This window comes from Bufo bufo, chromosome 9 (genome assembly GCF_905171765.1).
Source record: "Bufo bufo chromosome 9, aBufBuf1.1, whole genome shotgun sequence".
Classification (NCBI taxonomy): domain Eukaryota; kingdom Metazoa; phylum Chordata; class Amphibia; order Anura; family Bufonidae; genus Bufo; species Bufo bufo.
In genome coordinates this window covers 128,472,134-129,625,566 of record NC_053397.1, presented here as the reverse complement: position 1 = coordinate 129,625,566, position 1,153,433 = coordinate 128,472,134, and the positions used below count along the sequence as shown (strand labels likewise).

General features: G+C 45.1%; 1 protein-coding gene and 1 long non-coding RNA gene across 4 annotated transcripts; both read right to left on the bottom strand.

Annotated features, from left to right (window-relative positions):
- Positions 1–243,205: 243,205 nt before the first annotated feature.
- Positions 243,206–1,112,278, bottom strand: LOC120978679 (L-selectin-like). Of its 3 annotated transcripts, XM_040406944.1 has the most exons (8): positions 1,112,132–1,112,278; positions 897,870–897,948; positions 666,876–667,259; positions 641,056–641,163; positions 601,166–601,329; positions 511,578–511,763; positions 387,328–387,513; positions 243,206–243,334 (listed from the first exon to the last, which is right to left on the bottom strand). In XM_040406944.1, the coding sequence occupies exons 1-6, from the start codon at positions 1,112,132–1,112,134 to the stop codon at positions 511,644–511,646; spliced, it is 858 nt and encodes a 285-aa protein (XP_040262878.1). In that variant the 5' UTR covers positions 1,112,135–1,112,278; the 3' UTR covers positions 243,206–243,334; positions 387,328–387,513; positions 511,578–511,643. The 3 variants fall into 3 exon arrangements, with proteins under 3 accessions (XP_040262878.1, XP_040262879.1, XP_040262880.1); XM_040406945.1 differs by lacking the exon at positions 511,578–511,763; XM_040406946.1 differs by lacking the exons at positions 243,206–243,334; positions 387,328–387,513 and adding an exon at positions 505,765–505,795.
- On the bottom strand, positions 477,825–490,802 carry LOC120978680. The gene is made up of 3 exons (XR_005774164.1): positions 490,789–490,802; positions 486,601–486,606; positions 477,825–477,957 (listed from the first exon to the last, which is right to left on the bottom strand). It is a non-coding gene; the product is annotated as an uncharacterized LOC120978680 (long non-coding RNA).
- Positions 1,112,279–1,153,433: the final 41,155 nt, after the last annotated feature.

Sequence of the window (1,153,433 nt, the reverse complement as noted above, 5' to 3'; positions counted from 1 at the left end):
ATATCTGCACATTAGTTATCTGACAGCACCTTTTAGTTTCACTTTGTCTGTGTGTTGCTGGTATTTCCACACCCCCTGTTCAGGTGTGGATCATGTGACCTTCACCTCCCCCTATTTAGTCTGACTTTACCCATCACTCCTTGCTCTAGATAGCTTCATTTGGTTTTTGGAAGAGCTGGTGTAACGGTCGCGTACACACACACACAGGGGGGAGGGAAGTGACCACTGCTCTCCACCCTTACCCCTGGCCCTGCCTACTTGCCTCGCGAGTCCTAATGACAGGGGACAACTGGACGGCAATCTCTAACTTGGAATAAGTGCAGGGATGACAGACAGATAAACAACAGGACGTGAACGGACCGAGTCAATACCAGGAAAGCTACAAAGTACAAATGGAGCAAGCAGAGAATTGTCAGGAGAAGCCGGGGTCATAAATATCAGGAGAGACGTGAAGTACCAAAGGAGTCAGCAGAGGATCGTCAGGAGGAGGCCGGGGTCAGAAAACCAGGAGAGCAGCAAAGTACACAAGGAGCAGGCAGAGGATCGTCAGGAATTCAGCAGGAGGTAAGTACGCCAGGAAAGACCAAATCACAGGTGGAACCTAAATTAACAGGCAACCTGTGGCCAGCAGGCTGCCTGTATTTATAGTGGGGAGTGAGGGTCATGTGACGTGGCCAGCGTCACATGACCGACAGACCAACTAGTCGAGCACCGAGTGATCAGCTCGGCGCTCAAGGCAGACTTAGGAGCAGGGAGCCACCCAGCTAGTTAAGCCGCCCTGGGAACAAGGTAAAACACAGATCCTCGTTCCCGAAGCTAAGCAGCAGGTCTGCGGCTAATGGGGGACCGAGTGTGCCTTCGGAAACCCGTTACAGTACCCCCCCTTTTACGAGGGGCCACCGGACCCAAGACTTCAGGCGATGGCCTTTCAGGGTGTTCTAAATGAAATTTTCGAACAAGTCTAGGAGCATGAACCTCCCTGGCAGGTACCCAAGATCTCTGTTCAGGTCCATACCTGTCACGGCGGACGTGCACAGTATAACAGATAACACACCAACCAGGCTCTGGACGAGAGACAGGGGAAGGGTCACCTCCTAGTTTTTCCCTGACCTCTTTCCCTGCACTGCTCAGCTCACAGACAGACCTTGAAGGTAGGTTTGCTGTGTCCTCCATCCTGTACTGACAGAACCCTGAACTCCCTGAGATGGTGAAGTTGGGAGAAAGGAGCAGCCTGCTCGCACAGAACCTGGATGGGATAGATGACATAAACAACCAAACAAGAAATTACACTTATCTTCTGAGAGCACGCTGTAAAAGGGCTGTGTACTAGCTTGTACACACTGTGATACCTTTTGGCGCAAAAACCACAATAGCGAAAGTTGTCTTTTTAGGAATATTTATTTGTTCAGGTGACAACGCGTTTCGGAGTACAAATACTCCTTTGTCAAGTCTAAAAGAAACAGTAGTATGTGAGGCGATGGAATCAGAAAATAATACATAAGGATAAAACATAGCGAAAAACAATATATATATAGGTATGTAAGAGAGAACGGATGGACTAATATAATATTGTAATATTATAATGATTAAAACAAAGGATAAAAAATATTAATAATAAATATTAATAAAAGAATGTGACTATGGGTGCAGCTGTCAGGGGGTTCATGATTGATTGTATTATGAACTGCCAGCAAGCTGCCACATCTCCCCCAGAGCGCACAAACACTTAGAACTTCCACCGCAGCAGTCCGTGAATAGCCCCGCCCCCGCCTCTTCACATCCTCCAATCCAATGCCGGCAAACTGCCACACCTCCTCCCTCTGTTCGGCTCTTAAAGCGCGCGCTTGCACACACATGGCAAGCCGCGCTACACAAAGACAGGACCCGGCACCAGGTAACACTCTTACCTACATACCCACACCATGTATCCCATTATATCTGATTAGTCAAATAGTTAAACAAATAGTTATAATTAGTTAAATTAACCACCCATACCAATTGAACTTTTTAACTGAGATGGATAATAATGTCTTTTCCCCTTATTCTAACTCTAGCAATTGGACCAAGCCCTGCCAATCGTGTATGCCCGGCCCTTAACCACCTCAGCCCCCATGGCTTAAACACCCTGAAAGACCAGGCCACTTTTTACACTTCTGACCTACACTATTTTCACCGTTTATTGCTCGGTCATGCAACTTACCACCCAAATTAATTTTACCTCCTTTTCTTCTCACTAATAGAGCTTTCATTTGGTGGTATTTCATTGCTGCTGACATTTTTACTTTTTTTGTTATTAATCGAAATTTAACGATTTTTTTGCAAAAAAATGAAATTTTTCACTTTCAGTTGTAAAATTTTGCAAAAAAAACGAGATCCATATATAAATTTTGCTCTAAATTTATTGTTCTACATGTCTTTGATAAAAAAAAAAATGTTTGGGTAAAAAAAAAAATGGTTTGGGTAAAAGTTATAGCGTTTACAAACTATGGTACAAAAATGTGAATTTCCGCTTTTTGCAGCAGCTCTGACTTTCTGAGCACCTGTCATGTTTCCTGAGGTTCTACAATGCCCAGACAGTACAAACACCCTAAGGTATTCGCTGATGGGCATAGTGAGTTCATCGAACTTTTTATTTTTTGTCACAAGTTAGCGGAAAATGATGATTTTTTTTTCTTACAAAGTCTCATATTCCACTAAGGCTACTTTCACACTAGCGTTCGGGGCTCCGCTTGTGAGCTCCGTTTGAAGGCTCTCACAAGCGGCCCCGAACGGATCCGTCCATCCCTAATGCATTCTGAGTGGATGCGGATCCGCTCAGAATGCATCAGTCTGGCACCGTTTGTCCTCCGCTCAGCAGGCGGACACCTGAACGCAGCTTGCAGCGTTCGGGTGTCCGCCTGGCCGTGCGGAGGCAAACAGATCCGTCCAGACTTACAATGTAAGGCTACTTTCACACTAGCGTTCGGGTGTCCGCTCGTGCGCTCCGTTTGAAGGGGCTCACGAGCGGCCCCGAACGCATCCGTCTGGCCCCAATGCATTCTCAGTGGAGGCGGATCCACTGAGAATGCATCCGCCTGCCAGTGCTCAGCCTCCGCTCCGCTCAGTGAGCGGACACCTGAACTCTGCTTGCAGCGTTCGGGTGTCCGCCTGGCCGTGCGGAGGCGAGCGGATCCGTCCAGACTTACAATGTAAGTCAATGGGGACGGATCCGCTAGAAGATGACACCATATGGCTCAATCTTCAAGCGGATCCGTTCCCCATTGACTTACAATGTAAAGTCTGAACGGATCCGCTCAGGCTACTTTCATACTTAGAAAATTTTCTAAGATTTAATGCAGACGGATCCGTTCTGAACGGATGCGAACGTCTGCATTATCGGAGCGGATCCGTCTGATGAAACATCAGACGATCCGCTCCGAACGCTAGTGTGAAAGTAGCCTAAGTCAATGGGGACGGATCCGTTTGAAGTTGACACAGTATGGCTCAATTTTCAAACGGATCCGTCCCCCATTGACTTTCAATGTAAAGTCAAAACGGATCCGTTTGCATTATCATGAACAAAAAAAAAAAAATAATAATAATTTTTTTTTTTTTTTTGTTCATGATAATCCAAACGGATCCGTTTTGACTTTACATTGAAAGTCAATGGGGGACAGATCCGTTTGAAAATTGAGCCATATTGTGTCAACTTCAAACGGATCCGTCCCCATTGACTTACATTGTAAGTCTGGACGGATCCGTTTGCCTCCGCACGGCCAGGCGGACACCCGAACGCTGCAAGCTGCGTTCAGGGGTCCGCCTGCTGAGCGGAGCGGAGGAAAAACGGTGCCAGACTGATGCATTCTGAGCGGATCCGCCTCCACTCAGAATGCATTAGGGCTGGACGGATCCGTTCGGGGCCGCTTGTGAGAGCCTTCAAACGGAACTCACAAGCGGAGCCCCGAACGCTAGTGTGAAAGTAGCCTAACTTGTGACAAAAAATAAAAAATTCTAGGAACTCGCCATGCCCCTCACGGAATACCTTGGGGTGTCTTCTTTCCAAAATGGGGTCACTTGTGGGGTAGTTATACTGCCCTGGCATTCTAGGGGCCCAAATGTGTGGTAAGGAGTTTGAAATCAAATTCTGTAAAAAATGGCCAGTGAAATCCGAAAGGTGCTCTTTGGAATGTGGGCCCCTTTGCCCACCTTGGCTGCAAAAAAGTGTCACACATCTGGTATCTCCGTATTCAGAAGAAGTTGGGGAATGTGTTTTGGGGTGTCATTTTACATATACCCATGCTGGGTGAGATAAATATCATGGTCAAATGCCAACTTTGTATAAAAAAATGGGAAAAGTTGCCTTTTGCCAAGATATTTCTCTCACCCAGCATGGGTATATGTAAAATGACACCCCAAAACACATTCCCCAACTTCTCCTGAATACGGAGATACCAGATGTGTGACACTTTTTTGCAGCCTAGGTGGGCAAAGGGGCCCATATTTCAAAGAGCACCTTTCGGATTTCACTGGTCATTTTTTACAGAATTTGATTTCAAACTCCTTACCACACATTTGGGCCCCTAGAATGCCAGGGCAGTATAACTACCCCACAAGTGACCCCATTTTGGAAAGAAGACACCCCAAGGTATTCTGTGAGGGGCATGGCGAGTTCCTAGAATTTTTTATTTTTTGTCACAAGTTAGTGGAAAATGATGATTTTTTTTAATTATTTTTTTTCTTATAAAGTCTCATATTCCACTAACTTGTGACAAAAAATAAAAAATTCTAGGAACTCGCCATGCCCCTCACGGAATACCTTGGGGTGTCTTCTTTCCAAAATGGGGTCACTTGTGGGGTAGTTATACTGCCCTGGCATTCTAGGGGTCCAAATGTGTGGTAAGGAGTTTGAAATCAAATTCTGTAAAAAATGACCAGTGAAATCCGAAAGGTTCTCTTTGGAATATGGGCCCCTTTGCCCACGTAAGCTGCAAAAAAGTGTCACACATGTGGTATCTCCGTATTCAGGAGAAGTTGGGGAATGTGTTTTGGGGTGTCATTTTACATATACCCATGCTGGGTGAGATAAATATCTTGGTCAAATGCCAACTTTGTATAAAAAAATGGGAAAAGTTGTCTTTTGCCAAGATATTTCTCTCACCCAGCATGGGTATATGTAAAATGACACCCCAAAACACATTCCCCAACTTCTCCTGAATACGGAGATACCAGATGTGTGACACTTTTTTGCAGCCTAGGTGGGCAAAGGGGCCCATATTCCAAAGAGCACCTTTTGGATTTCACTGGTCATTTTTTACAGAATTTGATTTCAAACTCCTTACCACACATTTTGGCCCCTAGAATGCCAGGGCAGTATAACTACCCCACAAGTGACCCCATTTTGGAAAGAAGACACCCCAAGGTATTCCGTGAGGGGCATGGCGAGTTCGTAGAATTTTTTATTTTTTGTCACAAGTTAGTGGAATATGAGACTTTGTAAGAAAAAAAAAAAAAAATCATCATTTTCCACTAACTTGTGACAAAAAATAAAAAAATCTAGGAACTCGCCATGCCCCTCACGGAATACCTTGGGGTGTCTTCTTTCCAAAATGGGGTCACTTGTGGGGTAGTTATACTGCCCTGGCATTCTAGGGGCCCAAATGTGTGGTAAGTAGGTAAATGACCTGTGAAATCCGAAAGGTGCTCTTTGGAATGTGGGCCCCTTTGCCCACCTAGGCTGCAAAAAAGTGTCACACATGTGGTATCTCCGTATTCAGGAGAAGTTGAGGAATGTGTTTTGGGGTGTCATTTTACATATACCCATGCTGGGTGAGAGAAATATCTTGGCAAAAGACAACTTTTCCCATTTTTTTATACAAAGTTGGCATTTGACCAAGATATTTATCTCACCCAGCATGGGTATATGTAAAATGACACCCCAAAACACATTCCCCAACTTATCCTGAATACGGAGATACCACATGTGTGACACTTTTTTGCAGCCTAGGTGGGCAAAGGGGCCCAAATTCCTTTTAGGAGGGCATTTTTAGACATTTGGATACCAGACTTCTTCTCACGCTTTGGGGCCCCTAAAATGCCAGGGCAGTATAAATACCCCACATGTGACCCCATTTTGGAAAGAATGGGGTCACATCCAATGAGGGGCATGGCGAGTTCATAGAAACAAAAATTTTTTGGCACAAGTTAGCGGAAATTGATTTTTTGGATTTTTTTCTCACAAAGTCTCCCTTTCCGCTAACTTGGGACAAAAATTTCAATCTTTCATGGACTCAATAAGCCCCTCAGCAAATACCTTGGGGTGTCTTCTTTCCAAAATGGGGTCATTTGTGGGGTGTTTGTACTGCCCTGGCATTTGAGGGTCTCCGCAATCATTACATGTATGCCCAGCATTAGGAGTTTCTGCTATTCTCCTTATATTGAGCATACGGGTAATGAGATTTTTTTTTTCCGTTCAGTCTCTGGGCTGAAAGAAAAAAAATGAACGGCACAGATTTCTTCATTCGCATCGATCAATGTGGATGAAAAAATCTCTGCCAAAAAAAGAAAAAGGAGGGGAAAGGCGTCTGCCAGGACATAGGAGCTCCGCCCAAAATCCATACCCACTTAGCTCGTATGCCCTGGCAAACCAGATTTCTCCATTCACATCAATCGATGTGGATGAATAAATCATTGCCGGGATTTTTTTTTTTTTATATATACAAAGTGTTTGCCAAAGTATATGAACACCGCCACCTCCTCAGCTCATATGCCTCGGCAAACGTATCTTTTACTGCAGAGGAGAAATCTCGTCTTGCAGCGCCGCATACACCGACTTGCGTGTAATCTGACAGCAGCGCAATGCTTCTGTCAGAATGCACATCAGTGCTGCAGCTAGTCGATCGGTTGGTCCACCTGGAAGGTAAAAAAAACAAAACAAAAAAGAAAAAACCAGGCCGCAACGCAATAACTTTATTAACTTTAGAACAGAACATATTAACTTTTTTTAACTTTTTTAACTTTTTTACTTACCGGTAATTTTTTTTTTGTTTAGTTTTTTTACCTTTATAGAACAAACCTCTCCTTCCCCATGGGACAATGTGCAAAGCGCAAATCGCCCAAAGATTTGGCGAAGTACGTTATGCACTTTATCCCAGGTGAAAGGAGAGGTTTGCAGAAGCTGTGAGTAAAAGGGCCCTAATAGCCCTGTGTGCCTGTCCTGTGAGATGCAATCCCTATGCTAGGTGTACCTGTGTGTGGTACTTCCGGAAACACTCACCAAAGCATAGGGCAGGGTGGTCAGGACAGTCAGGACAGAAATAGCGGGTGTCACGCCTTATTCCACTCCTGCTACAGACACAACATTTTTTTCGGGGTGGCGGTTGGGTTGAGGTACCAGCAACGACACTGGGGAAATGTCGCTCGTGTAGACGGCTAACTACACTGGTGGATGGGGCCACGGAACCTCCTGGATACAGGAGGTTCTCGATGATCTCTTCCTGGAATTTGAGGAAGGATCCTGTTCTCCCAGCCTTACTGTAGAGAACAAAACTATTATATGCAGCCAATTGAATTAAATATACAGACACCTTCTTATACCAGCGTCTGGTGCGTCGGGAAACTAAATAGGGAGCCAACATCTGGTCATTGAAGTCCACCCCTCCCATGAGCGCATTATAGTCGTGGACTGAGAGGGGCTTTTCAATGACACGGGTTGCCCTTTCAATTTGGATTGTCGTGTCTGCGTGAATGGAGGAGAGCATGTAAACGTCACGCTTGTCTCTCCATTTCACCGCGAGCAGTTCTTCATTACACAAGGCAGCCCTCTTCTCCCTTGCAAGACGGGTGGTAATGAGCCGTTGGGGGAAGCCCACGCGACTAGTTCACGCGGTGCCACAGGCGCAAATCCGTTCTAGAAACAAATGCCTAAAGAGGGCCACACTTGTGTAAAAATTGTCCACATAAAGATGGTACCCCTTGCCGAATAAGGGTGACACCAAGTCCCAGACTGTCTTCCCACTGCTCCCCAGGTAGTCAGGGCAACCGACCCGCTCCAGGGTCTGATCTTTTCCCTCATAGATCCGAAATTTGTGGGTATAGCCTGTGGCCCTTTCACAGAGCTTATACAATTTGACCCCATACCGGGCACGCTTGCTTGGGATGTATTGTTTGAAGCCAAGGCGCCCGGTAAAATGTATTAGGGACTCGTCTACGCAGATGTTTTGCTCGGGGGTATACAAATCTGCAAATTTCTGGTTGAAATGGTCTATGAGGGGCCGAATTTTGTGGAGCCGGTCAAAAGCTGGGTGGCCTCTGGGACGGGAGGTGGTGTTGTCGCTAAAATGCAGAAAACGCAGGATGGTCTCAAATCGTGTCCTGGACATAGCAGCAGAGAACATGGGCATGTGATGAATTGGGTTCGTGGACCAATATGACCGCAATTCATGCTTTTTACTTAGACCCATGTTGAGGAGAAGGCCCAGAAAAATTTTAAGTTCGGAAACTTGGACTGGTTTCCACCGGAAAGACTGGGCATAAGAGCTTCCCGGGTTGGCGGATATAAATTGTGTGGCATACCAATTTGTTTCTGCCACGACTAAGTCCAAGAGCTCCGCAGTCAAGAACAGCTCAAAAAATCCCAGGGCCGAACCGATATGAGCCGTCTCAACCCGAACTCCAGACTGGGCGGTGAAAGGGGGAACTAATGGTGCGGCTGAAGTTGGTGACTGCCAATCAGGGTTTGCCAGCACCTCAGGGATTCTAGGGGCTCTACGGGCCTGTCTGCGCGGTGGCTGCGACGGGGTAACTACTGCACGTGCCACCGTACCAGCTTCAACTGCCCTTCTGGTGCTCGCCACGTCACCATGTTGTACGGCAGTGCTGGTACTAGGTCCAGGAAGGGCTGCGCTGCTGGTGTATGCCTCACCACGTGATCCGGCAGCGACAGCCCCACTCTGCTGCTCTTGAAACGGATCCTGCATAACCTGTGGTCTAGCGACACGGGGCCGGGTACGCCTGGTTCTATCAGGGACCTCCACCTCCTCGTCCGAACTTTGGGTCAGAGAGCCACTGCTTTCCACAGGTTCATATTCTGACCCGCTAGATTCGTCAGATGAGGGTTCCCATTCCTCATCCGACTGGGTCAGAATCCTGTAGGCCTCTTCAGAAGAATACCCCCTGTTTGCCATTTGGACTACTAAATTTAGGGGTATTCCCTGAGACTACCCAAGAAAAAAAGCAAACCTGTCTTACAAAGGGGAGGCTAGCGAAGTACCAGAGGCCGCTGCGGTTGATAAAAAATATCAAAACAGATTTTTTTATCGCCGCGGTGCGTGTAAAGTGAATGTGCAGTGATCAAAAAACAAAAAAATTTTTGTCACTGCGGTGGGGCGGGTGTGGGTGAATGCACGTGTGGGCGACCGATCAGGCCTGATCGGGCAAACACTGCGTTTTGGGTGGAGGGCGAACTAAAGTGACACTAATACTATTATAGATCTGACCGTGATCAGTTTTGATCACTTACAGATACTATAAAAGTACAAATGCTGATTAGCGATACGCTAATCAGCGAATAAAAGTGACTGCGGTGCGGTGGGCTGGGCGCTAACTGACGCTAACTACCTAACCAAGGGGCCTAAACTATCCTAAAACCTAACAGCCAATACTAGTGAAAAAAAAAAGTGACAGTTTACACTGATCACTTTTTGTCTTTCACTAAGTGATTGACAGGGGGCGATCAAGGGGTTAATTTGGATGATGGGGGTGATGGAGGGTGATCTGGGGCTAAGGTGTAGTGTTGGTGGGTACTCACAGTGAAGTCTGCTCCTCTGCTGGATCCAACTGACGAAAAGGACCAGCAGAGGAGCAGAGAAGCCATGTAACAGATCATATTTACTAATATGATCTGTTATCTGGCTTCTGATTTGATTTTTTGAAAATCGCCAGCCTGACAGCCAATGATCGTGGCTGGCAGGCTGGTGACGAAATACTTCTTTAACTTTTGCCGGCCCGCGATGCGCATGCGCGGGCCGGCAATGCACGAAATCTCGCGTCTCGCGAGAGGACGCACCGGCGCACCGTTGGTCCACCCAGAACAACAGGACCGCCGCAAAGACGCAATCCTGCGTACGGCGGTCCTGAGGAGGTTAAGGTAACTGCCTCCACCTTCTCTCCCCCCATGTGCCTTCCCCCCCCCACCACCCACATATACCATCACATCCTTTTTAGTAACATAGTAACATAGTAACATAGTACATAAGGCCGAAAAAAGACATTTGTCCATCCAGTTCGGCCTGTCATCCTACAAGTTGATCCAGAGGAAGGCAAAAAAAAACCCTGTGAGGTAGAAGCCAATTTTCCTCACTTTAGGGGAATAAAAAATTCCTTCCCGACTCCAATCAGGCAATCAGAATAACTCCCTGGATCAACGACCCCTCTCTAGTAGCTATAGCCTGTAATATTATTACACTCCAGAAATACATCCAGGCCCCTCTTGAATTCCTTTATTGTACTCACCATCACCACCTCCTCAGGCAGAGAGTTCCATAGTCTCACTGCTCTTACCGTAAAGAACCCTTTTCTATGTTTGTGTACAAACCTTCTTTCCTCCAAACGCAGAGGATGTCCCCTCGTCACAGTCACAGTCCTGGGGATAAATAGATGATGGGATAGATCTCTGTACTGCCCCCTGATATATTTATACATAGTAATTAGATCTCCCCTCAGTCGTCTTTTTTCTAACGTGAATAACCCTAATTTTGATAATCTTTCAGGGTACTGTAGTTGCCCCATTCCAGTTATTACTTTAGTTGCCCTCCTCTGGACCCTCTCCAGCTCTGCTATGTCTGCCTTGTTTACAGGAGCCCAGAACTGTACACAGTACTCCATGTGTGGTCTGACCAGTGATTTGTAAAGTAGTAGGAATATGTTCTCATCACGGGCATCTATGCCCCTTTTGATGCAACCCATTATCTTATTGGCCTTGGCAGCCGCTGCCTGACACTGTTTTTTGCAGCTTAGTTTGCTGTTTATTAAAATTCCTAGATCCTTTTCCATGTCAGTGTTACCGAGTGTTTTACCATTTAGTATGTACGGGTGACTTGCATTATTCCTTCCCATGTGCATAACTTTACATTTCTCAGTGTTAAACCTCATCTGCCACTTATCTGCCCAAGCCTCCAATCTATCCAGATCCCTCTGTAGTAGTATACTGTCCTCTTCAGTGTTAATTACTTTACACAGTTTAGTGTCATCTGCGAAAATTGATATTTTACTATGCAAGCCTTCTACAAGATCATTAATAAATATATTGAAGAGAATAGGGCCCAATACTGACCCCTGAGGTACTCCACTAGTGACAGTGACCCAATCTGAGTATGTACCGTTAATAACCACCCTCTGTTTTCTATCATTGAGCCAGTTGCTTACCCACTTACTATTTGACTATTGTAAATGTGCATTTATGTATTTGTGTATCTATATGTATGAAATTGCTTCCCATTCCACATGCGGATGTTTGTGTGTGTGCGTATACATATGACCCATCACCACCCAAGGGACCACTGACGGCACACCAGGCCTATTGTCATCCTTCAAATAATAGTACATCTGTGGTTAGCCCAAACGCCACTGGAGAAATAATACAATCAATCATGAACCCCCTGACAGCTGCACCCATAGTCACATTCTTTTATTAATATTTATTATTAATATTTTTTATCCTTTGTTTTAATCATTATAATATTACAATATTATATTAGTCCATCCGTTCTCTCTGTACCTAGGCCACCACGTCAACCACGGCCTCCTCTTGCATTTAAAAAAAAATCTTTACCGTATATTTTAATCCCACATCTATCTGATCTATTATTATTATGATATGCTAATATTGTCTATTACATACCTATATATATATTGTTTTTCACTATGTTTTATCCTTATGTATTATTTTCTGATTCCATCGCCTCACATACTACTGTTTCTTTTAGACTTGACAAAGGAGTATTTGTACTCCGAAACGCGTTGTCACCTGAACAAATAAATATTCCTAAAAAGACAACTTTCGCTATTGTGGTTTTTGCGCCAAAAGGTATCACAGTGTGTACAAGCTAGTACACAGCCCTTTTACAGCAGTCTATATCACTCCTCTGGAGTACTGGCGACTCCAAGGATTGAGAAAGATACCGGCAGCATACCTCATCTGGATCAAATTTTTACTCACCCCCCACCCTCCCCCCGCCGCCTTGACACAAGCACAAACACCAGAAGGTGAGTGTAATTACTGATACAGTACTCTATCCAACACTATCTACCAGAAACTACTACCCTATGAGCGCCTTGTTTCCCGTTTATCTCGCCAAATTAGCTTCTGAGAGCAGGAACTGAGAGCCAACCTTCCCTCCAAACTTCCCAGACCAAAATGAACAGTATAATCCGCTCAGAGCACTTAGCTGAAGACCATTTAAACTAATGACTCCACCCAGTGCACCTGATGCGAGGCGGATCCAGCACGGCATCAAAACAAAAACTAAACTCGTTCTGCAATCCTGGCTGACCTCCGCACATCGTCAGAGTGGGGCATGACAGTACCCCCCCTTCTACGGGTGACCTCCGGACACCCTAGACCAACCTTATCCGGATAAGACCTATGAAAGGGCCTCAGAAGTCGGCTGGCGTTGACATCTGACGCCGGAACCCACATCCTCTCCTCAGGACCGTATCCCCTCCAGTGCACCAGGTACTGGATGGAACCCCGCAGAACTCTCGAGTGGAGAATCCTGGAGATCTCGAACTCCAAGTTTCCCTCGACTAGAACAGGAGGAGGAGGCAATGGCGATGGTACCACCGGTTTAACATATTTTTTTAGTAAAAACTTGTGGAAGACATCATGGATCCTCCAAGTCTGCGGCAGATCCAGTCGAAACCGCAGAAATTTTATACGGACCAACAAATCTTGGACCCAGTTTCCAAGATGGCACTCTCAACTTGATATTCCTAGTGGACAACCACACCAGATCACCCACACACAGGTCCGGACCAGTCACACGTCTCCTGTCAGCCATTCGTTTATACCTCTCACCCATCCTCTCCAAATTCCCTTGAATCCTCCGCCAGATAGAGGATAAAGGCAGAAGAGAATCTCTCCTCCTCTGGCATCCCGGAGGAACCAGACCCAGAAAAAGTACCAAACTGTCGATGGAAACCGTATGCGCCAAAAAATGTCGACTTACCCGTGTACTCCTGCCTACGGTTATTCAATGCAAATTCTGCTAAGGACAAGAATGAGTACCAGTCCTCCTGATTCTCAGCCACAAAGCACCTCAAGTAGGTCTCCAAATTTTGATTGGTACGCTCCGTCTGACCATTTGACTGTGGATGAAAAGCCGACGAGAAAGAAAGTTGAATGCCAAGTCGAGAGCAGAACGCCCTCCAAAACCTGGAGACAAACTGCGTGCCCCTATCAGAGACCACATCCAAAGGAATACCGTGCAATTTCACAATATTATCCACAAAAATCTGTGCAAGAGTCTTAGCGTTAGGCAGACTTGTTAGTGGTATAAAGTGAGCCATTTTACTGAAACGATCGACTACCACCAAAATCACTGTTCTCCCGGAGGAACTCGGAAGGTCCGTAATAATGTCCATGGACAAATGCGTCCAAGGACGAGATGGAATAGACAATGTAAGAAGTGAACCAGGTGGTCGAGTATGAGCAACCTTAGACCGAGCTCAGGTTTCACAAGCTGTCACGTAATTCTCAATACTCTTACGCAACCCTGGCTACCAGAACCTCCGGGACACCAGATCACAGGTGGACTTACCACCAGGATGTCCAGCGAGAACAGTATTGTGATGTTCCTTGAACACCTTGTATCGTAGGCCCTCAGGAACAAACAACCTCCCTGGGGGACACGAACCAGGAGCCCCCTCCTGAGCTCCCAAAACCTCCATCTCCAATTCAGGGTACAGAGCGGAGACCACCACTCCATCCGCCAAAATCGGCGCTGGATCTTCTGAATCACCTCCCCCAGGAAAGCTGCGAGACAAGGCATCTGCCTTGACGTTCTTGACCCCTGGGCGAAAGGTAACCACGAAATTGAATCTGGTAAAAAACAATGACCATCTGGCCTGTCTAGGGTTCAGACGCTTGGCAGATTGCAGGTAAGCCAAATTCTTATGGTCTGTATACACAGTAACGGGGTGAGAAGCCCCCTCTAACCAGTGACGCCATTCTTCAAAGGCCAACTTGATCGCCAACAACTCCCTATCTCCAACATCATAATTCCTCTCGGCGACCGAGAGCTTCCTGGAGAAGAAGGCACACGGGACCCACTTGCCAGGAGAAGGACCCTGCGAAAGCACCGCCCCAACTCCCACCTCTGATGCATCAACCTCAACCACGAATGGCTGAGATACATCCGGCTGCACCAAAATGGGAACAGACGCAAAACGCTCCTTAATCGCCGAAAAGGCCTGCAATGCCTCACCCGACCAGACAGAGACATCAGCGCCCTTCTTGGTCATATCAGTAAGAGGTTTGACTAGCGTGGAATAATTCAAAATAAATTTTCTATAATAATTCGTAAACCCCAAAAATCGCATCAAAGCTTTCTGATTCTCCGGTCGGTCCCACTCCAGAACCGCCCAGACCTTTTCGGGGTCCATACGAAAACCAGAATCAGAAAGCATGTATCCCAAGAATGGGAGCTCTTGCACCGCAAACAAACATTTCTCCAATTTGGCGTATAACTTATTCTCCCGAAGGATCGTCAAAACCTGTCTCACATGATCCTGATGAGTCTTCAGATCAGGAGAATAAATTAAAATGTCATCTAGGTAGACTACTACGAACCTCCCCACCAAATGATGAAAAATATCATTGACGAATCGCTGAAATACCGCTGGCGCATTCGTCAACCCAAAAGGCATTACCAGGTTCTCAATATGACCCTCGTGCGTATTGAAGGCCGTTTTCCACTCATCCCCCTCCTTGATCCTGATCAGATTGTATGCTCCTCTCAAATCCAACTTGGAGAACACCTTGGCTCCAACAATCTGATCAAAAAGATCAGAGATCAAAGGCAGGGGATATGGATCCCGGACTGTAATACGGTTCAGCTCCCGGAAATCCAAACACGGTCTCAGTGATCCATCTTTCTTCTTCACGAAGAACAAACCTACAGCCACTGGAGACTTAGATGGTCTAATATGACCCTTTGCCAAACTCTTGGCGACATACTTTCGCATGACCTCTCTCTCGGGTTGAGAGAGGCTGTAGAGCCGAGACTTAGGCAACTTAGCCCCCGGAATGAGATTCACAGGACAATCATAGTCACGATGAGGGGGCAATTCCTGAGCCCCACTCTCCGAAAAAACGTCCGAAAAATCGGAGAGATACTGAGGCAAGGCCGTAACGGACACTTCAGAAATAGATGTGACAAGTAGGGATGAGCGAACCCGAACTGTATAGTTCGGGTTTGTACCGAATTTTGGGGTGTCCGTGACACGGACCCGAACATTTTCGTTAAAGTCCGGGTTCGAGTTCGGTGTTCGGCGCTTTCTTGGCGCTTTTTGAAAGGCTGCAAAGCAGCCAATCATCAAGCATCATACTACTTGCCCCAAGAGGCCATCACAGCCATGCCTACTATTGGCATGGCTGTGATTGGCCAGTGCAGCATGTGACCCAGCCTCTATATAAGCTTGGGTCACGTATCGCTGCACGTCACTCTGCTGATATAAGTATAGGGAGAGGTTGCAGCTGCGATGTTAGGGCGAGATTAGGCAGTGATTAACTCCTCCAAAAGACTTCATTCAGTGATCGATCTCCAGCTGTTGATCATTGAACTGCTGCTATTCAATTGCTCAGTGTTTTTAGGCTGCCCAGAGCGTTTTTCAGTCACTTTTTTCTGGGGTGATCGGCGGCCATTTTGTGGCTTGTGGTGCGCCAGCACAAGCTGCCACCAAGTACATTTAACTATCAATAGTGTGGTTATTTTTTGCTATATCCTACATCAGGGTCAAGCTTTCATCAAGTGCATTTAACCATCAATAGTGTGGATATTTTTTGGCCATATACTACATCAGGGGCAAGCTAAGACTGTCACCCAAGTGCATTTAACCATCAAAAGTGTGGTTATTTTTTGCTATATCCTACATTAGGGTCAAGCTTTCATCAAGTGCATTTAACCATCAATAGTGTGGTTATTTTTTGGCCATATACTACATCAGGGGCAAGTTGAGCCTGTCGCCCAGCGCCTAAAAAATAGGCCTCACATTTATATTCATCCAAATCTGTCATTACTGTTTTAGCTGGTCAAGTTATATAGTGTCCGTCAAAGCACAGTTTTTGTTCTGGGATGAAATACAATTCCCAATTTTGCAATTCTCAAAATTAGTGGTTTCTGCTGTATCAGGCCTACTTTAAATCTATCTCTAAAAGGGTATATTAGATTCAAGGTGCTGATAGGGTAATTCTTAAGAACTTCACACACACACGCTACAGTGCAGATCCAAGTCTAATTCTGTGATTAAATGTATACCTGTCACCCAGCGCCTAGAAAATAGGCCTCACATTTATATTCATCCAAATCTGTCATTACTGCTTTAGCTGGTCAAGTTATTTAGTGTCCGTCAAAGCACAGTTTTTGTTCTGGTTTGAAATACAATTCCCAATTTTGCAATTCTCAAAATTAGTGGTTTCTGCTGTATCAGGCCTACTTTAAATCTATCCCTAAAAGGGTATATTAGATTCAAGGTGCTGATAGGGTAATTCTCAAGAACTTCACACACACGCTACAGTGCAGATCCAAGTCTAATTCTGTGATTAAACGTATACCTGTCACCCAGCGCCTAAAAAATAGGCCTCACATTTATATTCATCAAAATCTGTCATTACTGCTTTAGCTGGTCAAGTTATTTAGTGTCCGTCAAAGCACAGTTTTTGTTCTGGGTTAAAATACAATTCCCAATTTTGCAATTCTCAAAATTAGTGGTTTCTGCTGTATCAGGCCTACTTTAAATCTATCTCTAAAGGGGTATATTAGATTCAATGTGCTGATAGGGTAATTCTCAAGAACTTCACACACACGCTACAGTGCAGATCCAAGTCTAATTCTGTGATTAAACGTATACCTGTCACCCAGCGCCTAAAAAATAGGCCTCACATTTATATTCATCCAAATCTGTCATTACTGTTTTAGCTGGTCAAGTTATTTAGTGTCCGTCAAAGCACCGTTTTTGTTCTGGGTTGAAATACAATTCCCAATTTTGCAATTCTCAAAATTAGTGGTTTCTGCTGTATCAGGCCTACTTTAAATCTATCCCTAAAAGGGTAGATTAGATTCAAGGTGCTGATAGGGTCATTCTCAAGAACTTCACACACACGCTACAGTGCAGATCCAAGTCTAATTCTGTGATTAAACGTATACCTGTCACCCAGCGCCTAAATAATAGGCCTCAAATTTATATTCAGCTAAATCTGTCATTACTGGTGTGCCTGTATTAGTGTAATACGGTACCTAAATAGATAGCCAGATAGTGTTAGGTGTCTGTAAAAAAAGGCCTGAATTTGAATTCAATACATTGGCCCGAATAAGATTTTTCTTATTGTGGTGAATGGTAACAATGAGGAAAACATCTAGTAAGGGACACGGACATGGTCTTGGTGGTGTTATTGGACCCTCTGGTGCTGGGAGAGGACGTGGCCGTTCTGCCACAGCCACACGTCCTAGTAAAACAACTACCTCAGGTCCCAGTAGCCAGCAGAATTTACAGCGATATTTTGTGGGGCCCAATGCCGTTCTAAGGATGTTAAAGGCCTGAGCAGGTACAGGCATTAGTCAATTGGGTGGCCGACAGTGGATCCAGCACGTTCACATTATCTCCCACCCAGTCTTCTGCGGAAAGCGCACATATGGCACATGAAAACCAAGCCCATCCGTCTGTCACATCACCCCCATGCATATCAGGGAATCTGTATGAGCCTCAAGTTATGCAGCAGTCTCTTATGCTGTTTGAAGACTCTGCTGCCAGGGTTTCCCAAGGGCATCCACCTAGCCCTTCCCCAGGGGTGGAAGAGATAGAATGCACTAACGCACAACCACTTATGTTTCCTGATGATGAGGACATGGGAATACCACCTCAGCACGTCTCTGATGATGACGAAACACAGGTTCCAACTGCTGCGTCTTTCTGCAGTGTGCAGACTGAACAGGAGGTCAGGGGTCAAGACTGGGTGGAAGATGATGCAGGGGACGATGAGGTCCTAGACCCCACATGGAATGAAGGTCGTGCCACTGACTTTCACAGTTCGGAGGAAGAGGCAGTGGTGAGACCGAGCCAACAGCGTAGCAAAAGAGGGAGCAGTGGGCAAAAGCAGAACATCCGCCGCCAAGAGACTCCGCCTGCTACTGACTGCCGCCATCTGGGACCGAGCACCCCAAAGGCAGCTTCAAGGAGTTCCCTGGCATGGCACTTCTTCAAACAATGTGCTGACGACAAGACCCGAGTGGTTTGCACGCTGTGCCATCAGAGCCTGAAGCGAGGCATTAACGTTCTGAACCTTAGCACAACCTGCATGACCAGGCACCTGCATGCAAAGCATGAATTGCAGTGGAGTAAACACCTTAAAAACAAGGAAGTCACTCAGGCTCCCCCTGCTACCTCTTCTGCTGCTGCCGCCTCGGCCTCTTCTGCTGCTGCCGCCTCGGCCTCTTCCTCTGCCTCTGGAGGAACGTTGGCACCTGCCGCCCAGCAAACATGGGATGTACCACCAACACCACCACCTGCGTCACCAAGCATCTCAATCATGTCACACGGCAGCGTTCAGCTCTCCATCTCACAAACATTTGAGAGAAAGCGTAAATTCCCACCTAGCCACCCTCGATCCCTGGCCCTGAATGCCAGCATTTCTAAACTACTGGCCTATGAGACAGCTTCAAACAGCTCATGTCGCTTGCTGTCCCACAGTATGTTGTTCCCAGCCGGCACTACTTCTCCAAGAGAGCCGTGCCTTCCCTGCACAACCAAGTATCCGATAAAATCAAGTGTGCACTGCGCAACGCCATCTGTGGCAAGGTCCACCTAACCACAGATACGTGGACCAGTAAGCACGGCCAGGGATGCTATATCTCCCTAACTGCACACTGGGTAAATGTAGTGGCGGCTGGGCCCCAGGCGGAGAGCTGTCTGTCGCACGTCCTTCCGCCACCAAGGACCGCAGGGCAACATTCTTTGCCTCCTGTCTCCTCCTCCTCCTACTCAGCTTCCTCCTCCTCTTCTTCCACCTGCTCATCCGGTCAGCCACACACCTTCACCACCAACTTCAGCACAGCCCGGGGTAAACGTCAGCAGGCCGTTCTGAAACTCATATGTTTGGGGGACAGGCCCCACACCGCACAGGAGTTGTGGGGGGGTATAGAACAACAGACCGACGAGTGGTTGCTGCCGGTGAGCCTCAAGCCCGGCCTGGTGGTGTGCGATAATGGGCGAAATCTCGTTGCAGCTCTGGGACTAGCCGGTTTGACGCACATCCATTGCCTGGCGCATTTGCTGAATTTGGTGGTGCAGAAGTTCATTCACAACTACCCCGACATGTCAGAGCTGCTGCATAAAGTGCGGGCCGTCTGTTCGCGCTTCCGGCGTTCACATCCTGCCGCTGCTCGCCTGTCTGCGCTACAGCGTAACTTCGGCCTTCCCGCTCACCGCCTCATATGCGACGTGCCCACCAGGTGGAACTCCAACTTGCACATGCTGGACAGACTGTGCGAGCAGAAGCAGGCCATAGTGGAGTTTCAGCTGCAGCACGCACGGGTCAGTCGCACTGTGGAACAGCACGACTTCACCACCAATGACTGGGCCTCCATGCGAGACCTGTGTACCCTGTTGCGCTGTTTCGAGTACTCCACCAACATGGCCAGTGGCGATGATGCCGTTATCAGCGTTACAATACCACTTCTATGTCTCCTTGAGAAAACACTTAGGGCGATGATGGAGGAGGAGGTGGCCCAGGAGGAGGAGGAGGAGGAAGAGGGGTCATTTTTAGCACTTTCAGGCCAGTCTATTCAAAGTGACTCAGATGGAGGTTTTTTGCAACAGCAGAGGCCAGGTACAAATGTGGCCAGACTACTGGAGGACGAGGAGGACGAGGATGAGGAGGAGGAGGATGAGGATGAAGCATGTTCACAGCGGGCTGGCACCCAACGCAGCTCGGGCCCATCACTGGTGCATGGCTGGGGGGAAACGCAGGACGATGACGATACGCCTCCCACAGAGGACAGCTTGTCCTTACCTCTGGGCAGCCTGGCACACATGAGCGACTACATGCTGCAGTGCCTGCGCAACGACAGCAGAGTTGCCCACATTTTAACGTGTGCGGACTACTGGGTTGCCACCCTGCTGGATCCACGGTACAAAGACAAAGTGCCCACCTTACTTCATGCACTGGAGCGTGATAGTTAGATGCGCGAGTACAAGCGCACGTTGGTAGACGCGCTACTGAGAGCATTCCCAAATGTCACAGGGGAACAAGTGGAAGCCCAAGGCGAAGGCAGAGGAGGAGCAAGAGGTCGCCAACGCAGCTGTGTCACGGCCAGCTCCTCTGAGGGCAGGGTTAGCATGGCAGAGATGTGGAAAAGTTTTGTCACCACGCCAGAGCTAACTGCACCACCACCTGATACGGAACGTGTTAGCAGGAGGCAACATTTCACTATCATGGTGGAACAGTACCTGTGCACACCCCTCCACGTACTGACTGATGGTTCGGCCCCATTCAACTTTTGGGTCTCCAAATTGTCCACGTGGCCAGAGCTAGCCTTTTATGCCTTGGAGGTGCTGGCCTGCCTGGCGGCCAGCGTTTTGTCTGAACGTGTATTCAGCACGGCAGGCGGCGTCATTACAGACAAACGCAGCCGCCTGTCTACAGCCAATGTGGACAAGCTGACGTTCATAAAAATGAACCAGGCATGGATCCCACAGGACCTGTCCATCCCTTGTGCAGATTAGACATTAACTACCTCCCCTTAACAATATATTATTGTACTCCAGGGCACTTTCCCATTTAATCCTATTTTTATTTTCATTTTACCATTATATTGCGGGGCAACCCAAAGTTGAATGAACCTCTCCTCTGTCTGGGTGTCGGGGCCTAAAAATATCTGACAGTGGCCTGTTCCAGTGGTGGGTGACATGAAGCCTGATTCTCTGCTATGACATGAAGACTGATTCTCTGCTGACATGAAGCCTGAATCTCTGTTATGGGACCTCTCTCCTCTGCCTGGGTGCCTGGGCCTAAATATGTGACAATGGACTGTTCCAGTGGTGGGTGACGTGAAGCCTGATTCTCTGCTATGACATAAAGACTGATTCTTTGCTGACATGAAGCCTGAATCTCTGTTATGGGACCTCTCTCCTCTGTCTGGGTGCCGGGGCCTAAAAATATCTGACAGTGGCCTGTTCCAGTGGTGGGTGACATGAAGCCTGATTCTCTGCTATGACATGAAGACTGATTCTCTGCTGACATGAAGCCTGAATATCTGTTATGGGACATCTCTTCTCTGCCTGGGTCTAAATATGTGACAATGGACTGTTCCAGTGGTGGGTGACGTGAAGCCTGATTCTCTGCTATGACATGAAGACTGATTCTCTGCTGACATGAAGCCTGAATCTCTGTTATGGGACCTCTCTCCTCTGTTTGGGTGCCGGGGCCTAAAAATGTTTGACAGTGGCCTGTTCCAGTGGTGGGTGACATGAAGCCTGATTCTCTGCTATGACATGAAGACTGATTCTCTGCTGACATGAAGCCTGAATCTCTGTTATGGGACCTCTCTCCTCTGTCTGGGTGCCGGGGCCTAAAAATATCTGACAGTGGCCTGTTCCAGTGGTGGGTGACATGAAGCCTGATTCTCTGCTATGACATGAAGACTGATTCTCTGCTGACATGAAGCCTGAATCTCTGTTATGGGACCTCTCTCCTCTGCCTGGGTGCCTGGGCCTAAATATGTGACAATGGACTGTTCCAGTGGTGGGTGACGTGGAGCCTGATTCTCTGCTATGACATGAAGACTGATTCTCTGCTGACATGAAGCCTGAATCTCTGTTATGGGACCTCTCTCCTCTGTCTGGGTGCCGAGGCCTAAAAATATCTGACAGTGGCCTGTTCCAGTGGTGAGTGACATGAAGCCTGATTCTCTGCTATGACATGAAGACTGATTCTCTGCTGACATGAAGCCTGAATCTCTGTTATGGGACCTCTCTCCTCTGTCTGGGTGCCGGGGCCTAAAAATATCTGACAGTGGCCTGTTCCAGTGGTGCGTGACATGAAGCCTGATTCTCTGCTATGACATGAAGACTGATTCTCTGCTGACATGAAGCCTGAATCTCTGTTATGGGACCTCTCTCCTCTGTCTGGGTGCCGGGGCCTAAAAATATCTGACAGTGGCCTGTTCCAGTGATGGGTGATATGAAGCCTGATTCTATGCTATGACATGAAGACTGATTCTCTGCTGACATGAAGCCTGAATCTCTGTTATGGGACCTCTCTCCTCTGTCTGGGTGCCGGGGCCTAAATATATGACAATGGACTGTTCCAGTTTTGGGTGACGTGAAGCCTAATTCTCTGCTATGACATGAAGACTGATTCTCTGCTGACATGAAGCCTGATTCTCTGCTATGGGACCTCTCTCCAATTGATATTGGTTAATTTTTATTTATTTTATTTTTATTCATTTCCCTATCCACATTTGTTTGCAGGGGATTTAACTACATTTTGCTGCCTTTTGCAGCCCTTTAGCCCTGTCCTGGGCTGTTTTACAGCCTTTTTAGTGCCGAAAAGTTCGGGTCCCCATTGACTTCAATGGGGTTCGGGTTCGGGACGAAGTTCGGGTCGGGTTCGGATCCCGAACCCGAAAATTTCCAGGAAGTTCGGCCGAACTTCTCGAACCCGAACATCCAGGTGTCTGCTCAACTCTAGTGACAAGAAAATTATCCGAACAAAACTTGCTCCAACCAATGATTTGTCTCGCTTGCCAGTCTATAATTGGGTTATGTCTAGACAACCTTGGCAACCCCAAAACTATTGGAGCTGGCAAATCCTTCATGACGAAACAGCAAATAATCTCAGCATGTGAATCACCCACCCTTAAATGAATACAATGAACAACGTGAGTAAGGCTCCCTTGGGAAAGAGGGGAAGAATCAATAGCAAAAACACGAATCTCGTTGTCTAATGTGCAAATACTTAGTCCCAAACCCTCAAGAAACAGAAAGTCAATTAAATTTACCACATCAACAAACACATTTCTAGACTCTATCGCCACCATAGCTGAAAGGAGAAAACGGGAACTGCAGGGAACTTGCATACCAGTCTGCTCCACCACACCATTCATACTACCAAGTGTGAGGGTATTTTTTTTTTTCTTCTTTTTCTTTTTTCTTTATCACTTCCCCCTGTGGTTCAAAATACGGACAAGAAAAAACAAAATGACCCCTCTTCCCACAATAGAAACATAAATTGTGCACTTCTCGAAAGTCTCTACTATCCGAATGGAAAGATATCTGACCTAACTGCATGGGTTCCTCCCCTACCCCAGAGTAACAAGCAATATTACCCTGGGCAGCTGGTGAAACAAAACCACACGTGGGAGGAATCCCCTGCACAGAGGGACCCTTACACCTCTCTCTGATACGTCTATCCAAACGTATCGCCAAAGACATTGCGTTTTCCAAAATATCTGGGTATTCATGAAAAGCCAGAGCATCTTTCAACCTTTCAGATAACCCCTGACAAAACTGGCTACGTAACGCGGGGTCGTTCCACCCCGACTCAGTAGCCCACCTCCTAAACTCTGTGCAGTAAACATCAGCAGTATGCAGGACCGTCTTTAATATTGATTGGACCCTGGGCAAGAATTTACTTGGGCCCCCTTGATCCCGACCCCCCCCCCCCCCCCCCGCACTTTGCTGTACTTGCCATACAGCAGCACTTACCTGTCACGTCCAGGGCCTCCAGGTGACGTCTCCTCTCTGTCATCATCCTCTCTGTAGATCTTCTCTCTCATCATCTTCTCCACTCGGTCTGGACAACTTCTCTCAGCCGCCTCGTCTCTGCAGAGTGTGACACACAGACATCTTAGCTTCTTCACATTCTATCATTATCCCCCAACTGGAGTCCTCACAGTGTTATCCTGCTGCTTGCTGTCCCCCCCCCCACAGGGGTGTAGCTATAGGGGGTGCAGAGGTAGCAGTCGCTACCGGGCCCAGGAGCATGAAGGGGCCCAAAGACACTTGTGCCGCATAATAAAACACACAAAGCACTGAGGGAAGGGGGGCCCAAGCTGAACTCTTGCACCGGAGCCCATGAGCCTTTAGTTACGCCCGTGCCCCTCCCCCCAATACCCCCAAATACTATCCTGAAGAACCATTACTGCCCCCCATAGTAATAGTGCTCCTCATAGTCCCACCAATAGTAATTCCCTTCTAGAATGCCCTCATTAGTAACACTGCCCCAACCGTGATAATGCTCCTCAACAATGCCCCCATTATTAGAAGAGCCCTCCCATATTAATAATACCCTCACAGAGTCCCCAGTAGAAATAAGGCCCCCTATTGTTCCCCCAGTGGTAATAAAGCTCCCTACAGAACCCTCAGTAGTAATAAGGCCCCCATAGTGCGCTTAGTAGAAAAAAGGCAGATCTCTAAGACCCTCCTATAGAGCCCCCAGTAGTAATAAGACCACCTATAATGTCACCTGGATCTGCAGTGCCCCCTGCAGTTATAATCCTCCCTCCACCATACAGTCCCATGTAAATAACATCACCTCCTCCCCAGCCGCCTCCAACGCACAATCCCATGTAAACATCACCCCCTAAGGCTACTTTCATACTTGCGTTCGTGCGGATCTGTCCTGTACTTGTACAGGACGGATCCGCACCGATAATACAAATGAATGCATCCGTTCAGGACCGATTCGTTTGTATTAGATTAGAATTTCTAAGTCCCAATACGGATCCGTCCTGACTTACATTGAAAGTCAATGGGGGACGGATCCGTTTACAATTGCACCATTTTGTGTCAATGCAAAGGGATCCGTCCCCATTTACTTACATTGTAAGTCAGGACGGATCCGTTTGGCTCCGCAAGGCCATGCGGACACAAAAAAGCTGCTTGCAGCATTTTGGGGTCCGCCTCCAAAACGGAACGGGGGGGCGTACGGAGCCGAACTAATGCATTCAGAATGCATTGGGGTTAAACTGATGCATTTGGGGCTGCTTGTGAGAGCCTTGAAACTGATCTCACAAGCGGATCCCCAAACCCAAGTGTGAACGTAGCCTAAACATTAAGTCCAAAGTACATAAACATCATTCCCCCCCACCATCCACTTTCAACATACAGTCCCATGTAAATAACATCACTCCCTCCCCCAGCCACCTCAAGCACATAGTTCCATGTCAATAGCATCCCTCCCTTCAGCCCTAACATACATCCTAGTTAAATAACTACAACTCCCAGCACTCTCTGCCTCTCTCTTCACTTACCTCTCCTCATATACAGACATCAGCATTAGGCTCCTTCTCCTCTTCACTCCGGTCCAATCCTGCACTGGTCACATGATGGTGACATCATCCAGGTCATCCTATCACAGCCTGTTTTGCTGATCACATGACCTGTGATGTCACCACAGGTCCTTCACCTCTTCCTAGTGTGTATTAGATTCAATTGTATTGCCGTTCTGTGTACGGCAATACAGTTGTATCTAGCAGACAGGACATTCGGGGCCTGGGACAAAACATCAGGGGCCCAGGCCCTGAATGTTTTAACCTAGCAACGCAGTCACTAGTGAATAGGAGTCGGGAAATGGAGCTCCCTTGGGCCCCCAGGAGCAACTGGGCCCGGGGCAGCTGCCCCTTTTGCCCTGCTGCAAAGACGGCCCTGGCAGTATGTTTACCTTGTAGTAAGTTACGTAATTTTGACTCTGCCATCGAAACTCGATCTGGGTCATCGTAAATCAATCCCAGGGCTTTAAAAAATTCCTCCACCGACTGGAGAGCCAGAGAACCGGGCGGCAGGGAAAAAGCCCAGGATTGCGCGTCCCCTTTCAGCAAAGACATGATGATACCCACCCTCTGATCCTCATTACCTGATAAAAATGGGCACAATCGAAAGTACAAATTACATGACTCTTTGAAACAGAAAAAATCATCAGTTCCCCCTGCAAATTTCTCAGGAAGAGCGACTTTAGGCTCCCCAACAATTTGAACTGTACCTGAACCCAACACCCTCTGACACTGTGTGACCGTACTACGCAGATCCGCAACCTCCAGGGACAAACCCTGCATGCGGTCAACCAGTGCATCAATTGACGCCATCACATAAACGCTGAGCAATGGCAGTCACAGTATGGCGGATTATAATGTCACGGCGGACGTGCACAGTATAACAGATAACACACCAACCAGGCTCTGGACGAGAGACAGGGGAAGGGTCACCTCCTAGTTTTTCCCTGACCTCTTTCCCTGCACTGCTCAGCCCCCAGACAGACCTTGAAGGTAGGTTTGCTGTGTCCTCCAGCCTGTACTGACAGAACCCTGAACTCCCTGAGATGGTGAAGTGGGGAGAAAGGAGCAGCCTGCTCGCACAGAACCTGGATGGGATAGATGACATAAACAACCAAACAAGAAATTAAACTTATCTTCTGAGAGCAGGAACTGACAGCCAACCTTCCCTCCAAACTTCCCAGACCAAAATGAACAGTATAATCCGCTCAGAGCACTTAGCCGGAGACCATTTAAACTAATAACTCCACCCAGTGCACCTGATGCGAGGCGGATCCAGCACGGCATCAAAACAAAAACTAAAATTGTGCTGCAATCCTGGCTGACCTCCGCACATCGTCAGAGTGGGGCATGACAATACCCCTTCCAGTGAATCAGGTACTGCAAGGAATTATGCACCTTCCTGACATCCACTATTTTAGACACCACATACTCGACAGCATCATTAACAAGAACCGGCGGAGGCGAGGCTTTCGATGGTACTACCGGTTCAAAATATTTTTTAAGTAGAGATTTATGGAACACATTATGAATGTGGAATGACTCGGGCAGCTCCAACCTAAATTATACCGGGTTAATTACTTCCGTGATCTTATATGGTCCAATAAAACGAGGAGCAAACTTTTCAGAATCTACCTTAAGAGAGAGATTCTTGGAGGACAACCATACCTTATCCCCAACCTGTAAATTCACCCCCCTTGAACGTCTCCTATCGGCCTTGAGTTTCTGAGAACTTTGAGCCTTTTCTAAGTTCGATTGAACCCGGGCCCAAACTGTGCACAGTTCAGAGGAGAACCTATCAGCCTCAGGGTTAGAGGAGGAGACGGATGACCCAGAATGAAAACGGGGATGGAAACCATGGTTACAAAAGAAAGGTGAAACCCCAGCAGACGAAATTGACACAGTTATTCAAAGCAAATTCAGCCAATGGAAGAAATTTCACCCATAATTGCTGGTCATCAGCAACATACAACCTCAAGAATTGTTCCACAGACTGATTAAGGGAACTCTCAGGGTGGTAGGCAGAGGAAAAAGACAATGAAATTTTTCATTTTTGACAGAAGGCCCTCCAGAATTTGGACACAAACTGCACACCCCTGTCAGAAACAATATTTTCCGGGATACCATGCAATCGAACAATTTCTTTTACAAAAATAGACGCCAGGGTTTTGGCCTTCGGGAGTTTAGACAGGGGAATGAAATGGACCATCTTGCTAAACCTATCGACCACTACCCAAACTACAGTTTTACCCTCCGCCGGCGGTAGGTCAGTTATAAAGTCCATCGAGATATGGGACCAGGGTCTACTGGGAATGGGCAGGGGTCGTAGGTTATCAGCAGGGTGAGTCCTAGGTGTCTTGGACCTGGCACAAACCTCACAGGCTGACACGTAGGAGTTGACATCCCTAGTTAGAGTGGGCCACCAATAAGATCTAGAAACCAGATCCTTAGTGCCCTCAACACCCGGATGTCCACAAAAGGCAGAATCGTGACACTCACCCAACAGATGGAGACGAAATTGTACGGGGATTCAACCTCTTAGCAGACGAGAGAAACATAAGGTTTTTATGGTCAGTGACAACAGTTACACAATGCCTTGCTCCCTCCAGAAAATGCCTCCACTCCTCAAAAGCCCATTTAATGGCCAGCAGCTCCCTATTCCCTATGTCGTAGTTTCTCTCCGTGGGAGAGAATTTCCTGGAGAAGAAGGCACATGGTCTCAGGTTAGTGAGGCTAGCAGGACCTTGTGAAAGGACTGCTCCTGCGCCGTCCTCGGACGCATCCACCTCCACAATAAAAGGTTTCTCCTGATCAGGCTGGATCAGAATGGGAGCGCTACTGAATGCCTTTTTTAATTTTTCAAATGAAGAAATGGCCTCAGTAGACCAATTCTCCAAATCCGCCCCTTTCTTAGTAAGGTCGGTCAACGGTTTAGCAATTACGGAAAAATTCATAATAAATTTACGATAGTAATTGGTGAAACCTAAGAACCGTTGTAAGGCCTTTAAGGATGAAGGTCTTACCCATTCCTTAATTGCTAGTACCTTACCAGGATCCATCTTGAAGGCGTGAGGAGTCAGAACATGCCCTAGAAACAGAATCTCCTGTACACCAAAGACACATTTCTCTTGCTTAGCGGATAGCTGATTCTCCCTCAACACCTCTAATACTTGTTTAACATGAGACACATGGGATTCGAAGTCAGCAGAGAATATCAAAATGTCGTCAAGATAGACAATAACAAATTTACCTAAGAACTCCCTAAGAATGTCATTCATGAAGTTTTGGAACACAGCTGGGGCATTGCTGAGTCCAAAAGGCATCACCTGATATTCAAAGTGTCCTACCGGGGTATTGAACGCCGTCTTCCTTTCGTCTCCCTCCTTGATTCGTATTAGATTGTATGCCCCTTTCAGGTCAATTTTGGAAAACCAGGTTGCCCCCAGAACCTGGTTAAATAAATCCGGAATCAATGGGAGGGAGTATCTATTCTGGACAGTGATTTTATTTAATCTCCGGTAATCGATACATGGCCTAAGAGCACCATCTTTTTTCTTAACGAAGAAAAACCCCGCCCCCATAGGAGAGACAGAAGGTCTAATATGCCCTTTACCAAGGCTCTCCTTAATATAATCTTCCATGGCCTTGTGTTCGGGCATAGAAAGATTATAAATTCATCCCTTAGGAAACTTGGCCCCCTCTACTAGCTCTATGGTACAATCATAAGGTCTATGGGGGGGTAGAACCTCCGGGGTTGGTGATGAGAATACATCAGAATATTCTCTAACAACAGAGGGTAAAGTATCAGACTTTACTGAGACCCCAGCCTGTACCACGGACAAGTACGAGTCACACTTATGCCCCATCTCACCAACTCCCCATTGGACCAATCTATAGTGGGGTTATGTAGTCGGAGCCAAGGCAACCCTAGTACCACCTCAGCCGGTAGGTTCTCCAGGACTAAAAGCGAACATCTCTCTGAGTGGCACACACCCACGGTTAGAGAAATCTCCGAGGTACATAAGCTCACCGTACCACCAATAAGAGGAGTAGCATCAATAGCCATGACATGAATAGGAGTTGGTAAGGCAAACATAGGAATACCCAATCTTACAGTATACTCAGAGTCAATAAAGCTAGCCGCTGAGCCAGAATCAATAAAGGCCTTACCCGGCCATTTATCTACTCCCAGAGAAATCGTAATGGGTACCGAAAGCTTACATTTAGAAAATTCAGTGTGTACCTGGTCTTTAGGTTGCCTTGCCTTAGGAGACTTGACAGAGAGGACCTTCTTAGGACACTGGTTGATCCAATGGTCAGGATCTCCACAGTAAAAGAATTCTCCACGTCTGCGGCGAAGATTCCCTCGGGTCATTCCAACCTGCATGGGTTCCTCGGTGGAGACCTCAGCATTGTCTCTGGGATAGGAGCTCTGGCTGGACCACCATCTGGGAAGAGAACTGTTGTTCCTGTCGTCTCTCTCTAACCCGTCGGTCAAGTCGGACAACAAGGGTCATCATCTCCTCTAAGGTCTCTGGAAGTTGATAACTGACCAGAAGATCCTTTAATTTATCAGACAGACCTGACCTGAACTGACTCTTCAGGGCTGGTTCATTCCATCCTGAGGGGACACACCACCTTCTGAATTGGGTGCAATAATCCTCCGCTGGTAGATTGCCCTGAACCAGTGCCTTTAGAGCCGTCTCGGCTACTAGAGCCCTGTCTGGATCATCATAGAGGGTACCCAGGGCCTGAAAGAACCCCTCCACAGAAGATAAACAACTGGCGCCAGCAGGTAAAGAGAACGCCCAGTCCTGGGGATCACCCTGTAATAGGGAAATGATAATGCCCACGCGTTGACTCTCGGGGCCAGAGGACAAGGGGCGCAAACGGAAGTACAGTTTGCAATTCTCCTTAAAAGAGAGAAACTTCTTCCGGTCCCCAGAAAAGGGTTCTGGGAGCTTAATCTGCGGCTCAAAATGCGGACTGGAGGCCTGAGGAGTGGAAGAACCTTGCCCTAACTCAAAAGAACTGAGTTTTTCCCCTAACTTCTGCACCATCTGCGTCAGATTAGAGACATGGTCAGTCAGGGTCACCAGAGGATTCGTTATACAGTGGTTATTGGGCCTGTTAATCTGTAACGGTCGCGTACACACACACACAGGGGGGAGGGAAGTGACCACTGCGCTCCACCCTTACCCCTGGCCCTGCCTACTTGCCTCGCGAGTCCTAATGACAGGGGACAACTGGACGGCAATCCCTAACTTGGAATAAGTGCAGGGATGACAGACAGACAAACAACAGGACGTGAACGGACCGAGTCAATATCAGGAAAGCTACAAAGTACAAATGGAGCAAGCAGAGAATTGTCAGGAGAAGCCGGGGTCATAAATACCAGGAGAGACGTGAAGTACCAAAGGAGTCAGCAGAGGATCGTCAGGAGGAGGCCGGGGTCAGAAAACCAGGAGAGCAGCAAAGTACACAAGGAGCAGGCAGAGGATCGTCAGGAATTCAGCAGGAGGTAAGTACGCCAGGAAAGACCAAATCACAGGTGGAACCTAAATTAACAGGCAACCTGTGGCCAGCAGGCTGCCTGTATTTATAGTCGGGAGTGAGGGTCATGTGACGTGGCCAGCGTCACATGACCGACAGACCAACCAGTCGAGCACCGAGTGATCAGCTTGGCGCTCAAGGCAGACTTAGGAGCAGGGAGCCACCCAGCTAGTTAAGCCACCCTGGGAACGAGGTAAAACACAGATCCTCGTTCCCGAAGCTAAGCAGCAGGTCTGCGGCTAATGGGGGACCGAGTGTACCTTCGGAACCCCGTTACAGCTGGAGTGTGGTTCATGGTGAAGTCCTGTTCGTCCATCATCCATCAGCCTTAGAAGTTAAGTGTTCCGCTTGTTGTGTTTTGTATTCCCCCCCCACCTTTGCTGTTTACTAGGCCTCAGCGAGACGCTGGTTCCTTCACCAGGGAAGGAGCGGGTTGTCTCTGCCCAGTCATTACTATTAGGGCAACTGAGGGCCACCAGGGTTTTCTAGGTTCCTGTGTATGGGTATTTCTACCATCGAGAGGTGCCCATACGGATAGGAGTTAGGGCCAGGAGCAGGGTTTTATAGGTGGTGACCCTTTTCCTTCCCTAGCGGTGAGGCCTAGTGTCTTTTCCCTTCCTTCTTGTTGCCCTTTGGTGTTCTCCCCTACAACATCCGTGACAGAAAGGTAATTGTCTTCGGTTATTGCTAGAGATGAGCGAATTTCTCGAAAATTTGATCCGGACGTTTTGCAGAATTTCCCGAAAAAATTTGTTTCGATCCGAATATATTCCCGACGAATCGCGATAAAAAACTGCTATTTCTGGGCTGCATAAAGTCTTTATATGGGTGTAGAACATTGTGCCTTGCAGTAACACGCAAAGAGTGTGCTGGAGTAGTGAAATAATACTGTCAGTCAGTAAGACATGCAAATGACAGGAGTCGCTATTAGAATCACTGCACACTTCACTTATTTGGGCATTCACGAGGTCAAAACTGACCAAATAACTCAAGTATTAACTCAGACTTACAGGTCCATATTAGCGTCAAGAAGAAGCACACTTCTTTTACACCCTCGTCAGCTGATTCCACATGGATGTTTACAGAACCTGTTCTATTAAACGCTTATACAAGTAGAGCCCCCCGACAGAGAGGGTGTCAGCAGTAAGTTTGTGTTGAAGTCACTGATTATTTTGCCCTTCCTCTGATCCATCAGAACAATAACCCACAAAAAACTGATCCTGCCTAGGGAGCATACGCCTTAACTCGGTCAGCATTTGCTCAATAATCCATCAGTATTGCTAATGCACAAAATAATAATTAAATATTGTAAAATTTGGTGTCTCCATGATAAATCTGCAGCGTGGGGGCCCCGTGTCGGCTTCTACACACTTTAAAAATAATCCTTCAGCGGGGCGTATAGATGCAGGATGACCGGGATGCTCCATGACCTAACAAGGAGCAGCTGTCGGGAGCAGCGGTTCATTTTTGAGACGTCTGTGTAGTGCAGGGGGAATCTGAAGACCCTCTCCATCTCCGTGCACCACAGGATGCCCTCCTTTTGATTTCCATGATGACTGGGAACCCGTGATGTTTTCACCAGACGAAGAGACTGGGGCCTGGTTGATTGGCTTGAATATTAAGTAACTTTGCGACTCTTCCGGGTTCCAAGCTATCTTTAAGCTTTGTCTTCTCATTGTATGTACAGTCGTGGCCAAAAGTTTTGAGAATTACATAAATATTGGAAATTGGAAAAGTTCCTGCTTAAGTTTTTATAATAGCAATTTGCATATACTCCAGAATGTTATGAAGAGTGATCAGATGAATTGCATAGTCCTTCTTTGCCATGAGAATTAACTTAATCCCAAAAAAACCTTTCCACTGCATTTCATTGGTGTCATTAAAGGACCTGCTGAGATCATTTCAGTAATCGTCTTGTTAACTCAGGTGAGAATGTTGACGAGCACAAGGCTGGAGATCATTATGTCAGGCTGATTGGGTTAAAATGGCAGACTTGACATGTTAAAATGAGGGTGATGCTTGAAATCATTGTTTACTATGGTGACCTGCAAAGAAACGCGCGCAGCCATCATTGCGTTGCATAGAAATTGCTTCACAGGCAAGGATATTGTGGCTACTAAGATTGCACCTCAATCAACAATTTATAGGATCATCAAAAACTTCAAGGAAAGAGGTACAATTCTTGTTAAGAAGGCTTCAGGGCGTCCAAGAAAGTCTAGCAAACGCCAGGATCGTCTCCTAAAGAGGATTCAGCTGCGGGATCGGAGTGCCACCAGTGCAGAGCTTGCTCAGGAATGGCAGCAGGCAGGTGTGAGCGCCTCTGCACGCACAGTGAGGCGAAGACTTTTGGAAGATGGCCTAGTGTCAAGAAGGGCAGCAAAGAAGCCACTTTACTCCAAAAAAAACATCAGGGACAGATTGATCTTCTGCAGAAAGTTTGGTGAATGGACTGCTGAGGACTGGGGCAAAGTTATATTCTACGATGAAGCCTCTTTCCGATTGTTTGGGGCATCTGGAAAAAGGCTTGTCCTGAGAAGAAAAGGTGAGCGCTACCATCAGTCCTGCGTCATGCCAACAGTAAAGCATCCTGAGACCATTCATGTGTGGGGTTGCTTCTCATCCAAGGGAGTGGGCTCACTCACAATCTTGCCCAAAAACACAGCCATGAATAAAGAATAGTACCAAAACACCCTCCAACAGCAACTTCTTCCAACAATCCAACAATGCATTTTCCAGCACGATGGAGCACCGTGCCATAAGGCAAAAGTGATAACTAAGTGGCACGGGGACCAAAACGTTGACATTTTGGGTCCATGGCCTGGAAACTCCCCAGATCTTAATCCCATTGAGAACTTGTGGTCAATCCTCAAGAGGCGGGTGGATAAACAAAAACCCACTAATTCTGACAAACTCCAAGAAGTTATTATGAAAGAATGGGTTGCTATCAGTCAGGAATTGCCCCAGAAGTTGATTGAGAGCATGCTCAGTCGAATTGCAGAGGTCCTGAAAAAGAAGGGCCAACACTGCAAATACTGACTCTTTGCATAAATGTCATGTAATTGTCGATAAAAGCCTTTGAAACGTATGAAGTGCGTGTAATTATATTTCACTACATCACAGAAACAAACTGAAACAAAGATCTAAAAGCAGTTTAGCAGCAAACTTTGTGAAAACTAATATTTGCGTCATTCTCAAAACTTTTGGCCACGACTGTAGCTACTGGAGGCCTGTTCATGCCAGGCAGGTTCCCCCAGAAGTATCTTGGTCGATGAGCAGCCCATACCAACACTTGCATGAATCATGACATAATTAGTCTCCTGGTGGAGAGGAGTTGTTTTCTTGTCATGCTTTCTCCATCGCAACACCACGTCGTTGAAAAAACAGAAGACTGGCCGATTCTCTCCTGTAGTAGGCAAAATTTAAATGTTATTAGTAAATTTATTAAATATTTTATTATTAAATTAATTAAACATAATATTCCCTCCTTTTAATTTCCATTGTGACTGGGAACCCGTGATGTTTCCACCGGTCGATGGAACCGGGGCCTAGTTGGTGGTTTGAATCTTCACTAACTTTGCGACTCTTCCGGGCTCCAAGCTATCTTGAAGCTATCTTCTCATTGTCTGTAGCTACTGGAGGCCTGTTCATGCCAGGCAAGTTCCCCCCAAGAAGTATCTTGGTCGATGAGCAGCCAATACCGCACTTGCAGCAATCTTGATAGGATTAATCTCCAGGTGTAGAGGAATTGTTTCCTTTGCATGCTTTCTCCATTGGAACACCACATTGTTGAATAAACAGAACACTGGCTGATTCTCTCCTGTTGTAGACAAAATTTAAATGTTATTTCTAAATGTATTAAATATTTAATTATTACATTAATTAAATATAATAAAGATGCCCTTCTTTTCAGTTCCATGATGACTGGGAACCCGTGATGTTTTCACCGGACGATGAGACCGGGGCCTGGTTGGTGGTTTGAATCTTGACTAACTTTGCGACTCTTCCGGGCCCCAAGCTATCTTGAACCTTTGTCTTCTCATTGTCTGGAGGCCGGTTCATGCCAGGCATGTTGCCCCTAGAAGTATCTTGGTCGATGAGCAGCCAATACTGCACTTGCAGCAATCTTGACAGGATTCGTATCCAGGTGGAGAGGAATTGTTTTCGTTGCATGCTATCTCCATCGCAACACCACTTTGTTGAATAAACTGAAGACTGGCCGATTCTCTCCTGTCTTAGGCAACATGTAATGTTTATTAGTAAATTCATTAAATATATAATATTAAATTGAACCAAAACTTGATTAAAATCATAAGAAAGTATACTTAAATTCACCAAAACTGCCCAAATAACTCAAGTATGAACTCAGCCTTACAGGTCCAAGAAGAAGCGCACTCCTTTTACACCATCGTCAGCTGATTCCACATAGATGTCTACAGAACCTGTTTTATTAAACGCTTATAGAGCCCCCAACAGAGTGGATAGGGTGTCAGCAGTAAGTTTGTGTGGACGTCACTGATTAATTTGCCCTTCCTCTGATCCGTCAGAACAATAACCCAAAAAAAACTGATCCTGTCTGGGGATCATATGCCTTCACTTGGTCAGCATTTGCTCAGTAATCCATGAGTATTGGTAATGCCCAAAAAAAACAGGAGTGGATCTAAAACAGAGATGACACATGAAGGTAATATTTGCATGTCTTCTGTGTTTTGTACCCAATCCTGCTTTTGGCTACCAAATCATTAGCCAATTCTGATGCGACCATACAGGCATTACAGATGCTACACAGACAGGATCCGTTGTGCGTCTCATTTTTCCTTCCTTCTGACCGATCAGAAGAAAGATCAAATAAATGGTGCTTTCAAGAATGCCAAACAAGGACAATAGCGACCCCATCATAGAGTGGGGAGGGTTGTAACAGCATGAGAAGTTCACAGAGTGGCCCTATGACATAGTGGTGAGGTAGAAGCAGCACCAAGTGGCACAATGACAGGGTCTGGAGGTGGCGGCAGCATCAGAAGGCCACAGGGTGGCACAATGACAAAGTGTTGAGTTGACAGCAGCAGTATGATTAGGCCACAGAGTGGCACAGTGACATAGTGTGGAGATGGCTGCATCAGGAGGCCACACAGTGGCAAGTTGACATAGTGTGGAGATGGCAGCAACAGCAGCAGCATGATACCACAGAGTGGCATGGTGACATAGTGTAGACATTAGTGTTGATCGAGCACTGTAGTGCTCGAGTGCTTGGGGGCTCGGGCCAAACACATTGTAATATTTGGGTGCTCGACCGAGTACCCGAGTATAATGGAAGTAATTGGGAGAGCCCGAACATTAAACCAGGTACCCCCTGCTCCGTAGAGGGGAGGGTACCTGGTTCATAAGAAAAAATCAGAAATTGTTGGTAACACCACCAAAATGGTTCTGTAACAGCATGGGGAGGATGTATGGATGCATCTTGCACCCTTTATAAATTATGATTGATGGCCTGCTGGTGACCCTTAAAAACATTAGGAGCAAGGGCCTGCTGATCTGACCATCAAAAACATTATGGGCCGTGGCCTGCTGCCGCTTTAGTGACTCTAGTTAACCTGGGGCCGATGGCACATCCCCGTGACGGCGACGATCCATTCGGATGTCTGGCCTATCAACTTTCGATGTAATTGTCAGCTCAAAACCGTTGTAAACTACGGGTAACGGGGAATCAGTGTTTGATTCCGGAGAGAGAGCCTGAGAAACGGCTACCACATCCAAGGAAGGCAAGCGGGTGGCGCGTAAATCACACTCTCCCGACTCGTGGAGGTAGTGACGATAAACAATACAGGACTCTTAAGATGCCCTGTTATTGGAATGAGTAATAAAAAATGACAGGGAATGTCACTGCAGTATTTTGGATGAGGAAAAGTTATACAGGAGAGGCCCTGCTACCGCTTTGTTGACTCTAGATAACTTCTGCCTAATTGCACGTCCCCGTGAAGTCCACGATCCATTTGGATATCTTCCCAATCAACTTTCAATGTTCTTTTATGTGACTAACATGGCGACCACCGGTAACGGGGAATCATTGTTCGATTTTGGAGAGGGAGCCTGATAAACAGCTACGGCTACTACTTCAAAGCAAGGCAGCATGAGTTGCAGGCCTGCAGGTGAGCTGACCCTGTAAAAGATTTAAGTTGCGGGCCTGTAGGTGAGCTGACCCTGTAAAAGATTATAGGTGCGGGCCTGTAGGTGAACTGACCCTGTAAAACATTTTATGCGAGTGCCTGCGGGTGAGCTGACCCTGTAAAACATTATATGCGAGGGCCTGCATGTGAGCTGACCCTGTAAAAGATTTGAGTTGCGGGCCTGTATGTGAGCTGACCCAGTAAAAGATTTGAGTTGCATGCCTGCAGGTGAGCTGATCCAGTAAAAGATTTTAGGTGCGGGCCTGCAGGTGAGCTGAGGTGGAACCAACAAACCCAACTTGATTTTGATGGCTGCATTAATCTGCAGGCATCATACAGCTCTACAGATTTGTTTCCACCTGCATCTTTCTCAACAATATTATTAACCTACAAAAGGCCACCCGTCGGCTAAACAGTAAAAAAAACCACTTGTATAACAACCAAGGTAAACCAAAAACTAACAAATGGGGGATGGTATAAAAATATAATTTTATTGATAAAAATTCAAAGGATGGAGCTACTACAGAATTACAAGAATGCGGAGAAGCACAGGGTCACAGACAACACAATACACCAAGATGTCAATGAATAATGACATCTATTACAGGTACCAGAGTAAAGTGCAAATGTGCATAAAAATAAACCAATGTGCAGTTGCTGTACGATTCCTTCCAACAATTGATGCAGAGTGCCCTGTTAGTAGCAGGGGAAAGACAAAGCGAATCCACACATAGCATAGAGGCCAGAGAGTAACAAATGAATTCCTCTCATAAAGAGCAGTATATAAACAATAATCGACATAAGTATGTAAAGAGGCTCGCTATGGATACGTGCAGAATCACCAGCAGGGTTAGAACAGGAAGAAATCAATGCAGACCGTACCTGAAGACATGGTGGTGAGTGGGTGTGAGGACCCTGAGCGCACAACCTCGACGCGCGTTTCGCCCTACGGCTTTCTCAACAATGTGTGGCCTCAGTCTTTTATCCAGACTCTGTCATTGTGCCACTATGTGGCCTCCTCATGATGCCATCTCCACACCATGTCACCTTGCCACTCATTTTATCACCATGCTGCTGCTGATGCTGTTTAGAAGGCCTTAAACTGATCACCAGGCCTACAATTTAATTAAGGTTTTGGAATCGATAAACCCAACTTGCTTTTGTGGGCTGCATCAGTGGTATAGCTAGAAATGATTGGGCCCCACAGCAAATTTTTAAATGGGGCTCCATCCCACAGTAATTTTTTAGCGACCCCTTCCTTTCATGCTGCCCCCATTCCTGTGGCTAGTAAAGATCGCTCTCTTAGACCAGGGTCGGCAGCTGTTCCATCCGTTTTATACACTGTCTATACTGTCACTGTATATAATTTAATTGTGTAATACTGTTGAGGGGGCCCTGACCAAATCCTTTAGTCCTCTTCCTCCTGGATGGGCCCCTTCTGGGTCAGGGCCCCAAAGCTGCAGCTTCCCCTGCTTACCCTATAGCTACTCCCCTGGTCAGAATTAATCTGCAGGTGAACGTCATACAGCTCTACAGATTTGTTTCCATCTACATCTTTCTAAACAATCTGTGGCCTTACTCTTTTATCCAGACTTAGTCACTGCGCCTCTATGTGGCCTCCTCATGCTGCCATCTCCACAGTATGTCTCCTTGCCACCTTTTTATTATCACCATGCTACTGCTGATGCTGCTTTAAAGGCCTTAAACTGATCACCAGGCCCACAATTTAATTAAGGTTTTGGAATTGATAAACCCAACTTGCTTTTTTCGGCTGCATCAGTGGCGTAGCTAGAAATGACTGGGCCCCACAGCAAATTTTTGAGTGGGGCTCCATCCCACAGTGATTTTTTAGCGACCCCTGCTTTAAAGGCCTTAGAGTGATCACCAGGCCCACAATCTAATGAAGGTTTTAAGCACAAAACCAAAGTTAAAAATTGATTTTATAGGAAAAATTGATTGAAAACATTCTTTCCTGTATATTTACTTGTATATAAAGTGCAAGTGCTGCCAAAAATTACAAGAAGAGGCACTCCGATACAACCTGTATATCACATAAAGGAGGGCCTCATTCACATTGAGTTGCGGGCCTGCAGGTGAGCTAACCCTGTAAAAGATTTGAGTTGCGGACCTGCAGGTTAGCTGACCCTGTAAAAGATTTGAGTTGTGGGCCTGCAGGTGAGCTGACCCTGTAAAAGATTTTAGGTTTAGGCCTGTAGGTGAGCTGACGCTGTAAAAGATTTGAGTTGCAGGCCTGCAGGTGAGCTGACCCTGTAAAAGATTTTAGGTTTGGGCCTGTAAAAAATTTGATGTGAGGGCCTGCTGGTGAGCGGACCCTGTAAACAATTAGATGTGAGGGCATGCTGGTGAGCGGACCCTGTAAAAAATTATGTGAGGGCCTGCTGGTGAGCGAACCCTGTAAAAAATTAGATGTGAGGGTCTGCCTTATATTCGAAGGCCATATATGCGAGGGCATTATATGTGACGAATAAGAAATGCATGTTGATATGACGGAAGAGGAGGAGGAGGATGAGAAAAGGAAGATTCAACTATATACCCTTGTTTGTGGTGGAAGGGGTGTATGGGAATACAGTCTATTATCTACAATAAAAACAACACATGTAAAGTGCCTTTATGTTCATCAGCATTCCTCTGGTGGAGTCGAGAAATCATGGTCAATCCAGGCCTTGTTCATTTTTATATGAGTCAACCTGTAAGCCTTTTCAGTTGACAGACGGATACGCTTATCTGTTATGATGCCACCAGCAGCACTAAATACACTCTCAGACAAAACGCTAGCGGCAGGGCAGGCTAGCACCTCCAAAGTGTAGAGCGCATGTTCGTGCCACGTGTCCAGCTTGGACACCCAGTAGTTGTAAGGCACTGAGGGATCATTGAGCACGCTGACACGGTCTGCTGTGTACTCCTTCACCATCTTCCAAAAGAAAATTCTCCTTGTGGCACAAGGCCGCACATCAGGGTGAGGGTGCTGGCGGGGAGTCAAGAAACTGTCCAGGCTTTGAAAAGTGTTGCCCTGCCTCTGTTGGAACTGCTGTGTTTTCCCCTTGTCTCCCCTCCTCGGTTGGCCAAGGAAGTACAGACTCTGCCGCCAGCCTTGTCAGATGGAAAATTTAGGAGCAATTTTCCAACAAGTATCTTCTGGTATTGCACTATTTTGCTTGTCCTCTCCACCAGAAGAATGAGAGATGAGAAGTTCTCTTTGTAGCGGGGGTCGAGAAGGGTGAACAACCAGTAATCCTCGTTGTTTAAAATGCATATAACGTGCGGGTCGCGGGAAAGGCAGCCTAACATGAAGTCAGCCATGTGTGCCAGAGTACTAACAGGCGAGACTTCGCTGTCGTCATCAGGAGGATCACTCCCAATCTCCTCATCCTCTTCTGCCCACCCACACAGAACAGATGGAATTAAACTTCTTTGGGTACTACCCTCTGTAGCTAAGGCAACCGTCGCTTGCTCCTTCCTCTTCCACATGCACAGCGTCGTCCTTAATTGTGAGCAGCGAGCCTTTGAGAAGACACAGGAGTGGGATGTGACGCTGATAATAGCGTTATTGCCGCTCACCATCTGTGTTGATTCCTCAAAGTTGAGTAAAACCTCAGAGGTCAGACCTCCATGCCCCCTCTTCGCTTGTGAATAGAGGAAGCTGACTGGAAAGGCGACGACCATGTTGCAGCTGGTATTCCACAATTGCCCTCTGCTGCTCACAAAGCCTGGCCAACATGTGGAACGTGGAATTCCAGCGCGTGCTCACGTCACACAACAGCCGGTGAGCTGGCAATTTCAAGTGCTGCTGCAGCCTTGACAGACCAGCTGAAGCTGTCGTGACTTGTGGCAATGTGCACACACACGGCACACGTTCCCCAGTAGCTCAGGCAAATTAAGGTATGTTTTAAGAAACCACTGAACCACAAGGTTGAATAAGTGGGCAAGGCATGGGATGTGTCTAAGGTTGCTCAGCTCTAAAGCCGCCACCAAGTTATGGCCATTATCAGTTACAAATATGCCTGGTTCTAGGTTGAGTGGCGGGAGCCACAGCTCAGTCTGGTCTCTTATCCCCTGCCACAGCTCTGCGGCGTTGTGCTGTTTGTCACCTGGGCAGATTAGCTTCAGCACGTTGCCGCTTCCCCACTGCAGTGCTACACTGCTTCCAGCTACTGTCACGGCGGACAGGATATAAGATACACAGATAATAAAACAAACAAGTTTCTAGGCGAGAAGCTGGGGATAAGGTCACCTCCTAGCAAATCCCTAACAGCTCTCCCTATTCTGCTAAGCCCACATTCAGACCCTGAAGGTGGAAATAATGTGTCCTCGTGCCTGGGCTGAAAATACCCTAGAATCCCTGAGATGGTGAAAGGGGAAAAGGGGCAGCCTGCTCCCTCAGAACCTGGAGGGGACAGATGACACTCAAACAGCCTAGACAGCAAACCAAAGAAATCAGAAACCAACTTATCTTATCTGAGCAGGAACAGCCAATTCCTCCTTGCTTGCTTCCACAGCCTGACAGAAGCTATAACCCGCACGGTACACTGGGATTGAGAGTAATTTAAACCCATGACCCCACCCAGTGCACCTGAAGGGAGGCGGATCTAGCACGACTCCAAAACAAAACAAATGACTAGACACGTGCTGCTAATCTGGCAGACCTCCGCACATAGTCTGAGCAGGGCCTGACAGCTACCGACTGATGACTGACTGGTGCTGCATGCAGATAATTCGGAGGTGGAAGTGGAGGAGGCAGAGGAGAAGTGGGGGTTGGAGCCACTAACATAGGTGGTGGCAGAAACCCTGATGGAATTGGGGCCCGCAATCCTTGGCGTCGGTAGCACCTGTGCCATCCCAGGGTACGAGTTGCTCCCGACCTCCACAACATTCACCCAGTGTGCCATCAGGGAACTGTAGCATCCCTGGCCGAAAGCACTTGTCCATGTGTCCGTGGTTAAGTGGACCTTCCCAGTAATTGCGTTGGTCAGGGCACGTGTGATGTTAAGGGACACATTTTGGTGTAAGGCTGGCATGACACACCTTGAAAAATAGTGGCGACTGGGGACTGCGTAACGAGGGACGACCACCGACATCAGGCTGCGGAAGGCCTCAATGTACACAAGCCTAAATGGCAACAGTTCCAGGGCCAGTAATTTGGAAAGCTGCACATTTAGTGCTATGGCCTGTGTGTTGGTGGCTGGGTATTTGCGCTTGTGTTGAAATGCCTGGGGTAATGACATTTGGACGCTGCGCTGGAACAGGGAAGTGGATGTGGTCTCTGATGGTGCTTGCAAAGGTCCAGGTGCAGGGCGGGAGGCATCCGGTCCTGCGTCTTGGACAGGGGATTGACCAGCACATAACACAGCGGAAGAGGAGGCAGTGGTGTGACCCGCAGACACAGATTGTGGACCCAGGCGTTCGGCCCACCTATTAGGGTGCTTTGATGCCATGTGGCAGATCATGCTGGTGGTGGTGAGGTTGCTAGTGTTCACACCCCGGCTCATTTTGGTGTGGCACAGGTTGCAAACTACTATTCTTTTGTCGCCCGCACTTTCTTCAAAAAAGCGCCATACTGCCGAACACCTACCCCTTGGCAAGGGAGATTTACATAAGGGGGTGCTCCATGGAACAGTTACGGGCCTGTTAGGTGGTGCCCGCTTTCTACCTTTTGACACCCCACTACTTCTTCCAGCCTGTTGCAGTGCTGCAGATCCCTCCCCCTCTGTACTGCTCTCCTCGCTCGGCTTGTTGCCACCTTCCCAGGTTGGGTCAGTGACCTCGTCGTCCAGCACCTCCTCTTCCACTTCCTCACTCTGATCATCCTCCTGATTTGTTGACCTAACCGCAACCTCAGTGATTGACAACTGTGTGTCATCCTCTTCCTCAACCTCTTGAGACAGTAATTGCGGTTGAGTCATTGGCAACTGTGTCCCATAATCATCCACCTCATTAAACACTAATTGTTGTTCCCCAGTGTCATGTTCTTGTGACTCTGGATGCTCAAGAGGTTGGGAATCGGGGCACAAGACCTCAGGTCCCTCTTCAAGCGTGCTTGGCGAGAGGGCCAAAATCAATTAATGGCGATGCAAAGAGGTCCTCGGAATTTCGAGTGTGGGATCACTTGTTTGGCCAGACTGTAAATGGTGGGAGGAAGGAGGATCAGGGTGAGGATTGTGTGGATCAGACTCCTGGCTACTGAGACTGGACTTTGTGGAAGACAGGGTGGTGCTTAACCGACTCGAAGCATTATCTGCTGCAATCCTACCGACCACCTGGTCGCACTGGTCTTACTACGAGAGTGGTGTCCTGCACCACCTGCAAACTGGGACATGAAGCTAGGTATCGTGGATGAGTGTGTTTCTTGTGCTCTGGCAGCAGGAACAGTTTCACCGCGCCCAGGGCCACGACTCTACATGCACCATCAGCAGCACGGCCACTTCCCCGTCCCTTACTGCTCACCTTGCGCATATTAAATGGTATATATGCGTGAAAGTATGTCACACATACAGTAACGCACGTTTTGTAAGTGTATGTGCGCACATGTTAAACAGGAGGTATAGTGGAAGTAATGTCACTGTCACCACCAGCTATTAAAAAATTACACTGAATGAATTTCACTGATATTTAGGATGCACAAACGTTATACAGGAGGTATAGCGCAAGTAATTTTGCTGTCACCACCAGCTAATAAAAAATTACACTGAATGAATGTCACTGATATTTTTGATGCACAAACGTTATACATGAGGTATCGCGCAAGTAATGTCGCTGTCACCAGCGGCTAATAAAAAATTACACTGAATGAATGTCATTGATATTTAGAATGGGCAAACGTTATACAGGAGATGTCGCGCAGGTAATTTAACTTTCCGCAGTGGACACAGTCTACAGAAAAAGTACACTGGATGTCACAGATATCTTTAGGCTGCGCAGACATTACACAGGAGATGTAGTGCAGATAATGTCACTGTCACCAGTGACAAAAAAAATTACACTGAAAGTCACTGATATTTCGGATGCGCTAACGTTATACTGGAGATGTAGCACAGGTAATGTCGCTGCCACCAGCAGCAACATAATTAGACTGAATGTCACTGATATTTCGGATACCCAAACGTTATACAGGAGATGTAGCGCAGGTAATGTAACTGTCTGCAGCAGACACTTTCTATGAAAAAAGTACACTGGATGTCACAGATATTTTTTGGCTGTGCACACTTTAGACAGGAGATGTAGCGTAGATAATGTTGCTGTATACAGCGGCCAAACAATTGCAAGCTATTAAGCACATGTTGCGCTAAAAATATATATTGCTGCCACACACAATAGTCCTTAGAAGGACTTTTGGGCCTATAACAAGTATAAAAACTAAAGTATTCCTATTTCACTCCCTACACTATCTCTCCCTTCCTCTGTACAGCTCTCCCTGACTAAGACTGAGCCGAACACGTGTCATCGGGTGCCAGTAGCCAACTTCCCCGCACGTTTATTGGCAAACGTGCAGGGAGGAGACTAGAGCATCATGCTCGAGCACATGCGGTATTCTGCCAAACACCATGATGTGCAGAGCATCGCAATGTACGAGTAAAATTAGTGTTCGGCCGATCATGCTCGCCCAACACTACTGCCCAGTAGTCCAGCGGATCTTCTATGACGGCTGGCAGGGTGCTGTCAAAGTATGCCACCACCTGCTGGTTCAGGTCCTGCACCAGGTCTACCTGCCGCTGCTGGTGAGTAGTTTCTTCACTATGCGGGTATAGAAAGCTGCTCATCAGCTACTCTAGACTCAGGCTGCTGGTTCTGCTGTCACTTGCGACGAAGTCGAAGATCCAGTCAACCAATCAAGAACCGCTGGGTTGCTGGTCAAGATATGACTGCTAGCTGACATGTGGACCTGAGGCCTCGGGAAGAAACCCCTGCTGCCACGCCCCATTACTCTGCTGCAACCTGTGCCTGCGCCAGAATCATTTACGCCTCTGACGCTCCCCCTGTGCAGGGCCTGGCACTTCTCTGTCTGACATAGCTTTTTATTTATTTAGTTCAGCTAAAAGTAATTAAAACACCCCTAAAAGTGGCAAATATATTTTTCTTTATTTACTGAAATAGGCAACTAAAGGATTTGAAATTGGCAAAATTTCATCGTAAATAACAGCAAAAGTGAACTGCGTATATATTTCTCGTATTGGACTAAAATAGGCCACTAAACGATTTCTAAGTAAATAACTGAAAAAGTGAACTGCAAATATTTTTCTCTTTTTCTCTAGAAATATGACAATAAACGCTTTTAGCGCAAATAACACCAAATGTGAACTGCATCTATTTTTCTCGTATAGTAGTGAAATATGACCAGAAACGCTTTCAGCGCAAATAACACCAAATGTGAACTGCATCTATTTTTCTTGTATTGTAGTGAAATACGACAAGAAACGTTTTTAGCGCAAATAACAGCAAATATGAGCCAAGTCTATTTTTCTCTTTTTCTCTAGAAATTTGGCAATAAACGCTTTTAGTGCAAATAACACCAAATGTGAACTGCATTTATTTTTCTCGTATTGGAGTGAAATGACAAGAAATGCTTTTAGCACAAATAACACCAAATATGAACTAAGTCTTTTTTTTCTCTTTTTCTCTAGAAATATAGCAATAAACGCTTTTAGCGCAAATAACACCAAATGTGAACTGCATTTATTTTTCTCGTATTGGCGTGAAATATGACAAGAAACGCCTTTAGCGCAAATAGCACCAAATACGAACTAAGTCTATTTTTCTCTAGAAATATGGCAAGAAACACTTTTAGCACAAATAACACCAAATGTGAACTGCGTCTATTTTTCTCGTATTGTAGTGAAATACGATAAGAAACACTTTTAGCGCAAATAACAGCAAATATGAACTTTTTCTTTATGAATATGGCAATAAACGCTTTTAGCGTAAATAACAACAAAAATGACCTGCGTAAATATTTCTCATATTGTATTAAAATAGGCCTCTAAATGATATCAGCGCAGTTAATAGCAAAAGTGACCTGCGTATATATTTATCTTTTTCCACTGATAAAAGTCACTAAAGGCTTTTCAACATAGCACTTGCACCCCAATAACTAATTGCTGGAATGACAGAGCTGCATTATGAGACTATCTGGATCCCCAAGTAATGTTTCCCTGCACTTGTAAATCACTTTTTTTTCACAATGAGGATTTTTCTATGACTTTCCCAAGCATCTGGACACATCTCGCCCTGCCTGTGAAATGATTCCTCTCACTATTCTTTCCCTGCACTAGTAAATCCCTTCTTTCCTTTTTTTTTTTTTTTTTAACAAGAAGTTTTTCTTTCACTCTCTCTAGCGCCTGCATACACGTCTGTCCCTGAACAAAGTACGATAATGAATGGCAGACTCTAACATGGCCGGGCTGGCTGCTGATTGGCTGCATGCATGGCATTATGGATCATCCCGCCTTCCCAGAGTTCCTTGCCCCATGTCCTCCTACGTGTAGCCACCATTGTAGCTATGTTAGGAAAAATTGTGATTCGTTAACACGAAGCGCGAGGAAATTCGCATTCGTTCAGAATCAAATTTTCCCTGAAATTCGGAACAAATTTGACTTCATCAGCTTCTATTCACTCATCTCTAGTTATTGCCAAAAACCTGTTTCCTTTATGAAATGTACAGGTTTCAGTTTCCCAGTCTATATCTGGGTAGTTGACGTCCCCCATAATAACAACCTCATTATGATTTGCCGCCTCGTCTATTTCGTTCTGTAGTAGATTTTCTGTGGACTCTGGTATATTAGATGGTTTATAATAAACTCTTATTAGTATTTTGTTATTGTCTTTGCCTCCATGTGTTTCTACCCACAGTGACTCCACGTGGTCATGTCTCTCACTTATATCTTCCCGGAGTGTGGGCTTTAGACAGGACTTTATATAAAGGCAGACCCCTCCCTCTCTCCGGTTTTGGCGATCCTTTCCAAACAGACTGTAACCCTGTACGTTAACTGCCCAGAAATAGTTATCATCCAGCCATGTCTCAGTTATTCCCACTATGTCATAGTCCTCCTCACACATCACTAATTCCAGTTCACCAGTTTTATTAGTCAGGCTTTCGGCATTAGTGTACATACAATTAAGAGGTTTTTGAATATTTTTTACCCTACACATTTCCTTATGTACTGTTCTAGTCCCTCCTTCAATTCCTCCCCCAGTTCTATTACCTTGCCCCAGTTCTTTTTCTGCACTATCTTTCCCTCCTATAATGTAATTTCCCTCCCCCAGTCCCTAGTTTAAACACTCCTCCAGCTTTCTAGCCATCTTCTTCCCCAAAATAGTTGCCCCTTCCCCATTGAGGTGCAGCCCATCCCTATGATAGAGCCTGTAGCCAACAGAGAGGCCGGCCCAGTTCTCCAGAAACCCAAACCCCTCCTTTCTACACCAGTTCTTGAGCCACTTATTTACCTCCCTAATTTACCGCTGCCTTTCTTGAGTGGCTCGTGGTACAAGTAGTATTTTGGAAAACACTACCTTTGAGGTCCTTGCCCTAAGCTTGTCCTAAATCCCTAAAATAATTTTTAAGGACGCTCCACCTACCTCTAACTTTGTCATTGGTTCCGATATGGACCATGACCGCTGGATCTTCTCCAGCCCCTTCCAGTAATCTGCCAACCTGATCCGCTATGTGTCGAACTCGAGCGCCAGGGAGACAACACACCATTTGACGATCCCGGTCTTTGTGACAGATCGCTCTATCTGCACCCCTAATAATTGAGTCTCCCACTACCAGCACCTCTCTGGACTGCCCTGCTCTCCTGGTCCCCTGCTTACTGGGGTTGCAATTCTCCTGACTGGTAGAGGAAGTGTCCAGCTGCAGTAGTGCTCTCCATGAACTGACATCCCCCTCATCTGCCAATCTTGAAAACTTGTTGTGGTGTGTCATATCAGGGCTAGCCTCCCTGGCACTCTTCCCTCTACCCTGCTTTCTAACTGTTGTCCAGCTACCTACCTCACTTTCTTGAGCCTCCATGCTACTACCCTCCCCCACATCTACCCCATAGAGTGCTTGCTCAGTGAGCAGCAAACTCTTTTACAAATTGTCAACGCTTCTCAGTGTTGAAACTCGCTCGGTTAGACGATGTGTGATTCCAAATGGGCTATTTGCTCACATTTTGAACAAAGATATGCTCTCTCAAATGGCTGTTCCAGGACTGCATATATTAGACAAGATGTGCACTAGACTGTGCTGTCAATAATGGAACACATACTAAATGGGGATTATGTAAGAAAAGGGAAAAAATACAATACAGTGCAGTCATAAGAAACTGATTTAGTGTAGTTCCCTCCTAAAGTCCCTGAATCTTAAGTCACTTAATCTAGTCACACACTTAATACAAACACACACTAGAAAACAAACACGTGAATGCTCACAAACTCGTAATGTTTCTTTCTCTGGATTTTAAAGGACTGAGCTGCCCTCAAGACTGGCTATTTAACTTCTCCTAATTAGATAGCCTCACCCAAATTACTCAACTGTGCAACACCCTGGAGAAGGAAGAAAATAAAAATAAAGTCATCACAGTATACTCTTAGCTGCTATGCAATAAACCTGGCAGCAAAAGCAGGTCACAGTGTATAAACTTTACTACACTGCTCTGACATGTATAGACTTGGCATAGAGTACAATAAAGTCAGGCACAGCCACTGAGCAATGCACACAAATAATTTAGCTCTCACAGATACTCCCTCGGTCCCTCAATTACTGTTTAAGGCCTCATGCATACAACCGTGGTGTGTTTTGCAGTCCGCGAATCCACAAAACATGGATGGCGTCCGTGCGCGTTCCGCAATTTTTGCAATGGCATGGACATCCTTTAATATAAATGCCTATTCTTGTCCGCAAAGTGCGGACAAGAATAGGACATGTTATATTTTTTTAGTGGGGCCACGTAACGGAGTGACGGATCAAATCAAATAAAATTTTTCCTGAAATTCTGATCGAATTCCACTCCGTCAACTTCGATTCGCTCATCTCTATTAATAATGTACATGCACAAGTCTGAGTCCAAAGATGTTCAGCCTCTGGTGAAGATTCCTAAAACTCCATTGGTGGTAGAGACTCCAGGGTACATATGTACCTTTCCTATAATCCAGCCCTTCATAAAGCAAACATGTGTTAAGGCCGATTAATTGGCCTGTATTTGTGGGAGGGGCGCCCTGCCCTATATCTGGCACGCACCTTTCTCCAGAGGGGACGGACGGCAGCAGTGTTCCTGTTACAGCCGGCGGCGTCAGCATCTCCTAGGCGACTGAGCGTCACTTCCGGTCGGCGCTTCCTCCTGCAGTCCGGCGTCCTGTTCCTCCTCGTGCGGCGCGTGAGTAGCTGCTGCCTCAGCGCAGTGTCGGCTCCTTAGTCCGGTCGGTGGGGTCGGTCCCTCTAAGGTATGAGAGGGACATCCCCACACCGGAACGGCAGTCTGGCAGCACGCCCCGCTCCCACGTGACTTGCACGCAGGTAGCAGGAGTCAGCGGGACTCCGTTCGTATTTCTGCTGGGGCTACTCGCATTAGGCTCTATCTTTCTGCTTTGGGGGAGGCTTGTAAGGGAGTAAGGATGGGGGGAGGGGGGGAATGTCAATGAGAAGGCTAGTTTGAGGGCGGAGTTTCAATCTGCCTGATTAATCACAGCCTAGCTGTTTTAACTTTTCTGTCAAGACAAATTTTGTATAATCACCATGACTGTTATATGGGGGGCAAAGTCTGGCACGGGCCGCCGTGCTGTCAGTTAGGTAGGGGGTTAATGCCATACAGCGTGATGGTGATGAGTTGTTGGGGGTAGTATCCCCAGTAACAGACGCCCCTAGACGTAGGCCAGCAGGGGCACGCCAGACCCTTCACATTGTATGGCATTTTATTTCATTGTTCTGTTTCAGATGGGCAGGTTTCTCATTTGCCTGTCTTCATACACTTGTCGCAATTTGCTTGCTACATAGATAGCTGTGTTTTTATTTTTGGCATATGCACGTCAGCCGTTCAGCCAACTCCGTGAGAACCCCGGCAATCTGCCAATCGTGTCTCGTCACCCAGCTTCGGGCCACCTGAACGCAGGCGCAAGCGTTGTTAAAAAAAAAAATAAAAAAATACTTATTCTGCTTAATTCATGCGGATAGGTCTATTTCCACGGTTGGTTCCTTGTGTTCTTCTCATATCAGCATCGTGTCCTGTTTCCGGTAAGGTCCTCCTTCTTTGTCTCCAATTTATTTTCCACTGTCACACGTCTCCTCTTTCTCCGTACCTCAGCTGTCAGGTGGTCACCAGGGTCAGTTACCTTTGCATGATGGTTTCTGCAGTGGCGGTGGTGGTGTCAAGGCACAAGTGGTAGTCAAATTGTTGCTAAACAGTGGTAGTGACGGTCCGTCTTTTTGCTTGCTTTACAGTCACAGAGAGCATGTCAGCTAGGTTGCCGGAAGACAAGTTGGTTAGGGTCCGCGCAGTCATTCACAGTTTCGTCACTGGTAGGGTCACCACCAAGGTGGAACTGCAGTCGTTGTTAGGCATGTAAATTTTGCGATGCGCGTCATTCCTCAGGGTAGGTTTTCGTAGCCAGATTGTTACCACTCCCACTGTCATAGCTATCATCCAGCCATGTCTCAGTTACTCCCACAGTCATAGCTATCATCCTGCCATGTCTCAGTTATTCCCACTGTCATAGCTATCATCCAGCCATGTCTCAGTTATTCCCACTGTCATAGCTATCCTCCAGCCGTGTCTCAGTTATTCCCACTGTCATAGCTATCATCCAGCCATGTCTCAGTTATTCCCACTGTCATAGCTATCATCCAGCCATGTCTCAGTTATTCCCACTGTCATAGCTATCATCCAGCCGTGTCTGTTATTCCCACTGCCATAGCTGTCATCCAGCCATGTCTCAGTTATCCCCACTGTCATATCTATCATCCAGCCATGTCTCAGTTATTCCCACTGTCATAGCTATCATCCAGCCATGTCTCAGTTATTCCCACTGTCATAGCTATCCTCCAGCCGTGTCTCAGTTATTCCCACTGTCATAGCTATCATCCAGCCATGTCTCAGTTATTCCCACTGTCATAGCTATCATCCAGCCATGTCTCAGTTATTCCCACTGTCATAGCTATCATCCAGCCGTGTCTCAGTTATTCCCACTGTCATAGCTATCATCCAGCCATGTTTCAGTTATTCCCCCTGTCATAGCTATCATCCAGCCATGTCTCAGTTATTCCCTGTCAGGATAGTCCAGTGTTCCTGGACAGTCAAGCGCAAGCGGATTTGAGCATGTGGGACCACTTCTTGAGTCATGGGAATGGCGTGTCCATGTTTGTCCCGGCGGTCTCCCACAACTCCCCCGTCATATTCTCCAACAGCGGGGTCAGCACTGGTTTCACTGCTATTTTTGGCCCCCATTGGCTGAATGGGGCGTGGCCGGAGGAGTTTTGCGAGGCCACGGGAATTTCCAGTCAACGGAGGCTAGGGACCTGTATCCCGTGGTGGCAGCAGCGCATGTTTAGGGTAACCATTGGACAGGCCGTACTGTGGTCTAAATGACCAAGACCTCCCAGTCAGGTCCCCCTACCCAGGTCAAATTCTTCCCCCACGTCTGACAAATGGGGTCCGGTCCACGTCCTGCAGGGATTGTCAGGGGCACTGGCCGGTCGCGGCACTAACACCCCACTGTTACCCTTCGGGACAGCAGCGTTGTCCACCTCCCAGTTCATAGCGCATGCGCGTATACTGGCGGTCAATCTAGGTTTTGACCCCCTCACGGTGTCAGGGCATTCGTTCAGGATTGGGGCAGCCTCGGCCGCTTCCGGAATCAGGTGCCAGCACACATTATCCGTAAGTTGGGCCGGTGGCGCTCGTCTTGTTACAGCCGTTATGTTCCGAACCCCGTTAGCGAGATTTCTTGTGCCTTTCAGAATTTGGTGTTTTAATACGTCAATGAACACGCTTTGTATTTTCATGCTGGGTTTTTGGCCTCTTTCAGGTGTACTCTCGACGGAAGCGGTTATGGCACAACTCAAGCCGCTAGTTCTGTTGGGGCATACATTAGGGGGTAGGTTCTTTCACACATAGCCCCGACCACAAATACAAGTATTCATATTCATCTTAACATAGGTGATTTTTTTATTTGTGTAATTCTTTAATGACAAGACCACATATAATATTGTATTTATTCATTTTCATGTACTGTATATAAATACAATTGTTTTGTAGCAATTTTACATGACATTTTTTGCACTTTATTCTAGACAGCATACAGTGCTTGCTTCACATACTATATTCCAGGCAAATTCCATCTCTCTTTACTTCAGTCATATTGCATGCAAAATATCACTTTAGTACCCTAATAAGGAGCATTCCTGTAAAAAAAAAAAAAAGTATAAGATATACGAGTGGAAGTCTTTATTAATGTGCAAATAAGGGGATATACATATGAAAGTTAAATTAAACTATTGCACAGCTTCTACAATTTATAAGTGTACAATAAGCATATTTTCAACATCACTAGCAGTGTATATTTTGGCCTCCAATGTTGCGCAAATTCAGCATTTTTTCCCCCAAAAAATTATTGTAAAGTTTCCTCACCAAACCTGTCACTTTTCACTGTTTAAATACTGTAGGCTTTAAAATAAAATAAAAATGACAGAGTGGCAGTGGGCAAGGTAATGGAAAATAAAAGGTCCATGCCATGTCATGTGCAAGTGAGAATGTGGGTGGCTGTAGTAGTTCAAGCAGCAGCACAGTCAGCACTAGCCATTAGGCCAGTAGTAATAGCAGGCCACATTTCTTCCCCCTCTTCCACTAAGCAACAGATTATAATTGCGGAAGAAGAGGATGACATGGTGGACTGGGTGTCTCATTCATAATCTCAGTCACTCAACCCTGAGTCTGATGCAGAGCCTTTGAGCCAGGGTTCAGTGCATTCAAAGCTCCTGCCTTGTCTGTCCAGTTCCATACTGTGCTGCTACTGCTATTGCTACTACTGCCACTCCTACCTACCCTACACAGCAACACATCACCTCTCTGTCGGTTTCCATAGATTACTGCTACTGCCACTACAGCAGCAGCAGCCAATTCAGTTAGATGAACATGATGGAGTAGTTTTATAAGTACCACGCTAAACTAGCCCAGGTTTTAGTGTACTGTCAGAGAGGACATTCAGTGTGCTTCAATGTGCTTTTGCTGACAGTGGCTATTAGCACAGCTACTTTGCGCCTGTCCATCATATCCTACCTACTGCCACTAGTACTCTTACAGAGCTGCACATCTCCTGTCAGTCATTCTCCATACTGTACTGTTGCTGCATCTGCTACTTCCACTACTCATGGACATCAATGGAATTTATATATTTTTTTTTTAAAGAGCATAACAAATCCAATGGTGCAGTGTGTTTTTGAATAGGAAGTTTGTGAACACTGTCAGCCATGCATTTACCATTTCCATATACACTCACCTAAAGAATTATTAGGAACACCTGTTCTATTTCTCATTAATGCAATTATCTAGTCAAGCAATCACATGGCAGTTGCTTCAATGCATTTAGTGGGGTGGTCCTGGTCAAGACAATCTCCTGAACTCAAAACTGAATGTCAGAATGTGAAAGAAAGGTGATTTAAGTAATTTTGAGCGTGGCATGGTTGTTGGTGCCAGACGGGCCGGTCTGAGTATTTCACAATCTGCTCAGTTACTGGGATTTTTACGCACAACCATTTCTAGGGTTTACAAAGAATGGTGTGAAAAGGGAAAAACATCCAGTTTGTATGCGGCAGTCCTGTGGGCAAAAATGCCTTGTGGATGCTAGAGGTCAGAGGAGAATGGGCCGACTGATTCAAGCTGATAGAAGAGCAACGTTGACTGAAATAACCACTCGTTACAACCGAGGTATGCAGCAAAGCATTTGTGAAGCCACAACACGCACAACCTTGAGGCGGATGGGCTACAACAGCAGAAGACCCCACCGGGTACCACTCATCTCCACTACAAATAGGAAAAAGAGGCTACAATTTGCACGAGCTCACCAAAATTGGACTGTTGAAGACTGGAAAAATGTTGCCTGGTCTGATGAGTCTCGATTTCTGTTGAGACATTGAAATGGTAGAGTCCGAATTTGGCGTAAACAGAATGAGAACATGTATCCATCCTCTGATGGCTACTTCCAGCAGGATAATGCACCATGTCACAAAGCTCGAATCATTTCAAATTGGTTTCTTGAACATGACAATGAGTTCACTGTACTAAAATGGCCCCCACAGTCACCAGATCTCAACCCAATAGAGCATCTTTGGGATGTGGTGGAATGGGAGCTTTGTGCCCTGGATGTGCATCCCTCAAATCTCCATCAACTCCAAGATGCTATCCTATCAATATGGGCCAACATTTCTAAAGAATGCTATCAGCACCTTGTGGAATCAATGCCACGTAGAATTAAGGCAGTTCTGAAGGCAAAAGGGGGTCCAACACCGTATTCGTATGGTGTTCCTAATAATTCTTTAGGTGAGTGTATACCACTTCAAGATTTCTAATGCTGTCTTGGTATTAAAAAGCTTAAACACAGTTGCATACTGTCCTAGGAGAACCCAGAATATCATACACAACTTTTAAGGTCAATCTGAGGATCAAATTTATTTGTGACTGTCACGGTGGGGAGTGGGGGAAACTCCCCACCGTGCAATGAGGAGCAGACGAGATAGCAACTAGGCCTGGGAGACAGGATAAGGGAGCAGGTCACCTCCTAAAGCCGCCCAAATCCTGCCCCTGACTCCTAACCATATGAGCAGACCCAGAAGGTAGGTGGGCTCATACACAGTAACCTCTAACCCTGAAGATCTCTGCAATGAGGTTAGGAGTAGGAGTCTCCACAGACCTAGCTACAAGGCACTTATCTGCCGCGGCCACAATGACAATCGGACCCCCATTCCTAGACTACGCTCTTCGTCTGATCCCTGCATGCTTGCATGATTAAGGAATCCCAACACGTTTTCGGATTATCACCACAGCGGGACGGCAGTGGGAGTTGCACTCCGGCCGACCGGGATTGTCTGACTTTGTTCCTGTGCCGTCTGCCCTTACCCATCCTCCATTTCCTGTCTTTGTTGCTCCTGATAACAACCCTGCCTGTCTAACCACGCCTGCACTGTCGGTACCTTTGCAGGTACCTCCTGGTTCGCCTGGACCAGCTGCTACTGACTCTGGGACTGCCCTGGAGTGGTACCTGGCAACTACCCTAACAGCAAAGTCTATCCTCACCATCAGAGGCTCTAGCAAAAAACAGGAAGCTGCTTAGTCATGCCCCTCCAGGGTACAGCCAGTCCATAGTACAGTGGGTTCACAGTGGTCATCCCAAGACCACTGTTCATGATCTCTTACAGGAATTTAAGCGCCAGAGTGATTCCGGAACAGACTGCCGCCGGAGTGCAACTCCCACTGCCAACCCGCTGTGGTGATAATCTGAAAACGTGTTGGGATTCCTTAATCAGTGTCTGATCCACTTCGAGTTACATGGGCAGAGGTTCCCTACGAAGTGGTCCAAGGTTGCCTTCATCATATCCCTGCTGTCTAATGAGGCCCTCGTCTGGGCAGAACCTATTTGGAAATGTGGAGGTCCAGAGACGACTATCTGCAGTCTTTACTGACTACCTTCCTCTGAGAAACTTTCCCGTTCTGGTGACTTTCTCTCACAAGGGAGTTACGCTAGCCAGTAACTTCATTCAACAAGCGCTGGTTAATAAGTATCGGCTTCCCACCATCCGGCTGGAGAGGCCTTTGTCAGTGGTTTCAGTAAATGGACTACCGCTTCCTGAACCAGTACTCACTGTTACCGTGCCCCTCAAACTACAAATTGGGGTTCTGCACTCAGAGCTGATCTCTTTCTATGTCCTGCCAGTCTCTGTGATTCCCATTATTCTTGCGCTACCCTGGCTATGTTGTCATTCACCAATTGTGGACTGGCACTCCGGTAAGATTCTGCGATGGGAATCATCTTGTCACTCCACCTGCTTAGTGGAGGTCCGACTGGCCTCCCCGAATACGGTACTAGTAGACCTGCCTGGACTACTGCAGCAATATTGTAACGGTCACGTCCACACACACACAGGGGGAAGGGTAGTGACCACTGCGCTCCACCCTTACCCCTGGTCCTGCCTACTTGCCTCACGAGTCCTGATGACAGGGGACAACTGGACGGCAGTCCCTAACTTAGGATATGTGCAGGGAAGACAGACAAGACAAAATATGGAACATGAACGGACCGGGTCAGAACCAAGAGAGCTACGCAGTACAACGGATTAAGCAAAGAATGGTCAGGAGAAGCCGGGGTCAAATACCAGGAGAGTGGCGAAGTACAAGAGGAGTCCTAAGATAGTAGTCAGGTGGGAGCCAAGGTCACAATACCAGGATGGATGCACAGTACAGGAGGAGCAGGCAGAGGATCGTCAGGGAACAGGATCAGGTAAGTATTCAGTAGTCCAACAGATAGCCAGGAACCTAGAAATTAACAGGCAACCTGTGACCAGCAGGCTGCCTGTATTTATAGTGGGGAGTTAGGGTCATGTGACGTGGCCAGCGTCACATGACCGACAGACCAACCAGTAGAGCACCGAGTGATTAGCTCGGCGTTCAAGGCAGACTAGGAGCAGGGAGCCACCCAGCCAGCAAAGCCGCCCTGGGAATGAGGTCAAGCACAGATCCTCATTCCCAAAGCTAAGCAACAGGTCTGCGGGAAATGAGGGACCAAGTGCACCTTCGGAACCCCGTGACAGTACCCCCCCCTTTTACGAGGGGCCACCGGACCCAAGACTTCAGGCGATGGCTTTTCAGGGTGTTCTAAATGAAATTTACGAACAAGTCTAGGAGCATGAACCTCCCTAGCAGGTACCTAAGATCTCTCTTCAGGTCCATACCCCTTCCAGTGAATCAGGTACTGCAAGGCATTACGCACCTTCCTGACATCCACTATTTTAGACACCACATACTCGACAGCATCATTAACAAGAACCGGCGGAGGCGAGGCTTTTGATGGTACTACCGGTTCAAAATATTTTTTAAGCAGAGATTTATGGAACACATTATGAATGTGGAATGACTCGGGCAGCTCCAACCTAAAAGATACCGGGTTAATCACTTCCGTGATCTTATATGGTCCAATAAAACGAGGAGCAAATTTTTTAGAAGTTACCTTGAGAGATAGATTCTTGGAGGACAACCATACTTTATCCCCAACCTGAAAGTTCACCCCCCTTGAACGTCTCCTATCGGCCTTGAGTTTTTGAGAACTTTGAGCCTTTTCTAGGTTCGATTGAACCCGGGCCCAAACTGTGCACAGTTCAGAGGAGAGTTTATCTGCTTCAGGGTTAGAGGAGGAGACGGACGACCTAGAATGAAAACGGGGATGAAAACCATGGTTACAAAAGAAAGGGGAGACCCCAGCAGAAGAATTGACATGGTTATTCAAAGCAAATTCAGCCAATGGAAGGATTTTGACCCATAATTGCTGATCATCAGCAACATACAACCTCAAGAATTGTTCCACAGACTGATTAAGGCGTTCAGTCTGCCCATTACTCTCAGGATGGTAGGCAGAAGAAAAAGACAATGAAATTTTACATCTCCGTGGGAGAGAATTTCCTAGAGAAGAAGGCACACGGTCTCAGGTTAGTCAGGCTAGCAGGACCCTGTGAAAGAACTGCTCCTGCGCCGTCCTCGGATGCATCTACCTCCACAATAAAGGGTCTCTCCTGATCAGGCTGGATCTGAATGGGAGCGCTACTGAATGCCTTTTTTAATGTTTCAAATGAAGAAATGGCATTGGTAGACCAATTCTCCAAATCCGCCCCTTTCTTAGTAAGGTCGGTCAATGGCTTAGCAATTACAGAAAAATTCATGATAAATTTACGATAGTAATTAGCGAAACCCAAAAACCGTTGTAAAGCCTTTAAGGATGAAGGCCTTACCCATTCCTTAATTGCTAAAACCTTACCAGGATCCATCTTAAAGGCGTGAGGAGTCAAAACATGCCCTAGAAACAGTATCTCCTGTACACCAAAGACACATTTCTCTTGCTTAGCGGAGAGCTGGTTCTCCCTCAACACCTCTAATACTTGTTTGACATGAGACACATGAGATTCGAAATCAGGAGAGAATATCATAATGTCGTCAAGATAGACAATAATAAATTTACCTAAGAACTCTCTAAGAATATCGTTCATTAAGTTTTGGAACACAGCTGGGGCATTGCTGAGTCCAAAAGGCATCACCTGATATTCAAAGTGTCCTATCGGAGTATTGAACGCTGTCTTCCATTCGTCTCCCTCCTTGATTCAGATTAGATTGTATGCCCCTTTCAGGTCAATCTTGGAAAATCAGGTTGCCCCCAGAACCTGTTTAAATAAATCCGGAATCAATGGGAGAGAGTATCTATTTTGGACAGTGATCTTATTTAATCTCCAGTAATCAATACAATGCCTAAGACCACCATCCTTCTTTTTAACAAATAAAAACCCTGCTCCCATAGGAGAGACTGAAGGTCTAATATGCCCATTAGCAAGGCTCTCCTTAATATAATCTTCCATAGCCTTGCGTTCGGGCCCTGAAAGATTATAAATTCGCCTTTTAGGAAATTCGGCACCCTCTATTAGCTCTATGGCACAATCATAAGGTCTATGGGGGGGTAGAACCTCTGGAATAGGGGATGAGAATACATCAGAATATTCTTTAATAACATCTCTCAGAGTGGCACACACCCACGGTCAGAGAAATTTCAGAGGTACATGACCTTACCGTACCACCAATCAGGGGAGTAGCATCAATAGCCATGCCATGGATAAGTGTAGGTAAAGCAAACATTGGAATACCCAATTTACTAGCAAATTCTAAGTCAATAAAGCTGGCCGCTGACCCGGAATCAATAAAGGCCTTACCCGGCCACTTATTAACCCCCAGAGAAATTGTTATGGGTACCAAAAGCTTATATTTAGAAAAATCAGGGTGTACCTGGTCTTTAGGTTGTCTTGCCTTAGGAGACTTGTCAGAGAGGACCCTCTTAGGACACTTGTTTATCCAATGGCCAGGATCTCCACAGTAGAAGCACGAAGATTACCCCGGGTCATGCCAACCTGCATGGGATCCTCGGTGGAGACCTCAGTGTTGTCCCTGGAAAAGGCCTCTGGCTGGACCACCATCTGAGAACAGAACTGTCGTTCTTGTCATCTCTCTCTAACTCTTCGGTCAAGTCGGACAACTAGGGTCATCATCACCTCTAAGGTCTCTGGAACTTGATAACCGACTAATAAATCTTTTAAATTATCAGACAGACCAGACCTAAACTGACTCTTCAGGGCTGGTTCATTCCATCCAGAGGGGACACACCACCGTCTGAATTGGGTGCAATACTCCTCCGCAGGGAGATGGCCCTGAACCAGTGCCCTAAGAGCCGTCACGGCTACCAGGGCCCTGTCTGGTTCGTCATAGAGGGTACCCAGGGCCTGAAAAAAACCCTCCACGGAAGTCAGACAACTGGCCCCAGGAGGTAACGAGAATGCCCAGTCCTGGGGATCACCCTGTAGTACAGAAATGATAATCCCCACGCGTTGGCTCTCGGGACCGGAGGACACGGGGCGCAAACGGAAGTAGAGTTTGCAACTCTCCTTAAAGGAGAGAAACCTCTTCCGGTCTCCAGAAAAGGGTTCTGGGAGCTTGATCTGGGGTTCAAAATGTGGACTGGAGGGCAGAGGAGTGGAAGAACCTTGCCCTAACTCAAAAGAACGGAGTTTCTCTCCTAGCTCCTGCGCCATCTGTGTCAAGTTAGAGACATGGTCAGTCAGGGTAATAAGAGGATTCATGATACAGTGGTTGTTGGGCCTGTTAATCTGTAACGGTCACGTCCACACACACACAGGGGGAAGGGTAGTGACCACTGCGCTCCACCCTCACCCCTGGCCCTGCCTACTTGCCTCACGAGTCCTGATGACAGGGGACAACTGGACGGCATTCCCTAACTTAGGATATGTGCAGGGAAGACAGACAAGACAAAATACGGAACATTAACGAACCGGGTCAGAACCAAGAAAGCTACGCAGTACAACGGATTAAGCAAAGAATGGTCAGGAGAAGCCGGGGTCAAATACCAGGAGAGTGGCGAAGTACAAGAGGAGTCCTAAGAGAGTAGTCAGGTGGGAGCCGAGGTCACAATACCAGGATGGATGCGCAGTACAGGAGGAGCAGAGGATCGTCAGGGAACAGGATCAGGTAAGTATTCAGTAGTCCAACAGATAGCTAGGAACCTAGAAATTAACAGGCAACCTGTGACCAGCAGGCTGCCTGCATTTATAGTGGGGAGTGAGGGTCATGTGACGTGGCCAGTGTCACATGACCGACAGACCAACCAGTAGAGCACCGAGTGATCAGCTCGGCGCTCAAGGCAGACTAGGAGCAGGGAGCCACCCAGCCAGCAAAGCCGCCCTGGGAATGAGGTCAAACACAGATCCTCATTCCCAAAGCTAAGCAACAGGTCTGCGGGAAATGGGGGACCAAGTGCACCTTCGGAACCCCGTGACAAATATGCCAACTACGTGGACATCTTTAGTCAAAAGGATGCTGAGACTCTGCCTCCTCATCATCCATATGACTGTCCGATCGATCTTCTGCCCGGTGCTACCCCTCCTTGTGGTTGAATCTACCCACTCTCACTCCCAGAGACTCAGGCAATGACCGACTACATCAAGGAGAATCTTGAGAGGGGATTTATTTGTAGGTCCACTTCACCAACTGGGCCGTTTTTTTCTTCGTGCAGAAGAAAGATTGGTCCTTGCAGCCCTGTATCGATTATTGAGGTCTTAATAAGATCACAGTGAAAAAACGATATCCTCTTCCGTTAATCTCCAAACTTTTTGACAGGATCTGGGTGGCTAGAGTCTTCACCAAACTTGACCTGTGCTGTGCATATAATCTGGTCCGCATTGGAAAAGGTGATGAATGGAAGACCGCTTTCAACACTAGTGATGGACACTACGAGTACCTAGTCATGCCCTTTGGTCTATGTAATGCTCCGGCGGTATTCCAAAAGCTAGTTAATAATGTCTTTCGGGACCTGCTCTATACCTGCGTAATTGTGCATCTGGATGATATACTGGTCTTCTCTCCAAACTTGACCACTTATCGAAGGCATGTACGACTCGTCTTACAGCGCCTGAGGGAGAATAGACTCTATGCCAAACTCGAGAAATGCACCTTCGAGAAAATGACAGTACCATTTATCGGATACATCATCTCGGATGCTGGATTACAGATGGATCCTGAAAAACTGAATGCGGTAAAGAACTGGCCTCGTCCACAGGGGCTGCGCGCTATACAGCGCTTCGCCAATTTTTGTCAGCAGTTTATTCCAAACTTTTGCTCCCTAACGTCTCGAAAAGGGACGAATGCCAAAGACTGGCTTCATGAGGCAGAGGCCGCTTTCGTCCAATTAAAGAGCTCCTTTACATCTGAACATATTCTGCGACATTCCGATGTCTCCCACCAATTCTTTTTAGAAGTGGACGCCTCTTCCATAGAAGCCGGTGCTGTCTTACTGCAAAAGAATTCTAAGGGCAAGATATTCACTTGTGGATTTTCCTCCAAACCCTTCTCTCCCGCCGAGAGGAACTACTGTATTGGGGACAGAGAGTTCCTGGATATAAAACCCGCCTTGGAGGAGTGGCGTTATCTATTGGAAGGAGCCCAGAATCCGGTAATAATTTTCACCGACGACAAGAATCTCACGTACCTGCAGACAGCTCAGCCTCTGAACCCTCACAAAGTCAAGTGGGCACTTTTCTTCTCCCATTTTAACTCTGAGTTACACTTCTACCCGGTTGAGAAAAACATCAAGGCAGATGCTCTGTCCCGATCTTTAGATTTTTCTGACCAGCAGGAGGAGCCTCAATACATGATAGATCCTGCTCGCTTCATCATGGTGGCTCCTGTCCTGGTAAGATACATTCCTCCCGGGAGAACATTTATACCCTCTGCCAAAAGAAAAAGCATCCTGTCATGGGGACACAACTCCAAACTGGCCGGTCATCCCAGAATCTGCAAAACCACTGAACTAGGGTCTCGCCACTACTGGTGGCCCACATTATTCAAAGACGTACATGACTATGTTTCGGCCTTCACTGTCTGTGCTCAAAATAAAGTTTCCAGGAGCAAACCTCCAAGCCTGTTGCTACCTCTACTTGTTCCTGATGGAACAACACATTGCAATGGACTTTATTACTAATCTGCCTTCTTCAGCTGAATGTAATGTGATTTGGGTGGTTGTGGATCGCTTCTCCAAGATGGCGCACTTTGTTCCATTGACTGGATTACCCTCGGCTGCGGAACTTGCCAAACTGTTCATAAAACATATACAGATGTAGCAGGGGTAACACACACACTCTAAACTCAAATTTCTTAACTCATCGCATTATCTTGAAACAAAAGCCTTTGAAAAGCAATTGCTTAACGCATTTAGTTTAGACAACTTGTCTCACAAAGCATGTGTGTTAACCCTGCTACATCCGTATTTCATTTACATGGCTTGCCTGGACATTTTGTTTCCAATCAAGGAGTTCAGTTTACATCCAAGCTCTGGATAGCCCTCGTGGAAATAGATCTGGACCTCTCTTCCCGTTATCACCCCCAAACCAACGGGCAAGTAGAGCGGGTTAATCAGATATTGGAGAAATACCTTCGACATTTTGTTTCAACGCAGCACGACAACTGAGTATCACTACTACCTTGGGCAGAGTTCTCCTACAACAACCATACTAGTGAGTCTACTGGATCCTTGCCATTCTTTGTTTTCTATGGTCAACAGCCTTGTACTCCTCTTCCTGTTCCTGCCTCTTCCGGGGTTCGTGTTGCAGACTCTCCCTTCAGAGATTTCTTGAAGATTTGGAGTGACACCAAGGCCTGCATCGACAAGGCCGTGAACCGCATGAAGATCAATGCGGACAAGAGAAGAAGGAAACCACCTCAGTTCTCCTTTGGAGAAAAGGTATGGCTTTCCTCCAAAAACATCTGCTTAAGAGTCCCCAGTTTTAAGTTTGCTCCGAGATACCTTGGACCCTTTGAGGTCTTGAAGAAGATCAATGAGGTGACATACAAGTTACGCCTGCCTCTCTCGCTACGCATTCCCAAAGCCTTTCAAGTGTCGTTGCTTAAACCAGTGGTCCTTAACCGCTTCTCAAAGGCTCCTTCTAGACCTATTCCAGTGGCTGAGAATGCTGACAAGGTCTTTGAAATCAAGGAAATCCTGGACGTCAAGAAGCGGGGCAGGAGGACCTATTATCTTGTGGACTGGAAGGGATTTGGTCTAGAGGAGAGGACCTGGGAGCCGTAGGTGAACATTCAGGCACCGGATCTCATCAAGCATTTTCTGTCTCGCCGTGGACTCAAGAAGAGGGGGCGTAAGGTGGGGGGTACTGTAACAGCGTCCTCGGTGTGACGCTGTCCCCCTGCTCGCCTGTGATTATTATCTGCTCTTCCCTGTCTCTGCTGCTGCTCTGGAGATTCTACTCCGCAGCTTCCAGTCTACCTGAACGCTGCTTGTGCTCGGCTGCTGAACGCATCACTCTTTGGGCAGGGCTGTGTTGTGTCAGGTGATTTCATTGACCTACCCTGGCTCTCCTGGAGGTATTTAAGTGGCTTAGCCCTCTACTCAAGCGCCTCAGAGTCAAGGTCCTATTCTGTGCAATTGAGCATGCTACCACTTGTGTTCCTGACTACTCTCTTTGTCTGATCCCTGCCTGCTTGCATCGCTCCTCCTGTTGCCGAACTGGATTGTCTGACTTCATTCCTGTGCCACCTGCCCTTACCCATTGCTTGTCTCTACTACGTCTCTGCCTCATCCTCCAGTTCCTGTCTTTGTTGCTCCTGGTAACGACCCTGCCTGTCTAACCACGCCTGTACTGTCGGTACCTTTGTAGGTACCTCTTGGTTCGCCTGGACCAGCTGCTACTGACTCTGGGACTGCCCTGGAGTGGTACCTGGCAATTAACCTTAACGGCAAAGTCTATCCTCACCATCAGAGGCTCTAGCAAAAAACAGGTAGCTGCTTAGTCACACCCCTCCAGGGTACAGCCAGTCAGTAGCACAGTAGGTTCACATCCGCTGCCCGTGACAGATACAAGGGAAGGTAAAGACATAGGGGACATAGGGGAGACATCATGGTGACATTGATGTTCCACAAGGTGGCCCTCAAGCACAGGGCAGATAGTAGAGGCTCCAGCACACATCAAGGCTGGAGGAACACTGCCCAACCAACAGGCCACAGGCAATATAAACCTCGTTGCCACACCCAGGACACACCTAAATCCCCACCAGCTAGATAATTAACCCCTCCGGCACCAGACAGGGAAGGCCCCAGGAGAAAGGAGGAGGCACCTACATGCTGCAGCCACAAAACATTGCCGCTAACAACAGCATGCACGTCAACCGTGTCATGGCGCACACCAAAGGCCGTAAAAGTGACCTTCTGCACGATTTATTAGAAATTTGCTTATATCTAGTGGGACAGATTATGAACAACCTTGTATGTAATTGCCAGTATTTTGAAGTGGATTATTTGGGCAATGGGGAGCTCATATAGGGATTGGCAGAGGAGAAAAGCAGAGGAGAAATGATGGGGAAGGTGGATTAACGAGACAGTAGAATTACCTAGTAATACAGTGATATAGTTTGTAAGGCTGAAAAAAAGACATATGTCCTTCCAGTGGTGTTTGGGATTTGTAGAAAGAAGATGTCTGGTCTGCAGTGTGTAGAAAGGAAGTGCTTGTGTCTGTAGAAAGAAGAGGTCTGGGGTCTGTGGAATGGGTAAGGCTGGTCTGGGATCTGTAGAAAGGAGGGGTCTGTATAAAGGAGGCGTTTCTGGTCCGGGAAAAGGAAGAACCGAACCTGGGGTCTGTTGTAAGGGGGTGTTGAAGGAAGTGTTATATTTAAATATATATGTATATATCCCCTGACATATATACATATATATATTGGCCCTTTTCTATGGGCCCGTCCAGGTGGGACATGTGTGTATACATGGAGATGTATGTATGCCCCCTTGGCAGCATGCATCTCTATGTATATGGTATATTATATGGGTGGGATTATTGGTTATATCTATGTATGTATATATATATATATATATATATATATATATATATATATATATGTGCCCCAAACATCCATGAATATATATATATATATATATATATATATATATATATGTGTATGTATGCCTCCCACCAGAAGATTTGTATATATATGTGTATGGATGTGCCCCAAGCATCTATAGACATATAGTATACAGATAAAGATGCCCCCTGTTCAGGTGTCCCCCCCCCCCCTCCTCCTGCATCCCTGCAGAAGATGAGAAGGTCACCAGATGGCTGGACAATTATGTCCAGCCTCTGGTGTCCTCAAAATGCATAGGATCAATAGAGATCCGATGCCTTTTGGGATTAACTATCTCCAGCTGCTGGGGATAGTTAACATAACAGAGAGAGGGAAACAAACGTCCCTCCCTCTGTTATCTGCATACCTCCGGCGCGATAATTATCGCGCCGCAGGGTATGCAGATGCGCTACAGGCGGAGGATCAAAAGGAACCCTCCGCCTGGAAGCGCGCTCTGGGATGTGCGGGCCGGCGCGGTGACGTCATATCACCGCGGCATCCCACGTGTTCTGGCTGGTGGCGCGCATGCGCGCCACAGGATGGGCTGCCTCGGGAGCGAGCGCCGCCAAACTTAAATAGTCCGGCGGCTCTACGCTGAGGCACTTTTGGAACCAGCCCCCAGCCGGAGAGGATCATCCCCTAGGAAAACGAGCACCCCCTGGACAACGAGCATACCGGCTGAGTATCACTATTTCCCCTATACCACCAACGCTCCTGCATTAACCCTCCCTATACCACCAATGAATTAACCCTTATCTATTCCCCCTATACCACCAACGATTCCCCTGCATTAACCCTTACTCCCCCCTATACCACCAACGAATCCCTGATTCCCCTGCATTAAACCTTATTCCCCCCTATCCTTATTCCCCTGCATTAACCATTACTCCCCCTATACCACCAACGTACCCTAATTCCCCTGCATTCCCCCAACATTGAATATCCCTCATTCCCCTATATCCCCTGCTACCCTGGTTTTACCCCTGCTACTCAACCCTTATACCTCCCCTGGTATATATCATCCCATATTCTACCCCTGGTACCCCTTGATACCCCTTCACGGCTGCCCTGCATACCCCAGCAGCAGCAGTGTCTGTATTAACCCCTTGTTATTCCCCGTAGGGATAGTATATTGACAGGATTGGGTGGGCTGCTGTTAACGTGTATCTAAGTGTTAGGTATAGTTAGATTGTGGGGGTGAGTATTATAGTGGGATTGTGTCTAGCGTAGTTAATACCGTATTAGAGTGTTGTTATAGTATATTGTTGTGTACTGCTGTAAATATATCTATTCCATTGATATAGATATATATAATTATAAGCAGATATCAGACTATAACGTATAGTGTTTTAATAAATACCTTTTATTAAATCACCGTGTATGGTCTCTTATTGTAATAGGCACCGCAGCAATAGACGTAGGCAATTCAGAGTAGAGTAAGGTAATCAGTAGTGATTGTTTAATTGGTATAAATAGGCAGAGGCATCACTAGACGACTCACGCCTATTTATGAATATTAATTATTGAGATTTGCATAAATTTCAATAATTAATATCCCCTTTAACATTGGCGAGCCAGGCCCACTGCTAGGAATTTGTATCTGTGTTTGGTTTTGGTGAGAAAAATCACTTACGCTGTGAACTAGTCAGGTGGGAGGGACGCGGTCAGTGGATTCTGAGCGTCCATAGCCTGATAGTTCGGATAGGTAAAGCTGTTTTCTCAATCAGAACTAGACACAGAGCAATCTCTACAGCAGAGAATCTAAAATCTTTTCTGATTTTTGTGTATTAATATTTTCTGATTCCCTTACACGCCCACTGAAGACTGGAGAGAAGTCATCACCTACACCACTGAAGAGAGAACCATCATCATTGAAGACGAACAGAAGTCGTCTGGCTGGTCGGGAGAAGGCGTTCCGAATATTGAAGGACCTCCTCCACGCAGCAACACAGTACAACGAACAATGGCACCAAGGAAGATGGCCTCTCGTCAAAAAGTGAGTATGAACTTCTCCACACTGCAACACCTCAGCAAACATAGCACATACAACCCCATCATCCCCACCACTTACAAATCCACTGAGCTGCTATGGTCCACTTTATTGAACCAGGCATACGCTCATGATAAACTCTGCATTAATAATAGTGTGTTCATAAAAAAACAAAAAACGGGTCCAAATGTTAGCCAAATTGGTTCACACCTTTGAGGATATCATTTGGAAGCCAGAACATCTTGAAACACTTAACAGCACAACAAAGGCAGAGGAAGTTTCCAGCACGGCAAACTTTCACTGCAATTGTTGTGTTGAGAACATTAAACAGTTACACACATTACAAACACAATTACAAGAGAAGTCACAGTGTACGGTAGAGAGGGGCAGAGAGATTTGCGTCTAGACTCTCGGACAAGGACAAGTTTCTGACATGGACAAGGAACTGCTCAGACTGTACACTGAGATAAATCAGTTTAGGAACAATGCGATATCTACGGATAGCATGATTGTTCAACTTCGAGAGGACCTGGCTGCGAAAACGCAAACCATTGCAGATTTACAGCAGGTCATCTCGAATCTGTCACGGCCTGGTGCTCACAGCATGTTGCCCACGAAACAGGTTTGTGTTTTGGGAACGGCACAGGAGGAGACAGCGGCGACGGCGCCAAGGTCTCCCACGGATCAAACATACTACGCAGTAGACACTAGGGGACAGATGGAACGGACGCTACATTTCACCCAAACACCCAGGGAGAACAGGTATAGCAACCGATTCCAGGAACAGGACAACAATTGGCGAGAGGAAAGTTGTTGGCCATTTACCACTTCCAATCCGCCAACGTGTCTGGAAAGACAGGAATACTTTTATCCTAACCATTCCAGTATGAAAAGGAAAAACTTCCTGTTACGGATTTGCAAGGAGATCCCAAAATACGTCCCAGTGTAGATCCGTTTACTTCACGTGATATCTTCGAGGGTCACTGTAACAAGTATTCAGTGGCTCCCGAATATCGCATGGAGTTATTCAAGTTATGGTTACCTACACACCTAAACCAAAGGTATGAGGTAACGGGGAGGACGCAACCCATGAATGGACAGTTTTATGACAAGGAGGAACGTCTCTCCATACTCATGAGACTGGCAAGGGGCCATTGGTACGTCACTCCAGATATCCTGTCCAAGTTTAAACCCACTATACATGACGAACCTCTGTCAATGTGTAGTCGGTTTGAAGCAATGTACAGAAGGGTTACAAAGGATCACGGTATCGGAATTCCACAGGGTATGGTACATATGTTTGTGGAAAAATTCCCATACTTTGACACTGCAATCCGGTTGAGTGCAGCTAGGGAGCCATCCATAGGATGCTGCTATGATTATTAAACAGTGCAGACAGGATACACTGCTCAATAAGAAATCCGTCAAAGTGACGGAGCGTGCGCCTGTACACGATACATCTCAAGATGAACGGGTACAGCACACAAAGGTTAATTCAGCTGTTCCCCCCACGGCCCCGCCATTGGAAAGGACAGGAGGCATTCGGTGCTTCCTGTGTTTACAATACGGGCACATAAAGAGGAATTGTCCACAATGGCCACGTAATAACCGGACAAATCCTGAGAGAACGGGCAATAATAACGGTTTCAAAATGAAACCTAATTATACCAAATCAGTGGGGAAATATGTTGAGAAAAATCTGGGACATTCACAGGTCCAGACACCAAAACGTGCGGCTGTTGTGAATGTTCCAGCGCGTTGGGTAAGGGGTGTGGAATCCCTGGAATACACACCAAGGGTCCATAGCAAGAACCCACGAGTGGCAGTATGTACCTCACAGGTACCTACTGGGAGTCTGGTGGAAATTGATTGAAGATCAGGGGTCCCTAAAGATCTGGCTCCAGTATGTCCCATCATACTGGATTCTTCAGGAAAACCCCACATAAAAGCCAAAATCAAAAATCAGGACGCTGAAATCATGCTTGATACTGGTGCGGAAATTTCCATTACCAATGTCAAACATGATTTACATCCCAACAGCCCTCAGTGTGTGGTGATCGGATTTGATCACCAACAAGGGGGGGTGAAGGCCCACAGAATAGAAGAGGTAATCGCCCAGATTACCAGTTACATGACCCTTAGGATCCCCATGTGGTATTACCCCGGTTCTGACATTATTGGAATCGACGTAATGACACAAAATGGGTGGATCCTAGATCTTGCAAACAGTATTGTATGGAAGGGTCCCAGACAATCCAAGGTGTTTGTCATCCAACGCCAGTTTCTGGGACCACCATTGCCAACAGTAGATAACTCTACTGAAGTACTCGAACACAAATGGCCTGAGATCTCGCATAATCCAGACCTTGAGCCTATTGTGTATGAGTACCCCGATCTGTGGGCCCAGGGAAAAAACGATTGTGGCAGACTGATTGGAGTTCAGGTGGACATACAAGGTCCTGACCCTCCACCTCAACGCCAATACCGCTTTCTGCCAGAAGCCACCCATTCAATTTTGGACACTGTCCAGGAATTGAAAACTAGGGGGGTGGTCATAGAGGGCAATTCTAAATGCAACAATGTCCTCTGGCCAGTAAAGAAAAAGGACACCAATGCATGGAGGCTCACCATAGACCTCCGGGTCCTTAACAAATACACCCCAATGTCCGCTCCAGTGGTGGCACAGACTCCCGACATCATGGCCAGAATAAACGGCAAAAAGTGCATATTCTCGACCATAGATGTTGCCAATGGGTTCTTTTCAATTGAACTCACTGAAAACTGTAGGTACAAATTTGCCTTTACAGTGGGGGACAAACAGTACATGTTCGTTGTACTTCCCCAGGGGTTCCAAAGTAGTCCCACGTATTTTCACCAGGCATTGGCGGCCGTTCTGAGTGTATTTTCACGGCCGGGATGTCTTCTGCAATATGTGGACGACTTGCTCTTACACACAGAAACCATAGAAGAACAATTGGTTCTTTTAAAAGAGCTATTGGGACTCCTGGTCAAGTCAGGACTCAAGCTGAGTCCCCACAAGGCAAATTTGGCCAGAACAGAGGTGACTTTCCTTGGAGTCCAAATTTCTTTTGGAGCCAAAGGAATCGTGGCAGCCAGAGTGGAAGCCATGGTAAAGTTACCTAGGCCGGGCACTCTACAGGATTTGAGAAAATTCCTGGGAGTTGCTAATTTCATGAGGGAGTTCATAGAGGATTTTGCTGCCAAAGCGAAACCCCTCTATGAACTCCTCGGAGGAGAAGACCCCTCAATCAAAGGTTGGTCTGATGCCCAGGAAGAGGCCTTTTCTACTTTGAAAAGGGACCTCTCCTCTGCCCCTGTACTGGCCACTCCCCATCCTGAAGGGGAAATAGCCATACAGGCACATACAGGGACGGAGTCTATCTCAGCGGTCCTCCTACAGCAGATAGGGTATGACACTAGACCGCTGGGATACTTCTCCAGGTTACTTTCGCCCGTTGAACGAGGGTTCGATGAGTGTGCCAAACAACTGGCAGCCATACACTATGCCGTCAAAACCACCGAGCATATTGTAGGCTTCAGGCCCCTCACTTTGCAGACTCCACACTCTCCATTGGCCCTTCTGCTCCGTGATACACTCCCTGGAGTCTCCCAACAGAGATTCGGGAGGTGGATTATGGATCTCAGTAGCCGGAGTCTGCAGGTGAACCACAAAGCCAAGTATGCTCTGTACCAGTTACTGAACCTAACTGGAACCGAACATGACTTTGGCCAACCAGCGCATATTAACGCACCACAAATTTTCAGGACCGATAGACATCCAGAAGACAGAGTCATCTTTGTTGATGGCTCTTGATTTTACATGGGAGGGACCTATGTCACAGGTTTTGCTGTGCTGGATGAGACCACAGGTACCCAGAGTCTTGTCAAGTTACCAGGTCACATGTCAGCACAGCGTGCAGAACTAGAGGCGGTCAAGGAAGCCTTGCTTCTTCAACCCCCAGGGAAACGAACTATATATAGCGACAGTTCGTATGTAGTTCGTTCTCTCGAACTGCACCTGAACACATGGAAAAGACGAGGATTTGTGGACAGCCAAAACAAACCTCTGGCTCATTTGTCGGTCCTGAAAGAACTTTGGGAATGGGGCATGGCACACACGGCGGAAGCAGCCATCATAAAAATCCTTGCGCATCAGAAAGGGGACGAGCCTTTGACGCTAGGTAACAACAAGGCGGATGAATTGGCCAAACTAGCGGCAGTGTCTGGGATCCTTCAGGAAACAGGCACTGAACCGTTACCAGCCTACCAGATGCCTACCAGATTGCAGTTCGTACCAACCTGAAAAAAGGCCTGGTGTCATTTGAGGAGGAACAAGCCAAAGATACTCTTCTAATGACACACCTCACATCATCCCTGGTCAATACAGCAAGGGATCCTGTGTTACACATACCGGTACACAGCAACTTTCTTTTCCCGTGGTTCCTCAGCATCTGCAAGCAGAGCTAACCAGATTGAACCACCAACTGTTAAACTCTTGTCTCTCCTGAGAGACAAATTATACTGGCCGGGAATGTCCAACACAGTAGAGGAAGTTACACAACAGTGCCTGGTATGTGCTCAGGTCAACCCAAGGGCATCAGCTCTGAAGCCGGTGTTGCAGCGAGTTCCTCCTGCAGATGGTCCGTCGTCCGCACTACAAATTGATTTTATAGGACCTTTACCAACAGGAAGTCGTAATTATCGTTACGCACTGGTGGTAGTCTTCTCTAAGTGGGTAGAAGCCATCCCCACGGTTAACGATTCGGCTACAACCACTGCCCGTGTTCTCTGGGAACAGGTTCAGTCACGATGGGGTATCCCCAGATTGATAGAGTCAGACAGAGGGACCGATTTCACGATAAAGGTAATGAAAGAGCTTTGTGGTCTTTTAGACATAAAGCAAAGGTTTCATGTGCCTTACCACCCTCAGTCTGCGGGCATCATGGAGCGGATGAACCGGATCATTAAGACACGACTTTCTAAAGCACTACTGGAGAAAGGTTCCTCATGGGTAACCTCTCTGCCAGCCGTGCTAATGGGAATCCGAGCTACCGAGGCTACCAGTACCGGTATCACCCCGTTTGAACTAATGACCGGATGCAAAATGCCCCTATGCCTGCCCAATGAACCCCTAGTGTCAGAACCGGTGAAGAACGCCATCGCCAGAGACCTGTTTCTCCAGCAGGTTCAACTAAACCTGAAGGAGTTATTGCCTCATACAGCAATACGGCTGTATAGACCGTATCTACAGGGGGAAACACCGATGCCCTCTGTAGGAGAGCTGGTGATGGTAAAAATCTTCTGTCGCGCCGGCCCCTGGGATGCAAACTGGGAAGGACCCTATCAGGTCCTTGAAGTAATGGGTGACACAATGCTGAAGGTGCAAAGGCCGATGACGACCAAGAAAAAGTCACGTAGGCGGCAGGGAGATTTATGGAGCCATATCGACCAGGCCAAAGCCACCCGAGCCTCCCCAACTCAATAACGCGAACTCTCGTAGAGTTGGGTGACGGGGGGGGTTTGGTGGGTCGAGGGTGGATCCATGAAACTGATTACATTCACATTGAATTGACAGATCACGGGAGGGAGACTCACCAAGGTTACGACTAACCAGAAAAGATATAGAAATCCTCTGAACATGGCACATCTCCAGCTTGTGACACTGGTGGTAAGCATGATGATGGCAGGCTCAACCTCTTCGGGGGAGGGCCTGGGAGTTAATAATGATATGGCCAACATATCTATTGGTAAACCCGGCCTTTTAATGGTGGAATGTTTGGAGGGCAAAATCTTGGAACCATACGAGAACTTTTCCTTTACACCAGGACAGTGGTATCTGTATGGTTTCCAGAGGGAGAGTTTTGCCCAAGGTGTAATTCAACATTATACCCCTTTGTAAAATGTGTCTGCCATACAACATGATTCACATGCCCTCTGCCTCAAGGAATTCAGACATTTTTGGGACTCTGACCCTACTCGTATGAGATCTTTAAGATGGGTGTCTAGGGACCCTCACTTGCATCCTTACAAGCAAGTGAAAGCCAACACTCTTACGGTGTTGTGTACCAAGGACGGGGTTCTGAGTCCTGAGGATGTCACGGGGGCAGAGTATAGTGGCTGGTATATCCTTAAAGCTACCTTCATAAGAAGGGATAGCGAAGAAGGGCTTAAGGTAAGGACATATTTTGACAGACCCATTCCGGTAAAGGGTACCCTAAAAGCTTATTGTATGTTAAGGGATTCCCAGATGATTATCACTAGGGAATCCAGTTATGTTCAGGGACATGTGTCCACAGATTACATACGAACCAGTATAGTGATGTTAAAGTTAAACTGCAGTAACTCTGGCCAGGCCCTATGGAATGACCAGAGTGGTCCGGTAAAACTGGAAGGCTTTTACCGAGCCACCGTTTTAAAAGTACGGACAGATGCCAAGGATCCTAGGTATACCCAGTTAAAGGGATCTCCATCCATACGGTCTTTTATAATGACCATCATGAGAGACAATTGTGTGCAGGAGGTGACCGGATACTATTTCGTCACCTATGCCCACTGGGAGCAAGATACCCAGATGCTAACATTGGACACTAACCCCTGGAGTTGGGATTTAGTGTGCAATGGAGTGGATACCCCTACTGTGGATGTATGGATGGACGGTATCCCTATGACTGAGGAATACCGGGTAGGTATGTGTCTTCCGATTGGAAAGACCCCAGTGGCAGGGATATTAACTTTGACATCAATATAGATGGTTTGTTTAGATTGCCTCTTTGCGAGGCAGTAGATGAAGGGTGCTGGACATTTACACAATGGGTCTATCTATCTAAATCCAAACCCATAGGAAAACTAGTGTTACAGGCTGGAGAAAGTGACCAATGGTATCCGTTCAGAGGTAGAGGGCAAGTTTGTGTAACGGTGGTGAGGATTCCCTATGAAGCGACAGGTCTCCAACCTGTAAAAATGCATTCAGACTCTTGCAACGTCCCTATCCATCAATTGGCAGATCCTATAGCTCCTCAACTGTCATCCCCATGGAAGATCATCACGGGGACAAAATTCGTCCAATTTACTTGGAGAATTTCCGTAGATAACTTCAGAGTTGATCAGTGGGATCACAGGTGTGGGGAGTTGGTGAGGAACCAAATTGACATGATAAGAGGTTGGATAGAGGCGGGGCAAGAGGTAATAAAAGGATGATCTCGTACATAGGAATCACAGGGGAAGAAGAGATCTGATAGCCATGGAACTAGGCGGAGGTGCGTTGGGAGTGGGCGCCCTGAACACTATGGATATGGAAGTCCTGAGAGGTAAACTTGGGGATGTTGCGCGACACGCCGGGGAAAGATTCGAGACCCAGCTTGATGTAAACCACGTCTTAGAGGGTTTGCAGCATTCGCACATAGATGCCACTACCTCTCTATCTTCTGCTCTACGAGAGAAGTTCAGAAGGTTAGTTGTGGGTCTCTTGGAGGAACAGGATAAAGCTCAGCTGGCTCTGGCGTGTACGCAAGTCCAAAGTGAACTCTCGGACAACCTTAAACATATTGTATCATCATTGTACAGCGGCCACTTCCCATTCAACCTCCGCCAACGGGTAAGTCCTATTATATCTCCTTTTGCAGCTAATCACACCAACTGGTGGGTAGTCCAGTGGCACGGATGTAGGAATCTCACTTGCACTGCTTCATCATTGGCTCCTGTATCTGGCCATCTTAGACAGGGTTACAGTGCAGTTAACCTAGGGATTGTCATAAATAACCGGACGGTACTTCATCCACAGCTCCCCTCGGGCGTTCTAACCTATGAGGGAGGCCATCCTTATCTGTTAGACACAGAGGGATGTTGGAAGAAAGAGGATGCTATCCTCTGTCAAGGTAGTCAGGTTCGGGTGCTTAGACACCAGTGTTGGAGCACCGAGGGGTCCTGTGAGATGAAGGCCAGCCCAATACCCTCCTCCCCTAAATACTTGGGGCAGGGGTATTGGTGTTGGTACCAAAAACAAAATATGTCTTATGCAATTTATGGGACTAATTGCACCGAGAGAGGAGAACTCCTCCCTGGAGCGTATTGCACCCTTAGTCCCGTCCTAGGTTTAGAGCTACAAGGAAGGACACCAATCACCCCGGAGAAGAGACTCGACATCCTCCCTGACGTTCCCGTGAGACTCCAGAAGATTCCTCTTGGCTTTGGGATAGAACTCAAACATCTCCTGCTAGACTTCAGCCAAGAAGACAAAATACTTTAGAATCTTCGAGAAACAGAGAAACAGGCCACCATCCAACTGTTGCACGACAAGAACAAAATAACGGCAATCACTACCGCCTTAGATGAGGACTCCAGGGTTTCCTGGTGGGAAAGTCTGTTTGGCTACAGTCCGAAAGCAACATCCTTCTTCAACCTATTGATACACCCGGTGATAGTTCTTCTGGTTTTGGTAATCGTCATGTACACTGGACTGTGTCTAATCTACAGAAGGTATAACACCAAAGGAGAGGGAGACTAGCACAAATAGCAATGAATATAAACTTTATTATGATCTCAATAAAGAGCCAGAGAATCCAATAAAAAACAATGAAAGACAATACAATGGTGAATAGAGAACACACAGGATAAAAACGGAACACCACTAGGCAATGTGTACACCAATGCTGACAAGGTCACAGAGATGCTACGTAGTAAGTGGATAACCCAAAATGGGCATATAATATATACCTCCATATGTCATAAGGATGGAATGACAGCAGTAGCTCAGTTCTTGGCAATGTCAGATGTTGAGGGTGAGTATGCCTCTTTTATTTTACAGATCTTAGACTTTGCCCTTAGTCATAATTTGTCATGTTTAGGGGATCCTTCTACCTACAACTCCAGGGAACGGCCATGGGGGCGGCCTGCGCGCCGTCCTATGCTAACCTTTTCCTGGGGCTGTGGGAGAGGGGTCTCTTTCTCACTGACCCTGTCCCCTCCATTGATAGGGTGCACATTTGGAATCGCTATATTGACGATGTGCTCATGATTTGGCAGGGTACGACTGTGGAGTTGGATTATTTTATGACAAACTTGAACAAGAATGATCTCAACATCCACCTTACATATAAGTCTGGCCAAAGTGATATGGATTTTTTGGACGTACTTCTACAAGTGGACCAGGACGGTTATATTCATACTGATCTCCATCGGAAACCCACCTCTGTTAACAGTCTTCTACATGCCAGGTCTTCCCATCCAAGTAAACTGATTGAAGGTATCCATACGGGTCAATATTTGCGACTCAGGCGAATATGCTCTAATGACGATCTCTTTGAAAAGCGAGTGCAGGAATTGAGCAAGAGATTTAGGGAAAGGGGCTACACTGAATCCTCACTGAAGAGGGGTTATTTCAGAGCTAAGCGATCTGGAAGGGATGATCTCCTACAACAACGGCCGAAGGCGATAAAGAATTCCCAGAGGAGTATGGTACGTTTTATTACCACTTTTAATTCGGGTCATAATGCTGTGTTGAAATCATTGAAGAAACATTGGAATATTTTGTACATGGACCCGATTTTGAAACAACATCTACACTCCAGACCTTCCCTTACCTTCCGATGAGATAATAACATCCGGGATGCTCTGGTCCACAGTCATTATCAGGGGACCATTCCTCCCAGATTGTTTTGCTCCAAGGGCCCCAAATGGGGCTGTCATCCATGCGGGAATTGTGTTGCGTGTGCCAACATCTTAACCACGACTTCTTTTACAGATTCCACAAGCCATAAGACCTACCAAATTACCCATACAATCACCTGTAATACCATTGGGGTAGTCTATGCTGCGAGTTGTCCGTGCGGTCTTCAATATGTGGGTCTCACATCACGCGAATTGAAGCGCTGGACCAGAGAACATGTGTTGGGGATACAGTCTGCTGCGAATGAGGAGGATGATACCTGTCTCAAGACGATTCCACATCATTTCAAGGCCCACCATGCTTGTAATGGTTCCCTTTTGAAGGTAAGAGGTATAGATAGGGTCTTCGTAGGAAGTAGGGGTGGCAATTGGAAACGTAAGTTGGCCCAACGCAAGGCCAAATGGATTTTCCAACTCAAAAACGGTCACTCCCTATGGTTTGAACGAGGGTCTTAGTTTCGCTCCCTTTCTATAATTGTTTTATTAACCGCCTCACGTCCGCCCATAGGATATAAACGTCCTATGGGTGGACGTCTATTTCTGACAGCACGTTTTAAAACGTCCTGTCAGAAATAGCAGCTGCACGCTAATCGTGCAGCTGCTGATCGGGTTGCCCGCTGTCAGTGACAGCAGGGCAACCCAGAGATAAGGCAGGGACAGTGCCCAGGTGTCCCTGCCTTCACGATCGCTGCAGACACAGCGCTCACCGAGCGCTGTGTCTGCAGAGCAGGAAGCGCTGTGCGCTTCCTGTTCCGGCCCGGCGGTCATGTGACCGCCGGGACCGGAGAGTGCAGGGGCTGTGTGAGGTCTCTCAGAGACCTCGATCAGCCCTGCTGTGAGGCTGTACAGCGCAGGATTGCTGCTGTACAGCCTCTATAGGGGTGCATTTCCACTGTAACTGGGGCTACTATGTCAGCCCCAGTTACAGGAGAAATCAACAGTGAAAAAAAAAAAAAAAAGTGAAGTAAATGTCCCCCAGAGGTCTTGTATGACCTTATGGGGGACGAAAAGTGTAAAATAAAATAAAAATAAAATAAAGTGTTGAAAAAATAAAATAAAAAAAAGGTTCACATGTAAAAAAAAAAAAAATCCCAAGTAAGGAATAAAAAAAAAAAAAAAAATAGAAAAAATAAAATAAAATAGACATATTTAGTATTGCCGCGTCCGTAAAAACCAGCTCTATAAAAATATCACATGACCTAACCCCTCGGGTGAACACCGTAAAAAATAAATAAAAAAAAAACTGTGTCAAAACAAGCAATTTTTGTCACCTTGCATCACAAAAGGTGCAACACCAAGTGATCAAAAACGCGTATGTCCGACAAAATGGTACCAATAAAACCGTCACCTCATCCCGCAAAAAATGAGCCCCTACATAAGAAAATCTCTCAAAAAATAAAAAAACTATAGCTCTTAGAACATGGAGACACTAAAACATCATTTTTTTGGTTTCAAAAATGCTATTATTGTGTTAAAGTGAAACAAATAAAAAAAAGTATACATATTAGGTATTGCCGCGTCCGTAAAAACCAGCTCTATAAAAATATCACATGACCTAACCCCTCGGGTGAACACCGTAAAAAAAAAATAAAAAAAACTGTGTCAAAACAAGCAATTTTTGTCACCTTGCATCACAAAAGGTGCAACACCAAGTGATCAAAAACGCGTATGTCCCACAAAATAGTACCAATAAAACAGTCACCTCATCCCGCAAAAAATGAGCCCCTACATAAGAAAATCTCTCAAAAAATAAAAAAAACTATAGCTCTCAGAACATGGACACATTAAAACATAATTTTTTGGTTTCAAAAATGCTATTATTGTGTAAAACTTTAATAAATGAGAAAAAGTATACATATTAGGTATCACCACGTCCGTAACAATCTGCTCTATAAAAATGTCACTTGACTGAACCCCTCAGGTGAACGCTGTAAAAATAAATAAATAGAAACTGTGCTAAAACAACCAATTTTTTGGTCACTTTGCCCAATAAAGTGTTATAATGAATGATCAAAAAATCATATGTACCCAAAAATAGTACTAATAAAACTGGCACCTTATCCCCTAGTTTCCAAAATGGGGTCACTTCTTGGGAGTTTCTACTGTAAGGGTGCATCAGGGGGCTTCAAATGGGACATGGCATCTAAAAACCATGTGGAGTTCCTTTCCTTCTGCGCCCTGCCGTGTGCCCATACAGCAGTTTACGACCACATGTGGGGTGTTTCTGTAAACCGCAGAATCTGGGTAATAAATATTGAGTTTTGTTTGGCTGTTAACCATCGATGTGTTAAAGAAAAAAATTGATTAAAATGGAAAATCTGCCAAAAAAGTGAAATTTAAAAATTTGATCTCCATTTTCCTTTAATTCTTGTGGAACGCCTAAAGGGTTAACAAAGTTTGTAAAATCGGTTTTGAATACCTTGAGGGGTGTAGTTTCTACAATGGGGTCATTTATGGGGGTATCCAGTATGTAGGCCCCACAAAGTGACTTCAGACCTGAACTGGTCCTTATAAAGTGGGTTTTGGCAATTTTCTTACAAATTTGAAGAATTGCTTCTAAACTTCTAAGCCTTCTAACGTCCTAAAAAAATAAAATGACATTTCCAAAATGATGCCAACATAAAGTAGACATATGGGAAATGTTAAATAATAACTATTTTATGAGGTATCACTTTCTGTTTTGAAAGCAGAGAAATTGAAATTTAGAAAATTGCGAATTTTTCAAATTTTTGGGTAAATTTGGGATTTTTTCATAAATAAAGGTGAAATATTTTGACTCAAATTTATGACTATCATGAAGTACAATGTGTCACGAGAAAACAATCTCTGAATGACTTGGATAAATAAAGGTGTTCCAAAGTTATTACCACATAAAGTGAGATATGTCAGTTTTGCAAAATTTGGCCTGGTCAGGAAGGGGGCAAAGGGCCCAGATGGGAAGTGGTTAATACCCAAAGACTGTCCGTGGAGGAGGGATTTTTGATTCTCATTTATTTTTGGCATTCCTTTGTGAATTCATATATGTGTGTGTTCATATACATGTGTGCGTGTATGTCCGGCCGGTATACATTCACACATGGTTGCTTTTAGGTCTTATCAATTTGGAGGTATGACCGCTCGGCAGGTTGTTTACCTGTATGTATTTATATACAGTACAGACCAACAGTTTGGACACACCTTCTCATTCAAAGAGTTTTCTATATTTTTATGTGTATGAAAATTGTAGATTCACACTGAAGGCATCAAAACTATGAATTAACACATTTGGAATTATTTACATAACAAACAAGTGTGAAACAACTGAAAATATGTCATATTCTAGGTTCTTCAAAGTAGCCACCTTTTGCTTTGATTACTTGGCATTCTCTTGATGAGCTTCAAGAGGTAGTCCCCTGAAATGGTTTTCACTTCACAGGTGTGCCCTGTCAAGTTTAATAAGTGGGATTTCTTGCCTTATAAATGGGGTTGGGACCATCAGTTGCATTGAGGAGAAGTCAGGTGCATACACAGCTGATAGTCCTACTGAATAGACTGTTAGAATTTGTATTATGGCAAGAAAAAAGCAGCTAAGTAAGGAAAAATGAGTGGCCATCATTAGTTTAAGAAATGAAGGTCAGTCAGTCAGCCGAAAAATTGGGAAAACTTTGAAAGTAAGGGCTATTTGACCATGAAGGAGAGTGATGGGGTGCTGCGCCGGATGACCTGGCCTCCACAGTCACCGGACCTGAAACCAATCGAGATGGTTTGGGGTGAGCTGGACCGCAGAGTGAAGGCAAAAGGGCCAACAAGTGCTAAGCATCTCTGGGAACTCCTTCAAGACTGTTGGAAGACCATTTCAGGGGACTACCTCTTGAAGCTCATCAAGAGAATGCCAAGAGTGTGCAAAGCAGTAATCAAAGCAAAAGGTGGCTACTTTGAAGAACCTAGAATATGACATATTTTCAGTTGTTTCACAATTGTTTGTTATGTATATAATTCCACATGTGTTAATTCATAGTTTTGATGCCTTCATAGTCATGAAAATAAAGAAAACTCTTTGAATGAGAAGGTGTGTCCAAACTTTTGGTCTGTACTGTATTTGTTCTATATCTGTGAATTTTAATTATGTCTTTTTGTTAGTTATCTAGTTGTGGCTGCTCTTTATGTGATCGATTCCTGACCTGACAAAATCTCTTTTTGGAGAAGATTTTACGAAAGAATTTGTATACCGGGGCCTTTGATTGTATTTTTTTTATTAATTCCCTACATCTATATATTTATATAACTTTATCTGCACTGTTATCCTAATCTTATTATGTACTTGTATGTACCTGATTATTATTTTTATTTATTGGTTGTATTTTTGCACCATTTTATTACACGTCGATCTGCAAATTTTCCATGCATATGGATTCTTCACAGTTATTCTTTACACTATTTCACTGCTTTTCACTTTTAACATATGCACCTTTTGCACTTTCCTTGTGCGTGTGTGTGCGCACACATGTGCTTGCAGTATGTTGCACCATCACACACACATCATCCTTCTCTCTTGATCACATGCACTCCTGTCCCATCAGTGTTCAGGTTTATATTATACATGCATTTAAACTTTGGTTTTATGTTCAATCCCTCACGTTTTATATATATACATATATTGTAATGTAATCTTTATATTGATTTAATATATTGTTGCTGTTGCGCTTCACTAGTTTTACTTATGGTACTGTGTTCTTCGGCGTTCGGATATATGCGTTCCACTGGTCATGTGATCGGCTTTTGCATTCCATGCCCGTTGTAGGCATTTCCGGTATGGCCGATTTTATTATTCTGTATTATCATGTACACTTCGTTTATATTTTTCTTATGATGTTGGGAGTCCCAGTGCAATCATTTCTGTTACTTTATATCTACTATATACATATGCCCTAGTGTTTGTATGTCTCCGTCTTGCTCTCTCCCGATCCGGAAGTGACACATTGCGTCTCACGACGCGGTGCGTGCCTCCTGGTTACTGGAAGTGACGCGGTGCGTTCCACGGAGGAGCGCAAGCACCTCTCTTCCGTGTGTGGCCACGCATGTGCTATGTCTTTTCCCAGCTGCTTATAGTTTTAATCAGTTATCCATCTATAAAAGGAACCCTACTAGCATCACCTACATATACACCCCTTGAGGAAGCTTACGCGAAACGTGCATCGGGGCTCTCTGGTATTCATGCCATTGTTTTTTCAGTAACCGTTCATTGTATTATCCATGTAATATGTACTTTGCACTTTATATTGATGTACTGTATTCGGTTTTAGTATTGTGCTGACGGCTCTGACTGGGTCCATATATTATATGCCCATTTTGGGTTATCCACTTACTACGTAGCATCTCTGTGACCTTGTCAGCATTGGTGTACACATTGCCTAGTGGTGTTCCGTTTTTATCCTGTGTGTTCTCTATTGTCTTTCATTGTTTTTTATTGGATTCTCTGTCTCTTTTTTGAGATGATAATAAAGTTTATATTCATTGCTATTTGTGCTAGTCTCTCTCTCCTTTGGTGTTATACTTGGCGTGTAGGCTTAGCACGTGTACTCACGTTTGTGAGTCATTTACTATTGGTGTCTATCTAATCTACAGGAGGATCAAGAGACTTGCGGACCAACTAAACCAAAACCAGACAGAACTTCACGAAGTTAATCGTAGGAGGCTCAGGACTTAGCTCCAACAAAGTCCTGAAGCCAGAGATTGTATGGACATACTGTTTCCTATGAGGGTTCAGGATGAAAATCCAAAAGCCATCCTGTGACCTCATAGTATTGTATGTATGTCTATATTATATTGTACTAGATTTTCATATGAAGGTTCGGGATGTACTCCTAGGCCAACCTGTGACCTCATAATATTGTGTATAGATATATATTGATTATTTGCATATGAGTTCCTTGTGTACCCATGGACACTCTAGGTCAGGGGTAGGCAACCTCCGGCACTCCAGCTGTTGTGAAACTACAACTCCCAGCATGCATTCTTGCTCTGCTCTTCTCAGCACTCCCATAGAAGTGAATGGAGCATGCTGGGAATAGTAGTTTCACAACAGCTGGAGTAACGAAGGTTGCTGATCCCTGCTCTAGGTGCAAGTGTGTGACAGCCATACTACAATATGGCTGGACGCACACTTGCATCCTATAGTCATTTCTCATTGACACGGGAGTCTGTTTCCTACCGGCGTCTTTGGAGGTGTAGAGAGATAGGCCAGGTTGCATGAGTCTCTATGGGTACACACTAAATTAAATTGGGCTGTATTGGGAGGGATGTGACCTGTTTGTGTGAGTGGGGAAGAGTAGATTCCCTAGGGACAGGCCCCTCCTTTACTAAGGTATTTGCAACTTTAACATCGACAATGGTGACGTTTGTAAGGGTTGGACTGAATGGTGGTAGTGCGGGGTTCTTTCCCGCAGTTAGAATTTAGGTACTATGACATCACCTCTTACCAGAAATTCTGACCTGCCTTGTAAAAACCTACGTATTTGTCCATGGGAGAACCTCTCCAACAATCAAGATGAAAGTCGTACTTGTGTTAAAAGGGCAGCCTACGGCTGTCCGTACCCCAGAAGGAGGTGCTACATGGATTGAGGGTAAAGTCATTCTGGAATCATTGGGAGTGACTGACACCAAAAGACTGGCACTGACATTGGGGGTGACTGACGCCAGAAGAGCAACACTGGCAAAGAGAAAGAAAGAAGGACAGTACATGGTCGCTGAGAGGAATGATCTAAAGACGGCGAGGGTGAAGCCATTCCGGAGTCAGGAATAGACTACATTGGGAGTGGCTGATACCTGAAGATCATAATGTAAGATGCCAAGAAAGTTATCCAAGGAGAAGAAGACAGTGTCTTCGGTGGATGGAGATGTTTGGTGAAGGGCAGGTCGGAGGTGTTAGTCCCGATGGGTGATGTCTAGGTACCTAAGAGCCATATTACTTCAGTCCTTCCTGAACTGTCACCAAGAGTGCGATTGAGGAGGCAAATACACTGCTCCAAAAAATAAAGGGAACACAAAAATAACACATCCTAGATCTGAATTAATTTAATATTTTTCTGAAATACTTTGTTCTTTACATAATTTAATGTGCTGACAACAAAATCACACAAAAAAAAAAAAAATGGAAATCAAATTTTATAACCCATGGAGGTCTGGATTTGGAGTCACACTCAAAATTAAAGTGGAAAAACACACTACAGGCTGATCCAACTTTGATGTAATGTCCTTAAAACAAGTCAAAATGAGGCTCAGTAGTGTGTGTGGCCGCCACGTGCCTGTATGACCTCCCTACAACGCCTGTGCATGCTCCTGATGAGGTGGCGGATGGTCTCCTGAGGGATCTCCTCCCAGACCTGGACTAAAGCATCTGCTAACTCCTGGACAGTCTGTGGTGCAACGTGACATTGGTGGATAGAGCGAGACATGATGTCCCAGATGTGCTCAATTGGATTCAGGTCTGGGGAACGGGCGGGCCAGTCCATAGCATCAATGCCTTCATCTTGCAGGAACTGCTGACACACTCCAGCCACATGAGGTCTAGCATTGTCTTGCATTAGGAGGAACCCAGGGCCAACCGCACCAGCATATGGTCTCACAAGGGGTCTGAGGATCTCATCTCGGTACCTAATGGCAGTCAGGCTACCTCTGGCGAGCACATGGAGGGCTGTGCGGCCCTCCAAAGAAATGCCACCCCACACCATTACTGACCCAATGCCAAACCGGTCATGCTGGAGGAAGTTGCAGGCAGCAGAACGTTCTCCACGGGATCTCCAGACTCTGTCACATCTGTCACATGTGCTCAGTGTGAACCTGCTTTCATCTGTGAAGAGCACAGGGCGCCAGTGGCGAATTTGCCAATCTTGGTGTTCTCTGGCAAATGCCAAACGTCCTGCACGGTGATGGGCTGTAAGCACAACCCCCACCTGTGGACGTCGGGCCCTCATATCACCCTCATGGAGTCTGTTTCTGACCGTTTGAGCAGACACATGCACATTTGTGGCCTGCTGGAGGTCATTTTGCAGGGCTCTGGCAGTGCTCCTCCTGTTCCTCCTTGCACAAAGGCGGAGGTAGCGGTCCTGCTGCTGGGTTGTTGCCCTCCTACGGCCTCCTCCACGTCTCCTGATGTACTGGCCTGTCTCCTGGTAGCGCCTCCATGCTCTGGACACTACGCTGACAGACACAGCAAACCTTCTTGCCACAGCTCGCATTGATGTGCCATCCTGGATAAGCTGCACTACCTGAGCCACTTGTGTGGGTTGTAGACTCCGTCTTATGCTACCACTAGAGTGAAAGCACCGCCAGCATTCAAAAATGACCAAAACATCAGCCAGGAAGCATAGGAACTGAGAAGTGATCTGTGGTTACCACCTGCAGAACCACTTCTTTATTGGGGGTGTCTTGCTAATTGCCTATAATTTCCACCTGTTGTCTATCCCATTTGCACAACAGCATGTGAAATTGATTGTCACTCAGTGTTGCTTCCTAAGTGGACAGTTTGATTTCACAGAAGTGTGATTGACTTGGAGTTACATTGTGTTGTTTAAGTGTTCCCTTTATTTTTTTGAGCAGTGTACATCCCAACCCTTCCCCCAAAACGTTGTTTTTTTTGTCGTGTTCCCGACAACAGGGGGATTGTTGAGGAAAGTGTTATATTTAAATATATATGTATATATGCCCTGACATATATACATATACAGTCAGGTCCATAAATATTACGACATAGACACAATTCTAAATTTACATCCAAATCAGGTAAACGGTGCATATGTGCCTCCCACTTGTTAAGGAACCAAAAGTAATGGGACACTTGGCTTCTCAGCTGTTCCATGGCCAGGTGTGTGTTATTCCCTCATTATCGCAAATACAATGAGCAGATAAAAGGTCCAAAGTTAATTTCAAGTGTGCTATTTGAATTTGGAATCTGTTGCTGTGAACTCTCAAGATGAGATCCAAAGAGCTGTCACTATCAGTGAAACAAGCCATGATTAGGCTGAAAAAACAAAACAAACCCATCAGAGAGATAGCAAAAACATTAGGCCTGGCCAAAACAACTGTTTGGAACATTCTTAAAAAGAAGGAACGCACCGATGAGCTCAGCAACACCAAAAGACCCGGAAGACCACGGAAAACAACTGTGGTGGATGACCGAAGAATTCTTTCCCTGGTGAAGAAAACACCCTTCACAACAGTTGGCCAGATCAAGAACACTCTCCAGGAGGTAGGTGTATGTGTGTCAAAATCAACAATCAAGAGAAGACTTCACCAGAGTGAATACAGAGGGTTCACCACAAGATGCAAACCATTGGTGAGCCTCAAAAACAGGAAGGCCAGATTAGAGTTTGCCAAATGACATCTAAAAAAGCCTCCACAGTTCTGGAACCACATTTTATGGACAGATGAGACCAAGATTAACTTGTACCAGAGTGATGGGAAGAGAATAATATGGAGAAGGAAAAGAACTGCTCATGATCCTAAGCATACCACCGCATCAGTGAAGCATGGTGGTGATAGTGTCATGGCGTGGGCATGTATGGCTGCCAATGGAACTGGTTCTCTTTTATTTATTGATGATGTGACTGCTGACAAAAGCAGCAGGATGAATTCTGAAGTGTTTTGGGCTATATTATCTACTCATATTCATCCAAAAGCTTTAGAACTCATTGGACGGCGCTTCACAGTGCAGATGGACAATGACCCAAAGCATACTGCAAAAGCAACCAAAGAGTTTTTTAAGAGAAAGAAGTGGAATGTTATGCAATGGCCAAGTCAATCACCTGACTTGAATCTGATTGGGCAAGCATTTCACTTGCTGAAGACAAAACTGAAGGGAAAATGCCCCAAGAACAAGCAGGAACTCAAGATAGTTGCAGTAGAGGCCTGGCAGAGCATCACCAGGGATAAAATCTAGCGTCTGGAGATGTCTATGCGTTCCACACTTCAGGCTGTAATTGACTGCAAAGGATTTGCAACCAAGTATTAAAAAGTGAAAGTTTGATTTGTGATGATTATGCTGTCCCATTACTTTTGGTTCCTTAACAAGTGGGAGGCACATATGCAAACTGTTGTAATTCCTACACCGTTCACCTGATTTGGATGTAAATACCCTCAAATTAAAGCTGACAGTCTGCAGTTAATGCACATATTGTGCTGGTGTATAGAGCCAAAAATGTTAGAATTGTGTCGATGTCCCAATATTTATGGACCTGACTGTATATATTGGTCCTTTTCTATGGGCCCGTCCAGGTGGGACATGTGTGTATACATGGAGATGTATGTATGCCCCCTTGGCAGCATGCATCTCTATGTATATGGTATATTATATGGGTGGGCTTATTGGTTATCTATATATATATATATATATATATATATATATATTTATATATATATATTTATATATACACACACACACACTCACCTAAAGAATTATTAGGAACACCATACTAATACGGTGTTGGACCCCCTTTTGCCTTCAGAACTGCCTTAATTCTACGTGGCATTGATTCAACAAGGTGCTGATAGCATTCTTTAGAAATGTTGGCCCATATTGATAGGATAGCATCTTGCAGTTGATGGAGATTTGAGGGATGCACATCCAGGGCACGAAGCTCCCGTTCCACCACATCCCAAAGATGCTCTATTGGGTTGAGATCTGGTGACTGTGGGGGCCATTTTAGTACAGGGAACTCATTGTCATGTTCAAGAAACCAATTTGAAATGATTCGAGCTTTGTGAAATGGTGCATTATCCTGCTGGAAGTAGCCATAAGAGGATGGATACATGTTCTCATTCTGTTTACGCCAAATTCGGACTCTACCATTTAAATGTCTCAACAGAAATTGAGACTCATCAGACCAGGCAACATTTTTCCAGTTTTCAACAGTCCAATTTTGGTGAGCTCGTGCAAATTGTAGCCTCTTTTTCCTATTTGTAGTGGAGATGAGTGGTACCCGGTGGGGTCTTCTGCTGTTGTAGCCCATCCGCCTCAAGGTTGTGCGTGTTGTGGCTTCACAAATGCTTTGCTGCATACCTCAGTTGTAACGAGTGTATATTTCAGTCAACGTTGCTCTTCTATCAGCTTGAATCAGTCGGCCCATTCTCCTCTGGTCTCTAGCATCCACAAGGCATTTTTGCCCACAGGACTGCCGCATGCTGGATGTTTTTCCCTTTTCACACCATTCTTTGTAAACCCTAGAAATGGTTGTGCGTGAAAATCCCAGTAACTGAGCAGATTGTGAAATACTCAGACCGGCCCGTCTGGCACCAACAACCATGCCACGCTCAAAATTGCTTAAATCACCTTTCTTTCCCATTCTGACATTCAGTTTGGAGTTCAGGAGATTGTCTTGACCAGGACCACACCCCTAAATGCATTGAAGCAACTGCCATGTGATTGGTTGACTAGATAATTGCATTAATGAGAAGTAGAACAGGTGTTCCTAATAATTCTTTGTGTGTGTGTATATATATATATATATATATATATATATATATATATATATATATATATATGGATCTGCCCCAAACATCCATGAATATATATATGTATGCCTCCCACCAGAAGATTTGTATATATGTGTATGGATGTGCCCCAAGCATCTATACACATATAGTATACAGATAAAGATGCCCCCTGTTCTGGTGCCCCCCCCCCCCTCCTCCTGAGAAGGTCACCAGATGGCTGGACAATTATGTCCAGCTTCTGGTGACCTCAAAAGGCTGCTGGGGATAGTTAACATAACAGAGAGAGGGAAACAAACGTCCCTCCCTCTGTTATCTGCATACCTCCGGCGCGATAATTATCGTGCTGCAGGGTATGCAGATGCGCTACTGGCAGAGGATCAAAGGAACCCTCCGCCTGGAAGCGCGCTCTGGGATGCGCGGGCCGGCGCGGTGACGTCATATCACCACGCCGGCCCACGTGTTCTGGCCGGCAGCGCGCATGCGCCACAGGACGGGCTGCCTCGGGAGCGAGTGCCGCTGAACTTAAATAGTCTGGCGGCGCTACGCTGAGGCACTTTTGGAACCAGCCCCAAGCCGGAGAGGATCATCCCCTAGGAAAATGAGCACCCCCTGGACAACGAGCATACCGGCTGAGTATCACTATTTCCCCCTATACCACCAACGCTCCTGCATTAACCCTCCCTATACCACCAACGAATTAACCCTTTTCTATTCCCCCTATACCACCAACGATTCCCCTGCATTAACCCTTACTCCCCCTATACCACCAATGAATCCCTGATTCCCCTGCATTAACCCTTACTCCCCCCTACCCTTACTCCCCCTATACCACCAACGTACCATAATTCCACTGCATTCCCCCAACATTGAATATCCCTCATTCCCCTATATCCCCTGCTACCCTGGTTTTACCCCTGTTACTCAACCCTTATACCTCCCCTGGTATATATCATCCCATCTTATACCCCTGGTACCCCTTGATACCCCTTCACGGCTGCCCTGCATACCCCAGCAGCAGCAGTGTCTGTATTAACCCCTTGTTATTCCCCATAGGGATAGTATATTGACAGGATTGGGTGGGCTGCTGTTAACGCGTATGTAAGTGTTAGGTATAGTTAGAATGTGGGGGTGAGTATTATAGTGGGATTGTGTCTAGCGTAGTTAATACCGTATTAGTGTGTTGTTATAGTATATTGTTGTGTACTGCTGTAAATATATATATCTATTCCATTGATAAAGATATATATATATAATTATAAGCAGATATCAGACTATAACGTATAGTGTTTTAATAAATACCTTTTATTAAATCACAGTGTGTGGTCTCTTATTGTAATAGGCGTAGCAGCAATAGACGTAAGCAGTTCAGAGTAGAGTAAGGTAATCAGTAGTGATTGTTTAATTGGTATAAATAGGCGGAGACATCACTAGACGACTCACGCCTATTTATGAATATTAATTATTGAGATTTGCATAAATTTCTATAATTAATATCCCCTTTAACAGGGGGTCTTGTCAAGGTTCTGAATTAAGAAGAAGCCTGGTTTGGTTTGGAGTCTTTATTTAAAGGTATCCTCCCATGAAAAATTAGAAAAAATGAAAATTAGACATCCTATAGTACATGACAATAGTTTTCTAACAAAGCTAGAACCAGCCTTGTACGTCACATGGATCCAGAGATCTCTTAATTCATTGCTCCAATTACTCTGCTCTTTCCTTCCCATTCCATTACTTGCAATTTTCTCCTTTTTATTTATATTTTTAATTTTACTTCACTTTATTTCATGTACTTACTTCTTACTACTCATCCTCCAACATTTTCATACTAAAACATTTCCACATACTCCTCCCATATGCTCTCATTTCATTTATTTTTACCTTTCTCATTTATCTATTATTTCTCACCATCCCACTTTATTATTTCATCCATTTATACTATACATTAATTTCCCTATATACAAACTCCTCTCTGCATACACCCCTCTCCACACACATCCTCATCATTGCCATTACTGTCACGATTTCCAAGATACACTAATACCGCTCTCAGATTTTCCTTAAAACAGAGTGCATGCGCTCCCTTCTCCAAGATGGCCACCGCTAATTTCCTAAACACAGTGCGCGTGCGCACACAGAACACAAGATGCAAGCGCACTAGGAAACGCACCGCCGCTTACCTCACACACACAGAGCGCATGCGCTCCCTTCTCCAAGATGGCCGGCCATAATCACATACACAGTGCGCATGCGCACACGGAACAAAGAGCGCAAGCGTGCAAGGAATCGCACCGCCGCTTACCTCACATACACAGTGCGCGTGAACACACAAAATACAACACGCGTGCGTACAAGCAACTGCAGGCCACCTTCTCAAATATGGCAACCTCAGCCTTACCACCTCTAGACGCATGCACCGCGCCTAATATCCACAGGAAATTACACATTCCGTTGATATTTGTACATGTGAATACCGTAGCTACACATAACAGCTCAACATCTTCACAAGGACGCCATCACTCTCCTTCTGGTAAGCCTTATACTTTTTCTGCATGATCCTTCTCAGCCACAGACCCGGCACCTGCCCCATGGCTTCTTCTCCACATACTGAGTTTAACCCTCTCCACCTCGTCTCTTGAGAAAAGTATTATCTTTGTAAACTTAACCCCATACTTGAAATGGCAAACATACTTACTAACCCTTTGAAATGTCTTTTTATTAAGTTTTCCTCATATTGGTTATATTCACCCACACAAAGTGCAATACAAATGTTGATACAATTATGACAAACATGGGTCTATTTCACAGCAATCACAAGTTGTTTGTAGACACAGTACTTAAGTTTTTTCCTTTTACATTACAGCGTTAACTTAATAAAGGTCGAGAAAGACCGAAATGTAGCACTTTAACCACCTCAGCTCCCCTAGCTTAAACACTCTTAATGACCAGACCACTTTTTAAAATTCTGCACTACACTACTTTCACCGTTTATTGCTTGGTCATGCAACTTACCACCCAAATTAATTTTACCTTCTTTTCTTCTCACTAATAGAGCTTTCATTTGGTGGTATTTCATTGCTGCTGACATTTTTACTTTTTTTGTTATTAATCTAAAGTGAACAAAATTTTTGCAAAAAAAAATGAAATTTTTCACTTTCAGTTGTAATTTTTTTTTTTTTAAATGACATCTATATATAAATTTTTCTCTAAATTTATTGTTCTACATGTCTGCTAAAAAAAAATGTTTGGGTAAAAAAAAATTCTAGGAACTCGTGTCACACATGTGGAATTGCCGTACTCAGAAGAAGTAGGGCGATGTGTTTTGGGGTGTCTCTTACATATACCCATGCTGGGTGAGAGAAATATCTCGGCAAAAGACAACTTTTCCCATTTATTTATACAAAGTTGGCATTTGACCAAGATATTTATCTCACCCAGCATGGGTATATGTAAAATTACACCCCAAAACACATTGCCCAACTTCTCCTGAGTACGGCGATACCACTTGTGTGACACTTTTTTGCAGCCTAGATGCGCAAAGGGGCCCAAATTCCTTTTAGGAGGGCATTTTTAGACATTTGGATTCCAGATTTCTTCTCACGCTTTAGGGCCCCTAAAATGCCAGGGCAGTATAAATACCCCACATGTGACCCCATTTTGGAAAGAAGACACCCCAAGGTATTCAATGAGGGGCATGGCGAGTTCATAGAAAAAAAAATAATTTGGCACAAGTTAGCGGAAATTGATTTTATTTTTTCTCACAAAGTCTCCCTTTCCGCTAACTTGGGACAAAAATTTCAATCTTTCATGGACTCAATATGCCCCTCAGCGAATACATTGGGGTGTCTTCTTTCCGAAATGGGGTCACATGTGGGGTATTTATACTGCCCTGGCATTTTAGGGGCCCTAAAAAGCATGAGAAGAAGTCTGGAATATAAATGTCTAAAAAAATGTACGCATTTGGATTCCGTGAGGGGTATGGTGAGTTCATGTGAGATTTTATTTTTTGTCACAAGTTAGTGGAATATGAGACTTTGTGAGAAAAAATAAAAAATCTATTTCCGCTAACTTGTGCCAAAAAAATGTCTGAATGGAGCCTTACAGGGGGGTGATCAATGACAGGGGGGGTGATCAGGGAGTCTATATGGGGTGATCACCCCCCTGTCATTGATCACCCCCCTGTAAGGCTCCATTCAGACGTCCGTATGTGTTTTGCGGATCCGATCCATGGATCCGTGGATCCGCAAAACACATACGGACCTCTTAATGGAGCCTTACAGAGGGGTGATCAATGACAGGGGGGTGATCAATGACAGGGGGGTGATCAGGGAGTCTATATGGGGTGATCACCCCCCTGTCATTAATCACCCCCCTGTAAGGCTCCATTCAGACGTCCGTATGTGTTTTGCGGATCCGATCCATGTATCCGTGGATTCGTAAAACACATACGGACGTCTGAATGGAGCCTTACAGGGGGGTGATCAATGACAGGGGGGTGATCAATGACAGGGGGATGATCAAGGAGTCTATATCGGGTGATCAGGGGTTAATAAGGGGTTAATTAGTGATGGGGGGTGTAGTGTAGTGTGGTGCTTGGTGCTACTTATTACAGAGCTGCCTGTTTCCTCTGGTGGTCGATCCAAGCAAAAGGGACCACCAGAGGACCAGGTAGCAGGTATATTAGACGCTATTATCAAAACAGCGTCTAATATACCTGTTAGGGGTTAAAAAAATCTCATCTACAGCCTGCCAGCGAACGATCGCCGCTGGCAGGCTGTAGATCCACTCGCTTACCTGCAGTTCCTGTGAATGCGCGCGCCTGTGAGCGCGCGTTCACAGGAAATCTCGCGTCTCGCGAAATGACGCGTATAGGAGGAATGAATCGACCGCCGCCAAGACGCATCACTGCGTTAGGCGGTCGGGAAGCAGTTAAGTATTTTGCCCAAAATGGATATGGCAGCAGTATATAACGCTTGAATTTCACACTTACAGATGCAGCAAGGGCTGTAAAATTGTGTATTTTGCCCAAAAAGGGTGTTTTTTAAAACCCAGAAAATTAAAGCTGTACTACTAGCTTAAATTGCACACTGACTAATGCGGCAGAGGCCCCAGATGGAGGGTATTGCCAAAAATAGGTGTTTTTTTAAACACTGAAAATTGCTACAAGTGCTACAATAGCACTGGGATATCCTGAAAAAAGATGGATATCTGAGAGGCATAGTGGATGATAAACCGTTAGTCACGTATAGACGTAGTCACACAATAAAAGATAGGATTGTGAGATGCAGATTTTTGGGAGAAAAAAAGACTAAATTGGTTGCAGGAGAGGTTGCCGGCCGGTAACTATAAATGTGGCAGTTGTTCGCTATGTGAACATAATTGCCAAAAAAAGATAGTCAAAATAGGTCCCATCACAAAAAGGATCACTAGTTTCATAAACTGCAAAAGTATTTATGTAGTATATGTTTTGATGTGTGATTGTGGCCACTTCTATGTGAGAAAGACCATCATATGTTTATGAGGATCAGGCAACACTTTAACTCTATAAAGACGGGAAAAGGTTGCACCAGACTAATTGACCATGTGAGAAAGGTACATGGAGGTAATGTGAAAGCACTGCAGTTTGCTGGGATAGAGACTGTCCCATACCCAGTTCAGGGAGGAGACAGACACCACACCCTTTTGAAAAAAGAAGCAAAGTGGATCATTTGTACAGGAGCAAAAGATAAGCTTGGTCTGAATGACCGCAATGATTTAAATGCGTTTTTGTAATATTGTATCTCTTTGTTGTAACATGCTGATTAATGATCTCTTGTGTGCATGGCGCCTGGTTGTTGTGGATTTCCATGACAACCTGATGCCGGGGTATAAGAGGTCAGCACGTATGGGCGTGCATCTGTAGTGGCCTGAGGAAGCGCGATCAATCGTGCGCGAAACGGCCGTCGCCACTGGTATGTGAATCTGGCTAACTGCTACCTTGCCGCATGAAGCACTTGTCTGCTTGAAATAAAGAAACAAATGAACCATTGGTGAGTGCTGCCTATTTTTTCTTCATCTCAGTTTGCAAGATTTAATGACTTTATCTTTTGGATTGTGCACCACCTTGCTAGTTTTTGTTTGGAGGTATCGAGAGGCTTGTGCAGGCACGCACCAGTGTGAACAAGCATCAGCAGTGCCACCTGTGATTCTTTTGCTGTTGATTGCTGTCAAATTGAGTATTTTGCCCAAAAAGGGTGTTTTTTAAAACCCAGAAAATTATAGCTGTATTTCTAGATTAAATTGCACACTGACTAATGCGGCAGAGGCCCCAGATGGAGGTTATTGCCAAAAATTAGTATTTTTTAAATCCCAGAAAATTATTGAAGTATTTCAAGCTTGTTTTAACAATCACAGATGCAGCAAAGGCTGCAATATTAAAGGGATTCTGTCACCAGGTTTTACCCCTGTCAGCTAAACATATGCTGATGTTCAGGGCGTCTTCACGATTCCTAATGTGGGCTTATAAATGTAATCTGTGGGCTTATTTAGCTAAAAAACAGCTATTACTAACCTGTCAGTCAAACAAATAAGATGACATTTATAAGCCCACATTATGAATCGTGAAGACACCCTGAACATCAGCATATGTTTAGCTGACAGGGGTAAAACCTGGTGACAGAATCCTTTTAAGTATTTTGCCCAAAATGGGTGTTTTTTTAATAACAGAATATGACAGCATTATATAACCCTTGGATTTCACACATACAGATGCAGCAAGGGCTGTAAAATTGAGTATTTTGCCCAAAAAGGGTGTTTTTTAAAACCCAGAAAATTATAGCTGTATTTCTAGCTTAAATTGCACAATGACTAATGCTACAAAGGCACCAGATGTAGGATATTGCCAAAAATGTGTGTTTTTTTAAACCCAGATTATTATTGCAGTATTTCAAGCTTGGATTTCAATGTCACAAAAGCACAGGTGCAGTGCTGGTGCAGTGAGCTAGCATAAAATGGCCGCCGACGCCCACCTAACTAACAGACGGATAAAAGTTATTTTTCTCTGTCACTGGGCTCAGGGCAGGGTACAAAGATTGTGCAATGCACACACAACAAAAATCTATGTAGATTGCTGAGTTCAATTGCAGTTCTGAATAAAAGTTTCTTTCCTATTCTCTCCCTATCCCTACACTAAGCACAGCAGAGTGACGTGCATCGCTAAGTGACTCAAGCTTATATAGAGGCTGGGTCACATGCTGCACTGGCCAATCACAGCTATGCCATTAGTAGGCATGGTTGTGATGGCTTCTAAGGGCACAGAGTTAAACGCTTGTTGATTGGCTGCTCTGCAACACCGAACCCGAACTTTTACTGAAATGTTCAGGTTCCAAAAATCCTAAAGTTCGGTACAAACCCTAATCAAGAAATGTATGGGGTTATGGCTGATAACTGGAGGACAGTCCAGCAAACAAGCCGACTCCAGCTTATTCCGTAATGAGCCGGGTTGCTGATAAATGGATTCAAAAGTGTCTGAAGAAATGCGAGTAAAGACATTGGAATAAATTGGCAATTTCCTCCAACGTGACCGTGTCCTTTGATTTGTGAATATCATTCCATAAAGTCTTGAAGTCCTCTGCGTGGATGGCATAAGAAATGTCCATGCGAGGTTCGACGGGCACAGAGAAAACAAGCTCTGTAGCCGACACTGATCCAGACACGTCATACCCGGTCCACATCGCCATGTAAGATCCTGAGAACTGATCACCAGATTAACTAAACAACAAAGTTTCTTTGGAACCACGTCCCTACGATAGCAGTGAGCGCCTTGGAGCCGTTATATAGGAAGACCTTGAGGCAAGTAAATGTCTTTGGTAACACCTCCAAGAGATCGTCCTCTTTGTAGGTCCTGCAGAACCAACCTGTCCACACAATCTGGTCCTCTGTGCTTGCCTTGGTGAATGGAGGCTTTGATGAAATCTGTATGAGCACAGCCAGTGGATTCCTTTCCTTTCCTTTGAGTCTGGGTAAACAGGAAAATTTGGCTTTTAGGTTCAGCTCTGAGCCCACTTTGATGCCAAGACCCTTCTGCTTCTCTGCAGCTATGTGGGCAGACAAGTGCTTGGAATACTCTTTCAGTCTGGTGTATGAGATATTATACATCGGTGTCACAGAGTCCATTGTTTTTGAAGGAGCAAAGCAGCCTGTGTGTCATGCCCCACTCTGACGATGTGCGGAGGTCGGCCAGGATTGCAGCACGAGTTTAGTGTTTGTTTTGGAGTCGTGCTGGATCCGCCCCTCATCAGGTGCACTGGGTGGAGTCATTAGTTTAAATATCTCCTCTGCCCAGTGCCCTGAGCGGATTATATTCATTATTGTGATCTTGGAAGCTAGGAAGGAAGGTTGGCTGTCTGCTCCAGCTCAGGAAGATAAGTGTTGTTTCTAGTTGGTTGTTTTGTGTCATCTTTCCCATCCAGGTTCTGTGCGAGCAGGCTGCTCCTATTTCCCACTTCACCATCTCAGGGAATTCAGGGTTTTGTCAGCCCAGGCACGGGGACATCTCAGATCTACCTTCAAGATCTGTAGATGGGCTGAGCAGTGCAGAGAAAGAGGTCAGGAATTAGTTAGGAGGTGACCCTTCCCTGTCTTTCGCCCAGAGCCTGGTTGGTTCGTTGTCTGTCATACTGAGTGCACGCCCACCGTGACATTATAATCCGCCATACTGTGACTGCCATCACTCAGCGCTTTTGTGATGGCGTCAATTGATGCACTGGTTGACCGCATGCAGGGTTTATCCCTAGAGGTTGCGGATCTGCGTGGTACGGTCACACAGTGTCAGAGGTTTCTGGCATCAGGTACAGGTCAAATTGGTGGGGAGCCTAAAGTCGCTCTTCCCGACAGATTTACAGGGAGTACGGATGATTTTTTCCGCTTTAAAAAGAGTCATGCAAATTGTACTTTCGACTGCGTCCATTTTCGTCAGGTAATGAGGATCAGAGGGTTGGTATCATCATGTCTCTGCTTAAAGGGGACGCTCAATCCTGGGTTTTTTCTCTGCCGCCCGGTTCTCTGGCTCTCCGGTCAGTGGAGGAATTTTTCCAAGCCCTGGGATTCATTTACGATGACCCAGATCGGGTCTCGATGGCAGAATCGAAATTGCGTAACTTACTGCAGGGTGAACATACTGCAGAGGGTTACTGTACAGAGTTTAGGAGGTGGGCTACTGAGTCGGGGTGGAACGACCCCGCGTTACGTAGTCAGTTTTGTCAGGGGTTATCTGAAAGGTTGAAGGATGCCCTGGCTTTTCATGAGTATCCGGATACTTTAGAGAATGCAATGTCTTTAGCTATACGGTTGGATAGACGTATCCGAGAAAGGGGTAAGGGTCCCTCCGTGCAGGGGATTCCTCCTGCGTGTGGTTTTGTTTCTTCTTCTGCCCAGGGTGATATTGATTATAACTCTGGAGTAGAGGAGGAACCCATGCAATTGGGTCAGATTTCTTGCCATTCTGATAGTAGAGACTTTAGGAAATTGCACAAACTGTTACTTTTGTGGAAAGAGGGGTCATTTTATTTTTTCTTGTCCTCATGTTAAATCACAGGTGGAAGAGAAAAGGAAAAAAGAAAAAAAAAACTCCCTCACACTTGGTAGTATGAATGGTGTGGTGGAGCAGACAGGTATACTAGCTCCCTGCAGTTCCCGTTTTCTCCTTTCAGCTATGGTGGCGCTAGAGTCAAAAAATGTGTTTGTTGATGTATTCCTTGATTGTGGTGCTGGGGTACACCTAATTGACTTTCTTTTTCTTCAAGGCCTGGGACTAAGTACTTGCACGTTAGAGAACGAGATTCGTGTTTTTGCAATTGATTCTTCCCCTCTTTATCAAAGGAGTCTCACTCACATTGTTCATGGTATTCATTTAAGGGTGGGTGATTCACATGCTGAAATTATTTCTTGTTTTGTCATGAAGGATTTGCCAGCTCCTATAGTTTTGGGGTTGCCATGGTTGATTAGACATAACCCAATTATAGACTGGCAAGCGAAACAAATCATTGGTTGGAGCGAGATTTCTGAAGTGTCCATTACGGCTTTACCTCCGTATCTCTCGGATTTTGCGGATGTTTTTTCGGAGGGTGGGTCTCAGGAATTGCCCCCTTATCGGGACTATGATTGTCCAGTTAATCTCATTCCTGGCGCCAAGTTGCCAAAGTCTCGGCTTTACAACCTCTCTCAACCCGAAAGAGAGGTCATGCGAAAGTATGTCGCCGAGAGTTTGGCAAAGGGTCATATTAGACCATCTCAGTCTCCAGTGGCAGTAGGTTTGTTCTTTGTGAAGAAAAAAGATGGATCACTGAGACCGTGTTTGGATTTCCGGGAGTTGAACCGTATTACAGTCCGGGATCCATATCCCCTGCCCTTGATCTCTGATCTTTTTGATCAGATTGTTGGAGCCAAGGTGTTCTCCAAGTTGGATTTGAGAGGAGCCTACAATCTGATCAGGATCAAAGTGGGGGATGAGTGGAAAACGGCCTTCAATACGCACGAGGGTCATTTTGAAAACCTGGTGATGCCTTTTGGGTTGACGAACGCGCCAGCAGTATTTCAGCGATTCGTCAATGACATTTTTCATCACTTGGTGGGGAGGTTCGTAGTAGTTTACCTGGATGACATTTTAATTTATTCTCCTGATCTGAAGACCCATCAGGATCATGTGAGACAGGTTTTGATGATCCTTCGGGAGAATAAGTTGTATGCCAAATTGGAGAAATGTTTGTTTGCGGTGCAAGAGCTTCCGTTCTTGGGATACATGCTTTCTGATTCCGGGTTTCGTATGGACCCCGAAAAGGTCCGGGCGGTTCTGGAGTGGGACCGACCAGAGAATCAGAAAGCTTTGATGCGGTTCTTGGGGTTTACAAATTATTATAGGAAATTTATTTTGAATTATTCTACCCTAGTAAAACCTCTTACTGATATGACCAAGAAGGGCGCCGATGTCTCTGTCTGGTCGGATAAGGCGTTTCAGGCCTTTTCGGCTGTTAAGGAGCGTTTTGCGTCCGCTCCCATTCTGGTGCAGCCAAGAAGCTCTCGGTTGCCGAGAGGAATTATGATGTTGGAGATAGAGAGTTGTTGGCTATCAAGTTGGCCTTTGAGGAATGGCGCCACTGGTTGGAGGGGGCGTCTCACCCCGTTACGGTGTATACTGACCATAAGAATTTGGCTTACCTGCAATCTGCCAAGCGTCTGAACCCTAGGCAGGCCAGATGGTCACTTATTTTTACCAGGTTCAATTTCGTGGTTACCTTTCGCCCAGGGGTCAAGAACGTCAAGGCTGATGCCTTGTCTCGCAGCTTCCCTGGGGGAGGTGATTCAGAAGATCCAGCGCCAATTTTGGCGGATGGAGTGGTGGTCTCCGCTCTGTACCCTGAATTGGAGATGGAGGTGTTGGGAGCTCAGGTGGGGGCTCCTGGTTCGTGTCCCCCAGGGAGGTTGTTTGTTCCTGAGGGCCTACGATACAAGGTGTTTAAGGAACATCACGATACTGTTCTCGCTGGACATCCTGGTGGTAAGTCCACCTGTGATCTGGTGTCCCGGAGGTTCTGGTGGCCAGGTTTGCGTAAGAGTATTGAGAATTACGTGGCAGCTTGTGAAACCTGCGCTCGGTCTAAGGTTGCTCATACTCGACCGCCTGGTTCACTTCTTCCATTGTCTATTCCATCTCGTCCTTGGACACATTTGTCCATGGACTTTATTACGGACCTACCGAGTTCCTCCGGGAGAACAGTGATTTTGGTGGTAGTCGATCGTTTCAGTAAAATGGCTCACTTTATACCACTAACAAGTCTGCCTAACGCTAAGACTCTTGCGCAGATTTTTGTGGATAATATTGTTAAATTGCACGGTATTCCTTCGGATATTGTCTCTGATAGGGGCACGCAGTTTGTCTCCAGGTTTTGGAGGGCGTTCTGCTCTCGACTTGGCATTCAACTTTCTTTCTCGTCGGCTTTTCATCCACAGTCGAATGGTCAGACGGAGCGTACCAATCAAAACCTGGAGACCTACTTGAGGTGCTTTGTGGCTGAGAATCAGGAGGACTGGTCCTCGTTCTTGCCCTTAGAAGAATTTGCATTGAATAACCGTAGGCAGGAGTCCACGGGTAAGTTGCCATTTTTTGGCGCATACGGTTTCCATCCTCAGTTTGGTACCTTTTCTGGGTCTGGTTCCTCCGGGATGCCAGAGGAGGAGAGATTCTCTTCTGCCTTATCCTCTATCTGGCGGGGGATTCAAGGGAATTTGGAGAGGATGGGTGAGAGGTATAAACGAATGGCTGACAGGAGACGTATGACTGGTCCGGACCTGTGTGTGGGTGATTTGGTGTGGTTGTCCACTAGGAATATCAAGTTGAGAATGCCATCTTGGAAACTGGGTCCAAGATTTGTTGGTCCATATAAGATTTCTGCTGTGATCAATCCTGTGGCATTTCGACTTGATCTGCCGCAGACTTGGAGGATCCACGATGTCTTCCGAACAAAAAAATATGTTAAACCGGTGGTACCATCGCCATTGCCTCCTCCTCCTGTTCTGGTCGAGGGAAACTTGGAGTTCGAGATCTCCAGGATTCTCAACTCGAGAGTTCTGCGGGGTTCCCTCCAGTACCTGGTTCACTGGAGGGGATACGGTCCTGAGGAGAGGATGTGGGTTCCGGCGTCAGATGTCAACGCCAGCCGTCTGGTGAGGGCCTTTCATAGGTTCCATCCGGATAAGGTTGGTCCAGGGTGTCCGGAGGTCACCCGTAGAGGGGGGGGTACTGTCATGCCCCACTCTGACGATGTGCGGAGGTCGGCCAGGATTGCAGCACGAGTTTAGTGTTTGTTTTGGAGTCGTGCTGGATCCGCCCCTCATCAGGTGCACTGGGTGGAGTCATTAGTTTAAATAGCTCCTCTGCCCAGTGCCCTGAGCGGATTATATTCATTATTGTGATCTTGGAAGCTAGGAAGGAAGGTTGGCTGTCTGCTCCAGCTCAGGAAGATAAGTGTTGTTTCTAGTTGGTTGTTTTGTGTCATCTTTCCCATCCAGGTTCTGTGCGAGCAGGCTGCTCCTATTTCCCACTTCACCATCTCAGGGAATTCAGGGTTTTGTCAGCCCAGGCACGGGGACATCTCAGATCTACCTTCAAGATCTGTAGATGGGCTGAGCAGTGCAGAGAAAGAGGTCAGGGATTAGCGAGGAGGTGACCCTTCCCTGTCTCTCGCCCAGAGCCTGGTTGGTTCGTTGTCTGTCATACTGAGTGCACGCCCACCGTGACACTGTGCCAGACCAAGAGTTTCCTACAAGGGAGTGCACTATGGGATTTTTCTTTTAGACAAGCTTCGCAATGCAGACCATCATCTTGCAGAGGTCAAGCTTTCGGGAGGATACCACGAGCTGTGAAAATGACTGCTCCTTCATGCCGATTACCTACTTCTGGCGGTAAACACGCCATTGGCTGGTGTTTGCATATCTTAGAGATAAATGATGTTCCCGTTCACTGACAGGGCTGGACTGGCCTACTGGGATACCGGGAAAATTCCCGTTAGGCCGGTAGCCCTGACTGCCGCTGCGGCCGCCACCACTGACTGTAAACAGAGATATTGACAGACAAACATATCAAACTCTGCTGCCATCTTTCTAGGCGCCACGTCTCCAGTCCCCTGACCAGCCAGATTTACCATCATCTCTTCCAGGACATAAAGCAGTGGAAAGACATTGTTTATCCCATAGTCCTGGCGACTGACAAATAACGTGGCCTCCTCAAAGGGCCTGAGCAAACGGCAGGTGTCACGCATGAGCTGCCACTGGCTGACAACGAAGTTACACAGGGGACTACTCCAGTCCATTTGGATCATCAGAAAATCGTTTATGGCCTTTCTCTGTTCGTACAGTCGGTCCAACATATGGAGGGTGGAATTCCAATGGTTGGAAACATCGTATATCAGCCTATGTTGGGGGATGCCGTTCTGCCGCTGCAGCTCAAGGAGGGTGTGCTTTGCGGTGCATGCAAAGTTTCTTGGCCATTTTTAGGATGTCTTGCAGATGGGTGAAAGACTTCAGGAACTGCTTGACAACCAGATTGAACACGTGTGCCATGCAGGGCGCATGGCTCAGCCATCCTTGAAACAGTGCCGGCACCATGTTTTTCCCGTTGTCGGTCACCATGGTTCCGATTTTGAGTTGTCGCAGAGAAAGCCAGGATTCGATTTCTTGCTGAAGGACACGGAGCAGTTCCTCCCCTGTTTGACTCCATTCGCTCAGGCAACCCAGGTGTAGAACAGCGTGAAAGTGATGAGAGGGGTAGCACATGGCTTCCATACACTACATGCCTACAACATAATTCTTGGATCTCTACATGAGAATATTGTATTTGGTGTAAATCGCAAGAGGGGCATATTTGGAGACATTGACTTCACAAAATTTAAAATTTCACCACTACGTAATTCGACTCATACCGCAAAAGGAGGTGTGCATTCACCCATACATTTTCATAAAAGGAGCCAGTGTCACAGAAAGTATTTCACCACTAAGTCCATACCGCAAAAGGAAGTGTACATTCACCCATAAATTTTACACAAAAAAGCCAGTGTCACAGAAAGAATTTCACCACTAAATACTTCAGTCCATACCGCAAAAGGAGGTGTACATTCACCCATACATTTTCCGAAAAAGAGCCAGATTCACAGAAAGAATTTCACCACTAAGGAAAGGATTCCTCCCGATCCTTTCCCTACACCTTGAATAATCTTTCCCTGCACTTGTAAATCTTTTTTTTTTTTTTAGCACAATGACGATTTTTCTATCACTGTCCCTAGCACTTGCAGACATGTCTTTCCCTGCACTAAGTACGCTGGTAAATGGCAGAATCTAAGATGGCTGCCGTATTTATAGGGCTGTGACATCACAGGACTGGCTGGCTGCTGATTGGCTGCACGCATGTCATTATGGGTGATCCCACCTTCCCAGATTTGCTTTCTGCATGTCCTCACATGTGCAGTAGCCATTTTAGGAAAAATGCAATTCGTTATTATGAAGCGCAAGGAATTTCACATTCAGTGCAAATCGAATTTTTCCTGAAATTGTTAACGAATTCCAGTGGTGATTGGGGAAACACCAGCAGCTGATCACCGCCGTAAGTAGGAGAACATCGGCGGTCAGCAACTGCTGTTACAATTTTATGGTAAAATATTTGCACAGCCTAAAATCCTTCACAGCATATAGCATAGAAAGAGTTAAAAAAGATTGCCACAATAGGGAGGCGTTCTGGATTTTTAATCTGAATGCCCGAAGTCCATATGGTCTGAATTTAAAGAGGGAAATTATGATACCTCTTGCTCTTTACACTTGCTCTTTAAGTGCATATTGTACTGTACCCCAAAATGTTAATAAAAAAATAAAAATAAAGATTTAAAAGAGGGAAACTACATATTATTATTAAGGATACAATGACAATAGCAGATGACTATTGCACACTAGCACACCTGTATTACAAAATCCAATGTCATATATTACAAAAAATATATAAATATCACCCTGTTATTAGACTGGTATATTGGCACACTATAATGCACAGAAACCTGCAGGAATCCAGATGGTTATTGAAACCAAGCACTACAGTTTGGTTCTACACAACAGGGAGAAGGAATCAACATTGACTGCCTGCTCCCAATTTTTTTAAGTGCTAGGCATCTAGGAACACTAGGTGCCCACCCCAAAACTTCATTACAAATAGAAAACAATCAAGCTTAACATCATTAATTTCAAGTGACAGGAAGTGAATGTCATTCTTTAAACAGCAAAGTATTGGTTGTTGCAAAGCTGAAAAGGTGGTAGTGATAAACCGCACCACAGTGTTGTCTGAAAGAAGTTATTGCATGATAGCAAGTCTTGGCCTACCACAGACCAGACCCCCTAGTCATATATTGCCCCCCCTCAGATCCCATAAACTAATATATAAATACATGACCACAGACTAGACCCACCTTAATACATAAAAGAGAGCAGATCCCCCTTAATATAGACTTCAGAGCAGATGGTTTCCCACCATTAAATATGATATTCATCATACAAAATCATAAAAATGAACAGTGTTTGCCATTTACATACTGCATACATTGTGATCCTCTGTGCAGTGCAGAGCGGCTGATTTTGCTAACATCAAAGATTAACATCTGCATCAACAAGGATGCAAGGAAGGAAAATATGACATTGGAAGTTCTTTCATATGCTAGAAAAACTGCAAATATCCCTACTAGAAAGATATTAACAACATTTAAAGACTTTTAGTACTGGAATAGTTCATGGGATGACCCCTTAAAGGCTTTGTCCCACAAAAAATATTCTACAGTTTTCAAACTAGCACTTGAATATGATTTCTTTTGTAATTGCATGTAATTAAAAATGTAGTATAGCCACTTAGTTACTCCATAAACTGTATCTGTATAGTGCCACCTGCTGTAAAAAAAAATCTTATTTCTCTTTCCTGCTCACTGAGATGACCACATTCAACTGCCTCCTGAGTTGTGAAAGGGAGAGCATGGACACGACCCCAGAGCTGTACATTCTTCTTGTGCTGCCAGTTTGATATAAATATAGCAGAGCAATTGGAGCAATGAATGGAGAGATCTCTGGATCCATGTGACGTACAAGGCTGGTTCTAGTTTGTTAGAAAACTATTGTCATGTACTATAGGTTGTCTAATTTTCATTTTTTCACTTTTTTCATGGGATGACCCCTTTAAATAAAGACTCCAGCCTCTCAGTGGCGATCCTTGTCATTGAGCTATCAAGCAGTGATTGATAGAATCAACAAGATTTACCAATCTGAAAGGCTGTCGGCTATTCGCTCAGATACATTTGCTTTGTTTGAAAGAGTCTGGGAGCCCTGGTCGTCCTCTTCCCACTCTATTGATCTTTCCCTCTATCGTGGGCTCTGATGATCATCCTGGATGTATTGTGCACCGAGGGGTGGTTGTGAGGTTATAAGCCCTCTTTTTCCTGGTCGCCTCCTGACACCAGACCTATGTACCCTGTAGCGGTATGTCTATTACCCCTGATTTCCTGATGCTTTCATTTTTTTATTTAAGTCTTATTTTATGTATGTCTTTCTGTTCCTTATTTTACTTATTTGGAATGTCCAAATAATTGGACTCCATGTCCTTTGTTTTAAGTGCATTATTCTGTACACCTTATTGTTGTAAAAACTAAATAAATACCATTGAAACTTAAATAAAAAGACTCCAAACCAGACCAAGCTTCTTCTTAACCGCCTCCGGACCGCCTAACGCAGGATCACGTTCCGGAGGCGGCTCACTCAGGCACAGTCTCGCATCTACGCGTCATCTCGCGAGACGTGAGATTTCCTGTGAACGCGCGCACACAGGCGCGCGCGTTCACAGGAACTGCAGGTAAGCGAGTGGATCTACAGTCTGCCAGCGGCGATCGTTCACTGGCAGGCTGTAGATGCGATTTTTTTTAACCCCTAAAAGGTATATTAGATGCTGTTTTGATAACAGCGTCTAATATACCTGCTACCTGGTCCTCTGGTGGTCCCTTTTGCTTGGATCGACCACCAGAGGACACAGGCAGCTCTGTAATAAGTAGCACCAACCACCACTACACTACACCCCCCCTGTCACTTATTAACCCCTTATTAACCCCTGATCACCCCATATAGACTCCCTGATCACCCCCTGTCATTGATCACCCCCTGTCATTGATCACCCCCCTGTGAGGCTCCATTCAGATGTCCGTATGTGTTTTGCGGATCCGATCCATGGATCCTTGGATCCGCAAAACACATACGGACCTCTGAATGGAGCCTTACAGGGGGTTGATCAATGACAGGGGGGTGATAAGGGAATCTATATGGGGTGATCACCCCCCTGTCATTGATCACCCCCCTGTAAGGCTCCATTCAGATGTCCGTATGTGTTTTGCGGATCCGCGGATCCGCAAAACACGGACACCGCGGATCCGCAAAACACATACGGACGTCTGAATGGAGCCTTACAGGTCGGTAATCAATGACAGGGTGGTGATCACCCCATATAGACTCCCTGATCACCCCCCTGTCAGTGATCACCCCCCTGTAAGGCTCCATTCAGACATTTTTTCAAGCCCAAGTTAGCGGAAATATATATATATTTTTTTTTTCTTACAAAGTCTCATATTCCACTAACTTGTGACAAAAAATAAAAACTTCCATGAACTCACTATGCCGATCACGAAATACCTTGGGGTGTCTTCTTTCCAAAATGGGGTCACTTGTGGGGAGTTATACTGCCCTGGCATTTTAGGGGCCTGAATGCGTGAGAAGTAGTTTGAAATCAAAATGTATAAAAAATGCCCTGTGAAATCCTAAAGGTGCTCTTTGGAATGTGGGCCCCTTTGCCCACCTAGGCTGTAAAAAAGTGTCACACATGTGGTATCGCCGTACTCAGGAGAAGTTGGGCAATGTGTTTTGGGGTGATTTGGATGAATATAAATTTGAGGCCTATTTTTTAGGCGCTGAGTGACAGGTATACGTTTACACACAGAATTAGACTTGGAATTGCACTGTAGCGTGTGTGTGAAGTTATTGAGAATAACCCTATCTGCACCTTGAATTTTATATACCCTTTTAGGGATAGATTTAAAGTAGGCCTGATACAGCAGAAACCACTAATTTAGAGAATTGCAAAATTGGGAATTGTATTTCAACCCAGAACAAAAATATATCCTTTGCCAGACAGCAGACAGTATTACAATTGGCTGGCCACAGCTGAAACACCAGATTTAGGGTACTGCTATTTTGGCAATTGTATTTCACCCCTCAATAAAATAGCAAGCACAGCCAAGCCCCATATGTAGGATATAGCCAAAAAATAACCACACTATTGATGGTTAAATGCACTTTGTGTGACAGCTTGCCCCATATGTAGGATATAGCCAAAAAACAACCACACTATTAATGGTTAAATGCACTTTGTGACAGGCTCAGCTTGCCCCTGATGTAGTATATGGGCAAAAAATAACCACACTATTGATGGTTAAATGTACTTGGTGGCAGCTTGTGCTGGCGCACCACAAGACACAAAATGGCCGCCGATCAACCCAGAAAAAAGTGAATGAAAAACGCTCTGGGCAGCCTAAAAAGAGTGAGCAATTTAATAGCAACAGTTCAATGATCCACAGCTGTAGATCGATCACTGAATGAAGTCTTTTGGAGGAGTTAATCACTGCCTAATCTCGCCCTAACGTCGCAGCTGCAACCTCTCCCTACACTTGTAACAGCAGAGTGACGTGCAGCGCTACGTGACCCAAGCTTATATAGAGGCTGGGTCACATGCTGCACTGGCCAATCACAGCCATGCCAATAGTAGGCATGGCTGTGATGGCCTCTTGGGGCAAGTAGTATGACGCTTGTTGATTGGCTGCTTTGCAGCCTTTCAAAAAGCGCCAAGAAAGCGCCGAACACCGAACCTGAACCCAGACTTTTACGAAAATGTTCGGGTTCGGGTCCGTGTCACGGACACCCCAAAATTCGATACGAACCCGAACTATACAGTTCGGGTTCACTCATCCCTAGTCTTGAGCTTCTTCCTGAAGGCTAGATGGTTTTCTTCTGAGCGGATCTCCGCAGGTAGAGTGTTCCATAGCCGGGGTCCTTGGACTTTGGTTACTGTTGTTCGATTCTGCTATTAAAAAAAACCCACACCCATTTAGGGCAAAAATCTCAATTTTGCAGCCTTTGCTGCATATGTAATTGTGAGATACACACTTTAGATACTGTTGTTCTATTCTGCTATCAATAAAACACCCATTTTGGGCAAAAATCTTAATTTGCGGCCTTGCCTGCATCTGTACGTGTGAGATACACCCTTTAGATACTGTTGTTCTATTCTGCTATTAAAAAAAAAAAACATTTAGGGAAAAAAATCTTAATTTTGCAGCTTTTGCTGCATCTGTCATTGTGAGATACAAGCGTTAGATACTGTTGTTCTATTCTGTTACAAAAAAAACCACTCATTTTCAAGATCCTAAATTTGAGAAATACGAGGAGAGCGTCAAATAAGGGACGCGGCCCCCTGTCGTGGTGCTGCTAATGGAGCTCCTGTGGTCGATCTATGCCAGCTACGCACACAAGTGAAACACCTTCCTCAGGTTCGAGCAGGCGACAGAACGTTAAGTGGTATTTTGTCAGGCCTAATACGGCTCTACGAATAGTGAGGCCAGAAAAAGTACAGGCGATAGTAGATTGGGTTGCTGACAGTGCCTCCATTTCCTTTACATTGTCTCCCACCCAGTCTCCTGCTGAAAGATCAAAGTTGGCACCTGTAGCCGATGTCCATCAGTCTTTTACCTCACCCCCTTACAAATCAGCCAAGCAGTCTGAGCCCCAAGTCATGCAGCAGTCTCTTCTGCTTTTTGATGACACTGTTAGCAGGGTTTCCCAGGGACATCCACCTAGCCCTGCCTCAATAGTGGAAGAGATTGAGTGCACCGATGCCCAACCACTTATGTTTCAAGATGAGTACATGGGAGAACCATTGCAGCACATCTCGAATGATGACGAAACACAGGTGCCAACTGCTGTGGCTTTCTAAAGTGTGCAGACCAACAAGGAGGGCAGGGGTGAAGACTGGGTGGAAGATGATGTGGAGGATGATGAGGACATCGACCCCACATGGAATCAAGGTCATGCGAGTGACCTGTGTAGTTTGGTGGAAGAGGCGGTGGTCGCACAGAGCCACCAGCACAGTAGAAGAGGGAGCAGGGTGCAAAAGCGGAGTGGCGATCCCCTAGACAGTACGCCTGCTACTGCCTACCGCAGCAAGGGACCAAGCACACCAAAACCATCTCCAAGGAGTTCCCTGGCGTGGTAGTTCTTCAGACAATGTGCTGACGACAAGACACGAGTGGTTTGCACGCTGTGCAATCAGAGCCTGAAGCGAGGCATAAACGTTCACAACCTGCATGACAAGGCATCTAAGTGCAAAGCACGAGCTGCAGTGGAGTAGACACCTCAAAAAACAAGAAAGGTCTCTGGTTCCTCCTGCTTCCTCTTCTGCTGCAGTCTCAGCCTCTTCATCCAACTCTGGAGTGACAGTGCCACCTGCCACCTCGCAATCAGAGGATCTGCCAGCAACACCACCATCTGGGTCACCAAACATCTCCATAATGTCCCACGGAAGCGTTCAGCTCTCCATCTCTCAAACACTGGAGCGGAAGAGGAAGTATCCCCCTACACACCCGCGATCCATGGCCCTGAATGCCAGAATTTCAAAATGACTGTCCTTTGATATGCTGTCATTCCGTCTGTTGGAGACCGAGAGTTTTACAAGCCTTATGGCGGTGGCTGTCCAACAGTACGTCGTGTCCAGCTGCCACTACTTTTGCAGGCATGCCACCCCTTCCCTGCACAACCAAGTGGGGGACAAAATCAGGTGTGCACTGCACAACGCCATCTGTGGCAAGATGCATCTCACTACGGATACATGGACCAGTAAGCACGGTCAGGGAAATTATATCTCCATAACAGCACACTGGGTAAATGCAGTGGCTGCTGGGCCTGAGACGGATTGCATTTGGCGCATGTCCTTCCACCACCGAGGATTGCAGGGCGCTTCAGTTTGCCTCCTGTCGCTTCCTCCTCCTCCTCCTCCTCCTCCGCCTCCTCATCCTCTACCGGCTCCTCATCCAGTCAGCGTAACACCTTCACCACCAACTTCAGCACAACCAGGGGTAAACTACAGCAGGCAGTTTTAAAACTTCCCTGTTTGGGGGACAATCCCCACACTGCAGGAGCTGTGGACGGGCATATAACAACAGAACGATGAGTAATTGGTGCCAGTGAGCCCCAAGCCCGGCCTGGTGGTGTGTGATAATGGGCGAAATCTCGTAGCAGCTCTGGGACTAGCCGGTTTGACGCACATCCCTTGCCTGGCGCATGTGCTGAATTTCGTGGTCCAGAGCTTCCTTCAAAATTACCCCAGTATGTCAGAGCTGCTGCAGAAAGTGCGGGCCGTCTGTGCATGCTTTCGGCATTCTCACCCTGCTGCTGCTCGCCTGTCAGCGCTGCAGCGTAACTTCGGCCTTCTCACTCACCACCTCATATGCGACGTGCCCACAAGGTGGAAATCCACCTTGCACATGCTGGTCAGACTGTGCAAGCAGCAGCAGGCGATAGTGGAGTTTCAGCTGCAGCACACATGGGTGAGTCACTCTGCAGAACAGCACCACTTCATCACCAATGAATGGGCCTCCATGCAAGATCTGTGTTTCTTTTTGCGTTTTGATTACTTCACCAACATGGCCAGTGCCGATAACGCCGTTCTCAGCGTTACTATCCCATTTCTAGGCCTCCTTGAAAAAATGCTGCTGGCGATGATGGAAGAGGATGTGGCACAGGAGGAGGAGGAGGAGGAGGGATCATTTCATAGGGTTTCCGGCCAGTCATTCACAAGTGGCTCCGAGGGTGGGTTCCTGCACCCACAAACGCCAGGTACACAATTGTCCAGCCAGAGCACAGTTCTGGAAGATGACGAGGTGGAGGATGAGGAGGACCCATGTTCACAGCAGGGTGGCACCTAGACCAGCTCATGGCCATCACTTGTGTGTGGCTGGGGGATACAGAGGACACAGATGATACACCTCCCACAGAGGACAGCTTTTGCCTCTGGGCAGCCTGGCACACATGAGCGATTACATGCTGCAGTGTCTTCGCAACGACCGCCGAGTTGCCCACATTCTAACTTGTGCTGATTACTGGGTGGCTGCGCTTCTGGATCCCTGTTACAAGGACAACGTACCATCCTTAATTCCCTCACTGGAGCGTGATCATAAGATGCGCGAGTACAAGCATACGCTGGTAGACGCGCTGCTGGTGGCATTCCCACCTGACAGCGGGGGCACAGTGGAAGCACAAGGCGAGGCAGAGGAGGAGGAGGAAGAGGTCGCCAACGCAGCTGGGGCACCACCAGCACCTCAGAAGGCAGGGTTAGCATGGCCGAAATGTGGAAAAGCTTTGTCAGCACGCCACAACAACCAGCACCATCACCTGATATGGAACGTCTTAGCAGGGGGCAGCATTTCAGCAACATGGTGGAGCAGTATGTGTGCACACGCCTACATATACTGAATGACGGGTCTGCCCCCTTCAACTTCTGGGTCTCCAAATTGGGCACATGGCCTGAGCTTGCCCTTTACACCTTGGAGGTGTTGGCCTGCCCTGCAGCCAGTGTATTATCTGAATGTGTGTTTAGCACGCAGGGGGCGTTATCACAGACAAGCGCAGCCGCCTCTCCATAGCCAATGTAGACAACCTCACGTTCATTAAAATGAACCAGGCATGGATCCCACAGGACTTGTCCGTACCTTGTGCAGAATAGACATGTATACCGGCCTTAACCAGCCATTGTTATACTACAGCGCAATTGCTCATTCTTGTATTTTGGATATTTCACATTCTTTTGGAAAGTACCCTAATTTAAAAAAATAAAATACCTCGTTCCTCCTTCACCGCCGGGTCCGCCGCTTCCACCTACATTGCTACATCCACAGCCTCCTCAAACTCCTACTCCATATGGACCTCCACCTCATAAATCAAGTTTGTTTTTTTGAGGCTACTTTCACACTGGCGTTTCTGGGTCCGCTTGTGAGATCCGTTTCAGGGCTCACACACGCGGCCCAAAATGGACAAGTTTAGCCCCAATGCATTCTGAATGGATAAGGATCCGTTCAAAATACATCAGTTTGCCTCCTTTCAGCCTCCATTCCACTCTGGAGGCGGACACCAAAACGCTGCTTGCGATGCGGAGCCAAACGAATCCGTCCTGACTTGTACAATGTAAGTCAATGGGGACGGATCCTTTTTCACTGACACAATATGGTGCAATTGAAAACGGATCCGCCTCCCATTGACTTTCAGTGTAAGTCAAAACAGATCAGTTTGCATTATTATGAACAAAAAATATAAATATTTTTTAGTTTTTTTTGTTCATGGTAATGCAAATGGATCCATTCTGAATGGATACAATCGTTTGCATTATAGGTGCGGATCCGTCTGTGCAGATATTAGATGGATCCGCACCTAACGCAGGTGTGAAAGTAGCCTTATTTGTACGTATTTTATTTTATTTTATGTCATTTAACTAATTTGTCTGTTACATTTTCGGGTGAAATTCACCAATTTTTGGGTGTGATATACCACTGCTCTACCTAGTAGACAGGTAAAAAAAAAACTTCACTAATTAGAAATGAATGGAGGGCGGCTGTGCATGCGCAGTGCACCCTCCTCAACTTTCTCAGCTCCGTTCTCCTTGTAGTAGCAGGTCCCAGAGGTGGGACCCGCACCTATCAGACAATGGGGCATATCCTAGCGATATGCCCCCATTGTCTAAGATGGGATAACCCCTTTAACATTTGTCTATATGTGTAAACAGGGGCAGGGATCTGTTCCTGTTAAGGCATCATTTTTGGATGCTTGGTCCCAACAAGCCACTGGTTCCAACAAGCCAGCATGTGTGTTTAACCCCTTCAGGACACAGCCAATTTTCACCTTATGGACAAAGTCAAATTTAGCAAATCTGATATGTGTCAATTTATATGCTATAACTTATCCAAGTGTTTTTGAGATAGTTTTCTCGTTACACATTGTACATTATGTTTGCAGTAAATTTGGGTTGATGTGTTTTAACTTTATTATAAAAATTCAAAACATACCAATTATTTTTATTGCAATTTTCTAAATTTTAATTTGTATGCTTTTAGAACGGTAATACTTAAGAAAATAGTTATTAGCATTCACCAAATGTCTATATTATGTTGGCATCATATTGTAAATGTCATTTGATTGCTTTGGGACGTTTAAAGGCTTAGAATGTTAGAAGCAATTTTTCTCATTTTTAAGAGAATTTCCAAAACTAACCTTTTTAAGGACCAATTCAGGCTTGAAGTAACGGAGGGGCTTATACAATAGAAACCACACATAATTGATCTTATTTTAGAAACTACACCGCTCAAATTAGTCAAAACATATTTTAAACATTTTGTTAACCCTTTAAGTGTTCCACAAGAATGATAGGTAAATGGAGGTGGAATTTAAAAATTACATTTTTTGCAGATTTTCCACTTTAATCCATGATTTCCTGTAAAAGCACAAGGGATAACAGCAAAACAAACCTCAACAATCATTATCCAGATTCTGCAGTTTACAGAACCACCCATATATGGCCATTAACTGCTATATTGGCACACTGCAGGGCTCAGAAGTTAAGGAAAGACATATGGTTTTTTGAGGGCAGATTTGCTGGAATGGTTTTGGGTACCATGTCACATTTGAAGAGTCACTGAGGTAATCCTACAGTGTGAACCCCCAAAAGTTACCACATTTTGAAAACTATGACTTTCACACAATTGCCTGACATCTTTATTTTCACAAAGGGTAACAGGAAAAAAAATCACCCCACAATACCCCATATGTGGTCGTAAACTGCTGTATAGGTACTCTGCAGGGCTCAGAAGGTAAAAAAGCCATAAGGATTTCGTAGGGCAGATTTTGCTAGAATGATTTTTAGGTACCATGTCACATTTGATGAGACCCTAGAGGCACCCTTACAGCAGAAACTGAACACCTTAAGAAATGTATTGAGGTTAAATAAAAAAAAAAGAAACCCCTAAGAAGTGAACACTTTTTATAAACAAACACCCCTCAAATAATTTATCAATAGGTGTATTGAACACTTTGGCAACACAGGTGTTTTGCAAAAATTAATTTACAGCAGATGAGTCAAAGTGAGAATTACAATTTTTACACAGATATGGTATTTCAGTGCCCAATAAATTGTACCCAGTGTAGGGCAGTGTGAAAAAACATTTCTCTTACCATTATGTTGTGCTTCCTGGTTTTATAAGCACCATATCTGTGGCCCTAATCTTTTACCTGGACATACAACAGGGCTCTAGAGTAAAAGAGCCCCATATGCATGTGAGGTTCAATGTGTTGATTTACGCATAGTAACAAAGTGTGTGAAACAGTGCTGGAAGGGAAGGGGTGTATATTTCACCCAGGGTCCTCAGCTGGGTGAAATAAGAGAATCCAGAAAGCTATGCTATAGTTTGCCGAGACAGGTTATTTAAACCTTTGGGCTGGATTTCTTTGGACTGGTAGGTAGGTTTGTAGTGGGACCTACCAGTCCACACCCCTATTCCAGTATGGCTTTTCTCCCTAACCTAAAGAGATCCCAGGTGTAGCTACTGGGATCATTACTGGGGAACAAATAGCTGCCTCTGAGCTTCATGGGTCAGAGTTTGCTGGCTATCTGACTGTCAGGCTGTGCCAAGCTGAATCCTCCTGACAAGCTAAAAGCTTAAGTGAGTGAGACATTCTTCTGTATTAGTTAGAGCCCACATGGGCACGTGTTTATTTTCTTGTTTGTTGTTATGCTTTATGTGCGGAACAAAGCGCAATTTGGACTTTTAACCCCCAGAGTCCCCGAATCCCTTACAGAATCTTGGGCTGGGGTGAAATAATAAATAGAACCCTCAAGAACTAACCCCATTTTGGAAATTCCATCCATCAAGTAATTAAGGGATAACATTTTTACACCAAATGTATTTTGCAGACATTAACGTACAGTGGTCTTTGCAATGTGAAAATTGCTCGTCTTCCACAAATATGGCATTTCATTGACCAAAATGTTGGGACCAGCTGGTGTTATCTGAGATTTACACTAGCTGAATTAATAGGTGGGTTATACTCAGTAGAGAAAAGCTATAAATGTAGGCCGGATAAAGAAAGATTAAAAAGTATTATATTACTTTTTGGATTTTGTTATTTCCCACCAGGAGGGAAAAATGAAAAATGACATGTTATCTTTATTCTGCTGGTATGATTACACAGATATCAATTTTATATAGATTTTTTTATGTTTTACCAAAGCATTTTGGGGAAAAGAAATAACATTTTTCTGTTGCCATTTTTTGAAAGACATATTTTTTTTTATATTTTTCTGGCAATAGTCTTGTGTGAAAGCTCTTTTTTGCGGGATGATATGTATTGTAAAGGTATTTTTAAGTGACTGATTGGTTCTCCCCTTTAATTCTGTTTAATACTCTGTGTAATAGTTTATGTTTCCCTTGTAATTAAGTGGGTTAGAGATGGTACCCACCCCCCATTGTGCTGATAAGACCACATTCCTGAGTGATCTCAGAGACATGCGTGCTGCACACTGGAGAAGGGGCTAACAGGTTTATACTCTGCTACCCACCTTCTCTCAGCAGACTCCACCAGGTCCTCTATCTAGTTAGGATGTGAGTATGATTGCCGTATTTCTCTTGTACACCCTGGGGTGTCGGTCATGTGTTATAACGGAGTAGACAGTCATGGGTTATAGCATGATCAACAGTGTCTCCACCCCATTTAGGCTAGTGATGTTTATTTTATTTTTATTATTCTGTATATGATTTCTTTGTATTATTGTATATTTAATCACTTAGTAAATATATTTATTCACATAGCTTGTATACGCTTATTCATTCTCAAATCTTTCAAATTCACTTTACGTTACAAATGGGGCAGCAGTGGGATTTGAGCAAATGAATATGCTTACAGTTGATAGGGTGTTACATAGAGATTGGGTAGCTTGGACCTGCCACTCCGAATGGGAATGCGGGCATTCGCAGGAATTAATAATCTGCAGGTGTATTAGGCTACTTTCACACTTGCGTTCGGGGTTCCGCTTGCGAGTTCCGTTTGAAGGCTCTCACAAGCGGCCCCGAACGGATCCGTACAGCCCCAATGCATTCTGAGTGGATAAAAATACGCTCAGAATTAATCAGTATGGCTCCATTTCGCCTCCATTCCGCTCAGAAGGCGGACACCCGAACGCAGCTTGCAGCGTTCGGGTGTCCGCCTGGCCGTGCGGAGCCAAACAGATCCGTCCAGACTTACAATGTAAGTCAATGGGTGCAATTTCAAACGGATCCGTCCCCCATTGACTTTCAATGCAAAGTCAGGACGGATCCGTCTGACTAACTTTTAGACTTTTTCTGAAATATAATGCAGACGGATCTGTTCTGAACGGATACCATTGTTTGCATTATAGGAGCAGATCCGTCTATGCAGACACCAGACAGATCTGCTCTGAATGCAAGTGTGAAAGTAGCCTTATTAGGGTTGCATGTGTGGTATGAGCTGTGAGTGGAGCTGTAGTAGGCTTGATCGAATCTAGCAAAGTTCTTTTGAAAGTTGTAGAACTGAGCAGATTCTAGTGAAAATCTGTAAGACTCTGAAGTTAGAGCTTGCATACTGTGGATATCAGAGCTCCTGTGATGTTGAGGGGGGTTCTAATGAGTTAGCCGTGTCAGGATGTTATTTTATGGCACTAGCAAGAGAGAAAAGCGCCAAAATGTCTACAATTAGAAAGGCAGTTGTGTTAAATGTTCAGAAATGAACTGTTTATGTTTTGTTTTGTTTACTCTAATTCTATGTGTGTGTCCAAGTAAGAAAGACATGTGGCCATTAGAGATGGTCAGTTAATTAATAAGTATTGTACCTAGTATGTGCCAATAGATGTCTTGGCTAGCACTAAGAATATGAAGGTGTTAGAAATATATCTCTGTTGAAATAGTTCTGCTTTCCAGAGTATGAGAAGATATGTTGGTCAGAAAGATAAAGTGTTATCTGGTATATGTGAAAAGTTGAAAAAGCTTTTAAGAAGGTTTAAGAAGGTTGATCCTTGAACAATGCCCTACATTGGAACAAAGGTTGGTGTGTCTGGGCTGTTAAGGGATATAGACAAACAGATAGTGGTATTGAATAGTCCCATCCCTCTTTTAGTCTGTCTAGCTCTGTGAAGAGGCAGGAAATTGGGTCTGACGCCTGTGGTGGGTTGATTCCATCCCCTAGCCTTAACAGAAAAGATTTAAGAATATATAGTTTGCTAGGCAAACATTTCTTAAATAAGAGATGTTGAACTCTGCACAATGAAAAGTGACTATGAAAAAGGGAGGGGAGGGGGTATGAGGAGACAAAGAGTTAAGTAAGGCTACTTTCACACTGGCGTTTTGGCTTTCCATTTGTGAGATCCGTTCAGGGCTCTCACAAGCGGTCCAAAACGGATCAGTTTTGCCCTAATGCATTCTGAATGGAAAAGGATCCGCTCACAATGCCTCAGTTTGCCTCCATTCCCCTTTGCAGGCGGACACCAAAACGCTGCTTGCAGCGTTTTGGTGTCCGTCTGACAAAACTGAGCCAAACGGATCCGTTCTGACACACAATGTAAGTCAATGGCGACGGATCCATTTTCTATGACACAATCTGGCACAATAGAAAACGGATCTGTCCTCCATTGACTTTTAATGGTGTTCAAGACGGATCCGTCTTGCCTATGTTACAGATAATACAAATGGATCCGTTCTGAATGGATGCAGACGGTTGTATTATCTGAACGGATCCGCACCAAACGCGAGTGTGAAAGTAGCCTAAGTGATGTGATATGTTTAATACCTTTTACAAGACACAGAAAGGTCAAGATTATTTAATAATTTTCTTTCTTCTTTCCCAAGCATAAAATTGTATTGTGGGAATCCAGACTTAAAGGAAAGCTATTATATATGTGCACCACCAACTGAGTTGCCACCAATATAAAATGAATCAGTTTTAACTAAAATTGTTTTATAATAAAACTTGTATGCTGTCTTGTTATAAGATTTTGACTGAATACAGTTGAAGACCAGAAGGCGTTGGAAAGAATGGCAGAACAGCAACAGAGATTATCAGCAATTCTGGGAGTGGTGTGTGTATCTGTATCCAGGAAATCTGTGTGACTATATAGTTTCAGAAATATCCAATAAACAAAACTGTGTAGCTGGTATGGAAGTCATAAATCATTAAGTGGAATGTGAATGAATGCGGCTTTAAGTTGTAGTTGAGTTGAATATGTGTGAAGTTGTAAAGACTGATGGATGCTTAGCAGAACTGTGTGTGCAATCTGTATTTCACATATAAGGATATGGTTATGAGCCGTTTGTGAATATGAATACATGATGCTGCAGCAATAAATTAATAAATGAAAATGTGAATGTATATGGAGTATGGTATTTGTTTTTTTTTATAATTTATAATGCGCATTGGGGATTTTTATTTTTCTTGGAAGATTTTTGGTTTTTATTGGTGCCAACATTTTTTATTAAGCACTACATTTTTTGATTGAAATCAATGAAACGTTTCTCATGGGGCCTTCATGTGTTCATGTCTGTATTGTCAAATCTGTTTGTTTCAATTTTTGTGATTAAGTGTTTGTGATATAAGGTAAATGTTGTGCTAACACCAGAGATCTGTCCTCATGAACAGCTGAGAATTGACTTACTGAAAGAGGGAGGATCACACCTTCCGACCGGAAGGGGTGGACTTAGAAGACCTAGAGGAGAGGGAGGAGGACAGGGTGGATGTCACAGACACAAAGCCTGCCCTTGTGCCCATTCTCTAGTTAGAAGACTTCCCCCATGAAAGATGAGAAATCCGGTTTTTCTTCAAGAAAAAAAAACAGTATATTAATTTCCACATTAAGAAAAGATGGGTACTTTTGCAAAATGCCACAGGGTATTAAATGCAGAGTGACACCAAAGAGCATTGGATATCTTAAGAAGGGTCATGAATAAAAATGATCCAATAAGATCCATTTGATGCAGGGGTGGAGAGGAAACCACCCCATCACCGGCTTTCCCTGACCTGGACTGAGTTTACTTTTTGGACTGAGTTTTTGAATTTACATTTTCTAGATTGAGTATAACTGTTCATGTACATGTTTCCTAAGTGCAGTTTGTATCAGCTGTTAAACAGAGCTGGGACTGGCAACCTCAGGAAAGTCCAGGGGCTGTCCAAGTCAATGAAATCAGGTGTGGTAAGACAGTTTTCGGTGACCTGACTGTCACCCAACAAGAAAAGGCTTCAACCACTGGTCTGCCTGCTGAACAAGACCTTGCTACTCATACTATGGCTGTCCAGGGGCAGACCTCAATGGTAATTGTCTGCCCAAGACTTCCTGACCAAACAGCGGGGCTAATGCAACAATCTGCAGACCAGTGAGGGGAGGAGGTCCTTGTGTCAAAGTTCCTACCACAGACAAGGTAAAGGACTGTCTATAACCCACTGATAAGAGGCTCTAAGATCTGCACTTTCGTTACACCTGCGAAACCCCTTTCACATAAATAAGGAGGGGTCATAGACTGAACTTTGTAATAACAACACAAAAACGGGCCATGCAGGTGTAAAGAACATCAATAAATGGACAATTGACTTTATAAAGATTAAGACTTTTGTTTGTTAAATTGGTTAAAAGGTTTACCTTATTGTTTAATGTGTTGAAGTATGAAGACAAAGATCTTTATTATTTTCAAAAATAATATATATGTTTGTTTTGAAATATTATTAATATTAATGTTAATATACAGATAATTAGATCAGATTTAGGGTTTTATAAAAGTTTAGACCATTGGAAAAAGTTTAAATACAGTGTTGGACCAAGAAAAGTTCAAGGACCCCAGTGAGACACTTCTTGTTAGTCCAACACATAGTTTTTTTATTTAAGTTTTTTTTAGAGATCCAATGGCCCCGAAGTAGTTTTCTGTCAAATGATTAGGCTATATATGTAGAATAGGTTCTGATATTTGGTGTTGAAAATGAATTAAAGTGGAAGAACCAGGGGTGGAGTGTATTGTAAGGGTATTTTTAAGTGATTAATTAGTTCTCCCCTTTAATTCTGTTTAATACTCTGTGTAATAGTTTATAAGTTTCCCTTGTTATTAAGTGGGTTAGAGATAGCACCCATCAATAAACACAGTGATGTAGACCAATGCGGTATGACGTAGCGGAGTAGCTGCGTGGGCGTACCGCACGTCCGTATGGGTACCGCCCCCTCACCCACCTGCTGTGGCTCGGCGCCTCGGCGTTCTCTGACCCGCCGTGCTTTTCCCAGCGCGGGCTATTGGCATTGACCTGGACCGGAGCTGGGAGCTACTGAAGCTGTGTACCATCATCCCGACATCGGCTGTGTGCGGTGTGAGAGACCGAGCCACGAGGAAAGACCCAGGTGTGCACCTCCTAAGCTGCCGGACGGCAGCCTTGCTATGACCCTGATAAGGATTCGTTATGGACTAGGGTGGACTGAGGTGGCCCCTGGGCCGTGGGGAAAACGCCTGATGCTTGTCCAACACCTGCCCGTAATTGGGTGAACATAAAAGACCGTTTTTAAGCTGTCCGCTGAAAGCCGGCATCATAGATTACAAGTGGACCGTTGGCGGATGGTGATATAACGGAAACGCACACTGCGTCGATATACCTGGCCGGCTGGCTGAATACTGGTGAGATCGTTCCTGTGTCAAATTATCCATTGTCTCCCCTCCCCATTAACCGACATTTTATATACTAACCCTGTGTGTAAGGAGGGTGGCTGCCCGCCTGATCCGGATTTGACCGCTGGACGAGATACCCGCCGGGGGAACGACTCTGATGTACCTTGTTAAAAGGGCAAAGGGCAATGTAGGACAGTCCTGCACCATTTTCCACGAAGTAGACGGCCGGTGAACGAGGGTGGGAATCCCTGATACAGCCCTGACACAGGGGAGTGAGCTTGTTGGGTGTTTGGTCTCTAAGTGACCCCAGGTTACCCCCCTACTCTTACTCTTTGATGACCTAACCTCTGAACGGCTGAAGCTTATATATATCCCCTAACGGTGATGTACATTGATTATGTGGCTGTAGGAGCTTGGTGCTACAGGGGACTACAGGGGCCTACGGCTTGTCATTCCCCCCTATAAAAAGTGAACTGGGGCTCCCTTAAGCAGTAGCGTAAAGACTGTCTGGACCGGCTGGACTGCCCCTGTGACAATTCACACTGGGGAATATATCTTACTACTTCGGAACCTTAGGGGAGGACATTATTTATTGACTCCAATTCGGGGTCCAAATTGCTAAAGAATTAAATCTGGGATTTAAATTGCTATAAACAGCGGTATACGTGGTGAGCGGTGAAGGGATCCGTGACCCACTTTCTATCATCAATTCCATCTGTACCATTGATGTGAACAAGTGCCCAGTCTCTGTCTGCTCTTTTCTCTGCATGTTGCTGTTGGGAAGGACTGACATTTATTGACTTCATGATATGTGCATAATTGCTGTGGCTTTTTTATATGTATGAGTCTTAAATAGATTGATATAGATATACCCCTCCTAGAAGGTTTTGGGAAAATTAATGCTGGGTATGCATACAATTCCATTTTGATATTGAGTATATATAATGCTAGAAAACCTGTTGTTGACCCGGTGCTAGGATATTTGTGAAGGGGGCGGTACGGTGAGAGCGTTCGCCTCTGGGATACCCTGCCCTGCTATCTCTCCCCCATTTGCTCTATATGGTGCAATCACGTTTGATAGATTTAAAATATGCCTCCTAAATATAACAGGAGATCTGGGGGTATGGGATCTCCCAAGGCGGGGGATGGTAATAGTCTGCAGGCGAGAATGGATAAATATTTGAAATCGCCACCACCCAAACAGAGGGGGGGGGGAAATTACCTGAGCCGTTGGCAGTGCAGGTAGACCCACTGGTACAGACAGAACAGTGTACGAGATTTGAAACGATTGAGAATAAGTTGGCGGACATATTGTCGGTTGTGCAGATCACCAACCAATCAGTGTTGGATATCTCCACTACCGTACAGACATTGCAGACTGAGCTTATCCTCATTAGAGATGATATGAACAAAATTAGGGCCGGTATCTCACTTGTAGAAACCGGGTTATCGAAGGTCCAAATAGAACAGCGACAAATGACTAAACAAATGGATGAATTAGATAAAGAAAATAAACGGATTAATGCGAGACTAATAGATATGGAGGATAGAGCACGCCGTAACAACCTTAGAATAGTGGGTCTTCCAGAAGGTGTAGAGGGGGGGAACCCCGCGGCATTTATGCAAAAATGGCTGATTGAAATGCTGGGAACCTGTGGGGATGCTCCCGCACTTTGTGTGGAGAGAGCACACAGAATCCCCGCAAAAAAACCTCCGCCGGGCGGTCCCCCTCGATCTCTTCTAATTAGGATATTATCCTCTAGTGACAGAGACTGGGTGCTCCGACGCAAGAGGGAACTAGCAGAAATTGCGTTTAATGGTCATTTGATACAGATATACCCCGATTTCTCCAAGGGCACCCAAAATAAACGTAGAGAGTATTTTGATATTAAGAAAAGACTACGGGACGGAAATATTAAATACTCTATGCTATACCCCGCTAAGTTAAGAGTGGTTTATAGAGATACGGTAATGTTTTTTTTCTCACCCAGAGAAACCTTAGAATGGTTAGATACTGTCAGGGATTAGACATCGGACTCCTGCTGATGTGGCAGGAGACTGATCTAATGTAGGAGGTGGGGGGATTGTGGGGGCGGCCCATGGATGGATGGGCGAAATGCAAGAGGTTGACAACGATGCTTCGCATCAGTGAACCAGTAAGGGGGACACGATGGGGTGGTGGAGAAGGGGGGGGCGGTGGAGAAGGGGGGGGGGTTGGTTGGGGGTGGGTCCTGGCCTGGTTGCGGCTGCTTTTGGGGGGCGATGGACGTCTCTTCTATAGCTCACACTATGACTAATAACAGAGTAATGATATGGAATGTGCATGGACTGGGTGATAGAACGAAACGGGTTGTGGTTTTTGATTTGATTATTCGGCACCTTCCCGCAATAGTGGCCCTACTTGAAACGCATGCTACACCTGACATCCCAGAGTATCTAAGAAAGAGATGGGCAGGGCATCAGTTCCACTCCGCCTTCTCGTCGTATTCCCGAGGGATCAGTGTGTATGTACATCAAAGCATTGATTTTACCCTATTGGACCAGTCAATTGATAGAGACGGGAGATTTATCTTCCTTTATGCCCGATGGAACGGTAGAAAGTGTGTCCTGGCTTTCTTGTACATCCCACCACCATTCGCAATGACAATCCTAAAACAGCTGACGCTTTTTATACATAATAAAGAGCGGTCTTCGGTATTAATATGTGGTGACTTTAACTGCGTGATGGACCCGGCGCTGGATAGAATATCAGCTGCGGGGAAAAGTGCGCAGGGAAAGCACGCCCTACTTCGAGGGTTTTGTGAGGAGATGGGACTAATAGATGTCTGGCGATGACTCTATGGCAATAAACAGGTGTTCTCTTGCTTTAGTAAGGCTTATAGTGCCATGTCTAGGATTGATATTGCCTTGGCCAATGATGAGATGCTTGATTCTATCTTAAAAATGACATATGAGATCCATGGCATCTCTGATCACTCACCGATATTACTGGTGATGAAGACCGGGCAACAAGCCGCTACTATTAGACCGTTCAGACTGAACGAGCACTGGCTAACCATAATAAATGATTCTGTAGGGATTGATAAAGAACTTATACAATTTTGGCAAGAGAACATTGGTACAACACACGTTCACTACGTTTGGGATGCCATGAAGGCGTTCACTCGTGGGCTATACTTTTCCCGAATAAAACGGAAAAAAAATGAATTCTTTGAAGAGCAAAAAAAGCTGGAAGTAAACATTGCATATCTGGAGGGTTGTATTCGAATACAGAATGACGTGAGCACACGTATTAAGTTAAAATCCGCTAAAGATCATTATATAACCTTTATGAGGAAAAAAGCTCAGAATCAACTATTCTTTATGGGTTATAAAGACTTTTGTGAGGGTGGTACCCCGGGCAAGTTATTGGTCTCTATTATAGCGAATCAAAAGCCCCCCCAAAAAATTAAACATATACTGGCGGGTGATGGGCGCAGATTGGAAAGAGGAATGGAGATGGAGGGAGAGTTTTTGAAATATTTTGGCAACTTATATCGCTCTGGTCTAGATGACACAGAGACCAAGATAGACGACTTCCTAGAACAGGTTAAGATTCCGGTGCTGTCCGACTCGGACTCGACCCACTTGAGTGCCCCCATCTCCTTGGATGAACTACAGGCGGCTCTGCACGAGACTCGGGGTTCCTCGGCGCCCGGATCGGACGGACTACCGTTTGGCATATATAAGATCCATGCGGGGGTGCTCCTGCCCGGGCTGCTGCAGGTACTGAATGAATCTAGCAAATGTGGCAAGCTGCCCCCGTCTCTGACAGAGGCAATGGTCACGTTGATCCTTAAGAAAGGGAAAAATGGCAACAATGTTGAAGATTATCGCCCTATATCGCTGCTTAATGCAGATTATAAAATCATTGCAAAAGTTCTCTCCAATAGGTTAAAAAAAGTAATAACGGACCTAGTCCATACAGACCAGACAGGGTTTATCCCCGGGCGACAGATCCAGACCAATTTACGCCGGACCATCCTTAATGTTCAGATTGGCGGGGGGGAGGACCGCTCCATCCTGTCTTTGGACGCCGCTAAGGCGTTCGATCGGGTGGAGTGGCCCTTCCTCTGGCGCGTCATGTACAAGATGAATTTGGGCCAGGAATTTATTGGATGGGTCAAACTGCTATATAGCGAAGCAACGGCCAGAATTAAGGTTAATGGGGTGCTCACCCATGCCGTTTCACTAAAACGGGGGACACGGCAGGGATGTCCCCTCTCTCCACTCCTCTTTTCAATCTTCATGGAACCCTTCGCCTGCAGGATACGGGCTGAACCTTGTATAGTGGGATTTGGGGGGAGAGGGACGGACGATAAGATCTGTCTATATGCAGACGACGTACTGCTTTATTTGAATGACGGATGGAGAAGCGTCCCAGAGGTTATGCGGATAACAGAAGAATTTGGTAGAATTGCCGGATACGAGATAAACTGGGCAAAGTCTGTACTCTTCCCCCTGAATCGGCCACCTCCCTTGAACGATCTTAGGGTCAGAATTATTGCTCCAACAGACCATTTAGACTATCTAGGGATAAAAATTAGTAACACCATCAGGGATTATAATAAATTAAATATCACCCCTTTAGTTGGGAAAATAAGGGAAAAAATAAGGGTTTGGCAGAAACTTCCGCTTTCACAGATTAATAGGATTGCGTTGATTAAAATGGTCCTGTTGCCTTGGATATTGTACATGGTTAGCTCTTGCCCTGCCTGGATTGAGGACAGTGTTTTTAATCTGATTGACAGATTGATAAATGACCTGATATGGGGCAGAAAAAGGGTCCGTATTAAGCTACAATATTTGCGAATGGCGGCAAGTAATGGCGGCCTAGGCCTACCCCACTTTCAAATCTACTACTTGTGCTCACAACTGCAGTGGTATGCTAATACTGGGGATGGAGTATTACTAGCCCATATTTTAGGGCAACGTCAACAGCATACACACAACATATTCAGTATACTGGAATCCGGGCTCCTGGAGCGTGCGGATACTCTCTGCCCCATCGGGGCCGCGCTACAAAAGTCATGGAATAAAATCAAGGCACTTATCCAGGCCCCTCAAGTTCTGGACTTCTCCCCGTTATGGGATAACCCGGCGCTAACCGAATTCTTGACACTTAACGAAAATGATTATTGGACTCGAAGAGGTATCACGTTATTTTCACATATATACACGAAAGGGAAAATTAAATTAATAGGGGAACTGTTTCAACAGGCACCAATAACTGCATTAGAACACTATAGATATTTTCAAGTACAACCCGCATTAACATGCACGCTTAAAAAAACACCCTTGATAACAGGCACCCAGAGGTTTTTATTATTTTGCTATAATACAGTAGGATAATCACAAAATGGGTAGCTTTATTAATACTTAACATTTATTTATTTTAAAAGTTAAAATAATAGGCCCTTGATGTATAGAAAAAATCTAGACTGAGTGCAATTGGGATATTGCATACAACTCTCTGTTGGCATGCCAACGCAGAGAGAAAAAAATGGACCAAAAAAGGAGGAAGGGACAGATATATTGATAGGTTGAGAAGAGAGGATGCGTAGTAAGAGGGACACACTGCTGAGTCTCAGCCCTAGATGTCCCTTATCCTAACTCCTCAACACACTAAAGATCTATCCCAACCCTAGTTGGCCCTACCTAGACCTGGACTGCCCAGCTTTGTCCGAAAGATAGAATGTGGTCCCTATTTCTAGAGAATAGCATACCGGATCAGATAAAGGAGGGCAGTATATAAAGGACTGACAAACAAAAATTATATATATATGTATATATGAGAAAACCTATATACATTGCGATGAATGAGCTATATACACCCTGTACAGAATTATTAGGCAAATTAGTATTTTGACCACATCATCCTCTTTATGCATGTTGTCTTACTCCAAGCTGTATAGGCTCGAAAGCCTACTACCAATTAAGCATATTAGGTGATGTTCATCTCTGTAATGAGAAGGGGTGTGGTCTAATGACATCAACACCCTATATCAGGTGTGCATAATTATTAGGCAACTTCCTTTCCTTTGGCAAAATGGGTCAAAAGAAGGACTTGACAGGCTCAGAAAAGTCAAAAATAGTGAGATATCTTGCAGAGGGATGCAGCACTCTTAAAATTGCAAAGCTTCTGAAGCGTGATCATCGAACAATCAAGCGTTTCATTCAAAATAGTCAACAGGGTCGCAAGAAGCGTGTGGAAAAACCAAGGCGCAAAATAACTGCCCATGAACTGAGAAAAGTCAAGCGTGCAGCTGCCAAGATGCCACTTGCCACCAGTTTGGCCATATTTCAGAGCTGCAACATCACTGGAGTGCCCAAAAGCACAAGGTGTGCAATACTCAGAGACATGGCCAAGGTAAGAAAGGCTGAAAGACGACCACCACTGAACAAGACACACAAGCTGAAACGTCAAGACTGGGCCAAGAAATATCTCAAGACTGATTTTTCTAAGGTTTTATGGACTGATGAAATGAGAGTGAGTCTTGATGGGCCAGATGGATGGGCCCATGGCTGGATTGGTAAAGGGCAGAGAGCTCCAGTCCGACTCAGACGCCAGCAAGGTGGAGGTGGAGTACTGGTTTGGGCTGGTATTATCAAAGATGAGCTTGTGGGACCTTTTCGGGTTGAGGATGGAGTCGAGCTCAACTCCCAGTCCTACTGCCAGTTTCTGGAAGACACCTTCTTCAAGCAGTGGTACAGGAAGAAGTCTGCATCCTTCAAGAAAAACATGATTTTCATGCAGGACAATGCTCCATCACACGCGTCCAAGTACTCCACAGCGTGGCTGGCAAGAAAGGGTATAAAAGAAGAAAATCTAATGACATGGCCTCCTTGTTCACCTGATCTGAACCCCATTGAGAACCTGTGGTCCATCATCAAATGTGAGATTTACAAGGAGGGAAAACAGTACACCTCTCTGAACAGTGTCTGGGAGGCTGTGGTTGCTGCTGCACGCAATGTTGATGGTGAACAGATCAAAACACTGACAGAATCCATGGATGGCAGGCTTTTGAGTGTCCTTGCAAAGAAAGGTGGCTATATTGGTCACTTATTTGTTTTTGTTTTGTTTTTGAATGTCAGAAATGTATATTTGTGAATGTTGAGATGTTATATTGGTTTCACTGGTAAAAATAAATAATTGAAATGGGTATATATTTGTTTTTTGTTAAGTTGCCTAATAATTATGCACAGTAATAGTCACCTGCACACACAGATATCCCCCTAAAATAACTAAAACTAAAAACAAACTAAAGACTACTTCCAAAAATATTCAGCTTTGATATTAATGAGTTTTTTGGGTTCATTGAGAACATGGTTGTTGTTCAATAATAAAATGAATCCTCAAAAATACAACTTGCCTAATAATTCTGCACTCCCTGTAGGTACAGTGCTCAGGGATCAATGGTAGGTCCTAGGTTGATAAAGAGCGTCCCATAAATACATATATGACACAACCTATAAAATTTGTGATAAATAAACTCAATAGGTACAGTGCTCAGGGATCAATGGTAGGTCCCAAGTTGATAAAGAACGTCCCGACGCGTTTCCTTGAAGGTTAACAAATCTTCAGGGGACCACAACCTTTAAATGTATTGGTCACAAAAATTGACTAAATTGTATGTGTCACAAGTTCTGTCAAATATTTAAATTTCTGCAAGAGGTAGCTCTCAAGTATCCAGAGCAATAGCCACCCTAATGATAAACAGAAATATTGTCATTTGACCAGAAAGGACTCAAAGGACCCCCCCATGACCACCTGAATTAAGGGTCATAGACACAATGGTTACCAAGTAACTGGGTCTAGAGTCATTTCGGTCAAAAGACATTCAAACTAACACGTGACCACCTGTTTGAGGGTCACTAGTTTGATTCATCAATCAGCAAAAATAATAAAGTGACTATCTGTTCAAAAGTCAATCATAAGACATGGTATAACAGATAGACCACCAGTTTAAATAAAATCCAGGTCTAAGACAATACAAATGACCTGAGTTGCACTCAGAGAAACTAAAGAGGCTGTCTCTCAAGCATTGAATCAGCTTTGCTGGTGTATTATCGCCCACCAGATGATGTTAAAAGACAGTTCAATGCTATGTGCCAGAAAGCGCTTGTACAGCGATAAGGTTTGAGCACATGCAGTCAGCAAGGTACTTATCTGTACAGTTGTGATACACCAACTGTTCACAGGGGGGTGCGGGTGTCACGCCTCGGCATTCCGCGTATGGCAGCTGCAACGAGGGTGAGTTCGCGGCTCGTTTAAAAAGCCGTCCAGTTCCGCCCATTCTCCGCCCATTGACGTCATCTCGTCAGCTGATCGGGTCACGTGACAACAGCACGTGATAGTTTCCCGATCAGGTGACCCGGCCGGGAAGGGAGGCGCTCGGCGAGTCATGCTGTCATAGCAACCGCAAACAGAACAGCCTTTATCACGGAGCAAAGACCTAGGCAGATCAGCTGTCAGTCCAGCGGCCGCAAAGGCCATAGCGCCGCCCCAAACCGCACAGGATTGACGTTACAACAGAGCGGATCTGTTTCAATGTGTCAGCGGAGTAGGTAGGCAAGACATCTCCACATGACACATTAAACAATAAATATATATCAGAGATCAATGATTCCTTGATCTCCGAATAGTATGTTTATTTAGAGTTCATATAGTTGGATTTCATAATGACTGTTGTGATTTAAACTAGAAAATATACTTCCACCACAGAAAGCAGCAGCAAATGCAAAAAACAAGAGGAAGAAAAGAGACAAGAAACAGGTAAGGATTGAAAAATGTACAGATTTTAAGAGTACACATAGATGAGTGGATCAATGGGCTTAAGGATCTATGTAACTGTTGAATGACAACTGTTCATTCAATCCCAAAGGAGCCACAGTTTGCAATTGGAAGATCCACCACGTCTCTCTCTGTAAAATCCTCCTGTCCCAATCGCCCCCTCGTCTTGGTTTTTGAACAATTTCAATTCCCATGAATTTTAGGCCAGATATATCGCCTCCATGCACAGTATTGATATGTGTGGCTAGGGGTGTGTCCCTGTCATTCCTGACATCACCCAGATGTTCCCCAACCCGACGGCGTAATTCACGGGTGGTCTTGCCCACATACTCAAGGCCACATATACAGTTAGCTTTATATATAACGCCCCTTGAGCGGCAGTTAACAAATTGTCTAATCTGGTGCGTCTTGCCAGTGACACTGCCACTGCCTTACCTGTTTCTTGTCTCTTTTCTTCCTCTTGTTTTTTGCATTTGCTGCTGCTTTCTGTGGTGGAAGTATATTTTCTAGTTTAAATCACAACAGTCATTATGAAATCCAACTATATGAGCTCTAAATAAACATACTATTCGGAGATCAAGGAATCATTGATCTCTGATATATATTTATTGTTTAATGTGTCATGTGGAGATGTCTTGCCTACCTACTCCGCTGACACATTGAAACAGATCCGCTCTGTTGTAACGTCAATCCTGTGCGGTTTGGGGCGGCGCTATGGCCTTTGCGGCCGCTGGACTGACAGCTGATCTGCCTAGGTCTTTGCTCCGTGATAAAGGCTGTTCTGTTTGCGGTTGCTATAACAGCATGACTCGCCGAGCGCCTCCCTTCCCGGCCGGGTCACCTGATCGGGAAACTATCACGTGCTGTTGTCACGTGACCCGATCAGCTGACGAGATGACGTCAATGGGCGGAGAATGGGCGGAACTGGACGGCTTTTTAAACGAGCCGCGAACTCACCCTCGTTGCAGCTGCCATACGCGGAATGCCGAGGCGTGACACCCGCACCCCCCTGTGAACAGTTGGTGTATCACAACTGTACAGATAAGTACCTTGCTGACTGCATGTGCTCAAACCTTATCGCTGTACAAGCGCTTTCTGGCACATAGCATTGAACTGTCTTTTCATCATCTGGTGGGCGATAATACACCAGCAAAGCTGATTCAATGCTTGAGAGACAGCCTCTTTAGTTTCTCTGAGTGCAACTCAGGTCATTTGTATTGTCTTAGACCTGGATTTTATTTAAACTGGTGGTCTATCTGTTATACCATGTCTTATGATTGACTTTTGAACAGATAGTCACTTTATTATTTTTGCTGATTGATGAATCAAACTAGTGACCCTCAAACAGGTGGTCACGTGTTAGTTTGAATGTCTTTTGACCGAAATGACTCTAGACCCAGTTACTTGGTAACCATTGTGTCTATGACCCTTAATTCAGGTGGTCATGGGGGGGGTCCTTTGAGTCCTTTCTGGTCAAATGACAATATTTCTGTTTATCATTAGGGTGGCTATTGCTCTGGATACTTGAGAGCTACCTCTTGCAGAAATTTAAATATTTGACAGAACTTGTGACACATACAATTTAGTCAATTTTTGTGACCAATACATTTAAAGGTTGTGGTCCCCTGAAGATTTGTTAACCTTCAAGGAAACGCGTCGGGACGTTCTTTATCAACTTGGGACCTACCATTGATCCCTGAGCACTGTACCTATTGAGTTTATTTATCACAAATTTTATAGGTTGTGTCATATATGTATTTATGGGACGCTCTTTATCAACCTAGGACCTACCATTGATCCCTGAGCACTGTACCTATATAGCTCATTCATCGCAATGTATATAGGTTTTCTCATATATACATATATATATAATTTTTGTTTGTCAGTCCTTTATATACTGCCCTCCTTTATCTGATCCGGTATGCTATTCTCTAGAAATAGGGACCACATTCTATCTTTCGGACAAAGCTGGGCAGTCCAGGTCTAGGTAGGGCCAACTAGGGTTGGGATAGATCTTTAGTGTGTTGAGGAGTTAGGATAAGGGACATCTAGGGCTGAGACTCAGCAGTGTGTCCCTCTTACTACGCATCCTCTCTTCTCAACCTATCAATATATCTGTCCCTTCCTCCTTTTTTGGTCCATTTTTTTCTCTCTGCGTTGGCATGCCAACAGAGAGTTGTATGCAATATCCCAATTGCACTCAGTCTAGATTTTTTCTATACATCAAGGGCCTATTATTTTAACTTTTAAAATAAATAAATGTTAAGTATTAATAAAGCTACCCATTTTGTGATTATTCTTTTGGACTTTAGGGTTTAGCCTACTTAAATAGCATCGGTCTGACCAAAACCCTTATCTTGGTTGTGTCAATTGATTTCATTTTTCTTAGAGTATGGCTGGGTTTCTCTCCACTGGTGTTGATAAACAACTATTACTCTCTGAGGCTAGTGAGGTCTTCTCGGAGAAAACACTAGTACAGAGTAAATACGCACCTTCATTTAAAGCAGCATTTAAAGATCTTACTAAAATCTACAAAGAGCAAATTACTTCATGGTGGGAGATCCAGTCAATTGAAAACTACCTGAAGAATAAAATTGTCCCTAGAGGATTGAGGATCACTCTGACACCGGCTAATAGATGTAGAACTGCCTCGTTGATTAGTAAATGGGAAGAGGAAGCCACAAAAAGCTCGCTGCGGTTTATGCAGCTATTACTAGACGAGGAGAAGAGCAATCTTGTAATCTTAGAAAATAAACTGAGAGAACAGATTGAGCTCACACAAAAATTTAAAACTGAGACAGAGTTTAACAATAAGGAATTACAACTTAAAAACATCTTGGAAAAATTCCAATTCCATCTAAAAGAACGAAAACATCGTCAGTTTAATCGTGATCTCCAAGATTTTAGGGAAAATAGAGTTTACTCCACTGTAGATCGCAATACCTCGCAACATAAAAGACCAGAGACGGATGTTACATCCAGTGAAACTGATGCCTCTGATAACGAGAGAGAGGCAGGCCACTACAACAGAGGTAGAGGTAGAGGTCAACAGAGGATAGGACGTCGCAGAGGAGATAGGAAGAATTCAAGAGGCAGTCAGACTGGTGCTGGGCTTGATTTTTTAGAGACACCCTATCCACTCCGCAATCGGGGTCCTCAGAAATTACCACTACAGACAACAAGGCCCCAGGGAAATATAGCCAAATAGTCAACTTATCTAGCCAGTCTCTACAGGATTCGGAGATGTGCATTCTAAGTAAGGGCCTGTCCTTTGTCCCTGCATCAAGTTTCGACCTTTTCAGCTGGGTGAGAGACATCCATCTCTTTGCGAGGAAACTCAGGTGGCGCAAACATTTTGCGCTGGTTGAGAAACGTGAAAGCAAGGAGATGGGTGTCTCACCAGATATTTTGAAGGATGTCCGTCTGTTATTTAGCCTTAGTGAGAGTGTACCTCAGGAAGGTAAGGGTCCATTTACCACTCTGAAGAACAAAAGTGTTAAAACTCCACCTTCAGGGGATCCGACTTGCATCGATGTATTTGTTAATCAAGTATGTCGAGACTTGTCAAACCTGGTACCATCTTTACACGACTTTAATTGCAGCAAAGCTGAATACAAATCTCTACAAAATCTTGAACTAAAGAAAAATCTCACCATCAAACCTTCTGATAAAGGGGGGAACATTGTCCTGATGGATACTGCAGACTATAGGGCAATGTGCCAGTCTTTACTCAGTGATGGAGACACTTATGAGAAACTCAATAGTGACCCTACTGGCACTTTTCAGCAAGAACTGATTTGCATTCTACGGGAAGCCAAAATGGAAGATCTGATCTCAGGGGAGGAATTTGATTTCCTTTATAAAAAACATCCAACCCTAGCCACCTTTTACAGTTTACCAAAAATTCACAAGGGGGGCACCCCTGTTAAAGGTCGCCCCATCGTGTCGGGTGTAAACAGCTTGACACAGAATGTGGGGATCTATATAGATCACATTTTGGCACCTTTTGTCAAGACCTTGCCCTCTTACCTGAGGGACACGAGCGATCTATTGGGTCGCTTAGAGGGAGTTTCCATGGAGGAGGGCACATCTTTGGCCTCGATTAAGGTGGAGGCCCTATACTCCTCAATACCCCATACCCTAGGATTGAGGGCTGTGGAAACATTCTTGAGTACAAGGGGACGTCAGTTCCATTTACATAACTCATTTGTCTTACGTCTATTGAATTTTGTCTTGACAAGAAATTTCTTTTTGTTCGACGGGGTTCTGTACCACCAGCTCAGGGGCACTGCGATGGGGAGTTCTTGTGCCCCATCGTATGCAAATTTGTTCCTGGGCTGGTGGGAACGGACCCTGGTATTCAACGATACACCTAATAATTTCATCCCATGTGTTTTAACATGGGCCAGATTTATAGACGATATTTTTGTCGTCTGAAAGGGGAATGAGAGTGAGTTCATTGCATTCATAAAAGAATTGAACATTAATTCCATCAATATGAGATTCACCTTTGAATTCAAAACCGACACCTTGCCCTTCCTGGATATAGAGATATCAAGGGACAAGGATAATATGTTACAAACTAAAACATTTAGGAAACCTACCTCCACGAATGCGCTGTTACATTGGACGAGTCATCATCCACAACCCCTCAAAAGAGGGATACCGGTGGGACAGTACCTGCGTATTAGGAGGAACTGTTCCACCTGGCATGATTTTAAGAAACAGGCTCAAGATCTACGGTGCAGGTTTCGTGAGAGGGGGTATCCAGATGCTGTTTTGAGATCAGCTTATAGGAGGGCTTGTAATAGCAAGAGGGATGAACTATTATACCCTAAACCAAAAATAACAACCAGTGGACCGATACGTCTGATAGGCACATTTGATGGTGCATCGGATGAAGTAAAACAGATACTCAGGAACCACTGGGAGGTCCTCCTACTAGACCCTGATATCAGAAATGCCATCTCCGAGACAGTACAGGTCACATATCGCAGGGGTTTGAGCCTCAAGGACCGATTGGTCCACAGCCACTTCAGCGAAAACCAGGAGGGCAGAGAAACTTGGCTCCGACGACCTGTTGGTAGTTTTCGCTGCAGTGGCTGTATAGCGTGCCCTCACATTACACAGGGACGCACATTTTGTGGCAGTGTCACTGGCAAGACGCACCAGATTAGACAATTTGTTAACTGCCGCTCAAGGGGCGTTATATATAAAGCTAACTGTATATGTGGCCTTGAGTATGTGGGCAAGACCACCCGTGAATTACGCCGTCGGGTTGGGGAACATCTGGGTGATGTCAGGAATGACAGGGACACACCCCTAGCCACACATATCAATACTGTGCATGGAGGCGATATATCTGGCCTAAAATTCATGGGAATTGAAATTGTTCAAAAACCAAGACGAGGGGGCGATTGGGACAGGAGGATTTTACAGAGAGAGACGTGGTGGATCTTCCAATTGCAAACTGTGGCTCCTTTGGGATTGAATGAACAGTTGTCATTCAACAGTTACATAGATCCTTAAGCCCATTGATCCACTCATCTATGTGTACTCTTAAAATCTGTACATTTTTCAATCCTTACCTGTTTCTTGTCTCTTTTCTTCCTCTTGTTTTTTGCATTTGCTGCTGCTTTCTGTGGTGGAAGTATATTTTCTAGTTTAAATCACAACAGTCATTATGAAATCCAACTATATGAGCTCTAAATAAACATACTATTCGGAGATCAAGGAATCATTGATCTCTGATATATATTTATTGTTTAATGTGTCATGTGGAGATGTCTTGCCTACCTACTCCGCTGACACATTGAAACAGATCCGCTCTGTTGTAACGTCAATCCTGTGCGGTTTGGGGCGGCGCTATGGCCTTTGCGGCCGCTGGACTGACAGCTGATCTGCCTAGGTCTTTGCTCCGTGATAAAGGCTGTTCTGTTTGCGGTTGCTATGACAGCATGACTCGCCGAGCGCCTCCCTTCCCGGCCGGGTCACCTGATCGGGAAACTATCACGTGCTGTTGTCACGTGACCCGATCAGCTGACGAGATGACGTCAATGGGCGGAGAATGGGCGGAACTGGACGGCTTTTTAAACGAGCCGCGAACTCACCCTCGTTGCAGCTGCCATACGCGGAATGCCGAGGCGTGACACCCGCACCCCCCTGTGAACAGTTGGTGTATCACAACTGTACAGATAAGTACCTTGCTGACTGCATGTGCTCAAACCTTATCGCTGTACAAGCGCTTTCTGGCACATAGCATTGAACTGTCTTTTAACATCATCTGGTGGGCGATAATACACCAGCAAAGCTGATTCAATGCTTGAGAGACAGCCTCTTTAGTTTCTCTGAGTGCAACTCAGGTCATTTGTATTGTCTTAGACCTGGATTTTATTTAAACTGGTGGTCTATCTGTTATACCATGTCTTATGATTGACTTTTGAACAGATAGTCACTTTATTATTTTTGCTGATTGATGAATCAAACTAGTGACCCTCAAACAGGTGGTCACGTGTTAGTTTGAATGTCTTTTGACCGAAATGACTCTAGACCCAGTTACTTGGTAACCATTGTGTCTATGACCCTTAATTCAGGTGGTCATGGGGGGGGTCCTTTGAGTCCTTTCTGGTCAAATGACAATATTTCTGTTTATCATTAGGGTGGCTATTGCTCTGGATACTTGAGAGCTACCTCTTGCAGAAATTTAAATATTTGACAGAACTTGTGACACATACAATTTAGTCAATTTTTGTGACCAATACATTTAAAGGTTGTGGTCCCCTGAAGATTTGTTAACCTTCAAGGAAACGCGTCGGGACGTTCTTTATCAACTTGGGACCTACCATTGATCCCTGAGCACTGTACCTATTGAGTTTATTTATCACAAATTTTATAGGTTGTGTCATATATGTATTTATGGGACGCTCTTTATCAACCTAGGACCTACCATTGATCCCTGAGCACTGTACCTATATAGCTCATTCATCGCAATGTATATAGGTTTTCTCATATATACATATATATATAATTTTTGTTTGTCAGTCCTTTATATACTGCCCTCCTTTATCTGATCCGGTATGCTATTCTCTAGAAATAGGGACCACATTCTATCTTTCGGACAAAGCTGGGCAGTCCAGGTCTAGGTAGGGCCAACTAGGGTTGGGATAGATCTTTAGTGTGTTGAGGAGTTAGGATAAGGGACATCTAGGGCTGAGACTCAGCAGTGTGTCCCTCTTACTACGCATCCTCTCTTCTCAACCTATCAATATATCTGTCCCTTCCTCCTTTTTTGGTCCATTTTTTTCTCTCTGCGTTGGCATGCCAACAGAGAGTTGTATGCAATATCCCAATTGCACTCAGTCTAGATTTTTTCTATACATCAAGGGCCTATTATTTTAACTTTTAAAATAAATAAATGTTAAGTATTAATAAAGCTACCCATTTTGTGATTATTCTTTAGGACTTTAGGGTTTAGCCTACTTAAATAGCATCGGTCTGACCAAAACCCTTATCTTGGTTGTGTCAATTGATATAATACAGTAGGGAATAAAGTCAAGATTTCACTAATATATATAGGAGATTTATTGAGGAATTAAGCACGGTCACTAAATTTTAAAGTGTAGATAAATGGAAGGTGGATATAGGGGAATGTAACCCTTCACAATGGCGGGAAATATACCAAAACATCAAGAAGTCTTCCCCTTCACGACAACACCGGTTGACACAATTCAAAATCATACACCGTTTATATGTTACCCCGAGTCTTTTATCCAAAATGTATAGTAATAAGGGACAAGATTTCAGCTGCTTGAAATGTTCCCTTGTAGACGCAGGGTTTGTACACATGCTGTGGGATTGCCCAGCTATTAAGATCTTTTGGGGCAGTATATTCCAGGCGGCACAAAGTGGGAATAATCCCCCCTTAACTATCCGAGTAGCTGTGCTTGGACTTCTCCCCCCCGAGTACAAAAAAAGAACTACCAAAAATGAACAGGTCTACTGGTTGAAGGGATTCTTATTGGCCAAGGTAATAATCCTGAGACAATGGGTGAAAGAGAGATCGCCAACAATAGATGAATGGCAAAGCTTAATGGCAAGAATAACAGACTTTGAGGGTATGAAACGGCGCGGGGTGAGCTATGCCACAGAAATCGGCGTGTAGAGACGGGAAATGGCGAGAAGAAATACCCTGACTGGAACTGATGACCACCCATTCTCTGTGATTACCGCCCAATATAAACAAATAAACTCTTAAGTACCTTTAAGTAATAAATACCACTACAACAGTTCACATTAATTCGTTAGCCATGTTTTTAATCCAATTTTATATTTTTTGTTCTTTTAAACATATGTATTTGACCTGTATTTGTACTGGCCTGCATTAAAATAGATATCCATTGACCGTGTAATATACCTCTGGCCACATAATCACTTGATCTTTTCTGTCCGGTGAATGCCTAATGTTTGGGGCCTGTAGTCCAGTGGCTTACAGTAACATTTTTATCCATTGACCGCATAATGTACCTCGAGCCACATAATCAGAATTTCTTTTATGTCAGATGAATGCCTAATTTTTAAGGCATGTACACCGGTGGCCTAAAATAAAACATTTCTAGGCTTCAACAGGGCACATTTCAGAGAATTTCCCTTTAAGATGCATAAAAATGTCCCCTGATTAAGATACATATTTTTTGTTGGAATTTTTGTCATTGATCCCCCTCTAATATGTCACTGTCCATGTTGTGGGACTATTTGTACAATTCTACTAAGTATTTGGTGGCTGCAAATATGAGCTAAAGGTTTTTTGGGTTCACCTGCCATTAAAGTGAATGGGGCCCGCCGCGAACTTGCGGTGCGCGAACATTTGATCGCGTTCGCACGATCGCGTTCGTGAACCGTGCCGGCTGATGTGCATCGCTAATCTCAGACATGTGTGATGCACACCGGAGGAGGGGCTAACAGGTTTATACTCTGCTACCCACGTTCTCTCAGCAGACTCCACCAGGCCCTCCATCTAGGTAGGATGTGAGTATAATTGCCGTATTTCTCTTGTACACCCTGTGTTGTCGGTCATGTGTTATAACTGGGTAGACAGCCATGGGTTATAGCATGATCGACAAAGTCTCCACCCCATTTAGGCTAGTGATGTTTATTTACTTTTTATTATTCTGTATGTGATTTCTTTGTGTTATCGTATATTTAATCACTTAACAAATATTTATTCATGTACAGATATTATGATTTTTGGGAGGAGAGGTTATAAAAAAATTGTGTTTCTGGCATAGTTTTTTTTTTTTCTTTGCAATCTTCACAGGGTAGATCATGTGATATTTTTTACAGAGCAGGTCGTTATGGATGCAGCAATACCAAATATGTTTATATTTTTATTTCTGTTGAGTTTTATACAATAAAAGGATTTTTTGTGAAGAGAACATGTATTATTGTCAATATTTTTGAGAGTCACATTTGTTTATATTTTTCTGGCGATGGTCTTTTGTAAGGGCTCATTTTTTGCAGGTTGAGTTGACATTTTAATTGGTACCATTTTAGGGTACTTTTAAATTGCTCGATATTTTTTTTTTTTTACAGTGTTTACCTGATGAGGTAGATCATGTAATATTATTATAGAGCTGTTTATTACAGATGTGACAATAACTAATATTTCATTTAATTTTTTTCAATTGTAAAAGGCTTTATGAGGGAAAAGGAGCACTTTTTTGGTGGAAACGTTTATTTTTATTAAACACTATTTTTTTTTTACTTTTAATTTTGTTCCACTAGGGGAATTCAACTCGTGAGGGTCTGAGACCTTCTACAATGAATTACAATACATAGTGCATTGTGACTGCCAATATTACACTTGCCTAGGAGACCCAGTTACCTATGAGACCTGGCCTAGGGGGTCAGAGAGGGATCTCCCTATTTTTGTAAATTCCTTACATGTGGCATCAACATTTATTGTAGTACCTAAGGGTATTGGAGTTTTCACCTATGCCGGCAGTTACAGAAGGCTGTCAGTATCAGCTGCTGTGCCTGCCTGGTTAGAACGCAGTACATGTACAGTACTGGTTATCAAGTCACTTGCAGCAGTACAATAGCTAGTCGTCTATAGGCTATACAATTTTTGGATAGTTTCTAATATGAAAAAGCATAACATGTGACAGCACTGAGTGATTTTAAACTCGCTGTTTGTTAATATTGTCAACCATGCGTTTGCTCATAGTTATATTGTAACGGTCGCGTACACACACACACACAGGGGGGAGGGAAGTGACCACTGCGCTCCACCCTTACCCCTGCCTACTTGCCTCGCGAGTCCTAATGACAGGGGACAACTGGACGGCAATCCCTAACTTGGAATAAGTGCAGGGATGACAGACAGACAAACAACAGGACGTGAACGGACCGAGTCAATACCAGGAAAGCTGCAAAGTACAAATGGAGCAAGCAGAGAGTAGTCAGGAGAAGCCGTGGTCATAAATACCAGGAGAGCAGAGAAGTACAAAAGGAGTCCTAAGAGAGTAGTCAGGTAGGAGCCGAGGTCACAATACCAGGACAGATGCGCAGTACAGGAGGAGCAGGCAAAAGGATGGTCAGGGAACAGGATCAGGTAAGTATTCAGCAGTCCAACAAATAGCCAGGAACCTAGAAATTAACAGGCAACCTGTAGCCAGCAGGCTGCCTGTATTTATAGTAGGGAGTGAGGGTCATGTGACGTGGTCAGCGTCACATGACCGACAGACCAACCAGTCGAGCACCGAGTGATCAGCTCGGCGCTCAAGGCAGACTAGGAGCAGGGAGCCACCCAGCTAGTAAAGCCGCCCTGGGAATGAGGTCAAACACAGAACCTCATTCTAAAAGCTAAGCAACAGTTCTGCGGGCAATGGGGGACAGAGTGCACCTTCGGAACCCCGTGACATATATACTGTATGTCAGTGTCACTCTGACATTTTCTATGGCTAGCATTGCATTAAAGAGCTTAAACGGGGGAGTGGAAAAAAAGGAAAAATGTGTGTAAAAAATGAGACAATCATAAGATACAAAGGATATCTGAGTTGTTCGGACACAAATGAAATTTTTTTCAAAAATTCTATGTTTTACAGGTTGGTCTTGATGGACGTTTAATTTTTTCCAATCTAAACAACTATGTAACTATGTATTCGGACACAAAACAAATTTCAAGGAGTTTGCACATCTCTAATTCAATTACTATGTTTTTGCCAAAAGGTGGTGGGGGGGGATTTTAGCGCATCTTATAGGGCGAATACTAATGAGATTATGGAAGTGCTCGTTAGTACATTAGGACTGTGGGGGGGGGGGTGAATATTAGAGATGTCGCAAACATAAAATTTTCCATTCGCGAACGGCGAACACGAATTTCCGCAAATGTTCGCGAACGGGCGAACCGCCATAGACTTCAATAGGCAGACAAATTTTAAAACCCACAGGGACTCTTTCTGGCCACAATAGTGATGGAAAAGTTGTTTCAAGGGGACTAACACCTGGACTGTGGCATGCCAGAGGGGGATCCATGGAAAAACTCCCATGGAAAATTACGCAGTTGACGCAGAGTCTGGTTTTAATCCATAAAGGGCATAAATCACCTAACATTCCTAAATTGTTTGGAATAACATGCTTTAAAACATCAGGTATGATGTTGTATCGATCAGGTAGTGTAAGAGTTACGCCCGCTTCACAGTGACAGACCAAACTCCCCGTTTAACGCACCGCAACATTTGCACAACCGCAAACTCCCCATTTGCACAAGGTTGGATACCAAGCTAGCCATGTCCAGTTCCTTGTCCTCACTGACGTCATTGAAGGTCTCTTCCTCCACCCAGCCACGTACAACACCAAAGGTCCCCGAAAGGTGACAACAAGCCCCCTGGGACGCCTGCTGTGGTTGGTCTTCCACCTCCTCAAAGCCACCTTGCCGCAGGTCCAGCAATCGACGACAAGGCTGCTTCTGGTGGTGATGGTGACCACAACTCTTCCTCTTCATGCTCATCTACGGCCTGATCCAGCACTCTTCGCAGGGCACGCTCCAGAAAAAACGCATATGGGATGAGGTCGATTATGTTGCCTTGGGTTTGACTGACCAGGTTTGTCACCTCCGCAAAAGGACGCATGAGCCTACAGCCATTGTGCATGAGCGTTCAGTAACGCGGCCAATAAATACCCAGCTCCGCAGAGGCTGTCCTCTTTTTTTTTTTATTAAGAAAATCTGTTCTTACCAGTTTAATCTCTGTTTTGTCCCCCATCAGGGGCCGGTGTATGGAATAGATTTTAGGAACCGGGAGATGGAAAAAGATGGTTGGTCGGTCCTCTTACTTCAAATTTGGGGCACTGCTCATGCCCCGTGCAATGTACTGTGCCACCCTATATGAGTGGTGTGTTAAGTAGTACTATTCCTATCAGTTTAATCCCTGTTACATGCCCTATCAGGGGCCGGTGTATGGAATAGATTTTAGGAACCTGGAGATGGAAAAAGATGCTTGGTCGGTCCTCTTACTTCCAATTTGGGGCACTGCGCGTGCGCAAGTCAATGTACTGTGCTACCCTATATGAGTGGTATGTTAAGTAGTACTATTCCTATCAGTTTAATCCCTGTTACGTCCCCTATCAGGGGCCGGTGTATGGAATAGATTTTAGGAACCGGGAGATGGAAAAAGATGCTTGGTCGGTCCTCTTACTTCCAATTTGGGAAGTGACCCAGAAAACAATGATTCTGCAGTGTGGGCCCATTGTTGGCCTAGTAGGCTTTAATGATCACCTTAGATGATCACAAAGAAAATTAATGTTTTTTCTATGCAAAATTATCCAGCTGATCGCTTTTGGTCTGTTCAGAATGAATCAACGACCTTATCATCTGGGGTGTGCCAACATTGCCATTGCCAACACACTCATAGAGGTGATCGCTTCATTGTGATACGCAAGCCCCTTCATCACAACAAGGTAACGATCACGAAGGGGAATTGACACATGTATGTGCATTTTTTTTGTTTTGTTTTTTTAAGCCACAGTGCAGCCCCAGAGGCCAGAAAAATTAGGCATGTACACATGCCTAAAAAATTAGGTACTGTTGCAGCCGCTGCTGTAGCAGCGTGCGGAAAAATTTATGTTTTCCAGTCAGAAAGTACACTAAAACATTGCGGCTTGAACCCTAGTTGGTGGCGGAGACGTCACGCAAGTCATCCGGCATGCAGAGATTAAATACAGCAGCGTGTGGACCATTTTTAGCCCAAGGCATCTCATCAGGCCTTTTTTAGTCAAATGCATCCCCCACTGTCAGTCCCTTCGGGATCCATGCCTCATTCATCTTAATAAAGGTGAGGTAATCTAGACTTTGACCTAGGCGACTTCTCTTCTTAGTGACAATACCTCCTGCTGCACTGAAGGTCCTTTCTGACAGGACACTTGAAGCGGGGCAGGCCAGAAGTTCTATCGTAAATTGGGAGAGCTCAGGCCACAGGTCAAGCCTGCACACCCAGTAGTCAAGGGGTTCATCGCTCCTCAGAGTGTCGATATCTGCAGTTAAGGCGAGGTAGTCTGCTATCTGTCGGTCAAGTCGTATTCTGAGGGTGGACCCCGAAGGGCTGTGGCGATGCGTAGGACTTAAAAAGCTCTGCATGTTCTCCATCAACAACACGTCTGTAAAGCGTCCTGTCCTTGCCGGCGTGGTCGTGGTAGGAGGAGGATTACTTTCACCTCTTCCCCTGTTAGATTCCAGTTGTGCTGTGACATCACCCTTATAGACTGTGTAAAGCATACTTTTTAACTTGTTTTGGAACTGCTGCATCCTTTCCGACTTCCGGTAATTCGGTAACATTTCAGCCACTTTCTGCTTTCTGCTTCTGCAGTATAGGTCGTTCTCCTTTAGCCTTTTTATACGAGGGTCCCTCAACAGGCATGACAGCATGAAAGACTCCATTTGAACAAGGATGGATGCCGAGCTACTCATGTCCCGTTCCTCGTCCTCACTGATCTCATTGAAGGTCTGTTCTTCCCCCCCAGCCACGTACAACACCACGGGTGCCAGATAGGTGACAACGAGCACCCTGGGATGCCTGCTGTGGTTGGTCTTCCTCCTCCTCAAAGCCACATTCCTCCTCTGACTCCTCTTCCTCAGACTCCTCTTCCAGCGTTGCCGCAGGTCCAGCAAGCGATGCTGATAAGGCTGTTTCTGGTGGTGATGGTGACCACAACTCTTCCTCTTCCTCTTCACGCTCATCTACGGCCTGATCCAGCACTCTTCGCAGGGCACGCTCCAGGAAGAAAACAAATGGGATGATGTCGCTGATGGTGCCTTCGGTGCGACTGACTATGTTTGTCACCTCCTCAAAAGGACGCATGAGCCTACAGGCATTGCGCATGAGCGTCCAGTAACGTGGCAAAAAAATACCCAGCTTCGCAGAGGCTGTCCTAGCACCCCGGTCATACAAATACTCGTTGACGGCTTTTTCTTATTGGAGCAGGCGGTCGAACATTAGGAGGGTTGAATTCCAACGTGTCGGGCTGGCGCAGATCAAGCGCCTCACTGGCATGTTATTTTGCGCGCTGAATATCGGAAAAGTGCGCCATGGCCGTGTAGGAACGCCTGAAATGGCCACAACCTTCCTGGCCTGCTTGAGAACGTCCTGTAAGCCTGGGTACTTATGCACAAAGCGTTGTACGATCATATTTAACACATGTGCCATGCACGGCACATGTGTCAACTTGCCCAAATTCAATGCCGCCAACAAATTGCTTCCGTTGTCACACACCACTTTGCCGATCTCCAGTTGGTGCGGAGTCAGCCACTGATCCACCTGTGCGTTCAGGGCGGACAGGAGTGCTGGTGCGGTGTGACTCTCTGCTTTCAGGCAAGTCAACCCCAAGAAGGCGTGACACTGTCGTATCCGGGATGTGGAATAGCCCCAGGGTAGCTAAGGGGGTGCAGTTGATGTGGAGCAAGACACAGCAGCAGAAGAGGACTCAGCCGAGGAGGTTAGCAAAGAGGATGGCGTAGTAGAAGTAGAGAAGGTGGCAGCAGGTCTGCCTGCAAGTCGTGGCAGTGTCACCAACTCCTCTGCAGAGCCACGCATTCCATGCTTGGCAGCTGTCAGCAGGTTTACCCAATGCGCAGTGTACGTGATAAACCTGCGCTGACCGTGCTTTGCAGACCAGGTATCAGTGGTCAGATGGACCCTTGCCCCAACACTGTGTGCCAGACATGCCATGACTTCCTTTTCCACAATAGAGTACAGGTGGGGATTGCCTTTTGTGAAAAAAAAATTTGGCCGGGTACCTTCCACTGCGGTGTCCCAATAGCTACAAATTTTTTGAAGGCCTCAGACTCCACCAGCTTGTATGGGAAAAGCTGGCGGGCTAAAAGTTCCGACAAGCCAGCTGTCAGACGCCGGGCAAGGAGGTGGCTCTGTGACATTGGCTTCTTACGCTCAAACATTTCCTTGACAGACACCTGACTGTGGGCAGATGAGCAGGAACTGCTGAAGGTGAGAGGCGGAGTGGCGGGTGGTTGAGAGGGAGCAAGGAGGACCGCAGTGGTTGACATGGCTGAAGATGCTGGACCAGGAGGAGAATGGTGGCTTTGAGTTTGTGTGCTGCTTGTACTCATCATGTGTTGATCCCATAGGCGTTTGTGATGTGAGATCATGTGCCTTCGCAAAGCAGTTGTACCTAGGTGGGTGTTGGACTTCCCACGACTTAGTTTCTTTTGGCACAGGTTGCAAATGGCATCGCTGTTATCAGAGGCAGACACACACATAAAATGCCACACTGCTGAGCTTTGCAATGACAGCATTCTGGTGGTGGCAACAGCATGCGTTGATTGGCGTGCTGTCTGGCTGACCCCGGGTGCCGATACATGCTGTCTGACTGTGCCACTCGCTCCTTGCGACGACCTCCCCCTGCTTCCAACTCGTCTCCTCCTCCTCTCTGTCCTGATTGGGTGTCCTGTGTTAGCCAGTCAACTATGTCCTCAGAACTTTTCGAGTTCAGGGTACATGGCCTCTGAACACTGGGCATTATTCTAGGGCCAAAGGAAATCACAGCACCACGACCACGACGGCCCCTGCGGGATGGCCTGCCTCTGCCTGTCATTTTTTTTTGATTAGTGGTACTATGCGTGCAAGGTACTGTGCCACCCGATATGAGTGGTGGGCAGTGGGCACAGTACAGTCTGTGGGCCTGACACACACTGACAGGCAACTGCAATTATATTACAGAGAAAAAATATATATTACTTTTTTATCTGCAAGGTACTGTGCCACCAGATATGAGTGGTGGGCACTGGCAGTTCGCACAGTACACTCTGTGGGCCTGACACACACTGGCAGGCAACTGCAATATATATATATATATATGTAAAATAAAAAGCAGACTGATGTACTAGTCCTAAAAAGGGCTTTTTGGGGTGCTGTCAGGACGCTGTCCTTACAGCAGATGAGTCTTTGAGGACTGGAGTGGACACAGAACACTGGCCTAGCTAACGATTTCCCTATTAATTCAGCAACAGCAGCACTCTCCCTGCTCTCACTAACACTGTTGCTTCAGAATGAATCTAAGATGGATGATGTCCTTGATTTTTGATAGGAGGTGGGAGGGTCTGGGAGGGAGGGTATGCTGATTGGCTGGAATGTGTCTGCTGACTGTGAGGTACAGGGTCAAAGTTTGCTCAATGATGACGTATAGGGGGCGGACCGAACATCGCATATGTTCGCCCACGGGGCGAACACGAACAAGCGATGTTCGCCGGTGAATAGTTCAGGACATCTCTAGTGATTATGCGCTCCCTATGCAGGCTCTGTACTCATAACTAGCTGGTCTTCTTCTACCGGCGCCACACACTGTGCTGTGACCTGCAAAGTGTGAGGACATAGTCGTGCTCTGTGACCTCATGCTGTGTGACGTCGGGTCACACCACATTACGGCAGGAAGAGCGCTGGATCCTAGGTGCATCGGCGGCATCCGGAACTGGACAGATGAGTTAATTTATTTTTTTGTCTGTTATAAGGTCCGATTAACATTGGGGGTCTGATATGAGGTCTAATTATTATTGGGGGTGGTCTCATCTGAGGTCTTATTAACATTGGGGGTCTGAGGTTTAATTAACATTGGGGGTTAGATATGAAGTCTGATTGGAGGTCTCAGCTGGGGTCTAATTAACATTTGGGGTCTGATTTGAGGTGTGATTAACATTGGGGGTCTGATCTAAGGGGTCTAAGCTTGGGGTCTAAGCTTAAGTCTAATTAACATTGGGGTCTAAACTGAAGTCTGATTAACATTTTCGGTCTGATTGAGGGTCTGATCTGATGCCTGATTAATATTGGCAGTCTGATATGAGGTCTCATGAAAAATATTTTTTTCTTATTTTCCTCCTCTGAAACCTTGGTGCTTTTTATGGGCGTCTTATAAGATAAAAATGCCTCTTATAGGGTAAAAACCAAGGCAATTATTAATTAATTGTTTAGTTTCAGTCATAAAATATAACAAATTAATTCATCTTACCTTGTTTTCTTTTTATCTAAAAAAGAATACATTGTAAAATTGTGTTAATTAGATTTTCTAATGATCCTAACTTTATATTGATTATAATGATTTCTAACTTTATATGAATATTTGAATAATATGTTGGAAAATGTGAACTATTGATGGAGACTGGAAAGAAAAATTAGGTAGCAAATAGTGATGAGCGGCAGGGGTCATATTCGAATTTGCGATATTTTGCGAATACTTTGTAGAATATTCGCAAATTTGAATATTCGTTATATTCTAATTTTTTTTTACTCTAAAAATCGGCAATGTAGGTAAAAAAGGAATATATAGCACTATATTCGATATAGTGCTATATATTAGTTTTTTAGAATATTCGTCATTTTTTTGACAAGCAACTTAAGCAGGGAGGAATCATAACTTCAGATGGAAAAAAAGATGATGAATATTCTAAAAAACGAATATATAGCACTATATTGAATATAGTGCTATATATTCTTTTGACCCACGCCTGTATTTTTCCCGTAACATTCGCATATTACGCGATCATTACATTGCCGATTTTTAGAGTAACAAAAAATGACGAATATTCGCAAAACTAATATATAGCACTATATTCAAAAATGACGTTTCGGTCCGCTTACTGGGACCATTCTCAAGCTTGAGAATGGTCCCAGTAAGCAGACTGAAACGTCGCATAGGTGAATAAAGGATTCCACTTTTTCTTCACCAACGGATGTGCCGCGGTGTCATTTATTTATTCTACGTTATACACCTTGGTAAAGTGTTTTCATCGCTGGCACCCAAATACTGGCTACTAGGAGTGCTGCCCTGAACTTCCGCAACTAATTTTATATAATATATATATATATATATATATATATATATATATATATAAAAATAAATATATAGTAAAAACACAGAAAAACAGCAGCACAGTCACTGGTGAATGTAGGTGCAAAACCTTTGGTATCCTAGACTAAAGATCCAGTAGAAGTCCAGATAGCATTCCAAATGAGGCAGTACTCTAAATGCAAGTGAAAAAGGTGGACCTGCTTTATGTCAGATAGCAGGGTTGCTGTTTGACTCCTGGGTCCTTCCGACAACTAGGGCTGTGCCTATTTGTCAGAGTAGGTCCCACTCTAAGAGGCAACCTTGACATGGTGAGTGGGCTTATGCCTTTTGATCAAAATGTACACTAATGCCTCTTGTACAGCATGCAGTATAGGGGGTTGTACAGTTAATATTGCACTGAGAAGCGAGTTTAATTAGATCTAAGCATAGCATTGTGGATGTGCGATCCAGTTCTGTCTCTCTCCCCTTGATATAAGACCTGCTTTATTCGCTTATGTAATGTTTCAGCCAAGCACAATTGACAAAGGTCTCTGGGCTGGCTTGAAATGTTGCATGGGTGAATAAAGCAGGTCCACCCCTCTTTTCACTCATTTAGAGTGTTGCCTGTTTTTTTGGACTACTATACTATACACTTTTTGGAGTACTGTACACTTAAAGTTGGCTGGGTGCAATCCCCCTCAGGATCAGTGATTAAGATCCACGGATAATACACAAATGGAAAAAAGAGGCAGCACTCCAAAAATTAAGTGAAAATGTGGATGTCTTTATTCACCCATGCATCAGCAACGTTTCAGCTCTGCTCAATGGAGCCTTGATCAAGCAATGTACAGGTATATATACACATATGTGTTAAATAATCAAAGAGTGCATAATTACATTCTTATAAAGATCTATGTGATGATCAAAAGTCTTTTTCATGATTTCAGAGACCAATAAATAAGTATAATTCCAAGTGACATGATTTGATCATATATAAAGTTAATTTCTCAATATACATAGTGTAAAAAACATATTTACATTGATTAGTGATAGAATGAGTATGGACCTGTGTAGACAAATAAAAAAACAATTTATAAAATCCATAGCATGTACAGGGTTTACCTAGCCTGGGGCTCCACGTGGACCAGTATTGGTGTCCCCCTGTTTCCACAGCGCATAAGCTACTGAGATGTGTAATCACACTCTCGCGAGGAGCGCACTCACTGAGGAGAAACTACTCCAAGATGGACAATCACTGCTCAGTTGCCAAAGCACCTGTGTGTGCCAGTAGTGTCAGCGCACACGTCAGGCATATAAAGTAAGTCACTGGTGTCTCCATGGAGACCAACAACAAAAACATTGCGCACTAGCTAAATGTAGTAGCCGCATTCTCAACTATTCTGTTGAATATATAATCAGTAAGAAGGTGGCCATAAGTACAAGTGCGGCCCTGGGGAGTTAGGAGACCCATGAGAAATCGGGTGATCCCACGACCCAAAACGGAGAAAAAAGCTTGGGGCACAATTCCATGTCCCCAGTCTATTCCTCATGATGTGAAGCCTTTTGGATAATGAATATGGGCAGCTGTAATCCAAATGACTTACCTCAAAACAGATTCTTTATTATTTTTGTTGGTGTCTGTTCACATTATGTTACTGAAAACCAATAGTTTTTTCCATGTATTCTTGTGCTTTCTTGCATATTCTCTATAGGCACAGTCCACTGTTCCATGCCAGATTTTCCAAAGTGTTGTTCTCCATCCATGGCTTGTGCAGTACGCAGACCTGCAGGGTATTGCGATGGTGAGGTCACGGTTAATAGGCAAACGAGGGTTGCTCTTGGTTACTCACAGTTTATAGGAGACCCTGGGCAGGCGTACAGCAGTGATGGAGAGGCTGGCACAGAAGTCCTCTGGGGCACTCTCAGTGTATAGGGACCAGGCCGGTGGTAGGCGAGGTGCCCTGGGTGTTGCAGGTTTAATGTGCCAGTGGCAAGATCCCTTTAAGTTTGTGACGCCAGTGCCGGTAACGGTGGCACACCGATTTATAATAGGAATAATTGAGGAACACGATGTTGTGGTGAACCAGAACTTCCTTTTACTGGAAACAATTAACTATTTACAGTCTTTTGGTAAAGTTCCATATGTCACAGTAGCAGTCACAAGCAGGCTTATACAATTGGCAGGCACAATGTTCTTGCAAGATATTCAGAGGGTTAACACACTTACAGATCAGGCCGTACTTTTCCTCAGAAATCCTGTCTGTCTTTATCCCAAGGTCCTTATGCCCTATTGTTGGCTTTATCCTTGGTTAGGGAAACTTCCTCAGGTATATATCCTTGCTTTCAATATGAATCCTTCTGCCTTTCAGCTCTCTTGTCTAGCTGGAATATTGGCTCTGCTCTGCTCTGTTATGGGAACTGGTTTCTCAGGAGGCAAACCCTTCTCCTGGTGGGGCAACTTCTGAGCTTGCTTTACTCAGGAACCTCAGGCAGGCTAGACTGCACTCACTAGCTTCCTGGACTACACTGCCCTCTTTTTCCTGTCTGGATCTGGCTATTTATATTAGGGGTTCCCTAGCTCCCTCTATTGTCTTTGAGGTGGAACTACACCCTAACATGGCCTGATACAGGAAATACACAGGAAAAAAATCACATAAAACATCATATAAAATACAATGACCATATTGACCCCTGTGTAGTGCCCACAATTACCTAGTGGGACACTACACTTGCTTTTCTGCATTTAAACTCATTTTACCTTTTATGTATTATGCCATGACTAAGGGGTCCTCTGCCCGAAACCAGTTGGCGCTATGTTTTTAACTTCTTGTTTATGTCCTGAGATGAAATAAAAAAAATGTTATGCTTATCCTGCGAGTGCTGAGCAGACTACACTTCAGACAACGTGTTTATCCTGGGACCCAGCCATGTGTTCATGCACGGCACCACATATGGAGGTGAGCTGATTCTATCCCACGTTCTTTATTGCTTATATTGTGTTTCTGAATTGTGCTCCCACTGTTTATAAGAAATACTATTTCATATTATTCCATAGTTATATCTCTCGGACTGACTGTTTAGCAAGGTCTTAGTTTTGGTTGCGACCATGGAGAATTTAAGTTGTACACCTGCAGCAGAAATTTTTGATGAACAAAATAATCTAAATCTATGAACAAAAATTCTGAGCTAAATAAAACCATCAATGAATGGGATAAAGTAATGCTCTGAGAGCTTAGAACCTGGTGGGATCATAAATCGTCACTAATGTATATTTGGGTTTCCAATAGTGGTGTATAATGAGGAATTCATGGTAAAATGGAATGCTATTCTATCCAAATGCTCCATGAAACTTATGGACTTAAAAGTAACCTATGAAAGTTTACATCTGATTAAACTACATAACAAAATCACCACGGTCACCACGCAACTAAAACAGGAAATACAACACAAGGAGTTTATAAAACGTGAGAATAAAATTAAGGCCTCATGCACACGACCGTGCAGTTTTCTGCGGTCCGCAAACCGCGGATCCGCAAAAAAAACGGAAGCCGCCAATGTGCCTTCCCCAATTTGCATAATGGAATGGGCGGCCGTCAATAGCGCAGACAAGAATAGGACATGTCATATTGTTAGGACATGTTATATTTTTTTAGCAGGGCCGCGGATGCGGACAGCACACGGAGTGCTGTCCGGATCTTTTGCGGCCCCATTGAAGTGAATGGGTCCGCATCCGAGCCGCCAAAACGGCGGCTCGGATGCAGACCCAAACAACAGTTGTGTGCATGAGGCCTAAGGAAAATATTATTTGGAACAGACAATTACAGACATGAATAAATCCAAGTTTACAAGAGATTGCAAGGATTACCAAACCAGTACTGTTTATGAGTGGAAAAGACGCAATGATAATGTGAACCCACCCAAATCCATTCTCAAAGACAAAAGGTAAAAAAAAATCACAGAAGAAAAAAACCGAATGCCAGCTTTAGTTCTATAGAGCCAGACACATCTGAAGGTCACAAACACAGAAAAGAAGTTCCAGCATCCAGGGTTGTATATGTTGTTATCTTTATTTGTCTTTGGTTAAAATACAGCTATACAGCCATCAACACCCTCCACCGCCCGGTTAACATGTTTCGAACTTAGCAGTTCTTACTCATAACCTCATGTGCTGTCCGGCTACTGGGGTGAAATAGTCACCATCCCGCATTGGGAGGGGAAGGGGAGGGAGAGGGGAGGGGGACTGCACACCATAGACCACTTGTCATGTTCAAATTCACCAAGCTTCATCCACATTTAAATGCTGAATACTAAAATACATTTCACCAAAGCATGCATGCAACCGAATCCATCAAAATATCACAGAGAGAGGAATGTATAACTGCTGACAGATAAGAAACAGTGCCTCCCCTGGTTAAGCATACCAGATCCAAAAACTGCATGGTGTGAACAGACACCCTACACCATTATACAAAAATAGTTAAAACCTGTTTAAAATTAATAATTATGAGTTATAGGTTAATGGTAGCTAGTCCAGGTGGTCAAAATAGCTTTGCTTCGGGATTAGGTTAGGGTTGAGCGAACCCAAACTGTAGGATTTTTGGACCCCGGACCAGAACTTGAACATTTCAGTAAAAGTCCAGGTTCAGGTTCAGTGTTCGGCGATTTATTGGCGCTTTTTGAAAGGCTACAGAGCAGCCAATCAACAAGCGTTTAACTCTGTGCCCTTAGAAGCCATCACAGCCATGCCTACTAATGGCATGGCTGTGATTGGCCAGTGCAGCATGTGACCCAGCCTCTATATAAGTTAGAGTCACGTAGCGCTGCACGTCACTCTGCTGATACTAGTGTAGGGATAGGATGCTGCTGCTGTGAGGGAGAGAATAGGAAAAATAACTTTTTTCCATCTGTTAGTTTAGGTGGGCGGCGGCGGCCATTTTATGCAAGCTCGGTGCACCAGCACTGCATATGTGCTTTTGTGACATTGAAATCCAAGCTTGAAATACTGCAATAATAATCTGGGTTTAAAAAAAACACAAATTTTTGGCAATATCCTACATCTGGTGCCTTTGCAGCATTAGGCCTCATGCACACAACCGTTGTGTGCATCCGTGGCCGTTGTGCCGTTTTCCGTTTTTTTCCGCGGACCCATTGACTTTCAATGGGTCCGTGGAAAAAAAAATCGGAAAATGCACCGTTTTGCAGCCGAGACCGTGATCCGTGTATCCTGTCCGTCAAAAAAATATGACCTGTCCTATTTTTTTGACGGACAACGGTTCACGGACCCATTCAAGTCAATGGGTCCGTGAAAGAACACGGATGCACACAAGATTGGCATCCGTGTCCGTGATCCGTGGCCGTAGGTTACTTTAATACAGACGGATCCGAAGATCCGTCTGCATAAAAGCTTTTTCAGAGCTGAGTTTTCACTTCGTGAAAACTCAGAACCGACAGTATATTCTAACACAGAGGCGTTCCCATGGTGATGGGGACGCTTCAGGTTAGAATATACTACGAACTGTGTACATGACTGCCCCCTGCTGCCTGGCAGGTGCTGCCAGGCAGCAGGGGGCAGCCCCCCTCTGTAGTTAACACATTGGTGGCCAGTGCGGCCGCCCCCCCCCTCCCTCCCCCTCCTAATTAAAATCTCCCCCTATCATTGGTGGCAGCGGAGAGTACCGATCGGAGTCCCAGTTTAATCGCTGGGGCTCCGATCGGTAACCATGGCAACCAGGACGCTACTGCTGTCCCGGTTGCCATGGTTACTTAGCAATTTGTAGAAGCATTATACTTACCTGCGAGCTGCGATGTCTGTGTCCGGCCGGGAGCTCCTCCTACTGGTAAGTGACAGGTCATTAAGCAATGCGCCGCACAGACCTGTCACTTACCAGTAGGAGGAGCTCCCGGCCGGACGCAGACATCGCAGCTCGCAGGTAAGTATAATGCTTCTACAAATTGCTAAGTAACCATGGCAACCGGGACTGCAGTAGCGTCCTGGTTGCCATGGTTACCGATCGGAGTCCCAGCGATTAAACTGGGACTCCGATCGGTACTCTCCGCTGCCACCAATGATAGGGGGGGGAGATTTTAATTAGGAGGGGGAGGGAGGGGAGAGGGCCCACTGGCCACCAACGAGTTAACTACAGGGGAGGGAGGGGGGCTGGTCGCACTGGCCACCAACGAGTTAACTACAGGGGAGGGAGGGGGGCTGGCCGCACTGGCCACCAACGAGTTAACTACAGGGGAGGGAGGGGGGCCCACTGGCCACCAATGAGTTAACTACAGGGGAGGGAGGGGGGCCCACTGGCCACCAATGAGTTAACTACAGGGGAGGGGGGGGCGGCCGCACTGGCCACCAATGTGTTAACTACAGGGGAGGGGCTGCCCCCTGCTGCCTGGCAGCACCTGCCAGGCAGCAGGGGGCAGTCATGTACACAGTTCTTTTAGTATATTCTAACCTGAAGCGTCCCCATCACCATGGGAACGCCTCTGTGTTAGAATATACTGTCGGATTTGAGTTTCACGATGTAACTCAAATCCGACGGTATATTTTAACATAGAGGCGTTCCCATGGTGATGGGGACGCTTCAAGTTAAAATATACCATCGGATTGGAGAAAACTCCGATCCTATGGTATATTAACTCCTGACTTTACATTGAAAGTCAATGGGGGACGGATCCGTTTGAAATTGCACCATATTGTGTCAACGTCAAACGGATCCGTCCCCATTGACTTGCATTGTAATTCAGGACGGATCCGTTTGGCTCCGCACGGCCAGGCGGACACCAAAACGACTTTTTTTGCATGTCCGTGGATCCTCCAAAAATCAAGGAAGACCCACGGACGAAAAAACGGTCACGGATCACGGAAAAACGGGACCCGTTTTTGCGGACCACAAAAAAATACGGTCGTGTGCATGAGGCCTTAGTCAGTGTGCAATTTAAAGAGAACCTGTCACCAGGATTTTGTGCATAGAGCTGGGGACATGGGCTGCTAGATGGCCACTAGCTCATCTGCAATACCCAGTCCCTACAGCTCTCTGCGCTTTTATTGTGTTAAAAAACTGTTTTGATCCATATGCAAATGACCTGATATGAGTCCTGTATCCGGAGATGAATCAAGCGGAAAGGAGCCCAGCACCGCCCCGCTTCCTCCGAATCTCCTCCTTGCTGGCTGACGTCACAGAGCTGGAGCGCCAAAATCTCGCAATGCGCGATATAGCGCATGCGCAGTGTCGGCATCATGTTCATTCCCTGTACTGGCATCAGCACAGGGAACGAACTACGCATGCGCTAGCTCGCGCATCGCGAGATTTCGGCGCTCCAGCTAGGTGACGTCAGCCAGCAAGGAGGAGATTCGGAGGACGCGGGGCGGTGCTGGGCTCCTTTCTGCTTGACTCATCTCCGGATACAGGACTCATATCAGGTCATTTGCATATGGATCAAAACTGTTTTTTAACACAATAAAAGTGCAGAGAGCTGTGGGGACTGGGTATTGCAGATGAGCTAGTGGCCATCTAGCAGCCCATGTCCCCAGCTCTATGCACAAAATCCACGTGACAGGTTCCCTTTAAGCTAGAAATACAGCTTTAATTTTCTGGGTTTTAAAAAACACCCTTTTTGGGCAAAATACTAAATTTTACAGCCCTTGCTGCATCTGTACATATGAAATTCAAGCATTATATACTACTGTCATATTCTGTTATAAACAAAAACACCCTTTTTGGGCAAAGTACTTAATATTGCAGCCTTTGCTGCATCTGTTATTATTAAAACAAGCTTTAAATTCTTCAATAATTTTCTGAGTTTTAAAAAACACCCATTTTTTGCAATACCCTCCATCTGGGGCCTCTGCCGCATTAGTCAGTGTGCAATTTAAGTTAGAAATACAGCTTAAATTTTCAGTTTTTTTGAAAACACCCTTTTTAGGCAAAATACACAATTTTACAGCCCTTGCTGCATCTGTACGTGTGAAATTCAAGCGTTATATACTGCTGTCATATTCTGTTATTCAAAAAACACCAATTTTGGGCAAAATACTTAATTTGCGGCTTTGTCTGCAGCTGTCAGTGTGAAATTCAAGCGTTGTATACTGCTGTCATATTCTGTGTAATATGGGGGGGAAGATCACTCCAATAAAACAGGTGCATGAGCCAGCCCAGGGTTAAAGAAAACAGATGTTTATTTTCCAAAATGAAAATAGGTACAGCTTCCAGCAGCCAAGGTCCAAACAAACCCAACTTAAAGTCCGCTTAGTTCAGTACAACATAATCAATAGAACAGTCCGTTCAAAATAAAGGTATTTTTACCCTGGGTTCTTTTTAGTCTGTGGTAGAGTCCAGTCGGCTTTCCTGCCAAACTTTCCACATGTCCTCGGTTTCCAGCTCTGTTCACAGCCAGCCACAGCAGTGTGTCCACCACACCACCCACACCACACACTCCACACCACCACCTCACTCACTTCCTTTTCCTCTTATCAGGAGAGTGAGTTAACCCTGTGGGTACAGGATCCTAGGTAGTGCTTTCTTAAAGGCACCACAACCCAAATAATGGTAATACATATCTGTCACTGAGGACCCAACCTTGGCGTCATCTACATATCCCCCCCCCTCTGCCCCGACGCGGGGGCGACGGAGGCACTTGTAGATAACATGCAATGCACCCGGGAGAGAGCATCATCATTCTGATGTTGACTCCCTGATGTCACGAGGGTGCCAAGAGCCACGTCTGACTCCGTTATACCCGGGGTCAGGAAGTCGTAGCGGGTGGCTGCGCGCTCTATGTATAAAGATAGTGCTGTTCTTTAATGGTAGCTTTCTGGGTTTGCCTTGCAACCCTTTTTGGCTCACTCAGGGATCCGTAGCTTCTTCTCCTCAGCTGTTTCTTGTCCAACACTCCCAAACTCCTTATATTCCCCTCTCCCACTTCTCTGGTTGCCAGATATAGAGCTTTCTGCCTGGACTTCTATACTGACCCACTGAAGCTGAGTAGCTGTGATCCCTGGTTGTTGTTCCAGAGCGTTACCCTCCGGATCCCTGTTGGGCTTTTGTTGTCTGCAGTTGTCACCCACCTGGGATTATATGTATTGTCTATCCTCTCCTTGGTGTTTTCCTTTAGTGTCAGTGGTGCGGACTAGTGATCCCACCGCCCTGTTCACTACGTAGGGCTCATCTTAGGGAAAGCCAGAGTTTAGGCACGTGATCGGCGTACGGGTGAGGAACCCGTCTAGGGACGTCAGGGCAGTCAGGTGCCAGCCTCAAGGTGAGTCAGGGGTCACCACCTTTCCCTCTCCCTTGGACAGGGCCTTCCCATTTCCCTCCCTTTGCGTGACGCCGGTCATGACACCTGATCTATGTTTGACCACAAAGTTGAAATCCTGGAGAGAGAGGAACCATCTCGTGACCCTGGCATTGGTCTGTTTGTGCTGTCTCATCCAGGTCAATGGGGCATGGTCGGACACCAGGTGGAATTTCCTACCCAGCAGGAAATATCGCAGAGAGTCTAGAGCCCACTTCATGGCCAGACACTCTCGCTCTACCACAGCATAGTTCCTCTCTGCCGCTGTCAGCTTCCTGCTGAGAAAGACCACAGGGTGTTCCTCCCCATTGACCATCTGAGACAGGACGGCACCTAGACCTGCACTTGAAGCGTCCGTCTGGACCACAAATTCTTTTGAGAAGTCTGGTGCGATAAGCACCGGAGACTCACATAAGGCCCTCTTAAGTTTCTGAAAAGCCTCCTCAGCCTCCCTACTCCATTTGATCATGACGGATTTCTTTCCTTTTGTTAAGTCCGTCATAGGGGCCGCAATAGTGGCAAAGTTAGGGACAAATCTCCTGTAGTAGCCCACTATCCCCAAGAACGCCCGAACCTGCTTCTTGGTAAGAGGCCGAGGCCAGTTCTGTATGGCTTCTACCTTGCTCATCTGTGGCTTTACTAGCCCTCTGCCTACAGTGTATCCCAGGTACTTTGCTTCCTCCATCCCAATGGCGGACTTTTCCGGGTTCACTGTAAACCCTGCCCCTTTCAAAGAGCCTAGGACTGCCTGGACCCGAGGGAGATGGGATTCCCAATCGGTACTGAAAATGACAATGTCATCCAGGTATACTGATGCGTACCGTCCATGGGGATGCAATATCTTGTCCATTGCTCTTTGAAACGTGGCAGGGGCAGAGTGTAAGCCGAAGGGTATCCTTTTGTATTGCCAGTGGCCCTCCGGAGTAGAGAATGCCGTCTTTTCTCTGGCTTCCCGGGTGAGAGGAATTTGCCAGTACCCTTTTGTGAGATCCAGCATAGTGATATATCGGGCAGGCCCTAATCTCTCAATTAATTCGTCTACCCGGGGCATCGGGTAGGCATCAAACTTTGAAACCTCATTTAGTTTTCTAAAGTCATTGCAGAATCGCAGTGTGCCGTTGGGGCTTCGGTACCAACATAATCAGACTTGACCATTCACTCAGCGATTCTTCAATGACATCCAGCTCAAGCATTCTTTTTACTTCTTCAGATACCGCTTCCTCTGGTCCAGAATCCGGGATGGCTCCCCTCCTGGGTGCGGTAACTGGTCGTACTGCTCACGATGTGGCTTTCTGCTGAGTTGCAGTGGCTTGCAGCAGGGCTTTCATAATCTCCTCCATGTCTTTTCCTGCAACTTGCAGAGATTTCACCCAAGACATGCAAAACAGATAACTGTCTATTTAAACGTCACTTTTTATGATTTAAACAACTTTTGGGGCTTTCATGCCTTGCCCGCATCCTCCACCAATTGTAATATGGGGGGAAGATCACTCCAATAAACCAGGTACATGAGCCAGCCCAGAAAACAGATGTTTATTTTCCAAAACGAAAATAGGTACAGCTTCCAGCAGCCAAGGTCCAAACAAACCCAACTTAAAGTCCGCTTAGTTCAGTACAACATAATCAATAGAACAGTCCGATCAAAATAAAGGTATTTTTACCCTGGGTTCTTTTTAGTCCGTGGTAGATTTCAATCGGCTTTCCTGCCAAACTTTCCACATGTCCTCAGTTTCCAGCTCTGTTCACAGCCAGCCAATGCAGTGTGTCCACCACACCACACACTCCACACCACCCCCTCACTCACTTCCTTTTCCTCTTATCAGGAGAGTGAGTTAACCCTGTGGGTACCGGATCCTAGGTAGTGCTTTCTTAAAGGCACCACAACCCAAATAATGGTGATACATATCTGTCACTGAGGACCCAACCTTGGCGTCCTCTACATCTGTTATTAAAAAAACACCCTTTTTGGGCAAAGTACTTAACCCCTTCAGGACCGGGCTCATTTTCACCTTAAGGACCAGGCCATTTTTTGGAAATCTGACCAGTGTCACTTTAAGTGCTAATAACTTTAAAACGCTTTGACTTATCCAGGCCATTCTGAGATTGTTTTGTCGTCACATATTGTACTTCATGACACTGGTAAAAGTGTTTTTTTGCACAAAAAATACCTAATTTACAAAAAATTTGAAAAAATTTGCAAATTTCAAAGTTTCAGTTTCTCTACTTCTGTAATACATAGTAATACCCCAAAAAATTGTGATGACTTTACATTCCCCATATGTCTACTTCATGCTTGAATTGTTTTGGGAATGATATTTTATTTTTTGGGGATGTTATAAGGCTTAGAAGTTTAGAAGCAAATCTTGAAATTTTTCCGAAATTTACAAAAACTCTATTTTTAGGGACCAGTTCAGGTCTGAAGTCACTTTACGAGGCTTACATAATAGAAACCACCCAAAAATGACCCCATCTAAGAAACTACACCCCTCAAGGTATTCAAAACTGATTTTGCATACATTGTTAACCCTTTAGGTGTTGCACAAGAGTTATTGGCAAATGGGGAGGAAATTTGAGAATTTCATTTTCTTGTCTAATTTTTCATTTTAACCCATTTTTTCCACTAACAAAGCAAGGGTTAACAGCCAAACAAGACTATATCTTTATTGCCCTGACTCTGCCGTTTACAGAAACACCCAATATGTGGCCCTAAACTACTGTACGGCCACACAGCGCTGCGTAGAGTGAAAGGTGCGCCGTTTGGTTTTTGGAAGGCTGATTTTTATGGACTGGTTTATTTACACCATGTCCCATTTGAAGCCCCCTGATGCACCCCTAGAGTAGAAACTCCCTAAAAGTGACCCCATCTAAGAAACTGCACCCCTCAAGGTATTCAAAACTGATTTTACATACGTCATTAACCCTTTAGGTGTTGCACAAGAGTTATTGGCAAATGGAGATGAAATTTGAGAATTTCATTTTTTTGCCTAATTTTCAATTTTAACCCATTTTTTCTACTAACAAAGCAAGGGTTAACAGCCAAACAAGACTGTATCTTTATTGCCCTGACTCTGATGTTCACAGAAACACCCCATATGTGGCCGTAAACTACTGTATGGCCACACAGCGGGGCGTAGAGTGAAAGGTGCGCCGTTTGGTTTCTGGAGGGCTAATTTTGCTGGACTGTTTTTTTTACACCATGTCCCATTTGAAGCCCCCCTGATGCACCCCTAGAGTAGAAACGCCATAAAAGTGACCCCATCTAAGAAACTACACCCCTCAAGGTATTCAAAACTGATTTTACAAACTTTGTTAACCCTTTAGGTGTTGCACAAGATTTAATGGAAAATAGAGACACAATTTCAAAATTTCACATTTTTGGCAGATTTTCCATTTTAATATTTTTTTTCCAGTTACAAAGCAAGGGTTAACAGCCAAACAAAACTCATTATTTATGGCCCTGATTCTGTAGTTTACAGAAGCACCCCATATGTGGTCGTAAACCGCTGTACGGGCACACGGCAGGGCGCAGAAGGAAAGGAATGCCATACGGTTTTTGGAAGGCAGGTTTTGCTGGACTGTTTTTTTTGACACCATGTCCCATTTGAAGCCCCCCTGATGCACCCCTAGAGTAGAAACTCCATAAAAGTGACGCCATCTAAGAAACTACACTCCTCAAGGTATTCAAAACTGATTTTACAAACGTTGTTAACCCTTTAGGTGTTCCACAAGAATTAATGGAAAATAGAGTTTTAATTTCAAAATGTCACTTTTTCGGCAGATTTTCCATTTTAATATTTTTTTTCCAGTAACAAAGCAAGGGTTAACAGCCAAACAAAACTATTTATTTATGGCCCTGATTTTGTAGTTTACAGAAACACCCCATATGTGGTCGTAAACTGCTGTATGGCCACACGGCAGGGCGCAGAAGGAAAGGAACACCATATGGTTTCTGGAAGGCAGATTTTGCTGGATTGTTTTTAGACACCATGTCCCATTTAAAGCCCCCTGATGCACCCCTAGGTTAGAAACTCCAAAAAAGTGGCCCCATTTTGGAAACTAAGGGATAAGGTGGCAGTTTTGTTGGTACTATTTTAGGGTACATATGATTTTTGGTTGCTCTATATTACACTTTTTTGTGAGGCAAAGTAACAAAAAATAGAAATTCAGAAATTTCATCTCCATTTGCCATTAACTCTTGTGGAACACTTAAAGGGTTAACAAAGTTTGTAAAATCAGTTTTGAATACCTTGAGGGGTGTAGTTTCCAAAATGGGGTCATTTTTTGGAGTTTATACTCTAGGGGTGCATCGGGGGGGCTTCAAATGGGACATGGTGTCAAAAAACCAGTCCAGCAAAAACTGCCTTCCAAAAACCATATGGCGCTCCTTTCCTTCTGCGCCCTGTCGTGTGGCCATACAGCAGTTTACGACCACATATGGGGCATTTCTATAAACTAAAGAATCAGGGCAATAAATATTGAGTTTTGTTTGGCTGTTAACCCTTGCTTTGTTATGGGAAAAAATCAATAAAAATGGAAAATTTGCCAAAAAATAGCTGTTTTGGCACTGTTTTTATTTTTTATTATTTACAACGTTCATCTGACAGGTTAGATCATGTGCTATTTTTATAGAGCAGGTTCTTACGGACGTGACGATACCTAATATGTAGTATACTTTTTTATTTATTTAGGTTTTACACAATAATATCTTTTTTGACACAAAAAAAAACATGTTTTAGTGTCTCCATAGTCTGAGAGCCATAGTTTTTTCAGTTTTTTGGCGATTGTCTCAGGTTGGGTATCATTTTTGCGGGATGAGATGACGGTTAGATTGGTACTATTTTGGGGTGCACATGACTTTTTGATCGCTTGCTATTACACTTTTTGTGATGTAAGGTAACAAAAAAATAGCTTTTTTGACACCGTTTTTATTTAATTTTTTTTACAGTGTTCACCTGAGGGGTTAGGTCATGTGGTATTTTTATAGATCAGGTTCTTACGGACATGGCAATACCTAATATGTCTACCTTTTTATAATTTATCAGGGTTTTACACAATAATATTTTTGAAACAAAAAAAAAATCATGTTTTAGTATCTCCATAGTCTGAGACCCATAGTTTTTTTATTTTTTGGGCCATTGTCTCATGTAAGGGCTCATTTTTTGCGGGATGAGGTGACGGTTCGATTGGTACTTTTTTGGCGTACATGCAACTTTTTTGATCACTTTTATTACCTTTTTTGGGAAGTAAGGTGGGCAAAATTTAAATTTCCTCATAGTTTTTATTTTTTTATTTTTATGGCGTTCACCGTGCGGGGAAAGTAACATGACCGTTTTATAGATCAGGTCGTTACGGACGCGGCGATACCTAATATGTGTAGTGTATTTTATTTTTATTTTTTTTATTCAGTGATAAATGTGTTTTTTTGAAACTTTACTTTTTTCACTTTTTTTTACTTTTTTTTTGACCCAGACCCACTTGGTTCTTGAAGATCCAGTGGGTCTGATGTCTGTATAATACAGTACAGAACAATATATATTGCACTGTACTGTATTTTACACTTGTCTGAACAGATCTATGCCTTTTAGCATAGATCTGTTCAGCACCATGGACAGCAGGACGCCTGAGAGGCGTCCTGTTGCCATGGGAACCTTCCCCGTTTGCTCAGTACTGGTCAGAACTGCGCAGACGGGGAAGGGTAAGTACAGGGCTGAGGGGGGCTCTCTGGGGGCTCTCTCCCTCTCCCATCGGGGGGCTGCAAAGGCACAGCAGCCCCCCGATGGGAGAGGGAGGGAGCTCCCTGCGCTGTTAACCTTTTCCATACAGCGGTCCGTACGGACCGCTGTATGGAAAGGGTTAAACGGCTGACATCGCATCGCAGATGTCAGCCGTTTATACCAGGGTGCCAGCAATGTGCTGGCACCCTGGTATCCCCACTAGACACCAACGATCATTGAAGGGGAGGCGGGCGGGGGATCGCGATCCCGCCTGCCGCACCGCCCGCCTCCCGCACCTTACCGCACCTCCTGCGACACCCCCCCTGCACCACCCGCCCACATAACATCATTCAGGGGTGCAGGGGGGGTGAAACATCTTTATTTTGGGCATACTAAAGTTTCTGATCCCCGCGGTCAGGGACCGCGGGGATCAGAAACCGCAGAAAGCGCTACAAACCGCAGGTCTGAATTGACCTGCGGTTTGCAGCGATCACCGACATGGGGGGGTCACAGGACCCCCCTCGGCATTGACCTAAGGTGCCCAGCTGTGTGTGACAGCCGGGATCTCAGCGCTGTCACCATGTCTGCAGACATGGTGACAGTTTATGCCATGACGTGTATACTCATCATGGCGCGCTAAGTAGCAGTGCGCCATGACGAGTATACTCGTCATAGGTGGGGAATATTTTCACACTTTCTCCTTCTCTGATCGCTTCCCTGACAGGAATTGGGGCGATCAGAAAAGGAGAAGCACATAGTCCCTCCCTAACCCCCCCTTACCTGCCCCGATGCGCTGTGATTGGTCCCTCTGCAGTAATGGACCAATCACAGCGATCGCGGGCGGGTCAGAGCTCCAATACAGCTCCTGCCGGCTTCTCTGGTTGCCTAGCAACCCCAGCACGCCGGCTTCACTGAAGCTTCAGCGCTTCGCTCCCTGCGCTGACAGTGAAACCCGATCACGTACATGCACGTGGGGATGCGGTGAGGCACCACATTCCCCCACGTACATGTATGTGATGTTGCGTGAAGGGGTTAATATTGCAGCCTTTGCTGTATCTGTTATTGTTAAAACAAGCTTTAAATACTTCAATAATTTTCTGGGTTTTAAAAGACACCAATTTTTAGCAACACCCTCCATCTGGGGCCTCTGCCGCATTAGTCAGTGTAAAGTTTAAGCTAGAAATACAGCTATAATTTTCTGGGTTTTAACCCCTTAAGGACTCAGCCCTATTTCACCCTAAGGACTTGGCCATTTTTTGCAAATCTGACCAGTGTCACTTTAAGTGCTGATAACTTTAAAACACTTTGACTTATCGAGGCCATTCTGAGATTGTTTTTTCGTCACATATTGTACTTCATGACACTGGTAAAATGAAGTCAAAAAAATAATTTTTTTGCATAAAAAAAATACCAAATTTACCAAAAATCTGGAAAAATTTGCAAATTTCAAAGTTTCAGTTTCTCTACTTCTGTAATACATAGTAATACCCCCAAAAATTAAGATGACTTTACATTCCCCATATGTCTACTTCATGTTTGAATTATTTTGGGAATGATATTTTTTTTTGGGGAATGTTACAAGGCTTAGAAGTTTAGAAGCAAATTTTTTGGGACCACTACAGGTCTAAAGTCACTTTGCGAGGCTTACATAATAGAAACCGCCCAAAAATGACCCCATTCTATAAACTAAACCCCTCAAGGTATTCAAAACTAATTTTACAAACTTCGTTAACCCTTTAGGTGTTGCACAAGAGTTATTGGCAAATGGGGATGAAATTTGTGAATTTAATTTTTTTGCCTAATTTTCCATTTTAACCCATTTTTTACACTAACAAAGCAAGGGTTAACAGCCAAACAAGACTGTATCTTTATTGCCCTGACTCTGCCGTTTACAGAAACACCCCATATGTGGCCGTAAACTACTGTACGGGCACACAGTAGGGCGTAGAGGGAAAGGTGCGCCGTATGGTTTTTGGAAGCCAGATTTTGCTGGACTGGTTTTTTTACACCATGTCCCATTTGAAGCCCCCCTTATGCACCCCTAGAATAGAAACTCCATAAAAGTGACCCCATTTTAGAAACTACGGGATAGGGTGGCAGTTTTGTTGGTACTAGTTTAGGGTACATATGATTTTTGGTTGCTCTATATTACACTTTTTGTGCGGCAAGGTTTGGCACGTTTTTTTTTTGTTATTTACAACATTCATCTGACAGGTTAGATCATGTGGTAATTTTATAGAGCAGGTTGTCACGGACGCGACTATACCTAATATGTATACAATTTTTTTTATTTATGTAAGTTTTACACAATGATTTCATTTTTAAAACAAAAAAAATGTTTTAGTGTCTCCATAGTCTAAGAGCCATAGTTTTTTTCAGTTTTTGGGCGATTATCTTAAGTAGGGTCTCAATTTTTGCGGGATGAGATTTTGGGGTGCATATGACTTTTTGATCGCTTGCTATTACACTTTTTGGGACGTAAGATGACAAAAAATGTCTTTTTTTACACCGTTTTTATTTTTTTACGGTGGTCATCTGAGGGGTTAGGTCATATGATATTTTTATAGAGTCGGTCGATACGGACGTGGCGATACCTAATATGTATACTTTTTTTATTTTATTTAAGTTTTACTCAATGATTTCATTTTTTTAACAAAAAAAATCATGTTTTAGTGTTTTCATAGTAGCCATAGTTTTTTCAGTTTTTGGGCGATTATCTTGGGTAGGGTATGATTTTTGCGGGATGAGATGACGGTTTGATTGGTACTATTTTGGCGTACATGCGACTTTTTTGATCACTTTTATTACCTTTTTTGAGAAGTAAGGTGGGCAAAATTTCAATTTCCTCATAGTTTTTATTTTTTTATTTTTATGGCATTCAACATGCGTGGAAAGTAACAAGACCATTTTATAGATAAGGTCGTTACGGACGCGGCGATACCAAACATGTGTAGGGAATTTTATTTTTTTCATTTTTAATCAGTGATAAATGTGTTTTTTTATTTTTACTTTTATTTCACTTTTTTTTTACTTTTTTTTGACCCAGACCCACTTGGTTCTTGAAGATCCAGTGGGTCTGATGTCTGCATAGTACAGTACAATATATAGTGTACTGTACTGTATTTTACTCACACTTTGTCTGAACAAATCTATGCCTTTAGCACAGATCTGTTCAGCACCATGGACAGCAGAATGCCTGAGAAGGCGTCCTGTTGCCATGGGAACCTTCCCCGTCTGCTCAGTTGTGGCCGCAACTTCGCAGACGGGGAAGGGTAAGGAGGGGGGCTGTCTGGGGGCTGTCTGGGGGCTCTCTCCTTCTCCATCGGGGGGCTTCAAAGGCACAGCAGCCCCCCGATGGGAGAGGGAGCTCCCTCTTACTGTTAACTTTTTCCATACAGCGGTCCGTACGGACTGCGGTATGGAAAGGGTTAAACGGCTGACATCGCATACCAGTACGGCATGTGGCCCTAAGGGGTTAAAAAAAACACCTTTTGGGCAAAAAACTACATTTTACAGCCCTTGCTGCATCTGTACGTGTGAAATTCAAGCGTTATATACTGCTGTCATATTCTGTTAGTTATTACAAAAAACACCCTTTTTGGCAAAGTACTTAATATTGAAGTCTTTGCTACATCTGTTATTGTTAAAACAAGCTTGAAATACTTAATTAATTTTCTGGATTTAAAAATACCCTCCATCTGGTCCCTCTGCCGCATTAGTGAGTGTGCAATTTAAGCTAGAAATACAGCTATAATTTTCTGGGTTTTAAAAAACACCCATTTAGGAAAAAATACTTAATTTGCGGACTTTTCTGCATCTGACAGTGTGAGATAAACGCTTTAGATACTATTGTGCTATTCTGGTATTAAAAAAACACCAAATTTGGGCAAAATAATAAATTTGCGGCCTTGTCTGCATCTGTACGTGTGAAATTCAAGCGTTGCATACTGCTGTCATATTCTGCTATTAAAGAAACACACATTTAGGGAAAAAAACTACATTTTGAAGCCTTTGCTGCATATGCATTGTGAGATATACCCTTTAAAAACTGTTGTTCTATTCTGCTATTAAAAAAACACCTAATTAGGGCAAAAACTTAAATTTGCAGCATCTGTCATTGTGAGATACACCCTTTACATACTGCTGTGCTATTCTGGTATTAAATAAACACCCATTTTGGACAAAAATCATAATTTGCGGCCTTCTCTGCATCTGTAAGTGTGAGATACACGCTTTAGATACTGTTGTTCTATTCTGCTATTAAAAGAAACCCCCATTTAGGGCAAAAATCTAAATTTTGCAGCCTTTGCTGCATCTGTCATTGTAAAATACACCCTTCACATACTGCTGTGCTATTCTGGTATTAAAAAAAAAAAATATTTGGGGAAAAAATCTAAATTTTTCAGCCTTTGCTGCCTCTGTCATTGTGAGATACACAATGGCGTTAAATATTGTTTTTCTATTCTGTTATTAAAAAATCACCCATTTTGGGCAAGATAAAAAAAAAATTAAATATGAGGAGAGCGTCAAATAAGGGACGTGGCCCCAGTCGTGATGCTGCTGGTGGAGCTCCTGTTGCAGGGAGAGGATGTGGTCGATCTATGCCAGTTACACAGACAAGTGAAACACCTTCCTCAGGTGCGAGTAGGAGACAGAACGTTCAGCGGTATTTGGTCGGGCCTAATGCGGCTCTACGAATGGTGAGGCCAGAACAAGTACAGGCGATAGTAGATTGGGTTGCTGACAGTGCCTCTAGTTCCTTCACATTGTCTCTCACCCAGTCTGCTGCTGAAAGATCAGAGTTGGCACCTGCAGCCGATGTCCATCAGTCTTTCACCTCACCCCCTTGCAAATTAGCCAAGCAGTCTGAGCCCCAAGTCATGCAGCAGTCTCTATTGCTTTTTGATGACTCTGTTAGCATGGTTCTCCAGCGCCATCCACGTAGCCCTGACCCCAGAAGTGGAAGAGATTGAGTGCACCGATGCCCAACCACTTATGTTTCAAGATGAGTACATGGGAGGGCAATCGCAGCACGTCTCGAATGATGACGAAACACAGGTGCCTATTGCTGTGGCTTTCGAAAGTGTGCAGACCGACAAGGAGGGCAGTGGTGAAGACTGGGTGGAAGATGATGGAGGACGATGAGGTCCTCGACCCCACATGGAATCAAGGTCATGCGAGTGACCTGTGTAGTTCGGAGGACGAGGCGGTGGTCGCACAGAGGGAGCAGGGTGCAAAAGCGGAGCGGTCGTCCCCTAGACAGTACGCCTGCTACTTCCCACCGCAGCAAGGGAGCGAGCACACCAAAGTCAGCTCCAAGGAGTTCCCTGGCGTGGCAGTTCTTCAGACAATGTGCTGACGACAAGACACAAGTGGTTTGCACGCTGTGCAATCAGAGCCTTAAGCGATGCATAAATGTTCTCAACCTGAGCACAACCTGCATGACCAGGCATCTAAGTAAAAAGCACGAGCTGCAGTGGAGTAGACACTTCAAAAACCAAGAAAGGTCTCTGGCTCCTCCTGCTTCCTCTTCTGCTGCAGTCTCGGCCTCTTCATCCACCTCTTTAGTGATAGTGCCACCTGCCACCCTGCAAACAGAGGATCTGCCAGCAACACCACCATCTGGGTCACCAAGCATCTCCACAATGTCCCACGGAAGCGTTCATCTATCCATCTCCCAAACACTGGAGCGGAAGAGGAAGTACCCCCCTACCCACCCGCTGGCCCTGAATGCCAGCATTTCAAAATTACTGTCCTTTAAAATGCTGTCATTCCGTCTGGTGGAGACAGAGAGTTTTAAAAGCCTTATGGCGGTGGCTGTCCCACAGTACGTCGTGCCCAGCCGCCTCTTCTTTTCCAGGCGTGCCATGCCTTCCCTGCACAACTAAGTGTGGGACAAAATCAGGTGTGCACTGCGCAACATAATCTGTGGCAAGGTGAACCTCACTACGGATATGTGGACCAGTAAGCACAGTCAGGGACGTTATATCTCCATAACAGCACACCGGGTAAATGCAGTGGCGGCTGGGCCTGAGGCGGATAGCAGTTTGGCGATGTCCTTCCACCACCGAGGATTGCAGGGCACTTCAGTTTGCCTCCTGTTGCTTCCTCCTCCTACTCCGCTTTCTCATCCTCTACCGGTCAGCGTAAGGCCTCATGCACACGACCGTTGTGTGCATCCGTGTCCGTTGTTCCATTTTCTGTGATTTTCTGCGGACCCATTGACTTTCAATGGGTCAGTTGAAAACTCGGAAAATGCACCGTTGTTCATCCGCATCCGTGATCCGTGTTTCCTGTCCATCAAAAAAATATGACCTGTCCTATTTTTTGGACGGACAACGGTTCGCGGACCCATTCAAGTCAATGGGTCCGTGAAAAAACACGGATGCACACAAGATTGTCATCCGCGTCCGTGAACCGTGTCCGTAGGCTACTTTCACACAGACGGATCGCAGCTTTTTCGGAGCTGAGTTTTCACTTTGTGAAAACTCAGATCCGACAGTATATTCTAACACAGAGGTGTTCCCATAGTGATGGGGACGCTTCAAGTTAGAATATACTAAGAACTGTGTATATGACTGCCCCCTGCTGCCTGGCAGCACCTGATGGGTCCCTATACATATATTAAAGCCCCAGTTCTGCCCCATACATATATTACGGTCCCAGTTGTGCCCCCATACATATATAATGGCCCCAGTTGTGCCCCCATAGATATATTATGGCCCCAGTTGGTGGCAGCGGAGAGTTCCGATCGGAGTCCCAGTTTAATCGCTGGGGCTCCGATCGGTAACCATGGCAACCAGGATGCTACTGCAGTCCTGGCTGTAACAGGTGACAGGTCAGTGCTATAAGCAATGTGCAGCACAGACCTGTCACTTACCAGTAGGAGGATCGGTCACAGACAGCACAGGTAAGTATAATGCTTCTAAAATTGCTAAGTAACCATGACATAGTATATGGGGTCATAGTATATGTATGAGGGCACAACTAGGGCCATAATATAAAGATGGGGGCACAACTGGGGCCATAGTATATGGGGGGGTTTAATTAGGGGGGGGGAGGGGAGGCCGCACTTGCCACCAATGAATGTAATACAGGGGAGGGAGGGGGGCCGCACTGGCCACCAATGAATTTAAAACTGGGGAGGGAGGGAGGGGGGTCTTCCCCCTCCTGCCTGGCAGCACCTGATCTCTTACAGGGGGCTATGATATGCACAATTAACCACTCAGGTGCGGCATTTGAGGGGTTAATTGTGCAGATCACAGCCCCCTGTAAGAGATTGGGTACTGCCAGGCAGCAGGGGGCAGTCATGTACACAGTTCTTAGTATATTCTAACTTGAAGCATCCCCATCACTATGGGAACGCCTCTGTTAGAATATACTGTCGGATCTGAGTTTTCATGATATAATTCAAATCCGATGGTATATTTTAACATAGAGGCGTTCCCATGGTGATGGGGACGCTTCAAGTTAAAATATACCATCGGATTGGAGAAAACTCTGATCCAATGTTATAATAGGGACTCCTGACTTTACATTGAAAGTCAATGGGGGACGGATCCGTTTGCAATTGCACCATATTGTGTCAACGTCAAACGTATCCGTTCCCATTGACTTGCATTGTAAGTCAGGACGGATCCGTTTAGCTCTGCACGGCCAGGCGGACACCAAAATAACTTTTTCCTTCATGTCCGTGGATCCTCCAAAAATCAAGGAAGACCCACGGAAGAAAAAACGGACACGGATCACGAAGCTACGAAACCCGTTTTTGCGGACAGCAAAAAAAAACGGTCGTGTGCATGAGGCCTAACACCTTCACCACCAACTTCAGCACAGCCAGGGGTAAACAACAGCAGGCAGTTTTAAAACTTCTCTGTTTGGGGGACAAACCCCACACCGCGCAGGAGCTGTGGACAGGCCTTGAACAACAGACCGATGAGTGGTTGGTGCCAGTGAGCCTCAAGCCCGGCCTGGTGGTGTGTGATAATGGGCGAAATCTCATAGCAGCTCTGGGACTAGCCGATGTGAAGCACATCCCTAGCCTGGCACATGTGCTGAATTTGGTGGTGCAGTGATTCCTTAAAAATTACATCGATATGTCAGAGCTGCTGCATAAAGTGCGGGCCGTCTGTGCGCGCTTTCGGCGTTCTCACCCAGCTGCTGCTTGACTGTCAACGCTGCAGCGTAACTTCGGCCTTCCCGCTCACCGCCTCATATGCGACGTGCCCACAAGGTGCAACTCCACCTTGCACATGCTGGCCAGACTGTGCAAGCAGCAGCAGGAGATAGTGGAGTTTCAGCTGTAGCACGCATGGGTGAGTCGCTCTGTGGAACAGCACCGCTTCACCACCAATGACTGGGCCTCCATGCGAGACCTGTAATCCTTGTTGCGCTGTTTCGAGTACTCAACGAACATGGCCAGTGCCGATAACGCCGTTATCAGCATTACTATCCCACTTCTATGCCTCCTTGAAAAAACGCTGCTGGCGATGATGGAAGAGGATGTGTCACAGAAGGAGGAGGAGGAAGAGGGATCAATTCATAGGGTTTCAGGCCAGTCATTCACAAGTGGCTTTGAGGGTCGGTTCCTGCACCCACAAACCCAAGGTACACAATTGTCCAGCCAGGGCACAGTTCTGGAGGATGAGGAGGTGGAGGATGAGGAGGAGGAGGATGAGGAGGAGGAACAGTGTTCACAGCAGGGTAGCACCCAGACCAGCAAATGGCCATCACTGGTGCGTGGCTGGGAGGATACAGAGGACACAGATGATACACCTCCCACAGAGGACAGCTTTTCTTGCCTCTGGGCAGCCTGGCACACTTGAGCGATTACATGCTGCAGTGTCTCCACAACGACCGTCGAGTTGCCGACATTCTAACTTGTGCTGATTACTGGGTGGCCACGCTGCTGGATCCCCGTTACAAGGACAACGTACCGTCCTTAATTCTGTCACTGGAGCGTGATTGTAAGATGAGCGAGTATAAGCGCACACTGGTAGATGCGCTGCTGGTGGCATTCCCACCTGACAGCGTGGGCACAGTGGAAGCACAAGGCAAAGGCAGAGGAGGAGGAAGAGCTCACCAATGCAGCTGGGTCACCGCCAGCACCTCAGAAGGCAGGTTTAGCATGGCCGAAATGTGGAAAAGCTTTGTTAGCACTCCACAACAACTAGCACCACCAGCTTATATGGAACCTCTTAGCAGGAGGCAGTATTTCAGCAACATGGTGGAGCAGTATGTGTGCACACGCCTACACGTACTGAATGATGGGTCTGTCCCCTTCAACTTCTGGGTCTCCTAATTGGGCACATGGCCTGAGCCAGTGGCGTAACTAGAACTGACTGGGCCCCACACCAAATTATTGAATGGGCACCCCCCTAATGGGCAACTTCTTCACAACCCCCCTCCCTCCCTCTATGCAAGCCCCAGTCCTGCAGCTAGTCAAAATCACTCACTCAGACCAGGCCCTGCTGCGACTTCGTTCGTTTCCCACACATATACTGCATATCATGTCACTGTATATAATACTATTGTGGGGGCCCTTTTACAATTTAGTCCTCATCTCAGATGGGCCCCTTTTGAGTTCAGGCCCCGCAGTAGCTGCGTCCCCTGCTTCCACTATAGGTACGCTCCTGTCTTTCACAATATTACAGCTATACACACTATACAATGCCAATAAAAGGTCTGTTACCATAATTACAAGAAAAATGCAAAAAAAAGTACTCAAAACAAATATAATTAGGGAGAGTTTACATTTTCGTTTCATTTTCCTTTCTTGTGATGTGTCAGAAGAACGGAAAGAAAAATAAAATGGATGTATCTTGTAAAAAAAAAAAAAAGGATCCTGTAAACAAATGGATCCTGCTGCATCCATTATGCACATTTGGCATCCGTTTGAGCCATTTCTGAGATCTGTTCTATCAGACGAAAAAAAGTACTGCGTACAGGAGTTTTCTTTCTGTCTAAAAAACGGATCTCAGGTAGAAATGGCTCAAACGGATGCCAAATGTGCATAACGGATGCAACAGGATCCATTTGTTTACAGGATCCTTTTTTTCTGTTCTTCTGATGGATCAGAAGAACCAAAAATGAAATGGAGATGTGAACTCTTGCTTACTTGATTTAACAGATCCGCTTCCGTTAATGGACGCTTCCTAGCTTGTGCCGAGGACCACAAGCACCGCACTGGACACCACAACCACCGCAGACTCCACAACCGCCGTAGCTTAACTGGAGCTGCGCCGTCTTCCTTCCACCCTGAATGAACCTCCAGCATTCAGGACCGTGTGGGAAAGATCTCTCCTCCAGGGAATATGCAGAGCATAGCAATCCCCAGCGTGATACAGCAATTCCCTCCAATAACGAGACAAGGCTGCGTTTTGAAGGGTTAGAAAAACATGAACTGAACTGAACTCTTTATTGAGGGCTACCCGCCCGTATTTATGCAGGTCCCCACAATGCATCATGGTTTCCTCCTCTCTGCCCTGGAGACACCCGAAGAGCAATTCAATTATCTCTCAGGACAAAGGGGAATCACGAATACACATGTGGGAACAATAGGAGAGGAATCACCACCCAAATACACAAAATCCTCCCTTCTGTCTGGGATATAATTATGGATTAACATAACTATCACAGACAGTAAAAATACAGTTTTTAAACATACACTGTAACTTTAAAACCATACATTCCATCTCCATAAAAATTACATATTTAAACCCAGCATACATCAAACATAAACACTTCCAAAAATCACACAAATCCCTCCAGCGGATCAAAAGTTTAGTGGAAGTCCTTTATGACCGACCGCAAGCACAATTTCCTGCCCAAAACAGTTCCATAGATTTGGGCTGTGCGGTCAGTCAATTTCATGCAGAAAAACGTCTAAGTCCCATCTTTGAACGGGACTTAGTCTCTGGAGCTGAAAGTTCAGTATGGAAGAAGGTAATATGTCCCGGGCCATAGTCGTAGGGCAGGAGGCTAGCCATAAGATTTCTACAATGCCCAGTGGCAAATGGCAGTTTGTCACACTTGAATACACAGAATAAAATAGAATAACCAATTTCAAGCAAGTACAGGAATAGCATCCACTGGGCAGAGTATTTCCCCTATGCATCCTCAGTATGGGGCTGAATGTATAAATATACACAGACATTCATTATATAGTCTTAGGCCTGTTTCTCATTTCACATATGCATTTTATGCATTGAAATTTCCACCAAATGCCTCCACTGGTGAGATAACTAGGTTCTGTTACATATACACTCACCTAAAGAATTATTAGGAACACCATACTAATACGGTGTTGGACCCCCTTTTGCCTTCAGAACTGCCTTAATTCTACGTGGCATTGATTCAACAAGGTGCTGATAGCATTTTTTAGAAATGTTGGCCCATATTGATAGGATAGCATCTTGCAGTTGATGGAGATTTGAGGGATGCACATCCAGGGCACGAAGCTCCCGTTCCACCACATCCCAAAGATGCTCTATTGGGTTGAGATCTGGTGACTGTGGGGGCCATTTTAGTACAGTGAACTCATTGTCATGTTCAAGAAACCAATTTGAAATGATTCGAGCTTTGTGACATGGTGCATTATCCTGCTGGAAGTAGCCATCAGAGGATGGATACATGTTCTCATTCTGTTTACGCCAAATTCGGACTCTACCATTTGAATGTCTCAACAGAAATCGAGACTCATTAGACCAGGCAACATTTTTCCAGTCTTCAACAGTCCAATTTTGGTGAGCTCGTGCAAATTGTAGCCTCTTTTTCCTATTTGTAGTGGAGATGAGTGGTACCTCAAGGTTGTGCGTGTTGTGGCTTCACAAATGCTTTGCTGCATACCTCGGTTGTAACGAGTGGTTATTTCAGTCAACGTTGCTCTTCTATCAGCTTGAATCGGTCGGCCCATTCTCCTCTGACCTCTAGCATCCACAAGGCATTTTTGCCCACAGGACTGCCGCATACTGGATGTTTTTCCCTTTTCACACCATTCTTTGTAAACTCTAGAAATGGTTGTGCGTGAAAACCCCAGTAACTGAGCAGATTGTGAAATACTCAGACCGGCCCGTCTGGCACCAACAACCATGCCACGCTCAAAATTGCTTAAATCACCTTTCTTTCCCATTCTGACATTCAGTTTGGAGTTCAGGAGATTGTCTTGACCAGGACCACACCCCTAAATGCATTGAAGCAACTGCCATGTGATTGGTTGACTAGATAATTGCATTAATGAGAAATAGAACAGGTGTTCCTAATAATTCTTTAGGTGAGTGTGTATATATATATATATATATATATATATATATATATATACACTGCTCAAAAAAATTAAGGGAACACTTAAACAACACAATGTAACTCCAAGTCAATCACACTTCTGTGAAATCAAACTGTCCACTTAGGAAGCAACACTGAGTGACAATCAATTTCACATGCTGTTGTGCAAATGGGATAGACAACAGGTGGAAATTATAGGCAATTAGCAAGACACCCCCAATAAAGGAGTGGTTCTGCAGGTGGTGACCACAGACCACTTCTCAGTTCCTATGCTTCCTGGCTGATGTTTTGGTCAATTTTGAATGCTGGCGGTGCTTTCACTCTAGTGGTAGCATGAGACGGAGTCTACAACCCACACAAGTGGCTCAGGTAGTGCAGCTTATCCAGGATGGCACATCAATGCGAGCTGTGGCAAGAAGGTTTGCTGTGTCTGTCAGCGTAGTGTCCAGAGCATGGAGGCGCTACCAGGAGACAGGCCAGTACATCAGGAGACGTGGAGGAGGCCGTAGGAGGGCAACAACCCAGCAGCAGGACCGCTACCTCCAGGAGGAGCACTGCCAGAGCCCTGCAAAATGACCTCCAGCAGGCCACAAATGTGCATGTGTCTGCTCAAACGGTCAGAAACAGACTCCATGAGGGTGATATGAGGGCCCGACGTCCACAGGTGGGGGTTGTGCTTACATCCCAACACCGTGCAGGACGTTTGGCATTTGCCAGAGGACACCAAGATTGGCAAATTCGCCACTGGTGCCCTGTGCTCTTCACAGATGAAAGCAGGTTCACACTGAGCACATGTGACAGACGTGACAGAGTCTGGAGACGCCGTGGAGAACGTTCTGCTGCCTGCAACATCCTCCAGCATGACCGGTTTGACATTGGGTCAGTAATGGTGTGGGATGGCATTTCTTTGGAGGGCCGCACAGCCCTCCATGTGCTCGCCAGAGGTAGCCTGACTGCCATTAGGTACCGAGATGAGATCCTCAGACCCCTTGTGAGACCATATGCTGGTGCGGTTGGCCCTGGGTTCCTCCTAATGCAAGACAATGCTAGACCTCATGTGGCTGAAGTGTGTCAGCAGTTCCTGCAAGACGAAGGCATTGATGCTATGGACTGGCCCGCCCGTTCCCCAGACCTGAATCCAATTGAGCACATCTGGGACATCATGTCTCGCTCTATCCACCAACGTCACATTGCACCACAGACTGTCCAGGAGTTGGCAGACGCTTTAGTCCAGGTCTGGGAGGAGATCCCTCAGGAGACCGTCCGCCACCTCATCAGGAGCATGCACAGATGTTGTAGGGAGGTCATACAGGCACGTGGAGGCCACACACACTACTGAGCCTCATTTTGACTTGTTTTAAGGACATTACATCAAAGTTGGATCAGCCTGTAGTGTGTTTTTCCACTTTAATTTTGAGTGTGACTCCAAATCCAGACCTCCATGGGTAGAAAAATTTGATTTCCATTTTTTAATTTGTGTGTGATTTTGTTGTCAGCACATTCAACTATGTAAAGAACAAAGTATTTCAGAAGAATATTTAATTAATTCAGATCTAGGATGTGTTATTTTTGTGTTCCCTTTATTTTTTTGAGCAATGTATATATATACAGTATAATAGATAGATAGGAGATAGATAGGAGATAGATGATAGATTATCACACACACACCTTTCACATACAGTTGCAAGAAAAAGTATGTGAACCCTTTGGAATGATATGGATTTCTGCACAATTTGGTCATAAAATGTGATCTGATCTTTATCTAAGTCACAGCAATAGACAATCACAGTCTGCTTAAACTAATAACACACAAATAATTAAATGTTACCATGTTTTTATTGAACACACCATGTAAACATTCACAGTGCAGGTGTAAAAAGTATGTGAACCCCTAGACTAATGACCTCTCCAAGAGCTAATTGGAGTGAGGTGTCAGCCAACTGGAGTCCAATCAATGAGATGAGATTGGAGGTGTTGGTTACAGCTGCCCTGCCCTATAAAAAACACACAACAGTTATGGGTTTGCTTTTCACAAGAAGCATTGCCTGATGTGAATGATGCCTCGCACAAAAGAGCTCTCAGAAGACCTACGATTAAGAATTGTTGACTTGCATAAAGCTAGAAAGGGTTATAAAAGTATCTCCAAAAGCCTTGCTGTTCATCAGTCCACGGTAAGAAAAAATTGTCTATAAATGGAGAAAGTTCCGCACTGCTGCTATTCTCCCGAGGAGTGGCCATCCTGTAAAGATGACTGCAAGAGCACAGTGCAGACTGCTCAATAAGGTGTAGAAGAATCCTAGAGTGTCAGCTAAAAATTTACAAAAGTCTATGGCATATGCTGACATCCCTGTTAGCAAATCTACGATATGTAAAACACTAAACAAGAATGGAATTCATGGGAGGATACCACAGAGGAAGTCACTGCTGTCCAAAAAAAACATTGCTGCATGTTTACAGTTTGCACAAGAGCACCTGGATGTTCCACAGCAGTACTGGCAAAATATTCTGTGGACAGATGAAACCAAAGTTGAGTTGTTTGGAAGAAACACACAACACTATGTGTGGAGAAAAAGAGGCACAGCACACCAACATCAAAACCTCATCCCAACTGTGAAGTATGGTGGTGGGGGCATCATGGTTTGGGGCTGTTTTGCTGCATCAGGGCCTGGACGGATTGCTATCATCGAAGGAAAAATAAATTCCCAAGTTTATCAAGACATTTTGCAGGAGAACTTAAGGCCATCTTTCCACCAGCTGAAGCTCAACAGAAGATGGGTGTTGCAATAGGACAACGACCCAAAGCATAGAAGTAAATCAACAATAGAATGGCTTAAACAGAAGAAAATACGCCTTCTGGAGTGGCCCAGTCAGAGTCCTGACCTCAACCCGATTGAGATGCTGTGGCATGACCTCAAGAAAGCGATTCACAGAAGACATCCCAAGAATATTGCTGAACTGAAACAGTTAGAGGAATGGTCAAGAATTACTCCTGACTGTTGTGCACGTCTGATCTGCAACTACAGGAAACGTTTGGTTAAAGTTATTGCTGCCAAAGGAGGTTCAACCAGTTATTAAATCCAAGGGTTCACATACTTTTTCCACCTGCACTGTGAATGTTTACATAGTGTGTTCAATAAAAACATGGTAACATTTAATTATTTGTGTGTTATTAGTTTAAGCAGACTGTGATTGTCTATTGTTGTGACTTAGATGAAGATCAGATCACATTTTATGACCAATTTGTGCAGAAATCCATATCATTCCAAAGGGTTCACATACTTTTTCTTGCAACTGTACATACACTTGCCTTTTATGCAGGCTAGATGGATTTGTCAGGCTGTAGAGGATCCAGAAGAGTTTCTAACCACTAAATCACTAATTTGTCTGTTACATTTTTGGGAGAAATTCACCAATTATTTGGGTGTGATATACCACTGATCTACCTAGTAGACAGGTAATAAGAAAATTACTAATTTGTCTGTTACATTTTCAGGTGAAATTCACCAATTTTTGGGTGTGATATACCACTGCTATACCTAGTAGACAGGTAAAAAAAAATCTGTAATTTGTCTGTTACATTTTCGGCTGAAATTCACCAATGTTTGAGTGTGATATTCCACTGCTGTACCTAGTAGACAGGTAAAAAAAAATCACTAATTTGTCTGTTACATTTTCGGGTTAAATTCACCAATTTTTGGGAGTGATATACCACTGCTATACCTAGTAGACAGGTAAAAAAAAATCACTAATTTGTCTGTTACATTTTTGGTTGAAATTCACAAATTTTTGGCTATGATATTATCCTGCTGTAGACAGCTTAATAAATTTCACAAATTTTTCTGTTACATTCTTGGGTGACATTTTACAATTTTTGCCGTGAATAAACCCCTGCTCTGCATAGGTGACAGGGACCAAATTTTTTTTTTATAATCTGTTCCATTGGTGGGTGACATTAACCCATTTCTGGCGATGAAAAACCCCTGCTCTGCATAGGTGACAGGGACTTACATTTCTAAAATTCATCTTTAATTGGCCCTTTCATTCGATACTTCTGCTTTAATATCTTGTCCCACATTTCCGTTCTATCCCATTGCAGCCATTGACCTCCCTTGGTTGAGGTCTCCCTTTCTCACGCTCCCTCTCCAGCGTGGAACCCTGATTCGCCGATAACCATGATCAACATGGTAGGCTCAGAAAAGAACATCGAAAGTTGATAGAGAAGATATCCAAATGGATCGTGGACATCACAGTGACGTGCGATCAGGCAGAAGTAATATAGAGTCCACAATAAATCAGCAGCAGGTCCTCTCCTGTTTAACGTTTCCAAATCCTTAATACCCCAGTGACATTCCCTATAATTTTTTTATCAATGATTCCAATAACAGGGCATCTTAAGAGTCCTGTATTATTTATCGTCACTATCTCTCCGAGTCGGGAGTGGGTAATTGCCACGCGCCCCCTCCTTTTCTTCAATTCTTCTGCTTTAATAATTTGTCCCACATTTCCACTCGATCACAATTAAATTTCATCCATTGATCTCCCTTGGATGTGGTCTCTCTTTCTCACACTCCCTCTCCATCGTGGAACCCTGATTCACCGCTAACCGTGATCAACATGGTAGGCGCAGAAAAGAACATCGAAAGTTGATAGAGCAGATATCAAATTGGATCATGAACATCACGGGGACGTACGACATGGTGGGGCAGTATGTGTGCACTCGCCTACACGAACAGACTGACAGGAGTCAGCCCCTGCAACTTCTGGGTCTCCAAATTGGGCACATGGCATGAGCTTGCCCTTTACGCCTTGGAGGTGCTGGCCTGCCTGGCTGCCAGTGTATTGTCTGTGTATTGTCTGGATGTTTTTCCCTTTTCACACCATTCTTTGTAAACTCTAGAAATGGTTGTGCGTGAAAACCCCAGTAACTGAGCAGATTGTGAAATACTCAGACCGGCCCGTCTGGCACCAACAACCATGCCACGCTCAAAATTGCTTAAATCACCTTTCTTTCCCATTCTGACATTCAGTTTGGAGTTCAGGAGATTGTCTTGACCAGGACCACACCCCTAAATGCATTGAAGCAACTGCCATGTGATTGGTTGACTAGATAATTGCATTAATGAGAAATAGAACAGGTGTTCCTAATAATTCTTTAGGTGAGTGTGTATATATATATATATATATATATATATATAATATAATAATCACAGGTCGGCACTGCTGTATATGGTCAAGGTGTCGCGGTTCCATTCTCTCGTATGAGAGACTGGTGAGTGGGTTCGGCTTCTTCCGGCTCTGGAAGCGACGTCTCTACTGGATATCGGGCGCCTTTTTTAGGCCGACGACCACGCAAGCCAAGACAAGGCGAGCCGGGCGCCATCATAGGCGAGGCAGACGCTCCACGGATCACGAGGTCCCAGGTAAGGACAAAAACTTAGTATTCAATCTGTCCTCTAAAAATCTGAGTGTGGCCGACATGAACTTATTACAAAAGGGTTTATCATTTAGCCCCACTGGAAGCCTTGATACTTTCAACCTTGATACTGACTTACAACGGTTTTACCGTAATATACGTTTAAAGGCCCATTTTTCTTCAGAACACATGGTCCCTCAATCCGTTCATTCTGAGACTGGTACTGGTTCCCTAACAGCTAAAATGTTTAATCTGAAGATCAGGAGCACATTTTCACCTCCGCGTCTACACCATCCTATTGAAACTTTTATAAATCTAGTGCAACGTGATGTTGAGACATTGTTGCAACAATGCAAGACTGGCAATATGCATTTACAATCCAATTTACCTTTGGAGGAAAAACGTGCACTTGATCAATTGTTGGAGGATAAGTCTCTGGTATTCAAACCAGCGGATAAAGGGGGTGCTCTGGTGGTCCTTGATAAAGCATATTATGTTTCAGAAATTTTGTCGCAACTAAATGATACAGATACATATCAGATTTTACAGAATGATCCTGTATTTCGCATCAAAGAAATGATACAAATTGTTGTGAATGCTGCCATAGAGGAGGGGGTCATTGATGCCACATTGGGCGGATTTTTGGTTAACCAACATCCAATTACTCCCGTTTTTTATACGTTACCAAAAGTACATAAGTCCATTGTTAAACCGCCTGGCCGTCCCATTGTGGCATCTACTGACTCAATCCTCTCACCTTTGGCAATTTTTCTAGAAAAAAACTTTACGCCATTTACTAAATTGTCTCCATCATACTTGCGTGATACTGAGCATTTTTTGCAGGAAATTAAAACTCTGCATTCAGAAAAAGATGATTTACTTGTTACCTTTGATGTATGTAATTTATACACATCAATATCACATGAGAAAGGTCTGAAAGCAATTGATACATTGTTACAACCAAGTCATTACAACAATGCAGAATGTGAATTTTTCTTGACATTATTGAGGATTGTTCTAGAACAAAATTACTTTTTATTTCAGGATTCTTTTTATCAGCAGCGGCGTGGGACCGCGATGGGATCGAACGTCGCACCGCCGTACGCAAATTGTTATATGGCACAATTCGAGACGGATTTCGTCTATACTAATGATTTCTATAGAAAACACTGCAAATTTTGGCGTCGTTTTATCGATGACATTATTTGCGTATGGCGCGGCGACGTTCGATCCCTTCAACAATTTACTCTTCACCTCAATTCTGTCTGGCCTGAGTTGAAATTCACTCTGCATTTTGATGTACAAAAAATTTCTTTCCTAGACACGTGGGTAATTAAGGGAGACACAGGTGGGTTATACACGGATCTATTTACAAAAAATACAGATCGAAATAGCTTACTCATGTATACTAGCAACCACCCAGCAGCCACAAAAAAATCCCTCCCCTTTTCCCAATTTCAAAGGGTTAAGCGCATAGTGGGCACAGCTGAATTATGTAAGGAAAGATTAGACGAAATGAGCCAGAAATTTAAGGAGAGAGGTTATCCCGATCACTTATTAAAAGAACAAAGGAACCGAGTTGAGATAAAACAACAGGATAAGCCCCTCAAAGAACCACGGATTCCACTTGTAATTCAGTATCATCCATGGTCTCAGAGATTGAGAGGGATAATAAATAAACATTGGAATGTAGTGTCAAAGTCATACCCACAAGTAGTGGAGTTTAAACTACCACCTATGATGTGCTTCAAAAGAGCCACAAATATACGTGATAAGATAGTACGGGCTGACATTGGAAGTAGTAAAACTGCATCTATACAGAGAGTACTGGCTACTCCTAAAATGGGAACTTTTCCCTGCTTAAATTGCGTACACTGCTCTAGTGTGATTAAGGGTACACACTTTACACATCCACAATCTGGCGAACGCATACCTATAAAAATTTTTTTACCTGTGACAGTCGTTTTGTTATATATATTTTAAAGTGCCCCTGTGGTCTATTGTACGTGGGAGAGACTTCCACTAGGATGAAAGACAGACTTAGTAACCACAAGTCCACCATCCGCAAGCAAAATTTATTATTTCCTGTACCATTCCACTTCCATGCACATAGACACACAGTGGCACAGTTGCGTTACCAGATTATAGACAGTGTACCCCTTCCACGTCGGGGTGGAGATAGGAACAAGTTATTGCTGCAGAGGGAGGCTTATTGGATACATCGATTACGAACGATTGAGCCCCACGGACTCAACCGGGAGTATAATGTACAAAGCTTCCTCTGATAGATCACCTTGGTATAATAATATTTTTCTCAGGATAATAATTTTTCTATAATGTTATATTTTTGAGTATTGCAATAGTGCAATTAAAAACAAATAAAAAACTTTAAAACAAAAAATAAAAAGAAAAAAGAAAAAAGAAAATAATGAAAATAATAATTTTTTGACAAAAATATCCTTTGTAAGAAAATAAATGGATTTTTTTCTATATATTATTTACAGCGAAAATAATGAAGGAAGAAAGTAGTAAGGAACAAACTAAAGTGAATTTAAAGGAACTCATATGTTTTTGTTTTAACACTGATTGGTGGGTGTGGTTTTCTGTGTGATGTCATTTCTCTGTATTTGGGCGCTCTATTTAAACATGAAATGTTCTTTGTATGAGGATAAGTCTGAGGAAGGTGCGGCAGCACCGAAACGCACGCGTCACTTATTGCCTGTACATGTGACTGAATAAATACAAAGAAAGAATTATCAACAGCGAGTGCCGGTCTTTTTCATTGATTATATATATATATATATATATATATATATATATATATATACACTGCTCAAAAAAATTAAGGGAACACTTAAACAACACAATGTAACTCCAAGTCAATCACACTTCTGTGAAATCAAACTGTCCACTTAGGAAGCAACACTGAGTGACAATCAATTTCACATGCTGTTGTGCAAATGGGATAGACAACAGGTGGAAATTATAGGCAATTAGCAAGACACCCCCAATAAAGGAGTGGTTCTGCAGGTGGTGACCACAGACCACTTCTCAGTTCCTATGCTTCCTGGCTGATGTTTTGGTCAATTTTGAATGCTGGCGGTGCTTTCACTCTAGTGGTAGCATGAGACGGAGTCTACAACCCACACAAGTGGCTCAGGTAGTGCAGCTTATCCAGGATGGCACATCAATGCAAGCTGTGGCAAGAAGGTTTGCTGTGTCTGTCAGCGTAGTGTCCAGAGCATGGAGGCGCTACCAGGAGACAGGCCAGTACATCAGGAGACGTGGAGGAGGCCGTAGGAGGGCAACAACCCAGCAGCAGGACCGCTACCTCCGCCTTTGTGCAAGGAGGAACAGGAGGAGCACTGCCAGAGCCCTGCAAAATGACCTCCAGCAGGCCACAAATGTGCATGTGTCTGCTCAAACGGTCAGAAACAGACTCCATGAGGGTGATATGAGGGCCCGACGTCCACAGGTGGGGGTTGTGCTTACATCCCAACACCGTGCAGGACGTTTGGCATTTGCCAGAGAACACCAAGATTGGCAAATTCGCCACTGGTGCCCTGTGCTCTTCACAGATGAAAGCAGGTTCACACTGAGCACATGTGACAGACGTGACAGAGTCTGGAGACGCCGTGGAGAACGTTCTGCTGCCTGCAACATCCTCCAGCATGACCGGTTTGACATTGGGTCAGTAATGGTGTGGGATGGCATTTCTTTGGAGGGCCGCACAGCCCTCCATGTGCTCGCCAGAGGTAGCCTGACTGCCATTAGGTACCGAGATGAGATCCTCAGACCCCTTGTGAGACCATATGCTGGTGCGGTTGGCCCTGGGTTCCTCCTAATGCAAGACAATGCTAGACCTCATGTGGCTGAAGTGTGTCAGCAGTTCCTGCAAGACGAAGGCATTGATGCTATGGACTGGCCCGCCCGTTCCCCAGACCTGAATCCAATTGAGCACATCTGGGACATCATGTCTCGCTCTATCCACCAACGTCACATTGCACCACAGACTGTCCAGGAGTTGGCAGACGCTTTAGTCCAGGTCTGGGAGGAGATCCCTCAGGAGACCGTCCGCCACCTCATCAGGAGCATGCACAGATGTTGTAGGGAGGTCATACAGGCACGTGGAGGCCACACACACTACTGAGCCTCATTTTGACTTGTTTTAAGGACATTACATCAAAGTTGGATCAGCCTGTAGTGTGTTTTTCCACTTTAATTTTGAGTGTGACTCCAAATCCAGACCTCCATGGGTAGAAAAATTTGATTTCCATTTTTTAATTTGTGTGTGATTTTGTTGTCAGCACATTCAACTATGTAAAGAACAAAGTATTTCAGAAGAATATTTAATTAATTCAGATCTAGGATGTGTTATTTTTGTGTTCCCTTTATTTTTTTGAGCAATGTATATATATACAGTATAATAGATAGATAGGAGATAGATAGGAGATAGATGATAGATTATCACACACACACCTTTCACATACAGTTGCAAGAAAAAGTATGTGAACCCTTTGGAATGATATGAATTTCTGCACAATTTGGTCATAAAATGTGATCTGATCTTTATCTAAGTCACAGCAATAGACAATCACAGTCTGCTTAAACTAATAACACACAAATAATTAAATGTTACCATGTTTTTATTGAACACACCATGTAAACATTCACAGTGCAGGTGTAAAAAGTATGTGAACCCCTAGACTAATGACATCTCCAAGAGCTAATTGGAGTGAGGTGTCAGCCAACTGGAGTCCAATCAATGAGATGAGATTGGAGGTGTTGGTTACAGCTGCCCTGCCCTATAAAAAACACACAACAGTTATGGGTTTGCTTTTCACAAGAAGCATTGCCTGATGTGAATGATGCCTCGCACAAAAGAGCTCTCAGAAGACCTACGATTAAGAATTGTTGACTTGCATAAAGCTAGAAAGGGTTATAAAAGTATCTCCAAAAGCCTTGCTGTTCATCAGTCCACGGTAAGAAAAAATTGTCTATAAATGGAGAAAGTTCCGCACTGCTGCTATTCTCCCGAGGAGTGGCCATCCTGTAAAGATGACTGCAAGAGCACAGTGCAGACTGCTCAATAAGGTGTAGAAGAATCCTAGAGTGTCAGCTAAAAATTTACAAAAGTCTATGGCATATGCTGACATCCCTGTTAGCAAATCTACGATATGTAAAACACTAAACAAGAATGGAATTCATGGGAGGATACCACAGAGGAAGTCACTGCTGTCCAAAAAAAACATTGCTGCATGTTTACAGTTTGCACAAGAGCACCTGGATGTTCCACAGCAGTACTGGCAAAATATTCTGTGGACAGATGAAACCAAAGTTGAGTTGTTTGGAAGAAACACACAACACTATGTGTGGAGAAAAAGAGGCACAGCACACCAACATCAAAACCTCATCCCAACTGTGAAGTATGGTGGTGGGGGCATCATGGTTTGGGGCTGTTTTGCTGCATCAGGGCCTGGACGGATTGCTATCATCGAAGGAAAAATAAATTCCCAAGTTTATCAAGACATTTTGCAGGAGAACTTAAGGCCATCTTTCCACCAGCTGAAGCTCAACAGAAGATGGGTGTTGCAATAGGACAACGACCCAAAGCATAGAAGTAAATCAACAATAGAATGGCTTAAACAGAAGAAAATACGCCTTCTGGAGTGGCCCAGTCAGAGTCCTGACCTCAACCCGATTGAGATGCTGTGGCATGACCTCAAGAAAGCGATTCACCGAAGACATCCCAAGAATATTGCTGAACTGAAACAGTTAGAGGAATGGTCAAGAATTACTCCTGACTGTTGTGCACGTCTGATCTGCAACTACAGGAAACGTTTGGTTAAAGTTATTGCTGCCAAAGGAGGTTCAACCAGTTATTAAATCCAAGGGTTCACATACTTTTTCCACCTGCACTGTGAATGTTTACATAGTGTGTTCAATAAAAACATGGTAACATTTAATTATTTGTGTGTTATTAGTTTAAGCAGACTGTGATTGTCTATTGTTGTGACTTAGATGAAGATCAGATCACATTTTATGACCAATTTGTGCAGAAATCCATATCATTCCAAAGGGTTCACATACTTTTTCTTGCAACTGTACATACACTTGCCTTTTATGCAGGCTAGATGGATTTGTCAGGCTGTAGAGGATCCAGAAGAGTTTCTAACCACTAAATCACTAATTTGTCTGTTACATTTTTGGGAGAAATTCACCAATTATTTGGGTGTGATATACCACTGATCTACCTAGTAGACAGGTAATAAGAAAATTACTAATTTGTCTGTTACATTTTCAGGTGAAATTCACCAATTTTTGGGTGTGATATACCACTGCTATACCTAGTAGACAGGTAAAAAAAATCTGTAATTTGTCTGTTACATTTTCGGCTGAAATTCACCAATGTTTGAGTGTGATATTCCACTGCTGTACCTAGTAGACAGGTAAAAAAAAATCACTAATTTGTCTGTTACATTTTCGGGTTAAATTCACCAATTTTTGGGAGTGATATACCACTGCTATACCTAGTAGACAGGTAAAAAAAAAATCACTAATTTGTCTGTTACATTTTTGGTTGAAATTCACAAATTTTTGGCTATGATATTATCCTGCTGTAGACAGCTTAATAAATTTCACAAATTTTTCTGTTACATTCTTGGGTGACATTTTACAATTTTTGCCGTGAATAAACCCCTGCTCTGCATAGGTGACAGGGACCAAATTTTTTTTTTATAATCTGTTCCATTGGTGGGTGACATTAACCCATTTCTGGCGATGAAAAACCCCTGCTCTGCATAGGTGACAGGGACTTACATTTCTAAAATTCATCTTTAATTGGCCCTTTCATTCGATACTTCTGCTTTAATATCTTGTCCCACATTTCCGTTCTATCCCATTGCAGCCATTGACCTCCCTTGGTTGAGGTCTCCCTTTCTCACGCTCCCTCTCCAGCGTGGAACCCTGATTCGCCGATAACCATGATCAACATGGTAGGCTCAGAAAAGAACATCGAAAGTTGATAGAGAAGATATCCAAATGGATCGTGGACATCACAGTGACGTGCGATCAGGCAGAAGTAATATAGAGTCCACAATAAATCAGCAGCAGGTCCTCTCCTGTTTAACGTTTCCAAATCCTTAATACCCCAGTGACATTCCCTATAATTTTTTTATCAATGATTCCAATAACAGGGCATCTTAAGAGTCCTGTATTATTTATCGTCACTATCTCTCCGAGTCGGGAGTGGGTAATTGCCACGCGCCCCCTCCTTTTCTTCAATTCTTCTGCTTTAATAATTTGTCCCACATTTCCACTCGATCACAATTAAATTTCATCCATTGATCTCCCTTGGATGTGGTCTCTCTTTCTCACACTCCCTCTCCATCGTGGAACCCTGATTCACCGCTAACCGTGATCAACATGGTAGGCGCAGAAAAGAACATCGAAAGTTGATAGAGCAGATATCAAATTAGATCATGAACATCACGGGGACGTACGACATGGTGGGGCAGTATGTGTGCACTCGCCTACACGAACAGACTGACAGGAGTCAGCCCCTGCAACTTCTGGGTCTCCAAATTGGGCACATGGCATGAGCTTGCCCTTTACGCCTTGGAGGTGCTGGCCTGCCTGGCTGCCAGTGTATTGTCTGAACGTGTGTTTAGCGTGACTGGAGGGGGTTATCACAGGTTATATTTCCCAATGTTTTGGGGTGTACCCTAATTTAAAAAAATTAAAATAAATTTAAAACCAAAAAGCAGTGTAGGCTACCTCCTCCTCCTCCACCGCTGCTTCCACCTACACCGCCACATCCACCACCTCCTCAACCTCCTCAACCTCCTACTCCATATGGTAGGCGCAGAAAATAATATCGAATGTTGATAGAGAAGATATCCAATTCGATCGTGGATGTCACGGGGACATGCGTTCAGGCAGAAGTTATAATTCACATCCACCGCCTCCTCAACCTCCTACTCCATATGGACCTCGTCCTCCAAGATCAAGATTATTTTTACGTATTTTATGTTATTTTAAGTCATTTCCATATCCATTTGTTTGCAGAGCACTTGCCATGATCTTAACCACATTTTGCTGGCATTTTCAGCCCTCTAGTCCTTTCCATGACATTTTTACAGCCATTTTAGTGCTCAAAAGTACGGGTCCTCATTGTCTTCAATGAGATTCGGGTTCGGGGTCAAGTTCGGGTCCCGAACTCGAACTTTTTTGTGAAGTTCGGCCGAACCCGTCGAACTCCAACATCCAGGTGTCCACTCAACTCTATTCGAGATCCTTCAATGGAGTATATTGATTACATTTGGAGGTCAAGTCATTCCTTCTAAACCACAATTATTTTTGCTTTGATTCTAAGTTTTATGTGCAAACTAGAGGCTTGTCTATGGGGTCGAAATTTTTTTCCTTCCCTTGATAACTTAACAATGGCATACTGGGAGGAGCAGAGAATAACCAATATTCGGGGGATATTGTCTGGTATGGCAGATATATCGATGATTGCTGCTCATTTGGAGCGGTGATGTATCTGCCATACCGGACTCTGTGAACTACGCCAATAATAATCCATACGGCTTGAAATTCACCCACCATATGCATATGAAAACAGTGTGTTTTCTAGATTTGAGGGTGACTGGAATAATAGATCAGTATATATGTACCGAGACTTACCGCAAAGAAGTCTCTGGGAATACTACAGTATTTTGAAAGCAACCAGTCACCACCCTATCCACACAATAAAAGCCATACCGGTGGGTGAGTTTATCCAGGCATGCAGGAATTCCAGTAATGTGGACGCATTTCATAATGAATGTTGGATAATATGGGATCGCCTGAAGTATAGGCATATATATATGCCAATTGGATGTTTTCCAGGGCCCGCAATAATGCACAAAGGAAGGATAGAAGGGATTAACTATTTAAATTGAAAGGGAAAGTACCAGTCACAATGGAAATAGGAAATATGGAGTAACCCACACTTGTACTTACTTATAGTAGACAGTTCCACCAAATAGAACGGGTGGTACGTAAATGTCTCCTGATTCCATATGAGGACAGTATTTTAAATGATATACTCAGGAATGGATGCAGGATTGTATCTAGGAGACCGAGCACGCTAGAAATTAAAAGTTATATTAACTGTAATACGGAGGGAGTGGTTTATGTAATCAAATGCATCACTTAGATTAGAGTTGAACGGACACCTGGATGTTCGGGTTCGATGGGTTCGGCCGAACTTCACAAAAAAGTTCAAGTTCGGGACCCGAACTTGACACCGAACCCGAACCCCATTGATGTCAATGGGGACCTGAACTTTTGAGCACTAAAATGCCTCTAAAAAAGTCATGGAAAGGGCTAGAGGGCTGCAAATGGCAGCAAAATGTTGTTAAGAGCATGACAAGTGCTCTGCAAACAAATGGATATGGAAATGACTTAAAATAACATAAAATACATAAAAATAATCTTGATCTTGGAGGACGAGGTCCATATGGAGTAGGAGGTTGAGGAGGCGGTGGATGTGAATTATAACTTCTGCCTGAACGCACGTCCCCGTGACGTCCACAATCCAATTTGATATCTGCTCTATCAACTTTCGATGTTCTTTGATGCGCCTACCATGGTGATCACGGGTGGCGGGGAATCAGGGTTCCAGGCCGGAGAGGGAGCGTGAGAAAAAGAGACCAAATTTAAGGGAGATAAATTTATAAAAAATGTTTGGGATTGAGCAGAAATGTTGGCCAAAAGAGTATAGCGGAAATGTGGGACAAAGTATTGAAGCTTAAATGCGGTACAACTTGTTTAAGTTTAAGCATTGAATCAAAGGAGGTGGTGCTGATCAATTAAAGAAGCATTTCAGAAATTTGAATCCCTGTCACCTATGCAGAGCAGGGGATTATTCACGTCTAAAATTGTATAATGTCAACCCAAGAATGTAACAGAAAAATTAGAGAAATTAATTAACCTGTCTACTTGGTAGAGCAGGAATCTATGACAGAAAACAATTGTTTATTGTCACCCAGAAATGTAAAATAAAAATTATTGAAATTTATTAAGCTGTCAACTAGGTAGAGGAGGGGTATATTACACCCAAAAATTGGTGAATTTGACCATAAAATTTAACAGACAAATGTTTTTTTTTTTTTATTACCGGTCTAATAGGTATAGCAGTGGTACATCACACCAAAAAATTTGTGAATTTCACCCGAAAATGTAACTGCCAATTTATTTTCATTTTTTAACCGGCCTACTAGGTATAGCAGTGGTACCGTACATCACATCCAAAAATTGGTAAATTTTACCATAAAATGTAACAGACAAATTGTTTTTATTGTTTAACCTGTCTACTAGGTATAGCAGTGGTACTTCACACCCAAAAATTGTTGAATTTCAACTGAAAATGTAACTGACAAATTTTTTTATTTTGTTAACCGCCTAGGTATAGCAGTGGTACTATACACCCAAAAATTGGTTAATTTCACCCGATAATGTAACTGACAATTTTTTTTTTTGTTAACCGGCCTACTAGGTATAGCAGTGGTACTATACACCCAGAAATTGGTGAATTTCACCCAAAAATGTTAATGACAATTTTTTTTTTTAACCGGCCTACTTGGTATAGCAGTGGTACTATACACCCAAAAATTGGTGAATTTCACCAGAAAATGTAAATGACAAATAAGTGAAATGATATAAAAAAAAAAACATGTACAAAAAAAAATTAAAAAAAATTATGAGGTGGAGTTCCATATGGAGTAGGAGTTTGAGGAGGCGGTGGACGTAGCGGAGTAGGTGGAAGCGGCGGTGGGGGAGGACGAGATAGCCAACACAGGTTTTTGGTTTTAATAAAATTTTTTAAAATTAAGGTACACTCCAAAAGAGTGTGAAATATCCAAAATACAAACATGAGCAATTGCGCTGCAGTATAACAATGGCTGGTTAGTGCCGGTATACATGTCTATTCTGCACAAGGTATGGACAGATCCTGAGGGATCCATGCCTGGTTCATTTTAATGAACGTGAGCTTGTCCACATTGGGTATGGACAGGCGGCTGCGCTTGTCTGTGATGACGCCCCCTGCCGTGCTAAACACACGTTCAGATAACACACTGGCTGCAGGGCAGGCCAGCACCTCCAAGGCGTAAAGGGCAAGCTCAGGCCAGGTGACCAATTTGGAGACCCAGAAGATGAAGGGGGCAGACCCATCATTCAGTACGTGTAGGCGTGTGCAAACATACTGCTCCACCATGTTGGTGAAATGCTGCATCCTACTAAGATGTTCCATATCAGCTGATGGTGCTGGTTGTTGTGGCGTGCTGACAAAGCTTTGCCACATTTAGGCCATACTAACCCTGCCTTCTGAGGTGGTGGCGGTGCCCCAGCTGCATTGGCGACCTCTTCCTTGTCCTCTGCCTTCGCCTTGTGCTTCCACTGTGCCCCCGCTGTCAGGTTAGAATGCTACCAGCAGCGCGTCTACCAGCATGCGCTTGTACTCGCGCATCTTACGATCACGCTCCAGTGATGGAATTAAGGACGGTACGTTGTCCTTCTAATGGGGATCCAGCAGCGTGGCCACTCAGTAATCAGCACATGTTAGAATGTGGGCAACTCGGCGGTCGTTGCGGAGACACTGAAGCATGTAATCGCTCATGTGTGCCAGGCTGCCCAGAGGAAACAAAAAGCTGTCCTCTGTGGGAGGTGTATTGTCTGTGTCCTCTGTATCCCCCCATCCACGTACCAGTGATGGCCATGAGCTGGTCTGGGTGCCACCCTGCTGTGAATATGGTTCCTCCTCCTACATCTCTTCCTCCTCATCCTCCACCTCCTCATCCTCCAGAACTGTGCCCTGGCTGGACAATTGTGTACCTTGGGTTTGTGGGTGCAGGAACCCACCCTCGGAACCACTTGGGAATGACTGTCCGGAAACCCTACGAAGTGATCCCTCTTCCTCCTCCTGTGCCACATCCAGGGCCGTCTTTAATATTGATTGGACCCTGGGCAAGAATTTACTTGGGCCCCCTGGATCCCCCCCCCCCCGCACTTTGCTGTACTTGCTATACAGCAGCACTTACCTGTCACGTCTAGGGCCTCCAGGTGACGTCTCCTCTCTGTCATCATCTTCTCTGTAGATCTTCTCTCTCATCATCTTCTCCACTCGGTCTGGACAACTTCTCTCAGCCGCCTCGTCTCTGCAGAGTGTGACACACAGACATCTTAGCTTCCTCACATTCTATCATTATCCCCCAACTGGAGTCCCCACAGTGTTATCCTGCTGCTTGCTGTGCCCCCTCCCCCAGGGGTGTAGCTATAGGGGGTGCAGAGGTAGCAGTCGCATGACTGCTACTGCTACCGGGCCCAGGAGCATGAAGGGGCCCAAAGACACACAAAGCACTGAGAGAAGGGGGGCCCAAGCTGAACTCTTGCACCGGTGCCCATGAGCCTTTAGTTACGCCCCTGCCCCCCCCTCCAATACCCCCAAATACTATCCTGAAGAAACATTACTGCTCCACATAGTAATAGTGCTCCTCATAGTCCCACCAATAGTAATTCCCTTCTAGAATGCCCTCATTAGTAACACTGCCCCAACCATGATAATGCTCCTCAACAATGCCCCCATTATTAGAAGAGCCCTCCCATATTAATAATACCCTGACAGAGTCCCCAGTAGAAATAAGGCCCCCCATTGTTCCCCCAGTGGTAATAAAGCTCCCTACAGACCCCTCAGTAGTAATAAGGCCCCCATAGTGCGCTTAGTAGAAATAAGGCGGATCTATAAGACCCTTCTATAGAGCCCCCAGTAGTAATAAGACCGCTTATAATGTCCCCTGGATCTGCAGTGCCCCCTGTAGTTATAATCCACCCTCCACCATACAGTCCCATGTAAATAACATCACCTCCTCCCCAGCCACCTCCAACGCACAATCCCATGTAAACATCACCCCCTAAAGCTACTTTCACACTTGCTTTCGTGCGGATCTGTCCTGTACTTGTACAGGACGGATCCGCACCGATAATACAAACAAATGCATCCGTTCAGGACTGATTCGTTTGTATTAGATTTGAATTTCTAAGTCCCAATACGGATCCGTCCTGACTTACATTGAAAGTCAATGGGGGACGGATCCGTTTACAATTGCACCATTTTGTGTCAATGCAAAGGGATCCGTTCCCATTTACTTACATTGTAAGTCAGGACGGATCCGTTTGGCTTCGCAAGGCAATGCGGACACAAAAACGCTGCTTGCAGCATTTTGGGGTCTGCCTCCAAAACGGAACTGGGGGCTGTACGGAGCCGAACTAATGCATTCTGAATGGATCCGCATCCATTCAGAATGCATTGGGGTTAAACTGATGCATTTGGGGCTGCTTGTGAGAGCCTTGAAACGGATCTCACAAGCGGATCCCCAAACCCAAGTGTGAACGTAGCCTAAACATTAAGTCCCATGTACATAAACATCATTCCCCCCCACCATCCACTTTCAACATACAGTCCCATGTAAATAACATCACTCCCTCCCCCAGCCACCTCAAGCACACAGTTCCATGTCAATAACATCCCTCCCTTCAGCCCTAACATACATCCTAGTTAAATAACTACAACTCCCAGCATTGCTCTACCTCTCCCTTCACTTACCTCTCCAGTCCTCATATACAGACATCAGCATTAGGCTCCTTCTCCTCTTCACTCCGGTCCAATCCTGCGCTGGTCATGTGATGGGGACATCATCCAGGTCATCCTATCACAGCCTGTTTTGCTGATCACATGACCTGTGATGTCACCACAGGTCCTTCACCTCTTCCCAGTGTATTAGATTCAATTGTATTGCCGTTCTGTGTATGGCAATACAGTTGTATCTAGCTGGCAGGCAGGACATTCGGGGCCTGGGACAAAGCATCCGGGGTCCAGGCCCCGAATGTTTTAACCTAGCGACGCAGTCACTAGTGAATGGGAGTCGGGAAGCAAAGCTTCCTTGGGCCCCGAGGAGCAACTGGGCCAGGGGCAGCTGCCCCTTTTGCCCTGCGGCAAAGACGGCCCTGGCCACATCCTCTTCCATCATTGCCAGGAGCGTTTTTTCAAGGAGGCATAGAGTGGCATAGTAACGCTGAGAACGGCGTTATCGGCACTGGCCATGTTGGTGGAGTACTCAAAACAGCGCAACAAGGAACACAGGTCTCACATGGAGGCCAGTCATTGGTGGTGAAGTGGTGCTGTTACGTACAGCGACTCACCCATGCATGCTGCAGCTGAAACTCTACTATCGCCTGCTGCTGCTCGCACAATCTGGCCAGCATGTGCAAGGTGGAGTTCCACCTTGTGGGCACGTCGCATATAAGGCGGTGAGCGGGAAGGCCGAAGTTACGCTGCAGCGCTGACAGGCGAGCAGCAGCAGGGTGATAACACCAAAAGCGCGCACAGACGGCACGCACTTTATGCAGCAGCTCTGACATATCGGGGTAATTTTTAAAGAATCTGCACCACCAAATTCAGCACATGCACCAGGCAAGGGATGTGCGTCAAACCGGCTAGTCCCAGAGCTGCTACGAGATTTTGCCCATTATTGCACACCAACAGGCCGGGCTTGAGGCTGACTGGCACAAACCACTCATCGGTCTGTTGTTCAAGGCCCGTCCACAGCTCCTGCGCGGTGTGGGGTTTGTCCCTGAAACAGATAAGTTTTAAAACTGCATGCTGTCGTTTACCCCTGGCTGTGCTGAAGTTGGTGATGTAGGTGTTACACTGACCGGATGAGGAGCTGGTAGAGGATGAAGAAGCAGAGTAGGAGGAGGAAGCAACAGGAGGCAAACTGAAGCGCCCTGCAATCCTCGGTGGTGGAAGGACATGCGCCAAACTGCTATCCGCCTCAGGCCCAGCCGCCACTGCATTTACCCAGTGTGCTGTTATGGAGATATAATGTCCCTGACCGTGCTTACTGGCCCACGTATCCGTAGTCAGGTGCACCTTACCACAGATGGCGTTGCGCAGTGCACACCTGATTTTGTCCCCTACTTGGTTGTGCAGGGAACGGATGTCTTGCCTGGAAAAGTAGTGGCGGCTGGGCACAACGTACTGTTGGACAGCCACCGCCATAAGGCCTTTAAAACGATCCGTCTCGACCAGACGGAATAACAGCATTTCAAAGGACAGTGATTTAGAAATGCTGGCATTCAGAGCTAGGGATCGCAGGTGGGTAGGGGGGTACTTCCTCTTCCTCTTCAGAGTTTGGGAGATGGAGAGAGCTGAACGCTTCCGTGGGACATTGTGGAGATGCTTGGTGACCTAGGTGTTGGTGTTGCTGGCAGATTCTCTGTTTGCGGGGTGGCAGGTGGCACTATCACTCCAGAGGTGGATGAAGAGGCCAAGACTGCAGCAGAATAGGAAGTAGGAGGAGCCAGAGACCTTTCTTGGGTTTTGAGGTGTCTACTCCACTGCAGCTCGGACTTTGCACTTAAATGCCTAGTCATGCAGGTTGTGCTCAGGTTGAGAACGTTTATGCCTCGCTTCAGGCTCTGATTGCACAGCGTGCAAACCACTCGTGTCTTGTCGTCAGCACATTGTCTGAAGAACTGCCACGCCAGGGAACTCCTTGGAGCTGGCTTTGGTGTGCTCGGTCCCTTGCTGCGGTAGGCAGTAGCAGGCGTACTGTCTAGGGAACGGCCGCTCCGCTTTCGCACCCTGCTCCCTCTTCTGCTGTGCTGGTGGCTTTATGCGACCACTGCCTCTTCCTCTGTACTACACAGGTCACTCCCATGACCTTGATTCCATGTGGTGTCGAGGACCTCATCGTCCTCCAAATCATCTTCCACCCAGTCTTCACCCCTGCCCTCCTTGTCGGTCTGCACACTTTCGAAAGCCACAGCAATAGGCACCTGTGTTTCGTCATCATTCGAGACGTGCTGCGATTGCCCTCCCATGTACTCATCTTGAAACATAAGTGGTTGGGCATCGGTGCACTCAATCTCTTCCACTTCTGGGGTCAGGGCTACGTGGATGGCGCTGGAGAACCATGCTAACAGAGTCATCAAAAAGCAATAGAGACTGCTGCATGACTTGGGGCTCAGACTGCTTGGCTAATTTGCAAGGGGGTGAGGTGAAAGACTGATGGACATCGGCTGCAGGTGCCAACTCTGATCTTTCAGCAGCAGACTGGGTGAGAGACAATGTGAAGGAACTGGAGGCACTGTCAGCAACCCAATCTACTATCGCCTGTACTTGTTCTGGCCTCACTATTCATAGTACCTCATTAGGCCCGCTTAAATAACGCTGAAGGTTCTGTCGCCTACTCACACTTGTGCGTTTAGCTGGCACAGATTGACTACGTTCTCTCCTGCAACAGGAGCTCCACCAGCAGCACAACGACCGGGGCCACGTCCCTTATTTGACGCTCTCCTCATTTTCAGCAAATTTAAGTCGTGCCCAAAATGGGTGTTTTTTAAATAACAGAATATAACAGCAGTATCTTACGCTTATATTTCACACTGACAGATGCAGCAAAGGCCGCAATTTTAGTATTTTGCCCAAAATGGTCTTTTTTTTAATAACAGTATATTATTGCAGTAGCTAATGCTTGTATTTGACACTAACAGATGCAGCAAAGGCCGCAAATTTAGAATTTTTTTTTCCAAAATGGGTGTTTTTTTAATAACAGAATATTATTGCAGTATTTCAAGCTTGTATTTCACACTGACAAATGCAGTAAAGGCCCCAGATGTAGGGTATTGCCAAAATTGGTGTTTTTTTATACCCAGAATATTATGGCAGTATTTCAAGCTTGTATTTAACTGTCACAAAAGCACATATGCTTTGCTGGTGCGCTGAAATTGCCGCCGACGCCCACCCAACTAACAGGCTGGGCTCAGGGCAGGGTAAAAATATTGTGCAGTGCACCCACAAAACAAAATTGCTGTAGATCGCTGAGTTAAACAAGCACTTCTACAGGGAGTGCAGAATTATTAGGCAAATGAGTATTTTGACCACATCATCCTCTTTATGCATGTTGTCTTACTCCAAGCTGTATAGGCTCCAAAGCCTACTACCAATTAAGCATATTAGGTGATGTGCATCTCTGTAATGAGAAGGGGTGTGGTCTAATGACATCAACACCCTATATTAGGTGTGCATAATTATTAGGCAACTTCCTTTCCTTTGGCAAAATGGGTCAAAAGAAGGACTTGACAGGCTCAGAAAAGTCAAAAATAGTGAGATATCTTGCAGAGGGATGCAGCACTCTTAAAATTGTAAAGCTTCTGAAGCATGATCATCGAACAATCAAGCGTTTCATTCAAAATAGTCAACAGGGTCGCAAGAAGCGTGTGGAAAAACCAAGGCGCAAAATAACTGCCCATGAACTGAGAAAAGTCAAGCGTGCAGCTGCCAAGATGCCACTTGCCACCAGTTTGGCCATATTTCAGAGCTGCAAAATCACTGGAGTGCCCAAAAGCACAAGGTGTGCAATACTCAGAGACATGGCCAAGGTAAGAAAGGCTGAAAGACGACCACCACTGAACAAGACACACAAGCTGAAACGTCAAGACTGGGCCAAGAAATATCTCAAGACTGATTTTTCTAAGGTTTTATGGACTGATGAAATGAGAGTGAGTCTTGATGGGCCAGATGGATGGGCCTGTGGCTGGATTGGTAAAGGGCAGAGAGCTCCAGTCCGACTCAGACGCCAGCAAGGTGGAGGTGGAGTACTGGTTTGGGCTGGTATCATCAAAGATGAGCTTGTGGGGCCTTTTTGGGTTGAGGATGGAGTCAAGCTCAACTCCCAGTCCTACTGCCAGTTTCTGGAAGACACCTTCTTCAAGCAGTGGTACAGGAAGAAGTCTGCATCCTTCAAGAAAAACATGATTTTCATGCAGGACAATGCTCCATCACACGCGTCCAAGTACTCCACAGCGTGGCTGGCAAGAAAGGTTATAAAAGAAGAAAATCTAATGACATGGCCTCCTTGTTCACCTGATCTGAACCCCATTCAGAACCACCTGTGGTCCATCATCAAATGTGAGATTTACAAGGAGGGAAAACAGTACACCTCTCTGAACAGTGTCTGGGAGGCTGTGGTTGCTGCTGCACGCAATGTTGATGGTGAACAGATCAAAACACTGACAGAATCCATGGATGGCAGGCTTTTGAGTGTCCTTGCAAAGAAAGGTGGCTATATTGGTCACTGATTTGTTTTTGTTTTGTTTTTGAATGTCAGAAATGTATATTTGTGAATGTTGAGATGTTATATTGGTTTCACTGGTAAAAATAAATAATTGAAATGGGTATATATTTGTTTTTTGTTAAGTTGCCTAATAATTATGCAGAGTAATAGTCACCTGCACGCACAGATATCCCCCTAAAATAGCTAAAACTAAAAACAAACTAAAAACTACTTCCAAAAATATTCAGCTTTGATATTAATGAGTTTTTTGGGTTCATTGAGAACATGGTTGTTGTTCAATAATAAAATTAATCCTCAAAAATACAACTTGCCTAATAATTCTGCACTCCCTGTAATAAAAGATTCTTTCCTATTCTCTCCCTCACAGCAGCAGCATCCTATCCCTACACTAATCAGAGCAGAGTGACGTGCAGCGCTACGTGACTCCAGGTTATATAGAGGCTGGGTCACATGCTGCACTGGCCAATCACAGTAATGCCATTAGTAGGCATGGCTGTGATGGCTTCTAAGGGCACACGAGCTAAACGCTTGTTGATTTGCTGTCTGCAGGCTTTCAAAAAGCACCATTAACTCACTGAACACCGAACCCGAACTTTTACTAAAAAGTTCGGGTTTGGGTCCGGGGTCCAAAAATCCTAAAGTTCAGTACGAACCCAAACTTTACAGTTTGGTTCGCTCAACCCTACTTGTGATGTTATATATGTTGGCAGTATGAGCAGGAAATTTAAAGCTAGACTTTGTGAGCATTTGAATTATATTACCAACAGGTGTTTCTAATGTGGCTAATCATTAAATTAATAAGCACAATAGGAGGACGGATAGTTTCCGTACCTATGCTTTTGAAAAAGTGTCCATGCCACCTAGAGGTGGCGATTACAAGCATAAAATCCTCCTGTGTGAAGCATATTGGATCCTGAAACTAAACACCTATGGGACTTAATTTAAAAAAGGAACTTATGTATTTATATCAACATTAAGTCAATAAGTCAATTTATTTAATAATAGTGACATGAATGGAGGCAGGTGCAGTATTTTCTTAATATTTTTTCCCAAAAATTTTTTAAAGGGAAGAGAAGGAGAAAAAAAGAAGAAAGGAGAAAGAAAAGGGATAGAAAATGGGAAGGAAGGGGGTAAATGGACGAAAAAGGAAAGAAAGAAGGAAAAAAAGAAAAAAGAAGAAGAAAGAGTAAGAAAAAAAGGAAAAAAAAATAGAAAACAAAAATGTCAATTTTTTTTCAAATAAAATTCTAAACTTTTTTTTTTATTTACTAATTCATCATGTATAAGTCAAGGATCATGAAGCAAAGCTATTTTGACCACTTGGACTAGTTACCATTAACTTATAACTCATTATTATTCATTTTAAACAGGTTTTAGGCCCCTTTCACACGGGCGAGTATTCTGCGCGGGTGCAATGCGTGATGTGAACGCATTGCACCCGCACTGAATCCTGACTCATTCATTTCTATGGGGCTGTGCACACAAGCGGTGATTTTCATGCATCACTTGTGCGTTGCGTGAAAATCGCAGCATGCTCTATATTGTGCATTTTCCACGCAACGCAGGCCCTATAGAAGTGAATGGGGCTGCGTGAAAATCGCAAGCATCCACAAGCAAGTGTGGATGCGGTATGATTTTCACGCACGGTTGCTAGGAGACGATCGGGATGGAGACCCGATCATTATTATTTTCCCTTATAACATGGTTATAAGGGAAAATAATAGCATTCTGAATACAGAATGCATAGTACAATAGCGCTGGAGGGGTTAAAAAAAATAAAAAATAATTTAACTCACTTTAATCCACTTGATCACGCAGCCCGGCTTCTCTTCTGTCTTCTTCTTTGCTGTGTGCAGGAAAAAGACCTGTGGTGACGTCACTCCGGTCATCACATGATCCATCACCATGGTAAAAGATCATGTGACGGACCATGTGATGACCGGAGTGACGTCACCACAGGTCCTTTTCCTGCACACAGCAAAGAAGAAGACAGAAGAGAAGCCGGGCTGCGTGATCAAGTGGATTAAGGTGATTTTAATTATTTTTATTTTTTTAACCCCTCCAGCGCTATTGTACTATGCATTCTGTATTCAGAATGCTATTATTTTCCCTTATAACCATGTTATAAGGGAAAATAATACAATCTACAGAACACCGATCCCAAGCCCGAACTTCTGTGAAGAAGTTCGGGTTTGGGTACCAAACATGCAGATTTTTCTCACGCGCGTGCAAAGCGCATTACAATGTTTTACACTCCCGCGTAAAATTCGTGCATGTTCCTGCAACGCACCCGCACCTTTTCCCGCAACGCCCGTGTGAAAGAAGCCTTAACTATTTTTGTATAATGGTGTAGGCTGTCTGTTCACACCATGTGGTTTTTGGATCCAGTATGCTTGACCAGGGGAGGCGCTGTTCCTTATGTGTCAGCAAGTATACATTCCTCTCTCTGTGATATTTTGATGGATTCGGCTGCATGCATGCTTTGGTGAAATGCATTTTAGTATTCAACATTTAAATGTGGATGAAGCTTGGTGAAAATTCACCAAGCTTCATCCACATTTAAATGTTGAATACTAAAATGCATTTCACCAAAGCATGCATGCAGCCGAATCCATCAAAATGGATGACAAGTGTTCTATACGGTGTGCAGTTCGGCCTGAGGGGTGTTGTCTCCGCCCTCCAATTTTTTCCCCCACCCCTCTTGATGTCTGTATAGCTGTATTTTAACCGAAGACAAATAAAGATAACGGCAACATATACAACTCTGGATGCTGGAACTTCTTTTCTGTGTTTGACTTGTCCGGTCTGCCCAGTGGGATCGTATGGTGAGCTGGAATGTAATCTGTTTATTGACATCTGAAGGTTACTCTGACACTACAGACACAGACACAAGCAGTCACAGTACTTATAAAGAAAGACCAGCAAAAATTGCCAGCACTGTGCAAAAAATTATGCCGAGTTGGAAGGAAACACCAATGAAAGAAAACCAAGATATCCAAAGAGGAGGCCCAAATAATGTATTTACCTGAATGGAAATCAAATGTAATTAATCTTTCATCTACAGTTCTCACTCAGGATCAACTAACTATTTTATCCAAAGGTCTAAATTTTGTGCCAGATGTGCACTTTGTTAATATCCAGTAAGGTTGAATATGAATCAAAATCATGCAGCTGATGAGTCAAGAAACACTTTTTCATGATGATTAGACCATCTGTAAGAAGGAAAATAATGAAGAAAAAAAAAATATATGAAAACCATTCTAATACAACTAATGTTTTTAGGGGACTACGTTTGCAAGAGTACCCGACTATACAAAACCTGAATAAATTGAGTGAAGACTCCACACCCAAAATAGCCCGTGATCAGGTAGAACCTATAAAAACAACTAATCTGATTTCTATCCGATCCAAACTAGAACAAAAAGCATGGACAAATTTCAAACAATTATGAAATACGAACTTAAGACATTACAAACAAACATCAAAAATTATAAAAATGCGTTTAAGAATATGTCTTTTTCCCAAAGCAAAGCTCTAAAAACTACAATCTAATAAAATAAATCACCATCCGCAACTCTGATAAAGGAGGAGTTAAACAGTGAAGATTATGAACAAGCTATTACCAACATTCTACAGGACAAGGAAACCTGTTGCCAACTTAATAGAGATCCAACAAAGGATATTTGTGAAGCACACATACGAATCCTAGAGGAAGAATTGTCCTATTTACAATAAGGAAACTGAATCTCTATATGCCAACCCATGTATTCCAACAATGTATGGTCTTCCTAAAATTCATAAAAATAACCCTGTACTTTCATACCACCCTATTGCATCCTGTTCAGGGTCGTTATTAGAGAAGCTCGGTCAATGGCTGAACAGTCATCTTCAGTCTTTGGCTGCACGGGTTCCCTGCTTTTTGAAAGACAGTAAAGACGTTTTGGATTCCATCAATGAAATTATTTGGGACTCTTCTTTTTGTTCATGGGTTACCTGTGACATCCAGGCTTTGTATCCCTCTATTACCAACTAAGCTGCTCTCTCTGTGTTATTATCCCATCTCCATAAATATAGTGATTATCGTGAGACTTAGAAAGAATATATATTTGAAGTCACTCATTTTCGGCTTACTAATTCATTTTCTTTTAATGATATGTTTTTTCTTCAGACAAAAGGCTGCCCTATGGGTTCCAGATTTTCACTTATGTTAGCCATTTTTTTTTTGTTCTTTCACAATCCGCATCACGTGAACAGACGGAGAGTGCCCTGATAAATTCACCTACAGGTATGCTGCAGATAGTGAGAAAAAAATGAAAAGAGATCGCCTATCCGGGAGAGATGTACCTTGATACCTCTCCCAGAGTACTGCACAAATTGGGACAATCAAATTAAATGGGGGGGCAGTAACGTATATAAAACATAACTTTTAATCAATCTAAATTAGAAAACGGCCCCTAACAAAAGACAAACAGACAAAAACACACACCAAGGGACCTAGCACTCGGCTCAAGGCACTAATCAGAAGCCAAATGCAGGGCCAGAGCAAGAATTGCACAGAGGTTTCGATGGTGGGACAAAGTGACCATAATCACAACAACAAACATAGTTATCCACCATTAGGTGGATATGAAATAAAAACTGGTAAACATTCGTATATCTTACCGGTCCAGTATCGTCGGGTATCGTCACGGAAATAAGAAAGGGATGCCAGTTCAGTAAAGATAGTTCCAAGGTCTAGAAATCCCAAAGCACATCTGTCACGCAGGACAGGATACAAGATACACAGAAAACAACCAAACCAGTGTCTAGGCAAGAAGCTGGGGATAAAGGTCACCACCTGACAAATCCTTACCAGCTCTCCCTAGACTTCTATGCCCACGTTCAGACCCTGAAAGTGGGAATGAACGTGTCCCCGTGCCTGGGCTGAAGATACCCTAAAATCCCAAAGATGGTGAAAGGGGGAAAGAGGCAGCCTGCTCCCTCAGGACCTGGAGGGGGCAGGTGTCTCTCTAACAGCCCAGACAGACAAAAACAAGAAACAAAAAAATCCACTTATCTTGTTAGTGAGCAGGAACAGCAAATCCTTCCTTCCTTCCTCTCAGCAAGACAGAAGCTATAACTTGCACAGGACACTGGGAGTGGGCGTAATTTAAACTCACACCAACAACCACACCCAGTGCACCTGAAGGGAGGCAGATATAGCTCAACTCCAAAACAAAACAAAAAGGCTACACACGTGCTGCTAACCTGGGAGACCTCCGCACATAGCCTGAGCAGGGCATGACAACATCTTGATGTGAAGCCGGAAAAAGTGATTTGGTACTGTTCCCAATGTGCCCTACTTGAACTGGTATTCCCTGATGACCTTGAAATACGGAGTCATCGCCCGGAAAGGGGCAGCCCCGTCTGGAATCTTACCCTGATCTAAAGGCCCAAGAACGCCATGAGCCCCTTAACATAAGGTGGGCTTCAAGGAACCCAGATCGGATGCTCCAAGGTACGCCTTAAATCTCCAAAGATTCACACGGTAAAGAAACTATGTCCCTAAGCACATTACGGATAGTACCCGTTCCCTTTTTCCAGCTTCACATCCAGATGTGCTTTGTGATTTCTAGACCTTGGAACTATCTTTACTGAACTGGCACCCCATCCATATTTCTGTGACGATATTCGACTGGACTAGTAAGATATACAAATTTTTACCAGTCTTAATTTCATATCCACCTAATGGTGGATACCTATAGTTGTCGTTGTGATTATGGTCACTTTGTTCAAGCAGCGGAACCTCTGTGCAATTCTGGCTCGGGCCCTGCATTTGGCTTCTGATTAGTGCCTTGAGCAGAGTGCTAGGTCCCTTTGGTGTGTGTTTTTGTCTGTTTGTCTTTTGTAAGGGGCCGTTTTCTAATTTAGATTGAATAAAAGTTATGTTTTATATACGTTACTGCCCCCCCCCATTTAATTTGATTGTCTCAATTTGTGCAGTACTCTGGGAGAGGTACCAAGGTACATCTCTCCCGGATAGGCAATCTCTTTTCATTTTTTTCTCACTATCCGCAGCATACCTGTAGGTGAATTTATCAGGGCACGCTCTGTCTGCTCACGTGATGCGGATTGTGAAAGAAAGTGCATCACCATTAGTGATTGTCTCAAAGAAAGGGGTTAGCGCATATGGATAAGAAAACGTGCCATGAATATCACCCAAACCAAAGAGATAACTTTTTAAAAAAGCAAAAATAAAAATAAACACTTCAGACAACATTTTTTCAATTGGTATTTATTAAAAAAAATTAGCCATTCTGTGACAAAGGGTCAACTGTTTGTTTAGCTGTGTGCATTCTACTGTCACGACCGCTATCCCAGCAGCAGTCGTGTCGCACCAGACGGAGGGGAAGGGGGACCCTTATCTACAGATGGGAATAGTATGGCCACCCCTGACTAACCCTAAGCTGGCACCTGTCTGCCCTGATACCCTAGACGGGGTGTGAACCCGTGCGGCGAGCAGGATGCCTAAACCCTCAGTCACCCTAACTAGCCTAGAGTGGGGAAAGGCCGATGGGAGCACTAGTCACCATCACTCATGTCTAGGAGAACAGCAGGGGAAGACAGCAACAAACAAACTATAGCAGAGATAGACTTATCCAGTCACGAGCAGAAAAGGCGATCCCAATCACGACAGTCCACGCCGGACAAGAGCTCCACAGCAACACCATCAAACGATCTCCTTCAAAGGTCAGAATAGAACTGGAAGTAAGGACTACATCTGGCAATGACTGCAAGTGAAACTGAAACTAATATAGTAGCTGGGAGTGGCAGACAGGACTCACCTGAGAAGGATGCCTACAAACTCCCAGTCAGGACAAAAAGGTTCACAAGGCAAAACCCGTATGACATACCCTGAACCATAGAGCAAACTCACAAGCTATCGCGAGTAGCAAGTCGCTGCGACCTTCTCCTCCCAGACCTGTCTGGATCAGTCACAGTCGTGACAGTACCCCCCTTTCTACGAGGGGCCCCCGGACCCTCAAGACCAGGCCTCTCCGGATGGGAGCTATGAAAAGCCCAAATGAGTCTGTCCGCTTTTATCTCTGAAGCTGGAACCCACATTCTCTCTTCGGAACCATAACCTCTCCAGTGCACCAGGTACTGAAGAGAGCGGCGAACATATCGTGAATCAACAATCTTTTCTACCTGAAACTCAAGACTGCCATCAACAACCACCGGTGGAGGCGGTAGTGGCAATGGTTCAGGAGGTTCTACATATCTCTTAAGCAGAGATCTGTGGAAGACATTATGGATCCTTAGAGTCTGAGGTAGCTCCAGACGAAAAGCCACCGGGTTAATGATCTTAATTACCCTATAAGGACCAATAAATCTCGGACCTAATTTCCACGAGGGAACCTTCAACTTAATAATTTTGGTAGACAACCACACCAAGTCATTCACCCCAAGGTCCGGACCTTCAGAGCGCCTCCTATCAGCCACACGTTTGTATCTACCACCCATTCTCTTCAAACTTTCTTGCACACTCTGCCACACTGAAGAAAGTGAAGACGCAAATCGTTCCTCCTTGGGAATCCCAGACGGCCCCCCCCTCACTAAACGTACAAAACTGAGGATGGAAACCATACGCACCAAAAAATGGTGACTTATCGGTGGATTCTTGACGACGATTATTAATGGCAAACTCGGCTAACGGTAAATAAGATGACCATTCCTCCTGATTTTCGGAAACAAAGCATCTCAAATATGTCTCTAGGTTTTGATTGGTACGTTCAGTCTGACCGTTGGACTGTGGATGGAAAGATGAAGAAAACGACAGATGAACCCCTAAACGAGAACAAAAAGCTTTCCAAAATTTAGAAACAAATTGGGTACCACGATCCGAAACAATATCGGAAGGGACCCCGTGAAGCTTCACGATGTGGTCAATAAAAACCTGAGCCAGTGTGTTAGCATTAGGCAATGCGGCAAGAGCAATAAAGTGCACCATTTTACTGAATCTGTCAACAACTACAAGAATAACAGTTTTCCCCGCTGATACTGGTAGATCCGTAATGAAATCCATTGATAGGTGCGTCCAAGGCCTGTTGGGGATGGCTAGAGGTAAAAGACGCCCTGCCGGACGAGTATGATCTACCTTAGAACGAGCACAGGTAGCACATGCAGACACAAAATTCAACACCTCCTGGCGCCACTTAGGCCACCAGAACCGACGAGACACTAATTCAGAGGTTGCCCTACTACCTGGGTGTCCTGCCAGTGTGGAGTTATGGTGTTCTTTTAGTATCTCCAGGTGTAAATTTTCTGGCACAAACAGTTTACCCGAGGGGCAGGAGGCCGGGGCGTCCCCCTGAGCTTCCAACACCCTCCCCTCTAAACCTGAGTGTAATGCAGAGACCACCACCCCCTTTTGTAAAATGGGCTCTGGTACCTCAACATCACCCCCTCCAGGAAAACTTTGAGACAATGCATCCGCCTTAGTATTTTTTGCCCCCGGGCGATAGGTTATTACAAAATTAAACCTAGTAAAAAATAACGACCACCGAGCCTGTCTAGGGGTGAGATGTTTAGCAGACTCCAGATATAATAAGTTTTTGTGATCAGTAATCACCGTGACGGGATGAAGCGCCCCCTCCAAAAAATAACGCCACTCCTCAAAAGCCAACTTAATAGCCAAAAGTTCCCTGTTGCCAATATCATAGTTCCTTGCTGCAGTAGACAATTTCTTCGAAAAGAAAGCACACGGACGCCATTCACCAGGGGACGGGCCCTGAGATAGTACCGCTCCCACCCCCACCTCTGATGCGTCAACCTCTACAATAAAAGGAAGCGAGACATCTGGCTGTACGAGAATAGGGGCTGAGGTGAATCTCTCCTTCAGAGATGCAAAGGCAGTTTTGGCTGCATGTGACCATTTGGAAAAATCGGATCCCTTTCGGGTCATATCCGTCAGTGGTTTGACCACCAAGGAATAGTTCTTTATAAACTTTCTATAAAAATTGGCAAACCCCAGGAAGCGTTGCAATGCCTTCAGGTTCTCAGGCAGATCCCAGTCTATAATCGCCCGGACTTTCTCTGGATCCATGCGGAAACCTGAATCTGACAACACATACCCCAGAAATGGCAGTTCTTTTACGGCGAACACACATTTTTCTAACTTAGCAAACAATTTGTTGGCCCTTAATATCTGCAGCACTTGTCTCACATGGATCTTATGTGTATCCAGATCCGGGGAATAGACCAGGATGTCATCAAGATATATCACAACAAATCTCCCGATAAGGTGACTAAAAATATCGTTGACAAAATGTTGGAATACCGCAGGCGCATTAGTAAGACCAAATGGCATGACCAGATTTTCATAATGCCCTTCCGGAGTATTAAAAGCCGCCATCCACTCATCCCCCTCTTTGATGCGAACCAGGTTATAGGCTCCTCTGAGATCCATTTTGGAGAACCATTTAGCACCAGCAACCTGATTAAAGAGGTCGGGAATGAGAGGAAGAGGATAGGGATCTCGGATAGTTATCCGGTTTAATTCCCGGAAATCCAGGCAAGGACGTAGGCCCCCCATCTTTCTTTTTAACGAAAAAGAACCCTGCAGCCACAGGTGAAGAAGAGGGTCTGATGTGTCCCTTAGCCAAACTCTCCGAAATATAATCTTTCATAGCCTTCCTCTCCGGGCCGGAAAGATTGTATAATCGGGTTTTAGGTAGTTTTGCCCCAGGAAATAGATTAATCGGGCAATCATATGGACGATGAGGTGGTAACCCCTGACAACCCTTCTCAGAGAACACATCCATAAAATCTGACAGAAAGGCAGGTAAAGATGTTACAGAGAGTGTAGAGCACCTACTACTCAAGCAGTTGTCCTTACAATGTTCACTCCACTCCACAATCTCCCCGGCCTGCCAATCCACCACTGGATTGTGAGTCACCAGCCAGGGAAGCCCCAATACCATAGGAGCCGGAAGACCGTCCAGGACATAACAAGAGATATGCTCTTTATGGAGGTCCCCTACCTGCAGATGGATATTATGGATGATCTGAGTTAACTCTTTCTGAGTAAGAGGGGAGGAGTCGATGGCAAAAACAGGAATAGTTCTGCGTATCGGTTCCGGAGTAAAACCCAGAGCCTGAGCAAACCGTGAATCCACCAAGTTGACCCCCGCCCCACTGTCCAAAAAGACGGAACAGATCTCAGTCTTATTGCCCGCCTCAACGGTAGCGGACAACAAAAACTGAGACATGCGTATGGAGGAAACGAATATGCCCAGACTGTTATCCTCCGCACAATCTGGGGACTCTAGTTTTCCGGCGGCTCCTTTGTTTGTGGTCTCTTGGGTTCTGAGGGACAAACCTTTACAAAATGACCCCTCCCCCCACAACGAAAACAAACCTCTGACCTACGGCGGAACTTAGGAGGATTCACCCGTCTAGTGGCGCCCCCTATTTGCATTGGTTCGACTGGATCATAACAAACCGATCCCTGCCCTATAGAGGCCTCCGTAAATTTTAATAGTCTCTCCCTGAGTCGTCTGTCGATTCTTATGGACAGAGACATAGCAGCCTCCAGAGACCCAGGGATATATTAATAATACCCTCAAAGAGCCCCCAGTAGAAATAAGGCCCCTATTGTTCCCCCAGTGGTAATAAAGCTCCCTACAGACCCCTCAGTAGTAATAAGGCCCCCATAGTACGCTTAGTAGAAATAAGGCGGATCTATAAGACCCTCCTATAGAGCCCCCAGAAGAAATAAGACAGCCTATAATGTCCCCTGGATCTCTGCAGTGCCCCCTGCAGTTATAATCCTCCCTCCACCATACAGTCCCATGTAAATAACATCACCTCCTCCCCAGCCGCCTCCAACGAACAATCTCATGTAAACATCACCCCCTAAGGCTACTTTCACACTTGCGTTCGTGCAGATCTGCTCCGATAATACAAACGAATGCATCCGTTCAGGACCGATTCGTTTGTATTAGATTTGAATTTCTAAGTCCCAATACGGATCCGTCCTAATTTACATTGAAAGTCAATGGGGGATGGATCCGTTTACAATTGCACCATTTTGTGTCAATGCAAAGGGATCCGTCCCCATTTACTTACATTGTAAGTCAGGACGGATCCGTTTGCAGCATTTTGGGGTCCGCCTCCAAAACGGAACGGGGGGCCGTACGGAGGCGAACGAATGTATTCTGAATGGATCCGCATCCATTCAGAATGCATTGGGGTTAAACTGATGCATTTGGGGCTGCTTAGGAGAGCCTTGAAACGAATCTCACAAGCGGATCCCCAAACGCAAGTGTGAACGTAGCCTAAACATTGAGTCCCATGTACATAAACATCATTCCCCCCCACCATCCACTTTCAACATACAGTCCCATGTAAATAACATCACTCCCTCCCCCAGCCACCTCAAGCACACAGTTCCATGTCAATAACATCCCTTCCTTCAGCCCTAACATACATCCTAGTTAAATAACTACAACTCCCAGCATTGCTCTGCCTCTCCCTTAAATTACCTCTCCTCATGTACAGACATCACCATTAGGCTCCTTCTCCTCTGCTCTCCGGCCCAATCCTGCACTGGTCACATGATGGTGACATCATCCAGGTCATCCTATCACAGCCTGTTTTGCTGATCACATGACCTGTGATGTAACCACAGGTCCTTCTCTTCCTAGTTTATTAGATTCAATTGTATTGCCGTTCTGTGTACGGCAATACAGTTGTATCTAGCAGGCAGGCAGGACATTCGGGGCATGGGACAAAACATCCGGGGCCCCGGCCCCGAATGTTTTAACCTAGCGACGCCCCTGGCACTAGTCAATGGGAGTCGGAAAACGGAGCTCCCTTCGGCCCCCAGGAGCAACTGGGCCCGGGGCAGCTGCCCCTTTTGCCCTGCGGAAAAGATGGCCCTGTCTGCAGCCTTTCAAAAAGCGCCAATAAATCACCGAATACCAAACCCGAACTTTTACTGAAATGTTTGGGTCCGGGGTCCAAAAATCCTAAAGTTTGGTACGAACCCGAACTTTACAGTTCGGGTTCGCTCAACCCTAATAAGGAGTCCATCAGATTAGCTAGTTAACAGAACAGAGAGAAAATTCAGATCCCTCTATTAGAGCATCTTAGCCCTGTACAGTCGTGGCCAAAGGTTTTGAGAATTACATAAATATTGGAAATTGGAAAAGTTGCTGCTTAAGTCTTTATAATAGCAATTTGCATATACTCCAGAATGTTATGAAGAGTGATCAGATGAATTGCATAGTCCTTCTTTGCCATGAAAATTAACTTAATCCCCAAAAAATCTTTCCACTGAATTTCATTGATTTCATTAAAGGACCTGCTGAGATCATTTCAGTAATCGTCTTGTTAACTCAGGTGAGAATGTTGACGAGCACAAGGCTGGAGATCATTATGTCAGGCTGATTGGGTTAAAATGGCAGACTTGACATGTTAAAAGGAGGGTGATGCTTGAAATCATTGTTCTTCCATTGTTAACCATGGGGACCTGCAAAGAAACGCGTGCAGCCATCATTGCGTTGCATAAAAATGGCTTCACAGGCAAGGATATTGTGGCTACTAAGATTGCACCTAAGTCAACAATTTATAGGATCATCAAGAACTTCAAGGAAAGAGGTTCAATTCTTGTTAAGAAGGCTTCATGGCGTTCCAGAAAGTCCAGCAAGCGCCAGGATCGTCTCCTAAAGAGGATTCAGCTGCGGGATCGGAGTGACACCAGTGCAGAGCTTGCTCAGGAATGGCAGCAGGCAGGTGTGAGCGCATCTGCACGCACAGTGAGGCGAAGACTTTTGGAAGATGGCCTGGTGTCAAGAAGGGCAGCAAAGAAGCCACTTCTCTCAAAAAAAACCCATCAGGGACAGATTGATCTTCTGCAGAAAGTATGGTGAATGGACTGCTGAGGACTGGGGCAAAGTCATATTCTCCGATGAAGCCTCTTTCCGATTGTTTGGGGCATCTGGAAAAAGACTTGTCCGGAGAAGAAAAGGTGAGCACTACCATCAGTCCTGTGTCATGCCAACAGTAAAGCATCCTGAGACCATTCATGTGTGGGGTTGCTTCTCATCCAAGGGAGTGGGCTAACTCACAATTTTGCCCAAAAACACAGCCATGAATAAAGAATGGTACCAAAATACCCTCCAAAAGCAACTTCTTCTGACAATCCAACAACAGTTTGGTGAAGAACAATGCATTTTCCAGCATGATGGAAAAAGTGATAACTAAGTGGCTCGGGGACCAAAACGTTGACATTTTGGGTCCATGGCCTGGAAACTCCCCAGATCTTAATCCCATTGAGAACTTTTGGTCAATCCTCAAGAGGCGGTGGACAAACAAAAACCCACTAATTCTGACAAACTCCAAGAAGTGATCATGAAAGAATGGGTTGCTATCAGTCAGGAATTGGCCCAGAAGTTGATTGAGAGCATGCCCAGTCGAATTGCAGAGGTCCTAAAAAGAAGGGCCAACACTGCAAATACTGACTCTTTGCATAAATGTCATGTAATTGTCGATAAAAGCCTTTGAAATGTATGAAGTGTGTGTAATTATATTTCACTACATCACAGAAACAACTGAAACAAAGATCTAAAAGCAGTGAAAAACTTTGTGAAAACTAATATTTGTGTCATTCTCAAAACTTTTGGCCACGACTGTACAGAAAAAAAATATTATCTTTATTTAAAAACTATCTTACTTCACTTTAGGGCAGACTGTCACGCTCTATCCCTGCTGGGGCCTGGGCTGGGTCGTGACACAGTGCTGTGCTGCTGCCTGCTGCTGCCCGCGCTGCTCCTGGTCTCCAGAGGGCACACATGTGACCTGACTGCGTACAGCGCGTCATGTCAAAGTGCGCGCTGTACGTAGCCAGTCAGGCAAGCGACTGAGCAGAGACCAGAGCAGCGGAGTAGCCGAGTCAGGAGGCAGAGCAGGGAGGGAGCACGTAAGTCAGTGCCAAGTGCTCACTACTTCCTCCGTCCTCTAGCGCAACCGGCAGCCCGGCAGGCGCGGCAGCAGCAGCGACGTGGTCAGTGGACTGCCTGCCGCCCAGAGGCTGGGGAGCTGGCCTGCGTCCTGAGGCTGGAGCCTCCCCAGCCTCTGTGTCGGCCCGGCCCTGGTTACAGCTGCCCGGCCCTATAAAAAACACACACCAGTTCTGGGTTTGCTTTTCACAAGAAGCATTGCCTGATGTGAATGATGCCTCGTACAAAAGAGCTCTCAGAAGACCTACGATTAAGAATTGTTGACTTGCATAAAGCTGTAAAGGGTGCTGCTACTCTCCCTAGGAGTGGCCGTCCTGTAAAGATGACTGCAAGAGCACAGCGCAGACTACTCAATGAGGTGAAGAAGAATCCTGGAGTGTCGGCTAAAGACTTACAAAAGTCTCTGGCATATGCTAACATCCCTGTTAGTGAATCTACGATACGTAACACACTAAACAAGAATGGATTTCATGGGAGGATACCACAGAGGAAGCCACTGCTGTCCAAAAAAAACATTGCTGCATGTTTACAGTTTGCACAAGAGCCCCTGGATTTTCCACAGCTGTACTGGCAAAATATTCTGTGGACAGATGAAACCAAAGTTGAGTTGTTTGGGAGAAACGCACAACACTATGTGTGGAGAAAATGAGGCACAGAACACCAACATCAAAACCTCATCCCATCTGCCACCCCTCCAGCGCTATTGTACTATGCATTCTGTATTCAGAATGCTATTATTTTCCCTTATAATATGGTTATAATTAGGGATGAGCGAACCCGAACTGTATAGTTCGGGTTCATACCGAATTTTTGGGTGTCCGTGACACGGACCCGAACCCGAACATTTTCGTAAAAGTCTGGGTTCGGGTTCGGTGTTCGGCGCTTTCTTGGCGCTTTTTGAAAGGCTGCAAAGCAGCCAATCAACAAGCGTCATACTACTTGGCCCAAGAGGCCATCAAAGCCATGCCTACTATTGGCATGGCTGTGATTGGCCAGTGCACCATGTGACCCAGCCTCTATTTAAGCTGGAGTCACGTAGCTCCGCACGTCACTCTGCTATGATCAGTATCGGGAGAGGTTGCAGCTGCGACGTTAGGGCGAGATTAGGCAGATTAACTCCTCCAAAAGACTTTATTCTGTGATCGATCTGCAGCTGTGGATCATTGAAGTGATATTATTGACTTGCTCACTTTTTTGAGGCTGCCCAGAGCGTTTTTAGATCACTTTTTTTCTGGGGTGATCGGCGGCCATTTTGTGACTTGTGGTGCGCCAGCACGAGCTATCACCAAGTGTATTTAACCATCGATAGTGTGGTTATTTTGTGCTATATCCTACATCAGCTGCAGGCTGAGCCTGTGTCACCGAAGTGCATTTAACCATCAACAGTCTGGATATTTTTTGGCCATATACTACATCAGCTGCAGGCTGAGCCTGTTTCACCCAAGTGCATTTAACCATCAACAGTCTGATTATTTTTTGGCCATATACTACATCAGCTGCAGGCTGAGCCTGTGTCACCGAAGTGCATTTAACCATCAACAGTCTGGTTATTTTTTGGCCATATATTACATCAGGGGCAAGTTGAGCCTGTCACCCAGCGCCTAAAAAATAGACCTGACATTTCTATTCAACCAAATCTGCACAGTTTTAGCTGGTCAAGTTATTTGTAGTGACCGTCAAAGCAGACTTTTTGTTCTGGGTTGAAAAAGCATTCCCAAATTTGCCATTCTGAAAATAACTAGTTTGTGGTATTTCAGGCCTACTTGAAATCTATCCCAAAAAGAAAATCTTACATTGAAGTTATTGATAGTATCATTCAGAAAAACCTAAGACACACGCTAGCGTGCTGATAGAAGTGTCATTCTGTGATTAAACCTATAACTGTCGCACAGCGCAAAAAAAAACAGGTCTCACATCTCTATTCAACCAAATCTGCACAGTTTTAGCTGGTCAAGTTATTTGTAGTGACCGTCAAAGCAGACTTTTTGTTCTGGGTTGAAAAAGCATTCCCAAATTTGCCATTCTGAAAATAACTAGTTTGTGCTATATGAGGCCTACTTGAAATCTATCCCAAAAAGAAAATCTTACATTGAAGTTATTGATAGTATCAGTCAGAAAAACCTAAGACACACGCTAGCGTGCTGATAGAAGTGTCATTCTGTGATTAAACCTATAACTGTCACACAGCGCAAAAAAAAACAGGTCTCACATCTCTATTCAACCAAATATGCACAGTTTTAGCTGGTCAAGTTATTTGTAGTGACCGTCAAAGCAGAATTTTTGTTCTGGGTTGAAAAAGCATTCCCAAATTTGCCATTCTGAAAATTGTGGTGAAATGGGAACAATGAGGAAAACATCTAATAAGGGACGCGGACGCGGACGTGGACATGGTCGTGTTAGTGGACCCTCTGGTGCTGGGAGAGGACGTGGCCGTTCTGCCACAGCCACACGTCCTAGTGAACCAACTACCTCAGGTCCCAGTAGCCAGCAGAATTTACAGCGATATTTGGTGGGGCCCAATGCCGTTCTAAGGATGGTAAGGCCTGAGCAGGTACAGGCATTAGTCAATTGGGTGGCCGACAGTGGATCCAGCACGTTCACATTATCTCCCACCCAGTCTTCTGCAGAAAGCGCACAGATGGCGCATGAAAACCAAGCCCATCGGTCTGTCACATCACCCCCATGCATATCAGGGAAACTGTCTGAGCCTCAAGTTATGCAGCAGTCTCTTATGCTGTTTGAAGACTCTGCTGCCAGGGTTTCCCAAGGGCATCCACCTAGCCCTTCCCCAGGGGTGGAAGAGATAGAATGCACTAACGCACAACCACTTATTTTTCCTGATGATGAGGACATGGGAATACCACCTCAGCACGTCTCTGATGATGCCGAAACACAGGTGCCAACTGCTGCGTCTTTCTGCAGTGTGCAGACTGAACAGGAGGTCAGGGATCAAGACTGGGTGGAAGACGATGCAGGGGACGATGAGGTCCTAGACCCCACATGGAATGAAGGTCGTGCCACTGACTTTCACAGTTCGGAGGAAGAGGCAGTGGTGAGACCGAGCCAACAGCGTAGCAAAAGAGGGAGCAGTGGGAAAAATCAGAACACCCGCCGCCAAGAGACTCCGCCTGCTACTGACCGCCGCCATCTGGGACCGAGCACCCCAAAGGCAGCTTCAAGGAGTTCCCTGGCATGGCACTTCTTCAAACAATGTGCTGACGACAAGACCCGAGTGGTTTGCACGCTGTGCCATCAGAGCCTGAAGCGAGGCATTAACGTTCTGAACCTTAGCACAACCTGCATGACCAGGCACCTGCATGCAAAGCATGAACTGCAGTGGAGTAAACACCTTAAAAACAAGGAAGTCACTCAGGCTCCCCCTGCTACATCTTCTGCTGCTGCCGCCTCGGCCTCTTCTGCTGCTGCTGCCGCCGCCTCGGCCTCTTCCTCCGCCTCTGGAGGAACGTTGGCACCTGCCGCCCAGCAAACATGGGATGTACCACCAACACCACCACCTGCGTCACCAAGCATCTCAACCATGTCACACGGCAGCTTTCAGCTCTCCATCTCACAAACATTTGAGAGAAAGCGTAAATTCTCACCTAGCCACCCTCGATCCCTGGCCCTGAATGCCAGCATTTCTAAACTACTGGCCTATGAAATGCTGTCATTTAGGCTGGTGGACACACACAGCTTCAAACAGCTCATGTCACTTGCTGTCCCACAGTATGTTGTTCCCAGCCGCCACTACTTCTCTAAGAGAGCCGTGCCTTCCCTGCACAAACAAGTGTCCGATAAAATCAAGTGTGCACTGCGCAACGCCATCTGTGGCAAGGTCCACCTAACCACAGATACGTGGACCAGTAAGCACGGCCAGGGACGCTATATCTCCCTAACTGCACACTGGGTAAATGTAGTGGCGGCTGGGCCCCAGGCTGAGAGCTATTTGGCGCACGTCCTTCCGCCGCCAAGGATCGCAGGGCAACATTCTTTGCCTCCTGTCTCCTCCTCCTCCTACTCAGCTTCCTCCTCCTCTTCTTCCACCTGCTCATCCAGTCAGCCACACACCTTCACCACCAACTTCAGCACAGCACGGGTTAAACGTCAGCAGGCCATTCTGAAACTCATATGTTTGGGGGACAGGCCCCACACCGTACAGGAGTTGTGGCGGGGTATAGAACAACAGACCGACGAGTGGTTGCTGCCGGTGAGCCTCAAGCCCGGCCTGGTGGTGTGCGATAATGGGCGAAATCTCGTTGCAGCTCTGGGACTAGCCGGTTTGACGCACATCCCTTGCCTGGCGCATGTGCTGAATTTGGTGGTGCAGAAGTTCATTCGCAACTACCCCGACATGTCAGAGCTGCTGCATAAAGTGCGGGCCGTCTGTTCGCGCTTCCGGCGTTCACACCCTGCCGCTGCTCGCCTGTCTGCGCTACAGCGTAACTTCAGCCTTCCCGCTCACCGCCTCATATGCGACGTGCCCACCAGGTGGAACTCCACCTTGCATATGCTGGACAGACTGTGCGAGCAGCAGCAGGCCATAGTGGAGTTTCAGCTGCAGCACGCACGGGTCAGTCGCACTGCGGATCAGACCCACTTCACCACCAATGACTGGGCCTCCATGCGAGACCTGTGTGCCCTGTTGCGCTGTTTCGAGTACTCCACCAACATGGCCAGTGGCGATGACGCCGTTATCAGCGTTACAATACCACTTCTATGTCTCCTTGAGAAAACACTTAGGGCGATGATGGAAGAGGAGGTGGCCCAGGAGGAAGAGGAGGAAGAGGGGTCATTTTTAGCACTTTCAGGCCAGTCTCTTCAAAGTGACTCAGAGGGAGTTTTTTTGCAACACCAGAGGCCAGGTACAAATGTGGCCAGACAGGGCCCACTACTGGAGGACGAGGAGGACGAGGATGAGGAGGAGGTGGAGGAGGATGAGGATGAAGCATGTTCACAGCGGGGTGGCACCCAAAGCAGCTCGGGCCCATCACTGGTGCGTGGCTGGGGGGAAACACAGGACGATGACGATGCGCCTCCCACAGAGGACAGCTTGTCCTTACCTCTGGGCAGCCTGGCACACATGAGCGACTACATGCTGCAGTGCCTGCGCAACGACAGCAGAGTTGCCCACATTTTAACGTGTGCAGACTACTGTGTTGCCACCCTGCTGGATCCCCGGTACAAAGACAATGTGCCCACCTTACTTCCTACACTGGAGCGTGATAGGAAGATGCGCGAGTACAAGCGCACGTTGGTAGACGCGCTACTGAGAGCATTCCCAAATGTCACAGGGGAACCAGTGGAAGCCCAAGGCGAAGGCAGAGGAGGAGCAAGAGGTCGCCAACGCAGCTGTGTCACGGCCAGCTCCTCTGAGGGCAGGGTTAGCATGGCAGAGATGTGGAAAAGTTTTGTCACCACGCCACAGCTAACTGCACCACCTCCTGATACGGAACGTGTTAGCAGGAGGCAACATTTCACTAACATGGTGGAACAGTACCTGTGCACACCCCTCCACGTACTGACTGATGGTTCGGCCCCATTCAACTTCTGGGTCTCCAAATTGTCCACGTGGCCAGAGCTAGCCTTTTATGCCTTGGAGGTGCTGGCCTGCCCGGCGGCCAGCGTTTTGTCTGAACGTGTATTCAGCACGGCAGGGGGCGTCATTACAGACAAACGCAGCCGCCTGTCTACAGCCAATGTGGACAAGCTGACGTTCATAAAAATGAACCAGGCATGGATCCCACAGGACCTGTCCATCCCTTGTGCAGATTAGATATTAACTACCTCCCCTTAACAATATATTATTCTACTCCAGGGCACTTCCTCATTCAATACTATTTTTAATTTCATTTTACCATTATATTGTGGGGCAACCCAAAGTTGAATGAACCTCTCCTCTGTCTGGGTGCCGGGGCCTAAATGTGTGACAGTGGCTTGTTCCAGTGGTGGGTGACGTGAAGCCTGATTCTCTGCTATGACATGAATACAGATTCTGCGCTGACATAAGGCCAGATTCTCTGTTACGGGACCTCTCTCCTCTGCCTGGGTGCCTGGGCCTAAATGTGTGACAGTGGCCTGTTCCAGTGGTGGCTGACGTGAAGCCTGATTCTCTGCTATGACATGAAGACAGATTCTGCGCTGACATAAGGCCAGATTCTCTGTTACGGGACCGCTCTCCTCTGTCTGGGTGCCGGGGCCTAAATGTGTGACAGTGGCCTGTTCCAGTGGTGGGTGACGTGAAGCCTGATTCTCTGCTATGACATGAATACAGATTCTGCGCTGACATAAGGCCAGATTCTCTGTTACGGGACCTCTCTCCTCTGCCTGGGTGCCTGGGCCTAAATGTGTGACAGTGGCCTGTTCCAGTGGTGGGTGACGTGAAGCCTGATTCTCTGCTATGACATGAATACAGATTCTGCGCTGACATAAGGCCAGATTCTCTGTTATGGGACCTCTCTCCTCTGCCTGGGTGCCTGGGCCTAAATGTGTGACAGTGGCCTGTTCCAGTGGTGGGTGACGTGAAGCCTGATTCTCTGCTATGACATTAAAACAGATTTTGTGCTGACATAAGGCCAGATTCTCTGTTACGGGACCTCTCTCCTCTGCCTAGGTGCCTGTTCCTAAATGTGTGACAGTGGCCTGTTCCAGTGGTGGGTGACGTGATGCCTGATTCTCTGCTATGACATGAAGACAGATTCTGTGCTGACATAAGGCCAGATTCTCTGTTACGGGACCTCTCTCCTCTGTCTGGGTGCCGGGGCCTAAATGTGTGACAGTGGCCTGTTCCAGTGGTGGGTGACGTGAAGCTTGATTCTCTGCTATGACATGAAGACAGATTCTGCGCTGACATAAGGCCAGATTCTCTGTTACGGGACCTCTCTCCTCTGCCTGGGTGCCTGGGCCTAAATGTGTGACAGTGGCCTGTTCCAGTGGTGGGTGACGTGAAGCCTGATTCTCTGCTATGACATTAAGACAGATTCTGTGCTGACATAAGGCCAGATTCTCTGTTACGGGACCTCTCTCCTCTGCCTGGGTGCCTGGGCCTAAATGTGTGACAGTGGCCTGTTCCAGTGGTGGGTGACGTGAAGCCTGATTCTCTGCTATGACATGAATACAGATTCTGCGCTGACATAAGGCCAGATTCTCTGTTACGGGACCTCTCTCCTCTGCCTGGGTGCCGGGGCCTAAATGTGTGACAGTGGCCTGTTCCAGTGGTGGGTGACGTGAAGCTTGATTCTCTGCTATGACATGAAGACAGATTCTGCGCTGACATAAGGCCAGATTCTCTGTTACGGGACCTCTCTCCTCTGCCTGGGTGCCTGGGCCTAAATGTGTGACAGTGGCCTGTTCCAGTGGTGGGTGACGTGAAGCTTGATTCTCTGCTATGACATGAAGACAGATTCTGCGCTGACATAAGGCCAGATTCTCTGTTACGGGACCTCTATCCTCTGCCTGGGTGCCTGTTCCTAAATGTGTGACAGTGGCCTGTTCCAGTGGTGGCTGACGTGAAGCCTGATTCTCTGCTATGACATGAAGACAGATTCTGCGCTGACATAAGGCCAGATTCTCTGTTACGGGACCGCTCTCCTCTGTCTGGGTGCCGGGGCCTAAATGTGTGACAGTGGCCTGTTCCAGTGGTGGGTGACGTGAAGCCTGATTCTCTGCTATGACATGAATACAGATTCTGCGCTGACATAAGGCCAGATTCTCTGTTACGGGACCTCTCTCCTCTGCCTGGGTGCCTGGGCCTAAATGTGTGACAGTGGCCTGTTCCAGTGGTGGGTGACGTGAAGCCTGATTCTCTGCTATGACATGAATACAGATTCTGCGCTGACATAAGGCCAGATTCTCTGTTACGGGACCTCTCTCCTCTGCCTGGGTGCCTGGGCCTAAATGTGTGACAGTGGCCTGTTCCAGTGGTGGGTGACGTGAAGCCTGATTCTCTGCTATGACATTAAAACAGATTTTGTGCTGACATAAGGCCAGATTCTCTGTTACGGGACCTCTCTCCTCTGCCTGGGTGCCTGTTCCTAAATGTGGGACAGTGGCCTGTTCCAGTGGTGGGTGACGTGATGCCTGATTCTCTGCTATGACATGAAGACAGATTCTGTGCTGACATAAGGCCAGATTCTCTGTTACGGGACCTCTCTCCTCTGTCTGGGTGCCGGGGCCTAAATGTGTGACAGTGGCCTGTTCCAGTGGTGGGTGACGTGAAGCTTGATTCTCTGCTATGACATGAAGACAGATTCTGCGCTGACATAAGGCCAGATTCTCTGTTACGGGACCGCTCTCCTCTGTCTGGGTGCCGGGGCCTAAATGTGTGACAGTGGCCTGTTCCAGTGGTGGGTGACGTGAAGCCTGATTCTCTGCTATGACATGAATACAGATTCTGCGCTGACATAAGGCCAGATTCTCTGTTACGGGACCTCTCTCCTCTGCCTGGGTGCCTGGGCCTAAATGTGTGACAGTGGCCTGTTCCAATGGTGGCTGACGTGAAGCCTGATTCTCTGCTATGACATGAAGACAGATTCTGCGCTGACATAAGGCCAGATTCTCTGTTACGGGACCGCTCTCCTCTGTCTGGGTGCCGGGGCCTAAATGTGTGACAGTGGCCTGTTCCAGTGGTGGGTGACGTGAAGCCTGATTCTCTGCTATGACATGAATACAGATTCTGCGCTGACATAAGGCCAGATTCTCTGTTACGGGACCTCTCTCCTCTGCCTGGGTGCCTGGGCCTAAATGTGTGACAGTGGCCTGTTCCAGTGGTGGCTGACGTGAAGCCTGATTCTCTGCTATGACATGAAGACAGATTCTGCGCTGACATAAGGCCAGATTCTCTGTTACGGGACCGCTCTCCTCTGTCTGGGTGCCGGGGCCTAAATGTGTGACAGTGGCCTGTTCCAGTGGTGGGTGACGTGAAGCCTGATTCACTGCTATGACATGAAGACTGATTCTGCGCTGACATGAAGCCAGATTCTCTGCTATGGCATGAAGAGACTGATTCTCTGCTGACATGAAGCCAGATTCTTTGCTATGGCATGAAGAGACTGATTCTCTGCTGACGTGAAGCCAGATTCTCTGCTATGGGACCTCTGTCCAATTGATATTGGTTCATTTTTATTTTTTTAATTTTAATTTTAATTCATTTCCCTATCCACATTTGTTTGCAGGGGATTTACCTACATGTTGCTGCCTTTTGCAGCCCTCTAGCTCTTTCCTGGGCTGTTTTACAGCCTTTTTAGTGCCCAAAAGTTCGGGTCCCCATTGACTTCAATGGGGTTCGGGTTCGGGACGAAGTTCGGGTCGGGTTCGGATCCCGAACCCGAACATTTCCGGGAAGTTCGGCCGAACTTCTCGAACCCGAACATCCAGGTGTTCGCTCAACTCTAGTTATAATACAATTTACAGAACACCGATCCCAAGCCCGAACATTTGTGAAGAAGTTTGGGTTTGGGTACCAAACATGCCGATTTTTCTCACGCGCGTGCAAAACGCATTACAATGTTTTGCACTCGCGTGGAAAAATCGCGCATGTTCCCGCAACGCACCCGCACCTTTTTCCGCAACGCCCGTGTGAAAGAGTCCTTAGAGTCTCTCACGCATGGCTTCTCCGTTTTAGTGTTACACATATAACTCCGCCATTAGGCCCCTTTCACACGAGCGAGTTTTCTGCGCAGGTGCAATGCATGATGTGAACGCATAGCACCCACACTGAATCTTGACCCATTAATTTCAATGGGTCTGTGTACATGAGCGTTGTTTTTCACGCATCAGTTCTGCGTTGCGTGAAAATCGCAGCATGTTCTATATTCAGCGTTTTTCATGCAGCCCTGGCCCAATAGAAGTGAATGGGGCTGCGTGCGGGTGCAATGCGTTTTTCCCTGATGGCTGCTAAGAGATGTTGTTTGTAAACCTTCAGTTTTTTATCACGCGCGTGAAAAACGCATCAAAACGCATTGCACCCGCGCAGAAAAAAACTGAACAACTGAACGCAATCGCAGACAAAACTGACTGAACTTGCTTGCAAAATAGTGCGAGTTTCACTGAACACACCCTGAGCGCATCCGGACCTAATCCGTCACGCTAGTGTGAAAGGCCCCTTTCACACGGGCGTTGTGGGAAAATGTGCGGGTGCGTTACGGGAACACCCGCGATTTTTCCGCGCGAGTGCAAAACATTGTAATGCGTTTTTCACTCGCGTGAGAAAAATCGCGCATGTTTGGTACCCAAACCCGAACTTCTTCACAGAAGTTCGGGCTTGGGTTAGGTGTTCTGTAGATTGTATTATTTCTTCTTATAACATAGTTATAAGGGAAAATAATAGCATTCTGAATACAGAATGCATAGTAAAATAGCGCTGGAGGGGTTAAAAAAAAAATAATAATAATAATTTAACTCACCTTAGTCCACTTGATCGCGATGCCCGGCATCTACTTCTGTCTCCTTTACTGAACAGGACCTGTGGTGAGCATTCATTACAGGTCAAGGACCTGTGGTGACGTCACTCCGGTCATCACATGATCCATCACCATGGTAAAAGATCATGTGATGGATCATGTGATGACCGGAGTGACGTCACCACAGGTCCTTGACTTATAATGAATGCTCACCACAGGTCCTGTTCAGTAAAGGAGACAGAAGGAGATGCCGGGCATCGCGATCAAGTGGACTAAGGTGAGTCAAATAATTTTAGAAATAAATGGGTCGGTATTCAGTGCGGGTGCAATGTGTTCAACTCACTCATCGCATCCGCGCGGAATACTCGCCCGTGTGAAAGGGGTCTTAGAGTCTCCCACGCCTGGCTCCGCCATTAGAGTCTCTTACGCATGGCTCCGCCATTAGAGTCTCTCACGCATGGCTCCGCCATTTTAGTTTTATACATATGACTCCGCAGTTTTAGTTTTATACATATGACTGCGCCATTAGAGTCTCTCACGCATGGCTTCTCCGTTTTAGTTTTGCACACATGACTCCGCCATTTGAGGCCCTCTGCATGATCCCACAATAAGTAGATTCCATGTATTTTCTGCCTTCAGACCCACTCGCATGGCTCGGTCATCTGTGGCTCGCAATACAATTTTCTTGTGGTGGCTCGCACGCGTGGCTTGTGCCATTAGAGTCTCACTCACGTTATTGTTTTCTCTGACTTTTATTTTCTAGGTTGTTGGGTCTTCATTGTTTTCTTTATAAGCAGTCATCCCAAGCCTGCCTTGGCGGACATCATCTTTACCCAGGCATGCTTACTTCAATTACAAACTTGGGCTGAGGGTGTTGGTGTCCGGCCAAGTCCTGGGTATCGGTCCATCTTCCAGTAGGAGGTACAGTAATAAGGTGGACTTTACAGACACGACAAGTCCTATCATGACTACAGGCGCAGCATACATAGTTTATCACGACCTTAAGCTTATTTTCTGTCACAACTGCAGGTATTATGTGTACGTTCTGTCCTTATTACAGGCAACATTAGCTTGTTAATGGAAATAGCCATGTATTCCTGTGTATGGTTCCCCAGGCTTGGTGAGTTTACACATTTCGCTTAATCTTCTACTATAGTAAGACAGCATACGCCATGTTCTAACTTTTGGGTCCTTAATAAAAAAAAGAAAAAAAAAAAGTGTGACCTGGGGAATAAGTAGAGGTGAAGTATTTTGCCACCAGGAACAGTCGGTGCCCGATCAGGGCCCTTGGTGGATGGTTGGAGTTCATTTAGGCCCTTCCAACAGATTCACCATTGTTTGTTTCAGTCTGCAGCTCTCAGGATTCAGACCTTATGTTGTTAGTCAACATAGGAGTAAATAGTTTCTGGTTACCGGCCACTCTTTTAATCGCATCAGCATTAACCATCTCCAAGAACGATGAGCCGGTGCACATGACAAAGAGGTAAGGTAGATGGAAGTCACTGTGATATATGCGGTATATTCCGCACCTTCATCGTGAAAAGTCTTTTCCGTTCAAAATTGGGTGTCGTAACGGTATATATATATTTACTCTAAACTAAGGTCTGCTCTTTTTGGCTCCTTTAGGCTGCCCTACCACAGCAGTTATGGCATAACTCTACTGCTTGTTGTTGATAGGTTAGGTTCACCTTTCTGATAGCCGATCCGACCACAAACATAGTTAGCAACAAAACTTGGGACTTTTAAGGCAAACATTTTAACAAACCCTATGCCTTTGCAGCCAGACCCATCTCTTGACTCCCATTTGCTAGGAGTGTTGACATGGTATGTTTGCTGGCTGCATCTTCAGGACCTACCATGGCTCCTATGACCCAAAGTAACTGCATTATAGTGTTTTATTATACAGCCAATTCCTAATGTATTGTGGGTCTATTGTACTGTACTCACATATAGAGTTGAGCGGATACCTGGATGTTCGGGTTCGACGGGTTAGGCCGAACTTCAGAAAAAAGTTTGAGTTCGGGACCCGAACTTGACCCCGAACCCGAACCCCATTGAAGTCAATGGGGACCCGTACTTTTGAGCACTAAAATGGCTGTAAAAATGTCATGGAAAGGCCAGAGGGCTGCAAATGGCATCAAAATGTGGTTAAGAGCATGGCAAGTGCTCTGCAAGCAAATGTGGATAGGAAAATGACTTTAAATAACATAAAATATGTAAAAATAAAAAATAATAATCTTGATCTAGGAGGACGAGGTCCATATGGAGTAGGAGGTTGAGGAGGCGGTGGATGTGACTATGTAGGTGGAAGCAGCGGTGGAGGAGGAGGAGGAGGAGGTAGCCTACACTGCTTTTTGGTTTTAAATTTATTTTTATTTTTTTTAATTAGGATACACGCCAAAACATTGGGAAATATAACCTGTGATAACCCCCTCCAGTCGTGCTAAACACACGTTCAGACAATACACTGGCTGCAGGGCAGGTCAGCACCTCCAAGGGGTAAAGGGCAAGCTCAGGCCATGTGCCCAATTTGGAGACCCAGATGTTGCAGGGGCTGACCCCTGTCAGTCAGTTCGTGTAGGTGTGTGCACACTTACTGCCCCACCATGTCGCACGTCCCCGTGATGTTCACGATCCAATTAGATATCTGCTCTATCAACTTTCGATGTTCTTTTATGCGCCTACCATGGTGATCACGGTTGGCGGGGAATCAGGGTTCCACGCTGGAGAGGGAGCATGAGAAAGAGAGATCACATCCAAGGGAGGATTAATTTTTTCAAATTTAAAATTATAGAGCAGAATTATGGGACAAATTATTTAAGCGTAAAAGTGGGACAACTTTTTTAAGTTTAAGCAGTGAATGAAAGCATGTGGCGCGCATTAATTAATGAAGAATTTATAAAATTTTATTCCCTGTCAACTATGCAGAGCAGGGGTTTCTATCCGGCAAAATTTTAAAAATGTCACCTGACAATGTAATTGACGATTTTTTAAAAAAATTATGTTCCTGTCACCTATGTAGAGGTGCCCCAGTGACATCCACCATCCATTTGGATATCTTCTCTATCAACTTTCGATGTTCTTTTCTGAGCCTACCATGTTGATCACGGTTATCAGAGAATCAGGGTCCCACGCCGGAGAGGGAGCGTGAGAAAGAGACCAAATTTAAGGGAGATAAATTAATAAAAAAATTTGGGGATCGAGTGGAAATGTGGGAAAAGCTATTGAGGCGCAAATATGGGACAAATTACAGAAGCCCAAATGTGGGCCAAAAGAGTAAAGCGGAAATGTGGGACAAATTATTGAAGTGCAAATGTGGTACAACTTATTAAAGTTTAAGAATTGAATCAAAGGAGGTAGCGCATCAGATAAAGAAGCATTTCAGAAATTTTATTCCCTGTCACCTATGCAAAGCAGGGGTTTATTCAAATCTAAAATTGTATAATGTCAACCCAAGAATGTAACACAAAAATTGCAGAAATTTATTAACCTGTCTACTTGGTAGGCAGGGGTCTATGACAGAAAAAAATTGTTTATTGTCACCCTAAAATGTAAAATAAAAATTATTGAAATTTATTAAGTAGGTAGAGGAGGGGTATATTACACCCAAAAATTTGTGAATTTCACCCAAAAATATAACAGACACATTTTTTTTTTACCTGTCTACTAGGTATAGCAGTGGTACATCACACCCAAAAATTGGTGAATTTCACCCAAAAATGTAACTGATAAAGTAGTGAAATGACCTAAAATAAAATACATACAAATAAATAAAAAAAATAGATTTATGAGGTGGAGTTCCATATGGAGTAGGAGTTTGAGGAGGCGGTGGACATAGCGGTGTAAGTGGAAGCGGTGGTGGAGGAGGATGAGGTAGCGAACACAGGTTTTTGGTTTTAATTTTATTTAAAAAAAAATTGTGTACACTCCAAAAGAGTGTGAAATATCCAAAATACAAGAATGAGCAATTGCGCTGCAGTATAACAATGTTGGTGAAATGCTGCCTCCTGCTAAAACGTTCCATATCAGCTGGTGGTGCTGGTTGTTGTGGTGTTCTGACAAAGCTTTTCCACATTTCGGCCATGCTAACCTGCCTTCTGAGGTGCTGGCGGTCACCCAGCTGAGTTGGCGATCTCTTCCTCGTCCTCTGCCTTCGCCTTGTGCTTCAACTGTGCCCCCGCTGTCAGGTGGGAATGCCACCAGCAGCGCGTCTACCAGCGCGCACTTGTACTCACACATCTTACGATCACGCTCCAGTGACGTAATTAAGGACAGTACGTTGTCCTTGTAACGGGGATCCAGTAGCGTGGCCACTCAGTAATCAGCACAAGATAGAATGTGGGCAACTCGATGGTCGTTGCGGAGACACTGCAGCATGTAATCGCTCATGTGTGCCAGGCTGCCCAGAGGCAATGAAAAGCTGTCCTCTGTGGGAGGTGTATCGTCTGTATCCCCCCAGCCACGCACCAGTGATGGCCATGAGCTGGTCTGGGTGCCACCCTGCTGTGAACATGGTTCCTCCTCCTCCTCCTCCTCCTCCATCTCCTCCTCATCCTCCACCTAGTCATCCTCCAGAACTGTGCCCTGGCTGGACAATTGTATACCTGGCGTTTGTGGGTGCAGGAACCCACCCTGGGAGCCACTTTGGAATGACTGGCCGGAAACCCTACAAAATTATCCCTCTTCCTCCTCCTCCTCCTGTGCCACATCCTCTTCCATCATCGCCAGCAGCGTTTTTTCAAGGAGGGATGGAAGTGGGATAATAACACTGAGAACAACAGTTATCGGCACTGGCCATGTTGGTGGAGTAAACAGCGCAATAAGGAACACAGGTCTCGCATGGAGACCCTGTCATTGGTGGTGAAGTGGTGCTGTTCCGCCGAGTGACTCACCCGTGCGTGCTGCAGCTGAAACTCCACTATTGCCTGCTGCTGCTGCTCGAACAGTCTGGCCAGCATGTGCAAGGTGGAGTTCCACTTTGTGGGCACGTCGCATATGAGGTGGTGAGCGGGAAGGCCGAAGTTACGCTGCAGCACTGACAGGCCAGCAGCAGGGTGAGAACGCCGAAAGCACGCACAGACGGCCCCCACTTTATGCAGCAGCTCTGATATATCGGGATAATTTTTAAGGAATCTCTGCACCACCAAATTCAGCACATGCGCCTGGCAAGGGATGTGCATCAAACCGGCTAGTCCCGAGCTGCTATGAGATTTCGCCCATTATCGCACACTACCAGGACGGGCTTAAAGCTCACTGGCACCAACCACTCATCAGTCTGTTGTTCAAGGACGGTCCACAGATCCTGCGCGGTTTGGGGTTTGTCCCCTAAAAAGGTAAGTTATAAAACTGCCTGCTGTCCTTTACCCCTGGCTGTGCTGAAGGTGGTGGTGAAGGTGTTACACTGACCGGATGAGGAGCTGGTAGAGGATGAGGAAGCAGAGTAGAAGGAGGAAGCAACAGGAGGCAAACTGAAGCGCCCTGCAATCCTCGGTGGTGGAAGGACATGCGCCAAACTGCTATCCGCCTCAGGCCCAGCCACCACTGCATTTACTAAGTGTGCTGTTATGGAGATATAACTTCCCTGACCGTGCTTACTGGTCCACGTATCCGTAGTGAGGTGCACCTTGCCACAGATGGCGTTGTGCAGTGCACACCTGATTTTGTCCCCTACTTGGTTGTGCAAGGAATGGATGGCTCGCCTGGAAAAGTAGTGGCGGCTAGGCACGACGTACTGTGGGACAGCCACCGCCATAAGGCCTTTAAAACTATCCGTCTCCACCAGACGAAATGACAGCATTTCAAAGGCCAGTAATTTAGAAATGCTGCCATTCAGAGCTAGTGATCGCGGGGTGGTAGAGGGGTACTTCCTCTCCAGCGTTTGGGAGATGGAGAGCTGAACACTTCCGTGGGACAATGTGGTGTTGCTGGCAGATCCTCTGTTTGCGGGGTGGCAGGTGGCAATGTCACTCCAGAGGTGGATGAAGAGGCCGAGACTGCAGCAGAAGAGGAAGCAGGAGAAGCCAGAGACCTTTCTTGGTTTTTGAGGTGTCTACTACACTGCAGCTCGTGCTTTGCACTTAAATGCCTGGTCATGCAGGTTGTGCTCAGGTTGAGAACGTTTATGCCTCGCTTCCGGCTCTGATTGAACAGCGTGCAAACCACTCGTGTCATGTCGTCAGCACGTTGTTTAAAGAACTGCCACGCCAGGTAACTCCTTGGAGCTGGCTTTGGTCTGCTCAGTCCCTTGTTGCGGTGGGCAGTAGCAGGCGTACTGTCTAGAGGACGGCCGCTCCGCTTTTGCACCCTGTTCCCTCTTCTGCTGTGCTGGTGGCTCTGTGCGACCACCGCCTCTTCCTCCGAACTACATAGGTCACTCGCATGACCTTGATTCCATGTGGGGTCGAGGACCTCATCATCCTCCACATCATCTTCCACCCAGTCTTCACCCTGCTGCGATAGTCCTCCCATGTACTCATCTTGAATAAGTGGTTGGGGATCGGTGCACTCAATCTCTTCCACTTCTGGGGCAGGGCTAGGTGGATGGCCCTGAGAAACCCTGCTAAGTCATCAAAAAGCAGAAGAGACTGCTGCATGACTTGGGGCTCAGACTGCTTGGCTGATTTGCAAGGGGGTGAGGTGAAAGACTGATGGACATCGGCTGCAAGTGCCAACTGTGGTCTCTCAGCATAAGACTGGGTGGGAGACAATGTGAAGGAACTGGAGTCACTGTCAGCAACCCAATCTACTATCGCCTGTACTTGTTCAGGCCTCACCATTCGTAGAGCTGCATTAGGCCTGACCAAATACCACTGCAGGTTCTGTCACCTACTCGCACCTGAGGAAGGGGTTTCACTTGTGCGTGTAGCTGGCACAGATTGACCATGTCCTCTCCCTGCAACAGGAGCTCCGCCAGCAGCACCACGACCTTGGCCATTTCCCTTATTTGATGCTCTCCTCATATTTCTCGAATTTAGGATCTTGCCCTAAATGGGTGTTTTATTATTAGTAGAATAGAATGACAGTATGTACAGTGTGTATCTTACACGCCCTGAACTAGACTAGGCCTCAATTAAAGATTTTTGCACAAAATGGCGGTATTTCAAATACCTGAATAGAACCCCTGTATATAAAAGGGTGTATCTCACAATGACATCTGCAGCAAAGGCTGCCAAATAAACTTTTTTTGCCCAAATGGGTGTTTGTTTAATAACTGAATATGATAGCAGTATATAACCCATGATTTTCAAACGCCTTGATGCTGCAAGGGCTGTAAAATGGTGTATTTTGCCCAAAAATGGGTGTTTTATTAATAGAAGAATATAAGCCCTGTATATAAACAGTGTATTTAGCTGACTGCCTCAATGAATACTTCTGTTCAGTTTTTACAAAGGAAAATGAAGGAAAAGGACCTTAGTTAGGAAAGAAGACTAATGAATCTTTTGATGCATGTGTCTTTACAGAGGAAGAGGTTCTAAGTTAGCTGTCTAAAATTAATAGAAATAAGTCATAGGGGCCTGAAGGGATACACCCAAATCTATTAAAAGAGCTCAGCGGTGAACTAGCAAAACCATTAACAGATTTATTTAACCAATCACTGGCAACAGGAGTCGTCCCAGAAGATTGGAAATTGGCAAATGTTGTGCCCATTCACAAGAAAGGTAGTAGGGAGGAATCGGGCAACTATAGGCCAGTAAGCCTGACATCAATAGTTGGTAAATTAATGGAAACCATACTTAAGGAGAGGATTGTGGAACATCTAAAATCCCATGGATTGAAAGATGAAAAACAGCATGGGTTTACTTCAGGGAGATCATGTCAAACTAATCTTATTGATTTTTTTGATTGGGTGACTAAAATAATAGATGGCAGAGGTGCAGTAGACATCGCTTATCTAGACTTTAATAAGGCTTTTGATACTGTCCCACATAGAAGACTAATCAATAAATTGCAGTCTTTGGGCTTGGACTCCCATATTGTTGAATGGATTAGGCAGTGGCTGAGGGACAGACAACAGAGGGTTGTAGTCAATGGAGTATATTCAGACCATGATCTTGTTACCAGTAGGGTACCTCAGGGATCTGTTCTGGGACCCATATTGTTTAATATCTTTGCGAAATTGCAGAAGACCTCGATGGTAAGGTGTGTCTTTTGCTGATGACAAAGATTTGTAACAGGGTTGATGTTCCTGGAGGGATACACCAAATGGAGAAGGATTTAAGAAAACTAGAGGAATGGTCAAAAATCTGGCAACTAAAATTTAATGTTGAGTGTAAGATAATGCACCTCGGGCGCAAAAACCCAAGAGCAGAATATAAAATCTGTGATTGAGTCCTAACCTCAGTATCTGAGGAAAGGGATTTAGGAGTCGTTATTTCAGAAGACTTAAAGGTAGGCAGACAATGTCATAGAGCAGCAGGAAATGCTAGCATAATGCTTGGGTGTATAGGGAGAGGAATTACCAGTAGAAAGAGGGAGGTGCTCATGCTGCTCTACAGAGCACTAGTGAGACCTCAGTTGGAGTATTTTGCTCAGTACTGGAGACCATATCTCCAGAAGGATATTGATACTTTGGAGAGAGTTCAGAGAAGAGCTACTAAACTGGTACATGGATTGCAGGATAAAACTTACCAGTAAAGATTAAAAGGACCTTAACATGTATAGCTTGGAAGAAAGATGAGACAGAGGGGATATGATAGAAACTTTTAAATACATAAAGGGAAACAACAAGGTAAAAGAGGAGAGAATAATTAAAAGAAAAACTGCTACAAGAGGACATCGTTTTTAAATTAGAGGGGCAAAGGTTTAAAAGTAATATCAGGAAGTATTACTTTACTGAGAGAGTAGTGGATGCATGTAATAGCCTTCCTGCAGAAGTGGTAGCTGCAAATACAGGGAGTGCAGAATTATTAGGCAAGTTGTATTTTTGAGGATTAATTTTATTATTGAACAACAACCATGTTCTCAATGAACCCAAAAAACTCATTAATATCAAAGCTGAATATTTTTGGAAGTAGTTTTTAGTCTGTTTTTAGTTTTAGCTATTTTAGGGGGATATCTGTGTGTGCAGGTGACTATTACTCTGCATAATTATTAGGCAACTTAACAAAAAACAAATACCAGTGAAACCAATATAACATCTCAACATTCACAAATATACATTTCTGACATTCAAAAACAAAAACAAAAACAAATCAGTGACCAATATAGCCACCTTTCTTTGCAAGAACACTCAAAAGCCTGCCATCCATGGATTCTGTCAGTGTTTTGATCTGTTCACCATCAACATTGCGTGCAGCAGCAACCACAGCCTCCCAGACACTGTTCAGAGAGGTGTACTGTTTTCCCTCCTTGTAAATCTCACATTTGATGATGGACCACAGGTTCTCAATGGGGTTCAGATCAGGTGAACAAGGAGGCCATGTCATTAGATTTTCTTCTTTTATACCCTTTCTTGCCAGCCACGCTGTGGAGTACTTGGACGCGTGTGATGGAGCATTGTCCTGCATGAAAATTATGTTTTTCTTGAAGGATGCAGACTTCTTCCTGTACCACTGCTTGAAGAAGGTGTCTTCCAGAAACTGGCAGTAGGACTGGGAGTTGAGCTTGACTCCATCCTCAACCCGAAAAGGCCCCACAAGCTCATCTTTGATGATACCAGCCCAAACCAGTACTCCACCTCCACCTTGCTGGCGTCTGAGTCGGACTGGAGCTCTCTGCCCTTTACCAATCCAGCCACGGGCCAGTCTTGAGATATTTCTTGGCCCAGTCTTGACGTTTCAGCTTGTGTGTCTTGTTCAGTGGTGGTCGTCTTTCAGCCTTTCTTACCTTGGCCATGTCTCTGAGTATTGCACACCTTGTGCTTTTGGGCACTCCAGTGATGTTGCAGCTCTGAAATATGGCCAAACTGGTGGCAAGTGGCATCTTGGCAGCTGCATCTTGGTTTTTCCACACGCTTCTTGCGACCCTGTTGACTATTTTGAAATGAAACGCTTGATTGTTCGATGATCACGCTTCAGAAGCTTTGCAATTTTAAGAGTGCTGCATCCCTCTGCAAGATATCTCACTATTTTTGACTTTTCTGAGCCTGTCAAGTCCTTCTTTTGACCAATTTTGCCAAAGGAAAGGAAGTTGCCTAATAATTATGCACACCTAATATAGGGTGTTGATGTCATTAGACCACACCCCTTCTCATTACAGAGATGCACATCACCTAATATGCTTAATTGGTAGTAGGCTTTCGAGCCTATACAGCTTGGAGTAAGACAACATGCATAAAGAGGATGATGTGGTCAAAATACTCATTTGCCTAATAATTCTGCACGCAGTGTACAGTGAAGGAGTTTAAGCATGCATGGGATAGGCATAAGGCCATCCTTCATATAAGATAGGGCCAGGGGCTATTCATAGTATTCAGTATATTGGGCAGACTAGATGGGCCAAATGGTTCTTATCTGCCGACACATTCTATGTTTCTATCTGACACGTCCTGACCCACACTAGGCCTCAATTAAAGATTTGTGCACAAAATGGCGGTATTTCAAATATCTGAATATATCCCAAATATATAAAGGGTGTATCTCACAATGACATATGCAGCAAAGGCTGCCAAATTTATTTATTTTTGCCCAAACGGGTGTTAGTTTAATAACTGAATATGACAGCAGTATAGAACCCTGGAATTTCAAATGTCTTGATACTGCAAGGGCGCAACAATTGTGTATTTTGCCCAAAAAGGGTGTTTTATTAATAGAACAATATAACCCCTGTATATACAAGGTGTATCTCACACGCCCTGACCCACGCTAGCCCGCAATAAAAGATTTGTGCACAAAATGGCGGTATTTCAAATATCTGAATATAACCCAAATATATAAAGGGTGTATCTCACAATGACATATGCAGCAAAGCCTGGCAAATAAAAGTTTTTTGCCCTAAATTTTTTTTTTTAAATAACTGAATATGACAGCAGTATATAACCCAGGAATTTCAAACGTGCTTATGCTGCAAAGCCTGAAATATTGTGTATTTTGACCCAAAAAGGGTGTTTTATTAATGAAAGAATATAAGCCCTGTATATACAGGGTGTATCTCACACGGCCTGACCCACAGTAGGCCTGAATTAAAGATTGGTGCACCAAATGGCGGTATTTCAAATCTCAGAATCTAACCCAAATGTATTAAGGGTGTATCTCACAATGACATCTGCATCAAAGGCTGCCAACAAAAATTTTTTTGGCCAAAACGAGTGTTTAACAACTGAATTTGACAGCAGTATATAAGCCTGTAATTTCACACGTGCTGGCGTGAAAATAGTGTATTTTGGCCAAAAAGTGTGTTTTTAAAAACCCAGAAAATTATGGCTGTATTTCTAGCTTAAATTGCACACTGACTAATCCAGATGTTGTATATTGCCAAAAATGAGTTTTTTTTTTATTATAACAGAATATGAAAGCTGTATATAACGTTTGAATTTCACACGTCCAGATGCAGCTAGGGATGTAAAATAGTGTATTTTGCACAAAGTGTTTTAAAAAACCCAGAAAATGATGCCTGTATTTCTAGCTAAAATTGCACACTGACTAATCCTGCAAATGCACCAGATGTTGTATATTGCCAAAAAAGGGTGATTTTTTTTTACAAACAGAGGAGGCTGAGGAAAGTGAAGTAGCTAGCTGGGTAACAGTTAGAAAGTGGGGTAGAGGGAAGAGTGCCAGGGAGGCTAGCCCTAATCTGACACACCACAACAAGTTTGCACGTTTGGCAGATGAGGGGGATGTCAGTCCAGGGACGGCACTGCTGCAGCCGGATACTTCCTCTGCCAGTCAGGGGAATGTCAGCTCCAGTAAGCAGGGGACCAGGAGAGCAGGGCAGGCCAGACAGGTGCTTGTAGTGGGAGACTCCATTATTAGGGGAACAGATAGGGCAATCTGTCACAAAGACTGTGATCGCCGAACAGTGTGCTGTCTTCCTGGCGCTAGAGTTCGTCACATCGTGGATCGGGTTGACAGATTACTGGGAGGGGCTGGAGAAAATCCAGCGGTCATGGTCCATATCGGAACAAATGACAAAGTTAGAGGTAGGTGGAGACTGGAGAGTCCTTAAAAATGATTTCAGGGATTTAGATCAAAATCTTAGGGCAAGGACCTCAAAGGTAGTATTTTCCGAAATACTGCCTGTACCACGGGCCACACAAGAAAGGCAGTGGGAGATCAGGGAGATTAAGTGGCTCAAGAACTGGTGTAGGAAGGAGGGGTTTGGGTTCCTGGAGAACTGGGCCGACTTCTCTATCGGCTACAGGCTCTATCGTAGGGATGGGCTGCACCTCAATGGGGAAGGGGCAGCTGTGTTGGGGAGAAAGATGGCTAGAAGGTTGGAGGAGTGTTTAAACTAGGGACTGGGGGAGAGGGAAATAGTGCATATAGAGAACGGAGGCAAGGTAGTGGGACTGGGGGAGGAATGGAAGGAGGGACTAGAACAGTTCAGAAGGAAAGGTGTAGGGTACAAAATATACATAAACCTCTCAAATGTATGTATACTAATGCCAGAAGCCTGACTAATAAAACTGGGGAGCTGGAATTAGTAATGTGTGAGAACTATGATCTAGTGGGAATAACTGAGACATGTCTGGATGATGGCTATGACTGGGCAGTTAATGTACAAGGTTACAGTCTGTTTAGAAAGGATCGTCAAAACCGGAGGGGGGGGGGGGGGTTTGCCTTTATGTAAATTCTTGTCTAAAGCCCACACTCCGTGAAGATATAAGTGAGGGACATGAACATGTGGAGTCCCTGTGGGTAGAGATACATAGAGCTAAAAACAATAATAAATTACTAATAGGAGTTTACTCTAAACCACCTGATATACCAGAGTCCACAGAAATTCTACTACTAAACGAGATAGACAAGGCGGCAAATCATAATGAAGTAGTTATTATGGGGGACTTCAACTACCCAGATATAAACTGGGAAACTGAAACTTGTATATCTCATAAAGGAAACAGGTTCTTGGCAATAACCAAAGACAATTACCTCTCCCAACTGGTTCAGGACCCGACTAGAGGGACGGCCATACTGGACTTAGTATTAACCAATAGGCCTGACAGAACAATAGATGTGCAGTTTGGGGGACACCTGGGAAATATTGACCATAAAGTAATAACTTTCCAATTATCATTCAAAAGAGCGTTTCTACAGGGAGGAACAAAAATACCAAACTTCAAAAAAGCTAAATTTAGCCAAATAAGAGAGGCCATAGGCCTAACTAACTGGGACAAAGTCCTCAAAAATAAAAATACAACCACAAAATGGGATATCTTTAAAAGCATCCTAAAATCTCATTGTGAGAGGTACATACCGTATAGGAATAAAAGGTTAAAGGATAACTGTCACATTTAGACACTAATTTCAATTTTCATATATGTAGTTACTAATAACATGATATTCCAGAATCAGTTATTATTAGACTGACTTAACCCATATTTAATAAGATTCAGCCCTTAGCAACCAGTCTGCATAAAACTGCAATTTCACTATTCAGTCAAGATGGCCGCCACTGCCCTCACCCTGAGGCTAATCCCGCCTGCCCTCACTAGCCAGTATCAATAGCCCCCCAAAAGTGTCAGTAACCAGAGCCCTCCCCCCTAAAGGGTTAATCTCCTGCAGCACAAACGGGTCCTCTTACCACATGTTGCTTTCATTTATACACTGAGCAGATGGCAGATCTCCCTTCCCTGTTGTGCGCTGCTTCCACTCTGCATTCTCCAGCTCTGCTGAGTGAGGGAGCATCTGCCAAGCGCAGGGACAGGGAGAAGTGCACACAGCCCAGGCACTGTTATCTGCTGGGGAGGACCTGGCTGTCAGTAATGTGACCCTGCACGCTGCGTGCTCCGTCAACAGATAGACGGACCATGCCTAGCAACCCTATTTTAAGCACAGGTAAAAGTAGGCAGTGCAGGGAACAAAAATGTGGAATTAAGGGGTAATTGAATACACAGTGAAAAGTTGAAATAGGGCCACCAAGGTGATATTAATCGCCACAATTCAATACTCCAAAAAAATATACACGACAGTTATCCTTTTAAGGAACAAAAAGAAACCAATGTGGATAAATAGAACTGTAAAGAAAGCAATAAATGACAAAAAGAAAGCATGTAAATCGCTAAAACAGGAGGGTTGTACGGAAGCACTGAAACTATAAGGAGAAAAAAAACCATGTAAACAAATAAAAGCGGCCAAACTAGAGACCGAGAGATTAATTGCCAAAGAGAGTAAAACTAACACTAAAATGTTCTTCAATTATATAAATGTTAAAAAGTATAAATCTGAAGGTGTCGGCCCTTTAAAGAGTAATGAGGGGGGAGTCGCAGAGAGCAACGAGGAGAAAGCAAAGCTGTTAAATATTTTTTTTTCTCCAATGTATTCACTGAGGAAAATAAACTGTCAGATGACATGCAGAATGTAAAAATAAATTCCCCATTAAAAGTGACCTGTCTGACCCAGGAAGAAGTACATCAGCGACTTAAAAAGAATAAAATAGACAAATCGCCAGGACCGGATGGCATACACCCCCGTATCCTAAGGGAATTAAGTAATGTCATCCAGACCCTTATTTCTGATATTTGCGGACTATATACTGACAGGGAATGTCCCATAGGATTAGCGCATGGCAAATGTGGTGCCAATATTCAAAAAGGGTCAAAAAACAGAGCCTGGAAACTATAGGCTGGTAAGTTTCACATCTGTTGTGGGTAAACTGTTTGAAGGTTTTCTGAGATGCTATCTTAGAGCATCTCAATGGAAATAAGAAAATAACGCCATGTCAGCATGGCTTCATGAGGGATCGGTCATGCCAAACTAATTTAATCAGTTTCTATGAGGAGGTAAGTTCTAGACTTGACAGCGGCGAATCAATGGATGTCGTATATATGGACTACTCCAAAGCATTTGACACTGTACCACATAAAAGTTTAGTATATTAAATTAGAATGCTCGAACTGGGAGAAAATGTCTGTATGTGGGTAAGTAACTGGCTCAATGATAGAAAACAGAGGGTGGTTATTAACGGTACACACTCAGATTGGGTCACTGTCACTAGTGGGGTACCTCAGGGGTCAGTATTGGGCCCTATTCTCTCCAATATATTTATTAATGATCTTGTAGAAGGCTTGCATAGTAAAGTATCAATTTTCTCAGATGGCACTAAACTGTGTAAAGTAATTGGAGGAGGACAGTATACTACTACAGAGGAATCTGGATAGATTGAAGGCTTGGGCAGATAAGGTTTAACACTGACAAATGTAAAGTTATGCACATGGGAAGGAATAATGCAAGTCACCCGTACATACTAAATGGTAAAACACTCGGTAACACTGACATTGAAAAGGATCTAGGAATTTTAATAAACAGCAAACTAAGCTGCAAAAAACAGTGTCAGGCAGCTGCTGCCAAGGCCAATAAGATAATGGGTTGCATCAAAAGGGGCATAGATGCCCGTGATAAGAACATAGTCCTACCACTTTACAAATCGCTAGTCAGACCACACATGGAGTACTGTGTACAGTTCTGGGCTCCTGAAAACAAGGCAGACATAGCAGAGCGGGAGAGGGTCCAGAGGAGGTCAACTAAAGTAATAACTGGAATGGGGCAACTACAGTACCCTGAAAGATTATCAAAATTAGCGTTATTCACTTTAGAAAAAAGGCGACTGAGGGGAGATCTAATTACTATGTATAAATATATCGGGGTCAGTACAGAGATCTATTCCATCATCTATTTATCCCCAGGACTGTGACGAGGGGACATCCTCTAAAGAAAAGAAGGTTTGTACACAAACATAGAAGAGTATTCTTTACGGTAAGAGCAGGGAGATTATGGAACTCACTGCCTGAGGAGGTGGTGATGGTGAGTACAATAAAGGAATTCAAGAGGGGCCTGGATGTATTTCTGGAGCGTAATAATATTACAGGCTATAACTACTAGAGAGGGGTCGTTGATCCAGGGAGTTATTCTGATTGCCTGATTGGAGTCGGGAAGGAATTTTTTATTCCCCTAAAGTGGGGAAAATTGGCTTCTACCTCACAGGTTTTTTTTGCCTTCCTCTGGATCAACTTGCAGGATGACAGGCGAAACTCGATGGACAAATGTCTTTTTTCGGCCTTATGTACGATGTTACTATGTTACTACTAGATTATTAGTGCAGTTTTTCAAGCTTGGATTAGAATGTCACAAAAGTTCAGATGCAGTGCTGGTGCACTGCGCTTGCATAAAATGGCCGCCGCCGCCCACCTACCTAACAGACGGATAAGTATATATTTTTTTTGGTCAATGGGCTCAGGGCAGGGTAAAAAGATTGTGCCCTGCACCCACACAACTAATTGTATGTAGATCGCTGAGTTAGATTCTCTCCTTTTCTCTCCCTGAAATCACCAGTCCAGCAGCATCCTCTCCCTACACTTGTAACAGCAGAGTGACGTGCAGCGCTACGTGATTCAAGCTTATATAGAGCCTGGCCAATGACAGCCATGCCATTAGTAGGCATGGCTGTGATGGTTTCTAAGGTCACACAGTTAAACGCTTGTTGATTGCCTGCTCTGCAGCCTTTCAAAAAGCGCTAAGAAATCGCCGAACAACGAACCCAAACTTTTATTGAAATGTTCGTGTCCGGGGTCCAAAAATCCTAAAGTTCGGTACGAACCAGAACTTTACAGTTCTGGTTCGCTCAATCCTACTCACATGATGATAATTTGATTTGTGTAGAATTGATAAATTTATCTCTGCTTAGCACATCTAGACTCTGGGGTATTTGCTAATTTTTCTAGGCAAAACTGCTCCAACTTCAAGTTTGATGGATTGCATTGGTGTACATCAGTCTTAATACCTCGGATTCTCAGTTGGATTGAAGTTTGGGCTTTGACTAAGTCATTTCAAGATATTTTAGCTGTATGTTTAGGGTCATTGTCCTGCTGGGAGGTGAACTTCTGTCCCCGTCTCAATCTCTGGCAGACTGACACTGGTTTTCCTAAAGAATGGTCCTTTATTTTCTGCTATCTGTCTTTCCTTCAAATCGTGCAAAGTTTTTCTGTCCCAGCTGATGAAAGGCATTCCCACACCACAATGCTGCTACCACCATGCTTCACTGTGGTGAATGGTGTTCTTGGGTGATGGCAAGGGTTGGATTTGTGCCACACAACAAAAAAGTTCAACTTTGGTCTCATCTGACCAGAGAAACGTCTTCCATGTATTTGAGGAATCCTCCACATATGCTGTTTGTCAAACTCCAAACATGTTTTCTTCTGCCTAAGCAATAACTTTTTCTCTGTCCATTCTTCCACAGGTTCCCTTTTTGAATTTATGATTATTGCCTTCCTTGCCCGTACTGTGAGTTTTGATGGGCAGCCTTCTCTTGTCAGGTTTGAAGTTTCTGCCATATTCTATCCATTTTCTTATAAGGGATTTAATGAGGCTCCATGAGATGTTCAACATTCAGAATTTTTTCATAACCTAACCCTGATCTATATTTCTCCACAACTTAGTCAGTGACTGGTCTAAAGAGCTGCTTGGTTTTCATGTTGCTTGGTTGGTCTAGAATGATTTACTCAGATCTTGATCATGAAAAACCCCTCCAAGTTCACTGGATCAGGAACAGTGCATAGAGATTTTTGATGCATTTTAAACTGATTTTATGGTAAAAAATAAATAAAAATAAAAAGACCCTACCTAATTGGGGAGTCTAAAAAGTAAAAATAAAATAAAATAAAAAATGATGGGATTTGTTGTCTCATAGCCAGTGCTTAGACTTGTATATAGAAAGGCTGAGCACTCTCCCAATGGACCACACAAAGACTATCCAAAAATAATTTGTAAAATTATTATATTTATTACACCAATATATAGATCTAAAAAACAAATTAAATTACAATATAACAAAATGCACAATAAAAATGTAAAGTTAAAAATGTTCAGATTAAGAGCATAAATAATTAAATTGTGGTGGCATGCAAAAGAATACTATATGCAACTTGGATACAGGAGTATGTCCTGATTAGAAAAAAGAAGAAAAATCGATGGCAATTCGATATTTAAATATTCGACAATGTGAAGATATATTTTCATAAATATGAAAATAAATTTTCGAATAAATTTTTCGAATAAATGTCTTAGACTGAAATTCGATATTTGCTTTAGATTATTTGTTGTATTCAGTCAGTATTCCCTGTATGGCACAACGAGAAAAACACTCACTCTTGCAAAATGCCGTCTGACTATAGCGCACGGTGGCGTCCCACGTGGCTGATAGAGTCAGATTCGGCGGTACCTGTTAGTAGCAGTTCAGCAAGAGCAGTGTAATCGATGTAGCGCTCCGTATAGAGATTCTTTAATGAAGAAATTTTGATTGTAGCTCTATCAGTTCAAGGGTGTAAATGTTCGCTGTGTGCCAAGGAAGTTCATCAGGGAAAGAGGGTCGATTCAAGTTGTTAAAATCAGGACGTCCATCAGCTGATGTGCGGGTCTTTTGAAACCAGACGCGTTTCGGGGTCTTTTCCTAGCCCCTTCCTCAGTGGTAGCCCGCAGAGGGGAATAAACCCCTTTTTATACCCAAAATCCTCCATAATTGGGCAAAATAGAAAATCTGGAGTGGATCTAACAACTTGTTTCAGCCAGTTGCATATAAAACCCGGTGTGGAATTAAGGGTAAAAATGCATGTCAGATATATCTATAAATACCAATTTTCCAAAGATGACTCTTTTTAAAAGGCTTAGATAATATCTCATAAAGTTATGCATAAACATATAATACAATTTGTAGAACATCTATGTAATTTTCTGAAAAAACGCAGGTACGGTTTGTTCAACTTTTATGCATTTTTCCATGCGTTTTTTCAAAATCTGATCTCTATTGCTTATACATATATGGAAAATATCAATTTTCAAAGAAAATTTTTCTCTAAAAGTATTTAACAGTGTCTCATATAACTATATGTAGATGTGTGACACAGTCTATGAACCAGCAGTATAATTTTCTAAATAACGCAGGTGCGGTTTTTTCAACCAATGCGGTTTTCATGAGTTTTTATAGATTCTTGTCTATATTGATTCCCCATATGTATATATGTTCCATGCAATAATAACAGACATCTTAGGAGATTATAACGTATAGTATAAAGAATATATCATATAAAACATTAAATGTTATCATTAAAAACAATCTCAGAGTTTGATATGTTTGAAATAAAATAAAACCATTGAGTACCAGCTCATGCAATATTTAAAAAAATGTTTTCTATATAATTAAAAAACGCAATTGCGTTCATATTTGCGAAAATATATCTTCACATTGTCGAATATTTAAATATCGAATTGCCATCGATTTTTTTTCTTTTTTCTAATCAGGACACTCCTGTGTCCAAGTTGCATATAGTATTCTTTTGCATGCCACCGCAATTTAATTATTTATGCTCTTAATCTTTACATTTTTATTGTGCATTTTGTTATATTGTAATTTCATTTGTTTTTTAGATCTATATATTGGTGTAATAAATATAATAATTTTCCAAATTATTTTTGGATAGTCTTTGTGTGGTCCATTGGGAGAGTGCTCAGCATTTCTATATACATTATCAATTCTTTGACTGGGTGAGTCAATAGGCTTAGCAGCACCCATTCATAGTTCTAGGCGATAGAGAGCCACCATACTCTTTACATTATCCAGTGCTTAGACTTGACCACTCTATATGAACCCCTACATTTGTGTGAACCATGCTATGTACAGTATAACCCATCTCTATATTGAGCTTCAATACATTACCATGTTGTTTTTTTTATTATAAAGTAATAAACAATATAAATATGCAATTATTACCTTTCTTCAGCCGTCGGTTAGCTAGCCAAAAAAATATTGCTAGGAGTAATGCACTAGTAGCAGTGGCCAGGCCAATTATTAATACTGCTTTAGCATGGTCCTTCTGATGATACTGAAATCTCTGTTGTGCTAAAGAAATAAACACATTTATGAGAATTAATTACTGATTAATTGACTACAGATAAATAATATTACTGTACACAGGCTAAAAGGTTTGAAAAATGTATTATCCAAGAATGAGTGCAATAATATTAATAATAAAATGGCATACAATTAAGCTTTCATTATTATACAAGTTTTTATTAATCAGATTGCTCTTACCAAGCAGTTTTTGACTTATAAAAGTGAGTAGTGTGGTCTCAGACAAGGACGTTTAATTGTACCTTTACCTGTTGCATTTTTCCTACGGTTTATAAATGGACAATTAAGCAGATTTTAGTGCATTGATTGCAGCGCATAGAGTGGTCACAGCCATGGGATGTCCAACTGCACCTGTATTTTCTCCCAAAAATCTGTTGCAATTTCTCTAGCATATCCACAGGTGAAACTCGAAAAATTATAATATCGTGCAAAGTTAATTTATTTCAGTAATGCAACTTAAAAGGTTAAACTTATATAGGAGATAGACTCATTACTAGGGTTGAGCGAACCCAAACTGTAAAGTTCGGGTTCATAGCAAACTTTAGGATTTTTGGACCCCGAACATTTCAGTAAAAGTTCGGGTTTGGTATTCGGCGATTTATTGGCGCTTTTTGAAAGGCTGCTGAGCAGCCAATCAACAAGCGTTTAACTCTGTGCCCTTAGAAGCCATCACAGCCATGCCTACTAATGGACTGGATTCAATGAAGACCATTTTGGCACCACACAGATATAAACCAAAAGGGACCCAGCATGCATGTAGGACCTGCACTTCCTGGATTTCATGGTCGCTGCCATGGCACCCAACAGGTGAGCTTTAGTGTTAGGACCCGTCTTATAGAGATCGCCTTGAGGTGCGGCAGACGGGCTCAAATGATTTTGTACCAAATTTGCATCTCTAAGTTATTAGCATAGCATAGCATTTGCAATGTAATATACTTTTGTACTCTATTTGGTTTGCAGAGTGCTGTTGCACTGTGTTTTTCAGATATATATTTGCAGCCACAATCAATGTGCACCTGCGCATTGGGATGTGCTGACCCCTCCCCCCCCTTTGTGTTTGTATGCTTACTAATGGCATGGCTGTGATTGGCCAGTGCAACATGTGACCCAGCCTCTATATAAGCTGGAGTCACGTAGCGCTGCACATCAATCTGCTGTGCTTAGTGTAGGGATAGGATGCTGCTGCTATGAGGGAGAGAATAGAAAAGAAACTTTAATCAGAACTGCAATTGAACTCAGCGATCTATATAGATTTAGTTGTGTGGGTGCAGTGCACAATCTTTTTACCCTGCCCTGAGCACAGTGACAGAGAAAAATAACTTTTATCCGTCTGTTAGTTAGGTGGGCGGCGGCAACCATTGTATGCAAGCTCAGTGCACCAGTACTGCATCTGTGCTTTTGTGACATTGAAATCCAAGCTTGAAATACTGCAATAAAAATCTGGGTTTACAAAAACACCAATTTTTGGCAATATCCTACATCTGGTGCCTTTGCATCATTAGTCAGTGTGCAATTTAAGCTAGAAATACAGCTATAATTTTCTGGGTTTTAAAAAACACCCTTTTTGGGCAAAATACAAAATTTTACAGCCCTTGCTGCATCTGTACGTGTGAAATTCAAGCGTGATATACTGCTGTCATACTCTGTTATTAAAAAAAAACACCCCGTTACTGCATCTGTGATTGTAAAACAAGCTTGAAATACTTTTTCTGGCTTTTAAAAAACACTCATTTTTGGCAATAACCTCCATCTTGGCCCTCTGCCACATTAGTCACTGTGCAATTTAAGATAGAAAAACCGCTTTAATATTCTGGGTTTTAAAAAAAACACCCATTTTGGGCAAAATACTTAATTTCCGGCCTTGTCTGCATCTGTCAGTGTGAAATTCAAGCGTTATATACTGCTGTCATATTCTGTTATTTAAAAAAACACCCTTTTTGGCCAAAGTTCTTAATATTGCAGTCTTTGCTGCATCTGTTATTGTTAAAACAAGCTTAAAATACTTCAATAATTTTCTGGGTTTTAAAAAACACCCATTTAGGGCAAAATACCTAATTTGCGGCCTTGTCTGCATCTGTTGTTGTGAGATACACGCGTTAGATACTGTTGTTCTATTCTGTTATTAACCCCTTAAGGACTCGGCCCTATTTCACCTTAAGGACTTGGCCATTTTTTGCAAATCTGACCAGTGTCACTTTAAGTGCTGATAACTTTAAAACGCTTTGACTTATCCAGGCCATTCTGAGATAGTTTTTTCGTCACATATTGTACTTCATGACACTGGTAAAATGAAGTAAAAAAAAAATCATTTTTATTTATAAAAAAAATACCAAATTTACCAAAAAAGTTTAAAAAAAATTGCAAATTTCCAAGTTTAAATTTCTCTACTTCTATAATACATAGTAATACCTCCAAAAATAGTTATTACTTTACATTCCCCATATGTCTACTTCATGTTTGGATCATTTTGGGAATTATATTTTATTTTTTGGGGATGTTACAAGACTTAGAAGTTTAGAAGCAAATCTTGAAATTATTCAGAAATTTTCAAAAACCCAATTTTTAGGGACCAGTTCAGGTCTGAAGTCACTTTGCGAGGCTTACATAATAGAAACCACCCAAAAATGACCCCATTCTAAAAACTACACCCCTCAAGGTATTCAAAACTGATTTTACTAACTTTGTTAACCCTTTAGGTGTTCCACAAGAATTAATGGAAAATAGAGATACAATTTCAAAATTTCACTTTTTTGGCAGATTTTCCATTTTAATAATTTTTTTTCCAGTTACAAAGCAAGGGTTAACAGCCAAACCAAACTCAATACTTATGGCCCTGATTCTGTAGTTTACAGAAACACCCCATATGTGGTCGTAAACTACTGTACGGGCACACGGCAGGGCACAGAAGGAAAGGAATGCCATACGGTTTTTGGAAGGCAGATTTTGCTGGACTGTTTTTTTTTACACCATGTCCCATTTGAAGCCCCCCTGATGCACCCCTAGAGTAGAAACTCAAAAAAAAGTGTCCCCATTTTAGAAACTACAGTATTGTTGGTATTAGTTTAGGGAACATATGATTTTTGGTTGCTCTATATTACACTTTTTGTGAGGCAAGATAACAAGAAATAGCTAGCTGTTTTGGCACCGTTTTTATGTTTGTTATTTACAACATTCATCTGACAGGTTAGATCATGTGATATTTTTATAGACCAGGTTGTCTCGGATTCGGCGATACCTAATATGTATACTTTTTTATTATTTATGTAAGTTTTACACAATGATTTCTTTTTTGAAGCAAAAAAAAATCATGTTTTAGTGTTTCCATAGTCTGAGAGCCATAATTTTTTTCAGTTTTTGGGTGATTACCTTGGGTAGGGTATGATTTTTGCAGGATGAGATGACGGTTTTATTGGCACTATTTTGGGGTGTGTGTGACTTTTTGATTGCTTGCTATTACATTTTTTGTGATGTAGGGTGACAAAAAAATGGTTTTAGCAGTTTTTATATTTTATTTTTTACGGTGTTCATCTGAGGGGTTAGGTCATGTGATATTTTTATAGAGCCGGTCTATACGGACCAAGTTTTTTTTAACTTTATTTGGGGAAAATGAAGTTTTTGTTTATTTTTACTTGAAACTTTTACTTGAAACTTAAACTTATTTTTGGGGGGGAAAACAAAAATTTTTTTACTTTTTTTTTTCACTTTGGGACTTGAAATTTTGGGGGTCTAATCCTTTACAATGCATTCCAATACTTCTGTATGCATTGGCTGTATGAGTAATACTGTGTGTATTACTCATACAGCTTCCAGCCTGTGAGATCCAGGGGGCTGGATCTCACAGGCTCTTCACCGGAAGGCAGCGCCATCAGGTCCCCCCTACAGCCCCATGGGGACCCGATGGCGACACTGCCGCACAGGTAAAAGCCGCAAACCGCAGGGGTCCTTAAGGACTCGGGAACCATGCTGTACCGGTACGTCATGGGTCCCTAAGGGGTTAAAAGAACACCCATTTTTGGCAAGATCCTAAATTTGAGAAATATTAGGAGAGCATCAAATAAGGGAAGTGGTCCCGGTCGTGGTGCTGCTGGTGGAGGTCCTGTTACAGGGAGAGGTCGTGGTCAATCTGTGCCAGCTACACGCACAAGTGAAACACCTTTCTCAGGTGAGAGTAGGCGACAGTACCTTCAGCGGTATTTGGTCGGGCCTAATGCGGCTCTACGAATGGTGAGGCCAGAACAAGTACAGGCGATAGTAGATTGGGTTGCTGACAGTGCCTCCAGTTCGTTCACATTGTCTCCCACCCAGTCTCCTGCTGAAAGATCAGAGTTGGCACCTGCAGCCGATGTCCATCAGTCTTTCATCTCACACCCTTGGAAATCAGCCAAGCAGTCTGAGCACCAAGTCATGCAGCAGTCTCTTCTGCTTTTTGATGACTTTGTTAGCAGGGCTTCCCAGGACCATCCACCTAGCCCTGCCCCAGAAGTGGAAGAGATTAAGTGCACCGATGCCCAACCACTTATGTTTCAAGAGGAGTACATGGGAGGACCATCGCAGCACGTCTCGGATGATGACGAAACACAGGTGCCAACTGCTGGGGTTTTCGAAAGTATGCAGATCGACAAGGAGGACAGGGGTGAAGACTGGGTGGAAGATGATGTGGAGGATAAGGAGGTCCTCGACCCCACATGGAATCAAGGTCATGCGAGTGACCTGTGTAGTTCGGAAATAGAGGCGGTTGTTGCACAGAGCCACCAGCACAGCAGAAGAGGGAGCAGGGTGCAAAAGCGGAGCACCCGTCCCCTAGACAGTACGCCTGCTACTGCCCACTGCAGCAAGGGACCGAGCACACCAAAGCTAGCTCCAAGGAGTTCCCTGGTGTGGCAGTTCCTCAGACAATGTGCTGACGACAAGACACGAGTGGTTTGCACGCTGTGCAATCAGAGCATGAAGCGAGGCATAAACGTTCTCAACCTGAGCACAAACTGCATGACCAGGCATCTAAGTGCAAAGCACGAGCTGCAGTGGAGTAGACACCTCAAAAACCAAGAAAGGTCTCTTGCTTCTTCTGCTTCCTCTTCTGCTGCAGTCTCGGCCTCTTCATCCACCTCTGGAGTGACAGTGCCACCTGCCACCCTGCAAACCGAGGATCTGCGAGCAACAGCACCATCTGGTTCATCAAGCATCTTCACAAAGTCCCACGGAAGCATTCAGCTCTCAATCTCCCAAACACTGGAGCGGAAGAGGAAGTACCCCCCTACCCACCCGCAATCCCTGGCCCTGAATGCCAGCATTTTGAAATTACTGGCCTTTGAAATGCTGTCATTCCGTCTGGTGGAGACGGAGAGTTTTAAAAGCTTTATTACGTTGGCTGTCCCACAGTACGTCGTGCCAAGCCGCCACTACTTTTCCAGGCGTGCCATCCCTTCCCTGCACAACCAAGTGGGGGACAAAATCAGGTGTGCACTGCGCAATGCAATCTGTGGCAAGGTGCACCTCACTAAGGATGCGTGGACCAGTATGCATGGTCAGGGACATTATATCTCCATAACAGTACACTGGGTAAATGTAGTGGCGGATAGCAGTTTGGCACATGTCCTTACACCACCGAGGATTGCAGGGCGCTTTAGTTTGCCTCCGGTTGCTTCCTCCTCCTACTCCGCTTCTTTATCATCTACCGGCTCCTCATCCGGTCAGCGTAACACCTTCACCCACTTTCAGGTCCAGACCACTCATACAGTACGGTCACCTTTACCACCAACTTCAGCACAGCCAGGGGTAATCGACAGCAGGCAGTTTTAAAACTTATCTGTTTGGGGGACAAACCCCACACCGCGCAGGAGATGTGGACGGGCCTTGAACAACAGAGCAATGAGTGATTGGTGCCAGTGAGCCTCAAGCCCGGCCTGGTGGTGTGCGATAATGGGCGAAATCTTGTAGCAACTCTGGGACTAGCCGGTTTGATGCACATCCCTTGCCTTGGCGCATGTGCTGAATTTGGTGGTGCAGAGAATACTTAAAAATTACCCCGATATGTTAGAGCTGCTGCATAAAGTGCAGGCCGTCTGTTCGCGCTTTAGGCGTTCTCACCCTGCAACTGCTCGCCTGTCAGCGCAGCAGCGCAACTTTGGCCTTCCCGCTGACCACCTCATATGCGACGTGCCCACAAGGTGGAACTCCACCTTGCACACACTGGCCAGACTGTTTTGGGTGAAATTCACCAATTTTTGGGTGTGATATACCCCTGATCTACCTAGTAGACACACCCAAACTAATTTAACAAATTTGTCTGTTACATATTCAGGTTCAATATTCTAGGCTCAAAGTATCACACTCTAGTCAGCTAATTAATCCATACCCCCTGAGCAAAGGAAACCCCAATCATCCAAATTATAACAAATAAAGTCTTGAAATATCTTGCTTTGCATGTAATGAGTAGAGTTGAGTGTACACTAGAGTTGAGCGAACACCTGGATGTTCGGGTTCGAGAAGTTCGGCCGAACTTCCCGGAAATGTTCGGGTTCGGGATCCGAACCGAACTTCGTCCCGAACCCGAACCCCATTGAAGTTAATGGGGACCCGAACTTTTGGGCACTAAAAAGGCTTTAAAACAGACCAGGAAAGAGCTAGAGGGCTGCAAAAGGCAGCAACATGTAGGTAAATCCCCTGCAAACAAATGTGGATAGGGAAATGAATTAAAAAAATAAAAAAAATAAAAAAAATTAACCAATATCAATTGGACAGAGGTCCCATAGCAGAGAATCTGGCTTCAAGTCAGCAGAGAATCAGTCTCTTCATGCCATAGCAAAGAATTTGGCTTCATGTCAGCACAGAATCAGACTCTTCATGCCATAGCAGAGAATATGGCTTCATGTCAGCACAGAATCAGTCTTCATGTCATAGCAGAGAATCAGGCTTCACGTCACCCACCACTGGAACAGGCCACTGTCACACATTTAGGCCCCGGCACCCAGACAGAGGAGAGTGGTCCCGTAACAGAGAATCTGGCCTTATGTCAGCGCAGAATCTGTCTTCATGTCATAGCAGAGAATCAGGCTTCACGTCACCCACCACTGGAACAGGCCACTGTCACACATTTAGGCCCCGGCACCCAGACAGAGGAGAGCGGTCCCGTAACAGAGAATCTGGCCTTATGTCAGCGCAGAATCTGTCTTCATGTCATAGCAGAGAATCAGGCCTCACGTCACCCACCACTGGAACATTCCACTGTCACATATTTAGGCCCAGGCACCCAGGCAGAGGAGAGAGGTCGCGTAACAGAGAATCTGGCCTTATGTCAGCACAGAATCTGTCTTCATGTCATAGCAGAGAATCAGGCTTCACGTCACCCACCACTGGAACAGGCCACTGTCACACATTTAGGCCCCGGCACCCAGACAGAGAAGAGCGGTCCCGTAACAGAGAATCTGGCCTTATGTCAGCGCAGAATCTGTCTTCATGTCATAGCAGAGAATCAGGCTTCACGTCACCCACCACTGGAACAGGCCACTGTCACACATTTAGGCCCCGGCACCCAGACAGAGGAGAGCGGTCCCGTAACAGAGAATCTGGCCTTATGTCAGCACAGAATCTGTCTTCATGTCATAGCAGAGAATCAGGCTTCACGTCACCCACCACTGGAACAGGCCACTGTCACACATTTACGCCCCGGCACCCAGACAGAGGAGAGCGGTCCCATAACAGAGAATCTGGCCTTATGTCAGCGCAGAATCTGTCTTCATGTCATAGCAGAGAATCAGGCTTCACGTCACCCACCACTGGAACAGGCCACTGTCACATATTTAGGCCCAGGCACCCAGGCAGCGGAGAGAGGTCGCGTAACAGAGAATCTGGCTTCATGTCAGCACAGAATAAGTCTTCATGTCATAGCAGAGAATCAGGCTTCACGTCACCCACCACTGGAACAGGCCACTGTCACACATTTAGGCCCCGGCACCCAGACAGAGGAGAGGTTCATTCAACTTTGGGTTGCCCCGCAATATAATGGTAAAATGAAATTAAAAATAGTATTGAATGAGGAAGTGCCCAGGAGTAGAATAATATATTGTTAAGGGGAGGTAGTTAATATCTAATCTGCACAAGGGATCCTGTGGGATTTATGCCTGGTTCATTTTTAGTAACGTCAGCTTGTCCACATTGGCTGTAGACAGGCGGCTGCGTTTGTCTGTAATGACGCCCCCTGCCGTGCTGAATACACGTTCAGACAAAACGCTGGCCGCCGAGCAGGCCAGCACCTCCAAGGCATAAAAGGCTAGCTCTGGCCACGTGGACAATTTGGAGACCCAGAAGTTGAATGGGGCCGAACCATCAGTCAGTACGTGGAGGGGTGTGCACAGGTACTGTTCCACCATGTTAGTGAAATGTTGCCTCCTGCTAACACGTTCCGTATCAGGTGGTGGTGCAGTTAGCTGTGGCGTGGTGACAAAACTTTTCCACATCTCTGCCATGCTAACCCTGCCCTCAGAGGAGCTGGCCGTGACACAGCTGCGTTGGCGACATCTTGCTCCTCCTCTGGCTTCGCCTTGGGCTTCCACTGGTTCCCCTGTGACATTTGGGAATGCTCTCAGTAGCGCGTCCACCAACGTGCGCTTGTACTCGCGCATCTTCCTATCACGCTCCAGTGTAGGAAGTAAGGTGGGCACATTGTCTTTGTACCGGGGATCCAGCAGGGTGGCAACCCAGTAGTCTGCACACGTTAAAATGTGGGCAACTCTGCTGGCGTTGCGCAGGCACTGCAGCATGTAGTCGCTCATGTGTGCCAGGCTGCCCAGAGGTAAGGACAAGCTGTCCTCTGTGGGAGGAGTATCGTCATCGTCCTGTGTTTCCCCCCAGCCACGCACCAGTGATGGGCCCAAGCTGCTTTGTGTGCCACCCCGCTGTGAACATGCTTCATCCTCATCCTCCTCCTCCACCTCCTCCTCATCCTCGTCCTCCTCGTCCTCCAGTAGTGGGCCCTGTCTGGCCACATTTGTACCTGGCCTCTGGTGTTGCAAAAAACCTCCCTCTGAGTCACTTCGAAGAGAATGGCCTGAAAGTGCTAAAAATGACCCCTCTTCCTCCTCTTCCTCCTGGGCCACCTCCTCTTCCATCATTGCCCTAAGTGTTTTCTCAAGGAGACATAGAAGTGGTATTGTAACGCTGATAACGGCGTCATCGCAACGGGCCATGTTGGTGGAGTACTCGAAACAGCGCAACAGGGCACACAGGTCTCGCATGGAGGCCCAGTCATTGGTGGTGAAGTGTGTCTGATCCACAGTGCGACTGACCCGTGCGTGCTGCAGCTGAAACTCCACTATGGCCTGCTGCTGCTCGCACAGTCTGTTTAGCAAATGCAAGGTGGAGTTCCACCTGGTGGGTACGTCGCATATGAGGCGGTGAGCGGGAAGGCCGAAGTTACGATGTAGCGCAGACAGACGAGCAGTGGCAGGGTGTGAACGCCGGAAGCACGAACAGACGACCCGCACTTTATGCAGCAGCTCTGACATGTCGGGGTAGTTGCGAATGAACTTCTGCACCACCAAATTCAGCACATGCACCAGGCAAGGGATGTGCGTCAAACCGGCTAGTCCCAGAGCTGCAACGAGATTTTGCCCATTATCGCACACCACCAGGCCGGGCTTGAGGCTCACCGGCAGCAACCACTCGTCGGTCTGTTGTTCTATACCCCGCCACAACTCCTGTGCGGTGTGGGGCCTGTCCCCCAAACATATGAGTTTCAGAATGGCCTGCTGACGTTTTCCCCGGGCTGTGCTGAAGTTGGTGGTGAAGGTGTGTGGCTGACTGGATGAGCAGGTGGAAGAAGAGGAGGAGGAAGCTGAGTAGGAGGAGGAGGAGACAGGAGGCAAAGAATGTTGCCCTGCTATCCTTGGCGGCGGAAGGACGTGCGCCAAACAGCTCTCCGCCTGGGGCCCAGCCGCCACTACATTTACCCAGTGTGCAGTTAGGGAGATATAGCGTCCCTGGCCGTGCTTACTGGTCCACGTATCTGTGGTTAGGTGGACCTTGCCACAGATGGCGTTGCGCAGTGCACACTTGATTTTATCGGATACTTGGTTGTGCAGGGAAGGCACGGCTCTCTTGGAGAAGTAGTGCCGGCTGGGAACAACATACTGTGGGACAGCAAGCGACATGAGCTGTTTGAAGCTGTGTGTGTCCACCAGCCTAAATGACAGCATTTCATAGGCCAGTAGTTTAGAAATGCTGGCATTCAGGGCCAGGGATCGAGGGTGGCTAGGTGGGAATTTACGCTTTCTCTCAAATGTTTGTGAGATGGAGAGCTGAACGCTGTCGTGTGACATGGTTGAGATGCTTGGTGACGCAGGTGGTGGTGTTGGTGGTACATCCCATGTTTGCTGGGCGGCAGGTGCCAACGTTCCTCCAGAGGCAGAGGAAGAGGCCGAGGCGGCGGCAGCAGCAGCAGAAGAGGCCGAGGCGGCGGCAGCAGCAGAAGAGGCCGAGGCGGCAGCAACAGAAGAGGCAGCAGGGGGAGCCTGAGTGACTTCCTTGTTTTTAAGGTGTTTACTCCACTGCAGTTCATGCTTTGCATGCAGGTGCCTGGTCATGCAGGTTGTGCTAAGGTTCAGAACGTTAATGCCTTGCTTCAGGCTCTGATGGCACAGCGTGCAAACCACTCGGGTCTTGTCGTCAGCACATTGTTTGAAGAAGTACCATGCCAGGGAACTCCTTGAAGCTGCCTTTGGGGTGCTCGGTCCCAGATGGCGGCGGTCAGTAGCAGGCGGAGTCTCTTGGCGGCGGGTGTTCTGATTTTGCCCACTGCTCCCTCTTTTGCTACGCTGTTGGCTCGGTCTCACCACTGCCTCTTCCTCCGAACTGTGAAAGTCAGTGGCACGACCTTCATTCCATGTGGGGTCTAGGACCTCATCGTCCCCTGCATCGTCTTCCACCCAGTCTTGATCCCTGACCTCCTGTTCAGTCTGCACACTGCAGAAAGACGCAGCAGTTGGCACCTGTGTTTCGTCATCATCAGAGACGTGCTGAGGTGGTATTCCCATGTCCTCATCATCAGGAAACATAAGTGGTTGTGCGTTATTGCATTCTATCTCTTCCACCCCTGGTGAAGAAGAGCTAGGTGGATGCCCTTGGGAAACCCTGGCAGCAGAGTCTTCAAACAGCATAAGAGACTGCTGCATAACATGAGGCTCAGACAGTTTCCCTGATATGCATGGGGGTGATGTGACAGACTGATGGGCTTGGTTTTCATGCGCCATCTGTGCGCTTTCTGCAGAAGACTGGGTGGGAGATAATGTGAACGTGCTGGATGCACTGTCGCCCACCAAATTGACTAATGCCTGTACCTGCTCAGGCCTTACCATCCTTATAACGGCATTGGGCCCCACCAAATATCCCTGTAAATTCTGGCGGCTACTGGGACCGGAGGTAGTTGGTACACTAGGACGTGTGGCTGTGGCAGAACGGCCACGTCCTCTCCCAGCACCAGAGGGTCCACTAACACCACCACGACCATGTCCACGTCCGCGTCCCTTATTAGATGTTTTCCTCATTGTTTCCGTTCACCACAATTTTGAGAATAGCAAATTTGGGAATAGTTTTTCAACCCAGAAAAAAAAAAGTGCTTTTACGGTCACTACAAATAACTTGACCAGCTAAAACAGTACAGATTTGCTTGAATAGAAATGTGAGACCTGTTTTTTTTTGCACTGTGTGACAGGTTAAGTTTAATCTCAGAATCAGACTTCTATCTGCACGGTAGCGTGTGTCTTAGGTTTTTCTGAATGACACTATCAGTACCTTCAATGTAAGATATCCTTTTTGGGATAGATTTCAAGTAGGCCTCATATACCAGAAACTAGTTATTTTGAGAATGGCAAATTTGGGAATAGTTTTTCAACCCAGAACAAAAAGTGTGCTTTTACGGTCACTACAAATAACTTGACCAGCTAAAACAGTACAGATTTGGTTGAATAGAAATGTCAGGTCTATTTTTTAGGCACTGGGTGACAGGCTCAACTTGCCCCTGATGTAGTATATGGCCAAAAAATAACCAGACTGTTGATGGTTAAATGCACTTCGGTGACACAGGCTCAGCCTGCAGCTGATGTAGGATCTAGCACAAAATAACCACACTATTGATGGTTAAATACACTTGGTGATAGCTTGTGCTGGCGCACCACAAGTCACAAAATGGCCGCCGATCACCCCAGAAAAAAAGTGATCTAAAAACGCTCTGGGCAGCCTCAAAAAAGTGAGCAAGTTAATATTAGCACTTCAATGATCCACAGCTGCAGATCGATCACAGAATGAAGTCTTTTGGAGGAGTTAATCACTGCCTAATCTCGCCCTAACGTCGCAGCTGCAACCTCTCCCTATGCTTCAATCAGCAGAGTGACGTGCAGCGCAACGTGACCCAAGCTTATATAGAGGCTGGGTCACATGCTGCACTGGCCAATCACAGCCATGCCAATAGTAGGCAAGGCTGTGATGGCCTCTTGGGGCAAGTAGTATGACGCTTGTTGATTGGCTGCTTTGCAGCCTTTCAAAAAGCGCCAAGAAAGCGCCGAACACCGAACCCGAACACTGACTTTTACGAAAATGTTCGGGTCCGTGTCACGGACACCCCAAAATTCGGTACGAACTATACAGTTCGGGTTCGCTCATCCCTAGTGTACACCTGGATGTTCGAGTTCGGCTGAACTTCATAAAAAAGTTCGAGTTCGGGACCCCAACTTGACCCCGAACCCCATTGAAGTCAATGGGCACCCGAACTGTTGAGCACTAAAATGGCTGTAAAAAAGTAATGGAAAGGGCTATAGGGCAAATGGCAGCAAAATGTGGTTAAGAGCATGGCAAGTGCTCTGCAAACAAATGTGGATAGGGAAATGACTTAAAATAACATAAAATAAGTAAAAATAAAAAATAATATTCTTGATCTTGGAGGACGAGGTCCATATGGAGTAGGAGGTTGAGGAAGCAGTGGATGTCGCGTGTAGGTGGAAGCGACAGTGGAGGATGAAGAGGTAGCCTACACTGCTTTTTGGTTTTATTTTTTGTTTAAATTAGGGTACACCCCAAAACATTGGGAAATATAATCTGTTACAACCCCCTCCAGCCGTGCTAAATAAACATTCAGACAATACACTGGCTGCAGGGCAGGCCATCACCTCCAAGGCGTAAAGGGCAAGCTCAGGCCATGTGCCCAATTTGGAGACACAGAAGTTGAAGGGGGCAGACCCATCAGTCAGTACGTGTAGGCGTGTGCACACATACTGCCCCACCATGTCGCACGTCCCTGTGATGTTCATGATCCAATTGGATATCTTCTCTATCAACTTTCGATGTTAGTTTTTGTGCCTACCATGTTGATCATGGTTAGCGGCGAATCAGGGTTCAATGCTGGAGAGGGAGAGTGAGAAATGGATACTACATCCAAGGGAGGTCAATGGATGAAATTAAATTTGATCGAGTGGAAATGTGGGGCAAAGTATTAAAGCAGAAGCTTCTAAGTTAAGGAAGGGGCGCTGTAACGGTCACGTACACACACACACACACACACACACACAGGGGGGAGGATAGTGACCACTGCGCTCCACCCTCAACCCTTGCCCTGCCTACTTGCCTCACGAGTCCTGATGACTGGGGACAACTGGAAGGCAGTCCCTAACTTAGTATACGTGCGGGAAGGACAGACAAAAAAAATAACGGATAGTGAACGGACCGGGTCAAAACCAAGAGGACAACGCAGTACAGAGGGATAAGCAAATAAAGGTCAGGAGAAGCTGGGGTCATAAATACCAGGAGAGTCGAGAAGTACCAAAGGAGTCCGCAAAGAATAGTCAGGTGGAAGCAGAGGTCAATATACCAGGAAGGATGCGCAGTACAGGAGGAGCAGGCAAAGGATCGTCAGGGAACAGGATCAGGTAAGTACACAGTTATCCAACAACTGCCAGGAACCTAAATTAACAGGCAACCTGTGGCCAGCAGGCTGCCTGTATTTATAGTGGGGAGTGAGGGTCATGTGACGTGGCCAGCGTCACATGACCGACAGACCGACCAGTCGAGCACCGAGTGATCAGCTCGACGCTCAAGGCAGACCTAGGAGCAGGGAGCCTCCCAGCTAGCAAAGCCGCCCTGGGAACGAGGTCAAACACAGATCCTCGCTCCCGAGGCTAAGCAGCAGGTCTGCGGCTGATGGGAGACCGAGTGTGCCTTCGGCACCCTGTTACAGTACCCCCCCTTTTACGAGGGGCCACCGGACCCAAGACTTCAGGCGATGGCCTTTCAGGGTGTTCTAAATGAAATTTCAAACAAGTCTAGGAGCATGAACCTCCCTGGCAGGTACCCAAGATCTCTGTTCAGGTCCATACCCCTTCCAGTGAATCAGGTACTGCAAGGAAATATGGACCTTCCTGACATCCACTATTTTATACCCCACATACTCGACAGCATCATTAACAAGAACCGGCAGAGGCGAGGCTTTCGATGGTACTACCGGTTAAAAATATTTTTTAAGTAGAGATTTATGGAACACATTATGAATGTGGAATGATTCGGGCAGCTCCAACCTAAATGATACCGGGTTAATCACCTCCGTGATCTTATATGGTCCAATAAAATGAGAAGCAAACTTTTTAGAATCTACCTTAAGAGAGAGATTCTTGGAGGACAACCATACCTTATCCCCAACCTGAAAATTCACCCCCCTTGAACGTCTCCTATCGGCCTTGAGTTTCTGAGAACTTTGAGCCTTTTCTAAGTTCGATTGAACCCGGGCCCAAACTGTGCACAGTTCAGAGGAGAGACTATCCGCCTCAGGGTTAGAGAAGGAGACGGATGACCCAGAATGAAAACGGGGATAGAAACCATGGTTACAAAAGAAAGGTGAAATCCCAGCAGAAGAATTGACACGGTTATTCAAAGCAAATTCAGCCAATGGAAGAAATTTTACCCATAATTGCTGGTCATCAGCAACATACAACCTCAAGAATTGTTCCACTAACTGATTAAGGCGTTCAGTCTTCCCATTACTCTCAGGGTGGTAGGCAGAGGAAAAAGACAATGAAATTTGAAATTTTTGACAGAAGGCCCTCCAGAATTTGGACACAAACTGCACACCCCTGTCAGAAACAATATTTTCCGGGATACCATGCAATCGAACAATTTCTTTCACAAAAATAGACGCCAGGGTTTTGGCATTCGGGAGTTTAGACAGGGGAATGAAACATCTTGCTAAACCTATCGACCACTACCCAAACTACAGTCTTACCCTCTGCCGGCGGTAGGTCAGTTATAAAGTCCATCGAGATATGGGACCAGGGTCTACTGGGATTAGTAGGGGTCGTAGGTTACCAGCAGGGCGAGTCCTAGGTGTCTTGGACCTGGCACAAACCTCACAGGCTGACACGTAGGACTTGACATCCCTAGTTAGAGTGGGCCTCCAATAAGATCTAGAAACCAGATCCTTAGTGCCCTCAACACCCGGATGTCCACAAAAGGCAGAATTGTGACACTCACCCAACAGCTGGAGACGAAATTGTATGGGAACAAACAACTTATCTGTTGGGGTGGATACCGGTGCCAGATGTTGTTCAGACCTAATGCGAGCCGAGATATCCTGGGTTAGAGCTGCTATGAAGATTTTTGTTGGTAGGATGGATTCAGGTGGTACCTCAGTAGGTTGAAAAGCGTGGATGCCCTGAGATAATGCGTCCGCCTTCACATTTTTACTTCCCGGCCTGAACGTAATGGAAAAATCAAAACGAGTAAAAAACAGAGCCCATCTGGCTTGACGGGGATTCAACCTCTTAGCAGACGAGAGAAACATAAGGTTTTTATGGTCAGTGACAACAGTTACACAATGCCTTGCCTCCTCCAGAAAATGCCTCCACTCCTCAAATGCCCATTTAATGGCCAGCAACTCCCTATTCCCTATGTCGTAGTTTCTCTCCGTGGGAGAGAATTTCCTGGAGAAGAAGGCACATGGTCTCAGGTTAGTGAGGCTAAAAGGACCTTGTGAATAGGACTGCTCCTGCGCCGTCCTCGGACGCATCCACCTCCCTAATAAAAGGTCTCTCCTGATCAGGCTGGATCAGAATGGGAGCGCTACTGAATGCCTTTTTTAATTTTTCAAATGAAGAAATGGCCTCAGTAGACCAATTCTCCAAATCCGCTCCTTTCTTAGTAAGGTCGGTCAACGGTTTAGCAATTACGGAAAAATTCATAATAAATTTACGATAGTAATTGGCGAAACCTAAGAACCGTTGTAAGGCCTTTAAGGATGAAGATCTTACCCATTCCTTAATTGCTAGTACCTTACCAGGATCCATCTTGAAGGCGTGAGGAGTCAGAACATGCCCTAGAAACAGAATCTCCTGTACACCAAAGACACATTTCTCTTGCTTAGCGGATAGCTGATTCTCCCTCAACACCTCTAATACTTGTTTAACATGAGACACATGGGATTCGAAGTCAGGAGAGAATATTAAAATGTCGTCAAGATAGACAATAACAAATTTACCTAAGAACTCCCTAAGAATGTCATTCATGAAGTTTTGGAACACAGCTGGGGCATTGCTGAGTCCAAAAGGAATCACCTGATATTCAAAGTGTCCTACCGGAGTATTGAACGCCGTCTTCCATTCGTCTCCCTCCTTGATTCGGATTAGATTATATGCCCCTTTCAGGTCAATTTTGGAAAACCAGGTTGCCCCCAGAACCTGGTTAAATAAATACGGAATCAATGGGAGGGAGTATCTATTCTGGACAGTGATTTTATTTAATCTCCGGTAATCGATACATGGCCTAAAGACCACCATCTCTTTTCTTAACGAAGAAAAACCCCACCCCCATAGGAGAGACAGAAGGTCTAATATGCACTTTACCAAGGCTCTCCTTAATATAATCTTCCATGGCCTTGCATTCGGGCTTAGAAAGATTATAAATTCGCCCCTTAGGAAACTTGGCACCCTCTACTAGCTCTATAGTACAATTATAAGGTCTATGGGGGGGGGGGGGAAGAACCTCCGGGGTTGGTGATGAGAATACATCAGAATATTCCCTAACAACAGTGGGTAAAGTATCAGACTTTACTGAGACCCCAGCCTGTACCACGGACAAGCACGAGTCACACTTAGGCCCCAATCTCACCAACTCCCCCTTGGACCAATCTATAGTGGGGTTATGTAGTCGGAAGTAGAAATAGTAAATTATCCAGCTCACCCGATTTCATCCTGTGACTCTGTGCACGGAGCAGACCCAAGCCAGTCCAGACATCATGAAGTGTAAAAATAGAAGCTCCAGCACTCGTGGTAAAGTTTTGTAGGTCCCGGTCTTTATTGCACCAAAATTGTATAGACATATACAGTGACACCCCTCTTCACTCTCCCAGATTTACGCGTTTCGAACTATACAGTTCTTAGTCATAATCCAATGTGTCCATTTCACTGTGGGTTTATGTAGGCTGAGCTCCCATCAGCCCCAGGAAAAGGGGAGGAGGGGAGCGCAATCCCACAATCAGCCACATATCAGACACCTGTTCAAACATAGTAAAAGTATACACCCGTGTTGAATAAAGCATTTTAAAATCACTAAAATAAGTTCACATGGATCAATTGGAGAAAAATAATGCCATGACAGCAAACACTAAACCTGCCAGAAAAAAAATGAAATAAATTAAATGAAATAAATTGTGTGAAAATATAATCAACCATTTTTCTCTTAGGTGTGTTGCAACCAATTGCATCATGGGGGTGTAACTCCTAAAGCTAACGTATACAGGCATGATCATCCTGTTCTACCTGTTTCATTAACACATCATGATCATGCAAATTCATGGTGATAAATCGTATGGTAGGAACGTAGCTTGAGGAAATGCACCTGCAATTGCATCATGGAGGTGTAACTCCTGAAGCTAACGTATACAGGCATGATCATCCAGGTCTTCCTGTTTCATTGACACATCATTCTCATGCAAATTCATGATGATAAATCGCATGGTGGGAACGTAGCTTAAGGAAATCCAATTGCATCATGGGGGTGTAGCTCCTGAAGCTAACGTATACAGGCATGATCATCCAGCTCTTTCTGTTTCATTGACAGATCATTATCATGCAAATTCATGGTGATAAATCGTATGGTAGGAACGTAGCTTGAGGAAATGAACCCGCAATTGCATCATGGAGGTGTAACTTCTGAAGCTAACGTATACAGGTATGATCATCCAGGTCTTCCTGTTTCATTGGCACATCATTGTCATGCGAATTCATGATGATAAATCACATGGTGGGAACGTAGCTTGAGAAAATGCACTCGCACTTGCACATAGTTCTATCCAATTTTCAGCAATGTTAAAGTATAATATACTCAATCATACAGATCCACGAAACAAATAAGTCCAGGTATAAAAACAATATAAGGACAATACAGAAAAAAGAAGAAAGGTCATGGTTATTATTCCTATATATATAGAAAAATCAATAAACCATTTCAATATAAGAACATTAATTCTTTTTTCATGTTCAGACCCCGTGGATATCTGGTGTTCAATTTCCAGATCCAAAACGCCTCACGTGACAAAATTTTCTGTCTGATGTCACCCCCTCTTTTTGGAACTGACACCCTCTCAAAAGCAAATGTACAGAAACTGCTAACACTGCGGTTGTGTACATTGATAAAATCCCACAGCCACTGGAATATCGAATGTGGCAAATCATTTTATCAATGTACACAACCACAGTGTTAGCAGTTTCTGTACATTTGCTTTTGAGAGGGTGTCAGTTCCAAAAAGAGGGGGTGATTTCAGACAGAAAATTTTGTCACGTGAGGCGTTTTGGATCTGGAAATTGAACACCAGATATCCACGGGGTCTGAACATGAAAAAAGAATTAATGTTCTTATATTGAAATGGTTTATTGATTTTTCTATATGTATTAAGGCATTTGCCTGGATTTGTGGGAGGGGCTGAGGTCCGCCTCCAGCCTATTTAGGGCACCCCCCTTACCTGGCTCCTGCACCGTCTGAGGTCTGAGCTTTGAGAGAGGAAGTCGCTTGTGGAGTTTCTGAAGAGTTACCTGCGAGCCGCTGAATTTCTGAGAGTTTTCGTCGCCGTCTGTTTCTGGATTTGGAGCATTTCTGTTCTATTTTTCACTCGGTTCACTGTGGGTCGCGTTTGCCCGTTAAACTGTGAGTCATTCATACGGTACAGCCGGGGCCTCACGGTTGCCCCTGTACCGGTTCATTTCATTTCATCAAACGCTGCACCAATGTCACGGTTTCTCGTACAAGTCACCAGTATTCATTTCTGTCACGCCTTGTTCATGCACAATTTGTCCACTCCGTACCACTATTCCGGTCAACACCCCTGCAGCATGCGGGCATGGTTTCTGGGCTAATCCCCCATTTCTGTTCATTTCATTTCATAAACGCTGCACTAATGTCACGGTTTTCTCGCATAAGTCACCAGCATCTCATTTCTGTCATGTCTTGTTCAGGCAATCTACCCACACAGTACCAACACTCCGGTCAGCACCCCGGGCTCATCCCCCATTTCTTGTTCAGTCCATATCACCCCACAATCATCCACATTCATGCCCCCCCCTCCTCATGTTCATGTGCACGGCTGCAGGAGCACAGATGCGGTGCACACGGTACACCCTCCCTTCATGACCGCCTTCACTGGGCACACCGCTGCCACAGGCATCCCCTCACCACCGCCTCCGGCCTGTTCCGCCGCTCCTCCTGCCGCGCGTCCCGGTGCCTGGTCTGCCCACGCGCGGCCGGGGTACTGCGCATGCGCGGCGATACGTCGGCGCATGCGCGGTGTCCCGGCGGCCGTTCGCGGCGCATCTGATGCGGGGGGCCGCCGTCGGGCAGTCCGGCTCAGCTGGCCGGCGGAACTCCAGGGCGCGCGGGTCCCACAGCAGGCCCCCTCCTGTGCAGGCTGCAGCAAGGGGGGCATCCAGCACGCCCCAAACTAAGCACCCTCCAGATAAAAATCACCCCAGCAGCCCCACATTAAACGAGAAAAAAGAAAAAAAAAAAAAGGGGCCAAGGGAAGGGATGTCAATTGGTATTCTGCTGCAAGGGAAAAAAAAAAAAAAAAAAGTAAAAACAGAGAAGGGAGGTTACTGGTATTCCGCCTCATGTCATGAAAAAAAACAAAAAAAAACAACAACATTTGATTGCAAAACGCACGTTCCCACGTTGTGCATAGGCATACGGCCACGCCGCAGGTCTCTTTTTCACACCATGCGCAAGCTGTCATTTCACGGGCAATCATCATGATCCTCCGGGTCATGCTATATGTACAAAATGCATTTCACATTTCATCATACTATTTTATGTCTACCCTCCCCTTTTTCAGGCGGTCAACCTATAATATATTTTGCACTACCGTATATCCGGAGAATTTTTCTTGCTACCAGGTACGTTCACCTGCTCATTACAAAGGTTTTCCTTACATTTCGGATGGTCCCGTTAGGGTCAGCGTGCTGCTTTAGGGGCACCATCATCCCACTAGGTTACCCCCTTCTTGGCTTCGCCATCAGTTAGTGGTCCCGCGAGGCCGACACCCTGCCTCAAACGTTCAGAGGCAACCGCCCATCGCGCCACTCGTTAGTAAGCCGCCTCGCGTGTTGCATAGAGAGTGCCTCACCTGTCACTCCCTTCCCCTAGTCCTGTCTTACAGTCACCGAGAGGCCAACGCTCCTGCCACTACGACAAGTGGCCTCATTAACCCCTCGCGCCAACTCATAGGTAGAGCCTCTCAAGCCGCTTGGCAAATTAGCAGGGCCTCATCTGTCACCATGCAAGTACAGGGAGTGCAGAATTATTAGGCAAGTTGTATTTTTGAGGATTAATTTTATTATTGAACAACAACCATGTTCTCAATGAACCCAAAAAACTCATTAATATCAAAGCTGAATATTTTTGGAAGTAGTTTTTAGTTTGTTTTTAGTTTTAGCTATTTTAGGGGGATATCTGTGTGTGCAGGTGACTATTACTGTGCATAATTATTAGGCAACTTAACAAAAAACAAATATATACCCATTTCAATTATTTATTTTTACCAGTGAAACCAATAAAACATCTCAACATTCACAAATATACATTTCTGACATTCAAAAACAAAACAAAAACAAATCAGTGACCAATATAGCCACCTTTCTTTGCAAGGACACTCAAAAGCCTGCCATCAATGGATTCTGTCAGTGTTTTGATCTGTTCGCCATCAACATTGCGTGCAGCAGCAACCACAGCCTCCCAGACACTGTTCAGAGAGGTGTACTGTTTTCCCTCCTTGTAAATCTCACATTTGATGATGGACCACAGGTTCTGAATGTGGTTCAGATCAGGTGAACAAGGAGGCCATGTCATTAGATTTTCTTCTTTTATACCCTTTCTTGCCAGCCATGCTGTGGAGTACTTGGACGCGTGTGATGGAGCATTGTCCTGCATGAAAATCATGTTTTTCTTGAAGGATGCAGACTTCTTCCTGTACCACTGCTTGAAGAAGGTGTCTTCCAGAAACTGGCAGTAGGACTGGGAGTTGAGCTTGACTCCATCCTCAACCCGAAAAGGCCCCACAAGCTCATCTTTGATGATACCAGCCCAAATCAATACTCCACCTCCACCTTGCTGGCGTCTGAGTCGGACTGGAGCTCTCTGCCCTTTACCAATCCAGCCACGGGCCCATCCATCTGGCCCAAGACTCACCCTCATTTCATCAGTCCATAAAACCTTAGAAAAATCAGTCTTGAGATATTTCTTGGCCCAGTCTTGACGTTTCAGCTTGTGTGTCTTGTTCAGTGGTGGTCGTCTTTCAGCCTTTCTTACCTTGGCCATGTCTCTGAGTATTGCACACCTTGTGCTTTTGGGCACTCCAGTGATGTTGCAGCTCTGAAATATGGCCAAACTGGTGGCAAGTGGCATCTTGGCAGCTGCACGCTTGACTTTTCTCAGTTCATGGGCAGTTATTTTGCGCCTTGGTTTTTCCACACGCTTCTTGCGACCCTGTTGACTATTTTGAATGAAACGCTTGATTGTTCGATGATCACGCTTCAGAAGCTTTGCAATTTTAAGAGTGCTGCATCCCTCTGCAAGATATCTCACTATTTTTGACTTTTCTGAGCCTGTCAAGTCCTTCTTTTGACCCATTTTGCCAAAGGAAAGGAAGTTGCCTAATAATTATGCACACCTAATATAGGGTGTTGATGTCATTAGACCACACCCCTTCTCATTACAGAGATGCACATCACCTAATATGCTTAATTGGTAGTAGGCTTTCGAGCCTATACAGCTTGGAGTAAGACAACATGCATAAAGAGGATGATGTGGTCAAAATACTCATTTGCCTAATAATTCTGCACGCAGTGTATAATTTTTCGCCGTCCGGCCTAGCTAGCTTGCCAGCACCATCCTTTGTTTCCTCAAGCTAATCAACTGTTTTATTTTTAGTATGTCTCTGGATGGGTTAGAAAACTTCTCCCTGCCTGGCACCCCTGCTAGATCCGTCACTGCTACCCTGGGAGACGATCTAGCCAGGCCAGCATCCATCAGATCCTGGACAATTTCGCGTATTACGGCAGAGTTGAGGAAACGGCATGTTCCCTTCCCCGCCACGGCAAGGAAAGCGGAGCTGTTCCGGCTGCTGCGCGCATCAACCGATAATAGGGATGCAGGGGAAGGACCCAGCCAGTCCGGCACCGGGGACATCCATGCCATGCTGGCCTCTCTGATGACATCCATGTCGACAGTCAACGCCAGGTTGGAGAGGCTAGAATCGGTCACCACGACCCTTTCCTTGGCAGGTCCCCCACCGGCGGCATCACCGTCACCGGCTGGATTACCGGTGATCACGCCGTCCGTTAGCCTGGAGGACCAGGAAGTCAACCCGGCGCACATGATACCAGAGCACTTGAAAAGGGATATCCTGGAAGGTAAGGATGTAAATCTGGCCTCCCTTCTGATTGCCTCCCAGGATGTGGTCGAGAACACGACTTATGCCTATGACGGGGTTTCAGTTGTGGTCAAGTCCAGGAATGCCCGGCTCAATAGGAAATTGACCATTCCCGAATTCGTTTTGGCTTTCGGAATCTATAGAGAGGTCATCTGTGCGGTCTACCCCAACAGAAGGGAGGAATTTGACCTCTACATGCACAAACTGGTGGACCTGGGCAACAAATACGGAGGGTCAGCGTTCTATGACTATCACAGGTCTTTTTCGGCGAAAGTGGCGGGGGCTTTCTCCCAGTACGGAGTCTGCTCCAACTGGGCGAGGATCGACACGGTCATATTCTGTCGCCACTTCGCAGGCCTTAGGACCCCAGCCTGTGCGCACTGCTCCTCCACGGCCCACACCACCAATTTCTGCCCGAACACGTTGGACAGACAGGCCCTCTCACAAGCAGCCGGTCCCTCCGGGGTTCCGGAAAGGTTGGCCCGGGACAAGCTGGGTCGGCCGATCAAGTTTCTGGGCAAATTCCAGATTTGCAATAATTTCAATGAGGAGTCCTGTAATTACAGCGGGTGCAAGTTGTTACATATATGTACCAAATGTTTCCGGGCGCATGCCAAATCCATGTGCCCAAATAAAATGTTTGCAAAACCGTATCTAACAACCATCAACATGCCAGTTTTTACTGTGTTCATGTCACAACACCCATCCAGGCATCTCTCAGATTTCCTCGTTTCAGGGTTGACAGAAGGCTTCCACACGGGCATCCTGTACATGCCAACTGGCACCCTGGAGTTTCCCAATCTTTTATCCGCTCTACACAACCCCACCGCCATTGACGCCCTCATAGCCCAAGAAGTAACGGAGGGCTTTGTGTTAGGACCTTTCAAAACCCCCCCATTCACCACATGGCGCACCAACCCCATTGGCATCGTCACTGGGAAATCTTCCCAGAAACAGAGGCTCATCATCGACCTATCGGCGCCACACGGTTCAGCCAACCCCAGTCTCAACTCCCTCATTCCCTCGGAGGAATTCTCTCTGCAATACACCACCATAGATCACGCCATCACCGACATCATACAAGCAGGGGTGGGGGCGTGGCTCAGCAAAACCGACATCGCCAACGCCTTCAAATTACTACCGATTCACCCTACACTATGGCACCTTCACGGCATCAAGTGGTCCGGGGACTATTATTTTTTCTCCCGGTTGACTTTCGGTTCCAAGAGTAGCCCGGCCATCTTCGACATTTTTGCAGAAGCATTATGCTGGTTGCTTTTGAATGTAGCAAGGTGCCCGTTGGTATTACATTACCTTGATGATTTCCTACTGGTGGAGGAAAACACTTCCCCCTCCCCCCCCTCCAGCCTCAGAGCCACCATCGAGCTGTTCAAGGAACTGGGGGTACCCCTCTCCACCAAGAAGACGGAGGGGCCAGACACGATCATCACCTTCCTGGGTATCCAGTTGGATTCAGCCTCAATGCAAGCCAGTTTGGCATCCGGGAAGATCCAGGATATTCTCACCCACATAGACGACTACCTTCAACTCGGCACCTGCAACCGCAAAGAACTACAGTCCCTGCTGGGCTCCCTGAACTTTGCCATGCGCATCATACCCCAGGGTCGCTCATTCATATCACGGCTTCTGCACCTCTTCCCCTTGTTCCTACACGACTCGCACAGATTGTCCCTGGATGCCCACGCTGCGGCGGATCTGGGCATGTGGAGGAGATTTCTGTCCACCTGGAATGGCAGGAGCTTGTTTCTCCCTCAGCTGTCGGACTCTTCCCCCTCTATCTGGTCGGATGCGGCATCTACCACAGGCTTTGCGGCCATATTTGGGAACGATTGGCTGTGGGGCAGCTGGCCTCCTGCGGTCCGGGGTCTGGAAGGATTCTCCACTACCTCAGCGCTTTTTGAGATCTATCCCATCGTAGCGGCTGCCGTGGCGTGGGGTCATTTATGGGCGAACATGTCGGTCCGGTGCTACTCAGACAACCAAGCAACCTGCCAGATCATCAACAAAGGTCGTTCTAAATCCCTCACAATCATGAGGTTTATGCGAAGACTCACTTGGCAGGCCGCCTGCAATAATTTCTTCTTGCATTGTTTCCATGTCCCGGGGGTGTGCAATTCGGCAGCTGACAATTTGTCTCGCTTCAAATTTCAGGCATTTCATCAGGCTCTCTGTAGTGTCCCACTAGATAAAGGTGGGCACTGCACAAAAGGGGTTAATGTGTCTTTATTACCTTTAATGTTATGTGTATGCATTTCCCTGTGTTAGCTGGGTGTCAGGCCTGTCAGGGTGTAGTTTAGCCTCCCAGACGTTAGAGGGAGCTAGAGAGCCCTAGATATATATAGGAAGGCCCAGACAGGGGAGTGTTAGTTCATTCCAGGGTACTAGAGGAGTTACTTCGTCCACCTGAAGCTCCTGAGGCTAGGATTAGCTCAGTAGAGACACCCCAGTTGCAGGACAGAACCTCCTGGGAGAAACCCGCAGTCCTTCCTCATCCAAGCAAAGATAAGTAACACTGATGGGCAGATGCTTTAGAAAGAAAAGCAAGGATTTAATACGAGAGGAAGATATATATCTACCAAGGATTTAAGCCACCATTTAGGCATCTGGGCCTTGGGATTGAAACCAGACAGGAGTTCTAGAAAAGGACAGTGTACGCTATTTCTGAGGAAAGGTACAACCTGATTCTGAGTGCATTGTGGATTTACCCTCTGAGTATCTTGCATAATTAATACCTGCCATCGTGTGGAATAAAGCCTGCTTGTAATGCTGTGATCTAAAGGACTGTGTTACCATCTGTATGTACAAAGTTGGACTGTTCAGTAAAGCAACGTTTGGTTCACTATACCATCTGTGTACCTCAGTTATTCCAACTATAAATCGGTGTGCCACCGTTACAGGCACTGGCGTCACGAATCCAACAGGGACCTTGCCCCAGGCACTCAAAATACCTGTAACATCCAGGGCACCTCATCCACCATCAGGCCTGGTCCCTACATACCGAGTGTGCCCCAGAGGAACTGTGTCTACCTCTCCTTCACTGCCGCATGCCTGCCCAGGGTTCTCCAATACAGTGAGCAACCCTCGATTTCCCTTAACCGTGACCTCGCTTCGCTATACCCTGCAGGTCTGGCATGCTGCATAAATTGGGGTCACGAACAGGATTTACGGAACATTCCTGCGCCATTGCGGATATAAAACTGTGTGCTAAAAAAGTGCCTTAAAGTGACCAAGCCCTATTGTTTTATTCAAAATTGCTGGGCCAAAGAACTGAAAAGAATTAGCGGTGTGAAGATAGTGTTTTCTGGACTGTTTGCTGCTTATTTGAGCCACCGCTTGCTGTCAGTGAATAGACAGCCATTTTGCCACTTAAACCTGAGGTGGATTGCAAGTGCGCCCGGTGAACTGTTTGGCGCGAAAAAGAGGACTTTGGCGCGAAAAGAACCAGGCGGAGCCATCACCCAGCCGGCGAGGAGGAAGAACGCCGCCCTGTCTGGAGGAAAAGGTGCCGCCTACCTGAGTCCCGAAGCTACGAGAGGCCGCGCCCACCTGCTGACGCTGTACGCAGGACGTCCGACGCCCGTAGCCACGCATCTCGCGAGACTTGGAGCGAGCACCACCGGAGTGAGTACCGACTTAAAACTTTTGCTGGCTCCCCCGATCACCTTACCGGAATCTTCCCGACCCCTGCCAGGGTACCGGAGGGACTCCCGTTAGTAGCCAAAGACTTTTCTGAAAAAAAAAAAAATTATTACCATTGCCGCTCCGGTCCGCTCAGCTACATTTAAAGGGCCATACCCACCTAGCAACGCAATGTCTACACCTGAGGAAATCGGACAGGTGGCCCCAGTCGTGCCTTCTGGAGTATCCCCAGCCGACCCTAGGGCCCCTGCCGCCGCGTCACCGCCAAGCCTGATGCCGCTAACTATGCCGTACTATTTTGGGGCCCCCTGGTTCCCACGTTATTCAGGGGAAGCCCACAAGTTAAAGGACTTTAGGGAGCAGATACTGGCCTTGTTCCGGCTTTATCCCATAACTGCCGAACAGCAAATGGAGATCCTCCTAGCTCAGTTGGAAGGGGCGGCCCGCAGGGAAGTCATGTCGTGGCCCCACTCTGAGAAGAGTAGCCTGGAACAGATTTTTGATCGCTTGGGCACCACATTTGAGGCCAGAACGGTGTCAGAAGTTAAAATGTGTTTCTTCAGCAGAAAACAGCAGCCTGGAGAGTCGCTCCGCGATTTTGCCCTGTCCTTACAAGAGACACTGAGAGCTGTAGTCCAAGTGGATCCCAAAGAAGCTGAGGATCAGGACCGGACTCTTAGAGAGCAATTCATTGCGGGCATAAGTACTGAGCATTTAAAGGGCCAGCTACGGATGTTGTCAGCTCAACACCCCCATTGTACATTTTTGGATTTTAAGGAATTGGCCATCAGTATACTAGGCCAGAACCCTGCTCCAGGGCCAGCAGCCTTCCCTGAACCTCAGGCTTGTCAGCCAAAGACTGTTAATGTGGGGCCTGCAGAAGTCAGTCAGGCCACCCAGGCTCCAGTCACAGATGTAGTGGCAGCACTAATGGAGCAAGTGAACCATCTTACTCTCAGCTTAGAGAAGGTGTGTAAGAAGATAGCGGAGTGGGAGAGACCACTGTTACTAGAGGATGAAGGCCCTTTTCCTCCAAGGCTCCCACCTGCCTAAAGGGATGTATATCCAAAAGAACCTGATGGGCGACCGAGTTACCGGTCCAGAAGTAGAAAGCAGCCTGTCTGCCATCATTGTAAAAAATATGGACATACTGAATCAATGTGCTGGCAGTTAAACCGGGCAACCCCTGAGGCAGAGGACCGCCCCTCGGGAGGTAGAACAGTAGGTCCAAAGGATCCAAGCTGGATGCCTAAGTATGTAGGATCCCGTCCGAAAATTAATATATGTATCAACGGGATATTCTTTGAAGCCCTGTTGGACACTGGGTCACAGGTCACCACCATTCAACGGCCTGCCTTTGACAAATTCTGGGATCCAAGTCTCCTCACACAGCCACCAGAGTCCTGGCTTGATATCATTGCCAGCAACGGTAAGCCCGTGAAAGTGCATGGGTATTGGGAACCTACCCTGCAGGTGGGAGATGCCACCCTGCCACAGCAAGGCGTGATTGTGGTACAAGCAGGAGATAAAGGAGGACACCCTGTGATCTTAGGGAGTAACGTTCTAAAAAATTGTTACCCCGAAGTGCTTGAAGCATTGAATCAAACTATATCTTCAGCCTAACCTGCTTCCAGAAGGGTTATTCAAAAGACTATTAGTGTGCTGTGTGCTCAGCAAAGGTTCGCCAACAAGAAAGGAGAAATTTGCACTGTCCGGATCCGGGATTAGCGGCCGGTAATTCTGCCTCCAAATTCCCAGATCATCCTGTGGTGCCGTGCTGTGTTGGGGATCCAGGGCCAGGACTATCAAGCCCTAGTGGAACCTATTCCCTTTGAAAATCATCCCTTCATACGGACAGCCAAGAGCCTGGTGACCGTGTCTCTAGGTAAAGTGTCTGTCCGCTTAATTAACTTTGGTGATCATCCCGTTACTCTCCTTAAACACTGCCCCGTTGCTCAGCTTTTTCAAGTGTCTTTCCAGGATGTGATCCGTCTGCCTGCCACGGAGGCGTTCCAGACCACACAGAGCAGCAGCACCCCTACGACATCCTGGTGGGAAGAACTACATGTGGGGAACGAATCCACCCCAAAGGAGCAAATAGAGGGAGTCCTGAAGCTGGTGAAGGAGCACTACCAGGCTTTCATCAAGCACTCCACGGACTACGGAGAGGTCAGTGTAATCAAACACACCATACCCACCGGCTCTCATCCTCCTATTAAGGAGAGGCACAGACCCATACCGCCTACTACCTATCAGTCTGTGAAAGAGATGATAAAAGAGATGAAAGACTCTAATATAATCCGGGACAGCCGTAGGCCCTGGGCTGCGCCCCTAGTTCTTGTCCGAAAAAAAGATGGCAGCATAAGGTTCTGCGTGGATTACAGAAAAATTAATCAAATCACCCACAAAGATGCATATCCATTGCCTCGCATTGAAGAGTCCTTGACTGCCCTGGGGTCATCAGCCTATTTCTCCACCTTGGACTTAACCAGTGGGTACTGGCAAGTACCCATGGCCCCAGAAGATCGAGAAAAGACTGCTTTCACTACACCTATGGGCCTGTTTGAATTCAATTATATGCCGTTTGGACTGTGTAACGCTCCAGGAACGTTCCAGAGGCTGATGGAACGTTGTTTAGGCCATAGGAATTTTGAGACTGTACTCTTATATCTGGATGACGTCATTGTATACTCCAAGACGTATGAGGACCATTTAAAGCACCTGGGTGAGGTGTTTCAAATTCTTGCTAAATATGGCCTCAAAATCAAGCCATCCAAGTGCCACCTACTGAAACCAGCGGTCAAATACCTTGGGCACGTTGTCAGTGCCGAAGGAATACAGCCTGATCCTGATAAACTTGCTGCTGTCCGCAACTGGCCTACTCCGACGACCGTGAAAGAGGTGAGAAGCTTTCTCAGTTTTGCAGGGTACTACAGGCGTTTCATCCCGCATTTCGCACAAATTGCGGATCCCATTCAGGAACTTTTGAGGGGGCATCCAAAGAAGAGCCCGAAAACTCCTATTCCTGTTGAATGGAACCAAGAACGAGAAATTGCCTTTCAACTCCTAAAGAAGAAGTTGACTGAACCCTCTGTTCTGGGTTACCCAGATTATCAGAAGCCATTTCTCCTCTACACGGATGCCAGTAAAAGAGGCCTGGGGGCCGTGTTGGCTCAAGTGCAAGACAACAAAGAAAGGGTAATTGCCTACGCCAGCAGATCCCTGAAGGGAGCTGAAAAGAATGACCAGAATTACAGTTCTTTCAAGCTGGAGTTTCTTGCCTTAGTGTGGGCTGTGACTGAAAAGTTCAAAGACTATCTCGCTGCCACACCGTTTGTTGCCTTCACGGACAATAATCCCCTGGCGCATCTGAACACGGCCAAGTTAGGGGCACTGGAGCAAAGATGGGCCTCCCGCCTTGCCAACTATGACTTTACTGTGAAGTACCGGGCAGGCCGCTCCAATGATAATGCTGATGCCCTGTCGCGGCTTCCCACTACAGAGGCCCCAGATGAGCTAAAAGATGCCTGGGAAGAAGTGGAAATGCCCGCGTTCTACAATAAATTCGCCCAGCAGGATAATATCCGTACTGAAAATCTCCCTTCTGCTGATCCTCCCTCATCAGATGATCCTGAGTCCAGAGGCGATCAAGAAAGATGGATTAAGCTCCAGTCCGAAAATAGAGTCCTCGGTGAACTGCTCGACTTCCTTACCAGTGGGAAAATCCCTGAGAGAATCCGCAGGAAGAGTGCAGACCCAGAACTAGTGAGACTGTGGAGGCATCGCCACCAATTATTCCTTCAAAGAGGTCTGTTGCTCAGAAGGAGTCTGGATCCAGTGTCCTGTGATAGAGTTTACCAAATTCTCCTGCCACGTCGGGATGCCAGCCTGGTACTGGACATGTACCACAACCAGTCCGGACACTTCGGTGTGTAAAAGACTGAGGCTACCATACGGAGGAGATTCTATTGGATTGGGATGAGAGAGGATATCGAAAAATGGTGCCGAGAATGCACTGCCTGTGCTGTGGGGAGGACTGAACGCCATGACCAGAGGGCGCCTCTCCATCCTATTGTAAGTACAGCTCCTCTAGAACTTGTCGCGATTGATCATGTGAAGTTGGAGCCGAGTCGCTCTGGGTATACTTATGCCATGACTATAATTGATCACTTCACCAAGTTTGTCGTAGCAGTGCCTGTGAAAGACCTGACAGCCAAGACCACAGCGGAGGCGTTCTGGAAGCATTTCCTGTTGCCCTACGGCTGCCCAGAGAGGATCCTCACGGACCAAGGGTCTGCGTTTGAGTCACAGCTGTTCCAGGAGATGTGTCTGCTGCACAACTGCCAGAAAGTCTGGACCACCGCCTATCATCCGCAAGGTAACGGACTCTGCGAAAAAATGAATAAGACTCTCATTGAAATGTTGAGAGCAGTACCCCCTGAGACGAGGGGTGATTGGCCTACTCTGTTGCCGCAGCTCATGTACACTTACAACAACACCATCCATTGTTCCACCGGTTACACCCCATTCTATTTGATGTTTGGCCGACAAGGGAGATTGCCTGCGGATCACTCCCTGGGTGTACAAGTACCGGATGTAATCAACCCACTGCCCAGGACGGATTGGGTAGTGGAACATCAAAGGCGTCTCCTCAATGCTAAGGAGATTGTCCAGGAGTGGATGGAGATCGTTCGAGAAAGGCAGCAGAAGGACTATGACCAGACTGCCCATGCGGGACCCCTGGCTCTGGGAGACAAGGTATGGTTGAAAAACAACCACCGGACCAGCAAGTTGGACAGCAAATGGGAAAGGATTCCCTACCTTATTACTGCCATACCCAATGCTGCAGCCCACATTTACCAGGTCTCCAGAGAAGGAAAAGGTCCCCAAGTCGTTCACAGGAACCGCCTCAAGCCCTGTATAGAAGAAGAACCAGCGGCGGAGGAGATGGAGCCTGAGCATTCTGAGGAAGAATTGCCGGCTCCACCTATGGACCCTATGCAGGCTGTGGAGAACTTGATCCACGATAAAGAGCCACTCCACTGGGCCCTCACGCCTTGGTTGAATTTGCTGGTTCCTGCTCCTGTTCCTGTTGGTCTCCCGTCTCAGGAGACCTTACCTCAGAGAGCTCCTGAAGAAGTTCCAGAGACGGTGAGCTCCCTTGACCTTCCTGAGTCCAGGCAGGAAGAATCTCCGCCACTAAGGAGGTCTACCCGTTCTACCAGGGGACACCCACCTGTGAGGTTTGAGGACTACATCATGGGCCCAGGTAGCCCCTCACGGGAAACCCCTGTTTAACCCTGTTGCAAACCTGGGTACGGACTCATATTTGTTCCTTGAGCCTCCAAGAACTTTGAATTGTTTTATATTTTTCTACTGTTCTATTATGGACAATTTGCACTTATTGACTATCCTGGTATCACTGATACGCTGCACCAGGTCAGCGCCCCTGTTCCTTCACACTATCCTGAAAGAAGAGAACGACGCCCCTTTTCACCATTCCTTACAGTTACATTGTCTGTTAATTTCTATGCTGTTGCTGTGATAATTGCCATGTATGCCGGTTCTCATTTTGTCTTTCAGGCTGCAGTATCCAGCCGGGCAGGGCCCCTCCATGTTGCGCCGAGGACGGGCAACGTTATAGCGTGGTGGTATGTAGTGTCCAACTAGATAAAGGTGGGCACTGCACAAAAGGGGTTAATGTGTCTTTATTACCTTTAATGTTATGTGTATGCATTTCCCTGTGTTAGCTGGGTGTCAGGCCTGTCAGGGTGTAGTTTAGCCTCCCAGACGTTAGAGGGAGCTAGAGAGCCCTAGATATATATAGGAAGGCCCAGACAGGGGAGTGTTAGTTCATTCCAGGGGACTAGAGGAGTTACTTCGTCCACCTGAAGCTCCTGAGGCTAGGATTAGCTCAGTAGAGACACCCCAGTTGCAGGACAGAACCTCCTGGGAGAAACCCGCAGTCCTTCCTCATCCAAGCAAAGATAAGTAACACTGATGGGCAGATGCTTTAGAAAGAAAAGCAAGGATTTAATACGAGAGGAAGATATATATCTACCAAGGATTTAAGCCACCATTTAGGCATCTGGGCCTTGGGATTGAAACCAGACAGGAGTTCTAGAAAAGGACAGTGTACGCTATTTCTGAGGAAAGGTACAACCTGATTCTGAGTGCATTGTGGATTTACCCTCTGAGTATCTTGCATAATTAATACCTGCCATCGTGTGGAATAAAGCCTGCTTGTAAAGCTGTGATCTAAAGGACTGTGTTACCATCTGTATGTACAAAGTTGGACTGTTCAGTAAAGCAACGTTTGGTTCACTATACCATCTGTGTACCTCAGTTATTCCAACTATAAATCGGTGTGCCACCGTTACAGGCACTGGCGTCACGAATCCAACAGGGACCTTGCCCCAGGCACTCAAAATACCTGTAACATCCAGGGCACCTCATCCACCATCAGGCCTGGTCCCTACATACCGAGTGTGCCCCAGAGGAACTGTGTCTACCTCTCCTTCACTGCCGCATGCCTGCCCAGGGTTCTCCAATACAGTGAGCAACCCTCGATTGCCCTTAACCGTGACCTCGCTTCGCTATACCCTGCAGGTCTGGCGTGCTGCATCTCCCATCAGCATCACCCACGGCCTCCATCACTCCATCATTTCAGCAACTCATTCTGGACTAGAGGTCATCATGCGGCATAGCCAGTCTTTGTCCCGCTTAGCACTGTCAGACAATACACATAGAACATACAACAGAGCATTCACACTATTCAACAAGTTCCTGTTGGAACACAACATCACGCACCCTTTCGTCATGACGTCTCTTTTGGGCTTTGCTTCTTTCTGCCACCTCAAACTCAAAATGTCATACAACACCATCAAACTATATCTTACTGGCATTCAACATCATATGCTAATCATGCATCCCAACAACATCAGCTTCATGGCCTCACACCAGATCAAAACCATACTCAGAGGAATTCAGAAGACGGAACCCGCACGTCCAGCTCAGAGGCTACCCATCAACAGTCATATCTTCAAGGCATTATCCGACTTGCTGGACGCCACGCCTTTTGAAACAGATACCAACTCCGTCATCAAAACTGCAATTTACTTAGCCTTCTACGGGTTCCTGAGACCCGGGGAACTCACTACAACCTCCACGACCCAAACCTCACCTTGTCTTCTTGTCTCCCACTTGACGAAACACCTGGACCATTACATCCTGACCATACCTCACTCCAAGAATAGTCAGCATTCACCCGTCTACATTTCATATTACCCCACGCACAACAAATGGTGTCCAGTAAGGGTTCTGGACACCTACAGTCAGCTTCACAAGTTGCTACCCTCTCAACCACTACTTCAACTTCATGGGTCGGTACTCACCACCACCACCTTCATGACCCATGTCAGATCATTTCTCACCCAACTGGGCCTCAACGCAGCCAACTACTCGGGGCACTCCTTTCGCATCGGAGCTGCATCCACGGCCTCCAGTGCCAACATCCCTACTCATGTCATCAAGAAATTGGGGCGCTGGAAGTCATCCACTTACGCACGATATATTCCCAATCCAGCACAGGAGTTGAGGGTGGCTTTCCAAAACATGTTGGGTTGAGCTATTCATGTATTAATTGGTTACAATAAACTGGTTTATTCCCATTTTTGCCCTCTTCTTTCTCAGGCCTACCTCATCCTTTGTTTCGGCACACCACAACCGACTGCATTTCTTTCCCTGCATCCCAGGGCTCTTCACTGTACTACCGTAAGCGCCTAACACAAGTATTAAGGCATTTGCCTGGATTTGTGGGAGGGGCTGAGGTCCGCCTCCAGCCTTTTTAGGGCACCCCCCTTACCTGGCTCCTGCACCGTCTGAGGTCTGAGCTTTGTCCCTCCCACCACTCCACTCATTTACAACTCATTTCTTCTATGTCTTTTCCTTGGGTGGGCCCTCTTCTTTCTCAGGCCTACCTCATCCTCGGTTTCGGCACACCACAACCGACTGCATTTCTTTCCCTGCATCCCAGGGCTCTTCACTGTACTACCGTAAGCGCCTAACACAAATATAGGAATAATAACCATGACCTTTCTTCTTTTTTCTGTATTGTCCTTATATTGTTTTTATACCTGGACTTATTTGTTTCATGGATCTGCATGATTGAGTATATTATACTTTAACATTGCTGAAAATTGGATAGAACTATGTGCAAGTGCGAGTGCATTTTCTCAAGCTACGTTCCCACCATGCGATTTATCATCATGAATTCGCATGACAATGATGTGCCAATGAAACAGGAAGACCTGGATGATCATGCCTGTATACGTTAGCTTCAGAAGTTACACCTCCATGATACAATTGCGGGTGCATTTCCTCAAGCTACATTTCTACCATACGATTTATCACCATGAATTTGCATGATAATGATCTGTCAATGAAACAGAAAGAGCTGGATGATCATGCCTGTATACGTTAGCTTCAGGAGCTACACCCCCATGATGCAATTGCATTTCCTTAAGCTACGTTCCCACCATGCGATTTATCATCATGAATTTGCACAAGAATGATGTGTCAATGAAACAGGAAGACCTGGATGATCATGCCTGTATACGTTAGCTTCAGGAGTTACACCTCCATGATGCAATTGCGGGTGAATTTCCTCAAGCTACGTTCTCACCATGCGATTTATCATCATGAATTCGCATGATAATGATGTGTCAATGAAACAGGAAGACCTGGATGATCATGCCTGTGTACGTCAGCTTTAGGAGTTACACCCACATGATGCAATTGGTTGCAACATACCTAAGAGAAAAATGGTTGATTATATTTTCACACAATTTATTTCATTTTATTTATTAAATTTTTTCTGGCAGGTTTAGTGTTTGCTTTCATGGCATTAATTTTCTCCAATTGATCCATGTGAACTTATTTTAGTGATTTTAAAATGCTTTATTAAACACGGGTGTATACTTTCACTATGTTGGAACAGGTGTCTGATATGTGGCTGATTGTGGGATTGCGCTCCCCTCCTCCCCTTTTCCTGGGGCTGATGGGAGCTCAGTCTACATAAACCCACAGTGAAATGGACACATTGGATTATGACTAAGAACTGTATAGTTCGAAACGCGTAAATCTGGGAGAGTGAAGAGGGGTGTCACTGTATATGTCTATACAATTTTGGTGCAATAAAGACCGGGACCTACAAAACTTTACCACGAGTGCTGGAGCTTCTATTTTTACACTTCATTATGTAGTCGGAGCCAAGGCAACCCTAGTACCACCTCAGCCGGTAGGTTCTCCAGGACTAAAAGGGAACATCTCTCTGAGTGGCACACACCCACGGTTAGAGAAATCTCTGAGGTACATGAGCTCACCGTACCACCAATAAGAGGAGTAGCATCAATAGCCATGACATGGATAGGAGTTGGTAAAGCAAACATTGGAATATCCAATCTTACAGCGTACTCAGAGTCAATAAAGCTGGCCGCTGAGCCAGAATCAATAAAGGCCTTACCCGGCCATTTATCTACCCCCAAAGAAATCGTAATGGGTACCAAAAGCTTACATTTAGAAAAATCAGGGTGACCTGGTCTTTAGGTTGCCTTGCCTTAGGAGACTTGACAGAGAGGACCTTCTTAGGACACTGGTTGATCCAATGGTCAGGATCTCCACAGTAAAAGCATTCTCCACGTCTGCGGCGAAGATTCCCTCGGGTCATGCCAACCTGCATGGGTTCCTCGGTGGAGACCTCAGCATTGTCTCTGGGATAGGCCTCTGGCTGGACCACCATCTGGGAAGAGAACTATTGTTCCTGTCGTCTCTCTCTAACCTGTCGGTCAAGTCGGACAACAATTTTTTCTAAGGTCTCTGGAAGTTGATAACTGACCAGAAGATCCTTTAAATTATCAGACAGACCTGACCTGAACTGACTCTTCAGGGCTGGTTCGTTCCATCCTGAGGGGACACACCACCTTCTGAATTGGGTGCAATAATCCTCCGCAGGTAGATTGCCCTGAACCAGTGCCTTTAGAGCCGTCTCGGCTACTAGAGCCCTGTCTGGTTCATCATAGAGGGTTCCCAGGGCCTGAAAGAACCCCTCCACAGAAGTTAAACAACTGGCGCCAGCAGGTAAAGAGAACGCCCAGTCCTTTAGTCGGGAAATGAGAATGCACACACGTTGACTCTCGGGGCCAGAGGACACGGGGCGCAAACGGAAGTAAAGTCTGCAACTCTCCTTAAAAGAGAGAAACTTCTTCCAGTCTCCAGAAAAGGGTTCTGGGAGCTTAATCTGGGGCACAAAATGCGGACTGGAGGCCTGAGGAGTGGAAGAACCTTGCCCTAACTCAAAAGAACTGAGTTTTTCCCCTAGCTCCTGCACCATCTGCGTCAGATTAGAGACATGGTCAGTCAGGGTCACCAGAGGATTCATTATACAGTGGTTATTGGGCCTGTTAATCTGTAAAAGTCACGTACACACACACACAGGGGGGAGGATAGTGACCACTGCGCTCCACCCTCACCCCTGGCCCTGCCTACTTCCCTCACGAGTCCTGATGACAGGGGACAACTGGACGGTAGTCCCTAACTTAGTATACGTGCGGGAAGGACAGACAAGATAAAATAACGCATAGTGAACGGACCGGGTCAAAACCAAGAGGACAACGCAGTACAGAGGGATAAGCAAAGAAAGGTCAGGAGAAGCCGGGGTCATAAATACTAGGAGAGTCGAGAAGTACCAAAGGAGTCCGCAAAGAATAGTCAGGTGGAAGCCGAGGTCAATATACCAGGAAGGATGTGCAGTACAGGAGGAGCAGGCAAAGGATCGTCAGGGAACAGGATCAGGTAAGTACACAGTTATCCAACAACTGCCAGGAACCTAAATTAACAGGCAACCTGTGGCCAGCAGGCTGCCTGTATTTATAGTGGGGAGTGAGGGTCATGTGACGTGGCCAGCGTCACATGACCGACAGACCGACCAGTCGAGCACCGAGTGATCAGCTCGGCGCTCAAGGCAGACCTAGGAGCAGGGAGCCTCACAGCTAGCAAAGCCGCCCTGGGAACGAGGTCAAACACAGATCCTCGCTCCCGAAGCTAAGCAGCAGGTCTGCGGCTGATGGGAGACCGAGTACCCCGTTACAGGCGCGTGGCAATTACCCACTCCCGACTCTGAGGTAGTGACGATAAATAATAATACAGGACTTTTAAGATGCCCTGTTATTGGAATGATTATTGAAAAATTATAGGGAATGTCACTGGGGTATTTTAAATTTGGAAACGTTAGACAGGAGAGGCCCTGCTGCCGCTTTGACTCTAGATAACTTCTGCCTGATCGCAAGTCCCCGTGACGTCCACAATCAATTTGGATATCTTCTCTATCAACTTTCGAAGTTCTTTTCTGCGCCTACCATGTTGATCACGGTTATCGGCGAATCAGGGTTCCACGCCGGAGAGATACCACATCCAAGTGAGGACAATGGATGAATTCAATGTTAATCGAGCTAAAAATTGGGACAAATTATTGAAGAGGAAGCTTACAAGTAAAGGAGGTGGTGCGCGTCAATAAAAGAAGAATTTTTGAAATTTAATTCCCTGTCACCTATGCAGAGCAGGGGTTTGTATATGGCAAAATTGGTAAAATGCCACCGGACAATGTAACAGACGATTTTTTTAAATTTATGTCCCTGTCACCTATGCAGAGCAGGGGTTTAATCACGGCAAAAATGGTCAAATATCACCCAAGAATGTAACAGACAAATTAGCTAAATGTTTTTACCTGTCTACTAGGTATAGCAGAGGAATATCACAGCCAAAAATTTGTGAATTTCACCCAAATATGTAATAGACAAATTAGTAAAATTTTTGTACCTGTCTACTAGGTCGATCAGGGGTATATCACACCCAAAATTTGGCGAATTTCACCTGAAAATGTAACAGACAAATTAGTGAAATGACATAAAATAAAATATGTACGAATAAAAAAAATTATCTTAATTTATGAGGTGGAGGTCCATATGGAGTAGGAGTTTGAGGAGGCAGTGGACATAGCGGTGTAGCTGGAAGCGGCGGTGGAAGAGGACGAGGTAGCCAACACTAGCTGTTGGTTTTAATTTTAATTTTTTATTAGGGTGCACTCCAAAAGAGTGGGAAATATCCAAAATACAAAATGAGCAATTGTGCTGTAGTATAACAATAGCTGGCTAAGGCCGGTATACATGTCTATTCTGCACAAGGTACGGACAAGTCCTGTGGGATCCATGCCTGGTTCATTTTAATGAATGTGAGCTTGTCCACATTAGCTGTGGACAGGCGGCTACGCTTGTCTGTGATGACGGCCCCTACCGTGCTAAACACACGTTCAGATAATACACTGGCTACACAGGCCATGTGCGCAATTTGGAGACCCAGAAAGTTAAAGGGGCAGATGCATCATTCAGTACGTGTAGGAGTGTGAACACATACTGCTCCACCATGTTACTGAAATACTGCCTCCTGCTAAGCCGTTCCATAACAGCTGGTGGTGGTTGTTGTGGCATGCTGACAAAGCTTTTCCACATTTCGGCCATGCTAACCCTGCCTTCTGAGGTGCTGGTGGTGCCCCAGCTGCGTTGGAGACCTCTTCCTCCTCCTCTGCCTTCGACTTGTGCTTCCACTGTGCTCCCCGCTGTCAGGTGGAAATGCCACCAGCAGCGCGTCTACCAGCGTGCACTTGTACTTGCGCATCTTACGATCACGCTCCAGTGACGGAATTAAGGACGGTACGTTGTCCTTGTAACGGGGATCCATCAGCGTGGCCACCCAGTAATCAGCACAAGTTAGAATGTGGGCAACTCGGCGGTCATTGCGGAGACACTGCAGCATGTAATCGCTCATGTGTGCCAGGCTGCCCAGAGGCAACGAAAAGCTTTCCTCTGTGGGAGGTTTATCATCTGTGTCCTCTGTATCCCCCCAGCCACGCACCAGTGATGGCCATGAGCTGGTTTGGGTGCCACCCTGCTGTGAACATGGTTCCTCCTCCTCCATCTCCTCATCCTCCACCTCCTCATCCTCCAGAACTGTGCCCTGGCTGAAAAATTGTGTACCTGGCGTTTGTGGGTGCAGGCACCCACCCTCAGAGCCACTTGTGAATGACTGGACGGAAACCCTACAAAATGATCCCTCCTCCTCCTCCTATGTAACATCCTGTTAGATCATCGCCAGAAGCTTTTTTTCAAGGAGGCATAGAAGTGGGATAGTAACGCTGAGAACGGTGTTATCGGCACTGGCCATGTTGGTCGAGTACTCTAAACAGCGCAACAAGGAACACAGCCACAGCAGTTGGCACCTGTGTTTTGTCATCATCCGAGACGTCCTCCCATGTACTCATCTTGAAATATAAGTGGTTGGGCATTGGTGCACTCAATCTCTTCCACTTCTGGGGCAGGGCTATGTGGATGGCCCTGGGAAACCCTGCTAAGGCCTTATTCACACGTCCATTGTTTCTTTCCTGATCTGTTCCGTTTTTTGCGGAACAGATCTGGACCAGATCTGGACCCATTCATTTTCAATGGGTCCTGAAAAAAAACGGACAGCTCAATGTCTGATTTTTTTTCAGGACTCATTCAAAATGAATGGGTCCAGATCTGGTCCAGATCTGTTCCGCAAAAAACGGAACAGATCAGGAAAGAAACAACGGACGTGTGAATAAGGCCTAACAGAGTCATCAAAAAGCAGTAGAGACTGCTGCATGACTTGGGGCTCAGACTGCTTGGCTGATTTGCAATGGGGTGGGGTGAAAGACTGATGGACATCGGCTGCAGGTGCTAACTCTGATCTTTTAGCAGGAGACTGGGTGGGAGACAATGTGAACGAACTGGAGGCACTGTCAGCCACCCAATCTACTATCGCCTGTACTTGTTCTGGCCTCACCATTCGTAGAGCTGCATTCGGCCGGACCAAATAACGCTGAAGGTTCTGTCGCCTACTCGCACCTGAGGAAGGTGTTTCACTTGTGCATGTAGCTGCCACAGATCGACCACGTCCTCTCCCTGCAACAGGAGATCAACCACCAATAGCACCACGACCGGGGCCATATCCCTTATTAAACGCTCTTCTCATTCTCAGCAAATTTTGGATCTTGTCCAAAAAGTTTTATATTTTTTTCTAATAACAGAATAGAACAGCAGTATCTAACTCGTGTATCTCACACTGACAGATGTAGCAAAGGCTGCAAAATTAAGTATTTTGGCCAAATAGTTTTTTTTTTTTAAACCCAGAATATTATTGCAGTATTTCTAGCTTGTATGTCACACTAACAAATGCAGCATAGGCCCCAGATGTAGTGTATTGCCAAAAATTGGTGTTTTTTTTAAACCCTGAATATTAATGCAGTATTTCAAGCTTGTATCTCACACTAACAGATGCAGCAAAGGCTGCAAATTTAGTTTTTTTTACCAAAATGTTTTTTTTTTTGTTTTTAATAACAGAATATAACACCAGTTTCTAACGCATGTATCTCACACTGGCAGATGTAGCTAAGGCTGCAAATTTAGTTTTTTGCCCAAAATGGGTGTTTTTTTAAACCCAGATTATTGTTGCAGTATTTCAAGCTTGTATTTCACACTGACAAATGCTAAAAGGCCCCAGATGTAGGGTCTTGCAAAAAATGGGTGATTTTTAAAACCCAGAAAATTATTGAAGTATTTCAAGCTTGGATTTGAATGTGACAAATGCGTATTTTTCGCCCCATAAGACTCACACTCCCCCCCCCAAAAGTGGGGGGAAAATGCCCCTGCGTCTTATGGCGCGAATGCTGCCATTTTCCATCGCAGTCTGTGACGGTGTCATGCAAATGCGGCAGGGCCGGTGCGGTCACTGTACTCCGGCCCCACCGCTCACTCACTGCTTTATTGCCTAAACCTTTTATAATAATAGCTTTCATTGAAGTTCCGATCCCCAGCCCCATCTGTACTACTTACTAAATGTCCTGTAGCAGGCAGAGCAGGGCGGGCGGCCGGCCGTAACTCACTGACGTCACGTGCCTGCGCCGCCTACTTTATTCATAAAGTAGGTGGCGCAGGCACATGACGTCAGTGAGTCACGGCCGCCCACCCTGCTCTGCCTGCTTCAGGACATTTAGTAAGTAGTACAGATGGGGCTGGGGATCGGAACTTCAATGAAGGCTATTATAAAATGTTTTGGCAATAAAGGAGTGAGTGAGCGGTGGGGCCGGAGTATAGTGACCGCACCGGCCCTGCCGCATTTGCATGACACCGTCCCCTCCCACAGGTTTAGCATCGGTATATTAGGGCATCTGTGGATGCCACTATTATGGGGTGGGGAATATGTGGATGGCACTGTTATCGGGGGGAGATCTGTGGATGGCACTGTTATGGGGGGGGTGATCTGTGGATGGCACTGTTATGGGGTGGGGGATCTGTGGGTGACGCATATATAGCAGTGCCATCCACAGATCCACCCCCATAACAGTGCCATCCACAGATCCACCCCCCCATACCAGTGCCTTCCACAGATCCACCCCCCATAACAGTGCCATCCACAGATCACCCCCCCATAACAGTGCCATCCACAGATCACCCCCCCATAACAGTGCCATCCACAGATCACCCCCCCATAACAGTGCCATCCACAGATCACCCCCCATAACAGTGCCCCCTCAGATCCCCCCCATAACAGTGCCACCCACAGATCCCACCCATAACAGTGCCACCCACAGATCCCCCCATAACAGTGCCACCCACAGATCCCCCCCATAACAGTGCCACCCACAGATCCCCCCCATAACAGTGCCACCCACAGATCCCCCCTTCATCCTAAAAACCTAGGTGCGTCTTATGGGCCGGTGCGTCTTATAGGGCGAAAAATACGGTATGCTGTGCTGGTTCACTGAGCTTGCATAAAATTGCCGCCGCTGCCCACCTAACTAACAGATGGATAAAAGATGTTTTACTTTGTCACTGGGCTCAGGGCAGGGAAAAAAGATTGTGCACTGCACCCACAAAACTAAATCTATGTAGATCGCTGAGTTAACAAACACTTCTGATTATACATTCTTTCCTATTCTCTCCCTCACAGCAGCAGCATCCTATCCCTACACTATTAACAGCAGAGTGACGTGCAGCGCTTCGTGACTCCAGCTTATATAGAGGCATGTTCACATGCTGCACTGGCCAATCACAGCCATGCCATTAGTAGGCATGGCTGTGATGGCTTCTAAGGGCACAGAGTTAAACGCTTGTTGATTGGCTACTCTGCAGCCTTTCAAAAAGCGCCATTAACTTGCCAAACACCGGGGTCCAAAAATACTAAAGTTCGGTACGAACCCGAACTTTACAGTTTGGGTACGCTCAAACCTATCTGACACCATTCCTTTGAGCCAGGGGTTACAGCTAGAAATTAGCTAAGTTTAGAAAATTTTGATACAGCAGCTTTGGCGAAATTCGCTAAGAACTTTGATTGTTTCCAAATTAATTTGTCTCTAATTGCTATAAACAGGGCTTTTTTTCTCAGAGAAAAGGTGGTGGAACTCACCCCCCCTCCCCTGGCCACGCCCCTACCCACCCCTAGTACCGCCCCCTAAAACCGCCCCTTTAGAGAACAGGGATGCAAGTAAAATTGCCAGTGACGGTCGTGACAGCCAGGCTGCCAGTGCCCGCCGCCGCCCTAGTCCACACATGGGCAGCGCAGCCTGGCCTGGCCCCTTCCTTCCCTCCCAGTATAAAATGCCCCTATAAAGAGCCCCCATATAAAATACCCCTTCTTTTTAGCCTCTGTAGATGTCCCTATAGTGCCACCCAATAATGTGCCAGTAATAAGTGCCCCAATAGATGCCCCCCAATCATGTACCAGTAAAATGTGCCCCCATATCATGTGCCAGTAAGATGTGCCCCCATAGATGCCCCCCAATCATGTGCCAGTAATAAGAGCCCCCCACCATCATGTGCCAGTAGCCTGAGTGCCCCCCTATCATGTGCCAGTAGCCCCCGTATCATGTGCCAGTAGCCCCCTATCAAGTGCCAGTAGCCCCCCTATCAAGTGCCAGTAGCCCCCCTTATCCCTTATGTGCCAGTAGACCCCCCTTATGTGCCAGTAGCCCCCCTTATCCCTTATGTGCCAGTAGCCCCCCTTATGTGCCAGTAGCCAGTAGCCCCCCTTATGTGCCAGCAGCCTCCCTTATGTCTGTGCCAGCAGCCCCCCTTATGTCTGTGCCAGAAGCCCCCCTTATGTGCCAGCAGCCCTCCTTATGTGCAAGTAGCCAGTAGCCCCCCTTATGTGCCAGCAGCCCCCCTTATGTCTGTGCCAGAAGCCCCCCTTATGTGCCAGTAGCCCCCCTTATGTGCCAGTAGCCCCCTTATGTCTGTGCCAGCCCAGCAGCCCCCCTTATGTGCCAGGATTGTCATTTTTACATATAAAAAAAATAATAATAAACTTATACTTACCTCCTCCAGGATGCGATGCAGGCCTCTTCCGGCCTGTGTCCCTCGCTGGCTCAGGCGGCGCGATGACGTCATCGCGCCGCCTGCACCGGCCTCTGATAGGATGCCAGCCTAGTGCTGGCAGCCTATCAGAGGAACAGGGAGGGGACACACCTCTCCCTGCCCTGCCGCATTACAGACATTTGTATTGCCGTCCTGAGGACGGCGATACAGATGAGATGACTTTGGAGATGAGTGAGCGCTTCCACAATGGAAGTGCAGCGCTCATCTCCTGCTGTGCCCTGCCAGCGCCCCCCTTCTGACAGCGCCCCGGACGGCCCCAAGAAACGGCCCTGCAGTAACTAAAGGGGGGTGGGGCGAGTCAGCAGAAAATAGGTGCTGGAACGCCGTTCCGGGGCGTTCCGCCAGAAAAAAAGGCCTGGCTATAAATCTTGCTAAACTGCAGGGAAAGTGCAGGACGAGTGTAGGAGACTGCTGAACTACAGACTCTGCTACAATGTATCGCTGTGTATATAACTCTGCAGTGCAAATTAAAGTAGAGGCCCCATGATACAGTGGGGAGTGTGGCAGCGGCAGTAACAGTGACAATAGTGGCCCCATGACAGAGTGGGGAGGGTGGCAGCAGTAGCAGTGACAATAGTGGCCCCATGACAGAGTGGGGAGGGTGGCAGCAACAGTGACAATAGTGGCCCCATGACATACTGATTAGGTTGGCAACAGCAGCAGTGGCACAAACAATAGTGGCCCATGACAGAGTGGGAAAAGTGGCATTAGCAGTCTGTTTAGAAAGGATCATCAAAACCAGAGAGGGGGAGGGTTTTTCTGTTATGTTGATTGCTGTCAAAAGCCCACACTCCCTGAAGATGTAAATGAGGGAAATGTGGAGTCACTATGGGTGAAAATACATGGAGGCGAAAACAACAATAGAATACTGATGGCAGTTTATGAGCCACCTAATATATCACAAACTCTACTATTAAGGGAAATAGATGATGTGGCAAATCATAATGAGGGCGTTATTATGGGAGACTTCAGCTACTCAGATATAGACTGGGAAACTAAAAGCTGTAGATCTCATAAAGGAAACAGGTTCTTGGCAATAACCAAAGACAGTTACCTTTCCCAACTCACAAGCTGACACATAATACTAAACACATTTACGCAACCTCGGCCACCAGAAGCTACGAGAAATTTGATTTGCAGTGGATCTGATCCCAGGGTGTCCTGTGAGAACCGTACAGTGATGTTCCTCGAACACCTTGTGTCGAAATTCTGCAGGAACAAACAACTTCAAAGGAGGACAGGAATCTGGTGCCTCTCCCTAGGCCTCCAACAGTTCTGCCTCAAGGTCAGAATAAAGGGCAGATATTACCACCCCTACCGCCAATATCGGAGCAGGGCCTTCGGAATCACCCCCCCTCCAGGAAGGCTACGCGACAAAGCATCCGCCTTGACGTTCTTAACCACAGGGCTATAGGTGACAACCAAATTTTATCTGGTAAAAAACAACGACCATCTGTCTTGTCTTGGGTTCAAATGTTTAGCCGACTCCAGATAAGCCAGATTTTTGTGATCGGTAATTACAGTCATAGGATGAATCGCTCCTTCCAACCAATGACGCCATTCCTCAAAAGCCAGCTTAATGGCCAGCAACTCTCTATTACCCACGTCATAATTTTTCTCAGCAGCTGAGAGCTTCTTCGAGAAGAAAGCACATGGGCGCCATTTACTAGGTAAAGGACCCTGCAACAAGACTGCTCCTACCCCTACCTCTGATTCGTCAACTTCCACAATGAAAGGCTGTGACACATCAGGTTGCATCAGTATAGGAGCAGAAGCAAAACATTCCTTCACAGCTGAAAAGGGTTGTAATGCCTCATTAGACGAGACTGAGATATCCGAACCTTTCCTAGTCATGTCCGTTAAAGGATTAGCAATCGTTGAGTAGTTGAAAATACATTTACGATAGTAGTTGGTGAACCCCAAAAATCGCATAAACGCTTTCACATTATCGGGTCGATCCCAGTCCAACACAGTACGGACCTTTTCAGGATCCATATGAAAACCTGAAGATGAGAGTAGGTAGTCCAGGAACTGCACTTCCGGAACTGCAAATACACACTTCTCCATCTTAGCATACAGTTTATTCTCTCATAAGATCTGTAAAACTTGTCTCATGTGATCCTGATGCATCTCCATGTCAGGAGTATAAATCATAATATCATCCAGATAAATCACAACAAACCTGCCTACCAGATGATAAAAGATGTCATTGATGAAATGTTGAAAAACCGCAGGAGCATTGGTTAACCAAAAAGGCATGACCCTATTTTCAATGTGACCCTCAGGGGTATTAAAGGCCGTCTTCCATTCGTCCCCCTCCTTGATCCTTATAAGATTATATGCCCCCCTCAAATCCAATTTTGAGAACACCTTGGCACAGGCAATCTGATTGAAAAAATCCAGGATCAAAGAAAGGGGATAAGGATCACAGACAGTAATGTGATTAAGCTCACAAAAGTCTAAACATGGCCTAAGAGTTATGTCCTTTTTATTAACAAAGAAGAACCCTGCATCCACTGGGGATTTGGATGGACTAATATGACCGTTGGCCAAACTCTCAGTGATATATTCTCGCATGGTGGCTCTTTCGGGTTCGGAAAGATAATACAACCGAGACTTGAGCAACCTAGCTCAGGGAACAAGGTTGACGGGGCAATCATACTCCTGATGTGGAGCCAACTCCTGGTCTCCACATTTAGAGAATACATTAAAAAAAAATCTGAAATAAACAAAGGTACAACTTTAGTGGCTACCACAGAAAGCAAAGTGCTAAGACAGTTGTCAATGCAATAATCACGAATATGTCATGCTTGCCAGTCAATGGTAGGGTTATGTTTGCTTAACCATGGTAACCCTAGCACCAAGGTAGCAGGCAGAACCTCCAGTACAAAACACAACATGGATTCTAGATGAAAATCACCCACCTATAAACGGATGTCCTGCACCATTTGTGATAAACAATTCTGTGTGAGTGGAGCGGAATCAATAGCAAACACCGAAATTATTTCGTCTAATGCACTTGTTATTAATCCATGCTTACGGACAAACTGACCATCCACTAGGTTAACCCCTGCCCCACTGTCAATAAACACTTCAATTTCCTTCCGTTTTGGAATCTAGCACCACCTCGGCATACAAGAGAAATCGGCAAATGACAAAAGTAAATTCTCAGATTCCCCACCCACACCACCAAGAGTGAGATGAGGATTAAACATTTTTTCTTTTTTTTCTTTTTCACCTGGCCGCTGAACATAAGGACATACGTTTACAAAATGTCCCCTTTTTCCACAGAAAAAGCAGAGTTTCATCTTAAGCCTAAAGTTCTTATCACCAGATCCAGGGGTCGTTCCCCCCAGATGCATTGGTTCGTCACCAGATATAAACTCAAGAGTTTCTTCACCCAAAAAGTCAGAGGAGGCCGCCACCTTATATGATAGTACATCCTGAGAGTGAGGAACCTTAGATCTCTCCCTCAAGCATCTATCAATATGTACAGCAAGGGACATGGCCGCTTCCAATGACTCAGGATATTCGTGAAACACCGAGGCGTCCTTCAAGCTTTCGGATAACCCTTGACACAATTGACTAGGGAGAGCTGGATCATTCTACTCCGTATCCGTAGGCCATCTCCTAAATTCAGAGCAATAAGTCTCCGCAGAACGCTCTCCCTGCCGTAAGCCACGCAACTTAGTCTTGGCCAGGGAGATCTGATCTGGGTCATCGTAGATAAGACCTAGAGCTCTGAAAAATTCATCTACCGACCGGAGGGACTGTGATCCGGTTGGCAAAAAAAAAAAAAACAAGCGTCACCTTTAAGTAACAAAATGATTATAACTAGGGTTGACGGAACCCGAACTGTAAAGTTCGGGTTCGTACCAAACCTTTGGATTTTTGGACCACGGACCCGAACATTTCAGTAAAAGTTCGGGTTCGGTGTTCAGCGATTTATTGGCGCTTTTTTGAAAGGCTGCAGAGCAGCCAATCAACAAGCGTTTAACTCTGTGCCCTCTGTGCTCTACTAATGGCATGGCTGTGTTGGCCAGTGCAGCCTATATAAGCTGGAGTCACGTAGCGCTGCACATGTGCTTAGTGTAGGGATAGGATGCTGCTGCTGTGAGGGAGAGAATGGGAAAGAAACTTTAATCAGAACGGCAATTAAACTCAGCGATCTACATAGATTTTGTTGGGTGGGTGCAGTGCACAATCTTTTTACCCTGCCCTGAGCCCAGTGACAGAGAAAAATAACTTATCCATCTGTTAGTTAGGTGGGCGGTGGCGGACATTTTATGCAAGCTCAGTGCACCAGCACTGCATATGTGCTTTTGTGACATTGAAATCCAAGCTTGAAATACTGCAATAATAATCTGGGTTTCAAAAAACACCAATTTTTGGCAATATTATCCATCTTGGACCTCTGCTGCATTAGTCAGTGTGCAATTTAAGCTAGAAATACAGCTTTAATTTTCTGGGTTTTAAAAATCACCCTTTTTGGGAAAAATACTCAATTTTACAGCACTTGCTGCATCTGTATGTGTGAAATTCAAGCGTTATATACTGCTGTCTTATTCTGATATTCCAAAAACACCCATTTTGGGCAAAATACTTAATTTGCAGCCTTGTCTGCATCTGTCAGTGTGAAATTCAAGCTTTATATACTGCTGTCATATTCTGTTATTAAAAAAAACACCCTTTTTGTGCAAAGTACTTAATATTATAGCCTTTGCTGCATCTGTTATTGTTAAAACAAGCTTGAAATACTTCAATAATTTTTTGGCAATACCCTCCATCTTGGGCCTCTGCCTCCTTAGTCAGTGTGCAATTTAAGCTAGAAATATAACTATAATTTTCTGGGTTTTAAAAAACACCCATTTTGGGCAAAAATCTTAATTTGCAGCCTTGTCTGCATCTGTACGTGTGAGATACACGCTTTAGATACTGCTGTGCTATTCTGGTATTAAAAAAACACCCATTTAGGGCAAAAATCTTTATTTTGCAGCCTTTGCTGCACATGTCATTGTGAGATACACCCTTTAAATACTGTTCTATTTTGCTATTAAAAAAAACACCTATTTAGGGCAAGATCCTAAATTTACGAAATATGAGGAGAGCATCAAGTAAGGGACATGAAAAACAAAAAATGCCCAATTTTAGGGCCCTCAGGATAATTTCACAAGTACTTAATTCGGTCAGTGGACCGACAAAAATTCTTGTAGGGGTCCTAAACTAAATAACTTTATTGTAACATATCTAAAATCTAAAGACCTACAGGGATAGGTTAAAACTATCAGGAATGAGAGGGGGTGGAGGAGTGTTAGGTGCGGCATTTTAGGCAGGAATGAAGGTTGAATGTGACCCGTGTATGTGTGTGACCACCATTGTTTGTACAGGGGCAGATATCTTAGGCCTGTGATACACAATACAGAGATATAGTTTTTAGGGACAGGAATTAAGTTTTGTGTGTTGGTACTGAGCCACAGTACCTATACAACAGAACTGATTAGTACCCTTGGTCTGAATGCTAATTGATCAAATGTGAGTTGCACAAATTAAACAATTCCATTACCATTGGCAATTAATTGCTACGAGTTTCTGGGAGACTGTAAGATAACATTCAATGGTAGCAACCTAGATTGCACCTAATTGTTTGTTAATGAACTCTCAGTCTCGCACAGCAGTACCACACATGTAAACTACACCTGATCCTTAATGTAGTCTAGCTATCCTCAGTTCTGAGCCAGGCTCTGCGCCCATAAAATAACCAAATGGTCCATAAAGTGTGAGGTGGCACTAATTGCAAGTGAGGAACCGTCACCCCCCTCTCATTCCTGATAGTTTTAACCTAGCCCTGTAGGTCTTTAGATTTTAGATATGTTACAATAAAGTTATTTAGTTTAGGACCCCTACAGGGATTTTTGTCGGTCCACTGACCGAATTGAGTACTTGTGAAATAAGGGAAATGGCCCCAGTCGTGGTGCTGCTGGTGGAGCTCCTGTTGCAGGGAGAGGACGTGGTCGATCTGTGGCAGCTACACACACAAGTGAAACACCTTCCTCAGGTGCAAGTAGGCGACAGAACCTTCAGCGGTATTTGGTCGGGCCTAATGCGGCTCTACAAATGGTGAGGCCAGAACAAGTACAGGCGATAGTAGATTGGGTTGCTGAAAGTGCCTCCAGTTTCTTTACATTGTCTCCCACCCAGTTTCCTGCTGAAAGATCAGAGTTAGCAGCTGCAGCCGATGTCCATCAGTCTTTCACCTCACCCTCTTGCAAATCAGCCTGTCTGAGCCCCAAGTCATGCAGCAGTCTCTTCTACTTTTTGATGACTGGAACTGGAATTGTCTGTAACTTTCTGCTTTGTGTCATCCAGCTGAGCTGCAGAGCTCAGACTGGGATTTTGATCAAATCTCAGCATGAGACTTGATCCTTGCTCTCTTCCCTATGCAGGGAGAGCTAAAACGGGATCTAACAGTTTTTTTCCTCCCTTGCTGCAGGAAGTGGGAATATCCACCTCTTAAGCAGGGGGGCGGAACAGAACAGGATCGTTCCACTCTGAACGGCCAAAACATTTAAAAAAAACTATCCCTACCAATGAAGCTGCCATCTGCTAGTAGACCTGTAGAATTACAAGGAAAAAATTACCTTTAACATGGTGTTATGCACATTTGTGAATGACATAATCAAAATCACATCAAATGACAATATAATGGCTCCTGAAGGGCAGTCATAGAAAAAATGTATATAGCAGCACAACGAAAAAATGAAACCTTTCTTGTGGTGGTGCCAGCCGTGTAAGGAGCCAGTCCGAAGTTCCCCCTTGGATGCGTCATATATGGAAAACCGCAGCACTCACTTGTCTTCAATTATGCAGGATTTATTCACCAACAACAATGCTCTTGCAAGTGAGTGCTGCGGTTTTCCATATATGACGCATCCTGAAGGGCAGTAGCAGGGTAAAAGAGTTTAGTAACACAACTCTGGGGTGATACACATGACCAGGCATCTAAGTGCAAAGCACGAGCTCCAGTGGAGTAGGCACCTCAAAAACAAAGAAAGGTCTCTGGCTCCTCCTGCTTCCTCTTCTGCTGCAGTTTCGGCCTCTTCATCCACCTCTGGAGTGACAGTGGCACCTGCCACCCCGCAAACAGAGGATCTGCCAGCAACACCACCACCTGGGTCACCAAGCATCTCTACAATGTCCCACTGAAGCGTTCAGCTCTCCATCTCCCAAACACTGGAGTGGAAGAGGAAGTACTCCCCTACCCACCCGCGATCCCTGGCCCTGAATGCCAGCATTTCAAAATTACTGTCTGTTACAGTTACACTCGGGCTGATACTTTGTTGCAACAATGTATTTTGGTTATTTAAGACATGAAAGCCGGGTCATTTGGTACTTGCCCAATTTGAACAGTGATACCCCAGATTGCTATGCAATGGAGCCCATTCGGATAACGAAAGACTATGTAAAAGTAAAGACTTTGGCTCCATGGCGATTCTACTGTATTCGTGTAGTCTGATTGCCATTTACCTAATATGCACTCAGACCGGAGCTATATGGGGATGTTACATGTCTATGTTTACTGTAACGGTTGTGACATTGTATGTTTGAGTAGTGATTTCTGTCCTGTTGTCCCCACATGTATAGTGGCAATTTCCCTTTGTCCTGAGAGACAATGGAATTACTCCTCGGTTGTCTCCAGGGCAGAGAGGAGGAAACTAGGATGCATTGTGGGGATGTATTGTCTGTGTGTCCTGAATTGTTGTTTATCTGTCCTGTGTCACAGTCCTCCATCTGGTCCCCCTAGGGGAGTGTCCACCAGATGGGGACTTGCATAAATACGGGTGGGTAGTCCTCAGTAAAGAGAGATTCTGCTTCTTACCCTCAATTCGTGCTTTGACTCGTTTTGTAGATCATCACTAATCACTAGCCCTTGTAAGTGCTCTCGGGATTTCATCTACACTTACAGGAGCATGGATGACTGCTAAAGGGAACCTAACAGCGCTCTCTAGAATTCGGGGACAAGGACATCTAAGCGGTCCAACCCTCAGCCAGCCTGAGGCAACCGTAACAATTGGTGGCACAGCGGTGGGATGGTCCTTTATTTCACAGGAGAGTAGCTGAACAGATGGAAAGTACTTATGAGAAGCTGAAACGGACTACCTTAAAAGATTTGTTGAAGAGCCGTGGAGGAATTGCCAGCAACCGGCCCAGGAGAGAGCTAATTGCGGAGTTAACCGAGCTGGACCGGAATTGTACCATGGCAGAGGCATCATCACCCGAGGAGGATGAGGCCACCCGAATGGTAAAAGCCAGGATGCTGACGTACGGACCGAATTTCTCAGATGAGAGTATTGCCGCACTGTATACTGAAGCAGCCAAAGAGATACAGGATCGGAGGGACCATGAGTACCGTATGTATACGACACCGCCCCCTGTTGTACCCACAGTAATGACAACTGTCCCCTCTAGTCCTGGGAAGAAAAAGATCCCTTATGCTGCGTTTAAACAATTTCAAGAGACTGAGGGGGGATTGATTAATACCTGGCAGATTACGAAAGATTGTGTGCCCTACATCAAGTAACCACCGACGATTGGATTACATTGCTTACGGGTAAATTAACTGGTAGGGCTCCTGATGCCTTCCGGGATATGCCAGCTGAGGAAGTTACCCAATACATATTGATAAAAGAGGCATTGTTAAAAAGGTATGCTGTGACACCTGATGCGTATCGCCGGCAGTTCAGAGAAATGGCCAAGAAACGCAGCGATACACACACTGAATGGGCCAACCGATTGCACCGAGCTGCTAATCATTGGATTATGGGCAGTCAAGCAGTAACTGCTGAGGAAGTGTTACAATTATTTCTGCTAGAACATTTTTACAAAGGATTGGAGCCAAAATTATTGCTATGGTTGTTGGACAAGCAACCCACCACGCTCAAGACAGCTGCCCATCTCGCTGATGAATATGCAGATCGGATACTACACGAACTTCCAAGCTCCAGACCCACTCCACCCACAGAACCACGGGATACTTACAGACCACCTCCTCGAATTTCGGGCTCCAATTCCACCAGGCCCCACCAGGTACCAGAGACCAGTTAATACCAGTTATGACAGAGCCAGAGGAACCTGTCACAACTGCCACGAACCAGGACATTATGCCAGTCAGTGTCCACTCAACACAGAACGCCCCTACTGGAACCGACCAACGCTGCAAACCACTGCTGTTCCAGCTCGCCACCCTAGTGCCATGTGTGTGTCATCACCCTCCGCTCCAAACGAATACCTAGGGCAACTCCATGAGGCCAACCCTATCTACGCAGCATCAGATGACAACCGTCAACACCACAGACAGCAGGTACAATTAGAAGGGCGGTCAGTGGAAGGACTCCGTGATACTGGCGCCACCATCACGCTAGTTAAAGGCAGTCTTATACCAGCTCATAAAAGGTCTGGGCAAACTGTGGCTGTACGAGAGGCAGGAGGAGCAGTATGCCGGGTACCAACAGCCCGAGAACATTTGAATTGAGGTGCAGGGGAGGGTCAAGTGAATGTGGGCATCATGGACAATTTACCAGCGGAAGTGTTATTGGGCAATGACTTGGGGCCGATGACATCTGCCTATGCCCCCTCCTATGGTGCAACAGCCCATTCTGTAACCACCCGGTCGCAAGCCAGGACTGAGAGAGAACCTTCACCAGTGTAGGAGCCACAGGTAGGACAAACTTCTACCCTGACTTTCCCTCATTCCCCAGTCCAATGGGATACTCCTGAGACATTTGAAGCTGAGACTAAGACTGACCTGACGCTACAGAAATATAGGGAGAAAGCTGAACAAGGCATAGGGGGCTAGATAATGAAATGTTTGTTTGGGAACAGAATAAATTGTACAGATTAACAGAGAAAAAGAGAAACCCAAAACGCCAGTTGGTAATTCCGTTAAAATACTGCAAGGAGATATTAAGGGTAGGGCATGACATTCCGTTAGCAGGGCATCTAGGAATGACCCGTACATTACATGGGATCACCCACACCTTTTTCTGGCCGGGAGTACATAATGATGTGCTTACTCATTGTAGGACCTGTGATGTGTGTCAAAGGGTGGGAAAAAGGGGAGATCATCCAAAAGCTCACCTAGCCAATATGCCCATTATTGAAGAACCGTTTAGTAGGGTGGCCATAGATTTAATAGGACCTCTCGCCACCCCTAGCCCCTCGGGAAAGAAATACATCCTTACTGTAGTTAATTATGCCACCCGGTACCTAGAGGCAGTAGCGCTATCAAACATTCAGGCCGATACTGTAGCCAATGCCTTGGTACATATTTTTTCCCGTGTTGGGTTTCCCAGGAAAATCCTATCCGATAGAGGCACCCAGTTTACAGCAGGACTAACCCAACAGCTGTGGCATGCGTGTAACATAAAATCTTTACTCAGTTCTCCCTACCATCCCCAAACAAACGGTTTCTGCGAGCGATTCAATGGAACGCTCAAGCAAATGCTCAAGACCTTTACCAGTGAGTATAGGGATTGGGAGTGGTTCCTGCCACACCTCCTATTCGCATATCGAGAGGTGCCGCAGGAATCCATGGGTTTCTCCCCGTTTGAACTACTTTATGGGAGAAAAGTGCGAGGACCCTTGGACCTTATTAGGGAACACTGGGAGGGAGCCACTGAGAATGACTGGGTCCCTATGCCATATGTATTAGAGCTTAGGGACCGGATGGAACAACTAGCCAGATCTGTCCAAGCCAAGCTCCAGACCGCACAGAGACGCCAGAAAGTATGGTACGATAAGGGAGCCCGGCGCGGTATTTTTCAAATAGGACAGAAAGTGATGGTACTTAACCGCCTCCGGACCGCCTAACGCAGGATCGCGTTCTGGAGGCGGCAGCCCTGCGCAGAGTCACCCATATATGCGTCATCTCGCGAGACGCTAGATTTCCTGTGAACGCGCCACACAGGCGCGCGCGTTCACAGGATCGGAAGGTAAGCGAGTGGATTTCCAGCCTGCCAGCGGCGATCGTTCGCTGGCAGGCTGGAGATGCGATTTTTTTAACCCCTAACATGTATATTAGACGCTGTTTTGATAACAGCGTCTAATATACCTGCTACCTGGTCCTCTGGTGGTCCCTTTTGTTTGGATCGACCACCAGAAGACACAGGTAGCTCAGTAATAAGTAGCACCAAGCACCACACTACACTACACCCCCTGTCACTTATTAACCCCTTATTAACCCCTGATCACCCCATATAGACTCCCTGATCACCCCCCTGTCATTGATCACCCCCCTGTAAGGCTGCATTCAGATGTCCGTATGTTTTTTACGGATCCACGGATCCATGGATCGGATCCGCAAAACACATACGGACATCTGAATGGAGCCTTATAGGGGGGTGATCAATGACAGGGGGGTGATCACCCCATATAGACTCCCTGATCACCCCCCTGTCATTGATCACCCCCCTGTAAGGCTCCATTCAGACATTTTTTTGGCCCAAGTTAGCGGAAATTTATTTATTTTTTCTTACAAAGTCTCATATTCCACTAACTTGTGTCAAAAAATAAAATCTCACATGAACTCCCCATACCCCTCATGGAATCCAAATGCGTAAAATTTTTTAGACATTTATATTCCAGACTTCTTCTCACGCTTTAGGGCCCCTAGAATGCCAGGGCAGTATAAATACCCCACATGTGACCCCATTTCGGAAAGAAGACACCCCAAGGTATTCGCTGAGGGGCCTATTGAGTCCATGAAAGATTTAAATTTTTGTCCCAAGTTAACGGAAAGGGAGACTTTGTGAGAAAAAAAAATATATAAAAATCTATTTCCGCTAACTTGTGCCAAAAAAAAAATATTTCTATGAACTCGCCATGTCCCTCATTGAATACCTTGGGTGTCTTCTTTCCAAAATGGGGTCACATGTGGGGTATTTATACTGCCCTGGCATTTTAGGGGCCCTAAAGCGTGAGAAGAAGTCTGGGATCCAAATGTCTAAAAATGCCCTCATAAAAGGAATATGGGCCCCTTTGCGCATCTAGGCTGCAAAAAAGTGTCACACATCTGGTATCGCCATACTCAGGAGAAGTTGGGCAATGTGTTTTGGGGTGTCATTGTACATATACCCATGCTGGGTGAGATAAATATCTTGGTCAATTACCAACTTTGTATAAAAAAATGGGAAAAGTTGTCTTTTGCCAAGATATTTCTCTTTGCCAAGATACTTCTCCTGAATACGGCGATACCACATGTGTGACACTTTTTTGCAGCCTAGGTGGGCAAAGGGGCCCACATTCCAAAGAGCACCTTTCGGATTTCAAAGGTCATTTACCTACTTACCACACATTAGGGCCCCTAGAATGCCAGGGAAGTATAACTACCCCACAAGTGACCCCATTTTGGAAAGAAGACACCCCAAGGTATTCCGTGAGGGGTATGGCGAGTTCCTAGAATTTTTTATTTTTGTCACAAGTTAGCGGAAAATGCTGATTTTTTTATTTTATTTTTTCTTACAAAGTCTCATAATACACTAACTTGTGACAAAAAATAAAAACTTCCATGAACTCACTATGCCCATCACGAAATACCTTGGGGTGTCTTCTTTCCAAAATAGGTTTCACTTGTGGGGTAGTTATACTGCCCTGGCATTTTAGGGGCCGAATGCGTGAGAAGTGGTTTGAAATCAAAATCTGTAAAATATGGCCGGTGAAATCCGAAAGGTGCTCTTTGGAATGTGGGCCCCTTTGCCCACCTAGGCTGCAAAAAAGTGTCACACATCTGGTATCCCCGTACTCAGGAGAAGTTCGGCAATGTGTTTTGGGGTGTCTTTTTACATATACCCATGCTGGGTGAGAGAAATATCTTGGCAAAATACAACTTTTCCCATTTTATTATACAAAGTTGGCATTTGACCGAGATATTTATCCTACCCAGCATGGGTATATGTAAAATGACACCCCAAAACACATTGCCCAACTTCTCCTGAGTACGTCAATACCAGATGTGTGACACTTTTTTGCAGCCTAGGTGGGCAAAAGGGCCCACATTCCAAAGAGCACCTTTCGGATTTCACCGGCCATTTTTTACAGATTTTCTAACTACTTCTCACGCATTCGGGCCCCTAAAATGCCAGGGCAGTATAACTACCCCACAAGTGACCCCATTTTGGAAAGAAGACACCCCCAGGTATTTCGTAATGGGCATAGTGAGTTCATGGAAGTTTTTATTTTTTGTCACAAGTTAGTGGAATATGAGACTTTGTAAGAAAAAAAAAAAAAAATCTGCATTTTCCGCTAACTTGTGACAAAAAATAAAAAATTCTAGGAACTCGCCATGCCCCTCACGGAATACCTTGGGGTGTCTTCTTTCCAAAATGGGGTCACTTGTGGGGTAGTTATACTGCCCTGGCATTCTAGGGGCCCTAATGTGTGGTAAGTAGTTTGAAATCAAAATGTGTAAAAAAATGACCTGTGAAATCCTAAAGGTGCTCTTTGGAATGTGGGCCCCTTTGCCCACCTAGGCTGCAAAAAAGTGTCACACATGTGATATTGCCATACTCAGGAGAAGTTGGGCAAAGTGTTTTGGGGTGTCATTTTACATATACCCATGCTGGGTGAGATAAATATCTTGGTCAAATGCCAACTTTGTATAAAAAAATGGGAAAGGTTGTCTTTTGCCAAGATATTTCTCTCACCCAGCATGGGTATATGTAAAATGACACCCCAAAAAACATTGCTCAACTTCTCCTGAGTACGGAAATACCACATGTGTGACACTTTTCTGCAGCCTAGGTGGGCAAAGGGGCCCACATTCCAAAGAGCACCTTTCGGATTTCACCGGCCATTTTTTACAGATTTTGATTTCAAACTACTTTGCACGCATTTGGGCCCCTAAAATGCCAGGGCAGTATAACTACCCCACAAATGACCCCATTTCGGAAAGAATACACCCCAAGGTATTTCGTGATGGGCATAGTGAGTTCATGGAAGTTTTTATTTTTTGTCACAAGTTAGTGGAATATGAGACTTTGTAAGAAAAAAAAAAGAAAAAAAATCATCATTTTCCGCTAACTTGTGACAAAAAATAAAAAGTTCTATGAACTCACTATGCCCATCAGAGAATACCTTAGTGTGTCTACTTTCCGAAATTGGGTCATTTGTGGGGTTTTTCTACTGTCTGGGCATTGTAGAACCTCAGGAAACATGACAGGTGCTCAGAAAGTCAGAGCTGCTTCAAAAAGCGGAAATTCACATTTTTGTACCATAGTTTGTAAACGCTATAACTTTTACCCAAACCATTTTTTTTTTAAACAAACATTTTTTTTTTATCAAAGACATGTAGAACAATAAATTTAGAGAAAAATGTATATATGGATGTCGTTTTTTTTGCAAAATTTTACAACTGAAAGTGAAAAATGTCATTTTTTTGCAAAAAAATCGTTAAATTTTGATTAATAACAAAAAAAGTAAAAATGTCAGCAGCAATGAAATACCACCAAATGAAAGCTCTATTAGTGAGAAGAAAAGGAGGTAAAATTCATTTGGGTGGTAAGTTGCATGACCGAGCAATAAACGGTGAAAGTAGTGTAGGTCAGAAGTGTAAAAAGTGGCCTGGTCATTAAGGGTGTTTAAGCTAGGGGGGCTGAGGTGGTTAAACCAGTTAGGCAGGACAAGTTACAAGCCCCTGGGCTTCCCCAGTAGTGTTGGTACCGAAAAAGGACGGTACCACTAGATTTTGCATAGATTATAGAAAGCTAAACGACAAAACGGTTACTGATGCATACCCAATGCCCCGGGTAGATGAGTTGCTCGATCGCATAGCCAGAGGGAATTACTTAACTACCATTGACCTCTGTAAAGGTTATTACCAGATCCCTCTGGCCAAGGAGGCTGTCCCCAAGTCGGTCTTCGTCACCCCGTTTGGCTTGTACCAATTTAAGGTCATGCCATTCGGGATGAAGAATGCCCCAGCTACGTTCCAGCGCTTGGTGGACAGACTCCTTGGTGGCTTCCAGGATTTTGCTTGCGCATACCTGGATGACATAGCGATTTACAGTGAGTCCTGGGAGGAACACTTAGCTCAGGTAGGAACTGTTCTGGATCAGATCCGGGCCGCTGGCCTGACTCTGAAGCCAGAAAAATGCCATTTTGGGATGGCCGAAGTGCAGTACCTGGGACATAGTGTAATGTAATGACCGGCGTCACGCACAGGGAGGGAAAAGAGAAAGCCCTGCCCAAGGGAGAGGTTAAGGTGGTGACCCCTGACTCACCTTGCAGCTGGCACCTGACTGCCCTGACGTCCCTAGACGGGTTCCTCACCCGTGCGGCGATCACGTGCCTAGACCCTGGCTTTCCCTAAAATGAGCCCTACATAGTAAACGGGCCGGTGGGATCGCTAGTCCGCACTACTGACACTAAGAGGGAAACACCAGGGAGAGGACAGACAATACAGACAAACATATACACCCAGGTGGGCGACCACAGCAGACCACAAAGGTCCAACAGGGATCCGGAGGGTAGCGTTCTGGACCAACAACCAGAGAACGCAGCAACACAGCTCCAGAGAGTCAGAATAGATGTCCAGGCAGGAAGCTCTATATCTGGCAACCAGAGAAGTGTGAGAGGGGAATATAAGGAGGTTAGGGAGTGCTGAACAAGGAACATCTGAGGAGAAGGAGCTACGGATCCCTGAGTGAGCCAAAAGGGTTTGCAAAGCAAACCCAGAAAGCTACCATAAGGAAACAGCCCTATCTTACATAGAGCGCGCAGCCAACCGCTGCGACTTCCTGACCCCCGGTATAACGGAGTTAGGCGTGGTTCTTGACACCCTCGTGACACAGAGTGGGATGCGGTAAACAACGCCCTGAACCAGCGAAAATAGAAGCGGTCGCTAACTGGCCAATCCCACTTACTAAGACATAGTTACTGGCATTTCTGGGCACTGCAGGGTATTACAGACTGTTTGTACCTGATTATAGCACCATTGCAAAACCCCTGACCGATTTGATGAAAAAGAACCTCCCCAGTCAAGTCCTGTGGTCTCCCCACTGTGAAGAAGCCTTTCAAGCTCTGAAAAAGGCTCTTGTGAATGCTCCTTTTGGCTCATTTTGGCTGCCCCAGTCCCTAACAAACGCTTTATTGACCACACAGACTCTTCCATGTTCGGGCTGGGGGCAGTTCTAAGCCAAGTCGGAGAGGACGTGGGGGGAGCATCCTGTTGCCTACATCAGTAGAAAGCTCCTACCACAAGAGGTCAGTTATGCCGCGGTGGAAAAGGAGTGTTTGGCCCTGGTGTGGGCCCTAAAGAGACTAACCCCCTACTTATATGGTCAAGAATTTAAACTCATCACAGACCATAATCCTCTCGTCTGGCTAAACCGTGCCTCCAGGGACAATGGTTGGTTATTGCGCTGGAGCCTGTCATTACAACCTTTCAATTTTACCATTCAATACCGACCAGGAAAACAAAACGGTAATGCCGATGGTTTGTCCCGGCAGACTGATATCAGCCCAGAGTAAAAGTTGTTCTGGACAGCCTCAAGTTGCCCCGAAAAGGGGTCAAACTGTGTCTGCCAGAGTGTTCCACAAGGAGTTAGCTATGTTACAGTTACACTCGGGCTGATACTTTGTTGCAACAATGTATTTCGGTTATTTAAGACATGAAAGCCGAGTCATTTGGTACTTGCCCGATTTGAACAGTGATACCCCAGATTGCTATGCCATGGAGCCCATTCGGATAACGAAAGAAAGTAAAGACTTTGGCTCCATGGCGATTCTACTGTATTTGTGTAGTCTGAGTGCCATTTACCTACTAATATGCACTCAGACCAGAGCTATCTGGGCATGTGTTACATGTCTATGTTTACTGTAATGGTTGTGACATTGTATGTTTGAGTAGTGATTTCTGTCCTGTAGTCTCCACATGTATAGTGGCAATTTCCCTTTGTCCTGAGAGACAATGAAATTACTCCTCGGTTGTCTCCGGGGCAGAGAGGAACCAGGATGCATTGTGGGGATGTATTGTGTCTGTGTGTCCTGAATTGTTGTTTATCTGTCCTGTGTCACAGTCTACCATCTGGTCCCCCTAGGGGAGTGTCCACCAGATGGGGACCTGCAAAAATACGGGTGGGTAGCCCTCAGTAAAGAGAGATTCTGCTTCTTACCCTCAATTCGTGCTTTGACTCGTTTTGTAGAGCATCACTAATCACTAGCCCTTGTAAGTGCTCTCGGGATTTCATCTACACTTACAGGAGCATGGATGACTGCTAAAGGGAACCTAACAGCGCTCTCTAGAATTCGGGGACAAGGACATCTAAGCGGTCCAACTCTCAGCCAGCCTGAGGCAACCGTAACACTGTCCTTTGAAATGCTGTCATTCCGTCTGGTGGAGACGGAGAGTTTTAAAAGCCTTATGGCAGTAGCTGTCCCTCAGTACGTCGTGCCAAGCCGCCACTTCTTTTCCAGGCGTGCCATCCCTTCCCTGCACAACCAAGTGGGGGACAAAATCAGGTTTGCACTGCGCAATGCCATCTGTGGCATGGTCCACCTAACTACGGATACGTGGACCAGTAAGCAGTCAAGGACGTTATATCTCCATAACAGCACACTGGGTAAATGCAGTGGCGGCAGGGCCTGAGGCGGATAGCAGTTTAGCGCATGTCCTTCCACTACCGAGGATTGCAGGGCGCTTCAGTTTGCCTCTTGTTGCTTCCTCCTCCTCTACCCGCTCCTCATCCGGTCAGCGTAACACCTTCGCCACCAACTTCAGCACAGCCAGGGGTAAACGACAGCAGGCAGTTTTAAAATTTATCTGTTTGGGGGACAAACCCCACACCACGCAGGAGCTGTGGATGGGCCTTGAACAACAGAATGATGAGTGGTTGGTGCCAGTGAGCCTGAAGTCCGGCCTGGTGGTGTGCGATAATGGGCGAAATCTCATAGCAGCTCTGGGACTAGCCGGTTTGACGCACATCCCTTGCCTTGGTACATGTGCTGAATTTGGTGGTGCAGAGGTTTCTTAAAAATTACCCCGATATGTCAGAGCTGCTGCAGAAAGTGTGGGCCGTCTGTGAAAGCTTTCGGCGTTCTCACCCTGCTGCTGCTCGCCTGTTAGCGCTGCAGCGTAACTTTGGCCTTCCCGCTCGCCACCTCATATGCGACGTGCCCACAAGGTGGAACTCCACCTTGCACATGCTGGCCAGACTGTGCGAGCAGCAGCAGGTGATAGTGAAGTTTCAGCTGCAGCACGCACAGGTGAGTCGCTCGGCGGAAAAGCACCACTTCATCACCAATGACTGGGCCTCCATGCAAGACCTGTGTTCCTTGTTGCGATATTTTGAGTACTCCACCAACATGGCCAGTGCCGATAACGCCGTTCTCAGCGTTACTATCCCACTTCTATGCCTCCTTGAAAAAACGCTGCTGGCAATGATGGAAGAGGATGTGGCACAGGAGGAAGTGGAGGAAGAGGGATAATTTCATAGAGTTTCCGGCCAGTCATTCACAAGTGGCTCCGACGGTGGGTTCCTGCACCCACAAACGGCAGGTACACAATTGTCCAGCCAGGGCACAGTTCTGGAAGATGAGGAGGAGGAGATAGAGGAGGAGGAACCGTCTTCACAGCAGGGTGGCACACAAACCAGCTCATGGCCATCACTGGTGCATGGATGGGGGGATACAGAGGATACAGACGATACACCTCCCACAGAGGACAGCTTTTTGTTGCCTCTGTCAGCCTGGCATGAGCGATTACATGCTGCAGTGTCTCCAACGACCACCGAGTTGCCCACATTCTAACTTGTGCTTATTACTGGGTGGCCACGCTGCTGGATCCCCGTTACAAGGACAACGTACCTTCCTTAATTCTGTCACTGGAGCGTGATCGTAAGATGCGCAAGTACAAGCGCACGCTGATAGACTCGCTGCTGGTGGCATTCCCACCTGACAGCGGGGGCACAGTGGAAGCACAAAGCGAAGGCAGAGGAGGAGGAAGAGGTTGCCAACGGAGCTGGAGCAGTACCTCAGAAGGCAGGGTTAGCATGGCCGAAATGTGGAAAAGCTTTGTCAGCACGCCATACAACCAGCACCACCAGCTGATATGGAAGGTCTTAGCAGGAGGCAGTATTTCAGCAACATGGTGGAGCAGTATGTGTGCACATGCCTACACGTACTGAATGACGGGTCTGCCCCCTTCAACTTCTGGGTCTCCAAATTGGGCACATGGCCTGAGCTTGCCCTTTATACCTTGGAGGTGCTGGCGGGCCCTGCAGCCAGTGTATTGTCTGAACATGTGTTTAGCACGGCAGGGGGCGTTATCACAGACAAGCACAGCCGCCTGTCCACAGCCAATGTGGACAAGCTCACGTTCATTAAAATGAACCAGGCATGGATCCCACAGCACTTGTCTGTACCTTGTGCAGAATAGACATGTATACCAGCCTTAACCAGCCATTGTTATACTACAGCGCAATTGCTCATTGTTGTATTTTGGATATTTCACACTCTTTTGGAGTGTACCCTAATAAAAAATGTTAAAAAATATTAAAACCAAAAACCAGTGTTGGCTACCTCATACTCTTCCACCGCTGCTTCCACCTACACCGCTACGTCCACCGCCTCCTCAAACTCCTTCTCCACATGGACCTCCGCATCATAAATCAAGTTTTTTTTTTTTTATTTGTACGTATTTTTTTTTTTTTTTGTCATTTCACTAATTTGTATCATTTTCAGTTGAAATTCACCTTTTTTTGGGTGCTATATACCACTGCTGTACCTAGTAGACAGGTAAAAACATTTCACTAATTTGTCTGTTACATATATGGGTGAAATTTATCAATTTTTGGGTGCGATATATCCCGGCTGTACCTAGTAGAACACATCCATGTTCCGACTAATGAACTCCCTGGTCTCCTGAGCCTGTTTAGAGGAGAGGCTGTTAGCAATTTTTACTGTAGCAACCGCTTCCCTTGCCTGAGATATAGGAGCCAGAACCTCTCCCCCTAGAAAACCCGGCCGCGGGCTGTCTTCAGTACAGATCTCCCTATCTTTCCAAGGTTTAAGTAAATTAACATGGTAAAACTGCTCCAGCTTCTGCCTCCCTGGCTGGTGTACCTTGTAATTTACCTCTCCAACTTTCTCGAGTACCTCTTAGGGCCCCTGCCACCTAGCCAGGAACTTACTGTCCACTGTCGGTACCAGAACCAAAACCCGATCACCCGGATTAAAGTTCTGGACCCGAGCCTGATGACTATAGATCCGACTCTGCGTTCACTGAGCGGACTCCATATGCGCCCTGACAAGAGGCAAAACGGTCTCTATCTGCTGTTGCATCTTGATTACATACTCCAAGACACTTTTATTCAGAGTGGGTTGCTGCTCCCACGCCTCTTTGGCCACGTCCAACAGACCACGAGGATGTCTGCCATAAAGCAATTAGAAAGGCGAGAACCCAGTAGAGGCCTGGGCTACCTCTCGCACTGCGAACATGAGATAGGGCAGAAGTATATCCCATCCTTCCCATCTTTAGACACCACCCTTTTTAACATGGTTTTTAGAGTTTTGTTAAACCTTTCCACCAGACTGTCCGTTTGCTGATGGTACACAGACGTCCGTAACTGTCTGATATGCAGCAACTTACAGAGTTCCCTCATGATCTTGGACATAAAATGGGTCCCCTGGTCAGTCAGAGCCTCTTTAGGTAGCCCCACTCGGGAGAACAACTCCATTAGCTCCTTAGCTATAAGCTTCGCCGATGTATGTCGAAGTGGCACCGCCTCCGGGTACCGAGTGGCATAGTCCAGGACGGCCAAGATCTGTTGGTGTCCTCTAGCAGACTTCGGTACTGGGCCTACGAGGTCCATATCGATTCGCTTAAACGGCACCTCGATGGTCGGGAGAGGTACCAAGGGACTGTGGAAAAGGTGCTGGGGGCTAGTTGCCTGGCAGGTCGGGCAAGACTTACAGAATTCTTCCACCTCTTTAAACACACTGGGCCCGTAAAACAGTTGTAGTATCCGGTACTGTGTCTTCTGCATTCCCAGATGACCCCCGAGAACATGCTGGTGGGATAACTAACACGAGTTTGCGATAAGTCTGGGGCACCACCAACTGTTCAATGGATTTACCTCGCAGCTGGTTTACCCGGTGTAAAATACCCTGATGAATCACAAAACGGGGGAACACCGACTCTGCCCCTGGTTGTTGTGGTTCACCATCTACTATTAATACATTTTCCCAGGCTTGGGATAGGGTTGGGTCCCGGTGTTGGGCGGTACCAAAATGATCCTCGGAGACATTGAGGTCTGCCAGCTCAGGACCCGGCGGCAAGTCTTCCGTGTCTCCCACCATCACACTTAGTTGGGTTGTCTCCCCCTCTTCCACCGAAGTGGTCCCTACCGCTGGCCCTTCAGACTCAGGTTCCCAGTCTCCCCCCTGAGCCGGGCCACTCTTCTAGGGTTACCCCTGTCACATGGGTATCAGTCACTCTCGTAGTAGGTCACAGTGACGGGAAGCCCGGGAAGTCTCTCTCTATTATAAGTTCATAGTGTAGAATGGGACGACAGCCACCTCATGGGTCCACCTGCCAGCAGCCGTGGATAGACACACCATAGCAGTGGGGTAGTCTTATAATTCTCCATGAATACACATGACCCCAACTTTCTAGCCAGTATACTCAGTGGTCCGTGTGTCACGACCGCTATCCCAGCAGCAGTCGTGTCGCACCAGACGGAGGGGAAGGGGGACCCTTATCTACGGATGGGAATAGTATGGCCACCCCTGACTAACCCTAAGCTGGCACCTGTCTGCCCTGATACCCTACACGGGGTGTGAACCCGTGCGGCGAGCAGGATGCCTAAAACCCTCAGTCACCCTAACAAGCCTAGAGTGGGAAGGGCCGATGGGAGCACTAGTCACCATCACTCATGTCTAGGAGAACAGCAGGGGAAGACAGCAACAAACAAACTATATCAGAGATAGACTTATCCAGTCACGAGCAGAGAAGGCGATCCCAATCACGACAGTCCACGCCGGACAAGAGCTCCACAGCAACACCATCAAACGATCTCCTTAAAAGGTCAGAATAGAACTGGAAGTAAGGACTATATCTGGCAATGACTGCAAGTGAAACTGAAACTAATATAGTAGCTGGGAGTGGCAGACAGGACTCACCTGAGAAGGATGCCTACAAACTCCCAGTCAGGACAAAAAGGTTCACAAGGCAAAACCCAGATGACATACCCTGAACCACGGAGCAAACTCACAAGCTATCACGAGTAGCAAGTCGCTGCGACCTTCTCCTCCCAGACCTGTCTGGATCAGTCACAGTCGTGACAGTACCCCCCTTTCTACGAGGGGCCCCTGGACCCTCAAGACCAGGCCTCTCCGGATGGGAGCTATGAAAAGCCCGAATGAGTCTGTCCGCTTTTATCTCTGATGCTGGAACCCACATTCTCTCTTCGGAACCATAACCTTTCCAGTGCACCAGGTACTGAAGAGAGCGGCGAACATATCGTGAATCAACAATCTTTTCTACCTGAAACTCAAGACTGCCATCAACAACCACCGGTGGAGGCGGTAGTGGCAATGGTTCAGGAGGTTCTACATACAGTATCTCTTAAGCAGAGATCTGTGGAAGACATTATGGATCCTTAGAGTCTCTGAGGTAGCTCCAGACGAAAATCCACCGGGTTAATGATCTTAATTACCTTATAAGGACCAATAAATCTCGGACCTAATTTCCACGAGGGAACCTTCAACTTGATATTTCTGGTAGACAACCACACCAAGTCATTCACCCCAAGGTCCGGACCTTCAGAGCGCTTCCTATCAGCCGCACGTTTGTATCTACCACCAATTCTCTTCAAACTTTCTTGCACACTCTGCCACACTGAAGAAAGTGAAGACGCAAATCGTTCCTCCTCGGTAATCCCAGACGGCCCCCCCTCACTAAACGTACAAAACTGAGGATGGAAACCATACGCACCAAAAAATGGTGACTTATCGGTGGATTCCTGACGACGATTATTAATGGCAAACTCGGCTAACAGTAAATAAGATGACCATTCCTCCTGATTTTCGGAAACAAAGCATCTCAAATATGTCTCTAGGTTTTGATTGGTACGTTCAGTCTGACCGTTGGACTGTGGATGGAAATATGAAGAAAACGACAGATAAACCCCTAAACGAGAACAAAAAGCTTTCCAAAATTTAGAAACGAATTGGGTACCACGATCCGAAACAATATCGGAAGGGACCCCGTGAAGCTTCACGATGTGGTCAATAAAAACCTGAGCCAGTGTGTTAGCATTAGGCAATGCGGCGAGAGCAATAAAGTGCACCATTTTACTGAATCTGTCAACAACTACAAGAATAACAGTCTTCCCCGCTGATACTGGTAGATCCGTAATGAAATCCATTGACAGGTGCGTCCAAGGCCTGTTGGGGATGGCCAGAGGTAAAAGACGCCCTGCCGGACGAGTATGATCTACCTTAGAACGAGCACAGGTAGCACATGCAGACACAAAATTCAACACCTCCTGGCGCCATTTAGGCCACCTGAACCGACGAGACACTAACTCAGAGGTTGCCCTACTACTTGGGTGTCCTGCCAGTGTGGAGTTATGGTGTTCTTTTAGTATCTCCAGTCGTAAATTTTCTGGCACAAACAGTTTACCCGAGGGGCAGGAGGCCGGGGCGTCCCCCTGAGCTTCCAACACCCTCCCCTCCAAACCTGAGTGTAATGCAGAGACCACCACCCCCTTTTGCAAAATGGGCTCTGGCACCTCAACATCACCCCCTCCAGGAAAACTTTGAGACAATGCATCCGCCTTAGTATTTTTTGCCCCCGGGCGATAGGTTATTACAAAAATTAAACCTAGTAAAAAATAACGACCAGCGAGCCTGTCTAGGGGTGAGACGTTTAGCAGACTCCAGATATAATAAGTTTTTGTGATCAGTAATCACCGTGACGGGATGAAGCGCCCCCTTCAAAAAATGACGCCACTCCTCAAAAGCCAACTTAATAGCCAAAAGTTCCCTGTTGCCAATATCATAGTTCCTTTCTGCAGTAGACAATTTCTTCGAAAAGAAAGCACACGGACGCCATTCACCAGGGGACGGGCCCTGAGATAGTACCGCTCCCACCCCCACCTCTGATGCGTCAACCTCTACAATAAAAGGAAGCAAGATATCTGGCTGTACGAGAATAGGGGCCGAGGTGAATCTCTCCTTCAGAGATGCAAAGGCAGTTTTGGCTGCATGTGACCATTTGGAAAAATCGGATCCCTTTCGGGTCATGTCCGTCAGTGGTTTGACCACCAAGGAATAGTTTTTTATAAACTTTCTATAAAAATTGGCAAACCCCAGGAAGCGTTGCAATGCCTTCAGGTTCTCAGGCAGATCCCAGTCTATAATCGCCCGGACTTTCTCTGGATCCATAAGGAAACCTGAATCTGACAACACATACCCCAGAAATGGCAGTTCTTTTACGGCGAACACACATTTTTCTAACTTAGCAAACAATTTGTTGGCCCTTAATATCTGCAGCACTTGTCTCACATGGATCTTATGTGTATCCAGATCCGGGGAATAGACCAGGATGTCATCAAGATATATCACAACAAATCTCCCGATAAGGTGACTAAAAATATCGTTGACAAAATGATGGAATACCGCAGGCGCATTAGTAAGACCAAATGGCATGACCAGATTTTCATAATGCCCTTCCGGAGTATTAAAAGCCGTCTTCCACTCATCCCCCTCTTTGATGCGAACCAGGTTATAGGCTCCTCTGAGATCCATTTTGGAGAACCATTTAGCACCAGCAACCTGATTAAAGAGGTCGGGAATGAGAGGAAGAGGATAGGGATCTCGGATAGTTATCCGGTTTAATTCCCGGAAATCCAGGCAAGGACGTAGGCCCCCATCTTTCTTTTTAACGAAAAAGAACCCTGCAGCCACAGGTGAAGAAGAGGGTCTGATGTGTCCCTTAGCCAAACTCTCCGAAATATAATCTTTCATAGCCTTCCTCTCCGGGCCGGAAAGATTGTATAACCGGGTTTTAGGTAGCTTGGCCCCAGGTAGTAGATTAATCGGGCAATCATATGGACGATGAGGTGGTAACCCCTGACAACCCTTCTCAGAGAACACATCCATAAAATCTGACAGAAAGGCAGGTAAAGATGTTACAGAGAGTGTAGAGCACCTACTACTCAAGCAGTTGTCCTTACAATGTTCACTCCACTCCACACAATCTCCCCGGCCTGCCAATCCACCACTGGATTGTGAGTCACCAGCCAGGGAAGCCCTAATACCATAGGAGCCGGAAGACCGTCCAGGACATAACACGAGATATGCTCCTTATGGAGGTCCCCTACCTGCAGATGGATATTATGAATGATCTGAGTTAACTCTTTCTGAGTAAGAGGGGAGGAGTCGATGGCAAAAACAGGAATAGTTCTGCGTATCGGTTCTGGAGTAAAACCCAGAGCCTGAGCAAACCGTGAATCCACCAAGTTGACCCCTGCCCCACTGTCCAAAAAGACGGAACAGATCTCAGTCTTATTGCCCGCCTCAACGGTAGCGGACAACAAAAACTGAGACATGCGTATGGAGGAAACAAATACGCCCAGACTGTTCTCCTCCGCACAATCTGGGGACTCTAGTTTTCCGGCGGCTCCTTTGTTTGTGGTCTCTTGGGTTCTGAGGGACAAACCTTTACAAAATGACCCCTCCCCCCACAACGAAAACAAACCTCTGACCTACGGCGGAACTTAGGAGGATTCACCCGTCTAGTGGCGTCCCCTATTTGCATTGGTTCGACTGGATCATAACAAACCGATCCCTGCCCTATAGAGGCCTCTGTAAAATTGAATAGTCTCTCCCTGAGTCGTCTGTCGATTCTTATGGACAGAGACATAGCAGCCTCCAGAGACCCAGGGACCTCGTATACCGCCAGCGCGTCTTTTAATTTTTCAGACAACCCCTGGCAGAACTGACTCCTAAGGGCCGAGTCGTTCCATAACGTATCAGTAGCCCACCTACGGAATTCGGAACAATATAGTTCAGCAGACCGGTTCTCTTGCCGAAGTCTACGTAGCTTAGACTCAGCCAGTGAGACCCTGTCCGGGTCATCATATACGAGACCCAGGGCTTCAAAAAACTCCTCCACTGATCGTAAGGCCAGAGAGTCTGATGGTAGGGAGAAAGCCCAAGCCTGCGGATCTCCTTGCAGGAGAGAAATTACAATCCCCACCCGTTGTTCCTCACCGCTGGAGGATCTAGGGCGTAATCTGAAGAACAATTTGCAAGCTTCTCTGAAGGTTACAAATTGGTCTCTCCCTCCTGAGAACCTATCAGGTAAAGCCACTTTTGGCTCAGGAGTACCTTGGTTTCCCGTAGCAACGGTGGAACCCAAGGATGGCTGCTGCAGCACTGTTGCTTTTAATCCTGTCACTTCAAGGGATAATCCCTGTAATTGTTCCGCCAAAACCGTAACCGGATCCATAGTGGAACAGAAAAATACAAAGCAAAACAGCAAGCAAAAAAAAAAAAAGAAATGTCACTTTTTTTTTTTTTTTAAAAGGCCAGATATACTGTCACGACCGCTATCCCAGCAGCAGTCGTGTCGCACCAGACGGAGGGGAAGGGGGACCCTTATCTACGGATGGGAATAGTATGGCCACCACTGACTAACCCTAAGCTGGCACCTGTCTGCCCTGATACCCTAGACGGGGTGTGAACCCGTGCGGCGAGCAGGATGCCTAAAACCCTCAGTCACCCTAACAAGCCTAGAGTGGGGAAGGGCCGATGGGAGCACTAGTCACCATCACTCATGTCTAGGAGAACAGCAGGGGAAGACAGCAACAAACAAACTATATCAGAGAAAGACTTATCCAGTCACGAGCAGAGAAGGCGATTCCAATCACGACAGTCCACGCCGGACAAGAGCTCCACAGCAACACCATCAAACGATCTCCTTAAAAGGTCAGAATAGAACTGGAAGTAAGGACTATATCTGGCAATGACTGCAAGTGAAACTGAAACTAATATAGTAGCTGGGAGTGGCAGACAGGACTCACCTGAGAAGGATGCCTACAAACTCCCAGTCAGGACAAAAAGGTTCACAAGGCAAAACCCAGATGACATACCCGGAACCACGGAGCAAACTCACAAGCTTTCGCGAGTAGCAAGTCGCTGCGACCTTCTCCTCCCAGACCTGTCTGGATCAGTCACAGTCGTGACACCGTGCTAGGGGAGCCCTTACCAGGGTCACCAGACTCCCTGAGTCCAACAGAGCCTCCGCTGGAGTGTCTCCCACATCCACCTGGCACAGGTGATTCAGAGTCTCTGCACACAGCTTCCTAGCATATAACAACTGGCGGAAGCAATAGTTTGTGTCCATAGGTTCCACCTGATGTGGACAGACAGCTCGTACATGGCCAGGCTCCCGACACCACCAGCAAACTATCATAGCTGGGTCCACAGGGGGCACATCCCGGATGGGTTCAAATCGCCAGGTCTAGGGTGGAGAGTTACGGGTTTTGACTACCCCCTCCCAAAAGAACCCCCCTGTAGATTCTGGGTAGCCTCATAGCGGACGACCATCTCGAGAGTATTACCTGGGGAGACCTGGCCGATCCATTGCTGGAGAGGGAGTGGCAAAGCCCTCCAGAACATATCAGCACCCAGACGGTCCAGCATAGCAGTGGGGCACAGCACCTTAGGCTGTAGCCACTTTTGCAAGAGATTAAGCAAGTTGGGCTCAGCCGGCTTAAACCCCCACTGATGCACCCGCTGGGCCCGGACCAACATATTCACCCCCAGTCTTGCCAGAATCTCACCCTTGACTCTCTACTAGTCGGCCACTTCGTCGTCCAGCAAGTCGAAATACACCCGCTGGGAATTGGATGTCAGGAACGGAGCGACGACCTCAGCCCACTGATCTCGGGGTAGATTCTCCCTTGTGGCCACCTTCTCATACATCGCCAGATAAGTTTCTACGTCATCTGATGGTGTCATCTTGGGGATCGCCGCACGGACCGCTTTCCAGACATCATGGACACTCTGGTACGTTCTTGCCGTCTGTAAAGCCATCACGTGTTGTAACAGCAGCTGGTTTGTTTCTTGCTGGTGTTGATTAGCCTCTGTGAGAGCTTTCATTACAGCCTCAATTTGGTCACGTGACACAGGTTTTATTTTAGCTGGTTTAATCCAGGACATCCAGCCGTACCGAAAATAAATATTTTGGCGTTTACGCCAGCCTCACTGCATATGCCCGCTCCAAGCCACAAATTGTGAGGATTCGCTCTGGTAGGCAGGGTAAGCGAACACAGAACAGAGACAAAAGAAACAGTTTGTAAAACAAAACTTCAGTGTTTATTCACACATAAGAAAAAAGCAACATTGACAGTCTTGGTGTTCGTTCACACAAAGGAAAGTCCAAAGCACAAAAACAGTCACCTTGTTAGCAGGTTCTTTCAGCATCCACAACAAGCTTTAGGAGGCCTGTTTCCCTGCATGCGGCTCTCAGGCCTCTAGTACGGCACCATGCCTCAGATCCCAAGACAGAGACCTTGATTCTGAGCCCAGCTGCCTATTTAACCTCTTCAGGACACAGGGCGTACAGGTACGCCCTTATATCCTGGTTCTTAAGGACACAGGGCATACCTGCATGCCCTGTGTATTTCTGAACACCGCCGCGCAGCGGGCGGTGATCGGAAGCCGGTGCCTGCTCATAATCATTGAGCAAGCACTTCGGCTAAATGCCCGGGGGGGGTCCCGTGACCCCCCCATGTCGGCGATCACCGCAAACCGCAGGTCAATTCAGACCTGTGGTTTGCGGCTTTTCTAAGTTGCGGCGGCGGGCGGTCCCCATGCGCCTGTAGGGGGGACCCGATGGCATGGAAGGCAGCGCGATGTCTAAGGAAGGCATCGCGCTGCCTTCCGGTGACGAGCCTGTGAGATCCAGCCCCCTGGATCTCACAGGCCCCGGAAGCTGTATGAGTAATACACACAGTATTACTCATACAGCCAATGCATTCCAATACAGAAGTATTGGAATGCATTGTGAAGGATTAGACCCCCAAAAGTTCAAGTCCCAAAGTGGGAAAAAAAATTAAGTGAAAAAATTAAAGTTTTCCCCCCAAAAATTAAGTTTCAAGTAAAATAAACAAAAACGTCATTTTCCCCAAATAAAGTAAAAAAAAAAATGGTAAAAAATAGGGGGAAAAAAAAAGTATACGTATTATGTATCGCCGCGTCCGTATCGACCGTCTCTATAAACATATCACATGACCTAACCCCTCAGATGAACACCGTAAAAAATAAAAAATAAAAACTGTGCTAAATAAACCATTTTTTTGTCACCTCACATCACAAAAAGTACAACACAAGCGATCAAAAAGGCGTTTGCCCACCAAAATAGTACCAATCTAACCGTCACCTCATCCCGCAAAAAATGAGCCCCTATCTGAGACAATCGCCCAAAAAAAAAACTAACTATGGCTCAGAATATAGAAACACTAAAACATCATTTTTTTGTTTTAAAAAAGCTGTTATTGTGTAAAACTTACATAAATAAAAAAAAGTATACGTATTAGGTATCGCCGCGTCCGTATCGACGGGCTCTATAAAAATATCACATGACCTAACCCCCTCAGATGAATACCGTAAAAAATAAAAACTGTGCTAAATAAACCATTTTTTGTCACCTTACATCACAAAAAGTGTAATAGCAAGCGATCAAAAAGTCACACGCACCCCAAAATAGTGCCAATAAAACCGTCATCTCATCCCGCAAAAAATGAGACCATGAGTAAGATAATCGCCCAAAAACTGAAAAAACTATGGCTCTCAGACTATGGAAACACTAAAACATGATTTTTTTTGCTTCAAAAATGAAATCATTGTGTAAAACTTACATAAATAAATAAAAAGTATACATATTAGGTATCGCCGCATCCGTGACAACCTGGTCTATAAAAATACCACATGATCTAACCTATCAGATGAATGTTTTAAATAACAAAAAATAAAAACGGTGCCAAAACAGCTATTTCTTGTTATCTTGCCTCATAAAATGTGTAATATAGAGCAACCAAAAATCATATGTACCCTAAACTAGTACCAACAAAACGTCCACCCTATCCCGTAGTTTCTAAAATGGCATCACTTTTTTGGAGTTTCTACTCTAGGGGTGCATCAGGGGGGCTTCAAATGGGACATGGTGTAAAAATAAAACAGTCCAGCAAAATCTGCCTTCCAAAAACCGTATGGCATTCCTTTCCTTCTGCGCCCTACTGTGTGCCCGTACAGTAGTTTACGACCACATATGGGGTGTTTCTGTAAACTAAAGAATCAGGGCCATAAATATTGTGTTTTCTTTGGCTGTTAACCCTTGCTTTGTTAAAGTAAAAAAAAATATTAAAATGGAAAATCTGCCAAAAAAGTGAAATTTTTAAATTGTATCTCTATTTTCCATTAATTCTTGTGGAACACCTAAAGAGTTAATGATGTTTTTAAAATCAGTTTTGAATACCTTGAGGGGTGTAGTTTCTTAGATGGGGTCACTTTTATGGAGTTTCTACTCTAGGGTTGCATCAGGGGGGCTTCAAATGGGACATGGTGTCAAAAAACCAGTCCAGCAAAATCTGCCTTCCAAAAACAGTATGGCATTCCTTTCCTTCTGCGCCCTGCCGTGTGCCCGTACAGTGGTTTACGACCACATATGGGGTGTTTCTGTAAACTACAGAATCAGAGCCATAAATATTGAGTTTGGTTTGGCTGTTAACCCTTGCTTTGTAACTGAAAAAAAATTATTAAAATGGAAAATCTGCCAAAAAAGTGACATTTTTAAATTGTATCTCTATTTTCCATTAATTCTTGTGGAACACCTAAAGGGTTAACAAAGTTTGTAAAATCTGTTTTGTATACTTTGAGGGGTGTAGTTTCTAGAATGGGGTCATTTTTGGGTGGTTTATGTTATGTAAGCCTCACAAAGTGACTTCAGACCTGAACTGGTCCCTAAAAATTGGTTTTTTGAAAATTTCAGAAAAATTTCAAGATTTGCTTCTAAACTTCTAAGCCTTGTAAAATCCCCAAAAAATAAAATATAATTCCCAAAATGATCCAAACATGAAGTAGACATATGGGGAATGTAACGTAATAACTATTTTTGGAGGTATTACTATGTATTATGGAAGTAGAGAATTTGAAACTTGGAAATTTGCAATTTTTTACTTCATTTTTGCTAAATTTGGTATTTTTTTATAAATAAAAATGTTTTTTTTTTACTTCATTTTACCAGTGTCATGAAGTACAATATGTGACGAAAAATGGCCTGGATAAGTCAAAGCGTGGCCTGGATAAGAATGGCCTGGATAAGTCAAAGCGTTTTAAAGTTATCACCACTTAAAGTGACACTGGTCAGATATGCAAAAAATGGCCTGGTCCTTAAAGGGACACTGACAGGCCTTCTGAGCATAATTAGCTCTTTATATGCCCCCCTAGGTCTTATAATAAGTTCCCAATTCATATAAGTATTATCCCTGTGCGCATTATAAAACGTTAAAAATAATCTTTATAATCACCTCTCCTTTCTGCCCAAGGGGCGTTCTTTGTGGCGCATTTGTGCCCAGCCGCGTCCCAACTGCCGGGTCCTTAGACACGCCCATCTCATTAGTATTCACTTGGCGCAATGTGGTCCCGGCGAGCGAGTGTGGCGGGCGCATGCGCATGATCTCCGAATGTCGGGGACTGAGAAATACCGCCCAGCGAAGTGAATACTAATGAGATGGGCGTGTCTAAGTATCCGGCAGTTGGGACGCGGCTGGGCACAAATGCGCCGCAAAGAACGCCCCTTGGGCAGAAAGGAGAGGTGATTATAAAGATTATTTTTAACGTTTTATAATGCGCACAGGGATAATACTTCTATGAATTGGGAACTTATTATAAGACCTAGGGGGGCATATAAAGAGCTAACTATGCTCAGAAGGCCTGTCAGTGTCCCTTTAAGGTGAAATAAGGCTGTGTCCTTAAGGAGTTAAAGGACAACCAGGTGCTGCCAAAACCCGGACCTGCACTTAAAGGGTTTCTGTCACCCCATTAAACCGTTTTTTTTTTTTTTCTTTAATAATAATCCCTATAGTGCGATCTCATGATACATAATCAAATTAATAATTTTGGTTCAGTAGATTTTGCTAAAAAACGATTTTTAAAATATGCTAATTACCTTGCTACCAGCAAGTAGGGCGGCTACTTGCTGGTAGCAGCCGCATCCTCCGATGGTAATGACGCCCCCTCGGCATGCTGATTGACAGCGCCAGGGAAGGTAATCCTTCTCTGCTGGCGCTGTTAGAATATGAAATATCGCGCCTGCGCCGTACCTGGCTTCAATCGGCGCAGGCGCACTGAGAGGCGGCCGCTCTGCTCGACCGCTCCATCCTCAATGCGCCTGCGTCGATGACGTCATCGCATACACCCGGAAGAGAAGACGCCGGCGTCTTCTCTTCCGGGTGTATGCAATGACGTCATCGACGCAGGCGCATTGAGGATGGAGCGGTCGAGCAGAGCGGCCGCCTCTCAGTGCGCCTGCGCCGATTGAAGCCAGGTACGGCGCAGGCGCGATATTTCATATTCTAACAGCGCCAGCAGAGAAGGATTACCTTCCCTGGCCCTGTCAATCAGCATGCCGAGGGGGCGTCATTACCATCGGAGGATGCGGCTGCTACCAGCAAGTAGCCGCCCTACTTGCTGGTAGCAAGGTAATTAGCATATTTTAAAAATCGTTTTTTAGCAAAATCTACTGAACCAAAATTATTAATTTGATTATGTATCATGAGATCGCACTATAGGGATTATTATTAAAGAAAAAAAAAAAAACGGTTTAATGGGGTGACAGAAACCCTTTAAACTCCGGTCCGGTATTTGATCTCACCTAGCTGGAAATCAGCCCAGCTGCCAATGTTGGGAGGAAAATACCTGCCTTCCCAAACAAAACTCCTTATAGAAACTGATTAAATTAGTTTGGCATGACCGATCCCTGATGAAGCCATGCTGATATGGCGTTATTTGTTTATTTTCATTGAGGTACTCCAAGATAGCACTTCCATCAATGCAATATTTTAGTTTTTCCTTTTCAACAAATTAAAATAGATTTCAAACTTTGTGTTTTCACTTTGTCATTAGGGGTTATTGAATGCAGAATGATGTGGACAAACTTTAATTGTATTTATTTTTTTATTTTTTATTTTAGTACAAGGCCACACAATAACAAAATGTGAAAAAAGTGAAAGGGCCTGAAGTCTTTCCGAATAGACTGTAGATAGATAAACACATATAGATTTACTTACAGTATGTATCAAATTTAAGTTTTTGAAATCCACAATGAATGTTTAGCTATGATGTTTTTCTATGGAATGTATGGGAAATGTGACAGATTAATTCTACTTCTTAAGAAAACAGAAAGTGTAAATTATAATGTTACATTTGTATTGTAGGAAATGCCAAACAAATTTTGCTTAATAATGTCTTAGACAAAAGACTAGTGTCAGGAAACAGGATACAGATGTCTGCAAATTATATGTGGTTATCATTTAAGTATATCTCTGCATATGAGTGTATTTAGTTTATGTGGAAAGCCAAAAATAATTTTAGATTTGTGTTATTTCAACACTCATCTTCTGAAGAAATGCCTGATAATGCAAAATTCAAGGTAACTTTTATATCTCATACAGGATGGGGTATTTATTACATAAAACATGCCTACTTGTATGTTTCATTTCTTCTAGAACACAGAAAATATATAAAAAATTAGGCAATAATCTTTTGGTTTCTCTTATTTTTCTTCGCTACTCGTTTACACAAGTAGTTATATTAGTGGTAAACTCATAGAAAGATCTATATCTAGCAGATTGGATAATAAATGCAACATTAGCAGTGTTAATGTCATTTTCACATAAGACTCCAAAATCTGTAGATTGGGCCAGGTTTCAGGTGATACCTCTTTAGTGTAAATTATTCCAGAATTCTGATAGGAAGGATTCTATTCCTGGTGTAGCCTTATTCGCATATCATTGAAGCACGTTGTCCATGTTTTCCATGGACAACATATGGATGCATTGAATACAATAGGTGTATTCACATATCCTTTTCATTCCATGGCCTAAGGTTCTGTGAAATGAAAAGGAAGTGTAATACCCTAGACTTGGGAGTATTACTATTGTTCTTTAATTGATGCATTTTATATGTTTTATATGAAATTCTATGTAAAGTTATGTATGTCACCTGTATTATGCCATCTCATCAAGCTGGGAAGGTATTGGTTGGCAATGACTGGCTGTAACAGGAATTAAACACTGTGTTCCACCCTTCCTGGTAGAATGGACTTGTCTGACTTCCTGCCAGGAGGGGGAACTCTAGCGTAGTTCAGTAATCTATAGTCATAGCTAGGTGGAGAGGGCACCAGAGAGGTCCTCTTCAGATAGTGGGGTAGTGAGGAAGCAACTTGTAGACCACTCCTAAGAACCGTATTGTTTCCCTTGTCAGGAAGTGCAGGACCTATATTGTACCTCTCTTGCCATAAAATGAAGAGGCAGCTCATAGGGCACTCACTTTGAAGAAAGAACTCAATTGAATCCTTGGGATCCCAGACGGCACAGTGAACTACGACATCGCTTCTACAGACACTGCTGTGAGGTGAGAGATTACAGCTAAAGACACCCTCATCACCAAACAGCCACTAGGCCAGCGACATCTAAGTGCCTAACTGCAGCCATCCAATCTGCCACCGTACCTCCTCAGCTGATGCCAGAGAAGAATTGCACTAAAGCTTGCTGCTACTTTATGTATTTTCAAGTTCTATGTTGCACTTAGTAAAATGGACTTTGTTACGTTGAACTCTAGCCTCATTCTTCAGTGCAATGGACCCCAAGGAGAAATGGCCTGACATAGGACAGTGTGACACTACAGCACTACATCAAGGTCACTACCACTCCCATCCTCTACACTGGCTCCGATGGGGAACCACTCAGAATCATTTACTACACTGGTTCGTTTTCTGGACTAGACATGCCCTTTCAAGTCTATGGGTCTGTGAAATATATGGACAACACACGTGTACTATCTATATTTGGTCCGTTTTTTACAGACCGTTGCTACGAGAAACTGGAAAATAAGATGGACCAAAATGGGCTGCATTACATTTTTTTCACACTGAAAAAACAGATGACACACGGATATAAAAAAATCACACACATGGACCAAAAGTGGACAAAGCACAAACATATTTACATAGTTGTTAAGGTTGGAAAAATAAAAAAGTCCATCAAGTCTAACATGTCATCCTGCCATACTTATTCAGGGGAAGGCAAAAAAAAAAAACTTGAGTAAAAAAAAAATCCTTATGTTGAGGAAGGGTTGAGATTAGAGTTGAGCGAACACCTGGATGTTCGGGTTCGAGAAGTTCGGCCGAACTTCCCGGAAATGTTCGGGTTCGGGATCCGAACCCGACCCGAACTTCGTCCCGAACGCGAACCCGAACCCCATCGAAGTCAATGGGGACCCGAACTTTTTGGCACTAAAAAGGCTGTAAAACAGCCCAGGAAAGAGCTAGAGGGCTGCAAAAGGCAGCAACATGTAGGTAAATCCCCTGCAAACAAATGTGGATAGGGAAATGAAATTAAAATAAAAAAATAAAAATTAACCAATATCAATTGGACAGAGGTCCCATAGCAGAGAATCTGGCTTCACATCAGCAGAGAATCAGTCTCTTCATGCCATAGCAGAGAATCTGGCTTCATGTCATAGCAGAGAATCAGGCTTCACGTCACCCACCACTGGAACAGGCCACTGTCACATATTTAGGCCCCGGCACCCAGACAGAGGAGAGAGGTCCCGTAACAGAGAATCTGGCTTCATGTCAGCACAGAATCAGTCTTCATGTCATAGCAGAGAATCAGGCTTCACGTCACCCACCACTGGAACAGGCCACTGTCACATATTTAGGCCCCGGCACCCAGACAGAGGAGAGAGGTCCCGTAACAGAGAATCTGGCTTCATGTCAGCACAGAATCAGTCTTCATGTCATAGCAGAGAATCAGGCTTCACGTCACCCACCACTGGAACAGGCCACTGTCACATATTTAGGCCCAGGCACCCAGGCAGAGGAGAGAGGTCCCGTAACAGAGAATCTGGCTTCATGTCAGCAGAGAATCAGTCTTCATGTCATAGCAGAGAATCAGGCTTCACGTCACCCACCACTGGAACAGGCCACTGTCACATATTTAGGCCCCGACACCCAGACAGAGGAGAGAGGTCCCGTAACAGAGAATCTGGCTTCATGTCAGCACAGAATCAGTCTTCATGTCATAGCAGAGAATCAGGCTTCACGTCACCCACCACTGGAACAGGCCACTGTCACATATTTAGGCCCAGGCACCCAGACAGAGGAGAGGTTCATTCAACTTTGGGTTGCCCCGCAATATAATGGTAAAATGAAAATAAAAATAGGATTGAATGAGGAAGTGCCCTGGAGTACAATAATATATTGTTAAGGGGAGGTAGTTAATGTCTAATCTGCACAAGGGATGGACAGGTCCTGTGGGATCCATGCCTGGTTCATTTTTATAAACGTCAGCTTGTCCACATTGGCTGTAGACAGGCGGCTGCGTTTGTCTGTAATGACGCCCCTTGCCGTGCTGAATACACGTTCAGAAAAAACGCTGGCCGCCGGGCAGGCCAGCACCTCCAAGGCATAAAAGGCTAGCTCTGGCCACGTGGACAATTTGGAGACCCAGAAGTTGAATGGGGCCGAACCATCAGTCAGTACGTGGAGGGGTGTGCACACGTACTGTTCCACCATGTTAGTGAAATGTTGCCTCCTGCTAACACGTTCCGTATCAGGTGGTGGTGCAGTTAGCTGTGGCGTGGTGACAAAACTTTTCCACATCTCTGCCATGCTAACCCTACCCTCAGAGGAGCTGGCCGTGACACAGCTGCGTTGGCGACCTCTTGCTCCTCCTCTGCCTTCGCCTTGGGCTTCCACTGGTTCCCCTATGACATTTGGGAATGCTCTTAGTAGCGCGTCTACCAACGTGCGCTTGTAATCGCGCATCTTCCTATCACGCTCCAGTGTAGGAAGTAAGGTGGGCACATTGTCTTTGTACCGGGGATCCAGCAGGGTGGCAACCCAGTAGTCCGCACACGTTAAAATGTGGGCAACTCTGCTGTCGTTGCGCAGGCACTGCAGCATGTAGTCGCTCATGTGTGCCAGGCTGCCCAGAGGTAAGGACAAGCTGTCCTCTGTGGGAGGCGTATCGTCATCGTCCTGTGTTTCCCCCCAGCCACGCACCAGTGATGGGCCCGAGCTGCTTTGGGTGCCACCCCGCTGTGAACATGCTTCATCCTCATCCTCCTTCACCTCCTCCTCATCCTCGTCCTCCTCGTCCTCCTCGTCCTCCAGTAGTGGGCCCTGTCTGGCCACATTTGTACCTGGCCTCTGCTGTTGCAAAAAACCTCCCTCTGAGTCACTTCGAAGAGACTGGCCTGAAAGTGCTAAAAATGACCCCTCTGGCCACCTCCTCTTCCATCATCGCCCTAAGTGTTTTCTCAAGGAGACATAGAAGTGGTATTGTAACGCTGATAACGGCTTCATCGCCACTGGCCATGTTGGTGGAGTACTCGAAACAGCGCAACAGGGTACACAGGTCTCGCATGGAGGCCCAGTCATTGGTGGTGAAGTGGGGCTGATCCGCAGTACGACTGACCCGTGCGTGCTGCAGCTGAAACTCCACTATGGCCTGCTGCTGCTCGCACAGTCTGTCCAGCATGTGCAAGGTGGAGTTCCACCTTGTGGGCACGTCGCATATGAGGCGGTGAGCGGGCAGGCCGAAGTTACGCTGTAGCGCAGACAGGCGTGCAGCGGCAGGGTGTGAACGCCGGAAGCGCGAACAGACGGCCCGCACTTTATGCAGCAGCTCTGACATGTTGGGGTAGTTGTGAATGAACTTCTGCACCACCAAATTCAGCACATGCGCCAGGCAAGGGATGTGCGTCAAACCGGCTAGTCCCAGAGCTGCAACGAGATTTTGCCCATTATTGCACACCACCAGGCCAGGCTTGAGGCTCACCGGCAGCAACCACTCGTCGGTCTGTTGTTCTATACACCGCCACAACTCCTGTGCGGTGTGGGGCCTGTCCCCCAAACATATAAGTTTCAGAACGGCCTGCTGACGTTTACCCCGGGCTGTGCTGAAGTTGGTGGTGAAGGTGTGTGGCTGACTGGATGAGCAGGTGGAAGAAGAGGAGGAGGAAGCTGAGTAGGAGGAGGAGGAGACAGGAGGCAAAGAATGTTGCCCTGCGATCCTTGGCGGCGGAAGGACGTGCGCCAAACAGCTCTCCGCCTGGGGCCCAGCCGCCACTACATTTACCCAGTGTGCAGTTAGGGAGATATAGCGTCCCCGGCCATGCTTACTGGTCCACGTATCTATGGTTAGGTGGACCTTGCCACAGATGGCGTTGCGCAGTGCACACTTGATTTTATCGGATACTTGGTTGTGCAGGGAAGGCACGGCTCTCTTGGAGAAGTAGTGCCGGCTGGGAACAACATACTGTGGGACAGCAAGCGACATGAGCTGTTTTAAGCTGTGTGTGTCCACCAGCCTAAATGACAGCATTTCATAGGCCAATAGTTTAGAAATGCTGGCATTCAGGGCCAGGGATCGAGGGTGGCTAGGTGGGAATTTACGCTTTCTCTCAAATGTTTGTGAGATGGAGAGCTGAACGCTGCCGTGTGACATGGTTGAGATGCTTGGTGACGCAGGTGGTGGTGTTGGTGGTACATCCCATTTTTGCTGGGCGGCAAGTGCCAACGTCCCTCCAGAGGCGGAGGAAGAGGCCGAGGCGGCAGCAGCAGAAGAGGCCGAGGCGGCAGCAGCAGAAGAGGTAGCAGGGGGAGCCTGAGTGACTTCCTTGTTTTTAAGGTGTTTACTTCACTGCAGTTCATGCTTTGCATGCAGGTGCCTGGTCATGCAGGTTGTGCTAAGGTTTACAACGTTAATGCCTCGCTTCAGGCTCTGATGGCACAGCGTGCAAACCACTCGGGTCTTGTCGTCAGCACATTGTTTGAAGAAGTGCCATGCCAGGGAACTCCTTGAAGCTGCCTTTGGGGTGCTCGGTCCCAGATGGCGGCGGTCAGTAGCAGGCAGAGTCTCTTGGCGGCGGGTGTTCTGATTTTGCCCACTGCTCCCTCTTTTGCTACGCTGTTGGCTCGGTCTCACCACTGCCTCTTCCTCTGAACTGTGAAAGACAGTGGCACGACCTTCATTCCATGTGGGGTCTAGGACCTCATCGTCCCCTGCATCGTCTTCCACCCAGTCTTGATCCCTGACCTCCTGTTCAGTCTGCACACTGCAGAAAGATGCAGCAGTTGGCACCTGTGTTTCGTCATCATCAGAGACTTGCTGAGGTGGTATTCCCATGTCCTCATCATCAGGAAACATAAGTGGTTGTGCGTTAGTGCATTCTATCTCTTCCACCCCTGGGGAAGGGCTAGGTGGATGCCCTTGGGAAACCCTGCCAGCAGAGTCTTCAAACAGCATAAGAGACTGCTGCATAACTTGAGGCTCAGACAGTTTCCCTGATATGCATGGGGGTGATGTGACAGACTGATAGGCTTGGTTTTCATGCGCCATCTGTGCGCTTTCTGCAGAAGACTGGGTGGGAGATAATGTGAACGTGCTGGATGCACTGTTGGCCACCCAATTGACTAATGCCTGTACCTGCTCAGGCCTTACCATCCTTAGAACGGCATTGGGCCACACCAAATATGGCTGTAAATTCTGGCGGCTACTGGGACCTGAGGTAGTTGGTACACTAGGACGTGTGGCTGTGGCAGAACGGCCACGTCCTCTCCCAGCACCAGAGGGTCCACTAACACCACCACGACCATGTCCACGTCCGCGTCCCTTACTAGATGTTTTCCTCATTGTTACCGTTCACCACAATAAGAAAAATATTATTCGGGCCAATGTATTGAATTCCAATTCAGGCCTTTTTTTACAGACACCTAACACTATCTGGCTATCTATTTAGGTACTGTATTACACTAATACAGGCACACCAGATTTAGCTGAATATAAATGTGAGGCCTATTTTTTAGGCGCTGGGTGACCGGTATACGTTTAATCACAGAATTAGACTTGGATCTGCACTGTAGCGTGTGTTAAGTTTTTCAGAATGACCCTATCAGCACCTTGAATCTAATATACCCTTTTAGGGATAGATTAAAAGTATGCCTGATAAAGCAGAAACCTCTAATTTTGAGAATTGCAAATTTGGGAATTGTTTTTCAACCCAGAACAAAAACTGTGCTTTCACGGTCACAAACAATAACTTGACCAGCTAAAACAGTACAGATTTGGTTGAATATAAATGTGAGGCCTATTTTTTAGGCCCTGGGTGACAGGCTCAACTTGACCCTGATGTAGTATATGTCCAAAAAATAACCACACTATTGATGGTTAAATGCACTTGGGTGACACAAGCTCAGCTTGCCCCTGATGTAGTATATGGCCAAAAAATAACCACACTATTGATGGTTAAATGCACTTGATGAAAGCTTGACCCTGATGTAGGATATAGCAAAAAATAACCACACTATTGATGGTTAAATGCACTTGGGTGACACAAGCTCAGCTTGCCCCTGATGTAGTATATGGCCAAAAAATAACCACACTATTGATGGTTAAATGCACTTGATGAAAGCTTGACCCTGATGTAGGATATAGCAAAAAATAACCACACTATTGATGGTTAAATGTACTTGGTGGTAGCTTGTGCTGGCGCACCACAAGCCACAAAATGGCCGCCGATCACCCCAGAAAAAAGGGATATAAAAATGCTCTGGGCAGCCTAAAAAAAGTGAGCAATTGAATATCAGCACTTCAATGATCCACAGCTGTAGATCGATCACTGAATGAAGTCTTTTGGAGGAGTTAATCTGCCTAATCTCGCCCTAACGTCGCAGCTGCAACCTCTCCCTATGCTTGTATCAGCAGAGTGACGTGCAGCGCTACGTGACCCAAGCTTATATAGAGGCTGGGTCACATGCTGCACTGGCCAATCACAGCCATGCCAATAGTAGGCAAGGCTGTGATGGCCTCTTGGGGCAAGTAGTATGATGCTTACTGATTGGCTGCTTTGCAGCCTTTCAAAAATCGCCAAGAAAGCGCCGAACCCGAACTTTTACGAAAATGTTCGGGTCCGTGTCACGGACACCCCAAAATTTGGTACAAACCCGAACTATACAGTTCGGGTTCGCTCATCCTTACTCATATGTAGTTCGCTCTCTCACCCTGCATCTTGACATATGGAAGAGGAGAGGATTTGTGGACAGTCAAAACAAACCTCTGGCTCATGTGTCCTGAATTAGCTGTGGGAGTGGCACACATGACGGAAGCATCCATTATAAAAATCCTGGCGCATCAAAAAGGGGACGAACCTTTGACAATGGGTAACAAGGCAGATGAGCTGGCTAAACTAGCGGCAGTGTCTGGTACCCTCCGGGAACCAGGCATTGGGCCACTACCAACGCACTGGATTGCAGCGCGTACCCATCTGAGTGACGGCCCGTGTCATTTGAAGAGGAACAAACCAAAGATCCTCTTTTAATGACACATATCAAATCACCACAATATCCCTGGTCTGTACAACAAGGGATCCTGTGTTACAATACCGGTACTCAGCAACTTCCTCTTCCGGTGGTCCCGCAGCATCTGCAAGCAGAGCTGACGCGATTGAACCATCAACTATTTGGACACCTCTGCCAAAATAAACTCTTGCCTCTCCTCAGAGACAAATTATACTGGCCAGGAATGTCCAATTCAGTAGAGGAGGTTACTCATCAGTGCCTGGTGTGTGCTCAAGTCAACCCAAGGGCGTCAGCCTTGAAGCCGGTTGGTCCGTGGTCCGTGATACAAATTGATTTTATCGGACCATTGCCGACCAGAAGTCGTAACTGCCATTACGCACTGGTAATAGTGGATGTCTTCTCAAAATGGGTAGAAGCCATCCCCACGGTCAATGATATGGCTACCACCACTGCCCGTGTTCTCTGGGAACAGGTTCTGTCACGATGGGGTATCCCCAGAGTGATAGAATCAGACTGAGGGACCCATTTCACGGGTAAGGTAATGAAAGCGCTATGTGGTCTCTTAGACATAAAGCAAAGGTTTCATGTGCCTTATCACCCTCAGTCAGCGGGCATTGTGGAGCGGATGAACCGGACCATCAAAACCCGGCTTTCCAAGGCACTGCTGGAGAAGGGTTCTTCTTGGGTAACCTATCTTCCAGCTGTGCTTATGGATATTCGAGCCACCGAGGCCTCCAGTACCGGTATCTCCCCGTTTGAACGAATGACCGGACGTAAGATGCCCCTATGTCTACCTAACGAACCCCAAGTGTCAGAGCCCACGAAGAACGCCATCGACAGAGACATGTTTCTCCAACAGGTTCAACAGAACCTGAAGGAGTTACTGCCTCATGCAGCAATACGGTTGCACAAACCGTATCTACAGGGGGAAACACCAATGCCCGCTGTAGGAGAAATGGTGATGGTGAAAGTCTTCCGTCGGGCTGGCCCATGGGACGCAAACTGGTAAGGACCCTACAATGTCCTTGAAGTAATGGGAGACACCATGCTGAAGGTACAAAGGCCAATCACAAACAAAAAGAAATCCCGTAGACGGCAGGAACTCTTGTGGATTCATATCGACCAGGCCAAGGCCACTCGGGGCCTCCCCAACTAAATAACGCATACCGTTCCGAGTTGGGTGAAGGGGGGGAGAGGGCTTGGTGGGTCTATGGCGAATCCATTACACTTATCACACTCCATCTAATTACAGAACAGAAGAGGGAGATGCGCCATGGGACCACATGGCCAGGGAAGAGCTAGGCATCCTCAGAACGTGATACGTCTCCAGCTTGTGACACTGGTGGTAAGCATGTTGATGGCAGGATCGGCCTCTTCAGGGGAGGGCCTGGGGACTAACATTGATATGGCCAACATATCACTTAACGGACCCGGCCTTTTAATGGTGGAATGTTTGGGTGGCAAAATCCGGAAACCATACGAGAACTTCACCTTTACATCGGGTCAGTGGTATCTGTATGGTTTCCAGAGAGAGGGTTTTGCCAACGGTGTAATTCAGCATTATACCCCGGTGGAGAATGTGTCTGCCATACAACATGACTTACACGCCCTCTGTCTCAAGGAATTCAGACATTTTCAGGACTCGGACCCTACACCTATCAAATCCTTAAGATGGGTGTCTAGGGACCCACACTTGCACCCCTACCAGCAAGTGAGAGCCAACACTACTACGGTGTTGTGTACCAAGGAGGGAATGCTGAGTCCTGAAGATGTCACTGGGGCAGAGTACAGCGGTTGGTATATCCTGAAGGCTACCTTCCTGGAGAAGGATAGCCAGGACAGGTTAAGGGTTAGGACGTATTTTCATAGGCCCATTCCAGTAAAAGGCACCCTGAAGGCTTATTGCATGTTGAGGGATTCCCAGATGATTATAACCAGGGAATCCAGTTATGTTCAGGGACATATGTTTACTGATTACTTACGAACCAGTATAATAATGTTAAAGTTAAACTGCAGTGACTCTGGTCAGGCCATCTGGAACGATCAGAGTGGTCCGGTAAAACTGGAAGGTTTATATCGAGCCACAGTTTTAAAGGTACGGACTGATGCCAAGAACCCTAGGTATGTTCAGTTAAAGGGATCTTCATCCATACGGTCTTTCATGATCACGATCATGAGAGACAACTGTGTTCCTGAGGTGACAGGATACTATTTTGTCACCTATGCCCACTTGGAGCAAGAAACCCAGATGGTGATGTTGGACACTAATCCCTAGAGGTGGGATTTGGTGTGCAACGGGGTAGATACCCCTACGGTGGATGTATAGATGGATGGTACCCCTATGACTGAAGAATACCGGGGTAGGTATGTGTCTTCCGATTGGAAAGACCCCAGGGGCAGGGATATTAACTTTGACATCAATATAGATGGTTCGTTTAAGTGGCCTTTTTGCGAGGCAGTAGACGAAGGATGCTGGACCTTTACTCAGTGGTTCTATCTGTCCCAAACCAGACCTGTAGGGAAGCTAGTGTTACAGGCTGGAGAAAAGTGGTATCCGTTCAAAGGAAGGGGGCAGATCTTTGCAACAGTGGTGAGGGTCCCCTACGATACAGAAGATCTCCAACCGGTAAAACCGCATTCGGACTCTTGCCCCTATCCCTCAATTGGCAGATCCTGTAGCTCCTCAACTGTCATCCCCCTGGAAGATCATCACAGATGCCAAATTCATCCTGTTTACCTGGAGAATTTCCGTAGATGACTTCCGAGTTGACCATTGGGATCACAGGTGTGAGGAGTTTGTTAGGAACCAAATTGACATGGTAAGAGGTTGGATAGAGGCGGGGCAAGAGGTAAGAAAAGATGACTTCCGACATAGGAAGAACAGGGGGAGGAGAGATCTAGTGGCTATGGGACTTGGTGGAGGTGCTTTGCGAGTGGGCGCCCTGAACACTATGGATATCGAAATCCTGAGAAGTGAGCTTGGGGAGGTTGCGCGACACGCCGGGGAAGGATTCAAGACCCAGCTTGATGTAAACCACATCTTAGAGGGTTTACAGCATTCGCACATAGATGCCACTACCTCTCTATCTTCTGTACGTGAGAAGTTTAGGAGGTTAGTTGTGGGTCTCTTGGAGGAGCAGGATCGGGCTCAGCTTGCTCTGGAGTGTACGCAGGTCCAAAGCAAACTCTCGGACAACCTTAAAGAGGACCTTTCACCGATCCTGACATTGTGAACTAAGTATACAGACATGGAGAGCGGCGAGGATCTCACTGCACTTACTATTATCCTTGGGCGCCGCTCCGTTCTCCCGCTATGCCCTCCGGTATCTTCGGTCACTAAGTTATGGTAGGCGGAGACTAAGTTATGGTAGGCGGAGTCTTCCCTTGTTCTGCTGTAGCGCTGGCCAATCGCATCGCAGAGCTCACAGCCTGGGAGGTTATTTTCTCCCAGGCTGTGAGCTCTGCGATGCGATTGGCCAGCGCTACAGCAGAACAAGGGCAGACTCCGCCTACCATAACTTAGTCTCCGCCTACCATAACTTAGTGACCGAAGATACCGGAGGGCATAGCGGGAGAACGGAGCGGCGCCCAGGGATAATAGTAAGTGCAGTGAGATCCCCGGGCGCTGCTCTCCATGTCTGTATACTTATGTCACGGAACCATGAACCAGACGTACAACAAGAGATAAATGAAAATAAGAAGGCTTTATTGAAAATAAAGCTGTAAAGCAAAAGTCCAAACGGATGGTGAAACCGAGCAGAGTCTTTGCGAAGCCAGAGGTCAGGAACCAGAAGGGTAGTCAGACGAAGCCAGGATCAGGAACCAGCAGGGTAGTCAGACGAAGCCAGGATCAGGAACCAGCAGGGTAGTCAGACGAAGCCAGGATCAGGAACCAGCAGGGTAGTCAGACGAAGCCAGGATCAGGAACCAGAAGCAGCAGCAGTCTTAGAAGCATGTGAACACAAGAGGACCAAGCAAGGAACTGAAGCCACAGACCTCCTATATATATGAGCTAGGCATCCAGCTCCTCCCAGGGGAAGGAGGAGCCGCAGGGTGGAAGGCTACAAGAAACCCAGGACCCAAGATGGCCGCCAGCACATGTCAAACGAAGGAGAGCAGCAAGCAGGTAAGACCATGACAGTACCTCCCCCTCAAGGGCCCCTCCTCCGCGGAGCACAAAACGGTTTCTGAGGGAAGCGTGCGTGGAAGGCTCGGAGCAAGGCAGGAGCATGGACATCTGCGGAGGGAACCCAGGAACGCTCCTCTGGACCATAACCACGCCAATGGACCAAAAACTGCAACCGACCGCGGACCAGGCGTGAGTCCAGGATATTGCTCACCTCATATTCCTCACGATTGCCCACTTGGACCGGACGAGGCCGAGGAACCGAGGAAGTGAAACGATTACACACCAGTGGCTTCAACAGGGAGACATGAAACACGTTGGAGATCCGCATGCCAGGAGGAAGCGCAAGGGCATAGGCTACCGGGTTTACCCTGCGAAGCACTCGGAAGGGACCAACAAAGCGAGGCGCCAGCTTGGGAGTGGGCACTCGAAGGTTGAGGTTGCGGGTGGACAACCATACACGGTCTCCGACCTGGTAGGAAGGAGCAGGCGCTCGTCTGCGATCAGCCTGGAATCTCTGGCGCTGCGCAGAGACCTCAAGGGACTTCTGGATCTGTACCCAAGAAGCACGTAGGACGGAAAGGTGATCCTCCACAGCCGGAATATCCTGGCGAGAGAATACCTCCGGTAACACGGCAGGTTGGAACCCATAATTGGCCATGAAGGGAGACGTCCCAGAGGAAGAGTTCACCGCCGTGTTCCTGGCAAACTCAGCCCAAGGCAGGAGGTCAACCCAATTGTCTTGGTGATCGGAGACATAGCAACGAAGGAATTGCTCCAAGGCCTGATTGGATCGTTCTGCGGCCCCATTGGACTGAGGGTGGTAGGCCGAGGAGAAGGAGAGATGAATCCCCAACTGGGAGCAAAAGGCGCGCCAGAACCTGGACACAAACTGACTCCCCCGATCCGACACAATCTCCTTAGGCAAACCGTGCAACCGGAAGACCTCCCTGGCAAAAATCGTGGCCAACTCTTGTGCAGAGGGTAACTTCTTGAGAGGAACACAGTGGCACATTTTGGAAAACCGATCCACAATCATGAGAATGACCGTATGGCCTCGGGATGCAGGGAGGTCCACAATGAAATCCATCCCCAGGTGTGACCATGGGCGCTCCCCGGTGGCTATGGGTTGCAGAAGGCCCAACGGAAGGTGCCGAGGGGACTTACTCTGGGCACAAACGGAGCATGCCGCTACATATGCGGCGATGTCGGAACGTAGGGAAGGCCACCAGAACAGACGTGAAACAGCCCAGGACAGCTGATTCTTTCCAGGATGCCCCGCGGTCTTGGAGTTATGGTAGGTTCGCAACAACCGAGTGCGCAACTCCTCAGGCACAAAACATCTGCCGTTGGGTCTCCCAGAGGGAGCACCAGATTGAGCCGCCAAAATCTGCTCACCCAGGGGAGAGGTCAGGCTGGTGCGAATGGCGGCCAGGATCTGATTCGGAGGTATGACCGAAGTCGGAATCGACTCCTCCCTGGACAGCTCGGAGTACTGCCGTGATAAGGCATCCGCCCTGATGTTCTTGGAACCGGGTAGGTAGGAGACCACGTAATTAAAACGTGACAAGAACAGAGCCCATCTGGCCTGACGTGGTGTCAATCTCTTGGCCTCAGAAAGGTAGGTCAGATTCTTGTGGTCCGTCAGGATGAGAACCGGAACCACCGAACCCTCGAGCAAGTGCCTCCATTCTTTAAGGGCCTGCACGATGGCCAATAACTCCCTGTCACCAATCTGATAGTTGCACTCCGCGGAAGACAGTTTCCGGGAGTAAAACCCACAAGGAAGCAGAGGACCCTCTGGTGTTCTACGCTGAGACAGAAGGGCGCCTACTCCCGTCTCAGACGCGTCCACCTCGAGGACAAAGGGCAACCCAGGGTTGGGATGCGACAGAATCGGAGCCGACACAAAGGCGGACTTTAGGGCCTCAAAAGCTCGGATGGCCTCGAGCGGCCAGACCTGGGAATTACTGCCCTTCCTGGTCAGATCCGTGAGAGGCTTGGCCAGCATGGAAAAGTCCCTGATGAACTTCCGATAATAATTGGCGAAGCCCAAAAAGCGCTGCAGGGAACGAAGACCACTGGGCTGGGGCCACTGTAAGACAGCCGAAACCTTCTCAGGATCCATGGAGAACCCCTCAGCGGAAATGATGTAACCTAAGAAGGTTACCTGGGATCGGTGAAATTCGCATTTCTCAAGCTTACCGAACAGCTTGTTCTCTCGTAACCGTTGCAACACTCGTCTGACATCCAGAATGTGGGCCTCCATGGATTCAGAATATACCAAGATGTCATCCAAATAGACTACCACACACTGCTGCAACAGGTCACGGAAAACATCGTTGATGAATTCCTGAAAGACTGCGGGCGCATTGCACAACCCAAAGGGCATAACCAAGGATTCGTAATGACCGGTCCTGGTGTTAAACGCGGTCTTCCACTCATCGCCCGCCTTGATCCTTACCAGGTTATATGCCGCCCTCAGGTCGAGTTTGGTAAAGACCGTGGCCCCTTTAAGGCGATCGAACAGCTCGGAAATCAAAGGTATCGGGTAAGCGTTCTTGATCGTGATGCGATTGAGACCCCTGTAATCGATGCAAGGCCTCAACTCACCGCCCTTCTTTTTCACAAAGAAAAATCCAGCCCCTGCCGGGGACGAAGATTTGCGAATGTGTCCGCGTGAAAGCGCCTCCCTCACGTACTCCTCCATGGCCTCATTCTCCGCTACCGACAGTGGATAGACTTTGCCACGAGGAGGAACGGCACCAGATTGTAACTCTATGGCACAATCGTATGGGCGGTGCGGAGGTAGGGCAACCGCGCGCACCTTATCGAATACATCCCGGTACTCCTCGTATTCAGGAGGCAACAGAGAGTCCGAGGAAGTACACAGCAACTTGACAGACCCATGGATGCAACTAGCCCCACACTGCGGTGACCACGAGAGGATCTCGACCGATCTCCAATCGAAAGTCGGATTATGCTTCTGGAGCCAGGGGTACCCCAAGACCACCGAGTAGTGTGGAGACGAAATAACCTGGAGGCAGACCGACTCTCTGTGAACGGCACCAATGGCTATCCCCACTGGAAGGGTCTCATGAGTCACGTGTGGCGGCAGAAGGGGTCTGCCGTCTATCGCCTCAAGAGCCAGTGGGGAACCTCGAGCCTGCAGAGGAATGGAATTGGCGGCAGCGAACACACTATCAATGAACAAACCACCAGCACCAGAGTCCACCAACGCCTGGGTCGTCACCGAGCCCCCGACCCAGGAGAGGACAACAGTGATCAGTGGTTTGTCAACACGGGAAACCGGGGACGAGGAGACTCCACCCAAGATCTGCCCCCGACAGGATCTCAGGGTACGAGCGTTTCCCGGACGGTTCGGACATGCCAACCGAAAATGCCCACCGAGACCACAGTACATGCATCGGCCCTCGCGTCTCCGGAGTGCCCTCTCCCCCTCGGACAGGCGAGCAAACCCCAGCTGCATGGGTTCACCCCCAGACAAGTCATCCCCAGGAGGCGTGGGAGGAGAGGGAGGCACGGGTGGGACAGCAAACGTAGGCACCAATCTGTTAGAAGACCTCCGCAGGTTCTCCTTAAAGGAAGGTCTCTCCCTGAGTCTGGTGTCAATCAAAATCAGGAAAGAAATAAGAGACTCGAGCTCAACTGGTAGGTCCTTAGCTGCAACCTCATCCTTCAAGGCATCCGAGAGACCATGAGAGAAAGCAGCGACCAGAGCCTCATTATTCCAGCCCATCTCTGCTGCCAGGGTACGAAACTCAATGGCGTATTCAGCTACGGATCGTGAACCCTGTCTGATGGACATAAGGAGCTTCGCAGCAGAGGCAGCACGAGCCGGCACATCGAATACCTTCCGAAGAGAAGCAACAAAACCGGAAAACTCGGCAACCACCGGATTGTTGTTCTCCCATAAAGGGCTGGCCCAGGCCAAGGCCTTGTCCGAGAGCAGCGAGATCAAGAAGCCCACCTTTGATCTCTCAGTAGGAAAGGCATGTGGCAGCAACTCGAAATAAATGCCCACCTGGTTAAGGAAACCTCGGCACTGAGTTGGCTCTCCCCCAAAGCGCTGTGGAAGAGGGGCAGAACCGGTCATACCCCGAAACACCGCAGGCGCAACAACAGGTGTCGGGGTAGACTCTGGCGCAACAACCGGAGCGGCAGTAGGAGCGAGCCCAGGAGCGACAACCGACCCATCGGCAACGGGAGCGAAATGAGCCGTGCGTTCAAGCAGGGTTTGCAACGCCACAGCGAACCGACCCAACAGGTGATCCTGCTGATCAAGTCTGGCAACCAGCGTGGGTAGCGAGGATGGCCCTGTACCGTCAGAATTCATGGCTTGGTCCTAATGTCACGGAACCATGAACCAGACGTACAACAAGAGATAAATGAAAATAAGAAGGCTTTATTGAAAATAAAGCTGTAAAGCAAAAGTCCAAACGGATGGTGAAACCGAGCAGAGTCTTTGCGAAGCCAGAGGTCAGGAACCAGAAGGGTAGTCAGACGAAGCCAGGATCAGGAACCAGCAGGGTAGTCAGACGAAGCCAGGATCAGGAACCAGCAGGGTAGTCAGACGAAGCCAGGATCAGGAACCAGCAGGGTAGTCAGACGAAGCCAGGATCAGGAACCAGAAGCAGCAGCAGTCTTAGAAGCATGTGAACACAAGAGGACCAAGCAAGGAACTGAAGCCACAGACCTCCTATATATATGAGCTAGGCATCCAGCTCCTCCCAGGGGAAGGAGGAGCCGCAGGGTGGAAGGCTACAAGAAACCCAGGACCCAAGATGGCCGCCAGCACATGTCAAACGAAGGAGAGCAGCAAGCAGGTAAGACCATGACAACTTAGTTCACAATGTCAGGATCGGTGAAAGGTCCTCTTTAAACATATTGTCTCAGCGTTACACAGTGGCCACTTCCCATTCAACCTCAGTCAGCGAATAAGTCCACTGATCTCTCCTTTCGCCATCAATCATACCAACTGGTGGATGGTTCAGTGGCATGGATGTCGAAATTTAACCTGTACTGCTTCGTCCTTGGCACCTGTGTCCGGTCACCTCAGACAGGGATACCGTGCCATCAATCTAGGAACGGTGATGAACAACCGAATGGTACTTCATCCCCAGCTCCCCTTGAGCTTTTTAACCTATGAAGAAGGCCATCCTTCTTTGTTTGACACTGAGGGATGTTGGTTGAGAGAGGATGCCATCCTCTGTCAGGGTAGTTGGGATCGGGTGCTCAGCCACCAGTGTTGGATCACCGAGGGGACCGGTGAGATGAAGGCCAACCCAATACCCTCGTCCTCTTTAAAATACTTGGGACAGGGGTATTGGTGTTGGTACCAAGGGAGTAACTGATCGTGTAAAATTTATGGACTTAATTGTACCGAGCGAGGAGTACTCCTCCCCAGAGCATACTGTACCCTTAGTCCCATTCTAGGTCTGGACGTCGCAGAGCAGAAAGGAAGACTCGATATTCGCCCCGATGTTCCTGTGAGACTCCAGAAGATTCCTCTTGGCTTCGGCAAAAAACTTAAACAGCTCTTGTTGGACTTCAGCCAAGAGAAAGAAATCTTACAACATCTTCGGGAGACGGAGAAACAGGCCACCATCCGATTTACCCATGACCAGACGAAAATTACCGCGGTTGCCACAGCATTGGACAAGGACTCAAAGATCTCATGGTGGGAGAGTCTTTTTGGATACAGTCCTAAGGCAACCTCGTTTTTCAATTTGCTAAAACACCCAGTGATAGTGCTTCTGGTCGGACCCATGTACTTAGAACTGTGGTGGATGTACCGGAGGGTCAAGGGACTAGCGGACCAACTAAGCCAGAACCAGACAGCACTCCACGAACACAACCGCCGGAGGCTCAGGACCTGATTTCACCAAAGTCCTGAAGCCTAAAAAGATCCAAAGGACAGGGCAATTCGTGTGTGGGGGGGGATTCAGGATGGAAAATCTCCCATTTATCCTGAGACCCCAGGTAATGGATATTGTACTGGTTAATATGAGGTTTTGGGAGGTACACCCCATGCCTTCCTGAGGCCTCATAGTATTGTATATAAATGTCCTTGGGTTTAGGTGGGTTGGGGGCAGGGGAGGGGAACCGTACACATATGATGTATTTTGTGTGAATGGGGATAAGATTAAGGCACGATAGGGACAGGCCCCCTCTGTTTGCCATTTGCCACCTTGAACCCTGGAACGGTGAAGTTCATAAGGGGAGGTCTGGATGTGTAGTGTGGCGGAGGTGTTCCCGCAGTTAGAATTTAGGTACCATGACATCTCCACGCTTAAAAATCTGACCTGCCTTGTAAAGACCTATTCATCTGTCCATGGGAGAACCGCGCTCACCCTTCAATCAAGTCGGAACAAGGGATGTCGGAAGAAAATCTTGCTTAAAGAAAGTTGGCGCAGATGGAAAATTTAGACTGTGAGGGTGAACCCGCTCCAGGTTCTTTGGGGGTGGACGACACCTGAAGATCGGCATTAATACCGAGAGACTGTTGGGGTGTGGTCACTCCAAACTCATTGGGGGTGGCCGACACCGGAAGATGGTTCCCTGAAAGAAAGGCCTGTCCTGTGAGTGTCAAGCCACTCCGGTAGTCAGGAAAAGACAGTAGGAGGGGCTGATACCAAAATATGAAAGCAAAAGATGTCAAGATAGTTCCCGCGAGAAGAAGACCGTGTATCCTGTGGATGGAGGAGTGGGTTACGGTGAAGGGCAGGTCGGAGAAAGCTGGATGGGGGATGTCTAAGTACCTAAAGATCAGTGTGCACTACAGATCTTCCTGAACTTCCACCAAGGATGGGGTTGAGGGGGACAAATATGTCTCAACACTTTCCCCCAAAATATTGTCATGTTTCCGACAACAAGGGGATTGTTGAGGAAGGGTTGAGATGTATTCATGTATATATATATATATATATATATATATGCATGCAAACACGTGCATGCATGTGTATATATATATATGCGTGCATTAACAGCCACATTATAGGATGATGTGCGCAGATGTGCCCAGCATCTGCTCACATCTGCCCTTAATGGTCCACAGGGACTCATTGTGGCCCCTGTGGGAAATATGTGCCCCCTAATAGGTATATATATATCCCCCTATGTGTCCCCTCATAGATATATACCCCAAAATCATGGCTATATGGTGTATACATGTGTATGGATGTGCCCCAAGCATCCATATACATGTATATTAAATATGATGTCCCCTGTTTCACCTGAAGCCAGATGTATCAGTGCGAATGTGCCCCAAGCATTCACACTGATGCCATCTGGCTAATTGCATCAGAATGACCGGACAAAAGTCCGGTCATCCTGTATGCTCCAAAGAGCTCCGATTCAATAGAATCGGAGTCCTTTGTAGTAATTATCTCCAGCTCTGCTGGAGATATTCATGCATAATAGGAAGAGGGGAGAAACCTCCCCTCCTTCTGTTATGCGCATTCCAGCAGCGCGATTACTATTGCGCTGTCCGGAATGCAAAGTGCTGCAGGCGGGAGATCAAAGGCTTCTTCCGCCTGTTAGCAAGTGGAGCGGCCCTGCTCTGCACATGCAGGGACGCGCGGGCTGGCGCGGTGACGTCATATCACCGTCCCACATGTCTTTGCCCGTGGCGCGCGCATAACACAGCGCATGCGCAACATCGCGGGCGGCCCGGGAGTGCGGGCTGCTGGATATAAATATCCGGCAGCCCTGCACTCAGGGAATTGGAGCCTGCAGCCTGGACCAGAAGGACCCCCCTAGATACAAGCAACCCCCCCGGAAGCATAAGTATCATTAACCCCTAACTACCCTATACCACTAACGAATACCTACCCTATAGCCCCTACGGACCTCTACATATATACCCCTATTAACCCTCCCTATACCACCAACCCTCCCTATACCACCAACGATTTAACCCTATACATCTCACAACCCAATCCCACCAAAGTACCCTGATTTACCCCTATTTTGCCCCAACCCACCAACTACCTGTGGCCCCTACCTACCCTTTCCGGATATACCCCTATCCCTGCTGTCCTACCATTAACCCCTACAATCCCACTGCTATCCACTGCTACTGTGGTCCTTCATTACTCTGTAGGGATAGTTCCAGTCCAGGTTGGGTGGGTTGCTAGTGTGTGTGTGTGAGTGTGTAAGTGTATAGATAGTATGTGGGGTGGAATTTGGGATTGTGTAGTGTAGTTTAGTACTGTATATTTAGTGCTATATTTATGGTACTGTATTGTGTGTATTGAGTACTCTAGGTTGATAAATATCTTGCATTATTTGTATTATACCTACTGTGTAACGTGTGGTTATTAGCGGTAGCTAGTTCAGTTAGGCGCTTGCAGCTAGCTTAGTGATTAGCGTAAGGCAAAGTAAAAGTATTAGTCCTTATTTAAGGTATAAATAGGCGGAGTCATAAATATTGGTAATTAATATTCCCCCTTTACACCTTACCACTTCAGATGTGGCAATCTGAACAAATCCCTGGATCAATTCCTTTAAAGGTGGGGGTCAACCAAAGGTAAATGGTGTGTAGAACATGATTTCTATACATTTCAGTAAGCCTCAGGATAGGTCATCAGTATCTGATTGGTGGGGGTCTGACACCTGGGACTTCTGCCAATCAGCAGTTTGAGAAGGCACAGGAGCTCCTGTAAGCGTTGTGGCCTTCTCGGAGCTTACCAAGCACAGCGTCATACATTGAATAGTGGCTGTATTTGGTTGGTATCATGCTCGGCCCCTGTGTATTGTAAGACACGCATATGCTGGTTTTTAAAACTTAAAAGGGTTTTCCAGGATTTTATAACTCATGCCGTACATTGTATAGTGGCTTTGCTTGGTATCGCACACAGCTGCGCCTAGGCCACATGATTGTGTTATTGGTCATTCCCCAGGGCCTCTCACCTCATTTAAGAAGATAAAACCGCACCCCAACCCTATTACCCAAAGAACACTCACAGCCTGGGTTGGATTAAATCGGCCACAGCAGCAGTTTTATTAATAAAAATAAATAAATACATAACATGTATATAACAATGACCGTACCATACCCCCTGATGAGGGAGGTCATAGAAGCCCCAAATTCTTAATCACATATGTATAAATACCCCAAAACGGCAATTCCATCTTGCCTCCAGCCGCAAAATTACAGCTCGGAGACACCAACTGATGGCCGCCTCTCTGAACCAACCAAATGCCTCAACTATGAGAGTCCAGCCCCCATCCTGGAGGCCCTCCCATTTTCCATACCATCCAATACCACCAGCTTCTATGAGCAACAACGCACAGTTTGACTCAAGCCTTCGCGTTCCTGCAAACACCTAGTGCCCTCTCAATACCCCCCTGCAGGCCCAAGGACCACAAATCGATCCCCATTGCGTTCAAATGAACACCATTAGCCCTCCAAAAACCTCTGGTACCCGCCTCCAAATCAGTATGCCGAACCACCACAGCCCCATTCCTGGCCACAAACTTACCAACCGCTCTATTCACTTTTAACCGTGCCTTATTCACCCGCTCCACCAACCTTGCGTCCCGCCACGACTTCCGATACACCATGTCCCAAACTGTTATTAAACCCGGGAACAATGACCATAACCTCAAAAGGTCAAATTTTATGTCCTTGATCAACTCCCTACATGACCGTACCCCCAGATCATTGCCCCCGACATGCAGCACCAGGATATCAGGGGAACGATCCAGCCACGCATGCCGATGCACCTTCCCCATCACATTACCACACAGCATACCTCTACGCCCGATCCATCTTATGATCGCCGCCTCCCTACCAATCCCCAACTGTCGCCCATTCGGCCTCACGTCTGCCCGAAGAGCATCCAAAAAACGAACGAGTGCCCCAGGATTCATACTAACTGAAACATAAAGGAGAAATGAAAAAAGGGGACAAAACACGGCATTAATAAACAACAATGCTTCACAAACCCCCTAAACGCACGTAAGACTTAAAACGAACAGATTCCCATCTCCCAATCTTCTTGATCACCTCATCATCCAAACCCAGCCGTGCTGCTTCAGTCGCCGCCCCAATCCGGAAGGAATGACCCGTGAAACCTTTTGAGTCCATTCCCAACACTGCCAAACAGTTTTTGAAAACTGCCACAAATTGAAACCTTGACAAAAACGACCCGTCCTCCTGACGTAATAGAGGACCCACACCCGTCCAGCTAACACCCGACCTATAATCCCTCAAACAACTGACCGGGCATACCAAACAACCCTGCACCGCATACAATGACACAAAACAACCCCTGCCCTCCATATCAGTCTTAGATACCCCAAGTCGTACCACCACCCTATCCCCATACAAATACACATCCTCCCCCCCCCAAACCCCCAGGACTAACCACACTCCTGCTCACTAATTCACCTGAACGAAATGCCCCAAAAAAAGTCAACGAAAAAGCCAACCTAAATAAACGCACCTCACTTGCTGACCTACACACCGAATCAACACAAACCCCCATCCGCAACAACAAATCAAGAGACCGGCTTCCTACTGTCAGCCAATCGCCCGCCCCGCCTAAAACCCTTCAACACCTGCCTCACTAAAAACGTCTTTGTAACGTCCGGAAGGCCCCACAATTTAAAGCCAAAAACCAAACCAGCTAAACACCTATTAACCCTTGCCAACGAACAACCCTCTTCAACAATATGACCCAAAATCAATACTCAACGGAGTCTCCCCCCATCCATCCCCACTCCCAAACAAACACACCATTGCTCCCAACAACGCCACGCCTTACCATAATCCAACCACGTACTCGCACTCAACGACTGTCTAAACAAACCCGCTATGGTACCTCCAATAGATTCTAGAGCCAAACCGGACACTCCAACCCCTCTGTCTCTGCCTCTGGCGCCAGCTGATGAAACCGCTCCAACTGTAGACGAGAAAGAGAATCAGCCACTCCATTAGCAACTCCCGGCACATGAACCGCCAAAACCCAAGCATTCAAAGGCAAACACATTAACAACCTGACAACGGGAGGGGAAGATGCTGTCAGACTGTTGACCGCCTGCACAACACCCAAGTTGTCACAATGACAGCGCACCTTTTTGTTCCTGAATTTGTCACCCCAGAGTATAACAGCCAGCACTATGGGGAACAATTCAAGTAAAGCAACATTCTTTACCCAACCCTTCACAAACCACGACTCCGGCCACTTTCCTGCACACCACTGTCCTTCACAATAGACACCAAAACCCACCCCGCCCCCTGCATCCGAGAACAACTCAAAACTCTCGACCGTGTCCCCCATGACTAACGCCCTACCATTAAACTGCTCCAAAAACCCATCCCAAACCTCCAAATTCCTTCTCAACTCCTTACCCAGCCGAATAAAATGATGCCCTGAAACCACACCTCCCGTGGCAGCCGCCAGCCTCCTACAAAAAATCCGGCCCATCAGAATAATTCGACAAGTGAAATTCAACTTTCCCAACAAAGATTGCAACTCCCTCAAACGAATTCACCCTGTGAGGGGGCACATATCTGGGCTTATCTACTGCGAGAGGCACATAATCTAGCATAACTACTGTGAAGAGGCACATAGTTTGGCAGAACTACTGTGAGTGGGCACATAATCTGGCATAACTACTGTGAGGAGGCACATAATTTGGCATAACTACTGTGAGGGGGCACATCTGGGTAGATCTACTGTGAGGGGGCACATATGTGGGCATATCTACTGTGAGGGGCACATACAGTCAGGTCCATAAATATTGGGACATCGACTCAATCCTAACCTTTTTGGCTCTATATACCACCACAATGGATTTGAAATGAAAAGAACAAGATGTGCTTTAACTGCAGACTGTCAGCTTTAATTTGAGGGTATTTACATCTAAATCAGGTGAAACGTGCAGGAATTACAACAATTTGCATATGTGCCTCCCACTTGTTAAGGGGCCAAAAGTAATGGGACAATTGGCTTCTCAGCTGTTCCATGGCCAGGTGTGTGTTATTCCCTCATTATCCCAATTACAATGAGCAGATAAAAGGTCCAGAGTTTATTTCAAGTGTGCTATTTGCATTTAGAATCTGTTGCTGTCAACTCTCAAGATGAGAACCAAAGAGCTGTCACTATCAGTGAAGCAAGCCATCATTAGGCTGAAAAAACAAAACAACCCCATCAGAGACATAGCAAAAACATTAGACTTGGCCAAAACAACTGTTGAAACATTCTTAAAAAGAAGAAATGCGCCAGTGGGCTCACCAACACCAAAAGACCCGGAAGACCACGGAAAACAACTGTGGTGGATGACCGAAGAATTCTTTCCCTGGTGAAGAAAACACCCTTTACAACAGTTGGCCAGATCAAGAACAATCTCCAGGAGGTAGGTGAATTTGTGTCAAAGTCAACAATCAAGAGAAGACTTCACCAGAGTGAATACAGAGGGTTCACCACAAGATGTAAACCATTGGTGAGCCTCAAAAACAGGAAGGCCAGATTAGAGTTTGCCAAACGACATCTAAAAAAGCCTTCACAGTTCTGGAACAACATCCTATGGACAGATGAGACCAAGATCAACTTGTACCAGAGTGATGGGAAGCATAGAGTATGGAGAAGGAAAGGAACTGCTCATGATCCTAAGCATACCACCTCATCAGTGAAGCATGGTGGTGGTAGTGTCATGGTGTGGGCATGTATGGCTGCCAATGGAACTGGTTCTCTTGTATTTATTGATGATGTGACTGCTGACAAATGCAACAGGATGAATTCTGAAGTGTTTCGGGCAATATTATCTGCTCATATTCAGCCAAATGCTTCAGAACTCATTGGACGGCGCTTCACAGTGCAGATGGACAATGACCCAAAGCATAATGCAAAAGCAACCAAAGAGCTTGTTAAGAGAAAGAAGTGGAATGTTATGCTATGGCCAAGTCAATCACCTGACCTGAATCCGATTGAGCATGCATTTCACTTGCTGAAGACAAAACTGAAGGGAAAATGCCCCAAGAACAAGCAGGAACTGAAGACAGTTGCAGTAGAGGCCTGGCAGAGCATCACCAGGGATGAAACCCAGCGTCTGGTGATGTCTATGCGTTCCAGACTTCAGGCTGTAATTGACTGCAAAGGATTTGCAACCAAGTATTAAAAAGTGAAAGTTTGATTTATGATTAGTATTCTGTCCCATTACTTTTGGTCCCTTAACAAGTGTGAGGCACATATTCAAACTGTTGTAATTCCGACACCGTTCACCTGATTTGATGTAAATACCCTTAAATTATAATCTGACATAACTACTGTAAGGGGGCACATATCTAGGCATATCTACTGTGAGGGGCACATAATCTGCCATAACTTCTGTGAGGGGGCACATATCTGGCATATCTACTGTGAGGGAGGCACATATCTGGGCATAACTACTGTGAAGGGCACATAATCTGGCATAACTATTGTGAGGAGGCACAAATCTGGGCATATCTACTGTGAGGGGCACATAATCTGGTGACAGAGGCATAATGGGGGCTGAGAGGCGCATAATGGGGGCTGAGAGGCATAAGGGCTGATAATGGGGGCTGATGAGAGGCATGGGGCTCTCATCTGAGGTCTGATTGGGGGTAATTTACATTGGGGTCTGAGCTGAGGTCTTATTTACATTGGGGGTCTGATTGGGGCTGTCAGCTGAGGTCTGATTAACATTGGGGGTCTAATTGGTGGTCTGACCTGAGGTGTAATGAAAAATATTATTTTTCTTATAGTCCCCCCTCTAAAACCTAAGTCCCTCTTATAGGCCTCCTGAACTGAAGAGCGGTGCCCATTTCTAGCTCTGAGCCCAGCTGCCCCCTGCCCAGAGCACTGATCCTGATCCTGCTGGAGTCTTCAGAACTGTAAGTATTTACAGTAATTCACTGTAAGCTATATTATATACACTCACCTAAAGAATTATTAGGAACACCTGTTCTATTTCTCATTAATGCAATTATCTAGTCAACCAATCACATGGCAGTTGCTTCAATGCATTTAGGGGTGTGGTCCTGGTCAAGACAATCTCCTGAACTCCAAACTGAATGTCAGAATGGGAAAGAAAGGCGATTTAAGCAATTTTGAGCGTGGCATGGTTGTTGGTGCCAGACGGGCCGGTCTGAGTATTTCACAATCTGCTCAGTTACTGGGATTTTCACGCACAACCATTTCTAGAGTTTACAAAGAATGGTGTGAAAAGGGAAAAACATCCAGTATGCGGCAGTCCTGTGGGCAAAAATGCCTTGTGGATGCTAGAGGTCAGAGGAGAATGGGCCGACTGATTCAAGCTGATAGAAGAGCAACGTTGACTGAAATAACCACTCGTTACAACCGAGGTATGCAGCAAAACATTTGTGAAGCCACAACATGCACAACCTTGAGGCGGATGGGCTACAACAGCAGAAGACCCCACCGGGTACCACTCATCTCCACTACAAATAGGAAAAAGAGGCTACAATTTTCACGAGCTCACCAAAATTGGACTGTTGAAGACTGGGAAAATGTTGCCTGGTCTGATGAGTCTCGTTTTCTGTTGAGACATTCAAATGGTAGAGTCCGAATTTGGCGCAAACAGAATGAGAACATGTATCCATCCTCTGATGGCTACTTCCAGCAGGATAATGCACCATGTCACAAAGCTTGAATCATTTCAAATTGGTTTCTTGAACATGACAATGAGTTCACTGTACTAAAATTGTCCCCACAGTCACCAGATCTCAACCTAATAGAGTATCTTTGGGATGTGGTGGAACGGGAGCTTCGTGCCCTGGATGTGCATCCCTCAAATCTCCATCAACTGCAAGATGCTATCCTATCAATATGGGCCAACATTTCTAAAGAATGCTATCAGCACCTTGTTGAATCAATGCCACGTAGAATTAAGGCAGTTCTGAAGGCAAAAGGGGGTCCAACACCGTATTAGAATGGTGTTCCTAATAATTCTTTAGGTGAGTGTATATTACTTGTTTTGTGTGAGTAAGGGTGTTGGGTGGTTGGAGAAGGTGGGAGGGTGGTTAAGAGAAATTCTGTACCAAGTGTAGGTGATGTGGGCGGTGCAATATGTGGGTGGGTCTGTGTGTGGGTGTGACTTAAGGGTGGGGGGGACACAGGGGCCCAATAATTTCCTATTGCCCGGGAGCCCCATGAGTTGTCAGTCCGCCCCTGGTTGTGTGCATGAGGCCATACTGTGACATATTGTGCCACAATTAGGCCTCTTTCACACGAGCGAGTTTCCGCATGGGTGCAATGCGTGACGTGAACGCATAGCACCCGCACTGAATCCTGACCAATTCATTTCAATGGGTCTATGTACATGAGTAGTTTTTTTCACGCATCAGTTCTGCATTGTGTGAAAAACACAGCATGTTCCTGCCCTGGCCCCATAGTAGTAAATGGGCTTCAGTGATGCAAGTCCGGATGCAATGCGTTTTTCACTGATGGTTGCCAAGAGTAGTGTTGAGTGCGAATATTCGAATAACAATTTTTTTTTGTGAATATGACAACTTCGAGAATTCACGAATATTTTGAATATAGTGCTATATATTCGCTATATCGAATATTCATCATTTTTTAACATCTAAAAACATGATTCCTCACTGCTTCTGAGTCATTGGCCCACACGCAACTTAAGCAGGAAGAAATCATGTTTTCATATGGGAAAAATGTTTTACGAATATTCAAAAAAACTAATATATAGCAATATAGCAAATATATTTGTTATTTTGAATATTCACATATTTTTTCCCAATCTGTACAGTTGTTCGCATACTCCTCCCCGACAAGCGTCCCCGTTACCATGGGAACGCCTGTGGCTTAGAATATACTATCGGATCTGAGTTTTCCCTGCGATCGTGAAAACTCAGATCCGATGGTATATTCTTACCGCAGATGTTCCCATGGTGACGGAGACGCTTGTCGGGGAGGAGTATGCCAAAATAGAATAACAGTACACATTGAAAAAAAAAAAAAAAGAATATTCTAAATAACGAATATATTCGCTATATTGCTATAACTTCGTTTTTAAGAATATTCATCATATTCTAAAACAAGAATATATAGCAATATAGCGAATATTCGTAAAATACACATATAGACTGTAATTTAGGTAATATAGTGCTATAAACTTTTTTTTCATAGTCCTAGTTTATTTTCTCTTATAAACTTCAGATTTGAAGAAAAATTACAACTTTGAAAAAAAAAGGTTATAGCATTATATTAGCTAAATTGCAGTCTATATGTGTATGTTATGAATATTCGCTATATTGCTATAACTTCGTTTTTTAGAATATTCGTCATATTCTAAAACAAGAATATATAGCAATATAGCGAATATTTGTAAAATACAAATAACGAAGATAGCGAATATAGCGCTATATTCTCTATATTCGTTATTCTAGCAAGCCAATAGGAAAGTTGCCTATTGACAGCTCTAAGTTGGATTCACAATGCGGGAATATTACTTTGCCTATTTTTTGCAATAAATAGAATACTGAGTCATTATTCTATTTATTGCAAAAAATAGGCAAAGTAATATTCTCGCATTGCGAATTCAACCTAGAGCTGTCCATAGGCAACTTTCCTATTGGCTTGTTAGAATTAACGAATATAGTGCTATATTCGTTATCTTCGTTAATTCTAGATAGCCAACCAATAGGAAAGTTTCCTTATACAGTTAAACTCGCAATACGCAAAAAATTAAAATCGCATATTCGCGATAAATATAACAATGACGAATATTCGATTTCGATGATTATATGATGAATATTCAATCGAATATAAGCGAAATATTGCGAAATCGAATATGGCACTCCCTCTTATCACTAGCCAAGAGATGTTTTTTGCAAACCTTCAGTTTTTTTATCACGCGTGTGAAAAACGCATCAAACCGCATTGCACCCTCGCAGAAAAAACTGAACAATTTAACGCAATCGCAGACAAAACTGATTGAACTTGCTTGCAAAATGGTGCTAGTTTCCCTGAACGTACTGTCACGGATGATGTTGTAGAAAGCTGGAACTTATAAATAAACATCCGACTGGCTTGATCCCAAACTAAGGAGCATATGGGTGAGCCCTATAAAACCCCTAGAGCTCTCCCTGACTGCTATGCACATGCAAGGGTCTCTATGGTAGATGATTGCATGCCCACGTACCTAATACTATGTGACACCAGAAAACCCTATAATAGTGAGGGGACACTACCACCGGCTCCCTGCACTTAATACGGATGGAGTCAGGGTCACCTAGAATCAAGCCAGCAAGGAAACACAAATAAAGGAAAAAGACTTATCTGAGGAAACAGCAGCAGCAGCCTCCAGCAGTGAACACCTCATCCAATAAGTAGTATAAACCGCAAAGTGAGACAGTATGGGAGGGAATATAAAGGGAGACAATTAGTCTAAATAGGTGACACCTGGGAGAAGGAAAGAAGATGACAAAGTGAAACCAAAACAAAGAACGTCATGCAAGAGGTAGAGTAGAACTTCTGCCAGACCTTCTCACAGAACTGACGGTGACACGTACCCTGAGCCAAGCCGTATCGTTCATGTGAAAGAGGCCTTGTGCCTTAAAATTCTATCACAATCTAAGCCAACGAATAGTTAGTATAAAGTTAGAAAAATGCGACTAGCCATACACCAAATTTATCATCCACCATGAGTTGCTGTGGATAGATGTGGTACATGCCTAGACATGCATCTACAGAATTAAGCCTCATTTACATGACTGTACTTATGGTCCACATCAGATCAGCTTTTTTGTGGATTGCATAACAACTCATTTACTTCTATGGAGCCCACAAATGTCATTATTATAGAGTACGCCCTATTCTTGTCTGTTTTGCGGACAAGAATAAGCATTTTGATAATGGAGCACACGGAAAGTTCAGTATTCACACGACCAGTGATTTACGAACTGCATACCAGATATGGCTGTGTGAACGTAGCCTTAGGAAATCTTCTCTTTTTTGTTTAATGAATCCATGTAGCGACATTTCAGATAATTCTGGAAGATATTCTGTAGAAGCTGACTGTAATAATACACCTACATAACTACATAAACAAACAATAAAAAGTAACTGCTCAATAAATGTGAGTTTACTGGGTGACAGGCAGGTACAAACAAAGAAAGTACCCTGCCCTATCCCCAGTCTTTGAAGGGTAGGAAAAAGACAGTAGGTGGGGGTAAAACATGCTCATACATTTTTGGAATGAAGTCACTAGAGATGAGCGAATTTTTCATAGAGCCGATTCGGATGGTTCGCCGAATTTAAAGGGTTTCTGTCACCAGAATTAACCTTCTTAAACTGGCTGACATTAGCACATTGCTAATGGACGGTAGAATTGTGCACTAAGGGGGGCATCAATAAACATACCAATAGCAGAGTTAGATTCTGCTGACATTAGCACATCGCTAATCTCAGCAAGTTTAAGGGGGTTAATTCTGGTGTCAGAAATCCTTTTAAAAAAATGGATTTGATCCGAAATTATTTGTGACGAATCGCATTAAAAATCTGCTATTTCCTGCCTGCAGAGAGCATGCATATTGGTGTAGAACACAGTGCATTGCAGAAACATGCATAGGTAGTTCGCTGTGGTAGTGTATCAGTTACTTTGCGTCTGTATACAGGCAGTTGACAGGTGTCACTTCTAGAATTACTTCACATTTCACTTATTTAGTCAGTTACGGGGACTAAAACTGACCAAATAACTCAAGTGTGAACTTATCCTTACAGGTTAGGTATAAAGAGCCGTGTGCAATGCGCCGGACCGTTGGTAAAGTTACATGGACGCCAAATTATGCAGTGGGTCAGGATATGGGTATAATGGTCTATAGTTTGTTTGTGACGCCAATTGCAGCATGCGCAGGGTACTGTCACAGGGCCCTTTAAGGTGCTGTAACTCACGAACCAGGTTAGGAATGCCAGAGTGGTATAATGTCTCTGTATGGTAGTGGTAATGGTGTCAACAGTGTTTCCTACCTGGATATGGCTGGACTCCTGGATCCTGGCTCACTTGCAATAAAATGAGTGTGGTGCTAGTAGGAGTAATTGAGGGATTTGCAGCAGAAATTGAGATCCAGACCTTGGGTAAAGTTCAAACTTGTCTTTACTGGTTGTAGCTTTCATCCAAGCAAGGTACAGCATTAGTCTTTGGTCCCAGCAGGTATTGGCAATGTGTGGCAGGAATATATCTTCTGCTCTATCATGTACCTGGAGCTTGCAGGAAAGGACGTCTGCTTTGTTAGCTCTATTTTATGGCATGAATTTGGCTTCTGCACATTCTATCTTATGCTGTCTGGGGACTGACTAGCTGAGGAGGAAAATGGCTTCTCCTGGACTTTGACTCACAGCTATCTTCACAGGATATACTTCTTCCTGGAACTGGAGTGGTCTGCTTTAGGGATGAGCGAACCCGAACTGTATAGTTCGGGTTCGTACCGAATTTTGGGGTGTCCGTGACACGGACCCAAACCCGAACATTTTCGTAAAAGTCCGGGTTCGGTGTTCGGCGCTTTCTTGGCGCTTTTTGAAAGGCTGCCAATCAACAAGCGTCATACTACTTGCCCCAAGAGGCCATCACAGCAATGCCTACTATTGGCATGGCTGTGATTGGCCAGTGCAGCATGTGACCCAGCCTCTATATAAGCTTGGGTCACGTAGCGCTGCTACAAGTGTAGGGAGAGGTTGCAGCTGCGACGTTAGGGCGAGATTAGGCAGTGAATAACTCCTCCAAAACACTTAAGACAGTGATCGATCTACAGCTGTGGATCATTGAACTGCTGATATTCAATTGCTCACTGTTTTTAGGCTGCCCAGAGCGTTTTTCAGTCACTTTTTTCTGGGGTGATCGGCGGCCATTTTGTGGCTTGTGGTGCGCCAGCACAAGCTGCCACCAAGTCCATTTAACCATCAATAGTGTGGTTATTTTTAGGCTATATCCTACATCAAGGGCAAGCTGCCACCAAGTCCATTTAACCATCAATAGTGTGGTTATTTTTTGGCTATATCCTACATCAGGGGCAAGCTGCCACCAAGTCCATTTAACCATCAATAGTGTGGTTATTTAAATCTATCCATAAAAGGGTATATTAGATTCAAGGTGCTGATAGGGTCATTCTCAATAACTTCACACACACGCTACTGTGCATATCCAAGTCTAATTCTGTCCAAAAACGTATACCTGTCACCCAGCGCCTAAATAATAGGCCTCAAATTTATATTCAGCTAAATCTGTGGCTATTGCTGTAGCTGGTCAAGTTATTTTGTGTCCGTCAAAGCACAGTTTTTGTTCTGGGTTGAAATACAATTCCCAATCTAGCAATTTCCTAAATTAGTGGTTTCTGCTGTATCAGGCCTACTTTAAATCTATCCCTAAAAGGGTATATTAGATTCAAGGTGCTGATAGGGTCATTCTCAATAACTTCACACACACGCTACTGTGCATATCCAAGTCTGATTCTGTCCGTAAACGTAACAAATTTATATTCAGCTAAATCTGTCATTACTGCTGTGCCTGTATTAGTGTAATACGGTACCTAAATAGATAGCCAGATAGTGTTAGGTGTCTGTAAAAAAAGGCCTGAATTTGAATTCAATACATTGGGCCAAATAATATTTTTCTCATTGTGGTGAATGGTAACAATGAGGAAAACATCTAGTAAGGGACGCGGACGCATACATGGTCGTGGTGGTGTTAGTGGACCCTCTGGTGCTGGGAGAGGACGTGGCCGTTCTGCCACAGCCACACGTCCTAGTGTACCAACTACCTCAGGTCCCAGTAGCCGCCAGAATTTACAGGGATATTTGGTGGGGCCCAATGCCGTTCTAAGGATGGTAAGGCCTGAGCAGGTACAGGCATTAGTCAATTGGGTGGCCGACAGTGGATCCAGCACGTTCACATTATCTCCCACCCAGTCTTCTGCAGAAAGCGCACAGATGGCGCATGAAAACCAAGCCCATCAGTCTGAAGAGGCAGTGGTGAGACCGAGCCAACAGCGTAGTAAAAGACAAAGAGGGAGCAGTGGGAAAAAGCAGAACACCCGCCGCCAAGAGACTCCGCCTGCTACTGACCGCCGCCATCTGGGACCGAGCACCCCGAAGGCAGCTTCAAGGAGTTCCCTGGCATGGCACTTCTTCAAACAATGTGCTGACGACAAGACCAGAGTGGTTTGCACGCTGTGCCATCAGAGCCTGAAGAGAGGTATTAACGTTCTGAACCTTAGCACAACCTGCATGACCAGGCACCTGCATGCAAAGCATGAACTGCAGTGGAGTAAACACCTTAAAAACAAGGAAGTCACTCAGGCTCCCCCTGCTACCTCTTCTGCTGCTGCCGCATCGGCCTCTTCCTCCGCCTCTGGAGGAACGTTGGCACCTGCCGCCCAGCAAACATGGGATGTACCACCAACACCACCACCTGCGTCACCAAGCATCTCAACCATGTCACACGGCAGCGTTCAGCTCTCCATCTCACAAACATTTGAGAGAAAGCGTAAATTCCCACCTAGCCACCCTCGATCCCTGGCCCTGAATGCCAGCATTTCTAAACTACTGGCCTATGAAATGCTGACATTCAGGCTGGTGGACACAGACAGCTTCAAACAGCTCATGTCACTTGCTGTCCCACAGTATGTTGTTCACAGCCGGCACTACTTCTCCAAGAGAGCTGTGCCTTCCCTGCACAACCAAGTATCCGATAAAATCAAGTGTGCACTGCGCAACGCCATCTGTGGCAAGGTCCACCTAACCACAGATACGTGGACCAGTAAGCACGGCCAGGGACGCTATATCTCCCTAACTGCACACTGGGTAAATGTAGTGGCGGCTGGGCCCCAGGCGGAGAGCTGTTTGGCGCACGTCCTTCCACCGCCAAGGATCGCAGGGCAACATTCTTTGCCTCCTGTTGCCTCCTACTCAGCTTCCTCCTCCTCTTCTTCCACCTGCTCATCCAGTCAGCCACACACCTTCACCACCAACTTCAGCACAGCCTGGGGTAAACGTCAGCAGGCCATTCTGAAACTCATATGTTTGGGGGACAGGCCCCACACCGCACAGGATTTGTGGCGGGGTATAGAACAACAGACAGACGAGTGGTTGCTGCCGGTGAGCCTCAAGCCCGGCCTGGTGGTGTGCGATAATGGGCGAAATCTCGTTGCAGCTCTGGGACTAGCCGGTTTGACGCACATCCCTTGCCTGGCGCATGTGCTGAATTTGGTGGTGCAGAAGTTTATTCGCAACTACCCCGACATGTCAGAGCTGCTGCATAAAGTGCGGGCAGTCTGTTCGCACTTCCGGCGTTCACATCCTGCCGCTGCTCGCCTGTCTGCGCTACAGCGTAACTTCGGCCTTCTTGCACACCGCCTCATATGCGACGTGCCCACCAGGTGGAACTCCACCTTGCACATGCTGGACAGACTGTGCGAGCAGCAGCAGGCCATAGTGGAGTTTCAGCTGCAGCACGCACGGGTCAGTCGCACTGCGGAACAGCACCACTTCACCACCAATGAATGGGCCTCCATGCGAGACCTGTGTGCCCTGTTGCGCTGTTTCGAGTACTCCACCAACATGGCCAGTGGCGATGACGCCGTTATCAGCGTTACAATACCACTTCTATGTCTCCTTGAGAAAACACTTAGGGCGATGATGGAAGAGGAGGTGGCCCAGGAGGAGGAGGAGGAGGAGGAGGAGGAGGAAGAGGGGTCATTTTTAGCACTTTCAGGCCAGTCTCTTCGAAGTGACTCAGAGGGAGGTTTTTTGCAACATCAGAGGCCAGGTACAAATGTGGCCAGACAGGGCCCACTACTGGAGGACGAGGAGGAGGAGGTGGAGGAGGATGAGGATGAAGCATGTTCACAGCGGGGTGGCACCCAACGCAGCTCAGGCCCATCACTGGTGCGTGGCTGGGGGGAAACGCAGGACGATGACTATACGCCTCCCACAGAGGACAGCTTGTCCTTACCTCTGGGCAGCCTGGCACACATGAGCGACTACATGCTGCAGTGCCTGCGCAACGATAGCAGAGTTGCCCACATTTTAACGTGTGCGGACTACTGGGTTGCCACCCTGCTGGATCCCCGGTACAAAGACAATGTGCCCACCTTACTTCCGGCACTGGAGCGTGATAGGAAGATGCGCGAGTACAAGCGCACGTTGGTAGACGCGCTACTGAGAGCATTCCCAAATGTCACAGGGGAACAAGTGGAAGCCCAAGGCGAAGGCAGAGGAGGAGCAAGAGGTTGCCAACGCAGCTGTGTCACGGCCAGCTCCTCTGAGGGCAGGGATAGCATGGCAGAGATGTGGAAAAGTTTTGTCACCACGCCACAGCTAACTGCACCACCACCTGATACGGAACGTGTTAGCAGGAGGCAACATTTCACTAACATGGTGGAACAGTACGTGTGCACACCCCTCCACGTACTGACTGATGGTTCGGCCCCATTCAACTTCTGGGTCTCCAAATTGTCCATGTGGCCAGAGCTAGCCTTTTATGCCTTGGAGGTGCTGGCCTGCCCGGCGGCCAGCGTTTTGTCTGAACGTGTATTCAGCACGGCAGGGGGTGTCATTACAGACAAACGCAGCCGCCTGTCTACAGCCAATGTGGACAAGCTGACGTTCATAAAAATGAACAAGGCATGGATCCCACAGGACCTGTCCATCCCTTGTGCAGATTAGACATCAACTACCTCCCCTTAACCATATATTATTGTACTCCAGGGCACTTCCTCATTCAATCCTATTTTTATTTTCATTTTACCATTATATTGCGGGGCAACCCAAATGAACCTCTCCTCTGTCTGGGTGCCGGGGCCTAAAAATATCTGACAGTGGCCTGTTCCAGTGGTGGGTGACATGAAGCCTGATTCTCTGCTATGGGACCTCTCTCCTCTGCCTGGGTGCCTGGGCCTAAATATCTGACAATGGACTGTTCCAGTGGTGGGTGACGTGAAACATGATTCTCTGCTATGACATGAAGACTGATTCTCTGCTGACATGAAGCCAGATTCTGTTATGGGACCTCTCTCCTCTGTCTGGGTGCCGGGGCCTAAATATGTGACAGTGGCCTGTTCCAGTGGTGGGTGACGTGAAGCCTGATTCTCTGCTATGACATGAAGACTGATTCTGTGCTGACATGAAGCCAGATTCTCTGTTACGGGACCTCCCTCCTCTGTCTGGGTGCAGGGGCCTAAATATGTGACAGTGGCCTGTTCCAGTGGTGGGTGACGTGAAGCCTGATTCTCTGCTATGACATGAAGACTGATTCTCTGCTGAGTCGCTGACATGAAGCCTGAATCTCTGTTTTGGGACATCTCTCCTCTGTCTGGGTGCCGGGGCCTAAATTATATGACAATGGACTGTTCCAATGTTGGGTGACGTGAAGCATGATTCTCTGCTATGACATGAAGACTGATTCTCTGCTGACATGAAGCCAGATTCTCTGCTATGGGACCTCTCTCCTCTGCCTGGGTGCCTGGGCCTAAATATGTGACAATGGACTGTTCCAGTGGTGGGTGACGTGAAGACTGATTCTCTGCTGACATGAAGCCTGAATCTCTGTTATGGGACCGCTCTACTCTGTCTGGGTGTCGGGGCCTAAAAATATCTGACAGTGGCCTGTTCCAGTGGTGGGTGACATGAAGCCCGATTCTCTGCTATGACATGAAGACTGATTCTCTGCTGACATGAAGCCTGAATCTCTGTTATGGGACCGCTCTACTCTGTCTGGGTGTCGGGGCCTAAAAATATCTGACAGTGGCCTGTTCCAGTGGTGGGTGACATGAAGCCTGATTCTCTGCTATGACATGAAGACTGATTCTCTGCTGAGTCGCTGACATGAAGCCAGATTCTATGTTATGGGACCTCTCTCCTCTGTCTGGGTGCCGGGGCCTAAATTATATGACAATGGACTGTTCCAATGTTGGGTGACGTGAAGCATGATTCTCTGCTATGACATGAAGACTGATTCTCTGCTGACATGAAGCCTGATTCTCTGCTATGGGACCTCTCTCCTCTGCCTGGGCCTAAATATGTGACAATGGACTGTTCCAGTGGTGGGTGACGTGAAGCCTGATTCTCTGCTATGACATGAAGACTGATTCTCTGCTGACATGAAGCCAGATTCTCTGCTATGGGACCTCTCTCCTCTGCCCGGGTCTAAATATCTGACAATTGACTGTTCCAGTGGTGGGTGACGTGAAGCCTGATTCTCTGCTATGACATGAAGCCTGATTCTCTGCTATGACATGAAGACTGATTCTCTGCTGACATGAAGCCAGAGTCTATGTTATGGGACCTCTCTCCTCTGCCTGGGTACCGGGGCCTAAATATCTGACAATGGACTGTTCCAGTTTTGGGTGATGTGAAGCCTGATTCTCTGCTATGGGACCTCTCTCCAATTGATATCGGTTAATTTTTATTTATTTTATTTTAATTTTTATTTATTTCCCTATCCACATTTGTTTGCAGGGGATTTAACTACATTTTGCTGCCTTTTGCAGCCCTCTAGCCCTTTCCTGGGCTGTTTTACAGCCTTTTTAGTGCCGAAAAGTTCGGGTCCCCATTGACTTCAATGGGGTTCGGGTTCGGGACGAAGTTCGGGTCGGGTTCGGATCCCGAACCCGAACATTTCCGGGAAGTTCGGCCGAACTTCTCGAACCCGAACATCCAGGTGTTCGCTCAACTCTATTCATAATTAACTGCAGAATAAGGACGTCATGTCAGTTTTAGCTCAAAACCCCAAAACCCTTGGCGGAATTCTTTTATTTTTTAATTTAAACCCACAAAGAATTTCCCTTTTTCCAATAGCAGACATGGTTATTTTGGGTTATTATTAGAGTTGAGCGGACACCTGGATGTTCGGGTTTGACGTGTTCGGCCGAACTTCAGAAAAAAGTTCGAGTTTGGGACCCGAACCCCATTGAAGTGAATGGGGACCCGAACTTTTGAGCACTAAAATGGCTGTAAAAATGTCATGGAAAGGGCTAGAGGGCTGCAAATGGCATCAAAATATGGTTAAGAGCATGGCAAGTGACTTTAAATAATATAAAATAGGTAAAAATAAAAAATAATAATCTTGATCTAGGAGGACGAGGTCCATATGGAGTAGGAGGTTGAGGAGGCGGTGGATGTGGCGGTGTAGGTGGAAGTGGCGGTGGAGGAGGAGGTAGCCTACACTGCTTTTTGGTTTAAAATTGTATTTTTAAAATTAGGGTACACCCCAAAACATTGGGAAATATAACCTGTGATAACCCCCTCCAGTCATGCTAAACACACGTTCAGACAATACACTGGCTGCAGGGCAGCACCTCCAAGGGGTAAAGGGCAAGCTCAGGCTATGTGCCCAATTTGGAGACCCAGAAGTTGCAGGGGCTGACCTCGGTCAGTCAGTTCGTGTAGGCGTGTGCACACTTACTGCCCCATGTCGCACGTCCCCGTGTGTATAGCAGGTGTTTATTCACATCTAAAATTGTATAATGTCAACCCAAGAATGTAACTGAAAAATTATAGAAATTTATTAAGCTGTCAACTTGGTAGAGGAGTGGTATATTACACCCAAAAATTGGTGAATTTCACAAAAAAAGCAACTGACTATTTATTTATTTTTTAAACCTCTCTACTAGGTATAGCAGTGGTACATCACACCCAAAAATTGGTGAATTTCACCAGATAATATAACTGACAATTTTTATTTTTTTTAACCGGCCTACTAGGTATAGCAGTGGTACTATACACCCAAAAATTGGTGAATTTCACCCGAAAATGTAAATGACAAAGTAGCGAAATGATCTAAAATAAAATACGTACAAATAAAAAAAAATTTGATTTATGAGGTGGAGTTCCATATGGAGTAGGAGTTTGAGGAGGCGGTGGACGTTGCGGTGTAGGTGGAAATGGCGGTGGAGGATGCCGAGGTAGCCCACACAGGTTTTAGGTTTTAATTTTATTTTTTTAAAATTAGGGTACACTCTAAAAGAATGTGAAATATCTAAAATACAAGAATGAGCAATTGCGCTGCAGTATAACAATGGCTGGTTAGTGCCGGTATACATGTCTATTCTGCACAAGGTACGGACAAGTCCTGAGGGATCCATGTCTGCAGGGCCGTTTGAAGGAATTTGGGGGCCCCAAGCAAAATAGACATGGAGGCGGCCCCCCCCCCCTCCGCGCCCTCCCCACCTTACGCACGCAAAGCCTACAGGAACCACAGTATAGCCATACAGTTTAAGTTCACCCACACTTTATATAAATAAAAAAGGAGGTTTACAGTGCAAATACTGCTGTTGCATTTAATGTGCATGAAATTTGAACATTTTCAACAAATGTCCTACTTACTCTCCCCCTCCCTGTTTTTTTTTTTTTTACTCCCTACCCTACCTTAGATAAGTTCCTAAGTTAATTCAGTCCTCCGGCTCCTTCCCTGGACCCTGTAGCGTGGCCGAGCTCCTCGCTCTCTACCTCCAGTCCTGGCTGTCACTCAGTGAGGCCGGGAACCTCGTGGTACAGGTCAGGAGATTCAGTTTCCTGTTCCGGGCTGCGGCCGGACTAAAAGGAAGTGAGCACTCAGTGTACACTTCCTGTCAGTCCGGCCGGGAACAGGAAACTGAATCCCCTGTTCCTGTACCGCGCGGTACCCGGCCGGACTGAGTGACAGCCAGGAGGTAGAGGAGGAGAGCTCGGCCACGCTACAGAGCAGCAGTCAGCAGAGGAGGAACTCGGGAGGTAACCAGGAGTGCTGCAGCCAGCCGCCTGCGGCTCTCTATAGAGCGCTCAAGCGGCTGCAGCCTTAAAGGAAGCAAAACAAGCACCGGCTCTGCTTGGCCCCGGGCCAGCTCGGGGCCCCAAGCAATTGCTTGTTTTGCCTGTCTGTTATCGACGGGCCTGCATGCCTGGTTTATTTTAATGAACGTGAGCTTGTCCGCATTGGCTGTGGACAGGCGGCTGCACTTGTCTGTGATGACGCCCCCCGCCGTACTAAACACATGTTCAGATAATACACCGGCTGCAGGGCAGGCCAGCACCTCCAAGGCGTAAAGGGCAAGCTCAGGCCATGTGCCCAATTTGGAGACCCAGAAGTTGAAAGGGGCAGATCCGTCATTCAGTACGTGTAGGCGTGTGCACACATGCTTCTCCACCATGTTGGTGAAATGCTGCCTCCTGCTAAGACGTTTCATATCAGCTGGTGGTGCTGGTTGTTGTGGCGTGCTGACAAAGATTTTCCACATTTTGGCCATGCTAACCCTGCCTTCTGAGGTGCTGGCGGTGCCCCAGCTGCGTTGGCAACCTCTTCCTCATCCTCTGCCTTCGCCTTGTGCTTCCACTGTGCCCCTGCTGTAAGGTGGGAATTCCACCAGCAGCGCGTCTACCAGCGTGTAGAGATGGCCCGAATAGTTCGCCGGCGAATAGTTCCCGGCGAACACCACTTGTTCGCGTTCGCCGCGGCGGGCAAATTTATGCGATGTTCGGTCCGCCCCCTATACATCATCATTGAGTAAACTTTTACCCTGTACCTCACAGTCAGCAGACACATTCCAGCCAATCAGCAGCAGACCCTCCCTCCCAGACCCTCCCACCTCCTGGACAGCATCCATTTTAGATTCATTCAGAATCTGCATTCTCAGTGAGAGGAGGGACAGTGCTGCTGCTGCTGCTGATTCAATAGGGAAAGCGTTAGCTAGGGCAGTGTTCTGTGTCCACAGACTCATCTGTAAGGACAGCATCCTGACAGCACCCCAAAAAGCCCTTTTCAGGGCTGGTACATCAGTCTGCTTTTATATATATATATATATATATATATATATATATATATATATATATACACACACACACATACACATACACACTCACCTAAAGAATTATTAGGAACACCATACTAATACGGTGTTGGACCCCCTTTTGCCTTCAGAACTGCCTTAATTCTACGTGGCATTGATTCAACAAGGTGCTGATAGCATTCTTTAGAAATGTTGGCCTATATTGATAGGATAGCATCTTGCAGTTGATGGAGATTTGAGGGATGCACATCCAGGGCACGAAGCTCCCGTTCCACCACATCCCAAAGATGCTCTATTGGGTTGAGATCTGGTGACTGTGGGGGCCATTTTAGTACAGTGAACTCATTGTCATGTTCAAGAAACCAATTTGAAATGATTCGAGCTTTGTGACATGGTGCATTATCCTGCTGGAAGTAGCCATCAGAGGATGGATACATGTTCTCATTCTGTTTACGCCAAATTCGGACTCTACCATTTGAATGTCTCAACAGAAAACGAGACTCATCAGACCAGGCAACATTTTTCCAGTCTTCAACAGTCCAATTTTGGTGAGCTTGTGCAAATTGTAGCCTCTTTTTCCTATTTATAGTGGAGATGAGTGGTACCCGGTGGGGTCTTCTGCTGTTGTAGCCCATCCGCCTCAAGGTTGTGCGTGTTGTGGCTTCACAAAGGCTTTGCTGCATACCTCGGTTGTAACGAGTGGTTATTTCAGTCAACGTTGCCCTTCTATCAGCTTGAATCAGTCGGCCCATTCTCCTCTGACCTCTAGCATCCACAAGGCATTTTTTCCCACAGGACTGCCGCATACTGGATGTTTTTCCCTTTTCACACCATTCTTTGTAAACCCCAGAAATGGTTGTGCGCGAAAATCCCAGTAACTGAGCAGATTGTGAAATACTCGGACCGGCCCGTCTGGCACCAACAACCATACCACACTCAAAATTGCTTAAATCACCTTTCTTTCCCATTCTGACATTCAGTTTGGAGTTCAGGAGATTGTCTTGACCAAGACCACCCCCCTAAATGCATTGAAGCAACTGCCATGTGATTGGTTGACTAGATAATTGCATTAATGAGAAATAGAACAGGTGTTCCTAATAATTCTTTAGGTGAGATTATATATATATATATATATATATATATATATATATATATATATATATATACACACAGTTGCAAGAAAAAGTATGTGAACCCTTTGGAATTATATGGATTTTTGCACAAATTGGTCATAAAATATGATCTGATCTTCATCTAAGTCACAACAATAGACAATCACAGTCTGCTTAAACTAATAACAGACAAATAATTAATTGTTACCATGTTTTTATTGAACACACCATGTAAACATTCACAGTGCAGGTGGAAAAAGTATGTGAACCCTTGTATTTAATAACTGGTTGAACCTCCTTTGGCAGCAATAACTTCAACCAAACGTTTCCTGTAGTTGCAGATCAGACGTGCACAACGGTCAGGAGTAATTCTTGACCATTCCTCTTTACAGAACTGTTTCAGTTCAGCAATATTCTTGGGATGTCTGGTGTGAATTGCTTTCTTGAGGTCATGCCACAGCATCTCAATCGGGTTGAGGTCAGGACTCTGACTGGGCCACTCCAGAAGGCGTATTTTCTTCTGTTTAAGCCATTCTGTTGTTTATTTACTTCTATGCTTTGGGTCGTTGTCCTGTTGCAACACCCATCTTCTGTTGAGCTTCAGCTGGTGGACAGATGGCCTTAAGTTCTCCTGCAAAATGTCTTGATAGACTTGGGAATTCATTTTTCCTTCGATGATAGCAATCCGTCCAGGCCCTGACGCAGCAAAGCAGCCCCAAACCATGATGCCCCCACCACCATACTTCACAGTTGGGATGAGGTTTTGATGTTGGTGTGCTGTGCCTCTTTTTCTCCACACATAGTGTTGTGTGTTTCTTCCAAACAACTCAACTTTGGTTTCATCTGTCCACAGAATATTTTGCCAGTACTGCTGTGGAACATCCAGGTGCTCTTGTGCAAACTGTAAACATGCAGAAATGTTTTTTTTGGACAACAGTGGCTTCCTCTGTGGTATCTTCCCATGAAATCCATTCTGGTTTAGTGTTTTACGTATCGTAAATTCGCTAACAGTGATGTTAGCATATACCAGAGACTTTTGTAAGTCTTTAGCTGACACTCTAGGATTCTTCTTCACCTCATTGAGAAGTCTGCGCTGTGCTCTTGCAGTCATCTTTACAGGACGGCCACTCCTAGGGAGAGTAGCAGCAGTGCTGAACTTTTTTCCATTTATAGACAATTTGTCTTACCGTGGACTGATGAACAGCAAGGCTTTTAAAGATACTTTTATAAACCTTTCCAGCTTTATGCAAGTTAACCATTCTTAATCGTAGGTCTTCTGAGAGCTCTTTTGTGCGAGTTATCATTCACATCAGGCAATGCTTCTTGTGAAAAGCAAACCCAGAACTGGTGTGTGTTTTTTATAGGGCAGGGCAGCTGTAACAAACACCTCCAATCTCATCTCATTGATTAGACTACAGTTGACTGACACCTCACTCCAATTTGCTCTTGGAGATGTCATTAGTCTAGCAGTTCACATACTTTTTCCACCTGCACTGTGAATGTTTAGATGGTGTGTTCAATAAAAACATGGAAACATTTAATTATTTGTGTGTTATTAGTTTAAGCAGACTGTGATTGTCTATTGTTGTGACTTAGATGAAGATCAGATCCCATTTTATGACCAATTTGTGCATAAATCCATATCATTACAAAGGGTTCGCATACTTTTTCTTGCAACTGTATAACTGTATATTATATATATATATATATATATATATATATATATATATATCAGTTGCCTGCCCGTGTGTGAGAGGCTGCAGGCTCAGTCACAGACAGTACTGTGTGCACACCATTCATACAGGGTGTGACAGAAAATACCTCGCAGATAAAAAAAAATTCTATTTAATATTTTTCTGTGATATAATCACAGTTGCAAGCCAGTGTGTGTCAGGCCCACACAGACTGTATTGTGGCCACTGGCTAGTGGCTAGGCCTTCACTTATACCGTTACAGTGTGTCACTCACTCACAAATACCTTGCAGATAAAAAAAATAATTATATTTAATATTTTTGTGTGATATAATCACAGTTGCAAGCCAGTGTGTGTCAGGCCCACACAGACTGTACTGTGCCCACTGCCCACCACTTATATAGGGTGGCACAGTACCTTGCACGCATAGTAACACTTATCTAATAAAAAATGACAGGCAGAGGCAGGCCACACCGCAGGGGCCGTCGTGTTCGTGGTGCTGTGATTTCCACTGGCCCTGGAATAATGCCCAGTGTTCAGAGGCCACGTACCCTGAACCCAAAAAATTCAGAGAAAATAGTTGACTGGCTTACACAGGACACCCAATCTTCAACAGCTTCCGCTAAGAACCTTGACGCACCATCCTCCTCCAGCACAGCTTTGGTCACCTGCTCTCAAGTTACCACTCTCCCGCCTGCCACCACCACCACCACTACCACCACAGCCACCACAGCCGCTTCACTTGATCCCTCAGAGGAGGTTTTTACACATCAGTTGGATGAAATTAGTGATGCGCAACCATTATTGCCAGAGGATGGAGATAACAGGGATATGTCTCAGTCAGGCAGCATTACACACATGGACGTACAGTGTGATGATGATGTTGTACCCGCTGCTGCTTCCTTTGCCGAGTTGTCAGATACAAGTGAAGTGGTTGATAATGACGATGTGTCCGTGGATGTCACGTGGGTGCCTGCTCGAAGAGAAGAAGAAGAGTGGGAAAGTTCATAAGGGGAGACAGAGAGAAGGAGGAGGAGACGAGTTGGTAGCAGGGGGAGGTTGTCGCAAGGAGCTAGTGGCACAGTCAGACAGCATGTATCGGCACCCGGGGTCAGCCAGACTGCACGCCAATCAACACATGCTGTTGCCACCACCAGAATGGCGTCATTGCAAAGCTCAGCAGTGTGGCTTTTTTTGTGTGCGTCTGCCTCTGACAACAGCGATGCCATTTGCAACCTGTGCCAAAAGAAACTGAGTCGTGGGAAATCCAACACCCACCTAGGTACATCTGCTTTGCGAAGGCACATGATCGCACATCACAAACGCCTATGGAATCAACACATGATGACGAGTAGAAGCAGCACACAAGTTCAAAGCCACCATCCTCCTCCTGGTCCAGCATCTTCAGCCACGTCAACCACTGCTGTCCTCCCTGCCCCCTCTCAACCACCCGCCACTCCGCCTTTCACCTTCAGCAGTTCTATCTCATCTGCCCACAGTCAGGTGTCTGTAAAGGAAATGTTTGAGCGTAGGAAGCCAATGTCACAGAGTCACCCCCTTGCCCGGCGTCTGACAGCTGGCTTGACTGAACTCTTAGCCCGCCAGCTTTTACCATACCAGCTGGTGGAGTCTGAGGCCTTCAAAAAATTTGTCGCTATTGGGACACCACCCGGACAATTTTTTTTTTCAAAAAGGCAATCCCAAACCTCTACTCAGTGATTGAAAAGGAAGTCATGGCATCTCTGGCATACAGTGTTGGGGCAAGGGTCCATCTGACCACTGATACCTGGTCTGCAAAGCACGGTCAGGGCAGGTATATCACCTACACTGCGCATTGGGTCAACCTGCTGACGGCTGACAAGCATGGAATGCGTGGCTCTGCAGCGGAGTTGGTGACACCGCCACGACTTGCAGGCAGGCCTACTGCCACCTCCTCTACTCCTCCTACTCCATCCTCTTCCATAACCTCCTCGGCTGAGTCTTCTTCTGCTGCGGTGTCTGGCTGCACATCAACTGAATCCCCCCATCTCCCCAGGGGCTATTCCACATCCCGGATACGACAGTGTCACGCTGTCTTGGGGTTGACTTGCCTGAAAGCAGAGAGCCACACCGGACCAGCACTCCTGTCCGCCCTGAACGCACAGGTGGATCAGTGGCTGACCCCGCACCAACTGGAGATCGGCAAAGTGGTGTGTGACAATGGAAGCAATTTGTTGGCGGCATTGAATTTGGGCAAGTTGTCACATGTGCCGTGCATGGCACATGTGTTGAATCTCATCGTACAACGCTTTGTGTCTAAGTACCCAGGCTTACAGGACATCCTCAAGCAGGCCAGGAAGGTGTGTGGCCATTTCAGGCGTTCCTACACGGCCATGGCGCACCTTTCAGACATTCAGCGCTGAAACAACATGCCAGTGAGGCTCTTGATTTGCGACAGCCCGACACGTTGGAATTCAACACTCCTAATGTTCGACCGCCTGCTCCAACAAGAAAAAGACGCCAACGAGTATTTGTATGATCGGGGTGCTAGGACAGCCTCTGCGGAGCTGGTAATTTTTTTTGCCACGTTACTGGACGCTCATGCGCAATGCCTGTAGGCTCATGCGTCCTTTTGAGGAGGCGACAAACCTAGTCAGTCACACCGAAAGCACCATCAGTGACTTCATCCCATTTGTTTTCTTCCTGGAGCGTGCCCTGCGAAGAGTGCTGGATCAGGCTGTAGATGAGCGTGAAGAGGAAGAGGAACAGTTGTGGTCACCATCACCACCAGAAACAGCCTTGTCATCATCGCTTGCCGGCCCTGCGGCAATGCTGCAAGAGGACTATGAGGAAGAAGAGTCAGAGGAGGAATGTGGCTTTGAGGAGGAGGAAGACCAACCACAGCAGGCATCCCAGGGTGCTCGTTGTCACCTATCTGGGACCCGTGGTGTTGTACGTGGCTGGGGTGAAGAACAGACAGTCAATGACATCAGTGAGGACGAGGAACGGGAAATGAGTAGCTCAGCATCCAACCTTGTGCAAATGGGGTCTGTCATGCTGTCATGTCTGTTGAGGGACCCTCGTATAAAAAGGATAAAGGAGAACGACCTATACTGGGTGGCCACGCTACTAGACCCCCGGTATAAGCAGAAAGTGGTGGAAATGTTACCAACTTACCGAAAGTCAGAAAGGATGCAGCAGTTCAAAACAAAACAAAAAAATATGCTTTACACAGCTTATAAGTGGGATGTCACAGCACAACGGGAATCTAACAGGGGAAGAGGTGAAAGTAATCCTCCTCCTACCACGACCACGGCGGCAAGGACAGGACGCTTTACAGATGTGTTGTTGATGGAGGACATGCAGAGCTTTTTCAGTCCTACACATCGCCAAAGCCCTTCGGGATCCAGCCTTAGAGAATGACTCGACCGACAGGTAGCAGACTACCTCGCCTTAACTGCAGATATCGACACTCTGAGGAGCGATGAACCCCTTGACTACTGGGTGTGCAGGCTTGACCTGTGGCCTGAGCTATCCCGGTTTGCGATAGAACTTCTGGCCTGCCCCGCTTCAAGTGTCCTGTCAGAAAGGACCTTCAGTGCAGCAGGAGTCATTGTCACTGACAAAAGAAGTCGCCTCGGTCAAAAAAGTGTTGATTACCTCACCTTCATTAAGATGAATGAGGCATGGATCCCGATGTGACTGACAGTGGGGGATACGTTTGACTAACAAAAGGCCTGATGACATGCCTTGGCCTCAAAATGGTCCCCACGCTGCTGTATTTAATGTCTGCATACCGGATGACTTTCGTGAATTCTCCGCCACCAACTAGGGTTCAAGCCGCAATGTTTTAGTCACCTTTCTGCCTTGAAAACATCAATTTTTCCGGCCGCTGCTACAACAGCGGCTGCAACAATAACATTATTTTTCAGGCATGTGTACATGCCTAATTTTTCTGGCCTCTGGTGCTGCACTGTGGCTGCAAAAACAAAACAAAAAAAAAAAAAGGCACATACAAGTGTCAATTCCCCTTCGTGATTGTTACCCCTTGTTGTGGTGAAGGGGCTGGCGTATCACAATGAAGCAATCATCACCTCTATGAGTGTGTTGGCAATGTTGCCACACCCCAGATGATAAGGCCGTTGCTTCATTATGATCAGACCAAAAGCGATCTGCTGGATAAATTTTTTTCTTTTATTTTTTTAAGTTGTATGGGTGGCTTTTTAATACAAAAAATAAAAAAATCATAATAAAGTCTCCTAATAGTTTATTAGAAATAATGCAGACAATTTAAAAAATCCCCATCAATTCCAATACAAAGCAAGTACAAAGCTCAGAACTAAATTATTCCAGGATGTCGTAATGGTTCGTTAATTCGACAATGGTTAATCAATTCGACACACGTCCCCGGATAGGGGACGTAACAGGGATTAAACTGATAGGAATAGTACTAGTTAAGACACCACTTATATAGGGCGTCACAGCACATTGCTCCGTGCACGCGCAGTGCCCCAACTTGGGAGTAAGAGGACCGACCAAGCTGCTTTTTCCATCCCCCGGTTCCTAAAATCAATTCAGTTTGGTGTATCAGAGTTTGGTCTGTCACTGTGAAGGCAGTCGAAGGTACCCGGCCTAAATTTTGTTTCACAAAAGACAATCCCACCCTGATATGGGACGTAACAGGGATTAAACTGATGAGAATAGTACTACAGAAAATAGCACTCATATCGGGTGTGACAGTAAATTGCACGGCGCAGACACAGTGACCGTGGCGTGGATTCAAACAAAAGGGAGGGAGCCAGCATTTTTTTAACCATCTCCCCGTTCGAAAAATCAATTCAATTCACATTTCGGGGACCCTTGGTGTTGTACGTTGCTGGGTGGAGGAAGAAACCTTCAATGACATCGACGGGACATGGCTAGCTTGGTATCCAACCTTGTGCAAATGGGAAGTTTGCGGTTGGGCAAATGGACTGTTTGCGGTTGTTTGCGGTGCATTAAAAGGGGAGTTTGGTCTGTCAATGTCTGTGAAGCGGGCGTAACCCTTACACTACCTGATCGACACAACATCATACCTGATCGTATACACACACTGGATGTTTTAAACCACCTTGTTCAAAAAAAAAAAATTGGATTGTTAGGTAATTTATGCCCTTTATGGATTAAAATCCAACTCTGCGTCAACTATGTAAGTTTCCATGGGAGTTTTGCCATGGATCCCCCTCCGGCATGCCACAGTCCAGGTGTTAGTCCCCTTGAAACAACTTTTCCATCACTACTGTGGCTAGAAAGAGTCCCTGTGGGTTTTAAAATTCGCCTGCCTATTGAAGTCTATGGCGGTTCGCCCGTTCACGAACATTTGCAGAAATTTGCGTTTGCCGTTCGCGAACGGAAAATTTTATGTTCGCGACATCTCTACCAGCGTGCACTTGTACTCGCGCATCTTACTATCACGCTCCAGTGAGGGAATTAAGGACGTTACATTTTCCTTGTAACGGGGATCCAGCAGCGTGGACACCCAGTAATCAGCACAAGTTAGGATGTGGGCAACTCGGCGGTCATTGCGGAGATACTGCAGCATGTAATCGCTCATGTGTGCCAGGCTGTCCAGAGGCAACGAAAAGCTGTCCTCTGTGGGAGGTGTATTGTCTGTGTCCTCTGTATCCCCCCATCCACGCACCAGTGATGGCCATGAGCTAGTCTGGGTGCCACCCTGCTGTGAACATGGTTCCTCCTCCATCTCCTCATCCTCCACCTCCTCATCCTCCAGAACTGTGCCCTGGCTGGACAATTGTGTACCTGGCGTTTGTGAGTGCAGAAACCCACCCTCGGAGCCACTTGGGAATGACTGGCCGGAAACCCTACGAAATTATCCCTCTTCCTCCTCCTCCTCCTGTGCCACATCCTCTTCCATCATCGCCAGCAGCGTTTTTTCAAGGAGGCATAGAAGTGGGATAGTAACGCTGAGAACGGCGTTATCGGCACTGGTGGAATATGTTGGTGGAGTACTCGAAACAGTGCAACAAGGAACACAGGTCTCGCATGGGGGCCCAGTCATTGGTGGTGAAGCGGTGCTTTTCCGCCAAGCGACTCACCCGTGCATGCTGCAGCTGAAACTCCACTATCGCCTGCTGCTGCTCGCACAGTCTGGCCAGCATGTGCAAGGTGGAGTTCCACTTTGTGGGCATGTCGCATATGAGGCGGTGAGTGGGAAGGGCAAAGTTACGCTGCAGCGCTGACAGGCGAGCAGCAGCAGGGTGAGAACGCCGAAAGCGCGCACAGACGGCCCGCACTTTATGCAGCAGCTCCTACATATCGGGGTAATTTTTAAGGAATCTCTGCACCACCAAATTCAGCACATGCGCCAGGCAAGGGATGTGCGTCAAACCGGCTAGTCCCAGAGCTGCTAAAAGATTTCTCCCATTATCACACACCACCAGGCTGGGATTGAGGCTGACTGGCACAAACCACTCATCTGTCTGTTGTTCAAGGCCCGTCCACCGCTCCTGCGTGGTGTGGGGTTTGTCCTCTAAACAGATACGTTTTAAAACTGCCTGCTGTTGTTTACCCCTGGCTGTGCTGAAGTTGATGGTCAAGGTGTTACACTGACCGGATGAGGAGCTGGTAGAGGATGAGGAAGCAGAGTAGGAGGAGAAAGCAACAGGAGGCAAACTGAAGCGCCCTGCAATCCTCGGTGGTGGAAGGACATGCACCAAACTACTATCCGCCTCAGGCCCAGCCGCCACTGCATTTACCCAGTGTGCTGTTATGGAGATATATCGGCCCTGACCATGCTTACTGGTCCATGTATCCGTAGTCAGGTGCACCTTGCCACAGATGGTGTTGCGCAGTGCACACCTGATTTTGTACCCTACTTGGTTGTGCAGGGAAGGGGTGGCTCGCCTTGAAAAGTCTCCACCAGACGGAATGACAGCATTTCAAAGGTCAGTAATTTAGAAATGCTGGCATTCAGGGCTAGGGATCGCGGGTGGATAGGGGGGTTTTTGAGGGGTCTACTCCACTGCAGCTCGTGCTTTGCACTTAACTGCGTGGTCATGCAGGTTGTGCTCAGGTTGAGAACGTTTATGCCTCGCTTCAGGCTCTGATTGCACAGCGTGCAAACCACAGCTGGCTTTGGTGTGCTTTGTCCCTTGCTGCGGTGGGCAGTAGCAGGTGTACTGTCTAGAGGACAGTCGCTCCACTTTTGCACCCTGCTCCCTCTTCTGCTGTGCTGGTGGCTCTGTGCGACCACCGCCTCTTCCTCCGAACTACATAGGTCACTCGCATGACCTTGATTCCATGTGGGGTCGAGTACCTCATCGTCCTCCACATCACCTTCCACCCAGTCTTCACCCCTGCCTTCCTTGTCGGTCTTCACACTTTCGAAAGCTCCAGCAGTTGGCACCTGTGTTTTGTCATCATCCGAGACGTGCTGCGATGGTCCTCCCATGTACTCATCTTGAAACATAAATGGTTGGGCATCGGTGCACTCAATCTCTTCCACTTCTGGGGTCAGGGATAGGTGGATGGAGCTGGAGAACCATGCTAACAGAGTCATCAAAAAGCAATAGAGACTGCTGCATGACTTGGGGCTCAGACTGCTTGGCTGATTTGCAAGGGGGTGAGGTGAAAGACTGATGGACATCGGCTGCAGGTGCCAACTGTGATCTTTCAGCAGGAGACTGGGTGGGAGACAATGTGAAGGAACTGGATCCACTGTCAGCAACCCAATCTACTATCGCCTGTACTTGTTCAGGCCTCACCATTCGTAGAGTCCCATTAGGCCCGACCAAATACCGCTGCAGGTTCTGTCGCCTACTCGCACCTGAGGAAGGGGTTTTGTCATGGTTTGAATCTCTCTGTGACAATGGCCACACCCATCTGCCTCCCAGCCAAGCTCTTGAACTAATCCCTGCTTACCTCATTTGCATAGCCAATCAGAAGGGGTTTTACAATTTACCAATTGAAAGAGGTGTTCCAACTGTCAATATAAATATATGTGGGGCATTCAATAAAGAATGTTGTCAGTTTGAACTCACATACAGCCTGACTGGTGTTAGTTCTGTGAGAATTAAAACAACACGAGTGGTCGTTTGAGGCCGAATCATCAACGGCGGAACCAGCAGATATTGTGGTCACATCAGGGAGTGCCATGAGAGCAGAATAGAGCGAGCAGGGGCTCGTTACATTGGTGGCAGCGGTGGGATTGGCTCTCCAGTTACTGGGACACTCCAAATCACAACTAGGCATGACCAGCTACGCAGCCTGCAGGAGAGCCACGCTGAAAGATTTACTTGAGAGCCGAGGAGGGATCGGTGGGACAAAGAACATGGCCACCTTGATCAGTGAGGTAGCTGAGATGGATCAGGGATGGTGATGCTGGACCTCGGTCCATGGAAGACTTGTTTCAGCAACGAGTTAGAGAGCGGTTTGCATTATATGGTGCCAACCCATCCAAGACTGCCATACAGAATGCCATCAGAGACATCCAGCTGCAGGATAAGCGGCAAGAGAGAGAACTAGAGCGACAAGAGAGAATTGGAGCGACAACATGAGTGGAGAATGGCGGAAATACGGCGATCAGAGAAAACACCTAGGAGATACAGCACCTGTCCGTAAGCTGCCCTTTTGCGCATTCAAATTATTTAAGTAAGGAGAGGAGGAAATAGAAGAGTTTCTTCAGGACTTTGAGAGACTGTGCCAGATACATAAAGTGCCGTCCCAAGATCGGGTCGCCTTACTGGCGAGTAACTGACAAAGCTGCGGATGCGTATCGGGCCATGGAGGATGAGGACGCCATGGATTATGACCGGGTAAAAGAAGCCCTGCTAGCCCGATTTGCCATTACCCCTGAAGCCAGCTGGATTAAGTTTTGAGAATCCCGGAAACAAGGCAACCTAATATACGTGGAGTGGGCACATTGTCTGCAGCGGAACCTCAAGTGCTGGTTCCAGGGAAGCCATGCTCATACCATAGAGGACATCACCCAGCTAGTTCTCTTAGAGCAGTTCTTTGACCACACCCCTCCGGTAGTATGGGAATGGGTGTGAGATAAGCGGCCACAGACGGTATAGCAAGCGGCGACTTTGGCCGATGAATATCTGGACTCTCGGCGATCCATTGGAGGCCAGCACTATCCGCTACCGTGGCCTAGTGTACCGACCTCGAGCCCAAATCCAGTATCTCAGTGGGCTTCCTCTAGACCCTTAGCCCGATCAAAACCTTCTACCGGGCCTAAGTGCTATATATGTAATCAGACGAGTCATCTGCAGCGTTATTGCCCTAACCGATCCCCGAGGTACCAAGAGACTTCCCAGTCATCCAGGTCGGCGACTTATTGCCTCCAGAACGAGGCCAACCCTCTAGATGTTCAGGAAGAGTTTGGTGAGCTGTTCGATTCTGATCCCGTCCAGGCCGTAGCTGAAGATAATCAGCAGCACCATCGTCAGGCGGTATGGGTTAATGGGCAGCCGGCCCAGGGACTTTGTGATTCTGGGGCTTCGATTACCCTTATTCAGCCTCACATGGTTCCTTAGTCGGCCCGAACCGGCCAGACTGTGGCAGTCAAGGTAGCAGGGGGCAAGGTGCTGCATTTATCCACCGCCAGAGTTCACCTGGATTGGGGCTCAGGGAAGCAACAAGTGTGAGTAGGGATACTCTGTGAGTTACCCGCGGAAGTACTTTTGGGGAATTTGACTTCTTCATTTGCACCAGAGACCGCCATGGCCGTGACCACCCGACAACAAAGCCACCTACAAGGCAACTCCACTCCTATGGGGACCCAGGTAAGACCAAATCTTCCCACGTTACCCCAACTTGACAACCCCATGTCCTGGGATTCTCCTTCCGACGTTAGGCAAGAAACCCGGAGAGACCCTACTTTAGCGTGCTATCGGGACAGGGCGGGCAAGGATCCAGGGGGGTTAGGGGAAGACAGAATAGAGTGTGAGGGAGGGCTTCTTTATCGTTACACTGAAGGGGTGGGCAACGGGAAGCGCGAGGGCCCCCACAAACAGCTAGTTGTACCCCAGAAGTACAGACAGGAGCTATTGAGGATGGCTCACGATATCCCCTTTGCCAGACATTTACCGATAGCTAAGACCCGGAGTCGGTTGTCTCGTGCTTTCTTCTGGCCTAGGTTACATGCAGAGGTACGAGAATACTGCCGGACCTGTGAGACCTGCCAGAGGGTAGGAAAGGTGGGGGGGGGAATCATCCAAAAGCCTCTCTGCACCCCATGCAGATAATTAGGGAACCCTTTAGCCAGATAGCAGTAGACATTATTGGCCCACTGGCCCGCCCCAGTGCCACTGGGAAGAAGTGTATTCTTACAGTGGGGGATTACGCCACCCGCTACCCGGAAGCCATTCCCCTATCCAATATCCAGGCTGACACAGTAGCTGATGCCTTACTGCGGGTGTTCACTAGGGTAGGATTTCCCCAGGAGATATTGTCTGATCAAAGAAATCAGTTCACCGCCGAGCTGACCCAGCAGCTCTGACGCCTCTGTGGTATTAAAACCCTCCAGAGCACACCCTACCACCCCCAAAAGAACCCCCTAAAGCAGCTACTTCGGGCCTTCGTGGAGAGTAGGAAGGATTGGGAGAAATATCTTCCCCACCTACTGTTCGCCTACAGGGAGGTACCTCAAGAGTCCACAGGGTTTTCACCATTTGAGCTGTTGTATGGCAAAGGTTAGGGGACCCTTAGACTTAGTGAGGGCCCAGTGGGAAGGGGGAGAGGATCCGGAAGGCCTCCCTATCCTTAGTTGCGTCTTGGAACTCAGGGAGCGACTGCGGGAACTTACCGAGCTAGTCCATGAGAATATGCAATCAGCCCAGTGTCAGCAGAAGGTTTGGTATGATCGATCTGCTCGGAATCGCACTTTTTGTGTCGGACAGAAGGTCCTAGTACTAAAACCCTTAAAGCAAAAAAAATTACAGGCCTCCTGGCAGGGCCCCTATCAGGTGTTAAAACTGCTGTGTGACGCCACCTACGTGGTCGCCAGCTGTGCAGACACAAGAATTAAGAGGACATTCCACATCAAAATGATGAAGGCCTATCACGAGAGGGCTAAGGCAGTAGCTGCCATATGCGCTCCTGCCACGGGGACTCTGAATACCTGCCGATGCTGGAGCTTCCCGCAATCAGTAACCGTTCCGGGGGGGTGGAAGATGTTCAGTGAGGAGATGGGTTAGGACCCCAGGAACAAGAACAGGTCAGGGAATTACTCCAGGACCTGAAAGAGATGTTCTCAACACTCCCTGGATACACTCACTTGGCAGTGCACAAGGTGGAGACCCTCGGGCAGAAGCCCCTGAGACAATCAGCCTATAGGATTCCCGGAGCTGTGCAAGAAGGGATGAGAGCAGAGATTTGGGAGATGCTTGCGTTAGGGGTGATCGAACCATCGGCAAGCCCCTGGGCTTCCCCTGTAGTATTAGTCCCAAAACAGGATGGCATGACCCAATTTTGTATGGACTATAGGCGACTGAATGACTGTACTGTGACAGACGCCTACCCCATGCCCCGATTGGACGAATTGTTGGACAAAAAGACTCAGGGACATTATCTGACGACTATTGACCTGTGTAAGGGCTACTGGAGGCGGACGCCATTCCAAAGTCGGCCTTCATCACCCCGTTTGGCCTTTACGAGTTCCGGGTAATGCCATTCGGGATGAAAAATGCTCCGGCTACCTTCCAACGAATGATAGATCAACTCTTCAGTGGTCTGCAGGATTTTGCATGCGCATATCTTGATGACATCGCAATCTATAGCCAGACATGGGAGGAGCATCTCAGACACCTGGGCATAGTGCTAGACAGAATCAGAGTTGCAGGCCTGACCCTGAAGCCAGACAAGTGTAATATCGGGATGACTGAGGTACAATATCTGGGACATAGAGTGGGATGTGGGAAGCAGAGGCCGGAGCCTGCAAAAATCGAGGTCTTCCTAAACTGGCCGGTTCCCAGAACCAAGGCCCAGGTAGTTGCATTTTTAGGGACAGCCGGGTACTACAGAAAGTTTGTACCCCACTATAGTGACCTAGCCAAACCACTGACGGACCTGACCAAAAAGAATCTCCCTAGACTGGTCCTGTGGTCCCCAGAGTGCCAAACAGCATTTCAACAGTTGAAAACCACCCTAACACAAGCTCCCATACTGGCGGCACCGGATCCTAACAAACGCTTTGTCGTACATACAGACGCCTCCATGTTTGAACTGGGAGCCGTACTAAGTCAATTTGGCGACGACGGGAAGGAGCACCTAGTGGAGTATCTCGGCCACAAGTTGTTACCCCGTCAAGTTGGATATGCTGTGGAAAAAGAATGTTTGGCTTTAGTCTGGGCTTTAAAGAAATTGCAGCCCTACGTGTATGGAACGCTCTTTTATCGTCATGACGAACCACAATCCCTTGATATGGCTAAACTGGGTGGTGGGAGAGAATGGCCGATTACTAAGGTGGAGCCTGGCTTTGCAACCCTACAATTTCACCATACAATATCGGCCAGGGCCTCAAAACGGGAATGCGGATGGATTATCCCGGCAGATGGACCTGGAATCTTAAGACTACTTTTCAAACATCCTCGAGTTGACCCGGTGAGGGTCCCACTGTGCCTGTTGGACTGTTTCCCGGGAGGGGGGGTAAAACTAGGAGCCAGATCCACCATGATGCAATTGATTTCCCCTCAAAGCATCAACTGAAGTTATACCTCAAGTACTATGTATAAGGTCATGTTGTAGTGATATTATCAGATACTATATAGTGCAATAGACACATTGAGTATGCATTTTTGACGCAGTATGATATAATTTTCTGCACAAGGAGCTCTAAAGTAAAATTTACATCCCCACCTATCCCTTGTTTGTAATCGATCTCATCTGGTACTTACGTACAATTATTTTGCATTTCATAAGTCTTATTTACAGATCGTGGATCTGCAATGGGCGCAAATGTAGCACTGACATATGCAAACATTTTTATGGCTGATATTGACAAGATATTCAACTACAGTATGTAATCCACCACTTCAGACATGTTCTGAGGTACATAGACCATACCTTTCTTATTTGTACAGGTTCTGAGTCTCAACTTTCTAAGTTTTATGAATTTTCTGAATTGTTTGGACGCTTATCTTAAATTTACTCTGACATATTCATTTGAAATCGGTCCAATTTTTTGATATAGTGGGGAGTATACAGGATAATGCTTTACATACTGAGCGCTTTAGAAAAAGTACCAGTAAGAATACATTTCTTAGATTGGTTGTCAATTAGATAGTTGTCAATTGGAGACTGCTTTGGATGAAATCATTCATACTTTTCATGCAGGAGGATACCATCAGGGTATTTTACACAGATCAAAGCTGTTGATCAATATCCTGGTCTGATATACTGATGAGCGGCAGGGGTCATATTTGAATTCGCGATATTTCACGAATATTTTGTAAAATATTCATTGAATATTCGCAAATTAGAATATTTGCTATATTCTTCATTTTTTTACTCGAAAAATCTGCAAGGTAATGATCGTGTAATATGCAAATATTATGCGATCAATACAGGCATGGGTCAAAAACCAATATATAGCACTATAGAATACAGTGCTATATATTTGTTTTTTAGAATATTCATAATTTTTTCATCTGAGCTACTTAAAGGGCTTCTGTCAGCCTACTAAACCGTTTTTTATTTGTTTACTAATAATCCCTACACTGCGAATTATGCATACATAAGTTAAATAATCATTTCTGTTCAGTAGAATTTGCTAAAAAGCGATTTTTAAAATATGCAAATTACCTTGCTACCAGCAAGTAGGGCGGCTACTTGCTGGTAGCAGCCGCATCGTCCCCCCCTAATGACACCCCTTCCGCATTGTGATTGACAGGGCCAGGGAACGGAATCGTTCTCTGCTGGCCCTGCCTGTTAGCATGCAAAATCTGGCGCCTGCGCTGCGGCCGTACGTATCTTCAATCTGCGCAGGCGAACTGAGAGGCGGCCGCTCTCTCCTCAATGCGCCTGCGTCGGGTGTAGATGTGACGTCATCGGCGCAGGCGCATTGAGGATGGAGCGGCTGAGCGAGTGGCCGTCTCTCAGTGCGCCTGCGCAGATTGAAGATAGGTAAGGCCGCGGCGCAGGCGCCAGATTTTGAATGCTAACAGGCAGGGCCAGCAGAGAACGATTCCGTTCCCTGGCCCTGTCAATCACAATGCGGAGGGGGCGTCATTAGGGTCGGAGGATGCGGCTGCTACCAGCAAGTAGCCGCCCTACTTGCTGGTAGCAAGGTAATTTGCATATTTTAAAAATCGCTTTTTAGCAAATTCTACTGAACAGAAATGATTATTTAACTTATGTATGCATAAATCGCAGTGTAGGGATTATTAGTAAACAAAAAAAAAAAACGGTTTAGTGGGCTGACAGAAGCCCTTTAAGCAGGGAGGAATCATGACTTTAGATGGAAAAAATGACAAATATTCTAAAAAACAAATATATAGCACTACAGGGAGTGCAGAATTATTAGGCAAGTTGTATTTTTGAGGATTAATTTTATTATTGAACAACAACCATGTTCTCAATGAACCCAAAAAACTCATTAATATCAAAGCTGAATATTTTTGGAAGTAGTTTTTAGTTTGTTTTTAGTTTTAGCTATTTTAGGGGGATATCTGTGTGTGCAGGTGACTATTACTGTGCATCATTATTAGGCAACTAAACAAAAAACAAATATATACCCATTTCAATTATTTATTTTTACCAGTGAAACCAATATAACATCTCAACATTCACAAATATACATTTCTGACATTCAAAAACAAAACAAAAACAAATCAGTGACCAATATAGCCACCTTTCTTTGCAAGGACACTCAAAAGCCTGCCATCCATGGATTCTGTCAGTGTTTTGATCTGTTCACCATGAACATTGCGTGCAGCAGCAACCACAGCCTCCCAGACACTGTTCAGAGAGGTGTACTGTTTTCCCTCCTTGTAAATCTCACATTTGATGATGGACCACAGGTTCTCAATGGGGTTCAGATCAGGTGAACAAGGAGGCCATGTCATTAGATTTTCTTCTTTTATACCCTTTCTTGCCAGCCACGCTGTGGAGTACTTGGACGCGTGTGATGGAGCATTGTCCTGCATGAAAATCATGTTTTTCTTGAAGGATGCAGACTTCTTCCTGTACCACTGCTTGAAGAAGGTGTCTTCCAGAAACTGGCAGTAGGACTGGGAGTTGAGCTTGACTCCATCCTCAACCCGAAAAGGCCCCACAAGCTCATCTTTGATGATACCAGCCCAAACCAGTACTCCACCGCCACCTTGCTGGCGTCTGAGTCGGACTAGTAGGCAAATTAATGGAAACCCTATTAAAGGATAGGATTGTGGAACATCTAAAATCCCATGGATTGCAAGATGAAAAACAACATGGGTTTACTTCAGGGAGATCATGTCAAACAAATCTTATAGATTTTTTTGACTGGGTGAATAAAATAATAGACGGTGGAGGTGCAGTAGACATCGCATATCTAGATTTTAGTAAGGCTTTTGACACTGTCCCACATAGAAGACTTATCAATAAACTGCAGTCATTGAGCATGGACTCCCATATTGTTGAGTGGATTAGGCAGTGGCTGAGTGACAGACAACAGAGGGTTGTAGTCAATGGAGAACATTCAAAACAAGGTAATGTTACCAGTGGGGTTCCACAGGGATCTGTACTGGGACCGATTTTGTTTAATATCTTCATAAGTGATATTGCAAAAGGCCTCGCTGGTAAGGTTTGTCTTTTTGCTGATGACACAAAGATATGTAACAGGGTTGATGTTCCTGGAGGGAAACGCCAAATGGAAAAGGATTTAGGAAAACTAGAAGAATGGTCAGAACTCTGGAAACTGAAATTTAATGTGGATAAGTGCAAGATAATGCACCTGGGGCGTAAAAACCCAAGGGCAGAATATAGAATATTTGACACAGTCCTGACCTCAGTATCTGAGGAAAGGGATTTAGGAGTAATTATTTCAGAAGACTTAAAGGTGGGAAGACAATGTAATAGAGCAGCACGAAATGCCAGCAGAATGCTTGGATGTATAGGGAGAGGTATAAGCAGTAGAAAGAGTGAAGTGCTTATGCCGCTGTACAGAACACTGGTGAGACCTCACTTGGAGTATTGTGCGCAGTACTGGAGGCCATATCTCCAGAAGGATATAGATACTCTAGAGAGAGTTCAGAGAAGAGCTACTAAACTAGTACATGGATTGCAGGATAAAACTTACCAGGAAAGGTTAAAGGACCTTAATATGTATAGCTTGGAAGAAAGAAGAGACAGAGGGGATATGATAGAAACTTTTAAATACATAAAGGGAATCAACTCGGTAAAGGAAGAGAGCATATTTAAAAGAAGAAAAACTACCACAAGAGGACACAGTTTTGAATTAGAGGGGCAAAGGTTTAACAGTAATATAAGGAAGTATTACTTTACTGAGAGAGTAGTGGATGCATGGAATAGCCTTCCTGCAGAAGTGGTAGCTGCAAATACAGTGAAGGGGTTTAAGCATGCATGGGATAGGCATAAGGCCATCCTTCATATAAGATAGGGCCGGGGGCTATCCATAGTATTCAGTATATTGGGCAGACTAGATGGGCCGAATGGTTCTTATCTGCCGACACATTCTATGTTTCTATGTTTCTAATCCAGCCACGGGCCCATCCATCTGGCCCATCAAGACTCACTCTCATTTCATCAGTCCATAAAACCTTAGAAAAATCAGTCTTGAGATATTTCTTGGCCCAGTCTTGACATTTCAGCTTGTGTGTCTTGTTCAGTGGTGGTCGTCTTTCAGCCTTTCTTACCTTGGCCATGTCTCTGAGTATTGCACACCTTGTGCTTTTGGGCACTCCAGTGATGTTGCAGCTCTGAAATATGGCCAAACTGGTGGCAAGTGGCATCTTGGCAGCTGCACGCTTGACTTTTCTCAGTTCATGGGCAGTTATTTTGCACCTTGGTTTTTCCACACGCTTCTTGCGACCCTGTTGACTATTTTGAATGAAACGCTTGATTGTTCGATGATCACGCTTCAGAAGCTTTGCAATTTTAAGAGTGCTGCATCCCTCTGCAAGATATCTCACTATTTTTGACTTTTCTGAGCCTGTCAAGTCCTTCTTTTGACCCATTTTGCCAAATAATTATGCACACCTAATATAGGGTGTTGATGTCATTAGACCACACCCCTTCTCATTACAGAGATGCACATCACCTAATATGCTTAATTGGTAGTAGGCTTTCGAGCCTATACAGCTTGGAGTAAGACAACATGCATAAAGAGGATGATGTGGTCAAAATACTTATTTGCCTAATAATTCTGCACGCAGTGTATATCGAATATAGTGCTATATATTAGTTTTTTTGAATATTTGCCATTGACAAATATTCTAAAAAACAAAAGTATAGCACTATATACTTCTTTAAAGGCTAAAGACAGCATTTTATTTTTCATTTGCATCTTAACCCCTTAGTGACCAGCCTGTTTTGAGCCTAACGACCAAGCAAATTTTTTTTTTCATTTTTTTCATTATCGCCTTCCAAGAGCTATAACTTTTTAAATTTTTCTCTTGATGTAGTCGTATGAGGGCTTTTATCATGGGACAAGTTGTAGTTTTAATTGCACCATTTTGGGAGGCACGTAAATTACTGATTAATTACACCGTTGCTGAGAGGAAGATGGGAAAACAGCAACACTGGCAAGGAGTTTTCACTTTATACATTCATTTGTTGGCATAAATAACATAAATTTATTCTCCGGGTCGGTATAATTACAGTGATACCAAATGTATGTAAGTTTTTATTTTTACATTTTACTACTTTTGCACAATAATAACTTTTTTAAAAAGACAAAAATGTTTTTGCTTTGCCACATCCCAAGACCCATAACCTTTTTCTTTCTATGGAACTGTAATGCCTTGATTTTTGCGGGACGACTTGTAGATTTCATTTGCATCATTTTGGGATAGAGATGACAGTTCCTCTTTACATGTTGATTTTAAAATCACACATTGTTGCAAGGAAAGAGAGATTGCCCTAAGTTTCCTATGGCCCCTATTACTTAGACTCTGTAGAGGTGTGATTTATGTACATTTACAATTTTTGTGCTTTTAATTATTTTTGTATTTTTTTATGTAGGTTTCTTATAAAGATATGGATCTCACTATATCTGAGAAGGAAGATGACTTTCATTTTTGCACTTCGGACACTTCTTTTTGTGGACTGATTATGTAATTAACGTTTTATTAATTTACAGTATATACATTGATTTGACATCTGAAAGTATGTTTGAGCTGGCATGTCACAATTGGATCTTTACTTTTGTTGGGTGATGAAACATTGCCATATGTAGACTTTATTTTTAGCTTAATTGCTTTTTCTAGCATTTAGGACCCTGATTCAGCCCAGTTTTCTTGCAGTGTGGTACATGTTTGTGCAGCATGTGGCACTTTAGGTTTCCACCCCTGGTTTGGGGATTCCGAATGGTGTCTCTCAACCTCTGGGTATGGGTCTCGACTGGGATGTGCCAGTTTACCTTTTACATGTTGTTTTCTGCCTCTATTCCTATGTGAGCCTATATAGGGTTTATATGAATTTTCGCTTAATTAATATGGTAGCCAGAGTAGTGAAGGGATCCATAGAATATGCCTCTGCTAACTACCTGCCTGCCACATATATGCTAATTCAGCTGTTTCAACTGGTCCTTGGTTACCTATAACACTTGGAAGATGTTGCTGGAACCATGCAATTTGCCCTATTTGTCATGCAGTGTCCAGAAGGGAGTTTCCTGGCACTTAATGCTTGATCGATATATATGCAATCTTAGCACAAACTCATACAGAAATACAGTATCTGACCTCCTCCTCATTGGACAGTGTATCTCATCCCCCGCCTATTGATATATTTTCTTAATTGCTTATTAAGTAGTTAAGTACACATTGTTTCTCATTTTATATGTGATTTTGATGTATTTGGAAATCGCTTTGACAAGAATGTTGGATGTCATGTACTATTGCAATGTGTATTTTATCATTAATTTTTATTTTAATGATGTTTAATTAATCTTATTATGATGTCATCCCAATTTAGTTATATATTTTTGTCCTTTTGTATATCACATTGCTTGAAAAAGCATGTGGAAGTTGAACTTTTGCTATGGACACAGGTGAATAGACACACTATGGTTGTTTTTCGACATTGGAGTACTGTGATCCTTACTTCCGTCACTAGATCAATATCTAGAGAGTGAAAAACTCCTTTAACCCCTTAAGGACCGGGCTCATTTTCACCTTAAGGACCAGGCCATTTTTTGGAAATCTGACCAGTGTCACTTTAAGTGCTAATAACTTTAAAATGCTTTGACTTATCCAGGCCATTCTGAGATTGTTTTTTCGTCACATATTGTACTTCATGACACTGGTAAAATGAAGTCAAAAAAATTATTTTTTTTGCACAAAAAAATACCTAATTTACCAAAAATTTGGAAAAATTAGCAAATTTTAAAGTTTCAGTTTCTCTACTTCTGTAATACATAGTAATACCCCAAAAAATTGTGATGACTTTACATTCCCCATATGTCTACTTCATGCTTGAATTGTTTTGGGAATGATATTTTATTTTTTGGGGATGTTATAAGGCTTAGAAGTTTAGAAGCAAATCTTGAAATTTTTCCGAAATTTACAAAAACTCAATTTTTAGGGACCAGTTCAGGTTTGAAGTCACTTTGCGAGGCTTACATAATAGAAACCACCCAAAAATGACCCCATCTAAGAAACTACACCCCTCAAGGTATTCAAAACTGATTTTGCATACATTGTTAACCCTTTAGGTGTTGCACAAGAGTTATTGGCAAATGGGGAGGAAATTTGAGAATTTGATTTTTCTGTCTAATTTTTCATTTTAACCCATTTTTTCCACTAACAAAGCAAGGGTTAACAGCCAAACAAGACTGTATCTTTATTGCCCTGACTCTGCTGTTTACAGAAACACCCAATATGTGGCCGTAAACTACTGTACGGCCTCACAGCGGGGCGTAGAGTGAAAGGTGCGCCGTATGGTTTTTGGAGGGCTGATTTTGCTGGACTGGATTATTTACACCATGTCCCATTTGAAGCCCCCTGATGCACCCCTAGAGGAGAAACTCCCTAAAAGTGACCCCATCTAAGAAACTACACCCCTCAAGGTATTCAAAACTGATTTTACATACGTCGTTAACACTTTAGGTGTTGCACAAGAGTTATTGGCAAATGGAGATGAAATTTGAGAATTTCATTTTTTTGCCTAATTTTCAATACCTAATATGTGTACTTTTTTTTTATTTATGTAAGTTTTACACAATGATTTCATTTTTGAAACAAAAAAAAATTAGGTTTTAGTGTCTCCATAGTCTAAGAGCCATAGTTTTTTCAGTTTTTGGGTGATTATCTTAAGTAGGGTCTCATTTTTTGCGGGATGAGATGACGGTTTGATTGCTACAATTTTGGCGTACATGCGACTTTTTTGATCACTTTTATTACCTTTTTTTGGGAAGTAAGGTGAGCAAAATTTCAATTTCATCATAGTTTTTTATTTTTTATTTTTATGGCGTTCACCGTTCGGGTAAAGTAACATGACCGTTTTATAGATCAGGTCGTTACGGACGCGGCGATACCAAACATGTGTAGGGAATGTTATTTTTTTAATTTTTAATCAGTGATAAATGTGTTTTTTGATTTTTACTTTTTTTTCACTTTTTTTCACTTTTTTTTTTACCCAGATCCACTTGGTTCTTGAAGATCCAGTGGGTCTGATGTCTGTATAATACAGTACAGTACAATATATATTGTTCTGTACTGTATTTTACTTACACTGAACAGATCTATGCTTTCAGCAAAGATCTGTTCAGCACCATGGACAGCAGGACGCCTGAGAGGCGTCCTGTTGCCATGGGAACCTTCCCCGTCTGCTCAGAACTGCGCAGACGGGGAAGGGTAAGGATGGGATCTGGCGGGGGGCTCTCTGGGGGCTCTCTCCCTCCCCATCGGGGGGCTGCAAAGGCACAGCAGCCCCCCGATCGGAGAGGGAGGGAGCTCCCTCTTACTGTTAACTTTTTCCATACAGCGGTCCGTACGGACCGCTGTATGGAAAGGGTTAAACGGCTGACATCGCATCACCGATGTCAGCCGTTTATACCAGGGTGCCAGCAATGTGCTGGCACCCTGGTATACCCACTCTACACCAACGATTATTCAATGGGAGGCGGGCGGGGGATCGCGATCCCGCCTGCCGCACCGCCCGCCTCCCGCACCGCCCGCAACACCCCCCCTGCACCTCCCACCGGGCTAAAATCATTCAGAGGTGCAGGGGGGGGTGATAAAAATATATTTTCGGCACACTAAAGTTTCTGATCGCCGCGGTCAGGGACCGCAGCGATCAGAAACAGCAGAAAGCGCAACAAACCGCAGGTCTGAATTGACCTGCGGTTTGTTGCGATCGCGGACATGGGGGGGTCACGGGACTCCCCCGCGCATTTAGCCGAGGTGCCTGCTCAATGATTTGAGCAGGCACCTTGTTCCGATCAAAGCCGGCCGGGCGGCAGTGATCGGAACAACACATGACGTACCGGTACGTCATGTGTCCTTAAGGACTCGGGAAACATGCCGTACCCATACGTCATGTGTCCTTAAGGGGTTAATACCTTCATGCCAGGATTGTTTTTCGTTTTCGCATTTAAATTTTTCACTCTCCGCCTTGTTTTTTGCAGGACAAGTTGTACATTCTGATGGCACAATTTAATATTGCATATGATGTACTGCGAAGATGGAAAAAAAATCCAAAATGCAATTCTGCCACACTTTTATGGGTTTTGTTTTTACGATGTTCCATAAGCAGTAAACTGACATATTAACTTCATTCTCCAGGTCAGTACAATTATGGCGATATCACATTTGTTAGTTTTTCTTACGTTTTAATACCAAAATAAATAAAAACCTTGAAAAATAAATTTTCTAATTTCATTGCAATATTCTGAACCCTATAACGATTTTGTAGTTATACAGTATGTATGGAGCTGTGTGAGTTTTTTTTGGGGGGTGATCTGTACTTTTCATTGATACCATTTTCGGGTGTGCATGGTTTTTTGATCACTGTTCCTTTCCTTTTTTGGGATAGGTAAAGCAAACAAAAAAATGGCTAATCAGACATTTATATGTATTGCGCTGGGTGGAAAGGGGTTAAACAATGCTAAATGTGCAATGACATTAAGTATTCTGCCTGTGAAGAAGAAATATTTTGGATTTTAAATTGTCCAAATAAAGTTATTGGATTTTACTCCTGATTGCTGAATGTCGTTCACTTTTGCAGCCATGTACAGTATTTTATACCTCTTATTTATAAATTTGTCTCTTTAGGATTTTTGTATGAATTCTGCTTTGAAAATCATTAGGCTAACCTATTTATTTGCAGTCCTTAAAGTGTAATACAAATACATATTCAATAAACAATACCTTCACATTTGGGAATGTCCTCTGTCCATTGGCCTGTAGATCCACAGGTTGTTACATTAGATCCCCTTAATGTCCACCCTTCTGAGCAAGTGAATTTACACATGGAACCAAAACTATTCTCAGCCCATGGATGAATGCATGTAAATGATCCGATTTGAGGAAAATTGAGAGTCCCACAAGTAACAACTAGAATAGAAATAAATATTATGTTCTGATTAGATAGATATACTACATTCTCATAAGAGCTGCAGTCATGTAAAATTTTGTGCTTGTTCTTGGGTTATCAATATCAACAGGCAAACACTGTATGAACATCCACAATTATAACAGTAGAGGTCAAATAACAGGATAGACAATAGAACAGTATATTTATGCTTCCATGACTACTTTTGAGTAAGCACTAGTGTTGATCGAGCACCAAAGTGCTCGGGTGCTCGAGTAGAACACCAAGCACAAAGGAAGTCAATGGGAGAACCCGAGCATTAAACCAGGCACTCAAGAGGTGAGGGTGTCTGGTTCACTGGAAAATGTCAGAAATTGATGGAAACACTACTGAAATTGTTTGGGAAGGATATCTGGATGCATCTTGGACTCCCAGGTCACTGCTGGGAATGATGTTGTCCGAGTAGTACGCCCCTTTTACAGACTGACAAAAATACGCACAAAACGGAAGATAAAATAGATTTTAGAGGAAAAATTGTTAGGAAACATTCTTTCCTGTATATTTAATTGTATATAAAGTTCAAGTGCTGCCAAAAATTACAAGGAAGAGGCACTCCGATACAACCTGTATATCACATAAAGGAGGTGTCACGGCTGAGGATGGGGAAAACCCTCAGCCGTGCGATGCCACAAACTGTTAGTCGCTGCTCGGCCAGGACAACAGAATAAGGGAGCAGGTCACCTCCTAACGCATCCCTAATCTGACCCTGACTCCTAGCTGCATGAGCCGACCTTGAAGGTAGGAGGGCTCATGCTCAGGAACCTCGGATCCCTACTCACCCTCCACCGATCCCTGAACTAGGAGCTGGGTAGACCACCTGTTCCTCCTGGATGCGGTGAAATAGGAGTCTAAACTGGCCGAGCTGCAAGGGGATATAAACATAAACAGACTATGGATATGGCAGGAGCTTGAAAGACTTTCACCCTTACCTGCCACAGACACACTGACTGGATCCCTGGACACAAGTGCTGAAGTCCACACACAGACATAAAAGGACACAGCACACAAACACACAGGAAGCCAGAACCATAGCTGCAATAATAACAGACACCACATAAACATAAACTTAACATCACAACATTTATGACCACAAGGGTGGCCCTCACTGGCAGATGGTATAAGGGACCAGGAGGGTGCCTCCAGCTTACAAACAAGGCTGGAGTACCCCTCAGACATCAGGTCTCAACTGAGGCTATATAGGCCCAAGTAGCCACACCCACACAGACACAGCCAGTGTTCACACACACACAGAAAGGAATGAACCCTTCTCACACCAGGGAAGGGAAGACAGCCACTTAAAGGAGAAAGTGCACACATAACTAAAACCCTGTGCACACCAGACATACAAAAGACACACTAACAAAGATAGGTTGCCAGGTGCAACCGCATGCAGATGGCAGCAAGCTGCCAAGCATCAGCTCAGGCTGCTAAACTGCAAAATAACTACATGTTGCCAGTGGCAACCACAAGTGAGGCAACATACTAGCGGCCCTCACCTGTGGTTGAACAACCAAACCAGACCGCAGGCAACAGCATGCGGATACAGGAGTCACGACCATGACCATGGTCGTGACAGGAGGGCCTCATTCACATTGTGGTACAATTGTTCAGGAAGTGGGACTCCTACGGTATACTCATAAAGCCTATGCACTAAGTGAAAGGGCTGCCAAAAATTACAAGGAACCGACACTCCAATCTACTCTTTGTTACACATAAAGGACTGCATCATACACACTAGGGATGTCCCGATACCATTTTTTTAAGACCGAGTACGAGTACCGATACTTTTATTTAAGTACTCATCGATACCAATTACCGATACCAATTATGGTGTGGTAATGTTTTTACAGCAAATTCTAATTTAATTTACAAACCTTGTACAAAGAAACAGCGGTGCAGTTGCTGATAGCAATGAAAAAAATTAAAGCTGGAATTTGGTTGCTATGGACAACTGCTTTACTTTTCCTTTTGTACAAGGGTTAATAAATGGGCATATAACAGTGTTTCCCAACCAATGTGCCTCCAGCTGTTGCAAAACTACAACTCCCAGCCAAACGCTGTCTGGGCATGCTGGGAGGTGTAGTTTTGTCACTTTTGCAACAGCTGGAGGCACACTGGTTGGGAAACACTGGCATATAAGGAGGGGAATGGGCACATGAAAGGAGAGAATGGGCCAGTGTTTCCCAACCAGCGTGCCTCTAGCTGTTGCAAAAGTGACAAAACTACAACTCCCAGCATGCCCGGACAGCCTTTGGCTGTGCGGGCATGCTGGGAGTTGTAGTTTTGCAACAGCTGGAGGCACACTGGTTGGGGATCACTTATATGCCCATTCCGCCCCCCCCCCCCCAAACTTATTTTATTATTAATTGTTTGTCTGTTTTAACATGAAATGGAGAAAAATTAACTAAATTTCTCCTCCATTTCATGCACCGTACCCACCTGGCCTGCTGCAATCCTTGCCATGCAGATGCACCTGGGAGGAAGTAGCTTTAACTTCCTCCCAGTGCCAGTGTTCCGGCAAAACGCATCCGGCATTGTGGTCAGACCGCAAAAAATTAGAAAAAATTAATGCCAGAGTCGGTTTTCCGGATGACACCGGAAAGGCGGATCCGGCATTTCAATGCATTTGTAAGACGGATCAGGATCCTGATCCGTCTGACAAATGCCATCAGTTGGTATACGTTTTGATGGATCTGGCAGGCAGATCCGACGCTAGCATAATGAAGGCGACTGAGTAGTCACAGACTGTACGAGTGCTCCCAGTCTGGTATATCCTTGGTGACAACCACAGCAGACAGCATCATAGCAGTCACAGGGGTTGTCAGCCACTTTCCCTGAAGTTCTCATTGCCAGCTCCTCCCACTCCTGCTCTGGATGAAAGGCAGCCATATTGGCCGTCACCCAGCTTTCTCAGACTCAGATGTGGCTGGCAGACATAAGAATGGACTGCAGTACCTGGGCTCCGGCAGCTCCTGCCATCTCTCCACCTCCGGCCCAGCTCCTTGCAGTCCCCTGACTCCGTGAGGGTAATATCCAGAACCCCAGCCAGGGGCGGCCTCCTCCTGCCGCTGCCAAGCCAGCACGTCCCCAGGTGGATAATATCCGCTGCCATCCCCAGGTCTGTGCGTAGTCGACATGGGACTTAAAACACTGCCGCAAAGAAGTCCCGCCCACACGCTGATCAGCTAGGAGCTGCGCCACCGCCGCCCGGAAGAAGATGGGACAAGCCGCCACCACCGCTGATCTGGGCCCTTGAGGTATCGGCCGTGGTATCGGCGACATTTGCACGAGTACAAGTACTCGTGCAAATGTCCGGTATCGGCCCCGATACCGATACTGGTATCGGTATCGGGACATCCCTAATACACACCCTTAAAAAATTATGATTTTTGGGGCGAGGGCCTGCTGCCAAGCTGACCATTAAAAAAAATTTGTGGATGAGGGCCTGCTGTCGAGCTGACCATTTAAAAAATCGTGTGGACGAGGGCCTGCTGCAGAGCTGACCATTTTAAAAATTCTGTGGGCGAGGGCCTGCTGCCGAGCTGACCATCTAAATAAATTTTTGGGCGAGGGTCTGCTGCCGAGCTGACCATGTAAAAAATTTTGTGGATGAGGGTCTGCTGCCGAGCTGAGCATTTAAAACATTTTGTGGATTAGGGCCTGCTGCTGAGCTGACCATTTTTAAAATTGTGTGGACGAGGGCCTTCTGCCAAGCTGACCATTTAAAAAAAATTGTGGATGAGAGCCACAGCTCAGTCTTGTCCCTTATTCACTGCCACAGCTCTGCGGTGGTGTACTGTCAAAAAGCAAATACGTTTTAGCGCGGCCTGTTGCCGCTTCCCCACTGCAGTGCTACATAATTCAGAGGTGGAGGAGGAGAAGGAGTGGTTGCAGCCACTAACGTAGGTGGCGGCGGAAACCCTCATGGAAGTAGGGCCCGCAATCCTTGGCGTCGGTAGCACCTGTGCCATCCCAGGGTACGATTCGCTCCTGGCCTCCACAACATTCACCCAGTGTGCAGTCAGGCAAATGTAGTGTCCCTGGCCAAAAGCGCTTGTAATGTCGATGCACCACCGCCTAATAAAAAATTAAACTGAATGAATGTCACTGATATTAAGGATGCGCACACGTTATACAGGAGGTATAGCGCAAGTAATGTCGCTGCCACCACTGCCTAATATTTTTTTTTTAACTGAATGAATGTCACTGATATTTAGGATGCGCACACGTTATACAGGAGGTATAGCGCAAGTAATGTCGCTGCCACCACTGCCTAATATATTTTTTTTAACTGAATGAATGTCACTGATATTTAGGATGCGCACACGTTATACAGGAGGTATAGCGCAAGTAATGTCGCTGCCGCCACCGCCTAATAAAAATGACACTGAATGAATGTCACTGATATTTAGGATGTGCACACGTTATACAGGAGATTTGGCGCTGGTTATGTCGCTGTCACCACCGGCTAATAAAAAATTACACTGAATTAATGTCACTGATATTTCGGATATGCAAACGTTATACAGGAGATGTAGCGCAGGTAATATAACTGCCCGCAGCGGACACCGTCTACAGAAAAAGTACACTGGATGTCTCAGATATTTTTTGGCTGTGCACACGTTAGACAGTAGATGTAGTGCAGATAATGTCGCTGTCTGCAGAGGCCTAACCATTGCATGCTATTTAGCGCAGGATGCGCTAAAAATTTATTTTACTGCCACACACAATAGTCCTTATAAGTAGAGTTGAGCGAACACCTGGATGTTCGGGTTCGAGAAGTTCGGCCGAACTTCCCGGAAATGTTAGGGTTCGGGATCCGAACCCGAACCGAACTTCGTCCCGAACCCGAACCCCATTGAAGTCAATGGGGACCCGAACTTTTGGGCACTAAAAAGGCTGTAAAACAGCCCAGGAAAGAGCTAGAGGGCTGCAAAAGGCAGCAACATGTAGGTAAATCCCCTGCAAACAAATGTGGATAGGGAAATGAATTAAAATAAAAATAAAAAAAATAAAAATGACCCAATATCAATTGGACAGAGGTCCCATAGCAGAGAATCTGGCTTCACGTCAGCAGAGAATCAGTCTCTTCATGCCATAGCAAAGAATCTGGCTTCATGTCAGCAGAGAATCAGTCTCTTCATGCCATAGCAGAGAATCTGGCTTCATGTCACCCACCACTGGGACAGGCCACTGTCACATATTTAGGCCCCGGCACCCAGACAGAGGAGAGAGGTCCCGTAACAGAGAATCTGGCCTGATGTCGGCACAGAATCTGTCTTCATGTCATAGCAGAGAATCAGGCTTCACGTCACCCACCACTGGAACAGGCCACTGTCACACATTTAGGCCCAGGCACCCAGGCAGAGGAGAGAGCAGGGACGTGCACACATAGGGATGAAAGGGGGCTTGAGCCCCTGCCCTTTTCATCACCGGCCCCTTAAATGCCCTCCGCTCTTACAGAAATTTTATTTTATTGGAACTTTTTTTTTTTTTCATAATGCGCAGATGCTGGCACTCACTGTCACGTGCGCTGCGCATTAATCTTTGTTAATTATCAAGACCAGACCCGCCGGCAAGTCACGTGGTACGGGCGGCGCGCACAGGCAGTCTTCTGAGCAGAGAAGAAGAGCTGCCTGGCTGTGTGTGCTCCCGCCCGTCCTGCCCCTGCTGACAAGCCGCCTCAGAGCCTCACCGCCCGCCCCTCCCGTCAGGAATCCAGATTCAAGTGTGGGTGAGTGAAGAAAAAGAAAATGATTGATGACATACCACTGCCCTGCGGCCCTGCCCTGCTCACTCAGTTTAATTCCTCCTGTGTGTGCTTGCTTGTGCTGAGTGACTGGGTTGTTGTCTTGTGTTTGTCTTGTCTGTCGGTCTGAGTCACTGTCTGTGTGAGTGTGTGAGTGTGATGTGTCTGTCTGTGATCGCCCCCCGCTCTGTGCTCTGGCTACTGTGCTGCTGCCTGGCCTGCTGACTGAGCCTGCCACACTCACTGTCATGGAGGTAGGCCATTAGTGGCGGCTGGCGGGAAAAAACAGGGAGGGGGGAGGGTGTATAGGAGAGGAGATGCTCTACCTGCCTGCAAAACCCACCCACTGCCCAGCACACCCATGCTTCAGTTTACAATCATGCCTTTATGGCCCAGCAGGCCAGCACCCCTGCTTTTTGGCTACTTGTGCTGCCTGCCACTGCCATCATGGAGGCTGGTAGTGGCGGGAAAAATGTACCGGGGGGGGGGGGGGTATGATATGTGCTGCCAGGCTGCCTGCAGTGCAAACCCAGGTCCCAGGCCCATGAATCACCCCTGCAGTCTGTGGGGCCACTTCTTGCTGGTACAGTGGCACATTATTGGTGGGCAGTGGCAACAGCAGATCATTCCATATATAAATCGCATATAAAGTGCTAAAACACATAGAACTAAATTACAGACCATTACCCATACTGTGCTCCCTCCAGTATGGCACCAACCCCGACGAGCAGTTCGGTGGACCTTGGTCAGGGGGTTATCCGACACCCAGAGAACCTGGCCAAGATTTGGGACACAAGATTCTCTTGGCGTGATAAGTTAGATCAGCAGATCCTGATAATATTGTTACTTTGCTTGGACCGTGATATTTGCATACTCTGAGTCGCCTCAATTGTATTGGACTGCACATTGTGATTTCATATCTGTATGTACCTTTTTCTTTTTGCATATACAAAAAATAAAATAAAAAGAATTGACAAAAAATAAAGGAATATGCATTATTACTGTATCTATACATTTATGGAGAACAAGGAAAGACTTTTAGAAAGCAACTAAGCTTTGTGGTACAAACACTTTTTCGATTTTTGTCAAGTGCCCTTTTTTTTTTTTTAAGCCCCTGCCCTTCAAAATGTCTGTGCACGTCCCTGGGAGAGAGGTCCCGTAACAGAGAATCTGGCCTGATGTCAGCACAGAATCTGTCTTCATGTCATAGCAGAGAATCAGGCTTCACGTCACCCACCACTGGAACAGGCCACTGTCACATATTTAGGCCCAGGCACCCAGGCGGAGGAGAGAGGTCGCGTAACAGAGAATCTGGCTTATTGTCAGCACAGAATAAGTCTTCATGTCATAGCAGAGAATCAGGCTTCACGTCACCCACCACTGGAACAGGCCACTGTCACACATTTAGGCCCCGGCACCCAGACAGAGGAGAGGTTCATTCAACTTTGGGTTGCCCCGCAATATAATGGTAAAATGAAATTAAAAATAGTATTGAATGAGGAAGTGCCCTGGAGTAGAATAATATATTGTTAAGGGGAGGTAGTTAATATCTAATCTGCACAAGGGATGGACAGGTCCTGTGGGATCCATGCCTGGTTCATTTTTATGAACGTCAGCTTGTCCACATTGGCTGTAGACAGGCGGCTGCGTTTGTCTGTAATGACGCCCCCTGCCGTGCTGAATACACGTTCAGACAAAATGCTGGCCGCCGGGCAGGCCAGCACCTCCAAGGCATAAAAGGCTAGCTCTGGCCACGTGGACAATTTGGAGACCCAGAAGTTGAATGGGGCCGAACCATCAGTCAGTACGTGGAGGGGTGTGCACAGGTACTGTTCCACCATGTTAGTGAAATGTTGCCTCCTGCTAACACGTTCCGTATCAGGTGGTGGTGCAGTTAGCTGTGGCGTGTTGACAAAACTTTTCCGCATCTCTGCCATGCTAACCCTGCCCTCAGAGGAGCTGGCCGTGACACAGCTGCGTTGGCGACCTCTTGCTCCTCCTCTGCCTTCGCCTTGGGCTTCCACTGGTTCCCCTGTGACATTTGGGAATGCTCTCAGTAGCGCGTCTACCAACGTGCGCTTGTACTCGCGCATCTTCCTATCATGCTCCAGTGTAGGAAGTAAGGTGGGCACATGGTCTTTGTACCGGGGATCCAGCAGGGTGGCAACCCAGTAGTCCGCACACGTTAAAATGTGGGCAACTCTGCTGTCATTGCGCAGGCACTGCAGCATGTAGTCGCTCATGTGTGCCAGGCTGCCCAGAGGTAAGGACAAGCTGTCCTCTGTGGGAGGCGTATCGTCATCGTCCTGTGTTTCCCCCAGCCACGCACCAGTGATGGGCCCGAGCTGCTTTGGGTGCCACCCCGCTGTGAACATGCTTCATCCTCATCCTCCTTCACCTCCTCCTCATCCTCGTCCTCCTCGTCCTCCTCGTCCTCCAGTAGTGGGCCCTGTCTGGCCACATTTGTACCTGGCCTTTGGTGTTGCAAAAAACCTCCCTCTGAGTCACTTCGAAGAGACTGGCCTGAAAGTGCTAAAAATGACCCCTCTTCCTCCTGGGCCACCTCCTCTTCCATCATCGCCCTAAGTGTTTTCTCAAGGAGACATAGAAGTGGTATTGTAACGCTGATAACTGCGTCATCGCCACTGGCCATGTTGGTGGAGTACTCGAAACAACGCAACAGGACACACAGGTCTCGCATGGAGGCCCAGTCATTGGTGGTGAAGTGTGTCTGATCCACAGTGCGACTGACCCGTGCGTGCTGCAGCTGAAACTCCACTATGGCCTGCTGCTGCTCGCACAGTCTGTCCAGCATATGCAAGGTGGAGTTCCACCTGGTGGGTACGTCGCATATGAGGCGGTGAGCGGGAAGGCCGAAGTTACGCTGTAGCGCAGACAGGCGAGCAGCGGCAGGGTGTGAACGTTGGAAGCGCGAACAGACGGCCCGCACTTTATGCAGCAGCTCTGACATGTCGGGGTAGTTGCGAATGAACTTCTGCACCACCAAATTCAGCACATGCGCCAGGCAAGGGATGTGCATCAAACCGGCTATTCCCAGAGCTGCAACGAGATTTCGCCCATTATCGCACACCACCAGGCCGGGCTTGAGGCTCACCGGCAGCAACCACTCGTCGGTCTGTTGTTCTATACCCCGCCACAACTCCTGTGCGGTGTGGGGCCTGTCCCCCAAACATATGAGTTTCAGAATGGCCTGCTGACGTTTACCCCGGGCTGTGCTGAAGTTGGTGGTGAAGGTGTGTGGCTGACTGGATGAGCAGGTGGAAGAAGAGGAGGAGGAAGCTGAGTAGGAGGAGGAGGAGACAGGAGGCAAAGAATGTTGCCCTGCGATCCTTGGCGGCCAAACAGCTCTCCGCCTGGGGCCCAGCCGCCACTACATTTACCCAGTGTGCAGTTAGGGAGATATAGCGTCCCTGGCCGTGCTTACTGGTCCACGTATCTGTGGTTAGGTGGACCTTGCCACAGATGGCGTTGCGCAGTGCACACTTGATTTTATCGGACACTTGGTTGTGCAGGGAAGGCACGGCTCTCTTGGAGAAGTAGTGGCGGCTGGGAACAACATACTGTGGGACAGCAAGTGACATGAGCTGTTTGAAGCTGTGTGTGTCCACCAGCCTAAATGACAGCATTTCATAGGCCAGTAGTTTAGAAATGCTGGGATTCAGGGCCAGGGATCGAGGGTGGCTAGGTGGGAATTTACGCTTTCTCTCAAATGTTTGTGAGATGGAGAGCTGAACGCTGCCGTGTGACATGGTTGAGATGCTTGGTGACGCAGGTGGTGGTGTTGGTGGTACATCCCATTTTTGCTGGGCGGCAGGTGCCAACGTTCCTCCAGAGGCAGAGGAAGAGGCCGAGGCGGCGGCAGCAGCAGCAGAGGCCGAGGCGGCGGCAGCAGCAGAAGAGGCCGAGGCGGCAGCAGCAGAAGAGGTAGCAGGGGGAGCCTGAGTGACTTCCTTGTTTTTAAGGTGTTTACTCCACTGCAGTTCATGCTTTGCATGCAGGTGCCTGGTCTTGCAGGTTGTGCTAAGGTTCAGAACGTTAATGCCTCGCTTCAGGCTCTGATGGCACAGCGTGCAAACCACTCGGGTCTTGTCGTCAGCACATTGTTTGAAGAATTGCCATGCCAGGGAACTCCTTGAAGCTGCCTTTGGGGTGCTCGGTCCCAGATTGCGGCGGTCAGTAGCAGGCGGAGTCTCTTGGCGGCGGGTGTTCTGATTTTGCCCACTGCTCCCTCTTTTGCTACGCTGTTGGTTCGGTCTCACCGCTGCCTCTTCCTCCGAACTCTGAAAGTCAGTGGCACGACCTTCATTCCATGTGGGGTCTAGGACCTCATCGTCCCCTGCATCGTCTTCCACCCAGTCTTGATCCCTGACCTCCTGTTCAGTCTGCACACTGCAGAAAGACGCAGCAGTTGGCACCTGTGTTTCGTCATCATCAGAGACGTGCTGAGGTGGTATTCCTATGTCCTCATCATCAGGAAACATAAGTGGTTGTGCGTTAGTGCATTCTATCTCTTCCACCCCTGGGGAAGGGCTAGGTGGATGCCCTTGGGAAACCCTGGCAGCAGAGTCTTCAAACAGCATAAGAGACTGCTGCATAACTTGAGGCTCAGACAGTTTCCCTGATATGCAAGGGGGTGATGTGACAGACTGATGGGCTTGGTTTTCATGCGCCATCTTCTGCTGGCTACTGGGACCTGAGGTAGTTGGTTCACTAGGACGTGTGGCTGTGGCAGAACGGCCACGTCCTCTCCCAGCACCAGAGGGTCCACTAACACCACCACGACCATGTCCACGTCCGCGTCCGCGTCCCTTATTAGATGTTTTCCTCATTGTTCCCGTTCACCACAATTTTGAGAATGGCAAATTTGGGAATAGTTTTTCAACCCAGAACAAAAAGTGTGCTTTTACGGTCACTACAAATAACTTGACCAGCTAAAACAGTACAGATTTGGTTTAATAGAAATGTCAGGTCTATTTTTTAGGCGCTGGGTGACAGGCTCAACTTGCCCCTGATGTAGTATATGGCCAAAAAATAACCACACTGTTGATGGTTAAATGCACTTCGGTGACACAGGCTCAGCCTGCAGCTGATGTAGGATCTAGCACAAAATAACTACACTATTGATGGTTAAATACACTTGGTGATAGCTTGTGCTGGCGCACCACAAGTCACAAAATGGCCGCCGATCACCCCAGAAAAAAAGTGATCTAAAAACGCTCTGGGCAGCCTCAAAAAAGTGAGCAAGTCAATATTAGCACTTCAATGATCCACAGCTGCAGATCGATCACAGAATGAAGTCTTTTGGAGGAGTTAATCTGCCTAATCTCGCCCTAACGTCGCAGCTGCAACCTCTCCCTATGCTTCAATCAGCAGAGTGACGTGCAGCGCAACGTGACCCAAGCTTATATAGAGGCTGGGTCACATGCTGCACTGGCCAATCACAGCCATGCCAATAGTAGGCAAGGCTGTGATGGCCTCTTGGGGCAAGTAGTATGACGCTTGTTGATTGGCTGCTTTGCAGCCTTTCAAAAAGCGCCAAGAAAGCGCCGAACACCGAACACGGACTTTTACGAAAATGTTCGGGTTCCGCTCCGTGTCACGGACACCCCAAAATTCGGTACGAACCCGAACTATACAGTTCGGGTTCGCTCATCCCTACTTATAAGGTCTTTTGGGTCTGTAAAGTTTTTGCAATTTAGAGCAGGTTGCACTAAAAATATATATTGCTGCTGCCACACACAACAATAGTCCTTAAAAGGACTTTTGGGTCTCTAAAGTTTTTCAACTGAAAAAAAAACAAGTTTCACTCCCTACACTATCTTTCCCTTCTTTAGCACAGCTCTCCCTAACTAACACTGAGCTAAACACGTGTCATCAAGTGCTATATAGCACCCGATGATGCGTTCCGGCCAGCCAATCTCTGAAATGCCAGCCGCCAACATGGCTACGGCATTACAGTAAAGGGCAGTACTTACCTGCACCTTTATTGGCTGCGTAGCAGCCAACAAACGTGCGGGGAGGAGACTCGAGCATTGCACTTGAACACATGCGGTATTCGGCTGAATACCGCCATGTGCCAAGCATCGAGATGTTCGAGCCGAACTAGTGTTTGGCCAAGCATGCTCGATCAACACTAGTAAGCACAGATTTTAAAGGCTATGTACACTTTTGTGGGTGGGGGGGATTTTTAAAATGTTTTTCATTGTATTCATTTTGAGCTAAAATAATTTTACAATTGGTTTTTATTAAAAATGTTCAGCCGTTTGTTATGGTCATTGTTTAGGTTTTTATGTGACAAATGAACAATAAAATGTATTTTATATTAAATAACTACTTGGTAATAGTGACCACAATATATTTATACTCCCCCTGAATTATAAGAAGCAATCTCTGGCTAGGGGAGCAAAAACACAGAATTTTAAAAAGGCCAATTTCCCCAAAATGAGAGCAGCAGTTCAGGGCATTGACTGGGAGTATCTATTGTCACAAATCTGAGGGGTCAGCTATAGCTTTTGAAATTTACAAATGGCTTAAAGGGGTATTCCCATCTCAGACAATGGGGGCATATCGCTACGATATGCCCCCATTTTCTGATAGGCGCGGGTCCCACCGCTGGGACCTACACCTACAATGAGAACGAAGCGGGGAGCGCTGTGGCTGAAGGACCTCTGCCCACCACCAAGCGATGCTCCCATAGAAGTGAATGGGAGTACACCACGCATGCACAGCCCATGCTCCCATTTATTTGTATGGGGAAGACGGCAATAGCCGAGCCAGCGCTCGGCTATTTTCGGCATCCCCATAGAAATGAATAGAGGGAGGCTGCGCAGTGCGCCCTCCGTTCATTTCCTGGCTCCATTCTCATTGTAGGTGCGGGTCCAAGTGGTGGGACCCGCACCTATCAGACAATGGGGGCATATCCTAGCAATATGCCCCCATTGCCTGAGATGGGAAAACCCCTTTAATAAAATCTGTAAAACAGAGATAAAATCAGTAAAAATACAAAATGAACAGAAGGTGGCGAAAGAGAGCGAAGCAAATCCCCAAATATTCTTTAAATATATAAATGCTAAAAAAAAACAAGGTCATAACAAGTATGTCTCCTAACAGTAAAGAAGGATGCTCACTGAAGATAAGGAAAAGGCAAAAGAAGAGGAAGGAGCTTATATTGCTGGTGCCAGGGCTGTTAGAATTTCCACTAATATACTCAGTTGGCCAACTTTAATATGGTCCAAGCTGTTAAATAAGGTAACTCTATACTAACTCTATACTGACAGGGAATGTCCCACAGGATTGGCGCATGGCAAATGTGGTGCCAATATTCAAAAAAGGTCCAAAAACAGAGCCTGGAAACTATAGGCCGGTAAGTTTAACATCTGTTGTGGGTAAACTGTTTGAAGGTTTTCTGAGAGATGCTATCTTAGAGCATCTCAACGGAAATAAGCAAAAAACGCCATATCAGCATGGCTTCATGAGGGATCGGTTATGGCAAAAAATTTTATCAGTTTTCTATGAGGAGGTAAGTTCTAGACTTGACAGCGGCGAATCAATGGATGTCGTATATCTGGACTTCTCCAAAGCATTTGACACTGTACCACATAAAAGGTTAGTATATAAAATGAGAATGCTCGGACTGGGAGAAAACGTCTGTATGTGGGTAAGTAACTGGCTCAATGATAGGAAACAGAGGGTGGTTATTAATGGTACACACTCAGATTGGGTCACTGTCACTAGTGGGGTACCTCAGGGGTCAGTATTGGGCCCTATTCTCTTCAATATATTTATTAATGATATTGTAGAAGGCTTGCATAGTAAAGTATACATTTTCGCAGATGACACTAAACTGTGTAAAGTAATTAACACGGAAGAGGACAGTATACTACTACAGATGGATCTGGATAGACTGGAGGCTTGGGCAGATAAGTGGCAGATGAGGTTTAACACTGACAAATGTAAAGTTATGCACATGGGAAGAAATAATGCAATTCACCCGTACATACTAAATAGTAAAACACTCGGTAACACTGACATGGAGAAGGATCTAGGAATTTTAATAAACAACAAACTAAGCTGCAAAAATAAGTGTCAGGCAGCTGCTGTCAAGGCCAATAAGATAATGGGCTGCATCAAAAGGGGCATAGATGCCCGTGATAAGAACATAGTCCTACCACTTTACAAATCGCTAGTCAGACCACACATGGAGTACTGTGTACAGTTCTGGGCTCCTGTAAACAAGGCAGACATAGCAGAGCTGGAGAGGGTCCAGAGGAGGGCAACTAAAGTAATAACTGGAAAGAGGCAACTACAGTACCCTGAAAAATTATCAGTTATTCACTTTAGAAAAAAGACGACTGAGGGGAGATCCAATTACGATGTATAAATATATCAGGGGTCAGTACAGAGATCTATCCCATCATCTATTTATCCCCAGGACTGTGACTGTGATGAGGGGACATCCTCTGCATCTGGAGGAAAGTTGAATTAGTCTTACCGGTAATTCCTTTTTCGCGAATCCTCCATGACGGCACCTTACTTGGAGATTATCCTCCTCCTCCAGCCAGGCAGGGACAGGAAGGTTCAAAAGGGCCCGCCTCCTCACTTATCTTCAGTGTCTTCTGGACTTGACAGGCCCTAAACTTACACACTCATTCGTGACCTTCACCAGTTATTTATTCATTCTCTGTTATACATATTAAATCTCATACATATAACTCTAGACTAATTATTTAATTTTATAACTAGTCTTATTTTTTTTATTTTTTTTTGGGGGGGGGGGGAATATAAGCGGTGCCGTCATGGAGGATTCGCGAAAAAGGAATTACCGGTAAGACTAATTCAACTTTTCCCCTCCCCTCCATGACGGCACCTTACTTGGGGAACTAACAGATTAGTCAATTAGGGAGGGACAACTGCTTGTAAAACTTTCCTACCGTAGGATAGGTCTCTTTTAGAATCAACATCTATCCTATAGTGCTTTACAAAAGGTATGAGGATTCGACCAGGTTGCTGCCCTACAGATCTGATCCAAGGAAGCGGATGCTTCTTCCGCCCATGAGGTCGAAACTGCCCTTGTAGAATGAGCCTTGATATTTACCGGGGGTCGTTCCCCTATTGCTATGTAGGCTGAGATAGCCGATTTTAACCAGCGTGAAATAGACGGTTTGAACGCTTTTAATCCTTTCCTACCCCCTAAGAATTGGACAAATAGGTTATTAGATTTTCTCCAGTTTTTAGTTTCAGATATATACTTCAGAACACACCTTCTGACATCCAAAGTGTGAAAAGCCTCTTCTTTTTTAGATCTGGGATTTTCACAGAATGAAGGAAGAACCACCTCCTCCATCCTATGGAACTCCGAGACAACCTTAGGTAGAAAGGAATTGTCGAACCTTAGAATTATTCTGTCGTCCCTGATCGTCATGAAGGGTTTTTTAACCGAGAAAGCCTGTATCTCATTAACCCTACGTGCAGAGGTAATGGCCACTAGAAATACTGTTTTAAGGGTCAGATATCGGATATTTGCTGACTCTAAGGGCTCAAAGGGGGGTTTAGTGAGACCGGAGAGGACAGAGTTTAAATCCCACGGAGCGACCAGAGGTCTACTCCGGGGTCTGAGTCTGACGGTTCCCTTCATGAAGCGAATGATCCACGGATTAAGAGCTATTTTTTCGTCTAAATAGGCACTTAAAGCTGAAATTTGGACTCTAAGAGTGCTAGGTTTTAACCCTTTATTAAAACCTTCTTGAAGAAAATCTAGAATAGACAGTATACTCCCCACGGAGCTAGAAGTATTTTCTGAACACCAGGAAATGTATCTATTCCAGATTTTGCAGTAAATTTTATTAGTGACATCTTTTTTGCCGGCTAGCATGGTATTAATTACTCTGTCCGATAAACCCTTAGATTTTAAGACTGCCCTTTCAGGATCCAAGCAGAGAGATGCAGACTTTGCGTCTTTGGGTGGAAAACTGGCCCTTGACAGAGGAGGTCTTCCGACCAGGGTAGAATCCATGGATCCTCCTTGGACATCTTTGCCAGGAGAGAAAACCAGGATCTCCTCGGCCAGTTGGGAACAATTAGGATTACCTCGGCCCTCTCTTCTTTTATTTTCCTGAGAACCCTTGGAATCAGAGGCAGAGGTGGGAAACAGTATGCCAGTTGGAAATTCCAAGGAAGAGCTAGTGCATCTGTTCCTGCACTTCTCGGATCCCATGGATCTAGGGAAAAATAAGTTGTTAATTTTGCATTTATTCTGTTTGCAAAGAGGTCTATTTGGGGAAGACCCCACCTTTGTGTTAAGGTCTGGAAAATTTCCTCTTTTTAACTCCACTCCCCCGGATCTAATTTCCTGCGGCTGAGGAAATCCGCTTGGATGTTTTGTGTCCCTTTTAGAAAAATCGCTGATAGGGAGAGGAGATTCTCCTCCGCCCACAAGAAAATCTTGTTGGCTAGGACTTGAAGTTGTTTGCTTTTTGTTCCTCCCTGGTGGTTTATATATGCAACCACCGTCTTGTTGTCGGACCTTATTTGTACGTTGGACCTCTTTAATTCTTCTGAGAAGTAACTCAGAGCCTCCCACACCCCCAGAAATTCCCGGTGGTTTGATGAGTACCTCTTCTGGGATTGTGACCACTCCCCTTGGGCTGACACTGATTGGAGATGTGCTCCCCAGCCCCATAGACTGGCATCCGTGGAGAGGATCAACTGATCTCTCACTATCCAAGGAACTCCCCTCTGTAAATTTAAATTTGATTCCCACCATTTTAGTGAGGACCGAATGGGATCCGGAATTGTTATTAGACTGTCTAGAGAATCTTGTCTTCGGTTCCATATTTTTAACATGAACGTCTGAAGAGGACGGGAATGTATTTGCGCCCACTTCACTGCCGGGATACAAGCTGTAAAGGATCCTATCAGGGCCATCGTTTGTCTTATGGTGTGGGATCTTTGCTGCCTGAATTGTTTTACTTGGGATTGAATCTTTGTGATTTTTTCTGCTGGTAAAAAGCATTTTTGGCTCACCGAGTCTATGAGAATTCCCAAAAAAACTATTCTTTGTGTGGGAACTAAGTGGGACTTTTCCCGATTTAAAATCCAACCCAGTTCCTCCAGTCTGTCTATCGTTTTTGATAGATTGATCTCTAGGTTTTTCTGGGAATCCCCCACTATTAAAAGGTCGTCCAGGTATGGGACTATCATTTTTTCCCTCCTCAGGGGGGTTAATGCCTCTAGCATAATTTTTGTAAAAAGCCTGGGGGCCGTCGTTATCCCAAAGGGTAGAGCTTGAAACTGGAAATGTTTTAGATGCCCTTGGACCCATACCGCTATTCTCAAGAACGGTTGTGACCCTGGATGAATGGGTACGTGAAAATACGCATCTTTTAAATCTATGGATGCTAGAAACACCCCTTCTTGTAGAACTTTGACCGTGGTTCTTATAGATTCCATCCTGAATTTTTCGTACTTTATGGACCTGTTCAGGGCTTTCATATTTATGATGAGACGCATTTTCCCGTTTGTTTTTTTTACTAAGAACACCCTGGAATAACAGCCCAGACCGACTTGGTTCGTTGGTACCGGAACCAAGACGTTCATCTGAACTAACAGTTCTATTTCTTGTTCCATGCAAAGCTAGAGATGTTCCGAGCTCTGAACTGGAGTCTGAACAAATAAAGAGGGGGGACTTTTGACAAAGGGAATACAGTATCCTTTGTGGAGGGTATTTAGTAACCAGTGGCTGCATGAGTATTTTTCCCAGCAATCCACAAATTTTCCCAGTATTCCCCCCACTGGGGCTCTGGCGTCATTTCTTGGAAGATTCCTCGGAACGGGGAGAGAACATAAAACCCTTCCCTTTCTGTCTTCCTGATGTCCAGTTTTCCGTTTTACTCCTTTTATTTTGAAAACTAACCTTTTTTTGGGGACGAAAAAAGGGAGCTTTCCTCTTCTTTTTATCCTCTGGGAAGTTCTTTTTGGAATCGGAAGCTTTCTCTAGAATTTTATCTAAGTCCTGACCAAAGAGAAGATTACCATAAAACGGGATGTTACATAGTTTTGCTTTGGAACCTGTGTCTCCGGACCAAGCTTTTAGCCAAAGTGCCCTTCTAGAGTTATTGGCTAAAGCCGTAGCTCTTGCGGCCAGCCTGACAGAATCCGCTGTTGTGTCTGACAAAAAATCTATGGCCTTTAATAAAAGAGGGAAGGAGTCTGCAAAGTTTCCATATGGAGTATTGGATTTTAAGAGTACATCTAGTTGTTCCAACCAACTTTTTAGGGACCTAGCAACGGACGTGGCCGCGATATTGGGTTTAAACAAAGCCGCGACCGCATCCCAGGTTCTTTTAAGATTAGCATCCACTTTTTTGTCCATAGGATTACGCAATGAACCTGTATCTTGGCAAAGAAGAACCTTTAGCTAGTTTGGAGAGTGAAACATCAATTTTAGGACAACTCAAGAACGGGGACAATTCTTCTTCGTCAAAAGGAAGCCTTTTCCTAATTGTTCGGGGTAGGAAAACCTTCCTGTCAGGATTTTTCCACTCCCTCAGGATAAGAGACTGCAGATTTTTGTGTACCGGAAATACCCTTTTCTTCTTAGTTTCTAATACTGAAAACATTCTATCCTGGGCGGACCTATGTACTTTTTCTTCCTTAATTTCCATGGTATCCCTGACTGCTTTCAATAGATCGTTTATATCGTCAGATGAAAAAATATAATTTTTAAAATCGCCATCGGAGTCAGAGTTGTTACTATCCTCATCACTATCTGAAGAAATATCAGAGGAGGATGAAGAGGTTTTTATGGGGGATTTTTTCCTGGGCTCCTGTTTTGATGTTGACGGAACACTAGCGGCTGCAGAAAAATCTGAAAAAGCGGTTTTTATTTCCTGCTTAATCAGGCACTGCAATTCCTGTTTTAGGGACGGGACTTCTTCCCTAACAATGCTATCAATGCATTTTCCACACAGTTTTTTAGCGTAATTATCGGGGAGTTTGGCCGAACATACGCGACATCTGGGTATTTTAGATTTCGGCGATATTTTAGGTTTTACAGAGCTATCTTTGTCACTCTTCCATACAGAAAAAGGGAAAAGATGAGAGAGACTTAGTAACAGTGCAAGCGGTATTCCATACTCACAACCTGGATGTCACTCACAGCTACAGGTTGGTCCATAGCTTCCTCCTGATTCATAAGTGCGGATATCTGAGGCTGCAGGAAACTTGCAAACTCTCTGGTCAGAGGCCGACATCAGACTTGACCAGGGCGCCAGTTTTTAAAGTTACATAGGCCGGAAGTCTCCCCAGGACCTCCGACGTCATGCGGCAACACTCCGGCTACAACAATTAGGCCCCCAGATGACGTCACCCGCCGGAGCCGAGAATCTCGGGCAGCAGGCAGCCTAGAAACCGGAAGAACTCCTTTGAGTGTCCGGTTGCCGCGGATAGTCACTACGCGCTGGCGCGTGAGAGTTTTGAATATGAAGAGGACCGCGGCAGGCTCCATGGAACGGCCTTACTTGCCCAAGGTAAGACCGTGGCTGGCGCAATGCACCCGCTACTCCTCGATAGCTCCCGACCGGAGCACGAACGTAGTCCTATCTTCCGCCTGGCAGGGACAGGAAGACACTGAAGATAAGTGAGGAGGCGGGCCCTTTTGAACCTTCCTGTCCCTGCCTGGCTGGAGGAGGAGGATAATCTCCAAGTAAGGTGCCGTCATGGAGGGGAGGGGAAAAGAAGGTTTGTACACAAACATAGAAGAGGGTTCTTTACGGTAAGAGCAGTGAGACTATGGAACTCTCTGTCTGAGGGGGTGGTGATGGTGAGTACAATAAAGGAATTCAAGAGGGGCCTGGATGTATTTCTGAAGTGTACCGTATATACTCGAGTATAAGACGAGTTTTTTGGCACATATTTTTGTGCTCAAAAAGCCCCCTCGTCTTATACTTGAGTCTAGGTCTGTATTATGGCAACTTACATTGCCATAATACAGACCATGACATGTTGGGGGCCGGAGAAGCTGTTACTTACCTTTACAGCTGCTCCGGTCAGCTCCCAGCACGTCCGCGCGGCACCTCTGTTAAGCTCCCAGTAGGAGCGATTTGGCCGACCCGAAAATGCTGCGATTATACAGGGAGTGCAGAATTATTAGGCAAATGAGTATTTTGACCACATCATCCTCTTTATGCATGTTGTCTTACTCCAAGCTGTATAGGCTCGAAAGCCTACTACCAATTAAGCATATTAGGTGATGTGCATCTCTGTAATGAGAAGGGGTGTGGTCTAATGACATCAACACCCTATATTAGGTGTGCATAATTATTAGGCAACTTCCTTTCCTTTGGCAAAATGGGTCAAAAGAAGGACTTGACAGGCTCAGAAAAGTCCAAAATAGTGAGATATCTTGCAGAGGGATGCAGCACTCTTAAAATTGCAAAGCTTCTGAAGCGTGATCATCGAACAATCAAGCGTTTCATTCAAAATAGTCAACAGGGTCGCAAGAAGCGTGTGGAAAAACCAAGGCGCAAAATAACTGCCCATGAACTGAGAAAAGTCAAGCGTGCAGCTGCCAAGATGCCACTTGCCACCAGTTTGGCCATATTTCAGAGCTGCAACATCACTGGAGTGCCCAAAAGCACAAGGTGTGCAATACTCAGAGACATGGCCAAGGTAAGAAAGGCTGAAAGACGACCACCACTGAACAAGACAAACAAGCTGAAACGTCAAGACTGGGCCAAGAAATATCTCAAGACTGATTTTTCTAAGGTTTTATGGACTGATGAAATGAGAGTGAGTCTTGATGGGCCAGATGGATGGGCCCGTGGCTGGATTGGTAAAGGGCAGAGAGCTCCATTCCGACTCAGACGCCAGCAAGGTGGAGGTGGAGTACTGGTTTGGGCTGGTATCATCAAAGATGAGCTTGTGGGGCCTTTTCAGGTTGAGGATGGAGTCAAGCTCAACTCCCAGTCCTACTGCCAGTTTCTGGAAGACACCTTCTTCAAGCAGTGGTACAGGAAGAAGTCTGCATCCTTCAAGAAAAACATGATTTTCATGCAGGACAATGCTCCATCACACGCGTCCAAGTACTCCACAGCGTGGCTGGCAAGAAAGGGTATAAAAGAAGAAAATCTAATGACATGGCCTCCTTGTTCACTTGATCTGAACCCCATTCAGAACCTGTGGTCCATCATCAAATGTGAGATTTACAAGGTGGGAAAACAGTACACCTCTCTGAACAGTGTCTGGGAGGCTGTTGTTGCTGCTGCACGCAATGTTGATGGTGAACAGATCAAAACACTTTCAGAATTCATGGATGGCAGGCTTTTGAGTGTCCTTGCAAAGAAAGGTGGCTATATTGGTCACTGATTTGCTTTTGTTTTGTTTTTGAATGTCAGAAATGTATATTTGTGAATGTTGAGATGTTATATTGGTTTCACTGGTAAAAATAAATAATTGAAATGGGTATATATTTGTTTTTTGTTAAGTTGCCTAATAATTATGCACAGTAATAGTCACCTGCACACACAGATATCCCCCTAAAATAGCTAAAACTAGAAACAAACTAAAAACTACTTCCAAAAATATTCAGCTTTGATATTAATGAGTTTTTTGGGTTCATTGAGAACATGGTTGTTGTTCAATAATAAAATTAATCCTCAAAAATACAACTTGCCTAATAATTCTGCACTCCCTGTATATGAAGGGGCCCCGCTCACATAACTGGCTTTGTGTGTAAAGTATTTTACTAGTGTGTGAAACAATCTCTCTCCTATTGATAACAGGTCCAGCCTCTGTACTCACTTTCACGATGAATGCACTGCAGCGAGTGGCCCGGCCGGCGCGTGACTGACGTCACTTAGTAACACTCCTGCTTCCTGAAGTGGGAGGAGCGTTGCTAAGTGACGTCAGTCACGCGCCGGCCAGCTAGCTCCCGCTCGCTGTAGTGCATTCATAGTGACAGTGAGTACAGAGGCGGCCATGTTATCAAAAGGAGAGAGCTTGTTTTACACACTAGTAAAATACTTTACACACAAAGCCAGTTATGTGCGCAGTTTAGGACACATGAGGGGACACATAGGGCCATGAGGGGGACCAGCATAAGATGCTATATGTACCCTGGTCAATCATTTTTCCCATTTTTTGGGGGTAAAATTAGGGGCCTCGGCTTATATTTGGGTCGGCTTATACTCGAGTATATACGGTAATAATATTACAGGCTATGGCTACTAGAGAGGGGTCGTTGATCCAGCGAGTTATTCTGATTGCCTGATTGGAGTTGGGAAGGAATTTTTTATTCCCCTAAAGTGGGGAAAATTGGCTTCTACCTCAGTTTTTTTTTTTGCCTTCCTCTGTATCAACTTGCAGGATGACAGGCCGGACTGGATGGACAAATGTATTTTTTTGGCCTTATGTTCTATGTTACTATGTAAATGTGAACAAGGATCCAGGTCCAGATGGATTACACCCAAGAGTTCTTAAAGGGAATCTGTCACCTGGTTTGAGCATATTAAGGTGTTACTACTGTCATGTACAATAAAATACCTTATTTCTTGCTGTAGTCTTCATTTTTTGTTTCATGGTTTCATTAGCGATAGAATCCACTTTTTATGTTATACAAATAAGTATCCAAGGTGCCCAGAGGGGCATTATTCTTCTTCTCTGGAGCCCAGTAACTCCCCCATACAGTGCCCGGCCCGCCTTCCTTTAGAGCCCAAGTACGCCTCTTCCAGCATAAGTAACTGCACACACCCGAACTCTTTGCCGCCGCCCCCCTCCGCTATGTGAAATCTCATGCAGGCGCAGTACCGCGGACTGCCTGCACATTGTAGAGGCACCTGAGGGCAACAGCTTCAAATGTGTCACTGGGCATGCGCCGAGCATGTGCCGAACCCAATGACAAATTTAAAGCTATTGCCCAAAGGGGTTTCTACATCGCGCAGGCGCAGGCAGTCCGCGGTACTGCGCCTGCGTGAGATTTGATAGCAAAGAGTTTGGGTGTGGGCAGTTACTTATGCTGGAAGAGGCGTGCTTGGGCTCTAAAGGAAGGCAGGCTGGACACTGTACAGGGGAGTTACTGGGCTCCAGAGAAGGATAATATTGTCCCTCTGGGCACCTTGGACACTCATTTTCATAATGTAAAAAGTGGATTTTATCGCTAATGAAACCATGAAACAAAAAATGAAGACTAGAGCAAGAAATAAGGTATTTTATTGTACATGGCAGTAGTAACACCTTAATATGCTCAAACCAGGTGACAGATTCCCTTTAAAGAGCTTTGTTCAGTTATTGCTGTGCACTTGTTTATAATTAGAGATAGCCTTGCGGTTCGCGGCTAACTTTGCTCGTTCGCGATTCGCTGAACATGCAAATATATGGCGAAGTTCGCAGGCGCCATATTTGTTTGCATAGCGCCGAACTTTGACCCATGACACATCCATCAGGTGGGACAGGACAGCCAATTGAGACATTTCAGCACATGGACACACCCCCTACCCTATAAATAAACCCAATCTGGCAGCCATTTTACATTCTGTTTTTTGTCAGTGTAGGGAGCGGTTGCTGTGTGGAGCAGGGACAGATTGTTAGTGACACCAAATGCTAGCTAATAGGGCCACAAAAGTCCTTTTAAGGACTGGAATAGGTGTGCTATTGATAGGTGTGACATAAATAGGGGTGTGATATAATTATAATATACTTTCTAACATAGAAAGTATATTATAGTGCATTTGTATTGTGCAGCAGTTGTGTGCGGTTCTGCTGCGAAACTGCAGCTAGATAGAGGGACAAACGCTATTCGAATAAGTAATTGCAACAGGTGAGATATACCAGTTGCCCCCCCAAAAAAACTGATTGAGGGTTGTGATATACCTTTAATATACCTTCTAACATAGAAAGTATATTATAGTGCATTTGTATTGTGCAGCAGTTGTGTGCGGTTCTGTTGAGATATCGTAGCTAGATAGAGGGACAAATGCTATTGAAATAACTAATTGCAACTGGTGTGATATACCTGTTGCCCCCCAAAAAACAGATCAATGGGTGCGATATACCTGCTTCCACAAAATATTGATTGAGGGGTGTGATATACCGGCTTCCACCAAATATAGATTGAGGCCTGCGATACACCAGCTTCCACCAAATATTGATTAAGGGTTTTGATTTACCTGCTTCTGGCAAATACTCATTATTAGATTCTATATACCTGTTTCCACAAAATACTGATACAGGGTAGTGATATACCGGCTTCCACCAGATATTGATTAAGGGGTTTGATTTACCTGCTTCCAACAATTGGGTTCTATATACTGGTTTCCACAAAATACTGGGTATTAATATACTGGCTTCCACCAAATATTGATTGAGGACTGCGATACACCAGCTTCTCACAATTAATTAAGGGGTTTGATTTACCAGTTTCCAGCAAATACTCATTATTGGGTTCTATATACCTGTTTCTACAAAATACTGATAGAGGCTTTTTATTGTGCGGGCGGCGGTAGTCGGCGGTGCCATCAGGTCCCCATGGGGCTGTGGGGGGGACCCGATGGCATGGAAGGCAACCCGATGTCTTCCGGTGAAGAGCCTGTGAGATCCAGCCCCCTGGATCTCACAGGCCGGAAGCTGTATGAGTAATACACACAGTATTACTCATACAGCCAATGCATTCCATTACAGAAGTATTGGAATGCATTGCAAAGGATTAGACCCCCAAAAGTGGGACAAAAAATGTAGTGAAAAAAAACAAAAACTTTCCCCACCCAAAAATTTAAAGTTTCAAGTAAAAAATAAACAAAAACGTAATTTATAGGAAAAAAAAAAAAGTATACATATTAGGTATCGCGCGAAAATAGTACGAATCTAACCGTCACCTCATCCCTCAAAAAATGAGCCCATACCTGAGACAATCGCCCAAAAAATAAAAAAACTATGGCTCAGAATATGGAGACACTAAAAACATAAATTTTTTTTTGTTTTAAAAAAGCTGTTATTGTGTAAAACTTACATAAATAAATAAAAAGTATACATATTTGGTATCGCCGCATTTGTATCGACCGGCTCTATAAAAATATCACATGACCTAACCCCTCAGATGAACACCGTAAAAAAATTTAAATAAAAACTGTGCTAAATAAACCATTTTTTGTCACCTTACATCACAAAACGTGTAATAGCAAGCGATCAAAAAGTCACACGCACCCCAAAATAGTGCCAATAAATCAGTCTTCTCCTCATGCAAAAATCATACCTTACCCAAGGTAATCGCCCAAAAACTGAAAAAATTATGGCTCTCAGACTATGGAAACACTAAAACATGATTTTTTTTGCTTCAAAAAAGAAATCATTGTGTAAAACATACATAAATTAAAAAAAAGTATACATATTAGGTATCGCCGCATCTGTGACAACCTGGTGTATAAAAATTATTAAAATGGAAAATCTGCCAAAAAAGTGAATTTTTTTCCATTAATTCTTGTGGAACACCTAAAGGGTTAACGACGTTTGTAAAATCAGTTTTGAATACCTTGAGGGGTGTAGTTTATAGAATAGGGTCATTTTTGGGTGGTTTCTATTATGAAAGCCTCGCAAAGTGACTTCAGACCTGAACTGGTCCCTAAAAATTGGGTTTTTGAAAATTTCTGAAAAATTGCAAGATTTGCTTCTAAACTTCTAAGCCTTGTAACATCCCCAAAAATTTTTATATAATTCCCAAAATGATCCAAACATGAAGTAGACATATGGGGAATGTAAAGTAATAACTATTTTTGTAGGTATTACTATGTATTATAGAAGTAGAGAAATTGAAACTTAGAAAATTGCAAATTTTTCCAAATTTTTGGTAAATTTTCTATTTTTTATATGCAAAAAAATTTACTTTTTTGACCCAATTTTAGCAGTGTCATGAAGTACAATATGTGACGAAAAAACTATTTCAGAACGGCCTGGGTAAGTAAAAGCGTTTTAAAGTTATCAGCACTTAAAGTGACACTGGTCAGAGTTGCAAAAAATGGCCCAGTCCTTAAGGTGAAATAGGGCTGAGTCCTTAAGGGGTTAAATAAGCCAGCACCTCATCTGCAGACAGCTGTTTTGGGGCGATTGCCCCTCATCAGTGCAGAGTAGAGAGTACTGGCTTAACTGGGTAGGAGGCCTGTGTCCAAGCAAGGGGGGAACTAACTCTCCTTAGGGAGAGAGCACCTTAATCACTGTGAGGAGACTTATAGGCCATACATGCTCCTCTGGAATTCTGGTAGGGAAGAAATGCAAATGAGCTCTTAACAAGCTTTCTTAACAAGGTGCTCTCTCTCTAAGGAGAGTTAGTTCCCCCCTTGCTCGGACACAGGCCTCCTACACAGTTAAGCCAGTACTATCTGCTCTGCACTGATGAGAGGCAATCACCCTGAAACAGCTGTCTGCAGCTGAGGTGCTGGCTTATTTAATATCCAAGTCATGTCTCAAGGCTTATTTTAAGAGCTGAATATTGACTTATAGGATAGCTGCCTTACATCTGTTCGCATTAGAGGCAAAGCTAAGAGGTGCTAAATTCTCCTCTGCCTTACACAGAAACCCCAAAAATCTGATTAATGTTAACTGCACTTCCTCTCCAGTCTCTTTTAACGGAACACATGGTCAGTTCGTAACAAATTACCCTCTTTTTTCCCTATCACGCTCTCTGAACTTGCTAGCCCTTACAGAAACCTGGCTTCAACCCTCTGACACTACTTCCCCTGCTGCCCTATCCTATGGTAGACTTCACTTCTCCCATACCCCCAGACCTGATGACAGGCACGGTGGAGGAGTAGGCATACTACTTTCTCCACAGTGCACATTTCTGGTCATTCCCCCTGTACCCTCTCTCACAATCCCCTTTTTTGAGGTTCACACCATTAGACTCTTCCATCCTTTCCCCCTGAGAGTTGCAGTTGTCTATCGTCCCCCAGGCTCCCCCCACCAATTTCTGGATCTCTTTGCAGCTTGGCTTCCTCACTTCCTCTCTTCTGAATCACCAACTCTTATTATGGGTGATTTTAATATCCCCATTGATGATCCTATTTCCCCCTCAGCCGCTCACTTTTTTTCTTTAACCTCCTCTCTTGTCCTATCACAGCTCACTTCCTCTGCCACGCATGAACAGGGCAATATACTTGATCTAGTATTCTTCTGTCACTGCTCAGTCTCAAACTTTTGTAACCTATCCTTCCCACTTTCTGACCACAATCTTCTTTCATTTACCATAAAGACCTTTCACTTTTCTCATGACAATCCTACTTTTTACACTTACAGAAACCTACACACCATTAACTGCCAGCAACTTATTAACACCTTACAACTAGCTCTTACCCCAATCACTTCCCTCCCCTGTCCAGACTTGGCTGTCAATCATTACAACCAGACCCTCAAAACCACCCTAGATGAAGTTGCTCCAATATCAATCCGACCCTCTCGACACAGAACACTGCAACCCTGGCACACACCTGAAACACGTTTTCTCCAGCGCTGCTCCAGATGTGCAGAACGCTTATGGAGAAAATCGCAAATATCAGCAGACTTCCTCCATTATAAATGTATGCTCAAAACATATAATTCGGCTCTCAACATTGCCAAACAAAAGTACTTCACCTCTCTCATCTCCTCACTCTCAAATAACCCAAAACTACTTTTTGACACTTTTCACTCCCTTCTAAGCTCTAAAGTTCCTGAACCTGTCACTGACCCCTGCACTTATGGCATGGCCACTTACTTCAGAGACAAGATTGGCAGTATCCAGTTTCCAGGCTTCTCAACCCACGACCTGTAGCAGTGATCCTATTCCATCACACCTCCTCCAGTCCCTCTCCTCGGCTGTCATCACTTACCCAACTACAATTTTTAACCTCTCTCTCTCTTCTGGTATCTTTCCCTCCTCTTTCAAACACTCTATTATAACCCCACTACTAAAGGAACCATCTCTTGATCTGACCTGTGCTGCTAACTACCGACCTGTTTCTAACCTCCCCTTCATCTCTAAACTCCTTGAACGTCTTGTCTACTCTCGTTTAATAAGCCATCTCTCTGCAAACTCTCTTCTTGACCCCTTACAATCTGCCTTCCGCCCTCTTCACTCGACAGAAACTGCCCTTACTAAAGTGTCCAACGATCTCCTAACAGCAAAAAGAAATGGTGACTATTCTCTACTGATTCTGTTGGATCTCTCTGCAGCATTCGATACCGTAGACCATACACTTCTCCTCACCATGCTCCACTCAATTGGCCTTAAGGACACTACTCTCTCTTGATTCTCTTCCTATCTCTCTGGCCGCTCCTTTAGTGTATTATTTGCTGGCTCTTCTTCTCCTCTTCCTCTTGATGTTGGAGTTCCTCAGGGTTCAGTACTAGGTCCTCTACTCTTCTCCCTCTATACAGCCCCCATTGGACAGACTATCAGTAGATTTGGCTTTCGATACCATCTCTATGGTGACGACACCTAACTATAAACTTCGTCCCCTGATATTACCCCTGCTTTACTCCAAAACACAAGTAATTGTCTGGCAGCTGTCTCTAACATCATGTCCTCTCTGTATATAAAACTGAACCTCTTAAAAACAGAACTTCTTGTCTTTCCCCCATCTACTAACTCACCTAAACTTGATATCTCAATTTCGGTCTGCAGCACTATCAGAACTCCTGTGCAACATGCCCGCTGTCTTGGCGCCACATTTGACTCCAATCTCTCCTTTGTTCCCCATATTCAATCACTTAGACACTCTTGTCGTCTGCACCTCAAGAATATGACCAGAATCTGCCCTTTTCTTACGGTGGAAACGGCAAAAACTCTTGTTGTTGCCTTGATTCATTCTCGTCTTGACTAGAAACATAGAAACATAGAATGTGTCGGCAGATAAGAACGATTTGGCCCATCTAGTCTGCCCAATATACTGAATACTATGGATAGCCCCCGGCCCTATCTTATATGAAGGATGGCCTTGTGCCTATCCCATGCATGCTTAAACCCTTCACTGTATTTGCAGCTACCACTTCTGCAGGAAGGCTATTCCATGCATCCACTACTCTCTCAGTAAAGTAATACTTCCTTATATTACTTTTAAACCTTTGCCCCTCTAATTTAAAACTGTGTCCTCTTGTGGTGCAACGCATTACTAATCGGTCTCCCTCTCACTAAACTCTCCCCCCTTCATTCTGTTCTAAATGCTGCAGCTAGGCTCATCTATCCATCCAACCACTACACTGATGCTACTAGCCTGTGCCAGTCACTTTACTGGTTGCCCATCCACCACAGAATACAGTTTAAACTTCTCACCCTCACAAACAAAGCTCTCCACAGTGCTGCACCTCCATACATCTCCTCCCTCATCTCCATATACCACCCTACTCGTGCTCTCCGTTCTGTTAGTGACCTAAGATTAATAACCTCCATAATTCGTACCTCTCACTCCCATCTTCAAAACTTTTCTCGAGCTGCACCTATTCTCTGGAATACTCTGCCCCGGAATACTAGGTCAATCCACAACTTCACCTTCAAACGTGCCTTAAAAACACATCTTTTCAGGCAGGCTTATCAAGCTACCTAAACTGACCATTCCCCGACTAAACCCCCCACCAACTACTCTGGCCTAAACTCGATCCTCTAGTAGTCCTAAACCCAAAGCAGATCGGCCGGCACCAGTCCTGTCAGTTCAATAATGGCTCAAATCCTACTTATCACAAACAACTACCTTACGTGTCACCCCCAATTCCTCATAGATTGTAAGCTCTTGCGAGCAGGGCCCTGACTCCTAGTGCTTCAGTTGCATATTATACAGTTATTTTTGTTTTTTATATGAACCCTATGAACTTGTAAAGCGCTGCGGAATATTGTGGCGCTATATAAATACATTTTATAAAATTATTATTATTATAAAGCTTGTTAAGAGCTCATTTGCATTTCTTCCCTCCCAGAATTCCAGAGGAGCAAGTATGGCCTATAAGTCTCCTCACAGTGATTAAGGTGCTCTCTCCCTAAGGAAAGTTAGTTCCCCCCTTGCTTGGACACAGGCCTCCTACGCAGTTAAGCCAGTACTCTCTGCTCTGCACTGATGAGGGGCAATCACCCCGAAACAGCTGTCTGCAGATGAGGTGCTGGCTTATTTAATATCCAAGTCATGTCTCAAGGCTTATTTTAAGAGCTGAATATTGACTTATAGGATAGCTGCCTTACATCTGGTGGCATTAGAGGCAAAGCTTGTTAAGAGCTTATTTGCATTTCTTCCCTCCCAGAAGAGCATGTATGGCCTATAAGTCTCTCTCCCTAAGAAGAGTTAGTTCCCCCCCTGTTTCTACAAAATACTGATAAAGGGTATTGATATACCGGCTTCCACAAATATTGATTGAGGCCTGCGATACACCAGCTTTAGAGTTGAGCGGACACCTGGATGTTTGGGTTCGACAGGTTCGGCCGAACTTCACAAAAAAGTTCGAGTTCGGGACCTGAACTTGAACCCGAACCCAATCTCCATTGAAGTCAATGGGGACCCAAACTTTTGAGCACTGAAATGGCTGTAAAAATGTCATGGAAAGGGCTAGACTGCTGCAAATGGCAGCAGAATATGGTTAAGAGCATGGCAAGTGCTCTGCAAACAAATGTGGATAGGGAAATGACTTTAAATAACATAAAATACGTAAAAATAAAAAATAATAATCTTGATCTAGGAGGACGAGGTCCATGTGGAGTAGGAGGTTGAGGAGGCAGTGGATGTGGCGGTGTAGGTGGAAGCGGCGGTGGAGGAGGAGGTAGTTTACACTGTTTTTTTGTTTAAATTTTTTCATTTTTTTTTGTTTAAATTAGGGTACACCCCAAAACATTGGGAAATATAACCTGTGATAAAACTCTACAGTCGTGCTAAACACACGTTCAGACAATACACTGGCTGCAAGGCAAGCTAGCACCTCCAAGGCGTAAAAGGCAAGCTTAGGCCATGTGCCCAATTTGGAGACTCAGAAGTTGAAGGGGGTAGACCCATCAGTCAGTATGTGTAGGCGTGTGCACACATACTGCTCCACCATGTTGCACGTCCCTGTGATGTTCACGATCCAATTTGATATCTTCTCTATCAACTTTTGATGTTCTTTTCTGCGCCTACCATGTTGATCAGGGTTCCAGGCTGGAGAGGGAGCATGAGAAAGGGATACTACATCCAAGGGAGGTCAATGGATGAAATTCAATGTGATTGAGCCGAAATGTGGGACAAAGTATTGAAGCAGAAGCTTCTAAGTTAAGGAGGGGGCGCGCGGCAATTACCCACTCCCGACCCAGGGAGGTAGTGACGATAAATAACAATACAGGACTCTTAAGATGCCCTATTATTGGAATGATTATAAAAAAAATTATAGGGAATGTAACTGGGGTATATTGGATTTTGAAACGTTAGACAGGCGAGGCCTTGCTGCCGCTTTGTTGACTCTAGATAACTTCTGCCTGATCAGACGTCCCCGATCCATTTGGATATCTTTTATATCAACTATCGATAATCTTTTCTGCGCCTACCATGTTGATCCCGGTTATCGGCGAATCAGGGTTCCATGCCGGAGAGTGAGAAATAGATATCACATCCAAGAAAGGTCAATGGATGAAATTAAATGTTGATCGAGCGGAAAAGTGGGACAAATTATTGAAGCCGAAGCTTACAAGTAAAGGAGGTGGCGCGTGTCAATTAAAGAAGAATTTTTGAAATTTAATTCCCTGTCACCTATGCAGAGCAGTGGTTTGTATACAGCAAAATTGGTAAAATGTCACCTGACAATGTAACAGACGATTTTTTAAAATTTATGTCCCTGTCACCTATGCAGAGCAGGGGTTTATTCACGGCAAAAATGGTCAAATGTCACCCAAGAATGTAACAGACAAATTAGTGAAATTTGTTTACCTGTCTACTAGGTATAGAAGGGGTATAGCTCAGCAAAAATTTTGTAAATTTCACCCAAAAATGTAACAGAGAAATAAATGTTAAAATGTTTTTACCTGTCTACTAGGGAGAGCAAGGGTATATCACACCCAAAAATTTGTGAATTTTACCCGAATATGTAACAGACAAATTTATTTTATTTTTTTACATGTCTACTAGGTATAGCAGGGGTATTTCACAGCCAAAAATTTGTGAATTTCACCCGAGAATGTAACAGACAAATTAGTGAAATGTTTTTATTTGTCTACTAGGTAGAGCAGGGGTATATCACACCCAAAAATTAGTGAATTTCACCCGAAAATGTAACAGACAAATGAGTGAAATGACATAAAATACAAATTAAAAAAAATTATCTTGATTTATGAAGTGGAGGTCCATATGGAGTAGGAGTTTGAGGAGGCGGTGGATGTAGCGGTGTAGGTGGAAGCAGCGGTGGAGGAGGACGAGGTAGCCAACACTGGTTTTTGGTTTTAATTTATTTATTTATATTTAATTTATGGTACACTCCAAAAAAGTGGGAAATATCCAAAATACAACAATGAGCTATTGCGCTGTAGTATAACAATGACTGGGTAAGGCCGGTATACATGTCTATTCTGCACAAGGTATGGACAAGTCCTGTGGGATCCATGCCTGGTTCATTTTAATGAACGTGAGCATGTCCACATTGGCTGTGGACAGGCTGCCGCGCTTGTCTGTGATAACGCCCCCTGCCGTGCTAAACACATGTTCAGACAATACACTGCCTGCAGGGCAGGCCAGCACCTCCAAGGCATAAAGGGCAAGCTCAGGCCATGTGCCCAATTTGGAAACCCAGAAGTTGAAGGGGGCAGACCCGTCATTCAGTACGTGTAGGCATGTGCACACCTACTGCTCCACCATGCTGCTGAAATGCTGCCTCCTGCTAAGATGTTCCATATCAGCTGGTGGTGCTAATTGTTGTGGCGTGCTGACAAAGCTTTTTCACATTTCGGCCATGCTAACCCTGCCTTCTGAGGTGCTGTTGGTGCCCAAGCTGCGATGACGACCTCTTCCTCCTCTTCAGCCTTCGACTTGTGCTTTCACTGTGCCCCCGCTGTCAGGTGGGAATGCTACCAGCAGCGCTGCTACTCACGCATCTTACGATCAAGCTCCAGTGATGGAATTAAGGACGGTACGTTGTCCTTGTAACAGGGATCCAGCAGCGTGGACACCCAGTAATCCGCACAAGTTAGAATGTGGGCAACTCAGCGGTTGTTGCGGAGACACTGCAGCATGTAATCACTCATGTGTGCCAGGCCGCCCAGAGGCAACGACAAGCTGTCCTCTGTGGGAGGTATATCGTCTGTGTCCTCTGTATCCCCCCCAGCCATGCACCAGTGATGGCCATGAGCTGGTTTGGGTGCCACCCTGCTGTGAACACGGTTTCTCCTCCTCCTCCACCTCGTCATCCTCCAGAACTGTGCCCTGGCTGGACAATTGTGTACATGGCGTTTGTGCGTGCAGGAACCCACTCTCGGAGGCACTTGTGAATGACTGGCCGGAAACCCTACGAAATGATCCCTCTTCCTCCTCCTCCTGTGCCACATCCATTCCCATCATCACCAGAAGCGTTTTTTCAAGGAGGCATAGAAGTGGGATAGTAACACTGAGAACGGCGTCATCGGCAATGGCCATGTTGGTGGAGTACTCAAAACAGCGCAACAAGGAACACAGGTCTAGCATGGAGGTGGTGCTGTTCCACAGAGCGACTAACCCGTGCATGCTGCAGCTGAAACTCCACTATCGCCTGCTGCTGCTTGCACAGTCTGGCCAGCATGTGCAAGGTGGTGTTCCACCTTGTGGGCATGTCGCATATGAGGTGGTGAGCAGGAAGGCCAAAGTTACGCTGCAGCGCTGACAGACGAGCAGTATCAGGGTGAGAACGCCGAAAGCGTGCACAGACGGCCCGCACTTTATGCAGCAGCTCTGACATATCGGGTTAATTTTTAAGGAACATCTTCACCACCAAATTCAGCACATGCGCCAGGCAAGGGATGTGCGTCAAACCGGCTAGTCCAAGAGCTGCTACGAGATTTCACCCATTATCCACTCATCGGTCTGTTGTTCAAGGCCCGTCCACAGATAAGTTTTAAAACTGCCTACTGTCGTTTACCCCTGGCTGTGCTGAAGTAGGTGGTGAAGGCGTTGCGCTGACCGGATGAGGAGCTGGTAGATGATGAGGAAGCAGAGTAGGAGGAGAAGAAACAGGAGGCAAACTGAGGCACCCTGCAATCCTCGTTGGTGTAAGGACATGCGCCAAACTGCTATCCGCCTCAGGCCTAGCAGCCACTGCATTTACCCAGTGTGCTGTAAGGGAGATATAACATCCCTGACTGTGCTTACTGGTCCACGTATTCGTAGTAAGGTGCACCTTGCCACGGATGGCGTTGCACAGTGCACACCTGATTTTGTCCCCCACTTGGTTGTGCAGGGAAGTGATGGCTCGCCTGGAAAAGTAGTGGCGGATGTGCACAACGTACTGTGGGACAGCCACCGCCATAAGACTTTTAAAGCTCTCCGTCTCCACCAGACGGAATGACAGCATTTCAAATGCCAGGAATTTGGGAATGCTGGCCTTCAGAGTCATGGATCGCTGGTGGGTAGGGGGGTACTTCCTCTTCAACTCCAGTGTTTGGGAGATGGAGAGCTGAATGCTTCTGTGGGACATTGTGGAGATGCTTGGTGACCCAGGTGGTGGTGTTGCTGGCAGATCCTCTGTTTGCGGGGTGGCAGGTGCCGCTGTCACTCCAGAGGTGGATGAAGAGGCCGAGACTGCACCTGGTTTTTGAGGTGTCTACTTGTCAAGGTGGGAAGTGGGGGAACCCCCCACCGTGCGGTAATAAAAAGGGGATCAGCCTGGCCAAAAGGAGTAATAAGGGAGCAGGTCACCTCCTACAGCGTCCCTAATCCTCTCCCTGACTCCTCACCGTATGAGTGGACCCCGATGGTAGGACGACTCATACTCAGGATTCCTAGAGACCCTAAGTCGCCCTGGTAATCCCTCACCAAGGAGCAGGAAAGAGACGACCTGTTCATCCCAGTCATGGAGGAACAGGAGTCTCTGAGGCCAGGCTGCATGGAGAGGAGAACACATATAGCTTAAGGAGATGGCAGGTAAGCAAAACCAATAACACACTTACCTGCCACAGACACACTGACTGGAACCAGTGCACTAGTGCAGCTGTCCACACCAACATTAAAGGACACAGCACACACCACAAACCACACAGGAACCCAGGACATCCATAGCTGCAATAAACGTGAGACAGGAGAATGTCTAGCAAACATGACACCAAACACCACCAGACATGTAACACCAAACTAGACATACAAACACCCTGAACATAACTCACTCCATACAAATAGGGACGGGAAGGAGACACCAGGATGACATTGATGACCACAAGGGTGGCCCTCACTGGACAGATGGAACACCCTGAACTGGAGCAGAGCTCCAGCACCAACGACAGCTGAAGTACAACTGACTCCAGCCAGGAAACCACAGAAGAAAAGCCAAGTGACCACACCCAGTCAGGGAGTTAACCCTTACAGCACCAGACAGAGGGAGGATACCACTTAAAGGGGAAGTGCACACACAAGCGTACCAAACACGTAACCACCAGCAACAGCATGCTTGACTACCATGTCACAGCAATGACCCAGAAGGCCGAGACACTGCCACCGCATGCTCTCCCAGCAACACGTTGCCGCGGGCAACCGCAAGTGTGGCAACAGTGTCACAGCGTACACCATAGGCTGTGACACTACTCCACTGCAGCTCGTGCTTTGCACTTAGATGCCTGGTCATGCAGGTTGCGCTCAGGTTGAGATTGTTTATGCCTCGCTTCAGGCTCTGATTGCACAGCGTGCAAACCACTCGTGTCTTGTCGCCAGCACATTGTCTGAAGAACTGCCACGCCAGGGAACTCCTTGGAGCTGGCTTTGGTGTGCTTGGTCCCTTGCTGCAGTGGGCAGTAGCAGGTGTACTGTCTAGGGGACGTCCGCTCCGCTTTTGCACCCTGCTCCCTCTTCTGCTGTGCTGGTGGCTCTGTGCGACCACCGCCTCTTCCTCCGAACTACACAGGTCAGTCGCAATACCTTGATTCCATGTGGGGTCGAGGACCTCATCATCCTCCACATCATCTTCCACCCACTCTTCATACCTTCCCTCCTTGTCGGTCTGCACACTTTCGAAAGCCACAGCAGTTGGCACCTGTGTTTCGTCATCATCCGAGACGTGCTGCGGTGGTCCTCCCATGTACTCATCTTGAAACATAAGTGGTTGGGCATCGGTGGACTCCATCTCTTCCACTTCTGGGGCAGTGATAGGTGGATGGCCCTGGGAAACCCTGCTAGCAGTCATCAAAAAGCAGAAGAGGCTGCTGCATGACTTGGGGCTCAGTCCAATGAGCAATAGCAATAGCGGAGGCAGCATATCCAGTGAAAAAAATCCCTTTATTGGGAACTGCTTACATGTAAAAACGTGGTTACAGGAAAATTGCTACGTTTCGGCTATGACATAGCCTTTGTCAAGCATGCTCCGCTATTGCTCATTGGACTGTATACTCAGGAGCCTGTGTGGATCTAGGGCTCTAGGTGGGCTGTTGCATTCTGGTCGACCGCAAGATCTGGTGAGTGCGACTTCTGATTGATATATTGCATGACTTGGGGCTCAGACTGCTTGGCTGATTTGCAAGGGGCTGAGGTCAAAGAATGATGGACAAAGGCTGCAGGTGCCAACTCTGATCTTTCAGCAGGAGACTGGGTGGGAGACAATGTAAAGGAACTGGAGGCACTGTCAGAAACCGAATCTATTGCCTGTACTTGTTCTGGCCTCACCATTCCTAGAGCTGCATTAGGCCCGACCAAATTACGCTGAAGATCGACCACGTCCTCTCCCTGCAACAGGAAATCCACCAGCTGCACCACGACTGATGCCATGACCTTTATTTGACGCTCTCATCATATTTCTAAAATGTAAGATCTTGCCAAAAATGGGTGTTTTTTTAAAAGCAGAATATAACAGCAGCATCTAACGTGTGTATTTCACACTGACATATGCAGAAAAGGCTGCAAAAATAAGTATTTTAAACAAAATGTGTGTTTTTTTTAAAACAGCAGTATCTAAAGAGTGTATCTCACACTGACAGATGCAGCCAAGGCTGCAAATTTATTTTTTGGACCAAAATGTGTGTTTTTTTTAAGAACAGAATAAAACAGCAGTATCTAAAGCATGTATCTCACACTGACAGATGCAGCAAAGGCTGCAAATGTAGTTTTTTACCCAAAATGGGTATTTTTTTTCAACCCAGAATGGGTGTTTTTTTAATAACAGAATAGAACAGCAGTATCTAACGCGTGGATCTCACACTGACAGATGCAGCAAAGGCTGCAAATTATTGCAAGGTGTATTTTTACATATAAAATAGGAAGTTTGAGTCAGCACAACCTGCCTGCAGGTGCACATCACTATGGCGAAATACATACACAAACGGAAAATGCAAATGTGATCGCACACTACATCCAGCACTCTGCCCTCCATGCTGGATGAGACATTGGTTTATATTTTGGCCAAAGCATAGTAAGCCACTCACCACGTCAAGGTCGTCTCATGAGTGGTCCCTAACTCTTGTTCCTACCTGTTCATGGGCCATGACAGCCACATAAAATCCAGGGAATGCAGGTCAGCATGCAAGCCAAGTACACTTTGCTTGTAACCCCGTCCGGTGCCATTACAGCTTTCATCGGATCCAGGGATGCAAGTGTGTGTCAACTGTTCATATATAGTCTGCAAATTAACAAAATTGGGGTCACATGAGCTGCAAATAAAAGCTGATGACGAAAACCGGAAGTGCGATGCGTTATATATATAAACAGTTCACACACACCATCAGTATCCCTTGAGAAAGCGACCGCGAAACACGTGTTGGGATCCAGGACTGCTTGGCCTGTATTCACTTGTATTGTATGTTTTTTTTCCCCATGTCATGTTTTAGTTTAAGCACTATGCACTTTATACATATTGACTGTGGGCTGTGACTGAGTACTACTCTGCACAGTTTGGGATTATTTATTATTATATTAATTATATCACAATACAACAGACCTGTTGAGATCATCCTGTGTGACTTAATGCTGCTTCTATATACGGATGTGTATGTTTTATACATATGTATGTCCAATAAAGATTTTGTATTTCTATAATTTATGCTGTTCTGAGTCTAGTTTAAAGTCTCATATTCCACTAACTTGTGACAAAAAATAAAAACTTCCATGAACTCACTATGCCCATCACGGAATACCTTGAGGTGTCTTCTTTCCAAAATGGGGTCACTTGTGGGGTATTTATACTGCCCTGGCATTTTATGGGCCCTAATGCATGAGAAGTAGTTTGAAATCCAAATGTATAAAAAATGTCCTGTGAAATCCTAAAGGTGCTCTTTAGAATTTGGGCCCCTTTGCCCACCTAGGCTGCAAAAAAGTGTCACACATGTGGTATTGCCGTACTCAGGAGAAGTAGGGCAATGTGGTTTGGGGTGTCTTTTTACATATACCCATGCTGGGTGAGAGAAATATCTCTAAATGACAACTTTTCCCATTTTTTTTATACAAAGTTGTCATTTTAGAGAGATATTTCTTTCACCCAGCATAGGTATATGTAAAAAGACACCCCAAAACACATTGCCCTACTTCTCCTGAGTACGACGATACCACATGTGTGACACTTTTTTGCAGCCTAGGTGGGCAAAGGTGCCCAAATTCTAAAGAGACCTTTAGGATTTCACAGGGCATTTTTAACACATTTGGATTTCAAACTACTTCTCACACATTAGGGCCCCTAAAATGCCAGGGCAGTATAAATACACCAAAAGTGACCCCATTTTGGAAAGAAGACACCCCAAGGTATTCCGTGAGGGGCATGGCGAGTTCCTAGAAATTATTTTTTTTGGCACAAGTTAGCGGAAAATTATGATTTTTTTTTTTTTTTCTTACAAAGTCTCATATTCCACTAACTTGTGACAAAAAATAAAAACTTCTATGAACCCACTATGCCCATCACGAAATACCTTGCGGTGTCTTCTTTCCAAAATGGGGTCACTTGTGGGGTATAAATACTGTCCTGGCATTTTAGGGGCCCTAATGTGTGAGAAGTAGTTTGAAATCCAAATGTGTAAAATATGCCCTGTGAAATCCTAAAGGTGCTCTTTAGAATTTGGGCCCCTTTGCCCACCTAGGCTGCAAAAAAGTGTCACACATGTGGTATCGCCGTACTCAGAAGAAGTAGGGCAATGTGTTTTGGGGTGTATTTTTACATTTACCCATGCTGGGTGAGAGAAATATCTCTCTAAAAGTCAACTTTTCCCATTTTTTTATACAAAGTTGTCATTTTAGAGAGATATTTCTCTCACCCAGCATGGGTATATGTAAAAAGACACCCCAAAACACATTGCCCAACTTCTACTGAGTACGTCAATACCACATGTGTGACACTTTTTTGCAACCTAGGTGCGCAAAGGGGCCCAAATTCCTTTTAGGAGGGCATTTTTAGACATTTGGATTCCAGACTTCTTCTCACGCTTGAGGGCCCCTAAAATGCCACGGCAGTATAAATACCCCACATGTGACCCCATTTTGGAAAGAAGACACCCCAAGGTATTCCGTGAGGGGCATGGTGAGTTCATAGAAATTATTTTTTTGGCACAAGTTAGCGGAAATTGATTTTTTTTTTTTCTAACAAAGTCTCCCGTTCCGCTAACTTGGGACAAAAAGTTCAATCTTTCATGGACTCAATATGGCCCTCAGCAAATACCTTGGGGTGTCTTCTTTCCAAAATGGGGTCATTTGTGGGGTGTTTGTACTGCCCTGGCATTTGAGGGTCTCCGCAATCATTACATGTATGGCCAGCATTAGGAGTTTCTGCTATTCTCCTTATATTGAGCATACGGGTAATGAGATTTTTTTTTTCGTTCAGCCTCTGGGCTGAAAGAAAAAATGAACCGCACAGATTTCTTCATTCACATCGATCAATGTGAATGAAAAAATCTCTGCCAAAAAAAAAAAGGAGTGGAAAGGCGTCTGCCAGGACATAGGAGCTCAGCTAAACATCCAAACCCACTCAGCCCATATGCCCTGGCAAACCCAATTTCTCCATTCACATCAATCGATGTGGATGAATAAATCATTGCTGGGGTTTTATTTTATCTTAAATTTTTTTATATATACAAAGTGTTTGCCAAAGCATATGAACACCGCCACTCAGCTCATAAGCCTCAGCAAATGTATCTTTTTTACTGCAGAGGAGAAATCGCGTCTTGCAGCTCCGCATGCACCGACTTTTGCGTAATCTGACAGCAGCGCAATGCTTTTGTCAGAATGCACATCAGTGCTGCAGCTGGTTCATCGGTTGGTCCACCTAGAAGGTAAAAAAAAAAAAAAAAAAAACTGGCCGCAACGCAATAAATTTATTAACATTAACTTCACATAACATTTGAAACAGAACATTAACTTTTAAAAACTTTTTGGAACTTTTGAAACATTAGACGGCTCACTACACTGGTGGTTGGGGCCACGGAACCTCCTGGATACAGGAGGTTCTCGATGATCTCTTCCTGAAATTTGAGGAAGGATCTTGTTCTCCCAGCCTTACTGTAGAGAACAAAACTATTGTACATCGCCAATTGAATTAAATATACACAGTGGCGTTGCAAGGGGGGTGCGTACCGCACCGGGTGACACCAGCAGGGCCGGCATTTACGAGTCATTTGTATTGTCGTCCTCAGGAGAGGGAAAGATGTGTCTGGGATTCAAACCCACGACCTTCTGTCAGCGATGCGATGCAGCCTCTTCCTGTGTCCCGCCCTGTATGTCCATATATGGAGTCAGTGGTTGTGTATTCTAATTTAGCCTGTATTTCAGAAAAGTTTCTGCTGGGATTCAAACCCAGAAGCAAAGCACTTAACCACATAGCCATAAGATCTGCCTTGATACTGATTGAAAAAATATGAGATTTCAACTGTTGTAGCTGGCTAAGTGTGCATCTATACACATGACAGCTGCCCCAACACACCCAGCACTGCTATATCTCTATATGACAGCTGTTCCAGCACACTCAGCTCTGCTATATCTCTATATATGATAGCTGCCCCAGCACACCCAGCTCTGCTACATCTAATACACATGACAGCTGCACCAGCACACTCAGCTCTACTATATCTCTATATATGACAGCTGCCCCAGCAAACCCAGCTCTGCTATATGTATACACATGACAGCTGCCCAAACACACCCAGCTCTGCTACATCTATACACATGACAGCTGCCCCAGCACACTCAGCTCTGCTATATCTCTATATATCTATCTACTGTATGGGTGAGCTGGGTGTGCTGGGGCAGCTGTCATGTGTATAGATGTAGCAGAGCTGGGTGTGTTTGGGCAGCTGTCATGTGTGTTAGATGTAGCAGAGCTGGGTGTGCTGGGGCAGCTTATCTATCATATATAGAGAAATAGCAGAGCTGGGTGTGTTTGGGCAACTGTCATGTGTATAGATGTACACTTAGCCAGCTATAACAGTAGAAGTCTCATATTTTTTCAGTCAGTAGCAAGGCAGATCTTATGGCTGTGTGGGTAAGTGCTTTGCCTCTTATACAGAAGGTCGTGGGTTCGAATCCCAGCAGAAACTTTTCTGAAATACAGGCTAAATTAGAATACACAAGCACTGACTCCATATATGGACATACAGGGCGGGACACAGGAAGAGGCTGCATCGCTGACATGGAGGTAAGTAGAAGTGTTTTTTTTTTTTAAATACCCGACTTAGTAACCTTCCATGGGGGGAGCGGGAGGCACTTGATACTGGCACATGGGGGAAGGGGGGTTTGGCACCTGATACTGGCACATGGGGGGGAGGGGGGTTGGCACCTGATACTGGCACATGGGGGGGGCGGGAGATGGCACTATGATACTGGGACATGGGGGGAAGAAAGAGACACTTGATACTGGCACTTTTGGGGGGGGGGAGATGGCATGGCACTATGATACTGGCACATGGGGGGGAAGGAGAGAGACACTTGATACTGGCACATGGGGGGGAAGGAGAGAGACACTTGATACTGGCACTATTTTGGGGGGAGGAGAGAGGCACTTGATACTGGCACTTTTGGGGGGGAGATGGCATGGCACTATGATACTGGCACATGGGGGGGAGAGAGGCACTTGATACTGGCACTTTTTGGGGGGGGGGGAGAGAGGCACTTGATACTGGCACTTTTGGGGGAGATGGCATGGCAGTATGATACTGGCACATGGGGGGGGAGGAGAGAGGCACTTGATACTGGCACTTTGGGGGGGAGAGGAGAGAGGCACTTGATACTGGCACTTTTTTTTGGGGGGGAGAGGCACTTGATACTGGCACTTTTGGGTGGAGATGGCATGGCACTGATACTGGCACATGGGGGGGGAGAGAGGCACTTGATACTGGAGCTTTTGGGGGGGAGATGGCACTATGATACTGGGACATGGGTGTGGAGGAGAGAGGCACTTCATACTGGCACATGGATGGGTTTGGCACTATGATACTTGCACATGGGGGGGGGGTCGTGGGTTCGAATCCCAGCAGAAACTTTTCTGAAATACAGGCTAAATTAGAATACACAAGCACTGACTCCATATATGGACATACAGGGCGGGACACAGGAAGAGGCTGCATCGCTGACATGGAGGTAAGTAAAAGTGTTTTTTTTTTTAAATACCCGACTGTTACTTCCATGGGGGGGGAGCGGGAGGCACTTGATACTGGCACATGGGGGGAGGGGGGTTGGCACCTGATACTGGCACATGGGGGGAGGGGGGTTGGCACCTGATACTGGCACATGGGGGGAGGGGGGTTGGCACCTGATACTGGCACATGGGGGGGCGGGAGATGGCACTATGATACTGGCACATGGGGGGAAGAGAGAGGCACTTGGTACTGGCACTTTTGGGGAGAGGTGGCATGGCACTATGATACTGGCACATGGGGGGGAAGGAGAGAGACACTTGATACTGGCACTTTTTTGGGGGGAGGAGAGAGGCACTTTATACTGGCACTTTTGGGGGGGAGATGGCATGGCACTATGATACTGGCACATGGGGGGAGGAGAGAGGCACTTGATACTGGCACTTTTGGGGGGGAGATGGCTGTCACAGCCACTATCTCTGGCTGTGACCTTCCGTCATTGCTTGTTCGGCGCTCCTTGCTGAAGTTCTGTTCCTGTGTCATTTGTGGTTCTTTATGGGTTAACTCCCCTGTGTGCCTATTAGGAGTTAATCCTCTGTCTGCTCCATGGGTGTGGTCTCTTTGCTGCACCCATGGAACCTGTATATAAGGCTGAGGTTTCCTCAGTTCTGGGTCAGCTCTCCTGGTGTGTGTTGTCTTGTCCTGCTCCTGGTTTGTACTCTCTCTCCCATGCTGCTGACCCATGGGATCCGTGTCTGTCTGCCTGTGCTCTGTGGGTTTCCCTACTTGTTCATTAACGTCGTCTGTCTGTTATCGGTTCTGCCTGTTATGTTTTAGTTACTTTGTGTTTATTCTGATGTCTGTGTTCAGCAAGCCTTTGCAGCAGAGTGGCATGACAAGGCCATGCAGTTTACTACTGGTGGAGCAAGTCCTTCTCTGCTCATTGCCACTCCTGCTCCCTTGCGTGAACTCCTGCTTGTATTATTAGTTGCCCTGTTTTGTATTTGCCTGTATGTTATGTATGCCTATGTGCCGTCGGTACCTTCTGGTACCTGTTGTCCATTCGCTCCTGCTGTCACTGTCTAGTTCACGCTCCAGAGTGGACCCTGGCAACTTCCTGCGGCAAAGTCTAACCCTACCATCTAGGGCTCTAGTGAAAACCAGGAGTTGCTTAGTTACGCCCCTCTGGAGTATTACTAGACAGTGGCGCAGTGGGGGTCTTCTCCCACTGTGCTGACGGTACATTGAGCTCATGTTTTTTCTGTACCTGATTTCCGTTTGTTTATTGCATGACGACGCGGTGGTCTCTCCTGGGACCTCCAACTTGGGACAATGGCACTATGATACTGGGACATGGGTGTGGAGGAGAGAGGCACTTCATACTGGCACGTGGGCGGGTTGGCACTTGACACTGGCACATGGGTGGGTTTGGCACTATGATACTGGCAAATGGGGGGTCGTGGGTTCGAATCCCAGCAGAAACTTTTCTGAAATACAGGCTAAATTAGAATACACAAGCACTGACTCCATATATGGACATACAGGGCAGGACACAGGAAGATGCTGCATCGCTGACATGGAGGTAAGTAGAAGTGTTTTTTTTAAATACCCGACTGTTACTTCCATGGGGGGGAGCGGGAGGCACTTGATACTGGCACATGGGGGAGGGGGGTTGGCACCTGATACTGGCACATGGGGGGGAGGGGGGTTGGCACCTGATACTGGCACATGGGGGGCGGGAGATGGCACTATGATACTGGGACATGGGGGGAAGAGAGAGGCACTTGATACTGGCACTTTTGTGGGGGGAGGAGAGAGGCACTTGATACTGGCACTTTTGGGGGGGAGATGGCACTATGATACTGGGACATGGGGGTGGAGGAGAGAGGCACTTCATACTGGCACGTGGGGGGGGTTGGCACTTGATACTGGCACATGGGTGGGTTTGGCACTATGATACTGGCACATGGGTGGGGAGAGGCACTAGATACTGGCACTTTTTTTTTGGGGGGGGAGATGGCACTATGATACTGGGACATGGGGGGTAAGAGAGAGGTACTTGATACTGGCAAATGGGGGGGTTGGCACTGTGATACTGGCACATGGGGGGTGGGAAGGAGAGAGGCACTTGATACTGGCACATGGGGGGGTAGATGGCACTATGATACTGGGATATGTGGGGGGGAGGAGAGAGGCACTTGATACTGGCACATGATGGGGGGGCATCTATGGGGACACTTACTGACACATTATTGGGCATTATGGGGGACACTAGGCCGGCAGCCTATCAGAGGCCGGACACTAAGGGCATCTACTGGGGCACTATATATGGGGAATTTTATACTGGTACATTATGGGGGGCACTAGCAGGAAGGGGGGAGAGGAGCACTATGGGGGAATTTACTGGGTGCACTATATAGGGGTATTTTATACTGGGACATTATGGGGCACTATGGGGACATTAGCTCAACTGGGGGCATTACAAGGGCGTATTTTTTGCACTGTCACATTAAAAGGAGAATTAATTCTACTGGGGGGGGGGATTATGGTGGGCTTTATTACTCCCCCATGGTATGACCCCCTAGTAGCAGCACCAGCCTCTCCCTGCTCTGCTATCCCTCTGCCCCTTCTCCAAATCCTTATTATGAAATCTTTCTCATTAGGATAAAACACATCAGCTCCACCGAGCCCCCGGCCAAGTGTTGAAGTGGTGTCCGAGATCCCCAAGGGCCAAGCCAAGTAACTGTAAATTTTTATGTGAAATATGTTTGTTATACACATATAGCATACACTGTGCCACACAATATACAGTATACCGCTACACTGTGCCACACAATATACAGTATACCGCTACACTGTGCCACACAATATACAGTATACCTCTACACTGTGCCACACAATATACAGTATACCGCTACACGGTGCCACACAATATACAGTATACCGCTACACTGTGCCACAAAATGTACAGTATACCGCTACACTGTGCCACACAATGTACAGTATACCGCTACACTGTGCCACACAATATACAGTATACCTCTACACTGTGCCACACAATATACAGTATACCACTACACTGCCACACAATATACAGTATACCTCTACACTATGCCACACAATATACCGCTACACTGTGCCACACAATATACAGTACACCTCTACACTGTATAGATTTGTAGAGAGAATCTCTAAATCGCACATCCTCATACCTATGCTTCTGATATAACAACTGTTTTCAATTATCAGCATTTCTTATGATAAAACATGGCTATACAGCACTGTTATCAATCATTTGCTGTGCACTATAAAGAGGCAATTAGTATACAGTTTGATCAAAGAGCATAGGCCCACTTACCGCGACAAGGTTGCCTCTTGTTTAAGTGGGAACCTACTCTAACCATGGCGCAGAGCCGTGCGGCGACCACCACGCCTCCACACCGCTCCAGCAGGCAATGGGATCCAGCAGCCGCACAGCAGCCCCACTGTACAGTGAGGCCACCTGGGCCCCGGGTCCCATCACTCCACCAGCACGGCACAGAAGCAGAGACGGCCGCCATCCAGCGCCGCATGTGAACTGGTGCAAAGAGCTCACCTGTTCACAGCCTCTCAGGAACTCCAACTGAGATGTGGTAGGAATTTATAGACCCTTTGCAGACTTCTGCTAATTAAAAAGCACCTGAGCCACATGGGGAGGAGTGCTGATTCAGATGGGGGAAAAAGAAGTTTACAGCATAAATTGTATAGATATGTAGAGAGAATCTCTAAATCGCACATCCTCATACCTATGCTTCTGATATAACAACTGTTTTCAATTATCAGCATTTCTTATGATAAAACATGGCTATACAGCACTGTTATCAATCTTTTGCTGTGCACTATAAAGAGGCAATTAGTATACAGTTTGATCAAAGAGCATAGGCCCAGCAAATGATTGATATATCCGCTGTATAGCCATGTTTTATCATAAGAAATGCTGCTTATTACATACATTAGTCAATAGTATAGGAATGAGGAGGTGCGATTTAGTTTCACTCTACAAACCATGATTTAAATGCTCTATAGTCTTTCTTCCCCCATACTAAGTCAGCACTCCTCCCCATGTGGCACAGGTGCTCTTTACTTAAATTAGCAGTAGTCTGCACAGGGTTTTAATTCCTACCACATCTCAGTTGGAGTTCCTGAGAAGCTGTGAACAGGTGATCCCTTAGCACCAGTTCACATGCGGCGCTGGATGGCGGCCGTCGCTGTTTCTGTGCTGTGCTGGTGGAGCTGTGGGATCCGAGGCCTAGGTGGCTCCGCTGTACAGCGGGGTAGCTGGTTGGCTGCTGGATCCCATTGCCTGCTGGAGCAGTGTGGAGACGCGGTGGTCGCCACACGGCACTGCGCTACGGTTAGAGTAGGTTCCCACTTAACAAGAGGCAACCTTGTAAGTGGGCCTATGCTCTTTGATCAAACTGTATACTAATTGCCTCTTAATAGTGCACAGCAAATGATTGATATAACCGCTGTATAGCCATGTTTTATCATAAGAAATGCTGCTTATTACATACAGTAGTCAATAGTATAGGAATGAGGAGGTGCGATTTAGTTTCACTCTACAAACCACACCTCTACACTGTGCCACACAATGTACAGTATACCTCTACACTGTGCCACACAATATACAGTATACCGCTACACTGTGCCACACAATATACAGTATACCGCTACACTGTGCCACACAATATACAGTATACCTCTACACTGTGCCACACAATATACAGTATACCTCTACACTGTGCCACACAATATACAGTATACCTCTACACTGTGCCACACAATATACAGTATACCTCTACACTGTGCCACACAATATACAGTATACCGCTACACTGTGCCACACAATATACAGTATACCTCTACACTGTCACACAATGTACAGTATACCTCTACACTGTGCCACACAATATACAGTAAACCTCTACACTGTGCCACACAATATACAGTAAACCTCTACACTGTGCCACACAATATACAGTATACCGCTACACTGTGCCACACAATATACAGTATACCGCTACACTGTGCCACACAATATACAGTATACCACTACATTGTGTAGTCTGTTCTATAAGCACCATTGTTTTGTGGCGGCGGACAGAAAATAATCTGGAAGTGCCCCTCCCGAGACCAGGCTCTGACTGCTAGGGGGGGTCTGCTGAGCTAACGGATGCCCCCTATGGCAGTAGCACCACCATAGCCCCCATATATGGCAAAAAAATTACTGCTTCGGGGGGGGGGACGACACAATTTTCTACCGCACTGGGTGACACCAGCCCTAGCAACGCCACTGAATATACAGACACCTTCTTATACCAGCGTCTGGTCCTGCGGGAAAGTAAATAAGGAGCCAACATCTGGTCATTGAAGTCCACCCCTCCCATGAGCGAATTATAGTTGTGGACACAGAGGGGCTTTTCAATGACTCCAGTTGCTCATTCAATTTTGATTGTCGTGTCTGCGTGAATGGAGGAGAGCATGTAAACGTCACGCTTGTCTCTCCATTTCACCGCGAGCAGTTCTTCGTTACACAAGGCAGCCCTCTCCCCCCTTGCAAGACGGGTGGTAACGAGCCGTTGGGGGAAGCCACGGCGACTAGGTCGCGCGGTGCCACAGCAGCCAATCTGTTCTAAAAACAAATGCCTGAAGAGGGGGACAATTGTGTAAAAATTGTCCACATAAAGATGGTACCCCTTGCCAAATAAGGGTGACACCAAGTCCCAGACTGTCTTCCCACTGCTCCCCAGGTAGTCAGGGCAACCGACCGGCTCCAGGGTCTGATCTTTACCCTCATAGACTCGAAATTTGTGCGTATAGCCTGTGGCCCTTTCACAGAGCTTATACAATTTGACCCCATACCGGGCGCACTTGCTTGGGATGTATTGTTTGAAGCAAAGGTGCCCGGTAAAATGTATAAGGGACTCGTCTATGCAGATGTTTTGCTCAGGGGTATACAAATCTGCAAATTTGGTGTTAAAGTGGTCTATGAGGGGCCAAATTTTGTGGAGCCGGTCAAAAGCTGGGTGGCCTCTGGGACGAGAGGTGCTGTTGTCGCTAAAGTGCAGGAAACGCAGGATGGTCTCAAATCGTGTCCTGGACATGACAGCAGAGGACATGGGCATGTGATGAATTGGGTTCGTGGACCAATATGACCGCAATTCATGCTTTTTTGTCAGGCCCATGTTGAGGAGAAGGCCCAGAAAAGTTTTGAATTCGGAAACTTGGACGGGTTTTCACCGGAAAGACTGGGCATAAAATCTTCCCAGGATGGCGGCTATAAATTGAGTGGCATACCAATTTGTTTCTGCCACGACTAAGTCCAAGAACTCCGCAGTCAAGAACAGCTGAAAAAACCCCAGTGCCGATTCGATCTGAACTGTCTCAGCCCGAACTCCAGACTGGGCGGTGAAAGGGGGAACTACTGGTGCGGCTAAAGTTGGGGGCTGCCAATCAGGGTTTGCCAGCATCTCAGGGACTCTAGGGGCTCTACGGGCCTGTCTGTGCGGTGGCTGCGAAGGGGGAACTAATGCACGTGCCACCGTACCAGCTTCAACTGCCCTTCTGGTGCTCGCCACTTCACCATGTTGTACGGCAGTGCTGGACTAGGTGCAGGATGGGCTGCGCTGCTGGTGTATGCCTCACCACGTAATCCGACAGCGCCAGCCCCACTCTGCTGCCCTTGAAGCGGATCCTGCGCAACCTGTGGTCTAGCAACACAGGGCCGGGTACGCCTGGTGGTATCAGGGACCTCAACCTCCTCGTCCGAACTTTGGGTCAGACTTCCACTGCTTTCTACAGGTTCAAATTTTGACCCGCTGGATTGGTCAGATGAGGGTTCCCATTCCTCAAACGACTGGGTCAGAATCCTGTAGGCCTCTTCAGAAGAATACCCCTTATTTGCCATTTGGTCAACTAAATTTAGGGGGTATTCCCTGAGACTACCCAAGAAAAAAAGCAACCCTGTCTTACAAATGGGAGGCTAGCGAAGTACCGGAATCAGCTGCGATTGAAAAAAAATATCAAAACTGATTTTTTTTATCAAAACTGATTTTTTTATCGCCGCAGCGCTTGTAAAGTGATTGTGCAGTGATAAAAAAAATTATATATTTTGTCACTGCGGCGGGGCAGGCGTGGGTGAACGCACGCGTGGGTGACCGATCAGGCCTGATCGGGCAAACACTGCGTTTTGGGTGGAGGGCGAACTAAGGTGACACTAATACTATTATAGATCTGACTGTGATCAGTTCTGATCACTTACAGATACTATAAAAGTACCGATGCTGATTAGCGATACGCTAATCAGCGAATCAGTGACTGCGGTGGGCTGGGCGCTAACCGACGATAACTACCTAACAAAGGGGCCTAAACTATCCTAAACCTAACAGTCAATACTAGTGAAAAAAAAAAAGTGACAGTTTACACTGATCACTTTTTTTCCCTTTCACTAGTGATTGACAGGGGTGATCAAGGGGTTAATTGGGGTGATGGGGGGTGATCTGGGGCTAAGTGTAGTGTTTGGTGTGTACTCACAGTGATGTGTGCTCCTCTGCTGGGACCAACCGACGAAAAGGACCAGCAGAGGAGCACAGAAGCCATTTAACACCTTATATTTATAAATGGTGAAGTATGGTGAATGGACTGCTGAGGACTGGGGCAAAGTCATATTCTCCGATGGAGCCTCTTTCCGATTGTTTGGGGCATCTGGAAAAAGGCTTGTCCGGAGAAGAAAAGGTGAGCGCTACCATCAGTCCTGTGTCATGCCAACAGTAAAGCATCCTGAGACCATTCATGTGTGGGGTTGCTTCTCATCCAAGGGAGTGGGCTCACTCACAATTTTGCCCAAAAACACAGCCATGAATAAAGAATGGTACCAAAACACCCTCCAACAGCAACTTCTTCCAACAATCCAACAACAGTTTGGTGAAGAACAATGCATTTTCCAGCACGATGGAGCACCGTGAAAGTGATAACTAAGTGGCTCGGGGACCAAAACGTTGACATTTTGGGTCCATGGCCTGGAAACTCCCCAGATCTTAATCCCATTGAGAACTTGTGGTCAATCCTCAAGAGGCGGGTGGACAAACAAAAACCCACTAATTCTGACAAACTCCAAGAAGTGATTATGAAAGAATGGGTTGCTATCAGCCAGGAATTGGCCCAGAAGTTGATTGAGAGCATGCCAAGTCGAATTGCAGAGGTCCTGAAAAAGAAGGGCCAACACTGCAAATACTGACTCTTTGCATAAATGTCATGTAATTGTCGATAAAAGCCTTTGAAACGTATGAAGTGCGTGTAATTATATTTCACTACATCACAGAAACAACTGAAACAAAGATCTAAAAGCAGTTTAGCAGCAAACTTTGTGAAAACGAATATTTGTGTCATTCTCAAAACTTTTGGCCACGACTGTAAAGAGTGTATCTGAAACTGACAGATGCAGCAAAGGCAGCAAATTTAGTATTTGGCCCAAAATGGGTGTTTTTTTAAATAACATAATAAAACAGCAGTATCTAAAGTGTGTATCTCACACTTACAGATGCAGCAAAAACTGCAAATATTGTTTTTTGCCCAAAATGGATGTTTTTTTAAACCCAGAATATTATTGTAGTATTTCTAGTTTGTATCTCACACTGACAGATACAGCCAAGGCCGCAAATTTTGTATTTGCCCCAAAATAGTTGTTTTTTTAATAACCGAATAGAACAGTAAGATCTTACGCGTGTATCTCACACTGAGAGATGCAGCAAAGGCTGTAAATTTAGTTTCTTGCCCAAAATGGGTGTTTTTTTAAACCCAGAATATTATTGCAGTATTTATAGCTTGTATGTTACACTAACAAATGCAGAATAGACCCTAGATGTAGGGTATTGCCAAAAATGGGTGTTTCTTTAAACCCAGAAAATTATTTCAGTGTTTCAAGCTCGTATTTCACACTGACAAATGCAGCCAAGGCCGCAAATTTAGTATTTTTGCCCAAAATGGGTGTTTTTTTAAACCCAGAATATTATTGTAGTATTTCTAGTTTGTATCTCACACTGACAGATACAGCCAAGGCCGCAAATTTTGTATTTGCCCCAAAATAGTTGTTTTTTTAATAACAGAATAGAACAGTAAGATCTTACGCGTGTATCTCACACTGAGAGATGCAGCAAAGGCTGTAAATTTAGTTTCTTGCCCAAAATGGGTGTTTTTTTAAACCCAGAATATTATTGCAGTATTTATAGCTTGTATGTTACACTAACAAATGCAGAATAGACCCTAGATGTAGGGTATTGCCAAAAATGGGTGTTTCTTTAAACCCAGAAAATTATTTCAGTGTTTCAAGCTCGTATTTCACACTGACAAATGCAGCCAAGGCCGCAAATTTAGTATTTGGCCCAAAATGTTTTTTTTTGTAAAAATAACAGAATAGAACAGCAGTATCTAACGCGTGTATCTCACACTGACAGATGCAGCAAAGGCTGCAAATTTTGTTCTTTGACCAAAATTGGATGTTTTTTTAATAACAGAATAGAACATCAGTATGTAAAGCGTGTATCTGAAACTGACAGATGCAGCAAAGGCAGCAAATTTAGTATTTGGCCCAAAATGGTTGTTTTTTTTTATAACAGAATAGAACAGCAGGATCTTACGCGTGTATCTCACACTGAGAGATGCAGCAAAGGCTGTAAATTTAGTTTTTTGCCTAAAATGGGTGTTTTTTTAAACCCAGAATATTATTGCAGTATTTCTAACTTTTATCTCACACTAACAGATGCAGCCAAGGCCGCAAATTTAGTATTTGTCCCAAAATTATTATTTTTTTAAATAACAAAAAAGAACAGCAGTATCTAACACATGTATCTCACATTGACAAATGCAGCAAAGGCTGCAAATTTAGTTTTTTCCCCCAAAATGGGTGTTTTTTTGGAACCCAGAAAATTATTGCAATATTTCTAGTTTGTATCTCACACTGACAGATGCAGCCAAGGCCGCAAATTTAGTATTTGGCCCAAAATGGGTGGTTTTTTAATAACAGAATACGACAACTGTATCTTACGCATGTATCTCACACTGACAGATGCAGCAAAGGCAGCAAATTTAGTATTTGGCACAAAATAGGTGTTTTTTTAAATAACAGAATAAAAGCGGTATCTAAAGCGTGTATCTCACACTTACAAATGCAGCAAAGGCTGCAAATTTAGTTTTTTGCCAAAAATGGGTGTGTTTTTTTAAACCCAGAATATTATTGCAGTATTTCTAGCTTGTATCTCACACTGACAGATGCAGCCAAGGCCGCAAATTTTGTATTTGGCCCAAAATGGGTGTTTTTTTAATAACAGATTAGAACAGCAGCATCTTACGCGTGTATCTGACATTGACAGATGCAGCAAAGGCAGAAAATTTATTATTTGGCCCAAAAAAGGTGTTTTTTTAAAAAATAACAGAATAAAACAGCAGTATCTAAAGCGTGTATCTCATACATATATCACTTACAGAAGCAGTAAAGGCTGCAAATTTAGTTTTTTGTCCAAAATGGGTGTTTTTTTTAACTCAGAATATTATTGTACTATTTCTAGCTTGTACCTCACACTGACTGATGCAGCCAAGTCTTAAAATTAAGTATTTTGCCCAAAATTGGTGTTTTTGTAATAAGAGAATAGAACAGCAGTATCTAATGCGTGTATCTCACACTGACAAATGCAGCAAATTCTGCACATTTCGTTTTTTGCCCAAAATAGGTGTTTTTTTAACCCAGAAAATTATTGCAGTATTCCTAGCTTGTATCTCACACTGACAGATGCAGCCAAGGCCGCAAATTTAGTATTTGGCCAAAAATTGGTGTTTTTTTAATAATAGAACAGAACAGCAGTATCTAACGCGTGTATCTCACACTGACAAATGCAGCCAAGGCCGCAAACTTAATATTTGGCCCAAAATATATATATTTTTAATAACAGAATAGAACAGCAGCATCTTATGCGTGTATCTGACATTGACAGATGCAGCAAAGGCATAAAATGTATTATTTGGCCCAAAAAAGATGTTTTTTTTTAAATAATAGAATAAAACAGCAGTATCTAAAGCGTGTATCTCACACTTACAGAAGCAGCAAAAGCTGCAAATGTAGTTTTTTGCTCAAAATGGTTGTTTTTTAAACTCAGAATATTATTGTAATATTTCTAGCTTGTACCTCACACTGACATGCAGCCAAGGCTTAAAATTAAGTATTTTGCCCAAAATTGGTGTTTTTGTAATAAGAGAATAGAACAGAAGTATCTAACGCGTGTATCTCACACTGACAGATGCAGCAAAGGCTGCAAATTTAGTTTTTTACCCAAAATGGGTGTTTTCTTAAACCCAGAATATTATTGCAGTATTTCTAGCTTGTATGTCACACTAACAAATGAAGCATAGGCCCCAGATGTAGGGTATTGCCAAAAACTGGTGTTTTTTTTAAACCCAGAAAATTATTGCAGTATTTCAAGCTTTACTTTTTTGACCAAAATAGGATGTTTTTTTTAATAACAGAATAGACAGCCGTATATAACAAATGTATCTCACACTGACAGATGCAAGAAAGGCTGCAAATTTAGTTTTTTGCCCAAAATAGGTGTTTTTTTAAACCCAGAATATTATTGTAGTATTTCTAGCTTGTATCTCACACTGACAGATGCAGCCAAGGCATCAAATTTAGTATATGCCCGAAATTTGGTGTTTTTTTAATAGAACAGAACAGCAGTATCTAACGCGTGTATCGCACACTGACATATGAAGCAACGGTTGCAAATTTGTTTTTTTGACCAAAATAGGATGTTTTTTTAATAACAAAATAGAACAGCAGTATCTATCGCGTGTATCTCACACTGACAAATGCAGCAAAGGCTGCAAATTTAGTTTTTTGCCCAAAATGGGTGTAATTTTTAAAAACAGAAAATGATTGCAGTATTCCTAGCTTGTATCTCACACTGACAGATGCAGCCAAGGCCGCAAATTTAGCATTTGGCCAAAAATTGGTGTTTTTTTAAATAATAGAACCGAACAGCAGTATCTAACGCGTGTATCGCACACTGACAAATGGAGCAACGGTTGCAAATTTAGTTTTTTGCCCAAAATTGGTGTTTTTTTAAACCTTGAATATGAATGCAGTATTTCTAGCTTGTATCTTACACTGACAGATGCAGCCAAGGCCGCAAATTTAGTATTTGGCCAAAAATTTGTGTTTTTTTTAAATAATAGAACAGAACAGTTCTGTTCTATAATTTAAAAAACACAAATTTTTGGCCAAATACTAAATTTGCGGCCTTGGCTGCATCTAACGCGTGTATATCACACTGACAGATGCAGCAACGGCTGCAAATTTAGTTTTTTGCCCAAAATTGGTGTTTTTTCAAACCTAGAATATTATTGCAGTATTTCTAGCTTGTATCTCACACTGACAGATGCAGCCAAGTCCACAAATTTAGTTTTTTTGCCCAAAATGGGTGTTTTTTTTGAACCCCAAAAATTATTGCAGTATTTCTAGCTTGTATCTCATATTGACAGATTCAGCCAAGGCCGCTAATTTAGTATTTGGCCCAAAATGGGTGTTTTTTTAATAACAGAATACAACATTATCTTACGCGTGTATCTCACACTGACAGATGCAGCAAAGGCAGCAAATTTAGTATTTGGCACAAAATAGGTGTTTTTTTAAATAACAAAATAAAACAGCAGTATCTAAAGCGTGTATCTCACACTGACAGATGCAGCCAAGGCCGCAAATTTAATATTTGGCCTAAACTGGATGCTTTTTTTTATAGCAGAATAGAACAGCAGTATCTAACGTGTGCATCTCACACTGACAGATGCAGCAAAGGCTGCAAATTAAGTTTTTTGCACAAAATTGGTGTTTTTTTTAAACCTAGAATATTATTGCAGTATTTCTAGCTTGTATCTCACACTGACAGATGCAGCCAAGGCCGCAAATTTAGTATTTGGCCAAAAATTTGTGTTTTTTAAATAATAGAACAGAACAGCAGTATCTATCACACTGACAGATGCAGCAAAGTCCACAAATTAAGTTTTTTGCCCAAAATTGGTGTTTTTTTTTAACCCAGAAAATTATTGCAGCATTTCTAGCTTGTATCTCACATTGACAGATTAAGCCAAGTCCGCTAATTTAGTATTTGGCCCAAAATGGGTGTTTTTTAAATAATAGAACAGAACAGCATTATCTAACGCGTGTATATCACACTGACAGATGCAGCCAAGTCCACAAATTTAGTTTTTTGCCCAAAATTGGTGTTTTTTTTTAACCCAGAAAATTATTGCAGCATTTCTAGCTTGTATCTCACATTGACAGATTAAGCCAAGTCCGCTAATTTAGTATTTGGCCCAAAATGGGTGTTTTTTTAATAACAGAATACAACATTATCTTACGCGTGTACCTCACACTGACAGATGCAGCAAAGGCAGCAAATTTAGTATTTGGCACAAAATAGGTGTTTTTTTAAATAACAAAATAAAACAGCAGTATCTAAAGCGTGTATCTCACACTTACAGATGCAGCAAAGGCTGCAAATTGAGTTTTTTGCCCAAAATGGGTGTTTTTTTAAACCCAGAATATTATTGTAGTATTTCTAGTTTGTATCTCACACTGACAGATGCATCCAAGGCCGCAAATTTTATATTTGTCCCAAAATGGGTGTTTTTTTTTTTAAATAACAGAATAGAACAGCTGTATTTTAAGCGTGTTTCTCACATTGACAGATGCAGCAAAGGCTGCAAATGTTGTTTTTTTCCCCCCAAAATATGTGTTTTTTTAAACCCAGAATATTATTGCAGTATTTCTAGCTTGTATGTCACACTAACAAATGCAGCATAGGCCCCAGATATAGGGTATTGCCAAAAATGGATGTTTTTTTAAACCCAGAAAATTATTGCAGTATTTCAAGCTTGTATCTCACACTGACAGATGCAGCAAGGGCTGCAAATTTATTTTTTTGCCCAAAATAGGTGTTTTTTTAAACCCAGAATATTATTTCAGTATTTCTAGCTTGTATGTCACACTAACAAATGCAGCATAGGCCCCAGATGTAGGGTATTGCCAAAAATGGGTGTTTTTTTAAACCCAGAAAATTATTGCAGTATTTCAAGCTTGTATCTCACACTGACAGATACAGCAAAGGCTGCAAATTTAGTTTTTTGCCCAAAATTGGTGTTTTTTTAAACCTTTAAAGAGTAATGAGGGGGGAGTCGCAGAGAGAGACGAGGAGAAAGCAAAGCTGTTAAATATTTTTTTTCTCCAATGTATTCACTGAGGAAAATAAACTGTCAGATGAAATGCTGAATGCAAAAATAAATTCCCCATTAAAAGTGTCCTGTCTGACCCAGGAAGAAGTACAACAGCGACTTAAAAAGATTAAAATAGACAAATCGCCAGGACCGGATGGCATAGACACCCCCGTATCCTAAGGGAATTAAGTATTGTCATAGCCAGACCCTTATTTCTGATATTTACAGACTCTATACTGACAGGGAATGTCCCACAGGATTGGCGCATAGCAAATGTGGTGCCAATATTCAAAAAGGGTCCAAAAACAGAGCCTGGAAACTATAGGCCGGTAAGCTTAACATCTGTTGTGGGTAAACTGTTTGAAGGTTTTCTGAGAGATGCCATCTTAGAGCACCTCAACGGAAATAAGCAAATAAAGCCATATCAGCATGGCTTCATGAGGGATCGGTCATGCCAAACTAATTTAATCAGTTTCTATGAGGAGGTAAGTTCTAGACTTGACATCGCTGAATCAATGGATGTCGTATATCTGGACTTCTCCAAAGCATTTGACACTGTACCACATAAAAGGTTAGTATATAAAATGAGAATGCTCGGACTGGGAGAAAACGTCTGTATGTGGGTAAGTAACTGGCTGAGGGATAGAAAACAGAGGGTGATTATTAGTGGTACACACTCAGATTGGGTCACTGTCACTAGTGGAGTACCTCAGGGGTCAGTATTGGGCCCTATTCTCTTCAATATATTTATTAATGATCTTGTAGAAGGCTTGCATAGTAAAATATAAATTTTCGTAGATGACACTAAACTGTGTAAAGTAATTAACACTGAAGAGGACAGTATACTACTACAGAGGGATCTGGATAGACTGGAGGCTTGGGCAGATAAGTGGCAGATGAGGTTTAACACTGACAAATGTAAAGTTATGCACATGGGAAGGAATAATGCAAGTCACCCGTACATACTAAATGGTAAAACACTCGGTAACACTGACATGGAAAAGGATCTAGGAATTTTAATAAACAGCAAACTAAGCTGCAAAAACCAGTGTCAGGCAGCTGCTGCCAAAGCCAATAAGATAATGGGTTGCATGAAAAGGGGCATAGATGCCCGTGATGAGAACATAGTCCTACTACTTTACAAATCATTAGTCAGACCACACATGGAATACTGTGTACAGTTCTGGGGTCCTGTGAACAAGGGAGACATAGCAGAGCTGGAGAGGGTCCAGAGGAGGGCAACTAAAGTAATAACTGGAATGGGGCAACTACAGTACCCTGAAAGATTATCAAAATTAGGGTTATTCACTTTAGAAAAAAGACGACTGAGGGGAGATCTAATTACGATGTATAAATATATCAGGGGTCAGTAAAGAGATCTATCCCATCATCTATTTATCCCCAGGACTGTAACTGTGATGAGGGGAAATCCTCTACGTCTGGAGGAAAGAAGGTTTGTACACAAACATAGAAAAGGATTCTTTATGGTAAGAGCAGTGAGACTATGGAACTCTCTGCCTGAGGAGGTGGTAATGGTGAGTACAATAAAGGAATTCAAGAGGGGCCTGGATCTATTTCTGGAGCGTAATAATATTACAGGCTATAGCTACTTGATACAGGGAGTTATTCTGATTGCCTGATTGGAGTCGGGAAGAAATTTTTTATTCCCCTAAAGTGAGGAAAATTGGCTTCTACCTCACAGTTTTTTTTTGCCTTCCACTGGACAGACTTGCAGGTGTCACCGCCAGTTCTGTGAGAAGATCTGGCAGACGTTCTTCTCTACCTCTTGTATGATGTTCTTTGTTTTAGTTTCACTTTCTCATCTCCTTTCCTTCTGCCAGGTGTCACTTATTTCGACTAATCGTCTTCCTTTATAATCCCTCCCATACTGCCTCACTTTGCAGTTTATACTACTTCCTGGATGAGGTGTTCACTGCTAGAGGCTGCTTCTGCTGTTTGTTCAGATAAGTCATTTACTTTATTGTGTTTCCTTGCTGGCTTGATTCTAGGTGACCCTGACTCCGTCCGTATTAAGTGCAGGGAGCCAGTGGTCGTGTCCCCTCACTATTATAGGGTTTTCAGCTGTCAGACAGTATTAGGTACGCGGGCATGCAATCGTCTACCATACAGACCCTTGCATGTGCATAGCAGTCAGGGAGAGCTCTTAGGGTTTTATAGGGCTCACTATAAGCTCCTTAGTTTGGGATCAAGCCAGTCGCTCGTTTATTTATATGTTCCAGCTATCTGCTAACTTCATCCGTGACATTATAAACCGCCATAACCGTCTTAAGCATGGATCCGGTTTTAGCCTTGATTGACCGCATGCAAGGTCTTTCGCTAGAGGTAGCAGATCTCCGTAAAACTGTGTCTCAGTTTCAGGTGACCAGTTCTGCTGGCGTTCATGGAGTTTGTTTCGAGCCTAAGATCTCGCTCCCGGATACGTTCTCCTGGGGTAGTGAGAATTTTGTTTGCTTTAGAGAGGCTTCCAAACTCCATTTTCGCCTACTTCCCCATTCCTCTGGTGATGAGGAGCAGAGGGTGGGGATCATCATCTCGCTGCTCAGGGATAACGCTCAGTCTTGGGCCTTTTCGCTGCCGGTGGGGGCACGGCCCCTCCAATCGGTGGATGAATTTTTTGTAGCCCTGGGGCAGATATATGATGACCCGGATCGTATTGCTCTGGCTGAATCTAAACTACGTCTTTTATGCCAGGGTAAACAGTCCGCAGAGATATATTGTTCTGAATTTCGGAGATGGGCAGCTGATACTGGTTGGAATGATGCTGCACTCCGAAGTCAATTTTGCCATGGTCTTTCGGAAAGATTGAAAGATGCATTCGCTTTTCATGAGAGACCAGCGTCGTTAGAGTCAGCCATGTCTCTAGTTGATCGTATTGACAGGCGTCTTAGAGAGAGAGAGAGAGGAGACTACTCTTTCCTGACATATTCAGCCCAAGGACAGTGGGGCTGTCTCATTCAGTGTGCATGGGTCTCAGTCTCTCTCAATCCCCTCTGAGGAGGAGGCCATGCAGCTGGGTTTGCTTGCCTCTGATAGTAGAGGATTCCGCTCTCAGAGGAGGGTTTGTTTCTGTTGTGGGGGTATAAATCATTTGGCTAATGTTTGCCCCTCTAAGAGATTCATGGCGTTTTCTGAGGGTAATAAAAACAAAACGAAAAAAAAACCTGTAAAAACTTTACATTTGCTACTATTGGCTGATGGCTACTAAGGTTGATGCGGAAATTGAAGGTTTGCCGTTTGCTTGTAGTTCCCGTTTTCTCCTACCTGCCAGGGTGGCGCTAGACAGCAAGAACATTGTTTGTGAGATTTTTGTAGATAGTGAAGCAGCTGTCAATCTCATTGATAATCAATTTGCAACAACGCATGGTTTCCAGGTATGCACTTTGGAAAAGGATATACCTGTTTTTGCTATCGATTCCGCTCCACTTTCTCAATGATCGTTAAAGGGCATAGTTCACAATATCCGTTTGACTGTGGGTGACGCTCATGTTGAGGATATCTCATGTTTCGTCTTAAGTGGATAACCTACTCCTCTAGTGTTGGGGCTACCCTGACTCACTAAACATAACCCCACCATTGACTGGCAAGAAAGGCAAATAAATGGTTGGAGTGAGTTTTGCAGAGAGAATTGCCTCACGGCGTCTCTTTCAGAGGTTTCTACCAAGACTGTGCCATCTTTTCTCTCTGAATTTTCGGATGTGTTTTCAGAGAGTGGTGTCCAGGAGTTGCCCCCTCACCGGGAGTACGACTGCCCTATTAATCTCATCCCAGGCGCCAAGCTGCCAAAATCACAACTATACAATCTCTCCCAACCTAAAAGAGTCGCTATGCGTACTTATATCTCTGAGAGCCTGAGAAAGGGACACATCCGACCCTCGAAGTCACCTGTTGCCGCTGTTTTTTTTTTTTTTTTTTTAAAAGATGCTTCTTTAAGACCTTGTCTGGATTTCAGGGAGCTGAACCGTATCACGATTCGTGACCCATATCCGCTTCCTCTGATCCCGGACCTGTTTAACCAGATTGTTGGGGCCAAAGTTTTTTCTAAGTTGGATTTAAGAGGGGCATACAACCTAGTCAGGGTCAAGGCAGGGGACGAATGGAAGACGGCCTTCAATACCCCTGAGGGTCATTTCGAGAATTTGGTTATGCCCTTTGGTTTGATGAATGCTCCGGCCGTCTTCCAACATTTTGTGAACAGCATTTTTTATCATTTAATGGGGAAATTTGTACTGGTGTATCTAGATGACATTTTGATTTTTTCTCCTGATTTCAAGACTCATCGAGACCACCTATGTCAGGTCTTGCTGATTCTGCGGGAGAATAAATTATACGCTAAACTGGAAAAATGTGTGTTTGCGGTTCCGGAGATTCAATTTCTTGATTTTCTTCTCTCCGCTTCTGGTTTTCAGATGGACCCTGAGAAGGTCCGCGCTGTGCTTGATTGGGAGCTTCCTGAGAATCAGAAGGCGCTGATGCGGTTTTTGTGTTTTGCCAATTATTACAGAAAGTTCATTTTGAAATATTCCTCTGTTGTTAAGCCACTCACTGATATGACTAAAAAGGGGGTGGATTTTTCCTTGTGGTCGGTAGATGCGCTTAAAGCCTTTTCTAGTATTAAAGAGAGTTTTGCTTCCGCTCTCATTTTGGTACAACCTGATGTCTCTCTACCTTTTATTTTTGAGGTGGATGCTTCTGAGGTGGGTGTGGGTGCGGTCATATCTCAGGGTCCCTCTCCTGCCAAATGGCGATCGTGTGCCTTTTTCTCAAGGAAACTCTCCTCTGCAGAGAGAAATTACGATGTGGGAGATTGGGAGTTGTTGGCCATCAAATTAGCTTTTGAGGAATGGCGCCATTGGTTAGAGGGAGCCAGACACCCTATTACCGTGTTTACCGACCATAAGAATCTGGCCTACTTGGAATCGGCCAAGCGTCTGAACCCGAGACAGGCCAGATGGTCTTTGTTCTTTTCTAGGTTTAATTTTGTTATTACGTTTCGCCCTGTGGTTAAAAATGTAAAGGCGGATGCCCTGTCACTTTGTTTTCCGGGAGGGGAGAACTTTGAAGACCCAGGTCCCATTTTGGCTGAAGGGGTGGTCGTCTCTGCTCTTTATCCTGATTTGGAGGCAGAGGTTAAGGCAGCCCAGGCAGAGGCTCCTGATCTTTGTCCTCCTGGGAGGTTGTTTGTGCCTCTCGCTTTACGACACAAGGTACTGTCCTTGCTGGGCACCCGGGGAGTAGAGCCACAGTGGATCTCATTGCTCTGAGATTCTGGTGGCCGGCTCTTCGTAAGACGGTTGAGGGTTTTGTGGCAGCCTGCGAGACCTGTGCTCGTGCCAAGATCCCTCATTCGCGGCCATCGGGTTCTCTCCTCCCGTTACCCATTCCTTCCCGTCCTTGGACGCATCTGTCCATGGACTTCATTACGGACCTGCCTCGTTCCTCGGGGAAGACTGTGATTCTGGTGGTAGTGGACCGTTTAAGCAAAATGGCACATTTCATTCCCTTTCCTGGGTTACAGAATGCTAAGACGCTGGCGCAAGCGTTTGTTGATCATATTGTTAAATTGCATGGCATTCCTTCAGACATCGTTTCTGTTGGGGGCACGCAATTTGTTTCCAGATTCTGGAAGGCCTTCTGTTCTCGCTTGGGGGTTTGGTTGTCGTTCTCTTCTGCTTTTCACCCGCAGTCGAATGGTCAGACCGAACGCGTCAATCAGAATCTGGAGACATATCTGCGCTATTTTGTGGCGGAGAATTACCAGGAATGGTATTCTTTTTTGTCCCTTGCTGAGTTTGCTTTAAATAACCGTCGCCAGGAGTCCTCTGATAAGTCACAATTTTTTGGTGCATATGGGTTTCATCCGTAGTTTGGGACATTCTCTGGAGAGGGGTATTCTGGTTTACCCGATGAGGAGAGATTTTCCTCGTCTTTGTCATTTATTTGGCAAAAGATTCATGGTAATCTGAAGAGGATGAGTGAGAGATATAAGCGTGTGGCGGATAAGAGACGTGTGCCTGGTCCGGACCTGAATGTTGGTGATCTGGTGTGGTTGTCTACAAAGAATATCAAACTGAAGGTTCCCTCCTGGAAGTTGGGTCCTAAGTTTATTGGGCCTTACAAGATCTTGTCCGTTATCAATCCCATTGCCTTACTCAGACTTGGAAGATCCATAATGTTTTTCACAAGTCCCTATTAAAACCTTATGTCCAACCCAATGTACCCTCCTCTTTGCCTCCTCCTCCGATTTTTGTTGATGGTAATCTTGAATTTCAGGTCTCTAAGATTATGGATTCTCGCATTATCCTCGGTTCTCGTCAGTACCTGGTTCATTGGGAGGGTTATGGTCCTGAGGAGAGGATGTGGGTCCCAGTGGCGGACATTAAGGCCACTCGTCTCAACAGGACTTTACATAGGTCTCATCGTGAGAAGGTGGGCTCTGAGTGTCCGGAGTCCACCCGTAGAAGGAGGGGTACTGTCACCGACAGTTCTGTGAGAAGATCTGGCAGACGTTCTTCTCTACCTCTTGTATGATGTTCTTTGTTTTGGTTTCACTTTCTCATCTCCTTTCCTTCTGCCAGGTGCCACTTACTTCGACTAATCGTCTTCCTTTATAATCCCTCCCATACTGCCTCACTTTGCGGTTTATACTACTTCCTGGATGAGGTGTTCACTGCTAGAGGCTGCTTCTGCTGTTTGTTCAGATAAGTCATTTACTTTATTGTGTTTCCTTGCTGGCTTGATTCTAGGTGACCCTGACTCCGTCCGTATTAAGTGCAGGGAGCCAGTGGTCGTGTCCCCTCACTATTATAGGGTTTACAGCTGTCACACAGTAAGGTACGCGGGCATGCAATCATCTACCATACAGACTCTTGCATGTGCATAGCAGTCAGGGAGAGCTCTTAGGGTTTTATAGGGCTCACCTATAAGCTCCTTAGTTTGGGATCAAGCCAGTCGCTCATTTATTTATATGTTCCAGCTATCTCCTAACTATATCCGTGACAGCAGGATGACAGGCCGAACTGGATGGACAAATGTCTTTTTTCGGCGTTATGTACTGTGTTACTATGTTACAATGTAAGAATATTATTGCAGTATTTCTAGGTTGTATCTCACACTGACAGATGCAGCAAAGGCGGCAATTTTTTTTGTTGTTGCCCAAAATGGGTGTTTTTTTAAACCCAGAATATTATTGTAGTATTTCAAGCTTGTATCTCACACTGACAGATGCAGCCAAGGCCACAAATTTAGTATTTGGCCTAAACTAGATGTTTTTCTAAATAACAGAATAGAACAGCAGTATCTAACGCGTGTATCTCACACTGACAGATGTATCAAAGGCAGAAAATGTATTTTTTTGCCCAAAAAAGGTGTTTATTTAAACCCAGAATATTATTGTAGTATTTCTAGGTTGTATCTCACACTGACAGATGCAGCCAAGGCCGCAAATGTAGTATTTACCCCAAAATGGGTGTTTTTTTAAGAACAGAATAGAACAGCAGTATCTTACGCGTGTATCTCACACTGACAGATGCAGCAAAGGCAGAAAATTTAGTATTTAGCCCTAAATAGGTGTTTTTTTAAATAACAGAATAAAACAGCAGAATCTACAGCGTGTATCTCACACTTACAGAAGCAGCAAAGGCTGCAAATTTAGCTTTTTGCCCAAAATGGGTTGTTTTTAAACCTAGAATATTATTATAGTATTTTTAGCTGGTATCTCACACTGACAGATGCAGCCAAGGCCGCAAATGTAGTATTTACTCAAAAATTTGTGTTTTTTTAATAACAGAATAGAACAACTGTAGAGTTGAGCGGACACCTGGATGTTCGGGTTTGACGGGTACGGCCGAACTTTGGAAAAAAGTTTGAATTCAGGTCCCAAACTTGACCCCGAACCCTATTGAAGTCAATGGGGATCCGGAATTTTGAGCACTTAAATGGCTGTAAAAATGTCATGGAAAGGGCTAGAGGGCTGCAAATGTCGTCAAAATATGGTTAAGAGCATGGCAAGTGCTCTGCAAACAAATGTGAATAGGTAAATGTCATAAAATAACATAAAATAGGGAAAAGCTATTGATGCGCAAATGTTGGCAAAAAGAGTATAGCGGAAATGTGGGACAAATTATTGAAGTGCAAATGTGGAACAACTTGTTTAATTTTAAGCATTGAATCAAAGGAGGTGGCGCGCATCAATTAAAGAAGCATTTCAGAAATTTTGTTCCCTGTCACCTATGCAGAGCAGGGGTTTATTCACGTCTAAAATTGTATAATGTCAACCCAAGAATATAACAGAAAAATTACAGAAATTTATTAACCTGTCTACTTGGTAGAGCAGGGGTCTATGACAGAAAAAAAATTGTTTATTTTCACCCTTATATGTAAAATAAAAATTATTGAAATTTATTAAGCTGTCAACTTGGTTAGAGGAGGGATATATTACACCCAAAAAATTTGTGAATTTGACCCAAAAATGTAACAGACAATTTTTTTTTTAACTGTCTACTCTGTATAGCAGTGGTACATCACACCCAAAAATTGGTGAATTTCACCAGAAAAAGTAACTGACAATTATTATTTTTTTTTGGTCTACTAGGTATAGCAGTGGTACTTGACACCCAAAAATTGGTGAATTTTAACTGAAAATGTAACATCTTTTTATTCTTTTTTTTAACCGGCATACTAGGTATAGTAGTGGTACATAACACCCAAAAATTGGTGAATTTCACGATAAAATGCAACAAACTATTTTTTTTTTGTTTAACCTGTCTACTAGGTATAGCAGTGGTACTATACACCCAGAAATTCGTGAATTTCACCCGAAAATGTAAACGACAATTTATTTTAAAATTTTATAACCAGCCTACTAGGTATAGCAGTGGTACTATACACCCAAAAATTGGTAAATTTCACCCGAAAATGTAAATTACATATTTTTATTTTTTTTAACCGGCCTACTAATGACTGGCCGGAAACCCTACAAAATGATCCCTCTTCCTCCTCCTCCCATACACCCAAAAATTGATTAATTTCATCCTAAAATGTAAATGTAAATTTTTTATTTTTTTTACCGGCCTACTAGGTATAGCAGTGGTACATCACACCCAAAAATTGGTGAATTTCACCCGAAAATGTAAATTCTATTTTTTTTTAACGGCCTACTAGCAGTGGTACTATACACCCAAAAATTTGTGAATTTCACCCGAAAAAGAAAAGGAATTTTTTTTATTTTTTTGTAAACCTGTGTACTTAGTATAGCAGTGGTACTATACACCCAAAAATTGCTGAATTTCACCCAAAAATGTAACTGACAAAGTAGTGAAATGATATAAAATAAAATACGTACAAATAAAAAAAAAGATTTGATTTATGAGTAGTGATGAGCGGCAGGTGCCATATTCGATTTCGACGAAATTCGCAAATATTCGATAGAATATTAGTTTTATATTCGTCGAAATCGAATATTCGTCATTATTCTTGTTATCGCGATTAATATGCGATTTATATAATCGCGTATTGCGATTTTAACTTAAAGGCTACTCTCCTATTGAAATAGCAATGCGATTAATTCAAGTTATAATGATCGAATTTCGATTTTAACTTAGCACTGCTATATTCCATATTAAGCTAGAATTAACGAATATGGAATATAGCAGTGCTAAGTTAAAATCAAGTTTTTTTTTTTATTGTTATATTTTTTTCTTTCCCACTTCCCTAAAGTTGTTCTTACCTGTCCTTTGGATTCCTGGCTTCCTGGCTGCTCCAGTCAGTGCCCGTTGCCGCTTCTGCCGACTTCCGTGCTCATGGAGCGTTCCCATCACCATGGGAACGTCTCCATATACTAGAATGTACTGTCGGATTTGAGAATTACGTGAAAAATCGCAATTCGATTATTTCAAGTTATAATAATCGAATTTCGATTTTAACTTAGCACTGCTATTTTTAATTCTAGCCTAATATGGAATATAGCAGTGCTAAGTTAAAATCGAAATTCGATTATTATAACTTGAATTAATCGAATTGCGATTTCAACTTGGACCTGGTTTACTATGGTTGGCTTGGTAGAATTAGCGAATATGACGAATGTATTTGTCATATTCCACAAAACGAATATAACGAATGTATTCGTCATATTCCACAAAACGAAGATAACTAAGTATTCTGCATCTTCGTTTTAGCTACCTATTCATCAACTTCGCTAATTCTAGCAATCATATAGGAAAGTTTACTATAGAGACAGCTAAGTTTAATTCGCTATGCGATTATATGACTGCTTTTTTAAAAAAAAAATAGAATAATTATAATGCCTGATAATTATTATAATTATTCTATTTATAAAAAAAAGCAAAGTAATATAATCGCATAGCGAATTAAACTTAGCTGTCTCTATAGTAAACTTTCCTATATGATTGCTAGAATTAGCGAAGTTGATGAATAGGTAGCTAAAATGAAGATGCAGAATACTTCGTTATTTTCGTATTGTGGAATATGACGAATACATTCGTTATATTCGTTTTGTGGAATATGACGAATACATTCGTCATATTCGCTAATTCTACCAAGCCAACCATAGTAAACCAGGTCCAAGTTGAAATCGCAATTCGATTAATTCAAGTTATAATAATCGAATTTCGATTTTAACTTAACACTGCTATATTCCATATTAGGCTAGAATTAAATATAGCAGTGCTAAGTTAAAATCGAAATTCGATTATTATAACTTGAAATAATCGAATTGCGATTTCAACGTAATTCTCAAATCCGACAGTACATTCTAGTATATGGAGACGTTCCCATGGTGATGGGGATGCTCCATGAGCACGGAAGTCGGCAGAAGCGGCAACGGGCACTGACTGGAGCAGCCAGGAAGCCAAAGGACAGGTAAGAACAACTTTAGGGAAGTAGGGAAAGAAAAAAATATAACAATAAAAAAAAAAACTAAAAAAAAAAGAATATTCGAAATATCGAATTTATATCACTATATTCGGAATATTCGCGAATTAGCGAAGTGCCGATATTCTCTAAAAAAATTTGATATTCGAATATTCGCGCTCAACACTATTTATGAGGTGGAGTTCCGGATGGAGTAGGAGTTTGAGGAGGCGGTGGACGTAGTGGTGTAGGTTGAAGCGGCTGTGGAGGAGGACGAGGTAGCCAACACAGGTTTGAGGTTTAAATTATTATTTTTTTAATTAGAGTAAACTCTAAAAGAGTGTGAAATTTCCAAAATACAAGAATGAGCAATTGTGCTGCAGTACAACAATGGCTGGTTAGTGCCGGTATACATGTCTATTCTGCACAAGGTACGGACAAGTCCTGAGGGATCCATGGTTGGTTCATTTTAATGAATGTGAGCTTGTCCACATTGGCTGTGGACAGGCGGCTGCGCTTGTCTGTGATGACGCCCCCTGCCGTGCTAAACTGTCACGGAACCATGAACCAGACGTACAACAAGAGATAAGTGAAAATAAGAAGGCTTTATTGAAAATAAAGCTGTAAAGCAAAAGTCCAAACGGATGGTGAAACCGAGCAGAGTCTTTGCGAAGCCAGAGGTCAGGAACCAGAAGGGTAGTCAGACGAAGCCAGGATCAGGAACCAGCAGGGTAGTCAGACGAAGCCAGGGTCAGGAACCAGCAGGGTAGTCAGACGAAACCAGGATCAGGAACCAGCAGCAGCAGCAGTCTTAGAAGCATGTGAACACAAGAGGACCAAGCAAGGAACTGAAGCCACAGACCTCCTATATATATGAGCTAGGCATCCAGCTCCTCCCAGGGGAAGGAGGAGCCGCAGGGTGGAAGGCTACAAGAAACCAAGATGGCCGCCAGCACATGTCAAACGAAGGAGAGCAGCAAGCAGGTAAGACCATGACAGTACCTCCCCCTCAAGGGCCCCTCCTCCGCGGAGCACAAAACGGTTTCTGAGGGAAGCGTGCGTGGAAGGCTCGGAGCAAGGCAGGAGCATGGACATCTGCGGAGGGAACCCAGGAACGCTCCTCTGGACCATAACCACGCCAATGGACCAAAAACTGCAACCGACCGCGGACCAGGCGTGAGTCCAGGATATTGCTCACCTCATATTCCTCACGATTGCCCACTTGGACCGGACGAGGCCGAGGAACCGAGGAAGTGAAACGATTACACACCAGTGGCTTCAACAGGGAGACATGAAACACGTTGGAGATCCGCATGCCAGGAGGAAGCGCAAGGGCATAGGCTACCGGGTTTACCCTGCGAAGCACTCGGAAGGGACCAACAAAGCGAGGCGCCAGCTTGGGAGTGGGCACTCGAAGGTTGAGGTTGCGGGTGGACAACCATACACGGTCTCCGACCTGGTAGGAAGGAGCAGGCGCTCGTCTGCGATCAGCCTGGAGTCTCTGGCGCTGCGCAGAGACCTCAAGGGACTTCTGGATCTGTACCCAAGAAGCACGTAGGACGGAAAGGTGATCCTCCACAGCCGGAATATCCTGGGGAGAGAATACCTCCGGTAACACGGCAGGTTGGAACCCATAATTGGCCATGAAGGGAGACGTCCCAGAGGAAGAGTTCACCGCCGTGTTCCTGGCAAACTCAGCCCAAGGCAGGAGGTCAACCCAATTGTCTTGGTGATCGGAGACATAGCAACGAAGGAATTGCTCCAAGGCCTGATTGGATCGTTCTGCGGCCCCATTGGACTGAGGGTGGTAGGCCGAGGAGAAGGAGAGATGAATCCCCAACTGGGAGCAAAAGGCGCGCCAGAACCTGGACACAAACTGACTCCCCCGATCCGACACAATCTCCTTAGGCAAACCGTGCAACCGGAAGACCTCCCTGGCAAAAATCGTGGCCAACTCTTGTGCAGAGGGTAACTTCTTGAGAGGAACACAGTGGCACATTTTGGAAAACCGATCCACAATCATGAGAATGACCGTATGGCCTCGGGATGCAGGGAGGTCCACAATGAAATCCATCCCCAGGTGTGACCATGGACGCTCCCCGGTGGCTATGGGTTGCAGAAGGCCCAACAGAAGGTGCCGAGGGGACTTACTCTGGGCACAAACGGAGCATGCCGCTACATATGCGGCGATGTCGGAACGTAGGGAAGGCCACCAGAACAGACGTGAAACAGCCCAGGACAGCTGATTCTTTCCAGGATGCCCCGCGGTCTTGGAGTTATGGTAGGTTCGCAACAACCGAGTGCGCAAATCCTCAGGCACAAAACATCTGCCGTTGGGTCTCCCAGAGGGAGCACCAGATTGAGCCGCCAAAATCTGCTCACCCAGGGGAGAGGTCAGGCTGGTGCGAATGGCGGCCAGGATCTGATTCGGAGGTATGACCGAAGTCGGAATCGACTCCTCCCTGGACAGCTCGGAGTACTGCCGTGATAAGGCATCCGCCCTGATGTTCTTGGAACCGGGTAGGTAGGAGACCACGTAATTAAAACGTGACAAGAACAGAGCCCATCTGGCCTGACGTGGTGTCAATCTCTTGGCCTCAGAAAGGTAGGTCAGATTCTTGTGGTCCGTCAGGATGAGAACCGGAACCACCGAACCCTCGAGCAAGTGCCTCCATTCTTTAAGGGCCTGCACGATGGCCAATAACTCCCTGTCACCAATCTGATAGTTGCACTCCGCGGAAGACAGTTTCCGGGAGTAAAACCCACAAGGAAGCAGAGGACCCTCTGGTGTTCTACGCTGAGACAGAAGGGCGCCTACTCCCGTCTCAGACGCGTCCACCTCGAGGACAAAGGGCAACCCAGGGTTGGGATGCGACAGAATCGGAGCCGACACAAAGGCGGACTTTAGGGCCTCAAAAGCTCGGATGGCCTCGAGCGGCCAGACCTGGGAATTACTGCCCTTCCTGGTCAGATCCGTGAGAGGCTTGGCCAGCATGGAAAAGTCCCTGATGAACTTCCGATAATAATTGGCGAAGCCCAAAAAGCGCTGCAGGGAACGAAGACCACTGGGCTGGGGCCACTGTAAGACAGCCGAAACCTTCTCAGGATCCATGGAGAACCCCTCAGCGGAAATGATGTAACCTAAGAAGGTTACCTGGGATCGGTGAAATTCGCATTTCTCAAGCTTACCGAACAGCTTGTTCTCTCGTAACCGTTGCAACACTCGTCTGACATCCAGAATGTGGGCCTCCATGGATTCAGAATATACCAAGATGTCATCCAAATAGACTACCACACACTGCTGCAACAGGTCACGGAAAACATCGTTGATGAATTCCTGAAAGACTGCGGGCGCATTGCACAACCCAAAGGGCATAACCAAGGATTCGTAATGACCGGTCCTGGTGTTAAACGCGGTCTTCCACTCATCGCCCGCCTTGATCCTTACCAGGTTATATGCCGCCCTCAGGTCGAGTTTGGTAAAGACCGTGGCCCCTTTAAGGCGATCGAACAGCTCGGAAATCAAGGGTATCGGGTAAGCGTTCTTGATCGTGATGCGATTGAGACCCCTGTAATCGATGCAAGGCCTCAACTCACCGTCCTTCTTTTTCACAAAGAAAAATCCAGCCCCTGCCGGGGACGAAGATTTGCGAATGTGTCCGCGTGAAAGCGCCTCCCTCACGTACTCCTCCATGGCCTCATTCTCCGCTGCCGACAGTGGATAGACTTTGCCACGAGGAGGAACGGCACCAGATTGTAACTCTATGGCACAATCATATGGGCGGTGCGGAGGTAGGGCAACCGCGCGCACCTTATCGAATACATCCCGGTACTCCTCATATTCAGGAGGCAACAGAGAGTCCGAGGAAGTACACAGCAACTTGACAGACCCATGGATGCAACTAGCCCCACACTGCGGTGACCACGAGAGGATCTCGACCGATCTCCAATCGAAAGTCGGATTATGCTTCTGGAGCCAGGGGTACCCCAAGACCACCGAGTAGTGTGGAGACGAAATAACCTGGAGGCAGACCGACTCTCTGTGAACGGCACCAATGGCTATCCCCACTGGAAGGGTCTCATGAGTCACGTGTGGCGGCAGAAGGGGTCTGCCGTCTATCGCCTCAAGAGCCAGTGGGGAACCTCGAGCCTGCAGAGGAATGGAATTGGCGGCAGCGAACACACTATCAATGAACAAACCACCAGCACCAGAGTCCACCAACGCCTGGGTCGTCACCGAGCCCCCGACCCAGGAGAGGACAACAGTGATCAGTGGTTTGTCAACACGGGAAACCGGGGACGAGGAGACTCCACCCAAGATCTGCCCCCGACAGGATCTCAGGGTACGAGCGTTTCCCGGACGGTTCGGACATGCCAACCGAAAATGCCCACCGAGACCACAGTACATGCATCGGCCCTCACGTCTCCGGAGTGCCCTCTCCCCCTCGGACAGGCGAGCAAACCCCAGCTGCAAGGGTTCACCCCCAGACAAGTCATCCCCAGGAGGCGTGGGAGGAGAGGGAGGCACGGGTGGGACAGCAAACGTAGGCACCAATCTGTTAGAAGACCTCCGCAGGTTCTCCTTAAAGGAAGGTCTCTCCCTGAGTCTGGTGTCAATCAAAATCAGGAAAGAAATAAGAGACTCGAGCTCAACTGGTAGGTCCTTCGCTGCAACCTCATCCTTCAAGGCATCCGAGAGACCATGAGAGAAAGCAGCGACCAGAGCCTCATTATTCCAGCCCACCTCTGCTGCCAGGGTACGAAACTCAATGGCGTATTCAGCTACGGATCGTGAACCCTGTCTGATGGACATAAGGAGCTTCGCAGCAGAGGCAGCACGAGCCGGCACATCGAATACCTTCCGAAGAGAAGCAACAAAACCGGAAAACTCGGCAACCACCGGATTGTTGTTCTCCCATAAAGGGCTGGCCCAGGCCAAGGCCTTGTCCGAGAGCAGCGAGATCAAGAAGCCCACCTTTGATCTCTCAGTAGGAAAGGCATGTGGCAGCAACTCGAAATAAATGCCCACCTGGTTAAGGAAACCTCGGCACTGAGTTGGCTCTCCCCCAAAGCGCTGTGGAAGAGGGGCAGAACCGGTCATACCCCGAAACACCGCAGGCGCAACAACAGGTGTCGGGGTAGACTCTGGCGCAACAACCGGAGCGGCAGTAGGAGCGAGCCCAGGAGCGACAACCGACCCATCGGCAACGGGAGCGAAATGAGCCGTGCGTTCAAGCAGGGTTTGCAACGCCACAGCGAACCGACCCAACAGGTGATCCTGCTGATCAAGTCTGGCAACCAGCGTGGGTAGCGAGGATGGCCCTGTACCGTCAGAATTCATGGCTTGGTCCTAATGTCACGGAACCATGAACCAGACGTACAACAAGAGATAAGTGAAAATAAGAAGGCTTTATTGAAAATAAAGCTGTAAAGCAAAAGTCCAAACGGATGGTGAAACCGAGCAGAGTCTTTGCGAAGCCAGAGGTCAGGAACCAGAAGGGTAGTCAGACGAAGCCAGGATCAGGAACCAGCAGGGTAGTCAGACGAAGCCAGGGTCAGGAACCAGCAGGGTAGTCAGACGAAACCAGGATCAGGAACCAGCAGCAGCAGCAGTCTTAGAAGCATGTGAACACAAGAGGACCAAGCAAGGAACTGAAGCCACAGACCTCCTATATATATGAGCTAGGCATCCAGCTCCTCCCAGGGGAAGGAGGAGCCGCAGGGTGGAAGGCTACAAGAAACCAAGATGGCCGCCAGCACATGTCAAACGAAGGAGAGCAGCAAGCAGGTAAGACCATGACATAAACACACGTTTAGATAATATGCTGGCTGCAGGGCAGGCCAGCACCTCCAAGGTGTAAAGGCCAAGCTCAGGCCATGTGCCCAATTTGGAGACACAGACGTTGAAGGGGGCAGACCCGTCATTCAGTACGTGTATGCATGTGCACACACACTGCTTCACCATGTTGGTGAAATGCTGCCTTCTGCTAAGACGTACCATATCAGCTGGTGGTGCTGGTTGTTGTGGCGAGCTGACAAAGCTTTTCCACATTTCTGCCATGCTAACCCTGCCTTCTGAGGTGCTGGCGGTGCCCCAGCTGCGTTGACGACCCCTTCCTCGTCCTCTGCCTTCGCCTTGTGCTTCCACTGTTCCCCCACTGTCAGGTGGGAATGCCACCAGCAGCAAGTCTACCAGCGTGCGCTTGTACTCGCGCATCTTACGATCAATCTCCAGTGACGGAATTAAGGACGGTAAGTTGTCCTTGTAACGGGGATCCAGCAGCGTGGACACCCAGTAATCAGCACAAGTTAGAATGTGGGCAACTCGGCGGTCGTTGCGGAGACACTGCAGCATGTAATCGCTCATGTGTGCCAGGCTGCCCAGAGGCAACGAAAAGCTGTCCTCTGTGGGAGGTGTATCGTCTGTGTCCTCTGTATCCCCCCATCCACGCACCAGTGATGGCCATGAGCTGGCCTGGGTGCTACCCTGCTGTGAACATGGTTCCTCCTCCTCCACCTGGTCATCCTCCAGAACTGTGCCCTGGCTAGACAATTGTGTACCTTGGGTTTGTGGGTGCAGGAACCCACCTTTGGAGCCACTTGGGAATGACTGTCCGGAAACCCTACGAAATGATCCCTCTTCCTCCTCCTCCTCCTGTGCCACATCCTCTTCCATCATCGCCAGCAGCGTTTTTTTAGGGAGGCATAGAAGTGGGATAGTAACGCTGAGAACTGCGTTATCGGCACTGGCCATGTTGGTGGAGTACTCAAAACAGCGCAACAAGGAACACAGGTCTCGCATGGAGGCCCAGTCATTGGTGGGGAAGTGGTGCTGTTCCGCCGAGCGACTCACCCGTGCGTGCTGCAGCTGAAACTCCACTATCGCCTGCTGCTGTTCGCACAGTCTGGCCAGCATGTGCAAAGTGGAGTTCCACCTTGTGGGCACGTCGCATATGAGGCGGTGAGCGGGAAGGCCGAAGTTACGCTGCAGTGCTGACAGGCGAGTAGTGTTGAGCCCGAATATTCACATAGCGAATATTAATCGCGAATATCGCAACTTCGATAATTCGCAAATATTGCGAATATAGTGCTATATATTCATTATATCGAATATTCGTCATTTTCTCCATCTGAACACATGATTCTTTCCTGCTTAAAATGCTTGTGGGCCAAGAGTTTAGATGGTTAAAAAATGACGAATATTCTAAAAAACTAATATATAGCACTATATTGAATATATTTGTTTTTTAGAATATTCGTCATTGACAAATATTCTAAAAAACAAATATATTCGATTTAGTGCTATATATTAGTTTTTTAGAATATATAGCACTATATCACATATATTCGTTTTATAGAATATTCTTTTTTTCCCCCCAATTAGTACAGTTATTATTGCCCTTCGGCATACTCCTCCCCGACAAGCGTCCCTGTCACCATGGGAACGCCTAGTGGTTAGAATATACCATCGGATCTGAGTTTTCACGATCTAACTCACATCCGATGGTATATTCTAACCACCAGGCGTTCCCAAGGTGATGGGGACACTTGAAGTTAGAATATACCGCCAGGGCGCTGTGATCCGCGCAATTAACCCCTCAGGTGCAGGTTAATTGCGCTGATCACAGTGCCCTGTGCGCCCTCCCCCCCGTCCCCAGTATAAAAATAATTGGTGGCCAGTGTGCCCTAACCCCCCCTCCCCCCCAGTATTAAAATCATTGTTGGCAGTGGACACAGGGTCCCCCCCCTGGCACTGGCCACAGGGTCCCCCTTCCGCCCCCCGTCATTGGTGGCAGCAGGCAGTTTCACTCAGCAGCATTTACTTACCTGCGGGGCTCTCCTTCTTCTGAGAACTCACAGGTCTGTGCGCCGCATATGCCTTCAGCAATGGGAACGCCTGGTGGTTAGAATATACCATCGGATTTGAGTTTTCACGATCTAACTCAGATCCGATGGTATATTCTAACCACCAGGCGTTCCCATGGTGACGGGGATGCTTGTCGGGGAGGAGTATGGGCAATAACTGTACTAATTGGGGGAAAAAAATGAATATTGTAAAAACTAATATATGTGATTTAGTGCTATATATTCGTTTTTTAGAATATTTGTCATATTGTAAGACCAGAATATTTAGCAACATAGCGAATATTCGTAAATTACACATATAGACTGAAAATTCACTAATGTAGTGCTATAATCTTTTATTTTTAGTCAAATCTTTTTCTCTTTCTGATTCAGAAAGAGACAAAAAAAATTTGACAAAAAAAATAAGATTATAGCACTACATTAGTGAAATTGCAGTCTATATGTGTATTTTACGAATATTCGCTATATTGCTATAACTTATTTTTTTAGAATATTCATCATATTCATCATATTCCAAAACAAGAATATATAGCAATATGGCGAATATTCGTAAAATACACAAAATCGCAATACACGATTAATAAAATTGCATATTATTTGCGATATATAGCATAATGACGAATATTCGATTTCGACGAATATAAGATGAATATTCAATCGAATATTCGCGAAATATCGCGAAATCGAATATGGCACCTCCCGCTCATTACTATAGACGAGCAGCAGCAGGGTGAGAACGCCGAAAGCGCGCACAGACGGCCTGCACTTTATGGAGCAGCTCTGACATATCGGGGTTATTTTAAAAAAATCTCTGCACCACCAAATTCAGCACATGCGTCAGGCAAGGGATGTGCGTCAAACCGGCTAGTCCTAGAGTTGCTACGAGATTTTGCCCATTATCGCACACCACCAGGTCGGGCTTGAGGCTGACTGGCACAAACCACTCATCGGTCTGTTGTTCAAGGCCCGTCCACAGCTCCTGCGTGTTGTGGGGTTTGTCCCCCAAACAGATAAGTTTTAAAACTGCCTGCTGTCGTTTACCCCTGGATGTGCTGAAGTTGGTGGTTAAGGTGTTACGCTGACCAGATGAGGAGCTGGTAGAGGATGAGGAAGCAGAGTAGGATGAGGAAGCAACAGGAGGCAAACTGAAGCACCGTGCAATCCTTGGTGGTGGAAGGACATGCGCCAAACTGCTATCTGCCTCAGGCCTAGCCACCACTGCATTTACCCAGTGTGCTGTTATGGAGATATAACCTCCCTGACCGTGAATACTGGTCCACATATCCGTAGTCAGGTGCACCTTGCCACAGATGGCGTTGCGCAGTGCACACCTGATTTTGTCCCCTACTTGGTTGTGCAGGGAACGGCTGGCTTGCCTGGAAAAGTAGTGGCGGCTGGGCACAACGTACTGTGGGACAGCCACCGCCATAAGGCCTTTAAAACTATCAGTCTCCACCAGACAGAATGACAGCATTTCAAAGGCCAGTAATTAAAAAATGCTAGCATTCAGGGCTAGGGATCGCGGGTGGGTAGGGTGGTTCTTCCTATTCCTCTCCAGCGTTTGGGAGATGGAGAGCTGAACGCTTCCGTGGGACATTGTGGAGATGCTTGGTGACCCAGGTGTTGGTGTTGCTGGCAGATCCTCTGATTGCGAGGTGGCAGGTGGCACTGTCACTCCAGAGATGGATGAAGAGGCCGAGACTGCAGCAGAAGAGGAAGCAGGAGGAGCCAGAGACTTTTCTTGGTTTTTGAGGTGTCTAGTCCACTGCAGCTCGTGCTTTGCACTTAAATGCCTGGTCATGCAGGTTGTGCTCAGGTTGAGAACGTTTATGCCTCACTTCAGGCTCTGATTGCACAGCGTGCAAGCCACTCGTGTCTTGTCGTCAGCACATTGTCGGAAGAACTGCCACACCAGGGAACTCCTTTAAGCTTGCTTTTTGTTTGCTTGGTCCCTTGCTGTGGTGGGAAATAGCAGACGTACTGTCTAGAGGACGGCCACTCCGCTTTTGCACCCTGCTCCCTCTTCTGCTGTGCTGGTGGCTCTGTGCGACCACCGCCTCTTCCTCCGAACTACATAGTTCACTCGCATGACCTTGATTCCATGTGGGGTCGAGGACCTCATCGTCCTCCACATCATCTTCCACCCAGTCTTCACCCCTGCCTTCCTTGTCGGTCTGCACACTTTCGAAAGCCCCAGCAGTTGGCACCTGTGTTTCGTCATCATCCGAAACGTGCTGCGATGGTCCTCCCATGTACTCAACTTGAAAAATAAGTGGTTGGGCATCTGTGCACTCAATCACTTCCACTTCTGGGGCAGGGCTAGGTGGATGGCCCTGGGAAACCCTGCTAACAGAGTCATCAAAAAGCAGAAGAGACTGCTGCATGACTTGGGGCTCAGACTGCTTGGCTGATTTGCAAGGGAGTGAGGTGAAAGACTGATGGACATCAGCTGCAGGTGCCAACTGTGGTCTTTCAGTAGGAGACTGGGTGGAAGATAATGTGAAGGAACTGAATCCACTGTTAGCAACCCAATCTACTATCGCCTGTACTTGTTCAGGCCTCACCATTCGTAGAGCCGCATTAGGCCCGACCAAATACAGCTGCAGGTTCTGTCGCCTACTCGCACCTGAGGAAGGGGTTTCACTTGTGAGTGTAGCTGGCACATATCGACCACATCCTCTCCCTGCAACAGGAGCTCCACCAGCAGCACCACGACCTGGGCCACGTCCCTTATTTGATGCTCTCCTCATATTTTTTGAATTTAGGATCTTGCCCTAAATGGGTGTTTAATAGTAGAATAGAACGACAGTATGTAAAGGTGTATCTCACACGGCCTGAACCAGACTAGGCCTCAATTAAAGAAATGTTTGCCCAAAATGGCTGTATTTTAAATGCCTGAATCAAACCCCTATATTTAAAGGGTGTATCTCACACGGCCTGAACCAGACTAGTCCTCAATTAAAGATTTGTACACCAAATTGTGGTATTTCAAATATAGGAATATAACCCAAATGTATAAAGGGTGTATCTCACAATAACATATGCAGCAAAGGCTGCCAAATTAACTTTTTTTGCCCAAACGGTTGTTTGTTTAATAACTGAATATGGCAGCAGTATATAACCCTGGAATTTCAAACGTCAAGGTGCTGCAAGGCCTGAAATATTGTGTATTTTGCCCCAAAAAGGGTGTTTTATTATTAGAGGAATAAAAGCCCAGTATATACAGGGTGTATCTCACACGTCCTTACCCACACTAGACCTCAATTAAAGATTTGTGCACCAAATGGCAGTATTTCAAATATAGGAATATAACCCAAATGTATAAAGTGTGAATCTCACAATGACATATGCAGCAAAGGCTGCCAAATAAACTTTTTTGCCCAAACGGGTGTTTATTTAATAACTGAATATGGCAGCAGTATATAACCCTGGAATTTCAAACGTCAAGGTGCTGCAAGGCCTGAAATATTGTGTATTTTGCCCAAAAAAGGGTGTTTTATTAATGGAAGAATATAAGCCCTGTATATACATTGTGTATCGCACATGACCTTACCCACACTAGGCCTCAATTAAAGATTTGTGCACCAAATGGCGGTATTTCAAATATAGGAATATAACCCAAATGTATAAAGGTTGTATCTCACAATGACATATGCAGCAAAGGCTGCCAAATAAACTTTTTTTGCCCAAACGGGAGTTTGTTTAATAACTGAATATGGCAGCAGTATATAACCCTGGAATTTCAAACGTCAAGGTGCTGCAAGGCCTGAAATATTGTGTATTTTGCCTCAAAAGGGTGTTTTATTTATAGAAGAATATAAGCCTTGTATATACACAGTGTATCTCACACGGCCTGACCCACACTATGCCTCAAATAAATTTGTTTGCCCAAAATGGCTGTATTTCAAATACCTGAATCAAACCCCTCTATTTAAAGGGTGTATCTCACATGGCCTAAAACAGACTAGGCCTCAATTAAAGATTTGTTTGACCAAAATGGCTGCATTTCAAATACCTGAATCAAACTCCTGTATTTAAAGGGTGTATCTCACACGGCCTGAACCAGACTAGGCCTCAAATAAAGATTTGTGCACCAAATGGTGGCATTTCAAATATAGGAATATAACCCAAATGTATGAAGGGTATATCTCACAATGACATATGCAGCAAAGGCTGCCAAATAAACTGTTTTTGCCCAAATGGGTTCTTTGTATAATAAATGAATATATCAGCAGTATATAACCCTGGAATTTCAAACGTCAAGGTGCTGCAAGGCCTGAAATATTGTGTATTTTGCCACAAAAAGTGTGTTTTATTAATAGAAGAATATAAGCCATCTATATACAGGGTGTATATCACAAGGCCTGACCCATACTAGGCCTCAATTAAAGATTTGTGCACCAAATGTCGGTATTTCATATATAGGAATATAACTTAAATGAATAAAGGGTGAATCTCACAATGACATATGCAGCAAAGGCTGCCAAATAAACTTTTTTTGCCCAAACGGGTGTTTGTTCAATAACTTAATATGGCAGCAGTATATAACCCTGGAATTTCAAACGTCAAGTTGCTGCAAAACCTGAAATTTTGTGTATTTTGCCCCAAAAAGGGTGTTTTATTAATAGAAGAATATAAGCCCTGTATATACAGGGTGTATCTCACACGACCTTACCCACACCAGGCCTCAATTAAAGATTTGTGCACCAAATGGCGGTATTTCAAATATAGGAATATAACCCAAATGTATAATGGGTGTATCTAAAAATGACATATGCAGCAAATGCTGCCAAATTTTTTTTATTTTTGCCCAAACGGGTGTTTGCTTAATAACTGAATATGGCTGCCGAATATAACCCTGGAATTTCAAACGTCAAGGTGCTGCAAAGCCTGAAATATTGTGTATTTTGCCATAAAAAGGGTGTTTTATTAATAGAAGAATATAAGCCCTGTATATACACAGTGTATCTCACAAGGCCTGACCCACACTAGGCCTTAATTAATTTGTTTGCCCAAAATAGCTGTATTTCAAATACCTGAATCAAACCCCTGTATTTAAAGGGTGTATCTCACATGGCCTGAACCAGACTAGGCCTCAATTAAAGATTTGGTTTCCCAAAATGGCTGTATTTCAAATACCTGAATCAAACCCCTGTATTTAAAGGGTGTATCTTACACGGCCTGAACCAGACTAGGCCTCAATTAAATTTTTGTGCCCCAAATGGCAGTATTTCAAATATAGGAATATAACCCAAATGTATAAAGGGTGTATCTCACAATGACATATGCAGCAATGGCTGCCAAATAAACAGTTTTTGCCCAAACGGGTATCTGTTTAATAACTGAATATGGCAGCAGTATATAACTCTGGAATTTCAAAGGTCAAGGTGCTGCAAGGCCTGAAAAATTGTGTATTTTGGACCAAATAGGGTGTTTTATTAATAAAATAATTTAAGCCCTGTATATACAGGGTGTATCTCTCAGGGCCTGACCCACACTAGGCCTCAATTAAAGATTTGTGCACCAAATGGCTGTATTTCAAATACCTGAATCAAACCCCTATATTTAAAGGGCTTATCTCACACGGCCTGAACCAGATTAAGCCTCAATTAAAGATTTGTTTGCCCAAAATGGCTGTATTTCAAATACCTGAATCAAACCCCTGTATTTAAAGGGTGTATCTCACACGGCCTGAACCAGACTAGGCCTCAATTATATATCTGTTTTCCCAAAATGGCTGTATTTCAAATACCTGAATCAAACCCCTCTATTTAAAGGGTGTATCTCACATGGCCCGAACCAGACTAGGCCTCAATTAAAGATTTGTTTGCCCAAAATGGCTGTATTTCAAATACCTGAATCAAACCCCTCTATTTAAATTGTGTATGTAATGTCTCGACTGCGTGTTGCTTTAGGTACACAGCTTAACATCAAGTATAAACCGAATCCCAATGAAAGATACGCTGGTTTACTGAACTGATGCAATCTTTACTGAGATATAATGAACAGGAATGCGTACAATAGTGTTCATATAATATGAGATGATATGTGAGGTAAAAAGGCTTTGGTGTTCATCAGGTTTGCAATCTGTAATAGCTTTAAGATGTCCTGTGGATCTGGAAACTACAGTAACTAGAGCTGTACTGAACAGGATATGTCCCAGCAAGCTCTAGTGGTACAGAGAAGACCCGCCCCTAGGCTTCAATAAAATGGAGGGTCTTAAAGAAACAGACACTGCTGAGTGCCAAGCATGTAATATACATTGCAAAGGCAGCACACTCCCCACCTGGCGTACCTTTTGTTATGCCACTAACCTTTGGACAGAAGTAAAACTACTTCAGAAATTGGCCTAGCATACACCTTGGGAATGCCCTGTCTAACAATTCTAACTTCAACCTTTCTAACTCTAGCATCACTACTAGGATCAGTCCCCACAATGAGTCCAATAGGCCATTTGTTCCTGTGGGCCTGAGTGTCTTTTAATAAGACAATGTCTCCAACTTGTAAGTTGGGTTTGTCATCTTGCCATTTCTTGCGTGGCTGGAGTGTCACCAGGTATTCCTGTCTCCACCTCTTCCAGAAAATGTCCGCAAGGCTTTGAACTTGTCTCCATTGCTTGGTATACAAGTCCTTGAGGTCAAAGTCTCCTGTGGGAGCTGTCACTGGTTCCATCTTGTGGGTCAGCAGCATCTCCGGATCTGTAGACACTGGAACCAAAGGTCTGGCGTTCATAATGGCCACGACTTCAGCCATTAGTGTAGTCAAAGCTTCATGAGTGAGGCGAGTAGACCCAACCTTCAGGAGCATGGCATCCAGAATACGACGAGCTACTCCAATCATCCTCTCCCAGGCTCCTCCCATATGCGATGCGTGTGGAGGATTAAAAGTCCAAGTGCATCCTTGATCTTGAAGATAGGAACCTGTTTCAGAGTCTGTACAGATGATCTTCAACTCCTTGCAGGCCCCAATAAAGTTTGTGCCGCGGTCTGAACGAATCAATTTCGCTGGTCCTCTGATAGAGAAGAATCTTCTCAAGGCATTGATGAAACTTGAAGTGGATAAAGATTCAATCACTTCAATATGAACTGCTCTAGTACTCAGGCAAGAGAACAGAACAGCCCAACGTTTACTTTCGGCACTGCCTCCTCTGGTCTTGCGAGAAGAGATGTTCCATGGTCCAAAAACGTCTAGACCTACGTGAGTGAACGGAGGATCTGAAGCAAGTCTGTCTGCAGGTAAGTTTGACATCTTCTGAACCTCAAGTTTCCCTCTAATCTTCTTACAGGTAACGCATTTGCTGATCACGCTGGAGACTAGTCTCTTACCTCCTATGATCCACAATCCTGCTGACCGTACTGCTCCTTCAGTGAAGTGTCGTCCTTGATGTGCAACTTGCTCGTGATAGTGTCTTACCAGAAGAAGAGCCATGTGATGATTCTTAGGTATGATGAAGGGATGTCTCTCTTGGATAGTCATATCCGCTGCCGACAAACGACCTCCAATTCTTAGTACTCCGTCTTCGTCGAGGATAGGGTTCAACTTCTTGAGCGAACTGTGTCGAGAAATCTCTTCCTTTTTCAGAAGGCTTTGAATTTCTTCTTTAAAGACTTCCTGCTGGACGCATTTGATGATCGCGACCTTGGCTTGTTCAAGATGGTCGTTGCTACGCTGATCAGTATTAGTAGCTCTGCAGAAGTATCTGGCTAGACAGATAAGTTTTCTGATTGCACGGGTCAGCGACTTCCAACTGGAAAACCTTTCAAATCTATGGGTGCCCAGACTGTCTCTGGTAACTAAAGTCTCGCAAACTGCAACTTGAGGTCTTAGCTCTTTGTCTTGATCTGGTTCTATGAGCTGAAAGGTCTCTACCTGAGTAGTCTCTTTGGTTTCTGGCTTACCAAGAAACGATGGACCTACGAACCAGTTAGTTTGCTTGAGTACAGCGGCTGACACCAATCTTGTCCCATGATCCGCTGGGTTCTTGTCCGTGCTGATGTGATGCCACTGATCTGGACTTGTAGACTTTCTGATACGTGTCACTCTGTTGGTCACGTATGTGTAAAATCTTTTTGAAGCGTTGTGAATATATCCTGACACAATCTTGCTGTCCGTATAAAAGTTCACTGCATGGATCTCAATGTCCAGTTCAGTCGTAATCATGTCTGCCATCTCTACCGCTAAGACAGCAGCACAAAGTTCTAGACGTGGGACAGTGTGAGCAGGTCTGGGAGCTAGTTTAGATTTTCCCATGATGAACCCAACATGGCTTTGTCCCTCAGTGTCTATTACCCTAAGGTAAGTTACAGCTGCAATAGCCATAGTGGAAGCGTCAGAGAATACGCATAATTCTCTCCTCTTTGTAGCAGACAAGGAAACAAATACGTACGGTCTTGGAATGTTGAGTTGTTCGAGCTCTAACAATGAGTCTTTCCACAACTTCCACTGCCTTTGCTTCTCTTCAGGAAGAAGTACGTCCCAGTCAATTTGTTCCTGCTCAGTAGTGATCTGTCTCAAAAGAGCTTTGCCTTGCATGATGATCGGTGTTACGAATCCCAGGGGGTCATAAAGACTGTTGACTGTAGATAGGACACCTCTTTTTGTGAATGGTTTCTCTTCTCTGGAGACCCTGAAGGTGAAACTGTCAGTCTTTAGGTCCCAACTAAGCCCAAGACTTCTTTGCAAGGGTGGTGATTCTGTTCCTAGATCTAAGTCTTTGAGGTCTTTAGCTCGGTCTTCCATTGGAAATGCTTCCATGACTCTGTAGCTGTTGGAAGCTACCTTGTTCAATCTTATGTTGGATTCTGCCAACATTTCTTTTGTACTTTTCAGGACGTTAATAGCTTCTTCGTTGCTGGAGAAAGAAGCAAGTCCATCATCCACGTAGAAGTTCTTCATGACGAACTGTTTGGCTTCTTGACCATGTCTTTCACCTTGCTGTGCTGCTCGTTTCAGGTTGTAGATAGCTACAGCTGGGGAAGGGCTGTTTCCAAACACATGTACCTTCATCCTGTACTCTGTGATGTCTTTGTTAAAGTCATTGTCTGCATACCACAGGAACCTTAAGTAGTCTCTGTGATCTTCTCGAACGAAGAAACAGTAGAACATCTGTTGTACATCTGCTGTTACTGCTACAAGTTCTTTTCTGAACCTGATGAGTACTCCAAGGAGTGTGTTGTTCAGGTCAGGTCCGCTGAGAAGGACGTCATTTAGTGAGATGCCTTCGTGCTTCGCACTAGAGTCAAATACTACACGTATCTGACCTGGTTTCTGAGGATGATACACCCCAAATATTGGTAAGTACCAGTGTTCTTGGTTTTCTTGTAGTGGTGGTGCCCTTTCTGCCTGCTCGTTGTCAAAAATCTTTTGCATGAAGGCTTGGAAGTGTTTCTTCATATTTGGCTTTCTTTGTAGAGTGCGCTGCAACAAACTGAAGCGTTTCTCTGCTTGTACCCTGTTGTCAGGAAGGCGATGGCGTGGTGACCGGAAGGGTAGAGGGGCTACCCAGCTGCCTGACTTGTCTCTGTAGACTTCTCTGTCCATGATCTCGAGGAAGAGGGTATCTTCTACCGAGGGTGCTGGCTTGTCGTCGTCTCGTGTTCTTTCAAACACCTTACAACCCAGTTCATCTGTATTTCCAGTTGAGGCTAAGTCTTCCATGCACCTCTGGATACTCCGATAATGTGTTGGGTTATCTAATCTCTCTTTAATGTGTAGACTGTTGGTACATGGGCAAAGACAAGATGTACGACCATTCTGCAACAGATGTGTTCTGTAGACATTTACCTTTGCTGGTTTGTGCAGTCCGTCTAGACATACTTCTCCAACGATGACCCATCCGAGATCAAGGCGTTGTGCAAATGGTGCATTGTGTGGCCCATTATACTGTTCTCTGACTTTGTGCACTCTGAGAATATCTCTCCCAAGTAGAAGGGTGATTGCAGCATCTGGATCCAGTGCTGGTATTTGGTCTGCTATTCGCACCAGATGAGGGTGATGACGAGCAACTTCAGGTGTGGGAATCTCTGACCTGTCGTCTGGTATCTCATCACATTCTATGAGGGTAGGTAGAGTCACCTTTGTCTTTCCATCTAATGACTCGATGATGTAGTTATTTGCTCTTCTCCCTGTTGTCTCTACAACTCCAGAACAAGTCTTCAAGGTGTATGGAGTTGGACTTCCTTTGTCACCGAAGAGGTCAAAGAATTCTGTTTTTGCCAGAGATCTGTTACTCTGTTCATCCATGACTGTGTACATCTTGACTGCTTTTTCTCTGAAACCTGCTGGATACACCTTGACTAAGCATATCTTGGAGCATGATCTTGAGCGGCCCTGCTCTGTACAGATCTCAGTGCACTTTGAGGTTACTGCTGGCGTTGTACTCTCGCCTTGCTCCCCACCATGATCTTCTTGAGTTGCCTGAACTTCTTGGTTTCATGGTGGTGGTCCCGGGTGTAGTGTTGACAAGTGTTTGTCACTGTTACACTCTGCGCATTGTATTGTTTTTGTACAGTCTTTTGCAAGATGCTGAATTGAAGCGCAGCATCTGAAACAAATGCGATTGTCTTTAAGATAAGCTTTGCGCTCTTCTAATGTCTTACTTCTGAAACTGCGACATTTTCTTAGTGGATGAGGCTTGTTGTGGATAGGACATATTTTATCTGGCTCCTCAACTTTCTTCCTTGTGTTGTCTTCCTGATTGGCTGCAGAATCAGGCGGAACTTCTGTCTTCCTTACAGAAACTGTTACTCTGCGTTCTTTGTAAAGCCCTGGAGGTTTCTGCTCTACCTTTGGGAAGCTTGCCGTTCTCTTGTTCAGGAAAGCAAAGCTTGGGTCATTGCGTATTTCAGCTTGGTCTTCTATGAATTCAGCGAAGAAGGCGAACGGTGGAAATGCAACTCGATGATCTTTCTTGTATCTTGAAGCTTGAGCTACCCACCTTTCTTGCAAGTTGTAAGGAAGTTTCTCGATTATGGGCTCAACTCCACATGCTGTATCCAGATATGAGAGACCTGGCAGATATCCACTAGACTTAGCGGCTTCTATATCTAAGAGTAGGTCTCCCAAACCTCTCAGCTTTTGGTAATCCTTATTTGTTATTCTTGGATAGTTTTCTATCCTTTTCAGAAGAGCATCCTTGATCACTTCAGGTGATCCATAGCATTGTTCTAGTCTCCGCCACACCATTGCAAGTCCTGCTGCAGCGTCATGAACATGTACTGATCTGATCCTTTGGGCTTGCTCAGTGGACTCTGGTCCTAGCCATCTGACAAGCTGGTCAAGCATTCCTTTCTCTGTCAGATTTAAGTCTTGGGTACTGCTCAGGAAAGATGACCTCCAGGCCCAGTAGTTTTCTGGACGGTCTTCGAATTTCATGAGACCAGCGCCCACTATCTCACGGTGCATCAGGAATTTTGCCACTTCTATAGCACTTGTTGCGTCTGGCGAATACTTCTCGGATGTAAACTCGGGGTATGACTGCGGCTGGTAAGGCTGATGAGGCGCTTGACTGAATCCACTTTGTTTAGGTGGTTGTTCTCGTCTGTTGTAAGTCTTTCTGCTATAATCCAGACTTGTATTTGCTTGAGGAGGGAGTACGCGAGCATCCGTTTGCACTCTTGGAGGGTTGGCAGATTGGTCTCTGAGCATGCGACCACTTGACTTCCTACACTGAGATTCTGATTTAGTCTTGCAATGTTGCGTAGTATCAAAGTTGCTTATTGCTGGTGGAGTCAATGAAGACCTAGGTGCGTCATTGGACTGCTGGTCGGTGTACATGGTTGCTTGTGACTGTACGTACTCACGGGTGCGTTGGATTGCGCTGTGGGATGACATCTGGTTTTCTATGCCATCGAACTGAGCTTCAGCAGCCCTTGTGAAAACTTCTGCCTCGGCTAAGGCTGCTGCCGCGTTTTTCTGCTGTTTGAGTAAGTGTAAAGATGCTTCCACTTCTGCTTTCTTTTTAAGTGCTTCAGATTCACTTTTTGCTTGCTCTCTCATCAATTCAGCTTCCTGCTCCGCATAAGAAGCCATGGCGCAAGCTGCCTCTGCTTTTGCTCTTGCCTTAGTCGCTTTGTCGCTAGCCAATGACCGACTGGTGATGCTTGAACGTCTAGAACTAGTACGCTTAGATCTTGCTGAATCGGCGCTAGCTGAAGTCAGATTTGTTTGACTGGATGCTCTAGACAGTGTTGTGCATCTAGACTTGATTCTTGGCAAGCTGTGTGTGTCATCCTCCTTATAGGAGCATTGAGAGTTAACTGTCAGAGTGTTGTTCTCTGTGTTCTGCATCTTGATTTAGCTGGCAGCGTGGATAATGATGATGACTGGACACAGGCAGTATCAGTGTTGTAGTGAGTGAGAGAAATTACTTTCACTTTAGTTTCACTCCACGTGGCTGAAAGGAGTTATTAGTCCTTTTACTGCGGAGGACGATTCAAAGCTGTTTAACTGCTTCTGACAACGTTTTAAAGCCTTTTTACTGTAATGTCTCGACTGCGTGTTGCTTTAGGTACACAGCTTAACATCAAGTATAAACCGAATCCCAATGAAAGATGCGCTGGTTTACTGAACTGATGCAATCTTTACTGAGATATAATGAACAGGAATGCGTACAATAGTGTTCATATAATATGAGATGATATGTGAGGTAAAAAGGCTTTGGTGTTCATCAGGTTTGCAATCTGTAATAGCTTTAAGATGTCCTGTGGATCTGGAAACTACAGTAACTAGAGCTGTACTGAACAGGATATGTCCCAGCAAGCTCTAGTGGTACAGAGAAGACCCGCCCCTAGGCTTCAATAAAATGGAGGGTCTTAAAGAAACAGACACTGCTGAGTGCCAAGCATGTAATATACATTGCAAAGGCAGCACACTCCCCACCTGGCGTACCTTTTGTTATGCCACTAACCTTTGGACAGAAGTAAAACTACTTCAGAAAATGGCCTAGCATACACCTTGGGAATGCCCTGTCTAACAATTCTAACTTCAACCTTTCTAACTCTAGCATCACTACTAGGATCAGTCCCCACAATGAGTCCAATAGGCCATTTGTTCCTGTGGGCCTGAGTGTCTTTTAATAAGACAATGTCTCCAACTTGTAAGTTGGGTTTGTCATCTTGCCATTTCTTGCGTGGCTGGAGTGTGACCAGGTATTCCTGTCTCCACCTCTTCCAGAAAATGTCCGCAAGGCTTTGAACTTGTCTCCATTGCTTGGTATACAAGTCCTTGAGGTCAAAGTCTCCTGTGGGAGCTGTCACTGGTTCCATCTTGTGGGTCAGCAGCATTGCGGATGTCAAGACTGATGGCATCTCCGGATCTGTAGACACTGGAACCAAAGGTCTGGCGTTCATAATGGCCACGACTTCAGCCATTAGTGTAGTCAAAGCTTCATGAGTGAGGCGAGTAGACCCAACCTTCAGGAGCATGGCAGAAAAAAAAGGCTTTGGTGTTCATCAGGTTTGCAATCTGCTTTAAGATGTCCTGTGGATCTGGAAACTACAGTAACTAGTGTTATGGACTATTGATACAAAATGGATACTTGCTTGTTGAGGACTATGTTTAGCTAAGATGGCGGCCAGGCATTCAGCCAACACCTATAAACTAGAATCTTATTTTGTGTTTTATCATGTGTTTCTTTGTGGTTTCCGTTCAGCTCAAGCAAGCAGTTACAAAGAGGTTTCCGTTCAGCTCAAGCAAGCAGTTACAAAGAAAGAAGTAACGGTATCTCCCACGAGCAAGAGGGGAGGGTGGAGGAATTTCTTCTTCTGGCCGTCAAGGTTACAGAAAAGCATAGAGAGTTCATAGCCAATAGAAAAGATATACTTTATCTTTCACCCCCCCTCCCTGTCGTAAAACCTATGTATTGTGTGTTGTTTTCAGGAAATAAACTAGAGATCCTGTTTAACTCCTTGCTGTGAGTTGTCTCAGTCTGATCTCTCCGTGCACGTACATTAATTAATTAATTAATTTGGAGCAGTACATCAACCGAACTGGCAGCTTGGCCAGAACCAGAACAATTTTGGTGCCCAAATGTGGGGCTCGAGGATTGGACCCTCTGTTCCCGTACCCCCGGAGACCAGACGAGGAGAGGCGCACTAACGGACACCGGGATCGCAACCCGTGATATGAGGTGAGAAAATTGAGTCATCTTGCCTATAAAGTGTCCCCTGGTGTAGCCTCTTGGTGTTCGTCTGAGGGAGGGGTGCGGAAGCAGTCTGGGACGTCCTCGAGGGCATGAAAGTAAGAACCCCATATGTTTTTTAAAGTCTTGATGTACTGTGTTGTGCCTATAAGTTGTGAAGACCCTGTTGACAAGTATCACTGACTGAGACACGGAGTTCTCCTGTGTGCCTGTAACGGAGTTCAGCCCGGCGTCTGACTCAAATCTCCATAAAGGGGACGATCACAGATGGGTGGAGAGCGGTTCGGGGTAGCCCAGAGTGTGCTGCCGGGACTCAAAGGTCTTCACGTCCAGTGATTACTTTATACAGAGGTCTTTAGGCGGCTCCAGTAGGTGCGAGAGACGATTAGACAGTACGCAAGGGTTCTTCCTTGATGTATTGTGGTTTATTGTTTTTAATGTGCGACCCTTTGTAACGGAAACACAGACTGATAGAAACCCAAAAGTCTCCTAAAGTGCCTGTGTCAATCGGTCACCCTGGTGTTGTGACCGAGAGGCGACAGAAGGGAGGAGACCGGCCAGTGTCTACCCAGAGTGTGTGGGACATTAGGCTCAACGTGTTATATCGGGTTTCTGTGTTGTCCAGAACAAGGTGAAGGATCCAGAAGATGGGAAATGAGGAAAGTGTCCCGAAGGGTTACTGTTCTCCTGAACAGTACGTGGCAGACAGGAGAGGCAAACGTTTCATAAAAGGATTAACTAAGTTGGAGAAGAGTTATAGTGTCTGTAAAGGAGGCATCCTTTGTAGTGCCACCTGGCAAGTGTTGTTAAACGAGAAAAGAGAGAAGTTAGAGGATGATAAATTGACAGACATGGTCCGTGTGTGGTTGGACTGTAGTAAAGAATTTGAACAGACGGGGGGAGAACAAAATTTTGATGAGAAAAGACAGAGATATTTCTGTAAACCTGGTGTTGCATTGATACATGACTTGCCAACACCCTATAATGGCGCCGGGAAGAAAGCAGGTGGGTGGACCTGCAAAACATGTGGTCAACAGAATCCCTCCTCCCGAAATACGTGCCTTGCCTGTGGGGCTCCCCACCCACAAAACCACACCTTGGTAACTACTCCCCGACACGTCCCATCACTTCCTGTGTTAGCTACAGCGCCATCTTGTCCCCAGGCAACGCCCATGAACGGACCTTTAATATCATTCGGTCCGGACCCCCCCGTCACTCCTATGTCACCCTTGCCCCTTCCTACTACCTTGTACCCCATGGTTAACCCGGAGGGTACATTCATGCTACCACACTCACCTGCCACCCTTACTCCTATAATGGTAGGAGGGCAACCTGATGAAGCAGAACAGGGGGATGCAGACGGTGCTGCAGAATCCACAATGGGCATACAAAATGCACCAGGTAATTATGCAGACTCCTCCGCGGGGTACCCCGACAGACTACGGTGATCCGCCAACTTTATCCCTGGCACCACAGTGGACTGTGCCCATGGTCGTGCGCCTATCACGACGTTCACAAGATCAAATACTGCAGGGTCAGATTACAGAGTTACAAAAGAACTTACAGAAAATTGAGCAGGGAAACCTTGAGACACTGAAAGAAGCCCTAGCACTTAACCGGCCACAGGGACCACCAAAATATGTGTCTTTCACCCCACAACAGTTATTCACCATAGTGAATTTACTGCCTGACCCTGAGACCCATCCCATGCCCTTTTTCAGGAAACTGTCCCAAGTGCATCAAACCTATGGGTGCACATGGTCGGACCTGCAAAGTATAGTGGAAAACAAGACAGGTGAATACTCCACACTGATAATGGATCAAATCCACATCCCTGAACTTAAAGGTGCTAACTTTGACCCCCGGGATCATGAGTCTGGAGAATTCTTTATAGAACAACTGCAGAAATGGGCGAAAGCAAGATTAGCAGATCATTCCACCACATTGCAGGACAGCTACGGGGGATCAGTTGACCCCCACCTTTTTTCTTTTCACAGAAATCTTAGTTTCTTCTGTGTTAGTTTAAGATCATCTTTCTGATAAGAAACTGTCTTGCTTCCTGGTCTTTGTGGTTTTCACTCAAATTATGTGACACCCACGGCTGCTGGATGTCTGACAATAAAATTCTGCACTGATTCATATGAGCAAGGGGATTCACTGCAAACCATTTGCACCTCATCCCCGATACTCTCTGGGCCAGAGGACCCCAGGATATCGGATGCCTCAATGTCCCACCAGTCACTGTGACCCTGAAGGATCCCAAGGTTCTGCCATACAAAGCGCAATATCCGCTTTCTATCTCACAACAGGATGCTATTACCCTCCAGGTGCAGGCCCTCCTGCAGAATGGGGCAATCAAGATCACTACTTCTCCCTGTAACTCACCCCTTTACCCAGTACGGAAGAAAAGGGAGAAAGGACAGCCTCCAACGTACCGCATGGTGCAGGACCTCCGAGCTGTCAATGAGGCTACTGTTCTTGAGACACCTATTGTCCCCAATCCGCACACACTCCTTGCTGGCATTCCACCCACTGCCACTACTTTCACTGTCATTGATCTGGCCAATGCATTCTTTTCTGTTCCCTTACATGAGAAATGTCAGTTTCTTTTTGCTTTCACACATGCAGGCAAACAGTACACCTGGACTGTTATGCCTCAAGGGGCTCAAAACAGCCCTTCCTGCTTCAGCAAGGCTATGTCAAGCAGATCACCCGGATGTGGAACTCCTCCAGTATGTGGATGACCTTCTCCTCTGTGCGGTCTCTCCCCAAATCTGCATGACAAAATCTGTCTCACTTCTCCAGTTTTTAGCCTCTGCTGGATGTCGAGTCTCACAAGCCAAACTACAACTGTGTCTCCCCAAAGTTGTCTTCCTAGGTCATTGCATCTCTCAAGGTCACAAGCACCTAACTGAGGCGAGGAAGAAGGCTATCTCTGACATCCAACTCCCGGACACTCCTCATCAGCTGCAAACCTTTCTGGGACTCATCTCCTACTGCAGGCCTTGGATATCTGATGCTTCTGTCCTCATGCAGCCCTTATATGACTGTATACCTCGTAATGCTGCTACTCCTTTCCAGATGACAATGGAGGCCGGAGAAGCTTTTCAGTCATTGAAGGCCGCCATTGCATCTGCCCCTGCTCTTGGCATCCCCAACTACAACCTTCCTTTCCGGCTGTATGTCATGGAACGCCAAGGTCACGCCACTGGAGTCCTCACTCAAACTCATGGTGGCCGCAATCGGCCCTTGGGTTACTATTCTAAGCGTCTTGACCCGGTAGCCAGAGCTGCCCCTTCCTGTGTCAGAGCTATCCATGCTGCCAGCTCTCTTCTAAACGTCACATCTGACGTTGTGCTGGGTCACCCCCTCACTATTCTGGCTCCCCATGACATTTCTGCCATCCTCCAGCAGACTCAACCTAAACACCTCACTGCACAGCGCCACCTCCGGCTTCAGTGTAGTTTGCTTCTGCCAGATAATGTCACCATTCAGAGGTGCCACATCCTCAATCCTGCTGCACTCCTTCCTCTTCCAAGGGGGGAGTATAATGGAGATTCTGAAGATTTTATTGATCTACATGCTGAAGAGGATCTTCAGGAAGAAGAACTATGGGCCTCAACTGACTCTCTTTACAAGGAACAAGAACATGATTGCATCACAATGATGGAAGCTGAAGTAGGGACACCACCATCAGTCCAAGACACTCCTCTGACAAACCCTCATTGGATTCTCTTTGTGGACGACTCAAGGTACGCCGATGACAAGGGGAAGTTCCATACGGGCATGGCAGTCACAAGTGAACATGAAGTGCTGTGTGCAAGACAATTGCGCCCAGACCAGTCAGCACAAAAAGCTGAACTCATTGCCCTCACTGAAGCCTTCCTCATGGCAAAAGACTCTACCGTCAATATCTACACAGATTCTAGATATGCCTTTGGAGTGGTTCATGACTTTGGACTAATATGGAAGGCCCGGGATTACATCACAGCTGCAGGAACCCCGATTAAGAATGCTGCAGCAGTAGCAGCCCTAATGGCAGCAGTACTCCTGCCCAACCAAGTGGCAGTGATCAAAGTAAAGGCCCATACTCGAGCTGACACCCCTGAGGCCAGAGGAAATGCCCTAGCTGACCAAGCGGCCAAGGAAGCAGCAGTGAAAGAGGAAAGAGTCCAGTCAGACCAGATTATGATAACACAGGAGGACCTGGAACAAGAAGAAATCACATGGGACCTACTGAAACAAATGCAGAAACAGGCCACTCCCAGGGAAAAGGAAATCTGGCTGAAAGAATCAGCCCTCGAAGAAGAATCTGGACTCTGGACACAAGGAAAGAGAGTCTGCTACCCAGAGCTCTTTATCCCCTAATAGCCTCAGTGGCCCATGGGCCCACCCACCAATCCAAAACCATCATGAAAGAACTAATTGACAAAATATGGGTGGCCCCAGGGATGACCCCTGTCCTGGTGAGACATACTCAAGCGTGTCTCATCTGTGCAGAGTGTAACCCCGGCAGAACCGAGCCCACTCCCAGAAAATGTCTCCCGAAAGCCTTATATCCCTTTCAGAGGATACAAATCGATCATATCCAGATGCCAATGTGCCAAGGGTTTCAATATGTGCTAGTAGTGATAGACTTGTTCTCTGGGTGGCCAGAAGCCTACCCCGTCCGAAACCAGACAGCAACCACTACTGCAAAAAAACTGATGCAGGAGCTTGTCTATAGGTTCGGAGTACCTGAGGTCATTGAGAGTGATCAGGGCCCAGCATTCACTGCTAGTCTAACCCAAGAGGTCTGGAAGATGGTAGGGTCACACCTGGCGTATCATACCCCATACAGGCACCAAAGCAGTGGCAAAGTCAAAAGATTGAACGGGGTGTTAAAATCTAAAATGCTGAAGATGACCAGGGAGACAGGGCTTAATTGGGTTCAGTGTTTGCCTATAACCCTCTTTTCAGTTAGGCATACACCAAGGCCCCCACACAAACTAACCCCATATGATATCTTATTTGGAACAGGGCCAAGAATGGGACAGTATTTCCCACAACAGTTACAAATGCATTATGAATCTGTTGCAAAATATGTGATAGCCTTGAGCAAGCAATTTGAAGGGTTTTGGAACCGCGCTGCTCTGGACCAAGTCTCCCGATAAACGTGGATGGCAGAGGATGAGCCCCTTTCTCCCAACACCCAAAGGATCCAATCTTCAAAAGATCTCCTCCTCTAAGGGTTTAAATGGGATAGGCAGAATAGTGAAGCACCCTTTGCAATTTTTTCTTAAAAGGTTTTATTATACTCACAAGAGTTGGTAGACAAAAAGCATATAATACAAGATATCAGAACGTCAGGTTCCTGCCCGACCCGGGTTTCGCTGTCTCGCTTCCTCAGGGGCAGATGCTAAGTTGAAATCTTCATGCGACTATTTCGTGTTATATTACTCGCATCGCAATTTCGACTTTTGCAAATGTTCTTAATATTGCTCTAACTTCGTCTTTTAGAATATTCGTAATATTCTAAAAGACGAAGTTCGAGCAATATTACGAAATTTCGTAAAATACACATAGATTGTATTTAAGCTAATATACTGCTATAGTAATATTTTTTAATAGTGTACATATTTTACAAAACTTAAGTTCAGAAGAGGCAAAAAAAAATTACAGGAAAAAAAAGGGATTATAGCACTATATTAGCTAAATTACAATCTATATGTGTATTTTACGAAATTTCGTAATATTGCTCTAACTTCGTCTTTTAGAATATTCGTAATATTCTAAGAGACGAAGTTAGAGCAATATTACGAAATTTCTAAAAGACGAAGTTAGAGCAATATTAAGAACATTTGAAAAAGTCGAAATTGCGATGCGACTAATATAACACGAAATATTCGCATGAAGATTTCAACTTAGCACTGCTATACTCCATTGCGACTATTGCGAAATTTCGTAAAATACACATATAGATTAGATTGTAATTTAGCTAATATGGAATATAGCAGTAAGTTGAAAACGCCACTGACTGGAGCAGCCAGGAAGCCAGGAATCCAAAGGACAGGTAAGAACAACTTTAGGGAAGTGGGAAAGAAAAAAATATAATAAAAAAAAAAAGAAAAAAAACGAATATTCGATTTCGCGAATATATAGAACGATATTCTAAATATTCACGAAATCTCGAAATTGCGATATTCGAGAAAAAAATTTGCAATTCGAATATTCGCGCTCAACACTACAAATGGTTATCCGAGAATGTCACAGGACTGTGCACCATCGCCAGGCTTACTCCTGCTACCTTTATAGTACCACACTCTGAAATTGACATAAATGCAGTACCTAAACACACCTTGTATCGTAGGGCCAAAGATAACACACCCAGACCAAATGGCAAGCCACATGTAGTAGAGATGAGCATTACCAACAAAATTGTTAGTTCCATCTTCATATATCCCATGATAATGCAGATGTGGGATCATCTGGTAGTAGCAACAGACTACCTGGATGACCAAATATGGGAGGTGATGAGACTTATGAATACCTCAAACATTGTGCAAAACCAGTTAATCATTGTCACCAACCAACACACATTAGTTCTAGATTATGTTACAGCTAAAGATGGAGGTATGTGCCAGGTTGTGGGACCCTCTTGTTGCCATTACATAGACCCGCAGGGTAATTTGCAAGTTAAGGTGGATATAGAGAAGATGGCGGATTTAAGAGATAAATGGCTGGATGCACATAAAGTTGATAAAGATACATGGTGGTCTGATACCTTCTCTTCCCTTAACCCCAATAACTGGTTCAAAGGTATTGGGGGTTGGTTCATGGGAATTGTCCAAGTAATATTGCAGGTAGCCCTAATAATATTGGTGATATATGTAGTGATTAAGCTCGTTCTTATTTGTGTGACCCGCTTTTCAAAAAGAATGAAGAAAACTGATGAACGACCTATTATGCTCCTCTACGATGAGGAAGGACAGAAGGAAACATCGTTCAACACAGCTCCCCCTCCTCACAATGATGCCTGGCTGAGATAGGGTGAGATGAATCCCAGGGTATTACCACAAGTCCGAGCAACCGGGAGCCTACCTATAAGGGGTAGGTTGTCGCCACTGCGGGTGAAGAGGATACGAATGGTATGCCCAGGGGATTCGCTAGGCGAAGGGAAAGTCTACAATCAAGTTTCCAAGGGGGAACTGTTATGGACTATTGATACAAAATGGATACTTGCTTGTTGAGGACTATGTTTAGCTAAGATGGCGGCCAGGCATTCAGCCAACACCTATAAACTAGAATCTTATTTTGTGTTTTATCATGTGTTTCTTTGTGGTTTCCGTTCAGCTCAAGCAAGCAGTTACAAATAGGTTTCCGTTCAGCTCAAGCAAGCAGTTACAAAGAAAGAAGTAACGGTATCTCCCACGAGCAAGGGGGGAGGGTGGAGGAATTTCTTCTTCTGGCCGTCAAGGTTACAGAAAAGCATAGAGAGTTCATAGCCAATAGAAAAGATATACTTTATCTTTCACCCCCCCCTCCCTGTCGTAAAACCTATGTATTGTGTGTTGTTTTCAGGAAATAAACTAGAGATCCTGTTTAACTCCTTGCTGTGAGTTGTCTCAGTCTGATCTCTCCGTGCACGTACATTAATTAATTAATTTGGAGCAGTACATCAACCGAACTGGCAGCTTGGCCAGAACCAGAACACTAGAGCTGTACTGAACAGGATATGTCCCAGCAAGCTCTAGTGGTACAGAGAAGACCCGCCCCTAGGCTTCAAGAAAATGGAGGGTCTTAAAGAAACAGACACTGCTGAGTGCCAAGCATGTAATATACATTGCAAAGGCAGCACAGTGTATCTCACACGGCCTTACCCACACTAGGCCTCAATTAATTATTTGTGCACCAAATGGCGGTATTTCAAATATAGCAATATAACCCAAATGTATAAAGGGTGTATCTCACAATGACAAATGCAGCAAAGGCAGCCAAACAAACTTTTTTTGCCCAAACGGGTGTTTGTTTAATAACTGAATATGGCAGCAGTATATAACCCTGGAATTTCAAATGTCAAGATGCTGCAAGGCCTGAAATATTGTGTATTTTGCCCCAAAATGGTGTTTTATTAATAGAAGAATATAAGCCCTGTATATACAGGGTGTATCTCACACGGCCTGCCCCTCACTAGGCCTCAATTAAATTTGTTTGCCCAAAATGGCTGTATTTCAAATACCTGAATCAAACCCCTGTATTTAAAGGGTGTATCTCACATGGCCTGAACCAGACTAGGCCTCAATTAAAGATTTGTTTGCCCAAAATGGCTCTATTTTAAATACCTGAATCAAACCCCTGTATTTAAAGGGTTTATCTCACAAGGCCTGAACTAGACTAGGCCTCAAAGATTTGTGCACCAAATGGCGGTATTTCAAATATAGGAATATAACCCAAATGTATAAAGGGTGCATCTCACAATGACATATGAGGCAAAGGCTGCCAAATAAACTTTTTTTGCCCAAACGGGTGTTTGTTTGTTTAATAAGTGTAACGGTCAGGTCCACACACACACAGGGGGAAGGGTAGTGACCACTGCGCTCCACCCTCACCCCTGGCCCTGCCTACTTGCCTCACGAGTCCTGATGACAGGGGACAACTGGACGGCAGTCCCTAACTTAGGATATGTGCAGGGAAGACAGACAAGACAAAATACGGAACATGAACGGACCGGGTCAGAACCAAGAGAGCTACGCAGTAAAACGGATTAAGCAAAGAATGGTCAGGAGAAGCCGGGGTCAAATACCAGGAGAGTAGCGAAGTACAAGAGGAGTCCTAAGAGAGTAGTCAGGTGGGAGCCGAGGTCACAAAACCAGGATGTATGCGCCGTACAGGACGAGCAGGCAGAGGATCGTCAGGGAACAGGATCAGGTAAATATTCAGTAGTCCAACAAATAGCCAGGAACCTAGAAATTAACAGGCAACCTGTAGCCAGCAGGCTGCCTGTATTTATAGTGGGGAGTGAGGGTCATGTGACGTGGCCAGCGTCACATGACCGACAGACCAACCAGTCGAGCACCGAGTGATCAGCTCGGCGCTCAAGGCAGACTAGGAGCAGGGAGCCACCCAACTAGTAAAGCCGCCCTGGGAATGAGGTCAAACACAGAACCTCATTCCAAAAGCTAAGCAACAGTTCTGCGGGCAATGGGGGACCGAGTGCACCTTCGGAACCCCGTGACAGTACCCCCCCTTTTACGAGGGGCCACCGGACCCAAGACTTCAGGCGATGGCTTTTCAGGGTGTTCTAAATGAAATTTACGAACAAGTCTAGGAGCATGAACCTCCCTGGCAGGTACCCAAGATCTCTCTTCAGGTCCATACCCCTTGCAGTGAATCAGGTACTGCAAGGAATTACGCACCTTCCTGACATCCACTATTTTAGACACCACATACTCGACAGCATCATTAACAAGAACCGGCGTAGGCGAGGCTTTCAATGGTACTACCGGTTCAAAATATTTTTTAAGTAGAGATTTATGGAACACATTATGAATGTGGAATGACTCGGGCAGCTCCAACGTAAATGATACTGGGTTAATCACCTCCGTGATCTTATATGGACCAATAAAACGAGGAGCAAATTTTCTAGAAGCTACCTTGAGAGATAGATTCTTGGAGGACAACCATACTTTATCCCCAACCTGAAAGTTCACCCCCCTTGAACGTCTCCTATCGGCCTTGAGTTTTTGAGAACTTTGAGCCTTTTCTAGGTTCGATTGAACCCGGGCCCAAACAGTGCACAGTTCGGAGGAGAGTTTATCAGCTTCAGGGTTAGAGGAGGAGACGGACGACCCAGAATGAAAACGGGGATGAAAACCATGGTTACAAAAGAAAGGGGAGACCCCAGCAGAAGAATTGATACGGTTATTCAGAGCAAATTCAGCCAACGAAAGGAATTTGACCCATAATTGCTGGTCATCAGCAACATACAACCTCAGGAATTGTTCCACAGACTGATTAAGGCGTTCATTCTGCCCATTACTCTCAGGATGGTAGGCGGAAGAAAAAGACAATGAAATTTTACATCTTTGACAGAAGGCCCTCCAGAATTTGGACACAAACTGCACACCCCTGTCTGAAACAATATTTTCCGGGATGCCATGTAAACGAACAATCTCTCTCACAAAAATAGATGCCAGGGTTTTAGCATTCGGAAGTTTAGACAGGGGAATGAAATGAACCATCTTGCTAAACCTATCGACCACTACCCAAACCACAGTCTTACCCTCCGCCAGCGGTAGGTCAGTTATAAAGTCCATCGAGATATGGGACCAGGGTCTACTGGGAATGGGTAGGGGTCGTAGGTTACCAGCAGGGCGAGTCCTAGGTGTCTTAGACCTGGCACAAACCTCACAGGCTGACACGTAGGACTTGACATCCCTGGTCAGAGTGGGCCACCAATAAGATCTAGAAACCAGATCCTTAGTGCCCTCAATACCCGGATGTCCACAAAAGGCAGAATCGTGACACTCACCCAACAGCTGGAGTCAAAATTGTACGGGAACAAACAACTTATCTGTTGGGGTGGATACCGGTGCCAGATGTTGTTCAGCCTTAATGCGAGCCGAGATATCCTGGGTTAGAGCCGCTAAGAAGATGTTTGCTGGTAGGATGGATTCAGGCGGCGTCTCAGTGGGTTGAAAAGCATGGAAGCTCCGAGATAATGCGTCTGCCTTCCCATTTTTACTTCCCGGCCTGAACGTAATGGAGAAATCAAAACGGGTAAAAAACAGAGCCCATCGGGCTTGTCGGGGATTCAACCTCTTAGCGGACTCGAGAAACATTAGGTTTTTATGGTCAGTGACAACAGTTACTCGATGCCTTGCCCCCTCCAAAAAATGTCTCCACTCCTCAAATGCCCATTTAATGGCCAACAGCTCACTATTCCCTATGTCGTAGTTTCTCTCCGTGGGAGAGAATTTCCTAGAGAAGAAGGCACACGGTCTCAGGTTAGTGAGGCTAGCAGGACCTTGTGAAAGGACTGCTCCTGCGCCGTCCTCGGACGCATCCACCTCCACAATAAAGGGTCTCTCCTGATCAGGCTGGATCAAAATGGGAGCGCTACTAAATGCCTTTTTTAATGTTTCAAATGAAGAAATGGCCTTGGTAGACCAATTCTCCAAATCCGCTTCTTTCTTAGTAAGGTCGGTCAATGGCTTAGCAATTACAGAAAAATTCATGATAAATTTACGGTAGTAATTAGCGAAACCCAAAAACCGTTGTAAAGCCTTTAAGGATGAAGGCCTTACCCATTCCTTAATTGCTAAAACCTTACCAGGATCCATCTTAAAGGCGTGAGGAGTCAAAACATGCCCTAGAAACAGTATCTCCTGTACACCAAAGACACATTTCTCTTGCTTAGCGGATAGCTGGTTCTCCCTCAACACCTCTAATACTTGTTTGACATGGGACACATGAGATTCGAAATCAGGAGAGAATATCAAAATGTCGTCAAGATAGACAATAATAAATTTACCTAAGAACTCTCTAAGAATATCGTTCATTAAGTTTTGGAACACAGCTGGGGCATTGCTGAGTCCAAAAGGCATCACCTGATATTCAAAGTGTCCTATCGGAGTATTGGACGCTGTCTTCCATTCGTCTCCCTCCTTGATTCGGATTAGATTGTATGCCCCTTTCAGGTCAATCTTGGAAAACCAGGTTGCCCCCAAAACCTGGTTAAATAAATCCGGAATCAATGGGAGAGAGTATCTATTTTGGACAGTGATTTTATTTAATCTCCGGTAATCAATACAAGGCCTAAGACCACCATCCTTCTTTTTAACAAAGAAAAACCCTGCTCCCATAGGAGAGACTGAAGGTCTAATATGCCCTTTAGCAAGGCTCTCCTTAATATAATCTTCCATAGCCTTGCGTTCGGGCCCTGAAAGATTATAAATTCGACCTTTAGGAAATTCGGCACCCTCAATTAGCTCTATGGCGCAATCATAAGGTCTATGGGGGGGTAGAACCTCTTGAGTAAGGGACGAGAACACATCAGAATATTCCCTAATAACAGAGGGTAATGTATTAGACCTTACTAAAACCCCAGCCTGGACCACGGACAAGCATGAGTCACACTTAGGTCCCCATTTCACCAACTCTCCTTTTGACCAATCAATTGTGGGGTTATGTAAACGGAGCCAAGGCAACCCTAGTATCAACTCAACCGGTAGGTTCTCCAGGACTAGAAGAGAACATCTCTCAGAGTGGCACACACCCACGGACAGAGAAATTTCAGAGGTACATGACCTCACCGTACCACCAATCAGGGGAGTAGCATCAATAGCCATGACATGGATATGTGTAGGTAAAGCAAACATTGGAATACCCAATTTACAAGCAAACTCAAAGTCAATAAAGCTGGCCGCTGAACCGGAGTCAATAAAGGCCTTACCCGGCCACTTATTAACCCCCAGAGAAATTGTTATGGGTACCAAAAGCTTACCTTTAGAAAAATCAGGGTGTACCTGGTCTTTAGGTTGTCTTGCCTTAGAAGACTTGTCAGAGAGGTCCCTCTTAGGACACTTGTTGATCCAATGGCCAGGATCTCCACAGTAGAATCACTCTCCGCGTCTGCGACGAAGATTACCCCGGGTCATGCCAACCTGCATGGGTTCCTCGGTGGAGACCTCAGTGTTGTCCTTGGAAAAGGCCTCTGGCTGGACCACCATCTGAGAACAGAACTGTCGTTCTTGTCGTCTCTTTCTAACTCGTCTGTCAAGTCGGACAACTAGGGTCATCATCTCCTCTAAGGTCTCACGAATTTGGTAATTGACCAATAGATCTTTTAAATTATCAGATAGACCAGACCTAAACTGACTCTTCAGGGCTGGTTCATTCCATCCTGAGGGGACACACCACCGTCTGAATTGGGTGTAATACTCCTCCGCAGGGAGATGGCCCTGAACCAGTGCCCTAAGAGCTGTCTCGGCTACCAGGGCCCTGTCTGGTTCGTCATAGAGGGTACCCAGGGTCTGAAAAAACCCCTCCACAGAAGTTAGACAACTGGCCCCAGGAGGTAATAAAAATGCCCAGTCCTGGGGATCACCCTGTAGTAGAGAAATGATAATCCCCACGCGTTGGCTCTCGGGACCGGAGGACACGGGGCGCAAACGGAAGTAGAGTTTGCAATTCTCCTTAAAGGAGAGAAACCTCTTCCGGTCTCCAGAAAAGGGTTCTGGGAGCTTGATCTGGGGTTCGAAATATGGACTGGAGGACAGAGGAGTGGAAGAACCTTGCCCTAACTCACAAGAACGGAGTTTCTCTCCTAGCTCCTGCACCCTCTGTGTCAAGTTAGAGACATGGTCAGTCAGGGTAGTAAGAGGATTCATGATACAGTGGTTATTGGGCCTGTTAATCTGTAACGGTCAGGTCCACACACACACAGGGGGAAGGGTAGTGACCACTGCGCTCCACCCTCACCCCTGGCCCTGCCTATTTGCCTCACGAGTCCTGATGACAGGGGACAACTGGACGGCAGTCCCTAACTTAGGATATGTGCAGGGAAGACAGACAAGACAAAATACGGAACATGAACGGACCGGGTCAGAACCAAGAGAGCTACGCAGTACAACGGATTAAGCAAAGAATGGTCAGGAGAAGCCGGGGTCAAATACCAGGAGAGTAGCGAAGTACAAGAGGAGTCCTAAGAGAGTAGTCAGGTGGGAGCCGAGGTCACAAAACCAGGATGTATGCGCAGTACAGGAGGAGCAGGCAGAGGATCGTCAGGGAACAGGATCAGGTAAATATTCAGTAGTCCAACAAATAGCCAGGAACCTAGAAATTAACAGGCAACCTGTAGCCAGCAGGCTGCCTGTATTTATAGTGGGGAGTGAGGGTCATGTGACGTGGCCAGCGTCACATGACCGACAGACCAACCAGTCGAGCACCGAGTGATCAGCTCGGCGCTCAAGGCAGACTAGGAGCAGGGAGCCACCCAGCTAGTAAAGCCGCCCTGGGAATGAGGTCAAACACAGAACCTCATTCCAAAAGCTAAGCAACAGTTCTGCGGGCAATGGGGGACCGAGTGCACCTTCGGAACCCCGTGACAATAAGTCAATATGGCAGCAGTATATAACCCTGGAATTTCAAACGTCAAGGTGCTGCAAGGCCTGAAATATTATGCATTTTGCCCCAAAAAGGATGTTTTATTAATAGAAGAATATAAGCCCTGTATATACAGGGTGTATCTCACATGGCCTGACCCATACTAGGCCTCAATTAAAGATTTGTGCACCAAATGGCGGTATTTCAAATATCTGAATTTAACTATTGTATATACAGGATGTATCTCACACGTTCTGATCCACACTAGGCCGCAATAAAATTTATTGGCCCACACTAGGCCTCAATTAAAGATTTGTGCACCAAATGGCTGTATTTCAAATACCTGAATAGAACCCCTGTATTTAAAGGGTGTATCTCTCACGCCCTGATCCACACTAGGACGCTATCAAAGAATTGTGCCCAAATGGCTTTATTTCAAATAACATTCATTTCAATGGGTCAGCAAAAAAATTATGATTGTTCATCAGTTGGTTCACCGCGTCCGTTGTCCGTGTTTCCCTTCAGCAAAAAGAATTGTGCATTTCCTACTTTTTTCACATTTGTGGACAAGGATAGGCATTTATTACAAGAGATCTGTCGAAAAAAAACGGATCCTCCCAAATGCCACATCCGTTTTTTCTAGCAGACGCACTATTTGCAGACGCAAAAAACAACTGTCGTGTGCATGAGGCCTAATCCAGATGTTGTATATTGCCAAAAAAGTGTTTTTTTCGTTACAGAATATGAAAGCTGTATATATTAAACTTGAATTTAACACTTGCAGATCAGGAAAATAGTGTTTTTTGGAAAAAAGTATGTTTTTAAAAACCAAGAAAATGATGGCTGTATTTCTAGCTTAAATTGCACACTGACTAATCCAGATGTTGTATATTGACAAAAACGTGTTTTTTTGGTAACAGAATATAAAAGCCGTATACTGTATATTAAACTTGAATTTAACACTTGCAGATCTGGAAAATAGTGGTTTTTGGCAAAAAAGTGTATTTTTAAAAACCCAGAAAATGATGGCTGTATTTCTAGCTTAAATTGCACACTGACTAATCCAGATGTTGTATATTGACAAAAACGTGTTTTTTTGGTAACAGAATATAAAAGCCGTATACTGTATATTAAACTTGAATTTAACACTTGCAGATCTGGAAAATAGTGGTTTTTGGCAAAAAAGTGTATTTTTAAAACCCCAGAAAATTATGTCTGTATTTCTAGCTTAAATTACACAGTGACTAAGCCTGCACATGCACCAAATGTTGTAAATTGCCCAAAAAATTGTGATTTTCAATGTCCCAAAATCTCAGATGCAGTGCTAATGCACTGAGCTTGCATAAAATGGCCGCCGCCGCCGCCCACCTAACTGACTTATAAAAGTTATTTTGTTTCGGTCACTGGGCTCAGGGCAGGATAAAAAAATTGTGCCCTGCACCCACAAAACACAATGTATGTAGATCGCTGAGTTAGATTCAGGTTTTGAGCAAAGATTCAGTCCTATTCTCTTCCTGAAATCACCAGCAGCATCCTCTCCCTACACTAAGCACAGCAGAGTGACGTGCAGCGCTACGTGACTCCAGCTTATATAGAGGCTGGGTCACATGGTACACTGGCCAATCACAGCCATGCCATTAGTAGGCATGGCTGTGATGCCTTCTAAGGTCAAACAGTTAAACGCTTGTTGAATGGCTGCCCTGCAGCCTTTCAAAAAGCGCCAAGAAAGCGCCGAAAACCGAACCCGAACCCGAACTTTTACTGAAATGTTCGGGTTCGGGTCCGGGGTCCAAAAATTCTAAAGTTCAGTACGAACCCGAACTTTACAGAGGAATTTTGCAGCAGAAATTATGTCCAGACCTTTAGATGAAGTTCAAACGTTTCTTTACAGAAGTTAACTTGTATCCAAGCAGTATACAGCTTTGGTCTCTGGTACCAGCAGGTTTTAGCAAAGATTGGCAGGAATAAATACTTCTGCACTTTAAATGTAAGCTTGCAGGATAATTCATCTGCTTAGTAGCTCTGAAATTGTGGCAGGAACTAATCTTCTGCGCTTTTCTATAACTTCTGCTTTGTGGGGACAGATTAACTCAGGAGGAATGGCTTCTCCTAGGTCTCGGGACTTATCTCTCAGATGATTTCTTAGGGATGCTTTCTTCCTGGAACTCTGGAGGTTGTCTGAAGTTTTTTTCATCCAGCTGAGGCTGAAGGGGCACAGACTGGAAATGTTATCAGGTCTCAGCTGAGACAAGATCCTTTCTGTCTTCCCTATGCAGGGGATCTCCTGACCACTATCACACAGTCTTCCCCAAGCAGGGGGAGGCTACACTGACTCTAACTTCCTTCTCCACCCATGCTGCAGAATGTGGGAACAGTCCACACCTCCAAAGAGGGGGAGATAGGCTGGAATAATCCATTCCAACCTTGATAAGCTAAACTGTAACTAGTACCTTACCAATGCATTGCTGCCACCTGCTGGTGAACTTGGAAAACTACAAGGAACAATTATATTTAACATGGTTTTACATGCACATTTGTGAAGACATAATATAAATTACATCTGATGACAATATACAGGCTCTTAGAAGATAGTAGCGGGGTAGAGACGTGTAGTAACACTAATCTGGGGTGTTACATTCCCCCTTACTTTGAGTTAAGCCGCCCTCGGCTCATGCTTAGGAGGAGAAAAACAAGCTCTGGGGTACCCAATTTAGTACAAAGTGCTGCATGAAATACACATAAAGACATACAAAGACAAACACATAACGGTTACCCTAAGGTTCCTGCCCGCATGAGTAGGGTGTCTTAATTAACAGTTTCCCTCTCGGTATACCCAGTGAACCAACGGTCTGCACTAAGCAATCATTACTAGCTTTCTTTTGAGCTCAAGTACGAGGAAAGCATGGAGGTGTCTTTACTCTGTAGTCCCACCATTGTGTAATGAAATGCCCGCAAATGGAAGGGTGACTTTATCCTGTATTCCCTTCTCTGCACCAAAGTCAAAATATAAGGCTTATAATAGCACGATCACTATGGTGACTGAGGGTAGCAAAAAATGGCTCTAAGGTGGAGGCGCCATACCTTAGACAAAGACACAGAAGGGGGAGGTATCAGCTTCTCCATGTGCTTCTGGCAATGTCACAGGAGGAGGATATTATAATCCCATGAAACTCCTGAAAGACACACCAGGATGGGGTGTTTAGTAGTCCCATTACCAATTCTGGCACATATAACAAACAGGAAGGAGGGGCACATTACTCCCCTAGCCATTCCCGATGTAGCGTGGTTACCCTTGTAGTTTCTGGACCTGCCTGGGACTTACCACTAGTCTTACTCATGCACTATGAGTAGGCCATTAGTATTAAGCATTCGCAGAGGCAGTCCGTATAAAGAGAACAGAGCTATAAATCAAGGCACAGAGAAGCAAGGTGCTACTGATCGGGCTAAAGGCAAAAGTTGGTGCAGTTTCACAAAAAGTGAATAAATGCACATTGTGGCACCTATAAAAGAGTCCACACAATGGGCATATGATACTTGAACATTGCTACACCTGTAAATTTGAGTGCAAAAATATAACAATAGAGATCACAAAGAGCTCAGGTACACATTTGAGTCCTTTCTTTGGGTGCAAGCTTGTAACGTTGCATAACCTGTAAACATGTTGGGAAAACAGTGCAAAAACATTATGCATTTATTAGTGCAATCAATACTCAATAATACGCTCAAATATGATTTGAGACCTTTTACTTGAAGTGCTTTAAAGTAGAATCCTCTGGAAACAAAAGTCACTTGTAATCCATGGGAAACAATAGAGTCAATTGTAATCCAATAGAAGGTATATTTGTAATCCAAGGGATGGTATAAAATGTCATATAAAACACATATCAAATAGCAGCATGATGAGAACCATAGTCCCATGAGGCTCTCAAGTAACCTGAGAAAGGGGGTAAAACAATGTAAACTGGGGTATAAACAGTTGTTGATGATGGGGGGAGTCCTTACAAGAGTGGCCATCCAGCTGAGGCTGTAACTAGGAGCAATGGAGACAACAACACTGGCCAACAGTCCCTCAGATTTCAAGACCAGTCCACACTGTGGCTCCCATAAGCTCATTAGATGGCGCTCCTGCTTTTGGTAGTTAAGTCTTGCAGCTGTTGTGGTGCGCCACTGCCCTCTTGTGAGGTTCTTTGGTATGGGCTGAGCAGTTAACTTAGAGAATGCAGCTGCAACATGCTGCAAGCTGGAATCCTTAGCTGGTGCAGAGGTGAACAAAACCTCTGACTGAAGGTGCTCTGGAAGGCAAATCGGGGGTGCCTCCAGTAGAGAGATCCTCAGCTTCAGCATGGCCACGTCAGGAGAGACGCGGTGCTGAATCATGCCCATAGTGACACGACCGCATCCCTAGCAATGGGATGCAATGCTCTGTTTCTCCCCGCATTGCATTTGCGCTGGGGGAGACAAGCAGTGGGCTTCTCAGTCATAAGTGGGGTTTGAGTTCTGACCAATGGAGCGCCAGGCAGTTGGACCTAACATATTCTGATCCAGGGACCCGGCGCTCTGTTTTAATCCTCTCCTATCCATTTACTATTGCCAGTGATAGTCTTTGTTGCCTCACTAGCGCTGTTCCCTTGCTGCCAGCTCCCGTACTGCTATTGGTAATCTGTCATTCTGACCCTGGCTGGTCTTTTGGCTACTTTCTGTCTCATGTTTTGGTACTGTGTAGCCCGTCTGGTTTTGACCCATTTCTTTTGACTCTGCTTTTGTGTTTGTTGTGTCATGTGATCATCTCTACCTATGGGTCCGTCACCCAGTTGTGGTTCAGTCGTTTAGGGCTCATACTGCTAGAGTTGAGTGAACACCTGGATGTTCGGGTTCGAGAAGTTCGGCCGAACTTCCCGGAAATGTTCGGGTTCGGGATCCGAACCCGACCCGAACTTCGTCCCGAACTCGAACCCCATTGAAGTCAATGGGGACCCGAACTTTTCGGCACTAAAAAGGCTGTAAAACAGCCCAGGAATAAGCTAGAGGGCTGCAAAAGGCAGCAACATGTAGGTAAATCCCCTGCAAACAAATGTGGATAGGGAAATGAATAAAAAAAAATTAAAATAAAATAAACATAACCAATATCAATTGGACAGAGGTCCCATAGCAGAGAATCGGGCTTCACGTCAGCAGAGAATCAGTCTCTTCATGCCATAGCAGAGAATCTGGCATCATGTCAGCAGAGAATCAGTCTCTTCATGCCATAGCAGAGAATCTGGCTTCATGTCAGCAGAGAATCAGTCTTCATGTCATAGCAGAGAATCAGGCTTCACGTCACCCACCACTGGAACAGGCCACTGTCACATATTTAGGCCCCGGCACCCAGACAGAGGAGAGAGGTCCCGTAACAGAGAATCTGGCTTCATGTCAGCACAGAATGAGTCTTCATGTCATAGCAGAGAATCAGGCTTCACGTCACCCACCACTGGAACAGGCCACTGTCACATATTTAGGCCCAGGCACCCAGGCAGAGGAGAGAGGTCCTATAACAGAGATTCAGGCTTCATGTCAACAGAGAATCAGTCTTCATGTCATAGCAGAGAATCAGGCTTCACGCCACCCACCACTGGAACAGGCCACTGTCACACATTTAGGCCCAGGCACCCAGGCAGAGGAGAGAGGTCCCGTAACAGAGATTCAGGCTTCATGTCAGCAGAGAATCAGTCTTCATGTCATAGCAGAGAATCAGGCTTCACGTCACCCACCACTGGAACAGGCCACTGTAACATATTTAGGCCCCGGCACAAAGACAGAGGAGAGAGGTCCCGTAACAGAGATTCAGGCTTCATGTCAGCACAGAATCAGTCTTCATGTCATAGCAGAGAATCAGGCTTCACGTCACCCACCACTGGAACAGGCCACTGTCACATATTTAGGCCCAGGCACCCAGGCAGAGGAGAGAGGTCCCATAACAGAGATTCAGGCTTCATGTCAGCAGAGAATCAGTCTTCACGTCACCCACCACTGGAACAGGCCACTGTCACACATTTAGGCCCAGGCACCAAGGCAGAGGAGAGAGGTCCCGTAACAGAGATTCAGGCTTCATGTCAGCAGAGAATCAGTCTTCATGTCATAGCAGAGAATCAGGCTTCACGTCACCCACCACTGGAACAGGCCACTGTCACATATTTAGGCCCCGGCACCCAGGCAGAGGAGAGAGGTCCCATAACAGAGATTCAGGCTTCATGTCAGCAGAGAATCAGTCTTCATGTCATAGCAAAGAATCAGGCTTCACGTCACCCACCACTGGAACAGGCCACTGTCACATATTTAGGCCCAGGCACCCAGGCAGAGGAGAGAGGTCCCATAACAGAGATTCAGGCTTCATGTCAGCAGAGAATCAGTCTTCATGTCATAGCAGAGAATCAGGCTTCACGTCACCCACCACTGGAACAGGCCACTGTCACATATTTAGGCCCAGGCACCCAGGCAGAGGAGAGAGGTCCCGTAACAGAGATTCAGGCTTCATGTCAGCAGAGAATCAGTCTTCATGTCATAGCAGAGAATCAGGCTTCACGTCACCCACCACTGGAACAGGCCACTGTCACATATTTAGGCCCCTGCACCCAGACAGAGGAGGGAGGTCCCGTAACAGAGAATCTGGCTTCATGTCAGCACAGAATCAGTCTTCATGTCATAGCAGAGAATCAGGCTTCACGTCACCCACCACTGGAACAGGCCACTGTCACATATTTAGGCCCCGGCACCCAGACAGAGGAGAGAGGTCCCGTAACAGAGAATCTGGCTTCATGTCAGCACAGAATCAGTCTTCATGTCATAGCAGAGAATCAGGCTTCACGTCACCCACCACTGGAACAGGCCACTGTCACACATTTAGGCCCCGGCACCCAGACAGAGGAGAGGTTCATTCAACTTTGGTAATGGTAAAATGAAAATAAAAATAGGATTGAATGAGGAAGTGCCCTGGAGTACAATAATATATTGTTAAGGGGAGGTAATTAATGTCTAATCTGCACAAGGGATGGACAGGTCCTGTGGGATCCATGCCTGGTTCATTTTTATGAACGTCAGCTTGTCCACATTGGCTGTAGACAGGCGGCTGCGTTTGTCTGTAATGATGCCCCCTGCCGTGCTGAATACACGTTCAGACAAAACGCTGGCCGCCGGGCAGGCCAGCACCTCCAAGGCATAAAAGGCTAGCTCTGGCCACGTGGACAATTTGGAGACCCAGAAGTTGAATGGGGCCGAACCATCAGTCAGTACGTGGAGGGGTGTGCACAGGTACTGTTCCACCATGTTAGTGAAATGTTGCCTCCTGCTAACACGTTCCGTATCAGGTGGTGGTGCAGTTAGCTGTGGCGTGGTGACAAAACTTTTCCACATCTCTGCCATGCTAACCCTGCCCTCAGAGGAGCTGGCCGTGACACAGCTGCGTTGGCGACCTCTTTCTCCTCCTCTGCCTTCGCCTTGGGCTTCCACTGGTTCCCCTGTGACATTTGGGAATGCTCTCAGTAGCGCGTCTACCAATGTGCGCTTGTACTCGCGCATCTTCCTATCACGCTCCAGTGTAGGAAGTAAGGTGGGCACATTGTCTTTGTACCGGGGATCCAGCAGGGTGGCAACCCAGTAGTCCGCACACATTAAAATATGGGCAACTCTGCTGTCATTGCGCAGGCACTGCAGCATGTAGTCGCTTATGTGTGCCAGGCTGCCCAGAGGTAAGGACAAGCTGTCCTCTGTGGGAGGCGTATCGTCATCGTCCTGTGTTTCCCCCCAGCCACGCACCAGTGATGGGCCCGAGCTGCTTTGGGTGCCACCCCGCTGTGAACATGCTTCATCCTCATCCTCCTCGTCCTCCAGTAGTGGGCCCTGTCTGGCCACATTTGTACCTGGCCTTTGGTGTTGCAAAAAACCTCCCTCTGAGTCACTTCGAAGAGACTGGCCTGAAAGTGCTAAAAATGACCCCTCTTCCTCCTCTTCCTCCTGGGCCACCTCCTCTTCCATCATCGCCCTAAGTGTTTTCTCAAGGAGACATAGAAGTGGTATTGTAACGCTGATAACGGCGTCATCGCCACTGGCCATGTTGGTGGAGTACTCGAAACAGTGCAACAGGGCACACATGTCTCGCATGGAGGCCCAGTCATTGGTGGTGAAGTGGTGCTGTTCCGCAGTGCGACTGACCCGTGCGTGCAGCAGCTGAAACTCCACTATGGCCTGCTGCTGCTCGCACAGTCTGTCCAGCATGTCAAAGGTGGAGTTCCACCTGGTGGGCACATTGCATATGAGGCGGTGAGCGGGAAGGCCGAAGTTACGCTGTAGCGCAGACAGGGTGCAGCAGCAGGGTGTGAACGCCGGAAGCGCGAACAGACGGCCCGCACTTTATGCAGCAGCTCTGACATGTCGGGGTAGTTGCGAATGAACTTCTGCACCACCAAATTCAGCATATGCGCCAGGCAAGGGATGTGCATCAAACCGGCTAGTCCCAGAGCTGCAACGAGATTTCGCCCATTATCGCACACCACCAGGCCGGGCTTGAGGCTCACCGGCAGCAACCACTCGTCGGTCTGTTGTTCTATACCCCGCCACAACTCCTGTGCGGTGTGGGGCCTGTCCCCCAAACATATGAGTTTCAGAACGGCCTGCTGACGTTTACCCCGGGCTGTGCTGAAGTTGGTGGTGAAGGTGTGTGGCTGACTAGATGAGCAGGTGGAAGAAGAGGAGGAGGAAGCTGAGGAGGAGGAGACAGGAGGCAAAGAATGTTGCCCTGCGATCCTTGGCGGCGGAAGGACGTGCGCCAAACAGCTCTCCGCCTGGGGCCCAGCCGCCACTACATTTACCCAGTGTGCAGTTAGGGAGATATAGCATCCCTGGCCGTGCTTACTGGTCCACGTATCTGTGGTTAGGTGGACCTTGCCACAGATGGCGTTGCGCAGTGTACACTTGATTTTAGCGGACACTTGGTTGTGCAGGGAAGGCACGGCTCTCTTGGAGAAGTAGTGCCGGCTGGGAACAACATACTGTGGGACAGCAAGCGACATGAGCTGTTTGAAGCTGTCTGTGTCCACCAGCCTAAATGACAGCATTTCATAGGCCAGTAGTTTAGAAATGCTGGCATTCAGGGCCAGGGATCGAGGGTGGCTAGGTGGGAATTTACGCTTTCTCTCAAATGTTTGTGAGATGGAGAGCTGAACGCTGCCGTGTGACATGGTTGAGATGCTTGGTGACGCAGGTGGTGGTGTTGGTGGTACATCCCATGTTTGCTGGGCGGCAGGTGCCAACGTTCCTCCAGAGGCGGAGGAAGAGGCTGAGGCGGCGGCAGCAGCAAAAGAGGCCGAGGCGGCAGCAGCAGAAGAGATAGCAGGGGGAGCCTGAGTGACTTCTTTGTATTTAAGGTGTTTACTCCACTGCAGTTCATGCTTTGCATGCAGGTGCCTGGTCATGCAGGTTGTGCTAAGGTTCAGAACGTTAATGCCTCGCTTCAGGCTCTGATGGCACAGCGTGCAAACCACTCGGGTCTTGTCGTCAGCACATTGTTTAAAGAAGTGCCATGCCAGGGAACTCCTTGAAGCTGCCTTTGGGGTGCTCGGTCCCAGATGGCGGCGGTCAGTAGCAGGCGGAGTCTCTTGGTGGCGGGTGTTCTGATTTTGCCCACTGCTCCCTCTTTTGCTACGCTGTTGGCTCGGTCTCACCACTGCCTCTTCCTCCGAACTGTGAAAGTCAGTGGCACGACCTTCACTCCATGTGGGGTCTAGGACCTCATCGTCCCCTGCATTGTCTTCCACCAAGTCTTGATCCCTGACCTCCTGTTTAGTCTGCACACTGCAGAAAGACGAAGCAGTTGGCACCTGTGTTTCGTCATCATCAGAGACGTGCTGAGGTGGTATTCCCATGTCCTCATCATCAGGAAACATAAGTGGCTGTGCGTTAGTGCATTCTATCTCTTCCACCCCTGGGGAAGGGCTAGGTGGATGCCCTTGGGAAACCCTGGCAGCAGAGTCTTCAAACAGCATAAGAGACTGCTGCATTACTTGAGGCTCAGACAGTTTCTCTGATATGCATGGGGGTGATGTGACAGACTGATGGGCTTGGTTTTCATGCACCATCTGTGCGCTTTCTGCAGAAGACTGGGTGGGAGATAATGTGAACGTGCTGGATGCACTGTCGGCCACCCAATTGACTAATGACTGTACATGCTCAGGCCTTACCATCCTTAGAACGGCATTGGGCCCCACCAAATATCGCTGTAAATTCTGCTGGCTACTGGGACCTAAGGTAGTTGGTTCACTAGGACGTGTGGCTGTGGCAGAACGGCCACGTCCTCTCCCAGCACCAGAGGGTCCACTAACACCACCACGACCATGTCCACGTCCGCGTCCCTTATTAGATGTTTTCCTCATTGTTCCCGTTCACCACAATTTTGAAAATGGCAAATTTGGGAATAGTTTTTCAACCCAGAACAAAAACTGTGCTTTTACGGTCACTGCAAATAATTTGACCAGCTAAAACAGTACAGATTTGGTTGAATAGAAATGTGAGGCCTTTTTTTTTTGCGCTGTGTGACAGATATACCTTTAATCACAGAATTAGACTTGTATCTGCACGGTAGCGTGTGTGTTGAGTTTTTCTGAATGACACTATCAGCACCTTGAATCTAAAATATCCTTTTTGGGATAGATTTAAAGTAGGCCTGATATAGCAGAAACTACTTATTTTGAGAAAGGCAAATTTGGGAATAGTTTTTCAACTCAGAACAAAAACTGTGCTTTTACGGTCACTACAAATAATTTGACCAGCTAAAACAGTACAGATTTGGTTGAATAGAAATGTGAGGCCTATTTTTTTTGCGCTGTGTGACAGGTATACGTTTAATCACAGAATTAGACTTGTATCTGCACGGTAGCGTGTGTGTTAAGTTTTTTTGAATGATACTATCAGCACCTTGAATCTAAGATATCCTCTTTGGGATAGATTTAAAGTAGGCCTGATATAGCAGAAACTACTTATTTTTAGAATGGCAAATTTGGGAATAGTTTTTCAACCCAGAACAAAAACTGTGCTTTTACGGTCACTACAAATAACTTTACCAGCTAAAACAGTACTGATTTGGAGGAATATAAATGTCAGGTCTATTTTTTAGGCGCTGGGTGACAGGCTCAACTTGCCCCTGATGTAGTATATGGCCAAAAAATAACCACACTATTGATGGTTAAATGCACTTGGGTGACACAGGCTCAGCTTGCACCTGATGTAGTATATGGCCAAAAATTAACCACACTGTTGATGGTTAAATGCACTTGGGTGACACAGGCTCAGCCTGCACCTGATGTAGTATATGGCCAAAAATTAACCACACTGTTGATGGTTAAATGCACTTGGGTGACACAGGCTCAGCCTGCACCTGATGTAGTATATGGCCAAAAAATAACCACACTGTTGATGGTTAAATGCACTTGGGTGACACAGGCTCAGCCTGCACCTGATGTAGTATATGGCCAAAAAATAACCAGACTGTTGATGGTTAAATGCACTTCGGTGACACAGGCTCAGCCTGCAGCTGATGTAGGATATAGCAAAAAATAACCACACTATTGATGGTTAAAAGCACTTGGTGGTAGCTTGTGCTGGCGCACCACAAGCCACAAAATGGCCGCCGATCACCCCAGAAAAAAGTGAAATAAAAACGCTCTGGGCAGCCTAAAAAAAGTGAGCAATTCGATATTAGCACTTCAATGATCCACAGCTGGAGATCGATCACAGAATGAAGTCTTTTGGAGGAGTTAATCTGCCTAATCTCGCCCTAACGTCGCAGCAGCAACCTCTCCCTATGCTTGAATCAGCAGAGTGACGTGCAGCGCTACGTGACCCAAGCTTATATAGAGGCTTGGTCACATGCTGCACTGGCCAATCACAGCCATGCCAATAGTAGGCAAGGCTGTGATGGCCTCTTGGGGCAAGTAGTATGACGCTTGTTGATTGGCTGCTTTGCAGCCTTTCAAAAAGCGCCAAGAAAGCGCCGAACACCGAACCCGAACCCGGACTTTTACGAAAATGTTCGGGTTCGGGTCCGTGTCACGGACACCCCAAAATTCGGTACCCCAAGTAGGTAGGGTTCTTTTCTGACACATGTTGCAAACTTGTAATGCAATTAGTCAAAGATGGTAATATTTCTGTCTGTGGCATAATTTGCATTTAATTTCACTGGTATAAAAATTTTATTATGCCTTTAAATAGTTTTGCTATAATGCAACATGTTAAAAAAAAGAAGTGTTTGAAAAAAAATCTGCAATTGCTCAAAAGCAGAATGCTCTTGTGATGCTGTGCTGGCAATAAGCCTACGTGGAAACTTGAGATCTTGGGGGGGGGGGGGGGGGGGGAATTGCTCTGTTCAAATAAAAAAAAAGTTTTTTTTGCAAGTGGTTTGTTTTGCATTGTAGAACTGGTACAATGAGGTGCTGCAGCAGCTGTATAATGCAGTAAAATCATTACTGCATAGACCCATCCAACCTCATCAACAGCTCCATACAGGATGATGTTTGCTCGTGCTACACAGGCATCTTCCTGCCTGCTGCCACCTCTGATTGGCTAATAAGGCAGTTTTTTATCCTGAGAGTCAAACAGGGCAATTTCCCCCCCCCCCCACCCCCCCCCCCCCCCCACACACACACACTCACACTTGCTACCAGGGTCAGCATACATCTTCTTCCTCCCTCATGGTTTTGCCTGCATAAGCAGTAAAATGGTTTTGTGCGCCATTTTACTCAATTCGTCCTAAGCAAACTTGACTTCAAGTTTAAGAATAAAAAGTAATGTCGCACTAGAATGGGGTAGAGATCCAACAGAGGTGCTCCCACTAACAGACAACACCCAGTCTGATAGAGATAAATATAATAAAGAATAGAAGTGGGGCACTCTCTATAAGTAAAGGGATATTTTATTAAACACAATAAGATTTAACAATAAAATTGGCAATAAATATCACAATAAAAATCAATAGTATTATAAAACATTAACAGAGGATAAATGATTAATACTAGTGGTGGAATAAATCAGTAGTAGGCTAAGATCTAAAACAGTAAAATCAAACAATAAAGTCAATATAAATATGGATCCCAATATGCGAATAATTAAAAGACGAAAATATTCGAATGCTCGGTAATAATCGAGAGAATGTTCATAAGAATATTAATATTATTCACTGGTAATACTTCGGTACATTATTCCAATGCGAAATGTTAGTGATATAAATAGTCGCTCGTTGCCGAATATAATAGTCGGCTTGTGGCCAGTCCTTTAACACACAATGATAGTGATAGCCAGGATTCCAAGCGTATGCAGCCTTGGATGGTTCGAACAAAACAATATTTCAGCTGCTCATACGCACAGCGGCGTCCCGCTGTATTTGTTTAGAAAGCGATCGCTTGAATTGGATTAATACCCCCACCAAGAAAAAGGATATTGCGAGACTGAGGAGGCCTGGACACCACCATATAATTATCGAATCGCCAAAGCGAGGAAACAGTATCACACGAAAGGTATCAAGACCACCTGTAGCAAACAACTCCATTGGCGCCAAATTCAAGTTTGAATAAACAGCCCTTGAGACTGGAATTCTAAAAGAAAACATGCCGAGTCGAGGGCTCACTGTACAGTGTAAAGACCTTCTGGTAAGATTACGCATATCCTATTCAAGCGATCGCTTTCTAAACAAATACAGCGGGACGCTGCTGTGCGTATGAGCAGCTGAAATATTGTTTTGCTCGAACCATCCAAGGCTGCATACGCTTGGAATCCTGGCTATCACTATCATTGTGTGTTAAAGGACTGGCCACAAGCCGACTATTATATTCGGCAACGAGCGACTATTTATATCACTAACATTTCGCATTGGAATAATGTACCGAAGTATTACCAGTGAATAATATTAATATTCTTATGAACATTCTCTCGATTATTACCGAGCATTCGAATATTTTTGTCTTTTAATTATTCGAATATTGGGATCCATATTTATATTAACTTTATTGTTTGATTTTACTGTTTTAGATCTTAGCCTACTACTGATTTATTCCACCACTAGTATTAATCATTTATCCTCTGTTAATGTTTTATAATACTGTTGATTTTAATTGTGATATTTATTGCCAATTTTATTGTTAAATCTTATTGTGTTTAATAAAAGATCCCTTTACTTATGGAGAGTGCCCCACTTCTATTCTTTATTAAATTTTGACTTCAAGTTTGTTTGACATTTTTTTATTTATTCGTAATGAACCTGGTTCCTAACTAATTAATTTGCTCATCCTTACTTTCCATCTGTGAATATAGACAGACTTTAGAATGTACCTTTACATTTGGGAGTGTTTTCTGTCCATTGGCCTGTAGAATGACATACTGTTTTATTGGATCCCTTTAAAGTCCAGCCTTCTGTGCAAGTGTATTGACAAGTGGAGCCAAAGCTATTCTCAGCCCATGGATGATTGCATGTAAGTGATCCGTGCTGAGGAAAATTGAGGGCCCCACATGTAACAGCTAAAATAGAAATAAATATAATCTGAAGTCAAGTAAATACCATATGTTACATTCTAATAACTACTACAATAGCATAAAATAGTGTGCTAGCTGTGGCATTAGCAAGAAAATGTTTAAAGGCAAACTTTGCATTGGCACCCACACCCATAATAGTGGAGGTCCCATGGAGGGCATATAAATTGTATAGAAAAGTTACTTACCCTTCCATTTTGCATTTCTGTAGATGTTAAGATATGAGGAGAGTGAGAGAAAAAATGCATATAATACCACTTGTCATCTTTTCAGCTTAAAGGGTTCTGTTTGGTTATGTCATAAATGCCTGATTTGATAGAGATCTGCCTGGTGGGACTTCACCTACCTCAAGAACAGGGAATTTTTGTATTCAGGTTTGTTTGACATTTTTAATTTATTTGTAATGAACCTGTCCATATCCTGCTGTTGGAAGAAGATTACACTGTGATATACTTTGGAACTTTGCCTTTGCTGCCGTATGTATTACTACTCCCATCTTCACTGTGGCCTGGTTATTGACTCTACCACACATCAACCAGTCCTCTGCATTTACTCTCCTGCCTTGCACCCTGCCAGGTGATCTACCATCATGTGTACCCCAACTATCACCAGGCAGGAGTCCTAATTCCAGGGAGTGCCCCAAGGGAAGAAATGGTGCTCCCTCCAGTCATTGCACTGCCCTAGTTTCACTGCACAGTCAGACACTGTCCAAAAAGTCCTGCCAGTGCAGAATATGCAGGTACACACCCTCAAATGGTAACAGTTGGACCTTTATTGCAGACTGATGGAAAATCATGCATAAACTTCTATTAAAATAACAGAGGAATGGCACAACATAGAGTAAGGCCTCATGCACACGACCATTGTGTGCATCCGTGGCCGTTGTGCCGTTTTCCGGTTTTTTTTTCGCTGACCCATTGACTTTCAATGGGTCCGTGGAAAAATCGGAAAATGCACCGCTTTGCAGCCGAGACCGTGATCCGTGTATCCTGTCCGTCAAAAAAATAGGACCTGTCCTATTTTTTTGACGGACAACGGTTCACGGACCCATTTAAGTCAATGGGTCCGTGAAAGAACACGGATGCACACAAGATTGGCATCCGTGTCCGTAGGTTACTTTTATACAGACGGATCCAAAGATCTGTCTGCATAAAAACTTTTTCAGAGCTGAGTTTTCACTTCGTGAAAACTCAGAACCGACAGTATATTCTAACACAGAGGCGTTTCCATGATGATGGGGACGCTTCAGGTTAGAATATACTAAAAGAACTGTGTACATGACTGCCCCCTGCTGCCTGGCAGGTGCTGCCAGGCAGCAGGGGGCAGCCCCCCCCTGTAGTTAACACATTGGTGGCCAGTGTGGCCGCCCCCCCCCCCTCCCTCCCCTGTAGTTAACTCATTGGTGGCCAGTGCGGCCGGCCCCCCCCTCCCCTGTAGTTAACTCGTTGGTGGCCAGTGCGGCCGGCCCCCCTCCCTCCCCTGTAGTTAACTCGTTGGTGGCCAGTGGGCCCCCCCCTCCCTCCCCTGTAGTTAATTTGTTGGTGGCCAGTGGGCCCTCTCCCCTCCCTCCCCCTCCTAATTAAAATCTCCCCCCCTATCATTGGTGGCAGCGGAGAGTACCGATCGGAGTCCCAGTTTAATCGCTGGAGCTCCGATCGGTAACCATGGCAACCAGGACGCTACTGCAGTCCCGGTTGCCATGGTTACTTAGCAATTTGTAGAACCATTATACTTACCTGCGAGCTGCGATGTCTGCGTCCGGCCGGGAGCTCCTCCTACTGGTAAGTGACAGGTCAGTACTCTCCGCTGCCACCAATGATAGGGGGGGAGATTTTAATTAGGAGGGGGAGGGAGGGGAGAGGGCCCACTGGCCACCAACGAGTTAACTACAGGGGAGGGAGGGGGGGCCCACTGGCCACCAGCGAGTTAACTACAGGGGAGGGAGGGGGGCCCACTGGCCACCAATGAGTTAAATACAGGGGAGGGAGGGGGGGGGCCCACTGGCCACCAACGAGTTAACTACAGGGGAGGGAGGGGGGGCCCACTGGCCACCAACGCGTTAACTACAGGGGAGGGGGGGGGGGCGGCCGCACTGGCCACCAATGTGTTAACTACAGGGGTGGGGGGGGCTGCCAGGCAGCAGGGGGCAGTCCTGTACACAGCTCTTTTAGTATATTCTAACCTGAAGCGTCCCCAGCACCATGGGAACTCCTCTGTGTTAGAATATACTGTCGGATTTGAGTTTCACGATGTAACTCAAATCCGACGGTATATTCTATTATAGAGGCGTTCCCATGGTGATGGGGACACTTCAAGTTAAAATATACCATCGGATTGGAGAAAACTCCGATCCGATGGTATATTAACTCCTGACTTTACATTGAAAGTCAATAGGGGACGGATCCGTTTGAAATTGCACAATATTGTGTCAACGTCAAACGGATCCGTCCCCATTGACTTGCATTGTAATTCAGGACGGATCCGTTTGGCTCCGCACGGCCAGGCGGACACCAAAACGACTTCTTTTTCATGTCCGTGGATCCTCCAAAAATCAAGGAAAACCCACGGACGAAAAAACGGTCACGGATCACGGAAAAACGGAACCCCGTTTTGCGGACCGCAAAAAAATACGGTCGTGTGCTTGAGGCCTTATATGAATAAATGGTCCAGGATTGCTAATACAAGTGGTTACAAGTAATTACTTAAAGGGGTATGCCGGTTGTTAGACATTATCTGCCATCCACTGGATATGGTATAACTATTAGATCAATGGGAGTTCAAACACTGTCAAAGTGATTTCATATTAACATTTTTCATTATGAGAAATGTAATCCTCATGAAGCAGATCTGTGAACTTTTAAAATATAGTGCAATAAGTTCACTTTTCCTAACATCTTTGTTTAAAGGGGTATCACGAGAACGGGGGCCCCTTACCCTCTGCAGCACCCATAAAATTAATGGTGTAGCTATCTCAGGAATTCCTATGAATGAAATGAATGAAGCGGCAGGGCTCATGCCCAAACGGCTGCTCGGTTCATTTCAGGGGGGCTGCAGGGGGTATGAGGCCCCCGTTCTCCTGATCATTGGGGGTCCCACTGGTAGGACCCCCAACAATCTAATAGTTAGCCTCTATCCTAGGAATAGAGATAACTTCTAAAATCCGGAATATCCCTTTAAACACACATCAGGAGAAGTGAACTTATTGCACTATATTAAAAGTACATGAGGATTATATTTCTCATAATAACAAATGTTAATATGAAATTGTGAGATTGTGGAACAGCTCTTCCTGTATAATGTTTGTGCATAATTGTATTGGAGCTGTCATTTGGCATTTTGGCCACTAGAGGCTGCTGTTTACCCACACAGCTAAAGTGACTGCTGGATTTAAATATGCAAAGGAGCTGATGACTCATGCTTATGACTTATGCAGGCTGCTTTTCTGAGAAGAACAGGAAGGAGAGAGTCAGACATCTTGGGAGGATGGTGTGTGTGAGACAAGCCAGTCTCATCATGGCATTGGAGTGTCCTGCAGTGATCAGGGTGATAGTACAGTCGTAGCCAAAAGTTTTGAGAATTACATAAATATTGGAAATTGGAAAAGTTGCTGCTTAAGTTTTTATAATAGCAATTTGCATATACTCCAGAATGTTATGAAGAGTGATCAGATGAATTGCATAGTCCTTCTTTGCCATGAAAATTTACTTAATCCCTAAAAAAACTTTCCACTGCATTTCATTGCTGTCATTAAAGGACCTGCTGAGATCATTTCAGTAATCGTCTTGTTAACTCAGGTGAGAATGTTGACGAGCACAAGGCTGGAGATCATTATGTCAGGCTAATTGGGTTAAAATGGCAGACTTGACATGTTAAAAGGAGGATGATGCTTGAAATCATTGTTCTTCCATTGTTAACCATGGTGACCTGCAAAGAAACGCGTGCAGCCATCATTGCGTTGCATAAAAATGGCTTCACAGGCAAGGATATTGTGGCTACTAAGATTGCACCTCAATCAACAATTTATAGGATCATCAAGAATTTCAAGGAAAGAGGTTCAATTCTTGTTAAGAAGGCTTCAGGGCGTCCAAGAAAGTCCAGCAAGCGCCAGGATCGTCTCCTAAAAAGGGTTCAGCTGCGGGATCGGAGTGCCACCAGTGCAGAGCTTGCTTAGTTATGGCAGCAGGCAGGTGTGAGCACATCTGCACGTACAGTGAGGCGAAGACTTTTGGAAGATGGCCTGGTGTCAAGAAGGGCAACAAAGAAGCCACTTCTCTCCAAAAAAAAACATCAGGGACAGATTGATCTTCTGCAGAAAGTTTGGTGAATGGACTGCTGAGGAATGGGGCAAAGTCATATTCTCCGATGGAGCCTCTTTCCGATTGTTTGGGGCATCTGGAAAAAGGCTTGTCCGGAGAAGAAAAGGTGAGCGCTACCATCAGTCCTGTGTCATGCCAACAGTAAAGCATCCTGAGACCGTTCATGTGTGGGGTTGCTTCTCATCCAAGGGAGTGGGCTAACCCAAAATTTTGCCCAAAAACACAGCCATGAATAAAGAATGGTACCAAAACACCCTCCAACACAACTTCTTCCAACAATCCAACAACAGTTTGGTGAAGAACAATGCATTTTCCAGCACGATGGAGCACCGTGCCATAAGGCAAAAGTGATAACTAAGTGGCTCGGGGACCAAAACGTTGACATTTTGGGTCCATGGCCTGGAAACTCCCCAGATCTTAATCCCATTGAGAACTTGTGGTCAATCCTCAAGAGGCGGGTGGACAAACAAAAACCCACTAATTCTGACAAACTCCAAGAAGTGATTATGAAAGAATGGGTTGCTATCAGTCAGGAATTGGCCCAGAAGTTGATTGAGAGCATGCCCAGTCGAATTGCAGAGGTCCTGAAAAAGAAGGGCCAACACTGCAAATACTGACTCTTTGCATAAATGTCATGTAATTGTCGATAAAAGCCTTTGAAACGTATGAAGTGCGTGTAATTATATTTCACTATATCACAGAAACAACTGAAACAAAGATCTAAAAGCAGTTTAGCAGCAAACTTTGTGAAAACTAATGTTTGTGTCATTCTCAAAACTTTTGGCCACGACTGTAGAGAGGGACTGTCTCCCGTTCCGTACCCAGATCCTATCCTCAGTAGAAGGGATTGTCTCCAGCAGAGCTGATTGGAGCTTTGAAAGAAAAGGACATCTACTCAGCAAGGCCGCAGGTGTGCTTAGAACTATCCTGATGGGAGACATCCTCTGTTACCAGTTGGTATCCGGTCAGTGAACCCGGGTTTTGTTGTGTTCATCGCACTGTTTTAGTGGTACCTGAAGAATCTGAGACTGAGCTTGTACCTGCCATTAGTTAGATAAGTTGGATCTATATGCGGCAGGCTGCCCGGGATTGTTTTCGGCACAGTATCAACTTTTCAGTCTCTGCTGGGTGCGCCATCGGTCAGGGTTGTTCTATTCCGCGCCACAGTTTTGACTTTTCAGGCTCTGCTGTGCACGCCACCTAGTTAGGGTGGGCTAGCCGGACTAGGACGGGCCTCAAGGGTGGGGAAATATTACTTTGTGTATTCCTACATTGTTATGTTGGTTGTCAATGTTTAGTAAAGTTTTATTGGTTACTAAAAGCTGGAGTTTGTGTCGCTTTTCTCGTCTGTGACTTTGCTGTATCATCCCTGTACACGGCTTACAAAATCACTTTAATAGTGTTTGAACCAAGCATTTTTGACCTTCTGTATACAAAAATAAACTTCAATATACCTTCACATTCGGGCAGGTCTTCTGTCCATTGGCCTATAGAGCCACATGTTGTTTTAATAGATCCCTTTATTTTCCATCCTTCTGAGCAAGTGAATTCACAAGTGGAGCCAAAGCTATTAACAGCCCACGGATGATTGCATATAAATGATCCATGCTGATGAGGACTGAGTGCATCGCACGTAACAGCTGCATAAAAAATAGGTCATTTATATGTTGGACCAATAGCTATTATTTTGCTACTTACAGTATAGTCATCATAAAAAGTAAGGTCAAAATTAATTTTTTTTAAGTAAAAGTCAACTATTTTGCTTTAAAAATAGATAATAGTAAATGCTTACCTTAGCCCATCACTCCTGCAATCACCACCCCTTGGCTCATTGATTGGCTCATTTATCATTTAGGGTTGTTTTTATGTCAGTTTTAAGTCTGACTTTGCTTTGTGTGCCTTCACCAAAATTATACAATGGTGCACCTTAATAATATACAGTATGTGGCGTGAGTGCATTTGGTTTACACCTTTAGGTATAAATGTAGATCAGGGGTTTGCATGGAGTAAGAAGCAACATTTTTGTGACATTATGAAAAGTCACACATAGTAAATGTGCCATAATCCCAGTTTTCGTCTACAAAATGGAACTCTTGCAGAATTGCTAAAATACCAAAACATCGCAAAAAATTGCAAAAAGTAGCAGAAAAAGGCGCCATCTGTAACTTTTTTAGACCAGAAAACAGACATATTATAGTTAATAAATGAGCCCCAGAGACTCTGCATATTATTGTTGTATTTGTACGTAGCTCGTCCCATTTGAATTGGACTGAGCTGCAGTAACTGGCACAGCCGCCATATAGACAAGAGCTAAGCTTTGCTTTCACTTACATTGAAAAATTTCCTCATTTAACCCCATTCCGACAAGCGCCGTAATAGTACGGCGCAGCGGGACGTGACTTGCCACCCAGCGCCATACTATTATGGCGCAACAAACTCCCGGCCACCGGGCATAATTGCTTGGGAACCGGGGTACGATTGCTGCTCTGCCGAGCAGGCAGCCATGTTAGCTAAGGGCTCCATTTCCGCTTTCCTGCAGCCCTGATCGCTGCTATTGGCCAGATTCAGCACTTGTCTCCTACTAGGTCAGGCAGGGGACACCAGTGTTTTGGATCCCCTGCCAGCGCTGCTATTGGCTGGAACAACGCTCCAGCCAATGGCAGCGCTATAGCTGCACAGGAAGAGGCAGAACTTCCCTGCATGCAGCCATTCTAGCCGGTGACTGCATGCAGAGAGGTTCTGTGCTGCTTGTGGCTTGCTGGGACTTGTGTTGCACACTACTGCACTTTTAACCCCTTTCCTGCTGAAAAGAGAAGAAGAAAAAAAGAAGAAAGAATAACATCTGAAATAACTGCACAGATTTTTATTTTCATTTGCAGCTGTTCCAGATCCCCAAACTCCCCCCCCCCCCCGAATGGTAGACTTATGTTGGCAAATGCGATCCCTAAGATTCTGGGTGGTCTCCCCCATGTATATCAGGCCACATAGACATTTCAAGAGATAGACTACATAGTTGGATTGACATGTATGGAACCCTAGAATTTGTATGGACTCCCCGGTCTTTTTGGGTGCTGGTTTCTTTTCTTTTCTTTTTCTTCTCTATTTATATTCTTTCTAATGTCTCTGCTGTCTGGTATAGACCATAGGGGCTCCATTATTTAAGATACCTGTTTTTTCATTTTTTTCCATTTTACTTTATATTTATTTTTCTGCACAGTATATTTATGATTAGAATACTTTCCATCCATATGATTTACAGTAACTAAAACTAACTCAATATTATCCTTAGACCAGTGTTTCTATCCCATTTACAATATGCGATCAGCTGCTCCTAGTTTCAGTCTGATGATCGGATCCGATGCGTTCCAAGCTGGAACGCATCGGTCACTTCCGGTTGCGCCTGGAATGCACTTCCGGTTCCGTTCCACAATGGAATCCAGTTTATAACATATAAAGATATGCCCCCTATGCCCCCCTTTACTCCTACATATACAGTACAGACCAAAAGTTTGGACACACCTTCTCATTCAAAGAGTTTTCTTTATTTTATTTTCATGACTATGAAGGCATCAAAACTATGAACTAACACATGTGGAATTATATACATAACAAATAAGTGTGAAACAACTGAAAATATGTCATATTCTAGGTTCTTCAAAGTAGCCACCTTTTGCTTTGATTACTGCTTTGCACAGTCTTGGCATTCTCTTGATGAGCTTCAAAAGGTAGTCCCCTGAAATGGTCTTCCAATAGTCTTGAAGGAGTTCCCACAGATGCTTAGCACTTGTTGGCCCTTTTGCCTTCACTCTGCGGTCCAGCTCACCCCAAACCATCTCGATTGGGTTCAGGTCCGGTGACTGTGGATGCCAGGTCATCTGGCGCAGCACCCCATCACTCTCCTCCATGGTCAAATAGCCCTTACTTTCAAAGTTTTCCCAATTTTTCGGCTGACTGACTGACCTTCATTTCTTAAAGTAATGATGGCCACTCGTTTTTCCTTACTTAGCTGCTTTTTTCTTGCCATAATACAAATTCTAACAGTCTATTCAGTAGGACTATCAGCTGTGTATCCACCTGACTTCTCCTCAAACGCAACTGATGGTCCCAACCCCATTTATAAGGCAAGAAATCCCACTTATTAAACCTGACAGGGCACACCTGTGAAGTGAAAACCATTTCAGGGGACTACCTCTTGAAGCTCATCAAGAGAATGCCTTGTGCAAAGCAGTAATCAAAGCAAAAGGTGGCTACTTTGAAGAACCTAGAATATGACATATTTTCAGTTGTTTCACACTTGTTTGTTATGTATATAATTCCACATGTGTTAATTCATAGTTTTGATGCCTTCAGCGTGAATCTACAATTTTCATAGTCATGAAAATAAAGAAAACTCTTTGAATGAGAAGGTGTGTCCAAACTTTTGGTCTGTACTGTATATAATTTCTTTCGATTCACCCTCCCTCTGCCGATAGGGGAAGTAGCCACCTGTGGACCTAGGCCTACTGAGGAGCATATGCGTTCCAGCTTGGAACGCATGTGCACTTCCGGTCTCGGACATTTCCTTCCTTGCCGAGTATATCTAAACAGTTATGCACAACTTACCTTTAGCGTTTTCATGGGTGTGGATACACCATAGAGCCATATAGCCTTACACAGCTCTGCTTACTCCTCATATACTTCCTCCACGGCAACTTGGTAAGTGTCTTTTGTCCTCATGGAGGCACCCGGTTCTATCTTATATCTGCATATGCATTTGAATGCTTTATTTTTTCATTTTGCTCTGGGACGGATGTCGCCTTAAGTTGTAATAGCTGTTGTTTTCTTATATTTAGGTATCGCAGAATGTATATTATAAACTCCTATATACTCTAATACCTATTCTATAAGCTCAAATATTGGTCCTAAATGTTTATCTAACAGATACGGAGTCTTGCCTGATTTTTGTGATTTTTTTTTTGTTAATTTGTTGAAGATAACAAAGCTGATATCGAGCAGGAGCGATATATATAAATTTTTTGTACTTATTTTTTTGCACCTATATTTGAACAATATTCTTTATTATGTATGTAAGGTTCCTCAAGAATCTGACGATACTAGGTGTCATGTACATATTTTTTGATGTTGTCATGTGTATCTGTACTTATGGAATATTTCTCTATTGTCACACAGTGTTTGAAAAAGGTCTTACGACCGAAACATCACAATTTGGTGAAGTTGCCTTGTAAAATAAATAATCAGAACAGAAGTTCTCTACAGAGTGCTGTTGTTTATCTCGTTATTGTATGATTCTGGCTGGGAAGCCAGCACAACAAGCACCACCATTACGGTAGACAAGAGTGCCACGTCTTGTCTATAATAGGTCCTTTTTTTTTGCAGACGCCATTTGGTCCGTGCACTTTTTTTTGGTGTTTTTTTTTATTTTTTTAACATTTTCCAGCTCTGCACCACTTTTTCTGCATGTGAGCTGTGACCGCCAAGTGCAGTTAGTGGTAGTTAGATATATTTATATATATATATATATATATATACAGTATATATATATATATATATATATACAGTATATATATATATATATATATATATATATATATATTTCAGTTAGTGTCAGTTTAGGTTTCTGCACGAATGCACCATCTGCGTGTGTGCATTTTGCAGAGCACTGAAGAGAGTTTTTATACTACAGTTTTTGCACACATGCACGATCTGTGTGCGTGCTGCAGAGCACCGATCAGTAGTGTGCTCAGTAGCATCTGCACATTTTTGAGGTTTTGTTTCTGCACATTTTCTGCAGTTAGCGGTTTTTAGTTAGATATACTGTATATACAGTATATAGATTTCAGTTAGTGTCAGTTTAGGTTTTTGCACGAACGCACCATCTTCTTACGTGCATTTTGCAACCACTGAGCACCGATCAGTAATGTCCGTTATGGGGCTGTGCACATAAGCTGGGATTGTCACGCATCACTTGTGCGTTGTGTGAAAATTGCAGCATGCTCTATTTTGTGCGTTTTTCACACAACGCAGGCCCCATAGAAGTGAATGGGGCGGCGTGAAAATCACAAGCATCCGCAAGCAAGTGCGGATGCAGTGTGATTTTCACGCACGGTTGCTAGGAGACTATCGGGACCCGATCTTTATTATTTCCCCTTATAAAATGGTTATAAGGGAAAATAATAGCATTCTTAATACAGAATGCTTAGTAAAATAGGGCTGGAGGGGTTAAAAAAAATAATTTAACTCACCTTAATCCACTTGTACCACTTGTACCACTTGTACGCGTAGCCCGGCTTCTCTTCTTTCTTCTTCTTTGCTGTGCAGGAGAAAAATGACCCGTGGTGTCGTCACTGCGCTCATCACATGGTCTGTCACATGATCCATCACCATGGTGATGGAGCATGTGATGGACCATGTGATTAGGCACAGTGATGTCATCAAAGGTCCTTTACCCAGTTCCTGAAGAAAGAAGAAAGAAGGGAAGCCGGGCTGCGCGAACAAGTGGATTAAGGTACAGCCCTATTTTACTAAGCATTCTGTATTAAGAATGCTATTATTTTCCCTTATAACCATGTTATAAGGGAAAATAATACAATCTACACAACACCTAACCCAAACCCGAACTTCTGTGAAGAAGTTCAGGTTTGGGTACCAAACATTCCGATTTTTCTCACGCGCGTGCAAAATGCATTAAAATGTTTTGCACTCGCGTGGAAAAATTGCGCATTTTCCCGCGGCGCACGTGCATCTTATCCGGCCCAATTCCATGACGCCCGTGTGAAAGAGGCCTAAATAACGGTTTTTACATTTCAATTGTCACACCCCAATAAAATAAAAATGGCCTGTCCACTCCAAAGAGTGTACTCAGCTGAAGAGGCATACACCATGCTTACCTCCGATACTGAGACTGCCAGCGAGGGAGAAGAGGATGCCACTTTCCTCTACTCCTCTACCCCCTCATCATCATCATCATCATCCACTGATGAGGGACCCTCTAGAAGGCACCCCAGGGTAGCAGTGGGGGCAGCCCCCCAGAGTGACCCCATATGGACCCCACCCCATGATGATTATCAACCCCAAATTCCAGAGATTGTGGGAAACTCTGGAATCCAAATTGATTGCACGGGCTACACAGAAATTTATTTTTTCTAAATCTTTTTCAGTGAAGATTTAGTACATTTTATTGTGGCCCAAACTAATTTATATGCCCAGCAGTTTATTACCCAGAACCCTACATTGCCATTCGCAAGACACCTTGGCTGGACCCCAGTTACAGCAGCAGAAATGAAAATCTTCTGGGGGCTTCTGCTGCATATGGGGCTTGTTAAAAAAAACTGAAATTAGACAGTATTGGAGTGTGGATGTCTTGTACCACACTCCAATATTCAGTAACTCCATGGTCCGTAATAGATTTGAGTCGATTCTGAAATTCCGCCCCTAAATGATCCAACATTTGATTGGCTTTTTAAAATTAGGCCCATCCTTGACCACTTTAGCACCAAGTTTGCTGAAGTGTACACCCCAGAACAAAATATCTGTATAGATGAGTCCCCGATACATTTCAAGGGGAGGGTAAGATTCTGCAGTACCTGCCCAGCAAGCGAGCAAGGTATGGCATAAAAATGTATAAACTCTGTGAGAGTAACTCCGGGTACACCTATAGGTTTCGGGTTTATGAAGGGAGGGACACCATGATTGAACCACCAGAATGCCCCTCCATTCTAGGAGTTAGTGGGAAGATTATGTGGGACTTACTGCACCCACTGCTGGATAAGGGTTATCAACTCTATGTGGATAACTATTATACCAACATACCCCTATTCAAGTCCCTAACTGCCAGAGGTACTGTGGCTTGCGCACAGTACGCAAAAATCAGAGAGGCCTTCCTAGATCCCTGGTAGGGCAACCACTGAGAAAAGGTGAAAGCAGGTCTCTCCTCCATGAGAACATGCTGGTGGGGACAAGAGGGATGTCCTTGTACTGACCATCATTCACAATAACACCAGCTCCCCACCGCTGTACGTGATACCACTACCACTGTCCCCAAACCAGACTGTATTCTGGACTACAACAGGCACATGGACGGGGTTGATCTTTCAGATCAAGTTCTGAAGCCCTAGAGTGCCACATGAAAAACAAAAATGTGGTACAAAAAGCTGGCCGTACACATTGTACAGACAGCAATGTACAATGCGTACGTGCTATATAAGTCTAGTGGACACACAGGAATATTTGTTCACTTTCAAGAAGTAGTGATCAAGGCCCTAATTCTTCCAAACCAAGCAGAAGAGGGCCCTAGTACTTCTGTAAGTCACAGTGGCCGTATTGTACCAGGACAACATTTCCCAGCTGAAGTCCCCCAGACAGCAAGAAAGGGAAGGACCCAAAAAAGATGCAGAGTGTATTCAAAAAGGGGTATTAGGAAGGACACCATTTACCACTGTGAAACCTGCCCTGAAAAACCTGTCCTGTGCATGAAGGAGTGTTTTAAAGTATACCACACATCCATGGAGTATTAATTTAATTTTATCCTTTATGCTCCCTGTAAAATTTCCACTTTTTATCTCTGATTTAGTCCACCTCGCTTGCATATCCACGTTCCAACAACCACTACATATTATTTTCTGTGAGACAAACGTTAGGTCAAAAGTGCCCTTTCCACCCCTTAAATTGTTCGTACGGGGGTGCTCTTTCCAAAATGGGGTCACTTCTTCGAGTTTTTAATTTCTGGGGACCTCAGGAAATGTATTTAATGCAACATGGCAGCTAAAATCCATGTCTGTTTATTCAGGCCTGCAAAAACCACATTTTGTACTTTGCACCTAGAGCCATGCTGTGCGCCCATACAGCAGGCTACAAGCACATATGGGGTGTTTGAAAAAAGGAGAGAAAATGGGGAACATATACTGGGGTGCATTTTCTCCTTTAACTCCTTGTGAAAGTGAAAAATTGGGGTCTGCTAGTAATTTTTCACTTTTACAAATGTGTGCTTTGAAATGTCTTCTCAAGAGTTTCTGTCCGCTGTGAGACATCTGTTTGCTGAAAAGTGCCCTTTTCATCACTTAAAATGTTCGTACGGGGGTGCTCTTTCCGAAATGGGGTCACTTTTTGGGGTTTTTAATTTCTGGGAACCTCAGGAATTTATTTAATGCGACATGACACCTAAAATCCATGTCTGCCAATTCAGGTCGGTCAGCAAAATTCATATTTTCCAGGTTGCCTGCTGTGCGCCCATACAGCAGGCTACAAGCACATATGGGGTGTTTCCTGAATGGGGAACCAAATGGGGAACACATCCTGGGGTGTATTTTGTTCTTTAACCCCTTGTGGGGAAGAAATGGGGTCTGCTAGTAATTATTTTTTGCCCCACAAATTTGTGCTTTGAAATGCTTTCACAAGTGTTTCTGTCTTCTGTGAGACAACTGTTTGCTGAAAAGTACCCTTTCTACCACTTAAAATGTTCATACGGGGGTTCTCTTTCCGAAATAGGGTCACTTCTTGGGGTTTTTCATTTCTAGGGCCCTAAAAAAGCCATGCGACATGGCTCCTAAAATACATGTCTGTCAATTCAGGTCAGCAAAATCCATATTTAGCTGTTTGAATCTAGAGCCCCGCTGTGCGCCCATACATCATTTTTTGAGCACATATGGGGTGTTGGCGTATTCGGGGGGAAATGTGGAACAAAATGTGGGGTGCATTTTGTCTTGTTACCCCTTGTGAAAGTGAAAAATGTGGATGTAAAGCAACTTTTTCTGGAAAAAAATGTAATTTTTCATTTTCACAGCGAAGCGTTTCCTAATTCTGTGAAACACCTGATGGGTCAAAGTGCTCACCACACACCTTGAAATTTTTGTTGAGAGGTGTAGTTTCCGGATTGGGTTCAGTTTTTGGGGGTTTCCACTGTAGGGCCACCTCAGGGTGTCTTCACATGCGACATAGCTCCCAATTACCATTCCAGCTAAATCCTCTCTCATAACGCCATATGGTGCTCCTTCCACTCTGAAGCCTGCTGTGCGCCCATACATCATTTTTTTAGCACATATTGTTGGCGTATTCGGAGGAAAATGGGGAACAAAATGTGGGGTGCATTTTGTCCTGTTACCCCTTGTAAAAAGTGAAAAATATCGGTGTAAAGTTACTTTTTCTGGAAAAAAAATGAATTTTCCTTTTTCCCACCAAGCATTTCCTAAGGCCTCTTGCACACGACCGTATGGCTTTCTCAGTATTTCGCTTTCCGCAAAAAACGGATCCGCAAAAAAATACGGATGACGTCCATGTGCATTCCGTTTTTTGCGAAAGAGAAGAGCTGGCCCCTGATAGAACAGTACTATCCTTGTCCGTTATGCGGACAAAAATAGGACATGTTTTATTTTTGAACGGAAATACGGAAATACGGAAATGGAAGGCATACGGAACTCAAAAAACTGAATGTAAACGTAAAAAAAAACGTTTGTGTGCAAGAGGCCTAATTTTATGAAATGCCTGATGGGTCAAAGTGTTCACTACACATCTTGAAATATTCCTTGAGGGGTGTAGTTTCCAGAATGGGATAACATTTTGGGCGTTTCCACTCCTGGGGTACCTCCCTCAGGGTGTCTTCATATGCGACATACAGTCAGGTCCATAAATATTGGGACATCGACACAATTCTAATATTTTTGGCTCTATACACCACCACAATGTATTTGAAATGAAACGAACAAGATGTGCTTTAACTGCAGACTGTCAGCTTCAATTTGAGGGTATTTACATCCAAATCAGGTGAACGGTGTAGGAATTACAACAGTTTGCATATGTGCCTCCCACTTGTTATGGGTCCAAAAGTAATGGGACAATTGGCTTCTTAGCTGTTCCATGGCCAGGTGTGTGTTATTCCCTCATTATCCCATTTACAATGAGCAGATAAAAGGTCCAGAGTTCATTTCAAGTGTGCTATTTGCATTTGGAATCTGTTGCTGTCAACTCTCAAGATGAGATCCAAAGGACTGTCACTATTAGTGAAGCAAGCCATCATTAGGCTGAAAAAAGAAAACAAACCCATCAGAGAGATAGCAAAAACATTAGGCGTGGCTAAAACAACTGTTTGGAACATTCTTAAAAAGAAGAAACGCTCAGCAACACCAAAATACCCAGAAGACCACGGAAAACAACTGTGGTGGATGACCGAAGAATTCTTTCCCTGGTGAAGAAAACACCCTTCACAACAGTTGGCCAGATCAAGAACACTGTCCAGGAGGTAGGTGTATGTGTTTGTCAAAGTCAACAATCAAGAGAAGACTTCACCAGAGTGAATACAGAGGGTTCACCACAAGATGTAAACCATTGGTGAGCCTCAAAAACAGGAAGGCCAGATTAGAGTTTGCCAAACGACAGCTAAAAAAGCCTTCACAGTTCTGGAACAACATCATATGGACAGATGAGACCAAGATCAACTTGTACCAAAGTGATGAGAAGAGAAGAGTATGGAGAAGGAAAGGAACTGCTCATGATCCTAAGCATACCACCTCATCAGTGAAGCATGGTGGTGATAGTGTCATGGCGTGGGCATGTATGGCTGCCAATGGAACTGGTTCTCTTGTATTTATTGATGATGTGACTGCTGACAAAAGCAGCAGGATGAATTCTGAAGTGTTTCAGGCAATATTATCTGCTCATATTCAGCCAAATGCTTCAGAACTCATTGGATGGTGCTTCACAGTGCAAATGGACAATGACCCAAAGCATACTGCAAAAGCAACCAAAGAGAACGTTATGCAATGGCCAAGTCAATCACCTGACCTGAATCCGATTGAGCATGCATTTCACTTGCTGAAGACAAAACTGAAGGGAAAATGCCCCAAGAACAAGCAGGAACTCAAGACAGTTGCAGTAGAGGCCTGGCAGAGCATCACCAGGGATGAAATCCAGTGTCTGGTGATGTCTATGCGGTTCAGACTTCAGGCTGTAATTGACTGCAAAGGATTTGCAACCAAGTATTAAAAAGTGAAAGTTTGATTTATAATTATTATGCTGTCCCATTACATTTGGTCACTTAACAAGTGGGAGGCACATATGCAAACTGTTGTAATTCCTACAGCATTCACCTGATTTGGATGTAAATACCCTAAAATTAAAGCTGACAGTCTGCAGTTAAAGCACTTGCTCGTTTCTTTTCAAATCCATTGTGGTGGTGAATAGAGTTAAAAATGTTAGAATTGTGTCGATGTCCCAATATTTATAGACCTAACTGTGGAAGCCAAAAGCTAATACTGCAAAATCTGTCCTCCAAAAGTCCTAATGCGCTACTTTCCTTTTGAACCCTGCCATGCACCCATTCATCGTTTTTTGAGCACATACAGTACAGACCAAAAGTTTGGACACACCTTCTCGTTCAAAGAGTTTTCTTTATTTTCATGACTATGAAAATTGTAGATTCACACTGAAGGCATCAAAACTATAAATTAACACATGTGGAATTATATACATAACAAACAAATGTGAAACAACTGAAAATATGTCATATTCTAGGTTCTTCAAAGTAGCTACTTTTTGCTTGGATTACTGCTTTGCACACTCTTGGCATTCGCTTGATGAGCTTCAAGAGGTAGTCCCCTGAAATGGTTTTCACTTCACAGGTGTGCCCTGTCAGGTTTAATAAGTGGGATTTCTTGCCTTATAAATGGGGTTGGGACCATCAGTGGCGTTGAGGAGAAGTCAGGTGGATACACAGCTGATAGTCCTACTGAATAGACTGTTAGAATTTGTATTATGGCAAGAAAAAAGCAGCTAAGTAAAGAAAAACAAGTGGCCATCATTACTTTAAGAAATGAAGGTCAGTCAGTCAGCTGAAAAATTGGGAAAACTTTGAAAGTAAGGGCTATTTGACCATGAAGGAGAGTGATGGGGTGCTGCGCCAGATGACCTGGCCTCCACAGTCACCGGACCTGAACCCAATCGAGATGGTTTGGGTTGAGCTGGACCGCAGAGTGAAGGCAAAAGGGCCTACAAGTGCTAAGCATCTCTGGGAACTCCTTCAAGACTGTTGGAAGACCATTTCAGGGGACTACCTCTTGAAGCTCATCAAGAGAATGCCAAGAACCTAGAATATGACATATTTTCAGTTGTTTCACACTTGTTTGTTATGTATATAATTCCACATGTGTTAATTCATAGTTTTGATGCCTTCATAGTCATGAAAATATAGAAAACTCTTTGAATGGGAAGGTGTGTCCAAACTTTTGGTCTGTACTGTATGTGGTTTTGGTGCATTCCGGGGGAAATGTGGAACAAAATGTGGTGTGCATTTTGTCCTGTTACCCCTTGTGAAAGTGAAAAATCTGGGTGTAAAGCAACTTCTTCTGAAAATGCCTGATGAGTCAAAGTGCTCACTACACACCTTGAAATATTCCTTGAGGGGTATAGTTTCCTGAATGGGGTCACTTTTTTGGGGTTTCCACTGTAGAGCCACCTTAGGGTGTCTTCATATGTGACATAGCTCCCAATTACCATTCCAACTAAATCCTCTCTCCAAAAGCCATATGGTGCCTCTTCCACTCTGAAGCATGCTGTGTGTCCATACATCAGTTTCTGAGCACACATGGAGTGTTTCTGTAAACTCCTGATTCAGGGTAAAATATTGTAAGTTTTGTTTGGCTGTTAACCCTTAATGTGTTACAGAAAAAAATAGATAAAAATTTTAAATCTGCTAAAAAGGCACATTTTGAAAAGCAATTCCCTTTTTCTCGTGGGTTCACCTGTCATCGCCAGTTCTGTGAGAATGTCTGGCAGACGTTCTTCTCTACCTCTTCCATGACGTTCTTTGTTTTGGTTTCACTTTCTCATCTCCTTTTCTTCTCCCAGGTGTCACTTATGTAGACTAATTGTCTCCCTTTATATTCCCTCCCATACTCCCTCACTTTGCGGTTTATACTACTTCCTGGATGAGGTGTTCACTGCTGGAAGCTGCTGATTGCTCAGATAAGTCCTTTCCTTTATTTGTGTTTCCTTGCTGGCTTGATTCTAGGTGACCCTGACTCCGTCCATATTATGTGCAGGAAGCCGGTGGTCGTGTCCCCTCACTATTATAGGGTTTTCAGGTGTCACACAGTTTTAGGTACGTGGGCATGCAATCGTCTACCATCGAGACCCTTGCATGGGCATAGCAGTCAGGGAGAGCTCTTAGGGTTTTATAGGGCTCACCCATATGCTCCTTAGTTTGGGATCAAGCCAGTCGGATGTTTATTTATAAGTTCCAGCTATCTGTAACATCATCTGTGACAGCACCTAAATGGTTAACAAAGTTTGTAAAATCAGTTTTGAATACCTTGAGGGGTGTCATTTCTAAAATGGGGTCATTTTTGGGTGGTTTCTATTATGTAAGCCTCACAAAGTGACTTCAGACCTGAACTGGTCCTTAACCACCTCAGCCCCTATGGCTTAAACACCCTGAAAGACCAGGCCACTTTTTACACTTCTGACCTTTTTACTTTTTTTGTTATTAATCAAAATTTAACGATTTTTTTGCAAAAAAATGACATTTTTCACTTTCAGTTGTAAAATTTTGCAAAAAAAACGACATCCATATATAAATTTTGCTCTAAATTTATTGTTCTACATATCTTTGATAAAAAAAAAATGTTTGGGTGAAAAAAAATATGGTTTGGGTAAAAGTTATAGCGTTTACAAACTATGGTCCAAAAATGTGAATTTCCGCTTTTTGAAGCAGCTCTGACTTTCTGAGCACCTGTCATGTATCCTGAGGTTCTACAATGCCCAGACAGTACAAACACCCCACAAATGACCCCATTTCGGAAAGTAGACACCCTAAGGTATTCGCTGATGGGCATAGTGAGTTCATAGAACTTTTTATTTTTTGTCACAAGTTAGCGGAAAATGATGATTTTTTTTCTTTTTTTTTTTTCTTACAAAGTCTCATATTCCACTAACTTGTGACAAAAAATAAAAACTTCCATGAACTCACTATGCCCATCAGCGAATACCTTGGGGTGTCTTCTTTCCAAAATGGGGTCACTTGTGGGGTAGTTATACTGCCCTGGCATTCTAGGGGCCCAAATGTGTGGTAAGTAGGTAAATGACCTGTGAAATCCGAAAGGTGCTCTTTGGAATGTGGGCCCCTTTGCCCACCTAGGCTGCAAAAAAGTGTCACACATGTGGTATTTCCGTATTCAGGAGAAGTTGGGGAATGTGTTTTGGGGTGTCATTTTACATATACCCATGCTGGGTGAGAGAAATATCTTGGCAAAAGACAACTTTTTCCATTTTTTTTTATACAAAGTTGGCATTTGACCAAGATATTTATCTCACCCAGCATGGGTATATGTAAAATGACACCCCAAAACACATTCCCCAACTTCTCCTGAATACGGAGATACCACATGTGTGACACTTTTTTGCAGCCTAGGTGGGCAAAGGGGCCCAAATTCCTTTTAGGAGGGCATTTTTAGACATTTGGATACCAGACTTCTTCTCACGCTTTGGGGCCCCTAAAATGCCAGGGCAGTATAAATACCCCACAAGTGACCCCATTTTGGAAAGAAGACACCCCAAGGTATTCAATGAGGGGCATGGCGAGTTCATAGAAAAAAATTTTTTTGGCACAAGTTAGCGGAAATTGATTTTTTTTTTTTTCTCACAAAGTCTCCCTTTCCGCTAACTTGGGACAAAAATTTCAATCTTTCATGGACTCAATAAGCCCCTCAGCAAATACCTTGGGGTGTCTTCTTTCCAAATTGGGGTCATTTGTGGGGTGTTTGTACTGCCCTGGCATTTGAGGGTCTCCGCAATCATTACATGTATGCCCAGCATTAGGAGTTTCTGCTATTCTCCTTATATTGAGCATACGGGTAATGAGATTTTTTTTTCCGTTCAGCCTCTGGGCTGAAAGAAAAAAATGAACGGCACAGATTTCTTCATTCGCATCGATCAATGTGGATGAAAAAATCTCTGCCAAAAAAAGAAAAAGGAGGGGAAAGGCGTCTGCCAGGACATAGGAGCTCCGCCCAACATCCATACCCACTTAGCTCGTATGCCCTGGCAAACCAGATTTCTCCATTCACATCAATCGATGTGGATGAATAAATCCTTGCCGGGATTTTTTTTTTTTATATATATACAAAGTGTTTGCCAAAGTATATGAACACCGCCACCTCCTCAGCTCATATGCCTCGGCAAACGTATCTTTTACTGCAGAGGAGAAATCTCGCCTTGCAGCGCCGTATACACCGACTTGCGTGTAATCTGACAGCAGCGCAATGCTTCTGTCAGAATGCACATCAGTGCTGCAGCTAGTCGATCGGTTGGTCCACCTGGAAGGTAAAAAAAACAAAACAAAAAAGAAAAAACCAGGCCGCAACGCAATAAATTTATTAACTTCAGAACAGAACATATTAACTTTTTTTTTACTTTTTTTACTTTTTTACTTACCGGTAATTTTTTTTTTGTTTATTTTTTTTTACCTTTATAGAACAAACCTCTCCTTCCCCATGGGACAATGTGCAAAGCGCAAATCGCCCAAAGATGTGGCAAAGTACGTTATGCACTTTATCCCAGGTGAAAGGAGAGGTTTGCAGCAGCTGTGAGTAAAGGGGCCCTAATAGCCCTGTGTGCCTGTCCTGTGAGATGCAATCCCTATGCTAGGTGTACCTGTGTGTGGTTCTTCCGGAAACACTCTCCTAAGCATAGGGCAGGGTGGTCAGGACAGTCAGGACAGAAATAGCGGGTGTCACGCCTTATTCCACTCCTGCTACAGACACAAATTTTTTTTCGGGGTGGCGGTTGGGTTGAGGTACCAGCAACGACACTGGGGAAATGTCGCTCGTGTAGACGGCTAACTACACTGGTGGATGGGGCCACGGAACCTTCTGGTTACAGGAGGTTCTCGATGATCTCTTCCAGGAATTTGAGGAAGGATCGTGTTCTCCCAGCCTTACTGTAGAGAACAAAACTATTATACAGAGCCAATTGAATTAAATATACAGACACCTTCTTATACCAGCGTTTGGTTCTGCGGGAAACTAAATAGGGAGCCAACATCTGGTCATTGAAGTCCACCCCTCCCATGAGCGCATTATAGTCGTGGACTGAGAGGGGCTTTTCAATGACACGGGTTGCCCTTTCAATTTGGATTGTCGTGTCTGCGTGAATGGAGGAGAGCATGTAAACGTCACGCTTGTCTCTCCATTTCACCGCGAGCAGTTCTTCATTACACAAGGCAGCCCTCTCCCCCCTTGCAAGACGGGTTGTAACAAGCCGTTGGGGGAAGCCCACGCGACTAGTTCGCGCGGTGCCACAGGCGCAAATCCGTTCTAGAAACAAATGCCTAAAGAGGGCCACACTTGTGTAAAAATTGTCCACATAAAGATGGTACCCCTTGCCGAATAAGGGTGACACCAAGTCCCAGACTGTCTTCCCACTGCTCCCCAGGTAGTCAGGGCAACCGACCGGCTCCAGGGTCTGATCTTTTCCCTCATAGATCCGAAATTTGTGGGTATAGCCTGTGGCCCTTTTACAGCGCTTATACAATTTGACCCCATACCGGGCACGCTTGCTTGGGATGTATTGTTTGAAGCCAAGGCGCCCGGTAAAATGTATTAGGGACTCGTCTACGCAGATTTTTTGCTCAGGGGTATACAAATCTGAAAATTTCTGGTTGAAATGGTCTATGAGGGGCCGAATTTTGTGGAGCCGGTCAAAAGCTGGGTGGCCTCTGGGACGGGAGGTGGTGTTGTCGCTAAAATGCAGAAAACGCAGGATGGTCTCAAATCGTGTCCTGGACATAGCAGCAGAGAACATGGGCATGTGATGAATTGGGTTCGTGGAACAATATGACCGCAATTCATGCTTTTTAGTTAGACCCATGTTGAGGAGAAGGCCCAGAAAAATTTTAAGTTCGGAAACTTGGACTGGTTTCCACCGGAAAGGCTGGGCATAATAGCTTCCCGGGTTTGCGGTTATAAATTGTGTGGCATACCGGTTTGTCTCTGCCACGACTAAGTCCAAGAGCTCCGCAGTCAAGAACAGCTCAAAAAATCCCAGGGCCAAATCGATTTGAGCCGTCTCAACCCGAACTCCAGACTGGGCGGTGAAAGGGTGAACTAATGGTGCGGCTGAAGTTGGTGACTGCCAATCAGGGTTTGCCAGCACCTCAGGGATTCTAGGGGCTCTACGGGCCTGTCTGTGCGGTGGCTGCGACGGGGTAACTACTGCACGTGCCACCGTACCAGCTTCAACTGCCCTTCTGGTGCTCGCCACTTCACCATGTTGTACGGCAGTGCTGGTACTAGGTCCAGGAAGGGCTGCGCTGCTGGTGTATGCCTCACCACGTGATCCGGCAGCGACAGCCCCACTCTGCTGCTCTTGAAGCGGATCCTGCGTAACCTGTGGTCTAGCGACACGGGGCTGGGTACGCCTGGTTCTATCAGGGACCTCCACCTCCTCGTCCGAACTTTGGGTCAGAGAGCCACTGCTTTCCACAGGTTCATATTCTGACCCGCTAGATTCGTCAGATGAGGGTTCCCATTCCTCATCCGACTGGGTCAGAATCCTGTAGGCCTCTTCAGAAGAATACCCCCTGTTTGACATTTTGGACTACTAAATTTAGGGGTATTCCCTGAGACTACCCAAGAAAAAAAGCAAACCTGTCTTACAAAGGGGAGGCTAGCGAAGTACCGGAGGCCGCTGCGGTTGATAAAAAATATCAAAACTGATTTTTTTATCGCCGCAGTGCGTGTAAAGTGAATGTGCAGTGATCAAAAAATATATATTTTTTGTCACTGTGGTGGGGCAAACACTGCGTTTTGGGTGGAGGGCGAGCTAAGGTGACACTAATACAATTATAGATCTGACAGTGATCAGTTTTGATCACTTACAGATACTATAAAAGTACAAATGCTGATTAGCGATACGCTAATCAGCGAATAAAAGTGACTGCGGTGCGGTGGGCTGGGCTCTAACTGACGCTAACTACCTAACCAAGGGGCCTAAACTATCCCTAAAACCTAACAGCCAATACTAGTGAAAAAAAAAAAGTGACAGTTTACACTGATCACTTTTTGTCTTTCACTAGTGATTGACAGGGGCGATCAAAGGGGTGATCAAAGGGTTAATTGGGGTGCAGGGGGGTGATCTGGGGCTAAGGTGTAGTGTTGGTGCTACTCACTGTGAAGTCTGCTCCTCTGCTGGATCCAACCGACGAAAAGGACCAGCAGAGGAGCAGAGAAGCCATATAACAGATCATATTTACTAATATGATCTGTTATATGGCTTGTGATTCTATTTTTTAAAAATCAGCAACCTGCCAGCGACGATCATTGGCTGGCAGGTTGCTGATGCAATTGTCCTCGAACTTTTGCCGGCCCGCGATGCGCATGCGCGGGCCGGCTGTGACCGAAATCTCGCGTCTCGCGAGAGGACGCGCCGGCGCGTCCAAGCGGAATGAAACAACCACCTCCAGGACGCGTCGCTGCGTTCGGCGGTCCGGAGGTGGTTAAAAAGTGTTTTTTTTTTTTTTTTTAAAACTTCAAGATTTGCATCTAAACTTCTAAGCCTTCTAACGTCCCCAAAAAATAAAATGCCATTCACAAAATGATCCAAACATGAAGTAGACATATGGGGAAAGTAAAGTAATTACTAGTTTTGGAGTTATTACTATCTATTATAAAAGAAGAGAAATTGAAATTTGGAAATTAGCAAATTTTTAATTTTTTTTGTAATATTTGGCATTTTTTATAAATGAAAATAAAATATTTTGACTAAATTTTAACACTGTCATGAAGTACAATATGTGACGAGAAAACAATCTCAGAATGGCCTGGATAAGTTATTACCACATAAAGTGACTGTGAGAGATGGGCTTTGTTTCTCTATGTGTATGTGGTGTGAACATTCTGTAGTACACATTTTTGTCCACTAGATGGCAGCAAACCATATAACCATGTATGAGAAGTTCAATAAGTGGGGGGGGGGGGGGGGGGGGGTTACATTGCAGTTTTCAAATCTACCTATGAACTCAGTTGAAGTTGCTGAAACCACTCCTATCAGGTTAAGGAGACAATAGTCTCTTCTTAACCGCCTCCAGACCGCCTAACGCAGGATTGCGTTCCGGAGGCGGTCGATTCATTCCTCTTCGACGCATCGGCGCATCATCTCGCGAGACGCGAGATTTCCTGTGAACGCGCACACACAGGAGCGCGTGTTCACAGGATCGGGAGGTAAACGAGTGGATCTAGAGCCTGCCAGCGGCGATCATTCGCTGGCAGGCTGTAGATGCGATTTTGTTAACCCCAAAAAGGTATATTAGACGCTGTTTGGTTAACAGCGTCTAATATACCTGCTACCTGGTCCTCTGGTGGTCCCTTTTGCTTGGATCGACCACCAGAGGACACAGGCAGCTCTGTAAGTAGCACCAAACACCACTACACTACACCCAACCCCTGTCACTTATTAACCCCTTATTAACCCCTAATCACCCCATATTAGACTCCCTGATCACCCCGCTGTCATTGATCACCCCCCTGTAAGGCTCCATTCAGACGTCCGTATGTGTTTTGCGGATCTACGGATCCGCGGATCCGCAAAACACATACGGACGTCTGAATGGAGCCTTACAGGGAGGTGATCACCCCATATAGACTCCCTGATCACCCCCCTGTCATTGATCACACCCCTGTAAGGCTCCATTCAGACGTCCGTATGTGTTTTGCGGATCCGCGGATCCGCAAAACACGGACAACGCGGATCCGCAAACCACGGACACCGGCAATGTGCTTTCCGCATTTTGCGGATCCGCACATTGCCAGAACTATATAGAAAATGCCTTTTCTTGTCCGCAATTGCGGACAAGAATAGGACATGTTCTATAGGCTCTACAAAAAACGCAGTGTTCGCCCGATCAGGCCTGATCTTGTGCACACAATTGCATTCAGTCCGCCCCACCGCAGTGACAGAATTATTTTTTTCTGATCACTGCAAAAACACCGTAAAATCGCTGCAGCGCTATAAAGATCACTTTTGAGGGGCATGGCGAGTTCATAGAAGATTGTTTTTTTTTGTCACAAGTTAGCGGAAATTGTTTTTTTTTTGTTTTTTTGTTTTTTTCTTACAAAGTCTCATATTCCACTAACTTGTGACAAAAAATAAAATCTCACATGAACTCACCTTACCCCTCACGGAATCCAAATGCGTAAAATTTTTTAGACATTTATATTCCAGACTTCTTCTCACACTTTAGGGCCCCTAAAATGCCAGGGCAGTATAAATACCCCACATGTGACCCCATTTTGGAAAGAAGACACCCCAAGGTATTTCGTGAGGGGCATGGCGAGTTCATGTAAAATTTTATTTTTTGTCACAAGTTAGTGGAATATGAGACTTTGTAAGAGGAAAAAATAATAATAATAATAATTTTCCGCTAATTTGTGCCAAAAATAAAATATTCTAGGAACTCGCCATGCCCCTCACGGAATACCTTGGGGTGTCTTCTTTCCAAAATGGGGTCACTTGTGGGGTATTTATACTGCCCTGGCATTTTAGGGGACCTAAAGCGTGAGAAGTAGTTTGGAATCCAAATGCGTAAAAAAAAGCCCTGTGAAATCGTAAAGATTCTCATTGGAATTTGGGCCCCTTTGCGCATCTAGGCTGCAAAAAAGTGTCACACATGTGGTACTTCCGTACTCAGGAGAAGTAGGGCAATGTGTTTTGGGTGTATTTTTACATATACCCATACTGTGTGTGAGAAATATCTCTGTAAATGACAACTTTTTAATTTTTTTTTATGCAAAGTTGTCAATTTACAGAGATATTTCTCTCACCCAGCATGGGTATATGTAACAATACACCCCAAAACACATTGCCCTACTTCTCCTGAGTACGACGATACCACATGTATGACACTTTTTTGCAGCCTAGGTGCGTAAAGGGGCCGAAAGTCCAACAAGTACCTTTAGGCTTTACAGGGTTGCTCACAATTTAGCCCCGCCCAAAATGCCAGAACAGTAAACACACCCCACAAATGACCCAATTTCGGAAATTAGACACCCTAAGGTATTCGCTGAGGGGCATATTGAGTCCATGAAAGATTGAACTTTTTGTCACAAGTTAGCGGAAAGGGAGACTTTGTGAGAAAAAAACAAAAAAAAATCAATTTCCGCTAACTTGTGCCAAAAAAAAAAAGACTTCTGAGAAGACTTCTTCTGACGCTTTAGGGCCCCTAAAATGCCAGGGCAGTATAAATACCCCACAAGTGACCCCATTTTGGAAAGAAGACACCCCAAGGTATTCCGTGAGGGGTATGGTGAGTTCATGTAAAATGTTATTTTTTGTCACAAGTTAGTGGAATATGAGACTTTGTAAGAAAAAAATAAAAAAAAAAAAATCATTTTCCGCTAACTTGTGACAAAAAATAAAAACTTCCATGAACTCATTATGCCCATCAGTGAATACCTTAGGGAGTCTACTTTCCGAAATGGGGTTATTTGTGGGGTGTTTCTACTGTCTGGGCATTGTAGAACCTCAGGAAACATGACACATGCTCAGAAAGTCCGAGCACATTTTTGTACCATAGTTTGTAAACGCTATAACTTTTGCGCAAACCAATAAATATACACTTATTGCATTATCAAAAGACATGTAGAACAATAAATTTAAGAAAAATTTATATAGAAATGTAGTTTTGTTTAAAAAAATTTACAACACAAAGTGAAAAATGACATTTTTTTGCAAAAATTTGGGTTAATTTCGATTAATAACAAAAAATGTCAGCAGCACCAAAATACCACCAAATGAAAGCTCTATTAGTGAGAAGAAAAGGAGGTAAAATTCATTTGGGTGGTAAGTTGTATGACCGCGCAATAAACTGTGAAAGTAGTGTAGTGCAGAATTGTAAAAAGTGGTCTGGTCATTAAGGGGGTTTAAGTTAGGGGAGCTGAGATGGTTAAGGAACACCCCTTTTGTGATGTCATGTCTGCTATTTAAGTCAATGTAATGTGAATAAAGCTGTTCTCTTCTACCATGGCTCAGGGGGTTGAGAAGATGCTTTCATGAAACCACCTAGTGTGTCTGGTCTCATTATGAAAGCAGTATGATACGTACATACATAGGCCTCTTGCACATGGGAGAGATTTCCGCGCGGGTGCAATGCGTGATGTGAACGCATTGCACCTGCACTGCATCCGGACCCATTAATTTTTCTGGGGCTATGCACACGAGCAGTGATTTTCACGCATCACTTGTGCGTTGCGTGAAAATCGCAGCACGCTCTATTTTGTGTGTTTTTCACGCAACGCAGGCCCCATAAAAGTGAATGGGGCTGCGTGAAAATTGCAAGCATCCGCAAGCAAGTGAGGTGCGATTTTCACGCATGGTTTCTAGGAGATGATCGGGATGGGGACCCGATCATTATATTATTTTCCCTTATAACATGGTTATAAGGGAAAATAATAGAATTCTGAAAAACAGAATGCTTAGTAAAATAGGGCTGGAGGGGTTAAAAAATAAATTTAACTCACCTTAATCCACTTGTTCGCGCAGCCCCGCTTTTCTTCTGTCTTCAACTGTGAGGAAAAGGACCTGTGGTGACATCACTGCCCTCATCACATGGTCCATCACATGATCCAGATGGATCATGTGATGGACCATGTGATGAGCGCAGTGACGTCACCACAGGTCCTTTTCCTCACAGATGAAGACAAAAGAGAAGCCGGGCTGCGCGAACAAGTGGATTTAAGGTGAGTTAAATTATTTATTTTTTTTATTTTTAACCCCTCCAGCCCTATTTTGCTAAGCATTCTGTTTTAAGAATGCTATTATTTTCCCTTATAACCATGTTATACGGGGAAAAAAATACAATCTACACAACACCTTAAACCCAAACCTGAATTTCAGTGAAGAAGTTCGGGTCTGGGTACCACATTCCGTTTTTTATTACGCGCATGCAAAACGCATTGCACCCGTGCGATAAAAACTAAACAACGGAACGCAATCGCAGTCAAAACTGACTGAAATTGCGTACCTACTCGTGCCAGTTTAGCGCATCTTGAGCTAAAACGTGATGCCTGTGTGAAAGAGGCCTTATACTTCTAATTGATTGGCACAACACAAACAAGATGAGAAGGCGCATGAATTGAGCTGACAGTGACACGTCAGATTTGCAAAAATGGCCTGGCAGGAAGGTGAAAACTGGCCCAGGGTTTGAAAGCTTAAGGCTGAGGACACATTTGGGTTAATTTGTTTATCATTGCATTTTACCTCATTGTGGGCTAAAATATGTTTTTAAGTTGGTTCTTTATTAGTTTGATCGAGCATGTTCGGCCGAACACCAGTTTAGCTCGGGCATCTCGATGCTCGGCACATGGCGGTATTCGGGCTGAATATTGCATGTGCTTGAGCGCAATGCTCGAGTCTCCCTCCCCCGCATGTTTGTTGCCTGCCTACGCAGTCAATAACGTGCAAGTAAGTACTGCCCTTCACTGTAATGCCGTAGCCATGTTGGTTACTGGCATTGCAGTGATTGGCTGGCCTGAAAGCGTCATCGTGTTGATCTGGAATATTTCGAATTGCACATTTTTATCTCGAATATCGGCAACTTCGAGAATTCGCAAATATTTAGAATAGAGTGATATATATTTGTAATTTCGAATATTCATGATTTTTTTTTTTTATCAGTACACATGATCCCTCCCTGCTTCAGCTTGTGGGCCCAATGAGAAGGCTGCAATATCTTTGACTTTAGGAGTATGTTTATTGCGAATTTTCGTAATGCTAATTTTTGTAATGAGAATTTTTGTAATGAGAATCAATGAGATTGTGAAAACTCTGATCCAATGGTATATTCTAACCCCCAGGCGTTCCCATGGTGACGGGGACTCTTGTTGGGGAGGAGTATGCCAAAGTGGAACAACTGTACAGATAAAAAAAAAAAGATTTTTAGAATATTTGCAATATTCAAAAACAAGACTATATATAGCAATATAGCGAATATTCGGAAAAAAATGAATATAGAGCAATTTAGCTAATATAGTGCTATAATCTTCTTTGTCTAATAGTTGTAATTTTTTTTCTCATCTGAAGTTCAGAGTGGGAAAAAAAAATGACAACCTATTAAAAAAAGATTATAGCACTATATTAGCCTAAATTGTTCTACATTAGTTTTTGTTTTCAGAATATTCGCTATATTGCTATATATTCCTTGTTTTAGAATATTACGAATATTCGAAAAAAACGAATATATAGACGAATATTCTAAAAAACGAATACATTCGATATAGTGCTATAATATTTGTTTTTCGAATATTCGTAATATTCTAAAACAAGAAATATCATAGAATATAGCGAATATTCGAAAAAAAAACTAATGTAGAAACAATTTAGCTAATATAGTACTATAATGTTTTTTTAATTTTTTTCCAATCTGAAACTTCAGATGAGAAAAAAATTACAACTATTAGACAAAGAAGGATTATAGCCCTATATTAGCTAAATTACCTCTATATTTGTTTGTTTTTTCGAATATCACTATATTGCTATATATAGTCTTGTTTTTGAATATTGCGAATATTCTAAAAATCTTTTTATTTTTTATCTGTACAGTTGTTCCACTTTGGCATACTCCTCCCCCAACAAGAGTCCCCGTCACCATGGGAACCCCTGGGGGTTAGAATATACCATTGGATCAGAGTTTTCACAATCTCATTGATTCTATTACAAAAATTCTCTATATTGCTATATTGCTATATATTCTTGTTTTTGAATATTACGAATATTCGAAAAAAACTACCGTAATATATTAATTTTCTAGAATATTTGTCTTTTAAAAAAACATCTGTACAGTTGTTCCACTTTGGCATACTCCTCCCTGACAAGCGTCCCCGTGACCGTGGGAACGCCTGGGGGTTAGAATATGCCATCGGATCTGAGTTTTCACAATCTCATTGATTCTCATTACAAAAATTTGCATCACGAAAATTCTCATTACGAAAATCCATATTACGAAAATTCGCAATCAACACTACTCCCTAACGAATATTCGAATTCACGAAATATTGCGAAATTCGAATATGACCCCTGCCACTCATCACTAGTTATCGGGTGCTATAACGTGTTCGGCTCAGTGTTAGTCCAGGGAGAGCTGTGCTGAGGAAGGGAAAAGATAGTGTACCGGAAGTGAAAATTTTTTTTTCAAGTTGAAAAACTTGGCAGAGACCCAAAAGTCCTTTTAACTATTGTTGTGTGTGGCAGCAGCAATATATTTTTTAGCGCAACCTGCACTAAATTGCTAAGACCTTTACAGACCCAAAAAGTCCTTTAAGGACTTTTGTGTGGCAGAAAATATCTATTTTTTAGCGCATCCTGCGCTAAATAGCGAGCAGTAGTTAGGCCGCTGCAGACAGTGACATTATCTGCGCTACATCTCCTGTGTAACGTGTACGCATCCCAAACAATATCGGTGACATCCAGCGTACTTTTTCCGCAGACAGCGACATTACCCTGGGGTAATCTCCTGTGTAGCATTTCCACAAGCCAAATACCTGTGACATTCCCTGTAATTTTATATTAGACGCTGCTGACATCAGCAACATTAAATGCGCTGCATCTCCTGTGTGCGCATCCCAAAAATATCAGTGACATCCAGTGTACTTTTTCCGTAGACCGGTGTCCCGCTGCGGACAGTGACATTACTTGGGGTACATCTCCTGTGTAACGTTTCCACATCCAAAATATCTGTGACATTCCCTGTAATTTTATATTAGCCACTGCTGACATTAGCGACATTATCTGCGGAATTTCTCCTGTGTGGCGTTTCCACATCCCAAATACCTTTTTTAACTTTTTTGCGCATACACTTACAAATCCTGCGCTACTGTACGTGTGACATACTTTCAAGCATATTATAACATTTAATATGAAGAAGGCAGGCAGTAAGGACAGGGAAGTGGCCGTGATGCTGATGGTGCACGCAAAGGCCGTGGCCCTGGGCGCGTTTGAAACTGTGCCTGCTGCCAGAGCACAAGAAAAACAATCATCCCCAATACCTAGCTTCATGTCCCTGTTTGCTGGACGGCGCAGGACCAACGCTCTCGAAGTCAGACCAGTGCGACCCCGGTGGTCGGTTGGATTGCAGCCGCTAATGCTTCCAGTCGGTTAAGCACCACCCTGTCTTCACCAAGTCCAGTCTCAGTAGCCAAGAGTCTGGTCAACACAATCCTCACCCTGATCCTCCTTCCTCCACCATCCTTCCTCTCTCTGAGGAGCTCTTTTCTCTCGACGAGCCCGTTTGAAGGTGACATGAGATCTTGTGCCCTAATTCCCAAACTCTTGAGCATCCACAGTCACAGGAAGATGACGGTGGGGAATGGCGATTAGTGTTTCACGAGGTGGATGAATCACAGTTGTCAATAACTGAGGCTGTTAGGTCAACAAGTCAGGAGGATGAGCAGAGTGAGGAAGTGGAAGAGGAGGTGGTGGATGATGAAGTCACTGACCCAACCTGGGAAAGTGGAAAGCCGAGCGAGGACAGCAGTACAGAGGGTGAGGGATCTGCAGCACCGCAACAGGCTGGAAGAGGCAGTTGGGGTGGGCCAAAAGGGAGAAGATGGGCCACACCAAACAGGCCCACAACTGTTCCCCCGGAGCACACCGCCTTGCAGAAATCTCCCTTGCCGGTGGGGTAGGTCTCTAGCGCTTTTTTGAGGAAAGTGCGGACGACCAAAAGAATTGTAATTTGCAACTTGTGCCATACAAACATGAGCAGGGGCGTGAACACTAGCAACCTCACCACCACCAGCCATAAATCCGCCACATGACATCAAAGCACAGTAATAGGTGGGCCGAATGCCTGGGTCCACAATCTGTGTCTGCGGGGTCACACCACTGCTTCCTCTTCGCCTATGTTACGTGCTGGCCAATTCCCTGTCGGAAGGCGCAGGCCCAGATGCCTCCTGCCCTGCACCTGGACCTTCGCAAGCACCATCAGCGACTATATCCACTTCCGTGTCCCAGCGCAGCGTACAAATGTCCTTACCCCAGGCATTTAAACGCAAGAGCAATACCCAGCCACCCACCCCCAGGCCATAACACTAATGCGCAGCTTTCCAAAATACTGCCCCCGGAAAGGTTTCCATTAAGGCTTGTGAATAGGGATTTTTGGACCCCAGACCCGAACATTTCAGGAAACGTTCGGGTTCAGGTTTGGTGTTCGGCAATTTCTCTCGCGCTTTTTGAAAGGGCTGCAGAGCAGCCAATCAACAAGCGTTTAACTATGTGCCCGTTAGAAGCCATCACAGCCCTGCCTAATAATGGCATGCTATGATTGGCTAGTGCAGCATGTGACCCAGCCCTACTATATAAGCTGGAGTCACGTAGCGCTGCACGTCACTCTGCTGTGCTTAGTGTAGGGATAGGATGCTGCTGCTGTGAGGGAGAGAATAGGAAAGAAACTTTAATCAGAACTACAATTGAACTCAGCGATCTACATAGATTTTGTTGTGTGGGTGTAGTGCACAATCTTTTTACCCTGCCCTGAAGCCAGTGACAGAGAAAAATAACTTTTATCCGTCTGTTAGGTAAGGTGGGCGGTGGCAGCCATTTTATGCAAGCTCAGTGCACCAGAACTGCATATGTGCTTTTGTGACATTAAAATCCAAGCTTGAAATACTGCAATAATAATCTGGTTTTAAAAAAAACACCCATTTTGGGCAATATCCTACATCTGGTTCCTTTGCAACATTTAGTCAGTGTAAAATTTAAGCTAGAAATACAGCTATAATTTTCTGGGTTTTAAAAAACCACCCTTTTTGGGCAAAATATTTAATTTGCAGCCTTGTCTGTATCTGTACGTGTGAAATTCAAGCGTTATATACTGCTGTCATATTCTGGTATTAACAAAACACACATTTAGGGTAAAAATCTTAATTTTGCAGCCTTGTTTGCATCTGTACATGTGAGATACACCCTTTATATACTGCTGTGCTATTCTGGTATAAAAAAAAAACACCCATTTAGGGCAATTTTTTTTATTTTGCAGCCTTTGCTGCATATGTCATATCCCCGGAAGAAGCCAGGTCTACTGGCGAAACGGCGTTGGGTCAGGAGTCAGCCGAGAGATCGATACACCACTCAGGGTATGCCTATTTTGTTCTTTCACCTAAACCTCTATTTTTACAATTGCCTCCTTTGTACTTTGTTTGGGGCGATGTAGCCATGAGGTTCTTTGGTATGCTCTTTTAGCTAGCATTCTTTTTCCCTGTTCCTTGGTGCACTGATCTCCCGGTCTCTCCTTGGGTCCTGCTCCTCATCTGTGTGTCCCGCCTTGTGCTGCCTTTTTTACTATTATGTATGTATGTACTGTTCATGTATATTTATAATAAAGTCTTTTGGATTTTCATACTACGAAAGTCATGTTCAATTTTTTGGTGATAAGTCATTGTGAGCTAAACCCTTTAGATACTGTTGTTTATTTCTGCTATTAAAAAAACACCCATTTAGGGCAAAAATCTTAATTTTGCAGCTTTTGCTGCATATGTCATTGTGAGATACACCCTTTAGATACTGTTGTTCTATTCTGCTATTAAAAAAAAAACACCCATTTAGGGCAAAACTTTTTATTTTGCAGCCTTTGCTACATCTGTCATTGTGAGATACACCCTTTACATACTGCTGTGCTATTCTGGTATTAAATAAACACCTATTTTGGACATAAATCCTTGTCTGCATCTGTGATTGTGAGATACACGCGTTAGATACTGTTGTTCTTTTCTGTCATAAAAAAAACCCACCCATTTTGGGCAAGATCCTAAATTTGAGAAATACGTCCTACGGGAGCGTTCAGCTCTCCATCTCCCAAACACTGGAGCGGAAGAGAAAGTACCCCCATACCCACCTGTGATCCCTGGCCCTGAATGCCAGCATTTCAAAATTACTGTCCTTTGAAATGCTGGGATTTCGTCTGGTGGAGACGGAGAGTTTTAAAAGCCTTATGGCGGTGGCTGTCCCACAGTACATCGTGCCCAGCCACCACTACTTTTCCAGGAGTGCCATCCCTTCCCTGTACATCCAAGTGGTGGACAAAATCAGGTGTGCACTGCGCAACGCCATCTGTGGCAAAATCCACCTAACTACGGATACGTGGACCAGTAAGCACGGTAAGGGACGTTATATATCTCCATTACAGCACACTGGGTAAATGCAGTGTCAGCTGGGCCTGAGGCGGATAGCAGTTTGGCGCATGTCCTTCTACCACTGAGGATTGCAGGGCGCTTCAGTTTGCCTCCTGTTGCTTTCTCCTCCTACTCCGCCTCCTCATCCTCTACCAGCTCCTCATCCGGTCAGCGTAACACCTTTTACCAACAAATTCAGCACAGCCAGGGGTAAACAACAGCAGGCAGTTTTAAAACTTCTCTGTTTGGGGGAAAAACCCACACCGCGCAGGAGCTGTGGACGGGCCTTGAACAACAGACCGATGAGTGGTTGGTGCAAGTGAGCCTCAAGCCCGGCCTGGTAGTGTGCGATAATGGGCGAAATCTCGTAGCAGCTCTGGGACTAGACGGTTTGATGCACATTCCTTGCCTGGCGCATGTGCTGAATTTGGTGGTGCAGAGATTCCTTAAAAATTACCCCGATATTTCAGAGCTGCTGCAGAGCAGTCTGTGCGCGCTTTCGGCATTCTCACCCTGCTGCTGCTCGCCTGTCAGCGCTGCAGCGTAACTTCGGCCTTCCCGATCACCGCCTCATATGCGACGTGCCCACAAAGTGGAACTCCACCTTGCACATGCTGGCCAGACTGTTTCGAGTACTCCACCAACATGGCCAGTGCCGATAACGCCATTCTCAGCGTTACTATCCCATTTCTATGCCTCCTTGAAAAAACGCTGTCTGGCGATGAAGGAAGAGGATGTGGCACAGAAGGAGGAAAAGGGATCATTTCATAGGGTTTCTGGCCAGTCATTCCCAAGTGGCTCCGAGGGTGGGTTCCTGCACCCACAAACGCCAGGTACACAATTGTCCAGCCAGGGCACAGTTCTGGAGGATGACGAGGTGGAGGATGAGGAGATGGAGGAGGAGGAACCATGTTCACAGCAGGGTGGCACCCAGACCAACTCATGGCCATCACTGGTGCGTGGCTGGGGGGATGAAGAGGACACAGACAATACACCTCCCACAGAGGACAGCTTTTCGTCACCTCTGGGCAGCCTGGCACACATGAGCGATTACATGCTACAGTGTCTCCGCAACGACCGATGAGTTGCCCACATTCTAACTTGTGCTGATTACAAGGTGGCCACGCTGCTGGATCCCCGTTACAAGGACAATGTACTGTCCTTAATTCCTTCACTTGAGTGTGATCGTAAGATGCGCGAGTACAAGCGCACGCTGGTAGATGCGCTGCTGGTGGCATTCCCACAGCGGGGGCACAGTGGAAGCACAAGGCAATATATAACACTATATAATGACTATATAAACTGACTATGGTCTCTGCTGCACTGGTCTCTGCTGCACTGGTCTCTGCTGCACTGTACCGTATTTTTCGCCCTATAAGATGCACCTAGTTTTAGAGGAGAACAATAAGAAAAAAAAAATTTCATTACACCTCAGGTCAGACCAGCAATCAGACCCCCAATGTTAATCAGACCTCAGATTAGACCCCCAATGGCTCAGATCAACCCTTAAACCTTTAGCCATCTATCAGCCCCCAATGTCAGCCATCAACCCCCCCTCAATGTCAGCCATAAACCCCCCCCAATGTCAGCCATAAACCCCCCCCCCCAATGTCAGCCATAAACCCCCCCAATGTCAGCCATAAGCCCCCATTAGCCCCTCATGTCAGCCATAAGCCTCCCATTAGCCCCTCATGTCAGCCATGAGCCCCCATTAGCCCCTCATGTCAGCAATAAGCCCCCCATTAGCCCTTCATGTCAACCATAAGCCCCCCATTAGCCCCTCATGTCAGCCATAAGCCCCCCATTAGCCCCTCATGTCAGCCATAAGCCCCCCATTAGCCCCTGATGTCAGCCATAAGCCCCCCATTAGCCCCTCATGTCAGCCATAAGCCCCCATTAGCCCCTCATGTCAGCCATAAGCCCCCCATTAGCCCCTCATGTCAGCTATAAGCCCCCCATTAGCCCCTCATGTCAGCCATAAGCCCCCCATTAGCCCCTCATGTCAACCCCATGTCCCCCAGGTCAGCCATCAGCCCCCAGTGCAAATAAAATAAAATAAAAAAAACACTTACCTCTCCTGCTCCTGGTCACCATCGCAATCCTCTTCATTCTTCATTCTGCTGTCGGCTGGCTGTGTATAGCGGTGCACAGCGTGAGGTCACAGAGAGACCTCACGCTGTGCGCAGCCATGCACAGCCGATAGCCGAGCCGAGGACCAGGAAGTGGTGAGTACAGATCCTTCACAGCTCCCTGGTCCTTCTGTACTAATGAAGCACTTCCATAATGGAAGCGCTTCATTAGTATAGAGTTAAAGACTGCCCTGATCGCCGCGGCCCGGCTAACAATCTTCCACGGCCCGGTCCTGGGCCGCGGCCCGGCGGTTGGGGACCGCTGTTTTAGAGGGCCAGCTCACCTGCAGGCCCTCGCATGTAATGTTTTAGAGGGTCAGCTCATCTGCAGGCCCTCAACCATAATGTTTTACAGGGTCAGCTCATCAGCAGGCACTCGCCCATTATTTTTTTAACTCAGCAGCAGACACTCACCCATAATTTTTTCGATGCTCAGATCAGCAGCAGGCACTTGCCCCTAATGTTTTAGAGAGTCAGCTCTGTAGCAGACCCTCACCCCTAATGTTTTAGATGGCGAGCTCAGCAGCAGGCCCTCGACCGTAATGTTTTAGAGGGTCACCAGCAGGCCCTGGAAGTCAGGTGGGCATATATATAGATATATATATGCATCTGCCCCTTCATTGATATGTGTATATATGTATATACAGTCAGGTCCATAAATATTGGGACATCGACACAATTCTAACATGTTTGGCTCTATACACCACCACAATGGATTTGAAATGAAACAAACAAGATGTGCTTTACCTGCAGACTGTCAGCTTTAATGTGAGGGCATTTACATCCAAATCAGGTGAACGGTGTAGGAATTACAACAGTTTGCATATGTGCCTCCCACTTGTTAAGGGACCAAAAGTAATGGGACAATTGGCTTCTCAGCTGTTCCATGGCCAGGTATGTGTTATTCACTCATTATCCCAATTACAATGAGCAGATAAAAGGTCCAGAGGTCATTTCACGTGTGCTATTTGCATTTGGAATCTGTTGCTGTCAACTCTCAAGATGAGATCCAAAGAACTGTCACTATCAGTGAAGCAAGCCATCATTAGGCTGAAAAAACACAACAAACCCATCAAATAGATTGCAAAAACATTAGCCGTGGCCAAAACAACTGTTTGGAACATTCTTAAAAAGAAGGAACACACCGGTGAGCTCAGCAACACCAAAAGACCCGGAAGACCATGGAAAACAACTGTGGTGGATGACCGAAGAATTCTTTCCCTGGTGAAGAAAACACCCTTCACAACAGTTGGCCAGATCAAGAACACTCTCCAGGAGGTAGGTGTATGTGTATCAAAGCCAACAATCAAGAGAAGACTTCACCAGAGTTAATACAGAGGGTTCACCACAAGATGTAAACCCTTGGTGAGCCTCAAAAACAGGAAGGCCAGGTTAGAGTTTGCCAAACGACATCTAAAAAAGCCTTCACAGTTCTGGAACAACATCCTATGGACAGATGAGACCAAGATCAACTTGTACCAGAGTGATGGGAAGAGAGGAGTATGGAGAAGGAAAGGAACTGCTCATGATCCTAAGCATACCACCTCATCAGTGAAGCATGGTGGTGGTAGTGTCATTGCGTGGGCATGTATGGCTGCCAATGGAACTGCTTCTCTTGTATTTATTGATGATGTGACTGCTGACAAAAGCAGCAGGATGAATTCTGAACTGTTTCGGGCAATATTATCTGCTCATATTCAGCCAAATGCTTCAGAACTCATTGGACGGCGCTTCACAGTGCAGATGGACAATTGCCCAAAGCATACTGCAAAAGCAACCAAAGAGTTTTTTAAGGGAAATAAGTGGGATATTATGTAATGGCCAAGTCAATCACCTGACCTGAATCCGATTAAGCATGCAGTTAACTTGCTGAAGACAAAACTGAAGGGAAAACGACCCAAGAACAAGCAGGAACTGAAGATAGTTGCAGTAGAGGCCTGGCAGAGCATCACCAGGGATGAAACCCAGCTTCTGGTGATGTCTATGCGTTCCAGACTTCAGGCTGTAATTGACTGCAAAGGATTTGCAACCAAGTATTAAAAAGTGAAAGTTTGATTTATGATTATTATTCTGTCCCATTACTTTTGGCCCCATAACAAGTGGGAGGCACATATGCAAACTGTTGTAATTCCTACACCGTTCACCTGATTTGGATGTAAATACCCTCAAATTACAGCTGACAGTCTGCAGGTAAAGAACATCTTGTTTGTTTCATTTAAAATCCATTGTGGTGGCGTATAGAGCCACAAATGTTAGATTGTGTCGATGTCCCAATATTTATGGACCTGACTGTATATAGGCCCCCTTATATGGCCAATAGGGATATATATTGCCTGTATGGCCTTGTATATATTGGCCAGTATGGGCCCAGGTATGGGTAGATATATATATATAGAGATGTGTGTATGCCCCTTATGTTGCACACATCTGTATATATATGTATATATGGGCTTTCCCCCAGATATATATATGTTGGCTTATTACTGCCCATTCATTCCCCCAGGTTGTGGCCATGCATTGCCACAGGTATGTCTGGGTGTATATATATACACTGCTCAAAAAAATAAAGGGAACACTTAAACAATACAATGTAACTCCAAGTCAATCACACTTCTGTGAAATCAAACTGTCCACTTAGGAAGCAACACTGAGTGACAATCAATTTCACATGCTGTTGTGCAAATGGGATAGACAACAGGTGGAAATTATAGGCAATTAGCAAGACACCCCCAATAAAGGAGTGGTTCTGCAGGTGGTGACCACAGACCACTTCTCAGTTCCTATGCTTCCTGGCTGATATTTTGGTCACTTTTGAATGCTGGCGGTGCTTTCACTCTAGTGGTAGCATGAGACGGAGTCTACAACCCACACAAGTGGCTCAGGTAGTGCAGCTTATCCAGGATGGCACATCAATGCGAGCTGTGGCAAGAAGGTTTGCTGTGTCTGTCAGCGTAGTGTCCAGAGCATGGAGGCGCTACCAGGAGACAGGCCAGTACATCAGGAGACGTGGAGGAGGCCGTAGGAGGGCAACAACCCAGCAGCAGGACGGCTACCTCCGCCTTTGTGCAAGGAGGAACAGGAGGAGCACTGCCAGAGCCCTGCAAAATGACCTCCAGCAGGCCACAAATGTGCATGTGTCTGCTCAAACGGTCAGAAACAGACTCCATGAGGGTGATATGAGGGCCCGACGTCCACAGGTGGGGGTTGTGCTTACAGCCCAACACCGTGCAGGACGTTTGGCATTTGCCAGAGAACACCAAGATTGGCAAATTCGCCACTGGCGCCCTGTGCTCTTCACAGATGAAAGCAGGTTCACACTGAGCACATGTGACAGATGTGACAGAGTCTTGAGACTCCGTGGAGAACGTTCTGCTGCATGCAACATCCTCCAGCATGACCGGTTTGGCATTGGGTCAGTAATGGTGTGGGATGGCATTTCTTTGGAGGGCCGCACAGCCCTCCATGTGCTCGCCGGAGGTAGCCTGACTGCCATTAGGTACCGAGATGAGATCCTCAGACCCCTTGTGAGACCATATGCTGGTGCGGTTCCTGCAAGACAAAGGCATTGATATTATGGACTGGCCCGCCCGCTCCCCAGACCTGAATCCAATTGAGCACATCTGGGACATCATGTCTCGCTCTATCCACCAACGTCACGTTGCACCACAGACTGTTCAGGAGTTGGCAGATGCTTTAGTCCAGGTCTGGGAGGAGATCCCTCAGGAGACTGTCCGCCACCTTATCAGGAGCATGCACAGGCGTTGTAGGGAGGTCATACAGGCACGTGGAGGCCACACACACTACTGAGCCTCATTTTGACTTGTTTTAAGGACATTACATCAAAGTTGGATCAGCCTGTAGTGTGTTTTTCCACTTTAATTTTGAGTGTGACTCCAAATCCAGACCTCCATGGGTTGAAAAATTTGATTTCCATCTTTTTATTTTTTGTCTGATTTTGTTGTCAGCACATTCAACTATGTAACGAACAAAGTATTTCAGAAGAATATTTAATTAACTCAGATCTAGGATGTGTTATTTTTGTGTTCCCTTTATTTTTTTGAGCAGTGTATATATGTATGTGGATGTGCCCCAAGCATCTATATATATATATATATATATATATATATATAACAGAAGAAAATCCGCAGCACTCCTTGAAGTAAAAAACGTGTAGTTTTATTCACACATGTCAAAAATAGACAACGTTTCGGTTCTCTCACAGAACCTTTTGTAAGTCAAGTGAACATAAAAGTGCATACGTGCATATATAAATACATCTCCACATTGTTACCAATTAGTTCATCGGGTAAGCTACAATTCATAAAATCAACTCCACATGTTAACATGGATACCGAGGACTTCAATCTGGTTATTCATATTTCCAATCGTGATAATTCATCAACATGATAAGTGTATACAAGTGCATAAAGTAAAGTGCATGGTGCAATAAAAAACTTAAGTGTAGTGGTACACTCTAGACTGCCCGAAAAGGGTCAGTTTAAACAGACGTTTTTGAAGACAAGGCGCACAGACTCTTTCCCGTGTCTGGGATGTGTGAACTGTAAACTGATGGACAAAGGATTGGTGTTCGCACATCCAGACACAAGGGAAGTCTTTAACATAAGACACTATCTCACTTGTGATTCGTCATGGGTGATATATGTTTTGTGGTGCCCTTGCAAAAAGCTCTATGTGGGTGAAACCACATGTGATATGAAAACCAGGTTGAATAACCATAGACAGTCCATTAGAAATAAAAGAAGAGATTTGCCCGTATCAAAACAGGAAAATGACCTGAGATTTATGATCTTGGATCATGTAAAACCATTAGATAGAGGAGGTGATCGATTAAACATTTTAAAGAAAACTGAACTCAGGTGGATTTTTCGGCTTGGGGTTAAATGTCGAATTTAGGGTGACAGGAGGAATGGTCAGTTAATACCTCTCCGTAGTGCTTATGCTCTGATGTATTTTGCATGCTGTATGGGGTGAACCCAATGGAAGCTACAGGGATCAATTTACGTGAATACGCGATGTGTTTCCAGACATGTATTGTTTGAATTTTTAATTCAGGCGTTTACCTGAGCTGGGTGATAGTTTCTGGTAATAGGGAATAGAAGAAATAAGAAGCGCAAGGTATTGCCCAAATGAGTGCCCGTTTGTAAAATGGCTGAATAGACTTGTGACGTGGCGCGGTCGACTGCTGCGGCGCACGGGCGCGCGTATGACGCGCGTGTTGGACGCTGGCACAGCCGATCGTACGTCACGACGCTGGTCTCCGCCTATGGATGACGCATGGTGGTTATGTACTGCGTCACAAGGGGGGAAGGACTGACACATGCGCACTGAGGAGGAATAGACGCGGAAGAGTGGCGTGCCTCCACAGAAGTTAAGACGCCTTCTCCTTCTATTCCTATACAGAACCCCCAGCAAGGTACCACTGCACTTAAGTTTTTTATTGCACCATGCACTTTACTTTATGCACTTGTATACACTTATCATGTTAATGAATTATCACGATTGGAAATATGAATAACCAGATTGAAGTCCTCGGTATGCATGTTAACATGTGGAGTTGATTTTATGAATTGTAGCTTACCCGAGGAGGGGAGTGCACTGTTGTTTGATTGGTTGATGAACTAATTGGTAACAATGTGGAGATGTATTTATATATGCACGTATGCACTTTTATGTTCACTTGACTTGAGAAAGGTTCTGTGAGAGAACCGAAACGTTGTCTATTTTTGACATGTGTGAATAAAACTACATGTTTTTTACTTCAAGGAGTGCTGCGGATTTTCTTCTGTTGTTTCATCGTCCTGTATCGGGGGACCCCCGCGGGCACCTTATAGCTACAGCTGCATGAGAAGGAGTGCTGCCTGACCTTTTCTATGGATATATATATATATATATATATATATATATATACATATATATATATTTATAATGCTGGCCGAAATATCCCCCTATCATGGGTGCCCCCTCCCCAGCCAAATCCTCATGCAGGCACATTCCAACGTGCCTGCAGAAGGAAAATGCCGCCTGTATGGCTGGACAATCATGTCCAGGAGCGGCCACATCAAAAGACAGGGGATCAATAAGATCCACTGTCTTTTGTTAAACATCTCCAGCAGGGCTGGACATCTTTAGCATAACAGAGATAGGGGAACAAAAGTTTCCCTCCCTCTGTTTGTGGCATACGTCCGGTGCGGTAATTACAGCACCAGAGGTATGCGTGGTCCTTAGATGCGCATGCAGGGATGCGCGGGCTGGTGCGGTGACGTCATATCACCGCGCCAGCTTACGTGTCCTTGGCTGCAGCGCGGGAAAATGTGAACGACTGCCGTGGGGTTTAAATACCCAGGAGGCATAGTCCCCGCACCCCCCAGATGTCAGAAGGTTAACCCCCACCGCCCCAGAAGAGGAGAGCGCAGACTGTGCTCTGGAGGAGGCGGCACTGCGCTATTAATCCAGCGCTCAGAAGAGAGAGTCTACCCCGCCCCCCCCCCCCCCCCCCCGCATCTCCTGAAAAAGGAGAGCCCAGCAAGGAAGAGGGCACAGGATAAGAGTGCAGGCAGCGACAGCGACCAGCCCCAGGAGGAGAACACACAGGCTTTGCTACGGAGCAACCAGACCCCCCCTCTGGAATGCCAGCTGGCTAAGTATCGCGTGTCCTGCTCCCTTGTAAACCCCTGCATTGCCCTGTTCCCTTCAGCAGTAACCACTGATGTGCTGCCCTGCCTCAGCAATAACCCCTGCTGAGCTCCTGTACCCTGGCAGACCTCTGCAGCAGTCCCCGTGTTAACCCCTTCACTGCTGCCCTGCCTCCAGTACCTCTGCCGCAGTTCCCATAGGGATAATGTTAACCCCTTATGCAGCACAGGGTTAACCCTTTCCTCATTAACCCCTGCCCTGACTGAACTGCCCCTGCCTTGTACCTCTACAGCAGTGTGTTATACCTGCTGTACCCCTGTACCAGCCCTGATCATGTGTTAACCCACCAATCTTGGGTTAACCCTTTCTGTGCCACTCCCTATGAATGCCCCTGGCCTACATGTAAGTTAACCCTTGCAGTGCCACAATTGAATTAACCCCTTGAGGGAGAGTGTGTAGCTAGGCGGATGGGCTGCTGATAATTTACATTACACGTGTGTTAGTGTAATGAATAGATAGTCTCTGGGGTGGAATGGGAATTGTGTATTGTGTAGTGTAGTTAGGTTTGTATTGTTTATTGCAGTGATATTACTGTACTGTACTGGTGTGTGCGTCTATATGTATATATATTTATAACCATTGATCTATAAATATATATAGATATAGCATAATAGACTGTATTTGTATTGTGTAATAAATATTTCTTTATTCATAACATAGTTTATAGTGTTTTTAGTGACTGCCGTAGTATAGTAGTAGTAATACGCATGTAGTGTAGTTCAGTGTAGAGTAAGGCAATCAGAGGTAGCTAGTTAGACAATTAGCTATTTAACAGAGTTATTTCCTTTTATTGTATAAATAGGCGGAGTGATCACTAGATGATTCACGCCTATTTATGAATATTAATTATTGAGATTACCCTAAATTTCAATAATTAATATTTCCCTTTTACAGTGTATGATGCCCTACCTTTATGTGTAATAAAGGGTGTATTGGAGTGCCAGTTCCTTGGAATTTTTGGAAGCCCTTTCACTTAGTGCATAGGTTTTATGAGTGTAGGAGTCCCACTACCTGAACAGTTGTACCACAATGTGAATGAGGCCCTCCAATATGTGATATGCAGGTTGTATCGGAGTGCCTCTTCCTTGTGATTTTTGGCAGAACTTGCACTTTATATACAAGCAAATATACAGGAAAGAATGTTTCCTAACAATTTCTCCTCTAAAATTGATTTTATCTTCGGTTTGGTGCATATTATTGTCAGTCTGTAAAAGTGGCGTACTACTCGGATAACATCGTTCCCAGCAGCGACCAGGGAGTCCAAGATGCATCCAGACATCCTCCCCATGCTGTTCCCGAACCATTTTGGTGGTGTTTCCATCAATTTTTGTCTTTTTCGTATGAACCAGGCACCCTCCCATCTTTAGAGCAGGGGGTACCTGGTTTAATGCTCGGGTTCGCCCATTGACTTCCATTGTGCTCGGGTGCTCGGTAGAGCACCCAAGCATCCCGAGGTGTTCGATCCGAGCACCCAAACACCTGAGCACTTTGGTGCTTGATCAACACTAGTCTTCATTAAAAATTGTCAACAGTTTTTATACTACAGCCCAGGGGCATTGCTAGGTTAAAACATTCTTGTACATTCATGTACTGCCTGCAAGCTAGATACAACTGTATTGCTGTCCTCAGGACAGCAATACAATTGAATCGAATGCACTGGAAGATCTGAAGGACCTGTGATTACATCACAGGTCATGTGACCAGTAAAACAGGCAGTGGTTGAGAAGGACTTGTGATGATGTCACCATCATGTGACCAGTGCAGGAGAGGGCAGCAGTGAAGAGGAGAAATCCTGGGGGAAGAAGCTGTGGTGATGTCTGCTACATAAGGGGAGGTAAGTTAAGGGCAGAACAATGCTGGGAGTTGTCGTTATTTAACTGGGACTGTATGTTATGGTTGAAGGGAGGCATGTTATTTACAAGGAACTGTGTGTTGGAGGTGGCTGTGGGAGGGAGTGATGTTATTTGGAGTGGTCTGGGGGAGGGGGTCATGCTATTTATATAGGACTGTATGTTGATGGTGGCTGTACGAGGGAGTGATGTTATTTATATGGGACTGTATGTTGGAGGGGGCTGGGGAGGAAGTTATGTTATTTACATGGGACTGTATGTTGATGGAGGCTGTGGGAGGGACTGATGTTATTTACATGGGACTGTATGTTGGAGGGGCATGAGGCAGGGTGATGTCTTTTACATGGGACTGTATGTTGGAGGCGGCTGGGGGAGACAGTGATGTTATTTACATGGGACTGTATGTTACAGGAGTCTGAGGGAGGGAGTGATGTTATTTTACTTGGGACTGAATGTTGAGGGGGAGATGTTATTTACATGGGACTGTATGTTGAAGGTGGCTGGTGGGGGGGAATGATGTTATTTACATGGGACTGAATGTTCAGGGGATGATGTTTACATGGGATTGCATGTTGGAGGCGGCTGGCAAGGGGGTGATATTATTTACTTGGGACTGTATGTTGAAAGTGGCTGGTAGGAGGTGATGTTATTTACATGGGACTGTATTTTGGAGCGGTCTGTAGATAGAGAGGGTGTCACGTGGGGCCATTCAAGAGATTATTGGATTCTTGATGCTGGTTCTGAGACTGTGAGTTTTAACTCTTTACCGTGGACATTGGTGGAGGTTGTGGTTTGGACATATCCTGTTCTATACCATTTATACTTTTCCTCCACAGATGTCTACATGGGACTCCAGCGAAACTGGCTAACGGTCTTCATTTGTGCCTCACTTGGTCCGTCTGACTGTATCCTCTCCCCCTTGTTGGGCCTTTTCATAGGTAAATGCATTGATATCCAATTCATTATTGTCAAAATGGATGTTCATTTCCTTTAAGAGCCATGGTCGACTATAGTTGCAATTTTGTATGTCTTGAGTAGACCAAATTAAGGTCACACAAAGGTTTCTACTTCAGTGTTATTCTACTCATGAATATACCAGTCTGAGAAGAGGCATCCTTGTTTACTTTTAAATTTATGACGGGCAATAAAGATAAGCTCTGTGCAGCTGGTGATAATTACCTATACAATTAGGCATTTATTAATGAAGCAAAATATATAATATGTATGTATTCATTTAATGAGCCTTAGTTAGTCCTTAGCATAGGACAATCAGTAGGACATATATATATATATATATATATATATATATATATATGGTTATATTATATTGTTATATGTTACGAAGACAACATGTATCCAGTATATTGTATATATTTCTCATTAGAAGAGTGTCTGTGAAGATGTGTATTTTGTAACAATTAATCACATCTTTGGTATGACAGAGGAGGTACTGATATCTCTGTGAGAAAACAAGCCATTTACGAGCCATAAATTAAGTGTGAGAAACATTCAAAAGAGACGCCTAGAGGTCTGTCTCTAATTGCTACAAATGTCAGAATTAATCCCTATAGCTTTGAATTAAAGCTTCTAAGGTCAAAATGTATATTCAGACTTACATAAGTTAACCCTTTATACTATGATGCAGATAGCTTATACAGCAGTGCCACCTAGGTATCAGTAGGTGACATTACAACAGTAGCAAAAATGCATTCTGGGTAGGGTTATGATGTCACATTTTATCAATGGTCACGCCCATCCGACAATGATTGGAAAGTTCGCAAACTAGGAAGGTGTGTCTAACTGATAAGTTTGGGATCATAAGCCATAGAGAGAAAGTAAGAGAAGGTGAGAAGGAAGGAGAAAGAAGGAAGGAGAGGAGAAGTTGAGGTCTATCAAGATGAAAGCCATGGTGAGATGTGCTATGAAGGACCACCCAGCTTTCCTAGGAGCAGAAGTGAGATTCCTACTAGGACTTGGTAAGAGACACAGAAAATGATATTTCATTTTATTAAGACTAATTTGATAGTGTGGGTGAAATTATACCATCTAGATTGGCGAATAAATAAATAATTAAATTAATTGATCATCTCCATATTGAGATGTAGTTTTAGGATATTGTGAGGCTTCATTCTACCTGCAGAAGAATCTGGACTCATAATCTAGCAAAGCATTAAATAATTGTATGTGTATATATATATATATATATATATATATATATATATATAAATAGAACATTCTTCGCCAAGCTAAGTGATGGATTCCCACAGGAAGGACTTATATCAAATCCTTCCCATTTAAGATATGGACTAGCAAAATCCTAGATCCCTGTTATTTGTCTTAATAGTCTTACCAAAATCATGTATGTGAAATTGGTCCAGGATGGGGCGGAAGGATATGGTTATCTCTTCTAAGTTATATCCTTGGATGGATTTGCCCATCTTGAGGTCATGTGATGTGTAGTTGGTTAGAGGAGGGCAGAATGTATTTATCATTCTATATTGATGTCTAGGATTAGACATTCCCATCCTGATATCATGAGGTTTTCTCTGAACAGAAGTAATATATATAACTTATGTTCATATTTTGATATCCTAACCTAATAATAGCTTGTGTATAATGTGACAAAGTTATTTCCACTCACATATATTGTTAAGCTTGTAATGCTTTATATTAACGCTATATATATATTCATTTGCATGTATCATTGTGTTTATTACTTATATATGTTTATAATCTTGTAACCAATAAATCTACATATTTTTATAATACCTGTGTATTATTGTATAATGCAGAACTACATTTTATCATTAACATCATCTCACGTCAAAAAGAACTTATTTATCTGAGGAAATAGTCGGACTCAGATGTGAATTGTATCAATTAGGTTGTCTACAATTCACCAGGTCATGATTTTAAGAATTTATGACAAATTTTATAAATTTTTTTTTTTTATGATTAATAATTTTTATGACCATAATTAATAATTCTTAATTGAATTATTACCCACCGACATAAATGGAGGTCCCACCGAGATTATGATTGATGAGATGACATATTAATGATAAATTGTCATGTATATTGTTGCTGGCATTAGAATGCTACAGCCAGATCACGTTTACAACCCTTAGAAGGGCGTGGTCTATACATATTTAATATTAATGTCCTGGTACTGAAGGGGTTAAGCCCATACCAGAACCGCAGATGAGTTGTTGCAGTAAAGTGTTATTACACGAATGCAACCAGTGCATGACATGTAAATCAACTCAGGAGTTGTTTGTCTATGCTAAACACAATTGATGTTTTTGTATCGCCAGAAATTAATAGTAAATTGTCCCAAGATAGGGAACAGATATAGGTCTCATTAGCCTAGGCGGTACAGGGTCCGGTTCTAGTCCTTTGTTTGACTCCGGAACCTTCCTATTAATTCCTGGCCAGTTAACTCCCATAGTTGGAGATTTACCCCATATACAGGGAGGTTGAGTTTAGTAGCTCAGGGCGTTACAGGAAATAGAGGAACTTTATACATAAAGTCTGACCCAATATTATTGATAAATAGAATCTATAAGAGAACAGTTTTAAATAGGTTAATTGCTATGTATGCTAATGTAACCATGCTTTCTTATAGGATCCTAATGTACAATTTGCAATTGCTGCAGATATGATAATCCCCTAAGGGGGGAATTGTTTTTTTTTATCTCACTCTGATTAATCGTTTCAGAATTTTTTATCTATTTGTGAATTATTATTTTTTTAAGCAGAATACCTAAAACCTGTGAATTTGTTTTGTAGTGAAAAGCGCAAAACTGTATTTAAATAGCTCTGTTAACTAACCCTAATTGCCTTAAAAAGTCTCCTAAGGGAGGGGTAAGGAGCACTTTCCTAAGTTTAGATAGATGTCAGTGAAAAGGTCAGAGGTCGCAGAGCTGCGCTGCGAGCTGATTTCTTAATCAGCCTAATGGAAAGGAAGAGTAAGATTCTCCCAACTTCATTGAATGTAAATTCTTTATCTCATAAAGTGAATAAAGAGTAAAAGAAAAGTTATTTAATACTTTGCTGACATGGGAATGTCCAGTAAATGAAGCAAACTGCTTCATTGAAATTAATTATAGCAAGTCAATAAATGATTAATGATATTGATTACTAATCAATTTTTTCCACAGGATAATTAACATAATGTTTGTGTAGAGTTTTATTTCAGTGTTAAAAACGCCAAGAGCTGAACTGAGATTGAAAAATCTAAAATTTGAAGATGGAGACACATCATAAATTTCATATTGGTGATTGGTGGTGGTATCGTATGACTGAAAAGAGACTGAACAGTTATACTAACCATATTGTTTGTCTTTCAATTATGACTAACTTGTCGTCACTGTATTCCATGTAGATATATGGACGCATATATATTACTCTGTTTCGAGGTAGTCTCAAAGTATTAATTGGGTTATTATCCTAAATAGGCATAACACCTAAGGCTATATTAGCCTAGCAAAGGAAGAATAGTTATATCTATTCATGGTACACTGTAGTTTGTTTTCTTTGAAAAAAATAAATAAACATAAAAGTCCTCAACTTGCTGCTGGCTAAAGTATGGCATAAGTCAAAGGCCTAAAATAGGCAGGTATATGTTTGATAAAGTTTTTGCTGCGTTGTTACTCATACTGTCTGTTGTTTTCTTAAGTTTAGATGGTGGCCCAAGATGGGATCACGTGTAGATGGAAGGACAGATGGCGGAATCCTAAAAGTCTTTGTATCCGGAACCAAGAGAACCTGAGGTCAAGGCTATCCGTGACGCAAGAGACGTCCAGTCGGAGCCAACCCAGATGTATCCAAGATGTATCCAGGAGGGACAAGTGGGCAGAGCCCCAAGAGATTCGATAGCCGCTGCAAAAGTACATCACACCAGTGCAACATGACAAAGTATTCGAGATCGCAGACATGAAGATATGATGCCAAGCACCGCTCGCTAATTCGAGTTGCCAAGTTGCTGACAAGCCAGGAAGCTATTACTTCCAGTTTTTCATTTTAGCAGCAGCATTATTGAGTTAGAGGACCAAAGAAAGATCTTAACTAGAGATACGTTTCCAAAAAGTCCAGAAAACGACCGAAACGTCTTTCTCTCTACAGTGGTCATAAAAGAAAAGAACGAAACAATTGTATAATATGCGTTCTATGAACCGGCACGTTTATCACTAATACAAGGAACGTAACATACTTGTTGTTAACCTAATCGTAAAGTTTGTGCGTTAGACTTGTGTCATAAAAGTACACACAAAATTGTGATAAATTTATTCCAAGGTAAAACCTGCATTCCCCAATACATAATGATTTGGAGCATTTAGCCCTTTATTGCATTTCAGCCTATTCAACCTTCTAATAACGAAATTGAATATGCTGAAAAGGGGGGATTTGTTGGGCCTTTTCATAGGTAAATGCATTGATATCCAATTCATTATTGTCAAAATGGATGTTCATTTCCTTTAAGAGCCATGGTCGACTATAGTTGCAATTTTGTATGTCTTGAGTAGGCCAAATTAAGGTCACACAAAGGTTTCTACTTCAGTGTTATTCTACTCATGAATATACCAGTCTGAGAAGAGGCATCCTTGTTTACTTTTAAATTTATGACGGGCAATAAAGATAAGCTCTGTGCAGCTGGTGATAATTACCTATACAATTAGGCATTTATTAATGAAGCAAAATATATAATATGTATGTATTCATTTAATGAGCCTTAGTTAGTCCTTAGCATAGGACAATCAGTAGGACATATATATATATATATATATATATATAGTTATATTATATTGTTATATGTTACGAAGACAACATGTATCCAGTATATTGTATATATTTCTCATTAGAAGAGTGTCTGTGAAGATGTGTATTTTGTAACAATTAATCACATCTTTGGTATGACAGAGGAGGTACTGATATCTCTGTGAGAAAACAAGCCATTTACGAGCCATAAATTAAGTGTGAGAAACATTCAAAAGAGACGCCTAGAGGTCTGTCTCTAATTGCTACAAATGTCAGAATTAATCCCTATAGCTTTGAATTAAAGCTTCTAAGGTCAAAATGTATATTCAGACTTACATAAGTTAACCCTTTATACTATGATGCAGATAGCTTATACAGCAGTGCCACCTAGGTATCAGTAGGTGACATTACAACAGTAGCAAAAATGCATTCTGGGTAGGGTTATGATGTCACATTTTATCAATGGTCACGCCCATCCGACAATGATTGGAAAGTTCGCAAACTAGGAAGGTGTGTCTAACTGATAAGTTTGGGATCATAAGCCATAGAGAGAAAGTAAGAGAAGGTGAGAAGGAAGGAGAAAGAAGGAAGGAGAGGAGAAGTTGAGGTCTATCAAGATGAAAGCCATGGTGAGATGTGCTATGAAGGACCACCCAGCTTTCCTAGGAGCAGAAGTGAGATTCCTACTAGGACTTGGTAAGAGACACAGAAAATGATATTTCATTTTATTAAGACTAATTTGATAGTGTGGGTGAAATTATACCATCTAGATTGGCGAATAAATAAATAATTAAATTAATTGATCATCTCCATATTGAGATGTAGTTTTAGGATATTGTGAGGCTTCATTCTACCTGCAGAAGAATCTGGACTCATAATCTAGCAAAGCATTAAATAATTGTATGTGTATATATATATATATATATATATATATATATATATATATAAATAGAACATTCTTCGCCAAGCTAAGTGATGGATTCCCACAGGAAGGACTTATATCAAATCCTTCCCATTTAAGATATGGACTAGCAAAATCCTAGATCCCTGTTATTTGTCTTAATAGTCTTACCAAAATCATGTATGTGAAATTGGTCCAGGATGGGGCGGAAGGATATGGTTATCTCTTCTAAGTTATATCCTTGGATGGATTTGCCCATCTTGAGGTCATGTGATGTGTAGTTGGTTAGAGGAGGGCAGAATGTATTTATCATTCTATATTGATGTCTAGGATTAGACATTCCCATCCTGATATCATGAGGTTTTCTCTGAACAGAAGTAATATATATAACTTATGTTCATATTTTGATATCCTAACCTAATAATAGCTTGTGTATAATGTGACAAAGTTATTTCCACTCACATATATTGTTAAGCTTGTAATGCTTTATATTAACGCTATATATATATTCATTTGCATGTATCATTGTGTTTATTACTTATATATGTTTATAATCTTGTAACCAATAAATCTACATATTTTTATAATACCTGTGTATTATTGTATAATGCAGAACTACATTTTATCATTAACATCATCTCACGTCAAAAAGAACTTATTTATCTGAGGAAATAGTCGGACTCAGATGTGAATTGTATCAATTAGGTTGTCTACAATTCACCAGGTCATGATTTTAAGAATTTATGACAAATGTTATAAATTTTATTTTTTTATGATTAATAATTTTTATGACCATAATTAATAATTCTTAATTTAATTATTACCCACCGACACCCTGCTATCAATAAGTGGTCCTCTGATTATCTTTTTTACATTTTTTTCCATATCTATTGAATATAGGATATCATAACAGTTTATGGATATCCGACATTCACAATGAATGTACTAACTATATAGGATATCAAATTATTAGATATATATCAGGCATCTATAATGTACTGACCCCCTGATGATCCCACAGAGTGGGGGAAACGCGTCGGGGTATGAATGACGTTTATGTGTACAATAACGATGCACTGTGTACCTAGCTGGCTGTATTAACCAGCAGCACGAGGGCTGTATACACAGTTCATCAATAGTCCCTATATTATTAGGGTAGCTATATGTGGTATTGTCATTTTTGTTTGTCCTTTTTTCTGTATCTGCCCACATTTTTAGCACCATTTTCTACCTCACCACCCTCTCAGGACCACTGTGTCAGGGCTAGGTGAGGTTTAGATCAGCCTCGGTTCGAGGACAGGGAGTCCCCACCATTAGGGGTTGTCCCTGGGCTGAGCAAGATCAGAGTGAGATGATAGGGACAGTTTTCCCTTTATCCCCTACATATCTTGCAGGTGCTTAGTGTGGCAATACGTCTGAATGGACCCTCAGTGAGTATCGTCCTGTGTATATTTATTTCATTTTTTAAGGAATATAATTAAAGTATATAAATTTTAATGGGCTATATAATTTGCTGGAAGTTGTTATTTACATGGGACTGAATGTTGAGGGGGTGATGTTTACATGGGATTGCATGTTGGAGGCGGCTGGCAAGGGGGTGATATTATTTACTTGGGACTGTATGTTGAAAGTGGCTGGGAGGAGGTGATGTAATTTACATGAGACTGTATTTTGGAGCGGTCTGTAGATAGAGAGGTTGTCACGGGGTAGCGTCGCGGGTATAAAGATAGAGCAGAGGAGCACCCCCTGAGCTGCCACCCGGTCCCCTGTCCCTGCCTACTTGCACTACCCGCCCTAGGTGACAGGGCGCAACTGGGCGACAGTCTCTGACCTGAGTAAGTGCAAGCGGAGAGATAGAGACAGCAGGGATGCGGACAGCCAATGATAGGTAGCACTAGAGCAGACAGAGAGGTGGAACAAGCAAGGTACCACCAAAAATGGAAGGGCGAGGCGGGTCAACTAGCCGGGGTCAGTCCAGGAGGTCACGTCAGTACAAGAGAAGAGGCAAAGACAAAATCCAAAAGCAAGCCGAGGTCAAAATCCGAGAGGTAGCGTCAAGGTTCAGGGAGCAGGCAGAAGAGGTGTCAGGAAGCAGATCAAGGGTCAAATCCAAAGGTAAGCTAAATAACAATAATAATACACAGCCTAAGGGACCAAAATCACAGGCAACCTGTAGCCAGCAGGTTGCCTGTATTTATAGTGGGGAGTGAGGGTCATGTGACGTGGCCAGCGTCACATGACCGACAGACAAACAAGTCGAGCACCGAGTGATCAGCTCGGCGCTCAAGGCAGACCTAGGAGCAGGGAGCCTCCCAGCTAGCAAAAGCCGTCCTGGGAACGAGGCTGAACACAGATCCTCGCTCCCGAAGCTAAGCAGCAGGTCTGCGGCTGATGGGAGACCGAGTGCGCCTTCGGTGCCCCATTACAGAGGGATGTTATTTACATGGGACTGTATATTGGAGGGGGCTGGAGAGATGGTGTGATGTTATTTACATGGAACTCTATGGTGGAGGGAGGAATATAACTACAGGGGGCACTTTAGGGGGCATTATAAATACTGGGGCACTGTAGGGGTATTATAAATCCAGAGACTTTCTTATTACTAATGGGGGCTCTGTCGGAGAAACTTATAGATCCACCTTATTTCTACTAAGAGCACTGTGGGGGCCTTATTACTACTGAGGGGTCTGTAGAGAGCTTTATTACCACTGGGGGAACAATAAGGGGCATTATTTCACCTGGGGCTGTCACCGGCAGTTCTGTGAGAAGATCTGGCAGACGTTCTTCTCTACCTCTTGTATGATGTTCTTTGTTTTGGTTTCACTTTCTCATCTCCTTTCCTTCTGCCAGGTGTCACTTATTTTGACTAATCGTCTTCCTTTATAATCCCTCCCATACTGCCTCACATTGCGGTTTATACTACTTCCTGGATGAGGTGTTCACTGCTGTAGGCTAATATTTGTCCTTCTAGGAGATTCATGGCGTTTTCTGAGGGTAATAAAAACAAAACAAAAAAAAAAAAAACCTCTAAAAACTTTACATTTGCTACTATTGGCAAGGTTGATGCGGAAATTGAAGGTTTGCTTGTAGTTCCCGTTTTCTCCTACCTGCCAGGGTGGTGCTAGACAGCAAGAACATTGTTTGTGAGATTTTTGTAGATAGTGAAGCAGCTGTCAATCTCATTGATAATCAATTTGCTATAACGCATGGTTTCCAGGTATGCACTTTGGAAAAGGATATACCTGTTTTTGCTATCGATTCCGCTCCACTTTCTCAAAGATCGTTAAAGGGCATAGTTCACAATATCCGTTTGACTGTGGGTGACGGTCATGTTGAGGATATCTCATGTTTCATCTTAAGCAGATTACCTACTCCTCTAGTGTTGGGGCTACCCTGGCTCACTAAACATAACCCCACCATTGATTGGCAAGCAAGGAAAATAAATGGTTGGAGTGAGTTTTGCAGAGAGAATTGCCTCACGGCGTCTCTTTCAGAGGTTTCTACCAAGACTGTGCCATCTTTTCTCTCTGAATTTTCGGATGTGTTTTCCGTGAGTGGTGTCCAGGAGTTTCCCCCTCACCGGGAGTACGACTGCCCTATTAATCTCATCCCAGGCGCCAAGCTGCCAAAATCACGACTATACAATCTCTCCCAACCTGAAAGAGTCACTATGCGTACTTATATCTCTGAGAGCCTGAGAAAGGGACACATCCGACCCTTGAAGTCACCTGTTGCCGCTGGTTTTTTTTTTGTTAAGAAAAAAGATGCTTCTTTAAGACCTTGTCTGGATTTCAGGGAGCTCAACCGATTCGTGACCCATATCCGCTTCCTCTGATCCCAGACCTGTTTAACCAGATTGCTGAGGCTAAAGTTTTTTCTAAGTTGGATTTAAGAGGGTCATACAACCTAGTCAGGGTCAGGGAGGGGGACAAATGGAAGACGGCCTTCAATACCCCTGAGGGTCATTTCGAGAATTTGGTTATGCCCTTTGGTTTGATGAATGCTCCGGCCGTCTTCCATTTGTAATCATTTAATGGGGAAATTTGTACTGGTGTATCTAGATGACATTTAGATTTTTTCTCCCGATTTCAAGACTCATCGGGACCACCTATGTTAGGTCTTGCTGATCCTGGGGGAGAATAAATTATACGCTAAACTGGAAAAATGCGTGTTTGCGGTTCCGGAGATTCAATTTCTTGGTTTTCTTCTCTCCGCTTCTGGTTTTCGGATGGACCCTGAGAAGGTCCGCGCTGTGCTTGATTGGGAGCTTCCTGAGAATCAGAAGGTGCTGATGCGGTTTTTGGGTTTTGCCAATTATTACAGAAAGTTAATTTTGAAATATTCCTCTGTTGTTAAAGGGGTTGTCCCACTTCATTAAATAGGGTTACATTAAATCATTGCCCCCACTGAACATTTCTTATAATACATGTAATTAAAAAAAACATACAATTCAGCCTAAAAATGCTCCTTTCACTCCCCTTTGTTTGTGTTGGTATCCCATGGATACGGCCACATCTCGCCGGCTGCATCCATGCCGCACTTGCGCACTGGTTTCTATTGGGATCCTGCAGCCGGCCTCTCACTCACACTGTGAGCGCGCACGTCGCATAGTTTTGCGCATGCGCGGGCGCCCGATCATAGCAGTGTATTACTGTTTTCTGGCAGCAGGAGGGAGCGCACGGCGTCATAGCAACCGAGGACGCCGTGCGCTCCCTCCTGCCGCCGGAATACAGTGATACTCTCTTATAGATCATAGCAGTGTAATACTGTTTTCCGGCAGCAGGAGGGAGCGCACGGCGCCATAGCAACCGAGGACGCCGTGCGCTCCCTCCTGCCGCCGGAATACAGTGATACTCTCTTATAGATCATAGCAGCGTAATACTGTTTTCCGGCAGCAGGAGGGAGCGCACGGCGTCATAGCAACCGAGGACGCCGTGCTCTCTGGTGCCCAGAAGGAGTCCAGAAGGAGCACAGATCCCTTCACCCCATAAGTGCCATCCACAGATGCCCCCCACCCCATAAGTGCCATCCACAGATCCCCCCACCCCATAAGTGCCATCCACAGATGCCCCCCCCCATAAGTGCTATCCACAGATGCCCCCCCATAAGTGCCATCCACAGATGCCCCCCCCAATAAGTGCCATCCACAGATCCCCCCCCATAAGTGCTATTCACAGATACCCCCCCCCCCCCCCATAAGTGCCATCCACAGATGCCCCCACCCCCTCATAAGCTGGGTAATAGGTCAGTGATAATATCAGACCCCGGGAAAGCTGGGTAATAAGTCTGTAATAATATTGTACACCGGGAAAGCTGGGTAATAAGTCAGTGATAATATCTGATACCGGGAAAGCTGGGTAATAAGTCAGTGATAATATCTGATACCGGGAAAGCTGGGTAATAAGTCAGTGATAATATTGTACACCGGGAAAGCTGGGTAATAAGTCAGTGATAATATCTGATACCGGGGAAAGCTGGGTAATAAGTCTGTAATAATATTGTACACCGGGAAAGCTGAGTAATAAGTCAGTAATAATATCTGATACCGGGAAAGCTGGGTAATAAGTCAGTGATAACATCTGATACCGGGAAAGCTGCGTAATAAGTCTGTAATAATATTGTACACCGGGAAAGCTGGATAATAAGTCAGTGATAATATCTGATACCGGGAAAGCTGGGTAATAAGTCAGTGATAATATCCACGGGTAGATGAGGAAGGGAGAGTGAATCTACCCGTAACGCGTATGGTGAAACAAGTGATGTACCTGCATTGAAAAGCCTCCGATAATACTGTATGGCCATACAGAAGAAAATCTCTACAGTAAAGGATTAACTATTCTTATCGTTGAAAGCTGCACCGAAGGAAATTGCGGAACAGAGTGGTAACTCCTGCGATCTTTGGAACTCCCGTGAAATTTAAACCAGCTTGCTGTATGGAGCGACTGAATAAGCCGGCAAATATTTAAAGCTCCATTGAAGCAATAGGGAGACAGCAGACGCTAGACGGTAAGCCAAACATCGATTTAAAGTTTTCTTCAATCCAAAGCTCATATCGAGCTTAAAAGGATATGCTATAAGAGACTTTTCATATTATCAGGATTCCTGTGGACACTTTATGAACATATTGCGCTCCCAGTGAATACACCTACAGCATTTTCAGTGACATTCAGTTTCCCAAATTGGGATAGAGCGCTAGAAGATAATACCCCCTCTTTCCCAATAACAGCATATACTTGAAGTTTTTTCGTGAGATATATACTATTGAATTTATCGACACTATTGAGTCATATGAATATAGTGTCGATCATATCTACCACAATATATGTGACTGTAATGTTGTATATTATTGCTACATTGTTCTTATAAATTTTATTACTTGTATTTTATGGGGATTTAATAAATATTTTCTGCACATGTCAATCTGGTTGCCAAGTGTATGAGTGCTCGCTCATTTTCCTATTACTAAATCTGTAATAATATTGTACACCAGGAAAGCTGGGTAATAAGTCAGTGATAATATCTGATACCGGGAAAGCTGGGTAATAAGTCAGTGATAATATTGTACACCGGGAAAGCTGGGTAATAAGTCAGTGATAATATCAGACACCGGGAAAGCTAGGTAATAAGTCTGTAATAATATTGTACACCGGGAAAGCTGGGTAATAAGTCAGTGATAATATCAGACATCGGGAAAGCTGGGTAATAAGTCAGTGAATATATCTATCTATATCTAGCACAGATCATATGGCTACTAGCTAACATGCATTTGGGCTGTAGTGATTTATTGTTTTTGCTGCACAGAATGGGTTTGTAACACAGGTTTTATGTGTAAAAGTGTATTAGAATGCAGGACAGCCACAAGTTACTACATTAGTTTACTAGCATTGGTCAGTGGTCACTGAGTGATTCCCCAGCCAGGGGATGGGCTTTACATACTCTGCAGGCTCCAGAAGGATGACTCATCCACATGAACGAGCACGCAAGGACTGAGAGTCATGAGGAGGCGTGGCCGGCCTTCACTCAACTGCCTGAGCCAAACCAGGAAGTTATCAGGACATTTACTGCTGGTAAGATTAAAAAAGCAAAGTGGGACAACCCCTTTAAGCCACTCACTAATATGACTAAAAAGGGGGTGGATTTTTCCTCGTGGTCGGTAGATGCGCTTAAAGCCTTTTCTAGTATTAAAGAGAGTTTTGCTTCCGCTCCCATTTTGGTACAACCTGATGTCTCTCTACCTTTTATTGTTGAGGTGGATGCTTCTGAGGTGGGTGTGGGCGCGGTCTTATCTCAGGGTCCCTCTCCTGCCAAATGGCGACCGTGTGCCTTTTTCTCAAGGAAACTCTCCTCTGCAGGAAGAAATTACGATGTGGGAGATTGGGAGTTGTTGGCCATCAAATTAGCTTTTGAGGAATGGCGCCATTGGTTAGAGGGAGCAAGAATCTGGCCTACTTGGAATCGGCCAAGCGTCTGAACCCGAGAAAGGCCAGATGCTCTTTGTTCTTTTCTAGGTTTAATTTTGTTGTTACATTCCGCCCTGGGGTTAAAAATGTGAAGGCGGATGCCCTGTCACATTGTTTTCCGGGAGGGGGGAACTTTGAAGACCCGGGTCCCATTTTAGCTGAAGGGTTGGTCGTCTCTGCTCTTTATCCTGATTTGGAGGCAGAGGTTCAGGCAGCCCAGGCAGAGGCTCCTGATCTTTGTCCTCCTGGGAGGTTGTTTGTGCCTCTCGCTTTACGACAAGGTTTTTAAGGAGCACCACAATACTCTCCTTGCTGGGCACCTAGGGAGTAGAGCCACAGTGGATCTCATTGCTTGGAGATCCTGTTGGCCGGCTCTTCGTAAGACGGTTGAGGGTTTTGTGGCAGCCTGCGAGACCTGCGCTTGTGCCAAGGTCCCTCATTCACGGCCATCGGATTCTCTCCTCTCGTTACCCATTCCTTCCCGTCCTTGGACGCATCTGTCCATGGACTTCATTACGGACCTGCCTCGTTCCTCGGGGAAGACTGTGATTCTGGTGGTGGTGGAACATTTTAGCAAAATGGCACATTTCATTCCCTTTCCTGGGTTACAGAATGCTAAGACGCTAGTGCAAGCGTTTGTTGATCATATTGTTAAATTGCATGGCATTCCTTCAGACATCGTTTCTGATAGGGGCACGCAATTTGTTTCCAGATTCTGGAAGGCCTTCTGTTCTCGCTTGGGGGTTCGGTTGTCGTTCTCTTCTGCTTTTCACCCGCAGTCGAATGGTCAGACCGAACGCGTCAATCAGAATCTGGAGACATATCTGCGCTGTTTTGTGGCGGAGAATCAGGAGGATTGGTATTCTTTTTTGTCCATTGCTGAGTTTGCTTTAAATAACCGTCGCCAGGAGTCCTCTGATAAGTCACTATTTTTTAGTGCATATGGGTTTCATCCGCAGTTTGGGACATTCTCTGGAGAGGGGTCTTCTGGTTTACCTGATGAGGAGAGATTTTCCTCATCTTTGTCATTTATTTGGCAAAAGATTCATGGTAATCTGAAGAGGATGAGTGAGAGATATAAGCGTGTGGCGGATAAGAGACGTGTGCCTGGTCCGGACCTGAATGTTGGTGATCTGGTGTGGTTGTCTACAAAGAATATCAAACTGAAGGTTCCCTCCTGGAAGTTGGGTCCTAAGTTTATTGGGCCTTACAAGATCTTGTCCGTCATCAATCCCGTTGCCTTCCGTCTTGATCTTCCTCAGACTTGGAAGATCCATAATGTTTTTCACAAGTCCCTATTAAAACCTTATGTCCAACCCACTGTACCCTCCTCTTTGCCTCCTTCTCCGATTGTTGTTGATGGTAATCTTGAATTTCAGGTCTCTAGGATTGTGGATTCTCGCATTATCCGCGGTTCTCTTCAGTACCTCTTTCATTGGGAGGGTTATGGTCCTGAGGAGAGGATGTGGGTCCCAGTGGCGGACATTAAGGCCACTCGTCTCATCAGGGCTTTCCATAGGTCTCATCCTGAGAAGGTGGGCTCTGAGTGTCCGGAGTCCACCCGCCAGTTCTGTGAGAAGATCTGGCAGACGTTCTTCTCTACCTCTTGTATGATGTTCTTTGTTTTGGTTTCACTTTCTCATCTCCTTTCCTTCTGCCAGGTGTCACTTATTTTGACTAATCGTCTTCCTTTATAATCCCTCCCATACTGCCTCACTTTGCGGTTTATACTACTTCCTGGATGAGGTGTTCACTGCTGGAGGCTGCTTCTGCTGTTTGTTCAGATAAGTCATTTACTTTATTGTGTTTCCTTGCTGGCTTGATTCTAGGTGACCCTGACTCCTTCCGTATTAAGTGCAGGGAGCCGGTGGTCGTGTCCCCACACTATTATAGGGTTTTCAGGTGTCACACAGTATTTGGTACGCGGGCATGCAATCATCCACCATACAGACCCTTGCATGTGCATAGCGGTCAGGGAGAGCTCTTAGGGTTTTATAGGGCTCACCTATAAGCTCCTTAGTTTGGGATCAAGCCAGTCACTCATTTATTTATTTATATGTTCCAGCTATCTGCTAACTTCATTCGTGACAGGGGCCCTGTGAGGCTATTATTAATACTGGAGGGCTCTTCTACTAATGGAGACACTCTTGGGGAGTGTTATCATGGTTGGGGCACTGTAGGGGGCAGTATTACTAATGGGGGCATTATTGGGAAGCATTATCACTGTTGCATGCACTGTAGGGGGCAGTATTACTAGCGAGGACATTTTAGAAGGGAATTACTATTGGTAAGACTATGAGGAGCACTATTACTATGGGGGCACTATTATTTTTTCAGGATAGTATTTGGGGTTTTGGGAAGCACAGGGAGCAGCAGGATAACACAGTGGGGATTCCAGGTTGGGGGATGATGATAGAAAAGTGCAGAAGCTAAGATGTCTGTGTGTCACACTATGCAGAGACGAGATGTGGCTGAGAGAACTTGTCCAGACCAAATGGAGAAGATGATGACAAAGAAGATCTACATCAGAGGAGACGTCACCTAGGAGGCCCTGGATGTGAGAGGTATGTGCTACTGTATAGCAAGTACAGCAAAATGCGGTGTGTGGGTGAAGGAGGGGGGAGAGACTTAAAAAACTGGACCATATTTATTCGGGCTTTGGCCCCGGATGTTTCGAGACCTTAGCAACGCCCCTGCTACAGCCTTCACTTTCAGTTCATATGCAAACCATTTCTTTCTGCTTTACACTGTGGTACATTTAAAGAAGCAGACAAAATTGTATTATGAAGATGAAATTTAGCTTTCTTTTAACTTCATCTTTACAATAAAGAGGTACTGGATATGATAATTCTCAGTTCTCACAGGTCATCTCGGTCACTCAGGGACTTACAGGGAGTGCAGAATTATTAGGCAAGTTGTATTTTTGAGGATTAATTTTATTATTGAACAACAACCATGTTCTCAATGAACCCAAAAAACTCATTAATATCAAAACTGAATATTTTTGGAAGTAGTTTTTAGTTTGTTTTTAGTTTTAGCTATTTTAGGGGGATATCTGTGTGTGCAGGTGACTATTACTGTGCATAATTATTAGGCAACTTAACAAAAAACAAATATATACCCATTTCAAATATTTATTTTTACCAGTGAAACCAATATAACATCTCAACATTCACAAATATACATTTCTGACATTCAAAAACAAAACAAAATCAAATCAGTGACCAATATAGCCACCTTTCTTTGCAAGGACACTCAAAAGCCTGCCATCCATGGATTCTGTCAGTGTTTTGATCTGTTCACCATCAACATTGCGTGCAGCAGCAACCACAGCCTCCCAGACACTGTTCAGAGAGGTGTACTGTTTTCCCTCCTTGTAAATCTCACATTTGATGATGGACCACAGGTTCTCAATGGGGTTCAGATCAGGTAAACAAGGAGGCCATGTCATTATATTTCCTTCTTTTATACCCTTTCTTGCCAGCCACGCTGTGGAGTACTTGGACGTGTGTGATGGAGCATTGTCCTGCATGAAAATCATGTTTTTCTTGAAGGATGCAGACTTCTTCCTGTACCACTGCTTGAAGAAGGTGTCTTCCAGAAACTGGCAGTAGGACTGGGAGTTGAGCTTGACTCCATCCTCAACCCGAAAAGGCCCCACAAGCTCATCTTTGATGATACCAGCCCAAACCAGTACTCCACCTCCCCCTTGCTGGCGTCTGAGTCGGACTGGAGCTCTCTGCCCTTTACCAATCCAGCCACGGGCCCATCCATCTGGCCCATTAAGACTCACTCTCATTTCATCAGTCCATAAAACCTTAGAAAAATCAGTCTTGAGATATTTCTTGGCCCAGTCTTGACGTTTCAGCTTGTGTGTCTTGTTCAGTGGTGGTCGTCTTTCAGCCTTTCTTACCTTGGCCATGTCTCTGAGTATTGTACACCTTGTGCTTTTGTGCACTCCAGTGATGTTGCAGCTCTGAAATATGGCCAAACTGGTGGCAAGTGGCATCTTGGCAGCTGCACGCTTGACTTTTCTCAGCTCATGGGCAGTTATTTTGCGCCTTGGTTTTTCCACACGCTTCTTGCGACCCTGTTGACTATTTTGAATGAAACGCTTGATTGTTCGATGATCACGCTTCAGAAGCTTTGCAATTTTAAGAGTGCTGCATCCCTCTGCAAGATATCTCACTATTTTTGACTTTTCTGAGCCTGTCAAGTCCTTCTTTTGACCCATTTTGCCAAAGGAAAGGAAGTTGCCTAATAATTATGCACACCTAATATAGGGTGCTGATGTCATTAGACCACACCCCTTCTCATTACAGAGATGCACATCACCTAATATGCTTAATTGGTAGTAGGCTTTCGAGCCTATACAGCTTGGAGTAAGACAACATGCATAAAGAGGATGATGTGGTCAAAATACTCATTTGCCTAATAATTCTGCACGCAGTGTAATCTCTCTGTCTCTGCCATACTTGAATGGCCATGTCTCTCTATTCTTCTAACACTAGTGTGAAAGTACCCTAACGGAAGCGAACCCTGCCGGATCCAGCAAAAACGCTAGTGTAAAAGTAGCCTTAGTCTCGTTTCTGACTCTCACCCCTTTCATCCATGTGGTCGCTTCCACATGTCCTTAACTGTGCTCTTGCACGCTTCCCCCCACATGGTTGCTAGGGTTAACACACATATTTTATTCAATTTAACTCTAGCCTCCTACAGGCTCAATCTGTAGCCCCTGTCTCTGAACTCCTGACAGCTTATAAATGCTCATTGTTCTGCTTAGCGTTATTGACTGTTGTATAACACTAGTCAGACAGCTTAACAATAATTCAGAAGTCAAGAAACGTGAGACATCAGATCTGTATGTATTCTTTTTTCAGAATAACTTTGTAAAACTACAACATAAGCATAAAAACAACATACGTGTCAGTACATAAAACATTATACAGCAGCCTCACTCAATCAGTGAGAGTACTCACAGACAATTCCATCATAAGTCCAGGAATAGATCAAGAGCTCCTCTGCATGCAGTCTGCTAGATCCAGGAGCAGTCATGAAATGGAGGAAATACAGTTCCAGGTTAAAGGTTACTGCCTCTGACCGTTATTTTGTATACAAGAGGCCCAGAGGCTAGGGTCCAACACTGCTGGCACCGCCACTGTATGGATCTTGATTGATATGAAGACCAGTGGTGCTGTTTAACTTTTGGTTGTTCAATTGTTTTTGAGAATAGTCATATTTGAAAATGATGGCCCACATAAATACTGTATGTTGAAGAAAACTGTTTCACTTGCTGAGCAATACGTACTAATGTGAATCACTTTTCAGTTGTTCCATAAACAAATCAGTTCTACAGCCATTTTAAAATATAATTTTATAGAACATTTATGTAAATATATATATTGTTGGGGAAAAAGGATGTAAATGTATAGTACACTACACTTTTCCACCCTGCAGAATCCAGCAAAAAAACATATACGTTAAATGGATACTTTTTTTTTTGCAATAGGACCCTATCATGATGGATTCCACTATATGGCATCCGTTTCACTCATATTTCATGTGTATATGTTAAACGTGGGACAAAAGCCAGATGTGAACACATCTTTAAATAGAGTTTGACTTCCCCTCTACCTCACAGCTTTCCTTTGTCTCTTATTGCCCAACCTGCCCTTCAACCACATGTATTGTGGGAAATAAGTGAGTGGACATGATGCTCTTATATAATGTAATGTGACATAACGCAAACAAAGACACTGTAGATGTCGCTTTCTTTCCTGATTTTCTGAGATCTTGACCTTTCCAACAGTATTAAACAGGTTCAACAGTAGCTACTGGGGGGATTCGCTCTGGTAGTTGGGATAATTGGGTGCAGTACGGAGGCAAAGTACAAGTTCGCAATTCAAATGTCCGTGTTTATTCACACATAAGGTCAAATAAAAAACACTCTTTGCAGGGTTGGTGTTTGTTCACAACGAGTAGAAAGTTTGTGCATAACAAAAAAATTTCACTTTGTCGGCGGTTCTGCCTCCAGCAGTCCAAATGCAGGCTTTAGGTGGCCTGCTCTCCTCACACAAAGGTTTCAGTTTTTCAGCCCAGCACAGGGCTCAGTTCCCACACCAGTGATTTCCAGAGCTCCTCTGTCAGAGAAAGGTAATCACTCCTAGCTGACACTGCCGGCTGGGATTTTATAGGCCAGTCAAGACTTGGCCTGGATGTGGGGAGTAGTTACCCACCCAGCACTTTGACTACTCCCAGTAAGAGCCATCCCAGATCAGCTATACGGCCATACTAAAATAGCAAAGTGTCAATCAGCATTAGCTGCCGCAGACACCTGAAAATACCGGCTCTTACTTCACCTAGGCCAGGAACATCGGTGACACATACCTTCCGTCAACAACGGACCCTTGCGCCTTCCTACACTACTTAAATGTGTAGAGTCTCCGAATAGCAACTGGCCACTTATAGAGAAGCATATTTAAAGGGGTTTTCTAGGATTTTTTTGGGCTGATGATCTATCCTGTGGATAGGTCATCAGTAATGTTGAGCAAATCAAAGTGAAACAAATTTACTTTGATCTGAATTTCAGGAAAACATCAATTTGCCACAAATCCGAATTTCCTCTCGCTTTGTAGTAACAAATCTTTTTTTTCCTAAAATAGCAACTACACATGTGAAAGTAAGAAGCCCGGGAACATGATATGACCCATAATGCCATGCAGTCAGCCAATCAGCAGATAGCCATCCCCTGTAATGTTACAGCCCTATAAAAAGCCCTAATACCGTCTGGTCTAAACTGAGCATAGGGAAAGATGTGACAAGTGCTAGGATCAGTGTTTTAGCAATCTTTTAATTGTAGAATATTGGTTAGGGATAGAGATAAGTGAATAAAAAATAAAATTGATTCGCCGGTTCACAGAATTTTTTTGGAAAAATTTTGTTTGTTTCGAATAAAATTGCGGCAAAATTTGTTAAAAAATTGCTATTTCCTGGCTGCAGAGAGCCTTTATAGTGGTACAGAATACTGTGCCTTGCAGTAACACGCGTAGGGAGTCTGCTTTGGTAATGAAATAATACTGAGAGTCCGTATAACATGCAGATTACAGGCATCACACTTAGAATCACTGCAGACTTCAGTTATTTGGGCAGTCACGGGGCCAAAACTGACCAAATAACTCACGTATGAACTCAGCCTTAGAGGTAAATGTTAGCGCCAAGAAGAAGCGCACTCCTTTTACACTGACATCAGCAGATTTCACATAGATGTAGAGCACCCCGACATTGTAGAGAGGGTGTCAGTAGTAAGATTGTGTCGACTTCACTGATTATTTTGCCCTTCCTCTGATCTGTCAGAACAATAACCCGCAAAAAACGGATCCTGTCTGTGGAGCATCCGCCTTCACTTAGCCAGCATTTGGTCAGTAATCCATCAGTATTGCTAATGCCCAAAAAAACAGAAGTGGATCCAAAACAGAGTTGACAAGTGAACGGAATAGTTGCATGTCTCCTGTGTTTTGTACCCACTCCTGCTTTTGGCTACTAAATCACAAACCAATTAGATTTTTTGATTTTTTTGAACGGGGGAGAAATTTTTTTTATTTGACAAACAGGATATTAACACACATAAAATACAACACAGAAGGGGCAAAACCACAGGAATTAAAAGACAAACTGGAAAAACACAGTGCTTCATCAACAAGAATGGATTGACGACCAGTGTCGGGGTGAGCACCAGGGTAATGCATACGGATCAAGAAATGTATGGGGTTATGGCTGATAACTGGAGGACAGTCAAGCAAACAAGCCGATTCCAGCTCATTCCGTGAAGAGCTGGGTTGCTGATAAGTGGATTCGAAAGTGTCTGAAGAAATGCGAGTAAAGACTTTGGAATAAATTGTCCACTTCCTCCAACGTGACCTTGTCCTTTGATTTATAAATATAATTCCATAAAGTCTTGAAGTCCTCTGCATGGATGGCATAAGAAATGTCCATGCGAGGTTCGACGGGCACAGAGAAAATAAGCTCTGTGGCTGACACTGATCCAGACACGTCATACCCAGTCCAAATTGCTGCTAGCCGCATAAGGGTCCTGAGAACTGATCACTAGATTACCGAAACAACAGTCAAAGTTTCTTTGGAACAACATCCCTACGATAGCCGTGAACGCCTCGGAGCCATTATATAGGAAGAGTGGGAGGCAAGTAAATATCTTAGGTAACACCTCCAATAGATCGTCCTCTTTGTATGTCCTGCAGAACCAACCTGTCCACACAATCCAGTCCTCTGTGCTTGCCTTGGTGAGTGAAAGCTTGGATGAAATCTGTATGAGCACAGCCAGTGGATCTCTGTCCTTTCCTTTGAGTCCAGTAAACAGGAAAATTTTGCTTTTAGGTTCAGCTCTGAGCCCACTTCAATGGCCAGACCCTTCTGCTTCTCGGCAGCTATGTGGACAGACAGATGCTTGGAATACTCTTTCAGTTTGGTGTATGAAAAAATTATACATTGGTGTCACGCTGTACAAAATCCATTGTTTTTGAAGGAACAAAGCAGCCCGTGCCAGATCAAGAGTTTCCTACAAGAGGGTGCACTGTGGGATTTTTCTTTTAGACAAGCTTTGCAATGCATACCGTCGATGTGCAGAGGTCAAGCTTCTGGGAGGATACCTCGAGCTGTGAAAATGACTGCTCCTTTGTGCCGATTATCTACTTCTGGCAGTTAACACCCCATTGGTTAGTGTTTGCATATGCTAGCGATAAATGATGTTCCCGTTCACTGACTGTAAACAGAGATATTGGCAGACAAACTTATCAAACTCTGCCGCCATCTTTCTAGGTGCCACGTCTCCAGTCCCCTGACCAGCCAGATTTACCAGCATCTGTTCCAGGACATGAAGCAGTGGAATGATATCGTTCATCCCGTAGTCCTGGTGACTGACAAATAACGTGGCCTCCTCAAAGGGCCTGAGAAAACTGCAGGTGTCACGCATGAGCTGCCACTGGCTGACATCGAAGTTACACAGGGGAGTACTCCTGTCCGCTTGGATCATCAGGAAATTGTTTATACAGTCGTTCCAACATGTGGAGGGTGGAATTCCAATGGTTGGAAACGTCGCAAATCAGCCTATGTTGGGGGATGCCGTTCTGCCACTGAAGCGCAAGCAGGGTGTGCTTTGCGGTGTACGAGTGACTGAAGTGCATGCAAAGTTTCCTGGCCATTTTTAGGATGTCTTGCAGATGGGTGAAAGACTTCAGGAACCGCTTGACAAGCTGATTGAACACGTGTGCCATGCAGCGCACATGGCTCAGCCATCCTTGACACAGCGCCGACACCATGTTCTTCCCGTTGTCGGTCACCATGGTTCCGATTTTGAATTGTCATGCAGAAAGCCAGGATCCGATTTCTTGCTGAAGGACACAGAGCAGTTCCTCCCCTGTGTGACTCCGTTCACCCAGGCAAACCAGGTGCAGATCAGCGTGAGAGTGATGAGAGTGGTTGCACATGGCTTGCATACACTACATGCCTCCAACATAATTCTTGGATCTTTACATAATAATAATGTATTTGGTGTAAATCGTGAGAGGGGCATATTTGGAGACATTGACTTTATAAGAGATACAGAGCAGCAGAGTTTACTTTGAAATTTAAAATACCAACACTGCGTAATTCAGCCCATACGGCAAAAGGAGGTGTACAGTCACCCATAGTTTTTCCCAAAACAAGCCGATTTCATATTACACATTTCACCACTATGAAATTTGGCCCATACCGCAAAAGGACGTGTGCATTCACCCATAAATTTTTTTAAAAAGAGCCAATGTCAGATAAAGAATTTCACCACTAAGTACTTCAGTCCATACAGCAAAAGGAGGTGTACATTCACCCATACATTTTCCTAAAAAGGAGACAGTGTCACAGAAAGAATTTCACCACTAAGTACGTTGTTCCATACCGCAAAAAGAGGTGTACATTCACCCATACATTTTCCGAAAAAAAGCCAGTGTCACATAAAGAATTTCACCACTAAGTAAGTCGTTCCATACTGGAAAAGGAGGTGCACATTGACCCATACATTTTCCGAAAAAGAGCCAGTGTCACAGAAAGAATTTCACCACTAAGTACTTTAGTCCATACCGCAAAAGGAGGTGTACCGTACACTCACTCATACATTTTACAAAAAATAGCCAGTGTCACAGAAAGAATTTCACCACTAAGAACGTCGTTCCATACCGCAAAAGGAGGTGTACATTCACCCATACATTTTCCGAAAAAAAGCCAGTGTCAGAGAAAGAATTTCACCATTAAGTATGTCGTTCCATACCGCAAAAGGAGGTGTACATTCACGCATACATTTTCCAAAAAAGAGCCTGTTTCACATAAAGAATTTCACCACTAAGTACTTCAGTCCATACCGCAAAAGGAGTTGTACAATCACCCATTTTCTTTTCCAGAAGAAAACATGGTTGAAATAAAAAAATGTCACCAATGAAAAGATAATGGAATTCGGTTCATACAGAAGAAAGTCTACTCGCAACCAGCAATTTTCCCAAAACAAGTCTATTTCACGTAAAAAATTTCACCACTACGTAATTCGGTTCATCCCCCAAAAAGTGCTTCACCACATATAACTGAACGGCAATTAGGCCCTAATTTTTTTAGTATTTTACACAAAAGGCTTTTCAACAGATAAGCGCAACGCAGGACGGCGAATGAATGTATATTTTGCCAGTAACACACGGCAAAATGGGCTGTAAAATATCTCACTGCACCGCTCAACGGCAATTCGGCTGTAATTTCTTTCTAATTTTACACAAAAGGCTTTTCAGCAGATAAGTGCAACGATGAAAAGCGAATATAGTAATATCTCTCCAGTAATACACGGCAAACTGGGCTGTAAAATATCTCACTGCACCGCTGACGGCAAATAAGCCCTATTATTTTATATTTGTACACAAAAGGCTTTTCAACAGATAAGTGCAGAGATGAAAGGCAAATATATTTGTATTTCGCCAGTAATACACGGCAAACTGGGCTGTAAAATATCTCAGTGCACCGCTGACGGCAAATAAGCCCTATTATTTTATATTTTTACACAAAAGGCTTTTCAACAGATAAGTGCAACAATGAAAGGCAAATATATTTGTATTTCGCCAGTAATACACAGCAAACTGGGCTGTAAAATATCTCACTACACCGCTGAACAGCAAATTTATTTTTCCTTTTTCTACTAATACACGCAAAAAAGGGCTTTAAAACAGATAACTACACCGCTGAGCGGCAAATATATTTTTTCTTTTTTCACTAATACACGAAAAAAAGGGCTTTGAAACAGATAACTGCATTGCTGAGCGGCAAAGAAATTTTTCCTTTTTCCACTAATACACGCAAAAAAGGGCTTCACCACATAACAGATAATAAGCCCTTTTTTCCCACTAATACAACCAAAAAAATGCTTTAGAACATATAACTGCACCACACAAGGACAAATAAAACGTAGAAATATTTCCTTGTAATAAACCCTGTTAATGCCTGTATCAAACAGCACTTGCACCCTAATAAGAATGGTTTGCTGGAATTACAGAGGTGTATAATGGCAATTTGTATCGTCAGTCAGTGCTGCAAGGTGTAATAGGATTGTTCCTATTAACCAGGCTGTCACCTCCCAGACTGAACCCTGTTCAACATAAATGCAGTGGAATTATTCCTCCCTATCCTTTCCCTACACCTTGAATAATCTTTCCTTGCACTTGTAAATTTTTTTTTTTTTTTTAGTACAATGACGATTTTTCTATCACTGTCCCTAGCGCCTGCAGACATCACTGGCTGCATGCATGTCAGTATGGGTGATAACGCCTTCCCAGACTTCCTTTCTCCATGTCCTCACATGTGCAGCAGCCATTTTAGGAAAAATTCGTTACTACAAAGCGCGAGTAAAATTTGCATTTGGTGTAAATCAAATTTTTGCTGAAATTCATAACGAATTCCACTTCGTCAGCTTCGATTCGCTCATTTCTACTTATGGACAATGCAGGGATAGTGTAGGGAGAGTTTTCAGACACTGTAGAGAGAGCATAGGAAGACTGCAGGGACAGTGCAGGGTCAGTGCCATCTCTGTGTAATCGCCCTCTGCATGTTGTTCCACTGCTGTGCCATTCATTCTTAGGCCCCTTTCACACGGGCAAGATTTCCGCGCGGGTGCAATGCGTGAGTTGAACGCATTGCACCCGCACTGAATCCGGACCCATTCATTTCTATGGGGCTGTGCACATGAGCGGTGATTTTTATGCATCACTTGTGCGTTGCATGAAAATCGCAGCATGCTCTATTTTGTGCGTTTTTGACACAACGCAGGCCCCATAGAAGTGAATGGGGCTGTGTGAAAATCGCAAGCATCCGCAAGCAAGTGCGGATGCGGTGCGATTTTCACGCATACTTGTTAGGAGATGATCGGGATGGAGACCCGATCACTATTTTTTTCCCTTATAACATGGTTATAAGGGAAAATAAGAGCATTCTTAATAGAGAATGCTTAGAAAAATAGGGCTGGAGGGGTTAAAACAATTTTTTTTAACTCCCCTTAATGCACTTGTTCGCACAGCCCTGCTTCTCTTCTTTCTTCTTCTTTGCTGTGCAGGAGAAAAAAAAGGACCTGTGGTGACGTCAATGCGCTCATCACATGGTCCGTCACATGATCCATCGCCATGTGATGGATCATGTGATGGACCATGTGATGAGCGCAGTGATGTCATCAAAGGTCTTTTAACCAGGTCCTGAAGAAAGAAGAGAAGCCAGGTTGCACGAACAAGTGGATTAAGGTGAGTTAAATTATTATTATTATTTTTTTAACCCCTCCAGCCCTATTTTACTAAGCATTCTGTATTAAGAATGCTATTATTTTCCCTTATAGTGTCAGGTACAGTTCATGCCAGCGCTGATTTGTTGAGTTGTAACTATGGTAAAGGACAATATATGTCCTTTACAGCCCACTAGGTAAATGTGGTTCCGACCCAGGCACACCAGCAACTTGGCCAGGTCATGGCAATGCCACCTCCGTGTTGCAATAATCGGATTTCTGCCCCAATGTTCTCCTCTGCCTCCTCATCCTCCACCTTGTCCACAGCCTCCACTGTAGGTACATTCATAGTGGTTCTCCAGCATACCACCTATGCTAAGCACAGTATTCTGCCACAGATGTACATTAGAGAAAATCCCCTGATTGGTTGTGAGTGATAGCCCCTGTACAAGCAATGGAAGATAGCTGAACTCACTAATATCTCCAGATATAGGCACCAGTTGCATGTGATAATCCAGTGAGGAGAATACAATGGTGAAGCTTTGATCATTTATTGATTTGCCTTGAAAACAAATGCAGGGAAATGAGGGTATTCTAGAGGATATTAGAGGTCAAAAAGAATTGCTCTCACCAGCTTGAAGTCTGCAACAAAGAGGAAGGACGAAGGACCTTACAGAGGATGTGATGTCACAAAAGAGGGAGGAGAGCAATGCAATGGGAATTTACATAACACACTATAAGAAGTATTATAAGAATAACCACAGGGTGGCAGCGTTACACAACATAGTAAAAGATAAGATAATGCAAACACAACAATTAGTAGAATAGAAGAATAAAGGCTGGAACAGCACACTCCCCATCTGAAATCCTTGGATTTCACTATATATGCAACTACAAAATGTCCATGAAATGTTGGAACCTGAAAGACAAAAAACAAACAAAAAGAACACACTGGAAATGGTGGACTGGAACAGTCCAACGCCTTGAGTCTTCTGGTTCCCAGGAATAAAGTTCCTCAAGTAAAAGAATCATTCCTCTATGGGTAAGAGGAGAACAATCTCAGATGCAGGCCTGATAAAGGATTTGGGATGGCCTTGTTTTGCGATGGTGACTCCCACCTTGCGAACTTTGCCACCTTCACTGATGAAGACTTTTGAGATGAGTCCCATGGGCCAGGAGTTTCTTTCCACCTTCTGGTCTTTCATGAGTACAAGATCTCCTATCTGTAAGTTTGGCTTGAACTGTTGCCACTTTCTACGTGCTTGCAGAAGCGTTAAGTACTCTTTTTTCCACCTGCTCCAGAAACAGTTGGCCAGATGTTGAACGTGCTTCCACTGTTTCAGATATATGTTACTAGAAGAAGACTCTTCAGGTGGATTAGGAACAGATCCAAACTTCTGAGTGAGAAGAGTTGCTGGAGTGAGAATGGCAGGGGATTCATTTCTGCAATCTCTAGCTTAGCCTTGTTTAGGCGACCACCAACTCTCAGCATGCCACGATCATCAATCACTGGTTTCAAGTTGAAAATGGAGCTGCCTTTTGGTATATCTTGCTTGTCATGTATACATTTCAGTTCCATTTTAAAGGCACTCTGCTGTACGTTACGTATCACAAGCAATTCACTTAGAATAATGTCTTCTGCCTTGAGAGGTTTATGGCACAGGTGCCAACTGCGACAGTCAGTGTTATGCTTCTCAGCATGAAAACAATGAACAATGTGGACTAACCTTGCAATGATGTGAATTAGTCTTGACCATCTAGAGAAGCGTTCAAAGCGATGACAGCCCAAGCCAGCCCTCCTTTCAGACTTGGTGACGAAGGTACTAACTTCAGGCCGAATCTCTGGATCTTCATAAGGGTTCTGGAGACTGAAGAGGTCTTGGGTAGGAGTTTCTTCTTTCTGGTTCAGCAGAAACTCTGGACCTGTCAACCAAGAAGAAGTTGCAGAGACTCTTCCAGATGCCGGTCTGGTGGCGCAATCTGCGGGATTGAAATGAGATGGAACATAGTGCCACTGTTCAGGTTTAAAGGATCTTCTAACCCTTTCAATGCGGTTACTGACATAAACGTAGAAGCGTTTTGACTGGTTGTAGATGTTACTGTTTGTGTAAAATTGAATGTCATCCACCTGAATATCCAGCTCACGTTGTATAAAGTCCGCAATCTCTACGGCTAGCACAGTCCCACAAAGTTCGAGTCTAGGAATGGTGTTACCAGGTTTTGGAGCTAATTTTGCCTTTCCAAACAGAAATCCAACATGTGCTTGATTGGAATAGTCTATTACTTTTAAATAAGCAACAGCTGTGATGGCTTCAGTAGACGCATCTGAGAAGATGTGGATTTCTCTCCTCCGCGTGGCTGTAAGGGATGTTGGAGTGTAACACCTTGGTATGTGAATACTGTCTAATGCATGCAAGCATTCCTTTCACAACTCCCACTTTTGTTGTTTGTCAGAGGGCAGTGGAGCATCCCAGTCAGATACAGACTCTGAGAACTGTCTTAACAGGAATTTGCCTTGTACAGTCAAAGGTGCCACAAATCCCAGGGGATCATATAGGCTGTTCGCCACTGAGAGAACTCCCCGCTTAGTAAATGGTTTATCTGCACAGTTAACTTGAAATCCAAGGGAGTCATTTGCTAAGTCCCACCTCAGGCCCAGACTTCTCTGTACTGGTGGATTGTCTATCCCTAGATTCAAATCTCTGAATTCTGTGGCATGGTCGCTGGGCTGGAAGGCTTTCATTACGGCAGCACAGTTAATTAAGTAATGTCATAGCCAGACCCTTATTTCTGATATTTGCGGACTCTGTACTGACAGGGAATGTCCCACAGGATTGGCGCATGGCAAATGTGGTGCCAATATTCAAAAAGGGTCCAAAAACAGAGCCTGGAAACTATAGGCCGGTAAGTTTAACATCTGTTGTGGGTAAACTGTTTGAAGGTTTTCTGAGAGATGCTACACTGCGTGCAGAATTATTAGGCAAATGAGTATTTTGACCACATCATCCTCTTTATGCATGTTGTCTTACTCTAAGCTGTATAGGCTCGAAAGCCTACTACCAATTAAGCATATTAGGTGATGTGCATCTCTGTAATGAGAAGGGGTGTGGTCTAATGACATCAACACCCTATATTAGGTGTGCATAATTATTAGGCAACTTCCTTTCCTTTGGCAAAATGGGTCAAAAGAAGGACTTGACAGGCTCAGAAAAGTCAAAAATAGTGAGATATCTTGCAGAGGGATGCAGCACTCTTAAAATTGCAAAGCTTCTGAAACGTGATCATCGAACAATCAAGCGTTTCATTCAAAATAGTCAACAGGGTCGCAAGAAGCGTGTGGAAAAACCAAGGCGCAAAATAAGTGCCCATGAACTGAGAAAAGTCAAGCGTGCAGCTGCCAAGATGCCACTTGCCACCAGTTTGGCCATATTTCAGAGCTGCAACATCACTGGAGTGCCCAAAAGCACAAGGTGTGCAATACTCAGAGACATGGCCAAGGTAAGAAAGGCTGAAAGACGACCACCACTGAACAAGACACACAAGCTGAAACGTCAAGACTGGGCCAAGAAATATCTCAAGACTGATTTTTCTAAGGTTTTATGGACTGATGAAATGAGAGTGAGTCTTGATGGGCCAGATGGATGGGCCCGTGGCTGGATTGGTAAAGGGCAGAGAGCTCCAGTCCGACTCAGACGCCAGCAAGGTGGAGGTGGAGTACTGGTTTGGGCTGGTATCATCAAAGATGACCTTGTGGGGCCTTTTCGGGTTGAGGATGGAGTCAAGCTCAACTCCCAGTCCTACTGCCAGTTTCTGGAAGACACCTTCTTCAAGCAGTGGTACAGGAAGAAGTCAGCATCCTTCAAGAAAAACATGATTTTCATGCAGGACAATGCTCCATCACACGCGTCCAAGTACTCCACAGCGTGGCTGGCAAGAAAGGGTATAAAAGAAGAAAATCTAATGACATGGCCTCCTTGTTCACCTGATCTGAACCCCATTGAGAACCTGTGGTCCATCATCAAATGTGAGATTTACAAGGAGGGAAAACAGTACACCTCTCTGAACAGTGTCTGGGAGGCTGTGGTTGCTGCTGCACGCAATGTTGATGGTGAACAGATCAAAACACTGACAGAATCCATGGATGGCAGGCTTTTGAGTGTCCTTGCAAAGAAAGGTGGCTATATTGGTCACTGATTTGTTTTTGTTTTGTTTTTGAATGTCAGAAATGTATATTTGTGAATGTTGAGATGTTATATTGGTTTCACTGGTAAAAATAAATAATTGAAATGGGTATATATTAGTTTTTTGTTAAGTTGCCTAATAATTATGCACAGTAATAGTCACCTGCACACACAGATATCCCCCTAAAATAGCTAAAACTAAAAACAAACTAAAAACTACTTCCAAAAATATTCAGCTTTGATATTAATGAGTTTTTTGGGTTCATTGAGAACATGGTTGTTGTTCAATAATAAAATTAATCCTCAAAAATACAACTTGCCTAATAATTCTGCACTCCCTGTATGTTAGAGCATCTTATGGGAAATAAGCAAATAACGCCATATCAGCATGGCTTCGTGAGGGATCGGTCATGTCAAACTAATTTAATCAGTTTCTATGAGGAGGTAAGTACTAGACTTGACAGCGGCGAATCAATGGATGTCGTGTATCTGGACTTCTCCAAAGCATTTGACACTGTACCTCATAAAAGGTTAGTATATAAAATGAGAATGCTCGGACTCGGAGAAAACGTCTGTAAGTGGGTAAGTAACTGGCTCAATGATAGAAAACAGAGGGTGGTTATTAACGGTACATACTCAGATTGGGTCACTGTCACTAGTGGAGTACCTCAGGGGTCAGTATTGGGCCCTATTCTCTTCAATATATTTATTAATGATCTTGTAGAAGGCTTGCATAGTAAAATATCAATTTTCGCAGATGACACTAAACTGTGTAAAGTAATTAACACTGAAGAGGACAGTATACTACTACAGAGGGATCTGGATAGATTGGAGGCTTGGGCAGATAAGTGGCAGATGAGGTTTAACACTGAGAAATGTAAAGTTATGCACATGGGAAGGAATAATGCAAGTCACCCGTACATACTAAATGGTAAAACACTCGGTAACACTGACATGGAAAAGGATCTAGGAATTTTAATAAACAGCAAACTAAGCTGCAAAAAACAGTGTCAGGCAGCGGCTGCCAAGGCCAATAAGATAATGGGTTGCATCAAAAGGGGCATAGATGCCCGTGATGAGAACATATTCCTACTACTTTACAAATCACTGGTCAGACCACACATGGAGTACTGTGTACAGTTCTGGGCTCCTGTAAACAAGGCAGACATAGCAGAGCTGGAGAGGGTCCAGAGGAGGGCAACTAAAGTAATAACTGGAATGGGGCAACTACAGTACCCTGAAAGATTATCAAAATTAGGGTTATTCACGTTAGAAAAAAGACGACTGAGGGGAGATCTAATTACTATGTATAAATATATCAGGGGGCAGTACAGAGATCTATCCCATCATCTATTTATCCCCAGGACTGTGACTGTGACGAGGGGACATCCTCTGCGTTTGGAGGAAAGAAGGTTTGTACACAAACATAGAAAAGGGTTCTTTACGGTAAGAGCAGTGAGACTATGGAACTCTCTGCCTGAGGAGGTGGTGATGGTGAGTACAATAAAGGAATTCAAGAGGGGCCTGGATGTATTTCTGGAGTGTAATAATATTACAGGCTATAGCTACTAGAGAGGGGTCGTTGATCCAGGGAGTTATTCTGATTGCCTGATTGGAGTCGGGAAGGAATTTTTTATTCCCCTAAAGTGAGGAAAATTGGCTTCTACCTCACAGGGTTTTTTTTGCCTTCCTCTGGATCAACTTGTAGGATGACAGGCCGAACTGGATGGACAAATGTCTTTTTTCGGCCTTATGTACTATGTTACTATGTTACTATGTTACAGTTAGAGGCTATCCTATGTAACGTTAGACGAGACTTTGAAAGCATACCTTGTGTCCTTTTGAGCAGATCTATGGCCTCCTCTGCTGTAGGGAAGGATTTAAGTGTGTCGTCCACATAGAAGTCTCTCACGACAAAGTTTCTGGCATGTTCCACAAATTCTGACTCACCATCTAAGGCAGCCCTACGTAGGCCATATGTAGCAACAGCAGGTGAAGGACTGTTACCAAACACGTGCACCTTCATGCGGCATTCAACCATTTCTTTGCTGGTGTCATTGTCTCTGTGCCAAAGAAACCTGAGGTAGTTTCTATGATCTTGCCACACGATAAAGCAATGGAACATTTGTTCAATGTCAGCAGTAATGGCTACTGGCTCCTTTCTGAATCTCATGAGCACTCCCACCAGATTATTGGTCAGGTTCGGACCGGTGAGAAGGACGTCGTTCAGAGATACGCCGTTATGTTTGGCACTTGAATCGAATACCACTCTTATTTGGTTTGGCTTCCGTGGGTGATATACCCCAAAGGATGGAAGGTACCAGCATTCTTCATGCTCTTGTAAGGGTGGAGCCAGCTCTGCATGATCATTGCAAAATATCTTTTCCCATCAAGGCCACAAAATGACTTTTCATTTCTGGTTTGTTTTTTAACGTACGTTGCAAGGAGATGAATCTAGAGAGTGCTTGTTCGTGGTTGTCAGGGTGTCTGGCTCTTACAGCACGGAAAGGTAAAGGTGCAACCCAGTGGTTAGATGCATCTTTGAAGAATTCATCGTCCATTATTTTAATAAACTCTTTGTCATCCATGGACAAGGCCAGTTTGTCGTCGTGTGGTGTTGTACAAAACACAGTTTTTCCCAAGTTGTCATAACTGGTAGGAATGATGTCTGGTGTCTTTAAGAGGTTAGAAAGCCTTTCCTTCACCTCATAATGATGAACACATGGCTTAAAATGAGATGTGCGACCATTATTGAGCACAAAGGTTTTGAAGGAGTTCACTTGAGATGGTTTGTGGCTCTTATTTATACATACATCGCCCACGATTACCCAGCCTAAATCGAGTCTCTGTGCATATGGGGCATTATCAGGACTGTTGCATTGTTGACGCACCTTGTGGACCCTCAGAATGTCTCTCCCAAGCAGAAGTAGGATGTCAGCATTCATGAACATAGGGAGGATCTCACTAGCTAGATGTTTCAAGTGGGAGTGATGATATGCAGCTTCTGGAGTAGGAATTTCATCTCTTTCATATGGTATTTGGTCGCATTCAATTAACGTTGGCAAGGGTATATGAACGTTCCCTTTAATGGAGGAGATAAGGTATCCAGTGGCTCTTCTGCCATAAGTCTCTACACGACCAGAACAAGTGTTGAGGGTATATGGTGTTGCTTCTCCTGCTATGTCGAAAATCTCAAAGAATTTAGGTTTTGCCAGAGACCTATTGATTTGTTCATCAATAATTGTGTACATTCTGATGGCCCTTTCAGATTGCCCTTCTGGGTAGACGTTGACCAAACACACCTTTGCACAGCACTTAGAATCAGCCTCCTTGCCACATATCGACATAGAGGAAGAGGAAATAGTAGTTGTAGCTAATTCTTGAGCCGGTGGCTCCCCGCCATGAAGTGCAATGGCATTGGTCGCAGCTTGAGATGGTGCGTTGTCTGAAGGCAAGATAGGATGCATTGCTGTAACGTGCTTGTTACTGCTGCAGTCTGCACACTTAATAATAACCTTACAGTCTTTCGCCATATGATTAGATATGGCACAACACTTGTAACACACTCCAAGCTCTTTGAGTATCTCTCTGCGTTCTTGCAAGGTCTTTGCCCTGAGCCCACGACACTCCTTTAAAGGATGAGGTCTTTTATGGATGGGGCACATGCGGTTAGGGTCATTTTCTTTGAGGACAGGGTATTCCTTCCTAGTATTGCAGGTTGAAATGAGTGGAACATTGGTTTTCCTAACGGATACTGTCCCCCTTAAGTCTCTACGTTTATTTGTGGTGTTGTCATACCTTGAACATGAGGATGAAGCAGGTATAGTGGATTCAGTGACGTCAAAGCTGGGGTCATTCTTCTTCCGAGCTTGGTCACTGATGAATCTGGTAAAATAAGAGAAAGAGGGAAAAGACACATTGTGTTCTCTCTTGTATCTGGAGCCCTGGTCTGCCCATTTCTTTTGCATGCCATGTGGTAGTTTCGACACTATTAGATTGACGCCATTTGCGGTATCAAGGTAACTCAGTCCTGCCAGACGTGGGTCCATTTTTGCCAATTCAAGTTCTTTTAGTAGGTCGCTCAGATCCTGGAGTTTGCGATTGTCTTTGCCAGTTATCCTTGAGAAGACTTGAAGTCTCCTGAATAAGGCACTTTCTATAGCTTCTGGACTGCCATAGGTCTGTTCAAGTCTCTCCCATGCTGCAGCGAGACCTTCCTCTGAGTGGCCTGCATGAACCACTCTTAATGTCTTTATGCGTTCAGCAGATTCTGGGCCTAACCATTTGATGAGCAAGTCAAGTTCCTCCATGGCAGTGAGGTTTATATCACCGATTACTGCTTTAAAGGTCGATTTCCAGGCCCTGTAGTTTTCGGCACGGTCATCAAACCTTGAGAGACTAATGTTAATCAGCTCCCTGTGCATCATGTATCTGGCAAAGTCTGACATGTCTGATCTCCCATTCCATATTGCAGTATCGCATTGTGGTGTCTCTAGAGCATATAGGGGCTCTGGCAGATAAGGTTGAGATTGATCAGGATGGAATGATGTGGCATAAGGATTAAGCTGCAGTTTAGTCTCTGGATGGTCAGCCCGCTTGGTGCTAGATATTACCTTATTACTGGGGTGTAACGATTTCTGGTACTCTGTGGGTTCGCCCAGTTGGTGAGTTAGAAGTGGCGTTGCTGCATGCGATTTAGCAGGAGGAGTAGGCGATGGTTGCCTTAGCACATACCTGGTAGTGCGGTCGGCTGGGTCTTCCTCTTCTCCTGGAACGAAACAGTCTGGGTCGGTACCTTGGCCTAATGCTTGCTCGAGGACCTTTAGTTTAGCTAAGGTAGCTGCTTCTTCCCTTTCTGTCTGGAGGATCTTTAGCTGGGCTTCTGTCTCAGCCTCCATTTCTGCTATCTTAGCCTCCATTTCTGCTTTCTTCTTCGTAATCTCCGGCTCCTTCTTAGCAAAGGAACTTCTTACGCTAGCTTCCTCTGCTTCTGCCCGGACTTCTATAAGCTTGTCATGCAAGGCTGACCTTCCAGAACGAGAGGTTTTGGAAGATGAAAGGGTATGTTTACTTGAAGTTGATCGATGGGATCTCGCCTCCTGTAAATGTGTAATGCGGAGTTCTGCCTTGCTCTTAGCATCTTGTACTAGGGCATCCTTCTCTTCAAGGAGATTCTTTCTCTCACTCAGCTCCTCTGAGGCTTCGTCAAAATCAGAGTCGCTCAGGAAAGTGATGTACTTAGCAGAGAGTCGCTGATAGCAGACATAGGAGTTAGTTAAACGATTCAACATTGTGGTTAACTTTGTTGGGTCGTTGTTATATCGTAAAAGAGCTGCTATATAGTGTTCAGTTCTCTGCCATAAATCGTTTAAATTGTCACTGAACTCTTTTTTGGTCGTCTCAAAGTTCTCTCTAATCTTTTGTGTTGGCTTGATAACACGTTTAGATCGTACTGCTTGTTCTTCAGTTAACATGGAATCTGCTTCCTGCATATCTGAGTTTTTGGGAGCAGGGGGACTTTCTGTAGGTTCAGTAGAAACGAAAGGCCAAAGCAGCATATCCAACGTATTCTTCTTTATTGTCGAAAGTTTCACAGCATAGTGTACAAAAAAGTAGCAACGTTTCGGCTAAGTATAGCCTTTGTCAAGCATTTGTTACAAATGTAACTACCCACATATAAATCTAAAAAAATAGCTCATCCCACATTGCCCAATCAAAAGTAAGATCAGTTAACACACCTACATAAAGTCAAATCACATAGAGGCTATACCTGACTAACCAGCTGTTTCAAATGAACATATGCAAATAGAACACATTCACCTGTATGGAAGACTCAAGGGTAGACATCGGCATGGCGTCTGGCGTTCCAATATGGAGAGTGCGCATGTCCATGTACATCATCACACTGCGGCCGGCTCACATCATTTAGCCGCAACCACATGTGATATAACCTAGCAACGCGAGGCTAAGGAGGCAACATTGCAACCAATAGGATACGCCCGCACCACTGACGTCACGCATCGGCGTGCAGAGCATATGATCAAGACAAAATCCATTGGGCCATCACATAGCCATAATACTTTATATCGCGTCATGTGGTTTACACTGAAATACCACCATGCCGATGTGTAGCCGCAATCCTCCATTAGGCGATCTTAATTAAGTCACAAAAAAAAAAAAAAAAAAAAAAAGGGGGTATAGATATATAACAAGATATGTTACAAACACTGTCAGAAATCCTCATATTGTGAATCACATCATTAAGATGGGCAAATATATAGGTGTGCAGTCACTGCTGGACAATAGCTATTAAGGTGATATATTTAAGTTGTAGTAATAAGATATAAAAACATATATTACATAACAGATGAGAGTCTAGCTGATTCCTGCCACATTGAACTCAAGATTGAGTCCAATCTCAGGCTACAGGGGCACTGAATGGCATATATCACATCACGTGATCTACAGGTGTAATAGCCATTTATTTTATACTTTTTACCACTATAGGGGTGAAAGAAATGGTCTCCTTTAAGGACATTGCCACAATTACAGCAAGACAAACATGGATAAGTGCCATTCTTACGTGGAGCAAGCAATTTTTGTACAATCCTAGATTGGTCACCGTTTTTACCAATCTATCACGTAGGCTAGGGTTCCTCTTGTATGCCATCATCGGCAGGGACTTAAATTCTTCTATCTCTGGAAGCCCCCTTTGGAGTATGTGCCATTCCTTCCTGAGGACGTGCGCTATGTCACCACTGTCCCGGCCGAAGATGGAGACAAAAGGGACCCTAGCCACGGATTTAGCTTTAGTGGAATTCTGAAGCGCAGAATCTTTGTCAATCGATGTCACTCTGTGTTTAGTCCTATTGAGTAGTGTCTTAGGGTAGCCACGTTCAATGAAGCGATTACACATGGCATCAACCCTCTGAGTACATGTGTGGTTATCAGAAACAATTCTTCTGACCCTTAATAGTTGACTCCAGGATATGGAGTCAAGCATTTTACGGGGGTGATAGCTATCATGCTTGAGAAGGGTATTTGCTAATTGTCTATTAATTGTCTTGTAATTGTCTATTAATTTCACCGACATACATTGCAGTGTCCATGACGACCACCGCCCCACCCTTATCAGCTGGCTTTATAGTGATGCGGGTGTCCCTTTCCAATGACATGATAGCCTCACGTTCTGATTTAGAGAGGTTACTCCTACCCTGACAGGTGGATTTCAAATTTTCAATCTGCTTGTGTACAATTTGTATGTAGGACTCTACCACATGATTGGTGTGTGGAGGTGAAAAGGTACTGGGTTTCTTAAGTTCTAGTTTATTACATGTAAATACAGCAACATTATCATTTTTGCCAGTTACAACGACTTTGTTATCAGCATTTTTTAAAGAAAAAAAACTTTTCAGATGTAAATTCCTAAAAAATCGTTGCAAATCTAATTCTAAAGAAAACCAGTCCCTTTCAATGGTGGGAGAAAAACTGAGTCCACGTGCCAATACCTGTGTTTGTTCAGGAGTGAGTGTTACCGCTGAGATATTCACAACCAGTTGTGTTATCTTATCAGATTGCGTCTGGTTGTTCTCACAGACTTTCCCATATTCATCCCCTGATTCGGTGGTGGCTTCCCTTTTGTGAGGCTGGTACTGGTACTTTAAATGAGTTGGAAGATTTCCACTCACATTTGAATGCGGGTGTACCAGGATTGCAGTTCACAGTGACATCTTCAACTAGTAAATTTCAATTCCTGGATGTACGGGTGTATGTGATGGAGGGTCAAATTGCTACGGACCTCTATCAGAAACCCACCGATAGAAATAGCCTTCTCAAGCATGATAGCTATCACCCCCGTAAAATGCTTGACTCCATACCCTGGAGTCAACTATTAAGGGTCAGAAGAATTGTTTCTGATAACCACACATGTACTCAGAGGGTTGATGCCATGTGTAATCGCTTCATTGAACGTGGCTACCCTAAGACACTACTCAATCGGACTAAACAGAGTGACATCGATTGACAGAGATTCTGCGCTTCAGAAATCCACTAAAGCTAAATCCGTGGCTAGGGTCCCTTTTGTCTCCATCTTCGGCCGGGACAGTGGTGACATAGCGCACGTCCTCAGGAAGGAATGGCACATACTCCAAAGGGGCTGCCAGAGATAGAAGAATTTAAGTCCCCGCCGATGATGGCATACAAGAGGAACCCTAGCCTACGTGATAGATTGGTAAAAACCGATGTCGGTGACCAATCTAGGATTGTACAAAAATTGCTTGCTCCACGTAAGAATGGCACTTATCTATGTTTGTCTTGCTGTAATTGTGGCAATGTCCTCAAAGTTGACCATTTCTTCCACCCCTATAGTGGTAAAAAGTATTAAATAAATGGCTATTACACCTGTAGATCACGTGATGTGATATATGCCATTCTGTGCCCCTGTAGCCTCACCTATGTAGGGGAAACCACCATGGAAATCCGTGAACGGATTAATAAACACAAAAGCACGATTCGCAAGAAGAACATGGATAAGCCTGTAGCCAAGCATTTTGTTGAAGCCGGACACTCTGTGAACCAATTACGCTTTAGGGTGATAGACAGCGTGGGTTTCCTACATAGAGGGGGGGATAAGGATGCCATACTGAGAAAAAAAGAGCTCAAATGGATTTATACTCTGAGGTCTCTACAACCATTTGGACTCAATCTTGAGTTCAATGTGGCAGGAATCAGCTAGACTCTCATCTGTTATGTAATATATGTTTTTATATCTTATTACTACAACTTAAATATATCACCTTAATAGCTATTGTCCAGCAGTGACTGCACACCTATATATTTGCCCATCTTAATGATGTGATTCACTGATTCACAATATGAGGATTTCTGACAGTGTTTGTAACATATCTTGTTATATATCTATTCCCCCTTTTTTTTTTTTTTTTTTGTGACTTAATTAAGATCGCCTAATGGAGGATCGCGGCTACACATCGGCATGGTGGTATTTCAGTGTAAACAGCATGACGCGATATAAAGTATTATGGCTATGTGATGGCCCAATGGATTTTGTCTTGATCATATGCTCTGCACGCCGATGCGTGACGTTAGTGGTGCGGGCGTATCCTATTGGTTGCAATGTTGCCTCCTTAGCCTCGTGTTGCTAGGTTATATCACATGTGGTTGCGGCTAAATGATGTGAGCCGGCCGCAGTGTGATGACGTACATGGACATGCGCACTCTCCATATTGGAACGCCAGACGCCATGCCGATGTCTACCCTTGAGTCTTCCATACAGGTGAATGTGTTCTATTTGCATATGTTCATTTGAAACAGCTGGTTAGTCAGGTATAGCCTCTATGTGATTTGACTTTATGTAGGTGTGTTAACTGATCTTACTTTTGATTGGGCAATGTGGGATGAGCTATTTTTTTAGATTTATATGTGGGTAGTTACATTTGTAACATATGCTTGACAAAGGCTATACTTAGCCGAAACGTTGCTACTTTTTTGTACACTATGCTGTGAAACTTTCGACAATAAAGAAGAATACGTTGGATATACTGCTGTGGCCTTTCGTTTCTACTGTTTACTTTTGGACCGCGTTGGATCTGTGGTCTTTTGCCCAGCTGTTGCATGGTTTCCACTATTGCTCTGCATAAGCCGTATGTAGTGCTGCTCCTGAACCCACCTTTTTTCCGTATGTTCAGTTACTGAGAGATCCACTAAGCATCTTGTGGACATGTTATTCCTGTTTAAGAGGTACTGTCTCTTTAAGAGGGTATTCCAGCTTGTGCACAGTGCTTATGAAGCCACGTGTGTGTAAGATGGCGGACAGCTCTAACTCGCTGGCAGACTGTGTGTAGACATGCAAGACTGTAGATTTAAGCTTCTTTTTGACTATTCTGCCACAGATGTACGTTAGAGAAAATCCCCTGATTGGTTGTGAGTGATAGCCCCTGTACAAGCAATGGTAGATAGCTGAACTCACTAATATCTCCAGATATAGGCACCAGTTGCATGTGATAATCCAGTGAGGAGAATGCAATGGTGAAGCTTTGATCATTTATTGATTTGCCTTGAAAACAAATGCAGGGAAATAAGGGTATGCTAGAGGATATTAGAGGTCAAAAAGAATTGCTCTCACCAGCTTGAAGTCTACAACAAAGAGGAAGGATGAAGGACCTTACAGAGGATGTGATGTCACAAAAGAGGGAGGAGAGCAATGCAATGGAAATTTACATAACACACTATAAGATGCATTATAAGAATAACCACAGGGTGGCAGCGTTACACAACATAGTAAAAGATAAGATAATGCAAACACAACAATTAGTAGAATAGAAGAATAAAGGCTGAAACAGCACACACGGTGTTGTCACGTGGTTCTCCACCTGGTCAGCCTGGACAAACGGAGTCACAGGAGGAACTGCTCTGCATCATCAACCAAGAAATCAAATCCTAGCTGTCTCCTTGCCAACTGGAGATAGGAACCATGGTCACCGATAATGGGAAGAACATTCTGTATCGGGGTAGTGCTAACCCATGTGCTTTGCATGGTGCACATCTTCAATCTGGTTGTCACCCAGTTCCTGAAGTCTTCCTCTCAGCTGCAGAACATCTTGAAAAAGTCAAGAAAACTGTGTATGCACTTCAGCCACTTTTATTGTTCAAAACACGCCCTCCTTGAGCTGCAAAGGCAGAATGGTGTTCCTCTATATCGCTTCATGTGTGACATGTTGGATTGACTGTATCAACAGAAGAAACTACTGACCGATTTCTTGATGATACAGATGGACAAGACTACTCCCTGGTGTTACATTAGACAGTGGCAGCTCATGCGTGACACCTGCCATTTGTTCAGGACCTTTTGAGGAGGCCACTTTATTTATCATTTGCCAGGACTACAGGATGAATGATATTATTCCACTCCTGCACATCCTGGGGACAGAAGATGTGGTGCCCAGATCTCAAGGCCACCTGAGCCCTGTGGTAGCTGAACTGGTACAGGAGGAGGAGGAATAGGCCCAGGAACACCCAGGAATTCTATACAGAATGCTGGTGGTTTATCTACCAAGTGACAGGAGAGGAGCAGGAGGAGCTAGAGGGCGATGACGAAGATGGAGCAGATGACCCCAACAGACTGTGGCAGTATGCAGTGGAGATGGAGGCAGGGAGTCCCTCCAAGTCACTTGCGCAAATGGCCAGATGCATGCCGAGTTGCTTGCGTAGTGACAGCCGCATTATCACCATTCAGTAGAGGGATGACTACTGGCTCTCCACAATGTTAGACCCTTGCGACCAGCCCAAAATGGGGGCCTTTTTTACACCTTCTGAGAGGAATGAAAAACTCAACTACTATCAAGACATCCTTAGTAGTCAGTTGGTCGCTACTTAAGAGTGCCATCTCCCATCCTCACAGGTCTAACCAGGGGGACCCTCTGAGCTCACGCTCCACTGCCATGACTTCTGGAGGGGGGTGGGGGCAGGAGCAGCACCAGCTTCATCAGCAGCAACTTAAGCCTCAAATCTCTGATGAACACTTTTCTTCACCTGCCTACTGAAGAAACCACCCAGCAGCAGGACATGGAACAGAACCTGAACCAGCAGGTGGTGGCATACTTGAACTGCACCCTGTCACTCCAGATCCAAGATCCCCTGGACTACTGGGCAGCCAAACTTGAATTGTGGCCGCAACTGGCCAAGTTTGCCCTGGGCATGCTTTCCTGCCCGGCCAGTAATGTGGAATCAGAGGAGGTGTGGCGGGTGGCATAGTTACCCAAAGACGACTCGCCTTTGAACGCAAAATATTGACATGGATCAAACAGGATTTCCGCACATCGGTGCCTGAGACAATAGACTAGATCATTCTGGCAGTAATGATCTGACTGTAGTGTGCTGCCACATCAGAACATTGTCACAAATGGCCCGTTACTTCTACCCACGTGCTTCTGCCACTATTCTGATGCTGTCACCCGTTCATTGCCAACCTCCTGATGCCTCTACTGTAATCTGCCCTTACTGGGATCCGCCACTTATCTTGTGTTGTTACTGCCACTGCTGTGGTCCCACATCTCCACTCTGTTCCTTTGCCACTATGGTGACTCTTCATGCTGTTGCCACCCTAACCACTCTGTTACGGGGTCACTATTGTGACTCTTCATGCTGTTGCCACCCTCACCACTCTGTTACATGGCCACCATTGTAACTCTTTATACTGTTTCCACCCTCACCAGTCTGTTCCCGGGCCACTATTGTGATTCTTTTTGCTGTTGCCCCCCTCACCACTTTGTTACGAGGCCACTATTTTGACTCTTCATGCTGTTGCCACCCTCACTAGTCTGTTACGGGGCCACTAGTTGGACCTCTTTGGCCGTGTTGACATTACTGTTTATTTTTCTGTTCCTCTCATCTGTCAGAAGAAGTGAAAAATAAGAAATAAAAATGTGTCCAGAAGACATCTATCACACAGTCAGTATTTTGCATCAGGATTTGATCATGATTTGGAAGCCAAAACCAGGAGTGGGTTCAAAACACAGAAGACATGCAAATATTGCCATCACGTGTTATATCCGTGTGCATAAAGAAAAGGATCCAGCACCAGTTGTGAAAGTTTTTTCGGTCCAGGTCTTTATTTCACCAAATACTAAATGTACAAATACAGTGGCAGCTTCTCCCACTCTTCCCACTCTGTTCTTAATCATAATTATAATTATGATTAAGAACAGAAGTGTTCAAAACGCGTAAATTTTGTATTTGGTGAAATAAAGACCTGGACCGAAAAAACTTTCACAACTGGTGCTGGATCCTTTTCTTTCTGCACACGGACTTGCTTGGGTCTGTTCCGTGCACCTACCTACAGGATCGATACGGGTGAGCTGGATATTACAATTTTTCTACATCACATGTTATCTCTGTTTTGTACCCATTCCTGTTTTTGCTTTGCCAATACTGATCAAATGCTGACTAAATACTGACTGTGAAGGCGGATGCTCAAACTACAGGATCCACTTTTTTTGGGCTGTTCTTCTCACGGTTCAGAAGAATGGAAAAATAAACAGTGATGTGTACACAGCCTTACTGCTGACACCCTCCCCACTGTCATGGGGCCACTCCTTGAATTTTGGGCCACTGCACGTCAATAAATTAAACCTGATGCTACCATTGACATGTAAGTCTTCTGCATTCACACTTCTGTTATTTGGTCAGATATTTCAAATTCAGTGTCACACAGTAATTCAAACGCATGTGTTTTCAGTTCCATAATATGGATTAAAGGAACCTTTTTTTCTCAGCTAATTAATTGGCTCTGCCTCCATGTCCTTATTTTGTTCCACTAAAGTGTCATTGAGACACCTGCAGGGGTTTGCAGTTTTTTTATTTTTTTGCTTTACTGATGGATTCTGTATGCTTTTTTTTTTTGTCTAGCTAGGGGTTAGCTAGGAATGTTTGTGGCCTGTACAATGATGTCCACTGCCATACATGTGACCTGCCTGTCATTCAGACGCACAGTAACTATTTATCTACCAGAAAGGACTAGCTATGCATGTTGCTGCACTGAACAGCAGACCAGGATAGACCTAATTTAACACATTTTGTGGCAAATGAATTTGCATTAAAAAAAAATGGGAAAAATTATGCAAAGCAACCAAATGGAATTTTTAAAAACTTCACTTATCGCTAGTCATCAGTATCTCATCGGTGGGGGTCCAATACCCACTGATCAGCTATTTGAGAGAGCACCAGCGCTCGCAGTAGCACAGCAGCCTTCTGTTTACTCCCCAAGCACAGCACCATAGTTTTTGCATAGCATTTTTTTTTGGTATTGCAGCTTAGCACCATTCTCTTTAATGGGGCTGAACTGTGCCTATGCCATGTTGTCAAGGCTGAGGATGGGGGAAACCCTCAACCGTGTGATGCCAGAAGATGTTAGGTCACTGCTCGACCAGGACGACAGAATTAGGGAGCAGGTCACCTCCTACAGCGTCCCTAACTCTGACCCTGACTCCTAGCTGTATGAGCCGACCCTGATGGTAGGAGGGCTCATACTCCGGAACCTTGGGGTCCCTACTAGCCCTCAGGGTGGCCGTGAACTAGGAGCAGGGTAAGACGACCTGTTCCTCCCGGACCTTAGTAAAAACCTCTTATACATAATATATTTACCCTTGTTAATCTGACAGTTGATACGGGAGATTATAACTATAGGATGAGTAGAACACTTTTTCCTGGGCCATCGATTAGAAAATGGTTGGGGATTAAGGGATCATTACTATGCACTCCCCTTTGGTACAACTATCACTTGAAGGAACTGCTGAAATTTCTGGGGATTACTTTTGGGGAAAAAAATCATATTTTATTTTTACCACAAGTGGTGGAAAAGGAGAAAATTCTCCCTCTATCTTGATAGTTGGATAGTACAAAGAGGAATATGGAGGTTTAAGTTGGTTTAGGTATTTTCAATTAAGATCAGCACTGTTAAATGTTAAGTATAAATTAATATTGATAATTGATTCATGTACACTAATTGAAGATATGATGAGTAGTTCACGTGGTAATGTGGAGATTTCTTACTTTTATAAATTATTAAGTAAGTCGCTGTTTGGGAGCTTAGTCTCTCCCGGCCAAAAAGCCTGGGAGGCTGACTTCCTTAACAGCGCTACACTAGACTGGGAAAATATATTTGGTAACTTAAGGTTTGCATCTCATAACTTTAATCACGTAGTAGTTCAATTTAATATTATACACTAAACGCCGATTTGGATGAATAAATGTGGGTTGAAGGAAAATTCTAATTGTCCAAGATGTGATTTACCTGAAGCCGATTTTTGGTATATGCTTTGGTCTTGTTCAGAGATAGGTGTATATTGGAATTAAATTTCTGAATACATACTACAGAAATTAAGGATACGGATCCCAATGTCTCCACAACTTTGCATATTAAATATACCTCCATAATGAATTGCACTAAGCATACTAGGGTACTTCTTACTAGAAAATAGTTTTTGGCTCGTCTCCTAATTGCAAGAGTATGGTTTTCACAAAACTCCCCAAACTTAAATGCGTGGATGAGATTGGTGAAAAAAGTTAAGGGGTATGAAAAAACCCTATACAAACAAAGAGCTATTGGGGAAAAATGGAAGAGGATATGGTCAACCTGGAAGGACTAGGACCCATAGGTGCAATTTTAGGACTCCTTAAATTCTGCTCCTCTCCAAGGCAAGTCCTGAATCCCAAGAGACACATTGCAAAAAGGGTGGGTTGAGGGTGGTCTAAAGGTTTGAATTAATTGAAATATTTTATATTCTCCTGTTTGAGAACTTTGTTTCTGTGGAAATTTTGCTAAGATTATAAAAAAAAACAATAATAAATAATAATGTTTCAATAAAAAAAGCCCCTTTCCCATAAAAAGAGACATAACAGGCACATTAGGCATCACTGCATGCATAAAAACCTGCTCAATAAAAATATCACACAATCCACCCTGTTTGGGCAACACCGTAAAAAATAATTCATAAACACTGTTTGATCACAAAGAGTGTAATACCAAGTGATCAAACCGTCATGTCTTCCCGCAAAAGATTAGACCCTAATTTAGACAATCTTCCAAAAAATAAAAAAGATATGGCTTTCAGAAAATGGAGACACTAAAACATAATTTTGTTTCAAAAATGCTTTTGTTTAAAACCAAAATATATATATATATAAAAAAAGACATATTAGGTATCGCTGCATCCGTAACAACCTGCTCTATAAAAATATCACATGAGCTAACCCGTCTGGTGAACACCGTAGAAAAAATCGTACCCTAAAATTGTACCAATCAAAACATCATCTCATCTTGCAAAAAATGAGACCCTACCTAAGACAATCACCCAAAAAATAAAAAAAATATGACTTTCATAAATTGGAGACATAAGAACATGATTGTTTTTTCTTTCAAAAATGCTCTTATTGTTTAAAACTAAAATAAATATAAAATAGACAAATTAGGTATCAATGCGTCCATAACAACCTGCTCTATAAAAATATCACATGATTTACTCTGTCAGGTGAAAACCGTAAAAAAATAAAATAAAAACTGTGCCAAAAAATATTTTTTTTGTCACCATACACCACAAAAAGTGTAAAACCAAACAATCAAAAAGTAGTATGTACTCCAAAATAGTACCAATCAAATCCATATGACGCTCCTTTGCTTCTGCGCCCTGCCATGTGCCCGTACAACAGTTTACAACCACATGTGGGGTGTTTCTGTAAACTGAAGAATCGGGGTAATAAATATTGAGTTTTATTTGTCTATTAACCCTTGATGTGTTATAGGAAAAAATTAATTAAAATGGAAAATCTGCCAAAAAAGTGAAATTTAAAATTTTCCTTTAATTCTTGTGGAACACCTAAAGGGTTAAAAAAAAATTGTAAAATCAGTTTTGAATAACTTGAGGGGTGTAGTTTCTACTATGGGGTAATTTTGGGGTGGTTTCCACTATGTAAGCCCCACAAAGTGACTTTAGGATTGAAGTGGTCCTTAACCCCTTCCCGACTGCAATCTGTATATATACGTGATAGCTGCACATGTCCCGTGCAGCTATCACGTCTATAAACGTCAAGACCGTTCTTTAATCCAGTGTTTCCCAAAGAGTGTGCCTCCAGCTGTTGCAAAACTACAACTCCCAGCATGCCCGGACAGCCTTTGGCTGTGCGGGCATGCTGGGAGTTGTAGTTTTGCAACAGCTGGAGGCACACTGGTTGGGAAACACTGCTTTAATCCAAGCGCTGCAAAGCGCTTAGATTAAAGCTTCTGCCCCTGCCCTGCTGCTGTCACGGACAGCATACAGTTCAGTAATGCCGGCAAGGGACCAATCAGAGTGGCCCCTTGCCGACAATCGATCCGATTGGTTAGTCTGTGCAGACTATAAATATATCACATGATAGACCCCGTCCGATAAACACCATAAAAAAAATATATAAAAACTGTGTAAAAAAAGCCATTTTTGTCACCTTACATCACAAAAAGTGCAACAGCAAGCGATCAAAAAGGCTTATGACCCCCAAAATAGTACCAATCAAACTATCACCTCATCCCGCAAAAAATGATACCCTATTTAAGACAATCGCCCAAAAAATTTAAAAGCTATGGCTCTCAGACTATGGAGACACTAAAACATCATTTTTTTTATTTCAGAAATGCTATTATTGTGTAAAACTTAAATAAATAAAAAAAGTATACATATTAGGTATTTCCACGTCCGTAACGATCTGCTCTATAAAACTGTCACATGACCTAACCCCTCAGATAAACGCTGTGAAAATAAATAAATAAAAACTGTTCCAAAACAGCCAATTTTTTGGTCACCTTGCCCCATAAAGTGTAATAATGAATGATCAAAAAATCCTATGTACCCAAAAATGGTACCAATAAAAACCTCAACTCTTTCTGCAAAAATTGAGCCCCTGCACAAGACTATCGGCAGAAAAATAAAAAACATATGGCGTTCAGAAAATGGACACACAAAAACATAATTTCTTTTTCAAAAATGCTTTATTATGTAAAACTGAAACAAACCAACAAAGAAAGTAGACATATTTGATATCATTGCAACAACCTGCTCTAAAAAAATAGCACATGATCTACCCTGTCAGATGAATCTTGTAAAAAAAAATATATATAAACGGTGCCAAAACAGACATTTTTCGGTTACCTTTCCTCACAAAAAACGTAATATAGAGCAATTAAAAATCATATGTACCCCAAAATAGTACTAATAAAACTGGCACCTTATCCCCTAGTTTCCAAAATAGGGTCACTTTTTGGGAGTTTCTACTGTAAGGGTGCATCAGGGGGGCTTTAAATGGGACAAGGCATCTAAAACCAGTCCAGCAAAATCTGCCTTCCAAAAACCATACAGCGTTCCTTTCCTTCTGCGCCCTGCCGTGCGCGCTTACATCAGTTTACGACCACATGTGGGGTGTTTCTGTAAACCGCAGAATCAGGGTAATAAATATTGAGTTTTGTTTGGCTGTTAACCCTCAATGTGTTAAAGAATTTTTTTTTATAAAATTGAAAATCTGCCAAAAAAGTGAAATTTAGAAATGTCTCCATTTTCCTTTAATTCTTGTGGAACACCTAAAGGGTTAACAAAGTTTGTAAAATCAGTTTTGAGTTACTTGAGGGGTGTAGTTTCTACAATGGGGTCATTTATGGGGGGTTTCCACTTTGTAAGCCTCACAAAGTGACTTTAGACCTGAACTGGTCCTTAAAAAGTGGGTTTTGGAAATTTTCTTAAAAATTTTAAGAACTGCTTCTAAACTTCTAAGTCTTCCAACGCCCTAAAAAAATAAAATGACATTTCCAAAATGATGCCAACATAAAGTAGACATATGGGAAATGTTAAGTAATAAATATTTTATTAGGTGTGACTTTTTGTTTTAGAAGCAGAGAAATGTAAATTTAGAAAAATGTGAATTTTTCTAAATTTTTGGTAAATTTGGGATTTTTTCATAAATAAAGGTGAAATATATTGACTCAAATTTTTGACTATCATGAAGTACAATATGTCACGAGAAAACAATCTCAGAATGGCTTGGATAAATAAAAGTGTTCCAAAGCTATTACAACATAAAGTGACGCATGTCAGATTTGTAAATTTTGACCTGGACACTGGGGCATCAATGACCATGAAATTGGAAATATGGGAAATGTAAAATAATAACTCTTTTATGATGTATCACTATCTGTAGTGAAGTACAATATGTCGCGAGAAAACAATCCCAGAATCACTTGAAAGCATTCTGAAGTTATTACCACATAAAGTGACACATGTCAGATTTGTAAATTTTGACCTGGACACTGGGGCATCAATGACCATGAAATTGGAAATATGGGAAATGTAAAATAATAACTCTTTTATGATGTATCACTATCTGTAGTGAAGTACAATATGTCGCGAGAAAACAATCCCAGAATCACTTGAAAGCAGTTATTACCACATAAAGTGACACATGTCAAGTTTACAAAAAATGGCAAGGTCCTTAAGGTGTTAAGAAAGCATAGCATATATTTAAATAACACAGACTGATAATGTATAGTAAAATGTATTGCTAAAACAGTGAGTCAAATATTCTATACCTGTGCAATTTGGTTCTGCACTACTCCAAATTCCAGAAGGGAGACATTGGTTGTTGTCTGTACCGTTAAGAAAAAATCCATGAAAACATAGCTGAAGTTTCCCCATGGATGAGAACAATTCATGTAACCCTGAGACTGAGCTGATAAATGTAGGCATTGTACAACTACAACAAGATAAAACAGATATGTACCAGTCAACAAATATTTTTTCTCTCATTGTATTACATAATTGGCACACTTTACTAGTGTTGAGCGCAAATATTCGAATAGCGAATATTATTCCCGAATATCGCAACTTCCCTAATTTGCGAATATTTCAAATATAGTGCTATATATTCGCTATATTAAATATTCGTCATTTTTTAAATATCTGAAAACATGATTCCTCCCTGCTTCTTTCTTGTGGGTCAATGAGTCATTGGCGCACAAGCAACTTAAGCAGGAAGGAATCATGCTTTCATATGGGAAATAAAATGACGATATTCTAAAAAACAAATATATAGCAATATAGGGAATATATTAGTTATGTAGAATATTCACATATTTTTTTCCAATCTGTACAGTTGTTCGCATACTCGTCCCCGACAAGCGTCCCAGTCACCATGGGAATGCCTGTGGGTTAGAAAATACCATTGGATCTGAGTTTTCCCTGAGATCGTGAAAACTCAGATCCGATGGTACATTCTAACCCACAGGCGTTCCCATGGTGACGGGGACGCTTGTCAGGGAGGAGTATGCCAAAGTGGAATAACAGTACAGATTGAAAAAAAAAAAAAGACGAATATTCTAAATAACGAATATATTCGCCATATTGCTATAACTTTGTTTTTTAGAATATTCGTCATATTCGTCATATTCTAAAACACGAAGTTATAGCAATATAGCGAATATTCGTGAAATACACATATAGACTGCAATTTAGCTAATATAGTGCTATAGTATTATTTTTTTTTGTGTCAATTTTTTTCAAATCTGAACTCCAGAAGAGACAAAAATTAGACTATAAAAAAAGATTATAGCACTATATTAGCTAAATTGCATTCTATATGTGTATTTTACGAATATTCGCTATATTGCTATAACTTCGTTTTTTAGAATATTCGTAATATTCTAAAACAAGAATATATAGCAACATAGTGAATATTCGTAAAATACACATATTAGCCATAGTCATAGCCAACCAATAGGAAAGTTGCCTTATACAGTTAAAAGAAAATCGCAATACGCAAATAATTAAATTGCATATTATTCGCGATAGATAGAATATTGATGAATATTCGATTTCGAAGAATATAAAACGAATATTCAATCGAATATTCGCAAAATATCGCAAAATCGAATATGGCACCTCCCACTCATCACTACTAGATATATCTAACTCTTTCTTTCCAGCTCCATGAGGCCTACAGAGTTTCCTCTATGTTCCCCAGTTTAATTCCACATTTTGCATGCCAATTGGAAAAGTACCGTATTTTTCGCCCTATAAGACGCACTTTTTCCCCCCAAAAGTGGCGGAAAAATAGCAGTGCGTCTTATGGGGCGAATGCTGCTGATTTTGCCGTATGTTCAATGATACACCCGTCGTGATGCCGCGCGGCGGGTGTATCAGCTGTGAGGGAGGAGGGGCTGGGGGCTGGCATCTGCATTTATAATGACAGCGGGGCCCGTGCAGTGACTGTATTCTACTACACGGGCCCCGCTCACTGTATAATCGTATCTGTATTCTGTAATAGTTAATTGTGTATATAATGTAATCGCATAATCAGCACTACTTACAACTACAAGCGCTCAGATGGTAGCAGAGAGGAGGGAGGAGGCAGGCCGGGAGGACGGGCGGACGGCGCGTCACTCACTACGTCGCGCGCCTGCGCCGCCCACTTTATGAATGAAGCAGGCGGTGTGGGCGCATGACGTAGTGACTCACGCTGCCAGCGCCCGTCCTCCCGGCCTGCCTCCTCCCTCCTCTCTGCTACCTACCGAGCGCTTGTAGTTGTAAGTAGCGCTGATTATGTGATTACATTATATACACAATTAACTATTACAGAATACAGATATGATTATACAGTGAGTGGGGCCCGTGTAGTAGAATACAGTCACTGCATGGGCCCCGCTGTCATTATAAAAGCAGATGCGACCCCCACCCCTTGTATTGAGGGTCATTCACTACAGGGACTCTGTTATGGAGGGGATCTGTGGATGACACATAGCATAAGATGCTATATATGTGTCATCCACAGATCCCCCCCATAACAGTGTCATACACAGATCCCCATAACAGTGCCATCCACAGATCCCCCATAAGTGTCACCCACAGATCCCCCATAAGTGTCATCCACAGATCCCCCATAAGTGTCACCCACAGATCCCCCATAAGTGTCACCCACAGATCCCCCATAAGTGTCACCCACAGATCCCCCATAAGTGTCATCCACAGATCCTCCATAAGTGTCACCCACAGATCCCCCATGGCAGTGCGTCACCCACAGATCCCCATAACAGTGCGTCACCCACAGATCCCCCATAACAGTTCACCATCCACAGATCCCCCATAACAGTGTGCCATCCACAGACCACAATTAGTTCAAAACCCACCAAAAGCACACCTATTGGTTCAAAATATTTTTTTTCTTATTTTCCTCCTCAAAAACCTAGGTGCGTCTTATAGGGCGAAAAATACTGTATATGTTGAGCACAATTTTCCATTTCAAGGCTTGGTTTGCACGTAGCAGTAGTGTGCCAAATCTGTTTGGGTTTGTCATGGTTTTGCCATGTGGTTTTTGGCAATGCAATTTCTAGAGATGAAACATGTTGAAAAGAAATCTGTTTTACTTGTAATACTTGCAATACTGCAATGTGCAATCCAAAATCAGTGTGAGGGTCAGGGTTAATTATTGCCAAAGAGTTTATGCAATGTTAAGTTACATAGTTAATACGGTTGAAAAAAGACATAAGTCCATCAAGTTCAACCAAGGGATAGGTGGGGATGCGAATCCCAGAAGGAATCGAGACTCTGATTTCTAGTGATGAGCGGGAGGTGCCATATTCGATTTCGTGAATATTCGATTGAATATTCGTGTTATATTCGTCGAAATCGAATATTCGTGATTATTCCATTTATCGCGAATAATATGCGATTTAATTAATTGCGTATTGCGATTTCTCTTTCGATAGTATAAGGCAATGTTCCTATGACTAATTGACTATGGCTAGGCTAATGTGTATTTTACGAATATTCTTAATATTGCTCTAACTTCGTCTTTTAGAATATTTGTAATATTCTAAAAGACGAAGTTAGAGCAATATTACAAATTTTTTTTGCCTCTTCTGAACTTCAGTTTTGGAAAATATGTACACTATTAAAAAAATTACTATAGCAGTATATTAGCTAAATTACAATCTATATGTGTATTTTACGAATATTCTTAATATTGCTCTAACTTCGTCTTTTAGAATATTCTTAATATTGCCCTAACTTTGTCTTTTAAAATATTACGAATATTCTAAATGACGAAGTTAGAGCAATATTAAGAATATTCGTAAAATACACATATAGATTGTAATTTAGCTAATATACTGCTAAAGTAATTTTTTTAATAGTGTACATATTTTCCAAAACTGAAGTTCAGAAGAGTCAAAAAAAATTGACAAAAAAAAAAGGATTATAGCACTATATTAGCTAAATTACAATCTATGTGTATTTTACGATTATTCTTAATATTGCTCTAACTTTGTCTTTTAGAATATTCGTAATATTCTAAAAGACGAATTTTGAGCAATATTACGAATATTCTAAAAGACGAAGTTAGAGCAATATTAAGAAAATTCTAAAAGACGAAGTTAGAGCAATAATATTCCATTTTGGCATACTGCTCCCCGACAAGCGTCCCGTCACCATGGGAACGCCTGTGGGTTAGAATATTCATCGGATCTGAGGTTTTAACGATCTCAGGGAAAACTCAGATCCGATGGTATTTTCTAACCCACAGGCGTTCCCATGGTGACGGGGAAGCTGGTCGGGGTGTTGTATGCTGAAGTTATTAAATAACGATTTTGTCATGCGCTTGGGCACACAGAAAGTTAACCATTACTATTTTTCTGTTGTAATACTCGTGAACTCGAATATTATAACCGAGATTATTGGTTTAGATTAGAATAGGACGAATATTCTAAAATTGAATATACAGCAATATATTCTTTATTTCGAATATCCGGTCCATCTGAAAAGGTGATTCCTTCCAGCCTTCAATTCAGTTGCTTGTAGGCCCAATGGCTCATTGACCCGCAAGCAAGAGCAGGGAGGAATAATATATTTCAGATTTAAAAAAAACAAAAAAAAAGAATATTCGCATTTCGTGAATATATGGAAATACTGTATATTCGAAATATTCGCGAAATCTCGAAGTTGCGATATTCGAGATAAAAATTCGAAATTCGAATATTCGCATTCAACACTACTGATTTCTACACGTTTTCATAAGCATTAAATGTTGTTACTTTAAAGAATTCATCTAAACCCTTTTTAAAACTGTCCACTGTTCCTTGCTGTGACCACGTCCTAAGGATGTCTATTCCACAGCTTCACAGTTCTTACAGTAAAGAAGCTTTGACACTTCCGAGGACTGAACTTTTTCCTCTCCAATCGGAGGCAATGCCCCTTGTCTTTTGAGCCACATTTGACATGGAACAGTTTTTAACCATATTTTTTGTATGGCCCATTTATACACTGCTCAAAAAAATAAAGGGAACACTTAAACAACACAATGTAACTCCAAGTCAATCACACTTCTGTGAAATCAAACTGTCCACTTAGGAAGCAACACTGAGTGACAATCAATTTCACATGCTGTTGTGCAAATGGGGATAGACAACAGGTGGAAATTATAGGCAATTAGCAAGACACCCCAAATAAAGGAGTGGTTCTGCAGGTGGTGACCACAGACCACTTCTCAGTTCCTATGCTTCCTGGCTGATGTTTGGTCACTTTTGAATGCTGGCGGTGCTTTCACTCTAGTGGTAGCATGAGACGGAGTCTACAACCCACACAAGTTGCTCAGGTAGTGCAGCTTATCCAGGATGGCACATCAATGCGAGCTGGGGCAAGAAGGTTTGCTGTGTCTGTCAGCGTAGTGTCCAGAGCATGGAGGGCGCTACAGGAGACAGGCCAGTACATCAGGAGACGTCGTGGAGGAGGCCGTAGGAGGCAACAACCCAGCAGCAGGACCCGCTACCTCCGCCTTTGTGCAAGGAGGGAACAGGAGGAGCACTGCCAGAGCCCTGCAAAATGACCTCCAGCAGGCCAAAAATGTGCATGAGTCTGCTCAAACGGTCAGAAACAGACTCCATGAGGGTGATATGAGGGCCCGACGTCCACAGGTGGGGGTTGTGCTTACAGCCCAAACCGTGCAGGACGTTTGGCATTTGCCAGAGAACACCAAGATTGGCAAATTCGCCACTGGCGCCCTGTGTTCTTTCACAGATGAAAGCAAGGTTCACACTGAGCACACATGTGACAGACGTGACAGAGTCTGGAGACGCCATGGAGAACATTCTGTTGCCTGCAACATCCCTCCAGCATGACCGGTTGGGGATTGGGTTAGTAATGGTGTGGGGTGGCATTTTTTGGAGGGCCGCAGTCAGGTAGCTGACTGCCATTAGGTACCAAGATGAGATCCTCAGACCCTTGGTGAGACCATATGCTGGTGCGGGTGGCCCTGGGTTCCTCCTAATGCAAGTGTCACGACTGTGACTGATCCAGACAGTCTGGGAGGAGAAGGTCGCAGCGACCTTGCTTCTCGCGATAGCTTGTGAGTTTGCTCCGTGGTTCAGGGTATATGTCATCTGGGTTTTGCCTTGTGAACCTTTTTGTCCTGACTGGGAGTTTGTAGGCATCCTTCTCAGGTGAGTCCTGTCTGCCACTCCAGCTACTATATTAGTTTCACTTTCACTTGCAGTCATTGCCAGATATAGTCCTTACTTCCAGTGCTACTCTGACCTTGGAAGGAGATCGTTTGATGGTGTTGCTGTGGAGCTCTTGTCCGGCATTGACGTCGTGTTTGGGATCGCCTTCTCTGCTCGTGACTGGATAAGTCTATCTCTGCTGTTGTTTGTTTTGTTGCTGTCTTCCCCTGTTGTTTTCCTAGACGTGAGTGATGGTGACTAGCGCTCCATCGGCCTTTCCCCCAGTCCAGTCTTGTTAGGGCGACTGAGGGTTTAGGCATCCTGCTCGCCGCACGGGCTTCATACCCCGTCTAGGTATCAGGGCAGACAGGTGCCAGCTTAGGGTTAGTCAGGGGTGGCCATTCTATTTCCCATCCGTAGATAAGGGTCCCCCTTCCCCTCCGTCTGGTGCGACACGACTGCTGCTGGGATAGCGGTCGTGCAGTATATCTGGCCTTTTAAAAAAAAAAAAAAAGACATTTTTTTTTTTCCTTTGTTGCTTGCTGTTTTTGCTTTGTATTTTGTCTGTTCCACTATGGATCCGGTTTCGGTTTTGGCAAAACAATTACTGGGGTTATCCTTGAGTGGCAGGATTTTAAAGCAACAGTGCTGCAGCAGCAATCCTTGGGTTCCACCGTTTGCTACGGGAAACCAAGGTACTCCTGAGCCAAAAGTGGCTTTACCTGATAGGTTCTCTGGAGGGAGAGAGACCAATTTGTAACCTTCAGAGAAGCTTGCAAATTGTTCTTCAGGTTACGCCCTAGATCCTCCGGCGGTGAGGAACAAACGGAGTGGGCATTGTAACTTTTCTCTCCTGCAAGGAGATCCGCAGGCTTGGGCTTTCTCCCTACCATCAGAGCTCTCCGGCCTTACGATCAAGTGGAGGAGTTTTTTGAAGCCCTGGGTCTCGTATATGATGACCCGGACAGGGTCTCACTGGCTGAGTCTAAGCTACGTAGACTTCAGCAAGAGAACCGGTCTGCTGAACTATATTGTTCCGAATTCCGTAGGTGGGCTACTGATTACGTTATGGAAGGACTCGGCCCTTAGGAGTCAGTTCTGCCAGGGGTTGTTCTGAAAAATTAAAAGACGCGCTGGCGGTAATACGAGGTCCTGGTCTCTTGAGCTGCTATGTCTCTGTCCATAAGAATCGACAGACGACTCAGGTAGAAGACTATTAAATTTTAAGGAGGCCATCTATAGGACAGGGATCCGGTCCGTTATATGGTCCAGTCGAACCAATGCAAATAGGGGCGCCACTAGACGGGTGAATCCTCCTAAGTTCCGCCGTAGGTCAGAGGTTTGTTTTCGTTGTGGGGGAGGGGTCATTTTGTAAAGGTTTGTCCCTCAGAAACCCAAGAGACCACAAACAAAGGAGCCGCCGGAAAACTAGAGTCCCCAGATTGTGCGGAGGAGAACATCTGGGCGTATTCGTTTCCTCCATACGCATGTCTCAGTTTTTGTTGTCCGCTACCCTTGAGGCGGGCAATAAAATTGAGATCTGTTCCGTCTTTTTGGACAGTGGGGCGGGGTCAACTTGGTGGATTCACGGTTTGCTCAGGCTCTGGGTTTTACTCCGGAACCGGTATGCAGAAACTATTCCTGTGTTTGCCATCGAACTCCTCCCCTCTTACTCAAAGAGAGTTAACTCAGATCATCCATAATATCCATCTGCAGGTAGGGGACCTCCATAAAGAGCATATCTCTTGTTATGTCCTGGACGGTCTTCCGGCTCCTATGTTATTGGGGCTTCCCTGGCTGGTGACTCACAATCCAGTGGTGGATTGGCAGGCCGGGGAGATTGTGGAGTGGATGTGAATCATTGTAAGGACAACTGCTTGAGTAGTAGGTGCTCTACACTCTCTGTAACATCTTTACCTGCCTTTCTGTCAGATTTTATGGATGTGTTCTCTGAAAAAGGGTTGTCAGGGGTTACCACTCATCGTCCATATGATTGCCGATTAATCTATTACCTGGGGCATAACTACCTAAAACCCGGTTATACAATCTTTCCGGCCCGGAGACGAAGGCTATGAAAGATTATATTTCGGAGAGTTTGGCTAAGGGACACATCAGACCCTCTTCTTCACCTGTGGCTGCAGGGTTCTTTTTCGTTAAAAAGAAGAAGGATGGGGGCCTACGTCCTCGCCTGGATTTTCCGGGAATTAAACCGGATAACTATCCGAGATCCCTATCCTCTTCCTCTCATTCCCGACCTCTTTAATCAGGTTGCTGGTGCTAAATGGTTCTCCAAAATGGATCTCAGAGGAGCCTATAACCTGGTTCGCATCAAAGAGGGGATGAGTGGAAGACGGCTTTTAATACTCCGGAAGGGCATTATGAAAATCTGGTCATGCCATTTGGTCTTACTAATGCGCCTGCGGTATTCCAACATTTTGTCAACAATATTTTAGTCACCTTATCGGGAGATTTGTTGTGATATATCTTGATGACATCCTGGTCTATTCCCCGGATCTGGATACACATAAGATCCATGTGAGACAAGTGCTGCAGATATTAAGGGCCAACAATTGTTTTGCTAAGTTAGAAAATGTGTGTTTGCCGTAAAAGAACTGCATTTCTGGGGTATGTGTGTCAGATTTCAGGTTTCCGCATGGATCCAGGAGAAAGTCCGGGCGATTATCAGACTGAGATCTGCCTGAGAACCTGAAGGCATTGCAATGCTTCCTGGGGTTTGCCAAATTTTTATAGAAAGTTATAAAGAACTATTCCTTGGTGGTCAAACCACCGACGACATGACCTGAAAGGGATCCGATTTTTCCAAATGGTCACATGCAGCCAAAACTGCCTTTGCATCTCTGAAGGAGAGTTTCACCTCGGCCCCTATTCTCGATACAGCCAGAGTCCTCGCTTCCTTTTATTGTAGAGGTTGACGCATCAGTGGTGGGGGTGGGAGCGTACTATCTCAGGGCCTGTCCACTGGTGAATGGCGTCCGTTGTGCTTTCTTTTCGAAGAATTGTCTACTGCAGAAAGGAACTATGATATTGGCAACAGGGAACTTTTGGCTATTAAGTTGGCTTTTGAGGAGTGGCGTCATTTTTTGGAGGGGGCGGTTCATCCCGTCACGGTGATTACTGAGCACAAAAATCTTATTATATCTGGAGACTGCTAAACGTCACACCCTAGACAGGCTCGGTGGTCGTTATTTTTTACTAGGTTTAATTTGTAATAACCTATCGCCCGGGGGCAAAAAATACTAAGGCGGATGCATTGTCCTCGAAGTTTGCCTGGAGGGGTGATGTTGAGGTACCAGAGCACATTTTGCAAAAGGGGGTGGTTGGTCTCTGCATTACACTCAGGTTTGGAGGGGAGGGTGTTGGAAGCTCAGGGGGACGCCCCGGCCTCCTGCCCCCTGGGGTAAACTGTTTGTGCCAGAAAATTTACGACTGGGGATACTAAAAGAACACCATAACTCCACACTGGCAGGACACCCAGGTAGTAGGCAACCTCTGAGTTAGTGTCTCGTCGGTTCCTGGTGGCCTAAATGGCGCCAGGAGGTGTTGAATTTTGTGTCTGCATGTGCTACCTGTGCTCGTTCTAAGGTAGATCATACTCGTCCGGCAGGGCGTCTTTTACCTCTGGCATCCCCAACAGGCCTTGGATCGCACCTGTCAATGGATTTCATTACGGATCTACCAGTATCAGCGGGGAAGACTGTTATTCTTGTAGTTTGTTGACTCAGATTCAGTAAAATGGTCACTTTATTGCTCTTGCCGCATTGCCTAATGCTAACACACTGGCTCAGGTTTTTATTGACCACATCGTGAAGCTTCACGGGGTCCCTTCCGATATTGTTTCGATCGTGGTACCCAATTTGTTCTAAATTTTGGAAAGCTTTTTGTTCCTCGTTTAGGGGTTCATCTGTCGTTTTCTTCATCTTTCCATCCTACAGTCCAACGGTCAGACTGAACGTACCAATCAAAACCTAGAGACATATTTGAGATGCTTTGTTTCCGAAAATCAGGAGGAGTGGTCATCTTATTTACCGTTAGCCGAGTTTGCCATTAATAATCGTCGTCAAGAATCCACCGATAAGTCACCATTTTTTGGTGCGTATGGTTTCCATCCTCAGTTTTGTACGTTTAGTGAGGGGGGGCCGTCTGGGATTCCCGAGGAGGAACGATTTGCGTCTTCACTTTCTTCAGTGTGGCAGAGTGTGCAAGAAAGTTTGAAGAGAATTGGTGGTAGATACAAACGTGCGGCTGATAGGAAGCGCTCTGAAGGTCCGGACCTTGGGGTGAATGACTTGGTGTGGTTGTCTACCAGAAATATCAAGTTGAAGGTTCCCTCGTGGAAATTAGGTCCGAGATTTATTGGTCCTTATAGGGTAATTAAGATCATTAACCCGGTGGCTTTTCGTCTGGAGCTACCTCAGACTCTAAGGATCCATAATGTCTTCCACAGATCTCTGCTTAACCCCTTAAGGACCTAGGACGTACCGGTACGCCCTATTTCCCGAGTCCTTAAGGACCTAGGGACGTACCGGTACGCCCTATTTCCCGAGTCCTTAAGGACCGAGGACGTACCGGTACGTCCTGACTTAAAATCGGAACTCCGGCGCCGCAGGGGTTAATCGGAACGGGATTTCGGCTGAAATCATTCAGCCGGCCATCCCGTAACAATGCAGGGGGGGGTCATTTGACCCCCCCGTATCGGCGATCGCAGAATAACCGCAGGTCATTCAGACCTGCGGTTTGCTGCGCTTTTTGCAGTTTCTGATCGCCGCGGTCCCTGACCGCGGGGATCAGAAACTTTAGAGTGGCTAAATCATTATTTTCTCCCCCCCCTGCACCCCTGCACGATTTTATGCCGGAGGGTGGTGCGGGGGGGGTGGTCGCAGGCGGTGGGGGCGTTGCGGGAGGCGGGCGGTGCGGCAGGCGGATCCGCGATCCCCGCCCGCCTCCCCATGAACGATCGTTGGCTTCTAGTGGTATACCAGGGTGCCAGCAAATTGCTGGCACCCTGGTATAAACGGCTGACATCTGTGAAGATGTCAGCCGTTTAAACCTTTCCATACCGCGGTCCGTACGGACCAGCTGTATGGAAAAAGTTAACTGTCATCGGTCAGGGAGCTCCCTCCCTCTGCACTCGGGGGGCTTGCTGTGGCTTTGCAGCCCCCCGATGGAGAGGGAGAGAGCCCCCAGAGAGCCCCCCTCAGCCCCGTCCTTACCCTTCCCCCGTCTGCGAAGTTCTGAGCAGACGGGGAGGGTTCCCATGGCAACAGGACGCCTGCTCATGCGTCCTGCTGTCCATGGTGCTGAACAGATCTGTGCTAAAAGCACAGATCTGTTCAGTGTAAGTAAAATACAGTACAGAACAATATATATTGTTCTGTACTGTATTATACAGACACCAGACCCACTGGATCTTCCAGAACCAAGTGGGTCTGGGTCACAAAAATGTAAAAAAAAGTGAAAAAGTTAAGATAAAAAAAAAAAACATTTATCACTGAATAAAAAATTAAAAAAATAAAATAAACTACACATATTAGGTATCGCCGCGTCCGTAACGACCTGATCTATAAAATGGTCATGTTACTTTCCCCCGCACGGTGAACGCATAAAAATAAAAAATAAAAACTATGAGAAAAACTGAAATTTGCCCACCTTACTTCCCAAAAAAAGTAATAAAAGTGATCAAAAAGTCGCATGTACGCCAAAATAGTACCATCAAACCGTCATCTCATCCGCAAAAAATGAGACCCTACTCAAGATAATCGCCCAAAAGCTGAAAAAAACTATGGCTCTTAGACTATGGAGACACTAAAACATGATTTTTTTTTTTTTCAAAAATGAACTCATTCTGTAAAACTTACATAAATAAAAAAAAAAGTATACATATTAGGTATCGCCGCGTCCGTATCGACCGGCTCTATAAAAATATCACATGACCTAACCCCTCAGATGACCACCGTAAATAAATAAAAATAAAAACAGTGTAAAAAAAGCCATTTTTTGACATCTTACGTCACAAAAAGTGTAATAGCAAGCGATCAAAAAATCATATGCACCCCAAAATAGTGCCAATCAAACCGTCATCTCATCCCGCAAAAAATGAGACCCTACTCAAGATAATCGCCCAAAAAACTGAAAAAAACTATGGCTCTTAGAATATGGAGACACTAAAAATTTTTTTGGTTTTAAAATGAAGTTATTGTATAAAACTTACATAAATAAAAAAACATATTAGGTATCGCCGCGTACGCGACAACCTGCTCTATAAAAATACCACATAATCTAACCTGTCAGATGAATGTTTTAAAAAACAAAAAAAAAAAACGTGCCAAAAAAGCTATTTCTTGTTACCTTGCTGCACAAAAAGTGTAATATAGAGCAACCAAAAATCATATGTACCCTAAACTAGTACCAACAAAACTGCCACCCTATCCCGTAGTTCTATCTAAAATGGAGGTCACTTTTTTGGAGTTTCTACTCTAGGGGTGCATCAGGGGGGCTTCAATGGGACATGGTGTCAAAAAAACAGTCCAGCAAAACCTGCCTTCCAAAAACCGTATGGAATTCCTTTCCTTTCTGCGCCCTGCCGTGTGCCCGTACAGCGGTTTACGACCACATATGGGGTGTTTCTGTAAACTACAGAATTAGGGCCATAAATATTGAGTTTTGTTTGGCTGTTAACCTTGCTTTGTAACTGGAAAAAAAATATTAAAATGGAAAATCTGCCAAAAATGTGAAATTTTGAAATTGTGTCTCTATTTTCCATTAAATCTTGTGCAACACCTAAAGGGTTAACAAAGTTTGTAAAATCAGTTTTGAATAGCTTGAGGGGTGTAGTTTCTTAGATGGGGTCACTTTTATGGAGTTTCTACTCTAGGGGTGCATCAGGGGGGCTTCAAATGGGACATGGTGTCAAAAAACCAGTCCAGCAAAATCTGGCTTCCAAAAACCAAACCGCGCACCTTTCACTCTACGCCCTACTGTGTGCCCGTACAGTAGTTTACGGCCACATATGGGGTGTTTCTGTAAACGGCAGAGTCAGGGCAATAAAGATACAATCTTGTTTGGCTGTTACCCTTGCTTTGTTAGTGGAAAAAATGGGTTAAAATTGAAAATTAGGCAAAAAAATGAAATTCTCAAATTTCATCCCCATTTGCCAATAACTCTTGTGCAACACCTAAAGGGTTAACGACGTATGTAAAATCAGTTTTGAATACCTTGAGGGGTGTAGTTTCTTTGATGGGGTCACTTTTAGGGAGTTTCTCCTCTTGGGGGTGCATCAGGGGGCTTCAAATGGGACATGGTGTCAAAAAAACCAGTCCATAAAAATCAGCCTTCCAAAAACCATATGGTGCACCTTTCACTCTACGCCCCGCTGTGTGGCCGTACAGTAGTTTACGGCCACATATGGGGTGTTTCTGTAAACGGCAGAGTCAGGGCAATAAAGATACAGTCTTGTTTGGCTGTTAACCCTTGCTTTGTTAGTGGAAAAAATGGGTTAAAATTGAAAATTAGGCAAAAAAATGAAATTCTCAAATTTCATCCCATTTGCCAATAACTCTTGTGCAACACCTAAAGGGTTAACGACGTATGTAAAATCAGTTTTGAATTCCTTGAGGGGTGTAGTTTCTTAGATGGGGTCACTTTTAGGGAGTTTCTCCTCTTGGGGTGCATCAGGGGGCTTCAAATGGGACATGGTGTCAAAAAACCAGTCCATAAAAATCAGCCTTCCAAAAACCATATGGTGCCACCTTTCACTCTACGCCCCGCTGTGTGGCCGTACAGTAGTTTACGGCCACATATTGGGTGTTTCTGTAAACGGCAGAGTCAGGGCAATAAAGATACAGTCTTGTTTGGGCTGTTAACCCTTGGTTTGTTAGTGGAAAAATGGGTGTTAAAATGAAAAATTTGACAAAAATATGAAATTCTCAAATTTCCTCCCATTTGCCAATAACTCTTGTGCAACACCTAAAGGGTTAACAATGTATGCAAAATCAGTTTTGAATACCTGAGGGGTGTAGTTTCTTAGATGGGTCATTTTTGGGTGGTTTCTATTATGTAAGCTCGCAAAGTGACTTCAGACCTGAACTGGTCGCTAAAAATTGAGTTTTTGTAAATTTCTGAAAATTTCAGATTTGCTTCTAAACTTCTAAGCCTTATAACATCCCCAAAAAATAAAATATCATTCCCAAAACAATTCAAGCATGAAGTAGACATATGGGGAATGTAAAGTCATCACAATTTTTGGGGGTATTACTATGTATTACAGAGGTAGAGAAACTGAAAATTTGAATTTGCTAATTTTTCAAAATTTACGGTTAAAAATTGTATTTTTTTTATGCAAAAAAATTAACTTTTTTGACCCCAATTTTAGCAGTGTCATGAAGTACAATATGTGACGAAAAAAACAATCTCAGAACGGCCTGGGTAAGTCAAAGCGTTTTAAAGTTATGAGAACTTAAAGTGACACTGGTCAGATTTGCAAAAAATGGCCTGGTCCTTAAGGTGAAAATGAGCCTGGTCCTTAAGGTGAAAATGAGCCCGGTCCCTTAAGGGGTTAAGAGATATGTAGAACCTCCTGAACCATTGCACTACCGCCTCCACCGGTGGTTGTTGATGGGCGTCTTGAGTTTCAGGTAGAAAAGATTGTTGATTCACGATATGTTCGCCGCTCTCTTCAGTACCTGGTGCACTGGAAAGGTTATGGTTCCGAAGAGAGAATGTGGGTTCCAGCATCAGAGATAAAAGCGGACAGACTCATTCGGGCTTTTCATAGCTCCCATCCGGAGAGGCCTGGTCTTGAGGGTCCAGGGGGCCCCTCGTAGAAAGGGGGGTACTGTCACGACTGTGACTGATCCAGACAGGTCTGGGAGGAGAAGGTCGCAGCGACTTGCTACTCGCGATAGCTTGTGAGTTTGCTCCGTGGTTCAGGGTATGTCATCTGGGTTTTGCCTTGTGAACCTTTTTGTCCTGGACTGGGAGTTTGTAGGCATCCTTCTCAGGTGAGTCCCTGTCTGCCACTCCCAGCTACTATATTAGTTTCACTTTCACTTGCAGTCATTGCCAGTATAGTCCTTACTTCCAGTGCTACTCTGACCTTGGAAGGAGATCGTTTGATGGTGCTGCTGTGGAGCTCTTGTCCGGCGTGGACTGTCGTGTTTGGGATCGCCTTCTCTGCTCGTGACTGGATAAGTCTATCTCTGCTGTTGTTTGTTTGTTGCTGTCTTCCCCTGTTGTTTTCCTAGACGTGAGTGATGGTGACTAGCGCTCCCATCGGCCTTTCCCCAGTCCAGTCTTGTTAGGGCGACTGAGGGTTTAGGCATCCTGCTCGCCGCACGGGTTCACACCCCGTCTAGGGTATCAGGGCAGACAGGTGCCAGCTTAGGGTTAGTCAGGGGTGGCCATTCTATTTCCCATCCTATATAAGGGTCCCCCTTTCCCCTCCGTCTGGTGCGACACGACTGCTGCTGGCATAGTGGTCGTGACAGCAAGACAATGCTAGACCTCATGTGGCTGGAGTGTGTCAGCAGTTCTGCAAGACGAAGGCATTGATGCTATGGACTGGCCCGCCCGTTCCCCAGACCTGAATCTAATTGAGCACATCTGGGACATCCTGTCTCGCTCTATCCCCAACGTCACGTTGCACCACAGACTGTCCAGGAGTTGGCAGATGCTTTAGTCCAGGTCTGGAGGAGATCCCTCAGGAGGACCGTCCGCCACCTCATCAGGAGCATGCACAGGCGTTGTAAGGAGGTCATACAGACCCGTGAAGGCCACACACACTACTGAGCCTCATTTTGACTTGTTTTAAGGACATTACATCAAAGTTGGATCAGCCTGTAGTGTGTTTTTCCACTTTAATTTTGAGTGTGACTCCAAATCCAGACCTCCATGGGTTAAAAAATTTGATTTCCATTTTTTTATTTTTGTGTGACTTTGTTGTCAGCACATTCAACTATGTAAAGAACAAAGTATTTCAGAAGAATATTTAATTAATTCAGATCTAGGATGTGTTAATTTTGTGTTCCCTTTATTTTTTTGAGCAGTGTATATTTGTATAGGTTAATCATGTCCCCCCTTAGACGTCTCTTCTCAAGACTAAATAAATTAAATTATTTTAATCTTTCTTCATAACCAAGACCCTCCATGCCCCTTATCATTTTAGTTGCTCTCCTCTTTACTTTTTCCAGCTGTAGTCCGTCCTTTCAATGGACTGGTGCCCAGAACTGAACTGCATATTCCAGATGAGGCCGCACCAGCGCTTTGTGGTAGTATTACATCCCTGTCCCGCCAGTCAATTTCTCGTTTAATGCATGACAATATCCTGGTGGCCGTAGAAGCAGCTGATTAACATTGTATGCTGTAATTTAATCTACCATCCGCAAGGACACCCAAATCCTTCTCTATAAGTGACTCTCCCAGTGTTACATCACCTAGGACATATGAAGCACAGAAATTATTACTACGAAGAGGCATAACTTTACATTTGTCCACATTGGACCTTATTTGCCAAGTTGATGCCCAATCACTCAGAGTGTTCAAGTCAGCTTGTAGTATATGGACATCTTCCATAGACTATACAGTACTACATAGCTTAGTATTATCTGCAAAAATAGAAATGGTGCTATTAATCTTGTCATCGATATCATTAATAAATAAATAAAATAATACAGGGCCAGCACTGAACCTTGGGGGTACACCACTTATAACCTGGGACCATTCTGAATAGGAATCATTGACCACAACTCTCTGGACACGGTCCTTCAGCAGTTTTCAATCCAATTACAAACTATACTTTCCAAGCCTATAGACCTTATTTTACCTATTTAACGTCTATGAGGGACAGTATCAAAAGCCTTTGCAAATCCAGAAACACTACATCCACAGCCGCCCCTCTGTCCAGGCTACTTCTCACCTTTTAACACCAGTTTATGGGCTTAGTATGACCGCAGAGTGCACCTGTCTTTGTTTTTGTTGTATTATATATACTGTTTATCACATCCACACATTTTCTATCCTGTGTAGGATGTCCATTGTGGTACTTGTGGTCCGCTGCAGGGATCCTCCATTGTATGCATTTTTGCTGGGGATTGCTATTAGCAGCGGACCACAAGTGCAGGATCTGCCCCCCCCCCGGGTATAGATGCACCACTACATATGGGGTTGAGCACTTCCTGCTTTTTAGTACCACGCCATTTTGTAGTTTGTATTTTGAATTTTTTGGAGGTGTAGAAACTCCTAGTCTGAATGTGCCTTTATTTCCATCCACAGGCAGCATTCTGGTGCACATGTGAGGCCCGGGCTATATGAGCCAGTCTTGGGTGGGGCTCAGAGCTCTCTGCCTCCTCCCATTGTATGCATGGTCACATGCTGGAGGTTACTGTGAGATTGCTTTGAGTCGGACCTTGCGCTCCTGTAATTCACCCACTGGCTCCTGGTATTGCCCATATGGCCCAGGTAGGTTTAGCGTTGGCTCAGACATGTCCTCACGTAGGACATGTTGGCTAATCTCTAAATTTTAACACCAGTTTGAGGGCTTAGTAAGACCGCAGAGTGCACCTGTCTTTGTTTTTGTTGTATTATATATACTGTTTATCACATCCACACATTTGCTATCCTGTGTAGGATGTCCTTTGTGGTACTTGTGGTCCGCTGCAGGCATCCTCCATTGTATGCATTTTTGCTGGGGATTGCTATTAGCAGCGGACCACAAGTGCAGGATCTGCCCCCCCCCCCCCGGGTATAGATGCACCACTGCATATGGGGTTGAGCACTTCCTGCTTTTTAATACCACACCAATTTGTAGTTTCTACTTCTCACCTCCTCATAAAAACAAATCAGGTTAGTCTGACAACTTCTGTCCTTGGTAAACCCATGTTGGTTATCGCTTATAATATTATTTACAGTCACATTCTCCTGTATATAGTCCCTTAAGAGTCCTTTAAACATTTTTCCCACAGCAAAAGTTAAACTAACTTGTCTATAATTATCTGTGAAGGACCTTGATCCTTTTTTGAATATGGGCACCATGTTTGCCTTGCGCCAATCACTTGGCACTGTACCAGTACCTAGACAATCTTTAAAAATTAAAAACAGGGGCACAGCAATGACTGAACTGAGCTCTTTAAGCACTCTTGGGTGTAATCCATCTGGACCTGAAGCCTTGTTCACATTTACCCTATTAAGTTATATGTTGTGATATATTTTTTTTATGTTTTACTCCCCCTGGCATGTTAATGGGCTATCTTTTTCTTTACTACTGGGATCAGCACTCCTCCAATTCGGCACAGGTGGTTTTAATCACAGAAGTCTGCATATAGTGGTCATTGACCAGTAGCTCCTGATACCTATGGACACGTTGTGTTAGATCAACGGTTCACATGGTGCAGTACTGCGTGGTGGCCTTTGTTTTTGTGGTGCTGTACTGGTGGGTTGGTGGGACCCATTGCCATGGGTGGCATTGTCAGACAGCAGGGTTGCTGTTTGACTCCTGGGTCCCGCCGCCTACTAGGGCAGTGCCGCTTTGTCACCGCATTGCGCTGCTGCTTTTTGTCAGAGTAGGTCCCACTCAAAGAGGCAACCTTGGCGTGGTGAGTGGGCTTATGCCTTTTGATCAAAATGTACACTAATGCCTCTTGTACAGCATGCAGTATGGGGGGCTGTATACTTCAACATGGCGCTGAGAAGCGAGTTTGATTAGATCAAAGCATAGCATTGTGGATGTGCGATCCAGTTCTGTTTTTCTCCCCCTGGCATATTATTTTTATGTACACAACAGCAGTATGCTAGAATAATAAATAATAAAATGTTTAACAAATTAGCAGACTGTTTAGGTTACCAGCGTGATGACCTCGTCAGCCCATGATTAGTTAGTAAGTCTAGTCTAGTAGAGCTAGACCTGAGAGCTAGGCCCAAGTTCAGAGAACCTTTCTTTGTCTCTGACACTTCAGCTGCCAATGAAGCAACTCTACTACCAGAGTACCCATGAAAGAAGGAGATAAAAATGTCCAGAACTAGAGATAAATGAACCACCAAGATTTGGTTTGGTTCAGGTTCGCAGATTTTTTTTTAAAGTCTGGTTCAGACCCGAATCAATTCAGGCCGGACTGAAGTTGCTTCAATTGCCCTGGTAGTTGGTTCTAGCCTCCTAGAATTTTTTAGGAAAACTTATTATCTCTTTAAATTTGTTTTATGAATTCCCCCCCCCCCCCTCCGCTAGGCTCTCGAATGGAATGACAGCAATAGTAAATGTAATAGTAATAGTAATACTGACATGCATATCTATGGGTAAACGTACATTTGACACCATTAATATAAAGCATGTTTTAAAACACACTGCTCCAGCACATGTGTTATTCTTTTTCATATTCCAAAGTTTCAAAAAATTGTCCCTTATTGGAGGTGCAACGGGCGCCTCCCCCCAGGGCCCTCTCTATGGCTTCCCAGGTATAGGAAATGCCGAGTGGTGTAGTGCGGCCTAAATGTCTCTTTATGTGTCACAGTGCTCCTACCTGGATACTGCTGAACCCCAGGCTTTGGCTCCGAAACAATAAATAGTGGGAATAATTGAGGGATTTGAAGAAATAACTTGAGTCCAGACCCTGAGATAAAGTTCAATGGCAGCTTTACTTTGAATAAACGTTTCTCCAAACAGTTTCAGGCTTTGTCTTGGTTCCAGCAGGCTTTAGCAATAAACTGGGAGGCAAACTCAACACTGCTATATCTCTGTTTCTCTCTGACTCTGCTGTAGTGACAGGCTGTATAACTCAGCTTCTTCTGTATGCTGCACTTCTCTCTCTAGTTGGACTTAACATCAGCCAAGGAACAGATTAGAATCCTGGCAGCTCCAACATGGAGTCTCAACCAGCACAAACCAGAACTGCCCCACCTCCTTCTGGTAGCAAGCAGGACTGGCCCACTTCTGACCAAAGTAGGGCAGAATGGAATGGTGAATTCCATTCTATCTAACTATAGTTCTGCCGTGTTTGCTGCCACCTTCTGATGAACCAGGCACATTACATGAACAGTTACATAACATTATTATAAATGCACAGTGTTGAGGGACCTGGAAATACATATATAGGTAGCATACAGGTTAGACTATAGGTTCTATAAAAGATAGAAGCAAGGTTCAGAAGTAGTAACACCACTCTGGGGTGTTACATAGGCAGATGATGTTTAAACACAAATGGTGTTATGGGATAAAAAATAAATAAATAAAAAAGTGACTTTGGAGACCAAGCGTCCAAAATCATGCCTTGACATGGTCAGAATGCCTACCCATACGACACGCACAAGTGTTGATTGTCAGAAGAAAATTTGTCTCATTGCGAACAAACCTAAAAAAAATCTCTCTTTTAATTGGGAGCAGCAGCATTGCACTGGGGATGTTGAAAGGGTATGGATATAGTGGCATGTGGAGGTTGCAGCAGAAGCTGTTGGCAAGCAGGCTGGCAGCAGCATGATGGAGGCACCCGCAGCTTTATGGAAGATGATGGTTGACAGGCCAGTAGTGGCATGATGGCAGCGGTGGCATGATGAAGGCAGCAGCCATACAAAACATGATGGTTGGCTGGTCGCAGCGATAGTATGATGGCGGTGGTGGCATGATGGAGGCAGCAGCAACCATACAAAACGTGATGGAGAAATGGAAAGATAAGGCGGCACTTCATTGCCGCCTTATCTTTCCATTTCTCCACTATTGTCTACATATGGACTTCCTTAGGTAGAGCACGCTGTACATGTATCGTCACTTTCTTTTTGCACCGATGGCGTCCGAAGAATCAACACCTAGTCTGAACATGCCGCCAACTTCTTCTGTGTACATCCGCACGTTATGCTCTAGCCCGAAGATTTTATATATGAACAAATAAAACATAGTTTTATCTACACTGGTGAGTTCCGCCTTTTCTATTGTTCTCCACATGGTTACTTTACCTATTTTTTGAGGCTGTGCACCCCTTTATGTGTAGTTAAAGAGACAGGTAGTTGAGTACCCGGTGCATATGTGAGTGATGCTAAGGCAGTGCCGCCTTATCTTTCCATTTCTCCACTATTGTCTACATATGGACTTCCTTAGTTAGAGCACGCCGTACGTGTATCCGAAGAATCAACACCTAGTCTGAACATGCCGCCAACTTCTTCTGTGTACATCCGCACGTTATGCTCTAGCCCGAAGATTTTATATATGAACGAATAAAGCATCGTTTTATGTGCCGCCTTTTCTATTGTTCTCCACATGGTTACTATACAAAACGTGATAGTTGGCAGGTGGCAGCAGTGGCATGATGGTGGTCGTGGCATGATGGAGGAGAAACTTCCCCATCATGTTGAGGAGACTGAACCGCGCTGAAACTGAACTGCTTGTGGTGGCAGGAGGTAGGTCACTATGTGGGGGGAAGCTTTTAGACACACTGGCGGCAGGCATCTGCTCGCCTAAAGCTTTGTCAAGCTGTGTGCACAATATTTCCTGGTAATAATGTACATTGTCCTTTCAGCAGGAGGAAAACATTCCCCAGTCTAAATTCATGGTTATCCAGTAATCATCAGAATGCTTCATGTCAATGATATGCCTGTCAATGCGTTAGCAAGCAAGCTTACAGGTCGCCGTTCTGGCCAGCGGGCCAGAGGAGCCAGTTCTTTTCGGCTCCGCCCCTGCTGAGACGATTGGGTGTCCTAGCCAATGCCATCGTCATCATCATCCTCTTGCTCCTCCACCTCTGGATCCTCCTCCTCTTCAAGTTGCAGCTTATCATCCTCCTTCTCCATGGCAGTTTCTCCTTGTGGGCCTACAGCAGTTACAGAGTGGGCAGCAAGATGCGTTAGCTATTCTTCTTTGGCAGTCGTCTGCTTCTGCAGGAGCGTCAGTATTTGTTCTAAGAGATTTACAAGGGCAGTGAGATCGTTCATGCCACTGACAAACATTGTGGCCTCTTTGAAGGGCTTTAGCAACCAACAGGTGTCTTGCATGACCTGCCAATGCCTGACCTCGAAACAACACATGCTCCTGATGCAGTCTGATGCATGACAAAATCGTTCACAACTTTCCGCTTCTTGTACAGACACTCGACTGTGGGCAAGGTTAAACTCTAGCGAGTTGGAATGTTGTGGATTAAGCGGTGTATCGGCAGACCGTTCTATTACTGCAAGTTTGGGAGAGCGTTCCGTGCCATGTAAGAATGGCTGAAATGCTTGGACAGTCTTCTGAACATTGCCAGCATCTTACACAACAAAAATAATGCCATGCGCCATGCAAGGAGCATGTGTTCCCCCTAATTCAGGGTAGTCACGAGGATGTGCCCATTGTCGCCAACCACCTTGTCCAGTTGAAGTCAGCGGGGTTACAGCCAGCAGGATGTTTGCTGCTTGAGGTACTATACTTTAGCAACTACTTGTCTGTGTGGCTACTCTAACCCAGTCTGGTCAGACCCAATACGGCGTAGCAATAATTGACTTGACACATGTGATACGAAGGAGGGGGAGTGGGAGCAATGTTGTGTCCTGCTGCTGTTGGGTACAGGAACATGTCCATGAAGGAGGAGGAGGCAGATAAATGTGGTAGCCAGGCTGACACAAATGTGGGGGGTGTCAAATGGAACTGGCCTTGATGCCAGGATGCTGCCTCGCTGCTGCCTCAAAAAACATAGTGAGCCGTGAAAGACATGTACTGTCCTGCCGATAACAGCTGCTCCTGGTGTTCATCATGACATGAACCTTCCCTCATGTTCTCTGTCATATGAGAGTACAAGTCAGAAATGGCTTTTTGGGAGAAATAATGGTTGCTAGGTGTCCTCCAGTAAGCTGAGTACATGCCATCAACTCCCTAATGACAGCAGACTCTACTAAATGACACAGCAGCGACTGCACCACCGTCAAATTGACTAGGTGGGAATAAAGTTTGCTTACCAGCTGAATGCTGAGCATGTAGAGTTGTTTCCTGGCCATGCATTCCATTATCAATGGCTGACAATAGAGCAGAGAAGTGTGAGCAAGAGACGCAGAAAATGATTATCACGACATGAAAGACACCATGCTGCCCGTGAATGCGGCCTGGCTGCTGAAAGGGAGACCAGGAAAAGGAGGGAACTTCTGTTGCAGTAGCTGGTTGCCACCTTTGTTTGTCCATTGGATGGGGTGATTCCGCTTCATGTGCTTCAATAGAGCTGTAGTGCCTACGTTTGTGTTTACTGTAGGTGACCACAGCTTATTTTGTTCTTGCAGAGCTTGCAAAGGGCAATGCTTCTGTCTTCCGGCATCATGGAGAAAAACTGCCAGATGAGAGATACTTGTGCAGAGTCAGCGACATCACCAGATCCCAAAGCAGACATGACCCTGGCTGTTCCTTGAGAGGTATATCGCCTTTGCTCTTAATTGCTGCTGCCACGACCGTACTCCTCTGGTGTTGCCTCCTGTTCAGCACCCTGATCTGGCTACAAGGTCCTGTCCAACACACAATCATGTTCGGAGTCCTGTCCACTTTTTTTAGACTGTGAGATATCATATCATGTCCCCCCCCCCCCCCTCCGCTGTTGCATTTGTCCCAACTGCCAGTGTCACTGCCCCCACCACCAATACCGTGGCTTTGGGTGCCACTACTACCACCACCAGCACAGCTATTCATGGGATCTCCAGCCTTCTCCTGAACCTCCTCCTTAGGGCAGTACAAACGCTGACTGCTCTCACACAAGTCGTCAACAGGTAGACACATTGTGGGGTTTTCTTGCCGCTTCTGGGTAAAATAGAAGGTGTCACAGTAGGAAGGTGCAATTAAGACATAGAACTGCATTAAAAAGCCTCCTCTGGGACTGCAAGGAGATGGAGAAGGAGGAATGCGGTGACCCCTGGCTCCACTACACAATTATGACTGTATCTGCTCCTGATGAAGGGGACCCATTAAGAGGCCCCGAAACGCGTTGAGCTGCTCACTCCCCTACCCTGGCTTTGGAATAAAAGAAAAGAAAAAAAAACAAAGACTCCTGAGTGATCATTGTTCGTTTCTGAGACTCTACGGGTGACCCAGGCGCAGGAGGTGTGATGTGGGTGTCTTGAGCTTTATCCCACATTACCCTCCTGGGTGAAGTGAGTCACTAATATTTTGACAATATTTTGATTTTATATCTGCACATTATTGTTTTATCTTTACCATTGTTTGACCATATATGAATTGACCCTAAGATTATATACATCCTGTGAGTGTGTAAGTATTGCTACTCCACTTGCATATATTTAACCACATAAGTTTCTATCTTTGGGCTATATACTATCCAAGTCCTAGATCCTAGTGATTTTGGCGCCTCCTCTGTGGTCCTTTTGACGACGCAACATCACCCTTTCTTCCCACGACACAATGTCAGACTTGAAGGTGTTACCTCAATGTCATCCTGCTGAGACTGAGAGGAGAACTGAGCCATCCAATCCACAATCTTATCATCTTTCCCCTAAACAATATTGTTGCGGCTTTTCGAAGCCAGGGACAACTGTGGCCTACTGCTACTACTTCTATCTGGATCGCTAGTACTGCTACCACCCACATTCTAACCCTGGGTTTTTATTTGCATTCCTTCCATATTCCTGACATTTTGTATGGTTTGCAAATCTTTTTTTCTGGAAAGTACAGAGAGAGAGGTGCAATAAAATGTCCTTCCCTTTCCACAAACACACTGAAGACATTGACAATTGACTTTGGATATAATGCAGTAACGGTGCCACTAACAGATTTGGGCCTAATGTTTTTTGTGTGTTAAAATATGCAGATTCAGAAAAAAAAAACTTTCTCTAGGGTAGAACAGACCTACTATGCAATTATTGTCCCGCCCCACCAACACTTGAAAAGCCTAGAGATGCACCAACACGAACTTTGGCCTAGTATTTCATGTTATCACTCAGCGATGGTGTATAATCATCATACCTTTTTCTACTTTTCCATTCACATATCCATATACAGTAGGTGAACCCGATTTTGTGTCAATCTCGCTGTATTTCTCGGCGAGATTGAGCACATACGAGCCCCATCGCGGGAGCCAGCGCCGAGCTGGCTTGCCGCGATGGAGACAGAGCCGTCATAGAAGCGACGGGAGATCCGACTTGGATTCCCGCCAATTCTACACGTGTGCGGCGTTTGTTATGAATCCTGAGGGGGAAGTCCCCGCCGGATTTTAAATAAAAATCCGGCCTGGGTCCCGCCCTCAGGAGCATACCGGGCCCTTAGGTCTGTTATGGGTTGTAAGGAGAGCCCCCCCCTACGCCGAAAAAAAATGGCGTAGGGGGTCCCCCTACAATCCATACCAGACCCGTATCCAAAGCACGCTACCCGGCCAGCCAGGAAGGGAGTGGGGACGAGCGAGCGCCCCCCCCCCTCCTGAGCCGTACCAGGCTGCATGCCCTCAACATGGGGGGTTGGGTGCTCTGGGGCAGGGGGCGCACTGCGGCCCCCCCACCTCAGAGCCCCCTGTCCCCATGTTGATGAGGACAGGGCCCCTTCCCGACAACCCTGGCCGTTGGTTGTCGGGGTATGCGGGCGGGAGGCTTATCGGAATCTGGGAGCCCCCTTTAATAAGGGGGCCCCCAGATACCGGCCCCCCACCCTAAGTGAATGAGTATGGGGTACATCGTACCCCTACCCATTCACCTGCAAGAAAAGTGGTAAAAACACAAATAAACCACACAGTGTATTAAAATATTTTATTTTTCTGCTCCGGAGGCCGCCCCCTGTCTTCTTTATTAGCTCTTTTACCAGGGGGGGCTCTTCTTCTTCCGATATCCCGACGGGTCTTCTCCGCTATCCGGGGGGTCTTCTCAACTCTCCGGGGTTCTCCTTCTGTCTTCTCCTTCTGTCTTGTTGTCTCCTTCTGTCTTCTGTCTCCGGGGTTCTCCTTCTGTCTTCTCCGCTATCCGGGGGGGTCTTCTCAACTCTCCAGGGTTCTCCTTCTGTCTTCTCCTTCTGTCTTGTTGTCTCCTTCTGTCTTCTGTCTCCGGGGTTCTCCTTCTGTTTTCGCCTCTCTCTGTTGTTGACTCAGCGCACCCCGGTTCTTCGTCTCGCGAGACTCGGCGCACCCCGATTCTTCGTCTGGGAGCCCCCTCCTGTAGGGGGCTCCCAGATTCCGATAAGCCTCCCGCCCGCATACCCCGACAACCAACGGCCAGGGTTGTCGGGAAGGGGCCCTGTCCTCATCAACATGGGGACAGGGTGCTCTGAGGTGGGGGGGCCGCAGTGCGCCCCCTGCCCCAGAGCACCCAACCCCCCATGTTGAGGGCATGCAGCCTGGTACGGCTCAGGAGGGGGGGGGGGGCGCTCGCTCGTCCCCACTCCCTTCCTGGCTGGCCGGGTAGCGTGCTTTGGATACGGGTCTGGTATGGATTGTAGGGGGACCCCCTACGCCGTTTTTTTCGGCGTAGGGGGGGGGCTCTCCTTACAACCCATAACAGACCTAAGGGCCCGGTATGCTCCTGAGGGCGGGACCCAGGCCGGATTTTTATTTAAAATCCGGCGGGGACTTCCCCCTCAGGATTCATAACAAACGCCGCACACGTGTAGAATTGGCGGGAATCCAAGTCGGATCTCCCGTCGCTTCTATGACGCGCTTGCTGGGATGTGCTGTCACTATCCCAGTGAGTGCGAGATCTCGGCAGCATGTCGCCGAGTATCAGCGCGACGCTGTCGTGCTAAAAACACAATGTCAGAAACACCTACTGTAATGGCTTGTTTTTTGCGGGACAAATTGTACTTTCTAATGGCACCATTTACGGTTGCATACAATGCACTGGGAAGCAAGAAAAATATCCAAATTGGGTGGAATAATAAAAAACACAATTCCGCCAGTTTTATGGATTTAGTTTTCACAGCATTTCCTATGCTGTAAAACTGACCTGTTATTTTCATTCTCTGGGTCAGTGCAATTACAATAATACCACATACACTACTAGTTAGGTATATTTGGCTTTTGGGTGAAATTTATGGAAAATATAAAAAATTCACGCTACAGTGATATTATATCATGAAAGTGGGGCATTTAACTAGAAGCATCCAATGGTGAATTCCTCATCTCAAATATTTTATTGGAACAATAACCAACAACAGTGGTGGGTATACCCCACTAAAAATGTCTGAATAACTTTTCAAGTGGCCTTGAGCATCAATTACTGCTTGACAATAATGGCTCATGCTATTCACAAGTCGACCTATTGTCTGCTGAGGCATGAGTTCCCACTCTTCTTGAAGAGTGGCCCTCAGGTCATTGAGGTTCTGGGGTACAGAGTTACACGCCTCTACACAGCGACTCAGATGATCCCATAAGTTTTCAATGTGATTCAGGTCTGGAGAAATTGCAGGCCACTCCATTTGAGGTACCCCAGTCTCCAACAGCCGTTCCCTAATGATTTGTCCTCGAGGAGCTGGAGCATTGTCATCTATAAAGATGAAATTAGGCCTGTGTTGTTCATGCAGAGGCACAATGACTAGATTAATTATGTTATTCAAGTTCTCTGTGCTTGTCACTGTACCATTCACAAAGTGTAGGGCAGTTCTGTATTGACTAGACACACCTGCCCACACTGTAATACCACCACCACCATGGTGACAACAGTGGCGGCCATAATTTATGCTCAACGTTATTCGACTTTCATCAGTAAACAGCACTGAGGCCCAATGGTGTCTCCTCCAGCGTACATGCTTCCTGGCCCATGCAAGACGATGACACCTGTGGCTGGTGGTGTGGTTAGATACCCTTGGAGGTCATCTAGCACGCAGACCACACTGGTGTAAATGGTTTTGAGTGGTCTGATGTGACACTAAGGTACCTCTCACCTCCCTTAAATGTGCCTGGAGTGGTATTCAACATCTTGTTCTGCAGGGCATTGTTCACAATGAAACGGTCATAAGTGTGGCATGTGTCCAAAGGACGTCCACTTCTATGCCTTTGTGTGACTCTTCCAGTCTTTCTGCATATATGTTGCAACCTGCTGATAACACTCTGTGAGACTCTAAGCTCAGTGGCCACTTCCATCTGAGAACATCCTGTTTGAAGCCTCGTAATGACGAGGTACTGTTGATCAATTGTTAGATATTGTCTTGGTCTTATGATGTCAAAATGTGAACAGTACTGTTCAAAGTACTGTTTAAATACCAATTCCAATTGAACCAGGAAATTTATTGGGTAACTCGTGGATCAAACACCTGTTGGGAATTTTGCCATTAAGCACCTTTTTAGAAAACAGCAAGTTGTGCAAAAAGTACTGAAACACTGAACATGTGCATTCAGAAGTTTCTGAAATTTCACCCACAAGCCAAATATCCCTAACTTTTTGTGAGTAGTGTATGTCTAGATTTTCTTGCGTTTTAACACGGTAAAAAGAAATAAAAACTTTGGAAAAAAACAAATTTTTTCTTTTCATTGTCATATTCTGACCACTTACGTTTTCCTAGCCTTTTTTACTTTTATGTCTATGGAGTTGTGTGAGGGTCCATTTTTTGAGGGTGATCTATACTTTTTACTGATACCATTTTGGGGTGTGTATAACTTTTCGATCACTTTTTATTACATTTTTCGTGGGAGGTGAAGCAACCAAAAAACGGAGAATTGGCGATTTTGACTTTTTCAGTTTGCAGTAAATAAATTAATATTTTTGTATTTTAACCGCCTCCGGACCGCCTAATGCAGGATCGCGTTCCAGAGGCGGCAGCTCCAGGCAGAGTCACGCATATACGCGTCATCTCGCTAGACGCGAGATTTCGCTCAAAGCCGGCCCGCGCATGCGCATCGCGGGCCGGCAAAAGTTACAGGACAAGTTCGTCATCAAACTGCCAGTCAATGATCGTGGCTGGCAGGTTGATGATTTTCAAAAAAACGAATCACAAGCCATCTAACACCTTATATTTATAAATATAAGGTGTTAAATGGCTTCTCTGCTCCTCTGCTGGTCCTTTTGGTCGGTTGGTTCCAGCAGAGGAGCAGACATCACAGTGAGTACACCAAACAGCACACTTAGCCCCCAGATCACCCCCATCACCCCAATTAACCCCTTGATCACCCCTTGATCACCACTGTCAATCACTAGTGAAAGGCAAAAAAGTGATCAGTGTAAACTGTCACTTTTTTTTTTCACTGGCATTGACTGTTAGGTTTTAGGATAGTTTAGGTCCCTTGTTTAGGTAGTTAGCGATCATTTAGCGCCCAGCCCACCGTACCGCAGTAACTGATTCGCTGATTAGCGTATCACTAATCAGCATTTGTACTTTTATAGTATCTGTAAGTTATCAAAACTGATCACAGTCAGATCTATAATAGTATTAGTGTCACCTTAGCTCGCCCTCCACCCAAAACGCAGTGTTTGCCCGATCAGGCCTGATCGGTCGCCCACACGTGCGTTCACCCACGCCCGCCTCGCCGCAGTGACAAAAAAATATATTTTTTTGATCACTGCACAATTAATTTACAAGCGCTGCGGCGATAAAAAAAAAATCAGTTTTGATATTTTTTAGCAATCCTCATCTGACGAATCTAGCGGGTCAGAATATGAATCTGTAGAAAGCAGTGGCAGTCTGACCCAAAGTTCGGACGAGGAGGTTGAGGTCCCTGATAGCACCAGGCGTACCCGGCCCCTTGTTGCTAGACCACAGGTTGCGCAGGATCCGCTTCAAGGGCAGCAGAGTGGGGCTGGCGCTTTCGGATTACGTGGTGAGGCATACACCAGCAGCGCAACCCTCCCTGGACCTAGTACCAGCACTGCCGTACAACATGGTGAAGTGGCGAGCACCAGAAGGGCAGTTGAAGCTGGTACGGTGGCACGTGCAATAGTTTTTTGTCATGAGGAAGGACCCACATATCCAAGAGGTCTGAAATGCGTCGATTTGCATTTGTACACTTGTACACGGATTTTATTACGCTGGAATAAAGTTATATACTTCACCTGAATTGAGCCGGATTTTTCTTCACTATTTTCTGGACTTTACCGCATCCAGGTGCAGCATCCGTGCACAACAGGTGATTTAACTACCGCAGGTGAGAGCTGCCTTACTACTATTTTTTCACTTCACGTGCAATAGTTACCCCGTCGCAGCCACCGCACAAACAGGCCCGTAGAGCCCCTAGAGTCCCTGAGGTGCTGGCAAACCCTGATTGGCAGTCCCCAACTTCAGCCGCACCTGTAGTTCCCCCTTTCACCGCCCAGTCTGGAGTTCGGGTTGAGACAGCTCAGATCGGTTCGGCACTGGGATTTTTTGAGCTGTTCTTGACTGCAGAGCTCTTGGACTTAGTTGTGGCAGAAACAAATCGGTATGCCACTCAATTTATAGCCGCCAACCCGGGAAGCTATTATGCCCAGCCTTTCCGGTGGAAACCAGTCTAAGTTTCCGAATTAAAAACATTTCTGGGCCTTCTCCTCAACATGGGTCTAACCAAAAAGCATGAATTGCGGTCATATTGGTCCATGAACTCAATTCATCACATGCCCATGTTCTCTGCTGCTATGTCCAGGGCACGATTTGAGGCCATCCTGCGTTTCCTGCACTTTAGCGACAACACCACCTCCCGTCCCAGAGGGCACCCAGCTTTTGACCGGCTCCACAAAATTCGGCCCCTCATAGACCACTTCAACAACAAATTTGCAGATTTGTATACCCCTGAGCAAAACATCTGCGTAGACGAGTCCCTTATACATTTTACCGGGCGCCTTGGCTTCAAACAATACATCCCAAGCAAGCACGCCCGGTATGGGGTCAAATTGTATAAGCTCTGTGAAAGGGCCACAGGCTATACCCACAAATTTCGGATCTATGAGGGTAAAGATCAGACCCTGGAGCCGGTCAGTTGCCCTGACTATCAGGGGAGCAGTGGGAAGACAGTCTGGGACTTGGTGTCACCCTTATTTGGCAAGAGGTACCATCTTTATGTGAACAATTTTTACACAAGTGTGCCGCTCTTCAGGCATTTGTTCCTAGAACAGATTGGCTGCTGTGGCACCGTGCGACCTAGTCACCGGGGCTTCCCCCAATGGCTCGTTACCACCCGTCTTGCAAGGGGGGAGAGGGCTGCCTTGTGTAATGAAGAACTGCTCGCGGTGAAATGGAGAGACAAGCGTGACGTTTACATGCTCTCCTCCATTCACGCAGACACGACAATACAAATAGAACGGGCAACCAGTGTCATTGAAAAGCCCCTCTCAGTCCACGACTATAATGCGCTCATGGGAGGGGTGGACTTCAATGACCAGATGTTGGCTCCTTATTTAGTTTCCCGATGCACCAGACACTGGTATAAGAAGGTGTCTGTATATTTAATTCAATTGGCTGCCTATAGTAGTTTTGTTCTCTACAGTAAGGCTGGGAGAACAGGATCCTTCCTCAAATTTCAGGAAGAGATCATTGAGAATCTCCTGTATCCAGGAGGTTCCGTGGCCCCAACCACCAGTGTAGTGAGCCGTCTACACGAGCGACATTTCCCCAATGTCGTTGCTGGTACCTCAACCCAACCGTCACCCCGAAAAAGATGTCGTGTTTGTAACAGGAGTGGAATAAGGCGTGACACCCGCTATTTCTGTCCTGACTGCCCTGACCACCCTGCCCTATGCTTTGGGGAGTGTTTCCGGAAGTACCACACACAGGTACACTTAGCATAGGGATTGCATCTCACAGGACAGGCACACAGGGCTATTAGGGCCCTTTCACTTACAGCTGCTGCAAACCTCTCCTTTCACCTGGGACAAAGTGCATAATGTACTTCGCCACATCTTTGGGTGATTTGCGCTTTGCACATTGTCCTATGGGGAAGGAGAGGTTTGTCCTATAAAGGTAAAAAAAAAACAAAAAAAAAAACACCGGTAAGCAAAAAAGTTAACGTTCTGTTCAAAAAGTTAAATAAAGTTTATATGTTCCGTTCAAATGTTATTATAAAGTTAATAAATTTATTGCGTTGCGGCCTGGTTTTTTCTTTTTTTTTTTTTACCTTCCAGGTGGACCAACCGATCGACTAGCTGCAGCACTGATGTGCATTCTGACAGAAACATTGCGCTGCTGTCAGATTACACAAAAGTCGGTGTATGCGGCGCTGCAAGACGAGATTTCTCCTCTGCAGTAAAAGATACGTTTGCCGAGGCATATGAGCTGAGGGGGCGGCGGTGTTCATATGCTTTGGCAAACACTTTGTATATAAAAAAATAAAATAAAAATCCCGGTAATTATTTATTCATCCACATCGATTGATGTGAATGGAGAAATCGGGTTTGCCAGGGCATTTGGGCTAAGTGGGTATGGATGTTGGGCGGAGCTCCTATGTCCTGGCAGACGCCTTTCCCCTCCTTTTTTTTTTAGGCAGAGATTTTTTCATCCACATTTTTTCATCCACATTTTGGAAAGAAGACACCCCAAGGTATTCCGTGAGGGGCATGGCGAGTTCCTAGAACTTTTTATTTTTTGTCACAAGTTAGCGGAAAATGATGATTTATTTCTTTTTTTTTTCTTACAAAGTCTCATATTCCACTAACTTGTGACAAAAAATAAAATCTTCCATGAACTCACTATGCCCATCAAGAAATACCTTGGGGTGTCTTCTTTCCAAAATGGGGTCACTTGTGGGGTAATTATACTGCCCTGGCATTTTAGGGGCCCTAATAGGTGGGCAAATGGGCCCACATTCCAAAGAGCACCTTTCGGATTTCACAGGGCATTTTTTACACATTTTGATTTCAAACTACTTCTCACGCATTAGGGCCCCTAAAATGCCAGGGTAGTATAATTACCCCACAAGTGACCCCATTTTGGAAAGAAGACACCCCAAGGTATTTTGTGATGGGCATAGTGAGTTCATGGAAGTTTTTATTTTTTGTCACAAGTTAGTGGAATATGAGACTTTGTAAGGAAAAAAAAAATTACAAAAAAGTCATCATTTTCCGCTAACTCGGGACAAAAAATAAAAAGTTCTATGAACTCACTATGCCCATCAGCGAATACCTTAGGGTGTCTACTTTCCGAAATGGGGTCATTTGTGGGGTTTTTCTACTGTCTGGGCATTGTAGAACCTCAGGAAACATGACAGGTGCTCAGAAAGTCAGAGCTGCTTCAAAAAGCGGAAATTCACATTTTTGTACAATTTTTTTTATTAAAGACATGTAGAACAATAAATTTAGAGAAAAATTTATATATGGATGTCGTTTTTTTAAAAAAAATTTACAACTGAAAGGGAAAAATGTCATTTTTTTGCAAAAAAATCGGTAAATTTCGATTAATAACAAAAAAAGTAAAAATGTCAGCAGCAATAAAATACCACCAAATGAAAGCTCTATTAGTGAGAAGAAAAGGAGGTAAAATTCATTTGGGTGGTAAGTTGCATGACCGAGCAATAAACCCTGAAAGTAGTGTAGTGCAGAAGTGTAAAAAGTGGCCTGGTCATTAAGAGTGTTTAAGCTAGGGGGGCTGAGGTGGTTAATAGTATGGGCGTTTTCCCATGCAGAGATGCCCATGATATTTACTTTTTTATTGTTTATGTATTTTTATTTTGATGTTAGCGAAAGGGGGTGATTTGAATATAAAGGGGGTGATTTGAATATAAAAAGCAATCATTAGATTCCTTCTTTCATAGGCTCCAATGCCTTTGCCCTCCATGTTGCAGGAGTCCATGTTACACTAGTCCAGGTGGGAGATGACAAGGGCATGCACTAGCATTTTAGTTGACTCAGTGTTGAAGAGAGAGAATATGAGCGATATTCATGAGCTGAAAGTGGCAGGTCGCAGCCCTGTTGGAGTTCTTGCAACTGCCACGGCGATCCCATTCATTTCTATGGGATCACAGCTACAAATGTTGCGTGACCAGTGTCACTGTGTAAACCCTTGCCTAAGGGTTTGGATATGTGGTTTGAAGGACAGGGCAGAATCAGTTATGCCAAGGCATAAGATAGGTCATAGGATAGATATGTCTGGTAGTGTGTGTTGAGTGACTTGGGCGAAGGATGATGAATTCAGTTTTATCCATTTTAAGTTTTAAGAAGCGGGAGGAGAAGAGTGAAGATATAGCTGACAGACACAAAGGAATTCTAACTAGAAGGGAAGTCACATCTGCGCCATAGAGGTAGATATGAGGGTCATCAGCATAAAGGTGGAATTGGAAGCCATGAGACTCTATGAGCTGTTCCGGGCCGAATGTATGAATGGAAAAAAGTAGGGGGCCCAAGACAGAGCCTTGAGGGACGCCAACAGAGACAGAGTATGATGAGGAGGTGGTAAATTAATGGGAAACGCAAAAAGTTCTGTTAGTGAGATATGAGGAGATCCAAGAGAGGGCTAGGTCTCTGATGCCAAGGGATGAGACGGTTTGCAACAGGAGCGAGTGATCGACAGTGTCAAATGCAGAGAACAGGTCCAGAAGGAGAAGTACAGCTTTGGCAGCTAACAGAGCATTGGCAACTTTGGTTAGGGCATTTTCAGTGGAGTGATTGGAAGCTGGATTGCAGCAGATCAAAGAGTAATTGTTATAAAAGGTGGGAAGACAGTTCAATATTGTCATGTTGTTTTAGAAGTTTTATGGGAATTGAAGTAGTGAGATGGGGCGATATTTGGATAAAGAGGTTGGGTTTAAGGAGGGCTTCTTGAGTATGGGTGATAGTGGCATTCTTAGAAGACTGAGTCGAGAGCTGAAGTAATTGTGGTGTTGTAGAAAACAATGACTTTGCCAGTGTCATGAAGGGCAGATATGGTGGACAAAAGGTAAGAAAGAGTAGCAGAAGGAGTGAATGCAGAGATATTTAAGATTCCTACAAGAATGTCATAGTTTATGGTCTGGAGGGGGAGTTGACGAGAGAGTAGATGGGAATGCAAGAGGATTGGGGTAGAGAGGGGAGAGGGGAGTTTGAGAAATTAGATAGGGAGCAGAGCCAGGTGAGGACAAGGTTTAGTGTGTGTCAATCTCTGTGGGTGGATGTGGAGAACCATTTATGAGGCCAAAGGATGAAGTAAGATACAGGAGTTTTGAGGCAGTAAAGTGGTATGTGTTAATAAGGATGATGAAATCCCCCATATGATGGCAAGCATGTCGGTGGAGAAGAAGTGTAGAAGCCAGGTACTGAAGTGGTCAAAATGCATTAGCAAGGCCTGGTGGATGGTAGATGATGATTTTTGGAGGTTGAAAGGATAAGAGATGCAAAGAGAGTAAACTTTGAAGAAAAGGAAGTTGAGGAAGGGTGGAGATGGGTTGAAGGAGGAGGCCAAAACATCCACCCTGTCTGTCTGGACGGAGAGTGGGGGTAAATTGGAGTTTTCCATAGGAGAGTGCGGCAGGGTAGGCTATGTTGATGCGTGTCAGCCATGTTTCTGTGAGACTAAGGAAGGTAAGTCTCTGGGAAATTAAGGGGTGGTGGATGGTGGAAAGCTTATTGCAAACAGACCATGAGTTCAACAATGCTTGGATAGAGAACAGAGGTCAGGTGAATTGGTATGAGGACTGAGAGCAGTTTGTGGTACAGCTCAGCAATAGAAGGGAGATAAGCTAATGGGGATTAGTGGAGGGGGCCCAGGATGAGGAGATACTGTATGTCTCCAACAGTCAGAAGAAGTAGAGAGAGCGATAGCAGGCATGAGTAGGATAGGACATGAGGTGACTGATTGTGTTTAGAGGGGAAGGATTAACTGCTTAGAAGGAGGTCAGCAAAGATAATTTGGTTGAAAGAATAGAAAGGATGGTGAGATAAATAGTTCCTTGCTTGGTGTAGAAATAGTGGGGCACCAAAATGGTGACTACAAAAGGAAACATTTTGTGGTTTAAGGTATAGTAGAAAAAGATGACAAAATGTGTATGGGTTTTAGTGTTAAAATTGGCACCCCTGCCGATCAGCTGTTTGATGAAGAGGTGGTGCTCCACACAAGCGCTGCTTCCGTGTCATTACACTATGAGTCGTCTCCTGTGGAGTGGCGACGTAGTGTAATTAATTACAAGTACTCGTTCCATTCAAGTGAACAGAGCGAATATTCATAATTACACTGCACATCCATAAGATAGGTCATCAATATGTATGGTTGGACAACCCCTTTGTGTATGACTGTGTCTGTGAAATGAGCGCTGACACTGAAAGAGTGGTGGGGGCAGTATGAAAATAAAAGATGCAGATGTTCAGGACTGCATCACTACTTTCACTGCAGATAATAGTCCGGAACTGTGGTGATAGATTCCATTTAACAACAAATTTTAGCCAACCGATGAGATACTATCATCTTCTAAAAAGAAAGAAAGATCTTTCTATATCCATAGTCCATGTTCACTGAACATGTATGGCCAGTTTGAAGAACTGTAACTGCCAATATAGACTTACAGCCCCATACACATTAGTGTATTGTCAACCAAATACACAGAGAACAGTGGTTTCAGCTAACTGTTTAATGTTTCTAGGGGTCCCTCCTACACACTCCTGACAAATAATTTTGAGGGACAAAAGGATCTGGCATACTGAATATTTTTTCCTTAGCCTTTTGTTCTCCTTGGAGATAAACTACCACCAGAAATGTCTGGCACCAGCTTTCTCCCCTCTACCCATTAAATACACATACGCATTCAGTTGAACATCAGAGGTGAAAAAATCTTTTATCACACTTGGTAATGACGTACAGGATTTTGCATCCACCATTTCATTTTCTGAAGTTCTGCCTGTGCATAATGTTCAGAATGATAGGCAGAGGCGCATAAAGGAGTTCAACATATGGCTTGGTAAATGGTGTCAAGAGCAAGGATTTGGCTTTGTTTCTCATGATAGCTCTACTTGGAATAGAAAGGAACTGTACAAAAAAGATGGATTGCATCTTTCTCTCAAAGGAACAAATGTACTTAGTGAACAACTCCAAGAATTTGCGAAAGAGTATTTAAACTAGGAAGGGGGGGCAAAAGAGTGAAAATAAAAGAGTCCAATTGCCCCCTGAAACAATGCCAGAACAGGTCAGAAGCACAGAGGTTAAGAAATGATAAGCTCAGAGTCCTGTCTACAAATGCTCGCAGTTTAGGTAAAAAAATCAATGAACTTGGGTCAATAATGGCATCTGAGAATGTAGATTTAGTGGCTGTTACGGAGACATGGTTTAATGAAAGAAATGACTGGGACATAACCATACCAGGGTACTCTTTATACAGAAGAGACAGAGAAGGCAAGAAAGGAGGAGGAGTGGCCCTGTATGTGAAAGATAGCATTAAATCTAACCTAATACAAGTTGGTGAGGCCAACATAGAGTCAGTTTGGGTTACGTTGCAGTTTGCTAACCATGCAGTAACTCGTGTAGGTGTGATATATAGACCACCTGGTCAAGTTAAAGAACTAGATGATCTACTAGTTGAAGAAATAGCTAAAATGACAATGAAAGGAGAAGTTATCATTATGGGAGATTTCAATCTTCCAGATATAAACTGGAAAACCAAAATAGCAAGTTCTACCAGGAGTACAGATATTCTAAATTCCCTACTGGGGTTATCTCTACAACAAGTGGTTGAGGAGCCAACCCGGAGGGAGGCCATTTTGGATTTGGTATTCACAAACGGGGATTCGGTATATGATGTCATTGTAGGCGAAACCTTGGGATCTAGTGATCACCAGTCAGTGTGGTTTAATATAAGAACTGTGAAAGAGTCCCACCACACAAAAACAAAAGTTTTAGATTTTAGAAAAACAGACTTTTCAAAAATGAAATTAGTCATAAATGAGTCCTTATCAGACTGGAACGGATTACATGGAGTCCAGGAGAAATGGGACTACTTAAAAGGTGCATTATTAAAGGCAACAGAAAATTGCATTAGACTTGTCAGTAAAAGCAAAAAAAGGAGGAGACCAATGTGGTACTCAGCAGAAGTGGCCCAAATCATTAAAAATAAAAAGCTAGCATTTTGTAATTATAAAAAAACCCAGAGCAATGAAGATAAGGAAATCTACAAGATTAGGCAGAGAGAGGCCAAGCAAGTTATAGGAACTTCTAAAGCGCAGGCAGAAGAAAAACTAGCTCAGTCTATGAAAAAAGGGGATAAGACATTCTTCAGATATATAAATGAAAAAAGGAAATTAAAGCAAGGAATAACTAAATTAAAAACAAAGGACGGAAGGTATGTAGAAGAGAATAAAGGGCTAGCCGACTGCCTTAATGAATACTTCTGTTCAGTTTTTACAAAAGAAAAAGGAGAAGGACCTCCACTAGAAAGAATGACTATTAAATCGTTTGATGCATGTATCTTTACAGAGGAAGATGTTCTAAGTTTGCTGTCTAAGGTGAAGACAGATAAGTCACAGGGGCCTGATGAGATACACCCAAAATTATTAAAAGAGCTTAGTGGTGAGCTGGCAAAACCGTTAACAGATTTATTTAACCAATCATTAGTAACAGGAGTCGTCCCGGAAGATTGGAAATTGGCAAATGTCGTGCCCATTCACAAGAAAGGTAGTAGGGAGGAATCGAGCAACTATAGACCAGTGAGTCTGACATCAATAGTAGGCAAATTAATGGAAACCCTATTAAAGGATAGGATTGTGGAACATCTAAAATCCCATGGATTGCAAGATGAAAAACAACATGGGTTTACTTCAAGGAGATCATGTCAAACAAATCTTATAGATTTTTTTGACTGGGTGAATAAAATAATAGACGGTGGAGGTGCAGTAGACATCGCATATCTAGATTTTAGTAAGGCTTTTGACACTGTCCCACATAGAAGACTTATCAATAAACTGCAGTCATTGAGCATGGACTCCCATATTGTTGAGTGGATTAGGCAGTGGCTGAGTGACAGACAACAGAGGGTTGTAGTCAATGGAGAACATTCAAAACAAGGTAATGTTACCAGTGGGGTTCCACAGGGATCTGTACTGGGACCGATTTTGTTTAATATCTTCATAAGTGATATTGCAAAAGGCCTCGCTGGTAAGGTTTGTCTTTTTGCTGATGACACAAAGATATGTAACAGGGTTGATGTTCCTGGAGGGAAACGCCAAATGGAAAAGGATTTAGGAAAACTAGAAGAATGGTCAGAACTCTGGAAACTGAAATTTAATGTGGATAAGTGCAAGATAATGCACCTGGGGCGTAAAAACCCAAGGGCAGAATATAGAATATTTGACACAGTCCTGACCTCAGTATCTGAGGAAAGGGATTTAGGAGTAATTATTTCAGAAGACTTAAAGGTGGGAAGACAATGTAATAGAGCAGCACGAAATGCCAGCAGAATGCTTGGATGTATAGGGAGAGGTATAAGCAGTAGAAAGAGTGAAGTGCTTATGCCGCTGTACAGAACACTGGTGAGACCTCACTTGGAGTATTGTGCGCAGTACTGGAGGCCATATCTCCAGAAGGATATAGATACTCTAGAGAGAGTTCAGAGAAGAGCTACTAAACTAGTACATGGATTGCAGGATAAAACTTACCAGGAAAGGTTAAAGGACCTTAATATGTATAGCTTGGAAGAAAGAAGAGACAGAGGGGATATGATAGAAACTTTTAAATACATAAAGGGAATCAACTCGGTAAAGGAAGAGAGCATATTTAAAAGAAGAAAAACTACCACAAGAGGACACAGTTTTAAATTAGAGGGGCAAAGGTTTAAAAGTAATATAAGGAAGTATTACTTTACTGAGAGAGTAGTGGATGCATGGAATAGCCTTCCTGCAGAAGTGGTAGCTGCAAATACAGTGAAGGGGTTTAAGCATGCATGGGATAGGCATAAGGCCATCCTTCATATAAGATAGGGCCGGGGGCTATCCATAGTATTCAGTATATTGGGCAGACTAGATGGGCCAAATGGTTCTTATCTGCCGACACATTCTATGTTTCTATGTTTCTATGTTTCTATGAACATGTATGTGTATGAGGGAGCTGTGAGAGATAGCTAGTGGTCGAACCATCATTTAGCCGATAGCTATTGAATGTGCATGGCTTTAAATGTGTGAACGATCATTCACCAGATCATTAAACTGCTGTTCAACCATCAACCAACTTCTTAAAACAAAGATTTAATGGTGATAAAAATTAACGTTACCATATTGACACTGGGGTCCATAAAAACCTGGAACACAATCACAGGTGTAATTGTTGATTGTTTCAATGCATTCTCCATGACCACTGCACGATAGCTGGTCACACGAAGCTAAAATGAAAAAAGAACAAGGAAGTAGTCAGCCAAAATTAAATGCAATTCAGTCACATTTATTTGACATCATCTTATTTAGCCTGCTAAGGGTGTGGCTTATTTTGGACTTCATTACTCACTATTTTTTTCAGTGTTTTTTTTCTGCATTTCAAAAATCATAAAAAAAAATGATTTCTGTCTATATTATCATATCAGGGCTTTTTTAACTTTCAGATTTTTTTGGATTTTGAGCATATAGTTATACAGACTGCAGAAAATGATATGGTATGAAGTTATATGTTTCAAGGTAAATGGTAATGGTAAACCAAAGAATATGAAAGTATGTGATCTGGTATAGAACTGAAAGCAGATTTAGAGAGTTTGCATCTGCCAATCTCCATCCACCTGCCGCCGCCCACCACTCACAACGCCAATTCGTTTGAAAAACATAAAGGATAGATCATAAAATACAAGTTAGAAGTCGACTCACATAGGGTCCCTTTAGCCATGTATACCATCTGCTACAGACCCTGGTTCCAATCTGAGGAGAAGGGGCATATATTATTTCACGTTGCATATATTGATTGACCAATGAGGTCAGTTCAGATACACTAGGTGTAATGGGGAGCTTGCATGTCGTAGCAATAACTAATCTAGCAGCTGTGAGTATATTAGAGACTAACCATCTATGATGGTGAAGTATAGTTTGCATTCCTATAACAAAGTATGACTAGGGATAGATATTCGTAATATCTGAAACAAGTTTAAAAACCTAATTACAGAACGGGAGAATTAATGGGCAATACCACATATGTGACAGAATGCGTCTGTCCCCGCAAAGTCACCAGCACAGAGAGTTATAACTAGGATTAATATTACTTATCATAGTTGGAATAAGGAACCAAGGGAGGAATTTCCGATTCTGCTCTGTCTGTAGGACATATACAACTGTATTGCTGTCCTCAGGATGGCGATACAATTGAATCACTGCAGCAGAATTGCCCAGGGCCCCCATATGTAAAAAGGCTCCCTGCTTTGCTGGTCCACAGCCTCACAGTCATGTGCGCTATACAAGACACTCACTGGATGCGAAATCTTTCTTTTATTTATCACCTGAAGAACAACTGTGATGTGTTTCGGCTCGTAAGGTGAGCCTTTCTCAAACAGACAAAATACAATAAAACACAAAGCTTTTAAATAGCCTGCGGCAATACCGTATATAACGTCAGGTTACTATAGAAACCATGTAAACAAAACAAAATAACCAAAGCAGCAGGAGCAAACCACTTAGGGTAAATATGAAACTGACATACAATATTATTCATTGTGAAAGGCAACTAGCACGTAGGACAAAATACACTAGGTATGCAAAATACAGGGTGGGCCATTTATATGGATACACCTTAATAAAATGGGAATGGTTGGTGATATTAACTTCCTGTTTGTGGCACATTAGTATATGTGAGGGGGAAACTTTTCAAGATGGGTGGTGACCATGGCGGCCATTTTGAAGTCGGCCATTTTGAATCCAACTTTTGTTTTTTCAATAGGAAGAGGGTCATGTGACACATCAAACTTATTGGGAATTTCACAAGAAAAACAATGGTTGGTGCTTGGTTTTAACGTAACTTTATTCTTTCATGAGTTATTTACAAGTTTCTGACCACTTATAAAATGTGTTCAATGTGCTGCCCATTGTGTTGGATGGTCAATGCAACCCTCTTCTCCCACTCTTCACACACTGATAGCAACACCGCAGGAGAAATGCTAGCACAGATTTCCAGTATCCGTAGTTTTAGGTGCTGCACATCTCGTATCTTCACAGCATAGACAATTGCCTTCAGATGACCCCAAAGATAAAAGTCTAAGGGGGTCAGATCGGGAGACCTTGGGGGCCATTCAACTGGCCCACGATGACCAATCCACTTTCCAGGAACCTGTTCATCTAGGAATGCTCGGACCTGACACCCATAATGTGGTGGTGCACCATCTTGCTGGAAAAACTCAGGGAACATGCAAGCTAGATAAACAGTTTCCTGGAAAGTGGATTGGTTGTTGTGGGCCAGTTGAATGGCCCCCAAGGTCTCCCGATCCGACCCCCTTAGACTTTTATCTTTGGGGTCATCTGAAGGCAATTGTCTATGCTGTGAAGATACGAGATGTGCAGCACCTGAAACTACGGATACTGGAAGCCTGTGCTAGCATTTCTCCTGCGGTGTTGCTATCAGTGTGTGAAGAGTGGGAGAAGAGGGTTGCATTGACAATCCAACACAATGGGCAGCACATTGAACACATTTTATAAGTGGTCAGAAACTTGTAAATAACTCATGAAAGAATAAAGTTACGTTAAAACCAAGCACACCATTGTTTTTCTTGTGAAATTCCCAATAAGTTTGATGTGTCACATGACCCTCTTCCTATTGAAAAAACAAAAGTTGGATTCAAAATGGCCGACTTCAAAATGGCCGCCATGGTCACCACCCATCTTGAAAAGTTTCCCCCCTCACATATACTAATGTGCCACAAACAGGAAGTTAATATCACCAACCATTCCCATTTTATTAAGGTGTATCCATATAAATGCCCCACCCTGTATAATAAGTATGTAGAGAAGTTGAGGTGTACTCATATACTGTCCATCACGTTTTATGTGAAAATGACAAACAAAGAAAATTATACTTAATTAAAAACAAATATGAGTATTAATATGCAAGATGAACCATATATCAAAGGAAACTGCTCAGATCTTAGTCACGATTTAACCCCTTGGGTTCCAGAGTCTGCAATCTGTGAATCCAGAACACCTCTTTTTTCTTCTGGCCTCATACACACGACCGTTGTGTGCATCCGTGGCCGTTGTGCCGTTTTCCATTTATTTTCGCGGACCCATTGACTTTCAATGGGTCCGCGAAAAATTTGGAAAATGCACCGTTTTGTAGCCGCATCCGTGATCCTATTTTTTGGACGGACAACGGTTCACGGACCCATTCAAGTCAATGGGTCCGTGAAAGAACACGGCTGCACACAAGATTGGCATCCGCGTCCGTGATCCGTGGCCGTAGGTTACTTTCATACAGACAGATCTGAAGATCCGTCTGCATAAAAGCTTTTTCAGAGCTGAGTTTCACTTCGTGAAAACTCAGAACCGACAGTATATTCTAACACAGAGGCGTTCCCATAGTGATGGGGACGCTTCTAGTTAGAATATACTACGAACTGTGTACACACTGGCCACCATATCATTGGTGGCCAGTGTGCGGCCTCCCCTCTCCCCCCCCCCCGATCATTGGTGGCAGCGGAGAGTTCCGATAGGAGTCCCAGTTTAATCGCTGGGGCTCCGATCAGTAACCATGGCAACCAGGACACTACTGTAGTCCTGGTTGCCATGGTTACTTAGCAATATTAGAAGCATCATACTTACCTGCTGCGCTGTCTGTGACCGGCCGGGAGCTCCTCCTACTGGTAAGTGACAGGTCTGTGCGGCGCATTGCTTAATGATCTGTCACTTACCAGTAGGAGGAGCTCCCGGCCGGTCACAGACAGCGCAGCAGGTAAGTATGATGCTTCTAATATTGCTAAGTAACCATGGCAACCAGGACTACAGTAGTGTCCTGGTTGCCATGGTTACCGATCGGAGCCTCAGCGATTAAACTGGAACTCCGATCGGAACTCTCCGCTGCCACCAATGATCGGGGGGGGGGCAGAGGGGAGGCCGCACACTGGCCACCAATGATATTAAAACAATATAGGGGGGGCCGGGGGGGGTGCACACTGGCCACTAATGATAATACAATAGAGGGAGGGAGGGGGGCCGGGGGGGGCCGCACACTGGCCATCAATGATAATACAATAGAGGGAGGGAGGGGGGGGCGCACACTGGCCACCAATGATAATACAATAGAGGGACGGGGGGCCGCACACTGGCCACCAATGATATTCAAACAGGGGAGGGAGGGGGGTCTGCCCCCTGCTGCCTGGCAGCCCCTGATCTCTTACAGGGGGCTATGATAATCACAATTAACCCCTTCAGGTGTGGCACCTAAGGGGTTAATTGTGCTGATCACAGCCCCCTGTAAGAGATCAGGTGCTGCCAGGCAGCAGGGGGCAGTCATGTACACAGTTCTTAGTATATTCTAACTTGAAGCGTCCCCATCACCATGGGAACGCCTCTGTGTTAGAATATACTGTCGGATATGAGTTTCACAATGTAACTCAAATCCGATGGTATATTCTAACATAGAGGCGTTCCCATGGTGATGGGGACGCTTCAAGTTAAAATATACCATCGGATTGGAGAAAACTCTGATCCTATGGTATATTAACTCCTGACTTTACATTGAAAGTCAATGGGGGACGGATCCGTTTGCAATTGCACCATATTGTGTCAACGTCAAACGGATCCGTCCCCATTGACTTGCATTGTAAGTCAGGACGGATCCATTTGGCTCCGCACGGCAAGGCGGACACCAAAACGACTTTTTTTTCATGTCCGTGGATCCTCCAAAAATCAAGGAAGACCCACGGACGAAAAAACGGTCACGGATCACAAAACAATGGAACCCCATTTTGCGGACCGTGAATGAGGATTTAACCTATCACCTCCTCTCCATGAGGAAGGTATTTGTTCTATAATTTGGAAGCGCAGTTGCGAAATGTTGCGCCGGCATTTATCAAAATGATAGCGTATAGGAAGTAACAGATTCTTTGTTCTAATGGTCGATTTGTTTTTTGCAGAATCGATCCTTCATTCTAGTAGAAGTCTCACAGACATAAACAAGTCCGCAAGGGCACTTCAAGATATATGCAACAAAATTGCTGTTGCATGTGAAAAAACCATTGATAGAGAATCTCTCACCTGTATGGGGATGGGTGAAGTACTCACCCTTGATGACACTAGAGCAATGTATACATTGCAGACATGGGAATGTACCTCTTCTTGGCGTCAAAAAGTGTTATTTGTCTTGCTAACATTTTATCACTGCCTACATCAGCTTTGACCAGGAGATCGCGGATATTTTTAGATCTCTTATAACAAATGATTGGTAGATGTTGGAACTCATCAACATCTGGGTAAGCTTTAGTGATAATATTTAGGGTTGAGCGAACCAGAACTATAAAGTTTAGGTTTGTACCGAACTTTAGGATTTTTGGACCCCGGACCCGAACCCGAAATTTTCAGTAAAAGTTTGGGTTCGAGTTTGGTGTTCGGCGAGTTAATGGCGCATTTTGAAAGGCTTCAGAGCAGCCAATCAACAAGCGTTTAACTCGTGTGCACTTAGAAGCCATCACAGCCATGCCTACTAATGGTATGGCTGTGATTGGCCAGTGCAGCATGTGACCCAGCCTCTATATAAGCTGGAGTCACGTAGCGCTGCACGTCACTCTGCTCTTACTAGTGTAGGGATAGGATGCTGCTGCTGTGAGGGAGAGAATAGGAAAGAATCTGTTATCAGAAATGCTTGTTAACTAAGCGATCTACAGCGATTTTGTTTTGTGGGTGAAGTGCACAATTTTTTTACCCTGCCCTGAGCCCAGTGACACAGAAAAATAACTTTTATCCGTCTGTTAGTTAGGTGGGCATCGGCGGCCATTTTGTGCAAGTTCAGTGCACCAGCACAGCATATGTGCTTTTGTGACAGACAAATAAAAGGTTTAAATACTGCAGTTATATTCTGGTTTTAAAAAAACACCCATTTTTGGCAAGACCCTACATCTGGGGCCTTTGCTGCATTTGTCACAGTGAAATACAAGCTTTAAATACTGCAATTATATTCTGGGTTTAAAAAAAAACACCAATTTTTTGCAAGATAATACATTTTGGGTCCTTTGCTTAATATGTGACAGTCAAATACAAACTTTAAATACTGCAGTTATATTCTGGGTTTAAAAAAACACCCATTTTTGGCAAGACCCTTCATCTGGGGCCTTTGCTGCATTATTACCAGTGAAATGCAAGCTTTAAATACTGCAATTATATACTGGGTTTAAGAAAAACACCCAATTTGGGCAAGATAATACATTTGCGGCCTTAGCTACATTTCAGGCAGTCCAATACAAGTGTTAGATAATGCTGTTACATTCTGGGTTTAAAAAAAAAACACCAATTTTTGTAATATCTGGGGCCTTTTCTGCATTTGTCACGGTGAAATACAAGCTTTAAATACTGCAATTATATTCTGGGTTTAAAAAAACACAAATTTTTGGCAAGACCCTACATTTAGGGCCTTTGCTGCATTTCTGACAGTTAAATACAAGCTATAAATACTGCAATTATATTCTGGGTTTAAAAAAACACTCATTTTTGGAATACCCTACATCTGAGTCCTTTTCTGCATTTGTCAAAGTGAAATACAAGCTTTAAATACTGCAGTTATATTTGGGGTTTAAAAAAACACCCATTTTTTGCAATACCCTACATCTGGGGCCATTGCTGCATTTGTCACAGTGAAATACAAGCTTTAAATGCTGCAGTTATATTTAATATATTATTTTATAATGAGAAGGGGTGTGGTCTAATGACATCAACACCCTATATTAGGTGTGCATAATTATTAGGCAACTTCCTTTCCTTTGGCAAAATGGGTCAAAAGAAGGACTTGACAGGCTCAGAAAAGTCAAAAATAGTGAGATATCTTGCAGAGGGATGCAGCACTCTTAAAATTGCAAAGCTTCTGAAGCGTGATCATCGAACAATCAAGCGTTTCATTCAAAATAGTCAACAGGGTCGCAAGAAGCGTGTGGAAAAACCAAGGCGCAAAATAACTGCCCATGAACTGAGAAAAGTCAAGCGTGCAGCTGCCAAGATGCCACTTGCCACCAGTTTGGCCATATTTCAGAGCTGCAACATCACTGGAGTGCCCAAAAGCACAAGGTGTGCAATACTCAGAGACATGGCCAAGGTAAGAAAGGCTGAAAGACAACCACCACTGAACAAGACACACAAGCTGAAACGTCAAGACTGGGCCAAGAAATATCTCAAGACTGATTTTTCTAAGGTTTTATGGACTGATGAAATGAGAGTGAGTCTTGATGGGCCAGATGGATGGGCCCGTGGCTGGATTGGTAAAGGGCAGAGAGCTCCAGTCCGACTCAGACACCAGCAAGGTGGAGGTGGAGTACTGGTTTGGGCTGGTATCATCAAAGATGAGCTTGTGGGGCCTTTTCGGGTTGAGGATGGAGTCAAGCTCAACTCCCAGTCCTACTGCCAGTTTCTGGAAGACACCTTCTTCAAGCAGTGGTACAGGAAGAAGTCTGCATCCTTCAAGAAAAACATGATTTTCATGCAGGACAATGCTCCATCACACGCGTCCAAGTACTCCACAGCGTGGCTGGCAAGAAAGGGTATAAAAGAAGAAAATCTAATGACATGGCCTCCTTGTTCACCTGATCTGAACCCCATTGAGAACCTGTGGTCCATCATCAAATGTGAGATTTACAAGGAGGGAAAACAGTACACCTCTCTGAACAGTGTCTGGGAGGCTGTGGTTGCTGCTGCACGCAATGTTGATGGTGAACAGATCAAAACACTGACAGAATCCATGGATGGCAGGCTTTTGAGTGTCCTTGCAAAGAAAGGTGGCTATATTGGTCACTGATTTGTTTTTGTTTTGTTTTTGAATGTCAGAAATGTATATTTGTGAATGTTGAGATGTTATATTGGTTTCACTGGTAAAAATAAATAATTGAAATGGGTATATATTTGTTTTTTGTTAAGTTGCCTAATAATTATGCACAGTAATAGTCACCTGCACACACAGATATCCCCCTAAAATAGCTAAAACTAAAAACAAACTAAAAACTACTTCCAAAAATATTCAGCTTTGATATTAATGAGTGTTTTGGGTTCATTGAGAACATGGTTGTTGTTCAATAATAAAATTAATCCTCAAAAATCCAACTTGCCTAATAATTCTGCACTCCCTGTATATACTGGGTTTAAAAAAACACAAATTTTCGGCAAGATAATACATTTGTGGCCTTTGTTGCATTTGTTACAGTCCCATACAAACTTTAAATACTGCAATTATATTCTGGTTTTAAAAAACCACCAATTTTTTGCAAGTCCCTACATCTTGGGCCTTTGCTGCATTTTTCACAGTGAAATACAAGCTTCAAATACTGCAATTAATTACTGAGCTTAAAAGAACACCCATTTTTTGCAAGATAATACATTTTTGGTCCTTTGCTGAATTTGTGACAGTCAAATACAAACTTTAAATACTGCAGTTATATATATATTTTTTTTTTAAAAAACACCCATTTTGGGCAAAATAATACATTTTCGAAACATGCATTTCTGGTAGTCCAATACAAGTGTTAGATACTGCTGTTATATTCTGGGTTTAAAAAAATCACCAATTTTTGCAATACCCTACATCTGGGGCCTTTGCTACATTTCTGACAGTGAAATAAAAGCTTTAAATACTGCAATTATATACTGGGTTTAAAAAAAACACCCATTTTGGGTAAGATAATACATTTGCGGCCTTTGCTGCATTTCTGACAGTCCCATACAAGCGGTACATACTGCTGTTATAATCTGGTAGTAAGAAAACACCCATTTTTGGCAAAATAATACTTTTGCGGCCTTTGTTGCATTTGTAACAGTCAAATCCAAACTTTAAATACTGCTGTTATATTCTGGTTTAAAAAAATAAATACATTTTTGCAAGACCCTACATCTGGGGCATTTGCTGCATTTGTCACACTCAAATACTAGCATTAGATACTGCTGTAATATTCTGGTTTAAAAAAAAAACACCCTTTTTGGGCAAGATAATACATTTGCAGCCTTTGTTGCATTTGTGACAGTCGCATACAAACTTTAAATACTGCTATTATATTATGGTTTAAAAAAAACACCCATTTTGGGCAAGATAATACATTTGCGGCCTTTGCTGCATTTCTGACAGTGAAATACAAGCTTTAAATACTGCAATTATATTCTGGGTTTAAAAAAACACCCATTTTTTGCAAGATAAAACATTTTGGATCCTTTGCTGAATTTGTGACAGTCAAATACAAACTTTAACTACTGCTATTATATTATGGTTTAAAAAAAAAAACACCCATTTTGGGCAAGATAATACATTTTTAGCCTTTGCTGCATTTCTGACAGTGAAATACAAGCTTTAAATACTGCAATTATATTCTGGGTTTAAAAAACCACCCATTTTTTGCAAGATAAAACATTTTGGATCCTTTGCTGAATTTATGACAGTCACATACAAACTTTAAATACTGCTAATATACACTGCTCAAAAAAATAAAGGGAACACAAAAATAACACATCCTAGATCTGAGTTAATTAAATATTCTTCTGAAATACTTTGTTCTTTACATAGTTGAATGTGCTGACAACAAAATCACACAAAAATTAAAAAATGGAAATCAAATTTTTCAACCCATGGAGGTCTGGATTTGGAGTCACCCTCAAAATTAAAGTGAGAAAACACACTACAGGCTGATCCAACTTTGATGTAATGTCCTTAAGGCTACTTTCACACTAGCGTTCGGAGCGGATCCGTCTGATGTTTCATCAGACGGATCCGCTCCGATAATGCAGACGTTCGCATCCGTTCAGAACGGATGCGTCTGCATTAAAACTTAGAAAATTTTCTAAGTGTGAAAGTTGTCTGAGCGGATCCGTTCAGACTTTACATTGAAAGTCAATGGGGAACGGATCCGCTTGAAGATTGAGCCATATTGTGTCATCTTCAAGCGGATCCGTCCCCATTGACTTACATTGTAAGTCTGGACGGATCCGCTCGCCTCCGCACGGCCAGGCGGACACCCGAACGCTGCAAGCAGCGTTCGGGTGTCCGCTCACTGAGCAGAGCGGAGGCTGAACGCTGGCAGGCGGATGCATTCTCAGTGGATCCGCCTCCACTGAGAATGCATTGGGGCCAGACGGATGCGTTCGGGGCCGCTCGTGAGCCCCTTCAAACGGTGCGCACGAGCGGACACCCGAACGCTAGTGTGAAAGTAGCCTAAAACAAGTCAAAATGAGGCTCAGTAGTGTGTGTGGCCTCCACGTGCCTGTATGACTTCCCTACAACGCCTATGCATGCTCCTGATGAGGTGGCAGACGGTCTCCTGAGGGATCTCCTCCCAGACCGTGACTAAAGCATCTGCTAACTCCTGGACAGTCTGTGGTGCAACGTGACGTTGGTGGATAGAGCAAGACATGATGTCCCAGATGTGCTCAATTGGATTCAGGTCTGGGGAACGGGCGGGCCAGTCCATAGCATCAATGCCTTCGTCTTGCAGGAACTGCTGACACACTCCAGCCACATGAGGTCTAGCATTGTCTTGCATTAGGAGGAACCCAGGGCCAACCGCACCAGCATATGGTCTCACAAGGGGTCTGAGGATCTCATCTCGGTACCTAATGGCAGTCAGGCTACCTCTGGCGAGCACATGGAGGGCTGTGCGGCCCTCCAAAGAAATGCCACCCCACACCATTACTAACCCAATCCCAAACCGGTCATGCTGGAGGATGTTTCAGGCAGCAGAATGTTCTCCATGGCGTCTCCAGACTCTGTCACGTCTGTCACATGTGCTCAGTGTGAACCTGCTTTCATCTGTGAAGAACACAGGGCGCCAGTGGCGAATTTGCCAATCTTGGTGTTCTCTGGCAAATGCCAAACGTCCTGCACGGTGTTGGGCTGTAAGCACAACCCCCACCTGTGGACGTCGGGCCCTCATATCACCCTCATGGAGTCTGTTTCTGACCGTTTGAGCAGACACATGCACATTTGTGGCCTGCTGGAGGTCATTTTGCAGGGCTCTGGCAGTGCTCCTCCTGTTTCTCCTTGCACAAAGGCGGAGGTAGCGGTCCTGCTGCTGGGTTGTTGCCCTCCTACGGCCTCCCCCACGTCTCCTGATGTACTGGCCTGTCTCCTGGTAGCGCCTCCATGCTCTGGACACTACGCTGACAGACATAGCAAACCTTATTGCCACAGCTCGCATTGATGTGCCATCCTGGATAAGCTGCACTACCTGAGCCACTTGTGTGGGTTGTAGACTCCGTCTCATGCTACCACTAGAGTGTAAGCACCGCCAGCATTCAAAAGTGACCAAAACATCAGCCCGGAAGCATAGGAACTGAGAAGTGGTCTGTGGTTACCACCTGCAGAACCACTCCTTTATTGGGGGTGTCTTGCTAATTGCCTATAATTTCCACCTGTTGTCTATCCCATTTGCACAACAGCATGTGAAATTGATTGTCACTCAGTGTTGCTTCCTAAGTGGACAGTTTGATTTCACAGAAGTGTGATTGACTTGGAGTTACATTGTGTTGTTTAAGTGTTCCCTTTATTTTTTTGAGCAGTGTATTATGGTTTAAAAAAAAACACCAATTTTGGGCAAAACAATACATTTGCGGCCTTTGCTGCATTTCTGGCAGTCCAATGCTAGTGTTAGATACTGCGGTTATATTCTGGGTTTAACAAAAAACACCCATTCATTTTTGGCAAGACCCTACATTTGCGGCCTTTGCTGCATTTCTGACAGTGAAATAAAAGCTTTAAATACTGCAATTATATACTAGGTTTAAAAAAAAAACACCCATTTTGGGTAAGATGATACATTTGCCGCCTTTGCTGCATTTCTGACAGTCCAATACAAGCGGTACATACTGCTGTTATATTCGGGTAGTAAGAAAACACCCATTTTTGGCAAAATAATACTTTTGCGGACTTTGTTGCATTTGTGACAGTCAAATACAAACTTTAAATACACCGGTTATATTCTGGGTTTCAAAAAAAACACCCATGTTTGGCAAGACCATACATCTCTGGCCTTTGCTGCATTTGTCACAATAAAATACAAGCTTTAAATACTGCAATTGTATTCTGGGTTAAAAAAACACCCATTTTGGGCAAGATAATACATATGTGGCCTTTGTTGCATTTGTGACAGTTACATACAAACTTTAAATACTGTAATTTTATTCTGGGTTTAAAAAACCACCCATTTTTGTCAAGACCCTACATTTGGGGCTTTTGTTGCATTTGTCACAGTCAAATACTAGCATTAGATACTGCTGCAATATTCTGGTTTAAAAAAAACCCACCCGTTTTGGGAAAGATAATACATTTGCGTCCTTTGTTGCATTTGTGACATTCACATACAAACTTAAATACTGCTATTATATTATGTAGTTTAAAAAAAAACACACCCATTTTGGGCAAGATAATACATTTGCGGCCTTTGCTACATTTCTGACAGTGAAATACATGCTTTAAATACAGCAATTATATTCTGGGTTTAAAAAAACACCCTTTTTTGGCAAGACCCTACATTTGGTGCCTTTGCTGCATTCCTGACAGTGAAATACATACTGCAATTATATTATTGGTTTTAAAAAAAACACCCATTTTTGCAATACCCTACATCTGGGGCCTATGCTGCATTTGTCACAGTGAAATACAAACTTTAAATACTGCAATTGTATACTGGGTTTAAAAAAACACCCATTTTTGGCAAGACCCTACATTTGAGGCCTTTGCTGCATTTCTGACAGTGAAATACAAGCTTTAAATACTGCAATTACATTCTGGGTTTAAAAAAACACAAATTTTTGCAAGATAATACATTTTGGATCCTTTGCTGAATTTGTGACAGTCAAATACAAACTTTAAATACGGCAGTTATATTCTTGTTTTTAAAAAAAACACCTATTTTGGGCAAGATAATACATTTGCAGCCTTTGCTGCATTTCTGGCAGTCCAATACTAGTGTTAGATACTGCTGTTATATTCTGGGTTCAAAAAAACACAAATTATTGGCAAGACCCTACATTTGCGGCCTTTGCTGCATTTCTGACAGTCCAATACAAGTGTTAGATACTGCTGTTATATTCTGGGTTTAAAAAAAAAAACACCCATGTTTGGCAAGACCCTACATCTGTGGCTTTTGCTGCATTTGTCACAGTAAAATACAAGCTTTAAATACTGCAATTGTATTCTGGGTTTAAAAAAACACCCATTTTTGCAATACCATACATCTTGGGCCTTTGCTGTATTTCTGACAGTGAAATACAAGCTTTAAATACTGCAATTATATTCTGAGTTTAAAAAAACACCCATGTTTGGCAAGACCCTACATCTGTGGCCTTTGCTGCATTTGTCACAGTAAAATACAAGCTTTAAATACTGCAATTGTATTCGGGGTTTAAAAAAACATCCATTTTGGGCAAGATAATCTACATGTGGCCGTTGGTGCATTGGCCGTTGGTGCATGTGGCCGTTGGTGCATGTGGCCGTTGTGACAGTTACATATAAATTTTAAATACTGTAAATTTATTCTAGGTTTAAAAAAAAAACATTATTGTCAAGACCCTACATTTGGGGCTTTAGCTGGATTTCTAACAGAGAAATACAATCTTTAAATGCTGCAATTATATTCTGGGTTTAAAAAAACACAAATTTTTTGCAAGATAATACAATTATATTGCAGGTTTAAAAAATACACCCATTTTTGCAATACCCTACATCTGGGGCCTTTGCTGCATTTTTCACAGTGAAATACAAGCTTTAAATACTGGAATTATATCCTGGGTTTAAAAAAACACAAATTTTTTGCAAGATAATACATTTTGGGTCCTTTGCTGAATTTGTGACAGTCAAATACAAACTTTAAATACTGCAGTTATATTTTGGGTTTAAAAAAAACACCAATTTTTTTGCAATACCCTACATCTGGGGCCTTTGCTGCATTTGTCACAGGGAAATACAAGCTTTAAATGCTGCAGTTATATTCTAGGTTTAAAAAAACACCAATTTTTGGCAAGACTCTACATCTGTGGTGGCCTTTGCTGCATTTGTCACAGTAAAATACAAGCTTTAAATACTGCAATTTTAATCTGGGTTTAAAAAAACACCCATTTTGGGCAAGATAATACATTTGTGGCCTTTGTTACATTTGTGACAGTTACATACAAACTTTAAATACTGTAATTTTATTCTGGGTTTAAAAAAACACCCATTTTTGTCAAGACCCTACATTTGGGGCTTTTGCAGCATTTCTGACAGAGAAATACAATCTTTAAATACTGCAATTATATTCTGGGTTGAAAAAAACACCAATTTTTGCAATACCCTACATCTTAGGGCCTTTGCTGCATTTGTCACAGTGTAATACAAGCTTTAATACTGCAATTATATTCTGGGTTTAAAAAAACACACATTTATGTCATGTCCCTACATCTTGGGCCTTTGCTGCTTTTCCGACAGTGAAATACAAGCTTTAAATACTGAAATTATATTCTGGGTTTAAAGAAACACCCATTTTTGGCAAGACCCTACATCTGGGGTCTTTGCTGCATTTATATTCCATTACCACAGCACTATGCTCTGATAAAGCCATAGGCAAATACTTTATCTTTATCCTATTTTGGGACATTAGATTTTTATTTCCCAAGGCCATATCTATTCTTGACCAGGTTTGATGTGATTTAGAATAACAGGAATACATGGTTTCCTCCGGATTCTGAAAGTGCCAAACATCAGTCCAATTAAATTCCTGGGCTAGTTTAACCACCTCAGCCCCCCTAGCTTAAACACCCTTAATGACCAGACCACTTTTTACACTTCTACACTACCCTACTTTTACCGTTTATTGCTCGGTCATGCAACTTACCACCCAAATGAATTTTACCTCCTTTTCTTCTCACAAATAGAGCTTTCATTTGGTGGTATTTCATTGCTGCTGACATTTTTACTTTTTTAGTTATTAATCTAAATTTAACGAAATTTTTGCAAAAAAATGACATTTTTCACTTTCAGTTGTAAAATTAAAAAAAAAAATGACATCTATATATAAATTTTTCTCTAAATTTATTGTTCTACATGTCTTTGATAAAAAAAAATGTTTGGGTAAAAAAAATATGGTTTGGGTAAAAGTCATAGCGTTTACAAACTATGGTACAAAAATGTGAATTTCCGCTTTTTGAAGCAGCTCTGACTTTCTGAGCACCTGTCATGCTTCCTGAGGTTCTACAATGCCCAGACAGTAGAAAAACCCCACAAATGACCGCATTTCGGAAAGTAGACACCCTAAGGTATTCGCTGATGGGCATAGTGAGTTCATAGAACTTTTTATTTTTTTGTCACAAGTTAGCGGAAAATGCTGTTTTTTTTTTTTTTCTTACAAAGTCTCATATTCCACTAACTTGTGACAAAAAATATAAACTTCCATGAACTCACTATGCCCATCACAAAATACCTTGGGGTGTCTTCTTTCCAAAATGGGGTCACTTGTGAGGTAGTTATACTGCCCTGGCATTTTAGGGGCCCTAATGTGTGGGAAGTAGTTTGAAATCAAAATGTGTAAAAAATTCCCTGTGAAATCCGAAAGGTGCTCTTTGGAATGTGGGCCCATTTGCCCACCTAGGCTGCAAAAAAGTGTCACACTGTCACGAGGGTATCGAGAACCACGCCTGACTCAGTTATACACGGGGTCAGGAAGTCGCAGCGGTTGGCTGCACGCTCTATTTAAGATAGGGCTGTTTTCCTTATGGTAGCTTTCTGGGTTTGCTTTGCAAACCCTTTTGGCTCACTCAGGGATCCGTAGCTCCTTCTCCTCAGCTGTTCCTTGTCCAGCACTCCCAAACCTCCTTATATTCCTCTCTCACACTTCTCTGGTTGCCAGAGATAGAACTTCCTGCCTGGACATCTATTCTGACCTTCTGGAGCTGTGTTGCTGTGTTCTCTGGTAGTTGGTCCAGAACGCTACCCTCCGGATCCCTGTTGGACCTTTGTGGTCTATTGTGATCGCCCACCTGGGTGTATGTGTTTGTCTGTTTTGTCTGTCCTCTCCCTGGTGTTTCCCTCTTAGTGATAGTGGTGCGGACTAGCGATCCCACCGGCCTGTTCACTATCTAGGGCTCATTTTAATGAAAGCCAGGGTTTAGGCACGTGATCGCCGCATGGGTGAGGAACCCGTCTAGGGACGTCAGGGCAGTCAGGTGCCAGCCGTAAGGTGAGTTAGGGGTCACCACCTTTCCCTCTCCCTTGGGCAGGGCTTTCCCTTTTATCCTCCCTGTGCGTGACGTCGGTCATTACACACACATCTGGTATCGCCGTACTCAGGAGTTGGGCAATGTGTTTTGGGGTATCTTTTTACATATACCCATGCTGGGTGAGAGAAATATCTCTCTAAAATGACAACTTTGTATAAAAAAAAAGGGAAAAATTGTCTTTTAGAGAGATATTTCTCTCACCCAGCATGGGTATATGTAAAAATACACCCCAAAACACATTGCCCTACTTCTCCTGAGTATGGCGATACCACATGTGTGACACTTTTTTGCAGCCTAGGTGGGCAAAGGGGCCTAAATTCTAAAGAGCACCTTTAGGATTTCACAGGGCATTTTTTACACATTTGGATTTCAAACTACTTCTCACGCATTAGGGCCCCTAAAATGCCAGGGCAGTATAAATACCCCACAAGTGACCCCATTTTGGAAAGAAGACACCCCAAGGTATTTCGTGATCGGCATAGTGAGTTCATGGAAGTTTTTATTTTTTGTCACAAGTTAGTGGAATATGAGACTTTGTAAGAAAAAAAAGAAAAAGAAAAAATCATCATTTTCCGCTAACTTGTGACAAAAAATAAAAACTTCTATGAACTCACTATGCCCATCAGCGAATACCTTAGGGTGTCTACTTTCCGAAATGGGGTCACTTGTGGGGTATTTATACTGCCCTGGCATTTGTGGGGTGTTTCTACTGTCTGGCCATTGTAGAACCTCAGGAAACATGACAGGCGCTCAGAAAGTCAGAGCTGCTTCAAAATGCGGAAATTCACATTTTTGTACCATAGTTTGTAAACGCTATAACTTTTGCGCAAACCAATAAATATACACTTATTACATTTTTTTTAATCATAGACATGTAGAACAATAAATTTAGAGAAAATTTTATATAGAAATGTAGTTTTATTTGAAAAAATTTACAACTGAAATTAAAAAATGACATTTTTTTGCAAAAATTTCGGTCAATTTCGATTAATAACAAAAAAAGTAAAAATGTCAGCAGCAATGAAATACCACCAAATGAAAGAAAAGGAGGTAAAATTCATTTGGGTGGTAAGTTGTATGACCGAGCAATAAACCGTGAAAGTAGTGTAGTGCAGAATTGTAAAAAGTGGTCTGGTCATTAAGGGTGTTTAAGCTAGGGGAGCTGAGGTGGTTAACAAGAATTGAACCTCTTTCCTTGAAGTTCTTGATGATCCTATAAATTGTTGATTGAGGTGCAATCTTAGTAGCCACAATATCCTTGCCTGTGAAGCCATTTTTATGCAACGCAATGATGGCTGCACGCGTTTCTTTTGCAGGTCACCATGGTTAACAATGGAAGAACAATGATTTCAAGCATCACCCTCTTTTTAACATGTCAAGTCTGCCATTTTAACCCAATCAGCCTGACATAATGCTCTCCAGCCTTGTGCTTGTCAACATTCTCACCTGAGTTAACAAGACGATTACTGAAATGATCTCAGCAGGTCCTTTAATGACAGCAATGAAATGCAATGGAAATTTTTTTTTGGGATTAAGTTCATTTTCATGGAAAAGAAGGACTATGCAATTCATCTGATCACTCTTCATAACATTCTGGAGTATATGCAAATTGCTATTATAAAAACTTAAGCAGCAACTTTTCCAATTTCCAATATTTATGTAATTCTCAAAACTTTTGGCCACCACTGTATTGTCTGAACGTGTGTTTAGCATGACTGGAGGGGGTTATCACAGTTTATATTTCCCAATGTTTTGAGTGTACCCAAATAAAAAAAAAAAAAAAAAAATGTAAACCAAAAAGCAGTGTAGGCTACCTCCTCCTCCACTGCCGCTTCCACCTACACCACCACATCCACTGCCTCCTCAACTCCTACTCCATATGGACCTCGTCCTCCTAGATCAAGATTATTATTTTTTATTTTACTTATTTTATGTTATTTAAAGTCATTTCCCTATCCATATTTGTTGCAGAGCACTTGCCATGCTCTTAACCACATTTCGATGCCATTTGCAGCCCTCTAGCCCTTTCCATTACATTTTTACAGCCATTTTAGTGCTCAAAGGTTCGGGTCCCCATTGACTTTAATGGGGTTCGGGGTCAAGTTCGGGTCAAGTTCGGGTCCCGAACTCGAACTTTTTTGTGAAGTTCGGCCGAACCCGTCGAACCTGAGCATCCAGGTGTCCGCTCAACTCTAGTAGTTAATTATTTTATATAATTAGTTAGATTATAATCAAATATCCACATGACAGGTTCCCTTTAACACGGTTCTGGGGTAACCATGTGCCTCAAATTTTTCCAACATTTTACCCTCACTGGTCTCCCTGGTACTGGTGTCTGACACTATCCTGCGGACTGTAATTGTGAGAAGGGTAATTATTTTTTCATTGCTGGGGGATGATTGCTAGTGAAATGTAATAAACTATTTCTATTCGTGTTTTTGACATATAGATCAGTATGTATCAAACCCCTCTCGTCCTTAATTACCCAGGTGTCTAGGAAATACATTTTTGCAATGTCCCAGTGTACTGTAAATCGGAGTTCCTTCCAGATAGAGTTTAAATATTTGGAGAAGCAATCTAGGGTCCGAATGTCGCCCCGCCACACACAATAAATGTCGTCAATGAAACGACGCCAAAAGATGCAATGTTCAACAAGAAATTAATTGGCATAAATGTATTCCTTTTTAACCCATGACATATAGCTATTTGCGTATAGCGGTGCGGCATTTGAACCCATCGCGGACCTTCGTCGTTGTTGGTAAAACGTGTCCTGGAACAGAAAGTAATTATCTTGTAAAATGATGGCAAGAAGACGTAAAAAAAAAATTCCACTTCTCTCTCATTGTAAGTGGAAGATGTTAATATCCATTCAACTACCTATATCCCCTTGGTGTTCAATAGAAGTATACAGATTACACACATCCAATGTAACTAATATGTCATCACCTCACATCTCTAGATCCCGTATTTCCTGTGGAGTAAGTCATAAAAGTATTAAGTATGCTGGAAAAAAATTGGTACTGTAGCTATAAAATACTGCCAGCCTGCCACCAGACACAATAGTCATCAAAAGGACTTTTGGATCTTTGAAACATTTTTCTACTAAATAAATTGCGATCACACTCCCTACACTCTCTGTCCCTTCCGAAGCGCAGCTCTCCCTGACTTCAAATGAGCCGAACATTAGTCATCAGGTGCTATATAGCACCCGATGACGTGTTCCAGCCAGCCCATAACTGGAATGCCAGTAGCCAACATGGCTACTGGCATTACAGTGAGGGCAATAGTTACCTGCACGTTTATTGGCTGCATAGCAGCCGCGAAACATGCGGGAAGGAGATTCGAGTATGGCGCTTGAGCACATGCGGTACTCGGCCGAGTACCGGCATGTGCAGCCGAGCATAGCGATGCTCGAGCCTAACAACAGTTTGGCCGAGCATGCTCGCTCAACACTAGCGGTCACCCCTACTGCTGGCCCTTCGGTCTCAGGTTCCCAGGGTTCTGGTCTCCCCCCTGAGCTGGGCCATTCTGCTAGGGTTGCCCCTGTCTCATGGGTATCATTTACTATCTCATAGCAAGTCTCTCTCTATTATGAGTTCATAATGTAGATTTGTGGCGACAGCCACCTCGTGGGTCCATAACCGGTCATCGTGATTAGAGACACCAGCGTGGTGGGGTAGTCATTTAAGTCCCTGTGGATGCACATCACCACGACTTTCCGGCCAGTATATTCAGTGGACCGCACCAGGGTAGCCCTTACTAGGGTCACCAGACTACCCGAGTCCAGCAGAGCCTCCGCTGGAGTGTCTCCTAGTGATTAGCGGCAGGGGCTATATTCGAATTCACGATATTTCACATATATTTTGTAGAATATTTGTCATATATTTGTGAATTTCGAGAATTCAAGATAATTTTATTGAATGCGAAAAAGCAGCAATGTAGAACGTGAAATCAGGCGTGGGTCACTTTGGCAAAATTTTTCAAGCTGGTATAAGTTTCCTGAGACTGGAGAAAATGGTTGGCACGGCAGAACATTAGAATAGCTTTATATGCATATAGAGTCAAATGCTCCAATATATTCGCGAGTGCGATAATCGGCAGTGATTAGAATATTTTTTCGCACTACGTGCAACTTCACATTTTAGCAGGTCTGACTACAGATTAATGATTGGTGCACTAAGTATTGTTGTGAACTTGACTTTGCTTCCTTCTCATTGGCCTACAAGCAAGAAGTACAGAGGATTCATGTGTTGAGATGAAAAAAAATGCTGAATATTCGATATAACGAATATATAGCAGTATATTCTAAATATTCGTGAATTCTCGAAGTGGCGATATTCGCGATAAAAATTCGCTATTCGAATATTCATTCTCAACAATAGTGTCTCCCACTTCCACCTGGCACAAGTGATCTAGAGACTCTGGGGTACCTGTTGCACACAGCCTCCTGACATATAGCGACTGACGGTAGCCATAGTTAGTGTCCATGGGCTCAACCCGATGGGGACAGTCAGCCCTTACATGGCCAGGCTCCTGACACCGCCAGCAGACTATCGGAGCCAGGTCCGCCGTGAGTATATCCCGGGCGGGTTTTATCTGTTCAAATCTCCGGGCCTGGGGTGGAGATTTCCGGGGTTTGCCGCCCCCCCCCCCTCCTGACAGAACCCTCCTTTAGATTCCTGGTAGCTTCATAGCATTCCACCAGGTCCACCATCTCAAGGGCATTGCCAGGAGACACCTGACCAATCCAGTGCTAAAAAGGCTATGGCAAAGCCCTCCAGAACATATCGGCTAATAGTCTATCCAGCATAGCCGGGGGACTCAGCACATCAGGCTGAAACCACTTTTGCAAAAGATATACAAAAAAGAAAGTAGGCCTCCCTGCGCTCCCTTCGTTTAGATATGTAAGGATCAGCCTAAGTAGGATGATACCGCAGCTAAATGTCCTGGGAAGGAGCTGTTGTCCTCCTTGAGGTTAAGTTATGATAATAGCCAATAAGTCACCCGTAGGTGGTGCTGGACATTAGCGCTGGAATTACAGTCTAAACAGCTACTGCCTGCTGGATGAATGCACTGAACAAATCGGGGACACGGAAAAAAGGGGGGGGGGATGCACAGGCAGATTGTTGTGTCCACCGACTCTCTCAGTGGGAAGGTGTCGGTAAATCTACTAAAGCTGAGGACATAAAGATAGTGCTAATGTGATTCGTACCTGGAGAAGGTTCTGCCTGGTGTGCGTCCTTGTATGCGTCCTTGTATTAGTTGTGATTGCCTTCCTTCTTTTGTGGGGTCTTCTTTCTTTTCTTCGTTTCGAATAAGCGCGTCCTCCTCGCTCACCTTTTAGCACGAGCGCTGCCCTGGCCGGAAGCAAGCGCGGTGCGAGGTGGCTGGTTACTTTGGTTGTCCTGGGAACCGGTTCGGTGACGTCACCTCTAGAGATACTGTAGCCTCCGTGGGACAAAAAACCTTCCTACGCGTTTCGGGGCCTTGCGAAAGGCAATCACAACTAATACAAGGACGCATACAAGGACGCACACCAGGCAGAACCTTCTCCAGGTACGAATCACATTAGCACTATCTTTATGTCCTCAGCTTTAGTAGATTTACCGACACCTTCCCACTGAGAGAGTCGGTGGACACAACAATCTGCCTGTGCATTCTCTCCCCCCCCTTTTTTCCGTGTCCCCGATTTATTCAGTGCATTCATCCAGCAGGCAGTAGCTGTTTAGACTGTAATTCCAGCGCTAATGTCCAGCACCACCTACGGGTGACTTATTGGCTATTATCATCACTTTTGCAAAAGGTGGAGTAAGTCATAATACTGGGTCCTCGCAGGCTCAGTTGGCTTAAACCCCCACTGATGTACCTGCTGGGCCCGGACCAACACATTCACCCCCCAGTCTTGCCAAAATCTCACCCTTTACTTTTTGGTAGTCAGCCGCTTGGTAGTCAGTCCGGCAAGTCGAAACACACACGCTGGGAATCGGATGCCAGGAATGGAGCGACGACCTCAGCCCACTGGTCACGGGGTAGCTTTTCCCTGAGGGCCACTTTCTCATACATCGCCAGGTAGGTTTCAATGTCGTCTGCGGGGGTCATCTTAGGAATCGTGGCACGGACTGCTTTCCGGGCATCGTGGATGCTCGGGGTTGCTCCTGCTGTCTGCAAAGCCATCACGTGTTGTAGCAGCAACTGGTTAGTCTTCTCCTGCTGCTGCTTATTAGCCTCGTGTTGCTGCAGGTTTGTCTCTCGCTGCTGCAGATTAGCCTCCATGAGGGCCATCACAACAGCCTCCATTTTTTCGTGGGGCACTGGCTGTAATACAGCTGGTTTAATGTACGACATACATCCTTGCCTGAAAAACGCAGAAACCAAAAATATTGGCGTTCACGCCAGTCTCACTGCTTTTGCCCGCATCCTCCACCAATTGTGGGGTTTTGACTCTGGTAGATAGGGTAAGCAGGCGCAGTACAGAGGCAAAATACAAGTTCTTAACTCAAAACGTCAGTGTTTATTCACACTTGAGGCAATTGCACAAAACAGCATGTAACTTTGCAGTCTTGGTGTTAATTCACACACAATGGAAAGTTCATATAACACAAGTCACCTTGCTGGCAGTTCTGCCTCCAGTAGTCCACAGCAGGCTTTAGGGGGCCTGTTTCCCCAGAGTGCAGCTCTCATCCCTCCAGCATGGCACAAAGCCTCAAATCCCCAAAAACAGAGAGATCTCTGCTGAGCCCAGCTGCCTATTTAAGGACAGCCAGATGCTGCCAAAACCCGGACTGGCACTTAAACTCCAGTACGATTTTTGACCTCACCTTGCTGGAAACCAGCACAGCTCCACATGCTGGGAGGAAAATACCTGCCTTACCAGACACAACCCCTCAGTGTGTCACAATATATTGTGGGTGTGTGCTCATGGTAGGCTACGGTAGCAGTGGCAGTATTGAGGCAATCACAGACAGTCTTTGTCTTACACCGTGACTTTATTCACACCAAAAGGCATAACAGGCAATGTGCAGACCACACAGGGGCGTATCCACATAGAGCATAGAACAAAAAGTCCTTCCATAGCAAACAAACAGCAGGTTTGAGTCACCTTGTTTCTGTATGGACCACACCGGTCCTGCAGGCTTCTAGGCTACCTGCCTTTGTCTCCCTCAGGTGGGAGGCCCTTTCGGCTAGTGGCACCACAGGTCCCAGGGCTATCCTTCAGTTTGTACTGCGCCCAGTCTCTCCTTGACCAACACCTGTCTGTCAAAATCTCCAGCACAGCAAGACACACCCCACCACCCATCTTCAGCAGGCTGGGTTCTTCAAAAGGCCCAGCTCCACCAAAAACCTGGGCTGGCCGTGGGGAACAGGCACCCACCCTGCTCTTTACCTGTTCCCAGTAAGAACCGGCCCGGACATGCTGCGCCAGCAGCATTCGCCGCTGTAGCCGCAATGATCCGGTTCTTACTCCACCGAGGCCAGGACCTCTGGTGGCACGTATCGTCCATCCATTATTATCCCGGGGACTCTCCTACAATATATACATTGCTGTTTCTTCAGACACTCTTGTAGCACAACTGACACAGAGAGCGGAGTTGTCTTGAAAGCTTACTATGTAAAATCATTGCTTATATATTTCTATATTTGTTAGCCATTATAAGGTATTAGATCTGCAAGACTCTTATTTTGTTTATCTTAATAATCGCATTAATCCAGCACTAAAATGAGACAGTAAATCACTTACCATCTTTGTTTGTCTCTCACTGCCCCCCCCCCCTCCATCTCCTAATCCTTCTATTGTGATAATGGATTTATTTGCATTTTAATGTACAAACCTGCATTTTAATGTACAAATGTACAAACCTTTGTGAACATGCATAGTCCTAAAATATAATATGCCATGCAACCAACCAAAATGCAACATACTGAAGTGGGAACCATACCTTCCTTCTATCATAGGAAACTCTGAGTTTTCCAGACTCTGAGTGTAATTTCCTTTCCCACAGTTTTCATACTACAGCAGACTGAGCAGAAAAGGCATCTGCCAGTTATCAGGGTGAAAGAGAGGAGACTAAGATCCTTTCTCCTTAAACTACAGCGGCCACATAACATGACTGTGTCTGTACAAAGTAAGGCCCCTTTCACACGGGCGAGTATTCCGCGCGGGTGCAATGCGGGAGGTGAACGCATTGCAGCCGCACTGAATCCTGACCCATTCATTTCTATGGGGCTGTGCACATGAGCGTTGATTTTCACGCATCACTTCTGCGTTGCGTGTAAATCGCAGCATGCTCTATATTGTGCGATTTCCACGCAACGCAGGCCCCATAGAAGTGAATGGTGCTGCGTGAAAATCGCAAGCATCTACAAGCAAGTGCGGATGCGGTGTGATTTTCACGCAGGGTTGCTAGGAAACGATCGGGATGGGGATCTGATCATTTTATTATTTTCCCTTATAACATGGTTATAAGAGAAAACAATAGCATTCTGAATACAGAATGCATAGTACAATAGTGCTGGAGGGGTTAAAAAAATAAAATAAATAATTAAACTCACCTTAATCCACTTGCTCGCGCAACCCGGCTTCTCTTCTGTCTCCTTCTTTGCTGATTGCAGGAAAAGGACCTGTGGTGATGTCACTCCGGTCATCACATGATCCATCACATGATCCATCACCATGGTAAAAGATCATGTGATGGACCATGTGATGACCGGAGTGACGTCACCACAGGTCCTTTTCCTGCAATCAGCAAAGAAGGAGACAGAAGAGAAGCCGGGCTGCGCGAGCAAGTGGATTAAGGGGAGTTGAATTATTTTTATTATTTTTTTAACCCCTCCAGCGCTATTGTACTATGCATTCTGTATTCAGAATGCTATTATTTTCCCTTATAACCATGTTATAAGGGAAAATAATACAATCTACAGAACATCGATCCCAAGCCCGAACTTCTGTGAAAAGTTCGGGTTTGGGTACCAAACATGCACAATTTTTCTCACGCGAGTGCAAAACGCATTACAATGTTTTGCACTCGCGCAGAAAAATCACGCATGTTCCCGCAACGCACCCGCACCTTTTCCCGCAACGCCCGTGTGAAAGAGGCCTAATAGTTCGCAACACAATAATAGTGCCCATTTAGTGCCACTTTAGTTCTCTTAAACAGTAATAGTGCGCCTTTACTGTCTTTACACAGTGATAGGGTCCTCTTAGTAACTCACACACAAATAAAATGTGTCTCATACAATAAAATTACCTGTAAAAATACCCTGTTCCCATGATGAATGGAGCAGTTCTGGCTGCAGACCTCTTGACAAATGTGCAGCTAAGGTGGATTGATCAGTGATTTCCATCAGTGATTATTTGTGAGTCAAAACCAGGATTTGAGCCTCCACAGACAGAACAGGTGCAAATCTTTCCCTTATACCTTATGTGTTTAGAACTATACCTACTGTAGTTTTGGCTTAAAATCACTGATGGAAACCACTGACTGAACACTGACTATATGAATAAGTCATAAGTGTATGGCGGTATAGGAATAAGATCTCTCCCTGCTCCACCAATAATATTCAAAGTGGATACAGATGAAAGGAGCGTATAGGGTGGTTTTAACTGTGCAATCATTCCACAATGTAACAATATCAAGTAGTGACATTTATAATCAAAAGCTGGAACACCTTTACGGTATATAATTATCAATTTAAAATCATATCTTACCTGTATAACATAGTGCTCTCTTCTTATTGTAGCATGCATCATCATTCCACTTTCCCGAATCTTTACTACGTTTAATGTATATCTCAACACAATCTTCTTTATGCCGTCTATTATTTGGTTCTCCAGTACCCCAGTTTTTAGATTCTTCTGTAAGTGTCTTGTTGGTTCCCACCCAAGTCCATGTGTTGTTAATTTTCCTTATCCCTATCCAGTAGTAAGTTGGGCTTTGTGGAATGTTTGTTTCAAGATATTCAATCTCTTTTTTATTTTGAATTGCCACTAAGTCGGTGTATTTACTCTGACAGTACCTTCGAGCTTGTTCATATTGCATGGTCTCTTCTGAGTAGTGATAGGTCCAACAATTAACAGAAAACATCAATGTCCCTGTAACACAGTAGATGTTATTAAAATATTAATTTTTCTGAAAGTATTTAAAGAGGACCTGTAAACATCAATTTCATTGCAATCTGCAGGTAACATGTTCTAGAGCAGGAAAAAAAACAAACAAACAATGCGACAGCACTCTGCAAACACAAATACATTTTGTACAACATTATTTGTTCCTGTCTGCCAATGACAAGGTGATCTCTTTAGTGCTGTTGCACTGGGTTTATTTTTGCTTTTTTGGGAAAGCTATATCATATTGTGTTATTTTTACATTTAAAGGGACACTAAACCTCAAAACATATAAAAAATAATTACATACATGTATAAAAATGCCCTTTTTAGATTTCCCTGAAAGACGGCAGGAACAGACGTTTTGCTGAAATCTTACAGGCCGATAAGAGCTCTTTTATTCCTGTCTCCATCATGTTTGTTTTATACCGCATGTTCTACACTGTGAATTTTTCACATAGCCTTTGCCCCTGTACAAATTAACCCCTTCTGCCCCGGGTCAGTTTTCACCCTCCTGCCCAGGCCATTTTTTGCAAATCTGACGTGTCATTTTATGTGGTAATAACTTTGGAACACTTTTACTTATCCAAGCCATTCTGAGATTGTTTTCTTCTGACATATTGTACTTCATGACAATCATAAATTTGAGTCAATATATTTGATCTTCATTTATGAAAAAAATCCCTAATTTAGCAAAAGTTTGGAAAAAATAGCAATTTTCTAAATTTCAATTTCTCTGCTTTTAAAACAGAAAGTGATACCTCATAAAATATTTATTACTTAACATTCCCAATATGTCTATTTTATGTTGGCATCATTTTGTAAATGTCATTTTATTTTTTAGTACGTTAGAAGCTTTAGAATTTTAGAAGCAATTCTTAAAATTTTTAAGAAATTTCCAAAACCATCTTTTTAAGGACCAGTTCAGGTCTGAAGTCACTTTGTGGGGCTTACATTGTAGAAATCCCCCATAAATTACCGCATTGTAGAAACTACACCCCTCAATTACTCAAAACTGATTTTACAAACTTTGTTAACCCTTTAGGTATTCCACAAGAATTAAATTTCAAAATGTCACTTTTTTGGCAGATTTTCCATTTTAATCCATTTTTTCTTTAACACATCGAGGGTTAACAGCCAAACAAAACGTAATATTTATTACCCTGATTCTGCGGTTAACAAAAACACCCCATATGTGGTCGTAAACTGCTGTATGGGCACAGGGCAGGGCGCAGAAGAAAAGGAGCGCCGTATGGTTTTTGGAATGCACATTTTGCTGGACTGGTTTTTAGACACCATGTCCCATTTGAAGCCCTCCTGATAAACCCCTACAGTAGAAACTCCAAAAAAGTGACCCCATTTTGAAAACTACAGGATAAGGTGACTATTTTGGCGTACATATGACTTTTTATCGTTCTGTATGACATTTTTTGTGAGGCAAGGTAACAAAAAAAATAGCTGTTTTGGCCCAGTTTTTATTTTTTACAATGTTCATTTGACAGGTAAGACCATGTGCTATTTTTATAGAGCAGGTTGTTACAGACAGAATTATATAAAATATATCTACTTTGTTTGTTTGTTTCAGTTTTACATAATAAAGCATTTTTGAAAAAAAATATGTTTTTGTGTTTCCATTTTCTGAACGCTATGTTTTTTTATTTTTCTGCCGCTCGTCTTGTGTAGGGGCTCGTTTATTGCAGGAAGAGGTGATATTTTTATTGGTCCCATTTTTGGCTACATATGAATTTTTTACACTTTATGGGGCAAGGTGACCAAAAAATTGGTTGTTTTGGCACAGTTTTTATTTATTTATTTTTACAGCGTTCAACTGAGGGGTTAGGTCAAGTGATATTTATATAGAGCAGGTCGTTACGGACATGGCAATACCTAATATGTATACTTTTTCTTATTTATTTAAATTTTACACAATAATAGCATTTTTGAAATAAAACAAAAATAATGTTTTAGTGTCTCCATAGTCTGAGAGCCATAGCTTTTTTCTTTTTTGGCCGATTGTCTTATTTGGTAAGGTCAAATTTTTTGTAGGATGAGGTGACTGTTTTATTGGTACTATTTTGGGGGGCATATGCATTTTTGATCGCTTAATGTTGGACTTTTTGTGATGTAAGGTGACAAAAAGACTTTTTGACACAGTTTATTTATTTATTTTTTGTTTATCAGATGGGGTATATTATGGGATATATTTATAGAGCTGGTCGTTACAGACACGGCAATACCTAATATGTGTTTTTTTTTCTATTTTTTATTATAAAATCAGAAGTAAGGGGTGTTTTTTTTCTTTTTTTACTTGAAACTTTGTTTTCAAACTTTATTTTTGTCCCACTCTGGGACTTCAACTTTGGGGGGTCTGATCCCCTCTGCAATGTTTTACAATACATCTGTATTGTAATGCATTGCCTGTTAGGGTATTACACTGAGTAATACCCTAACACGTTGCCTAGGAGACCCAGCCTGGGGCTCGATCTCCTTGGCCTCCGTAGAAGGCAGGTCCTGATACCTTGCAAGACATTGGGAAGCCTCTGCAAGGTATCGGGCTGCCTTCTCACACATCGGGTCCCCTCCATAGCAGCGTGGGGATCGGATGGTCTCCCTCACTGACCCAGCGCTGACCGCGGCATAGAAGGGGTTAATCCGCCGGCATTGGCTTTTACAACGATGTGGGCAGATATAACAGGGCCCCAGGTATCAGTGACTGCCCACCCAATCACCATGACGTAATAGTACGTTAAAATGCGGCAAGTCACCTGCCGCATTAAAGTACTATTACGTCATGTGTCGGGAAGGGGTTAATGGAGATGCGTGAAAAATGGAAGGCGTCTGGATGCAATCCAGATGCAATGCGTTTTTCACTGGCAGTTGCTAGGAGATGCAATCCAGATGCAATCCAGGCAGAAAACAACCCATCTCTAGTAACTATAGCCTGTAATATTATTACACTCCAGAAATACATCCAGGCCTCTCTTGAACTCTTTTAGTGAATTCCCCATCACCACCTCCTCAGGCAGAGAGTTCCATGGTCTCACTGCTCTTAACGTAGTAGTAGCTCTCACTGCTCTTACCTTATGTAGTTGGGTATATTTTGAGAAGAGGATTTAGAAAATAAGGAGCCTATCAGGCTGCAAGCAAGAGGAGAAAGTGAGACAGCACCATGGATGTAGGAACCCCAAAAAATCTGGGGGGGGACAGCATTTTTGCTCGCCGGGTATACTCTTATTCACTAAACTGCGAGTTGTTTATATCGTTAAATTTTAAGTGCGTGTGTGTGTGTGTGTGAACCCGCCCCCCCCCCCCCCCCCCCCACACACACACACACTTACAGTTCTGAAGACTCAGGGGTGCTGGCTAGCTTGGCCTCAGGGGTGCTGGCTGGCTTGGCCGGGCAGGAGTGTGGGAGACTGTGAGGCCTTTTTCTCCAAGCTGCTCTGGATCAGTGCTCTGGGCAGCTGGGCTCCGGGCTGGAAGTGGGCACAATAAGAAAAAAATATTTTTCATTACACCTCAGGTCAGACCACCAATCAGACCCCCAATGTTAATCAGACCTCAGCTAACAGCCCCAATAAGATCCCCAATGTTAATAAGACCTCAAATCACACCTCAGCTCAGACCCCAATATTAATGACCCCCAATCAGACCTCAGATAAGAGCCCCAGTGCCTCTCATCAACCCCCCAGTGCCTCTTATCAGCCCCCCAGTGCCTCTCATCAGCCAATAATAACAGCCCCCCAATCATGTGCCAGTAAAAACAGCCCCCCCAATCATGTGCCAGTAAAAACAGCCCCCCCAATCATGTGCCAGTAATAACAGCCCCCCCAATCATGTCCCAGTAATAACAGCCCCCCCAATCATGTGCCAGTAATAACAGCCCCCCAATCATGTGCCAGTAATAACAGCCCCCCCAATCATGTGCCAGTAATAACAGCCCCCCCCAATCATGTGCCAGTAACAACCCCCCCATCATTTGCCAGTAACAGCCCCCCCAATCAAGTGCCAGTAAAAGCCCCCCAATCAAGTGTCAGTAATAGCCCCCCAATCATGTGCTAGTAATAGCCGCCCCAATCATGTGCCAGTAATAGCCCCCCCAAAATCATGTGCCAGTAATAGCCCCCCCAATCATGTGCCAGTAATAGCCCTCCCAATCATGTGCCAGTAATAGCCCCCCAATAAAGTGCCAGTAATAGCCCCCCCAATCAAGTACCAGTAATAGCCCCCCCAATCAAGTGGCAGTAATAGCCCCCCCAATCAAGTGGCAGTAATAGCCCCCCAATCAAGTGGCAGTAATAGCCCCCCAATCAAGTGCCAGTAATAGCCCCCCAATCAAGTGCCAGTAATAGCCCCCCAATCAAGTGCCAGTAATAGCCCCCCCTATCAAGTGCCAGTAATAGCCCACCCAATCAAGTGCCAGTAATAGCCCCCCCAATCAAGTGCCAGTAATAGCCCCCCAATCAAGTGCCAGTAATAGCCCCCCCAATCAATTGCCAGTAATAGCCCCCCAATCAAGTGCCAGTAATAGCCCCCCAATCAAGTGCCAGTAATAGCCCCCCCAATCAAGTGCCAGTAATAGCCCCCCCCCCAATCATGTGCCAGTAAAGCAAAGTATTGTATATATTAAAAAAAAAAAATAACACATACTTACCTCTTTGGAGCGATGCGATGCAGGCCTCTTCCGGCCTGTCACTGTGTCCCGACTCCAGCGCTGTACGACTCAGGCGGCGCGATGACATCATCGCGCCGCCTACGCCGGCCTCTGATAGGCTGCCGGCCTAGTAGTGCCGGCAGCCTATCAGAGGAACAGGAAAGGGAGACACCTCCTTGCCCTGCTCCTCCGCAGCCTTCTGTTTGTATCGCTGTCCTGAGGACGGCGATACAAACAGATCACTATGGAGATGAGCGCTTCGCTTCCACAATGGAAGCGCTCATCTCAGTGCCTGCCCTGCCGTCGCCGCACACATTGCCCCGCTGCCGCTGGGGGGGATTTGACCATACCTGTCCCCCCCGCATTATTTCCTGGGGGGGATCCGTCCCCCCCCCCCGCTACCTACGCCCATGGACAGCACCCCCTAAGCCATTGATGTCAAACCTTTTAGAGTGCCCAAACTGCAACCTAAAACCCACTTATTTATCGCAAAGTGCCAACACTAAATTTTAACCTGAATACTAGTCCAATATAGTATATCTTCCATGTACTTTATCATTTAGCTAAAATAGCCTGCCTGCATTCAGTGCACTACCTGTGCTGTTCATAGTGTGCCCTGCACTGATGAATGGCAGGAAAAGTCTAAGGCATATTGGCACGCTATAGACTCGTTCCATAGGTGTGCCACCACTGCCCTAAGCCATTCCCCAAAGAAAACTAGGTATTTACTGTGAAAAAAAAATAATTTTCTATTTAACAAAGACCTGCTGGGAGTTTAGTTTTTTAATGCAAATCACCGTTGCACGATGCAAGCATAGGAGTTGTTCCCACATCACTTGCTAGTGCTGGTTGTTTTATACATGACATTCTACATGACATGGTGACCCCCATAGCCAAGCCAAGATGCAGCCACTCTGCGACAAAAACCCATAGTCCACCAACCATTAGTGAGCAAGTAGATAGCGCTAAATTAATTTGTAGACTGTAAGAACTTCAGGTTTTTGTTCTCACAATGGTCATATCTTGGTTCTAAATTTGCTATGCAGTGGCCACTCTTTGAAATAGTAGCCTTATGGCTGGGATTACTGATCAAAGAATACTGATTCCATACCTCTGGAACTTTTGAAAATCAGAGGTGCGAGCCACAGCAAAGTTTTTAACACTTAGTCATGCCTCTTAATTTGCCAAATGGCTACATCATACACCCCTTATCCAGCCCAGTGCCCTTAGTGCCCCCACATAGTAATTATGCCCCCCCTTAGTAATTTTGCACACATTGTACCACCTCATAGTTGTTATGCCCACATTGTGCCCCTTCACAATATGTATGGCCACTATCCGCAGTGCCTCCCTTTTATAAAAAAAAAAAAGAAACACTATCTACTCACCTAAGTATTCCCTGATGATCGGAGCACCTCCTGCACCCCCAGCAGTTGCAATGCAGTCACAAATACAATATGATGCTGTCCTGTGTAGGAGCACAGGATGATTCACGGTCTACACACTCCTACACAGCCCAGCTGCGCTATGTATGTGTGATCGCATCTTGCTTGCTGGAAAGCTCCGGTAGGTGAATGGTGAAGCAGGGAGCATTTCTAAATATACAGAGACAGTTGAGAGCTGGACATATCTCAGCTGTTCTGCGACCATGGGACACCGACGAAAAGGCTAATTGAGATGCTGTACGCTACCTATCCATATCTAGTTCAGTCAGTCTACTGTGTCATGTGCTACTTGTGCAGGGATTGTGGGACTAGGGGCTCACCTTACTCAGGTGCTCACCGGGGGATTTACCTATTCCCCTGTGGGCCAGTCTGAGCCTGCACGCACAAGTGTTAATTGTCAGAAGACAGAATGGCTTGTTTTCTGCAAGCAATAAAAAATTATGCCTTAATGGGGGCATAATCCCTGCCTGTATTTATATAATGGACAACTGTTAATTTTCAGAAGAATAGCATGTTCTAAATGAGCCTGAAAAGAATTCTCCCTTTAATTGGGAGGAGCAGCAGTTCAAAGTTGCTCCAATTGTCCTTAAAATTTGCATATAACACCCCCTTGTCTACTAAGCCTCCAATATTTAATGCATTTTTGCTTTTTCTCTCCCCTCTCCCTAAGCTCTTGAATGCAATGACAGCAAATAATGTCAGAGTGGCACTAACATATGGTACATAGCTTTGGGTAAATGCATGGTTGACGGCGTTGGCGAAAACAGAATGTTTAAAAACACACTGCTCTTGGGAGATTTAGGTCACAAGCTTAGGGCAAGGACCTCAAAGGTAGTGTTTTCTGAAATAATACCTGTACCATGAGCCAAGTAAGGGTTTAGGTTCCTGGAGAACTGGGCCGACTTTTCTGTTGGCTACAGGCTTTATCATAGGGATGGGCTGTACCTCGGTGGGGAAGGTGCAGCTGTTTTTGGAGGAGAAGATGGCTAGAAGGTTGGAGGAGTGTTTAAACTAGGGACTGGGGGGAGAGTAATTACATTATTGGAGGGGAAGAAAGTGCAGATAGAGAACTAGGGCAAAGTGATGGAACTGGGGGAGGAATGGAAAGAGGGACTAGAACAGTACATAAGGAAAGGTGTAGGGTAAACAAATATACAAAAATACTTAATTGTATATATACTAATGCCAGAATCCTGACTAATAAAACTGGTAAACTGGAAGTAGTAATTTCTGAGAGAACTATGAAATAGTGGGAATAACTGAGATGTGGCTGGATGATAGCTATAACTGGGCAGTTAACATACAGGGTTAGAGTCTGTTTAGAAAGGACAGTCAAAACCGGAGAGGGGGAGGGGTCTGCTTTATATAAAGTCCTGACAAAGGCCCATACTCCGGAAGATATAATTGAGGCAAATGAACATGTGGAGTCACTGTGGGTAGAAATACATGAAGGCAAAAAAAAATACTGATGGGAGTTTGTTATAATGTAGCAAGGGATGAGAGGGAAAAGGAAAATCAGCGGCACTACGTAGGTTCACCTGTATGTATCTTGCATCTGTCAAGGATCCAAGGACATGCAGCCGTCTTTGAAGACCGGAGTGGCGGTGCTCAGCGTGGTAAGTAGTATTCAAATGGGTAAGTAGAGAGAGACGCGGCACTCACCATCGGTTATGCTGGTTGCTTTTATTGCAGTTCAAGTGGCATGCTGCGCAGGCAGGGGAGCGGGATGGCTACAATGTGCGTCGGCGAATTGTGGTAGAAGTTGTGGCCGTATGCGGGTTGCAAGGTGTTAGGGTCACAAAAAGACAGCCATGTCGTTCTTGTCATTAAGGCCATGAGGTCCCATGGCTCTTGTCCTGATGATCCATCTGGCCTCCCGTTGCAGCAAGAGGCGGTGGCGATCACCTCCCCGAGGGATGGGTCCCACGGCCTCAATGCCAGCAAAAGAGAGGCCAGAGGGATCACCATTATGAGATGAGCGAACATGTTCAATAAGGCGAGGTGAACCTCGTCCAGTACGAATGGAATTAAAGTGCTTGCGCACCCGTTCAAGCAAGGGCCTGATTGTCTTTCCAATATAGAACCTATTGCAACTACATGAAATGACGTACACCACGTATGGAGTGCCACAGTTAATAAACTGTGTGACCTTGTGTGTAACGCCCCCTAGAGACAGACTTTTAGCTTGGGAGTTCAGATAACAAAATGAACACGTTCCGCATTTATGATTACCCATAGGGATTCTGCTTTGTAACCAATTGGACCCTTTGGGAAGCCGAAGAGCGCTGTGGACCAATCTGTCCCTTAGGGTATGGCACTTCCTAAAGGTGATAAGGGGTTTGCTGGAGACTACTGTGCCCAGAGACAATTCACTTTTCAGGAGGTCCCAGTTACTATGCACTGCCCGTTTAACTACATCCGCTGCAGGACTGAACTTAAAAACAAAGGCAAATTTTTTGCTGTTGTCACCACCTATGCTGTCGCTGAGGAGACTAGATCGGGGGCGTAAAGCCGCTCGATGAAGTGCATCCAACACGGTCCTCCTTGGGTAACCCCTCTCCAGCAACCTACCCATAAGTTGGTGTGCCTGTCTAAGGAAGTCGGCGTCGGTGCTGTTGATTCTACGCAACCGAACAAACTGTCCATAGGGCACCGCGTCTTTGACGGCAGGGGGATGAAAGCTGGTCTGGTGGAGCAGTGAATTAGTGGCAGTGGGTTTACGAAAACCTGTAGTGTGCAGCTGACCATCAACGACGGAGACATGTACGTCGAGAAAATCCAGACACCTGCCCCCGAAGTTGAGAGTGAACTTCATGTTCATATTGTTAGTGTCATTGAGGTACTGGACAAAATGCCCACACTGCTCTTCGCTGCCCGACCAGACCAGGAATACGTCATCCACATATCGAAGAAACCTATGGATGTATGCAAGAAAGGGATTACCCAAGGAGAAAACGTAGGTCTCCTCAAATACCGCCAGATACAGGTTTGCAAAGGTACACGACACAGGCGTGCCCATTGCTGTACCTAGTATCTGGCGGTACTATTGGCGATTGAACTGGAAGACATTGTTGCTGAGTACCAACTGAAGGGACTCTTGTACAAACTGGGAGAACACTGTGCTTTTGTCCGTGCGGGCAAGGACCGACGCAATAGCTTTAAGACCAGCATCATCTCATAATGGTGATCCCTCTGGCCTCTCTTTTGCTGGCATTGAGGCCGTGGGACCCATCCCTCGGGGAGGTGATCGCCACCGCCTCTTGCTGCAACGGGAGGCCAGATGGATCATCAGGACAAGAGCCATGGGACCCCACGGCCTTAATGACAAGAACGACATGGCTGTCTTTTTGTGACCCTAACACCTTGCAACCCGCATACGGCCACCACTTCTATCACTCCACTCCCTATATTCCTGACCTTCATAGTATCTCCGGTCATTGTCCCACTTTGCCTCTCTTCTTCTTTTTTTTTTTTCTTTCTCTTTTTTTCATGTAAACTTTTTGCCTCTAAGTGGCATTTATTTGTCCTTCTGTGTCTTTACACTGGTCTGGCACCTGGAACTTGTCGCCTATACTAAGAATTGTATATTGATTTGTTGCAATGTTTGCAATTTGATATCCCATGTGATATTATTACCATTGTCTTGTGTCTCTCTTTGATTTGTATCGCAGCTGCGCACAGGGGAGATCTGGGATCACCATGGTGATGTCTGGCAGCTTCCCTTTAAAAAGGTTTGTCCGTGCGCCTGCACGTCATACCCGGTCTGAAGAAGCGCGATTTCTGCGCGAAACGGCCGTCGCCGACGCACATTGTGGCCATCCCGCTCCCCTGCATGCGCAGCATGCCACTTGAACTGCAATAAAAGCTACCAGCATAACCGATGGTGAGTGCCGCGTCTCTCTCTACTTACCCATTGGAGTTTGTTATAAGCCACTTAATATACCAGAGACCACAGAAAAATCACATAAAAGGAAACAGGTTCTTGGCAATAACTAGTATTAAGCAAATCAAAGCATCTGAAGTGGAATTAGAACCAAAGTTTAGGATAAATTTGATTTGCAACAAATCCCAATTTCCTATCACTTTGTGGTAACAAATAGATTTTTTCCTAAAATGGCAGTGACATGTGTTACAAAGTGAAAGAGGCCTGGGAATAAGAGATCACCAATAATGCAGTGCAGCCAGCCTATGTGATGTCACAGCTCTATAAAAATCATAATCCTACCTGGTCTCAGCCACTTTACAGTGGACGTGACAAGTGCTAGGTACAGTGTTTAACAAAGCTTTAATTGTAGAATCTTGGATAGGGAGACTGTAGGGACAGTGTAGGGAGATCATAGGGAGAGTTTTTAATACACTGTAGGGAGAGCATAGGGACAGTGCAGGCTGTGTAATCAGAAGTTGAAAGGATCCATAAAAGACAGCTCAGGTTGAATAAATCTCTGCACAGAGCTATCTAATTGAATAGTGTCCACCTTGTTAAATAGATAAACCATTCTATTACTCCTTGCTTCTCAAATTGGGGTGAATAAGTAGTGTAATTTAACTGTTATTGGGGTGCCCATCTTGTTTAATAGATCAGCATGTCTATTACGCCTTGATTCTCAAATTGGGGTGAATAAGTAGTGTAATTTAACTGTTATTGGGGTGTCCCTTTTGTTTAATAGATATGCAGATGTATTACTCCTGGATTCTAAAATTGGAGTGAATAAGGCTACTTTCACACTAGCGTTTCTATTTTCTGTTATTGAGATCCGTCATACAGTAGGGTCTCAATACTGGAGAAAAACGCTTCCGTTTTGTCCCCATTCATTGTCAATGGGAACAAAATGTAACTAAACAGAACGGAATGCTCTAAAATGCATTCCATTCCATTTGGTTGCGTTCTCATACCGGAGAAGTAATGTCATAGCCAGACCCTTATTTCTGATATTTAAGGACTCTATAATGACAGGGAGTGTTCCACAGGATTGGCGCATAGCAAATGTGGTGCTGTGATTCAAAAAGGGTCCAAAACAGAGCCTGGAAACTATAGGCTGTTAAGTTTAACATATGTCATGGGTAAACAGTTTTAAGGTTTTCCAAGAGATGCTATCTTGGAGTACCTCAATGAAAATAAGCAAATAATGCCATATCAGCATGGCTTCATGAGGGATTGGTCATGTCAAACTAATTTAAAGGGGTTGTCTGGGATTGAGGACTTTGTTCCATTAGTACAAGACAGACATACACATAACATACATCCATGTTCTATTTTTGTCACATGTTTCTGAAGCCCCGTTTTCTTATAGGAAATTCTTCGCCGGAAGTGTTGTTTTCTTAGACTTGGTGACGTACCGGGTCCCTTGCAGGAGCGCTGAAGCCTCTCCTTCCGGCTGCTCAGGGAGCCCGGTGACGTCACCGGCACTGATGGGCGGGCTTTAGCGCTGCTCTAGCCAGTAAAACGGCTAGGGCAGCGCTTAAGCCTGTCCATCAGAGCCGGTGACGTCACCGAACACACTGCCGGGCGGAAGCATTCTCCTGCCAGTGTGTTACTGTAAACAAAAGAGCCTTTGCCCTGCGCGATTTAGCGCAGTGCAAAGGAGAGCATTGGAGCATGAACTGCTCCAATGCTCAAGTCAGGGGGGCTGTCTGGGTGAAAATAGAGGTTTGTCCGGGTTGAGCTCTGAACCCAGGCAACCCCTTCAATCAGTTTCTATGAGGAGGTAAGTTCTAGACTTGACAGCGGCGAATTAATGGATGTCATATATCTGGACTTCTCCAAAGCATTTGACACTGTACCGCATAAAAGGTTAGTATATAAAATGAGAATGCATGGACTTTGAGAAAATGTCTGTATGTGGGTAACTGGCTCAATGATAGAAAACAGAGAGTGGTTATTAATGGTACACACTCAGATTGGGTCACTGTCACTAGTGGAGTACCTCAGGGGTTAGCATTGGGCCCTATTCTCTTCAATATATTTATTAATGATCTTGTAGAAGGCTTGGACAGTAAAATATAAATTTTTGCAGATGACACTAAACTGTGTAAAGTAATTAACACAGAAGAGGACAGTATACTGCTACAAATTGATCTGGATAGATTGGAGCCTTTGGCAGAGAAGTGGCAGATGAGGTTTAACACTGACAAATGTAAGGTTATGCACATGGGAAGGAATAATGCAAGTCACCCATACATACTAAATGGTAAAACACTGGGTAACACTGACATGGAAAAGGACTTAGTAATTTTAGTGAACAGCAAACTAAGCTGTAGAAACCAGTGCTGCCAAGGCCAATAAGATAATGGGTTGCATTAAAAGGGGCATAGATGCCTGTGATGAGAACATAGTCCTACCACTTTACAAATCACAGACCACACATGGAGTACTGTGTACTTCTGTAAACAAGGCAGACATAGCAGAGCTGGAGATGGTTCAGAGGAGGGCAACTAAAGTAATAACTGGAATGGGGGAACTACAGTACCCAGAACGATTATCAAAATTAGGCTTATTCACTTTAGAAAAAGACGACTGAGGAGAGATCTAATAACTATGTATAAATATATCAGCTAGAGATGAGCAAATCGAAGCTGACAAAGTGGAATTCGATCTGAATTTCTGGAAAAATTCGATTTTCAACGAATGCGAATTACCTTGCGGTTCGTGGTAAATCGAAATTTTTCCTTAAATGGCGGCTACACGTGTGAGGACATGGGACAAGGAACTCTGGGAAGGCGGGCTGACCCATAATGTCATGCATGCAGCCAATCAGCAGCCAGCCAGCTCTGTGATGTCACAGCCCTATAAATACAGTGGCCATCTTAGAGTCAGACATTTTCCAGCGTTCAAAGTGCAGGGAAAGATGTGAGAAGGAGCTAGGGACAGCAATTGGAAAAACCTCTGTTTAAAAAAAAGATTTATAAGTGCAGGGGAAGGATAGGGAGGAATCATTTCACAGCATCTTAGTGAAGGGAGAGATGTCAGAAGGCGCTAGGTACAGAGCTAGAAAAGCGATTTACAACTGCAGGGAAAGGATAGGGAGGAATCATTTCACAGCATCTTAGTGCAGGGAGAGACGTCAGAAGGCGCCAGGTACAGAGCTAGAAAAGCGATTTACAACTGCAGGGAAAGGATAGGGAGGAATCATTTCACAGCATCTTAGTGCAGGGAGAGATGTCTGAAGTCGCTTGGGACAGTGCTAGAAAAACCTCATTGTGAAAAAAAAAAGCGATTTACAAATGCAGGGAAAAACCTTTAGTGGCTTATATCTGTGGAAAAATATAAATATATACGCATTTCACTTCTGCAGTTATTTGTGTTGAAAGGGTTCAGTGTCCTATTTCAGTACAAAAAGGAAAAAAAAAATTATTTCACTGTTGCATTTATTTGTGAAAGAGATTAGTGGCCTATTTCTGGAAAAAAATAGAAAATATATAGGCATTTCACTTCAGCAGTTATATTTGTTGAAAGGGTTCAGTGTCCGATTTCAGTACAAAAGGGAAAAAATATACGCACTTCACTGTTGCATTTATTTGTGAAAGAGTTTAGTGGCCTATTTCAGGACAAAAAACTAAAAATATATACGCATTTCACTTCTGCATTTATTTTTGATGAAAGTGTTCAATGTCCTATTTCAGTACAAAAATTTGCATTTATTTGTGAAAGAGTTTAGTGGCCTATTTCAGGACAAAAAAGGAAAAATATATACACATTTCATTTCTACAGTTTGTGAGGGATTAGCTCTTTTTCGGGGGTTATTGAGGCCTGTCACTGCCTCACAAGTTATATCTGTTTAAAAGGGTTCAGTGTCCTATTTCAGTACAAAAAGGGAAAAAAATATACGCACTCCACTGTTGCATTTATTTGTGAAAAAGTTTAGTGGCCTATTTCAAGGCAAAAAAGGAAAAATATATACACATTTCATTTCTGCAGTTATATTTGTTGAGAGCATTCAGTGTCCTATTTCAGTACAAAAAGGAAAAAAATGCACACACTTCACTGTTGCATTTATTTGTGAAAGAGTTTAGTGGCCCATTTCAGGACAAAAAAGGAAAAATATATACACATTTCATTTTTGCAGTTTCTGAGAGATTAGCTCTTTTTCGGGGGTCATTGAGGCCTGTCACTGCCTCACAAGTTAGATTTGTTGAAAGGGTTCAGTGTCCTATTTCAGTACAAAAAGGAAAAAAATATAAGCTCTTCACTGTTGCATTTATGTATGAAAGAGTTTAGTGGCCTATTTCAGGACAAAAAATGAAAAATCTATACACATTTATCTTCACTGGTGCCTTTATTTATGCTAAAAGCATTTATTGGCCTATTTCAGTACAGAAAGAAAAATATATACGCACTTGACTGGTGCAGTGATTTCTGGCAAAAGCATTTACTGGCCTATTTCAGTACAAAATGAAAAATATATTCTCTATTCACTTCTGCAGTTATATGTGTTGAAAGCATTTACTGGCCTATTTCAGTACAGAAAGAAAAGCATATATGCACTTCACTGGTGCACTTATTTGTGGCAAAAGCGTTTATTGGCCTATTTCATTACAGAAAGAAAAGCATATATGCAATTCACTGGTGCACTTATTTGTGGCAAAAACATTTAGTGGGCAATTTAAGTACAGAAAGAAAAATTTGTCGCTTTTAGGGGTGTTTTAATTTGCTTTTATTTCATTTTGTTCAGATAAAAGTATGTCAGACAGAGAAGTGCCAGACCCTGCAAAGAGTATTGGCAGAGGCCTAAATGTTTCTGGCGCAAGCAGAGGTAGCAGCAGAGTAAGGGGGCGTGGCAGCAGGAGTCACATCGAGACACCTGAGCTCCCGGTGTCATCTAGCGGTCGTGTCTTGAGCAGCAACTCAGCGGTTCTTGATTGGCTAACTCGGTCATCCACTTCATCCCAAGTGACATCAGACACCGCCAGCCAACAGTCGGTGGGTTTGTCAGACACAACCCTTAGTTGGCATGGCTCGGGAGCCTGCCTCTATCTTTTTTTGTTCCCTCAGCCAGAGAAGTTATGTATGCTGTGGGCTCAGCTCCACTATACAGCGAGGACGAGTTACTAGAGGACAGTCAGCAACTACTGCCCAGCCAAGATCTGGAGGAGACATCCGCCGCTTCCTCCGCTAGGCAGGCAAGTAGTAATGAGGAGAGTGGCGTGGGAGGTGGTGTTGCGAGCAGTCAGACTCCTGATCCAGAGACCGTAGAGGAGGACATCAGTGACGTACAGACACTACTCAATGATGATGAAGCCGATCGCACTTGGGAGCCGGGTGCAGAAGGGGCTTTATCATCAGGAGAAGAGGGTGGCAGCTTGCCCGTGAGTCAGCGGCAGAGCCAGAAAGGTGGTAGCATGGCTGGGAGTCAGAAGGGTGACAGCAGTGGGAGGTTGGGAGCCAAACGTGCCTGCGGTAGACCACCTGCTTTGCAGCAGTCTACCTGACCGGGAAGTAGTGGTGCAGGGGTTTACGGAGGCAGCGGCAGTAGCAGTCAGTCAGTGCAGACTGTAGGGAGGAAAATCACCTACTCGGCGGTGTGGCAGTTTATTTATTATGCTGCCAGAGGAGGTTAATGTGTAGAAGATGTGGGCAGAAGGTGAAGCGTGGCCAGGGTGCCAATGTTGGCACTACGGCCCTGCATCAACATATGCAGCGTCGCTATGCAGTGGCCTGGCAGAACCGTGGCTTCGATGTGGCTACCGCTGCATCACCCAGTGGCACGCACCCGGTTTCAGTCAGTCACCTCAGCCGAAGGGAGCTGTCTGTCATTCCCATCTTCTGCTGGTCCAGATGCTCCTGCTCCTACTCCTCGTCAGTCATTCCGTCAGCAATCGATCACCAAAGCGATTGCCAAGAGATAGCAGTATGCATGCATGCATCTAACGGCACAGAAGCTGAAGGTGCTCCTGTACAAGTTGCTGGTGCTGCAGTCCCTCCCTTTCCAAGTGGTGGACTCTGTACCTTTCAGAAAACTGATGGCTTGTGCCGAGCCGAGGTGGAGAGTCGCAAACCGTAATTTCTTTGTGAAAAAAGGCAGTATTGGCCCTGCACAAATATGTAGAACAGAAGATGGGCCAGTTCTTGGGCCTGTCAGTGTCTGCCAAAGTGCATGGCAGTGCCGACGTGTGGAGTTGTAACTATGGTCAGGGACAGTACATGTCCTTTACGGCCCACTGAGTGAATGTGGTTCCTGCACAGCCACACCAGAAACTTGGCCAGGTCACGCCGCTTCCGCCTCCACGTTGGGAAAAGTCACAGTGCCCCTCCAGCATACCACATGTGCAGGGCACGGCGGTGCCACGCTGTTCCACACCTTGTTTCCCTGGGCAGTTCGTGTCATATAGGGGAGGAACTGCTCCGTGTCCTTCGTCAAGAAATCGAATCCTGGCTTTCTTCCCGACAATTCAAAATCGGAACCATGGTGACTAACAACGGGAAGAACATTGTGTCAGCGCTGCGCCAAGGAGGGCTGAGCCATGCGCCCTGCACGGCACTAGTGATGAGCGATATAGCCAATATTTGTTTTTTTGATATTTCGTGAATCTTTCGTGATATTTCACATAAAATTAGCAAAAAATTCACGAATTCAAATATTTTTGATCTCCAGTCATTATTTTCATGATTGCGCCAATCGGCACTAATGATACGCATATTTTTTGCGCAGTACATGCAACTTTACTTTTTTTCAGGTCTAAGTAGATATTACTGATTGATGCACTATGTCTGTAGCATTTGTGAATGGACAGCAGAGAAACAGTAATTCCTATCACACTACCTAACACCCTGCTCTGGAACAGCTACACTATATCACTATCTAACCTACACTGACTATCTCCCACTAACTATCTGTATATATTAGCTAACTAACTTACTAATTAACTAACTATCTAATGTAATTGGATAAGGAATAGGATCCAGATGAAAGCACAGAGCACAGCAATGTCACTGCTCTCTCTCTCAGAACTGCAAAGAAAATGGCTGCTGGGGCGTTTCTTATATAGTAAAGGGGTAGGCAACTTTCCTATTGGTTGCTAGGGATGTTGCTAAGCTCTGACAAAGATATTGCAGCCTTCTCATTGGCCCACAAGCAAGAAGAAGGGAGGTTACTGATGAAAAAATAAAATCTAGAATGTTTGCGATTCCGAATATATAGCACTATATTCTACATCTTCGTGAATTCTCGAAGTGTCAATATTTGCGCTAAAAATTTGCGATTAGAATATTTGCGATTAAACCTACATGGCACATGTGTTCAATCTGGTTGTCAAGCGGTTCCTGAAGTCTTCCACCCATCTGCAAGACATCCTAAAAATAGCCAGGAAACTTTGCATGCACTTCAGCCACTTGTACACCGCAAAGCACACCCTCTTTGAGCTGCAGCGGCAGAACGGCATCCCCCAACATAGGCTAATATGCAACGTTTCCACCCGCTGTAATTCCACCCTCCATATGTTAAACCGACTATATGAACAGAGAAAGGCCATCAACGATTTCTTGATTATAGGAGTACTTCGCTGTGTAACTTCGATGTCAGCCAGTGGCAGTTCATGCGTGACACTTGTCGTTTGCTCAGGCCCTTTGAGGACGCCGTCGCCACGTTATTTTTCAGTTGCCAGGACTACGGTCTGAACGACCTCATTCCACTGCTTCAGTTGCTGGAACAGATGCTGGTAACAATGGCTGGTCAGGGAACTGGAGACGTGGCGCATACATCTCACGGCCACATGAGCCCTGTGGGGGCTGAACTTGAAGATGAGGAGGAGGATATTGGAGCACAGGCAATGTGTAGCCAAATGGGTGGTTTTTCTACTCAGGTTACAGGAGAGGAGGAGCAGGAGCAGCCAGAGGTGCTCCAGGGCGATGAGGAAGAAGAGACAGACGACCCAGACACACCGAGGCAGTATGCAGTAGAGATGGAGGCAGGGAGCCCCTCCGAGTCACTTGCGCAAATGGCCCGATCCATACTCACTTGCTTGCGTAGTGACAGTCGCATTGTCACTATTCGGCAGAGGGATGACTTCTGGCTCTCCACCTTGTTGGACCCTCGCTACCAGTCCAAAATGGGGGCCTTTTTTACACCCACTGAGAGGGAGGACAAACAGAACTACTATGGAAACATCCTATGTAGTCAGTTGGCCACTGCCTATCTGCGCCATCGTCCATCCTCTCGCAGGTCTGACCGGTGGGGCCCTCTACCCACACTTTCCACTGTCATGGCTTCTGGGGAGGGGTGGGGTGGCAGGAGCAGTACCAGCTCCATCAGCAGCAGCCTGAGTCTAGAGTCGATGATGAGCAGCTTTCTTCAGCCGCCTAATGAAGTAACTACTCATCATCTGTAGCTAGACATAGAGCAGAACCTGAACCAACAGATGGCGGCATACTTGGAGTGCACCCATCCAGGCGACATTGAAGATCTGCTGGACTACTGGGCCCCAAACTGGATTTTTGGACGCAACTGGTCGAGTTTGTCCTGGAAAAGCTGTCCTGCCCGGCCAGTAGTGTGGCATCCGAGCGGGTGTTTAGTGATGGCGGGGGCCATAGTTAGCCCAAGGAGAACTTGCTTGTCCACCCAAAATGTGGAGAAACTGACTTTTGTCAAGATGAATCCGGCATGGATCAGCCAGGATTTCCAACCACCTATTTCTGATGCATCAGATAAAAGAGAACGGTTTCTTCTGACTACCTGCCTCAGCTACTACTCTGTTTCTGCCACCCGCCTAATGCAACACATCTGATGCCAAGTGCTTCTTCTTTCAGCCACCTTTATCAGCGGGTACTGGTATTGCCATCCACCGCCCTACTCTGTCACAGGGTCACTTTGTGGTCTCCTGATGCAGCTGCTGCTGCCATCTCCACACTATGTCACCTTACCAGTCTGTGGTATCCTCCTGCTGCCATCTCCACACTATGTCACCTTTCCACTCTGTGGTATCGTTATGCTGCTTCCCCCTCCTTAGTGTATCATAGGTCCACTCTGTGGACTTCTCATGCTGTTCCCACCCTCCCCACTTCATGACTGGGCCACTATTTTGCCTTTCGGCCTTGCTGACATCATAATTTATTTGACCTTTCTTCTGATCTGTCAGAAGGAAGGAAAAATGAGACACACAACGGATCCTGTTTGTGTAGCAGCTGTAAGGCCTGTATGGTCCCATCAGAATTGGCTTATGATTTGTTAGCCAAAAACAGGAGTGGGTATAAAACACAGAAGACATGCAATTATTCTATTCACGTGTCATCTCTGTTTTACATCCACTCCTGTTTTTTTTTGTGATTAGCAATACTGATGGATTATTGAGCAAATACTGACCGAGTGAAGGCATATGCTCCACAGACAGGATCTGTTTTTTGTGGGTTATTGTTCTGACGTATCAGAGGAATTGCAAATTAATCAATGACGTCAACACAAACTTACTGCTGACACCCTCTCCACTTTCTTCGGGGGGGGGGGGGGGGGGGGGGCTCAATAGTGGTAGGCAAAGCAGTCAGAGACAGTGTCTAGGGTTCAGCAAACCCAACCGGTAAAGCTCGGGTTCGTACCGAACTTTAGGATTTTTGGACCCGAACCCGAACATTTCAGTAAAAGTTTAGGTTCGGGTTCGGTGTTCTGCGCTTTCTTGGCGCTTTTTGAAAGGCTGCAGCCAATCAACAAGCGTTTAACTTAGAAGCCATCAGAGCCATGCCTACTAATGAAATGGCTGTGATTGGCCAGTGTAGCATGTGACCCAGCCTCTATATGAGCTGGAGTCACGTAGCGCTGCACGTCACTCTGCTGTGCTTAGTGTAGGGAGAGGATGCTTCTGGTGATTTCAGGGAGAGAATAGGACTGAATCTTTGCTCAAAACCTGAATCTAACTCAGTGATCTACATACAGGGCACAATTTTTTTATCCTGCCCTGAGCCCAGCGACCGAAAAAAAAAAACTTTCATAAGTCAGCTATGTGGGCGGCGGTGGCGGCCATTTTATGCAAGCTCAGTGCACTAGCACTGCATCTGAGCTTTTGGGACATTGAAAATCAAAATTATTTTGGCAATTAACATCTGGTGCATTTGCAGGCTTAGTCAGTGTGCAATTTAAGCTAGAAATACAGCCATCATTTTCTGGGTTTTTAAGAACACACTTTTTTGCCAAAAACCACTAATTTCCAGATCTGCAAGTGTTAAATTCAAGTTTAATATATACAGCTTTCATATTCTGTTACCAAAAAAACACCTTTTTGGCAATATACAACATCTGGATTAGTCAGTGTGCAATTTAAGCTAGAAAATACAGCCATCATTTTCTTGATTTTTAAAAACACATTTTATTGCCAGATTCCTCTATTTTTCTGGCCTTGCAGCATCAGCACGTGTGAAATTCCAGGGTTATATACTGCTGTCAAATTCAGTTATTAAACAAACACCCGTTTGGGCAAAAAAAAAAAGAGTTGGCAGCCTTTGCTTCAGATGTCATTGTGGGATTTTACATACTGTCTTTCTATTCAGTTATTTGAAATAAAGCCATTTTGGGCACAATTCTTAGATAGCGTCCTAGTGTGGATCAGGGCGTGTGAGATACACCCCTTAGGCTACTTTCACACCTGCGTTAGGTGCGGATCCGTCTGGTATCTGCACAGACTGATCCGCACCTATAATGCAAACGCTTGTATCCGTTCAGAATGGATCCGTTTGCATTACCATGAACATTACAATTTTTTTTGTTCATGATAATGCAAACGGATCCTTTTGACTTACACTGAAAGTCAATGGGAGGCGGATCCGTTTTAAATTGCACCATATTGTGTCAGTGAAAACAGATCCGTCCCCATTGACTTACATTGTAAGTCAGGACGGATCCGTTTGGCTCTGCATCGTCAGATGGACATCAAAATGCTTCAAGCAGCGTTTTGGTGTCCACCTCCATAGCGGAATGGAGGCTGAACAGAGGAAAATTGATGCATTCTGAACAGATCCTTATCCATTCAGAATGCATTGGGGCTAAACTGATCCGTTTTAGGCCGCTTGTGAGAGCCCTGAAATGGATCTCACAAGCGGACCCAGAAACGCCAGTGTGAAAGTAGCCTAAAATACAGGGGTTCTATTCAGGTATTTGAAATACAGCCATTTTGGGTCAACAAATTTAATTGCAGCCTAGTGTGGATCAGGGCGTGTGAGATACACCCTGTATATACAGGGGTTATATTCAGATATTTGAAATACCGCCATTTGGTGCACAAATCTTTAAGTGAGGCCTAGTGTGGGTCAGGCCGTATGAGATACACCCTGTATATACAGGGCTTATATTCTTCTATTAATAAAACACCCTTTTTGAGGCAAAATACACAATATTTCAGGCCTTGCAGCACCTTGACATTTGAAATTCCAGGGTTATATACTGCTGCCATATTCAGTTATTAAACAAACACCCGTTTGGGCAAAAAAAGTTTATTTGGCAGCCTTTGCTGCATATCTCATTATGAGATACTCCCTTTATACATTTGGGCAAGATCCTAAATTTGAGAAATATTAGGAGAGCGTCAAATAAGAGACGTGGCCCAGGTCATGGTGCTGCTGGTGGAGCTCCTGTTGCAGGGAGAGGACGTGGTCGATCTGTGCCAGCTACACACACAAGTGAAAACCCTTCCTTAGGTGCGAGTAGGCGACAGAACCTGCAGCGGTATTCTGTCGGGCCTAATGCGGCTCTACGAATGGTGAGGCCTGAACAAGAACAGGCGATAGTAGATTGGGTTGTGGACAGTGGATCCAGTTCCTTTCACATTGTCTCCCACCCAGTCTCCTGCTGAAAGACCACAGTTGGCACCTGCAGCCGATGTCCATCAGTTTTTCACCTCACCCCCTTGCAAATCAGCCAAGCAGTCTAAGCCCCAAGTCATGCAGCAGTCTCTTCTGCTTTTTGATGACTCTGTTAGCAGGGTTTCCCAGGGCCATCCACCTATCCCTGCCCCAGAAGTGGAAGAGATTGAGTGCACCGATGCCCAACCACTTATCTTTCAAGATGAGTACATGGGAGGACCATTGCAGCATGTCTCTGATGATGCCGAAACACAGGTGCCAACTGCTGGGGCTTTTGAAAGTGTGCAGACCAACAAGGAAGGCAGGGGTGAAGACTGGGTGGAAGATGATGTGGAGGACGATGAGGTCCTCGATCCCACATGGAATCAAGGTCATGCGAGTGACCTATGTAGCTCAGAGGAAGAGGCAGTGGTCGCACAGAGCCACCAGCACAGCAGAAGAGGTAGCAGGGTGCAAAAGCGGAGCGGACGTCCTCTAGACAGTACGCCTGCTACTGACCACTGCAGCAAGGGACCGAGCACACCAAAGCCAGCTCCAAGGAGTTCCCTGGCATGGCAGTTCTTCAGACAATGTGCTGACGACAAAACACGAGTGGATTGCACGCTGTGAAATCAGAGCCTGAAGCGAGGCATAAACGTTCTCAACCTGAGCACAACCTGCATGACCAGTCATTTAAGTGCAAAGCACGAGCTGCAGTGGAGTAGACACCTCGAAAACCAAGAAAGGTCTCTGGCTCCTCCTGCTTCCACTTCTGCTGCAGCCTCTTCATCCACCTCTGGAGTGACAGTGCCACCTGCCACCCCGCAAACAGAGGATCTGCCAGCAACACCAACACCTGGGTCACCAAGCATCTCCACAATGTCCCACGGAAGCGTTCAGCTCTCCATCTCCCAAACGCTGGAGAGGAAGAGGAAGTACCCCCCTACCCACACGCATTCTCCAGCCCTAAATGCCAACATTTCTAAATTACTGGCCTTTGAAATGCTGTCATTCTGTCTGGTGGAGACGGATAGCTTTAAAGGTCTTATGGCGGTGGCTGTCCTACAGTACGTCGTGCCCAGCTGCCACTTCTTTTCGAGGCGTGCCATCCCTTTCCTGCACAACCAAGTGGGGGACAAAATCAGGTGTGCACTGCGCAACGCCATCTGTGACAAGGTGCACCTCACTACTGATAGGTGGACCAGTAAGCACGGCCAGGGACGTTATAACTCAATAACAGCACACTGGGAAAATGCAGTGGCGGTTGGGCCTGAGGCAGATAGCAGTTTGGCACATGTCCTTCCACCACCGAGGATTGCAGGGCGCTTCAGTTTGCCTCCTGTTGCTTCCTCCTCCTACTCTGCTTCCTCATCCTCTACCAGCTCCTCATCCGGTCAGCGTAACACCTTCACCACCAACTTCAGCACAGCCAGGGGTAAACGACAGCAGGCAGTTTTAAAACATATCTGTTTGGGGGACAAACCCCACACCGCACAGGAGCTGTGGACGGGCCTTGAACAACAGACCGATGAGTGGTTTGTGCCAGTCAGCCTCAAGCCCGGCCTGGTGGTGTGCGATAATGGGCGAAATGTCGTAGCAGCTCTGGGACTAGCCGGTTTGACGCACATCCCTTGCCTGGCGCATGTGCTGAATTTGGTGGTGCAGAGATTCCTTAAAAATTACCCCAATATGTCAGAGCTGCTGCATAAAGTGCGGGCCGTCTGTGCGCGCTTTTGGCGTTCTCACCCTGCTGCTGCTCGCCTGTCAGCGCTGCAACGTAACATCGGCCTTCCCGCTCACCGCCTCATATGCGACGTGCCCACAAGGTGGAACTCCACCTTGCACATGCTGGCCAGACTGTGCGAGCAGCAGCAGGCGATAGTGGAGTTTCAGCTGCAGCACACAAGGGTGAGTCGCTTGGCGGAACAGCACCACTTCACCACCAATGACTGGGCCTCCATGCGAGACCTGTGTTCCTTGTTGTGCTGTTTTGAGTACTCCACCAACATGGCCAGTGCCGATAACGCCGTTCTCAGCGTGTCACGGAGCCATGAACCAGACGTACAACAAGAGATAAGAGAAAATAAGAAGGCTTTATTGAAAATAAAGCTGTAAAGCAAAAGTCCAAACGGATGGTGAAACCGAGCAGAGTCTTTGCGAAGCCAGAGGTCAGGAACCAGAAGGGTAGTCAGACGAAGCCAGGATCAGGAACCAGCAGGGTAGTCAGACGAAGCCAGGATCAGGAACCAGCAGGGTAGTCAGACGAAGCCAGGATCAGGAACCAGAAGCAGCAGCAGTCTTAGAAGCATGTGAACACAAGAGGACCAAGCAAGGAACTGAAGCCACAGACCTCCTATATATATGAGCTAGGCATCCAGCTCCTCCCAGTGGGAAGGAGGAGCCGCAGGGTGGAAGGCTACAAGAAACCCAGAAACCAAGATGGCCGCCAGCACATGTCAAACGAAGGAGAACAGCAAGAAGGTAAGACCATGACAGTACCTCCCCCTCAAGGGCCCCTCCTCCACGGAGCACAAAACGGTTTCTGAGGGAAGCGTGCGTGGAAGGCTCGGAGCAAGGCAGGAGCATGGACATCTGCGGAGGGAACCCAGGAACGCTCCTCTGGACCATAACCACGCCAAGGGACCAAAAACTGCAACCGACCGTGGACCAGGCGTGAGTCCAGGATATTGCTCACCTCATATTCCTCACGATTGCCCACTTGGACCGGACGAGGCCGAGGAACCGAGGAAGTGAAACGATTACACACCAGTGGCTTCAACAGGGAGACATGAAACACGTTGGAGATCCGCATGCCAGGAGGAAGCGCAAGGGCATAGGCTACCGGGTTTACCCTGCGAAGCACTCGGAAGGGACCAACAAAGCGAGGCGCCAGCTTGGGAGTGGGCACTCGAAGGTTGAGGTTGCGGGTGGACAACCATACACGGTCTCCGACCTGGTAGGAAGGAGCAGGCGCTCGTCTGCGATCAGCCTGGAGTCTCTGGCGCTGCGCAGAGACCTCAAGGGACTTCTGGATCTGTACCCAAGAAGCACGTAGGACGGAAAGGTGATCCTCCACAGCCGGAATATCCTGGGGAGAGAATACCTCCGGTAACACGGCAGGTTGGAACCCATAATTGGCCATGAAGGGAGACGTCCCAGAGGAAGAGTTCACCGCCGTGTTCCTGGCAAACTCAGCCCAAGGCAGGAGGTCAACCCAATTGTCTTGGTGATCGGAGACATAGCAACGAAGGAATTGCTCCAAGGCCTGATTGGATCGTTCAGCGGCCCCATTGGACTGAGGGTGGTAGGCCGAGGAGAAGGAGAGATGAATCCCCAACTGGGAGCAAAAGGCGCGCCAGAACCTGGACACAAACTGACTCCCCCAATCCGACACAATCTCCTTGGGCAAACCGTGCAACCGGAAGACCTCCCTGGCAAAAATCGTGGCCAACTCTTGTGCAGAGGGTAACCTCTTGAGAGGAACACAGTGGCACATTTTGGAAAACCGATCCACAATCATGAGAATGACCGTATGGCCTCGGGATGCAGGGAGGTCCACAATGAAATCCATCCCCAGGTGTGACCATGGGCGCTCCCCGGTGGCTATGGGTTGCAGAAGGCCCAACGGAAGGTGCCGAGGGGACTTACTCTGGGCACAAACGGAGCATGCCGCTACATATGCGGCGATGTCGGAACGTAGGGAAGGCCACCAGAACAGACGTGAAACAGCCCAGGACAGCTGATTCTTTCCAGGATGCCCCGCGGTCTTGGAGTTATGGTAGGTTCGCAACAACCGAGTGCGCAACTCCTCAGGCACAAAACATCTGCCGTTGGGTCTCCCAGAGGGAGCACCAGATTGAGCCGCCAAAATCTGCTCACCCAGGGGAGAGGTCAGGCTGGTGCGAATGGCGGCCAAGATCTGATTCGGAGGTATGACCGAAGTCGGAATCGACTCCTCCCTGGACAGCTCGGAGTACTGCCGTGATAAGGCATCCGCCCTGATGTTCTTGGAACCGGGTAGGTAGGAGACCACGTAATTAAAACGTGACAAGAACAGAGTCCATCTAGCCTGACGTGGTGTCAATCTCTTGGCCTCAGAAAGGTAGGTCAGATTCTTGTGGTCCGTCAGGATGAGAACCGGAACCACCGAACCCTCGAGCAAGTGCCTCCATTCTTTAAGGGCCTGCACGATGGCCAATAACTCCCTGTCACCAATCTGATAGTTGCACTCCGCGGAAGACAGTTTCCGGGAGTAAAACCCACAAGGAAGCAGAGGACCCTCTGGTGTTCTACGCTGAGACAGAAGGGCGCCTACTCCCGTCTCAGACGCGTCCACCTCGAGGACAAAGGGCAACCCAGGGTTGGGATGCGACAGAATCGGAGCCGACACAAAGGCGGACTTTAGGGCCTCAAAAGCTCGGGTGGCCTCGAGCGGCCAGACCTGGGAATTACTGCCCTTCCTGGTCAGATCCGTGAGAGGCTTGGCCAGCATGGAAAAGTCCCTGATGAACTTCCGATAATAATTGGCGAAGCCCAAAAAGCGCTGCAGGGAACGAAGACCACTGGGCTGGGGCCACTGTAAGACAGCCGAAACCTTCTCAGGATCCATGGAGAACCCCTCAGCGGAAATGATGTAACCTAAGAAGGTTACCTGGGATCGGTGAAATTCGCATTTCTCAAGCTTACCGAACAGCTTGTTCTCTCGTAACCGTTGCAACACTCGTCTGACATCCAGAATGTGGGCCTCCATGGATTCAGAATATACCAAGATGTCATCCAAATAGACCACCACACACTGCTGCAACAGGTCACGGAAAACATCGTTGATGAATTCCTGAAAGACTGCGGGCGCATTGCACAACCCAAAGGGCATAACCAAGGATTCATAATGACCGGTCCTGGTGTTAAACGCGGTCTTCCACTCATCGCCCGCCTTGATCCTTACCAGGTTATATGCCGCCCTCAGGTCGAGTTTGGTAAAGACCGTGGCCCCTTTAAGGCGATCGAACAGCTCGGAAATCAAGGGTATCGGGTAAGCGTTCTTGATCGTGATGCGATTGAGACCCCTGTAATCGATGCAAGGCCTCAACTCACCGCCCTTCTTTTTCACAAAGAAAAATCCAGCCCCTGCCGGGGACGAAGATTTGCGAATGTGTCCGCGTGAAAGCGCCTCCCTCACGTACTCCTCCATGGCCTCATTCTCCGCTACCGACAGTGGATAGACTTTGCCACGAGGAGGAACGGCACCAGATTGTAACTCTATGGCACAATCGTATGGGCGGTGCGGAGGTAGGGCAACCGCGCGCACCTTATCGAATACATCCCGGTACTCCTCGTATTCAGGAGGCAACAGAGAGTCCGAGGAAGTACACAGCAACTTGACAGACCCATGGATGCAACTAGCCCCACACTGCGGTGACCACGAGAGGATCTCGACCGATCTCCAATCGAAAGTCGGATTATGCTTCTGGAGCCAGGGGTACCCCAAGACCACCGAGTAGTGTGGAGACGAAATAACCTGGAGGCAGACCGACTCTCTGTGAACGGCACCAATGGCTATCCCCACTGGAAGGGTCTCATGAGTCACGTGTGGCGGCAGAAGGGGTCTGCCGTCTATCGCCTCAAGAGCCAGTGGGGAACCTCGAGCCTGCAGAGGAATGGAATTGGCGGCAGCGAACACACTATCAATGAACAAACCACCAGCACCAGAGTCCACCAACGCCTGGGTCGTCACCGAGCCCCCGACCCAGGAGAGGACAACAGTGATCAGTGGTTTGTCAACACGGGAAACCGGGGACGAGGAGACTCCACCCAAGATCTGCCCCCGACAGGATCTCAGGTACGAGCGTTTACCTGGACGGTTCGGACATGCCAACCGAAAATGCCCACCGAGACCACAGTACATGCATCGGCCCTCGCGTCTCCGGAGTGCCCTCTCCCCCTCGGACAGGCGAGCAAACCCCAGCTGCATGGGTTCACCCCCAGACAAGTCATCCCCAGGAGGCGTGGGAGGAGAGGGAGGCACGGGTGGGACAGCAAACGTAGGCACCAATCTGTTAGAAGACCTCCGCAGGTTCTCCTTAAAGGAAGGTCTCTCCCTGAGTCTGGTGTCAATCAAAATCAGGAAAGAAATAAGAGACTCGAGCTCAACTGGTAGGTCCTTAGCTGCAACCTCATCCTTCAAGGCATCCGAGAGACCATGAGAGAAAGCAGCGACCAGAGCCTCATTATTCCAGCCCACCTCTGCTGCCAGGGTACGAAACTCAATGGCGTATTCAGCTACGGATCGTGAACCCTGTCTGATGGACATAAGGAGCTTCGCAGCAGAGGCAGCACGAGCCGGCACATCGAATACCTTCCGAAGAGAAGCAACAAAACCGGAAAACTCGGCAACCACCGGATTGTTGTTCTCCCATAAAGGGCTGGCCCAGGCCAAGGCCTTGTCCGAGAGCAGCGAGATCAAGAAGCCCACCTTTGATCTCTCAGTAGGAAAGGCATGTGGCAGCAACTCGAAATAAATGCCCACCTGGTTAAGGAAACCTCGGCACCGAGTTGGCTCTCCCCCAAAGCGCTGTGGAAGAGGGGCAGAACCGGTCATACCCCGAAACACCGCAGGCGCAACAACAGGTGTCGGGGTAGACTCTGGCGCAACAACCGGAGCGGCAGTAGGAGCGAGCCCAGGAGCGACAACCGACCCATCGGCAACGGGAGCGAAATGAGCCGTGCGTTCAAGCAGGGTTTGCAACGCCACAGCGAAACGACCCAACAGGTGATCCTGCTGATCAAGTCTGGTAACCAGCGTGGGTAGCGAGGATGGCCCTGTACCGTCAGAATTCATGGCTTGGTCCTAATGTCACGGAACCATGAACCAGACGTACAACAAGAGATAAGAGAAAATAAGAAGGCTTTATTGAAAATAAAGCTGTAAAGCAAAAGTCCAAACGGATGGTGAAACCGAGCAGAGTCTTTGCGAAGCCAGAGGTCAGGAACCAGAAGGGTAGTCAGACGAAGCCAGGATCAGGAACCAGCAGGGTAGTCAGACGAAGCCAGGATCAGGAACCAGCAGGGTAGTCAGACGAAGCCAGGATCAGGAACCAAAAGCAGCAGCAGTCTTAGAAGCATGTGAACACAAGAGGACCAAGCAAGGAACTGAAGCCACAGACCTCCTATATATATGAGCTAGGCATCCAGCTCCTCCCAGTGGGAAGGAGGAGCCGCAGGGTGGAAGGCTACAAGAAACCCAGAAACCAAGATGGCCGCCAGCACATGTCAAACGAAGGAGAACAGCAAGAAGGTAAGACCATGACACAGCGTTACTATCCAACTTCTATGCCTCCTTGAAAAAACGTTCCTGGCGATGATGGAAGAGGATGTGGCACAGGAGGAGGAAGAGGGATCATTTTGTAGGGTTTCCGGCCAGTCATTCCCAAGTGGCTTCGAGGGTGGGTTCCTGCACCCACAAACTCCAGGTACACAATTGTCCAGCCAGGGCACAGTTCTGGAGGATGACGAGGTGAAGGATTAGTAGGAGGAGATGGAGGAGGAGGAACCATGTTCACAGCAGGGTGGCACCCAGATCAGCTCATGGCCATCACTGGTGCGTGGCTGGGGGGATACAGAGGACACAGACGATATACCTCCCACAGAGGACAGCTTTTTGTTGTCTTTGGGCAACCTGGCACACATGAGCGGTTACATGCTGCAGTGTCTCCGCAACGACCGCCGAGTTGCCCACATTCTAACTTGTGCTGATTACTGGGTGGCCACGTTGCTGGATCCCCGATACAAGGACACCGTACTGTCCTTAATTCCGTCATTGGAGCGTGATCGTAAGATGCGCGAGTACAAGCACACGCTGGTAGACGCGCTTCTCTGGGCATTGCCACATGGCAGCGAGGGCACAGTGGAAGCACAAGGCGAAGGCAGAGGATGAAGAAGAGGTTGCCAACACAGCTGGGGTACCGCCAGCACCTCAGAAGGCAGGGTTAGCATGGCCGAAATGTGGAAAAGCTTTGTCAGCATGCCACAACAACCAGCACCACCAGCTGATATGGAACGTCTTAGCAGGAGGCAGCATTTCACCAACATGGTGGAGCAGTATGTGTGCACACGCCTACACGTACTGAATGCCCCCTTCAACTTCTGGGTCTCCAAATTGGGCACATGGCCTGAGCTTGCTCTTTATGCCTTGGAGGTGCTGGCCTGCCCTGCAGCCAGTGTATTATCTGAACGTGTGTTTAGCACGGCAGGGGGCGTCATCACAGACAAGAGCAGCCGCCTGTCCACAGCCAATGTGGACAAGCTCACGTTCATTAAAATGAACCCGGCATGGATCCCACAGGACTTGTTCGTACCTTGTGCAGAATAAACATGTATACCGGCACTAACCTGCCATTGTTATACTGCAGCGCAATTGCTCATTATTGTATTTTGAATATTTCACACTCTTTTGGAGTGTACCCTAATTTAAAAAAAAGAAAATTAAAACCAAAAACCTGTGTTAGCTACCTTGTCCTCCTCCACCGCCGCTTCCACCTACACCGCTACGTCCACCGCCTCCTCAAACTCCTACTCCATATGGAACTCCACCTCATAAATCACATTTTTTAAATTTTTTTGTACATATTTTATTTTATGTCATTTCACTACTTTATATAGGTATAGAGAGAAAGAAAAAAATGCGAGGGTTAATCCAATCTAATGGAGAATACCAAAAAGATAGGATATAACTAGAGGCGCCAGTGGATGGAGAACAGGAAAAAAGCAGAGGCAGGAAGAACCGGTGTATCAGGGTAGGCAGCTGGAAGGGGTGTCCACACTGAAAGAAATCAGTGTGTATAGGGAGTAAACAAGAAAGACTTAACAAGTCCAGGAGATTACACCCCTATGAGAAGAGCCAAAACCCAAAGTGCATATCAAAGAAATAATTTGTATGTTATAAGGTAATCAAAGGCTAATAGGTTATATAAACATTAGACGTTCACCCTAATTAGGGTGACTAAAAAGAAGAGGAGTGAGTGGATGATGAACACACCACTATAGCATACCTATAATTAATAGGTGGAAATAGTCACATAAAATAGCCGTATAGCGGTATATTAAAATAGCCAAGGATAATAATTAACTCACTTCACGGGGGGGTGGCCAGCTGGATAAACTCAAGACACCAGCGTGGACCAATAACCCCCCAGCCAGGAGCGCCCGTAGAGTCTTCAAAACTGATGGTTGCCCAATAGGATGGAAAGAAGGGAACTTCACCTCAGTGTTGTTGTTGAAGGCTTTGGCTTCTTTATTGTAGAAAAACTAGTGCATAAAAGGCTCAACGCGTTTCGGGGTGTGCAAACCCCTTCATCAGAAGCAGGTACAGATAAAAAGATGCCTGTAATAACAATAGTGGTATTTACCTGATAGCCCTATATAGGGCTATGAACATGCCAATAAAGTGTCTTTTGGCGCCAAGGAAGAGCGCATGGGACGCCGAGAATAAAGGACCGCCTCCTTCAAAAGCCCGCACACGGCTTTGACCAGTGAAAGAAGGGATGGAAACTGAACTTTCGGTTTACCATGCGCTCCACCCTGGAACGCATCCAGGACTTCCGGTCTAGCAAGCGCTCCAACCTGGAACGCACCAGGAACTTCCGATTCCTCCCACAAGATGTTCGAGCGTGGACTTCCGGTTCCCCCTGTGCGTCTCACGTTGGACCGCATATGTGAAGAAACTTCCGGTCTGGCGGTGTAACCGCTGGGTGATATAGAATTTAATGGAGAAGGGAATCAATATAAATGCTTAAGAATCACATAAGAGGGGGCCGGATGCGGATGTACAGTGGAAATACAAAGGCATACATGTCATAATGTGGAAGACATATATGTCCTCAAATGTGCACACATATATTTGTCCATGACGATCGTGTATATAGATACACACATCTGCATATGTTATCTCAACCAATAAATACATATGAATATACATGGATAAAAAACATATAGATATATAAAAGATATATATATAGTGTATCAAAAAAGGGGGAGATAGTAAATGTGGGCAGAATAGAGGGGGGGGGGGGGGGGGGTTTGGCCACAATATTATGGTCAGGAATAGAAACAGGTATTTTAATCATCTTATATAGAATAAAATATGATTACATAAAAGAATGGGATAGGATTATAAAAGAATAGGATAGGGTTGTAAAAATGTTATATTGCTATAATACTGGATGCCTAAAAAACATTTAATAATAAAATAGTCTATCTAAAAAAAGGGAGGAGACTCCCATCAATAATTGACATATTCAAGTGCCTCATTAAGGCCAAAGGGCGTTAGTGTATTAAGGTGATATATCCAAAACATCTCTTTGAGGCTAAGTTGCTGGAAAGAGGAAGATACATGTTCTAGAGGGATAATTTTTTAACATACTCGAATTGCCCTTGTGCCTTAGAGCAAAATGGCGTGATACACTGTGGGTTGTGATTTTTCTATTAATGTTGGAGCGGTGCTCATTCATGCGCTCCTTAGGGTTTGGGTAGTACGGCCTACATAATGGAGACCACAGGGGCACATCAGTAGATATATGACGTTTGTTGTGCCACAGTTCATGTGGTGTTTGAAGGTAATTTTATTGTTAGAAACTGGTAGTTGGAATTCACCTGTCGCACATTGTAACATAGCGCAACACTTACATCTTGGTACTCCACATTTGAATACGCCTTTAGTAATTCCTAATCTGTGGTCGTGGCATGTCGGGAGGGGGCTACTATGTTCTTGAGTGTTTTGGCTCTGCGGTAGATTAGATTTGGTTGTGGGGGGATGTGTTTCCCTAAAATAGGGTCTTTTTGCAAGATTGGCCAATATTTAGTGAGAATCTGTCTTATGGTTTTATGTTTAGAGTTATATCTTGTAATAAGGCTTGGTTTATATACGTAAGAATTAGTCAAATTCTTGCTTTTTGGTTTAAGACTAGTCATTTGTGTCTCCCTGAGGACTCTATTTTTGGATTCTTCAATAAGTTGTAGTGGGTAACCCTTGGTCTTAAATCTCTCACTCAGCAGGTCTATTTGTTCCCTCATCACCCTATCATCAGTGCAGTTTCGCCTAATACGTCTCATTTGGCTGAAGGGTATATTACTCTTCCATTTGTGATGGTGACAACTATTAAAATCTAAGTAACTGTTTGTGTCTTTATTTAAAAAAAAAGTTTTTGTCAGAATTCTATTATTAGCACTGTTCAAATGCAAGTCGAGGAAAACAGCTTCCTTCGGATGGTGTTCTAATGTGAGGTTAAGATTCCAATCATTGGTATTGACCTTATTTATGAAAGACTTCAGGTCCTCAACATCGCCATTCCAAATTAGAATGATATTGTCTATCTATCGTTTATAAAAAACGATGTTGGGGTGACAAAGGAAGCCAATTTGTTTTTCAAAGGCCCCCATCAGGAGATTGGCGTATGATGGGGCAAATTTAGTCCCCATAGCTGTACCTTTTTGTTGCAAGTAGAAAGTGTTATTATGAATAAAATAGTTATGATGTAAAATAAAATCAATACATTGTAAAACAAAATCTCTTTGTGTCTGTGCCATAAGAATATCTGCATCAATAAAATCCTTAACTGATCTTATGCCTAATGAATGTACAATATTGCTATAAAGTGCTGCAACATCAAGGGTTGCCCACATGTACTCATCTCTCCACTCAAAAGATTCTAAAGTGCAAATTAATTGGGCAGAATCTCTAAGATCAGAGGGCAGGGAAATTACATATTTTTGAAGTAGGCCATCGACATACTCAGACAAATTGGACGTGAGTGAATTAATCCCTGAAATAATCGGCCGTCCAGGGGGGTTCTGTAAGGACTTATGTACCTTAGGCAAAAAATAGAAGCGTGCTAGTGAAGGGTGTAGAGCTTTAAGGTATACTTTTTCCTTCTTATCAATCACGCCATTTTGATGTCCTTTATCGATCAATCCATTTAATATAAGGGTATATTCCTTGGTGGGGTCATGGCTGAGTTCCTTATAGTACTCCGTATCTGACAGAATTCTGGCCGACTCAGCTTCATAATATGTGGTATCCATAATAACTATTGATCCCCCCTTATCTGCACTTTTTAAAACTATGTCCCGATTCCTTTTTAGATTCTTGACAGCTAGTTGAAGATTTCGGTTTAAATTGTTGGGTCCCGGAACTAATGGGGCGGACCCCTTCTTTTTGGTTCTACTAGTAGTAGTTAGCTGACTGGATGGACCTAATTGGGAGAAAGTGTCTTTGAATTCCTCCATGACTATATTATAGAAACTCTCGATGTGAGGGCCCCTACTATCCAGAGGGTAGAAAGATGATTTCCTTTTCAATGATGGTTTAAGGGAAGGGGGGGGGGGGATACTAGTAGTATCTAGACCTTCTGGTTGAGGTACTAGATAAACTAACGGAAAAAGATGTGATGATTGGTTTTCTGACGGTGTCGTTATATTGGGGGTACATGAATTTCTTATAGACAAATGGCGTTGGAGAGTAAGTTTTCGGACAAATTTATTTAAGTCGATGAAGAGTTCAAAGACGTCAGGCTCTGTTGAGGGGCAGAAGGATAGACCTTTACTGAGTAATTAAATCTCATATGGTTCTAACCGATGTCTGGATAGATTGAAGATTCCTTTTTCTCTCAGTGAGTCTTTTTCGGTTGATAGGGTAATTACTGGGGTAACAGTTTGGGTCTGTTCTTTTTGGGGACCGGCATATCTCTTTCGGCCTCCTCTACATCCTCTGTGACGGATTTTTGTCTTTTTATTGTACTCTGAATTGGTGTGTAGAATTGTGTAATTTTCGGGGTTAGGAGCGGTCTGGGAGTGACCTGGTTGCAGCTCGGTGTTGAGATTAATGCATTGAGATCTTGAGTGCTGGATAAATTGATCCTCGGAGGGAGTGAGGTTGGAGTAGTTGAATGTCGTTGGGTGATCAGGGGTGATATCTGGTCTAAAAAAGGACTTTCCTGTAGACTGGAAGGAAGGGCTAAAAAAGCATCAGGGCTAGACTGAGATAGGGAGTGGGTAGTGATATCTTGTAGTAAAAGGGATAGATGGCATGTTCATAGCCCTATATAGGGCTATCAGGTAAATACCACTATTGTTATTACAGGCATCTTTTTATCTGTACCTGCTCCTGATGAAGGGGTTTGCACACCCCAAAACGCGTTGAGCCTTTTATGCACTAGTTTTTCTACAATAAAGAAGCCAAAGCCTTCAACAACAACACTGAGGTGAAGTTCCCTTCTTTTCATCCTATTGGGCAACCATCAGTTTTGAAGACTCTACGGGCGCTCCTGGCTGGGGGGTTATTGGTCCACGCTGGTGTCTTGAGTTTATCCAGCTGGCCACCCCCCCGTGAAGTGAGTTAATTATTATCCTTGGCTATTTTAATATACCGCTATATGGCTATTTTATGTGACTATTTCCACCTATTAATTATAGGTATGCTATAGTGGTGTGTTCATCATCCACTCACTCCTCTTCTTTTTAGTCACCCTAATTAGGGTGAACGTCTAATGTTTATATAACCTATTAGCCTTTGATTACCTTATAACATACAAATTATTTTTTTGATATGCACTTTGGGTTTTGGCGCTTCTCATAGGGGTGTAATCTCCTGGACTTGCCAAGTCTTTCTTGTTTATTTCACTACTTTGTCAGTTACATTTTCTGGTGAAATTCACCAATTTTTGGGTGTATAGTACCACTGCAATACCTAGTAGACAGGTAGAAAAAAAAATAATATTGTCATTTACATTTTCGGGTGAAATTCACCAATTTTTGTGTGTATACTACCACTGCTATACCTAGTAGACCGGTAAAAAAGAATTGTCATTTACATTTTCTGTTGAAATTCACCAATTTTTGGGTGTGAAATACCACTGCTATAGCTAGTAGACCGGTAAAAAAATAAAATAAAATTGTCATTTACATTTTTTGGTTAATTTCACCAATTTTTGGGTGTGATGTACCACTGCTATACCTAGTAGACAGGTAAAAAAAATTCAATAATTTGTCTGTTACATTTTCGGGTGAAATTCACCAATATTTAGGTGTGATGTACCACTGCTATACCTAGTAGGCCGGTTAAAAAAATAAATTAATTGTCAGTTACATTTTAAGTTGAAATTCAACAAATTTTGGGTGTGAAGTACCACTGCTATACCTAGTAGACCGGTTAAAAAAAAAAATATTGTCAGTTACATTTTCTGGTGAAATTCTAAAATTTTTGGGTGTGAAGTACCACTGCTATACCTAGTAGATCGGTAAAAAAAAATAAAAAAATTGTCAATTACAATTTCAGTTGAAATTCAACTATTTTTGGGTGTGAAGTACCACTGCTGTACCTAGTAGACCGATAAAAAAAATAAAAAATAATTGTCAGTTACATTTTTTGTTGAAATTCAACAATTTTGGGGTGTGAAGTACCACTGCTATACCTAGTAGACGGGTAAAAAAAATAAAAAAAATTGGCAGTTACATTTTCTGGTGAAATTCACCAATTTTTTGGTGTGATGTACCACTGCTATACCTTTTAAACCGGTAAAAAAAAAATATAACATTTGTCAGTTACATTTTAGGGTCAAATTCACCAATTTTTGAGTGTAATATACCCCTCCTCTACCTAGTTGACAGCTTAATAAATTTAAATAATTTTATTTTACATTTTCGGGTGACAATAAACAATTTTTTTCTGTCATGGACCCCTGCTCTACCAAGTAGACAGGTTAATAAATTTCTGTAATTTTTCTGTTACATTCTTGGGTTGACATAATACAATTTTAGACTTGAATAAACCCCTGCTGTGCATAGGTGACAGGGAATAAAATTTCTGAAATGCTTCTTTAATTGATGCGCGCCACCTCCTTTTATTCAATGCTTAAACTTAAACAAGTTGTACCACATTTGCACTTCAATAATTTGTCCCACATTTCCGCTATACTATTTTGGCCAACATTTGCACCTCAATAGCTTTTCCCACATTTCCGCTTGACTCTTTTGGCCCACCTTTGGGCTTCTGTAATTTGTATATTTGCGCCTTAATAGCTTTCCCCACATTTCCGCTTGACTCTTTTGGTCCACATTTGGGCTTCTGTAATTTGTCCCACATTTGTGCCTCAATAGCTTTTCCCACATTTCTGCTCGATCCCAATTTTTTAAAATAAATTTATCTCCCTTAAATTTGGTGTCTTTATCTCACGCTCCCTCTCCGGCGTGGAACCTGATTCGCCGATAACCGTGATCAACATGGTAGGCTCAGAAAAGAACATCGAAAGTTGATAGAGAAGATATCCAAATGGATGGTGGATGTCACTGGGGCACCTCTACATAGGTGACAGGAACATAAATTAAAAAAAATCGTCAATTACATTGTCAGGTGACATTTTTAAAATTTTGCCGGATAGAAACCCCTGCTCTGCATAGTTGACAGGGAATAAAATTTAAGACATTCTTCATTAATTGATGCGCGACACATCCTTTCATTCAATGCTTAAACTTTAAAAAGTTGTCACACTTTTATGCTTTAATAATTTGTCCCATAATTCAACTCTATAATTTTAAATTTGAAAAAATTCATCCTCCCTTGGATGTGGTCTCTCTTTCTCACGCTCCCTCTTCGGTGTGGAACCCTGATTCCCCGCCACCCGTGATCACTATGGCGCAGAAAAGAACATCGAAAGTTGATAGAGCAGATATTAAATTGGATCGTGAACATCACGGGGACCTGCAACATGGTGGGGCAGTAAGTTTGCACATGCCTACACGAACTGACTGACAGGGGTCAGCCCCTGCAACTTCTGGGTCTCAAAATTGGGCACATGGCCTGAGCTTGCCCTTTACCCCTTGGAGGTGCTGGCCAGCTGTGCAGCCAGTGTATTGTCTGAACGTGTGTTTAGCACGACTGGAGGGTTAGATTTCCCAATGTTTTGGGGTGTACCCTAATTTAAAAAAATAAAAATACATTTTAAACCAAAAAGCAGTATAGGCTACCTCCTCCTCCTCCACCGCCGCATCCACCGCCTCCTCAACCTCCTACTCCATATGGACCTCGTCCTCCTAGATCAAGATTAATATTTTTTATTTTTACATATTGTATGTTATTTAAAGTCATTTCCCTATCCACATTTGATTGCAGAGCACTTGTCATGCTCTTAACCACATTTTGATGCCATTTGCAGCCCTCTAGCCCTTTCCATGACATTTTTTACAGCAATTTTAGTGCTCATAAGTTCGGGTCCCCATTGATTTCAATGGGGTTCGGGTTCGGGGTCAATTTCGGGTCTAGTTCGGGTCCCATACTCAAACTTTTTTCTCGTCGAACCTGAACATCCAGTTGTCCGCTCAACTCTAACAGTGACACAATGGCTCAGTTTACACAGGGATTTGCCTGTTTTCTTACTTTTCATCAACAAGAAAAAAAATTGCTTCAGGTACCCTATATGGTTTCAAGTGAACTTGTACCTGCGGCTCAGTGACTATGTCATGTTTGATGACTGAAGTGGTCCTTGACAACTCTGAGAACACATCAGTGTTTCTTGAGACAAATTTTGTCTAATGCATTTGAAACTTGGATAAGGACTCTGAAATATGCACACCTACAGTAGTATTACAAGGGGTGTTTACCTTATTTGCCGACATTTCTGAGGCAACATTGCCAGGTGAACTCACTGCTGATAGAGTCTCTCTGTCCTTCCAAGGTTTGAGTACATTTATATGATACAACTGTTCAGGCTTTCTCTTACAAGGCTGGTAAACTTTATAAGTTACCTCTCCCACTTTTTCTATTACCTCATATAGCCCTTGCCACTTAGCCAGGAATTTACTCTCTACTAGAACCAACACCCGGTCACCTGGGTTAAAGGTTCTAACTTTAGCTGACCCGTTGTAGACACGACTTTGTGCCTCTTGAGCCTGCTCTAAGTGTTCTTTGACGATGGGCATGACAGCAGCTATTGTGTCTTGCATAAGAGCAATATGCTCTATTACAATTTTGAAAGGGGTGTGTTCCTGTTCCCAAGTTTCCTTAGCAATGTCAAGGAGACCACGTGGGTGTCTACCATATAAGAGCTCAAATGGGGAGAAACCTGTTGAGGACTGCGGTACTTCACAGACTGAAAACATCAAATAAGGTAATAGACAATCCCAATCCTTTCCATCCTTGCTAACCATTTTTTTAACATGCCCTTCAGTGTCTTGTTAAACCTTTCAACTAGACCATCAGTTTTAGAGTGATACACTGAAGTACGTACTGTAGCTGTAGGTGTTTAATTTTCAAGAGCTTACACATTTCTTTAGTGACCTTGGACATGAAAGGAGTCCCCTAATCAGTAAGGATCTCCTTTGGCATGCCTGTGCAAGAGAACATGTAAAAAAGCTCTTTGGCTATAAACTTAGCAGAGGTGTTTCGTAACGGCACTGCCTCAGGATAACGTGTAGCGTAATCTAACACTACAAGTATATATTGATGTCCCCGTGCAGACTTTACAACAGGGCCTACCAAATCCATGGCCACCCTTTCAAATGGTACCTCTATAATGGTCAGGGGTACCAAAGGACTTCTAAAATGGGACACAGGAAATGTTATTTGACACTCTGGGCAGGATTCACAAAACCTCTGTACCTCAGTAAAAATCCCTGGCCCAAAAAAATGCTGGAGGATGCGTTCTCTAGTCTTTTCATACCCTAGGTGGCCTCCTAGCACATGGTTGTGTGCCAGATCCAATACCGGTCTGTGATACGGTTGGGGAACCACCAGCTGCTCAACAATTATCCCACGTATTTTATCTACCCGGTATAATAGATCCTGATTAACAGCCATATGGGGAAATTCATGATCAGCACCTGGATACTGTGGTACACCATTTAACACCTTCACATTTTCCCTTGATCATATCAAAGTGGGGTGTCTGAGCTGAGCAGTCCCAAAATTGTCACGAGATACCTCTAAATTAGGCATATCAGAAACTTCCTCTACCTCTTCAGTATCACCAGCTAGTACGGCTAGAGGAAAATGATCAATTTCATCAGTGGTCACCCCTACTGCGGGAACCTCAGAATCTGGGTCATATGGTTCAGGGGTAACCTCAGTGCACATTTTATCAGTCAGATTTTCACCACAGGTTATAATTCTGCTCTGCCACAAGTCCCAGAATAGGAAAAAGTCTCTTTCCAGTATCATACTGTGCATTAGTAATTTAACCACACCCACTTCATGACATGATACACCACATTGAGTTTCTATTGTGACCCGAGCAGTTGGGTACTCTCTGGTTTCTCTGTGTATGCATAGTACGCAAACAGTATGTCCACTGTATGTCCCAGGGTTTACCAGACAGCTATGTACCAGGGTCACCAAGCTCCCAGAGTCCAACAGTGCCTCAGCTGTACAGTCTCCTATGGACACAGTACACATTTGAGGTACTAACTTAGACACAGTCTCTGCAGAATACACTGGTTGTTCAAACAGAGAAATACGTATGGTCATATTGCACTCCATTGGCTCAGTTGTGAGGGGGCAATTAGCAACCACATGTCCAAATTCATGACACCGCCAGCACTGTAAGCGGCCCTGGTCTCCATTTTGGGTCCCAGGCCTGGACCTCCAGGTCCCAGTGGAACGTGGCCCTGGTGGTCCCCCTTTGAGCCATCTTCCCTTAAAGCATTTCTCACTCCTCTAGCAATTAGTACAGTCTTACGAGTAGATTTCGGTGACCTGCTGTCCCCGGGGCCGGCATATCTGGGAGATGCTTGGAGTATGTCCTCTGTTGCACTGTACTGCTCCACGAGACTCACCAATTGGTCAGCAGTTGTAGGTCCTCCTTGTCCAACCCAGCGCTAGATCTTGGGGGGTAATGACCTGATGAGCTTATCCAGGACAACTCTCTCTAAAATTTGACCTGGGGTGATTTTCTCAGGCTGCAGCCATTTCCTCACAAGATGGATTAGATCGTGCATCTATGAATGGGGTGGCAAGCTCTCAGAGAAAGTCCAGTTGTGCACATGGCCTGCACGCACATGCATGTTTACTCCAAGTCAAGCAAGTATCTCACCCTTAAGCTTTGCATAAATTCTGGCATCTGGCTCACCCAATTTGTAGTAGGCCTTCTGTGGTTCCCCGTTCAAGAAAGGCACCACTACATCTGCCCACTGGTTGGCCGTTAACTTTTCACACTCTGATACTCTCTCAAAGACCATGAGGTAGGCTTCCACATCATCTGTGGGCATCATCTTTTGGAGTGAACTTTGTACTGCAGCCCGTGCTGTTGGTAACGCTCCCCGGCTCCCTGGCATGGCAGCGTTTTCACAGGTAAGTCGCAAAGCCGCCATTGCCTCACTCAGCACAGCCATTTTCTCCATTAGTTGGCAATTCATCTTGGGCTGCCTGGCCTGTGCCTGTTGTTGTGGTTTGTGAGCCTGTGCAAAGGCTTGCTGCTGCTACAAAATCAGCTGTTGCTGTTGAAGAATCACCTGTCCAAACTGTTTGCCAAAGTCCTCTATTAAACCAGACTTGAAGTGAACTAGCAGCTCTGTGCAAAAACTCTTTAGGTGTCTCTTTAAGACTGCATTTTGGGTCGGAGTGCCCACATCTTCCACCATATGTGGGGGTCAGCTCAATAGTGCACAGCACTCAGAGACAGTGAAACAACGGCTCCGTTCACGCAGGGATTTGCCTGTTTTATTTATTTTCATCCACAAGAAAAAAAATATTATACCTTTATGTTCAGGCAAAAACAAAAAATAAATTCCTGCTCTGCTGAGCACTAACTAAACACCAGATCACCCTTTCTATACGGGTGGCCTACTACTGGCCACACGACACAACTCAAAGTAAAACTTACAGTGTCCTTTTTTTTGTTTTAGCAGACTTCAACAGCAATGGTGAAAAACAGTCTGTTCAACCAGTTCCCCGCCCACATATGGTCATAGTGCAGACCTTTATAGGCCAGAAATGAGCTGAGCCCATCACCTGGCTGGGAGCTCTATAAGAAACCTGTCCTGGACAGGAAGGGAATGAGGAGCCCCACTACCAACCTGTTCCTCATTCCATAAAAATATAGGCCCGACAACACCATTTGCCAAAGTCCTCAGCAAACAATGTTTTGCTAAGGCAACCCATCTGTCACGGGGTTCCGAAGGTGCACTCGGTCCCCCATTGCCCGCAGAACTGTTGCTTAGCTTTTGGAATGAGGTTCTGTGTTTGACCTCATTCCCAGGGCGGCTTTACTAGCTGGGTGGCTCCTTGCTCCTAAGTCTGCCTTGAGCGCCGAGCTGATCACTCGGTGCTCGACTGGTTGGTCTGTCGGTCATGTGACGCTGGCCACGTCACATGACCCTCACTCCCCACTATAAATACAGGCAGCCTGCTGGCTACAGGTTGCCTGTTAATTTCTAGGTTCCTGGCTATTTGTTGGACTGCTGAATACTTACCTGATCCTGTTCCTTGACCATCCTTTTGCCTGATCCTCCTGTACTGCGCATCCGTCCTGGTATTGTGACCTCGGCTCCCACCTGACTACTCTCTTAGGACTCGCGAGGCAAGTAGGCAGGGCCAGGGGTAAGGGTGGAGCGCAGTGGTCACTTCCCTCCCCCCTGTGTGTGTGTGTGTACGCGACCGTTACAGATTAACAGGCCCCTGGAGAACCTACCTGCTGAGGTGGTACTAGGGTTGCCTTGGCTCCGACTACATAACCCCACTATAGATTGGTCCAATGGGGAGTTGGTGAGATGGGGGCCTAAGTGTGACTCGTGCCTGTCCGTGGTACAGGCTGGGGTCTCAGTAAAGTCTGATACTTTACCCTCTGTTGTTAGAGAATATTCTGATGTATTCTCATCACCAACCCCGGAGGTTCTACCCCCCCATAGACCTTATGATTGTACCATAGAGCTAGTAGAGGGGGCCAAGTTTCCTAAAGGACGAATTTATAATCTTTCTATGCCCGAACGCAAGGCCATGGAAGATTATATTGAAGAGAGCCTTGGTAAAGGGCATATTAGACCTTCTGTCTCTCCTATGGGGGCGGGGTTTTTCTTCGTTAAGAAAAAAGATGGTGGTCTTAGGCCATGTATCGATTACCGGAGATTAAATAAAATCACTGTCCAGAATAGATACTCCCTCCCATTGATTCCGGATTTATTTAACCAGGTCCTGGGGGCAACCTGGTTTTCCAAAATTCACCTGAAAGGGGCATACAATCTAATCCGAATCAAGGAGGGAGACGAATGGAAGACGGCGTTCAATACTCCGGTAGGACACTTTGAATATCAGGTGATGCCTTTTGGACTCAGCAATGCCCCAGCTGTGTTCCAAAACTTCATGAATGACATTCTTAGGGAGTTCTTAGGTAAATTTGTTATCGTCTATCTTGACGACATTTTGATATTCTCTCCTGACTTCGAATCCCATGTGTCTCATGTTAGACAAGTATTAGAGGTGTTGAGGGAGAATCAGCTATCCGCTAAACAAGAGAAATGTGTCTTTGGTGTGCAGGAGATTCTGTTTCTAGGGCATGTTCTGACTCCTCACGCCTTCAAGATGGATCCTGGTAAGGTACTAGCAATTAAGGAATGGGTAAGACCTTCATCCTTAAAGGCCTTACAACGGTTCTTAGGTTTCGCCAATTACTATCGTAAATTTATTATGAATTTTTCCGTAATTGCTAAACCGTTGACCGACCTTACTAAGAAAGGGGCGGATTTGGAGAATTGGTCTACTGAGGCCATTTCTTCATTTGAAAAATTAAAAAAGTCATTCTGTAGCGCTCCCATTCTGATCCAGCCTGATCAGGAGAAACCTTTTATTGTGGAGGTGGATGCGTCCGAGGACGGCGCAGGAGCAGTCCTTTCACAAGGTCCTGCCAGCCTCACTAATCTGAGACCATGTGCCTTCTTCTCCAGGAAATTCTCTCCCACGGAGAGAAACTACGACATAGGGAATAGGGAGCTGCTGGCCATTAAATGGGCATTTGAGGAGTGGAGGCATTTTCTGGAGGGGGCAAGGCATTGTGTAACTGTTGTCACTGACCATAAAAACCTTATGTTTCTCGAGTCTGCTAAGAGGTTGAATCCCCGTCAAGCCAGATGGGCTCTGTTTTTTACTCGTTTTGATTTTTCCATCACGTTCAGGCCGGGAAGTAAAAATGTGAAGGCGGACGCATTATCTCGGAGCTTCCAGGCTTTTCAACCTACTGAGGTACCACCTGAATCCATCCTACCAGCAAAAATCTTCTTAGCAGCTCTTACCCAGGATATCTCGGCTCGCATTAGGTCGGAACAACATATGGCACCGGTATCCACCCCAACAGATAAGTTGTTTGTTCCCGTACAATTTCGTCTCCAGCTGTTGGGTGAGTGTCACGATTCTGCCTTTTGTGGACATCCGGGTGTTGAGGGCACTAAGGATCTGGTTTCTAGATCTTATTGGTGGCCCACTCTAACTAGGGATGTCAAGTCCTATGTGTCAGCCTGTGAGGTTTGTGCCAGGTCCAAGACACCTAGGACTCGCCCTGCTGGTAACCTACGACCCCTACCCATTCCCAGTAGACCCTGGTCCCATATCTCGATGGACTTTATAACTGACCTACCGCTGGCGGAGGGTAAGACTGTAGTGTGGGTAGTGGTGGATAGGTTTAGCAAGATGGTCCATTTCATTCCCCTGTCTAAACTCCCGAATGCCAAAACCCTGGCGTCTATTTTTGTGAAAGAATTTGTTCGATTGCATGGTATCCCGGAAAATATTGTTTCGGACAGGGGTGTGCAGTTTGTGTCCAAATTCTGGAGGGCCTTCTGTCAAAGATGTAAAATTTTCTTTTTGCCTACCATCCTGAGAGTAATGGGCAGACTGAACGCCTTAATCAGTCTGTGGAACAATTCCTGAGGTTGTATGTTGCTGATGACCAGCAATTATGGGTCAAATTCCTTCCGTTGGCTGAATTTGCTCTGAATAACCGTGTTAATTCTTCTGCTGGGGTCTCCCCTTTCTTTTGTAACCATGGTTTTCATCCCCGTTTTCATTCTGGGTTGTCCGTCTCCTCCTCTAACCCTGAAGCGGATAAACTCTCCTCCGAACTGTGCACAGTTTGGGCCCGGGTTCAATCGAACCTAGAAAAGGCTCAATGTTCTCAAAAACTCAAGGCCGATAGGAGACGTTCAAGGGGGGTAAACTTTCAGGTTGGGGATAAAGTATGGTTGTCCTCCAAGAATCTATCTCTCAAGGTAACTTCTAAAAAATTTGCTCCTCGTTTTATTGGACCATATAAGATCACGGAAGTGATTACCCCGGTATCTTTTAGGTTGGAGCTGCCTGAGTCATTCCACATTCATAATGTGTTCCATAAATCTCTGCTTAAAAAATATTTTGAACCGGTAGTACCATCAAAAGCCTCGCCTCCGCCAGTTCTTGTTAATGATGCTGTCGAGTATGTGGTGTCTAAAATAGTGGATGTCAGGAAGGTGCGTAATTCCTTGCAGTACCTGATTCACTGGAAGGGGTATGGACCTGAAGAGAGATCTTGGGTACCTGCCAGGGAGGTTCATGCTCCTAGACTTGTTCGTAAATTTCATTTAGAACACCCTGAAAAGCCATCGCCTGAAGTCTTGGGTCCGGTGGCCCCTCGTAAAAGGGGGGGTACTGTCACGGGGTTCCGAAGGTGCACTCGGTCCCCCATTGCCCGCAGAACTGTTGCTTAGCTTTTGGAATGAGGTTCTGTGTTTGACCTCATTCCCAGGGCTGCTTTACTAGCTGGGTGGCTCCTTGCTCCTAAGTCTGCCTTGAGCGCCGAGCTGATCACTCGGTGCTCGACTGGTTGGTCTGTCGGTCATGTGACGCTGGCCACGTCACATGACCCTCACTCCCCACTATAAATACAGGCAGCCTGCTGGCTACAGGTTGCCTGTTAATTTCTAGGTTCCTGGCTATTTGTTGGACTGCTGAATACTTACCTGATCCTGTTCCTTGACCATCCTTTTGCCTGATCCTCCTGTACTGCGCATCCGTCCTGGTATTGTGACCTCGGCTCCCACCTGACTACTCTCTTAGGACTCCTCTTGTACTTCTCTGCTCTCCTGGTATTTATGACCCCGGCTTCTCCTGACAATTCTCTGCTTGCTCCATTTGTACTTTGCAGCTTTCCTGGTATTGACTCGGTCCGTTCACGTCCTGTTGTTTGTCTGTCTGTCATCCCTGCACTTACTCCAAGTTAGGGATTGCCGTCCAGTTGTCCCCTGTCATTAGGACTCGCGAGGCAAGTAGGCAGGGCCAGGGGTAAGGGTGGAGCGCAGTGGTCACTTCCCTCCCCCCTGTGTGTGTGTGTGTACGCGACCGTTACACCATCTTTCCAGGATTTCTGATGTCTCACCCAGCTTTCCTAGTTGAGATATACACTTCCTGTAGCCTAGTACATTGCATATGAAAGAAACCTAGGCGAAATATAACGATTTTTTACTACTTTTCCAGTCACTCTCTCGCAGCGTTTAATAGAACGTCTACTGTATGTGGAATCTGTTGGCGACGGTGTAAAAGGAGTGCGCTTCTTCTTGATGTTGTAAGGCTGAGTTCATACTTTTTTGGTCAGTTTTGGCCCAGTGTCTGCACTAATAAGTGAAGTGTGCAGTGATTCTAAGAGCGACGCCAGTCATCTGTATGTCATACAGACTCACAGTATTATTTCACTACCAAAGCAGACTTCCTATGCATGTTACTACAAGGCACAGTGTTCTACACCACTGTAAAGGCTCTCAGCAGCCAGGAAATAGCAGTTTTTTAAGGTAATTCAATGTGAATAAATTCAGATCTAACCGAACTGTTCCCAAAAAATTGGGCGAACCAGCGAATCGAATTTTTGAAAAATTCACCCATCTTTAATATCAGGGGTCAGTACAGAGATCTCTCCCATCATCTATTTATCCCCAGGACTGTTACGAGGAGACATTCTCTGCCTCTGGAGGAAAGAAGGTTTGTACATAAACATGGAAGAGGATTCTTTATGGTAAGAGCAGTGAGACTATAAAACTCTCTGTCTGAGGAGGTGGTGATGGTGAGTTCACTAAAAGATTTCAAGAGAGGCCTGGATGTATTTCTGGAATGTAATAATATTACTACTAGAGATGGATCGTTGATCCAGGGAGTTATTCTGATTGCCTGATTGGAGTCGGGAAGGATTTTTTTCCCCCTTAAGCCTCATGCACACGTCCGGGGAACACGGACCGTGCTGACTGCAGGAGTGCACAGCGTCATTGGTTGCTATGATGCCGTGCGCTTCGTGCCGCTGCTGCTGTACTGTACGACCATGTGGGTAGCAACCGTTTATACCTCCTCTTCCTGATCCGATGCCAAGAATGGCTGCGTATTGGTAAGGTCTTGTAATGGATGGGAAAATATTTCTTCTGACTCGAGCGGAGGGAATATGGTGGTGGTGGTGGTGTCTTTGGGGGTGCACACAGCAGAGAGTGAAGAGGGTGCAGATAGAGAGGATGAGGAGGGTGCAGAAGCGAAAGGCTGAGTGAGCCACTCAACCAAGTCTGGGGCGTCCTTTGACGTAATCGCACGCACCTTCTGCAACTTCCCACTTAGGCTCCGGCCTGGTGCACCTGCCCGACCCTACCACCCCTGCGAAATGGCCTGCCTCTTCCTCTGCCTTTCATTTTCAAAATGACACTGTGACAAAAGTCCCTATAGAAGCCCCTATAGAAGAGCAGTATTTGTGGAAGAAGGTATATCACACCCCTGCTTCAATGACTTTTTTGGGGGGGCAACTGGTACAGGTGAAACTCGAAAAATTATCATGCAAAAGTCCATTTATTTCAGTAATGCAAATTAAAAGTAATTGCATTAATGCAGCTTAAAATTTGACTTTTGTGAAAAGGTTCAATATTCTAGGCTCGAAGTGTCACACTCTAGTCAGCTAATTAATCCATACCCCCTGAGCAAAGGGTACCTCAAAATTGAGACTTTGGGGTTTCAAAGGCTGTAAGCCATAATCATCCAAATTATAACAAATAAAGGCTTGAAATATCTCACTTTGCATGTAATGAGTCTATCTCATATATTAGTTTCACCTTTTAAGTTGCATTACTGAAAGAAATGAACTTTGCGCTATATTAAAAAAAATTCGAGTTTCACCTGTATATCACACCAGTAGAAATTATTTGTTCCAATAGAGTTTGTCACTCTGTGTAGCTGAGGTAACGCAGCACAACCGCAAACAAATGCTGCATTACCCAAATGCACTATATAAAAAGTATATTATTGGTATATAACACCCCTGCTTCAATCAGTTTTTTTGGGGGGCAACTGGTATATGACACCAATAGAAATTATTTGATCCAATGGCGTTTGTCACTATCTGTAGCTGAGGTAACGCAGCTAAACCGCAAACAAATGCTGCACTACCCAAATACACTACATAGAAAGTATATAATTGGTATATAACACCCTTGCTTTAATCAATTTTTGGGGGGGCAACTGGTATATCACACCAGTAGAAATTATTTGTTCCAATAGCGTTTGTCACTATCTGTAGCTAAGGTAACGCAGCTAAACCGCAAACAAATGTTGCACTACCCAAATGCACTATATAGAAAGTATATAATTGGTATACAACACCCCTTTCTTCAATCAGTTTTTTTGGGGGGGCAACTGGTATATCACACTAGTAGAAATTATTTGTTCCAATAGCGTTTGTCACTCTGTGTAGCTGCGGTAATGCAGCAGAACCGCACACAACTGCTGCACAATACAAATGCACAATAATATACTTTCCATGTTAGAAAGTATATTATAAGTATATTACACCCCTCAGTAAGTCACACCTATCGATAGCACACCTATACCAGTCCTTAAAAGGACTTTTGTGGCCCTATAAGTTAGCGTTTGGTTTCCCTAACAGTCTGTCCCTGCTCCACACAGCAACCTCTCCCTACACTGGCAAAAGACTGAATGTAAAATGGCGGCCAGATCGGGTTTATTTATAAGGTAGGGGGTATGTCCAAGTGCTGAAACGTCTCAATTGGCTGTCATGTACCACCTGATGGATGTGTCATGGGTCAAAGTTTTTCAAAATGTAAAAGAATATGGCGCTGGCAGCCATCGCCATGTGTTTACCCGTTTGAGAACCGCAAAATGACCGCCGGGCGAACCCCAAGGCCATCTCTAGTTACTATGTCATGACCCACAATACAAGTCAATGGGGATGGATCCATTTAACTCTGACACAATAGAAAACGGATCCGTCTCCTATTGACTTTCAATGGAGTTCATGACGGATTTGTCTTGGCTAGGTTAAAGATAATACAAACTGATCCATTCATAACGGATGCAGATGTTTGTATTATCAGTAACTGAAGCGTTTTTGCAGAGCTCAGCAAAAATGCTAGTGTGAAAGTAGCCTAAGTAGAGTAATTTAACTGTTATTGGGGTGTCCCGTTTGTTAAATAGTTAAACAATTCTATTACGCCCGTGATTTTCAAATTGGGGTGAATAAGTAGTGTAATTTAACTGTCATTGGCCTGTCCCCCTTGTTTAATAGATACACAGATTAATTATGGCATGTTTCTCAATTTGGGGAGAATATGTTATTGAGATGCCCACCTTTTTAAGTAGATAAGCTGTGTAATTTAACTGTTATTGTGGTGCCCACCTTACTTAATTTCTAAGCAATTCCATTAGGCCCTGATTCTCAAATTGGGGTGAATAAGCTGTGTAATTTAAGTGTTATTGGGGTGGCCACCTTTTTAAATAGATAAGCAAGTCCATTAGGCCTTGATTCTCAAATTGGGGTGAATAAGCTATTTTTACTGTTATTTGGATGCCCACCTTGTTTAATAGATAAGCAGATCTATTTTGCCTTGATTCTTAAATTGGGGTGAATAAGTAGTGTAATTTAACTGTTACTGGGGTGTCCCCCTTGTTTTATATATGCGTAATTTCATTAGACCTTGATTCTCAATTTAGGGTGAATAAGCTGTCTAATACTACATTGACATTGAATAACTTATTTTACATATACAGTTACTGTTACTGTACAGTATGTCCAACAGACAGATTCCAGGGCCCTCTGAGGGTACAGGCAGTGGCAAAAATGTTGCTGGAGGCGGCAAAGGAGCAGCAGAAAAAGTGGGGGTGCCAGCAATCCAGCTGTCCTTGAACGGTTGACTTGGTCTTCAACATCATTTCAACTGATATCAGACACCACACTTAGTTGGAGTGGCCCAGGAACAAGCTCTGTGCCCTCGCCTTTCCTGAACCCGCCTCTTTCTTTTTATGCTCCTTCTGCTAGGGAAGTATTGTATGCTGCTGGCTCTGCTCTGCTTTTCAGCGAGGAGTACGGGATGAATGATGTAATTCCACTCCTTCACGCCCTGGAGCAGATGCTGATAAATCTGTCTGGCCAGGGGACAGGAGACAATGTGCCTACATCTCACAGCCATCTGAACCGTTTGGGGGCTGAACTGGCAGAGGAGAAGGAGGACATTCACCCACAAGCAATGTATACAGAAATGGGTGGTTTATCTGCACAAATGACAGGAGAGGAGCAGGAGGAGCTGGAGGGCAATGAGGAAGACCAGCCAGATGACCCTGACAGACCATGGTAGTATGCAGTGGAGGTGGAGGCAGGGAGTCCCTCTGAGTCCCTTGCACAAATGGCCAGATGTATGCTTAGTTGCTTGCGTGGTGACAGATGCAATATCCTCATTCTGTAGGGTGATGACTACTGGCTCTACACAATGTTACTCGCTACCGGGCGGCCTTTTTTACACCTGCTGAGAGGGATGATAAACTCAACTACTATACAGGGAGTGCAGAATTATTAGGCAAGTTGTATTTTTGAGGATTATTTTATTATTGAACAACAACCATGTTCTCAATGAACCCAAAAAACTCATTAATATCAAAGCTGAATATTTTTGGAAGTAGTTTTTAGTTTGTTTTTAGTTTTAGCTATTTTAGGGGGATATCTGTGTGTGCAGGTGACTATTACTGTGCATAATTATTAGGCAACTTAACAAAAAACAATGGGGGACGGATCCGTTTGAAAATTGAGCCATACTGTGTCATCTTCAAACGGATCCGTCCCCATTGACTTACATTGTAAGTCTGGACGGATCCGTTTGCCTCCGCACGGCCAGGCGGACACCCGAACGCTGCAAGCTGCGTTCAGGTGTCCGCCTGCTGAGCGGAGCGGAGGCTGAACGCTGCCAGACTGATGCATTCTGAGCGGATCCGCATCCACTCAGAATGCATTAGGGCTGGACGGATCCGTTCGGGGCCGCTTGTGAGAGCCTTTAAACGGATCTCACAAGCGGAGCCCCGAACGCTAGTGTGAAAGTAGCCTAAATCTCACATTTGATGATGGACCACAGGTTCTCAATGGGGTTCAGATCAGGTGAACAAGGAGGCCATGTCATTAGATTTTCTTCTTTTATACCCTTTCTTGCCAGCCACGCTGTGGAGTACTTGGACGCGTGTGATGGAGCATTGTCCTGCATGAAAATCATGTTTTTCTTGAAGGATGCAGACTTCTTCCTGTACCACTGCTTGAAGAAGGTGTCTTCCAGAAACTGGCAGTAGGACTGGGAGTTGAGCTTGACTCCATCCTCAACCCGAAAAGGCCCCAAAAGCTCATCTTTGATGATACCAGCCCAAACCAGTACTCCACCTCCACCTTGCTGGCGTCTGAGTCGGACTGGAGCTCTCTGCCCTTTACCAATCCAGCCACGGGCCCATCCATCTGGCCCATCAAGACTCACTCTCATTTCATCAGTCCATAAAACCTTAGAAAAATCAGTCTTGAGATATTTCTTGGCCCAGTCTTAACGTTTCAGTTTGTGTGTCTTGTTCAGTGGTGGTCGTCTTTCAGCCTTTCTTACCTTGGCCATGTCTCTGAGTATTGCACACCTTGTGCTTTTGGGCACTCCAGTGATGTTGCAGCTCTGAAATATGGCCAAACTGGTGGCAAGTGGCATCTTGGCAGCTGCACGCTTGACTTTTCTCAGTTCATGGGCAGTTATTTTGCGCCTTGGTTTTTCCACACGCTTCTTGCGACCCTGTTGACTATTTTGAATGAAACGCTTGATTGTTCGATGATCACGCTTCAGAAGCTTTGCAATTTTAAGAGTGCTGCATCCCTCTGCAAGATATCTCACTATTTTTGACTTTTCTGAGCCTGTCAAGTCCTTCTTTTGCCCATTTTGCCAAAGGAAAGGAAGTTGCCTAATAATTATGCACACCTAATATAGGGTGTTGATGTCATTAGACCACACCCCTTCTCATTACAGAGATGCACATCACCTAATATGCTTAATTGGTAGTAGGCTTTCGAGCCTATACAGCTTGGAGTAAGACAACATGCATAAAGAGGATGATGTGGTCAAAATACTAATTTGCCTAATAATTCTGCACGCAGTGTAGAGACATCCTATATAGTCAGTTGGTTGCTGCCATCGCCCACCCATCCTCATGAACATCAGACCAGGAGTACCCACTGTGATTATGCTCCACTGCCATGACTGCTGGAGGGGAAGGGGGGGTACAGGAGCAGCACCAGCATTATCAGCAGTAACTTGAGTCTCCAGTCTCTGATGAGCACGTTTCTTCACCTGCCTACTGAAGAAACAATCCAACAGCAAAAGCAGGACATGGAGCAGAACCTGGACCAGCAGGTGGTGGCATACTTGGACTGTACCTTGTCATCCCAGATCCAAGATCCCCTGGACTACTGGGCAGCCAAACTTGAATTGTTGTCGAAACCGGCTGAGTTTGCTCTGGGCAAGCTTTCCTACCAAGCCAGTAGTTTGGCATCAGAGCGGGTGTTTAGTGCAGTGGGGGGCATAGTTATCCCAAAGAAAACTCACCTTTCAACACAAGATGTTGAAAGATTAACCTTTATAGAGATGAATCAGCCATAGATCAGCTAGGATTTCCACACACCTGTGCCTGATGCATCAGACTAGATCAGTGGTGGCAAACTTATGGCACAATTGCCAGAGGTGGCACCCATGCCCTGTAAAAAGTATTTGGTGTACCAGTATGCCTTAGACTTTTCCTGCCATTCATCAGCACAGGGTACGCTACGAACAGCACAGGCACCACATTGAATGTAGACAGGCTGTTATAGCTAAATAATAAAGTACATGGAATATATTGTGGTAATGTGAACAGGAAAGTATATGGTAAAGTCCTGGAAGGGGTGTATATCTCAACCAGGTTCCTCAACTGGGTGAGGTAAGTTAGATACAGAATGGTGCTGGCTTCAGCAAATATAGTTGCTGAAGCTCTTTTCTTTAGATGTTTATGGGCTGGATTTTGAACTGGGGAAGGTAGGCTTGGTGGAGGGACCTCCGCAGCCCACCCCATTCCAGGGAATGTTTTCCCCTAGCCTGAGGGATTTCCAGGTGTAGCCATCTGCGATTATTAAGGGGAAATAAAAACCTGTCCCAGGCTGTCAGTCTGGGGGAAGTGATGTCTGGAGATAAGTCCAGGAGGCTGGCTGCTGTCCGGACTAAAGAAAAACCTGATGCCCTGTGTGACGTGTGTTTTATAGGTGAGGCAGATACTATTTATATTAGTTAGTGCTCAGACGAGCAGGATTTGTTTTACGTTTTTGTTGCCGAAAGTGTGAAGGCTATTTATTTATGCTACTTGTGCCACAATAAAGTGGAACCTGATTTGAACTTTATCCTATTGTCTGCACCAGAATCTGTCTCCGCCGCCCTGCTTCAGAGAGCAATCCGTGACAATTGGTGGAGGATGCGTGCAATAGCAAGTTGCTAAGGGCAACGGCATCGCAGTTTGGTGCTTTATGTCCTGGGTGAAAGCTGCTGCAGCTGTGCAAAGTCCCTCGAATACAATGGAGGAAGTGATAAAGCAGCTGGTGCAGGCTAACATAAGGCATGAACAGGCCATGGCACAGCAACAGAAGAGGCATGAAGAGGCCTTATATGCCCAACAGCAGGCTCAGGCGAAGGCCCAGGCTCGACAAAAGGAAACAAATCGTTTGCTGATGGAGCATATTGCTGCAATGAGAGAGTGGGGGTAAGCACCCCAGAGACTTTTAATGTGAGGAGGGCTGTGCAGCGGGCCTTGCAAAAACTGACACCCAGTGACAACATTGAGGCCTATCTGACTGTGTTTGAGTGAGTGGCAGAGAGAGACACTGCCAGTAGCCGAGTGGGCAGAGGTCCTGGTGCTCTTTTTGTCCGACGAACCACAAAAGGCCTACTATGACCTCAGGGAGTAGGATGTCCTGAACTATGCCAAATTAAAAATGGAGGTCCTTGCTCGCCTAGGCGTTACGTCGGCTGTTTGTGCCCGGAGGGTACACACGTGGAGCTACACCATGAGCAAGCCTGTCCGCTCTCAGATGTTTAACCTCCTCCATCTCATGCGGAAGTGGCTGGAACCTGAGGCTCCTACACCGGCCCAGATCATGGAGAAAGTAGTGGTGGACCACTACTACAGAGCCCTCCCTGCAGAGCTACAACGGTGGTTTGGACATGGAGACCTCAAAACTGCGGATGATATTGTCAATCTGGTGGAAAGGTTCCTGGTAACTGAGGACTACCTCCATGATGTCCCTGCCGCACCAACGCCTCCCCAGAGTACCAGACCTGCGTCATCTGTGGGTAAGAGAGTTCTGGATGTTGTGGGTGTTTGGAAGGGTGCAAGAAGGGACAAGGCTCTAGAGGTTGGGCGTGGACCTAAGACGGGCAGTACCACGGGCAGTATGGTCCCGGAGAGGTTTCCCCACCGAGGAGACCTGGGATGCTCCAGTGCTGGAGGTGTCATGAGTAGGGACACATTGATGCCCATTGCCCTCTTACCTTAGAGCCCATGGAGTGTGCAGGTAGCCAGAGACAGTCGGAGTATGCGGTGCCAGTGTGTGCGGCCTCACAAGGACTAGAGACTGAGCCGAAGATATGTACCCTGTTGATAAATGACTGCTCCGTCAAGGCTCTGTTGGACTCTGGTAGTCTGGTCACCTTGGTGCATGCCAGCTTCGTGGCTGGGAATTATGTGCCAGACAAAAGCATAAATGTGCTGTGCATCCATGGGTATGCAAAATCATACCCGGTGGCTCAGGTTAAGCTGAGACTGTATTTGTAACCTATGAAATCAGGGTAGTCAAAAGACTAATGCATGATGTAATACTGGGTAGGGACTTCCCATTATTTTGTAAGTTCTGGGGGAAGAAAAACTCTTCTGCATCTAGTGAAGAAACTCTGGCAGAAGCTGTGTCTTCCCCTTTAAATAATCATTGCTGTGAGTTGCTCATTGAACACAATGGTTTAAAGGAAGTGACCATTGAAAACAAAGGTGTTGGTAAGGTGAAAAATGAACAAATCATGTTAACTGAAATGTCTAATCAAAATGTGGGGCCATGTGATGATGATAGTGACGACACCCCCTTTCCCTTGCAGGTGTTAGCGGGGGAAGAGGAATCTTCCCCATCTGAGCAAAATGTATTGGACTTAGACGAGTCCTGAGGTAACTTTGGTATGGAGCAACTGAGAGATCGCAATCTTGTGAATGCTCAAGCGAATGTTACCGTCATAGATGGTGTACCAAAAGAACCAGAGGCTGACCAGAAATTTTGGCATTTTGCTATGAATAAGAACGTAGTGTATTGTGTTATCAAATACAACAACAAAATTGTGGAGCATCTCCTGGTACCAAAACCCTATAGACGTATAGTATTAGACCTAGCACATAGCCACGTACTTGGGGGTCACTTAGGGACTAGTAAAACACAGGAGAGGGTACTACAAAGGTTTTACTGGCCTAGAGTGTATGAGGAAGAAAAATCATACTGCGGTTCATGCCCCATCTGTCAGATCAGTGCCCCAGCGTCCCTCTTCCGGAGTCCCTTGGTGCCTCTTCCCATCATTAAGGTACATTTTGAAAGAATTGCCATGGATTTGGTGGGTCCCATTGTTAAGTCAGCTAAGGGACACCAGTATATTTTGGTTGTGTTGGACTATGCCACTCGGTACCCGGAAGCGGTGCCCCTGCGAAACATGGCATCACCAAAAATATTGCCCGGGAGTTATTTTACATGTTCTCCCACACAGAGATCCCTAAGGAAATTCTCACAGGCCAAAGTACACCCTTTATGTCGAAGGTCATTAAAGAGATATGCAAATTGTTTAAAATCACCCAAATACATACATCGGTATACCATCCCCAAACGGACGGCTTAGTTGAGAGATTCAACAAAACCCTGAAGCAGATGTTAAGGAAAGTGGTAGAAAAAGATGGACGCGACTGGGACTGCCTCCTATTCTACTTTATGTTTTCGATCAGAGAGGTACCCCAGGCTTCTACCGGGTTTTCACCCTTTGAGTTGTCATATGGCCGTCACCCAAGGGGTTTATTAGATGTGGCCAAGAAAACCTGGGAGACCGAGGCTACACCCTATAAAAGCGTCATCGAACATGTCGCTCAAATGCAAGACTGGATAGAGACCGTGATGCCCATCGTTAAAGAGCATCTGAAAAGAGCTCAGAAGGCTCAAAGCAGAGTCTATAATGGATCGGCCAGGGTAAGGGGCTTTAATCCCGGGGACAGGGTCCTGATTTTAGGTCCCACCGTTGAGAGTACGCTTCTGGCAAAGTGGCAGGGTCCCTATGAGATTGTGAAAAAAGTAGGCGAGGTGAACTATAAGGTGCATCAACCAGGAAGGAGAAAACCCTTCCAGATTTACCACGTAAATCTAATCAAGCCATGGAAAGATCGGAAGTCAGTGGTGGCCACACAGACCGTAGATAAGGAGGGGTCACAACCAATTCCCCCAGTAAAAATTTGTGAGGCCCTGTCTGTAACCCAGAAACAAGAAGTTAAGGAGTTTCTGCAGAAAAATAGAAAAAGGTTTTCTGACCTACCAGGCCATACCCACCTGAAAAAACATTACATGAGAACTGAGCCCAACAGTAAGATGAATCTAAAGCCCTATAGGATAACAGAAGCACGCAGAAAAGTGTTATCCTCTGAGGTCAGGCGCATGCTTGAGTTAGGGGTCATTGAGGAATCTACCAGTGGTCGAGGTTGTACTAATCCGAAGCCTAATAGGACATGGAGGTTCTGCAATGATTTCCGGAAGTTAAATGAGGTGTCAAATGAGGTGTCAAAAATGCCCAGAGTAGATGAACTGATTGAGAGTCTTGGGAAAGCAAGGTACATCACGACTACGCAAGGTACGAACTTTAGGATTTTTGGACCCCGAACCCGAACATTTCAGTAAAAGTTTGGGTTTGGGTTTGGTGTTCGGCGCTTTCTTGGCGCTTTTTGAAAGGCTGCAGAGCAGCCAATCAACAAACGTTTAACTGTCCGACCTTAGAAGCCATGACAGCCATGGCTACTAATCGCATAGCTTTGATTGGCCAGAGCAGCATGTGACCCAGGCTCTATATAAGCTTGAGTCACGTAGCGCTGCACGTCACTCTGCTGTTACAAGTGTAGGGAGAGGATGCTGCTGGACTAGTGATTTCAGGGAGAGAATAGGAGCGAATCTAACTAAGCGATCTACACTCACCTAAAGAATTATTAGGAACACCATACTAATACGGTGTTGGACCCCCTTTTGCCTTCAAAACTGCCTTAATTCTACATGGCATTGATTCAACAAGGTGCTGATAGCATTCTTTAGAAATGTTGGCCCATATTGATAGGATAGCATCTTGCAGTTGATAAAGATTTGAGGGATGCACATCCAGGGCACGAAGCTCCCGTTCTGGTGACTATGAGATCTGGTGACTATGGGGGCCATTTTAGTACAGTGAACTCATTGTCATGTTCAAGAAACCAATTTGAAATGGTTCGAGCTTTGTGACATGGTGCATTATCCTGCTGGAAGTAGCCATCAGAGGATTGATACATGTTCTCATTCTGTTTACGCCAAATTCGGACTCTACCATTTGAATGTCTCAACAGAAATCGAGACTCATCAGACCAGGCACCATTTTCCAGCTTCAACAGTCCAATTTTGGTGAGCTCGTGCAAATTGTAGCCTCTTTTTACTATTTGTAGTGGAGATGAGTGGTACCCGGTGGGGTATTCTGCTGTTGTAGCCCATCCGCCTCAAGGTTGTGCGTGTTGTGGCTTCACAAATGCTTTGCTGCATACCTCGGTTGTAACGAGTGGTTATTTCAGTCAACGTTGCTCTTCTATCAGCTTGAATCAGTCGGCCCATTCTCCTCTGACCTCTAGCATCCACAAGGCATTTTTGCCCACAGGACTGCCGCATACTAGATGTTTTTCCCTTTTCACACCATTCTTTGTAAACCCTAGAAATGGTTGTGCGTGAAAATCCCAGTAAGTGAGCAGATTGTGAAATACTCAGACCGTCCCGTCTGGCACCAACAACCATGCCACGCTCAAAATTGCTTAAATCACCTTTCTTTCCCATTCTGACATTTAGTTTGGAGTTCAGGAGATTATCTTGACCAGGACCACACCCCTAAATGCATTGAAGCAACTGCCATGTGATTGGTTGACTAGATAATTGCATTAATGAGAAATAGAACAGGTGTTCCTAATAATTCTTTAGGTGAGTGTACATAGAAATAGTTGTGTGGGAGCAGGGCACAATCGTTTTACCCTGCCTTGAGCCCATTGACCAAAAAACAACAACTTTTATCCGTCTGTTAGTTAGGTGGGCGGCGGCCATTTTATGCAAGCACAGTGCACCAGCACTGCATCTGAGCTTTTGGGACATTGTAAATCACCATTTTTTTTCCGGCAATATACAACATCTGAATTAGTCAGTGTGCAATTTAAGCTAGAAATACAGCCATCATTTTCTGGGGTTTTAAACACACTTTTTTTGCCAAAAAACACTATTTTCCTGATCTGCAAGAGCTAAATTCTAGTTTAATATATACAGCTTTCATATTCTGTTACCAAAAAAACACTTTTTTGGCAATCTACAACATCTGGATTAGTCAGTGTGCAATTTAATCTAGAAATACACCCATCATTTTCAGGGGTTTTAACACACTTTTTTCCCAAAAACCACTATTTTCAGTCCTTGCAGCATCAGCACGTGTGAAATTACTGGCTTATACACTCACCTAAAGAATTATTAGGAACACCTGTTCTATTTCTCATTAATGCAATTATCTAGTCAACCAATCACATGGCAGTTGCTTCAATGCATTTAGGGGTGTGGTCCTGGTCAAGACAATCTCCTGAACTCGAAACTGAATTGCAGAATGGGAAAGAAAGGTGATTTAAGCAATTTTGAGAGTGGCATGGTTGTTGGTGCCAGACGGGACGGTCTGAGTATTTCACAATCTGCTCAGTTACTGGGATTTTCACGCACAACCATTTCTAGGGTTTACAAAGAATGGTGTGAAAAGGGAAAAACATCCAGTATGCGGCAGTCCTGTGGGCAAAAATGCCTTGTGGATGCTAGAGGTCAGAGGAGAATGGGCCGACTGATTCAAGCTGATAGAAGAGCAACGTTGACTGAAATAACCACTCGTTACAACCGAGGTATGCAGCAAAGCATTTGTGAAGCCACAACACGCACAACCTTGAGGCGGATGGGCTACAACAGCAGAAGACCCCACCGGGTACCACTCATCTCCACTACAAATAAGAAAAAGAGGCTACAATTTGCACGAGCTCACCAAAATTGGACTGTTGAAGACTGGGAAAAATGTTGCCTGGTCTGATGAGTCTCGATTTCTGTTGAGACATTCAAATGGTAGAGTCCGAATTTGGCGTAAACAGAATGAGAACATGTATCCATCCTCTGATGGCTACTTCCAGCAGGATAATGCACCATGTCACAAAGCTCGAATCATTTAAAATTGGTTTCTTGAACATGACAATGAGTTCACTGTACTAAAATGGCCCCCACAGTCACCAGATCTCAACCCAATAGAGCATCTTTGGGATGTGGTGGAACGGGAGCTTCGTGCCCTGGATGTGCATCCCTCAAATCTCCATCAACTGCAAGATGCTATCCTATCAATATGGGCCAACATTTCTAAAGAATGCTATCAGCACCTTGTTGAATCAATGCCACATAGAATTAAGGCAGTTCTGAAGGCAAAAGGGGGTCCAACACCGTATTAGTATGGTGTTCCTAATAATTCTTTAGGTGAGTGTATACTGCTGTCAAATTCAGTCGTTAAACAAACACCCGTTTGGGCAAAAAAAGTTTATTTGGCAGCCTTTTCTGCAAATGTCATTGTGAGATACACGTTTAATACATTTGGGTTAGATTCAGAGATTTTAAATACCGCCATTTGGTGCACCAATATTGAATACAGGCCTACAGTGTGTGAGGCCATTTGAGATACACCCTGTATATACAGGGCTTATATTATTTCATTAATAAAACACCCTTTTTGGGGCAAAATACACAATATTTCAGGCCTTGCGGCATAAGCACATTAGAAATTCCTGGGTTATATACTGCTGCCATATTGAGTTATTAAACAAACACCCGTTTGGGAAAAAAATGTTTATTTGGCATCCTTTGCTGCATTTGTCATTGTGAGATACACCCTTAATACACTGCTCAAAAAAATAAAGGGAACACAAAAATAACACATCCTAGATCTGAATTACTTAAATATTTTTCTGAAATACTTTGTTCTTTACATAGTTGAATGTGCTGACAACAAAACCACACAAAAATAAAAAAATGGAAATCAAATTTTTTAACCCATGGAGGTCTGGATTTGGAGTCACACTCAAAATTAAAATGGAAAAACACACTACAGGCTGATCCAACTTTGATGTAATGTCCTTAAAACAAGTCAAAATGAGGCTCAGTAGTGTGTGTGGCCTCCACGTGCCTGTATGACCTCCCTACAATGCCTGTGCATGCTCCTGATGAGGTGGCGGACGGTCTCCTGAGGGATCTCCTCCCAGACCTGGACTAAAGCATCTGCCAACTCCTGGACAGTCTGTGGTGCAACGTGACGTTGGTGGATAGAGCGAGACATGATGTCCCAGATGTGCTCAATTGGATTCAGGTCTGGGAAACGGGCGGGCCAGTCCATAGCATCAATGCCTTCGTCTTGCAGGAACTGCTGACACACTTCAGCCACATGAGGTCTAGCATTGTCTTGCATTAGGAGGAACCCAGGGCCAACCGCACCAGCATATGGTCTCACAAGGGGTCTGAGGATCTCATCTCGGTACCTAATGGCAGTCAGGCTACCTCTGGCGAGCACATGGAGGGCTGTGCGGCCCTCCAAAGAAATGCCACCCCACACCATTACTGACCAAATGCCAAACCGGTCATGCTGGAAGATGGGTCACATCCTAGCAATCCCTGACCTCTCTCCCTGCACTGCTCAGCCCACATGCAGACCTTGGTGGTAGGTATGATGTGTCCCCATGCCTGGGCTGAAGCACCCTAAATTCCCTGAGATGGTGAAGAGGGGAAATAGGAGCAGCCTGCTCGCACAGAACCTGGATGGGAGAGATGACACAAACCAATTAAACTAGAAACCACACTTATCTTTCTGAGCTGGAACAGACAACCTTCCTTCCTAGCTTCCAAGACCAAAGTGATTCCTATAATCCGCTCAGAGCACTGGGCTGGAGTGCTATTTAAACTAATGACCCCACCTAGTGCACCTGATGGGAGGCGGATCCAGCACAGCTCCAAAACAAACACTAAACTCGTGCTGCTATTCTGGCCGACCGCCGCACATAGTCAGGGCGGGGCATGACAGTACCCCCCCTTCTACGGGTGTTTTCCGGACACCCCGGACCAACCTTATCCGGATGGGACCTATGAAAAGCCCTTACCAGTCGGCTGGCGTTGACATCTAGAGCCGGAACCCACATCCTCTCCTCAGGGCCGTATCCCCTCCAGTGCACCAGGTACTGAAGGGAACCCCGAAGAATTCTAGAGTCGAGAATCCTGGAGATCTCGAACTCCAAGTTTTCATCGACCAGAAGAGGAGGAGGAGGCAATGGCGATGGTTCCACCGGTTTCACGTATCTTTTTAGTAACGACCTGTGGAACACATCATGGATCCTCCAAGTCTGCGGAAAATCCAGCTGAAACGCTACAGGATTGATCACCGCAGAAATTTTATACGGACCAATAAGTCTTGGACCCAGTTTCCAAGATGGTACTCTTAATTTGATATTTTTAGTGGACAACCACTCCAGATCACCCACACACAGGTCCGGACCAGTCACACATCTCCTGTCAGCCATTCGTTTATACCTCTCACCCATCCTCTCCAAATTCCCTTGAATCCTCCGCCAGATGGAGGATAAGGCAGAAGAGAATCTCTCCTCCTCTGGCATCCCAGAGGAACCAGTCCCAGAAAAAGTACCAAACTGAGGATGGAAACCGTATGCGCCAAAAAATGGCGACTTACTCGTGGACTCCTGCCTACGGTTATTAAACGCAAATTCTGCTAAGGACAAGAATGAGGACCAGTCCTCCTGATTCTCAGCCACAAAGCACCTCAAGTAGGTCTCCATGTTTTGATTAGTACGCTCCGTCTGACCATTCGACTGCGGATGAAAAGCCGAAGAGAATGAAAGTTGAATGCCAAGCCGAGAGCAGAACGCCCTCCAAAACCTGGAGGCAAACTGCGTGCCCCTATCAGATACCACATCCAAAGGAATACCATGCAATTTCACAATATTATCCACAAAAATCTGCGCAAGAGTCTTAGCGTTAGGCAGACTAGTTAGCAATATAAAGTGAGCCATTTTACTGAAACGGTCAACTACCACCAAAATCACTGTTCTCCCGGAGGAAATCGGCAGATCCGTAATAAAGTCCATAGACAAATGCGTCCAAGGACGAGACGGAATAGACAATGGAAGAAGTGAACCAGCCGGTCGAGTATGAGCAACCTTTGACCGAGCGCAGGTTTCACAGGCTGTCACGTAATTCTCAATGCTGTTTCGTAACCCTGGCCACCAGAACCTCCGGGACACCAGATCACAGGTGGACTTCCCACCAGGATGTCCAGCAAGGACAGTATCGTGATGTTCCTTGAACACCTTGTATGGCAGGCCCTCAGGAACAAACAACCTCCCTGGGGGACAAGAACCAGGAGCCCCCTCCTGGGCTCCCAACACCTCCATCTCCAATTCAGGGTATAGAGCGGAGACCACCACCCCATCCGCTAAAATCGGCGCAGGATCCTCTGAATCACCTCCCCCAGGAAAGCTGCGAGACAAGGCATCTGCCTTGACGTTCTTGACCCCTGGGCGAAAGGTAACCACAAAATTGAACCTGGTAAAAAACAGTGACCATCTGGCCTGCCTAGGGTTCAGACGCTTGGCAGATTGCAGGTAAGCCAAATTCTTATGGTTTGTATATACCGTAACGGGGTGAGACGCCCCCTCCAACCAGTGACGCCATTCCTCAAAGGCCAACTTGATAGCCAACAACTCTCTATCTCCAACATCATAATTCCTCTCGGCGACGAGAGCTTCTTGGAGAAAAAGGCACATGGGACCCACTTGCCAGGGGATGAACCCTGTGACAACCCCGCACCAACCCCCACCTCTGATGCATCAAGCTCCACTACAAATGGCTGACACACATCCGGCTGCACCAGAATGGGAGCAGACGCAAAACTCTCCTTAATAGCCGAAAAGGCCTGCAATGCCTCATCCGACCAGAGACGTCGGCGCCCTTCTTGGTCATATCAGTGAGAGGTTTTACTATGGTAGAGTAGTTCGAAATACATTTTCTATAATAATTCGTAAACCCCAAGAACCCGCATCAAGGCTTTCTGATTCTCTGGTCGGTCCCATTCCAGAACCGCCCGGACCTTCTCGGGGTCCATACGAAAACCAGAATCAGAAAGCAAGTATCCCAAGAACGGAAGCTCTTGCACCGCAAACAAACATTTCTCCAATTTAGCATATAATTTATTCTCCCGAAGGATCGTCAAAACCTGTCTCACATGATCCTGATGGGTCTTCAGATCAGGAGAATAAATTAAAATATCATCCAGGTAAACTACTACGAACCTCCCCACCAAATGATGAAAAATGTCATTGACGAATCGCTGAAATATTGCTGGCGCGTTCGTCAACCCAAAAGGCATTACCAGGTTCTCAAAATGACCCTCGTGCGTATTGAAGGCCGTTTTCCACTCATCCCCCTCCTTGATTCTGATCAGATTGTAGGCCCCTCTCAAAGGCAGGGGATATGGATCCCGGACTGTAATACGGTTCAATTCCCGGAAATCCAAACACGGTCTCAGTGATCCATCCTTTTTCTTCACAAAGAACAAACCCACTGCCACTGGAGACTTAGATGGTCTAATATGACCTTTTGCCAAACTCTCGGCGATATACTTTCGCATGACCTCTCTTTCGTGTTGAGAAAGGTTGTAAAGCCGAGACTTTGGCAACTTAGCCCCTGGGATAAGATTAACTGGACAATCATAGTCACGATGAGGGGGCAATTCCTGAGCCCCACCCTCTGAAAAGACATCCGCAAAATCTGAGAGATACTGAGGTAAAGCCGTAAAGGACACACCAGAGATAGATGTGCCAAAACAATTATCCGAACAAAACTCACTCCAACCGATGATTTGTCTCGCTTGCCAGTCTATAATTGGGTTATGTTTAGTCAATCATGGCAACCCCAAAACTATAGGAGCTGGAAAATCCTTCAAGACAAAACAAGAAATAATTTCAACATGTGAATCACCAACCCTTAAGTGAATACCATGAACAATGTGAGTAAGGCTCCTTTGAGAAAGAGGAAAAGAATCAATTGGAAAAACACGAATCTCGTTCTCTAAAGTGCTTAGTCCTAGATTTTGAAGGAAAAGAAAGTCAATTAGGTTTACCCCAGCACCACAATCAAGGAACACTTAAACAAAAACATTTCTTGACTCCAGCGCCACCATAGCTGGAAGGAGAAAACGGGAACTGCAGGGAGCTTGCATACCTGCCTGCTCCACCACACCATTCATGCTACCAAGTGTCAGGGAAGTTTTTTTTTTCTTTTTCTCTACCACCTGCGGTTTAACATAAGGACAAGCAAAAACAAAATGACCACTCTTTCCACAATAGTAACATAGTTTGTGCAATTTCCTAAAGTCTCTACTATCAGAATGGCAAGAAATCTGACCCAATTGCATGGGATCCTCCGCTACCCCCCGCGTTACCTGTAACATCACCCGGGGAGGCAGTAGAGATGAAACCACTCACAGAAGGGATGCCTTGTGCAGGGGGAGCAAGGTATTGCACGCCCCCTTTAAGCAGAGAAATAATTATACCTATCCTCTGACTCTCATCACCTGACGACGATGGACGCAGTCGAAAGTACAATTTGCAGGACTCTCTAAAACGGACAAAGTCATCCGTACCCCCGGAAAATCGATCAGGAAGAGCCACTTTAGGCTCCACACAAACTTGACCTCCTCCTGATGCCAGAGCACTCTGACACCGTGCGACCGAACCACGCAGCTCCGCAACCTCTAGGGATAGCCCCTGCATGCGGTCAACTAATGCTTCAATTGCCGTCATCACAAAACCGCTGAGTAATGACAGTCAAAGTTTTGGATGGATTATAATGTCACGGCGGACGTGCACTCAGACTAACAGATAAACCACCAACCAGGCTCTAGGCGAGAGGCAGGGGAAGGGTCACCTCCTAGCAATCCCTGACCTCTCTCCCTGCACTGCTCAGCCCACATGCAGACCTTGGTGGTAGGTATGATGTGTCCCCGTCCCTGGGCTGAAACGCCCTAAATTCCCTGAGATGGTGAAGAGGGGAAATAGGAGCAGCCTGCTCGCACAGAACCTGGATGGGAGAGATGACACAAACCAATCAAACTAGAAACCACACTTATCTTTCTGAGCTGGAACAGACAACCTTCCTTCCTAGCTTCCAAGACCAAAGTGATTCCTATAATCTGCTCAGAGCACTGGGCTGGAGTGCTATTTAAACTAATGACCCCACCCAGTGCACCTGATGGGAGGCGGATCCAGCACGGCTCCAAAACAAACACTAAACTCGTGCTGCTATTCTGGCCGACCTCCGCACATAGTCAGGGCGGGGCATGACAATATAAAGGGCTTATAATATTTCATTAATATAACACCCTTTTTGGGGCAAAATACACAATATTTCAGGCCTCGCAGCATAAGCACGTTAGAAATTCCTGGGTTATATACTGCTGCCATACTGAGTTATTAAACAAACACCCGTTTGGGCAAAAAAAAGTTTATTTGGCAGCCTTTGCTGCATATGTCATTGTGAGATACACCTTAATACATTTGGGTTAGATTCAGAGATTTGAAATACCGCCATTTGGTGCACCAATATTGAATTCAGGCCTACACTGCTTCAGGCCGTGTGAGATACACCCTCTACATACAGGGGTTTGATTCAGGGATTTGAAATACAGCCATTTGAAATGCAGCCATTTTGGGCAAAGAAATCTTTAATTCAGGCCTACACTGATTCAGGCCGTGTAAGATACATCCTCTACATACAGGGGTTTGATTCAGGCATTTGAAATACAGCCATCGTGGGCAAAGAAATCTTTAATTCAGGCCTACACTGATTCAGGCCATGTGAGATACACCCTCTACATACAGGGGTTTGATTAAGGCATTTGAAATACAGCCATTTGAAATGCAGCCATTTTGGGCAAAGAAATCTTTAATTCAGGCCTACACTGATTCAGGCCGTGTAAGATACATACTCTACATACAGGGGTTTGATTCAGGCATTTAAAATACAGCCATCGTGGGCAAAGAAATCTTTAATTCAGGACTACACTGTTTCAGGCCGTATGAGATACACCCTCTACATACAGGTGTTTGATTCAGGCATTTGAAATACAGTCATTTGAAATACAGCCATTTTGGGCAAAGAAATCTTTAATTCAGGCCTACACTGATTCAGGCCGTGTAAGATACATCCTCTACATACAGGGGTTTGATTCAGGCATTTGAAATTCAGGCATTCAAAATACAGCCATTTTGGGCAAAGAAATCTTTAATTCAAGCCTACACTGATTTAGGCCATGTGAGATACACCCTCTACATACAGGGGTTTGATTAAGGCATTTAAAATACAGCCATTTTGGGCAAAGAAATCTTTAATTCAGGCCTACACTGATTCAGGCCGTGTGAGATACACCCTCTACATACAGTAGTTTGATTCAGGCATTTGAAATTCAGGCATTTAAAATACAGCCATTTTGGGCAAAGAAATCTTTAATTCAAGCCTACACTGTTTCAGGCCGTGCGAGATAAACCCTCTACATACAGGGGTTTGATTCAGGCATTTGAAATACAGCCATTTTGGGCAAAGAAATCTTTAATTCAGGCCTACACTGATTCAGGCCGTGTAAGATACACCCTCTACATACAGGGGTTTTATTCATCCATTTGAAATACAGCCATTTTGGGCAAAGAAATCTTTAATTCAGGCCTACACTGATTCAGGCCGTGTAAGATACATCCTCTACATACAGGGGTTTGATAAAGGCATTTGAAATACAGCCATCATGGGCAAAGAAATCTTTAATTCAGGCCTACACTGATTCAGGCCATGTGAGAAACACCCTCTACATACAGGGGTTTGATTAAGGCATTTAAAATACAGCCATTTTGGGCAAAGAAATCTTTAATTCAGGCCTACACTGATTCAGGCCGTGTGAGATACACCCTCTACATACAGGGGTTTGATTCAGGCATTTAAAATACAGCCATTTAAAATACAGCCATTTTGGGCAAAGAAATCTTTAATTCAGGCCTACACTATTTCAGGCCGTGTGAGATACACCCTCTACATACAGTAGTTTGATTCAGGCATTTGAAATACAGTCATTTGAAATACAGCCATTTTGGGCAAAGAAATCTTTAACTCAGGCCTACACTGATTCAGGACATGTAAGATACACCCTCTACATACAGGGGTTTGATTCAGGCATTTGAAATTCAGGCATTTAAAATACAGCCATTTTGGGCAAAGAAATCTTTAATTCAAGCCTACACTGTTTCAGGCCGTGTGAGATAAACCCTCTACATACAGGGGTTTGATTCAGGCATTTGAAATACAGCCATTTTGGGCAAATAAATCTTTAATTCAGGCCTACACTGATTCAGGCCGTGTAAGATACACCCTCTACATACAGGGGTTTGATTAAGGCATTTAAAATACAGCCATTTTGGGCAAAGAAATCTTTAATTCAAGCCTACACTGATTCAGGCCGTGTGAGATACACCCTCTACATACAGGGGTTTGATTCAGGCATTTAAAATACAGCCATTTAAAATACAGCCATTTTGGGCAAAGAAATCTTTAACCACTTCAGCCCCCCTACCTTAAACACCCTTAATGACCAGGCCACTTTTTACACTTCTGACCTACACTACTTTCACCGTTTATTGCTCGGTCATGCAACTTACCACCCAAATGAATTTTACCTCCTTTTCTTCTCACTAATAGAGCTTTCATTTGGTGGTATTTCATTGCTGCTGACATTTTTACTTTTTTTGTTATTAATCGAAATTTAACAATTTTTTTGCAAAAAAATGACACTTTTCACTTTCAGTTATTTCAAATTTTGCAAAAAAAACGACATCCATATATAAATTTTTCTCAAAATGTATTGTTCTACATGTCTTTGATAAAAAAAAATGTTTGGGTAAAAAAAAAATGGTTTGGGTAAAAGTTATAGCGCTTACAAACTATGGTACAAAAATGTGAATTTCCGCTTTTTGAAGCTGCTCTGACTTTCTGAGCACCTGTCATGTTTCCTGAGGTTCTATAATGCCCAGACAGTAGAAAAACCCCACAAATGACCCCATTTCGGAAAGTAGACACCCTAAGGTATTCACTTATGGGCATATCGAGTTCATAGAACTTTTTATTTTTTGTCACAAGTTAGCGGAAAATGCTGATTTATTATTTTTTTTTTCTTACAAAGTCTCATATTCCACTAACTTGTGACAAAAAATAAAAACTTCCATGAACTCACTATGCCCATCAAGAAATACCTTGGGGTGTCTTATTTCCAAAATGGGGTCACTTGTGGGGTAGTTATACTGCCCTGGCATTTTAGGGGCCCAAATGCGTGCGAAGTAGTTTAAAATCAAAATCTGTAAAAAATGGCCGGTGAAATCCGAAAGGTGCTCTTTGGAATGTGGGCCCCTTTGCCCACCTAGGCTGCAAAAAAGTGTCACACATGTGGTATTGCCGAACTCAGGAGAAGTTGGGCAATGGTTTTTGGGGTGTCATTTTACATATATCCATGCTGGGTGAGAGAAATATCTTGGCAAAAGACAACTTTTCCCATTTTTTTATACAAAGTTGGCATTTAACCAAGATATTTATCTCACCCAGCATGGGTATATGTAAAATGACACCCCAAAACACATTGCCCAACTTCTCCTGAGTACGGCAATACCACATGTGTGACACTTTTTTGCAGCCTAGGTGGGAAAAGGGGCCCACATTCCAAACAGCACCTTTAGGATTACACAGGTAATTTTTTACACATTTTGATTTCAAACTACTTACCACACATTAGGGCCCCTAGAATGCCTGGGCAGTATAACTACCCCACAAGTGACCCCATTTTGGAAAGAAGACACCCCAAGGTATTCCGTGAGGGGCATGGCAAGTTCCTAGAATTTTTTATTTTTTGAGAGAAATATCTTGGCAAAAGACAACTTTTCCCATTTTTTTTATACAAAGTTGGCATTTGACCAAGATATTTCTCTCACCCAGCATGGGTAATACGTAAAAAGACACCCCAAAACACATTGCCCAACTTCTCCTGAGTACTGGGATACCAGATGTGTGACACTTTTTTGCAGCCTAGGTGGGCAAAGGGGCCCACATTCCAAAGAGCACCTTTCGGATTTCACCGGCCATTTTTTTTACAGATTTTGATTTCAAACCACTTCTCACGCATTCGGCCCCTAAAATGACAGGGCAGTATAACTACCCCACAAGTGACCCCATTTTGGAAAGAAGACACCCCAAGGTATTTTGTGATGGGCATAGTGAGTTCATGGAAGTTTTTATTTTTTGTCACAAGTTAGTGGAATATGAGACTTTGTAAGAAAAAAAAAAATCATCATTTTCCGCTAACTTGTGACAAAAAATAAAAAATTCTAGGAACTCGAGTCACACTAAAAAAGTGTTACACATGTGGTATCGCCGTATTCAGGAGAAGTTGGGCAATGTGTTTTGGGGTGTCTTTTTACATATACTCATGCTGGGTGAGAGAAATATCTCGGCAAAAGACAACTTTTCCCATTTTTTATACAAAGTTGGCATTTGACCAAGATATTTATCTCACCCAGCATGGGTATATGTAAAATGACACCCCAAAACACATTGCCCAACTTCTCCTGAGTACGGCGATACCAGATGTGTGACACTTTTTTGCAGCCTAGATGCGCAAAGGGGCCCACATTCCTTTTATGAGGGCATTTTTAGACATTTGGATCCCAGACTTCTTCTCACGCTTTAGGGCCCCTAAAATGCCAGGGCAGTATAAATACCCCACATGTGACCCCATTTTGGAAAGAAGACACCCCAAAGTATTCAATGAGGGGCATGGCGAGTTCATAGAAATTATTTTTTTTTTGGCACAAGTTAGCGGAATTTGATTATATATTTTTTTTCTCACAAAGTCTCCCTTTCCGCTAACTTGGGACAAAAATTTCAATCTTTCATGGACTCAATATGCCCCTCAGCGAATACCTTGGGGTGTCTTCTTTCTGAAATGGGGTCACATGTGGGGTATTTATACTGCCCTGGCATTCTAGGGGCCCTAAAGCGTGAGAAGAAGTCTGAAATATAAATGTCTAAAAAATTTTACGCATTTGGATTCCGTGAGGGGTATGGGGAGTTCATGTGAGATTTTATTTTTTGACACAAGTTAGTGGCATATGAGACTTTGTAAGAAAAAAATAAAATTCCGCTAACTTGGGCCAAAAAAATGTCTGAATGGAGCCTTACAGGGAGGTGATCAATGACAGGGGGGTGATCAATGACAGGGGGGTGATCAGGGAGTCTATATGGGGTGATCACCCCCTGTCATTGATCACCCCCCTATAAGGCTCCATTCAGATGTCCGTATGTGTTTTGCGGTTTCGATCCATGTATCCGTGGATCCGTAAAAAACATACGGACATCTGAATGCAGCCTTACAGGGGGGTGATTAATGACAGGGGGGTGATCAATGACAGGGGGGTGATCAATGACAGGGGGGTGATCAGGGAGTCTATATGGGGTGATCACCCCCCTGTCATTGATCACCCCCCTGTAAGGCTTCATTCAGACGTCCGTATGTGTTTTGCGGATCCGATCCATGTATCAGTGGATCCGTAAAAATCATACGGACGTCTGAATGGAGCCTTACAAGGGGGTGATCAATGACAGGGGGGTGATCAGGGAGTCTATATGGGGTGATCACCCCCTGTCATTGATCACCCCCCTATAAGGCTCCATTCAGATGTCCGTATGTGTTTTGCGGATCCGATCCATGTATCCGTGGATCCGTAAAAAACATACGGACATCTGAATGCAGCCTTACAAGGGGGTGATCAATGACAGGGGGGTGATCAATGACAGGGGGGTGATCAGGGAGTCTATATGGGGTGATCACCCCCTGTCATTGATCACCCCCCTGTAAGGCTCCATTCAGACGTCTGTATGTGTTTTGCGGATCCGATCCATGTATCCGTGGATCCGTAAAAAACATACGGACATCTGAATGGAGCCTTACAAGGGGGTGATCAATGACAGGGGGGTGATCACGGAGTCTATATGGGGTTATCACCCCCCTGTAAGGCTCCATTCAGACGTCTGTATGTGTTTTGCGGATCCGATCCATGTATCTTTGGATCTGTAAAAAACATACGGACATCTGAATGCAGCCTTACAGGGGGGTGATCAATGACAGGGGGGTGATCAATGACAGGGGGGTGATCAGGGAGTCTATATGGGGTGATCACCCCCGTCATTGATCACCCCCCTGTAAGGCTCCATTCAGATGTCCGTATGTGTTTTGCGGATCCGATCCATGTATCAGTGGATCCGTAAAAATCATACGGACGTCTGAATGGAGCCTTACAGGGGGGTGATCAATGACAGGGGGGTTATCAATGACAGGGGGATGATCAGGGAGTCTATATGGGGTGATCAGGGGTGATCAGGGGTTAATAAGGGGTTAATAAGTGACAGGGGGGGTGTAGTGTAGTGTGGTGCTTGGTGCTACTTATTACTGAGCTACCTGTGTCCTCTGGTGGTCGATCCAAACAAAAGGGACCACCAGAGGACCAGGTAGCAGGTATATTAGACTCTGTTATCAAAACAGTGCCTAATATACCTGTTAAGGGTTAAAAAAATCGCATCTCCAGCCTGCCAGCGAACGATCGCCGCTGGCAGGCTGGAGATCTACTCGCTTACCTTCCGATCCTGTGAACGCGCGCGCCTGTGTGCGCGCGTTCACAGGAAATCTCGTGTCTCGCGAGATGACGCATATATGTGTAACAGGGGTTTGAGGGCGCCCCCTAGTGTCTTTGGGGTCCCTAAACCTAGTTAACTCACTATGCCTGACAGGCGGATCCTGAGCCTCCGCTATCTGGGAACTGGGGTACATGTCTGCGGCAGTGCCTCCAACCAGTGGAGCATCCGGGGTAGGGATGTGGGGTCCCACTGGGAACATACTTGGCGCAATGAGACTGACACAGCCTAACTGGAATTAACTTTATATAGTGCGTAACAAATGAACCAACATACATAGGAAAATACAATAGAGTAACACAGATAACAATGTAATGTGGATGTTTCCTCACCCACCCACCAGCACACCTGCGTCCCACCCCCTTATCTTCGCCCTAGTGGCCGTTGGTGCACATAGGAGAGTTGGGGCCCTTATAAGTCCTGCTTCGCTCGGTCACTGAAGCAGCCTGAGCTGTGTAATGTCCGTCACTGGACCTCAGAGTCTTTACTGTGAGTGAGGAGACAGGTGCCCTGTGGTGATGCAGGGAGAGGTTTGACTTACCCTCACAACACCATTAACCAGGTCAGTCAGCAGCAATCTCCTTTCACTGGATTCACCAGACGTCTGGACTCAATGCTTGTCTTTGCCAGCGGTCCCTCTCTCTGCAGGTGTGATCTTGGGTGAAGCAAGTTCTCTCAGCAAGGTTCTATCTCTGTGCTGCAGTCTCTCAATGCCAGACACATGTCCTCTCTCTGGCTGAGCATGTCGTAACTTCTAGAAAACTTCCAGGACCTCCCTCCTCAGAGCATTGCAGGAAGTGTCCTTTCAGGACCTGCGATGATGTCACGATCCATGTGACTGATTTCAGCAGGTCATGTGATCAATACTCAATGTTTTATTAACAGTATACTGAGTCCATCTACTGGGCATTTCAGATAATGCAGCCTGTGTCACTTCACAGGGTTACATATGCGTGACTCTGCGCAGGGCTGCCGCCTCCGGAACGCGATCCTGCGTTAGGCGGTTCAGAGGCGGTTAATTCAGGCCTACACTGATTCAGGCCGTGTGAGATAAACCCTCTACATACAGTAGTTTGATTCAGGCATTTCAAATACAGTCATTTGAAATACAGCTATTTTGGGCAAAGAAATCTTTAATTCAGGCCTACACTGATTCAGGCCGTGTGAGATTCACCCTCTACATACAGGGGTTTGATTCAGGCATTTGAAATGCAGCCATTTTGGGCAAAGAAATCTTTAATTCAGGCCTACACTGATTCAGGCCGTGTGAGATTCACCCTCTACATACAGAGGTTTGATTCAGGCATTTGAAATGCAGCCATTTTGGGCAAAGAAATCTTTAATTCAGGCCTACACTGATTCAGGCCGTGTGAGATTCACCCTCTACATACAGAGGTTTGATTCAGGCATTTGAAATGCAGCCATTTTGGGCAAAGAAATCTTTAATTCAGGCCTACACTGATTCAGGCCGTGTGAGATACACCCTCTACATACAGGGGTTTGATTCAGGCATTTGAAATACAGCCATTTTGGCAAAGAAATCTTTAATTCAGGCCTAAACTGATTTAGGCCGTTTGAGATACAGTAAAATGAAAAAGGACGATTCCGGCACTTATAATTCTTCCCATAAAATCTTCCTCTTTATTGAATCACATCATATGCGGAACAGTATCACAAACAAGCTGTTGTTTATGCGTTTCGGAGACCTTCTCCTTAGTCGTAACAATGTGGTCTGGAAGTTTAGAGAAATTTAAAGACCCATGCACCCTCCCCCATCTATTGGATGGTGGTAACATGATGTCACAAATAAATCAACTCGCAGACTCACACCTGAAGCATCATTCTCAGTAAACATTGTTTAAAATGGCCCCACAAGATCCTCCTCCCGCATCCCTGCACTTGGGCCAAGAACATCACGGCTTGAAGCTTCTGCTTATCAAAGGCAAGCACAAGCGTAGGGTGTGAGAGATCGCATCATGTGACCAGGGCTATACAAAATATCAAAAGTTCAAATAAAATGTAAACCTGTAGAAAACTCTACATGCGAAAATGGGTAAAGATGGATGGCAGTGGCCGCAATCTTCACATCATTATAATAAAAATATAGTATAGGAATAGACGTGTTGGAATAAATCACGATGGACATACCTAATATAACATATAATAAATAGCACATGGTATAATACATGACAGATGGCATCTAGAGACAACTGCAGAGTTGAATCATAGTTGCCAATATAAGAGGCTTATTGATAAATATACATCAGTTCTTTCTTTTGGTTAACCACTTCAGGACACATGACGTACCAGTACGTCATGATGTCCTGGTACTTAAGGACACATGACATACTGGTACGTCATGTGTTGTTCCGATCACTGCCGCCCGGCCGGCTGTGATCGGAACAAGGTGCCTACTCAAATCATTGAGCAGGCACCTCGGCTAAATGCGCGGGGGGGTCTCGTGACCCTCCCATGTCGGCGATCGCAACAAACCGCAGGTCAATTCAGACCTGCGGTTTGTTGCGCTTTCAGCAGTTTCTGATCCCCGCTGTCCCTGACCGCAGGGATCAGAAACTTTATATGCCTAAAATATAGTTTTATTCACCCCCCCTGCAACCCCGAATGATTTTATGGCGGCGGGAGGTGCAGGGGGAGGGTTGCGGGCGGTGCGGCCCCGCCCACCTCCCCTTGAATAATCGTTGGTGTAGAGTGGGTATACCAGGGTGTCAGCACATTGCTGACACCCTGGTATAAACGGCTGACATCTGTGATGCGATGTCAGCCGTTTAACCCTTTCCATACCGCGGTCCGTACGGACCGCTGTATGGAAAAGGTTAATAGCTCAGGGAGCTCCCTCCCTCTCCCATCGGGGGGCTGCTGTGCCTTTGCAGCCCCCTGATGGAGAGGGAGAGAGCCCCCAGACAGCCCCCCTCCTTACCCTTCCCCGTCTGCGCAGTTCTGGCCACTACTGAGCAGACGGGCAAGGATCCCATGGCAACAGGACGCCTTCTCAGGCATCCTGCTGTCCATGGTGCTGAACAGATCTGTGCTAAAGGCATAGATCTGTTCAGACAAAGTGTAAGTAAAATACAGTGCAGTACACTATATATTGTACTGTACTGTATTATACAGACATCAGACCCACTGGATCTTCAAGAACCAATTGGGTCTGGGTCAAAAAAAAGTTAAAAAAAAGTGAAAAAAGTTAAGATAAAAAAAAATAACATTTATCACAGAATAAAAAAAAAAAAATTCCCTACACATGTTTGGTATCGCTGCGTCCGTAACGACCTGATCTATAAAACGGTCATTTTACTTTAAATTTAAAGTATTTAAATTTTGCCCACCTTACTTCCCAAAAAAGGTAATAAAAGTGATCAAAAAAGTCGCAAGTATGCCAAAATTGTAACAATCAAACCATCATCTCATCCCGCAAAAATCATACCCTACCCAAGATAATCGCCCAAAAACTGAAAAAACTATGGCTCTTAGAATATGGAAACACTAAAACATGATTTTTTTTTGTTTCAAAAATGAAATCATTGTGTAAAACTTACATAAATAAAAAAAAAGTATACATATTAGGTATCACCGCGTCCGTATCGACCATCTCTATAAAAATATCACATGACCTAACCCCTCAGGTGACCACCGTAAAAAATTAAAATAAAAACGGTGTAAAAAAAAATCAATTTTTTTCATCTTACGTCCCAAAAAGTGTAATAGCAAGCGATCAAAAAGTCATATACACCCCAAAATAGTGCCAATCAAACCGTCATCTCATCCCACAAAAAATGTGACCCTACTTAAAATAATCGCCAAAAAACTGAAAAAAACTATGGCTCTTAGACTATGGAGACACTAAAGCATTTTTTTGTTTTAAAAATGAAATCATTGTGTAAAACTTACATAAATAAAAAAAATTGTATACATATTAGGTATCGCCGTGTCCGTGACAACCTGCTCTATAAAATTACCACATGATCTAACCTGTCAGATGAATGTTGTAAATAAAAAAAATAAAAACGGTGCCAAAAAAGCTATTTCTTGTTACCTTGCCGCACAAAAAGTGTAATATAGAGCAACCAAAAATCATATGTACCCTAAACTAGTATTAACAAAACTGCCACCCTATCCCATAGTTTCTAAAATGGGGTCACTTTTTTGGAGTTTCTACTCTAGGGGTGCATCAGGGGGGCTTTAAATGGGACAAAAAAAACAGTCCAGCAAAATCTGCCTTCCAAAAACCGTATGGCATTCCTTTCCTTCTGCGCCCTGCCGTGTGCCCGTACAGCAGTTTACGACCACATATGGGGTGTTTCTGTAAACTACAGAATCAGGGCCATAAATAATGAGTTTTGTTTGGCTGTTAACCCTTGCTTTGTAATTGGGAAGAAAATATTAAAATGGAAAATCTGCCAAAAAAGTGAAATTTTGAAATTCTATCTCTATTTTCCATTAAATCTTGTGCAACACCTAAAGGGTTAAAAAAGTTTGTAAAATTAGTTTTGAATACCTTGAGGGGTGTAGTTTCTTAGATGGAGTCACTTTTATGGAATTTCTAATCTAGGGGTGCATCAGGGGGGCTTCAAATGGGACATGGTGTCAAAAAACCAGTCCAGCAAAACCTGCCTTCCAAAAACCAAACCGCGCACCTTTCACTCTACGCTCTGCTGTGTGGCTGTACAGTAGTTTACGGCCACATATGGAGTGTTTCTGTAAATGCCAGAGTCAGGGCAATAAAGATACAGTCTTTTTTGGCTGTTAACCCTTGCTTTGTTAGTGGAAAAAATGGGTTAAAATGGAAGATTAGACAAAAAAATGAAATTCTCAAATTTCATCCCCATTTGCCAATAACTCTTGTGCAACACCTAAAGGGTTAACGAAGTTTGTAAAATCAGTTTTGAATACCTTGAGGGGTGTAGTTTATAGAATGGGGTCATTTTTTGGTGGTTTCTATTATATAAGCCTCGCAAAGTGACTTCAGAGCTGTAGTGGTCCCTAAAAATTGTGTTTTTGTAAATTTCTGAAAAATTTCAAGATTTGCTTCTAAACTTCTAAGCCTTGTAACGTCCCCAAAAAATGAAATATCATTCCCAAGGTAATTCAAACATGAAGTAGACATATGGGGAATGTAAAGTCATCACAATTTTTAGGGGTATTACTATGTATTACAGAAGTAGAGAAACTGAAACTATGAAATTTGCAAATTTTTCAAAATTTTTGGTAAATTTGGTATTTTTTTATGCAAAAAAAAATATTTTTTTTACTTCATTTTACCAGTGTCATGAAGTACAATATGTGACGAAAAAACTATCTCAGAATGGCCTGGATAAGTCAAAGCGTTTTAAAGTTATCACCACTTAAAGTGACACTGGTCAGATTTGCAAAAAGTGGCCTGGTCCTTAAGGTGAAATAAGGCTGTGTCCCTAAGGGGTTAAAGGACTTCTAGCACCACATTTTGACCTAATTAGCTGTCTGACACTAGCGATCTGCTAGTGTCTGCTGTACCTAATCATGCTATTGTAATACCTTTCTCTGCAGCGGTTACCCTAAAAAACTAACTTTTATTGCTATGCAAATGAGCCTCTAGGTGCCTTGGGGGCGTCTTTTCCGCACCTAGAGGCTCCGTCTACTCACCATGTCTGCCGCCCAGCTCGTCCCTCCAGCCCGCCCATCTCCTCTAGATTGACAGCCTCCATCGCATCCATCGCGGCCGAATTCTCGTGCCTGCGCCGTTTGCGTCTGTATTCGGCGCCGGCCCAGTGACTGTCCGACCGCTCCCTGCGCCGGCGCAGTGGAGATGCGCAGGTGCAGTGGAGATGCCGGCGCAGGGAGCGGTTCGACAGTCACTGCGCCGAATACAGACGCACACGGTGCAGGCGCGAGAATTCGGCCGCGATGGATGCGATGGAGGCTTTCAATCTAGAGGAGTTGGGCGGGCTGGAGGGACAAGCTGGGCGGCAGACATGGTGAGTAGACGGAGCCTCTAGGTGCTGAAAAGACTTTTTTAGGGTAACCGCTACAGAGAAAAGTATTACAATAGCATGGTTAGGTACAGCAGACACTAGCAGATCGCTAGTGTCAGACAGCTAATTAGGTCAAAATGTGGTGGTAGAAACCCTTTAAGGCCTGTTGGCACCCTTGTATTTAACAGAAAAATCCAAAATGCCTCTCTCCAGAGTATTTTCTTTTGGTAGTCTCCTTCCCTAATTGGTGCCATCACTTTCTCAATTGCAAAAGCACGGAGGGATCCCATGCCAGGACCATGCGTGTGAATGAAGTGTTTGGCAGCACCTGAGATATCAAGAATAGATGGATTTGTAATATAGTTCAAATGTTCGAGTATTCTATTTTTGAACTTACATATGGTGCTGCCAACATACATCAAATCAAACTCCACACATTGTATAACATAGATCACCCCCGTGCTATTGCAATTGATGTATGTTTTTATAGTGAAAGTGGAAGAGTGGTCAGCATTGTGGAAGCTTTGTTGGACTGATACATATTTGCATGTTTTACAAGGATGGCTACCACACTTGGCAAAGCCTTTATAATTGATCCACGCTCTCTGCGATTTTTTTTTTTTATTGGCCACAAACAGGGAAGGGTAAAGGGAACCTGCCATGGTTAATGCTTTTCTAGGTACTATTTTGCAGCCATTTTTCAAAGCATTGTACAGAATGTTATCATCAAATAAAATAGGTAGACACCTCTGCACAATGCTTCGTATTTCATTAAACTGCCACCAGGGTGAGTCTTTTTCTGCTATAGCAATTGTTTTTGTTTCTTTGGTTTGTGTGTGATCATTATTCATAGTTTCCTTATTAATTACATTTTTTGCACTGGTCTTATGATCTGCAGTTATTTTGCGAATATTTTTGGTTCCAAATAATAGATCATAACTGGATATTTTTTTTACACTATATTAAATCCTCTTTCTAACATCCATCTTGGATAACGTCTGATTTTTAATCTAATCATAATATTTTTACATTATTTTTGGAACGTCACCTCTGTTACAATTTCTGCGAGCGCGCATGATTTCACCCACAGGTATGGCCTTTATAACATGTGCCGGATGATGGCTATTTGCATATAATATGGAATTACCAGCAATGGTTTTCCTGTGGGTCTCTGTATAAATAACTGCATCTGGGACACCTGTTAATCTCAGATCAAGAAAAACAATGGACTCCACGTCCACAGTACACGTAAAACGTAAATTATACGTATTGTCATTCAGATGGTTCATGAAATCTGATACGGCAGACACATCGCCATCCCATACAATGAGTAGGTCGTCAATGTATCTGCCGTACCACGCCAAGCACCATCTGAACGAACAATCAACATTATATATGCATCTCTCCTCCCAGTATGCCATTGTGAGGTTTGCCAAAGAGGACAAAAATTTCGCCCCCATTGACACTCCTCGTATCTGCAAATAATACATGTTATTGAACATGCAGTAGTTATGCGTGAGTAGGAAAGATGTGACTTCACATATGTAGTCAATAAAAGTATTTGAATGACCAGTGTACCTGTGTAGGTGGAATTCCAAAGCCATGAGAGCCACTCGGTGGGGAATCGATGGATACAAAGCTTCAACATCAGCAGTGACTCACTTGAATTGCGGGTGACAAACAAAATCATACATAGCGCGTAACACATCTCCTGTGTCCTTAAGATATCCTGGTATTCGCTTTACCAAAGGTTGTAATATGTTGTCTAGCCAGTTTCCCATGCGTTCCATCAAGGACCCAATGCCTGATATGATGGGATGCAGTGGAGGGGGAACCAGCCCTTTATGTACCTTTGGCAAAGCGTGCATGATGGGGGTTATGGGTGCGTTCACACAGAGGAAGCTGTATTGTGAATCATTAAAAAAGCCTAGGGTTAATCCTTTCTGTATAAGTGAGTTATGCTCACATGTATATTCCGCTAATGGATTTTTCTCAAGCTTTCTATATGTGGACGCATCACATAATATGTCTTCTACCTGTTTTTCATAGGTATTTTTATCAAGAACCACGATGGATCCACCTTTATCGGCCATCTTGATGACCACTTCTGTCATTGTTTCCAGTTCTACCAGGGCCTGTTTTAAAGAACTGGAGAGATTATTGGATCGTGGCTCAGACAAGGTATTATTATAAAGCCCTGTTAATTCTTTTTCAAGTAGGTCTTGAAAGGTGTCCATACCATTGGTTCTGGAAATTAAAGGCTAGAAATGTGGGTTGTGTGTTTTGAAACCCTTTCCTAGTTCAATTGGTTCCACCCCACCTGATTCTGCATGGAGATCTGAGAGACAGAGAAGGGATAGCTGTTTATTATATGAAAGACCTGTGTATATATTATCATTAACTTTGCTTTGCATAGTAAGTGTATCAATTGTTACATCAGGTATATCATAAAAATGTCTCACTGCTGTGAGATTTCTAATAAACGTATTAAAGTCCAGAATGGTATTAAATAGATCAAAATCAGCTGACGGTGCATAATTCAGACCTAAGGATAGCACTTGTATTTGTTTTTCTGTCAGGTTGACTTCAGACAGATTCAGAACATCCAAGTCCTTATTATATGACTCGCTACTTTTTATTTCTTCTGGGTACGGGTAGGCATTGCATATATTTTTCTTGTGCTTTCGTCCTGCACGTTTTCTTCGTTTTTTGATAGCTTGCCATCGATTGATTTCTCATTATTTTTATTTTTATTTCTCTTGTAATAAGACGGCTTAGCTATAACATTATCACTGGCAGGTAAGCTGATATCATGCTGGGAGGCCTATAAGACATCCGTGCATTCTGTAGAGTCCAATTCAGACGAGAAGCTGACTCTAGGAGTTCTCTGCGTCTTTCGCTGGTATTTATTATGGTGTTTTAATATGGACTTGGGAGTGGAGCAGTGGTTCTCCCTCCTGCCCCATTCATACACCTGATTTTGTGCATAGTCGTGCAGATCTCGCTGAAATTTTTAGTGTTTGGTATTCATAATTTTGTCTTCCAGTTGTTTAACTGAAGCAGTAATTTTTTGTTCCATCTCAATATAATCAGCTTCACCTTCATATTTAGTTAAGCTATCCTTGCACTGCTGGATTTCAGATTGCAATGATTGTAGCTTTTCATTTTCACAATCTGTAATAAGCGCCATTAATTCTAATGAGCAGTTGGACAAAATGCTATTCCACTTGGTGACAAAGGTATCAGAGAATATAGTAGTAGGTATTTTTTTAATTCTTAGTCCCCGTGGGATCATATGTTTCTCTGTATATTTAACAAGTGTCGTATAGTCCCACCATACACGTGTTTCTTGTGACATTAGTTTCTCTAGATCAGTCATTTTGGTTTTCAAATTCCAGTCACGTCTTGCAGATAAGTCTTCCGTGGAAAAAACAGTATCCGCCTTAGATCGACGATCAGATGCGGCCAAGAAAGCCATATCGCAACAGGAATGCGAGTAGTGTGAACAGTCCGCAATATTCAAAGTGGTAATTGAGGAGTTTTAGGGATATATTGCAGCGGGAAACCGACAGTATAGCAAGGAAAAGTCTTGTAAAGGCATATAGGTAACGTTTATCCAACTTACCTAGTCGGTATGTTGTATCCCGTGTGCCCGGAGTCAAACCAGCAAGTTCCTGGACGTAGGCAAAGTAAAATGAAAAAGGACTATTCCGGCACTTATAATTCTTCCCATAAAATCTTCCTCTTTATTGAATCACATCATATGCGGAACAGTATCACAAACAAGCTGTTGTTTACGCGTTTCGGAGACCTTCTCCTTAGTCGTAACAATGTGGTCTGGGAGTTTAGAGAAATTTAAAGACCCATGCACCCTCCCCCATCTAGTGGGTGGTGGTAACATGATGTCACAAATCAATCAACTCGCAGACTCACACCTGAAGCATCATTCTCAGTAAACATTGTATAAAATGGCCCCACATGATCCTCCTCCAGCATCCCTGCGCTTGGGCCAAGAGCATCACGGCTGGAAGCTTCTGCTTATCAAAGGCAAGCACAATCGCAGGGTGTGAGAGATCGCATCATGTGAACAGGTCTATATATAAATATCAAAAGTTCAAATAAAATGTAAACCTGTAGAAAACTCTACATGTGAAAATGGGTAAAGATGGATGGCAGTGGCCGCAATCTTCACATCATTATAATAAAATATAGTATATGAATAGACGTGTTGGAATAAACCACGATGGACATACTTAATATAACATATAGTAAATAGCACATGGTATAATACATGACAGATGGCATCTAGAGACAACTGCAGAGTTGAATCATAGTTGCCAATATAAGAGGCTTATTGATAAATATACATCAGTTCTTTCTTTTGGTTAAGGCCTGTTGGCACCCTTGTATTTAACAGAAAAATCCAAAATGCCTCCCTCCAGATGTCACGGCTGTATGTGAGCAACAAGAGCATACACAGTGAATTAGCTACTGACCGGACCCAAACTAGGGAGGATAAAGGGTGACCCCTGTCAGACCCTAAAAGCTCTCCCTATGCTGCTAAGCACATGTCCAGATCCAGATGGTGGATCGAGACATGCCCGCGTACCTAAGGCTGATGACCACTGTAACCCCTACAATAGTAGAAGGGGCACGGCCACCGGTGCCCTGCTCAGAATATGGACGGAACCGGGGTCGCCTCGGATCCAGTCAGCAAACAAACAGAAACACACAATGTCTGCACACTTAACTGAAGGAGCTGCAGCAGCAGTGAAAACAGATCCAAAGTCAGCAGACACTATCCGAAGTACTTGCTTCAGCAGAACTCAGGTCCATTGAAAGATATCACACAAGTGAAGATACTCAAGCTCAAATGAAAAGTATAATCCGCACCCTACAAAGGAGGAGGGGTGATTTAAAGGCAGAGAAATCAAACACAGGAGGGACAGCTGGGAGGAAGGAAACAGAAAGTAAAGACCTCAACACAGGGGCGGAGAAACAGAGCAGAGAGAACTCCTCCAAGCTCTAGTAGTGACATCATCACAGGGGTGGAGAAACAGAGCTGTGAGAACGTCTCAAAGCTCTGGTAGTGACAGTACCCCTTCCTCTACGGGTGGACTCCGGATACCCAGGACCCACCTTCTCAGGATGAGCCCTATGAAATGCCCTGATGAGGCGAGTGGCTTTAATGTCCGACACCGGGACCCACATCCTCTCCTCAGGACCATAACCCTTCCAATGAACGAGGTACTGAAGAGAACCGCGGACAATGCGAGAGTCCACAATTCTGGAAACCTCAAACTCCAGATTGCCATCAACCAAAATCGGAGGAGGAGGCAAAGAGGAGGGTACCGTGGGCTGGACATATGGTTTTAAGAGAGATCTGTGAAATACATTATGTATCTTCCAAACCTGTGGAAGATCAAGACGGAAGGCAACAGGATTGACAACTGACAAGATTTTATAAGGCCCAATAAACTTGGGACCCAATTTCCAGGAGGGAACCTTCAGTTTAATATTTCTTGTAGACAACCACACCAGATCACCCACATTCAGGTCCGGACCAGGCACACGTCTCTTATCAGCCACACGCTTATATTTCTCACTCACCTTTCTAAGATTACTCTGAATCTTTTGCCAAATGGTAGACAAAGACGAGGAAAATCTCTCCTCCTCAGGCAAACCAGAAGGAACCCCTCCCGAGAATGTCCCAAACTGCGGATGGAACCCATATGCACCAAAGAATGGTGACTTATCAAAAGATTCCTGACGACGGTTGTTCAGAGCAAACTCAGCCAGAGGGAGAAATGAACACCAATCCTCCTGGTTCTCTGCCACAAAACAGCGCAAATTTGTCTCCAGATTCTGATTGACACGTTCAGTCTGACCATTCGACTGCGGGTGAAAAGCAGAAGAGAAGGACAGCCGAACCCCCAGGCGAGAACAGAAAGCCTTCCAGAATCTGGACACAAACTGCGTGCCTCTATCGGAAACAATATCAGAGGGAATGCCATGCAATTTAAGAATATGGTCGACAAAAGCTTGCGCCAACGTTTTAGCATTGGGTAAACCAGGGAAGGGTACGAAATGAGCCATCTTGCTAAAACGGTCCACCACCACCAAAATCACCGACTTCCCTGAGGAACAAGGAAGATCCGTGATAAAGTCCATGGACAGGTGTGTCCAAGGACGGGAAGGTATGGGTAACGGGAGAAGGGGACTTGAAGGCCGTGAACGAGGGACCTTCGCGCGAGCGCACGTCTCAAAAGCAGCCACAAAACCCTCCACCGACTTACGAAGAGCCGGCCACCAAAATCTCCGAGCAATGAGATCTACCGTGGCTCTACTCCCGGGGTGACCAGCAAGAACAGTATCATGATGCTCCTTGAAGAGTTTGTGACGTAACTCAGGAGGCACAAACAACTTCCCAGAAGGACAACGGGCAGGTGCCTCAGTCTGGGCAGCTTGGACCTCGGCCTCCAAATCAGAATACAGAGCAGAAACAACTACCCCCTCCGCCAAAATGGGACCCGGGTCCTCGGAGTTTCCTCCTCCCGGAAAACAGCGAGAGAGAGCATCAGCCTTCACATTTTTGATCCCAGGGCGGAATGTAACGACAAAATTGAATCTGGAGAAGAACAGAGACCATCTGGCCTGTCTCGGATTCATACGCTTGGCCGACTCCAAGTACGCCAGATTCTTATGGTCGGTAAAAACGGTGATAGGGTGCCTGCCCCCCTCCAACCAATGGCGCCATTCCTCGAAAGCCAACTTGATGGCCAACAACTCCCTATCTCCCACATCATAGTTTTTCTCTGCCGGGGAGAGTTTTTTAGAGAAAAAGGCACAGGGTCGCCATTTGGCAGGAGAAGGGCCCTGGGACAAAACCGCACCCACACCCACCTCGGAAGCATCCACCTCAACAATAAAAGGTAAGGAAACATTGGGATGCACCAAGATGGGAGCAGACACAAAACTCTCTTTAATCTTAGAAAAAGCTGCAAGCGCCTCCTCCGACCAAGAGGAAAAATCTGCCCCCTTTTTTGTCATGTCAGTGAGGGGTTTGACAACAGAGGAATAATTCAAAATGAACTTTCTGTAATAGTTCGCAAAACCCAGAAAGCGCATCAAAGCCTTCTGATTCTCAGGAAGCTCCCACTCAAGTACAGCACGGACCTTCTCCGGATCCATGCGAAAACCAGAAGCAGAGAGGAGAAAACCCAGAAATTGAATCTCCGATACCATAAAAACACATTTCTCCAGCTTGGCGTACAATTTATTTTCCCGCAGAATCCGCAGAACCTGAAAAAGATGATCCTGATGGGTCTGAACATCAGGGGAAAAAATCAAAATATCATCAAGATACACCAATACAAATTTCCCCATTAAATGGTAGAAAATACTGTTAACAAAATGCTGAAAGACGGCCGGAGCATTCATCAGGCCGAAAGGCATAACGAGATTCTCGAAATGCCCGTTAGGGGTATTAAAGGCCGTTTTCCATTCATCCCTCTCTCTGACCCTGACTAGGTTGTACGCGCCTCTCAAATCCAATTTGGAAAAAACCTTGGCCCCAACAATTTGGTTGAAGAGGTCCGGGATCAGAGGAAGGGGATAGGGATCGCGAATCGTGATACGGTTCAGCTCCCTAAAATCTAGGCAAGGTCTCAGAGAGCCATCTTTTTTTTTAACAAAAAAAAACCCAGCGGCAACAGGTGATTTTGAGGGACGAATATGCCCCTTATCGAGACTCTCAGAGATATAGGTTCGCATTGCGATTCTTTCCGGTTGTGAGAGATTGTAGAGGCGTGCTTTTGGCAGCTTGGCACCGGGAATGAGGTTAATGGGACAGTCAAACTCCCGGTGAGGAGGTAGCTCCTGAACACCGCTCTCGGAAAACACGTCCGAGAAATCAGAGAGAAATGATGGCACAGTTTTAGTAGACACCTCTGCCAAAATCGCTGTGAGACAATTCTCTCTACAAAACTCACTCCACTCATTTATTTGCCTTCCTTGCCAATCAATAGTGGGGTTATGTCTAGTGAGCCAGGGTAACCCCAAAACCAGAGGAGAAGGCAATCCGCTAAGGACAAAACAAGAAATATCCTCCACATGAGTGTCACCTACAGCTAACCGGATATTGTGAACAATGCCCTTCAGGGATCTCTGTGAGAGTGGAGCAGAGTCAATAGCAAAAACAGGTATATCCTTTTCTAATGTGCAAACCTGAAAACCATGCATGGCTACAAATTGAGTGTCAATAAGATTGACGGCCGCTCCACTATCGACAAAAATTTCACAAGAAATGACTTTGCTCTCTAGCGCCACCTTGGCAGAAAGGAGAAAACGGGAACTGCAGGTCAGAGGAAAAGCATCAATTCCTACATCAACTTTGCCCAAAGTAGCAGATGAAGCAGAGTTTGATGATTTACCTTTTGAGGTTTTTCTCTTATTATCACTCTTAGTACAGTTCATGAATTTCCTAGACGGACAAACATTTGCCAAATGACCTATGCCCCCACAACAAAAACACACCATTCTCTGAGGATTAAATCCTCCTTTATCAGGGGCAAGTCAACCTAGCTGCATGGGCTCCTCCTCAGAGGGGACCGAGACAGGATGAGGCCCCTGCACACTGAATGAGTCCGCACCACTGCCCCTAGACTGACAATGGCTGGACAGAGAGGTCTCGTTTCTTTCTCTTAGACGCCTGTCAAGGCGTACCGCCAATGACATGGCAGACTCTAAGGACGTTGGTCTCTCATGGAAAGCAAACGCATCTTTCAATCTCTCTGAGAGACCATGACAGAACTGACTCCGGAGTGCAGCATCATTCCAACCTGAATCAGCTGCCCATCTCTGAAATTCAGAACAATAAACCTCCGCAGACAGTTTGTTCTGGCATAAAAAACATAAGTTAGATTCAGCCAGAGCAATACGATCCGGGTCATCATATATCTGCCCCAGGGCCACAAAAAATCTTTCCACGGATCGAAGGGAGGGATCCCCCGATGGCAGCAAAAAAGTCCAAGTCTGAGCATTACCCCTGAGCAGGGAGATGACAATCCTCACCCTCTGCTCCTCATTACCAGAGGAATGGGGACACAAGCAAAAATGGAGTTTGCATGCCTCTCTGAAGCGAACAAAATTCTCACTGGCCCCGGAGAACGTTTCCGGAAGTGAGACCTTTGGCTCGCAACAGACTCCATGGGCCGGAGCAGAGCCCAATGCATGAAGCTGAGTCATAGATTGACGGAGATCCGCTACCTCCAAAGAAAGACCCTGCATGCGGTCAAACAGGTTAGAAAGCGGATCCATGTCAAAAAGGACGGTTTAGGCGGATTATATGTCACGGCTGTATGTGAGCAACAAGAGCATACACAGTGAATTAGCTACTGACCGGACCCAAACTAGGGAGGATAAAGGGTGACCCCTGTCAGACCCTAAAAGCTCTCCCTATGCTGCTAAGCACATGTCCAGATCCAGATGGTGGATCGAGACATGCCCGTGTACCTAAGGCTGATGACCACTGTAACCCCTACAATAGTGGAAGGGGCACGGCCACCGGTGCCCTGCTCAGAATATGGACGGAACCGGGGTCGCCTCGGATGCAGTCAGCAAACAAACAGAAACACACAATGTCTGCACACTTAACTGAAGGAGCTGCAGCAGCAGTGAAAACAGATCCAAATTCAGCAGACACTATCCGAAGTACTTGCTTCAGCAGAACTCAGGTCCATTGAAAGATATCACACAAGTGAAGATACTCAAGCGAGAGATACAGCTCAAATGAAAAGTATAATCCGCACCCTACAAAGGAGGAGGGGTGATTTAAAGGCAGAGAAATCAAACACAGGAGGGACAGCTGGGAGGAAGGAAACAGAAAGTAAAGACCTCAACACAGGGGCGGAGAAACAGAGCAGAGAGAACTCCTCCAAGCTCTAGTAGTGACATCATCACAGGGGTGGAGAAACAGAGCTGTGAGAACGTCTCAAAGCTCTGGTAGTGACACCAGAGTATTTTCTTTTGGTAGTCTCCTCCCCTAATTGGTGCCATCACTTTCTCAATTGCAAAAGCACGGAGGGATCCCATGCCAACAACCATGCGTGTGAATGAAGTGTTTGGCAGCACCCGAGATATTAAGAATAGATGGATTTGTAATATAGTTCAAATGTTCGAGTATTCTATTTTTGAACTTACGTACGGTGCTGCCATCATACATCAAATCACACTTCACACATTGTATAACATAGATCACCCCCGTGCTATTGCAATTGATGTATGTTTTTATAGGGGAAGTGGTAGAGTCAGGGCCGGATTAAGAGCATCATGGGCCTGGTGCTGAGGATTTTTGCTGGGCCTTTTTATGGAACTGCACTCAGTGTCTTAATTACATATATATTTTATCGATACCATTAAAGTATTTTGTTCCTGCAACTACCCCTTCATTTGGCGTCTATCTTGGCAACATGGAGGGGAACCACGGGAGGGGGACCCTGAGGGTGGGGGCACCCTCAGGGCACTATAGTGTCAGGAAAACCGCTTTGTTTTCCTGACACTATAGTGATCATTTAACATTACTATGAAGATTACTGTTTTCTAGCTGCTGTGGACTGTGGACAACAGCAGCTAGAAACAGTAATTTTCATAGAGCTGTGTTATGATTTATGGACACAGCACTCAGCATGCTTAGCCAGTCAGATAGAAGGCTGGCTAAGCATGCTGAGAGCTGTGTCTAAATAACATAACACATTAAAGGGTTTCTGTCACCAGGTTTCACCCCTGTCAGCTAAAAATATGCTGATGTTCAGGGCGTCTTCACGATTCCTAATGTGGGCTTATAAATGTCATCTGTGGGCTTATTTAGCTAAAAAACAGCTTTTACTAACCTGTCAGTCAAACAAATAAGGTGCCCAAGGGGATGTTAATGGATGCATGGTGCCGGCCGCACCCGCCACCGTTCGTGCCCAGCGCCGCCTTTCCAGACTTCTGCGCCGCCTCCTAATCCTCTGTGCCGCCTCTCGCTCTCCCTCCCTCCCCCCTCCTCCTGCTGTAAGATCTCGCGCATACAGGGGTTGAGCGAAGTGCCGGCGCATGCGCACTTCGCTGTAAGAAGCCAAATGGAGAAGTCCGCACGGGCGCATCAGGCAGAGCCCTGTGCGCAAGCGCGAGATCTTACAGCAGAAGGAGGGGGGAGGGAGGGAGAGCGAGAGTCGGCACAGAGGATTAGGAGGCGGTGCAGAAGTCCGGAAAGGTGGCGCTGGGCACGAACGGCGGTGGGTGCGGCCGGCACCTTGCATCCATTAACATCCCCTTGGGCACCTTATTTGTTTGACTGACAGATTAGTAATAGCTGTTTTTTAGCTAAATAAGCCCACAGATGACATTTATAAGCCCACATTAGGAATCGTGAAGACACCCTGAACATCAGTATATGTTTAGCTGACAGGGGTGAAACCTGGTGACAGAATCCCTTTAAAGAAATTACTGTTTCTAGCTGCTGTGGACTAGCAGCTAGAAACAGTAATTTCTTTATGTGTTATGTTATTTAGACTGAGCTCTCAGCATGCTTAGCCAGTCAGTAATTTTCATAGTGCTGTTATGATTTATGGACACAGCTCTCAGCATGCTTAGCCAGCCTTCTATCTGGCTGTGCTTCTTGAGAGTCACAGTCCACAGGCTCAGAAACAGCCTGTGGACTGTGACTCTCAAGATGCAAAGCCAGATAGAAGGCTGGCTAAGCATGCTGAGAGCTGTGTCCATAAATCATAACAGTACTATGATTGCCCTCCCTTCCAACTGGAGGAGTTTATCTGATACCTGCTCCAGAAGCTGCTGCTGTCTCGCGGGCTGGTGTGGCTGAGCGCTGTGGGCCATGTGCTGGTCGAAACTGCTGAGCAGGTTGTACACAGCGCAGCATGCAGGAGGGATAACCGCGGGCGCACTGAGGTCATATCCGGCGGGCCGGCATTACAGGAACCGCACCAGCTGCTCTGACGTCCTGTGACGTATATCCGGCGGCAGGACGTCAGAGCAGCTGGTGCTTTAACTGTAATGCCGGATATGACCTCAGTAGTGATGGGAAGTTCGGATCTTTCAGATGAATCTGTTCATGAATCGGATCTTCGGTTCACTTGCTGAGTCACTGACTGCTGAGCTGACTCGCAAGTGAACCGAAGACTCTAGGTGCCGGTGCGCATGCGCAGATGCTATCCATTCGATTCACTTGCTGCTGCTGACTCAGTCGGCTCTTCAGCTCTCTAATGAGTGAGTCAGGATCAGGAAGAGTGATGGATTATAGTGATAGTGAAGGGAAGCTGAGGCTGACGCCGGACAGGAGGACTCAGGACAGGAGTCAGGAGCTGTCACTGTGGTGTGCATTGTTGTCTGTTGTGCATTGTTACCCACAGTGACAACAGTCTGACACTGACAGTAGTACAACGAACCAAGTGAAGTGAAATGTGAATGCACGCACAGGGAAAACTATGTGCTGAATTGATAACAGTATTACAGTAACACAGTCACTGGCTGATAATAAAATAGTCCCCACTTAACGGAATCCATAAAGGAGATGTGAACCCACCCTTAGTTATATAGCTACTGAACGAGATGCCTTTAACATATATATCTCCTGAGAAGCCAATTTGATCCTAAAGGGTTAATTCAACCTGTAATCTAAACTCTGTGTCATCTGTCACTTCTCTTATCTCTCTGCTCCTGTCCCTTAATCTTATCACTGCTGCAACAAAAGCATCAGCCCATGACAGCCTCAGTGTAACCTGTTCTAGACTCTGACTCACGGCTCTTATAACTCAAAGAATCAAATGAGTCACTAACTAATCGGATCTTTAGATTCTTTTAACCCCTTAAGGACCTAGGACGTACCGGTACGCCCTATTTCCCGAGTCCTTAAGGACCGAGGACGTACCGGTACGTCCTGACTTAAAATCGGAACTCCGGCGCCGCAGGGGTTAATCGGAACGGGATTTCGGCTGAAATCATTCAGCCGGCATCCCGTAACAATGCAGGGGGGGGTCATTTGACCCCCCCGTATCGGCGATCGCAGAAAACCGCAGGTCAATTCAGACCTGCAGTTTTCTGCGTTTCCGGTCCATTCGGGTGTCCTGTGACCCGATGAACCGGAAAAAGACTGCGATCGGTGGCGTAATTATACACCACCTATCGCAGTCCGAGGATTTGGAGAGGCGGTGCTGGCCCTGGTGCTGAATGCCGCTGTCCAGGGTGCTGATTGGTGCAGGGGAGAGAGGCGCGAGATTCAAACTTCCTGCGCTCCTCTCTCCCCTCCTCTTCCTGTCCAGCACCCTGACCGTGCAGCATCGTCCAGCACCAGCTCCTGTGTCCCCCTAATCGGAATCCATCACCCTCCTGCACCCATCGCCACCCAGGTAGGTTAGGGTCAGTGAGGGAGAGGCACCGTTAGGCAGGGAAAGAAGGGAAAAGTAAGTTAGAAAAAAAAAAAAAAAAAGTACTTTTATTCCAAACTTCCAAACTTCCATCTAACCCTAACCCAGACCCCTCCTGCCACTTGCCCCCCCCACCAGCCCCCCCTACCCACCAGCCCCCCCTACCCACCAGCCCCCCCCACCCCCTCCCCCCCTCACCACCAATTTTTTTTTCTGCGTGCGCTGACTGGCCAGCACTTTTTAGCGTCCGTCCACTGTTAGCGCATCGCCCGCCCCACCACCCCACCGACCGCTGATCAGCGTTGTACCGCTGATCAGCAAGTTTTAACTTTTTTTTTTTCTAACACTTGCCCATTTTTTTGCCTGGACTTTTTAGTACGCGAACACCCGTTGCCCCCACACACACGCACATATAATAAAGTTTGCCACACACGCACACCTACACGCACACACACCCATGGCCCGCCGGATGTTCTCGGCCGAGGAGGCATACGCCCAGATTGCCTCCGACTCTGAGAGCCCCAGTGAGGATGAGGATGACCCCACATTCCTTTTATCATCCGCATCCTCCTCATCATCATCGGATGACGATGAGCCACCAAGGCGGCGGAGACGCCGCCAGGCGGAGCCAGGGGCCCCACATGCTAGGGATCCTGTGGCCCACCCTAGTACGAGCCGCCCTGGGGTTCGTACTGGTTTCCCGGCCCACCAAATAAGTCCACCGGAGCCCCCTGCCGATGAACTTAGCTGGTGTCCCCCAGTGGACTTTGAGCCTGAGATTCCGGATTTTGCTGGCAATCCTGGAATCCAGATTCCCACAGTGGGGTTTACTGAAATAGACTATTTTAGTTTTTTTTTCAGTAACTCACTGGTGAATTTGATGGTGGAGCAGACGAATCTGTACAGTTTGTCGCTCAAAACCCAGGCTCAGTTTTGGCTAGACCCGGTGGCTGGACGCCGGTCAGTGCAGCCGAAATGAGGACATTTTGGGGCCTCGTGCTGCATATGGGTCTAGTCCAAAAACCCAGTGTCAGGCAATACTGGAGTGGGGACGTCCTATACCAGACCCCACTGTACAATATGGTCATGATACGTCACCGGTTTGAGGCCATCCGGAAATGTCTGCATTATTCCGATAATGCAGCATGTCCACCCCGAGGTGATCCTGCCTATGACCGGCTGTATAAGATATGGCCGGTCATCGATCACTTTGGGGCCACATTTCAGCAGGCCTACGTACCTGGAAGGGAGGTCGCGGTTGATGAGTCTCTCGTTGCGTTCAAGGGGAGACTCAGTTTCCGCCAATACATTCCCACAAAGCGGGCGAGGTATGGCGTGAAGCTATACAAAATTTGTGAGAGTGCCTCAGGGTACACTTACAAATTTCGTGTGTACGAGGGGCGAGATTCCCGTATTGAACCCCCAGAATGTCCCCCCACTCTGGGTGTTAGCGGGAAACTCGTGTGGGACCTTATGTACCCACTGCTGGATAATGGTTACCACTTGTACGTGGATAACTTTTATACCAGCATTCCCTTGTTCAGGTCCCTTGCCGCCAGATCCACGTTCGATTGTGGGACCATGCGGAAAAATTAACGCGGCCTCCCTGCCTACCCCCTCCAGGTACCTATCCCCAGGGGTGAGACCCGTGCCCTTACCAGTGGAAACCTGTTGCTGGTCAGGTATAAGGACAAGAGGGATGTCCTTATGCTGTCCACAATCCACGGTAACGGCACCACCCCAGTCCCTGTGCGAGGTACCGCGGCAACGGTCCTCAAGCCCGATTGTATCGTCGACTACAATCGGTATATGGGAGGAGTTGATCTCTCTGATCAAGTCCTCACGCCATATAATGCCATGCGCAAAACCCGGGCATGGTACAAAAAAGTTGCGGTCTACTTGGTACAGGTTGCCATGTACAACTCTTTTGTACTATCCCGAAGCGCTGGCAGCACAGGGACATTCCTCCAGTTCTATGAGGCAGTCCTCAAGGACCTGATCTTTTCGGACCGGGAAAGAGCAGGCCGGAGTACCTCGGGAATTGGAGGCGCCCGGATCGTCCCTGGCCAACACTTTCCAGGTGTGGTCCCCCATACTGGAAAGAAGGGACGAACCCAAAAAAAGTGCAGAGTGTGTCACAAGAGGGGGATACGGAAGGACACCACTACTCAATGTGACACTTGCCCCGATCATCCGGGCCTCTGCATTATCAATTGCTTCAGGGAGTATCACACTTCCATGGAGTACTAAATTTTTATAATCCTCAACAGTCCACTAGAGAACATAAAACACTATGGCTCTCAGACTTTGGAGACACGGAAACAATTTTTCTTTCCCCAAAAAATATTAGTTTTAGAGCAGGCATCCTCAAACTGCGGCCCTCCAGATGTTGTAAAACTATAACTCCCAGCATGCCCAGACAACCTACAGCCATCAGCAGGGCATGGTGGGAATTGTAGTTTTACAATATCTGGAGGGCCGCAGTTTTAGGATGCCTGCTTAGTGTCTCCAAAGTCTGAGAGCCATACATATTGGGCATCGTCGCGTGCGTAAAAGTCGTCGCTATAAAAATAACTTTTGACCAAACGCCTCGGATGAACGGTGTTAAAAATATAAAATAAAAACTGTGCCAAAACACCCATTTTTGGGCAAAATTTCAATTTGAATCCATTTTGCCGGTAATAAAGCAAGGGTTAACAGCCAAACAAAACTAAATATTTATTGCCCCGATTCTGTAGTTTGCAGAAACACCCCATATATGGTCGTAAATGGTTATATAGCCGCACGGCAGGGCATAGAACGAAGGGAACTCCATATGGTTTCTGGAAGGCAGATTTTGATGGACAGTTTTTTTTTTTACACCATGTCCCATTAGAAGCCCCCCCTGATGTAGCCTAGACTAGAAACTCCAAAAAAGTGACCCCATCTAAGAAACTACACCCCTCAAGGTATTCAAAAGTTACTTTACAAACTATGTTAACCCTTTAGGTGTTCCACAAAACCAAATAGTGAATGTAGAAACAATTTTAGAATTAAATTTTTTTGTTACATTGCCTCAAAAAAGAGTAATATAGAGCAACCAAAAATCAAATTTACCCCAAAAATAGTCCCAAAACAACAACCACCTTATCCCGTAGTTTCCTAGATGGGGTCACTTTTATGGAGTTTCTACTCTAGGGGTGCATCAGGGGGCTTGAAAGGGTACATGGTGTCAATAAACCAGTCCAGCAAAATCTGCCTTCCAAAAACCATATGACGTTCCCCTTCTTCTATGTCCTGCCGTTTAGCCAAATAGTAGTTTACGACCACATATGGGGTGTTTTTGCAAACTACAGAATCAGGGCAACCCATTTTGAGTGTTGTTTGGCAGTTAACCCTTGTTTTACTCCTGGAAAAAATTGATTATATTGGAAAATTTTCCAAAAAATAGAAATTTCAAAATTGTTAACCCTTTAGGTGTTCCACAAGAGTTAATGGCAGATGGAGAAACAATTTTGAAATTTCTATTTTTTGGAAAATTTTCCAATATAATCAATTTTTTCCAGGAGTAAAACAAGGGTTAACTGCCAAACAACACTCAAAATGGGTTGCCCTGATTCTGTAGTTTGCAAAAACACCCCATATGTGGTCGTAAACTACTGTTTGGCCGAACGGTAGCACATAGAAGGAGGGGAACACCATATGGGTTTTGGAAGGCAGATTTGGCAGGACTGGTTTTGTTTATACCATGTCCCATTTGAAGCCCCCTGTTGCACCCCTAGAATAGAAATTTCAAAAAAGTGACTCCATCTAAGAAAGTACACCCCTCAAGGTATTCAAAACTGGGTTTACAAACTTTGTTAACCCTTTAGGTGTTCAACAAGAGTTAATGGCAGATGGAGAAACAATTTTGAAATTTCTATTTTTTGGAAAATTTTCCAATATAATCAATTTTTTCCAGGAGTAAAACAAGGGTTAACTGCCAAACAACACTCAAAATGGGTTGCCCTGATTCTGTAGTTTGCAAAAACACCCCATATGTGGTCGTAAACTACTGTTTGGCCGAACGGTAGCACATAGAAGGAGGGGAACACCATATGGGTTTTGGAAGGCAGATTTGGCAGGACTGGTTTTGTTTATACCATGTCCCATTTGAAGCCCCCTGTTGCACCCCTAGAATAGAAATTTCAAAAAAGTGACTCCATCTGCCATTAACTCTTGTGGAACACCTAAAGGGTTAACAAAGTTTGTAAACCCAGTTTTGAATACCTTGAGGGGTGTACTTTCTTAGATGGAGTCACTTTTTTGAAATTTCTATTCTAGGGGTGCAACAGGGGGCTTCAAATGGGACATGGTATAAACAAAACCAGTCCTGCCAAATCTGCCTTCCAAAACCCATATGGTGTTCCCCTCCTTCTATGTGCTACCGTTCGGCCAAACAGTAGTTTACGACCACATATGGGGTGTTTTTGCAAACTACAGAATCAGGGCAACCCATTTTGAGTGTTGTTTGGCAGTTAACCCTTGTTTTACTCCTGGAAAAAATTGATTATATTGGAAAATTTTCCAAAAAATAGAAATTTCAAAATTGTTTCTCCATCTGCCATTAACTCTTGTGGAACACCTAAAGGGTTAACAAAGTTTGTAAACCCAGTTTTGAATACCTTGAGGGGTGTACTTTCTTAGATGGAGTCACTTTTTTGAAATTTCTATTCTAGGGGTGCAACAGGGGGCTTCAAATGGGACATGGTATAAACAAAACCAGTCCTGCCAAATCTGCCTTCCAAAACCCATATGGTGTTCCCCTCCTTCTATGTGCTACCGTTCGGCCAAACAGTAGTTTACGACCACATATGGGGTGTTTTTGCAAACTACAGAATCAGGGCAACCCATTTTGAGTGTTGTTTGGCAGTTAACCCTTGTTTTACTCCTGGAAAAAATTGATTATATTGGAAAATTTTCCAAAAAATAGAAATTTCAAAATTGTTTCTCCATCTGCCATTAACTCTTGTGGAACACCTAAAGGGTTAACAAAGTTTGTAAACCCAGTTTTGAATACCTTGAGGGGTGTACTTTCTTAGATGGAGTCACTTTTTTGAAATTTCTATTCTAGGGGTGCAACAGGGGGCTTCAAATGGGACATGGTATAAACAAAACCAGTCCTGCCAAATCTGCCTTCCAAAACCCATATGGTGTTCCCCTCCTTCTATGTGCTACCGTTCGGCCAAACAGTAGTTTACGACCACATATGGGGTGTTTTTGCAAACTACAGAATCAGGGCAACCCATTTTGAGTGTTGTTTGGCAGTTAACCTTTGTTTTGCTCCTGGAAAAAATGGATTATATTGGAAAATTTTCCAAAAAATATAAATTTCAAAATTGTTTCTCCATCTGCCATTAACTCTTGTGGAACACCTAAAGGGTTAATAAAGTTTGAAAAAACAGTTTTGAATACCTTGAGGGGTGTAGTTTCTAGAATGGGGTCATTTCTGGGAGGTTTCTATTATCTAAGCCTCACAATATGACTTCAAACCTGAACTGGTCCATAAAAAGTGGGATTTTGAAGATTTCTGAAAATTTCAAAATTTGCTTCTAAACTTCTAAGCCTTGTAACATCCCCAAAAAATAAAATATCATTCCCAAAACAATTCAAGCATGAAGTAGACATATGGGGAATGTAAAGTCATCACAATTTTTGGGGGTATTACTATGTATTACAGAGGTAGAGAAACTGAAAATTTGAAATTTGCTAATTTTTCAAAATTTACAGTAAAAATTGTATTTTTTTATGCAAAAAAATTAACTTTTTTGACCCAATTTTAGCAGTGTCATGAAGTACAATATGTGACGAAAAAACAATCTCAGAACGGCCTGGGTAAGTCAAAGCGTTTTAAAGTTATGAGCACTTAAAGTGACACTGGTCAGATTTGCAAAAAATGGCCTGGTCCTTAAGGTGAAAATGAGCCCGGTCCTTAAGGGGTTAACCTGAGACTCATTCGAATTCATTCCTATTCTTAGACTCCCTGTACTACTCAGACGACTCAGAGCTGCTAGTGCTTGCCTTGCCTCAGCTCTGATTGGTTGGTGGGCGGGGAGGGGCTGGCAGAAGCAGCTTCCACTCTAGGATCATATTACGCTCCTCCCGAGTCCCTCCCTCAGGCTCCCTGCTGCCCGCGTGAGGTGAGCGTCTCTGCATTGTCTGTGTGCTATGTGACGCTGCGCTGTGTACAACGGAGGACTTTTAGCCGCTCCCAACGGCCTTTTGGCTGGCGGATGGGCCTATTTTATGGTAGGGGCCTGGAGCTGCAGCTCCATCAGCCCCTACGTTAATCCGGCCCTGGGTAGAGTGGTCAGCATTGTGGAAGCTTTTTTGGACTGATACATATTTGCATGTTTTACAAGGATGGCTACCACACTTGGTGAAGCCTTTATAATTGATCCACGCACTCTGCGATTTTTTTTTTATTGGCCACAAACAGGGAAGGGTAAAGGGAACCTGCCATGGTTAATGCTTTTCTAGCTACTATTTTGCAGCCATTTTTCAAAGCATTGTACAGAATGTTATCATCAAATAAAATAGGTAGACACCTCTGCACAATGCTTCGTATTTTATTAAACTGCCGACTGTATGTCAAAACCAGGGTGGGTCTTTCTTTTTCTGCTATACCCCTTGTTTTTGTTTCTTTGCTTTGTGTGTGATCATTATTCATAGTTTCCTTATTAATTACATTTTTTGCACTGGTCTTATGATCTGCAGTTATTTTGCGAATATTTTTGGTTCCGAATAATAGACCATATCTGGATTTTTTTTTACACTATATTAAATCCTCTTTCTAACATCCATCTTGGATAACCTCAGATTTTTTATCTCATCATAATATTTTCATATTCTTTTTGGAACGTCACCTCTGTGTTACAATTTCTGCGAGCACGCAGGAATTCACCCACAGGTATGGCCTTTATAACATGTGCCGGATGATGTCTATTTGCATGTAATATGGAATTACCAGCAATAGTTTTCCTGTGGGTCTCTGTATAAATAATGATTCACAATACCGCTTCCTCTGTGTGAACGCACCCATAACCCCCATCATGCACGCTTTGCCAAAGGTACATAAAGGGCTGGTTCCCCCTCCACTGCGTCCCATCATATCAGGCATTAGGTCCTTGATGGAACGCATGGGAAACTGGCTAGACAACATAGGTAAAGCGAATACCAGGATATCTTAAGGACACAGGGGATGTGTTACGCGCTATGTATGATTTTGTTTGGCACCCGCAATTAAAGTGGGTCACTGCTGATGTTGAAGCTTTGTATCCATCGATTCCGCACGGAGTGGCTCTCATGGCTTTGGAATTCCACCTCCACAGGTACACTGGTCATTCGAATACTTTTATTGACTACATATGTGAAGTCACATCTTTCCTACTCACACATAACTACTGCATGTTCAATAACATGTATTATTTGCAGATACGAGGAGTGTCAATGGGGGCAAAATTTTCGCCCTCTTTGGCAAACCTCACAATGGCATACTGGGAGGAGAGATGCATATTTAATGTTGATTGTCCGTTCAGATGGTGCTTGGCGTGGTACGGCAGATACATCGACGACCTACTCATTGTATGGGATGGCGATGTGTCTGCCGTATCAGATTTCATGAACTATCTGAATGACAATACATATAATTTACGTTTTACGTGTACTGTGGAGGTGGAGTCCATTGTTTTTCTTGATCTGAGATTAACAGGTGTCCCAGATGCAGTTATTTATAGAGACCCACAGGAAAACCATTGCTGGTAATTCCATATTACATGCAAATAGACATCATCCGGCACATGTTATAAAGGCCATACCTGTGGGTGAAATCATGCGCGCTCGCAGAAATTGTAACACAGAGGTGACGTTCCAAAAAGAATGTGAAAATATTATGATGAGATTAAAAATCAGAGGTTATCCAAGATGGATGTTAGAAAGAGGATTTAATATAGTGTCAAAAAAGTCCAGATATGATCTATTATTCGGAACCAAAAATATTCGCAAAATAACTGCAGATCATAAGACCAGTGCAAAAAATGTAATTAATAAGGAAACTATGAATAATGATCACACACAAACCAAAGAAACAAAAACAAGCGGTATAGCAGAAAAAGACCCACCCTGGTTTTGACATACAGTCGGCAGTTTAATAAAATACGAAGCATTGTGCAGAGGTGTCTACCTATTTTATTTGATGATAACATTCTGTACAATGCTTTGAAAAATGGCTGCAAAATAGTACCTAGAAAAGCATTAACCATGGCAGGTTCCCTTTACCCTTCCCTGTTTGTGGCCAATAAAAAAAAAAAATCGCAGAGTGCGTGGATCAAATATAAAGGCTTCACCAAGTGTGGTAGCCATCCTTGTAAAACATGCAAATATGTATCAGTCCAACAAAGCTTCCACAATGCTGACCACTCTTCCACTTTCCCTATAAAAACATACATCAATTGCAATAGCACAGGGGTGATCTATGTTATACAATGTGTGGAGTGTGATTTGATGTATGATGGCAGCACCGTACGTAAGTTAAAAAATAGAATACTCGAACATTTGAACTATATTACAAATCCATCTATTCTTAATATCTCGGGTGCTGCCAAACACTTCATTCACATGCATGGTCATGGCATGGGATCCCTCCGTGCTTTTGCAATTGAGAAAGTGATGGCACCAGTTAGGGGAGGAGACTACCAAAAGAAAATACTCTTGAGAGAGGCATTTTGGATTTTTCTGTTAAATACAAGGGTGCCAACAGGCCTTAACCAAAAGAAAGAACTGATGTATATTTATCAATAAGCCTCTTATATTGGCAACTATGATTCAACTCTGCAGTTGTCTCTAGATGCCATCTGTCATGTATTATACCATGTGCTATTTACTATATGTTATATTAAGTATGTCCATCGTGGTTTATTCCAACACGTCTATTCCTATACTATATTTTATTATAATGATGTGAAGATTGCGGCCACTGCCATACATCTTTACCCATTTTCGCATGTAGAGTTTTCTACAGGTTTACATTTTATTTGAACGTTTGATATTTTGTATAGCCCTGGTCACATGATGCGATCTCTCACACCCTGCGATTGTGCTTGCCTTTGATAAGCAGAAGCTTCCAGCTGTGATGCTCTTGGCCCAAGCGCAGGGATGCGGTAGGAGGATCATGTGGGGCCATTTTAACCAATGTTTACTGAGAATGATGCTTCAGGTGTGAGTCTGCGAGTTGATTGATTTGTGACATCATGTTACCACCACCCACTAGATGGGGGAGGGTGCATGGGTCTTTAAATTTCTCTAAACTCCCAGACCACATTGTTACGACTAAGGAGAAGGTCTCCGAAACGCGTAAACAACAGCTTGTTTGTGATACTGTTCCGCATATGATGTGTTTCAATAAAGAGGAAGATTTTATGGGAAGAATTATAGGTGCCGGAATCGTCCTTTTTCATTTTACTTTGCCCACGTCCAGGAACTTGCTGGCTTGACTCCGGGCACACGGGATACAACATACCGACTAGGTGAGCTGGATAAACGTTACCTACGCATTTTGATTCAGGCATTTGAAATACAGCCATTTTGGGCAAATAAATCTTTAATTCAGGCCAACACTGATTCAGGCCGTGTGAGATACACCCTCTTCATACAGGGTTTTGATTCATGCATTTGAAATACAGCTATTTTGAGCAAAGAAATCTTTAATTCAGGCCTAGTCTGGTTCAGGCCGTGTGAGATACACCCTCTACATACAGGGGTTTGATTCAGGCATTTGAAATACATTCATTTGAAATACAGACATTTTGGGCCAAGAAATCTTTAATTCAGGCCTACACTGATTCAGGCCGTATGAGATACACCCTCTACATACAGGGGTTTGATTCAGGCATTTAAAATACAGCCATATGAAATACAGCCATTTTGGGCAAAGAAATCTTTAATTCAGGCCTACACTGGTTCAGGCCGTGTGAGATACACCTATTACAGGGAGTGCAGAATTATTAGGAAAGTTGTATTTTTGAGGATTAATTTTATTATTGAACAACAACCATGTTCTCAATGAACCCAAAAAACTCATTAATATCAAAGCTGAATATTTTTGGAAGTAGTTTTTAGTTTGTTTTTAGTTTTAGCTATTTTAGGGGGATATCTGTGTGTGCAGGTGACTATTACTGTGCATAATTATTAGGCAACTTAACAAAAAACAAATATATACCCATTTCAATTATTTATTTTTACCAGTGAAACCAATATAACATCTCAACATTCACAAATATACATTTCTGACATTCAAAAACAAAACAAAAACAAATCAGTGACCAATATAGCAACCTTTATTTGCAAGGACAGTCAAAAGCCTGCCATCAATGGATTCTGTCAGTGTTTTGATCTGTTCACCATCAACATTGCGTGCAGCAGCAACCACAGCCCCCAGACACTGTTTAGAGAGGTGTACTGTTTTCCCTCCTTGTAAATCTCACATTTGATGATGGACCACAGGTTCTCAATGGGGTTCAGATCAGGTGAACAAGGAGGCCATGTCATTAGATTTTCTTCTTTTATACCCTTTCTTGCCAGCCACGCTGTGGAGTACTTGGACGCGTGTGAAGGAGCATTGTCCTGCATGAAAATCATGTTTTTCTTGAAGGATGCAGACTTCTTCCTGTACCACTGCTTGAAGAAGGTGTCTTCCAGAAACTGGCAGTAGGACTGGGAGTTGAGCTTGACTCCATCCTCAACCCGAAAAGGCCCCACAAGCTCATCTTTGATGATACCAGCCCAAACCAGTACTCCACCTCCACCTTGCTGGCGTCTGAGTCGGACTGGAGCTCTCTGCCCTTTACCAATCCAGCCACGGGCCCATCCATCTGGCCCATCAAGACTCACTCTCATTTCATCAGTCCATAAAACCTTAGAAAAATCAGTCTTGAGATATTTCTTGGCCCAGTCTTGACGTTTCAGCTTGTGTGTCTTGTTCAGTGGTGGTCGTCTTTCAGCCTTTCTTACCTTGGCCATGTCTCTGAGTATTGCACACCTTGTGCTTTTGGGCACTCCAGTGATGTTGCAGCTCTGAAATATGGCCAAACTGGTGGCAAGTGGCATCTTGGCAGCTGCACGCTTGACTTTTCTCAGTTCATGGGCAGTTATTTTGCACCTTGGTTTTTCCACACGCTTCTTGCGACCCTGTTGACTATTTTGAATGAAACGCTTGATTGTTCGATGATCACGCTTCAGAAGCTTTGCAATTTTAAGAGTGCTGCATCCCTCTGCAAGATATCTCACTATTTTTGACTTTTCTGGGCCTGTCAAGTCCTTCTTTTGACCCATTTTGCCAAAGGAAAGGAAGTTGCCTAATAATTATGCACACCTAATATAGGGTGTTGATGTCATTAGACCACACCCCTTCTCATTACAGAGATGCACATCACCTAATATGCTTAATTGGTAGTAGGCTTTCGAGCCTATACAGCTTGGAGTAAGACAACATGCATAAAGAGGATGATGTGGTCAAAATACTCATTTGCCTAATAATTCTGCACGCAGTGTATATACAGGGGTTTGATTCAGGCATTTAAAATACTGCTATTTTGGGCAAAGAAATCTTTAATTCAGGCCTACACTGAATCAGGCCGTGTGAGATACACCCTCTACATACAGGGTTTTGATTCAGGCATTTAAAATACAGCCATTTGAAATACAGCCATTTTTGGCAAAGAAATCTTAAATTCAGGCCTACACTGAATCAGGCCGTGTGAGATACACCCTCTACATACAGGGTTTTGATTCAGGCATTGGAAATACAGCCATTTTGGGCAAATATATCTTTAATTCAGGCCTACACTAGTTCAGGCCATGTGAGATACACCCTCTACAAACAGGGGTTTGATTCAGGCATTTGAAATAGAGCCATTTGAAATATAGCCATTTTGGGCAAAGAAATCTTTAATTTAGACCTACACTGATTCAGGCCGTGTGAGATACACCCTCTTCATACAGGGTTTTGATTCATGCATTTGAAATACAGCCATTTTGGGCAAATAAATCTTTAATTCAGGCCTACACTGGTTCAGGCCATGTGAGATACACCCTCTACATACAGGGGTTTGAATCAGGCATTTAAAATACAGTCATTTTGGGCAAAGAAATCTTTAATTCAGGCCTACACTGGTTCAGGCCGTGTGAGATACACCTTCTATATACAGGGGTTTGATTCATGCATTTAAAATACAGCTATTTTGGGCAAAGAAATCTTTAATTCAGGCCTACACTGGTTCAGGCCGTGTGAGATACACCTTCTATATACAGGGTTTTGATTCATGCATTTGAAATACAGCTATTTTGGGCAAAGAAATCTTTAATTCAGGCCTACACTGGTTCAGGCCGTGTAAGATAAACCCTCTACATACAGGGGTTTGAGTCAGGCATTTGAAATACATCCATTTGAAATACAGCCATTTTGCGCCAAGAAATCTTTAATTCAGGCCTACACTGATTCAGACCGTATGAGATACACCCTCTACATACAGGGGTTTGATTCGGGCATTTAAAATACAGCCATTTGAAATGCAGCCATTTTGGGCAAAGAAATCTTAAATTCAAGCCTACACTGAATCAGGCCGTGTGAGATACACCCTCTACATACAGGGTTTTGATTCAGGCATTTGAAATACAGCCATTTGGACAAATAAATATTTAATTCAGCCCATGTGAGATACACCCTCTACATACAGGGGTTTGATTCAGGCATTTGAAATACAGCCATTTGAAATACAGCCATTTTGGGCAAAGAAATCTTTAATTCAGGCCTACACTGGTTCAGGCCGTGTGAGATACACCCATTACATACAGGGGTTTGATTCAGGCATTTGAAATACAGCCATTTGAAATACAGCTATTTTGGGCAAAGAAATTTTTAATTCAGGCCTACACTGATTCAGGCCGTGTGAGATACACCCTCTACATACAGGGGTTTGATTTGGGCATTTCAAATACAGCCATTTGAAATACAGCCATTCGAAATACAGCCATTTTGGGCAAAGAAATCTTTAATTCAGGCCTGCACTGGTTCAGGCCGTGTGAGATACACCCTCTACATACAGGGGTTTGATTCAGGCATTTGAAATACAGCCATTTTGGGAAAAGAAATCTTTAATTCAGGCCTACACTGATTTAGGCTGTGTGAGATACACCCTCTACATACAGGGGTTTGAATAAGGCATTTAAAATACAGTCATTTTGGGCAAAGAAATCTTTAATTCAGGCCTACACTGGTTCAGGCCGTGTGAGATACACCTTCTATATACAGGGGTTTGATTCAGGCATTTGAAATACAGCCATTTTGGGCAAAGAAATCTTTTATTCAGGCCTACACTGATTCAGGCCGTGTGAGATACACCCTATACATACAGGGGTTTGATTCAGGCATTTGAAATACAGCCATTTGAAATACAGCCATTTTGGGCAAAGAAATCTTTAATTCTGGCCTACACTGATTTAGGCCGTGTGAGATACACCCTTTACATACAGGGGTTTGATTCAGGTATTTGAAATACAGCCATTTTGGGGAAATAAATCTTAATTGAGGGCTATTCTGGTTCAGGCCGTGTGAGATACACCCTTTACATACAGAAGTTTGATTCAGGTATTTGAAATACAGCCATTTTGGGCAAAGAAATCTTTAATTGAGGCCTAGTCTGGTTCAGGCAGTGTGAGATACACCCTTTACATACTGTTGTTCTATTCTACTATTAATTAAACACCCATTTAGGGCAAGATCCTAAATTCAAGAAATATAAGGAATGCGTCAAATAAGGGACGTGGCCCAGGCCGTGGTGCTGCTGGAGGAGCTCCTGTTGCTGGTAGAGGACATGGTCGATCTGTGCCAGCTACACGCACAAGTGAAACCCCTTCCTCAGGTGCGAGTAGGCGACAGAACCTGCAGCGGTATTCTGTCGGGCCTAATGCGGCTCTACGAATGGTGAGGCCTGAACAAGTACAGGCGATAGTAGATTGGGTTGCTGACAGTGGATCCAGTTCCTTCACATTGTCTCCCACCCAAAAAGACCACAGTTGGCACCTGCAGCCGATGTCCATCAGTCTTTCACCTCACCCCCTTGCAAATCAGCCAAGCAGTCTGAGCCCCAAGTCATGCAGCAGTCTCTTCTGCTTTTTGATGACTCTGTTAGCAGGGTTTCCCAGGGCCATTCACCTATCCCTGCCCCAGAAGTGGAAGAGATTAAGTGCACTGATGCCCAACTATTTATCTGTCAAGATGAGTAAATGTGAGGACCATCGCAGCACGTCTCGGATGATGAAGAAACACAGGTGCCAACTGCTGGGGCTTTCGAAAGTGTGCAGACCGACAAGGAAGGCAGGGGTGAAGACTGGGTCGAAGATTATGTGGAGGACGATGAGGTCCTCGACCCCACATGGAATCAAGGTCATGCGAGTGACCTATTTAGTTCGGAGGAAGAGGCAGTGCTCGCACAGAGCCACCAGCACAGCAGAAGAGGGAGCAGGGTGCAAAAGCGGTGCTGCCGTCCTCTAGACAGTACGCCTGCTACCGCCTACGCAGCAAGGGACCGAGCACACCAAAGCCAGCTCCAAGGAGTTCTCTGGCGTGGCAGTTCTTCAGACAACGTGCTGACGACAAGACACGAGTGGTTTGCATGCTGTGCAATCAGAGCCTGAAGCGAGGCATAAACGTTCTCAACCTCCCACGGAAGCATTCAGCTCTCCATCTCCCAAATGGTGGAGAGGAAGAGGAAGTACCCCCTTACCCACCCGCATTCTCTAGCCCTAAATGCCAGTATTTCTAAATTACTGGCCTTTGAAATGCTGTCATTCCGTCTGGTGGAGACGGATAGTTTTAAAGGCCTTATGGCGGTGGCTGTCCTACAGTACGTCGTGCCCAGCTGCCACTACTTTTCAAGGCGAGCCATCCCTTCTCTGCACAACCAAGTAGGGGGCAAAATCAGGTGTGCACTGAGCAACGCCATCTGTGGCAAGGTGCACCTGACTACGGATATGTGGACCAGTAAGCATAGTCAGGGCCGTTATATCTCCATTACAGCACACTGGGTAAATGCAGTGGCGACTGAGCCGGAGGCGGATAGCAGTTTCCCACATGTCTTTCCACCACCGAGGATTGCAGGGCGCTTCAGTTTGCCTCCTGTTGCTTCCTCCTCTTACTCCGCTTCCGCATCCTCTACCAGCTCCTCATCCGGTCAGCGTAACACCTTCACCACCAACTTCAGCACAGCCAGGGGTAAACGACAGCAGGCAGTTTTAAAACATATCTGTTTGGGGGACCCCACACTGCGCAGAAGCTGTGCACGGGCCTTGAACAACAGACCGATGAGTGGTTTGTGCCAGTCAGCCTCAAGCCCGGCCTGGTGGTGTGCGATAATGGGCAAAATCTCGTAGCAACTCTGGGACTAGCCGGTTTGACGCGCATCCCTTGCCTGGCGCATGTGCTCAATTTGGTGGTGCAGAGATTCCTTAAAAATTACCCCGATATGTCAGAGCTGCTGCAAAAAGTGCAGGCCGTCTGTGCGCGCTTTCAGCGTTCTCACCCTGCTGCTGCTCGCCTGTCAGCCCTGCAGCGTAACTTCGGCCTTCCCGCTCACCGCCTTATATGCGACGTGCCCACAAGGTGGAACTCCACCTTGCACATGCTGGCCAGACTGTGCGAGTAGCAGCAGGCGATAGTGGAGTTTCAGCTGCATCACACACGGGTGAGTCACTTGGCGGAACAGCACCACTACACCACCAATGACTGGGCCTCAATGAGAGACCTGTGTTCCTTTTTGCGCTGTTTCGAGTACTCCACCAACATGGCCAGTGCCGATAACGCCGTTCTCAGCGTTACTATCCCACTTCTATGCCTCCTTGGAAAAACGCTCCTGGCGATGATGGAGGAGGATGTGGCACAGGAGGAGAAGGAGGAAGAGGGATCATTTTGTAGGGTTTCCGGCCAGTCATTCCCAAGTGGCTCCGAGGGTGGGTTCCTGCACCCACAAACCCAGGGTACACAATTTTCCAGCCAGGGCACAGTTCTGGAGGATGACGAGATGAAGGATGAGGAGAAGGAGATGGAGGAGGAGGAACCATGTTCACAGCAGGGTGGCACCCAGACCAGCTCGAGGCCATCAAAGGTGCATGGATGGGGGGATACAGAGGACACAGAGGATACACCTCCCACAGAGGACAGCTTTTCTTTGCCTTTGGGCAGCCTGGCACACATGAGCGATTACATGCTGCAGTGTCTCCTCAATGACCGCCGAGTTGCCCACATTCTAACTTGTGCTGATTACTGGGTGGCCATGCGGCTGGATCCCCGTTACCAGGACAACGTCCCGTCCTTAATTCCGTCACTGGAGCGTGATCGTAAGATGCGCGAGTACAAGCGCACGCTGGTAGACGCGCTGCTGGTGGCATTCCCACCTGACAGCGGGGACACAGTGGAAGCACAAGGCGAAGGCAGAGGAGGAGGAAGCGGTCTCCAACGCAGCTGGGGGACCGCCAGCACCTCAGAAGTCATGGTTAGCATGGTCGAAATGTGGAAAAGCTTTGTCAGCACGCCACAGCAACCAGCACCACCAGCTTATATGGAACGTCTTAGCAGGAGGCAGCATTTAAACAACATGGTGGAGCAGTAGGTGTGCACATGCCTACACGTACTGAATGACGCGTCTGCCCCCTTCAACTTCTGGGTCTCCAAATTGGGCACATGGCCTGAGCTTGCCCTTTACGCCTTGGAGGTGCTGGCCTGCCCTGCAGCCAGTGTATTATCTGAACGTGTGTTTAGCACGATAGGGGGCGTTATCACAGAAAAGCGCAGCCGCCTGTCCACAGCCAATGTGGACAAGCTCACGTTTATTAAAATGAACCAGGCATGGATCCCACAGGACTTGTCCATACCTCCATACCTTGTGCAGAATAGACATGTATATCGGCCTTACCCAGCCATTGTTATACTACAGCGCAATTGCTCTTTGTTGTATTTTTGATATTTCCCACTCTTTTGTGGTGTACCTTAATAAAAAATATATATATATATATATATACAGTGCAGACCAAAAGTTTGGACACACCTTCTCATTCAAAGAGTTTTCTTTATTTTCATGACTATGAAGGCATCAAAACTATGAATTAACACATGTGGAATTATATACATAACAAACAAGTGTGAAACAACTGAAAATATGTTATTCTAGGTTCTTCAAAGTAGCCACCTTTTGCTTTGATTACTGCTTTGCACACTCTTGGCATTCTCTTGAAGAGCCTAGAATATGACATATTTTCAGTTGTTTCACACTTGTTTGTTATGTATATAATTCCACATGTGTTAATTCATAGTTTTGATGCCTTCAGTGTCAATCTACAATTTTCATAGTCATGAAAATAAATAAAAACTCTTTGAATGAGAAGGTGTGTCCAAACTTTTGGTCTGTACTGTATATAAAAATTAAAACCAAAAACGAGTGTTGGCTACCTCGTCCTCCTTCCACCTACACCGCTACGTCCATCGCCTCCTCAAACTCCTACTCTATATGGACCTCCACCTCATAAATCAAGATTTTAAAAAAAAAAATTGTACGCATTTTGTACGCATTTCACAGCATAGACGATTGCCTTCAGATGATACGAGATGTGCAGCACCTGAAACTACGGATACTGGAAGCCTGTGCTAGCATTTCTCCTGCGGTGTTGCTATCAGTGTGTGAAGAGTGGGAGAAGAGGGTTGCATTGACAATCCAACGCAATGGGCAGCACATTGAACACATTTTATAAGTGGTCAGAAACTTGTAAATAACTCATGAAAGAATAAAGTTTGATGTGTCACATGACCCTCTTCCTAAAAACTAAAGTTGGATTCAAAATGGCCGACTTCAAAATGGCCGCCATGGTCACCACCCATCTTGAAAAGTTTCCCCCCTCACATATACTAATGTGCCACAAACAGGAAGTTAATATCACCAACCATTCCCATTTTATTAAGGTGTATCCATATAAATGGCCCACCCTGTAGTATAAAAGTTATCCACCTACAGGTGGTAACCCTTATCTAGCAGTGGGTGCATAAGGTCCCACACAAGTTTCCCGCTAACACCCAGAGTGGGGGACATTCTGGGGGTTGAATACGGAAATCTCGCCTCTCGTACACACAAAACTTGTAAGTGTACCCTGAGGTACTCTCACAAAGTTTGTCTAGCTTCACGCCATACCTCGCCCGCTTAGAGGGAACATACTGGCGGAAAAGGAGTCTCCCCTTGAAAGCAATAAGAGACTCATCAACTGCGACCTCCCTTCCAGGTACACAGGCCTCCAAAAATTTGGCCCCAAAGTGATCGATGACCGGCCTGATTTTGTACAGGCGGTCATAAGCAGGATCACCTCGGAGGGGGGGGGGGGGGAAACATGCTGCATAATGCAGGCATTTCTGGATGGCCTCAAACTGGGTACGTGTCATGGCCGTACTGTAAAGTGGGGTCTGGTAGAGGACGTCCCCACTCCAGTAATGCCTGACACTCTGTTTTTTGCCTACGCCCATGTGCAGCACGAGGCCCCAAAATGTCCTCATCTTGGCTGCACTGACCGGAGTCCAGCCACCGGCCCTAGCCAAAAACAAGCCCGGGTGTTGAGCAATGAACTGTTGGGCGTACAGGTTCGTGTGCTCCACCATCAGATTCACAAAGTAGTCACTGAAAAAAAGAGTCATATTCAGTGAAGTCCACTGTGTGAATATGGATTCCTGCTTGGCCAACAAAATCAGGAATCACAGACTCAGAATGCTCTGGGGTACACCATGCAAGTTCACCAGTAGAGGACTCCGGTGGACTTAACTGGTGGGCCGGAAAACTAATATGAACCCCAGAGCTGCTCGTACTCGCGGATGACAAAAGGAAAGTGGGGTCATCCTCATCCTCACTGGGGCTCACGGAGTCGGAGGCAAGCAGGGCGTATGCCTCCTCGACCGAGAACGTCTGGCGGGCCATAGGGGAGTGTGTGTGTGTGTGCGTGCGTGTTAAACTTTATTTAGTGTGTGTGTGTGTGTGAAGGCACGAGTGATCGCGGACTTTGCCCTAAAACTAACAGAAAAAAAAAAGCCCAAAAAATGAGAAAAATAAATAAATAAATATTCAAACTCGCTGATCAGCCGTCCGAAGCTGATCAGCGGTGGGGTGTGCGATGTGCTAACAGTGGCCGGACTGCTTGCGCCCCCAAAAATGTGTGTGTGGGGAGGGGGGGCAAGCTGCAGCACCTCTGGGGGGTCTAGTGTCACACAGCTGTGCTGTGGACCCCAGACACCTGATCAGGGTGATGCAAAAAAAGTTTTTTCCCTAAACTTTCCCTGATTATCCCTACCTATCTAAGCTTTCCCTAACCTGTCCCTATGTACCTTTTTAGTGCCAGATGGCACTATGGTGGCTCAGTAGGGGTCCTGGGCTTGCTGGGCTCACTGGGCTCTGGAGCTGGACAACTCAGGCTGCTCTCTCTCCTGGATCTTGACACAGAAAGGAGGAGGAGGCAGAGCTGCAGTAAGTTAAAACCGCCCGCCCGCCCTGCAGCCAATCGGAAGCGATCCTGAGAGGTGATGTCACCATCACCTCTCAGGATCGCAGGATGGTGATTGGTGGTGTATTATCTCAACACCGATCACCATCCTGTTTCGGGTTATCGGGTCACCAGAGACCTGAATAACCCGGAAAAGCAGCAAACTGCAGGTCTAAATTGATCTGCGGTTTGCCGTGATCGCAATACGGGGGGAGGGGGGTCACAGGACCCCCCGAGCATTGTCCCAGGGTGCCTGCTGATTTCAGCAGGCACCCAGTTCCGATCACCATTCGGCGGTGGTCGTAAATACACATGATGTACCGGTAAGTCATGTGTCCTTAAGTACCAGGACATCATGACGTACCGGTACGTCATATATCCCTAAGAGGTTAAAACTCAGAAAATTATAGCTGTATTTTCTAGCTTAAATTGCACACTGACTTAGGCTACTTTCACACCTGCGTTTAGGTACCTGGTATCTGCACAGATGGATCCGCACCTATAATGCAAATGCTTGTATCCGTTCAAAACGGATCCGTTTGCATTACCATGAAAAAAAAATATATATATATATATAATAATTTTTTTTTGTTGTTCATGATAATGCAAACGGATCCGTTTTGACTTACATTGAAAGTCAATGGGAGGCGGATCCATTTTCAATTGCACCATATTGTGTCAGTAAAAACTGATCCGTCCCCATTGACTTACATTGTAGGTCAGGACGGATCCGTTTGGCTCAGTTTCGTCAGACGGACATCAAAACGCTGCAAGCAGCGTTTTGGTGTCCGCCTCCAGAGCGGAATGGAGGCTGAACGGAGGCAAACTGATGCATTCTGAACGGATCCTTATCCGTTCAGAATGCATTGGGGCTGAACTGATCCGTTTTGGGCCGCTTGTGAGAGCCTTGAAACGGATCTCACTGGCGGACCCAGAAACGCCAGTGTGAAAGTAGCCTAATAAGGTAGAGGCCCAAAATGAAGGTTATTGCCAAAAATTGGTGTTTTTTCAAAGCCAGAAAATTATTTAAGTATTTCAAACTTGTTTTTAACAATCACAGATGTAGCAAGGGCTGCAATTTTTTTTATTTTTTTGCCCAAAATGTTTTTTTTTTTAATAACAGAATATGACAGCTGTATATAACGCTTGAATTTCACACGTGCAGATGCAGCAAGGGCTGTAAAATTGTGTATTTTGCCCAAAAAGGGTGTTTTTTAAATCCCAGAAAATTATAGCTGTATTTCTAGCTTAAATTGCACACTGACTAATGCGGCAGAGGCCCAAGATGAAGGTTATTGCCAAAAATGGGTGTTTTTAAAAAAAAACTGATTATTATTGCAGTATTTCAAGCTTGGATTTGAATGTCACAAAAGCACAGATGCAATGCTGGTGCACTGAGCTTGCATAAAATGGCCGCCACCGCCCACCTAACAGACGGATAAAAGTTATTTTTCTCTGTCACTGGGCTCAGGGCAGGGTAAAAAGATTGTGCACTGCACCCACACAACTAAATCTATGTAAATTGCTTAGTTCAATTGGAGTTCTGATTAAAGATTCTGTCCTATTCTCTCCCTTACAGCAGCAGCATCTTCTCCCGTCACTAAGCACAGCAGAGTGACGTGCAGTGCTACGTGACTCCAGCTTATATAGAGGCTGGGTCACATGCTACACTGGCCAATCACAGCCATGCCATTAGTAGGCATGGCTGTGATGGCTTCTAAGGTCACACAGTTAAACGTTTGTTGATTTGCTGCTCTGCAGCCTTTCAAAAAGCGCTAAGAAATCGTCGAACACCGAACCCAAACTTTTACTGAAATGTTCAGGTTTGGGTCCGGGGTCCAAAAACCCTAAAGTTCGGTACGAACCCGAACTTTACAGTTCGGGTTTGATCAACCCTATTCAACGATTCAATTAGGTGGATTGGGGAAATATATTAGCTAATTTAAGACTAGTGTCTCATAATTTCAATCATGTGATGGTTCAATTTAATATTTTACATAGAATATATGTTACACCAGTATGGCTTAACAAATGTGGTTTGAGAAAACTGGACTTCAAATTGTCCACTGTGTGATTCACCTGGAGCTGATTACTTACATATGTTTTTGTCCTATAGAGAATTATTAGAATATTGGAGGGCAATTAATAACTACATTACCCAAAAATTGAAAATTGTGATTGAATTTACAAAACAATGTTGGAAACTTTGCGACCTTTCCCTGGTAAATTGGTAAAGTATAAAAAGATCTTGTTAATTAAATTAATGTTTATGGCCAGACTCTTGATTACAAGGGCCTGGTTTTCATGAAATACACCTACCATATATTCTTGGCTAAATTTGATTGATATGATCAAGAGATATAAAAATATTTTATATAGGCAAAGGAATATTGAGGAGAAATTGAATCAGATATGGGGGAATTGGAAGTCTTAAGATTCCCTTCATTCACCTCATCGGTATCCTGTCTCTGTCTTGTTGATGGAGGGGATAGAAGACACATCGCAATGGGGAGGGGGGCTAGGGGTAAGGGAGGGGGTTTAAGGTTTAAATGGAGGGAAAAGAGGAAAAGTAATAATGTTGTTGATTAATTTTTGCATGATAATAACTGCCTGTTCTTCTTCTTTTCTTCTAATAAATTTTTTTGCAAAAAAAATACACTGCTCAAAAAAATAAAGGGACCACTTAAACAACACAATGTAACTCCAAGTCAATCACACTTCTGTGAAATCAAACTGTCCACTTAGGAAGCAACACTGAGTGACAATCAATTTCACATGCTGTTGTGCAAATGGGATAGACAACAGGTGGAAATTATAGGCAATTAGCAAGACACCCCCAATAAAGGAGTGGTTCTGCAGGTGGTGACCACAGACCACTTCTCAGTTCCTATGCTTCCTGGCTGATGTTTTGGTCACTTTTGAATGCTGGCGGTGCTTTCACTCTAGTGGTAGCATGAGACGGAGTCTACAACCCACACAAGTGGCTCAGGTAGTGCAGCTTATCCAGGATGGCACATCAATGCGAGCTGTGGCAAGAAGGTTTGCTGTGTCTGTCAGCGTAGTGTCCAGAGCATGGAGGCGCTACTAGGAGACAGGACAGTACAGTCGTGGCCAAAAGTTTTGAGAATGACACAAATATTAGTTTTCACAAAGTTTGCTGCTAAACTGCTTTTAGATCTTTGTTTCAGTTGTTTCTGTGATGTAGTGAAATATAATTACACGCACTTCATACGTTTCAAAGGCTTTTATCGACAATTACATGACATTTATGCAAAGAGTCAGTATTTGCAGTGTTGGCCCTTCTTTTTCAGGACCTCTGCAATTCGACTGGGTATGCTCTCAATCAACTTCTGGGCCAATTCCTGGCTGATAGCAACCCATTCTTTCATAATCACTTCTTGGAGTTTGTCAGGATTAGTGGGTTTTTGTTTGTCCACCCGCCTCTTGAGGATTGACCACAAGTTCTCAATGGGATTAAGATCTGGGGAGTTTCCAGGCCATGGACCCAAAATGTCAACGTTTTGGTCCCTGAGCCACTTAGTTATCACTTTTGCCTTATGGCACAGTGCTCCATCGTGCTGGAAAATGCATTGTTCTTCACCAAACTGTTGTTGGATTGTTGGAAGAAGTTGCTGTTGGAGGGTGTTTTGGTACCATTCTTTATTCATGGCTGTGTTTTTGGGCAAAATTGTGAGTGAGCCCACTCCCTTGGATGAGAAGCAACCCCACACATGAATGGTCTCAGGATGCTTTACTGTTGGCATGACACAGGACTGATGGTAGCGCTCACCTTTTCTTCTCCGGACAAGCCTTTTTCCAGATGCCCCAAACAATCGGAAAGAGGCTTCATCGGAGAATATGACTTTGCCCCAGTCCTCAGCAGTCCATTCACCATACTTTCTGCAGAAGATCAATCTGTCCCTGATGTTTTTTTTTGGAGAGAAGTGGCTTCTTTGCTGCCCTTCTTGACACCAGGCCATCTTCCAAAAGTCTTTGCCTCACTGTGGGTGCAGATGCGCTCACACCTGCCTGCTGCCATTCCTGAGCAAGCTCTGCACTGGTGGCACTCAGATCCCGCAGCTGAATCCTCTTTAGGAGACGATCCTGGCGCTTGCTGGACTTTCTTGGACGCCCTGAAGCCTTCTTAACAAGAATTGAACCTCTTTCCTTGAAGTTCTTGATGATCCTATAAATTGTTGATTGAGGTGCAATCTTAGTAGCCACAATATCCTTGCCTGTGAAGCCATTTTTATGCAATGCAATGATGGCTGCACGCGTTTCTTTGCAGGTCACCATGGTTAACAATGGAAGAACAATGATTTCAAGCATCACCCTCCTTTTAACATGTCAAGTTTGCCATTTTAACCCAATCAGCCTGACATAATGATCTCCAGCCTTGTGCTCGTCAACATTCTCACCTGAGTTAACAAGACGATTACTGAAATGATCTCAGCAGGTCCTTTAATGACAGCAATGAAATGCAGTGGAAAGTTTTTTTGGGGATTAAGTTAATTTTCATGGCAAAGAAGGACTATGCAATTCATCTGCTCACTCTTCATAACTTTCTGGAGTATATGCAAATTGCTATTATAAAAACTTAAGCAGCAACTTTTCCAATTTCCAATATTTATGTAATTCTCAAAACTTTTGGCCACGACTGTACATCGGGAGACGGGGAGGAGGCCGTAGGAGGGCAACAACCCAGCAGCAGGATCGCCACCTCCGCCTTTGTACAAGGAGGAACAGGAGGAGCACTGCCAGAGCCCTGCAAAATGACCTCCAGCAGGCCACAAATGTGCATGTGTCTGCTCAAACGGTCAGAAACAGACTCCATGAGGGTGATATGAGGGCCCGACGTCCACAGGTGGGGGTTGTGCTTACAGCCCAACACCGTGCAGGACGTTTGGCATTTGCCAGAGAACACCAAGATTGGCAAATTCGCCACTGGCGCCCTGTGCTCTTCACAGATGAAAGCAGGTTCACACTGAGCACATGTGACAGACGTGACAGAGTCTTGAGACGCCGTGGAGAACGTTCTGCTGCCTGCAACATCCTCCAGCATGACCGGTTTGGCATTGGGTCAGTAATGGTGTGGGGTGGCATTTCTTTGGAGGGCCGCACAGAGCTCCATGTGCTCGCCAGAGGTAGCCTGACTGCCATTAGGTACCGAGATGAGATCCTCAGACCCCTTGTGAGACCATATGCTGGTGCTGTTGGCCCTGGGTTCCTCCTAATGCAAGACAATGCTAGACCTCATGTGGCTGGAGTGTGTCAACAGTTCCTGCAAGACAAAGGCATTGATGCTATGGACTGGCCCGTCCGTTCCCCAGACCTGAATCCAATTGAGCACATCTGGGACATCATGTCTCGCTCTATCCACCAACGTCACGTTGCACCACAGACTGTCCAGGAGTTGGCAGATGCTTTAGTCCAGGTCTGGGAGGAGATCCCTCAGGAGACCGTCCGCCACCTCATCAGGAGCATGCACAGGCGTTGTAGGGAGGTCATACAGGCACGTGGAGGCCACACACACTACTGAGCCTCATTTTGACTTGTTTTAAGGACATTACATCAAAGTTGGATCAGCCTGTAGTGTGTTTTTCCACTTTAATTTTGAGTGTGACTCCAAATCCAGACCTCCATGGGTTGAAAAATTTGATTTTCATTTTTAAATTTTTGTGTGATTTTGTTGTCAGCACATTCAACTATGTAAAGAACAAAGTATTTCAGAAGAATATTTAATTAATTCAGATCTAGGATGTGTTATTTTTGTGTTCCCTTTATTTTTTGGAGCAGTGTATAAATGACAGGTTTGACCCAGGAAGAAGTGCAACAGCGTCTTAAAAAGATTAAAGTAGACAAATCACCGGGACCAGATGGCATACACCCCCATGTCCTAAGATAATTAAGTAATATCATAGACAGACCCTTTTTTCTGATATTTAAGGGCTCTATATTGACAGGGAGTGTTCCACATGACTAGCGCTTAGCAAATGTGGTGCAAATATTCAAAAAGGGGCCGAAAACAGCATTTGATACTTTGCCACATAAAATGTTAGTATATAAAACAAGAATGCTTGGACTGGGAGAAAATTGTGTATGTGGGTAAGTAACTGGCTCAGTAATAGAAAACAGAGGGTGGTTATTAATGGTACACACTCAAATGGTACGCACTGTCACTAGTGGGGTACCACAGAGGTCAGTATTGGGCCCTATTCTCTTTAATATATTTATTAATGATAATGTTTTTGTTTCAAGATAACACAATGATTTAAGAAATTTAAGTTAAGAGTTTGAGTGCCAACCCTGCTACATCTGTATTCCTCAGTGAAATAATACCCGGGAAGTAGTACGCCAGTAACATTAGGTTGCTGGGAGGTTTTGATTAAAGAAGATTTTGGGTCCGGGTTTCAGGAGTGACCAGAGAGTTTGGGTGGGACAGGTCACTCCCGTACTCCATCCAGGTTTTTTTCTCCTAAAGGTGTGGTTAAAGAGGCTGGGGAGATCTCAGCTAGGGAGATCAAGTGTGGATGGGCTATCTGAAAGATGAACAAGCTGGGCTGGGAGTTGGTCTCAGAAAGATCCGAAAGAGTGGTGAGATTCTATTGTTTTGTTACCCTGCTTGGACTAAACCCAGAGTGTGGGACTTATGTTATCAAATATGTGTGGGCTGAAGAAAACTTAAAGCTAAAGCTTGGACATGTTTATTATTGTTTGATGGAATAAACTCTGTCTGTGGTGAAGACTAAATTGACGCCTGTGTGTGTGAACAGTGACTGAGTTAAAACCCCCACAATTGGTGGAGGATGAGCCCAGAACTCTCCTAGAAATCATAGCCATAGGCACTTGTAGGAGATGAATGTTGTAGGTAAAAACAGCAGCCCGATTACAGTCTGAACTTCCAAACATGGAGGATCTAGTAAAGCATTTGGTGCAGGCTAATTTGCTGCAGCAACAGGCTACTGCTCAACAGCAGAAAGCCCATATGGAGGCTATGCAAGCCCAGCAAGAGACAAATCAGCTCCTTATACGACAGATGTCTGTATTGACCGAGGCCATGAAATCCCAGGAGGGTATGAGCTTTTTCCCAGTCAAAGTGGCAGTGTAAAAGCCCGGAAAGCTGTGAGCGAGACTTTGCAAAAAATTACGCCTGAAGACGATGTTGAGGCGTACCTGTCCGTATTTGAAAGGGTGGTGGAAAGGGAAAGTCTCCCACCCGAGCAGTGGGCAAATCTGTTGGTGCCTTATTTAACTGGAGAACCACAAAAAGCATATTATGATTTAACCCTGCAAGATGCTAAAGAATACAGTAAGTTAAAAGCGGAAATTCTTGCTCGGCAGGGTGTGACTGTCGCAGTCCGAGCGCAGCGTGTTCACCGCTGGGAGTTTTGCCAAGACAAGCCTCCCTGGTCACAAATGTTCCATCTGTTCCACCTCGTACAAAAATGGTTGTAGCCAGACTCATCCTCCGCAGCTCAAATGGTAGAAAAAGTGGTAATGGATCGTTTCCTCCATACGCTGCCAAAACCCATACACTTGTATTTGTTATATATATAAAATCCCAATAATAAAATACAATGACACCTTAAAAATTCAATAGCACATAAAAATTCAATAACCCATAAAATTCCTTGCAATTGGTCGACCGACCCGAAAATTGTCAGCAAGTATACAGGAAACCACAGTGTGAATTAATAGCAATAGCAGCAATGGATGGTTGGATGTTTCAATAGCAGCATACAAATATAATCAAAGTGCCATCAATAGTGGTCTACAAACTGGTGACATAGAAATAGTGCATAAACGTGCAATCAATTGTTAGAATAGTCCCTTTAAGATTGTTATAGCAAGTGTCCAGAAAAAATTGTCCAGCTAAAAAATTATGTGAGGTGTGTGACCCCTTGGTCATTGGTATCCAAAAAATAACGTGTGGTGAATATAACACTTCAAAAAATATAAAATTGTGTCAGAATATGGGACACCTGATATTAGCTGCACATTGATAAATGCTGAGATGTTTTTGTTTCCTTCTGTATCTATTGGATAGGACCGCTTGTAATAAATTGTTCCAATGAGTGTATCATCCAAATGATCGATATAACAGTTCATCCAGTGCGAATAATAATCGGATGTCACACTGGTATAGTATGCGGATAGTCTGTGTCGTCTTGTTTGGTGGTGCGCTTACATGAAAAATATATATCTTCGGCACAGCAATTTCATTTATATATTCCAGCTAATCTCAGATATTTAGGAGAGATCACTCTTACCTCCTGTCGGTCTTGTTAGGAAATACTGTCCGTATGGTAGCCCAGGTGGTGAGCTGGAGACGCCACAACGCCCCCACGCCTCACTCCTCGTGTTCTCCAACGATCGCACAAAGTATCACAATGTTATGAGTGAGACTTTCGTTTGGTAAGCGCAATCACTTTGACAATGAATCAATTCAGTTTTCGGATATATCCGATTTTCGGATCATACGAACTTTTGAGTTTGCATGGCCATGCATATGGAGTTTATTCCAGCGGAGGTATTAATCGAAGTGTCCAATATGCAGTACAGAACAAAAGTTTGGACACACCTTCTCATTCAAAGAGTTTTCTTTATTTTCATGACTATGAAAATTGTAGATTCATACTGAAGGCATCAAAACTATGAATTAACACATGTGGAATTATATACTTAACAAACAAGTGTGAAACAACTGAAAATATGTCATATTCTAGGTTCTTCAAAGTAGCCACCTTTTGCTTTGATTACTGCTTTGCACACTCTTGGCATTCTCTTGATGAGCTTCAAGAGGTAGTCGCCTGAAATGGTTTTTACTTCACAGGTGTGCCCTGTCAGGTTTAATAAGTGGGATTTCTTGCCTTATAAATGGGGTTGGAACCATCAGTTGCGTTGAAGAGTAGTCAGGTGGATACACAGCTGATTGTCCTACTGAATAGACTGTTAAAATTTGTATTATGGCAAGAAAATAGCAGCTAAGTAAAGAAAAACGAGTGGCCATCATTACTTTAAGAAATGAAGGTCAGTCAGTCAGCCGAAAAATTGCGAAAACTTTGAAAGTAAGGGCTATTTGACCATGAAGGAGAGTGATGGGGTGCTGCGCCAGATGACCTGGCCTCCACAGTCACCGGACCTGAACCCAATCGAGATGGTTTGGGGTGAGCTGGACCGCAGAGTGAAGGCAAAAGGGCCAACAAGTGCTAAGCATCTCTGGGAACTCCTTCAAGACTGTTGGAAGACCATTTCAGGGGACTACCTCTTGAAGCTTATCAAGAGAATGCCAAGAGTGTGCAAAGCAGTAATCAAAGCAAAAGGTGGCTACTTTGAAGAAACTAGAATATGACATATTTTCAGTTGTTTCACACTTGTTTGTTATGTATATAATTCCACATGTGTTAATTCATAGTTTTGATGCCTTCATAGTCATGAAAATAAAGAAAACTCTTTGAATTAGAAGGTGTGTCCAAACTTTTGGTCTGTACTGTACCAGACGCGTTTCGAGATGATTCCACATCCCTTCCTCAGTGGTCATATCCAGCACTCCAAACCTCCTCCTTTTTAAGTCTTTTAAGTTCCTCCATAAACTATGGTGGTCCAATCCAAAATTGGATTCTGATTTTCACCTTTCGCTTTGATGCGATTTTATTGCGATTTTGTTGCGGTTTTTTTCTATGAATGCGTTTTTTCGTGTAATCGATCATTTACACTGTGGTATATAACTGTATGTCATAAAAACTCGATCCGATATTTTGAGTATCATAAAATCGGTATATCATTAAAATCTATTTAAAATACAAATGGGTCTTAGCAATATAAACATAAAAAGGAACACTCAGTCTCCTCATTACGTAAACTTATGTAGAATCCTTTGGATTGTGGAATTCGCCGGGATAGGAAGAGGTCCCAAACCAGAGGGCGAGTCCCAGTGCCGATAGACGGCCAGACATGCGACTCGCCATCAGGGATGGGACCTAGACCTTATAAAAACCCAAACATTTCCATGTCAGAATTCAATCCAAATGGTAGTAGGGATCCAAATTCATATATCTGTCTGGATTCCGCTCTAGACATTTTCTGAATGAAGTCACCTCCTCTCCAATGTTGATTTACCTTTTCTAGCCCCATAAATTCTAAGTCCCGTGGATTGCTATTGTGTATTTCTTTATAATGTTTCATGTGAATGCTTGTCATAACCTTTTTTGATGTTAGAGATATGTTCATTGATTCTTGTTTTGAGGGTTCGTTTAGTCCGGCCTATGTATTGGCGGTTACATGGGCATTGAATTAGATATATAACTCCTGACGTATTGCAGGAGATACAATCTTTGATTTCCCATGTGTATGTATTTTGAGTAGAACGAACCTCCAAAATTTTTCTTGGTAGGTTATTCAATTTGCAACCTATACATCTTCCACATTTATAAAATCCTTTCATCTTCATAAAAGTGCTTAAAGTGCATTCTTTTTTGATCTTATTTGGGACAGACGGTGCTTCTTTAGACCCAAATTAGGGGCTTTTGTGAAGGAAATCTTCGGTGCATGTGGTAGGAGGTGGCGTATTGTCTTGTCACTCAAAAGATGTGACCAATGGGACCTAATCATTCTCTGTATTTTCTTATAATTGGCATTGAAGGGGAGTATGAGACATGAGACTCATACTCCCCTTCAATGCCAATTATAAGAAAATACAGAGAATGATTAGGTCCCATTGGTCACTTCTTTTGAGTGACAAGACAATAGACCACCTCCTACCACATGCACCGAAGATTTCCTTCACAAAACCCCTAATTTGGGTCTAAAGATAGCACAGTCTGTCCCAAATAAGATAAAAAAAGATAGCACTTTAAGCACTTTTATAAAGATGAAAGGATTTTATAAATGTGGAAGATGTATAGGTTGCAAATTGAATAACCTACCACGACCAATTGCAAGGAATTTTATGTGTTATTGAATTTTTATGTGCTATTGAATTTTTAATGTGTCATTGTATTTTATTATTGGGATTTTATATATATAACAAATAAAATATGTTCAATTGATGCCATAGTGTGAGTGCTCGCTTACACTGTTTACCATTTACCTACTTTACTGATTGAAGCAGGGTGTCCTCAATTCAAGTTAGTAGCACCTCACCATCAATAACCGGAAGTGAGCCACCCCATTTAACTTATTAAAACCCATACAATGTTGGGTTGCCCAGGGAAATCCCCAGACTGTGGACGAATTGTTGAGCCTCGTAGAAAAGTATATCAGCATGGAGGATTCCCTGGAAAATCTGGCGGGTTTGAGACGGCCATATAGCGGCTCTTAAAACGGGACAGGGTTCCCCAAGAAAGGACTACAATCCACTCCCAACTGGAAAACCCAGGTCAAGGAGAAGTTGGAGCCCGGATCTAGAGTCCAGGACGGCCCCATTATCTGTTGAAGGTGTCAGGCTCCTGGACATATAGCAGCACACTGCCCTTTGTCTACCGAGTCCATGGAGTGCAGTGTGGGCCAACATTATTCTCTTTATGCACATCCTGTGTGCAGTGCAGTTACCCAACAGTGTACAGTGTCATGGTGACTGCCCTTCTGGACTCCGGCAGTTTGGTCACTTTGATGAAGTCCATGGTGCCCCACATATTAAACCCTGAAAAGCATGTGGAAGTGTTGTGTATCCATGGAGACACCAGGGATTATCCGTTTGCTCAGGTATCCATAAACGCTGCGTGTGGTACTATACAGCATGAGGTGGGAGTCGTGAAGGACTTACTGTACCCGAAGATACTGGGAAGAGACTTTCCGCTGTTCTGGGACCTTTGGGCTAAAGCTGAGGTCCCGATGAGACTGACAAGTACTGACTGTTCTAGTAGTGATGTGTTGGGAAAGGTAATGGTGTGTCCTGAGGTGATATCGGAGTCTCGGGTTGGCTGTAATGATAGGAGATGAGGATGAAGAATTAACGCCTGCGACCAATGTTCTTTATCTTGAGGTGTCTCGGGATAATTTTGTAGCGGCACAGCTTAGGGATCTTACCATAAAAGGTGCCACGGGAAAATGTATCAGTACTGAATGGGGTTGCCCAAAGTCCCAGAGCTGATAATCAGTTTCCCCACTTCTCCATAAATAATGATCTGTTATATAGAGTGCCCAAAAGTAGGGATGAAGTAGTGGAACAACTGCTGGTACCTGGTCCATATCGACGCCTAGTATTAGGTATGGCCCACTCTCATGTTTTAGGGGGAAACTTGGGGGCAGGTAAAACCCAAGAACGCATCCTGCAATGATTCTATTGTTACAAGGAAATACAGTCAGGTCCATAAATATTGGGACATCGACACAATTCTAACATTATTGGCTCTATACACCACCACAATGCATTTGAAATGAAACAAACAAGATGTGCTGTAACTGCAGACTGTCAGCTTTAATTTGAGGGTATTTACATCCAAATCAGGTGAACGGTGTAGGAATTACAACAGTTTGCATATGTGCCTCCCACTTGTTAAGGGACCAAAAGTAATGGGACAATTGGCTTCTCAGCTGTTCCATGGCCAGGTGTGTGTTATTCCTTCATTATCCCAAATACAATGAGCAGATAAAAGGTCCAGAGTTCATTTCAAGTGTGCTATTTGCATTTGGAATATGTGGCTGTCAACTCTCAAGATTAGATCCAAAGAGCTGTCACTATTTGTGAAGCAAGCCATCATTAGGCTGAAAAATCAAAACAAACCCATCAGAGAGATAGCAAAAACATTAGGTGTGGCCAAAACTACTGTTTGGAACATTCTTAAAAAGAAACGCACCGGTGAGCTAAGCAACACCAAAAGACCCGGAAGACCACGGAAAACAACTGTGGTGGATGACCGAAGAATTCTTTCCCTGGTGAAGAAAACACCCTTCACAACAGTTGGCCAGATCAAGAACACTCTTCAGGAGGTAGGTGTGTGTGTGTGTGTCAAAGTCAACAATCAAGAGAAGACTTCACCAGAGTGAATACAGAGGGTTCACCAAAAGATGTAAACCATTGGTGAGCCTCAAAAACAGGAAGGCCAGATTAGAGTTTGCCAAACGACATCTAAAAAAGCCTTCACAGTTCTAGAACAACATCCTATGAACAGATGAGACCAAGATCAACTTGTACCAGAGTGATGGGAAGAGAAGAGAATGGAGAAGGAAAGGAACTGCTCATGATCCTAAGCATACCACCTCATCAGTGAAGCATAGTGGTGGTAGTGTCATGGCGTGGGCATGTATGGCTGCCAATGGAACTGGTTCTCTTGTATTTATTGATGATGTGACTGCTGACAAAAGCAGCAGGATGAATTCTGAAGTGTTTCGGCAATATTATCTGCTCATATTCAGCCAAATGCTTCAGAACTTATTGGACGGCGCTTCACAGTGCAGATGGACAATGACCCAAAGCATACTGCAAAAGTAACCAAAGAGTTTAAGGGAAAGAAGTGGAATGTTATGCAATGGCCAAGTCAATCACCTGACCTGAATCCGATTGAGCATGCATTTAACTTGCTGAAGACAAAACTGAAGGGAAAATGCCTCAAGAACAAGCAGGAACTGAAGACAGTTGCAGTAGAGGCCTGGCAGAGCATCACCAGGGATGAAACCCAGCGTCTGGTGATGTCTATGCGTTTCAGACTTCAGGCTGTAATTGACTGCAAAGGATTTGCAATCAAGTATTAAAAAGTTTGATTTATGATTATTATTCTGTCCCATTACTTTTGGTTCCTTAACAAGTGGGAGGCACATATGCAAACTGTTGTAATTCCTACACTGTTCACCTGATTTGGATGTAAATACCCTCAAATTAAAGCTGACAGTCTGCAGTTAAAGCACATCTTGTTCGTTTCATTTCAAATCCATTGTGGTGGTGTATAGAGCCAAAATTGTTAGAATTGTGTCGAGGTCCCAATTCTTATGGACCTGACTGTAGTAGACTATTGCCAGTTGTGTCCCACCTGCCAGTTGACAGCCCCTGTCCCACATTTCAAAAGCCCCTTGGTCCCTCTGCCAATCATTGAAGTTCTATTTGAACGGATTGCAATGGATCTCGTAGGTCACCTAGTAAAGTCAGCTAGAGGTCAGCAGTATATTATGGTGGTAGTAGACTATGCCACCAGATACCCGGAAGCAGTCCCTTTAAGGAATACCTAGTCGAAAAACATAGCAAGAGAGTTGTTCCAGATGTTTGCCAGAACGGGTGTACCTAAAGAGATATTAACTGATCAGGGAACATCGTTCATGTCTAAGGTCATGAAAGAGTTGTGTCGGATGTTGAAAATTAAACAACTGAGAACATCAGTATATCAGTATATCAGTATATCATCCGCAGACAGATAGTCTAATAGAACGATTCAATAAAAACGCTTAAGAGTAGGTTAAAAAAGGTGGTAGAGAAGGATGGTCGTGATTGGGACTGTCTGCTACCATACCTACTTTTTTCTATTAGAGAGGTTCCATAAACCTCCATTGGGTTTTCACCTTTTGAACTATTATATGCTTGGCACCCTCGGGGGTTGCTGGATGTGGTGAAGGAAACCTGGGAAAATGAGACCACCCCTTATAAAAGTGTGGTTGAACACATTGCACAAATGCAGGAGAGGATATCTAAGGTCATGCCCATAGTAAAAGAACATTTCCTGAGGGCTCAAAATAACCAAGCTCGAGTGTATAACAGGGCATCCAAGGTCAGACAGTTCAGTCCAGGGGACCGAGTCCTAGTTTTAGTACCCACTGTGAAAAGCAAATTCCTAGCTAAATGGCAGGGGCCTTAAGAGGTTGTTGAGAAAGTTGGGGAAGTTAACTACAGGGTTCACCAACCTGGGAAAAGAAAACCTATCAAGCTGTATCATGTGAACTTGTTAAAACCATGGAAAGATAGAAACTCCCTTGAAACAACCCGTTTGGTGGTAGAGGCAAAAAGTAACAGTCAGGATGTCACAATTGCAGAGACCCTGTCCAAATAACAAAAATAGCAATGCAAGGAACTGCTACAACAGAATAGGGACCTGTTCTCAGATTTGCCAGGCCTCACTAATATTATTGAGCATGAGGTTCGAACAAAACCACATGTTCTGGTAAACATAAAACCCTATAGAAATCCTGAAGCCCGTAAGGAAGTTATGGTACAAGAGATCAAAAGGATGCTAGAGCTAGGAGTGATTGAAGAGTCCCGGAGTGGGTGGTCCAGTCCGATAGAATTGGTACCAAAACCATCTGGAGAATGGCGGTTCTGGAATGATTAGAGAAAACTCAATGAGGATTTGGAGTTTGATGCCTACCCTATGCCAAGAGTGGACACACTCATTGAGAGGTTAGGTCCTGCTCGGTATATCAATATCCAGCCTGAATGGATATAATTAAATATAATGGGTTAAAGGTAAGAATAGACGGTCCAGCTAAAGTATAACCCTAAATAGTGGATAATCTTTAATAGTATTCATACAACAAACATAAGTCCTATTCTGTCCAAGCATAAAAATGTCCACCAAAAAATTCGAATGGGGGATCGATGACCCTAATATTATTTCTAAAGCTAGGCCCTGTGCCCAGGGGCGACTCCTGAAGGTGGAGACCCCCCGTCCTCGAACCTCACTGGCAACTCCTAGTTAACCCTAAAATGTATAGGCTGATGATCAATATAATTGGTGGACTAGGTTAGGCATGGACAAAAAGGATAAAACAGTATGCACAATGTATACAACCCTATTGGTAATAATACCAAAAGGTACACGGTGCAGCTGACTTCATAGCACAATGACGACACCTGAAAGAATAACTAATGGTAACACAGACGTATCTGTGCTCAACCCCAACGCGTTTCCCCCACAGGTGTGGGATCATCAGGGGGTAAATGAATTTCATTAGATGATCACAACGATAACTGTCCAACGGAAGGAGGCCCAGACTAGGACAACCACGATACACCCGTAGGACAGACCAAGGTGTCAAATGACGGTCAAAAGAGAGTGTCAAATGACGGTCAAGAAGTAAAATTAAAAGATTGGACCAGATGACCTTACTGGGAGAAACGAAGGGAGGCAGAGACAAACAGCAACAGTCAAGATGTTTGGGGCACGTAATTTAGGTATTGTGGAACCAGGATGGAAACCTGTAGAAAAGAGAGAAAAACATACAGATGTATATATATATATATATACATATGTAGTAATAGAGTAATGAGCGAGCACTCATACACTTGGCAACCAAATTGACATGTGCAGAATATATTTATTATATCCTCATAAAATACAAGTAATAAAATTTATAAGAACAATGTAGCAATAATATACAACATTACAATCACATATATTGTGGTAGATATGATCAACACTATATTCATATGTCTCAATAGTGTCGATAAATTCAATAATATATATCACACCAAGAAACTTCAAGTATATGCTGTTATTTGGGAAAGAGGGGGTATTATCTTCTAGCGCTCTATCCCAATTTGGGAAACTGAATGTCACTGAAAATGTTGTAGGTGTATTCACTGGGAGCGCAACATGTTCATAAAGTGTCCACAGGAATCCTGATAATATGAAAAGTCTCTTATAGCATATCCTTTTAAGCTCGATATGAGCTTTGGATTGAAGAAAACTTTAAATCGATGTTTGGCTTACCGTCTAGCGTCTGCTGTCTCCCTATTGCTTCAATGGAGCTTTAAATATTTGCCGGCTTATTCAGTCGCTCCATACAGCAAGCTGGTTTAAATTTCGCGGGAGTTCCAAAGATCGCGGGAGTTGCCACTCTGTTCCGCAATTTCCTTTGGTGCAGCTTTCGACGATAAGAATAGTTAATCCTTTACTGTAGAGATTTTCTTCTGTATGGCCATACAGTATTATCGGAGGCTTTTCAATGCAGGTACATCACTTGTTTTCACTGGTGAAACAAGTGATGTACCTGCATTGAAAAGCCTCCGATAATACTGTATGGCCATACAGAAGAAAATGGGAGGGGTGGACTTCAATGACCAGATGTTGTCTCCGTATTTAGTTTCCCGCAGAACCAGACGCTGGTATAAGAAGGTGTCTGTATATTTAATTCAATTGGCGCTGTACAATAGTTTTGTTCTCTACAGTAAGGCTGGGAGAACACGATCTTTCCTCAAATTCCAGGAAGAGATCATCGAGAACCTCCTTTACCCAGGAGGTTCCGTGGCCCAATCCACCAGTGTAGTTAGCCGTCTACACGAGCGACATTTCCCCAGTGTCGTTCCTGGTACCTCAACCCAACCGTCACCCCGAAAAAGATGTTGTGTCTGTAGCAGGAGTGGAATAAGGCGTGACACCCGCTATTTCTGTCCTGACTGTCCTGACCACCCTGCCCTATGCTTTGGTGAGTGTTTCCGGAAGTACCACACACAGGTACACCTAGCATAGGGATTGCATCTCACAGGACAGGCACACAGGGCTATTAGGGCCCTTTTACTCTCAGCTGCTGCAAACCTCTCCTTTCACCTGGGATAAAGTGCATAACGTACTTCGCCACATCTTTGGGCGATTTGCGCTTTGCACATTGTCCCATGGGGAAGGAGAGGTTTGTTCTATAAAGGTAAAAAAAACTAAACAAAAAAAAAATTACCGGTAAGTAAAAAAGTTAATATGTTCTGTTCTAAAGTTAATAAAGTTATTGCTTTGCGGCCTGGTTTTTTCTTTTTTGTTTTGTTTTTTTTACCTTCCAGGTAGACCAACCGATCGACCAGCTGCAGCACTGATGTGCATTCGGACAGAAGCATTGCGCTGCTGTCAGATTACACGCAAGTCGGTGTATGCGGCGCTGCAAGACGAGATTTCTCCTCTGCAGTAAAAGATATGTTTGCCGAGGCATATGAGCTGAGGAGGTGGCGGTGTTCATATACTTTGGCAAACACTTTGTATATATAAAAAAAAAAATCCCGGCAATGATTTATTCATCCACATCGATTGATGTGAATGGAGAAATCTGGTTTGCCAGGGCATACGAGCTGAAGTGGGTATGGATGTTGGGCGGAGCTCCTATGTCCTGGCAGACGCCTTTCCCCTCCTTTTTCTTTTTTTGGCAGAGATTTTTTCATCCACATTGATCGATGCGAATGAAGAAATCTGTGCCGTTCATTTTTTTTATTTCAGCCCAGAGGCTGAACGGAAAAAAAAAAATCTCATTACCCGTATGCTCAATATAAGGAGAATAGCAGAAACTCCTAATGCTGGGCATACATGTAATGATTGCGGAGACCCTCAAATGCCAGGGCAGTACAAACACCCCACAAATAACACCATTTTGGAAAGAAGACACCCCAAGGTATTCGCTGAGGGGCATATTGAGTCCATGAAAGATTGAAATTTTTGTCCCAAGTTAGCGGAAAGGGAGACTTTGTGAGAACAAAATCAAAAAAATCAATTTCCGCTAACTTGTGCCAAAATTTTTTTTTTTCAATGAACTCGCCATGCCCCTCATTGAATACCTTGGGGTGTCTTCTTTCCAAAATGGGGTCACATGTGGGGTATTTATACTGCCCTGGCATTTTAGGGGCCCCAAAGCGTGAGAAGAAGTCTGGTATCCAAATGTCTAAAAATGCCCTCCTAAAAGGAATTTGGGCCCCTTTGCCCACCTAGGCTGCAAAAAAGTGTCACACATCTGGTATCTCTGTACTCAGGAGAAGGTGGGGAATGTGTTTTGGGGTGTCATTTTACATATACCCATGCTGGGTGAGAGAAATATCTTGGCAAAAGACAACTTTTCCCATTTTTTTATACAAAGTTGGCATTTGACCAAGATATTTATCTCACCCAGCATGGGTATATTTAAAAAGACACCCCAAAACACATTCCTCAACTTCTCCTGAGTACGGAGATACCAGATGTGTGACACTTTTTTGCAGCCTAGGTGGGCAAAGGGGCCCACATTCCAAAGAGCACCTTTCGGATTTCACAGGTCATTTACCTACTTACCACACATTAGGGCCCCTGGAAAATGCCAGGGCAGTATAACTACCCCACAAGTGACCCCATTTTGGAAAGAAGACACCCCAAGGTATTCCGTGAGGGGCATGGCAAGTTCCTAGAATTTTTTATTTTTTGTCACAAGTTAGTGGAAAATGATGATTTTTTTTTTTTTTTTTTCATACAAAGTCTCATATTCCACTAACTTGTGACAAAAAATAAAAACTTCCATGAACTCACTATGCCCATCAGCGAATACCTTGGGGTCTCTTCTTTCCAAAATGGGGTCACTTGTGGTGTAGTTATACTGCCCTGGCATTCTAGGGGCCCAAATGTGTGGTAAGGAGTTTGAAATCAAATTCAGTAAAAAATGACCTGTGAAATCCGAAAGGTGCTCTTTGGAATATGGGCCCCTTTGCCCACCTAGGCTGCAAAAAAGCGTCACACATCTGGTATCTCTGTACTCAGGAGAAGGTGGGGAATGTGTTTTGGGGTGTCATTTTACATATACCCATGCTGGGTGAGAGAAATATCTTGGCAAAAGACAACTTTTCCCATTTTTTTATACAAAGTTGGCATTTGACCAAGATATTTATCTCACCCAGCATGGGTATATGTAAAAAGGCACCCCAAAACACATTCCTCAACTTCTCCTGAATACAGAGATACCAGATGTGTGACACTTTTTTGCAGCCTAGGTGGGCAAAGGGGCCCATATTCCAAAGAGCACCTTTCGGATTTCACAGGTCATTTTTTACTGAATTTGATTTCAAACTCCTTACCACACATTTGGGCCCCTAGAATGCCAGGGCAGTATAACTACCCCACAAGTGACCCCATTTTGGAAAGAAGAGACCCCAAGGTATTCGCTGATGGGCATAGTGAGTTCATGGAAGTTTTTATTTTTTGTCACAAGTTAGTGGAATATGAGACTTTGTATGAAAAAAAAAAAAAAATAATCATTTTCCACTAACTTGTGACAAAAAATAAAAAATTCTAGGAACTCACCATGCCCCTCACGGAATACCTTGGGGTGTCTTCTTTCCAAAATGGGGTCACTTGTGGGGTAGTTATACTGCCCTGGCATTCTAGGGGCCCAAATGTGTGGTAAGGAGTTTGAAATCAAATTCTGTAAAAAATGACCTGTGAAATCCGAAAGGTGCTCTTTGGAATATGGGCCCCTTTGCCCACCTAGGCTGCAAAAAAGTGTCACACATCTGGTATCTCTGTATTCAGGAGAAGTTGAGGAATGTGTTTTGGGGTGTCATTTTACATATACCCATGCTGGGTGAGATAAATATCTTGGTCAAATGCCAACTTTGTATAAAAAAATGGGAAAAGTTGTCTTTTGCCAAGATATTTCTCTCACCCAGCATGGGTATATATAAAATGACACCCCAAAACACATTCCCCACCTTCTCCTGAGTACGGAGATACCAGATGTGTGACACTTTTTTGCAGCCTAGGTGGGCAAAGGGGCCCATATTCCAAAGAGCACCTTTCGGATCTCACAGGTCATTTTTTACAGAATTTGATTTCAAACTCCTTACCACACATTTGGGCCCCTAGAATGTGAGGGCAGTATAACTACCCCACAAGTGATCCCATTTTGGAAAGAAGAGACCCCAAGGTATTCGCTGATGGGCATAGTGAGTTCATAGAACTTTTTATTTTTTGTCACAAGTTAGTGGAATATGAGACTTTGTAAGAAAAAAAAAAAAAAAAAAATCATCATTTTCCGCTAACTTGTGACAAAAAATAAAAAGTTCTATGAACTCACTATGCCCATCAGCGAATACCTTAGGGTGTGTACTTTCCGAAATGGGGTCATTTGTGGGGTGTTTGTACTGTCTGGGCATTGTAGAACCTCAGGAAACATGACAGGTGCTCAGAAAGTCAGAGCTGCTTCAAAAAGCGGAAATTCACATTTTTGTACCATAGTTTGTAAATGCTATAACTTTTACCCAAACCATTTTTTTTTTACCCAAACATTTTTTTTTTATCAAAGACATGTAGAACAATAAATTTAGAGCAAAATTTATATATGGATGTCATTTTTTTTGCAAAATTTTACAACTGAAAGTGAAAAATGTCATTTTTTTGCAAAAAAATCGTTAAATTTCGATTAATAACAAAAAAAGTAAAAATGTCAGCAGCAAAGAAATACCACCAAATGAAAGCTCTATTAGTGAGAAGAAAAGGAGGTAAAATTCATTTGGGTGGTAAGTTGCATGACCGAGCAATAAACGGTGAAAGTAGTGTAGGTCAGAAGTGTAAAAAGTGGCCTGGTCTTTCAGGGTGTTTAAGCACTGGGGGCTGAGGTGGTTAAGAGAGGGTGGGGTGATTCCCTCTATATGAGCTTGCAGCACCATACCTTAACTACTTGCTAGTGAGCCACCACAACCTACCACTATTTTTTTATATATACATATATCTGTAGCCAAACACCAAAATAGATATCGTGAGGGACCATCACCAAAACGAAGGGCCTCATTCAAGAGGGTCACTCACTGTGTCCAGAGTAAATACTCCATAAACATAGATACAGCCACGCTCTCAAACAGGCCAAGATTAGCCTTACTGATAGAATCTGGCCAGATGATGTGACAGATTCCAGTGTATTTAGAAATAGCAAAAAGCGATAAGCTGAAACAAGTTGAGATGACCAATAAATAGAGGGATATGCTCATAAACCTTAATCAAATAGCTTAAATGAGACAAATGGGCATACCTTAAGTAACGTACTGAATCAAGTCAAACAGTCCCTGTAGATACAGAGGCCATTCATCCTGCATATCCTATATAACAAAAGCAAGTAATCAGACGTTTGATCCCATAGATACAAAGTAGCCTGCTTCACATAGAGCCATGTGGTAGCTGGGGTTACTCACTTTTAGTGCCGTCAAGACGCTTATCCTCCCATGATGAATGATACTGACTTCTCCCAGGGTCCAACAATAAGCCATGCAGGGCCACCCCCTCTTATAGTGAACCACCTCCCAATCAGCGAAAATGAATTAGTGAATGACCCCATGTAGCGCCTGAGCTGTGCTCAAGTCAGCTAGTAACGAACGTGTGCGTTCCACTGTGGAACGCACGCCGCACATGGGACTTCCGGTAACGGCGCCCGGATGTGACGTCAGGGAACCTGCGCTACCGAGAGAAGCGCAGCTAAGCACTGAGATGCTGGAAACTATGTGTGGCGTACAATTTTGACGTCATCACCGGTGGACATGCGTTCCAGAGTGGAGCGCACGTCGGGCCGGACCTTTGAATAAGGTACATCTGGAATACAATTCAGAAATAAATACCATAGTATAATAAATATGGCACAGAGACAGCCCCTAATGGTAGAGAGGAGATGAGGCATATCTAAACGAGCAATAATTATCCAGACTATTATGCCAAAAAAGTGGGAGGTGTAAGAGATGCCTAATGGGGAGTGGCTACACCAAGGATATAGCATAGGACAAATGTAAAATCGCAATCATTGATACAATAATAGATATATAAAAGATAACTAGATAAGTGAAAAATATAGTTATTCACTGTCAGTGATAATCACATATAGGTGCTTAACGCACCAGGCAAAGTCTTTAGGAACGAAACGATCAGCCGAACCCATGGGTAACAAGGGAATAAAAGGAGGGGGTAAGGGTAAGGGAAAAGGGAGACAAGAGAGTATACCAGGGATATGCCGCAGGGCCAGAAAGCAAAACAAGTCACAGGAAACATGAGAATGTGAGTCTTTCATTAAGCCCTAGGGGGATTGGGACCGGAGTCTATGGATCCATTCGCTTTCTTTTTGTAGGATTCTCCTATCATGGACCATGATGGAGACCCGAGGTCCCTCCGTTTTACTGTTCTTGACGTGGTTCATCCATCTCCCCGTGGGGGGGATTGGGATAGGAGAATCCTACAAAAAGAAAGCGAATGGATCCATAGACTCCGGTCCCAATCCCCCTAGGGCTTAATGAAAGACTCACATTCTTTTCTGGCCCTGCGGCATATCCCTGGTATACTCTCTTGTCTCCCTTTTCCCTTACCCTTACCCCCTCCTTTTATTCCCTTGCTACCCATGGGTTCGGCTGATCGTTTCGTTCCTAAAGACTTTGCCTGGTGCGTTAAGCACCTATATGTGATTATCACTGACAGTGAATAACTATATTTTTCACTTATCTAGTTATCTTTTATATATCTATTATTGTATCAATGATTGCGATTTTACATTTGTCCTATGCTATATCCTTGGTGTAGCCACTCCCCATTAGGCATCTCTTACACCTCCCACTTTTTTGGCATAATAGTCTGGATAATTATTGCTCGTTTAGATATGCCTCATCTCCTTTCTACCATTAGGGGCTGTCTCTGTGCTATATTTATTATACTATGGTATTTATTTCTGAATTGTATTCCAGATGTACCTTATTCAATGGTCCGGCCCGACGTTCGCTCCACTCTGGAACGCATGTCCACCGGTGATGACGTCAAAATTGTACGCCACACATAGTTTCCAGCATCTCAGTGCTTAGCTGCGCTTCTCTCGGTAGCGCAGGTTCCCTGACGTCACATCCGGGCGCCGTTACCGGAAGTCCCATGTGCGGCGTGCGTTCCACAGTGGAACGCACACGTTCGTTACTAGCTGACTTGAGCACAGCTCAGGCGCTACATGGGGTCATTCACTAATTCATTTTCGCTGATTGGGAGGTGGTTCACCAACTTGTCTTTGCCTCCCTTCGTTTCTCCCAGTAAGGTCATCTGGTCCAATCTTTTAATTTTACTTCTTGACCGTCATTTGACACTCTCTTTTGACCGTCATTTGACACCTTGGTCTGTCCTACGGGTGTATCGTGGTTGTCCTAGTCTGGGCCTCCTTCCGTTGGACAGTTATCGTTGTGATCATCTAATATAATTCATTTACCCCCTGATGATCCCACACCTGTGGGGGAAACGCGTTGGGGTTGAGCACAGATACGTCTGTGTTACCATTAGTTATTCTTTCAGGTGTCGTCATTGTGCTATGAAGTCAGCTGCACTGTGTACCTTTTGGTATTATTACCAATAGGGTTGTATACATTGTGCATACTGTTTTATCCTTTTTGTCCATGCCTAACCTAGTCCACCAATTATATTGATCATCAGCCCATACATTTTAGGGTTAACTAGGAGTTGCCAGTGAGGTTCGAGGACGGGGGGTCTCCACCTTCAGGAGTCGCCCCTGGGCACAGGGCCTAGCTTTAGAAATAATATTAGGGTCATCGATCCCCCATTCAAATTTTTTGGTGGACATTTTTATGCTTGGACAGACCAGGACTTATGTTTGTTGTATGAATACTATTAAAGAATATCCACTATTTAGGGTTATTCTTTAGCTGGACCGCCTGCTCGGTATACCACTACGTTTGACCTGATGAAAGGGCATTGGCAAATCCCTCTATCAGGGGACACTAAAGAAAAAAACTTATTTTTTTCACGCCTAAGGGGTGTTTTCAATATGTGAGGATGCCCTTCGGTTTACAAGTTGCCCCAGCTACATTCCAAAGAGCTATGGACAGGATCTTAGGCCCTCATAAAAAGTATGCAGCTAGATACCTGGATGATATTGTCATCTTTAGCCAAGATTGTGGTAAAGTCCAAGCCATACTAGATTAGAAAAGAACAGCAGGATTCACCATAAACGCCCAAAAATGTGCCATAGGTATGGAAGAGGCCAAATATCTGGGTTATGTAGTAGGGAGAGGTCTGATTAAACCTCAAATCAACAAAGTTGAAGCAATTCAAACCTGGCCACGTCCACTTACAAAGAAACAGATAAAAGCTTTTTTGGGAATAGTGAGCTATTACAGACGATTTGTACAGAATTTTTCCACAATAGCTGCCCCGCTAACGGAGCTTACAAAAGGTACAAAGTCAGTCATGGCTAGGTGGACCCCGGAAGCAGAACAGGCCTTTAAAGAGCTTAAGCTATGGTTGTGCCAGCAGCCAGTGTTAGTGGCCCCAGATTTTAGTGTGGAATTCATAGTTCAGATAGATGCCTCAGAGGTAGGCCTAGGCACTGTAATGTCCCAAGAGGTTAGGGGGGAAGAACACCCTGTGTTATACCTGAGCAAAAAACGTACCCCCTGCAATAAAAATTATTCTATTGTGGAAAAAGAATGCTTGGCGATAAAGTAGGCACTGGACTGCCTTAGATATTATATACTTGGTAGTAAGTTCAGATTAGTTTCGGATCATGCACTACTAAAGTGGATGTCTGAGAAGAAAGGGAGTAATGCCAGAGTAACGAGGTGGTTTCTGACATTACTAGATTTAAATTTTTATGTAGAACACAGGCCCGGGAAATTTCATGAAAATGCAGATGCCCTGTCAAGGGTACATTGTCTGATGGCAACAGGTGCCCAGCCCCTCGGCTTTGGGCACAGGGGGAGGGTATGTAATAACCTAGAGGGGAGAATCGTGGATGGTCGGTACGTCTCACTGAGGATGTATTCCTCAGTGAAATAATACCCGGGATGTAGTACGCCAGTAACATTAGATTGCTGGGAGATTTTGATTAAAGTGGATTTTGGGTCTGGGTTTTAGGAATGACCAGAGAGTTTGGGTGGGACAGGTCACTCCCGTACTCCATCCAGGTTTTTTTTCCTAAAGGTGTGGTTAAAGAGGCTGGGGAGATCTCAGCTAGGGAGATCAAGTGTGAATGGGCTATCTGAAAGCTGAACAAGCTGGGCTGGGAGTTGGTATCAGAAAGATCCCAAAGAGTGGTGAGATTCCATTGTTTTGTTACCCTGCTTGGACTGAACCCAGAGTGTGGGACTTATGTTATTAAATATGTGTGGGCTGAAGAAAGCTTAAAGCTAAAACTTGGACATGTTTATTATTGTTTGCTAGAATAAATTCTGCCTGTGGACAAGACTAAATTGACGCCTGTGTGTGTGAACAGTGACTGAGTTAAAACCCCCACACTATGTATAAATATATCAGGGGTCAGTACAGAGATCTCTCCCACCATCTATTTATTCCCAGGACTGTGACTGTGATGAGGGTACATCCACTGAATCTAGAGGAAAGAAGGTTTCTACACAAACATAGAAGATGATTCTTTATGGTAAGAGCAGTGAGACTATGGAACTCTCTGCCTGAGGAGGTGGTGATGATGAATTCACTAAAAAAGTTCAAGAGGGTAGTGATGAGCAGCAGGGGCAATATTCGAATTTGCGATATTTAGCGAATATTTGGGTGAAGATTCATCATATATTCGCAAATTTGTGATTATTTTCTTGATTGTGAAAACCGGCAAAGTAATATTCGCATAATGTGCGCGCAATAGAACCGTGGGTCGCTGTTGCTACATTTTTCAAGCAGCTAGAAGTTTCCTGAGACTGGAGAAAATGGTTGGCATAGCAGAACATTACAATAGCTTTATATGCAGATAGAGTGCTCCAATATATACACTGACTATCTCCCACTAACTATCTGCATTATATATATAGGCTAACTAATGTAATGACACAGTAAAGCACAGAGCACAGCAATGACACTGTTGTCTCTCTCAGAACTCCATAAAACTAAAGAAAATGGCTGCTGGGGAGGTTCTTATATAGTAAGGGGTGGGCAACTTTCCTATTGGTTGCTAGGGATGTTGCTAAGCTCAGACAAAGAAATTGCAGCCTTCTCATTGGCCCACAAGCAAGAAGGGAGGTTACTGATGAAAAAAAAAATCTAGAATATTCGAGAATTCGAATATATAGCACTGTATTCTAAATCTTCGTGAATTCTCACTACAAGAGGGGCCTGGATGTATTTCTGGAGTGTAATATTACAGATTATAGTTATTAGATTTCCAGAAAGTAATTCTGCCTGATTGGAGTCTGGAAGGAATTTTTGTCCCCGAAAATTAGGAAAATTAGCTTCTACCTCACAGGTTTTTATTTGCCTTCCTAAGGATCAACTTGCAAGATAACAGGCTGAACTGGATTGCCTTTTTTCAGCCTTACAAACTATGTTACTGTATCGCATGTGTTATACCTTTTTTATATTCCAAGACTTCCAAAAATTTTCAGTTATTGGGGCTATATGGTGTTTAGGCAAACACAGTTATGGGTAATAAAAAACAGTGGCTTGTTGGGGGACCAAGCATCCAAAAATTATGCTTTAATGGGGGCAGAATATCTGTCCATATGACACGCACAAGTGTTACTTCTCAGAATAAATAGTGGCTTGTTGGGACCAAGTATCCATAAATTATGCCTTAAGGGAGGCAGAATTCTTCCCAGTATTTATACACGCAATAGTAATAACTGTCAGAAGAAAAAGTGGTTCTTTCTAAATGAACCTAGAAAAATATTTTGGAAAGGGTAAGGTTATAGCAGAATGTGGCTGCAAAAGTAGTGGCAGCAGTAGCAGCATAGCATGCAACATGCAAGGGAGAAGATCAGCTGTTTATGGATAGTAGTGGCGAATGAGTAGCATCAATAGTGGTGACAGTAGGGTATTACCAGAGAAGAGTAGCAGCTGCAGAAGCAGCAGCAATATCGTACATGTTTTCATGCAGGCAGGCAGTGGCATGATGGCTGCAACTGCTGCCGTACATAACATGATGGTGGGCAGGCAACATGATGATAGGCAGGCAGACAGCAAGAGTGGCAAGATGGGATACCATCAACATGCCAGATCTATCTTTTAGCTTCAGTCAGAGGCAGGCTCAGACTGGCCAACAGGGGTACAGGTGAATCCCCAGGTGGACCCCTGAGCAAGGTGGGCACCTAGTCTCCCACCCCCTGCACAAGTGGCACATAACACAGTAGGCTTACTGCACTACATACATATATTCAATGTACGGCACCTCAACCAGCCTATGTTCATATAAAAAAACTTGATAGATTATTAAATAAACTACCAAGTGTATTATTATAGACACAATCAGATAGCTGAGATAACTTCTAAGTATAGGGGAAAGTTAGCCAGTGTCCTCTTTTCCCCAAAGTTGCTCAAAGTTGCTGCAGGGACCCCCATATTCAATCATCTGGTAGCATCTTGCTGCTGTATGAGCAGGTAATATTTGAATGTATCCGTACAGTGGGAACCCAAAATAAATTTTCCTGGTGGGCCCTAGGCACCCCAGTCCGACACTGGCCGGAGGAGTGTGAAAATCCTCACGCATCCATACTTTGTTCATTTTGACAAAGAGGAGGAGAACCCATGTACTAGAGATGAATGAACTTCTTGAGATCCAGTTAATCAAATATTTCAAAAAGTGTGGTTCAGACTCAAACAGATGTTATTTGTTTTTGTTAATTTATTTAAAATTGTTGCTACTGTATTTCTCTCCTTCACCCAAGATTGTGAACACAATAGCACAGCAATAGCAAATAATGTCAGTGACACTAACATATGTACAGTAGCTATGGGTTAAAGCATGATTGACTGTGTTAACAAACAGCATAATTAAAAATACACTGCATCGTCAAATGTGCTAAGCTTTTTCATATCAGAAAGCTTCCAAAAAGTGTCCCTTATTGGGAGCAGGTGTTTAAACAGTCACAGTGTTATGACTTCCGGTGTAAATTCCATCAGGATGTTCCGGCATACAATGTCAGGAATCATCCTGACACAAACCGCAGCATGCCAGATTTTCACCTGACCCCATTATACTTAATGAAGCCAATGAGCATTTTGTCAGCATCCGGCAGTGCCAGATATGGTGAATTCCAGTAGGCTGGTCCCTGCTGGAACAGCCTGCCGGAATTCATAATGCAGGTGTGAAACTAGCCTAGGCTGTTTAGCTTTCGGTTCTTCTGATCCATCAGATAAAAAGAAAAATAAACAAAAAAACAGATCCATAATTTTAAACATTAGTTCTGCTCAATTAGCATCAGATTACACTTAAAATAACTGATCCGTCTTCTTTTGAGCTTCAGTTATGATCAGTTTGAATCAGATTGTGTCAGTTCCGTCAGAGATCAGTAAGGGTACTTTCACACTAGCGGCAAGGAACTCCGTCAGGCTGTTCCGGCGGGTGAACAGCCTGTCGGATCCGTGATGCCGCTAGTGCACGCGTGCCACCAGACTACCGCTCCGGCCCCATCGACTATAATGGGGGCGGGCCAGAGTTCCGGCGGCAGCACGGCAAACATGCAAGAGGTGGCTGGAATAAAAGTATGACTGATTACTTGGTCCGGCAGGCTGTTTCGGCAGGAAAACAGTCTGCCAGATCCGTACTACAGTGTACACCCATGAGCTGCCATAAGTCCACCCAGCCCCATTCACTATAATGGGGAGGAGCATAGATCGGGCCGCAGCACAGATCCTGTAAAAAACAGATCCTATTGCATCAATTGGCATCTGTTTGAGTCATTTCCTTCTGAGATAATTTTTTCAGAGGATGGGGGGGATGTCAGTCCTGCATGCAGGACTTTTTTTCACTGAAAAAGGATCTCTGACAGAAATGGCTCAAACGGATGCCAACTGATGCAACAGGATCAGTTTTTTAGAGGATCCTGTTTTTTTTCTCTTCTTCTGACGGATCAGGCTACTTTCACACTAGCGTTTTTTGCGGATCCATCATGGATCTGCAAAAACGCTTCCAGTACAATAATATAAACGCATGCATCTGTCATGAACGGATCCGGTTGTATTATGTCTTATATAGCCATGACGGATCCGTCATGAACACCATTGAAAGTCAATGGGGGAGGGATCCGTTTTCTATTGTGTCAGAGAAAAAAAATCTGTCCCCATTGACTTACATTGTGTGTCAAGATGGATCCATCTTGCTACGCACCACTTTGTGGACAGGAAAATTCTGCTTGCAGTGTTATTCTGTCCGCGATGGGAGAGCAACCAAATGGGGACAAAACTGAAGCGTTTTCTTCCGCTATTGAGATCCTATGACAGATCTCTATAGCGGAATTTAAAACGCTAGTGTGAAAGTAGCCTAAAAAGAATGGAAAATGAAACGGAAATGTGAACTCAGCCTAAATTTTGAACGAGAAAAAGTCTTGCATGAAGGACTTTTTTTCAGTTCAAAAATAACTGTTCTTTGACAGAACTGACACAAACTGATGCAAACTGTTGCTCAAAATAACGGATCCATTTTTTTTCATGTTCTTCAGACGGATCAGAAGAACGGAAAGGTAAATGGTGATGTTGACTCAGCCTTAATGGGGTCACAATCCCTGCCCATATTGATACATTACCTGTGCACACGATGGCAGCAGAAAGGTGCTACGAGATGACTGATTATTGGGGTCTCTGCAGCAACTTCAACAAGGCAGGTCCCTGGGGAAGATTATACCCCATGGCTTACCTCTGTACCTACTTGGAGTGCACATAAAATCATTGTAACGGTCGTGTACACACACACACAGGGGGGAGGGAAGTGACCACTGCGCTCCACCCTTACCCCTGGCCCTGCCTACTTGCGTCGCGAGTCCTAATGACAGGGGACAACTGGACGGCAATCCCTAGCTTGGAATAAGTGCAGAGATGACAGACAGACAAACAACAGAACGTGAACGGACCAAGTCAATACCAGGAAAGCTACAAAGTACAAATGGAGCAAGCAGAGAATTGTCAGGAGAAGTCGGGGTCATAAATACCAGGAGAGTCGTGAAGTACCAAAGGAGTCAGCAGAGGATCGTCAGGAGGAGGCCGGGGTCAGAATACCAGAAGAGCAGCAAAGTACACAAGGAGCAGGCAGAGGATCGTCAAGAATTCAGCAGGAGGTAAGTACGCCAGGAAAGACAACATCACAGGTGGAACCTAAATTAACAGGCAACCTGTGGCCAGCAGGCTGCCTGTATTTATAGTGGGGAGTGAGGGTCATGTGACGTGGCCAGCATCACATGACCGACAGACCAACCAGTTGATGACACCGAGTGATCAGCTCGGCGCTCAAGGCAGACTTAGGAGCAGGGGGCCTCCCAGCTAGCAAAGCCGCCCTGGGAACGAGGTCAAACACAGATCCTCGCTCCTGAAGCTAAGCAGCAGGTCTGCGGCTAATGGGAGACCGAGTGCACCTTCGGAACCCCGTTACAGTACCCCCCCTTTTACGAGGGGCCACCGGACCCAAGGCTTCAGGCGATGGCCTTTCAGGGTGTTCTAAATGAAATTTTCGAACAAGTCTAGGAGCATGAACCTCCCTGGCAGGTACCCAAGATCTCTCTTCAGGTCTATACCCCTTCCAGTGAATCAGGTACTGCAAGGAATTACGCACCTTCCTGACATCCACTATTTTAGATACCACATACTCGACAGCATCATTAACAAGAACCGGCAGAGGCGAGGCTTTCGATGGTACTACCGGTTCAAAATATTTTTTAAGCAGAGATTTATGGAACACATTATGAATGTGGAATGACTCGGGCAGCTCCAACCTAAATGATACCGGGTTAATCACCTCCGTGATCTTATATGGTCCAATAAAACGAGGAGCAAACTTTTTAGAATCTACCTTAAGAGAGAGATTCTTGGAGGACAACCATACCTTATCCCTAATCTGAAAATTCACCCCCCTTGAACGTCTCCTATCGGCCTTGAGTTTCTGAGAACTTTGAGCCTTTTCTAAGTTCGATTGAACCCGGGCCCAAACTGTGCACAGTTCAGAGGAGAGCCTATCCGCCTCAGGGTTGGAGGAGGAGACGGATGACCCAGAATGAAAACGGGGATGGAAACCATGGTTACAAAAGAAAGGTGAAACCCCAGCAGAAGAATTGACACGGTTATTCAAAGCAAATTCAGCCAATGGAAGAAATTTCACCCATAATTGCTGGTCATCAGCAAAATACAACCTCAAGAATTGTTCCACAGACTGATTAAGGCGTTGAGTCTGCCCATTACTCTCAGGGTGGTAGGCAGAAGAAAAAGACAATAAATTTTACATTTTTGACAGAAGGCCCTTCAGAATTTGGACACAAACTGCACACCCCTGTCAGAAACAATATTTTCCGGGATACCATGCAATCGAACAATTTCTTTCGCAAAAATAGACGCCAGGGTTTTGGCATTCGGGAGTTTAGACAGGGGAATGAAATGGACCATCTTGCTAAACCTATCGACCACTACCAAAACTACAGTCTTACCCTCCGCCGGCGGTAGGTCAGTTATAAAGTCCATTGAGATATGGGACCAGGGTCTACTGGGAATGGGTAGGGGTCGTAGGTTACCAGCAGGGCGAGTCCTAGGTGTCTTGGACCTGGCACAAACCTCACAGGCTGACACGTAGGACTTGACATCCCTAGTTAGAGTGGGCCACCAATAAGATCTAGAAACCAGATCCTTAGTGCCCTCAACACCCAGATGTCCACAAAAGGCAGAATCGTGACACTCACCCAACAGCTGGAGACGAAATTGTACGGGAACAAACAACTTATCTGTTGGGGTGGATACCGGTGCCAGATGTTGTTCAGACCTAATACGAGCTGAGATATCCTGGGTTGGAGGTGCTATGAAGATTTTTGCTGGTAGGATGGATTCAGGTGGTACCTCAGTAGGTTGAAAAGCATTGAAGCTCCGAGATAATGCGTCCGCCTTCACATTTTTACTTCCCGGCCTGAACGTAATGGAAAAATGAAAACAAGTAAAAAACAGAGCCCATCTGGCGTGACGGGGATTCAACCTCTTAGCAGACTCGAGAGCAAACATTGGAATACCCAATCTTACAGCATACTCAGAGTCAATAAAGCTGGCCGCTGAGCCAGAATCAATAAAGGCCTTACCCGGCCATTTATCTACTCCCAGAGAAATTGTAATGGGTACCAAAAGCTTACATTTAGAAAAAACAGGGAGTACCTGGTCTTTAGGTTGCCTTGCCTTAGGAGACTTGACAGAGAGGACCTTCTTAGGACACTGGTTGATCCAATGGTCAGGATCTCCACAGTAAAAGCATTCTCCACGGCGAAGATTCCCTTGGGTCGTGTCAACCTGCATGGGTTCCTCGGTGGAGACCTCAGCATTGCCTCTGGGATAGGCCTCTGACTGGACCACCATCTGGGAAGAGAACTGTAGTTCCTGTCGTCTCTCTCTAACCCGTCGGTCAAGTCGGACAACAAGGGTCATCATCTCCTCTAAGGTCTCTGGAAGTTGATAACTGACCAGAAGATCCTTTAAATTATCAGACAGACCTGACCTGAACTGACTCTTCAGGGCTGGTTCGTTCCATCCTGAGGGGACACACCACCTTCTGAATTGGGTGCACTAATCCTCCGCAGGATGATTGCCCTGAACCAGTGCCTTTAGAGCCGTCTCGGCTACTAGAGCCCTGTCTGGTTCATCATAGAGGGTACCCAGGGCCTGAAAGAACCCCTCCACAGAAGATAAACAACTGGCGCCAGCAGGTAAAGAGAATGCCCAGTCCTGGGGATCACCCTGTAGTCGGGAAATGATAATGCCCACGCGTTGACTCTCGGGGCCAGAGGACACGGGGCGCAAACGGAAGTAAAGTTTGCAATTCTCCTTAAAAGAGAGAAACTTCTTCCGGTCTCCAGAAAAGGGTTCTGGGAGCTTAATTTGGGGCTCAAAATGCAGACTGGAGGCCTGAGGAGTGGAAGAACCTTGCCTTAACTCAAAAGAACTGAGTTTTTCCCCTAACTCCTGTACCATCTGCGTCAGATTAGAGACATGGTCAGTCAGGGTCACCAGAGGATTTATTATACAGTGGTTATTGGGCCTGTTAATCTGTAACGGTCGTACACACACACACAGGGGGGAGGGAAGTGACCACTGCACTCCACCCTTACCCCTGGCCCTGCCTACTTGCCTCGTGAGTCCTAATGACAGGGGACAACTGGACAGCAATCCCTAGCTTGGAATAAGTGCAGGGATGACAGACAGACAAACAACAGAACGTGAACGGACAGAGTCAATACCAGGAAAGCTACAAAGTACAAATGGAGCAAGCAGAGAATTGTCAGGAGAAGCCGGGGTCATAAATACCAGGAGAGTCGTGAAGTACCAAAGGAGTCAGCAGAGGATTGCCAGGAGGAGGCCGGGGTCAGAATACCAGGAGAGCAGCAAAGTACACAAGGATCAGGCAGAGGATCGTCAGGAATTCAGCAGGAGGTAAGTACGCCAGGAAAGACAACATCACAGGTGGAACCTAAATTAACAGGCAACCTGTGGCCAGCAGGCTGCCTGTATTTATAGTGGGGAGTGAGGGTCATGTGACGTGGCCAGCATCACATGACCAACAGACCAACCAGTCGAGCACCGAGTGATCAGCTCGGCGCTCAAGGCAGACTTAGGAGCAGGGGGCCTCCCAGCTAGCAAAGCCGCCCTGGGAACGAGGTCAAACATAGATCCTCGCTCCTGAAGCTAAGCATCAGGCCTGCAGCTAATGGGAGACCGAGTGCACCTTCGGAACCCCGTTACAATCATTTTTCCATCATGTTGATGATACTGGACTCGCTACTGCTGTGGCTTCCACTGCTTGTGGTAGTGGGCAGCAGGTGTCTGCTCGATAAAAGCTGTTACAAGCTGTGTACACAGGCCTCACTTTCAGCAGGAGGAAAACCTTCCTCCAATTTGCTTTGATAGCGAGGGTCTGAAAGCATGGCTATCCAGTAATCATCAAACTGCTACATGTGAATGATATGCCAGTCCTTACTTAAGCAAGCAAGCATAGAGCTTGCCGTTTTGGCCAGCGTACCGGAGGACCCAGTTATTTCCAGCTCCAACCCCCACTGAGATGATTGGTCATTATAGCGAGTGTCGTCATCATCATCCTCCTGCTTCTCCACCACTGACTCCTCCTTCTCCGGTGGCAGCTTCTTCTTCTTATTATCCTCTATGGGACTTTCTCGATGTGGGTTTCCATCAGCAGCAGGGTGGCCAGCAAAATGTGCAAGCTATTGTTCTTCCACTGTCCCTTGTTGCATCAGCGTGACATTCTGTTATCAGATAAATATCAGGGGGGTGACATCATTTATGCTGCAGTTGCCCCTACTGATAAATTTGCAACAAGAATCTTTGCTCTAGTATCTGTAAGGTGAAATTCCAAGTTGGAACGCCGCAGATCATTGCAAGTCCTCGAGGGCGGTCTTGTCACATAAGAATAGCTGAAATGTGAGGACAGTCTTATGAATATGGCCATCACTTTCTGCAAGCCGATGTATTTTTTGAAAAAGCATTGCACAACTAAATTGATCACATGCACCATCCAGGCAGCATGTGTTATCTCCCACAAATGCAGCGCACCACAAGGTAGAGCCATGGTGCCTATGTTTGTATTTGAATGCCTATGACTAGGGTTGAGCGAACCCGAACTGTTATATTCTGGTATTTAAAAAATAAATAAATTTTGGGCAAGATAATAAATTTGTGGCCTTTGCTGCATTTCTGACAGTCCAATACAAGCGTTATATACCGCTGTTATATTCTGGTATTAAAAAAACACCCATTTTGGGCAAGATAATACATTTGTGGCCTTTGTTGCATTTGTGACAGTGAAATACAAAGTTTAAATACTGCAGTTAAATTCTTGGTTTAAAAAAACACAATTTTTTTGCAAGACCCTACATCTGGGGCCTTTGCTGCATTTGTCACAGTCAAATACTAGCGTAAGATACTGCTGTTATATTCTGGTTTTAAAAAAAACATCCATTTTGGGCAAGACCCTACATCTGGGGCCTTTGCTGCATTTGTCACAGTCAAATACAAGATTTAGATACTGCTTTTATATTCTGGTTTTAAAAAAACACCCATTTTGGGCAAGACCCTACATCTGGGGCCTTTGCTGCATTTGTTACAGTCAAATACAACCAGTCAATTCTGGAGTTACATTGTTGGTTGTCAAATTAAAAATTTTTGTAACCGTGAAAGTAATTGTATAAAATTTGGCTGGCACACTGTTGTGTGACCTCAAGAAATGTTTCCTCTTTATGACACCGGCACTGCCTTACTGTCAGTGAACTTAATTGTTGACCATTGGTGGTTACATTTTCGCTTGACATAAACCATCTGTTAGTTTGGTGGCTGAAAGCAAAGAATGATAAGAGCGTCAAATAAGGGACATGGCCCCGGTCGTGGTGCTGCTGGTGGAGCTCCTGTTGCAGGGAGAGGACGTGGTCGATCTGTGCCAGCTACAAGCACAAGTGAAACACCTTCCTCAGGTGCGAGTAGGCGACAGAACCTTCAGCGTTATTTGGTAGGGCCGAATGCGGCTCTACGAATGGTGAGGCGAGAACAAGTACAGGCGATAGTAGATTGGGAGGCTGACAGTGCCTCCAGTTCCTTCACATTGTCTCCCACACAGTCTCCTGCTGAAAGATCAGAGTTGGCACCTGCAGTCCATGTCCATCAGTCCTTCACCTCACCCCCTTGCAAATCAGCCAAGCAGTCTGAGCCCCAAGTCATGCAGCAGTCTCAGGTGTGCACTGCGCAATGCCATCTGTGTCATGGTCCACCTAACTACAGATTTGTGGACCATTAAGCACGGTCAGGGACGTTATATCTCCCTAACAGCACACTGGGTATATGCAGTGGCGGCTGGGCCTGAGGCGGATAGCAGTTTGGCGCATGTCCTTCCACCACCGAGGATTGCAGGGCGCTTCTCTTTTCCTCCTGTTGCTTCCTCCACCTACTATGCTTCCTCATCCTCTACCGCCTCCTCATACAGTCAGCGTAACACCTTCACCACCAACTTCAGCATAGCCAGGGGTAAACGACAGCAGGAAGTTTTAAAACTTATCTGTTTGGGGGACAAACCCCACACCGCGCAGGATCTGTGGACGGGCATGGAACAACAGACCAATGAGTGGTTGGTGCCAGTGAGCCTCAAGCTCAGCCTGTTGGTGTGCGATAATGAGCGAAATCTCTTAGCAGCTCTGGGACTAGATGGTTTGACGCACATCCCTTGCCTGGTGCATGTGCTAAATTTGGTGGTGCAGAGGTTCCATCAAAATGACCCCGATATGTCAGAGCTGCTGCAGAAAGTGCGGGCCATCTGTGCGCACTTTCGGCGTTCTCACCCTGCTGCTTGCCTGTCAGCGCTGCAGCGTAACTTCGTCCATTCCGCTCACCGCCTCATATGTCACGTGCCCATAAGGTGGAACTCCACCTTGCACATGCTGGTCAGACTGTTCAAGCAGCAGCAGGCGATAGTGGAGTTTCAACTGCAGCACGCACGGGTGAGTCACTCTGCAGAACAGCACTACTTCAACAGCAATAAGTGGGCCTCCATGCGAGATCTGTGTGCCTTGTTGCGCTGTTTCGAGTACTTCACCCACATGGCCAGTGCCGATGATGCCGTTCTCAGCGTTACTATCCCATTTCTATGCCTCCTTGAAAAAACGCTTCTGGCGATGATGGAAGAGGATGTGGCACAGGAGGAGGAGGAGGAAGAGGGATCATTTCATAGGGTTTCAGGACAGTCATTCACAAGGGGCTCCGAGGGTGGGTTCCAGCACCCACAAACACCAGGTACACAATTGTCCAGCCAGGGCACAGTTCTGGAGGTTGATGAGGTGGAGGAGAAGGAAGAAATGGAGGAGGAAGAACCGTGTTCACAGCAGGGTGGCACCCAAACTAGCTCATGGCCATCACTAGTGCGTGGCTGGGGGAATACCGAGGATACACCTCACACAGAGGACAGCTTGTCGTTGCCTCTGGGCAGCCTGGCACACATGAGCGATTACATGCTGCAGTGTCTCTGCAAAGACCGCCTAGTTGGCCACATTCTAACCTGTGCTGATTACTGGGTGGCCACGCTGATGGATCCCCGTTACAAGGACAACGTACTGTCCTTAATTCCGTAACTGGAGCGTGATCGTAAGATGTGCGAGTACAAGCGGACGCTGGTAGACGCGCTGCTGATGGCATTCCCACCTTACAGTGTTATGGAATATTGAGACAAAATGGATACTTGCTTGTTGAGAACTATACAATAGTTAAAATGGCTGTCAGGTACCCAGCCAACGCATATAACAAGAATCTTGCTCTTTGCTTTATCATGTGTCACAAGACAGTTTCCGTTCAGCTCAAGCAAGCAGCTTCAAAGAGACAGAAAGTAACGGCTTCACCCATCTGGGAGGGGGGAGGGATGAACTTCCTCTTGCACACAGATGTGACAGAAAAAACATAGCTTGCAGCATATAGTAAAAGACATACACCACACTGCCTCCCCTTATCTTCCTGTTAATATATAAACTGTCTGCAGCTTCGCAATAAACCAGAGATATGCGTTGACTCCCACCTGCGTGTGTCTCCAGGCCTTTCTCTCCAGGCCTGTAAACCTACTTCTATAATTTGGACCAGCACATCAACTTTACTGACCATTGATCAGATCCAAAACAACACCGGGGGCACATTGGAACATAAGGCTAAGGCAGAGGAGGAGGAAGAGGACGCCAACGCAGCTGGGGCACCACCAGCACCTCAGAAGGCAGGGTTAGCATAGCCGAAATGTGGAAAAGCTATATCAGCACGCCACAACAACCAGCACCACCAGCTGATATGGAACGTCTTAGCAGGAGGCAGAATTTCAGCAACATGGTGGAGCAGTATGTGTGCACACGCCTACACGTACTGAATGACGGGTCTGCCCCCTTCAACTTCTGGGTCTCCAAATTGGGCACATGGCCTGAGCTTGCCCTTTATGCCTTGGAGGTGCTGGCCTGCACTGCAGCCAGTGTATTGTCTGAACATGTGTTTAGGGGGCGTTATCACAGACAAGCACAGCCGCCTGTCCACAGCCAATGTGGACAAGCTCACATTCATTAAAATGAACTAGGCATGGATCCCACAGGACTTGTCCGTACCTTGTGCAGAATAGACATGTATACCGGCCTTACCCAGCCATTGTTATACTACAGCGCAATTGCTCATTCTTGTATTTTTGATATTTCCCACTGTTTTGGGGTGTACACTAATTTAAGCCAAAAAATAAATAAATAAAAAAATTTAATAAATAAAACAAAAAAACTGTGTCGGCTACCTCGTCCTCCTCCGCCGCTTCCACCTACACCGATACGTCCACCGCCTCCTCAACCTCCTACTCCATATGGACCTCCACCTCATAGATCAAGATAATTTTTTTTTGTTTTTATGTATTTGTTTTTAAGTAATTTCACTAATTTGTCTGATACATTGTTGGGTCACATATCCCAAATTTTTGGCTGTGATATACCCCTGCTTTACCTAGAAAAACCTATAATCGAACACTGAGAATTGATAAGCTATAAAAATAATTTTTATTGAAGTACATGATTAAAAACATACAATGAAAAATGACAGACAAATCAGTATCAAAAAAAGTGCGATACAACTCTGGGAGAACTTGGTAAGAGGAGTGACATAAGATAGAGCCTGAAGACAAGAATCTATTACATGAGTCCTAAAAATGTGGATGTCTAATCAATGGAAGCAAGAGATGCCATATACATAAAGTGCAATTGCAAACCGCAAATAAGGAGTTGGAAAATGACGGCTGAACAAAGTTCATAAGTAGAGTTGAGCGAACACCTGGATGTTCGGGTTCGAGAAGTTCGGCCGAACTTCCCGGAAATGTTTGGGTTCGGGATCCGAACCCGACCCGAACTTCGTCCCGAACCCGAACCCCATTGAAGTCAATGGGGACCCGAACTTTTCGGCACTAAAAAGGCTGTAAAACAGCCCAGGAAAGAGCTAAAGGGCTGCAAAAGGCAGCAACATGTAGGTAAATCCCCTGCAAACAAATGTGGATAGGGAAATGAATTAAAATTAAAATTAAAAAAATAAAAATTAACCAATATCAATTGGACAGAGGTCCCATAGCAGAGAATCTGGCTTCACGTCAGCAGAGAATCAGTCTCTTCATGCCATAGCACAGAATCTGGCTTCATGTCAGCACAGAATCAGTCTTCATGTCATAGCAGAGAATCAGGCTTCACGTCACCCACCACTGGAACAGGCCACTGTCACACATTTAGGCCCCGGCACCCAGACAGAGGAGAGGTTCATTCAACTTTGGGTTGCCCCGCAATATAATGGTAAAATGAAAATAAAAATAGGATTGAATGAGGAAGTGCCCTGGAGTAGAATAATATATTGTTAAGGGGAGGTAGTTAATATCTAATCTGCACAAGGGATGGACAGGTCCTGTGGGATCCATGCCTGGTTCATTTTTATGAACGTCAGCTTGTCCACATTGGCTGTAGACAGGCGGCTGCGTTTGTCTGTAATGACACCCCCTGCCGTGCTGAATACACGTTCAGACAAAACGCTGGCCGCCGGGCAGGCCAGCACCTCCAAGGCATAAAAGGCTAGCTCTGGCCACGTGGACAATTTGGAGACCCAAAAGTTGAATGGGGCCGAACCATCAGTCAGTACGTGGAGGGGTGTGCACAGGTACTGTTCCACCATGTTAGTGAAATGTTGCCTCCTGCTAACACGTTCCATATCAGGTGGTGGTGCAGTTAGCTGTGGTGTGGTGACAAAACTTTTCCACATCTCTGCCATGCTAACCATGCCCTCAGAGGAGCTGGCCGTGACACAGCTGCGTTGGCGACCTCTTGCTCCTCCTCTGCCTTCGCCTTGGGTTTCCACTGGTTCCCCTGTGACATTTGGGAATGCTCTCAGTAGCGCGTCTACCAACGTGCGCTTGTACTCGCGCATCTTCCTATCACGCTCCAGTGTAGGAAGTAAGGTGGGCACATTGTCTTTGTACGGGGGATCCAGCAGGGTGGCAACCCAGTAGTCCGCACACGTTAAAATGTGGGCAACTCTGCTGTCGTTGCGCAGGCACTGCAGCATGTAGTCGCTCATGTGTGCCAGGCTGCCCAGAGGTAAGGACAAGCTGTCCTCTGTGGGAGGCATATTGTCATCGTCCTGTGTTTCCCCCCAGCCACGCACCAGTGATGGGCCCGAGCTGCTTTGGGTGCCACCCCGCTGTGAACATGCTTCATCCTCATCCTCCTCCACCTCCTCCTCATCCTCGTCCTCCTCGTCCTTTAGTAGTGGGCCCTGTCTGGCCACATTTGTACCTGGCCTCTGCTGTTGTAAAAAACCTTCCTCTGATTCACTTCGAAGAGACTGGCCTGAAAGTGCTAAAAATGACCCCTCTTCCTCCTCTTCCTCCTGGGCCACCTCCTCTTCCATCATCGCCCTAAGTGTTTTCTCAAGGAGACATAGAAGTGGTATTGTAACGCTGATAACGGCGTCATCGCCACTGGCCATGTTAGTGGAGTACTCGAAACAGCGCAACAGGGCACACAGGTCTCGCATGGAGGCCCAGTCATTGGTGGTGAAGTGGGGCTGATCCACAGTGCGACTGACCCGTGCGTGCTGCAGCTGAAACTCCACTATGGCCTGCTGCTGCTCGCACAGTCTGTCCAGCATATGCAAGGTGGAGTTCCACCTGGTGGTCACGTCGCATATGAGACGGTGAGCGGGAAGGCCGAAGTTACGCTGTAGCGCAGACAGGCGAGCAGCGGCAGGGTGTAAACGCCGGAAGCGCGAACAGACGGCCCGCACTTTATGCAGCAGCTCTGACATGTCGGGGTAGTTGCGAATGAACTTCTGCACCACCAAATTCAGCACATGCGCCAGGCAAGGGATGTGCGTCAAACCGGCTAGTCCCAGAGCTGCAACGAGATTTTGCCCATTATCGCACACCACCAGGCCGGGCTTGAGGCTCACCGGCAGAAACCACTCGTCGGTCTGTTGTTCTATACCCCGCCACAACACCTGTGCGGTGTGGGGCCTGTCCCCCAAACATATGAGTTTCAGGACGGCCTGCTGACGTTTACCCCGGGCTGTGCTGAAGTTGGTGGTGAAGGTGTGTGGCTGACTGGATGAGCAGGTGGAAGAAGAGGAGGAGGAAGCTGAGTAGGAGGAGACAGGAGGCAAAGAATGTTGCCCTGCGATCCTTGGCGGCGGAAGGACGTGCGCCAAACAGCTCTCCGCCTGGGGCCCAGCCGCCACTACATTTACCCAGTGTGCAGTTAGGGAGATATAGTGTCCCTGGCCGTGCTTACTGGTCCACGTATCTGTGGTTAGGTGGACCTTGCCACAGATGGCGTTGCGCAGTGCACACTTGATTTTATCGGACACTTGGTTGTGCAGGGAAGGCACGGCTCTCTTGGAGAAGTAGTGCCGGCTGGGAACAACATACTGTGGGACAGCAAGCGACATGAGCTGTTTGAAGCTGTGTGTGTCCACCAGCCTAAATGACAGCATTTCATAGGCCAGTAGTTTAGAAATGCTGGCATTTAGGGCCAGGGATCGAGGGTGGCTAGGTGGGAATTTACGCTTATTCTCAAATGTTTGTGAGATGGAGAGCTGAACGCTGCCGTGTGACATGGTTGAGATGCTTGGTGACGCAGGTGGTGGTGTTGGTGGTACATCCCATGTTTGCTGGGCGGCAGGTGCCAACGTTCCTCCAGAGGCGGAGGAAGAGGCCGAGGCGGCGGCAGCAGCAGAAGAGGCCGAGGCGGCGGCAGCAGCAGAAGAGGCCGAGGCAGCAGCAGCAGAAGAGGTAGCAGGGGAAGCCTGAGTGACTTCCTTGTTTTTAAGGTGTTTACTCCACTGCAGTTCATGCTTTGCATGCAGGTGCCTGGTCATGCAGGTTGTGCTAAGGTTCAGAACGTTAATGCCTCGCTTCAGGCTCTGATGGCACAGCGTGCAAACCACTCGGGTCTTGTCGTCAGCACATTGTTTGAAGAAGTGCCATGCCAGGGAACTCCTTGAAGCTGCCTTTGGGGTGCTCGGTCCCAGATGGCGGCGGTCAGTAGCAGGCGGAGTCTCTTGGCGGCGGGTGTTCTGATTTTGCCCACTGCTCCCTCTTTTGCTACGCTGTTGGCTCGGTCTCACCACTGCCTCTTCCTCCGATCTCTGAAAGTCAGTGGCACGACCTTCATCCCATGTGGTGTCTAGGACCTCATCGTCCCCTGCATCGTCTTCCACCCAGTCTTGATCCCTGACCTCCTGTTCAGTCTGCACACTGCAGAAAGACGCAGCAGTTGGCACCTGTGTTTCGTCATCATCAGAGATGTGCTGAGGTGGTATTCCCATGTCCTCATCATCAGGAAAAATAAGTGGTTGTGCGTTAGTGCATTCTATCTCTTCCACCCCTGGGGAAGGGCTAGGTGGATGCCCTTGGGAAACCCTGGCAGCAGAGTCTTCAAACAGCATAAGAGACTGCTGCATAACTTGAGGCTCAGACAGTTTCCCTGATATGCATGGGGGTGATGTGACAGACCTATGGGCTTGGTTTTCATGCGCCATCTGTGTGCTTTCTGCAGAAGACTGGGTGGGAGATAATGTGAACGTGCTGGATCCACTGTCGGCCACCCAATTGACTAATGCCTGTACCTGCTCAGGCCTTACCATCCTTAGAACGGCATTGGGCCCCACAAAATATCGCTGTAAATTCTGCTGGCTACTGGGACCTGAGGTAGTTGGTTCACTAGGACGTGTGGCTGTGGCAGAACGGCCACGTCCTCTCCCAGCACCAGAGGGTCCACTAACACCACCACGACCATGTCCATGTCCGCGTCCCTTATTAGATGTTTTCCTCATTGTTCCCGTTCACCACAATTTGGAGAATGGCAAATTTGGGAATAGTTTTTCAACCCAGAACAAAAACTGTGCTTTTACGGTCACTACAAATAACTTGACCAGCTAAAACAGTACAGATTTGGTTGAATAGAAATGTGATGTCACAGCCAGACAGCTGAGAAGCTCTGACAGGAGCCTTTCAGATCCTCCTCCTTGAATTTCTTTGTTTTGGTTGAGTTCCTCATCTCGTTAGTCTATCTCAGCTGTCATGCAGTTGGACTGATTGCTGCCCTTTAAGTTCCTCCCCAGAATGCAGTAGTGTGCGGCTTATACAACTTCCTGGAGTGTGTGTGCATGCATGCTGTTCCTAGTTCTCAGTCCACAGTCCCCAGTCGTCTGCAAGATAAGTGCTGTTTATGTATTTATGATTTTCTGTTTTCTGGATCCAGGTGACCCTGACTCCCTCCGTGTCTGTGTAGGGAGCCTGTGGTCGTATCCCCTCACTATTGTAGGGTCTTCAGGTGTAAGATAGTTGAGGTACGTGGATATGCGCCCATCCACCTTTGGGGTGGTCGCATAGGCTGAGCAATAAGGGAGAGCGGCAGGTCTCATGCAGGGGTCTCCCTTTTGTTCCTTAGTTGTGGATCCAGTGAGTCATTGTTTATATTGTATTGTCTTGTTTCCTGTACACCATCCGTGACATTATAAGCCGCCCAAAACCGTCTCAAGCATGGATCCGGTTTCACTTTTGGCTGAACGCCTCCAGGGTCTTTCATTGGAGGTAGCTGATCTCCGTAGGATTTTTTCTCAGTTTCAAGTGACCGGTTCAGCTTGCGTTCATGGAGTTTGTGCTGAGCCTAAGATCTCGCTCCCGGATACGTTCTCTGGGGGTAGTGAGAATTTTGTGCGTTTTAAAGAGGCTTGCAAACTCCATTTTCGCCTTCTTCCCCATTCCTCTGGTGATGAAGAACGGAGGGTGGGGCTCATTGTATCACTGCTCAGGGGTAACGCTCAGTCTTGGGCCTTTTCGCTACCGGAGGGGGCACGGCCCCTCTGCTCAGTGGATGAATTCTTTTTAGCCCTGGGTCAGATATATGATGATCCGGATCGTATTGCTCTGGCTGAGTCTAAACTACGTCTGTTATGCCAGGGTAAACAATCCGCAGAGATATACTGCTCAGAATTTCGGAGATGGGCAGCTGATACTGGTTGGAATGATGCTGCACTCCGAAGTCAATTTTGCCAGGGTCTTTCAGAGGGATTGAAAGATGCATTTGCCTTTCATGAGAGGCCAATCTCCCTGGACTCTGCTATGTCTCAGGCCGTTCGTATTGACAGGCGTCTTAGTGAGAGAGGAGAGATCTCTCCTTCCTGTCATACTCAGTCCCGGGACAGTGCAGCGGTCTCATTCTGTGCGCAGGGGTCTCAGTCACTGTCAGCCCCTTCTGAGCAGGAACCCATGCAGCTGGGGTTGATTGCCTCAGACAATAGAAGATTCAGCCCGCATGGGAGGGTTTGTTTTTGTTGTGGAGGTATAAATCATTTGGCAAATGTTTGTCCCTCTAGGAGATTCAGGCAGTTTTCTGGGAGTAATAAAGAGACAAAAAGGAAAAAATCTTTTAAAAATGTTCAGTCTGTTACTATTGGCAGGGTTGAAGCGGAAATTGAAGGTTTTCCGTTTGCTTGTAGTTCCCGTTTTGTCCTACCTGCTAGGGTGGCGCTAGAGAGCAAGAGCATTTTTTGTGAGATTTTTGTGGATAGTGGAGCAGCTGTCAATCTCATTGATAATAAATTTGCAATAACTCATGGTTTCCAGGTATGCACTTTGGGAAAGGATATTCCTGTTTTTGCTATTGATTCCGCTCCACTTTCTCAGAAATCATTAAAGGGCATAGTTCACAATATCCGTTTAATTGTGAGTGATGCTCATGTTGAGTAGGAATTCGTACCGAATTTTGGGGTGTCCGTGACACGGACCCGAACCCGAACATTTTCGTAAAAGTCCGGGTTCGGTGTTCGGCGCTTTCTTGGCGCTTTTTGAAAGGCAGCCAATCAACAAGCGTCATACTACTTGGCCCAAGAGGCCATCACAGCCATGCCTACTATTGGCATGGCTGTGATTGGCCAGTGCACCATGTGACCCAGCATCTATTTAAGCTGGAGTCACGTAGCGCCGCACGTCACTCTGCTATGATCAGTATAGGGAGAGGTTGCAGCTGCGACGTTAGGGCGAGATTAGGCAGATTAACTCCTCCAAAAGACTTCATTCTGTGATCGATCTGCAGCTGTGGATCATTGAAGTGCTATTATTGACTTGCTCACTTTTTTAAGGCTGCCCAGAGCGTTTTTAGATCACTTTTTTTCTGGGGTGATCGGCGGCCATTTTGTGACTTGTGGTGCGCCAGCACGAGCTATCACCAAGTGTATTTAACTATCGATAGTGTGGTTATTTTGTGCTATATCCTACATCAGCTGCAGGCTGAGCCTGTGTCACCGAAGTGCATTTAACCATCAACAGTCTGGTTATTTTTTGGCCATATACTACATTAGCTGCATGCTGAGCCTGTGTCAAAGAAGTGCATTTAACCATCAACAGTCTGGTTATTTTTTGGCCGTATACTACATCTGGTGCAGGCTGAGCCTGTGTCACCCAAGTGCATTTAACCATCAACAGTGTGGTTATTTTTTGGCCATATATTACATCAGGGGCAAGTTGAGCCTGTCACCCAGCGCCTAAAAAATAGACCTGACATCTCTATTCAACCAAATCTGCACAGTTTTAGCTGGTCAAGTTATTTGTAGTGACCGTAAAAGCAGACTTTTTGTTCTGGGTTGAAAAAGCATTCCCAAATTTGCCATTCTGAAAATAACTAGTTTGTGGTATTTGAGGCCTACTTGAAATCTATCCCAAAAAGAAAAACTTACATTGAAGGTATTGATAGTGTCATTCAGAAAAACCTAAGACACACGCTAGCGTGCTGATAGAAGTGTCATTCTGTGATTAAACCTATAACTGTCACACAGCGCAAAAAAAAAGCAGGTCTCACATCTCTATTCAACCAAATCTGCGCAGTTTTAGCTGGTCAAGTTATTTGTAGTGACCGTAAAAGCAGACTTTTTGTTCTGGGTTGAAAAAGCATTCCCAAATTTGCCATTCTCAAAATAACTAGTTTGTGGTATTTGAGGCCTACTTGAAATCTATCCCAAAAAGAAACACTTACATTGAAGGTATTGATAGTGTCATTCAGAAAAACCTAAGACACACGCTAGCGTGCTGATAGAAGTGTCATTCTGTGATTAAACCTATAACTGTCACACAGCGCAAAAAAAAAACAGGTCTCACATCTCTATTCAACCAAATCTGCACAGTTTTAGCTGGTCAAGTTATTTGTAGTGACCGTAAAAGCAGACTTTTTGATCTGGGTTGAAAAAGCATTCCCAAATTTGCCATTCTCAAAATTGTGGTGAACGGGAACAATGAGGAAAACATCTAATAAGGGACGCGGATGCAGACGTGGACATGGTCGTGGTGGTGTTAGTGGACCCTCTGGTGCTGGGAGAGGACGTGGCCGTTCTGCCACAGCCACACGTCCTAGTGAACCAACTACCTCAGGTCCCAGTAGCCTGCAGAATTTACAGCGATATTTGGTGGGGCCCAATGCCGTTCTAAGAATGGTAAGGCCTGAGCAGGTACAGGCATTAGTCAATTGGGTGGCCGACAGTGGATCCAGCACGTTCACATTATCTCCCACCCAGTCTTCTGCAGAAAGCGCACCGATGGCGCATGAAAACCAAGCCCATCGGTCTGTCACATCACCCCCATGCATATCAGGGAAACTGTCTGAGCCTCAAGTTATGCAGCAGTCTCTTATGCTGTTTGAAGACTCTGCTGCCAGGGTTTCCCAAGGGCATCCACCTAGCCCTTCCCCAGGGGTGGAAGAGATAGAATGCACTAACGCACAACCTCTTATTTTTCCTGATGATGAGGACATAGGAATACCACCTTAGCACGTCTCTGATGATGACAAAACACAGGTGCCAACTGCTGCTTCTTTCTGCAGTGTGCAGACTGAACAGGAGGTCAGGGATCAAGACTGGGTGGAAGACGATGCAGGGGACGATGAGGTCCTAGACCCCACATGGAATGAAGGTCGTGCCACTGACTTTCACAGTTCGGAGGAAGAGGCAGTGGTGAGACCGAGCCAACAGCGTAGCAAAAGAGGGAGCAGTGGGAAAAATCAGAACACCCGCCGCCAAGAGACTCCGCCTGCTACTGACCGCTGCCATCTGGGACCGAGCACCCCAAAGGCAGCTTCAAGGAGTTCCCTGGCATGGCACTTCTTCAAACAATGTGCTGATGACAAGACCCGAGTGGTTTGCACGCTGTGCCATCAGAGCCTGAAGCGAGGCATTAACGTTCTGAACCTTAGCACAACCTGCATGACCAGGCACCTGCATGCAAAGCATGAACTGCAGTGGAGTAAACACCTTAAAAACAAGGAAGTCACTCAGGCTCCCCCTGCTACCTCTTCTGCTGCTGCCGCCTCGGCCTCTTCTGCTGCTGCTGCCGCCGCCTCTTCCTCCGCCTCTGGAGGAACGTTGGCACCTGCCGCCCAGCAAACATGGGATGTACCACCAACACCACCACCTGCGTCACCAAGCATCTCAACCATGTCACACGGCAGCGTTCAGCTCTCCATCTCACAAACATTTGAGAGAAAGCGTAAATTCTCACCTAGACACCCTCGATCCCTGGCCCTGAATGCCAGCATTTCTAAACTACTGGCCTATGAAATGCTGTCATTTAGGCTGGTGGACACACACAGCTTCAAACAGCTCATGTCACTTGCTGTCCCACAGTATGTTGTTCCCAGCCGCAACTACTTCTCTAAGAGAGCCTTGCCTTCCCTGCACAAACAAGTGTCCGATAAAATCAAGTGTGCACTGCGCAACGCCATCTGTGGCAAGGTCCACCTAACCACAGATACGTGGACTAGTAAGCACGGCCAGGGACGCTATATCTCCCTAACTGCACACTGGGTAAATGTAGTGGCGGCTGGGCCCCAGGCGGAGAGCTATTTGGCGCACGTCCTTCCGCCGCCAAGGATCGCAGGGCAACATTCTTTGCCTCCTGTCTCCTCCTCCTCCTACTCAGCTTCCTCCTCCTCTTCTTCCACCTGCTCATCCAGTCAGCCACACACCTTCACCACCAACTTCAGCACAGCACGGGGTTAACGTCAGCAGGCCATTCTGAAACTCATATGTTTGGGGGACAGGCCCCACACCGCACAGGAGTTGTGGCGGGGTATAGAACAACAGACCGACGAGTGGTTGCTGCCGGTGAGCCTCAAGCCCGGCCTGGTGGTGTGCGATAATGGGTGAAATCTCGTTGCAGCTCTGGGACTAGCCGGTTTGACGTACATCCCTTGCCTGGCGCATGTGCTGAATTTGGTGGTGCAGAAGTTCATTCGCAACTACCCCGACATGTCAGAGCTGCTGCATAAAGTGCGGGCCGTCTGTTCGTGCTTCCGGCGTTCACACCCTGCCGCTGCTCGCCTGTCTGCGCTACAGCGTAACTTCGGCCTTCCCGCTCACCGCCTCATATGCGACGTGCCCACCAGGTGGAACTCCACCTTGCATATGCTGGACAGACTGTGCGAGCAGCAGCAGGCCATAGTGGAGTTTCAGCTGCAGCACGCACGGGTCAGTCGCACTGCGGATCAGACCCACTTCACCACCAATGACTGGGCCTCCATGCGAGACCTGTGTGCCCTGTTGCGCTGTTTCGAGTACTCCACCAACATGGCCAGTGGCGATGACGCCGTTATCAGCGTTACAATACCACTTCTATGTCTCCTTGAGAAAACACTTAGGGCGATGATGGAAGAGGAGGTGGCCCAGGAGGAAGAGGAGGAAGAGGGGTCATTTTTAGCACTTTCAGGCCAGTCTCTTCAAAGTGACTCAGAGGGAGGTTTTTTGCAACACCAGAGGCCAGGTACAAATGTGGCCAGACAGGGCCCACTACTGGAGGACGAGGAGGACAAGGATGAGGAGGAGGTGGAGGAGGATGAGGATGAAGCATGTTCACAGCGGGGTGGCACCCAAAGCAGCTCGGGCCCATCACTGGTGCGTGGCTGGGGGGAAACACAGGACGATGACGATACGCCTCCCACAGAGGACAGCTTGTCCTTACCTCTGGGCAGCCTGGCACACATGAGCGACTACATGCTGCAGTGCCTGCGCAACGACAGCAGAGTTGCCCACATTTTAACGTGTGCAGACTACTGGGTTGCCACCCTGCTGGATCCCCGGTAAAAAGACAATGTGCCCACCTTACTTCCTACACTGGAGCGTGATAGGAAGATGCGCGACTACAAGCGCACGTTGGTAGACGCGCTACTGAGAGCATTCCCAAATGTCACAGGGGAACCAGTGGAAGCCCAAGGCGAAGGCAGAGGAGGAGCAAGAGGTCGCCAACGCAGCTGTGTCACGCCCAGCTCCTCTGAGGGCAGGGTTAGCATGGCAGAGATGTGGAAAAGTTTTGTCAACACGCCACAGCTAAGTGCACCACCACCTGATACGGAACGTGTTAGCAGGAGGCAACATTTCACTAACATGGTGGAACAGTACCTGTGCACACCCCTCCACGTACTGACTGATGGTTCGGCCCCATTCAACTTCTGGGTCTCCAAATTGTCCACGTGGCCAGAGCTAGCCTTTTATGCCTTGGAGGTGCTGGCCTGCCCGGCGGCCAGCGTTTTGTCTGAACGTGTATTCAGCACGGCAGGGGGCGTCATTACAGACAAACGCAGCCGCCTGTCTACAGCCAATGTGGACAAGCTGACGTTCATAAAAATGAACCAGGCATGGATCCCACAGGACCTGTCCATCCCTTGTGCAGATTAGATATTAACTACCTCCCCTTAACAATATATTATTCTACTCCAGGGCACTTCCTCATTCAATACTATTGTTAATTTCATTTTACCATTATATTGCGGGGCAACCCAAAGTTGAATGAACCTCTCCACTGTCTGGGTGCCGGGCCTAAATGTGTGACAGTGGCCTGTTCCAGTGGTGGGTGACGTGAAGCCTGATTCTCTGCTATGACATGAATACAGATTCTGCGCTGACATAAGGCCAGATTCTCTGTTACGGGACTGCTCTCCTCTGCCTGGGTGCCTGGGCCTAAATGTGTGACAGTGGCCTGTTCCAGTGGTGGCTGACGTGAAGCCTGATTCTCTGCTATGACATGAAGACAGATTCTGCGCTGACATAAGGCCAGATTCTCTGTTACGGGACCGCTCTCCTCTCTCTGGGTGCCGGGGCCTAAATGTGTGACAGTGGCCTGTTCCAGTGGTGGGTGACGTGAAGCCTGATTCTCTGCTATGACATGAATACAGATTCTGCGCTGACATAAGGCCAGATTCTCTGTTACGGGACCTCTCTAGTCTGCCTGGGTGCCTGGGCCTAAATGTGTGATAGTGGCCTGTTCCAGTGGTGGGTGACGTGAAGCCCGATTCTCTGCTATGACATGAAGACAGATTCTGCGCTGACATAAGGCCAGATTCTCTGTTACGGGACCGCTCTCCTCTGCCTGGGTGCCTGGGCCTAAATGTGTGACAGTGGCCTGTTCCAGTGGTGGGTGACGTGAAGCCTGATTCTCTGCTATGACATGAAGACAGATTCTGCGCTGACATAAGGCCAGATTCTCTGTTACGGGACCGCTCTCCTCTGTCTGGGTGCCGGGGCCTAAATGTGTGACAGTGGCCTGTTCCAGTGGTGGGTGACGTGAAGCCTGATTCTCTGCTATGACATGAATACAGATTCTGCGCTGACATAAGGCCAGATTCTCTGTTACGGGACCGCTCTCCTCTGCCTGGGTGCCTGGGCCTAAATGTGTGACAGTGGCCTGTTCCAGTGGTGGGTGACGTGAAGCCTGATTCTCTGCTATGACATGAAGACAGATTCTGTGCTGACAGAAGGCCAGATTCTCTGTTACGGGACCTCTCACCTCTGTCTGGGTGCCGGGGCCTAAATATGTGACAGTGGCCTGTTCCAGTGGTGGGTGACGTGAAGCCTGATTCTCTGCTATGACATGAAGACTGATTCTGTGCTGACATGAAGCCAGATTCTCTGCTATGGCATGAAGAGACTGATTCTCTGCTGACATGAAGCCAGATTCTTTGCTATGGCATGAAGAGACTGATTCTCTGCTGACGTGAAGCCAGATTCTCTGCTATGGGACCTCTGTCCAATTGATATTGGTTAATTTTTATTTTTTTTATTATTATTTTAATTCATTTCCCTATCCACATTTGTTTGCAGGGGATTTACCTACATGTTGCTGCCTTTTGCAGCCCTCTAGCTCTTTCCTGGGCTGTTTTACAGCCTTTTTAGTGCCGAAAAGTTCGGGTCCCCATTGACTTCAATGGGGTTCGGGTTCGGGACGAAGTTCGGGTCGGGTTCGGAACCCGAACCCGAACATTTCCGGGAAGTTCGGCCGAACTTCTCGAACCCGAACATCCAGGTGTTCGCTCAACTCTAATGTTGAGGATGTGTCATGTTTCGTCCTTAGCGGTTTGCCTACTCCTCTAGTGTTGGGACTACCCTGGCTCACTAAACATAACCCCACCATGGATTGGCAAGCGAGGAAAATAAATGGTTGGAGTGACTTTTGCAGAGAGAATTGCCTCATAACATCTGTTTCTGAGGTTTCTACTAATACTGTACCACCTTTCCTCTCTGAATTTTCGGATGTCTTCTCTGAGAGTGGAGTTCAGGATTTGCCTCCGCACAGGGAGTATGATTGCCCTATTAATCTCATCCCAGGCGCCAAGCTGCCTAAATCTCGTTTATACAATCTCTCCCAACCTGAGAGGGTCGCTATGCGTGCTTATATCTCTGAGAGTCTGAGAAAAGGACACATACGACCCTCGAAGTCATCTGTTGCCGCTGGCTTTTTCTTTGTTAAGAAAAAAGATGGTTCTTTAAGACCTTGTCTGGATTTCAGGGAGCTGAACAGTATCACTATTCGTGATCCTTATCCGCTTCCTCTGATCCCGGACCTGTTTAACCAGGTTGTTGGGGCTAAAGTCTTTTCCAAATTAGACCTAAGAGGGGCATACAACCTGGTCAGGGTCAGAGAAGGAGACGAATGGAAGACGGCTTTCAATACCCCTGAGGGTCATTTTGAGAATTTGGTTATGCCTTTTGGTTTGATGAATGCCCCAGCCGTTTTTCAGCATTTCATGAACAGCATTTTTTATCATTTAATGGGAAAATTTGTATTAGTGTATTTGGATGACATTTTTTGATTTTTTCTCCTGATTTCAAGACTCATAAGGAACACTTACGTCAGGTCTTGCTCATTCTGCGGGAGAATAAATTATACGCAAAACTGGAAAAATGTGTGTTTGCAGTTCCAGAAATTCAATTTCTGGGGTTTCTTCTCTCCGCTTCTGGTTTTCGCATGGACCCCGAGAAGGTCCGCGCTGTGCTTGAGTGGGAGCTTCCTGAGAATCAGAAGGCGCTGATGCGTTTTTTGGGCTTTGCCAATTATTACAGGAAATTTATTTTGAATTATTCCTCTGTTGTTAAACCACTCACTGATATGACCAGAAAGGGGGTAGATTTTTCTTCCTGGTCGGTAGAGGCGCGTAAGGCCTTTTCTAATATCAAGGAGAGTTTTGCTTCCGCTCCCATCCTGGTACAACCTGATATTTCGTTACCCTTCATAGTTGAGGTTGATGCTTCTGAGGTAGGGGTGGGTGCGGTCTTGTCTCAGGGTTTCTCTCCTGCCAAATGGCAACCGTGTGCCTTTTTCTCAAAGAAACTCTCCTCCGCAGAGAGAAGTTATGATGTGGGAGATAGGGAATTGTTGGCCATCAAGTTGGCTTTTGAGGAATGGCGCCATTGGCTAGAGGGAGCCAGACACCCTATTACCGTGTTTACTGACCATAAAAATCTGGCCTACTTGGAGTCAGCCAAGCGTCTGAACCCGAGACAAGCCAGATGGTCTTTGTTCTTTTCAAGGTTTAATTTTGTTGTCACGTTCCGCCCTGGGGTTAAGAATGTGAAGGCAGATGCCCTGTCACGGTGTTTTCCGGGAGGTTGGAATTTTGAAGACCCGGGTCCCATTTTGGCTGAAGGTGTGGTGGTCTCTGCTCTTTTTCCTGATTTGGAGGCAGAGGTGCAGGCAGCCCAGTCAGAAGCTCCTGATCTTTGTCCTCCTGGGAGGTTGTTTGTGCCTCTCGCTTTGAGACACAAGATTTTTAAAGAACACCACGATACGGTCCTTGCTGGGCACCCGGGGGCAAGAGCCACACTGGATCTCATCGCTCAGAGATTCTGGTGGCCTGCGCTTCGTAAGTCAGTTGAGGGTTTTGTGGCAGCTAGCGAGACTTGCTCTCGTGCCAAAGTCCCTTATTCACGGCCATCATGTCCTCTCCTCCCTTTGCCCATTCCTTCCCGTCCTTGGACACATCTGTCCATGGACTTCATAACGGACTTGCCTCGTTCCTCGGGGAAGACTGTGATTCTGGTGGTGGTGGACCGTTTTAGCAAAATGGTGCATTTTATCCCTTTTCCTGGATTGCCCAATGCTAAGACGCTGGCGCAGGCATTCATTGACCACATTGTCAAATTGCATGGTTTTCCTTCAGACATAGTCTCTGATAGGGGCACGCAGTTTGTTTCCAGATTCTGGAAGGCTTTCTGTTCTCGCTTGGGGGTTCGGTTGTCATTCTCTTCTGCTTTCCACCCGCAGTCGAATGGCCAGACGGAGCGCGTCAATCAGAACCTGGAGACATATCTGTGCTGTTTTGTGGCGGAGAATCAGGAGGATTGGTGTGCTTTTTTGTCCCTTGCTGAGTTTGCTTTAAATAAGAGTCCTCTGATAAGTCACCATTTTTTGGTGCATATGGGTTTCATCCGCAGTTTGGGACTTTCTCGGGAGAGGGGTCTTCTGGTTTACCTGATGAGGACAGATTCTCCTCGTCTTTGTCATCTATTTGGCAAAAGATTCAGGATAATCTAAAGAGCATGAGTGAGAGATATAAGCGTGTGGCAGATAAGAGACGTGTGCCTGGTCCGGACCTGAATGTTGGTGATCTGGTGTGGTTGTCTACCAAGAATATCAAATTGAAGGTTCCCTCCTGGAAGTTGGGTCCTAGGTTTATTGGGCCTTACAAGATCCTGTCTGTCATCAATCCTGTTGCCTATCGTCTTGATCTTCCTCAGACTTGGAAGATCCATAATGTTTTTCATAAGTCCTTATTGAAACCTTATGTTCAACCTATTGTACCCTTGCCTTTGCCTCCTCCTCCGATTATGGTTGATGGAAATCTTGAATTTCAGGTCTCTAGGATTGTGGATTCTCGTCTTGTCCGCGGTTCCCTCCAGTACCTCGTTCATTGGAAGGGTTATGGTCCTGAGGAGAGGATGTGGGTCCCAGTGACGGACATTAAGGCCTCTCGTCTCATCAGGGCCTTCCATAGGTCCCATCCTGAGAAGGTGGGCTCTGAGTGTCCGGAGTCCACTCGTAGAGGGAGGGGTTCTGTCACAGCCAGACAGCTGAGAAGCTCTGACAGGAGCCTTTCAGATCCTCCTCCTTGAATTTCTTTGTTTTGGTTGAGTTCCTCATCTCGTTAGTCTATCTCAGCTGTCATGCATTTGGACTGATTGCTGCCCTTTAAGTTCCTCCCCAGAATGCAGTAGTGTGCGGCTTATACAACTTCCTGGAGTGTGTGTGCATGCATGCTGTTCCTAGTTCTCAGTCCACAGTCCCCAGTCGTCTGCAAGATAAGTGCTGTTTATGTATTTATGATTTTCTGTTTTCTGGATCCAGGTGACCCTGACTACCTCCGTGTCTGTGTAGGGAGCCGGTGGTCGTATCCCCTCACTATTGTAGGGTCTTCAGGTGTAAGATAGTCGAGGTACGTGGATATGCGCCCATCCACCTTTGGGGTGGTCGCATAGGCTGAGCAATAAGGGAGACCGGCAGGTCTCATGCAGGGGTCTCCCTTTTGTTCCTTAGTTGTGGATCCAGTGAGTCATTGTTTATATTGTATTGTCCTGTTTCCTGTACACCATCCGTGACATGTGAGGCCTATTTTTTTTTGCGCTATGTGACAGGTATAAGTTTAATCACAGAATTAGACTTGTACCTGCACGGTAGCGTGTGTGTTAAGTTTTTCTGAATGACACTATCAGCACCTTAAATCTAAGATATCCTTTTTGGGATAGATTTCAAGTAGGCCTGATATAGCATAAACTACTTATTTTGAGAATGGCAAATTTGGGAATAGTTTTTCAACCCAGAACAAAAACTGTGCTTTTACGGTCACTACAAATAATTTGACCAGCTAAAACAGTACAGATTTGGTTGAATAGAAATGTGAGGCCTATTTTTTTTTGCGCTGTGTAACAGGTATACGTTTAATCACAGAATTAGACTTGTATCTGCACGGTAGCGTGTGTGTTAAGTTTTTCTGAATGACACTATCAGCTCCTTGAATCTAAGATATCCTTTTTGGGATAGATTTCAAGTAGGCCTGATATAGCATTAACTACTTATTTTGAGAATGGCAAATTTGGGAATAGTTTTTCAACCTAGAACAAAAACTGTGCTTTTACGGTCACTACAAATAACTAGACCAGCTAAAACAGTACAGATTTGGTTGAATAGAAATGTGAGGCCTATTTTTTTTTGCGCTATGTGACAGGCATACGTTTAATCACAGAATTAGACTTGTATCTGCACGGTAGCGTGTGTGTTAAGTTTTTCTGAATGACACTATCAGCACCTTGAATCTAAGATATCCTTTTTGGGATAGATTTCAAGTAGGCCTGATATAGCATAAACTACTTATTTTGAGAATGGCAAATTTGGGAATAGTTTTTCAACCCAGAACAAAAACTGTGCTTTTACGGTCACTACAAATAACTTGACCAGCTAAAACAGTACTGATTTGGTTGAATAGAAATGTGAGGCCTATTTCTTTTTGCGCTGTGTGACAGGTATACGTTTAATCACAGAATTAGACTTGTATCTGCACGGTAGCGTGTGTGTTACGTTTTTCTGAATGACACTATCAGCACCTTGAATCTAAGATATCCTTTTTGGGATAGATTTCAAGTAGGCCTGATATAGCATAAACTACTTATTTTGAGAATGGCAAATTTGGGAATAGTTTTTCAACCCAGAACAAAAACTGTGCTTTTACGGTCACTACAAATAACTTGACCAGCTAAAACAGTACTGATTTGGAGGAATATAAATGTCAGGTCTATTTTTTAGGCGCTGGGTGACAGGCTCAACTTGCCCCTGATGTAGAATATGGCCCAAAAATAACCACACTATTGATGGTTAAATGCATTTGGGTGACACAGGCTCAGCCTGCACCTGATGTAGTATATGGCCAAAAATTAACCACACTGTTGATGGTTAAATGCACTTGGGTGACACAGGCTCAGCCTGCACCTGATGTAGTATATGGCCAAAAAATAACCACACTGTTGATGGTTAAATGCACTTGGGTGACACAGGCTCAGCCTGCACCTGATGTAGTATATGGCCAAAAAATAACCAGACTGTTGATGGTTAAATGCACTTCGGTGACACAGGCTCAGCCTGCAGCTGATGTAGGATATAGCAAAAAATAACCACACTATTGATGGTTAAAAGCACTTGGTGGTAGCTTGTGCTGGCGCACCACAAGCCACAAAATGGCCGCTGATCACCCCAGAAAAAAGTGATATAAAAACGATCTGGGCAGCCTAAAAAAAGTGAGCAATTTGATATTAGCACTTCAATGATCCACAGCTGGAGATCGATCACAGAATGAAGTCTTTTGGAGGAGTTAATCTGCCTAATCTCGCCCTAACGTCGCAGCAGCAACCTCTCCCTATGCTTGAATCAGCAGAGTGACGTGCAGCGCTACGTGACCCAAGCTTATATAGAGGCTGGGTCACATGCTGCACTGGCCAATCACAGCCATGCCAATAGTAGGCAAGGCTGTGATGGCCTCTTGGGGCAAGTAGTATGACGCTTGTTGATTGGCTGCTTTGCAGCCTTTCAAAAAGCGCCAAGAAAGGGCCGAACACCGAACCCGGACTTTTACGAAAATGTTCGGGTTCGGGTCCGTGTGACGGACACCCCAAAATTCGGTACGAACCCGAACTATACAGTTCGGGTTCGCTGTCACGGCTGTATGTGGGCAACAATAGTAATACACAGTACAGAGCTACTGACTGGACCCAGAACTAGGGAGGATAACGGGTGACCCCTGTCCGACCCTCAACGCTCTCCCTATTCTGCTAAAGCACATGCCCGGATCCAAATGGCGGAAAGAGGCATGCCCACGTGCCTAAGACTAATGACCACTGTAACCCCTACAATAGTGGAAGGGGCACGGCCACCAGTGCCCTACTCAGTATATGGAGGGAACCGTGGCCACCTCAGATCCAGTCAGAAAATAAACAGGAACACAACAATGTCTGCACACTTAGCTGACGGTGTTGCAGCCGCAGAGAAGACGGATCCAAGGACAGGCTGGCAATATCCGGAGTGCTAGCTGCAGCAGAACACAGGTCCAGTGAACTGATAGCTACAAGTGAAGAAACTAAAGCCAGAGCTACAACTGAAGTGAGAACTATAATCCACATCCTATCATAGGAGGAGGGGTGATATAAAGAGAGGAAAATCAAACACATGAAAGACAGCTGTGGTGAAAGAAACCAAAAGTAAACAGAGTAGTGAGAACTCCTCCCAGCTCTAGTAGTGAAATGCCCTGATGAGGCGAGTGGCTTTAATGTCCGACACCGGAACCCACCCACATCCTCTCCTCAGGACCATAACCCTTCCAATGAACGAGGTACTGAAGAGAACCGCGGACCATGCGAGAGTCCACAATTCTGGAAACCTCAAACTCCAGATTGCCATCAACCAAAATCGGAGGAGGAGGCAAAGAGGAGGGTACCGTGGGCTGGACATATGGTTTTAAGAGAGATCTGTGAAATACATTATGTATCTTCCAAACCCGTGGAAGATCAAGACGGAAGGCAACAGGATTGATGACTGACAAGATTTTATAAGGCCCAATAAACTTGGGACCCAATTTCCAGGAGGGAACCTTCAACTTAATGTTTCTAGTAGACAACCACACCAGATCACCCACATTCAGGTCCGGACCAGGCACACGTCTCTTATCAGCCACACGCTTATACCTCTCACTCATCTTTTTAAGATTACCCTGAATCTTTTGCCAAATGGTAGACAAAGACGAGGAAAATCTCTCCTCCTCAGGTAAACCAGAAAGAGCCCCTCCCGAGAATGTCCCAAACTGTGGATGGAACCCATATGCACCAAAGAATGGTGACTTATCAGAAGATTCCTGACGACGGTTGTTCAGAGCAAACTCAGCAAGAGGGAGAAATGAACACCAATCCTCCTGGTTCTCTGAAACAAAACAGCGCAAATATGTCTCCAGATTCTGATTGAGGCGCTCAGTCTGACCATTCGACTGCGGATGAAAAGCAGAAGAGAAGGACAGCCGAACCCCCAGGCGAGAACAGAAAGCCTTCCAGAACCTGGACACAAACTGCGTGCCTCTATCGGAAACAATATCAGAGGGAATGCCGTGCAATTTAACAATATGGTCGACAAAAGCTTGCGCCAACGTTTTAGCATTAGGTAAACCAGGGAAAGGTACGAAATGAGCCATCTTGCTAAAACGGTCCACCACCACCAGGATCACCGACTTCCCCGAGGAACGAGGAAGATCCGTGATAAAGTCCATGGACAGGTGTGTCCAAGGACGGGAAGGAATGGGTAACGGGAGAAGGGAACCTGAAGGCCGTGAACGAGGGACCTTAGCGCGAGCGCACGTCTCACAAGCAGCCACAAAACCCTCCACCGACTTACGAAGAGCCGGCCACCAAAATCTCCGAGCAATGAGATCCACCGTGGCTCTACTCCCGGGGTGACCAGCAAGAACCGTATCATGATGCTCCTTAAAGAGTTTGTGACGTAGCTCAGGAGGCACGAACAACTTCCCAGAAGGACAACGGGCAGGTGTCTCAGTCTGGGCAGCCTGGACCTCGGCCTCCAAATCAGAATACAGAGCAGAAACAACTACCCCCTCCGCCAAAATGGGACCCGGGTCCTCGGAGTTTCCTCCTCCCGGAAAACAGCGAGAGAGAGCATCAGCCTTCACATTTTTTATCCCAGGTCGGAATGTAACAACAAAATTGAATCTGGAGAAGAACAGAGACCATCTGGCCTGTCTCGGATTCATACGCCTGGCCGACTCCAAGTATGCCAGATTCTTATGGTCGGTAAAAACGGTGATAGGGTGCCTGGCCCCCTCCAACCAATGGCGCCATTCCTCGAAAGCCAACTTGATGGCCAACAACTCCCTATCGCCCACATCATAGTTTCTCTCTGCCGGGGAGAGTTTTTTAGAGAAAAAGGCACAGGGTCGCCACTTGGCAGGGGAAGGGCCCTGGGACAAAACCGCACCCACACCCACCTCGGAAGCATCCACCTCAACAATAAAAGGTAAGGAAACATCGGGATGCACCAAGACGGGAGCAGACGCAAAATTCTCTTTAATCTTAGAAAAGGCTGCAAGCGCCTCCTCCGACCAAGAGGAAAAATCCGCCCCCTTTTTTGTCATGTCAGTGAGGGGTTTGACAACAGAGGAATAATTCAAAATGAACTTTCTGTAATAGTTCGCAAAACCCAGAAAGCGCATCAATGCCTTCTGATTCTCAGGAAGCTCCCACTCAAGTACAGCACGGATCTTCTCGGGATCCATGCGAAAACCAGAAGCAGAGAGGAGAAAACCCAGAAATTGAATCTCCGATACCATAAAAAGACATTTCTCCAGCTTGGCGTACAATTTATTTTCCCGCAGAATCTGCAGAACCTGAAAAAGATGATCCTGATGGGTCTGAACATCAGGGGAAAAAATCAAAATATCATCAAGATACAGCAATACAAATTTCCCCATTAAATGATAGAAAATACTATTAACAAAATGCTGAAAGACGGCCGGAGCATTCATCAGGCCGAAAGGCATAACGAGATTCTCGAAATGCCCGTCAGGGGTATTAAAGGCCGTTTTCCATTCATCCCCCTCTCTGACCCTGACCAGGTTGTACGCGCCTCTCAAATCCAATTTGGAAAACACCTTGGCCCCAACAATTTGATTGAAGAGGTCCGGGATCAGAGGAAGGGGATAGGGATCGCGAATCGTGATACGGTTCAGCTCCCTAAAATCTAGGCAAGGTCTCAGAGAGCCATCTTTCTTTTTAACAAAAAAAAAACCCGCGGCCACAGGTGACTTTGAGGGAAGAATATGCCCCTTTTCGAGACTCTCGGTGATGTAAGTTCGCATAGCGATTCTTTCCGGTTGTGAGAGATTGTAGAGGCGTGCTTTTGGCAGCTTGGCGCCGGGAATGAGGTTAATGGGACAGTCAAACTCCCGGTGAGGAGGTAGCTCCTGAACACCGCTCTCGGAAAACACGTCCGAGAAATCAGAGAGAAATGATGGCACCGTTTTAGTAGACACCTCTGCAAAAGTCGCTGTGAGACAATTCTCTCTACAAAAGTCACTCCACTCATTTATTTGCCTTCCTTGCCAATCAATAGTGGGGTTATGTCTAGTGAGCCAGGGTAACCCCAAAACTAGAGGAGACGGCAATCCGTTAAGGACAAAACAAGATATATCCTCCACATGAGTGTCACCTACAGCTAGCCGGATATTGTGAACAATGCCTTTCAGAGATCTCTGTGAGAGTGGAGCAGAGTCAATAGCAAAAACAGGTATATCTTTATCTAATGTGCAAACCTGAAAACCATGCATGGCTACAAATTGAGTGTCAATAAGATTGACGGCCGCTCCACTATCGACAAAAATCTCACAAGAAATGACTTTGCTCTCTAGCGCCACCCTGGCAGACAGGAGAAAACGGGAACTGCAGGTCAGAGGAAAAGCATCAAATCCTACATCAACTTTGCCCAAAGTAGCAGATGAAGCAGAACTTGATGATTTACCTTTTGAGATTTTTCTCTTATTATCGCTCTTAGTACGGTTCAAGAATCTCCTAGATGGACAAACATTTGCCAAATGACCTATGCCCCCACAACAAAAACAGACCATACTCTGAGGACTAAATCCTCTTTTATCAGGGGCAAGTCGAGCTAGCTGCATGGGCTCCTCCTCAGAGGGGAGCGAGACAGGATGAGGCCCCTGCACACTGAATGAGTCCGCACCACTTCCCCTAGACTGACAATGGCTGGACAGAGAGGTCTCGTTTCTTTCTCTTAGACGCCTGTCAAGGCGTACCGCCAATGACATGGCAGACTCTAAGGACGTTGGTCTCTCATGGAAAGCAAACGCATCTTTTAATCTCTCCGAGAGACCATGACAGAACTGACTCCGGAGTGCAGCATCATTCCAACCCGAATCAGCTGCCCATCTCCGAAATTCAGAACAATAAAGCTCCGCAGACCGTTTGTTCTGGCATAAAACACGTAGGTTAGATTCGGCCAGAGCAACACGATCCGGGTCATCATAAATCTGCCCCAGGGCCACAAAAAATCCCTCCACGGATCGAAGGGAGGGATCCCCTGATGGCAGCGAAAAAGCCCAAGTCTGAGCATTACCCCTGAGCAGGGAGATGACAATCCTCACCCTCTGCTCTTGATTACCAGAAGAGTGAGGACACAAGCAAAAATGGAGTTTGCATGCCTCTCTGAAACGAACAAAATTCTCACTGCCCCCGGAGAACGTCTCCGGAAGTGAGACCTTTGGCTCGCAACAGACTCCATGAGCCGGAGCAGGGCCCAATGCTTGAAGCTGAGTCATAGATTGACGGAGATCCGCTACTTCCAAAGAAAGACCCTGCATGCGGTCAACCAGGCCAGAAAGCGGATCCATGTCAAAAAAGGACGGTTTTGTTGGATTATAATGTCACGGCTGTATGTGGGCAACAATAGTAATACACAGTACAGAGCTACTGACTGGACCCAGAACTAGGGAGGATAACGGGTGACCCCTGTCCGACCCTCAATGCTCTCCCTATTCTGCTAAAGCACATGCCCGGATCCAAATGGCGGAAAGAGGCATGCCCACGTGCCTAAGACTAATGACCACTGTAACCCCTACAATAGTGGAAGGGGCACGGCCACCAGTGCCCTACTCAGTATATGGAGGGAACCGTGGCCACCTCAGATCCAGTCAGAAAATAAACAGGAACACAACAATGTCTGCACACTTAGCTGACGGTGTTGCAGCCGCAGAGAAGACGGATCCAAGGACAGGCTGGCAATATCCGGAGTGCTAGCTGCAGCAGAACACAGGTCCAGTGAACTGATAGCTACAAGTGAAGAAACTAAAGCCAGAGCTACAACTGAAGTGAGAACTATAATCCACATCCTATCATAGGAGGAGGGGTGATATAAAGAGAGGAAAATCAAACACATGAAAGACAGCTGTGGTGAAAGAAACCAAAAGTAAACAGAGTAGTGAGAACTCCTCCCAGCTCTAGTAGTGACATCATCACAGGGGTGGAGAAACAGAGCTGTGAGAACGTCCCAAAGCTCTGGTAGTGACATTCGCTCATCCCTATTCATAAGTCATCAATTGAGTAGACATCTAGTTAATAAAGTGCAACAGATACCATGGTAAAGTGCATGTGCAATCCACATATAAATGGTGTGCGGTCCTCCTGTGGAGTTAATACTTTAAATTACAGTATGTGACCTTTCATGTTTATATCACATTCATTATATTATTACTGCTGAGCCTTTGAATAGGATTTTACCATGCTCTCTTGCCATTTATATGTGGCTTGCACATGCACTTTACCATGGTATCTGTTGCACTTTATTAACTAGATGTCTACTCAATTGATGACTTATGAACTTTGTAGAGCGGTCATTTTCCAACTGCTTATTTGCGGTTTGCACTTGCACTTTATGTATATGGCATCTCTTGCTTCCATTGATTAGACATCCACATTTTTTGGACTCATATAATAGATTCTTGTCTTCAGGCTCTATCTTATGTCACTCCTCTTACCAAGTTCTCCCAGGGTTGTACCGCACTTTTTTGATACTGATTTTGTCACCGCCAGTTCTGTGAGAAGATATGGCAGACGTTCTTCTCTACCTCTTGTATGATGTTCTTTGTTTTGGTTTCACTTTCTCATCTCCTTTCCTTCTGCCAGGTGTCACTTATTTCGACTAATCGTCTTCCTTTATAATCCCTCCCATACTGTCTCACTTTGCGGTTTATACTACTTCCTGGATGAGGTGTTCACTGCTGGAGGCTGCTTCTGCTGTTTGTTCAGATAAGTCATTTACTTTATTGTGTTTCCTTGCTCACTTGATACAGACCCTTGCATCTGCATAGCAGTCAGGGAGAGCTCTTAGGGTTTTATAGGGCTCACCTATAAGCTCCTTAGTTTGGGATCAAGCCAGTCGTTCGTTTATTTATATGTTCCAGCTATCTGCCAACTAGCAGATCTCCGTAAAACTGTGTCACAGTTTCAGGTGACCGGTTCTGCTGGCGTTCATGGAGTTTGTTCCGAGCCTAAGATCTCGCTCCCGGATACATTCTCCGGGGGTAGTGAGAATTTTCACCTACTTTCCCATTCCTCTGGTGATGAGGAGCAGAGGGTGGGGATCATCATCTTGCTGCTCAGGGATAGCGCTCAGTCTTGGGCCTTTTCGCTGCCGGTGGGGGCACGGCCCATCCAATCGGTGGATGAATTTTTTGTAGCCCTGGGGCAGATATATGATGACCCGGATCGTATTGCTCTGGCTGAATCTAAACTGCGTCTTTTATGCCAGGGTAAACAGTCCGCAGAGATATATTGTTCTGAATTTTGGTGATGGGCAGCTGATACTGGTTGGAATGATGCTGCACTCCGAAGTCAATTTTGCCATGGTCTTTCGGAAAGATTGAAAGATGCATTCGCTTTTCATGAGAGACCAGCGTCGTTAGAGTCAGCCATATCTCTAGCTGTTCGTATTGACAGGCGTCTTAGAGAGAGAGAGGAGACTACTCTTTCCTGCCATATTCAGCCCAAGGACAGTGGGGCTTTCTCATTCAGTGCGCAGGGGTCTCAGTCTGTCTCAATCCCCTCTGAGGAGGAGGCCATGCAGCTGGGTTTGCTTGCCTCTGATAGTAGAGTAGTTGTGGGGGTATAAATAATTTGGCTAATGTTTGCCCATCTAAGAGGTTCATGGCAAATTCTGAGGGTGATAAAAACAAAACAAATCAAAAAAGACCTCTAAAAACTTTCCATTTGCTACTATTGGCAAGGTTGATGCGGAAATTGAAGGTTTGCCGTTTGCTTGTAGTTCCCGTTTTCTCCTACCTGCCAGGGTGGCACTAGACAGCAAGAACATTGTTTGTGAGATTTTTGTAGATAGTGAAGCAGCTGTCAATCTCATTGATAATCAATTTGCAACAACGCAAGGTCTCCAGGTATGCACTTTGGAAAAGGATATACCTGTTTTTGCTATCGATTCCGCTCCACTTTCTCAAAGATCGTTAAAGGGCATAGTTCACAATATCCGTTTGACTGTGGGTGACGCTCATGTTGAGGATATGTCATGTTTCGTCTTAAGCGGATTACCTACTCCTCTAGTGTTGGGGCTACCCTGGCTCACTAAACATAACCCCACCATTGATTGGCAAGCAAGGCAAATAAATGGTTGGAGTGAGTTTTGCAGAGAGAATTGCCTCACGGCGTCTCTTTCAGAGGTTTCTACCAAGAGTGGTGTCCAGGAGTTGCCTCCTCACCGGGAGTACGACTGCACTATTAATCTCATCCCAGGCGCCAAGCTGCCAAAATCACGACTATACAATCTCTCCCAACCTGAAAGAGTCGGTATGCGTACTTATATCTCTGAGAGCCTGAGAAAGGGACACATTCGACCCTCGAAGTCACCTGTTGCCGCTGTTTTTTTTTTTGTTAAGAAAAAAGATGCTTCTTCAAGACCTTTTCTGGATTTCAGGGAGCTGAACCGTATCACGATTCGTGACCCATATCCGCTTACTCTGATCCCGGACCTGTTTAACCAGATTGTTGGGGCTAAAGTTTTTTCTAAGTTGGATTTAAGAGGGGCATACAACCTAGTCAGGGTCAGGGAAGGGGACGAATGGAAGACGGCCTTCAATACCCCTGAGGGTCATTTCGAGAATATGGTTATGCCCTTTGGTTTGATGAATGCTCCGGCCGTCTTCCAACATTTTGTGAACAGCATTTTTTATCATTTAATGGGGAAATTTGTACTGGTGTATCTAGATGACATTTTTTTTTTTCTCCTGATTTCAAGACACATCGGGACCACCTATGTCAGGTCTTGCTGATTCTGCAGGAGAATAAATTATACGCTAAACTGGAAAAATGTGTGTTTGCAATTCCGGAGATTCAATTTCTTGGTTTTCTTCTCTCCGCTTCTGGTTTTCGGATGGACCCTGAGAAGGTCTGCGCTGTGCTTGATTGGGAGCTTCCTGAGAATCAGAAGGCGCTGATGCGGTTTTTGGGTTTTGCCAATTATTACAGAAAGTTCATTTTGAATAATTCCTCTGTTGTTAAGCCACTCACTGATATGACTAAAAAGGGGGTGGATTTTTCCTTGTGGTCGGTAGATGCGCTTAAAGCCTTTTCTAGTATTAAAGAGAGTTTTGCTTCCGCTCCCATTTTGGTACAACCTGATGTCTCTCTACCTTTTATTGTTGATTGTGGATGCTTCTGAGGTGGGTGTGGGTGCGTTCTTATATCAGGGTCCCTCTCCTGCCAAATGGCGACGGTGTGCCTTTTTCTCAAGGAAACTCTCCTCGGCAGAGAGAAATTGCGATGTGGGAGATAGTGAGTTGTTGGCCATCAAATTAGCTTTTGAGGAATGGCGCCATTGGTTTTCCGACCATAAGAACCTGGCCTACTTGGAATCGGCCAAGCGTCTGAACCAGAGACAGGCCAGATGGTCTTTTCTAGGTTTAATTTTGTTGTTATGTTCCGCCCTGGGGTTAAAAATGTGAAGGCGGATGCCCTGTCACGTTGTTTTCCGGGAGGGGGGAACTTTGAAGACCCGGGTCCCATTTTGGCTGAAGGGGTGGTCATCTCTGCTCTTTATCCTGATTTGGAGGCAGAGGTTCAGGCAGCCCAGGGAGAGGCTCCTGATCTTTGTCCTCCTGGGAGGTTCTTTTTGCCTCTCGCTTTACGACACAAGGTTTTTAAGGAGAACCACGATACTGATCTTGCTGGGCACCTGGAGAGTAGAGCCACAGTGGATCTCATTGCTCTGAGATTCTGGTGGCCGGCTCTTCGTAAGACGGTTGAGGGTTTTGTGTCAGCCTGCGATATCTGCGCTCGTGCCAAGGTCCCTCATTCACGGCCATCGGGTTCTCTCCTCCCGTTACCCATTCTTTCCCGTCCTTGGACGCATCTGTCCATGGACTTCATTATGGACCTGCCTCGTTCCTCGGGGAAGACTGTGATTCTGGTGGTAGTGGACCATTTTAGCAAAATGGCACATTTCATTCCCTTTCCTGGGTTACCCAATGCTAAGACGCTGGCACAAGCGTTTGTTGATCATATTGTTAAATTGCATGGCATTCCTTCAGACATCGTTTCTGATAGGGGCACACAATTTGTTTCCAGATTCTGGAAGGCATTCTGTTCTCGCTTGGGGGTTCGGTTGTCATTCTCTTCTGCTTTTCACCCGCAGTCGAATGGTCAGACCGAACGCGTCAATCAGAATCTGGAGACATATCTACGCTGTTTTGTGGCGGAGAATCAGGAGGATTGGTATTCTTTTTTGTCCCTTGCTGAGTTTGCTTTAAATAACCGTCGCCAGGAGTCCTCTGATAAGTCACAATTTTTTGGTGCATATGGGTTTCATCCACAGTTTGGGACATTCTCTGGAGAGGGGTCTTCTGGTTTACCTGATGAGAGATTTTCCTCGTCTTTGCCATCTATTTGGCAAAAGATTCAGGGTAATCTGAAGAGGATGAGTGAGAGATATAAGCGTGTGGCGGATAAGAGACGTGTGACTGGTCTGGACCTGAATGTTGGTGATCTGGTGTGGTTGTCTACAAAGAATATCAAACTGAAGGTTCCCTCCTGGAAGTTGGGTCCTAGGTTTATTGGGCCTTACAAGATCTTGTCCGTCATCAATCCCATTGCCTTCCGTCTTGATCTTCCTCAGACTTGGAAGATCCATAATGTTTTCCACAAGTCCCTATTAAAACCTTATGTCCAACCCACTGTACCCTCCTCTTTGCCTCCTCCTCCGATTATTGTTGATGGTAATCTTGAATTTCAGGGCTCTAGGATTGTGGATTCTCGCATTATCCGCGGTTCTCTTCAGTACCTCGTTCATTGGCAGGGTTATGGTCCTGAGGAGAGGATGTGGATCCCAGTGGCGGACATTAAGGCCACTCGTCTCATCAAGGCTTTCCATAGGTCTCATCCTGAGAAGGTGGGCTCTGAGTGTCCGGAGTCCACCTGTAGAGGGAGGGGTACTGTCACCGCCAGTTCTGTGAGAAGATCTGGCAGACGTTCTTCTCTACCTCTTGTATGATGTTCTTTGTTTTGGTTTCACTTTCTCATCTCCTTTCCTTCTGCCAGGTTTCACTTATTTCGACTAATCTTCTTCCTTTATAATCCATCCCATACTGCCTCACTTTGCGGTTTATACTACTTCCTGGATGAGGTGTTTACTGCTGGAGGCTGCTTCTGCTGTTTGTTCAGATAAGTCATTTACTTTATTGTGTTTCCTTGCTGGCTTGATTCTAGGTGACCCTGACTCCGTCCGTATTAAGTGCAGGGAGCCGGTGGTCATGTCCCCTCACTATTATAGGTTTTTCAGGTGACACACAGTATTAGGTACGCGGGCATGCAATCATCCACCATACAGACCCTTGCATGTGCATAGCAGTCAGGGAGAGCTCTTAGGGTTTTATAGGGCTCACATATAAGCTCCTTAGTTTGGGATCAAGTCAGTCGCTCATTTATTTATATGTTCCAGCTATCTGCTAACTTCATCCGTGACATATTTGTCTGTCATTTTTTTTTGTATGTTTTTTATCATGTACTTCAATAAAAATGTATCAATTCTCAGTGTTCGATTATACATTTTTCCAGTTATCCCTGAGTTAGCTCTTTTGCTGAGGGGCTTATGCCACGTTGTTACTTCACGCATCCTTTCATGTAACCTTTTTTGTATTTAACCCTGCTCTACCTAGTGGACAGGTTAATAAATTTCACTAATTTGTCTGTTACATTGTCGGGTAAAATTCACCAATTTTTGGCTGTGATATACCCTTGCTCTACCTAATAAACAAGGAAATACATTTCACTAATTTGTCTGTTACATGCTCATCTTTTGCACTAGAAAGTACATTTGCGGCCTACACTGCATTTAGGACAGTACGAATCAGGTGAGGCCAGAACAAGTACAGACTATAGTTGTCACCGCCAGATCTCTGAGAAGTTCTGACAGACCTTCTTCAGTACCTTTTGCATGATGTTCTTTTGTTTTGGTTTCACTTTGACATCTCTTCTCCCTCTCCCAGCTGTCATCTATTAGCAGTGATTGCCTCCCTTTTATACCCCTCCCATACTTCCTCACTTTGCGGTTTATACTACTTCCTGGATTGTGCTCACTGCTAGAAGTTGCAACTGCTGGTTCCTCAGATAAGTCTATTCCTTTATTTGTGTTTTCCTGTTGGCTTGATCCTAGGTGACCCTGACTCCCTCCGTATTCAGTGCAGGGAGACGGTGGCCGTGTCCCCTCACTATTATAGGGTTTTCAGGTGTCACTCAGTCGAGGTATGTGGACATGCAATTTTCTATCATAGAGATCTTTGCATGGGCTGAGCAGCAGTCAGGGAGAGCTCTAGGGCTATTATAGGGCTCACCCATGTGTTCCTTAGTTTGGGATCAAGTCAGTCGGATCTTTATTTTTTACTACTTGTTTTCTGCAACACCATCCGTGACATTAGTAGATTAGGGGTCTGACAGTGCCTACAGTTCCTTTGCATTATCTCCCACTCAGTCCCCTGCTGAAAGATCAGAGTTGGCACGTACAGCCCATGGCCATCTGTCTTTCAACTCACTCCCTTGCAAATCAGGCAAGCAGTCTGAGCCCCAAGTCATGCAGCAGTCTGTTATGATTTTTGATGACTCTGCTGGCAGGGTTTCCGTGGACCATAGACATAGCCCTGCACCAGAAGTGGAAGAGATTGATTGCGCTGATGCCCAACCACTTATGTTTTAGGATGAGGACATTGGAAGACCACTTTCTGCAGTCTGCAGACCGACAAGGAGGGCAGGGGTAAAGAGTGGGTAAAAGATGATGTGGAGGATGATGGGATACTAGACCCCACATGTAATCAAGGTTATGCGAGTGACCTGTCTAGATAAGAGGAAGAGGCGGTGGTCGCACAGAGGCACCAGCACAGCAAAAAAAGGGAGCAGGGTGCAAAAGCCTCTGTTATTTCTTGGGTGACATTTTACCATTTTTGCTGTGAATAAACCCCTGCTCTGCATAGGTGACAGGGACATAAATTTAAAAAAATCGTCTGTTACATTGTCAGGTGACATTTTACCAATTTTTCCGTATACAAACCCCTGCTCTCCATGGGTGGCAGGGACCTAATTTTTGTAATATTGTCTGTTCAATTGGTGGTTGACATGAACACAGTTTTGCTATGAATAAACCCCTGGGACCGAAATTTAAAAAAATCGTCTGTTCCATTGGTGGCTGACATTAACCCATTTATGCCGATGAAAAACCCCTCTGCATAGATGACAGGGACATAAATTTCTAAAATTCGTCTTTAATTGACGCGCTCTACCTCCTTTCATTCGATCCTTCCGCTTTAACAACTTGTCCCACATTTCCGCTCGATCACATTGCAGCCATTGACCTCCCTTGGATGTGGTATCCCTTTCTCATGCTCCCTCTCTGGCGTGGAACCCTGATTCGTCGCCAACTGTGATCAACATGGTAGGAGCAGAAAAGAACATGGAAAGTTGACAGAGAAGATCTATAATTGGATCGTGGACCTCACGGGGATGTGCGATCAGGCAGAAGTTTTCTAGAGTCAACAAAGCGGCAGCAGTGCCTCTCCTGTCTAACGTTTCCAAATCCTAAATACCGCAGTGACATTCCCTATAATTTTTTATTAATCATTCCAATAACAGGGCATCTTAAGAGTCCTGTATTGTTATTTATCGCCACTACCTCCCCGAGTCGGGAGTGGGTAATTGCCGCGCCCCCCCCTCCTTTACTTGGGAGTTTCGGCTTCAATAATTTGTTCCACATTTCCGCTCGATCACATTTAATTTCATACATTGACCTCCCTTGGATGTGGTATCCCTTTCTCATGCTCCCTCTCCGGCGTGGAACCCTGATTCGCCACTAACCGTGATCAACATGGTAGGCACAGAAAAAAATATCAAAAGTTGATCCAATTGGATCGTGGACATGGTGGGGCAGTATGTGTGCACGCGCCTACACGTACTGACTGATTGGTCTGCCCCCTTCAAATTCTGGGTCTCCAAATTGGGCACATGGCCTGAGCTTGCCTTTTAAGCCTTGGAGGTGCTGGCCTGCCCTGCAGCCAGTGTATTGTCTGAACGTTTGTTTAGCACGGCTGGAGGGGGTTATCACAGGTTATATTTCCAAATGGTTTGGGGTGTACCCTAATTGAAACAAAATAAAAAAAATGAAAACCAAAAACCAGTGTTGGCTACCTCCTCTTTCTCCACCACCGCTTCTACCTACACCGCCACATCCACCGCCTCCTCAACCTCCTACTCCATATGTACCTCGTCCTCCTAGATCAAGAGTATTATTATTATTTTTATGTATTTTATGTTATTTTAACCCCTTAGGGACACAGCCTTAATTCACCTTAAGGACCTGGCCATTTTTTGCTAATCTGACCAGTGTCTCTTTAAGTGCTGATAACTTTAAAACGCTTTGACTTATTCAGGCCATTCTGAGATTGTTTTTTCGTCACATATTGTACTTCATGACACTGGTAAAATGAAGTAAAAAAATTTATTTTTATTTATAAAAAAAATTGCAAATTTACCAAAATTTTTTAAAAAATTGCAAATTTCCAAGTTTCAATTTCTCTACTTCTATAATACATAGTAATACCTACAAAAATAGTTATTTCTTTACATTCCCTATATGTCTACTTCATGTTTGGATCAATTTAGGAATGATATTTTATTTTTGAGGGATGTTACAAGGCTTAGAAGTTTAGAAGCAAATCTTGAAATTTTTCAGAAATTTTCAAAAACTCACTTTTTAGGGACCAGTTCAGGTCTGAAATCACTTTGTGAGGCTTACATAATAGAAACCACCCAAAAATGAATAGAAACTACATCCCTCAAGGTATTCAAAACTGATTTTACAAACGTCGCTAACCCTTTAGGTGTTCCACAAGAGTTAATGGCAAATGGTGATAAAATTTCAGAATTTAGATTTTTTAGGAAATTTTCCATTTTAATCCATTTTTTTCCATGAACAAGGCAAGGGTTAACAGCCAAACAAAATGCTATATTTATTGCTCCGATTCTGTAGTTTGCAGAAACACCCCATATGTGGTCGTAAACTACTGTACGAGCACACAGTAGGGCGTAGAGGAAAAGATGCGCCATATGGTTTTTGGAAGGCAGATTTTGCTGGACTGTTTTTTTTTTACACCATGTCCCATTTGAAGCCCCCCTGATGCACCCCTAGAGTATAAACTCCATAAAAGTGACCCATCTAAGAAACTACACCCCTTAAGGTATTCAAAACTGATTTTACAAACTTTGTTAACTCTTTAGGTGTTCCACAAGATTTAATGGAAAATAGAGATACAATTTCAAAATGTAACTTTTTTGGCAGATTTTCCATTTTTATAATTTTTTTCCAGTTACAAAGCACGGGTTAACAGCCAAACAAAACTCAATATTTATGGCTCTGATTCTGTAGTTTAAATATGTGGTCGTAAACCGCTGTACAAGCACACGGCAGGGTGCAGAAGGAAAGGAATGCCATACGGTTTTGGAAGGCAGATTTTGCTGGACCGTTTTTTTTTACACAATGTCCCATTTGAAGCCCCCCTGATGCACCCCTATAGTAGAAACTCCCAAAAAATTGACCCCATTTTAGAAACTACGGGATAGGGTGGCAGTATTGTTGGTACTAGTTTAGGGTACATATGATTTTTGGTTGCTCACTTTTTGTGAGGCAAAGTAACAAGAAATAGCTGTTTTGGCACCATTTTTATTTTTTATTTTCAACATTCATCTGACAGGTTAGATCATGTAATATTTTTATAGAGCAGGTTGTCACGGACGCGGCGATACCTAATATGTATACAATTTTTTATTTATGTAAGTTTTACACAATGATTTCATTTTTGAAACAAAAATAAATCATGTTTCAGTGTCTCCATAGTCTGAGAGCCATAGTTTTTCCAGTTTTTGGGCAAATATCTTGGGTAGGGTATGATTTTTGCGGGATGAGATGACAGTTTGATTGGTACTATTTTGGGGTGCGTATGACTTTTTGATCGCTTGCTATTACACTATTTGTGATGTAAGGTGACAAAAAATGGCTTTTTTTACACCGTTTTATTTTTACTTTTTTATCGTATTCACCTGAGGGATTAGGTCATGTGATATTTTTATAGAGCAGGTTATTATGGACGCGGCGATACCTAATATGTATACTTTTTTTATTTATGTAAGTTTTACACAATTATTTCATTTTTGAAACAAAAACAAAAAAAAGGGATAAGGTGACGGTCTGATTGGTACTATTTTCGGGGGCATACGCCTTTTTTATCACTTGCTGCTGCAATTTTTGTCATGTAATGTGACAAAAATGGCTTTTTTTTACAATTATATTTTTTTTTTTACGGTGTTCACCTGAGTGGTTAGGTCATGTGATATTTTTATAGAGCTGTTTGTTACAGACGTGGCGATACCTAATATGTATACTTTTTTTCATTTTTTCACTTTAGCACAATAATAGCAGTTTTGAAGCAAAAAAAAATCATATTTTAGTGTCTCCATATTCTGAGAGCCATAGTTTTTTCAGTTTTTGGGCGATTATCTTAGGTAGGGTCTCATTTTTTGCGGGATTAGGTGACGGTTTGATTGGCACTATTTTGGCGTACATACGACTTTTTTGATCACTTTTGTTACCTTTTTTGGAAAATAAGGTGGGCAAAATTTCAATTTCATCATAGTTTTTTATTTTTTATTTTTATAGCGTTCACCGTTCGGGTAAAGTAACATGACTTTTTTATAGATCAGGTCGTTACGGACGCGGTCATATCAAACATGTGTAGGGAATTTAATTTTTTTCATTTTTAATCAGTGATAAATGTGTTTTTTGTTTTTTACTTTTTTTTAAACTTTTTTTTGACCCAGACCCACTTGGTTCTTTAAGATCCAGTGGGTCTGATGTCTTTATAATACAGTACAGTACCCTATATAGTGTATTGTCCTGTATTTTACTTACACTTTGTCTGAACAGATCTATGCCTTTAGCACTGATTTGTTCAGCACCATGGACAGCAGGATGCCTGAGAACGCGTCCTGTTGCCATGGGAACCTTCCCCGTCTGCCACAAGTGAGCAGACGGGGAAGGCGCAGGCCCGCCGGGCGGCAGTGATCGGAACAACACATGACGTACTGGTATGTCATGTGTCCTTAAGTACCAGGACAACATGACGTACCGGTACGTCATGTGTCCTGAAGAGGTTAAGTCATTTCCCTATCCACATTTGTTTGCAGAGCACTTGCCATGCTCTTAACCACATTTTGATGCCATTTGCAGCCCTCTAGCCCTTTTTCATGATTTTTTTAGAGCCATTTTAGTGCTCCAAAGTTCGGATCCCCATTGACTTCAATGGGGTTCGGGTTCGGGATCAAGTTCGGGTCCCGAACTAGAACTTTTTTTGTGAAGTTCGGCCGAACCCGTCGAACCTGAACATCCAGGTGTCCTCTCTACTCTACCTATGACTTATTTTAATCCTGCAGATCTTGCACAGAGTAATGCTTTTTTCTACCAGCACTGCAAATAAAAACTGCCAAATGGGAGATACTCGCACAGAGCTAGAAGCAACTGTGGTTGGTATAGGTAGGGCACATTTTGAGCCTGTGCCCACAGTACTAGCAACATCACAAGTTCCTGAGCTGACCATAATAAAAGCAGATCTGGCCTTCACAGTTTTTTGGGAGGTTATGACTAGAGATGAGTGAAGTTCTCTAAAATTCGATTCGGCTGCTTTGCTGAATAAAAAAAAAATTGCTGTGTGATGAAGCTCATTTCTTTGTAAACAGTGGGTGCAATGACACAGAACGACGATTGCGCCACCCCCGTCATTGAACCACTCAGATGCCATGTTCATTGCTGATCTGAGATAAAGTAAAGTATTTTACTGTTTTCAATAGGGCTGCAATGATTACTTGATGTAATCGACACAAAAAAAGTTTTCCTGCATTGAGGATTCGTTTTGATCATGTGACCACAGAGCGTGAGTGAAGTAAAGCCAGCTATCACTCACCGCTCAGTGGCCTCCCGTCAGCACCACGCTACACTGTCCTGGGCCTGGCGTGCACACATCGTCAGCGTGCGCTGCCTGATGCTGTGTGATGTCAGGTCCCACTGCATGTTGGTAAGAAGAAGATGCTGCGGTCCCTCTCCTGAGGACTCTATATTGGCCAGCCATGCACCATGCCAGGAAAGGTAAGTATTACTGATGGCAGTGGGGGACATGGCATGGAGGGACTGACAGCACTGGGGGACATGGCATGAAGGGGCTGATAGCACTGGGGGACATGATGGCATGGAGAGGCTGATGCCACTGGGGGACATGGAATGAAGGGGCTGATGGCACTGGGGGACATGGCATAGAGGGGCTGATGGCATGGGGGACATGATGGCATAGAGGGGCTGATGGGACTGGGGGACATGGCATGGAGGGGCTGATGGCACTGCAGGAGTGGGGGATATGATGACATGGAGGGGCTGATGGCATTGGGGGACATGGAATGGAGGGGCTGATGGCACTGGGGACATGGCATGGGGGGGCTGATGGCACTGGTGGACATGGCATGGAGGGGCTGATGGCACTGGGGGAGTGGGGGACATGATGGCATGGAGGGGCTCATGGCACTGGGGGAGTGGGGGACATGATGGCATGGAGGGGCGGATGGCAGTGGGGGACAAGTGAGCAGACGGGGAAGGCGCAGGCCCGCCGGGCGGCAGTGATCGGAACAACACATGACGTACTGGTATGTCATGTGTCCTTAAGTACCAGGACAACATGACGTACCGGTACGTCATGTGTCCTGAAGAGGTTAAGTCATTTCCCTATCCACATTTGTTTGCAGAGCACTTGCCATGCTCTTAACCACATTTTGATGCCATTTGCAGCCCTCTAGCCCTTTTTCATGATTTTTTTAGAGCCATTTTAGTGCTCCAAAGTTCGGATCCCCATTGACTTCAATGGGGTTCGGGTTCGGGATCAAGTTCGGGTCCCGAACTAGAACTTTTTTTGTGAAGTTCGGCCGAACCCGTCGAACCTGAACATCCAGGTGTCCTCTCTACTCTACCTATGACTTATTTTAATCCTGCAGATCTTGCACAGAGTAATGCTTTTTTCTACCAGCACTGCAAATAAAAACTGCCAAATGGGAGATACTCGCACAGAGCTAGAAGCAACTGTGGTTGGTATAGGTAGGGCACATTTTGAGCCTGTGCCCACAGTACTAGCAACATCACAAGTTCCTGAGCTGACCATAATAAAAGCAGATCTGGCCTTCACAGTTTTTTGGGAGGTTATGACTAGAGATGAGTGAAGTTCTCTAAAATTCGATTCGGCTGCTTTGCTGAATAAAAAAAAAAATTGCTGTGTGATGAAGCTCATTTCTTTGTAAACAGTGGGTGCAATGACACAGAACGACGATTGCGCCACCCCCGTCATTGAACCACTCAGATGCCATGTTCATTGCTGATCTGAGATAAAGTAAAGTATTTTACTGTTTTCAATAGGGCTGCAATGATTACTTGATGTAATCGACACAAAAAAAGTTTTCCTGCATTGAGGATTCGTTTTGATCATGTGACCACAGAGCGTGAGTGAAGTAAAGCCAGCTATCACTCACCGCTCAGTGGCCTCCCGTCAGCACCACGCTACACTGTCCTGGGCCTGGCGTGCACACATCGTCAGCGTGCGCTGCCTGATGCTGTGTGATGTCAGGTCCCACTGCATGTTGGTAAGAAGAAGATGCTGCGGTCCCTCTCCTGAGGACTCTATATTGGCCAGCCATGCACCATGCCAGGAAAGGTAAGTATTACTGATGGCAGTGGGGGACATGGCATGGAGGGACTGACAGCACTGGGGGACATGGCATGAAGGGGCTGATAGCACTGGGGGACATGATGGCATGGAGAGGCTGATGCCACTGGGGGACATGGAATGAAGGGGCTGATGGCACTGGGGGACATGGCATAGAGGGGCTGATGGCATGGGGGACATGATGGCATAGAGGGGCTGATGGGACTGGGGGACATGGCATGGAGGGGCTGATGGCACTGCAGGAGTGGGGGATATGATGACATGGAGGGGCTGATGGCATTGGGGGACATGGAATGGAGGGGCTGATGGCACTGGGGACATGGCATGGGGGGGCTGATGGCACTGGTGGACATGGCATGGAGGGGCTGATGGCACTGGGGGAGTGGGGGACATGATGGCATGGAGGGGCTCATGGCACTGGGGGAGTGGGGGACATGATGGCATGGAGGGGCGGATGGCAGTGGGGGACATGGCATGGAGGGGCTGATGGCACTGGCGGACATGGCATGGAGGGGCTGATGGCACTGGGGGACATGATGGCATGGAGGGGCTGATGGCAGTGGGGACATGGCATGGAGAGGCTGATGGCACAGGAGGAGTGGGGGACATGATAGCATAGAGGGGCTGATGGCATTGGGGGACAAGGCATGGGGGGCTGATGGCATTGGGGGGAGCTGATGGCACTGGGGGAGCTAATGGCACTGGACTGATGGCACTGGGGAAGCTGAGTGCACTGGGGGCAACTGATGGCATGGAGGGGGCTGATCGCGCTGAGGACTGATGGCACAGGGGCTGATAATGGCCTGGGGGGGGGCTGTTGAGTTTTTATTAAGGAAAATGATCTTTTAATTAGTTTTTTCTTATTATTAGAGTACTCGATTAATCGTCGGATTAATCGATAGAATACTTGATTACTAAAATAATCGATAGCTGCAGCTAGGGCAATCGAGTATTCTACCGATTATTTTTACGATTAATCGAGTACTCTAATAAGAAAAAATGAATTCATTAACTGTCCCCAACACCCTTCGTCCCCCCTGTGCAATCAGCCCAAGTGTATCAGTTCCCCCAGTGCAATCAGCTCTATTCCCCCCAGTGCCATCAGCTCCACTATGTCACTCCTGTGACAGGTCTTAGAAGTCTGAAAGACTGCCTCTTTTGGTTTCACTTTGTCTGTGTGTTGCTGGTATGTCCACACCTCCTGTTCAGGTGTGGATCATGTGACCTTTACCCATCCCTATTTAGTCTGACTTTACCCATCAACCCTTGCTCTGCATCGCTTCATTTAGTTTTGGAAGAGCTGGAGTGTGGTTCGTATTGAAGTCCTGTTCATCCCTCATCCTCAGAAGATAAGTGTTCCGCTTGTTGTGTTTTGTATCCCCCCCCCTGATTGTTTACTAGGCCTCAGCGAGACACTGGTTCCTTCACCAGGGAAGGAACGGGTTGTCTCTGCCCTGTCATTACCTTTAGGGCATCCGAGGGTCACTAGGGTTTTCTAGGTTCCTGTGTATGGGCATCTCTAGCATTGAGAGGTGCCCATACGGATAGGAGTTAGGGCGAGGAGCAGGGTTTTATAGGTGGTGACCCTTTTCCTTCCCTAGTGGTGAGGCTTAGTGCCTTTCCCCTTCCTTCTTGTTGTCTTTTTGTGTTCTCCCCTATTACATCCGTGACACACTATCCCCCAGTGCCATCAGCTCCACTATTCACCAGTGCCATCAGCTTCCACCCCCCTGTGCCATCAGCTCTGGTCCCTCAGTGCCTTCACCTCTCCCCCACCCCAGTGCCTTCAGCTCCACTCCCCAGTGCCATCAACCCCTCCATGCCATCCATTGCCATGTCCCCCACTCCCCCTTTGCCTCCATGCCATTCATTGCCATCAGATCAGCCCCTCCATGCCATGTCCCCCACTCCCCTATTATCATCAGCCCCTCCATGCCATCTATTGCCATGCCTCTAATACCCCAGTGCCTCCATGCCACACATTGCCAAATGCCATGTCCCCCACTCCCACAGTGCCATCAGATCAGCCTCTCTATGCCATGTCCCCTACTCCCCCAGTGCCATCAGATCATGCCATGTCCCCCACTACCCAGTGCCATCAGATATCATCAGCCCCTCCATGCCATGTCCCCCACGCCCCCAGTGCCATCAGATATCATCAACTACTCCATGCCATTACCATCCATGTCCCACAGCACCATCAGCCCCTTCAAATCACAGGTGCCCCCTTCAAATCACCAACATCACCCCCCCCCCTGCCAGATTCGGGCCCCTGCTATTGCTAACTTTATACTTACCTTTCCTGGCAGTGCGCTGACATGTAGTCCACAGGAGACGGACCGTGTCTTCTTCCCAGCATGCACTGGGAGGGACCTGACGTCACACACAGCGTCAGCCAGCACGCTGATAATGTGTGCACACAAGGCCCTGCCGTGCAGTGCCGACGGGAGACCACGAAGCGGTGAGTGAAAGGTCATGTGATCTAAACGAATCCTCGACGCAGGGAAACTGCATCAAGGATTTTTTGCATCGATTACATCGATGAATCGTTGCAGCCATAGCTGCAGCCCTAGTTTTTAAATTTTAAAAAAACATACTTACCTCATCCATTTGATCGCAATGAGGCAGCAGCGGCCATCTTGCTTTAAGATCCATTTCCCTGCCATTTCAGGGAAAATCGATTTGTTACTACGAAGCATGAGGAAATTCAGCTTCGCAGTGAATATAATTTTTCCTGAAATTCGTATCAAAGTCTACTCCGTGAACTTCGATTTGCTCAACACTAGTTATGGCCATACATTGCTGCTGCTCTTTATTGCTGCCACTGCCACCATCCTCCTCCTCTCATATTACTTCCTCCTAAGCAACCTGATCCGGGTCCCAGGTTCTGTCTAACACATAATCATCATTATTGTCACGAGGGTGTCAAGAGCCACGTCTGACTCTAAAGATCGCGCTGCTTCTTAATGATAGCTTTCTGTGTTTGCCTTGCAATCCTTTTTGTCTCACTCAGGGATCCGTAGCTTCTTCTCCTCAGCTGTTTCTTGTCCGTCACTCCCAACCTCGTTATATTCTCCCTCCCACTTCTCTGGTTGCCAGATATAGAGCTTCCTGCCTGTACTTCTATACTGACGTGCTGTGTAGCTGTGTAACTGTGATTCTTGGTTGTCGTTCCAGAGCGTTACCCTCCGGATCCCTGTTGGGCTTTTGTTGTCCGCTGTTGTTGCCCACCTGGGATTATATGTTTTGTCTGTATTGTCTGTCCTCTCCTTGGTGTTTTCCTTTAGTGTTAGTGGTGAGGACTAGTGTCCCCACCGCCCTATTCACTACTTAGGGCTCATCTTAGGGAAAGCTAGGGTTTAGGCACGTGATCGGCGTACGGGTGAGAAACCCGTCTAGGGACGTCAGGGCAGTCAGGTGCCAGCCTCAAGGTGAGTTAGGGGTCACCACCTTTCCCTCTCCCTTGGACAGGGCCTTCCCTTTTCCCTCCCTTTACGTCACGTATGTGATCGGCACGCCGGTCGTGATATTATATCTGGCCCTTATTTTGTGTAGGTAGAAAAAAAAAAAAAATATATATATATATATATATACAGTACAGACCAAAAGTTTGGACACACCTTCTCATTCAAAGAGTTTTCTTTATTTTCATGACTATGAAGGCATCAAAACTATGAATTAACACATGTGGAATTATATACATAACAAAAAAGTGTGAAACAACTGAAAATATGTCATATTCTAGGTTCTTCAAAGTAGCCACCTTTTGCTTTGATTACTGCTTTGCACACTCTTGGCATTCTCTTGATGAGCTTCAAGAGGTAGTCCCCTGAAATGGTCTTCCAACAGTCTTGAAGGAGTTCCCAGAGATGCTTAGCACTTGTTGGCCCTTTTGCCTTCACTCTGCGGTCCAGCTCACCCCAAACCATCTCGATTGGGTTCAGGTCTGGTGACTGTGGAGGCCAGGTTATCTGGCGCAGCACCCCATCACTCTCCTTCATGGTCAAATAGCCCTTACTTTCAAAGGTTTCACAATTTTTCGGCTGACTGACTGACCTTCATTTCTTAAAGTAATGATGGCCACTCGTTTTTCTTTACTTAGCTGCTTTTTTCTTGCCATAATACCAATTCTACCAGTCTATTCAGTAGGACTATCAGCTGTGTATCCACCTGACTTCTCCTCAACGCAACTGATGGTCCCAACCCCATTTATAAGGCAAGAAATCCCACTTATTAAACCTGACAGGGCACACCTGTGAAGTGAAAACCATTTCAGGGGACTACCTCTTGAAGCTCATCAAGAGAATGCCAAGAGTGTGCAAAGCAGTAATCAAAGCAAAAGGTGGCTACTTTGAAGAACCTAGAATATGACATATTTTCAGTTGTTTCCCACTTGTTTGTTATGTATATAATTATATAATTTTCAGTTGTTTCACACTTGTTTGCTATGTATATAATTATGTATATAGTTTGTTATGTATATAATGTGTTAATTCATAGTTTTGATGCCTTCATAGTCATGAAAATGAAGAAAACTCTTTGAATGAGAAGGTGTGTCCAAACTTTTGGTCTGTACTGTATATATATATACTTTTTCTTTCTGCCTATTTAGAATCTACTATGGATCCTATTGCTGCTTTGACAAAGCTACTTCAAGGCCTGTCTTTGGTGGTGGCAGGATTGAAGGAGTCAGTCCTCCAGCAACAGCAGCAATTGCAGAAGACCGCAAGCCCAGCGGTTGCTATGGGTAACCAGGTTGCTGCGGAACCCAAGGTTGTTCTTCCTGACAGATTTTCTGGGGGAAGGGACAAATTTGTGACGTTCCGTGGGGCCTGTAAGTCATATTTTAAGCTGCGCCCTTACTCCTCTGGTAATGAAGAACAGCGGGTAGGGATTGTTACTTCCCTGCTTCAGGGGGACCCGCAATCCTGGGCGTTCTCTTTACCCACTGATTCCAGGCTCTCCGGTCAGTGGATACATTTTTTGGGGCCTTGGGTCTCATATATGAATACCCTGACCGAATCGCCCTGGCTGAGTCGAAGTTACGGAGACTCCTACAGGGAGATCGGCCAGCAGAGGAGTATTGCTCAGAGTTCCGTAGGTGGGCTACGGATACCCAGTGGAATGACCCGGCTCTCAGGAGTCAATTCTGCTCTGGGTTATCCGAAAGGGTTAAGAATGCGCTTGCGCTGTATGAGACCCCCTTTTCCCTTGATGCTGTTATGTCCCTTTCTATCAGAATAGATAGACGTCTTAGGGACAGATTGAAAAATCCTGAGCAATTGGTAACCCCTCCGAAGCAGCAGTTAGTCTGTACGGACCTAGAAGAGCCTATGCAGCTAGGAGGAACTACTCGTCAGGTCCGTCCTCCTGAGGCTCGCCGTAGGCGTGGGGTTTGTTTTTTCTGTGGGGGAGGGGTCATTTCATTAATGTCTGTCCTTCCTTACTCAAAAACAAAAAGACAGTCGGAAAACTACTAACCCCAGGCTGTGTGGAGGATGTTAGCCGGGGGGTATACGTTTCCTCCATACGAACATCTAAATTTGTGCCAGCGGTTGTTGTTTTTGGTGTTAAGACGGAGACTATTTCTTTCTTTCTAGACAGTGGAGCAGGGGTAAATTTGATAGATGCCCATTTTGCCCGCACTATGGGTTTGTCTCTCTGTACGCTACAGAGACCTATTCCCATATTCGCCATTGATTCTGCTCCTCTGTCTCAGAGAAACCTCACTCACATTGTCCATAACTTACACCTTCGGGTAGGGGATCACCATAACGAGTGTCTTTCATGTTACATTCTGGAGGGCCTTCCCTCTCCTGTGGTATTGGGTCTTCCCTGGTTGGTAGCGCACAATCCAGTGGTGGATTGGCAGGCCAGGGAGATATTGGAGTGGAGTGAGCATTGCAGAGAAAATTGCTTAAATAGCAATTGCTTAGTCGCCTCCATAGCTACTCTACCTACATTTGTTTCGGACTTTGAGGACGTTTTTTCTGATAAGGGTTGTCAGAAGTTACCACCTCACCGTCCTTATGATTGCCCGGTTAACCTGATTCCCGGTGCAAAATTACCCAAGACCAGTTTATATAATCTTTCGGGTCCCGAGAGACAAGCCATGAAAGATTATATCTCCGAGAGTCTGGCTAAGGGACACATCAGACCCTCTTCCTCACCCGTGGCTGCAGGGTTTTTCTTTGTTAAAAAGAAAGATGGGGGCCTGCGTCCTTGCCTAGATTTCCGCGAACTAAACCGGATAACCATCCGAGACCCATACCCTCTTCCTCTCATTCCTGACCTGTTTAATCAGATTGCGGGTGCTAGTGTCATGCCCCACTCTGACGATGTGCGGAGGTCAGCCAGGATTGCAGCACAAGTCTAGTATTTGTTTTGATGCTGTGCTGGATCCGCCTCGCATCAGGTGCACTGGGTGGAGTCATTAGTTTAAATAGTCTCCAGCTAAGGTGCTCTGAGTGGATTATACTCTTCATTGTGGTCTTGGAAGCTAGAAAGGAAGGTTGGCTGTTTGTTCCTGCTCTCAGCAGATAAGTGTCTTTGGTTGTTTATGTCATCTATCCCATCCAGGTTCTGTGCGAGCTGGCAGCTCCTTTCTCCCCACTTCACCATCTCAGGGAGTTCAGGGTTCTGTTAGCATAGGCTGGTGGACACAGCAAATCTACCTTTAAGATTTGATCTGTGGGCTGAGCATTGTAGGGAAAGAGGTCAGGGATTAATTAGGAGGTGACCCTTCCCCCGTCTCTCGTCCAGAGCCTGGTTGGTGTGTTATCTGCTTTACTGTGCACGTCCGCCGTGACAGCTAGGTGGTTCTCCAAACTTGATCTTAGGGGGGCCTACAATCTGATTCGTATCAAGGAAGGGGATGAGTGGAAGACAGCTTTTAACACCCCTGAGGGGCATTATGAAAATCTAGTCATGCCTTTCGGTCTGACCAATGCTCCTGCTGTCTTCCAACATTTCGTTAATGATATTTTAGTCATCTTATCGGCAGGTTTGTGGTGATATACTTAGATGATATTTTAATTTATTCATCTGATCTGAAAACACATGAGGTACATGTCAGACAGGTACTGCAGGTCCTACAGACGAATATATTATATGCGAAAATTTAAAAGTGTGTCTTCACCGTTCAGGAAATACAGTTCCTGGGATATCTATTATCTGCTTCAGGTTTCCGTATGGATCCTAGGAAGGTCCAGGCAATTTTAGAATGGGATCTTCCTGAGAACCTTAATGCACTGCAACGGTTCTTGGGTTTCGCAAATTTCTATAGAAAGTTCATTAAAAATTATTCTGTGATTGTCAAACCCCTTACTGACATGACTAGGAAGGGGACTGATTTTTCTAAATGGTCTGACGCCGCTAAAATTGCATTTTCCTCTCTAAAAGAGAGGTTTACCTCGGCACCTGTACTAATCCAACCTGATGTCTCCCAGCCTTTTATTGTTGAAGTAGATGCGTCAGAGGTGGGAGTGGGGGCTATACTGTCTCAGGGTCCGTCTCCTGGCAAATGGCATCCTTGCGCTTTCTCTTCTAAAAAACTATCTGCAGCGGAGAAGAACTATGATATTGGCAATAGGGAACTATTAGCTATGAAACTAGCGTTTGAAGAATGGCGTCACTTTTTAGAGGGGGCAATCCACCCCGTCACGGTGATTACGGACCACAAAAACCTTCTGTACCTTGAATCAGCTAAGCGTCTTACCCCTAGACAAGCTAGGTGGTCGCTATTTTTTACCAGGTTTAACTTTTTCATCACCTATTGTCCTGGGGCAAAAAATACCAAGGCAGATGCATTATCTCATAGTTTCACTGGAGGGAGTAATGTGGGTGATCCGGTACCCATTTTACAAAGAGGAGTGGTTGTCTCTGCTGTACACTCTGTTCTGGAGGGAAAGGTGTTAGAGGCCCAGGGGTACGCCCCGGTCTCTTGCCCCTCAGAGAAATTGTTTGTACCGTTAAACCTGCGTCTTGAATTATTAAAGGAACATCATAATTCGGCACTTGCTGGGCACTCGGGTCGTAAAGCAACCTTGGAGCTATTGTCTCGTCGTTTTTGGTGGCAAAGGTGGCGTCAGGATTTAATGGATTTTGTGTCTACTTGTGCACGCGCGAAAGTCTCTCATACACGTCCAGCAGGGTCTTTATTGCCACTTGTCATTCCCAATAGGCCATGGACACATCTATCAATGGATTTCATCACTGACTTACCTTTGTCTGCGGGTAAAACAGTTATCTTGGTAGTAGTAGACAGGTTTAGCAAAATGGTACACTTTATTGCGTTACCCGCACTACCTAATGCTAAGACTCTTGCTCAGGTGTTCATTAGTGAAATCGTGAAGCTTCACGGGGTCCCTTCCGATGTTGTTTCGGATCAAGGAACCCAGTTTATTTCAAAGTTTTGGAAAGCTTTTTGTTCCCGTTTTGGGAGACTGGACAGACTGAGCGTACCAACCAAAACCTTGAGACATACCTAAGGTGTTTTGTGTCTGGAAACCAAGAGGTGTGGTCATCATATTTACCGTTAGCTGAGTTTGCTATAAATAATCGCCGTTAGGAATCCACTGGCAAGTCACCATTTCTCGGTGCATATGGTTTTCATCCCCAATTCTGTACTTTCAAAGAAGGGGGGTCATCAGGGGTTCCCAAAGAGGAACGGTTTTCGTCATCTCTTTCATCTGTATGGGAGAATGTGCAAGCTAACTTGAGAAATATGGGAGGTAACTATAAATGCATGGCTGATAAGAAACGGTCGCCAGGTCCGGACCTAGGAGTGAATGACTATGTGTGGCTATCTACTAGGAATATTAAGTTAAAGGTTCCCTCTTGGAAACTGGGGCCTAGATTCATTGGTCCTTACAAAATTGTAGCCATCATTAACCCCATGGCTTTTCGCCTGGAGCTACCTCAGACTTTTAAAATCCATAACGTCTTCCATAAGTGGTTACTCAAAAAGTATGTTCCACCTCTAGAACCGTGACCGCTGCCACCCCCTCCTGTTATTGTTGATGGTAATCTGGAGTTTCAAATATCCAAAATTGTTGATTCTCGTCGGGTCCGCCGCTCTCTTCAATATCTGGTGCATTGGAGGGGTTACGGTCCCGACGAAAGAATGTGGGTTCCAGCATCAGAGGTAAACGCCAACAGGTTAGTTCAGGCTTTCCATGCCTCTCATCCTGAGAGACCTGGTCCTGAGTGTCCTGAGGCCCCTCGTGGAGAGGGGGGTACTGTCACGAGGGTGTCAAGAGCCACGTCTGACTCCGTAATACCCGGGGTCAGGAAGTCGCAGCGGGTGGCTGTGCGCTCTATGTCTAAAGATTGCGCTGCTTCTTAATGATAGCTTTCTGTGTTTGCCTTGCAATCCTTTTTGTCTCACTCAGGGATCCGTAGCTTCTTCTCAGCTGTTTCTTGTCCGTCACTCCCAACCTCCTTATATTCTCCCTCCCACTTCTCTGGTTTCCAGATATAGAGCTTTCTGCCTGGACTTCTATACTGACCCACTGGAGCTGTGTAGCTGTGTAGCTGTGATTCTTGGTTGTCGTTCCAGTGCGTTACCCTCCGGATCCCTGTTGGGCTTTTGTTGTCCACTGTTGTCGCCCACCTGCGATTATATGTTTTGTCTGTATTGTCTGTCCTCTCCTTGGTGTTTTCCTTTAGTGTTAGTGGTGAGGACTAGTGTCCCCACTGCCCTATTCGCTACTTAGGGCTCATCTTAGGGAAAGCCAGGGTTTAGGCACGTGATCGGCGTACAGGTGAGAAACCCGTCTAGGGACGTCAGGGCAGTCAGGTGCCAGCCTCAAAGTGAGTTAGGGGTCACCACCTTTCCCTCTCCCTTGGACAGGGCCTTCCCTTTTCCCTCCCTTTGCGTCACGTATGTGATCGGCACGCCGGTCGTGATAATTATATTTCTCACCCTCATTGTTACTTGTATCAGAATGTGATATGCCATTGCTTCTTGGCACCCTTCTCGATTCCCTGCCCTGTATTTGCTCCAAGTGCCACTGCTGCTACAACTGCCCCTTCTGCCACCACCGTGGCTACAGGTGCCACTACTACCACCACCAACACAACTATTCATGGGTTCTCTCGCCTTTTCCTGAATCTTCTCCTCATGGCAGTTCAAACGCTGACAGCAAATAGAAATGAAAAAGAGGGGCTCATAGGGCAAGTATGTTTCTCATAGCGGTCCCCAAGGGGGATATATAGTGGGCTCACCTATTCTAAGGTGATTGGTGCAGTGATGTTATAATTTTGTTCATTCAATATGGGGTGGTCGGTGCTGCCAGTACCATTCTGATAGAATCCTCTGGATGACGATCGCCCACCAACCTGAGGAATATCACATGAACAGGATAAGAGAAGATGGACACATGTTGGTCCTATAACGTTTAGTTGGCTCAAAGGCGCAAGAACACAACCAGTAGGAAAAGATGTGTACTTTATTTACAGTTAGACAATGTGTTTTGGGTTTCCACGGCTTCTTTCTCAAGTCTAAAAATATTACTACTACTACTGTTGGCCACATGCCTGGTGCTACTTTATTCTGACTTTTCAGACATTTTATTATGAGGCCTTTAAAAGAAAACTCACAGGTTTCCTATTAATAAAAAGTCAAAGGCTTCCTTCTTAAATGAAAAGTTACGGGTTTGGTACACACAGATTAGTACAGTAAATGGTACTAGCAAAATTGTGTTTTCTGTAATTAAATGACAGAGGTACAATTAAATATCCCTTCCCTTCTACAAACACACTTATTTTGGGAATAACGCAGTGTTGGAAATTCATTTGAACTATGTATGATTTTTATGTTACTGGACAGGTTCAACAATTACATTTTTGTGTTATAAATCACACTGTATAATGTACTAATGCAAACACTACACCAATATAACAAAGCAGTATTGTCAGTGAAATTCCTGCGTTTAATATCCCTGGTATAAAAATGGAATTATTGCCACAAAATGCTTTTGTTATTGTAACAAACTTACCTGTCCGGGCTCCAGCAGTGCGATCCTCAGCCTCGTTACGGGCGTGCCAGGAGAGATATGGTGCTGAGCCATGCCCCCTGGTGACACAACCGAATCCTTAACAACAGGATGCAATGTGCTGTTTCTTTCCACAGTGGGCATGTGATGGGACAGCAGTGGGCTGATAGCTCAGTTGCTCTATTACTGTGTGCTAGTGTTTCTAATTAATGCAGCGCCGAGTCATGGCCCTATCAGGTTCTGATCCAGGAACTTGGCACTCAATTTAAATCCCTGCCTGGTCATACCCTTGTGCCAGTCATAGTTTTTGACTCACTAGCTGTGTTCCTGGTTCTTGCTCCTGTGCTTATTTGGATTGCTTGTGCTTCTGACCCCGGCTTGTCTTCTAACCATTCTTTGTCTGTCATTTGGTACTGCGTAGCCCGACTGGTTTTGTTTCATTTACATACTACTCTGCATTGTGTTTGTCTGTCTTTGTTTATTAGTCCGTCTCTGCACTTATATAGCATATGGACCGTGGACCAGTTGCGGTTTATCTATCTAAGGTAGTAAGTAGGTAGGGAAAGTCTGTTCAAAATCCATCATGGTGTTTCCCCACCAAAAGTAACACTAAAATGGCTCTGGGTACTGTATATATGAATTTGTCCAAAGCAAATTGCAAAAGTTTCGGATTTGTTTGGCATACAAATTATTGTTAAAATGGTAACTAATCTGATTAATTTAGAATCAATTTGTTCTGCCTTATTCTGCCTAAATTTAGCCAATAGACCAGACAGGATATTAAAAGTGGGGGATGTGTACCTAGGTAATAGTGACCACTATATACAAAGTTTTCAATTATCCTTTAAAAAGCCTTTAGCCTTTAGACATTGATGATCTTTAGAAGTGAAATAAAAATAATACTTCGATAAATAGTTAATGAATTTAAAAATGTGCAGTTTTAGGTCTCTTTCACACTACCGTTTTTTTTTCCCGTTTTGTGAGCCGTTTTTTGAGTTCCGAATAAGGTCCGTATACGGAACCATTCATTTCAATGGTTCAGCAAAAAAAATGGAATGTACTCCGTATGCATTCCGTTTCTGTATTTCCGTTCAGTTTAACCCCTTAGGGATGCATGACGTACCGGTACGGCATGTTTCCCGAGTCCTTAAGGACCCATGACGTATAGGTACGTCATGAGTTTAAATCGAGATTGCGGAGCTGCGGGGGTTAATCAGAACAGGATGCCCGCTGAAATCATTCAGCGGGCATCCTGTCACAACGCCGGGGGGGGTCATATGACCCCCCCGTATCGGCGATCGCAGCAAACCGCAGGTCAATTCAGACCTGAGGTTTGCTGTGCTTTTTGCCGATTCGGATCAAACTTTAAAATCCCCAAATTAAGTTTTTTTTCACCCCCCCTGCACCACCCACCGCCATAAAATCATTCAGGCGTGCAGGGGGGGTGAAAAAAAACTTAATTTGGGGATTTTAAAGTTTGATCCGAATCGGCAAAAAGGGGTGTTGCAGGCGGTGCGGCAGGCGGGATCGCGATCCCCCGCCCGCCTCCTCTTGAATACTCATTGGTGGCCAGTGGTTATACCAGAATGTCAGCACATTGCTGACACTCTGGTATAAACGGCTGACATCTGTGCTGTGATGTCAGCCGTTTAACCCTTTCCATACCGCGGTCCATATGGACTGCTGTATGGAAAAGGTTAACAGTAAGAGGGGGCTCCCTCCCTCTCCCATCGGGGGGCTGCTGTGCCTTTGCAGCCACCCGACAGGATGGGGTGACAGAGGGAGGGAGTCCCCCTCCTTACCCTTCCCCGTCTGCTCAGTTGTGGCCACAACTGAGCAGATGGGGAAGGTTCCCATGGCAACAGGACGCCTTCTCAGGCATCCTGCTGTCCATGGTGCTGAACAGATCTGTGCTAAAGGCATAGATCTGTTCAGACAAAGTGTAAGTAAAATACAGTACAATACACTATATAGTGTACTGTACTGTATTATACAGACATCAGACCCACTTGGTTCTTGAAGATCCAGTGGGTCTGATGTCAAAAAAATAAAAAAAAAGTGAAAAAGTTAAGATAAAAAATAACACATTTAACACTGAATAAAAATTCAAAAATTAAATACACTACACATACCTGATCTATAAAACGGTCATGTTACTTTCCCCGCACGGTGAACGCCATAAAAATAAAAAAAATTAAAACTATGAGGAAATTGAAATTTTGCCCACCTTATATCCCAAAAAAGGTAATAAAAGTGATCAAAAAAGTCGCATTGTACGCCAAAATAGTACCAATCAAACCGTCATCTCATCCCGCAAAAATCATACCCTACCCAAGATAATCGCCCAAAAACTGAAAAAACTATGGCTCTTAGACCATGGAAACACTAAAACATGATTTTTTTTGGTTTCAAAAATGAAATCATTGTGTAAAACTTGCATAAATAAAAAAATATATACATATTAGGTATCGCCGCATCCGTATCGACCGGCTCTATAAAAATATCACATGACCTAACCCCTCAGATGACCACCGTAAATTTTTTTAAATAGAAACGGTGCAAAAAAAGCCATTTATTGTCATCTTACGTCACAAAAAGTGTAATAGTAAGCGATCAAAAAGTCATATGCACCCCAAAATAGTGCCAATCAAACCGTCATCTCATCCCACAAAAAATGAGACCCTACTTAAGATAATCGCCCAAAAACTGAAAAAACTATGCCTCTCAGACTATGGAGACACTAAAACATGCTTTTTTTTTTGTTTCAAAAATGAAATCATTGTGTAAAACTTACATAAATAAAAAAATTGGAGACATATTAGGTATCGCCGCATCCGTGACAACCTGCTCTATAAAATATTACATGATCTAACCTGTCAGATGAATGTTGTAAATAACAAAAAAAAAACTGTGCCAAAAAAGCAATTTCTTGTTACCTTGCCTCACAAAAAGTGTAATATAGAGCAACCAAAAATCATATGTACCCTAAACTAGTACCAACAAAACTTCCACCCTATCCCGTAGTTTCTTAGATGGGGTCACTTTTATGGAGTTTCTACTCTAGGGGTGCATCAGGGGGGCTTCAAATGGGACATGGTGTCCAAAAAAACAGTCCAGCAAAATCTGCCTTCCAAAAACCATATGGCGCACCTTTCCCTCTACGCCCTACTGTGTGCCCGTACAGTAGTTTACGGCCACATACGGGGTGTTTCTGCAAACGACAGAATCGGGGCAATAAATATAGCATTTTGTTTGGCTGTTAACCCTTGCTTTGTTACTGAAAACAATTGATTAAAATGGAAAATTTGCCAAAAAATAGAAATTCTCAAATTTCATCTCCATTCTACAGAATCAGGGCCATAAATAATGAGTTTTGATTGGCTGTTAACCCTTGCTTTGTAACTGGAAAAAAAATATAAAAATGGAAAATCTGCCAAAAAAGTGAAATTTTGAAATTGTATCTCTATATTCCATTAAATCTTGTGCAACACCTAAAGGGTTAACAAAGTTTAAAAAATCTGTTTTGAATACCTTGAGGGGTGTAGTTTCTAGAATGGGGTGGTTTATATTATGTAAGCCTCACAAAGCGACTTCAGACCTGAACTGTTCCCTAAAAAGTGGGTTTTCTTCTAAACTTCTAAGCCTTGTAACATCCCCCAAAAATAAAATATCATTCCCAAAATGATGCAAACATGAAGTAGACATATGGGGAATGTAAAGTCATCACAATTTTTGGGGGTATTACTATGTATTACAGAAGTAGAGAAACTGAAACTTTGAAATTTGCTAATTTTTCAAAAATTTTGGTAAATTTGGTATTTTTTTATGCAAAAAAATTAACTTTTTTTACCCAATTTTAGCAGTGTCATGAAGTACAATATGTGACGAAAAAACAATCTCAGAACAGCCTGGGTAAGTAAAAGCAAGAAGTAGACATATGGGGAATGTAAAGTAATAACTATTTTTGGAGGTATTACTATGTATTTATAAAAGTAGAGAAATTGAAACTTGGAAATTTGTAATTTTTTCTAAATTTTGGGTAAATTTGGTATTTTTAATAAATAAAAAATGATTTTTTTTTTTACTTCATTTTACCAGTGTCATGAAGTACAATATGTGACGAAAAAAGAATCTCAAATGGCCTGGATAAGACAAAGCATTTTAAAGTTATCAGCACTTAAAGTGACACTGGTCAGATTTGCAAAAAATGGCCAAGGTCCTTAAGGTGAAAATAGGGCTGAGTCCTTAAGGGGTTAAGATAGAACATGTCCTATTATTGCCCGCAAATCACGTTCCGTGGCTCTATTCAAGTCAATGGGTCCGCAAAAAAAACTGAACACATATGGAAATGCATCCGTATGTCTTCCGTATCCGTTCCGTTTATTGCGGAACCATCTATTGAAAATGTTATGCCCAGCCCAATTATTCTATTAATTACTGTATACTGTATATGCCATAACGAAAAACGGAACGGAAAAACGAAACGGAAACACAACGGAAACAAAAAACGGAACAACGGATCCGTGAAAAACGGACCGCAAAAACACTAAAATAGCCATATGGTAGTGTGAAAGAGGGCCTTACATTGACTCCAGTGGTTTATAAATTATTACTGCAACCAAATGAGGAGCTATGCCATTAACAATTTTCTTGTCTGTTACATGAATATTCTTTGAGCAATATAAACTTTCATGAAGATCAGTCAAACCTGTTTTAGCAGGACCAGGCCAACCATCTAGTGCAGGGCCTGCTCCAGGTTCATGTGGCCCTTGGGCGATAAATCCCAGTGGGCCCCCCTTGAGGTATTTTTTTTTTACATTACATGTCCCCCTGTGGCTTCCACACGTATAATGACCCCCATGTCCCCTATACAGTATAATGACCACTAGTGGGCCCTTCACACAGTATAATGACCCCTCCCAATGCCCCCCACACTGTATAATGACCCCCAGTGGCCCCACACACAGTATAATGCCCCACACACAGTATAATGACCCACAGCGGCCCTCCAATCAGAATAATGACCCCCAGTAATCCCCCACACTGGGGGAATACTGTATGGAGGGGGCACTGGGTGGTCCTTATACTGTATGGTGTTCACTGGGGGTCATTATATTGAATGGGGGCTCTAGGGGTCATTATACTATGTAAAGGGCCCTCACAGTATAGAAGGACCACCAAAGTGGCCCTCCATTCAGAATAACGACCCCCAGTTGCCCCCACACTGGGGGTTATACTGTATGGAGGGGCACTGGTGGTCATTATATTGAATGGAGGCTCTGGTGGTCATTATACTAAATGGAGGGTCAATGGGGATCATTATATTAAATGGGGGGCACTGGGGGTCATTATATTGTGTAAGGGGCCCTCACAGTGTAATGACCCCCCAGTGGCCCCCTCACATACCTATCATTGCTGGAGCGCAGGGGAGCAGGCGGTCCTGTCATTCACTAACCGCTGCTCCCTGCGCTCCTTCTCTCCTCAGGCCCGCTGCAGGAGTGAGACACACGTCATGACGACACCCCTGGGCCGGGCCTGGAGGAGAGAAGGAGATGTGCAGTCATGTAGCTAAAACTGACTGGGCCCCACAGCAAATTTTAATAGGGCCCCCCCCACGCCCCAGTGGGTTCACATCACGTTTTTCCTATAGGTTTGATGTATACAAATGTGCAGCACTCCACGTTTTTGTATCCTGCAGAGTCCAGTAAAAAAATGCATACGTTCATGTATGTTTTTTTTTTTTGTTTTTTTTACAATGGAACTGTATGGTGAACGGATGCCCCTGTATGGCATCAGTCTGAGGCATCTGTTAATGTATACATTTTTAGTATTGTAAGAAGTAACAAGGGGCCGTCATTGATGGAAGATATGTGTCACCGAGGTTCCTGGCCTCGGTGAGGTAAGAACCGGATTTTTCCCTGAAGTGTCAGTTTTGCAGTTGCAGTCTGACACTTCAGCTGTTAGAATGGCTGTAAAGCCGATCCAGGCCGCTTCTTATTGGGAGCAGCCAAAGAGCAGGGTGGGTGGCTGTTCCCCACGGTTCCAGGCCGGGTTTTGGGCTGGGATATAAAAACCCAGCCAGCACGTTCAGCTGGGGTGGATTATCCTCCATGTCAGAGAAGCTGTGGAGTCTGTGTCTTGAGAGCCGCATGCTGGGGAATCAGGCCTCTAAAGTCTGCTGTGGACTGCGGGTGGAAAACTGCTGACCAGGTGAAGGTTTTTTGCACTGTGGACTTTGTGTGGTGTGAACAGGCACCAAAACTGAACACCGTTACTTTTGGCTTGTTTTTCCTTATGTGTGAATAAAACACTGAACTTTGCTTTACAACCTTGTTTTTGCCTCTGTAGTGCGTCTGCTTATCCTGCCTACCAGAGCGAATCCCCACAGTATACATTAAATGGATGGCACAAATGGGATGTGATCCCAGCCTTACTGTCAGAATAAGCACCAGTACACATCGGAGCAGTGTGGCAGAGAGGGGAGCCCGCCATGTACTGACAGAGCGCTAACTGGTCCTGGTGGTCAGGGATGAGGACTGTGTTTTCCAAGGATCATTTATCTATTGGGAAATACAGGGCACAGTATAATACACTAGAATCTATATACTATAAAGATATTAGCCCTACCCCCGAATAATAATACAAATAGGGGGTCATTTATTATATAGAAATACATCTATATTAGACGTATTTCTGACACAGATGTAGCGCAAAGGTCCTTAGCACTGCAATCTGCATCTTTTTTTTCTCAGGCCAAGTTTAAAAAAGTGGCGTGGGCAGGGAAAGAGATACAGTTATGGCCATCCAGTTATTGGATACCACCGCCATACAGTGATAACACCACCATACAATGATAAAACCACCATACAGTAACCGGATAAAAGGGTATAAGGTGGCACTGTACATGGTGTGGTACAATGCAGGGTATAAAGGGGCACAGCACAGGGTGGGGGGCACAGTCACATGACCCTGTGACGTTAGAAGGTCCTTATGGTGAATGCGGTTCAGATGCCACCATAATGAGAGGCAGAGGAGCGAGACAGGGGCCCTGGATGGACAGGACAGGTGGACATAGCAAGTAGGTGGAAGAGGCTCTGAGGGGGATTCATACAACAAGTAGTGGCAGGAGGTCTGTGCAGGGCAGCAATAGGATGAAGCAGCATCCAGCAGCAGATCGAAGAGTATCCCCCCTCATGTTCCACAGAGAAGAGACAGTCACAGTGCAGACTCACTGACAACCTGTGTTCACACTTCTGCTCTAGACCTTCACAGTGCAGACTCACTGACAACCTGTGTTCACACTTCTGCTCCAGCCCTGCCGGTCTCTCTCCTCAGGCAGCATGTTCTGTGTAGAAGGGGCGTGTCTGAGTCTCTGCAGCAGCCGGCCACATGTGACTCAGAGCCCACCAAAGGGGTACTGCAAAAGTGAAATCACAGCAATGAGAGCTTCCATCTGTATTGATGAAAGTGCTCATAGCAGCTCAGTGGGCCCCAGCACTTCCCTGGGTTTGCTGGATTATGACGCCGGCCCTGTTCTAGTGTATATGTTGGTGTCCTGACTCTCACCTGATGACAATTGTCGTGGGCACAGGTGCACATTGCCTATCTGCTGCCTGAGGCAAAAAATTTAAATGGCGCCCCCTACCATGCCAAATTTTCAATTTTCATAGCGCACTTTCTTAAGTAGACAAGCTCAAAAAAGTTTATGAACTATTCTTGATTTCGTCTGCTACAGAGATGAGACAGTGTGATATGTCAGCGCTTCTCTTTCCTCATTGTAGTGATTGTTTGGAATGTTAGAACTCAGACCCCCACCGATTCAAACCCTTGAAATGTAACCATGACATCAACATTTTTTTTTTAAAGTTCACTGAGTCTTTAAAGGGGTTTTCCTATCTCAGACAATGGGGGCATATCGCTAGGATATGCCCCCATTGTCTGATAGGTGCGGGTCCCACCTCTGGGACCCGCACCTACAATAAGAACAGAGAGGGGAAATGAACGGAGGGCGCACTGCAGATGCGTCCTCCATTCATTTATATGGGGCCGCTGAAAATAGCCAAGCACTGGCTCTGCTATTGCGGTCTGCCCCATAGAAATAAATGGGAGCATGGGCCGCGCATGCGCAGTGCACTCCCATTTAACTTTATGGGAGCAGGCTTGGTGGTGGACAGACCCCGGGAAATCCAGGGTGCTCCAGCCACAGCGCTCCCCGCTTCGTTCTTGTTGTAAGTGCGGGTCCCAGCAGTGGGATCAGCACCTATCAGACAATGGGGGCATATCCCAGCGATATGCCCCCATTATCTGAGATGGGAATACCCCTTTAAGGGCACCTGCACACCATGTGGTTAATCACACGTAAGATCCACGCTAATTTCTGTACAGATTTATGTGCATTTCTGCCCCATATCCGCAATATAATTGTGGATTTGGTGCGGATTAGATGTTGTTCTGCCGTAGATTTTACGCTTCATTGGAAATCCGCATGGCAAGCCAATTTCCACGTAAAAAAGAAAACGAGTACATGAGATTAGTATAATCTCATACACTTTGCTGGTACTGTACTACACTGCGGTTTTTCTGCACGGGATTCTGCGCTGAAAAACCGCACATATTCCGCAACATGTACCAGGTGGCCTAAAACTCAGAACATAAACTGGTGTGATGCAGATTGATAACCCGCAGCACAAGTCAGTTAATGCTGTGGGTATGCTCTACACTGTGTGGATAAGATTTCCAGAAAACTCAACCCCAATGCTGTAAATGTAAAATGCTGCACACAAATTCATAGTATTTATCTCACACGTGAACATACTCAAAGAACCAAACTTAGTAAACACAGATCGTCAAAACCGGAGAGGTGGAGGGGTCTGCCTTTATGTAAAGTCTTGTCTAAAGCCCACACTCCGTGAAGATATAAGTGAGGGACATGAACATGTGGAGTCACTGTGGGTAGAGATTCAGGGAGCTAAAAACAACGATAAATTACTAATAGGAGTTTACTATAAACCACCTAATATACCAGAGTCCACAGAAAATCTACTACTAAACGAGATAGACAAGGCGGCAAATCATAATGAGGTGGTTATTATGGGGGACTTCAACTACCCAGATATAGACTGGGAAACTGAAACTTGTATATCTCATAAAGGAAACAGATTCTTGGCAATAACCAAAGACAATTATCTCTCCCAACTGGTTCAGGACCCGACTAGAGGGACGGCCATACTGGACTTAATATTAACCAATAGACCTGACAGAACAACAGACGTGCAGGTTGGGGGACACCTGGGAAATAGTGACCATAAAGTAATAACCTTCCAATTATCATTCAAAAGAGCGTTTCTAAAGGGAGGAACAAAAATACCAAACTTCAAAAAAGCTAAATTTAGCCAACTAAGAGAGGCCATAGGCCTAACTAACTGGGACAAAGTCCTCAAAAATAAAAATACAGCCAAAAAATGGGATATCTTTAAAAACATCCTAAAATCTCATTGTGAGAGGTACATACTGTATGGGAATAAAAGGTTAAGGAACAAAAAGAAACCAATGTGGATAAACAGAACTGTAAAGAAAGCAATAAATGACAAAAAGAAAGCATATACAACACTAAAACAGGAGGGTAGCACGGAAGCACTGAAAAACTATAAGGAAAAAAACAGAACATGTAAAAAACAAATAAAAGCGGCCAAACTAGAGACCGAGAGATTAATTGCCAAAGAGAGTAAAACTAACCCTAAAATGTTCTTCAATTATATAAATGTTAAAAAGTATAAATCTGAAGGTGTCGGCCCTTTAAAGAGTAATGAGGGGGGAGTCGCAGAGAGTGACGAGGAGAAAGCAAAGCTGTTAAATATTTTTTTCTCCAATGTATTCACTGAGGAAAATAAACTGTCAGATGAAATGCTGAATGTTGAAATAAATTCGCCATTAAAAGTGTCCTGTCTGACCCAGGAAGAAGTACAACAGCGACTTAAAAAGATCAAAATAGACAAATCGCCAGGACCGGATGTTATACACCCCCGTATCCTAAGGGAATTAAGTAATGTCATAGCCAGACCCTTATTTCTGATATTTGCGGACTCTGTACTGACAGGGAATGTCCTACAGGATTGGCGCATGGCAAATGTGGTGCCAATATTCAAAAAGGGTCCAAAAACAGAGCCTGGAAACTATAGGCCGGTAAGTTTAACATCTGTTGTGGGTAAACTGTTTGAAGGTTTTCTGAGAGATGCTATGTTAGAGCATCTTAACGGAAATAAGCAAATAACGCCATATCAGCATGGCTTCGTGAGGGATCAGTCATGTCAAACTAATTTAATCAGTTTCTATGAGGAGGTAAGTTCTAGACTTGACAGCGGCGAATCAATGGATGTCGTGTATCTGGACTTCTCCAAAGCATTTGACACTGTACCACATAAAAGGTTAGTATATAAAATGAGAATGCTCGGACTCGGAGAAAACGTCTGTAAGTGGGTAAGTAACTGGCTCAATGATAGAAAACAGAGGGTGGTTATTAACGGTACATACTCAGATTGGGTCACTGTCACTAGTGGAGTACCTCAGGGGTCAGTATTGGGCCCTATTCTCTTCAATATATTTATTAATGATCTTGTAGAAGGCTTGCACAGTAAAATATCAATTTTCGCAGATGACACTAAACTGTGTAAAGTAATTAACACTGAAGAGGACAGTATACTACTACAGAGGGATCTGGAAAGATTGGAGGCTTGGGCAGATAAGTGGCAGATGAGGTTTAACACTGACAAATGTAAAGTTATGCACATGGGAAGGAATAATGCAAGTCACTTATACATACTAAATGGTAAAACACTGGGTAACACTGACATGGAAAAGGATCTAGGAATTTTAATAAACAGCAAACTAAGCTGCAAAAAACAGTGTCAGGCAGCTGCTGCCAAGGCCAATAAGATAATGGGTTGCATCAAAAGGGGCATAGATGCCCGTGATGAGAACATATTCCTACTACTTTACAAATCACTGGTCAGACCACACATGGAGTACTGTGTACAGTTCTGGGCTCCTGTGAACAAGGCAGACATAGCAGAGCTGGAGAGGGTCCAGAGGAGGGCAACTAAAGTAATATCTGGAATGGGGCAACTACAGTACCCTGAAAGATTATCAAAATTAGGGTTATTCACATTAGAAAAAAGACGACTGAGGGGAGATCTAATTACTATGTATAAATATATCAGGGGGCAGTACAGAGATCTATCCCATCATCTATTTATCCCCAGGACTGTGACTGTGACGAGGGGACATCCTCTGCGTTTGGAGGAAAGAAGGTTTGTACACAAACATAGAAAAGGATTCTTTACAGTAAGAGCAGTGAGATTATGGAACTCTCTGCCTGAGGAGGTGGTGATGGTGAGTACAATAAAGGAATTCAAGAGGGGCCTGGATGTGTTTCTGGAGTGTAATAATATTACAGGCTATCGCTACTAGAGAGGGGTCGTTGATCCAGGGTGTTATTCTGATTGCCTGATTGGAGTCGGGAAGGAATTTTTTATTCCCCTAAAGTGAGGAAAATTGGCTTCTACCTCACAGGGTTTTTTTGCCTTCCTCTGGATCAACTTGCAGGATGACAGGCCGAACTGGATGGACAAATGTCTTTTTTCGGCCTTATGTACTATGTTACTATATACTGTATACAGTATACACATATATACAGCACATAAACACACATATTTACTGTATACAGTGTATATACAAGTATTTACAGTACATATGCAGTCGTCAGGGGCGGACGGCAAGGGGTCCCTTAAAGTAAATGTTTTTGTGACGCCAGTTGCTGCAAAGCAACAATGGGACAGAGTCCCTTAACCTTTTCTACCCCGGGCCAGTTTTCACCTTCCTGCCCAGGCCATTTTTAGTAAATCCGACGTGTCACTTTATGTGGTAATAACTTTAAAATGCTTTTATTTATCCAGGCCATTCTGAGACTGTTGTTTCGTCACATATTGTACTTCATGACAATGGTTAAATGGAGTTTAAAAATTTCATTTTTATTGGGGCGTGGCTAGCGGCGCATGGAGACAGACGGCTGAGCCCTGAGCTCCTGAGCCATCGGCACCAAAATCGGCAAAAAACAGCACTGCAAGTCCGTTCATCTCCCTGCTGTGAGCACCGGAGGACTGCCCAAGCACCCTGCTACAAGCGTCACCAAGATCAGCCATGCCGAGGGTTAAGTGGCGCCGTAGCCCGGCAAAACTCACCAGCTTCTTCCCTGCTGTGAGCGCTCTCCAAGATGGCGACTCTTGCGCCGCAGCTGCAGTCAGAGCAGCATCATCCCCGTCCTTAGCGCAGCCTGTGTCTCCTCAGACCTCAGGAAGTTCCCCAGCCTCCTCAGCATGACCTTTCTGTGCAGCAGGACCCTCCATCACATCGGGCACACAGTGCCTCACACAGCAAAGTTAAACAGCTTGCCTCAGCTGCCTTGCTGGAGATGGCAGGAGGGGAATCAAATCCTGCTCCAATCACTGATGCAGTGTTGAAGGGGATGAAAGTTCTCATGGCAGATTTACAGAAGTCCTTAAAACAGGACCTTAGGGACGCTATTTCCCAAATTCAACATGATATCTCAGCTTTGGGGTCTAGAACCGCACATGTGGATTCTAAAATGGCGGAATTGACCTCTGCACATAACGAGATTGTGGACACTACTAATTCCCATGAAGAAGAAATAGCAGCGTTGAAACTTAAAATTGCAGACATGCGTTTCAGTGGAATTCCGGAGACTGTGAAAAGCGAAGACCTTGCAACTTTCCTAAAAGAATTCTTCACATGCATGCTACCTCAGGCTCCAATTGCAGATTTGCTCATAGATAGAGCACATAGGCTACCCAAGCCCAAATCTCTGCCTACCTCTCTACCGCGTGACACTATTGCGCGCATCCACTTTTTCCATGCTAAAGAACAGATCCTGAAAGCAGCAAGAAACTCCCCTGCTCTACCGGAGCGGTTTAAGGACATTTCCATTTTCGGCGATTTATCAGCGGCTACCTTGGCGAGGCGCCGGGAATTCACTTCCAGCACTGCTTTACTGCGTAAGCATGGGATCCCTTACAGATGGGGGTTCCCCGTTAAGTTGCTCATTACTTACAGCGGCACACTGCAAGTGGCCTCCTCTCCCGCTTCTGCGCTGAAACTTTGTCAAGAATGGGGCCTATCCGATGCTGAATCTCATGGCGACCGTCATCAGCATTCGCCGATCCCGCGCGTTGAAGAGGAATGGTTCACCGTGGAACGTCGCAAGCGAAAAACTGTATGATTATTGGATGGGTGAGAAATCTCGCTCGTCACTGTCATTCAATTTGTGCCTGTTTTTTGCCTCACCTTATATCCTGCTAATTTTTCTTGCAGGGCGCTACTTCGGCTGATTTTAGGCCGATCCTAGCTCGTGAATATGACCAGTATTTTTATATACTGCCCCTATGTTGCAATTACCCTTCTTACTGAAGTTTTGTATATTATTTCTACTTCTCTGTACCCGAACGGTTACCACCGCCATCTGTTCTCTTAGGCTACTTTCACACTAGCGTTCGGAGCGGATCGGTCTGATGTTTCATTAGACGGATCCGCTCCTTTAATGCAGACGTTCGCATCCGTTCAGAACGGATGCGTCTGCATTAAAACTTAGAAAATTTTATAAGTGTGAAAGTAGTCTGAACGGATCCGTTCAGACTTTACATTGTAAGTCAATAGGGAACGGATCCGCTTGAAGATTGAGCCATATGGTGTCATCTTCAAGCGGATCCGCCCCCATTGACTTACATTGTAAGTCTGGACGGATCCGCTCGCCTCCGCACGGCCAGGAGGACACCCGAACGCTGCAAGCAGCGTTCAGGTGTCCGCTCACTGAGCGGAGCGGAGGCTGAGCGCTGGCAGGCGGATGCATTCTCAGTGGATCCGCCTCCACTGAGAATGCATTGGGGCCAGACGGATGCGTTCGGGACCGCTCGTGAGCCCCTTCAAACGGAGCTCACGAGCGGACACCCGAACGCTAGTGTGAAAGGAGCCTTAGTTATGTTATTGTCTTGATTCATGTCTCTGTTTACAGCGCCACATTTTCCTCTTCTCAGGTGTACTCTGCATCTCCTATGATTGATCCTGTACCTCTACGATGTGGGGTCTTCTCATATGAGATAATGCGGCTAAACACTCCCTCGATTGGTTTTCACTATGGTATTTAAGATTGTTTCACTCAATGTTAAAGGGCTGAACTCGCCCTTTAAACGGTCTTTATTATGGAAAGAAACTAAGCACCTTCAAGCTGACATACTCTGCGTACAAGAAACGCACTTATTGCCCGCCGATGTACCTAGATTAAAGCACAAAAATTTCCCTCATATATTCTCAGCACCCACAGTTGGGAGGAAAAAAAAGGGGGTATCCATTGCATTTAAAGATTCTATTGCATTTCAAATGGAGAAGGTTGAGGGGGATAGCGGTGGGAGATTTGTCATTGTGATCGGCCTTATTAACAATGTCCAATACACAATTGTCTCTTTATATGCACCTAATCGACGCCCCTCTGCTTTCTGTAATTCTCTTCTGCGCAAAGTGTCTAAAGTTCAGAAAGGACGTCTCATTGTGTTGGGAGACTTTAATATGGTGATGTGGCCTTCCATGGATTCTACCTCCTTAACTGATACTAGGGAACCCTCGGCGATAGCTAAGCTTACACAAGCACATGATCTATATGACGCCTGGCGGATCCAACACCCCGCAGAGCGTGATTTCACCTTTTTTTTCTGCTGCCCATAGGGTGTACACTAGGATTGATTACTTTTTGGTCAGCAGGCAATTACTGCCCTGCGTGGCCTCTTCAAATGTCTATACCATTACTTGGTCTGACCATGCGCCTATTGCAATTGAAATAACAGAACAATATGCTACTGCACACCACTCCATATGGAGGCTTAATAACTTTATACTGCAGAGTCCGCGTTACTCACCTCAAACCATCGAGTGTTTGCACAATTATTTTAGGGAGAATGACACTGGTGACATATCTGATGGTATTTTGTGGTGTGCAATGAAAGCCACTCTCAGGGGTCATTTTATTAAACAATCTTCCTATGATAAAAAATGCAGAACTCGGTTGTTACTCCAGTTACAATCTAGGCTAGCTGATCTGCATTGATTAAATAAATCTTCCTACTTGCCCCATAGGGCAGCAGAAATAACGTTAATTCAATCTTGCTTGCATGAACTAAATTCTTACCAGTATGACTTGATGTTACGGAAGCTTAAAGGGAACCTGTCACCAGTTTTATGGTGTCCTAACTAAGGGCAACATAAATGATTGATTCTCTTAGCAAAATGCTGGGTCACTTTCTTTAATTGACCCAGTCAATCTGCCAACATCTTGTATTGAAAAGCTCCAGCTGATAATGATGAGTCATGAATATTCATGAGCTCCTGACTCTCCCCACCCACCTGCTGCTGAATGACAGTTTGTTTCCATAGGAATCAGCAGCAGGTGGGCAGGGGAGTGGCTATAGCTCTGAATTAAATATACGCTGGACTCAATGACATCACGCCGGACTCCAATCAGCTCATTAGCATGCGGCATCTTTGTGTGTATATTATGAGATAACCATCTGTCACGCCAGTAAGTGAATACATCTAAGGCACATTTTAGTCAAATATCAACATGACAGGTTCCCTTTAAGCTCCAAAATTACTGGCAAGGTAATAAAGGGGGGCATTAATTGCTAAACAATTGAAGTCGCGTGGTGCCAAAAATAGAATTTCTTATCTATCCTGCTCTGATGGGTCTAGGGTGTTTGATCCGCAAGGCATTGCTGATGAGTTTGCTAAATACTATGCCTCACTGTACAACCTTTCAGATGACGCATCCACACCTCAACCTTCTTTACCCTCTATACAAAAGTTTTTAAGCCATCTCAATTTGCCCTCATTGACAGATAGTCAGAAACTAGACACATCCTCTGTTTTCTCTCCGGAGGAAATTTCTGCAGCAATTAAAACCCAAAAAGTTGGCAAATCACCCGGCCCAGACGGTCTCGCCAATGAATTTTACAAAGCCCATAAAGACCTACTAGTTTCTTACTTAACTACAGTAGGCTATTTAATGATGCTGCGTCCTCAGGTTCATTACCTGAAGAAATGCTAAGTGCATTGATAGTCACCCTGCCAAAACCTGGGAAATCCCCGGATGTTCCCTCTAATTTTCGGCCAATATCTCTCCTTAACGTGGATCTAAAAATCTACGCTAAGGTGATTGCGACCCGCTTGACGAATGTTCTCCCAACGTTAATTGACGCTGATCAAGTTGGATTTGTCAAGGACCGGCAGACGGTAGATGGTAGATTCTTGAATATTATGTCAGTGGTGGCTGAAGGTCGAGCGCCTTCTCTGCTCCTATCATTGGACGCCGAGAAGGCGTTTGACCGGATCCACTGGGGCTATCTTGAGGCAGTGTTGGGCAAATTTGGTTTCCCCCCAAGGCTTCTGTCTTCAATTTTAGTGTTATTCTCTAAACCCTCGGCCAGAGTATATTCCTCAGGAGCCCTCTCCACACCTTTTATGATCACTAATGGCACTAAGCAGGGGTGTCCCCTTTCTCCCCTCCTATTTGCTCTGTTGATGGAACTTCTAGCTCATCGAATCAGGCTGTCCCCAAATGTTAAAGGTATCACTATTGGCAAAACAGAGCATAAAATAGGTCTTTTTGCGGACGACGTCATTATTTCAGTTATAGACCCCTTATCCTACTTTAGTAGCTGTTTCAGATATCATCGATCAATTTAGTCGGGTGAGCTACTATAAAATTAACTCTCACAAATCGCTTATGTTAGGAATGTGGCTCTCGTCAGATACTAAAGGTGCCATTTCAGCTGAGTTCCCTTTTAAATGGGCCGAAGGTAGTATTCCTTACTTAGGTATCACCCTCACGTTCCCCCTTAGTAACCTCCAGTCAGTTAACTATAATGCTATCATCACTCAAATTAAAAATGACATTTTGGCTTATTCGCAATACCCTCTATCTTGGGTGGGCCGAATTGCAGCGACCAAAATGTTCCTTTTGCCTAAGATTCTGTACTTATTTAGGAACCTGCCTGTCATTGTGCCACGCAGATATATTGCCTCGCTTCAAGCCCTTATATTGCAATTTATATGGAAAAAACAGAGGGCGAGAGTGGCGGCAGATATCCTATACAAGCCTGTTAAGCTGGGGGGGCTGGGATGTCCGTGCCTTTTTACCTATTACCAAGCTACTGTGCTCGACCAACTCAAAAGCTGGTGGATTAATGACACAGCGAAAAAATGGGTACATATGGAATCTAGCTTAACTCGTGCACCCTCATTGCAGCATTTACTTTGGCAAGGAATACTCTCCAAAACACCTCATCGATCTCCATCGGTCACTATCCAGGCTGGAATGTCTTTGTGGACCAAATGTCCCCTTATACCGAAAATTCTTCCATTCAGGATTATAGATGCTCCGTTGTCAGCTTTCAGTGCTTGCTTGCCGGATACTGATTTCTCACAATGGGAATCTAAAGGGATCCTTTCAGTGTCTCAAATTTTTTCTAATGGAGCCCCGATATCATTCACAGAGTTAAGAGAGCGGTATCAAATCCAGTGGTCTGATTTTTATAAATATCTTCAATTACGTCACCTTCTAGCATCTTAGAACATTACGCAATCCTCTAAATCCTCTGTGTTTGCTGTATTTTCCAGAACCCTCTGATACGGGGAAAGGAGGTATTTCTGACGCTTATAGGGGTACAACTCTCGGTTACTATATCAAAATTCCCGTTCCAGATTAAATGGGAGAGAGACCTAAATAAAACTTCACGCCAGCACAATGGGCCTTCGTATTCTCCCTCAGCTCTAGAATCTCGAAATGTGTCAGCCATCTGGAAGCCTCAAGAAAACTCCTTTATAGGTGGTATTACACCCCTTATCGCCTATCCATTATATACCAACTACCTCGAATGTTTGTTGGCGATGCCTATCAGCCACTGGAAGCTTACTGCACATCTGGTGGACTTGTCCCACTGTTCACTGTTTCTGGTCCAACATATTGTCACTTGTGGATGCTGTAATTGGGGTGGCACTCCCATTCTCCCCGGAAATAGCTTTGCTCTCCTTGGGGCTGGAATGTTTAAGTATAGCAGATCTAACTGTTGCTTTTTCATATACTACACGGTAACGAGAGTTGCAATAGCTAAGAGGTGGAAGAGCAGGGAACTCCCAGCCATACCAGAAATTATTGCTAAAGGTCCACTATAATTATGGCATGGAACTACTGATTGCGAAAAAAACTATGCCGGTTGTCTTGTGTCAGCGTCGGGTGGCAAAAATGGGCATCTTACATATCCAGAAACAATCCTTTTTTACCGATCTGCAATTGTAGGACTTAGATATTTGATTTCTACAAATTGATGTTAAATGTGGTGCAGTTTTAATTACTGTTTGTTGGCCGTCTCTTCACGGCCTTCCTTTCTTCTTATATAAATGTAAACTCCTCATCCAATGTCTTCTATTTTAGAGTCTGTACTGTGATGCGCAAATTATATTGTATTTCATTGTACTGTGACACTATGGAAGATGTTGTATGCTCTGATTTCTAATAATAAAAAATTTGTGAGTAAAAAATTTCATTTTTATTTATAAAAAAATACCAAATTTACAAAAAAATGTGAAAAAATTAGCAAATTTGCAATTTCTCTACTTTTATATAGTAATAAATCCAAAAATAGTAATTACTTTACATTCCCCATATGTCTACTTGATGTTTGATCAGTTTGTGAATGCCAATTATTATTTTTTTGGGGACATTAGAAGGCTTAGAACTTTAGAAGCAAATCTTGAATTTTTTCTGAAAATTTCCAAAACCCACTTTTAGGGACCAGTTCAGGTCTGAAAAGAAATAGAAGATGACAGCAGCATGTCTTGTGTAGGGGTTAATTTTTTTCGTATGAGATGACAGTTTGCTACTATTTTAGGGTTCATATGACTTTTTGATCAATTAGTATTACACTTTTTGTGGTGTAAGGTGACAAAAAATTGCTTTTTTTGACACACTTTTTATTTTTTATTTTTACAGGTGTTCATCTAAATGATTAGGTCATGTGATATTTTTATAGAGCAAGTTATTACAGACATGGGCAATACCTAAGGCTGCGTTCAGACCTGAGCGTACGGGATGGAGCGCTCTGTATGCGCTATTGTATGCGCGTTTACAGACGCGGCTCCGGAACAAGCGAACGCCCATTGTCGCGCGTTCCCGCTGAAGTCTATGTACGGGAACGCGCGACAAGACGCCCAAAAGAGCTCCTGTACTTCTTGGGGCGTCGGGCGTTTTACAGCGCGATCATACGTGCTGTAAAATGCTCAGGTGAGAACCATGCCCATTAGGGAAGCATTGGTTCTTGCCTGTTGAGCGTTTTTACAGCGCGTAGGAACGCGCTGTAAAACGCTCAGGTCTGAACCCAGCCTTAATGTCTACTTTTTTATTTTTCACTTTAACACAATATAGCAGTTTTGAAGCAATAATGGTCAATTTTTTAACAGATTGCCTTAGGTAGGGTCTCTTTTTTGTGGGATGAGGTGACAGTTTGTTTGGTACTATTTTGGGGGGCATAAGCCTTTTTTATCACTTGGGTGTTGCAATTTTTGTGATGTAAGGTGACAAAAAATGGCTTTTTTGGCACCGTGTTTATTTACAAATATTTAGTGTCCACCTGAGGGGTTAGGTCATGTGATATTTTAAACAGCAGGTTCTTACGGATGCGGCGATACCTAACATGTATACTTTTTATTAATTTATTTGGCCCCTTTTACATGAGTGAGTTTTCCGCGCGGGTGCGATGCGGGACGTGAATGCATAGCACCCGCACTGAATCCTGACCCATTCATTTCAATGAGTCTGTGTACATGAGCATTTTTTTTTCATGCATCAGTTTCTGCGTTGCGTGAAAAACGCAGCAATTTCTATGTACTGCGCTTTTTTCACGCAGCCCTGGCCCCATAGAAGTGAATGAGGCTGCGTGAAAAACGCATCGCATACGCAAGCAAGTGCGGATGCAATGCGTTTTCACTGATGGTTTCTAAGAGATGTTGTTTATATCCTTCAGTTTTTTTTATCACGCGCGTGAAAAACGCATTGCATCCGCGATGAAAAAACTGAACGCAATCTCAGGACAAAACTGGCTGAACTTGCTTGCAAAGTGGTGCAAGTTTTCCTGAATGCATCCGGACCTAATCCGTCACGCTCATTTGAAAGAGGCCTTTAAGTTTTACACAATAACAGCATTTTGAAACAAAAAATCATGTTTTAGTGTCTCTCCATAGTCTGGAGAGCCATATCTTTTTTTATTTTTTGACATATTGCCTTAGGTAGGGTCCTCAATTTTGGCGGGATGAGATGAGTTTTATTGGTATGATTTTGGGGGTGCGTATGACTTTTTATTTGCTCAGTATTACACTTTTTGTGATGTAAGGTGACAATTAAAATGCCTTTTTTTACACTGTTTTTTATTTTTTTATTTTTTTAAAGTGTTCACCCTAACTGATATGGTCATGCGATATTTTTAAACAGCAGGTTCTAACAGATGCGGCGATACGTAAGATGCATACTGTTTCTATTTATTTAAGTTGTATACAATAACAGCATTTTTTAACCCCTTCAACCCGGGTCTGTTTTCACCTTCCTGCCCAGGCCATTTTTTGCAAATCTGACATGTGTCACTTTATGTAGTGATAACTTTTAAAACGCTTTTACTTATAGAGGCTATTCTGAGAATGTTTTCTCGTCACATATGTACTTCATGACAGTGGTAAAAATAAGTTCAAAATTCTTTTTTTATTCATAAATAGGGATGAGCGAACCCGAACTGTATAGTTCGGGTTCGTACCGAATTTGGGGTGTCCGTGACACGGACCCGAACCCAAACATTTTCGTAAAAGTTCGTGTGTTCGGCGCTTTCTTGGCGCTTTTTGAAAGGCTGCAAAGCAGCCAATCAACAAGCATCATACTACTTGCCCCAAGAGGCCATCACAGCCATGCCTACTATTGCATGGCTGTGATTGGCCAGTGCATCATGTGACCCAGCCTCTATATAAGCTTGGGTCACGTAGCGCTGCACGTCACTCTGCTGTTACAAGTGTAGGGAGAGTTTGCAGTTGCGACGTTAGGGCGAGATTAGGCAGTGATTAACTCCTCCAAAAGACTTCATTCAGTGATCGATCTACAGCTGTGGATCATTGAACTGCTTCTATTCAATTGCTCAGTGTTTTTTAGCTGCCCAGAGCGTTTTTCAGTCACTTTATTCTGGGGTGATCGCGGCCATTTTGTGGCTTGTGGTGCGCCAGCACAAGTTGCCACCAAGTACATTTAACCATCAATAGTGTGGTTATTTTTTTTGCTATATCCTACATCAGGGTCAAGCTTTCATCAGTGTATTTAACCATCAATAGTCGTGGTTATTTTTTGGCCATATACTACATCAGGGGCAAGCTGAGCCTGTCACCCAAGTGCATTTAAAACCATCATAATGTGGTTATTTTATGGCCATATACTACATCAGGGGCAAGTTGAGCCTGTCACCCAGCGCCTAAAAAATAGGCCTCACATTTATATTCATCCAAATCTGTCATTACTGCTTTAGCTGGTCAAGTTATTTAGTGTCCGTCAAAGCACAGTTTTGTTCTGGGTTGAAATACAATTCCCAATTTTGCAATTCTCAAAATTAGTGGTTTCTGCTGTATCAGCCTACTTTAAATCTATCCCTAAAAGGGTATATTAGATCAAGGTGCTGATAGGGTAATTCTCAAGAACTTCACACACGCTACAGTGCAGATCCAAGTCTAATTCTGTCCGTAAACGTATACCTGTCACCCAGCGCCTAAATAATAGGCCTCAAATTTATATTCAGCTAAATCTGTCCCTTACTGGTGTGCCTGTATTAGTGTAATACGGTACCTAAATAGATAGCCAGATAGTGTTAGGTGTCTGTAAAAAAAGGCCTGATTTGAATTCAATACATTGGCCCGAATAATATTTTTTTTTTATTGTGGTGAACGGTAACAATGAGGAAAACATCTAGTAAGGGACGCGGACGCGGACATGGTCGTGGTGGTGTTAGTGGACCCTCTGGTGCTGGGAGAGGACGTGGCCGTTCTGCCACAGCCACACGTCCTAGTGAACCAACTACCTCAGGTCCCAGTAGCCAGCAGAATTTACAGTGATATTTTGTGGGGCCCAATGCCGTTCTAAGGATGGTAAGGCCTGAGCAGGTACAGGCATTAGTCAATTGGGTGGCCGACAGTGGATCCAGCACGTTCACATTATCTCCCACCCAGTCTTCTGCAGAAAGCGCACAGATGGCGCATGAAAACCAAGCCCATCAGTCTGTCACATCACCCCCATGCATATCAGGGAAACTGTCTGAGCCTCAAGTTATGCAGCAGTCTCTTATGCTGTTTGAAGACTCTGCTGCCAGGGTTTCCCAAGGGCATCCACCTAGCCCTTCCCCAGGGGAGGAAGAGATAGAATGCACTAACGCACAACCACTTATGTTTCCTGATGATGAGGACATGGGAATACCCCCTCAGCACGTCTCTGATGATGACGAAACACAGGTGCCAACTGCTGCGTCATTCTGCAGTGTGCAGACTGAACAGGAGTTCAGGGGTCAAGACTGGGTGGAAGACGATGCAGGGGACGATGAGGTCCTAGACCCCACATGGAATGAAGGTCGTGCCACTGACTTTCACAGTTCGGAGGAAGAGGCAGTGGTGAGACCGAGCCAACAGCGTAGCAAAAGAGGGAGCAGTGGGCAAAAGCAGAACACCCGCCGCCAAGAGACTCCGCCTGCTACTGACCGCTGCCATCTGGGACCGAGCACCCCAAAGGCAGCTTCAAGGAGTTCCCTGGCATGGCACTTCTTCAAACAATGTGCTGACGACAAGACCCGAGTGGTTTGCACGCTGTGCCATCAGAGCCTGAAGCAAGGCATTAACGTTCTGAACCTTAGCACAACCAACATGACCAGGCACCTGCATGCAAAGCATGAACTGCAGTGGAGTAAACACCTTAAAAACAAGGAAGTCACTCAGGCAAGGTCCACCTAACCACAGATACGTGGACCAGTAAGCACGGCCAGGGACGCTATATCTCCCTAACTGCACACTGGTAAATGTAGTGGCGGCTGGGCCCCAGGCGGAGAGCTGTTTGGCGCACGTCCTTCCGCCGCCAAGGATCGCAGGGCAACATTCTTTGCCTCCTGTCTCCTCCTCCTCCTACTCAGCTTCCTCCTCCTCTTCTTCCACCTGCTCATCCAGTCAGCCACACACCTTTCACCACCAACTTCAGCACAGCCCGGGTAAACGTCAGCAGGCCGTTCTGAAACTCATATGTTTGGGGGACAGGCCCCACACCGCACAGGAGTTGTGGGGGGTAATAGAACAACAGGACCGACGAGTGGTTGCTGCCGGTAAGCCTCAAGCCCGGCCTGGTGGTGTGCGATAATGGGCGAAATCTCGTTGCAGCTCTGGGACTAGCCGGTTTGACGCACATCCCTTGCCTGGCGCATGTGCTGAATTTGGTGGTGCAGAAGTTCATTCACAACTACCCCGACATGTCAGAGCTGCTGCATAAAGTGCGGCCGGGCCGTCTGTTCGCGCTTCCAGCGTTCACATCCTGCCGCTGCTCGCCTGTCTGCGCTACAGCGTAACTTCGGCCTTCCCGCTCACCGTCTCATATGCGACGTGCCCACCAGGTGGAACTCCACCTTGCACATGCTGGACAGACTGTGCGAGCAGCAGCAGGCCATAGTGGAGTTTCAGCTGCAGCACGCACGGGTCAGTCGCACTGCGGAACAGCACCACTTCACCACCAATGACTGGGCCTCCATGCGAGACCTGTGTGCCCTGTTGCGCTGTTTCAAGTACTCCACCAACATGGCCAGTGGCGATGACGCAGTTATCAGCGTTACAATACCACTTCTATGTCTCCTTGAGAAAACACTTAGGGCGATGATGGAAGAGGAGGTGGCACAGGAGGAGGAGGAGGAAGAGGGGTCATTTTTAGCACTTTCAGGCCAGTCTCTTCGAAGTGACTCAGAGGGAGGTTTTTTGCAACAGCAGAGGCCAGGTACAAATGTGGCCAGACAGGGCCCACTACTGGAGGATGAGGAGGACGAGGATGAGGAGGAGGTGGAGGAGGATGAGGATGAAGCATGTTCACAGCGGGCTGGCATTCAACGCAGCTCGGGTCCATCACTGGTGCGTGGCTGGGGGGAAACGCAGGACGATGACGATACGCCTCCCACAGAAGACAGCTTGTCTTTACCTCTGGGCAGCCTGGCACACATGAGCGACTACATGCTGCAGTGCCTGCGCAACGACAGCAGAGTTGCCCACATTTTAACGTGTGCGGACTACTGGGTTGCCACCCTGCTGGATCCACGGTACAAAGACAATGTGCCCACCTTACTTCATGCACTGGAGCGTGATAGTAAGATGCGCGAGTACAAGCGCACGTTGGTAGACGCGCTACTGAGAGCATTCCCAAATGTCACAGGGGAACAAGTGGAAGCCCAAGGCGAAGGCAGAGGAGGAGCAAGAGGTCGCCAACGCAGCTGTGTCACGACCAGCTCCTCTGAGGGCAGGGTTAGCATGGCAGAGATGTGGAAAAGTTTTGGCACCACGCCACAGCTAACTGCACCACCACCTGATACGGAACGTGTTAGCAGGAGGCAACATTTCACTAACATGGTGGAACAGTACCTGTGCACACCCCTCCACGTACTGACTGATGGTTCGGCCCCATTTAACTTCTGGGTCTCCAAATTGTCCACGTGGCCAGAGCTAGCCTTTTATGCTTTGGAGGTGCTGGCCTGCCCGGCGGCCAGCGTTTTGTCTGAACGTGTATTCAGCACGGCAGGCGGCGTCATTACAGACAAACGCAGCCGCCTGTCTACAGCCAATGTGGACAAGCTGACGTTCATAAAAATGAACCAGGCATGGATCCCACAGGACCTGTCCATCCCTTGTGCAGATTAGACATTAACTACCTCCCCTTAACAATATATTATTGTACTCCAGGGCACTTCCTCATTCAATCCTATTTTTATTTTCATTTTACCATTTATATTGCGGGGCAACCCAAAGTTGAATGAACCTCTCCTTTGTCTGGGTGCCGGGGCCTAAAAATATCTGACAGTGGCCTGTTCCAGTGGTGGGTGACATGAAGCCTGATTCTCTGCTATGACATGAAGCCTGAATCTCTGTTATGGGACCTCTCTCCTCTGTCTGGGTGCCGGGGCCTAAATATATGACAATGGACTGTTCCAGTTTTGGGTGACGTGAAGCCTGATTCTCTGCTATGACATGAAGACTGATTCTCTGCTGACATGAAGCCTGATTCTCTGCTATGGGACCTCTCTCCAATTAATATTGGTTAATTTTTATTTATTTTATTTTTATTTTTATTCATTTCCCTATCCACATTTGTTTGCAGGGGATTTAACTACATTTTGCTGCCTTTTGCAGCCCTCTAGCCCTTTCCTGGGCTGTTTTACAGCCTTTTTAGTGCCGAAAAGTTCGGGTCCCCATTGACTTCAATGGGGTTCGGGTTCGGGACGAAGTTCGGGTCGGGTTCAGATCCCGAACCCGAACATTTCCGGGAAGTTCGGCCGAATTTCTCGAACCCGAACATCCAGGTGTTCGCTCAACTCTATTCATAAACAAATACCAAATTTACCAAAAATTTCAATAAATTTCCAAATTTCAATTTCTCTTCTTTTATAGTAGATAGTAATACCTTCAAAAATAGTGATTACTTTACATTCCCCATATGTCTACTTCATGTTTGGATCATTTTGAAAATGACATTTAATTTTTTGGGGACGTTAGAAGGCTTAGAAGTATGGAAGCAAATCTTGAAATTTTTCGGAAAATTTCCAAAACACACTTTTTAAGGATTAGTTCAGGTCTAAAGTCACTTTGTGAGGCTTACATAATAGAAACCACCCAAAAATGAACCCATTTTAGAAACTAGACCTCTCAAGGTATACAAAACTGATTTTACAAACTTTGTTAACCCTTTAGGTGTTCCACAAGAATTGATGGAAAATGCAGATGAAATTTCCGAATTTCACTTTTTTGGCAGATTTTACATTTTAATCCATTTTTTCCAGTAGCAAAGCAAGGGTTAACAGCCAAATACAACTAAATATTTATTACCCTGATTCTGCGGTTTACATAAACACCCCACATGTGATCGTAAACTGCTGTACGGGCACACGGCAGGGCGCAGAAGGAAAGGGAAGGAACGCCATATAGTTTTTGGAAGGCATATTTAGCTGAACTGGTTTTTAGATGCCATGTCCCATTTGAAGCCCCCCTGATGCACCCCTACAATAGAAACTCCAAAAAGTGACCACATTTTTGAAACTACAGGATAAGGTGCCAGTTTTATTCTCACTATTTTGGGATACATATGATTTTTTTTATTGCTCTATATTACGTTTTTTGCGAGGCAAGGTAACAAAAAAATTGATGTTCTGGCACCGTTTTTATTTTTACATCATTTACCAGAGGGATAAGGTCATGTGACTTTTTTATAGAGAAGATCGTTACGCACGTGGCAATACCTAATATGTCTACTTTTTCTTATTTATTTAAGTTTTACACAATAATAGCATTTTTGAAACCGAAATAATATTTTAGTGTCTCATAGTCTAAGAGCCATAGCTTTTTTTTTTTTTGACCGATTCTCTTAGGTAGGGTCTCATTTTTTGCGGGATGAGGTGACGGTCTGATTGGTACTATTTTGGGTAGCACATGCCTTTTTGTTCACTTGCTGTTGCAATTTTTGTGATTTAAGGTGACAAAAATGGCTTTTTTTTTTTTTTTTTTTTTTTACTGTTTTTTTTTTTTTACGGTGTTCATCTGAGTGGTTAGGTCGTGTGATAGTTTTATAAAGCTGTTTGTTACGGACGTGGCGATACCTAATATGTATACTTTTTTAATTTTTTTCACTTTAGCACAATAATAGCAGTTTTGAAGCAAAAAATAATATTTTTGTGTCTCCATAGTCTGAGAGCCTTTGCTTTTTTATTTTTTGACCGATTCTCTTAGGTAGGGTCTCATTTTTTGCGGGATAAGGTGATGGTCTGATTGGTACTATTTTGGGGGCATACGCCTTTTTGATCACTTGCTGCTGCAATTTTTGTGATGTAATGTGACAAAAATAGCTTTTCTTTTACACCATTTATTTATTTTTATGGTGTTCACCTGAGTGGTTAGGTCATGTAATATTTTTATAGAGCTGGTTGTTACAGACGTGACGATACCTAATATGTATTTTTTTTTATGTATTTCACTTTAGCACAATAATAGCAGTTTTGAAGCAAAAAAAATTATGTTTTAGTGTCTCCATGTTCTGAGAGCTATAGTTATTTTTTGGAGCGATTGTCTTAGGTAGGGGCTAATTTTTTGCGGGATGAGGTGAAGGTTTTATTGATACGGCGTTTGAAGGGGCTCACGAGCGGCCCCGAACGCATCCGTCTGGCCCCAATGCATTCTCAGTGGAGGCGGATCCACTGATAATGCATCCGCCTGCCAGCGTTCAGCCTCCGCTCCGCTCAGTGAGCGGACACCTGAACGCTGCTTGCAGCGTTCGGGTGTCCGCCTGGCCGTGCGGAGGCGAGCGGATCCGTCCACACTTACAATGTAAGTCAATGGGGACGGATCCGCTTGAAGATGACACAATATGGCTCAATCTTCAAGCGGATCCGTTCCCCATTGACTTTCAATGTAAAGTCTGAACGGATCCGCTCAGACAACTTTCACACTTAGAAAATTTTTAATGCTAAAGTTTTAATGCAGACGCATCCGTTCTGAACGGATGCGAACGCCTGCATTATCGGAGCGGATCCGTCTGATGAAACATCAGACGGATCCGCTCCGAACGCTAGTGTGAAAGTAGCCTAATATGTGTGGTTTTTGTTAGTTTTTTCTATTTTTTATTATAAAATAAGGGAAAGGGGCGTTTTTTCTTTTTTACTTTATTAATTTTATTACTTTATTAATTTTATTAAAAACACATTTTTTTACTTTTTTTACTTTACTTTATTTATGACATTCAATTTTGTGGGTCTGATCCCCTCTGCAATGCATTACAATACATTTGTATTGTAATGCATTGCCTGTTAGTGTATGACACTGAGTCATACACTAACAGGTTGCCTAGGAGACCCAGCCTGAGGCTGGATCTCCTCGGCTCCCATAGAAGGCAGTTCCCGATGCCGTGCAAGGCATTGGGCAGTCTCTGCACGGCATCGGGCTGCCTTGTGTCGCATCGGGTCCCCGCCACAGCAGCGCGGGGACTCGATGCTCTCCCTCACCTGACACAAACCTCTTCTATGTCGTGGTCAGCGCGGACCGCTGCATAGAAGGGGTTAATCCGCCGGCATTGGCTTTTACAGCGATGCCGGCAGATACAGCAGGGGCCTGGCTACCACGGACTGCCGGGCGCCTGCAGTGATCACGTGCCACCGCTCCGGTGCGCGCGTGATCACTATTACGTACTATTATGTCAAATTGCGGGAACTCAGTGGTTCCCATGACGTCAAAGGACGGGAAGGGGTTAAACAAAAAGAAATCATGTTTTAGTGTCTTCATAGTCTAAGAGCCATAGTTGTTTTTTATTTTTTTGTGCGATTGTCTTAGGTAGGGTCTCATTTTTTGCAGGATGAGGTGACAGACTATTTTGGGGGGCATATGCCTTTTTGATCACTTGGTGTTGCACTTTTAGTGCTGTAAGGTGACAAAAATTTTTTTGTTTTAGCACAGTTTTTATTTTATTTTTATGTTCACCTGAGGGGATTGGTCATATGATATTTTTATAGAGCCGGTCAATACGGACGCGGCAATGCCTAATATGTCTACTTTTTAACTTTATTTTGGGAAAAGGAAGCTTTTTTTTAAACTTTTGGGGGTCTGATCCCCTTTACAATGCATTACAATACTTTTGTATTATGATGCATTGGCTGTAAGTGTATTACCAGAGTAATACATTTACAGCCTACTTCTTTTGAGATCCAGGGGACTGGATCTCACAGGGTTACATGGAAGGCAGCCACGATGCCTAAGGAAAGAAGGGTTCCATTCTCTATAAATGTAGTTCTGCCATGCTTGCTTCCACCTACTGGTGAACCAGGTGAACTACATTTGAACAAGAACAGTTACGAGAATTAAATATGCACAGTATACAGGACCTGAAATAAATGCACAAGATGACATTGCATTGGCCCATAGGAGACAGTAGCAGGGTGCAGAAGTGGTATCGGGACATTATACATACAAACATATATACTGTATACAGTGTATATACAAGTATTTACAGTGCATACACACATATATACAGTACAGACCAAAAGTTTGGACACACCTTCTCATTCAAAGAGTTTTCTTTATTTTCATGACTATGAAGGCATCAAAACTATGAATTAACACATGTGGAATTATATACATAACAAACAAGTGTGAAACAACTGAAAATATGTAATATTCTAGGTTCTTCAAAGTAGCCACCTTTTGCTTGGATTACTGCTTTGCACACTCTTGGCATTCTCTTGATGAGCTTCAAGCGGTAGTCCCCTGAAATGGTCTTCCAACAGTCTTGAAGGAGTTCCCAGAGATGCTTAGCACTTGTTGGTCCTTTTGCCTTCACTCTGCGGTCCAGCTCACCCAAAACCATCTCGATTGGGTTCAGGTCCGGTGACTGTGGAGGCCAGGTCATCTGGCGCAGCACCCCATCACTCTCCTTCATGGTCAAATAGCCCTTACTTACAAAGTTTTCCCAATTTTTCTGCTGACTGACTGACCTTCATTTCTTAAAGTAATGATGGCCACTCGTTTTTCTTTACTTAGCTGCTTTTTTCTTGCCATAATACAAATTCTAACAGTCTATTCAGTAGGACTATCAGCTGTGTATCCACCTGACTTCTCCTCAACACAACTGATGGTCCCAACCCCATTTATAAGGCAAGAAATCCCACTTATTAAACCTGACAGTGCATACCTGTGAAGTGAAAACCATTTCAGGGGACTACCTCTTGAAGCTCATCAAGAGAATGCCAAGAGTGTGCAAAGCAGTAATCCAAGCAAAAGGTGGATACTATGAAGAACCTAGAATATGACATATTTTCAATTGTTTCACACTTGTTTGTTATGTATATAATTCCACATGTGTTAATTCATAGTTTTGATGCCTTCAGTGTGAATCTACAATTTTCATAGTCATGAAAATAAAGAAAACTCTTTGAATGAGAAGGTGTGTCCAAACTTTTGGTCTGTACTGTACTTTATACAGTACATACAGTACATATACACACAGAGTCACTTACAGGCATCCTGGGGGTTAAAGGGGTTGTCCGGGTTCAGAGCTGAACCCGGACATCCCTCCATTTTCACCCCGGCAGCCCCCCTGACATGAGCATCAGAGCAGTTCATGATCCGATGCTCTCCTTTGCCCTGCGCTAAATTGCACAGGGCAAAGGCATTTTTAGGAGTTCCGGTGACGTACCGGGGCTCTCCATGGGGCTGACAGGAACCCCGGTGACGGGCAGAGCTAAAGCCCGCCCCTCAGAGCTGGTGACATCACCGAACACACTGCCGGGGTGGAAGTTACCACCCGGCAGTGTGTTATTGAAAACAAAAAAGCCTGTGCCCTGCGCGATTTAGCGCAGGGCACGGGAGCGGATCGGAGCATGAGATGCTCGGATGCTAGCCTCAGGGGGGCTGTCTGGGTAAAAAAAAGGGTATATCCGGGTTTAGCTCTGAACCCGGATAACCACTTTAACCTGGAGCAGGGTAAGGTGGAGAAGATGATCTCCTGGTTTTCTCTGCTCCCGTGCCCGCGCTTCCTGACAGTGTTCACTGCTTGCAGGCACAGGCAGTGAATTATAACCTGTGACCCAATAGGAAGTTTGTGGGGTCAGGAGTTATCATTCACTGCCTGTGCTCAGTACAAAAGCCGCTCTGTGGATGTGGACAAGAGCGCTGACTGTGCTCAGTGCAGTCAGGTAGCTGTTAGGAGAAAGCAAGGACCTGCTGCCCACTCCTCAATAGTCTTTGCGGCATGTCTTGAGACTTAGGCTGTTCTTCCACCACAGTGACAGCGCATAGAGTACTGCTTTGTAACTAAGAACTACTGTTTCACATTGCCGCTCCCAACCTTCCCCTAGATGGCGCCGCCTGAGGCAGCAGCCTCACCTTGCCTCATTTAAAAGTTGTTCAACAGCAGTTAACCCCTACTGAGAAGCCATACACACTGAACCAACCAAGCATGCATATATATGTATAAGGGTATTAGGAGGGAAAGCTGTCAGTTGAGACAATGCGGTGCAGGCCAGCTTTACATAGTAGACTAAACTCTTACACCTCAGAGGCATTTATACCACAAGTATATTTTATCTACTTACCACTGCAAAGCAGCAAAAATGAAAATATGTTACCCCTTCTCCAAACGCATCCATATGGCTGACCTTTCTTTTGGAAATTCTGTGAAATAAATAATTTGCATTTAATACTTTGGTACAATTATTGTCATACAATAAAAATATATTCTTTCTTCTCGTATCAACTTGTTTCAGATGTAAAAAGAAACACAGACAAATACAAATTATATTAGCAAATGAACACCTTGTTATTTAACATCTCTTTATAGTTATTTAAAAATCTTGAATATTAAACAGATGAGAGAATCAATTCTACAGGTTTGTCCTGAATTTCCCAAAAAGCTTGTATTCTAAGAAACCCAGAGAGACAGATTAAGCCTCATGCCACAGTTAAGCCTCATGCCACAGTTAAGCCTCATGCACACGTCCGTGAAACATGGACCATGTGATACCGGCCTGGATTTCTTCTGAGTGCAGGAGCGCACAACGTCATTGGTTGCTAAGATGCTGTGCGCTTCCTGCTGCTGCCGCAGTACAGTAATACACTCGTATAGATCATACCAGTGTATTACTGGACTACAGCGGCAGCAGGAAGCACACGGTGTCATAGCAACCAATGACGCCGTGCGCTCCTGCACTCAGAAGAAATCCAGGCCGGTATCTCACGGTCCGTGTTTCACGGACGTGTGCATGAGGCTTTAGTGAGAGAGCAAGAGAGAGAGAGAATGCTACTCTGGGTTTCTCTGCAATATACAATATATGCGTTGTGGGAGGGGTCCACTATTTCATTATGGAGAGCAATACACATAGTATGTATGCAGAGTATTGTAGACCAGGCCACTCTCCTCTGGGAAAGATATTCAAATTAGCTTTCCTAAGATTACTTGATGCAAGTAGATGTAAGATGTGCAAATCTTTATATATTTTCCCCAGAAACCCAGATGAGCATTGACTGCCTTACGATACTCCTCATACAGGAGAAAAAGTACCCCGCCCAAGACTTCTCAGACAGCTAAGCAAATCTTCTTTGCTCACCTCTGTTAACTACCTCCTTGCTGCCTTTGGCTGTTGGGTCGTTAGAGATGGTGCCCACTCCACGGGGCTAATGTGTGCAATCAGCGATAGCGCTGATCGCAGCCATTTACCCACGTCATCTGAAAGGTAAAAACCCAGAAGGGTGCACTTCACAAGCAGGAATTCAAAAATAAACAATGAAAAAAATAAACATCATAGGCATTGGCACGTCTGAAAATGTCCATACTAAAATATCCCCTTATGCCATATACCATATGGAAAATGGCGTAATGGAAAAAAAAAAAATCAAACTGGCCAATTTGTGCTACCCCAAAATGATATCTATAAAAATTACAGGTCATACTGCAAAAATGAGCCTCCACACAGCTCCCTAAACGCAACTATAAAAAAGTTATGGGGGTAAGAATATGACGATGAAAAGAAAACGTGTTTTTTTTTCCAGTATTAAAACACATAAAATACAAATGTGGTTACTGAATAGTAAACACCCAAACAAAACCCATAAAACTGTTGTGGAATAGTTTTTTTCCCCCAGCTTCCCACTACATGGTATGCAATGTTAACCCTCTTGGCGACATCCGCTGTACATATAGGCCTCTTTCACACGGGCGTTGCGGGAAAATGTGCGGGTGCGTTGCGGGAACACGCAAAATTTTTCAGCGCGAGTGCAAAACATTGTAATGCGTTTTGCACTCGCGTGAGAAAAATCGCGCGTGTTTGGTACCCAAACCCGAACTTCTGTGATTTTTTTTTTAACCCCTCCAGCGCTATTTTACTATGCATTCTGTATTCAGAATGCTATTATTTTCCCTTATAACCATGTTATAAGGGAAAATAATAATGATCGGGTCTCCATCCCGATCGTCTCCGAGCAACCGTGCGTGAAAATCGCACCGCATCCGCACTTGCTTGCGGATGCTTGCAATTTTCACGAAACCCCATTCACTTCTATGGGGCCTGCGTTGCGTGAAAAACACACAAAGAGGAGCACGCTGCGATTTTCACGCAACGCACAAGTGATGCGTGAAAATCACAGCTCATGTGCACAGCCCCATAGAAATGAATGGGTCGGTATTCAGAGCGGGTGCAATGCGTTCAACTCGCGCATCGCATTCCGCGCGGAATACTCGCCCGTGTGAAAGGGGCCATACAGTGCAAGTTTACACTTTATAGATGGTGCGTCTTGAGCACGCAGTGGGCACTAGGACTGGACTGATAACCGAAAAAACACCAAAACCGACCATTAGCCTGATTAACCGACAGCACTTTTCCTATGTCGGTTTATTCGGTCCAGTTTTATGATGTTTATAGTCTCTATATGACAGTATCTCTAAATGGAAGTTCCTTGAATGGAACTAATCGTGCAGCTGCTCTGCAGGGGGCCCTCTGTCCGTGACAGCAGGGCACCCCATAGAGAAGGCATGTGTCCCTGCCTTCTAGATCGCTGTATACAAGGCATTGAACGAGTGCTGTGTATGCATAAATGGAAGTGCAATGCCACTTCCTGCTACGGCCCAGCAGTCATGTGACCACCGAGGCCAGGAGACTACAGGACCCGCTGGGTCTTCCTGAGACCTCGGTCAGCCCGGCAGTGATGCTGTATAGTTCTGTATGCTGCTGTACAGCCTCTTTGGGGGTGTATTCCCCCTGTAACTGGTGCTACTATGTCAGCCACAGTAACATGAGAAATCAATAGTAAAAAAAAAAGTGGAGTTAAATGTCCCCCAGAGGTCTCGTATTACAAGTTTCATATGTAAAGGAACCCAACAGTTTTCACCAATTACACAGTCATTGAAAAATTATTACAAATAGAAAAAAATAGACTTATTTTGCCAAAATGGTACTAATAATAATGATACCTTGTCCCATAAAAAACAAGCCCTCACACAAGACCATAGCGAGAAAAACAAAACAAAAATGGCTCTAAGAGAATGGGAATGGGAACACAAAAAAAATTCTTATTGTGTAAAACTTAAAAATAAAATTGACATATTTGGTATTGCCACGTTCGTAATGACCGGCTTTACAATAATATCATATGATCTATCCCATCACGTGAACGCCTTAAAAAATAAATACAGTTATGCCAAAACAGCTTTTTTGTGACTCCCCTCCGAAAAAAAATGAGAGAAAAATTACCAGAAAGTCAAATGTACCCTAAATGGTGTCAATAAAAACTACATCCCACAAAAAACAAGCCTCTACACAGCTCAGTCAACAAAAAAATAAAAAAGTTATGGCTCTTAAAAACCATTTTCAGCAAATTCCATATTAGAAAATCCAGATGCCGCTCCTTCCCTTCTGAGCCTTGTTGTATCCTCAAACAGCGGTTTACAACCTAAAATAGGGTGTTACTGTATTCAGGAGAAAATGGGTAGCAAATTGTGAGGTAATATTTGTTGAATTGTTATTCATACATACAACAAGTACACAGGAGTATGCCCAAAAGAGAAAAAAAAATTACCTTTTTTTTTTTACGTGCTGAACTTAAAATATGATCAAATCATTGGTGTTTTATAGCACCCCCTTCTAAGCCACGCCAAAGTCATGCCCTAAGCCAGTGTTTCCCAACCAGTGTGCCTCCAGCTGTTGCAAAGCTACAACTCCCAGCATGCCCGGACACCCTTTGGCTGTGCGGGCATGCTGGGAGTTGTAGTTTGGCAACAGCTGGAGGCACACTGGTTGGGAAACACTACCCTAAGCCACACACCCAAATAATTATTCTATAATCTAAATCAAAGTTACATGTTCAATTAATCACAATGGAATTTTCTAAATTGCTCCTCAAGCTACGTTATTTATTTATTAGAATGTACATGCGGACTTACAGTACATAGGCTGCACCACCCAAACGTTGAGGGAAAGGATCAACAAACACCGGGTGGAATATAACAAACGGTTTTATCAAACATGGTGTATCTAGACATTTTCTCCAAGTCCATAACAAAGACCCTACAAACCTTTCTATAACACCAATTGAACAAATTCCAGCCACCCATTCAAACCGTTTTCAGAAAATTGAGACGCAAAGAAATGTTTTGGATTTTTAAGATACAAACCATAGAACCGTACGGCCTAAACGAATCACTGGAGAGCAATTGTTTCTGACCAGTCCTATCTTAACTATTGGTCCTTGGCTACGTCCTTATCCTTATCAGTTTGCTCCCTCATTTGCCATCACTTCATTATAATGCGCACTGCCTACGGCCCTCGCCATCATCATACAATATTATCCTTATGAGTCCACTCCCCTACTTGCCATTATTCCATTTTGCCCACGGCCCTTGCCGTCATTTACACCGTACAAGGATCCCCCTCCCCTCAGTCCATCATATTCTCCCCCCCTCTTCCCCCACATCTCCCATTGGCCCCATCACATATCACCTCTGCCGCACTCTCATTGGCTCATCTTATGATCTGTTTCTTTCTTGTTTCTTTTCTTTTTTCTTTTCTTATCCCCATCCCCTTTCCTCTGCATGTCATCAGTTAACCCATCCATCATTCAATTATCATTTATCAAATCTTATTTCCCCAGCCCAATCCTCCCCTACAATACTTGTCTCTATACCATCAGGTTTTGGGTCTACAGTTTCATTTCATTACTCATTTCCCCTAGTTTAACGTATAATCATTTCCAAACGTCCCTGTCAAACAATCAAGCCACCCCTCTTGCCCCCATCATTTTTCACACAAGTCCTATTCACTCCATCATGCTGCCCAGCGAATACAGTGCCTGGCAATCTCCCTGTGTGCGCACGCTGTTCAGGCAATTTCTACTGAACACGGCGCTCGGCACACCTTTGTGCGCATGCGCTGTGTTAACAATGACCGAGCAGCTGTCAATCTCCGATTCTGCCCCCTTCCCTCCTGCTCTTCTAGGCGCGCTTTTTCACAGGCGTGCAAGGCCGCGCTACAAGCCTCAGCACGGACCCCACAGGTACCATCAGCAGATATATTTTTTTATCCCCTCCTGTCAGCTCTGTATCTCTAGCTCCATGTCACTTAATTAGTACTTTTTCTGGGTCCACATCCCTGCCATAAATCCCTCATTTATTCCCCAAAATACCAGCCTGTATGGGATCAGTCCATAAAAAAATATATTTATATATCTTTTCACATATATGTTTCTCAATCATGTAACTAATCAATTACCTTGTTTGCCATCTTTTATACACCATTAGAATCATGTGCTATTTATATACATATTTATCCTTTACTTATGAAGTTGTGAGAATCCGGATTTATTTATTGAATTATTCATTTATATATTTATTTATTCATTTATGTATGTATACTAAGCTAATGAGATTCCCCATTAACTACAGTCCATCGTGTTAGCCGTCCAGTGCCCACTCCTAACATCATATAGTGGATATGTACTTGTAAATGGATTTGCCGGTTTTCCACTATTATCGACCATTTTGTGACATTCTAAATGATAGTATCCAATGTGGATTTGTGAACATATGACTATTATTATTATTATTATTATTATTATTATTATATCTCATAGTATTTTATTTTATATTACCGATATTAATTCTCATAGTATTTTATTTTATATTACCGATAGTAATTCTGACTATATATGTGGTTACGTGTACATGTCTGTGTGTATATGTGTGTGTGTGTGTGTGTATATGTGTGTGTGTGTGTATATATATATATATATATATATATATATGCACTTTTTATTATTATTTATTTTCCGCCTTCATTTTATGATATACAGTTGCAAGAAAAAGTATGTGAACCCTTTGGAATGATATGGATTTCTGCACAAATTGGTCATAAAATGTGATCTGATCTTCCTCTAAGTCACAACAATAGACAATCACAGTATGCTTAAACTAATAACACACAAAGAATTAAATGTTACCATGTTTTTATTGAACACACCATGTAAACATTCAAAGGGCAGGTGGAAAAAGTATGTGAACCCCTAGACTAATGACATCTCCAAGAGCTAATTGGAGTGAGTCCAATCAATGAGATGAGATTGGAGGTGTTGGTTACAGCTGCCGTCCCTTATAAAAAACACACACCAGTTCTGGGTTTGCTTTTCACAAGAAGCATTGCCTGATGTGAATGATGCATCGCACAAAAGAGCTCTCAGAAGACCTATGATTAAGAATTGTTGACTTGCATAAAGCTGGAAAGGGTTATAAAAGTATCTCCAAAAGCCTTGCTGTTCATCAGTGTCACGGAACCATGAACCAGACGTACAACAAGAGATAAGTGAAAATAAGAAGGCTTTATTGAAAATAAAGCTGTAAAGCAAAAGTCCAAACGAATGGTGAAACCGAAGCAGAGTCTTTGAGAGGCCAGAGATCAGGAACCAGAAGGGTAGTTAGACGAAGCCAGGATCAGGAACCAGCAGGGTAGTCAGACGAAGCCAGGATCAGGAACCAGCAGGGTAGTCAGACGAAGCCAGGATCAGGAACCAGAAGCAGCAGCAGTCTTAGAAGCATGTGAACACAGGAGGACCAAGCAAGGAACTGAAGCCACAGACCTCCTATATATATGAGCTAGGCATCCAGCTCCTCCCAGTGGGAAGGAGGAGCCGCAGGGTGGAAGGCTACAAGAAACCCAGAAACCAAGATGGCCGCCAGCACATGTCAAACGAAGGAGAACAGCAAGAAGGTAAGACCATGACAGTACCTCCCCCTCAAGGGCCCCTCCTCCGCGGAGCAAAAAACGGTTTCTGAGGGAAGCGTGCGTGGAAGGCTCGGAGCAAGGCAGGAGCATGGACATCTGCGGAGGGAACCCAGGAACGCTCCTCTGGACCATAACCACGCCAATGGACCAAAAACTGCACCCGACCGCGGACCAGGCGTGAGTCCAGGATATTGCTCACCTCATACTCCTCATGATTGCCCACTCGGACCGGACGAGGCCGAGGAACCGAGGAAGTGAAACGATTACACACCAGTGGCTTCAACAGGGAGACATGAAACACGTTAGAGATCCGCATGCCAGGAGGAAGCGCAAGGGCATAGGCTACCGGGTTTACCCTGCGAAGCACTCGGAAGGGACCAACAAAGCGAGGCGCCAGCTTGGGAGTGGGCACTCGAAGGTTGAGGTTGCGGGTGGACAACCATACACGGTCTCCGACCTGGTAGGAAGGAGCAGGCGCTCGTCTGCGATCAGCCTGGAGTCTCTGGCGCTGCGCAGAGGCCTCAAGGGACTTCTGGATCTGTACCCAAGAAGCACGTAGGACGGAAAGGTGATCCTCCACAGACGGAATATCCTGGGGAGAGAATACCTCCGGTAACACGGCAGGTTGGAACCCATAATTGGCCATGAAGGGAGACGTCCCAGAGGAAGAGTTCACCGCCGTGTTCCTGGCAAACTCAGCCCAAGGCAGGAGGTCAACCCAATTGTCTTGGTGATCGGAGACATAGCAACGAAGGAATTGCTCCAAGGCCTGATTGGATCGTTCTGCGGCCCCATTGGACTGAGGGTGGTAGGCCGAGGAGAAGGAGAGATGAATCCCCAACTGGGAGCAAAAGGCGCGCCAGAACCTGGACACAAACTGACTCCCCCGATCCGACACAATCTCCTTGGGCAAACCGTGCAACCGGAAGACCTCCCTGGCAAAAATCGTGGCCAACTCTTGTGCAGAGGGTAACTTCTTGAGAGGAACACAGTGGCACATTTTGGAAAACCGATCCACAATCATGAGAATGACCGTATGGCCTCGGGATGCAGGGAGGTCCACAATGAAATCCATCCCCAGGTGTGACCATGGGCGCTCCCCGGTGGCTATGGGTTGCAGAAGGCCCAACGGAAGGTGCCGAGGGGACTTACTCTGGGCACAAACGGAGCATGCCGCTACATATGCGGCGATGTCGGAACGTAGGGAAGGCCACCAGAACAGACGTGAAACAGCCCAGGACAGCTGATTCTTTCCAGGATGCCCCGCGGTCTTGGAGTTATGGTAGGTTCGCAACAACAGAGTGCGCAACTCCTCAGGCACAAAACATCTGCCGTTGGGTCCCCCAGGGGGAGCACCAGATTGAGCCGCCAAAATCTGCTCACCCAGGGGAGAGGTCAGGCTGGTGCGAATGGCGGCCAGGATCTGATTCGGAGGTATGACCGAAGTCGGAATCGACTCCTCCCTGGACAGCTCGGAGTACTGCCGTGATAGGGCATCCGCCCTGATGTTCTTGGAACCGGGTAGGTAGGAGACCACGTAATTAAAACGTGACAAGAACAGAGCCCATCTGGCCTGACGTGGTGTCAATCTCTTGGCCTCAGAAAGGTAGGTCAGATTCTTATGGTCCGTCAGGATGAGAACCGGAACCACCGAACCCTCGAGCAAGTGCCTCCATTCTTTAAGGGCCTGCACGATGGCCAATAACTCCCTGTCACCAATCTGATAGTTGCACTCCGCGGAAGACAGTTTCCGGGAGTAAAACCCACAAGGAAGCAGAGGACCCTCTGGTGTTCTACGCTGAGACAGAAGGGCGCCTACTCCCGTCTCAGACGCGTCCACCTCGAGGACAAAGGGCAACCCAGGGTTGGGATGCGACAGAATCGGAGCCGACACAAAAGCGGACTTTAGGGCCTCAAAAGCTCGGATGGCCTCGAGCGGCCAGACCTGGGAATTACTGCCCTTCCTGGTCAGATCCGTGAGAGGCTTGGCCAGCATGGAAAAGTCCCTGATGAACTTCCGATAATAATTGGCGAAGCCCAAAAAGCGCTGCAGGGAACGAAGACCACTGGGCTGGGGCCACTGTAAGACAGCCGAAACCTTCTCAGGATCCATGGAGAACCCCTCAGCGGAAATGATGTAACCTAAGGTTACCTGGGATCGATGAAATTCGCATTTCTCAAGCTTACCGAACAGCTTGTTCTCTCGTAACCGTTGCAACACTCGTCTGACATCTAGAATGTGGGCCTCCATGGATTCAGAATATACCAAGATGTCATCCAAATAGACCACCACACACTGCTGCAACAGGTCACGGAAAACATTGTTGATGAATTCCTGAAAGACTGCGGGCGCATTGCACAACCCAAAGGGCATAACCAAGGATTCATAATGACCGGTCCTGGTGTTAAACGCGGTCTTCCACTCATCGCCCGCCTTGATCCTTACCAGGTTATATGCCTCCCTCAGGTCGAGTTTGGTAAAGACCGTGGCCCCTTTAAGGTGATCGAACAGCTCGGAAATCAAGGGTATCGGGTAGGCGTTCTTGATCGTGATGCGATTGAGACCTCTGTAATCGATGCAAGGCCTCAACTCACCGCCCTTCTTTTTCACAAAGAAAAATCCAGCCCCTGCCGGGGACGAGGATTTGCGAATGTGTCCGCGTGAAAGCGCCTCCCTCACGTACTCCTCCATGGCCTCATTCTCCGCTACCGACAGTGGATAGACTTTGCCACGAGGAGGAACGGCACCAGGTTGTAACTCTATGGCACAATCGTATGGGCGGTGCGGAGGTAGGGCAACCGCGCGCACCTTATCGAATACATCCCGGTACTCCTCGTATTCAGGAGGCAACAGAGAGTCCGAGGAAGTACACAGCAACTTGACAGACCCATGGATGCAACTAGCCCCACACTGCGGTGACCACGAGAGGATCTCGGCCGATCTCCAATCGAAAGTCGGATTATGCTTCTGGAGCCAGGGGTACCCCAAGACCACCGAGTAGTGTGGAGACGAAATAACCTGGAGACAGACCGACTCTCTGTGAACGGCACCAATGGCTATCCCCACTGGAAGGGTCTCATGAGTCACGTGTGACGACAGAAGGGGTCTGCCGTCTATCGCCTCAAGAGCCAGTGGGGAACCTCGAGCCTGCAGAGGAATGGAATTGGCGGCAGCGAACACACTATCAATGAACAAACCACCAGCACCAGAGTCCACCAACGCCTGGGTCGTCACCGAGCCCCCGACCCAGGAGAGGACAACAGTGATCAGTGGTTTGTCAACACGGGAAACCGGGGACGAGGAGACTCCACCCAAGATCTGCCCCCGACAGGATCTCAGGTACGAGCGTTTCCCGGACGGTTCGGACATGCCAACCGAAAATGCCCACCGAGACCACAGTACATGCATCGACCCTCGCGTCTCCGGAGTACCCTCTCCCCCTCGGACAGGCGAGCAAACCCCAGCTGCATGGGTTCACCCCCAGACAAGTCATCCCCAGGAGGCGTGGGAGGAGAGGGAGGCACGGGTGGGACAGCAAACGTAGGCGCCAATCTGTTAGAAGACCTCCGCAGGCTCTCCTTAAAGGAAGGTCTCTCCCTGAGTCTGGTGTCAATCAAAATCAGGAAAGAAATAAGAGACTCGAGCTCCACTGGTAGGTCCTTAGCTGCAACCTCATCCTTCAAGGCATCCGAGAGACCATGAGAGAAAGCAGCGACCAGAGCCTCATTATTCCAGCCCACCTCTGCTGCCAGGGTACGAAACTCAATGGCGTATTCAGCTACGGATCGTGAACCCTGTCTGATGGACATAAGGAGCTTCGCAGCAGAGGCAGCACGAGCCGGCACATCGAATACCTTCCGAAGAGAAGCAGCAAAACCGGAAAACTCGGCAACCACCGGATTGTTGTTCTCCCATAAAGGGCTGGCCCAGGCCAAGGCCTTGTCCGAGAGCAGCGAGATCAAGAAGCCCACCTTTGATCTCTCAGTAGGAAAGGCATGTGGCAGCAACTCGAAATAAATGCCCACCTGGTTAAGGAAACCTCGGCACTGAGTTGGCTCTCCCCCAAAACGCTGTGCAAGAGGGGCAGAACCGGTCATACCCCGAAACACCGCAGGCGCAACAACAGGTGTCGGGGTAGACTCTGGCGCAACAACCGGAGCGGCAGTAGGAGCGACAACCGACCCATCGGCAACGGGAGCGAAATGAGCCGTGCGTTCAAGCAGGGTTTGCAACGCCACAGCAAACCGACCCAACAGGTGATCCTGCTGATCAAGTCTGGCAACCAGCATGGGTAGCGAGGATGGCCCTGTACCGTCAGAACTCATGGCTTGGTCCTAATGTCACGGAACCATGAACCAGACGTACAACAAGAGATAAGTGAAAATAAGAAGGCTTTATTGAAAATAAAGCTGTAAAGCAAAAGTCCAAACGAATGGTGAAACCGAAGCAGAGTCTTTGAGAGGCCAGAGATCAGGAACCAGAAGGGTAGTCAGACGAAGCCAGGATCAGGAACCAGCAGGGTAGTCAGACGAAGCCAGGATCAGGAACCAGCAGGGTAGTCAGACGAAGCCAGGATCAGGAACCAGAAGCAGCAGCAGTCTTAGAAGCATGTGAACACAGGAGGACCAAGCAAGGAACTGAAGCCACAGACCTCCTATATATATATGAGCTAGGCATCCAGCTCCTCCCAGTGGGAAGGAGGAGCCGCAGGGTGGAAGGCTACAAGAAACCCAGAAACCAAGATGGCCGCCAGCACATGTCAAACGAAGGAGAACAGCAAGAAGGTAAGACCATGACAATCAGTCCACGGTAAGACAAATTGTCTATAAATGGAGAAAGTTCAGCACTGCTGCTACTCTCCCTAGGAGGGGCCGTCCTGTAAAGATGACTGCAAGAGCACAGCACAGACTGCCTAATGAGGTAAAGAAGAATCCTAGAGTGTCAGCTAAAGACTAACAAAAGTCTCTGGCATATGCTAACATCCCTGTTAGCGAATCTATGATACGTAAAACACTAAACAAGAATGGATTTCATGGGAGGATACCACAAAGAAAGCCACTGCTGTCCAAAAAAAACATTGCTGCACGTTTACAGTTTGCACAAGAGCACCTGGATGTTCCACAGCAGTACTGGCAAAATATTCTGTGGACAGATGAAACCAAAGTTGAGTTGAGTTGTTTGGAAGAAACTATTTGTGGAGAAAAAGAGGCACAGCAGACCAACATCAAAACCTCATCCCAACTGTGAAGTATGGTGGTGGGGGCATCATGGTTTGGGGCTACTTTGCTGCTTCAGGGCCTGGACGGATTGCTATCATCGAAGGAAAAATGAATTCCCAAGTTTATCAAGACATTTTGCAGGACAACTTAGGGCCATCTGTCCACCAGCTGAAGCTCAACAGAAGATGGGTGTTGCAACAGAACAACAACCCAAAGCATAGAAGTAAATCAACAACAGAATGGCTTAAACAGAAGAAAATACGCCTTCTGGAGTGGCAAGGTCAGAGTCCTGACCTCAACCCGATTGAGATGCTGTGGCATGACCTCAAGAAAGCGATTCACACCAGACATCCCAAGAATATTGCTGAACTGAAACAGTTCTGTAAAGAGGAATGGTCAAGAATTACTCCTGACCGTTGTGCACGTCTGATCTGCAACTACAGGAAACGTTTGGTTGAAGTTATTGCTGCCAAAGGAGGTTCAACCAGTTATTAAATCCAAGGGTTCACATACTTTTTCCACCTGCCCTGTGAATGTTTACATGGTGTGTTCAATAAAAACCCAGTAACATTTAATTCTTTGTGTGTTATTAGTTTAAGCAGACTGTGATTGTCTGTTGTTGTGACTTAGATGAAGATCAGATCACATTTTATGACCAATTTGTGCAGAAATCCATATCATTCCAAAGGGTTCACATACTTTTTCTTGCAACTGTATATACATACATGCGTGTACAATTTTAACCACGTATTTATTGACTTTTGTGTGTGTACACATATTTATTAGTGATGAGCGGGAGGTGCCATATTCGATTTCGACAAAATTTGCGAATATTCGCTAAAATATTCGTCCCATATTCATCGAAATCGAATATTCGTCATTATTCTAGTTATCGCGATTAATATACGATTTAAATAATAGCGTATTGCGATTTTAACTTAAGGTAACTTTCCTATTGGTTTGATATCTAGAATTAGCGAAGATGACGAATATGACAAATGTATTCGTCATATTCCTCAAAAAGAAGATAAAGTATTCTCCATCTTCGTTTTAGCTCCATATTCGTCAAATTCACGAATTCTAGCAATCAAATAGTAAAGTTGACTAGAGACAGCTAAGTTTTTAATTCGCTATGCGAAAATATTACTTTGCTTTTTTTTAAATAAATAAAATAATTATAATACTTGATAATTATTATAATTATTCTATTTATTTAAAAAAAGCAAAGTAATATAATCGCATAGCGAATTAAACACAGCTGTCTCTATAGTCAACTTTCCTATTGGATTGCTAGAATTAGCGAAGTTGACGAATATGGAGCTAAAACGAAGATGGAGAATACTTTGTTATCTTCGTTTTGAGGAATATGGCGAATACATTTGTCATGTTCGTCATCTTCGATAATTCTACCAAGCCAACCATAGTAAACCAGGTCTAAGTTGAAATCGCAATGCGATGACTTCAAGTTATATTAATCAAATTGTGATTTCAACTTAGAGCTGTGTTTCTAATGGGTCAGCTTGCTAGAATTAGCAAAGTTAACGAATATGGAATATAGCAGTGCAAAGTTGAAATCGCTATTCGATTAATATAACTTGAAGGGGGACGCTCCATGAGCACGGAAGTCGGCAGAAGCGGCAACGGGCACTGACGGGAGGAGCCAGGAATCCTCAGGACAGGTAAGAACTACTTTTGGGAAGTGGGAAAGAAAAAAATACAATACAATAAAAAAAATTAAAAAAAGAATATTCGAAATATTTGCGAATTAGCGAAGTGCCGATATTCGATAAAAAAATTTGCTATTCGAATATTCGCGCTCAACACTAATATTTATGTGTATATTTATTTAGATATTTATATGTGTGTGTATATGTATATTGTATGTGTGTATGTGTGTATATATATATATATATATATATATATATATATATATATATAATCTTATTCTTGCACAAAACCCCCCTTTTAACCCCTTAAGGACTCAGCCCTATTTCACCTTAAGGACTTGGCCATTTTTTGCAAATCTGACCAGTGTCACTTTAAGTGCTGATAACTTTAAAACGCTTTGACCTACCCAGGCCGTTCTGAGATTGTTTTTTCGTCACATATTGTACTTCATGACACTGCTAAAATTGGGTCAAAAAAGTTAATTTTGTTTTGCATAAAAAATACCATATTTACCAAAAATGTTAAAAAATTAGCAAATTTCAAAGTTTCAGTTTCTCTACTTCTGTAATACATAGTAATACCCCCAAAAATTGTGATGACTTTACATTCCCCATATGTCTACTTCATGTTTGTAGCATTTTGGGAATGATATTTTATTTTTTGGGGATGTTACAAGGCTTAGAAGTTTAGAAGCAAATCTTTAAATTTTTCAGAAATTTACAAAAACCCAATTTTTAGGGACCACTACAGGTCTGAAGTCACTTTGCGAGGCTTACATAATAGAAACCGCCCAAAAATGCATTCTATAAACTACACCCCTCAAGGTATTCAAAACTGATTTTACAAACTTCGTTAACCCTTTAGGTGTTGCACAAGAGTTATTGGCAAATGGAGATGAAATTTGAGAATTTCATTTTTTTGCCTAATTTTCCATTTTAACCCATTTTTTCCATTAACAAAGCAAGGGTTAACAGCCAAACAAGACTGTATCTTTATTGCCCTGACTCTGCCGTTTACAGAAACACCCCATATGTGGCCGTAAACTACTGTACGGGCACAAAGTAGGGCGTAGAGGGAAAGGTGCACCGTATGGTTTTTGGAAGCCAGATTTTGCTGGACTGTTTTTTTTGACACCATGTCCCATTTGAAGCCCCCCTGATGCACCCCTAGAGTAGAAACTCCATAAAAGTGAACCCATCTAAGAAACTACACCCCTCAAGGTATTCAAAACTGATTTTACAAACTTTGTTAACCCTTTAGGTGTTGCACAAGATTTAATGGAAAATAGAGATACAATTTCAAAATTTCACTTTTTTGGCAGATTTTCCATTTTAATATTTTTTTTCCAGTTACAAAGCAAGGGTTAACAGCCCAAAAAAAATGCATCATTTATGGCCCTGATTCTGTAGTTTACAGAAACACCCATATGTGGTCGTAAACTGCTGTACGGCCACACAGCAGGGCATAGAGTGAAAGGTGCGCCGTATGGTTTTTGGAAGCCAGATTTTGCTGGACTGGTTTTTTGACACCATGTCCCATTTGAAGCCCCCTGATACACCCCTAGAGTAGAAACTCCATAAAAGTGAACCCATCTAAGAAACAACACCCCTCAAGGTATTCAAAACTGATTTTTACAAACGTTGTTAACCCTTTAGGTGTTGCACAAGATTTAATGGAAAATAGAGATACAATTTCAAAATTTCACTTTTTTGGCAGATTTTCCATTTTAATATTTTTTTTTCCAGTTACAAAGCAAGGGTTAACAGCCAAACAAAACTCATTATTTATGGCCATGATTCTGTAGTTTACAAAAACACCCCATATGTGGTCGTAAACCGCTGTACGGGCACGCGGCAGGGTGCAGAAGGAAAGGAATGCCATACGGTTTTTGGAAGGCAGATTTTGCTGGACTGTTTTTTTTTACACCATGTGCCATTTGAAGCCCCCCTGATGCACCCCCAGAGTAGAAACTCCAAAAAAGTGACCCCATTTTAGAAACTACGGGATAGGGTGGCAGTTTTTTTGGTACTAGTTTAGGGTACATATGATTTTTGGTTGCTCTATATTACACTTTTTTGTGCGGCAAGGTAACAAGAAATAGATTTTTTGGCACTTTTTTTTTGTTATTTACAACATTCATCTGACAGGTTAGATCATGTGGTAATTTTATAGAGCAGGTTGTCACGGACGCGGCGATGCCTAATATGTATACAATTTTTTTTATTTATGTAAGTTTTACACAATGATTTCATTTTTAAAACAAAAAAAAATGTTTTAGTGTCTCCATAGTCTAAGAGTCATCGTTTTTTCAGTTTTTAAGCGATTATCTTAAGTAGGGTCTCATTTTTTGCGGGATGTGATGACGGTTTGATTGAAACTTTTTTGGGGTGCATATGACTTTTTGATCGCTTGCCATTACACTTTTTGTGACGTAAGATGACAAAAAATGGCTTTTTTTTTACACAGTTTTTATTTTTATTTTTTTACGGTGGTCATCTGAGGGGTTAGGTCATGTGATATTTTTATAGAGCCGGTCGAGACGGACGCGGCAATACCTAATATGTATACTTTTGTTTATTTATTTAAGTTTTACACAATGATTTCATTTTTGAAACAAAAGTCTGAGAGCCATAGTTTTTTCAGTTTTTGGGCTATTATCTTGAGTAGGGTATGATTTTTGCGGGATGAGATGACGGTTTGATTGGTACTATTTTGGCGCACATGCGACTTTTTTGATCACTTTTATTACCTTTTTTGGGAAGTAAGGTGGGCAAAATTTCAATTTCCTAATAGTTTTTATTTTTTTATTTTTATGGCGTTCACCGTGCGGGGAAAGTAACATGACCGTTTTATATATCAGTTCATTACGGACACGACGATACCAAACATGTGTAGGGAATTTTATTTTTTTAATCAGTGATAAATGTGTTTTTGATTTTTTTCACTTTTTTTCACTTTTTTTTTTACCCAGACCCACTTGGTTCTTGAAGATCCAGTGGGTCTGATGTCTGTATAATACAGTACAGTACATTATATAGTGTACTGTATTTTACTTACACTTTGTCTGAACAGATCTCTGCCTTTAGCATAGTTCTGTTCAGCACCATGGACAGCAGGATGCCTGAGACGGCGTCCTGTTGCCATGGGAACCTTCCCCGTCTGCTCAGTAGTTGTCAGAACTTCGCAGACGGGGAAGGGTAAGGACGGGGCTGTCGGGGGGCTTGGGGCTGTCGGGGGGCTTTCTGGGGGCTCTCTCCCTCTCCATAGGGGGGCTGCAAAGGCACTGCAGCCCCCCGATGGGAGAGGGAGGGAGCTCCCGCTTACTGTTAACTTTTTCCATACAGCGGTCCGTACGGACCGCTGTATGGAAAGGGTTAGACGGTTGACATCGCATCACCGATATCAGCCGTTTATACCAGCGTGTCATGTCAGCAATGTGCTGGCACCCTGGTATACCCACTCTACACCAACGAATTTTCAAGGGGAGGCGGGCGGGGGATCGCGATGCCGCACTGCCCGCCTCTCGCACCGCCCCCACCGCCCACAACTCCCCCCCCACCCTGCACCACCCGCCGGTAAAAAATCATGCAGGTGTGCAGGGGGGGGGGTGTAAAATCTATGTTTGAGGAACACTAAAGTTTCTGATCCCTGCGGTCAGGGACCGCGGGGATCAGAAACTGCATAAAGAGCAGCAAACCGCAGGTCTGAATTGACCTGCGGTTTGCGGCGATCGCCGATAGGGGGGGTCACATGACCCCCCCCTGGCGTTGACAGGATGCCAGCTAAATGATTTCAGCCGGCATCCCGTTCCCATTAACTACCCGCGGCGCCGGAATCTGCATTTAAAGGGACACTGACAGGCCAAATCAGCATATTTAGTTATATATATGACATTACAGGTCTTATACAGTCTATTAAAAGCATCTAAGTATCCCCCCTGTCCACCTTATAAATACCGAAAAATAAAGTTTTATAACCTGCCTGTCTCGTCACCAATCTGCCCAAGGGGCGGCGTTTCATCTCAAAATGCGCCCAGCCAGCCGCTCCCAACTGCCGTTCTGAAGCCCCGCCCAGCTCATCAATATTCACTTTGCTGGGCGGCGGCTACAACTCTCCCCAGTCACGATCCTGCGCATGGGCAATTGAATTTTTAAAAAATTCATTTACAATTGCAGGGAAATAAATGTATAACAGAAGCTAATGGGGGGAACATTATTTACCTTTTTATTATGAAAAATTGGTCCACCAGAAATTGACACTAGATGTACTCTAACCTCAAACTCTTCCTCCGCCTCTCTTTGTCTGCACTGTGTACACACAGACAATGAGGGCGGAGTGAAGATTTGGAGGTCGGACGCACTATAATTAACCCCTTTTGAGATGTGAGTGAGCAGCTGCTCTGAACAGTGGTGGCGCATGCGCATGAGGCAGAGGCTGCAGCGGCCTCGAAGACGCAGGCTGGGTGTGTACGCAGGCGCGATGTAACCACGGCGGGGCGCAGGCGCAGAAGATTAGACATGAACGATGCCAGGAGGATTCAATTGCCCATGCGCAGGATCGTGACTGGGGAGAGTTGTAGCCGCCGCCCAGCGAAGTGAATATTGATGAGCTAGGCGGGGCTTCAGAACGGCAGTTGGGAGCAGCTGGCTGGGCGCATTTTGAGATGAAACGCCGCCCCTTGGGCAGATTGGAGACGAGACAAGCAGGTTATAAAACTTTATTTTTCGGTATTTATAAGGTGGACAGGGGGGATACTTAGATGCTTTTAATAGACTGTATAAGACCTGTAATGTCATATATATATAACTAAATATGCTGATTTGGCCTGTCAGTGTCCCTTTAAAGTTAGGACGTACCGGTACGCCCTGAGTCCTTAAGGGGTTAATTTTGTGATTTTTTTTTTTAGACTTGAAAAAGGAGTATATTGATTCCGAAACGCGTTGTCACTCATCAATAAAAGATCCTTTATCTATCTACTGAGGTTGTGTCTTTGCGCCAGAAGGTATCAATTGGTGTACTGTTATAGTACACAAAACTCTCCTCATTGTGTTCCATATCATCCCTCTGGAGAATTGGCTACTCCACCTACGAGGACTGAAAGAAACCGGCTGAACCGACCCCCTGTCCTCACAAGTGTTATGCCTATGTATGCACATCACCATAAGGTAAGCACAACCATTGATGTCTAACTTCCACAAATTTTTTATCGAATTACTACCAGTATGAGCGCCTTCCTATCTTTTTTTCGCCATAATTACGGCTAAGAATGGGGAAGTTGTAATCTCCCAGTGATGGCTCGGAACCTCAAGCAAGCTCTGATACCCATCACTGGTATATACCAATACAGGCCAGCAGGTGGCAGCACTCTATTGGTACATAGTGAATGGTGCATTCTGTGATGGATATATACTAATCACAGGACACAATTATCAATCTAATGATTACCAGTTATGGTCAGCTAGGGAGACTTAAAAAAAAAAGTTTTTGAAAACATAAAATAATTAAAAGTTCAAATAACCCTCTTTCCCAAAAATAAAAATAAATATATAATAGAAAGCAAAACATTAATAACATCACCGCATCCAAAAATGCCTGTACTAAATATTTTATATTTTATTATATTATATTAATATATATTCAAAATGGAGAGTGGCATACCAAAAAAATAAGAAATTGGCAATTTTATAAAAAGTGATCAAAAAGTCATACCCAAAAGTACAGATCGCAAAATAAGAGCCCTCAAACCGTTCTGTCCACATAACTACAAAAAAATGTATATTGGTCAGAATATGGCAATAAAAAGAAAAAAAGCTGTTTTTTTTAAGTTATTAAAAAGTAATCATACTCACCTGTAGACTGAAAGTAACAGATTCATTTTAATGCATAGGGAACATTGTTAAAAAAAAAAAACACATAAAACTGTGGCAGAATTTCATTTTTCCCCAATTTCATTCAGAGTTTTGTTACTACACGCCTCTACCTCACTACTATCTTCTAAGAGCCTTCATACCATCATCAGATATGATTTTGCTCATGTCGTCCACAAATGTGCATATAAATCTATGTTAAATGCAACTGTTCATGTAATTTGCCTGGTGACCAGTAGGTGGCAGTAACTCATTGGCAAGTACAGTTTAGTGCATCTAAGCTGGAATGGTTAATTCCAGTTTAGCTCCCCCTCTGTGTAGAGGTGGGCCGGTCCCACATCCTTCAGTATGGGTGGAGAAGGAAGTTAGGGTGAGTGTAGCCCACCCCCTGTGTGTGTGGAGTTCCCCTGCATAGGGAAGACAGCAAGGACCTAGTCTCGACTGAGACTTGGCCATATTCTCAGCAAGAGCACCTTTAGTTCTGCTGGATAAAGAAAGCAGAAACTACGGAAAAACTCCAGAGTTCCAGGAAGAAAGCATGCCCTGAGAATCCATCTGTGAGATAAGTTCAGTGCCTAGAAGAAGCCTATTCCTCCTCAGCTAGTCTGTCCCCACACAGCAGAAGCTACAGATAAGTGCAGAAGATAATCCTGCCACAGTTACAGAGCTACCAAGCAGACGTTTTATCCTGCAAGCTTCACATTTAAAGCAGAAGTACTCATTCCTGCCAATGATTGCCAAAACCTGCTGGGACCAAGAGACCAAAGCTGTATACTGTTTGGATGCAAGTTATTTCAAGTAAAGCAACGTTTGAACTTCATCTAAAGGTCTGGACATCATTTATTCTGCAGAGTTCCTCTATTACTCCTACTATCAGTGCACTCAAATTCATTACAAGTGAGCCAGGAGTCCGGCCGTACCCAGGTAGGAGACACCGTGACACAACTACCACCAAACTACAGAGACATTATAGGCCATTACACCACTCTGGCATTGCTAATCTGGGACCTGCATTATAACACCTTGGAAGGGCCCTGGGAAAGTACCCTGCGCACGCTGCAACTGGTGTCACAAACAAATACAGAATATTATCCCCACGTACCTGGCCACTGCATTAAAGTGCCGTCCCCGAACAGGATTGGATTGTGTGTCTACCATTGCTACCATTGCTACAAGGCCTAGGAACTGTGTAAAAACCCTTAAAAAATTGATTTTATTGCGGTGCAAAAAGGCGCTAATCTGTGCGCGCCAGCACTCCAAGGGTTAATTCGCCATATTTCTGTAATGGCAATGCTTCTTCATGTCCTTCAGAAGTGGGAAAACACAGGAACGCCCTCTCAGGAGCGTGAAAATGCTGACTACACCCCCTAGAAGCGGGAAACCTAAATCCTGCCCGCCAAGAACTTTGCAATGTGTGCCAAGGGAGTGAAGACTCCTCCCCACAGGGTCCACCTTCACTTCCTGCATCCAGTGTGACTGAGGAGCAAAGGAAGATGGCACTCCCCAAGCCAAAGTGGGACGAGATGTCGATTCAAGGCAAACCGGTATATGAAAAATACCCACCGGAGGTCTGGGTCTCCCAACTAGTGAGCAAGAAAGGCCCGTCTGTGTTTGCCATGATTCCAGAGGCTGCGAATTCCTCCTCGGACAGTGAGACTGCCGCCACTCCTGAGACCAAGATGGCCACCACACTCAAGCCCGCTCCTGCGGAAGCTGCCGTCAGCCAAGCTGTCCAGGTCGCAGAGGCGCCTATGTCAAAGAGGGCATCCACCCCCGCGACCGACGTCTCGCCCCAGCAGGAAGCCACGAGCCCTGCAGAGTCGACTGCAGCTCCAGAGACAGCCACGCCCACTGCCGAGCACCAGCTGGAACAACAGATCATAGCCATCTCTCTCCCTGAGGCCCTAATCCAACCCATAGCTGCCCTCACACCGCACCCGGTGGTACCCGATAACTCTGCTAGGTCCAAGGAGGCCCCGCTCCGCACACCGGCTGTCGTGGCGGAGGCAGCTGGAGTTTCCACTCCACTGCCCAGGAGGACTCAACACAGCCCCAGTCACATTAATCCTGAGGTCCCTCTCGAGATCATTCGCCAGAGTCAATGGGAGTATAAAACGGCAGTGGAAGAGTGGGTAAAGCAGGTCCTTGATGACCCCCGGCCAGGGGACCCCCAAATTGATCCGGGAACTGTGCTATGGTTTTCCGTTGAAAGAGGAGTGGGGTTCCTACAGGAAAACTACAGCAGGGAGGAAATGTTGGTGGGCCGCCGCTCCTTGAAACTGATATATCTGCCGCAGGCCTGCCACAACTTATATGTTGGGAACCAGGTGGAATACATCCCGATGCGGTCTGTATAGGGCTCTATGCTGCTGGAATTACCCTCCTGGCCAAGCCACTATCCCCTGCTCTCACCTCAGAAGCCTGGCAGGAAGAACTAGGTTCTGCTGGTAGGATCAGATGCCTGCAGGAAGCCCCGGATGGCCAGCTGAGGTTCGGAGAACGAGCCTAACCTGAACCAGAGCCCCTTATCCCTGACCTGGTTGCACCTCCAACGCTACGGGTGGGTCAGATTAGCAACTCTGTGACTTTTAATCCCAGGGTACAACCTATGTCCTACCCTGGAAACTTTCACAGGCACCCCTGGATGCCTACCAGAACCTCTTCAGCCAGAGGTTTTGCATGCCTCTGCACCGGCAAGGGATTCCGGTTTGTAGTAGGTTATCGCAGCTTTCTCCAGGCTGACAGCTCAGCCAACCTCAAAAGATACCACTAGAGGGCAGTGGCACACCACTACAGCTGCAGAGCTTAGCTATCAGAGGTAACAGTGCCCCCTTTGAGCTTTAGTAGCTCCAGCAGTAAGGAGGACCTGCAAGTCCTTCTCTAAATGCCTCCTTCACTGCAATACAAAAACTTATGGGAGCCACAACATGGGCTGCACCTGAAGGGTGAAGATTAAGTGTACCCAAACTGCAAAGTTCGGGTTCGTACCGAACTTTAGGATTTCTGGCGCCCGGACCCGAAACCGAGCTTTTCAGTAAAAGTTCGGGTTCGGTGTTCAGCGAGTTAATGGCTCTTTTTGAAAGGCTGCAGAGCAACCAATCAACAAGCGTTTAACTTGAGTGCCCTTAGAAGCCATCACAGCCATGCCTGTGGCTGTGATTTACCAGTGCAGCATGTGACCCAGCCTCTATATAAGCTAGAGTCACGTAGCGCTGCATGTCACTCTGTTTTGATTAGTGTAGGGATAGGATGCTGCTGCTGTGAGGGAAAGAATAGGACAGAATCTTTAATCTGAAGTGCTTGTTAACTCAGTGATCTACCTAGATTTTGTTTTTGTGGGTGCAGTGCACAATCTTTTTACCCTGCCCTGAGCCCAGTGACCCAGAAAAATAACTTTTATCCGTCTTTTAGTTAGGTGGGCGGCGGCGGCCATTTTATGCAGGTTCCGTGCACCAGCACAGCATATGTGCATTAGTGACAGTCAAATAGAAGCTTGAAACACTGCAATTATATTCTGGGTTTAAAAAAAAAAACCACCCTTTTTGCCAATACCCTCCATCTGGGGCCTATGCAGCATTAGTCAGTGTGCAATTTAAGCATGATATACTGCTGTCATATTCTGTTATAAAAAAAAAAAAAACATTTAGGGCGTTTGCTGAATCTGTTATTGTTACATACAAGCTTGAAATGCAGCAATAATTTTCTGGGTTTAAAAAAACACCCCTTTTTGGCAATACCCTCCATCTGGGGCCTATACAGCATTAGTCAGTGTGAAATTTAAGCTTGAAATACGGCAAAATTTTTCTTGGTTTTAAAAAACACCCGTTTTGGGCAAAATACAAAATTTTACAGCATCTGTCAGTGTGAAATAAAAGCGTTAGATACTACTGTCATATTCTGTTATAAAAAAAACACCCATTTTTGGCAATAAACTACATCTGGTGCCTTTGCAGCATTTGTCAGTGCGTAAGACAAGCTTGAAATACTTCAATAGTTTTCTGGGTTTAAAAAACAAAAATTTTTGGCAATATCCTACATATGGGGCCTATGCTGCATTTGTTAGTGTGACATACATGCTAGAAATACTGCAATAATATTCTGTGTTTTGGTGTTTTTTTATTTTGGGCAAAATACTAAATTTGCGGCCTTGGCTACATATGTCAGTGTGAGATACACGCGTTAAATACTGGTATTCTATTCTGTTATTTAAAAAAACACCCATTTTGGGCCAAGTACTAAATTTGCGGCCTTGGCTGCATCTGTCAGTGTGAGATACAAGCTTGAAATACTGCAATAATATTCTGGGTTTAAAAATACACCAATTTTTGGCAATATCCTACATCTGGGGCCTATGCTGGATTTGTTAGTGTGACATACAAGCTAGAAATACTGCAATAATATTCTGGGTTTAAAAAAACACCCATTTTGGTCAAAATACTAAATTTGCGTCCTTGGCTACATGTCAGTGTGAGATACAAGCTTGAAATACTGCAATAATCTGGGTTTAAAAAAAAAAACTATTTTGGGCAATACCCTACATCTGGTGCCTTTGCAGCATTTGTCAGTGTGAAAGACAAGCTTGAAATACTTTAATAATTTTCTGGGTTAAAAAAAAAAACTATTTTGGGCAATACCCTACATCTGGGGCCTATGCTGCATTTTTTAGTGTGACATACAAGCTAGAAATACTGAAATAATATTCTGGGTTTAAAAAAAACACCCATTTTGGTCAAAATACTAAATTTGCAGCCTTGGCTGCATCTGTCAGTGTGAGATACAAGCCTAAAATACTGCAATAATATTCTGGGTTTAAAAAACACCCATTTTTGGCAATATCCTACATCTGGGGCCTATGCTGCATTTGTCAGTGTCAAAGACGAGCTTGAAATACTTCAATAATTTTCTGTGTTTAAAAAAACACCCATTTTGGGCAAAATATTACATCTGGGGCCTATGCTGCATTTGTTAGTGTGACATACAAGCTAAAAATACTGCAATAATATTCTGGGTTAAAAAAAACACCCATTTTGGGCCAAATACTAAATTTGCGGCCTTGGCTGCATCTGTCAGTGTGAAATACACGCGTTAGATACTGGTGTTCTATTCTGTTATTAAAAAAACACCCATTTTGGGCAAGATCCAAAATTTGCAGAGAATGAGGAGAGCGCCGAATAAGGGACGTGGCCCTGATCGTGGTGGTGCTGCTGGTAGATCTCCTGTTGCAGGGAGAGGACGTGGTCGATCTGTGCCAGGTACACGCACAAGTGAAACACCTTCCTCAGGTGTGAATAGGTGACAGAACCTTCAGCGTTATTTGGTCGGGCCTAATGCGGCTCTACGAATTGTGAGGCCAGAACAAGTAAAGGCGATAGTAGATTGGGTTGCTGACAATGCCTCCAGTTCCTTCACATTGTCTCCCACCCAGTCTCCTGCTGAAAGATCAGAGTTAGCACCTGCAGCCGATGTCCATCAGTCTTTCACCCCACCCCCTTGCAAATCAGCCAAGGAGTCTGAGCCCCAAGTCATGCAGCAGTCTCTTCTACTTTTCAATGACTCTGCTAGCAGGGTTTCCCAGGGCCATCCACATAGTCCTGCACCAAAAGTGGAAGACATTGAGTGCACCGATGCCCAATCACTTATGTTTCAAGATGAGTACATGGGAGGACCACCGCAGCACGTCTCGGGTGATGACGAAACACAGGTGCCAACTGCTGTGGCTTTCTGCAGTGTGCAGACTGACAAGGAGCGCAGGGGTGAAGACTTGGCGGAAGATGATTTGGAAGATGATGAGGTCCTCGACCCCACATGGAATCAAGGTCATGCGAGTGACCTGTGTAGTTCGGAGGAAGAGGCGTTGATCATACAGAGCCACCAACACAGCAGAAGAGGCAGCAGGGTGCAAAAGCGGAGCGGCCGTCCCCTAGACAGTACGCCTGCTACTGCCCAACGCAGTAAGAGACTGAGAACACCAAAGCCAGCTCCAAGGAGTTCTCTGGCATGGCAGTTCTTCAGACAATGTGCTGACGACAAGACACGAGTGGTTTGCACGTTGTGCAATCAGAGCCTGAAGGGAGGCATAAACGTTCTCAATCTGAGCACATCCTCCATGAACAGGCATCTAAGTGCAAAGCACGAGCTGCAGTGGAGTAGACACCTCAATAACAAAGAAAGGTCTCTGGCTCCTCTTGCTTCCTCTTCTGCTGCATTGTCTGCCTCTTCATCCACCTCTGGAGTGACAGTGGCACCTGCCAGCCCGCAAACAGAGGATCTGCCAGCAACACCACCACCTAGGTCACCAAGCATCTCCACAATGTCCCACAGAAGCTTTCAGCTCTCCATTTCCCAAACACTGGAGTGGCCCTGAATGCGATCCTGGCCCTGAATGCCAGCATTTCAAAATTACTGGTCTTTGAAATGCTGTCTTCTGTCTGGTGGAGACGGAGAGTTTTAAAAGCCTTATGGCGGTGGCTGTCCCACAGTATGTCGTGCCCAGCTGCTACTACTTTTCCAGGCGAGCAATCCCTTCCCTGCACAACCAAGTAGGGGACAAAATCAGGTGTGCACTGCGCAACGCCATCTGTGGCAAGGTCCACCTAACTACAGATACGAGGACCAGTAAGCACGGTCAGGGATGTTATATCTCCCTAACAGCACACTGGGTAAATGCAGTGGCGGCTGGGCCTGAGGCGGATAGCAGTTTGGCGTATACCCTTCCACCACCGAGGATTGCAGGGCGCTTCTCTTTTCCTCCTGTTGCTTCCTCCTCCTACTCCGCTTCCTCATCCTCTACCGCCTCTTCATCCGGTCAGCATAACACCTTCACCACCAACTTCAGAACAGCCAGTGGTAAACGACAGCAGGCAGTTTTAAAACTTATCTGTTTGGGGGACACCGCGCAGGAGCTATGAACGGGCCTTAAATAACAGACTGATGAGTTGTTGGTGCCAGTGAGCCTCAAGCGTGGCCTGGTGGTGTGCGATAATAGGCGAAATCTCATAGCAGCTCTGGGACTAGCAGATTTGACGCACATCCCTTGCCTGGCACATGTGCTGAATTTGATGGTGCAGAGGTTCCTTAAAAATGACCCTGATATGTCAGAGCTGCTGCAGAAAGTGCGGGCCATCTGTACGCGCTTTCGGCGTTCTCACCCTGCTGCTGCTCGCCTGTCAGCGCTGCAGTGCAACTTCGGCCTTCCAGCTCACCGCCTCATATGCGTCGTGCCCACAAGGTGGAACTCCACCTTGCACATGGCCATCACTGGTGCGTGGCTGGGGGGGATACAGAGGACACAGGCGATGCACCTTCCACAGAGAACAGCTTGTCGTTGCCGCTGGGCAGCCTGGCACACATGAGCGATTACATGCTGCAGTGTCTCCGCAACAACCGCCAAGTTGGCCACATTCTAACTTGTGCTGATTACTGGGTAGCCACCCTGCTGGATCCCTGTTACAAGGACAACGTACCGTCCTTAATTCCGTCACTGGAGCGTGATCGTAAGATGCGCAAGTACAAGTGCACGCTGGTAGACGCGCTGCTGGTGGCATTCCTACCTAATAGCGGGGGCACAGTGGAAGCACATGGTGAAGGCAGAGGAGGAGGAAGAGGTCGCCAACGCAGCTGGGGCACCGCCAGTACGTCAGAAGGCAGGGTTAGCATGGCCGAAATGTGGAAAATCTTTATCAGCACGCCACAACAAACCGCACCACCAGCTGATATGGAACGTCTTAGCAGGAGGCAGCATTTCAGCAACATGGTGGAGCAGCATGTGTGCACACTCCTACATGTACTGAATGACGAGTCTGCCCCCTTCAACTTCTGGGTCTCCAAAATGGGCACATGGCCTGAGCTTGCCAGTGTATTGTCTGAACGCGTGTTTAGCACGGCAGGGGGCGTTATCACAGACAAGCGCAGCCGCCTGTCCACAGCCAATGTGGACAAGCTCACGTTCACTAAAATGAACTAGGCATGGACCTTGTGCAGAATAGACATGTATACCAGCCTAACCCAGCCATTGTTATAGTACAGCACAATTGCTCATTGTTGTATTTTTGAAATTTCCCACTTTTTTTTGGGGTGTACCCTAATTTAAAAATAAAATTAAAATTAAACCGAAAACCAGTGTTGGCTACCTCGTCCTCCTCCACTGCTGCTTCCACTTACACTGCTATGGCCACCGCCTCCTCAACCTCCTACTCCATATGGACCTCCACCTCATACATCAAGATTTTTATTTATTTTTTTATGTATTTTATTTTATTTTATGTCATTTCACTAATTTGTCTGTTACATTTTCGGGTGACATTCACCAATTTTTTGGCTGTGATATACTCCTGCTCCACCTAGTTGACAGGTTAATAAATTTCACTAATTCGTCTGTTACATTCTTGGTGACATTTTACCATTTTTGCAGTGAATAGGTGACAGGGACTTCAATTTCTAAAATTCATCTTTAATTTGGCCCTTTCATTTGATCCTTCTTCTTTAATAACTTGTTCCACGTTTCCGCTCGATCACAATACAGCCATTGACCTCCCTTGTATGTGGTCTCCTATTCTCACGCTCCCTCTCCGGCGTTGAACCCTGATTCACCGCTAACTGTGATCAACATGGTAGGCACAGAAAAGAACATTGAAAGTTGATAGAGAAGATATACAATTGGATCGTGGACATCACGGGGACGTGCGGCATGGTGGAGCAGTATGTGTGCACACGCCTACACGTATTGACTGATGGGTCTGCCCCCTTCAAATTCTGGGTCTACAAATTGGGCATATGGCCTGAGCTTGCCTTATATGCCTTGAAGGTGCTGGCCTGCCCTGCTGCCAGTGTATTGTCTGTACGTTTGTTTAGCACATCTAGAGGGGGTTATCACAGGTTATATTTCCCAATGTTTTGGGGTGTACCCTAATTTAATTTTAAAAAAAGCAGTGTAGGCTACCTCCTCATCCTCCACCGCCGCTTCTACCTACACCGCCACATCTACTGCCTCCTCCACATCCTACTCCATATGGATCTCGTCCTCCAAGAGCAAGATTATTATATTTTATTTTTACATATTTTGCTATTTTAAATCATTTCCCTATCCACATTTGTTTGCAGAGCACTTGCCATGCTCTTAACCACATTTTTATGCCATTTGCAGCGCTCTAGCCCTTTCCATGACTTTTTTTTTTAAGTTCGGGTCCCCATTGACTTCAAAGGAGTTTGGGTTCGGGGTCAAGTTCGGGTCCCGAACTCAAACTTTTTTGTGAAGTTCGGCCGAACCCGTCGAACCCAAACATCCAGGTGTCCGCTCAACTCTAGTTAAGATCTGTTGGCCATTTTTTTCTGTGTGTGTTGCCCTTGTTTGTTCTTCACCAGGATGGATATGGTTTGTTAGGACTCCCCCTACTTCAGCAACTGTCTACAGCCCAGTTTGCGCCAAAGTTTGTGCATTGTTTTATCCCCTTTCTCAGGTTATTTGAGAGCCTCATGGAACTATAGTTCTCCCTTTTGTTGCTATTTCATATGTGTTTTTATATAACATTGCATACCGTTCCTTGGATTACAAATATACCTCCTATTGGATTACAATTATATCTCACTTATAGATTACAAGTGACTTTTGTTTGTTTCCAGAGTATTCCAATTTTAAAGCACTGCAAGAAAAAGGACTCAAGTCATGTTAGAGCGTATTATGATAATATTAATTGTACTAATAAATGCATAATATATTTGCACTGTTTTTCCCAACATGTTTACAGGTTAGGCAACGTTCAAGTATCATATGCCCATTGTGTGTATTCTTTTCCAGGTGCCGCAATGTGAATCTATGCACTTTTTGGGAAATTGCACTTAACTTTTGCATTTAGCCAGATCAGTAGCACCTTTCTTTTGTGTCACTTTGCTTTACAGCTCTGTTCTCTTTAAACGGACTGCCTCTGTGGACGCTTAATACTAATGGCCTACTCCTGGTCTCATATATCCTAGGTACCCAGGTAGGACAAGTGGTAACTCCCAGGCAAGCCCAGCAACTACAAGGCTAACCCTGCTGCTTTGGGAATGGCTAGTGGAGTCATATACCCCTCCTTCCTGTTTGTTATATGTGCCAGGATTGGTAATGGGACTACAAAACCCCTTCCTAGTATGTCTTCCAGGAGATTCATGGGATTATTATACCCTCCTCCTGTGATATTTCCAGAAGCTTTTGGAGAAGCGTATACCTCCCCCTTCTGTGCCTTTGCCTAAGGTATGGCGCCTCCGCCATAGAGCCATTTAGCTACCCATAGTCACCATAGTGATCATGCTATAAGCCTTAATTTACGACTTTGGTGCAGGGAAGGGAATACAGGATAAAGCCACCCTTCCATTTGCAGGCATTCCATTACACAATGGCAGGATTACAGAGTAAAGACACCCCCATGCTTTCTTTGGTACTAGAGCTCAGTATACTTAAAGTTAGTCAGTAATGATTGCTTAGAGCAGACCTTCGGTTCACTGGTTATACCAAGAGGGAAACTGTTAATAAGACACCCTACTCATGCGGCCAGGAACCTTAGGGTAGACGTTATAAATTTGTCTTTGTACGTCTTTATATGTACTACATGTAGCACTTTGTATTTAGTTGGGCACCCCAGAGCTTAATCCTCTTATCCTAATCACAAGCCGAGGACAGTTTGACTCAAAGTAAGGGGGAATGTAACACTCCAGAGTTGTTACTACACGCCTCTACCCCGCTACTATCTTCTAAGAGCTTTTATACTGTCATCAGATATGATTTTGCTCATGTTGTCCACAAATGTGCGTATAAATCTATGTTAAATGCAATTTTTCATGTAATTTGCCTGGTTACCAGTAGGTGGCAGCAACTCATTGGCAAGTACAGTTTAATGTTTAGTGCATCTAAGCTGGAATGGTTTATTCCAGCTTAGCTCCCCCTCTGTGGAGAGGTGGGCTGGTCCCACATCCTGCAGTATGGGTGGAGAAGAAAGTTAGGGTGAGTGTAGCCCACCCACTGCTAGGGGTAGTGTGTGTGTATGGAGTTCCCCTGCATAGGGAAGACAGCAAAGACCTAATCTCGGCTGAGACTTGGCCATATTCCCAGCAAGAGCACCTTTAGCTCTGCTGGATGAAGAAAGCAGAAACTTCAGACAAACTCCAGAGTTCCAGGAAGAAAGCATGCACTGAGAATCCATCTGTGAGATAAGTCCGGTGCCTAGAAGAAGCCTATTCCTCCTCAGCTAGTCTGTCCCCACACAGCAGAAGCTACAGATAAGTGCAGAAGATAATCCTGCCACAGTTACAGAGCTGCCAAGCAGACGTTTTATCCTGCAAGCTCCACATTTAAAGGAGAAGTACTCATTCCTGCCAATGATTGCCAAAACCTGCTGGGACCAAATAGACCAAAGCTGTATACTGTTTGGATGCAAGTGATTTCAAGTAAAGCAACGTTTGAACTTCATCTAAAGGTCTGGACATCATTTATTCTGCAGAGTTCCTCCATTACTCCTACTATCAATACACTCAAATTTATTGCAAGTGAGCCAGGAGTCCAGCCATACCCAGGTAGGAGACACCGTGACACAACTACCACCAAACTACAGAGACATTATATGCCATTACACCACTCTGGCATTCCTAATCTGGGACGTGCGTTATAACACCTTGGAAGGGCCCTGGGATAGTACCCTGCGCACGCTGCAATTGGCATCACAAACAAATATAGAATATTATGCTCAATTACATGGCCACTGCACTTGTCCCACAATAAACAAGCCATCATAAGGAAATGGAAAAATAAAAAAGTTATGGCTCTGGGAAAATGAGGGCAGTGAAAGGCAAAAACGAAAAATTTCAAGCTAAATGATTACAAAGTACAATTTATCCTGCAAAAGAAACCAAAAACAAATCTAAATGCATCCATGTAAAAGGAAAAATAACAAAAAGTTATGGCTTAGGAAAGGCAGAGATTGAAAAATGAAAATGGAAAATTCTTGGTATGAGACCCAGTTTTCCTTTCTTTTTGGAAAGGAGACTAGCTTGTATGTCTCTTTTCTAACGAAGCATTATGTGGGGGGACACAAGCAATAAATAAAAAGAATTATTATGAAAAAGCACTGATTACCGTAAACAGTTTGAGGCTACCATTAGGAGGAAATCGTATTATGACAAAGCACCAGTTAAACAGTTTGAGGCTACCACTAGGAGAAAATTTTATTATGAAAAAGCACTGATTGATTGCTTTTTCTGTTCATATTTTTATTTATGTGATGTGAATACATACAGAATCAGTTGATAGGACTCCAGGATGACTTTGGAGACATTTCAGCCGAGAGCTGGAGGTTTATGTTGCAGCTTTCTAACTGGTTTTAGGGAAAAAAAGCTAAATTATGCATACAAAAAATAGTACTCTCTGTAAATGATCTTTGTGCATGAACTTTGTTTGTGCAGTCAGTGCATGACATGAGGTTATATAAGCTCCAGCAGCTGCTACAAGTCCCACTACACAAACTGATCAAATTTGACTTTCTACCTAGTAATTCAATCTACATAACTAAATATATATCTACAATGTCCCTGTAAGACCCTAACATGGCTGGCTTGTGTCTGTAATTGGCTTCTGCCAGGGAAATGGCAGAAGTGCCCTCTCACATCACTGGCTGAGCTCACAATGGAGTATGTGCTTCATACTTAGCGCACAGCCAATATACTGCATCCTGATTGGCTTTCAGGCTGCCTACAAAGAATTGTGGGCAAGCCCACTTACCAGATCATCCCTCCCAGGGTCACGTGATCTTCAGTCTTCATCATCCCTGCCCTGTTTCCCTTACATTTTAACAGTAAATGGGGAGATCCATTTTGCGGAATTCATCCAGTCTAAATTGTCAAAACTTCAGATTTGTTTGGCAGAATGTTTGTGAAATTTGCGACAAATCTGTTTCGTTTAGAATTTATTTACTTATTTCTATGGTTCACATCTACAATAAAATTAAGTTTTTTTGTTCTAGCATAAGAGCAAAAAATAAATAAAAAATTGCCATATCCATTGTATGCCAGACCAAATGGAATTCATTGACTATAATGAAGTCCTTTCCTGCATGGATACCAACCTTTTTGCCAAATTCCTGTATTTTGTCCTTTTACCAGAATCTGTGACAGATGCTCCTAATGGGACCTCTGTTACAGATGTGAACCTAGCATAAGACTGGGAAACCAGTGAGCTGAATATGAATCTGATATAACATTGTAGAATACACTTTTTGTCCAAATATGAATATTTTCAGCAATGTGGATGCTAAATTAACATACTATGCATAAAGGGAAGGGAAGTAGCCTTTTGTGGGTGCATGAAAATGCTTGCTTTCTTTGATATCTGTTAAATGACCTAAGTTACACAGATTATACTGGTGACTGTTATGGAGTGTCTGTGGAACCACTATGTCAACTAAACAGATTTGACTTTGAGGCTACTCCTAAGGGCATTATCCTGGTAGTCCCCTGGTATTTAAACTTTAACCACTATACAGGGATCTGGACTTTGCTGCAGGGGAACCACCAGGCTACTACCTCTTGGAGTAGCCTCAATTTGGTTGAAAGCTGACCCATAGGATCAAGAGAGACCAGAGGGATGAGGCAAAATCGTAGTCAGGGACAGGTCAAGCAAAGTATGTGCAATTCCATAAAAAGTTCGGAGACAGGATGGGCAGCTCAGCGTTACATCGGTGATCAGGCAGTGCATAGGTGACGCAGCGAAGAGTCAAATCTGGGAAACAGGCAGAAGTAGGGAAACAGGCAGACAAATCAGCACACCTTAGTAGGATACTAGCGGACTAGAACATATTGCCTTCCTGCACCTTGGCTGAAGAAGATTAGGATGGCTGGAGAGAGGGTGTGAATGTGATGTATGGGCAGAGTGAGAGAGGCTGAGCCAGAAAGCAGACCGCAGCCTTCATGGAGAGTCAGAGCTACCCCGGTAGGTGGACCCACTGGTAGAGAAGATCGGGTGGCTGGTGAGCAGAGCAGTAGTGAACAAGGGTCATGTAATTTGGACCAAAAAAATTGGTGTACATGCCTTCCACCATGTTTAGAATGGATTTTAAAAACATTTTTGCCTCTAGACAAGGCGCAAGGGAATGTGTGTCAGAACTGCACTAACATTTTTTTTTTTGCCATAAAATGTCTAAAAGCACTAAATGTATCATATAAAATGATCCACGGTGATAAAATTGCCATAACTGCCTGGTCTACATTTATGATATCTAAATATATACAGCAATATAAATTTGCCCGACTGCCCCAATGTTTTTTTTCCTCATGGACAAAAGTATATGTAATGGTGGTATTGTGCTCTTTCTAGGGGCGAATATGGTTCAACCACCACTCATTTTCAATCCCCACTCATTAAAGAAAGAAATGGTCCAAACATGTGAAAAATGTATTCACTTAACTACCATTACTATGACTGAATGAAATTTGTGATTGGCTCAAGAATTTTAATAATTCTGGGGGTGTGGCCTGACCGAGCTTGATGGCGGTTGCTTGTTAGCAGAGCCCTCGCCACCAGAACCTATCTTAGCCTCTATCACAGCACTATCCTGCGTCCGGCATGAAGATTCATCCGAAGGACTGCACACAGATCGCTTCAGGGCACAAGGAAGACCCGAGCCCGAGGTCAGACATGGAGAAATACCTTAGTAAGTTGGCCTCACAGCCGCCAGCGCAGACCTCTAAGATGGCGCCGAAACATCATGGCGCGGCCTCGTGTGACCCTGCAGCATTCCAGGTGTCCCAGGCACCGAGAGATGAAGAAGCTGCAGGAGATAGTAGCTCACAACATGACCAGCGTATTGTCAAGTCGTTTTACCTCCCACTCTCCCCTCCTTCCCCAAATAAAGACACAACTCCACCGGTGGATTTTATTGGCCACAGCAGCCATTTATTTATTAATAATAATAATTTAAGCATAAATAACATATAACATAACCAATCCAAGGCCTTCCCACCTGAAGGCCCCCCGCCCAAGAAAAAACTTCCAGACCACAGAGAAACATGCCCAGCACGGAGAGGGTCTTTGGAGCCCCGTAAAACCTGACGGATAACAGCCCGTGCCCTCAATTAAATTACCTCCAGCCGACAAACGCCAGCTCGGAGGCAGAACCGGTAACCATGGGCAACAACCGTGGGGCAGATACCCGCCATATCACACCCCAACATCCAATACCTGGGGAGTCCAGAGCCCCTTTGGCTCCCTCCCCACCACGCCAGAGCCACCATAACCACCAACTCCAAGGACCCACCCCCGCCACGACCCAAGGGGGTGACGCCTCACCTCCTTGCGTCCCGCCACACCCACAGAGCCACCTCAATTCCATCCTGTATTCCTGAACACCACAGGTCGATACCCACCGCGTTTAAATGAACCCCATCCGCCATCCAAAAAGCCCCCTCTCCCGCCTCCAGCTCCCTATGCCGGACTGCAACACCGCCATTCCTCACCACAAACCGGCCCACTGCCCTATTAACCTTTATCCGGGCTTTGTTCAACCTCTCTACCGACCTAGCGTCTCTCCACTGCTTACGCGGCACCATATCCGACCAGACCGTAACCATACCAGGACACTGAGCCCACAAACGCAGCAAATCGAACTTTATGTCCCTCGTAAGCTCACGAAAAGGGCGCCCCCCAAAATCGTTACCCCCTACGTGTAACACCAAAACCCCCGGATACGAGTCTAACCTGGTAAAATTGTAAAATTCGGGAAGAACCCGGCTCCACAACATACCTCTAATCCCCAACCAACGAACCACCGCCACCTCCCTAGAAAAGCCCAACTGCCTTCCATCCGGCCTGACTGCTGCTCGCAACGCTCCCTAAAACACGTACGAGTGCCCCATAATCCACACCAGGCACGCCACACCACCTGTAAGAAGCACAAAATAAAATACGTCAACCGGGCAGCAAAGAACAGCTCCCCACCCGTTCCCTCAGCCCAACAACACTAACACCCTCCCTCCCCCGTTATAACAACGCCAGCCTAACATAGGACCGGAACCGCAGCGACTCCCATCGCCCAATGCGGCGAATAGCCTCTTCACTCAATCCTCTCCTAGCCGCCTCGGTGGCAGCACCGATCCGCAATGAATGCCCCCCAAACAACGCTGGGTCCCTGCCCAGCCCTTTTAAACATGCTCGAAATACCGCTATAAACTGGAATCTAGAAAGGAAGGACCCGTCATCATGCACCAACAACGGTCTGCTCCCCCCAACCTCCTGCCCCCAAAAATTCCTAAGACACTGAACTGGGCACGCATCCGACCCCGCCACCTGATCTAAAACCACCCGACAACCCCGGCCAAACTGATCCGTTTTCGACCGCCGAATAACAAACTGCACCCTGTCCTGAAATAAAACCACGTCCTCACCCTGCAGTCCCCCTGCTCTGCACTTACTCAGGCTAACCAATTCTCCAATGCGCAACGCACCAAAGAAAGCCAACGAAAAAGCCAACTTAAACAGCCTAACTTCACTCACTGATACACAGACCTTTTCCAACTGCTCCAACATCTCCCCTAACAACTCGAAGGAAACTGGCCTGCGCCGATCCCCACCCGGTGCCTGCCTCCTCCAACCCTTCAAAGCCTGCAATACCCAGAATGATTTAGTCACATCCACTATATCCCGACCCTTACAACCAAAAGCCACCCCTGCCATAAACTTACTCATTCTGGACACTGACCATCCCTCCTCTCTGCAGTGCCCCACAAAAAGCAACATCATAGCCCCTTTCTCCAATCCACACCCCTGAAAACGCTCCCTCCATTCCTCCCATAATCCCCAAGCCCTGTCGTACGCCGCCCAACTCCCCCCCGACAGGGATCCCCTCACCAAGTCGCCAGCCGACCAAATGGCAGCTTCCACAGTTCCTGCGGGAAACTCGTTCCTTGCACGTCCGCTTCCACTGAAAACGAGACAAAGCATCCGCAATTGAGTTACTCACCCCGGTACATGGGACGCTACAATCCAAGCATTCAACGACAAGCAACTCAAAACCAAATGTTGAAGCAAACAGACAACCGGCGGTGACGAGGCCGAAACACGGTGGCCTCCACAACCCCCAAATTATCACAGTGGAATCGAACCTTCCTGTTCCTGAAATGTTCCCCCAAAATGGACACCGCTACCACAATGGGAAAGAGTTCCAGCAACACCAAATTTTTCACCCAGCCCTCCTCCTGCCATTGCATATGCCACTCCCCTACACACCAACGACCTTGTAAGTATGCCCCAAACCCGCACCCCCCAGCCACATCCGTAAAAAGGTCAAGATCCGCTGCCAACACCCCCTCCACCATCCACAAAGACCGGCCGTTATACCGTTTCAAAAAGGAAGCCCACACCCACAAGTCCCCCCGGAGTTCACGGGTAAGCCATACAAAGTGATGAGGGGCCTGAACTCCCGCTGTTGCCTGTGCCAACCTTCTACAAAAAATCCGCCCTATGGGCATAATCCGACAGGCAAAGTTGAGTTTTCCCAGCAAGGACTGCAATTCCCGCAGACGCAGCTTCCTCCGCCTACAGGCTGCCGTGACCCCCCCTCACAGATCCTCAACCTTGTCGTCCGGCAATCCACATTCCATAGCCACCGTATCAATGACTATCCCCAGAAAACTCAGAGCAGTCGCAGGACCCTCCGTCTTTTCTAACCCCAAACAGTCGAGCCATAACTTCGAACGAATGCAGCATCACCGAGCACCCCTTTGACCCCGGCGGCCCAATAAACAAAAAATCGTCCAAATAATGGATAATAGAACCCCAACCCGACCATTCCCTCGCCACCCATTCCAAAAATGTACTAAACTTCTCAAAATAGGAACATGAAACCGAACAACCCATGGGCAAACAGCGATCCACAAAAAAACCCCCGTCCTAAAAACAACCCAACAAGTGCTGACAATCCGGATGAACTGGTAGAAGACGGAACGCCGCTTCAATATCTACTTTCGCCAGCAAAGCCCCTTGCCCATAAAACCGAAACCAACGAACCGCCTCTTCAAACGACGTATACACAACTCCGGCGCGATACCGTCATTAACCGAACCTCCCTTCAGAAATGATAGGTGATGTATAAGGCAAAACTTATTAGGTACCCTCTTCGGTACAACCCCCAACGGCGATACCAGAAAATCCAGCATCGGCAGATCCTTGAAGGGGCCTGCCATGCGACCCAATGCCACCTCTTTTTTTAATTTTTCCGTCACCACCCCTGGAAGCTCCCTCGCCGACCTCAAGTTCTTAGACTCTTGCAAAATTTCCCCCTCCACGAACGGGATACGAAAACCTTCTTCAAAACCCGACAACAAAAAACCCTCCGCTGCCACATTCGGATACCTATTTAGGAAGGGCGCCATTTCGGTTACCCAGATGGGCGTCTGCCCCTTTTCCAGCCGAATCGCTCCAACCCTTCCCTTTTCGACCCCTGAAGCACCACTGTGCTCCATGACTTCCTCCACATGAGGAACATTCGTGCTTGAACTTGCACTTGTCCCCATACTTACATCCCCCTTCATTGAACAGGAAGCATAAACCCTTTTGCGAGGCCGCCGAGCGCTCCGCTTGCCCAGAACCCCCTGGAAAGGACTGCCCCCCCCCCCGACCGGAGCCATCACTCTCATCCACAATCCGATGTCCTTATGGTCCCACCGGATGGTAGACCGAGCCGCTTTTCGTTGTCTAAATTGCTCATCGTACCGCAACCATCCCATCCCCCCATATGTCCGATAAGCCTCTCCTATTGCATCCAGGTAACAGAAAAGCGCGGAACAATTTTCCGGCGCCTTTTCCCCAATGACACTGGCCAGGATCACGAATGCCTGCATCTAGTTTGAGAAAGTCCGCGGAATCAAACGGCATCGCCGCTTGTCCTCGTCCTCCTTCCTCTTATCCTCCCTCCTATCTCTATCCAAATTAAACCGTTCTAGCGGGAGCAATGAGAATATGTCCACGTAATCCTCTTTCCATATGTTTTCCTTCAACTCTGACTTAAGGTGGGCCCCCAGCGGCCCTTCAAAACAAACGTACACCTCCCCTCTCGCCCCATCGTCCAACCGTGGTTCCACCCCATCCTTTTCCATATTCGCTTCCTTATCTCTACCACCGCAATTATGGCAAGAGAGAAGAGGGAGAGGCGCTCATAGGGTGGTAGGCAATGATAATCGGATAAGCGTAATAGATGGAATGTGCTCACCTTTGGGTGTTGTGCGTGTTTAAGCGCAACGTCCGTGAAGGTAGACACACAATAGGTAGGGGAGGGGGGGGTCGGTGCTGCCGGTACCCGTTCAATCCTTTTGGATGGAGTTGCCAAAACTCCTAGGGATTGTTGAGGGCGAGATTAATGATTTGTGTGCGAACACACGATAAGGTACCTCTTTGGCGCACAGGGACGACCACAGTTCCAAGGTTTTTTTGGTATAAATACTATTTATTGTTCAGTTGACAACGCTTTTCGGAGTATATAGAAAAAATATATATGCATAAAAAAGAGCTATGGTAGATGGAATAAAATGCAGATATACAATAAATAAGTCAATAAAAAAAGTCAATTAAAATCACAGGATATATAAAAATATTGCATGTTGAATCTTACACGTCATGGGTAGTTGGTGGACCTGGTGCTAGGCCAAAGTTGAATTCTCAGTAACGCAGTAACGCAAGTGTTCTAATTAATTCTACTGGCATGAAATTAGTGTACTCCAATATGTCCTATTTGAACACTGTTTTAGTAAAGTATATACACTCACCTAAAGAATTATTAGGAACACCATACTAATACGGTATTGGACCCCCTTTTGCCTTCAGAACTGCCTTAATTCTACGTGGCATTGATTCCACAAGGTGCTGATAGCATTCTTTAGAAATGTTGGCCCATATTGATAGGATAGCATCTTGCAGTTGATGGAGATTTGAGGGATGCACATCCAGGGCAAAAAAGCTCCCGTTCCGCCACATCCCAAAGATGCTCTATTGGGTTGAGATCTGGTGACTGTGGGGGCCATTTTAGTACAGTGAACTCATTGTCATGTTCAAGAAACCAATTTGAAATGATTCGAGCTTTGTGACATGGGGCATTATCCTGCTGGAAGTAGCCATCAGAGGATGGGTACATGGTGGTCATGAAACAATGCTCAGGTAGCCCGTGGCATTTAAACGATGCCCAATTGGCACTAAGGGGCCTAAAGTGTGCCCAGAAAACATCCCCCACACCATTAAACCACCACCACCACCAGCCTGCACAGTGGTAACAACGCATGATGGATACATGTTCTCATTCTGGTTACGCCAAATTCGGACTCAACAGAAATCGAGACTCATCAGAGCAGGCAACATTTTTCCAGTCTTCAACAGTCCAATTTTGGTGAGCTCATGCAAATTGTAGCCTCTTTTTCCTATTTGTAGTGGAGATGAGTGGTACCCGGTGGGGTCTTCTGCTGTTGTAGCCCATCCGCCTCAAGGTTGTGCGTGTTGTGGCTTCACAAATGCTTTGCTGCATACCTCGATTGTAATGAGTGGTTATTTCAGTCAACGTTGCTCTTATATCAGCTTGAATCAGTCGGCCCATTCTCCTCTGACCTCTAGCATCCACAAGGCATTTTTGCCCACAGGACTGCCGCATACTGGATGTTTTTTCCTTTTCACACCATTCTTTGTAAACCCTAGAAATGGTTGTGCGTGAAAATCCCAGTAACTGAGCAGATTGTGAAATACTCAGACCGGCCCGTCTGGCACCAACAACCATGCCACGCTCAAAATTGCTTAAATCACCTTTCTTTCCCATTCTGACATTCAGTTTGGAGTTCAGGAGATTGTCTTGACCAGGACCACCACCCTAAATGCATTGAAGCAACTGCCATGTGATTGGTTGACTAGATAATTGCATTAATGAGAAATTGAACAGGTGTTCCTAATAATTCTTTAAGTGAGTGTGTGTGTGTGTGTGTGTATATATATATATATATATATATATATATACACGAAAATGGCGTAAGGGGGGCTAAATTTCTAGACCATAATATATAATATACAATATACATTGGCATCATACTGATATGGTAGGACGTGATGCTTGTGTAGTATAATGTAACGACATATAGTGGATTATGGTGGATGGATGTTAGTATTAATAGAGTGGTGATATTTATAAATTCATTAATCTAGTCTCTGCCTTTAGTTATTCATTTATTGGGGAACAAAAGGAAAGTATAGGATTTACCTTAGGGGCGCCAACAGCAAAAGAAAAAAGAAACAAACAAAGGGTGGCCGGATTACTGCAGGAGGAAATGAATGAATAAATAAATAATACAATATGTAAATATATAAAAGAACTATAGAAAAAACTGATGGCTAAAATGACAGTGAGGCTAAGCAGGGCTGGTGGACGGCTTACCTGGGGACTCCATCTGGTGCGTGCCTCTGTGTCTGGCGTCGCTCACCACGTGTCTGAGAGCGCGCGTTTCTAAAGCTGAGGGGGCGGGGGCAAGATCACTGACGTCAGGGGAAAGCCTTTCAGAGCGGCGCTGTTCAGCTGGTGCGCTGGAGACAGGGAAGATCCTCCTGCTGTGGCACTGTTATGCTGATCCGTTCGGGTGTTCAGGCTGGTGCACCGAGGGTAGCGCAAATTAAGCATGACAGGCTGACAGGAGTGGATCAGGCTGATGTGCTGACAGCATAGTAATAAATAGTGTGTGTAGAGTTTTTGGGGCTGGTGCACTGGGACAGCACAACTGGTAATAGGGGGCTGAGGGAATGTGGTGGAACTGAATGGCAGATAGAGGGAAAATATGGGATGAGCAATTCATCCACGGGGAGGAGCAATTGGCAATTGGCAATATGGGATAAGCAATTAAATAATTGAAAAAGAGTAGGATGAACATTTAGTTGAGCATTTGGTTTTTTGATGGCGGGACTGTCGGTGGACTTGGTGGCTGGGGAGAGGAACTGGAGAATAGAGGTTGGGGCAACTGATGATAAGGGAGGGGGAGAGGGGGGTAAACGGAGGAATTAATGCTGGATGTGGGAGAGTACAGCCAGATGGGAGTGAAGAGGAATAAATAAGTGTTGGATTGTAAATCAGTGTGCGGTCGCGTGTGAAACGGGTGAGGGAGAGGGTTGGGTGTGTGGGGGATTCGATATCACAAAAAACTTGACCAAATGGATAGGGAGAGGGACTTCCTAACTGGACGATTGGGAATGATAATGTGGAACAGGAGAATGGTAGAAGTGTGTCGTGAAAATGGCGAGGATTCACTGCAAATTGAAGCTGATGAGGATTAACTGCAGGTTGAAGGATTAGAAACAGTTGGTCTCTAGAGATTCATTTAGACCATATGGTTCGATGGTTTGAAGTTTGAATATCCAATACATTTCCTTTCTCCTCAGTTTCTGGTAACGGTTTCCATGGGTAGCTGGAATTGCTTCAATGGGTAACAGGGAAAGTTCCCCTGGGTCTTTGTTGTGTGCCTGGATGAAGTGTCGGGAAACTCAGTGTTTGAGAAAGCCATTTGTGATGTTCCAGCGGTGTTTGTTCATCCTCTCTCTTAGGGTGAGAGTGGTATGGCCAATATATTGCAGTCCACAGGCGCACTCCAATAAGTAAATAACAAATGTTGATGAGCAATTCAGAAAGTGTTTAATTTCAAAGTTTTCTCCTGTTACATTACTGGAGAACTTAGTGATTCGAGTTGGAATGTTGAGGCAGCACTTACATCTGCCATGTCCGCATTTGTAACTGCCAAGCACTTTGGGAAATAGGCTCAAAATGGGAGGGGGGTCTTTCTTTTGAGAGTTCAAACGGCTGGGGGCAATAAGGTTCTTAATTGTTTGTGCTCTCCTAAAGGTTATGTGTGACTCCGGTTGTATATGTTTTATTAAGAACGGATCCGCTTGTAGTATCTGCCAGTGTTTCCTGAATATGTTTCTCAGAGTCATATGGTTGGTGTTAAATGTGGTTATGAAGGAAGTCTTGTACTTCTTGGTGATGTCTGGGTCAGTTTGTTTAGTCACTAGTTGTTTACTTCCTGATGGTAAGCAGTCTTCCTGGGTATATTCTTGTGCCTGCCGTAGTGCTGCCTTAACGACACCACCTGGGTACCCTTTGTTATAAAATCTTTTTTCAATTACCTTGCTTTGTCTTTGGAAACCTTTTTGTGGTGGGCGCTCCGGTAGTCCAGATAACTGTTGCCATCTACCTTTTTAAAAAAGGTCTTAGTTTCAATGGCGTTATTTGTGGTGGAGAGGACTAAGTCCAGGTATTCAATAGATGTCATGGAGTAGTTGGCTGTAAAGGTGAGGTTGAAATTATTATTATTCAGATGGGCGGTGAAGTCATTGACCTCATCTAGGCTGCCATCCCAGATCAGTAATAGATCATCGATATAACGTTTATAGAAAACTATTTTCTTTTTCCAGGGGTGTTTATTGTAAATAAGTTGCTCTTCAAAAATTCCCATATATAGATTTGCAAAACTAGATCACTGAACAATCAACTACCAATATCACTCCATCTGATGAAACCTCGCAAGCCATCAATACAGGACTAAAACCTAAGTCCACTTTCAACCCAATACATCATAGGGGGAGCCATATAGAAACCTTTTCCGCCCTTGTAACAAATGATCTCAGAACCATCAATAAAGATTTGAAAGACCAAAATAACCTAAACAAAAAAGAAAAAACTGCCCTTAAAAAACTCATGGATAACCGTTCCATCGTCATCAGAAATGCTGATAAGGGAGGCGGCATCGTGATCCAAGACCATGATGACTATTTGGCGGAAGCACATAAAATCCTAGGGGATAAAGAGTACTACCAGATCCTGGCTGAGAACCCCCTAAAAGATATCAGAAAATTAATGACCCTTCTGGAAACAGCTGAATCCCAGAAAATACTAACTAAAAAGGAGAAGGAATATATTACGATGGATCACCCTAATTTAGCATTGTTCTATCACTTACCCAAAGTACACAAATCTATCAATAACCCACCAGGGAGACCTATTATTTCTGGAATTTCCTCATTAACATGCAATTTATCCCATTACATTGATATTTTTTTTACAGAAATATGTGGTCCAGTTACCATCCTATCTTAAGGACTCCGCCACCCTAATCACCCTCCTCAACAAGGTGAATTGGAAGAAACTTTACATCTGGGCCACACTCGATGTTGCCTCACTTTATTCAAACATTCCACATACAATAGGGATAGATGCTATACGACACTTCCTACAACAAGATGTGAACCTCCCGGCTCCACAAGGACAATTCATTCTGGACGGCATTGATTTTTATTTTGAACCATAATATTTTCACTTTTGTTAATAAAATTTACAAGCAGACAAGGGGGACCGCAATGGGGACGCGATTCGCGCCTAGTTTTGCGAATCTATATATGGGGATTTTTGAAGAGTTTTCTATAAACGTTATATCGATGATCTATTACTGATCTGGGATGGCAGCCTAGATGAGGTCAATGACTTCACCGCCCATCTGAATAATAATAATTTCAACCTCACCTTTACAGCCAACTACTCCATGACATCTATTGAATACCTGGACTTAGTCCTCTCCACCACAAATAACGCCATTGAAACTAAGACCTTTTTTAAAAAGGTAGATGGCAACAGTTATCTGGACTACCGGAGCGCCCACCACAAAAAGTGGAAAAACAACATCCCCTTTAGTCAGTTTAAGCGTATCCGCCGGAACTGCACAAAGGACGAAGATTTCCAAAGACAAAGCAAGGTAATTGAAAAAAGATTTTATAACAAAGGGTACCCAGGTGGTGTCGTTAAGGCAGCACTACGGCAGGCACAAGAATATACCCAGGAAGACTGCTTACCATCAGGAAGTAAACAACTAGTGACTAAACAAACTGACCCAGACATCACCAAGAAGTACAAGACTTCCTTCATAACCACATTTAACACCAACCATATGACTCTGAGAAACATATTCAAGAAACACTGGCAGATACTACAAGCGGATCCGTTCTTAATAAAACATATACAACCGGAGCCACACATAACCTTTAGGAGAGCACAAACAATTCTGAACCTTATTGCCCCCAGCCGTTTGTGCTCTCAAAAGAAAGACCCCCCTCCCATTTTGAGCCTATTTCCCAAAGTGCTTGGCAGTTACAAATGCGGACATGGCAGATGTAAGTGCTGCCTCAACATTCCAACTCGAATCACCAAGTTCTCCAGTAATGTAACAGGAGAAAACTTTGAAATTAAACACTTTCTGAATTGCTCATCAACATTTGTTATTTACTTATTGGAGTGCACCTGTGGACTGCAATATATTGGCCGTACCACCTTCACCCTAAGAGAGAGGATGAACAAACACCGCTGGAACATCACAAATGGCTTTCTCAAACACGGAGTTTCCCGACACTTCATCCAGGCACACAACAAAGACCCAATTCCAGCTACCCATGGAAACCGTTACCAGAAACTGAGGAGAAAGGAAATGTATTGGATATTCAAACTTCAAACCATCGAACCATATGGTCTAAATGAATCTCTAGAGACCAACTGTTTCTAATCCTTCAACCTGCAGTTAATCCTCATCAGCTTCAATTTGCAGTGAATCCTCGCCATTTTCACGACACACTTCTACCATTCTCCTGTTCCACATTATCATTCCCAATCGTCCAGTTAGGAAGTCCCTCTCCCTATCCATTTGGTCAAGTTTTTTGTGATATCGAATCCCCCACACACCCAACCCTCTCCCTCACCCGTTTCACACGCGACCGCACACTGACTTACTATCCAACACTTATTTATTCCTCTTCACTCCCATCTGGCTGTACTCTCCCACATCCAGCATTAATTCCTCCGTTTACCCCCCTCTCCCCCCCCCTTATCATCAGTTGCCCCAACCTCTATTCTCCAGTTCCTCTCCCCAGCCACCAAGTCCACCCACAGTCCCGCCATCAAAAAACCAAATGCTCAACTAAATGTTCATCCTACTCTTTTTCAATTATTTAATTGCTTATCCCATATTGCCAATTGCCAATTGCTCCTCCCCGTGGATGAATTGCTCATCCCATATTTTCCCTCTATCTGCCATTCAGTTCCACCACATTCCCTCAGCCCCCTATTACTAGTTGTGCTGTCCCAGTGCACCAGCCCCAAAAACTCTACACACACCATTTATTACTATGCTGTCAGCACATCAGCCTGATCCACTCCTGTCAGCCTGCCATGCTACCCTCGGCGCACCAGCCTGAGCACCCGAACGGATCAGCATGACAGTGCCACAGCAGGAGGATCTTCCCTGTCTCCAGCACACCAGCTGAACAGCGCCGCTCTGAAAGGCTTTCCCCTGACGTCACTGATCTTGCCCCCGCCCCCTCAGCTTTAGAAACGCACGCTCTCAGACACGTGGTGAGCGACGCCAGACACGCCAGACACAGCGGCACGCACCAGATGGAGTCCCCAGGTAAGCCGTCCACCAGCCCTGCACAGCCTCACTGTCACTTTAGCCATCGGTTTTATCTATAGTTCTTTTATATATTTACATATTGGATTATTTATTTATTTATTTATTTATTTATTCATTTCCTCCTGCAGTAATCCGGCCACCCTTTGTTTGTTGCTTTTTTCTTTTGCTGTTGGCGCCCCTAAGGTAAATCCTATACTTTCCTTTTGTTCCCCAATAAATGAATAACTAAAGGCAGAGACTAGATTAATGAATTTATAAATATCACCACTCTATTAATACTAACATCCATCCACCATAATCCACTATATGTCGTTACATTATATTATACTACACAAGCATCACGTCCTACCATATCAGTATGATACCAATGTATATTGTATATTATATATTATGGTCTAGAAATTTAGCCCCCCTTACGCCATTTTCGTGTATATATATATATATATATATATATATATATATATATATACTTTACTAAAACAGTGTTCAAATAGGACATATTGGAGTAGACTAATTTCATGCCAGTAGAATTAATTAGAACACTTGCGTTACTGCGTTACTGAGAATTCAACTTTGGGCTAGCACCAGGTCCACCAACTACCCATGACGTGTAAGATTCAACATGCAATATTTTTATATATCCTGTGATTTTAATTGACTTTTTTTATTGACTTATTTATTGTATATCTGCATTTTATTCCATCTACCATAGCTCTTTTTTATGCATATATATTTTTTATATATATATATATATATATATATATATATATATCCCCCTCCAATTGTGTGGGGTTCTATTAGGCTTCGGCAATTGTTTTTTTGCTGTTTCATTTTAGACTTGAGAAAGGAGTTATAAACTCCGAAACGCGTTGTCAACTGAACAATAAATAGTATACCAAAAAAAACTTGGAACTGTGGTCGTCCCTTATCTCTAAAACCGGCCTTGTCCGCCGGACCTGCCACTGGAACCCCCAATGACCCACCACTGCCTGAGCCCGCGATCCCGCTATCCCCCGGCCCAACAGACCCAGCCGTCTGCCCCTGACCCCCGGACCCTGCCCCTTGTATACCCCAGGCCGCCACCGGTGACCCTGTCCCTGGCCCCACATTTACCAACCCCTTCACTAAATCCCTAACAGTGCCTCTAACCCCCCGCAACAGACCCCTGTGGGCCCCGACCCCAGGACCCCCCCAATACAAGCCACCACTAATGCTGATTCCCCTTGAATCTCACCTGGCTGCGTGGACGCTGTGATTCCACCAGCCGGAACGTGATGTCGTGGATCTTGACCGGCGCTGATCTCCCCTCTCGACAATCTCCAATCTTCAGCACTACCAGTGTCCACTCAGTTCTGCAGCTCGCCCACTAGAGGCCGCCATTTCCCCGGCTGAAGCTGACACTGGAGCCTGCAATACTGCAGCTCGACCACTGGAGGCCGCCATTTCCCCAGAAGACGTCGATGCTGGGCCAGCTCCGCGCTGCCCGATCAGAGAATCCTGCTCCTGGCCGCCATCTTGACCACGCCGCCCCCCAGATGGATCCCAGACTTCACTCCCACGGCATGCCAGGTGAGCCCGCCCTGGCCCACCTGCCGATCCTAGTCCCGCTCCCACGTCGCCTGATTCAGGGGTGGAGATGTCAGGTCTCTCCTGCCCAGGGCCCCGCCGTAAGACCGGATTCCTCCCGGCACGCGACCGCCCGGCTCTACTGCTCTTACCTGCGGCGCATGCCGGAGGGTCCCTGGTGGGGGTCCGTACCCGGCGCCGGACCCTCGGGGTCTCCTCCGGACTTAGGCACGCCGGAGGCCTGGTCCTCCATGGCCGGCGAGTAGGGAGGGCTGTGGACGCCGAATCCCCTGACCCCAGAAGCAAGCCTTGGACCGTCGCCTGGAGCCATTCGAGTCCCTTGCTCTCAGCTGCCGCCCAGAGCTGCGCCAGCAAAGCATCAACAGAAAACATCTTCGGGAAAAAAGGTCAGTCACTAAAGAGGTAACGCAGCAGCAGGACATGGGCTGCTGCAAGACTGTTGTCCCACACGAGATGACCCTGATCCCGCCTCCCGCTGCCCTTTTTAAACCCTACACTCCTCCCCTAACATCCCCCCACCCCCCATCCTTGCAATACCCCTTAACCCTAAGCCTCCCAACTCACTCACTCCAAACGCCTGTCATGCCAGGCCTACCCCCAGTCTTGCAGCCTTAAGTCCGGCCTGTGCTTGACGAGGAGAGGTCTGACCTCACCAGAGAGTTTCTGGAAGGAGCCTTGCTGAGAGCGCTGGCTCCGTTAGCTGCAGACCTGGTGTCTATAAAAACGGACATTCATCATATCAGCGATCGTGTTTAAGCACTTGAGCACTCCCAAGACGCCATACTCACGTTTAACTCGGCAGTAAAAGAGTCCCTGCACTCCCATACCAGGGCAATGAACACTCTCCTGCTACAAATGGAGGATCAGGAGAACAGAAACAGGTGGAGAAATATTAGGCTCAGGGGCCTGCCAGAGGCAGATGATAAAGAGGACCTATTCCAAGTTATGGACTCCCTCTTCCACATGTTACTAGGTCCAGATCAAGCGGTCCATGTTACAGTTGAGAGAGTACACCGGTCCCTAAAACCGAAACCGGCATCCCGTGACAACCCAAGGGATATAATATGTGGTATTCTGAGCTACAGAGATACCGAACTAATTTTACAAGCTGCAAGGAAGAAAGGTGAAGTGAAGCTTCAGGGGGTCAATGTCCAGATTTACCAGGACTTGGCTGCCTCTACCCTGCAAAAAAGGAGACTACTAAAGCCTCTCACTGACCTTCTACGCTCCTCAAAGTTCCCATACAGGTGGCTTTTTCTTTTTGGGATCCTGATTACAGCGGGGAATCGTCGCATAACTGTTCGCACACCTGAAGATCTTCCGCCGGTTTGGGAAGCGCTACAACAGTCGCCAATGGAGATTCCTTCCTGGCTGCCTATCCCACCTATGGAGGACTTACCACAGTTACCATCGGTGTACAAATGGATGAAGCCGAAACCCCAGAGATCCGGGAAGTACAAGAGGGCCTGGTCCCAAGGAGCACCAGACTGACGGTTTGCCGCAAGTGTTATTTTCCTTTTTTTTTTTACTGTGGTGTCACCAATATGCCTGGACTGCCTCATTGTAGTTAGTGACCCACCTGTGATTGCAGTTTCTCAGTTTTCACAATTTATCTTTTTTCTCTTAAAAGAGCACCATGCTAATCTCACATTTCAAAGTAATGTGCTTATAGCGTTGTATTACTTCAGAATGTCTCCTCATACCTAGCTAAGATGTCGCAAGGATAGTATTAGTATATCCTGTATTATGGAAGATGAGGCTAGGAGTAGGGGTTCTGGGCTGGTCGGGATACACGTGATATCATCATGTGTATTTATTTTACTCCCCCCAGCACAAAATTCCGAATATATCAGGAATTACCTTTCAGTTTTGTTTATTGGTTTATACGGCATACATATTAGGACATCGTCAGACATCATCCACAACTCCATCCTCCGTCAGGCAAAACTCCTTCCTACCTCAGACTTTAGACAAAACTCCGTCCTCCCTCATCCAAAACTCCATCAGACCTCAGACAAAACTCCATCCTCCCTCATCCAAAACTCCGTCCTCCATCAGACATCAGCCAAAACTCCATCAGACCTCAGACATCAGCCAAAACTCAGTCGTCCCTCATCCAAAACTCAGTCGTCCCTCATCCAAAACTCAGTCGTCCCTCATCCAAAACTCCGTCGTCCCTCATCCAAAACTCCGTCGTCCCTCATCCAAAACTCCGTCGTCCCTCATCCAAAACTCCGTCGTCCCTCATCCAAAACTCCGTCGTCCCTCATCCAAAACTCCGTCGTCCCTCATCCAAAACTCCGTCGTCCCTCATCCAAAACTCCGTCGTCCCTCATCCAAAACTCCGTCGTCCCTCATCCAAAACTCCGTCGTCCCTCATCCAAAACTCCGTCGTCCCTCATCCAAAACTCCGTCGTCCCTCATCCAAAACTCCGTCGTCCCTCATCCAAAACTCCGTCGTCCCTCATCCAAAACTCCGTCGTCCCTCATCCAAAACTCCGTCGTCCCTCATCCAAAACTCCGTCGTCCCTCATCCAAAACTCCGTCCTCCATCAGACATCAGCCAAAACTCCATCAGACCTCAGACATCAGCCAAAACTCAGTCGTCCCTCATCCAAAACTCCATCCTCCCTCATCCAAAACTCCGTCCTCCATCAGACATCAGCCAAAACTCCATCAGACCTCAGACATCAGCCAAAACTCAGTCGTCCCTCATCCAAAACTCAGTCGTCCCTCATCCAAAACTCCGTCGTCCCTCATCCATAACTCCGTCGTCCCTCATCCAAAACTCCGTCGTCCCTCATCCAAAACTCCGTCGTCCCTCATCCAAAACTCCGTCGTCCCTCATCCAAAACTCCGTCGTCCCTCATCCAAAACTCCGTCGTCCCTCATCCAAAACTCCGTCGTCCCTCATCCAAAACTCCGTCGTCCCTCATCCAAAACTCCGTCGTCCCTCATCCAAAACTCCGTCGTCCCTCAGCCAAAACTCCGTCGTCCCTCAGCCAAAACTCCGTCGTCCCTCAGCCAAAACTCCGTCGTCCCTCATCCAAAACTCCGTCGTCCCTCATCCAAAACTCCGTCCTCCATCAGACATCAGCCAAAACTCCAGCTGGTAGAGTGTACAGAACTGTAGCCATCAAATAGAGCTCTGTACTAGAGATGTGTGTGTAACCTGCATGTAGCAGAGCTGTGTACTATGTAGCAGAGCTGTATGTGTAACCTGCATGTAGCAGAGCTGTATGTGTAACCTGCATGTAGCAGAGCTGTGTACTGTGTAGCAGAGCTGTATGTGTAACCTGCATGTAGCAGAGATGTTTACTGTGTAGCAGAGCTGTATGTGTAACCTGCATGTAGCAGAGCTGTGTACTGTGTAGCAGAGCTGTATGTGTAACTTGCATGTAGCAGAGCTGTATGTGTAACCTGCATGTAGCAGAGCTGTGTACTGTGTAGCAGAGCTGTATGTGTAACCTGCATGTAGCAGAGCTGTGTACTGTGTAGCAGAGCTGTATGTGTAACCTGCATATAGCAGAGCTGTATGTGTAACCTGCATGTAGCAGTGTTGTGTACTGTGTAGCAGATCTGTATGTGTACCCTGCATGTAGCAGAGCTGTGTACTGTCTAGCAGAGCTGTATGTGTAACCTGCATGTAGCAGGGCTGTGTACTGTGTAGCAGAGCTGTATGTGTATAACCTGCATGTAGCAGAGCTGTGTACTGTGTATATAGAGCAGTGTGTCTAACCGCATGTAGCAGAGCTGTGTACTGTGTAGCAGAGCTGTATGTGTATAACCTGCATGTAGCAGAGCTGTGTACTGTGTATATAGAGCAGTGTGTCTAACCGCATGTAGCAGGGCTGTGTACTGTGTTACAGAGATATGTGTGTAACCTGGGAACTATAAAAAAGTGTAAAAAAAAAAAACATAAAAATTCAGATCACCCCCCTTTTCCCAAAATGATTTTTGGCAATGTGTAAAAACACCCATTGTATAAAAATATATTCCCCATAAGCAAACAGCAAAACAGAAAAAAAAAGAGTCCAAATGTCTGATTCACCGTTTTTGGTCGCTTCATTTGCTACAAAAATTTTAATAAAAAGTGATCAAAAAGTCTTAAACACCCCAGAATGGTATCAGTGAAAAGTTCAGATTGCTCCGCAAAAAACGAGCCCTCACCCAGCTCCGTACACATAATTACAAAAAAGTTATAGGGCTCAAAATATGGCGACAAAAAAATAAATCTGATTTTTATTTTATTTTTTTATCACTATTAAAACGCAAGAAAAACTATACATATAAGGTATCGCCGGATTCAATTTGACCTGTAGAATAAAAGTAACCAGTCAGTTTTATCGCACATCGAATGTCGTAAATAAAAATCCCGTAAAACTGTGGTGGAATTGCTTCTTTTTTTTTCAACAGGAAGAATGGGCAGTTTTACCATCTGAGAAAATAAAGAGCCTCATCCACAACTACCACAAAAGACTTCAAGCTGTCATTGATGTTAAAGGGGGCAATACATGGTATTAAGAACTGGGGTGTGTAAACTTCTGATCAGGGTCATTTGGGGAGTTTGTGTTTTGATTATGATTTATAAAGAGTAAACACAGTTGTTGTACATAAATGGCTTCAGCCGACCACTAACCATGAGCGAGAGAAAAGTGTCCGTGTTATCATTCATATTCTCTGAACAATGGTTAAAGGGGTATTCTCATCTTAATGATTACTGTTAAATCTGATAATGATTTGACAGTGATCATTTTTCTAAATACATTTTATTACCCAATTCCCACCCTTTTTTAGAAAATAAGTCACCTCTTACCTGATGTTGTCTTTGGTCTCCCCTGGTTACTGAATATTCTCTCCCGGACGGGCCGCGCATTGTCCTGAATGCGCATGCCGCCGCGCATGCGCCATGATGACTTCTTCCTGGCCAGTATAGTACAGAGCCGCGAACACGCACGCCGACTCTGTACTATACAGGCCAGGAATAAGTCACCATGGCACATGCTCGGCGGCGTGCGCGTTTAGGACATTAAGCGGCCCGGCCGGGAGAAAATCTTCATTCTTCTGCGCAAGCGCGGCCCGGCCGGGAGAAGAGTCCAGGAAGTGAACGTCGCTCTCAAGGAAGGTAAGTATGAAAAGGGAAGATGAGAATACCCCATTAAGAAATCATACATTCTGCAAGGGTATGTAAACTTATCAGCACAACTGTAAGTAGCTGTGTGATATAAATCTGTGGAATATGGGAAGCATAAGAGGATGTGCAACATAAATCCCATCTTTGTAAGGCCTCTTGCACATGGCCGCTGTGTGCCTGTGGTTGTATTGTGGACCACATACGGCAGTTCCGCAATACACAGGGCACCAGCCGTGTGAATCCCGCATCCGTGATGTCGACCCATTCACTTGAACGGAACGGAAACACGGATCGGATCCCCATAAAAGCACTACAGAGTGCTTCCGTGGTGTTTCTGGCTGTGCCTCCGCACAGCAAAAAAGTAGAACATGCTCACGGACCCATTCAAGTTGAATAGGTCTGGATCTGTCCTGGCCGCTGCACGCACGTTGCCCAATGCACGGAATGGACCAACAACGTTTATGTGCAAGAGGCATAACACTTGTGATCTAGTTTTGTGTGAAGCGGCATATATGCATTCATGTTGCATGTATTTATTAATTAGGGCTACCAATTCTGAGTAACTCGAAGTGACAGGAGATTTCCAGAATCTGATATATATTTTTTTGTCACCATATTTTGACCCCTATAACTTTTTTGTAATTATGTGTACGGAGCTGGGTGGGGCTCAGTTTTTGCAGGGCAATCTGAACTTTTCACTGATACCATTCTGAGGTGTTTAAGACTTTTTGATCAATTTTTATAAAAAAAAATTGTAGCAAATGATGCGACCAAAAACGGCGAATCAGACATTTGGACTTTTTTTTGTTTTGTTTTGCTGTTTGCCGTATGGGGAATATATTTTTTTACAATGGGTGTTTTTACACATTGCGACACCCATGATGTGTATTTTTTCAGTTCTTTTATTTTCATTTTGGGAAAAGGGGGGTGATCTGATTTATTTATTTTTTTTACACTTTTTTATAGTTCCCAGGTTACACACACCTCTGTAACACAGTACACAGCTCTGCTACATGCAGGTTACACACGCATCTCTGTAACACAGTACACATCTCTGCTACACAGTACACATCACTGCTACCTGCAGGTTACACATACAGCTCTGCTACACAGTACACAGCTCTGCTACATGCAGGTTACATATACAGCTCTGCTACACAGTACACAGCACTGCTACATGCAGGTTACACATACAGCTCTGCTACATGCAGGTTACACATACAGCTCTTCTACACAGTACACAGCTCTGCTACATGCAGGTTACACATACAGCTCTAGCTACACAGTACACAGCACTGCTACATGCAGGTTACACATACAGCTCTGCTACACAGTACACAGCACTGCTACATGCAGGTTACACATACAGCTCTGCTACATGCAGGTTACACATACAGCTCTGATACACAGTACACAGCACTGCTACATGCAGGTTACACATACAGCTCTGCTACATGCAGGTTACACATACAGCTCTGCTACACAATACACAGCTCTGCTACATGCAGGTTATACATACAGCTCTGCTACACAGTACACAGCTCTACTACATGCAGGTTACACATACAGCTCTGCTACATGCAGGTTACACATACAGCTCTGCTACACAGTTCACAGCACTGCTACATGCAGGTTACAATAACAGCTCTGCTACATGCAGGTTACACATACAGCTCTGCTACACAGTACACAGCTCTGCTACATGCAGGTTACACATACAGCCTTGCTACATGCAGGTTACACATACAGCTCTGCTACATGCAGGTTACACATACAGCTCTGCTACACAGTACATAGCACTGCTACATGCAGGTTATACATACAGCTCTGCTACACAGTACACAGCTCTGCTACATGCAGGTTACACATACAGCTCTGATACACAGTACACAGCTCTGCTACATGCAGGTTATACATACAGCTCTGCTACACAGTACACAGCTCTACTACATGCAGGTTACACATACAGCTCTACTACATGCAGGTTACACATACAGCTCTGCTACATGCAGGTTACACATACAGCTCTGCTACACAGTACACAGCACTGCTACATGCAGGTTACACATACAGCTCTGCTACATGCAGGTTACACATACAGCTCTGCTACACAGTACACAGCTCTGCTACATGCAGGTTACACATACAGCTCTGCTACATGCAGGTTACACATACAGCTCTGCTACACAGTACATAGCACTGCTACATACAGGTTATACATACAGCTCTGCTACACAGTACACAGCTCTGCTACATGCAGGTTACACATACAGCTCTGCTACACAGTACACAGCACTGCTACATGCAAGTTACACATACAGCTCTGCTACATGCAGGTTACACATACAGCTCTGCTACACAGTACACAGCTCTGCTACATGCAGGTTATACATACAGCTCTGCTACATGCAGGTTACACATACAGCTCTGCTACACAGTACACAGCTCTTCTACATTTAGGTTACACATACAGCTCTGCTACATGCAGGTTACACATACAACTCTGCTACACAGTACACAGCACTGCTACATGCAGGTTACACATACAGTTTTGCTACATGCAGGTTACACATACAGCTCTGCTACACAGTACACAGCTCTGCTACATGCAGGTTACACATACAGCTCTGCTACATGCAGGTTACACATACAGCTCTGCTACACAGTACACAGCTCTGCTACATGCAGGTTACACATACAGCTCTGCTACATGCAGGTTACACATACAGCTCTACTACACAGTACACAGCACTGCTACATGCAGGTTGCACATACAGCTGTGCTACATGCAGGTTACACATACAGCGCTGCTACACAGTACACAGCACTGCTACATGCAAGTTACACATACAGCTCTACTACACAGTACACAGCACTGCTACATGCAGGTTACACATACAGCTGTGCTACATGCAGGTTACACATACAGCTCTGCTACACAGTACACAGCTCTGCTACATGCAGGTTACACATACAGCTCTAATACACAGTACACAGCTCTGCTACATGCAGGTACACACAGTTTTACTACACAGTACACATCTCTGCTACATGCTGGTTACACCTACAGCTCTGCTACGCAGTACACAACTCTGCTACATGCAGGTTACAAATACAGCTCTGCTACACAGTACACAGCTCTGCTACATGCAGGTTACAAATACAGCTCTGCTACACAGTACACAGCTCTGCTGCATGCAGGTTACACATACAGCTCTGCTACATGCAGGTTACACATACAGCTCTGCTACATGCAGGTTACACATACAGCTCTGCTACATAGTACACAGCTCTGCTACATGCAGGTTACACATACAGCTCTGCTACACAGTGCACAACACTGCTACATGCAGGTTACACACACATCTCTAGTACAGAGCTCTATTTGATGGCTACAGTTCTGTACACTCTACCAGCTCTCGTGCACATCTGACCCCTCCCACACACGTGACTCATCACATGGTCATGACATCATCACAGGTCCTTTGCCTCTCCAGCAGCTAGCAGCTCTGTCAGATGAAGAGTGTGTGTAGTAGGGCATATTTTGAGTTAGGGAGGACGGAGTTTTGGCTGATGTCTGACAGAGTTTTGGCTGATGTCTGACGGAGTTTTGGATGAGGGACGACTGAGTTTTGGATGAGGGACGACTGAGTTTTGGATGAGGGACGACTGAGTTTTGGATGAGGGACGACTGAGTTTTGGCTGATGTCTGAGGGAGGACGGAGTTTTGGATGAGGGAGGATGGAGTTTTATCTGAGGTCTGATGGAGTTTTGGATGAGGGAGGACGGAGTTTTGTCTAAAGTCTGAGGTAAGAGGGAGTTTTGCCTGATGGAGGATGGAGTTGTGGATGATGTCTGACGATGTCCTAATATGTATGCCGTAGGTTTAAGGTTTTAACAGATTTGTTATATACACCCTTGATATCTGGTCGGATATATGGCCTTAGTCCATAGTTATGTACCCAGCTCCAATAGCTCCATTAACGCTATGTTTTTCCACCTTTAATGTGCACGGATGTAATAACCCCATGAAACGGAGTCTTACAAGTCCTTAAGAAAATTGCGGCCGATATAGTACTCCTTCAAGAGACCAATTTTTTTAACTCACATGTGCCTAACCTTAGCAACTCCCCTTTTAATGTTTGGTACCACGCCACTTCTGGTAGATCTGCGGCTAGAGGAGTCAGCATCGGCTTCAAGCGAGGTATCCCCTTTACACTGCTCTCGGAAGTAAAAGACCCGGAAGGTAGATATCTTCTCTTGAAAGGAGAGATAGGCCATCTTACAGTCACGATATGCAATGTATATGCGCCTAATGTAAAATCGGTCAGCTGGTTAAAGGATGTATTAGGCAAAATTAGCGCATTCACTTCAGGCATCCTTTTGGTGAGGGGAGACCTCAATCTTACCCTAAACCCCTTGTTTGACTCCTCTACCCAGAAATCGGCCATCTCATTTCACGCTCTCTAATACGATCCTGGCGCTTGCTGGACTTTCTTGGACGCCCTGAAGCCTTCTTAACAAGAATTGAACCTCTTTCCTTGAAGTTCTTGATGATCCTATAAATTGTTGATTGAGGTGCAATCTTAGTAGTTACAATATCCTTGCCTGTGAAGCCATTTTTATGCAACGCAATGATGGCTGCACGCGTTTCTTTGCAGGTCACCATGGTTAACAATGGAAGAACAATGATTTCAAGCATCACCCTCATTTTAACATGTCAAGTCTGCCATTTTAACCCAATCAGCCTGACATAATGATCTCCAGCCTTGTGCTCGTCAACATTCTCACCTGAGTTAACAAGAAGATTACTGAAATGATCTCAGCAGGTCCTTTAATGACAGCAATGAAATGCAGTGGAAAGGTTTTTTGGGATTAAGTTAATTTTCATGGCAAAGAAGGACTATGCAATTAATCTGATCACTCTTCATAACATTCTGAAGTATATGCAAATTGCTATTATAAAAACTTAAGCAGCAACTTTTCCAATTTCCAATATTTATGTTATTCTCAAAACTTTTGGCCACGACTGTACAACCTTAGACAAGGGGAGCAAATGGATGTAAAGTTGGCAAGGGAGGAAGAAATAGGGAATTTCTTGCTGAAACTGAATCTACCAGCTCTTAATGATTCCTCAAGATTATCCCTGTTAGCCCCTATAACTCTGGAGGAAGTGAAAAAAGTCCTTAGATCTACACCATCTGGCAAGAGCCCAGGTCCAGATGGACTTATGGTGGCTTATTATAAAAGGTTTCTCCCAGTCTTAGGCCCACAACTGGTAGCCTTCTTCAATTCTCTGCTGAATGGTACACCCCTGACTACACAGGCATTAGAAGCACATATTATTGTATTGCCAAAACCAGGCAAAGACTTGGAAGTGCCATCTAGCTTCAGACCGATTTCACTGCTAAACGCAGACGTGAAACTATGGGCGAAACTCTTAGCCAATAGACTCTCCCCTCTGTTGCCAGAGATTGTCTCTCCTGAACAGTCTGGCTTTGTGGGGGGCAGGGAGTGCAGAGACAGCACTTTCCGAGTTTTACAGGCCCAACAATTCACCTTGAAACAGGGGAAGAAGCTTGTGTTCCTCAGCACTGATGCTGAAAAGGCGTTCAATAGAGTGGATTGGAATTATATGAAAGCCACACTGCTGAAATTCGGCCTCCCCTCTCAGTTTGTGGATGCGGTGCTGTCTCTGTACTCTAGCCCCTCCGCAAAAGTCCAAGTCAATGGTATACTGTCGCCTACCTTTAAGATATCAAACGGGACATGACAGGGTTGCCCGCTCTCGACCACATTGTTTATATTGTCCTTGGAGACATTCATTCAGGCTTTGAGACAAGATCCCGCAATTCAAGGTCTAATAGTAGGTAAGGAGGTTCACACTGTGGCCGCGTTCGCAGATGACATGCTACTCTTCTTAACAAAACCAGAAGAGGCGTTACTAGCCTAAAACAGCTAGACATTTATGGATCCCTGTCCAATTTTAAAATTAACCTCTCTAAATGCACAGCCTTAGGCATCAACATCCCTCGTTCGGCAGCAGAGAAATTTAAGAGAGATTTCCCCTTCCAATGGCATGACTCCCACATTAAGTATTTAGGCATTAAAATAACAAAAGACCCTAACCAACAATTTTCCCAGAACTACTCACCACTACTATCCAGTATCAAACAGCAACTGGCAGATATAAAAATCCCCTTTCTATCTTGGATAGGGAGGAAAAATCTATTAAAAACTTATATCTTGCCCAAATTACTATATACTATGCAGACCTTACCTATACCTCTTCCTCAGTCCTTCCTAGCACGGATTCGCAGTCTTTTCTCCTCTTTCATATGGGGTAGCAGTAGACCTAGGCTGGCATACAAAGTCTTAGCTAAACCCAGATTTAGAGGGGGTTTTGGACTCCCAGATGCGGCTTCTTATTATAGAGCAATTCAGCTTAGACTACACTCTGAAATTAGCAACCCTAGGATAAACAAGCTAGGATGTAAGATAGCCAGGGGTTTACTGGGCCCCAAGGGCTTGGCAGGCTTATGGGATCCCAAAATAGTAGTAAAAGGTAGCAAAGGCAAGGACAAACTTGACCCCCTTAATGGAGTTCTGGCCACATGGTCTAAAATATCAGCACTTATACGCCCCTCCCCATGTTTGTCACCGTTCACACCTATTTGTTATGTACCATACTTAATAATAAAGGGTTTCCAGGACGACCTGGGACTGTGGGCGGCACTAGGCACGGACGTGATAGGAGACATTTTAAAACAACGAATAGTCCCTCCCGTTCACAGCCTTAAATCAAGTTTCCCACATATTCCATGGACACCACTATATTACACACAATTCCTGAAGATATGCAATCAATACATAGCATGCACCCCTGATCGACTCGATCCTTCTTGGTATGACACGATCTTGTTACACCAAACAAACAAAAAAGGGACCGTTTCTAAGGCTACTTTCACACTTGCGCTTGATCGGATCCGTTCTGAACGGATCCGATCATATTAATGCAGACGGATCCGTCTGCATTAATAACTTAGAAAAATTTCTAAGTGTGAAAGTAGCCTGAGCGGATCCGTTCAGACTTTCAATGTAAAGTCAATGGGGGACGGATCCGCTTGAAGATTGAGCCATATGGTGTCATCTTCAAGCGGATCCGTTCCCATTGACTTACATTGTAAGTCTGGACGGATCCGCACGCCTCCGCGCGGCCAGGCGGACACCCGAACGCTGCAAGCAGCGTTCAGCTGTCCGCCTGGCCGTGCGGAGGCGAGCGGAGGCTGAACGCTGCCAGACTGATGCAGTCTGAGCGGATCCGCATCCATTCAGACTGCATCAGGGCTGGACGGAAGCGTTCTGCTCCGCTCGTGAGCCCCTTCAAACGGAGCTCACGAGCGGACAGCAGAACGCTAGTGTGAAAGTAGCCTAAGATCTATAATAAGATATTGGACAATGAAGATCCCTCTAAACCCCTATTTGTCTCCCAATGGGAAACAGACATAAATGTCACCTTTAATAGTGACACGGTAGACAGGATTTTATGTCACTCACACGGGTACTCCAGGTGTATTAGGATTCAGGAAAATGCCTACAAATTGGTTACCAGGTGGTACAATACGCCGGTCAAACTCCATGCCATGGACTCCGCACATTGCTGGAGATGCAAAGATGCTAAAGGCACTTTGTTACACATATGGTGGAATTGCCCTCTAATCTCTCCATTCTGGGATATGATCTCTAGACATATTCAAGAAATTAGCCCCTCCTCCTCTCCACTTACCCCCTTAGTGGTTTTGCTTAATTTGCCTAACGTCAAGTTTGTACTAACAAAGCATTCCTTGCTGGCCTCATTAGTCGCTGCGGCAAAACTATTAATTCCTATGTTTTGGCTCACCAACAAAATACCGCAACTATCAGACTGGATTGATAAGGTACAAGAGATTCGACAATTGGAAGAGTTGTCTAGCTGGGAATCCTTGTCCCATGACAAGTATCTAATGGTGTGGTCTCTATGGCTGGAGTGGCATATTAATCATAGAGTCAATCAATATATGCATTGGTAACACCTCTACAATTAAACTTAGGACAAATTGATAAGTAAAATAGCCAGGGCAAAGGTGGAGTGGCTACTTACATAATTTATGTACTTAACATATACTGTATTTGAATGTGTTGTTCCATTCATAGCAAGACGCCGCTGTGATATGTTTGTGTCATGTATTTATTTGGGGACAGCGGGCTTGTAAGTAGAAACTGCGACTTGTTAACTTATGCCCAAATCCTAACTAATATTGTGGAGGTGGATTCGATAATTTCTCCTTAGCTAATAGCCACGAATAATTATTATTAACATGTACTTTATATACTCTGTACCAGATCAGGGATGTTCCCTTTTGTTTACACTTTACTGTTTTGTTATGTAATTGTACAATGTTTTTCTAAGGATATATTTACAAATGAAAATCTTAAATAAAGATTTGTTAAAAAAAAAAAAGAATTTTAATAATTCTCAGTGTATACACAAAGGGTTCTAATTATTTATCAATTATTCACTTTAATAACAAAAAAAAACACAAATTATAAAAATCTTACCATATTAGATATTAGTCTATTAGATATGAAAGTGCTGCACAGATGAAAGTGCTGCACAGATATTGTTGACATTTTTGTGGAAAATACATTCAGGAAACAGTGTTATCTAGGTTTATCTCAGTTTCACACCCTTCTTCTCGCAGCTACTTTGAACTTCCTATTTTCAGCGGAAATCAACAAAATATGTTCACACTATTCTAAACAACCCTAAAATGATTTCTATAATATACTTTATTAATCATTTATGCTGTTTTCCTAATCAAATAGGCACCCAATATCCTGAGTGTTATCGCGCCTTAAAGGGTATTGCCACTTTGTTATATGTTCAGCTTAGTGACATGTATTCTATGTCTGGGCCAGTTTTCATGTTGCATTTTCAACCACTCTGCTTATTTGATCCATTTTCTGGCTGGGGCTGCTGTCTATAGTGCCTGGGCATTGTTTAGGCGGCGCTGGCCCCTTCCGTTTTCAAACCCTGTCCTCTCTGTGGTTACTTTCACTCTGTGCTGTATTGCGCAGACTCCATGTCCAGAGTGCTGCATCTGCGCAGTAGAAGATTTCCCTGCCTCTCAGCCATCTTCAGAATGGAGAATGTGCACTGGCATTCTGTGCTCAAGTGCCGACTCCTATTCTGCACCTCTGTCTCATCCAGGCACTGTGTACAGCAGCAGCCCCAAAACTGGATAAAACAAGCACAGTGGTTGAAAACGCAATATGAATACTGGAGCAGACATAGAATAAATGAAAGTAAACTGAACATCAGAGATGAGCGAACCAAAATTTTACAGGTTCGGTGCTTGGATGGTTTAGGAATTCCGTTATGGATTCCGTTATAACGGAATATAACGGAATTCATAGATGGAATGCAAAATGGAAGCCTTTAAGAGGCATTCCGTTTAGATCCGTCATAATAGAAGTCTATGGCTAAGCATAACTGGTCCGTCTGTTTTCCGTCCTGTATAACGTAAACCAAAGTCCAGGGTAACAGAGACCAGACAGATCTGTTATGCTTGGCCATAAACTTGAATTATGAGGGATCAAAAGGGAATGCCTCTTAAAGGCTTTAATTTTGCATTCCATCTTCAAATTCTGTTATATTCTGTTATAACGGAATCCATAACAAAATTCCTACACCACCCTTACACCGAATCTTTAAAATTTGGGTTCGCTCATCCCTACTGAACATAGAACAAAGTGACCAACCTGTTTAAGATCATTATTCTAGTACAACGCTGCACTGTTAGTGCTGTACTAGAATACGGATTTCACTGGGGCTCACTGTCACAGCAGATCGGTAACCTGTACCCTCCTGCCTGAGCACATTCCACTCAGCTGAAAGCTCTCCATAGCAAACCAGTGCAGGAGTAGCAATATGCTATAGAGCAGGGGTCAGCAACCTTCAGCACTCCAGCTATGAGACCACATTTCTATGAGAGTTCTGAGAATAGCAGAGGAAGTATGCATGCTGAGAGTTGTAGTTTCACAACAGCTGGAGTGCCGGAAGTTGCCTATCCCTACTATAGAGAGCCTTCAGCTGAGCGCAATAGGCTCAGGCAGGAACCCACTGCACAGTTAAATCATACAAAAGACTAAAGCTCATAAACATCCAATTATGAAAAAAGTACTTTATTGTTACATAATAATAAATATATATGATACCATTAAAAAGGAGAGTAGGGAACAGAAAAACACCATCTCGGCAAACTATAGGTCACTAAATCCAAATAAATACATGTACAATCAACAATTCATCGGTTACATAATAAAGGTGAGCACTCAAATGATAGATGACATGGAGAGAACAACAGTTAACAATACTACCCACTAAAAAGGCTGTAAAACAGCCCAGGAAAAAACTAGAGGGCTGCAAAAGGCAGCAACATGTAGGTAAATCCCCTGCAAACAAATGTGGATAGGGAAATTAATAAAAAAATAAAATAAAATTAACCAATATCAATTGGACAGAGGTCCCATTGCAGAGAATCGGGCTTCACGTCAGCAGAGAATCAGTCTCTTCATGCCATAGCAGAGAATCTGGCTTCATGTCAGCAGAGAATCAGTCTTCATGTCATAGCAGAGAATCAGGCTTCACGTCACCCACCACTGGAACAGGCCACTGTCACACATTTAGGCCCCGGCACCCAGACAGAGGAGAGAGGTCCCGTAACAGAGAATCTGGCTTCATGTCAGCACAGAATCAGTCTTCATGTCATAGCAGAGAATCAGGCTTCACGTCACCCACCACTGGAACAGGCCACTGTCACACATTTAGGCCCTGGCACCCAGACAGAGGAGAGAGTTCTCCCGTAACAGAGAATCTGGCTTCATGTCAGCACAGAATCAGTCTTCATGTCATAGCAGAGAATCAGGCTTCACGTCACCCACCACTGGAACAAGCCACTGTCACATATTTAGGCCCAGGCACCCAGACAGAGGAGAGAGGTCCCGTAACAGAGAATCTGGCTTCATGTCAGCACAGAATCAGTCTTCATGTCATAGCAGAGAATCAGGCTTCACGTCACCCACCACTGGAACAGGCCACTGTCACACATTTAGGCCCTGGCACCCAGACAGAGGAGAGAGTTCTCCCGTAACAGAGAATCTGGCTTCATGTCAGCACAGAATCAGTCTTCATGTCATAGCAGAGAATCAGGCTTCACGTCACCCACCACTGGAACAAGCCACTGTCACATATTTAGGCCCAGGCACCCAGGCAGAGGAGAGAGGTCCCGTAACAGAGAATCTGGCTTCATGTCAGCACAGAATCAGTCTTCATGTTATAGCAGAGAATCAGGCTTCACGTCACCCACCACTGGAACAGGCCACTGTCACATATTTAGGCCCCGGCACTCAGACAGAGGAGAGAGGTCCCGTAACAGAGAATCTGGCTTCATGTCAGCACAGAATCAGTCTTCATGTCATAGCAGAGAATCAGGCTTCACGTCACCCACCACTGGAACAGGCCACTGTCACATATTTAGGCCCCGGCACCCAGACAGAGGAGAGAGGTCCCGTAACAGAGAATCTGGCTTCATGTCAGCACAGAATCAGTCTTCATGTCATAGCAGAGAATCAGGCTTCACGTCACCCACCACTGGAACAGGCCACTGTCACATATTTAGGCCCCGGCACCCAGACAGAGGAGAGAGGTCCCGTAACAGAGAATCTGGCTTCATGTCAGCACAGAATCAGTCTTCATGTCATAGCAGAGAATCAGGCTTCACGTCACCCACCACTGGAACAGGCCACTGTCACATATTTAGGCCCCGGCACCCAGACAGAGGAGAGAGGTCCTATAACAGAGAATCTGGCTTCATGTCAGCACAGAATCAGTCTTCATGTCATAGCAGAGAATCAGCCTTCACGTCACCCACCACTGGAACAGGCCACTGTCACACATTTAGGCCCAGGCACCCAGGCAGAGGAGAGAGGTCCCGTAGCAGAGAATCTGGCTTCATGTCAGCAGAGAATCAGTCTTCATGTCATAGCAGAGAATCAGGCTTCACGTCACCCACCACTGGAACAAGCCACTGTCACATATTTAGGCCCCGGCACCCAGACAGAGGAGAGAGGTCCCGTAACAGAGAATCTGGCTTCATGTCAGCACAGAATCAGTCTTCATGTCATAGCAGAGAATCAGGCTTCACGTCACCCACCACTGGAACAGGCCACTGTCACATATTTAGGCCCAGGCACCCAGACAGAGGAGAGGTTCATTCAACTTTGGGTTGCCCCGCAATATAATGGTAAAATTAAAATAAAAATAGGATTGAATGAGGAAGTGCCCTGGAGTACAATAATATATTGTTAAGGGGAGGTAGTTAATGTCTAATCTGCACAAGGGATGGACAGGTCCTGTGGGATCCATGCATGGTTCATTTTTATGAACGTCAGCTTGTCCACATTGGCTGTAGACAGAAGGCTGCGTTTGTCTGTAATGACGCCCCCTGCCGTGCTGAATACACGTTCAGACAAAACGCTGGCCACCGGGCAGGCCAGCACCTCCAAGGCATAAAAGGCTAGCTCTGGCCACGTGGACAATTTGGAGACCCAGAAGTTGAATGGGACCGAACCATCAGTCAGTACGTGGAGGGGTGTGCACAGGTACTGTTCCACCATGTTAGTGAAATGTTGCCTCCTGCTAACACGTTCCGTATCAGGTGGTGGTGCAGTTAGCTGTGGCGTGGTGACAAAACCTTTCCACATCTCTGCCATGCTAACCCTGCCATCAGAGGAGCTGGCCGTGACACAGCTGCGTTGGCGACCTCTTGCTCCTCCTCTGCCTTCGCCTTGGGCTTCCACTGGTTCCCCTGTGACATTTGGGAATGCTCTCAGTAGCGCGTCTACCAACGTGCGCTTGTACTCGCGCATCTTCCTATCACGCTCCAGTGTAGAAAGTAAGGTGGGCACATTGTCTTTGTACCGGGGATCCAGCAGGGTGGCAACCCAGTAGTCCGCACACGTTAAAATGTGGGCAACTCTGCTGTCGTTGCGCAGGCACTGCAGCATGTAGTCGCTCATGTGTGCCAGGCTGCCCAGAGGTAAGGACAAGCTGTCCTCTGTGAGAGGCGTATCGTCAACGTCCTGTGTTTCCCCCCAGCCACGCACCAGTGATGGGCCCGAGCTGCTTTGGGTGCCACCCCACTGTGAACATGCTTCATCCTCATCCTCCTCCACCTCCTCCTCATCCTCGTCCTCCTCGTCCTCCAGTAGTGGGCCATGTTTGGCCACATTTGTACCTGGCCTCTGCTGTTGCAAAAAACCTCCCTCTGAGTCACTTCGAAGAGACTGGCCTGAAAGTGCTAAAAATGACCCCTCTACCTCCTCTTCCTCCTGGGCCACCTCCTCTTCCATCATCGCCCTAAGTGTTTTCTCAAGGAGACATAGAAGTGGTATTGTAACGCTGATAACGGCGTCATCGCCACTGGCCATGTTGGTGGAGTACTCGAAACAGCGCAACAGGGCACACAGGTCTCGCATGGAGGCCCAGTCATTGGTGGTGAAGTGGTGCTGTTCCGCAGTGAGACTGACCCGTGCGTGCTGCAGCTGAAACTCCACTATGGCCTGCTGCTGCTCGCACAGTCTGTCCAGCATGTGCAAGGTGGAGTTCCACCTGGTGGGCACGTCTCATATGAGGCGGTGAGCGGGAAGGCCGAAGTTACGCTGTAGCGCAGACAGGCGAGCAGCGGCAGGGTCTGAACGCCGGAAGCGCGAACAGACGGCCCGCACTTTATGCAGCAGCTCTGACATGTTGGGGTAGTTGCGAATGAACTTCTGCACCACCAAATTCAGCACATGCGCCAGGCAAGGGATGTGCGTCAAACCGGCTAGTCCCAGAGCTGCAACGAGATTTCGCCCATTATCGCACACCACCAGGCCGGGCTTGAGGCTCACCGGCAGCAACCACTCGTCGGTCTGTTGTTCTATACCCCGCCACAACTCCTGTGCGGTGTGGGGCCTGTCCCCCAAACATATGAGTTTCAGAACGGCCTGCTGACGTTTACCCCGGGCTGTGCTGAAGTTGGTGGTGAAGGTGTGTGGCTGACTGGATGAGCAGGTGGAAGAAGAGGAGGAGGAAGCTGAGTAGGAGGAGGAGGAGACAGGAGGCAAAGAATGTTGTCCTGCGATCCTTGGCGGCGGAAGGACGTGCGCCAAACAGCTCTCCGCCTGGGGCCCAGCCGCCACTACATTTACCCAGTGTGCAGTTAGGGAGATATAGCGTCCCTGGCCGTGCTTACTGGTCCACGTATCTGTGGTTAGGTGGACCTTGCCACAGATGGCGTTGCGCAGTGCACACTTGATTTTATCGGACACTTGGTTGTGCAGGGAAGGCACGGCTCTCTTGGAGAAGTAGTGGTGGCTGGGAACAACATACTGTGGGACAGCAAGCGACATGAGCTGTTTGAAGCTGTCTGTGTCCACCAGCCTAAATGACAGCATTTCATAGGCCAGTAGTTTAGAAATGCTGGCATTCAGGGCCAGGGATCGAGGGTGGCTAGGTGGGAATTTACGCTTTCTCTCAAATGTTTGTGAGATGGAGAGCTGAACGCTGCCGTGTGACATGGTTGGGATGCTTGGTGACGCAGGTGGTGGTGTTGGTGGTACATCCCATGTTTGCTGGGCGGCAGGTGCCAACGTTCCTCCAGAGGCGGAGGAAGAGGCCGAGGCGGCAGCAGCAGAAGAGGTAGCAGGGGGAGCCTGAGTGACTTCCTTGTTTTTAAGGTGTTTACTCCACTGCAGTTCATGCTTTGCATGCAGGTGCCTGGTCATGCAGGTTGTGCTAAGGTTCAGAACGTTAATGCCTCGCTTCAGGCTCTGATGGCACAGCGTGCAAACCACTCGGGTCTTGTCGTCAGCACATTGTTTGAAGAAGTGCCATGCCAGGGAACTCCTTGAAGCTGCCTTTGGGGTGCTCGGTCCCAGATGGCGGCGGTCAGTAGCAGGCGGAGTCTCTTGGCGGCAGGTGTTCTGATTTTGCCCACTGCTCCCTCTTTTGCTACGCTGTTGGCTCGGTCTCACCACTGCCTCTTCCTCCGAACTGTGAAAGTCAGTGGCACGACCTTCATTCCATGTGGGGTCTAGGACCTCATCGTCCCCTGCATCGTCTTCCACCCAGTCTTGATCCCTGACCTCCTGTTCAGTCTGCACACTGCAGAAAGACGCAGCAGTTGGCACCTGTGTTTCGTCATCATCAGAGACGTACTGAGGTGGTATTCCATGTCCTCATCATCAGGAAACATAATTGGTTGTGTGTTAGTGCATTCTATCTCTTCCACCCTTGGGGAAGGGCTAGGTGGATGCCCTTGGGAAACCCTGCCAGCAGAGTCTTCAAACAGCATAAGAGACTGCTGCATAACTTGAGGCTCAGACAGTTTCCCTGATATGCATGGGGGTGATGTGACAGACTGATGGGCTTAGTTTTCATGCACCATCTGTGCGCTTTCTGCAGAAGACTGGGTGGGAGATAATGTGAACGTGCTGGATGCACTGTTGGCCACCCAATTGACTAATGCCTGTACCTGCTCAGGCCTTACCATCCTTAGAACGGCATTGGGCCCCACCAAATATCCCTGTAAATTCTGGCGGCTACTGGGACGTTAGGTATTTGGTTCACTAGGACGTGTGGCTGTGGCAGAACGGCCACGTCCTCTCCCAGCACCAGAGGGTCCACTAACACCACCACGACCATGTCCACGTCCGCGTCCGCGTCCCTTACTAGATGTTTTCCTCATTGTTCCCGTTCACCACAATAAGAAAAATATTATTCGGGCCAATGTATTGAATTAAAATTCAGGCCTTTTTTTACAGACACCTAACACTGTCTGGCTATCTATTTAGGTACCGTATTACACTAATACAGGCACACCAGTAATGACAGATTTAGCTGAATATAAATGTCAGGCCTATTTTTTAGGCGCTGGGTGACAGGTATACGTTTAATCACAGAATTAGACTTGTATCTGCACTGTAGCGTGTGTGTTAAGTTTTTCAGAATGACCCTATCAGCACCTTGTATCTAATATACCCTTTTAGGGATAGATTTAAAGTAAGCCTGATATAGCAGAAACTACTAATTTTGAGAATGGGAAATTTGGGAATTGTTTTTCAACCCAGAACAAAAACTGTGCTTTTACGGTCACTAAAAATAACTTGACCAGCTAAAACAGTACTGATTTGGAGGAATATAAATGTCAGGCCTATTTTTTAGGCGCTGGGTGACAGGCTCAACTTGCCCCTAAAGTAGTATATGGCCAAAAAATAACCACACTATTGATGGTTAAATGCACTTGGGTGACACAGGCTCAGCCTGCACCTGATGTAGTATATGGCCAAAAAATAACCACACTATTGATGGCTAAATGCACTTGATGAAAGCTTGACCCTGATGTAGGATATAGCAAAAAATAACCACACTATTGATGGTTAAATGCACTTGGGTGACACAGGCTCAGCCTGCACCTGATGTAGTATATGGCCAAAAAATAACCACACTATTGATGGTTAAATGCACTTGGTGGTAGCTTGTGCTGGCGCACCACAAGCCACAAAATGGCCGCCGATCACCCCAGAAAAAAGTGATATAAAAATGCTCTGGGCAGCCTAAAAAAGTGAGCAATTGAATATCAGCACTTCAATGATCCACAGCTGGAGATCGATCACTGAATGAAGTCTTTTGGAGGAGTTAATCTGCCTAATCTCGCCCTAACGTCGCAGCAGCAACCTCTCCCTACGCTTGTATCAGCAGAGTGACGTGCAGCGCTACGTGACCCAAGCTTATATAGAGGCTGGGTCACATGCTGCACTGGCCAATCACAGCCATGCCAATAGTAGGCAAGGCTGTGATGGCCTCTTGGGGCAAGTAGTATGACGCTTGTTGATTGGCTGCTTTGCAGCCTTTCAAAAAGCGCCAAGAAAGCGCCGAACACCGAACCCGAACCCGGACTTTTACGAAAATGTTCGGGTCCGTGTCACGGACACCCCAAAATTCGGTACGAACCCGAACTATACAGTTCGGGTTCGCTCATCCCTATTTGTATGTCTTGGCCCTCTGATAGGCTTTCTTTATGGATCGATGACTGTAACCCCTTCTCAGGAAACGGTCTGTCAAATCCCTGGCTTGTGCTTCAAAGGTTGCATCAGTCGAACAGATTCTATGTATATGTAAAAACTGGCCAGTCGGTATAACATTGATGGTACTCCTAGGGTGCAAGAAAGATGCATGTAAATATGCATTAACCGCCGTTTCCTTGTGGTATATATCAGTCTGTACATGACCATTTTGAGTTCTAAACACAGATACATCTAGAAAATCTATGTTTGTCCCTATGGTAATTATAAGTTAGTCTTATGTTACGTGTATTTTCATTAAGAATCCCCAAAAATTCCTGTAGATGTTCTGCAGTACCCTGCCAGATTAGGAAGACGTCATCTATGTACCGCCCCCAAAATATGGCACGGTCCATGATGACGTGTCCATCTGACATGAATAGGTCCCTCTCCCACAGCCCCAGGAACATATCAGCATATGAGGGCGCACAAGCCGCCCCCATTTCTGTCCCCTGGAGCTGTAGGAAGAAGGACCCATTAAAAGGTAAAGTAGTTCCTGGTCAACACAAACTGAAGCAATTGTAACAAAAAGGAAGCCAGTTCCTTAGCGACATCATTGGCTCTGAGAAAGAAATCAACTGCCTGAACTCCATCAGAATGCTTAATGCTGGTGTATAATGACTCCACATCGCATGTCACGAGTAGAGTATTTTCCTCCAAGCATATTCCTTGTAACTTCTGTAATAAATCGGAGGTGTCCCGTATGTACAATGGTAACAACTCCACCATAGGTTTCAGATGATAATCTATAAATTTACAAATGTTGTCTACCAAACTTCCTTGTCCCGAAATTATTCGCCTACCTGGTGGTGTGAGAGCATACTTGTGGATTTTAGGAAGTAGGTATAGCGTCGGAATGGTCGGTTCACGAACAACAAGGATATCATATAGCTCCTTAGAGAGAATGTTTTTCTCGAGGGCCATATCCAAAATCTTCATAAGTTCACATCTAAAGGACAGCAAGGGATTGTATGTTAGTTTTTCATAACATGTTTTGTTATTCAGTTGCCTGTTTGCCTCGGTCAGGTACATCTTGCATGGCCACACGACTAAATTTCCGCCTTTATCGGCAGGTTTGTATATTATATCAGGTAAGTTCTTCAATTTTGCCAAACTTTGCCGTTGTGCTTTGGTGAGATTATCACCATAAATAGTCGTCGAGATCTTTTCAAAATCATTACTGACCAGTTTAACAAACAAATCGATCGCCGGACACAAAGATAGTGGGGGAAACTGCAGAGATTTCTGCTTCAGGTTTGGTGGCACATCACTTCTATTCCCCCTCTCTTGTTCGAACTAAAGGTCCTCCAAAGTTTGGAGGGCCAATTGTTCAGACACTGTACTAATAATCTTAGAATTTTGTTAGACAGATTAATTACCTTTAAATCTTTAGCCGGTTGCTTATTGGTAATGGCTCGGTCCTGTGATCTTTTATTTCCAGGGCCTTGTCCATGATCCATTTTCCTTTTATTACGGGAGAATCTAGTAGACTGAGCAACATATGTCTGGGCCTCACCCGTAGAAGCCAGTGAAGATACTGAGGATGATCTGCTGAGGGGCCTACCTTTCTCCTTGCCTCTCTATCTGTACACCCTCTCTTGTTGGACATTGTTGTTGTCCCGAGCAAATTTCTTAATCTTGACCTCTTGGATTTCTTTCTCCTAGACAGAATATTTGTGGCCTATTTGTTCCTGGAAATTTCTCAAACGGTCTGTACTACATTCCCTAGACAGGCGTGTCTGTAAAAGGTCAATTTCAACATCCATCTGTTCAAGACTTTTATTATTGTGATCAATCAAGAGAACTTTTGGTGCATATCTCCTCCCATTTAGAAGTGAAGGATTCATCTTCCACAGGAAAAGAGGGAAACACTTGTATTCTTAGACCGCGTGGTATAAGGCCCCTCTGGAGATATTTTTCTAGAAAGACCTTATTCCACCATATCTGAGTTCTTTTGTGTAAGAGCCGTTGCAATGAGTTCTGGGTCTCCTTAATCTCCCCTCCATCGCCAGGACCACCAGCTGCCCCTTCAATTTTAAAAACAGCATCCAGTTGAGAAAGCCAAGACTGTTCCCTGGCCTTATAATCCATAATGGTGAATGGTCGAGATATCTGAGCATGTATACATGCTGTTTTTAAGGTTGAAGGGGCAGCTGGCGATGGAGGGGCGATTAGGGAGACCCAGAACTCATTGCAACGGCTCTTACACAAAATAACTCGGATATGGTGGAATAAGGCCTTTCTGGAAAAATATCTCCAGAGGGGCCTTATACCACGCGGTCTAAGAATACATGTGTTTCCCTCTTTTCCTGTGGAAGATGAATCCTAAATGGGAGGAGATATGCACCAAAAGTTCTCTTAAGTTCATAGAACTCTTTATTGATCACAATAAGAAAAGTCTTGAACAGATGGATGTTGAAATTGACCTTTTACAGACACGCCTGTCTAGGGAATGTAGTACAGACAGTTTGAGAAATTTCCAGGAACAAATAGACCACAAATATTCTGTCTGGGAGAAAGAAATCTAAGAGGTCAAGATTTAGAAATTTGTTCGGGACAACAACGATGTCCAACAAAATAGGGTGTACAGATATAGAGGCAAGGAGATAGGTAGGTCCCTCAGCAGATCATCCTCAGTATCTTCACTGGCTTCTACGGGTGAGGCCCAGACATATGTTGCTCAGTCTACTAGATTCTCCCGTTATAAAAGGAAAATGAATCATGGAAAAGGCCCTGGAAATAAAAGATCACAGGACTGAGCCATTACCAATAAGCAACCGGCTAAAGATTTAAAGGTAATTAATCTGTCTAATTATGTGCTTTCTGACTCAGATGTTATGTTGTTGGAGAAGGGTCTATCATATCCACCGAGCTCCCAGTTTGACCGGTTTACGGCCATTAAGGATTTACATATGTTTGGACGCTCACTAATGATGAGAAGATGGCATCATAAGGAACAAAATTCTGAGATTTTTAGTACAGTGTCTGAACAATTGGCCCTCCAAACTTTGGAGGACCTTTTGTTCGAACAAGAGAGGGGGAATAGAAGTGATGTGCCGCCAAACCTGAAGCAGAAATCTCTGCAGTTTCCCCCTCTATCTTTGTGTCCGGCGATCGATTTGTTTGTTAAACTGGTCAGTAATGATTTTGAAAAGATCTTGAAGACTATTTGTGGTGAAAATCTCACCAAAGCACAATGGCAAAGTTTGGCAAAATTGAAGAACTTACCTGATATAATATACAAACCTGCCGATAAAGGCGGAAATTTAGTCGTGTGGCCATGCAAGATGTACCTGACCGAGGCATACAGGCAGCTGAATAACAAAACATGTTATAAAAACTAACATACAATCCCTTGCTGTCCTTTAGATGTGAACTTATGAAGATTTTGGATATGGCCCTCGAGAAAAACATTCTCTCTAAGGAGCTATATGATGTCCTTGTTGTTCGTGAGCCCACCATTCTGACGCTATACCTACTTCCTAAAATCCACAAGTATGCCATCACACCACCAGGTAGGCCAATAATTTCGGGACAAGGAAGTTTGGTAGATAGCATTTGTAAATTTATAGATTATCATCTGAAACCTATGGTGGAGTTGTTACCATCGTACATACGGGACACCTCCGATTTATTACAGAAGTTACAAGGAATATGCTTGGAGGAAAATACTCTACTCGGAACATGCGATGTGGAGTCCTTATACACCAGCATTAAGCATTCTGATGGAGTTCAGGCAGTTGATTTCTTTCTCAGAGCCAATGATGTCGCTAAGGAACTGGCTTCCTTTTTGTTACAATTGCTTCAGTTTGTGTTGACCAGGAACTACTTTACCTTTTAATGGGTCCTTCTTGCTACAGCTCCAGTGCGCCCTCATATGCTGATCTGTTCCTGGGGATGTGGGAGAGGGACCTATTCATGTCAGATGATTACGTCATCATGGACCGTGCCATCTTTTGGGCGCGGTACATAGATGACATCTTCCTTATCTGGCAGGGTACTGCAGAACATCTACAGGAATTCTTTGGGATTCTTAATGAAAATACACGTAACATAAGACTAACTTATACATACCATAGGGACAAAATAGATTTTCTAGATATATCTGTGTTTAGATCTCAAGATGATCATGTACAGACTGATGTATACCATAAGGAAACGGCGGTTAATGCATATTTACATGCATCTTCCTTGCACCCTAAGAGTACCATCAATGCTATACCGACTGGCCAGTTTTTACGTATACGTAGAATCTGTTCAACTGATGCAACCTTTGAAGCACAAGCCAGGGATTTGAAAGACCGTTTCCTGAGAAGGGGTTAAAGTCATCGATCCATAAAGAAAGCCTATCAGAGGGCCAAGACATACAAACAAACGGATCTACTATAACACAGAAAAGACAAGCTCGGAGATAACAACACTAGGTATGTGACCACATATCACTCACGATGGGAGGAGATGAAAAGATCTGTGGATAGACACTGGCCTGTCCTTCTAACAGATCCTATTTTGGAGAAGTTTGTATCGCCAAGATCCTCCATTACAGCTCGTAGAGCCAATACCTTAAGAGACATCTTGGTTAAAAGCTACCTAGAACCAATACATACACCACTCTTACCGGTCCTGGGTAGACCAGAATATGGTTTTAAAAACCTGTGGCAGATGTGTTGCATGCCCGAACATGGAACGGGCATGCGATTTCACAGATTCAGCTGGAAAACTGACATTTCAAATTAGATATAACCTTACCTGTTCTAGCTCTCGGGTCGTGCACTATGCTTCATGCCCATGCACAAAAATATATGTGGGATTAACGACCCGGGAGCTGAAGTTTCGGGTACGTGAGCATGTGAAGGACATCATCGCAGCAGATGACATATAAAGTAGTGAGGACCTGAAACCCATAGCGAGACATTTTAAGGAGTTTCATGCGTGCAACCCCAGATTACTAAAGGTGAAAGCGATTGATTGTATTAGGTTAAATTTAAGAGCAGGAAATGTTTAAAAAAAACTGGCTCAGAAAAAAAGCCATTGGATATGGACACTTGGGTTTTTACATCCAAGAGGTCTAAATGAGAATCTGGGTTTCTCGTCGTTCCTCTGATTGCCAGGACCACGACTGTGGTTTCTCCTCAGACACCCCTTTTATGTTTTCCATTATTTAGGTATTGTTTTTAATAATTTATATTTTCCTGTCCTTCTTTTTTGATTTAGGTATTGCTCAGTGAGGATAGCCATGGATGCCTGCTCCTGTTATTCGTAACTGTTCTTCATGGGATGTGTCATACATACACATTTGTCGTGCTATGCGGCATTTTGGATCGTCTGGGTCCTGCCGCCTTACTGTATTTAATTATTCATTTTCTGCATCATATATGTTTTTTGTGCATTTTTTATTTACACCTTTCACTTTTTTTGGTCCATCCAGGACATCAGGTCACGCGACATCCCTTTGGGATTTAGACGCCATATATATTAGCCACAGGTGTTTTACACCATCAAGTGCCTTACAGTAGGACTCTTGCATCGTGGGTAGTATTATTTAGACCTTTCACTTTTTTTGTCCATCCATATACCTCTCACCCCCTGCCCCCCTCCCTTTTATTTGCATTTCTACTTGTACTCTTGCCACCTTTTTTACATAAAATAAAAAAAGAATTATTAAATTATTCATCTTCATTTTTTCTGTTCACTCAGATAATCATGTATTCTTCCCAGTGTACATGTCTACCATCACCTATGTGACACATTGTCATTCTGTGATCCACTTTGTATTTTTTCTTGAATGATTTTGCGTGCTACACTTATGTTTTAGCACATTGTCACTGTGTATTATTTTTCTTCATCATGTTTTAATTCACATATTCAAGTAATTAATTATGTATTATAATTTTTGTTTCATATATCACGCTTTTTAATATCATATTTTATTGTGATATCTATTTATGAATGAAATTCATATTTTATATATATATATATATATATATATATATATAATCATGAAATTTTGCAGCACAATGGATTTATTTAATGTATTTATTTATTTATTTCCATCACTATATATGGAAGCCATTTATATCTTGCTATTGAATGTTGAACTGCAAGTAATCTGCATTGTGGCTTTAATAACAGTGTATCAACTTTTTTTACTTAGTTTTGTGTGCTGCATCACGGTACATCTAAACATGACATATCTGACAATACCCATATCTGTAATCTTTGGTTACATTTCCTTGTCTGAGCATGGCGCGTGCGGTGACGCGGGGCCGCGCTCTGTGTCCTTCCTCCAGTGCGTCTCTATGCCAACCGGAGGCGTCACGTGATGATTATCATGTGATCCACCGCGTCATGGCATGACGCCTGGGGGCAGGATCACGGAGTTCAGGCTGCCGCGCTCGGTGGGGCCACATACATGCTCATGTGAGTTAAATCATATACCATCAGGGCTCCCATTGGTGAGAGTCAGGTTTAAATAGTGGTCTCCACAGTGATGGCGTTACCCCCGGACGAAGGCACGCCGAAACGCGCGTCGGGGTAACGCCATCCCAGCAACGCAGGTCCTACCATCAGTGGGTGAGTCCCTCGCAATCACATATTGTGCAGCTTTGTAGCCTACATTTAAGACATCAGGTCACGCCTCATCCCTTTGGGATTTAGACGCTATATATATTAGCCACAGGTGTTTTACACCATCAAGTCCTATACAGTAGGACTCTTGCATCGTGGGTAGTATTGTTAACTGTTGTCCTCTCCATGTCATCTATCATTTGAGTGCTCACCTTTATTATGTAACCAATGAATTGTTGATTGTACATGTATTTATTTGGATTTATTGACCAATAGGTTGCTGGGATGGTGTTTTTCTGTTCCCTACTCTTCTTTTTAATGGTATCATATATATTTATTATTATGTAACAATAAAGTACTTTTTCATAATTGGATGTTTATGAGCTTTAGTTTTTCTAGTTTTCTTGTCTCATTTAGTGAGCTCTTCCTGGTTACATGTATACTGGGGAGTCCCTACATATAGCTATAACATTTCAGTGGTTACTACTTTTTTGGTAGGGACACCCAAGGTTGAATCTGTTTTCTACAGTTTAGTCATAGCATAGCACATCTGTGCAGGGTGCAGGTTACCGATGTGCTGGTAGTACAGGGTACTAATGTACTGTGCCAGAATTTACCCAAGCATGAGGGGTCATATGCAGTATCATTGATATGTGCTGTGGTCTTTGCAGGGGCCCCAGTGTATATTAGAAATATCATTTTTGGGCTTTTTAGAACATTGTTAAAGAAAGTTCTACAAAAGTTTAGTTACTCTTTAATGTTAATCTTAATGCTTTCCCTGGGTCCTTTGATAGTCCTGACACTGTTATGTGGTTTACTTTCTCTTGTTGTCACACTTTTTTATTTACCACAATTTTCCGGTGAGTTTGAGAAGTGATGTTCTCACAGCAGCATTTATTCTTTTTTGTTAGGCTTTGTGGAAAAAGTGTGACATATGATATGTTAAAGGGAGCTTGAGATGAGTAAACCAGTTGATTAATTTCAGTTCGGGACAAACTGCAGTTGCTCCAATTGACCCCCCCCCCCCCCCCCCCCCCGTATTGGCGATCGCTGCAAACCGCTGGTCAATTCAGACCTGCAGTTTGCAGCGTTTACGGGTCATTCTGGCGGCGATTGTGAAAGCCATCGGGTCCCCGTGCTGCTGTAATGGGGACCCGATGGCCTGGAAGGCAGCGCGATGCCTTCCTTAGGCATCGGGGCTGCCTTCCGGTGAAGAGCCTGTGAGATCCAGCCCCCTGGATCTCACAGGCAGAAGCTGTATGAGAAGTATTGGAATGCATTGTAAAGGGGATCAGACCCTTAAAAGTTGAAGTCCCAAAGTGGGACCAAAATATTAAGTGAAAAAAAAGTTGAAAAATAAAGTTTTCCCCCAAAAAAATTAAAAGTTTCAAGTAAAAAAAAATTCCCCAAATAAAGTTAAAAAAATAGGTAAAAAATAGGGAAAAATATAGGTATTAGGTATCACTGCATCTGTATCAACCGGCTCTATAAACATATCAAATTACCTAACCCCTCAGATGAACACTGTAAAAAAAAAAAAAAAACACTGTGCTAAATAAAAAATAAATTGTCACCTTACATAACTAAAAGTACAACAGCAAGCGATCAAAAAGGCCAAAATTGCCCGCCAAACTTGTACAAATCTAACCGTCACCTCATCCCGCAAAAAATGCCCCTACCTAAGACAATCGCCCAAAAAATAAAAAAAACTATGGCTCAGAATATGGAGACACTACAACAATATTTTTTTGTTTTAAAAAAGCTGTTATTGTGGAAAACTTAAGTAAATAAAAAAAGTATGGATATTAGGTATCGCTGCGTCCGTATTAACCTGCTCTATAAAAGTATCATATAATTTAACCCCTTAGGTGAATATCGTAAAAAAAAAATTAAAATAAAAACTGTGTAAAAAAAGCCATTTTTGTCACCTTACATCATAAAAAGTGCAATAGCAAGCGATCAAAAAGTCATACGCACCCAAAAACTAGTGCCAATCAAACCATCATCTCATCCTGAAAAAAATGAGACCTACACAAGGACAGTCGCCCAAAAAAATAAATAAAACTATGGCTTTCAGAATGTGGAGACACTAAAGAATATATATATTTTTTAAATGCTTTGTTATGTAAAACTCATTTGGTTATGTCATATTTGGTATTGTCGCGTCCGTGACAACCTGCTCTATAAAAATACCACATGATCTAACCTGTCAGATGAATATTGTAAATAACAAAAATGAAAAACAGTGCCAAAACAGCTATTTCTTGTTACCTTGCCTCACAAAAAGTGTAATATAGAGCAACAAAAATCATATGTACCCTAAAATAGTACCAACAAATCTGCCACCCCTATCCCAAAGTTTCCAAAATAGGGTCACTTTTTTGGAGTTTCTACTCTAGGGGTGCATCAGGGGGGGCTTCAAATGGACAAGGTGTCAAAAAAACAGTCCAGCAAAATCTGCCTTCCAAAAACTGTATGGCATTCCTTTCCTTCTGCGCCCTGCCATGTGCCCGTACAGCAGTTTACGACCACATATAGGGTGTTTCTGTAAACAACAGAATCAGGGCCATAAATATTGAGTTTTGTTTGGCTATTAACCCTTGCTTTTTAACTGGAAAAAAATGTATTCAAATGGAAAATCTGCCAAAAAAGTGAAATTTTTAAATGTTATCTCTATTTTCAATTAATTCTTGTGGAACACCTAAAGGGTAAACAAAGTTTGTAAAATCTGTTTTTAATTCCTTGCGGGGTGTAGTTTGTAAAATGAAGTCATTTTTGGGTGGTTTCTATTATGTAAGCCTCACAAAGAGACTTCAGACCTGAACTGGTCCTGAAAAAGTGGGTTTTAGAAAAAAAATAAAAATCTCAAGATTTGCTTCTAAACTTCTAAGCCTTGTAATGTCCCCAAAAAATAAAATGGCATTCACAAAATTATCCAAACATCAAGTAAACATATGGGGAATGTAAAATAATAAGTTTTTTTTGGAGGTATTACTATCTATTATAAAATTTGAGAAATGGAAATTTGAAAATTAGCTAATTTTTAAAATTTGGGGTAAATTTGGAATCTTTTTATAAATAAAAAAAATAAAATTGGACTAAATTTTACCACTGTCATGAAGTATGATACGTAATGAGAAAACAATCTCAAAATGGCCTGGATAAGTAAAACAGTTTTAAAGTTATCACCACATAAAGTGACACATGTCAGATTTGCAAAAAATGGCCGGGTCCTTAAGGTGAAATATGGCAGGGTCCTTAAGGGGTTAAAGAAATTTAACCACCCACCACCCCCAATATTTTTATCTTTAAGCAATGACATACAGAATTTTAAAATTTCAACCATGTGAAAATTGAATACTTGTAAACTAATGATTGAGAGGCATTAGTAGCATGATGCAGGCCGCAGCAGCAGCTGTACACAACGTGATAATTGGCAGATAGACAATAGACAGACAGCAACAGTGGCAAGATGGGACACCGCCAGCAAGGGAAGTGATTGAGTTCTATACATCAGAATCAGCCAGAGGAAATCTTTCTGAATCTAGTCTTGGGTTCATTTTGACAAAAGTAATGTTTTGGACACTGGCGGAGGACATCTTGGTCCATTTGGGTCTCCCCTCGCCCCCGCGGTGCTAAAAACCCTCTCCAAGATGACACTGGAGGCAGGACAAGAAAGAAGATAGAGAGCATGCTGTACCAGTTTGGGGCCAATGTTCCAGTCTGCTTGTGCCAAAAATCGATGGGGTCAGGGGAAAAAGGTATGCATCAGAGACTGGCCATAGTTTAGGTAGGCCTGATCTTGGGCAATTGAGATAGGAGCTTTCAGCTTGCTGACTTGTCTCAGCTGGGTACTGCACATGGAAAAACTGCTCAATCATGTAGAGGAGGCTTAAATGTCGGCTGCGGCTTCTGCTGCTCATGGAGGTGGGAGGGGGGGCTTCCCTTTTAGACACGCTGGTGGCAGGCATCTGCTCGCCATAAGCTGTGTACAGAGTGTTTCCTGGTAGTAACGTAATTTGTCCTCCTTATGCCAGAGCAAAACATTCCCCCATTTTGCATTGGTAGTGAGGGTCTAAAACCATGGCTATCCAGTAATTATCAGACTGCTTGATGTCAACGATATATGTGTCACTGCGTAAGCAAACGAGCATACAAGTGGCCATTCTGGTCAGCCTGCCCAAGGATCCACTTCTTTTCGGCTCTGCCCCCACTAGGGTTGCACTGGGTATCAAAGTCTTGATACTTTTTTCGATACTTTGATACCCGGTTTGATACAATAACAGGATTGGTGTTTTTCCAATAGTAAGCTACGCTATTGCACAGCTTAGTATCAGTCACTTTCACAGAAGATGGTGCTTGCACATCTCACCACGCATCGTGTAAATAGGCTTAAGTGAATCGAGCTTCGGATTATAGATCTGAAGTCCATTTGTTTGACATGCTGTTGTTCCATGCAGCATTTAAAATGTATTGGCTCTGTGGAGGACCATTTCGTCTCTCCCGAAGTTGTGCCAAGACCTCGTGAATGACTTTGGTATATCTCGACTTCGGGTCAATGATCTGAAGCTCGATTTTGTCAAGCCTACTGTGCAGCCGCACAGTGGAGAAGGAGGGAGAGCGTCACTCCCTCCTCACTGTGATGTGGCCAGCCACTGCCCACTAATGAAAAAAGCACAAAGGCTTGATTGGGGTTGTGTCAGGGCAAGGGTAGAGAGAAACTCACCACGTCGACGCTGTGCTCAGACTAGTATACTGACTCCAGGGGGAGGACCTCCTTCTAACAACTGCATTCTAGAATGGAGTTGTTAAAAAGAAGGTCCTCCCCTTGGAGTTAGTATTCTAGCCTGTTCAGTGTAGAGCAGGCTAGAATGGAGGTTGCTAGGAGGAGATCCTCCCCCTGGAGTCAAAATTATAGTCATTTCACAGTAGAGAAGGCTAGAATGGAGTTCTTAGAAGGAGGTCCTCCCCTTGGAGTCAGTATTCTAGTCTGTTCACAGTAGAGAAGGCTAGAATGGAATTGTTAGAAGGAGGTCCTCCCCCTGGAGTCGATATTCTAGTCTGTTCACAGTAGAGAAGGCTAGAATGGAGTTATTAGAAGGAGGTCGTCCACCTGGAGTCCGTATTCTAGTCTGTTCACAATAGAGAAGGCTAGAATGGAGTTGTTAGAAGGAGGTCCTCCCCCTGGAGTCAGTATTATAGTCTGTTCACAGTACAGAAGGCTAGAATGGAGTAGTTAGAAGGAGGTCCTCGCCCTGGAGTCAGTATTCTAGCCTGTTCAGTGTAGAGAAGGCTAGAATAGAGTTGTTAGAATGGAGTCCTCCCCCTGGAGTCAGTATTCTAGTCTGTTCACAGTAGAGAAGGCTAGAATGGAGTTGTTAGAAGGAGGTCCTCCCCTGGAGTCAGTATTCTAGCCTGTTCACCGTAGAGAAGGCTAGAATGGAGTTGTTAGGAGGTCCTCCCCCTGGAGGTCCGTATTCTAGTCTGTTCACAGTAGAGAAGGCTAGAATGGAGTTGTTAAAAGGAGGTCCTCCCCCTGGAGTCAGTATTCTAGCCTGTTCACCGTAGAAAAAGGCTAGAATGGAGTTGTTAGAAGGATGTCCTTCCCCTGGAGTCAGTATTCTAGTCTGTTCACCATAGAGAAGGCTAGAATGGAGTTGTTTAGAAGGAGGTCCTCCCCTGGAGTCCGTATTCTAGTCTGTTCACAGTAGAGAAGGCTAGAATGGAGTTGTTAGAAGGAGGTCCTCCCCCTGGAGTCAGTATTCTTGCCTGTTCACAGTAGAGAAGGCTAGAATGGAGTTGCTAGGAGGAGATCCTTCCCCTGGAGTCAGTATTCTAAGTCTGTTCAGTGGTAGATCAGGCTAAAATGGAGTTGCTAGAAAGAGGTCCTCCCCCTGGAGTCAGTATTCTAGCCAGTTCACAGTAGAGAAGGCTAGAATGGAGTTGCTAGGAGGAGATCCTCCCCCTGGAGTCAGTATTCTAGCCTGTTCACAGTAGAGATGGGCTAGAATGGAGTTGCTAGGAGGAGATACTCCCCCTGGAGTCAGTATTCTAGTCTGTTCAGTGTAGAGCAGGCTAGAATGGAGTTGCTAGGATGAGATCCTCGCCCTGGAGTCAGTATTCTAGCCTGCTCACAGTAGAGAAGGCTATAATGGAGTTTGTTAGAAGGAGGTCCTCCCCTTGGAGTCAGTATTCTAGTCTGTTCAGTGTAGAGCAGGCTAGAATGGAGTTTCTAGGAGGAGGTCCTCCCCCTGGAGTCAGTAGTCCTAGTCTGTCTGTGCTTGAAGCTGAAAAAGTTAAAGGACCTTTGATGGTGTAATTGCCATGTGACCAATAACATCTAAATTGTTACTGATCACATGGCAATGACATAATCTAAGTTCCTTTAACTTGCATAAGATCGTCCTGAATGCTGATAAGGTAAAGGACCTTTGATGATGTTACTGATCTTTTAACATTTTAGCTTCCAGGAAGATCTTGCTGCAGAAGGTTTCATGCAGTTTTTATAGGTATGTGCTTTGTTGTGTGCTGTACTAATGTGTGGCACATTATTACAGTATTATTACAGTATTATTACATTAGTACCTCCATGTGCCTCATATTAATGGCAAGTGGGCCCATCATATCCTCATATAATGGGCAACATTGGGTTAATGATGGAGTCACTATTAATATGAGCCACACATGGATGTTTTAAATTTAATAACACCATGTGCCCTCTTATTCAGTGATGGCCATTCGCATTGTTCGCCCGCGAACATATGCGAGCTGCCATCTTTTTTCACAAGGTCCGGCGAGGCACAGGTAAAGTCCTTACCTGTCCCTGTGCTGCGAGCTGGTCTTGAAAACAAATGCGGGTCACCGGGAGCAGGCAGTTTCGGAGAACAGCCCGATGAAGGTTTTGCGTGCAGCAAACTATAAGGTCAGAGCCCAAGCAGTGAAATTCAGGGTCTCAATTTGGTATGTTGGTAACCATGACATATCAGGTATTTTCTGAGCTCGTTAAAATATTTTTAAAATATTAGTAAAATGTTCCTGCACGGTTTGTACGGCGATCGTGCGCTGGCAGGTGTAGGATGCGATTTTGTTAACCCCTAAAAGGTATATTAGACGCTGTTTGATAACAGTGTCTAATATACCTGCTACCTGGTCCTCTGGTGGTCCCTTTTGCTTGGATCGACCACCAGAGGACACAGGCAGCTCTGTAATAAGTAGCACCAAAACACCACTACACTACACCCCCCCTGTCACTTATTAACCCTTATTAACCCCTGAGTACCCATATTAGACTCCCTGATCACCCCCCTGTCATTGATCACCCCCCTGTAAGGCTCCATTCAGACGTCCGTATGTGTTTTGCAGATCCGATCCATGGATCCGCAAAACACAATACGGACGTCTGAATGGAGCCTTACAGGGGGGGGAGATCAATGACATATAGCCCATATAGACTCCCCTGATCACCCCCTGTCATTGATCACCCCCCTGTAAGGCTGGCTCCATTCAGAGGTCTGTATGTGTTTTGTGGATCCACGGATCCATGGATCGGATCCGCAAAACACATACGGACGTCTGAATGGAGCCTTACAGGGGGGTGATCACCCCAATAGACTCCCTGATCACCCCCTGTCATTGATCACCCCCTTGCAAGGCTGGCTCCATTCAGAGGTCCATATGTGTTTTGCAGATCCACGGATCCATGGATCGGATCCGCAAAACACATACAGACGTCTGAATGGAGCCTTACAGGGGGGTGATCAATGACAGGGGGGTGATCACCCCATATAGACTCCCTGATCACCCCCCTGTCATTGGTCACCCCCCTGTAAGGCTCCATTCAGACGTCCGTATGTGTTTTGCGGATCCGATCCATGGATCCGTGGATCCGTAAAACACATACGGACGTCTGAATGGAGCCTTACAGGGGGGTGATCACCCCATATAGACTCCCTGATCACCCCCCTGTCCTTGATCACCCCCCTGTAAGGCTCCATTCAGACATCCGTATGTGTTTTGCGGATCCACGGATCCATGGATCGGATCCGCAAAACACATACGGACGTCTGAATGGAGCCTTACAGGGGGGTGATCAATGACAGGGTGGTGATCACCCCATATAGACTCCCTGATCACCCCCCTGTCATTGATCACCCCCTGTCATTGATCACCCCCCTGTAAGGCTCCATTCAGACGTCTGTATGTGTTTTGCGGATCCGTGGATCTGTGGATCCGCAAAACACGGACACCGCGGATCCGCAAAACACATACGGACGTCTGAATAGAGCCTTACAGGGAAGTGATCAATGACAGGGTGGTGATCACCCCATATAGACTCTCTGATCACCCCCCTGTCATTGATCACCCCCCTGTAAGACTCCATTCAGACATTTTTTTGGCACAAGTTAGCGGAAATTGTAAGAAAAAATAAATAAAAAAATATAAAAATATCAATTTCCGCTAACTTGTGCCAAAAAAATGTCTGAATGGAGCCTTACAGGGGGGTGATCAATGACAGGGGGGTGATCAGGGAGTCTATATGGGGTGATCACCACCCTGTCATTGATCACCCCCCTGTAAGGCTCCATTCAGACATTTTTTTGGCACAAGTTAGCGGAAATTTATTTATTTATTTTTTTGTTTTTTCTTACAAAGTCTCATATTCCACTAACTTGTGACAAAAAATAAAATCTCACATGAACTCACCATACCCCTCACGGAACCCAAATGCGTAAATTTTTTTAGACATTTATATTCCAGACTTCTTCTCACGCTTTAGGGGCCCTAAAATGCCAGGGCAGTATAAATACCCCACATGTGACCCCATTTTGGAAAGAAGACACCTCAAGGTTGTGAGGGGCATGGCGAGTTCATAGAAGATTTTTTTTTGTCACAAGTTAGCGGAAAGGGAGACTTTGTGAGAAAAAACAAAAAAAAATCAATTTCCGCTAACTTGTGCCAAAAAAAAATTATTTCTATGAACTCGCCATGCCCCTCACGGAATACCTTGGGGTGTCTTCTTTCCAAAATGGGGTCACATGTGGGGTATTTATACTGCCCTGGTATTTTAGGGGCCCTAAAGCGTGAGAAGAAGTCTGGAATCCAAATGCCCTCCTAAAAGATACTCATTGGAATTTGGGCCCCTTTGCGCACCTAGGCTGCAAAAAAGTGTCACACATTTGGTATCTCTGTACTCAGGAGAAGTAGGGCAATGTGTTTTGGGGTGTCTTTTTACATATACCCATGCTGGATGAGAGAAATGTCTCTCTATAATGACAACTTTGTATAAAAAAATAGGAAAAGTTGACATTTAGAGAGATATTTCTCTCACCCAGCATGGGAATATGTAAAAATACACCCCAAAACACATTGCCCTACTTCTCCTGAGTACGGCGATACCACATGTGTGACACTTTTTTGCAGGGTAGGTGGGCAAAGGGGCCCAAATTCCAATGAGTACTTTTAGGATTTTACAGGGCATTTTTTACACATTTGGATTCCAGACTTCTTCTCACGCATTAGGGCCCCTAAAATGCCAAGTGACCCCATTTTGGAAAGAAGACACCCCAAGGTATTTCGTGATGGGCATAGTGAGTTCATGGAAGTTTTTCTTTTTTGCCACAAGTTAGTGGAATATGAGACTTTGTAAGAAAAAAAAAAAAATCATCATTTTCCGCTAACTTGTGACAAAAAATAAAAAGTTCTATGAACTCACTATGCCCATCAGTGAATACCTTAGGGTGTCTACTTTCCGAAATGGTGTCATTTGTGGGGTGTTTGTACTGTCTGGCCATTGTAGAACCTCAGGAAACATGACAGGTGCTCAGAAAGTCAGAGCTGCTTCAAAATGCGGAAATTCACATTTTTGTACCATAGTTTGTAAACGCTATAACTTTTACCCAAACCATTTTTTTTACACAAACATTTTTTTTTTTATCAAAGACATGTAGAACAATAAATTTAGAGAAAAATGTATATAGAAATGTAGTTTAAAAATAAATAAATTACAACTGAAAGTGAAAAATTTCATTTTTTTGCAAAAATTTCGGTAAATTTCGATTAATAACAAAAAAAGTAAGTATGACCGAGCAATAAACCGTGAAAGTAGTGTAGTGCAGAATTGTAAAAAGTGGTCTGGTCATTAAGGGTGTTTAAGCTAGGGGGGCTGAGGTAGTTAATAAAGTTTTTAGTTTTTTTAAACTTTTTTAACCACTTAATAGTGCCACAAGGGGAATATAACAGGGAATCTTTTTATTGCTTCTAAAATGCAATGCACTATCCCTATATTGCAATGCATTTTAATGTCAGTGCTATACTGAATTTCACCAGCCAGAGAGGATCAGCCTGCTGGGGAACACTCAAGGCAGGCTTGGGCCTACACCAGGTCCCAGCCTGCATATGCACACATCGGCACCCTGCAATCGCATTTTCTGGGTGCCGATGGGAGACAGAGGGAGTCTGCTCCCTTCTGTTACCACTTACATGTGACAATCGCCATTTCCCACATCATGTTAGGGATTAAACAGCCCAGATAAGCACTCCTGCCAGTTTGGGCTGTTAGAGCAGGAGTGCAGCTCTCATGTGAGAGCCAAGCCTCCGCTCTCTGCTGCACGGAGGACCTTTGCAGCGCTTAGGCCAGGCAGCCATGAAAAGGCAGAGTGACCACTGTAAAAAGGCGTATTGATGGTCACTAAGGGGTTAAACCGCTGAATCCTGTGAAATCTGTCATCTCCGACTCTTGTTTTTATATATATATATATATATATATATATATATATACAGTACAGACCAAAAGTTTGGACACACCTCCTCATTCAAAGAGTTTTCTTTATTTTCATGTCTATGAAGGCATCAAAACTATGAATTAACACATGTGGAATTATATACATAACAAACAAGTGTGAAACAACTGAAAATATGTCATATTCTAGGTTCTTCAAAGTAGCCACCTTTTGCTTTGATTACTGCTTTGCACACTTGGCGTTCTCTTGATGAGCTTCAAGAGGTAGTCCCCTGAAATGGTCTTCCAACAGTCTTGAATGAGTTCCCAGAGATGCTTAGCACTTGTTGGCCCTTTTGCCTTCACTCTGCGGTCCAGCTCACCCCAAACCATCTCGATTGGGTTCAGGTCCGGTGACTGTGGAGGCCAGGTCATCTGGTGCAGCACCCCATCACTCTCCTTCATGGTCAAATAGCCCTTACTTTCAAAGTTTTCCCAATTTTTCGGCTGACTGACTGACCTTCATTTCTTAAAGTAATGATGGCCACTTGTTTTTCTTTACTTAGCTGCTTTTTTCTTGCCATAATACAAATTCTAACAGTCTATTCAGTAGGACTATCAGCTGTGTATCCACCTGACTTCTCCTCAACACCACTGATGGTCCCAACCCCATTTATAAGGCAAGAAATCCCACTTATTAAACCTGGCAGGGCACACCTGTGAAGTGAAAACCATTTCAGGGGACTACCTCTTGAAGCTCATCAAGAGAATGCCAAGAGTGTGCAAAGCAGTAATCAAAGCAAAAGGTGTCTACTTTGAAGAACCTAGAATATGACATATTTTCAGTTGTTTCACACTTGTTTGTTATGTATATAATTCCACATGTGTTAATTCATAGTGTTGATGCCTTCAGTGTGAATCTACAATTTTCATAGTCATGAAAATAAAGAAAACTCTTTGAATGAGAAGGTGTGTCCAAACTTTTGGTCTGTATATATATATTTTTTTTTTAACAAAAATATAAATGCAACACTTTCGGTTTTGCTCCCATTTTGCATGAGCTGAACTCAAAGATCTGGAAACATTTTCTACATACACAAAAGACCCATTATTCTCAAATTGTGTTCACAAATCTGTCTAAATCTATGTTAGTGAACACTTCTCCTTTGCCGAGATAATCCATCCCACCTCATAGGTGTGGCATATCAAGGTGCTGATTAGACAGCATGAATATTGCACAGGTGTGCCTTAGACTGCCCACAATAAAAGACCACTCTGAAATGTACAGTTTGATCACACAGCACAATGCCACAGATGTCGCAACATTTGAGGGAGCGTGCAATTGGCATGCTGACTGCAGGAATGTCTACCAGAGCTGTTGCCCATGCAATGAATGTTAGTTTCTCTACCATAAGCCATCTCCAAAGGCGTTTCAGAGAATTTGGCATTACATCCAACCGGCCTCACAACCACAGACCACGTGTAACCACACCAGCCCAGGACCTCCACATCCAGCATGTTCACCTCCATGATCGTCTGAGACCAGCCACCCGGACAGCTGCAGCAACAATCGGTTTGAAGAGGAGTGGACCAACATTCCACAGGCCAAAATCAACAACCTTATCAACTCTATGCGACGGGGATGTGTTGCACTGCGTGAGGCAAATGGTGGCCACACCAGATACTGACTGGTTTTCTGCCCCCCCAGTAAGGCTAAACTGTGCATATTTCAGAGTGGCCTTTTATTGTGGGCAGTCGAAGGCACACCTGTGCAATATTCATGCTGTCTAATCAGCACCTTGATATGCCACACCTGTGAGGTGGGATTGATTATCTCTGCAAAGGAGAAGTGCTCACTAAGGCTATGTTCACATCAGCGTTCAGCCTTTCCGTTCTCCTGCTTCGTTATTGGAGCAGGAGAACGGAAAGGACGGATTTGGCTGATAACTGAGCCGAGCGGAGCCTACGGACCTCATAGACCCTCATAGACTATAATGGGGTCCGTTAGGTTTCCGCTCAGAAGATGATTTTGGAGCGGAGACAAAACGTGATGTGAAACGCAATGTGTGCCATGATAGTGCCAAGTGGTAAGCACTAGAGACAGAGAAGGGAGGCTGCAATGTACAGGGCACAGTATAGTATAGGCCAGGGGGTACAGTACAGGGCAGGGGGCACACACAGTGCAGTATAGGGGGTACAGTACAGGGCAGGGGGCAGAATATAGCCAAAACATGCACCTAGAAATGCTCCATTCACATGATAGTTCCTAGTGGGCAAAAGGACCTTTCATGATGTCAGGAGCACATGATCAGTCACATGAGTGGGCGGAGTCAGGCTCCGGGCTGTGCATGAGATTGTGTGGAAATGACTACGCCTGCATGAAAAATTGCATTAGATAATCAAGACACTTGGTGTCAGGCTGCCGGGCTGCCTTGTCAGCCCGGGCCCCAAAACAGCCTCTTCCCTGGTAGTTACGCCACTGCTGCCAGCATAACATTCGGGGCACTGGTCAAAACATCCGGGGCTCAAGCCCCGAATGTTTTGACCTAACGACGCCCCTTGTCATGTACCGGCAGGACCAAGTTGATCCCGAGCTGAGCACATAGAGCCCTCCAGAATTTGGAGACGAATTGTACCCCACGATCCGAGACAATATGTTTGGGAAGGCCATGGAGACGGAAGATGTGTTGGAAAAATTGTTTGGCCAACATGGGTGCAGAGGGTAGACCGGGCAGGGGTACAAAGTGAGCCATCTTGGAGAAGCGATCCACCACGACCCAAATAACGGACTTGCCATGGGAGGAGGGAAGATCTGTAATAAAGTCCATGGCGATGTGAGACCAGGGAACTTTAGGAACAGGTAGAGGCAAGAGGAGACCCGCTGGTTTCTGGCGAGGCGATTTATCCCGGGCGCAAATCATACAGGCCTGGACGAAGTCCGAGACATCTTTCTCCAGAGAAGGCCACCAGTACCTTTGGGAGACTAGTTGGAGAGACTTTAGCACCCCTGGATGACCGGCAAAAGGGGAGGCGTGGCCCCACTTGAGGATTCGCAGCCGCTGACGTGGAGGTACGTAGGATTTGCCAGGAGGAAGAAGGCGCAGGTCCACGGGAGCGACTGTAATAAGGCGTTTTGGAGGGATAATATATCGAGGTGTTAACTCGTCGCCCACCACATCAGAGGAGCGAGACAGAGCATCTGCCCTAATGTTCTTACAAGCCGGACGGAAATGGATCTCAAAGTTAAAGCGGGCGAAGAACAGAGACCAACGAGCCTGACGGGGATTTAATCTCTGAGCAGACTGGAGATAAGCCAGGTTCTTGTGGTCCGTGAAGATGTACACAGGATGTGTGGCCCCCTCGAGTAAATGTCTCCATTCCTCCAGTGCCAATTTAATAGCCAGCAGTTCCCTGTCCCCAATGGAGTAATTTCTCTCTGCGGAAGAGAATGTTTTTGAAAAGAAGCCACAAGTTGAAGTTTTGCCCCGGGAAGACTTCTGGGTGAGGACAGCTCCGGCTCCCACCGAGGAGGCATCCACTTCAAGAGAGAAGGGCTTGGTGGAATCTGGTCTAGAGAGAACGGGTGCAGAGGCAAAGGCGGATTTCAGGGACTGGAAGGCTTCCTCGGCTTGGGAAGGCCAGGATTTGGGGTTAGCTCCTACCAGAGTGGAATAGTGAGGGATAAATTGCCTGTAGTAATTCGCAAAGCCCAGAAATCTTAGTATGGCTTGGAGGCCAGAGGGACGTGGCCAATCCAGAACCGCCGAGAGTTTGGCTGGGTCCATTTGAAGTCCTTGGGCTGAGATAATGTATCCCAGGAAAGGCAGGGAGGTCCGTTCAAAAAGACATTTTTCAAGTTTAGCGTACAGGCGATTTCTACTAAGACGAGTAAGAACTTGTTGCACATGGACCCGGATTGTTTGATCCAAATTGGAGGAATAAGATGAGGATATCATCCAGGTATACGACCCACGCAGGTGTAATGTAAGTCCCTGAAAATGTACTTTGACGAATTCCTGGAAGACAGCAGGTGCGTTGCAGAGGCCGAAGGGCATCACCAAATACTCAAAAAGGCCGTCCCTTGTGTTAAAAGGCGGTCTACCATTCGTCTCCCTCACGGATACGGATCAGATTAGAGGCCCTCGAAGGTCCAATTTAGTAAATATCTTAGCCCCTTCGGAGACGATCAAATAGCTCCAGAGATTAGAGGCAGAGGGTAACGGTTCTTGATGGTAATTTATTAAGACCTCTTAGTCAATGCAGGGGCGAGAGGGAGCCGTCTTTTTTTGTCACGAAGGAAAAAACCCAGCCCCCAGCAAAGAGAAGAAGATTTTCTTATGAATCCTCTCTGTAGGTTCTCACGTATATAGTCGGACATGGCAAGAGTCTCAGGAGGAGAGAGAGGATAAATTCTGCCCCGAGGTGGAGTAGAACTGGAGATCAGGTCGATCAGGCAATCATAGGATCGGTGAGGAGGAAGAATCTCAGCTTGTTTCTTGCAGAAGACATCCGTGAAGGAATGGTATGGCTTGGGCAGCCCAGAAGGCGGAGAAACTTGCGGGTTCTGTTTGACCAGAGCAGGCTTGAGACAGCGGTCCAAACAGGAGGAGCCCCAACGCAGGATCTCACCGGTGGACCAATTCAGGACAGGACTATGACGTTGAAGCCACGGCAGACCCAGGGAGGAGTTCGGGAGGAACAGAAGGGAAGGACAAAGAACTCTAAAGTCTCGGTATGAAATATTCTGATGTCCATCTGCAGAGGCTGGGTACGGAACTGCACGGTGGCAGAGAGTCTCTCACCGTTAACAGTAGAGATGAAAAACGGCTTGGGTAGATGGATTACTGGAATACGGTACTTGTCAACCAAGGAGGCGTGAATGAAGTTGCCAGCTGAACCGGAATCCAAGAAGGCGGCTGCAGAGAAAGAGGACTTGGAAGAGATGATCTGCTGCACGGGTATTGATGAGACGTGGAGAGGAAGAATCCACACCTAGCAACGCCTCTCCCACGCTTATCAAGGTGCGAGCGTTTTCCCGAACGCGGTGGACGGATGGACAATCTCTAAGGAAGTGCTCGGTAGTGGCACAGTACAGACACAGGTTCTCGTTTCTGCGGCGGCTTCGTTCTTTGCGGAGTCAAGCGTGACCGATCCACCTGCATGCTTCCGCGGCGGAAAACCCAGTAGCGGGTTGAGGTGGATGCGGAAAACGGGAGCCAGACGAGGAAAGCGTCTAGGACGAGCTTTTTCCTTTTCAAGGAGGAGTTCCTCTTGTCTTTCGGCGAAACGTTTGTCTATCCAAGTGGCCAGCAAGATGAGGTCACTAAGAGTGGAAGGAATGCTCACGTGCAGCCAGAACGTCCTTTACTTCACTGTTAAGTCCTTTTCTTGAAGGTGGCGCAAAGGCTTCATTGTTCCAGTTCAAATTTAGCAAGGCAGTCTCTGCGGAGGTAACCCGGGCAGGCCTCTTCAAAAACATTCCGGAACTCTAGGCAGAAGCTCTGGATGGAAGAGGTGGCAGGATCTGCGCGGTCCCATAGTGGTGTAGCCCAGGCCAGGGCCTTCCCGGACAGTAAACTGAGAATAAAGGCTACCTTGGCTCGCTCAGAAGGAAACTGGTCGGACAGGAGCTCGAGGTGGAGAGAGCACTGCGACAAGAACCCACGGCACTGCTTAGGATCTCCGTCATATTTGTCTGGTAGGGACAAACGGATTCTGGAACCGCTGGTAACTGCAGGCGGAGGTGATGCAGCAGGAGCAGACAGGAGGAGCTGGCTGACGCAGAGAAGGCAGGAGCTGCTGCAACATAGCGGTCAACTGGGCCAGCTGTTGACCCTGCTGGGCCACAATGGTGGTGAGGTCCTCCAGGCTTGGCAGGGGAACATCACCGGGATCCATGGCCGGATCTTACTGTCACGTACCGGCAGGACAGGTAGTGGATCCTCTGGACCAGAGAGGCGATGGCGCGGGTTGTACTAGAGGACCGGTTCTAAGCAGTTACTGGTCTTCACCAGAGCCCGCCGCAAAGCGGGATGGATTTGCTGCGGCGGTAACTACCAGGTTGTGTCCCCTAGTAACAACTCGACCTCTCTGGCTGGTGATATGGCGTGGTACACAGGGAGAAGGCAAGAGCGAAGTCGACGTAGCAGCGGTCAGGGCAGGCGGCAAGGTTCAAAGGCGAGTGGACGGTAGCAACAGGTACGGCAACAGGTTAGGCAAACTAACATAGAAAGGAACGCTTTCTCTGTGGCACAAGGCACAAAGGTCCGGCAGAAAGCTGTGGGAGGAGAAGGTATAAATGGGCAGTGCACAGGTGCAGCCTAATTAAGTCAGCACTGCCTCTCACAACCTTAACCCTTAATAACCCCTTTGGACCAGGCACCAATCACCGGTGCACTGGTCCTTTGAATCTAAGAGTCCCGGCGCGCGCGCCCCCTAGAGAGCGCACACGCCGAGACGCTGGAGTGCTGCCTGGGGGCATACGCTGTGAGCGCTCCGAGGCCAGCAGGGGACCCGGAGCGCTCAGCGTAACACCCTTGCTGAGGGTTATTCTCCCTCACACCTCTTACTCAGCCCCTCTGGGCTGGGCTTCTTTACACATGCAGCCTGCCCCCCTGGCCATCTAGGGAACAGGTATGAAAATATCCAAGAGATATTTTCCCAGTTGCCCCTGGTGAAGATACAGACCACTGCCCTTCTTCATAATTCATATCTCACCGTTCCGAGTCCTAGCATATCAAACGCGACACGTCCAGGACGCTCGGAAGGTGAGATCCTTCTTTTAAGAATATGAAGGCGAGATGATATGCCATGCCTGGTGTGCATGCGGTGCTCCCATCATACCAGAGGTGATGAGCTGGATTTTGGGGACATCTGCCCCCTCCTGAACAAGTTATGAAGGATTACAAATGATTGTTCATTCTCTGGTTAGGAAGGCACCTGCTGACAAAAGGTGCCAGAGAGTCTGCAGTCCTCATTAGCATATCTGTGCTAACTACCTCCCGGGGACAATTTGCTTGTTTCCCAGGTCTGAGGCAGACAGCTCGGCTCTCTCTTTATGCAGCCCTGTAGAGGACGCCAAGGTTGGGGTCCTCAGTGACAGATATATATCACCACTATTTGGGTTGTGGTGCCTTTAAGAAAGCACTACCTGGGATCCGGTACCCATAGAGTTAACTCACTCTCTTGATAAGAGGAAAAGGAAGTGAGTGAGAGTGTGGGGTGGTGTGTGGTGGACACACTGCTGTGGCTGGATGTGAGCAGAGCTGGAAACTGAGGACATGTGGAAAGTTTGACAGGAAAATAAACATCTGTTTTCTTTAACCCTGGGCTGGCTCATGCACCTGGTTTATTGGAGCGATCTTCCCCCGTTTACAATTGGTGTCGGATGCAGGCAGGGCATGAAAGCCACAAAAGCCATTTTAAATCATAAAAAGTGGACATTTAAAGAGACAGTACCCCTGTTTGGCATGTCTTGGGTGAAAATATTGCAAGCTGCAGGAAAAGACATGGAGGAGGTTATGAAAGCCCTGCTGCAAGCCACTGCAACTCAGCAGCAAGCTTCGGTGGCCCAGCAGCAGGCCACAGTAGAGGCAACCCGTCGCCATGAGGAAGCAATGGCGGCGCAGCAAGAGACAAACCGTGTGTTGATTGCTCAGCTTATGGCACATCAGGAAGCTACGCAAGCTCAGGTAGCTGCGTTAAAGGAGGCTGTACAACAGTTGGCTCAAGGACAAGTGCAAGTGAACAATACCTCTGGGCCCCAAGTTGCTGTAAGAGCCAGCTACCTATTACAAAATCTAACATGATGATGTCGAGGCCTTCCTATTGACTTTTAAGAGAGTAGCAGAGAGAGAACCTCAGGACCAATGGGCCAGCATCATCGCAACCCTTTCTTACGGGTGACCCTCAACAGGCCTATTTCAACCTGCTAGTCAAACTCGTTAAAAACTATGAGCAGCTAAAGGCAGAGATCCTGGCTCGACTGGGGGTAACTACAGCTGTTCGGGTCCAAAGAGTGCACCGCTGGGGTTACCAGGCTGGCCGTCCACCAAGAGCCCAAATGCATTACCTAGTGCAACTATAAAAAAGTGGCTGCAGCCTGAGAAATTGACGGGCCCCGCAAATTGTGGAAAGGGTGGCCATGGACTGGTACCTGCGATTGCTGCTGCATGACCTGCAGCGCTGGGTAAGCCATGGGGACCCTGACGGCGAATCAGTTGGTTGAAACTAGTAGAGCGGTACACCGTGGGGGAGGACTTGCTCGGACCCGCCAAGCACCGGAAACCCACATCGAGAGCAGTACAACCAGTTACCGCACCAGGAGGTCCTGGATTCTGGACCAGAGGTCCCTACAACAGTGCCCTCCGCACCGCGGAGGTGTCACGGGTGATGTTGCAGATAGCTGGAACTTATGAATAAACGTCCCGACTGGCTTGATCCCAAACTAAGGAGCATATAGGTGAGCCTATAAAACCCTAAGAGCTCTCCCTGACTGCTATGCCCATGCAAGGGGTCTCAATGGTAGACGATTGCATGCCCACGTACCTATGACTGAGTGACACCTGAAAACCCTATAATAGTGAGGGGACACGACTACCGACTCCCTGCACTTAATTCGGATGGAGTCAGGGTCACCTAGAATCAAGCCAGCAAGGAAACACAATACATTAAAAGACTTATCCGAGCAAACAGCAGCAGCAGCCTTCAGCGTGAACACATCCAGGAAGTAGTATAAACCACAAAGTGAGGCAGTATGAGAGGGAATATAAGGGGAGAAGATTAGTCTAAATAGGTGACACCTGGGAGAAGGAAAAGAGATGACAAAGGGAAACCAAAACAAAGAAAGTCATGCAAGAGGTAGAGAAGGACGTCTGCCAGACCTTTTCACAGAACTGGCGGTGACAGTACCCCTCCCTCTACGGGTGGACACCGGACACTCAGAGCCCACCTTCTCTGGATGAGACCTATGGAAAGCCCTGATGAGACGAGTGGCCTTAATGTCCGCCACTGGGACACACATCCTCTCCTCAGGACCATAACCCTCCCAATAAACAAAGTACTGGAGAGAACCGCGGATAATGCGAGAATCCACAATCCTAGAGACCTGAAATTCAAGATCACCATCAACAAAAATTGGAGGAGCAGGCAAAGAGGAGGGTACAGTGGGTTGGACATAAGGTTTTAATAGGGACCTTCCTCAAGTCTGAGGAAGATCAAGACGGAAGGCAACGGGATTGATGACGGACAAGATCTTGTAAGGCCCAATAAACTTAGGAACCAACTTCCAGGAGGGAACCTTCAGTTTGATATTCTTTGTAGACAACCACAACAGATCACCCACATTCAGGTCCGGACTAGGCACACGTCTCTTATCCGCCACACGCTTATATCTCTCACTCATCCTCTTCAGATTACCCTGAATCTTTTGCCAAATAGATGCCAAAGACGAGGAAAATCTCTCCTCATCAGGTAAACCAGAAGACCCCTCTCCAGAGAATGTCCCAAACTGTGGATGAAACCCATATGCACCAAAAAATGGTGACTTATCAGAGGATTCCTTTAGACGGTTATTTAAAGCAAACTCAGCGAGGGACAAAAAAGAATACCAATCCTCCTGATTCTCCGCCACAAAACAGCGCAGATATGTCTCCAGATTCTGATTGACTCATTCGGTCTGACCATTCGACTGCGGGTGAAAAGCAGAAGAGAACAACAACCGAACCCCCAAGCGAGAACAGAAGGAATGGGTAACGGGAGGAGAGAACCCCATGGTCGTGAATGAGGGACCTTGGCACGAGCGCAGGTCTCGCAGGCTGCCACAAAACCCTCAACCGTCTTACGAAGAGCCGGCCACCAGAATCTCCGAGCAATGAGATCCACTGTGGCTCTACTCCCCGGGTGCCCAGCAAGGACAGTATCGTGGTGCTCCTTAAAAACCTTGTGTCGGACTCGTAAAGCGAGAGGCACAAACAACCTCCCAGGAGGACAAAGATCAGGAGCCTCTGCCTGGGCTGCCTGAACCTCTGCCTCCAAATCAGGATAAAGAGCAGAGACGACCACCCCTTCAGCCAAAATGGGACCCGGGTCTTCAAAGTTCCCCCCTCCCGGAAAACAACGTGACAGGGCATCCGCCTTCACATTTTTAACCCCAGGGCGGAACGTGACAACAAAATTAAACCTAGAAAAGAACAAACACCATCTGGCCTGTCTCGGGTTCAAACGCTTGGCCGATTCCAAGTAGGCCAGATTCTTATGGTCGGTAAACACGGTAATAGGGTTTCTGGCTCCCTCTAACCAAAAGCTAATTTGATGGCCAACAACTCCCTATCTCCCACATCGTAATTTCTCTCTGCCGAGGAGAGTTTCCTTGAGAAAAAGGCACACGGTCGCCATTTGGCAGGAGAGGGACCCTGAAACCCCTGCGCACTGAATGAGACAGCCCCACTGTCCTTGGGCTGAATATGACAGGAAGGAGTAGTCTCCTCTCTCTCTCTAAGACGCCTGTCAATACGAACAGCTAGAGACATTGCAGATTCTAACGAGGCTGGTCTCTCAAGAAAAGCAAATGCATCTTTCAATCTTTCCGAAAGACCATGGCAAAATTGACTTCGGAGTGCAGCATCATTCCAACCAGTATCAGCTGACCATCTCCAAAATTCAGAACAATATATCTCTGCGGACGGTTTACCCTGGCATAAAAGAATCAGTTTAGATTCAGCCAGAGCAATACGATCCGGGTCATCATATAACTGCCCCAGGGCTACAAAAAATTCATCCACCGATCGGAGAGGCCGTGGCCCCACCGGCAGCGAAAAGGCCCAAGACTGAGCGTTATCCCTGAGCAGCGAGATGATGATCCCCACCCTCTGCTCCTCATCACCAGAGGAATGGGGAAGTAGGCGAAAATGAAGTTTGCAAGCCTCTCTAAAGCGAACAAAATTCTCACTACCCCTGGAGAACGTATCCGGAAGCGAGATCTTAGGCTCGGAACAAACTCCATGAACGCCAGCAGAACCGGTGACCTGAAACTGAGACACAGTTTTACGGAGATCTGCGACCTCCCACGAAAGACCTTGCATGAGGTCAATCAAGGCTGAAACCAGATCCAGGCTTAAGACGGTTACGGCGGTTTATAATGTCACGGGTGATGTTGCAGATAGCTGGAACTTATGAATAAACGTCCGACTGGCTTGATCCCAAACTAAGGAGCATATAGGTGAGTCCTATAAAACCCTAAGTGCTCTCCCTGACTGCTATGCCCATGCAAGGGTCTCAATGGTAGACGATTGCATGCCCACGTACCTATGACTGTGTGACACCTGAAAACCCTATAATAGTGAGGGGACACGACCACCGGCTCCCTGCACTTAATACGGACAGAGTCAGGGTCACCTAGAATCAAGCCAGCAAGGAAACACAATACATTAAAAGACTTATCTGAGCAAACAGCAGCAGCAGCCTCCAGCAGTGAACACTTTATCCAGGAAGTAGTATAAACCGCCAAGTGAGGCAGTATGAGAGGGAATATAAAGGGAGATGATTAGTCTAAATAGGTGACACCTGGGAGAAGAAAAGGAGATGACAAAGTGAAAGCAAAACAAAGAAAGTCATGCAAGAGGTAGAGAAGGACGTCTGCCAGACCTTCTCACAGAACTGGTGGTGACAGGAGGCTAACTACTGTAAGAAGGATGGGGGACATACAGTGTTGGCGTTTTCAAGCCTTTGGCCATACCCGGACCCAATGCCCTCTTCAGGATGAGCCCATGGAATGAGCCCTGTACGCACAGCGTAAAAATACAAAAAATCTGCAGCACTCGTCAGTGTAGTAAATCCAAAGTGGTTTATTCCATAAACAGCAAGGTGATGCGACGTTTCGACCTAACCAGGTCTTTCTCAAGCTTGAGAAAGACCTGGTTAGGTCGAAACGTCGCATCACCTTGCTGTTTATGGAATAAACCACTTTGGATTTACTACACTGACGAGTGCTGCAGATTTTTTGTATTTTTATTCTGACGTCGGGATCATCAGCCAGGGTCCTCATCTGCGTGCACCATCACTACCCTCAAGGTATCTCTTAACGGCTTTTCCTTATGTGGGACAGTAGTGCTGCCAAACCTTTTTATATCTGTACGCACAGCGGGCATGCGTCACACATCTTGACCTAACTGCCGATCAGTTTGAGTGTGAAATTTGGGTAAACCATCTCCCGGCCAAAGCCTTTTTGGACTCTGGCAGCATGGTGACGCTAGTCCACGCCAGAATGATCGGGAGACTCGGCCCTGTAAGACTCTACGTTTTGTTTGGATTAATGGGGACACTAGGGAATACCCAATTAATACCAGTGACTATTGCCCATGGCTGTACTTCCGTGACCCAGGAAGTTGGGATAGTAAACAGCCTGATCCATGATGTTATTGTGGGGCGAGACTGTCCGATATTTCTAGACCTGTGGAAAAAGGCGCAAAGTGGATTCCCTGAACAGTCAAAGAGACTAGAGACTTTGACCTCTGATGGGTCAAATCAGGAGGGTAGTGGTCCCGAACTGTCCAGGACACTTCTCCCCAATATAGACATGCCTAGTGGCAGTAAGAATGGTAACATTTATGATGGAAGTAATGTACAGGATGTGCATGATTTAGGGTCCAGAGCTCAGTTGGCCACTGAGGGGGGGAAGAGGCTCCCTGTTGCAAGTGATGTTAGGGGAGGATGAGGAGGAACTCTTCCCACTACAGACCTCAGTCGAGGAGGACGAGGGGGAGACCTCACCCGAACCAACGTACCCAGACCTGAATGTACCCAAGGGTGCATTTGGCTCCGCCCAGTTACAGGATCCCTCCTTAACACATGCTAGAGTAGCTAATATAGTGATATAATCTTCTTTGTCTAATAGTTGTAAGTTGAAAAATTCGCAATAAAAAATTTGAATCCGAAAATTCGAATCCTGAAAATTCGCATATTACACAATCATTACCTTTCCGATTTTTGGAGTAAAAAAAAAAAATCTAGAATTTTCGAATTTGCAAATTTTCGACGAATATTCTACAAAATATTCGCGAAATATTGCGAATTCGAAAATGACCCCTGCCGCACATCACTATAGACCACACATCGAATCAAGGTCATGCGAGTGACGTGTGCAGTTTGGAGGAAGAGGCGGTGGTCGCACAAAGGTACCAGCACGGCAAAAGAGGGAGCAGGGTGGAATAGCGTCTGTTACATTCTTGGGTGACATTTTACCATTTTTGCCGTGAATAAACCCCTGCTCTGCATAGGTGACAGGGGCCTAAATTTAAAAACATCATCTGTTACATTCTCAGGTGACATTTGACCATTTTTTCCGTATACAAACCCCTGCTCTGCATAGGTGACAGTGAAATATTTTTTTTTTAAATCGCCTGTTCAATTGGTGGGTGACATGAACCCAGTTTTGCTGTGAATAAGCCCCTGCTCTGCATAGTTGACAGCGATCAAAATTTTTAAAAATCGTCTGTTCCATTGGTTGGTGACATTAATCCATTTTTGCCAATGAAAACCCCCTGCTCTGCATAGGTGACAGGGACATAAATTTCTAAAATTCATCTTTAATTGACGCGCGCCCCCTCCTTTTATTCGATCCTTCTGCTTTAACAACTTGTCCCACATGTATGTGATATCCCTTTCTCACACTCCCCCTCCGGCATGGAATCCTGATTCCCCGTTACCCGTGATCACCATGGTAGGCGCATAAAAGAACATCGAAAGTTGATAGAGAAGATTTCTAATTGGATCGTGGACATCACAGGGACGTGCGATCAGGCAGAAGTTTTCTAGAGTCAACAAAGACAGGAGAGGCCCTGCTGCCGCTATCGTTTCAAAATCCAAAATACTGCAGTCACATTCCCTGTAATTTTTTATGAATCATTACCATAACAGGGAATCTTGAGAGTCCTGTATTATTTAACGTTGCTACCTCCCCGAGTCGGTAGTGGGTAATTGCTGAGCGCCCCCTCCTTTACTTGGATGCTTCCGCTTTAACAACTTGTCCCACATTTCCGCTCAATCGCATTTCATCCATTGACCTCCCTTGGATGTGGTATCCCTTTCTCAGGCTCCCTCTCCGGCATGGAACCCTGATTCCCTGTTACCCGTGATCACCATGGTAGGCGCATAAAAGAACATCGAAAGTTGATAGGGAAGATATCCAATTGGATCAAGGCCATCATGGGGATGTGCGACATGGTTAAGCAGTATGTGTGAACACGCCTACAAGTACTGATTAACTGATCTGCCCCCTTCAACTTCTGGGTCTCCAAATTGGGCACATGGCCTGAGCTTGCCCTTTGCGCCTTGGAGGTGCTGGCCTGCTCTGCAGCCAGTGTTATGTCTGAACGTTTGTTTAGCACGGCAGGAGAGGGTTATCACAGACAAGCGCAGCCGCCTGTCCACAGCCAATGTGGACAAGCTCACGTTCATTAAAATGAACCAGGCAGGGATCCCACAGGACTTGTCCGTACCTTGTGCAGAATAGACATGTATACCGGCCTCACCCAACCATTGTTGTACTCCATCGCACTTTCTCTTTGTTTTATTTGTTATATTTCCCAATGTTTTGGGGTCTACCCAAATTTGAACAAAAATAAAAAATAAAATAAAAAACAAAAAAATTGTGTTGGCTACCTCCTCTTCCACCTACACTGCCACATCCTCTGCCTCCTCAACCTCCTACTCCATATGGACCTCCTCCTAGATCAAGATTTTTTTTTTTTTTTTTATGTATTTTGTTATTTTAACCGCCTCCGGACCGCCTAACACAGGATCGCGTTCCGGAGGCGGCAGCCCTGCGCAGAGTCACGCATATATGCGTCATCTCGCGAGACGCGAGATTTCCTGTGAACGCGCGCACACAGGTGTGCGCGCTCACAGGATCGGAAGGTATGCGAGTGGATCTCCAGCCTGCAAGCGGCGATCGTTCGCTGGCAGGCTGGAGATGTGATTTTTTTAACCCCTAACAGGTATATTAGACGCTGTTTTGATAACAGCGTCTAATATACCTGCTACCTGGACCTCTGGTGGTCCCATTTGTTTGGATCGACCACCAGAGGACACAGGTAGCTCAGTAAAGTAGCACCAAACACCACTACACTATACTACACTACAACCCCCTGTCACTTATTAACCCCTTATGAATCCCTGATCACCCCTGATCACCCCATATAGACTCCCTGATCACCCCCCTGTCATTGATCACCCCCCTGTCATTGATCACCCCCCTGTAAGGCTCTATTCAGATGTCCGTATGATTTTTACGGATCCACTGATAGATGGATCGGATCCGTAAAACGCATACGGACGTCTGAATGGAGCCTTACAGGGGGGTGATCAATGACCGGGGTGATCACCCCATATATACTCCCTGATCACCCCCCTGTCATTGTTCACCCCCCTGTCATTGATCACCCCCCTGTAAGGCTGCATTCAGATGTCCGTATGATTTTTACGGATCCACTGATACATGGATCGGATCCGCAAAACACATACGGACATCTGAATGGAGCCTTACAGGGGGGTGATCACCCCATATAGACTCCCTGATCCCCCCCCTGTCATTGATCACCCCCCTGTAAGGCTGCATTCAGATGTCCGTATGATTTTTACGGATCCACTGATACATGGATCGGATCCGCAAAACACATACGGACATCTGAATGGAGCCTTAAAGAGGGGTGATCACCCCATATAGACTCCCTGATCACCCCCCTGTCATTGATCACCCCCCTGTCATTGATCACCCCCCTGTAAGGCTGCATTCAGATGTCCGTATGATTTTTACGGATCCACTGATACATGGATCGGATCCGCAAAACACATACGGACATCTGAATGGAGCCTTATAGGGCGTGATCAATGACAGGGGGGTGATCACCCCATATAGACTCCCTGATCACCCCCCTGCCATTGATCACCCCCCTGCCATTGATCACCCCCCTGTAAGGCTCCATTCAGACATTTTTTTGGCCCAAGTTAGCGGAAATTATAATTTTTTTTCTTACAAAGTCTCATATTCCACTAACTTGTGTCAAAAAATAAAATCTCACATGAACTCACCATACCCTTCACGGAATCCAAATGCGTAAAATTTTTTAGACATTTATATTCCAGACTTCTTCTCACGCTTTAGGGCCCCTAGAATGCCAGGGCAGTATAAATACCCCACATGTGACCCCATTTCGGAAAGAAGACACCCCAAGGTATTCCTTGAGGGGCATATTGAGTCCATGAAAGATTGAAATTTTTGTCCCAAGTTAGCGGAAAGGGAGACTTTGTGAGAAAAAAAATATATATATCAATTTCCGGTAACTTGTGCCAAAAAAAAAAATAATTCTATGAACTCGCCATGCCCCTCATTGAATACCTTGGGGTGTCTTCTTTCCAAAATTGGGTCACATGTGGGGTATTTATACTGCCCTGGCATTCTAGGGGCCCTAAAGCATGAGATGAAGTCTTGGATCCAAATGTCTAAAAATGCCCTCATAAAATGAATGTGGGCCCCTTTGCGCATCTAGGCTGCAAAAAAGTGTCACACATGTGGTATCGCCGTACTCAGGAGAAGTTGGGCAATGTGTTTTGGGGTGTCATTTTACATATACCCATGCTGGGTGAGATAAATATCTTGGTCAAATGCCAACTTTGTATAAAAAATGGGAAAAGTTGTCTTTTGCCGAGATATTTCTCTCAGCTAGCATGAGTATATGTAAAATGACACCCCAAAACACATTGCCGAACTTCTCCTGAATACGGCGATACCACATGTGTGACACTTTTTTGCAGCCTAGGTGGGCAAAGGGGCCCACATTCCAAAGAGCACCTTTAGGATTTCACAGGTCATTTACCTACTTACCACACATTAGGGCCCTGGGAAAATGCCAGGGCAGTATAACTACCCCACAAGTGACCCCCCCAAGTTAGCGGAAAATGATGATTTTTTTTAATTTATTTTTTTCCTTACAAAGTCTCATATTCCACTAACTTGTGACAAAAAATAAAAACTTCCATGAACTCACTATGCCCATCACAAAATACCTTGGGGTGTCTTCTTTCCAAAATGGGGTCACTTGTGGGGTAGTTATACTGCCCTGGCATTTTAGGGGCCGAATGCGTGAGAAGTGGTTTGAAATCAAAATCTGTAAAAAATGGCCGGTGAAATCCGAAAGTTGCTCTTTGGAATGTGGGCCCCTTTGCCCACCTAGGCTGCAAAAAAGTGTCACACATGTGGTATCGCTGTACTCAGGAGAAGTTGGGCAATGTGTTTTGGGGTGTCATTTTACATATACCCATGCTAGGTGAGAGAAATATCTTGGCAAAAGACAACTTTTCCCATTTTTTTATACAAAGTTGGCATTTGACCAAGATATTTATCTCACCCAGCATGGGTATATGTAAAATGACACCCCAAAACACATTGCCCAACTTCTCCTGAGTACGGAGATACCACATGTGTGACACTTTTTTGCAGCCTAGGTGGGCAAAGGGGCCCAAATTCCAAAGAGCACCTTTCGGATTTCACAGGTCATTTACCTACTTACCACACATTAGGGCCCCTGGAAAATGCCAGGGCAGTATAACTACCCCACAAGTGACCCCATTTTGGAAAGAAGACACCCCAAGGTATTCCGTGAGGGGCATGGCGAGTTCCTAGAATTTTATATTTTTTGTGACAAGTTAGCGGAAAATGATGATTTTTTTTTTTTTTCCCTTACAAAGTCTTATATTCCACTAACTTGTGACAAAAAATAAAAACTTCCATGAACTCACTATGCCCATCACGAAATACCTTGGGGTGTCTTCTTTTCAAAATGGGGTCACTTGTGGGGTAGTTATACTGCCCTGGCATTCTAGGGGCCCAAATGTGTGGTAAGAAGTTTGAAATCAAAATGTGTAAAAAATGACCGGTGAAATCCGAAAGGTGCTCTTTGGAATATGGGCCCCTTTGCCCACCTAGGCTGCAAAAAAGTGTCACACATGTGGTATCTCCGTACTCAGGAGAAGTTGGGCAATGTGTTTTGGGGTGTCATTTTACATATACCCATGCTGGGTGAGAGAAATATCTTGGCAAAAGACAACTTTTCCCATTTTTTTTATAGAAAGTTGGCATTTGACCAAGATATTTATCTCACCCAGCATGGGTATATGTAAAATGACACCCCAAAACACATTCCCCAACTTCTCCTGAGTACGGCGATACCACATGTGTGGCACTTTTTTGCAGCCTAGGTGGGCAAAGGGGCCCACATTCCAAAGAGCACCTTTCGGATTTCACCGGTCATTTTTTACACATGTTGATTTCAAACTACTTACCACACATTTGGGCCCCTAGAATGCCAGGGCAGTATAACTACCCCACAAGTGACCCCATTTTGGAAAAAAGACACCCCAAGGTATTTGCTGATGGGCATAGTGAGTTCATAGAAGTTTTTATTTTTTGTCACAAGTTAGTGGAATCTGAGACTTTGTAAGAAAAAATAAAAATAAAAAATCATCATTTTCCACTAACTTGTGACAAAAAATAAAAAGTTCTATGAACTCACTATGCCCATCAGCGAATACCTTAGGGTGTCTACTTTCCGAAATGGGGTCATTTGTGGGGTGTTTGTACTGTCTGGGCATTGTAGAACCTCAGGAAACATGACAGGTGCTCAGAAAGTCAGAGCTGCTTCAAAAAGCGGAAATTCACATTTTTGTACCATAGTTTGTAAACGCTATAACTTTTACCCAAACCATTCTTTTTTTTACCCAAACATTTTTTTTATCAAAGACATGTAGAACAATAAATTTAGAGAAAAATTTATTTATGGATGTGGTTTTTTTTGCAAAATTTTACAATTGAAAGTGAAAAATGTCATTTTTTTGCCAAAAAATCGTTAAATTTCGATTAATAACAAAAAAAGTAAAAATGTCAGTAGCAATGAAATACCACCAAATGAAAGCTCTATTAGTGAGAAGAAAAGGAGGTAAAATTCATTTGGGTGGTAAGTTGCATGACCGAGCAATAAACGGTGAAAGTAGGATAGGTCAGAAGTGTAAAAAGTGGCCTGGTCTTTAAGGGTGTTTATGCTATAGGGGCTGAGGTGGTTAAGTCATTTCCCTATCCACATTTGTTTGCAGAGCACTTGCAATGCTCTTAACCACATTGTGCTGCCTTTTGCAGCCCTCTAGCTCTTTCCATGACTTTTTTAGAGCCATTTTAGTGCTCTAAAGTTTGGGTCCCCATTGAAGTTCGGTTGAACCTGAACATTCAGGTGTCTGTTCAACTCTAGGTATGAGTCTATCAGCATGGCACATTTTAATTTGGTAAGATTTGCCCACTCTTCTTTGCAAAAACACTCCAAATCTGTCAGATTGCGAGGGCATCTCCTGTGCACAGCCCTCTTCAGATGACCCCACAGATTTTCAATCGGATTCAGGTCTGGGCTCTGGCTGGGCCATTCCAAAACTTTATTCTTGTTCTGGTGAAGCCTTTTCTTTGTTGATTTGGATGTATGCTTTGGGTCGTTGTCATGCTGAAAGATGAAGTTCCTCTTCATGTTCAGCGTTATAGCAGAAGCCTGAAGGTTTTGTGCCAATATTGACTGGTATTTGGAACTGTTCATAATTCCCTCTAGCTTAACTAAGACCCCAGTTCCAGCTGAAGAAAAACAGCCCTAAAGCATGATGCTGCCACCACCATGCTTTACTGTGGGTATGGTGTTCTTTTGGTGATTTATAATTATGGCCAAAAAGTTCAACCTTGGTTTCATCAGACCATAACACCTTTTCCCACATGCTTTTGGGAAACTTCAGATATCTTTTTGCAAAATGTAACCTGGCTTGGATGTTTTTCTTCGTAAGAAAAGGCTTTCGTCTTGCCACTCTACCCAATTGCCCAGACATATGAAGAATGCGGGAGATTGTTGTCACATGTACCACATAGCCAGTACTTCCCAGATATTCCTGCAGCTCCTTTAATGTTGCTGTAGGCCTCTTGGTAGCCTCCCAGACCAGTTTTCTTCTCGTCTTTTCATCAATTTTGGAGGGACGTTCAGTTCTTGGTAATGTCACTGTTGTGCCATTTTTTCTCCACTTGATGATGACTTTCTTCACTGTGTTCCATGGTATATCTAATGCCTTGGAAATTCTTTTGTACCCTTCTCCTGACTGATACCTTTTAACAATGAGATCCCTCTGATGCAGGCATGCTCAACCTGCGGCCCTCCAGCTGTTGCAAAACTCCAACTCCCATCATTCCCTGACAGCCTACAGCTGTCATCCTACAGAAGGGCATTGTGGGAGTTGCAGTTTTACAACAGCTGGAGGGCCGCAGGTTGAGCATCCCTGCTCTGATGCTTTGGAAGCTCTCTGTGGATCATGGCTTTTGCTGTGGGATGCGACTAAGGCTACTTTCACACTGGCGTTTCTGGGTCCGCTTGTGAGATCCGTTTCAGGGCTCTCACAAACGGCCCAAAATGGATCAGTTCAGCTCCAATGCATTCTCAATGGATAAGAATCCATTCAGAATGCATTAGTTTGGCTGCGTTTGGTCTCCGTTCCGCATTTGAGGCGGACACCAAAACGCTGCTTGCAGCGATGCGGAGCCAAACGGATCCGTCCCCCATTGACTTTCAATATAAGTCAAGACAAATCCGTTTTGACTTAGACTTTTTTAAAAAGAATAATGCAAACGGATCTGTTCTGAACGATGTTGTCGAAATTCGCTTGCATCAAGCACATGTATCAAGCTCTTTTGTGTAATGAAAGGTAAACCTCCTCAAGAGTCAGACGTTTCATTGTAGACTTCTGCTGAGCACTCCCTTCCCCTCCTGCCCAGTCTCTTCACTTTTATTTCTTAGCCACAAAAGGGTGTAACAATAGAAAGGGGCAGGCCCGTCACCCGACCACTTCCTTCACGTAACAATGATACAGGAAGTGATGACATACAGGAAGATGAGAAACCACCATCATTTAAAATAACATAGCCAGCTAACAAACACATGTATACAATAATCTCCCATTACCACTGGAGAGAACTTTATCTATCCTTGCTCAGTGATCAATGCCCAATAAAGTTACTATGATCCTCATGCATGTTTATTTATAGGACAAAGTCATTATCTCCAGCGGTTGATCAGGCGCACTAGAGACAACAAACGCATGTTCCTTTTATATCCTTTTATATTTGCATCCATGCCAAGCCAATAAATCCACGTCTTGCGCAGGTGCCCTAGCCAATGTCCATACATTCGCCAAGAAAACACTGCTCCGCCGAACACGTCAGCCTCCCCCGGCCCACAGCCCAGCGCATAGCACATGGTCCTTTCGCCAACGGAGACCTCTGCGTCCGGCAGCTGTGTCTCCACATCCACAGGAAGATATCCACTCCAATGGTTTACCCTGACACTGAGATACATGATGACAATACACAATATATAAAAAACACATCCTAATAAAATTTCCACAACAACGGATACAAGCGTTTGCATTAATGGTGCGGATCCGTCTGTGCAGATACAAGACGGATCCGCACCGAACGCAGGTGTGAAAGTATCCTAAGAAAATTTCAGGAAAGACCAACTAGAGCAGGTGAACTTTATTTGGGGTTAATCAGAGGCACATTAAATGATGGCAGCTGTCTGCTGTCTCCTATTTAACATGATTTTGAATGTTATTGCTTAATTCTGAACACAGCTACATCCCCCGTTATAAGAGGGTGTGCACACTTATGCAACCACATTATTTTAGTTTTTTCTGTTTTCTTCCCTCCACTTAAAAGATCTCAGTTTGTTTTTCAATTGAGTGGTACAGTTTATAGGTCACATTAACCCCTTAGGGACACAGCCTTATTTCACCTTAAGGACAAGGCCATTTTTTGCAAATCTGACCAGTGTCACTTTCGTCACATATTGTACTTCATGACACTGGTAAAATGAAGTAAAAAAAAAAAAAAAATATTTATAAAAAAATACCAAATTTACCAAAAATGTGTAAAAAATTGCAAATTTCCAAGTTTCAATTTCTCTACTTCTATAATACATAGTAATATCTACAAAAATAGTTATTACTTTACATTCCCCATATGTCTACTTCATGTTTGGATCAATTTGGGAATGATATTAAATTTTTGGGGGATGTTACAAGGCTTAGAAGTTTAGAAGTAAATCTTGAAATTTTTCAGAAATTTTCAAAAACCCACTTTTTAGGGACCAGTTCAGGTCTGAAGTCACTTTGTGAGGCTTACATAATAGAAACCACCCAAAAATGACCCCATTATAGAAACTACACCCCTCAAGGTATTCAAAACTGATTTTACAAACGTCGTTAACCCTTTAGGTGTTCCACAAGAGTTAATGGCAAATGGTGATAAAATTTCAGAATTTAGATTTTTTGGAAAATTTTCCATTTTTTCCAGTAACAAAGCAAGGGTTAACAGCCAAACAAAATGCTATATTTATTGCCCCGATTCTGTAGTTTGCAAAAACACCCCATATGTGGCCGTAAACTACTGTACGGGCACACAGTAGGGCGTAGAGGGAAAGGTGCGCCGTATGGTTTTTGGAAGGCAGATTTTGCTGAACTGTTTTTTTTGACACCATGTCCCATTTGAAGCCCCCCTGATGCACTACTAGATTAGAAACTCCAAAAAATGTACCCCATTTTAGAAACTACGGGATAGGGTGGCAGTATTGTTGGTACTAATTTAGGGTACATATGATTTTTGGTTGCTCTATATTACACTTTTTGTGAGGCAAGGTAACAAGAAATAGCTGTTTTGGCACCGTTTTTATTTTTTGTTATTGTCAACATTCATCTGAAAGGTTAGATCATGTAATATTTTTATAGAGCAGGTTGTCACGGATGCGGCGATACCTATTATGTATACTATTTTTTTATTTATGTAAGTTTTACACAATGATTTCATTTTTGAAACAAAAAAAATCATGTTTTAGTGTCTCCATAGTCTGAGAGCAATAGTTTTTTTAGTTTTTGGGCAAATATCTTGGGTAAGGTATGATTTTTGCGGGATGAGATGACGGTTTGATTGGTACTATTTTGGGGTGCGTATGACTTTTTGATCGCTTGCTATTACACTTTTTGTGAAGTAAGGTGACAAAAAATAGCTTTTTTTACACCGTTTTATTTAAATTTTTTTACGATATTCAACTGAGGGATTAGGTCATGTGATATTTTTATAGATCAGGTTATTATGGATGCGGCGATACCTAATATGTATACTTTTTTTTAATGTAAGTTTTACACAATTATTTCATTTTTGAAACAAAAACAAAAAAATCTAGTTTTAGTGTCTCCATAGTTTTTTCAGTTTTTGGGCGATTATCTTATGTAGGGTCTCATTTTTTGCGGGATGAGGTCACAGTTTGATTGGTACTATTTTGGCGTACATACGACTTTTTTGATCACTTTTATTACCTTTTTTGGAAAGTAAGGTGGGCAAAATTTCAATTTCATCATAGTTTTTTATTTTTTATTTTTATGGCGTTCACCGTTCGGGTAAAGTAACATGACCGTTTTATAGATCAGGTCGTTATGAACGTGGTGATATCAAACATGTGTAAGGATTTTTTTTTTTTTTCATTTTTAATCAGTGATAAATGTGTTTTTTGATTTTTACTTTTGTTTCACTTTTTTTTACTTTTTTTTGACCCAGACCCACTTGGTTCTTGAAGATCCAGTGGATCTGATGTCTGTATAATACAGTACAGTACACTATATAGTGTATTGTACTGTATTTTACTTACACTTTGTCTGAACAGATCTATGCCTCTAGCACAGATCTGTTCAGCACCATGGACAGCAGGATGCCTGAGAAGGCGTCTTGTTGCCATGGGAACCTTCCCCGTCTGCTCAGTTGTGGCCACAACTGAGCAGACGGGGAAGGGTAAGGAGGGGGACTCCCTCCCTCTGTGACCCCATCCTGTCTGGGGGCTGCAAAGGCACAGCAACCCCCCGATGGGAGAGGGAGGGATCTCCCTGACTGTTAACCTTTTCCATACCGCAGTCCGTACGGACTGCGGTATTGAAAGGGTTAAACGGCTGACATCGCATCACAGATTTCAGCCGTTTATACCAGAGTGTCAGCAATGTGCTGACACTCTGGTATACCCACTGAATTGACCTGCGGTTTGCTGCGATCGCCGACATGGCGGGGTCACGGGACCCCCCCCGCGCATTTAGCTGAGGTGCCCTGCTCAATGATTTGAGCAGGCACCTTGTTCCGATCACCGCCCGCCGGGCGGCAGTGATCGGAACAACACATGGCGTACCGGTACGTCATGTGTCCTTAAGTACCAGGACAACATGGCGTACCAGTACGTCATGTGTCCTGAAGAGGTTAAAGGTGGAAAAAGTTCTGACATGATTTATCTTTGTCTCATTTTTTTACATCACAGAAACCTGACATTTTAACAGGGGTGTGTAGACTTTTTATATCTACTGTGTGTATATATATCACACCAAAATATGTTATTCTACAACATATAAATAAAAAACATATAATATCACAGCAAACAATATAATAACTAGGGATAAGGCGGTCCTTTTTCCTGACAGGTTCACTTTGGACAAATCCAGTAAAATGGCGGGCAGCGCCGTTTTACTGCACATGTCAGTGGGAGAAACCACAAGGGAGAAAGAAGGATTCTCACATGACCCTTAGGGCTCATGCACACAGCTGTATTTTCAGTCCGCATTTGATCTGCATTTTTTGCTGATCAGATACAGAACCATTCATTTCAATGGGGCTGAGAAAGATGCGAGCAGCAAACTGTGCTGTCGGAATATGCACATCTGTTCCGCAACCCTGCAAAAACAAAAAAAGAACATGGAATAGGCATTTCTATAATAGGATCGGACGTTCCAATTTGCAAAATGAGGAGCGCACAAGGTTGGTATCCATGTTTTGAGGATCCACAACTTGCTGTCCCGCATAAAATGGATACGGTCGTGTGCATGAGGCCTTAGAGGAAGTGGGAGGTGCTTGATTAGCCAATCAATGCTGCAGCAGGCAGAGAGCTGCCCTTGCAGAACGTCATTCTGTGTTGGGCTATGAATGAGGGTGGATGAGTCTATGCAGTGTCTGACAGAGAATGGTCTTGGGGCAGTGTACAGTCACAATCGAGCTTCTATTGTAGTGTCAGGGACAGTTTAGGTAAAGGCTACAAGGTTTTGGTCCGCATCTGAGCCTCAGTATTTTCTGCTTGGATGTGGACCCATTCACTTCAATGGGGCCGCAAAAGATGCGGACAGCACTCTGTGTGCTTTCTGCATCCATTGCTCGGTTCCGTGGTCCGCAAAAAAAAGTATAACCTGTCCTATTCTTGTCCATTTTGCGGACAAGAATAGGCAGTTTTATTAATGGCTGTCCGCGCCGTTACGCAAATTGCCATCCGTGTTTTACGGACCGCAAAACACACAACGGTCGTGTGCATGAGGCCAAAAAAGAATCCTTTTGTAGGATAGGAAAAGTCAGCGAAAGCTTTCAGCCAGGGAGTGAGAAGTGAGGAGCTGAGGCTGTGTATGCTAGGCAGTGCTTTCTACCTGAAGGTACTGCCTTATAATACAGCTGCAGCAGAACCTCAAAAGCAGCTACCTGCAAGAACATTTCTTTTTATTTTCCCCATTTGAACAGAAATACAGCTTTTTTTTCCCCAAACCTGAGTCCAAGTGTTGCTGTAGGGGACATAAGCTAAACACAGCTGTACATAGACCCATTTCTGCCATGAGGTGAAATTAGAATATTTCCAGAGCAATTTGGAGGTTTGTGCTGGACTACAGTGGCATTATACTACAGGGGGTGAGAGCCTTAAACACACTAGCACTATGAGGGACATTATACTACATGGAGGACTGGGGGGATTATAATATAGGCCAGACCACTGCAGGGGGAATTTATAATACAGTAGGCACTACGGGGGGCATTATAATACAGGCCAGAGCACTACAAGGGGCACATTATAATACAGGCTGAAGCACTACCTGGGTCATTATACATATGGGCACTAAAGGAGGGCAAATTTTACTTACTGGCACTACAAAGGGTATTACACTGCTCAAAAAAATAAAGGGAACACTTAAACAACACAATGTAACTCCAAGTCAATCACACTTCTGTGAAATCAAACTGTCCACTTAGGAAGCAACACTGAGTGACAATCAATTTCACATGCTGTTGTGCAAATGGGATAGACAACAGGTGGAAATTATAGGCAATTAGCAAGACACCCCCAATAAAGGAGTGGTTCTGCAGACCACTTCTCAGTTCCTATGCTTCCTGGCTGATGTTTTGGTCACTTTTGAATGCTGGCGGTGCTTTCACTCTAGTGGTAGCATGAGACGGAGTCTACAACCCACACAAGTGGCTCAGGTAGTGCAGCTTATCCAGGATGGCACATCAATGCGAGCTGTGGCAAGAAGGTTTGCTGTGTCTGTCAGCGTAGTGTCCAGAGCATGGAGGCGCTACCAGGAGACAGGCCAGTACATCAGGAGACGTGGAGGAGGCCGTAGGAGGGCAACAACCGAGAAGCAGGACCGCTACCTCCGCCTTTGTGCAAGGAGGAACAGGAGGAGCACTGCCAGAGCCCTGCAAAATGACCTCCAGCAGGCCACAAATGTGCATGTGTCTGCTCAAACGGTCAGAAACAGACTCCATGAGGGTGATATGAGGGCCCGACGTCCACAGGTGGGGGTTGTGCTTACAGCCCAACACCGTGCAGGACGTTTGGCATTTGCCAGAGAACACCAAGATTGGCAAATTCGCCACTGGCGCCCTGTGCTCTTCACAGATGAAAGCAGGTTCACACTGAGCACATGTGACAGACGTGACAGAGTCTGGAGACGCCGTGGAGAACGTTCTGCTGCCTGCAACATCCTCCAGCATGACCGGTTTGGCATTGGGTCAGTAAAGGTGTGGGGTGGCATTTCTTTGGAGGGCCGCACAGCCCTCCATGTGCTCACCAGAGGTAGCCTGACTGCCATTAGGTACCGAGATGAGATCCTCAGACCCCTTGTGAGACCATATGCTGGTGCGGTTGGCCCTGGGTTCCTCCTAATGCAAGACAATGCTAGACCTCATGTGGCTGGAGTGTGTCAGCAGTTCCTGCAAGACGAAGGCATTGATGCTATGGACTGGCCCGCCCGTTCCCCAGACCTGAATCCAATTGAGCACATCTGGGACATCATGTCTCGCTCTATCCACCAACGTCACGTTGCACCACAGACTGTCCAGGAGTTGGCAGATGCTTTAGTCCAGGTCGGGGAGGAGATCCCTCAGGAGACCGTCCGCCACCTCATCAGGAGCATGCACAGGCGTTGTAGGGAGGTCATACAGGCACGTGGAGGCCACACACACTACTGAGCCTAATTTTGACTTGTCTTAAGGACATTACATCAAAGTTGGATCAGCCTGTAGTGTGTTTTTCCACTTTAATTTTGAGTGTGACTCCAAATCCAGACCTCCATGGGTTGAAAAATTTGATTTCCATTTTTTTATTTTTGTGTGATTTTGTTGTCAGCACATTCAACTATGTAAAGAACAAAGTATTTCAGAAGAATATTTAATTAACTCAGATCTAGGATGTGTTATTTTTGTGTTCCCTTTATTTTTTTTGAGCAGTGTATAATACATGGTACACTACAGGGGGATATTGTAACTACAGGGGCACTGCTTCAGGTATTTATAAATACTAGTGCTATTACAGGGGGCATTATAAATACTTGTGTCATAATGGAGGGCATTTAACTACTGGGGATGCTGTGGGGACTTTATTACTACTTGGGGCCCTGAAGAGGTACCATATAGATGGCACTTTTTTCTGCTGTGCCACTATAGGAGGATCTTATTGCCCTATGGGAGCATTACAAAAAGTGGTAGTAATATGGGAGCATTATTATTATTGGGTACAATATGGAGGGCATTACTACTAATGGAGTTGCTATCGGGAGTACTGTAGGGGGCACTATTACCACTTAGGGCAGTCTGGCAGCACTCTTACTATGGGTGAATTATCTGTATGGTTCTATTATTTCTGCAGTATAGTATTTGGGGGAAATGCAGAACACAGCTGGCACAGTACTGGGGGTAGCAGCAGGATGACGATGTTGGTGCACCAGGACGGGAAGGATTATAAAATAGACTTGTCTCTTGCCTCAAGAAAGTTCAGTGCATCTAGTGAACAAAAGCCTAGGAAAAAGCAGACTATGTATAATGTGGTTTCCTCAGATTCAGAAGAGGGGGGAAGATTTCCATTCCTTGGAGAATCCTTTTTCGGATGCCTCATCTTGCCCTTCAGAAAATGAAGAAAATGAAATAGGAAAACCATTTTTTCCGATTGAGGATATAGATAAATTATTAAAAGCAGTTAAATCCACTATGGGGATAGAAGATGCTAAGGATCCGAAATCAGTGCAAGACATAATGTTTGGTGGTCTTGAGACTAAACATATGAGATCCTTTCCGGTTTATAAGAATGTATCGGCATTAATTAAAGAAGAATGGCGAAGGCCTAACCAAAGGGTCTATATTTAAAATTTTTTAAAAAGGAAGTATCCCTTTTCTGAGGAGGTAGCGACTATCTGGAATAGAGCTCCAAAAATAGATGTAATTATCTCCAAAGTAGCGAAAAAGTCATCCCTACACTTTGAAGACAGGGGATCATTAAAAGACCAATTGGATAAAAAAGCGAAGGGGTTTTTAAAGGGGGCTTGGGAAGCTTCAACTTCTAACTTTAGGCTTTCTATTGCCTCAACCTGCACTGCTTGATCACTAATAATTTGGTTATTGGAGCTAGAAGATCAGTTAAAAAATAAATCCCACAGGGAAGAAATATTAGTGGGCCTTCCAACCATTAAGAAAGCAGTAGATTTCTTGGTGGATGCATCAGCAGATGCAATAAAGTTAGTTGCTCGTTCTTCTGGTTTAACTAATTCAGCGCGCAGAGCCTTATGGTAAAAAACTGGAGTGTAGACCTTCAATCTAAGAAGAGACTTTGTGCGGTGCCCTGTGAAGGGGAATACTTGTTTGGGTCAGCCCTGGATGAGTTGTTGGAAAAAGCGGCAGACAAGAAGAAGAAGTTTCCGACGCAATGTGTATTTTCTTCAAGAGGAAGATTTAGTCGCTCCTTTCGAAACAATAGAGAGGAAGAAAAAGCGGACAAGGACTTTAAATTTAGGTCCCAGAGAAAAGGGGGAAGAGGCTTCTTTAACAGATCTGTTAGTGATGATAAAAAAAGCAATGACTCCAGATGCCATGTGGGAGGGAGACGAAAAAAATGCCCTGCATGGGCATTAATTTCCAGGAGTCCCTGGATTTTGGACACATTGGGTCAGGGCCTGAAACTGGAGTTTCGCTCCCTACCCCGTCAAGATTCATGGTAACAAAATCAACACAAGTAGAAGAAAATGCTATAATATCAGAAGTTCTATCCCTGAGAGAAAAGAAGGTTTTGGTACCAGTGCCAAGTGGTCAAGAAGGATAGGGTTTCTACTCACCGCTTTTTTTAGTCAGAATACCCTATGGTTCCTTCAGAACCATCATAAATTTATGAACGTTAAATCGATTCTTACTGCTAAAAAAAATTCAGGATGGAAACTATAAAGTCAGTAATAAATCTGTTGTTTCTAGGGTGCTTCATGGCTGTACTAGACTTAAAAAAACGCTTACCTGTATGTTCTTATTTGTCAAGAACATCAAAAATATTTAAGGGTAGCAGTGGAGATAAAAGGAGTCATCAATCACATGCAGTCCTAGGCCCTTCCCTTTAGGTTATCAATGGCGCCCAGAGTATTTACCAAAATAGTGGCAGAGATGTCTGCTCACATTCGAGAAAAAGACCTACTGTTTATTCCATACCAGGATGATTTTCTGGTTGTAGCAGAGACCAAGGATGCCTGCAGCAGAGCGGTACAGAAAGTGATCCAGATCCTGGAAGACTTGGGATAGATATTGAACAAGGAAAATTCGAAGACAAACCCTCTTTAGTGCCAGCAGTTCCTAGGTCTGATCCTAGATTCCAGGAGGCAGATGTGCTTGTTGCCAGAGGACAAAATCTTGAACATAAGGAAAAAGATACGGACCTTGATCAATCATCCAAAAATTCCCTTGAGAAAAGGTGTGTCAATCCTGGGAAGCCTAACTTCGTGTATACCGGCGGTCATGTGGGCCTAGTTTCACTGAAGAAATCTTCAGTGGGAAATTATTGACAGCTTGGCAAAAAGGGAGACAACCCTTAGAATTAAAAGATAGAGATTTTGGCCCAGACCTTACTCAAACTGGAATGGTGGTTAAATGTAGACCATTTAAGTCAGGGAATTCCATGGATAAGGAACAACTTAGTATGCCTAACGACCGACGCAAGCCCTTAGGGCTGGGGCAGCCACATTCAAGATCTATCTTTTCAGGGGCTATGGAAAGGGAGCCTGAAGTTGACATCCTCCAATATGAAGGAGTTGATGGCGGTAAAGTTTGCAATTCTAAAAGTACTTTAGTTAATTATTGGCAGGGACTTTAGGATAATGTCAGACAACAGAACTGTGCTATCCTATATAAACAAACAGGGGGGTACCAGAAGCCAAAGTCTGTCAATGCTCAGCTCAATTATTCAGATAGTGGAACAGTACTGCAAGTCAATCTCAGCAGTCCACATAAAGGGGAAGGAGAATGTCCAGGCAGATTTTTTTGAGCAGTCATATAATTTCCCTGGGGGAATGGAGCCTAGATCCTAAATTTTTTGGACAGATAGTAGACAGCTGGCGTCTTCCATGCATAGATCTTTTTGCTTCAGTCCAGAACAGGAAGGAAGGTAGAAAAAAATTCTCCCTGTCCCCAGAGGGATTTCCCTGTGGTCTAGATGCTTTTCTCCACAGGTGGAACTTTCCACTAGCTTACGCTTTTCCTCCCTTTCCTCTGATTCCGTGAGTTCTGAAGGAAGATCAGGGGAGGATAATCCTAATAGCTCCATTTTGGCCCAAGAGGCCATGGTTCACTTGGCTGAGAAAACTGTCAGTGATGGATCCATGGGTTCTCCCTGCAACCCGGGGCCTTCTTTCTCAGGGGGCGGTGTTTCACCCTCAGGTAGACAGTCTTCAACTGATGGCATGGAACTTGAAAGGCAGCTTTTAGCTAAAAGAGGGTTTTCTAATAAATTGATAAATACCCTGTTAAAAAGTAGGAAAAAAGTAATCTCTATATATAATAGAACTTGGAAAAAATTATTGTCCTTTGCAGGGTTACAATTTAGAGACCTTCCAGGTCCGGCTCCAGTTAATAAGATTCTAGAATTTCTTCAGAAGGGATTGGAGATAGGATTATCCCCCAATACCTTAAAGGTACAAGTTTCAGCACTCTAGGCCCTCTTTAATGAACAGATAACGACAAATGCTTGGGTCATACGTTTTTTTTAAATCTGTCTCCAAAACAGCTCAGAGTGTGTCCCCACGTGTAGCCTCTTGGGACTTAAATATAGTTCTAGAGGCCCTTACTATTCATCCCTTTGAGCCTATTGAACAGATTCCAATTAAGTTTCTGTCTCTTAAACTGTGTCTCTTAGTAGCTCTTACGTCAGCTCGTAGAATTAGTGAGCTCCAGGCAATCTCTATAAATGCTCTTTATAATAACATTCTAGATGATAGGGTAGTTATCAAACCTGACCCTGCATTTATTCTGATAGTGGCCACTAGGTTTTATAAGTCTCAGGAGTTCATCCTTCCATCTTTCTTTCAGAATGCAAAATCTGAGAAGGAAAACGCTTTCCATTGCCTTGATGTCCGGAGATGTTTGATTCATTACTTAACTAAAACGGATTAGAGGAAGTTCTCTTCGTTGTTTATTCTTTTTCAGGGATAGAATAAGGGACAACAAGCTTCTAAAAAAACTCTGGCAAGGTGGATTACTTCTGCGGTATTCCTGGCCTATTCGTCTTCAGGAAGGGAGCCTTCACAAGGCCTTCCAGCACATTCTACTAGGGCTATCTCTACCTCTTGGGTGAAAAAAGCTGCAGTTACTATTGAAGATATCTGTAAAGCAGTGGTCTGGTCTTCACCTTCTACCTTCTTTAATCACTATCGCTTAAAGTTAAATTCTCCTTCTGATTTATCCTCTAAGGATCTAAGGTGCTTTCTGCTGTTATCCCACCCTAAGAGTTCCTTGGTTCTCTCTCTCGTGGTGCTGTCGTGGGTGAGGGGAAAAATTGGTGAGGGGAAAATGAAGATTGCTCTTACCGGTAATTGGATTTTCCTGAACCCACGACAGCACCCATATTTTTCCCTTCCCTCTTTTATTGGTACACGGGTGTATTATTCACTGTTTTTTTTAACTTTTATTGTCTGTCCTTCCCCTATTTTTTTATATGCTGTGCTTTCTTTCTTTATCTTTAGCACCACCTTTGATGTCTGCTGAAGTGGAGGATCATACCAGTGGAGTCATGGTCCCATATAGAGCCTATCACCTTGTACAAGGCTGTCTAAATATACTTTGGACTTCTTTGGATCATATGCTGGCTGCATAACCATAATAGCCCCACTGATATTGTATAATAACTTATTTTGAGATGTTCTGACTATATATACCCCTTATGCTGTGTAATTTCCTTTTCTTCCTTCTTTATCACGGCACCGTGCACCCTATTCACTTGCTTGTCACTTGTGTCTCTTTGTCTCTTGATAAGCAAATAATATGTTCTGGTTTGGTTTTATTTATTATATATATTTTTTATCTTAATTAATGTGGCACGTATATTATCATTAATGGTGCATGATTTAGTATTGTAACAATTTACGCTCCTATGGTTGGGCGTTCCTAATACCGTTTATACATAAACGGATTATATTAATGCACTCAGCACTTTATGTCAAGGTATGCAAGCCTTTCTTTTGGAATACTGGCATGGTTGACACATATATGTGTGTGCACTCATCACACTGCATGGCTAGTGTGAACTTAATGTGTTTGAATAGTGTTTGGCTAGGCGATACATCATCGCGCAGTGGTCAGGTGCATCCCACCTGCCCACGCTGCAATGTTGTTATCTGCCTCCTACCAGTACTATAAGGGGTTAATTGTGTCCTTTACATTATGTTACTTTTATTCTGATTGATCAGTTTTTTATTTGCCAGCCCGGCATCCCCCATCTTGGCTTATATGAAATATAAAACAAGTTATTAAGTTCACCTGCCCATATCTGGAGGAAGCTGTGGGCTGGTATTTGCATCTCTGCATGAGGTGTGTCGCCGCTCCGTCACATAGGCTCCGCCTGCAGTGCCGGTGTTTGGCGTTCCCCAAAGGCTATGTGCCTGTGGTGGGAGCGTTGCTTTGCCGGCGCCTGTGACGTCGCAGTCGCGTGTCCCGTCACGTGCTCGCCGCGTCACCATCCTCCCGCCCCCCGGAGTCTGTGGCTTTCTGTTTCCCGGTGGTGCTGCCATTCAGGCGCTTGGCGGCGCCCATTGTACCGCCCACAGCATTTTCTCCGACTATATGAGCTTTGGATTGGTTCTCTAGGCGCACTCTGGGCGTATTCCTTGATATATCTGTGACACTGCGGTCATGTGTTCGGGCACATGATCACCCTGCCAGCCCAGTTCCGCCCCCATCAGGCTCAATTGCCTCCACTGATTGGTCCCCAGCACTGGATTTTCAACCCCATTGGTGCAGACGTCATCAGGTCCTGCAATCTGCAATCTCAATTATCTTCCACACACCTGTGTGGGCATGTTTTTATATGGTTCTATATCCCCGGAAGAAGCCAGGTCTACTGGCGAAACGGCGTTGGGCATCTCCAGACAAGTGTTTTTTTGTTTTCGAAAATAGCAATACAAGTTTACAATGTGTGTTTTAGAATCCAGAGGGTAACGTTTTAAAGGGGTTGTCAGAGTTCTGAAGAAAAAATATATAGCACTGTAAATCTGATGGGCAGCAATATATAAGCAATATATAACTAAGCTAAGCAAGTTTTAGGAAAATAAAACTTATATTTCCTCATTTCCCTAGTTCTCTTCTGGCCCAAAAGTCTTCACCTCACTCTGCGTGCAGATGCACTCACACCTGCCTGCTGCCATTCCTGAGCAAGCTCTGCACTGGTGGCACTCCGATCCCGCAGCTGAATTCTCTTTAGGAGACGATCCTGGCGCTTGCTGGACTTTCTTGGACACCCTGAAGCCTTCTTAACAAGAATTGAACCTCTTTCCTTGGAGTTCTTGATGATCCTTTAAATTGTTGATTGAGGTGCAATCTTAGTAGCCACAATATCTATGCTTGTGAAGCCATTTTTATGCAACGAAATGATGGCTGCACGCATTTCTTTGCAGGTCACCATGGTTAACAATGGAAGAACAATGATTTCAAGCATCACCCTCATTTTAACATGTCAAGTCTGCCATTTTAACCCAATCAGCCTGACATAATGATCTCCAACCTTGTGCTCGTCAACATTCTCACCTGAGTTAACAAGACGATTACTGAAATGATCTCAGCAGGTCCTTTAATGACAGCAATGAAATGCAGTGGAAAGGTTTTTCTGGGATTAAGTTAATTTTCATGGCAAAGAAGGACTTTGCAATTCATCTGATCACTCTTCATAACATTCTGGAGTATATGCAAATTGCTATTATAAAAACTTAAGCAGCAACTTTTCCAATTTCCAATATTTATGTAATTCTCAAAAACTTTTGGCCACGACTGTAGGTTAACAACTTGTGTTTTACACTACAGAAAGCTTTTTACCAAAAGACATTAGGGCCAAATCTGTTAGTGGAGCAGATACTGCATTATTTCCAAAGTAGATTGTCAGTAGCAGTGTCCAGTGTATTTGTGGAAAGGGAAGGACATTTTATTGCACCTCTCTATCTTTAAGTTTCAGAAAACAGACTTTCAAACCGTTCCATAATACTTTTTGTGACTGCGTACACTAGGTCAAAAAAGGAATACAGAAGGGTTCTAAATGAAACCACCAGGGTCAGGCCTTGTCCTCTTAGAGCCAGAATGTGGGTAGTAGCATAAACAGAAGTAGTAGTAGTAGGCCGCTGTTCTCCATGTGTTTGGAAAGGTGCAACATCATCGAGGAGAAAGAGGATGAGATTGTGGATTGGATGGCTCACTCTTCTTCTCAGTCATAGCAGGATGAGATAGAGATGACTTCTGAGTCTCACACTGTGACTTGGAGCCAGGGGTCACAGTATTTCTCCTGCTCCGCCTCCTTGCAGCCCTGGAGAAGCCCTTCAGTGCCGTCCTCTTTGTCTAACTGCTTCATTACCAAAGTGTTTGTCCCCCTTCCTTACCAGGCCATTGTTTTAGTTGTAGCAATGGGCCCTATCTAACTGCAAATAACTGCAATTATCTGTATTTGACATTATTTTTCACGGGACACCTAACACCTTTCTTTTGTGCCATTAGATGATGGATATAATTTTTTTAAAAAATATTTATGGGAAAACTGTGAAAATTAGTAAAAAAATGTATATTACAAAAGGTTTCAAGACAAAACATTTCTAAAACCATTACCGTACTCTTGTACCCTAAAAATGGATGCTATTGATATAATTTATCTAGTGGCTGGGCCCGCCGCAAGACTGGAGTGTATTTTGGATTTTGGCGGCCTATTTTGCTATTGCTGGTTCTATGTCACCGTACTGCTAGAAAACAGCGCCAAAACATTCCAAGCCCGTTCAAAGCAACTTTTTTTTATGTTGTTCCCCTAAGGTAGTCATCTTGGGGAAATTTGGACATTTTAAGCTTTTTTTCTTTTTTCTTTATAAATATATAACATTTATAAAATATGCATGCATTTGTATGTTTGCAGTGAACTGAAACACACTGCTAGACACAATGAGTGTGTACTGTGTGTGTTGTCTGAGGTAAAAGCAACACCTGGCAACAGCCATTGTGGAGAGTTTTCTAAATTCCAGAGTTCCAGTAGTTCCGTGCACCAGCCCTTAGAAGAGAAAGATTACAGAAGATCCAGGCAATCCATAGAAGGAGTGAGAATATTGGCAAAGGAAGGTAATTGTCATTTGTCAGGCTTTAGCCTCATCTGCATTTGGTGGAGAGATTCCAAGCTACCAGCTGCCCACCATAACCAAAGACAGGCCACTTGTCAGGAGAAAGTATTGCTAGCGAGGATACTGAGGATACTGATTGTACAGTACAGCAGAGATAGTACATCCCTCCAGCCTGGAGAAACAAAAGAGGAAGAGCATTTCTACAGGGAGGAACAAAAATACCAAACTTAAAAAAAGCTAAATTTAGCCAACTAAGAGAGGCCATAGGCCTAACTAAATGGGTCTGTGCTATAGGCAATGCGCCGCACAGATCTTTCACTTACCAATAGGAGGAGCTCCTGGCCGGTCACAGACATCGCAGCTCGCAGGTAAGTATAATGCTTCTATTTATTGCTAAGTAACCATGGCAGCCAAGACTGCAATAGCGTCTTGGCTGCCATGGTAACCGATCGGAGCCCCAGCGATTAAACTGGGACTCCGATCGGAACTCTCCGCTGCCACCAATGATGGGGGGGGGGGGGATGATTTTAATTAGGTAGGGGGGAAGAGGGGAGGCCGCACTGGTCTAATTTAATACTGGGAATCCGCAATGGCCACGAATGAATATAGGGGGAGGGGGGCTGCACTGGTCACATTTAATACTGGGGAGGGAGGGAGGGGGGGCCGCACTGGCCACCAATGAGTTAGATACAGGGGGGGATGGGGGGTCTGCCCCCTGCTGCCTGGCAGCACCTGCCAGGCAGCAGGGGGCAGTCATGTACACAGTTCTCAGTATATTCTAACTTGAAGCGTCCCCATCACCATGGGAACGTCTCTGTGTTAGAATATACTGTCGGATCTGAGTTTCACGATGTAACTCAAATCCAATGGTATATTCTAACATAGAGGCGTTCCCATGGTGATGAGGACGCTTCAAGTAAAAATATACCATCGGATTGGAGAAAACTCCGATCTGATGGTATATTAATAGGGGACTGAAAGTCAATGGGAGACGGATGTTAAAATCGCCATGTGATTACTTTGAGTTATATTAATCGCATTGCGATTTCAACTTGGACCTGCTTTACTATGGTTGGCTTGGTAGAATTAGCGAATATGACGAATATATTCGTTATATTCCACAAAACGAAGATAACAAAGTATTCTGCATCTTCGTTTTAGCTACCTACTAGTCAACTTCGCTAATTCTAGCAATCATATAGGAAAGTTTACTATAGAGACAGCTAAGTTTAATTTGCTATGCGATTATATGACTGCTTTTTTTTTTTAATAAATAGAATAATTATAATACCTGATAATTATTATAATTATTCTATTTATAAAAAAAAGCAAAGTAATATAATCGCATAGCGAATTAAACTTAGCTGTCTCTATAGTAAACTTTCCTATATGATTGCTAGAATTAGCGAAGTTGATGAATAGGTAGCTAAAAGATGCAGAATACTTCGTTATCTTCGTTTTGTGGAATATGACGAATACATTCGTTATATTCGTTTTGTGGAATATGACGAATACATTCGTCATATTCGCTAATTCTACCAAGTCAACCATAGTAAACCAGGTCCAAGTTGAAATCGCAATTCGATTAATTCAAGTTATAATAATCTAATTTCGATTTTAACTTAGCACTGCTATATTCCATATTAGGCTAGAATTAACGAATATGGAATATAGCAGTACTAAGTTAAAATCGAAATTCGATTATTATAACTTGAAATAACGGAAATGCGATTTCAACATAATTCTCAAATCCGACAGTACATTCTAGTATATGGAGACGTTCCCATGGTGATGGGGACGCTCCATGAGCACGGAAGTCGGCAGAAGCGGCAACGGGCACTGACTGGAGCAGCCAGGAAGCCAAGAATCCAAAGGACAGGTAAGAACAACTTTAGGGAAGTGGGAAAGAAAAAAATATAACAATAAAAAAAAAAAAAATATTCGAAATATCGAATTTATATCACTATATTCTAAATATTTGCAAAATAGCGAAGTGCCGATATTCGCGAAAAAAATTTGATATTCCAATAGTCGCACTCAACACTAACTGTCACTAGTGGAGTACCTCAGGGGTCAGTATTGGGCCCTATTCTCTTCAATATATTTATTAATGATCTTGTAGAAGGCTTGCATAGTAAAATATCAATTTTCGCAGATGACACTAAACTGTGTAAAGTAATTAACACTGAAGAGGACAGTATACTACTACAGAGCGATCTGGATAGATTGGAGGCTTGGGCAGATAAGTGGCAGATGAGGTTTAACACTGACAAATGTAAAGTTATGCACATGGGAAGGAATAATGCAAGTCACCCGTACATACTAAATGGTAAAACACTCGGTAACACTGACATGGAAAAGGATCTAGGAATTTTAATAAACCGCAAACTAAGCTGCAAAAAACTGTGTCAGGCAGCTGCTGCCAAGGCCAATAAGATAATGGGTTGCATCAAAAGGGGCATAGATGCCCGTGATGAGAACATATTCCTACTACTTTACAAATCATTAGTCAGACCACACATGGAGTACTGTGTACAGTTCTGGGCTCCAGTGAACAAGGCAGACATAGCAGAGCTGGAGAGGGTCCAGAGGAGGGCAACTAAAGTAATAACTGGAATGGGGCAACTACAGTACCCTGAAAGATTATCAAAATTAGGGTTATTCACGTTAGAAAAAAGACGACTGAGGGGAGATCTAATTACTATGTATAAATATATCAGGGGTCAGTATAGAGATCTATCCCATCATCTATTTATCCCCAGGACTGTGACTGTGACGAGGGGACATCCTCTGCGTTTGGAGGAAAGAAGGTTTGTACACAAACATAGAAAAGGATTCTTTACGGTAAGAGCAGTGAGACTATGAAACTCTCTGCCTGAGGAGGTGGTGATGGTGAGTACAATAAAGGAATTCAAGAGGGGCCTGAATGTATTTCTGGAGTGTAATAATATTACAGGCTATAGCTACTAGAGAGGGGTCGTTGATCCAGGGAGTTATTCTGATTGCCTGATTGGAGTCGGGAAGGAATTTTTTATTCCTCTAAAGTGAGGAAAATTGGCTTCTACCTCACAGTTTTTTTTTGCCTTCCTCTGGATCAACTTGCAGGATGACAGGCCGAACTGGATGGACAGATGTCTTTTTTTGGCCTTATGTACTATGTTACTATGTTACTGATTGCTTTAGAGGAAAACAACCCCTTATGCAAATTTCGGGAACTAACCTGAGCCATTGGAGAAGCTACATTGCTGTTAAACACTTTTTTACGCATTGATGAACTTTGGATCAACTTCAGTAAAGTATTGGAAATTTGTTAAGAAAACTGGTTTCCTTATTGTGCAAACTCATCACCTACTTTCACCCAAGGGTGCTGCTGACACAAACCTCAGAGACCCTGCCTTCCCTGCACGTAAAACCCATACCACCAAGGGCATCTCAACCAACATCCGGCAGGAGATTCCTCAACACCAGAGTGTGCCCGAAGAAATCCGGTGCTATCCTTCCACTCACTGCACACCGGCCCAGGAAGCTGCAGAAACATGAGTACTAACTACTACACCCATCAGGCCACCACACTCACACATTGCCCCTGTTGTCCCGGTCTCTGCATTTTCCACTGAAAAAAACCCTGCTATACAAAATATAGCTAAAACGAATATCTAGATTTTTAAAATAAAAAAGTGTGCATTTTTGTATATTTTATACACTCAAATGCTACTATAGTATTGCTAAATCTAATAAATATATATAAATTAACAATAATAAAAAATATTAAAAATAATACATTTATTAACAAAAGGGGGGGGGGTTGTATGGGTGAGTACGTAGTCTTCCATACTATTGCTAATTTGCTAATATAAGTAACTATTGCTATAACTTTAATATTTATTTTCTTTTATTTTTCTCTTTTTTTTTTTTTTTTTTACTATTTATTAATTTATTTATTTACTTTTGAGTGAATTAACCCTTTCACAGCCTGCAGGCTGACGTTAACTTTACAGCCAGCAGGTGGTGTTCTTGTATAATGAAAAGCGCTCTCTGCCGGCTTTTACATTTCACACTGTGATAGATCCTTGCAGCGGGGTTCTGCAAGGATCTATTACAGCCTGACCACTCCTGCTGGTCTCGGCACTTCTCCCCGTGACCAAAGCTGTCTAATAACATTATGGTCACAGCAATCTGCAGCGGCATGGGCCGCTAGCAGATGGAGATGTAACCCGGCACTTTTATACGCTGGGTTACAGATAGGGGCCTACCGCCACAACGCATAAAGATGTGCGGCGGTAGGCAAAAGGTTAAGAAGAGGCAACAAAAACCCTGACACCCCACAGCAGCGTTTGGACTGCTCTGAGGAGGAGGTTCTGGAGGAGGCATGGTACCCCATGTACCCATGTATAGCTGCATTGGTGGTGGTAATATTTGCACCTGTAGCCACGGTATTGGCAGTGCAGGCAGTGACAGTTGCAGTCGGGGCAAATACAGAGCACAGAATGGGGAGGTGGACCAAGAAGCGCACCATGAAATATCACGGTTTGATAAAAGTGGCAGGGAGGTTGGGAACTCCAATATTGATTGTGTGTTAAACAGGACCTGGGAGCCAGATGGGAGTGCTGAGGAGAAAGAGGTAACATCAGAGGAGGAGGGAGGTTGCAGAAACAGTAATAAAAAGCAGAGGGGATATATGCCCAGAACGTCCCTAAGAACTGCCAGGGCCTGATCTGCTTTGGATCTTTTGCTTTGGTGATGCCGCTGACACTGTAAGTGCATTAGGCCAAAACATTAGTGATGATCGAGCACCAAAGTATTTGGGTGTTCGGGCCGAACACATTGCTATATTCGTGTGCTCGGCCGAGCACCAGACTATAATGGAAGTCAATGGGAGACAACCAGGCACCCCCTACTCTGAAGAGGGGAGGATGCATGGTCCATTGACAAAGGTCAGAAAGTGACAAACACCACCAAAATGGATCGGGAACACCATGGGGACGATGTCTGGATGGTTGCTGCTGGGAACCATGTTGTCCGAGTTGTACGCCACTTTTACAGACTGACAAAAATATGCACAAAACCCCCCCAAAAAATAAATTTTACCGGAAAAATTGTTAGGAAACATTCTTTCCTGTATATTCAATTGTATATAAAGTGCAAGTGCTGCAATAAAATTACAAGCAAGAGGCACTCCAAAACAGCCTGTATATCACATAAAGAAGGGCCCCATTCACATTATGGTACAATAGTTCAGGTAGTGGGACTCCTACACTCATAAAGCCTATGCACTAAGTGAAAGGGCTGCCAAAAAGTACAAGGAACTGGCACTCCAAAACACCCTTTATTACACATAAAGGAGGGCATTATACACACCCTTGAAAAATTATGATTGATGGCCTGCTGGTGACTCTCAAAAACATTTTGAGCAAGGGCCTGCTGATCTGACCATCTAAAACCTTAGGGGGGAGGGCCTGCTGCCGCATTGGTGACTCTAGATAACCTCTGGGCGATTGCACGCCCCCGTGACGGCGACAATCCATTTGATGTCTGTCCTATCAACTTTCGATGTTCTTTTCTGCGCCTACCATGGTGATCACGGGTAATGGAGAATCAGGGTTCGATGCCGGAGAGGGAGCTTGAGAAAGGAATACCACATCCAAGGGAGGTCAATGGCTGAAATCTGATTGGGTGGAGATGGTGGGTCAAGTTATTAAAGCAGAAAAATCGAAGGAAGGCAGGAGGCGCGCGGCAATTACCCACTCCCAAAACGGGGAGGTAGTGATAAATAAATAACAATACAGGACTCTTAAGATGCCCTGTTATTGGAATGAGTAATAAAAAATTCTAGGGAATGTCACTGCGGTATTTTGGATGAGGAAACATTATACAGGAGAGGCCCTGCTGCCGCTTTGTTGACTCTAGATAACTTATGCCTGATCGCACGTCCCCGTGACGTCCACGATCCATTTTGATATATTCCCTATCAACTTTCGATGTTCTTTTATGCGCCTACCATAGTGATCACCGATAACGGGGAATCATTGCTCGATTTTGGAGAGGGAGCCTGATAAACGGCTACGGCTTCTACTTTAAAGCAAGGCAGCATGAGTTGCGGGCCTGCATGTGAGCTGAACCAGTAAAAGATTTTAGGTGCGGGCTGCTGGTGAGCTGAGGTGGAACCGACAAACCCAACTTGAATTCGATGGCTGCATTAATCTGCAGGTTACGGTGATACAGCTCTACAGATTATTTTTATCTGCATTTTTCTAAGCAATCTGTGGACTTAGTGGCACAATGACTAAGTCTGGATAAAAGACTATGTGGTCTCCTCATGCTGCTATCGCCACACCATTTCACCTTGCCACTCATTTTTATCACGATGCTGCTGATGCTGCTTAAAAGGCCTTAAACTGATCACCAGACCCACAATTTAATTAAGGATTTGGTATCGATAAAGCCAACTTGCTTTTGTGGGCTGCATCAGTGGCATAGATAGAATTGACTGGGCCCCACAGCAAATTTTTGAATGGGGCTGCATCCCACAGTAATTTTTTAACGACCCCTTCCTTTCATGTCAACCACATTCCTGTGGCGAGTAAAGATCGCTCTCTGTATAGGGCCGGCTGCTGTTCCATTTTTTTTTTACACTGTCTATACTGTCACTGTATCTAATTTCATTGTGTAATACTGTTGAGGGGGCCCTGACCAAATCCTTTAGTTCTCCTCCTCCTGGATGGGCCCCTTCTGGGTCGGGGCCCCAAAGCTGCAGCTTCCCCTTCTTCCCCTATAGCTACGGCCCTGGTCTGCATTAATCTGCAGTTGACGGTTATACAGCTCTACAGATTGTTTCCATCTGCATCTTTCTAAGCAATCTGTGACCTCCGTCTTTTATCCAGACTCAGTCATTGTGCCACTATGTTGCCTCCTCATGCTGCCATCTCCACACCATGTCACCTTGCCACTCATTTTTATTACCATGCTGCTGCTGCTGCTGCTTAAAGTGCCATAAACTGATCACCAGGCCCACAATCTAATTAAGGTTTTACGCACGAAACCAAAGTAAAAAACTGATTTTATAGGAAATATTGATTGAAAACATTCTTTCCGATACAACCTGTATATCACATAAAGGAGGGCCTCATTCACATTAAGTTGCGGGCCTGCAGGTGAGCTGACCAAGTAAAAGATTTTAGGTGCGGGCCTGCTGGTAAGCTGAGCCTGTAAAACATTATGGGCGAGGGCCTGCTGCTGAACTGACCCTCTAAAACATTATGGGCGAGGGCCTGCTGCTGAACTGACCCTCTAAAATATTATGGGCGAGGGCCTGCCGCTGAACTGACCCTGTAAAACAATATGGGTGAGGGCCTGCTGCTGAACTGACTCTCTAAAACATTAGCAGCAATGGCCTGCTGCTGAGCTGACCCTCTAAAACATTAGTGGCGAGGGCCTGCTGCTGAGCTGACCCTCTAAAACATTAGGGGCGAGGGCCTGCTGCTGAACTGACCCTCTAAAACATTAGGGACGAGGGCCTGCTGCTGAACTGACCCTCTAAAACATTAGGGGCGAGGGCCTGCTGCTGAGCTGACCCTATTACAAAACTAGAGTGGAGGGAATATAGACAATCTGGATGAGGAGGACGAGAAAACAAGATTCAACCAGATACTCTTTTTTTTGTGGTGGAAAAGGTGTATTGGAATACACTACAGTATGAGTACATTATAACTGATAGATTGAAATTGCCTTTATGTTTATCATCAGCTCAGCTCTCCTCTGTTGGAGTTGAGAAGTCAGGGGCAATCCAGGCCTTGTTCATTTTTATCTGAGTCAACCTGTCAGCATTGCTAGTGGACAACCTGATACGCTTATCTGTTATAATGCCACCAGCAGCACTAAATACACGCTCAGACAAAAGGCTGGCGGCAGGGCAGGCCAGCACTTCCAAGGCATAGAGCGCAAGTTTGTGAACCCAGTAGTTGTAAGGCACTGAGGGATCATTTAGGACGCTGACATGGTCTACTATGTATTTCTTCACCATCTTCCAAAACTTTTCCCTCCTTGTACCACTAGGCCGCGCTTCAGGGTGAGATTGCTGGTGGGGTGTCATGAAAGTGTCCCATGCCTTGGAGAGTGTTGCCCTGCCTTTGTTGGAACTGCTGTGTGTTCCCCTTGTCTCCCTTCCTCGGTTGCCTAAGGAAGTACGGACTCTGCCGCCAGCGTTGTCAGATGGAAAATTTTTGAGCAATTTTCCAAGGATCTTCTGATATTGCACTATTTTGCTCGTCCTCTCCACCAGAGGAATGAGAGATGAGAAGTTCTCTTTGTAGTGGGGGTCGAGAAGGGTCGCTGGAAAGGCATCCTAACATGAAGTCAGCCATGTGTGCCAGAGTACCAACAGGCAAGACGTCGATGTTGACATCAGGATGACTCTCCATATCCTCCTCCTCTTCTGCCCATCCACGCTGAACAGATGGAATTAAAGTTCCATGGGTACTACCCTCTGTAGCAAAGGCAACTGTCTCCAGCTTCCCTTCCTCCTCCTCTTCATGGTCCAATTCGCGCTGAGAAGACGAACTGAAGTTGGGCTGGCTACCACTCTGTATAATGTCCTCCCCCATTTCCACGCCTGCCACATTCAGAGTGTCGTCCTTAATTGTGAGCAGCGATCGTTTGAGTAGACACAGCAGTGGCATGGTTACGCTGATAATAGCGTTATCGCCACTAACAATTTGCGCTTGCATTCAAATGACTGTGTTATGGACATTTGGACGCTGCGCTGGGACAGGGAAGTGGATGTTGTTGCTGATGGTTCATGTGAAGGTCCAGGTGCAGGGTGAGGGGCATCCGGGCCTGCGCCTTCGACAGGGGATTGGCCAGCAGTGCTTAACACAGGGGAAGAGGAGGCAGTGGTGTGACCCGCAGACCCAGATTGTGGACCTAGGCGTTCGGACCACTTGTTAAGGTGCTTGGATTCCATGTGGTGGATCATGCTGGTGGTGGTGAGGTTGCTAGTGTTCACGCTCTGGCTTATTTTGGTATGGCACAGGTTGCAAACTACCACTCTTTTGTTGTCTGCACTTTCCTCAAAAAAGCGACATACTGCAAAACACCTACCCCTTGGCAAGGTAGATTTAAACATGGGGGTGTAACAGTTGCGGGCCTATTTGGTGTGGGCCGACTTCTCCCTTTTGCAACCCCACTGACTCTTCCAGCCTGTTGCGGTGCTGCGGATACCTCCCCTTCTGTACTGCTGTCCTTGCTTGGCTTTTCACCTTCCCATGTTGGGTCAGTGACCTTATCGTCAACCACCTCCTCTTCCACTTCCTCACTCTGCTCATCCTCCTGACTTGACCTAACCACAACTTCAGTGATTGGTAACTGTGTCGTCTCATCATGTACCTCGTGAACGAATGATTGCCGTTCACCACCATCATCTTCTTGAGACTGTGAAGGCTCAAGATTTTGGGAATCAGGGCACAATAACTTAGGTCCCTCTTCAAGCGTGCTGGGCGCGAGGGCCAAATGTAATAGTGGCGCTGGATAGAGCTCCTCAGAATATCCGAGTGTGGGATCACTCATTTGGCAAGCCTCTCCATGGTGGGAGGAAGGATGATCAGAGAGAGGATTCGGTTGACCGGACTCTTGGCTACAGAGACTGGACTTGGGGGAAGGAGAGGGGGGTGCTTAACCAACTGGAAGCATTATCTTCAGCAATCCAACCGACCAACTGTTCACACTGTTCCAATATGGACAGTGTTGTCCTGCGTCGCCCAGCAAAGTTGGACATAAAGCTGGGTACAGTGGATGTTTTTTTTTTCTGGTTCACTGGCAGCAGGCACAGTTTCATTGTGCCCAGGGCCACGGCCTCTGCGTGCAGTATCATCATCACACCCTCTTCCCTGTCCTTTAGTGCTCGCTGCCTTCATTTTAATTGTTTTGTCACTAGATGTGGCGCAGATTGTTTTACAGTCTTCTGATGCAGTACAGTATATGTCACAGAAACACACAGAATATAGACACTACATTAGGCCCAGATTTTTGGAATTTGACCTAAACATACAGTTTCCTGATGCAGGACAGTATATGTCTAGAGTTGAGCAGACACCTGGATGTTCGGGTTCGCCGTGTTCGGCCGAACTTCGCAAAAAAGTTTGAGTCCGGGACCCGAACTTGACCCCGAACCCGATTGAAGTCAATGGGGACACGAACTTTGAAGCACTAAAATGGCTCTAAAAAAGTCACGGAAAGGGCTAGAGGGCTGCAAAAGGCAGCAAAATGTGGTTAAGAGCATGGCAAGGGTTCTGCAAACAAATGTGGATAGGGAAATTACTTCGAATAACCTAAAATACATAAAAATTAAAAATAATAATCTTGATCTATGAGGAGGAGGTCCATATGGAGTAGGAGGTTAACCACTTCCCGACCGCCCATAGGATATAAACGTCCTTGGGCGGTCAGTTAATCTCTGAATGGATGTTCTGGAACGTCCATTCAGAGATCGCAGCTGCACGCTAATCGTGCAGCTGCAGATCGGGTTGCCCGCTGTCAGTGACAGCAGGGCAACCCTTAGAGAAGGCAGGGACAGTTCCCAGGTGTCCCTGCCTTCTAGATCGCTGTATACACAGCGCTCACCGAGCGCTGTGTATACAGAGCAGGAAGCGCTATGGAGAGTGCAGGAGCTGTCGGGTCTTTCACAGACCTCGATCAGTTCTGCACTGAGGCTGTACAGCACAGTATAGTGCTGTACAGCCTCTCTGAGGGGTGTATTTCCCCTGTAACTGGGGCTACTATGTCAGCCCCAGTTACAGGAGAAATCAATAGTGACAACAACAAAAAAAAAGTGAAGTTAAATGTCCCCCATAGGTCTTGTATGACTTTATGGGGGACGAAAAGTGTAAAATAAAAAAAGAAAGTGTTAAAATAAAAAAAAATTCATATGTAAAAAAAAAAAAATTCCCCAAGGAAGGAATAAAAAAAAAATGTTCAAAATAGAAAAAATTAAATAGACATATTTGGTATTGCCGCGTCCGTGATGGCCATCTCTATAAATATATCACATGATCCACCCAGTCCGATAAACGCCATAAAAAATTTAAAATAAAAACTTTGTCAAAAAAAAACATTTTTGTCACCTTACATCACAAAAAGTGCAACACCAATAATTAAAAAGGCGTATGTCCCACAAAATAAAACAGTCACCTCATCCTGCAAAAAATGAGCCCCTACATAAGAAAATCGCTCAAAAAATAAAAAAAAACTATAGCTCTCAGAACATGCACACATTAAAACATTATTTTTTTGTTTTAAAAATGCTATTGTGTAAAACTTAAATAAAAAGTATACATATTAGGTATCGCCACGTCCGTAACTATCTGCTCTATAAAAATGTCACATGACCTAACCCCTCAGGTGAACGCTGTAAAAATAAATAAATAAAAACTGTGCTAAAACAACCAATTTTTTGGTCACCTTACCCCATAAAGTGCTATAATGAATGATCAAAAAATCCTATGTACCCAAAAATAGTACCAATAAAACTGGCACCTTATCCCCTAGTTTCCAAAATGGGGTCACTTTTTGGGAGTTTCTACTGTAAGGGTGCATCAGGGGGGGCTTCAAATGGGACATGGCATCTAAAAACCAGTTCAGCAAAATCTGCCTTCCAAAAACCATGTGGCGCTCCTTTTCTTCTGCTCCCTGCCGTGCGCCCTTACATCAGTTTACGACCACATGTGGGGTGTTTCTGTAAACCGCAGAATCTGGGTAATAAATACTGAGTTTTGCTTGGCTGTTAACCCTCGATGTGTTAAAGAAAGTAATGGATTAAAATGGAAAATCTGCCAAAAAAGTGAAATTTTTAAATTTGATCTCCATTTTCCTTTAATTCTTGTGGAAAACCTAAAGGGTTAACAAAGTTAGTAAAATCAGTTTTAAGTAACTTAAGGGGTGTAGTTTCTACAATGGGGTCATGTATGGGGGTATCCACTATGTAAGCCCCACAAAGTGACTTCAGGCCTGAACTGCTCCTTTAAAAAGTGGGTTTTGGCAATTTTCTTAAAAATGTTAAGAATTGCTTCTAAACTTCTAAGCCTTCTAACGTCCTAAAAAACTAAAATGACATTTCCAAAATCATGCCAACATAAAGTAGACATATGGGGAATGTTAAGTAATAAATATTTTATGAGGTATCACTTTCTGTTTTAAAAGCAGAGAAATTGAAATTTAGAAAATTGCGAGTTTTTCTACATTTTTGGCAAATTTACGATTTTTTCATAAATAAAGGTGAAATATATTGACAAAAATTTATGACTATCATGAAGTACAATGTGTCACGAAAAAACAATCTCTGAATGGTTTGGATAAGTAAAAGCCTTCCAAAGTTATTGCCACATAAAGTGAGATATGTCAGATTTGCTAATTTAGGCCTGGTCAGGAAGGGTGCAAATGGCCCGGATGTGAAGTGGTTAAAGAGGCGGTGGATGTGGTGGTTTAGGTGTAAGCGGCGGTGGAGAAGGACGTAGCCAACACTGGTTTTTGGTTTTATTTTTAATTTAATTATTATATTTTTTTTATTTAGTTCAAATTTTGGTAGACCCCAAAACGTTGGGAAATATAAAAAAAAAAAAAAAGAGAGAGTGCGCTGGAGTACAACAATGGCTGGGTGAGGCCGGTATACATGTCTATTCTGCACAAGTCCTGTGGGATCTCTGCCTGGTTAATTTTAATGAACGTGAGCTTGTCTGTGATAACCCCCTCCTGCCGTGCTAAACAAACGTTCAGACAATACACTGGCTGCAGGGCAGGCCAGCACCTCCAAGGCGTAAAGGGCAAGCTCGGGCCATGTGCCCAATTTGGAGACCCAGAAGTTGAAGGGAGCAGACCCATCAGTCAGTACGTGTAGGTGTGTGCACACATACTGCTCTACCATGTCGCACGTCCCCGTGACGTCCACGATCCAATTGGATATCTTCTCTATCAACTTTTGATGTTCTTTTATGCGCCTACCATGGTGATCACGGGTAACTGGGAATCAGGGTTAAGACGATTTTAAAAAAATTTCGGTCCCTGTCAACTATGCAGAGAAGGGGTTTATTCACGGCAAAACTGGGTTCATGTCACCCCCCCAATTTAACAGACGATTTTACAAAAATTAGGTCCCTGTCACCTATGTAGAGCAGGGGTTTGTATACGGCAAAAATGGTAAAATGTCACCCAAGAATGTAACAGACGCTTTTGCACCCTGCTCCCTCTTTTGCTGTGCTGGTGCCTGTGCGACCATCGCCTCTTCCTCCGAACTACTCAGGTCACTCGCATGACCTTGATTCCATGTGGGGTCGAGGACCTCATCGTCCTCCACATAATCTTCCACCCAGTCTTCACCCCTGCCCTCCTTGTCGGTCTGCACACTGCAGAAAGCCACAGCAGTTGGCACCTGTGTTTCGTCATCATCCGAGACGTGCTGCGGTGGTCCTCCCATGTACTCATCCTGAAACATAAGTGGTTGGGCATCGGTGCACTCAATCTCTTCCACTTCTGGGGCAAGGCTATGTGGATGGCCCTGGGAAACCCTGCTAGCAGAGTCATCAAAAAGCAGAAGAGACTGCTGCATGACTTGGGGCTCAGACTGCTTGGCTGATTTGCAAGGGGGTGAGGTGAAAGACGGATGCCAACTCTGATCTTTCAGCAGGGGACTGGGTGGGAGACAATGTAAAAGAACTGAAGGCACTGTCAGCCACCCAATCTACTATCGCCTATACTTGTTCTGGCCTCACCATTCGTAGAGCCGCATTCAGAACTACCAAATAACGCTGAAGGTTCTGTCGCCGACTCGCACCTGAGGAAGGTGTTTCACTTGTGCGTGTAGCTGGCACAGATCGACCACGTCCTCTCCCTGCAACAGGAGCTCCACCAGCAGCACCACGACCGGGGTCACATCCCTTATTTGACGCTCTCCTCATTCTTTGCGTTCACCCACCAAACTAACAGATGGTTTATGTCAGGCGACAATGTAACCGCTAATAGTCAACAATTAAGTTCACTGACAGTAAGGCCCCTTTTACACGCGCGTGACGGATTAGGTCCGGATGCGTTCAGGGTGCGTTCAGTGAAACTCGCACTATTTTGCAAGCAAGTTCAGTCAGTTTTGTCTGCGAGTGCATTTAGTTGTTCAGTTTTTTCTGCGCGGGTGCAATGCGTTTTGATGCGTTTTTCATGTGCGTGATAAAAAACTGAATGTTTACAAACAACATCTCTTAGCAACCATCAGTGAAAAACGCATCGCACCCGCACTTGCTTACGGATGCAATGCGTTTTTCACGCAGCCCCATTCACTTCTATGGGGCCAGGTCTGCGTGAAAAACGCAGAATATAGAACATGCTGCGATTTTCACACAACGCAGAACTGAATGAATGGGTCAGGATTCAGTGCGGGTGCTATGCGTTCACGTCACGCATTGCACCCACGCGGAAAACTCGCTTGTGTGAAAGCGACCTAAGGCTGTGCAGGTGTAATAAAGAGAAAAAATGTATTGAGGTCACACAACAGTGTGCCAGGCAAAATTTTATACAATTACTTCACGGTCACAAAAAATGCGAATTTGGCAGCCAAAAATGTAACAGCAGTATTGACTGGTTGTATTGGACTGTCAAAAATGCAGCGCAGGCGGCAAATGTAGTATCTAGCACAAAAAGTTTTTTTTTTTTCAAACCACAATATAACAGCAGTATTTGACTTTTGTATTGGACTGTCAGAAATGCAGCAAAGGCTGCAAATGTAGTATCTAGTAGTGTTGAGCGCGAATATTCGAATAGCGAATATTAATCGCGAATATCGCAACTTCGATAATTTGCGAATATTACGAATATACTGCTATATATTTGTTAGATCGAATATTCGTCATTTTTTACATCTGAACAAATGATTCCTCCCTGCTTAAAATGCTTGTGGTCAATGAGTCAGGCATCCTCCTCCCCACAAGCGTCCCCGTCACCATGGGAACGCCTGGTGGTTAGAATATACCATCGGATCTGAGTTAGATCGTGAAAACTCAAATCCGATGGTATATTCTAACACAAAGGCGTTCCCATGGTGATGGGGACGCTTGAAGTTAGAGTATACCAACAGGCGTATACATACTGGCCCCCTGCTGCCTGACCTCTGACAGGGCACTGTGATCCACACAATTAACCCTTCAGGTACCGCACAGGTCGGGTGCCGCCGGGCAGCATTGCACCCCCCCGCCACCCCCCTACTATTAAAATCATTCATGGGCAGTGCGCCCTAACCCCCCCCCCCCCCCCTCACCAGTATTACAATCATTGGTGGCCAGTGCGGATCCCCCCCCTCCGTATTAAACATCATTGCTGGCAGTGCGCCCTCAATCCCTCCTCCCTCCCCAGTATTAATCATTGCTGGCAGTGTGCCCTCAATCCCCCCTCCCTCCCCCGTATTAATCATTGCTGGCAGTTCGTCCTCAATCGCATTATGCAATTTTTTTTATTACTGATTTTTTGCAATAAAACGAATATCTCGAATACGAATATTAGCGAATATATGACGAATATTCTACCATATATTCGCGAAATATTGCGAATTCGAATATTGCCCCTGCCACTCATCACTAGTATCTAGCACAAAAAGGGTGTTTTTTTTTCAAACCACAATATAACAGCAGTATTTAACGGTTGTATCGGACTGTCAGAAATGCAGTGCAGGCCGCAAAGGTACTTTATGGGAAAAAATATATAATTTTTTTCACCCACAATTAAACAGATTTAACAGATTTTCTTTCACTATCACACATGCAGTGCAGGGCGCAAATGTACTTTTTAGCAAAAGAAAAATATGTATTTCTCCCCCCATAATCCAACATGGCTACTGGCATTACATTGATGTATTTACTGAATTGATTACACTCGCATATGCAGCATAGGGGTACTTTACAGAAAAAAAAATTTATATGTCACCCCCTGGGTCCCTGTACTCACAGACAGATTACCTATACTATTTTCCCTTCCCATGGCACATATGCAATGCAGGTGCACTTAAAAAATGGGTATATGTTGCCCACTGAACTAAAAGAACAGGATTAAATTATTGTCCCTGGCACATGTGCCGTGCTGGTGCACTGAACTTGCACAAAATGGCCGCCGACGCCCACCTAACTAACAGAAGGATAAAACAGTTTTTTTTGTGTCACTGGGCTCAGGGCAGGGTACAAAAATGTTGCATTGCACCCAAAAAAGAAAATCGCTGTAGATCGCAGAGTTAACAAATTCTGATATCAGATAGATTCTTTCCTATTCTCTACCTCACAGCAGCATCCTATCCCTACACTAGTAAGAGCAGAGTGACGTGCGGCGCTACGTGACTCCAGCTTATTTAGAGGCTGGTCACATGCTGCACTGGCCGATCACATCCATGCCATTAGTAGGCATGGCTGTGATGGCTTCTAAGTAGAGTTGAGCGAACACCTGGATGTTCGGGTTCGACGAGTTCGGCCGAACTTTCGAAAAATGTTCGGGTTTGGGATCCGAACTCGACCCGAACTTCATCCCGAACCCGAACCCCATAGAAGTCAATGGGGACCCGAACTTTTGGGCACTAAAAAGGCTGTAAAACACACCCGGAAAGGGCTAGAGGGCTGCAAAAGGCAGCAAAATGTAGTTAAATCCCCTGCAAACAAATGTAGATAGGGAAATGATGAGTTAACATAAAATAAATAAAAATTAAACAATATTAATTGGAGTGAGGTCCCATAGCACAGAATCAGGCTTCAAGTCACCCACCAATGGAGAAGGTCACTTACTATTATTTTGACCACAGCACCCAGACAAAGGAGAGAGGTCCCACAGCAGAGAACCAGGCATCATATCACCCACCACAGGAGTAGGCCACCATTTAGTTACTTTGACCCCTACACCCAGACGGAGGAGAGAGGTTACACAGCAGAGAATCAGGCATTTAGATCACCCACCACAGGAGTAGGCCACCATTGAATCAGACCCCGGCAACCATGTCAGATGGCACAAGCATAAGCTTTATATCAATCAGCACAGGAGAAGGCGACTTTGACAGACTTTGACCCCTACACCCGGACGGAGGAGAGAGGTTTCAAAGCAGAGAATCAGGCATTTAGATCACCCACCACAGGAGTAGGCCCCAATTTAATGGGACCCCGGCAACCATGTCAGATGGCACAACCATCAGCTTCATATCAATCAGCACAGGAGAAGGCGACTTTGAAAGACTTTGACCCCTACACCCAGACGGAGGAGAGAGGTTTCACAGCAGAGAATTAAGGCATTTAGATCACCCACCACAGGAGTAGGCCCCCATTGAATCAGACCCTGGCAACCATGTCAGATGGCACAACCATCAGCTTTATATCAATCAGCACAGGAGAAGGCGACTTTGAAAGACTTTGACCCCTACACCCAGATGGAGGAGAGAGGTTTCACAGCAGAGAATCAGGCATCATATCAACCACCACAGGAGAAGCCACCATTTAGTTACTTTGACCCCTGCACCCAGGAAGAGGAGAGAGGCACCACAGCACATATTCTGGCATCATATCAGCCACCACAGGAGAAGCCACCATTGAGTTACTTTGACCCCCGCACCCAGGAAGAGGAGAGAGGCACCACAGCACATATTCTGGCATCATATCAGCCACCACAGGAGAAGCCACCATTGAGTTACTTTGACCCCCGCACCCAGGAAGAGGAGAGAGGCACCACAGCACATATTCTGGCATCATATCAGCCACCACAGGAGAAGCCACCATTGAGTTACTTTGACCCCTGCACCCAGGAAGAGGAGAGAGGCCCCACAGCACATATTCTGGCATCATATCAGCCACCACAGGAGAAGCCACCATTTAGTTACTTTGACCCCTTCACCCAAACAGAGGAGAGAGGTTCCACATCAGAGAATCAGGCATCATATCAACCACCACAGGAGTAGGCCACAATTTAATGGGACCCCGGCAACCATGTCAGATGGCACAACCATCAGCTTCATATCAATCAGCACAGGAGAAGGCGACTTTGAAAGACTTTGACCCCTACACCCAGACGGAGGAGAGAAGTTTCACAGCAGAGAATCAGGCATTTAGATCACCCACCACAGGAGTAGGCCCCCATTGAATCAGACCCTGGCAACCATGTCAGATGGCACAACCATCAGCTTTATATCAATCAGCACAGGATAAGCCACCATTGAGTTACTTTGACCCCTGCACCCAGGAAGAGGAGAGAGGCCCCACAGCACATATTCTGGCATCATATCAGCCACCACAGGAGAAGCCACCATTGAGTTACTTTGACCCCCGCACCCAGGAAGAGGAGAGAGGCACCACAGCACATATTCTGGCATCATATCAGCCACCACAGGAGAAGCCACCATTGAGTTACTTTGACCCCTGCACCCAGGAAGAGGAGAGAGGCCCCACAGCACATATTCTGGCATCATACTAACCACCACAGGAGAAGCCACCATTGAGTTACTTTGACCCCTGCACCCAGGAAGAGGAGAGAGGCCCCACAGCACATATTCTGGCATCATATCAGCCACCACAGGAGAAGCCACCATTGAGTTACTTTGACCCCCGCACCCAGGAAGAGGAGAGAGGCACCACAGCACATATTCTGGCATCATATCAGCCACCACAGGAGAAGCCACCATTGAGTTACTTTGACCCCTGCACCCAGGAAGAGGAGAGAGGCCCCACAGCACATATTCTGGCATCATACTAACCACCACAGGAGAAGCCACCATTGAGTTACTTTGACCCCTGCACCCAGGAAGAGGAGAGAGGCCCCACAGCACATATTCTGGCATCATATCAGCCACCACAGGAGAAGCCACCATTGAGTTACTTTGACCCCCGCACCCAGGAAGAGGAGAGAGGCACCACAGCACATATTCTGGCATCATATCAGCCACCACAGGAGAAGCCACCATTGAGTTACTTTGACCCCCGCACCCAGGAAGAGGAGAGAGGCACCACAGCACATATTCAGGCATCATATCACACACCACAGGAGAAGGCCTCTTTCAGTGATTTAGGCCTTTGGACCCAGACAGAGGAGAGAGGCACCACAGCACATATTCTGGCATCATATCAGCCACCACAGGAGAAGCCACCATTGAGTTACTTTGACCCCTGCACCCAGGAAGAGGAGAGAGGCCCCACAGCACATATTCTGGCATCATATCAGCCACCACAGGAGAAGCCACCATTTAGTTACTTTGACCCCTGCACCCAGGAAGAGGAGAGAGGCACCACAGCACATATTCTGGCATCATATCAGCCACCACAGGAGAAGCCACCATTTAGTTACTTTGACCCCTTCACCCAAACAGAGGAGAGAGGTTCCACATCAGAGAATCAGGCATCATATCAACCACCACAGGAGTAGGCCACAATTTAGTTTATTTGACCCCTGCACCCAGGAAGAGGAGAGAGGCCCCACAGCACATATTCTGGCATCATATCACACACCACAGGAGAAGGCCTCTTTCAGTGATTTAGGCCTTTGGACCCAGACAGAGGAGAGAGGTCAGAGATTAGCTTCATATCCCCCAGCACAGCAGAAGACCGCTTTATTTGACTTAGGCCTCAGCACCCAGACAGAAGACAGAGGTAGCATGGCAGAGGTTATGGCTTCATGTCACCCGTTAGTTTAACCGGCCACTTTCATCTGGTTAGGCCCCGGCGCCCAGACAGAGAAGAGTTTCATTCAACTGTGGGTTTCATAAAATTTGTATCAAATAAAGAAGTGGCCCGTAGCACAACAAGACATGTTTTAGGCAGTTAATAAGGACTACTCTGCACAAGGGAGGGACAGGTCCTGTGGGATCCATGCCTGGTTCATCTTTATGAAGGTCAGCTTGTCCACGTTGGCTGTGGACAGGCGGCTGCGCTTGTCAGTAATGACGCCCCCTGCCGTGCTGAATACGCGTTCAGATAAAACGCTGGCCGCCGGGCAGGAAAGCACCTCCAAGGCATAACATGCTAACTCTGGCCACGTGGACAATTTCGAAACCCAGTAGTTGAATGGGGCCGAACCATCCGTCAGGATGTGGAGGGGTGTGCAGACATACTGTTCAACCATGTTAGTGAAATGCTGCCTCCTGCTAACACGTTCCGTATCAGGTGTCGGTGCAGATAGCTGTGGCGTGGAGACAAAACTTTTCCACATTTCTGCCATGCTAACCCTGCCCTCAGATGAGCTGGCCGTGACACAGCTGCGTTGGCGACCTCTTGCCACTCCTCTGCCTTCACCTTCCACCTGTTCCCCTGTGACATGTGGGAATGCTCTCAAGAGCGCCTCTATCAGCGTGCGCTTGTACTCGCGCATCTTACGGTCGCGCTCCAGTTCAGGAATTAAAGTGGGCACATTGTCTTTATACCGGGGATCCAGCAGGGTGGCCACCCAGTAGTCTGCACACGTTAAAACGTGGGCAACTCTGCTGTCGTTGCGCAGGCATTGGAGCATATATTCGCTCATGTGGGCCAGGCTACCCATGAGTAAGGACAAGCTGTCCTCTGTGGGAGGCGTATCGTCATCGTCCACCGTATCCCCCCAGCCACCCACCAGTGATGGGCCTGGGCTGCCACCCCGCTGTGAACTTGCGTCATCCTCGTCCCCCTCCACCTCCTCCTCCTCATCCTCCTCGTCCTCCAGTACAGTGCCTTGGCTGGCGACTTGTGAACCTGTCCTCTGCTGCTTAAACAAACCTCCCTCTGAGCCACTTCGAACAGACTGGCCCGAAAGTGTTAGAAACGAGCCCTCATCCTCCTCCTCCTCCTCCACCTGGGCCACCTCCTCTAACATCATTGCCCTAAGTGTTTTCTCAAGGAGACATAGAAGTGGTATTGTAACGCTGATAACAGTGTCATCGCCACTGGCCATGTTGGTGGAGTACTCGAAACAGCGCAGCAGGGCACACAGGTCTCGCATGGAGGCCCAATCATTGGTGGTGAAGTGGTGCTGTTCGGCAGTACGACTGACGCGAGCGTGCTGCAGCTGAAACTCCACTATGGCCTGCTGCTGCTCGCACAGTCTCTCCAGCATGTGCAAGGTGGAGTTCCACCGGGTGGGCACGTCGCATATGAGGCGGTGAGCGGGAAGGCCGAAGTTCCGCTGTAGCGCAGACAGGCGAGCAGCGGCAGGATGTGAACGGCGGAAGCGCGCACAGACGGCCCGCACTTTATGCAGCAGCTCTGACATGTTGGGGTAGTGGTGAATGAACCTCTGCACCACCAAGTTCAGCACATGCGCCAGGCAAGGGATGTGCGTCAAACCGGCTAGTCCCAGAGCTGCCACGAGATTTCGCCCATTATCGCATACCACCAGGCCTGGCTTGAGGCCCACCGGCAGAAACCACTCGTCGGTCTGTTGTTCAATACCCCGCCACAACTCCTTTGCGCTGTGGGGCCTGTCCCCCAAACATATGAGTTTCAGAATGGCCTGCTGACGTTTACCCCGGGCTGTGCTGAAGTTGGTGGTGAAGGTGTGTGGCTGACCGGATGAGCTGGTGGAAGCAGTGGAGGAGGAAGCCGAGTAGGAGGAGGAGGCTACAGGAGGCAGAGAATGATGCCCTGCGATCCTAGGGGGCGGAAGGACGTGCGCCAAGGAACTGTCCGCCGGGGGCCCAGCCGCCACTACATTCATCCAGTGTGCAGTTAGTGAGATATAGCGTCCCTGGCCGTGCTTACTGGTCCACGTATCTGTGGTTAGGTGGACCTTGCCACAAATGGCGTTGCGCAGTGCACACTTGATTTTATCGGACACTTGCATGTGCAGGGAAGGCACGGCTGTCTTGGAGAAGTAGTGGCGGCTGGGAACCACATACTGCGGGACAGCCATGGCCATCAGCTGTTTGAAGCTGTCTGTGTCCACCAGCCGGAATGACAGCATTTCAAAGGCCAGCAGTTTAGAAATGCTGGCGTTCAGGCCAAGGGCTCGAGGGTGACTCGGGGGGAATTTGCGCTTCCTCTCTAAGGTTTGAGATATTGAGAGCTGAACGCTGCTGTGTGATATAGTGGAGACGCTAGTTGACGGTGGCGGTGGTGGTGGTGTCGGTGGCACATCCTCTGTTTGCTGCTCGGCAGGTGGCAACATTCCTCTCGAGGCGAAAGCCGAGGCAGCAGCGGTAGAGGGAGCAGGGGGAGCCTCAGCGAGTGCCTGGTTTTTAAGGTGTGTACCCCACTGCAGTTCATGCTTTGCATGTAGATGCCTGGTCATGCAGGTTGTGCTGAGGTTCAGAACGTTAATGCCTCGCCTCAGGCTCTGATGGCAGAGCGTGCAAGTCACTCGGGTCTTGTCGGTAGGACATTGTTTAAAGAAGTGCCATGCCAGGGAACTCTTTGAAGCTGCCTTTGTGGGGCTGGGTCCCTGTTGGCGATGTCCAGTAGCAGGCGAACTCTGGGGGCGGCGGCTCGTCTGCTTTGGCCCCCTGCTCCCTCTTTGGCTTCGCTGTTGTCTCGGTCTCACCACTACCTCTTCCTCTGAACTGTGAAAGTCATCGCCACGACCTTCAGTCCATGTGGGGTCTAAGACCTCATCGTCCTCTGCATCGTCTTCCACCCAGTCTCCCTCCCTGACCTCCTCCTGTTCAGTCTGCACACTGCAAAAAGACGCGGCAGTGGGCACCTGTGTTTCGTCATCATCAGAGAGTCGGTGACTCTGCTGTGGTGGTATTCCCATGTCCTCTTCATCTGGAGACATAAGTGGTTGTGCGTCAGTGCATGGTATGTCTTCCTCCACTGGGGAAGGGCTAGGTGGACGCCCCTGGGAAACCCTGGAAGCAGAGTCTTCAAACAGAAGAAGAGAGTGCTGCATAACTTGTGGCTCAGACCGTTTCCCTGATATGCTTGGGGGTGATGTGACAGACTGATGGGCTTGGTTTTCAGGTGCCACCTGTGCGCTTTCCGCAGAAGACTGGGTGGAAGACCATGTGGTGAACGTGCTGGAAGCACTGTCGGCCACCCAATCGATTAATGCCTGTACCTGCTCAGGCCTTACCATCCTAAGAGCGGCATTGGGCCCCACGAGATATTGCGGTACATTCTGCCGGCTAGTTGAGGGAGTTCGTTCCCTACTGTGTGCGCCTGGGGCCGAACGCCCACGTCCTCTACCAGCAACAGAGGCTCCACGGACACCACCACGACCGCGTCCTCGTCCCTTAATAGTATTTTTCTTCATTGTTGCGATTCAACTCGCACCACAATGAAATATATTATTTTTTATAAGCAAAATCCCCTCACTGGAATACTTTCAGTCTTTTGACTGTATGGATTACAGATGGAATGACTGTTATATGTGAGTACCGCTTTCTTTGACAGATTCTAGTATGGGTACATATATGTTTTCCCAACCCCAGCACATTAGTTTGCTAATTCCAGATGTATGAAACGCAGGCCTAACTGTATCTAGTATATTGAACGCCAGATAAACTAACTTGGCCTTTTTTAAATAAAAAAAATCCCCTCACTGGAATACTTTCAGTCTTTTGACTGTATGGATTACAGATGGAATGACTGTTATATGTGAGTACCGCTTTCTTTGACAGATTCTAGTATGGGTACATATATGTTTTCCCAACCCCAGCACATTAGTTTGCTAATTCCAGATGTATGAAACGCAGGCCTAACTGTATCTAGTATATTGAACGCCAGATAAACTAACTTGGCCTTTTTTAAATAAAAAAAAAATTCCCTCACTGGAATACTTTCAGTCTTTTGACTGTATGGATTACAGATGGAATGACTGTTATATGTGAGTACCGCTTTCTTTGACAGATTCTAGTATGGGTACATATATGTTTTCCCAACCCCAGCACATTAGTTTGCTAATTCCAGATGTATGAAACGCAGGCCTAACTGTATCTAGTATATTGAACGCCAGATAAACTAACTTGGCCTTTTTTAAATAAAAAAAATTCCCTCACTGGAATACTTTCAGTCTTTTGACTGTATGGATTACAGATGGAATGACTGTTATATGTGAGTACCGCTTTCTTTGACAGATTCTAGTAAGGGTACATATATGTTTTCCCAACCCCAGCACATTAGTTTGCTAATTCCAGATGTATGAAACGCAGGCCTAACTGTATCTAGTATATTGAACGCCAGATAAACTAACTTGGCCTTTTTTAAATAAAAAAAATCCCCTCACTGGAATACTTTCAGTCTTTTGACTGTATGGATTACAGATGGAATGACTGTTATATGTGAGTACCGCTTTCTTTGACAGATTCTAGTATGGGTACATATATGTTTTCCCAACCCCAGCACATTAGTTTGCTAATTCCAGATGTATGAAACGCAGGCCTAACTGTATCTAGTATATTGAACGCCAGATAAACTAACTTGGCCTTTTTTAAATAAAAAAAATCCCCTCACTGGAATACTTTCAGTCTTTTGACTGTATGGATTACAGATGGAATGACTGTTATATGTGAGTACCGCTTTCTTTGACAGATTCTAGTATGGGTACATATATGTTTTCCCAACCCCAGCACATTAGTTTGCTAATTCCAGATGTATGAAACGCAGGCCTAACTGTATCTAGTATATTGAACGCCAGATAAACTAACTTGGCCTTTTTTAAATAAAAAAAATCCCCTCACTGGAATACTTTCAGTCTTTTGACTGTATGGATTACAGATGGAATGACTGTTATATGTGAGTACCGCTTTCTTTGACAGATTCTAGTATGGGTACATATATGTTTTCCCAACCCCAGCACATTAGTTTGCTAATTCCAGATGTATGAAACGCAGGCCTAACTGTATCTAGTATATTGAACGCCAGATAAACTAACTTGGCCTTTTTTAAATAAAAAAATTCCCTCACTGGAATACTTTCAGTCTTTTGACTGTATGGATTACAGATGGAATGACTGTTATATGTGAGTACCGCTTTCTTTGACAGATTCTAGTATGGGTACATATATGTTTTCCCAACCCCAGCACATTAGTTTGCTAATTCCAGATGTATGAAACGCAGGCCTAACTGTATCTAGTATATTGAACGCCAGATAAACTAACTTGGCCTTTTTTAAATAAAAAAAATCCCCTCACTGGAATACTTTCAGTCTTTTGACTGTATGGATTACAGATGGAATGACTGTTATATGTGAGTACCGCTTTCTTTGACAGATTCTAGTATGGGTACATATATGTTTTCCCAACCCCAGCACATTAGTTTGCTAATTCCAGATGTATGAAACGCAGGCCTAACTGTATCTAGTATATTGAACGCCAGATAAACTAACTTGGCCTTTTTTAAATAAAAAAAATCCCCTCACTGGAATACTTTCAGTCTTTTGACTGTATGGATTACAGATGGAATGACTGTTATATGTGAGTACCGCTTTCTTTGACAGATTCTAGTATGGGTACATATATGTTTTCCCAACCCCAGCACATTAGTTTGCTAATTCCAGATGTATGAAACGCAGGCCTAACTGTATCTAGTATATTGAACGCCAGATAAACTAACTTGGCCTTTTTTAAATAAAAAAAATCCCCTCACTGGAATACTTTCAGTCTTTTGACTGTATGGATTACAGATGGAATGACTGTTATATGTGAGTACCGCTTTCTTTGACAGATTCTAGTATGGGTACATATATGTTTTCCCAACCCCAGCACATTAGTTTGCTAATTCCAGATGTATGAAACGCAGGCCTAACTGTATCTAGTATATTGAACGCCAGATAAACTAACTTGGCCTTTTTTAAATAAAAAAAATTCCCTCACTGGAATACTTTCAGTCTTTTGACTGTATGGATTACAGATGGAATGACTGTTATATGTGAGTACCGCTTTCTTTGACAGATTCTAGTATGGGTACATATATGTTTTCCCAACCCCAGCACATTAGTTTGCTAATTCCAGATGTATGAAACGCAGGCCTAACTGTATCTAGTATATTGAACGCCAGATAAACTAACTTGGCCTTTTTTAAATAAAAAAAATCCCCTCACTGGAATACTTTCAGTCTTTTGACTGTATGGATTACAGATGGAATGACTGTTATATGTGAGTACCGCTTTCTTTGACAGATTCTAGTATGGGTACATATATGTTTTCCCAACCCCAGCACATTAGTTTGCTAATTCCAGATGTATGAAACGCAGGCCTAACTGTATCTAGTATATTGAACGCCAGATAAACTAACTTGGCCTTTTTTAAATAAAAAAAATCCCCTCACTGGAATACTTTCAGTCTTTTGACTGTATGGATTACAGATGGAATGACTGTTATATGTGAGTACCGCTTTCTTTGACAGATTCTAGTATGGGTACATATATGTTTTCCCAACCCCAGCACATTAGTTTGCTAATTCCAGATGTATGAAACGCAGGCCTAACTGTATCTAGTATATTGAACGCCAGATAAACTAACTTGGCCTTTTTTAAATAAAAAAAATCCCCTCACTGGAATACTTTCAGTCTTTTGACTGTATGGATTACAGATGGAATGACTGTTATATGTGAGTACCGCTTTCTTTGACAGATTCTAGTATGGGTACATATATGTTTTCCCAACCCCAGCACATTAGTTTGCTAATTCCAGATGTATGAAACGCAGGCCTAACTGTATCTAGTATATTGAACGCCAGATAAACTAACTTGGCCTTTTTTAAATAAAAAAAATCCCCTCACTGGAATACTTTCAGTCTTTTGACTGTATGGATTACAGATGGAATGACTGTTATATGTGAGTACCGCTTTCTTTGACAGATTCTAGTATGGGTACATATATGTTTTCCCAACCCCAGCACATTAGTTTGCTAATTCCAGATGTATGAAACGCAGGCCTAACTGTATCTAGTATATTGAACGCCAGATAAACTAACTTGGCCTTTTTTAAATAAAAAAAAAATTCCCTCACTGGAATACTTTCAGTCTTTTGACTGTATGGATTACAGATGGAATGACTGTTATATGTGAGTACCGCTTTCTTTGACAGATTCTAGTATGGGTACATATATGTTTTCCCAACCCCAGCACATTAGTTTGCTAATTCCAGATGTATGAAACGCAGGCCTAACTGTATCTAGTATATTGAACGCCAGATAAACTAACTTGGCCTTTTTTAAATAAAAAAAATCCCCTCACTGGAATACTTTCAGTCTTTTGACTGTATGGATTACAGATGGAATGACTGTTATATGTGAGTACCGCTTTCTTTGACAGATTCTAGTATGGGTACATATATGTTTTCCCAACCCCAGCACATTAGTTTGCTAATTCCAGATGTATGAAACGCAGGCCTAACTGTATCTAGTATATTGAACGCCAGATAAACTAACTTGGCCTTTTTTAAATAAAAAAAAAATTCCCTCACTGGAATACTTTATGGCTTTTCACTGTATGGATTACAGGTGGACTGGTATTAGTAGGGGTGACACAAGCACACCCAAGTCCCTGATGTAGGATTTCTATGGCACAGACCACTATTACAAGTGATTAATGGACGTTGGGAGAGATTGTGCTGCAGCACTAGTCCCAAGATGGCCGCCGCCTATCAGCCCAGTAACATGTGCCACAAAATGGTCTGCACAACCTTTAAAAAAAATAGCCTTGGACTGTGCTGCTAAATCGCTATTGGTCTGAATCCCAGGTGTAGATGTCTGACTTGTTTGGAGCTTTGGAATGCACACTGTGGCAGCTTCTGCTGCAGCACTACAAGTCGCAAAATGGCGGCCGGCGGTCAGCCCAGGTACATGTGGATGGAAAAATCACTCTGGCCACTCTAAAAATAGCCAATCCCTATCAAAAAAGCAGCTCAGCTGCAGTTGTTCAGATGAATCACAGGTGGAGGAGAGAAATTTGCTTCCAGTTATTCAATTATCCCTGCCTATTCTCGCCCTAGCATCAGCTGCGTCTATCCCTGTTCTATTCACATCGGGAGTGAGCACGTCCCGACGTGCACACAAGCTTATAAAGAGGCTGAGTCACATGCTGCACTTGGCCAATCACAGCCTTGCCAATAGTAGGCATGGCTGCGATGGCATCTTAGGGCAAGTAGTATGATGCATGTTGATTGGCTGCTTTGCAGCCTTTCAAAATGCGCCAAAATACATGCCGAACGACGAACCCGAACTTTTACGAAAAAGTTCGGGTTCGGGTCCGTGTTACGAACACCCCAAAATTCGGTACGGACCCGAACTATGCTCGAACTGTTCGCTCAACACTACTTCTAAGGGCACACGAGTTAAACGCTTGTTGATTGGCTGCCCTGCAGCCTTTCAAAAAGCGCCATTAAATCGCTGAACACCAAACTCGAACTTTTACTGAAATGTTCGGGTCCAGGGTCAAAAAATCCTAAAGTTCGGTACGAACATTAAAGTTCAGGTTTGCTCAAACCTATATATGTCACAGAAACACACAGAACTGAAGCTCTGGCTGCCATGGTAAGTACCATGCTGCTGTGTGCACAAGGGAGAGTGTGAGCTCCTATTCACCCAAATAGAGCTCTATCAGGGTGAATAGGACAAGGGTTCTAGCCCCTAACGGGACTAAAAGTTAGTGGAAAAAAAAGTTTCAAAAAAACCAAAATACCAAAATATTAAGTATAAATGAAAAAGAAAGATTTACAAAAAAACCTACATGTTAACAATAAACATGTTCATTTTCAGCAGATTTGTGTAGGAATTTTTAGTTTTTTCAAAAATGAAAATGCACAGAATATCGGTATACATTATCGACTATTGGCCTGAAAGTTCACAGATTATCGGTATCGGCTCTAAAAAAATCTATATTGGTCGATCCCTGTTTTCTGATGTAGTTTATATTTATATTTTTCACTATATCTGGCCCTGACAACCACAAAATGTATTGAAGCGCAGTCACTGATTGCACCGTTTACAGCAAAAATGTGGATAGATTATGGGGAAAAAAATTGTGTTTTCTGTATCCAGATTTTTTCCCTATATCTGGCCCTGACAACCACAAAATGCAGCGCAGATCTGACAATTCACGGATTGCACCGTTGACAGCAAAAATGTGGATAGATTATGGGGGGGGGGGGAATTGTGTTTTCTGTATTCAAATTTTTTTCCCTCTATCTGGCCCTGACAACCACAAAATTTATTTCAGAGCAGATCTGACAACTTACGAATGACACCGTTTACAGCAAAAATGTGGATAGATTATGGGAAAAAAATTATTTTCACTAATAACTTCCTATCTCTGCCTCTGACACACAGAAGGTATTGCACAGATGTCACATATCACTGCAGACACCCTCTATATAGAAAAAGAATCGCTATTTTGCAAAGTATGTAAAAAAAAATGTTAGTACTACTTTGCTAAAATAAATTGCTGCCAACCACACACAATAGTCCTTAAAAGTACTTTTGGTTCTTTGAAACATTATTCACTTGAATAAAATACGATCACAAACTCCCTACACTATCTGTCCCTTCCTAAGAGCAGCTCTCCCTGACTCTCAATGAGCCGAACCTGCGTCATCAGGTGCTATATAGTACCCAATGACGCGTTCCTGCCAGCCAATCACTGTAATGCCAGTAGCCAACATGGCTACTGGCATTACATTGATGGCAGTACTTACTTGCACGTTTATTGGCTGCTTAGCAGCCGCAAAAGGTGCAGGGAGGAGACTCGAACATGGCGCTCGAGCACATGTGGTACTCACCTGAGTACCGCCATGTGCCGAGCATAGCGATTGTGGCGAAACCAACCTCGCCACTGGGCTTTGGAGAGGACTGGCTGCTGGCCTCTTGCCCCAGGATTATGGGCCCTATCATCAGCCCATGCAAAACTTAAGCTCCATGGCAATTGAACTGTATGTGTGTGGTCTGAGCGCCATTCAATAATATGCGCTCAAACCTAAGCTATCTGGGGATATGTTGCATGTCTTTATTTTATGTAGTAAATGTAACCTTGTGTATTTTATTGTATTTTATGTCTTTTTGCAACCATGTGCTCAATGGAGTCTGCCTCTATCCCTGGATATAATTTGATTATTTTCCCATTGTCTCCAAGAAAGAGGGCTCTGTAAAACTGGTTTGAGCCAGATAGCCATGTGCCAGCCAGGGCCCAAAAGATATTTTACTAACTTTTGAACCCCTGGTCTGATTCATGCCATTTTTTAATATGTTGTTCCCCTGAATGGATTGATTGCGAATATGTAATTTTTATGTGAATGTGATGTATGGTTTTAGAGTTATGAAAGTTGGGTAGAAAGTATGTTTAACTGTATGTATAATTGAGTCTCCTCTCAGGATAAGGGGAGGGAATATGCTGGGTGTGTTTCTATTGTCCCATTGTGTGTTTAAAGGGTGATGTCTGTTCTGTTGTCTGCACATGTGTATTGGCGATCTCCCTTTGTCCTCAGAGATAATTGGATTGCTCTTCAGGTTGTCTGGACAGAGAGGAGGAAACCATGATGCATTGTGGCGATATGTTGTCCTATGTCGCAGTCTTCATTCTGGTCCTCTGGGGGCGTGAACGATTGGTTGCTGTAGTTACATTGTATGTGTTGTTAATTACTGATTGGTTGTATTTCAAACCCCTGTGGGCAGTACTATGTTTGTTTTTTGTGAATAAAAGAGGCTGTACTTCAAGTACAGTCAGACCACTGTTTGACCCTCAACACGGAGCCTTGTCTCGTTATTGGGGGGATTCACTGTATGCTGTTAGAGGACCGATTGCCAGAGGTGTAAGCTGATCCCTGTTCGCCTGCTAGCAGCTATTCGTGAGGTTCCAGTTTGGAGTGCTACTTTGTATCCAGTTCGGGAGTTGGTGTCCTGCAAGTAGCTGTGCCTGTCTCTCAGAAAGGGGCTTATCGCCTAAACGGATTTTAACCCCTTGTCTGCGGAAACGGTCCGTTACATTGGTGGCAAGCAGCGGGATCGTTCCTACAGCCAGAAGGACAGCTACAGGAGACACCATTTCTGTGGATTCTACAATTTAAGGACAACGCATGTCCCAGTACAGCGTCCCTGACAGCAGCAGGATGGAACCAGCAGTGTTATACGAGGAGGAGGACCTGGATGGCCGGGATGGATTAAGGAAAGGCATCTGGTACCAGGCCCTGGATAATCTACAATACCAGCGGGGTGAGAGTCTCCCCAGTGAAGAGCAGCGGTTGCAGAAGCAAGTGGCCCTGCGGATGCCCTTCCTGGGAGAGCAGCCCCTGGAGGAATGGGTGAAGAAACTAGAGCACCGGGTATGGCAGGAGCTATGGCTGGAGGATGCCTACCAGGCGCTTTGGTGGTATATGGCACAGTATATACCCTGGACAGCCGAACATGACAAGCCAGAGGGAGAGGAGTTTTATGGTCCTGGCTTGTTATGGGAGTCCTTTGCAGAGCCTGACTTCGGGAGCCCTGCACAGTCCAGACTTCAGGACATTTTCTATGAGAGGGAGGCTAGGCATGAGTGGGATGACCCCCATGAGGTAGAGCAAGACCTGGCTCACCTAGCAACCCTGGAGTGGGAACTGGAGCAGGACTACCGAGATCTCTTCCACTCCATTGAGAAGGCTCAGCAGGACGGTAAGGTGACAGACCCAGATCCAGACCCATTCAGCTGGGCAGATATTGTAGAATGTTACTGGGAAGGACCCCAGGTGGCCGGTAGAGATGGGACCGAGGTCTCTCCGCCGGTCCTGCAGGGAATTGGGAGCCCAGTCTCCATTCCCCAGCGGCAGTGTGAAGTGCAGGGAGAGGAGAGCAGCGTCCTCCCTCCCCAGCGGCAGGCGGAGTTACAGGGGGCAGAGGTAGTTGTTCCTGCCCCCCAGCAGCAGCATGATTTTTTGGGAATTGGGAGCCCAGTCTCCTTTCCCCAGCAGCAGGCGGAGTTACAGGGGGCAGAGACAGTCGGTCCTGTCCCCCAGCGGCAGAGGGTCCAGCAGGGAATAGAGAGCCCAGTCTCCTTTCCCCAGCAGCAGGACACTGTATTGGGAGCGGAGACGGTCGGTCGCCCTCCCCAGCGGCTAGAAGTATGTATGGGAGAGGAGCTCATTACCCCCTCTCCCCAGCGGCAGCTTAACGCACCAGGGGGAGACAGTAAGCCCCACAACAGTACAGATGGGACCGTTGTCTCTGCACTTACAGCACAGGGGGTAGAGACAGTCGGTCTCCCCCTCCAACAACCAGGCTCCAACCAGGCTTCTTCCGTGGTAGCGCTGGCACCAGGGCAGAGTACCGCTGATACCTGCCCACAAAGCAACCCCCACTCTAAGCCAGGGAGCAACACAGAGACCAGGAGTACCAGCTTCCAACATAACCTTGGTGGACTCACTGGACAGAGACAGGCTACCAAATGCAACAGGTCCAGTATTGGGTTGAGGGTGGGCTGCCAGACTAACTCAGGTACCGACCGGCGTGAGGTCAGGTACCTGGTTAGTCTTCCCTGGGGGGGGGAGATGTGTGGCGAAACCAACCTCGCCACTGGGCTTTGGAGAGGACTGGCTGCTGGCCTCTTGCCCCAGGATTATGGGCCCTATCATCAGCCCATGCAAAACTTAAGCTCCATGGCAATTGAACTGTATGTGTGTGGTCTGAGCGCCATTCAATAATATGCGCTCAAACCTAAGCTATCTGGGGATATGTTGCATGTCTTTATTTTATGTAGTAAATGTAACCTTGTGTATTTTATTGTATTTTATGTCTTTTTGCAACCATGTGCTCAATGGAGTCTGCCTCTATCCCTGGATATAATTTGATTATTTTCCCATTGTCTCCAAGAAAGAGGGCTCTGTAAAACTGGTTTGAGCCAGATAGCCATGTGCCAGCCAGGGCCCAAAAGATATTTTACTAACTTTTGAACCCCTGGTCTGATTCATACCATTTTTTAATATGTTGTTCCCCTGAATGGATTGATTGCGAATATGTAATTTTTATGTGAATGTGATGTATGGTTTTAGAGTTATGAAAGTTGGGTAGAAAGTATGTTTAACTGTATGTATAATTGAGTCTCCTCTCAGGATAAGGGGAGGGAATATGCTGGGTGTGTTTCTATTGTCCCATTGTGTGTTTAAAGGGTGATGTCTGTTCTGTTGTCTGAACATGTGTATTGGCGATCTCCCTTTGTCCTCAGAGATAATTGGATTGCTCTTCAGGTTGTCTGGACAGAGAGGAGGAAACCATGATGCATTGTGGCGATATGTTGTCCTATGTCGCAGTCTTCATTCTGGTCCTCTGGGGGCGTGAACGATTGGTTGCTGTAGTTACATTGTATGTGTTGTTAATTACTGATTGGTTGTATTTCAAACCCCTGTGGGCAGTACTATGTTTGTTTTTTGTGAATAAAAGAGGCTGTACTTCAAGTACAGTCAGACCACTGTTTGACCCTCAACACGGAGCCTTGTCTCGTTATTGGGGGGATTCACTGTATGCTGTTAGAGGACCGATTGCCAGAGGTGTAAGCTGATCCCTGTTCGCCTGCTAGCAGCTATTCGTGAGGTTCCAGTTTGGAGTGCTACTTTGTATCCAGTTCGGGAGTTGGTGTCCTGCAAGTAGCTGTGCCTGTCTCTCAGAAAGGGGCTTATCGCCTAAACAGATTTTAACCCCTTGTCTGCTGAAACGGTCCGTTACAGCGATGCTCGAGCCAAACAAGTATTCGACCAAGCATGCTCGCTCATCACTTCAAAACATGCCAGAGCTAAACCAAGCTCAGCTGCTTCTAAATCTGTAAGAGTTTTTCCCATCTGCCAGTCGTTCTCCACACTTCCGGAAGTCAAAAGCATTGCTTTGTGCAGTCCCATGGGCTGTCAAACACAGACATAGGCTGCTCTACTGAATCACATGAAGTGGCAACCATCCCATGGGCAAACAGAGGAGGTGGCCAGCTGCAGCATCAAGAGTTCTCCCCTTCTCCTAGTCTCCCCTGTGGCAGCGAGGCCACATCCACAGTCAGTACGGTGTCTTTCACATTATCATCATTACTTTCTCCCTCTACCACTCAGACTTCTTCTCTGCTCCATTGTCTGTCATCAATAACGGAATGCATAGCCAGAAAACAACTTTATGTGCCCAGAAGTCAACTGGCGGCCACATTGAACCTGCTGAATCCTAATTGCATTGGGTGCTGGAAAACCTAGCTACACCTCTGGGATGATGTAGCCATTGATCTCACCCCCTCATATTTATTTTAGAACAGACAATGGCGCTCATACAGCAGAGGATGACGGCGGAAGAGCAGTCAACAGCATATTGCTGTCCGCCCTTTTTTCGTGCAAATCTGACATGCGTCACTTTATGTAGTAATAACTTTTGAACGCTTTTACTTATCCAAGCCATTCTGATATTTTTTTCTCGTGACACATTGTACTTTGTGTCATAAATTTGAGTCAATATATTTCATCTTTATTTAACCACTTCACATCTGGGCCATTTGCCCCCTTCCTGACCAAGCCTAATTTTGCAAATCTGACATATCTCACTTTATGTGGTAATATGTGGTAATAACTTTGGAACGCTTTTACTTATCCAAGCCATTCAGAGATTGTTTTCTTGTGACACATTGAACCAACCAACGAGAAAAAACCAATAACCCCATAGAAAATAAGAGAACACACATATAGTAAGGCTGTTAGCAGCCTGCATTTGTGGGAGGGGCGTCTGGCTATTTATTCCCCCGCCTGCCGCTCAGCCAGGCGCCCGAGCCTCACGCATTCCCGTGGTATCGCGCTCCTTCCTCTCTGTTCCGAGACCTCCTTCCGGTTTCTGCATACACGCACCGCCGGCGTCCGAATCATCGCCCTCCCCTCCAGCCTTCCAGGTAATCGAGGCGCAGTTGGGGCCGTACCAGCTGTGCCTCACGTCTGGGCTCGCGCCCCCTGGTGGTACTAGTCAGGTGCCGCTCTCCCCCTGCCTAGTTCCGATCACTGGGTTCCGGCTGCAGGGCCGGCAAGCGGCGTCCTGGTTCACCATTTTGCCGGTCACCTGCCGCGCTACTGGGAGTACTAAGTAGTTTCACTTTGGGCTGACAGTATTGTTCCCACATTTTTCGCCACCCATGCACTCTTCTATTTTTGTTTCAGCAAAGGGTTAGCACAAGTAATTCAGGCATTGTTCTGGCTCTGTGATGCAGGCAGCGCTCCCACTCTGGGGGGGGGGCCGCAGTTTTTTTTTTTTTTTTTTAACCATGTGTGCCCTCTGATAGGCAGGGCACGAATTCCAAAAAAAAAAAAGCAGAAGAGGGGAGCGTGGAAAATAAAATGCCATCAATCAGGGGGGGAACGATTCCCTACAGTCAGTCCGCCCTCGTCACTGCCTCAGCATCACATTGCCAGAATTTGCGCCGTGAAGTTGGTGATACATTACTGGTCAATTCTGCGGTTCTTCTATCTCACGCTGCTTCCGTCTCCGGATCCTCCCACTTTTTCGGGGTCCTCTGGATCATCCGGGGTTTTTCCGTGCCTTGTGGTTCTCCCAGGGTGTCACGTCACTGGACCGCCCAGGTTGTCATTGTCCCTGGATCGCCCAGGTTGTCAATGTTCCTGGATCGCCCAGGTTGTCAATGTTCCTGGATCGCCCAGGTTGTCAATGTTCCTGGATCGCCCAGGTTGTCAATGTTCCTGGATCGCCCAGGTTGTCAATGTTCCTGGATCGTCCAGGTTGTCAATGTTCCTGGATCGCCCAGGTTGTCAATGTTCCTGGGTCGCCCAGGTTGTCAATGTTCCTGGATCGCCCAGGTTGTCAATGTTTCTGGATCGCCCAGGTTGTCAATGTTCCTGGATCGCCCAGGTTGTCAATGTTCCTGGATCGCCCAGGTTGTCAATGTTCCTGGATCGCCCAGGTTGTCAATGTTCCTGGATCGCCCAGGTTCTGTCTTTGTTTTCTCAGGTTTTTTTTCTGTGCTGATATCGGTTCTTCCTTCCCTTAGATTGGGCAATTGTTATTTTTCCTTCCTCTCCTTCGTTTCGTCTAGGATTTTCGAAGCAATTCCAGGTAAGTCGGCTCAGAGACGGTCACTGGGGCGGGGTTTAACCATCAGCTCGATACTCAAGTCCGTTCTTTTTCATTAGTTCCATTTAAACGATTGGGGTTTTTGGAGCCGTGTTTCCAAATCCGTCTGTATCCCGTCAGGTAGGTTCTTACGTTGGTCACTTTTTAAACACTTTCGGTCTCGCACTATCTTTCGGCCGCTCTCTCCGCATCGTCTGTGCTTCTTTCCGTTTTCAGGTAGATATAAGTTCGCCTTTTTTTCTCAGGTCAACATGTCTCACATCTCTGATATGGATGACAATCTCTCCATGCCAGGATCGTCCATCTCGGGGCATAATAGCTGCACATCTTTAAGGAGTTGGACAGTGCCAAAGTTGATTGCCGAGCTCAATCGCAGGGGGATTTGGCATCCTGCGACTGCCCGCAAGGCCGAATTATACCGTCTTCTGATGACTACTCCGGGTTCGACAGCTGAGCAGTCCAATAACGACTCCATCCGGCTGGCACTAGCTCAGATCCAGTCGTCCATCGCCGGGCTAGTCAGCTCAGTCTCGGACATTCAGTCTAGGGTAGCGGTTTTAGAAACCAGGCCAGCTGCCTCACCGCAATATCCAGGTTCGGCAGTCATTCCTGCCATTCCTCCGGACGTTGCAGGTAGGCCTTCTGCCACCCCCCAAATTGCTCCTTCCCATTTTGTGCCAGAACATATTAAGAAGGATATCCTGGCAGGCAAGGACGTCAATTTGGCATCCATTTTGATTGCCTCCCAGGATATTTCCGAAAACCGGGTGATTAACTGCGGAGAGGTTTCCGTGGTCTTGAAGGCCAAGGATGCTCGGCTAAATAGGAAACTGTCCGTTTCCGAAATCGTCCTGGCCTTCAGCCTCTACAGGGATGTGGTGTGCTCTGCTCAGCCTAATCGCAGGGAGGAGTTAGACACCTACTTGTACCGGATTGCGGACCTGGGGCACAAGTACGGCGGCTTGGCATTTTACGATTATCATCGTTCGTTTTCTGCCAAAGCCGCCGCGGCCCTGCATCAATTCCAGTTCATGTTCAACTGGGCAGACTTGGACATGGAGTTATTCTGCCGGCACTTCGCGAGTTTGAAGGCTCCCTTGTGTGCTGTCTGCCAATCAATTTTTCATTCCACGGAATGGTGCCCCAATCCGGTACAAGATCCGCAGTCAGCGCCCAATCCAGGTCCTTCCGGGTCCTCCAGGACTTCCTCCTCATTAGATAAGCTGGGCAGGCCAATCGTGTATCTTGGCAGTAGCCAGGTATGCAACAATTTTAATGCCAAGGGCTGCGCCTTCAATGCGTGCCGAGCACTGCACATTTGCTCTCTTTGTTTTCGGGCTCACCCTCGTCCTTCCTGTCCCAGGAAGGCAGCCAGGGACTCCTGACTAACCGACCTCAATTTAGAGTTACTGGCTGCACTCCTGCAGGGCCACCCAGATCGCTCTTTTGTCGCCTTTTTATTGGATGGGTGCAGAGAGGGGTTTCACACCGGCATTGTCACGCGCCCTCAGGGCTGCTGGATGGGCCCCAATCTGCTATCCGCCTCCAGTGACCCTGAGGCGGTGACCACCCTCATTCAAGCGGAGGTCGATAAGGGGTTCGTCATCGGTCCCTTCCTGCAGATTCCGTTTCAGTCGTGGCGCATAAATCCTATCGGCCTTGTCACAAAGCTATCGTCCAATAAAAAACGTCTTAATTACGACCTCTCCGCGCCTCATATGTCCTCCGTCCCCAGTCTCAATTCACTCATTCCCTCTGAGGAATATTCCATGAAGTATTCTTCAGTTGACGAGGCTATCCAGCATATTCTTCAAGCAGGTGTCGGGGCTTGGCTGGCCAAGGTAGATATTGCCGATGCTTTCAAGCTGCTCCCAATACACCCGCAGCTTTGGAAGTACTACGGCATTCAGTGGGCAGACAAATTTTATTTTGCCAATCGGCTTACTTTTGGGTCCAAGAGCAGCCCTTGGCTTTTTGAGCAACTGGCCAAAGCCCTGCACTGGATTCTCATCCATCACGGTGGCTTATCCATGATCGTCCACTACTTGGACGACTTCCTTCTCATCGAAAGGCCCAGTCAGGTCCCTTCCATTCCCCATACACTTCTGGATATTTTTTCCCGTCTGCAGGTTTCCGTGGCCAAGGCCAAGACTGAGGGTCCGGCCACCAAGGTCACCTTCCTGGGCATCATTTTAGATACTGTCAAAATGGAGGCTAGCCTCCCCAGCGAGAAGTTGCTCAGGATCCGCTCTGCCATTTCCCGGGCGGTCCAATCTCACTCTCTGACCAGGGCGGAGCTCCAATCCTTGCTGGGGATGCTTAATTTCGCCTCCAGAATTATGCCTCAAGGCAGGGCCTTCCTTTCCAGGTTGTTATGTCTCCTGCCCTCTGCCCCAGAGCAGGATTCTGTCGTCCATCTGGACAGCCAGGCCATTGCAGATCTCGACATGTGGTGCAGTTTTCTCTCCGACTGGAATGGCATTTCTTTGTTCATTCCGCGGTGGGATTCCTCTTCCCCCATGGTTTTCTCCGACGCCGCTGGTTCCTCCGGTTTCGCTGCCATTTTCAGGTCTCATTGGCTGGCTGCCGGATGGCCGCTAGAATTAGCCTTAGACTCAGCAGCTCTAAAATCCTCCCCCCTCTTGGAACTATACCCCATCGTGGCGGCTGCTCAGGTCTGGGGTCACCATTGGGCTAACACTTCCGTGACATTCATTACGGATAGTCAGACCTTGGTGGACATTGTCAACAAGGGCAGGGCCCAGTCCCCCAGGATCATGGCGTTCTTGCGCAAGTTAGTGTGGTTATCCCTCCACTACAATTTTCACATGCGCTGCGTTCATATTTCAGGTGAACAGAATAGGGCCGCGGACGCTCTTTCCCGTGCTAATTTTGCGGTTTTCTTTCAGGAAATGCCCGACGCGGACCAGTCGGGCACGCCGGTGCCCCAATTCAGCTCTCTCGTCCTGGATTAGATTCACTTTTGGAGGAGGCCAAGGGTCTGGTCGCAAAATCATTATCCCGCAATACCGCGAGGAATTATCAGGCTGGCCTAAGAGCTTTTGACAAATTCTCTAAAAGTCATCCGAGGGGTCAACACTCCGAAACCTCTTACATCATGGCCTTTTTGGCCTATTGTCACTCACATCTCTCACTGTCATACAGTACCATCAGACTTTATTTAGCCGGAATTCAACATCACGCTATGCTGGCCACTCCTCATCACAGGTCCTTTTTTTCCATTCAAGCTATTAAAGCCACCCTTCGGGGTATTCAAAAGGAGGGGAAGGGGTCTGTGAGTCATAGGCAACCAGTCTCCAGTAAATTGTTCAGGGATCTCTCCTCGTCATTGGATGGTAATCCTTTTGGGCCCTCCACTAGCCTGATTTTGAAAGCGGCCATGTATCTCACCTTTTATGGGTTCCTCCGGCCCGGAGAGGTTCTGGCCGGTCCAAATCGTCATAACCATCCTCTGAAGCAGCATCTGTGTTGGGGCCAGGGCCATTAGACTCTCCTGCTATCCTCCACCAAAACCAATCAGACGGGTCCCCCCTCTGAGGTTAAATTCTACCCAACGTTGAACGATTGGTGCCCAGTTCAAGTACTGCATCAACTGCTAGCACTCATCCGAGGTTCATCGCCAGACAGCCCGCTCCTGCCGCATGCAGGCAAGCCGCTCAGCACCTCCCGGTTCATATCTTACATCCGTGCCCTCGCCCAGGGACTAGGTTATGACCCCAAGGTAATTTCGGGGCACTCCTTCCGCATAGGGGCGGCCTCCGCGGCTTCTCGGCATCAGGTGCCAGCCCACGTCATCCGGTCCATGGGGCGGTGGCGGTCCTCCTGCTTTACCAGGTATATACCTAATCCTCAGGTAGAGATATCTCATGCCTTTCGATCACTGGCTTTGTAATTTGTAATAAAGTATTCTACCTAACTGTTATTTTTGCCCCCTTTTTTTCACTGGTGTACCCGCGCCCGTGGCTCCCGGCACAATTCAGCCACCATGTTCAGGGCAGGTTTCTCTGCGTACGCCGACGTTGTCCTAGCCCTGACCATAAATAAAATATATATGTAGTTTATTAAGACACAATACAATTGATATGACACGAAGGCACAAGGTAAAGGACATTGGGACGCCCCGTGTAACGGGACCGTAAACAACCACCCTCACATATACCCAACTAACAGGGAAAAAGTGTCATAAACACTAGGTATAAAACCGCATAGGGATGGGAGAACTGTAGATTCGCCCAAAGTGACATATAGACATATATGTGTTGCATACATGTAGAGGATCGATACGGTGACACATTGTACTTCATGATAGTCATAATTTTGAGTCAATATATTTCACCTTTATTTATGTAAAAATCTCCAATTTACCCAAAAATTTTTACAAATTTGCAATTTTCTTAATTTCAATTTCTCTGCTTTTAAAACAGAAAGTGATAATGCATAAAATATTTATTACTTCACATTCCCCATATGTCTACTTTATGTTGGCATCATTTTGGAAATGTCATTTAATTTTTAGGACTTTAGAAGGCTTAGAAGTTTCAAAGCAATTCTTAAAATTTTTAAGAAAATTGCCAAAACCCATTTTTTAAGGACCAGTTCAGGTCTGAATTCACTTTGTGGGGCTTACATAGTGGATACCCCATAAATGACCCCATTGTAGAAACTACACCCCTCAAGTTACTTAAAACTGATTTTACAAACTTTGTTAACCCTTTAGGTGTTCCACAAGAATTAAAGAAAAATTGAGATCAAATTTTTAAATTTCACTTTTTTGGCAGATTTTCCATTTTAATCCAATTTTTTCTTTAACACATCGAGGGTTAACAGCCAAACAAAACTCATCATTTATTACCCAGATTCTGTGGTTTACAGAAACACCCAACATGTGGTCATAAACTGCTGTATGGGCACATGGCAGGGAGCAGAAGAAGAGGAGCGCCACATGGTTTTTAGATGCCATGTCCCATTTGAAGCCCCCCTGATGCACCCTTACAATAGAAACTCTCAAAAAGTGACCTCATTTTGGAAACTAGGGGATAAGGTGCCAATTTTATTGGTACTATTTTTGGGTACATATGACCCAAAAATTGTTTGTTTTAGCACAGTTTTTATTTATTTATTTTTACAGCGTTCACCTGTGGAATTCGGTCAAGTAACATTTTTATAGAGCAGATCTTTATGGACGTGGCGATACCTAATATGTATACTTTTTCTTATTTATTTAAGTTTTACACAATAATACCATTTTTGAAACAAAAAAAATATGTTTTAATGTGTCCATGTTCTGAGAGCTATAGTTTTTTTGTTTTTTTAATGATTTTCTTATGTAGGGGCTCATTTTTTGCGGGATGAGGTGATGGTTTTATTGGTACCATTTTTTTGGGACATACACCTTTTTGATCACTTGGTGTTGCACTTTTTGTGATGTAAGGTGACAAAAAAAATTTGGACACAGTTTTTATTTTTATTTTTTACGGTGTTCACCCGAGGGGTTAGATCATGTGATATTTTTATATAGCTGGTTGTTACGGACGTGGAGATACCTAATATGTATAATTTTTATTTATTTCACTTTAACACAAAATAGCATTTTTTAAACCAAAAAAATGATGTTTTTGTGTCTCCATGTTCTGAGAGCTATAGTTTTTTAAATTTTTTAGTGATTTTCTTATGTAGAGGCTGATTTTTACGGAATGAGGTGACGGTTTTATTGGTACTATTTTGTGGGACATACGCCTTTTTGATCACTTGGTGTTGCACTTATTGTGATGTAAGGTGACAACAATGACTTTTTTTGACACAGTTTTTATTTTTTATGGTGTTTATCAGACTGGGTGGATCATGTGATATATTTATAGAGCAGCAATACCAAATATGTCTATTTTATCCTTTTTTTCTATTTTTTAATTTTTTTTTTTAATTCCTTACTTGGGGATTTTTTTTACGTGTGAAACCTTTTTTTTATTTAAACACTTTCTTTTTATTTTTTTATTTTACACTTTGCATCCCCCATAAGGTCATACAAGACCTCTGGGGGACATTTAACTTCATTTTTTTTTTTCCACTATTGTTTTCTCCTGTAACTGGGGCTGACATAGTAGCCCCAGTTACAGTGGAAATACACCCCCCAGAGAGGCTGTACAGCAGTATACAGTGCTGTACAGCCTCAGTGCAGGGATGATCGAGGTCTGTACCAGACCTCACAGCTCCTGCACTCTCCCGGCCCCAGCGGTCATATGACCTCCAGGCTGCGCTTCCTGCTCTGTATACACAGCGCTCGGTGAGCGCTGTGTATACAGCGATCTAGAAGGCAGGGACACCTGGGAACTGTCCCTGCCTTCTCTAAGGGTTGCCCTGCTGTCACTGACTGCGGTCAACCTGATCAGCAGCTGCACGATTAGCGTGCAGCTGCGATCTCTGAATGGACGTTTTAAAACGTCCATTCAGAGATAGAGAACCACCTCCTGGATGTTTACAGTCTATGGGCGGACGGGAGGTGGTTAAGAAAAATTATTCAAAATTAATGTTACAAACTTTGTTAACCCTTGATGTGTTCCACAAGAATTAAAGGAAAATGGACATCTTTTTTGGTAGATTTTTTATGTTAATCAATTTTTTCTTGCAACACAGCAAGGGTTCGCAGCAAAATAAACCTCAATATTTACAGATGTAGCAGGGTTAACACACATTCTTTATGAGACATGTTATCTAAATGCAACTAAATATGTTAAGCAATTGCTTTTCAATGGCTTTTGTTTCAAGATAACGCGATGAGTTAAGAAATTTGAGTTAAGAGTGTATGTGTTATCCCTGCTACATTTGTATTTCTCTGATTCTGCAGTTTACAGAAATACCCCATATGTGGCAGTAAACTGCTCTATGGGCACGTGGTCAGAAGGAAACGAGCGCCATATGGATTTTGGAGGCAGATTTTGCTAGAATGGTTTTTGTATTTGAAGAGACCCTGACATACCCCTATAGTGGAAACCCTCAAAAAGTGATCCCATTTTGGAAACTACACCATTTAAAGAATATATTAAGGGGTACTGAGCACTTTGACCCCCTAAGCATTTTGCGGAATTTGGAAACACTTGGCTGTGAAAATGAAAAGTTTCATTTCTTCCAATAAAATATTGCTTCAGCCCCAAATTCTTCATTTTCACAGGTCAATAGACCTGACAGAACAACAGATTGGCAGGTTGGGGGACACCTGGAAAATAGTGACCATAAAGTAATGACCTTCCAATTATCCTTCAAATGAGCATTTCTACAGGGAGGAACAAAAATACCAAACTTCAAAAAAGCAAACTTTAGCCAACTAAGAGAGGCCATAGGCCTAACTAACTGGAACAAAGTCCTCAAAAAAAAAAATACTGCCACGAAATGGGATATTTTTAAAAGCATCCTAAAATCTAATTGTGAGAGGTACATACCTTATGGGAATAAAAGGTTAAAGAACAAGAAGAAACCAATGCGCCTGTGCCAATGACGTCAGCCTACACCCAGAAAAGCGTCCTTCTCTCAGAGCGCCTGTGCCGAATGAGGACCGGTACGGCAGACAGGGCCAACGGGAGGAGGAGAGCGCTTGCTGGCCCTGTCTATCAAGTGGAGGAGGGGGCGTGTTTATAGTCCGAGGATGCGGCGGCTACCAGCAAGTAACCGCTCAAGTTGCTGGTAGTGAAGTAATTAGCATATTAGAAAAGTAAGATTTTTAAAGAAACTACAGCACAGAGAGAGAGGTAAGAGTGATATATATAAACTTAAGGCCTAGTTCACACGAACGTGTGTGATCCGTGGCCGCAATACACGGCCACAGTTCCGTGTGCATTCCGCACCACGGATGCGGACCCATTCACTTCAATGGGTCCGCAAATCTGGAATTGCGGAACGGCCGCATGGAACGGGACCACTCGGAAGCACTACGGAGTGCTTCCGTGGGGTTGCGTCCCATACTTCCGTTCCGCAAAAAGATAGAACATGGCCTATCTTTTTGCGGAACGGGCGGATAGCGGACCCATTAAAGTGAATGGGTCCGTGAACCGATGTGGCTGACCGACGGCTGGCGATTGTGCATTGCGGCCCGCAATTTGCGGGCCGCAGCACGGGCACAGGTCACACACATTCGTGTGAACTAGGCCTAACTGACATTAGCAAATAGCTAACGTCCGATACTAAAAATTGCTAAATGGGGGGTGACAGAAGCCCTTTTAAGTAATGTCATAGCCAGACCCTTATTTTTGATATTTACAGACTCTATACTGACAGGGAGTGTTCCACAGGATTGGCGCATAGCAAATGTGGTGCCAATATTCAAAAAGGGTGCAAAAACAGGCCCCGGAAACTATAGTCCGGTAAGTTTAACATCTGTTTTGGGTAAACTGTTTGAAGGTTTTCTAAGAGATGCTATCTTGGAGGATCTCAATGAAAACAAGCAAAAAACATCATATCGGCATGGCTTCATGAGGGATCGGTCATGCCAAACTAATTTAATCAGTTTCTATGAGAAGGTAAGTTCTAGACTTGACAGCGGCGAATCAATGGTTGTCGTATATCTGAATTTCTCCAAAGCATTTGACACTGTACCACATAAAAGGTTAGTATATAAAATGAGAATGCTCGGACTGGGAGAAAACGTCTGTATGTGGGTAAGTAACTGGCTCAATGATAGAAAACAGAGGGTGGTTATTAACGGTACACACACAGATTGGGTCACTGTCACTAGCAGAGTACCTCAGGGATCAGTATTGGGCCCTATTCTCTTCAATATATTTATTAATGATCTTGTAGAAGGCTTGCAGAGTAAAATATCAATTTTTGCAGATTACACTAAACTATGTAAAGTAATTAACACTGAGGAGGACACTATACAGCTACAGATGAATCTGGATAGATTGGAGGCTTGGGCAGAGAAGTGGCAGATGAGGTTTAACACTGACAAATGTAAAGTTAGGCACATGGGAAGGAATAATGCAAGTCACCCGTACATACTAAATGGTAAAACATTGGGTAACCCTGACATGGAAAAGGACCTAGGAATTTTAATAAACAGCAAACTAAGCAGTAAAAACCAGTGTCAGCAGCTGCTGCCAAGGCCAATAAGATAATAGTTCAGTGGCGTACCTACCATATAGGCAGACCACGCAGTTGCTATGGGGCCCGTGAGAAAGAGGGGCCCGAAGTGGAGGAGAAGCCCCACCCCCTAATTGCTCCTGTTTATCTTTCTAAAGCTAAAGGACCTTTGATGATGTCATCAGAGGTCCTGTAAGGGAACTGCAATAGTGTAAAGTGTAGTTCCCAGATTAGAACAGTGCATCTGCCAGGACCTGTGATGACATCATCTTCAACATCACGGGTCCTGCAGAATCTAGCAAAGGAACTGCACCAAAAATGGTGTAGTTCCTAGGTTTCAAAAGTATATCTGCCAGGACCTGTGATGACATCATCACAGGTCCTTCAACCCCTAACAGCAGGTATTAGAAGTTCACAAGCAGCTCTGCATAGATCCATGCAGACTGGAATGGAGTGGTAAGAGGAGGTCCTCCACTTTTCATCATTTACCCCCCCTCCATGCCCTGCTTTTACTCATTGCTCACTCATGTATAATACTTCAGACAGTTACAGTGACTACTACCTCATGTACCTCACACACACAGTGACCATAATGTATAACTGACCAGATATTTCTGTACACACTGCATCTACAGTATTATACCTTCTATGTCTCACATCAATACACTGCTCTGTGTGTGTGTGTGTGTGTGTGTGTGTGTGTATATATATATACACTGCTCAAAAAAATAAAGGGAACACAAAAATAACACATCCTAGATCTGAATTAATTAAATATTCTTCTGAAATACATTGTTCTTTACATAGTTGAATGTGCTAACAACAAAATCACACAAAAATAAAAAAATGGAAATCAAATTTTCAACCCATGGAGGTCTGGATTTGGAGTCACCCTCAAAATTTAAGTGGAAAAACACACTACAGGCTGATCCAACTTTGATGTAATGTCCTTAAAACAAGTCAAAATGAGGCTCAGTAGTGTGTGTGGCCTCCACGTGCCTGTATGACCTCCTTACAACGCCTGTGCATGCTCCTGATGAGGTGGCGGACGCTCTCCTGAGGGATCTCCTCCCAGACCTGGACTAAAGCATCTGCCTACTCCTGGACAGTCTGTGGTGCAACGTGACGTTGGTGGATAGAGCGAGACATGATGTCCCAGATGTGCTCAATTGGATTCAGGTCTGGGGAACGGGCAGCCCGGGCCATAGCATCAATGCCTTCGTCTTGTAGGAACTGCTGACACACTCCAGCCACATGAGGTCTAGCATTGTCTTGCATTAGGAGGAACCCAGGGCCAACCGCACCAGCATATAGTCTCACAAGGGGTCTGAGGATCTCATCTCGGTACCTAATGGCAGTCAGGCTACCTCTGGCGAGCACATGGAGGGCTGTGCGGCACTCCAAAGAAATGTCACCCCACACCATTACTGACCCAATGCCAAACCGGTCATGCTGGAGGATGTTGCAGGCAGCAGAACGTTCTCCACGGCGTCTCAAGACTCTGTCACGTCTGTCACATGTGCTCAGTGTGAACCTGCTTTCATCTGTGAAGAGCACAGGGCGCCAGTGGCGAATTTGCCAATCTTGGTGTTCTCTGGCAAATGCCAAACGTCCTGCACAGTGTTGGGCTGTAAGCACAACCCCCACCTGTGGACGTCGGGCCCTCATATCACCCTCATGGAGTCAGTTTCTGACCGTTTGAGCAGACACATGCACATTTGTGGCCTGCTAGAGGTCATTTTGCAGGGCTCTCGCAGTGCTCCTCCTGTTCCTCCTTGCACAAAGGCGGAGGTAGCGGTCCTGCTGCTGGGTTGTTGCCCTCCTACGGCCTCCTCCACGTCTCCCGATGTACTGGCCTTTCTCCTGGTAGCGCCTCCATGCTCTGGACACTACGCTGACAGACACAGCAAACCTTCTTGCCACAGCTCGCATTGATGTGCCATCCTGGATAAGCTGCACTACCTGAGCCACTTGTGTGGGTTGTAGACTCCGTCTCATGCTACCACTAGAGTGAAAGCACCGCCAGCATTCAAAAGTGACCAAAACATCAGCCGGGAAGCATAGGAACTGAGAAGTGGTCTGTGATCACCACCTGCAGAACCACTCCTTTATTGGGGGTGTCTTGCTAATTGCCTATAATTTCCACCTGTTGTCTATCCCATTTGCACAACAGCATGTGAAATTGATTGTCACTCAGTGTTGCTTCCTAAGTGGACAGTTTGATTTCACAGAATTGTGATTGACTTGGAGTTACATTGTGTTGTTTAAGTGTTCCCTTTATTTTTTTGAGCAGTGTATATATATATATATATATATATATATATACAGCGGTGTACTGATATGTGAGGTACGAGGTGTCAATACACTGCTGTATTTACTATATACCTGTACACACTGCATCTATTATACCTCGTACTCGTACCTCACATATTACACTACTGTATATACTGTATACCTGTATACACTGCATATATTATACCCCGTACCTCACATATGAGTACACTGCTGTATATACTATATACCTGTACACACTGCATATATTATACCCTGTACCTCACATATCAGAACACTAGGGAATATACTATATACCTGTACACACTGCATCTATTATACCTCTTTTGTGTGCCAGGGCTGTTTTGTAATCCCAATCCGGCCCTGATGGCATAAATTATACAACGCAGCAGCAAGAATAGTTCATGGAACAAAAGGAGGGGCTATAAAAGGGGAATGGGGGCCCAATTTAGATTCCTGCTATGGGGCCCAGTGATTTTTATGTACGCCCCTGTAATAGTTGCATCAAAAGGGGCATAGATGCCCGTGATGAGAACATAGTCCTACCACTTTACAAATCCCTAGTCAGACCACACATGGAGTACTGTGTACAGTTATGGGCTCCTGTGAACAAGGCAGACATAGCAGAGCTGGAGAGGGTTCAGAGGAGGGCAACTAAAGTAATAACTGGAATGGGGCAACTACAGTACCCTGAAAGATTATCAACATTAGAGTTATTCACTTTAGAAAAAAGACGACTGAGGAGAGATCTAATTACTATGTATAAATATATCAAGGGGCAGTACAGAGATCTCTACCATCATCTATGTATCCCCAGGACTGTGACTGTGACGAGGGGACACCCTCTGCGTCTGGAGGAAAGAAGGTTTGTACACAAACATAAAAAAGGATTCTTTGCGGTAAGAGCAGTGAGACTATGGAACTCTCTGCCTGAGGAGATGGTGATGGTGAGTACAATAAAATAATTCAAGAGGGGAGTTATTCTGATTGCCTTTTTGGAGTCAGGAAGGATTTTTTTCCCCTTAAGTGGGGAAAATTGGCTCGTACCAAATATTTTTTTTTGCCTCCCTCTGGATCAACTTGCAGGATAACAGGCCGAACTGGATGGACAAATGTCTTTTTTCGGCCTTATATACTATGTTACTATGTAGATTTGGAGGAGAAAAAGGGTGATGACAGAGACACCGGCCACAACACCCAATCGTCTCAGTGGGGGGCAGAGGTGGAAAGAACTGGATCCTGGGGCACACTGGTCAGAAGGGCGACACAGTGACAGGTGTATCGTTGAAATCAAGCAGTCTGATTAATAGATAGCCACGCTTCTAGACCCTCACTACCAGGGCACATTGGGGGAATGTTTTCCTTTCAAAGAAAGGGAAAACAAATTACGTTATTACAAGGAAACACTGTTTACACAGCTTACAGCGAGCAGCTGCCTGCCGCCAGAGGGTCTGAAAGGCTGACCCCTCTCCGCCCCTCTTTCCTGCCAACACAAGCATCAGAAACAGCAGCAGCAGCCATTTCAGGCTCCTCAACATGATGGAGCAGTTCTAACACATGCCGTGCCAGGCAGAGGCCAAACAGCAAGCTCACAGCTCCCGCTTCAATGCCCAGGTTAAGGCCTACCTAAATTATGGCCAGTCTCTGCCACATTCCAAGTTCCCTGACCCCATGGATTTCTGGCCAGGCCTTTCTGGCGGTGCCCCATTTTGCTACTATTACCAAGTATCTTCACGTTCTGTACGGCTGCTGCTGCCGCATGCATCATGCCACTAATGCCTAAATCGTTCATTTATGTATATTAATTTTCCACACGGTTGAAGTTTAACCACTTCACATCTGGGCCATTTGCCCGCTTCCTGACCAGACCTAATTTTGCAACATATTCTGACATATCTCACTTTAAGTGGTAATGACTATGGAACACTTTTACTTATTCAAGCCATTCAGAGATTGTTTTCTCGTGACACGTTGTACTTCATAATAGTCATAGATTTGAGTCAATATATTTCACCTTTATTTATGAAAAAATCCCACAATTCACAATTTTCTAAATTTCAATTTCTCTGCTTTTAAAACAGAAAGTGATACCTCATAAAATATTTATTACTTAACATTCCCCATATGTCTACTTCATGTTGGCATCCTTTTGGAAATGTCATCAAAATTTTTTAGGACGTTAGAAGGAATAGAATTTTAGAAGCAATTCTTAAAATTTTTAAGAAAATTGTGAAAACCCACTTTTTAAGGACCAGTTCAGGTCTGAAGTCACTTTGTGGGGCTTACATAGTGGGTACCCCCATAAATGACCCAATTGTAGAAACTACACCCCTCAAGTTACTTAAAACTGGTTTTACAAACTTTGTTAACCCTTTAGGCGTTCCACACGAAATAAAGGAAAATGGAGATCACATTATTAAATTTCACTTTTTTGGCAGATTTTCCATTTTAATAAATTTTTTTCTTTAACACATCGAGGGTTAACAGCCAAACAAAACTCAATATTTATTACCCTGATTCTGCGGTTTACAGAAACACCCCACATGTGGTCATAAACTGCTGTATGGGCACACGGCAGGGCGCAGAAGAAAAGGAGCGCCACATGGTTTTTGGAAGGCAGATTTTTCTGAACCGGTTTTTAGATGCCATTTCCCATTTGAAGCCCCCCTGATGCACCCTTACAGTAGAAACTCCCAAAAAGTGACCCCATTTTGGAAACTAGGGGATAAGGTGCCAGTTTTATTGGTACTATTTTTAGGTACATATGATTTTTTGATCATTCATTATAACTAGGGTTTAGCGAACCCGAACTGTAAAGTTCAGGTTCGTACCGAACTTTAGACTTTTGGACCCCGGACCCGAACCCGATCATTTCAGTAAAAATTCGGGTTCGGGTTCGGTGTTCGGCGCTTTCTTGGCGCTTTTTGAAAGGCTGCAGAGCAGCCAATCAACAAACGGTTAACTGTCTGACCTTAGAAGCCATCACAGATATGCCTACTAATGGCATGGCTGTGATTGGCCAGTGTAGCATGTGACCCAGCCTCTATATAAGCTGGAGTCACGTAGCGCTGCACGTCACTCTGCTGTGCTTAGTGTAGGGAGATGATGCTGCTGGTGATTTCAGGGAGAGAATAGGAGAGACTCTTTGCTCAAAATCAGAATCTAACTCAGCGATCTACATACATTGTGTTTTGTTTTGCAGGGCACAATTTTTTCATCCTACCCTGAGCCCAGTGACCAAAAAAAAAGAAAAAAGAATAAGCCAGTTAGGTGGGTGGCGACAGCGGCCATTTTATGCAAGCTCAGTGCACCAGCACTGCATCTGAGCTTTTGGGACATTGAAAATCCCAATTCTTTTGGCAATATACAACATCTGAAATAGTCAGTGTGCAATTTAAGCTAGAAATACAGCAATCATTTTCTGGGGTTTTAAAAACACACTTATTTGCCAAAAAACACTATTTTCCTGATCTGCAAGTGTTAAATTCAAGTTTATTATATACAACTTTCATATTCTGTTACCAAAAAAACACTTTTTTGCCAATATACAACATCTGTATTAGTCAGTGTGCAATTTAAGCTAGAAATACACCCATCATTTTCTGGGGTTTTAAAAACACACTTTTTTGCAAATACCACTATTTTCCTGATCCGCAAGTGTTAAATTCAAGTTTAATATATACAGTTTTCATATTCTGTTACCAAAAAAACACTTTTTTGGCAATATACAACATCTGGATTAGTCAGTGTGCAATTTAAGCTAGAAATACACCCATCGTTTTCTGTGGTTTTAAAAACACACTTTTTTGCCAAAAACCACTATTTTCAGGCCTTGCAGCATCAGTACGTGTGAAATTACAGGCTTATATACTGCTGTCAAATTCAGTTGTTAAACAAACACTCATTTTGGCAAAAAAAATAATAGTTGGCAGCCTTTGATGCAGATATCATTGTGAGATACACCCTTAATACATTTGGGTTAGATTCAGATATTTGAAATACCGCCATTTGGTGCACCATTCTTAAATTCAGGCCTACTGTAGATAGGGCCGTGTGAGATACACCCTGTATATACAGGGCTTATATTCTTTCATTAATTAAACACCCTTTTTTTGGGAAAATAAACAATATTTCAGGCCTTGCAGCATAAGCACGTTTGAAATTCCTGGGTTATATACTGCTGCCATATTGAGTTATTAAACAAACACCCGGTTGGGCAAAAAAAGTTTATTTGGCAGCCTTTGCTGCATATGTCATTGTGAGATACACCCTTAATACATTTGGGTTAGATTTAGAGATTTGAAATACCGCCATTTGGTGCACCAATTTTTAATTCAGGCCGTGTGAGATACACCATTTACATACAGGGGTTTGATTTAGGCATTTGAAATACAGCCATTTTGGCCAAAGAAATCTTTGATTCAGGCCTACACTGGTTCAGGCCGTGTGAGATACACCCTTTACATACAGGGGATTGATTCAGGCATTTGAAATACAGCCATTTTGGGCAAGGAAATCTTTAATTCAGGCCTACACTGGTTCAGGCAGTGTGAGATACACCCTTTACATATAGGCATTTGATTCAGGCATTTGAAATACAGCCATTTTTGCCAAAGAAATCTTTAATTCAGGCCTACACTGGTTCAGGCCGTGTGAGATACACCCTTTACATACAGAAGTTTGATTCAGGCATTTGAAATACAGCCATTTTGGGCAAAGAAATCTTGAATTCAGGCCTACACTGGTTCAGGCAGTGTGAGATACACCCTTTACATACAGGGGTTTGATTCAGGCATTAGAAATACAGCCATTTTGGGCAAAGAAATCTTGAATTCAGGCCTACACTGGTTCAGGCCGTGTGAGATACACCCTTTACATACAGGGGATTGATTCAGGCATTTGAAATACAGCCATTTTGGGCAAGGAAATCTTTAATTCAGGCCTACACTGGTTCAGGCAGTGTGAGATACACCCTTTACATATAGGCATTTGATTCAGGCATTTGAAATACAGCCATTTTTGCCAAAGAAATCTTTAATTCAGGCCTACACTGGTTCAGGCCGTGTGAGATACACCCTTTACATACAGAAGTTTGATTCAGGCATTTGAAATACAGCCATTTTGGGCAAAGAAATCTTGAATTCAGGCCTACACTGGTTCAGGCAGTGTGAGATACACCCTTTACATACAGGGGTTTGATTCAGGCATTTGAAATACAGCCATTTTGGGCAAAGAAATCTTGAATTCAGGCCTACACTGGTTCAGGCCGTGTGAGATACACCCTTTACATACAGGGGTTTGATTCAGGCATTTGAAATACAGCCATTTTGGGCAAAGAAATCATGAATTCAGGCCTACACTGGTTCAGGCCGTGTGAGATACACCCTTTACATACAGGGGTTTGATTCAGGCATTTGAAATACAGCCATTTTGGGCAAAGAAATCTTTTTTTTTTTTATTTAGTTTCTTTATTAGTAAAAAAAAATTACAGTGAACAAGAAATTGAGTAAACACTCCATATACAAACCGGATTCCAAAAAAGTTGGGACACTAAACAAATTGTGAATAAAAACTGAATGCAATGATGTGGAGATGGAAAATGTCAATATTTTATTTGTAATAGAACGTAGATGACAGATCAAACGCTTAATCCGAGTAAATGTATCATTTTAAAGGAAAAATACGTTGATTCCAATTTTCACGGTGTCAACAAATCCCCAAAAAGTTGGGACAAGTAGCAATAAGAGGCTGGAAAAAGTAAATTTGAGCATAACGAACAGCTGGAAGACCAATTAACACTAATTAGGTCAATTGGCAACATGATTGGGTATAAAAAGAGCTTCTCAGAGTGGCAGTGTCTCTCAGAAGCCAAGATGGGTAGAGGATCACTAATTCCCACCATGTTGCGCAGAAAGATAGTGGAGCAATATCAGAAAGGTGTTACCCAGCGAAAAATTGCAAAGACTTTGCATCTATCATCATCAACTGTGCAACTGTGCATAACATCATCCGAAGATTCCGAGAATCTGGAACAATCTCTGTGCATAAGGGTCAAGGCCGTAAAACCATACTGGATGCCCGTGATCTCCGGGCCCTTAAACGACACTGCACCACAAACAGGAATGCTACTGTAAAGGAAATCACAGAATGGGCTCAGGAATACTTCCAGAAACCATTGTCAGTGAACACAATCCACCGTGCCATCCGCCGTTGCCAGCTGAAACTCTACAGTGCAAAGAAGAAGCCATTTCTAAGCAAGATCCACAAGCTTAGGTGTTTTCACTGGGCCAGGGATCATTTAAAATGGAGTGTGGCAAAATGGAAGACTGTTCTGTGGTCAGACGAGTCACGATTCGAAGTTCTTTTTGGAAATCTGGGACGCCATGTCATCCGGACCAAAGAGGACAAGGACAACCCAAGTTCAGAAGCCTGCATCTCTGATGGTATGGGGTTGCATGAGTGCTTGTGGCATGGGCAGCTTGCATGTCTGGAAAGGCACCATCAATGCAGAAAAATATATTCAGGTTCTAGAACAACATATGCTCCCATCCAGACGTCATCTCTTTCAGGGAAGACCCTGCATTTTTCAACAAGATAATGCCAGACCACATTCTGCATCAATCACAACATCATGGCTGCGTAGGAGAAGGATCCGGGTACTGAAATGGCCAGTCTGCAGTCCAGATCTTTCACCTATAGAGAACATTTGGCGCATCATAAAGAGGAAGGTGCAACAAAGAAGGCCCAAGACGATTGAACAGTTAGAGGCCTGTATTAGACAAGAATGGGAGAGCATTCCTATTTCTAAACTTGAGAAACTGGTCTCCTCAGTCCCCAGACATCTGTTGAGTGTTGTAAGAAGAAGGGGAGATGCCACACAGTGGTGAAAATGGCCTTGTCCCAACTTTTTGGGGATTTGTTGACACCATGAAATTCTGATTCAACATATTTTCCCCTTAAAATGGTACATTTTCTCAGTTTAAACTTTTGTTCCGTGATTTATGCTCTATTCTGAATAAAATATTAGAAGTTGGCACCTCCAAAACATTGCATTCAGTTTTTATTCACGATTTGTATAGTGTCCCAACTTTTTTGGAATCCGGTTTGTATTTGATAGCCTCTTTCTCCCCCCCTATCCCTATCCCCCCACCCTCTAGCCCTCCCCCACCCCAACCCTGTGATGCCCCCCCCCCTTGCCCCCCCCCCCCCCCGAAGGAAGGGGGAGAGACAGGATGGGAGGGGAGAGGAGGAAAAGAAAAAAAAAAAAGGGGGGGGGGAAACACAAAACACGCAACAAAAGAAACAATTTATAGATTATTACAGTCAATCAGATCTTCCAGCCACCCCATATCCTAATCCACTTCTCCTCCACATTTCTCTCTCTATACAGAATCTGTTCATAGTTTTTTACCTTGTTAACTAGATTTATCCAGGTGTTTAATTCTGGGGTATGCCGAACGAACCATGTCCGGCTAACCAAAATTCTAGCCAACAGCAGTATCCTACCTAGAAAGATCTTTTGATACTTGTGACTTCTTATTGTAGAAAGCTCATTGAGCAAGAACACTTGAGGTTCAAAGGGGATTCGTATTTTAAGTCTATGGTTAAGAAAGTTATTGATATTAATCCAGTATTTTCTAAGTTCTGGGCAGGTCCAGATCATATGGAGGTAGTCCGCGCCTAGAATATCACATCTAGGGCACTTGGATGTATCTCGTAGCCCACATTTATTTAGCCATGTGGGGGCAACATATAGTCTATGGCAGATATTAAAATGTACTAGGACATGGTTGAAGTTCCGGGATAGTAAGCCTGAATTAGCAAAGATATTCCCCCACCCCTCTAATTGTATATTCGGACAGTCCACCTCCCAGGCTCTTTGTCCTGGTGACTGTATGTCACAAAACCGTGCCTTAAGTAAAAGTTTATATATATTTGAAATCTTCATTCTAGAAATTGTCCTCCCTATCCAGTCATTTAAAAAAGATGAACTATCTATATCCAGAATTAATTTATCATCCAGACTAGATAATGCTGAACGCAACTGGAAATACCTGAACCAAGAGAGGTTTTCTTCATTTTGTGATAGCTCTGTATATGACTTAATCTCTCTATCCTTCACCACTTGTGAAATATAAAAAATCCTATTCTTTTGCCAGAATGTGTCAGCCGCTATACCGTCTAACGTCTGTAAGTGTATATTGTGCCAAAGAGGCGTGAATGTAAGTTAACCCTGTACCTTGAACCATGTTCTAGTACTAGCCCAGACTTTCGAGAGTAGTTTTATAGTCTCTCTATAACCCCGCTCCTGACTAGTCAGTAACCCAGATTCCAAAAGGGAAAATATATTGTTATGTAAATAGCTCCCTATTAACCTCCCTAAAAGGGCACTGTTTTCCGATTCATAACACATCAGTAGCTGGGCAGCAATAAAATACCCTTTAAAATAGGGGAGGTTTAAACCCCCGTATTCCAGTGGTTTATATAGATATTCCAATTTTAACCGGACTCGTTTTCTTCCCCACACTAAATCATTAATTATTCTTTCCATAAGTTTAAAATATTTGTCTTGTATCCAAGTAGGTGTGTTCCTAAGCACATACAGAAATAGTGGTAGTATCACCATTTTAACCAATGACACTCGATCGGCTCTAGATAGGGGAAGTCTCAACCAGATTCCTATTTTTGCTCTAGTTTTCGTTATTAGTGGGATCAAGTTTAGTTGGACAAAGTTTTCAAACCTAGGCGATATAGTCAAGCCTAAGTATTGAAAGGTGTCAACGATGTCCAACTCGGTTCCAAACGCATCTTTCTGAGGTAACGGGTCTATTGGCATCAAACTGGTCTTAGACCAGTTTATAAGAAGGCCGGACACCTCGCCAAATAATTTGACCAATTGAATGATTCTGGGGAGAGTTATTTCCGTATAGTCTATAAAAAAAAGAACGTCATCCGCATATAAAGAGATACGGTCTTGCACTCCTAGTGTTCCAAATCCTCTAACCTGCTGTCACGGCTGAGGATGGGGGAAATCCTCAGCCGTGTGGAGCCCGGTGATGTTTCGGCTGCTTGGCCATGTAGACAGGATTAGGGAGCAGGTCACCTCCTAAGGCATCCCTAACCTGACCCTAGCTCCTAGTTACATGGGCCAACCTTGATGGTAGGAGGGCCCATGCTCCGGAACCTAAAAGTCCCTGCTGGCCCTCAAGATGACCCTCACCTAGGAGCTGAGTAAGACAAGCCCACTCCTCCTAGACACGGAGGAGCAGGAGTCTCAACGGCCAAGCTGCAGGAAAAGGGGAGACATAAACAGCTCTATGGATATGGCAGGTGAACCAGAGTTCCACCTACCTGCCACAGCCTTGCTGACTAGATCCCTGTGTTAGCAGGGTGCAGATCATAAACGCATCCCCACACTGGGACCCAGATCCATAGCTGCACAAAGGGAGACATATAAAACATCACACGGACATCACACATAACTGGAAATAACTTAAGCACAATATGGTTATGACATTAAGGTTTATGACCACAGGGGTGGCTCTTACTGGCAGGTAATAAATACATGAGGCTGCTCTCAGCTAAGCATGGCTGAAGCAACCTGAAGGCCTGCAAAAGCAGTGAGGCTTTATAGGCCAAGAAGCCACACCCCACAGTCGGACACACCCAGTGATCACACACACTAGGAAGGGGATTAACCCTTCCAACACCAGGGAAGGGAAAACACCACTTAAAGGGAACGTGCACAGAATAACATAAAACACAGTGCACACATCCACACATCACACACAAAACCGCATGCGCAGCGTAGCGAGCTGCATGGCACAGCTCAGCCTGCTACGCTGCCACATACATACTGTTGCCAGCGGCAACCACAGGTGAGGCCAATACCACAGCCCTCACCTGTGATTGAACACCAATGAAAACCGCTGACAACCGCATGCGGTTCAGGAGTCACGGTCATAGCCATGGCCGTGACACTCCCACCCCTCAAAGCCCCCCCACCAAAAAAAGACACGTGAGGGACTCAGACAAGGGGATAGGAGAAGGGGACGTCCACTCTCAGTGCCGGTTCTAAAAAGGGGTCGCTGTCAGCTGCATCCTCTCCCGGCTCACACTAGCCAGTCCGACGAGGACTGCAGCCCGCACCAGCAACAAAGAGAAAAGAACCACTGAGAGATGGACGAGGGGACTCTCCACTCACGTCCCCACTCCAGTCGCTGCCAGCAGACACTCCTAACCAGCAAGCAGCCGGACCACCTACGGAGTGCTGCCAGCAAACGACCAGAGATGGGAACATGGAGAGGGACGAGGGATCCCCAACACGGACACGGAAGGAAAGGTGGCGGGGAATACGCCACCAACCGTGCCGTTAACGGAGAACCCCCAGGAACGCTCACCCTCCGGAGAACGCGCATGCAGGCCACATGGATATGGCACTGCATGCTGCACCCTCTTTCGAAGGCATGCATACCGCATACCAAACACATACCACGTGTAATAAAATCAGGGGGACACTAAACGAGGCAACGGTGAAGGGATGGCGGGGAAACGCCACTCACCGCGCCCTCAGAGGCGAAACCCCCAGAACGCTCTCCCTCCGAAGAGCGCGCATGTACCCCTTCCGCAGACGGCGGTACATGCTTCACCCTCTTTCGAGGGAATGCATACTCCCACCCCTCAAAGCCCCTCCCAACAACAAAAGGGGAAAGTTGGTGAGGCATAAGAAACAATGGGAGGGGGGGGAGGGGAAAGACAAACAAAAAGGGGACACCAACACGGACAACGGTGAGCTGGGAATGGCGGGGAATGCCACTCACCGCGCCGTAAATGGTGAGCCCCATAACGCTCTCCCTCCGGAGAACGCGCATGCACCCCATCCGCAGATAGCGGTGCATGCTTTACCCTCTTTCGAGAGAGCGCCACGTAAGAGCAACTGTGGTCATACTGTCACGGCTGAGGATGGGGGAAATCCTCAGCCGTGTGGAGCCCGGTGATGTTTCGGCTGCTTGGCCATGTAGACAGGATTAGGGAGCAGGTCACCTCCTAAGGCATCCCTAACCTGACCCTAGCTCCTAGTTACATGGGCCAACCTTGATGGTAGGAGGGCCCATGCTCCGGAACCTAAAAGTCCCTGCTGGCCCTCAAGATGACCCTCACCTAGGAGCTGAGTAAGACAAGCCCACTCCTCCTAGACACGGAGGAGCAGGAGTCTCAACGGCCAAGCTGCAGGAAAAGGGGAGACATAAACAGCTCTATGGATATGGCAGGTGAACCAGAGTTCCACCTACCTGCCACAGCCTTGCTGACTAGATCCCTGTGTTAGCAGGGTGCAGATCATAAACGCATCCCCACACTGGGACCCAGATCCATAGCTGCACAAAGGGAGACATATAAAACATCACACGGACATCACACATAACTGGAAATAACTTAAGCACAATATGGTTATGACATTAAGGTTTATGACCACAGGGGTGGCTCTTACTGGCAGGTAATAAATACATGAGGCTGCTCTCAGCTAAGCATGGCTGAAGCAACCTGAAGGCCTGCAAAAGCAGTGAGGCTTTATAGGCCAAGAAGCCACACCCCACAGTCGGACACACCCAGTGATCACACACACTAGGAAGGGGATTAACCCTTCCAACACCAGGGAAGGGAAAACACCACTTAAAGGGAACGTGCACAGAATAACATAAAACACAGTGCACACATCCACACATCACACACAAAACCGCATGCGCAGCGTAGCGAGCTGCATGGCACAGCTCAGCCTGCTACGCTGCCACATACATACTGTTGCCAGCGGCAACCACAGGTGAGGCCAATACCACAGCCCTCACCTGTGATTGAACACCAATGAAAACCGCTGACAACCGCATGCGGTTCAGGAGTCACGGTCATAGCCATGGCCGTGACACCTGCTCATCCTGCCTAATAGCCAAGGCTAGGGGCTCAATGTATATATCAAATAATAATGGGGATAGTGGACAACCCTGGCGCGTACCTCTATTTAGCTCAAAACTAGTGGTCAAGATCCCGTTAAGACTCAATTTTGCAGTGGGGGATCTATACAATAATTTAAGGATGTTTATAAATCTTTCCCCAAAGCCCATCCTTGTCAAAACCTTCCAGAGGAAGCGCCACTCCACCCTATCAAAGGCCTTCGACGCATCCAATGACAGGATGGAGCGAGCGGTTCCCCCAGGACCTTGTATATTGGCAAAGAGCCGATGCAGATTGAGATGCGTGCCCTTATTTTGAATAAAACCGTTCTGGTCTGGATGGACAATGAAGGAAATAACCTGGGAGAGCCTTGTGGCCAATATCCTTGCAAGGAGTTTTACATCTTCATTAAGCAGTGAGATCGGTCTATACGATCCCAGATCTGCGGGGCCCTTGCCTTTTTTTGGGATTAATGTTATTACGGCTTCCAACATTGAGTCTGGCAATTTCCCATCCTCCACCGATTCAGCAAAGACCCCCAAGAGTCTAGGGAGAATAAACTCCTTATATTTGCTATGAAATTCATATGGGAGTCCATCTGAATCGGGGGTGAGCAGAATTTAATTGCCCCCTCAAGTTCCTGAATCGAGAAATCTACCTCCAGTGTTTTCTTTTGGGCCAGAGTGATAGTTGGAAAAACAATACTGTCGAGGTAAGAGTCCATCATTTCATCTGTAATCTTAGTATAAGCTTTATAAAGATCTAAAAAATAATCCAGAAAGACCTTCTCTACAGGACCTTGCCCACTAACCATCCTACCGTTGGCCAGTCGGACATTGTCTATATATTTTTTGGACTCTTGATTCAAAATCACTCTCGATAAGAGTTTTCCAGGTCGCCCTGACTCTGTAAAATATTTTTGCCCCTTAAAGAATAGCCTTTGTTGGGCCTTATCCAACAAAAAATTAAAGTATGCTTGTGTACACTTTTGCATATTTTCCCTATTCTCCTCAGTCTTATTTATGTAGAAGGATTGTGTAGCTAAGGATGCTAGTTCTTCTAGATTTTTCAGTTTTTTTCCATACTCCTTTCTAAGATTCGCTATATTACTGACCATTATCCCCCTCATATAGGCCTTAAAAGTGTCCCATACCACCTGGATTTTAACTGAGCCGTAGTTATTATCCCAAAATTGGTCAATTTCATTTTGTATTATCTCATGTTTCTTTATTAGTGATAGCCAATACGGGTTTAGTCTGAATGGGGGTCTCTCTATATATTTCTCCTGGATCACACAGAGTTCGAGGGATAAGGGTAAATGATCCGAGAATGACCTTTTTTCGTACTTCATTCGTTTTGCGAGTCTCACATATTTTCTATTCATCAAGGCAAGGTCTATTCTGGACATAGATTTACCTAATTTACTAATACATGAATAAGCCCTTTTCCCATGACCTAAATATCCCCAGAGGTCTTCAAACCCGTCCTCCGAACAGAACCGCGCCAGGGAATCTCCCTTGACCCCCGTAGAAACCTTGTCTAACACAGGGTTAATAACACAATTGAAGTCACCAATAATCAATGTTGGGCACTCTGGCCATTTATCCATAAATGATAGCAGAGAATTAAGAACTATAAAAGAAAATGGCGGTGGAATATAGACAAAGGCCAAAATACATGTCCTCCCCATCAACCTACAGTATAGATAGATAAATCTCCCTTGCTGGTAGACAGAGGATGCCTCGCACACAAAATCAATCGTTCCATGTATGTAAACAGTGACACCCCTAGAATGGCTAGAAAAGGTGGAATGATATGTGTGCGCAGCCCATCCCCTGCCGCCCGCCCTGGAGGTCTCACCAGTAAGGTGCGTTTCCAACAAGCATACTATTGCGGGGAGATGGGTCCGTGTCAGATCAAAGACTGCTTGTCTCTTTCTTCTATCCCCCAAACCCCGTACGTTCCAGGCAAAGATTTTGACCGACATTATAAAATGCAGTTAACTGGGGGAAGGGGAATGACAAAAGAAACAAACTGAGGGAAAAAAGGGAAGAAGGACGCACCACAGCCTGACTACCACCCCCCACACAAGTAATCCACCACATGTTGTAGTAGATTTTTCTCCTATGACCATCCCTCCCACACCCCCTCCCCTACTCGGCACCTCCCCGCTAGATAACAGCAGAATTTAAAGATATAGACACCCTCTGCCAAATATTATTCCCCATGGACCCTAGGACCACTTCGATCACATATCTTTTCGTTCCAGCCAGTCCGCGGCTTTGTCCGGGTATCAAAAAATAAGATTGTATCCTTGTAGATAACCCGAAGTTTTGATGGAAACATAAGGGAATATTTAATATCCCTATCTCTTAGCCTCTTTTTGACCACCATAAACGAGCGTCTCTTTTCTTGGACATCTTTCGAGAAATCGGGGAAGAAGGCCAATCTACCTCCCTCATATACAACAGGTGGACATTCCTTTGCCCTTCTTAGTAACATATCTCTGTCCCTTGAAGCCAGCATTTTAACAATGAGTGTCCGAGGTTGTCTCCCGGGGATTGATTTGCCACCTGGGACCCGATGCGCTCTTTCTATCATGAAAAGTGGAGAGAACGAATCCCTCCCAAAGTTCTCCAGGATTAGCGTCTGTATAAATTGGATAGGGATCTTATCTTCAGCGCACTCTGGGACCCCCAGAACTCTCACATTGTATCTTCGTGATCTATCTTCCAGATCCACCGCCTTTTTGGGTTTGACCTCTATCTTTAATAAAGAGATTTCAGAGTTTGTTTTTTGGGATTCATTCTGTATAAGAGACATAGCGCTCTCCACATTACTAACTCTATCTCAAATTTTTGCCAAATCTTCTCTGATCAGTCCCACATCAACTTGGATAGACCCGAGTTGGGTTGTGATTCCCTGTATTAAATCCCCGTTCTGTTTTACCGCCAGCAGTATTTCTTTTAGCTGGGAGGGATTAACACTGGGAGTGTCTTCTCCCTCCATTCCCTCCTCCCCTTGAGGATGTCCAGGGACTTTTTGAGTTTGTGGCTCTCTCTCCGTCTCCTCGCAGTTATCAGTTTTTTTGGGGCCAATATCCTTTTGACCTCCCCTCGTATTAACCCTTGGAGACCTCCAGAATTGGTCTATTTTCTGCACTTCAAAGGTTTTGGTACCCTCTTTCTGACTGGAGAGATCCGCCGAGCGCCTGCTAGCTTTGGGAGCCATTCCCCGCTGTTTTAAAAAAAAAATTCCTCTCTTTTCCTTTCTCTTCCTTTCCCCTCTTCCCCCTCTTTTCTTCTTTTCCCTTTTTTTTTTTTTATTTATATATATTTTTTTCTTTTTTCTTTCCCCTCCCTTTTTCTTTCCCCCTTCTTATTCTCTCCTAATAGTAATAAATTAAGTGTACTTCAGTACATTTAAAAAAAAATTTTGTCACTCTGTTAGTAGTTAATACTTCAGTGTACTTCAGTACACTTTAGTTCTTTTTAGTCACTCTGTTAGTAGTTAATACAGTGAATATAGAAAAACGGAGGGCGTAGGGGAGCCTAAAAAAAAAAAAAAAAAAACAATCTCACCAGCTTTTCAACTCTTCAGCTTCTTATTCTCTCTTAATAGTAATAAATTAAGTGTACTTCAGTATACTTTAATTCTTTTAGTAACTCTGTTAGTAGTTAATACTTCAGTGTACTTCAGTATACTTTAGATCTTTTTAGTCACTCTGTTAGTAGTTAATACTTCAGTATACTTCAGTATACTTTAGTTCAGGCCGTGTGAGATACACCCTTTACATACAGGGGTTTGATTCAGGCATTTGAAATACAGCCATTTTGGGCAAAGAAATCTTTGATTCAGGCCTACACTGGTTCAGGCCGTGTAAGATACACCCTTTACATACAGGGGTTTAATTCAGGCATTTGAAATACAGCCATTTTGGGCAAAGAAATCTTTAATTAAGGCCTAGTCTGGTTCAGGCCATGTGAGATACACCCTTTACATACTGTCATTCTATTCTACTATTAATTAAACATCCATTTAAGGCAAGTTCCAAAATTCGAGAAATATATGGAAAGCGTCAAATAAGGGACGTGGCCCAGGTCGTGGTGCTGCTGGTGGAGCTCCTGTTGCAGGGAGAGGAGGTGGTCGATCTGTGCCAGCTACACGCACAAGTGAAAACCCTTCCTAAGGTGTGAGTAGGCGACAGAACCTGCAGCGGTATTTGGTCGGGCCTAATGCGGCTCTACGAATGGTGAGGCCTGAACAAGTACAGGCGATAGTAGATTGGGTTGCTGACAGTGGATCCAGTTCCTTCACATTGTCTCCCACCCATTCTCCTGCTGAAAGACCACAGTTGGCACCTGCAGCCGATGTCCATCAGTCTTTCACCTCACCCCCTTGCAAATCAGCCAAGCAGTCTGAGCCCCAAGTCATGCAGCAGTCTCTTCTGCTTTTTGATGACTCTGTTAGCAGAGTTTCCCAGGGCCATCCACCTAGCCCTGCTTCAGAAGTGGAAGAGATTGAGTGCACCGATGCCCAACCGCTTATCTTTCAAGATGAGTACATGGGAGGACCATCGCAGCACGTCTCGGATGATGACGAAACACAGGTGCCAACTGCTGGGGATTTTGAAAGTGTGCAGACTGACAAGGAAGGCAGGGGTGAAGACTGGGTGGAAGATGATGTGGAGGACGATGAGGTCCTCGACCCCACATGGAATCAAGGTCATGCGAGTGACCTATGTAGTTCGGAGGAAGAGGCGGTGGTCGCACAGAGCCACCAGCACAGCAGAAGAGGGAGCAGGGTGCAAAAGCGGAGCGGCCTTCCTCTAGACAGTACGCCTGCTACTGCCCACCGCAGCAAGGGACCGAGCACACCAAAGCCAGCTCCAAGGAGTTCCCTGGCGTGGCAGTTCTTCAGACAATGTGCTGACGACAAGACACGAGTGGTTTGCACGCTGTGCAATCAGAGCCTGAAGCGAAGCATAAACGTTCTCAACCTGAGCAAAACCTGCATGACCAGGCATTTAAGTGCAAAGCATGAGCTGCAGTGGAGTAGACACCTCAAAAACCAAGAAAGATCTCTAGCTCCTCCTGCTTCATCTTCTGCTGCAGTCTCGGCCTCTTCATCCACCTCTGGAGTGACAGTGCCACCTGCCACCCCGCAAACAGAGGATCTGCCAGCAACACCACCACCTGGGTCATTAAGCATCTCCACAATGTCCCACGGAAGTGTTCAGCTCTCCATCTCCCAAACACTGGAGAGAAAGAGGAAGTACCCCCCTACACACTCGTGATCCCTAGCCTTCTAAATTACTGGCCTCTGAAATGTTGTCATTCCATCTGGTGGAGATGGATAATTTTAAAGGCCTTATGGCGGTGGCTGTCCTACAGTACGTCGTGCCCAGCCGCCATTACTTTTTAAGGCGAGCCATCCATTCCCTGCACAACCAAGTAGGGGACAAAATCAGGTGTGCACTGCGCAACGCCATCTGTGGCAAGGTGCACCTCACTACGGATACGTGGACCAGTAAGCACGGTCAGGGCCGTTATATCTCCATAACAGCACACTGGGTAAATGCAGTGGCGGCGGGCCTGAGGCGGATATCAGTTTGGCGCATGTCCTTCCAGCATCGAGGATTGCAGGGCGCTTCAGTTTGCCTTCTGTTGCTTCCTCCTCCTACTCTGCTTCCTCATCCTCTACCAGCTCCTCATCCGGTCAGGTTTTCAAACTTATCTGTCTGGGGGACAAACCCCACACTGCGCAGGAGCTGTGGACGGGCCTTGAACAGACCGATGTGTGGTTTGTGCCAGTCAGCCTCAAGCCCGACCTGGTGGTGTGCGATAATGGGCGAAATCTCGTAGCAGCTCTGGGACTAGCCAGTTTGACGCACATCCCTTGTCTGGCGAATTTGGTGGTGCAGAGATTCCTTAAAAATTACCCCGATATATCCTAGCTGCTGCATAACGTACGGGCCGTCTGTGCGCTTTCGGCATTCTCACTCTGCTGCTGCTCATCTGTCAGAGCTGCATCGTAACTTCGGCCGTCCCGCTCACTGCCTCATATGCGACGTGCAAACAAGGTGGAACTCTACCTTGCACATGCTGGCCAGACTGTGCGAGCAGCAGCAGGCGATAGTGGAGTTTCAGCTGCAGCTTGCACGGGTGAGTCACTCGGCGGTACAGCACCACTTCACCACCAATGACTGGGCCTCTATGTGAGACCTGTGTTCCTTGTTGTGCTGTTTCGAGTACTCCACCAACATGGCCAGTGCCGATAACGCCGTTCTCAGCGTTACTATCCCACTTCTATGCCTCCTTGAAAAAACGCTCCTGGCGATGATGAAAGAGGATGTGGCACAGGAGGAGGAGGAGGAAGAGGGATAATTTCGTAGGGTTTCCGGCCAGTCATTCCCAAGTGGCTCCAAGGGTGGGTTCCTGCACCCACAAACCCAAGGTACACAAATGTCCAGCCAGGCCACAGTTCTGGAGGATGAGGAGATGGAGGAGGAGGAACCATGTTCACAGCAGGGTGGCACCCAGACCAGCTCATGGCCATCACTGGTGCATGGATGGGGGGATACAGAGGACACAGACGATACACCTCCCACAGAGGACAGCTTTTCGTTGCCTCTGGGCAGCCTGGCACACATGAGCGATTACATGCTGCAGTGTCTCTGCAATGACCGCCTAGTTGCCCACATTCTAACTTGTGCTGATTACTGGGTGGCCAACGTATTGTCCTTATTTCCGTCACTGGAGCGTGATCGTACGATGCGTGAGTACAAGCGCACACTGGTAGACGCGCTGCTGGTGGCATTCCCACCTGACGGCGAGGCACAGTGGAAGCACAAGGCGAAGGCAGAGGACGAGGAAGAGGTCGCCAACGCAGCTGGGGCACCACCAGCACTGAAGAAGGCAGGGTTAGCATGGCCGAAATGTGGAAAAGCTTTGTCAGCACGCCACAACAACCAGCACCACCAGCTGATATGGAACGTCTTAGCAGGAGGCAGCATTTCAGCAACATGGTGGAGCAGTATGTGTGCACACGCCTACACATACTGAATGAGGTGTCAGCCCCCTTCAACTTCTGGGTCTCCAAATTGGGCACATGGCCTGAGCTTGCCCTTTACGCCTTGGAGGTGCTGGCCTGCCCTGCAGCCAGTGTATTATCTGAACGTGTGTTTAGCATGGCAGGGGGCGTAATCACAGACAAGCGCAGCCGCCTGTCCATAGCCAATGTGGACAAGCTCACATTCATTAAAATGAACCAGTCATGGATCCCTCAGGACTTGTCCGTACCTTGTGCAGAATAGACATGTATACCGGCACTAGCCAGTCGTTGTTATACTGCAGCGCAATTGCTCATTCTTGTATTTTGGATATTTCACACTTAGAATGTACCCTAATTAAAAAAAAAATATTTAAACCAAAAACCTGTGTTGGCTACCTCGTCCTAAAGCAGTGTAGGCTACCTCCTCCTCCACCGCCGCTTCCACCTACACCGCTACGTCCACCGCCTCCTCAAACTCCTACTCCATATGGAACTCCACCTCATAAATAAAATAAAAAAATTATTTGTACGTATTTTATTTTATATCATTTCACTACTTTGTCAGTTACATTTTCTGGTGACATTCAGCATTTTTTGGGTGTATAGTACCACTGCTATACCAAGTAGACAGGTTTAAAAAAAAAAAATATGTTATTTACATTTTAGGGTGAAATTAACTAATTTGTATGTATAGTACCACTGCTATACCTAGTAGGCCAGTTAAAAAAAAAATTGTCATTTACATTTTCGTGTGAAATTCACCAATTATAGTGTGTATAGTACCACTGCTATACCTAGTAGAATAAAATAAAAAAAATTCTGGTGAAATTAACAAATGTTTGGGTGTATAGTACCACTACTATACCTAGTAGAAAGGTTAAACAAAAAAAAATTATTGTCATTTACATTTTTGGGTGAAATTAACAAATTTTTGGGTGTATAGTACCACTGCTATACCTAGTAGACCGTTAAAAAAATAAAATAATTGTTATATTTTCTAGTGAAATTCACCAATTTTGGGTGTGATGTACCATTCCTATAACTAGTAGACCGAAAAAAAAAAGATTGTCCGTTACATTTTCAGTTGAAATTCACCAATTTTTGGGTGTGATGTACCACTGCTACACCCAGTAGACAGGTTTTTTTTTTTTTTTTTTAAATTGTCAGTAAAATTTTTGGGTGAAATTCACCAATTTTGGGGTGTAAAATACCCCTCCTCTACCTAGTTGACAGCTTAATAAATTTCAATAATTTTTCTGTTACATTACATGTTGACATTATACAATTTTAGACATGAATAAACACCTGCTATGCATAGGTGACAGGGAATAAAATTTAATAAATTATTCAGTATTGAATGCGCGCCACATCCTTTCATTCAATGCTTAAACTTTGAAAATTTGTCACACTTTTATGCTTTACTAATTTCTCCCATATTTCAACTCTATAATTTTAAATTTGAAAAAATTAATCCTCCCTTGGATGTGGTTTCTCTTTCTCACGCTCCCTCTCTGGCCTGGAATCCTGATTCCCCACCACCCGTGATCACCATTGTAGGTGCATAAAAGAACATCGAAAGTTGATAGAGCAGATATCAAATTGGATCGTGAACATCACGGGGACGTGCGAGATGGTGGGGCAGTAAGTGTGCACACGCCTACACGAACTGACTGACAGGGGTCAGCTCCTGCAACTTTTGGGTCTCTAAATTGGGCACATGGCCTGAGCTTGCCCTTTACCCCTTGGAGGTGCTGGCCTGCCCTGCAGCCAGTGTATTGTCTGAACGTGTGTTTAGCATGACTGGAGGGGGTTTTCACTAGTTATATTTCCCAATGTTTTGGGGTATACCCTAATTTTAAAAATAAAATTTAAAACCAAAAAGCAGTGTAGGCTACCTCCTCCTCCACCGCCGCTTCCACCTACACCACCACATCCACCGCCTCCTCAACCTCCTACTCCATATGGACCTCGTCCTCCTAGATCAAGATTATAATTATTTTTTTTACCTATTTAATGTTATTTAAAGTCATTTCCCTATCCACATTTGTTTGCAGAGCACTTGCCATGCTCTTAACTACATTTTGATGCCATTTGTAGCCCTCTAGCCCTTTCCATAACATTTTTACAGCCATTTTAGTGCTCAAAAGTTCAGGTCCCCATTGACTTCAATGGGGTTCAGGGTCAAGTTCGGGTCCCGAACTCGAACTTTTTTCTCAATTTCTGCCGAGCCCGTCGAACCCGAACATCCAGGTGTCCACTCAACTCTAATTATAACACTTTATGGGGCAAGGTGACTAAAAAATTTTTGTTTTAGCACAGTTTTTATTTGTGCTCGAATCGGCTCATGCTGAGAGGGTACCCTACCTAAGCCTATACTCCACCCCCCCAACCTAGAAGCAGCAGAGTTATGCCGGAACTGCTTATCGAAGGGTAGCCTAAAGGGGGCTACCCCAATGATGAGACCTGAAAGAAGGGAGGGCTCCTGGGTGGGTTGAAATCGTTTGAACCGACAAGTGGGGGGAGGAGGGCCAGGTTTAAATAGTGAACGCCCCGCCTCCCCTCACACAAATGCGGCACTCTTAATTGCCTACCACTTGTGCTCGGATCGGCTCATGCTGAGAGGGTACCCTACCTAAGCCTATACTCCACCCCCCCAACCTAGAAGCAGCAGAGTTATGCCGGAACTGCTTATCGAAGGGTAGCCTAAAGGGGCCAAAAGAACAATGCATAGGAGTTTGAAAACTTGATAACAGAAACTACAAAACCAAAACTCGAAAGCCAATGATATTTCGTATAAGGATCCGGGATATTACGCATGGAACACGCGGAACTGCGACGACCTAACCGCTTGATGACATGTACTGGCACCTTATGCATGGACGCCGCCGCTGCCGCGCCCATGCGGAAGGAATGTCCTGTGATCCAGCGAGGACCGACCCCTGAACCTGTCAACTAACCTGAATGTACGTAAGAAAGGCCGCTGTGGTTAGCCGGGCATTGCCTCGTTCGAGTACGGGAGAACATGCCGTTTGGACTAAATACTACGCAGCCAAGCCTCCAAGGCCTGCATCGGACACCATCTGCTGTCCGTGGGAAAGTATCTGACCGCCACTGATTGCCCCGGCCGTGACGTCTTGGACGAGGCCAAGGTGAGGACATATATGGACCCGCGCCGGATGAGCTGACCTTTCCGCAAGCACCCAGCCAGCGTATTGGTGCCCATGAGTTCGCCTGACCTGAGGAATCCATGGAAGGCCAGGTACCAGGCTGTTTCTACCAGAGCGCTAACCTGCGGCCCGAACGGTTTACCCTGCAGTTTGCCTGTCACGGCCTGAACAAGCTACCGGTAAATGGCTGACGCCCATGTCGTTTCACAACAGACATCTTGCGCAAACCCTTCAACGCCGCTTTGATCGGGTGGGCGGAGAAGAGTGGCGGTAGGTCCGGATGTAGCCTGTACCAATGGTGCTGAATACCTGCCATGTATAGTTAACAATGCTATAGGACAGGTTTAATTGAGAGTGGCAAAAACCCCGACAAAGCCCAATAGGTGAGTGATAGGCCCCCGACCAGCGGCTGGGTAGGTGTTCTCATATCTCTGAAACAGGCGCTAAGCTGTCTTGTAAGCCCTCAGAGTATTACTGGCCAAGGAATTGGCCATCAGTCTCTTAGCTATGGTGAGATGAGAGACTAGTCCCAGCGCAGCTGGGCCTGGTGAGGAATTTTTTTTTTTTTATTTACCTCCATGCGTGAGAGACTCTAATGGCGGAGTCCTGTGTGTAAACCTAAAGCGGAGAAGCCATGCGCGAGAGACTAATGGCGGAGCCATGCGTGAGAGACTAATGGCGGAGTCATATGTGTAAAACTAAAACGGAGAAGCTCTGCGTGAGGGACTCTAATGGCGGAGTCATATGTGTAAAACTAAAACGGAGAAGCCATGCGTGAGAGACTCAGATGGCGGAGTCATATGTGTAACCTAAAACGGGGAAGCCATGCGTGAGACTCTAATGGCGGGGACATATGTGTAAACCTAAACGGAGAAGCCATGCGTGAGAGACTAATGGCGGAGTCATATGTGTAACCTAAAACGGAGAAGCCATGCGTGAGAGACTCTAATGGCGGAGTCATATGTGTAAACCTAAAACGGAGCAGCCATGCGTGAGAGATTCTAATGGCGGAGTCATATGTGTAACCTAGAACGGGGAAGCCATGCGTGAGAGACTCTAATGGCGGAGTCATATGTGCAAACCTAAAACGGAGAAGCCATGCGTGAGAGACTCTAATGGCGGAGTCATATGTGTAACCTAAAACGGGGAAGCCATGCGTGAGAGACTCTAATGGCAGAGTCATATGTGTAAACCTAAAACGGAGAAGCCATGCGTGAGAGACTCAGATGGCGGAGTCATATGTGTAACCTAAAACGGGGAAGCCATGCGTGAGACTCTAATGGCGGAGACATATGTGTGAACCTAAACGGAGAAGCCATGCGTGAGAGACTAATGGCGGAGTCATATGTGTAACCTAAAATGGAGAAGCCATGTGTGAGAGACTCTAATGGTGGAGTCATATGTGTAAACCTAAAACGGAGCAGCAATGCGTGAGAGATTCTAATGGCGGAGTCATATGTGCCAACCTGAAATGGAGAAGCCAGGCGTGAGAGACTAATCAACCACTTAAGCAGCTCCCGTATGGGCACAGCTCTGAGTACGAGCATGAAGAGCATGGTATAACGCAGATCACCTGCACGGACAAACTAACATCCTGTGCCTAAATAACCCCCTTGGAACCTTATGTACGGCCGGCAGCAGGAAGCCAGCCACCGCCTATGATCTGCTCCCTCTGACCGAGCCTAGTACTCCTTCCCCTGATCCCTGCCTACCTAACGGCACGGCGGCCCGTGCCAGACTTTATTGAAGATGAGGAGCCTTACCCCCCAGCCGCGTGGGGAGCTCACGCTGCTCCCTGGCAGAATGCACCAGTGCGGGGGAGCCCCCCTCCTCAGCTAGGGCCGACCCACCGCCGGCTGGACACTCGTACCGCGTGGGGAGCAGCGCCACTCCCTGGCAATGTGCACCGGATCAGAGGGAGCCCTTCCTTTACCGTGGGCCCCGGCCCCCGCTGGTTTGAACCGTGTGCCACGTGAGGAGCCGCACAGCTCCCTGGCATTGTGCGCCGGTGCGGGAGTGCCCCCCCTCACCTAGGGGCTGGTTATTGTGACTGGAACCCGCTGGGAGACTGAAGCCTAACTGGACCTACCTGTGACCGTGAAGGCTGACCTCCCAGGCCGTGGCTGACCCACGTGCGTAGTCGTGACGCAACTACCCGTAGATGCCCACCCAGTGCCTGCAGTTAACGGGAGTGCGACCGAGTCTGTGGATGTGACCGACTAGCCCCTGTAGTCGTGAGGGGACCCTACATCGAGAGTAGCGGTAACGGACCATCGCCTGTAGACATGGTAGTATTACCTCATGAGTCTGTTGACATGAGACTAATGCCTGCAGTCGTGGCCGGTCTTAATAATGAGTCTGTAGTCGTAACGGATTTGTGCCTGCAGTCGTGGCAGGGCTTTAGAGCGGGTCTGTAGTCATGACAGACTGATGCCTGCAGTCGTGGCAGGGCTTTATAAGGAGTCTGTAGTCGTGACAGACCTGACAAAGCAACATTCCTATCTATACCATTAATTTTTATTTTTATTTTTTTTCCCCCCACCAAAGGCCACGACTGTAGGCGCCACCCTGTAAGAGATGCGCCAGAGGCCTGGACATAATAGTCCACCATCCCCCGTCCCCCAAGCCTATGCAGGAGAAAAGAGGGGGTTGCCCCCGCATGCACCACCCCTGACTCGCCTGGCGGCCATGACAGCCACGAACCCCACAGTATCGTAAGTTAGCCCACCACCTGTGGACCTGAATAACCAAGGACAGACGTGTGAGTGAGCGCACGCCGGCTGGGCGACCCTTCACTCATGCCACCGCTCCCTAGCTAACCACCGGATTATTTGACTGCGCCCGAACCAACCCCCTGACTGACCATATGGGCTTACGGGCGGCCCGGCTGCGTGCGCAAAGTGACGTGGCCAGCCCCCCTCCTTGAAGCCCTCTTTATATTTGATCCTTGAACATATTCCAAATTTATTTAAATATTTTTATTTTTTTATTTTTTTATTTTTTTATACTCCTGCCTTAGTACCTAGCCACTGTGCCTGAGCAGAGGAGCCCTGCACCTGGACTGCAGTACCAGTATGGGCCTGTAGGTGTCGCCCTCTACCAAGCCAGGACCTGCTGGAGCGCAGCAAGCCAGTGATTCCCTTCTAGGTTAGAATTAACCATTGAAATCATAACTTGTTATACAGTGCACATGTCTGAGTATCTGTCTTGCCTGAGTTTGGCGCAGTAAAGAAGACGAGTTTATTCTGCAGCGGATTCCTAGACATGACTGAAAGTCACATAAGCATGTCCACCTTCACTGCCTCGCTAATTGTAATTACCAGGAGAGCGTGCATCAGGATCGGCTGTGAGGGATTTGCGCTCCGCCATGTGGAACATTGCATCCCGTGCCCACCGCTATCGACTATTTGTACAGGGAAAGCCGCGGCGTATTAATCGCCTATAGGTTTCATTATCCGCCCCCTGATCCTGCAGCTGGACCTCCGCTTACTGATTGCAGCTAATGAATAGATCCCTGTGTGAGCGGACGGCGTTTTCCTCTACGGCGGAACGAATGTTTATGTTCTGATACGGGAGTGAGTGATATATAACGCTGCGTCGTGGAGCCGACGGCCGGCGTGACCGATGCTCAGGGTATGCGAGCGGACGTCGTGACCCGTCGCTGCTGAGCCACAGGTGAGGGGTGCCCGCCTGGGGGACGCTGCATGTGGGAGCGGGGGTGCTTAGCGCAGGGCCTGGAGCGGATCGGGGTGCCTGTCTCGGGGTGCCGGAAGCGATCGGGAGTGCGGGCAGTCTCCAGCGCAGCTGGGGACCGGCGGCACGCTCGGCAGCCCCACATGTTATACATAGCGAGACGGGTGTGCAAGCCACCCTGCCTACCTAATCACCGTAGCGACGAGCCCGACGCAGCCGATCCCCCGATCCTCCAGTGACGCATGCCCTTCTCTAGCACCAACCCACAAGCCGATTCGAAATCGTTCGAACCGACAAGTGGGGGGAGGAGGGCCAGGTTTAAATAGTGAACGCCCCGCCTCCCCTCACACAAATGCGGCACTCTTAATTGCCTACCACTTATTTATTTTTACAGCGTTTACCTGAGGGGTTAGTTCATGTGACATTTTTCAGAGCAGATCATTACGGGCGCGGCAATACCTAGTATGTATACTTTTTCTTATTTATTTAAATTTTACACAATAATAGCATTTTTGAAACAAAAAAATGTTTTAATGTGTCCATGTTCTGAAAGCTATAGTTTTTAATTTTTTGAGCGAGGGGCTAATTTTTTGCGGAATGAGGTGACGGTTTTATTGGTACCATTTTGTGGGACATTTGCCTTTTGGTGTTGCACTTTCTCTGATGTAAGGTGACAAAAATGGCTTTTTTTGACACAGTTTTTATTTTTTTATTTTTACGGTGTTCACCCGAGGGGTTAGGTCATGTGATATTTTTATAGAGCTGGTTGTTACGGATGCGTCGATTCTTAATATGTATACTTTTTTTTATTTATTTCACTTTAAAACAATAATAGCATTTTTGAAACAAAATTAATTTTTAATGTGTCCATGTTCTGATTTTCTTATGTAGGGGCTCATTTTTTGAAGAATGAGGTGACGGTTTTATTGGTACCATTTTGTGGGACATACGCTTTTTTGATCACTTGGTGTTGCACTTTTTGTGATGTAAGGTGACAAAAATGGCTTTTTTTTACATATTTTTTTCTATGGTGTTTATCAGACTGGGTGGATCATGCGATATATTTATAGGGCTGACCATCACGGACGCTGCAATACCAAATATGTCTATTTTCTTAAATTTTTTCTATTTTCTTCAATTTTTTTTTATTCCTTACTTGGGGGTTTTAAATTTTTTTTAAATGTGAAACCTTTTTTTATTTTTTATTTTAACACTTTATTTTACACATTTCGTCCGCCATAAGGTCATACAAGACCTCTGGGGGCCATTTCATTTGACTTCACTTTTTTTTTTTCACTATTGATTTCTCTTGTAACATAGTACAGAGGAAATACACCCCCCAGAGAGGCTGTACAGCAGAATACAACGCTGTACAGCCTCAGTGCAGGGCTGATCGAGGTCGGTGAAAGACCCGACAGCTCCTGCACTCACCCGGCTCCAGCGGTCATATGACCACCGGGCCGGAACAGGAAGCGCATAGTATACAGTGATCTAGAAGGCAGGGACACCTGGGAACTGTCCCTGCCTTCTCTAAGGCCCCTTTCACACGGGCGAGTATTCCGCGCGGATGCGATGCGTGAGTTGAACGCATTGCACCCGCACTGAATCCGGACCCATTCATTTCTATGGGGCTGTGCACACGAGCGGTGATTTTCACGCATCACTTGTGCGTTGCGTGAAAATCGCAGCATGCTCCTCTTTGTGCGTTTTTCATGTAACGCAGGCCCCATAGAAATAAATGGGGTTGCGTGAAAATCGCAAGCATCCGCAAGCAAGTGCGGATGCGGTGCGATTTTCACGCACGGTTGCTAGGTGACGATCAGGATGGGGACCCGATCATTATTATTTCCCCTTATAAGATGGTTATAAGGGAAAATAATAGCATTCTGAATACAGAATGCATAGTAAAATAGGGCTGGAGGGGTTAAAAAAATAAATAAAAATTTAACTCACCTTAATCCACTTGTTCGCGCAGACGGCATCTCTTCTGTCTTTATCTGTGAGCAATAGGACCTTTGATGACGTCACTATGCTCATCACATGATCCATCACCATGGTGATGGATCATGTGATGGACCATGTGATGAACGCAGTGACGTCATCAAAGGTCCTATTGTTCACGGATGAAGACAGAAGAGATGCAGGTTGTGCGAACAAGTGGATTAAGGTGAGTTAAATTATTATTATTATTATTATTATTTTTTTAACCCCTCCAGCCCTATTGTACTATGCATTCTGTATTCAGAATGCTATTATTTTCCCTTATAACCATGTTATAAGGTTGAAATAATACAATTTTACACTACAACTAACCCAAACCTGAACTTCTGTAAAGAAGTTCGGGTCTGGGTACCACAGTCGGTTTTTTATCACGCGCGTGCAAAACACATTGCACTCGTGCGATAAAAACTGAACATCGGAACGCAATCGCAGTCAAAACTGACTGCAATTGCGTTCCTACTCGCGCGGGTTTTCCGCAATGCACCGGGACGCATCTGGACCTAATCCGGACACGCCCGTGTAAAAGAGGCCTAAGGATTGCCTTGCTGTCACTGACAGCTGGCAACCCGATCTGCAGCTACAAGATTAGCATTTTAGAAACTACACCCCTCATGTCACATTTGAAGACCCCTTAGTGCACCCCTAGAGTAGAAACTCTGGAAACTTTGGAAACTACACCCCTCAAGGTATGCAAAACTGATTTTACAAACGTTGGTAACCCTTAAGGTGTTCCACAAGTATTAAAGATTTTCCATTTTAATCCAAACAAAGCTCAATATTTATTAGGCCTCATGCACACGACCGTTGTGTGCATCCCCATCCGTTCCGTCATTTTTCACAGTTTAGCGGAGGTCCCATTCATTTCTATGGAGCTGTGAAAAAAACTGATAGTCCTCCGTTTTTTTCTCCGTGTCCGTCATCCATGATTCCAGTCCGTCAAAAAAATATAACCTGTCCTATTCTTGTCAGTGGAAAACGGAGGACGGACCCATTCAAATCAATGGGTCCGTCAAAAAAAACGGATGCACAACAGGTATGTCATCCATGTCCGCGTCCGTGTCCGTTTTTTTCTACAAGACCATGGTGCAATAAAATTACACTTTTCATTAACCTTCCATTTTTTCCCCCCCTGTCAGACAAAAAAAAAAAGGAAGACACAAGGAAACACAACTGAGGCAAAATTGGACACGGACCACTGAATCCAAATCACTGACAGTGAAAAAACACTGTCATGTGCATGAGGCCTTACCCTGATTATGTAGTTTACAGAAACACCCCATAGGTGGTCGTAAACTGCTATATGGGCACACAGTAGAATGCAGAAGGAAAGGAACGCCATATGGTTTTTGGAAGGCAGATCTCACTGGGATAATTTTAAGTTGTCATGTCACATTTGAAGACCCCCTGATGCACCCCTAGAGTAGAAACTCCAAGAAAAGACCCCATTTTTGAAACTACAGGATAAGGCCTCATGCGCACGGCCGTTATTTGGGTCCGCATCCGAGCCGCCGTTTTTGCGGCTCGGATGCGGACCCATTCACTTCAATGGGGCCGCAAAAGATGCGGACAGCACTCCGTGTATAAAAAATATAACATGTCCTATTCTTGTCCGTTTTGCAGACAAGAATAGGCATGTCTACAATGGGCCGCCCGTTCCGTTCCGCAAATTGCTTCCGTTTTTTGCGGATCCGCGGTTTGCGGACCGCAAAAAACAGCATGGTCGTGTGCATGTAGCCTTAAGTGGTGGTTTTATGGTACTATTTTAGGGTACATATGATTTTTGGTTGCTCTATATTACACTTTTTGTGAGGCAAGGTAAAAAACAATAGCTGTTTTGGCACCGTTTTTATTATTTGTTATTTACAATGTTTATCTGACAGGTAAGGTCATGTGGTATTTTTATAGAGCTGGTGTTTACAGACGTGACAATACCAAATATGACTACTTTTTGGGGTTGTTTGTTTTAGTTTTACATAATAAAGCTTTTTTGAAAAAAATTATTTTTTAGTCTCCATATTCTGAAAGCAATATTTTTTTTATTTTTTGGGCGACTGTCTTATGTAGGGGCTCATTTTTTTTCGCTATGAGATGATGGTTTGATTGGTACTACTTCAGGGTACATATTACTTTTTGATTGCTTGGTAATAGACTTTTTGTGACGTTTTTACGGTGTTTACCTGAGGGATAAGGTAATGTGATATTTTTATAGAGACAGTCGTTACGGACGCGGCGATACCAAATATGTCTGTTTTTCTATTATTATTTTTGCAATTTTCTGTGTTTTATTTTAAGAAAGGGGCTTTTTTTTTACTTGAAACTTTTTTTATTATTATGGAAAACAATGGTTTGTTTTTACTCTTTTTTTACTTTTTATTTTTGTCTCATTCTGGGACTTATGGGGGTCTGATCCCCTTTACAATGCATTACAATACTTCTGTATTGTAATGCATTGGCTGTAAGTGTATTACTCACTGTAATACACTTAAAGCTTCCTGCCTGCAAGATCCAGGGGGCTGGATCTCACAGGCTCTCACGGAAGGCAGCCACGATGCCTAAGGAAGGCAACAGGCTGCCTTCCGTTCCTGTCACGGGGTTCCGAAGGTGCACTTGGTCCCCCATTTCCCGCAGACCTGTTGCTTAGCTTTGGGAATGAGGATCTGTGCTTGACCTCATTCCAAGGGCAGCTTTGCTGGCTGGGTGGATCCCTGCTCCTAGTCTGCCTTGAGCGCCGAGCTGATCACTCGGTGCTCTACTGGTTGGTCTGTTGGTCATGTGACGCTGGCCACGTCACATGACCCTCACTCCCCACTATAAATACAGGCAGCCTGCTGGTCACAGGTTGCCTGTTAATTTCTAGGTTCCTGGCTATCTGCTGGACTACTGAATACTTACCTGATCCTGTTCCCTGACGATCCTCTGCCTGCTCCATCCTGGTATTGTGACCTCGGCTCCCACCTGACTACTCTCTTAGGACTCCTCTTGTACTTCGCTACTCTCCTGGTATTTGACCCCGGCTTCTCCTAACCATTCTTTGCTTAATCCGTTGTACTGCGTAGCTCTCTTGGTTCTGACCCGGTCCGTTAATGTTCCGTATTTTGTCTTGTCTGTCTTCCCTGCACATATCCTAAGTTAGGGACTGCCGTCCAGTTGTCCCCTGTCATCAGGACTCGTGAGGCAAGTAGGCAGGGCCAGGGGTGAGGGTGGAGTGCAGTGGTCACTACCCTTCCCCCTGTGTGTGTGTGGACGTGACCGTTACAGATTAACAGGCCCAACAACCACTGTATCATGAATCCTCTTATTACCCTGACTGACCATGTCTCTAACTTGACACAGATGGTGCAGGAGCTAGGAGAGAAACTCCGTTCTTTTGAGTTAGGGCAAGGTTCTTCCATTCCTCTGCCCTCCAGTCCACATTTTGAACCCCAGATCAAGCTCCCAGAACCCTTTTCTGGAGACCGGAAGAGGTTTCTCTCCTTTAAGGAGAGTTGCAAACTCTACTTCCGTTTGCGCCCCGTGTCCTCCGGTCCCGAGAGCCAACGCGTGGGGATTATCATTTCTCTACTACAGGGTGATCCCCAGGACTGGGCATTCTCGTTACCTCCTGGGGCCAGTTGTCTGACTTCCGTGGAGGGGTTTTTTCAGGCCCTGCGTACCCTCTATGATGAACCAGACAGGGCCCTGGTAGCCGAGACGGCTCTTAGGGCACTGGTTCAGGGCCATCTCCCTGCGGAGGAGTATTGCACCCAATTCAGACGGTGGTGTGTCCCCTCTGGATGGAATGAACCAGCCCTGAAGAGTCAGTTTAGGTCTGGTCTGTCTGATAATTTAAAAGATTTATTAGTCAGTTATCAAGTTCCAGAGACCTTAGAGGAGATGATGACCCTAGTTGTCCAACTTGACCGACGAGTTAGAGAGAGACGACAAGAACGACAGTTCTGTTCTCAGATGGTGGTCCAGCCAGAGGCCTTTTCCAGGGACAACACTGAGGTCTCCACCGAGGATCCCATGCAGGTTGGCATGACCCGGGGTAATCTTCGTCGCAGACACGGAGAGTGCTTCTACTGTGGAGATCCTGGCCATTGGATCAACAAGTGTCCTAAGAGGGTCCTCTCTGACAAGTCTCCTAAGGCAAGACAACCTAAAGACCAGGTACACCCTGATTTTTCTAAATATAAGCTTTTGGTACCCATAACAATTTCTCTGGGGGTTAATAAGTGGCCGGGTAAGGCCTTTATTGATTCCGGGTCAGCGGCCAACTTTATTGACTTAGAATTTGCTAGTAAATTGGGTATTCCAATGTTTGCTTTACCTACACCTATCCATGTCATGGCTATTGATGCTACTCCCCTGATTGGTGGTACGGTGAGGTCATGTACCTCTGAAATTTCTCTGACCGTGGGTGTGTGCCACTCTGAGAGATGTTCTCTTTTTGTCTTGGAGAACCTACCGGTTGAGGTGGTACTAGGGTTGCCTTGGCTCCGTTTACATAACCCCACAATTGATTGGTTCAAAGGAGAGTTGGTGAAAAGGGGACCTAAGTGTGACTCATGCTTGTCCGTGGTCCAGGCTGGGGTTTCAGTAAGGTCTAATACATTACCTTCAGTTATTAAAGAATATTCTGATGTATTCTCATCCCCTATTCCAGAGGTTCTACCCCCCCATAGACCTTATGATTGCGCCATAGAGCTAATAGAGGGTGTCAAATTTCCTAAAGGGTGAATTTATACTCTTTCAGGGCCCGAACGCAAGGCTATGGAAGATTATATTAAGGAGAGCCTTGCTAATGGGCATATTAGACCTTCAGTCTCTCCTATGGGAGCAGGGTTTTTCTTTGTTAAAAAGAAGGATGGTGGTCTTAGGCCTTGTATTGATTACCGGAGATTAAATAAGATCACTGTCCAAAATAGATACTCTCTCCCATTGATTCCGGATTTATTTAACCAGGTTCTGGGGGCAACCTGGTTTTCCAAGATTGACCTGAAAGGGGCATACAATCTAATCCGAATCAAGGAGGGAGACGAATGGAAGACAGCGTTCATTACTCCGATAGGACACTTTGAATATCAGGTGATGCCTTTTGGACTCAGCAATGCCCCAGCTGTGTTCCAAAACTTAATGAACGATATTCTTAGAGAGTTCTTAGGTAAATTTATTATTGTCTATCTTGACGACATTTTGATATTCTCTCCTGATTTCGAATCTCATGTGTCTCATGTCAAACAAGTATTAGAGGTGTTGAGGGAGAACCAGCTCTCCGCTAAGCAAGAGAAATGTGTCTTTGGTGTACAGGAGATACTGTTTCTAGGGCATTTTTTGATTCCTCACACCTTTAAGATGGATCCTGGTAAGGTTTTAGCAATTAAGGAATGGGTAAGGCCTTCATCCTTAAAGGCTTTACAACGGTTTTTGGGTTTCGCTAATTACTATCGTAAATTTATCATGAATTTTTCTGTAATTGCTAAGCCATTGACCGACCTTACTAAGAAAGGGGCGGATTTGGAGAATTGGTCTACCAAGGCCATTTCTTCATTTGAAACATTAAAAAAGGCATTTAGTAGCGCTCCCATTCTGATCCAGCCTGAATAGGAGAGACCCTTTATTATGGAGGTAGATGCATCCGAGGACGTCGCAGAAGCAGTTCTTTCACAGGGTCCTGCTAGCCTCACTAACCTGAGACCGTGTGCCTTCTTCTCCAGGAAATTCTCTCCCACGGAGAGAAACTACGACATTGGGAATAGGGAGCTGCTGGCTATTAAATGGGCATTTGAGGAGTGGAGGCATTTTTTGGAGGGGGCAAGGCATCGAGTAACTGTTGTCACTGATCATAAAAACCTAATGTTTCTTGAGCCGATGGGCTCTGTTTTTTACCCGTTTTGATTTCTCCATTACGTTCAGGCCGGGAAGTAAAAATGTGAAGGCAGACGCATTGTCCCGGAGCTTCCATGCCTTTCAACCCACTGAGACGCCGCCTGAATCCATCCTACCAGCAAACATCTTCTTAGCGGCTCTAACCCAGGATATCTCGGCTCGCATTGAGGCTGAACAACATCTGGCACTGGCATCCACCCCAACAGATAAGTTGTTTGTTCCCGTACAATTTCGTCTCCAGCTGTTGGGGGAGTGTCACGATTCTGCCTTTTGTGGACATCCGGGTGTTGAGGGCACTAAGGATCTGGTTTCTAGGTCCTATCGGTGGCCCACTCTGACCAGGGATGTCAAGTCCTACGTGTCAGCCTGTGAGGTTTGTGCCAGGTCTAAGACACCTAGGACTCGCCCTGCTGGTAACCTACGACCCCTACCCATTCCCAGTAGACCCTGGTCCCATATCTCGATGGACTTTATAACTGACCTACCGCTGGCGGAGGGTAAGACTGTGGTTTGGGTAGTGGTCAATAGGTTTAGCAAGATGGTTCATTTCATTCCCCTGTCTAAACTTCCGAATGCTAAAACCCTGGCGTCTATTTTTGTGAGAGAGATTGTTCGTTTACATGGCATCCCGGAAAATATTGTTTCTGACAGGGGTGTGCAGTTTGTGTCCAAATTCTGGAGGGCCTTCTGTCAAAGATGTAAAATTTCATTGTCTTTTTCTTCCGCCTACCATCCTGAGAGTAATGGGCAGACTGAACGCCTTAATCATTTCAAAGAAGAAGACCGGCACTTCGCAGATGTAGATCACAATGTAGATTTATTCAGTCACATATTCAAGTGGCATAGTGACGCGTTTCAGCACAAGTGTGCTTTCATCAGACTGCAATGAAACATCTTACACTCCAGCTATTTATACATAAATGAGACACTAAGGAACTGACATCATCAGAGGAGCTCCGCCTCCCTCATTAACTAAAAATTCGCATATCAAATAATCGCAATGAAATATTCGCATTAGAAAATTCGCATAAAAAAATTTGCATAAAAAAATTCGCATAAAAAAATTCGCAAAAACATATCCACTCTATACTGGCGAAGATTTTCAGTCCAATAGTCCATTTTGGCAGTGATTAATCACGCTGAAGAAAAAGAGAAATATATTTATCTAATTACATAAAGCCGAATGCCTTATAGGAAGCAGGACACATTGTACTCACGATTGAGGCCCCTGGGCTCCATTGTCTGAAAACGATGGATCCAGTAAGCCTCTCTTTTCAATAACAATTTATTTCTATCACCCCCTCGACGGGGTAATGATACACCTTCAATAATCTGATACCTCAACTGCGAGATATTATGTTTTTTATCATGAAAATGAAGGGGTATTGGAAGTAATAAATTCTGTTTGCGGATAGTAGATTTGTGTTTACTTAGTCTGTCCTTCATTCTCATCGAGGTTTCCCCCACATATAATAATCCACATGGACATTTAAGAATGTAAACCACAAATCTACTATCACAGGTGAACGTGCCCTTTATTGGAATATTTTCACCTGAGTGAGGGTGGGAAAAACATGAACCCTTTATGACACTGGAACAATTGACACAATTTAAACAAGGAAAAGTGCCCCGTCTAGGTGTAGATAAAAAACTCTGTCCTCTTTCTATTTTATTACTTCCCACATCTGCCCGGACTATTTTATCCCTAATATTTTCTGCCCGTTTATAGCATATCATGGGTGGCCTCTGGAACTCTCCTATCCGTGGATAGGACTTGGATAATATGTGCCAATGTTGATTAACAATAGTCCTCAGGCGCTGGGACCAGGGATGGTATTTAATCACTAAGGGGATCCTTGTTTCTTTCTTAGTTCTATCCGGTGGTGTAGTCTCAGCTTTATTACGCTGTATTTTCAATAGATAAGGGGGGTAGCCTCGCTCTCTAAATTTATTGGTCATATCGTCTAATCTTATTTGGCACATATCCCTATCACTGACGATCCGTCTAACCCTCTGGTATTGTGAATATGGGATAGATTCCTTGATGGTTGCTGGGTGACTACTTGAAAAGGACAGCAAACTGTTCCTATCAGTTGATTTCACAAATAAATCCGTCTGTATCTTACCTTCTTTGTCCCTAGTCACCCAGGTATCCAAAAAGGAAATTCTATCAGAACTATGGTGTACAGTGAATTTAAGTTCATCCCAGATGGAATTTAAATACGTGGTAAATTCCGTAAGGGATCGGACGTCGCCTCGCCATACGCAAAAAATATCGTTGATGAATCGACGCCAAAATATACAATGTTGATGATATAGAGGGCTAGAGTAAACAAATTGACACTCAAAAGAAGCCATATATGTATTTGCGTATGGCGGCGCGACGTTCGATCCCATCGCGGTCCCACGGCACTGCTGATAAAAAGAATCTTGAAACAAAAAATAATTTTGCTCAAGGACTATTTTCAAAAGTTCCAGAAAAAATTCCTTTTCTGCCTTTTTGTATGTGCTTGTGCCTAAGAGACCCGCGACTGCATTGATTCCTTTTTCATGAATAATAGATGTATAAAGACTGCACACGTCTAAGGGTATTTTCACACTTGCGGCAGGGCACGGCGAAACAGCCGCAGGACGGATCCGACATGGTGAACAGCCTGTCGGATCCGTCCTGCGGCTGTTTCGCCGTGCCCCCGGGCCGCCGCTCCATCCCCATTGACTATAATGGCCGGACTAAAATTACTGCATGTCAGGTTTTTTAGTCCGGCGGCTTTCTCCGTGCACCGCCGTGCTGCGCCGGAGCTCCGCCCCCATCCCCATTATAGTCAATGGGGACGGAGCGGGGGCACGGCGAACAGCCACAGGACGGATCCGACATGGTAAACAGCATGTCGGATCCGTCCTGCCGCAAGTGTGAAACTAGCCTAAAGTGACGAATATACAGCCTTCATCCACCTGGAGAGAGCTAATTTCAGATAGAAAATGGCCAGTATCTCGGATATACGATGGTGCTAGTTTAGTTAGAGGGGTTAATACCCTCTCCAAAAAAATAGCTGGATTTGAAAGTATGGAGTCAGTGGACGCCACTATCGGGCGACCTGGTGGATTAAATAGTGACTTATGCACTTTTGGTAGAGTGTAAAACACCGGGGTAATCGGATGTTGATTTATAAGAAAGTCCCCCAATTTGGCGTCCACCACTTCATTCTCTTTGGCTTTATCTACCACTCGCTGTAAAATTTCTTTGATATGGTAGACTGGATCACTATTTAGTATTTTATAAGTACTACTATCCTGTAATTGTTGTAAAATTTCACTAACGTAATATTCTTTGTCTAAGATAACGATGGCCCCCCCCCCCCCCTTATCTGCAGGTTTTATTATTAAGGATTTCTCCTTTTAATAAGGAGTCAAGGGCATGTTTCTCCTCCACAGGTAAATTATAATTTACATGTAACTTTCCTTGTTTACATTGTTGCAACAATTTATCGACATCATTTTGCACCAATTTAACAAATGTCTCAACTGGATGATATGTCCTGGGAGGTGCATAATTACTTTTTACTCTCAAATTAAACTGTTTAACAGTTAACATAGTAGTAACAGAGCTATCCACCACCTGTTCCACATCACCAGTAGTTTCATTACCACCAAATTGAGCTTTTAGACGCAAATTGCGAAAAAAACGATGTAAGTCAGTGTCCAAGGTGAACGTATCAAAGTTCCCGGTCGGGCTGAAAGATAAGCCCTTTTTCAATAAGTTCATCTGGGCAGGACTGAGGCTCTTGGATGATAAGTTTAACACTAAGTTTTCTCCCGTACCTGTGACCGCGTTTTCCTCGGTGCGTCTGCCTCGCCGATGATGACGGCCGGCTCGCCGGGTGTTAATCTTGGTCTTCTTGTACGGCGTTGGCCTAAAAAAGGCCCCCGAGAGCCACCTGAAGTTTCGCTGCCGGACCCCGATGAAAAAGAACCGGTTTGACGAAATCTCGGACGTGACGTTGGAGTTGCGGTACCAGGTCGCCCGATAGTGGCGTCCACTGACTCCATACTTTCAAATCCAGCTATTTTTTTGGAGAGGGTATTAACCCCTCTAACTAAACTAGCACCATCGTATATCCGAGATACTGGCCACTTTCTAACTGAAATTAGATCTCTCCAGGTGGATGAAGGCTGCATATTCGTCACTTTAGACGTGTGCAGTCTTTATACAACTATTATTCATGAAAAAGGAATCAATGCAGTCGCGGGTCTCTTAGGCACAAGCACATACAAAAAGGCAGAAAAGGAATTTTTTCTGGAACTTTTGAAAATAGTCCTTGAGCAAAATTATTTTTTGTTTCAAGATTCTTTTTATCAGCAGTGCCGTGGGACCGCGATGGGATCGAACGTCGCGCCGCCATACGCAAATACATATATGGCTTCTTTTGAGTGTCAATTTGTTTACTCTAGCCCTCTATATCATCAACATTGTATATTTTGGCGTCGATTCATCGACGATATTTTTTGCGTATGGCGAGGCGACGTCCGATCCCTTACGGAATTTACCACGTATTTAAATTCCATCTGGGATGAACTTAAATTCACTGTACACCATAGTTCTGATAGAATTTCCTTTTTGGATACCTGGGTGACTAGGGACAAAGAAGGTAAGATACAGACGGATTTATTTGTGAAATCAACTGATAGGAACAGTTTGCTGTCCTTTTCAAGTAGTCACCCAGCAACCATCAAGGAATCTATCCCATATTCACAATACCAGAGGGCTAGATGGATCGTCAGTGATAGGGATATGTGCCAAATAAGATTAGACGATATGACCAATAAATTTAGAGAGCGAGGCTACCCCCCTGATCTATTGAAAATACAGCGTAATAAAGCTGAGACTACACCACCGGATAGAACTAAGAAAGAAACAAGGATCCCCTTAGTGATTAAATACCATCCTTGGTCCCAGCGCCTGAGGACTATTGTTAATCAACATTGGCACATATTATCCAAGTCCTATCCACGGATAGGAGAGTTCCAGAGGCCACCCATGATATGCTATAAACGGGCAGAAAATATTAGGGATAAAATAGTCCGGGCAGATGTGGGAAGTAATAAAATAGAAAGAGGACAGAGTTTTTTATCTACACCTAGACGGGGCACTTTTCCTTGTTTAAATTGTGTCAATTGTTCCAGCGTCATAAAGGGTTCATGTTTTTCCCACCCTCACTCAGGTGAAAATATTCCAATAAAGGGCACGTTCACCTGTGATAGTAGATTTGTGGTTTACATTCTTAAATGTCCATGTGGATTATTATATGTGGGGGAAACCTCGTTGAGAATGAAGGACAGACTAAGTAAACACAAATCTACTATCCGCAAACAGAATTTATTACTTCCAATACCCCTTCATTTTCATGATAAAAAACATAATATCTCGCAGTTGAGGTATCAGATTATTGAAGGTGTATCATTACCCCGTCGAGGGGGTGATAGAAATAAATTGTTATTGAAAAGAGAGGCTTACTGGATCCATCGTCTTCAGACAATGGAGCCCAGGGGTCTCAATCGTGAGTACAATGTGTCCTGCTTCCTATAAGGCATTCGGCTTTATGTAATTAGATAAATATATTTCTCTTTTTCTTCAGCGTGATTAATCACTGCCAAAATGGACTATTGGACTGAAAATCTTCGCCAGTATAGAGTGGATATGTTTTTGCGAATTTTTTTATGCGAATTTTTTTTATGCGAATTTTCTAATGCGAATATTTCATTGCGATTATTTGATATGCAAATTTTTAGTTAATGAGGGAGGCGGAGCTCCTCTGATGATGTCAGTTCCTTAGTGTCTCATTTATGTATAAATAGCTGGAGTGTAAGATGTTTCATTGCAGTCTGATGAAAGCACACTTGTGCTGAAACGCGTCACTATGCCACTTGAATATGTGACTGAATAAATCTACATTGTGATCTACATCTGCGAAGTGCCGGTCTTCTTCTTTGAAACGTTTGTCTGGACGCCATTCCACTAACACGTGCACCGCGAATTCAAGAAGGTAGTGCCGCCCTGTCTTTACTAGAATCTGAACGCCTTAATCAGTCTGTGGAACAACTCTTGAGGTTGAATGTTGCTGATGACCAGCAATTATGGGTCAAATTCCTTCCGTTGGCTGAATTTGCTTTGAATAACCGTGTCAATTCTTCTGCTGCGGTCTCCCCTTTCTTTTGTAACCATGGTTTTCATCCCCGTTTTCATTCTGGGTCGTCCGTCTCCTCCTCTAACCCTGAAGCGGATAAACTCTCCTCCGAACTGTGCACAGTTTGGGCCCGGGTTCAATCGAACCTAGAAAAGGCTCAAAGTTCTCAAAAACTCAAGGCCGATAGGAGACGTTCAAGGGGGGTGAACTTTCAGGTTGGGGATAAAGTATGGTTGTCCTCCAAGAATCTATCTCTCAAGGTAACTTCTAAAAAATTTGCTCCTCGTTTTATTGGACCATATAAGATCACAGAAGTGATTAACCCGGTATCTTTTAGGTTGGAGCTGCCCGAGTCATTCCACATTCATAATGTGTTCCATAAATCTCTGCTTAAAAAATATTTTGAACCGGTAGTACCATCAAAAGCCTTGCCTGCGCCGGTTCTTGTTAATGATGCTGTCGAGTATGTGGTGTCTAAAATAGTGGATGTCAGGAAGGTGCGTAATGCCTTGCAGTACCTGATTCACTGGAAGGGGTATGGCCCTGAAGAGAGATCTTGGGTACCTGCTAGGGAGGTTCATGCTCCTAGACTTGTTCGTAAATTTCATTTAGAACACCCTGAAAAGCCATCGCCTGAAGTCTTGGGTCCGGTGGCCCCTCGTAAAAAGGGGGGGTACTGTCACGGGGTTCCGAAGGTGCACTTGGTCCCCCATTTCCCGCAGACCTGTTGCTTAGCTTTGGGAATGAGGTTCTGTGCTTGACCTCATTCCCAGGGCAGCTTTGCTGGCTGGGTGGCTCCCTGCTCCTAGTCTGCCTTGAGCGCCGAGCTGATCACTCGGTGCTCTACTGGTTGGTCTGTCGGTCATGTGACGCTGGCCACGTCACATGACCCTCACTCCCCACTATAAATACAGGCAGCCTGCTGGTCACAGGTTGCCTGTTAGTTTCTAGGTTCCTGGCTATCTGTTGGACTACTGAATACTTACCTGATCCTGTTCCCTGACGATCCTCTGCCTGCTCCTCCTGTACTGCGCATCCATTCTGGTATTGTGACCTCGGCTCCCACCTGACTACTCTCTTAGGACTCCTCTTGTACTTCGCTACTCTCCTGGTATTTGACCCCGGCTTCTCCTGACCATTCTTTGCTTAATCCGTTGTACTGCGTAGCACTCTTGGTTCTGACCCGGTCCGTTCATGTTCCGTATTTTGTCTTGTCTGTCTTCCCTGCACATAGCCTAAGTTAGGGACTGCCGTCCAGTTGTCCCCTGTCATCAGGACTCGTGAGGCAAGTAGGCAGGGCCAGGGGTGAGGGTGGAGCGCAGTGGTCACTACCCTTCCCCCTGTGTGTGTGTGGACGTGACCGTTACACTTCCATCAGTACCCGTCACAGCAGCGCAGGGACCCGATGGCCACCCTGGACACGGCAGGATACTGCATGTGCCGTGCTCAGTGCTGACTGTGGCAGTGCAAGGGTTATGTGCCGGCATCTGTGTTTTCACCGATGTTGGCGCATACAGCAGGGGTCCGACTATCAGTGACTGCCAGATCCCTACCGCTGATCGGGTGGGCGCAGCACCTGTACCCGCCCGATCAGCCAGCTGTATATGTACGGCTCTGGTCCTTAAGTCACGGCCACCAGCGCCGTACATGTTTGACACGGGTCCTTAATGGGTTAAACATCATCGGTAAGGGACAACAGAGGGGGGTTATATACCAACTTTCAGGGCAATTGGAGCAACTTCAGTTCGGCCTAAACCGATTCGGGTCCGAACCAAACTTTTTCAAAGATTCAGTGAATTGGACCCAAAACTAATCTCGATTGGTTCGCTCATCTCTAGTCTATTTATTACACAGTTATACAGTGTGCACTGCCATATAGGCTCCACAGACACCTTGTGTATAAATATAATGGGGAAGACATTTATTAAATTTATTACAATGGCTCATGCTGGGTAATATTTTTGGTGCACGCTAGACCCGTTTGTCTAATTTCATAACAACTTAGTTGGCTAAGGCTACTTTCACACTACCGTTCAGAGCGGGTCCGTCTGATGTCTGCTCAGACGGATCCGCTCCTATAATGCAGACGTTTGGATCCGTTCAGAACGGATCCGTTTGCATTATAGTTTAAAAAAATTTCTAAGTGTGAAAGTAGCCTGAACGGATCCGTCCAGACTTTACATTGAAAGTCAATGGGGGACGGATCCGTTTGAAGATTGAGCCATATGGTGTCATCTTCAAACGGATCCGTCCCCATTGACTTACATTGTAAGTCTGGACGGATCTGCTTGCCTCTGCAAGCAGCGTTCAGGTGTCCGCTTGCTGAGCGGAGCGGAGGCTGAACGCTGCCAGACTGATGCATTCTGAGCGGATCCGCGTCCACTCAGAATGCATTAGGGCAGTACGGATGCGTTCGGGGCCGCTTGTGTGCCCCTTCAAACGGAGCTCACAAGCAGACACCCGAACGCAGGTGTGAAAGTAGACTTAGTCAGTTGGCTTAGTTTCTAAAATCATTTTATATCAGAATTGTGGTTTCATTTGGTTGAAAAATGTCACATCTCAGACCACTCCATTTCCCATAAAATGACACCCTTATTCCAGTAAGGCTACTTTCACACCAGCGTCTTTGCTGGATCCGTCATGGATCAGCAAAAACGCTTCCGTCATGATAATACAACCGTATGCATCCGTTATGAATGGATCCGGCTGTATTATCTTTAAAATAGCCAAGACAGATCCGTCATGAACACCATTGAAAGTCAAAGGGGGGTGGATCAGTTTTCTCTTGTGTGCGAGAAAACGGATCTGTCCCCATTGACTTACATTGTATGTCAGGACGGATCCGTCTTGCTCCGCACCACATCGCGGACATAAAAACACTGATTGCAGCATTATTCTGTCCGCGATGGGGACGCAACCAAATGGAACGGAATGCATTCTGGTGCACTCCGTTTCGTTCAGTTCAGTTTTGTCCCCCTTGACAATGAATTGGGACAAAACGGAAGCGTTTTCCCCCACTATTGAGGTCCTATGACGGATCTCAATATCGTAAAGGGAAAGCACAGATGTGAAAGTAGCCTTAGCCATGCCTCCTTTGGGTGAGGTAGATGCAGTGGAATTCTCAAAGCCATATTATACCAAAATGTGCTGATCTGTGCCGATTTTGTCTAAATGTTGTCATAGCTTTCAACAAAATCTAGCTGTACTCAGAAGGAAATCTCTCTCATTCTCTCCTAGGACTACTGCTACACAAAAGGAGTCAAATAGATCATGTTAAAAAAAATGTGTTGGATTCTCATATAATTTTACGGAAAAAACTATGTATAAAATATGAGTTACAGTAAACGGCTGGTTGTTTGCATAGGTGGAGAATATACTTTCCATTGGGAATTCTCCCTGCACAGTTCAGAACATTTTTCACATATATACAAAATGACCCACAACTAGTTATCATTTGATGTTCTGGTAATAATGATAAGCCTAATGATGAAAATTTGCAAGTGCAAGTGAACTTTTACTTTCTTTTTTTTTTTAAACACTAAAAAGTCCCCAATTAATTTGATTATTTTTTTTATTTTTTTTATTTTTTTCAGGAAATTACTTTTATTGCCACAATTAAAAGCATGGTACAACCCATTAAACGGAGTTACATTAACAAATCTTATTATCTTATATGTAAAGGTATAAATATCGAATGCTGCTGCAAATCTTGTTTCCATTGGGGCAAAACCTAACTTTACTGTCAAACCATAAGAAATATTTAGTCATTTATAAAACGAACCTGCTTATTCCTAAACAACCTCATTTCTGTTTTCTAAATGACTATTTCAAGACAGTAAATTTCTAGTAATTAGGCAGCACAATGTATTTTACTGTACTGTATGTAGAAATATACACTTACCATTATGGTCTTAAAATTGTTATATTCCTGTAGAAACCTGGCTGGTAGAAGAATCAATAGAGCAAAACAATTTTTGTAAAGGCTTTTACCATGTACTGTACTTCTGTAATCGGCTTGAATTTCCTGTACTTGCTTGGTTGTGTAACACTCCAGATGTCATTTGTCAGGTGTTGCATTAGAGGATAGGAAATGTGCTGGTGACAGAACTTTAACACTTTACTGTCTGCAAAATACAATAAATATTTGTCATAGTGCTAGTAGTAAAGTGTTCAGAATGCTTTGGAAAAATTAAAGAATCAATTCTCACCCTCAATGATCCCCTCAGATGTCCTTCCTGGTGCATTCTACACATTTTTTGTTATTGGGTTCGCACAGACCTAGAGTCTGGTTGGGGCCCCAATTTTACATAGTGCTCATCTGCACTGCAATTTGTAATTGATTTTATCTAATCACTGTATGTCTAATTTTGATATAATACAATAAAGTATGTATTTCAACTATATGTGTGGTTTTGTTAGTTGGGTGCAGTATAGATTTTTACCACACATTATTATTTGTACTACTGTTTGGTGGTCACATGTAGGAAAGACCTGCTCAAGTAATAACTGGCATACTTACGAACACTGTATTTGGTAAATTTGAGGCATGTAAGCCCTGCCTAGGACATGCCCAATCATTTTCAGCCATGGAATTGTTTGATTTTCTTTAAAATAAACTATTCTTTAAAATGTAACTGTTAGGCTCCTTTCACACGGGCGAGATTTCCGTGCGGATGCAATGCGTGAGGTGAACGCATTGCACCTCACTGAATCCGGACCCATTCATTTCTATGGGGCTGTGCACATGAGCGGTGATTTTCACGCATCACTTGTGCGTTGCGTGAAAATCGCAGCATGCTCCTCTTTGTGCGTTTTACACGTAACGCAGGCCCCATAGAAATGAATGGGGTTGCGTGAAAACGCAAGCATCCGCAAGCAAATGCGGATGCGGTGCGATTTTCACGCACGGTTGCTAGGTGATGTTTGGGATGGGGACCCGATCATTATTATTTTCCCTTATAACATGGTTATAAGGGAAAATAATAGCATTCTGAATACAGAATGCATAGTAAAATAGGGCTGGAGGGGTTAAAAAAAAATTAAAAAAAAATGTAACTCACTTTAATCCACTTGTTCGCGCAGCCGGCATCTCTTCTGTCTTCTTTTGTGAGGAATAGGACCTTTGATGACGTCACTACGCTCATCACATGGTCCGTCAACATGATCCATCACCATGGTTAAAAAGAAATGGAAAATAATTGAACTCACCTTAATCCACTTGTTCGTGCTGCCGGCATCTCTTCTGTCTTCTTTTGTTAAGAATAGGACTTTTTGATGATGTCACTACGCTCATCACATGGTCCATCACATGATGAACGTAGTGACGTCATCAAAGGTCCTTTTCCTCACAGGTGAAGACAGAAGAGATACCGGCTGCGCGAAAGTGGATTAAGGTTAGTTAAATTTTTTTTTATTTTTTTTTAACCCCTCCAGCCCTATTTTACTATGCATTCTGTATTCAGAATGCTATTATTTTCCCTTATAACCATGTTAGAGTGGAAAATAATAAAATCTACACTACAACTAACCCAAACCTGAACTTCTGTGAAGAAGTTCGGGTCTGGGTACCACAGTCGGTTTTTTATCACGCGTGTGCAAAACACATTGCACCCGCGCGATAAAAACTGAACATCGGAACGCAATCGCAGTCAAAACTGACTGCAATTGCGTACCTACTCGCGCGGGTTTGCCGCAATGCACCGGGACGCATCCGGACCTAATCCGGACACGCTCGTCTGCTGGGGGCCTTAGGCTTTCTTTTCCTTTCAGGATAACATTTTCCCAATAGATTTTGTCCTTATGTAGGTTCTTGTGGATCCCACAGCAATCTGTGTCAGGCTGTTTTTCCAGCATGCAGATGCCTTTGTGATCCACTAGAATGCCCATGTAAACCACTAGATTCATATCTATTTACCTCCATCAAGGTTCAGTACCTAATATCATAATTCTATCACGGATACTCGCCATGTGTGTTCCTTTGTGATCCACTAGAATGCCCCTGTGATCCACTAGATTCACATGTACTTACGTCCATGAAGGTTCAGTATGTAATATCCGATTTCTATCATGGATACCCGCCGTGTGTGTTCCGCATTTTGTGGAACAGAATGGCCAGCTGTAAAGGGGATCCAGCGACGCGCGCTCTCCTTGCAGCGCCGCCGGCATCCCGCTTGTGTGGAGCGAGGATGCGGCCAGCGTCCTAGTTTCCATGTTGATGGCGGGGCAGGGAGGACCCAGCCACGTACGCCTACTCAGCGTGGCCGGCGTCCTCCATCCCCTAGACAACCAGCAACAGGGGAGCTGAGCGCCGATAGTGATGAATCGTCGCTCAGCTGCATTAAGGTGTGTGATGCGAGTCACGTGACGGTGGCCACGTCATGTGACTCATCTGTTGGGGCTATTTAACAGGCAGCCTGCTGGCCACAGGTTGCCTGTGATTGGTCTTACCACACTTGTGCATTATATATCGTGACTCCTGTGCTTTTGACTTTGGCTTGTTTTGGACTTCGTTTCAGTGACTTCCCTGGTACTTACGCGACCTCTTGGCTTCTGACCCCGGCTGGTATCTGACTTCGTTATTGTTATTTCCCTTGTACTCTTGTTACCTCTCGGTTCCTGACCTCGGCTTGTGTTGACTTGGATTTAGTATTTTCCTGTGTCCCTGCGTTCCTCTTGGCTTGGACCTTTGCTCCCTTTATTCTGGACTGCCGCCCAGTTGTACACCGTCGGCTAGGGTGGACCGTGCAAGTAGGTAGGGATAGATGTGCGGGTGAAGTTCAGGGCCTACCATGGACCCTAGTCGAGTCCTTACGGATTAGGTACATAGTCTCGCCCAAATGGTGCAGGATTTGGCAGAGAGCAGGGACGTGCACACATAGGGATGAAAGGGGGCTTGAGCCCCTGCCCTTTTCATCACCGGCCCCTTAAATGCCCTCCGCTCTTACAGAAATTTTATTTTATTGGAACTTTTTTTTTTTTTCATAATGCGCAGATGCTGGCACTCACTGTCACGTGCGCTGCGCATTAATCTTTGTTAATTATCAAGACCAGACCCGCCGGCAAGTCACGTGGTATGGGCGGCGCGCACAGGCAGTCTTCTGAGCAGAGAAGAAGAGCTGCCTGGCTGTGTGTGCTCCCGCCCGTCCTGCCCCTGCTGACAAGCCGCCTCAGAGCCTCACCGCCCGCCCCTCCCGTCAGGAATCCGGATTCAAGTGTGGGTGAGTGAAGAAAAAGAAAATGATTGATGACATACCACTGCCCTGCGGCCCTGCCCTGCTCACTCAGTTTAATTCCTCCTGTGTGTGCTTGCTTGTGCTGAGTGACTGGGTTGTTGTCTTGTGTTTGTCTTGTCTGTCGGTCTGAGTCACTGTCTGTGTGAGTGTGTGAGTGTGATGTGTCTGTCTGTGATCGCCCCCCGCTCTGTGCTCTGGCTACTGTGCTGCTGCCTGGCCTGCTGACTGAGCCTGCCACACTCACTGTCATGGAGGTAGGCCATTAGTGGCGGCTGGCGGGAAAAAACAGGGAGGGGGGAGGGTGTATAGGAGAGGAGATGCTCTACCTGCCTGCAAAACCCACCCACTGCCCAGCACACCCATGCTTCAGTTTACAATCATGCCTTTATGGCCCAGCAGGCCAGCACCCCTGCTTTTTGGCTACTTGTGCTGCCTGCCACTGCCATCATGGAGGCTGGTAGTGGCGGGAAAAATGTACCGGGGGGGGGGGGTATGATATGTGCTGCCAGGCTGCCTGCAGTGCAAACCCAGGTCCCAGGCCCATGAATCACCCCTGCAGTCTGTGGGGCCACTTCTTGCTGGTACAGTGGCACATTATTGGTGGGCAGTGGCAACAGCAGATCATTCCATATATGAATCGCATATAAAGTGCTAAAACACATAGAACTAAATTACAGACCATTACCCATACTGTGCTCCCTCCAGTATGGCACCAACCCCGACGAGCAGTTCAGTGGACCTTGGTCAGGGGGTTATCCGACACCCAGAGAACCTGGCCAAGATTTGGGACACAAGATTCTCTTGGCGTGATAAGTTAGATCAGCAGATCGTGATAATATTGTTACTTTGCTTGGACCGTGATATTTGCATACTCTGAGTCGCCTCAATTGTATTGGACTGCACATTGTGATTTCATATCTGTATGTACCTTTTTCTTTTTGCATATACAAAAAAATAAATAAAAAGAATTGACAAAAAATAAAGGAATATGCATTATTACTGTATCTATACATTTATGGAGAACAAGGAAAGACTTTTAGAAAGCAACTAAGCTTTGTGGTACAAACACTTTTTCGATTTTTGTCAAGTGCCCTTTTTTTTTTTTTTAAGCCCCTGCCCTTCAAAATGTCTGTGCACGTCCCTGGCAGAGAGGCTACAGCAGCAGGAATTGCATCAGCCCTCACCTGTAGCGGCCTCCTCCGTTCAGAATCTTGAACCTTATGTCAAACTGCCTGATCGTTTTTCAGGGGACAGGAAGCATTTTCGGTCTTTTAAAGAGAGCTGTAAGCTGTATTTTCATTTGCATCATCACTCTTCTGGTTCCAAACAACAGAGAGTAGGCTCTTTGTTGCAAGGAGACCCACAAGAATGGGCTTACTCTCTCCCCACGGATTCCGCTTGTCTAGCTAATGTTGAAGCATTTTTTCAGGTCTTAAGTGTGTTTCACAATGAACCTGATAAGTCGGCCGTAGCTGAGAGTCAAAGGTCTCTTACTCAGACAGAACCAAGGAGGAATACTGCACCAAATTCCCAAAATGGTGCGTTTCCTTTGGTTGTAATGATCCAGCGCTTAGATGTTAGTTCCGGTTAGGGCTCTCAGAAGACTTGAAACATATGTTGGTCTGTTACCCCCTCCCTGACACTTTAGAACAGACTATGACTCTAGCTGTTAAAATGGACCGACGAATTAGGGAAAGACAAAGAGATCAACTGACGTCTCTACTGGTGATGGTCACACCTGACCCCTCACCCTCAAGACTCCAAGTGGAGAATCATCCAGAGGAGCCCATGCAGCTCAGAATGACCAGGAGGGATCTGAGACGTCAAAAGGGTGCCTGCTTTTATTGCGGAGAATTGGATCACTGGCTACGACAATGTCATAAAGTTCCTCCTTCCAGGAGATCTTCACATCCTGATGCCCAGAAGGATAAGGTACTTCCTAAGGTGGTTAAAGAGAAAGTGTTGTTACCGGTGGTTATTTCTTTTTGCTCCAGTAAGGGTTTTGGGAAGGCATTTGTTGATTCTGGGTCTGCCTCTAATTTTATTGACCATAACTTTGCTCTTTCCCTTGGTATGCCTATGTTGTCCCTTGCTAACCCTATTCATATTATTACTGTTAATTCCAAGCCTTTAGTGGGCGGGACAGTAGAATATTGTACTTCGGAAGTAACCTTGACTGTGGGTGTCTGTCATATGGAGTGTAATTCTTTTTTGGTTCTAGAAAAATGTACTCGTGGAGGTAGCCCTGGGTCTACCTTGGCTCCAGGTTCATAATCCAGTCATTAACTGGTCCATGGGTGAATTAGAGAAATTAGGGGGTGAAATGTGATTCTTGTTGTCTACCTGTTATTCAGGCTGCAGTCTCTGCGGAGTCAAACTCTCTTCCCACATACATTAGTGACTTTGCTGATGTTTTTTCCATGTCCGAGGCTGATTTCCTTCGCCCTCATAGACCTTATGACTGTGCCATCAACCTTGTTCCGGGATCCAAGTACCCTAGGGGTCATATTTATAATTTGTCCGGTCCAGAACGGACGTGTATGAGGGATTACTTGAAGGAAAGCTTACAAAAATGGCATATTAGACCCTCGGTGTCTCCTATGGGGGCAGTTTTTCTTTGTTGCAAAAAAGGACGGTGAATTGAGGCCATGTATTGATTATAGAGAATTAAATAAGATTACCATTAAGAATCAGTACTCTTTGCCCTTGATTCCAGACCTGTTTAACCAAATTCTTGGAGCTCACTGGTTCACTAAACTCAATCTCAGGGGGCCTATAATCTTATTCAAATAAAGAAGGGGGTAGAGTGGAAAACGGCCTTTAATACCCCTGAGGGTCATTTTGAATATTTGGTGATGCCGTTTGGCCTAAGTAATGCTCCAGCGGTTTTCCAAAATTTTGTCAACTATATTTTTAGACAGTTTTTGGGAAAATTCATGATTGTTTATTTGGATGATATTTTGATTTATTCACCAGACTAGGACTCTCACATTAGCCACACTAGACAGAGAATCAACTATTCGCTAAGAGTGAAAAGTGGATCTTTGGAGTACAGGAAATTGTATTTTTGGGATATAGAATTGGTTCTGCTTTGCGGGTGCCGTAAATTACTGAAGAACAACTGTATCTTAACTCAGTGTTGGATTTATTTACAAATAGGGATATACCTACATTCTAAATACAATTAATGGAATGGGAAAGGGGATTGGAGGGGGTCAGGATCCTTGAGCTAGCTACACCATTCTCTCTCTGTCACACATGCCATGGGCTTTTCTCTGTACTCAGAACACTCCTCTCCAGCAGGTCTCAGCGAATCACATTCTTGATTGTAGAGTCCAGAAAGACTTGTCTTGTCTCAGAGGTCACCAAGGTCACCATTGCTCCTACTTGTGAGCTAGGTTAGTGCAGATGATTACACAGGAAGAAAGTTCTATCATATACCCCTGCCCCCACCCCAGAATTTAAGTCCTTGCTGACACAGGTGTGGGCAGTAAATACCAGCAGGGGGTCGGGCTTGCCCCAAATAAACCACAAAAACTTGATATCTGCATTAATCCAGTCCTGCGAACTTTCCGGCATTGCGGACTTTCTTCGGAGACAGTTTCTTCGTCAACAGGGGCAGGCATAGACAGAACAGGAACCCATTCATTCAACAGTCACATGCTATTCCTTATGGACATTAATAAATAAATAACAAGTCATCAATATCCCTCATGATAATCACAGGACAATCTACATATCCTACATTGATATTACATACAGTATATAACATTACACCATGCCTATTGACTCGATCCCTTAACCAGATTGTAATTTCACTACGAACTAGTCTTGCTTGTCAGCTGCCTTATATAACTGGAATATGGGCAAGCCCACTTTTGCAATGCACAGACTGTCACATATTGCTAAAGTCCAATCCAGCTGAATTATACTTCTCACAAGATCTCATAAAATAAAAATAAAAAATAAAAAAATACATGATAGATGTATATATGTCTAAGGCCTCATGCACACGACCGTTGTGTGCATCCGCGGCCGTTATTCCGTTTTCAGTTTTTTTTTCGCGGACCCATTCACTTTCAATGGGTCCGTGGAAAAATCGGAAAATACACCGTTTTGCAGCCGCATCTGTGATCCGTGTTTCCTGTCTGTCAAAAAAATATGACCTGTCCTATTTTTTTGACGGACAACGGTTCACGGACCCATTCAAGTCAATGGGTCTTTGAAAAAACACGGATGCACACAAGCCATCCGCGTCCGTCATCCTTGTCCGTAGGCTACTTTCACACAGACGGATCCGCTGATCCGTCTGCATAAAAGCTTTTTAGATCTGATTTTTCACTTCGTGAAAACTCAGATCCGACAGTATATTCTAACACAGAGGCGTTCCCATGGTGATGGGGACGCTTCAGGTTAGAATATACTAAAATAACTGTGTACATGACTGCCCCCTGCTGTCTGGCAGGTGCTGCCAGGCAGCAGGGGGCAGACCCCCCCCTCCTTCCCCCCCTGTATTTAACTCATTGGTGGCCAGTGCGGCCCCCCCTCCCTCCCCTGTATTTAACTCATTGTTGGCCAGTGCGGCCGGCCCCCCCTCCCTCCCCTGTATTTAACTCATTGGTGGCCAGTGCGGCCTCCCCTCCCCCCCCTAATTAAAATGACCGGCCCCCATCATTGGTGGCAGTGGAGAGTTCTGATCGGAGTCCCAGTTTAATCGGGGCTCCGATCGGTTACCATGGCAGCCAAGACGCTACTGCAGTCCTGGCTGCCATGGTTACTTAGCAATTTTAGAAGCATTATACTTACCTGTGATTTCTGTGACCGGCCGGGCGCTCCTCCTACTGGTAAGTGAAAGGTCTGTGCGGCGCATTGCTTATAGCACAGACCTTTCACTTACCAGTAGGAGGAGCGCCCGGCCGGTCACAGACATCGCAGGTAAGTATAATGCTTCTAAAATTGCTAAGTAACCATGGCAGCAAGGACTGCAGTAGTGTCCTGGTTGCCATGGTTACCGATCGGAGTCCCAGCGATTAAACTGGGACTCCGATCGGAACTCTCCGCTGCCACCAATGATGGGGGGTCGGTCATTTTAATCAGGGGGGGGCGGCCGCACTGTCCATCAATGTGTTAAATACAAGGGAGGGAGGGTGGGCGGCCGCACTGGCCACCAATGTGTTAAATACAAGGGAGGGAGGGAGAGGGGGCCGCCCGCACTGGCCACCAATGTGTTAAATACAAGGGAGGGGGGGCCGGCCGCACTGGCCACTAATGTGTTAAATACAAGGGAGGGAGGGAGGGGGGTCCGGCCGCACTGGCCACCAATGTGTTAAATACAAGGGAGGGAGGGGGGCCGGCCGCACTGGCCACCAATGTGTTAAATACAAGGGAGGGAGGGGGGCCGGCCGCTCTGGCCACCAATGAGTTAAATACAGGGGGGGAGGGAGGGGGGGTCTGCTGCCTGGCAGCACCTGCCAGGCAGCAGGGGACAGTCATGTACACAGTTCTTTTAGTATATTCTAACCTGAAGCGTCCCCATCACCATGGGAATGCCTCTGTGTTAGAATATACTGTCGGATCTGAGTTTCACGATCTAACTCAAATCCGATGGTATATTCTAACATAGAGGCGTTCCCATGGTGATGGGGACGCTTCAAGTTAAAATATACCATCTGATTGGAGAAAACTCTGATCCGATGGTATATTAATAGGGACTCCTGACTTTACATTGAAAGTCAATGGGGGACGGATCTGTTTGCAATTGCACCATATTGTGTCAACGTCAAACGGATCCGTCCCCATTGACTTGCATTGTAAGTGAGGACGGAAGAAAAAACGGTCACGGAGCAACGGAAATCCGTTTTGCGGACCGCAAAAAAAAACGGTCGTGTGCATGAGGCCTAATACAGGTGATTCTAATGTCTGTTGTGCTCTATATTGGCCAATAAGCATAAAGTGAAACCTTGGACTGTTACCCATAATGCCCTACTCTGCATGATTTTAAACTAGACATGTGAAAATTCAGGCCTCATTCATGATAATCGAGTAGACCATTTGAGTAAACTAATCACCAACCACGTGCTACAAATGTTTGGCATACTCATTAACAATTTCCAGCAGGCTTGAAAATTTTTCTTGTTGGTCATTTTTAGTGTTGAGCGAACAGTTCGAGCATAGTTCGGGTCCGTACCGAATTTTGGGGTGTTCGTGACACGGACCCGAACCCGAACTTTTTCGTAAAAGTTCGGGTTCGGGTTCGTCGTTCGGCATGTATTTTGGCGCATTTTGAAAGGCTGCAAAGCAGCCAATCAACATGCATCATACTACTTGCCCTAAGATGCCATCGCAGCCATGCCTACTATTGGCAAGGCTGTGATTGGCCAAGTGCAGCATGTGACTCAGCCTCTTTATAAGCTTGTGCGCACGTCGGGACGTGCTCACTCCCGATGTGAATAGAACAGGGATAGACGCAGCTGATGCTAGGGCGAGAATAGGCAGGGATAATTGAATAACTGGAAGCAAATTTCTCTCCTCCACCTGTGATTCATCTGAACAACTGCAGCTGAGCTGCTTTTTTGATAGGGATTGGCTATTTTTAGAGTGGCCAGAGTGATTTTTCCATCCACATGTACCTGGGCTGACCGCCGGCCGCCATTTTGCGACTTGTAGTGCTGCAGCAGAAGCTGCCACAGTGTGCATTCCAAAGCTCCAAACAAGTCAGACATCTACACCTGGTATTCAGACCAATAGCGATTTAGCAACACAGTCCAAGGCTATTTTTTTTAAAGGTTGTGCAGACCATTTTGTGGCACATGTTACTGGGCTGATAGGCGGCGGCCATCTTGGGACTAGTGCTGCAGCACAATCTCTCCCAACGTCCATTAATCACTTGTAATAGTGGTCTGTGCCATAGAAATCCTACATCAGGGACTTGGGTGTGCTTGTGTCACCCCTACTAATACCAGTCCACCTGTAATCCATACAGTGAAAAGCCATAAAGTATTCCAGTGAGGGAATTTTTTTTTTATTTAAAAAAGGCCAAGTTAGTTTATCTGGCGTTCAATATACTAGATACAGTTAGGCCTGCGTTTCATACATCTGGAATTAGCAAACTAATGTGCTGGGGTTGGGAAAACATATATGTACCCATACTAGAATCTGTCAAAGAAAGCGGTACTCACATATAACAGTCATTCCATCTGTAATCCATACAGTCAAAAGACTGAAAGTATTCCAGTGAGGGATTTTTTTTATTTAAAAAAGGCCAAGTTAGTTTATCTGGCGTTCAATATACTAGATACAGTTAGGCCTGCGTTTCATACATCTGGAATTAGCAAACTAATGTGCTGGGGTTGGGAAAACATATATGTACCCATACTAGAATCTGTCAAAGAAAGCGGTACTCACATATAACAGTCATTCCATCTGTAATCCATACAGTCAAAAGACTGAAAGTATTCCAGTGAGGGAATTTTTTTTATTTAAAAAAGGCCAAGTTAGTTTATCTGGCGTTCAATATACTAGATACAGTTAGGCCTGCGTTTCATACATCTGGAATTAGCAAACTAATGTGCTGGGGTTGGGAAAACATATATGTACCCATACTAGAATCTGTCAAAGAAAGCGGTACTCACATATAACAGTCATTCCATCTGTAATCCATACAGTCAAAAGACTGAAAGTATTCCAGTGAGGGAATTTTTTTTTTATTTAAAAAAGGCCAAGTTAGTTTATCTGGCGTTCAATATACTAGATACAGTTAGGCCTGCGTTTCATACATCTGGAATTAGCAAACTAATGTGCTGGGGTTGGGAAAACATATATGTACCCATACTAGAATCTGTCAAAGAAAGCGGTACTCACATATAACAGTCATTCCATCTGTAATCCATACAGTCAAAAGACTGAAAGTATTCCAGTGAGGGAATTTTTTTTATTTAAAAAAGGCCAAGTTAGTTTATCTGGCGTTCAATATACTAGATACAGTTAGGCCTGCGTTTCATACATCTGGAATTAGCAAACTAATGTGCTGGGGTTGGGAAAACATATATGTACCCATACTAGAATCTGTCAAAGAAAGCGGTACTCACATATAACAGTCATTCCATCTGTAATCCATACAGTCAAAAGACTGAAAGTATTCCAGTGAGGGAATTTTTTTTATTTAAAAAAGGCCAAGTTAGTTTATCTGGCGTTCAATATACTAGATACAGTTAGGCCTGCGTTTCATACATCTGGAATTAGCAAACTAATGTGCTGGGGTTGGGAAAACATATATGTACCCATACTAGAATCTGTCAAAGAAAGCGGTACTCACATATAACAGTCATTCCATCTGTAATCCATACAGTCAAAAGACTGAAAGTATTCCAGTGAGGGAATTTTTTTTTTATTTAAAAAAGGCCAAGTTAGTTTATCTGGCGTTCAATATACTAGATACAGTTAGGCCTGCGTTTCATACATCTGGAATTAGCAAACTAATGTGCTGGGGTTGGGAAAACATATATGTACCCATACTAGAATCTGTCAAAGAAAGCGGTACTCACATATAACAGTCATTCCATCTGTAATCCATACAGTCAAAAGACTGAAAGTATTCCAGTGAGGGGATTTTTTTTATTTAAAAAAGGCCAAGTTAGTTTATCTGGCGTTCAATATACTAGATACAGTTAGGCCTGCGTTTCATACATCTGGAATTAGCAAACTAATGTGCTGGGGTTGGGAAAACATATATGTACCCATACTAGAATCTGTCAAAGAAAGCGGTACTCACATATAACAGTCATTCCATCTGTAATCCATACAGTCAAAAGACTGAAAGTATTCCAGTGAGGGGATTTTGCTTATAAAAAATAATATATTTCATTGTGGTGCGAGTTGAATCGCAACAATGAAGAAAAATACTATTAAGGGACGAGGACGCGGTCGTGGTGGTGTCCGTGGAGCCTCTGTTGCTGGTAGAGGACGTGGCCGTTCGGCCCCAGGCGCACACAGTAGGGAACGAACTCCCTCAACTAGCCGGCAGAATGTACCGCAATATCTCGTGGGGCCCAATGCCGCTCTTAGGATGGTAAGGCCTGAGCAGGTACAGGCATTAATCGATTGGGTGGCCGACAGTGCTTCCAGCACGTTTACCACATGGTCTTCCACCCAGTCTTCTGCGGAAAGCGCACAGGTGGCACCTGAAAACCAAGCCCATCAGTCTGTCACATCACCCCCAAGCATATCAGGGAAACGGTCTGAGCCACAAGTTATGCAGCACTCTCTTCTTCTGTTTGAAGACTCTGCTTCCAGGGTTTCCCAGGGGCGTCCACCTAGCCCTTCCCCAGTGGAGGAAGACATACCATGCACTGACGCACAACCACTTATGTCTCCAGATGAAGAGGACATGGGAATACCACCACAGCAGAGTCACCGACTCTCTGATGATGACGAAACACAGGTGCCCACTGCCGCGTCTTTTTGCAGTGTGCAGACTGAACAGGAGGAGGTCAGGGAGGGAGACTGGGTGGAAGACGATGCAGAGGACGATGAGGTCTTAGACCCCACATGGACTGAAGGTCGTGGCGATGACTTTCACAGTTCAGAGGAAGAGGTAGTGGTGAGACCGAGACAACAGCGAAGCCAAAGAGGGAGCAGGGGGCCAAAGCAGACGAGCCGCCGCCCCCAGAGTTCTCCTGCTACTGGACATCGCCAACAGGGACCCAGCCCCACAAAGGCAGCTTCAAAGAGTTCCCTGGCATGGCACTTCTTTAAACAATGTCCTACCGACAAGACCCGAGTGACTTGCACGCTCTGCCATCAGAGCCTGAGGCGAGGCATTAACGTTCTGAACCTCAGCACAACCTGCATGACCAGGCATCTACATGCAAAGCATGAACTGCAGTGGGGTACACACCTTAAAAACCAGGCACTCGCTGAGGCTCCCCCTGCTCCCTCTACCGCTGCTGCCTCTGCTTCCGCCTCGAGAGGAATGTTGCCACCTGCCGAGCAGCAAACAGAGGATGTGCCACCGCCACCACCACCACCGCCACCGTCAACTAGCGTCTCCACTATATCACACAGCAGCGTTCAGCTCTCAATATCTCAAACCTTAGAGAGGAAGCGCAAATTCCCCCCGAGTCACCCTCGAGCCCTTGGCCTGAACGCCAGCATTTCTAAACTGCTGGCCTTTGAAATGCTGTCATTCCGGCTGGTGGACACAGACAGCTTCAAACAGCTGATGGCCATGGCTGTCCCGCAGTATGTGGTTCCCAGCCGCCACTACTTCTCCAAGACAGCCGTGCCTTCCCTGCACATGCAAGTGTCCGATAAAATCAAGTGTGCACTGCGCAACGCCATTTGTGGCAAGGTCCACCTAACCACAGATACGTGGACCAGTAAGCACGGCCAGGGACGCTATATCTCACTAACTGCACACTGGATGAATGTAGTGGCGGCTGGGCCCCCGGCGGACAGTTCCTTGGCGCACGTCCTTCCGCCCCCTAGGATCGCAGGGCATCATTCTCTGCCTCCTGTAGCCTCCTCCTCCTACTCGGCTTCCTCCTCCACTGCTTCCACCAGCTCATCCGGTCAGCCACACACCTTCACCACCAACTTCAGCACAGCCCGGGGTAAACGTCAGCAGGCCATTCTGAAACTCATATGTTTGGGGGACAGGCCCCACAGCGCAAAGGAGTTGTGGCGGGGTATTGAACAACAGACCGACGAGTGGTTTCTGCCGGTGGGCCTCAAGCCAGGCCTGGTGGTATGCGATAATGGGCGAAATCTCGTGGCAGCTCTGGGACTAGCCGGTTTGACGCACATCCCTTGCCTGGCGCATGTGCTGAACTTGGTGGTGCAGAGGTTCATTCACCACTACCCCAACATGTCAGAGCTGCTGCATAAAGTGCGGGCCGTCTGTGCGCGCTTCCGCCATTCACATCCTGCCGCTGCTCGCCTGTCTGCGCTACAGCGGAACTTCGGCCTTCCCGCTCACCGCCTCATATGCGACGTGTCCACCCGGTGGAACTCCACCTTGCACATGCTGGAGAGACTGTGCGAGCAGCAGCAGGCCATAGTGGAGTTTCAGCTGCAGCACGCTCGCATCAGTCGTACTGCCGAACAGCACCACTTCACCACCAATGATTGGGCCTCCATGCGAGACCTGTGTGCCCTGCTGCGCTGTTTCGAGTACTCCACCAACATGGCCAGTGGCGATGACACTGTTATCAGCGTTACAATACCACTTCTATGTCTCCTTGAGAAAACACTTAGGGCAATGATGTTAGAGGAGGTGGCCCAGGTGGAGGAGGAGGAGGAGGATGAGGGCTCGTTTCTAACACTTTCGGGCCAGTCTGTTCGAAGTGGCTCAGAGGGAGGTTTGTTTAAGCAGCAGAGGACAGGTTCACAAGTCGCCAGCCAAGGCACTGTACTGGAGGACGAGGAGGATGAGGAGGAGGAGGTGGAGGGGGACGAGGATGACGCAAGTTCACAGCGGGGTGGCAGCCCAGGCCCATCACTGGTGCGTGGCTGGGGGGATGCGGTGGACGATGACGATACGCCTCCCACAGAGGACAGCTTGTCCTTACCCATGGGTAGCCTGGCCCACATGAGCGAATATATGCTCCAATGCCTGCGCAACGACAGCAGAGTTGCCCACGTTTTAACGTGTGCAGACTACTGGGTGGCCACCCTGCTGGATCCCCGGTATAAAGACAAAGTGCCCACTTTAATTCCTGAACTGGAGCGCGACCGTAAGATGCGCGAGTACAAGCGCACGCTGATAGAGGCGCTCTTGAGAGCATTCCCACATGTCACAGGGGAACAGGTGGAAGGTGAAGGCAGAGGAGTGGCAAGAGGTCGCCAACGCAGCTGTGTCACGGCCAGCTCATCTGAGGGCAGGGTTAGCATGGCAGAAATGTGGAAAAGTTTTGTCTCCACGCCACAGCTATCTGCACCGACACCTGATACGGAACGTGTTAGCAGGAGGCAGCATTTCACTAACATGGTTAAACAGTATGTCTGCACTCCCCTCCACATCCTGACGGATGGTTCGGCCCCATTCAACTACTGGGTTTCGAAATTGTCCACGTGGCCAGAGTTAGCAAGTTATGCCTTGGAGGTGCTTTCCTGCCCGGCGGCCAGCGTTTTATCTGAACGCGTATTCAGCACGGCAGGGGGCGTCATTACTGACAAGCGCAGCCGCCTGTCCACAGCCAACGTGGACAAGCTGACCTTCATAAAGATGAACCAGGCATGGATCCCACAGGACCTGTCCCTCCCTTGTGCAGAGTAGTCCTTATTAACTGCCTAAAACATGTCTTGTTGTGCTACGGGCCACTTCTTTATTTGATACAAATTTTATGAAACCCACAGTTGAATGAAACTCTTCTCTGTCTGGGCGCCGGGGCCTAACCAGATGAAAGTGGCCGGTTAAACTAACGGGTGACATGAAGCCATAACCTCTGCCATGCTACCTCTGTCTTCTGTCTGGGTGCTGAGGCCTAAGTCAAATAAAGCGGTCTTCTGCTGTGCTGGGGGATATGAAGCTAATCTCTGACCTCTCTCCTCTGTCTGGGTCCAAAGGCCTAAATCACTGAAAGAGGCCTTCTCCTGTGGTGTGTGATATGATGCCAGAATATGTGCTGTGGGGCCTCTCTCCTCTTCCTGGGTGCAGGGGTCAAATAAACTAAATTGTGGCCTACTCCTGTGGTGGTTGATATGATGCCTGATTCTCTGATGTGGAACCTCTCTCCTCTGTTTGGGTGAAGGGGTCAAAGTAACTAAATGGTGGCTTCTCCTGTGGTGGCTGATATGATGCCAGAATATGTGCTGTGGTGCCTCTCTCCTCTTCCTGGGTGCAGGGGTCAAAGTAACTAAATGGTGGCTTCTCCTGTGGTGGCTGATATGATGCCAGAATATGTGCTGTGGGGCCTCTCTCCTCTTCCTGGGTGCAGGGGTCAAAGTAACTCAATGGTGGCTTCTCCTGTGGTGGCTGATATGATGCCAGAATATGTGCTGTGGTGCCTCTCTCCTCTTCCTGGGTGCGGGGGTCAAAGTAACTCAATGGTGGCTTCTCCTGTGGTGGCTGATATGATGCCAGAATATGTGCTGTGGGGCCTCTCTCCTCTTCCTGGGTGCAGGGGTCAAAGTAACTCAATGGTGGCTTCTCCTGTGGTGGTTAGTATGATGCCAGAATATGTGCTGTGGGGCCTCTCTCCTCTTCCTGGGTGCAGGGGTCAAAGTAACTCAATGGTGGCTTCTCCTGTGGTGGCTGATATGATGCCAGAATATGTGCTGTGGTGCCTCTCTCCTCTTCCTGGGTGCGGGGGTCAAAGTAACTCAATGGTGGCTTCTCCTGTGGTGGCTGATATGATGCCAGAATATGTGCTGTGGGGCCTCTCTCCTCTTCCTGGGTGCAGGGGTCAAAGTAACTCAATGGTGGCTTCTCCTGTGCTGATTGATATAAAGCTGATGGTTGTGCCATCTGACGTGGTTGCCAGGGTCTGATTCAATGGGGGCCTACTCCTGTGGTGGGTGATCTAAATGCCTGATTCTCTGCTGTGAAACCTCTCTCCTCCGTCTGGGTGTAGGGGTCAAAGTCTTTCAAAGTCGCTGTCACAAGCAGACAGCTGAGAAGTTCTGACAGGAGCCGTTCAGATCCTCCCCCTTGAGTTTCTTTGTTTTGGTTTCTGTTCCTCACCTCGTTAGGCTATCTCAGCTGTCATGCAGTCAGACTCATTACCTACCTTTATATTCTCCCCCATAAGGTAGTTGGGTGTGGCTGATACAACTTCCTGGAATGAGTGTGCATGCTGTCTTCAGCTCCCAGCTACCAGTTCTCAGTTCGTCTGCAGATAAGTGTTGTTTTAGTATTTATGATTTTCTGTTGTCTGGATCCAGGTGACCCTGACTCCCTCCGTGTCTGTGTAGGGAGCCGGTGGTCGTGTCCCCTCACTATTGTAGGGCCTTCAGGTTCAGATAGCCGAGGTACGTGGATATGCGCCCATTCACCTTTAGAGTGGTCGCATAGGCTGAGCAATAAGGGAGAGCGGCAGGTCGATTGCAGGGGTCTCCCTTTTTGTTCCTTAGTTGTGGATCCAGTGAGTCATCGTATGTTATTTGTATCATCTTGTCTCCTGTACACCATCCGTGACATTATCAGCCACCAAAACCGTCTAGCATGGATCCGGTTTCACTTTTGGCTGAACGCTTTCAGGGTCTTGCTTTGGAGGTAGCTGATCTCCGTAAGACTTTTTCTCAGTTTCAAGTGACCGGTTCAGCTTGCGTTCATGGAGTTTGTGCTGAGCCTAAGATTTCGCTCCCGGATACGTTTTCCGGGGGTAGTGAGAATTTTGTACGTTTTAGAGAGGCCTGCAAACTCCATTTTCGCCTTCTTCCCCATTCTTCCGGTGATGAAGAACGAAGGGTGGGCATCATTATATCACTGCTCAGGGGTAATGCTCAGTCCTGGGCCTTTTCGCTGCCGGAGAGGGCACAACCCCTCCGTTCAGTGGATGAATTCTTTTTAGCCCTGGGTCAGATATATGATGATCCGGATCGTATTGCTCTGGCTGAGTCTAGACTACGTCTGTTATGCCAGGGTAAACAATCTGCAGAGATATACTGCTCAGAATTTCGGAGATGGGCAGCAGATACGGGTTGGAATGATGCTGCACTCCGAAGTCAATTTTGTTATGGTCTTTCTGAGGGATTGAAAGATGCATTTGCCTTTCATGAAAGACCTACCTCCTTGAATTCTGCTATGTCTCAGGCTGTTCGTATTGACAGGCGTCTTAGAGAAAGAGGAGAGATTTCTCCTTCTTATCATGCTCAGTCCCGGGACAGTGCAGCGGTGTCATTCTGTGCACAGGGGTCTCAGTCGCTGTCAGCCCCTTCTGAGCAGGAGCCCATGCAGCTGGGGTTGATTGCCTCTGACAATAGAGGATTCAGCCCGCAGGGGAGGGCTTGCTTTTGTTGTGGAGGTATAAATCATCTGGCAAATGTTTGTCCCTCTAGGAGATTCAGGCAGTTTTCTGGGAGTAATAAAGAGACAAAAAGGAAGAAATCTTTTAAGAATATTCCGTCTGTTACTATTGGCAGGGTTGAGGTGGAAATTGAAGAATTGTCTTTTGCTTGTAGTTCCCGTTTTGTCCTGCCTGCTAGGGTGGCGCTAGAGAGCAAGAGCATTTTTTGTGAGATTTTTGTGGATAGTGGAGCAGCTGTCAACCTCATTGATAACCAATTTGCAATAACTCATGGTTTCCAGGTTTGCACTTTGCGAAAAAATATTCCTGTTTTTTCTATTGATTCAGCTCCACTTTCTCAGAAATCATTAAAGGGCATAGTTCACAAAATCCGTTTAATTGTGAATGATACTCATGTTGAGGATGTGTCATGTTTCGTCCTTAGCGGTTTGCCTACTCCTCTAGTGTTGGGGCTACCCTGGCTCTCTAAACATAACCCCACCATCGATTGGCCAGCGAGGCAAATAAATGGTTGGAGTGACTTTTGCAGAGAGAATTGCCTCATAACATCTATTTCTGAGGTTTCTACTAAAACTGTACCACCTTTCCTCTCTGAATTTTTGGATGTTTTCTCTGAGAGTGGAGTTCAGGATTTGCCTCCGCACAGGGAGTATGATTGCCCTATTGATCTCATCCCAGGTGCCAAGCTGCCTAAATCTCGTTTATACAATCTTTCCCAACCTGAGAGGGTCGCGATGCGTGCTTATATCTCTGAGAGTCTGAGAAAAGGACACATACGACCCTCAAAGTCACCTGTTGCCGCTGGTTTTTTCTTTGTTAAGAAAAAAGATGGTTCTTTAAGACCTTGTCTGGATTTCAGGGAGCTGAACAGTATCACTATTCGTGATCCGTATCCGCTTCCTTTAATCCCAGATTTGTTTAACCAGGTTGTTGGGGCGAAAGTCTTTTCCAAATTAGACCTAAGAGGGGCATACAACCTGGTTAGGGTCAGAGAAGGAGACGAATGGAAGACGGCTTTCAATACCCCTGAGGGCCATTTTGAGAATTTAGTTATGCCTTTTGGTTTGATGAATGCCCCAGCCGTTTTTCAGCATTTCGTCAACAGCATTTTTTATCATTTAATGGGAAAATTTGTATTAGTGTATTTGGATGACATTTTGATTTTTTCTCCTGATTTCAAATCTCATAAGGAACACTTATGTCAGGTCTTACTCATCCTGCGGGAGAATAAATTATACGCGAAACTGGAAAAATGTGTGTTTGCGGTTCCAGAGATCCAATTTCTGGGGTTTCTTGTCTCCGCTTCTGGTTTTCGCATGGACCCCGAGAAGGTCCGCGCTGTGCTTGAGTGGGAGCTTCCTGAGAATCAGAAGGCGCTGATGCGTTTTTTGGGCTTTGCTAATTATTACAGGAAATTTATTTTGAATTATTCCTCTGTTGTTAAACCACTCACAGATATAACCAGAAAGGGGGTAGATTTTTCTTCCTGGTCGGTAGAGGCGCGTAAGGCCTTTTCTGATATCAAGGAGAGTTTTGCTTCCGCTCCCATCCTAGTACAACCTGATGTTTCCTTACCCTTCATAGTTGAGGTTGATGCTTCTGAGGTAGGGGTGGGGGCGGTCTTGTCTCAGGGTTCCTCTCCTGCCAAATGGCAACCGTGTGCCTTTTTCTCAAAGAAGCTCTCCTCCGCAGAGAGAAATTATGATGTGGGAGATAGGGAATTGTTGGCCATCAAGTTGGCTTTTGAGGAATGGCGCCATTGGCTAGAGGGAGCCAGACACCCTATTACCGTGTTTACTGACCATAAAAATCTGGCCTACTTGGAGTCAGCCAAGCGTCTGAACCCGAGACAGGCCAGATGGTCTTTGTTCTTTTCAAGGTTTAATTTTGTTGTTACGTTCCGCCCTGGGGTTAAGAATGTGAAGGCAGATGCCCTGTCACGTTGTTTCCCGGGAGGTGGGAATTTTGAAGACCCGGGTCCCATTTTAGCTGAAGGTGTGGTGGTCTCTGCTCTTTTTCCTGAATTGGAGGCAGAGGTGCAGGCAGCCCAGTCAGAAGCTCCTGATCTTTGTCCTCCTGGGAGGTTGTTTGTGCCTCTCGCTTTGAGACACAAGATTTTTAAAGAACACCATGATACGGTCCTTGCTGGGCACCCGGGGACAAGAGCCACACTGGATCTCATTGCTCGGAGATTCTGGTGGCCTGCACTTCGTAAGTCGGTTGAGGGTTTTGTGGCAGCTTGCGAGACTTGCGCTCGTGCCAAGGTCCCTCACTCACGGCCATCAGGTCCTCTCCTTCCTTTGCCCATTCCTTCCCGTCCTTGGACACATCTGTCCATGGACTTCATAACGGACTTGCCTCGTTCCTCGGGGAAGTCTGTGATTCTGGTGGTGGTGGACCGTTTTAGCAAAATGGTGCACTTTATCCCTTTTCCCGGTTTGCCCAATACTAAGACGCTGGCGCAGGCATTTGTTGACCACATTGTCAAATTGCATGGGATTCCTTCTGACATAGTCTCTGATAGGGGCACGCAGTTTGTTTCCAGATTCTGGAAGGCTTTCTGTTCTCGCTTGGGGGTTCGCTTGTCATTCTCTTCTGCTTTCCATCCGCAGTCGAATGGCCAGACAGAGCGTGTCAATCAGAATCTGGAGACATATCTGCGCTGTTTTGTGGCGGAGAATCAGGAGGATTGGTGTTCGTTTTTGTCCCTTGCTGAGTTTGCTTTAAATAACCGTCGTCAGGAGTCCTCTGATAAGTCACCATTTTTTGGTGCATATGGGTTTCATCCGCAGTTTGGGACTTTCTCTGGAGAGGGCTCTTCTGGTTTGCCTGATGAGGACAGATTCTCCTCGTCTTTGTCATCTATTTGGCAAAATATTCAGGATAATCTAAAGAATATGAGTGAGAGATATAAGCGTGTGGCGGATAAGAGACGTATGCCTGGTCCGGACCTGAATGTTGGTGATTTGGTGTGGCTGTCTACCAAGAATATCAAATTGAAGGTTCCCTCCTGGAAGTTGGGTCCTAGGTTTATTGGGCCTTACAAGATCCTGTCTGTCATCAATCCTGTTGCCTACCGTCTTGATCTTCCTCAGACTTGGAAGATCCATAATGTTTTCCATAAGTCCTTATTGAAACCTTATGTTCAACCTATTGTACCCTCACCTTTGCCTCCTCCTCCGATTATGGTTGATGGGAATCTTGAATTTCAGGTTTCTAGGATTGTGGATTCTCGTCTTGTCCGCGGTTCCCTCCAGTACCTCGTTCATTGGGAGGGTTATGGTCCTGAGGAGAGGATGTGGCTCCCAGTGACGGACATTAAGGCCTCTCGCCTCATCAGGGCTTTCCATAGGTCCCATCCTGAGAAGGTGGGCCCTGAGTGTCCGGAGTCCACTCCTAGAGGGAGGGGTACTGTCACAAGCAGACAGCTGAGAAGTTCTGACAGGAGCCGTTCAGATCCTCCCCCTTGAGTTTCTTTGTTTTGGTTTCTGTTCCTCACCTCGTTAGGCTATCTCAGCTGTCATGCAGTCAGACTCATTACCTACCTTTATATTCTCCCCCATAAGGTAGTTGGGTGTGGCTGATACAACTTCCTGGAATGAGTGTGCATGCTGTCTTCAGCTCCCAGCTCCCAACTACCAGTTCTCAGTTCGTCTGCAGATAAGTGTTGTTTTAGTATTTATGATTTTCTGTTGTCTGGATCCAGGTGACCCTGACTCCCTCCGTGTCTGTGTAGGGAGCCGGTGGTCGTGTCCCCTCACTATTGTAGGGCCTTCAGGTTCAGATAGCCGAGGTACGTGGATATGCGCCCATTCACCTTTAGAGTGGTCGCATAGGCTGAGCAATAAGGGAGAGCGGCAGGTCGATTGCAGGGGTCTCCCTTTTTGTTCCTTAGTTGTGGATCCAGTGAGTCATCGTATGTTATTTGTATCATCTTGTCTCCTGTACACCATCCGTGACAGTCGCCTTCTCCTGTGCTGATTGATATGAAGCTGATGGTTGTGCCATCTGACATGGTTGCCGGGGTCCCATTAAATTGTGGCCTACTCCTGTGGTGGTTGATATGATGCCTGATTCTCTGATGTGGAACCTCTCTCCTCTGTTTGGGTGAAGGGGTCAAAGTAACTAAATGGTGGCTTCTCCTGTGGTGGCTGATATGATGCCAGAATATGTGCTGTGGGGCCTCTCTCCTCTTCCTGGGTGCAGGGGTCAAAGTAACTCAATGGTGGCTTCTCCTGTGGTGGCTGATATGATGCCAGAATATGTGCTGTGGTGCCTCTCTCCTCTTCCTGGGTGCGGGGGTCAAAGTAACTCAATGGTGGCTTCTCCTGTGGTGGCTGATATGATGCCAGAATATGTGCTGTGGTGCCTCTCTCCTCTTCCTGGGTGCGGGGGTCAAAGTAACTCAATGGTGGCTTCTCCTGTGGTGGCTGATATGATGCCAGAATATGTGCTGTGGGGCCTCTCTCCTCTTCCTGGGTGCAGGGGTCAAAGTAACTCAATGGTGGCTTCTCCTGTGGTGGTTAGTATGATGCCAGAATATGTGCTGTGGGGCCTCTCTCCTCTTCCTGGGTGCAGGGGTCAAAGTAACTCAATGGTGGCTTCTCCTGTGGTGGCTGATATGATGCCAGAATATGTGCTGTGGTGCCTCTCTCCTCTTCCTGGGTGCGGGGGTCAAAGTAACTCAATGGTGGCTTCTCCTGTGGTGGCTGATATGATGCCAGAATATGTGCTGTGGGACCTCTCTCCTCTTCCTGGGTGCAGGGGTCAAAGTAACTCAATGGTGGCTTCTCCTGTGCTGATTGATATAAAGCTGATGGTTGTGCCATCTGACATGGTTGCCAGGGTCTGATTCAATGGGGGCCTACTCCTGTGGTGGGTGATCTAAATGCCTGATTCTCTGCTGTGAAACCTCTCTCCTCCGTCTGGGTGTAGGGGTCAAAGTCTTTCAAAGTCGCCTTCTCCTGTGCTGATTGATATGAAGCTGATGGTTGTGCCATCTGACATGGTTGCCGGGGTCCCATTAAATTGTGGCCTACTCCTGTGGTGGTTGATATGATGCCTGATTCTCTGATGTGGAACCTCTCTCCTCTGTTTGGGTGAAGGGGTCAAAGTAACTAAATGGTGGCTTCTCCTGTGGTGGCTGATATGATGCCAGAATATGTGCTGTGGGGCCTCTCTCCTCTTCCTGGGTGCAGGGGTCAAAGTAACTCAATGGTGGCTTCTCCTGTGGTGGCTGATATGATGCCAGAATATGTGCTGTGGTGCCTCTCTCCTCTTCCTGGGTGCGGGGGTCAAAGTAACTCAATGGTGGCTTCTCCTGTGGTGGCTGATATGATGCCAGAATATGTGCTGTGGTGCCTCTCTCCTCTTCCTGGGTGCGGGGGTCAAAGTAACTCAATGGTGGCTTCTCCTGTGGTGGCTGATATGATGCCAGAATATGTGCTGTGGTGCCTCTCTCCTCTTCCTGGGTGCAGGGGTCAAAGTAACTAAATGGTGGCTTCTCCTGTGGTGGTTGATATGATGCCTGATTCTCTGCTGTGAAACCTCTCTCCTCCATCTGGGTGTAGGGGTCAAAGTCTTTCAAAGTCGCCTTCTCCTGTGCTGATTGATATAAAGCTGATGGTTGTGCCATCTGACATGGTTGCCAGGGTCTGATTCAATGGGGGCCTACTCCTGTGGTGGGTGATCTAAATGCCTGATTCTCTGCTGTGAAACCTCTCTCCTCCGTCTGGGTGTAGGGGTCAAAGTCTTTCAAAGTCGCCTTCTCCTGTGCTGATTGATATGAAGCTGATGGTTGTGCCATCTGACATGGTTGCCGGGGTCCCATTAAATTGGGGCCTACTCCTGTGGTGGGTGATCTAAATGCCTGATTCTCTGCTTTGAAACCTCTCTCCTCCGTCCGGGTGTAGGGGTCAAAGTCTGTCAAAGTCGCCTTCTCCTGTGCTGATTGATATAAAGCTTATGCTTGTGCCATCTGACATGGTTGCCTGGGTCTGATTCAATGGTGGCCTACTCCTGTGGTGGGTGATCTAAATGCCTGATTCTCTGCTGTGTAACCTCTCTCCTCCGTCTGGGTGTAGGGGTCAAAGTAACTAAATGGTGGCCTACTCCTGTGGTGGGTGATATGATGCCTGGTTCTCTGCTGTGGGACCTCTCTCCTTTGTCTGGGTGCTGTGGTCAAAATAATAGTAAGTGACCTTCTCCATTGGTGGGTGACTTGAAGCCTGATTCTGTGCTATGGGACCTCACTCCAATTAATATTGTTTAATTTTTATTTATTTTATGTTAACTCATCATTTCCCTATCTACATTTGTTTGCAGGGGATTTAACTACATTTTGCAGCCCTCTAGCCCTTTCCGGGTGTGTTTTACAGCCTTTTTAGTGCCCAAAAGTTCGGGTCCCCATTGACTTCTATGGGGTTCGGGTTCGGGATGAAGTTCGGGTCGAGTTCGGATCCCGAACCCGAACATTTTTCGAAAGTTCGGCCGAACTCGTCGAACCCGAACATCCAGGTGTTCGCTCAACTCTAGTCATTTTGCATTCTTACCCCTGTATAATAGGTGCTGCAAGAGACCTATTATCTGGCTATTCAAATGTTCAAAGAAGTGCCTGAAGATTGAATAGACATGGCCATATCAGACTACGGACTATTCGTTTTTATCACTTCAGTATTGCTTATACACTGCTCAAAAAAATGAAGGGAACACTTAAACAACACAATGTAACTCCAAGTCAATCACACTTCTGTGAAATCAAACTGTCCACTTAGGAAGCAACACTGAGTGACAATCAATTTCACATGCTGTTGTGCAAATGGGATAGACAACAGGTGGAAATTATAGGCAATTAGCAAGACACCCCTAATAATGGTGTGGTTCTGCAGGTGGTGACCACAGACCACTTCTCAGTTCCTATGCTTCCTGGCTGATGTTTTGGTCACTTTTGAATGCTGGCGGTGCTTTCACTCTAGTGGTAGCATGAGACGGAGTCTACAACCCACACAAGTGGCTCAGGTAGTGCAGCTTATCCAGGATGGCACATCAATGCGAGCTGTGGCAAGAAGGTTTGCTGTGTCTGTCAGCGTAGTGTCCAGAGCATGGAGGCGCTACCAGGAGACAGGCCAGTACATCAGGAGATGTGGAGGAGGCCATAGGAGGGCAACAACCCAGCAGCAGGACCGCTACCTCCGCCTTTGTGCAAGGAGGAACAGGAGGAGCACTGCCAGAGCCCTGCAAAATGACCTCCAACAGGCCACAAATGTGCATGTGTCTGCTCAAATGGTCAGAAGCAGACTCTATGAGGGTGATATGAGGGCCCGACGTCCACTGGTGGGGGTTGGGCTTACAGCCCAACACCGTGCAGGACTTTTGGCATTTGCCAGAGAACACCAAGATTGGCAAATTCGCCACTGGTGCCCTGTGCTCTTCACAGATGAAAGTAGGTTCACACTGAGCACATGTGACAGACGTGACAGAGTCTGGAGACGCCATGGAGAACGTTCTGCTGCCTGCAACATCCTCCAGCATGACCGGTTTGGCATTGGGTCAGTAATGGTGTGGGGTGGCATTTCTTTGGAGGGCCGCACAGCCCTCCATGTGCTCGCCAGAGGTAGACTGACTGCCATTAGGTACCGAGATGAGATCCTCAGACCCCTTGTGAGACCATATGCTGGTGCGGTTGGCCCTGGGTTCCTCCTAATGCAAGACAATGCTAGACCTCATGTGGCTGGAGTGTGTCAGCAGTTCCTACAAGACGAAGGCATTGATGCTATGGACTGGCCCGCCCGTTCCCCAGACCTGAATCCAATTGAGCACATCTGGGACATCATGTCTCGCTCTATCCACCAACGTCACGTTGCACCACAGACTGTCCAGGAGTTGGCAGATGCTTTAGTCCAGGTCTGGGAGGAGATCCCTCAGGAGACCGTCCGCCACCTCATAAGGAGCATGCACAGGCGTTGTGGGGAGGTCATACAGGCACGTAGAGGCCACACACACTACTAAGCCTCATTTTGACTTGTTTTAAGGACATTACATCAAAGTTGGATCAGCCTGTAGTGTGTTTTTCCACTTTAATTTTGAGTGTGACTCCAAATCCAGACCTCCATGGGTTGAAAAATTAGATTTCCACTTTTTTATTTTTGTGTGATTTTGTTGTCAGCACATTCAACTATGTAAAGAACAAAGTATTTCAGAAGAATATTTAATTAATTCAGATCTAGGATGTGTTATTTTTGTGTTCCCTTTATTTTTTTGAGCAGTGTATATTGATAGGAACTTCTGCTTCCTCTATTTTCCACTCACTGATTTAATGGTGCAAGTAAGAGGAAACAAGAAAACAAAAAGAACTCAGCAATATGGTGATTTCAGGGATTACTTAAAATGTATGCAAAACAACCACGTGTTTTTCTATTGTCCATGACAGGCCTTCCCCCATGCAGACTTCTAGCTGATGTCTGTGCGCATATGAATGGGGCACTGTCATCTTGTTTCAAATACTCTGCCACACCCTGCAAAAAATCCCAGTAAGGCCCCTTTCACACGGGCAAGTATTCCGCGCGGATGCGATGCGTGAGTTGAACGCATTGCACCCGCACTGAATCCGGACCCATTCATTTCTATGGGGCTGTTTACATGAGCAGTGATTTTCACGCATCACTTGTGCATTGCGTGAATATCGCAGCATGCTCTACTTTGTGCATTTTTCACGTAACACAGGCCCCATAGAAATGAATGGGGTTGCGTGAAAATCGCAAGCATCCGCAAGCAAGTGCGGATGCGGTGCGATTTTCACGCACGGTTGCTAGGAGACGATCGGGATGGAGACCCGATCATTATTATTTTCCCTTATAACATGGTTATAAGGGAAAATAATAGCATTCTGAATAGAGAATGCATAGTAAAATAGTGATGGAGGGGTTAAAAAATAAAAAATTTAACTCACCTTAATCCACTTGATCGCGCAGCTGGCATCGCTTCTGTCTTCTTTCTTTGCTGTGTGCAGGAACATGACCTGTGGTGACGTCACTCCAGTCATCACATGATCCCTCACATGATCTTTTACCATGGTGATGGATCATGTGATGGACCATGTGATGACCGGAGTGACGTCACCACAGATCCTGTTCTTGCACACAGCAAAGAAAGAAGACAGAAGAGATGCCGGCTGCGTGATCAAGTGGATCAAGCGCTTTTTTACTATGCATTCTGTATTCAGAATGCTATTATTTTCCCTTATAACCATGTTATAAGGGAAAATAATACAATCTACAGAACACCGATCCCAAGCCCAAACTTCTGTGAAGAAGTTCGGGTTTGGGTACCAAACATGCGCGATTTTTCTCACGCGAGTGCAAAACGCATTACAATGTTTTGCACTCGCACGGAAAAATCGTGCATGTTCCCGCAACGTACCTGCACCTTTTCCCGCAACGCCCGTCTGAAAGAGGCCTTACTCTTTTTTTTCTAAGCAGTTTCTAAGATCTATCAATAACTATGTTCAAGATAAACGCTACAAATGTAGTCCAATTGCCACCACAATATTGGGCTGCTGCTACTTCTTCAGGGTCCCAAATTTGGATATGTAATTTCGCCTCATTACGGATACTGGAAATAAAAATCAAGAACAGTATCATTAATCTTAGCAGTCAATACCTTTCTACACCTACATGTAACTTCACTAATATGCCTAGGTTCAGACCAGGCGGTAATCTAACTCCATCCTAGCTGGGGGGTATTTGTAAACCACACAAAAACAAAACAACAAAAAAATGGCTTCTTAGTGTAAATATAATTCTTTCAAACACACTCCCCCATTTGGTACCATACTACACTGGTACCATACTAACTAGAAAATGACTAGGGTTGAGCGAACCCGAACTGTAAAGTTCGGGTTGGTAGCGAATTTTAGGATTTTTGCATTTCCGTAAAAGTTCGGTGTTCGGCGCTTTCTTGGCGCTTTTTGAAAGGCTGCACAGCAGCCAATCAACAAGCGTCATACTACTTGCCCCAAGAGGCCATCACAGCCATGCCTACTAATGTCATGGCTGTGATTGGCCAGAGCAGCATGTGACCCAGGCTCTATATAAGCTTGAGTCACGTAGCGCTGCACGTCACTCTGCTGTTACACGTGTAGGGAGAGGATGCTGCTGGACTTGTGATTTCAGGGAGAGAATAGGAGAGAATCTAACTCAGCGATCTACCTAGAAATAGTTGTGTGGTTGCAGGACACAATTGTTTTATCCTGCCCTGAGGCCATTGACCAAAAAAAAAATTACTTTTATAATTCTGTTAGTTAGGTGGGTGGTGGCGGCGGCGGCCATTTTATGCATGCTCAGTGCACCAGCACTGCATCTGAGCTTTTGGGACATTGCAAATCACCTTTTTTTGGGGCAAACTACAACATCTGGATTAGTCAGTGTGCAATTAAGGTAGAAATACACCCATCATTTTCTGGGGTTTGAAAAACACACATTTTTTTTCTAAAAAAAAAACAGTATTTTCCAGATCTGCAAGTGTTAAATTCAAGTTTAATATATACAGCATTCATGTTCTGTTAGCAAAAAAAGGCTTTTTGGGCAATCTACAATATCTGTATTAGTCAGTGTGCAATTTAAGCTAGAAATACACCCATCATTTTCTGGGGTTTGAAAAACACACTTTTTTTCTTCAAAAAACAGTATTTTCCAGATCTGCAAGTGTTAAATTCAAGTTTAATATATACAGCATTCATATTCTGTTAGCAAAAAAAGACTTTTTGGGCAATCTACAACATCTGTGTAAATTATGAGTTTATAAATTTTTTAAAGCATTAAAATTCTCATTTTTACACATAGATAAAAGAAAAAATCAAATGCTAATAAGCATATTAGACAATATTGGAATTACATCATTCCATTCTTATAACAAATACAAATAAATTAACATATCAAAGTATACACAGGTATAGGTCAATTGTACAAGTAATTTGAAACACAAATTAAATATATCATGGAAAGGATGGGTAGAAGGAAAGGTGAAATACTAGCAGATCAAAGTGGCTGTCCATATTCTGTGCAATGAGCAATAAAGTCCCATACATTATAGAAGAGGATAAATGGCGTCGTTTTCAATTGCTTGTAGCCATATCTTCCAGACTTTGTAGAATTTTCCTGGGTTATGAACTGTAAACCATCTTTTCTTTTCGAAGTCGCAAATCTTACAGAACTCAGCATACCATTCCCTTAAAGTAGGTGGATTCTTTTGGAGCCATCTTCTCGGGATCAATAACTTTGCAGCATTCAAAATAAACGAGCATAGGTCAGATTTCACACAATGCTGCTGAGAATTGTATATATTGAAAAGGACCATGTTAGTGTAAAAATTTTGTTTAATAATCTTGCTAATACCCTCCCAAAATGAGGAAAGCAATGTACAAGAAAACCAGAGATGCTCATAGTTTCCAACACCTTTTCCGCATCTCCAGCATGTATCAGGTATTTCTTGATTGTACCTATGGAGTAATACAGGGGTCTTATACCATTGTGTTGTGATTTTGTATTGCAACTCCCGATAATTGTATGCTGGGGAGTTGGAAAAGGCGTTTTGGATAACCAACAGTTTCTGAGACTCTGATAGTTTATATTGTAATTCTTTGTTCCACTTGGAGCAGAACCCTGGTTCCTGTGTTGAGGAGTTTATCATTTTATAGCATTTTGCCAAAATACGGTACTTGTCGTCTGAGTTTTTAGCTGGATTAATTTGTACCACCAATCATTCTCGCAAGTTGGTATGATGGGGGTTTCAAAATTTTTAAGCAAATTGGCCAATTTGTCATATTCTATATCGGGTATGTGCGGTGTAGCAATTAAGTTACTAAGGTCATTCCTGTTAATGGGTCTACCTTTGTGCCAAAAAGCCTTTAAGGGGATATCGTCTCCTGAAGGGTCATTTTTAAACTTATCCATCCAGTAATGCCAATCCTCAGGGATTATGCAAATAATTGGGGATTCTCTAGTTATCTCTGGGAGGAAATGTAAAGATGCGTTCAAAGTATGCCATTTTCTAATTGTATCTTTAGTTAGTGGGTTCTTGATTTTTTTTAAGCCTATTTTGACAGGAGGTGGATTTCCATAGAAGGGATGTTAAGCTAAGGCCAGCTAGATCTTTTTCAGCGATAACCCATTTCTTCCTAATTGGTCGAATAAACCATTCAAAGGCCCTGGTCAGGGAAGAGGCTTTGTAATATTTTTCTATATCAGGAAGGTTAACACCTCCACGATCCTTGGGGCGGGCTAGGAGATCATATGAGAGCCTGCTTTGTTTGCCTTTCCATATGAATTTCAAAATGATCCTCCTGTATTTATTGAAAAAGGCTTTGGGAATATTTATAGGAATTGTTTGTAACAAGTAAAGGACTTTAGGCACAATGTACATTTTGACAAGGTTAATCCTCCCAATCCAGGAAATCCATAAGTCCTCCCACTCCTTAAGTTGTTCTTCAATTGATTTTAAAATACTAGGGAAATTGGACTTGTATAACTCTGATGAATTGTCACAAATATTTACCCCTAAATACTTGAAACAATTTTTTGCGGGTTTCAGGGAACTAATAGATACAACCTTCTTCCAAGACCTATTGCTCACGTTAATATTGTATATTTCAGATTTGGTGAGGTTAATCTTGAAGTCAGATACAGCCTTGAATTTGTCGAATTCCTCTAACATCTACACATCTGTATTAGTCAGTGCAATTTAAGCTAGAAATACACCCATCATTTTCTGGGGTTTGAAAAACACACTTTTTTTTTCTCCAAAAAACTGTATTTTCCAGATCTGCAAGTGTTATATGCAAGTTTAATATATACAGCATTCATATTCTGTTAGCAAAAAAAGACTTTTTGGGCAATCTACAACATCTGTAGTAGTCAGTGTGCAATTTAAGCTAGAAATACACCCATCATTTTCTGGGGTTTGAAAAACACACTTTTTTGACAAAAAACACTATTTTCAGGCCTTGCAGCATCAGCACGTGTGAAATTACAGGTTTATATACTGCTGTCAAATTCAATTGTTAAACAAACAGTCGTTTGGGCACAAAAAATTTAGTTGGCAGCCTTTGATGCAGATGTCATTGTGAGATGTAACATCCCGGAGTATGTCACTAAACTTTTTCTCCCCGCTACATCATGCTAGGTGTATATTTATTGTCATCTTGTTCAATCTAACATTGCATTCTTAATTATATGTATTTTCTAGGCCTGTTTTATATATTATGATGTAATTTCCATGTACACCAGCAGGTGGCAGCAATATGTTTAGCAGGACCTGATCCAGTTTAGTATATCTAGATTGGAATGGTTCATTCCAGTCTAGCTCCCCCCTCTTTGAGCAGAAGTGGGCTAGCCAATGTCCTGTCTCATGGGGAAGAAGAAAAGTTATAGTTAGTGTACCAGCCCCCCCTGCTTGGGGTAGGCTGTGTTAGTAGGAGCTCCCAGACATAGGGATCCCAATCTTCGGAGCCTGAGCCCTTCAGCCTCGACTGTGGACCAGTAAGCAGCGCCTCCAGAACTCCAGAACTCCAGGAAGAACCATTCCCTGCGAGCAGTCCTGTGAGTGCTTATCCAGAGTCCAGGAGATGCCCAAATTCCTCCTCAGCTAGTCAGGCCCATATCAAGCAGAAGATAGAGCAGAAGACAGATACCTGCCATATTCACTAGGCATATGATAAGAAGCAGAATAGATATTGATTCCTGCCACATATTGCCAATACCTGCTGGGACCCAAGGCTATTGCTGTTACTCGTATGGATTCAAGCTGCAACCAGTAAAGACAAGTTGAACTTTATTTCAAGTCTGGATTCCCTTCATTCCTTAATTACTCCTACTAACCGCACTCAATTTATTGCAAGTGAGCCAGGATCCAGGAGTCCAGCCGTACCAAGGTAGGAGACAACGTTGACATTACACAGAGACACTAACCCCAATCTGGCATTCATCACCTGGTACGTGAGTTATAACATCTTAAAGGGCCCTGCAACAGTACCCTGCGCAAGCTGCAATTGGCGTCACAAACAAACCATAGAATTTTATACACATATACTGACCCACTGCATAATTGGCCACCGTACCACGGTCCTGCTCATTGCAGAGATACACCCTTAATACATTTGGGTTACATTCAGAGATTTTAAATACCGCCATTTGGTGCACCAATATTGAATTCAGGCCTACAGAGGTTCAGGCCCTGTGAGATACCACCTCTACATACAGGGGTTTAAATTAGGCATTTGAAATACAACCTTTTGAAATACAGCCTTTTTGTGCAAAGATATATTTACTTCAGACCTACACTGATTCAAGGCGTGTGAGATCCCCCCTAGACATAAAGGGGTTTAATTCAGCCATTTGAAATACAGCCATTTTGTGCAAAGAAATCTTTACTTCAGACCTACACTGATTCAGGGCGTGTGTGTGATCCCCCCTATACATACAGGGGTTTGATTCAGCCATTTAAAATACAGCCATTTGAAATACAGCCTTTTTGTGCAAAGATATATTTACTTCAGGCCTACACTGATTCAGGGCGTGTGTGATCCCCCCTATACATACAGTAGTTTGATTCAGCCATTTGAAATACAGCCAATTGAAATACAGCCATGTTGTGCATAGAAATCTTTACTTCAGGCTTACACTGATTCAGGGCGTGTGTGATCCCCCCCCCCCCTATACATACAGGGGTTTGAATTAGGCATTTGAAATACAGCCATTTGAAATACTGCCTTTTTGTACAAAGATATATTTGCTTCAGGCCTACACTGATTAAGGGCGTGTGAGATCCCCCCTATACATACAGGGGTTTGATTCAGCCATTTGAAATAGTTATTTGAAATACAGCCATTTTGTGCAAAGAAATCTTTACTTCAGGCCTACACTGGTTCAGGGCGTGTGTGATCCCCAGTATACATACAGGGGTTTGAATCAGCCATTTAAAATACAGCCATTTGAAATACAGCCTTTTTGTGCAAAGATATATTTACTTCAGGCCTACACTGATTAAGGGAGTGTGAGATACCCCCTCTACATACAGGGGTTTGAATCAGCCATTTAAAATACAGCCATTTGAAATACAGCCTTTTTGTGCAAAGATATATTTACTTCAGGCCTACACTGATTAAGGGAGTGTGAGATACCCCCTCTACATACAGGGGTTTGTTTCAGCCATTTGAAATACAGCCATTTTATGCAAAGAAATCTTTACTTCAGGCCTACACTGATTTAGGCCGTGTGTGATACCCCCTATACATACAGGGGTTTGAATTAGGCATTTGAAATACAGCCATTTGAAATACAGCCTTTTTGTGCAAAGAAATCTTTACTTCAGGCCTACACTGATTCAGGGCGTGTGAGATCCCCCCTATACATACAGGGGTTTGAATTAGGCATTAGAAATAGAGCCATTTGAATTACAGCCATTTTGTGCAAAGAAATCTTTACTTCAGGCCTACACTGATTCAGGGCGTGTGTGATCCCCCCTATACATACAGGGGTTTGAATTAGGCATTTGAAATACAGCCATTTGAAATACAGCCATTTTGTGCAAAGAAATCTTTACTTCAGGCCTACACTGATTCAGGGCGTGTGTGATTCCCCCTATACATACAGGGGTTTGAATTAGGCATTTGAAATAGAGCCATTTGAAATACAGCCATTTTGTGCAAAGAAATCTTTAATTCAGGCCTACATTGATTCAGGGCGTGTGTGATCCCCCCTCTACATACAGGGGTTTGAATTAGGCATTTGAAATACAGCCATTTGAAATACAGCCTTTTTGTGCAAAGATATATTTACTTCAGATCGTTTGTAAAAGAGAGAGACACCGCGCTCTGCCTAGTAAACCTGACCCTTATTAACCTCTGGTTCTGATCGTGTAAAACCTGTCCACCTCAGTTTGAAATAGCAAGATTACCTTGGTTCTGATGTTTTGGGATCAGGGGACCACCTATTCGGGCGTTCCAATATGCACGTTTTCTTCTGCACAGAGGCAAATAGCAGGTAGAATTGGCTGTATGGAGTTCGCCCCGGCCGGTAGCGAAACTCCGATTATACCTACGCTCACAAGGGGAGCTGGTGACGTCACCTGTTGAGCTACGGGCTGCTGTAAGCACCAAGAAACCTTCCTACGCGTTTCGAGTACTGCGGTACTCTTTGTCAGGGAATCAATCTAGTGCCTCCAGTGGCTTCCTTTTATTCTACCCGCTCGTGATATTAATTAGCTCCGGCTTCAGAAATTCGGCGATTTAAAATATATTCAATACTTTTAATCGAAACCAAATAACTTGATTTCTGCGTTTAATCTATTCGGGACCAGCGTATTCATATTAAAGATCCATTGGGTTTCTTTTTTCGACATATTTTTAATGAAGTCGCCTCCTCGTATGTCCATTTTAACTATTTCTATCCCAAAGAAGGAGGATCCCTCGAATTTCCCATTATGCTTTACTGTATAGTGTCTAGAAAGAGCATGCCCTTCTGATTTTTTATTTATATTATATATATGCTCACTCAATCGTTTTTTTAGTTGTCTCTTTGTGCGCCCAATATATAGTCTTTCACAAGGACACTTTATTGCATAAATAACTCCTTTGGTACTGCATGTTATATAGTCACGAATATTATATTCGTAGGTACCATCCTCATTTGTTATTCGATTCATTTTTCAGGTATTTTTCTGCGATTTTTTTTTTTTACATGCCATGCATTTTTTGCAAGGAAAAAATCCTTTTAACCTATGCTTGTCGTTTATTTTTTTGGTCTGAAGATAAATATCATTCTTATATCTAAAAAAGGTTTTTTCTAAAATAAATGAAATACATTCCCCAATAAATTCTATCTGCGTGTTGGGCAGTTCTCCTTTTTGGTGCAAAAAATATTGTGCAGCTTCGCGGCCTTTATTATTTTCTATTACCGTATACAGTGACTTCACGTCTAGCGTACCAAATTATATAATTCTCTCTCCACTGTATTTTTTCCAAATTTGGAGTATGTGCTTGGTGTCTTTAAGATAGGTAGGTAGGGACTGTGCGCAAAGTTGTAAGTATTGGTCAACATATTTGGATAGTGTACTAGTCAGGCACTCCACCCCTGATACTATGGGCCTACCAGGAGGCCTATTAGCATCTTTATGTATTTTGGGGTTTTGATAGAAAATGGCAATTTTTTGATATCTGTTGTCGATGTAAAAGCTTTCTTGTTTGTGGAGAATGCCTTTATCCCTGGCTTTATATACCAGTTCTTTTAGTTGCTTTTTAAGAGTTTCTGTCGGGTCTTTTTTAATAACTTATATGTTTTACTGTCGCTTAATATGTTTGACGCTTCCCTATCGTAATCCTCTTTATTTAATACTACAATCCCTCCCCCCTTGTCTGCCAGGCGAATGATTATCTGATTGTTTTCTTGCATGTTTTTTATCGCTTCCTTTTCAGCTTTAGTTATATTACTCATATATTTTGATCTTTTTGATCTTTTTATTTTTTTAATGTCCCTCGTAACCAGGTTCATAAAAGTATTTAATGCTGTGGAATATTCGTTTATTGGGTCGAATCGAGACCTGGGTTTCAGACTTGTATGTTTAAATGGGTCATTATTGATTTCTATTTCTTCCTTTTGATCCCTATTTTTATTCTTTTTTATATAATATTTCTTTAAGGCTATACGTCTCATAAATTTTCGAACTCCTATAAAGGCCTCGAATTTATTGAAATAGGTTGTTGGGGCAAATTTGAGCCCTTTCTTTAGGATTTCTTCTTCCCCCTTATTTAGCACATATTTACTCAAATTGTAAATTTTTTGCCCAAGATCTTGATTAGTTTGTATGTTATTTTCTCCCTCCTTACCTCTTTGCTTCATTATTTTTTGTAGTTTCTTCTTTTTGGCGAATTTCCCTCCTCTACATCCCCTTTTGGATTTCCTTTCCTCTGGGGCCTGAAAAAATCCTGTTTTACGTTTTTTTTACTGCTTGTTTTATTTTTTGACGTATCTAATTTTTCTTTGGGTCTGACTGCATTCTCTGTAGTGCCTCCTATTCTATTACCGCTATTCTCATTTCTATCTGTCTCGCACCCATCCCTTCTATTCCGACTTATTCTGTTTTCTTCCTCATCTACTTCTCTATTCTCCTCAAGGGGGGCTATACCGATTGTATGTTGCGGTTGGTAGTGATTCTCTCATACTACAAGCTACAGATTCCTTTTCCGCCTCTTTTTCTACAGATGTTTTCTCCTCACTCATCGTTCCTTCCTCACTATGTACTGTCATCAGGGACAATAACTCTTCTCGTTCTTCATTATATTGTGGTATGTATTCATCTATAGTTTCAAAATAATTTTCTCTATATTTAAATTCTTGGACAATGTTGGGCAGGGAATCCTGATTGAATTTTCTTACTTTTCTCTCTTTTATTTCTTCTTCCATCATATTTAATCTTAGTAAATCAGTAATGGAAACAACACTTACAAAATAAAGAAGCACCTTACATGCCATTCTAAGGGGGTTATTTATCATATAAAATGCCCCTGTGGCAAGATCTATATAGGAAGAACGAAACGTATATTAAGAATCAGATTATGGGAGCATATAAAGAACATCAACAAAAAATTCGTAGGCCACCCCCTGTCACGTCACTACAGTGAGAAACACAAAGGCAAATTTGAAGGCTCTATCTTTGGGGGCATAGAACAGATAAAGCAGGACCCCAGAGGTGGAGATTTTATTAAAGTAATGTCCCGTAAGGAGAGCGAATGGATCTACAACCTCAATACCCTGGCGCCCATTGGCCTTAATCAGGAAATAGAGCTGTTCGCTTTCCTATAATCCTCTCTTTTGGAAACGTATTACTAAGCGCTGACGAACCTTCAAGTAGTTTAATGAACCCCCAAAATAAAATAAAACAAACCACTAGAGTACCGGAAGTACGGTGGAATAAATTTAAATAAATACAAAAACAAAAAATAAAAATAAATACAATAAAATCAATGGCCAGTCATGAGCCATTATGGATCCAATTAAAGAACATGTGTATACCAACCAACAAATTAATGCAATTATTGAGATCGATTACTATCAAAGATCGCTCTCCTCTGATAATTGCTATGCTCTTCTTTGTATTCGCGCTGTATTGCAAACAAAAGCTGTCACCTTGGTAACCAGCGGGCTTAAAAACCAGTGAAGCAGGATCCACATCTATCCCTGAGGAAGGAATACGACTATTCCGAAACGCGTCGGAGGTATTGTGGACCAAAGAGGCTTCTGTAGCTCTCGAGTGTGACGTCACACGCCAGGTTACCAGGACAACGAACATTGCTTCCAGGAGCGCGCGCGTGCTACCGGCCGGAGCTACGCGCGTGCCACCAGGTAAGCAGAAGACAGCAACAGAAGACAGAAGCGACGAACAGATTTAACAAGTTCATCCAAGTATCAGCTTCACATCAAGCAAGAAACTTCTAGCCACAAATCTTCAAGACGGCTGAGCAGTAAGTACTCGCAGCCTTTTGTTTTATGTATGCTTTGTGACTTTATCCAGGTGGACTCTGAACGTTGCTCTCAGGCACCGTAGGAAGGAATCGGGTGTCATCTGATTGCATTGTTCCAGTGGAATCAATATATTTCTTCAACCCTTACAAGATACACTAAACTTTACATAAGTGTCTCCCTCTGTCACTTAGTCAGCGCGGGTTCTATTTCTCCTTATATTTAATCTTTGTTTTATATTTTCCAGAAGTTGTTTTATATCTAGATGATCTTTCCATGGTCTTAATTCTTCAAATAATTTTTTGATGTTTTCATTAGTATTTATTAATCTTTGGTTTCTTTTTCCGATAATAAATGCCATTGTTTTACGTGAAAAATGATGTAACATTAATTTCCATTCTACCACAATATTCCAATCCCCCATATCCCCTGACAATAATTTATCTATTTTTAACCCCCTTGGTACAATGTCATATTCCAGATATTTTTCTAGGGATGCAATTTCCCAAAGGTCTTTCATCTCACTTATAAGTAAATATTCCAATTGTTTCAAGGTTGCTACAATGTGCGGGAGATATATATATATATATATTTTTTTTTTTCTTTATTTAGGCTTTCACTCTGCCGAACATTTCCCATCTTAAATAATGTTTGAACCCTCTGTATACGTTCCTTTCGATCCCACCACAATATCGACATATTTATGTATTACGATAACACACCTTATTAAAAAAGTACCCGACAGAAACTTTTAAAAAGGAACTAAAATAACTGGTATATAAAGACAGGGATAAAGGCATTCTCCACAAACAAGAAAGCTTTTACATCGACAACAGATATCCAAAAATGGCCATTTTCTATCAAAACCCCAAAATACATAAAGATGCTAATAGGCCTCCTGGTAGGCCCATAGTATCAGGGGTAGAGTGCCTAACTAGTACACTATCCAAATATGTTGACCAATACTTACAACCTTGCGCACAGTCCCTACCTACCTATCTTAAAGACACCAAGCACATACTCCAAATTTGGAAAAAATACAGTGGAGAGAGAATTATATAATAGGTACGCTAGACGTGAAGTCACTGTATACGGTAATAGAAAATAATAAAGGCCGCAAAGCTGCACAATATTTTTTGCACCAAAAAGGAGAACTGCCCAACACGCAGATAGAATTTATTGGGGAATGTATTTCATTTATTTTAGAAAAAAACTTTTTTAGATATAAGGATGATATTTATCTTCAGACGTGGGGGACCGCTATGGGGACGAGGTTCGCACCGGGGTTTGCTAATTTAAATGTTGGTAGGTGGGAGATGGAAAATATACACCCCAACAACGAGCTCCGGGTGGGCCTCGTCCTCTGGCTGCGCTTCATAGGTGACGTCATTTTTATTTGGGAGGGTAAAGAAACAGGTTTAAAGGAGTTTTTAATTGATATTAATAAAAATGATTTTTATCTGGAGTTTACTCCTACATACAGTTTTAGGGAAATAAACTTTTTAGATCTTACTATTTATGTAAGGTGAGAAAAAATATGGACAAAAACGTATGAAAAACCTACCGATTCTAATAGTTACATCTCCAGGACTAGCTGTCATCTACCCTGTTGGCTTGATAATATACCCAGGAGCCAATTTTTATGCATTAGGAGGAATTGCACCGAGTTAATAGAGTATGATAAAGAAGCAGAGAAACTACTAAATTAATTTGCATCAAATGGATACAATATGAATAAGCTTTTGGAACAGAAAGATAAAATTAAATCTATGGAGAGGGAAAACCTTCTAAAAAACGTAATGGTGGAAAAAGTGCCACAGATACAACAGGAAGAAAGAGAAATAGAAAAAATTTCACCCATTATCATCCCATATAACGCGCAAACACGAAATGTTTAGGAATATCGTAAAACGAAATTGGGATATATTAAAAGAGGATAAGATAATAGGACATCTCTTTAATAAAGATCCAGCATTTGTTTATAAAAAAGCGGCAAATATTGGGAACATAATTGCACCCACGAAAAAAAATGTGCGGCCATAATGAACACCAAAAAAATTAACGACAAGCATAGGTTAAAATAATTTTTTCCTTTCAAAAAATGCATGGCATGTAAAAAAATCGCAGAAAAATACCCGCAAAATGAATCGAATAACAAATGAGGATGGTACCTATGAATATAATATTCGTGACTATATAACATGCAGTACCAAAGGAGTTATTTATGCAATAAAGTGTCCTTGTGAAAAGCTATATATTGGGCGCACAAAGAGACAACTAAAAAAACGATTGAGTGAGCATATATATAATATAAATAAAAAATCTGAAAGGCATGCTCTTTCGAGACACTATACAATGGAAAATTCGAGGGATCCTCCTTCTTTGGGATAGAAATAGTTAAAATGGACATAGGAGGAGGCTACTTCATTAAAAATATGTTGAAAAAAGAAACCCAATGGATCTTTAATATGAATACGCTGGTCCCGAATGGCTTAAACGGAGAAATTGAGTTATTTGGTTTCGATTAAAAGTTTTGAATATATTTTAAATCGCCAAATTTCTGAAGCCGGAGCTAATTAAGATCACGAGCGGGTAGAATAAAAGGAAGCCACTGGAGGCACTAGATTGATTCCCTGACGAAGAGTACCGCAGTACTCGAAACGCGTAGGAAGGTTTCTTGGTGCTTACAGCAGCTCAGCTCAGCGTGAGCGTAGGTATAAGCGGAGTTTTGCTACCGGCCGGGGCGAACTCCATAAGGCCAATTCTACCTGCTATTTGCCTCTGTGCAGAAAAAAACGTGCATATTGGAACGCCCGAATAAGTGGTCCTCTGATCCCAAAACATCAGAACCAAGGTAATCTTGCTATTTCAAACTGAGGTGGACAGGTTTTACACGATCAGAACCAGAGGTTAATAAGGGTCAGGTTTACTAGGCTGAGCGCGGTGTCTCTCTCTTTTACAAACGATTTGTGTAACCCTTTTATAACAGTTATTGCAGAGCTGTTTTTGACACTGCTGCTTATCCACTGTAATTAGTGCCGGTGGTATATCCTTGTATTTCTATATTTACTTCAGGCCTACACTGATTTAGGGCGTGTGAGATCCCCCCTATACCTACATGGGTTTGATTCAGCCATTTGAAACACAGCCATTTAAAATACAGCCATTTTGTGCAAAGAAATCTTTACTTCAGGCTTACACTGATTCAGGGCGTGTGTGTGATTCCCCTATACATACTGGGGTTTGATTCAGCCATTTGAAATACAGCCTTTTTGTGCAAAGATATATTTACTTCAGGCATACACTGATTCAGGGCGTGTGTGATCCTCCCTATACATACAGGGGTTTGATTCAGCCATTTGAAATACAGCCATTTGAAATACAGCCATTTTGTGCAAAGAAATCTTTACTTCAGGCCTACACTGATTTAGGTCATGTGTGATCCCCCATATACATACAGGGGTTTGATTCAGCCATTTGAAATACAGCCATTTGAA

Bases quoted from the DNA above. Each gene is read 5' to 3' on its own strand.
- LOC120978679 (XM_040406944.1), bottom strand. The intron at 601,330-641,055 runs GTAACGTTAATT...ATCTTGTTGTAG, and splicing joins TGGACCCCAGTGTCAATATG to TTGTACAATGCCTACATTTA. The intron at 511,764-601,165 runs GTATAGAATATT...TTTTTTATGCAG, and splicing joins TGCAGAACCAAATTGCACAG to CTGTTACGTGCGATGCACTC.